This window comes from Balaenoptera musculus, chromosome 8 (genome assembly GCF_009873245.2).
Source record: "Balaenoptera musculus isolate JJ_BM4_2016_0621 chromosome 8, mBalMus1.pri.v3, whole genome shotgun sequence".
NCBI lineage: Eukaryota > Metazoa > Chordata > Mammalia > Artiodactyla > Balaenopteridae > Balaenoptera > Balaenoptera musculus.
Window position 1 is genome coordinate 58,573,501 of NC_045792.1, and position 1,153,433 is coordinate 59,726,933.

The 1,153,433-nt window shown below is 43.8% G+C and overlaps 29 protein-coding genes, 1 non-coding gene and 4 pseudogenes across 82 annotated transcripts; 16 read left to right on the forward strand and 18 right to left on the reverse strand.

Moving 5' to 3' along the window:
* Positions 1–25,716: 25,716 nt before the first annotated feature.
* On the forward strand, positions 25,717–172,332 carry CLPB (caseinolytic mitochondrial matrix peptidase chaperone subunit B). Its single transcript, XM_036861854.1, has 16 exons — positions 25,717–26,170; positions 29,608–29,659; positions 61,686–61,772; positions 81,657–81,760; positions 102,332–102,460; positions 131,974–132,071; positions 145,263–145,377; positions 156,099–156,176; positions 157,435–157,490; positions 163,752–163,796; positions 164,172–164,333; positions 169,996–170,152; positions 170,936–171,009; positions 171,179–171,298; positions 171,517–171,621; positions 172,013–172,332. Exons 1-16 carry the CDS (start codon positions 25,765–25,767, stop codon positions 172,259–172,261), a joined length of 2,037 nt encoding a protein of 678 aa, XP_036717749.1. The 5' UTR covers positions 25,717–25,764; the 3' UTR covers positions 172,262–172,332.
* Positions 172,333–205,892: 33,560 nt separating this feature from the next.
* Positions 205,893–210,626, forward strand: PHOX2A (paired like homeobox 2A). Its single transcript, XM_036861053.1, has 3 exons — positions 205,893–206,287; positions 208,447–208,634; positions 209,603–210,626. The coding sequence occupies exons 1-3, from the start codon at positions 206,071–206,073 to the stop codon at positions 210,053–210,055; spliced, it is 858 nt and encodes a 285-aa protein (XP_036716948.1). The 5' UTR covers positions 205,893–206,070; the 3' UTR covers positions 210,056–210,626.
* Positions 210,627–210,691: 65 nt separating this feature from the next.
* On the reverse strand, positions 210,692–226,026 carry INPPL1 (inositol polyphosphate phosphatase like 1). Of its 4 annotated transcripts, none has more exons than XM_036861052.1 (29): positions 225,935–226,026; positions 224,687–225,101; positions 221,801–221,864; positions 221,558–221,708; positions 221,207–221,327; positions 220,822–220,962; positions 220,485–220,578; positions 220,288–220,377; positions 220,009–220,107; positions 219,744–219,894; positions 219,548–219,654; positions 219,111–219,213; positions 218,831–219,027; positions 218,410–218,527; positions 217,678–217,774; positions 217,238–217,376; positions 217,021–217,120; positions 216,835–216,923; positions 216,518–216,599; positions 216,297–216,386; positions 215,631–215,744; positions 215,408–215,496; positions 214,877–214,964; positions 214,629–214,784; positions 214,304–214,382; positions 214,068–214,208; positions 212,067–212,739; positions 211,681–211,814; positions 210,692–211,568 (listed from the first exon to the last, which is right to left on the reverse strand). In XM_036861052.1, the coding sequence occupies exons 2-29, from the start codon at positions 224,881–224,883 to the stop codon at positions 211,478–211,480; spliced, it is 3,795 nt and encodes a 1,264-aa protein (XP_036716947.1). In that variant the 5' UTR covers positions 224,884–225,101; positions 225,935–226,026; the 3' UTR covers positions 210,692–211,477. The 4 variants fall into 4 exon arrangements, with proteins under 4 accessions (XP_036716947.1, XP_036716943.1, XP_036716946.1 ...); XM_036861048.1 differs by lacking the exon at positions 225,935–226,026 and adding an exon at positions 225,801–225,817; XM_036861051.1 differs by lacking the exons at positions 220,822–220,962; positions 225,935–226,026 and adding an exon at positions 225,801–225,817 and having other exon boundaries at positions 210,728–211,568.
* A 665-nt stretch (positions 226,027–226,691) lies between these two features.
* On the forward strand, positions 226,692–297,939 carry ANAPC15 (anaphase promoting complex subunit 15). Of its 3 annotated transcripts, none has more exons than XM_036859152.1 (7): positions 226,692–227,089; positions 243,936–244,106; positions 294,774–294,846; positions 296,240–296,369; positions 296,888–296,947; positions 297,271–297,408; positions 297,563–297,934. In XM_036859152.1, the coding sequence occupies exons 2-7, from the start codon at positions 244,007–244,009 to the stop codon at positions 297,620–297,622; spliced, it is 561 nt and encodes a 186-aa protein (XP_036715047.1). In that variant the 5' UTR covers positions 226,692–227,089; positions 243,936–244,006; the 3' UTR covers positions 297,623–297,934. The 3 variants fall into 3 exon arrangements, with proteins under 3 accessions (XP_036715047.1, XP_036715048.1, XP_036715049.1); XM_036859153.1 differs by having other exon boundaries at positions 226,707–227,089; positions 297,575–297,939; XM_036859154.1 differs by lacking the exons at positions 226,692–227,089; positions 243,936–244,106; positions 294,774–294,846 and adding an exon at positions 296,086–296,102 and having other exon boundaries at positions 297,575–297,934.
* Positions 227,931–232,096, reverse strand: FOLR2 (folate receptor beta). Its single transcript, XM_036859149.1, has 5 exons — positions 231,976–232,096; positions 230,064–230,225; positions 228,820–229,008; positions 228,571–228,706; positions 227,931–228,417 (listed from the first exon to the last, which is right to left on the reverse strand). The coding sequence occupies exons 2-5, from the start codon at positions 230,211–230,213 to the stop codon at positions 228,131–228,133; spliced, it is 762 nt and encodes a 253-aa protein (XP_036715044.1). The 5' UTR covers positions 230,214–230,225; positions 231,976–232,096; the 3' UTR covers positions 227,931–228,130.
* LOC118898716 (folate receptor alpha-like) lies at positions 247,280–253,829 on the reverse strand. 2 transcript variants are annotated; one of them, XM_036859150.1, is made up of 5 exons: positions 253,260–253,829; positions 250,354–250,511; positions 248,736–248,924; positions 247,841–247,976; positions 247,280–247,689 (listed from the first exon to the last, which is right to left on the reverse strand). In XM_036859150.1, the coding sequence occupies exons 2-5, from the start codon at positions 250,501–250,503 to the stop codon at positions 247,409–247,411; spliced, it is 756 nt and encodes a 251-aa protein (XP_036715045.1). In that variant the 5' UTR covers positions 250,504–250,511; positions 253,260–253,829; the 3' UTR covers positions 247,280–247,408. The 2 variants fall into 2 exon arrangements, with proteins under 2 accessions (XP_036715045.1, XP_036715046.1); XM_036859151.1 differs by lacking the exon at positions 253,260–253,829 and having other exon boundaries at positions 250,354–251,380.
* On the reverse strand, positions 257,293–261,645 carry LOC118898714 (folate receptor alpha). The gene is made up of 5 exons (XM_036859148.1): positions 261,537–261,645; positions 261,277–261,450; positions 258,240–258,428; positions 257,904–258,039; positions 257,293–257,752 (listed from the first exon to the last, which is right to left on the reverse strand). Exons 2-5 carry the CDS (start codon positions 261,436–261,438, stop codon positions 257,466–257,468), a joined length of 774 nt encoding a protein of 257 aa, XP_036715043.1. The 5' UTR covers positions 261,439–261,450; positions 261,537–261,645; the 3' UTR covers positions 257,293–257,465.
* Positions 297,940–298,565: 626 nt separating the features above from the next.
* Positions 298,566–319,425, reverse strand: LOC118898713 (transmembrane O-methyltransferase homolog). The gene is given in 8 exon segments (XM_036859146.1): positions 298,566–298,921; positions 299,415–299,611; positions 300,739–301,013; positions 301,892–301,943; positions 309,924–309,943; positions 311,344–311,486; positions 312,410–312,615; positions 317,068–319,425. Coding segments are annotated over 8 exon segments (1,296 nt in total). The 5' UTR covers positions 317,150–319,425; the 3' UTR covers positions 298,566–298,600.
* Positions 303,199–310,057, forward strand: LAMTOR1 (late endosomal/lysosomal adaptor, MAPK and MTOR activator 1). The gene is made up of 5 exons (XM_036859156.1): positions 303,199–303,397; positions 308,125–308,270; positions 308,522–308,599; positions 308,954–309,080; positions 309,423–310,057. The coding sequence occupies exons 1-5, from the start codon at positions 303,356–303,358 to the stop codon at positions 309,513–309,515; spliced, it is 486 nt and encodes a 161-aa protein (XP_036715051.1). The 5' UTR covers positions 303,199–303,355; the 3' UTR covers positions 309,516–310,057.
* Positions 319,426–326,500: 7,075 nt separating the features above from the next.
* NUMA1 (nuclear mitotic apparatus protein 1) lies at positions 326,501–400,639 on the forward strand. 6 transcript variants are annotated; one of them, XM_036859261.1, is made up of 26 exons: positions 326,501–326,689; positions 369,824–369,897; positions 374,793–374,878; positions 379,501–379,580; positions 380,883–380,965; positions 381,556–381,636; positions 382,957–383,044; positions 384,315–384,435; positions 384,978–385,135; positions 385,426–385,543; positions 385,623–385,740; positions 386,042–386,182; positions 387,146–387,268; positions 387,422–390,820; positions 391,290–391,331; positions 392,817–392,885; positions 394,252–394,362; positions 394,439–394,657; positions 394,776–394,933; positions 396,216–396,462; positions 397,352–397,580; positions 398,255–398,391; positions 398,743–398,919; positions 399,076–399,192; positions 399,306–399,575; positions 399,910–400,639. In XM_036859261.1, the coding sequence occupies exons 2-26, from the start codon at positions 369,856–369,858 to the stop codon at positions 399,919–399,921; spliced, it is 6,426 nt and encodes a 2,141-aa protein (XP_036715156.1). In that variant the 5' UTR covers positions 326,501–326,689; positions 369,824–369,855; the 3' UTR covers positions 399,922–400,639. The 6 variants fall into 6 exon arrangements, with proteins under 6 accessions (XP_036715156.1, XP_036715159.1, XP_036715157.1 ...); XM_036859264.1 differs by lacking the exon at positions 326,501–326,689 and adding an exon at positions 363,535–363,635; XM_036859262.1 differs by lacking the exon at positions 326,501–326,689 and adding an exon at positions 363,801–363,981.
* LOC118899516 lies at positions 353,857–355,619 on the reverse strand (annotated as a pseudogene).
* A 150-nt stretch (positions 400,640–400,789) lies between the features above and the next one.
* LOC118899274 (interleukin 18 binding protein) lies at positions 400,790–405,317 on the reverse strand. The gene is given in 6 exon segments (XM_036860726.1): positions 400,790–401,263; positions 401,265–401,285; positions 401,518–401,665; positions 401,749–401,872; positions 402,531–402,737; positions 403,113–405,317. Coding segments are annotated over 6 exon segments (615 nt in total). The 5' UTR covers positions 403,141–405,317; the 3' UTR covers positions 400,790–401,176.
* Positions 405,318–405,444: 127 nt separating this feature from the next.
* RNF121 (ring finger protein 121) lies at positions 405,445–490,976 on the reverse strand. Of its 2 annotated transcripts, XM_036860725.1 has the most exons (10): positions 490,877–490,907; positions 489,760–489,935; positions 455,929–455,966; positions 452,912–453,053; positions 428,884–429,038; positions 425,690–425,797; positions 422,764–422,884; positions 409,120–409,253; positions 408,381–408,482; positions 405,445–406,805 (listed from the first exon to the last, which is right to left on the reverse strand). In XM_036860725.1, exons 3-10 carry the CDS (start codon positions 455,958–455,960, stop codon positions 406,685–406,687), a joined length of 915 nt encoding a protein of 304 aa, XP_036716620.1. In that variant the 5' UTR covers positions 455,961–455,966; positions 489,760–489,935; positions 490,877–490,907; the 3' UTR covers positions 405,445–406,684. The 2 variants fall into 2 exon arrangements, with proteins under 2 accessions (XP_036716620.1, XP_036716619.1); XM_036860724.1 differs by lacking the exon at positions 489,760–489,935 and having other exon boundaries at positions 406,448–406,805; positions 490,877–490,976.
* On the forward strand, positions 480,762–481,315 carry LOC118899275 (eukaryotic translation initiation factor 1-like). Its single transcript, XM_036860727.1, has one exon. It carries the CDS (start codon positions 480,804–480,806, stop codon positions 481,143–481,145), a length of 342 nt encoding a protein of 113 aa, XP_036716622.1. The 5' UTR covers positions 480,762–480,803; the 3' UTR covers positions 481,146–481,315.
* A 407-nt stretch (positions 490,977–491,383) lies between the features above and the next one.
* LOC118898773 (short transient receptor potential channel 2) lies at positions 491,384–529,453 on the forward strand. Its single transcript, XM_036859270.1, is given in 28 exon segments — positions 491,384–491,548; positions 495,846–496,019; positions 498,463–498,604; positions 499,549–499,704; positions 500,796–500,974; positions 504,418–504,503; positions 504,746–504,918; positions 506,719–506,791; positions 508,246–508,373; positions 509,079–509,191; positions 510,080–510,121; positions 510,123–510,149; positions 512,094–512,161; positions 512,163–512,460; positions 512,463–512,804; positions 514,480–514,692; positions 515,655–515,750; positions 515,752–515,820; positions 516,975–517,149; positions 519,746–519,937; positions 520,030–520,080; positions 520,083–520,173; positions 521,193–521,285; positions 524,403–524,592; positions 525,155–525,282; positions 525,405–525,483; positions 528,031–528,160; positions 529,062–529,453. Coding segments are annotated over 27 exon segments (3,771 nt in total). The 5' UTR covers positions 491,384–491,548; positions 495,846–495,974.
* A 613-nt stretch (positions 529,454–530,066) lies between these two features.
* Positions 530,067–533,112, reverse strand: ART5 (ADP-ribosyltransferase 5). 3 transcript variants are annotated; one of them, XM_036859280.1, is made up of 4 exons: positions 532,844–533,111; positions 531,139–531,868; positions 530,520–530,552; positions 530,067–530,431 (listed from the first exon to the last, which is right to left on the reverse strand). In XM_036859280.1, exons 1-4 carry the CDS (start codon positions 532,922–532,924, stop codon positions 530,358–530,360), a joined length of 918 nt encoding a protein of 305 aa, XP_036715175.1. In that variant the 5' UTR covers positions 532,925–533,111; the 3' UTR covers positions 530,067–530,357. The 3 variants fall into 3 exon arrangements, with proteins under 3 accessions (XP_036715175.1, XP_036715174.1, XP_036715176.1); XM_036859279.1 differs by having other exon boundaries at positions 530,067–530,434; positions 532,844–533,110; XM_036859281.1 differs by lacking the exon at positions 530,520–530,552 and having other exon boundaries at positions 530,067–530,434; positions 532,844–533,112.
* Positions 533,113–534,577: 1,465 nt separating this feature from the next.
* ART1 (ADP-ribosyltransferase 1) lies at positions 534,578–544,563 on the forward strand. 4 transcript variants are annotated; one of them, XM_036862592.1, is made up of 6 exons: positions 534,578–534,630; positions 535,776–535,887; positions 540,607–540,733; positions 541,000–541,777; positions 542,857–542,898; positions 544,441–544,563. In XM_036862592.1, exons 3-6 carry the CDS (start codon positions 540,671–540,673, stop codon positions 544,536–544,538), a joined length of 981 nt encoding a protein of 326 aa, XP_036718487.1. In that variant the 5' UTR covers positions 534,578–534,630; positions 535,776–535,887; positions 540,607–540,670; the 3' UTR covers positions 544,539–544,563. The 4 variants fall into 4 exon arrangements, with proteins under 4 accessions (XP_036718487.1, XP_036718488.1, XP_036718489.1 ...); XM_036862593.1 differs by having other exon boundaries at positions 540,622–540,733; XM_036862594.1 differs by lacking the exon at positions 535,776–535,887 and having other exon boundaries at positions 534,608–534,630.
* Positions 544,564–545,804: 1,241 nt separating this feature from the next.
* CHRNA10 (cholinergic receptor nicotinic alpha 10 subunit) lies at positions 545,805–550,847 on the reverse strand. Its single transcript, XM_036862596.1, has 5 exons — positions 550,751–550,847; positions 548,880–549,025; positions 548,307–548,461; positions 546,970–547,502; positions 545,805–546,283 (listed from the first exon to the last, which is right to left on the reverse strand). The coding sequence occupies exons 1-5, from the start codon at positions 550,830–550,832 to the stop codon at positions 545,826–545,828; spliced, it is 1,374 nt and encodes a 457-aa protein (XP_036718491.1). The 5' UTR covers positions 550,833–550,847; the 3' UTR covers positions 545,805–545,825.
* A 7,812-nt stretch (positions 550,848–558,659) lies between these two features.
* On the reverse strand, positions 558,660–659,824 carry NUP98 (nucleoporin 98 and 96 precursor). Of its 9 annotated transcripts, none has more exons than XM_036859593.1 (33): positions 659,666–659,824; positions 645,795–645,889; positions 642,219–642,320; positions 641,935–642,111; positions 640,248–640,387; positions 638,698–638,805; positions 637,469–637,649; positions 635,930–636,093; positions 632,575–632,712; positions 630,559–630,646; positions 624,197–624,289; positions 619,909–620,049; positions 617,133–617,266; positions 614,171–614,358; positions 600,641–600,757; positions 599,116–599,414; positions 596,928–597,041; positions 596,069–596,207; positions 590,811–590,988; positions 589,862–590,026; positions 583,999–584,181; positions 583,109–583,265; positions 581,155–581,584; positions 579,563–579,792; positions 577,957–578,223; positions 576,425–576,582; positions 575,489–575,632; positions 574,569–574,711; positions 564,246–564,467; positions 561,734–561,975; positions 561,115–561,269; positions 560,162–560,273; positions 558,661–560,049 (listed from the first exon to the last, which is right to left on the reverse strand). In XM_036859593.1, the coding sequence occupies exons 2-33, from the start codon at positions 645,868–645,870 to the stop codon at positions 559,832–559,834; spliced, it is 5,403 nt and encodes a 1,800-aa protein (XP_036715488.1). In that variant the 5' UTR covers positions 645,871–645,889; positions 659,666–659,824; the 3' UTR covers positions 558,661–559,831. The 9 variants fall into 9 exon arrangements, 8 of the variants coding, with proteins under 8 accessions (XP_036715491.1, XP_036715488.1, XP_036715489.1 ...); XM_036859594.1 differs by having other exon boundaries at positions 581,155–581,533; positions 630,508–630,646; XM_036859592.1 differs by having other exon boundaries at positions 630,508–630,646.
* A 336-nt stretch (positions 659,825–660,160) lies between these two features.
* PGAP2 (post-GPI attachment to proteins 2) lies at positions 660,161–693,042 on the forward strand. Of its 10 annotated transcripts, none has more exons than XM_036861619.1 (8): positions 660,197–660,256; positions 666,944–666,964; positions 678,090–678,342; positions 678,489–678,595; positions 679,210–679,318; positions 688,189–688,243; positions 688,671–688,795; positions 692,422–693,042. In XM_036861619.1, exons 1-7 carry the CDS (start codon positions 660,254–660,256, stop codon positions 688,792–688,794), a joined length of 672 nt encoding a protein of 223 aa, XP_036717514.1. In that variant the 5' UTR covers positions 660,197–660,253; the 3' UTR covers position 688,795; positions 692,422–693,042. The 10 variants fall into 10 exon arrangements, with proteins under 10 accessions (XP_036717513.1, XP_036717514.1, XP_036717515.1 ...); XM_036861613.1 differs by lacking the exons at positions 660,197–660,256; positions 666,944–666,964 and adding exons at positions 667,232–667,321; positions 669,899–670,073 and having other exon boundaries at positions 692,233–693,042; XM_036861615.1 differs by lacking the exons at positions 660,197–660,256; positions 666,944–666,964 and adding exons at positions 667,232–667,321; positions 669,899–670,073 and having other exon boundaries at positions 678,489–678,583; positions 692,422–693,041.
* On the reverse strand, positions 681,193–694,526 carry RHOG (ras homolog family member G). Of its 4 annotated transcripts, none has more exons than XM_036861624.1 (3): positions 693,466–694,524; positions 693,073–693,125; positions 681,193–682,430 (listed from the first exon to the last, which is right to left on the reverse strand). In XM_036861624.1, exon 3 carries the CDS (start codon positions 682,360–682,362, stop codon positions 681,787–681,789), a length of 576 nt encoding a protein of 191 aa, XP_036717519.1. In that variant the 5' UTR covers positions 682,363–682,430; positions 693,073–693,125; positions 693,466–694,524; the 3' UTR covers positions 681,193–681,786. The 4 variants fall into 4 exon arrangements, with proteins under 4 accessions (XP_036717519.1, XP_036717518.1, XP_036717520.1 ...); XM_036861625.1 differs by lacking the exon at positions 693,466–694,524 and adding an exon at positions 683,256–683,448 and having other exon boundaries at positions 681,200–682,430; positions 693,073–693,390; XM_036861623.1 differs by lacking the exon at positions 693,466–694,524 and having other exon boundaries at positions 693,073–693,388.
* A 7,848-nt stretch (positions 694,527–702,374) lies between these two features.
* STIM1 (stromal interaction molecule 1) lies at positions 702,375–904,839 on the forward strand. Of its 13 annotated transcripts, none has more exons than XR_005020855.1 (15): positions 702,376–703,683; positions 811,671–811,801; positions 845,104–845,218; positions 869,610–869,721; positions 872,994–873,109; positions 883,288–883,465; positions 888,804–888,981; positions 893,949–894,116; positions 894,629–894,729; positions 895,004–895,239; positions 896,441–896,533; positions 898,357–898,426; positions 900,581–900,617; positions 902,025–902,150; positions 902,913–902,993. XR_005020855.1 is itself a non-coding variant. In XM_036859689.1 (15 exons), the coding sequence occupies exons 1-14, from the start codon at positions 703,545–703,547 to the stop codon at positions 900,870–900,872; spliced, it is 1,794 nt and encodes a 597-aa protein (XP_036715584.1). In that variant the 5' UTR covers positions 702,376–703,544; the 3' UTR covers positions 900,873–900,915; positions 902,913–902,995. The 13 variants fall into 13 exon arrangements, 12 of the variants coding, with proteins under 12 accessions (XP_036715579.1, XP_036715584.1, XP_036715585.1 ...); XM_036859689.1 differs by lacking the exon at positions 902,025–902,150 and adding an exon at positions 900,753–900,915 and having other exon boundaries at positions 902,913–902,995; XM_036859690.1 differs by lacking the exon at positions 902,913–902,993 and adding an exon at positions 900,753–900,915 and having other exon boundaries at positions 902,025–902,041.
* LOC118898905 (tubulin-specific chaperone E-like) lies at positions 708,631–710,594 on the reverse strand. Its single transcript, XM_036859697.1, is given in 1 exon segment — positions 708,631–710,594. A coding segment is annotated over 1 exon segment (1,680 nt). The 5' UTR covers positions 710,511–710,594; the 3' UTR covers positions 708,631–708,830.
* On the reverse strand, positions 765,738–765,867 carry LOC118900309. The gene has a single exon (XR_005021091.1). It is a non-coding gene; the product is annotated as a small nucleolar RNA SNORA11 (small nucleolar RNA).
* Positions 904,840–906,245: 1,406 nt separating the features above from the next.
* Positions 906,246–948,844, forward strand: RRM1 (ribonucleotide reductase catalytic subunit M1). 4 transcript variants are annotated; one of them, XM_036860978.1, is made up of 20 exons: positions 906,246–906,589; positions 906,828–907,055; positions 912,320–912,408; positions 915,792–915,969; positions 924,443–924,543; positions 926,294–926,353; positions 927,208–927,247; positions 927,509–927,671; positions 932,130–932,271; positions 934,634–934,717; positions 936,128–936,289; positions 936,667–936,746; positions 937,409–937,610; positions 940,072–940,221; positions 940,428–940,649; positions 942,376–942,452; positions 944,819–944,954; positions 945,788–945,883; positions 947,001–947,189; positions 948,227–948,844. In XM_036860978.1, exons 2-20 carry the CDS (start codon positions 907,037–907,039, stop codon positions 948,410–948,412), a joined length of 2,376 nt encoding a protein of 791 aa, XP_036716873.1. In that variant the 5' UTR covers positions 906,246–906,589; positions 906,828–907,036; the 3' UTR covers positions 948,413–948,844. The 4 variants fall into 4 exon arrangements, with proteins under 4 accessions (XP_036716873.1, XP_036716874.1, XP_036716875.1 ...); XM_036860979.1 differs by having other exon boundaries at positions 906,915–907,055; XM_036860980.1 differs by lacking the exon at positions 906,828–907,055.
* A 5,145-nt stretch (positions 948,845–953,989) lies between these two features.
* LOC118899517 lies at positions 953,990–955,008 on the reverse strand (annotated as a pseudogene).
* A 51,147-nt stretch (positions 955,009–1,006,155) lies between these two features.
* LOC118899397 (RNA polymerase II subunit A C-terminal domain phosphatase SSU72-like) lies at positions 1,006,156–1,007,105 on the forward strand. Its single transcript, XM_036861064.1, has 2 exons — positions 1,006,156–1,006,975; positions 1,007,078–1,007,105. The coding sequence occupies exon 1, from the start codon at positions 1,006,361–1,006,363 to the stop codon at positions 1,006,943–1,006,945; it is 585 nt and encodes a 194-aa protein (XP_036716959.1). The 5' UTR covers positions 1,006,156–1,006,360; the 3' UTR covers positions 1,006,946–1,006,975; positions 1,007,078–1,007,105.
* LOC118899396 (RNA polymerase II subunit A C-terminal domain phosphatase SSU72-like) lies at positions 1,007,037–1,009,473 on the forward strand. Its single transcript, XM_036861063.1, is given in 2 exon segments — positions 1,007,037–1,007,186; positions 1,008,762–1,009,473. Coding segments are annotated over 2 exon segments (816 nt in total). The 5' UTR covers positions 1,007,037–1,007,055; the 3' UTR covers positions 1,009,447–1,009,473.
* A 4,135-nt stretch (positions 1,009,474–1,013,608) lies between these two features.
* LOC118899518 (olfactory receptor 52B4-like) lies at positions 1,013,609–1,016,664 on the forward strand. Its single transcript, XM_036861296.1, is given in 4 exon segments — positions 1,013,609–1,013,715; positions 1,013,894–1,013,916; positions 1,015,695–1,015,931; positions 1,015,934–1,016,664. Coding segments are annotated over 4 exon segments (1,098 nt in total).
* A 19,913-nt stretch (positions 1,016,665–1,036,577) lies between these two features.
* LOC118899840 lies at positions 1,036,578–1,037,661 on the forward strand (annotated as a pseudogene).
* Positions 1,037,662–1,041,689: 4,028 nt separating this feature from the next.
* TRIM21 (tripartite motif containing 21) lies at positions 1,041,690–1,054,144 on the reverse strand. Its single transcript, XM_036862621.1, has 8 exons — positions 1,054,131–1,054,144; positions 1,049,740–1,049,770; positions 1,048,187–1,048,641; positions 1,047,590–1,047,685; positions 1,046,280–1,046,510; positions 1,043,570–1,043,592; positions 1,042,787–1,042,887; positions 1,041,690–1,042,492 (listed from the first exon to the last, which is right to left on the reverse strand). Exons 3-8 carry the CDS (start codon positions 1,048,592–1,048,594, stop codon positions 1,041,942–1,041,944), a joined length of 1,410 nt encoding a protein of 469 aa, XP_036718516.1. The 5' UTR covers positions 1,048,595–1,048,641; positions 1,049,740–1,049,770; positions 1,054,131–1,054,144; the 3' UTR covers positions 1,041,690–1,041,941.
* Positions 1,054,145–1,064,688: 10,544 nt separating this feature from the next.
* Positions 1,064,689–1,065,642, forward strand: LOC118899519 (olfactory receptor 51H1-like). The gene is given in 1 exon segment (XM_036861297.1): positions 1,064,689–1,065,642. A coding segment is annotated over 1 exon segment (954 nt).
* A 47,229-nt stretch (positions 1,065,643–1,112,871) lies between these two features.
* Positions 1,112,872–1,125,435, reverse strand: LOC118899520 (olfactory receptor 52K1-like). Its single transcript, XM_036861298.1, is given in 4 exon segments — positions 1,112,872–1,113,081; positions 1,122,667–1,123,440; positions 1,123,442–1,123,593; positions 1,125,426–1,125,435. Coding segments are annotated over 4 exon segments (1,146 nt in total).
* A 16,423-nt stretch (positions 1,125,436–1,141,858) lies between these two features.
* Positions 1,141,859–1,151,777, reverse strand: LOC118899906 (annotated as a pseudogene).
* Positions 1,151,778–1,153,433: the final 1,656 nt, after the last annotated feature.

A 1,153,433-nucleotide genomic window follows, 5' to 3' on the forward strand; every position in this document is an offset into this window, starting at 1 on the left:
TAACCCAGATTTTCCAGAACACAGAGCCAGCCTGAGGCAATGCATGTGTGCTGATGCTTTATTGGGAAAGAAGCAAGAGTGAGGAAAATGGAGCAGTCAGGCAGGGAAGTCGGGAGAGCACCTACAAGGTGGTGCTTTTCTGAGCTGGCACCATCTTCATAAGCATGTTCAACTGGGTTTCTCACAGGATAGCTCCAGAAGAGTCATATGGAACCACTGCATCTAAAAACCAATCTATTAGGGGAGGAAAAGGAAACCATTTATCTGTGAGTACCTTTCCTTGTTCTGTCTCTCTTTGGCCAAAATCCTCCCCGTGGGACAATAATTCCTTACAACCTGTAGGTTGTGTACTTGACCACTGTGGGAAATCATTGGGGAAGCCAGAGTCCCCAGGGGTCCAGTCAGGTCAGCTGCAGCTGCTGTGGCACCTATGGCAGTGGATATGGTAGAAGCTGACGCCTGGTCCTAGACCCTGAGGAGAGGCTGTGGTGACCAGAGCTGGGAGATATTGTGGCCAGGGCTATGACCACTGGAATGAAATAAGCTATCCCTCAGGCCAGTCTAGCCAGAAAACCTAGGGCAAGTGGCCTAGGTTCCAAGGGGGAGGAGTGGGCAAGTCAGGTTGAGCACATCTGCGGTGAAGTAAACTGGATCGTGTACATCTATACATTATACCACCTAGATCTGTTTATACCCATTTATGTCTGGATCTTGTGTTAGAAAAACATGATGCTCTCACTTTTTCCCCAAGAGAGGAAGTTTAAATCCAATTCTTCAAGCTGATGACCAGTTGCATCTGTTTAAAAAGGGGCTATAAAACCAAGTTACATCCCTTTATTACAGCTGGTACCAGGGCCATAATTGATAGTCATCATTTCCCTGTTCTACCAACTATTCTAGGTTTCTCTCACCCTCAGTCTGCCCTTTGGTTAATCTGGGTTACTTGGCTGGTTAAGTGATCCAGACCTTCAGTCCTCTTGCCTTGCTCTTGTCAGGCCATGGTTGCTGCAGTTACCCATTCAGAGTTATCACTGGGCACAGAAGCATCAAGAGATGGCCCAGTGAATCCCCTGAATTCCAGACATACTCTTCCTTTTTCCATTATGAAATGGCAACCATTGCTATTCATGTGAATCAGGGTCAACTATTCTGCCAGTACAGAAACATCTTTCTTTGTCTGCTAGTCCACTGGACATGAGGAGCCCAGAGTGGCCCAACCATGGTCCCAGCTTCCAGTTCCCTGTGGTGGACACACACAGACACACACACACACACACACACAGAAGAATTTGTCAAGGCCTGAGATTACAGAACAGGAAACATGAATACTGCAAGTGGGTCATTGAGAATAATCAGGGACAATTCGACTTCTACCATCTAGGAGTTGCCCAGACCTACATATTTCTAGCTATTGAGGAAACAAAATCCTCCTCCTCCCCAGCATCACAATAGTAAAGCATTCCTGAGGGAATTGCAAAGATGAATACCACCTACAGAGCTTGAAAGATGCAGAGTACTTATTCCTACCACAATCCCATTTAATTTGTCCTTTTGGCAGATGCAAAAGCTTGATGGATTTTGGAGAAAAACTATGGATTATGATAAATGTAATCAGGTAGTGAATCCAATTTCAGCCACAACCTGGATGTGGTATCTTTACTGGAGCAAGTCAGTATAGCCTTCTACATCTGGAAAATGTTTTTTTTTTTTAACTCAAAAGCAATCTTCCTTCAGGTGGCATGACAGCTATATTACTTCAGTATTTTTCCTCAGGCCTATGTCAACCTCCTGCTCTCAGGGCTTAGTGTAGCCAGAGGGGACCTCGATCATCTTGATAGCCCGTAGAACGTCATTCTGGTCCATTACATTGATGATATTACGTTATTTGGACCAGCTGAGCAGGAAGTTAGCAAGGTTTTCAGATACTTTGGTAGAACATGTCGATTGAAAAAAAAATGCACAAACTAAAAATTGAGAATTATGTTTTTTTGTTTTTTTTTATTTATGGCTGTGTTGGGTCTTCGTTTCTGTGCGAGGGCTTCCTCTAGTTGCGGCAAGTGGGGGCCACTCTTCATCGCGGTGCGCGGGCCTCTCACTATCGCGGCCTCTCCTGTTGTGGAGCACAGGCTCCAGACGCGCAGGCTCAGCAATTGTGGCTCACGGGCCTAGTCGCTCCGCGGCATGTGGGATCTTCCCAGACCGGGGCTCGAACCCGTGTCCCCTGCATTGGCAGGCAGATTCTCAACCACTGCGCCACCAGGGAAGCCCGAGAATTATGTTTTTTTAAAAAATTTATTTATTTTTATTTTTTGGCCACGCAGCTTGTGGGATCTCAGTTCCCTGACCAGGGATTGAACCCAGGCCATGGCAGTGAAAGTCCAGAATCCTAACCACTAGGCCACCAGGGAACTCAAGAATTATGTTTTATTTGGCGGACAAAATTGCGGACTTAAGCCCGGGACAGAGCCTCTCAGCTCTGAGAGACTGCCCCGAAGAGGTAAGGGAGGAGCCATGATATATAGGAGTTTTTGCAACAAAGACTGGTACAGTAGTCAGAACATCAAAAGATTACTGTTAAAGAAAACCAGATATACCAAGTTAAGGAATTTCGTGCTTTTCTATGTATGGGAAGATGCAAGAGTCTGGGCTCAATGAAATCATTCCTTTGATCTGCACCTCAGCTCTCTGGAGCGAGTATCCTGTGCTTTCTCATCCTGAGTCTCCTCACTGTGCACTGTGGATGGGGTGGGGTGGGTGTGGGGGGGTGTGGCTGCAGCGGCTGACCACTAGATGGCGGGCATCCTGCTTCTAGTGTGAGTTCCCTCAGGGCTCACTGTCAGTGTTGACTGTAATGTGATGACTTGATGGCTGCCACATCCTTTGTTTACTGATATGGCAGGTAACATTTTTTCATTGATAAATGCATGCGTGCCAGAGGATGGGAGAGAAACCCTGTGAAAATCTGGGGACCTGACACATAGATGAAGCTTCTAGCGGTGCCGTTGCCTGGGGCATGTTGAAGTTTAGCTTTTAAAATGAGAGGCAGCTTGCTTCACCTTGCACTGACCACCATGAATCAAGAGGCACAAAGCTTGGTAGGCCTATCTGGAATTTGGAGACAACGTATATGTACTACACTGGTGCATGTTGCTGCAACCCATTTACCAAGTAATCCACAAGGCTGCCAGTTTTGTCTGTTGTTTAAGCCACCCAGTCTGTGGTATTTTGTTAGGGCAGCCCAAGCAAACTGATACATGAATACGAGCATATCTTGGAGATATTGTGCCTTCAATTCTAGACCACCACAATAAAGTAAATATCACAACAAGGCGAGTCACGAATTTGTTGGTTTCCCACTGCATATAAAAGTTATGTTGGGCTTCCCTGGTGGCACAGTGGTTGAGACTCTGCCTGCCAGTGCAGGGGACATGGGTTCGAGCCCTGGTCTGGGAGGATCCCACATGCTGCGGAGCAACTGGGCCCGTGAGCCACAATTACTGAGCCTGCGCGTCTGGAGCCTGTGCTCCGCAACAAGAGAGGCCGCGATAGTGAGAGGCCTGCGCACCGCGATGAAGAGTGGCCCCCGCTTGTCACAACTGGAGAAAGCCCTTGCACAGAAACGAAGACCCAACACAGCCATAAATAAATAAAAATTTAAAAAAAAAAGTTATGTTAACACTATATTGTAGTCTATTAAGTGTGTAATAGCATTATATCCAAAACCAATGTAGATACCTTAATTAAATAATCCTTAATTGCTAAAAAATGCGAATCGTCATCTGACAATGCAGCGTTGCCACAACCTTCAATTTGTAAAAACAGATGCAATATTTGCAAAGCTCAATAAAACAAGGCATGCCTTTTGTCAATTATATTTATTGCAAATACTGTCTCTTTTCTCCTCAACTCCTTGCAAGCTCCATGAGTACCTGTTATGGTTATCTTTTACAGTGTAACATATAATAGATAGTAACTCTTACCCAAAAACTTAACGACTTAAAACAACAATAATCATTTACTTGGCTCGTGAATCTGCAATTTGGGCAGTGTTTGATGGGGACAGTTCATCTCTTCACCACACAGCATTAGCTGGGGTGGTTTGACGGGGGCTGGAGAATCACTCATGGCTGGCGAGTGGGTGCTGGCTGGCATCTGGCTGCTCAGCTAGGGCTATAGGCCGAGGGCCTCAGTTCCTTCCCATCTGGGCTTCTCTATGGGTCCGCTTGACTTCCTCATAGAATGGCAGCTAGATTCCAAGAACAAGTATTCCAAGAGACAGGAAATGGAAGCTACCAGTGTCTTTTAAGTTCTGAGCCGGCATGTGAGCTTATTCTATTCAAGCAGTCACAGAGTCTTCCCAGATTCAAGGGAAGAGACAGACCCCACTTCTTGATGGAGGAATGTTAAAGAATTTTCAGACAGCACAGCACCTAAACATTTTGTTTCCCGGATTTGCCGCCCTTTCCTGTGCAGGCCCATGACAGCAACGGAAAGACCCTGCTACTGATGAATGATGCTCATGCTCCCGTATCCAAACTCCCAGGAATTTCTCATATCTCCTCCTCTCTCCCTATCCCAGCTCCTCAAGGGCATTTCCTCTCCCCTAATTTGGATTGTTTTTCGGATCTCCAGAGCTGAAGACCTTCCTGCTATCCACTACACCATCCCAGCAATCTGAAGGGTGTATCACCTCCGCTGTAGATAAACTTAGAATTCCTTAGCACTGCTTATAAAGCTTCTCACAAAGCTAATTCCAACCTACCTTTCAGCCTCATCTCCCACCATTTGGTCTCTTCTGTCCCATGCATTCATGAGTTCTTGACAGCCCAGAGGGGTAGATTCCCTGACAGAGGAAAAATAAATAATGCCATAACTTCATGCTTTTGTATACTGTCTTACCTCTATTGGAAATGCCAATCTCTCTTTACATAACACAGTAGTTCTCAGATATTTTAGTCTCAGGAATCATTTATACTCCTAAAAGGGTTGAGGAAAAAAAAGACATTAATAATTTTTACAACTTCATCAAGGATATTCTTAAGGGAAACTGGTCTTTTAAAATGTTTACTGCGAAGGCATGGCAGTGAAGAATAAGATGACATTTGGTGCCACTGCTCGGATTCATACTGAGGTACTAGCACCTTCCCACCCCCACTTTTGCACTATCAATGCAAATGTCAATACAGTGAAAAAGGCAAATAATATCAGTATTATTACAGAAATAGTTTGACCTTGTAAATTCTCTCCAAAGGCTTGGGAACCCCCAGCAGTCCACAGACCACACTTCAAAAATGACTGACCTCACAAACTCCTATTCATTCTCCAAAGCCTCCTTAAACGTTTCCTCCTCTGAGAAGCTTTCCCCTATGTCTCCTAGGCATAGTTAGTTGCTTTCCTCTCTGGACTCACACAGCTCCCCTGAACTTACTTCCATTCAAGCATTTATCACAAAAAGTTACAAGCTTGTCTCTTTATTTGTCTGTCTTCCCCATTAAACTAAGAGCCTCTGAAGGACAAGAACTGTGTTTGCTTATCTGAATGTAAACAGCTGAAATATTAAACACAATTTTTTTAAAGATTTTTTTTGATGTAGACAATTTTTAAGGTCTCCCCCCCCCCCACCCCGCCTGATTTATTTATTTATTTAATTTATGTTTTAAAATTTATTTAGTTATTTTTGGCTGCATTGGGTCTTCGTTGCTGCGAACGGGCTTTCTCTAATTGTGGTGAGCGGGGGCTGCTCTCTGTTGCGGTGCGCGGGCTTCTCATTGCAGCGGCTTCTCATTGCGGAGCACGGGCTCTAGGTGCGCGGGCTTCAGTAGTTGTGGCTCAGGGCTCTAGAGCACAAGGCTCTAGGCGCGCGGGCTTCAGTAGTTGTGGCTTGCAGGCTCTAGAGCGCAGGCTCAGTAGTTGTGACGCACGGGCTTGGTTGCTCCGCAGCATGTGGGATCTTCCCGGACCAGGGCTCGAATCCATGTCCGCTGCATTGGCAGGCCGGTTGTCAACCACGGCGCCACCATGGAAGTCCCTTTTAAAGTCTTTACTGAATTTGTTACAACATTGCTTCCGTTTTCTGTTTTGGTTTTTTGGCCCGAGGCATGTGGGATCTTAGCTCCCTGACCAGGGTTTGAACCCGCACCCCCTGCATTGGAAGGCGAAGTCTTAACCACTGGACTTCCAGGGAAGTCCCAAAACACAATTTTGCTAGAGGCCAGAAGATAACCAAAAGGTGATCTGTACAGAGTATTATTATTTCAAAATCTCATTTCCAAAATGCTGCTTGTTCTCAGCTCAGAGACCCTTCTTACCCAGCTTCCCCCTTCCCTGTTCCAAATTTCCTCCAGATCTGTGCTCTTAGATCTCTGGGCTCTTTATGTCTAGTTCAAGAGAGAGAAGCCACTTGATCCCTTCACCTCCTCTTAGTACCTTCTGACTCAGGGAGATAATAGAACCGAGCACATCCACCACAACATTCAGGTATCAAGACAGCACTCACCGTGGGTAGAGATTGACAGAAGGTGTCTCACAAAGAGCAGTTTCAGTAGAACAGAAGGGTAGGACACGGATTGCACCAGGGTGGTGAGAGAATGGGAATTGAGGGATACGATGTGGACTACCCTTTTGAAAAGCTCAACTGAGAGGGGCCCCTAGCAGAAGTTGCCCCAGCTAGAGCAGTGACTCTTGTCCAGGCATCTCACTGGCTCCTGAATTCACTACCCTGCTCCATAATTATCCCATTCCCCACTGGACTACCTGGAGGACAGGATCTACTTCTGCCTCATCCCTGTATCCTCTCCTGTCCCCCAGCACTCAACACAGTAGCTAGCGCATAGCATATTGAATAGTCAGTGAAAGAATGAATGCTGTTATGAGTTTTGGTAGTCATGGAGATGTACTGCTCAGACCCCCTTCAAGGAAGGATTTGCTACCCAGATGCAGAGAGTGTAGTCAGCAGACAGACTGTAGCCATCAGCTCTTTCAGGGTCTGCCTAAGCAGCCCTTACCGGTGATGGAGTGAGGTGGTGGTGGTCAGGGGAGGGGAGATAAAGACTTGGCCATTTCCAGCTGACCCAGGACTCTCGGACAGGCAATAGTCCAGAGTAACTCTGGCCTGGCCAAGGCGTGGGCAGCTCAGTATTTCAGTTCAGTTTCTCCCTCTGCTCAATCCTGCTCCCTCCTCCCGCTGCTTCTCTTTACATGTGTTGATCCTGTTAAACACAATATTCAACTAAGTAACTTTTAAAGATCTTATTGGCTTTATTTAACAATTCATGAATCAGGCAGTGTCCAATCTAGCAGATTAGAAAGGAGCTCCAAGGAGCTGTACAAAATGAAAGATTTTCACAGGCAGAAGGGAGAAGGAACAAGTAAGTCACACTAGGCAAAAAAGCAGATTGGTTATTGCAAGATCGCTTTCCCTACAGGTGCTGCTGGAGGTTTATCAGGCAGATTACCTAAGTAATGCTGGAGATCACCGATTGGCTGGTTTAAGATTCCATTTCCAGGAGAGCTGAAACTGTAATTAAGATAAGTCTCAGTTTGGTGATGTGGAACTTAGCATAAGCAACTCCATTTTGAGCCTGTTGTCTTCTTTTTAACAATTCCTAATAACCATCTTGCACCCAAAACTCCATCTCAACTTCTGCTTCCATAGAACCCATCCTGTGGCAGGAGACAAAAGAGCAAGACAGAGATGCGATTGGGAGAAGGAGTAAGAAGTTTAAGTGTCCAGGGAGAGGGGCCAGCTAAGCAAATCTGTGGCCAGAGTTCACCCTCCTTACTATCAAAAATATGTGCTCTCGAATTTCCTTTGTTCCTTTGCCTTTTAAAGATTTTTCTTCTTCTGTCATCTTTCTAGTAAAGTCATATTTGAAAAATGTCAAACATCTCAGATAAATGTGAGGAAAAGGGAGTTCGCATTGTGCCTGTCCAGTTAGAGAGACCAGAGCCCCTTCAAGCTTGGAGAGGCAGTGATGGTGGTCATCCTACCAGCTCTCAAGGAAAGGCTACTGTGCAGCCAGGATCTGGGAATTCCTTCCCTCGGGGAGTTTTCCTTCCTCACTTTCAATTGTTTGTGGCATTGGTTCAGTTATGTGGGAGTTTACCCTCATACCCCAGTTCGGAATGTATCATATCTACTCAGCACTGTGATAACAAATCTTTTGTTTTTTCTCTTCCTCCAGACCTCAGGCAAACTTCAGAAGTGTCTACTTCATATAGATCTGTTTTTTCCTGCCAGCCAGAATTTTGTAGTGATTAAGAGTCTGCGCTTTGGATTCAGACCATTAGAGCCCTAGTTTTGCCATTTACAACCTGGGTGACACTGACCAAATTATTTAATCTTTCCACACTTTGGTTTTCTTATCTGCAAAATGGAGATAAGATCATGATCATCCTCATAAGATGGTTGTTGGAGTTAAGCAAGGTAACATGTCATAAGCACTAAAAATAGAGTCTTGCTCATAGTACCACTCAGTAAACCCATACACACGTTCATTTGCACAGGGACAGACATAGGGCTACCACTGAGAGACAGCTTTCAAGTTCAAGGCTTGCCCTACTCTACCCTGGGCATCAGGGTAACTGGAGGGATGGAGAGAGGCTGTGCTGCAGGGGTCATTCTCATTGACTAGGCTTATCTATCAACATGACCAGAGCGACAGTTCCTCTGAGACTGGAGTTAGCAACTTGGCAGCCAAAGTGCCTTCCTTCTCTCCTCCCCAGCATCAAGGCAGCAGGAGGCAAGCAGTGTGGAAAGAGGGAGGGAGGGAGGGAGGGAGAGAAGGGAGGGGACCCAACTTTGAGCCCGGTTGGGAAGAGCAGGGCATTAGGTGAGGGCCCAGGAAAGGCTCGCAGAGCAAAATCTTCATGGTGACAATGAGGAAGCACTGGAGTCATTTAATTCTGGGTTCAAATTTTTGGCGCACTACGTACTTGCTTAGAGAACCTAGTAAATTGCTTAACCTCTCTGGTTAACCCACATTTCTCACCTCTTAGCCCCTCCTACTCTACGCTTCAGCCACACCGAACACGCAGTTCCTCAAACATGCATTGCACAAAAGAAAAATGTACTGTCTCAGCAGATTTGCATATCGCGTTCCCTTTACCTACAGTGACCCATTCTCCCAGTGCCCTCACCCCACCCCAGCTGCTGTACTCCCTTTCGTCTGGCCAATTCTGGCTGTTCCTGCAGAACTCAGCTCAGGTGTCACTTCCTTGAGGTCTTCCCTGACCACTACTCAGCCTGCTGTGTGCTCCCAGGGACACCTGAGTTGTCTCTGTTAGAGCACTTACCATTCTGCACTGATGTTTCCTGTTGACTGCAGGCCATCCAGAGTTCCATACCTTGACTGCCATTTCAGTACCTGGTGCCTCACAGCTGTTCAGTAAGTGAGGTTGAATATTATTGAAACTGTGTCAGCTTTAAAGCGTTGGTTGGTTGGGTCAGCTTACCCATAAGCATTCAACAAATATTTGTTGAGAGGAACAGAGTGGGATGGAGTGAAGTTGAATGGAGTGGTGAAAACTCTGATTATGATATTTAGCAGCATTATCTTAAAAGTCCACAAGATGTCAACACAACACTGTAAAACAGCTATACCCCAATTAAAAAAAAAAAAAAATGGAACAGAAGGTGGAAAAAAAAAAGTCCACAAGATGTCAGTGTTTCTACCTGAGAAAAAAGAATGCAATAGTCTGAGATAAAGAACACTCTCACTGATGCCAGAAATTAATTTAAAGTGAATATTGGTATAGAAATAATAGATTGATTTAATTGAATAAGCAATATATGCCCATGCTACAAAATTCAAAGTGTATACATGGAAAGTAAACTCTCTCTCCCTCCCTACTTCTTTCCCTGATCCCCCAGCCCCATTTTGTCTACCCCAAGGGCAACTATTTTTATTGTCCCTCCAGAGATACCCTAAGTGTGTAATCATATAAATGTATTTTTTTCTAAATAACACCAATGATTGTATACAATATAAGTATTCTGTGCCTTGATTTTTTCCACTTAAAATACCTCAGAGTTTTCATATTAAAAGAGATAATATTATTTATATCTTATTATTTATTATTATAATTATCTATACCTTATCTTATTATTATTTATATATTAATATTAAAATAATATTTTTAGCTGTACTAACATATTTACTAAACCTCCTATTATGGATATTCAGGCTGTAACCAATCTCTTGCTATTACAAATATCCCCAAACAACAGGCCTCATTTTACATATGTGCAAGTATATCTATATTTTAAATTCCAATATTGAGATGTTGTCAGCCCTCCATTGAGACTGTACACATTTACACTCCCACCAACAATATGAGTGTCTTTTTCTTCACAAACTTGCCACAGATATATATAATATATATATAGTTATATATATAAAACTTAATATATAACTTAAGTGTATATATATATATATATTTATACTGTAAAATATATTAAAAATATATTTGCCCATCTGATAGGTGAATCATATCTCATTACAGTTTTAAAAAACACTTTACTGGAGTATAATTGACATACAGTAAGCTGCACATGTTTAAAACGTAAATTTAGTCAATTTTGACCTGTTTACCCATGTGAAACCATCACCACAATCAAGATAATAAACATATCCATCACCCTCAAAGGTTTCCTTGTGCTCCTTTGCAATCCCTCCCTCCTACCAACCTTCCTCACCCCTCCCCCATGCAAACATTGGTGTGCTTTGTGTTACTATAGTTTTTATTTTCTAGAATCTTATATAAATAGGGTAATACAGTATGCAGTCTTTTTTTTTTAATCTTACTTTCACTCAGCATAATTATTTTGAAATTCATGCATGTCATTGCGTCTATCAGTAGTTCATTCCTTTTTATCAGTGAGTAGTACTAGGTTGTATGGACACACCACAATTTGTTTATCCATTCTTGTGTTGATAGACATTTAGATTGTTTCCAGTTTGTAACTATCACAAATAAGACAGTCACTTAGAAGCCATATGTTTCTGTTTCTCTTAGGTAAATACCTGGAAGTGGAATGGCTGGATCACACAGTAGGTGTATGTTTAACTTTTAAAGAAACTGCCAAACTGTTTTCCAAAGTGATTGTACCATCTTGTATTCCTATCAGCAGTGAATGAGTGTTTGGTTGCTCCACATTCTCACCATATTTGGGGGTCAGCCTTTTTAATTTTAGACATTCTAATAGATGTGTAATGGTAATTCATTGTGTTTTTAATTTTCATTTTCCTAATGAGTAATGATGTTGAGGGTCTTTTCATTTCACTCTGATGAAGTGTCTGTTCAAATATTTTTACCATTTTAAAATCGGGTTGTTTTCTTATTATGGAGTCTTGAGAGTTCTTTTTATATTCTGGTACCAGTCTTTGATATATGATTTTCAAATATTTTCTCTCCTTTTGTGACTTGTCTGTTCATTCTCTCAACAGTGGCTTTTGAGGAGCAAAATTTCTCAATTTTGACGAAGTCTAATTTATCTCTTTTTTTCAAATGAATGTTTTTTGTGTTTTATCTAAGAAATCTTTGCCTTACTCAAAATCACAAAGATTTTCTCTCTGTTTTCTTCTAGAGGTTTTAGAGTTTAGGTTTTACCTTTGGGTCTATAACCCATTTTGAGATCATTTTTGTATATGGGACAGGATGTGGATCATTATAGTTTTGATTTGTATGTTTCTTATCACAGGTATTGAGCATATTTTCATATGTTTAAATATAATTTTTTTTTCTTGTGAACTCTCCAGTCAAGTCCTTTGTTCCAGGCTGCTATGATTGGATGTGCAGTTCATGTGCTGCTCAAAAGCCTAAGCCAACAGGACTAATGGAAGCAGAAACCTGGCAGCACACTGCTCACTGAACCCCTTTCCCTAATTCACCCCCAGGAAGACCCTGCCTTTACTTTGCACAAGGCGTGGTATAAGCTAGCACAAGCATTGACCCTGTCCATTTATTTATCTCTTGTAGGCGTTCTTTGTATTACTTAGCCCTTCATCACTGTGGTGCAAATATATTTTTCCCAGGCTGTCATTTATATTTTTCACTGTTTATGGTATTTTTCCATCAGGATTGCATTTTACAGAGTCAAATGTATCAGTCTTTTCTATTGTGGGTTCTGAGTTTTGTGTCATGCTTAGAAAGCTTCTCTACTTCAAATTCATTAAAAAAAATACTTTATGCTTTTTCTAGCATTTTTATGGTTTCTTTTTTCACATTTCAACATTTTGATTCAGTAGGCATTTATTTTGGTGGAAGAGGTAAGATAGAAATCCAATTTTTTTCCAATTGGCTCCCCAGTTGTCCCAACACCATTTACTAAATAATTCATCTGCAGGTTTTCATAAACAAAATTCTCATCTTTAGTGTAAAAAGTAGCCATGTTACTCTGCCCAGAGGCCACATGCTACACTTTGATTCTGTGGGAAAGAGGCAGATGAGAAGAAAAGGAGGTGATATAAGAGATTTATTCTACAAAATATTTTCCATGCATGGTTTGGGTTAATGCTCAAGATTTCTACATTTACAACGTGGTACAAAAAAAATCTGTTGTTATAGCAATAACCTTGATCAGGAAAAGGTTAAATTATATTCACTATCTGCTATTTGTTAATACAGGAAAGTGGGCAATGTATTGTATTTGAGAAAAAAATAATGCAGAATATTTTTCACACACACCCCTACAAACATAGATAGAAAACACACACAAAAACACGCTCCCGCATTTCCTTCCTCTGAACGGTATAATGGCTAAGAGTTTGGGCTCTGAGTCAGGCAAATCTGGGAATATTAATAGTATCTGACTCATAGGGTTAATGCAGGCAATTAAGAGAGTTTGCTCATATAAAGTGTTTATTAGCACTGCCTGACTCAGAATAAATCTCAGCATTCAGTACCTATTAACTTCTTCTGTTTTTGTAAGATGCTTAGGTAAGTTTCTCCAAGATTTCTCAGATGTAGTTTACATGTTATCGTTGGGGTATTGTACCTTCATTGACTAGAGAGATCACATGAAAAAAACATATTCAGCAAAACCTGGGAGAAACTTATCTGAGTATTTATATAAATAATAGATGCAGGTAGGTTATTTAGCACAGTGGCTGGAACATAGTAAATAGTTAATAAAATTTAGCTTCTATTATTACTAAAAAAATCCATTCATATCACTTATTCCAAAGAGCTGTGGGAGAGTAGGCACCGAGGTAGGGGTATGACAGTATCCAGCAGGATCCACAGGAAGTGAATTCTGTTTCCAGACCCTATTCATTAACCTCTAGGTATGGTACTAAATATACTTTAAAAGATCTTTGACTAATGAAGGCTAACCAAAATGAACTACTTATCAGCCACTCTTGATATTTGGAAGAATATCTTATTTTTTTTTTTTTTTTTATTCACACACACACACACACACACACTGTATTTTATTTTTACAAGACATAAATAGACTGACACCAAGCATTGTACATGGATGACCACAACAAAAGCAACAATGATTGCAATTACCAAACATGAAACACACTCATACTATGTCATAATATTGACATTCAGTCCAGTAATCCTCCACTGTAACAGCTCCTTTACTTTGCAGTGAAAATTGATTTGTATATTCTTTGCCTCTGAGTCCTTGTGGGATTTTTTTTTTTTTTTAATTCAGACAGAAAGTCACAAAAATTATACTCATCCTCATCAGTTCACTCAGTCCCATGTAATTAATTTTTTTTTCATCTTGATCTTTTGTTAGCACTTTTATGAGTTCATCAGTTTTTCATTAGAGTTCTGAAAATGCTTATTCATTCAGTTCAGCAGTACAGTCAGTTACCAGAAACCTGTACTTGTCAGAGTCTTTTCCATGAATTTCTTGAAGATGAAACCCTTTTATAGGAACATATTTGCAAAATCATCAGAGTACACCCAGAACTGTCTGTAAATGACAAAAGACTTAAAAATGACCACGGTTAAAGATTTGATGAAAGTTCATAATAATGCAGTTGACAAGAAAATTAGTTATTTCTGAGATATACATTTTAAAGTAATAACTAGGATTATTACTTATAACATTATACCAGAACATATAAGATTTTTAGAAATTTCATGTAATGTCTGAAACATTTATATTAACATATTTCCATACATATTTCCATACAAATACAAATATAAGATTTTTAGAAATTTCATGTAATGTCTGAAACATTTATATTAACATATTTCCATACATATTTCCATACAAATACAAATATAAGATTTTTAGAAATTTCATGTAATGTCTGAAACATTTATATTAACATATTTCCATACATATTTCCATACAAATACAAATATAAGATTTTTAGAAATTTCATGTAATGTCTGAAACATTTATATTAACATATTTCCATACAAATAACCCAATGAAAGTTTAGTATTAGTTGTTTTGTTTGTTTTTTTATACTGCAGGTTCTTATTAGGCGTCAGTTTTATACACATCAGTGTATACATGTCAATCCCAATTGCCCAATTCAGCACACCACCATCCCCACCTCACCGCAGTTTTCCCCCCTTGGTGTCCATATGACCATTCTCTACATTTGTGTCTCAACTTCTGCCCTGCAAACTGGCTCATCTGTACCATTTTTCTAGGTTCCGCATACATGCATTAATATACGATATTTGTTTTTCTCTTTCTGACTTACTTCACTCTGTATGACAGTCTCTAGATCCATCCATGTCTCAACAAATGACTCAATTTCGTTCCTTTTTATGGCTGAGTAATATTCCATTGTATATATGTACCACAACTTCTTTATCCATTCGTCTGTTGATGGGCATTTAGGTTGCTTCCATGACCTGGCTATTGTAAATAGTGCTGCAATGAACATTCGGGTGCATGTGTCTTTTTGAATTACGGTTTTCTCTGGGTATATGCCCAGTAGTGGGATTGCTGGGTCATATGGTAATTCTATTTTTAGTTTTTTAAGGAACCTCCATACTGTTCTCCATAGTGGCTGTATCAATTTACATTCCCACCAACAGTGCAAGAGGGTTCCCTTTTCTCCACACCCTCTCCAGCATTTGTTGTTTGTAGATTTTCTGATGATGCCCATTCTAACAGGAGTGAGGTGATACCTCATTGTAGTTTTGATTTGCATTTCTCTAATAATTAGTGATATTGAGCATCTTTTCATGTGCTTCGTGGCCATCTGTATGTCTTCTTTGGAGAAATGTCTATTTAGGTCTTCTGCCCATTTTTGGATTGGGGTGTTTGTTTCTTTGATATTGAGCTGAATGAGCTGTTTATATATTTTGGAGATTAATCCTTTGTCCGTTGATTCATTTGCAAATATTTTCTCCCATTCTGAGGGTTGTCTTTTCGTCTTGTTTATGGTTTCCTTTGCTGTGCAAAAGCTTTGAAGTTTCATTAGGTCCCATTTGTTTATTTTTGTTTTTATTTCCATTACTCTAGGAGGTGGATCAAAAAAGATCTTGCTGTGATTTATGTCAAAGAGTGTTCTTCCTATGTTTTCCTCTAAGAGTTTTATAGTGTCCAGTCTTATATTTAGGTCTCTAATCCATTTTGAGTTTATTTTTGTGTATGGTGTTAGGGAGTATTCTAATTTCATTCTTTTACATGTAGCTGTCCAGTTTTCCCAGCACCACTTATTGAAGAGACTGTCTTTTCTCCATTGTATATCTTTGCCTCCTTTGTCATAGATTAGTTGACCATAGGTGCGTGGGTTAATCTCTGGGCTTTCCATCTTGTTCCATTGATCTATGTTTCTGTTTTTGTGCCAGTACCATACTGTCTTGATTACTGTAGCTTTGTAGTATAGTCTGAAGTCAGGGAGTCTGATTCCTCCAGCTCCATTTTTTTCCCTCAAGACTGCTGTGGCTATTCGGGGTCTTTTGTGTCTCCATACAAATTTTAAGATGATTTGTTCTAGCTCCGTAAAAAATGCCATTGGTAATTTGATAGGGATTGCATTGAATCTGTAGATTGCTTTGGGTAGTATACTCATTTTCACAATGTTGATTCTTCCAATCCAAGAACATGGTATATCTCTCCATCTGTTGGTATCATCTTTAATTTCTTTCATCAGTGTCTTATAGTTTTCTGCATACAGGTCTTTCGTCTCCCTAGGTAGGTTTATTCCTAGGTATTTTATTCTTTTTGTTGCAATGGTAAATGGGAGTGTTTCCATAATTTCTCTTTCAGATTTTTCATCATTAGTGTATAGGAATGCAAGAGATTTCTGTGCATTAATTTTGTATCCTGCAACTTTACCATATTCATTAATCAGCTCTAGCAGTTTTCTGGTGGCAGTTTTAGGATTCTCTATGTATAGTATCATGTCATCCGCAAACAGTGACAGTTTTACTTCTTCTTTTCCAATTTGTATTCCTTTTATTTCTTTTTCTTCTCTGATTGCCGTGGCTAGGACTTCCAGAACTATGTTGAATAATAGTGGTGAGAGTGGACATCCTTGTCTCGTTCCTGATCTTAGAGGAAATGCTTTCAGTTTTTCACCATTGAGAATGATGTTTGCTGTGGGTTTGTCATATATGGCCTTTATTATGTTGAGGTAGGTTCCCTCTATGCCCACTTTCTGGAGAGTTTTTATCAGAAATGGGTGTTGAATTTTGTCAAAAGCTTTTTCTGCATCTATTGAGATGATCATATGGTTTTTATTCTTCAATTTGTTAATATGGTGTATCACATTGATTGATTTGCGTATATTGAAGAATCCTTGCATCCCTGGGATAAATCCCACTTGATCGTGGTGTATGATCCTTTTAATGTGTTGCTGGATTCTGTTTGCTAGTATTTTGTTGAGGATTTTTGCATCTATATTCATCAGTGATATTGGTCTGTAATTTTCTTTTTTTGTAGTGTCTTTGTCTGGTTTTGGTATCAGGGTGATGGTGGCCTCATAGAATGAGTTTGGGAGTGTTCCTTCCTCTGCAATTTTTTGGAAGAGTTTGAGAAGGATGAGTGTTAGCTCTTCTCTAAATGTTTGATAGAATTCACCTGTGAAGCCATCTGGTCCTGGACTTTTGTTTGTTGGAAGATTTTTAATCACAGTTTCAATTTCATTACTTGTGATTGGTCTGTTCATATTTTCTGTTTCTTCCTGATTCAGTCTGGGAAGGTTATACCTTTCTAAGAATTTGTCCATTTCTTCCAGGTTGTCCATTTTATTGGCATAAAGTTGCTTGTAGTAGTCTCTTAGGATGCTTTGTATTTCTGCGGTGTCTGTTGTAACTTCTCCTTTTTCATTTCTGATTTTATTGATTTGAGTCCTCTCCCTCTTTTTCTTGATGAGTCTGGCTAATGGCTTATCAATTTTGTTTATCTTCTCAAAGAACCAACTTTTAGTTTTATTGATCTTTGCTATTGTTTTCTTTGTTTCTATTTCATTTATTTCTGCTCTGATCTTTATGATTTCTTTCCTTCTGCTAACTTTGGGTTTTGTTTGTTCTTCTTTCTCTAGTTTCTTTAGGTGTAAGGTTAGATTGTTTACTTGAGATTTTTCTTGTTTCTTGAGGTAGGCTTGTATAGCTATAAACTTCCCTCTTAGAACCGCTTTTGCTGCATCCCATAGGTTTTGGGTCGTCGTGTTTTCATTGTCATTTGTCTCTAGGTATTTTTTGATTTCCTCTTTGATTTCTTCAGTGATCTCTTGGTTATTTAGTAACGTATTGTTTAGCCTCCATGTGTTTGTCTTTTTTACGTTTTTTTCCCTGTAATTCATTTCTAATCTCATAGCGTTGTGGTCAGAAAAGATGCTTGATATGATTTCAATTTTCTTAAATTTACTGAGGCTTGATTTGTGACCCAAGATGTGATCTATCCTGGAGAATGTTCCGTGCGCACTTGAGAAGAACGTGTAATCTGCTGTTTTTGGATGGAATGTCCTATATATATCAATTAAATCTATCTGGTCTATTGTGTCATTTAAAGCTTCTGTTTCCTTATTTATTTTCATTTTGGATGATCTGTCCATTGGTGTAAGTGAGGTGTTAAAGTCCCCCACTATTATTGTGTTACTGTCGATTTCCTCTTTTATAGCTGTTAGCAGTTGCCTTATGTATTGAGGTGCTCCTATGTTGGGTGCATATATATTTATAATTGTTATATCTTCTTCTTGGATTGATCCCTGGATCATTATGTAGTGTCCTTCCTTGTCTCTTGTAACATTCTTTATTTTAAAGTCTATTTTATCTGATATGAGTATAGCTACTCCAGCTTTCTTTTGATTTCCATTTGCATGGAATATCTTTTTCCATCCCCTCACTTTCAGTCTGTATGTGTCCCTAGGTCTAAAGTGGGTCTCTTGTAGACAGCATATATATGGGTCTTGTTTTTGTATCCATTCAGCCAGTCTATGTCTTTTGGTTGGGGCATTTAATCCATTCACGTTTAAGGTAATTATCGATATGTATGTTCCTATGACCATTTTCTTAATTGTTTTGGGTTTGTTTTGTAGGTCCTTTTCTTCTCTTGTGTTTCCCACTTAGAGAAGTTCCTTTAGCATTTGTTGTAGAGCTGGTTTGGTGGTGCTGAATTCTCTTAGCTTTTACTTGTCTGCAAAGCTTTTGATTTCTCCATCAAATCTAAATGAGATCCTTGCCGGGTAGAGTAATCTTGGTTGTAGGTTCTTCCCTTTCATCACTTTAAGTATATCATGCCACTCCCTTCTGGCTTGCAGAGTTTCTGCTGAGAAATCAGCTGTTAACCTTATGGGAGTTCCCTTGTATGTTATTTGTCGTTTTTCCCTTGCTGCTTTCAATAATTTTTCTTTGTCTTTAATTTTTGCCACTTTGATTACTATGTGTCTCGGCGTGTTTCTCCTTGGGTTTATCCTGTATGGGACTCTCTGCGCTTCCTGGACTTGGGTGGCTATTTCCTTTCCCATGTTAGGGAAGTTTTCGACTATAATCTCTTCAAATATTTTCTTGGGTTCTTTCTCTCTCTCTTCTCCTTCTGGGACCCCTATAATGCGAATGTTGTTGCGTTTAATGTTGTCCCAGAGGTCTCTTAGGCTGTCTTCATTTCTTTTCATTCTTTTTTCTTTAGTCTGTTCTGCAGCAGTGAATTCCACCATTCTGTCTTCCAGGTCACTTATCCGTTCTTCTGCCTCAGTTATTCTGCTATTGATTCCTTCTAGTGTAGTTTTCATTTCAGTTATTGTATTGGTGATCTCTGTTTGTTTGTTCTTTAATTCTTCTAGGTCTTTGTTAATCATTTCTTGCATCTTCTCAATCTTTGCCTCCATTCTTATTCCGAGGTCCTGGATCATCTTCACTATCATTATTCTGAATTCTTTTTCTGGAAGGTTGCCTATCTCCACTTCATTTAGTTGTTTTTCTGGGGTTTTTTCTTGTTCCTTCATCTGGTACATAGCCCTCTGCCTTTTCATCTTCTCTATCTTTCTGTAACTGTGGTTTTTGGTCCACAGGCTGCAGGATCGTAGTTTTTCTTGCTTCTGTTGTCTGCCCTCTGGTGGTTGAGGCTATCTAAGAGGCTTGATGGGAGGCTCTGGTGGTGGGTAGAGCTGACTGTTGCTGTGGCGGTCAGAGCTCAGTAAAACCTTAATCCACTTGACTGTTGATGGGTGGGGCTGGGTTCCCTCCCTGTTGCTGTGGCGGTCAGAGCTCAGTAAAACCTTAATCCACTTGACTGTTGATGGGTGGGGCTGGGTTCCCTCCCTGTTGGTTGTTTTGCCTGAGGCAACCCAACACTGGAGCCTACCGGTGCTCTTTGGTGGGGTTAATGGCAGACTCTGGGAGGGCTCACGCCAAGGAGAACTTCCCAGAACCTCTGCTGCCAGTGTCCTTATCCCCACGGTGAAACAGAGCCACTACTCGCCTCTGCAGGAGACCCCCCAACACCAGCAGGTAGGTCTGGTTCAGTCTCCCCCAGGGTCACTGCTCCTTCCCCTGGGTCCCGATGCACACATTACTTTGTGTGTGCCCTCCAAGAGTGGGGTCTCTGTTTCCCCCAGTCCTGTCAAAATCCTGCAATCAATTCCCACTAGGCTTCAAAGTCTGATTCTCTAGGAATTCCTCCTCCCGTTGCCGGACCCCCAGGTTGGGAAGCCTGACGTGGGGCTCAGAACCTTCACTCCAGTGGGTGGAATTCTGTGGTATAAGTGTTCGCCAGTCTGTGAGTCACCCACCCAGCAGTTATGGGATTTGATTTTACTCTGATTGCGCCCCTCCTACCGTCTCACTGTGGCTTCTCCTCTGTCCTTGGACGCGGGGTATCCTCCTTGGTGAAGTCCAGGGTCTTCCTGTCAATGATTGTCCAGCAGCCAGTGGTGATTCTGGTGCTCTCGCAAGAGGGAGTGAGAGCACGTCCTTCTACTCCGCCATCTTGGTTAATCCTCCTAGAATATCTTATTTTAAAATTATATCTTTTGCTTCTGTTAACTGACCATATAACTTGTAGAAAAAAATTGTTTTCAAAGGTTTCCACTGGAATGCCATGAGAGGATCTGGGGCTCTAGCCATCATCTTCCATGCAAGCATGAAGATTCTTTGAGAACTCACATATTTTACCTTCAAAAAAATCATGTAACTTTTGTATTTGAATTCATACCATTGAATGCTCTTTGAACTGAATGATGCCTATCCAAGATGGAGAGCAGCATGATGTGGCGGAAGGAGGCTTTGGAATCACACAGACCTGGACTGGCATCCTAGAGCCATTACTCACTAGTTTATGACATGGACAAGTCACTGAACCTGTTTCTCCATCTGAAAAATGGGGGCAAAATCCTACCTCATAGTTATTGTCAGAATTAAATAAGAACATACATGCCTTCTCTGTGCCAGCCACTGTGCAAAGTGCTTGGGATACATAAATAAGACATGGACCCTATCCTCAAGGACTTGACTCTAGTAAATCACTTAACATGGTATCCAGCATATAGTAGGTGCTCAACAAATATTTTGTTGAAAGGACTAATAAATGAATAGCAGACCCTTAATACATGTCAGTTTCTTATTTCCCCTGCCTATCCCAACTACCAACTGATTTGAGGGAGAAAATAGACTAAAGTACATCTCCCTTAAAAACATTTTATTTTGAATTAATTTTAGACTTACAGAAAGGTTGCAAAAATAGTACAAAGAGTGTCTTTAGGAAAAAAATATATAATCCAAATAATTTATTACTTTAATGTAGGAGGAACATAAATGAAAGAGTTCTTTTAATGGGCTCAAGTACAATTGTAAAACATGGGAAAGGCTTTTTATTTTTATTTTTTAATAAGATTGAGATTCCTTTGATAATTCAAGTCCTGCTTACTTTGAGAACTTTTTCTCTACTTAAATTCACTTAAAGTTACAAAGAAAATTCATTGGAATCTTTGCCATGGAACTTTTACCATTTCAGCAATCAGATATTCAAAACATGATATTCGTCGAATTTCTAAGCAACAATATTAGTTTTACCTTTTTAGATATAATAACAATAGCACTTGATGGCATTGAGCATACTACAGTTTTAGTTAGAAAAAATTTCGATTGCAAAGCATAGTGTTTACAATTTAAAATTTATTGCTATAAAACATCTTCATGAGTATTAGAAAAATTGCCCACCATGGACCCAGAGTCTAAAACAAATGACACAATATTTAAATAAAAATTTAAGAAAGACCATGGGAATATTATACATATATATAACAAAATCGTATTTTTTTCTGTCCAATGGTCACTCACATTACATTTGCGATAATGGTAAATATGGGCCAGTGAAATTTCTTGCCAGCTTGAAGATTCTTTGAGTATCTGCATGGGTGGTGTAAAGCGTTTATGAGAAAAATATTTGGTATATTTCAATATGAAAACTTTCCACTGTGTGAATCTTAAGAATCTTATTTTGAAATGGCAAGCCTATATCCCGTGTCAAAGTAAATTGATACCTAAAATTATAGCTTGGCAAAAGCAAATAGTGCAAAGTGAATAAAGAAAATGTTATTATAAAGCCACATTAACTATAAATGAAAAGAGACTGAAAAGGCATATCAACTAATGTGTGAACCTTATTTGCATCCTGAGTCAAACAAACTATAAAAAATGATATCTATGAGAGAATTAGAAATTTGAACACTGACTGGATATTTTATGTTAAGAATCTACTGCTAATATTTTAGGTGTGACAATGGCATTATGTTTATGTTTGTATGCTGTGATATTTAAAGATAAAGTAATAGAAAAAAAAAAAAAAAAAAAAGAGTGTCTTTATATCCCCCACCCCACTTCCTCAATGTTAACATCTTAAATAACCACAGTATAGTGATCAAGAACAGGCAATCAACATTTATACAATATTACTAACTATCAAATTTACTTGAAATTCACCAGTATTCCCACTAATGTCCTTTTTTTGTCCCCAGATCCTATCCATGATCACACAAGGTATTTAGTTTTCATTTCCTTTCATCTCTTCCAGTCTGTAGCAGCTCCTCAGTCTTTCCTTATCTTTCATGACCTTGACTTTTTTTTTTTTGGCTGTGCCATGTGGCATGTGGGATCTTAGTTCCCCGACCAGGGATCTAACCCGTACCCCCTGCAGTGGAAGCACAGAGTCTTAACCACTAGATCGCCAGGGAAGTCCCATGACCTTGACACTTTTGAAGAGTACCACAGTAGTCAGAATTCTAAGGTGACCTCTAAGATTCCCACCTCTGGGTGTACATGCCTTGTGCACACATTGAGAGAAAGAAGAACCTATGAATATGATGAACTATCACTCCTGTGATTCTATTACTTATCATTTGACATTGATTTATCAAAAGAGACACTACCTGGGTGGACCTTCACATTGGCTCCTGTGTTCTTTTGCCAAGACTGTATCTGGTTTTTCTTTCCTTACTTTCTAGCACACAAGATAGTCCTGGGTCATCTTGTATTTTCCCTACCTCAATTATGAAAATAACTATTTCTCCAAAGAGAACTGGTTCCTTTTATTGGAGGATAGTGTTTAGATCTGGGTGGTATGGTGTATTCAGTGTTTAAGGTGTCATTGCTTCTAGACCTTCTCAGGAGACACAGAGAGGGAATATATGGGCTATACTAACCCATACATACTTACATATCTATATTTCTGTATTGATGTATCTGTATATATTTGATTCATTTATTTTTTATTTTTGGCTGAGCCGTGCAGCTAGCAGGATCTTAGTTCCCTGACCAGGGATCGAACCTGCACTCTCGGCAGTAAAAGCGCGGAGTCCTAACCACTGGACTGCCAGGGAATTCCCTATCTGTATATATTTTGTTTTATTTTATTTTATTTTGTATATATTTTAAAACCATGAGTTTATACTGATACCCCTAATTCCAATCCAATGCCACAAGGTTCATTTTAGCTTTCTCTCTTTCCTTACTTATAACTTCTTTCTCTAACAGTGAAAAATCCAGCTTTCATTATCAACCATATATTTAATTATTTGTTTAAAAATGGGTGTGTGTGTTGTTGTTTTTCAGGAAAAGTGTTTTCTTTAGAAGCCTATAGAATGGTCTCCAACTCTACTCCATCGGTAGGTGACCACAGCAACTGCATTGATCCTTCACTTTCCACCTCCTCCTAAACCCCACTCCAATATCTCTACTAACCTCATTACAGATTAAATGAAACTGGAGTCCTCTGTGCCCCAACCCAAGAGCTAGAAGCTCAGGGCCCAGGTAGGGTAACGAGAACCTGATATAAATCCTTGCTTTCTGAGCAGACCAAAAGGAAGTCTTCCTGAATTGAAGATCTTTTAAAATGTTATCAATGAGACCTAGGGGGGTTTGAATTGGTTATTGAAGATCTAGAATTCACTGAGTCCTGGCTGATTCTAATGGGTGATTCCCCCATGCTCCCTCACTACTCACTCAGCCAAACATTGATCATTTAACACTCTCAGTACTCCCTACCAAATGCTGATAGTTATTCAACACTGCCTTTTCCCTTCATAGATGTTATTTGTGAAAATCAAATGAGAGAATCAATGGATATGTGCTTGGAAAGTTATGCAGTTCTAAGTATACTGAAGGGCCCTGGAAAGTGTCTGCAGCAGGGGGTTTGAATTCTGCACACTCAGATGCTCTCCATCTTGTGACCCACCTGGTAATGGGAGCTCAGAGACCGCTCTTCCTGCTGTGACCAACCCTATTTGGGAGGCAGAAGCCCTCTAAGAAAACAGGGAGGGTGAAGCTGCTATAGTGAATAGAGTGGCTAAAAAGACAGGATATCCTGGGAATCTCTTAAAATAGGGAGGTCAAAATGCTTTGACTATTGTACTTTTAAAACATTCATTCATTCATTAAACAGCTATTTGCTGAGTGCCTTTACTAAGGGATGGGGAGATGAGAAACCCCATCTCTGCCCACAAGAAGTTTAGAGTAGGGAATCCAATAAACCCCTAGTGCAGGGAATACAAGAGCTGCCATTTCTTGAAGACCTACTGTGAGCCAGGGATGGTGGTGGTCTACATATTATCGCATTTAATACAACCGATTGTCTTGAAGGTAGGTATTATTATCTTTGATAAAAATGAGGAAATTAAATATCAGGCAAAGAAATTTGTCCAAAGTCACACATGTAGTAAATACAAGAGTCATAATTGAAATCCGGGTCTGCCTGGACTCTAAAGTTCATAGTCATTCCCCCACACTAATAAAGTGAGAGTAAGCCATTCACTGAACGAATATTTATTGAGTACCTCTTTTTGTTCCAGACATTGTTCTGGGTGCTAGTGATGTGTTAAAGTGAAAAAATAAAGTCCCTGTGTCGTGGGTCTCACATCTACTGGAGAAAGACAATAAACAAAACAAATAAGTATTTAGTATGTCAGGTGGTTAAGTGCTATGAAGAAAAAGTAGGCAGGATAAGAAAGGGGAAGGAAGATTGCTAATTTAAATAGAGTCATCTGGGAAGGCTCTGATACTGTGAAGTAAGTGCAGGAGCTGGAACTGGCATAAAGAAGAGCTTCCTCCTTTGCCTACCAGTGGGTTCACTCTGGAGAAGAGAGGGCAGGTTGGGGGTGCAGGGAGTCAGAAGACTTGAGCTTTATTTATTGATTTACTGACAAATCCTTTCACTTTTGAGCCTAAATTTCCTTCCCTGTATACGGGAATTATAGTCCTTGCCCAGGTTCCCATATGCAGCTACCATGAGGATGAGATGAGATAGCCCATGTGAAAGCCCTTTGAAAATAAGACAAGCAAGATTAGGCGTCAGCTTTTCAGCCGAAAGGAAGTCTGTGTAGGAAAAGAAAAGGAATTCCTATTTCAGGTGCACCAGTTACCTAGATATCTTTTTGAAAAGCAGTCCCAGGCTGAAAAGAGATATAGGCTAAAAGAAATAAACATAAGTTTCATAATTGGCCTTCGCTGAAGATTCCTGTTTACAACAGTTCGAAATTGCGTCGCACGTTTTAACTAAACTTGGAAAGCGGCTCTGATATTCCAACCTTAACTCTTGATCGCCGCGCCCCTACTTGGTTGTTTCCCTTCTTGCCACGCCCCCCCCCCCCACTCGATCTCCATTTCCCAACATGCCTCGGGCTCCCGTAAGTCGGCAGTCATTCTGGCGCAAGTTCCAGAGCCTTCTGGGAAGTGTAGTTTATTTTTTCCTCCTCTGCGTCAAGATCTAGGGCTGTGGACTACCACTCCCGTGAAGTAGTGCGTAATTCCACTACGCGGCGTCTTCGAACGCGCCGCGGCAGCCATGTTGGACGTGGCCAGCACAGGGGCCGGCACCAGGGGGTTACCGAAGCAGCTGTCATGATGCTGGGGTCCCTGGTGTTGAGGAGAACAGCGCCGGCGCCGCGGCTGCTCCTCCAGCTGCTTAGGTCCCCATCGCTCCGGAGCCGTGGGAGTGCCACCGACCGGAGTGTGACCAGCGGGGGACGCGGGGAGCCTCAGTGGCTGAGGGCAGCCATCGGGGGGCGCCCTGGAACATCGCCGGCCTTACTCACCAGAGGAGGGACAGCCACTGGGGGGAGCCAGAGAGGAGGTACCGAGACCCCCTGCCTCGCAGCCGCCACGTGGGGACGCCTTCCTGGCCCCGAAGACGCTCTCCCTGGACAGGACAGCTGGAACGGGGTCCTCAACAGGGCCGGAATGGGCGTGTGGGCGCTGGCGACGGTGCTGGTGGTACACTGTTACAGCAAGAGCCCGTACAACAAGGGTGATTATCGGGACAGTATGGGTTTGTGGAAGTGGGAGGCGGGAGGAGCGTCCTGACTCCTTATCTTTGGAGGGTGGGAGTTGCATATAGATTTAAACCACCGGAGCCTCAGTCCTGGTAGGACCTAGACATCATCAGGTCATAGAGCAGGCCGAAGAGTTCAGTGTCTCTGAGTTGTATAATTTCCCAAATTGTACAACTATTATTGTATAATAATACAGTTATTACAGGTCAGCCTCCCTTCTTTGAGCATCACTTTGTCCATCTGTACAATGGGAGCATTTTCTCTACCGTATCGCCTGGTTCAGTTCCTCTTTTAAGAGGTCTCCAAGGAACCGCGCGTGTTTTAAGGGCAACCATTAGATGGTTTAGAGAAGTTGCCCTCCCTAAGGTGGCCTAAGAAAGGAAGAGGAGACTTGGTTTCAATGCCAGCTTTGGCCCTGCTCGCCCCTTGCTCCTCTCTAGCTTCAGTTTCCCCGCTTATACAGTGAAGGATGATTTCTCAGTACTCTTACAGTGCTGTTATTTTGACTCTTCTTGGAGTTCAGCAGCGTGGGTGTATCCATCAGGGAGACTCCTAAGGTTTTGCTGTGCCTGGTCTCAGGCATGAGGTGATCTTGCTATGTGGGGCAGTTGGCAGGAGAAGGAAGACAAGGAAGTGGCTCTGTAGAGTCCCAGAGCAGTCATGGGGGCTGGCTGACCCAGGTTGGCATCCCCCCTGGGTGCATGGAGCCGAGCAGGGACTGGGAGAGCAGGCAGAGAGCTAGACTTCTGGCCTACGTGGGTCCAACTACTCAGGTTCTCAGCTTTTCCTCAAGGGAGAAGACTAAGGCATGGTGTTCCTAGATTCCATGCATCCCAAGCTCTGAGATTTTGGACCAAGAGGAGGGACTCCCTTGACATTCATTTGTTTATTCAGCAGATGTGACCAGCTATAAAGGAAGGGCCTTGGATGGGGAGTAAGGACACCTGGGATCTTGTTTTGGTTCTACCTCTAACTCCCATTGTGACTTTGGAGTTTTGCTCCTCCTCACTGGTCCTCTGTTTTCTCATCTACAAAATGAGGGTGTTGAAATAGAACCCCTAAGGGCTCTTCTAGCTTGGGCATGCTATGATTCTATTACTTCCAATATTTTTATGAATACTCTGTGTGTGCCTACTTTGGAGCTTGATGTCGAACTCCTAACTTAACACAATGCCAGTTAAGGGGACAGTGCAGGCAGTTAGACCTGTGGGTCTGGTGAGTGGTCTGACAGTGTGTTGTTGGGGGATCAGAAGGCCAGCAGGGTCAGGAAAGCCTTCCTGAATGGAGACCTTCCTGGAGGATGGGGAATTTGAACTTGAGTTCCGAAGGATAAGGCAAAGATGAAAAGGAGAGTGAATATTGTGAGCTCCATGAGAGCAGCGAGTGCATCTTGATATTTTCAGGTTGATGCCAGCTCCCTTCCTTAATACTTTCACGTTGTTTGTCCACCATAGTCTCTGGTATTTAGTGTAGGTACTTAGTAAATGTACCTTGAGATGGTTTGTATTCTACGCAGAGGTTTCCAGGAACAAAGATAAAGTAGTCGCAGGTCAGCTTGGCATGTATAGAGGCTAGCAGAGTGTCCAGCCTGGTTGGAGGACAGGGGGTCTTTGGAATGAGGTGAGAGCAGATGGAGTGGGGTCTGGATATCAGGCACGAGGGTTTGGAAAGGTTGGAATTCTCCTGTAGGCAATGGAAAGTTGATGAGCAGGGAATGTTCCGAGGCCAGTACGTTTAGAAGGATGGGGGGAAGGTGTCCAAGGTCTTGCCTTAGAGCTTTTGGGGGGCTCCAGATTGGACTTTGTGGCGTGTGAACCCCAGCAAAGAGACTAGGGTCTGTTCACCAAAATAGATAATGACCAAAAACCATGACCAGTTCAATCCTTCGGACCTGCCAGTTACCCTGTCTCCTTACTTTGAGTTGTAAGCTGAGACCCTCAGCGCAGCACAGTCATTACTGCCCTTTAGGAGCCAGGAGGCCCTGGTTCTGATCTCAGCTCATTCCTCACTCCCTCTGTGACCTTGCAGAGGCCACTTCTTTTTGAAGACTGAGGGGAGAGTGGATACAGTAATATCTGAGGAAGGCTTGTTTCCCTTCTAGCTAGGGGCTGCCCAAGCATGCCTGGGTGTGCGTTGGGAGAACAACTGGGGAAGGTAACCAAGGAAGACCTGGCCCTGCAGTCTAGGGCAGGAGGTGAGGTGGAGGCATATGCATAGGTCTGAACCACAGAACTGATTTGTATATGCATGATAAGGTGGATATTGTACACGTGAGGAAACTGAGGCTCAGGAGGTTAGGTAAGTTAGCCAGGTCATACAGAAAGTAAGTGGCAGAGTTAGGACTGGAGCCCGAGTCTGCTCCTTCCACCCTGCTCCAGTGCTTCCTCTCATGTTTTACTGGGTGACTCTCTTGGCTGGACTGAGAGCTCCTTGAGGCAGGGATGGGTATGAGTCTGTCCAGTGCCCATCAGTGGAGCTCAGGACCAGCTGGGCTCAAAGTGTTCCACCGGCCCAGGAAAGAATTGTGCCTCTGCTGACTTTTGAGTTTTTCGAGCCAGGCAGCTTTTCCTTTTGGCCACAAGGTGGTGCCAACAGCCTACAGGCTGTCCAGGCCAGGCCAGACTTAACATTGCCTTTCTGCCAGGCCTGGTGATTCCTAAAGGATTGATTGGAACCCTCTGCTTTGGATCTCCCTTTGTTGGGCTTGGCACTTGGGTGTTTGCAGATTTTTCAGCCATTATTTCATTTCTTTAGTATTTCTTTAGCATCCTTGTGAGGCCGTCAGGGCAGGGATTACTGTCTGCTTTGTAGTCAGGGAAGCTGGGGTTGAGAGGGAGAGGGGCTGCCATAGCACATGGTGAATAGCGGGCAGAGTGTATTGGAGCCTGGCCTCCTGGTCGAGGCTGTCTCCACTCTCAGAGGGGCCCACATCCCTGCCTGCTCCTCCCTATCCTGTCCCTCTTGCTGGGCTTGTGACCTGTGACATCAAGATTCAAAACTAGGCTGAGAAACTGAAGTTGGGGGAGAAAGTGGGGCAAGGTAGGGGGATGATTAATAACAACAGTGATAATCACATAAACCTGCAGAGCTTTATAGCTCATGAAGAGTGAAGGAGTTCACACACTGATTACTGTAGGCCACACGTGGTACTAACACGTTATTTGGATCACCTTTGTGATGAGAGTTAAGCGTTTGGGCTCTAATAGAAAGATGTGGAAGGCAGGTTGTTAACAGAGGCTACCACGTAGGCAGGGGATGACTAGCTTTCTCTTTGTATATCTTGGCATCCTTTCACTTGCTAAAGCCCATGTTTCTGAAGTGCCTCCACTTCCACTGTCTTACTGGGCCCTCCAAGCAGCCCTGAGGGGTAGGTCCTGGCCAGGGATTTGACCAGTGCCCCCTCTCTCTTCAGATGCAGCCCTGATGGAAGCTGTTCGAGCCAACAATGTCCAAGAAGTCAGCAGGTGAGTGTCATATCCCAGGCCTTGCTCTCCCGCGCAGGAGGGCTGAGCGGGATGGGCCCCTTGCTCTGGTGGTGGCTCTGCCTTGGAGGAAATCCTCACAGTGAGCTGGGAACTGAACCCTGTGGCTTCCTTGTAGTCACCGAGTCACTTGGGCTCCTTTGGCCCAGGTCAACCCTTAGATATTTTAAGGTAGAGAATCAGTCCCTGTGTCTTTTTTCTGGCCCCAAACATCCCCGGATCCTTTGGCTGTTTTGTTCTTTGAAGGGTGTGGTTTGGCGTTCCTGTACATCCTGTAGGTTCTTCAATGAATCTTCCAGTTTGTTCTTGTTTCTCTGTGGGATTGGTCACTTGTAATTGCTTGTTGCCTGGATGGGGTGCAGGTGGGCACCAGTGGAGAGGCTTGGAGATTTGAGAGGGAGCTGGAAGAGACCTTTCTGCCAGAGCAGCCTGCCTGCAGGACTGCGTGCACATGTTGGGCCCCTGCCCAGGGGCTGACTGCATTTCTAGCCTCCCTGGCTCAGCTGTTCCCCTAGTGACCACTGGTCAGTTAGATCTGAGACTTGTTCTTGCTCAGGGACAGGACTTGACTCGGGCCTCAGCCTGGTGCCCAGGGCAGGGCAGAGTCTGTGTTCTGGACGGATGTTCAGACGTAGGGCATCAGTATGGGGCTGTTGTTTAGGGGCAGAGGCTTCATTCTTGGTGAAACTAGTGGCCCGCATTAGGCCTAACTTTGGCCATTTTTTTGCCTTTTGTATAGAGCTAGGTGGCCATAGGACACCCTCCCTTCCCTGCCACCATGTCCACATTTTAAACAGGAAGTCAGGTGTTAGGAGAGGCTGTCACTGCACCCAGCGCTGCACACCCGTTGGTGCTCTTCCTCACTCCAGGTGCCTGAACATACAAGAAAGTGTTGAAAGGCAGTCACAGCCCCCATCAAGACTTACTGCTTTGATTCCCTTTCATTTTATCTGCAGCATTATTATTGATTCTCAAGGGTGCTTTTGAGTATTAATGTTCAAGGCTTAGTTTTTAATAAACCACTTTTGGAAGTATGGGCTGAGAGTTGTTTCGTAGCCAAATAAATATGATGGAGCAATAGTTTAATAAACATGCGATGATGCATCTTTAAAACCAAGCACAGATGTCAGCTTGTTGTTACAAGAGCCATTCATAACTGCAGGCAGTGCGTGGCCAGAAACAGATGAGCCTCGTTTCCTTCTGCTGCAGTACGATGGCATGAGGGGGCGGAAAGTGGCTGTGCCCCGTCCTTTAAGGCCTTTGCTGACCCTTTAATCACCTGCTGATGACTGCTGAGGTAACTGCTGCCAGGCTGCTGCTTTCCTCTGGCGAGCCAGTGTAGGCAGTGCATTTACAGAGCAGCAGTGCTGTGAATCCACCTTTCCATTATCTAGGGGAGGCTGAGTTTACTCTGTTCCATTGGGCCCCCAAGGGTTGATTGATTTAGCTCTTTCAAATACACATTTTTCTCATTAGCAGGTAAACCGCTGCCCCAAAATTACAGGAAGTGATTGAATTTATGTTGTGTGTGTGATTCAGAACATTCATCCTTGCCTGTGTGGATAGGGTCTGTAGGGACTTTCCTGTGTGTCACCAGTCTCTAACCTGCCTTTCTCCTGCCTCCTCTTGTCCTATCTCTCTTGGTCATGATGACTCAATCAGAATCTCCCTTCACCCCTCGTGAGGGGGTCAGAGATGAGCAAGGCACAGACCCTGCCCCTCAGAGCTGACAATCTCCCCCCTCCACCACCACCTGGTCTCAAGGAAACAAACATGTAACCTACCAATCACAGTTCTTCCCAGTCAGAGAGCTAGACCTACAGGTAGGGGTGGGGAGAGCCCGACCACCCTTGCTAGAAGGAAGCTTTCTTGAATTCCTACCACAGGTCCTTGTTTAGCCTTTTTACGCCCTAGACTCTGCACAGGTGCTTAACGCTACCCCTAATTTCTTCCTCTGTGTGTCCTGGCCTTTAGTTCTGCCCAACAGACCTGCTGATACCAGGATAGAATTCCATTCTCAATTTTAAAAAAATATTTACTATAGTTTATACGTGGTTGGGTCACCATGTGTATGATGTGTGGTTAAATCAGTATTTGGAATAAAACTCAGACCTGGTAATAATATTGTCCTCTACCCTCCTTTCCTCCTTGCCCTCTCTGGATTCTATGCTGTGTGTGTCTCTGCCTTGATGGCCCCCTACCTTCCGCTGGCCCCAGAGCCTTGGGAGAGCTCTGGATAGTGAAGGGCAGCAATCTGAAGCTCTTCTGCTCAGAGGCGGGACATTTCATCATCCTCTTTAAGGATACTCTGGAATCTGCAGTTCCTAGGTTCTAGGTGTGGGCCCTCCACACAGATGGCTCTCTGTACACGGTGCTCATTACCCTCTGCTTAAAGCCTCCCAGCGTCAGCTCAAGTCCTACAGCCCTTGTGAAGACTTCCTTGACTCCTCCCAGCTGAGTGTGATCTTCCCGTTGCCCCACACCTGCCTGCTGGTCTGGGAAGGTACGTGGGTCATCTAGGAAGAGCCGTGTTAGCCATGGCAGGAGAGGAATCCTTTGCTAGAAGAGAGGTTGGAGGTCAGGTGGGAGAAGCAGGGCTGAACATCAGGACTGAGGAGGCACTCAGCCCATGAACAGGAAAACCAGTGCGGTTCCCATGCTGCCCAAATCAGGAACAGATGAGGAATCCTCATGCAGCAAGCCAACAGCTCTGGACAGCCACCTGAAGTGTGGGCACTGTTGACCTGTTTTATGTAGAGCTGGCTAACCGTTTGTGGTATAGGCCTGCCTGGCTAAAGGGGCAGGGAAGGTTCTGCCACTCGCCACACTCTTTTTTATATTAAGAAGGTTTGGGCTAGACTTCACCTTAAACCACTGGATTGTGTGCCTCCCCAGGGCAGGGACAAGGTCTGATTTCCCACATGTCTTATCCTCTTCTCCAGCATAGTGAAAGTTGGGGAAAGCTGCTTTTTTTTTTTTTTTTTTTTTGATTTCTTAACCTTGAGGCGCTTAAAGGCTTAGGTTTTTTGTTTTTGTTTTTGATTAATTTTATTTTTGGTTGTGTTGGATCTTCGTTTCTGTGCTAGGGCTTTCTCTAGTTGTGGCAAGTGGGGGCCACTCTTCATTGCGGTGCGCGGGCCTCTCACTATCGCGGCCTCTCTTGTTGCGGAGCACAGGCTCCAGATGCGCAGGCTCAGCAATTGTGGCTCATGGGCCCAGCTGCTCCGCGGCATGTGGGATCTTCCCAGACCAGGGCTCGAACCCGTGTCCCCTGCATTAGCAGGCAGATTCTCAACCACTGCGCCACCAGGGAAGCCCCGGGAAAGCTGCTTTTTACTGACTTTTCAGCAAACCTGAAACAGGCAATCCAGAGTCTTATTTCCATACTCCCATTGGCTATATCAGAGGAAGGCTGGGTCCCTTTTTCTTCCCATTGTCCTCGCCTCCTTTCTCCCTGTGTGGCAGCTGTTTCCTTCCTCCCCCAAGGCACTTACACCTTGTTAGCAAGTTCAGGTCTGGCTCTTCAGGAGTGGAAGCCCAGGCCTGAGGCCCCTGTCCCACCTGTCAGCAGCATGAGCAGGTGGCCCTGCTCCTGGGCTCAGCCCAAACCCAAGCCTGGCTTCTGGACTCAGGAACCACTCACCCGAAACCTAGGGCACAGGGCAGTCTGAAGGCACATCTGTCCAACCTCGGGCTGAGCCATGTGAGGAGCTGTCGGGGCTGGCAGAAGTGAGGCCTCCTGTTCTCCCAGTGGAGATCACATTTCCTTTCGAACAAACTTGGGTGAAAGACTATACCCCTACCCACTTCCCTTCTCCCGGCAGGGAGCTGGACCTTTGCTGAGTGCTTTTTTTGTTGCTTTTTTGGTTTTTTAAAAATTTATTTATTTTATTTTTGGCTGCGTTGGGTCTTTGTCGCTGCGCGCAGGCTTTTCTCTGGTTGCCGCGAACGGGGGCTACTCTTCGTTGCGGTGCGCTTCTCATTGCAGTGGCTTCTTTTGTCGCGGAGCATGGGCTCTAGGCGCACGGGCTTCAGTAGTTGTGGCTCGCAGGCTCTAGAACGCAGGCTCAGTAATTGTGGCACACGGGCTTAGTTGCTCTGCGGCATGTGGGATCTTCCCGGCCCAGGGCTCAAACCTGTGTCCCCTGCATTGGCAGGCAGATTCTTAACCACTGTGCCACCAGGGAAGCCCTCTGCTGAGTGCTTAACTCAGTTGTTTCCATCCGCCCAAGTGCTTTTTAAAAGAAGGATGTCTGATGGTGTCATTCTTGGACTGCAGACTGCCTGCCCTTTCTCTCCAGGATTCATTTGTTCATTTGACAAAATTTTACTGCGCACCTGTCATATGCTGGGTTGTATACTTGGCACAGGGGACATCTGACCACTCATGATTCCTCCCCTCAGTGAAGGAGTCTGGGGAAGACTGTGGTAACACAGTGTGATCACTGCTGAGACAGGAGGCCAGCATATGCCACTAACCAACCTGGGGGACCAGAGAAAATGTCCTAGAGGAAATGACACCTCTCGGACATTTCCTAGTGAAAAAGATTAGAGTCTTAAAATATCAGGAGGGTTTAACAAATAGAAGGAGAAGGCATTCCAGGTAAAGGGAACAGTGTAAGTGATAGCACTGAGGCAAGAAACAGCCTAGAGTGTGTGGGAGGAGGGGAAATTACATACTGTTTGGTGTTGCTGGATCACAGCCTGAGGCCAGGAGAGACTGGAGATAGGAAGGGACCTGGTCATGGAGGGCATTGTCCATTTGTCCCTCAGTCACTCACCTGTCCGGCCTGTCCGTTGTGCCTAGCCCTGAGCTAAATTTGTGTTGGTGGCAACAAAATGAGGAAGGGGAAGCAGTACTTGCTCTGGAGGAGCTCATTGACCCTCTTCTCAGGTGAAGAGGGAGCACATAAGTCAAAAATCGAGAACCAGCAAAACAAGGCACAAGTTGCCTAACTTCTATAAGACTAAGTAACATGGAAATATAATACCTATAACTTACAGAGTTGTTGAGTGTTCATTAATAATAATAGAATTATTACTTAGTTCAACCAGTATATATGAGTGCTTATTAGGAGCTAGGCGTTGGACTGAGTGCTGGAGGTACAGTGGTGAACAAGACTGGCACAGTTCCCGCCCTCTTGGTACTTACAGTCTAACCGGGAGCCAGGTGACGAATTATGCAATTATAATTATGTACTTCAAAGTGATGAACAGTTTGTCTCTTCAACAAATGGTGCTGGGACAACTGGATATCCACATACAAAAAAATGCAGTTGGAGCCCTACCTCACCTATACACAAAAATTAACTCAAAATGGATCATAGACCTAAATGTAAGAGCTAAAACTATAAAACTCTTAGAAGAAAACATAGGATTAAATCTTTGTGACTGTGGGCTAGGCAAAGCCTTCTTAGATATGGCACCAAAAGCATAGGAAACCAAAGAAAAAATTAGATAAATTGGACTTCATGGAAATTAAAAACATTTGTTTTCAAAGGACACTTTCAAGAAGGTGAAAAGACTCTCCCACAGAAAAGGAGAAAATATTTGCAAATTATATGAGATTTGCATCCAGAATATGTAAAGAACTCTTACAACTCAACAATAAAAAAGTTAACCCAATTTAAAAATGGACAAAGGATCTGAATAGACATTTTTCCGAAAAAGATTTTCAAATGATCAATAAGCACGTGAAAAGATGCCAAACATCATTAGCATTAGGGTGATGCTAATCAAAGCCACAATGAGATACCGCTTCTCACCCATTAGGATGGCTGTAATCAGAAAGACATAATAGCAAGTGTTGGTAAGAATGTGGAGAAATTGGAATCCTCATATATTACTGGTGGGAATGTGAAATGGTGTAACTGCTTTGGAAAACAGTTGGCAGTTCTTCAAAATATTAAACATAGAGTTACCTTATGATCCAGCAAGTCTACTCCTAGGTATGTACTGCAGAGAAATGAAAACATGTATATTAATGTACTTGTACATGAACGTTCACAGCAGCATTATTCATAGTAGCCTAAAGAGGGAAACAACTCCAAAGTCTATTAACTGATCAATGGATAAATAAAAATATGGTATAGCCACACAGTGGAATATTATTTATCAGTACAAAGAAATGAAGTACTGCTAGGTATATGCTACAACATGAATGAACCTTGGAAGCATTATGCTGAGTGAAAGAAGCCAGACACAAAAGACCACATATTATATGATTCAATTTACATAAAATGTCCAGAACAGACAAATCCATAGAGACAAAGTAGATTGGTGATTGCCAAGGACTGGAGAGGCTGGGGTTGGGAGGGAATAGGAGGTGACTGCTAATGGGTCCAGAGTTTCTTTCTGGGCTAATGAAAATGTTCTGAGGTTAGTAGTCAAGATCACACAACTCTGAATCTACTAAGAGCAATTGAGTTGTGTACTTTTAATGGATGGATTTTATGGTATGTGAATTACATCTTTTTTATTTCTCCTTTTTTTTAGAGGAGAGTTTTTAAAATATTTATTTATTTAATTTATTTTTTGGCTGTGCCGCATGTCATGTGGGATCTTAGATCCCCGACCAGGGATTGAACCTGTACCCCCTGCAGTAGAAGCACGGAATCCTAACCACTGGACTGCCAGGGAAGTCCTGTGAAATATATCTTAATAAAACTCTTTAAAAAGTGAACTACAAGACACTTGGGAATCTAACCTTGAGTATAGGAGGGGTTAGGGGTGGGGGTATGTTGTCAGTAAGGCAAAGCATCTGAGTGAGATTGAAGTGAACTCTGAAGGATGAAGAGAAAACGAGAACATTGTGTTAGAAGGACAGTAGGTAGAAGGCCCTGAGTCAAGCAAAGATGTGAAGGAATTAGAGAAGGCCAGTATGACTGGACTCTAGAGAGTAAGTGGGAGAGGGTGTGAAATAAAGTTGGAAAGTTAAGCAAGGACCATATCACACTGGATCTGTTGGCCAAGTTAATGATTTTTATTTTTACTAAGAACAGTGGGCAGCCATTGAAGAATTTTAAGGTGTGTGTATGTGAGAGAAAGAGAGAGACACATACATGGTGACATGATCTAGATCTGTAATTTTAAAAGATCACTCTGGCTGCTCTGTGGAGAATAGATTGATAGAGCTGTGGTGGATGCAGAAGACCGGTTGAAAGTGACTGGAGTAGTCCAGACCAGAGAGGATGATGGCAGGTGGTGACTTGAAGTAAGATGTCAGTAGCAGAGATGGGGGAGGTAAGCTAGACAGGACTTGGTGATGTGCAGAACAGTGTCAGTACCTGGTATGTAGTAGGTACTCAATATGTGAATCTTGAATGAATGAATGAATGAATAGAATTGGATACGGTTGATTAGGGAGAAGAAGGTGTTAAGAATGAATTTCTAAAAAAAAAAAAAAAAGAATGAATTTCTGTTTCCTGGCTTGATCAGCTGTGGAGATGCTGTTACCATTCGCTGAGTTGAAGATCCTGGAGGAGGACTGGGTTGGAAGAAAAAGATGAGTTCAGTTTTGAACATGCTGAGTTTAACGTTTCAGTGAGATATTCAAGTGGAGAGGTCAACTAGGCAGTTGAGTGGGTCTTTCTGACTCTTCCTGCTATACATAGCATGCTGCCTCAATGATCGGTTTAGAGATTGTTTTGACATTTTGTTTTGATTTCTGATTTGATGGTTTTAGACAATAAAGTATTTCATACCAGTTAAAAGTTTTTTACTGGACACCTTTGGAAAAAAGTCTGGTTTGATTTGCAACACAGGAAAGAAGAAAGGGTTGGGTTTTGTTGAAGGCTAAACGCATTTATTCTAGCTCTGCATTGATGGCTTGGTTTGGTTTTTGTCCCCAGATGCCCCAGCTTGGGGCTTGAGGCACTTGCTGTCCATGTGCCAGGATTAAGGTGTCCAGAATGTGCTTAGCTACAGTATAGGTAAATGTTCTGCATATTGATCCAGGGATTTTATCTAATTAACAAAAACCCTGGCTGGTAAATACATTTGGCTGTCTCGGGGCCTCAGGGAGGCTGTCTGTCTATTGATTGTTGTATCATTTTGGCTTGATGGGAAGATATTAATGATGGCATCAGAGCAACCAAAACATCTGACTCTCTTAACCAGTAAATATGTAAATGTTCTTGTGGCTTGCAGTAGGCTGAAACAAAAGCTTTATCCTAGACCAAAGGTCAAGGCCTAACTGGCATCACTCTTGTAATTTGATGCTTGTTGAGAGAGTTTTTTTGAATGCTAGGGTATAACCCACACAGGTTTTTTTGAATTCTGGGATGTTGGAAGGCAGCATAATGTTACAGAAAGAATACAAGGTTTTTAGGATTAGAAGACCTGGGTTCCCATAATTCAAAAAGAGTCATGTACCACATTGTTCATTGCAGCACTATTTACAGTAGCCAGGACATGGAAGCAACCTAGATATCCATCGACAGATGAATGGATAAAGAAGATGTGGCACATATATACAATGGAATATTACTCAGCCATAAAAAAACCCGAAATGGAGTTATTTGTAATGAGGTGGATGGACCTAGAGTCTGTCATACAGAGTGAAGTAAGTCAGAAAGAGAAAAACAAATACAGTATGCTAACACATATATATGGAATCTACCAAAAAAAAAAAAAAAAAGGTTCTGAAGAACCTAGGGGCAGGACAGGAATAAAGACGCAGATGTAGAGAATGGACTTGAGGACACGGGGAGGGGGAAGGGTAAGCTGGGACAAAGTGAGAGAGTGACAGGTATATAGATACACTACCAAATGTAAAATAGATAGCTAGTGGAAGCAGCCGCATAGCACAGGGAGATCAGCTCACAGGGAGATCAGCTCGGTGCTTTGTGACCACCTAGAGGGGTGGGATAGGGAGGGTGGGAGGGAGATGCAAGAGTGAGGGGATATGGGGATATATGTATACGTATAGCTGATTCACTTTGTGATACAGCAGAAACTAACACACCATTGTAAAGCAATTATACTCCAATAAAGACGTTTAAAAAAAAATAACAGCTAGCAGTAATTGAATACTTGTAATGTGCCAGGCACAATTCTAAGCTCTTTAACTATATGCTTATAACAATCCTAAGAGATAGATATCATTACCTCCACTTTATAGATAAGGAAACAAGAACAGAGAGTCAGGAAGAAGGCCAGCAGAGACAGGATTTAAAGCTAGACCGTTCTAGTCGCTGTATTACCCTGGAATTACTAAGTTCATTATTATTCAGGAGACAGAATCAGTCGCTGATAGAAAAGTTACTAAAGTTTGACTGAAGTTATTAAAGTTTGCCACTGAATTTGTCACTAAATAGCTGGCTTGGATTTTAGAGAGAAGAGCAGTATGTATTTAAAATATATTACAAACCTCATCTGTTAACATCATCACGTAAGTCTAAAGATGATATTTTTTATTTAAAATAGCACTGTCAGAAATTAATTCTCAGTGGTTCTCTTATATAAATAATTGGCATTAAAGTGGAGATTATTAAATAAAAAAAACAAGACCTGGGTTCCACTTCTGTCACAGTAACTGCCTCTATGACCCTTAGTAGGTCATAGACCCTCCCTTTTTGAATCTTAGTTTCCAAATCTTGTTAATGGGCTTCCCACTGAGAACTTTGAAATATAATTCTCAGGGTTAAGCTCTACAGAAAAAACTGAGCCCTTTGGGGAGGGTCCAAATCACACACTAAAACGCCAGGGCTTGCTCAAGTGGGCCTTCACCAAACAAACAATTTTGCAGAGTGGTCCGGGGTCTGGCACCTTTTCTGAGGTGTGGACTTACTGAGTCTCTGGTTGCTTGCTCCCTGGTGATGGAAAGCAACTGGGGAAGATTGGGTTAGCAGCTTTTTATGAACTTCAAGAGTAGGTGAGTTGTGGAAACAGCCAGTGAGCTGCTGAGAACCCCAGCAGAGTCAGGTGGTTGGCCAAGCCCAGGAGCAGAGAACAGCCAGGGCTTACTGGGGTGGCTTGGGGGAAGGAGGGATGCCCCTGAAGGGGAGCCCAGCCCTGGGATTGAGCCTCTAGTGCTGGCCTCACTGCTTCTTGGCTGTATGGCCTTGAGCTGGCAGTCCCTTAACTTCCTTAGTGACCTCGACTGGAAGATAATGTGCCAGGCCACCCTCCCAGGATCTCGTGAGAGTTCCAGGCAGGTGAACTCTTGTGGTCTAGAAAATGACCCATCCTTTCGGTCATCAGTGTCACGTCTTCCAGGAAGCCTTCCCTAGCCCTCCAGGTACTTGTATACTACTTCCTCTGTGATAGCACTTATCACCCTCTTTTGGGATGGGTCATCTGTTTCCTTCTCTCCCTCCCTCCCTCTTTCTCTCTCTCTCTCTCTCTCTCTCTCTCTCACAGTACTGTGAGTTTTGGAGGTGGGAGACCATTGCTGTGTTGTTCATCTCTGTTCATGTAAACAGTTAACAAATACTTAGAATTGTAAAAGTGTTTGGTGAATGGTAAGAGTTAGGCAGACGTTAATAGTTATTTACAGTCATAATAAACCTGTAAATGGAGGAAACCTGTAAATGGAGGAACTGACATCCCTTAGGAAAAAAATAAAAATGGTGAATTAGTTCAGTCATTTATTCATTCAACAAATAGTGCCTACTGTGTGCTGGCACTGTGCTAGGCCCTGATGGATCAGTGGTTAAGCCAAAAATGTACAGACCTCACCTCATGAAGCTTAAAGCCTAGTCAGACGTTAATCATGCAAATATGAAATGACAACTGTGACAAATGCTGCAAAGGAATGGTATGGAGAATCCTGAGTGCCTCTGAGAGATTTCCTCTGGTCAGGGAAAGCTTCCCAGAGGAAGCTTGAGTCCGAAGTGAGGGAGAGGAAAAATTAACCTAGGTGAAGAAGGATAAAAAGAGCTTTCCTGGCAGAAGGAACTTTTGTTTATAGAGGCCCCGTGGCAGGAGGAACAACAGCAAGTGTGAAGGACTGAAAAAGGCTGATGGGACTGCAGCTCAGAGGGGGGTGCCAGGAGCTTAGAGAATAAGCAGGTCCTGCAAGGCATTGGAGGCTGTCTATAGTAAGGAGCTTTGTCTTATTCTAACAGCAGTGACAGCTGAGTTGGGGGCGGGGCAGGGGTGGTTGAGAGGGGATTGATGTGCTCAGCTGCTCAGCAACCATTCTTTTTTTTTTTTTTTTAATTCCTAGGTATTTTATTCTTTTTGTTGCAATGGTGAATGGGATTGTTTCCTTAATTTCTCTTTCTGATCTTTCATTGTTAGTGTATAGGAATGCAAGAGATTTCTGTGCATTAATTTTGTGTCTTGCAACTTTACCAAATTCATTGATTAGCTCTAGTAGTTTTCTGGTGGCATCTTTAGGATTCTCTATGTATAGTATCATGTCATCTGCAAACAGTGACAGTTTTACTTCTTTTCCAATTTGTATTCCTTTTATTTCTTTTTCTTCTCCGACTGCCATGGCTAGGACTTCCAAAACTGTGTTGAGTAATAGTGGTGAGAGTGGACAACCTTGTCTTTTTCCTGATCTTAGAGGAAATGGTTTCAGTTTTTCACCATTGAGAATGATGTTTGCTGTGGGTTTGTCATATATGGCCTTTATTATGTTGAGGTAGGTTCCCTCTATGCCCACTTTCTGGAGAGTTTTTATCATAAATGGGTGTTGAATTTTGTCAAAAGCTTTTTCTGCATCTATTGAGATGATCATATGGTTTTTATTCTTCGGTTTGTTAATATGGTGTATCACATTGATTGATTTGTGTATACTGAAGAATCCTTGCATCCCTGGCATAAATCCCACTTGATCATGGTGTATGATCCTTTTAATGTGTTGTTGGATTCTGTTTGCTAGTATTTTGTTGAGGATTTTTGCATCTATATTCATCAGTGATATTGGTCTGTAATTTTCTTTTTTTGTAGTATGTTTGTCTGGTTTGGGTATCAGGGTGATGGTGGCCTCATAGAATGAGTTTGGGAGTGTTCCTTCCTCTGCAAATTTTTGGAAGAGTTTGAGAAGGATGGGTGTTAGCTCTTCTCTAAATGTTTGATAGAATTCACCTGTGAAGCCATCTGGTCCTGGACTTTTGTTTGTTGGAAGATTTTTAATCATTTTCAATTTCATTACTTGTGATTGGTCTGTTCATATTTTCTATTTCTTCCTGGTTCAGTCTTGGAGGGTTATACCTTTCTAAGAATTTGTCCATTTCTTCCAGGTTGTCCATTTTATTGGCATAAAGTTGCTTGTGGTAGTCTCTTACGATGCTTTGTATTTCTGCAGTGTCCATTGTAACTTCTCCTTTTTCTAATTTTATTGGTTTGAGCCCTCTCCCTCTTTTTCTTGATGAGTCTGGCTAAAGGTTTATCAATTTTGTTTATCTTCTCAAAGAACCAGCTTTTAGTTTATTGATCTTTGCTGTTGTTTTCTTTGTTTCTATTTCATTTATTTCTGCTCTGATCTTTATGATTTCTTTCCTTCTACTAACTTTGGGTTTTGTTTGTTCTTCTTTCTCTAGTTCCATTAGGTGTAAGGTTAGATTGTTTATTTGAGATTTTTATTGTTTCTTGAGGTAGGATTGTATTGCTATAAACTTCCCTCTTAGAACTGCTTTTGCTGCATCCCATAGGTTTTGGATCGTCATTTTTTTTGGTCATTTGTCTCTAGGTATTTTTTGATTTCCTCTTTGATTTCTTCAGTGATCTCTTGGTTATTTAGTAACATATTGTTTAGCCTCCGTGTGTTTGTGTTTTTTACGTTTTTTTCCCTGTAATTTCTAATCTCATAGTGTTGTGGTCAGAAAAGATGCTTGATATGATTTCAAATTTCTTAAATTTACTGAGGCTTGATTTGTGACCCAAGGTATGATCTATCCTGGAGAATGTTCCGTGTGCACTTGAGAAGAAAGTGTAATCTGCTGGTTTTGGATGGAATGTCCTATAAATATCAATTAAATCTATCTCATCTATTGTGTCATTTAAAGCTTGTGTTTCCTTATTAATTTTCTGTTTGGATGGTCTGTCCATTGGCGTAAGTGAGGTGTTAAAGTCCCCCACTATTATTGTGTTACTGTCGGTTTCCTCTTTTATAGCTGTTAGCATTTGTCTTATGTATTGAGGTGCTCCTATGTTGGGTGCATATATATTTATAATTGTTATATCTTCTTCTTGGATTGATTCCTTGATCATTATGTAGTGCCCTTCCTTGTCTCTTGTAATAGTCTTTATTTTAAAGTCTATTATATCTGATATGAGTATTGCTACTCAAGCTTTCTTTTGATTTCCACTTGCATGGAATATCTTTTTCCTTCCCCTAACTTTCAGTCTGTATGTGTCCCTAGGTCTGAAGTGGGTCTCTTGTACACAGCATATTTATGAGTCTTGTTTTTGTATCCATTCAGCGAGCCTTTGTCTTTTGGTTGGAGCATTTAATCCATTCACATTTAAGGTAATTATCAATATGTATGTTCCTATTACCATTTTCTTAATTGTCTTGGGTTTGTTTTTGTAGGTCCTTTTCTTCTCTTGTGTTTCCCACTTAGAGAAGTTTCTTTAGCATTTGTTGTAGAGCTGATTTGGTGGTGCTGAATTCTCTTAGCTTTTGCTTATCTGTAAAGCTTTTGATTTCTCTGTCGAATCTGAATGAGATCTTTGCTGGGTAGAGTAATCTTGGTTGTAGGTTCTTCCGTTTCATCACTTTAAATATATCATGCCATTCCCTTCTGGCTTGTAGAGTTTCTGCTGAGAAATCAGTTGTTAACCTTATGGGAGTTCCCTTGTATGTTATTTGTCGTTTTTCCCTTGTTGCTTTTAATAATTTTTCTTTGTCTTTAATTTTTTTCAATTTGTTTACTATGTGCCTCGGTGTGTTTCTCCTTGGGTTTATCCTGCCTGGGACTCTCTGTGCTTCCTGGACTTAGGTGCCATGTTAGGGAAGTTTTTGACTATAATCTCTTCAAATATTTTCTTGGGTTCTTTCTCTCTCTCTTCTCCTTCGGGGACCCCTATAATGCGAATGTTGGTGCGTTTAATGTTGTCCCAGAGGTCTCTTAGGCTGTCTTCATTTCTTTTCATTCTTTTTTCTTTATTCTTTTCTGTGGCAGTGAATTCCACCATTCTGTCTTCCAGGTCACTGATCCATTCTTCTGCCTCAGTTATTCTGCTATTGATTCTTTCTAGTGTATTTTTCTTTTCAGTTATTGTATTGTTCATCTCTGTTTGTTCTTTAATTCTTCTAGGTGTTTGTTCTTTAATTCTTCTAGGTCTTTGTTAAACATTTCTTGCATCTTCTCGATCTTTGCCTCCATTCTTTTTCCGAGGTCCTGGATCATCTTCACTATCATTATTCTGAATTCTTTTTCTGGAAGGTTGCCTATCTCCACTTCATTTAGTTGTTTTTCTGGGGTTTTATCTTGTTCCTTCATCTGGTACATAGTCCTCTGCCTTTTCATTTTGTCTGTCTTTCTGTGAATGTGGTTTTCATTCTACAGGCTGCAGGATTGTAGTTCTTCTTGCTTCTGCTGTCTGCCCTCTTCAGCAACCATTCTGATTGCTGAGAAACATTAGGAACCAATCTGAGTGCCTACCAACTTGTGTGTGCCAGCATCTTCTTGGGCACTGACCTAGCCATGGAGGCAGTGAGACCACAAAACTGCAGTCCCCCAGGGCTCCCCAGCAGGGGCAGCTGTCAGACTGTATCTCCCCACCACCATTGCTGTGGCCCAAGTGCTTCTTCTCCAAAGACCCAGCTCAGTCATGGCCATAACACAAATCCTATCAGTGTGACTGGAACCAGTTGGATTTTTTGCCATGGAGTTTTCCTGGAAACTGAGGAACATAGAGAAATCTAAGAATTTTAAAAATAGTCAAACTAATATGTTACTGGGCTTACCATATTCACTTTGGCAGTTTGCCTCACAGTTCTGCTCTCTCTGTCCTGTTTGAAAAGCCTCCTCAGAAAATCTGACTTTCGAACTTTAAGGTTCTTCTACATCCTGCTTCCTTCCCTCTCCTCCCTTTGGAGCAGTGGTCCCAGGCCCAAAGTCCTCCTAAGGCCGTAAGTGGTTCTCTTCTTGTGACTCTGTCAGTGGGTTTGCTGGAGAGGTTTTCATGTCACTGGCAGGAATCCTGTCAGTAAGGAATTCAGAATCTGAGAAAACAAGGTTTGATTCCCAGCTGTCAGTCTGAGAAAACAAGGTTTGGATCCCAGCTGTGCCATTTGTTAGCTCTGTGACCTTGGGAAAGTAGCCTAACCTCTCTAGCCTTCGATTTTTCATCTGCAAAGTGGGATGATGATTGACCTACCTCACACCTTTGCTGTGAGTATTAAATGAGAAAATTAAATGAGAAAAACCAGCGAGTGCTGTGCCTAGCACATACCAGGTGCTCAGTACGTAGTAGGTGTTGTTTTTGAGTGTTGTTAATTACACTAAGTGTTTGCCCCTGAACTAGCAAAATAAATTAAGATAATGGATAGGATTTTCTGGATAATCTGTTTTTACCCTCTACATTTTTCTTAAGCTCCTAGTGTGCATTCAGAGACCCCAGCGAATGAACACAAGGTAAATGGATATTAAGGTGGAGTAAAAAGACACCCAGCCTATCATGCTTAGTTTTACTACATTTTTTTAGAACCCATGTATATTCAGAGTTTTGTTTAATGTTTATAGCATATTACTTTGACAACATACTTTTGTATATTTTTTACATATATTCGTTATATATGTATATTATAAAGCACATAAAATAATAATATTTTAATAACATTATTAACTATTACTAATAGTGACCAATGTTTATTGAATGCCTTTTTTGAGATAGGCATTATGTGAGACTTAAATCACTAAATCCTTACAACTGTGCAAGTAGTATAGCCCCATTTCATAGATGATGAAACAGAAATTTGGATTGCTTGAGTAATTTACCCAAAGTCACCCCCTTGGAAGTGACCCACCGCTTCATTCTACAGATGAGGAGGCTGTGAGGCCCGAAGCAGAATGGAGCTTGCCTGGGTCACAGTTTCTTCCCAGCACTTTTCCAGGCTCAGGGAGATATTTTGTAGCTCAACAGAGAACCATTTCAGTCTGCCTTACTGGGAGTCTATAAGGTTCCTGAAGATAAATGTCAAATCTAGATCCCTTATCTGTCCTGCCCTCAACTCTGCTCTTCATTGACAGGCCCCACCCCACCCCTGCATTCCTCCCAGCCAAGCCGGCTCCCCTCTGTCCCAAGAACCCCCATTCCAGTCAGAACTGGCTTCTCTAGCCCTAAACACGCAGCTTACTTCTTCCTACCTGTGAGCCTTTGTAGCACTTCCAACTCTACCCCTGTTCTCCTCACACCCCTATCTAGATCCTGTTCATGGTTCATTGCCCCCTTCAAGCCCTTCCTTTTCCAGAAAGCTCACCCTCCCTAGTAATAATAGCTGCCATTTATTAGATACCCACTCTATGTGAGGCAGAGTACCAGATACTGTATATGTATTATCTTCATTCTTTGCTGCAGTATTGCAAAACAGATTGCGTTATAATCGTTTTCCACTTTAAGCTCAGACAGATTTAGTGCTTACTACCCTACAGCTTGTAAGGAGTAGAGCAGTGATTTAAACCGAGTACCACGTGAATGCAAAGTATGTGCTTTTCTCACTGCAGTTCACTGCTTGTTCCAGCCCATGTTGATCTTTCTTATCAACATTCCCACAGCCTTAAAGTCTGAGCCAAATGGTATCATGTTTAGTTTTCACCTCCTTGTCTTTCTCCTCAGTTGCTTCATGCGTATGTCTCCTCACCCAGGCCATGCTGTCACAGCCAGGTAGATGGCACCTCCTCCTGCCTTCACCATAGCTAGTCATACAAGGCTGACTGGGCACTCAGAAAGCACACAGTACAGATAGCGTCTGGCCAGTTGATTGACTGGTTGAATAAAACCTTGTTTATTCTCCAGAGTCTACCCAGCAGGAGGGTACAGCAGCTGGGCAGGCTGACTGGTCTCCAGGATCCTCCATTCATGTGGATGGGAGGCCCAGGAAGGCTGCATAAGAATCCCTCTCTGAGGCTGAGCTGAGGCTTCCATCTCAATGCCCTTTTGTTTGGGAGGATAGCACCCAGGCCTCCCGGGAAGTCTGTGTATTTGACCAGCTTTTGCAGATAGTGTGCAGGGACTGAATGTAAAGCACGAACAATTGGAGGAGGCCCCTGAAATTCCCAGGGGTTCACAGTCCAGCAGGCAGAGCAGTATCCTTCCCAGGGCCAATTGGGACTCAGGTACAGCCCCCGAATGGGTCTGTTAGGACCCAAGGCACTTTTGTCTCCAGCCTCACTTCCTCTCCAGTATTCATGTCTCCTCTTTAGGTTCTCTGATGGGCAACATCCAGCCCTCAGTTGGGCACCTCTAGGTATGAGACACACTCTGCCTCCTGAATGATAAGCAGACTCTGATTGGTCAAACATTTACTCATTCATTTTATTTTTCCTTTTGAGATATAATTTGCATATCATAAAATTCACCCTTTTAAAGTATACAGTTCAGTGGTTTTTTAATATAGTTGTAAGATTATGCAACCATCGCCGCTCTCTAATTCCAGAACATTTTCATCACCATTTCCCCCAAAAAAACCCAGTCCCATTAGCAGTCACTCCCCATTCCCCCCTCTCCCAGACCCTGGCAACTGCTAATTGACATTCTGTCTCCATGGATTTCCCTATATGGGTATTTCATATAAATGGACTCATACAATATGTGGCCTCTTGTCACTGGCTTCTTTCACTTAATATGTTTTAATTAGGTTCATCTCTGTTGTAGCATGTATCAGTACTTTGTTCCTTTTAATGACTGAATAATATTCCATGTATAGATATACTGCATTTTATTTATACATTCATCAGTTGATGGATATTTGTGTTTTCACTTTTTGGCTATTATGAATAACACTATTATGAACATTTGTGTACAGGTTTTGTGTGAACGTATGTTTTTATATCTATACCTAGGAGTGGAACTGCCAGGTCATATGGTAACTCTATGTTTAACATTTTGAGGAACTGTCAGACTATTTTCCAAAGTAACTACACCATTTTAACATTCTCACCAGCAATATAGAATATGAGGGTTCTGATTTCTCCACATCTTTGCCAACGTTCATTATTGTCATTTTTATTAGAGCCATCTTTAGTATGTGTGTAGTGGTATCTCGTTGTGGTTTTGGTTTGCATTTCCTTGATAGCATCTTTTAATAAGTTTTTTGGCCATTTGTACATTTTCTTTGCCATTTATTCATTCTTAAGGCCCATCATGAGCAGTATGCCCCATTTGGCATTGAGAAGGAGCATAAAGATGTATCCTCATGACCTTTGCCTTTCAAAGAACTTTCAGTCTGGTGAGAGAATTGTAATTAGTATGTACAAAAAGTTAAGGCTCCATAGACAAGGGGGCATTTAGTCTGGGCCTGGAGATGGGTAGTATTTGGATACAAGGAGCTCAGTGGAAAGACATTCTGGGCAGTTGGAGTAATGTAAGCTTAAACACTTTGTAATTAGAAAAGTATTATATTTTATGTCATGGTGAATTCTGAGGTAATATTGTGAAAGCACCTGGCATAGCACTTGACACATGGTGGGCTGCTATTATGTAGTTAGCGCTCTCTACTGCTCCCCTCTTTGGTCCCTGCTCTGTCTTCTAGGACTACACAGCTCCCTTTTCCTGTTCCAGACTTTTAAATATTAAGAGACAGAACTCCAAGCCAAATAACCCTTGGTTCTCTAAATTGTGATTTCAAGTCTTCTCCTCATCCTAGTCATTTTCTAATGAAGTAGCCACAAAGTTTTTGGTGCCCCTTCTGAATTCCAGTGTGGCATGACCATTATTGGGAGGAGCAGGGCAGTGATCCCCTTTTTAGAGATTTTAAGAATCTATTAACATGGCCTGAGCTTGCATTAGCTTTCTTGGCAGCTGCATTATACTCCTAGAGTCTGTTAAGCTTGCAGTCAGCCCAGTCTACAGAAAACTAGGGCTTCCTGTACTTCTTTTTTTTTTTTAAAGAATGTAGTTTATTTATTTATGGCTGTGTTGGGTCTTCTTTTCTGTGCGAGGGCTTTCTCTAGTTGCGGCAAGTGGGGGCCACTCTTCATCGCGGTGTGCGGGCCTCTCACTGTCGCGGCCTCTCTTGTTGCGGAGCACAGGCTCCAGACGCGCAGGCTCAGTAATTGCTCACGGGCCTAGTTGCTCCGCGGCATGTGGGATCCTCCCAGACCAGGGCTCGAACCCGTGTCCCCTGCATTGGCAGGCAGATTCCCAACCACTGCGCCAGCAGGGAAGCCCCTTTTTTTTTTTTTTAACATCTTTATTGGAGTATAATTGCTTTACAATGATGTGTTAGTTTCTGCTGTATAACAAAGTGAATCAGCTATACATATACATATATTCCCATTTCTCCTCCCTCTTGCGTCTCCCTTCCACCCTACCTATCCCACCCCTCTAGGTGGTCACAAAGCACTGAGCTGATCTCCCTGTGCCATGCGGCTGCTTCCCACTAGCTATCTATTTTACATTTGGTAGTGTATATATGTCCATGCCACTCTCTCACTTCATCCCAGCTTACCCTTCCCCCTCCCGGTGTCCTGACGTCCATTCTCTACGTCTGCGTCTTTATCACTGTCCTTCCCCTAGGTTCTTCAGAACCTTTTTTTTTTTTTTAGATTCCATATATATGTGTTAGCATATGGTATTTGTTTTTCTCTTTCTGACATACTTCACTCTGTATGACAGTCTCTAGGTCCATCCACCTCACTGCAAATAACTCAATTTCGTTTCTTTTTCTGGCTGAGTAATATTCCATTTTATGCATGTGCCACATCCTCTTTATCCATTCATCTGTCGATGGAAACTTAGGTTGCTTCCATGTCCTGACTGTTGTAAATAGTGCTGCAATGAACATTGGGGTGCATGTGTCTTTTTGAATTATGGTTTTCTCAGGGTATATGCCCAGTAGTGGGATTGCTGGGTCATATGGTAGTTCTATTTGTAGTTTTTTAAGGAACCTCCATACTGTTCTCTGTAGTGGCTGTATCAATTTACATTCCCACCAACAGTGCAGGAGGGTTCCCTCTTCTCCACACCCTCTCCAGCATTTATTGTTTGTAGATTTTTTGATGATGGCCATTCTGACCGGTGTGAGGGGATACCTCATTGTAGTTTTGATTTGCATTTCTCTAATGATTAGTGATGTTGGGGCTTCCTGTACTTCTATAACCTACCAGTTAGATTTGTTTGCCAAGCTTGTTTTAACCAAGACCACTTTAAAGTATTGTATTGCCGTGCAGCTGTGAAAGTGGTGGTGGTAGTATGGAGACTACCACGAAGAAGAAGGGATGGATCTGGCCTGTCTCATCTTCAGTCTAAGAGAAGGAGTCTCTTCCAAGGGAGAAGGTTCTAGACAGCAGAACTAATCAGAGTATCTCCATCTCTCAGATAACCTCCTTTTCACTTAAGGCTTTTCCTTCTTTATCATTTTCTGTCAGTTGGTTAGTTCCATCAGATACTTGTGCTGGCCCCAGGCTAAATGTGGGAAAAAAGGGAAGAAGATGGGATATGTGCCCTGGAAGGCAGTGTGGTTCAGTAGAGAGAGCATGGGGTCCAGTCCCAAGCTGCCACTTAACTGACCATGTGATCTTAAGCAGGTCAGTTACCCTCTCTCTATATGACTCAGGCTCTATTCTCTAATCACAGGACCAGATGAGATTATAAATAAATGTCAAGTGCCTGATGCATAGTAGGCTGCTCAAGAAACATGAGCTCTTTTGAACTCCACCATTCAAGAGCTTTGCAAGACCGGAAGAGCCAAGCATGCAGTGTGCTCACTGACCCTGTACAAACAGCTCTCAGAACACCTGTGATCCTTTAAGCACTTATTTGTGTACTTACTTGTTCCATTTCCCCACCCCCAGTTCATACTGGGAGCTCCTTGTGGGCAAGATCCATGTCTGATTCATCTGTACCCTCAGTGCCCAGCACAGAGCCTGGCCTGGAGAAGGGGCTACTTAAGTTTTGTTACTGGGACAAACCTGAATTAATGAAGGCCAAATTTTGTCCCTACCCATCTAGAGGGCCAGGTACCGTGGTTGGCTTTGCACAGTCCATTCTTTACTGAAAATCTCGTAGGGTTCTGGAGTAGTGGCTCAAGTGCCAACCCAATTTAAGAAATTTGAGCCACTTCTGTGTCTCGTTGCCATAGTATGACAAGCTTCCTATCAACCAGCCAGCTGCCCAGCTGCCCTACTGCCCTCTGTGGCAGCCTAGAGGCCTGCCGTGGTGCCAGTAGGTGGCGCTCACGGCCCTTTCCCACACTTCACTGCCTAGAGAGACTTTGCCTTCTTGTCACCAAGGCAGCTGCTGACTGGGACATAGCTTAGAGCCCAGAGGTACCCAGATGAGAGTGAGGTACCCAGATGAGAGTGCCCTGGACCACCCCCTCCCCTTTCTGGCCTTGTATTGTTGGTTTTTCTGTTTTATTGAGTCCCAGCCATGGCACACACTGCTTGAGGAAGTACAGATGTTTCCCATAGAAGATCCCAGGAGTTCATTAAGGGAATCTGTGCTTCTTCCCATCCTTTCTGGCACAGCTCATGCCTCTGCCTCCAAGAAGTCGTCCCTGTGGCTCTTGCTCTGACCTACACTCACATGGTGCCTTGCTTATATTTTAGCTGTTTGCCAGGTGTGTAGCCATCCAGTGAGCACCTTGAAGACAAGAACACTGCATAATTCATCAAAGTGCCCTCAGTATCCTGCTCAGAGTCCTATAATAACCAGTTTCATGAAAAGTTTGTGGAATGAATAGTTGAATAGGACGTGGTTCCTCAAAAAAATTGTTATCCAAATTGAAGGACAATCTACAAACTAGCCTTACTCTGCAAAAATGTCTATATCATGAATATATATCAAAGAAAAGTTGAGGAACTGTTCTAGATGAAAGGAAACTGAAGGCACATGTAATGCTTGATTCCAGTTTTTTTTTTTTAAATAAATTTATTTATTTATTCATTTATGGCTGCGTTGGGTCTTCATTGCTGCACGCGGGCTTTCTCTAGTTGTGGTGAGCGGGGGCTACTCTTCGTTGTGGTGCGCGGGTTGCTCATTGCGGTGGCTTCTCTTATTGCGGAGCATGGGCTCTAGACGCATGGGCTTCAGTAGTGGTGGCTTGTGGGCTCTAGAGTGCAGGCTCAGTAGTTGTGGCGCACAGGCTTAGTTGCTCCACGGCATGTGGGATCCTCCCAGACCAGGGATCGAACCTGTGTCCCCTGCATTGGCAGGCAGATTCTTAATCACTGCACCACCAGGGAAGTCCCTGATTCCAGTTTTGATCCTGGATTATAGCTGGATCTGGGGCAGAGGGGGGATTGCTATAAAGGATATTATTTGGATAATTGAAGAAATTTGAATATGGGATATATATTAGATAAAAATATTTTATCAATGTTAAGTGTTCTGAATTCAATCATTATTGGTTAGTGGTTATGTAAGAGAGTGTCCTTATACTAGGAAATATTTGCTGAAGTATTTGGGAATAAAGGGGTATAATGTCTAAAACTAACTCTCACATGGTCTAGGAAAAAAGAGAGAAAGAAAAGGAGTGGTAAAGCACGTGAGGGAAAATGTAATGAGAATCCGAGTAAAGGATATACCTGAGTTTTGTGTGTGTGTGCCATTTTTTAACTGCTCTGTAAGTTTGAAATCATTTCAAAATAAAAAGTTAAAAATATTAATAATCTATGCACTTTAATGTGTGCCAAGTTCCTCCTAGAAACTGTAAGAAAGATGGTACAAAGAATGGTCCCTTCCTTGGCTTTTATTCTGTTTAATCCAGCAGTATTCAGTAAAGTTCTGATACAGCTCCTCCGCTGTATGCCTTTTTTTTTTTTTTAATAATAAATTTATTTATTTTATTTTTGGCTGCGTTGGGTCTTCGTTGCTGCGGTGTGGGCTTTCTCTAGTTGCGGCGAGCGGGGGCTACTCTTCGTTGTGGTGTGTGGGCTTCTCATTGCGGTGGCTTCTCTTATTGCGGAGCACGGGCTCTAGGTGTGTGGGCTTCAGTAGTTGTAGCACTCATGCTCAGTAGTTGTGGCTCACGGGCTCTAGAGTGCAGGCTCAGTAGTTGTGGCGCACGGGCTTAGTTTTTCCGTGGCATGTGGGATCTTCCCAGACCAGGCCTTGAACCCTTGTCCCCAGCATTGGCAGGTGGATTCTTAACCACTGTGCCACCAGGGAAGTCCCCTCCGCTGTATGCTTTTGAACACATAAAACAATGGTAATGATGATAGCTAACACTCGGAAGTGCTTACACATACATTATTTCCTTTGGTCATCTCAGCACCCTTGTTAGGTAGGTCTAGCAGACTGATAAAGTAGGATGGCTGAGGTTCAGAGAGGTAAACATGACCTGCCCAAAGTCACACAGCCTGGAAGAGACAGGTGTAGGCTTATATCCACATCAGTCTGTTCCAAGGCTGGTGCTTTCTGAGCCTCCATATCTGTATGTATAAAAGGAAGGATTGGACAGATTGATCTCAGTGGGTCCTTCTTTACATCTGGAAATTTTAAAACTTTATATGATAGGAAGTAACTGGTTATGAAGCCTGCAGGCACATTACACAGCACACCTCATTTGTTGTTGGTGCTGCCTAAGTGCCAGTCCTCCTCCCTCACTGCCCACCCACTGCCCTTTGGAGTAGTCCAGATATGGCTGCGCTGGGATGGGCTACCTCACTGGGAATGGGAGCATCTGGAGAGATTCCTAGGGGCAGGGCCCTGAGCCGGCCCTTGAATGAGAGTGCTCAGTCCAAGCAGTGAAAGCAAAAGATGCTAGAGAGGCCTCATGTCTGTGGAGTTGGAGCACCTGGACCTGCCTGAAGTCAGCTGGCCCAGGCTGGGGTCTGAGAGCAGCATTTCCTCCCTTGCCCCACCCCTCCCAGCCCAGACCCACCGGGTAGATAAGGCACAGATGGAGGCTGTGTGTGGATTCTAGCCCCAGGCGCCTTGCCTCTGCTCAGACAGCAGAGCCTGGTGCTGTTATTACTGTAAACAGGACCTTCTGCGAGGCTCCAGCCAGGGCCCTGTTGCCCAGATAGCAATTATGATTGAGTCTGCATGGCTCACTGCTTCCAGGCCTCTGATGCAGGTGGGACAGGGCTCCCACCCTTCAGCCCCCTCCCCAGCTGCAGCTGAGGGCAGTTCATGTGAAGGGTCCGGAAATCAGTTGGAACAATGCACGATTGAAGTTCAGTGGCTGCTTTATATTGATTGGTCATAAAGAAGAAGGAAGAAAAACCAAGTGGTACCTCCCTCCCCTGAGTGGAAGAGCTGTTAGCCATAATAACTCAAAACTCCTGTATCCCTGTCTGGGACTCCCTCCCTCCTATAAACAGCAAGCCTGAGGAGTTGTCTTTTCTTTGGAAGTCATGCTGGTGCCCGTGTCTGCTAGGAGTTCACTTCTGTTTTGATGCTGTACATATTTAGAATCCTAAGATTTTAGAACTGGCAGGGACTTGAGAAATCATTTAATTCAGGTACCTTATTTTACTGCAGAGAAAAGTGAGGCCCAGAGAGACAGATTTATCCAGGTCACACAGCTAGTTACTGAGAGAGCCATGGCTGGAACCCATGGCCTCCAGCCCTAGGCCTGTGTCTAAGTGTCCTCAGCCCTGAGAGTGAGGACATCTTCCTCACCCACACCTTACACATATACACAGAAGCCTAAGTTCTTGGAAGAAGACAGGCACATGAGTATAGGTGAGAGATTTGTGTAGGGAAGTGCTACAGGCATTCATTTGTTCAACCCCTGAGCCCTCTGGTGTGGGCCGCTGTGCCAGCACCAGGAGTCAAGAAACAAGGCATGTCCTCATTTCTAGGGGGCCATGCTGACTACTGGGAGAGTAGGACAAGGAAACTGTATGACAGCTGTTGATACAGGCTAGCACAGGGCATCATGGCTGCACCAAGGCTGTCTTAGGGAAGGCTTCTGGGAGGAAGAAAGGGTAAGGGTTTTTTTCGTTTTTTTTTTTTTTTTATTTTTTTTATTGGGGTATAGTTGATTTACAATGTGTTAGTTTCTGCTGTACAGCAAAGTGAATCAGTTATATGTATACATATATCCACTCTTTTTTAGATTCTATTCCCATATAGGTCATTACAGAGTATTGAGTAGAGTTCCCTGTGCTATCCAGTAGGTGCTTATTAGTTGTCTGTTTCATATGTAGTAGTGTGTCTCTGTCAAGCCCACTCTCCCAGTTTATCCCTCCCCTGCACCCCCCCCCACACTGCCTTTCCCCCTTGGTAACCGTAAGTTGTTTTATACATCTGTGACTCAGTTTCTGTTTTGTCAGTTGGTTCATTTGTACCTTTTTTTAGATTCCACATGTAAGCGATATCATATGATATTTGTCCTTCTCTGTCTGACTGACTTCACTCAGTATGACAAGCTCTAGGTCCAAAGTTTTTCTTTTCCTAAGAAATTTTTTTTAAAAAGAGTAATAGTATGCTTATTGTTACAAAAAAACAGCAACAGAACTTCAAACAATACAGAAGAGTTCATAGCAGGAAGTGAAAGTTTGAATCCCTTACCCCCGCTTCCCCAAAAGAGGTAACCACTGCTGCCGGTTTGGTCCGTAGCCTTCAGGACTCTCCTGGGTCCCTGATAGACGGGAGCAGCTTTTCTTCCCTTGATTAGTTACTCTCATGTGGAAATCTTCAGCTCTTGGGCTGGAGAACCCTTATTCTACCACTGCCCTTGCCTGGGGATTTGAGACCATCCATTTATCAATCCACAGAAAATTTGGAGCACTTATATTCCAAGTTCTGTGTACACCTTGGATATATCATCCTAGTTTGCTCTGTTGCTTCCTTAAAATGGGGTAGACACTCATTGGAAAATGATGATAGTAATGAAATAGGCTCTTCCATTTGTATAGCACTTTTATTGCATACCAAGTGCTTTTATATATTTTGTCTCGTCGTTTCTTCATGGTGCCCCTGAATGACATATGGAGTAGGGCTGGTGGAGTCCTCTCCCTTTTTTAAACAGTTTTGGAACAGGCTCAGAGAGCACGAGCTGTTACTCAGGTGAGGAGACCAAGCGAGATTCAGAGAGGTTGAGTCACTGGTTCGTCCATGACTACCCACCCAGTAAGTGCCAGAGCCTGCATTTGAACCAAGGTCTCTCTCGCTTATTTTCCTGCCCCTCTCTACTACCTGAGAGTTGTACATGAGCTGGGATTCAACTCTGGACTGCTAGTGTGGTCTCCTCTCCATCATCTACCCTGGGTTTAGTGTCACCCACCACTGCCCTGCCAAGCAGGAGACCTAGTTCATTAGGGAAGGGGCTTCCACAAGTCTGGAGTGAGCCCAGAAAGGCCTGCAGTGCCCACCCTCACTTCTCAGCCCCTGGCCACAGGCAGCTCTGCCCTGAGTGGCAACCTGCATTAAGCCTTTCACTCATCATCTCAGGGATGATGGAATCCTAACCTTTTCGGAGACACCGTGCTCTGTCACAAGCATTGCTCTTTTTAAAAGAGATTAATTCACTTGCCGCATTTTGTCCATTGGTGAAAATCACAGGGGAGAGCAAGGGTGGCTTTCTCAGGCCTCAGAGGCCCTTTCAGCTGCTCTCAGCAGGCATCTACCCGCCCAGCTGGCCCAGGACTTTGAAATGACTGCCCGCTGGGCATTCACTTGCAAAGCAACAAAATGAAATGGAGGAGACCTGGGTTTGTGAAATCCTAAGTTTTGGGACTGCTCTGCACACAGAGGGGAAGTGGGGGAGGGGCCCACCCAGCTCTGAAAGAGGAAAAGTTGTTTGGAGTTGGGGTCACTGTGGTTTTTGTTTGTTCTGGTCCTTCCTTGATTTACTAGGTGCCACCACTCCTTACGGAATTCTGCCATGTGGTGTCTCTTTTAATCCTTACAACTACCTTGCACAATAGGGATTAATAGCTCCCATGTCACAGCTAATAAGTGACAGAGCCAGAATCTGAACTCCAGCCTTTGGACTCCAGGGCCATTGCTTTCTCCTTTACACCTCAGCCCCAGGAGGCTGCAAAGAATGATAGTCAGTATGCTGGGCAGGGCTTAAAAGCTGGTGTCTCACTAAAAAACACTAAGATTTGCCTCCTAGGAATGATCCCTTCAGGTTTGCAGAGCCCTTTCTTTCAGATTTCAGTGTCACCTCTTAAAACCCTAATGGACCTATAAAGAGACTAAATCTCAGAGAGATAATATATCTTCTGTGGTGTGTCAGAGTAGGAGGTGGCAGAACTGGAACTAGAACACAGGTCTCTTGCTTCTGCCCTGTGCTCCTTCTACACTGTTCATTGAAAGGATAGCAAGTTTGGAGAAGCCTTCTCTCCCAGCAGTTCCTCCTCTTAAAAGAAAACCCTGAAAAAAAAAAAAAAAAAAAGAAAAAAGAAAACCCTGCAGTGTACACAGAAAAGGAAACCTCAACATGCTAATATGCATATAATAAGTAGCTCAAAATTATTGGTAATCAGAGACATGCAAATTAAAACAACAATGTGAGATCCCTTTATACCTATTGAACTTGCAGTGATTAGGAAGTTGGCTACTGCCAAGTGTCCGTGGTACACAGGAACACCCCTGTCCTGCTGGTGGGAGGGTAGATGGAGCAGTTGTCCTGTAGGACCCTGGCACTATTTAGTCAAATCAAGTGATATAAACCCTGTAACCCAGGGATTGCACTCCGAGTACATGCCCTGGGAAAATACTCACACAGGTCCAAAAGGGTATATGTAAGTGGATGTTCTTTGAGCATTGCTTTTGGTGGCCGAGGGATGGAGGTTAGCTGGGTGGGTATCCCTGGGAGAGCAGAGAGGGAAAATCTGGTGGATGTGACATAGAGCATTAAGTAGCAACTTACAAATGGAATTATTGTATGAATTAGCAGTATAAACACACCTTAAAATGCAATTATGGACTTCCCTGGTGGTACAGTGGTTAAGAATCCACCTGCCAATGCAGGGGACAGGGGTTCGATCCCTAATCCGGGAAGATCCCACATGCCGCGGAGCAACTAAGCCCCTGCGGGCTCTAGAGCCCACGAGCCACAACTACTGAGCCCACACACCTAGAGCCCGTGCTCTGCAACAAGAGAAGCCACTGAATGAGAAGCCCACGCACCGCAACTGAGAGTAGCCCTTGCTTGCTGCAACTAGAGAAAGCCTGCACGCAGCAGTGAGGACCCAACACAGCCAAAAATAAATAAATAAATAAATAATTTTAAAATGCAGTTATTTGTGAAAAAAGTAATAAACAAATACTTACATGCACATTTTATATACATATATATAAAGAAAAAAAAAGAAAACCCTGCTTGGCTTAGGTCCTGGAAAGCGAGAGCTTCAGTCTTGTCTCCTCCTCAGTAGCCAGTGTGCAGCCAGGCACAGAGTGAGTGTGTGCATGTTTGTTGAATAAATGAACAAAGGAGTGCCTGAAGCCAGCCTGGTTGAACTACCCAGGTCATCCCATGTGACCTTGTGTTAGAATCCCAGGGTACTTGCCAACCTGCCACTACCAACTTGAGGCCAGATCGCTTTGTTCCTTCAAAGAGATAGAAACAGGGTAGCGTGGCAGGCAGAAACCACTCTGTACTGAATACTTGCTATGTGCCAGGGACTGGGCTGGGATCCCTGCAAATTAGAGATTACTGTCCCTATTTGATAGGTGAGAAAACTGAGACTCAGAATTGATTTGCTCAGCATTATCTAGCTGGACCAGAATTTGAATCCAGGTCTGACTTGCTCCAGAGGCTTTTATTCATCTTTTTCTTTTTATTACACTACACTCAGCCCTTAAGGGGCAGGAAGAGGAGGCATCTCAATCTTCTTTCTTCAGCACTGCCTCCAGAGGAGTGCTGCTTCTGGAATTCTCAGGGCTCAGGCAGGGGAACACAGGTCACTGACCCACTAAAGGCATAAAGGATTCTGGCTGCACTGAGTTTCTTGTGTTCATGCGCACTTTCTCATTTCCCTGCCCTAGCTCATCTCCCTTGGTCTGTGTTACAGCAACCTCCAAATTGGTCTCCTTGTCCCCATTTTCTATTCTGTCTCCTTTCAAATTCAGCCTGCTTAAGCTATTCGGTTAATTCTATAATTTCTTTTGCCCAAAACCTTCAATGACAACCCCACTTGCCTATGGTGAGAGTCTAAGGAATGGCAAATAAGAAATACTTCTTATTGGTGGTAGCTGATTGGAACCAGTGTTGAGAAGGATTCTGAGGCTCTTTCAAAGGCTCCATAGGAAAGAGCTGCTGAGAGAGATTCATGATTTCTGACTGAGATACAGGAGGGCAGGACCATAGCACACACATGCCAGGCATTTGTCAACCCTTTAGATTGGGTTTTTAACCTAGGGTCCACTATTGATTTCATGGGGACCTATGAACCCCTGGGCATTGTATGTAAAGAAAGATTTTTTTTTTTTTTTTGAGTGTGTGTGTGCTGTGCACTTTTCTGGAAAGAATCATCAGCTTTGATGATTTATCCTCAGAGGAGTCCATGGCTCAAAAAAGGTTTATGCCCACTGCCTTGGCCTCCTAGCTTGGCTTTTGAGGCCCTGTGGTAGGCCTTGCCTACCTTGGCAGCTGCCTGTTTCTGTGCTGCTAACTGTCACACAGATGGATCTACCTGATGGTCTCTGAGTATACTTTCTCATCCCTTCCCTGCTTCTGAATAGTATCTTGTGTCTTTTGTCTTGACTGGCGTGCACTTCCTCCCTCTTCTCTAAATTGTTCCTATTCTTCAAGGCATAGTTAAAGTCTTTTCCCTCAGAAACCTCTGATCAGCCCTTCCTGATTTTCTAGTCTTATAGACTGAGGGCCAGAGAAGTGCAGCCATCCAACCAGAATCACAGTTAAAATCAGACTCCAGTCTCTCAGTTCTCAGAAACTTGCGCTCTCCACAGCACCACTTGGCCTGCTAAACAAGGGAAGGTTTTGTGCAAAGGGGGATTTCTGTCTCAGAAAATTATCCCCAGGGTTCTTAGCCTCTTTAACATCTTTGGCTATGGACAGTTGTTTCTGCATGAAGGATGCTTAACAGTGTATGTGGTAAGAGGAAGAGGCCCAGGACTTTGACCAGAAGAAACCTTTCAAACTAGAGGTGAGAGAAGAGGGTTTCCCAACCTCCTCTCTCAACACTTTCCTCTCGCACTTCATGCCTGAGTCGTGCCAGACCTCTTTCAGGGCCTCATATACCCCATGCTGCCTTCTACTCTGATGAGAGGCTTTACCTCTGCCTGGAACACTCCTTCCCTCCCTTGCCCGCTTTTGTCTGGCTAACTGTCTATCATCACTTCCTCTGAGAGGTCTTCTGGGTCATTAAGGCTAGGTTAGGTTCCCTGGTTGTACATTTGCAACTTGAGGCCCCCTTCCTAGCACTCGTCTGATGTGTAGTGATGTGCTTGCTGGTCTGTCTTCCCCTCAGGCTTTGACAGTGCCTGTCTCATTCCCTGCATCAGCACAGGCTGAGTGAACGAATGAGTACATGATGTGTCTCTTCATCCTCCCAAGCCTTCATCACCTGCTTACTTCAGCAGCACAGAGGTTAGGCTTGGCTTGGTCCAGAGGGGCATTTACTACAGATTATGGCATAAGAATGGTGCTAGGACTCAACCCCAAGCCTCTGGACTCTGCCAGTGCCCTTTCGTCTAGAACGCACTGAAGAGTAGACAGCTTCCCAGTTCCCCCTAATGCCCATTCCTCATAAGCAGCTCCTGCCTTGTTGGTGAAACACTCTTGACTTTTGGTCTCCCTGTTTCCTGGCCTCCTACAGCACTTATGGTGGGAAACCACACACGACAGCCTTTGGTTTCCTGCTATCCTGAGTCCTCCCTCCACAACTAAATTCCTTAGGGCAAACCCCATGTCTTCTCCACACCCCCATCCCAGAATTCAGCACAGGACCAAGCACGTGTCATGCTGATTTGCTGGAGTCCATTTAGTCTTTTCTCTTCCATGTTACATGGAGTCAGGTTCAGTGTAGAGGAAGGTTGGTGAGGTGAGAAGGATTCAGGCTGCAGAGCCATTATCGACTTGGGTTCCAGTCACTGTACTGCCCCTTAACTAGCTTTGTGACCTTCAGCGAGTCATTTCACCTCGCTGAACTTACTACCTCATCCATGAAAAGAGGAGATTAATACCAGCTCCTTAAGCTTGTGTGAAGAGTGAATGAGAGCGTGTATGTAAAGTTCTGAGGCAGTTCCTGCTTGTAGGAGGTTCGCAGTAAGAGTTGGTTCTCTTCACTCTCCTTCTCTCTATCCACCCCCACATTATAGGGCTCCCTGCTACTGGGACCCAGAATTCAGGCTTTTAGTGTTATACTTAAAAACTTGTGTTAACAGCTACTGAGCTCCTACTGTGTGCTAGGCACTGGCATATAGAGTCAAATAGGTTCATACGGACTTTCCTAGAAACCTAATCTAGCATTTCTAACATTCTTTCCATCTTCCCTTGCATTCAGAGTTCCAATTTCCAAACAGCGACCATACAGATAAACTTGAGAAGTAGGATTCTTCTGTAAACTGGGAGCTACATAGATGAGAAGTATCATTGGGCATTTGGTGCTAAGCATGGGGAAATTCTAAGGAAGGAGGAGAGATCTGTGGACTGGATGAGTCAGGAAAGCCTACTTGGGAGAGAGTCCTCAAGCCAGGGTTGTATCCCATTGTATGAAAGTAGGTTTAGAATAGGCAGAGAGGCAGGGAGAGAGCATTCTGGACAGAGGGGAAGGCACATTCTTTCCTCAGTAGGTTGGGAGAATGACAGCAGAGGCAGACTCATTTAAGGGAAGAGGGAGAGAGGTAGGAGAAGCCTGGGGTCAAGGGAGAGTGGCCAGAGGAGCTGGGATGGGTATTTAGTTCTCAAAGCCCTATAACTATTTCCAAATTCATCTAGCCTCCCTGTTTATTGATTTTTCATTTCTTCCACTCTTATGTCCATGATAAGCCATACACTGAAAATATTTCTCTCTCTTTCTAGGCTGTTGTCAGAAGGTGCTGATGTCAATGCAAGGCACAGACTTGGCTGGACAGCACTCATGGTGGCAGCCATCAACCGAAACGACAGGTGAGAGATCTCCTTCCACATGGGGCTCCCTTTGCCAGAGCTCTGCAGACCACGATCCTGAACCCTCTCCCACCCTTGCCTGTCCCCCTGCTCTCTTCTCGAAAGGCAGGGAAATGGACTTAGCCTAAGGTACTGGTCAACACCTGGTGCAATGGAAAGTATAGGAGATGTGGAGAGGAAAGATGTAGCTCTGGATCACAGCTCCATCGTTCATTGACTTTGTGACCTTAGGCGAGTCATTTGCTTTACTGAAGCAACAAAATGTTTGAAAGCCTGTTGTAAGTGGTTAAGTGTACATGTGCAAGTTATCATCATGATTCTGTTATCATTATTCATGCTGAGCAGTCTGCAGTCACTGTCCCCAGCAAGGGTTCCATTGGGCTGTTCCTTTGGAAGTTCTGGTAGAAACTAGGGAAGGTGGGGGCGTTCCTTCCCTCTCATTGGAGGCCCTGCTGTTTTCCTACACACTTCCCCATTCCCCCAGCATGCAGCTGTTGTGTAAAGATTGAAACAGTCTACTTTGTATAGAGTTATCTCTACTTCTTACAACCACCCACAAGATATGTATTATTATTTTTCATTTTGCAGCTGAGAAAACTGAAGCCCAAAGAGGTAAGGTGATTTGTCTAAGGTCACACAGATAGGATTTAGAACCTGGTCTGACTGCCTGCAGAGTTTGTGTATTTTACTGTACCTCACTGCTGCCTTCCACTGCCAGATCCCGGGATTGGGCTGGATGCTGCCATTACATCGCAGTCTCTAGCTGTGATTGTGCAAAAGAATTGATTGAAGAAGAGCAAAAAGAGATGCTTTCTAAGAAGGCAGACTGGGTGCTTTAGTAACAGCCACTGACATTGATAGTGGGAGGTGCAAATTTTCATTTTCCCTTCAAGCAGATCTTTAAAGATTTTATCTGCCAGTACTGGCCACCTTTGGGAGGGTCATAAATGTGGTGGAAATCAACCAAATAGGTATTTTATAATGTCGGGGTGGCACTGCCTCAGACTGGCTGAGAGACTCAGCTGTACTGAGATAGTTCTCTCTTCTCAGCTACTCTGTCGTGAACTTGATCTCAGCACTCTGTCTCCTTATTTGCCTCTTTAGCTCTAAGCACATAGTCTTTAAAAGAAAAATTAATGTAAATTGCTTCTACAATTGAGAGCCTGGAATCCAGTCCTGGCTCTGACCCTTAGTTGAATTTCAAAATTCTATTAACACCTTGTTTCTTCACCTGAAATCAACTATTTCTACAAACATTTGGTAGATATCTACTCTGAACCAGACTCCGTGTTAGTCACTGGGGAATCAGAGGCCTTGGGAGCTCGTGGTCTAATGTGGAAAAACAGGCAGGTAGAGAAACAGAGTATAGTGTAATCAATGATATCAGAGCAGTGTGGACAGGATATTATCAAAGCAGAGGGGGTGAGGGGACTGAATCTCACAGCAGAGCAGATAGATTCTTACTATATTCTTGTGAGAATCAAATGACATAATGTATGTGCTACAGGTTACAGATGGTGAGATGTTATTCTCTGCTGCTCGCATTAGACCTCTCTACATACAAACACACATGTGCTTATTCTACCACTTATAACCCCCCTCCCCTGCCTCCACCCCCACCCACCAGTCTTTCCCACCTTGCAGGTATCTCCATCTGCAAGAGATAACCAGTGGTGGAGAAAAGGGAGGGGGTATGTGCCCTTCTGTGTTTGGTTTTATCAGCGTTGAGACAATAGGAATTAACACTATACTTAAGAGTACTGCCAATCAGTGAGCACATAGCTAGTAGATGTGCTTTGAGGACAATTCTCTCTGAATCTAATGAGTTGTTGGTTTAACTGATTGCTCTGTCTTTATCCAGAACCATTAGCAAATCAGTGATGCTCAATGAGCAAAGTGAGAGTGTTGGCTTGTATTTACTCGGTTCCTAGGACTAATTATTGGTGTTTTAAGCTTCTATTTTGTGCCCTCCTCTTCCTTCCGGTACCCAGTGAGGACAGATTTTTATAGAAAATAGCATACTCTCAGGTTGGATTTATTTATTCATATCACAAAAATTGTTTGGCACCTACTGTTTGCCAGGCACTGTTCTTGACAGACAAATATCCCTGTCCTCAGAGAGCTTATTTCTGTACAAGTGGTGGTCCCTGGGTAGAGAGAGGCAGGGACAAACAATAAACAATAAATACAATGCATAAGTAAACTATATATTAGAAGATAAGAAGTGCTAATGGAAAAAAAGGAAAAGTAGAATCTGGTAAAAGGGAATGCCAGGAGTACACTGCTCAGGGTGGGTAGGCCTCATTGGTAAGGTGCCATGGGAGTGGTCTTGAAGGATTATCGTGTCCATCCCAGCACAATCTGCCAATAAGTTTTTCTGTATTGGAAGTGTGCTGATTCTCATCTCATCAGTCACCAAGCCCTTCTGGAATCATACTGGCCAGGCCTGAAATGCCACCACCTTTGAAATGGATTTGGATCAAGGGCGAGTAGAGGGACAGTACCCCGTGATTCAAGGCTGAAAGTAGAGAACCTTCACCTCCTTTAGAATGTTGGCAGCCCACAAGCTCAAAGGAGATATCCTGAGCGAAGCCCAGTCATTTCACCCTCAACTGCCTTTAGTGCCTGGCTGCTTAATGTGTTAAGTCCTTGGGGATATGAACACAATAGTCTCTATACTTAAGGAGATTATCTTCGTGTGAACCTTTATTTATATATGTATTTATTATTTTATTTAATTTTGAATAGTAAAGAGAGTGCTATTTTGTTTAATTTTGAACAGAAAATACAGTGTTATAGAACAAAATGTTAAAAATATGCATGGGAACTTATTTATAATTTATTACCTCCTTTTATTTACAAAAAAGGGTTTAAGGTGACTTAAATCAAAATACAAATATAAATGTACACAGGAGAGTTAAAACTGGATCAAGATCAGAAATCATATTGGTAAAAGGAAAGGTAATTCTATCAGGATTGAACTAGAGATTTTCTTTTCCAAAAATAAGTTTATTGTTTTTGTAAAAAAAATATAGAGAAGAAAGTAGCCGTCAACTGAATCCCCTCTACCTAGAGACTGATCACGATATCTATATCTATATCTATGTGTCTAATTTTACATAAATGGGACCAGGCTGTACTCACTGTAAATCAGGTAATTAGTGGAATCGAGTATGAATTTAATTTGAAGTTTCCTGACAAGTAGGGCAAAAAAGGGATACAGAGAGTTTTGGTTCTTCAGGAGAGAGGAACTTTGTGCTGACATACCTTTATGTTATCATGTTATGCATCCAACAGACTTTTTTAAAAACTAGACTGTGTCAGGTGCTGATATGCTAGGCTAAAGGGGATTCAGATACTAAGTAAGCATCACAGCCTTTGCCTTAAGAAGCTTACTTGGACTGCTGACATCAAGGACTCGAGCACTGTGATGGCCATTGTCTTCAGTAGCCCTCCTGCCAAAGATTTACCAACATTCTGCTAGGACAGTCCTTTTGCCAGCCTAGTAACAGCTTGGGTGTAGTGTTGACTTGAGGAGTAGTTGGCGGGGGCTGGCCCCTTCTCCACAGTGAGCCCTCCATAAGCCTCATGCCACAGACACTTGTTTAGCCTGAGTCTGGGTGCCTCATTCCGTGTTGCACTCTGACCCAGCCCAGCTAAACGCTAAGCCACAGGGCCCCAGGATGACCACTGTGACTTAGCACAGCCTCTACTGGCTCGTGCAAATATACCCAGCCTTCAGCTAAATTCAATTAGTTTTTCTTTAAGAAGGGAAAGAAATCCAATTTTACTAAACATGGACAGACGGTGGAAGGCACTTTGATGTTACAACCTCTCAGTGATGCTTTACTTAGTCACAAGTTCATAAGCAAGAAGGCTTAATTACTTGGGAAAACACGGGATTAAAACTGGACACAATGGCTGAGTATCCGCTCTTGGGCAACTTGATTCGAACCCATGCACCCAGTTCGTGTGTGGTGCAAACTTTGATGTGTGCTGTGACAAGCTGAAAGTCATGACCCCCTCAGGGATGCTCCTTCAGATGGCATTTGCAGGATGTGTAGGCGGAGAGGCAGGGCCTGCCAGGCCTGTTTGCTCTACTTTGATGTCCAGGCAGCCACAGGCCCCACTGTTTGCTCTTTCACTGAGGGGTGGATTGGGAGCCTCCTACCTTTCCCAGTGGACAATGGCCAGCAATGGAGTGTGACGACTGTTGACCATTCCAAGAGCCTGGCGGACCAGAACAGGGCTTTGGGAGGTGCAGAGCCTGGGGGGCAAAAGCTGTTTATAGGACAGCCATTTCTCCAGATGTAGCTTTCTTTAAAGCCTAATGGTGGTTGGACGCTCATCATGGAGGTAAAAATAGTCTCATGAGTTTTAACAGGTGCTAAGTACTGCTTGACCCTTTGTCCAATGACACTAAGGTATTTGTAAATTGAAAGTTTAAGTCTGTCCTGTTTTCTTCATCAGCATGTATATGCAGGGGATAGTGGTTTGGAAGAAAAATGGTATGAATTCTAATTCCTCAAAAAAGAAGCTGTCAAAACACGTCTGATAAAAGAATAGTATCCAGAAGATATAAAGAACTCTTACAAATCAGTAATAAAAAGGTAGCCCAATTTTTTTTTTTACAATACATTTATTTATTTATTTTTGGCTGCATTGGGTCTTCGTTGCTGCGCGCAGGTTTCTCTAGTTGTGGCGAGCGGGGGCTACTCTTTGTTGTGGTGCACGGGCTTCTCATTGTGGTGGCTTCTCTTGTGGAGCATGGGCTCTAGGCGCACAGGCTTCAGTAGTTGTGGCACGCGGGCTCAGTAGTTGTGGCTCACAGGCGGTAGAGCGCAGGCTCAGTAGTTGTGGTGCACGGGCTTAGTTGCTCCATGTGGGATGTGGGATCTTCCCAGACCAGGGATCGAATCCGTGTCCCTTGCATTGGCAGGCGGATTCTTAGCCACTGCGCCACCAGGGAAGTCCCGATAGCCCAATTTTTTAAAAATAGGCAAAAGATTCGAGCAGACACTTCACCAAAGAAGAGATTGATGGCAAATAAGCACATGAAAGATACTCAGCATTTAGGGGAATGCAAGTTAAAATCACAATGAGATACCACTACACACCTATTCCAATGGCCAAAATTTTTAAAACTGACAATACCAAGTGCTGATAAGGATGCAGAACAGTTGTCATCCCTACTGATAGGAATGCATAATGGTATAGCCACTTTGGAAAACACTTCAGCAGTTTCTTATAAAGGTAAAACATACATTTATCATACAGCCCAGCAATACCAACTCCTAGATATTTGTCCATGAGAAATAAAAACATACATCTACAACAAGACCTGTATGCAAATATTTATAGTATCTTTATTCATAATCACCAAAAACTTGAAATCACCCAAATGTCCATCATCTGGTGAATGGACAAATTATGGTACATCCATACAGTGGACTACTCAGCACTAAAAAAAGAACAAACTTCTTGTACAGGTAACAACATGGTCAAATCTTTAAAGCCTTATGCTAAGTTAAAGCCAGACATGAAAAGCTACCTGCTGTATAATTCCATTTATATGACAGTCTGGAAAAGGCAGTACTATAGGGACAGAAATCAGGTTAGTGACTGCTAGGGTTTAGGAGTGGGAGGAAGGACCCAACGGAACTTTTGGGGTGATGGAAATAATCTAAGTGTTGATTATAGTGATGGTCATAGAACTCATCAAACTGTACAGCTTAAAAGGATGAATTTTACTATGCATAAATGATAATTCAATAAACAGACTTTTAAAAAGTTTTCAAAAAACCACCATCTCTCTCTATATTTTCACTGTTAATTGTGACCTTTGGTGTACTGAGAATTCCTGTTAGTAGTGTTAAAATGAATTCATACTGTTTATGGTCACCTGGAATGTTTTGAATTCTTATAGTTGATGGTATCTTACATTGGAGTACTATATATTCTGATTGTTAGTAGAGAATAAAGATTTGTGGATTCACACGGTTCGTGATGTCATGAAGTAGAGTTACTGATGAATAGTGATAAATTCACCTTATGGGTGGTATACAGTGGGCTCACAAAGTGTCATATGGTTCTTTATAGTGAGGAGAAGGTGCAGGGTTCAGGACTGGGAGCTTGCCTCTCATCCCACATCATTCTTGGGTTCCTTGTCCCTGGACTGCCGCTCAGGGAGGACCACCTAAATAGTATGGCCATTGTGGTGCTTCAGGAACCAAAGATCCTGAAACAGTGGGGTGGTTCAGATTTGAGTCCACTTGGGCTTGCTGGTTGCCTTGAAACCCCTGCCTCAGAGAAGGTGAGACTGCCAGGCAGAGAAGGAAGCTCCAGCAGAACTGTTTGAAATTCCCCGCAAGAGTCTCCCTCCCTCCTGCTTTTTCTCCCGGAGTGCATTTCATCAGCATCGGAAGGACTGCTTCCCGGCACTGCCTTCCCTGCTTGGCTGGGGTCCCTGAGGAGCTGAGCTAATGAGTGGATAACACGCATTTGCCAAGGCCTTCCTGGATGTGGTACCTGGGCTTTGTTAATTTTAAAATGCCGCCATCCTTGGCTGAAGACCATTTAATTCCCTCTCATAGCAGTCATTTATTTTTAGCATTTGCTTATTTTCCCTCCACCTTACTAAGGGGAGGGGGGGCATTAAATCCTATCTTTAAGAACCCAGCAGCCCAAGCCAGATCGCTGACCTGCAGGAGAGGTTTTACAGGCCTCTCTGTGTGGCCCACAGCTCCACAGGTGTTCTTAGAGCAAAGAGCTGATGCTTCTCTTGCAGCTGGACTGGGTCAGCCTCCATGGGAGGCTCTTCTTCCTTGCTGGCTGGCCAGAGGCAGAGCAGGTAGAGCACCCCAGTACCTGTGCTTTAATGTAGGTACCAGGGGGCCTGACAACATGGAGGTCTATCCTGCTTTGGAGGCCTACAGTCTCTTCCCAAGGTCCCCAGCCTGTTCTCAGCCTGGCTGCTTGCTGCAGAGTGGTGCTTCCTTTGGCCCGAGGAGGCTGGCTTTGTGCTATCTGATCTCCTGACTATAGTGATGATGATGGCTGTGGTTGATTGGGTGTCTTCTGTGTGCCAGGCCCATGTCGAATACTTCCCATGTTGGCCCTAATCCTCACTGCAATCCTAAAATGGGGGGATTATTATCCCTATTTTACAGATAGGGAAAATGAAGCTCAGAGATGCCTAAGGTTGTCCAGTAAGTGAAAGGGGGAGCCAGGATTTGAAGTCAGGTCCCTCTGAACCCCAAACCCTTATTCTCTCCACTGGACTATACTACCTGGGTAGGCAAGATGCAGGGAGCAAAGCCATGCAATGAATCAGGGGGTGCCAAGACCAGGAGTCAAGTCAATTCAGGCAGGGTTTCTTGATGACCCACTATATGCTGGATGATTTTTTGAGAAATCTAAAAACCGACAAACTACTCTCCTTGTCTTCAAAAAAGCTGTCAGAAGAAGGATAAAACAAGCCTCCTTTTAATGGTAGATTGAGGCAGAATGTGGTCAGTACCCAGAGAAGACCAGCCTGGAGTGCTGGGGTGGGGGTTAATCATGAAAGAAGGCCCTTTCACATGAGGTGAGCCTTGAAAGACGGACAGGATTTTGTTTGGTAGAGGTGGAGAGTAGGAAGACAGCATTTCTGGAATAAGCACCACTGTGAGCATAGGCTCCTAAAAGTAAGAAAGTAGGGATGTACCAGAGTTAGTAGGGGGCACTGGCAGGGTCTGGAGACCAGTGAGGGTAAAGGAAAGGCCTTATCCAGCACGGACCATGGTCCTCTCAGGCTGTAACTATCTAGCATGTGGTAGAGCTGTGAGCTCTAGAGCTGGATGACCTGGATTCACATCCAGGCTGTCTCTTCCTCTTACTAGTCATCTACCTTGGCAAGTTCTTTCACTTATCTGTGATTGTTTCTTCAGCCATAAAATGGAGATAATAAGCTGAGCTACTTTAAATGTGTACATATATGTAAAGTGTTTAGAATAATGCCTGCCACATAGTAAGCACTTGATAAGAGTTTGCTACTTTAGTTAATAGTAGTATAGTAGTAGTGGTAGTCTCTTAATTATTATTATGACTAACACTGCTACTGCTGATTGGTGACCTCAGGAAGTTAGTCAATTTCCTTCAGGTAAGCCCATCTTTGATGGAGGTGGGGGTATTACTTGCCTCTCACCAGTATCTGATGGGTGATGCGGAAGCAGTAGGGCTTTGGAGATTCTTTTTCCACTCCTTTTCATCTAAGAAGCTGGGCCTAGAACATGGGACCCCAAAGCAGGGCACTTTGATGTGGCGCTTGCTCTCGTCCCAGGTGGCCGCAGCTGCCTAGTGAAGAACAGTTCCCAGTATTTCCCAGCAAGGAAGGGCGGGTGAGCGTGCTGGCCAGGTGCCCGGAATGCCAGCACCATGACCCCAGAAAAGTGTGCCGAGCTTGATGTCTCTCCCACCGCTGCTGTGGTTGATTATCTCTGAGTAACAAAGAGTCATTTCTAATCCCATTTAGAATCATTGCTCAAGATAATCCTGTTTCGTAGTAATGATATTCCAATTCCAGCATGCACCCGTTTCTAGTTTTGCAGACACATGCCTTGACCTCAGGCCACCCAGACACTGCTCCCTGGAAAGTGATGTCAGCTCATTTGCCTAAACTGACAGTCTCAGGGTACCCACCCCCTTCTCCAGCGCTATATCCCATCCTGGGGTTCTGTGTTCAGTGCTGTCTTCATGGAGAAGATCAGTTGGGATGAAAAGAGCATCCAGTGCTCATCCAGTTCAGCAGCCTGAGGAAGGGTGTTCCATTTCTAGGGACTGTGGTATGGTCCACTCCTGCACCTCCTCTTTAAAGACATCAGACCCACTCTGTGCTTGTTTAAATAGGGGTGCCAGCTTGGTGGGTCAGGAATATACAGTAAATATGGTAGGTGTGTCTGGGTTGCAGCAAGGTATTTGGCTGTCTCTCATGATATCCACATGAATAAAATATGATGTGGCAAATAGTTTGGTCAAACTAATGAATGGTGAATGATCTGGTTCATTGTTTATATATGAATGGATATCAGACTGGAAAGCAGACTGTACTGGTGAGCCACAGGGGTCTGTCCTATTCACTAGTCATATCACTGATTCTAGTGAGACCATTGATAAATGCCAACCAAATGGGCAGATTAAATGAAGCTTAGAGGTAGTTGATATGTTAGGTGAAAGAGTCGGGGATGTGAAAAAAGAACTCAGTGGGCTAGAGCAATGGTTAAATCTGTGGTGATAAAATTTAATAGGGACAAGTGTTTCAGTCTACAATTAAAACCAAAAACCAACTGTAAAATCCAAGGAGACCCAATTTAGCAATACTAGCAAGTAAAGCCCAGGAGCTGACTGAAAACTCAATGTGTGCATCAACAGCGCAGTGTTAAGGCCTTAGAAGTGAATTGATTCAACAAATATTTACTGGCCCGTTACTGCGGCCTATGTGCAAGGGAACAGATGGCCAGGCACAGTCCTTACTTTGGGGAGCACAGTCTAGTTGTGTGTGGCAGAGTGGTGAGGAACAAGAGCTCTGGAAAGAGGGCCTGAGTTTAAAACCTAGCTCTACCTCTTAACAGCTGTTTCCTCATCTGCAAAGTAGGAACAATAATAGCATCTGCCTCAGCATAGGGTGGTTGCAAAGATTAACATGCATGTAAGACTGCTTAGTGCAATGCCTAGTGCATAGTACATACGTCTAGGAGATGTACCAGCCCCAACATGGTCTTACGGATCATTTGCCTAGAGAGAGCCTAGTCTAACCTATACTGTGGAAAGAATCCCTAATAACCAGGGCTTGACCACACTGCCCCATCGGTTTGGTGACTGTGTGTTATGAACCACAGATTGAAAGATATGGAAGTGTATTTAGAACTAGGCTAAGGATATGAAATTGGGATTGTCCTGGAAATCCTGTGATGGGTGATCTCGATTCCTTGGCCCTCTGCTTAACGTGCCATGCCTTCCTTAAGCCTTGCCCAAATTATCTCACCTGGTCTGAGCCCTCTACTGATTTTGACCCTTGTCCCTCTGAATCAGACTCCCTCTTATCCCAGCTAGCTGTTATGACCATCTGAAAATATCACTGTCCCTGGTACATAGTAAGGGCCCAGCGACTATGGGATATTATGACAGACTAATGGATGGTCAGATAGGTGAGAACCAGTGTGATTTAGGGGAATGTGCACTGGGTTTGGCCCCAGACAGATACATGGATTTGAATTGTGATTCCTGTGCTTATTTAATGTGTATACTTGGATAACTCATGTTATCTCGCTGAGCCTCAGTTTATTCATTTGTAAAATTGACTACTACCTCATTGCAAGTGGTTATAAGGATCTGGAATAGTAAATGTAAAGTGCTCAACCCACCGTGGCTGCTTTATTATGATTATTGATCTTTACCTTTTGAGGGAAGTAATCAAAATAACATCCTCATTCGAGGAAACTGGGGCACATTTTCTACACAGGTACCTTGCTTCCTCCCTAATCTTTAGTTTGTTTCCCAAGGAAGCTGGCTTTAAAAAGAAAACTGCACCCCACCCCCCAAAAAAGAAAAGAAAACTGCCTTCCCATCCTTCCCCCCACCAAGCTCATGCCTCCACACCACAGGACCTCTAGATTCAACACAGGCCAGTGCCTTTGGTTGGGCCACCCCGCTTTCCCGACCGCCTGTAGACCAACCAGTAGACTGAATGATCCATAGCTCATTTGACTTTCCAGCAAGCCTCCTGACCTGTGACCTCTTTGCTTTCTCCCCTCATCGAGGTGTGCTCTGGGTTGAGAATAGGTCAACTCTTTGTCTTTTCCTTGGGACACAGTGACCCTGTGCTTGGATGTGGAGGGTAGAGGGGAGGAGGAGTCGGAGGAGCTTCTTCTGAAGCTCCACATTGTGTGGGGACGACCTGGAGCTGGGATCACTGCCCTTCTTGCTTCACCAACTCCAGCTGCTCGCCAGCCGTCTTTGACACGCGCCTCGCCCAGCTTAGGCCTCAGCTCACACCACAGGTTTCCTCCTTCTTTCCTAAACAATGTGATGACCCAAAGCCCCTCCGGCCACTGAGAGCAGAAAGCCAATCGATGTAACTGTCCTCCTGTGCATTGTGACGCCCCACCGTCCTGAAAGCAGGAGCTCATCAAGGTCCATGTGAGCCAACTTCCTTCGTGTGCTCCCACATCTAATCTAATTACAAACCTGATCGGCAAGTTAAAACTTGCCTGGTGGGGGCTGTTGCTCCAAAGGGAGTTCTGTGAGTCCCAGGAGCTGCTTCTTAGGGACCACCCTCCCGTTCTTTTCCTCAGCTTTGTTTGGGAACTGCCTGGTGGAGGGCAGGAAGGGCCTAGTGCTCAGGAGAGGAAGATGGAAGTTTTCCACAGCTAAGCTGCCTGCAGCCCAGTTCGGACCCTCAGGTGGGGGAAGGCTGGGCAGGGCTGAGACAGTTGCCTTCCACCTTTTTCCCCCATTTCTCACCAAATAAAATAATTATTTCATTTATTCATTCTTCATTTTTTCATACAGTCATTCAGAAAGCATCTATTGACCACTTATTGTGATCCAGGCACCGGGCAAGGAGCTGGGAAAGAAGGTTGAGACATGGCTCTTGTCCCGTGATCTACTGGGAAAGGCAAGTAAAAGTAGACAGGCAATCACGATATAACATGGTGAGGGTCACCTTCCACAGGAGTAGGTACTGGATTCTGTGCAAAGAGGAAGGGTGTGGACCCGGGCTGGGAGTCAGAGAAGCCTCAGTTGAGTTGGTGACTATGTCACTGAGGAGCCCTGAAGGTGAATGAGCGCTAACCAGTTGAACCAGTAGGAGGGGCATATGTGATGGCCTTTGGTGTACTTCGGGGAGTTCATTGTTTTCACTGGGTCCTTAATTCTTCAGCCCCCAAGATCACTAGATCAGCATGGGAATTAGAGTTCTGCAATTGATTGACTCCCTGAAGGAATAAATTTTTAGAACAGATGGTCAAGTTCAATTAATGAATAATAGTAGGTGGCAGGGAATCAACCCCTTTTTAAAAATCATCTATTCATGTTGCTGCACGTGTATCCAGCCTGTTGCTTCTGACTGCTGCATCATGTTTCATAGCATGTGTCTACCACGTTTAACGTACCTGTTCCCCCAGTGATGGACACTTGATTGCCTGCAACTCCCCACTGCCACAAAATATGTGGTGAACATCTCCCATGTTGCCCTCTATAGACCTGTGTAAGAATCTCTCTGAGATACATATCCTCAGGAGCAAAGTGCTGGGTCATAGGGTAAGGTACTTTAACATGACAAATAGTACAAGATTGGCTTCCAGAATGGCTGCACCAGTCTGTCCCCTGGCAGTGCATGAAGAATCTGAGATCCCCATGTCTTCACCAACACTGGGCATTTTTCAGCTTTCTCACTTTTTGCCAGTGTGTTAACTTGAAGTTCTATCTCATTTTTTTAAATTAATTAATTAATTTACAGTAAGTCCTTGTTGGTTATCTCTTTTAAATATAGCAGTGTGTACATGTCAATCCCAAATTCCCAATAAAATGCTATCTCATTTTTAAAAATTTTCCTTTCTGTAATCACACACAAGCTTGAGGATCTCTTCATATACTTAATCATCTTGTTTGTTTGTTTTTTTCCTCCTCTGGGCATTAACTGTTCATATCCTTGCCTCATTTTTCTGTTGGGCTTCCTGATCCTAGCCTTGTTGCTAAAACTTGAGTTGAGGCGAAGTGCTTCTACAGACTGTTAGCTACCTGGGAGTCAACACAGGGAAGTTAGAGGCCATGTAGCAGAGTGATAAGGACATGGGCTTGGTAGCCAGACTGCCCTGGGTTGAATCCCACCTCTGCTCCTTTCAGCTGAGTGACCTTGGACAAGTTACTTATCCCTCAGTTTCTGTTTAACCTCCCTCATAGGGTTGTTGTGAAGATTAGATGTTAGTATATATAAAGTATTTAAAATAGTGCCTAGCATGTAGGAGGTGTATACAAATGCTAGCTCTTATTATTAGACTGCTATCTTCCTCCTACTTAGCCCTACTGTACCCTTGAGAAAATAGATACTTGTGTCAGCAGGCAGTAAAGTAAGCAGAAAGAAAACAGCTCTCAGCCTAGGCTCAGAGCTCACCACTCCTACTCACATGTGTAACTCTTACCAAGATCTCGGGCTCTGTACCTGTGTTCTGCTCCCTACCTAAGGCCAATCTTTAAGACCTGGCCATTTCTGATTAGCCAGATTTCCAGGCCTGCAGTGCCCCCCATCCCTGGCCTGGCTAGCTCTGCCCTATTGCTGCTTCTCTGCCAACCTGTCAGCTGGATACTATCCCTCACAACCTTCACCTTCAGTATTCACAAAGCCCAGTCTTTTTGGTGAGTCAGCTCACTTGGGCAGAGATAAGACCAGAGTAGATTCTGATGGACACGCAGGAAGGCAAGTACTGCTACCGGAGCCAAATCACTAAAGGCCAACTCTAAACCCCCATCCTCCTGGGCTGTAGACATTCTCTGACTCTCCAGATTAGTATTGGAAGTAGGGTATCTGGAGATTATCTCTAGCCTTTGAGGTTGATACTGACATTGGTAGGCATATCTTTCCACAGACCACCAGAGGCCAAGTCCTGAGGTGGCTGGGAGAATTGCTGATGTTTGTAAGCCTTTGCCCAGTGAGAACCTCTGGAGTAGTCAGCATAGTTCCTTTGAGTGTGTTATAGAAAAACATAAGTGAGTGGGATGGTGTACTCTGTCCCCTTTAATCCAGCTATTAAGACCATGAAGGCCTAGCCCATATACTTGACTGCCCATTTAGCACAAGCTACTCCAATTTAAGATAGTGATACCTAAACCCAAACCTCCCAAGTGACAGCCAGTATGCCGACGCCAGAACAGAGGGGCGGCTCTAGTTGTTCTTTGGTGGATCACCTCAGATAGCAGTACCTGCCTCCCTTTGTGCCGTCAGATCCTGTAGTCCCCTTGTCAGCCAGGTGGGCCAACTCACCATCTTGTGTACGTCACCTTCTCCCAGATACAGTTCTGAATTGGGGGATTTGTTTCTGCTTCAGCAAAAAATGTCAAAGAGGCAGAAATCTCTTCATTTGCGAAGTCTCCTCACTGCTGCCCCTGGTGTCTGCTTCTTTTGCCTTGTCTTGACCTCTGATACCAGTGTGTTCCTTGGTTTCTGGTTGCTTACTTGTTTTGTGGTCTGCTGTTTCCCTCTGCCTCTAGTCCTTGACATCTGACCTGGCTTTTTACTCTCTGCCTCACGTCTCTGCTGCCTGGTCTCTGGCCCTTGGCTCTGTTTTGACTATGAACTTCTTGACACTCCCTGGGCCTGGCCTGCTGCTAAGCCTGTTCTCACCAGCCTTGCCTTAGCTTTCTCTTACCTGGCTAGCCTCCTACCCTGTTTCTGCCCTCCTACATCCCATTGGTCGACGAAGTTCTTTTCATCATCAGAGCTAACCATAGTCATGTAGTCCTTTAGCCTGATCTGGGCTGGCTTCTCCAAAAAGGGCCTGATCCCTGTGGAACTCTGGGTTAGATGCTTTTTAAGTATGAGATAGCTCTTGGGCAAAAAGCTTACTAGCTATCTGGTAAGGTGTTTGGTGCCACTCTTGGCCACTGAGCAGCCACAGTTCCTTTAGTCCTAGGTATACCCCACAGTGGGGCTGCTGCCTTTGAGTTAATTAAAAGTGAAAGGAATCTTCTCCACGATTGCAGAATGAGTCACTAGCTTGGATGCTCACCCTCTTTGTCCTCCAAGTTTGTGAAGTGAATTGCCCATTCCTTTTGATTGGGTTAGCAGCCCCAGGGCTTAGCCTAGTCACTTTCCTCTCCCCATCCTGCCAGACCACTGTCTGCCCTTTGGGGCGAAGGGCAGCATACTTGGTTGCTTGGACACGTCTTGCAGCCTGCAAATTGGACAGATGGAATCAATACTCAGGAACCTGGAGAGGCCCAGGTAGCACAGTTAGTGACACTAGCTGCCTGGAGGGACAGCTTGCCATGGGAGGGGGTGTGATTGGATGGTGATTGGACACAGCAGCTGAGGATTAACCAAATTATGTCCCTTTGAGTTTAGATCGACAAACCCTTCTTGCTTAGATTTTAAAACAAGCCAACTTGTGCAGAATATAGAATAGCTGCCTTTTTTTTTTTAACATCTTTATTGGAGTATAATTGCTTTACAATGGTGTGTTAGTTTCTGCTGTATCACAAAGTGAATCAGCTATACGTATACATATATCCCCATATCCCCTCACTCTTGCATCTCCCTCCCACCCTCCCTATCCCACCCCTCTAGGTGGTCACAGAACACCGAGCTGATCTCCCTGTGCTATGCGGCTGCTTCCCACTAGCTATCTGTTTTACATTTGGTAGTGTATATATGTCCATGCCACTCTCTCACTTCGTCCCAGCTTACCCTTCCCCCTCCCCATGTCCTCAAGTCCATTCTCTACGTCTGCGTCTTTATTCCTGTCCTGCCCCTAGGTTCTTCAGACCCCTTTTTTTTTTTTAGATTCCATATATATGTGTTAGCATATGGTATTTGTTTTTCTCTTTCTGACTTACTTCACTCTGTATGACAGACTCTAGGTCCATCCACCTCACTACAAATAACTCAATTTCGTTTCTTTTTATGGCTGAGTAATATTCCATTGTATATATGTGCCATATCTTCTTTATCCATTCATCTGTCAATGGACTTTTAGGTTGCTTCCATGTCCTGGCTATTGTAAATAGTGCTGCAGTGAACATTGTGGTACATGACTAGAAGAGCTGCCTTCTTAACACAGGGCTATGCCAACATGCGTCCTGGGGGTGATTAGGTATAGATCTAGAGCCCACTTCAGCCCAGATTCATGTTATTATCACTAAGATTATATGGACACAGAGAAGAGAGCTCATATTTGTGGATCTCCTTTGATGTGCCAGGCACTGTGGAGTTTTACACACTTATAACCTACAAGGGAGGCATCATTATCTGTTATTCCAGTAAGGAAGTGGAGTCCCAGAGGTATAGTAACTTGTCTAAGATCACAGTCAGTAAATGATAGAGCTTTGATTTGAACCCAGGTCTCCCTATACTTGTTATAAAATGTCATGCTGTCTTCCCAATTTGTGTCTTAGTTCAAACTTCTCTTGACTTTCCCACAGCCCAGCTACAGGGTCAGGTACATAGTAATGAATGATAACTAATGTTCTTTGAGCACTTATTATATGTCAGGCACTGTACAAAGCACATTACATACACTAACAGAGTCATATGAGCTAGATACTCTTTTTTTTTTTTTAAATTTGGGGGTGCTGCATACCATAACCTTCTTTAGGAGCATCACAGTACTCGTTAGCATTTATTTATGTGTGTATGTATTTATTTATTTGGGCAGGCTGCACTGGGTCTCCGTTGCTGCACACGGGCTTTCTCTAGTTGCAGCAAGTGGGAGCTACTCATCGTTGCAGCGTGCGGGCTTCTCATCACAGTGGCTTCTCTTGTTGCGGAGCAGAGGCTCCAGGTGTGTGGGCTTCAGTAGTTGTGGCTTGTGGGCTCCAGAGCACAGGCTCAGTAGTTGTGGTGCACGGGCCCAGTTGCTCCATGGCATGTGGGATCTTCCCGGACCAGGGCTCGAACCTGTGTCCCCTACACCGGCAAGCGGGTTCTCAACCACTGTGCCACCAGGGAAGTCTGAGCTACATACTCTTAATATCCCTGATAATTATGATTGCAAAATGATTTTCTAATTTCATCATTTGTTCTACATTTATTAGTTGTCATTCTACAGTAAAGAAGAGCTTTCCCTTCTCTCCCATTGACTTATTCACTTATTTTCAATATGGACTCTTGGAATCTTAGTGTACCCAGTGGGTGATAATCCATTAATGTCATTATTCCTGTTGATGCTCATATTGTCTCCGATTTTAAAGCCAGCGTTCTTAACCTCTGTACCATACTACATCCCTCTCTATCAGATATTTTTCTCACTGCCTGCAGTTAGTTTGCCCATCTCTAACAGCCTTTTGAACCCTCTTAACTTTTAATCTTCTGGCAAGAAGGAAGACTAATGCCAGTCTTAATCCAAATTATGTGTAAACTCTGAGCAAATAGTCTCCAAGTGAAAACCTGACAGACTCTGCTGTGAGTTAAATATCTGAGTTTTAGACATGGATTTTAGGTGCTTAGAGACCCTTCTTATTTCTCTTTGGGATCATAATTCATATCCTAGATAAATTACCTGGAAAAGATAATTCTTAAGATCCTTTTAGGTAAGGGGAATAGACACAGGAGGCTCACTTGACCATGTTAGATCAGATGTAGAAGAACCTCATCTATGTGGGAGATAGATTCTGGTTCTTTGACTTACCTATGAGGACTGTGTGTTTGTGTGCATGGGAGTTATTGAAATTCATTCATCCATTCAGCAAATAATTGGGCAGGTCCTGTGCCTGTTGAAGGTTATGAAACTCAAACCAGTTGATACAGGGAAAACCAACAATACTGCTGGCTACAGATATTGAAAAACTAACAAAGGAGAGAAACTAAAACTGTAGGTTGGCTTTTTAATATTTATGATAGAGTAATTTTTAAATTTTTATTTATTTATTTTTGGCTGGGCCACAAGGCTTCCAGAATCTTAGTTCCCCAACCAGGGATTGAACCCGGGCCCTGACAGTGAAAGTGCCAAGTCCTAACCACTGGACCATCAGCGAATTCCCTAGAGTAATTTTTTTAAATGCTTGCCATTTATGCCTTCAAAAGCATTAATAGTTTTGAAGGCCATTGAGCAAAAGATGAACATACTAAGAGAAAAATAGGGAAAGGACATTATGCCTGAAAATAAAAACAAAATTGATAATTGTGATTCATGAAAAAAGAAACAACTGATTGCTAAACATTTTTTTTAAGTCCAACCTCACTAGTAATCAAGGAAATGCAAGTTGAAACAGCAGTGTGATTCCATTTTCTGTGTCCAGATTAACACATAATGAAAAAGCTTTGGTGAAAGGAAGGCACAGTGGTTACTCTCATCCTTCTTCCTTTGATAGTAAAAATAAAAATCGGTACAATCTTTCTGAAAGGTAATTTAGTAACATTTATCAAAAGCCTTAAAAATGCTTATACTTTTGATCTAGAAATTCATCTCTTAGGAATTTATTCAAAGGAAATAGAGATTGTTATTGAAATATTAAAAATAATCTTAATTGTTTTACCATTGGGGATTAGCTAAATATAGACTAGCCTTTTAGTAGAATACTGTGCAGTCATTAAAAACAATGTGATAGACAGATATTTAATACATGGAAGGGGTGAGGTATGTGTGTGTTTAGGGAGAGTTTATATATGATCCCATTTTTGGTAAATAAAAATGTGCATACATTGAAAAAACTGGAAAGATGTTATATATTCTAAAACATTTTTTTCTTTTTGATTAGCTGTATCTTCTGAGGTTTTTTTATAGTGAACATGAACCTTTTTTTATTAGGGAAAAAAAGGAAAGTATTAGCAGGAACATTACATGATAGAAGGGAAGCTAACATATATGGAGCATTCCTGGGTCAGGCACTGTGCTTGGTGCTGTATAAATTCACCTAATTTAACCTCGCTGTGGAGGCTCCTGCCTCTTGTCCTACTCCCTCCAGTCCATTCTCACACAGCTATAGGAGTGATTCTGCTAATAGCAAAGATTTGGAAGGAAACACACCAAACTATAAATAGTGGTTACTCTTAGAATTTAGATTAAGGAGATGGCTATAAGGGAAGACTTTCATTTTTCAATTTAATATTTCAATATGATTTGCATTTTTTTAAATGTATATATCTTGAAGTGGGGAGGAAAAGCATGTGTTGCCACGTCACTTCCCTTTTAATCCCTTCAGTGGCTTATCTCATTCCCCACTTTTCTCCCCCTTACACCCTCTACTCCAATTCTACCTTCTTTTTTTTTTTTTTTTTTTAATTTTATTTTTTTTGGCTGCGTTGGGTCTTCGTTGCTGCGTGTGGGCTTTCTCTAGTTGCGGCAAGCAGGGGCTACTCTTCATTGCGGTGCGCGGGCTTCTTATTGCAGTGGCTTCTCTTGTTGCAGAGCACAGGCTCTAGGCGTGCGGGCTCAGTAGTTGTGGCTCACGGGCTCTAGAGCACAGGCTCAGTAGTTTTGGTGCACGGGCTTAGTTGCTCCGCGGAATGTGGGATCTTCCTGGACCAGGGATGGAACCTGTGTCCCCTGCATCGGCAGGCGGATTCTTAACCACTGCGCCGCCAGGGAAATCCCCAATTCTGCTTTCTTCAGGTGAAGCTTCGTGCTCTTTTGCCTCCAAGATTTGTAAATGCATTGGGTCCTCCCACTTCACCAACCCAGATCTGGCTACTCAGCCTTCCAAGTCTTTAATACCTTAAATACCACGTCCTCTGGGAGGCCTTTCTTGATCCCCTCCCTTGGTTTCCCACCATACATGGTACTTCTCCCATCGTAGCCTTTATCACACTTCGCTGTAATTTTATGCTAAATTGTTGTCCTTCCCAGAAGAGACTGTAAGCTCCTTGAGGGCATGGACCCTAGCACCTACAACAGTGACCAGAACATAGTAAGCATTTGATAAGTAATTGTTGAATAAACACTTCGTATTTTATAGTCGTGGACACTGAGCCTTAGAGAGGTGTTAGATAACGTGTCCAGAGCCTCTCAGCCAGTAAAGTTTCAGAGCCAACTTTCCTACCCTTGTCTTTGATGCTCGTAAAGTTCATGTTCTCTTCACTGTACCACTCACATGAGCAGAGGCAGATCCAGTCCCCAAACATGCCTCAGAATCTGAGTGTCTACTTCCTGGGCCTTTCCTGTTTTCGACACTTGGTGTCTTTTTGATTTCTTCCAGTGTGGTGCAGGTCCTGCTTGCAGCTGGTGCTGACCCAAACCTCGGGGATGATTTCAGCAGTGTTTACAAGACCGCCAAGGAGCAGGGAATCCATTCTTTAGAAGGTAAGTGTGGGCTACCCTGCTGTTCTGAGATCTCTCCTCCCTGTGGCTTCCAGGCAGCCGTGCTCTGTGCCAGCTCTACCAGCAACTCAGGGTGAGAGCCTGCAAGTCCCTCATCCTCTAGGAACTCATGGAAAGCCCAAAAGGCTTGGAACAGATGCCCTTCACAGTCCCCTCTGGCTCTATAATTTATGTCACTTCAAGCCTTGGGGAATAACATAGAGGCCCAATTTCATAACCGGGGGGAGGGGTAGAAGAACCTTTTAACTGGCGTTCTCCCAAAAGTGCCTCAATCTGTGGAGTCTCAGATGAGTGGACAGTGGAGCAGGTTTCCATAAAATAATTAAGGCAACTGTGTGGAATGTGGATTTATTCTTCCTATACTTTCTGTAGACTTACCCTGTCCCAGCTCTGCCCCAGAACTAGAAAGCAGCCTCACTGGTTTCCTCAGCCTCAGAAGTCCCTCAACTGTTTTTTTCCCCTCTTCTATGTGAAATACAGTCCTCTCTCTGGACTGGCCCCTCAACTTACTGAATGACCCAGGACAAAGAGTGGACCTTGTCTGTGCTTGTAAAATGGGGTGGTCATCAGTGCCTCCCTGGGGTGTTGTGTGGGTGGTTGCTTGGACTTCTCAGAGGAAAGAGGCGGTGTGTACCTACCAGGGCTTGGTCACGTGTCCGTTGAAGGGTACCTGGGCAAGTTAGTCCGTTATTGCCTCTGGTGAGTAATTTTTCTCAAGTAGGGTTGAGAAGAGGGCAGGTTGCTTTGACTGCAGACAGAGATGAATATTTTACGTTTGAGCTTTGCTTGTCCAGATTGGCTCTGCTGCCCGCCCATTATCCTGGATCACTCACAGAGGGTGAGATTCCCCTCACTTCCCAGCAGCAGGGCAAATGAGCAGTGGCTACTTTAGGGTTGGCAGTAATGCCAGGAGGACAGACAGCCTTGCTGACTGCCTAAAGGGTCAGAACATTGACCTGAGGGAAGGTTCAGCAGAGGGAAGCAGTGTGCTCAGCCCTCAGAGATGTCAGCAAGGCTTCCAGACTGACATGGGTGTGGTAGCCTAGGGCAGAGGTGTCATTGCTGCCCCAGCAAGGTTTCTCAAATCAGTAGCGTGAGAGAAATGTCAAGAGCATCAGAGCATTGCTACCCAGTTGCAGTGTGAGGTTGCCCTCCGCCTGCCTCTCCACCTCTCTGAACCTGCTCCTTTTATCAAGCTCGCTTGCTGTGACTAGATCCTCCATGGAACCTTTGCTGCAGCCTGCCCTCAGCTGCTCTTTTGAATGGTCTCTACATCTTGGCCCCTTATGTGGTTATTTGAACTCTGATCTGCTCATATGTCTTTTCTTTCCTCGTCAGCTGACAGTTCCATGTTCAGGCCTTGACCTATGCCTCCTTGGATTCCCCACTGAGCTGGGGGAATCATGTTCACTTTGTTTCCAAACAAATTCCAGAGGAGAATTTCATGAGTACCAAACTTGCCCTATATTTGCAGCCTGGTGTGTGGGGACTCAACTTATAGGCTGTCCTCTCCTCACTCAGACATAGCATTGCCACCCTCAGCTCTGTCTTCTGTTCAGGTGCTCTCACCAAAAAGCAAGGAGGAGCATTTGCTGAGAGGGCAGGGCCAGGTAGAAGGGAAGGGATTATTTGAGTGCCTTCTTATCTGTTCTTGGGATCCCAACAGGGTCCAGTAAGCATTTTTGATTTCACAGAATCTCAGAACTGTGAAGCCGTCTAATCCAACCTCTGCTGTCACACCAGTCCCCACCCGTGCCTTTCAAGTTTTGTACCTTTCAAGTTTTGTACCTTTGTGTTCTAATAGTTCAGCTTTCCAGGCTGATGCTCATATTCAACATTCTAGATCAGTGATCAGCAAACTTTTTCTGGAAAGTGCCAGATAGTAAACATTTTAAGCTTTGTGGGCCAGTTGGTCTTAGCTGTGACTACTCAGCTTGGCCACTGTAGCGTAGAACACAATACACAAATGAGTGTGTGTGGATGTGTTCCAGTAAAACTTTACAAATATTGGCAGCAGGCTGGATTTGGCCCATAGGCTGTAGTTTGCCAACCATGTTTAAGATATTTCCTTTTTTCTTTCCTTCCTTCCTTCCTCCCTCCCTCCCTCCCTCCCTTCCTCCCTCCTTCTTCCCTCCTTTCCTTGCTTCCTTTCCATTTCTTTGCCTGTTTTCGTCAACCTCCTCTGAATTTTTTTTAACTCTTGCTAGCCAGCCTATATTCTAGGTAGGTAGATAGGTAGACAACAAAAATATTGGAATAGGCTAGCATATCTCTCATGAAATAAAGATAAAAATATTAACTATCTCTTTTATTTTATATGATCTGCAAAGTTAGCAAATAGGCTTTCTATGGATTCATTTACTTATTCAACAATAATTTTACAAAATTTTATTGATCAAATTCCTATCTAACAGGCACTGATCTAGGTACTGGTGAGTTAGACAGACAAGATCCCTGCCATCATGTACTTCATGTGCTAGTCTTTGATTAAAATGTTTACAGGACTCTGTTAAGTACAGAGCCCTGGAGCTCATGATCAGGACAATTTAGAAGCATTACTCAACAGTCACAGTTGTAGATCCACCAAACTTCATTCTTTTCTAGCCTCCATTTCTTCATCCTGTCCACAAAATTTTAAGAGATTTTCTCCGTTTATTGCTGAAATAAAAACATGTTTAACATTTGTCTTAATTTGTTGCTCAGTAATCCTTTCCCAAAAGGATATTAGGTTATTCTGCCATGGTTTTGTCTTATCCTTAGCGAACCCATACTGGTACCCAGTAATCACCTAAGTGTTTCAGAACCATTAAAAATAAATTCTAGATTGAAATAATAAATTTTATCAACAATCATTGATAAACTCACTGCTCTGTGGCTTGTGAGATCTAACTCTCTCTGTAGCTTTTTCTCTTTTTTGAATTTCAGACTACCTTTGCCGGCCACAGTTTTCTGGCAGCTCATCTGATTTTCCCTGGTGTATCATTGTGGATGTACTCTGCTCTCTGACTTCATGGCCTCTGCTTTCTGACTCTGGGCCTGGAGAGTGACAATTCTTTAAAATCGTCTCAGGGTTCTCCTCTCCTTACCAGTCTAAGCCTTTAACTCCTTCTTAAACATATTTTTCTTTCCTTTTTCCATTTAAAGATACCTCATTCATTTATCCATTCAACCAGTATTTATTTATTTATAAATTTTATTTATTTATTTATTTATTTATTATTTATGGCTGTGTTGGGTCTTCGTTTCTGTGCGAGGGCTTTCTCTAGTTGCGGCAAGTGGGGGCCACTCTTCATCGCGGTGCATGGGCCTCTCATTATCGCGGCCTCTCTTGTTGCGGCGCACAGGCTCCAGACGCGCAGGCTCAGTAATTGTGGCTCACGGGCCTAGTTGCTCCGCGGTATATGGGATCTTCCCAGACCAGGGCTCGAACCTGTGTCCCCTGCATTGGCAGGCAGATTCTCAACCACTGCGCCACCAGGGAAGCCCCTCAACCAGTATTTATTGATTGCCCACTGTATGCAAGTCACTGTACCCAGCTCGGGGTCATTCTCACTGATGAAGTAGACAGAAACAAAAGAATCCTGTGGTTCTTTTTTTCTTTGGATTGGACTGACTTTTTCATGGGAAGCTACCTGACTTGGGGATGTGTGAGGTTAAGTAGAAGACGAGGTACAAGCCCCTTGTCCAGAGTGTGTCTAGGCAAATTCACAGGAAAGTCACAAGCTCAGCAGAGTTCTTCAAAACACAAGCAAAGCATAAAGTCAGTGCCAAAGTCCATCAAGTTCACTAAATTTCTAATAGATATTTCTGTGGGACTCAGCCTGTGCTCAGTACTGAAGGGAAGAGTGAGTTGTAGTTTGTGACTTTGGCAAGACCTCCCTAAACCCCCATAATATATCCCTTGTCTACCTTATCAGTATTATGTGAAGATGAAGAGATAAAGTATGTGATGTGTGAATTATAAAGTACTCTACGGTTGTAATTGCTTATTAGTTTTGTTTATTTATAATTGAGCATGCACTTACTGAGTGTCAGGCACTCTGCCAGATGCTGGGAATAAATAAATAAAAATGGATATATATGATCTAGCCCCTCAATATATATGATCTGCTCCCAGTCAAGTAAGAAGACAGATCTATGAACAGGCACCACAGTGCAGAATGATAAATGCAAAGGTTGATAGATGTACAAAGGATATAGGTAGCACTGGTATAGGTAGTGATGCCCTCTACCTGAAGGCAGACTGATATCTGGGAAGTGTCACAGGGTAAGTGACTTTGAACTGGGTTTTAAGGATGAGTCAGAGACTGCCAGGCAGACTAAGAGGGGTGGACTTTCCAGGTAGAAGTGATAACACATGCAGAGATATGGGATAGGTGACAGCCACTGGAATCATCTGCCACAGTACTGAGAACAGCAAGAAGTAAGACCAGAGAGGGAGGCAGGGTTCTATGTGGGAAGGACCCTGAAAGGCAATTCTAGGGAGCTCATAGTGTTTTCTGAAGGTCATCAAAGGATTTTAAGTAGGAGAATGCTCAGTTTACATTAGCATTTTAGATGGACCATTCTGATGGGGTGGGGATGAATTGGAGAGGAGAGATTAGCAATGATTTTTGATGTTTGGGGGATGATGGATCCCTTTGAGAACTGGATGAGAAGCCATGCTCCTCTCCCTCAAAATGCATTTCTCGTTTCTGGGGATTTCTAAAAGAAATCTTTGGGAATGGAGAGAATAGGTATTAGAAAAATATTAGGAGGAGGTGGAGTATTCAGTGGAGTGTGGGAATTGATGGAAAAGGAGGCGCCCATCTGTCATCTCGGGTTCTGCTTTGGGTGAGCTGTTAGATGAGTGGGTCTGTAGTTCAAAGAAGTCTGGCAGCATTTGCTTGGTAGTTAAAACAATGAATGTGACTGAAACTGCCTAAGGAAAGGAGTTAAAGGGAAGGGATAGGAGGACAAGTCCTTCACTCAGGGTATCAGCATTTAAGGTGTGGGGAGGAAAGAGGATCCAGGCAAGGAGACCAAAAGGTATCAGAGAAGTTGCCTGGTTTTCTCTCAGAGAGGCTCTGTATCCGTTCTGCCTGCTCAGAACGGGCACAGCCTAGAGAGGAAAGAAACCTCTTTGCTGAGACTTGGCTATCGGTTGCCCCATTCCTAGTGAAACCCTTCTCCTGTTTGACATTTGGCATTGCTCTAGCAAGAAGCCTGCACAACTGGCACATTACAGTATCTTCAACTCTTGTCAAGGTTGGTGTTTCTGGGTAGAGAGCAGGTCTGCTGGACAGGTGATGTAGGGATGCTTGGCCTTATTGGTCTGACTGTTCTGTCCATTCTCTCCAGTTCTCAGAATGGCATCTTCAGAGGCACAGCAGTATCCTGGAGAAAGGTCAGTCTTCAGTGCCAGGAAGTAATGGGTCCTCTAAGCTCTGTCACCAGCTGTGTGATCTTAAGCAAGTGGCTTAAAGGTCCTTGAATTTAGGTTTTCTCATCTGTAACATAGGGATAACAATACCCATCTTAAAGGGTTGTTTGGATGACTAGAAATAAATACATGTAAAGCACAGTAGCATGTGATGAAGAATTTCTGTATGGAGTTGGGTCTTGGATCAGTGTAAGGCAGGAAACCTGCCTTGGAGGTACTGAGCAACTCACCACTCAAGGGACACTGACAGAGGCTGGCTGTCCGCCCATCAGGGATTTTGTAAAGGGTCATTAGATTATATAGCCTCCAAGGTTCCTGTCAGCCATGTGATTTCTAAGGTTCTAGAAACTTTAGGCTCATCGTCAGAGCAAGTGATGTACTTAGAAGAAGTAGGATTTGAGCTGGGCTTTGGAGAGTGAAGAGGAGGGGAAAAAAAAGAAAAGATTTTCTTAGCGGGGAGCACAGCTTGAGCAAGGCACTTAGAGGGGACATGTGGAGGGGAGCTTAAGAGATCACGGCTGCTTCTCTACCAACTCACTCCCTGATCTTGACCACATTCCATTCAGTGCCTTGAGCCCCACCCATGCCCACTCTAGGAGAGTTCTACTTGTGGCTGGCTGATGGGTGGTGGGCCCCAATCCTCAGGTGGAGGAGGCAGTAGATTAGACGTAACAGTAAACAAGTCACCCAGTCAGGGATGCTGCTGGCTGCTTGTAAGTAACTGTTATAAACATTGGGTGTCTGGGGCTGTCAGAAATGCAAGTGAGCATTCTGAGCGCCTCCCACATAGACAATTAAAACAATAAAACATGGCAGAAACGTGGCCAGAGCAGGCTATAAATCAGCTTCTCTTCTCAGCTCCAAGTGGCGGCTGTATATAGATGAGTTGTGCAGAAGCTGGGTTGGCACAGGGCCCTTCTGGGGGTAGAGGGCCTGGCTTGCCTGGCTGAACCTGCCCAGGTGGCCCTCTTCCCACAGCTCCAGGGGCTGCAGGTCCTGACCTGCTCCAGCTGACTTCCCCATCTCTGTGTCTTCAGATGGGGGACAGGACGATGCAAGCTGGTACATCACAAACCAGTGGACAAGTGCCCTGGAGTTCAGGAGATGGCTAGGAGTCCCCGTGGCGGTAATGGGACTGCTCTCTATAAAATTTCTCCGTCTCCCCAGGACATGCTAAGGAGTAGTCTTACCCTAGCTCATCTGTTCACTGTAAGTTAACACCTAGCACCCACTGCATGTCCAGACCTACCCAGGCAAAGCAGAGAGAATCTGTGCCCTTGGAGACAAACTCAAATGGGAGTAATAAGGCTCCCAAGGACCTAAGAATCACCTAGAGAGCTTGTTAAAACACAGATTCCTGCCACACCCCAACTCCCAAGATTCTGATTCAGTGTGTCTGGGGTAAGACCTGATATTTTGCATTTCTGCATTTCTAACAGGCTCCCACTCTTGAGTAGATGATCTAGGCTACTTGTGCTTGAACTGCTTTAAAAAAACTCATCTGGACCTTCTCCTCCCTGGAAGAGACCTTTTTTTTTTGCCACTTTAAGTTTCATTCCTAGAGCGTCTGTGTGCTTAAGCCATGGTACTATGGGTGTACAGAACACTTAGTAGCTATGACACCTGGAACAATTTTCTGTACCTCTCAGAGGCTGCATCTCCTTATTTGTAAAATAAAGGTTATTGGGAGAGTTAGGGGTAGTATATTTATCCCTAGCCTAAAACCTAGAACATAGAAGGAATTCCATTAATGTAAATTTCTATTTTTATATCATCTTTGTCCTCATCATACTCTTATAAAACTTCATTCAGAGTCTCTGTCACAGCCTTCCAAATGCTTTTCAGTGGTAGCAAACTGTTACCTGCAAAGAACCAAACATTATCTCAGAGTCCAAGGAATGGCTTGGCTATCACCTAACTGTGTGACCTTGGGCAGTTCTCTTTAGCTCTCTAAGCCTTGATTTTCTCATCTGTAGAGAATAATACTTTTTATACCATAGGCTTATTATAAAGATCAAATTGAAGTACTTATGAAATATTTGAGAAAATACAAGGTATCATGCACATATAAGGTATCAGCAAGAATGATAATTAATAACAATAAAGATTGACGACATGACCAAGACAGTGTTTGACAAGGGTCCAGTCAGAGGTGCAGATAACAAGGACTATCAGAGCTCAGAGAAGAGAATCTCTGGCTGAAACATCAGGAAGTAAAATGGTATTTGATCCTCAAAGTGTAAGAAGGTTTTATGGAAGGGCCTGCAACTAAGTGTGAATTGGGTATATCAGAGAAGGGGTATGTTATGTCCAAAATATTCAGGGGTGGACAACAGAAAAAACATATTTCAGGGCAGCAAGTAAACTTGTTGGGGTGAAGCATCCGTACAGCAGAAGATTCATTTTAGAGGGTAATGAGCAGTAAAGGTGCTGCTTTAAAGAGAGTAGGCTGGGGCCAAATCAAGATTCTTGGACCTTATCCTTTAGGCAGAGAGGAGTCTTGAAGGTCCTAGAGGAGAAGGTACTGCAGGAACTGATTCCTTCCAGGGTAGAGAAGCAGGGGGAAGTGATGATAATAATAATAGTAAGATGATGATGATGACGATAGCTACAGCAGCAGGTTATGTTTATTCATACTTACTGTGTGCTCACAGCAACCCTGTCATGTAGGCACTAAAGGAAACTGAGGCAGAGAGATGATGCCAGATGCCAGCAAAACTGTCTCCTGCCCTTGTAGGAACCCAGCAACCATATCAGCCTGTATGTACCCCACACTTAGCTCAGAACCTCTGACTTGTCCAAAGTCTTGGAAGGCTTGGGGATCTGCCAGGCAAAAAGCTGTTTGGGCAAGCTATTATTTTTAATAATGTCCCTGCCTCTTCCTCATCATTGTCAGAGCCTTGTCACACCTTCAGTGCCAGTGGTTCTACATGTCATTTCTCAGCAGTGTCAGCCACTACAGAGTCACTAGGATGGACAATGCACTGTCTATCCATCAGGCCTTTTGGCCAACTTCAAGATTAAGTGTAGCAGCCAGTTAGGTTAATTGTTTCCATCCTTTTAGTCCTCCAAATCTATATATACATTTAACTAGGAGAGGGAGATAGACTAGTTGACATGTTTTATTAAAAAGAATAAATTCGATACATTTATAAAAATAAAAAAGTGGGATGGGGTGTCAAAGAACTAGTCTTGCGATTTTTAACTGATTTACATATTTTGTGTATAAATATTTTTTCATCAAAAGTTCCAAATCAGGGATGGGTCCCACACACCACACAAAATATATTAGAGACATTTATATGGATAGCAGGAAGGGAGACAGAGGGCTGAAATTTTCCAGGCACCCAGTGATTGATGGGGGCTGAGGCTCCCCCTGACGCTTTATTGAGTTTCCGATGATTATCTCTCACTGAGACATTTTTTACAGATGACGGTCGAGCTGTCACAATGGACCATGGGGGAAAAAAACCCAACAATAATAACACTTTAATCTTTTTACTGCACTGCTCCCTAGTATCTCAGATTCATCTTCCCTGACGCACGCAGTTCATTATTCTGCCCCTCCCTGGATGGGAAATAAAGGAAAATAAATATATATGTAGACACACTTACCCACATACATACACACACACACAGTATATATAAGAGACCACCCCAGAACCAGAGAGGGGCAGAATTTATTGTTCTTTTTGCAAGTGTTGAGGTTTATTAGTAGAGATGCTGGGTTGGCTTGGAATTGGCTATTAATTACAGCATTTTGTATTTGTTTTTTATTGCGGGTTTTTAACATCTTAAAGAAAAGGCAGAGGAGAGGCAAGCAGGTGTAGAGATGGGGAGCACAGAGGGACCAAGTTTGGCCAACCAAGTAGCATAGCTGGCTGAGAAGCAGAGAGGTCAGACTCCTTCCTCTTGTTGCCAGCCCTGCCCAGAGGATCCCTGGACCTGAAAGAATACTGCTTTGGTTAGGATCAGGGTGAGGGCAGGGGAGTAGGAGAAGGTGAGATCAGGGTAATTATAGGACAGATCAAAGGGACTCTAGATACCTGTGAGCATGTTATTCCCCTGAGAGTTAGGAGAGATGGGAAGTAGTGGAAGTTCAAACAGAGTGTTGATGGGTCTGTAGATAACAGAGTAAAAGATAACAGAACAGGTAATAGATTCTTAAGAGTTTGCCCAGCTCTTTGATTTTGATGGTGTGCAGGTGAGACATGGGCTCTGGAAAGCTCTACCTGGGTCTGTGGTCAGAGGAGGGTCCTGGGCCAGAGAGGATGCCACACTGACTGTCTAGGGCCACAGGCAGGGTGAACAACCTATCGTCTTAAGGTTCCAGGCCAACCTTCCTGCTCTTCCACTTCTCTTTCTTGGAGTGAGAGAAGATGGACTTGGGATCCCAATGGGAAGGCTGCCCTTGATGTGTCTCCAGTAGAGTTAAGTGCTAGCCCAGTCTTCTCTTTAATTCATCAAACCTTTCTGAGCTCCTACTACACTATGATAAGGTATAATAAGGTGAGCCAGGGTCCTGTTCTTAAGGAGAAACCTTCCAGTCTATGGACAGAGAGCATGGTGTTTGTGAGAACCATTTTTAAGCAGGGTCTAACCCTCCAGCCATAGGCCAGCCTAGATGACCGTTCTCTACACGAAGGTTAAAGAGATCTATAAGACACAGTATCTGTCCTTCAAGAACCTGTTTTCTGCTTGGAGAGACAAGCGTAACATCCATTCACTAAAGAAGTATTTATGGAACACCTGCGATGCTCAAGAGTGTATGCATGAAGCAATCTGAGAACACAAAAGACTATGTAAGAGAAAATGTTAACTAATTTGATGTGGACTAGACAGTATTAGAATGCAGAGAGGAAAGGGAGATCAGTGAAAATCAGACTTCTTGAGTTGTAAAGAATGGGTAAAACATAGATAAATAAAAGGAAGAAATAGTGAAGCCATGATATCACATAGAGAAGAGAGTAAAAGCCTTGGAGTTGAACGGACTAGCTCAGTCATTGACTACCAGTATGACCTAAAACAAGCTACATAACCTCTCTAAGTGCCAGCTGCTTCATTTAGTAAATAAGAATAATAATAGTAACAACCCCATATGATTCTTTCAAGGAAAATAATTATAAAGTTCCTTGCACAGTACCTGGCACATAGTAAGTGCTCAGTAAATGGAGGCCATTATTTTCTTATTACTTCAAGAGTTTTATATATATATATATTTTTTATATATAATATATATATTATATATTTATATACATGTATTATATTAATATGCATATAAATATATTTTTTAAATATATTTTTAAATTTTTTGCTGTACGGCACAGCATGTGAGATCATAGTTCCTGAACCAGGGATCAAATCCATGTCCCCTGCAGTAGAAGCACAGCGTCTTAACCACTGGACCCCCAGGGAAGTCCCCCAGGAGTTATATATTTATGTAAGACTCATAGTCCTGGGATATTAGCCTTCAGAACTCACCTGTGACCCTTCACTGAGTATGAAATGGGCTCCCTTCAATGAGCCTGACATATTCTTCAGTGTTAGTGTAAGAGGTGATTCTGGCCATGGTTAGAGTGGCATCAAGAAGAGGAAAGGGCACAATAATAAATTTATTACCATTTATTGCATCCTTACTACATGCCAGGCAATGTGCTCAGTTCTTTACATTTTTTAATGTAATAGTTTTATTGAGATTTAATTTACATACTATACAGTTTACTCATTTAAAGTGCATAATTCAGTGGTTTATAGTATATTCACAAGATTTGTGCCACCATCACCACAATCAATTTTAGAACATTTTCATCACCCCATAAAGAAACCCCATACCCATTATCAATCATTCTCCACGTCTCTCAACTCTCCCTAGCTCTAGACAACCACTAATCTACTTTCTGTTTCCATAGGTTTGCCCATTCTGGACACTTCATGTAAATGGAATCATACAATATGTGATCTTTTGTGGTTGAATTCTTTTTGACTTAGCATGTTTTCAGGGTTCATTCAAGTTGTAGCATGTATCAATACTTCATTCCTTTTTCTTAGCTGAATAATATTCCATTAATGGCTATACTACATTTAGTTTATCTGTTCATCAATTGAGAGTCATTTCGGTTGTTTCGACTTTTGCTATCATGAATAATGCCACTGTGAATGTTTGTGTACAAGTTTTTGTGTGAACATAATGTTTTCAGTTTTCTTGGGTTTATATCTAGGAATAGAATTGCTGGGTCATATAGTAACTCTATGTTTAACCTTTTGAGGAACTACCAGACTGTTTTCCAAAGAGGCTGCATCATTTTACATTCCCACCAGCCATGTATGAGGGTTCCAGGTTCTCTGCATCCTCACCAACACTTATTATTGCCTGTCTTTTTCACTTTAGCCATCCTAGTGGATGTGAAGTGGTATCTCATTGTGGTTTTGATTTGCATTTGATGGCTAATGATGTTGAGCATCTTTTCATGTGCTTTTAGGCCATTGTGTGTCTTCTTTGGAAAAATATCTACTCAGATTCTTTGTCCATTTTTTAATTGGATTTGCCATTGAATCTTGTGAGATAGGTGATGATATCTATCTTGCAGATGAGAAAACAGATTCTCAGAGATGTTAATTTGATCAAAGTCATACAGTGAGTTTTGCTTACCAGTCTGACTGGCTCTGACCTTTACGCTCTTCCTAATACACAGTGCTGCCTACTGAGGATTCACGGTAGGGTCACCAGGGTCATCTCATGGAGGGGGGTCTCTCCAGCAGGAAGGGAGGAGTTGGAAGTCTATTTGGAGACATTAGGACCAGGTAGGAGAGCCTCTGAAAGTCAAACAGAGGGATATGGATATATTACAGGTTCCAGGACAGGGGGAGGACATGTTAATTTAAAAATCGCCATTTCCTAGATGCAGCCATTTCCTGTGCCCTTCACTATATCACATCATTTCAATTTTCACAACAACCCGATTCAAAGATATTAATGCTTCCATTTTACCAGTGAGCAATTTGAAACTCAGAGGGATGAAATAATTTTCTAGAGTCACCAGGATTAGAATCCAGGTCTTTCCAGCTCAATATTCTGAACTCTTTCCTTTTAGAGATACTTGGTAAAAGATAGATTCTTTTGATGTTATTTGCAGCATTTATAAGATCTTGAGAGCAGAGCCTGTTCATATTGCCATGGCCCAGCCCATGGAAAGTACGTAATACTTTGCTGGATAAACAAGGAAAAAGACTAGGTATATGGTATAGAAGGACCTAATTTCATTTGGATTTTGGCAGGGAGAGGAGGTTTGAGTGAGATATTGGATGTCTCCAGTATCCCAAGACTTGGTGTCCTGGGGGCTTTGCTCTAACTTTCTAAACATGGGCCTTGGGAAGAACATTCTGGTGCCTAGACATCCTTGGCTTCCCTAGAGCAGGATCAGGCATTTGGAAGTGGGATGGGTTTGGCCAGCCTTGCATCTTTCTTGTGTTCATGATAAGATTAGAATGGGAAGGACCCTCAGAGACTAGTCCAGTGCTGCTCAGAGTTTTCTGTGAGGAGCAACACAAAGGGCTTTTTCAACTGTGCATTTCCAGGCCCTGCCTATTGAATCTAAATTGCTGAAGCGAGGGGCCAAGAATCAACTGTTTTTTTTTTTTTTTCTTGCAAGTTACCCATGTGATTCTGTTGCCACTAAAGTTTTAAGAGCCACTGATGTGAAAAAACTCCTCTACATTAAAAATAGGGAATCTGGGACATGGAGGGATTGAGATACATATCAAGTTTAGTGAAAGCCATTTTTGAACCCAGTTCAATTTTCTCCTGGTCTGTTGTTCTTGCTGTTCCCCATGCTGCTTAATTCATCAACAAAAACCACTGCCTGCGCATAGCTTTCAGGATAGAGTCCAAACCCCTCTCAGGATCAGGCCTCCGCCTGCCTGGGCAACCTCATGTGTGCCCACTGCTCCACCTGCCTTCACTCAGCATTCCAAGTTTACTGAAGGACTCCCAGTTTCTTGTATGGGCAGGTAATGCAGCCTTCACCCTCTGTCCTTTGCAAACGCCACTTCCTTTCCTGGAACACTCTTCTCCACCTCATCTTCCAGATAGTTTTTCTGGGAGATTCCTCCCCAAGCCACATGACATGTGCCCTGTCTTTGCTGCCATCAGACCGTTTGCGCACATGCCTTTCATAGCACTCACTGTGCTGAGGTGCTCAGTAGTGGTGTGCTCCAGGGCAGGGGGTGAATGAAGGCTCCTGTGTGCTCATTGCTGAAGCTGCATGAAATACTGAAGTGATGCTGGGTGAGATACATACAGAAAATGTTATGAACTAGTTTCTGTCATCCATGAGGAAATTAGGGAGTCAGAAGGGAAATTTTAACACAAGAAAGTATTACAAGAGCTGTTATAAGACAGTCAATAAGTAAGTGGTAAATGGATACACACAATCAACATGATAGGCATCCAGGGCAGAGCAGCGAGGAAAGGACTTCCTAGAAGAGGAGGCCTTGAATTGGGCTTTAAAGAACAGTTAGGATTTGGAGAGGAAGGAGGGTCCTCCAGGCTGTGGAAGGAAATGAAGAGCCTTGCCCTCCCCAGAGATGGTCTCTTGGTGACCCAGCACAGGGAGTCTCCCTCTTGCCCCATCACAAGAGGCAGAGCTGACAGTGCCCGCAGAAGTTGAGGAGGCAGCTTGCCGATGCTGGCAGTAGGAGTAAGGATTTAACGAGGTGGTAGATACACAACACGTTGTGGGGAGGGAGCTGTGAGCCCAGAGGCTTCTTCCTGGAGACTCTTGGTAAGAATTTAGCTTAGTCCCTGAGCTTCAAGCCAGGTCCTCTGATGCTGGGGTATGTGAGACTTGAGCCTGTGGGCACTGGCAGAAGCTGTGCAATATGGAGGATGGAACCAAGCGGGCTCAGGACCTAGTCCTGGTCCACCACCGATTAGCAATCCAAGTTGGGCAGGCCATCCAACCTCTTTACCTCTGTCTCCTCCTCTGTTCAATAGAATAATATTTGACCTATCTGTCCTAGGTTGACCTGGGGTGAGGAAACAATTGCATTGAAGCGGTCTCTAAACCGTAAAGTGCTGCACAAATGTAAGAGGTTATCCTTGTGTTTGTCAGGTTAGTCCTAAAGGTTCCCTCTCATGGAGACATGCTCACGTTTGTTTGTTTGTTTTTTAATTTTATTTATTTATTTATTTATTTATTTTTGGCTGTGTTGGGTCTTCGTTTCTGTGCGAGGGCTTTCTCCAGTTGTGGCAAGCGGGGGCCGCTCTTCATCGCGGTGCGCGGGCCTCTCACTATCGCATGCTCACGTTTTTAAAGGCACTGCTAGACACTCCATGACATTAGATGGCATAAGTTCCTGGGCGTGGCGGGTAGAGGCTGAGCCTGAGGGAGAGACTTTTAGCTAGGGTTACCTTTCCTCCACACAAGGCAATGATAATAAAGCTTTTGTTATCTGGAGACCACCCATTTTGCCTCACATGCCTTTTTTCGGTCTCCTCCAATAGTCTTAGCAATATTAGGACAGAAGCCATGTCTGATTCACTTCTGCATCCCCAGTGCCTACCCCAGGGGAGAAAACAGCATTACTAAATGTTTGTGGTAATGTTTTTAAAAATCTATTATCAGATTTTATTCTCATAATACTTAATATTTAGTATTCCTCAAATTATTGCTTGTCATGCCCATTTTACAGATAGAAGAACTTAGTAAGTGGCAGAGCTAAGATTCAGGACTGTGTGACTCCTTTACCTTAAATTACTGTTTCTTATTGTGGGAGGCAGTGGTTTGTTTTGTTTTGTTTAGTTTTGTTCTGCAGTTTCAGCAGTGCTGAGTAGTGGCCAGGCTATAGGAAGGGCTTTGGGGACAACTTTCACCTCTGCTAACTCCTTGGCACTGCTAAGTGCAGGGAATCCTGCAGAGTGTACGTCAGGTGCACACCTGCCATGGCACTCAGACTGACCCTGGCCACGGCACCGTGCTATAGACTTTGCAACATCGAAAGGCAGAGGTGGGAGCAGAAGGATGACAAAGTAATGCTTTATCATTCTTCCTGTGGCCACAAGGGTGAAGGGACAGGAATGACTGGCCTGGAGGGGAAGCAGGAGCCTGAGCCCATCTCCCCCTGTGCTGGAGACAGGCTGGTAGATGTCTTTGGGAAGGGGATGGTTCACTGGCTGAGGACCAGCTGTAAACACCGGGCCTCAAAAGACCACCATGGTGGCCAGCTGGTGAGCCAGCCTTGGATGAGTCACTTTAGCTCTTGTGGGTTTGCTTCTGCTTTCTCTGTGAGAGCAAGTAAGAACATGAGGGTGTATGCTGCACACACCTCCTTTCCACCTTTAGTCTTTTTTTTTTTTTTTTTTTGGATAGAGAAGAGTATGAGATCTAATGATCTGGGGGTTTCAGCAAGATATCCTGGGTCAGGGCTTCTAAAACTGGGCGATGAGGGGAAAAGAGCTTACTGTTAAGAGCATGAAATGGGCCTAGCTGACCTGGACTGGGTTCTAGCTCCACCGCTGACTGACTGTGGCACACTGCTGAACTTCAGCTTCCCCATCTATAAAATGGGGAGAGTGAACTTCCACCTCACAGGGTCGTTCTGAAATAAATAAGTAAATGAAGTGCTTTACAGATTGTTATGCACAGCTCAGTTCCAAAGAGTGTTCCATGGAACACCAGTACTGCAGGATTTTAACAAGGGTTGGGTGGAAAGAGGCCGTCAAACATAAAACTGCTGAGTAAATTAAACAGATGGTTCTTACTCAGAACTGTGCCTTTTCCCCTTGCAAGAGGGGAAAAGTGCATGCAGGGTTCCCCAAACCTCTTTTCACAGAGAGAATACACTTTTGGAAGCACAAGACTACACAGTAAGGATAATAGCCGACATTGACTAAGAGGTACTGTTAGGCCCTGTTCCAAGCCCCTTTACTCACAGTGTCTCATTCAGTCCTTACAATATCCTATGAGAGGGTACTGTTATCATCTCTGCTTACAGGTAAAGAAACTTGGCATGGGGCTTCCCTGGTGGTGCAGTGGTTGAGAATCTGCCTGCCAATGCAGGGGACATGGGTTCAAGCCCTGGTCTGGGAAGATCCCACATGCCGCGGAGCAACTAGACCCGTGAGCCACAATTACTGAGCCTGCGTGTCTGGAGCCTGTGCTCCGCAACGAGAGGCTGCGATAATGAGAGGCCCACGCACCGTGATGAAGAGTGGCCCCCACATGCCACAACTAGAGAAAGCCCTCGCACAGAAACGAAGACCCAACACAGCCATAAATAAATAAATAAATAAATAAACCCAAAGTTTAAAAAAAAAAGAATTACCTCTTTAAAAAAAAAAAAAAGAAACTTGGCATGGAGAGGTTAGGTGAGTTAGCCAAGATTACACAGTCAGTAAATTCAGAACGGGGACCCAAACACAAGTGGTCTGGCTCCAGAGCTCACTTATTTAACAGCTGCACTCTACTTCCTCTACTAAATACTGCTGGCTGGCATTATTATTATTATTCCAAAAACAAGGTAATATTAGGGCCTTATTTATGTATTATGTATGCATTTGCTGATTCAACAAGTATTTGTTAAGCACATGTTTATGGTCAGACACCGTACTGGGCACTGGGATACAACTGTGGCGAAGACAGTCATACTTCCTGTCCTCATTGCACTTTTGGTCTAGTGGGGAACGTAGTCAAGTAAACATATGATTGCAATGGAGTGGGTAATAAATACCATAATTGGGAGATGCCTGAAGTGCTAGGGAAGCTCTTGGGAGGAGTAACTACCTCAAACTCAGCAAGAATCACTAGAGGAAGTGACTTCTAATCAGAGGCCTAAAAGTGAATTGGAGTTAGTCAGCTGAAGGCATGGGAGAGGGGGAAATGTTCCAGGCTGTGGAATAGTATTTGCAAAAGCCAAAAGGCAAGAAAGAGCATTAGGAAGGGGATGGTAAGTGATGAGACCTCAGAGGGGAGCAGGGACCCTCTTCATGGACATTCCTTATTAGCTGGGCTGTGACACTGCCAGTCTGCTGATGTTTGTCCCTGAACCAAATAGCCCAGCTGTGTCCCTTGAGTTCATCTACTTTTTTATGGTAGGCACCCTGTGTATAGCTCTATCTTGCACTCGTGAAACAGTGTTATAATTTGTCCATTCAGTGGTCTGATTCTTGCATTAGACTGTTAACTTCTAAGAGTCAAGAAGTGTGTCTTATTAGTATATCTCCAGAAGCTACCACCATGCACTGGTGTTCATTAATGATATATTTTGAATGAATGATATATTTTCTTTGTAAAATGGATTATACCCTTCCTGCTTTCTTGAACCAACTATCACTTTTCTTCAGGTTCATCATTATATCTAGCAGTTAATGTCCTATGTGGCAATTCAGTGGTGCCCTAGGGGCTCTTGAGGCACTGTATTCTGTGGCTTCCTCTTTCAGCTTTATATGGTGCTGTTCTTTTCCCTCCCTGCCTGGTCAGCACTTGATTGTAATCAGCGTACTTGATTCTGAAGACTTCTCCCTAGCCTTCTAGTTTGCTTCTTCTAATCTGCAGTGGGCTGGAAACAAGATCCCTTACCATGATTTGATGAGACTGTTCGTGACCAAGAGTTAATCTCCGAGTTAGGTCCTAAAGGGCTCTTATGAGAAAAATGCAGCTGCCATTGCACAACGGACTTACACGTTAGCTAATCAGAGGCCTTCTTCCTGTTTTCCCTGCTCCAGGAAAGGTCAGGTAACACTCCAGGGGTGGGGGTCATCAGTCAGGAGAGCCTCTGACTGGTACAGAGGAGCTGATGGACCATTGATTCACCAGACCACAAGAAAGCGTGGTCTGTTCTCCAGTTACACACTCCAACAACTTCATTTTGACCAAACATTTGAAATGCTTCCACCTAAGCAAGCTTATCCGGTATTAGCTACAAACCTCAGGCTGATCTCTGTTAGGGCAAGTTCCATAGAGAGTGTGCTGGCACCTTCACTTGAGCAGGGAAAGAAGAGGGAGTAGGAGCCAAGGCTGGGACCAGAACATCTGGGCTCTGGGCTCTGATTCCCTCATTTGCAAAATGAGAGTGACAGCATGATATGATGGGAAAAAAGGGTGAGGACTCAGATTAAACCTGGGTTCTAATCCTCACTTAACCACTTATTAGCTCTATGATCTCTGTGCTTTAGCTTTCATCTATAAAATGGGAATTATAATACCTACTATATAAGGTAGTTAGGAGAATTAAATAGATTGTGTGAAATGACCATGTCAGCCACAGAGTCGAGGAAGGTCAGTAAGTGAAATCTATTAGGATTAGGAAGAGGCATGACAGTCTTCTGGCTTTTGGGACTTTTAATAGCAAGTTCAGTTTTGTAGGAGGGGAAAATGCATAGACTCCATTCCAAGACAGCTTGGAAAAGAATGGTTTCAGAATTGTCTGGTGCTTTTGACTACATAGGCAAGGTTATGAATTACACGCCTTTATCCAGTGGGAGGTAGGAGGAGCCTGCCCTCTGCAGGCCCTGTGCCATGGACTCGGGGAGGAGTGGATACAGGTAGGTAGGACCCAAATTCCTCCTCCAATGAACTAAGCTCAGGAGGGAACATAAGGCAAGAACTCCAATAATTCTGCATGAGGCAGAAAGAAACCCCATCACCTAAGCAGCATAGATATCGTTCCACGGGGGCTCGGTTCCCAACGGAGGGCCCAGAGGTTGGGTATCCTTCCAAATATTGTCCAGACTGGGACCATTCAGGACAACAAGCATAAGTCATGGCTGTCCCAGGTGAACAAGGACATGTGTGGTCACCTAACCTAGAGTGATGCAACTGGTTTTAGGTTCTTTTGTATCAATTTGGAGAGAGAGAGTCACTGATATTAGCACTAGAGTGAGCCTGGGGGTTTTTGGTTCTTTGACACATGAAATGCTTATTCTTCCTACCTTCAAAAACAATGTTCACAGTACATTTATTAAGGGAAAAAAAGCAGATTACAAAATTGCAATATAGTAAATTCCAGTTTTGTAGGATATATATGCAGGTATAGCTATACCTATAGATATAGATGTAGATATAGATATAGATATCAGAGGACATATACCAAAATACTAAATGCAGTTTCTCAAGTTGCAGAGATAATGATGCTTTTTCTTCTTTGTACTTTCAAATTTTTAATGGCTTTTATAAATTTTAAAAGCTCTTTACAAAATATTAAATACTCACTAGATTGTAGACATCTTCAGAGCACAGAGGAGGTATGTTACTGTTCTGCTAAGAACAGCCTCTGACTCTTTCCTGACTTGTCCCATGTCTTTTTTTTTTTTTTTTTTTTTTAATTTATTTATTTTTGGCTGCGTTTGGTCTTCACTGCCGCGTGTGGGCTTTCTCTAGTTGCAGTGAGCGGGAGCTACTCTTCATTGCGGTGCACAGGCTTCTCATTGCAGTGGCTTCTCCCGTTGCAGAGCACGGGCTCTAGGCGCCCAGGCTTCAGTAGTTGCAGCACACGGACTCAGTACTTGTGGCTCGCGGGCTCCAGAGCCATGGGCTCAGTAGTTGCGGTGCACGGGCCCAGCTGCTCTGCGGCATGTGTGATCTTCCCGGACCAGGGCTCGAACCCGTGTCCCCTGCATTGGTAGGCGGATTCTTAACCACTGCACCACCAGGGAAGTCCCTTGTCCTGAGTCTTACCCTAGCCTTCTTTTCTTCACCCGGATAACTTCTCTTCACCTTTCAAGACTGTCATCTTTTGAGATCCTCTCTTCATGCCCAAATTGAGCTAAGCTCCCTTCTGGCTTTCTATATCATCCCGTTATACCTATAATAGCATTTATCTCAAACAATACTGTAAACATCTGTCTACTGTCTGCCTCCTTTGTCAGATTAGGTCAGGGACCATGTCTGATTCATTTCCATGTCCCCAAGTGAATCCTATCAACATAATGGATGTCAGTAAACATTTGTGGATGGGCTCTGTTTTACCACCTCTTTCCCAGCACAGATGGCCAGGCACATAGTAGGTGCCATTATTTGTTTAGTAAGTAGGTAGATGTGTGAATGAGGGAATTAAAATGCCAAGAGAAAGAAGACGAGGTTGGCAGCTCATGGCATTTGTTGCTAATGGAAGGGTTTGTGTTGCTGTCCCTCTAGTCCTGGTCACCCGAGAGGATGACTTCAACAACCGGCTGAACAACCGTGCCAGCTTCAAGGGCTGCACAGCCCTGCACTATGCTGTCCTTGCCGACGACTACCGCACCGTCAAGGAGCTGCTTGATGGAGGTGAGATCATGGGTGAATGGGGCGGGGGGGGGCAGAGAAAGAGAGTAAGGACTTAGCAACCTCTCTACCCTGGAAATGCCATGCTTCCCCAGAGCCTTGTTACCCTCTTAGAGCTGGAAATGCCTCGAGGGTGCCTGCACTTCATGAGAGTGGCCGTGTGCATGTGTGATTTGCCCTCATGTGGCGGGAGTGCGTTCTTTGCCTGTGATTGTGTGATGTACCGTGCCATCCTGCCTGTCTGCACATGCTCTGAGAGTTTTCCTGATTGTTGCTCTCCCCCAAAGTGTCCTCTCTTCTCCCCTGTGACCTGTAGAGCAGGGCTGGTGGACCAAGGGGGAGACCCTTCAAATCTCTACTAACCCCAGTCTCAAAGATATCTTCCTTGATCCCACCTCCACCCTAGTCTAAATTAGGCTCCCTCCGTTACTCTGGGTCATGGTACCCTACTCTTTTCTGTCATCACACTTGTTGCAATCTGGAATTGTTTTTGTGTGTTCAGTAGCCTTTTCTCTAACCTGACTCTGAGCTCCCTGAAAGCAAAGGCAAGAACCATGGCTGATTCATTCCCAGCACCTGGTAAAGTACCTGGCACACAGTAAGCACTCAGTAAATCTTTGTTGAATGATTGAATACCCTTCCTTTAGAGAGCATTGATTTAATTGGAGGGATAATACGTACCATCCCCAGACTCAGGCTAGTCTGGTCCTGTCCAGGCCCGCTACAGAGTTACCTGCCACCCTGCCAGATGCCTCCCACGCAGTCACTTTCCCTCATCCCACTCCAGCCTCTCCTTGGAATAGGGAGGGAAGCATCTTGCCAGGATGTGTGGTGCCCAGGCCCCAGAGTGAGTATGGCATTGACTGCCTGTTTATGCCCTCACTTACACTTCTTAAAGGTTTAGGGACCCTCTCTTGGGCCTGGACACCAGGGTATTCCTTGTCAGTGGTCATTCTTCATAGAACCTGGGAGCTAGAAGGATCCTCAGAAGTCCTCTGGGTTACCCTGATTGCCTGACTTCTCTTCTGGCAGAAACCTCTCCAACAGCTGGCTGGCTGGCATTTCCTTGGATTCTCTCAGGGACTCAGGGAATCCTACTTCTTCCCTAGGAGTCCATTCCATTTTAGTTCTTCTCTGACTGGTTGAAATAGATGCTTTTAAATGAGGTGTGATTTTCTTCTCTGTATCTTCTGCTATCTGTCCTTTGCAGCCAATCACTTTTTCAAAACCCATTCTTGAAAGAAAGTTCTTTCAGTCCCAGAGCCTTTGCCTCCCTGGCCCAACCTCCCCAGATCATTTTCTAGTCCTTGTCATGTGATTGGACTGGAAGGATTTCTCAATAACCCTCAAATCCTGCCACCTTATATCAGCCCCAGCCACACTCACTTAAGACTCAGGCCTGGCCCATATCCCCAGCCTACAAGGGACCTACCTGCCCCAGAGCAGCCAGAGTGTGCCTTGGTCTGGGGCATGTACATTGTGAGGGGCAGGACTGCTCATGGATGTGGTGACAGCGCCTGGGATGACTGATGCTTTTGGAGCAAGAACTCATTGCTCCCGGAAGCAGAGACTTAGAAAACGTCCCCAAGCAAGATGCTACTCACTTTGTCCTTTGGAAAGCTCTCCGACGAGACATCTGTAGCTAGGAATTGGAGTGTTCACCATGGAGCTTCTCTCTGCCATGCCTTAAAATCAATCAATACCCCCGCTATTGTCCAGTGGTTTACATTCCCTGCTTCCCCTCAGCCCCTAAGCAGACAGGGAATTCACTCTAAAAAGAGTCCTTCTCCCCAGCCTTCCAGATCGAACACCTTTGAAATGAAGAAACACAGGCCTTTTATGAAGCACCCCTCCACCCTCACCCCCCAGGCCAAGGCTGGCCCTTTGAGCCGTTCCAGGGGCATGGTTCTTGCTTGTTGACTTGGAACAGATGCCCTTAGCCCCCACCTTTACAGTTCACCCACCTGCCTTTTTACCCAGAATCCATTTACACCCCCTGCCCTAGCCTCCCAGCCTCAAGGGCCAAAACCATTAACCCACTTATTTCTCCCTTCCTGACCTGAACAAGTGGCCGTCACTCAGGGCCTGCAGGCTTGCCAACTTCTGACCTCCCTCCCCCCTTGACCTCTCTTGGTCTGCCTGTGTGTGTGACCAGCCAACCGAGAGGCAGGATCCTGCTCCCTTGTCCTAGGGCCTCTTGCCAGTGACATTTCCAAAGTTTTCTGACCTCAGCTGACCTCCTCCAGAAGGTTTCAGGGAAGGCAGGCCCTGCCTTCCTGACCATCCAGCTTTTTTAGCCTATATTTGCCACCGGCTTTGCTGCAGCACCTTAGAGGCTTTCTCTGTGAGATCCAAGGCAGGTTTAGACACAGGGCCAGCGTGTACTCACGAGGTCAACACCGAACGCTTGTCGTTGAAATTGCTTAGTCCACAGGGATTTAGGGCCCCCAGATCTTAGAGGGTTAGAGCGAGAGGGGGCAGCCGCGCTTGCCCTCTGATCAGCAGTCCCCACGTGAGAGCTGGGGGGAGGTCCAGGCAGCAGCATCAGTCTGGTAATGTGGGAAGTTCTCTGACCTCTTAAGAGGCAGCATGGAGTAATAAAAAGGACTTTAGGCTTCAGAGTCAGACCAACCTGGGTTTGAATCCCAGCTTCCCCAGCTACTAGCTCTGTTGGCTTGGACGTGTTACTTTAACTCTCTAAGCCTCAGTTTTCTTATCTGTAAAGTAACACCTGGGAAATATCACAGTGATTAGTGGGCATGAGGATTAGTGATGACATCTATAAAAGCTCCTAGTACAGGTAGGTGCTCCACGATTGTATAAAGAAATCAAACTCTCACCTGGCAGCTGTAATCCCATTCCTCCCCCATGAAACCTGTACTCCTACCTAACGGCTTCTTAATTCTGTTTCTGCCCACAACTTCCCCACCTTGCCTAAAACACCATCGTGTTCCCTCTCTTCTCAGCTAGATCCTCAGACTCTTCAAGGATCTACCTCTAAGGAAGCCTCTCCAGGTGGTCTGGTCTACTCTGATAGCACCGCCTCTGAACTCTTCAGTGTTGGGCTGGGTGCTTAGCACAGAAAGGCCCTTCTTCATCTTCGGGAGACCCTGTAACATAGTGAAAAGAACACAGTCTTGGGGATCAGACAGACCTGTAGTGTGTCTGATCTCAGCTCTGTAGTGTGACTCTGGGTAAGCCAGTTGCCATCTTTGAGACCATGGACCTCAGGGCATCCTAAGATGGATCTGGCAAACTGTCCCTGACCCTGAGAGAGGCTCAGACTGGTAGAGGAGACAGACATGGAAACAGGCAGTGACAGCAGTCAGGTGCTCCAGCAGGGTCCTGGACAAGGGGCTGTGGGGATACCGAGGAGGAAATACCTGCTTCTGCCTGGTGAGCAGGGAGGTGGAATCAGTTACAGAAAGCTTCCCAGAGGATGGCGTGCTTCAGCCTTATCAGGGAGAGTAATAGGAGTTTGCCAGATGGATTTCTGTGGAAGAGTTCTGAGTTCAGTAGTGCCAGTTTTCTACCCCCAGCCTCCACAGAAAAGTGGGTGCACTGGCTTCTGTGGTTTTCATCTCTGAAGATGCTGCTTCTGCCTGGGTTGCTGGCTTATGAGCAGGAAGGCTCTGCTTCAGCACTTGACTGCCAAGTACAAGAAAAGGTTGGAGGAATGAAGGAAGGGCAGGACAACTGAGAAGACAAGTAATTAGAGAAGATGGGGGCCTCCTTCCTCAAGCCCCTGGAGCTGACTCATCCCAGTAGTTCTGAGGCTGCTTAGGTGCTTTTGCAGCTTTTTCCTCCCAGGGATGTGATCCCACTGCCAGATTGATTTTCCTAAAACATATCTCTTGTCATGCAGCCTTTCTCAACCAGGGTTCCTCTGGAAAATTAAGCTGTAATGTTCTAAGGCGTCTGTTGCACACAAGGAATTAATTTCTCTCCCAGGCATCTAAAGTGGTACGAGTTATGTACCATTCTTGAGAGAATTGAGAAAATCATTACTCAAATAATTTCCCAGTTGTGGTTCAAAGGAGAAACCCCAAGTGAGAAAGACCACAAGGAGGGAGCATAAACTGTGGAGTCAGGATCTGAATACAACCCTGCCCTTAATAGCTGTGTGTCCTGGCTAAGCTGTGACCGCTCTGCAGTTCTCTTTCCTCATATGGAAATGGGAGCGTGCCACCTACCATCTAAGGTTTTGTAGGACTGGGCATGTGTAGGTTCTACAGAGTAAGCACTCTACATATAATATCTGTTATTAACTTGAAAAACACCCAGTGCTCATGTATTTTTTTAAAAAAAGGAATCCTACCCATCCTAATTTGTTAACCTGGTTTTAGAGTTGTTCTAGTCTGACCCTCACTTAACTTTTTTTTCCCACTGCTGCCCTAATACTCCAGGTACAGCGTAACATCACTTCTGTGTTCCTACCTCAGTGCCTTTACTCATGCAGGTCTTTCTGCCTCTCATTTCCCTTCAAGACTTTGTTTCTCGGCCTAGTGGAATGCTTTCTACCAGCCAATCCGCAGCTCTCATGCCACCTCCCTTCTAAAGTCTTCCCTGTTCCCTGTGATTTGGGTCCAGTCCCCCCTGCTAGACTGAGGTCATTTGAGGGCGAGGGTTATGTCTTACTTTCCCTGCCTCCTTTGCCACAATGCCCTGCACATACATATTTGGTACATATTTGGTACATATTTAGTACATATTTAGTACATATTTGGATGCGCCGGAATCTCGAGAGCCACTGTAGATTTGGATGCCACTGGAGATGTGGTGTCTTTGCTTCCTGGCCCACTTGCTCTGAGTGTCATAATATATCTGGCTTTTTAGAGCTTCACGTATGAAGCTATCTTCCTTCTTTTTGTCACAGTGCCCCTGCCTTTTCAGCCACCAGTGCTCATCACCTCAGAAACACTGGGCTTCATGAAACCTAATAGCATCTTCCCCAGGGCTTCCCTTAGCCTCTTTCCTACCTACTTTCTTGCCCTTCCGTGTCCCTCTGTCCAAGTACAGGGCTCAGTTGTCAGTGTTAACCAGCCGTCCTTAAATTCCCAACCATTGCCGCCTGAGGCAAGGAACCTTTCCAGTGCTGATGTCTTCCCTTTAACAGCCTATTATTTTGTTGTTGGGGCTAGAAACTTAGAGCTCCATTTCTTGTTCCACTTCACTGTCTGCCCATCTGGCTGCACTGCCAGATGTTGAGGGGATCGGTTTTGCCCCAGGCTGTCCTCTATGGAAATGTCACCCTCTGTTTCTTGCCAGCAATGCAGGGAAGGGGAATGAGCACTGGGCTGAAGATCAGACCTTCTGGCTCTGCCACCAGCAAACTCTTATCTCCTTTCGGCAAAACCTTTCTCCTCCATAGTAAAATAGAGAAATTAGTGTAGCTGATTCCAAGGACCCCTTCCAGCTCCCGCATACGGTACTATGTAACTCCTCGGCGAGTCTTCTCACTCATTTTTCCAGCACTTATTGAGCATCTCTCCTGTCATAGGCTTCCCCCTAGGCACCTGGGAAATAAAAGATGATCCAGACATGTTCTTTACCCTTAAGGAACTCATAGGTCAGTGAGGAAATCAGACATTTTAGCAAAAATTTCTATCTGATGTATTAATGGAGATGTATAGAAGGTGCTGATGGATCACAAAGAAAAGACCTTTTAAATCTCTGGAGAGAGCAGGGAAAGCATGGTATAGGAGATGGTGTTTACACTAAGTCTTAAAGGATGCATGTGAGTTTACCGGGTGGATGAGGAAGAAAGGCAAAGGGAACAGCATGTTCAGAGGTATGGAGTAGAAAGCAGCATACTTTATTCAGTACACGGCAGGTAGTTCAGAAGAGCTGAATTTATGGGGTATGAATTGAAGAATGGAAAGCAGGAACCAATAATGAAGGCCTGTAACATAAGATCTGCTAAGGAAATAGAACTTTATCCTCCAGTGGGAAACCATTAAGATTAAGGGTAGGGAAGGATCAGATTTATGTTTAATGTGAAAGATGGTTTAGAAGTTTCAAAAATGTGTATCAGTAGTTGAATGGATAAATTATGGACACGGAATGGAATAATAGAATGAATGAATGAACAAATGAACAAACGAACGAATGAACTCTTGCTGTATGCAACAACATGGATGAATCTCAACAAATTAGCATTTCTGGACACAAGCCAGACATGGAAGAGTACTAACTATATGTCTGGACTGATATATAAAGTTCAAAGTAGACAAATCACCCAGCGTGTAAGAAGTCAGGATGGTGGTTACTCTCAAGAGGATAGGTAGTGACTGGGGAAGGGCACATGAGGGCTTCAGAGGTGCATAATGTTCTGCTTCTTTATCTAGGTGCTGGTTATGCATCCACCTTGTGAAAATTCTTTGAGCTGTATCCTTATGCCTTTTTTGTACTTTTCTTGTATATATGTTATACTTGAAAGAAAGATTAAAGAAAATAGGGGAAAAATATATTAGGAGGGGCATGATTGGAGAAAGGGAAAATATTTCATTTGAAAGCTATTTTAATTGTCTAGGTGAGACCTACAGCAAGGCAGTTGCAGTGGGAAAGGAGAGAAAAATTGATCCCAGAAAGATTTAGGAGTAGAATCATTAGGATCAGATGGTGAGAAAGAAGGAGTAGTCAAGATCAGGTCCAGATTCTGGACTGGATGGCCGAGTAGAGGGTATGTGCTTGTACTGAGGTAAGGAATACTGGAAGGAGGTATGGGTGGATTGGATGTGCAGAGGAATGACCAGTTCTGCTTTGAATATTTTCTTCCTCCCTCCTTCCCACTTTTAGATTCCATGGTCCAGCGTTCTAACTATTCCCTTGGCTTCTCTCTCCCTTCTTTGTAATCACCTGATGAAACAGTAGCCCTAGTTAAACCCAATTTCTTTTTACTTCATGTCTGTATCTGAAGAGCTGAATATTGCTGGAGAAAAAAATATCACACAACCATGCTAACTTGACTCACTTTACACTTATGTCCGTGAATTTCAGACACTCAATACTGCCACCACCCCGCTACACTTCTTGAGTAAAATCACAGTCTTGTTCTGGATCACGACCACTTTTATATACCTTCTTTCTCCTCAAACCTCTAGCACTCTCCTTCCCCAACTCCCAAACTAATGATCTCACTTCACACTTCATAGAGAAAATAAATTGCAGTCATAAGGAAACTACCTTATCTTCCCACCACCACTTCCACCAGCCTACCTGCACCTATACTCCTGTATGCTGCCTTCCTTCTCTGCAATGGAAGAAGTTCCTAAGATCACCTCTGCTTTTGGTCTCAGGCTCCTATTTCCTCTCTCTTTCTCAAATTACTTTGCTCCTCCGGTGTTCCCCTGTCTTTCCTACGTTATCCTTTTTCTCCTCTCTGCTGGCCCATTCCCATTGGCATAAAAACATGCCTTAATGTCACCCATCTTAAACAACAAAGCAAACTAAAAACTTCCCTTGACCCCCATATCTACCACCAGCTGCCACCTCATTTCTCTGCATCCCTTCATGGTTAAAAGTCCTCAAAAAGAAATGATAGCTAACCACTTAATTCACTTCCCCGGCTCCAGTTCTTTCCTCAGTCTCAGTGTCATCATGGCCAAAATATACTTCTGTTTTTCTCCCAAAATTGGTATCCCCCAAGTCTTCTCCATCTCAATAAATGATAACTATCATTTACCTAGTTTTCGGGCCACAAATCTTAGAGTTATCCTTGAATTCTCTTTCTCCCTTACACTGCCTGTCAAGTCCTTCAGTAAGTCCTGTCAGCTGTACCTCTAAAGTACATCTTGAACCATTCCTTTTTTGCCTCTAGTCAAACTCTAGTCCCAGTTCAGGACCACGATGCAGTTCTCCTGGATGATCGCCACAGCTTCCTGGCTAGTCTCACCATTTCCACTTGTGTCTCCATGAATCCATCCTCCACATAACTGCCAGGAGGATCTTTTTAAAACATAAACCCTGTCTTTCTGCTATTTAAAATCATCTGTTGGCATACCAGTGAAACCAAAATGAAATCCAAATCCATTACCAGAGCCTACAAGGCTCTATGTTATCTAGACCCTGCCTGTCTCTGTGACCTCATCTCTAGCCACTCCCTCACCCCGCTTGTTCACTGTTCCCCAGTGACACTGACCTTCTTTCGCCCCTCAGGCACACTGAGCTCCTTTCCATCTCGGGGCCTCTGTACCAACCTCTCCCAGTGATGGGAACACTCTCCCCCTTGGGAATTCAGGTATCAACTCAAATGTCCCTTTCTCAGAGAGGCCTTCCCTGGCCACCCTAGTAAAATAGCTCCCCCGGTCACTTTTTTTTTTAATTAATTTATTTTATTTTTGGCTGCGTTGGGTCTTTGTTGCTGTGCGCGAGCTTTCTCTAGTTGCAGCGAGCGGGGGCTACTCTTCGTTGTGGTGCGCGGGCTTCTCATTGCGGTGGCTTCTCTTGTTGCGGAGCACGGGCTCTAGGCGCCCAGGCTTCAGTTGTTGTGGAACGTAGGCTCAGTAGTTGTGGCGCACGGGCTTAGTTGCTCCGCAGCATGTGGGATCTTCCTGGACCAGGGCTCGAACCCGTGTCCCCTGCATTGGCAGGAGGATTCTTAACCACTGCACCACCAGGGAAGCCCCCCAGTCACTTTCTGTCATATTACCTTATTTTATCTTCTTCATGGTACTTATCAGTCCCTAAAATGATCATGTTTGTTTGCATGTTTATCATCTCTCTCTCCCCGCCGCTAGGATGTAAGCCTTGTAATCACAGAGACTTTGTCTCTCTATTTCACTGCCGTATTCACGGCTCCTAGGAAAAAACCTCACAGCTGTCATATAGTAGGTGACTAATAAGTAGCTGTTGACCAGCCGGGGAACCTGTGGGACACTCTTGTAGAGATGTGTAGCAGGCAGTTGGACAATGAGTCTGAAGCTCAGGAGAGAAAGGACTGTAAGTTGGGCGTGAAGATTCGAGAGTTGTCAGTCTCTTGGAGGTGGTGGAAGCTGGCTTAGTCTGAGTTGTCCATGGAAAGTTGTAGAGCTAAAGAGGCCCAAGGACACAACTGAGAGAACCTACATTTCAGGTGTGAGCATGAGAAGAGGAGCCAGTGCAAGAGATTCAAGGAAACAGGGAAAAGGAGAAGCAGAAGAGAGTGGGGAAGGGGTTGCTTTAAGGCAGTGCTTCTCAAACTACCTGAAAAACCTGTCTTCTGCAGGTTTTCTTTTTTGTAAAATATGATGAAAACAAATTATTAGAAAAAATATATTTTGAAAAAGCATATAAAATACAGGCCCAAATTCGTCATTAGGTTCAACAGGCAAAATTACTCTTAAGTTGCTATAAAAGTTTCCAGACACTTACTCTCACTTACTGTGCTTGTCTCACCGATGACTGGTAACAAAGTTCGCAGACCAGCACAAGTATGTGGACTACACTTTAAGCATCAATGCTCTAATGGTACTCCTGGGCAAGAGGGGAAGACAAATGAGCAGAACATAGCCTCTGCCCTCAGGTAGCTTAAAGTCCAGTGGGGTAAACAGTTTGGGATAGACAGACACACTGCATGGCAGAGAGATCAAAGCAATGCCATTAGGATGCAGGCACTGGGGACCATGATCTGCCCCAGCTCTGCCACCATCTCACCCTTGTAGGGCCTCTGGCAGATCACAGCCCCTCTGTGGCATCACTTTTTTCATCTGTATGATGAAGAAATCATGTCAGATGATTGGATGCTGAAGTTTTCTTCTGGTTGTTTGGACACAGAGCTAAAAACCCTCCATGCCAGCAGTTTTCTGTGGGAGCGTTGGGGAGTGATTTCTGATGGGTGCAAGGTTTCTTTTGGGGATGATGAAGGTATTCTAAAATCAGATTATGGTGATGGTTGCACAACTCTGTAAATATATACTTTTAAAAAAACCCCATTAAATTGTATACTTTAAATAGGTGAGCTTTATAGTATATAACGCTATTTTAAACAAAAAGAAAGAAAATCCTCCATGCCACTCAAAACCAGAAAAGATTGGCTTGGATGGGTAACTGGTTGCAGGCTGTAAAGCCAGTTGGTCCCATAGCTAATGTGGTGTATAGGAGGGGCCCCTCTGTTGTATATAAAAGTTTCTTTTTAAAGAATACTATTAAAAACTTACCTGTAAAACTTTCTCTTGCCCATACTGGTCTTTTTATTGATTTCCAGTTATTACCTTAACAAGTATAGCACTCTCCATTTTTTTTTTTTTCTTTCTTTTTTTTTGGCCGCTCCATGCGGCTTGCGAGATCTTAGTTCCCTGACCAGGGATTGAACCTGTGCCCTCGGCAGTGAAAGCGTGGAATCCTAACCACTGGACTGCCAGGGAATTCCTGCACTCCCCATTCTTATGAAGCTTTAAGTCTGGCAGAGTATAGACATTAAGCAAATAATCACAAAATTATTAGGTAATTACCACTGAGAGAAGTAGTATTAATGAAAAGTAGAGGGTATTAGGAGAGCGTAATGGAGACCTAATCTAGTCTGAAGAAGGTGAGGGAGGTCTTCCCTGAGCAAATAGCATATACATGGAGACCTGAAGTGTAGATGTTAGCCTGTCACTTGACTTGAGAAAAGCCTGTGGAGAGTGATGGCCATTAGTCATCCAGAAGGACCCAGCAGTCCAGTCAGGGGCATTTTGGGGAATGGAGGAATTCTGTGGTGTTACTGCAGTTCATATGGTAGGTCAGGGCTAAAAGGGGCCCTCAGTGACCCTGAGGCCTGTCCTCTGCCCTTGGCCTAGTCAGTGCAGAATGATGAACTGTCCTTGCTGTCCCCAGGGAAAGGTGTTTCTGTATCCCAGATCCTATGGACATAGAGGACTCACTGCATAGTTGAGTTAGAGATGAGAGCGCCTGGGCACCAGAGCCCCAAGCTTTCCAGAGCCACCTGCCATCCAGGCACCCGCATTTCATCAAGGCTTTAATCGGCTCCAAGCAGTCCTCAGATGAGCCTGGCTGGTATCCGGCATGAGCTCATCACCGCCAACAGTGGCAGCTGGAGGCCAAGGCTCCCTTGGGTGAGGGAGAGGTCAGCATCAGTTGGGCCAGGTCTGTTCTGCGTTCTATGCTTTCCTCCACCTGCACTGGGCCTGGAAACATCCGAGTAGGATTCCGATTTCCCAAGGCAGGGCCAACTGCCCTTTGCCAGCCCGCTCGTGCCCCTCCAGTGAATGTGCTCTTGGGCAGAATGCACAGAGAAAGGGCAGCACTGTGTTTTAAGAAGGGAAACATCAGTCTGAAGGTCAGAGCCTGCAAAATAGCAACAGAGGCCCGTCCAGGGTCAGATGGGTCAGAACCGAGGTTCCCTTCCCAAAAGGAGTTTGCTTCTAGTATTCACGTGCTCTCTTCCTCTACACAGAGGCCTCGAAGTGTCCCAGGGAGAACACAGCAGAGGTGCTCTCTGTAGGTTGATCCCACAGACTCCTTCCTGAACATCATTTTGGAAATGAATTCTTTTAAGTGTAGCAGAAGAAAGGAGCCTGGCACTTCAGGAATCCTTCAGAAACTCCCTTTGAAGTAATGAACCCTGTGCAGTGGGAAGTGCTGACTGGGTGTCCGGTGACCTGCACTAACTTGACCTTGTGGTGGGCCCTTGAATAAGTCCCTTTCCCCTCACTGGGCCTCATTTTCCCCATCTATAAAATTAGTTGGTCTAAGTTGGTTATTTATTAGTTGGCGATCTCAAAGCTCCCTTCCATTTTCAAATTTTGTGATTCTGATGAATAATTGCTCTTTGATTTATCTAATTGCAGATCTAAGTATTCATATTTATTCAGCAACTATTAATTATTTTCCTGCAGCTGACCACTGGCATCCCTCTTCTAGGTTCCTCTGCTCTTAAAGCAGCCTGTATAATTTCTTTATCTCACTTACCACAGCATGTAGCTATTCAGTTATCTGATTAATAGATCTCGCCTTCATTACACAAGGTAGGGTCTGGATCTGCAGGGCTTACATCCCCAGCACCTTGCACTATCCTTAGCACATGTAGATGCTCACTGAATGTTTGCTAAGTTCATTTATAAATGGGCACTAGGCATTACAGGAATAGAAAAAAAAGATACAGGCCCTTCCTTCAGACTACACCCTGTAGAGTTCTGGTTTGGTGAAAAGGCCCAGACACAAAGCACACTGAAAACACCATGACAGTAGGTAACAGGACTAAATTAAATGTAAGCAAAGGTCAGAAAAAACAGTAAGTATAATGAATGAGGTGAGGTGGGGAAAGATCAGTGTTGGCATTGTGGAAAGCTTCATGGAGGAGGGTGCCTGGAGGCATATCCTGAAGGACAGGCAGAATTCAAACCAGCGGGGGGGGGGGGGGGGGGGGGGGGAGCTTTTCAGGTGTGGGAGGAGCAGAGATGAGCCTTGCATGTTCAAGACCTGGAAGAAACTGGCCACCTAGCGGATGGTGGGTAGGGAGGCCTGAGTGTGGAGGGCCTTGGCGGTGAGCCAGAGGACTTGTACTCAACATTGAAGTCAGTAGAGAGCCCCTGAAGTGATTGTCCATTGTTGGCTTGTTTAGCAACTGTAGTGATTTTTACTTCAAAAAAAGGTAAAAAATAAAAATTTCAAGAAGTACCAGAGGATGTATAGTGAAAAAGAAGTCTGCCTTCCGCATGCCTGGTCTTCCTCCTCAGAGGCAACCACTGTAGCTTTTCCTATGTATCCTCCTTATTGCTGCTGTAAACAGATTATCACAAATTTAGCAGCTTAAAACAACCCAAATTTATTATCTTATAGTTCTGGAGATAAGTCTGAAATGAATCTCACTGGACAAAAATCAAGGTGTCAGCAGAGTTGCGTTCCTTTTTGGAGACTCAGAATCTGTTTTCTTGCCTTTTCCAGCTTCTTGAGGCAGCCCACATTCCTTGTCTCAGTCCCCTTCCATCCTCAAGCCAGCAACAGTCCCTCAGGTCTTTCTCACATTTCATCACGCTGACACTGACTCTTCTGCCTCCCTCTTTTACTTGTAAAGGACCCTTGTGATTACATTGGGCCCACCTGGATAATCCAGGATAATCTTTCCATCTCAAAGTCACTGATGAGAAACCTTAATTCCCCGTTGCCAAGTTAACTTTATATATTCACAGGTTCCAGGGATTAGAACATGGACATCATTGGGGGCCATTATTTTACCTACCACACTATCAGAGATATTTTATAAATGTTTTATTTTTCTTTCTGTTTTTGAATAGTTAATACTTTTGAATAGTTAACTTGTACACAGTACAAGATTCAAAAGGGTTTTCAGTGAAAAGTCTTACTCCCAGCCCATCTCTAACCCAAGTATTGTCCAGTTTCTCCATCGTATCATTATTAGTTTTTCCCTTGGAATTAGTAAAGTCTGTGGGGAGACATTTTGAAGGCCATGCAACTATCCTTTTCATCAAAATTTCCCCCCTAGACTTAGCATCCACTGATGGTTCTTTCCTGAATAAATCTTTATATGATGGTTGCAAAATGAATATTTTATATCTTTCCCAACTCCAGTGCTCACTCCACAGTTGACCAGTCAGCACCTGGCATTCTGTGGTCAACAAGAACCCCTTTTCTCCCATTTATCTCTTTATTGTCAAAATGTGCTTGTGGATACTATTGCTTTAATGTTCTAGAATTAATTCCTGACCTTAGTTGTTACGTTGGTGTTAAAATTGTCTCAGATTTGGCCAGGGTGCCATACCCCCATCTTCTTTTTTTTTAATTTCCGTATTTTCTGGCATAGCAAGATGTTTCAGTCTTACCTTGGATCCACCTTGCCATTGCCCTGGAATCAGCCATTTCTCTGAAAGCCCTACAACGTTTTAGTGGGCAGTTGTATTAGAGACTGAAACATGAGTAATAGGTGTGCTTACTACGCACATGCATATACATATACACACATATATGCATATGCACATACCTATTTTAGAGGTCCTGAGAACACTGATACCTCCCATTCCAGTCCATTGTTACAGCGTTCTTCCTTGTCTTCACACATTTCATATTTCTATGCCCCTTCTTCTGTAGTGAGAATTCCAGCTCCAAACGGCACTGATACATGTACTCATTTACTTAATCCTATAATACATCTAAAAAAATCTTCAGACCTACTTCAGCTAAACTACTATAGGAAACAAACTACTAAAAGAGTTCAGGTCAGAATTTGTTTACAGTTCTCCCAGCTACTCCATCCAAGGCTAAGGGTATATAGTCAAATACTGGTTCCTCAGTTACTTAGGTGGGTGTTTTTCCCTTCAGGGTGTTTATGTTGTTCGTTTGAAATACAGTTGGGTTAATTTTTTCAATATTCTTTCAGTTTTAGGGTTTTTCTCCTCTACCTCTCCTTATTTTAATTTTGTTGTTTGAATATGTAGAACATTAACGTTTTTCTAAAAACTGTACAAAAAGGTATACTCAGAGAAGTAAAACTCCCTCCTGTGTCCCTTTCAACCCTTTTCTGCTCTCCTTAGTAAGCCCTGACCCCTTGTAGATAACCAGTTTTTGTTTTAATTTTATTTATTTATTTATTTATTTATTTATGGCTGTGTTGGGTCTTCGTTTCTGTGCGAGGGCTTTCTCTAGTTGTGGCAAGCGGGGGCCACTCTTCATCGCGGTGCGCGGGCCTCTCACTATCGCGGCCTCTCTTGTTGCGGAGCACAGGCTCCAGACGCGCAAGCTCAGCAATTGTGGCTCACGGGCCTAGTCGCTCCGCGGCATGTGGGATCTTCCCAGACCAGGGCTCGAACCCGTGTCCCCTGCATTGGCAGGCAGATTCTCAACCACTGTGGCACCAGGGAAGCCCGATAACCAGTTTTGATTTCTGGTTTATTCTTCCTGTATTTCTTCGTATAAGCAAATATATGTGTGTTTTCTTATTTCTCCTTTTTCCTACATAAAAGCATACTATATATGCTCTTCTGAAGTTTGCTTTTTTTACTTAACCATATTTCCTAAAATTCACTCGATATCATTTCACAGAAATCTTCCTTATTTTTTACAGCTGCATAGTAACCCATTGTGTGTATGTGCTATATATCCTATGCTTGATTTCCATTATTTTACAATTACAAATAATGCTATGTGAATAACCCCTTGCACGTACATTTGGGGATTGTGGGAGGTGCGTCTCTACAGTAAAGTTCTAGAAGTGGTATTGCTGGGTCAAAGGATAAATGTATGCCCTTGGTTAATATTGCAAATTTCTCCTCCATAGAAGTTGTGCCATTTTGCATTCGCACTAGTAACGTATGAAAGTGGCTGTTTTCTCACAGCCTTGTCAACATCGTATATTGCCAAGCTTTTGAATTTTTGCCAATCTAATAGGTGAGATACAGTATTTTGGTATAGTTTTAGTTTGATTCTCTTATTATGACTGAAGCGGGCATCATTTCAAATGTTTAAGAGCCATTTTATCTCCTTTTGTCAATTGCCTATTCATGTCTTTTGCCCATTTTTCTCTAGGACTTTTGGTCTTTGTTTTCCTCTTGATTTTTAAAAGTTCTTTGTATGTTAAGAATATTAACTATTTATCTGTGATATATATTGCAGATATTTTCTCCCATTTTGGATTGATACGGTTTTAATACTTCTCATACAGTCCTAAATGTACAGCCAGGACTGAGAACCACTGGGATAGTTTGTGCAAGTTGGAACTATTTTTTTTTAAAGGAGAATGGATACAGAGAGAAAGGGACAGGGGCTGAGGACTCAGCCTTGGGTGTCACCCCTGACTTGGGATAGAAGAATGAACAGGAACCTGCAAAGGAGACAAAGGTTTAGGTATTGTGTATCATATAAATCAAGGTAGAAAAGAATCCAAAGGAGGCAGGATTGGTAAGCAGCATTGGTTACTACAGCCATGGGCAGAGGAAGAAGAGGTTTCTGGGTGTGGGTGGTAATGAGGTCCATACCCTTACCTCCCAATACCACTTCATCCCGTCTCGTTCAGGCTGAGAGAAGATGCCCCGGATCTCTGTGAGTGATTTTGTTCAGCATTATTACCAGGGACTACGGGAGGCCTCTCCTGACAAACACACTGAAGGAACATAGCTCAGTTGCATCATAACTAGGGCATAATTATTCAGTCAGCAAATATTTATTAAATTCCTACTGAGTGCCAGGTACTGTTCTGGGCATGGGCTATCACAATAAACCCTCATTTTTAATGTGCTTCTCTCTCACCACTTTCTAAAAAGTTGGAAGTTTCCTTTACCCAAGTTCATCTATCTGGTTTGTCATGAAGCTTCAACTCTGAGACAGACTTGGTAAAGTCCTTAGAATTAATTAGGGAAAAGCACTTTTGAGAAACAGTGGAATCATTAGCACCAGCAAGAAGCTCTGGGTCGAAAATGGTCCTCTTGGTATAGATTTCAAATCTATTCCCTGTCTTCTCCTTTTCCTAATCTCCCCACTACCCTTCCACTTATACTTTCAGTGACTATTGCCTGGTGACTGTGGTTGAGCATGAAGGAAGGAGTATTAACTGGAAGAGTCCGTTTGGCAGTGGCTCCTGGTTTTTTGTTTGTTTGTTTGTTGTTGGTTTTTTTGGCAACAGTTTTATGAGGGAGATGAGTAATTCCTTTCAACCTTGATGGGGGGTTGAAAAGCAGACATCAGTGGTGAACAGTTCCTGTGCCCAGAACTGCAGCCTGTGGCATTTAATATCATAGTTAAAGATACTTGCCTCTGTATTCCTGATTCTCTCCATTCTGGGAAGTGCAGTTAGCAAAACTATTTCATCGGTTTCTGTTTCTGTAGCTGTTCTCAAAGCCAATTGTAAATAAGGCCTCCTGTCTTCCTTAAGGTCAGAGTGGAAGTCTGTGTATTTGAGTGTATTTCATTCCAGTTAGCCTGGCTCAGCCACCACTCTGACGTGCTGGTACTTCTCATTCAAGCAGAAGGCTTTACTTAGCTTTGGGAATAGACATGTGAGTGGAAGCATAAGCCATCTCTTGATAACCCCCTCTTCCCTGCTATGGACTTTAGGCTGGGATTGGTCAACAGAAGCTTAAACATCTGGTCAGCTCAGTCCTTTGGGGTGGTTGGTATTTTATAGACAACCCATCAAGATTGATTGGCCTCATAACTGAATTAGCCAGATGTGTGGGCATTGTGTGCCCTTTCCTCAGCCTCCTTCAGTGTTGTTAGATGGAAGCAGACATGCGATTAGCATGTTTGAAGATGGTGTGTTTTTAGTGCATGAACAAAAGCTGCTGTCTTCTGCAGAGACTGTGGCTCTGCCCCAGACGTCAGCAGTATAATTATGACTGCTAAATTCAGCCCAGACCCCAGGCTTGGCTGCCTTGGTCTCAGCTGTCATTTGCAGGAAGGGGAGGAGGGGTGCTGAAGCCCGGGGACCCAGGCTCTTATTATAGTCCACTTTGAACTCTGCTTTATCCAGAGTCTCTCCCTCCTTACTGACAATTACTCCCAGCTGCTTTCTGGTCACAGAGCCTGCTGCCGCTTCTGAGCATAGTCTGTGCTGGATTGTAGGGAGCACAGGGGCTGGTCTACTGAAAGCCCACAACATACAGGAAACTTGCCCCAAATGAAAATGAACTAAGGATCCCCATACTTCCAACGCATACGTCACATGCTATTCAGAGCATTATTCCTCATCTAGAAAACCCCTACCTTAGGTTTGCCTTGAACAGAAATCTTTGGCAGGAGTTTTTGCTTTTGCCCTTTTCCTCACCTAACTCTGTATGTGAAATATTCCATACGTTTGAACGTTCATTTCCATGCTTTTGTATCACCTCTTTTCTAACCAGACCAGCCTGCATATTTGCCTTCCTTAGAACACATCAGGCATTTTCATGTCTCTAGTAGCTCTGCTGATGCTTCATATTCTGTAAACATCTCATGCTCAATGTATCCAAACCCAGCCCTCCTCATACTTTCTTCTGTATTCCCTAGTTGGTGAATGGCATCATCATTACTGGTCACCCAAACAAGAAAGTGTTTATAAGTGTCTGATGACTTCACCCTCACTTTCCACCGAACTCATCTTTCTTAGAGTTTTCTCTCAAGTTTATCCTCTCTCCTCTGTCCCCACTATCCTAGTTCAAACTTCATCACTCTCACCTGGACTATTGTAAGAGACTACTTGTTGGTCTCCCTACCTCTAGGCTCCTTTCCAAACCTTTACCCTGCAAAACCCTACCACTCCCCTGTTTTGAAACCTTCAGTAATGGCTAATGCTTGTGAGTTAAGCTCACATGCCTAACCCAGCCTGCAAGTCTCTCTGCAGCCCACCAGGAATCTTCTACCACCCTATCTCCAAGAGGGGCAGGGGACAGTTGTTTGCTTCAGGATTGGGACCAGAGCTTGATAGGCTTACCAGGGGCATGCCTGCAGCCAGGTGGGCCTGGGGACACAGGAACTGTCTCTGCCATAGGTCCACTCAACTACTCATTCCCTAGCATGGAGTCTTTCCTGCCTCCAAACCTTTGCTCATTCACTTTTCTGTGCCTGGGATTCCCTTTCCCCACTTCACCACCTATCAAACCCCTACTTAGCCTTCAAGAGCCAACTCATTTATGGCTCTTCTTGTCACTTTTCCTGGTTTGCCTACCTGAAGTGAATCACTTCTCACTCTGTTACCCCACAGCAATTTTAGGAAGCTTATTTTTGGCCGAGCCACGTGGCATGTGGGGTCTTAGTTCCCCAACCAGGGATTGAACCCCTGCCCCCTGCATTGGAAGCGTGGAGCCCCTACTGCTGGACCACCAGGGAATTCCCTAGGAAGCTGTTTTATTGTTTTAAAGATTACAACTGAAGTTTGAAAAAACAGCTTAGCATGTGTCTCCTCATATATCCTTTTCCTTCTGTTCCTCTGATTCTGCTGCCAGTAGCCCTGAGTAGGTCTCTAACCTGTGGAAGGCCACTCAGTCTCCCTTCCATCAGCTAAAGAGTTGGGGTGGCTGGCTCCCTCCTCAACACCTCCATCTCTACACATATACCATTAGTGAGAAATATTATAGGAAGGAATGCTTAGTGATGGTAATTGTAGTAAAAATAACAATAGCTGTCATTTATTGAGTTCTTACTTTGTACCAAGCTCTAGACTAAGGCTTTTCTCTCTTTCAGTACTTAAAATATCTTTGCAAGTTTAATACTCTTATTACCTACATTTTCCATATGCATACTCAAAGGCATTAGGCTGTTAAGTAACTTGCCCAAGTTCCACCACTAGTAAGTGGCAGAGCCACTGTGGTATCTGTGACTATGATCTCAAGAGCAGAGCTCCAGTTGTGTTCCTGGAGCCTATACAGGGTTCAGCATAAAATAGGTGCTCTGGAATGTTGGTTGGTTGATCACATGAGTGAATGAATCAGTGTTCTTCCCATTGAACTTGTCTTCAGGCTTTTAGAGACTGGCTGAGCATCTGTAGCTTATGCCAAGAAGTATGGATTTTGTCTCATTTCCTAATGCCCAGCTATACACAGACGTGTTCCCTCCCATTCAGTAACAAACTGCCTGGAACTCTTTCCTGGCTCATATTTACAAGAGAATGTGATAAATTCAGTATTGATCCCTCCTGTTCCACTGTAAATTTTGCAAAAGATGATTAAATAGAGAAATAGAGTCTGCAGGCATTGTGGCTCAATATGTTGTGGAGTGGCGTATCGACCTCCTCCATCCAAAGGCAGCCAGTGCCTAGCCCTGCTGCCCCAGACCAGTAATTAAAATCCTGGGAGACTGGGATTTAAAATCCAATCATATCCCTGAATCAAGCCTTCTAGCCTCCCCATGTGATGAGTGCAATAAGGTAACAGCAGGAGCATGTTTATGTCTGTGCTGAAGCAGTCCCCATAGGGTGGGTAAGAAATGGAGAGTTGGGTAGCCCCGCTGGCTAAATCACTTTGCCCTGACACCACAGCCACTTGTGAGACAATCTGTAGATACATAAACAAGTTCCAGCCAAAGACCAATTTGGACTGTAAGAGCAAAATACCATGCACAGAAATTCACAAATTGTGCTTCAGTGTACACTTATGTTCCCACAGCCAGTAGTTGGTTTACACAAGTGATTTGGCCTTGATTAAACTATGACCTTTAGTAACCAAACGTGTGTTTGAATTTCCATAGGAACTCTTTGATTTAGGCTGAAGTCAGCCTTCCCTGTCCTGAGGCCTGTAATCAAGGCATAAGATACTATTGAAATAAATAAATTGAAATAAACTCGTCCATCTGCTTTCAGCAGGATCAGGAGCTCCCTGAGAGCAAGGACAGTGTCTTCTTATTCACTTTTCTGTGCCTGGCACCTGGCATGGTGCCAGATACATAGAAGGCTCTCCAAAGGTATCTCTGAATGAATGAATAAACACAAATTAACAATCTTGAAAAAAAAAAAACCTCTGTAAACTGATGTATAGGTAGTAGACCTACCACATTATTACCCATTCAGAGCTTGAACACTTCCAGTGCTGGGGAACTCATTTGTTCCTGAGGCTGCTCACATTCTATCTTTGGATTTTCTGATGGTTAGAATTTTCTAATATTGAGCCAAAATCTGCTTCCAAGGGTCTTAATTTTACTGTTGGGTTCATGTAGAATAAATCTAATTCCTGTTCCACATGATGGCCCTTCAAATACCTGAAAATTAAGGAGTGTTCTCCTGAGCTATCTTTCCTCCAGCCTAAACCTCCAATTCCTTAAACCGTGTTTCTCACATGGCTTCTAAACCCTTTCTTATCTTGATCACTCCTCCCAGAACAATCTCCATTTTGTCTCTCATCCAAAACCCATGACTTCCCATTTATCTCCATTAATTTTCATCTCATGTGTTTCAGCTCTTAATGTCCATCTTCCACACATGTATTTGGTACTCTTCCCACCCTAATCTGACATCCGTAGATATGATGAACAGGCCATCCCCATGTCAGGGGTCAACATGCTGAACCAGGACCAAGCCTTTTTGCTGCCATTGGAAACTTCTTTTTTCTTCACCTCTGATCTGTCAGTCACTCCACCCTGCCGCTTGGGTCTGGTTAGTCCACCAATCACTGACTAACCCTCCACACTGTAGCGACATGGAGCACACATTTCTCCATTGTGTCCTCAGAGTTGTCCCGAGACACCCCAGCGTATGTCTGAAGAAGTCTACATATGCCCTAACTGTACCTGCTTAAGCAAACACAGGTAATCCTGATGAAGAAAGGAAATGAGGTTAGTCTGGCATGACTTGGTTTCCGTGAACCCATCCTGATGCCTAGGGATCATCACCATTTCCTTTTCTAGGCCTTCACAAAGCATCCCTTTAGTAATGCATCTGCTTCTGGAGACAAGACACATATGGGTGAAAAGTGTGTGATCAGATAAGTACTGTAGGGCTTCAAAGGAGGAAGTTGTCCACGTAGGCTGCAGTGGTCTGAGAAGGCTTCAAGGCAGGGGAAATGGAGCTGGTCTTTGCAGAATGTTGGGTCTGAGTGGTAGGCAAAGAGGCGTTTGACACACTGAAGAGAACGGTGAAAACCCAGTGTAGTCTAGTCCCTCTGGTCAGTGCTGGAACTGAAAGCTCATGGGGTAGGGCTCAAGGCAAGTAGAAAGAGCCCTGGACTGGAAGGCCTGGGTTCTAGCTTACACTCTCCCACTCAGTCTCCATGACCTTGAGCTCTGACTTTCCCCTCTCCAGGCTTTCTCCAGTCTTTTTTTCCCTTAGTTCTTATAGCACCTTCTGCTCTATACCTGGTACTTTTTTTTCCATCTCCCCAGCTACACTGTGTATGGCTCCCTTGGAGTGGGGGGAGGGATTCATCATCCTCTTCTCATCCTGACACCACACTATATTGTCATTGTTTCTGTCCCTGTCTGTCTCCTACCAGTCTGGGTTCTCCCCAGGGCAAGAACAAGTCTGATTCCACTGCATGCCCAGCTCCTGGCCCAAAGTCAGTACTCAGTGAATTTTAATGATGGAGCCATGAGGCAGTAGCTCTGTTCCATGAATTTTAGAAATCCACCTCCCTGAAGGCAAGGGTTCCCACCCAGACTGTGTGTGTCAGAGAATTAGGACTTCCAAATGACATTCTGGACATTCCAGCTAGGACTTCTAAATGACCTGTTTAGGGGCTCCCCTGTCACCCCAGACAGGGGAGCCCTGAATGGGAGGAAAAGGAGTTCCATTTCTTACCCTTCTACAAAGCTGTCTGTCCCAAACCTGCCTCTGGAGACCCGCCCCACCCCCATCTTGGTTTTGGATCATCTGAGCACATTGGAAGGGAAGAGGAAAGACGATTTTTACCTCTTTTTGAGTCATCAGGCCTTTGGAAGGTAGCACTGTGTGGTGGAAAACCAGACCTGTCTTCTTTAAAAAAAATTTTTTTTATTATGTAAAATTTCAAACATATACAGAAGAGAAAATAGTATAATAAGTCCCATGACTGTGGGCAGATTATTTCAGCTCTCCCCACTTCTGTTTTCTCAGTCTTTGTATGATGAATAACTGTATATAAAGGCCGTAACACCCAGCAAATGTTAGCCAGTCTCCTTTCACCTTGCTCTTCCACTGGACTCAGTTATCTGTGAAATGAAAAAAAAGTATACCTCTCCTGCTTTCTTCATCAAATTCTTATTAAGAATTAAATAGAGGAAGTAGTTGGCACAGGGTATGGCACATAATAAGAACTCAGTAAAGGTTCTTGGTTACCAGGGAGGCTAATCTGCAGGTGCACATGTGCACGGGTGTATGGATTCTGTTGAGAATGCTCAGTGGTTGGTTTAGGGGAAAAGCTCAGGAACCTCAGCTCTATTCCCAGTGCTGCCGTGCTGCCTGCAACATTTTGGACAGGGCTCCTCTCTCTCACCTTCAGCCTCTGGGAACACACAGAAGAATCAGTCCATCTCTGACCTGAGGAGCTACACACAGACTAGCTCTGAAGATTAAACAGAGATGGACTCCCAAAAAAGGGAGGAGTGGGAGGATAATAGGAGCCTATAGATGATGAGCATTGAGAGCTGGAAGGGTGAGGAGGCTTCCCAGAGAAGGGCCCTTGAAAAAGGGGTAGGGTCTGGATAGTCAGGGAGACAAGGAGTGGGGTTCCAGGCATGAGGAGTGTCCCAGACAACAGTGTGGAGGTGAGCGAAGGTGAGTGTGGAGATGGGACAGGTTCACGGCATCTCTCATGTGGTCGTCCTGTCTCTCTTGGAGCGCTTCCTTGATGGGGAGCTCGCAGCCAAAAAGAATGGATGGCTCCACATTGATGTCTCTGATCATGGGAAAGATTTCCCTTATATTCAACAAAAACTTCCAATTGGAAATAGTAAACAGACTGTTAAAATAGTGAAAATCAGGATGAAGGTGCTAAAGGAGCCAGCAGTAAAAATGGAAAGGAAGAGTAAATGCAAAAGTTATTACAAAGAGCATTGTACAGCCAGTACAATCTTTCTCCCCCCCAATAGTTTTCACGCTTTTTATCTTACTCAATTCAAACAAAACCCCTAGAGGTAGGCAGGGCAGCAGTCATTACCACCAGAGAAATGAAGCAGGACCCCAGTCACACAGCCAGGAGTGGTGACCCCCATCCCCACTGGCTCCCAGGCCGTGTGCGCTTTTAGGGGGCAGGGAGCCAGCTGCAGTTAGGGGAAGGGGTGAGTCATGGAAACTGCAGCGGTGGTAGATCTGGATCACTAGAAGGCCCCGATGGCTGATAGAACTGTGGGGGGTGGGAGGGAGTGGGTGAGCATGTCAATATTATTGATAATATAGCCTCACACATTTGTACAGGGCAGTTACTGTTTGTTTTTTTTTTAAGCTGTCTCAAACGCATCATCTTTGATATTCACAGAGGTAGCAGAGGGCCAGAACAGAGTGGTGTCAAGGGAGGAGGGAGTAAAATGCCTCCTCCCCTCCCCACCTTAGGCTTGCTGTCAGCACAGAGAAGATCTGAATCCCATCTCCCACTCTGATTTTAGCACTCTCCCCAGGAAGGGCAAGTGGGCCTCTCTCTCCAACACTTCCTCCCCACTTCCCACCCACAGAGCATTGAGGGTGTCGGGGCCTGACCTGACCTGATCTATCACCCAGACAAAGAGGTGTCTAGAACCAGCAAAGAGACTGGGGGCTTTGGCCCACAGAAGCAAAGAACATGGTCACACACTTGTTGTGAGAAGGGCTTTTCTGGGGCAGGAAGAACAGCCATGTTGTGTGTGCCCTCAGAAGACAGCACCTGGAAAGAAGTCCGTTCATTTGGTAAATCTCATTGAACACCTGTTCTGTGCCGGGCCCTGTGCTGGGTAGTCAGGATATAGCAGTGGATCAGCCATGGTCCCTGACTTCTGAGGGTTCTCAGTCTTGGATGGAGACAGACTGTTTTAACACAGGGATCAATGTAGTAAGATAGAAGCAGAAGGGCCTGTGGGAGCACAAAGGATGGTACCAAACCTGGGGTGGTAGGGAAACAAGGTTTCCTGGAGAAGAAGCCTGAACTGAGTCTTAAAAGATGAACAAGGGTTTACAGGCAGTCCAAGGTGGGAGTGGGGTTGGAGAGAGAGGTTGGGGCTCATGCGAAAAGAATCTGCCCTCAGTTTAGTGGCGGGAACCCCTTGGTAGACCATGAGCTTGGGACTGGGTTCTGGGCATGTTCAGGGAAGCCAGAGTGACCCACCTGTTTCGAATGTAGTAGAGGGGAGTCTCTTCTTAAGGAATTGTAAGAGCTCATCATTAAGGTCTTTTTCCACTCAGAAAGCCTATGATTATGTCAAACCTAAAGCAGGTGCTGTACCAGAGAAGATCAGCAGGCTCCCTGAGCCCCCGTGGGCCAGGCCTCCTCTCCCGTCAATACCATTTCCACTGCCTTATCCTGCCCTGGGTGTTGAGACCCAAGCCTGTCACTGGCACCAGCCAGGACCAGTCCAGGACCATCCACCCCCATCCTACTTTCCTGGCCCGAGCCCTATTGACAGATCCCCCAGAATCTGAAGGAATTCAAGACAAATGGTTAAGAGGATGGAGTTAATAAAATTTGAAAAATTGAGGCCTGTCACTCCACTAAACTTTTTTCAATACCACTGACAGAAACATATTTCCCCAATGAGTGACCTTCCACAGCTGTAGGGGGCAGGCGCAGCCGCAGCAGTGCTGCCAGGAAGCCAGTCTGCTGTTTATCAAATATTATAAGCTGGGACACACTAATCTGAAGCAGGGAGAGGAGGGGAGGGGTCCTGCACTATACTGCCTGGGGTGCTCCAGGTGTTGGCCTGAGCCCCAGACAGCCAGTGGGAGGTGACGGATGGCCTGCGATTAGCGCTCCCCACCTCCGCCCAGCCCTCTGACTTACTCCCAGAAGCCTGACCCTCTAGACCAGCTGCTTGGCCCGGAGGGGCCCTGGGTGGGAGGCAAGGGGAGGTCAGGCCAGGGCATGGGCCATCCTGATGCCCCTGGAGAGGGCAGGCGGGTGAGGCCCAACGTGGTTATTTATTGGAGTGTAATGGTTTGTGGCCGTTGGTCGTGGAGGTGAAATCGATCAGTTGTAGAAGTCAGGTTCTATCAATTATTACAGCAATTAGTCAAGCCAGAGCATCAGAGCAAGGGTGCAGGGGCTGGGGGACTAATATTAGATGGACATTATCCATGATGCCCCTGCCTCAGCCTTCCTAAAGTGGGAGCAGCCGTGCTGCCCTGAGGCTCCAGAACCTTGGGGAGCCTGGCTGGCTTCCCCGCTCGGGGTGGCTGGGGTGGGGCCTAGCTGAGAGCCTCCTGGGCTGGTGACAGGCCCAGCCCTGCTTTAAAAGGCATCCCTGTGCTGGCTGGCCCCGGTGCAGAGATGCCCTACCTATCCCCATCCCATCCTTTATGAGAAGTGACACGACTCCTACTAGAAATTACTCAGTGGCCAATGTTTATGGCACACATTTTTCATTCTGTAAGCAAATATAGATCACTGACAGCACTTGTTTGAAGCTTCTAATCTCACCCTCTGGTCTTCCACTATCTTCTTCTCTCACCTCTCTTCCTCTCCCCCTCCCCTTCTCTCTCCCAATTTTTTTTTCCTCTCTTAACCATTTGTCTTTTTCTCTTTGTTCTTCTCTTCTTTCCCTTCCAGAGGTCTCTCCCTCATCCCCCTTCCACTCTAGCCCATATTTAGTGACAGAGCTCCCCCTGGGGCTACCTGAGAAAGGAGAGGCCTTTCCACTGCATGATTGTAGCTCTCTTTCGGCCCTCCCTAGCTGTGGTCCAGGAGCTTTGGGGAAGGGGAAGATGATGTCTGCCACTGCCCGTCGAGTCCTCAGTGCTGAGCACCAGAGAGAACAGGGCTGAGCTGGGAAAACTGGGCCAGGTGAACAAGCCCCTTAGCGCTGTGTTCCTTCCTGAGCCTCCACAGTCCTGCTGTCCCTCCTTTGGCACACTGATCACACTTGGACTGAGTTGTGGTTGCATGGTCACCTCTGGTCCCCGTTAGCTTCTGGAGAGCTGGAATTGTGCCTAGACTCGAACTCTAGGTGGCACCTAATCTTTTTTTTTTTTTTTTTTTTTTTAATTTTTGGCTGTGTTGGGGCTTCGTTGCTGAGCGCGGGCTTTCTCTAGTAGCGAGCGGGGGCTACTCTTTGTTGCGGTGCACGGGCTTCTCATTGCGGTGTCTTCTCTTGTTGCGGAGCACGGGCTCTAGGCATGCGGGCTTCAGTAGTTGTGGCATGCGGGCTCTAGAGTGCAGGCTCAGTAGTTGTGGCGCACGGGCTTAGTTGCTCCACAGCATGTGGGATCTTCCCGGACCAGGGATCGAACCCATGTCCCCTGCATTGGCAGGCAGCTTCTTATCCACCACGCCACCAGGGAAGCCCGACCTCATCTTAAAGACAGGAAGAGGAGCCTGCAGAAGAGAGAAGGAACGGTCACGGGGTGTGAGGAAAACCTGAAAAGTGGTTTTTAGAACTCAGAGGAGAGAGTGGCCAAGGTATCAGTTGCTACAGAGTGGTCAAGAAATGTAAAAAAGAAAACTCTTCATTGGCTTTGGCAGTCCCCCATCTTCCTGTATACAGGGCCCTGGTACACAGAGCCCAGTAAGCACCAACAGAATTGAAAGAAAAAATGAGGCTCCAACTGAGCCTCTGAGGACTTGCCTGCTAGTTAGGAAGAACCCAGGCACCCTCCTTATTAGGAAGGTTGTATTTTATCCTGTAAGCAGTAAAAAACCACAGAATGATTTTTCACCAGTGGTGTGTCATGGCTGCCCTGGTGGGAGTGTGGAGAATTGTAGTCGACCAGGGTTCGACTCCTGCTCCAAACAAATAACCAACTTTGTGACCTTGGCTAGTTGTCTCACTCCTCTGAGCCCAGTTTCCATGTCTGTAGCATGGGAATTTAATTCCTGCCCCTCAGGATGGTTGTAAGGATTTAATGATATAACGTATATAAAGTACAGAGCACCGTGCCTAGCACATAGTAAATACCAGTGGCTATTATTCTTATTATCATCACCACGTCTAGATATATAGCCGAGACATGAAAACATACGTCCATACAAAGACTTGTACACAGATGTTCGTAGCAGCATATTCATAATAGCCAAAAGGGAGGAACAACTCAAATGTTCATCAGCTGGTGAATAGGTAAACAAAATGGGGTATGTCCACAGAATGGAATATTGTTCAACCATAAAAGAAAGAAGTATGTGCTATATTCCTACATTCATGTTGTAGCGTGAATGGCACATGCTGCAACATGGATGAACCTTGAAAATATGCTAAATTTAAAAAGCCAGACTGAAAAGACCACATGTTGTATGATGCCATTTATATGAAATGTCAAGTGTAGGCAAATACAGGAACAGAAAGTAGGCTAATGGTTGCTGGGGTTGAGGGGAATGAGGAGTGTCTCTGATAATGGTGACGGGGTTTCCTTTCAGGATGATGAAAGTGATCTGGAATTAGATAGTGGTGATGATGTATGATGTTGTAAGTGCATTTAAAACCACTGACTTGTATATTTATTTTTTTGAATTGTATACTTTAGATGGTATATGAATTATATTGTAGTAAAGATTATTTATATTAATATTTTGTACCAGATTTCTGTTAGAAAATAGGATCATGTATAAAAGTATTAATTTTTCTTACTGACAATAAGTTTCCTTGGCCTGGATCGTACTTTCTGCTCTCTGTTCCTTTCCCCTCGTCCTCCCACACCTCTTCTCTGCAGCCCAGGCAGACAGCCACTTGTAAATGCTTAATGAATGTTTGCCATTGTCGGTTAAGTTTATAGTCCTTTAAGAAGCAGAGAGTTTCAATAGGAATGATTTTATATCATGATATAAATGTTTCCTCAGCCTGGGGTTGAGAAACACTGATTTTTACTGTCCATCAACAAACAGTGGCTGGACGTCCCCCCGAGCCAGGCCTCGTGGTGACACGGCCTTACCTGTGTATTTAGTGTCCCCAGCCAACTTATTATATCCTTGTGGCAGGGACTGTGTCTTAACCCTTCTTTACTTCTAGACAACACTTCCCTAGCAAAAAAGAAGATCAAGGAATACTAGTTGACCACTACCTTAATGTTCCATTTAACACATAGTTCTTGAGAGGAGTGCTTTTAGATCTGAGTCTTCCATGTTCCCAGGCCCCACTCATTCAAGATTTGGCAAATTGAATGGAATGGACAGTTTTTGAAGAGGAGAGTGAGGTGCTCAGACCTAGGCTTTGGGAAGGAGATTCTGATAGCATGGGGGTTAGAGTAGCCTTTCCTCAATGACTGCCTGTCCACAAGGCTTTGCACCAAGTGGACACTTTATTCAGGGCTCACCAGCTGCCGGCACTTAAAAGTGAGAGAAGGTAGATGCATGGCCCCCAGCAAGCCTCTTCTTTTTGTTATACTTAAAGTTCTTTGTCTTCAAATCATAGGAACTAATGATTGGAGGAAATGCCTGCCTGAGTGCACAAACTCACCAACAAGTAGCACCGGTGAGGGCTGGCACAGCCAGGTTGCTGATGATGACCAGAGGACTCAGCTGACTCTGGTAGGCAGGAAGTGTCCAGAGAAGGAGAGCATTAAAGGAGAGGGAGAGGCAGAGAGCAGAATGAAGGGGGCCTTTTCACTGTTATTTGGTATATTCTGTGCTTTAGATTTTTATATGATTTTCATGAATGAATATTCATCTGTGTACAAACGAATTTGATAATGCAGGCATTTTAATGAATAATGCATTGGTGTTGGGGTGTATTAATCTATGTGCGTGTTTGGTGTATTTTTTAGCATGTTTGGCTGTGTGTATTTTTGTATGCACAGCACACCTGTGTGTGTGTATAGCATATCTGTGTGGGTGGCAACTCTCTGCGTGGGTGGTGTGTTTCTGCACATGTGTGCATGCCCATGTAGGAGCCTCAGTACCCTGACCTCTGTGTCAGAGAAGACTGAGAACTCCTCTCTCAGAGTAGCTTAACATGTATTTCAATCTCTTAAGTTTCTGTTGCTCCATATTTCTGTGGGCTTCCTTACACTGAAATCAAGGCACAAGGCACCTCTGAGGGAAGGCCGAGAGCCCACTGATCACTCATAGAGGCTCTATTTCTCCTTCTCCTCCTGCCAGGAGCTAATCCCCTGCAGAGGAATGAAATGGGACACACACCCTTGGATTATGCTCGAGAAGGGGAGGTGATGAAGCTTTTAAGGACTTCTGAGGCCAAGGTAAGTCACAAAGAAAGGAGAAGGCCTATGGGCACTCCACACTGCATTTGGTCTTTCACTCATTAAATTATGTCAGGCTCCACACCAAGGGCCACTTCTCCTTAGGGGATTATTGTCTATTTAAATTCAAATCCAACCCCCCCTCTCATCAAGAATAGGAAGCTGTCCCTCTTCCTGACCAGGAAGAGACCTGGGCCACTTCTGGCTTCTGAGGACTTTCAAGTTCAGTTTTTGAGGTAATGGACCTTCCAGCTCCTTTTCATAGGAGGAAGGATAGCAAGACATAAATCTCAGCCTAAGTACTATTTCCTCAGGCCTCATGTATTCTTTAGCCTCATCAAGTAATCCTTTCCCATCATCACTCCTTCTAGAGCTATTCCCTGACCTCTTCCCTCCACACACACTCCAGAGAGCCTTGTATAGAATCTGAGCCAAAACAATCTCCACCTTCACTTGATCTTCTCAACCAGACTTTTGAACCTTCTAAAAACAGGCTGCCTTCTGCTCCTCTCAGCCACCCAACTATATCTCAGAAAGTGCTTGGCAGAATCCAAGAGCTAGAATCACAAATCTCAGAGCTGGCAGGGACCTGAGAAGTCATCAAGTCCAGTGATGGGAAATCTTATCAAAGTCTAAACAAATAAGTCAGAGGAAAATAGAGCTGTTCTCATTGAAGGAGAGGTGGCCCAGTGCCCCGCCCACCAGACTGTCCCTACCCCCAAGGTAACCTCCCTGAAGGCTGTGCTGTGGGCACACATTTTAAATCTCTGAAACCTAAATCAAATGACTTCTTTTCCTCCTGGGGAGACTGGAGCCCAGGGATGTGGTGTGACTTGCCTTTGGTCCCAGAGTGAGTTACTGTCAAAACTGTAACTAAGACTTGGACACGAGGTCATATAGTAGGTTCACTGGCAGGACTGGAACTGGAAGGCTTGGTTTCTGACTCTCAGTCTTGTGCTCTTTCCAGCATCGTGGAGTCTCTCGTTGGCAAACTGGCCGAAGTGCTTTGAGATGATTAAGAGTGACAGGTCCCACCTAGTGGCACATACTCTCTGTGTCTTGAGTAAGAGCACTTAGGTCACCGGACTGAGACAGACAAGACAGGGGTTGGGATCCCAGCTCCCCGACTCACTGACTGGGTGACCTCGGGTGAGCGCTTCCCCTCTTGAAGATCAGTTTACCTTTGTGAAATGAAGACATTGTGACTAAGTGGTTTCTAAGGTTCCATTCAAAATACCATTGTCTGTGTAGCAGTCAGGATAAACTAGGTCATGCTATTGTAACAACCCAAAATTTTGGAGGCTTAAAACAGCAAAGATTCATTTTTACCTCATGCTGTACATGAAGGTCAGCAGAGGGGGGTCGTGCTCATCCTAGGTCCTCAGGGACCTGACTGGCAGAGCAGCCACACTCTGAAATACTGCTGCTTGCTTACAGAGGAGAGAGTGCTCTGAAGGGCCTTGCATCTGCAGCTAACTGACCAGCCTGGAAGTAGGACCCTTTACTTCCACTCACAACTCACTGGACAGAACTAATCCCATGTTCCTGTCCTATAGTTGGGTCAGCTTCCCCCATGCCATAAGGAAATCCCTGAGCACTGTTTCAAGTTACCTCAGGGACTGCATCCCCATCATTATCTCCCTTTTCAGGCCAATCCACTGTCCCCTGAGAGCAAGTGCTGCACTTGGCCAAAAGTACCCGTATTTTCTCAGGTGGTGTGACATAGGGCAGGCCCTGGTCGAGTCATGTAAAGCAGGAGAACAGGCCACTTAGTGCCAGAGGGGGTGGAAGGGTTAGGGCTGCAGAGGGACCCTTAACAAAATTTGGCTGCCCAAGAAATGGCCTGATGTCAGCCACATCAGTACAAAGCTGGTGTTCCGAGTGAATAAGTGGCAGTTGCGTCCTCTGTGCCAGTCAGATCCTTCTGGACCACAGAGGGCAATTGCAGATGCTACCTTCTGCGTAGACTGAGCTCTTAGAATCTGTGCAGAGGGGGGCAGTAAGGAGGCAAGCAGAACTGTGCCATGAGAAAAGGCCGAAGGCAACGGGGCGTCTGGCCCGGAAGGGAGAGACTGCACGTAGACACAGGGACGACTGTGAGGGGGATGGGAGGAGAGGAAATTAATTCAGTATTAGGGCTAGGACAGAGCCAGGCTTAACAGATGGCTGCTGCAGGAGGAGCTCCCTCACAGAGCTGTGACCCAGGGCAGAGGCTGCCTTTAGAGGCTAGAAGACCACTCAGAGCCAGCCCACGGGTTCTGTCACCTCTCAGCTGGAAGACTTTCTCTGTCGTCACCTCTCTGCACTTGATCCCTTTACGCAGTCTGGATTTCCTCCTTCCGAAATGTTCACCTGTCTACTGAGCACCTCCACTTGATTGCTCTGCAGTCCCCTCAGATTCTACCCACGTGAACCACCCTCACCTCTCCCTGGATGTCAGCAGTGTTGTCTTTCTCTTAGTTGCTCAGCATCTCCATGGTCACCCATTCTTTCTGCTCTGCTTTTTTCCTCCAAGCTGCAAAAAACTACCTTTTCAAAATTGTGAGGAAGAGTTTCAGGGGAAGAACACTGCTTTAGACTGGGTTCTGTCTCCCTCTGCCAGTAAGTAAGCAGCAGCTGCTCCTCTCTGAGTTCAGGCCCCATGTCAGTAACATAATGATTCAGGCCTGGAGGGTGCCGAGGCTCCAACCTGAGACCTTATCTCCTGGCTCTTTGTCTAGACACAGGTGACCACCACTCTGATCTTATCTTCCTCCCCTGCTTTCCATCCGGCATCCCCGTGCCACCAGCTCAGCCTTTTCCACCTTCACCTACCTCTATAGTCAGATATGGGCTCTTTATAGAAAATTTGCAATTATAAAAGTCATCTTTCCCATTATGGAAAATTTGGAGAGTAAAATGAGGAGAATTAAATAAGTCAGTACATATTTATGAATGACATCTATGTGCCAGGCTCTCGGCTAAATGGGAAGAAGACAGCTGGGTGAAACCCTCAAGGAGGTCCCAATCTGGTGAGGAGACAGGCAAGTAAAGCATGACACCACTGAGTCATCAGTCCCAGGGAAGCCCAGGGACAGGGACTGTGGAAAGCCAAGGTAGCTTCTAATCCTGCCTGGGAGATCAAGGAAGGCTTCTTGGAAGAGATGTCAACTGAGCTGAATCTCAGTTAAGAACATTTTAGCCTGATAGCCTGACTACCTATACATAACTGCTATTAATGTTCTTAATTACTTATAATAATAGTAGGTACCATTTATCAAGTGCATCTAGGCACTCTGCCAGGTGTTCTAATATATATTTTTTCTAATTCTGTAACAAAGCCATGAAGCAGCTATTATTCCCCGCATTTTACAAATGAGAAATCTGAAGCTGAAATAAAGCAGGTGACTTTAGAAAATCAAGCTATTATTAGTAACTATTGGGATAGGAATCAGATTTCTTCTTATGATGCTACATTTGCCTTTTCTGGACCATATCTATATATATTTATATAAGTGGTCTTTTTTTTTTTAACCTGGTTAGTAGCCTACTGTTTAAACCCCAGGGGTCTCAAACCGGCAGCCATGTTTTCTTTTGCCAACTCAGTTTTTTTTTTTAAATGTGAGTATAATGCCTTAGAGGTTGGAGCGTGGACTCTCCAGCCACAGGCGCCTATTTCCTATTGTATTATGTGCTTGCCTGTCAGACATTTGTATTTCCTACTTGGTCCTGAAGGTGTTAGTTATGATCCTAGTTCCATATTTGGAATCTGCTTTTTCACTTATTATTTCTTGATGGTTTTCTCATTTTAGAATTATCCATAAGCCTAATTTTTAATTTTCTTCTGCCTTTTAAAATGTGTCACTTATCTAAGAATCTCTGTCACCTTAGGTGGCCTAAATAATTTTCTCCTCATGGCTGGTTTGCTCAGTCCTCTCAGCATTCTCTGTGTGCGGAAGCCCCCTTGGGCCCCCTGAGAAGGTCCAGAGGTGGATGAAGCCCAGCCCCTGTCTCCTGAGCTGGCTGTTGGGAGAGGAAGATGGGGAGAGGCAGGCGCTCTTAGCTCTGATACGCACAGACTGACTTGTGCCTTAGGAGGGGTCCACACAGAGTTTGTGGGGGCCCCAGGAAAGCATGGATCACCTCCAGGCAGAATGAGCAGGGCAGGCTTCGTAGAGAAGATAACTGTGATCTCACTTTGAAGGATTTCACTAGCTGGAGAGTTTAATACTTAAAGCTTAGACCATTTTCACATCATAACTAAGAGACGAAGGAGAGGTAGAAATATATCTCTGTGCACACGATGGCAGATAAAACAAAAATATAGGGAGCTATTCCATGATGAATATTCAGCTGAGGGGGACGTGCTGGTGCCAGCCCGCATCTCCACTCCCAGATCCTCACTCCACTGAGACTCACGAGGAATTTATTGCTCATTTTAATCACATCCAGAGAATGAATTGGCAGGAATATTAGGCAGATAGGCCTATCATATATATTTTATTTGCATATCCCAGTGACAGAATCACAAGCACATTTCCTATCTCTGTATTTTTTCATTTGCTTCAGGGGTAGCTGGGGATGCAGTGCTCCCCTGAGCCCCTCATTCTGGGCTTCAAGCCTGGGTGCTCCCATCAGATCTGAAGGAAGCTATCAGGAGAGAACAGGTGAGGTATACAGGAGGGTAAAAGGGTTGTGTTCCTCCTGGCTTAGGGTGAAGAGATATCCCTTCCCTGCCTTGCCCAACCTGCTCCCTGCTTCGCATCTCATTTCGAGAGCCACTGTGCTGCATGCCTGGCTCTGTGCTTGGCCCAGAGGGCCCAGACAGCACCGTCTGACCTTTGTTACAGGTTCTCCATGGGCCAAACACAGCACTCCATGCTTTATGGGGACAGGCTTGTGCTTTCTTTCTTTTTCTTTTCACTTCTTTTTTTTTTTTTTTTTTGGCTGTGTTGGGTCTTCGTTGCTACGCGCAGGCTTTCTCTAGTTGCAGTGAGCAGGGGCTACTCTTTGTTGTGGTGCGCGGCCTTCTCATTGCGGTGGCTTCTCTTGTTGCAGAGCACAGGCTCTAGGTGCACGGGCTTCAGTAGTTGTGGCACGTGGGCTCAGTAGTTGTGGCTCACAGGCTCTAGAGCACAGGCGCACGTTGTGGCACACGGGGCTTAGTTGCTCTGCTGCATGTGGGATCTTCCCGGACCAGGGCTCGAACCCGTGTCCCCTGCATTGGCAGGCGGATTCTTAACAACTGCGCCACCAGGGAAGTCCCTTCTTTTAACTGCTCAAAAACTTTTTGTTGAAACATATTTGTATAAAGTACACATAAGTATACAGCTCACTGTATTTTTACAAGCTGAATATACCTGATCAAGAAATAGGCTATTACAAGCACTCATTTGCATCATACTCCCTTCCAGTCACTACCCATCCCTAAGGGTAAGCATTGTCCTGATTTGTTTTACTTTTACATAATTTCAAAGACAGTACAGCGAATTCCCATAAACCTTCACCCTTAATACCAATTGTCAACATTTTATTGCACTTGCTTTATTACTTATGTATATATAAATAATATAGAGATATATGTATAATTTTTTCTGAACCATTTGAGAGTTAAGTTATATACTCGATACCCCTTTACCCCTAAATACTTGTATGAATTTCCTAAAAAATAAAGGGCATTTTCTTATATAACCTCAGTACAATCCTCAAAATCAGAGCATTAATACTGATTTTTTTTTTTTAACTTTGGGTTTATTTATTTATTTATTTATGGTTGTCTTGGGTCTTCGTTTCTGTGCGAGGGCTTTCTCTAGTTGCGGCAAGCGGGGGCCACTCTTCATCGCGGTGCGCGGGCCTCTCATTATTGCGGCCTCTCTTGTTGCGGAGCACAGGCTCCAGACGCGCAGGCTCAGTAATTGTGGCTCACAGGCCTAGTTGCTCCGCGGCATGTGGGATCTTCCCAGACCAGGGCTTGAACCCGTGTCCCCTGCATTGGCAGGCAGATTCTCAACCACTGCGCCACCAGGGAAGCCCTAATATTGATATTAACTAATCTATAGATGTTATTCAGATTTCACCAGTTGTCCCAATAATTATCTTTACAAGAAAAGAAAATTATGGATCTGAAGCTGGATTCAGTTTTCATGTCTCTTTGGTCTCCTTTATTTTTTTATTTTTTAAAATTATTTTTTTTTTTTTTTTTTTTGGCTGTGTTGGGTCTTTGTTGCTGCACATGGCTTTCTCTAGTTGCGGCGAGCGGGGGCTACTCTTCGTTGCCGTGCACGGGCTTCTCATTGCCGTGGCTTCTGTTGTTGTGGAGCACGGTCTCTAGGCGCGCTAGCTACAGTAGTTGTGGCACACGGGCTCAGTAGTTTTGCGGCTCGCGGGCTCTAGAGCTCAGGCTCAGTACTTTTGGCACACGGGCTTCGTTGCTCCGCGGCATGTGGGATCTTCCCGGACCAGTGCTCGAACCCGTGTCCCCTGCAGTGGCAGGCGGATTCTTAACAACTGCGCCACCAAGGAAGCCCTGGTCTCCTTTAATCTGGAACAGTTCCTCAGTCTGTCTTTCATGACCTTGACATTCTAACGAATACAAGCTGGTTATTTTGTAGACCGTCCTTGATTTGGGTTTGTCTAATGTTTCCTTATGATTCAACTCAGATTATGCATTTCTGGCAAGAACACCCTCTGGTGTTTATTTTCAATAAATTTGTTAGGTAGCCCCATGCTAAAAGTAAGAATATGAAATTTGTGTTTTAAGTCTCATCTTCCTAAATAGGCTCTGAACTTCCTGAAGGCAAGAACAGGTCTTTTCTTATCCCCAGGGTGGAAAGTGCAGGCACTGGAGTTAGACTACAAGGGTTAGTGTTCTGCCTTTATTACTTGCTACCAGTGGGACCCTGCTTTAATTACTTCATCTCTGGACAGTGAGGGAGGAGATCCTCTGAACTCCACAGGGCTGTGAGAATTAGAACAGTTGGTCCCAAATCAAGCAAGACTCATCAGTCCATGTTCAAACTAGTGAGTGGAAGTTTGAGGAGTAACAGGATATTTTCGTAGTCACTGAGTCCCACCCCACAAGGTGCTTATTAATTACAAAGGGAAAAATGATGGAGAAACTTGGCACAGACCACCTTAACCAAGTGATCAAAATTAACATCCTCAGCCACAGGTACAGGAACATCACGTGCCTCCTGATGTGATGGACTGAGGAGAACATAACCCATTTTCTCACCTTAGCCACTCCTAGCGCCTCTTAACCTTCTCTCGCCACTCTTGTCTCTGGATCAACCCAGCTATTTGCAAAGGAATGACATGGTCTGATTTACATGTTAAAAATATGGCTCTGGGTTTCCCTGGTGGCGCAGTGGTTGAGAGTCTGCCTGCCAATGCAGGGGACACGGGTTCAAGCCCTGGTCTGGGAAGATCCTACATGCCACGGAGCAACTGGGCCTGTGAGCCATAATTACTGAGCCTGCGCGTCTGGAGCCTGTGCTCCGCAACAAGAGAGGCCGCGATGGTGAGAAGGCCCGCGCACCGCGATGAAGAGTGGCCCCCGCTTGCCGCAACTAGAGAAAGCCCTCGCACAGAAACGAAGACCCAACACAACCATAAATAAATAAATTTTTTTTAAAAAATGCAAACCTTTAAAAAAAAAAAAATATGGCTCTGGCAGCAAAAGGAGATCAACTGGCGGAGAGGAGAATGAAGTCTAGGATGCTGACATAGTGGTCCTCAAGTCTGATGGGACTGATGCCTGCTCTGTACCCAGCTTTCCTCTACAAGGATGTGGACTCTGAGCTAGTTCAAGAGACTTTCAAGTCCCTTAGGTGCCCCTCTTGTCCCCCAGTCTCCTCTCCTGTCTGCTCTGTATTTCCCAGGCTCCTTTGTTGGAACCCCTGGGCTCCTCTTGTCATCACCCCCCTTCTCAGGACTCTTTCCATCATCCCACACCCGCCAGTCTCGTCTGTTGCCCCATGGTCCCCTTTGTTGGCCTCTGCGCCCAGTCCTCTCCGTCCCCCACAGCTTCAGGGCATGGTAGAAGCCTTGACTATGATATAAGTTGGGGTTGGATCAGGGAGTCAGGAGGGTGGGGCATATCTGAGTGTGTGAGCAGCCAGTGGCTCTGCCCTGACCTCCCACAAGAGGCAAACTGCAGCTTGGCCTCTCTTCTCTTCCCTCCTCCATGCTTATCCTGTTCTTGTCCAGGGTCTCATTCTGCCTACCACCCCTACCCTAGCTCCTCTCTCAGTGAACGTACTACCAGGTTTATTATCAGACCTGTTCCTGAGGAATGCCCAACAGTAGGTGTGCTGCCATACCCCTTCTCCCTGTAACCCTCCTCCGCAGAGCCACTCTGCCCAGCCGCCCACTTCCTAGCGAGAGCCCAGCTAGGTTTCGCCTCGGCCTCCCAGGCCTTTCCTGTAAATGCACTCAGAGCCAGGAGGGGTGCCATATTAAATCAAGAATGATGGAAACCAGTGGCCATGATTATCCAGCCGAGATGCAGCATAGGGAGCTGGTTGCTGCTGGCTCCAGGTGAGGGCTTCTGAAGCTAATTGCATGTGGCTTTTATTAAGAAGATGATCACTCCCCCGCTCTTGCTCTCCTGGGTAGCTTCTTGGGCCTCTCAGCCCAGTGCCCCCTACTTTTGTAGGCTGGTTCATTTAACCTGTCTTCTCCTCCAATGGAATCCTGTCAAAGCAGGGCCTTGACCTCAGTCCCTGTAGCCTTTCTCCACATTTCCTCAGAAAGCCGGGAACAGCAGTAGCCCACATTCATAGACCCTTACCAAGTGCCTTCTCCCATCCTTCTCTCTCCTCTCCCCCAAATAGAATATATACAGACCAAGTGTTTTCCTTTCCTAGGTTCTTCCACTGGTTAGTTTTCCACAAGCCTGAACTCATAGCTCATGCCTTAAAAAGTCATTCATTCATTCAACATATTTTTTAATATAAACTCTGTGCTAATAAGCATTAGGAAAAGAGCATGAAGCACTAACCTTCTACCTGGTTTAATCCCATTGTCCTGTACATTTTTTTTTTTTTTAAGTGTACAACTCAATCCATTGTCTTTTTTTTTTTTTTTTAATTTATTTATCTATTTATGGCTGTGTTGGGTCTTCGTTTCTGTGCGAGGGCTTTCTCTAGTTGCGGCAAGCGGGGGCCACTCCTCATCGCGGTGCGCGGGCCCCTCATTATCGCGGCCTCCCTTGTTGCGGAGCACAGGCTCCAGACACGCAGGCTCAGTAATTGTGGCTCACGGGCCTAGTTGCTCCGCGTCATGTGGGATCCTCCCAGACCAGGGCCCGAACCCGTGTCCCCTGCATTGGCAGGCAGACTCCCAACCACTGCACCACCAGGGAAGCCCGTCCTGTACATTTTTATCAGAAAGTCTGATCCAGTTTCAGAAGTTTCTCTGAGGAGATATATAGGGCTTCAGGCTGGGAGGGAGTATGCTAGAGTCAGGATGTGCTCAGATTTAAGCCATAGGTTGAATCTTTCCCAGTACCATCTAGAAAGCTCCTGAGAAACCAGCCAGATCACAGTGCAACCTTTCCCCCATGCTCACCCCCATAAAAGTCAAGAACCCTTTCCCATTGCCCAAGAAAATAACAGGAATACTAAGATAACCTAAAATCATGACAGTGAAGTCGAGTTATAGGAGGTAGAACTATTTCCCTGAAGAAGACTTAAGGAGGCCATGGTGGCCGTACCCAAACCGACAAAGTGGCGGGAAATGCCATGTTAGGCTTTGCCTGTAGCAAAGGAAAAAAGATATGTTTTGTGAGGCCCCACAAACTAATAGATGGAAAGTACCTAGATATGGAGTTCTCTACTGCGTAAGGAAAATTGACAGGCAGAGCTGAGCCACCCCAGACAGTAGAGGCGTCCTGAGAACTCAGTTGGTGTTGAGACTGTACCCTGCAGACCCAGGGTTCCTAGGGGGAGAAGCCTCAGGAGCCACGCTGGGGCAAGTGGGGGCATCCAAGTGGACTTGGCCTCTGGCTTCTGCTTAAGCCGGAGCAACTGTTCCCCTTATCTGTGGGCTCCGTGCAGATTAAATTAGTTAAAAGGGTTCCAGCACCAAAACAAAAACAAACAAAGAAAAAAGGCACTGGGTTAGATAATCAGTCATCAAAATGCAGCAAAGGAGAAGTTACATTTATCAGAGGCCTGCCACGGGCCAGGTACTATGCTGGCCACTTGAGTCTCTCACGTAGCCACTTCTACATACACATTTGCTGTATGCCAGAGACCTGCCAATTGTTTCGTATACATCACCTCACTTAATCCTCACCAGCTTCCCACAAGGATCCTGCAAGGTAGGTGTGAGTACCATCACCGTATTAGAGATGCGGAAACTGAAATTCAGAGAGGTGAATTAACTTCCCCAAGGTCAGCTAACTAGTAAGTGGATTAGGTGAGGTCTAAATTCACATCTTTCTGGAGCAAAGCTGCTTCTTTCTGCCACACTGTGTGCCCCACTGTGAGCCAGAAGAGGAGTCAAACTCCAGATGGGGACTACTGTAAGAATTCAGTGAGACACTACATATAAAGTGCTGAGTACAGTGCCTGGCACACAGCAGCTGTTCCACAAACGGTAGTTACCTCATTCGGTTGGCAACATGTATTGACTCCTTCTGTGAGTAGGGCCCTATGCTAGGTGCTGGAGCTATAGCGATGAATAAAACATGGGCTTTGTCACTACGGACCTCATGTGTGGAGTAAGCAGACATAAACAGTCAGTTAAATAAGTGCTCTGGAGGTCCCGGGGCCAGGGCAGCAGTCTCCTTAGACAATTTGGTATTTAAGCTGAGATCACTTAGAGGTAGGTGGGAATAGAGAAGACTTTCGTGCTGAGGGAGCAGTGTGAGCAAAAGGCCCAGAGGCAGGAATACCCATCCCTGAGGGGAAGTGATGAAACAGACCTAACAAACCCTCGGAGGCCAGCTTCCTTCTGCAGCCAGACTGACTGTGAGCTGGCCAGGCCGCTGGCCAGTGCTGTACCAGCAGGTATGTGTGCATCTCACCATCAGAGCCTTCCACCCCAGTGGACTCGAGTGCTGAGAGGGGCTGGGTGGACAGGGAGGAGGAGGCAGATATATGGCTGGAGTCGGCAGAGCCAGGTGATGTATGTGGCGCCTGAGGGAGCTGCATGATGACGCGCTGGATTCCAACCAGCAAGTGTTGCTCCGCTGGGATCGGCGCCGAATTATTGCTCCATATGAAACCCCAGAACTGATGGGAGCTTTCAGTTACAGACTGATAGCAACAGCCGAAATTGGATTGTTTGCTATTTATTTTTTTTAACTTCTGTCAAGGTCACTACCTTAACAGGAAAACACTGCCCAAGCAGCAGGTATTTTTCATCCACTCTCCCTGCAAGAGCAATCTGCAGCCACAACTTTTGTGACAGGGCCATACCTTGGCAGCTCGCTTTCTAGAAAGTTGTCAGTATTACAGGGGCCCTAGGGGAAAGAAGCCTCCTGGAGACCCAGGTCTTTCCATCCCACTTCAAGACCTGCTTCCTTCCCCCACCCTCCATCCCCTGGCCTCCATAAATGCTTTATCATCAGACCCACACACTCACCCCTCCTTGCCCAGTCTCCAGATAGTCCCACAGCTCCCACCTAGCCCAGTATTCCAGCTCCTTCAAGCCTCCTGTCTCCCAGAATTGTTCCGTGCTTTATGTATCCTTCCCTTCTCTGTACTCCTACACCACCCAGTCTAGCTGTTAATTTCTCTTTATATCTGTCATCAACTTCATTTTTGCAAATACTCACCAGATGCCTCCACTGTGCCAGGACCCGTGCTGGGAATAGCAGTGAGTAAAAGGCAGTGCCTACCCTCAGGGAGCTCATAATTGATTTGGAAGACAGAATCACGAACATGCAACAAACTGGTTTTCAAGTAATTTTTTTTTTAGTGATAAGTACAAGGCTAGAAATAGGCACACATGCTTTGGAACCATGAGGGAAATGGCTAATTCTGCCTGAGTAGTATTTGTGTACAGACCCTGCCTCACCTCCCGTGCCCAACTTTGAGCTCCCTGAGAGCAAGGCCTGGCTCTCCTCTTCTCCCTCGCAGCAGGACCAAGCTCGGGCCTCCTCCGTCTGCCTTTTCTGAAATGGGCCAAGCCGGAGGCCAGACACATGCCAGGCACTCAGCATCATCTAAACCTCCCAGGGGGCAGGGTATAATCCTCCTCCTTCCACCTGCCCCACCTTTCCATCATTGCATGCACAGGGCCAGGCACACAGCAATTGCTGAATAGTTGTGTTTAATTGAAATGCAGTATCATTGAAGTAGAGGGTGTTCGTAGCTCTGGTTTAAAACCAAAATGGTTAAAAAAAAAAAAAAAAAAACCAAAATGGTTTTCAAGAGGATAAGTGGAAGACTTCCCTGGTGGTGCAGTGGTTAAGAATCAGCCTGCCAATGCAGGGATCACAGGTTTGAGCCCTGGTCTGGGAAGATCCCACATGTCGTGGAACAACTAAGCCCATGCGCCACCACTACTGAGCCTGCGCTCTAGAGCCCGTGGACCACACTACTGAAGCCCGCACGCCTAGAGCCCGTGCTCCGCAACAAGAGAAGCCACCGCAATGAGAAGCCCATGCACCGCAAAGAAGAGTAGCCCCCGCTCACCACAACTAAAAGCCCGCGCGCAGCAACAAGGACCCAACACAGCCAAAAATAAAATAAATAAATAAATAAATTTATAAAAAAAGAAAAAGAGGATAAGTGGAAAAGGAAAGGAACCTATATTTGTAAGCACTCAGTGCACATCAGCCATGATGCTAGGCACATTCTATATACGTTATCATATTTAATCCCCAATTTACAGAGGAGAAAACTGGGCAAAGTAACTTACTCCAGGTAATAAGCACCTCTTGTAAGTGATAGAGCTGAGATTCGAACCAAATCTTCTGTCAGACGCCAGAGTTAAGGGTTAATTTACTAGCAGTACTTACTAGCAGGGTGAGGCAGGACCCCTGAGCAGTGGCCACCCGAGGTAGGGAGATGAGGTGAGGCCTAAGTCGAGGGGCAGGGGAAGGACTGGGCCAGCCTCCAGTGGTCATGAGCCAGAGCTGTGCATCAGGACCCCCAGAGAAAAAAACCTGTGTTTTTCCCCCCTGGGTTGGGGGATAGAATGAAACTAGGATCCTCCTGGGCCCAGCACCCCTGAGCCACCTTCCCTCTCTCCCCACAGTACCAAGAGAAGCAGCGGAAACGTGAGGCCGAGGAACGGCGCCGCTTTCCCCTGGAGCAGCGGCTGAAGGAGCACATCATTGGCCAGGAGAGTGCCATCGCCACAGTAGGTGCTGGTGAGTATGTGAGATGCTGGCCCACACCAAAAAGGGCGAGGAGGCTCGCGGTCTGCCACAATGAGGTGTAGTCCTGCTGTCTCCACGCTGGGGAGAAGTGGCTAATAATATTACAACATAACATTTGTTGAGTACTTCCTATGTTCCAGGCAGTGTTCTAAGCTCTTTGCATATGTTGTGTCATTTAATCTTTACAGCAACCCTATGAGGTTGGTGCCATTAAATTCCTCTTTTACAGATGAGGAAGCTGAGACAGATCACTTCAGTAATTTGCTCAAGGCTGCTTTCGTATGCTTTGAATTTAACTCTGACCTTCATCTGGTCTACTGCCCCCACCCCACCCCCATTTTTCAGGTGGGGAAACTGAGACCCAGAGAGGAACAGGAGTTTGTCCATCACTAGTAATGTATCAGTTGAGCCAGAACTAGAACTTTTATCTTCTGTCTCCCAGCACAGGACTCTGCCACACTTCAGTATAATTTGTCAGCAGCTGGCTCAATTTTGGGGAAAACATTCTGAACAAGTCTTGAGTGCCTTCTTCTCCACCTCAGAAGTTCTTTATGTCCGATACTTTGACCCCTGGGAGCTAGACTGCCTGCTGGTGTAACTCCTAATCTAATGGTCCTCCTCCCCATGCAGATCCCACTAGAGAGATATATCAAACTGAGATTCTGCTCAGGATGGTGGCCTCACTATTGTTCCTCTACTCAGGTGCATGACTCCCTGAGGGTGACCTCAGACAGGTGAGGTAAGGTCAGTGGAACCCTATGCCTGGCTTAGACAAGGGGTATTCCCCAGGGCAGTGGTTCTCAAAGTGGTCTCTGGACCAGCAGCACCAGCATCCTCTGGGAACTTGTTAGAAATGTAGATCTGAGGCCTCAGCCCAGACCTATGGAATAAGAAGTTCTGGCAGAGGGCCCCAGAAATCTGTGGGTTTTGTTTTTTGGGGTTATTTTTTAATTTATTTATTTTTTTGGCCACGCCATGCAGCTTATGGGATCTTAGTTCTCCGACCAGGGATTGAACCCAGGCCCTCGGCAGTGAAAGCACAGAGTCCTAACCACTGGGCCCCCAGGGAATTCCCCAGAAATCTGTGTTTTAACAGGCCCTGCAGGCAATCTGATGCTCAGCTCAAGTTTAAAAACCTCTTTCCGGGACCTCCCTGGAGGTCCAGTGGTTAGGACTCTGCGCCTCCACTGCAGAGGGTGCAGGTTCAGTCCCCGGTCGGGGACTGGGATCCCGCGTGCCACGTGGCTTGGCAAAAAAAAAAAAAAAGAAAATTAAAAACCTCTTCCCTATGATGTCGTGGTCAGTCCCACTCACATGTTGCATCTAGTGCTGCATCTAGTCCCACCAGATGCAGCCCAGCGACTGCCAACGCCAGCACCAGATTCTGCTTGCCGGTAAAAAGAGATATGAGTCTGAAATTGTGGTGCCCCTCTGGAACATTCTGGAGTGGCCTTGTCAGCCCTAGGAAACCTATTAGAGGAGTCATTGAACAATGAAAGCAGCCACCCCTGTGACACACCAAGCCCAGCCCAATCTCCATCATCCTTACACACCAGTGGGACTGTTAATTTCTCTTTATATCTGTCATCAACTTCGTTTTTGCAAGTATTCATCAGATGCCTCACACACCAGTAGGATCGTGAGCCCCTCATCAGGGGCCTGACTATCAGTGAATAAGAGGAGCCCATAGGGAATTCCCTTGTGGCTCAGTGGGTAAGACTCCACGCTCCCAATGCAGGGGGCCCAGGTTCAATCCCTGGTCAGGGAACTAGAGCCCACATGCATGCTGCAACTAAGAATTCACATGCCACAACTAAGGAGCGCACTTGTCACAACTAAGGAGTCAGCAAACTGCAACTAAGGAGCCCTGGAGCTGCAACTAAGGAGCACACCTGCCACAACTAAGGAGTCCACATGCTGCAACTAAGGAGCTGGCGAGCTGCAACTAAGGAGCCCACCTGCTGCAACTAAGAGGACCCAGTACAACCAAAATAAATTAATTAATTAAAAAAAAAAAAAGAGGAGCCCATAGACCAGAGCTGCCTCACCAGCTAGAGGTCAGAAGGCTGCCTGCAGGCACACACAGAAGCCAGGGAAAGCTTTTATGAATACACAAGTTCCTGCTACTCAGGCCCAGACCACACCAGGCTGCCCTTTTGGGTCTGGATACAGACAGCCACCCTCAGCCACCACCTTGGAGGTGGCAACACCCCACTTTGTGTCTGAGGTAGAGGGGAAGGAGACCTGGGAGCTCTTGAGTTGAAGAAGAGAAGGAGGAGGAGCCCATGGGAGAGACAGATGACCTAGCAGAGATCTGAGAAAGCATATCCTGCTGGAGTCTCATGTCCACTTGGGCCAGAACTGCAGCTGCCATCATGATATTTTCCCCCCACTTCTTACACAGCCCTTTCCTAGCAGGTTGTCTGCTCCTCTTACCTTCTGCTACTCACTAGCTTCTCAAGCCCATAAGCTATGAAGCTCCCAGAAGTAGTTGGGGGGAGAGGGAGGATCAACCAGGGCTCAAATCGTAGGTGGGCCACTTACCAGCTGTGCAACTCAGGCTGATCATTCAGCTTCTTTGAGCGTCAGTTTCCTCATCTCTGTACAGGGGAACCAAATCCAGGACTGTCGGACTGTAAAGCACATGCTCCTTACAGTATGTACCAGATAGCACTCAATAAAATTTAGTCCCCTTCCTCAAGATGTTTACCACCTAGGGTTGGGTACTGTGCTCTATAGGTCAGGCCCACAGTTATTTCCTTCAACCTGGGACTTATCCCTAGTCCCAGCCCCAGACTGGCCTCTTCCCCTGGTCCTACACCACCTTGTCTGTCCCTGCCCTTGGCCCAGAGCAGGAGTAGATGATTCCACTCCCCACCTCCTAGGAGCTGTCAGAATGTCTGCCCCGAGTGCTTCCTTCTACCCAAAGCTCCATTCTGTCACCCGAACTGCCTCAGATCTGGAGGCAGATCTTTGTCCTGTGGTATGTAGGTTGACCCTGGTATGGCTCCAGTGATGATGGAAAAGATACAGAGGCCGTGGATGGCCTGGGCTGCGGGGTTGGTATGTTCTCTTCCATTTGTAAGGCAGTAACTGTGCACCCACCTTGCTAGAGGCCCTGCAGCCAGGGATCACACTGATAATAGATTGTGTTCGGCTACCAACTCAGGTGAAGCATGAGGCACTCTTTGGGTTGGAATTTGTGGCAGGTAAGCAGCAGCCAGTGCCTCAGGACCTCAAGACTGAAGTAGGTGCAGGAGAGGGAGGCGGATCTAGAGGGTAAGCCAGACCTCCCTGGGTCCTCTAGGCTAGTGTCAGATGTGTGCTGGGGGCTGGCTAGGTGGAGCCTGGCACCCCAGGGGTACCACGAGGATGCGCAGGCAGAGAAATGCCGCAGAATGAATTGATTTGATAAATGGCCATTTATTACCCTCACGAATTGACTGAAACCAATTTCGGTCACATCAACCCCTGGTAAGTGCTGGGATATTGATTTGTGCAAAGTAATACAGTGAATTTATCAGTGTGATCCCCAGCTGCAGGGCTTCTAGCAAGGCTGGCGCACAGTTACCGCCTTACAAATGGAGGAGATAAAGCACCAGCCCCACAGCCCAGGCCCCCATGGCCTCTCTGGTCTTCTGGGGTCACTGGAGCCAAAGCAGGGCCAACCTACAGACCACAAGCCAGAGCACTGACATTGAAAGTGAGGCTCTCCATCCAGAATGCAGAGCCGTTCTTGATCATGGGGAAGGGGAGGATGCCTGTTCTATTGGGCAGACCTCCTGGGAGCTCAGAGCCTCTGTGCCCCACCATCCTCAGAAACGCAAGCAGTTGTCTATTCAGCCCATTCAGAGCTAGACTCCGCCCCCCTCCTCCAACCCACCCGCCTCCCGTGTTCCTATCTCAGTAAAGGCACTACCGTTCCCTGGTCTCCTAAATTGAAACTTAGGTGTTTCCTTGGTCCTTGCCTCCCCCTGACCCCTCACAGCCCATCAAGTTCTATCATTGTAACTCTCTGTTCTTCTCCCCTCTGTTCCTGATACCACTGCCCCAGCTCAGGACCTCAGTATCTCCCACGTGAACCAAGCAGTGGCCTCCTCACTGGTGTCTCTGCCTCCTTTTCTTTCCCTATTATCACTTCTCCCCAGCTAGAGTCAGCTTTGTAAAGTGTAGGGGGAAAAAAAAAACCTGTTTAAGATCTTTGAGTGGCTGCCCTAGCCTGGCATACAAGGCCCACCCCTGCTGCTCCCACTCCTCGGTTGCCCCCACCCGTCCCCACTTGGCACTGCACAAAACGGCTGCTCCTGCATGTGCTCTGTTGATCTCCTGCCTGCATTTGTTGATGCTGCCCTCTCTGCTTGTAATTCCCTTTCTTCTGGCCCCTTCCCCACCCCAGCCCTGCCCGTCTCCCACACTCGGGCTGGTTTTTACTTAGCCTAACTCAGTTCAGGAGCAATAGACTGTAGACTCCTGAGGGCAGAGACCATGACTGAATCACTTTTGTTTTCCCAGTTCCTGGCACAGCGCTCTGCTCGAAGTAGATGCTTAGTGAAGTTTGTCAAATTAATTATTTTGGTATGGCCCTTTGTCCATCTCTGTGATGTGCTCTGAGGAAAGAAGAGAAGCTGTAAGCCTGCTTTCTAGTTGTTCACAAGCATACTAGGAATGTGACTGTAGCAAAATAGTTAATTACAACACCCGTACTACTCAGCCTTTGACCCCTTTTCCCCAGACCTGCTCCAAGAAGCTTTTTCTGGGCAGCAGGTCATCCTGCACACCCTGTCGCTCCCTCTGACCAGGGGCCTGTCCCCAGAACCCATTGCATCTGGTCCCAGTTGACTCCAGCCCATGAACTCCCCCGGGAAGCTCTACCACCTTGACTGCTCTTCCAAGGTCTGGCCTGAATTCAGAATCTCAACATCAGCCATGTGCACACAGTAGGCGCACCATCCTGTCTCGTGCTCCACGTCCCTCTTTGACTAATCCAAAAATGTAATCTTCCTAAGCACTGCACCTTTCTGGACCCTCCCTTGGAGTCCTGTTTCTAATCTGAGAAATACATCCAGGTCATCCCTGAGTTGTAGAGAGGCAGTGACTGATTTAGAAAACTTCTTACAGTTCCACTTCCCCACCTCACCACTCCAGGTGTCCCTCCTGTGCGCCTGTTGTTCTTATTGTCTGGACTGCCCTGCCCTTCCACTCACCTGCCAGGACCCTCAACACCCAGGCCTCCTCCAGGAAGCCTTCCTTAGCCCTCCACCTGGGTGCAGGGCCCTTTCTCTGGGCTTCCTGTGGACATCTTTTTTTTTTTTTTTTTTTTTTTAAAGGCTCCTCTTTTTTTTTTTTTTTTAAGATTTATTTATTGATTGATTGCTATGTTGGGTCTTCGTTTCTGTGCTAGGGCTTTCTCTAGTTGCGGCAAGCGGGGGCCACTCTTCATCGCGGTGCGCGGGCCTCTCACTATCGCGGCCTCTCTTGTTGCGGAGCACAGGCTCCAGACGCGCAAGCTCAGCAGTTGTGGCCAACGGGCCCAGCCGCTCCGCGGCATGTGGGATCCTCCCAGACCAAGGCTCGAACCCGTGTCCCCCGCATTAGCAGGCAGACTCTCAACCACTGCGCCACCAGGGAAGCCCATGTGGACATCTTTTTAAACTGAACTTACCACATGGCATCGGTTTGTATGTCTTTCTCCCTCCCAAGGTCAGGAACTACCTCTCATTCAGGTCTGTTTCCCCAGGGTTGGTACACAGGTGTGTAAAAGGTTGAACTCAAGTGAACTCAAATGAACAAAGTCTGAGACCTTCTTGACGTTCTGCCTCTCCTCAGCACAGATTCTGATCTCAGCCTCTTTCTGGAAGGGTGTCAGTCTTCCCTTCAGGGATCCCTTACCTCACAGCATGCACACAGTAACATATAATGGGTGGGCTCAACAAAAGCTGTTTTTTGCAATTTTAATACGTAACCCCTTAGTAGCAATAGTTTGTCTTCAGAATGACTAATCCTTACAGACTAAGAAGAGAACTCTCTCTCATCATCCACCAAACCCAAGGCACCAGTATCCACTCAGTCAGCAGACACTTCTTGAGCTGTGCTCCTCGAACCTATAAGCTTAGATAGGAAATTGCTAATAGACATTTAGATGACTCAGCCATGGAGTCCCTCTGAAGGACAGATTTCCCTAGGAGGTGGCACAAGCGTGGAACAAACATGTTCCAGTTAGGTTAAAAAAATCTCTCCCACTGCATCACCAGAACTTATCAGGAAAGATGAGTCAGCCTGCCCAGACTCCCCCGGAACCTTGAGCTAGATGGAGGCAAAGGCCTGGCATGGGAGGAGGAGGCAGTACTTTTGTCTCACTTTGGTTTTGCACACACCAGGGCTTTCCTCCCGGAATGTCCCTTCATACCCAGACTGCCTGGCCATCTCCCCCTCATACTTCAGGCACAAGTGGCTCTTCCCACACTTCTCCCAGTGCTCCCATCCCACTTGGAACCCACAGTTTTCATAGCAGCGTTCAACCAAAAGGCACAAACCTTGTTTTAGGCTTCTTTGTAGGTGCCCCAGCACTCAACACAGAGCTTTTTTGCTGAACAAATGGATAAGGCTCCCTGGAGAGAGGTTAAGAAGAGAGTGGAAACCTTATTCACCCAAGGGTAGTAGTAGTAGTAACCAGTTGAAGCCATAAGAGACTCTTGGGTCCAGGCCTCACTCTTCTCTGTAAAATAGGAGTTGAAGTGTCTGTTCTTTTCCACTTGTGATTCCAGAAAAACCAAGAATTAATTCATTTAGTCAGCACACATTAAACCAGTGATGGGCAAGAGTCCCTTGGGAAATAGAATGTCTAGCACATGCACCCACAGAATACACAGTTTGGGGCACACCTCCCCCTGATACGAGGGCACAGACAGATGAAACCTGTTCCACTGCCCCTCTTTGAGCCTCAGTCTCTTCTTCTGTAAAATGGAGGTAATGTCTACTTCTCTGAATTATTGTAAGGATGAAAGAGAGATCTGTAAAATGGCAAAGCTAATGGCAGCTGCCACTACTGCTGCTATGATCACCATTATTTTTATTATTATTCCATTCTTTGAAACTTATAAAATACCATAGCCATTAACTCATTTTAATCTTCATGTGGGGCTGACTGAGCATGTATGGCTCTTCCCATTTTATAGATGAAGAAACCAAGCCTCTAAATCAGTAAGTGTTTTACTCAAAGTCAATCAACTAATAAGTGGCAGAGCCAGGACTCCAAACTCGGTCCTATAACTCCTGCCCTCTCCACCATACTGCCCCATAGATGAACATAGGAGTTAATGGAGCAGATGTGATGTGGTGGAGTAAACAGGAAAGAGTTGTTGCAGGTGAGACTTAGGATGGTCTGGTAGTGGTTGACATGGTCAGGAGAAGACGTTCTGGTAAGGGGAAGAACCCAGCAAGGAGGCCCTGGAGCTGGCTCAGCATGTGGAGAGGCTGCCAAGCCTGTTGGAGCTTTCAGAGATGGGACTGGCCAGAGAAGGGGCTGAGCTGCCTGCTCAGGGGACCTGACACCATCTCAAGCCCAGAGAGCAGGGGTCAGGATATGGTCAGGGGCAGGGGCCCCTGAGACCATGTATGGAATGGCTGAGCCAGCCAGACTGGAAGACTGCAGCAGGGTGGCTTTCCAGGTGAGGTGAGGGAATGAGGAGATGTTGTGGTAGGGGAGAGCCAACTCCTTTCTGTAAACTCCTGAAGCACCAGTTCATGCTCAGGAGCTAGCCAGAGCCAGGGTTAAAGCCCAGGTTCATTTATTTACCTGCGTAACCTTGAGCAGGTCACCTAACTTCTTTATATATATTTCCTCGTCTGTAAAATGGGAATCAAGTTACCTGCCTTGCCAGCCTCATGGGTTCATAACCAGCCTCAAATGAAGTTATGTCTACAGAAGTTCTTTACAGACTCTGAAGTGCTAGCAGAGGAAGTTGCTGCATTTGCTTGTCCACAGTGAGAGCACCCACCAGTACCTGTGGCCACATCCCAAATGGGCCTATCCAGGTCTCTGTCTGTCCCAGCCTCTGCCCCAGCCTGACAGAACCCTAAGGCGCCCAGCCTTGGTCCTCAGCCACCCTGCTAACCACACACCCCAGGGCCCGCCTTCCCCAGTCTTTCCTAGCTGCTTCCATTTTTCATTCTGTCGGACGCCATCTGCTTGGCCATTTTTCTCTTCAGATATTATTAGAAATATCCAGAGTTGTAATTGTTTAATGGTTGGCATTTTGCCTGTTTCACGGGGAGCCCAGATTAAGCCCACCCCAGACTCATGCCCTGGGTCTGGCAGAATTGACCAGGGACAGCTGTGCAGTGGAGTCTGCTTGGCATTATAAAGAGCCCTCTCCCAGGTGCATTATTAGAAAAGAAGGGGGAAAAGATGGCCCCTGGCGTAATCCAATTCCGCATTCTCCATGGTGTTTTTGAACTGCATAGCCCAGAGGCATGCAGCTCTTGGTGGGCTGGGAAGCTTCCTGAAAGAGAAGTCAAGATCAGAACCTCAGGTTCATGACACCTGGGGAACCCTGGTCCCCCAGGCCACCTGTCTGAGTGATGCCTGGATACTTTTGCCTCCCCAAATACCCCCATGAAGCCTGAATCCAGTTTTTGCTCAGCTTCTTTCCAACGTAGATTCTCAACTTAGCCAACTTTTGGAAGAGTGTGACTCCTTTCATATGACCCCTTCTCTCACCCTGGCCTCAACACACATCCACACATAATGTTCACAGAAGTCTAGCCTTTGCCATTTTACAGTATCTCCACCTCCCCAAATACCCCCACCCACGGGGTCTTGTTTCTGTCAGGACACTGGGGGTTCCCTCTCACCAGGCTGGGACTTCTCCATCTTCATCCCCAGCCTTCAGATACCTATGAGGCCTGTGGATTCCCATCATGGCCAGGCCTTCCAGAGGACCAAGCCAGTCAGTTTAGAGATGATCTGAGACCTAGCCCAAGGGAGAGGTTAGACTGAGTGTTTTCTCAGGCCCCTCTCAGGAGTCTCAGGGAGTATCTCCCGGGCAGACAGAGTGGCTAGTCTGGTGTCCATGAGGTTGCACAGTTTCTGTTTCTGCTGAGGCCAGAACTAGAAAGTATCTTAGGTAGAAGCATTAGAGATTGAGGTGAGAAAGCCCACAGTGTGGACCTGAACTCCTAAGACAGGAATTCGAGACCTCTTTGATCTGATCCCACCCACAAGTACTCATGTTCATTCCTGTCTCTCCACCTCTGTCATGCTGCCGCTTTTGCCCCCTCCAGACCCCACCCAGTCTCTGTGATCCGTCATCAGTCCCACTTCTTCCAAAAGCCTTCCCTGATCTCTCCAGCTGCTTCTTTGAAACCCAACCACACAGATTATACCACACAGTATAGCATTTAGGATCTTTGCACCTCAAGGATGGACGATGCTTCCCTAAGACTGTCAACTCTTCCTCCATTGACTTGGTTTCCAAGCCTTGTCCTCTGACATATATCCTTTTGCTCATCTCCCCTCAACACTCTGGGGACCAGACCATATATGCTGTTCCATCTGCAGGATGACCTTGACATTGCACAATGGTCTCTCCCCTTCCTTCTTCTGACGGCCATGTTTCCGTTTAACGCAACCCAAATTGATACTAGCTTTTGTAAGTAGCCATATGTGACAAAAAAAGAAGACAGGTTTAGAGATGCAACTCTACCATCTCCACCAGTCAGCTGGTAATCTACTAGTTGTGTGACTTGGGCAGATCTCTTTATCTCTTGTTTCAGTTTCCTGTTCAGTATGATGGAGTTGAAAATAATATTTTCCACTCAGGGTATGGGTCTTGAGTAATAAAATGTTGGCCATTTTTCCATTGGGCCTAGCAGATAGCATGTTTAATAAATGATTCTTCTGATGGTTCTGCCTCATTCTGTTCCTACTCTTATACTTGAGTGATGCTTCTGAGCCTGACTCTCCCACTCTGTGGTTGGGCATTTAATTTCCTCATCTTGCACATAGAACCCTTGAAGAGGAGAGGTCAGCACTCACTCTAGCAGAGCTGAGCCCCGGGGAACCTAGTACATGTTTATTCCCCTCCCCCCACCTCTGCCCAGTGGAGACCATGTTGGTGGAGGTGCTAACCAAGTGGCTCACCCTTCCGTGCCCTGAGCTCCACACTACCTACCCTTCACTGGCTTCCAGAAAGTTCATTTGACTGTATTTCCTAACAGCAGACGAGACCTTAGTTCCCCCAAATGGGAAAGAGTTCAGAGCTCACACCCCAGATCCCCAAGGGCCTGCCATGGGCTTCTGCCTCTCCCGTTTGCATAGGGGCAGGCTCAGACTCCCACCAGTGGTGAGTAGGTGGGTTACCAGTGGAGAGCTAAAGTTCCTCTCGAATTCTCCTTCACCAGCCCCCCACCCCCTTCACCTCCATTCACCATCCACCCGCCTTTCAGTTTCCTTGGCAACGCTGAGTGCTCATCCTGGAAAACTTTATCCGAAATCTGCTCTGGGCAGCTTTCCAAATCCATGCTAACCTGATTAGGTGTCTCTAGGGACCTTGCCAGCTAATCAGATTAGGCAGCACTAATGGTAGTGAGGACTTTGAGTGGGCACAGAGCAGTAAAACATATTGTATACTTAGTGATAATTATCCTGCCTTTTGTGTCATTGATTTATCTGCCTCCCTCCCTGTCCTCCCTTCTTATGTGTTTGGCCATAGCGATCCGGAGGAAGGAGAATGGCTGGTACGACGAAGAACACCCTCTGGTCTTCCTCTTCCTGGGATCATCTGGAATAGGTAACTGGGAGTAGATCAGCCTGTGGGGAAGGAGAGCTGGGGGAGCCCCAGCTGCTATGGGCCAGAGTCACACGACCCACCTCTCGTTCAAATCTAGCTCCCAAAACAACTGCCTCCAAATTACAGAGCCAGCAAGAGGATCATCTGTCACATTAGGAACAGCTGGAATTATGCCCCTTCCTCTGGAAGCTGTGGTGCAGGGCCTACTTCACCTGGAAGGCCAGGCCCTTGGGGTCCTGTGAGTCCTGGTCCAGCCACTCTGCAACCCCAGAGGCTGCCCTTTAGGAATTGAACCACCTCCACTGCCCAGTGCACCAGCCTTATCTAGTGTAGCCTGGGACATAACCCTCTAGGAAGCTAAAGAAAGCCCCTGATGGCCAGCACAGTGCTAAGTGCATAGCAAAATTGGTTGCGGTGAAATGGGTTGGGGATTTTTATAGCCATTTGGGCTGGATTATCTGAGGCATTCTCACTCCCTCACTCTCTGCCCTCACAGATACTTCCCACTGCCACCACCACACCACCACCACCTCCCGTTGTCTTTTTTTTTTTTCCTCTCCCATTGTCTTGATAGGGAATTTCATGCATCTGTTGCCTCCTCTTCCCCTCTCAGCATCTTCATGGGTGCTCCCTCAGATGTAGGGTCCCAAAGGGTTACCATCACCTCACATGATACTATAGAACTTGACCCATACCAGATGGTGACTTCCAAAGGCTTGACCGTCATGCCAAATGGCCCTTCAGAGCCACCACTTCGGTATTATCATTCCTCCTTTATGTTACAAAGCAAGGCTGTGAAGCCAAGGAGAGGTGCTTTATATCCTCTCCCAGCCTCTATTTGGCCCGTGGCTCCAGGGCCTGGCTGGATGGCAAGACCGTGGGTGTCCAGAGAGATACAGTGCAGTGAGCCAGGAAGTCAGGGTGCTCCTAGGAGAGGCAAGGTTTATGCTGGGCTTCAAAGGACAGGGTGGCTCTGGATTGTAAGAGTCAACCTCTCACTCTTAGGATGCTCCTGTAGAGAAAAGGCTTCAGTCCCCATCCACAGAAAAATCAAGATGCAATGCAGACTTTGATTCTGGTCCCAGCTTTACCATTAATTCCCTTGGTGACTTTGAGAGAGTCACTCACCCTCTCTGAGCCTTAACATTCCCAGCCATAACATACATTATTTCCAGCATCCATGCATTTCTAATATTCTTTTATCACAGGAGATAGTCACCTGGTCCTAACCCAACACTTCTCTTTTCCTTCTTACTAGGAAAAACAGAACTGGCCAAGCAGACAGCCAAATATATGCACAAAGATGCCAAAAAGGTAAGGGCTGGGATCTACGCCCGATCGGCAGGCCATGGAGAGCTCACCACTCCTGCTAGCCCCAAAAATCCTAGGCTTCCTGAATCTGGCAATAGCCAATCAAAAAGATGGGCCCTGGCCCAGGAAGCAGGCCTCATCTGTGGCCCCAACTTGGCCACCAATTGCTCCAGGAATTTGGGCAAGTTATTCAACCTCTTTGTGCCTCAATTTCTTCATCTGTGAAATAGGATGAATAATCCTTGCCCTGCCTGGCTCTTGAGGCACTTGGAAGAACCCAGTGAGATTCATTTATACAACATTTCTAAGCATCTACTCTGTGCCGGGTATTGTACTAGATCCTGATAATACAGCATTCATTAAGACACTCCCCTGCCCTGAGGAGCTCAGTCTTGAGGGGGAGACAGCTTTAGAAACCTATCACTACTGTCCAGTGCCATCAAGGCCATGCTAGAGGGAGTCTCAGACCTGTAGGAGAAAAGTAGAAATAAGAGGATTTGCTTTTCTCCATTCTACATGAGCTTTTAAACATGATTTCTTAATGCCCTAAGCTATGAGGTGGTCACAGTCCCCTTTTTCCCATGACCCAGAGGCCTGGATTCTCCATAGGACAGGGCTGTGCCCATCCCCTTGTTCAGACTCTGGCTTTCCAAGACCTGCTCAGTTTGACTTTCTAGACTGACAGGAAATACTTTCGCACAGAGAGAAATGTCAGAGCAGTCCTTGGAGATTGCAGGAACATTTCAACTTAAAGCCACACATTCTTCTTCCTACTGGCCTTCCCAGTGTGGAGGCATCGCAGGTTGCCCACGACCCTGGATGCCCTTGCCTACTTTCTGTGGAAAGCCTCCCCAGCTGAGGTGATGAGGAATTGCCCAGGCCTCCGCCAGCCAAACTGCCAGCAACCGAGTCCTGGCCACCTCCTATCCTGCTTTTGCCTAGCTCCCCCTTCACCACCTCCCTGAGGGCCTGGCAGCCACAGAAACAAGGTAGCTCAGGCTGTGTCCTTCTGAGCCGCATTCATAGCACCCTTCTACTGACTCTGCCAGTAGCTGTCCGTGAGCTGTCTCAAAAGCTAGAGCAGACCCACTCAACAGGCAGGCAGGCAGGCAAGAAGCAGCGCATGGCATGCTAATATGCTCCAACCGAAATAGCATTTTTAAGACAATTCATCAGGTTGGCAGCGATTGAAACAATTAGCACTCTGGAGAGGGCCATAAACTAGCAAGACTATTAGGGAAGATGCAGTTATGGGCAGGAACCACCTGATTAGGGATGAAGAATTCCGAGTGGTTTAATTTTAATACTGTCAGAAAGGTTAATATTTAATTACAAATCATAATCTCCTTATCCAAGCTGTCTTAATATGTCTTCATACACAGTGGAAGTAGAAGGAAAGTATCTGCTGACTTGCTGGTGTAGAAAGGAGAAGGGGCTTGATAAAAGACTGATGATGCAAGTCATTTTTCAGTTGGAGCATCTAAACAAGAGACAGATTTCCACCAGTGCAGGGTGTCCTGAAAGCTGATGATGGCATCCTTCAGTACATGCCTCACCTAGGAGACGGAGTTAACACCGTCACCGCTTGGAGGCAGTGGTCTGGGTGATCCAGGCTCTGGAGTCAGCCATTCCTTGGCGCAGGTTCTACTGGTCCTAGATGGGTTGCTTTACCCCTCTAAGTTTCAGCTCTTGCCTCAAAGTGAAGCTAATCAGTCCTGTGTCTAAGGTTGTCATGAGCATCAAGTGAGATACTATGAATCACAGAGAACACAGGCTCTAGCACCCAGTAAGTGCCTTATCCCTTGTCTTACATTTATTCATCACGCCGTACTTTCCACAGCAGTACTCCCATCCATTGTCTTATTTGAGCCTATAAGGAAGATAGCATAAATGCTAAATTAGACCCACTTTTTAGATGAGAAAACTGAGACCCTACAGCGTTAAGGGTCCAAAGTCACCTGGTAGGGGAAGAAGTAAAATCAGAATCCAGTCTCTCAACTCTTCTCTCAAAACTGTTGTTCTCGGCCACAAGAGGAGGCTAGATTATAAACTTGTCCATTTGTCCCCATGTCACATAGGGAGATGAGAGGCATGAGAAGCCCAATATAACCATGTATTTTATTTTTAAATCATAGTTGTTGCTTCTATAAAACTTCTACCTTCACCAGCCCTGAGGACCAACTCATTACAGCATCTATGTCTAGCGTAGATGTTCTCTGGCCATGTAACAGGCATGTTTGAGACGTGCCTTCAAAATCTGAGGGTTCTGGACTGTAAGCTGTCTAACCAGGGTACCTGACGTCGCCAGGACCCACAGAGTGATGTGTGGGAAGTGTCATGTACAGGGCCCAGTGTAAGGGAGGACTGAGCACTGACCTGGGAGTCGGTGACTTGAATTCGAGTTCTGGCTCTCTGATCCTTAGTTTCCTCATTTGTAAAGAGTCACAGTACCTCCAGACCTGGCTGCCTCACAAGGACTTGTTTGCACATTTTTATAATTTCTTTTTTATTATTATTAATTTATTTATTTTTGGCTGTGTTGGGTCTTCATTGCTGTGCACGGGGGCTACTCTTTGTTGCAGTGCGTGGGCTTCTCATTGCAGTGGCTTCTCTTGTTGCAGAGCACGGGCTCTAGGCATGCGGGCTTCAGTAGTTGTGGCACCCGGGCTCAGTAGTTGCAGCTCGCAGGCTCAGTAGTTGTGGCATATGGGCTCAGTTGCTCCATGGCATGTGAGATCTTCCCAGACCAGGGCTCAAACCTATGTCCCCTGCCTTGGCAGGTGGATTCTTAACCACTTTGCCACCAAGGAAGTCCTATAACTTCTTTACCAGACTTGTGAGCTTATTTTTTTTCTCTCATTAACCTCTACTATTTCTCCCAAATTGAGCAGCTTTGTTAACTCCCATTATTAGGGTTAATAATCCTTGAGAAAAAACCTTAATGGCATTCTGTGATTTCATCCTGAAGTAGGGTGGTGAAGCCCTAAAGACTGCAGTTATAGTGGCAGTATGATGAAGGGATCAAGAGCAGGGCTCTGAGTCCAATACTAAACTACTCTGTGGAGTTGGCTGAGATCTCTGTTTACATCAGTTTTCTCATCTGTAAAATGGATTCAATAATGGTGCCTGTCTCATTGGATTATTATGAAGGTTAAGTGAGATAATGATGTAAAATGCTAAACACCATTCTTGGCACATAGTAAGCAATCAGTACATGTTAGATATAATTGTTATTATTGTTGCCTCACTTCTAGATAACCCTAAGGTAAGATCATTTGAAAACCAAAATTATTCCAGCCAAGAAAATCAAGCCCTTAGACTTGTTGAGAGTTACTCAGCAAATCAGTAGAAGGACTAGGATAAGAACCCAGGTAATTTGACATAAGCGTAAGTGAGCACTGAAGTTATACTCCCTGTTACCTTGGGACATTGATTGACACTGGTTCTGGACACAAAGCTCAGAACCCTTCAAATGAAGATGCTAAGAGCCCAGCTGATTGATGGAGTGGGAAATATGAGACAGGGGAGTATAGTGGCTAAGAGCACAGGCTTGGAGCCAGATTGTCAAGCTTGAGTGACCTTGGAAAAGTTACTTTAATCTGTGCCTCGGTTTTCTCATCTGTAAGGTGGGAATGATAATAGTACTTTTACCTCATAGACTTATACACATTCTAAGCCCTTTATAGCTTGCTTATTTAGAACATCGCCAGACACATAGTAAGCGCCCAGTGAGTGTCACCTATTATCCAGATACCCATCTCGTGGCTTCCAGCCCATTGCTCCCTCTGGGCAGCACTCCCAGCTTCCCCATGTCTACCTTCCCACGCTTCCTGAAGCCAGTGTTTCTCTTGGCCGAGCTGCCTGGGTCCCTCTGAAGATGCTTGCTGGCTAATGCTCCATGTCCTGTGATAACAGTGATCACCCCTCATGACCTTAAGATCTTCTCCAAGGCCTTTCCCACCTCTTGGATTAGGTCCTCTCCTCAGGCCATAACATAAAGGAGAAACAGTGAGAGGGCATAAGGGCCTGAGTATATAGGAAGAAACTGCAGCTCCAGAAGGGAAGGCAGCCAAGGCCACACAGATAGTAGAGAACTGGGGCTGGAAGCCAAGCCTGGGGCTCTTTCTGCCACCCTGTACCTCACGTACAGAGTGACAGGACAGAGAAAAAAATAGAATACATCACAGACTGAATTTCTGGCCAGCAACCGAACTAGAGTATGGCCTGGATTTCGGACATAGCTACCTCCCTCTCAGGGTCTTGGCGCGCCCTCCCTCATCCCCAGCTCTCAGGAGAAGCATAGGCAGTGGGTGCGTTCTCTTAGATGGAAGCATGTGCCAGTAGGAGAGGAGCCTGAGGAGTCTCTGGGGAACCCTGATCTGGGTGGAGAGACAGGGCCTCTGAATGCCCTTATAATGCCCTAAATCCCTAAATTCCTCATGAAAAGAAGTGGGCATTCTGCTTGTGTTAACTCGCAAATCCCACTCCAGAGGGTGTGCTCTTCCCCTGGGGCTAATTATGGTCGGGCCTCACCCCAGGGGGCTGGTTCCCTGGAAATCAGCCCTAGGCCCAACCATGGAGAGAGAAGGGCTGCAAGCTATATTCTGGATAGCTCTTAAATGAAGTGAAAACATGTAAATAAATGAGAAAGATTTATTAGTTTAAAAGAAAAGTAGGGACTTCCCTGGTGGCGCAGTGGTTAAGAATCCGCCTGCCAATGCAGGGGACATGGGTTCGATCCCTGGCCTGGGAAGATCCCACATGCCACGGAGCAACTAAGCCCGTGCACCACAACTACTGAGCCTGCACTCTAGAGCCCGCGAGCCACAACTACTGAAGCCCACACGCCTAGAGCCCATGCTCCACAACAAGCCACCGCAATGAGAAACCTGCGCACCGCAACAGAGTAGCCCCTGCTCGCCGCAACTAGAGAAAGCCTGCGCACAGCAACAAAGATCCAACGCAGCCAAAAATAAATAAAATAAAATAAATTTATTTTTAAAAAAAACTGTGATTAAAAAAAAATTTTTTTTAATGAATAATATAAAAATAATTGGTGCAGCCACTGTGGAGAATAGCATGGAGGTTCCTTAAAAAACTAAAAATAGAGTTACCGTATGTCGCAGCAATCCCACTCCTGGGCATATGTCCGGAACAGATGAAAACTCCAATTCGAAAAGATACATGCAGCCCAGTGATCATTGCAGCACTATTTACAATAGCCAAGACATGGAAGCAACCTAAATGTCCATCGACAGAGGAATGGATAAAGAAGATGTGGTACATATATACAATGGAATACTACTCAGCCATAAAAAAGAATGAAATAATGCCATTTGCAGCAACATGGATGGACCTAGAGATTATCATACTAAGTGAAGTAAGTCAGACAGAGAAAGACAAATATTGTATGATATCACTTATACGTGGACACTAAAAAAATGATACAAATGAACTTATTTACGAAACAGAAATAGACTCTCAGATGTAGAAAACAAACTCATGGTTACCAAAGGGGGAAGGGGGAGAGGATAAGTTAGTAGTTTGGGATTAACAGATACACACTACTATATATAAAAAAGGTAAGTAACGGACCTACTGTATAGCACAGGGAACTGTATTCAATATCTTGCAATAATCTATAATGGAAAAGAATCTGAAAAAGAATATATATATGTATATATGTGGGTGTATGTATGTATAACTGAATCACTTTGCTGTACACCTGAAACTAACACAACTTTGTAAATCAACTATACTTAAAAAAAAGAAAAAGGGGCATGTGCCCACATAGACTTGCAAAGTTGAGGGCACCGTGGAACTGTCTGGGTGCTTGTTGCTCTCCTCCATCTCATCATGATCCCACGCTGATGGTGACTGACTTTGTCCATGTCAGCCTGCACCACTTGGGTGCTTCTGGAGAACAGAAACGTAGCTCCAGTGCTTGACACAGGATGCCCTCAGGAAATGTGGGATGAATGGATGATGTGGTGATCAGACCCAGTAGAAGCCTGAAAAAAGAGACATTCCAAGCCAGATTTAAGGCAGGAACGCGACTTGGGTTTATTAAGGTAGGGCATGAGGGAATCGTGGGGGATGAGTGGACAGAAAAAGGAGGCAAGGAGCCAGAAAAAACTATATCATGAAAATGGGATAGAAAATCTTGGCTTGGTGTGGCTTAAAAGCCAGAATATATTTGAGATCTCTCCTCCTTAATCCTTCCCCCTGCCTTCTTCAAATGGACTCCTGCTTGTTTCCACACAGGGTTTCATCAGGCTAGACATGTCTGAGTTCCAGGAGCGGCATGAGGTGAGTGAGAGTCCTTGGTGAAGTGTGGTTTGGAGAGCCTGTCAACAGGACTCTGCCTGGCTATTTTGATGTGACTTGTCGTTTAGGTCTGAGATAATTCCAGCAGCCTTGGGATTTGTCCTTTGCGGGGGGCATATGTACACAGCAGGGTCACTGATCTGTTTTGCATACGATTTGCTCTGAAGAATAAACACAGAAAAGATAATCTGCTCTCCCATCACGGCAGGATTCCTTCCACTCAAAGAGACAACCTGATTGTCCTTGTTGAGACAGGCAATCTTAACAGTATATAAAGCCATCTTACCGTTGCATGCCCCATATTGAAAACTAAAAATATAGAAAGGCCTTCCTAACTTATTTCCTTCCTTCCACCAGGTGGCCAAGTTTATTGGGTCCCCACCAGGCTACATTGGCCATGAAGAGGGTGGCCAGCTGACCAAGAAGCTGAAGCAGTGCCCCAACGCTGTGGTGCTCTTCGATGAGGTGGACAAAGCCCATCCAGATGTGCTCACCATCATGCTGCAGCTGTTTGATGAGGTGCAAGTCAGCTTGGGCCAGGATGGAGTTGGGGACACCTGTAGGTATGGGGGTCCTGTGAACAGCAGGACCCAGGGGCCCAGAATTGATCATTCCTCAAGTTGCTGCTTCCTCGTGTGTACGTTCAGTCACTTAGCAGGTGTGGCTTCACCCCTTCTCTGGACCAGGGCCCAGACTGGGCACCCAAGGAAGACCAGCACTGCCCAAGAGTTGAAATGTTGTGACTGCCCAGACTACCTTCAAAAGAGACAGAATGGGACAGAGGTGCCAGGGGAGAGAGAGAGATCTGAATTTTTAGTTCTAGCTCTGCTCCATCTCTAGGCATCAGGGACCTCATGTGACAAACAAGGAGGCTGGATCCAGTAAGCTCCAAGAACCTTTCTGGCTCAGACAGCTCCTGCTCCTCCCTGTGTCAACCATCATTTTCACCAGTTCTTTAAAATGCTAATAACGTTGCTGCTGTCTGTGATGATGACCATGATGATGGAATGGTGGTGCCCTGGTTCATGGAACCCTCTTCTCCTGAGGAGCTCCAGGCTGGTCACAAGCAAGGACAGTCTCCCTCTTAACTGGTGAAATGAGCTCTAAATGAGAACAACTTCCTCTTTTTCAGCACAGTCTATGTAATAGGCCTGTGCTAAAGATTTTACAGACGTTCTTGCTAATCATCACAATAGCCAGGCAAGGTACAAATCATTTGTTACAGATGAAGAAACTGAGGTTCAGCGAGGTTATAAATGACTTGCCCAAGGCCACAGACCCACTGTGTGGAAGAGCCAGAAATGGGCTGCAGATACATCTGGTCCCAGAGCCCCAGTTCTCCCCATCTGTACCAGTCCTTATCTTGAGCAGGGGAGGGAGAGCTTACGATCGTGGGAGGGGCTGCCATCCACCTTTTCCAGGGGTCCTGGCGAACTGGGGATGAGGCCTCCCATCTGCTCCCATGCAGGGACTATATTAGCCAGCACATGGCCGGATGGAGTCCAGCCCACCTTTCCACTTAGTCCCCTCCAGCCCTGGGAAAATGGAAAGAGGTTTGCTTCCCATGTCAAAGTGCACTAACAAGATGCAGGAATGGATACCCCTGGACCAAATAGCACAGCAGGTACCGAGCCAGGAAGAACCAGATCCAAATGTCCCCACAGCTGCCCACTGCCTTTCCCACCTGGCCCAGCATCCTTGCCCCTGCCCCAGTTTGTTGCTGTCTTCCTAGGCTCTCATCTGCTCCCTGTCTCGAGACCCACCCCCCACCCCCACTGAGGAATGAAGGCCAAGCCTTCAAAGGTCACATATTCTGTTTCCCGCACCTGTGCTCTGAGACCACCCCCACCCCCACCCCCCCTGCTGCCTTCTAGCCTCTTGATGGGATTCAGGTACACAGCTGTGGACCAGACCCAAACCTGCCCTCTGGGAACTCCCTGCCTAGTAGACAGTAGAAAGGAGATGTGATAAAGTTGACATTTTTGTACTTTGTGTGCAAGGCGCTGTTATTGCATGTATGAACTCCTTTAATCCTCCCAACAACCCTATGAAGATGGTTATTATTACTGACTCCATGTAACCAATGTAGAAACTGAAGTAAAGTGAGACAACTAATTCACCCATGGTCACACAGTTGGGGAGAGGAAATCCAGGATTTGAACCCAGGCAATCCAGTTCCAGAGCCTGCAGCTTAAATAGTAACTACCATGCAGGCAAGGCCAAAAGCGAACAGTAGATCTGGAGTGAAGCATTCACAGGAAGGGAAAGCCCAGCTTAGGGAAGGTGAGCACAGCAGCCTGTTCAGCCTCTCACTTCCCTGGAGAGGTTCCTGGTCCAGAAAGAGGGAAGGCAACTGCTGACTGAAATACAACCAGCCCCACCTGGAAAATGCTTACCACCCCTGTGTGTAAGCCCTGTCCACCCCTCCCCTGCTGCTGTCACTCCACTGACTACCTTTGGGAGTTGATAATAACTCCTTCCTACAGCTCCCAACAACCTACTACAGTTTCTGATGTTTATGCCCTTGGTTCCATTGACCAAAGCTGCCATCTGAGTTCACTTAGCCAGATTTATGCATGTTTGCTTCTTGAGGACAGAGACCTTGTCTCACTCCAACCATTCCCAGAACCCACAGCACCAGGAGAAATGCCCTGTTGACTAACTTAATTCAGTAGTAATTCAGCAAACCTTCCAAGAATGAATAAGTATTTGCCAGGTGAACAGAGTGGCGAAGGGCCGGCAGTAGACACCCAGTGTGCAGAAGCACAGGGGCATGAGGCAGCCTGGTATATGCAGAGAACTACAGCTGTTCAGTATTGATTGACTACAGAGGGAAAGTGAGAATAGAATGGTGGAGATAGGTGGATAAGGTAGACAGGGGCAGGTTAGAATGCCAGGCAGAGGAGTGTGGATTTTTTTGGTGAATAGTAAGAAGCCTTTAAAGACTTAAGGCAAGAGAGAAATGTGATGAGGTTTTCACTTTATAAAGATCCTGTAGGCAGCAGTGAGCAAATGGACTAGAAGGAAGAAGAGAGACCAGCGAGGAGACTGTTGAAGAGTCCAGGCGAGAGCTTGGGAGGCCTGCTCTCAAGCAGGGCTGTGGGATGGGGAGAGCTCCCGGAAAATCAACTGTGCAGGGCTCGGCGATTGGACGTGAGGAGAGAGGGAGGGACCAAGGATGACCAGCGGCAGGATTTCTGGCCTGGGTGACCCATGGGTGCTGCTGCCATCAGCCTGCAGCAGGGAACACAGGGGGATGAGCAACAGATTGATGAGGAAGGTGAGGAGCTAAGGTTTGGAATTGTTGAAAATGAGATGCCACAGCCAGACGGATATGTCCAAGAAGTCGCTCATCAGTTTGAGCGGTCTGGAGTGTAAGAGAGGCCTGCACCGGAAGTAGAGACTCAGGAATGCTTCAGCACAGAGAGAATACCAGAAGCCACAGGAAGGGAAGAGATCTCTCACTTAGTGAGAATATGGTGTGCAGAGAAGAGAGGTAAGAACAGCCTTGCAACCTCTCCAAAAAGAGTCAAGACAGAATTGCCAGAGAGTAAGAGGCAAACCAGGAGAATGTGGTTCAGTGCAGGGCAGAGGACACAGGGAGAACAGACAGTCCCTGCCTCAGTGCTTCTGAGCGAGGGGGAGACAGGCAGCAAAAAGCAGTCCAGCCACTGTGGTGAGTGCTGCGCTAGGATAAGTAGGAGTTATAAGGGCACCTGATCCAGTCTCGGGGAATAGGGAAGCGCCCCCATATCCACCCAGCCCAGACCTCCCAAGCTTGGACCCAGAAAAGCAGAAGCCCTAATGCTGTCACCAAAACACCAAGCAGAGCTAATGCAGGTCACTTCTCTGTTGACCCCAGAGTCTGTAGCACAGGGCAGAAGTCCCAGGAAGCCCACCCACTGCTCCTCCCTTCAAGGACAGAAATGGGGGGAAAGCAGCCCCTATAACCCTGAGGTGAGCATTCATGCCCCACCCAGGGTGCGTGCACTCCAGTCATTGCGGAGAGGCAGGACAGCAACAGCTCCCTCTTTGGGACACATTTTCTTGCCAGGGACTCTGAGGAGAAGGAGACGTGAACAGTGTGAAAGTCACCCTTTGGGTCAGTAATACACTGCACCTGCTCCCCTCACCCACCTGGGACCCATCCTCAGGCCCAGTTATGAGCAGAGCTTTGATCTCTCAGAAAGAAATGGCCACTGGTTATTGCTCTGGCCAGAACAGCAGTGTGTGTGCTCAGTCCTCAGGGGTGAGCTCTGCAAACACACACGGGGTCATCTGCATGCATTTGGGCACATCACACATGTATGCAGACCTGGTCCCCAAAACTAGAGTTGCCCTTAGTGGATTCTGTCGTGTTGTAACCCATAAGCAGGGGGTGAAGTAGGAAGCTAATGGCCAAGCTCAGGAACATCTGCTTGCATCCTTGCCTTCTCCTCGTCCCTCCCAAGGCTGGGACAGGAGAGTGACCAGGACTTGGATCTCGAGGCCCCTTTTGAATAGACCCCCTTGGAACTAACACTTTCTGAGGCCTGTGCCAAGGTCCCGTGTAAAGTGAGGCAGAAAAGCACTTGGTACCATGCCCAGTACACAGTAGGCGCTCAGTTAATGCACATTCCTTTCTTTTTTACCTCTGAGGGCCAGGGCTGGTCTGCCTTTGCGTTGGCTTTAGAACGAAGGGCTGACCTTGAGTGAGGCCCTCGCCACCAGGGAAAGGGAAATACTTGAGGAGGATTGGTTACCTGAGGCTGGGGCAGGGCCCAGCATCGCTGGCTTGGGCAGGCGCCAACAGGCTGAGGTCAGTGACCTTTCCCCAAAGCCATGTTCTCAAACTTGGCAGGAGTTATGCTTTTACCTGCAACCCAGATGAGTACCCAGGCAGGTCTGCCTCTCCCCACACCTGTCCTGGTAGCTTGTTTCCAGTCAGGATCAAAGGATGCAAACTGAATTTGGCAGAATTCTGAGAAATTTTTATTTAGAGAAATAAAATTGCATAAGGCCTCATTTTATCCCACACTTTTGGTATGACCCCAGTATCCTGGTGTACAGTGAAGGATATAGGTTCTGGGGTCAGACAGTTCAATAGAGCCTCAGCTCTACCGTATTCTAGCTGTGAGACCTTGTACAAATTACTTAACCTCTCTGAGCCTCAGCTTCTTTGTAGGGGTGGTGAGGATTCAAGCATTCAGCAAGCAAGTATTGAGCACCTGCTATATGCCAGACAGTGTTCTAGGACCCAGTGAGAGCAAGACCCAGCCTCTGCCCTCATAAAGCGACCTTCTAGTGGGCAGAGTGCAACAGTGCACGGAAAGCACTAAGCAGGGTGCCGATAGTGGAAGTGGATGTGCCCATCAAAGTCAGACTCCATCAGTTCCTCTCAGTGGGGTCCTGATTATTGCTTTTTTATAAATGACTGCAAAGTGCTGTTGTACCATGCTAGCCTTGAGGTTTGCTGAGTGGGCAGAGTTCCTTGCCCTTGAACTGAATGGCCCTGGACAGCTACACTTTTCTCATTCTTCTGTCTCCTCCCTCTACTGTTGCCCCTTTTCTTTTCCTTGGTGCATCTGTTTCTAGTAAAGATGCTTTCTTCTGTGTCACCTCTAGAAAAAGCTAAAGATTCCAAGGCAACTTCCCAAATTGGTTAAAGGAGGAACATTAACCAGGCCAAAGGATGGCTCCAAAGATGCAGAGATTATACCTGTTTCAGTTCATTTATCTGGTCCTCACAATGACCCTGTAGAATACCCTCCTCTGACCTCCTACAGCAGCCTGGCCTTCCCTTTATCATAACACTTAACCACTGAATTGTGACTGCTTGTTTCCTGACCTCACTCCTTCTCTAGACTGGGAGCATGTCAGAGGCTCAGTGAGTCCCCAGTGCCCCAACACAGAGCCTGGCCCAGAGTGGGCCTCCAAGAGAGTGTGTTGGATGGATGCATGTACAGTCAGGCTGGCTTCTGGGTGCCCTCAGAGATGCCAGACAGCAGGTGCAGTCTCGCCTGGGGCACTCCCAGCAGGTGAGCACTGTAGCCGAGGTGTGAGAACAGTGCTCAGAGACCCCAGAGGAGGGAGTGCTGACTCTGCCAGAGGAGGGGGGAGGCACAGGGGTTCTGGAGAGAGCTCCTGGGAGAGGTGCCCAGCCTCACCACTGCCTGACCATGCAGTCACGGTTCCTTCCCAGGGCCGGCTGACAGATGGAAAAGGGAAGACCATCGACTGCAAGGACGCCATCTTCATCATGACCTCCAATGTGGGCAGTGACGAGATAGCACAGCACGCGCTGCAGCTGAGGCAGGAAGCTTTGGAGATGAGCCGTAACCGGATCGCCGAGAACCTTGGTACAGCACGTGGCCCGAGCTCTCTGGGCAACTGGTCAAGTGACCAGGCCGCCAGCGCATCTCCTGGGGGCAAGGATGGCAGGATGGCATTGAGGTCCTGGGGCCAGATGAGGGCCCTGGTAGCATCTTTGTCCCTAGCTGGCCCTGACCAGACACCAAGCACCCTACTAGATCGTGGAGGGAGGCAGACAGACGGTGCCCCTACTTCCTCAAGAAAGCCCCAAGTCTCTTGGGTGACAGGAGGGCTCCAGACAGAGTAATGGACAGAGCCACACCAGGGTGTGGGGCCAGGAAGAGGCCAGGGCCTAAGGGGACTGAAGGGATGCACACTCAACAGATGGAGACACTTCGGTGCATTGAGGGCATAGCAGATCAGAAACCGTATGGAGATGACACAGCCTTTTTCAGCCAGGGAGCCTTTCTGCATAGGTGGAAAGGAGGAGCATGTCAGGCAGGAGGCCACATCTGTCACCTTTCTATTTAGGATTGAACTCTCCAGCCCACTTACAAGTCAGGACTCAAGTCTTGGTCCTGACTCTTCTCCTCTCCCCTCCCCTCCTTCATACAGTTCCTACCAGTACATGAGCAGTGGAAGGGCCTAGAAGGTACCCAGTCCAGTCCTCTCATTGTGCAGGTGAGGAGAAGGCTGAGGCCCAGACAGCCTGAGACCTTGACCAGGAACACACAGACCGTCAGGGTCAGGACCAGGGCTCTTTTCATGGATAGAGCGAAGGAGCAGGCACAGCTCCCAAAGGTCCTGGGTTTATGATTCTGTCTCTACAGGGGATGTCCAGACTAGTGACAAGATCACCATCTCTAAGAACTTCAAGGAAAATGTGATTCGCCCCATCCTAAAAGTAAGAGTTCTTTGTCATTCCTGCTGGAGCCTGGGGTTGGGGGGGGATCCCCTTAGCCATCGTGAAGATACGGAAACCCTCCCACGCCCATCTTCCCCAGTAGGGTCCAGTAATTCCTTTATACCCTCTGGGTCACTGAGTTCACCCCATCCCTAACCTGGCCCTACAGGCTCACTTCAGGAGAGATGAGTTTCTGGGACGAATCAATGAGATCGTCTACTTCCTCCCCTTCTGCCACTCGGAGCTCATCCAACTCGTCAACAAGGAGCTGAATTTCTGGGCCAAGAGAGTAAGAGCGGGGACTGCCTGTGGGTGGGGGTGGCACATTTGCCCACTGGAAGTCAGGGAACACTGGGCTGGGAGTGTCGCCCCCAGAAGAAGGAGCACAGAGGGGGCCAGTGGCTATAGGGCACACGGTCTCTCACAGGCCCGGGCCTCAGGCCAGAGCGCTGAGAGATAGAAAGCCCTGGGCCACATTCAGGCATGCTCCTATCTGACCTGTCCCAGGCCAAGCAAAGGCACAACATTACACTGCTCTGGGACCGTGAGGTGGCGGACGTGTTGGTCGACGGCTACAACGTGCACTATGGCGCCCGCTCCATTAAGCATGAGGTGAGCACAGGAGCCTGAGAGAAGTGAGGCACCTCCACACCTCCCTCCCTGGTGCCCCCAGACCCATTCCCTGGGCTCCCAGCCTGTCCAGACAGGCTGGAATTGTTCTTAGCCAGAGCAGATGCCCCTTCAGAACCAAAAACAATATAATCAAGTAAAACCCCTATCCTAGAGGGTAACTGAGTTTGAACCCCTACCGGTGTGAGAAACTGGGCTGAGGACCTCAGAAACCGACATTATTGTGTCGTTAGCACTGTCCTGCAAGCTTGTGTTGTTAGCCTTTTGCAGATGAAAAAGCTGAAGCTTTGAGTAAGCACTTGCCTGAGCAGTAAGTGATAGAGCCGGGCCTCCAGGCTTTGGCAGTGAAGACCACTTCACCTACCACCTGCAGGTGGAGCGCCGTGTGGTGAACCAGCTGGCGGCCGCCTACGAGCAGGACTTGCTGCCAGGGGGCTGCACTCTGCGCATCACTGTGGAGGACTCAGATAAGCAGCTACTCAAGAGTCCTGAACTGCCCTCACCCCAGGCTGAGAAGCGTCCACCCAAGCTGCGCCTGGAGATCATCGATAAGGACAGCAAGACCCACAGATTGGACATCCAGGCACCACTAAACCCTGAGAAGGTGTGCCACACCCTCTAGCGTCTACCTACCTGCCTATACGTGCCCTGAACACCTAATAAAGCCCCCTTGGCTGTGGCATGGTAACCGACCTACCTTCTCCTCCTGCCTCTCACTCCTCTCCAAAGTCAAAAGCAGGAATTTTGCCCTACCCTGATCCCTTCCTTGTAGGCCCCACATGTGCTAACAGGTCTCTGGGAGAGGAGCTGCTCCTCCATCCCCTTCAAGGCAGGGGGAAGAGGGAGGTCCCTTATCTCTGTCCTTCAGCGTGATCCCCATGTCCCAGAGTTTCTGGAACTTTATCAGGTTTCCTGGAAGCTCAGAAGTATGGCAGCTGAGAACAGATCTGGCTGGAAGAAGACAGGGACCAGGCTGTGACCTGCCACCCTCTGCTGGCTCTCATGCAACTGAGTCCCCAGAATGTCTCCACTGGGAATGGAGAAGAATGCAGAGGCCCAGGCACAGAGGTCTGCATTTAGGCCGTAGCTTCCTCTTTCCCAAGCCCTAAAATTCCAAGGGAAAGGGACTCTCAGGGACACTACCATGTCATAGCTACCGTTCTTCCCCACCCCATGTTCAGAGGTCAGACCAGACCATGTCTCTCCAGCCTTGGAACTAAGCCAGCATAGGGCATCTTTAGGAGGAAGGCTGACTGGGCACTACCCTGCCCTACATGGAGACTGGACAGAAGTTACCAAATGACCAAGCAAGGTCAGCTCTACAGGGCCTCCTTCAGGAGACCAACTACGTAGACATTGGGGAACTGCAGGAGGAGGAATCATGGGGTCGGGCTCTGCCCAGATGGCCATGGAGCCTGCCTCAGGCCCGTCTATACCATGGTCCCAGCTAAGTGAACCTGGAATGAACAGCTCCCCGGTGCAGTCTGCATGTTAGTCACTAAGCAGAGGGACTGCACACCATCCCCCAAGGCATTCCACGGACACATGTTCCAGCCTCAGCAGGGCACAGCGAGGCTTGGTACATCCTTGGGAACCATCTGCAATAGCCATCATCGATGACCATGTCATCACCCTCCCCCTGCAGGGCCATTTTAGAACCTTCCTTTGGTGTTACAAAGTCTCTTTCAGGAAGCAGAAAATGGGGCAGGGATCAAAGTCCCTTGGGTGGTGACAACATGGCGGGTGTGAGGCAGTCAGAAGCCAGAACGTGGGCTCCAGCAGATGCTCCAGCAATCACTGTCCAGCCCCTCAAGGAATTGTCTGCTGCTTCTTAACCTCAGTGACTGCCATTCTTTTTTTTTTTTAATTTATTTTATTTATTTATTTTTGGCTGCGTTGGGTCTTTGTTGCTGCACGCGGGCTTTCTGTAGTTGCGGCGAGCGGGGGCTACTCTTCATTGCGGTGCGCAGGCTACTCTTCGTTGTGGTGTGCAGGCTTCTCATTGCAGTGGCTTCTCTTGTTGCAGAGCACGGGCTCTAGGTGCACAGGCTTCAGTAGTTGTGGCACGTGGGCTCAGTAGTTGTGGCTCACATGCCATTCTTTTTTGTGTGTTATTTTTTTTTTTTTGCTTCTTGTTCTGAAATAATTTTAGACTTACAGGTAGTTGCCAAAATAATAGAGTTCCCATGCACCCTTCACCAGCTTCTCCTAATATTAACATCTTTAAAAATTATTAAATTACAGTATAATTAGTAAAACCAGGAAATTAACATGATACAGTACTACTAACTAATCTGTAGACATTCAGATTTTGCCATGTTCCCCACTGATGTCCTTTTTCTGGTCCAGAATCCAATCGAGGAGCCCACATTGCATTTTGTTACGTTTTCTTCATCTCCTTCAGCCTGTGACAGTTCCTCTGGCTTTCTTTGCCTTTTATGACCTTGACACTTTTGAAATGTCCAGATCAGTTAATTTGTAGAATGTCCCTTAATTTGGGTTTGTCTGCTGTTTTCACATGATTAGATTGAGGGTGTACATTTTGGGCAAGACTAGCCCACAAGTGATGCTGTGCCCTTCTTAGTGCCTCATAGCGGTGGCACATGGCTGAGGTTGTGTGTGCCAGTTTCTCCACTGTAAGAATACTAATTTCCCTTTTGAAATTAATAAGAATCTCATGGAAAGATAGGAGCTGTATAGATGTCTTATTTATCCTTAGAATTTTGCCCACTGATTTTTAGCATCCATCAATGGTTCTTACTTATAACAAGCATTAATATTGTATTTGCCTAATGATGACTTTCTCTTTTCTTATTCCATCTATATTTATTAATTGGTATTCTACTGTAAGGAACAGCTGTCTCTTTTCTCCCATTTATTTATTCAGTAATTTATTTATATCAGTATAAACTAATATATACTTGTTTTAGTCTATGGATTATAACCTAATACTAACATAGTTTATTTTTTTGCTCATTTGGCCTAGATTTGGCCATTGGGAGCTCCTAAATTGGCTCCTGTGTTGTTTCAACATTGCCCCATCATTTTTTTAGTATTGCCTTACTTTCTGGTACCACAGGATGTTCCAGGCTCACTCATACTTTTCTTGTCCCAGCCCTGGCATCAGCCATTTCTCTAAGCAGCTCCTGGTTCCTTTTATTTGAGAATGGTACTTAGAAACCAGGGTGGTATATTCATTGCTACTGGAGTGTTGTTGCTTCTAGGCCTTTTCAGCACACAAAGCTAGGAAATATATGTGTGTATGTTAACACATGTATCGCACAACTGAATTTATTACTGTATCTGTTCATCTGTATATTATTAAAAACCATGAGTCCATATTGATGCCTACAGTTCTAATCCAATACCACAGGGTTTGCAATTTGCCCTTATTATTATGACTTTACTATTCTTTTTCTGCTTCTTCCTCTCCTGCTATCTCTGTTTCTTCTCCTCTCACTCTGTTTTTTGTTCAGACTTCCCTTAGAGGCTCTAATTAAGTCAGTCGGTGACCATCCTATATGGAACATTCCTATTGGATAAAGTTCTTATGCTTGGCTGTCAGTCCCTTGGTTCAGTCAGCTGTGGCCAGGAGCAGCAGACATATAACTCAAAACCAGATAATTTTTGTACAAGAAAACCCAGTGGCCACCTTTCTGAGAAGAGGATAGGGGACAGGGTAGACCCTCAGATTCTGAGGAACTTGAGTATCACTTGTAGGGATTCTTAGCTAGACCTCCTAGATGATGTTGGACCATAGCATCCTAGGCAGTACTCAGCTCACTTGCATTATTTGTTCTATGTAAGAACAAATAGAGTGTAAGATCCAAGAGGGCAGATACCCAGTTATTCCACTCACTATCCTATTCATAGAAGCTGGCACAGAGCCATCACATGATGGCTGCTCCAGGTATTTGGATGGATGGGTGGGCCCTGCAGCAAGCATAGACCTTCATAGTGAGTCCCAGCACAGAACAGGATCATATGTTCATGGAGCACACGTTTGTCATGTGTTTGTGGCCAGGCAGTAGAACCTGCTAGACCCTCAGTGAATGGGGCAAAGTAAGACCCCAGATACTTACTGAGTATCCAGAAATACATGAGGCTGGACCTGCAGATGAAAATGTAATATCTTTATTCAAAAGGAAAAATTCAAAGATCTGTAGTGATGGTTTTAGGAATTTAGAAAAAAAACACATTTAAACCATAGGAAAATAGAAAATGGATCAATTAAAGATAAAACCTGAAGTTAAGTAGGAATGCAAAAAACAAAGGAGAAAGGATAAGAAGAAAACTATTCTTTTTGAAAACACCAATAAAATAGATAAAATCCCCTCAGCCTGTTATAGGGAAAAAGCAAAAAAAAAAAAAAAGACCAAGATTAGGAATGAGAAATCAGACATAACCACATATATGAAAGTATTTAAAATAATTTTAGGAGAAGTCTGTGGCCACAATTTTGAAAACAGAGCAGATAGATCATTTCCTAGCAAACACTAACCCAAGTCAGTGATTTGAATACGCCAATTAGTTACCAAAAGAAGAGATTGGAAAGGTGATTAAAATTTTATCTTTTTAAAAGATTGTTTCTTTTACTTAACTTTTTAAATTGACATATACATGGAAAAGTATACAAATCACAAGTATACAATTCAATGAGTTATCCACAAAGTGAATACCACTGTAGCCATCATCCAGCCCAAAAAATAGATCCGGGTAATTTTTAATTACTATATAAACTGCTTCAGATCATGGGAAAAGATGGAAAGATGCTCAGTTGATTTTTAAAGGCCAGCGTAAGATTAATACTCAAACCCGATAAACTGCCAAAAAGAATGCCGTAGCTTAATCTCATCTACGACTATAGAGGCAAAACTTCCAAATAAAATTAAGTTGAATTATATAACATAATTACATAAGTGTTATTTCAGCAATACAAGCCTCAGTATCAGGAAATTTATTAATATAATCCATTACATCGAGAACTTGAAGATTATTTAAATGTAGATTAATATTTTCTTATTTTGATAATAGTTCTTATGATTATGTAAGAGAATATCCTTGTTTTTAGAAAATATACATTGAAATATTTAAAGATAAAGACAGTTGGCAAATGTTTCAGGAAGCTAAATTATACGTATACACACATACAAAAGTATACATACAGAATGATAAAACAAAAGTAAAGTATTCACATGGAGGAAATCTGAGTGAAGGGTATACAGGAACTCTTTGTATTGTTTTTGCAACTTTTCTGTAAGTCTAAAATTATTTCAGAATAAAGTTTTTTTAATGAAAGGAGATGAACATTTTATCAGTATATGCTGAAAAAGCATTTGATAAAATATTACAGCTTTAAGTATGATTTGATAAACTCCAAGTAAAAGAAACCATTCATCAAAAACCAATAGCAAACAATTTTAATTATAAATACTAAAGCTACTTCTGTTAAAGTCTGAAATAAGACGAGTCAACATTGCTTTGAAAATTCAGGTGAAAATAATTAGGCAAGAAGAGTGAGTAATTGGTATATATTGGAAAATAATAAATGATCTTGTTTTGCTGATATGTGACTGTGTTTTTAGGAGATCTAAGAGGCTATAAGTAAAACCTATTAGCATTAATAAGGAAATTTGGTAAGTGTCTGAATAAAAGATAAATGTACAAAAATCAATAGCTTTTTTCTATTCCAGCAATAATCAGCTAGAAACAATAACAAAAGTATTCCATTCACAATTGAAATAAAAAGGTGTATGTATTTGCTCATCTATATATAAAATATCTGGAAGAGAGAAGAATTGGGCAGAGAGGAGACTGCAATGGAAGGGTAAATTCACTGTATTCATTTTTATAATTTAAAATTTTGAACCATATTAATGTGATACCTATTCAGAATTATAAAATACTAAAAATAAACAAGAAAAAATCATATTGAAGGGCATAGAACAAGATCTGACAAATGAAAAGACATACCAGGTTCTTGGAAGGGTGACTTAATATCATTAAAGTGTCAATTCTTTAATTAATATACAATTCAGTGCAAGCATAGTTAGACTCGAACATCTTTAATTTAATAAAATTAAAATCATGTTATACTGAAGTGTCTAGTGGCTTCACCATATGGAGCTACTGTTTTCTGGGTTAGGGAGATAATGAGTTACTACTGCTGTCAGTTACTACAATTCCATCTTGACAGCACGCAAACTAGAGGATAAGTAAATGTAACTACTATCAATGTACACCCTAAATAAAATTATGAGAGAATAGAAAGAGAATTAGTGTCTGTGACTGGAGTGTAGAGAGTGTATGTGAGTGTGAAGAAGAGGAGAAAGTGGTGGGAAATGAAGATAGAGAGGCGAGTTTCCGGACTTCATAGTGCCTTGAATGCCATGCTGAGGGGATGAAATGGCCATATTTGTGTTTTTAAAAGACCCTTTGATTGCAATATGCAGAATGTTTGGGGGTGACTTCTGACCAATATATCAATACAACAGACAGAGTAGTTCCAGGCAAACTCACTTCCTACCTCAAATATAGAAATGTTGAATATTATGTAGCCAAAAAAAAAAAAAAAAGTTTGACACACAACTGGACTTAAAACTAAAAATGGGAAATCCCAGGGTGCCAGAAATGAATGGGAACCCAAAAGTCAGAGGGTTTGTGAGAGTGGAGGTCAAAGAGTTCATAGAGACTTGGGACTCAGATATAGGCCTAATGGCTGAATGCTAGGCCTTCAACACTGAAACAGGAGTCTCAAAGGACTACTTCCTTGTGAAATGAAGACTAGAAAAACACTGCTCCTTAACCTGGGAATCAGTAGGGAAATACAAAAAAGTCTAACATCACTCAGAGATGTAAGTAGAAAGAGTCAGCTACAAAGAAACTAAGACATTTGCTGTTTGTGAGAGTATAGTCCAAATTCACAATACCCAAATGTTACTGGAATGTCAAGATGAAAAGCTAACAAAAAACTGGTCCTGGGCCATAGGATCCCTTAGAAGCAAACACAAAACTGTTCTGTAAGGATATTCTTGTAACCAAGTTTTCACAAAGGAACCTTTGGAAAAACAAGTCCTATTGAAATGAGCTTACAGGAAAACTTACCCCAAATAAAGGAGGAGGAGAAGAGAAAATGAAAGAAGAAGAAGCAAACCACCATGAAGGAGAGCAAACTCAGCAGATGCAACAAGTGGGAGAATTTGCACTCCAAGAATTGTAGCAGAAGAATCTGAATTTAAAAGAAGTATGTTGGGATGTCCCTGGTGGTGCAGTGGTTAAGAATCCGCCTGCCAATGCAGGGGACACAGGTTCGATCCCTGGTCCGGGAAGATCCCACATGCCATGGAGCAACTAAGCCCATGCGCCACAACTACTGAACCTGCGCTCTGGAGCCCACGAGCCACAACTACTGAGCCCATGTGCCACAACTACTGAAGCCTGTGCACCTAGAGCCTGTGCTCTGAGAAGCCACTGCAATGAGAAGCCCACGCACTGCAACGAAGAGTAGCCCCCACTCACCGCAACTAGAGAAAGCCCAAACACAGCAACGAAAACCAAACGCAGCCATAAATAAGTTTATTTTTAAAAAATTAAAAATAAAAAAAATAAAAGAATTATGTTTAGGGACTTCCCTGGTGGTGCAGTGGTTAAGAATCTGCCTGCCAATGCAGGGAACATGGGTTCGAGCCCTGGTCCAGGAGGATCCTACATGCCACGGAGCAAGTAAGCCTGTGCGCCACAACTACTGAGCCCACATGCCAAAACTACTGAAGCCCACGTGCCTAGAGCCTGTGCTGTGCAACAAGAGAAGCCCATGCACCGCAAGGAAGAGTAGCCCCCACTCGGCACAACTAGAGAAAGCCAGCACGCAGCAACAAAGACCCAACACAGCCAAAAATAAATAAATAAATTTTAATAAATAAAACATAATAAAGTATGTTTAAAATATTCAGAGAAATAAAGGGAGGACTAGAAACCATAAGGCAAGAAAGGACAGTATGAAAAAAGAATAGGTGAACTTGAAAAAAGAACCTTTGTTCTAGGTGTTTTTTTCAGATTTATTTCCATGTTTTTTTTTTTTCCCCTAAACAATTTTCTCTACTGTGGTCTTAATTGATCTAGGTATTAAATAACAGAACCACTAAGTACTCATATTCTTTAAAGGATAAAGATTTGGGTCACCCACTGGGCTCCAAGGAGCTGACCTAGGACAAGGGTAATACCCCCTAGGGTTGAGGGAAGAGGGCAGTCACCAGTGTGCCACCCCCAGGGCCATGATCAGTTGCAGAAATAAGGAATATATCTGCCACCACAATCCTGGAACTCTTTGTCCACCATCCTCCAAGAGTCGTTCCAGTCTAATCCCAGCATTCCTCACAGGTTTGTCAAAGTAATTTCAAGAGGTCTGAACCTCAGTGGTCATCTACCATCACCTCATCACATAGTGTTCCCAACACTTCCCTGTGCCCCCCAGTTCTTCCTTCAATCAACAAATTTTTCTGTATAAGCATCTTGTTGGAATATTTGCTCCATCTCTTCACCTTTTTTTTCTTTTTTTTTTTCTGTTACTGAAGTATAGTTGATTTACAATATTGTGTTAGTTTCAGGTGTACAGCAAAGTGATCCAGTTATATGTGTAGATGTGTATATTCTTATTTTCCAATTCTTTTCCATTATAGTTTATTACAAGATTTTGAATATAGTTCTCTGTGCTATACAGTAAATCCTTGTTGTTTATTTTATATATGGTAGTATGCATCTGTTAATCACATACTCCCCAATTTATCCCTCCCAACCTCTTACCTTTTGGTAACCATGAGTTTGTTTTCTATGTCCATGAGTCTGTTTTTGTTTTGTAAATTCGTTTGTACTGCTTTTTAGATTACACATATGAGTGATATAATATTTGTCTTTCTCTTTCTTACTTCACTTAGTATGATGATCTCTAGGTCCATCCATGTTGCTGCAAATGACATTACTTCATTCTTTTTTATGGCTGAGTAATATTCCATTGTGTATATATACCACATCTTTATCCATTCATCTGTTCATGGACCCTTAGGTTTCTTCCATGTCTTGGCTATTGTAAATAATGCTGCTATGAACATTGGGGTGCGTGTGTCTTTTGGAATTAGAGCTTTCGTCTTTTTTGGATATATGCCCAGTAGTGGGATTGATGGATCAAATGGTAGTTCTATTTTTAGTTTTTTAAGGAACCTCCATACTGTTCTCCATAGTGGCTGTACCAATTTACATTCCCCCCAGCAGTGTAGGAGGGATCCCTTTTCTCCACACCCTCTCCAGCGTTTGTTATTTGTAGACTTTTTGATGTTGGCCATTGTGACTGGTGTGAGGTGATACCTTATTGTAGTTTTGATTTGCTTTTCTCTAATAATTAGTGTTGAACATCTTTTCATGTGTTTGTTGGCCATCTGTATGTCTTCTTTGGAAGAATACCTATTTCAGTCTTCTGCCCATTTTTTGATTGTTTTTTTGTTATTGCGTTATATGAGCCATTTGTATATTTTGGAAGTTAAGCCCTGTTGGTCACATGATTTGCAAATATTTTCTCCCAGTCCATAGGTTGTCTTTTCATTTTGTTTATGGTTTCTTTTGCTGTGCAAAAGCTTATAAGTTTGATTAGGTCCCATTTGTTTATTCTTGCTTTTATTTCTATTGTGTTGGGAGACTGACCTAAGAAAACATTGCTATGATTTATGTCAGAGAATATTTTTCACCTTAACTGTCTCCTGAAGGTATCATTTACTCTGGCTGTCCCTTAAGATGCTTCTTCCCCTGTAGTCCTCTTAGGTGGAAGCTGCTTTTATTGTCAGACCCAGGAAGTGAGCCCCCACTGCTTCTCTGTGATTATTGCTCATCTTTCCTCCTAGCTTTTTTAAATTCAGCAGTTTGACTATTCCAGCCCTCTGTCATTGCCCTATCTACTGATCTCTCAACAACTTCCCTCACACAAGGAAGATCTTAGGCCCCATATCACTTTCTCCCTTCCTCAACACATGCCATCATTCTTGGTGGCTTCAACTTCCCATGAATGACTTATCCAATACCCTACTTTGCTTACATTTAGTGACCTTTTTATGCCCCTGCCCACCTTAGTCACCTGTATCATGGTCACATCTAAATTTTATCAACAATAACTGTACTTCCTCCAAAACCCCTATCCTTCTCTGGCTAGTCTAGTATACTGAGTAAATAAAAAACTTACAACTCAACAATAAAAAGACAATTTAAATAGGAAAAGCATCTGAGTAAACATATCTTCAAAGAAGATACACAAATGGCCAATAAGCACATCATTAGCCCTCAGGGAAATGCAAACCAAAACTGCACACCCACTAGAATGGCTATAATCAAAAAGATAGACAATAGCAAGTGTTGGTGAGGATGCTGAGAAACTGGGAATGTAAAATGATGCAACCACTTTGGAAAAGAGTCTAGCAGTCCCTTAAAAGATTAAACATAGCATTTCCATGTCCCAGCAATTCCATTCCTAAGTATACCTAAGAGACATGAAAACATACACCCACACAAAAACTTGTTGCACAAATGTTCAGAAAGTAGAAACAACCCAAATGCCCATCAAACTAATGAATGAATAAACAAAATGTGGTATATCCATACAATAGAATATTATTTATCCATAAAAAGAATGAAGTAATGACTCATGCTACAACATGGATGAACCTTGAAAACATGCTAAATGAAAGAAGCCAGTTACAAAAGAATACATATTATGATTCCGTTTATATGGAAATGTCTAGGTAGGCAAATCAATAGAGACAGAAAGTAGGTTAGTGGTTGCCAGGGGCTGAGGGAAGAGGAGAATGGGAACAACTGATAATGGGCTTCTTTTGGAATGATGAAAATGTTAAAGAATTACATAGTGGTGATGGTTGCACAACTTTGTGCAGTCATGCAATTGTACACTTCAAAGGGTAAATTTTATGATGTGAGTTACCTCAATTTTTTATATCAAAAAATTATACATTCAATTTAAGAAAATTTTCTTTAAAAATAAGCTGGTTTTTTTTTAAAATAAATTTATTTATTTATTTATTTATTTGGGGCTGTGTTGGGTCTTCGTTTCTGTGCGAGGGCTTTCTCTAGTTGCGGCAAGCGGGGGCCACTCTTCATCGCAGTGAGCGGGCCTCTCACTGTCGCGGCCTCTCTTGTTGTGGAGCACAGGCTCCAGACGCGCAGGCTCAGTAGTTGTGGCTCACGGGCCCAGTTGCTCCGCGGCATGTGGGATTTTCCCAGACCAGGGCTCGAACCCGTGTCCCCTGCATTGGCAGGCAGATTCTCAACCACTGCGCCACCAGGGAAGCCCCAAGGTTTTTTTTTTAATGTATTGAAGTTAAATATCAAGAGAATGGGAAGACAAGCCATAGACTGAGAGAAAATATTTGCAAAACATAGTATCTGATGAAGGACTGGTATCCAAAATATACAAAGAACTCTTAAAACTCAACAATAACAAAATGAACAACCAGATTACAAACTGGGCAAAAGATCTGAACAGATACCTTCTCCAAAGAAGACCTACAGATGGCAAATAAGCATATGAAAAGATGTTCAACATCATAAGTCATCAGGGAAATGCAAATTAACAAACGAGATACCACTACACACCTATTAGAATGGCCAAAATCTGGAACACTGACAGCACGAAATGCTGACACAGAGCAAGAGGCACTTTCATTCATTGCCGGTGGGAATGCACAAACTTTGGAAGACAATTTGACGGTTTCTTAAAAAACTAAATATACTTTTACCATGCAATCCTGTAATTGTACTCATTGGTATTTGCCCAAAGAAGTTGAAAATGTATGTCCACACAAAAACCTATACACAAATGTTTGTAGCAGCTTTATTCATATTCAAGTTGCCAAAACTTGGAAACAACCAAGATATTCTTTGATTGGCAAGTGCATAAGCAAACTCTGGTACATCCAGACAATGGAATATTATTTAGCACTAAAAAGAAATAAGCTATCAAGCTAGAAAAAGACATGGAGAAACCATAAGTGAAAGAAACCAATCTGCAAAGGCTACATACTATATGATTCCATTCTGGAAAAGGCAAAACTGTGGAGAGAGTAAAAAACATCAGTGGTTGCTAGGAACTTGAGTGGGGGCCAGAGATGAACAGGTAGAGAACAGGGGATTTTTAGAACAGTGAAACTATTCTGTATGATAATGGTGGGTATGTGACATTATACATTTGTCAAAACCCATGGAATGGACAAGAGTGAACCCTAATGTAAACTGTGGAATTCGGTTGATAATGATGTGTCAATATTGGTTCATCAGTTGTAATAAAGGTGCCATTCCGATGCTGATGTTGATAGTGGGGAGACTTTGGGGCAGGTGTGAAATACGGGAACTCTATATTTTCCACCCAGTTTTGCTGTGAACCTAAAGCTGCTCTAAAAAACAAAGTCTATCAATTTTAAAAAGTAAAACTACATTTTAATAGAGCTGTATCAAAGAAGTCAAGGTTCATATTTTAACAGCTTAAAATTACAAAACTGTCTTAGGGTCTTCCTCTGCTTGATTTCTGTGGCTTCTCTGGGCATACTCAGACACAGAGTAGATGCTTACCTAGTGCTTGCTGGAAGAGCAAATCACTCAATATGCTTTCTATGGCATAATTTCATGATTTGGGATTTTATCTTTGATAGTTTCTTCCCATTACAGTAACTCCTCATCCAGCTGCCTTTTTCTGACAATTAAATATATAAAATAATTATAATTTCCTGATGACTAAAGCATACCAGCTTAAAGTCCTCACAATGTGGCAGTTAGCATTCCCAGAGCAATCTTAGAGTCAGGCAGAAGCAGCACTGTTTTGTATGATCTAGGTCTCAGAGGTACCACACCATTATTCCCACCGTAGTCTCTCCATTAGAAGTGAGTTTCCTATGGAAAACAATATGGAGTTTCCTTAAAAAATTAAAAATAGAACTACCTTATGATCCAGCAGTTCCACTTCTGGGTATTTATCCAAAGAAAATGAAAACACTAACGCAGAAAGATATATGCATCCCCATGTTCATTGCAACATTATTTACAATAGCCAAAGTTTGGAAACAACCTAAGAGTCCATTGATGGATGAATGGGTAAAGAAAATGTGAGATATAAACACACACTGGAATATTATTCAGCCATTAAAAAAATGAAATCTTGCCATTTGGGACATGGATGGACCTTGAGGATCACACTTATATGTGGAATCTTAAAAAAAAAAAAAAGCTATAGCTACAGAAAACAATTTGGTGGTTGCCAGAGGCAGGGCCAGTGGGGAGGTGGGTGAAATGGGTTAAGGGGGTCAAAAGGTACAAAGTAAGGTTCAGGTTATAAAATAAGTAAGTCATAGGGATGTAATATGAAAAAAAATTGGAACTATGTATGGTGACAGTTAACAAGACATTGATCACTTTTGCAATACATATAAATGAATCATTTTGTTGCACACCTGAAACTAATACAGTGTTATATGTCAATTAAACCTCAATCCAAAAAAAAAAAAAATCAAGACAAAAATTTTAAAAACTCCACCTTATACCTGGAAAAAAAGAAGCAAGTCTCTAAGTCTATCCCAAACTTAAGAGGAGGGGAATTAAGCTCCACCTTCTAAAACATCAAAGAATTTGTATGCATATTCTTAAACTACTACACACGCCTGGACTTATATTCGAATTCCAAAAACCAAAGATAAAGAGAAAATCTTGAAAGCAGCCAGAGAAAAAAGACATTATACAGAGGAACAAAGCACACTTCTCACCAGAAACTCTGTAAGCTAGAAGACAGTAGAGTGACATCTTTGAAGTGCTAAAGGAAGAAACTGTCAACTCAGCATTCTAAACCCAATGAAAATGTTTCAAAAATAAAAATTAAGTACTTTTTCAGACAAATACAAGTTGAGAGAATTCATTTTCATCAGACTTGCATTACAAGAAATATTACAGAAACTTCTGCAGGAAGATGGAATGTGATATCAGAGAGAAACTTGTATCTACATAAAGAAATGTAGATCTCCATAAATGGTTAAAATGAAGACTTCTGTAGGCAAGTCCTGGCCTTGTTTGAACAATAATTCCTACTGCTTTTCACTTTTGCTTGAAAGGACCACACAGCTTTGGAGGCCCAAAGAGAAGCTTGTACTGATGGGTTCCAAACTGGTAAAGGCATCTTTGATTGGGTAGGATCTCTTCTCTGTGACCCAGGGAACCTTTGGCATGGTCATTATAAAACCTTCTTTAAGGACTTGAATTCCCTTTGAATGACGGCATCACTGAAATCTTACCCCTTCCAGGAAGTCTCATCAAAGAATTAAAAGATTCAGTAATGGCAGACCCCTAGAAGAAGCAGAAGCAATACAGGAAAACTTCCCCCAAAATCTATGATATCTATAGAGAAAAAAGAGAAAATAATATAGCCATGAAAGAAAAACAAGATCCTTCTTTTAAAAATAATAACAGAGGGGCTTCCCTGGTGGAGCAGGGGTTAAGAATCCACCTGCCAGTGCAGGGGACATGGGTTCGAGCCCTGGTCCGGGAAGATCCCACATGGTGCGGAGCAACTAAGCCCGTGCGCCACAACTACTGAAGCCCACGCGCTCTAGAGCCCTCGAGCCACAACTACTGAGCCCACATGCCTAGAGCCCATGCTCCACAACAAGAGAAGCCACCGCAATGAGAAGACTGGGCACCGCAACGAAGAGTAGCCCCCGCTCGCCACAACCAGAGAAAGCCCGCACGCATCAACGAAGACCCAACGCAGCCAAAGATAAATAAAATAAAATAAATTTATATTTAAAAAAATAACAGAAGAGAATAACTTTTAGAATTTTAAGATATGGTAGTTAATTTTTTTAATCCATAAAATAATTGGAAGATAAACTTGAGAAAATCTCCCAAGAAGTAAAACAAAAAGAAATGGAAAATGTGAGAGACCAGATAAAGTTAGAAAAAGCAATTAAGAATGCCCAACATCCACCTAGTAGGAGTTTTTAAAAGAAAGAAGAGGTAACTCCCTGGGTGGTCCAGTGGTTAGGACTCCACGCTTTCACTGCTGAGGGCCTGGGTTCAATCCCTGGTCAGGGAACTAAGATCCTGCAAGCCATGCAGCCAGAAAAAAAAAAAAAAAGGATTAAGTGAGGTAGAAAATATTATCAAATAAATAGTATAGAAGAAATTTTCCATCGCTAAAGGACATGAATTTTTCAGACTGAAAGGATCCACCAAATGCTCATTGGTTGAAAGCAGATTCCTACCCAGTCATATCATATTGAAATATCAAAACCCTCAGGACATAAAGAAGATTCTAAAAGCTTCCAAAGGAAAACTAAAGTCACATACAAAGAATAAGGAGTCATAATGATATCCCTCAAAAGCAACATAGGAAGCTGAAAGAAAATGGTGAAATTATGAGAGAAAATTATTTTCAACCTAGAAATACAAACCTAGCCAAATTATTAATCAAATGTAATGGCCCAATAAATGTGTTCAGATATGCATGGGTCTCAAAAGATATTCCTATCTTGCACCCATTCTCAGGTAGCTACTTGAGGATGTGCTCCTTTAAAACAAGGAAATAAACCAAGAAAAAGAAAGTCACAGAATTAAATAAATGGGGGATCTGGCCCAATAGATATGCAAAGGCATATCCCAGGACAATAGCTCTATAGAGCAACAGCTAGTCCAGATTCATGAAGGAGGACAGAAGGTATATTAGTCAGTATTTTCTGTGTAATAAAAGAAAATCTCAAAACCTCAGGAGCTTACAACAATATTTTTCATGTTCGTGGGTCTGCATACTGGCTAGAGTTCAATCAATACAGCTGCAGTCAGCTGGGCTTGCCTCTAGACTGAGGTTTGGGTTCAGGTCTTCTCCCCATGTTTTCTCGTTCTCCTTGAACCAACAGCTATCCAAGCCATGTCCTTTTCACGGTGGATTGCAGAGGCTCAAGAAGCAAGCCAGATTACACAAGCACATTGAAATTCTCTTTTCCTCTCACGTCTGTTAAAATTCTTGAGCCAAAGCAGGTCACGGGGCCATGCTCAACATCAGTGGGACAGGAAAATATACTCCCCCTACTCTAGGGAGAGATACTGCAAAGTCACATGGCAAAAAGCAGGGGTGTATAATTCTCTTAACTGGAAAGAAGTGAAGCACTGGGAACAATAATCCAATCTACCCCAGAAAGCTCCAGGAAAGATGTCTCCAGGAAAAAAAGTATGGGACTGATAGAAGACTTGATATATCCGACTGTGTGGAAAAGACTATCTCCAAGAATTTTACAGTTCCTTAGGAGAGTGACAGTGATAGAGGCTTAGGAAACTAAGCAAATGAAAAATAGGCAATTATTACTTCTATGAAAATTCATACAAGGAAATTAATTCAAGGACTTCCCTGGTGGTGCAGTGGTTAAGAATCCGCCTGGCAAGGCAGGGGACACGGGTTCAAGCCCTGGTCCAGGAAGATCCCACATGCCACGGAGCAACTAAGCCCCTGCGCCACAACTACTGAGCCTGCATTCTAGAGCCCATGAGCCACAACTACTGAGCCCACGCACCACAACTACTGAAGCCCGCTCGCCTAGAGCTCATGTCCTGCAACAAGAGAAGCCACCACAATGAGAAGCCCGTGCACCGCAAAGAAGAGTAGCCCCCACTCGACGCAACTAGAGAAAGCCCACGTGCAAAAATGAAGACCCAGCACAGCCAAAAAAAAAAAAAAAAGAACTGGAATCTGAAAATCTGAAATCAAGATCCATCACAATCATCATCAGCCAGGCAATGGTTGTGACATAGATGCAACTGCCATGTGCAAACATGATTGCTATTTCTAGTGGCATGACTGGATAACTGCCACTCCTGGAGATTTCAGTCCACAAACCATTTAAGTGTCATTTGAGGAACGAATATAAGTCCAGGTTTTGTCTAAGAAGTTTTCATTTATACTTTCTGGAAAAATCAAGAAAGTGCCAGTATCAAAACTTGCAGAATGAATATCAATGGTTTGGAAGAAAATTCTATTCATGATTGCAGATCAGATCCCTCTTTTTAAAAATGCTTTATCACCAATACTCTTGAAGTTTCAGAGTATGATACTGTGTTTAATTAAATGTGGGCATTGACATCTTTGAGGCAAAAAATGATTCAAAAAATGGGACTCTGAATATAAAGAAGTTTTAGAAATACTTAAACCAATTTATTTGCTTATATTTTTCTTTTTCTTTTTCTTCTTTTGAATTTTTTGGCCGCTCAGCACTGCATGTGGGATCTTAGCTCTCCAACCAGGGATCGAACCTGTGCCCCTTGCAGTGGAAGCACGGAGTCTTAACCACTGGACAGCCAGGGAAGTCCCTTATATTTTTCTTTTTATTGCTTGCAAGCACCAAAGTATATAATAAATTATACATCTAAAGTCTAAAGGATCTCTTTCAATAAATATAAAAATGCTAAGGGATAAGAAAGCATTGTGGTTATTTTGGTTATTTTTTTCTTTCTTAGTGGTATACAGAGGTGTGGCTTACAATCAGTGATGTCTTAGATTCAATGAATGTGGAATATTGGGATAATAGAGAGAGACACGGCGGGGCCTTGGGTGGTGTGAGTTATGATTATTCATATTAGAAAGCCAGGAGTCTAAAATCAGTCAATCAGGAAATCACAGAGTAAACATTATACTGGAAGAACACACTGCCTGAGATTAAATCCCAGCTCTGCCATTTGCTAACAGTGTGACTTTACGTAATTACTTGATCCCTCTGTGACTCGATTTTTCTCATCTCTAAAATAGGAATAGAAGTAGTGCCTACAATATAAGGTGATTGTAAGGATTAGACAATGCATGCAAAGCACTTAGGATAGAGCCTAACACACTGTAAATGTTACCTAAAATTGTGATTTATCTAAATGTATGGAGATAAATACCAAAAGAAACAGCTAGAATGGTTTAGAGAGTAGGTTCTGGGTTCTGAGAATAAAAGTGGGGAGAGAAGAAGACTGATGTTTTTCATTATGTCTTGATTGTTTTTTAATTCTGTACTTTTAATTTGATTTAAAATTTTTCTTTTTTTATTTGTTTCTTTTTGATAAAATAATTATTTAAAATACACATGTAGGGACTTCCCTGGTGGCGCAGTGGTTAAGAATCCACCTGCCAGTGCAGGGAACATGGGTTCGAGTCTTGGTCTGGGAAGATCCCACATGCCGCAGAGCAACTAAGCCCGTGCACCACAACTACTGAGCCTGCGCTCTAGAGCCTGTGAGCCACGACTGCTGAGCCCGCGAGCCACAACTACTGAAGCCCGCTCACCTAGAGCCCGTGATCCGCAACAAGAGAAGGCACCACAATGAGAAGCCCACGCACCACAACGAAGAGTAGTCCCCACTCGCCGCAACTAGAGAAAGCCCGCACACAGCAACGAAGACCCAACACAGCCAAAAATTAATTAATTAATTAATTTTAAAAAATAATAATAAAATAAAATACACGTTAGTGGGTCATAGACCTAAATGTAAAATGCAAAACTATAAAACTCGTAGAAGATAACATAGGAGAAAACTGAGGTGATCTTGGGTTTGGCAATGGCTGTTTGTCTGTTTTTGGCCATGCTGCAGGGCTTGCAGGATCTTAGTTTTCTTTTTTTTTAAAGATTTTTAATTTTTTTAATTTATTTATTTATGGCTGTGTTGGGTCTTCGTTTCTGTGCGAGGGCTTTCTCTAGTTGTGGCAAGCGGGGGCCACTCCTCATCGCGGTGCGCGGGCCTCTCGCTATCGCGGCCTCTCTTGCTGCGGAGCACAGGCTCCAGACGCGCAGGCTCAGTAATTGTGGCTCACGGGCCTAGTTGCTCCGCGGCATGTGGGATCTTCCCAGACCAGGGCTCGAACCCGTGTCGCCTGCATTGACAGGCAGATTCTCAACCACTGCGCCACCAGGGAAGCCCAGGATCTTAGTTTTCTGACCAGGGATTGAACCTGGGCCCCGGCAGAGAAAGTGCTGAGTCCTAACCACTGGACCACCAGGGAACTCCCAAATAGCTGTTTAGATATAACACCAAAAGCACGATCCATGAAAGAAAAAACAGATAAGTTGGACTTTATTAAAATTAGAAACTTCTGTTCTGCAAAAGACACTGTTAAGAGAATGGAAGAACAAGCCACAGCCTGGGAGAAAATATTTGAAAAACACATATCTGACTAGTATTTGACATACACAAAGAACCCTTAAAACTCAACAATAAAAAAAAAAACACCTCATTTTAAAATAGGCAAAAGATCTGAACAGCACCTCACCAAAGATGATATACAGATATCAAATAAGCACATGAAAAAATGTTCCACATCATATGTTATCAGAGAATTGCAAAGTAAAACGATGAGATACCACTACACACTTACTAGAATGACTAAAATCCCAAACACTGACAACACCAACTCACTAAGACATGCAGGGTACCTGATACTTCCTGCTATTTAGGTTTTATCAGCATTTTGTCATAATCATAGTGGAGCGATGTGTTGTCTTATGGGATGCTAAGGTGATTAAAGTCCCTGTGGACTAAATTGTGGCCCAGAGGCAAACTTAACATGGTCCTGAAGCAAAATGGTGAAGATGTACTTCTGCCCTTGACAGGTTAAACAAAACTACTTTTGGCCTTCTTTGCTATTGAAATAAAGAAAAAACATTCGCAAGTTAATAACTTTATTATAGGTGGCAGAGGCTCTATTGTTTTGCTCCAGTAAAGAAACCATATCTGGAACAGCAGTACAATTGGAGTCATCACCTGTCTTAACCTTTCAATAATCCACTGTCATTCTCCAAGGCTCTTCTGACTTCATCATGAGCCAGAGAGGTGAGTTAAGTGGGTAAGTAACAGGAATCACCACCTCTGAATTTTCAGGTCTTTGATGGCTACCAAGTCTTGCATTTCCCCCCAATGATGTGTTATTATTTTTTGTTTATAATTTTGATAGGAAGGAAGCCCTAGGGCTTCCACTTAGCCCTTTCAACCATAATAGCTGTATTCCCTGTATTAGAGAGACATATTCTGCCAACTGCTTACTATCCCTAGTCTATATACTCTGGAACTAGAGAAATCATGGGGAAAGGGGTTTAAGGACTGGACTCATGTTGAAGTAGATTAGAATCAAGTCAGTTTATCACTTGACTCCACTCTGAATGGTGGACCACTGTGCCAACTACAGCCTCAATTAGCATTACAGCCAGTGTCAACAATCCCAGTATCACAGTTATTCTATTCATTTCCTAGGGCTGCCATAACAAAGTACCACAAACTGGGTGACTTAAAACAACAGAAGTTTATTCTCTCGCGGTTCTGGAGAACAGAAGTCCGAAGTCAAAGTGTTGCCATGACTGGTTCCTTCTGAGGCTTTGAGGGGCATCTATTCCATGCCTCTCTCCTAGCTTCTGGTGGTTACCAGCAGACCTTGGCATTCCTCGGCTTGCAGTTGCATCACTCCAACCTCTGCCTCCATCCTCACATGGTGTTCTCTCTGTGTGTGTCCAAAATTCCCTCTTCTTATAAGGACATCAATCATTGGATTAGGGCCCACACTAATTCCATATGACCTCATCTTAACTTGATTACATCTGTAAAGAACATTTCCAAATAAGGTCACCTATTCCAAAGGTACCTGGGTGAGGACTTCAACATATCTTTTTGGGAGACATAATTCAACCCATAATTTACCCTGAGAAATGACTACAGGTCCCATCAGGGAAATCTATAAGGAATATATAGACAGTTATTTATATACATCTTCCATTAGTGTACTTGCTTTCACTTCATTCAAGGTACTCGAAGTCTGTGAAGTAACCCAGGCCTGGAAATTAGGTGAAAGATCATAACTATCTTGTCTTAAGTTCACCCTCTGTTCACCAGTTCCAGAGGACTTTTGGTTTTACAAATTAGGATATTAGTGAACTACACATATTCTTTAGTCCCATCTGTAGTGTCTTCCTCCAGCATCACTGGCCTGCAGAAACCAGTTGCTACAGCACTTTCCAAAGATGCCATCACCCTCTCACAAATGTATTTCTCAACACCTTGGTGAAGAAAATGTCATCTGGGCCCTCTCAGGGGGTGGAATTGGGTGTAGATGAATCACACTTATAAACCTAGAAGGAGAGGTTTATAAACCAACATTCTCATCTCCTTAAGTGTTTTAATTCTTTCTTCTTCATTATACCAAAGGACTCTCAATTTCATTTAACTTCATCAGTGAATCCAGGTGTCAGTCAACCAACTGAAAAAAAAAGCAATTAAATCCATTATACACCCACCAGGATGGAAAATATTAAAAAGACTGACACTATTTGACTTTCAAGAGTATGTGGAGCAACCAGAGTTCACATACATTATTGGTGAGAGTGTAAAATGGCACAACTACTTTAGGAAGAGCTCTGGCAGTTTCTTAGAAAACTAAATACACATCTACCCTATGACCCAAGAGAAATGAAAACATATAACCACAAAAAAAGACTTGTACATAAATGTTCATAGCAGCACGATTGATAATAGTCCAAAACTAGAAATAACCCATATGTCCATCAAAAGAGAATGGCTAAGCAAACGGTATTATATTAGTTTGTTATTGCTGTGTAACAAATAACCCCACAACTTAGCAGCTGAAAACAACGTTCATTTCAGCTCACAAGTTTGTATTTCAAAGTCTGGCACAGTTCTCATCTACTCAGAACGTGGCTGGACTATCATCTGCTCTGGATCTCAGGGTGTCAGTTGAGCTGCATTCCTTTCTGGGGGCTCTGAGGAAGAATCCACTCTTAGGTTTATTCAGGTTCTTAGCTGACTTCAGATCCTTGTGGCTGTAGGACTGAGGTCCTGTATTCTTACTGGCTGTCAGCTGGAAATCACTCTCAACCCCTAGAGGTCACCCACATTCTTTGCAATGTGGCCTCTCCATCCAGCAATGAAGAATCATCCTCCTGTTGAGTGTCTCTCATGCTTCACATCTCTCTGACTTCACTGTTTAAGACCTCTTGAACCAAATGTAAATGGTTCATGCCATTAGGTTAGATGCACCCAGATAATCCCCCTTTCTAAAAGTCAAATGTGCGGGACTTCCCTGGTGGCGCAGTGGTTAAGAATCCGCCTGCCAAGTCAGGGGACATGGGTTGGAGCCCTGGTCCGGGAAGATCTCACATGCCGTGGAGCAACGAAGCCCATGTGCCACAACTACCAAGCCTGCGCTCTAGAGCCCGTGTGCCACAACTACTGAGCCCACGTGCCACAACTACTGAAGCCTGCGCGCCTAGAGCCTGTGCTCTGCAACAAGAGAAGCCACCACAATGAGAAGCCCGAGCACCACAATGAAGAGTAGCCCCTGCTCGCCGCAACTAGAGAAAGCCCGTGCCCAGCAACAAAGACCCAGTGCAGCCAAAAAATAAATTAATTAATTAAAAAATAGAAAAAAATTTTTTTATAAAGTCAAACGTGCTATATAAGTGGTCTCCAACTTTTTGGCACCAGGGACTGGTTTCATGGAAGACAATTTTTCCACGGACTGGGGGCAGGGAGGATGGTTTGGGGATGATTCAAGTGCATTGATCTATTATGGTTTCTGTGCAGTCAAACCTCTCTGCTAATAATAATCTGTATTTGCAGCCACTCCCCAGCTCTAGCATCACCACCTCAGCTCCACCTCAGATCATCCAGCATTAGATTCTCATAAGGAGAGCGCAACCTAGATCCCTCGCATGCACAGTTCACAGTAAGGTTCGCACTCCTATGAGAATCTAATGCCACCACTGATCTGACAGAAGGCAGAGCTCAGGCAGTAATGCAAGTGATGGGGAGTGGCTGTAAATACAGATGAAGCTTCGCTCCCTCGCCTGCCTCTCACCTCCTGCTGTGTGGCCCAGTTGCTAACAGGCCACAGACCAGTACCAGTCCGTGGCCTGGGGGCTGGGGACCCCTGTGCTATATGACATAACCTAATCATGGGAGTGCTATCCCATCGTATTCACAGAATTGGGGATTCACAGATTCATCCATGTTTTGTGTACAGGCCATGTGCACCAGGAAGCAGGAATCTTGGGGGACATCTTAGAATTCTGCCTACACAGGTATATTCATTCAATGAAACACTACTCAGCAATAAAAAGTAGTGAACTATTGATACACACAACATGGATGAATCTCAAAAATATGCTGAGTGAAAAAGAAGGCTTACACAAAGAGTACTCAGAGGAACTCAAGAACAAGCAACATTAATCTGTAGTGGAAAAGAATCAGAAGGGTGATTGCCTCTGAGGGAGCGAGTTTGGGATTGATTGGGAAGAGGCATGAAAGAACTTTCTGGGGTGATGGTAAGGGGTAGGGTTGCACAGATATATGCATGTGTCAAACTCATTGAATGGTACACTTAGCTTTATTCATTTCACTATATGAAAATTTTACCTGAAAAATTAACAATATTTTTCTCTACTTAATGATATGCACACTGAAGTGTTAGGGGCCAAGTGTATGGATGTCTGCAACTTACTGTGAATGCATCAAAAGTACAGTCTGAAAAATCTACATGCTCTATGATTCCGACTATTCTGGAAAAGGCAAAAATATAGAGACAGTATTGGAAAAGGGAGAGGGATTAATAGTTGAAACACAGGGGCAGTGAAACTATTCTGTATGACACTGTAATGGTGAATAAAGACATTATGTATTTGTCAAAAACTATAGAAACATATAACACAGAGTAAACCTTAATGTAAACTGTGGACTTTAGTTAATAATAATATATCAATACTGGTTCATTAATAGTAACAGATATACCACACTAATGTAAGATGTTGATAATAGGAGAAACTAGGGTGGGGGAGGGGAGTATATGAGAACTTTCTCTATTATCTGCTCATTTTCTATGTTAATCCAAAACTGTCCTAAATACTAAAATCTATTAATTAAAAAAATAATCTGAAAAAAAAACACAATGAATTGACATAGATAGAAAAATGGATAGATGGGTGGATATGTGATCAAGTGAATATAATAAGATGTTAGACTCTAAGAAAAAATAAACTCATCTCTTTTGTAAAAAAAGGTGATTAGAACTCCCAGCTCTTAAAATCGGCACATGGAATCCAGGCTCTCTGGTAAGTGCACTCATATTGGTCATTTCATCCTAATTTTAAATTATGTTCCTCCTCCTTAGTCCTGAACCCTCAGAATCCATTCCCACATATATTTGCCAAATTTTATTGATATAAATTTGAAAAATCTTTTAATTCTTTTAGTGGGAAGGCCTTCTTGTGAATTTGAGCTCCTATTTGACCCTGATGCATGTTGGGGTCTGATTCTGATAATGAGTATGGAGACAATTAAATCAGTGGGATGGGGCATGAGGAGACTTGGCTTCCTCTTGCCACATAATTCCCCATGGGAAGTCTATATATAGTCTTCAAACCAGAGGGAAGCAACCCCATTGGACAGGGAGAGGGTGCTATAGTCTCTGGCTATTTTCAGTGGTAGGTTGGGGTTGTAAGAGAGATCACCAATTGCCTGCTGTGGTAGACAGTTTCTGACATGACTCCCAGAGATCCCTGCCTCCTGATGCTCATGCCCTGTGTAATCCCCTCTCCCTGAGTGTGAGCAGGAAGACATAGTAACTTGCTTCTAAGGAATAGAAATGGCAAAAGTGACAGAATGTCATTTCCAAGGATAGGTTATAAAAGGCTGACTTCAGTCTTGCTGGCATTCTCTCTGGCTCTTCCTACATGCTTGCCCTGATGGAGAGGCCCATAGGCCAAGGGAATGAGGGTAACCACTGGCTAACATCTGATAAGGACTGAGCCCTTCAGACTAACAGCCCTGGAGGAACTGAGTCCTGGCAACAACCATGTGAGTGAGCTTGGGGGAAATCATTCCTTAGTCAAGCCTTCATTTGAGACTGCAGAACTGGCACCTCGATTGCATCCTTGGGCGAGGCCCTTGAAGCAGACAGAAGACTCAGGTAAGCCACGCCCAGATTTCTTACCCACAGAAACTGTGACTTTATAAGTGTGTGTTGTTTTAAGCTAGTAAGTTTGGGGTACTTTGTTATGCAGCAATGGATAACTAATACACTTGCCTAATATCCATTCTCTGCTTATTCCTCAGCAACAGAGACTCTATTTTATTTGGGATACTAACGTGCCCAGCTAATATCATGCCTTTTCTAATCTCTCATTAAGTCTGATGTGACCATATGACTGAGTTCAGGCAGAAAAAAAGTAAGCAGAAGTGTTGCATGGAACTTCTGGAACGTTCCTTATAGGGAGATATCTCACTGAGAAATGTACCTTTTGTTTTCCTTCTTCCTCATTCTTGCTGCCTAGAATGTGGATGTGATGACTGGAACTCCTGCAGCCATCTTAGAACATGAAGTAACTTTGAGGTTAGAAATCATACTCTAGGAAACAGAAAGGAAGAAGGAATATGAGTCCCTGATGTGCACTCAGCAGCCATACCAACACTGGACTCCTTACCTCCAGACTTACTTTAAGTGAAGAAGAAATAATCTGTTATCTTGTTTACACTATTGTTATTTTGGATTTTCCCTTATGTGCACCCAACATAACCCTAACTCCTAGAGGACTCAGGGCTCTCTTAGCCATCCACATCCTCTCATTTATCAACAAACAATACTCAAACTCTCACACAGGAGCAACCTTTGAGTTTGATTTTTACATTTTTCAATCTCTTTTTAAGCTTTCCACACCTCCTCACAATCCTTGCATTCCTCATTCTCTTTATACTGATCTCTGACAGTCCCCCAGGTCTGTGCTCTCAATGGACACTTCATTCCAGGTGCCACTAGTAATAAACTGATGAGCTGTTTTGCCCCTGAATGCCACTCCATCTCTGGATTTCCACTGCCTCTAGTCCCACCCAAGCCACACAACTATTCCCAGATTCCAAATAGTTCCCTGAGAGTCTGATGCCCTCAGCCAATCTAGTACCAATTTCTTTATCAATCAGTCATTAGTTACAAGCAACAGAAACTAACTTCATCTTATTTAAGCAAAAAAAAATTTTATGTTAATCATATTACATTTATAAAACATATCTCAGGGGATTGCTGAAATGACTGGAGGACCAAATACAGAGCCACACAACTAGAAACAATGCCCTAAATTAAGCTGCATTGTTGTCTCCATGAGGACAGCCCCATCACCACTGCCCCTTGCACAGCTGGCATGGTTGGCACTGAACCCTCAATGCTGCCAAAAACAAGCTATGTCGGGGCCCTGCTGTACCTAGAACTAGATCTTGCTGTAAAGCCATTTCCCATGGAGAGAATTCTTATGGTCACTGAGTGCTCACTTCCTTAGCTACAGAGTCATTAGCTTAGGCTGTGATCAAGGTACATGATTGGCTGAGAATAGGTCAGGTGTCTGCACTCTGGTTTTAAGGGAAGTTCAGAGAGTAAGTATCTGGCATCTATTAGGTAGGGAATTCCCCTAACTTAGGAAGTGGTTTCAGATGCCAGATGTCAAAAAAAATGCCAACTTTTTCCTACTCTCAGGCCAGGGTGCCAAGAAGGACTGGGAGAATCACACTTCCCTAATTTCTCTAGATCTTCCCAAATATTCCCATTTCACCTGTCAAACAGTCAATGTTTCCTAATCAATGCATTCACTCTAGAGTGTGGCAGAGAACTTGGCTATAACCAATCTGCAGATCACATGGCTATCCTCCTGCGGCAGCCTCAGATTGCTGGCCACGGGCAGAGGCTTCCTTACCAGAGTTACAAATTGTCATGCTGTTCCTCATCTGCTTGTCCCCTCTTAAACCCCTTCCCAAGATTGCCAGATGTGAATTATTTTACCACTTTTCTACTTAATCCTCTGCAGTTACAACCACAGGGCAATGGGGAAAGGTGAGGTCAAGTTCTAAGAGACAACATGCAGTAGTTTTCCCAGTTACTTCATTATCACCTAACAAGGACATCTCATTTCCAGGCTCAGAATGGAGGGATTCTCACTGCATCCCACCCTATATCAACAAGGCCAGTTCCTTTTTTTAGGGTCTGCTGTTTGCATCACTGCATACCTTATACCTATTTTTTATTTGAATTTCTTTGTTTGGAAGTGACAGAAATCCAACTTGAAATAGATTAAGCATAAAGAAGACTGTATTGGATAACAAAATTCAATAAAGGGCTGAACAACTAATTTGCAAAAAGAGTAAGGATGTCTCAGGAATAACTGGAACTAGGCTCTTAAATTCTAACATAAGTCTCTATATCTTTTGCCTCAACTTCTTTTTTTTTTTTTTTTTAAAGGAATTCCTTTATTTTTATTATTTATTTATTTATTTATTTATTTTTGGCTGTGTTGGGTCTTCGTTTCTGTGCAAGGGCTTTCTCTAGTTGCGGCAAGCGGGGGCCACTCTTCATCGCGGTGCGCGGGCCTCTCACTATCGCGGCCTCTCTTGTTGCGGAGCACAAGCTCCAGATGCGCAGGCTCAGTAGTTGTGGCTCACGGGCCCAGTTGCTCCTTGGCATGTGGGATCTTCCCAGACCAGGGCTCGAACCCGTGTCCCCTGCATTAGCAGGCAGATTCTCAACCACTGCGCCACCAGGGAAGCCCTCAACTTCTTATTTATTCTTTCTTCACTCCAACCACCTTCCTTCTCTTCATGTTGGGGAACATGGCTGCAAACATTTCCTGAGCTTTACATTTATAGTTTTCACCATTCAAAAGAGAATGACTGGTTTCTCAATTCAAATAAGAAAAAAATGATGAGAAAGGGTTTTATTGGCCCATCTTCAAACAGGTACCCACACCTGGACCAGTTATGGCTGAGGGTAGGATTATGTAAGAACAATGGTTCCGTGGGTAGCCATGTGGATGGAGGAGACAGTTCCCAAGAGAAGAGTTGTGCTGGGCTAACCACACTACAGATGTCCACTATGGCGGCCCTCAGGCAGGTCCTTTCTCATGCACAAAAGCTTGAATAAGCTTATCAATGTATGGCATGTTTGGTAGGCTCAAACCCTTTTTTCCCCCTTCCCTTTTTAAAAAAAAGAGCCATCTTGTCTCACCTTCTATGTACCATTCCCTTGCCCAGACAACTAAAACATTCTAAGGCGAACCTCCCCATAAGTAACTGCCTATGTGCCCACCAGATCGGAAGATCCTTAAAGAAAGCAACCAGGATTAATTCATCCCCATGTGTCGAGTGCCCCATGATTCCATCATAGATCAGACACTCAAGAAATATTTGTAGAACTGAGTTAAGATCTCTTCTCATTCTTCAGGGATCTCTGAGAACTGAACATTTTGGATGTTTAGGATCCCTGGAAAGGCCTAATGCTAGAAGCTAAATATAAAAGTGGAAATTAATAGAAGACCGGGTAACCTAAAGTAGTGGTGGGAAGAAAAAAAATAGTCAGTAAGGGTTGTCCCCATAACAGAGAGATGAACAAGAGACTACAGGTTGTGATAGACAGGTTGGGAATATACAGTTAAAATATTTGCCTCCAACCTTCCCTGGACCAGAAATTATAGCAGGAGAGAAGAGCGATTGGGAAGAACATTGATGATGGACTTGGTAGATAAATGGGGGTGAAAGGAGTTTTAAGGTCCTTAAGCAGGACCAGAAATGTGGTAACTTTTCACTGATAGATAAGCTCCATCCTTTATTAGAAGGTAAACATGGATGTCTAATCAAGCTTGGCTTCTAATCATAGTTGTACAGTGATGACACTGAGGACATTGCTTCAGAGAGTGAGAAGATGCATTTCAAAGGTAAGGAGGCGCCATCACTTTATGTTCTCCCCCTAGAGAAAGAAGGACTGACAGGAGTGCACTGGATTAGTAAATCAGCCTGGTGCCCACACTCTGAGCCCTGGAGATCCTTGCTCAGAGTTCTGAGGGAGGCTAAGATCTGTGGCTGCTCTAGAAGTAGCCTGGGAATTCTCCAAATTACCACAGGCAGCAAGAGTTCTCCAAGGCATGGGTCCTTTCTCCTCTGTTCTCAAGGTAATTCCACTGTCCAGGCTCGCAGAGTTGGGATCAGAGCAGTAGAAAAAGGACAGTCCCCACTGTACCCTCTCCCCAGGTTCCTTTTTGCATGCTGCTTCCTCTCTGGAAGGAATCCCCCCCACCATGACACACTCTCTGGAAGGAATCCCCCCCACCATGACACACTCTGGCTGTTTTCACTTTTCCTGCAGGACTCCTCTCTAGGCATCAGTTTCTTCATCTGCAAAAATTAAGGGGTCAGGCTGGGTAACTCTGCAGGGCCCTGATATCTTCTGAAATCTCAAAGGTAGAAGTGATGCTGTGATGCAAAGACAGGAGTCCATGTCCAGATTATATGTCCAGGTATCAGGTGCAACAGATCAGAGGAGCCTGACTAGAGTGTGGTCTGGGTCTGTCAGTCACAGGCCTCAATCACTTGGTGAGAGAGAGAAGGGGTGGTGGTGGTAGCTAATTTATTTAATGTTTACTATGTGCCAGACACAGTTCAAACACTTCACATATATATATATTTTTTTTAACAAATTTTTTTTTTTTTTTTTAAAGTGAACACATGTCCAAGATTTTATTTGACTCATGGACCCAGTAAGATATTACAACTAGTTCAGACAGGAACTCAACATACCACCTTTACAGTCAGATAGGGATGCTGAAGTAAATTTGCAAATGGATGCAAAACTGGGCAATATTCATAGAGTTACAATTACTTGCATTTTACTAGATACAATTTGTATTTCTCTGGGCAGAAATTGTTTGCATTACTATCAGTTTTCTGCAAATTCTACCTCTACAGAATTGTGAGATAGTCTTGTCAAGGACAAAGGTGGAGGGACTTCCCTGGCGGTCCAGTGGTTAAAGACTTCTTGCTTCTGCCACAGGGGGCATGGTTTCCATCCCTGGTCAGGGGAACTAAGATCTCACATGCTGTGCAGCTCGGCCCCCCCCCAAAAAAAGGACAAAGGTGGAGATAACCCAGTTGAAACCATGCACCTCAGATTGGGACTCAAACCCAGCCAAAACTTGGATTGGGACTTGAACCCACGAGGCCGGGACTTGAACCCGGCCAAAATCTGGATTGGGACTTGAACCCATGAGGCTGGGACTTGAACCTGGCCAAAACCCACAGTCTTCCAACTGAGATCACACACCTGGTTTCAGAACTTAATGAAGCTCAGGTTCTTGATGTCTCATCGCAGAAAGAATTCAGTGAGAGACAAAGTGATAGATAAGAAATGGATTTATTTAGAGAGAAACACACTCCACAGACAGAGTGTGGGCCATCTCAGAAGGTGAGAAAGGCCAACAAATTTATTTATTGTTGGCTGCGTTGGGTCTTTGCTGCTGTGCGTGGGCTTTCTCTAGTTGTGGTGAGCAGGGGCTACTCTTCGCTGCGGTGCGCGGGCTTCTCGTTGCGGTGGCTTCTCTCGTTGCAGAGCATGGGCTCTAGGCGCGCGGGCTTCAGTAGTTGCGGCACGCGGGCTCAGTAATTGTGGTTCGCAGGCTCTAGAGCACAGGCTCAGTAGTTGTGGCGCACGGGCTTAGTTGCTCCACAGCATGTGGGATCTTCCTGGACCAGGGCTTGAACCATTGTCCCCTGCATTGGCAGGCAGATTCTTAACCACGGTGCCACCAGGAGAGTCCTACTTCATATATTTTAATTCACTTAATCATTAAAATAAACCAGGTTACAGGTGAAAAAGGTGAGGCACAGAGAGGTTGAATAACTTACCCTAAGTCATCCAGCTTGGAAGTGGCAGTGTCAGAGCCAGAACCTAGCAATCAGGCTCCAGAATCTGTCATCAGTTATGGAAGTGAGGACAGGCTTAGCAAGGAGGCTTCACAGCAGGATTGCTGTGACAGTGTTTCATGTCAGAGCATTTTTAGTTCCCCAGGAGTGCACACATTTGGGAGGGGGTCTCAGTCAGGATGAGCTCCCACATCAGATCACGGCCACTAGCCTCTCTGGTATGAGGCCCTTGCAAAGCCCAACCCACTCTGCCTGTCTCCTTCTTTTATGGTGAGTTCTCAGGAAGCCCTCTTGGGTGTCCGCATATCACACACACACACACACACACACAGATGCGTGCAGCCTGGCCTCCAAAGTTCCCCCACCTCCACCATCTGAAACACCTGAACCCAACAGTGGACGGGGTTCAAAGCATTTTCTTGGGCTTCATCTCAGTTTCAGTGCCAATCAGCAGATACAAATGGCTCCTTGCAGAGAGAGGAGGCTCGAACTTCACAGTCCTGAGTCAGGGGAAGGGCAGCTCCTGCCCAGCTGACCCTGAAACATGCATGTTACCGTAAAACTTCCAATCACAACCATTTGTTTGATTATCTGTAAAGGTGTCAAGCATTTACAGGTTATATTGGTCAGAGCTCTTGGTTTTAAGTGTCAGAAGCCCAGCTTAAAGCAGTTTAGACAGAACGAGGAACTTAATGGCTCAATGACCAAACTGTAGAAATGACAGGGATGGCTCATGGAAACAGAGACAGGTGGAACCAGGGCCTCATATCTCTGCTGGTCCCTGCATGAAAGCTTCAGTTGCTCCTTTGCTTCAGCTTTGTCCCTGTGGAAGGGATATGGCCCCTTGAAAATTCCTCAGATGAGGAAGGACTTTCTCCCAGGCAGAAGGTTGGCCCAGATGGAGGAAGTTTCCTGTCTTTGGGGACCGAGGGAATGAAGAAGGGAGAATGATCCCTTTTCAGACAGTGGGGAATGGGAGGCTGGGGATGGGGATCCCTTCCCTAGAAACAAGGGCAGGATTCCCCAACACAAAGAGTTCAGCCTAGCCTTCATTAATTCATTCAAGAAACAGATATGGGAAGGCCTATGATGTGCAGTGATGCGATAGACATCATGGGTGGGCTGCAGAGAAAGTGATCAACATGATCAACAAATACTTCAACAAGGTGAGTAACCAAAAGAGAGGGAGGTACTGTGGGACACCCAACCTAGTCTAGGGGTATCAGGGAAGGCTTCCAGGAAGCAGTGACTTCCAAGTTGAGACCTGGTGGACAAACAAGCATCAACCAGGTTTTGGCTTGTTTTTTGGCGGGGGATGGGGGGAGTGTGGTGGGATGGAGACTGGAATGAACATTCCAGCCAGAGAGAACAGCTCTGAACTAAAAGATCAATGTGTGAGGGCTGCAAAGAAAACCACGGTGAGGAGGAAGCAGACTGGAGCACTGGCATGGAGGACATTGTGGGCCAGAATGGATTTGATCCTGAGGGCAATGGAGAGCCATGGGAGGTCTAAGGAAGAGAGCAGTGGCACTGTCTGATTTCCCAATTGTGAGATCACTTGGGTCCTTGGATCAAGGTGGAGAGGTGCACCTCCCACACCAGTGGAGAGAACATTTTGAATCAGTTTTGCTCTCAGTTTTAAAAGTTTAGACCTAAAAATAATTAGAGAAAATACCTCAAAGAAACACCCTGAAAAGGAGTGGTTACAGAAAGGGGGATAGGTGTCCTTGTGTTAAGCAAAGAATGAGTGGCCAGGGAAGTGGATCACCTGAGGGTGGGCATGCTCCCCACTGTGCTGGTAAGCTGGGGGGAGGGATTCCAGGAGCCGTCTCTCATCCCCCAAGGACTCTGGCTGGTGACAAGGGGGCCCCCCTGCCTTCTTGCTGGGTCTCCACTTCTCCATCTGCAGGACTTGCCAAGATTGGGTGCAGGAGGCTGGGGGGTTGGGTGGGAAAGCTGCTAAATCCTCCTTAGGTGAGCTGCGGGGGTGGAAGAGTTCTCTATTCTCTTCTCCTGGAAAGGATTCTGTATCCTGTGGCCCCACAGTATGGAGGCCAATGGCTAAGTCCATGGAGCGTGTCCGTGGCCAAGTCCAGACTGAGTCTAGGTGGTTTTCCTGCAGAAGAAAAAGGCCTCTGCAGGAGGGGGTGGAAGCTGAGAAAGAGTGAAGGGGTCATTTGGTTACTCCCCAGTCTTGACATTCATCACACACACACACTCTGTGCTGAGGGTGCTGGGGACCAGAGAATCACACCCAGCAGCAGCGGGGAGAGGGACTGAACTGTGGGACCTGGGGGAGGGGAGAGGCAGGCTGGGCCTTGAAGGTGCAGGGCAGGGTCGTGTGGCCTTCAGGACAAGTCAGGAGAGAGGCGACCCTCCCCCTCCGCAGCTTCACACCGCGCCTCCACTACAGTCCTTCTGCCCGCTGGGCGCTCCAGCTGGTGGGTCTCGGCTCTCCAAAGGCTTTTTCTCTCCGCCCCTTAGCCTCTGTTCCTCTGTTGTGTCTGTCCCTGGCCTTGTCTCACTGAGACTGACCCTCCGTGTGTGTCTGTCTCACTATCACTGCCCTGTTTTGTCTCATCTCTCTCTTGATCTCCATCGCAATCCTTCTTTCCAACCGTGTCTCTTCCCTGTGTTTTCTGTCTCCACGCCTGCCTCACTTGCTTTCTCTGTTCCCCTCTCTGTCTCTCTCTTATCTTTGTCTCCTCTATCTCTGCCTTGTCCCACCTCCTTCCCTTCCTTCCTCTTGTACATGTTTCACCTTTGTCGCCACCTCTGTCCCTGTCTCCCTCTTGCCGCCCCCCACCCCACCGCCCACGTCTCCAATCTATCTCTCTCGTCTATGTCTCATCCTTATCTCCATCTGTGTACCAGTATCTCTCTTGTCCCTTTCTCCATCTTTCTCCATCACTGTTTCTGTCCCTTTCTCTCCCTGTCTCCGTCTCTGTCTCCTCTCTTCATCCACATCCTCTGTCCCCATCTCAGGCCCCGTCTCTTCCTCGTCCTTGTCTTCATTCCCTCTCCTGAGGCATCTCCGTAGTCCCTTCCGGGATGGGACCTCGCTGGGGGCGGGGCCGAGGGACTGGATCGGAATAACTCGGTTATCAGGACGAATTGAATTAACTTCTTCACACGAGCGCCGCCGGGCCTGTTTCCCCTCCCTTCTGCGGGGCCGCAGGTGGGGAGGCCAGGGAGAGGGGTCGGGACCCTACGGCTGGGCACGATGCATAGACTGAAGGTCTGGTCCGGATTGGGGCGGGATGGGGGACTCTAGGGATGGGGCCCCGCGCAGCCTGCCCTGCACATCCCGAGCTCTAAGAGGGCGGCGGCGACCCTTTGGGGTGGGGGTCGGGGGCGGCTGGGGGCGGGGCCTTGGCCGTCCAGGCCCCGCCCCGACGAGCTCGCCCCGCCCCGCCCCCTCCGCGGGGTCCTACGCGTTAAAAGGCGCGCAGGCCGGGTTCGGCTGCACTTGCGTTGCACCAGGGCGGAGCGCGGCCGCGACGGGGCGGGCGGACTCACGAGCGCTCAGAGCCGGCCTCGGGTCCTCGGCCCCTGGCGCTCCAACCCCCATCTTGACCCCCACCCGGCCCGGGACACCAACTCCGACCCGGCCCGGCCCGGCCCCCGCCCCCGCCCCCCGGGCCGATGGACTACTCCTACCTCAATTCGTACGACTCGTGCGTGGCGGCCATGGAGGCGTCCGCCTACGGCGACTTCGGCGCCTGCAGTCAGCCGGGCGGCTTCCAGTACAGTCCTCTGCGGCCCGCCTTCCCCGCGGCCGGGCCTCCCTGCCCCGCGCTCGGCTCCTCCAACTGCGCGCTTGGCGCTCTACGCGACCATCAGCCTGCGCCCTACTCGGCAGGTGAGCCCAGCCCCGGTACAACCCTCCTTCCAAATCCTACGGCACCCCTAGCCCCTGCGCTACTCGGCTAGTGGTTGCGACTGTCCCCCACAGCCACCACAATCTCTGCCCTAGCCAGACCCTCCAACTCCCCGCGGGACCCACAGTCCCTCGTGTAAGACGGGGTTCCCTAGGCAGAGTTGAGCCCCACCCTCTCCTCCTTCCCGTTCCTCTTCTCGCTGCCGTATCCCTATCCCGTGCTCTTCAGGTCAAGGAAATAGATCCCCAGTGTAGCCCCAGGCTCCTCACCAGGCCCTCCCCTGCCCATCTGCAAAGACTGACCACTAAACCTCTCCATGCCCTGTATCCTTGGAAAATGCTCTCGGCTCAGGCCAATAAGACCTCCCATCCTTATCATTCCCACCCCGCTTCATGCCCGACCCCCAACATGGACCCCTGCGGCAGATGAGCTGCCCAGCTGGGAGCCTTCCCAGAGCCCCAGCACCATCAAGCCCCTACTGCCTGGTTTTGAACCCATCCTACCTGTGCCCAAACCCTCTTGCACTACTGAAACCCATTCTGTGGCCAGAAGAAAAGGATGCTCAGGTCATTAAGCAACTTTCATTTCCCCATGCCTCCTGGAGATTCTCCCAGCTAGAGTACTGCAGAACCCAGAAGCAGCCCCATGCAATACCCAAGCCCCTTGATCCTAGACCCCATCTGAACCTTCAGCCTCGTGGAGCCTCTTAGCCATCCCCATTGCTCCAGTTAGAGTTCAAGCTGCCCCACCCATTCTCCTTATCTTCTTCCTTCCTGGGAAGACCACCGGGACCCAGTAGAAGATTGGGACCTGTGTGGTGGGGAGGGATGGTGAGAGAGACCTGGATTTGGAGAAGTGAGAACCAGGGAGATGGAGTCAGAAACTGGAACGGGGATGGGGAGATTGGGTATTCTGGGTCATATGCAGATGGGGACTGGGGAGCTGGAAACAGGAAATGGGGAGATGGGCCCTAGAAAGTTGGAGGTCTGAGATGGAGAAGATGGGGACAGATACAGAGAGATGTGAGCAGAGATGGGAAGATTGGGGTACTTGGGAGAAATGGGGAACCAGGGTTGGGGAGATGGAGATAAAAACCAGGTGATGGGGACAGGAATTATGGGAGATGGGGACCAAGGAAAATTGAAAACAGATGAGAAAGATGGGGATAGGAATGGGGTGTTGGACACAAGGATTAGGGGAGATAGAGAACTAGGGAGGTATGACAAAGATAAGGATATTGGGGATCCCTGGAGAACAGGGAGAACTAAACGGGGGCTGGAGACAAGGATGGGGAGATAGTATCAGAAACACTGTCTGTGGGACAATGGGTACTGGGAAGGGGTAGATGGGAGACAGGGCTGGGAAGAGTGAGGGGAAGGGTTGGGGCTGGTTTTTGGAGGAGTTGGGAGACAGAGGTGTCTGGGAGGAAGAAGAAGGGCAAAGAGAAGATGGAGGAACCTGGGAGAGGAGAAATAAGAACCCTTCTCAATGGGCACAAAGAGAAGAATGGTCCAGGAGGGGAAAGTTGCAGATAGATGTGGTTGGAGAGAGATGAAAAAGAGAGGGGGACACCTGGAAGAGAATGCGATGTGAGATCGGGCTGAGGAAATGAGGCCTAGGAAGGAGAGGGATGCAGGGTAGAGGCGGCCACATTTTTACATGTCAGAGAGTCCGTGGCAGGGCTGAAAGTAGACCCGCGGTCCATGACTGGTTACTGGGGAGACACAGGATATTGATGAGACCTGACAGACAGCTAAGGCTAGGGTGGATAGAGCAGGACCGGAAGTCAGGCCGACTGAAGGAGAAACACACTGAGGGTCGGGTCCGGTAGACTGGCGGGAGATAGAGGGAACACTGTAGAGGGCCAACGACAGGTTAGCAGTCTGGATCCGAGGATCAGATTTTGGTTCCCTCTCTGCGGCTCTTGGGCCCCAGGCCTCCCCGTGCCCCGTCCGCTTTCACCCCTGCCGGCTCCATCCAGTGATAGGGAAGCCGATCCGTACTGAGAGGACCAAGCCGAGGGGCCAGGTCAGGGGCGGGGGATGGTGAGCGATCCCTCAGGGGAAGAACACAGCGGGCCGGGCTCGGCCCCTCACATCCCCACCCTCGTTGATTTCCCCCCTCCTGCACACACCCGTAGTGCCCTACAAATTCTTCCCGGAGCCGTCGGGCCTGCACGAGAAGCGCAAGCAGCGGCGCATCCGCACCACGTTTACCAGCGCGCAGCTGAAGGAGCTGGAACGCGTCTTCGCCGAGACTCACTACCCCGACATTTACACGCGCGAGGAGCTGGCGCTCAAGATCGACCTTACCGAGGCTCGCGTGCAGGTGCGTGTTTGCGCGGAAGTGTGTGCGCGCGGAGCGGGGCCGGGAGTTTAGTGCCTGACACCTGGGGGTCCGAGGGACAGAGGGGCCTCACTCGGGCAGCGGGCGGGTACAGCCCGGGGGCGGTGAACTAGGACCAGGGCCCAGGGTGCAGTCTGGAGGTGATTGGGCAGGAGAGGACCGGCAGCCCCGGGAGGCGGCGGGGCCAGGCGGGGCCAGGCGGGGCCTGAGGCCTTCGGAAGAACTGAGCTGTTCAGCCCCACGATTTCTCCTCAGTCTCCCGGGTAGGGCTGGGCACGCAGAGTGATGCTTGGGAAGCCAGGACGGAGGCCGAGTGGACAGAGGGTCAGCTCCAGGTGGCCTCGGGGCCAAACGAGGCCGAGCAGTGGGGGAAAGCCAGTCAGCACCTCCAGGTCCCCTCTTCGGCTCTGCAACTGTGAAACCTCTGAGCCTGGAAAGCCCGGGTTCAGGGTAGGCGCAGGAGCTGGGTCGGGACGGACTTCCGTCGATCTTACAAATCTGAGTACAGATGTTCAGCTGGCACGCCTTTACTGGAGACCCTGCACAAAAGGCTTCCCGAGTGCCCTAACCCTCTCTCCACTGCCGTGGGACGCTCCGGGGGGACTCCCGGAGCTTCTTGTAGGAAGGAACTGGGGCGAGGGCTTTGGGTGATGAGGAGAGCGAAGGCGGAGTTCCCTCCAGGAGACAGAGAACACTGGGAGGCGGCGGGATCCGCGGGTGAGCAGATCCCAAGGGGAAGACCCTAAGGACCTGGAGGAAGGGGCTAGTGGAAGAGGGGAGGGAGGCGAGAGATGAGGAGGGGAGGGAGGCGAGAGACGAGGAGGGCAACGAGCAGAGTGGTGGAGGGGGTCAAGACTCCGATGGCTGGTTATAATCCTGACCGGCGCCCTCCGGAAGGAGGTCTCACCCGCGCCTGCCGGCCCCAGGCTGACCGGCCCCTGTGCTCGCAGGTCTGGTTCCAGAACCGCCGGGCCAAGTTCCGCAAACAGGAGCGTGCGGCCAGCGCCAAGGGTGCGGCGGGCGCGGCGGGCGCCAAAAAGGGTGAGGCGCGCTGCTCGTCCGAGGACGACGACTCCAAGGAGTCCACGTGCAGCCCCACGCCCGACAGCACCGCGTCGCTGCCGCCGCCGCCGCCTGCGCCCGGCCTGGCCAGCCCGCGCCTGAGCCCCAGCCCGCTGCCCGCCGCCCTGGGCTCCGGGCCTGGAGCCGGGCCGGGGCCACAGCCGCTCAAGGGCCCGTTGTGGGCCGGCGTGGCGGGCGGTGGGGGCGGCGGACCGGGCGCGGGCGCGGCGGAGCTGCTTAAGGCTTGGCAGCCGGCGGAACCCGGGCCCGGGCCCTTCTCTGGGGTTCTGTCTTCCTTCCACCGGAAGCCCGGCCCCTCCCTGAAGACCAATCTCTTCTAGCTGCCGGCCTCTAGAGGCTCCGGGCCTGCCGCCTGAGACGCCCCTGCCCCTCCAGGACCTGACAGAGTCCCTCCTCATCCTGGCCGCCTGCCTGATGTCCCCATCTGTCCCACCCCCTCACCGTGTCTGACCCCTATGTGTGCCCTCCCCAGCTTTGGAGACCAAGTCAGGGCCACTCTCGTCCTCACCCACCCCTACCCAGTGGAGGGGGGTACTTTTCACTGGGATGCCCTCGGGGAGAGCCCAGGACCCCTTCTAGCCTGGTTTTCTTCAGAACCGGAATCAAACAACACCTGCCCCTAACACAGTGCTCAAAGGTGACTCCTCAAACGGGGACAGCCCGGCTTCCTCCCCTGCCCCTGCAGCTGGCTGGGTCACTCAACTTGGAGAGCAGTCTGCTGCTCCAGCCCTTGGGCCCACCCACACTGACCCCACCCGTGCAAAGGCTGCTCGTCATTGTGATAACGAGTGGCCTGAAGGGTCCCACCACCAATTTCTCCCTCATGCGTCCCCTCCCATCCCCAGGCAGTCTGGCACAGAGGGCAGGCCCGTTAGATGAGTGGAGGAGCTGCCAGGGCAGCGGGACAGAGGGGCTTCCTCCTTCCTGTTTTTTTGTTGTTGTTGCTGTTGTTGCTCTTTTCCTTTGAAAAACTTGTAATTTATTGAGGTGAGTTTTGCTCAACCCAAATAAAACTTAATTTATTGAAGACAGCACACCGGCAACCCTTCTGAGTACCCAAGATGGGGACAGGCTACCTGCAAGAGAGAGACCGGTTCCCCTTGTGACCAGCGAGGAACCCCGAGCTGCCACACAGCCCCAGGGCAGGGCGGTACAGACCAGGAGACAAAACTAAGCAAACTGGCGCTTTATGGCCAAAATTATTCCCCCCCCACACCTAAACCGGCCCCCATAACATTAAAGTGCCCGCCCTCCCTAAGCCCATACAGAAAAGCTTAAATAAACCCCAGCCCAGTTCTCGGGCTATTCCTTCATTTCCGGACGGACACCCCCCAGAATGGGGGTTGGGAGAGGTCCTAGCCGAGCCCCTCCACCTGTGGTTCAGGCCAGGTGGAGGGCAGCAGGAACAACGGTGAAAGTGGGGGCCCATGACGTACCCATATGGACCCCATGGCCTCCCTGGGGCTGGAGGAGGGGTCCAGAAAGGGAGGACAGCACCAGAAAAACCAAGATCCTTGGTAACCACGGCAACTGACCTCCCGAGCCCTGACTCTAAAAGGTGAGGGGCAGGATGTCCTAACTAGGGCATTCCAAATGATTGGGCAGTAGGGAACGCAGATCCCCAATAAATAGGCAGAGAAGTACTGCCCCGCCCGCTCGTAACTTTTCAACTCCGGAGCTCTGGCTGGGCCTTCAAGGGCGGGTTGAGGCGCTCAGTTCTTAGCTTCGCAGTGTCACCGCGATCACTTGCTGAGCTGCAGGGTGTCCAGAAGGAGGCGCTTGTGAGCCGGGTCCTGCACCCCAGCTTCCTCCAGATCTTCTTCGGTGATGTCGCTGTAGGGGTAAAAAACGCTGGGAGAAGGGCAAGGTGGTCCAGAGAGCCCGTAGCTCTAACCCCCGAGGCCAGCCCCACCCCCACCCGATCCACCTCCAGCCCCGCCCCCACCTGAGAAACTCCAGGTCGTCCCAGCCATTGTGCACCAGGCCCTCCTCATAGCGCTCCAAGCCGATGGCCCGCAGCCAGGCTCCCATGCCTGCCTCGCCCAGCCCACCAGACCGCCCGACCTGCGGGCACGGAGCCTGAGGGAATAGGGCACGTCAGAGAGAGCACGGAGGGTGCCTCACACACTGAAGGACCTGCACACAGCCACATTCTACCGCGTGCTCTGGGGTGGGGAGAGAGGCCAGGAGCAGGGCTGATTCATGTGACCTCCAACTCCTCCCCAGTGCCCAGCTCAGGGCAGAGGCAACACCACTGAGTGCTGAATGAAGTAAAAGGATACCACGACCCATGGGCAAGCACACACCGACAGCCACCCCTGGTCCACATACCTCTTCTGCCAGGTCCTCCTGGATGCTCTCTCGGATGCGAGGTGGAGGGAAGCTGAGAGGCCGGCCGTAGTCCGAGGGCAGTCCCCGGGGCGGCTGCAGCTCCAGGGGGCCTGGCAGGAGCACGGAGCGGCCAGGTGCGGCAGGAGCGTAGTCCACCTCACTCAGTGTCTTGGCCATCTGCAGCACTGAGCAGGAGCGATCATCCCCACTGGCTACCTCCCCCAGGAAAGTGCTGGTGGGTGAGGGGCCTGGGGGCAGTGGGGGTCTTGGATGGGCCTTGGGAGGTGGTGGGCCACGGGCCTCACCCGCACTGCGGCCCCGGATCACTGGCCCTGGCAAAGGATCCAGGCTGGGGGGCAGGAAGATGGCCGAATCTGGCAGAGGTGGGGGTGGAAAGTCTGGAGGGGGCAGCGTGCCCCCAGACTCTTCATCTGATGAGCTTCCCTCTCCCACACGGGGAGGCCGGTGGCGCCCAAGCTGCGGAGCAGGCACTGTGATGGCCACTTTGTTCTTGGTGGCAGGTGGGACAGGGGCCCTGGCAGGCGAGGGTGGCTCCGGGGGCAGCAGCTGGTGTGGGACCCCTTCAAGGACGTAGTAGGCAGGGTTATTGAAGCTGTTCTTGGGTGAGGGCGCCACCACCCCTTCCAGCTCTGGAGCGCCCTCTGGCTTCAACCTGGGTTTGGGAGCAGAATAACTAAATCAGGACCCAGCAACCCAAAGGGAAGGCGGTGGGTGCAGTGGAAGGAGAACCGGACTGCGAGTCAGGAGACGTAAGCCCGTGGTCCTAGACTTGCATGTGGCCTTGAGCACATCACTTTCCCTCTCTGTCCCTTGAGGTCCTCATCTCTAAAACTGGGGAAACAGGGGAGTTGAATGGATAACCCCTAAACTTCCTTGCCTTACTCGCTAAGATTCTGCAATCTTTTTTGATTTTTTAACGGTGAAAGCTGAGCGTAAATGGGTGAAAACAGAGGCCAGAAAGCAGGACAATAAAAGCCTTCAATGAGAATGACCAGCCAGATTCGGAAAGCCTCTGGAGGCACCTGAGGCCGATCTACTGGGGAATCTTACTCAGGGATTCAGGTTAGTTTTACTCAAGCCTGGAGATAAAACCAAGGTGACTGATAACAGCTGAAGATGACTGAAAACACACCAGCAGTTTTTATTTACGTTCAAGTAACAATTAGATATAATTAAAAAGCAAGCCTCACTTTCCCAAAGTATGATCCACAGAATACTACAGTTGACCACTGAACAACACGGGCTTGAACTGCACGGGCTTGAATCCACTCATATGCGTATTTTTTTCAGTACTGCAGCACTACATGATCTACAATCCACAATGGTTGAACCCGTGGATGTGGAACTGCAGATATGGAAGAACTGGGGATACAGAGGGATGACTATAAGTTATACACCCCTAACCCCTGCCATGTTCAAGGGTCAACTGTAGTTCCCCAGGATATTAATAGTTATTGCATGGAAAAGTTTCCTGGCCCATTAAGTTTGGGAAACTATATTCAACAGAGTTGAAAAAGGATTTCCTTCCTGTCCACATGCTCAGAGCTTTTGCTGATACTATTGTGCACTGGGAATACCTAAGAAAAGAATCTAGCAACAACCATTTCCCAAACCCATTTGACAATAGACCAGTTACCAGCAGGGCATCTTGTAGGACAGTGGTCCATAGAACGCCCCTAGGGAAATCCGTGCTGAGACGAAGGCTCAAGTTAAGTGTTTACACAGAGGGAGCTGTTGCAGAAACAATTTCTAATTCTATTTTTTAAGGCAGAATTGAGAGGAAAGGACTGACTGTGCTCCCTTTGACCAGAGAGCCACACCTTCAGGAGGCCTGGCTGGCCAGTGGCCACAAGCGTAGGGCCCTGGCACCTCCGGCCATGCGGCAGCAGAGCAGCCAAGCAGCAGATGATCCCCAAGCTGGCCCTGAGAGCCACGCACAGCGATGGATAAAGTCAGGGGGTGACAGTTTCCTTCTCTCACCTGGGGGTCAAGGGCTCCTCCCGGGGAGCAGCTCGAGGTGGGGCTGGGGGCCTCCCAGTTGGTGGTGGTTTCTCTGGTTCTTCAAATAACTTGGAGAGCGGACAGGAGGCCTCTGCGGAGGCTGGCTTGCGGCTCCCTGACCTGCCAGGGGTGCACAGGGGAGGAGAGGTGAAGTAGGGGCTGACCAAGAGCCCCCGGGCACCCCTCACGTAGCACACCACACAGCCCCAGCTCACCTGGGCTCCTGGCTGCCTCGGGACACAGAGGGGGCTTTGCTCTTTGCTCCTGCCTCATCCTTATCAATGCTGATCCACTCTGGGGGAGGATGGGAAAGGAGACTCAGAGGAGACTTGGGGTCCTGCATCCCACAGACACCACCAGTGGGCTGCTAGCCCCTTCCCAGCTACTCCTTAGGGCAGGCCCACTCCCAGACCTGGCTGCAGAACTGCCACATGTTCCAGGGATCCCAACATGCCCTCCCTGCAGCCCTGGTCTTCCCCTCCTAGGCCCGCCCACACCACCCCGTCTTATGCCCCACACCCCTCCCAATGGGGCCCCCACCATAGAGTCGCTCACGGGTGCCCAGGCGCTCTGTGGGCACCCGCACCTTCATGGAGCCACGGATGTTGCCTGTCTCCTCGCCACGGTGGGACAGGAAGGTCAGGAACTGCTGGGCCGTGCTGCCAATCATGGACTTGAGCGCCACCACGCACTCCCCTGAAGGGCAGATGGAGCAGACCAGCAGACTGCCAAGCCTTTCTAGGGCCCTGCCCGGCTTTCTGTGCCCCTTGGCCCCCCTCAACCCTCACCATAGGATTCATAGCCGTCCATGGACTTGACTGTGAGCAGGAGGTGCTGGTCCTGCAGGTACTCGATGTCAGCTAGAATGGGCTTGAGCTGGGGAGCAGAGAGGCCCAGTGAGGAACAAAGGCCCACCCACCCCCCCCTGCCACACCACCACTCACCCCACCCTCAAACTCGTCCGTGCTCACTCCCGTCCACTCTTAGGAAAGATCCTAATCCATAAGGTAGAAGACACAGTCCTGCATGGGCCTCTCAGAGCACTTAACAGCCCTGTAATTAATTAATTTTCTGCATCAGCAATGGCCAACACGGGACCTGATGTTTAGCAAAGGCTCAAGAACTATTCATTGAACGAATGAATGAACCAGCTGCAACTTGGCTCCCCCCACTCCCCCAAACAAAGCACGTGCCCTCATCCTCACTCACGCCCACCCCACACACAAGCCCGTGCTGCCGGCTCTGCCCGCCCTCCCAGGCAGGCTCCAGGTGGCGCTCTGCTGCACCTCCCTCTCTGTGTCCTCACCCACAAGCCTCACCGTGGGCAGCTGGCGTGAGGACCACTGCACCTTGAGGAAGTTGATGTTGTCACTGCTCTGGGCATCATTTTCGAAGCTCTTCTTGTACTCTGGGTGGGGGTGGGGGACACCCAACTGAGCGCCACCTCTCAGCTTCCCTTCTAACTAGGGGGCTGACCACTCTGGGCACCTCGGGCCTCCCATCCCCTGTGGCCCACACCCAGCCCTGGGCCCCGCCTCTGACCCTCCAGGCAGGTGGAGTAGAACTCAATGAAGAACTTGGTGCGGCTGGCCGTCTTCACAATGGCCTCGATGCTCTCAAACTCGATGTAGGCCTGGTCTGAGGTCTTCGAGAGCCCTGAGGGGCAAAGGGAGGAATACAGACAGGAGGGCTGAGAGGGTGGCAGAAGGAACGGGACAGAGAGACTGAGTGCTGGGACAGGGAATCAGCAGCCCTGGCAGAGCAGGAGGGAAGGCCAGGAGGGGCCTCCTCCATCCCAAGCAACCAGTAGCGAGACCCCAAAGTCCAGACCTGGCACTGGGACAAACAGATAATCCAAGATGAGAGACCATCTGAGAGGGGGCCAGGGACCAGAATGCCTGCAGGATATGCCCGCCAACAACCCACCACGCCACCAGGCACACTCGGGTACTCAAGTGGCCCCAGGCAGATAGACACACGTACATGTTTACGTTCACACGCTCTTGGCCATGTACCTCCTGTGATGACCCAGGCAACCCAGACACCCTCACACATCACATATTCAGAAACATTCCTACATGTACATGTAAACACCCAAACACACACACACACACATTTAGATGTATTCAAACCTATGCACATCCCCAGGCCAGCACCTGCAGCCACCCAGATGGATGCCACACCCATAAGCACATCCAGAATAGCCACCTTTCTTGGAGATGAACTGAGAGGTAACCCCAACCTCAAATGTCCCAAACACGGGGGAGTGGTCGCTGGTGACGATGTCATCTGTGCAACCTGGGGAGGGGAGCAGGAATGAGGGCTCAGGGGAAAGCTCCTTATTCTCTGCTTGCACTTCCCAAAGCTGAGGCAGAGTCGGGTCAGTGACCACCCAGGATCACCCATCACCCTGTCCGGGAGGCTCTGACCATAGGAATTGCAGATGATGTGAGTCTCGGGATAGGACTTCCAGAGAATCCGGTCACACCATGAAGGCACGTTGGTCCGGACCTGGGGCAGGGGATAGCAGCATGGTCAGAGGTCAGCTGGGGCCCCACCACAGCAGCCCTAGCGCCTACCTCCTTCCTTGGAGCCTCACAACATGCAGGGTCACCCCTGAGGCCCCAAAGGGCCATAGAAGCTGGAGCGGTAAGTGCAGAGGCCTGGACCCTTGACCCCACACACACTCTTGATTCACTGCAGCCCTGGGGGGTCTCCCCAGGCCCAGCTCCTTCTCTTCACTCACCCCAGTTGGCTTCTGCTTGTGCCAGGCGTATGTGTCCCGGGAACCCCGCTCATAGCGGTAGGTGGGTGGGAAGGAGATCTCCTCCTCACCTAGGGAAGGCGGGGGATGGAGGAGTCAGGGCCCGGAAGACCCAGGGATACCACAAGGATCCTGGCCCTCAGGGACCCCCGCCAGGCCCATACTCACTGAATCGAAGGAAAACCTTGTGCTTTTCCCGCTCCAGGTTGAGCTGGTCCACCCTGAGCAGGGGCTCAAACTCCTTCCTGCTGATGTAGTTCAGGATCTCCTGGGGTGGGGACACAAAGGCTGGAGACTTTCCCCCTCGAGCCAAAGCCAGAGGTGAGAGCCCACCTGGCCCCCAGCCCAGCCTCCCTACCAGCCACCTGCCGGGCCCTGCTCACACCTGTATATCCATGTCAAGGCGGTAGTTGAGGTCCCCAAACCAGAAGAGGTGAGTGAAACGCAGAGAGATGTCAAAGGCACTGAGCTGCCGGTCACCCAGCGAGAGCAGCCGCAGGATGTCCAGGTAGTTCTGGTTCCGTCTACAGTGGGGGTAGGGGGAGGCCTCCAGGGTCAGGTGTCAGGGACAGGCGTGAAGGTAAGACATCTCTGGCTGGGGTCAGGGATGGGCCAGGGATCAGGGTCCCTGGGGACAGAGGAAGGAACTGGGGACAAGGTCAAAGTCAGGGAGAGACAGAGGGGTCCTGAGTTGAGGTAAGGAAGAAGGGGGCCTTGGGGGACAGGGATGTAGGATGTACTATAGACTAGGATATGGGAGAGGGAATAGGTGTTTGGTGAATAGAGGATGAGACTAAAGAGACAGCTGGGAAGGTGCCCCCTCACCGGGCAGTCTTCTCATTTCCCGAGGTGAGGTGGCAATTCACAAAGCCAAACGAGGTGCCATTGAACATGAAGGAGACACCCACGGCCCCCTTGTTTCCTGTCAGGGCAACAGAAGAAGGCCTGAGTCACCCCCGGTGGGCTCCCGACTCTCCCCTCTGCCTATCTAAGCAGCAGTGGGAAGACCCTCCCAACTTCCCCACATACCATGAGGCAGGCAGGCCCCTGCACACACACCCACGCCTTCCCGGGGGTCCACACGGGGCACATGCAGCCCCATCTGGATGGCCTGGGTCTGTCGGCATGTGTGAACAGAGAGCCCCTGGAGATCACAGGGGACCCCAATGGTGAAGCTGCAAGAACCTGCAGATTCTGAGCAGAATCTATCCTGAGGGACCACTGGACTGCAAACAGGGAGACCTGGGCACTACGCCAGGTGCCGGGCTCTACCACGTACTAGCTGTGTGACCTTGGACAGCTCACTTGACCACTCTGGGCCTGAGTTTTATCATCTAAGAAATGGAGGTAATTATCCTGGCCCTGCCTTCCTGGTGGGGCTGGAAGAGATTTAGAATACGAACATGCTTTGCAAAGTTCAAGCAGTTCTATAGATGGGAAAGCTGAGACTACCCAAAAGGGGGAGACCCTGGACCCTGGGCTGGAGATGAAGCAAGAAGCGTGGACAAAAAAAAAAAAAAGAAGTGTGGACAGAGGGACCCCACCCTCCCTACTCACCCAGGGTATTGGCGATGCCAGTCTTCACGCTGGATGTACTGACATGGCTGATGCGGTTCTCATGCTCTGGCTTGACCAGCACGGCCACCTTGATGTTCCACAGTGACTGCATGGCAATCTGGGGAGGGGGTGCGGGGTCACCCCTGCCCCGAGCTGGGCCACTGTCCACATCTCCCCCACCCCGCCCAGCCTATACTACAGACTGTTCTGGAAGTCACAAAATAGGAAGGGCTGCCACACCTTTTTCCTGAGGGACCAGAGAGAAAGAACCCTTCCCATAGCATAAAGGACTCCAGTTAGACTTCCTAAAGGATATGCCCAGGGACCAGAGGGAGAGCTCTCCAGGGTCGTGCGTGAGGTCAAGCAGGATAGTTGGGGGCAGTGTGTGAGGAGGCGGGCTGGACAAGAGGATGACCCTCACCGGGCGGTAATCCAGATCTGTGAGCTCCTTGAGGCTCCCGCGGAGCAGGTCCAGCCACTCGCGGTCGCCCACCGAGTTCTCCTGGGTCCCAAAAACATAGATGTCATGGGGTATGGTCACCGTGACCTCATCCAGGGTCTTCCCCAGACCCTTCGATGTGAACCAAGATGTCACAGTTTTTGGAGGCGGCACACTTCCTGGAGGGGGAGGGGATGCAGGCGGTCAGGCCCCTGCATGGGGCCCTTCCTCTCTCCCACCCCAGCCCCTGCACGGGCCTGACCCATGTTCCAGGTGCCTATGAAGACGGAGATCATGTCGGGCTCGTCCTGCTTGGAGTGCTTATTCTTCATGAGCTGCAGCAGCTGGCAGAAGGCCTCCCGCTTCTAGGGGGACAGCAGCCAGTCAGGGGCAGGTGGGTGGCCAGGAAACTCCCTTCCATGGGGACACCCTGCTAGGTGGCAGGTCCAGGAGGAGAGGGACATGCCTCTCTGGCTCACCACCATACACCCACTCCTCAAGCATACAACAGGTGCTCAGGAAATGTTCACTGAGTATTTGAATCCACCCTCAGGCCGCCCACTCTCAGTATACACACTCTCTGCTCCGTCAGAACTGCCCCCACCACGAGAGATGGTGTGCCTACATCATATGTTCCCTCTCTTCCCATCCAGCAGGGACTCCTGCAGCCCCCAGTGGCCTGGCCCACCCACTGCTCACCCGGGCGCTGACAAAGATGAAGTCCTTGCGCTGTGTCCGGTCCTTCTCTTTCTCAAACACGACGCCCAACTTGTTCTGGACCCGCTGGGACTTAATGAGCTGGCGGACTAGGGGATGGAGGATGGGTCACACCAGCCTGTGCCCTGAGGCCCAGGGGCCCACCCCGCCCCCCATCCCAGGCTGGGCCCTGGCTCACTGCGGTCATGCGTGAAGGTCGTCCAGTCCTCCTGCGAGTCCCGCTGTCTCCGCAGCAGCACCAGCCGCCCGCCCTCCACGTCCACACTCAGCGTGAACTTCTGTGACTTCCCAATCTTGGTCAGGTCACCCAGGGTCACATCCAGCTTCACCTACAGGCCAGGAGGTGGAGGGGCTGCTGAAAAGACCTGGGGGCAGGCAGCACCCCCTTCACCTCCGCCCACTCTTTGCCCTGTGAGGTTCCCCCCCCACCCCCCACCATGTACCTCAAAGGCCTGCACGGGGATGGTCTTGGCCTTACGTGTGGATGGCTGCAGCGGGGCCGGGGGTGCTGTGGAACTCATGTCCTGTAGGGCCTTCAGGGCCTGGAGGGGGCAAGGGCAGGGCAAGGTCAGGAGCCCTGCCGAGGGCTGGGGCGGGGAGGGACACGGCTGATGTGGGGCTCAGTGCTAAACTACAGATTCAGGGTTCAGATCAGTTAGAACAACGCAAGTGGCCAGGGACTGGTGAGTGGGTCAGGGATCAGAGGTCAGGGGTCAGGGCACCTTCTTCTGGATGCCTGACAGGAAGTCCTTTAGCACTGACAGCTTTAGCACCAGGCTCTCTAGTTCCTGCTCCCCAGTCTGTGGTGGGTTCTGCGGGGAGAAGGAGTGAGGCTCGTCCGTGAGGCCACCCAGCAGGAGGCACCCCACCCAGCACCAGAACATGAACCCACTCCCCAGAGGTCTCTCCACAATCCCACCTGCTGCTGCAAAAGGCGGGTCACCATGGGCGAGCTCTGCTGGTCAAACACCTTGGACAGGATCTCCAGGCCTGACAGGACCTTGTCCACCTCACTATGGGAAACATCAGGTCAGAACTCCCCACCCCGACCCAAGTACAGGGAAGAGGGGCTGAGTGTGTAGCTTCAGCCGCCACCGAGAGAATACAAGGGTTCAGGCGAGGAAAAGTCAGGAGGCAATAGCTGGTTCCTGGTTCAGGGCCAGAGGTCAAAGGTCAGGGCATTTGTGTAGCAAGGCAGCGGGAGAGGACAGGTGAGAGGTTAAGGGTGCAGCGCGTGGCGCTGATGTCCCAGGTACCTGTGCAGCCTCCGGCATGAGGTGGCGAGGGTGCGGGTGAGGTGCGGCAGGTTGCTGGCTCCACCCCGCACAGCCTCCAGATCCAGCCCGTAGCTACCCTTCAGGTACTCGTGCGAGACAGTGCTCAGCCCATTGGGAGCACTTCAGGAGGGGTTAAGAAGTCAGTGGAGGCCCCGCTGACCCTGTCCCAGCACCCCCACCCCATTCCTAGAGGAGACGGTACAGGTGGCAGAGTACGACAGACCAGGGTGTCCGCCTCTGGGGCTGAGACGGGGTGGGGGTCCCTGGGGAGGGCTGGGGGCTTAAAGGTCTTCCCACCTTCGGTGAGGACACAGTTCTCAGAGAGGAAAGGGACTTCCTGCTCAGGAGGGGGTTGGGGCCTCACCTCTCAGCAGCCGGAGTCGTGGGGGTCTCAGGGGCTGGCAGGGGGCTGCTGGGCCCGAGGGGGGCAGAAATGCTGGTAGAGCCAGAGCGCGGGGGCAGTGGGGGCTTCTCATCCTCCCCATCTGTGGACAGGGGCCAGTGGGCAGCGGTGTGAGCCCCCTGCCCTCAGTGAAGTACGGGGGACACGATGGCTGTCAGAGACTTGCGTGGAAAGGGGTAAAGGGCCCAGGCACCATGGAGAGTGGCAGGGGGCTTCAGGGGAGTCAGGCTGAGAAGATGGGGTGGGAAGTCGCAGGTAACGGCCGGGGATGGGGGCAGGGAAGGCATTTGTACACCGCACCCCAGGCAGCACCTGAGGCATCGCGGTCATCCGGCAGGTCTGGCTCTCGCTCCCGCTCCACAGGCAGCAGCAGGGCACACACCAGGCCCTGGTTGGGCTGGGCGTACAGGCCGATGAGCTCCCCCAGGGTCTGGAAGCGGCGCACAGGCACACCCTGCGAGGTCTGCAGGCCAGCAAGAGTGGGAGAAGCATCAGTCAGCTGGTCCCAAACCTTAGGCTGGAATCAAGGTCAGGGGTCAGGGTCTAAGCTCCTACCTGCACGGCCAGGAAATCTTCTCCATCAGGGAGAATTCGATATGTGTGCACATGCTTCTGATACCTGACAGCAAAGCAGGGGATCAGAATCTGTCACCCCCAGGCTGGGGTCTAAGTCCCAAGACCCCCCTTCCTCCTACCAACAGGCTCAGCCCCCAGGCCCCTCGTCTAGGTTTCCTTAAAGCTGTTTGCCCGGGCTGCACAGGGTTAATGATGGGGCGAGTCCACTCCATCCTGCTAGTGCCAAGCAGAGCAGGAATGCCCAGACCCACCCCCCCACCCCCACCCCAGGCATACATACGCTCCACACCCACTGCAGGGCCCCGGAAGCACCAGGCAGCTCTTCTGTGGCCTCCACAGCTGTCTAAACAGACCCTCTGGGCTATGGTACCAGTCTGGGCCCCCCGCCAGAGTAAGAGTCCTCAGAGGTCTGGGTAACCCGTCTGTGTGCATGGGTGACGTGCTATCACACGTGTGCCTGCTGCCTGTGTTTACACTGGTGTCTGGCTCTGCTGGAGTCAGGTGTGTCTGGAGCAGTTTTGCTGGGGGGTGTGAGGATATCATTCTAGGGCTTTCTCCCCTGCTTCCCCAGACACCAGGAAATTGGGATGACCCATGGGGGCCCTCTATGGGAGAGGTGGGCCTCTAGGAGCCCCAAGCTAAGGAGGGGCAAGAGGGGTGCTGACAGATGGCAGCAACAGCTGAGCAGGTGACAGCTGAGCCTGGCCTGGATGGTACAGTCTGCACTCAGTGGGGGTGGAGGATCCCTCTGCAGCCGCACCTCAGGGCAGGCTTGCAAAGGGGGTCACCTGGGCCGTGTGTGTTGGGCAGGAGGTGGGTATTACTAGAGAGGACCAAATGCCTATTTGAGGAGACTCTACACCCTGGCCACAGGGCCATCCTCTCCCCTCAGGTGAGCCCCATTCAGGGGCTCTCCTGACCACTGGGCACAAGCTGTGTGGCTATCTGTGTGTGACTGGGTGTGTTGGTTTTTGGACTGTGGGTCTGTGTTTGTAAAAGTAATAGCATCCCATTAACTGAGTCCTGTCTCTGTGACAAGTCAGGTACTCAACGTCCTACAGACATGATCTCATTTAATCCTCACATTTTAAGGCAGATATTATTATTATCCCTCTTCTCCAGAAGAGGAAACTGAGGCGCAAAGAAGAAAAGTGATTTGCCTAAGGTCACAGAGCAAGTAAAAGGTAAGTAAAAGGCAGAGCTGGCATTTAAAGTCAGGACAGAGGCCAGGACCTGTATCCTGGCCTGCTGGTTGGATTGACTGCACCTGCTGGGGCAGGGCTGTGTCCTGAATGTTTCCCCTGTATGCGTGGGTGGCATATACAGGTAAGCAAGTATGTTTCTGATCACCCACCCCCAGGTTCATGAGATGCAGGGAGTAACCAGAGTCAGCTGGTAAAGCTGAAGCCCTCACACACAGACAGCCCCTCACCCCACCCATCCCCTCCCATGGCAATGGAGCCAGGACTTTTCCCTCCTGGGACAATAATGTTCCCATCCAGACACAGGCCCAGCTGTCCCCCTCCCACTCAACAGCTGATCTAGCACCTGCCTCCCTCCCCTCCCTAATTAGGGGGTACGCCTCAGAGAGGGTTGGCATGCAGGACTCTAGGTTATTCATCTGCCTAGACTGTCCCTCTTCAGTTCCCTATTGGGCCTCAGATGTGGGACATAAGCTGAAACTTAAGGGACCCCTTCCTCTTCAGGTCCACTGCCTAGGCCAGGGTTGTTCAACCCTCAGCACCACTGACATTTTGGACTACATAATTCTTTGTTGTGAGGGACAGTACTGTGCATTGTCGGATGTTTAGCAGCAACCCTGGCTCCTACCCACTAGGAGCCAGTAGTATGATCCCAGTTGTGACAACCAAAAATGTCTCCAGACATTGCCAAATGTCCCCTGAGGGGTAAAATCAACCCCAATTGAGAACCACTGGCCTAGGCCAGTGTACCCCTAAAGATGTGAGGAGAACAGAGGAGAAAGAGACACAGAGATAGGGACTTGGGAGGGCTCACGGGCCTGAGGAGGAACATAACTAGGTCTAAACAAAGCAGCCCCACCACTTCCCACTCACCACCTCCACTCCAGAGGCCTACAGGAGCCCACCCAATGTCAGATCCTGGGGCTCAGGGGGGCAGCTCAGCAAGAAGACTCCAAAACTGAAAGTGCCAACTCACCCGACACCAATGCCATGCACGGCCGATGGGTACAAGCACAAAACCAGGCCCACTCAGAGAGCTCCCAAGTCTAGCCCCACGCTCAGCACCCATGGCTCAGGGCTAGGGCAGCAGGATCCCAGAGCCAGAGCACACACACTCACTCACTGATTCATGAAATAATGACATGGAGCGATACAGCCTCACTCCCCTTCTTCTCAACACCACCCTGTCCCCAGCCCCAGTCATACATATCCAGGCAGGCCCCAGCCTCAGTCCCGGGGCACAGAAAGGCCCCCTAAGGAAGCTGCTGGGCATCCCCACACACCCCATTAGTTCCTCTGGCCCCAACTCCCACTCAAGACACCCAATCCCTACATAAACAGAAGTGCACACAACCGTGGGATGCACATCCTCACCCCTGCCTGGAGGATGCCTGAGGGGGTCTGCCAGAGACTCCCTACACTTTTCCCAATTACGGCGACCCTGGGCCGCAAGACCCCGCATACTCTGCCCTCAGGGCCGCAGCAAGTGCCCCCAGACACACAGCAGGAAGGAAGTGCTCCCAGCATCCTTCCTCAGGCCCAGCAGAAAGCCAAGGCCCCCACCGTGGCGGGCGCTGGCGTCCCACTGTCCCGCGCCCTCCCCACAGCAGTCAACGAAGCCCGGGCCCTGCCCCCGCCCGCCGGGAGCCTCGGCCCCACTCACAGGACGCAGAGCGCGAAGGCTCCCGCCACGCTCTCGCTGTCTCGGACCAGGAAGCTGCCATCGCGGCCTGCCCGGGCCAGCAGCTCCTCGGCGGCGGCGCGGCTCAGGTCGCGGTGGTACCAGGCGGGGGCCGGGCTGCCCAGAGCGGCCCCAGGCCCGGCGCCCCCTGGGCCCGGCGCCCCGCACGCCGAGGCCATGGCCAGCGCAAGGTTCAGCGCTGCCCGCGCCCACCGCCCCGCGCCATCCGCCCCGGGACGCTCGGCGCTGAGGCTGGGACCGGGCCCGGGTCCCGGGGCTGGGGACCGGGCCTGATGATCCGCTGGCGGGACCGAGCCGGGGATCGGGGCTCCGTGCTCCGCCGCGTTTGCCGCCCGGTTTGCCGCGCAGCCGCCGCCGCCAGCAGCGCCGGCCTCAACTTGAAGAGAAAGAAAAGTTTGTTCAGAGGCGGCGGGGGAGGGGCAGGAGCGGAGCGCAGTGCCGGGCGGCCGGCCCCCACCCCCACCGCTCGGCCCAAGGCCCGTCCCGCCCCTGCCCTCACCCTCTTCCCCGCGGGGAAGTTGCCCTCTGCATTCCCGAAGGAGCCGGGACCCCCCAAACCCCAGGGGAAGCCGGCCTCCCAAACCCCACAACGATCCTGCCCAGCCATCACCACCCGGAGGAGATCCAGCTCCTAACGCCCGCCTCCAAGCCCAAGTCAACCCATCCTGCGCCCCAACACTTTGGGATTCCCGACCCCCTCCCCCTCCTTTCAATACTCACAATTATATGACCCCCAACTCCCATAAACGTCTGATTCCACCCCCCAATCCTTTCCATTCGGCCCTCGTACAGACTCGTAGGATCCAGTTACCAAAATCCGCGAAGGATCCCATGATGAACCAACCTCCTGCCGTCCCTCTCCCCATCACCCCCAACTCCCGTGAAATCCAGCCCCCACTTAGATCTGAACCCCCAAACTCCACTGGGTCCCAATCCCGCGTGGGGGATCCCCCACAAACCCCCAGAGGAGGTCCAGTGTCCTCGACTCCCCATGCACCGTCCCTGGCAGCCCCTCTCAGCCCAGGCAGAGCCCTTCCCCCCTCTCGGCCAAGTTCCCTGGCACCATCCCCCATACCCGCAGGCCCCGGCCTTGAGGGGTTCAGCAGTCCGAGGTCAGCCCTTTCCTTGCCCATCTAGAAGAAAGTTCCCTCAAACCCCCGGGCTTCCGACCTCTCCCCAGAGCCCCGGCCGCCGTACTCAGACCCCCACCTCCTGGGCTGCTCCGATGCCCCCTTCCCCGGGGAAGCAGCCCTGGACTCTCAGCGGCCACTTAAGATGGCCATCCTCTGCCACTGCACCCCCCCCCCCTCGCCTTCCGCCCCGCCCGCCGCCCCGCCCCCGCGGCTCTCCGCCGAGCCGGGGGTAGAACCCGCGCCCCGCCTCGCCCGGCCCAGTGCCTTGATTCCGGAGCAGCTAACCTGCCGATTGACCTCGGGCAAGTCACGGCGCCTCTCAGAGCCTCGCCTTCCGGCTCTGTAAAATGGGGATAACTTTATCAGGGCAGACTCAATAGGACTGTTCTTGTAAAGCTCTCCGCACGGGGCCTGGCATTCAGTGGGCGCTCCCGAACAGCGGCTATTTTTATTATTAATTAAGGAGTAACGAAGGTGACAGCTGTGTAAACTGTAAAGCGCGGCAATGGAACGAACGGGTATTATTAGCACCCGCCCCCATCCCAGCTACTCCCTCCAAGTCAACAAACTTGAGCCTCTGTGGGCGGGACACGGAGCCAGGAGCGCCCTAGACCGGGATCACTCCGACAACCCCCGGCCCCTTCTCCTCCCACAAGGGGCGGTAGGGCCCCTGGGCCTCCCGGAAAGGGGGCGGGGTCCTTAGGAGGGTCTGGCCTGCCCCTCCCCAAGAAAAGACCTAGCCGGTGGCTGCGTCTCCTGGGAGTCCGCTTCCTGCCCCGCCCCTCCGCCCCCTGGATCCTTAAAGGCGCAGGCCTCCAGCCTGGCTCCCATTGCTGCCAACTCTTAGGCCGCTGTCGGAGCATCCCCTTTAACCTGCGAGAGAACTTTCACTTTGTTAAATTGAACCTGTGCCTGGGTCAGTTCCAACGAACTCCTTTCTCTGTTTCAAATACGCATTGACTTCACCCAGCTGGAGCAAAGCCTGGGACGTGGAGCGGGGTCCGTGGGGCCTTCCAGATTAGATAAATGTAATGACTGAGACTCACCCACACGGTAAACAGCGTCTCAAGACCCCTCCAGCAACCCAATAACTCGTCCTCCAATCTGTGGCCAACTTCCCCTATCAGTCACCTCTTGGTATGAGGCGGCGGGAGAGACCTGGACTACGAGTCTTCACTCCTGGGTTCTCGTCCTAGCTTGATGACACCTCCTGCCTGGCGTTCTCACACAGGTACCTGCGCCTCTCTGAGGATAACTGCGGTTGGGATGTGGAGACAAAGGCTTCCCCAGGGGGAAAGGGGAAGCGGGAGACGCTGAGATATAAACTCAGGCCCAGTTCCTGGCGGCTGTGCAACGACAGAGCCATCCTCTAGGAGAGGCATATCTACCAACCCTGGAGGGGACAAAGGTGCCGGGGAAGTTCCTGCCCCTGGGAAGCCCCTAAGGGTTTCCGCCGCTTTTCCAGCCACGCTTCCAGGACACAGCAGGGCTGAACCAGTGCAAGGCTCCGGAGTATTTCCTCCCCAGGAACCTCACAGATGCCCTCCCCAATCTGCTCTCTTCCTCCTCTGAGGCTCCGAAGCCCCAACTCTGCCCCTTCAATCCACATGGGGTGAATTTATTTTGACACCACACCCGCTGCACCCCCTGCCCTGGGAATCCAGAGCCTTCCCTGGCTCCCATCCCCAGCTTTTCCAGAGCAGCAGAGCTGAGCACAGAGCCAGGCAGACAAGACTGGGGGAAAAGAAGGGTATTTGGGGCCCAGTATAAATAATGAAGTTCTGGAATTGGCGCTCTCATTTGGGGCTACAAGGGCAACAGGATCCCTGAGGACTATTAATGTGCAGGCACTAGGCACACATGGTTTTTAGGCAACATTTAACAACCATGAGAGAAGGAAGGATTATTATCTTCATTTTATTGAGGAGGTATGGTTTAGAGCAGTCAAGCAACTGCTTCACTTTCACATAGGAGCAGAGCTGCGATTCAAACCCATGTCTCATTTCTCTAGTCTGAAGGAATCCAAAAACTATGGAATCTGCCCTCTACTACCCACAAACTTACAACCGAAATAATTCATCAGACACGGATGTGTTGGTCTATTTATTAGAACTGGCTGTCAGATAAATCACAGGCCCCACCATGGAGCAGGACCTAGATGACAGAGGAATGGGTAATGGATGGAAGCATGCTTACGGCTTCCTCATTTGTGGGAGCTGAGCTGAGCCCAGCCTGGTCATCAAACCTGGGGACTGTCTGGGGATGGCTGGACTCAGTCATGGAGCCAGAGTGGCAAAATCAGGGCCAGGCAGAGCAGGAGAGGTCTAATCCCCTGGGGCATGGCCCCAGCACTCATGGCCAAGGCATAGAACCTCGCCACCTCCTCGTTGGGATTGCCCTGGGCGGGGTCGAACCACATCTGGATGCAGCGGCCACTGCCCCGGCTGTAGTTGCTGAGCTTGTAGGAGTGACTCCAGAGGCCCTCACACAGGGCTGCCGGCGTGGGGAAGTAGAACTCAAATGTGCCACAGGTGGTCCCAGTTGGACACTTGTTAGATCCTGCAGGGGGAGAGAGGGTAGGCACGGACATTCAGCCCCTGGGCCCAAAGCTCATTCATTTCTGGCCCCCCTTAGAAATCCTTGCCCAACCCCAAATCCTCAAACCCCCTTTCTCCATTCTCCGCCTCCATCTCCCCACCCTCAGGCCCTCACCTGAGGTCCAGTTCCAGCCCTTTTGCCAGTTGGTCTTGCAGGTGTAGGAGGTGCGGCAGTCTTCCCACCAGCTCTGACAGTCCTCTTTGCAGAGGGGCACGTTCAGGAACCGTTCTTTGCGCCAGCTCTGGTTCACCTGGGGGGAGCGGGGGGGAGGGAGGGCTCCAGTCAGCCTGAGATGTTGATAGGAACAGCCTTGACTGAGTTGGGCGACAGCCTGCTGGGGTGAGGTGAGGGAGACACCAATACCTCCTGGATCCAGGGCCCCAGATTGGGTGAGCACTCGTACAAACAGTTGTCCTGAATGAAGTGGCGCTTGCAGGCGGGCTCCATTTTGCCACAGTGATCCCAGTTAAAGTTATACAGGGAGGAGGTGTCCCTGTGCAGCTCCTGGCTGACTTTGGCAGAGCAGCAGGCATTCTTCTTCCAGGGGATGCACTGCAGGGGGGAAGACATGAGACTAACTGCCTCCCAGACCACAAGCTCTGCCATCTCCAGCCTCTTCCCATTTGGCTCTTGCTCTCCTGCCCCAGGTAGGTTGTCCTAGGAACGCTCACTGTTAGGACCTCTCTGTCCTTGGCCTCCAGAAACTCCGGTCTTGGGAGAGACTCAGTTACAACAGTGTGATGGGGAGGTGGGGATGGTGAGAGCCTGGGAGAAACCCTGTCTTGGGGAGACAATAGCTATCATTTATACAGCGCTTGATACTTTATACAAAGTATTTTATTTTTTCAGTAAAAAATAATTACTGAGTACTTGTTTTATGCCAGTTACTGTTCTAGATGCTGGGAATACAGAAGAGAACAAAACAGACAGAAATATGTGTTCTGGTGAGGGGAGACAGTAAGAACTAAAAGAGAAAAAAAATATATCAGGATCTGATCAGTTATATGGAGGAAATTACAGCAGGGAATGGAAATATGGAGTATGGGATGACTGTTGAAATTTTAAATGGGGTGGTTGTGAACAGCCTCACTGGAAGGTGGCATTTTGAGCAAAGGAGGAAAGGGGATACGCTCTGCAGTAATATACGCTGAAGTCTCTCACCCTTTAAACCCCTGGAGTTGCCAACCTCAGTCCTACCCCTACCCCACTACAAGGGCAAGTCCTGTCCCATTCCTCTGTGTGTCCGTGTGCTTCTCTGGGCCTCAGTTTCCTCATTTGTGTCATGTGGAAGAGAACATCATCTACCCACATTACAGGGCCCCTGGGAATATGAAATCACACACAGAAAACACATGACACCTGGTAGGTGCTCAGTAAATGATCATTTCGCCTTATTGCCAACACGGTATCCCATCCTGAGCAGGCCACCCCTACAATCACGCCAGCCACTCCCCCGCATCCTACCTTCATCTTCTCCCACAGTGATAACTCAGGATGTGTGTGTGTGGTGAAGGGGCTGACCCCGCGACCCCTCCCTCACCACCCTGACTTCCTCTTCCTTGTCTGAACAAGCCCCCTCCCCACCCAGAGCCACACTCCATCCTCACCTGGTCATGTAGCTTGTCCTCAGGGCCTGGCTTTATCTTGTGGTGCTTGGCATCCATGCAGACATTGAACAGGTCTGTCCTGGCCCGGGCACTGCACTTGTAGGCCATCCAGGCCAGAAACAGCAGAAGGGGTGTCAATTTCCAGGGCATGTCTTTCTTTTCCTGCAGAGGCAGCTGTGGCTAGGGAGACCAAAGCCTGAGGGGAGAGAGTCCCATGCAGGGTGCCCCCTTCACCTCCTGCCTCAGTCTCCCCAGCTCCACACTGAAGGATGGGGTCAGACCCTGTTCCATCAGTGTTGGGGTCCTGAGGCTCCTTGAGAATGAAGTAGAGAAGATCGGCAAAAGGGGCGGCTCCCTCACCTCAGGCTTGAAGGGCTCAGAAGATCTGGGATTAGAGGGTGAGCCCTGGGGGAATCTTCCCAAGGTGGAGGAGATGCCTTGTGCTCTCACCTTCTCTCTGGACTTGATCTAAGAAAAGTAACTAAATAATTCAGGTCCATGCTCTGCTCTCCTGAAAGGGGCCAGGGGCACACAGTGCCCTCATCCTGTGTCCAGCAAGTGCTCTGCCTTTACACCCTGGATCACCTGGGTTCCCATGCCGGGTTAGAAACCCTGTTAGCCCTGGGGTGGCAGCGACCCAGCTCTGCTGAGTTCTCCAGATCAGCACAAGGATCAAGTGAGGTAACACGCAGGATGGTGTTTGGTTAAATGATACAGAAATGACATATAAGCAGTATCATATGATACTTGTCTTTCTCTGTCTGGTTTACTTCACTTAGTATGATAATCTCTAGGTCCATCCATGTTGTTGCAAATGGCATCATTTCATTCTTTTTTATGGCTGAGTAATGTTCCATTGTATATATGTACCACATCTTCTTTATCCACTCAGTCTGTTGATGGACATTTAGGTTGCTACTGGCACTCTACTTTTTTTTTCTTTTCTTTTTTTTTTAAATTTATTTTTGGCTGCATTAGGTCTTCGTTGCTGCACGAGGGCTTTCTTTAGTTGTGTCTAGTGGGGGCTACTCTGCGTTGCAGTGTGCAGGCTTCTCATTGCGGTGGCTTCTTGTTGCAGAGCACAGGCTCTAGGTGCACAGGCTTCAGTAGTTGTAGCCTGCGGGCTCAGTAGTTGTGGCACGTGGGCTCTAGAGCACAGGCTCAGTAGTTGTGGCGCACAGGCTTAGTTGCTCTGCAGCATGTGGGATCTTCCCAGACCAGCTCGAACCCATGTCGCCTGCCTTGGCAGGCAGATTCTTAACCACTGCACCACCAGGGAAGCCCCTGGGGTGGTTGTTTTTAAACAGCTTTGCTTTCTCAGACTTTTTCCTTCCCTATTCTCTGAGAGCCATTTCCTCCTGTCTACCCCCGACATCGTGACTCTGGCCTCCTCAGCTCTTTCTGGACAGATGCACCAGATCCCTGCCTTATCCCTCAAAACACAAATGCAGGACCCTAGGACCTGAGGGACAACATGAAAGTCCCTCGCATTGGAGCTGCTAACCAGACAAGCACTTAGAGTCGTGGGAGACCCCCAGCAAAAGTGACGGCCCACTACTCTGTCCATGACTGCCTGTCACCTTTCACCCCACCCATGACAGATCTGTTCCTTTAGGCTCTGTCACGGAGGGACCTAAGAGTTGATAATAGAGACTTTCCTCTCCGTCCCCATCCCCCACGCAGTTGATCACCAAGCCCTGGCAAGGTCTCTCCGAAAACGTTTCTGGAATTCACTTCCCTTGGCTCTGTGTTTGGGGTAAGGTCTTCCCTCCTCCAGTTTCTTCCCCTTCAAGTCACCTTCCCCACAGGAGCCAGAGTGAACTTTCTAAAGAGAGATATGCCCCGCCCCTATGCGCCCACCTGCCAAGTCTCCCCAGTGTCCTGTCACCATCCCCTCCTTAGGGCAACTTGCCTGAGCCTCCTTTGCTGCTGGGCGCACACACAACTCTGTCTGGATTGGCCTGTCTTTAGGCTGGCAGCAGCTGCAAGCCGCGGCACTGCCCTCTGTGTTCTCTGTCCTCAGCGCCGGATAGACTGACTAGGAGCTCTGCTAAGCATAGATACAATTTCCTCTTTCAGCTCTCCTCCTGCTCTGCCTTCTCTTCAGATCCCACCCTCTTCAAGATTACTTTAGTCTGTCAAATGATCCATTTCTGTTTTCATTCATCTCTTTATGTTAATTTATTCATTCCAGGGTCCACACATTCAACATGCATCAAAATCTAGATGATTGCTCATCTCCAAGGGGGATCTGAATTTTTTACCCCAAGCAGTTGTTAGGATAAAGCTAACTTGAGGGGAATGGGACCTAGTGAGAAAGAACCCAGGCTTTGGGGCCAGGTCATGGGACCCAGTGATAGCTCCATCCCTCCCACAACTGTGGGAAATATCACTGAATCTTTCTCAGCTTCAGTGTGCTCACAAGAAAATTGTTGAGAATTATATGTAGAAAAGCCTGACATCGAGTAGGCTTTAAAAATTTTTTTATTTAACTATAGTTGATTTATAATATTGTGTTAGCTTCAGGTGTACAGCTTCAGATTCTTTTCCATTATAGGTTATTACAAGATATTGAATATAGTTCCCTATGCTATACAGTAAATCCTTGTTCATCTATTTTATATATAGTGGTGTGTGTCTGTTAATCCCATACTCCTAATTTATCCTTCTCCCTCCCCTTTCCCGTTTGGTAACCATAAATTTGTTTTCTATGTCTGTGACTCTGTTTCTATTTTGTAAATAAGTTGATTTGTATTATTATTATTATTTTTTGGCCACACCACACGGCAATGTATTATTTTTTTAGATTCCACATATAAGTGATTTCATATAATATTTGTCTTTTTCTGCCTGACTTATTTCACTTAGTATCATAATCTGTACATCCATTCATATGCTGCAAATGGCAATATTTCATTCATTTTTATGGCTGAGTAATATTCCATTGTGTGTATATACCACATTTTATCCATTCATCCATCCATGGACATTTGAGCTGCTTCCACCTTTTGACTACTGTGAAGAATGCTACTATGAACACATCTTCTTTATCCATTCATCTATTGGTGGACATTTAGGTTGCTTGAGTAGGCTTAAATGGCAGCTATCAGATTAATTTATGAGCAGCCAGATGGACACAGGTAGAAGATGAGGTACAGAAGTCCAGGGTCACAGAGAAAAATTGTCTCAAATCTGATAAATGAAAATACCTCACCATCTACTATTTCTGTAAATATAATTAAACAATTTTTTAGCCTTTTAAAAAATTGTGGTAAAATACAGACTATATAAAATTTACTGCCTTAACCATTTTAAGTATACAATTCAGTAGTGTTAAGTATATTCATATTGTTGTGCAACAAATCTGTAGGACATTTTCATCCTGTAAAACTGAAACTCTATTTCCATTAGTCTGCAGCTCCCCATTTCCTCCTCTCCCCAGTCCTCGGTAACCACCATTCAACCTCTGTCTCTAAGAATTTGACTCCTCTAGATATCTCATATAATTGGGGTCATACATTATTTGTCCTTTTGTGACTGGCTTATTTCACTTAGCATAATGTTCTCAAGGTTCATCCATGTGTCAGAATTTCATTCCTTTTTATAGCTGAATAATATTCCATTGTGTGTATATACCACATTTTATCCATTCATCCATCCATGGACACTTGAGCTGCTTTTACCTCTGACTATTGTGAAGAATGCTACTATGAACACAGGTGTACAACTATCTCTTTGGGACCCTGCTTTCAATTCTTTTGGATATATAACCAGAAGTGGAATAGCTGGATCATACGGTAATTCTATTTTTAATTTTTGAGGAACTGTCATACTGTTTTCCAAAATGGTTTCACAATTTTACATTTCTACCAGCAGTGTACAAGGATTTCAATTTCTCCACATCCTGGCCACACTTGTTATTTTCTGTTGGTTTGTTTGTTTCTTTAATAGTAGCCATCCTAGTGGCTATGAGGTGGTATGTCACTGTGGTTTTGATTTGCATTTCTCTAATGATTAGTAATGTTGAGCCTTTTTTCATATGCTTGTTGGTCATTTGTATATCTTCTTTGGAGAAATGTTTATTCATGTTATTTGCCCATTTTTAATCAGGTTATTTTGTTATTGTTGAATTATAGGAGTTCTTTATATATTCTGGATTAACCCCTTATCAGATATATGATTTACAAATATTTTCTCCCATTCTGTATGTTGCCTTTCATTCTATTAATTGTCTTTTGCTGCACAGAAGTTTTAAATTTTGATGTAGTCCAATTTGTCTTTTTTTTCCTTTTGTTACCTGTGCTTTTGCTATCATATCCAAGAAATCACTGCCTAATGTAATGTTATGAAGCTCTTCCCCTACGTTTTCTTACAGTTTTATAGTTTTAGCTCTTATGGTTAGGGCTTTGATCCATTTTGAGTTAGTTTTTGTGTGTGGTGTAAAATAGAGTCCAACTTAATTTTTTTGCATGTGAATATTCAGTTGTGTCCGTGCACCACATTTTGAAAAGATTATTCTTTCCCCTCTTGCATTGTCTTAGCATTGTTGTCAAAAATCTGGACTCTTCAGCTCTATCCTGCTACTGCACTGTCTTATAGTTTTGTAGTAAGTTTTAAAATCAGGAAGTGTGAGTCCTCTAATTTTGTTCTTTTTCAAGATTGTTTTGGCTATTGTAGGTCTCTTTCATGTCCATATGGATTTTAGGATCAGGTTGTCAGTTACTCCAAAATAGCCAGCTGAGATTTTGATAAGAATTGAGTTCAATCTGTAGATCAGTTTGGGGAGTATTGTCCTCATAACAATATTAAGTCTTCTCATTGATGAACATGGAATTTCTTTCCATTTATTTAGGTTTTACGTTTCTTTCAACAATGTTTTGTAATTTTCAGTGTACAAGTTTTTTTGTTGTTGTTGTTTTTTAATTTGGCCTCGCCATGTGGCATGTGGGATCTTATTTCCCTGGCCAGGGATTGAACCCACGCACCTTGCAGTGGAAGCACGGAGTCTTAACCACTGGACTGCCAGGGAAGTCCCCTGTACAAGTCTTTTACTTTGTTAAATTTTTTCCTGTGTATTTGATTCTTTTTCAAGCTATTGTGAATGGAACTGTATTCTTAAATTTATTTTTGTGTTGTTCATTGCTAGTGTATAGAAATACAAACGATTTTTGCATATTGATCTGGTATCCTACAAAGTTGCTGAACTCACTTGTTAGTAATCATGTGTTTGAGGATTCCTTAGGATTTTCTATATAGAATGTCACATTATTTGTGAATAGAAATAGTTTTACTTCTTGCTTTCCAATTTGTATGGGTCTTATTTCTTTTTCTTCACTAATAGCCCTAGCTACAACTTTTATACAGCATTGAGTAGACATGATGAGAGTGGATATACCTGTCTTATTGCTGATCTTAGGGGTAAGGCCTTTTGGCGTAGAACAGGATGTTAGCTGTGGGTTTTTCATAGATGTCCTTTATCACATTGGGGAAAATCCCTTCTATTCCTTGTTTGTTCAGTGCTTTATTTTGTTGTTGTTGTTTTGTTTTGTTTTGTTTTTTCCAGCATATTTTGTTTTTTTAATGAAAGGATTTTGGATTTTGTCAAATGATGTTCCTGCATCCATTGAGATGATCATGTGGTTTTGTATTTTATTCTAGTAATATGGTATATTAAATTAATTAATTCTGAGATGTTAAACCAACTTGCTTTCTTTAGATTCCCCCAGTTGGTAATGGTGTATAATCCTTTTTATATGCTGCTGGGTTCAGTTTGATGTTTTGTTGAGAAGATTTACGTCTTTATTCATAAAAGATGTTGGTCTGTAGTTTTCTTTTCTTGTCATGACTTTGTCTGATTTTATTTTATTTATTTTTATTTTTTTATTTTTTAAACTTTTATTTATTTATTTATGGCTGTGTTGGGTCTTCGTTTCTGTGCTAGGGCTTTCTCTAGTTGTGGCAAGTGGGGGCCACTCTTCATGGCGGTGCGCGGGCCTCTTATTATCGCGGCCTCTCTTGTTGCGGAGCACAGGCTCCAGACGCGCAAGCTCAGTAATTGTGGCTCACGGGGCCCAGCTGCTCCGCGGCATGTGGGATCTTCCCAGACCAGGGCTCGAACCCGTGTCCCCTGCATTGGCAGGCAGATTCTCAACCACTGCGCCACCAGGGAAGCCCTGTCTGATTTTATATCAGGGTAACACTGGTCACATAAAATGAGTTGGGGAGTGTTCTCTCCCCTTCTTTGTTGAAAGAATTTGTGAAGGATTGATATTAATTATTCTTTAAACATTTGGTAGAATGCATCACTGAGGCCATCTGGGCCTGAGCTTTTCTTTGAGGAAGTTTTAAAATTACTAATTCAGGGACTTCCCTGGTGATACAGTGGTTAAGACTCTGCGCTTCCACTGCAGGGGGCATGGGTTCTGGCTGGGGAAACTAAGATCCCGCATGCCTCAGCGCGGCCAAAATAAATAGATAAATAAATAAAGAAAATTTAAAAAATACTAATTCAGTCTCTTTACCTGTTATAGGTATACTTAAATGTTTTACTTATTCTGGTGTCATCTTTGGTAGTTTGTGTCTTTCTAGGAATTTGTCTATTTCATTTATGTTATATAATTTATTGACTTACAGTTGTTCATAGTATTCTCTTACAATACTTTTTATTTCTATAAGGATAATAGTGATGTCCCCTCTCTTACTCATGATTTTAATAATTTGATTCTTCTCTCTTCTTTTCTTAAAATCAGTGTAGCTAAGGACTTATCAGTTTTGTTTATCTTTTCATAAAACCAACTTTTGGTTTTCTTCATTTTCTCTATTGTTTTTCTATCCTCTGTTCCATTTATTTTTGCTTTACTCATTATTTCTTTCCTTCTGCTGGCTTTGGGTTTATTTTGTTCTTTGTCTATTTTATTTTTTTAAGGTAATAATTTAATTATTGATTTAAAATCGTTCTTCTTTTTTAATATAGGCATTTATAGCTCTAAATTTCCCTCTAAGCACTGCTTTAGCTGCATCCAATACGTTTTTTTTATAAATTTATTTATTTATTCATTTTATTTAATTTTTTTTTGCTGCATTGTGTCTTTGCTTGCACGCAGGTTTTCTCTAGTTGCTGAGAGCGGGGGCTACTCTTTGTTGTGGTGCGTGGGCCTCTCATTGTGCTGGCTTCTCTTGTTGCAGAGCACAGGCTCTAGGTGCGTGGGCTTCAGTAGTTGTGGCAGACGGGCTTCAGTAGTTGGGGCTCGCGGGCTGTAGAGCGCAGGCTCAGTAGTTGTGGCACACAGGCTTAGTTGCTCTGTGGCATGTGGGATCTTCCTGGACCAGGGCTCGAACCCATGTCCCCTGCATTGGCAGGTGGATTCTTAACCACTGCGCCATCAGGGAAGCCCCCAATAGGTTTTGATATTTTTCATTTTCATTTCATTCATCTTAAAGTTTTTTCTAATATCTCTTGTGATTTATTCTTTTACTCATTGATAATTTAGGAGTGTATTATTTAACTTACACATATTTGTGAATTTCCTAAATCTTCCTCTTTTTGGATTTCCAGTTTCATTCCATTGGGGTCAGAGAACATACTTTGTATTATTTCCACTCTTTTAAATGTATTGGTGCTTTTTTGAATGGCCAAACATATGATGTTCCATATGCACTTCAGAAGAATATATATTATTCTGTTGTTTGTTGATGTGTTCTACAGATATCTGCTAGGTCTAGCTGGTTTATACTGTTGTGCAAGTCTTCTATTTCCCTGTTGATCTTCTGCCGAGTTATTCTATTCATTTTTGGTAGGGGGTATTGAAATCTCCAACTGTTATTATTGAATTCTGTAGTTCTGTGCTCAATTCTGTCAGTTTTTTACTTCATGTATTTTGGAACTCTATATTTATGTTTATAATTGTTATGTGTTCCTGATGGATTGACCCTTTTAACATTATAAAATGCCTTTCTTTGCCTCTTAACAATTTTTGTCTTAAATTCTATTTGTCTGACATCATTTTAACCATCCCAGATATCTTTTGGTTATTTTTTGCATGATGTATCTTTTTCCATCCTTTAATTTCAACTTTTCGTCTATGAATCTACAGTGTGAGTCATGTAGCCAGCATATGGTAGGATAATGATTTTTTATCTGCTAATCTCTGCACTTTTATTGGAGTATTTAATCCATTTATATAAAATGTAATTTCTAATGATATGTTTTACATCTTTAATTTTATTTGCTTTATATATGTTGTTTGTCTTTTTTGTTCCTCTGTTTCTCCATTACTGCTGTCTTTGTGTTTAATTCATATTTTGTAGTGTACCATTTTAATGCCTTTGTTGTTTCTTTTACTATAATTTTTGAGTTTTTTCTTAGTAGTTGCTCTGAGATTACAACTAACATCATAATTTATAACAATCTAGTTGATGTTAATACCGAGTTTCAATAGTATTCAAAACTTTGCTCCAATATAGCTTTATTCCCTCCCCCACTCCTTTGTACTATTATTGTCATACAAATTATAATTTTACACATTATGAACATATCAACAGACTTTTAATAATTATTATTTTACACAGCTGTCTTTTTCCATTAGATAGGATAAGTGTTACAACATAAATACATTTATACCATATTTTATATTTCTTTGTATATTAACTTTTACTTATGCTCTTGATTTCTTCATGGGGATTCATGTACTCTCTGGTGTCCTTTCATTTCAGCTTGAAGAACAACCTTTAGTATTTCTTGTAAAGAAAGTCTGCTAGCAAGAAATTCTCTCAGTTTTGGTTTATTTGGGTATGTCTTAATTTCGCCTTCCTTTTTTTTAATATATATATATTTATTTATTTATTTGGTTGCACTGGGTCTTAGTTGCAGCACGTGGGCTCCTTAATTGCAGCACACGGGCTCCTTAGTTGTGGCATGTGAACTCTTAGTTGTGGCATGCATGTGGGATCTAGTTCCCTGAGAAGGGATTGAACCCGAGCCCCCTGCATTGGGAGTGCAGAGTCTTAACCACTGTGCCACCAGGGAAAGTCCCCCTCCTTCATTTTTGTTTTTTTTTAATTTTATTTTTTTTTAATTTTTGGCTGCGTTGGATCTTCGTTGCTGTGTGCGGGCTTTCTCTGGTTGCGGTGAGTGGGGGCTACTCTTTGTTGCAGTGTGCAGGCTTCTCATTACGGTGGCTTCTCTTGTTGTGGAGCACGGGCTCTAGGTGCGCGGGCTTCAGTAGTTGTGGCATGTGGGCTCAGTAGTAGTGGCTCACGGGCTCTAGAGCGTAGGCTCAGTAGTTGTGGCGCACGGGCTTAGTTGCTCTGCGGCATGTGGGATCTTCCCAGACCAGGGCTTGAACCCTTGTCCCCTGCATTGGCAGGCGGATTCTTAACCACTGTGCCACCAGGGAAGCCCTCTCCTTCATTTTTGAAGGATAGATTTTCTGGTTATAGAATTCTTTTTTTTTTCTTTTTCTTTTTTTTTTGGCTGAACCATGCAGCTTGCAGGGTTTTAGTTCCCTGACCAGGGATTAAACCCATGCCCTTGGCAGTGAAAGCAGGGAGTCCTAACCACTGGACCGCCAGGGAATTCCCCTTGGTTATAGAATTCTTGATTGAGCTTTTTCATTTCAGCACTTTGAATATATCATCCCACTGCCTCCTGGCCTTCATAGTTTCTGATGAGACATTAGCAGTTACTCTTATTGAGGGTACTTTGTACATGATAAGTTGTTTTTCTATTGCTGCTTGTAAGATTCTCTCTTTGTCTTCCAGTAGTTTGACTCTGATGTGTTTAAGTGTGAATTTCTTTGAGTTTATATTATCTTGACGTCCTTGAGCTTCTTAGATGTGTAGATTAATGTTTTTTATAAAATTTGAGATTAGGCCATGATTTCTCCAATACTATAATATTTACGTCTTTCCCCCCCTCTTATAGAACTCCCATTGTGCATATTTTGGTATGCATGATGGTTATCACCACAAGTCCCTGAGGCTGTGTTCATTTTTCCTTCTTTTTTTTTTTTTGTTCTTAAGAATGGACAATTTCTGTTTTCCATCTTCACATTTATAGATTCTTCAAACCTGAAGCCACTTCAAACCTGCTGCTGAGCACCTCTAATAGAAAAAACTTTTATTCAGGCTTTCTTTTTTTAGAGCAGCTTAAGGTTCACAATGAAATTGAGGGGAAGGTACAGAAATTTCCTATATATCCCCTGCCCCCACACGTACATAGCTTCCTCCATTATAACATCCCCAATGAGAGTGGTACATTGTTACAACTGATGAACCTGCATTGACACATCTTAATCAGCCAAAGTCCATAATTTACCTTAGGGTTCACTCTTGGTGTTGTACATGCAGTGAATTTGGACAAATGCATAATTGTATCCATCATTATAATATACAGAGTATTTTCACTGCACTAAAAATCCTCTGTGCTCTGCCTACACCCCTGTCCCCACAATCCCAGCAACCACTGATCCTTTTGCTATCTCTATACTTTTGCCTTTTCCAAATGTCATACAGTTAGAAACATACAGTATGTAGCTTTTTCATATTGGCTTCTTCCACTTAGTAATATATATTTACGGTTCCTCCATGTCTTTTTTATAAAATATTTATTTATTTAATTTATTTATTTTATTTATTTTTTTGGCTGCGTCCGGTCTTAGTTGCGGCACGCGGGCTCTTCGTCGTAGCACATGGGCTTCTTTCTAGTTGTGGCATGCGGGTTTTTTTTCTCTAGTTGTGGTGCGCAGGCTCCAGGACACGTGGGCTCTGTAGTTTGCGGCATGCAGACTCTCTCATCGAGGCGCTCGAGCTCAGTAGTTGTGGCGCACCAGCTTAGTTGCCCCACGGCATGTGGGATCTTAGTTCCCCGACCAGGGATTGAACCCGCGTCCCCTGCATTGGAAGGTGGATTCTTAACCACTGGACCACCAGGGTAGTCCCCAGTTCCCCCATGTCTTTTCATGGCTTGATAGTTCATTTCTTTTTAGTGTTGAATAATATTCCATTATCTGGGTGTACCACAGTTTTATTTACCCACTCACCTACTGAAAGACATCTTGGTTGCTTCCAAGGTTTAGCAATTATGAATAAAGCTGCTATAGACATTAATGTGCAGGTTTTAGTGTAGAAATAACTTTTCAACTCCTTTGGGTAAATACTAAGGAGCATGAGTGCTGGATCATGTGGTAAGAGTATGTTTAGTTTTTTAAGAAACCATCAAACTGTCTTCCAAAGTGTCTATACTACTGTGCATTCCCACCAGCAATGAATGGAAGTTCCTTTTGCGCCACAGCCTCACCAGTATTTGGTGTTGTCAGTGTTCCAGATTCTGGCCATTCTAATAGGTGTGTAATGGTATCATGTTGTGTTGTTGCTGTTGTTTTTAAATAAATTTATTTATTTATTTATTTTTGGCTGCGGTGGGTCTTCGTTGCTGTGCGTGGGCTTTCTCTGGTTGAGGCGAGCAGGGGCTACTCTTTGTTGCGGTACGCGGGCTTCTCATTGCCGTGGCTTCTCTTGTTGTGGAGCATGGGCTCTAGGCGTGTCGGCTTCTGTAGTAGTGGTGCACGGGCCCAGCCGCTCCACGGCATGTGGGATCCTCCCGGACCAGGGCTCGAACCCGTGTCCCCTGCATCGGCAGGCGGATTCCCAACCACTGCGCCACCAGGGAAGCCCCAGATATATCTTTTGCAAATATGTTCTCCCAGTCTGTAGCTTGTCCTTTCACCTTTCACTCTCTTGACAATGCCTTTTTTTTTTTTTTTTTTGACATGCTGCACGGCTTGTAGTATCTTAAGTTCCTCGACTAGGGATCAAACTCAGGCCCCGGCAGTGAAAGCACTGAGTCCTAACCACTGGACCTCCAGGGAATTTGTCTTTAATAGCGCAAAAATTTTTAATTTTGATTAAATCTAGCTTATCAGTTCTTTCTTTAATGGATCATGCCTTTGGATCATCACCTAACCCAGAGCTGAGGGATTGGAGCCTTCTCAGGTATTTGCTGGACATATTCACAGTTCTGCAAATGCACATGAATTCAAGATCCCCAGGTAGATGTCAGAGCTTTTCAAAGCTCCCTTTTGGCATCTCATTCCCTGATGTTCCTTTTAAGTTTTTTTTCCTGCCTCTTGTTTGCCACAACTGGTAGGAAGCTGGGATGTCAAATAATTTGCTGCTGATTATTTAGACAAACACCTAGGCATTGGGTTTCTCACTGGGTGGGCTCTGAGTCAGAGAAGCCCTGTGAATGGGGCTCGTAACAGAGCTTCCAGATAGATCAAGTAGTGACAGTTCTCTAGGGATAGGGCTTTTTCGGGAGATCCACACCCACTCTGCCCCCTCTAGTGGCTGCTAGGCCACTAGTTTTCATAGCTTCTGTAGTTGTGAAGCTGCTGATTTTGGAGACTACTGTGGAGTTGGGGAGAGGAGAATGGGTACCACAAAGCTCACTGTTTCTACTGATATTCAGCCATTTTTCTTGAATAAATTCTCCTTAGGTTTTTGAAAGCTTTAATTTCCAGAGTTCTGGAAAAGTTGATTTTGACAAGTTTTGCCAGTGTTATTGCTTTTATGGAGGAGTGGATTTTCATATGTCCTTATTCTGTCATTCCAGAAGTGCTTCTTCAGATTACTTCTATTTTAAGAAGCATAAAGCTTTAAATAATATTGGTCACTTGTAAGTAAAATGGTCTTTGAGTATACAGTCTACTGTTAACATGAATAAATAAAAGTTATTTTTTGTTTCCTGTGTGTTTTGCCCTCATAGCAAAGTTTAGGTCCTTATCAACCTGAATTTGAACTTTCACTTCTCAAAAAGCATGTTAATTTTTTGGGCTTTGTGCTGACTTGCATCATCCTCTTGGGTCATGATATAACATGAAACAATAGGATCCCTCATTCCTAGAGAAGTTAAAATTCTTAGTGACAAGGTTGTTATAAAATATAGTTTTCTTATTAATAACACAGCCAAGACTGAGGCTATTTCCTGACAACACTTTTTTTTCTTTTTCTGTTTCCCTTCTCCAAGATCAGGTCCTAAATTCAGAATAATAAAACTATCAAGGCATATTTTACACCAAAAGCATCTTGGCACTTCCCAGACAGCTGCTAGAATACATAAAATATTTGCTCCCTCACAGCATGGTACTCATAAGTAAAGAAGGAGGCAAGGAGGGATGCTAAAAATAGTTAGATATAATTGGTATGCTCCGTGTTTTAAAATTCAGCTTATCAGTATCATAAGAGCTGCCCTGTACGTCGTGTTCACATTGTGGAGAAAGATGTTAGAGCAAAGAGAAGAATTCGTCCTTTCTAGAGGATTTTTATACAAGGTAAAGGATTGTGTCTGTGAATGTTTAATGATTGCAGACTTTCCCACATGAGTAAAAGCACACCCATTTTAATAAGCAAGAGTCTGCATGACGACTGTCAACAAATCTATTTCCAGGATGATTTTATCCTTTATTTTAAAATAACCTTTTATTATTGGTAGTAATTTTCATGCACATCTTACAAAACAGACTGTAAGGCCCTCAAGATTTCTAAATGCATCCACTGTCCATATCACCCTTGGAGCTGAGGCAAATAGAGAGGACAAATGGAATTATAAAAAATAAGTTGGTTAAATTGATTGAGAAGACAAACTCTTCTTGTCCACCTCTCCCTCTCCAGGTTCTAATAATATGTTCTCCTCAAAACAGCTATCAACTGAGACCTCATGAAATATAGCACTTGACAGTAAGTTCATGCTCTGTTGTATTACACCCCAGTGAAAATTCTTCTCTCTTTTATTCTGGTATTAGAAATTAATAGATTGACCGATCTGCCGTTTGTGCTAACAAGGAGTTTCTCTTCTCTCCTTTTGTTTTCCTGAAGATCCTACCATAATTGACTGACAGGAAAATAGACTCACGGATCTGACATCACCGCCATAAACTAACGCTTGGATGATTCAAGCTGTCAGAGCCCTGGGACTTGAGACTTCCAGAAAAATTCCAGCCCAAAAGCAGAAGACTTCTATGGAGAAAGATGCTAAGCCACAAACAGGTAACAAGAAATAATTTTTAAAGAATTAGGGAAGTTGATGAAGGCGATATGATTGTGGTTATTATGTTGGTATTTTTGGTAATGTGCTTCATGTTCTTTTTTTGATTAGTCATATGATGCAGCCCTTTTTGTTTCCCCTGGCTGTGGTCTCTAACCCTCAATTCAGTAGACCATACTTGTGCCAACCGCAATAAACACTCTCTCTAAAAAAAATTCTTGGCAGTGGGCCACTCTCCTAAGCATCCCTATTGGTATTGTTTACATCTACACCAAGAACTGACTCCCTCCTTGACTGCCACGTTGGTCCAACCAGTTTCTCAAAGTTCATGATGGAATAGAGTTTGGCTCAGATGATAGATTTTTATGGAGCCAGACGCTAAATCCCTTAGAATACATCCCCTCATGGGTACACTCCACAGAAATTCAGAAATATATAAAATTCCTTATATGCTACCATTGCAAGGGAGAGTATTGTATAGGCAATCACTCATTCATTCATTCATTCATTCATTTTACATATCATAAAATTCACCCATTTAACGTTTACAGTGACTTTGTGGAGTGGTGCAACCTGATCATAAATGAGTTTTAGAACATTTTTATCCCCCCTTATGCCCATTTATATAGTTACTCCCTATTCCCAAATCCAGCCTCAGGCAACCACTAGTGTACTTTCTGTCTCTATAAGTTTGCCTTTTCTGGAACTTTCATACAAATGGACTTTCACTTAGCATAATGTTTTTAAGGTTCACCCATGACATAGCATATGTCAGTAGTTCATTACTTTTTATTGCTGAATAGTATTCTGTTGTACGGATACGACACATTTTGTCTGTCTACTCACCAGTTGATGGACATTGAGCTTATTTTCAGTTTGGGGCTATTATGACTAATGCTGCTATGAACATTCACATGCAAGTCTTTGTATGGATATGTACTTTCTTTTCTCTTGAGTAGATGCTTAGAAGTAGAATTGATGGGTTGTATGACAGTTTTGTGTTAACTTTTTGAGAAGCTGCCACACTGTTTTCCAAAGGACAGTGCCGTTTTATATTCCCATCAGCAGTATAGGAGGGTTCCAGTTTCTCTATATCTTTGTGAACATCTGTTATTGCCTGTCTTATTATTGTAGCTATTCTAGTGGATATGAAATGGTATCTCATTTTGGTTTTAATTTGCATTTTCCTAATGACTGATGATGTTGGGCATCTTTTCATGTACTTTCTTTGATGAGATATCTATTCATTTCTTTAGCCCATTAGTTAATTGGTTGTTTGTCTTATTAAGTTGTCGGTATTCTTTGTATATTATGGATACAAGTCCTTTATCAGATATGTGTTTTGCAGATATTTCCTCTTGGCTATTTCTTGTCTTTTATTTTCTTAATGATGTCTTTTGAAGTGCAGAAGTTTTGAATTTTGATGATGTCCATTTTATCAGTTTTTTCAGTGATGGACTGTGTTTTTGGTCCAAAAAAGAAACAAATGATGGGTGGAAGCATTAATATAAGAAATCTTTGCCTAACACAGGGTCTGGAAGATGTTCTCCTGTTTTCTTCTAAAGTTTTTATTGTTTTATCTGTTACATTTAAGTTTATGATCCCTTCTGAGTTATTTTTGTTTATGTTATGAGTTGAAGGTCTAAATTCATCTTTTTGTATGTGGATAATCAATTGTCCTAGCACATTTATTGAACCGATTATCCTTTATCCCAATGAATTGCCTTAGCACCTTTGTCAAAAATCGATCAACTATAAATATAAGGATTTATTTCTGGACTCTCAATTCTGTTTCATTAATCTATATGTCTATTCTTATGCCAGTACTGCTGCTCTAGGAAATCTTAATTTGGAAAATTATTAATACATCCTCAAGCTAATGACTCCTCAGAAGTTGAGGATGACAGCTACAGAAAGTGGGATTCTAACAAGTATTTTTAGAAACAGTTCAGAAACAGCAAAATAGGCCTTTGATAAGGTATATTGGATTGAGATGGTACTTATCTTAAATTTCACTAATTCTAATATATCTGTAAACAAGTCATATGTATAAATAGTGTCACTGGCTCTATAGAGAATGATACATTGAATTGCTGTGTTCACAAGAGTGCCTAGGGTGGTGGCCAGTGCATTGCTCCACTTTTTGTGTTGATATAGTTCTATGTATAATTTCAAAGAGTTGGTTCTTCTTGCCAGGATCTAACTGAAAAATTAAACTTGTAACCATGACCATGCCAGAAATATAACTGACCATAACAGAATAAGGTCTTTGTAGCAGCCTGTAAGTCTGTTGACAAATATCCTGATTCCGCTCTCCTTCCAGGCACATGTTAGGACTGTATTTTTCCTGGCCTCCTGGAAGTTAGTCATGGTCATGACTAGATTTAGCCAATGAAATAAGTGATGGGTGGAAGTTTTAAGAGCCTATATGGAATTCACCAAGTTCCCTATTCCTGTCTCGTGGAAGTGTGTGATGAGATGGAGCCTCCATCAGCCTGGGTCCCTAAGTGACAAACAGAATCCCCCTGACAACCCATATTAAGCACCATCGCTTGAGCAAGAAATCAGTGTTAGTTGTGTTAAGGCACTGAGATATTAGGGATGTTGCTGTAACATAACCTAGCTTATTACAACTTCTACAAGTTATGCTTAATGTAGGAACACTGCCTAAAAATCTGTCAGATCATTGGTTTGGGACCTGCTCTAGGCATCTAGGTTTGGGTTCCAACCCGAGCTCTGCCAGACTAGCTCAGGCTTAGCTCCTCTAGTCAGGCCTGGGGTCTATTATCCCTTTAAGATGTGTTTGGGACGGTGCCCGGCAGATAGCGCTTTGGGGTATTATCTGTTAGGGGGTTAGAGCTCCTGTGGCTACCCTTCACTTCTTCCCAGCCAGCCATCCAGAACATGCTGGACACTCCTATTCCCTTCTCTTCTATTGGAGAGCTGAGCACAGGGCAGAACAGTTAACCCTGGGAGGCTTGGGTCCAATTCAAATGATAAAATCCTGGGCCTGGCTCTAGACTAGAGCTGTAATGAAAAATGAAATTGAGAGATATGACTGTGTCCCAGCTGGCAAGTTCATAGCAAGTATCAGAGCTGGGAACTGACCAAGTCTAACTAGCTTCAATCAGTGGGAACTGGGAAGCACAAGTCACATTCCCATTCACACTCAAATAACTTACACGTGGGGTGTCTGGTTTTATTCAAACAGTCAGAGTTCCCACCAAGGAACAGAAACTGACTAATTGGGAGCTGTGGGTCTTAACAGGGCAGGGATGTCCAGGTATCAGAAAATAAAAGGAGCTCAGTTGAGCAACCAGAGCAACATTAGGACCAGGCCGAAACGCAGAGGCCAGGCCTCACGGAGCCCAGCCCCACTCATGGTCTCAGCATAGAACCTCGCCACCTCCTCGTTGGGGTTGCCCTGGGCCGGGTCGAACCACATCTGGATGCAGCGGCCGCTTCCCCGGCCATAGTTGCTGACTTTGAAGGAGTGACTCCAGATTTCATTGCACAGAGCAGCAGGCGTGGGGAAGTAGAAGTCAAAGCGGTGGCAGGCAGTTCTCACTGGGCACTGGTTATACCCTATGGGGAGGATGGAAGACCTGTAGCCACTGGGTCCAGAACCATCTCTTGTTCCACCAGCCCCACAGCCTCAAATCTCCATATACTCGTTCCACACCCCCGCTCCACCTCCAAACCCCTCCCTCCCCACCGCCCCCACCCAGGCCCTCACCTGAGGTCCAGTTCCAGCCCTTGTGCCAGTTGGTCTTGCAGGTGTAGGAGGTGCGGCAGTCTTCCCACCAGATCTGACAGTCCTCTTTGCAGAGGGGCACGTTCAGGACCCGCTCTTTGCGCCAGCTCTGGTTCACCTGGGGGGAGCGGGGGGGGGAGGAAGGGCTCCAGTCAGCCAGGGATCTCAGCTGCTACAGCCTTGATGGGGTCCAGGGCTGGGGGAGGGGGCGGTGCTTCTACTGTTACCAAACTCAGGTTCCGCTGTTCTCTGCTCAAAAGCCCATAATCGAGAGGTGAGAGGCCAGTGTCAGTAGAAAGGAAAGTTGCTTTAATCAGAAAAGCCGGCAATCTGGGGAGAAGGTGAACTCATGTCCCGAGACCAACTCCGAAGATTCTGCTCAGCCATGACAGTTTTTAAAGGGAAAAAGGGGAAAGAATCTCAGTGAATCATCAAGGCAGGAGGTTGGATTCTGTATCATTCTCCATTGTGTGCAGACTGGCTGACTCTCTCTTCAGACATTATCTTGCCCAAGTGATCTGCCTGCAGGATTGCTAAGGGAGCTGTTGGAGGTAGAGAGCTAGTCATTTTTTAACTACTTAATTCTTCATTCTTACTTCTTTTAATCTAGGAAAAGAACCAACAGGTTAGGCAAGGCATGGTGTCTATTCAGGAGAGCATAAGTCAAGAGTTAGGTTAAATTGCCTGGTGATCTCATTCCTATAATTAGGCTCCTTTAAGGTTAGAGGGGAACAGAAATGGGCAAACAGGAAAGGGGCAAAAGAGCTGCGTTCACTACCACCCTCAGTCCAGAGTTCCTGGACCACGCCCTCCCTGCAAGTGGTTGGTGGGCCCTGCCCTCTGCTGAGGTTCATGTCTGTGGGGATGGTGCCCATACCTCCTGGATCCAGGGCCCCAGGTTAGGTGAGCACTCGTAGAGGCAGGTGTCCTGAATAAAGTGGCGCTTGCAGGCGGGCTCCATCTTGCCACAGTGATCCCAGTTGAATCTGTACAGGTAGGAAATATCCTTATGGGCTTCTCGGCTGGTGTTGACGGAGCAGCAGGCGTTCTTCTTCCAGGGACTGCACTGGGAGGGGAAGACATGGGACTAAGTCCTTGACCCACCATGGCCATCTCCTCCAGATTCTGGTTCCTCTGCCTCGGGTGGGTCACCCAGAGGAGCCCTCGCTGGGGAGGCTGTCTCTAAGCCTGGCCTTGAGGAGCCCTCATGGTGGGGTAGAGGCAATAATAATACTGACTTTTAACTCTCACACCCAGCATAACCAGAATATTCACATGCGTAGCCTCTCCCCTTTTAGTCCTTGATTCCCCAACACAGTCTTCAGGGAAGCACTTGCTACTGGGGGGCCTTCTTTGGGGGAGAAGGCTTTCCAAGACTGTGGAATCCCAGGAGGGAGCCTTACCCAGAGATGCAGTCATCACAACATTCATTCATTCAAGTCTTTATTGAGCTCCTACTTATTCTAACCCAGGCATTTTTCTAGGAACTGGGAACACAAGGAAAACTTATCACTGGATAATTGCTTTGGGAAAAAACAAAGCAGGAGAGGAATGGGAAATTGTTTTCTAGAAGGGTAAGATTAAGCCTCTTTCAGAAGGTGAGAAAGACCTGGAGGTAAGGAAGCAAGTTAAATAAACTGCAACCCCAGAATAGTTCTAATTACAGAAATACTCAATACATTCTTATTGAATGAATGAAAACCCATGGCCTAGAATTTAGTATAAAAGCACAATATTAAGATGTGCACTTTAAAAAAATATATAGGCTGAAGAGGGTAAAGTCAAGGCTGCTGGAAGTATCCAAGTAATACCACCACTTGTCAGGCTGCACTGGCAGCTAGGGGCTCGATGATGCAAAACAAGCACAAACAGGACTGTGGTCATTATCTGCAGATGAGATAAATATGAACATTCACATATTGAAATGCATAGTTCAAGTGACTTGCCTTTTGGTTTTTTCTTTACAGTTATGACATCACATTGACTTTTTTTTTTTTTAACATTTAGATAGGTTCAGGAGATTGAAGGGATTGTGGCAAAGTCCTTGTCATAGGAAGGAAGGTCCAATAGGGTTGCGAGCCCCAGAGGACATGTTTGCCTCACACCCAGCCTCACTGTGAGAGACCCTCTTTCCCTGAGCTGTTTGGGGCTGGCAGAAAAGAAGCCGCCACATGCAGTGTGCTCTTTCTCCTATCAGATCCTTGGAGGGTAGCCCCAGTCTAAACTCAGAAATCAAAATCAACCCCCCAAACAGGTCTCTCCAGGTGCTTCTCCAGGCCTGCTTCCTGATTTTAATAACACGGAAACCCAACAACCAAGAAGCTGAGCTCTTGGCATTGCCTGACAACACTGGGCACACAGTATGTGTTAAAAAGTCACCCATAAACCAGTGCAAACTGAAGACCTGCTCAGGCGGCCTCCCTGCCTTCACCAAGGAGGCAGGCAGACGTTCCCTGAGGCAGCTCTTCCCCGACCCAGACCACTTCTCGGCCCACCTGCTCATGTAGCTTGTCCTCGGGACCTGGCTTTTCCTTATGGTGCTTGGCATTCATGCAGACATTGAGAAGCTCAGTCCTGGGCCGGGCTGTCCATACGGCAGCCGCCCCTACCACAAGGAACAGTAGCCACGTTGTCTTCCAGGCCATGCTTGTCCCTGAAGAAATAACTGTGGTCAAAGGCAGCAAGGAATGTGAGAATGCGGGAATGCAGAGGTGGGTCCTCAAGGTGTTAATAACAGTCTTAGGTGGGTGGAGCCTAGGGCGGATCAGACTGACACCCTAGTCTTGCCAGCCTCAGGGAGGGTTGGGCCTGGGACAGTACCTGGCTGGGATCTCCCTGGCTTCTTTACAAGGTCATGAGGATCAAGTGCAACTAAGGGATGGAGTTTGGGCAAAATGCAGAAATAGCCAGGAGATTGCCATAGGTTCTCAATCCCTTGTTCGAAATCCTTGGAGGCAAATGTTTCAGAGCTTAAAACTTTTCAGATTTTGTTGACTGAAAAAAACTTACAATGTAAGAGCTCTGAGTTGAGTTTACTCAGTGTCTATAGCCCAGGAGACTGCTCTGCAAAACTGTTCTGAAGAGGTGAAGGGGGAGATCAGTACATATGTGATTTCGGCCAAGGGGTACATGCAGTCAAGCACACATCTCGGTAGAAAGTTGCTGCTAGTCGCAAGGAACAGATATCTTAGTTAATGGCTTTAGTGCTTTTCTAGATATGAGAAGATGCAAGAGTTTGTGTTCATAAAATTTTTTCCTAAAAATATCTAACCATCCGAAAGGCCTGTTCTGCCAATTTTCCCAGAGTACAGAGTGCCTTGTTCCTGATCTCCACCCTGAATTTCTTTTAGTGTGTGTTAAAAGTCAGCGACTGCAGTCACTAATGACTTAATCCTTATAGAACCTGGGTGGTGGAGTGACATTCTTTAGTTGGCAGTTTTATCAAAGGTAATACAAAATAAGATAATACAATTTACATGCACTCAATGATCAAGCACACATTCTGTGGGGAAGGAAATAGGTATACTGGTGGGATAAATAAAAACTATAATAACCTCACATTAATTTTCAGGTCAGATTTTTTTTTTTTTAATTTATTTTTGGCTACTTTGGTTCTTTGTTGCTGTACACGGCTTTCTCTAGTTGTGGAGAGCGGGGGCCACTCCTCGCTGCGGTACGTGGGCTTCTCATTGTGGTGGCCTCCCCCGTTGCGGAGCACGGGCTCCAGGCGCGCGGGCTCAGCAGTTGTGGCTCGCGGGCTCCAGAGCACAGGCTCAGTAGTTGTGGCGCACAGGCCTAGCTGCCCTGTGGCATGTGGGATCTTCCCGGACCAGGGCTCGAACCCATGTCCCCTGCACCGGCAGGCGGATTCTCAACCACTGCGCCACCAGGGAAGCCCTCAGGTCAGATTTTGACACCAAATGACTTTGTGTAAAAGTTTATCTTAGTTTTGGAACTCCAGATGCAGATCAATGTTTTAAAAAAAAAAAGCCCTGCTTCCAGCCCTTTCCAGCCTCATTATTTGGCCTCTCCCAGAGACCCTGTGACCTGGAGGATGTAACAAGGCAGAGGCTTGGGGGTGGACATGGGCAGCCAAACAGCCCACCCCTGGGGCCTAGGGAGGCTCCTGAACCTCTGCCACAGAGCTGGCCTCTCCTTGGCCTTCATAGCATCTCAATCCCCTGACCTCTGATGCTGAGCTTTGGGAGGTGCCTGTTACCTCATGCCGCTGGTCACCAGGTGCCTGGTTCTCCTAAAACACTCAGAATGCATTTCTTACAGCTCCTAAAGCTTATGCATCCTCCCTGCTCACAAAGTTGCCTCGCCGCCACATTGCCCCCATCTTCTGCAAAACTCCAGCATCTTGCCTGGGCCTCCTGGATGGGGCCTGAATGCCCAGCAGGGCTCGGGGAAACCTGGGATTATATTCCCACCTAGCTCTCCTCACTTCACACCCTTCCACAATCCATTATCCTGCTACACTGTTTATTCCAGTGTTCATTCATTTGCTAATTCATTCATTCCAGGACCCAATCATCTCTCCGTTGATCCTATCACTCCCTGATCTCCAAGGGCACAGGACAAATCTGTATTCTTGGAAATGCCAGGTGATTCAGGATCAGGCTCCTTTGGGGAAACAGAGTCTAGCAGTTTAGAGCACAGGGTTCCAGATCCGCCTGTCCATGATCCCAGTTCTCATACTTCCCCTCCTGCTTGACCTTGGGAGAAAATAACTCACATTATCTTGAGGCTTAGTTTCCTCACCTGAGGATTAAATGTAGGGGGGAAACCCTAAGAAATACTAGCCAGCTGGGCACGGATTGAGGAATCAGTTGGGCATGGGTTGAGGAACATGTCCCAAGTCACACAGTAGGGACCACCCAAGTCCAACTCAGGACCCTCAAGTCCAGAGCTCCTTCAGCTTTTGTCCCCTGCTCTTTCCCTGTGCTGAGGCTCCCATAGGGGTAACTGACACAGAGTACTGGGGGAGTACTGGGAGGGCTGAGAAAACCCTTTCCCCAGGTCCCATTGGATCCCAGTCAGTCGGTGGTTTTTCTTGCTGTGGCTGCTTTCTAGAGCCAGAGCTCTCTTCCCCTCCATGCCACCTACATCACCCTGCAAGCCCCTCCCCCTCCTAGTCTCAGCTTCAGATTTGGGTCCAGCTCAGACCCCACCACCACCACCAATCACCATCCTCAACACTGCCACCCCTCCCCCCAGGGTCCCAGACTTGAAGCTCTGAGAACTCAGTGCTGTGCTGAAAGGCAGGAGTGCTGGGTTCTACTAACTTGTAGTTTAACCTTGGGCAGGCCCTGTCTCTGCTTCTGGATTCTCTGCCTTTAATACTTGCTGGGAGTGCCCTAGGGTGTGTTGCTCTGAGAGGGGGTGCAGAGTGACATACCTGGGAGAAGAGGAGGCTCTCGGTCTGACTCAGGCTTCTGCTCTGCTCTGCAGTCCCCCTTGCCTCACTCTAGGGGACAGAAGGGGCTTAGTGGCCTAGGAGACGGGCAGTGGGAATGTGGCCCAGGAGAGGCGCTTAGGATAGGGCGAAGGCCACCCAGGAGTTAATTATTGCACGTGGGCTCCAGCAAGGCCTTCATGGAAGGGTGGTGGGTAGGAGGGACTGGATTAATAGTGCAGGCCTAAGGCCAGTCCCCAAGCCCCACTTATTCCATTTTCTCCCCTAAACTCAGGTCTGAGAAAACCTTGCAGCCTGAGTTGCTGGGATCCTTTAAAGAAATCTGCTCCACTTCTAACACCCTCATCCTGTTATACCGATAAAGAGAATGAGACCCAGAGAATCAAGACAGAGCTCATTGCAGGGCAAGGGCTGGAGCTCGGGCTTCCCAGCTCCCAGGCAGCTGTAGAGAGTATGGAGCTCCCATATCCCCAACTTATAGAGCCACCAACTCTTCAACCTCAGCAGCCTCAGGCATTGCCCGCCTCCAGCTATAAAATCACAGATGTTCAGATTACCAGAGCCTCAGTTGTTCCAAGGCCCCAGCTCCCCTCCCTTCCCCCACTCCCCTACCCACTCACACACAAGTCTCCTTTCTCCAGCAGCTAAGAGTCTGCTCTAATGTAGACTCCTCCCACCACTCCTACCCCAGCCAGGGACAGAAGCCTTTCTTTTTTCACCCTCTGAGGCCAGGCTGGTACCACTGGTGGGGAAAGGGAAGAGGGGAGGAGCAAATCTGGGCCGGAGGGAACGTTGAGCTCTGTTTTGTCGAGGTGCCTGTGTGCAACACGGCGGGGAGGTGGTGGTAGAGGTGAAAGCCCGGGGAAGGGTCCAGGTTGGATGTGGGAGCCATCAGCCTATGATGGCAGCAGAAGTTTAAGGAATATGGGGCCTCACTATCCTTGGAAAGGCCACGGGTCTGAGCCCGTGGAACAGGGGGCGGGGCTGGGAGCCAGAGGAGGCAGCTGGATCACTGGAGGAGCATCAGCCAAGAAGGAAAGCCCTAAAGAGCCTGCAAAGAAACTGACTCCAGTGGGGGGGAGGGGAGAGAACTCAACTCCCAGGAGACCCCTAGCTTGTGCCCTGCTTTCCCTCTCCCTCGGAGTGAGCCATACTTGACTCCTGTGACAACCTGGGAGGGTTAAGCCCTCTGAAGACCTGAGCAGGTAGAGGGCTGCTAGAACACCCAGACCTCCCTCCTGGCTTTACAAGCCCAGCTCAGCCTTCTCCTAATTGGAGCATGACCAGGTGTCTAGGAATGCCCAAAAGCATTCCTCTAGATGCTCTTCTAGATGGGACTTGCCCCTGTCCCCCATCCTCCACCCCTGCGCCAGGAACTGATCATAAACTGGGCTTTATAGTTCCTCCACTGCGGGAGTGATGTTTGGCCTCCGAGACCTCAGGGGTTCAGAAGAAGCGACCAGCAGGTGGGAAGTGAGTTGGAGGTGGAGTTCTAATCTGTGAGGAGTCCCTGCCCTTGTTGAGCCTCGTGCCGGGCTCTGAATCTGAAGCCTCAGTGCTCAGGCCATCTGGCCAACAGGGAGGGGTACAGTCAAGCATCCACTGTGGAGCCGATCCCGAGAGTATCTGCCCGGACTGGAAGCTTAATACCAGCCAAGTTAGCCATTGGCATCCTTGTGGACCCCGATCTGAAGGCTGCCCTGTGACTTGACAAAGATGAAAGGAAGGTCTTTGGCCCTGCGTGGGTGGGGGCTCTGGGCTGCAGGGAGTAGGGGTGGGAGAAACTGGGGCTTTTCCTGAGTGCCAGCCCATGGCATATGCAGTTGCTTATCACCCATCCTCACAGCTGCTAAAACTGCGGTTCCCAGGCAGCAAAGAGGGGCTAGAGCTGAGTCTGATTCCAAGCCTGGCTTCTTTCACAAAGAAAGGAGAAGAGCACTGTGAGGGCATCAGAGTCTTGAGGGTTGCAGATCCAGTGTTTCTTCTCTGGCCTCATTTCCTGCCCTTGACCTCTTAACTTCTGTCTTAGCCACCTAGAAATTCTGCTGTGCTTCTGTCACCTCCAAGCCTTTGCACTTCCTGAGCCCTCTCCATGGAATGCCATTCCTCCACCTAGTCTGCTTGGTAAACATTATGCTTTGGAAGCCTTCCCTAACCTTTCTGGGCTTCCACGGAACTACGCCACACTCTGTGCTCCCCTGGAGCAAACCCTCAGCTCACTGTTCTAAGAGTTACTGGTTCTCACATCTGTCTGCCCCCACCAGACAGCGCAAGGTGCTCAGTTCCCTTCCTGTCGGCCGACACTGGCAGATTGGGTGTTCAGAAGGCATCTGCTGACTGACAGAATGAGTGCATGGATTCCTTCACTTCCTAAGTACCTCCTCTGTGCTAGGCACTGACCCAGGCCCAGGGGATCTGGCACAAAATGTCATAGACATGGCCCCTGCTTTCAGGTGTGTATGTTTTGTTAGGGAAAAGTCAGTAAACACAGTGGATGGATATCTGTACAAGAGGACTTCTTTTGGTTGAGTGGTCAGAAGTCATTTTAGTGGGGAATTAATTGTAGGTTGAAACGTAAGTGGCTACAAGGAGCCAGCCTGCAGAGTATAAAAGAGCATCCCAGGAACCCTGAGAGGGAATATTTGGAGTAAAAGCCCCAAAGTGAAAAGTGTGAATGGGGCTTATATATGGGGGGTGTAGAGGGGGAATTAATTTGACACGATATCTAAGTGGAGGAGGGGGGCTTCCAGGCCACTGAAGTTTGGTTTTTCCAGCAGACACCATGGAAGAGCATTAAAGGGTTGGAGAGGGGATGTCACATAATAAGACATTTTTAGTGTTTGTTTTCACTTTTTAAAAAATGTCCATCAGACAGTGAAACTCCAGAGTGAAAGTGTGATGGTAAATAGGATACCTGCAGTCCTCAAAGTATCTCCCTACAACATACTTATTAATTACAAAGCGGAGGAAAAGTAATGGAGAAACCTGGCAGAACCAATCTCAACCAAAAGATCAGTTAACATCGTCAGGAATGGGCAAACCCAACACCATGTGCCCCCCATCATGATGCACCAAGAGGACACGGTATTGCTTTTGGGATACTTGTGTCAAAAATTCAGAACCTCAATCTGATGAGGAAACAGATAAACCCAAAATGAGAGTTATTCTATAAAATAACTGGCCCATGCTTTGTAAAAATGTCAAGGCCATAAAAGAACCTCCCTGCCTCAGATATCCATCAATAGGTGACTGAATTAAATGTGATCTATACATAGAACTGAATATTGCCCAGCAATGGAAAAGAATGAATTAGATCTTTGTAGATCAATATGGAAAGATCTCAAAAACTGTGTTCTCATGGTAAGAAACATGGCAAGTGAAAACTCCACTGAGATGCCCTTTATCCCACCTATCAGTTTAGAAGAAAATCAGCTTAGCAGGAAATTCAAAGTTTAACGCTACACTGTGTTGACCAGATTGTGGGGAAACAAGGCTAGTGGGGGCCACATTGATATAACCCCTGTAAAATTGTAACTATCAAAATTATAAATCCAAATACTCCTTGACCCAGCAATCCCTCTTCTGGAATTCAATGCTATAGCATTCTACTATGTGCATGATTTTTCATTGTAGAATTGTCATTTTTAAAAAATGGAGACAGTGCAAGTGTTCATCATGGGGATCTGCCCACTGATATCTCCATCCCAGCCCACATCTAGTAAGGGAAGGAAAGGGAAAGAAACTTTCAGGAGCCTGGTAACTTATCTGCCAATCTCTCCCCAGCTTCCCTCTACCAATTCCCTTGTTCCCTTGTGGTATAGGAGGGGGCATGAGGGGGAAGGCTGGTGCAGAAGTAAGAGCCCCAGGCTAAGGGATCAACTTCTACCCCCTACTTGCTGCCGAACTTCAAGCTAGTCCCAGTCCCGCTTTGGGCCTCTCAAGAGGAATGATGAAGCAATGAGGCATGCCCCCACCCCCAACCCACGCATCCGCAAATTATTTATAAGGCACAGGACACACATAGATATATTTATTAGAATAGGCTGTCAGAGGATCCCCACAGGACCTTGGATCAGGAACCAATGACCAGGGTATTGTGAGTCCTCCTCATCTGAGAGAGTGGAGCAGGGCTGAGCTGAGGTTGGGTGCAGGCAAGGAAGGTATCCAGGTGTCAGCAGTGGAAACAGCTTAGCCAAGGAACCAGCGTTGCAGTATCTGGGTGAGGTTGAGCAGGAGAGGTCCAATCCCCTGGGGCATGGCCCCAGAATTTGTGGTCTCAGCATAGAACTTCGCCACCTCCTCGTTGGGGTTGCCCTGGGCCGGGTCGAACCACATCTGGATGCAGCGGCCGCTTCCCCGGCCATAGTTGCTGACTTTGAAGGAGTGACTCCAGATTTCATTGCACAGAGCAGCAGGCGTGGGGAAGTAGAAGTCAAAGCGGTGGCAGGCAGCTCTCACTGGGCACTGGTTATACCCTATGGGGAGGATGGAAGACCTGTAGCCACTGGGTCCAGAACCATCTCTTGTTCCACCAGCCCCACAGCCTCAAATCTCCATATACTCGTTCCACACCCCCGCTCCACCTCCAAACCCCTCCCTCCCCACCGCCCCCACCCAGGCCCTCACCTGAGGTCCAGTTCCAGCCCTTGTGCCAGTTGGTCTTGCAGGTGTAGGAGGTGCGGCAGTCTTCCCACCAGATCTGACAGTCCTCTTTGCAGAGGGGCACGTTCAGGACCCGCTCTTTGCGCCAGCTCTGGTTCACCTGGGGGGAGCGGGGGGGAGGAAGGGCTCCAGTCAGCCAGGGATCTCAGCTGCTACAGCCTTGATGGGGTCCAGGGCTGGGGGAGGGGGCGGTGCCTCTTCCGCCCTCAGTCCAGAATTCCTGGACCGCGCCCTCCCTGCAACTGGCCTGTGGGCCCTGCCCTCTGCTGAGGTTCATGTCTGTGGGGATGGTGCCCATACCTCCTGGATCCAGGGCCCCAGGTTAGGTGAGCACTCGTAGAGGCAGGTGTCCTGAATAAAGTGGCGCTTGCAGGCGGGCTCCATCTTGCCACAGTGATCCCAGTTGAATCTGTACAGGTAGGAAATATCCTTATGGGCTTCTTGGCTGGTGTTGACGGAGCAGCAGGCGTTCTTCTTCCAGGGACTGCACTGGGAGGGGAAGACATGGGACTAAGTCCTTGACCCACCATGGCCATCTCCTCCAGATTCTGGTTCCTCTGCCTCGGGTAAGTCACCCAGAGGAGCCCTCGCTGGGGAGGCTGCCTCTAAGCCTGGCCTTGAGGAGCCCTCATGGTGGGGTAGAGGCAATAGTAGTATTGACTTTTAACAGAAAGTAACACAGGGGATGTGGGAGACCTGGGGAACCATCGTCTGGGGGAGCAATTATTATCTGTACATCTCTAAGCAGTTTACAAAGTTATTTCATGTTATCTGGGTTATTTAGATTACTCATTTTGCACTGAGACAGTATGAATTGAGTGCAGGCACTGTGCTGGGTGCTGCGAATACTGTAATGAACAAAATAGATCAAATCTCTGCCCTCCTTGCGCTTATGGTTTTAGTTAGGGGTGGGGAGGGGGGAGACAGAGAACACTGGGGGCACTGAAAATAGCAGACGCGAAGTCCCTGAGGCTTTTGCACTTTATCTTCTCAGTAACCCAGTTATGGAGTAAAAGGTCGTTACTCCGATTTTTACAGAGCTTAAGTAAGCTGCACCCCTTGTGGATGGTAAGGTTAAGGTTTTACCTCAGGACAGAGAGGAGAGAGAGGAGCCTGGTCTCGGGCTGTGGTGAGGCGTGGAGGGGAAGGGGGCCAGTCTGGCTCTCTCAGGGTCTGGAACCCCAGGCGAGGGGGACTCCTGGTAGGTCTTAAAAGCAGCGGGGCACAGAGGGGCAGTGACCACACATAGGCCTGAACGTGGGCCTGACTAAACATGGGAGGCAATCCTAGAAGGGTGAATTCAAGGCAGGTAAGCTGGTAGAAGTGGTGGAGGTTTCTCTTTAGAAATTGCTGTAGGCTGGGAGTCAAGAGCTGAGCGATCATGAGCCAATTGCTTAAAATGTCTGAGATGAACTCTAACATCCAGGCTCAAGTGAGAAGGGAGATGTGACAGGTCTGGGCATTCAGGAGAAACTAAGGAAAATCCCTGAGGGTGGATCCAAACCAACCCCTCTCCAATAACCCAGCCCACGCCTGGGGCTGCTGCCGCAGAACCTGCTTCCAGGCCTCCCCAGCTTCGTGCATGCAGTTCCTTAGGTGCCCAACTCTTGGTCGCCCTGCAAGACCCCATGCACCTCATCCCCGACCTGCCAGCCAGGGTCAGGGGTTTCTGCCTCCAAAAGAGTTAGTTAATATAATGAAAAGCGGGGAATTCCCTGACGGTCCAGTGGTTAGGACTCCGCGCTTTCACTGCCAAGGATGTGGGTTCAATCCCTGGTCGGGGAACTAAGATCCTGCAAGCTGTGCTACACGGCCAATAAATAAATTAATTGACTAAATTAAATATAATGAAAAGCACTTCCTGGCCTATGCTAGAGACTCAGCAAAACCAGCCACTACCATATAGCCTACATCCCTCCGAATTACAATCACCTGACTCCCTCCAAGGTCGGTGTCTGCATCATTTCTTGGCAAAGAGGAAGTGCTGCTTAGCGTTCTTTAAAGCAACCTTTAGAACTTAAAAAGTTCTGGGAATTCCCTGGCGGTCCAGTGGTTAGGACCCTGCGCTTTCACTGCCGAGGGCCCAGGTTTGATCCCTGGTCAGGGAACTAAGATCCTACAAGCCGCGCGGTGCGGCAAAAAAAAAAAAAAAAAAATTCCTAAAAAGAACTTTAAAAGTTCTAAAAATGCAGTGATGGGTATGGACTTTAAGTTTGGGAAGATGAAAAAGTTCTGGAGATGGATGGTGGTGATGTTTGCACAACAATGTGAATCTACCTAATGCTACAGAGCTGTACGCTTAGAAATGCTTAAACAGCAAATTTTATGTTATGGATATTTTACTACACACACATGCACACACACACAGAGCAAACGAACTGCTGGAAATGACTCAGAGGTAATGGGCTGCTGGACTTCCCTCTTTTCACCTGGAGCCCCTGGAAGCAGTCCATGCCAGTCTTTCCCTGGGAACACCCCAGCCCTCCAGCAGTGTGAAGCCTTGTAGGGAGCAGAGGGGGTGACCGGAAGGAATGAGATATCGGCATCTCTCATGAGCCTGGAGTTCAACTTCAAGCTCAGATTCTCTGAGCTGCTTCAGGAGCCTTCCCTATGAAATGGGAACTCAGGCCTCACCTCCCCTTCTCTGTGTGCAGCAGTATCCTTGGCTCTGGCCACACTAGACTTGCCACCGCTTGTGCTGTCACCCTCCAACCCGTGTACATGCTGTCCTCTGCTAGGCTGCCTTTTCCTTCTTTGTCTTCCTGGAAAACTCTTGCTCATCCTCCAAGGCCAAGGCCAACGGTCCCTTTACTTGGAAGTCTTCCCAGCATATCTGATTTGTCACTGTCTCTTCAGGACCTAATGGGGGTTGGGGACCTGGCCTGTTTGTAGTTATTTGTCACGTCGTGACCATGAGGGACGTGTCTCTTCTACCTTGACTTTGAGTTCCGTGGGCTGGCACATAATGAGGTTGGGAAAGGTTCCACCAGTCCCTCTCCCGGCACCTGCTAATGACTGGCTTCTCAGTTCCCACATGTACCTGTGCCCTCTGTGGGCCTATTTCCTCATTTGTATAAGTAGAGACCACCATCCACCTACCAAGGAGGCCTTTTGGACATATTCACGACAAGGTGTGAGGAAAACACTTGGCCCATAGAGGGTGCTAGATAAATAGTCACCCCAGTGTTCTAGTGGCCTCCTGAGAGAGGTCCACCAGGATCACCTCAGCCACCCTGCTGCCTCCATCACCTGCCAAAGCTGATCTTCCCATCTCCCTAACTTCTCCCCTTTTTGGGGTCAGCCCTCTCCCCTACCCCAGACCCCACTCCATCCTCACCTGGTCATGTAGCTTGTCCTCAGGGCCTGGCTTTGTCTTGTGGTGCTTGGCGTTCATGCAGACGTTGAGCAGGTCTGTCCTGGCCTGTGGAGTCCCGGACTGGGCACCCCATGCAGCAGCCACCAAAGCCAGAAGCAGCAACTGTGTCATCCGCCAGGCCATGTCCACCCACTTCTGCCAGAAAGCCACCGTGAGACTCTTGGTCAGATTTCCTGTCTCCCCCGCCAGCCCAGATCTTCTGGCCTCCCCACCCAGCTTACCCCACAGCACAGATGAGCCAAGCGATGAACGGCCTGGAGAGGTCTGGGCCAGATGGTAGGAATCCACCCCCGCCTGAGGACATTTTAACACTAGCTTGCTCTGTGACGTGGAGGGAGCCACCACCCCTCTCCAGACATCCCCTTCCGGATTTGGCCAGCCAGTATTTCACCCACAATCAGAGGGTCCCGCATAAGAGGAACCACAGGGCATGATCTGCTGATGGGGTTGGGGAGTGAGAGGAGGGGCGCCAGACAGGCTCTGCTTCTGCTTCCTCAGCCCATTCCCACTAGCCCAAAGCAGTCTAGGTTTAGGTGCCCAGAGATTGCCAGTGGGGCAGACAGGAAAGCTGACCCGGGGCCAGATGAAGGCCACTGAGCCATTCAGTTCTTGCTTAAGGTCCTGGACCATGTGCCAGGGGAGCTGGGAGTAGGGGCAGGGCTATGTGGAAAGCCAGTGAGACTGCAGGCCCAGAGAGCTAAATAAACCCCAGGTCCTTACACCTCGGCAACCCTCTCCAACCCCCGCGGACGGGTCTTGGGAAGTTTCCCGGGCAGAGTCAGGCCTAGACCTGGGGGAAGGCCAAGAGGTAAGGGGAATGTGGAGAAGAAACTGAGACAGAGTAGTGGGTGGTGGGGCACCAGAGGAAAAGCCTGAGAGAAACCAGCCTCCCAGGGCACCGGGGAGCTCCCACCTTGCCTCTCCCCTCCTGCCTTTCCTCCCTGTGCTGCCCTTACCTCTGCCCTCAGTCCACCTGGGATGGTAGAGTGTCTCCCCACCTCCCCACACTTTTTTATAAGCCCATCCTGACTGCTTGATCAGCTGCTCTGTCAAGGAAGGCTGGAGGCTTTGTCTAGGAAACAGCTCAATGGTCTTTCAGTTAGGGGCCAGTTAAACAAATGATGGTACATACACGCAATGAGATTTAACCTGGTGAAAAAGAATGAGAAAGCTCTTGATGTACAAATATGGAAAACTTTCCAAGTATATTGTTAAGTGAAAGAAGAAAGGTGTGTACACTTATGGTCAATTAAACTACAACAAAGGAGTCAAGAGCATACAATGGAGAAAAGACAGTCTCTTCAATAAGTGGTGCTGGGAAAACTGGACAGTTACATGAAAAAGAATGAAGTTAGAACATTCTCTAACACTATATACAAAAATAAATGCAAAAAGGATTAAAGACCTAAATGTAAGACTGGAAACCATAAAATTCCTAGACGGAAACATAGGCGTAACACTGACATAAATCGCAGCAGTATTTTTTTGGATCTGTCTCCTAAAGCAAAGGAAATAAAAGCAAAAATAAACAAATGGGACCTAATTATATTTAAAAGCTTTTTCACAGCAACGGAAGCCATCAGCAAAACGAAAAGAGAACCTACTGAGGGAATTCCCTGGCGGTCCAGTGGTTTAGGACTTTGCGCTTCCATTGCAGGGGGCATGGGTTCCATCCCTGGTTGGGGAACTAAGATCCCGAAAGCTGTGTAGTGCCGCCAGAAAAAAAAAAAAAAGACAACCTACTGAATGGGAGAAGAGATTTGCAAATGATATGGCCGATAAGGATTTAATACCCAAAATATATAAACATCTCCTACAACTGGACACCAAAACAACAAACAACCTGACTTAAAAATGAGCAAAGACCTCAATAGATATTTTTTCAAAGAAAACATGCAGATGGCCAACAGTCACATGAAAAGATGTTCAACATCGTTAATCACCAGGAAGATGCAAATCAGAACCACAGTGAGATGTCACCTCACACTTGTCAGGATGGCTATCATCAAAAAGAACACAAGGGCTTCCCTGGTGGCGCAGTGGTTGAGAATCTGCCTGCCAATGCAGGGGACACGGGTTCGAGCCCTGGTCTGGGAAGATCCCACATGCCACGGAGCAACTAGGCCCGTGAGCCACAATTACTGAGCCTGCGCGTCTGGAGCCTGTGCTCCGCAGCAAGAGAGGCTGCGATAATGAGAGGCCCGCGCACCGTGATGAAGAGTGGCCCCCACTTGCCGCAACTAGAGAAAGCCCTAGCACATAAACGAAGACCCAACAACAGCCATAAATAAATAAAATAAATAAATAAATAAAAATTAAAAAAAAAAAGAACACAAATAACAAACGTTGGTGAGGATGTGGTGAAAAGGGAACCCTCATACACTGTTGGTGGGAACGTAAATTGGTGTGGCCCCTGTGGAAAACTGTATGGATGTGTCTCAAAAAACTAAAAATAGAACTACCATATGACCCATCAATTCCACTCCTGGATGTATATCCAAAAAAACAAAAACACTAATTTAAAAAGATACATGCACCCCAATGTTCATAGCAGCATTGTTTACAATTGCCAAGATATGGAAGCAGCCTTAGTGTTCATCAACAAATGAGTGGATAAAGAAGATGTGTACGCACACACGCATGCACACACACACTGGAATACAACTCAGCCATAAAAAAGAATGAAATTTTGCCATTTGTAACAACATGGATGGACTTGAAGGGTATTATGCTGAGTGAAATAAGTCAGAGAAGGACAAATACTGTATGATATCACTTATATGTGGAATCTAAAAAATACAACAGGGAATTCCCTGGCAGTCCAGTGGTTAAGACTCCACGCTTACACTGCAGGGGGCAAGGGTTCGGTCCCTGGTTGGGGAACTAAGATCCCACATCCCACATACCTCAGGGCACAGCCAAAAAACAATTTTTTTTAAATAAAATCAAAAATACAACAAACTAGTGAATATAACAAAAAAGAAACAGACTCACAGATATAGAAAACAAGCTAGTGGTTACCAGTGAGGAGAGAGAAGGGGGGAGGGGCAACATTGGGGTAGGGGCTTAAGAGGTACAAATTTTATGTGTGAAATAAAAGCTACAGGGATATATTGTACGGCATAGGAAATATCGCCAATATTTTATAATAGCTATAAATGGAGTATAACCTTTAAAAATTGTGAATCACTATATTGTACACCTGTAACATATAATATTGTATATCAACTATACTTCAATTTTAAAAAAAGAGAAAGGTGCAGAAAGGTGACAATAGAATGCAATCTTTTGTGTAAAAAAGGAGGAGGGAGAATATTTGTGTTTGCATAAGAAAATTTTGGAGGGAGTTCCCTCGTGGCCTAGTGGTTAGGATCCCGGGCTTTCACTGCCATGGCCCGGGTTCAGTCCCTGGTTGGGGAACTGAAATCCTGCAAGATGCACACACAGCACAGCCAAAAAAAAAAAAAAAAGTAAAGAAAGGAAGGAAGAAAGAAAGAGAATTATGGAAAGGTACAAAAAAAATTGTTTTAAGTGGTTGCTTGGGGAGAGGGCACGGCTTAGGGATGAGACTTTCCTCTGTAAACCTTTCTATGCTGTTTTGATTTTTGAACCATGTGAATATACATATACCTTATTGAAATATACATGTATTTATGTATATTTATATAAATATACAAAAGGTTGAATGGAAAAATAAGATACAGAATGATGCATCTGATTTGATACCATTGATGTAAATTTGAGTAACATGATTAACAATGTAAACAATGCTACATATCAGTTATGGATGCTATACATATGTTTACAAAAGTATAAACATGAGGCTACCAATAGTCCTAGTTCCTTGGGTATACTGCCAGAGAAATTCTATGCATTTTTGCCACACATATCCCATTTTTATGCACAAATGATGGCATACTGTTCTATGCTTTCCACTTTTGGATACTTTTACTATACATTTATGCTTTTCACAAAAGAAACAAAAACCTCGTGAAATCAAATTATCCACACTTATACACTAGAGTATTATTGTCACATTTGATAGCATAACCTTCAAGTTACTTCTTTGTGCTTTGTACTGTCTGAAATTAATTCAAATGCTCTCTGTGGCAAAAAATCCTTTCATTAACCATTATAACAAAAAGTTAAGAAGGAAAAGTTCACTTTTGCAAGCTAAAAGTGCTTGATTCTCAGTCTTCATTTCTCAAACATTATTGCAGACAGTAAAACTGCTACCTCACTTAGGAAGACAAATGGTACTGCTCTGGGTTTTTTTTTAGTAATGTATATGGATATTTTCCCATTATGATTTGGGAAAACCTCCAAATCCTGTCATCACTTACTCAGCTAGTAGAATGCCTCTCCAGGGGGCAGGGTCTGTGGTTTCAGTCCTGTTCTCAGTACATGGTCTTGCTGCAGGTAAGTCTGAGGTGACAAGGTCAGTGTCCTGTTATGAGGTGCTCACCTTGCCCCATCTGCCTGCCCAGGGCTCCATCAGTGCTGAGTGCTGGTCCACAGTCAGCAGTGCCCAGCCCTCCTTCCATTGTACCAGCCTGTGATCTTCAGTGTGTTCCTGGTCTTCGTATCTTCAGTTTCTAAATAGGGACGTGTATGTCTATCTGTCTTCCTTCTCTTAGGAGTAGTTTGAAAGTATTATTTGTAGCCTACTAAACATTAATGTACATAATCACACTAGTAGTCATATACTGAGAACTACTTTATACCAATTAGAATAATAGATGCTTTACTTACACTGTTGTATCTTGTAATCCTCACAACACCCTGCAAAGTTGACATTATTCCCAGCATAAGGATGAGGAAATTGAGGCTCTGGGAACTAGCCGAATTCCCAAACAGCTAGAAAGTAGAGGAGTCAGGATTCAACCCAAGTGGGTTTAATTGCAAAGCCCATGCGTTTTCACTGTAATACCATCTCCAGATCAAATGTTTTATTTTCCTACCTTACCTACAGGAAATTTAGCTGAGAAACCACAGCCTGTGTTTACTTTTTAGAACAATCTTTAGAGCCTCTCTCTCTCTCTTTTTTTTTTTTTTTGGCCGTGCCATGAGCGGCATACAAGATCTTTGTTCCCTGACCAGGGATCAAACCCAGGCCCCTGCAGTGGAAGCGCAGACTCTTAACCACTGGGCCGCCAGGGGAGTTCGAGCCTCTCTCTCCAGAAACCTCTTAGACTGTACAGTTATTTTTTTAGTTCTGCTAAGTTTTGCCAAATAATGCAAATAAGGGAAATATATTTTAGAAATGAGTATCGTGTCACCCCATTCCAACCAGAGATAAGCTTAGAAGTTCTTTCTAGTCATATTATCAAGCAGGTATACAAATCATAAATGACACAAAAAGGAAAAACATAAGCTTTCCTTTGCCTTTTTGAAAAAAGCTAAGCAAATACACAAATAAATATATAAAGGCAGTCCATGCCTGCATCAATGATGAGAGTATGCTGGAGAAACTCCCTGGTGGTCCAGTGGTTAGGACTTGGCACTCTCACTGCCAACGGTGCAGGTTTGATTCCTGGTTGGGGAACTAAGATTTTACAAGCCACGTGGCGCAGCCAAGAAAAAAAAAAGTATGCCAAGAACCAAGGGTTATGATTAATCTAATCTCTTTCCCATGTGTGATGGGTTAAAAAAAAGGAACAAATTCTTTGACTATTGAGAAGTGAGGTCTGTGTCCCCTTCACTTGAATGTAGACAGGCTCTGTGACTGCTCTGACCAATATTATATGGTGAAAGTGATACTCTGCCGGTTTCTAGCTCCAGGCTGTAAGGGACTGTTATGGACTGCATGTTTGTGTCTCTCCAAAATTCGTATGTTGAAACTGTCTATCTCCCATGTGATGGTATTAGGAGGTGGGACCTTTGGGACCTGATTAGGGTTAGAGGAGGTGATTAGTATTAGATGGGATTAGTGCCCTTATAAGAATCATGAGAGAACTTGCCTCATTCTGCTCTCTACCATGTCTGGATACATTAAGAAGTCAGCAGTCTGCAACCTAGAAGATGGTCCTCACCAGAACTGGCTGTGCCGGCACCCTGATCTCAGACTCCCAGGCTTCGGAATATTACCAAGTCCAAGCTTGTACTGCTTGCCACATGACAGGACAATAAATTGAGAGGCGAGTTTTTGGGGCAAGGAGTAGCAACTTTATATGGAAAACCGGCAGGCTAAGATGGTGGACTAGTGTCCCAAAGAACCATCTTACCCGAGTTTGAATTCAGGCTTCTTTTATACTAAAAGGGGGTGGAGAGTATGGCAGGTTGTTGCAGACTTCTTGGTTCAGGAATCCTTAGTTCTTGCAGCTGTCCAAAGTCTGCTCACAATGTTCCTATAAACCTGCAACAAGGCAATGGTTATTTTCTTTTCTAAATTAATTCATTTATTTATTTTTTTGCCACACCATGCGGCTTACAGGATGTTAGTTCCCCTACCAGGGATTGAACCCGCACCCTTGGCAGTGAAAGCATGAAGTTCTAACCAGCAATTGCTATTTTTTGTTCTGCAACTTTTTTTTTTTTTAATATTTATTTATTTATTTGGCTGCACCGGGTCTTAGTTGCGGCACGTGGGATCTTCGTCGCCACGTGTGAGATCTTTGTTGTGGCACCCAGGATCTAGAGTTGCGGCATGTGGGATCTAGTTCCTTGACCCGGGATCTGACCCGGGCCCCCTGCATTGGGAGTGCCAGAGTCTTAACCACTGGACCACCAGGGAAGTCCCTGTTCTGCAACGTTTTATCTCTATATGAAGGGAAAAGTGTTATACCTTTAAAGGTCAGAGCCTCCAGAATGGGCTATCATGTATATTTCAGGCTATAGGCAACGTTCTTTACAAAGGTGCAGAGCCAGCATGAGTAAGCATGGGCAATAGAGCACAAGGGTTCGAGCTAAAGGAAGAGATCTGACATGGAGTCAGGTTTGTTCTTGTCTGTTATAAGAACTGTGAGAAATAAATTTTGGTTGTTTAAGCCCCCCAATCTATGGTATTCTGTTACAGCAGCCCAAATTGACCAAGACAGGGAGTGGCAGCTTCTACTTCCTGTATTTTGGAATACTAGCTCTTAGATCCCAGAGACACCATGTAAGAAGACTGACCACCCTGCAGGAGAGGCCACATTGAGAAGCCCAGGGACTACATAGAGAGGAGGGGGCCTCAGTTGAGGCCTGCCTTCCAGCAATTCTTGCCCAAGTGCCAAGCACATGAACAAAATCATCTTGGATGCTCAGGACCAGCTCAGACACAAGCTGAATACCACCAAGTGACCCCAGTCACTGCAACGTGGAGCAGAAGGATTATCTTGCTGAGTCTTGCCCAAATTCCTGGCTCACAAAATCTTGAAATATTATAAAATAGCTATTATTGTAAACCACTAAGCGTATTTTATTTTTTAATCTTTATATTTTGTAATAATCTTTGACTTACAGAAAAATTGCAGAAGTAGTACAGTTCCTGTATACTTTTCATCCAGTTTCTCCAAATGTTGAAATATAACCAGAGTACAATCATAAGAAATCAGGAAATTGGCTTTGATTCAATTCTATTAATTCATTTATAAACTTCATTTCATCTTTGCCAGTTTTTGCACCAACGTCCCTTCTCTGGTCCAGGATCCAATCAATCTATGAATCCAGATGGCATTTAATTGTCCTGTCTCTTTATTCTCCTCCAATCTATGACAGTTCCTCAAACTGTCTCTTTTATGACTGACACTTTTGAAGAGTACTGGTCAGTTATTTTATAGAATGTCCCTCACTTTAGGTTTGTCTGATATTTTCTCATAGTTAGAGATTATATATTTTTGGCAAGAAAATCAGAAGAGTAATGTCCTTTCGCACTGCATCATATCAAGGGATACATGATGTTATACAGGATGCTGGTAATCATTTGGTTAAGGTGGTTTTTCTACCATATAGTTATTAGTTTCCCTTTGTGAGTAATCAGTATTTGGTGGGAAGAGACTTTGACACAATGTAAATATCTTCATCATACTTTAATCCACTTATTTTAACATCCAGTTTTGCCTGCAACAATAAACCACATAGTTATGAGATGGTTTGTTATGCAGCAATAGATAACTGGTAACACTGTGATAGTATTGCCTTTTTTAGGGTCTCAAATAATTTGGCTTATAACTATAACCCTAATACAGTCACATAGCAGTTATTCTTTTTTTTTTTTTGCCACACTGTGGGGCTTGCGGGGTCTTAGCTCCCTGGCCAGGGATCGAACCCATGCCCCCTGCAGTGGAATCGCAGAGTCCTAACCACTGGACCACCAGGGAATTCCCCAGTTATTCTTACTAAAATAAGATTCTGAGGGAAACCAGATTATCACACTAATCTTTAAATCCAACCAGTTACAAATCTTAGTAGTTATGATATTCACATTTCTATTTATCCTCTTTGAATATTCTGTACAATGCTTTTAAGACAGTGGACTGAAGAATTATTCAAGAAATCATCACTGCCTCAATTACTTTCTGATTTGTCCTTGTGAGGTAGTGAACAGGAGATTTCATAGATAATACTGGCTCCTCAGGGCTTCCTCAATCCTGACAATGTTTCTGAGCAAATTTTTCTATGGAGGCTGATCACAGATCTGGGGTCTTCCCCCACCCCCCATAATTATTCCAGTAACCAAAGTCATGTTATTCCCATCTCTGTACTTTTACAAATAGTGTTAAGACCTACCCCACCCCACCCACAGGGTCCAAAGAGAGGGTGGTGTGTCCTCAACCAGTGAGCCTGTAGAATCATATCTTCTTTGAAATTCACACCCTCCAATCCCAGCTTCCATGATCATGGCCAAGGCCAGGTCTGACTGATTTGCCAGTGGTGCTAAATACTCTACTATAGTCCCTGGTGAATGCCAAGACCAACCTTCATCCAATTCTCCTGAATGTCTTTTATCAATGTTCTTGGTTCTCAGCAGCCCCTAGATGAAAGGTACAGTGATTTGTGACACCTAAAACTATAGCTATTGTTTTTTTACCTTTTGCTTTGACCTGGAGCCTACATTATGCATGACTGCTCTCAAAGGCTTTCTATCGCAGATGATCAAAGATTATGACAGGAACAGAATGCCTTTTCATCACATCCAAGAACAGATGGTCAGCCCTGAGTCCAGCATCTAGGTGTACTCAGCCCCTAGGGAGACCAGGCTACTGTGGAGAGTGAATGGACCAATCTTGCAACAGGACACATTGGCACCAATCCCTAGAAGTAAGGTTACCCCCAATTCCCTTGCACTTTGCTTTGTTCATTTAACAGGATGTGCTACAGATGGTTCCTTATCAGTGTATATAGAGCTATGTGATTCTATTAATGTAAATAACTTTATTGACTTTAAGTGGCTTCTACTATTTCAGTCAGTGCTGCAGTGAGTGTCCTTGCATATCTATCCATCCTTGTACGTAAGAATCTATGTAGAGGAGTGGGAATTCAAAATGGTGCAGCTGCTGTGAAAGCAGTATGGTGGTTCCTTAAAAAATTAAATATAGTACCATATGATCCAGCAATTCTACTTCTGGGCATATACCCAAAAGATTGAAGGCAGGCACTCAAATAGATATTTGTATGCTCATTTTCATGGCAGCACTATTCCACAATAGCCAAGAGGTAGAAGCAACCCAAGGGTCCATCAACAGATGAATAGATAAACAAAATGTGGTCTATACACACAATGGAATTAAAAAATGGAATTTAGCCTTAAAAAGGAAGAAAATTCTGACACATGCTACAACATGGAAGAAACTTGAAGACATTATGCTAAGTGAAATAAGCCAGTTGTAAAAGGACACATATCGTATGGCTCCACTTATATGAGGTACCTGGAGTAGTCAAATTCATAGAGACAGGAAGTAGAATGGTAGTTGGCAGAAGGCTGGGGAGAGGGGAATGGGTATGGAGTTTCAGTTTGAGAAGATGAAAAGGTTCTGTAGATGGATGGTAGTGGTTGTTTCGCAGAAATATGAATGTACTTAATGCAGGTGAACTGTACACATGAATATGGCTGAAATGGTAAATTTTTTGTTATGTATATTTTACCACAATTTACAAATTTCTTTAAATCCTATAAAACAATGAAGAAAAAAAAAGAACCTATCTAGAGGATAAATTCCTAGATATGGAATTGTTGGGACAAAAGGTACATATATTATTTACTTTGAGAGATATTATCACATTGCTCTCCGGTGTGCACTCATACCAGTAAGAGTGACTATTTCCACAAAATCTCATCAGTTCGAGGAATTATCAAATTATTTGATCATTGCAGAGTTTAAGCTAGGGAGTGAATTCAGTTGGCAGTTTTGAAAGATCCCCTTGGCTGGTGTGTGCAGAAGGGGTTGAGTGTGGGCATGGGGGTGAGCCAGGTGGACTAGTTAGGGAGCTGCTTCAGGAGTCCAGGGCTGGGGTGATGGTGCCTCGGACCAGCAGGGTGGCAGTGGGGATTTATTCAACGAATCAATTCAAGATTAATCGAGTGACTACTATGTGCTGGGCTGTTCTAGGTGTTGGGGCTACAACAGTGAACCAGACAAAATCCCTGCTCTCATGAAGCTGACATTCTAATAGGAGGAGAGGAGGGTAGAGAAAACAGATAGTTGGTGATGGTGCTATGAAAAAAATTAAAGCAGGGAAAGGGGAGGTGATATTTGGGCAGAGACCACAGTGAAATGAGGAAAGGAGAGCCCTGTGGATATGGGGGGTGTTTTGTGCCGGTCTCAGCCTGTCAAGCAATGATGTGGTTGGATTGGCCCTCGTGGGTCTTATTATGATTGCAAGGCACCCTTCAGCAACAGCCATTGGGAAACTTTGAAAAAACAAAGGTTTTTTACTTACAGGACCTGGAAGTCACACAGCACCTGGGGCCACACAGCGAGGTCATGGGGAGAGAGAGAGAAAGCATGTGTGAGCCTGGGGTTCTGCTTTTATTGGGGTCAAGGGTGGGGACCAAGGTTTTCGCGCGCTCACTCTTTATTGGTGAATTTAAAACATAAGGACAGAAATTTAAAGCATGGAAAGAGAAAAAACAAGCGGCCCAAACAGTTATCAAATTCAACCAACCTTGCTAAAACAAAGGAACCTCAATGCAGAGAGGCGGCCTGGCTTTTTATCTAGTGGCTGGCGATGTGTTTATTCTAGATAGCCGTCTTTGAACACAGGAGCCAAAATCTTTTTATCATCTCTGTGAAGGGGATCAAGGGACAACTGAATAGACTTTCTACTGCTGGTATGGGTGACATGGTGAGGGCCACTGTCAAGAAAGGCAAACTAGCAGACTTCCCTGGTGGTCCAGTGGTTAAGACTCTGCAGTTACAGTGCAGGGGGCATGGGTTCCATCCCTGGTAGGGGAACTAAGATCCCACGTGCCTCGTGGCATGGCCAAAAAAAAAAAAGTACTTAAAAAAGAAAGGCAAACCAGAGTTCAGAAAGAAAGTACATCCAGCAGTGGTAATTTGACAACAAAATTCTTACCAGAGAAAAGATGGCATGTTTCTTTATTTTGAAGATAACACTGGGATCATAGTAAACAGTAGAGGCGAGATGAAAGGTTCAGCCATCACAGGACCAGTTGCAAAAGAGTGTGCGGACTTGTGGCCCAGGATTGCATCCAATGCTAGCAGCATTGCATGATCCTTTGGTGTATTTGGAAAGAAAGGAAGGAAGGAAGGAAGGAAGGAAATTAAAAATTATTTGCTCCCCCTGCCCAAAAGATAGTCATCTTTGAAGTGGATACATAGGCAATCAAAACTTAAGTCAGGCACTTGCATTATAAAAAAACAAAAAAATCCAACAACCTGTCAGGGTTTACAATGCAATCTACCCTGTGATGCAGAGGCATCAGAATCAATGGTGAGGACATTAACTGACTGGGTAACTGATTGGCTAAAAGTCGGGGTAGGGTACATTGTAACCAGAAATTGCACATCTAAATAGGGTTATAGTAGCAAATCTGATAATAATTATACAGGCAATAGTCTGAAATTCAGTCCATAGCCATTGTATCAAACTTGAAAAGTCCAGTCTTGAAAGTAGATCATTTATCTCTGGGGGAGGTGGGGGGCTGGGAATCTGTTCAAAGATTTGGTAAGATTGTGGAATACTTTAACATCTTGGGCCATCTGGTATAAGTAGCATTGAACCTGTCCTGAGTTGGGAGATTGCTCTGTATCTCATTGAACCAGTCTTTTAGTCCTGAGAATAGGTCAGTTAAAGGGTTATATCCCATTTTTGGAAGCAGTGATGCAGGTGGGTTCCCCAAGGTAGGCCTATATGATGCAGGTATTTGGATCAGGTATTTGTTTATTTAATTGTTTAAACTTTTTTTTTGCCTTCAACGCTTGTGGGATCTTAGTTCCCTGACCAGGGATTGAACCCAGGCCCTCTGCGGTAAAAGCTCCAAGTCCTAACCACTGGACTGTCAGGGAATTCCCTTGGATCAGGTATTTAATAAGAGGCATTTCTAGGGAAACAGAAGAAACAAGCAAACAAAAAAGATTCATGACTGGAGCATATTATAATCCAAGTTTCTGAGTTCTGAAGGCAGCAGTCAAGAAGATTTCTAGATGTCAGGCTTGAGGCATTTTCAGATGGAATGAGGGCAGACAATGGCAATCTGATAGATCTTCCTGGTTTGCAGTTTGAATGTCTCTGGTGATTTTTCTTAGTGGCCCACATAGCAACAGTCATGAAGATTGTCCATACATGAGCTGTCGTGGAGATCTCTCTGAAGTTTACATCAAGTTGTCCCACTTCAGCCTGCATAGCTTTGGGAAAAGGGTGGTTTTTGTTCTTAATGATTCCAAGTCAGAGGGTGGGAGAAAAATTGGAAACATTAGTCTGGAGAGTTATAGCCAGATATTGGAGGAAACAAGAAGAATGCAGCATCCAGTCCAGTTGAAAGGTACAAAACAAAACGCCAAAGACAATTAACAGGACTAGAATCTGATGTCTCCAAGGTATACAATAGTTTTCCACTGAAACATAATTTTTTTCTCTCTATACTCACTCCCATTTCTATCAGAGATAATCAAAGTAAGACTAATTTGTTTGCAAAATAAGTCTAGTCTCATTAAATGTGGCCTGATTATTTACACAGGTGCAGCAAGAATAGTGATTGATCATATAGGCTCTTTTAAGTCTGCCTTGCTGGAACTTTTCATAAGGAATCTCCAGATTGAATTTTTAAATGCCTCTTGAGGCTAGGAAACCAAGCCTAGAATTTACCATCAGACTTTGCCCGCAATACCTGTAAAATTGGGTGAATTCCTCTCTCTTCTTGAGGTTCCCAAAATATTCTGAGGTTCCTGGGCCTTCCAGGAAGTGATCTTATAATGCTGCTGAAACCCTGTAAGCAAGGTACCAGGGTGATTTTTCCAAGGGGCTTGTTGGCTCTATAAAGTCAACTTATTTCCTTAAAGCCATCTGGCCATACCTGAGTCTGTGTATGTCTCTCTCAAATATGATATTCCTGTCAAAAACCTTGGTGATATAATCAACATTTCCAATTTTGTCCTGTCACAAGGAGAACAGATTCTTGTTGCCCTTATGCAAATAACTATATTGCCATGAAAATAAGAATACTCAATGGGAGTTTCCAAATTCTGGAGGGATCAGGTAGGAAGGAAAAGTAATTGTTTCATCTTTGTTCACAAAGATATACTTAACCAAATTACTATAAGTCATAGTTAGCTTAAGAGAAAAAGTTTCCTTAAATCTGGAAAACAAAAGATTAAAGAACCAACAATGTTTCAAGCAAAAGGCATTAAAAAATTATAATTATCCTCAGCAGTTCATTCAATCCTATGTAATTCTTTTTTTAAAATTAATTAATTAATTAATTTGGCTGCATTGGGTCTTTGTTGCTGTACGCAGGCTTTCTCTAGTTGTGGCGAGTGGGGGCCACTGTTCGTTGCAGTGCGCGGGCTTCTCATTGGGGTGGCTTCTCTTGTTGTGGAGCACAGGCTCTAGGCACGCAGGCTTCAGTAGTTCTGACACACAGGCTCGGTAGTTGTGGCTCGCGGGCTCTAGAGCACAGGCTCAGTAGTTGTGGCGCACAGGCTTAGTTGCTCCGCGGCATGTGGGATCTTCCCAGAGCAGGGCTCGAACCCGTGTCCCCTGCATTGACAGGCGGATTCTTAACCACTGCGCCACCAGGGAAGTCCCTATGTAATTAATTCTTGATCTTGATCTTTTGTTAGCAGTTTTATGAATCCCGTTTTCCTTAGACCTCTAGAAAATCCCAAAGTTACTCCCAGGTCAAAAAGACTTCACTTAGAATTTGATTTGGGGAAGTTTGTCCAAAATATCAAAAGGTTTTGGACACTTAACTAAATAACTTCACAGATCATTATGAAACAATACTTAATTATCTACTTAACCAAAGTGACAAAAGATTTAAAAGGCAAATACAGAAGGTCCCATAGTTGTGAGTTCTCATAATATTCAGAAGACTCAGTTTTCTTAGTAATCAAACACCTGATTAAGATAACATGAAGCAGAGGAAATTATTTTGGTAAAACACAACATCTTTGATTCCTAGCCAGATTACTTAAAAGGTAAAGAAAAACCTTTTGTAATCTCTTATGAGGAGTAGATCAATGCTCCAAGATAACTTTGTCCTTTTAGCAGATGAAAGAAAATACATAAGCATACCACTGATATTAAAGCCTATGTTTAAAAAAAAACCCTTATAGTAACAATTCCATTTTAGCCAACTTGACCCCACAAGGTAAAATTCTCTGTTCCTTTCTCTTTCTTCCCAACTTTCTATACCATTTCATCCTTTATTTTCCTCTTTTCCATTCTGAAATAACCAGTTTTACTTTAGGAAAAATTTACTTTCTTTTCCCTTAACAAAAGTGCATCTCCATACCTCATACCTTCTCTAAGCCAAAAAAAAAATCCTACTTTCCTTGCATACAGAGTTGTTTACCTTATTATTTCTAGTAGCTTTAATTACGTATATTAATTAAAATTCTTAACCTTTAGAAACCTTAATTTCTAATGAACACTAAGAAGTAAGCACATGTGTGGGGAGTTCCCTGGTGGTTTACTGGTTAGGATTTGGCACTTTCACTGCTGTGGCCCTTGGGGAACTGTGATCCCTCAAGCCGTGCGGTGCGGCAAAAAAAAAAAAAAAAAAAGTAAGCACTTGTGAACTGAACTGTCTGTTAAATAAGCATTCTTTAGATTGGCAAATTTATGAATACATTTCATAATTTCTAGAAACATACATTTCTTCATAGTACAGTTTTACAATGTGGCACAGGACATGCTTACTAATAGAAGAAAATACCATTTCCTCTGTAATAGGAGGTCAAAATTAGGTAAACTTAGACTTGTTGAGCAATTCCTATTTCAGTATTTTATCATATTTGGAAATGATCTAGACATTCAATGAATTCCCATCATTTAATTTAACTTAGCAAAATTTTCAGGGTGGAAGTTACCAAAGATTTGGGAAACTGTTTTTAAGTAGACATACCATAACACATAATTATTGCAGTGAAGTTCACCTAAAGACTCTTATCCCACTTACATTTATCTATCTTCCAACAATTATGTTTAGACTACCCACAAAAACATCATTAGACACAAGTCAGCCGTCATCCAAAACTACCTTTCTTGCTGACAAATTTTGTAATGGAGATAACATGAATTTATTTGACTAGTAAGCCCAGGGAGAATAAAAGTTGCTTATCTGCATTTTATTTATTTATTTATATTTATTTATTTATTCTGTATTTTTATATTTATTATTTATTTATTTATTTACTTACTTACTTACTTTACTTAACTTACTTACCGTGTGTCATGTGGGATCTTAGTTCCCCAACCAGGGATCGAACCCTCACCCCCTGCAGTGGAAGTGTGGAGTCTTAACCACTGGACCACCAGGGAGGTCCCAATCTGCATTTTATTTAATGCTGGTAACTCTAAAGACATACCTATTTTAATTTAACCAGTTTTTATTTACCAGAGATTACCCCGGATCATGTGAACTCGAAAAACATTTGAGTTAGTTACTGTATTTCTGAGTTTTAGGAATACTTAATTCATAACTATTTATTTTTAAACCAATTAAATAGATCTCTTTTAGAAATTAATTTTGGCATTTCCATTCAGAGGTAGAGAAAGAAAAAAATCACATATATATAACGTGCATCCATAGATATACATAAATGTGCAGACAGACACAGACACTCTATAGCTTCTGTTCCAAAATTTTAGCTATGAATCACATACAACAATATAAAACTCATTAGTTTATAATAACAGTTGAATCCAAGTTGGCAGATGGAACAATTTAAGGTTACCTGCTCCAATGGCTAAAGCTTCTTACTAATATTTGTGGAGAAGACTTTTAAGATTTGTATTTGTCCTTGACAAGTAATCTCCTGGGGTGTTTATATTTCAAAGACATTATAAGATTTACATCTTCAAGGGACAGAGAAAGAATCTAAGTTTTCTTCTTGGAGTTTTAGTGCCTTTTGGATGGACAGCAGGAAGAGGTCTCCTATCCTCTTCCCCTAAGGGAATGTTTTTCTCATGCCTTTAGCCTCTCCTTAAGTAGTGACAATAGCCTTGCAATTCAGTCTACCCTCCTTAGCTCTCCTTGGCCTTGAGGCATGGAGGACCCTTAGGCAATAGTCAATTAAGCCCTTTATAATTAGTGGCCTAATCTTCTCATTAGACCATTTAGTCTTTATCACACCACTCTGGGGAGATCCTTGGATTATTATGGCAGCTGTGACCTTTTGGGTTGGATACCACAGGCAACACACCACTGAGAAACATGTGAACACACAGTAGCGCAACAGACCCCCAGCAAGCGGTGCTCCTTTCTCAGATGGTGTTACCCACCTGAGTTACGTGGTTAGTAAGCAAGTTACAGGTAAAAAGGGCACTCCCCTTGTTTAATTGCAAGGGCAATCGTGCAATCCTGCCCACTACGCCAATTGTTTTGTGCCTGTCTCTGCCTGTCAATAAGCAATGTTATGGCAAGACTGGCCCTTAAAGTTCTTATTATGATTGCAAGATATCCTGCAGCAATAAGCATCAAGAAACTTTGAAAAAATAAAGGTTCATCTACAGGACCCGGAAATTACACAGCGTACCTGTGGCCATAGAGCAAGGTTGCCATAGAGAGAGGAAGAAAGAATGTGTGGGCTTGGGGTTCTGCTTTTATTGGCGTTGACGGTGGGGACCTAGGGTTTCAGTCTCACTCTTCACTGATGAATTTAAAACATATGATGGGCTTCCCTGGAGGCACAGTGGTTAAGAATCCGCCTGCCAATGCAGGGGACACGGGTTCGAGCCCTGGTCCAGGAAAATCCTACATGCCGTGGAGCAACTAAGCCCGTGCACCACAACTACTGAGCCCGCGTGCCACAATTACTGAAGCCCGCGCACCTACAGCCCATGCTCCACGACAAGAGAAGCCACCACAATGAGAAGCTGGTGCAGCATGATGAAAAGTAGGCCCCGCTCGCTGCAACTAGAGAAAGCCTGCGCGCAGCAACGAAGACCCAACGCAGCCATAAATAAATAAATAAATTTATTTAAAAAACAAAAAAACATATGAGCAGGAATTTAAAGTGTGAGAAGAGAAAAAACAAGTGGCCCAAATGGTCAGTTACTGAGATCAACCAATACCTCTAAAACAAAGGAGCCTCAGTTCCAGGAGGCAGCCTGGCTCTTTATCTAGTGATTTGTTCATTCAAGATATCCTTTGATGTGGCTGCCTCAGTAATCAAAGCTTAAGACAGGCACTTTCATTACAAAAAAAAAAGAACCTAACAGTTTATACTACAAGGGAGAAGTGTTCCAGGCAGAGGGAACAGTAAGTCCAAAGGCCCTGAGGCAGGAATGTACTCAGTGCCTTCTAAGAACAAACAGCAAGGAAGCCAGTGGGACTGGTGAGCAGGGAGCAGGGCGCATGGTAGGCGTGTGCGGTCTGGACCAGAACCTAGAAGGCTGCATTAGTCAGACTGGGTAAGGATTTGGGATTTTACTCTGAATGCAATGGAAACTTTTTTTTTTTTTTTTTTCAGTTCAGCATCTGATCTAGGAACAGATTCTAAGGACAAGGGAAAGCAAGCAAAGGACATGAAGGTCTATTTTGAACAGCACAAGCTCAAGGCAACCATGACTTGAAGCAGGGGGTAAGTGGTGGCAGAGGGGGCGGTGAAAGGGTAGGAATCTGGATGTAGTTTGAAGGCAGTGCTAATGAGATTTGCTGATGGATTGGATACTGGGTGTGGGAGAAAGGGAGGAATTGGGATGACTCCAAGGGTTTTTGGGCTGAGAAATCGGAAGAGTGTGTGGCCATTTGCTGAGATGAGGAAGGCTATGAGTGGAGTAGGGCTGGAGGGGGATGGGTAAAAAAGAATTTTGGAATTGAGGGAAGTAGTGGATTCATGAGATACTTAGTGAATAAAATCTCTAGGGCCTGGGGACTTCTGGGGTGTGGGGAGAGAGGGAGAGGTCAGGGACAAAAATGACTATCAGGTTTCTGGCTTATGGACTGGGGAGATGTTGGCATCATTTTCTGAGACAGAAGATGGGAAATGTGCTGGCTGGTACTGCAACAGGAAATCTGGGTAGCAGCTGCTGGAAGTGATGCTGATTCCAGCCTGGAATATTCCGCCACTTCCATGTTGCTCGCTCCCTCCTTTCTTTGGAAATCTGTTTAAATGTCTGCTTATTAGCAAACCTTTTCCTGACCACCTTCTCTCGAATATGGTTGTCATCCTCACCCCTGTGTGCTCCGTTGCCTTCCCTGGCTTTATTCTTTTTCACCACATTTATCACCATCTGATATTACTGCCTGTTTATGTGATGGTCTCCCACCACTACAAAGTGAACCATATGAGAGCAAGGAATTGTGTCAATTTTGTTCCCAACTTAGAACAGTACCAAGTATCTAGTCAGTGCTCAGGAAATATTTGTAGTCTAAATGAATGGTGAATGCCGAGTAGGGGCTGGGATGATCGCTGGGGCCCCTCTGATTAATTTGAGACTGTCCCCAGTTTGGATTCAGTGAATCTTGTTGAAACTGTCCTGGCCCTGGAGGCTGAGAGCAGAAAGGACAGTGGCAGAGGAGATCCGGGAGCTGGAGTGAGGAGGAAGGGGTAGAGCCTCAATATCTCCACCTGTAGAATAGAAATGTAAAATGAAGTATGACTTCCCTAAGGGGCTGTGAGTGAGGATTGGATGTGGGAGAAATATTTGGATTAAGGTTCCTAGAGTGCAGGGTAGGGGGTGTAGGCAGGAAATGTTTGCAATTTAGTAATAAAGGGTGTTTTTTTGTGAAAGGTTGGTTGTCATTGGGGTGGGAGGAGGCTGGCCTGCCTGGAAAAGCCCAGGAAATGGAAGGGAAGGGCAGAGCACAGGTTAGGGGGCAGTTAGGTCCTGGGGCTGTAACTACCCATGACAAGATTGGGGCAGTTTGTGAGCTGGGGTGGTGAAGCAGTCGGGAACTCACTCCCTGGTCTCCATCCAACATTCCTGGCTCCATGAGAGCACTCCTCCAGGGGGAGGATGGAGGGAGGGCAGGGCAGACTGAGGCTATTATTTTCTGGAAGAAGAGATTGATGCCCAAGTGGGAGAAGGATGGTACTAGTGCCCATGTCCTAATCCCCAGAACCTGTGAATGTTACTTTGTATGGCAAAAGGGACTTTGCAGATGTGATTAAGGTACAGATCTTGAGATAGGGAGATTATTCTGGATTATCTGAATGGGCTGATATCATCACAAGGATCCTTATAAGAGGAAGGCAGGAGATCAGAGAGTCCAGTAGAAGATATAAGGGTGGAAGTAAGAGGTTGGAGTGATACAAGGAAGGGGCCCACAGCACAGGCATACAGGTGGTCTCTGGAGGCTGGAAAAGACAAGGAAATGGATCTTTCCTGAAGCCTTCAGAAGGAATGCAGTCCCGTTGAAACCTTGATTTTAGACTTCTGACCTCCAGAACTGTAAGAGAATAAATCCATGTTGTTTTAAGCCACAAAGTTTTCGGTAGTCTGTTATAGCAGCCATAAGAAACTAATACAGATCCATGGTCACCTGGGGATTGATGGTGGACTTGGAACTGGATTAGAACCCTGTTAGTCCAGCTCTCTCAGTTGAAGCCTCCTTGCTCCCTCTATGCTTCTGCCAAAGCTTCCGGGTCACTGTGCAGCTCCCTGGAACAGTAACTGAACCCTCATCACATGTATTTCATTTGACCTTGACAAGAACCCTGTGGGGCAGACAGCCCCTACTTTCCACATAGAGAAACTGAGGTTCAGAGGTGAAGTGTCTTGGCCAAGGTCAGAGCACACAATGAGGAATCAATGAGCTAGATCCCCGATCCAAGTCCTCTGCCCTTCCCTGAACAGTACAGATACCGCATGTGTCCAGTATTTTGGTCTCTCATTCGTTCATTCAACAAATATTTATTGAATATCAGCTGATGCCTGGCCACTGTGCTCAGTGCTGCGGAGCCACTAGTGAACAATCATGACGTCCAGAGACTAGGAATCCTTTGTTCTTGCATCTGTCCACATAGGTCAGTCAGGTCATGATGTTCCTGTAAACCTCCAACAAGACAAATATTATTCTCTGTTCTGCAACTTTTTATCTCTATATGAAGGGAAAAGTGTTATACCTTTAAAGGTCAGAGCCTTGAGAATGGACTATCGTGTATATTTCAGACTATAGGCAGCATTCTTTTTTTAAACTAATTTTTATTGGAATATAGTTGATTTACAGTGTTGTGTTAGCTTCTGCTGTACAGCAAAGTGAATCAGTTATACATATACATATATCTGCTCTTTTTTTTATTCTTTTCCCATATAGGTCATTACAGAGTATTGAGTAGAGTTCCCTGTGCTATACAGTAGGTTCTTATTACTTATCTGTTTTATATATAGAACTGTGTATATATCAACCCCAATCTCCCAATTTATCCCTCCCCCCCACACAATAGGCAACATTCTTAACTTGAAGCAAAAGCAATAGAATAAAAAGGTTAAAGTAAAAGAAACAGATCTAATGTGGAGTCAGATTTGTTCTTCTCTATTACGCCTGCAACCACCATGCCACTTTTTTTTTTTTTAATTAATTAATTTTATTTTTGGCTGCGTTGGGTCTTCGTTGCTGCGTGCGGGCTTTCTCTGGTTGTGGCAAGCGGGGACTACTCTTCGTTGCGACGTGCAGGCTTCTCATTGGGTGGCTTCTCCTGTTGCGGAGCACAGGCTCTAGGCACACGGGCTTCAGTAGTTGTGGCTCACAGGCTCAGCAGTTGTGGCTCGCGGGCTCTAGAGCGCAGGCTTAGTAGCTGTGGCGCACGGGCTTAGTTGCTCTGCGGCATGTGGGATCTTCCTGGACCAGGGCTCGAACCCGTGTCCCCTGCATTGGCAGGCGGATTCTTAACCACTGCACCACCAGGGAAGCCCTACCATTCCACTTTCTGTCTCTATGAATTTGACTTCTCTAGGGATCCCATATAAGTGGAGTCATACAGTCTTTGTCCTTTTGTGACTGGCTTATTTCACTTGGCGTCATGTCCTCGAGGTTCATTCATGCTGTGTTCTCAACAGCTTTTAAGGTAAAAACTGGTATAAAGGTTGTTAAAACTATACATAAGGACTGAGGGAGCAGAGCAAAGGTGAGGCTGTGAGGTAAAAACTGGTATAAAGGTTGTTAAAACTATACATAAGGACTGAGGGAGCAGAGCAAAGGTGAGGCTGTGAGAATGTGGTCAGCAGGAGGGGCCTTTGCTCTGTGCTTTCTCACAACAAACAAGGAGCAGCCCTAAGACTGCACCCCACCCCCACAGAGCACCCCTGAAGGTTCATTTCTCCCCAACCTCCACTGAAAGCCTGCTGGACTTCCCTGGTGGTGCAGTGGTTAAGAATCTGCCTGCCAATGCAGGGGACACGGGTTCGAGCCCTGGTCCAGGAAGATCCCACATGCCGCGGAGCAACTAAGCCCGTGCACCACAACTACTGAGCCTGCGCTCTAGAGCCCACAAGCCACAACTACTGAGCCCACGTGCCACAACTACTGAAGCCCGTGTGCCTGGAACTCGTGCTGCGCAACAAGAGAAGCCTCCACAGTGAGAAGCCCTTGCATCTCAACAAAGAGTAGCTCCCTGCTCGCCGCAACTAGAGAAAGCCCATGCGCAGCAACGAAGACCCAACGCAGCCAAAAATAAAGTTAAATAAATAAATAAATAAATAAAAGAAAGCCTGCTGACGTCTCTGGGTCTCTCTGCCTGGGTCTGTCCAAGTGTGTATGACAGTGTGATTCAGTATCTGTCTAGGCGTGAGGACATAGGCATTGCCTGTGTATTAGTTTTCTATTGGTGCTACAACAAATTACCACAAATTTTGTGGCTTAAAACACATGTGTATTATCTTATAGTTCTATAAGTTAAAGTCCAACTTGGGTCTCACTGGGCTACCATCAAGGTGTCAGCAGGGCTGTATTCCTGTTATCAAGTCCAAGCCCATACTGCTCGCTGCACGACAGGCCAATAAATGGAGAGGTGAGTTGTTGGGGCAAGGAATAGTGACTTTATTTGGAAAGCCAGCAGACTGAGAAGATGGTGGACTAGTGTCCCAAAGAACCATCTTACCTGAGTTTGAATTCAGGCTTCTCTTATACTAAAAGGGGAGGAGGTGTGGCTGGTTGTTGCACACTTCTTGGTTCAGGAATCCTTTGTTCTTACAGCTGTCCAAATCCTGGTCACATGCTGCTGTAAACCTCCAACAAGACAATTGTTATTGTCTGTTCTGCAACTTTTTATCTCTAAAAGTGTTGTATCTTTAAAGGTCAGACCCTTGAGAATGGGCTGTCCTGTATATTTCAGGCTCTAGGCGAAATTCTTTTAGTGATTAATTTACAGCAAAAGCAATGGAATACAAAGGTTAAAGTAAAAGAAACAGATCCAAAGATTTGTTCTTCCTTATTACATTTCCTTTCTAGAGGCTCTAAACTGAAGATTACCTTACCTTTTCCAGCTTCTAGAGGCTGCCTGCATTCCTTGGCTCATGGTCCCTTCTTCCATCTCCAAAGTTAGCAGCATAACATCTCCCTGTCTCTTCTTCCTTTCTCACATTGTTTTGTTTTGTTTTCTGACCAAAGCTCTTGGGAAAGATTCTCAATCTAAATCCTTAATTTTAAGGATTCGTGTAAATAGATTGGGCCCACCTGATAACCTGGGCTACCCTCCCCATTTTAAGGTCCTTAAACTTAATCACATCTGCAAAGTCCCTTTTGCCATGTAAGATAACATGTTCACAGGTTCTGGGACTAGGATGTGGACATCTTTCGGGGGCCTTTATTCTGCCTAGCACCCTTGTGTGTGCTGGGAGTGTTCAATGGTGACTGTATGTATATGTTTGTGTAGGTTTGTGTCCCCTCGGCCTTTGCCTCCCATACAGAGGGCCTCTCTTCCCACTTTTTGTTTGTTTTTGCTTTGATCAGAGTGAGGAAGCCTTAGCTACAGTAAGCAAATATATGCAAATCCACCGTGCAAGTAGAGGCCTAGCTGGAGCACTGTTACTGAGCAAATTCCTGTACCCCTGTCAGGGAAAGTCCCTCCAAGATCCCGGGAGGGAAATGAGCTCTGGCAGTTGCTGAGGATTCAGAGAAGGGGCTGCCTCTCTGGTCGGGATCGACCTGCCATGGGCACAGACTCCTAGGCAGGCTTAGCTAAAATTGCTACTGAACGCAAGTTCTTGTGCCTGAAGCACAGTGAGGCCAAACAATACTGAAATGTTGGAGTTTGGAGCAGAGAAAGTTTTTATTGCAGGGCCATGCAAGGAGAATGGGTGGATCATGCGCCCAAAAGCCCTGAACTCCCCAAAGGTTTTCAGCAAGACATTTTTATTTTATTTATTTATTTATTTATTTATTTATTTATTTAGCAAGGCGTGTTTAAAGGCAAGGTGAGGGAGAGGCGTGGTTGGTTGTTGCAGACTTCTTGGCATAGGAATCCTTTGTTCTTGCAGCTGTCTATGTAGGTCAGATCATCATGTTTCTGTAAACCTCCAACAAGACAAATGTTATGCTCTGTTCTGCAACTTTTCATTTCTCTATGAATGGAAGAGTGTTATACCCTTAAAGGTCAGAGCCTTGAGAATCGCCTATCCTGTATATATCAGGCTATAGACAACATTCTTTTTTTTTTTAATTTATTTTTTTGGCTGCATTGGATCTTCGTTGCTGCGCGCAGGCTTTCTCTAGTTGCAGCGAGCAGGGGCTACTCTTCATTGTGGTGCGCGGGCTTCTCATTGCGGTTGTGGAGCATGGGCTCTCGAGCATGTGAGCTTCAGTAGATGCGGTGCATGTGCTCAGTAGTTGCGCCACACGGGCTCTAGAGCGCAGGCTCAGTAGTTGTGGCGCACAGGCTTAGTTGCCCTGTGGCATGTGGGATCTTCCGGACCAGGGATCGAACAGGTGTCCTCTGCATTGGCAGGCAGATTCTTAACCATTGTGCCACCAGGGCAGTCCCCAACATTCTTTTTTTCGTTGTATTCCTTTTTGTTTTGTTTTGGTTTTGTTTGTTTTTTTAATTGAGGTATAATTGGCATATAACATTTGTACCAGGTGTACAACATAATGATTCAGTATTTGTATTTATTGCAAAATGATCACCACAATAAATCTAGTCAACTTCCATCACCAAACATACACATTTTTTTTCTTGTGATGAGAACATTAAGATCTACTTTTAAAAACAACTTTCAAATATACAATACAGTATTTATTTTTAATTTATTTATCTTATTTATTTTTGGCTGCATCGGGTCTTTGTTGCTGCGCGTGGGCTTTCTCTAGTTGTGGCGAGCGGGGGCTACTCTTTGTTGCAGTGCACGGGCTTCTCATTGCAGTGGCTTCTCTTGTTGCGGAGCATGGGCTCTAGGCACGCGGACTTCTGTAGTTGTGGCACATGGGCTCAGTAGTTGTGGCTTGCTGGCTCTAGAGCGTGGGCTCAGTAGTTGTGGCGCACGGGCTTAGCTGCTCCGCGGCACTTGGGATCTTTCCGGACCAAGGCTCGAACCCATGTCCCCTTCATTGGCAGGCGGATTCTTAACCACTGCGCCACCAGGAAGTCCCCAATACAGTATTATTAACTGTAGTCACTATGTAATGCTGTAAATACATTACATCCTCATGATTTGTTTATCTTATAAGTGGAAGTTTGTACCTTTTGACCATCTTCACCCATTTTACTCACCCCTCACCCCCTGCCTCTGACTACCACCATTCTGTTCTTTCTATCTGTGAGTTCAGGTTTTTTCTTCTTCTTTTTTTTTTGGCTGCACTGCATGGCTTGTGGGAGCTTAGTCTTTTTTTTTTTTTTAATTTCTTTTTAGATTTTACATATACTCTCACCTTTTATTTATTTTTATTTTTTATTTTAATTTTATTGGAGTATACTTGATTTACAGTGTTCTGTTAGTTTCTGCTGTACAGTAAAGTGATTCAGTTATACATATACATATATTTATTCTTTTTTAGATTCTTTTCTTATATAGGTTATCACAGAATATTGAATAGAGTTCCCTGTGCCACGTAGTAGGTACTTGTTGGTTATCTGTCTTATACATAGTAGTGTGTGTATGTTCATCCCAAGGTCCTCCACGCCACATTTCTCCTTTGGTAACCATAAATTTGTTTTCAATATCTGTAAGTCTGTTTCTGTTTTGTAAATAAGTTCATTTGTATCATTTTAAAAATTAGATTCCACATATGAGTAATATCATATGATATTTGTCTTTCTCTGCCTGACTTACTTCACTTAGTATGGTCATCTCTAGGTCCATCCATGTTGCTGCAAATGGCATTATTTCATTCTTTTTGATGGCTGAGTAATATTCCATTGTATATACGTACCACATCTTCTTTATCCATTCCTCTGTTGATGGACATTTAGGTTGCTTCCATGTCTTGGCTATTGTAAATAGTGCTGCTGTGAACATTGGGGTGCATGTATCTTTTCAGATTATGGTTATCTCCGGATATATGCCCAGGAGTGGGATTGCTGGATCATATGGTAGTTCTATCTTTAGTTTTTTAAGGAATCTCCATACTGTTCTCCATAGTGGTTTACCAATTTACATTCCCACCAACAGTGTAGGAGGGTTCCCTTTTCTCCACACCTTCTCCAGTATTTATTGTTTGTAGACTTTTTGATAATGGCCATTCTGACTGGTATGCAGTGATACCTCATTATAGTTTTGATTTGCATTTCTCTGATAATTAGTGATGTTGAGCATCTTTTCATGTGATTTTTGGCCATCTGTAGTCTTTGGAGAAATGTCTATTTAGATCTTCTGCACATTTTTTGAGTGTGTTGTTTGTCTTTTTGACACAGAGCTGCATGAGCTGTTTGTATATTTTAGAGATTAAGCCCTTGTCGGTTGCTTCATTTGCAAATATTTTTCTCCCATTCTGTGGGTTGTCTTTTCATTTTGTTTATGGTTTCTGTTGCTGTGCAGAAGCTTTTAAGTTTAATTAGATCCATTTGTTTATTTTTGTTTTTATTTTCCTTATTCTAGGAGGTGGATCAAAAATAGCAGCTGCTATTTATGTCAGAGTGTTCTCTGTTTTCCTCTAAGAGTTTTATAGTGTACGGCCTTACATTTAGGTCTTTGATCCATTTTGAGTTTATTTTTGTGTATGGTGTTAGAGAATGTTCTAATTTCATTCTTTTACATGTGGCTGTCAAGTTTTCCCGGCACCACTTGCTTAAAAGACTGTCTTTTCTCCATTGTATATTTAAGGCAACATTCTTAAGGCAAAGCAAAAGCAATAGAATAAAAGGTTAAAGTAAAAGAAGCAGATCAAATATGGAGTCAGGTTTATTCTTCCCTGTTACAGCACCCCTCCTGGGGCTGGCTCTCTAGGGATTTGGAAGAGAATCCACAGCAATCACTTATAACTCATGCAGCCATCCTAAACTCAGAGTCAGGCCCAGGAGAGACTTCAATGACTGTTTGCTAACCAGAAAATAAATGAAGTGTTGAGTTGAAATGTGCTATGTAATTTACGAGGCCCATAAAGTAGAAACAAAATAATACACCAAGAACAGAAGGTTTTTTTTGTTTTTTGTTTTTCCTTTTGGTTTTTTTCGGAGTATCAGGGAAACTGCAGATATGGATACAACTTGCTGAAATCTCTCCAACTGAGCATCAGGATGGGAGGTGCATTGAAGGACTACAATGATGACTGATAGTGAACTTTAAACCCGCGGCATGGGGAATTCCCTGGTGGTGCAGTGGTTAGGACTCCATGCGTCCACTGCAGGGGGCCAGGTTCTATCCCTGACTGGGGAACTAGAATGCCACAAGCAGTGCAGTGGCAAGACCAAAAAAAAAAAATCCACCACATGTTACATATGGACCCCCCCCCCTTCCACATACACACAATTTGCACATGCCACCCACGAAGAGACCGGAAAAGCAGTCAGGCCTGCCTGAGCAGAAAACTCCTGAAACTTACATAGAAACTTACACACACTTTCCACCAGTCATTTCCAAGCCCCCCCCCCCACTTCCTGCTTCCAAGATAAATATCCCACTCAAAAGCCCAGGAGCAGACGCATCTGAACAGTGCCTCCTGTATCGTAGTTTGGCTGCGATAAAGTCTTTGCTCTCTGCAAACAACCGTTGCCTGCTATTTGGTCTTTCCGTTGTGCAGCAGGCAATCAGCCCATCTGCTCCGTTACAACGACCCTGAGGTAGAGGAATCTTGTACCCCAAGCAAAGGTGTACTCCCTCAGCCAGCCCACCCAGTGGGGCTCTCCAGCTCCCCACAGCATCTCCTCCACACACCTGCCATGCTCTCCTGCCAAGCAGTCTCCTCATTCACCACACACCCCAGTGCCTGCTCAGGGAGTCCTCTCCCACCAGGAAGGTTTCTTCTTTTCTCCTTTCTCACTCTCTAACTCTGAAGCATGGTTCAAGGTACAGCTGAAGTCTCTCCTGCTCAAAGAAGCCTTTCTCAATGTCTCCTCGTCCTCCTCCAAGGGTATGTGTCATCCTTTGAGGACAGGGTATAACAGAGAATAACAAACCTGACTCCATATTGAATCTATTCCTTTAGCACTGACCTTTGTGCTGTTGCCTGTGCTGAGTTATGCTGGCTTTGCCCCTTTTGTAAAAGAATGTTGCCTATAACCTGAAATATACAGGATAGCCCATTCTCAAGGCTCCGACCATTTAAAGGTGTCATGCCATTCATGTAGAGACTAAAAGGTGCAGAACAGAGGATAACATTTGTCTTGTTGAAGTTTTATGGGAATACTGTGACCACACCTACACGGACAGCTGCAAGAACAAAGGATTCCTATACCAAGCCACACCCCCTCCCCTTTTAGTATAAAAGAAGCCTGAATTCTAACTCAGGTAAGATGGTTCTTTGGGACACTAGTCCACCATCTTCTCGGTCTGCTGGCTTTCCAAATAAAGTCACTATTCCTTATCTCAACAACTCATTTCTCGATTTATTGGCCTGTCATGCAGTGAGCGGTACAAGCTTGGACTTGGTAACAAGGGCACCATTTTTTCATCCTGTCTCCTCTCATTGTGCCCATCACCAGGATGGCCACAAGGAGGCCCGCAAGCATGGCCATGCCCCAGGCGCACCACACTCTTTCAGGCCTTAGTGCTTTTGCTCATGCAGCCCCCTCTTGTCTAGACTGTCCTTTCCTGACTTCTCCTCCTTGAAAGTCTTGTCTCCCTGATGATCCCTCCCCACCTCCACACCCACATGTTACCCTTCTCTGCTCACTGCCCCCACTCTTCTCAGAATCTGTCTCTAGTGTAGCAGTTGTCACATGAACACACGTCTAATGAATTCAGTTCCATTAGATTGAAGGGAAGAAAAGCCCATCTTTTATAAACATTTCTTGAGTGGCTACTCTGTGCCAGGCACTGTGCTGTGTGCTAAGGAAATAGACATGAATCAGAGACCTGCCCTCAAGGGCCTAATGATTTGCTTGATGCCTCCCAAACTAGACTGGGGGCTTCCAGGGGATGAGGACTCAGATCTGACTCCTCTGTGGGTCCCCCATCACCAAGCACAGACTGGCTCATAAGAAAACTTTGTGGAGCGAATGCAAGATTGACCTTCCTGAGTTGCAGCTTCAGCTCGGACAAGCCACTTCACTTTCCAGAGCCTCACATTCCTCATAGGCTAACTGGGAGCAGGATTTCCAGGACTGGGGTGAGGATAAGAGGAAATGACAAGTGTGAGAGCTCTTTGGAGACCAAATATCCTTAGGTATACATAAGAGACAGTGACTGACATTTCCCTCTGTCCCCTACCAGGGTCAGCCATACTCCTCAAGGACCATGGAAGCAGCCCTCACTAGCATTGAATTCACATCACTCAGGTCTAAACCTTCCTGGATCCTGGAGAAGTCTCTGCACAGAGCCATGGACTTCTCTCTCCAGCCTATGGGCTTTGGATTTATTTCTGACTGTTGGGAAATCCCCATCCCCATCCTTCCTTCTGCTTTCAGCCCAGGCCCTGGCTTGGGTAAAACACATCTCAGGACAGAAAGGGCCAGGTCAGGGAAGTGCCTTCCAGGGATTCACACCAGAGCTGGAGACATGGTTGGGATATTATGTTAGAGAAAATGAAAGCTGGGGGAGGGGGAGGGACCTGCCTCGGGTCTCCAGAAAGTCAGTAATAGAGCCAAGGTAAGTCCTAGGATGCCTGGCTCTCATCGCATCCACTCTATCTCAGGGCCACCAAAGCCCTACCCCATCAGAGTCCCCCTAACGTTCCTTCTCATCTCTCTGTCTACCCCGAGACACTTATTTCTGCCCAAAAAGATTCTCAGTGTTCTCCAAATACATCATCTGCTTTTAACTCCGTGCCTTTGCATGCAATACGCCTTTTTGTGCATCCCCTTCTCCCACTTGTCTACTAGGTAAACCCCTACTCATCCTTCAAGGCCCGTTCAAATGTTTCCTTCCTTCAAACAAAGTCTAAACTCAGTTTATCCAGAATCCATTCATCTCTCTTTCCTCTGTGTTCTTATAACACTCTCTGTATACACTGATTTTAATATTTACTACCCTCTTCTATAATTGTCTATAACTGTCTTAGTCCTCACTAGACTGTATTTTCCTCTAGGATAGGGATTATTTCTGCTACATCTCTCTGTCCCCAGGGCCTATCAAGGTGTCTGGCACTCAATTGGCACTCAATAAATGTCGACCAAACAGTGGAACAGATGAAGGAATATGAGGCAAATTTTTAACCTTTTTAATTTTTATATTTTTAAGGAATATGAGTATTTATTTATTTGGCCATTCCATGCAGCTTGCAGGATCTTAGTTCCCCAACCAGGGATTGAACCCGTGCCCTCGGCAGTGAACGCATGGAGTCCTACCACTGGACCGCCAGGAAATTCCCTCAGAGTCTTAGTTTATTATCCTTGAAATGAAAGGAAAAAAAAGTCAAGCACTTGGCAAGGATAAATGGTGGATAATGAATGTGGCACCATCACTGACTCAGTTGCCTGAGCCGAAAATAGGGTATCACCCCAAATTTCCACTTCTCCCTCTTCCTTTTCCCCTTCCCCCGTCACCATGGCTTGTTTTTTTTTTTTAATTTATTTATTTTATTTATTTTATTTTTGGCTGTGTTGGGTCTTCGTTGCTGCGCTCAGGCTTTTCTCTAGTTGCGGTGAGCGGGGGCTACACTTCGTTGCTGTGCGTGGGCTTCTCATTGCAGTGGCTTCTCTTGTCGCGGAGCACAGGCTCTAGGCGCGCGGGCTTCAGTAGTTGTGGCATGAGGGCTCAGTAGTTGTGGCTTGCGGGCTCTAGAGCGCAGGCTCAGTAGTTGTGGCACACGGACTTAGTTGCTCTGCAGCATGTGGGATCTTCCCGGACCAGGGCTCGAACCCGTGTCCCCTGCATCGGCAGGCAGATTCTTAACCACTGCACCACCAGGGAAGCTCACCATGGCTTGTTGAACCTGGCTGAAGATATAGGTAAGAAACTCTAGGTTACTGGGGGATTTCCATCAGGCCAGAGCTGTCAGGAAGGATGGAGGCAAAGGATGCCGGATGTAGGGATCCTGTAACTAAAAGAACCAGAGGGGGTGACTGATGGGGACACTGAAGGAGCAGATAAGGGATCGAGAAGGGAGAGGTCAAGGGTGGGTTCTGGGGACTTAGAAACCACTCAGTCTCTGCCCTCAAGGAGCCCATGGTCTGCTGAGGAAACAAATAGAAACAGTTTTATACAGAACTCCACTGTAGTGCAGCACTACCTCCTTCCTGATACCCCTTCTTCACTTGGCTTCCAGGATACCACCCAATTTACCTGGCTTTCTGCTTATCTTTTTGGTCCTCCTTCTCAGTTTAGTTTGCTGCTTCTCCTAGTTTCCTCAAATTCTGAATTTTGAAGGAAACGATTTTCCATCTACACTCACTCCTTTGGTGGGCTCATCCACCCTCATGGCTTTAAACACCATCCATGTGCTGATGACTCTCAAACTGATATTTCCAGTCTTGATCTCTCCCTTGACCTTCAGACCTATATGCCCTCCTGCTCCCTCAACATCCCTACTCTAATGGACATCTCAAAGTCAACACACTCAAAAATGAGCTCCAGATATTTCCCCCCAAAACCAGCACCTCCCTTGTCTTTCCAACTGGTCTCCCTGCTTCTGCCACTGTCCCCACTGAATTTTTCTTCATAAAACAGCCAGAGTAACTCTGTTAAAATCTAAATCAGATTGTGTGGATCCTCTGCTCATAACCCTTCACGGGATCCTCAACATGGGGTAAAACCGCAGTCCTTATTGTGATCTGCGAAGCTGTACTTTCTGGCTCCTATCTCTATCCTCATCTTCTCCCATTCTCCCCATAGAACACTATGCTCCAGCCATTCCAGGCCCTTTGCACTTGTTCTTTCCTTGATGCTCTTCCCTAAATATCAGAATAGTGCCCCCTTTCTTTTTTCTTCAGATCTTTTACTCAAAGGTCACCTTCCCAGTAAGGTCTTCCTTGCCCCCCCTAAGTGAAAGGAAACATCTCCCCTATCAACGTTTTATTCCCACTTCTCTGACTTATTTTTTCTCCTTAATATTTACTGCAGTCTTAAAACTATATATTTTATTTACCTATCTTCTTTATTTATCTCTCTTATTAAAATGGAAGCACCATGAGTCTCCTTATGATTTTTTTTTGGTCTGTTTTGTTCACTATTGTGTATCCATTACTTAGAATAGTGGCAGGCATATGTAAGGTACTCAGTAGATATTGCTTGAATGAATGAAAGAAAAAGGTGGACATTTCCAAGGGGCAAATTTTACTCTTTAATGAAAAACTTTATAACAACCAGAGCTGCTTGGCAACAATGACAGTCGATATGCACAGTACACTACCTCTTAAATATGTTATCTCATCAAATCCTCACATCAGTCCAAGATTCGAAGAAGGCTGGGCAGAGATTATGATGCTGGTTGAAAAGGAAACTGAGTCCAGACATGGAAAAGGGATTTGTTAAAGGTCACACATTTGGTCAGGGCAGGAGTGGAACTATCTATGGATGACTGCTGGCCTTGAAAGGGGCTGGTGAGTGATGGAGCTCAATGGGGGTTGGGTTTGAAGGACTTCCGTTGCCAGAAGGCATAAGAATCTCTGAAAGGGAAGCTGAGTCAGAGGTTAGTAAAACGGAGGCATCAGCAAAGGACTGGGAGAGAGATGACAAGGCTGACAGCTAAGCGGATTTAGCCCAGTCCGGGAGAGGGCAGCTGAATTTCCCAGCAGCAGAATGCTGCGCCTGAGATTGAGTAATCACTTAAGCCCTTACAAAATCTGGAATGCAGAACTGGAAAGGCAGTCTTAAGAGACCAGTGAGTCCACTGCAGGTGTACAGAGTCTGGCTTCCCCACTGGACTGTGAGGTCTTTGAGGACAGGGACCATGTTCCTAGATTTAGCCCCAGCTTCTAGCAGGGCTGGAATATGGAATATAGTAGGGACTCAAATATTTCTGTCGAAGAAATACATAAATGAATGTATGCGCCCAAACGGGAAACTGAGGGGGGAGACAAGACAAACAGGAGGGGCGAGGCGTAAAGTCACCCAGCGATTCTGGGGTAGAAGCAGACTAATTTTCCTGGGACGCAGCAGGACAAACAGTCCTAGTAGTAACGCTGCTTGCCGCCAGGTGTTTTTCAACACGGATTGGCAAGCAAATACCGCCTGGGGACAGAAAGGCGGGGCTAAATGGGGCCGTTGGGGCGGGTCCAGGCTGGAGAGACCGATTGGCTGAGACTCAAGGCGGGGCCAATAGAGCAGGCGCGCCAAATTTCCACCCAACACGTGACTAACGTGTGTAACGTCACTTCCAGTCCGGTGGGCGGGAGCGGGAAACAAAGGAAGACCAAGGACGCATGCGTTGTGTGTCCCAAGTTTTGGTGGGTTCTTCCGCTCAGGCAGAGTGAAGTGCTTCCGGGTCGCCGCCGCCTGCCGCCTCCCGGCGCGGTAAGTACATAAGACAGGCTGCTGTTGCTGTCTCTTTGCCCATTCTTTCCTCTCGTCCCCAGAGAAACCTCATTCCCTTGACCCGCTTCCTCAGGAGCTGCCTGTTCACACTCCCTTAAACATTAAAAGAGTTCCAGCTCATTGGCCGCTTCCTCGAAACTAAGCCCCACCCCGTCGCACAAGATCCGTCACTCATTGGTGTCACTTCCTGTCACCCAGCAGTTCTTCCAGTTAATTGGCCTTATCCAGGCCCCGCTCCTTTCTCGGTTAGCAACCCCAAATACCTGCCCGAATCCCGCCCATGCCTTCTTCCTGTTGGTCAACTCCACGGTCATTATCATAATAAGCCGAGAATGGGCGGTGGCTTTGCGGTGAGGGGTTGGGCTTTCGGAGCCGCAGGCTCTGGCCCTTCAGTGATTTTGGGACTTGAGAGAGGGTTCTGTTGTGCCTCTTAAACGCGCCGGGCAGCTGAGCTCCACGGAAGGGCAGCGGCTGGCCCCGGATTGGTTAAGTGCGTTAGGGCAAGAGCAGACGTAGATTCTTTTCTCCTGCTCACCTCTAGTGCCCGGCCTGGATCTCTTCCCCGCGAGAGTTCTTTGCCCAACTCAACCGTGGCACCTAGAGCCAGTCGTTGCCTGTCGCTGGGCCTCAGTTTGCCTGTGAGCTGAAAGGTTTTAATTCAGATTCTCTGGGACCTTCCTGTTCAGCTCCCTCAGCTGCTGAATCTGAGCTGAATACTTGTTCTCTTACATGTTAGTTCATGTAGTCTTTCATCTGCTCATGCATTTACTCATACCTTTAGAATGTCTTACTGAGCCATACTTGCACGTGATAACACCTCCCCTCCCTGCCCCCTAGTTTGGCTGTGGTTCATTATAGAGGTGGTTAGGGTCCAAAATTTCTGACACTGGGTGGGTATGGTGTGGGCGGCATGGAGGAGCAGAAAGTAGGTCTCAGTGTTTGGAGGAGGTAGAGAGAGTTTCAGTAGAGTCCTGCTGTCTTTAATTTTGTAAGGCTAGTCTGCATTCTGGTTTCCTCTCTCTACATTTGGCTTCCATTCTCTTCCCTCCTTGAACAGCTTACAAACAGCTTTACTTATCCATAAAGTAAATTACTTAATTATCAGAATAACTATGAGGGTGGCATAATTGTTATTGTCCCCATTTTACAGATGAGGAAACTGAGGCTCAGTGAGGTTAAGTGACTTGGCCAAGGTCAAACAGCTAGTAAGCAGTGGAGCCAGGACTCAAACCCAGGTCTGTCTGATTCTCACAGGGAAGGGGTACTTTCCTGCTACCTTCCACACCACCCAATCCCCAAATCAAAATGTAACCAACTAAAAACTAAAACCAAACACATCTGAGAGCTGGATTCACCTGACGCTTTTTCTCAGTCTAGGAGCCATGTCCACCTTGTTTCCCTCACTCTTCCCCCGTGTGACTGAGACACTGTGGTTTAATCTGGATCGACCCTGTGTGGAGGAGACAGAGCTGCAGCAGCAAGAACAGCAGCATCAGGCCTGGGTGAGTGAGGACGTAGCACAGCGGCGGAGCTTCAGTCAGGTGCCCCGCCCCCCTTCACTGGCGCTGACCCAGCCCTACTCTGGAGACCTGCCCTGGGGGAGCTTTTTGTCCTGAGCTGGGGGCCTAGGTTCTCACCTTTGTGTTAAGCTAATTTGCCTGGGGACCGTGGGAGCTCTAGGCCAGATTGGAGCCCAGGCTCTTTTCCCTAAAGCATAGGAAATAGTAATTTTGACTGTTTATTGAGGATCTAGCAGATGTCATGTTCTAGGCTGATAGTCTCACTTCATCCTCACCATAATTTTATGAGGAAACCAAGGACTAGAGAGTTTACATAGTTGGATCAAGTTCATAAGTAAGTGGCAGATGACAGGAGAGAAAGGGATTGAATCTTCCTGAGAGCTGGAAGGAAGCTTCTCCTTCACACTTGGGGGTCTTCCTGGGGGCAGGGCAGGTGAGTGCCATGCCCCTGACTGCCCTCCTTGGGCCCTGGCCTTGCTCTTCTCCCCCTGTGGCCACAGCTCCAGAGCATTGCAGAGAAAGACAACAACCTGGTACCTATTGGCAAGCCGGCCTCAGAGGTGAGTGGCTCCAGCAGGTGGGGCCTCTGTGGGGCCCAGGTGGACCAAGGCTCTGCTCTAATTCTGAAGGTCTGGCCTCTGACTCCAGAGCAGTCGTGGTCCTCAGCTCTGGATGAAGGACAGAAAAGAGGAGGTAGAGGGGGTGGGCACTGGGCTCAGCACTAAGGTCCTGCAGAACGTGCACCAGCCTGCTAGATTAAACTGGGACAGGACTGGGGAATGGAGCTCATTCGTTGTCCCCAGAGAGAGGCTCCAAGTGGGCCAGTCCTTGAACTGGCCCAGGCAGACCTGTAGAAGCTACAGGCTCTTCCCTGCCTCACCAGCACTATGATGACGAGGAAGAGGAAGATGAAGATGACGACGAGGATAGTGAAGAGGACTCGGAGGATGATGAGGACATGCAGGACATGGATGAGATGAATGACTACAATGAGTCACCTGATGATGGAGAGGTCAATGAGGTAGGCAGGGGTGTGGGGGAGGGCCTCTGCTTCTGGGCCTCTACCCCTGACCTCACTGGCAGCCAGCGGGTACAGAAACCCTGGATCCAGCCAGGGGCAGGATCTGGGACTGGGGCTGGCTGGGTGGCTGAGGCCCCTCCCCACCCACACCCAGCCTCCTCTCCAGGTGGACATGGAAGGCAACGAGCAGGATCAGGACCAGTGGATGATCTAGGTAGACAAGGCAGGGTGGTCTCAGGAAGATTCCAGGCCCACCCAACCTATCCTGGACCCCCTGCGGATCCAGCTGATCACCCAACCCCCCCCCCCCCCCCCCCCCGCCCCAGTGCCTGAAAGCTAACCCTCGGGCACCTCCTTAGCTGCTGCCAGCACCTGGTATCCTTGGCCCCTCCCAGGCCATCAGTCTGCCCTTGAATCCGCAGGGCCTGAGCCCACCCCACCTTTCTGGCCAGCACCTCACCCCTTGGTTGCCAGATCTAGTCTCTTTCTAACTCTCTTTAATAAAGACACAGGACTGATTTTTTTCCCCCACGTCTATTCCCTATTTCTTGGTGGGGCCTAGAGGAGTCCAGCATCTTGTTTTGAGCTTTGGGGACATGGTTCTCAAGGGACTTCAGGCAAATCTACCTGGCCACGCCGGCTGGGGCTAGGGAAGGCCAGGATAGCCCTGGCTGTGGGCCCAGGCTCCATTGCCATTTCCTCTGGCCCAGCTTGCACCCAGCCATTCCTGCGGGGCCTCTAACTCAGTGTTTACTGTTTTCTTTGATCCCACCTGGAATGGCATGGGGTGGGGTGGGGGGTGGGAGGCAGGCTTTCTGAGCGCCAGAACTGGGAGGCCCCTGGAGCTCTCCTAGTCAACTTCCTTGGTGTTAGAACAGATTAAATCTCAGAGCAGGGCAGGGACTCCCATGGAGTAACCTAGCAAATCAGTGATAGGGCTGTGTTGTGAGCTGAAGTCTCTTGCCTGTCAGTCCATGACTCTGGACTGGAAGGAGGGGGACCAGTGGAATCAAACAGCCTGACAGAACTTGAGGCCTCAGGTTAGTGTGGAGACAGAGGTGGGAGGAGAGCCTCCGTAGCCCTGAGCCCAGTACGTGTCAGTCCACAAGCAGGGAGGGGAGGGGATATTCTGAGGTCCTTGCTTGGTTGGGGGGTGGGGGGAGGCAGCAGTAAGTACCCCTGGGCCTGGACCTCAGCCAGGCCCTGCGTAGGTAAGCTGGGCTATGCCGTCTTTGATGGCAGAGAAGTCAGGGAGGCCAGTGTGGTGGAGGCGGCAGCGGTAGCGGCCACAGCTCTTGGCGTACTGCAGGAAGCGGGGTGCACCAGGGAAGAGCACGTGGTCAGCTAACACTGTGGCACCAGCTGGCAGCAGGGCATGGGCCTCCAGCAGTTGCAGGTCCCGCAAGTAACATCGGGGCCTGTGTGCCAGGAGCACCAGGTCAGCCCGATTCATCTGGTACTGGGTTCTTAGGCGCGGGATCACCTCCTCTGATCTACCCACGATGAGCTCCACCTGTGGGGGTGGGAGGAGTTGGAGGTGAGGGTGGGAGGGATTGTTCTCCCACACCAGACCCTACCGGGATCTGGCTTATTTTGTGCCAGGCCCTGGCCTAGGTCTCCATGTGTGTTCTCATATTTCCTCTGGCCTCAGAACCCAAGAAGTCAGGATCAGCATTGTGATTTTCATTCTGCTAGTGAAGAAGCTGAGATTTAGAGGACAGGTGCTTTGCCCAAGATCACATAGCTAACAAGAGGCAGACTAAGGTTTGGACCCAGATTTGCTGGGCTCCAGAGACTTTCCTCGTAACTGCTTCTTTGTCATCCAGCAGCAAATACATGCCAATGACTTGGAACAGGAGAACAAGAGCTCATACACTCTCCAGGTTCACAGTTCCCTAAGTGGAGCTGTTTCCTTCTCCTAGGTGGGATTCCCCCATGGGGAAACTGGCTAGGGCAGGGCTTGGGGTGGCAGGAAAGAGACCAGGGTTGGGGACGTGGGGGCTGACCGTGCGCTCGTCGAAGCCAGCCAGGCGGATGAGTTTTTCAGCCACTGCTGCTGTGCGTGGATCCCGCTCCACAGTGAGAAGGCGACCCCCAGGGGGCAGGGCACGGGCAATAAGCAATGTGGAGTACCCGCAGTAGGTGCCCAGCTCCAGTGCACAAGCAGGGGCCTTCTCCTCCACCAGCCGCATCAGGATCTGACCTATGAGGGGAGATGGTTATTGCAGCAGACATGGGAGATGGTTATTGCAGCAGGCATGGGAGATGGATGCAGGGGCCCTCATGGAAAGGGGTCCCAAATGCCCACTTGCCACTGCAACCCCCAACCAGCGGGAGTCTCATTTCTTTCTTGGATTACAGTCCTAGCAGACCCAGTGGTCTCCCTGTCCCTCTCAGCTTGCCTCCTTCACACCAACCACTAGGAATCTTTCTGACAAATCTGACCCTATTGCTCCCTGGTTCCTATGAACCTAAAGGCCTTTGGGATTGAACATCGGATCCTCAGCCTGACAGTCAGAACTTTCTTGGACCTGATCCTATCCTACCTTTCCAGTTTCAGCTCTCAATTCTTCCCACCACAGCCATCCTGAACAACTGTGCCCAGAGTCAACCATGCTGGCTCATTTCTTCATGCCACATTGAGATATGTGGCTGGCTTTGTCCTCCCCCACCTCTATCCTCAACTACCTGGCCAACTCGAAAGCAATCCCTCTAGGCCCGGTTCAGATGTTGCTTCCTCCAGGAGGGCCCAGGCAGAAACAACCACCAGGTTTCTGAGAGACCACTGTCCAGGCTCCTGAGAGACCTTTGCTAGACCTTCTAGTTTCATTCTCCCTTGATTTGTTCATTGAATATCTTTCTGACCATTGAATTGGATGAATTTCTTAAATGAGACTCTAAAAATACATGTGCTGACAGCTGGGACTTAGACAAATCCAGCCAGACAGCTACCCTGAATGGGCTGGAGGAGCCTCCATGGTGGGGGAGAAAGACTCAGACACAGATAATTACAAGGTTATGGGTCGTGTGCTGAGGTGGTTATTCCCCTGTATCATGCCCCCTTTGAGGCCAGCCTTTGTGGCTGATTCATCCCTGGCCTCTACCTCCTCCCCCAGCACCTAGCACACACCTGGTACAAAAGAGGTGGTGATAAATTTTACTGGATGAATGTATAACTTTGCCCAGCCCCCTCATTTCCAGAGGAGAAAAAAGAGACCCACAGAAGATCAAGAACCTGCCTAATTCACCCAGCAAGACAGCGGCAGATCCCAGATCTTCCTTCACCATCTTGGAGGTGCTTCCTGGAGCAGAAGGCTAGGGAACACTGACCTTTGGCAGGCCCCATGTGGCTCAGGTACTCGCAGTGGCTGCTCCAGTGGTCCAGGGTGGTGAGGATATGACCAGGGTCCCCAGGCAGGGCGTGGGTGAGCACATAGCTGAAGGCCCGCTCCTCAATCCGCATCCCTGACAGGCAGTCTCGGAGGCTCCGGAGTAAGACTGTGCGTACCAGTAGTCGGAAGTAGTGGCGGTACCTCACCAGCAATGTCACCACCAGTGGCAGGAAGGCCAGCGCGATGGCGGGGGACATGGTCCCTACCTGGGCCCTGGGGTGGAGGAGGGAGGGAAACCCACACATGTCGTTTGCCTGTCATTTGTGCAGCCCTTACCAGTAGCAATTATCCCTATATTTTACACACCGTGGCTCAGAAAGGTTAAGTCCTCTGTCCAGAGTCACACGGAAGAACTAGGATTTGAATCCAAGCTGGTCTGATTCCAAGCCTATGTACTTTCAAGGACAACATACTGTCTTACGTTCAGCACCCAACCCCAAACTATCTCTTCCTACTCCTGGTTCATCTTCACCTTGCTCCCTCCACCCGTTTTCCCTTATCTCTGTAGTCACTCTTCTTCAGGACCCCTTTCACCAGTTCCTTCCTGAGTTCTCCTCCCACCTTACCCACCGCCTGCTTGGTCTCTGACCCATTACTGTGTAGCAAAAGAGCACAACTTTGTAGTCAGGAACCCCTTCACTGTCACTGTTCTGCCTCAGTAAAAGGCAATCAAAACACTCCATGGCGTGTTAGGATGAGATATCCTTACCACCCCAGGACTCTCCCTCTGTCAGCATTTCCCTGGGGGTGGGAAGAGTCCTTGATCGTATATTTACTCTCCAGTCCTATCTCCCCTTCCCTGCACTCCCCTCCTCTCTTCTCTCTCAGCATTCCATTCACATTTACATTCACATATACACACAGCACACACTTTGGCCCAACTCAGCCTCTTCTCCCCATTCCCCCCACCCCCTGTCTGGGATAAGTGCCCTGTCTTCTCCCATGCACTGGACCGTCTGACCCTTTTGAGGCCACTGGTGGTGGTGACTAAAAATTAAAGTACGAGTGTATGAATGGGGTGAATAGGTAGGTGAGTGACGGTGAATCTGAATTGGTGTGCTTGGGAACCCACACTCAAGGGCCCTGCTTACCTGGGCTGGAGGCTCCTGCTTGGGGAAGATCAGAGCATAGGACAGGAGGGGGAGTCCTTGGGGTGGGGAAGAACCCTGAGGCAGGCTGGACTTGCTGTCAATTATTGATGCTGAGGCTGCTGCTGTCACCTGAGACCTGCAGTTCAAGTTACCAACCCCAGGGACAAGCTGGAGCTGCCTCCTACCCTTCAGGAGCCCTCAAAGAACTTACAGAACTCCAGGGTCTTGGTTTGAGGGGTAATAAAGCTGCTGGGTTTGGTGACCTCTCCTCCAATCCCTTGGTTCAGGACATAGGGTATGGTGTGAGCCAAGGTGATGGGGAGGTTGTAAGTTACTCAATAATTCCGAACTCTAAGCAAGTGCCAAGGCTTGAGTCACAGACAAGAGTCGGATCCTGTCCCTGTCCCCCCGGAACTCCACCTTTGTTAGAAGAGACTGACAAAGGAACAGAGAATACAATATAATGTGAGCACTAGAAGGCATGCTCCATGAACACAGGGACTTTTGGCAGGCAGACCAGGTGGGGAGACAGTGTGCCAGGCCATGTGTGCAAGGTCCAGAAAGTCAATCAGGAAACTCCGCAAGTATTTCCCTGTGGTTGGTGAGGCATTCCCCCAACCCCTCCTCCACTACCCTGGGCTTGGAGTGGGTGTCAGGCTCTGCAAGATCTTGCATGACAGACTTGGACTTGTGTTGAGTCCAAGGGAAGATGTGGGATGGTTCTAAGAAGAGCACTGATTGTTAGCTTTGTGTGTTAGATTACTGTGACTGCTGTAAAAAGGCAGGATTGAAGAGAAATGCCTGAGGGCAAGGAGATCACTGAGGTGGCCTCTATCTCCTCCACCAGGATTGAGCTCCACTCTGCTTCGGTTTGTAAAGGTATAAGGTCCCTTCTTCCAGTAAGTCTCAGATCCCCAGTCCAGGTTGGGTGCCACACCCTCTGTATGTAGCCAGCCTTGGCGCCAGGCAACTGGGCCTATTGGCGTGTACTCTTGGAGCATAGAGCCTGGATCCTCCTCGCCCCTCTAAAGGCATTTAGCAGAGTATTTCATGACGGCAATTGGTATAAATTCGCTCACTGGCCCACAAAGGTAGCCTGGCAGCCACGGGAACACACAATACACTTAACACGTGGGCTTCTATAGCCGTCAGTGAAGGTCTCCGGCTGAGACCTGGAAGAGGCTTTAGTCATATGATCCGCCCCTCCCTTTCCTTGCATCACGTGTCTCACGGCCTGTCACGCAGCGTCTGCCTTCCCATTGGTTGGCTAAGATCACGCGGTAGGGGCGGGGCAGGAAGCCGGGGTTCCGGCGGCAGCCGCAGCGGCTAAGCTCCTCTGGGAAGGGGTAGGCGCGGGGGCGGTGGTTACTTGCTGGATGCAGGCGCGGGTCATGTGACCGGAAGGGCTCCTGACGGACGCCGTCCCTCCTCGGCGCGGCCTGAGCGCCCGGCCCGACCCCCGCCATGGGGTGCTGCTACAGCAGCGAGAACGAGGACTCGGACCAGGTGCGGCCGCCGCGGGCGGGGCTCGGGAGTGAGGGCTGAGATCCTGGGGCATGGGGCCCAGAGAAAAGGCTGCAGAAGAGGGTCAGTCGGACTGCAGGGCTCACTGAGTACGGGGGCCCGGAGAGGACAGATTACAGAGGAGACGCCGGGCCGGACTGCTACCCCTTTTAAAGCCCCAGTTCTTTCTGCACAGCCCCTGTGTTGGGATGTGCAGGCAGCCGCCTATCCCGCTCGCTCCCGCGCCTTCCATCTTTCCCTACCTTCAGACCTTTACAACTTAAAGGATCCTCAGCCTAGGTCTCGGGGAAGTACTTTCTTCCCGTTTCCTGTGCCTTCTCTGTGCTTTTGCATTAACGGGCTTTGTGAATCCATTGTAGAGGTGGGTAAGCTGAGGCTCTGAGTTAGAGTGTCCCGATATGAATCAGGAATCTGTGTACACTCTGAATCCCTGGGGTTGAAGAAGGAAGGTCACTGCTGATCTGGGGTCAGAGAAGGCCTTTGGAAATTGGTGTCATTTGAGTTGATCAGTGAAGGTTTTAATAGACACAGTGAGGACATCAGGATGTGTGGGAAGTTGGAAAGCAACAAATCGGGCTTAGCTTTGGCTAGATTGGGGGGAAAAGAGAGGTGGGCTGGGGAGCTCAGTTTGGCCTGCCTCAGTTGCAGTCCCACCTGGGGCCTCAGGGTTTCCTCTAGCTAGCAGGGTGTTGTCCTGGGAATTTGGCTGTATATCTGATCCTTTGCAGAAAGGATTAGGCTGGGAAGGCCTGTACAGTTTTTAAATTCTGTCTCTTCCCCTTGGTGTATTCTAACTTCCTGCCACACTTTAATCCCTGCCCTGCCTGCCTGACCTCCTTTGAGGAGGGGAAGACCTTTTCAAGGATGAAGTCTCAAGTTGTTGGCCACTTGCCTTTTTGGTTACCTCTAAGCCTGGATTGTACATTTCAACACAGAGACAAAAACTGTAGAAAGGTTTCAGCAAGTAGCTCACAGTCCGGTGGAGTAGATGGTCTCAGAAACGGATTATATCACTGGTAAATGGGAAGTAGGTCTTTCCTCAGTGACTCATGTGAATCTATTTTGGGTCAAGGACTTAAACTGGGGAAAATGTCACTTGTATGGGAGGGATGGGTGGCCCCTGGGCCTCATTAAGCCTCCAAATGCCCAGTGAACATACACTCATATTTCTGTGCCTTATGTTAGGCATGCCATACGGCCAGTACCTCACACTTTACTCCAGCCTGTTAGAAATAGGAGACAATATCCCTGCCTACTGGGAAAGCTATGGTTTAATGGGAAATTATCCCTTAAACCATAATATGGACTCTTGCAGGGAATGAGTCAAGGGTTAACTCTTCATGAGAAAGGATACCAGCTTCTAGCTGGAATTGCGGTTTTCTTGAATCTCCACCTTCCCCTTGATGGGCTTTCATTTCTGTTTCTAACCCCCAGAGATGGTGCTTGATCAGTCCTGGGTGATTTGAGGCCTCACGTGGCGAAGGTCCGCTTACTACCTAGTCTACAAGCCACAACCATTCACTGTCCCCTCTTTCGGGTCTTGGGCAGGCTCCTCTCCCACTCTCACATCGGACCCTTTGTTATAATAATAAAGAGAAATGTATAACATGTTACAGTTTTCAAAGACCTTTTACAGTTATCTCACTTGATTCTTGCCAAAACGTCTGTCATATAGGTACCAGTTATGTCTATTTAAATGTGAAGAAGAACTTCAGAGAGGCTAAGTGATTTAGCCAAGGTTACAGAGCTGAGAAGTGCCACAGGCAAGGTATTTTGATGCCAAGTCATGTCTTTATCCATTGGGTCGAGCTGTGTGTTCTAGCTGTGCCCACAAACCAGGTGGCTAGTGATAGGCCACATACGTGTCTGTGTTAGAGTAGCCAGTGAAGCTCTGACTCCCAGGTTGACGTTGACTCCAGGACAAACCTTGGTGTGAAAAACCTCCCCCATGCTCCAGTCACCCTTTTGGGGATGGAGTGATGTTATTTGTCCACTCTAATTGTGGTAGCATGGCCTCTTCCAGGAGTCTAGGTCTCAGGAAAACAACCTTGTTCTTGAAGAACCCCTTATCCTGCAGGAGGATCTGTCTGAAGTGGGGCTGGGGAAAGGATGGACATATAAGAAGAAGCAAACTCTGGCTTCATTATGGAGCTGGTTTCCTTAGAGATAGTTTAATCTTGGCAAACATCTTGTTTTTAGTACTTAGTTTGTGTGTTTTAGGGGGTCGGGGTGTCCTAGCAGTTGGGAGCGATGAGGCAGAAGCCCATAGCTTCTGTCTCATGTTGTTGGGAACTGGGGACATGGGCAACCTAGGCTTGAGACAGAAGAGTAATGTCAAAAGGCTGGCCCTGCCTAGGGCAGGGCAAGCAGGGTAGGAGGAAGTGTCCTCTGTAAGCAGAGTTGTGGAGCTGTGGGCAGGGGAGCTGGGAGCCTGCAAGTGTGAAAGTCTGGTAGGAACTGAGATAGGCCTGAAACGGAACACTAAGGAGTCTGGTGGTCTGGCACTGAGGGCTGGTGAGTCCGCTTTAGCCAGGATGGCCCCTTGTCTCTGGTTTTGTCCTGGGCACCCTTGTTCTTTATGCTTTGGATAGATACCCAGCATATCCACTTATCCAATTTGCAGCTGACACAAAGCCAGCAGGGATTTGCAGCTGATGGGCTCAAGGCAGGGTTGTATTCAGAAAGATTGCAGTAGATAAGAACAAGGGGCTACAACAAGACGAGGAGAAATAACACATAGAATTATACAGGACCAGGGAGACTTGGTTTGGTCCCAGGTCAGTTCTAGGGGTTGTGGTGATTAGCACAGGCTAGCAGAAACAGGGCTGCTGAAACTAATGAAACCACATTCACAGAGGTGTGGTGGCTTGGCAAGGGAGGGAACAACTCCAGCTTTTCAGGTAAGGATACACCGGGAGCACCAAGTTTGGTTCTGGGAGTCCCACACAAAGAGAGCATCAGAGGAGAGGAGAGTGATCACCTGAGAGTAGAAGGGACCTGCCCTCAAGAAGGGACACTTGGGGACTTCCCTAGTGGTCCAGTGGGTACGACTCTGCACTTTCAATGCAGGGGGTCTGGGTTCGATCCCTGGTCAGGCAACTAGATCCCGCATGCACGCCGCAACTAAGAGTTTGCATGCCACAACTAAGGAGTCCGCATGCCGCAAGTGAGACTTGGTGCAGCCAAAATAAATAAATAAAGGTTTAAAAAAAAAAAAAAAAAGGGGGACACTTGGGAATTTCCCTGGTGATGCAGTGGCTAAGGCTCCGTGCTCCAAATGCAGGGGACCCGGGTTTGATCCCTGGTCAGGGAACTAGATTCCCACATGCTGCAACTAAAGATCCGGCACGCTGCAACTAAGACCCAGTGCAGCAAAATAAATAAATAATTTTTTTTAAAAAAAAGGGCTTCCCTGGCGGCGCAGTGGTTAAGAATCCACCTGCCAATGCAGGGGACATGGGTTCAAGCCCTGGTCCAGGAAGATCCCACATGCCGCGGAGCAACTAAGCCCGTGTGCTACAACTACTGAGCCTGCACTCTAGAGCCTGCGAGCCACAACTGCTGAGCCTGCGTGCCACAGATACTGAAGCCCGCGCGCCTAGAGCCCATTCTCGGTAACAGGAGAAGCCATGGTGATGAGAAGCCCATGCACCACAACAAAGAGTAGCCCCCACTCGCCACAACTAGAGAAAGCCCATGCGCAGCAATGAAGCTCCAACGCAGCCAAAGATAAAATAAATAAATTTATTTAAAAAAAGAGAAAAGAAAAAGAAGGGACACTTGGACTATGGGACCCAGAGTTTGCAGCTGGGACTCCTGTCCTGAGATAATATGAGGAATGGCTATTGAGAGGTTGGACTTGCTTTTCCTTGGGGCCCAGGGCCTTGTCTGGCCTCACAGGGCCTCTCCATCCTGGGAGGAGACAGCCTTGCTGGGGAGGATCTGATCTGGGGGATTAGGAGGGCCATTCTTGCGCTCCTGACTTGTATTAGTTTCTCCTCTACACCCCACTGTTTTGGTATTTTCCACCTCCTCTGTCTTCCAGCCTCCAATATCCTTTCTCTCCTGGGGGCTGGAGCATTTTCTTTCTTTCTTTTTTTTTTTTAATTTATTTATTTATTTATCTTTGGCTGCGTTGGGTCTTTGTTGCTGCGCGCGGGCTTCTCATTGTGGTGGCTTCTCTTGTTGCAGAGCACAGGCTCTAGGCATGCGGGCTTCAGTAGTTGTGGCACGCGGGCTCAGTAGTTGTGGCTCACAGGCTCTAGAGCGCAGGCTCAGTAGTTGTGGCGCACAGGCTTAGTTGCTCCACGGCATGTGGGATCTTCCCGGACCAGGGCTCGAACCCGTGTCCTCTGCATTGGCAGGCGGATTCTTAACCACTGCGCCACCAGGGAAGCCCTGGACCATTTTCTGAAGCTGCAGGGCTGTTACTAAATACCTGCTTTGTGCCTCTGTCCATCTTTTCAGGGCCTCTAAGACTGCTTGGTTCCACTTTAATTCATCCTAGACCACCAGCTTAGCTTAGCTTCCAAGGGCAGGCAGGATCTGAGCCTTAGAGCTGACATTCCGTACAGTGGGCCACTTGGGATATTCCTAATAAAAATATTTTTGGTGCTTAAAGGTCAGAGCTGGGCTGAGAAGAGAGCCTAATAAAGGTGAGTTGGACTAAGGGCCTCAGGGCTGACGTCTCCCCCCATGGCCTCTCCTAGGACCGAGAGGAGCGGAAGCTGCTGCTGGACCCTAGCAGCCCACCCACCAAAGCCCTCAATGGAGCCGAGCCCAACTATCACAGCCTGCCTTCTGCTCGCACCGACGAGCAGGCGCTGCTCTCCTCCATCCTCGCCAAGACAGCCAGGTGGGCATCACTGGACCGGGCCTGGCGCAGACCTCCTCCATCCATATGAAAGACTGGGATGGAGAGGCAGGCCCAGGACGTGGGGGATGGGACAAGATCAGTGGGAAGAGGTGCCTCTGGGCCCAGCCCTGCTCCTGTGGGCAGGCAGGGACACTGGTGTCAGATAGCCCTGGAGTTGGCACCTGGCAGTGAGTCTTGTTTGTCCGTCTCGGAAGCACCTGTTATGTCCTCTCTGCCTCTTCTCCCCAAAGCAACATCATCGACGTGTCTGCTGCAGACTCCCAGGGCATGGAGCAGCACGAGTACATGGACCGGGCAAGGCAGTACAGGTGAGCCCCTGGCCAGCTTGGATCCCTCAGGCTACTTGGGCCCCTCCCTTCCCCTCCCTCTGATCCAGCTTTGGAGCCTGCGCCCCAGTCCAGGCTTCTCGTTTGGGTGTGGCCCGGAGGGTGGCCCCAAGTCACTTGGGTGTCTCAGTAGATGGTCCTGTTGACCCAGTTTGCCCCATGACACTCAAGGGTACGGAGACTAAAGGAGGTCGGCCTGGAGTGGGTTCGTGGTGAGCTGAGGCTGCTGTCACCTGCTTCTCTGGTCTGAGGAAGTGAAGCTTGCCTGGGCTGGCTGGGCCGACTGTGGCCTGACTGCCTGTCCCCACCCTCCCCCTCCCCCTCCCTCTCGGCCAGCACCCGCCTGGCGGTGCTGAGCAGCAGCCTGACCCATTGGAAGAAGCTGCCGCCGCTGCCGTCCCTCACCAGCCAGCCTCACCAAGTGCTGGCCAGCGAGCCTGTCCCCTTCGCCGACTTGCAGCAGGTGAGCCACCCCTCGCCCCGGCCCTGCCCGCTGGGTGGCAGCGAGGTACAGGGTTCGCCCCTCCACCTCAGAGGAGGTAGGGAAGTGGAGTTAGGGAGCCTGGTAGCCTGTGGGCCCTGCTCACTCCCACCTCACTCTTAGTTTTTTTCTCCTCCGCATCCCCTCTCTTAAACCTTCATTCTTTTGCTACTCTTTGTTCTTCCCTTCTGTCTTTCCCATCCCTTTCTCTTTGGCTCCCTGTCCCCCATCATCCCCTCTCTGGCCATCCATCCCCTCCCCCTGCTTCCGGATCTCCCTTCTCACCCTTCTCTCTGTTCCTCTCTCCCGGTCCCTCTGTCCCAGGTCTCCAGGATAGCTGCTTATGCCTACAGTGCACTTTCTCAGATCCGTGTGGACGCAAAAGAGGAGCTGGTTGTGCAGTTTGGGATTCCATGAAGAGAGGGGCCCCTGGACAGCTCTTCCTCTCCTCTCTTCACTCCGTCTCCACCCTGCCTCCCCTGGCCCCCAGCCTCACTGTGGCTTATACAGTATCCTAACCTGCTACTAATCACAGAAGAAAGTGGAGGAGGAGGAGAAGAGTGAGGCGAGGAGCCTGAGCAAGTGAGGATGGAACAAGGGAGGGTAGAACCATTTGGGACTGGCCTTCGAAGCCCTGGCCAGGGGTGGGGTGGGGGGGTCACAGGGACAGGGCCTGGTAGGTCTTCACTGTCACTGGGAAGGTGGAGGTGCCGGTGTGAGGGTGATCACTAGGGGGCCTCTTAGGACCCCCTGCCCACCCTTTCTTGGCCTCACTCCTGTCCCCCTCTCCCTGACTTGGTGCTCACATGCACCTCACGAGGGCTTGTGACCAGGGTCTGGATGAGCTTGAATTTGAATGAATTGAGTTTGTATTTCTAGCACCCTGGGTTTTTACATGTTTGGGGTTTTTCTGTTTTGGTTTGGTTTGTCACCCTCGATAAAGGAAGTGTATCCATCTGTGTGCTGGTTCCAGCCCCTCTGTCCTGCCCACCACCCTACTACTTACTTCTGGCTACTCAAGTCTGTGAGCAGCGAGGTGGAGGAGGGGGAGGGGTCATCTTCTAGGGGCACTAAAAGGAATCAAGGAGATAAGGGTTCAGGGTTCCCAGGTCTTAGCTGAGACTTGGCCTGCACTAACCTCAGGTTGGATAAGACTCAGCTTGTCCCTCCTCCAGTGATGGGAACACTGTCAAAGCTGAACAAACTTGAATCTGAGGCAGCTGTCACTGTTGTGGGTATTGCCTCAGGCTCAGTGGAATTACCAGGAAGCCTGGTGAGAGGGTGGAGGTATGCAGGGAGACCAACAGCACCTGGTACAGAGTCAGCAGACACATAGTTTCAAGCAGAAGATTCTTTTTATCAAGTGAAATCTTAAGTAGAATCATGACATGTAAACATGACAGTGGAACTACTCTCATCTGATTGAAGTGAGGGGTTCAGAGGTTACAGCCCATCTTATTGGCCTCCTGTCATGGAAGCCTCTGAGGCATCTCCACAGAACCTTGGTGCTCTGTGAAGCAACTCTAACCTCAGGATATCTGAGCTGAAGAGTGCAAAGGGGCCCAGACAGGTTAGATAAGTTTCCCAAGGCCATGCAATCAGCCCAGGTCTTCTGCATCCCAAGCCAGCAGGCCTTTCCTTCCACTTCCTCCTTGTTTCAGTGAAGTGAGACCAGAGCTACTGGCGCTTGCCTGAGTTGGGGGGCATCTTTACATGGTATAAGAGACTTCTGATCTGCTGAACAGCTCAAATCATTTATTGTCAAACCAAACTGACCATCCCCGGGCCTTTAGGACTGCTGGGGTCCCAGGAACCTCAGAGTGCGTTGTGCTTGATCCAGACCTTCTTGGGTTTAATGTTCATGCGTTTCCACACTTCAGCTGTTGTGCGGTCTGCCTTGGTGACCCCACTGAAGTCGAACGTGGTGATACGGGGCAGGGTGCACAGCACATATTGCCTGTGGGGAAGACTTGGGCTGGGGGCCAGGCCCCCTTCTAGAACCCCTTTCCCCCTCCACCAGTCGCTCCTATCTCCTCTGACTGCAAGGAATGGAGGGACTTGAGTAGAGTGTGGGGGAGACTGAATTTATCCTGACTGACATCAAGAAATGCCTAAAGCCCTCTACTCCCTTCCCTGGTCCAAGCATAGCAGAAGGATGGCGTTAGGTTTCTAACCCTAACCCTCCTCCTTTCCCTCATGGGAGCCCAGCTGGAGCCCACCTCCAGGGCAGGGCACTTACCTATACCCCTTCTCTTCCTCTATGGGGTTCCCATGGAGTGTCAGGCTGCGGAGCCGAGGGAGGACAGCCAGCTTGTTCACCTCTCCAAGGCGCTGGATGCTGTTGCCATGGAGGTAGAGCACACTCAAGTTGAAGAAAGTTGTCAGGACCTGTTGGGGAAGGAAACCGGAAGCTAGACTGGACAGAGCCGTGTATCTGTGCTCAGGACTGACTTGTGAGCAGAGAAGGAAGAGTTTGGGGAACGATTTGTCACCCCCAGAGCCATACTAGATTGATTCCAACCTACTTTTATTTACCTTTGAAGGGGTACAGGGGCACCACACTGACAGAGCACTGTGATCCGAGGGGCAGAAGGTATGGGCCTGGGTCCTATCACTGCCACTGACTTGCCAGGTGCCTGGGCTCTCCTGCTCCTCCTTGAGCCTTAGCTGTCCCTTCACTGAAGACCATTCCAGCTTTGGTGTTCTAAGATTCTATCATGACAGGGGACAGGGGACAGCATCATGCTAGGTACATAAGAGCTTTTAAAATAGTAGTTAAATTGAGATCACTGCACCTGGGGAACAGTTTCCAAGTCATACTCTAACTCCTTTCCCCTCTAACACAGATCCTGGATGAAAAGGGGCCAGTTTTGTTTGTTTCTTAAAATTTAGCCTGAGTTCATGGAAAGTAACTGCTGTACTTTTAGTACCTACCTCTGCAAAAGAACTTGGCACAAAGCACAGTGGGTGCCCAATAATAAGCTACAATTTTACTTCAGCCTCTTGTGTGAAGGCTTGCTATGTGCCGGTTGCTTTTCCATATGTTCTCATTTAATCCTCACAAAATGTTTATAATGCTGGCATATTATCCCCATTTTTCAGACAGCAAGGCTGAGGTTTTGAAAGGTTAGGAGCTTGCTCAAGGTCACAAAGTCAGAGGCAGATCTAGTATTTGAACCTATATCTATCTGAGCCCACAGCCATGTGCTTTGCAGGGCACCATGCTGCCTCACTACTTCCTTGATAATACGTGGGAGGTGGAGAGGCTGGGGGCTGGACAAGGTGGCTTCAGGTCCACCCTCTGGACTCACAGGGTCAATGGAAGTCAGGTCGTTGAAGGACAGGTCAATCCAGGCCAGGTTCTCCGGATGCTCCAGAAGCTGTGAAACCACATGGTTGAAGTCTCTCAGGTCATTGAGGACATTGTTGTTCAGCCACAGGGACTGAGACCTTGACTTCCCTGACTTTGCGTGCCTTAGTGGTCGTAGCCCTGCCCGTGGCTCCTCGCTTAACAGATCTGTGGGGACAGAGTGAACTTCGGGTATGTCATCTTTGCTTTTCTGGCTCTGGGGGGTGGCAAAGGAACAGAACTGGGATGATTTGTAGCTAGAGGAGCTGGTAGGGCCAGAATCCCATGCTTGTGTCTAGTGCGACTGTATGCACTGTTCCCCAGGCCCCAGCAGTCAGAGTGAGCTTGGATTAAGGGTCAAACACTTCCCATCCCAGACTCTTGGTTTGGGTCACGTGCTCCTCTCAGGTCTAGTGTATCATTGGGTCCTCTGTGTAGCACCCCTGTGTGGGAATTGGAGGGAGGCGGATTTTATAGATGAAGAAACCAAGAAGCAGAGGTGTTGGACTTGAGCCAAGATGCTGAAGCACAAAATCCAGAATTATCCACTGGTAGAGCCTATAGAATTCACTTCAATGTCACACTCTCTTGATGTCCTCTCCCTCTTCCATTAGTATTGAGTAACTGCTATGTGCCAGATACTGGATATACAATGGTGAACAAAATGAGAGATAAGCTCTGTATGAATAATAGAGCAGGGGTGAAGCAGATGTTTATGCCTTGGAGGAGCTCAGATGGGAAAGATGAAAACAAATGGTCAATATACTATAATAAATGCTATTTAAGTGGTGGAAGCATGGAAAAGGGTCTCCTAACCCAGTTGGGGAACTTAGGGAAGTTTCCCAGGGAAGGTGAAGCCTGAGCTGGATATCTCAGTGGGTTAGGAGACGTTAACCAGGCAAAGAAGGGTGGAAAGGGCGAGAAGAGCATGAGCAAAGGCACAGAGGTATGGAATGGCGTGGGCGCACACACACGTACTACACAAGGGGGCAAGGAGGGAAAAGGAGACACGGAGCCTTGAAAAGCAGGCTGAGTATCTTAGACTTTATCCTGTAGAAGATGGGAAGCCACTGGAGGGTTGAAAGCAAAGAAGATGATTCAGCTCTCTCAATTCAGAAAGATCACTCTGAAGGTTTAGTGTGGAGCATGGATTGTAGGGAGTGGGTGGGACTGGAAGACCAATTTGCCTCTTTCAGTCATCTAAGCATGGATGAGAGGGACATACAAACAGCATGACTTGATGGTTGACTAGATGCAAGGGTAGAATAATATTCCAGGATGTTGGGACTTCCCTGGCGGTCCAGTGGTTAAGACTCTGCACTTCCAACACAGGGGGCACAGGTTCGATCCCTGGTCTGGGAACTAAGATCCCACATGCTGTGTGGCGCAGACAAAAAAAAAAAATTCAAGGGCGTTGCTCAGTTTTCTTGATGACTGGTGAGATGCCAGTCCTATGAACTGATACAGGATTAAGAAAAGTAGAAGAGGGACTTCCCTGGTGGTCCAGTGGTAAAGAATCTGCCTTCCAATGCAGAGGACGTGCGTTCGATCCCTGGTCAGGGAACTAAGATCCCACATGCCGCAGGGCAACTAAGCCTGCGTGCCACAACTACTGAGCCTGCGTGTCTCAACTAGGGAGCCCGTGTGCCGCAAACTACAGAGCCCGCATGCCACAACTAGAGAGAGGAAAAACCCGCACACCACAACTAGAGAGGAGCCCACACGCTGCAGCGAAGAGCCCGCGTGTGCTGCAACAAAAAGATCCCACATGCTGCAATGAAGATCCCGCGTGCCGCAACTTAAGACCCGACGCAGCCAGAAAGAAAAATCAATCAATCAGTCAAAATTTAAAAAAAAACAAAAAACAGTTGGGAAGGTGAAGAGTTCAGGCTTGGCCTTGGCATGTCTGAGGTTCCTATAGTACTGGAAAGAGGAGAAGCCAAGTAAGCAGTTGGATATGAAGGAGACATAGACTTGAGAATCATTAGCATAGAGTACAAGTTAGAGAAATAGATGAGATTCTTCAAGCAGAGCGAGGGTGGGGGGAGGGGGCATCCATTAAAGAAGTTAAGAACCAGGGCAGGGCAGGGAGAACCAGGAGGCTCACAGTCTGTCAGTGGCAGAGTCAGAACCATACACCAGCTCTGGCTGAGGTGACTAGATGTTTCCTGTTGCCTCTGTGCCTTTAGTTACTTGTCTAAAGCTGCCTCCCAGAAAGGAAGCAGTATTTTCTGAACTGGTCCGCTTGTCTTCACCCTCTCCTCAGCTCTTACTGGACACACTTCTCTTCCACCCCCACCCAGCTTAAACTTCTTCTCCTCAGCTGCAGGTCAGGCAGCATCCACCAGGTGGCTCTCTGTCGTGGTCCTGGCGTGAGCAGACCCACAGTTGGGGCCTGAGGGTGGGGGGAGGTGGCAGGAGGGTCATGGAGCGGAGTACCCCAGCTCGTGAATAAACTCCTAATCCTGACCCCCAACCTCACATCTCCTGACTGCAAACCCTGAAATGAAAAGACAGATGAGTAAAAGTTAAGATCAAAATAAGCCCACCTACGGACTAGCCTCCAGTCTGATGAGGCAGCAGCTTGGGGAATGCCAGCAAGCATGGGCTGATCCCCAGCTCAGGGGGAGCCACTGGGGATGGTATTGCCTAGAACTTGAGGCTGCCTGGGGTTGCTGTTACCATGGATCATGGGTGGAGGAGGGTGTCCAGGCTGCTCTCCTCCGACTCCATCAGAGCACTGCATTGCCTGAGGATCTGTCAAAGCTGCCCTGTTCAGAGTAGGCCAAGGCAGGTCTGGAAATTGGACCACAGATATCAACACTCAGAGAACTAGGGGTTGTCTAGCCCCAGGAAGATCTGGGGAAAACCTAATTCTGTCTTCATATCTATGAAGGGTTGCCATGCAGCTTTTCCCATGTGTCCCCAGAGAACATGTGTTTGATGTGAAGAACTGCTTTGTGTCATTCCTCACCCTGTAATGGAAGGGCTGGTAGGTGTGTGGTATGGGACTCCCTTAACTGTGGGTTTGTGAGCAGTTAGAGCATTATGGGTTGGAGGTAGTAGACTGGATGCCTTCTAAAGTCACTGCCATTTCAGATTCTATGATCCATATATTGATTAATTCAGGAAATAGTGTACCAAGTACCCCCAAACTCTACCCTGTCCTCTAACCCCAATTTTAAGTCAGTGCAGCAAATGCCCTGGGGAACCTGAGGAGACTGGCCTTTTGGGGCTTAGATGTGCCTCTCCTTCTCCCTTCCCCACTCAGCAAGGAGCACTATGCCTGGCATACGTGTACAGACCTACACAGACATATATAGAAGGCTTAATAGTAGTGGGTGCTCAAGATTTAACTATTAAATGAAAGACAGGGCATCTGTGCAGATTATGTTTTGTGCTGTGCAGTTATCCTTGGTCATAGTAGCTTGTCTCTCCCCTCCTTCTGAGGACACCATAGAGGGCTAAGCCACACTCCCCACTCAGAGCTAGGAATTCTCAGGGTAGGTAGGAGCCATACTTCTGTCCTTCCTCTGTCACCTCAGCTATCTTGTACATAGCCATTATTGCAGCTAAAACCCTGTGAAACATGGACTACATCAATCAGAAGTGATGCTGTGCATAATAAAGGAGGATCACGGCAAGTGGGTGTGTGCTATGAGAGAACAAATGGGACTTACTGTTGCAGCTGATGCCAACCCAAGTAGTAAGTACCCTAAACCCAAACCCAAGCAGTATCCAGTACCCTTGATAACTATTCACGTGCTTCCTGAGCTTAAAGGTGGCCACTGCTTGCCTAAGAGAGTCGACCAAAGCCAGATAATGGGTCTAGGTTATGTTGATGCCAACCTGTGTTCTGTGAAGGCAGATGTACTGATGTATTTATGAGAGCAGATAACAAAGACAGAAGAACTTCCCTGGGAAGAAGCATATTCCCTTGAGAATATGATCTTGATGAGAGACTCTCTCTGTCCCCTCCTGAAAGGTTCTAGGTGCCCATTTACAAACACACTGAATGATAAAATAGGAATGAGCGTGGGCAGTGCTGGGACCTGTAATAAGTGTGGGTGATAATGGAATAAACTTGGATATGACTGGAATGAATATAAAATTTGTCAATAAATATTTAGACTGGAAACATGCCAGTTTGTTAATAACAAGACCTTGCATGTTTTACCAGTGATCAGAACAGGCTTGTGTCCTCAGACAGAGGAGAGTGGGTTCTGCCTGTTGGCTGGGACTCTGTAGCAGCCTGTGTTTTCCTTTCATTAGTCTCTTCTCTCCAGGTAAAAAATGGAGAATAAAACTATTGGCTGATAGACTGGCTCTCCAGTTTTCTTCCACCTGACTATCTTGCTGTAGCCTGGCTTCTTTTGAAGATCATCAGTTACCCTGAAAGCCCCCTGGTTCCTTTCAGATTTGCTGTTAATTTTTAAAAAGGCCAAACTCTTCCACTCCCACCTCCCTACCCATTACTCTCCCCAAAAGCGCAACAACAAAAATCCCATATGCTTATGGGAAGAATCTCTTTAGGCTTTTAAGTAGAAGACTGGCTTCTCCCTAGGGACCACACCCATCCTGCTGCCATGGTGAGTGGAATATTGTGCTCTGGGGGCTGACCTTGGGTCACGTGGATGCTTCGGAAGGAGTAGTCAAGAGGGGGCTCTTGCACCGAAGTGTTCATATAGTCCTGTTTGTTCATAGCTCAGGCCATCGTTTGTCAGGTGTAAGCATGGGCCCTGGGAATCCGGGTTCAGCCTGGGAGGACAGAGAAGGACTGGTGTTCGGCCCTCAGGTTTCCTCATAGCTCTCCACCCCTGCTATATACCCTCCACTACTCCAGGTTTGCGTGGCTGCATTTCTACTGTAAGATAACAATCATGATTCCTTGCATTTGTAGGGCACTTCCTACTTCTCTGAGCACCTTCACATTCCTTAGAGTTCATTGATAGTTATAATACCCATTTGTACTTTCCAAAGAAACTGAGGCCCCAGGGTGAAAGCACTTGCCCAAAGTTAAGCCAGTGAGTCAGTTGTGGACTGCAATCCTAGTCTTCTGAATCCTACTCTGAGGCCCTTTCTGCTACTCCATAGTAGTTGCCATGAAAGCTGTCTTGATACCTACCCTCTGGTGACATCAACTGGGCTATTCTATTGCAAACCCCTGAGGGCCTGCACTGGATCTGGTGTCTGACAGCCCTTTGCAGTCTGACCCAGATGGGGATTTGCTACCTTCTCTGCTCACCTTGTCTGTCAGCCCCATTATCTTTTCATCTGAGACCCTACTTTCAGCTACATCCTGAATGCAGTCATACATATATAAACATACATACACATAAAACCAGAGTCTGCCTCACTCACTCACCTGTCACTGATGCCTGAAACTCCACCATTAGGGATTCATTCCTTTGGGTTCAGGGATTGTTCCCTGTTAAAATGGAAATACCCCCTGAGAGGGGTGAACACAGTGTTATCAGTCATTTACAATGTGGTGTGAATTGTCTTATCAGATCCTTTCCAATTTGTTAGCTCAAATAAAGCTCAGAATTTTTCGACTGGGCTGAGCCATGAGAACACCACTCACCTGTGAAGAGGAGAGCTGACACACTTTACGAGGGGTTTTGTATGTGACACAAACAAAAGACAGACTGACAAATACATGTCCCAGTCAACCTCCCCTTCTCACTTCATCCACTGCTGTCACCCCCTTTGCATTTACTACTTTACTTGCTTTCCAAAAGGATTTGAGGTATTTTACGGTAATAACGCACTCATAAAACAGGATGATTTGTAGAACAGAGCTGTCCAATGGAAATATAATGAACATCACAAATGTAAGCCACGTGTATAGTTTCTTTTTCCACATATGTAATTTAAAATTTTCTAGTAGAAAGAAAAGTCAAAAGAAACAGGTGAGGTTAAGTTTAATAATATATTTTATTTAACCCAGTATATCCAAAATATCACTCAACATATAATTGATATTAAAATTTGAGATACTTTACACTTACAGCACATCCCAACTGGGACAAGCTACCTGTCAAGTGCTTAATAGCCACTTGTGACTAGAGGCTACCATACTGGACAGTACAGATATAGAAAATGAAAACATGGAAGAGAAAGATTAGAAGCCAGAATAAAGGAAGAGAGAGAGAGAAACCAGGGAATTAGGAAACTATGCCTCTATTTATCCCTGAAATTCCTGGCAGCTAAAGCAAAAGTGGAAACCTTAGTATATGTGGTTCTCATCATTCAATTCAAAGAAACAATTTGTATCCAGAGACTATGAAATTCACAAATGTTCTTAAAATGGAATTTCTCTTAAGAAACCATGGACCTGATAGCTTATAATTCAGCTTAAGCTTAATACAGTCTAGATAAATTCCTTTTTTGGTGACTTAACATATGAAGGATAGAGTTTAACAGGTTTAGAGAAATGGAAAGTGAGTGTCTTCCTCTCAAAAAGCAGCAGTCTCAACTGAGCTTTGGGGAAGTGCTGGCTTGAGTCACTTCACAGCTGAATTCTCTGTCAAGTGTGAGACTGGCCTGATGGGCATGGGCTGTTGACTGGGGAGACCTGAATCTTTGGATATCAAATCTCCAGACACAACAAAGAACACATTCTTTTGTAGAAATAGAGGAAGCTGGCTTGCTTCTCACCTAGAACCCACAAGAAATTTGATGCCTCTGAGCAAGACTGGGTACTTTTCTCAAGTTGGGACCCCAGAGTTCAGCACTACAGGACATGGATTTTAGCTTAAAATATTTAAGGGCGTATTTTTACCATTAATCTCCTTGACCATCAGAGAACCTCAGTGCAGTTCCAAAGGACTTCTGATTTTGTGTAGCACCAGCTCCTGAAGCATTTTTCTGGATGAATTAGTATTAAAAATAGAGCCCCGGGGCTTCCCTGGTGGCACAGTGGTTAAGAATCTGCCTGCCGATGCAGGGGACACGGGTTCGAGCCCTGGTCCGGGAAGATCCCACATGCCGTGGAGCAACTAAGCCCGTGTGCCACAACTACTGAGCCTGCGCTCTAGAGCCCACGAGCCACAACTACTGAGCCTGTGTGCCACAACTACTGAAGCCCGCGCGCCTAGAGCCTGTGCTCGGCAACAAGAGAAACCTCCACAATGAGAAGCCCGTGCACTGCAACGAAGAGTAGCCCCTGCTCGCCGCAACTAAAGAAAGCCCGAGTGCAGCAACGAAGACCCAATGCAGCCATAAATAAATACATAAATAAATAAATTTATTTATTTATTTTTAAAAAATGGAGCCCCAAGTAGTTGGACAAATTTGCCCATTGGAAAGGGTTATTAGTCTTCTCCATTTAAACACCAGCCCAGGCTGTGAGCTAGTATTGTGTCTTATTCATCATCTAACACAGAACCTGGCTTACAGCAGGCACTCAGGAAATGTTTGTGGGAGGAATGAATGAGAAACTGCCAAATACAAGGATTTCTGTTTTGGGGGTGTTGATGCTAAGCTGCACTTTCTAACAATTGGCTCCGAGGTTCAGCTATTTCAGTCCACACCTCATTCACAGTAAGATATTTAATTCAATTCTTCAAACATTTGTTGAGTGCCTGCTGCCCTATGCTTGACCAGAAGGAATGAAGCCAAGATACAAATAATAGAACCCTGTCTGTAAAGAGCACAGGAAATCCTGCTGGGTTGCTATTGATTGTGACAAACCAGCCTGCATCCAGTTCTAAGAAACAGCTGCCTACTTAGTGAATACTCTCATGTTTCAGTACTCAGCTCTAGTATACCCTCTTTGATGAACACTTTCTTTCCAGATAAAATTGATCATTGTGCCCTGTATCAGATTGATTCCCTTGATGAACCCTATCATGGTCTCCCCTATATCCATCTCTTTTGCCCTCTAACCTTGTAGTTCCATCCACTCTGATGCTGGGTTCAGCCATGCGACTTGCTTTGGCCAACAGGATGTTGGTAAACATGAAGCAAATAGAAGCTTAAAGAGAGGACTTGCCCTGTGCTCTTTGCCAGTGCCAAGAGAACATGGTTAGCCTGCTGGAGGGGTATGAGAAATGTGTAGGTGAGATATGTGAAAAAGAGAGCCAGTGATCCCAGGTGAGGCCATCCTAGACTAGCCTATAGCCAGCCTACCCGAAGGCAAGATCAGGAGAGTCACCCAACCCACATGTGACTGCAAACACATGAATCAGCCCTGTCAAGACCAGAAGAAACACATGGCTGACTCGGAGACTTGGAAGCAAAAATAAATGTTTATTGTTTTAAGCCACCATGTTTTTGGATGGTTTGTTATACAGCAATAACTAATTGATATATGCGCCCACTGTACTTTGAATAAAATTTCATCACAGCCTGTTTCCTTATCTGTAAAATGGAGACAAACCCTGTCTTGAGAGCTGTTGTATGTCCTGTAGCAGGTGTTCAATAAATTGAACCAGTTGTACTCTCTGTACTCATTTCTTTATAACCTACTTCCTGTTCCCTCCTTGTAAGCTTGAGGACAGGGAAAGAAGTCAGACTTCTTTCTCTCTTCCCACCATTACCCTGCACCAAGCCTGGGTATTCACTAAAGCCTTGATGGATAAATGGAGAAATGAAAGAAGAAATGAAGGAATAAATGAATGATATCTTCAAGGTGTCACATAGTGAACCTGACTGCTGGGGAAAACTGACGAGCCTTGAGGTTGCCTTACTCGCTCCAGTGGCTATGTTTTTGGAGTCAGTCTTTCCCAGCTGCTATTCAGCCTCATGACCAGGAGCTAGTCAGACCCTAGCGCCTTCCTCATTTGTCTACATTGACTGAATTGATGAATGATAGGGTTAGGGGCATACCTGCTCTGTTTTGGAGTTTTTTTTCTCCCGATTGGAAATATCGTTTACTGTTTTTCTTTTTTAATTTTAAAAGTTAACGTTATAGCTGAATAAAGTCAAACAACATAGAGAGATACATCAAGTGAAAACTAAAAGTGTGGCTCTCCATCTCACTCTCCAAGAACGCTCATGATTTAGAGTTTGGGAATATAACCTCCTAGAAGACGTATATAACAAAATTATGTATATATATACATATATATATATATTTTAATTATTTATTTATTTTTGTTCATTTATTTTTGGCTGTGTTGGGTCTTCGTTTCTGTGCGAGGGCTTTCTCTAGTTGCGGCGAGCGGGGGCCACTCTTCATCGCGGTGTGCGGGCCTCTCACTATCGTGGCCTCTCCTGTTGCGGAGCACAAGCTCCAGACGTGCAGGCTCAGTAGTTGGGGCACACGGGCCTAGTTGCTCCGCGGCCTGTGGGATCTTCCCAGACCAGGGCTCGAACCCATGTCCCCTGCATTGGCAGGCAGATTCTCAACCACTGTGCCACCAGGGAAGCCCAATTATGTATATTTTAAAATAAACACATACTGTCTGTTCTTTTGTAAAGCTATTTTTTCTTTTCAAATTGTTGTAAACTCTCTTACCCTTTATAATAGCTGCAGAGTGTTCCATAGAATTTGTGTGTACCCTACTTTAACTTTACTTGGGCTCCCCCGTTGGTGCAGTGGTTAAGAATCTGCCTGCCTGTGGCACATATATACAATGGAGTATTACCCAGCCATAAAAAGAAACGAAACTGAGTTATTTGTAGTGAGGTGGATGGACCTAGAGTCTATCATACAGAGTGAAGTAAGTCAGAAAGAGAAAAACAAATGCCGTATGCTAACACATATATATGGAATCTAAAAAAAAAAAGTGGTACTGATGAACCTAGTTGCAGGGCAGGAATAAAGAGATAGACATAGAAAATGGACTTGAGGACTTGGAGTGGGAGGGGGAAGCTGGGGCGAAGTGAGAGTAGCATCGACATACACACTACCGGATGTAAAATAGTTGGCTGGTGGGAAGCAGCAGCATAGCACAGGGAAATAGGTTTGGTGCTTTGCGATGACCTAGAGGGGGGATAGGGAGGATGGGAGGGAGGCTCAAGAGGGAGGGGATATGGGGACATGTGTATGCATATGGCTGATTCGCTTTGTTGTGTAACAGAATCTAACACAGTATTGTGAAGCAATTATACTCCAATAAAGATCTATTTAGGACTTCCCTGGTGGCGCAGTGGTTAGGAATCCACCTGCCAGTGCGGGGGACACGGGTTCGAGCCCTGGTCCAGGAAGATCCCACATGCCATGGAGCAACGAAGCCCGTGCGCCACAACTACAGAGCCTGCGCTCTGGCGCCCGCAAACCACAACTGCTGAGCCTGTGTGCCACAGCTACTGAAGCCCACGAGCCTAGAGCCCGTGCTCTGCAATAGAAGAAGCTACCGCAATGAGAAGCCCACGCACCACAACGAAGACCCAACACGGCCAAAAATTTAAAAAAAAAAGATCTATTTAAAAAAAAAATAAGTTAAGGCTTGGGAGTCAGAAGAAAAAAAAAAAAGAATCCGCCTGCCAATGCAGGGGACACGGGTTCGAGCCCTGGTCCGGGAAGATCCCACATGCCGCGGAGCAAATAAGCCTGTACGCCACAACTACTGAGCCTGCGCTCTAGAGCCCGCGATCCACAACTACTGAGCCTGCGCTCTAGAGCCCGTGAACCACAGCTACTGAAGCCCGCGCATCTAGAGCCCGTGCTCCGCGACAAGAGAAGCCACCGCGATGAGAAGCCCGCGCACCACAACAAAGAGTAGCCCCCTATCGCCGCAACTAGAAAAAGCCCGCGTGCAGCAACGAAGAACCAACTCAGCCAAAAATAAAATAAAATAAATTTATATAAAAAAAAACTTTACTTAATTTAACTTCATTTAACCAATCCCAAGTTGATCATGGAAATTTGTTTTCAGTTTTTGGAAATTGCTAACAATTGGAATTTGATTTGTTGATAGCCTGTCCCTTCTCTCTCTCAGGTAAGTAGCAACATGATGGCCCAGGAAGCTTTGAGGAATATTCAGATGAAGAGATCTGATAGGAGATTCAACAGCCTGGCCTACTGAGGGTTTCTATTTATGGGCTACAGGTGGAAGAAAAACCAAAGACTGTCATGAAAAGTCTTCCACATAATCTAATGTATTCTGGGAAGTTATGTTTCCAGGTGCCAAAGGTAGGCCCCAAATTCAAACTGGTTCCTGCCCATCTCTCTACTCCCATCTCTTATCCTCACCTCCAATTCTGCAGACCAGCCAAATGCAACTACTTGGAGTAAGTTCTCTGCACCTGCCTCTGGGCTTCTGCACATCCAGTTTTCTCTGCTTGGAGTACAGTTTCTTCTTCTTTTTGCCTTACTAATTTTTAATGACTCAGCTCCGGTTTCCCTTTTTTCTGAGGAGCCTACCCTCATGCCCAAGTCTAGATGTGCGACTTCTCTTCTGGACTCCCATAACACCCTATATTTACCCTTGGTAGCACTCGTAACACTAGGATTATCTCCTTACTATCTGTGTGTACATAAACTCCACCAGGGCAGAAGCCATGTTTTTCTCATGGTCGTATCCTGACAGTGGAGGCAAGTAGTACGTACCTAACAATATGTTAAACATTGCAACAGTGAATAACACTATAAAGGAGAGGGACACAAGGTTGCTATAACTGAGGGATCTGAGCTGCTCTGGGCAGTCAGGGGAGATAGTCCTAAAGAAGTGATTGACAGGGACTTCCCTGGCGGTCCAGTGGTTAAGACTCTGTGCTTCCAATGCAGGGGCGCGTGGGTTCATCCTTGGTGGGGGAACTAAGATCCCACATGCCACGCGGCTCGGCCAAAAAAAAAAAAAATTGATCGAGAGAAATCTGAAGGATAAGTACAAATTAACTATGGCAGAGGGAAAAGATGAACATTCCAGGAAGAAATAACAGCATGTGCAAAGGCTCTATGGTAAGTGGTTACTTGGAAATTTTGAAGACCTTAAAGAAGGCCATATAACTGGAGGGAGAGTGGGAGGGAAATGTATGGTTAGACTGGAGGCTGGAAAGATGGGCAGGAGTCAAGCTGAGATGTTGCTTGATGCTAAGAGCAATAGGAAGCCCAAGGTATATTTTTAATTGGGGGTATTGTGGGGAAAGTGAACAATATCAGATTTGCATTTTGAAGGATTACTCTGGTTGCAGTATGCAAAATGGCTCCGAGGGAAGGCAGGAAGGATGTGATGGTAGCTACGACTAGAGAAAAGATATTTAGAAGTAAAGCTGACAGGATTTTATGATGGATGGGAAATGAAAGAGGTATTAAAGATAACGCTTGTTTTTTTACTTCCGTAATGGTGGACAGAGGTGAGAACACTGGAAGAAATTCAGGCTTGGAGTACATAGGGATTATGAGTTCAGCTGCAAACATGTTGAGTTTGGATGTTTTTGAGATATCCTAAAGGAGATGTTGAAGATGCAATTTGTTATATAGATCTGGAGCTTGGAGATGAGGGTTGGGTGGGGTTGGAGATACACACTCCTGTACATCTGCATATAGGTGGTAAATGAAGTTGTGGATGTGGACGAGAATATCCAAGAAGAGAATCTAGAGTGAGGTGGGAAGTGGGCCTAGGACCAAGCATGGGGGAGCTTTAAGACAGTAAGTGGACCAATCAGGGCCAGCTAGGAGCCAGCCAGAAGCTAACTAATCATGGCAGCATCAGACATGGGTGCTGTGTTAGCAAGACTGTTTACTTATTGTTTAGTTAAATCTGTTTGATTCCCATTGTCTTTAGTCTCTCTAGTTACCTTTCCCCATTTAAACTTTCAAGGAAGGATCTGAAACCCATTCAGGCTGAAATGTAAATAACTCAATGTAGGCAATACAAGTTTCTTTTCCCTGGGGCAGTTTATCTTACTACTTTGAACAAGTCCTTAAGCTAGAGAGGCTGTAGGCTCAAGCTAGAGACTTGGCTGGAAGTTGGCAAACGGGGGTCTAGTCCTAGCTGTCACTGACTTGGTGTGTGGCCTCCAGCAAGTCACTGCTCCTCGCTAGGTTTCAGTTTTCCAATCTGTGAAATGGGGATAAATATCCTTGAACTCACAAAGCTCAAAAGAAAGACTGGATGTGAAGACACTGGGTAAGTTGTAATAGATCTGTCATGAAGACTGAAAAGGAGTGAAGCTCTAACTGCAGAACTTGGAGAAGTAGACCACAGAGGAGGTGTAGGGAGAAGAAGTAATTTAAGGACAGGACCCCTAATAAGTATGTGTGGGAAGATCCTGCTGACTCTCTGAAAAGGAGGCTCTACCCTGGGGTCTTCCTGCTTGGAAGGAAAGGGGCAGTTCAAGCCCCAGAAAGTTTCCTACAAATCCAGAATTAGGGACTGTGATTTACTCTAATCTTACTCCCATGTCTTGAAGAGGGTCTCAGTCGACCAGAGGAAAACCAACCCCATGTCTGAGGACGTTTCAGATCTCCCAGGATGTGTCAGGGATTTGAGACAGTAGTATTAGGGGGTCCCATCTTTGTGATGGGGGAGGTTCTTAAGCACCCCCAAAGCTGTCTGGGTATGTGTCTCAGCCTTTCCTTCCCTCCCCGCGCCCGTCTATCCCATATGGGTTTGTGTCTTGTTCACTGCGAAAAGGGATAAGGGGTAACGGGGGAAGGTCTCAGGTCCCCGAGAAAGGAAGCTCTTAGTCTTTCCGTGCGCCCCTCCCCTCTCCATAGAGTTCTTGTCCCCTAGAGCAGGTTTCCTGTTTTCCCGCCCAACTCACCCGCAGTTGCTTCCCCTCCAGTCTCTGCGTCCCACTATCTCAGGGTTACTCAGAGCAACTCCATGGTAACTACCTATGTCACCACGTCCCAGCTGAGCGCCGTAGGCGCTGCCGCGATGCCTACCGGGAGCTGTAGTCCGTCAGGGGCTGGGTTCCAAGGCCGCGGGCGGTGCAGGGATTTGTAGTTGCCTTCGCCCTCAAGCCGAGGGCCGGGGTCCGGAAGTTGTGGCACCCTTTCTCCCTTTCCAGTGGCCCTCACACTTCCTTTTCCCGGGTCCTCCAGCGTGCTCTTGCGTGCGACGCCAGCCGACAGGGGCCAATTGAAGGGCGGCGCGAGGGGGCGGGGCCATAGTTTAAACTAATTGTGTGCTTACGGCGCTGGCGCGAGCCCGCGACCAGCGCGATCCGGGGAAAGCCAGAGTAGGAGCGGGAGAGCGGGGCCAGGTAACCGGCACGGTCCAGCTGCTGGCGTTTGGTTTGGGCGCCCGCAGAGATGCCCGGGCCCAAAAGAGATGCTGGAGAGGCGGGTGTGAGCGGAAGGGCTCCTTCGTAACCGAGGCTGACTGGGGAGAGTCTATCTAGGGTAAGGTTTGTGAGGAGAGGGCCTTGTCCGAGGGGGAGGTGCCGGGCGTGCTTTGGGGGGAGGGTCTGTTTGGGGGCGTGTCCATGGAATCGTGTCTGAGGGCGACGCGAGTGCCGGTAATGCGGGTTCCTGAAAGGCTAGTCGCCGAGGGTTCCTGTAGTGGGAAGGCTTCGCCTATTATTGTTAACAATAGTGGTAGTAGTAATAACAAACATTTTCTGAGCCCCAACGACGTTTCAGACACTGTGCCACACCCTTTATATGGATCGTCTTTTTAATATTCTTAACAGCATTATTATACTTTATTACAGGTGGGCCATCTGAGGTTTATGTTCAGCTTGGCCAGGGTTGCATAGATAGTGCGTGGTTGGCTGTACCGGGGTTTTTGTGGGGTTGGGCTTAAGTGGGGGGGAGGGGCTGTGTTGGCGGTACGGGTTGTCTTGGACTAACGAGTCAATTTATTTTGAGCCTCACTTTTCACTTATGATGTAAACAACGAATTTACCTGCCTCACCTACTTTCCTGGGGTTATGAGGGTGAAATCAGGTAAGCTGTTTCTTGGAAGCATCTTGGAGAGTAAACATTTTTGACTATAAGTGATGTGACTGTGTGAAGGTTGTTGATGGGAGAGAGCCCAGCTGGGTTGATGCTGCCTCTTCTGGGAGCCCTCTTTTGCTTACCCCTGAGATAGCGCCTTTCATCTGGTATTTGTGTTTGTCTCCCCTACTAGATAGAGACGGTGTCTTTTGTACCTCCATTCTCATGCCTATGCAGGGTGTGAAATGTATCATGGTCATTAACGTATGCTTTGAAATGAATGAGCTTACTTGGGCTGAAAAGGGATAGGAGCCTGGCTTTTCCATCTGTATTTAGTGGCCTTTGAACCTATTACTATGTACTCTTGCCTGGAAGGGCACTGCCTTAGAAAAATGTGATAATACTTACTTTAATGCATGCTTCCGTTTCTCTGGGGTCTGTTGCCTGGTTATGTTGCCTGGTCATGTGTTTCTAAAGTTCTGGATAGTCAAGTGTGGTGAGCAGAAACCTTTGATGGGAAGGGAATTGGAGCTCTATATTGTGGAGCTCTTTACTGCTGTAAATATATGGGAACCTAGAGGGAATGTTCACATCAAGTAAGGCAGCTTTCAGCCAGCAGGGATGAATGTATGTGTTCCTCCCTCTCTATTCCTGTGTGGTATTTTCTCCTTCAGAGGAAGAGGCACATACTTCTTAGTAAAAGCTGCCAAAGTATTCTCTTCTTGGCCCAAGTTCAAGCAAATGATGACTAATTGTAAAGCCTGAATCCTAATCCAAAGCCCAAAACTATACTCCCCCAAACTAGAAGATCTTAACCAAAAGCTCATATAAGGAACATTTTTATTTAGAATGTTCATTTTTTAATTTATGGAATATGGGAGCGGGAGGAATGCCTTGAACTAAGACTTGAGTTCTAGAACTGTTCGGATAGGGGAAAGCCCTGCCACAGATGGATAAACAGAGCTGATCAGGGAATGTTTTGACAGCTGTGTCTAATTGATAAAACCCTATGGTCAGGTATGTCGGGGGTCATTTATTTCAGCCTCTTACCCAGTTTACATTAAACATATCGAAACGTATTGTCCAGACTCAAAATGAGCATTTCAAAGAATGAGACCACTCCCAAAGGTAGTCCATCTTAACGTTAGAACAATTCTAGTAAATAATAATTGTTTTGTGCTGTCACTGATTATTTCATTTTACCCATATACATTTACTGTTTGTTTTTTCATTATTCTTTCTTGCATTTTGTCCCTTCTTTTTGTGTCAAATAGATGAATACATCCTTCAGTTTTTTTGTTTTTTTTTTTTTTTTTTTGGCCATGCCAGCGGCATACGGGATCTTAGTTCCTTGACCAGGGATCGAACCTGTGCTCCCTGCAGTGGCAATGTGGAGTCCTAACCACTGGACCACTGAGGAATTCCCCCTTCAGATGTTTTCTTAGTGAGGGTCTGTTAGTGGTAAATACTCTGTTGGAAAATATCATTATTTCCTTGTCAGTCTTGATTGATAGTTTAGCTGCGTACTAGGCTTCCAATTATTTTTTTTCCCAGCACTTTGAAAATGTCATTTTACAGAAATTCTGGCTTTTTTTGTTACTCTTGAGAACTATGCTCACAATTGAACTATTATTTCATTGTATGTAACCTGCCTTTTTCTCTGGTTGTTTTTAAGATCCTTTTTTTTGTCATTTGTGTTCTGCAGTTTCATTACATGGTGTGGATTTAATTTTATCCTACTGGGGGCTTATAGTGATGCCTCAATCTGAGATTTCATACCTTTCAATTTTGTAAAAATTCCCCTCTTTATTTAAAAAAAATGTTTTTCCGGGTTTCCCTGGTGGTACAGTGGTTAAGAATCCGCCTGCCAGTGCAGGGGATGCGAGTTCAAGCCCTGGTCCAGGAAGATCCCCCATGCTGCAGAGCAACTAAGCCCATGCGCCACAACTACTGAGCCTGCGTTCTAGAACCCGCGAGCCAAAACTACTGAAGCCCACGTGCCTAGAGCCTCGTGCTCCGCAACAAGAGAAGCCACCTCAATGAGAAGCCCCCACTTGCTGCAACTAGAGAAAGCCCGCGCGCAGCGACAAAGACCCAACGCAGCCAAAAATAAATAAAATAAATTTTTAAAAAAACCCCAAAAATGTTTTTCCATCTGTCACTATACAAAAATATTACATTATTAACTATATTCCTCACACTGTACAGTTCACACCCGTGACTCACTTATTTTGTAACTGGAAGTTTGTACCTCTTAATCTCCCTCACCTATTTTTCATCCCCCCAGTCTGCTTCCCTAGCAACCACCTGTTCTCTGTATCTGTGACTCTTTCTGTTTTGTTATGTTTTTTCATTTGTTTTTTAGATTTCACATATAATTGAAATTGTACTGTATTTGTCTCTCTCTGTCTGACTTATTTCACTTACCTAGTACCCTCTAGGTCCATCCATGTTGTCGCAAATGGTAAGATTTCATTCTTTTTTTACAGCTGAGTAATAGTCCATTAGATATATGTACCACATCTTCTTTATCCATTCATCCATCCATGGGCATTTAGGTTGCTTTCATATCTTGGCTATTATAAATAATGCTGCAATGAACATAGGGGTGTATATATCTTTTCACCCCGTTTTTGTTTTCTTTGGATAAACACCCAGGAGTGGAATTGCTGGATCATATAGTAGTTCTGTTTTAATTTTTTGAGGAACTTCCATACTGTGTTCCATAGTGGCTGCACCAATTTACATTCTGCCAGCAGTGCATGAGGGTTCCCTTTTCTCCACAGGACTTGTTGTTTGTTGTCTTTTTGATAATAGCCATTCTAACAGGTGTGAGGTGATATGTTATAGTGGTTTTAATTTGCATTTCCCTGATGATTAGTGATGTTGAGCATCTTTTCATGTGCCCATTGGCCATCTGTTTGTCTTCTTTGAAAAAAATGTTCAGGTCCTCTGCCCATTTTTTAATTTGGTTATTTTTTTTTAATGTTGAGTTATATGAGTTCTTTGTATATTTTGGATATTAACCCTTTGTCAGATATATTGTTTGTGAATATCTTCTCCCATACAGTAGGTCTTCTTTTCATTTTTTTGGTGCTAGTTTCCATTGCTATACAAAAGCTCTTTAGTTTGATGTAGTCCCATTTGTTTATTTTTGCTTTTGTTTCCCTTGCCTGAAGAGACATATCCAAAAAAATATTGCTAAGATCGATGTCAAAGAGCACACTGCTTGAGTTTTCTTCTAGGAGGTTTATGGTTTCAAGTCTTACATTTAAGTCTTCATTCATTTGGAATTTATTTTTGTATATGGTGTGAGAAAGGAGAAAGTCCAGTTTGAATCTTTTGCATGTAGCTGTACAGTTTTCCCAATACTATTTATTTATTTATTTTTAAAGATTTATTGATTGATTGATTGATTGCTATGTTGGGTCTTTGTTTCTGTGCCAGGGCTCCCTCCAGTTGCAGCAAGCGGGGGCCACCCTTCATCGCGGTGTGTGGGCCCCTCACTATCGCAGCCCCTCCTGTTGCGGAGCACAGGCTCCAGACACGCAGGCTCAGCAGCTGTGGCTCACGGGCCCAGCTGCTCCGCGGCATGTGGGATCCTCCCAGACCAGGGCTCGAACCCGCGTCCCCTGCACTAGCAGGCAGACTCCCAACCACTGCGCCACCAGGGAAGCCCCCAATACTATTTATTGAAGAGACTTTTACTCATTGTATAGTCTCATCTCCTTTTTTGTAGATTGATTGATCATGTAAGTGTGTGTTCATTTCTGCATTCTCTATTCTGTTGCATTGATCTGTGTGTCTTTTTTTTTTTTAATTTATTTATTTAATTAATTTATTTTTGTCTGCGTTGGGTCTTTGTTGTGGTGCGTAGGCTTCTCATTGCGGAGGCTTCTCTTTGTTTCGGAGCACGAGCTCTAGGCACGCGGGCTTCAGTAGTTGTGGTGTGTGGGCTCAGTAGTTGTGGCACACGGGCTCTAGAGCACAGGCTCAGTAGTTGTGGCGCACGGTTGTGGTGCTCCGTGGCATGTGGGATCTTCCTGGACCAGGGCTCGAACCCATGTCTACTGCATTAGCAGACGGATTCTTACCCACTGCGCCACCAGGGAAACCCTGTGTGTCTGTTTTGGTGTACTGTTTTGGTTACTATAGTTTTGTAGTATAGTTTGAAATCAGGGAGCATGATACCTTCAGTTTTGTTCTTCAGGATTGTTTTGGCTATTCAGGGTCTTTTGTGTTTCCATACAAATTTTAGAATTATTTGTCCTAGTTCTGTGAAAAATTCCCTTGGTATTTTGATAGGGATTGCACCAAATTTGTAGAATGCCTTAGGCTAGAATGGTCATTTTAACAATACAGTAAGTCCTCTACATACGAACCTTCAAGTTGCAAACTTTCAAAGATGCGAACATGCAGTCAAATGTCCCATCATATAAGGTAGTTCACGTGTCTGGCGTACATTGTCACGTGCATGCATCCTCTACAAGTGGTTCTGCTTTTGTGTACTTTTCTGTACAGTACTCTGTACAGTACAGTAGTACAGTATCTTTATTTCAAGCCCAAGATGTCCAGAAGTAAGCATAAAAGCAGCAGTGATGTAGCTGGTGCTACTGTACATTTCAAGGTACTGTACTGTAAGATTAAAATTTTATTTTTGTGTTTGTTTTTTATGTATTATTTGTGTGAAAAGTATTATAAACCTATTATAGTACAGTACTATATAGCCGATTGTGTTAGTTGGCCATCTAGGCTAACTTTGTTGGACTTAGGAACAAATTGGACTTACAAACACACTCTTGGAAGGGAACTTGTTTGTATGTAGGGGACTTAACTGTATTAATTCTTCCAATCCATTAGCATGGTGTATCTTTCCATTTGTTAGTATCATCTTTAATTTCTTTCATCAGCGTCTTGTCTTTTTCTTAGTACAAGTCTTTTACCGCAGTTAGATTTGTTACTAGATATTTTATTCTTTTTGATGCATTTGTAAATAATACTGCTTTCTTAATTTCTCTTTCTGATAATTCTTTGTTAGTGTATAGAAACACAACAGATTTCTGTATATTAATTTTGTATTCTGCAACTTTACTGAATTCATTGATGAGTTCTAATTTTTTTTGGTGGCCCCTTTAGGATTTTCTGTAGTATCATGTCATCTGCAAACAGTGACTGTTTTACTTCTTCCTTCCCAATTTGGATTCTTTTTATTTCTTTTTCTTGCCTGATTGCTGTGGCTAAGACTTCCAATACTATGTTGACTAAAAGTGGTGAGAGTGGGCATCCTGTCTTGTTCCTGATCTTAGAGGAAATGCCTTCAGCTTTTTACTGTTGAGTATGATGTTAGCTGTGGGCTTATCATATGTGGTCTTTATTTTGTTGAGATATGTTCCCTCTAGACCCACCTTTTTTTTTGTCATTTAAAAAAAATTTATTTATTTTTGGCTGCATTGGGTCTTTGTTGCTATGCGTGCACTTTCTAGTTGCGCTGAGCAGGGGCTACTCTTTGTTGCGTTGCACAGGCTTCTCATTTCGGTGGCTTCTCTTGTTGCGGAGCACGGGCTCTAGGCGCGTGAGCTTCAGTAGTTGTGGCACGCAGGCTCAGTAGTTGTGGCTCGCGGGCTCTAGAGCACAGGCTCAGTAGTTGTGGCGCACGGGCTTAGTTGCTCCGTGGCACATGGGATATTCCTGGGCCAAGGATTGAACCTATGTCCCCTGCATTGGCAGGTGGATTCTTAACCACTGTGCCACCAGGGAAGTCCCATCTAGACCCACTTTGACGATAGTTTTTTTTAAATCATAAATGGATGTTGAATTTTGTCAGAAGCGTTTAATGCATTCATTTAGATGATTTTTATTCTTCAGTTTGTTAATGTGGTGTATCACACTGATTGATTTGTGGATGTTGAACCATCTTTGCATCCCTGGGATAAATCCCACTTGATCATGGTGCACGATCCTTTTAATGTGTTGTTGAATTTGGTTTGCTAATATTTTGTTGAGGATTTTCACAATTATAAAGTGATATTGGCCTGTAATTTTCTTTCTTTGTGACATCTTTGTCTGGTTTTGGTGTTGTGGTGATGCTGGCCTTGAAAATGTTTGGAAGCATTCCTTTCTCTGTAATGTTTTTGGAATAGTTTGAGAAGAATAGGTGTTAACTCTTCTTTAAATGTTTGGTAGAATTCACCTGTGAAGTCGTCTGGTCCTGCACTTTTGTTTATTGGCAGTTTTTTTAAATTGCTGATTCAATTTTATTACTGGTAATTGGTCTATTTATATTTTCTATTTCTTCCTGATTCAGTCTTGGGAGATTGTACATTTCTAAGAATTTGTCCATTTCTCTTAGGTTGTCCATTTTATTGGCATATACCTCTTTAAATAGTGCCTGTCCCTGATCTCATATTTAACTTACCTTGAACCTCCTATTGTTAATTCTGTCCTCCACATCTCTTATTCTTTTCTTCATGATTTCTGTCTCTATCTTTCTGTGTTACCTCTAGATAATTTCCTTAAATCTATCTCCTAGCATACTAATTATTCTTAAGCTAGAACTAATTTACTTTTTTTAATATATAAATTTAAATATTTATTTATTTATTTTTGGCTGCATTGCTGCCCGTGGGCTTTCTCTAGTTGCGGCAAGTGGGGGCTACTCTTCGTTGCGTTGCGCAGGCTTCTCGTTGCGGTGGCTTCTCTTGTTTTGGAGCATGGGCTCTAGGCACACGGGCTTCGGTAGTTGTGGCTCACGGGCTCTAGAGTGCAGGCTCAGTAGTTGTGGCACGTGGGTTTAGTTGCTCCGTGGCATGTGGGATCTTCCCAGACCAGGGATCAAACCCATGTCCCCTGCATTGGCAGGCAGATTCTTAACCACTGTGTCACCAGGGAAGCCCCTAATTTACTTTTTGAATTCTTATTTTCATTAGCTAAGTTTTTCATTTCCTCAGGTACTCTTCGGTTTATTTTCAAATCTGCCTCTTTGTTTTTCATGGTATCTTGTTTTTGTCTTGTGTTTTCAATTCATCTATATTAATTTTAAATAAATTTAACTTAATGTGTCTGTTCAGTTTTCTGAAGCTTTTTGGGTATAATCCTGCCGTTTGTTTTAATGACTCTTTGTCATGATGGATTGTTTCCTCAAGTATTTTATAATTTTGGATTGTGAGCTCATATTCAAAGGAGTATCATCTATGATAGCCTTATGTAGCTTGAGTTGAGGTCAGTTCTCTCAAGAACAGCTTTTTTATTTTTATCAGCTTTGCTTAATTGTAATTTATGTATTTATAATATGCTTTATTTAAAGTAAAAAGAGTTTGTACAGATTTATACACTTACAAAAAGCTGCCCCAATCAAGATACAGAGCATTCCCATCACTCCCAAAAGTTTCCTTATGCCTCTTTACAGTTCATCTTTCCCTTTACCTTGGCCCCAGGAACCACTATAGATTAATTTGTATTTTCTAGAATTTTATCTAAGTCAAATTATACAGAGTGTACCTTTGTGTCTGCTTTCTTTCAGGCAGTGTAATGCATTTGAAATTTATCTATTTAGTACATATATCAGTAATTTGTTACTTTCTGTTCCTAAGTAGTATTCTCTTACATGACTATATCATACCATTTTGTTTGTCATTTACTGTTGATGGACATTTGGGTTGTTTCCAGTTTTTGGCTATTGTGATAAAATTGTTGTGAGCATTCATGTACAAATCTTTGAGTGGACATGTATTTTCTTGACTCTTTGGAGTGATATGGCTGGGTCATATGGCAAGTTATCTTTAAATTTTTAAGAAATTACCAGTTTTCCAAAGTGGCTGTACTGTTTTATATTCCCATTGCAGTATCTGAGAGCTCTGGTTTCTTTATATTCTTACCAGCACTTGGTATTGTCAGTCTTTTTAATTTTAGCTGTTCTCATGGAGGTGTAGTGTTATTGTGGTTTTAATTTGCATTTTCCTGATGATGTTGAGCATCTTTTGGCCATTTGTGTGTCTCCTGCAGCAACTTTGTATTTGCTCCTGCTGGGAACTCAAGGCTGTTCCCAACCTGGGAGTAAAATGTCTGTAATTTTTCTGTACTTGTAGATTTCCAGGCCACAGACTTAGTATAAATTTTTAACTCCAAATCCACCTCTTGTGTGCACCTATGGTTATTAATTCCTAGAAAGTTTTTTTCCTCCCACTTTACTAGATGAGCAAGGCAACCTCCCTTATTTCCCTGTGGACAGATTTTTTTTTTTTTTTCCTAGTCTGTCTTTTTTACTGAGGATCCCAGCCTTTATACAGAGATCTCAGTTGTTTTTTATGGGCTCAAGATCTCCTGGACTATGAGGAGGTCACGAATTCCTTACATTGCTGGGACAGCTATGCCTCACTAATCCAATTTTCAGCTTCTTTGTTTCTGTTTCCTGGGATTTCTCCTACTTTCTTGTGAGTTCAGTTTATCTAGTGTCAGTTAGGATCCTATCAGGAAAATAGAAACCACACACAGATTTTAATAGAGTGAATTCAGTAAAGGGGTTTAGTTTAAACCTTTGTTGGAGGGCTGAAAGAGCAAAAAGGGAGTCTTAAAGTAACTTTGATATAATAACTGCATTAAGCAGCTGCCTCATCCAGGACTGAAAAACAAAGGGAAGAAGGTAGGGGTTGTCAGAACCTAGAATTCTGGAGGGATCCGATGGAACTGCATGCACCCTGATTCTCTGAGGAGAGGGTGTTGCTGGTTTCTTAGGAGCTCACAGGAGGGCCCTGGAGGAGCCGGGTTTGGTTGAGCCCTGCCCTGCTGGTGCTGGTGCCTCTGAGAGGGAGTTTAGAAAGAAGCAGGGAAGAATCAACTGCTGTTGTCAAGAAACAGCGAGCCACAGGAAGAAGGAAGTCCCTTGCAGCCTCTTCCTGCCTTCCATTTTCCCTTTAGCACCCCCTGTAGACAGAACCTAACTGGGAGCCCGCTGGCAAAGGTGAGATAGTATTGGTGGAGTCCAAGCCCCAGCATCACAGAGCAGACCATAACAGGGTAGGTGTGGAGCTGAGAGAAAATAACTAGCAAGTCTAAAAGGATTTTTATTATATTTTTCTAAGCATTTCCAGGCATATTTAGTAGGAAGATTTTCGGGTTATCTGGTCCATTATAGCAATAGTCAGTAATAGCGATAGATGACTTTCTTTTTTTTCAGCGTATACTGTGAGCCAAGCACTGTTGTAAGCACTTTACATGAACTGCTTCCCAAAGTTGAGGTAAGTACTATTATTACTACTATAAATTAATCTACCCAAAGCCATACAGTTTGTAAGTGGTAGAGTTGGTGTTCTAATCCAAGCATTCTGGGTTCCATAATGCACATTCTTAACTTCTTTATTGTGCTGAAAGTTCTTCCCTACATCAAACCAAAATCTGTCCTCCTTTAACTTCTACTCACTAGTTCTGGTTTTGGCTTCTTGCAAGGGGACACGTAAGTCTTTCTCCTTGTCTACATGACAAGCATGCATATGTTTGAAAAAAGTTTTCATGTTTTCTCTGGCATAACATCTGTACTCCCCTCACATTTGCCACGACATGACTTTCAGACCCTTCACCACGGTGGTTGTCATTCTTTCTCGCATGTGCTCTGACTTTGCTTTTCAGAGGTGGGGCACAGAGTCATCTTCTACTAATATGACCTGAGCTGCGTTGATGTTTTGGGTAGATCTGTCAGATTAATGGTTCACAGGGGAGTGTATGGAGTAACAGCCTGTTCTCCACTTCCCACCATAGGCAGCCTTTTTTTCTCCCCAAAGGCAACCTTTTTAATATGAACTGTTGTACCAGGTCCTTACCATCCCATGTTAGTTTGGTTGATTTCTTTTATTCTAAATGCAGGGCTTTATGTTTAGTCCTGTTAAATTATATATTGGCTATTTTTGGTATCGTTGAACCTGTTAAGATCTTTTTGCTGGATCAAATCTAAAAACATTGTATTTTCTTTTCTTCACGGTTTATAATTCCAAAGTTTAACAAGCAGACTTTACATGTTTTCATTCTGTCCTTGGTAAAAATGCTAAACATGGTAGGTTTGAGAAGAAAGCTGAATGTTACACCTCTGGAGATCTTACTTCAGTTGATGGAGGTTTGGGGGGAATAGTTTTGACTATTCTTTCTGCTAAATTGGGGGAGGAGCTGTCTGGAAAGGGCAGAATCTTGGCTGTCAATGAGGGGAGGAGAGAGTCAAGGCTAAGGATTGGCCTTTGGGCAGTCAGTCACCCTAATAAGGGACCACTTGGCAGAAGTAAAATGATCTGGTGGCTGTAGAAGGGAGAGAGGGCATATTGTACAGCATGCTTCTGGGTTGAGGCCTCTCTTGGCAGCTGTGTCAGCTGTCCTTTCTGTCCTCTTTAAGGGCCAGTTTCTTTGAAGCCAGTGCAGGAAATGCCAGTGATTCAGCCTTGCATATTTCTTCTGCCTTATTGCAGCTCAGGACTGGTTTGTCTGGTGAGGAGTGAAGACTGTGCGTGTATTTCAGGCTTATTTATTTGACCACCTGGGTGCCTTCCGGTGACTGGCCAGAGACACTTGCTTTGCAGGCTGTCAAGTTTTTGGTACCCTGTGGCAAGGTGAATACAGTGTGACCCGAGGTCTTGGTCCTGTGTGTGGGTAGCAACTGCATTCTGCCCTGTAAGGGGGCATTTGTCAAGTGCCTGACTTCTGGATGGTCTCAGTGAGGGATGAGGTAACAATAGCTTTGATTGCCTACTTTTCTGTCTTTCCTATGGCGTGACGATGTGAGTTTGAGGGAAACCTCTTGTTCCCTTAGAGTCTGCCACTGTACCCCTCATGAACTACTGCAAAGTGGACTCTGTCTGGTTGCTGACCCCCAAAGCCCAGTTTCCTTAGGCAGTGAGCAAATCATAATGAGTGCCTATTATACCTCTCACAGAGCTGAGTATTTAACAAGTGTATCTATAATACAGGATTTCCCTACTCCCCAACTGTTCAAACCTACAGATACTTTACAAGAATAATGTAACAAATGCTTGTATATTCTTCACCTAGATTCACTAATTGTTAACGGTTTGCTATTTTTGGTCTCTGTCCTTCATTTTCTGAACCTTTTGACTGTTAGATGTAAACATCATGTTACTTCATCCCTAAATATTTCAACAAGTATTTCCTAAAAAAATAAGAATATCTTCCTATCATAACCACAATAAAATTACACTCAGAAATTCAGTACATCTGGTATACAATACTTGTTCAGATTGCTCTAATTTTCCAGTGATGTCTTTCATAGACTTTTTGTCAGTTGGGATCCATTGAAGGATCATGCATGCGTTAGTTGTCACGACTTTGTCAAGCCTTTATTCTGCTTTAACTTTGAACAGTTTTTAAATCCTTAATCTTGAATGCCTTTTGTCTGTCATAGCATTGACATTCTTTAGAGTTCAAGTTAGTTTTTTGCAGAATGTCTCTTAATTTGGATTTGTATGACTATTTCCTCTTGACTAGATACAGGTTAAACATTTTTGGTAGAACTGGATAGGTTAATACAGTAGTTTGATAGTGAAGCTAGAAAACACATGGAAACAGTATTCAGTTTTGCATGACAGTACATAATTTAGCATTCAGTTATGTTGTCTAATCTGTAAGCCCCATCAGAATTGAGAGAAGAGGGAATTCAGTAGGACCTAGAGGTACTAGGAGAGACTTTAGTAGGAAGATGGGGTTTGGAAGATGGACAGAATTTGAGGCAGTTGGAGTATGGTTAGACAAGCTGCTATTTGGACTTCTCATCCCACTACTAAGGTTATATATCATGAAAAGTGAATTCCCTCTTCAGAGTTTAGAGTTCTGTATCTTTCATGGTGTTTGTACTGCTGGGAAGCCTAATAGTTTAGAGCTCTTGCTTTGGTTTCAGACAGGCCTAGAGACTGTGCTCAGCATTTTGCCAGCTGCCTAACCTTAGGGAAGTTTCCTTACGTGCAAGCTCGAAAGAGTATTGGTAACTCTTTAAAATGTTATTGTGATGCTCAGAGTGAAATATTGCATAAATACTTGAATTAAAACATTTGAATGCCTTTAGGTGGGGGCAACACTTCCTAGTTTTTCCATGTGCCACACTGGAACATTCATTTCTATTACCTGCCTAACCCCTGAAGGGGCTTGAATTTACCACTGCTGGATAACTGAAGGCATGGAAATGAGAAAGGGCTTGGCTCATGCAGAGAGAAATGGGAAGACTCGCTTGATTAGTTCAGAGTGTACAGTGTGGAATAGTGGGAAATAAGGTTGAATAAATGACTTGAGGCTATATAATGGAGGGCTTGGAAAGTTAAGCCAAGGGATTTAGATATGGTGCTTTAGGAAGAAAACCATGGAAGGTTTTTGAGCAGGAGGGACACACTTGGAAATGTGAGTGGTATGGAGCCTCCTGAGGAAGGACCTTTCCTGCTTTAGAGACTGGAGCCCTAGTACGGCAGAGCCTTCCCAGTGCTGACCACGTTGGGGTGTGGTTTGGCTGTCTTGCCACAGGAGGCCAGACTTTCTGCCCCAGTGACTCTGCCACTGACCCACCCCGTTGAACTAGGCTGCGTGGCTTCCCTTCCGGTGGCTGTCTGATCTACAGAATGCTGGGGCTGCCCAGGATGATGTGAGGCTGAGCTGACCAACAGTCGGCAGCGGGATGGGGGAATGAACAGCATTCCTGTCCCTTTTGCCCTTCCTTGGGTGGAGGCTAATTATAAGCCAGATTGCCAGGGATCACTTTGTCCGAACCTGAGAAAGCTGTTCACCAGGAGATAAGTCAAGATGGTTCCTGCCCTTTCTCTGCTTTTTCATAGGTCAGCTTTTTCTCGAACAGGATCTCTACTACTTTCTTTTTCCTTGATCCAGGTTCTTCTAAGTAACCTTCTTTCAATTACTTGAAGTAAACAGGTTACTGCAGGAGGTGGGCAGAGATGTTTAATAAACATGTTCTTCTAGCTGTGGGAGGAGAGTCTAGGGGGTTTCACTGACCCTTGTTGTGAGGTAGATTACCCAGAACTCTTGTGAACCAGGCACTAAACGATGGCTCATACTCATAGGAGCCACTGCAGAGAAGTCCTGGTCTTAAGCTATCATTTCTCAGCAACTGGGTTTCAAAACCATTCTTGTTGTGCTTTAGTGTCCTGAGTTATCTCCCCTTTGAAAGACAGCAGTGAGGAATAGGAAGGGGGAGGTGCATGGATTAGGATGTTTGTGGCTTATGCTGGGAGGCAGGGTGACTAGGTTTCTAGTCCTGATTACTGCTAACCAGCTGTGTGACCAGGGACAAACTGCTTAACCCCAGTGGACTATAGTTTTCTTATATGTAAAAATGAGCAGTTTAGATTATATGATCTAGAAGATTTCTTCCAGAGCCAAAATTTATGATTATATGTGTGACTGTAAATTAGTATAATAGTTTGTCTTTAACACACGTGACATATATTGCCCATACCTTGTCCCCTTCATTGTAATTTTGGGACAATTAGAGTATTTGTAAGTTTGTCCCCCTCAGAGTAATTGTGTTCTCAGCCTTTACGTTTATTCGGGTGATGCTGCCAGTGCTCAAAACATTTTTGACCTCTAAGCCAATCTTTTTTTTTTTTTTTTAATTTTATTTATTTATTTATTTATTTTTGGCTGCGTTGGGTCTTCGTTGCTGCACGCGGGCTTTCTCTAGTTGCGGCGAGCGGGGGCTACTCTTCGTTGCGGTGCACGGGCTTCTCATTGCAGTGGCTTCTCTCATTGTGGAGCATGGGCTCTAGGCACGCGGGCTCAGTAGTTGTGGCTCACGGGCTCTAGAGCACAGGCTCAGTAGTGTGGCACGTGGGCTCAGTATTTATGGCTCGCGGGCTTTAGAGTGCAGGCTCAGTAGTTGTGGCACACAAGCTTAGTTGCTCCGCAGCATGTGGGATCTTCCCGGACCAGGGATCAAACCCGTGTCCCCCTGCATTGGCAGGTGGATTCTCAACCACTGCGCCACCGGGGAAGCCCTAAGCCAATCTTTTGAATATTCTCAGAGGTAGCAAATCTTCACTCTTGCTTGGTAGATTCAGTTTTTGGAAACAGCTAGAAGATATTGTGAGCCAAAGACAAGCAAGGCAGTATCTTTTTTGGTGAAGAATGAGGTGGGACTGTAAAATAATAAGATTTAATTTTTGTGTGTGTCTCACATGGAGTAGACTTTAAAGGCAGTTCCCAAAGGAGTGTTTTGTAAATCTTAGGAGACTATTTTGATTACAGTTTTCACTTGATTCAACAAGATTGGAAATGTTTGTTTAAAAGGGTGTCACTTCCTTTATACTCACTGTGCATATGCCTGCTTCTAGGTCAAAGTGACAAGATAGTGGGTGGAGAAAATTAGCCTTTCTCGTGGTAGTCCTCCCAAATCACAAATGTGCTGAGGGACAAAAAGGGTTGGAACATGTTGCTATGGGACATTGTAGCTGAGGAGCCACTGCAGTCCCGGCTCCAGAAGACTCAACAGCCACAAGTTCCTCAGGCTGCAGCAGCCACTGCTCACCAGCACACCACAGTCCATCAGGATGATTCCCAGGTGGCGTGGCTGAAGCAGATGATTTGGTAGCTCCAGTCTTCTGTAGGAGAAATGATGTATCAGCTTACTTGGTTTGTTGTCTGTTGTTTGTTTATTTGTTTTCGTCAGCAGTTTGAGTTTGAGGAAGGGTGGGGATGGGTGGGGGATGGGTGGGGGGTCAAAGCAGAGGGGCTATCTTGAATGCATTTCAGTTAGGCTGTCTGTAGTATCCTGGACTCTGTTCCTGGAAATGGTGGTCTTGTTGATAACTAGTCAAGAAAATAAGGTGTTAGGCATCCTAATCAAAAGGTTCTGTCACTAAGTCACTTTGTGATTCTCTTTCTCACTGCCATGTTTCCTTCATTTTTCTTCATTGAAAGAGTTAGATACTAAGAGTCCTAGATCTGAAAACAGGTAGGCCAAAGGAAGTTTGAGGTAGGGAACATCTGTTTGTTCTAAGCTGCTTGACTATTAGACTAGGGGGGTAGGAGTGGAATTCCTTTTTAGTCCTTAAATTATAGTGACTATACTCTCTACTGGCAGTCACAGCTGAGTGATCAAACGTGAAGCAGCTATTTAATGAGAAGCAGGCACTGGGAGCTTTCTCCTGAAAAACAATCACAGGACATGCTGGTCTTGAGAGAGGTAGTCATTCCCTGGTAGGACCTATTGTTTGAAGGAGGTGGGGGTGAATTTCATCAAAATGGACAGTGTGGATATTGTGATTTAGAAGGGTTAGAGACTTTGTTCCCTGCTGTTGTTAATTTCAAGCCTCTCTTTAAAGGGATTCTCTTAATGATTGGAGCAGTGTGGGATTCATTTAGAGAAAAAGCCCCATGTAACCACAATAGAAATTAAATGCCTAAGAGCAGAGCCAGTTGCTGGAGAGACCTAATCAGTTGCTTTTCAATACTTAGATCCTACAGTGACAGCAAGGAGAGAATAGGCTGCTTGGTGAGCTCGCTATGTACTAGGCTGGGAGATTTGGGCTCTAAACAGAGGAAGAGGTGATCTGTAGAATCCACACCTCTTAATCTCCCTATTTCTCTTCTTTCCCTCAGTGCCCTTTAGTTTTAATTAGGATTGTGTAAACACAGTCAGCTTGCCAGTCCCCTTAAAGTGGCAGGCCCATGACATTTTCTGCTGGTCACTCTTGCTAGGTATGTGGCTTTAAAGTAGAGGGATTGTCCTCTTTGACAGTTTGGCTTCACTGGCTGCCTCGCTGAAAGAATTCTCTAGATTAGGGCCAGTTGGCTGTCATTCAGTTGGGCAGCATTATTTAGCACCTGCGGTGTGCAAGCATTGTGCTGGAACGGAGCTGATAGGTGAATAAGATGGTTTCTGCTCTTCAGGAGCTTATTAGTCAAGTGAAATGCATATGCAGCTAACGTTGACCCAAGGAGGAATGAAGTAAAGTGTGTAGAGGAACAAGCAATATGGAGCATATAGAGGAAACAACAATTATTCCTGAATTGGGGGGAATGAGGAGAGCTTCTGAAGGGAGAAAGCATTTGAGCTAGGTTGTAAAGGGTGAATTAGAATTCCTTAAGTTCAGAAGAAAGGACATTTTGGGTTTTTTTTTTTTTTTTTTTTTGACCGTGCCACGTGGCTTGTGGGATCCTAGTTTGCCCACCAGGGCTCAAACCTGGGCCCTCGGCAGTGAGAGCGCGGAGTCCCAACCACTGGACCACCAGGGAATTCCCTTTTTTAAAAAAATGTTTTTTACTTTTTTCGTTTTTTAGAAAGGGCATTACAGAGGAGGTCACGGCATGGGCAAAGGCACAGAGCGTGGAAAATGCCTGGCATGTCTGGGAAAAGTGTTCCTGAGATAGAAGATATTTTAGAGGAATGAGCTGGAGATGAGGCTGGAAAAGATGTTTGATGGTTGGATCTTAAAGAACATTTTAAGTGTCATGCTAAGGGATTTGGATTTTATTCTTCATGGAGTTAGCTCTTGAGTGTTTTGGAGTGTTTTTCAAGTGTAAGGTCTTAGATTTCAGGGTTGAGAAGGTGGTGGTCTTGGTTCTTAAAGTATAAAGTTTATCAGCCATCTAATGTTTATGTACTTGATTCCTTAGTTATATTTTCTAAAGCACCTCCAAACACTAGAAGGCAGGAAATAGTCAGCAGTGTCCCTTTAGACTGAGCTTTCCCCACTCCCCAAAGATGAAGATTTTCTTAGGCATATACATCCTACAGTCTTGTTTAGTGGGTTGCTTACTACTGCTAATCCTTTTGAATATACAGTGGAAACCAAAAACATTTTTTTGAACTGATTGAAAATAGTATATATTCACTGTAGGAAATATGAAAAATACAGAAAAGTATAAAGAAAAGTAAAATCATCTATAACCCCACCATCTGGAGAAAATCACTTATTTCCATTTTAGTATTTACTTTCAATGTTTTCTACCTATGCATGTTTCTGTGTGGCATAGTCCAGATCATATATTACCTACAATTTTGTCTTCTGCTTTTTTCCCATTTCCCATTGTTTTCATTATATAAATTCATATATGTTTATAATGTTGCTGAAGCTCTTTACAAATATTCCTTTTTTTTTTTTTTTGGTTGTGCCTCTCGGCTTGTGGCATCTTAGTTCCCTGACTACTGATCGAACCTGGGCCCCCTGCAGTGAAAGCTCAGAGTCCTAATCACTGGACCACCAGGGAATTCGCGATATTTCTTTTTTTTCTTTTTTTTAAATAAATTTATTTATTTTATTTATCTTTGGCTGCATTGGGTCTTTGTTGCTGCGCACGGGCTTTCTCTAGTTGCGGCGAGCGGGGGCTACTCTTCGTTGCAGTGCATGGGCTTCTCATTGTGGCGACTTCTCTTGTTGAGGAGCACAGGCTCTAGGCGCGCAGGCTTCAGTAGTCGTGGCATGCGGGCTCAGTAGTTGTGGTTCGCGGGCTCTAGAGCACAGGCTCAATAGTTGTGGCGCACGGGCTTAGTTGCTCCGCAGCATGTGGGATCTTCCCGGACCAAGGCTCGAACCCGTGTCCCCTGCATTGGCAGGTAGATTCTTAACCACTGCACCACCAGGGAAGCCCTCGCGATATTTCTATTTTAAACAATACTCTAATACTTAGATACAAATTATAAAAGTAATATATATAATAAGTAAGTCCCTTGCACGTCACCCTTTATCCTAATCCTACTCTGCAGAGGTAACAATTACTTATTAATAGTTTTTATTAATTTGTAATTTATTAGTAATTTCTGGTATATCTTTGCATGAGCATTATTATGCATAAGTTTTGATCAGTATTTTTCATTATTTTCTTATGATACATCTCTACAAGTGAATTACTGGGTCAAATGATGTGAAATTAAATTTTTTTTTCCTGATTGTACTTCATGGTACAGTTTAGAAAACATGAAAAATAAGGTTTTTAAGGGAGGAAGTAAGAATGACCCATAATTCCACAACTCACAAATAAACATTATTTGATATATTTCCTTATAAATATAACATGCATATTCACACTCACAATTGTGCAGGTGTGTGTGTATGTATCACATACACAGTTGTATATGTAGTTTAAAAAATAAACGGTCATACCACACTAACACTATATATCGTGCTTTTAAAATTCAATATTTCCCCATGTCATTAAAATTATTTAGAATATTTTTAATGACTGCATAAGGCTTCATCATATGGATATATCATAATTTACTTGAGTTATTGTTACTTAGTTTTTCTCATTTTTCATAATGATAAATAATTATATTAATACATATATATCTTTGTTTATATTTCAGATAATTTTCTAAACTTTTATTTCTGTGAATGGAATTATTTGATCAAAGAACACAAACTTTGTTTTTTTTAGCAGTCTCATTTTAAAATTTTTTGGTAAAATATACATAACAAAATTTACCATTTTAACCATTTTAAAGTGTTAAATTCACAATTTAATTTAAATTCACAATTAAGTGTGCAATTCAGTGGCATTAGGTATATTTACGGTGTTGTGCAGTCATCACTGCTGTTCATTTTCAGGACATTTTATCATCCCAAACAGAATCTCTGTACCCATTGAACAATAGCTCCCATTCCTTCCTCCCCCAGTCCCTGGTAGCCTCTATTCTACTTTCGGTCTCTATGAATTTGCCCATTCCAGGTACCTCATAAATGGGATCATACAATTTTTGTCCCTTTGTGTCTAGTTTATTTCACTTAGCATAACGTTTATTTCAGTTAGCATAATATGGACATTTTTTAGGTTCTTGATATGTATTGCCAAATTTCTTTCCAGAGAACCACTTAAAGAATGCCTGCTTACTTACATGAGAAAATGCACTGTTCCTTCTTTAATCATTAACTTCTCAATCAAAACCCTAGATTAACTTATCTCTCCAGGAAACTATGATAGCTTCTTTGCCATTACTATATAAAATCAACATTTGGGAGAGGATGGAAGGAGCAAGTGGGGTGGGTGGGGTTGTCACTGTATGAAGGTCGCATTTGCTAAAATGACCTTTGGAAATGAAAGGCCAGTTCCCCTCAATTCCCCATGTATAAAATGGGAATGATGGCACGTTCCCCATCTGCCATACAGGAACTGAATGGCCTAAAGTTCCCAGTTGAAATGACTCACTTTTGTGGCCAGAATCTTCAGAAGGGTAGGATCTAGAGAGGGAGAATTGGCTTTCCTTTCCCACAAAAATCAGGGTCCTAGCTCTTAGCAGTTGGCTAGACATACTGGAAATGTTAGCTGCTTCCTGGTGAATCTTCTCTCTATAAGCAAAAGGGAAGGAGAGACCCCTATAATGTGGTGGTGGGGGGTGTGTTTAGCAGCAGAAATAGCGGGGCTTTCTTTGCTTTCATATTATCATTGTGTGTGAGTGGGAGCTACGTTGCTCGTCCAAGTCACTGAAGGACAGTAGGAACCGGATCTGTTTCCCATTAGTTGACATTAAAGAGACAAGGAAGATGAAGAATAGCACATGGGAAACTCTTTAGAGTAGTGTCCCAACCAAGAAGTAGAGGAGTGTCTTTTGACTTCTTTTGAGTGTTTTGGATTCTTTTCTTCAGTATTATATACCAGACCTATACTGCATATAAATTTATTTTAAAATGAGCCACACTGTCTAACATAGCCACACTCTAGTCAATTGGACAACAGTTAATCTCATTATGAAACTTTTCTTTAGGTGTTAAATGTGAGTTATTGTTTTGTTTAGGCCCAGGTATAAATCTTTTTCGTCTTGCAGGCCGCGTAGTTGCAACTACTCACCTTTGCCATTGGTGAACTGAAGTAGCCATGGACAACACGTAAGTGAATGGGCGTGGCTGTATTCCAGGAAAACTTGATTGACAGAGTTGGGGCAGCTTGCCCTCAAGCCATAGTTTGTTGACCTCTGGGTAGTGGAAGATACTTTAGATAGTCAGAAGGCCTAGCTTTGATGGGAAGTTGTTCAAAAATTTAGCTTTGATGTCTGCTACTTACTAGCTATGTCACCTTAGCCTCTCTGAGTTCTCTTGTTTAAATTCAAAATGGTAATACTTTCCATTAAAAATAAGAATGACTAGTTACACATATGGATATTTAACTTTTCTGGAAATCAGGAAAATGTAAATTAAACCAATAGTATATTATTTTCTATCCTTTATATTGATAAAATAGAAAATAACATCTATTGTTGGAAGGGTGTCTAAAAGGGAATTTTATGCTCTGTTGGTGGAACTATAAATTGGTATACCTTTTTGGATGCTAATTTGGAGTACCTGTCAACATTTAACATGCACAGACTCATCAATTCAATTATTGGTACATCTCTAGAGAAATATTAGCTTGTATGTAAAAACAGGTTCACCAGCATTATCGATGTAGCATTCTTTGGTCCTGACAAAACACTGTGAACAACCTAAATATTCAAACATAGCAAATGAGAAAATAAAGTGGCACAACCTTACCGTGGCATTTTTTCATGAGCTCTTAAAAGTATGAGGAATCCATAATATACTAATAAGAAACAGGGCAAAATTTTTAAGTGAAAAAGTCAAGTTGCAGAACAAGTATAACAGTATGACACAGGTAGGTAGACCAAATCACACAACACACTCTTTGTCTATCTACACACATACGTGTATACATACGTATATGTATGTATACATATCTATGTGTATCTCTATACATACATGTATATATACATATATGTATGTGTGTGTGTGCATGCTTAGGAAAAGTCTGAAAGGTTATACAGCAAAACTTATAACAGTGGTACCTCTGAGGAGGGGAGTGCCATTGGCAAAATGTGTGGTTAAAGTTTGGTTGAATGGGGAGTTTTGCATTTTACTCTGTGTACTTCTGTATTATATTATTTCATAGTGATAATGTATTCTCTCTCCTTCCCACTAGTTTGGATTGCTGGTGGGCTTGTCTGCGCTTCTCAGGGTCAGGAGTGTGACACAGTAGGATTAATTCCCCGAGCCAGCTCTGCCCCGTCAGGTGAGTGGAAGGCTGCTGAAGACCAGGACCAGAAGAAGGAAGCACATGTACGAGGGGGGTGGGCGGGCACACTGTGTGCAGGTGGCTGGGAGAGGCAGCCAGACAGGCCAATTCTAATTTACCAACAGTAACCATCACATGTCACATCTTGACATTCCCCAAATTGCTTTGTTCTCCGTTATCACACGGGGCCCTGAGAAGAATTCTGTGAGCAAGCGAGGCACGGATGATGATAGGAAAAGAAGCAGTCAAAACGTGGGACAACAAGGAAAGCGTGTGTGTAGAAATAGTTTTTTTGTTTCATTTAAAAAGAAATATGTACAGGGATATTCATTACAGCACTGTTTGAAATGCTGACATTGGAAATAGCCATGTCCATCAATAGGAAAATATGTGAACACATTATGGTATATCCTTTATATGTACCATTATTATACAGTTTTTTAAAGTATGAGTTAGAATTTATTTACTGATCCTTGGGGGGGATGTTCATGATCAATTATTAAGTGAGAAAAATAAGTTGCAGAGCAATGTTAATATGTAAGCCTAGTTTTTAAAAAATAGAGAACAATAAAAAAAATCCTCTTAAATATAAAAATATATTTGTGCTTATGTTTTTGGGGGCCTGGAAAAATCTGCTAACATATCTTATGGGAGGACTTGGAGGCTGAGAGAGTACTAATTTTGTTTTTTATCTAACTTTCTATTGCTTCATTGGTTTTAGAGAACAAGGAAGATAAACTTGTCTAAGTAAAAAATGAAGTTTCCTAAACAGTTTTTCATCTTAATTGATTTTTAAGAGGTGCTTTAATTTTTTTTAGTGAGTTAATGAAATGAAGAATTATGAAAGTAAAAATAGAGTTATCATGTAAATCTTCTCTTGGGTTTAGGGGAGGTATCTGGGTAGTGGAAAGAGAACCCAGGAGTAAGGGAACCAACTTTGTAGTTGTAGTTCTAAATTTTCTGATGTGTGAGTTTTAATTTAATAAGATCATTTAACAGCTGTTAAACAGGGGCCTCTAAAATGAAGAGCTTGTACCAGGAGACATTGATCTCCAAGATCCTTCCTAGCCCTAACGTTCCACAGGTTTATGGTTCTACAGTTCTACAGTTGAACCACCTCTTGAGATTTTAGAACGTTACATTTCATTTATTTTTAAATGCCTTTTGTTGTTGTTTTTTTTAAAATAAAGAAATTTATTTATTTATTTATTTATTTTTGGCCGTGTTGGGTCTTTGTTGCTGTGCGCGGGCTTTCTCTAGTTGCGGTGAGCAGGGGCTACTCTTTGTTGCAGTGCGTGGGCTTCTCATTGTCGTGGCTTCTGTTGTTGCGGAGCACAGGCTCTAGGTGCACGGGCTTCAGTAGCTGTGGCACGTGGGCTCAGTAGTTGTGGCTCGCGGGCTCTAGAGCTCAGACTCAGTAGTTGTGGAGCACGAGCTTAGTTGCTCCGCGGCCTGTGGGATCTTCCCTGGCCAGGGCTCAAACCTGTGTCCCTTGCATTGGCAGGCAGATTCTTAACCACTGCACCACCAGGGAAGCCTGTCTTTTGTTGTTGTTGTTTTTACATTTTAACAGTCTAAAATTAGAATGCATTTTATAATTGGCATTGGCCATTTTTTCACATTTTTATTATCTCTGAAATTGAAATATCTTATCATTGATGATATAGGATAGTTCTACTTTTCAGTGCCAATTTTTTTTTTCATTAACTATACTCTTGGCCCCTTCCTGGGGTTCCCTTTCTCCTAATCCCAGTGGGTGGATATGGTATTTGAGTGTGCAAGGATTTTGTGGTTATTTAACTGGTAGGTGTCCTATATGTAGCTGCTCCTTGAGAAGTTAGATAAATATGTATGTAGCCCTGAGGCATCCAACTTAATGCTTCTGAATTTTGATTAGTTTCTATCATAATTTTGCCTGGTATTTGCTTTTGAAAGTATAACATACAAACAGAAAAGTTCATAAAGTATATAGCTCCTGACTTTACAGAAAGTGAACACACCTGTGTAACTAGTGCTATATCAAGAAATAGAACATTAGCAGCATCCCATTATGCCCTTCCATTCATTATCCCCGTGCTGTTTTCTTTTTAAATGCAGTGAAAGTATACATCGGGATGGCTCATAATTGTCTTGGGTGAGTCTGCTGGAAAGAGCTCCAGGTTTGGAGCCAGAGGATCAGAGTTGCATCGTGGTCCTGTTGCTTTTTAGTTGTGTGACCTTAGGTAAGGTACTTTTATGAACTTCATTTCTTTTTGATAAAATGAAAACAATAATGTCTACCTCACAGAGCAGTTGTGATATCACGTGAAATATTTTGTAGATGGAAAACACTGTCAGTGGTGAAAAGCCATACAGAGCTGCTAGTCATTTTTGGTGAGGGAGGTAGAGTCCCAAGCAGGAGATGATGTGAACCTCAAGTAAGAAGAGAAAATGAAGAAGTTTGTCTGATCCTCAAATCCATTCTCTTAACCACCTGTGTTATCTCCTTTTTTTGTTGACATTGGTGTAGTCACTAGTTTGTGTTAAATTCTCCAAAATGGAAATAACATAGAGGACCTAAAAGGAATCCCCAAAGATTTGGAATTTCTCCCAAAGTCTCTCATTTCCTCTCTTAAGGCTGGTGCCTCCTGGAGCTGTGTAAGGCAGAGGCTTTGGCCTAAGATTAACCAATTTCAATAGCAAATGAATACAACACCATCCCTTTACAGGCCTAAGAGGCAGTGTGGATCCCACCTAGACCCGCTTCTGATTATAGTCACAACTGTTACAAATGTGACCCAAATCTCTATTTCTAGCCTTCTGTATAAAGATTGCATCTGAAGAGGGTTCACTTTAATGACATAATTTGAAACCTTTTATTCATTCAATAAATGCTTATCAGGTACCTTCTGTGTGCCAGGAGTTTTTTCAGTTCTAAGAATTCAGTGGTGAGCGCACAGTATGTGAGTTCATGGAACTTATGGTAATAGGAAAAAGAGAAACTAATGAAATATAAAAAGATGTAATTAGAGACTATGAGTGCTATGAAGGAAAGGGTATGGTGCTGTGCATAGTAGGAACCTGACCTAATCTAGATGGTTAGGGAGAGTTTACATGGTGAAGTAACATTTGAGCTAAGATATGAAGGATAAGTTAGAATTAATCAGGTGAATAGGTAGGAAGAGAAAGCCTCAGGAAGGAAGAAGAGCCTGGACAACACTAGACCACACGAGGAAGTAACTTTTTTTTTTTTTGAAACTAACACAACATTGTTTTTTTTGTTTGTTTTTTTAAAAAATTTATTTATTTATTTATTTATGGCTGTGTTGGGTCTTCGTTTCTGTGCGAGGGCTTTCTCTAGTTGTGGCAAGTGGGGGCCACTCTTCATTGCGGTGCATGGGCCTCTCACTATCGCGGCCTCTCTTTTTGCGGAGCACAGGCTCCAGACGCGCAGGCTCAGTAATTGTGGCTCACGGGCCCAGTTGGTCCGCGGCATGTGGGATCTTCCCAGACCAGGGCTCGAACCCGTGTCCCCTGCATTGGCAGGCAGATTCTCAACCACTGCGCCACCAGGGAAGCCCCAGGAAGTAACTTTTTACTAATGAATTTTCAGCCTCTAATAGTAGCTACATTTATCTCTGTACCAGGTACTATGCTAAGCACTTTCTTTACACATACTATCTTGTAAATTCCTTATATCAACCCTTTGAGAAAGTATTATTCTTTTTTTTTGTTAATAATTGTAATACTTTATTACTGAAGTTTATTTACATAGTGTTTAAAGCACAATAAAAAATAAATTACAATACAAAAGTTCTATTCAAGTAAAAGACACTGAACAGCAGGGCTATATTAACCCTTGAATATTTAGCCAAGACACAAAAGCTACAAGTTTTGCTGGAAACACCTTCCATGAGTTTTTAACTACCTCTTTACACTTATGGAACATCACCCAGGCCATCTGTTTGAAGAAATACCCAGTTACTATATTTTCAAAGGTTGAATTATAGAGAAAAATAGAAAATGTGAAAGGTAATATAGACTTTAAATCTAATTTTTAGTTTCAAAACTGGGTACTGAAACTGTACTTTTTTAGACAGTATAAAAGGCAAAATGACAGGTATGGAATGCATTTCAGAATCAAGGTCCATATGTAAATTATACCAGGTTTTCTTTTAGTATTGGAAAAAATATCAAAGTTCATCATCTTTAAATACAGATAAACTATTTGGAAATTCCAGTTTATTAAAAGAAATAGCATCTTCAGCCTAGTTGGTGAAAACTGAAAATATCAAGCTGTAAACATGGGGGGGGGGCAGGGGGTAGGGGGAGAGGTTCCTAAACGTTTAGATGTTTTCTCTTCTCCAAGTAAGTGCTGCAGTAGCTTAAGTTTGGAAAGACACTGGGAGACTAGACACTTTTTTAAAAGCACTCTTCTTTCCATGACCCACTTATAAAGTTTGTTTTATCTACTAGTATAAGAGAAAAAAAATAATAAAGTTGGTTTCATTCTGTTAGTTTTGGTATTTCTTTGCCCCCACACCAAATCCTCCCCCCAAATAAGCAACTGAATTAAAAAATAAATAAAAGAAAAAAATTTAAATAATCTCTTCCAGTTCTCAGAGCTTTGTATAACACTATACAAAATTATTATCATTTAGGGTTGATTTTTTTCACTAGCCCTAAATTTTTAAATTGTAATATACTCCTTCAGAAACCTTCCATTTAACTGCTTAATGATTCCAGTCTACAAATGAACATAGATTTTGCTCTATTGTTGTAAATAATTGAATTGGGGGAAAAACTATAGTAAGCTGAACAGTCATTCACTGCTCGTGAAAGATCTGAGCTGTTGATTGCTTGTCACAGCACAGAAAAAAGGTGACAAGCAATTCATCTTGAGGTGGCATTTGTCAATCTATTAGCAACCTTCCCTAGTTTACTAGGGAAGGTTTATGTAACCTTCCCTAGTTACTCTGTGGTTTAGACTTGTACTACTGTAAACCTTGGATCAATTGACCAAAAACAAACAAAAACAAAAACCTGCCATCTAGGGTACTGAAAGAAATTCAGTAAAATAAGATGTGTCCCATACTTAAGGAGAGCCATGAAAATCAAACTGTTCTTTAACAGTTTGAATTTAGAATTTTCTGTTAATCAATCAAAAACAGTTGGGAGAATTAGCTCACCTTTTGAGAGTGTCAGAAGGAAACAGTAAACATGTTAACTTTAGTAGCAAGAATGCTGCTCTAAGGAAACTAATATATTAAAGGAAATGTTATGATAGACAAGTTGACTTTTATCCCATTTGATGGCAATATATGTGTATACAAGTCATAATCCACAGGGAGCGTTTAAGGGCAAAAATGTAGCTTCCTAGTATATAAAAGCTAATGAGCATTTGGAAAAAATACAATATTTGTACCCTGAAATTAAATAAAACCTTAGTAACAGGGCTGTGTGTGTGTGAGTCTGGTGGTATCTGCTCAAGAAGGGCCCTATGCTGGCTCCAGAGGAACGCTGCTTGTCTAGGTGGTTATATACTGCAGAGCTGGTTGGAAGACAGGTCACAACTGGAAAAGCCAAAGAAAAGCTTCCATTAACTCCAACTTATGTCAGGGTTTTTGTTCTTGCAAATCTTCAGCTTCCATCTAATAATGTTAGTCTGTGTCTTCTAAATAAGCAGAAACCTTTTTTTCTTGGTTGAGCTTTTCTTCTTCTTTTCAGTGTGCACGACGCTGAGCTGGATCTCCCCTATCAGCCCATCAACATCAGGTGGGTTCTTCACCTGGCAGGTGTATGTCCCATTGTCATCAAACTGTAGCTTTCAGAGGAGGATGGAGACATCATACCGCTCAGGGTTCCCATCCCAGACCACCCAGTCCTTGAAACGCCCACTCATGGGTCTGAAGGGATCCACACGGTAGTGGAAAACAAACTGCTTAGACCCCCCATCTTGAGACGGAAATTCCAGGTCACTGTTAGAGCATCACCCACAGGGGCAAAGCTGGAGAAAGTGCATTTTAACTGAACATCTGTCCCATTGACAGCCTCCAGCACATGGGGGGTGTAAATTTCCACAGCTGCTATTGACCAAAGAGAAACTGGAGAACACTTATACCACAGAAGTCCACCCACTGGAGCGAAGACTCCGAGCCCCACGCCAGGCCTCCCAACCTGGGGGTCCGGCAACGGGAGGAGGAATTCCCAGAGAATCAGACCTCGAAGGCTAGCGGGATTTGACTGCAGGACTTCAACAGGACCTGCTAGTATTGGAGGGTCCCCTGCAGAGGCGGGGGGTGGCTGTGGCTCACCATGAGGACAAGGACACTGGCAGCAGAAGTTCTGGGAAGCACTCCCCAGCGTGAGCCCTCCCAGAGTCCGCCACCAGCCCCACCAAAAAGCCGGGTAGGCTCCAGTGCTGGGTTGCCTCAGACCAAAAAACTGAAAGTATTATTCTAATTCCCATTTTACAGATGGGGAACCTGGGAGCACAGGGAATCTAAATAACTAGTCCAAGCTTGCACAGCTAGTAAGCTCTAGAGCCAGGATTTTAATGAGGCTGTCTAACTCCAGACCCCATGCTCTTAGCCATTATGCTGTATTGCCTTCCTCCTATTTCTCACCATTCTAGCCTGTACTTCATACAGACTGGAACATAGATCTGATCTATGTTACTCCCCTTTACTTCTTCCCTTTAGAAACCTTTGTTCTTTCCCATCGCCTACAGGATAAAATCTGAATTCCTTAGCGTGATGTAAGTACCTCACAATTTAGTACTACTTAGCCTCATCATCTGCTACACCTTCCTAAAACTGCATGCCATTGCTCAAATGTAATAAGCTCTGTCTTTGCACATGCTGTTCTCCCTGCTAGAATGCTTTTTTTTTTTTTAACTTTTGGTGAAACCCTACTCATCCTACTCATACTTTAAGTACTCCGCTTAAATGTTACTTCCTTGGTAAAGCTTTCCTCATCATCCCTCCTGAGTTAATCAGTCCCTCACAGCTCCTGTAAAACAGTAACTCCTCCTGTGTTCCTCTTCTGAAGTCTTTCACCAAAGCAAGAATCCTAGAGGTTTTTTCTGCTCCCCACCTTTCCCACACTCCCATATCCGAAGAGCTTGGAGTCTACCTCCGCAATGCCTTTTAAATATACCTTTCTTTTTAGTTCCTACTGCCCTTTACAGCAGTTTTATATCTGCCACTACGATTGCCGCCTAACTCTGTGTTCTGCCTCTGGACTCAATGTCGTGCCAGATTCATCTTTTCCCAAAGCACATACAAGTATGCCATTCTCCTGCTCAGAACCCTTCAGCGCCTCGCAGTGCTCTTTAGTAAGTCACTCCTGGTCTCCACTAGACTTTCCAATGTTCTCTCACCTTCCTTTCAACACTACCCAAGGCCAGGTTCTTTGGGCTCATATTTAGGTGAGTTATAGGTATGTTTGTTTCTACACAGGATCTTGAGCCTGTCTAATTCATCTTTGAGTCCCCAGCACAGTATTTATAGGTGTTTGTTTCATGTTTATAGTTGAATGTCCCTGATTAAATTTCATTAACTACAAGTAAAGAGTAACATATTTTATGCATTTTGGAGACTTTGTATTGCAAATAGTTTTTTTAAAAAAGGGTTTGGTCCTAAAGGGAGGAAGTTTTTAGGAAAACTGCTTGTGAGGAATTTTGTACTTCTCAGTGATGCCAGAGACATGGGATGTTATTTTGTCGACTGCAGTTCAAGTTACTTAGTATCTTTAGGGATGGAGAAGATGATTCCTGCCTTGCGCATTTCTGGAGCTATAGCAGAAACAGTTTGAACAAGGATTTCCTAAGTGCTTTGTATGAATAAAAGGCTATGCTCTTTCAGTGACTGTGAAGCAGCGAAGGTCCTGGCTGGGAGAAGGACGCTGGATCTCATTGTCCTCCCAGCCTTTCGACCCTCCCCCAAAGCCCCTCAATAAAATGGCTTGATCAAAAAAAAAAAAAAAAAAAAGGCTATGCTGATGAGAAAGGTCCAGGATGTAGCTGAGTTAGGCTGGAGAGAGCCATGGATTTAGACTTGAGTTCTGGTTCTGCAGCCTTGGTGGTTGACCTTGAGGCAGGTATTGTCTTCTTTTTGAGGCTTAGGTTCCTAGTTATAAAATTGTAATAAACATGCTTGCCTTTTAGTGTTCTAAATTTAGGGGGGACTAATTGAGATGTGAGACATAGCCTTCTTTAAATCCTTGAATTCTGTTAAAATGTTAGGGTTTTTTAATTTTTAAAATTTTTTATTTTTTATCATGACCATGTTGGACATTAGTCCCATTTATTTTACTTATTGGTAACATATTGACAAGTTTGGTTCTTGAGTCAATCTGGCATCCTATTCAGAAATCCAACCCCTATTAATATTTGTATTTGTTCATTTCTATCAGTGGTGAAAGTCATCCTGGTGTGGTAGAAGAAGAAATGGATTTGAACCAGAAAAACAGAGGTTTCAGTGCTATGTAGGAGGTGGAGATACGGAAGATAGAGAGAGGAAGAGGAAGACAGAGAAAGAGAGAGTGGGAGAGAGGGAGAGAAGGGAAAAGAGAGAGATGTCTTCTGAGTTTTGTGGCTACTTAAAGCCTATTTGAAACAAACCAGATCCTGGGCAGGGTCCCTGTTCTCCAAGCTTATGTTCTGAAATGCACAAGTTGTCTCAAATTGGCAGGCCTTGCTTAGGCATACAAATAAGTTGTAAAATTTCTGTCTCGGGCTTCCCTGGTGGCGCAGTGGTTAAGAATCCTCCTGCCAATGCAGGGGACACACGGGTTCGAGCCTTGGTCCAGGAAGATCCCACCGTGGAGCAACTAAGCCTGTGCGCCACAACTACTGAGCCTGCCCTCTAGAGCCCACGAGCCGCAAAACTACTGAGCCCGCATGCCACAACTACTGAAGCCCGCGTGCCTAGAGCCCGTGCTCCACAACAAGAGAAGCCACTGCAATGAGAAGCCCGCGCACAGCAATGAAGACCCAACACAGCCAAAAAAATAAATAAATTAAAAAAAAAATATTTCCGTCTCAGGCAGAAGATAGGAAATCTTCAGCAAAGTTGTCACGTGTATTCCCTCATGGATGTAAGGGGGGACTAGAAGACCATTAAGGTCTCTTTCATCCTTGAGATTCTGTGATTTGTTAACCAGGTATAGAAAGCTGCTTTTCTTTAGGCTGTTTAGATAAATGTAATTATAAATTGCACTTTCACTGTGGCTTTTATTTTTTAAAATTATTTTTTATTTTATTTGTTTTTAAATTTATTTTTGGCTGCGTTGGGTCTTCGTTGCTGTGCGTGGGCTTTCTCTAGTTGCCGTGAGCGGGGACTACTCTTCGTTGTGGTGCGTGGCCTTCTCATTGCGGTGGCTTCTCTTGTTGCGGAACACAGGCTCTAGGCACAGGCTTCAGTAGTTGTGGCACACAGGCTCAGTAGTTGTGGCTCACGGGCTTAGTTGCTCCACGGCATGTGGGATCTTCCCGGACCAAGGCTCGAACCCGTGTCCCCTGCATTGGCAGGCAGATTCTTAACCACTGCGCCACCAGGGAAGTCCTGTCTGTGACTTTTATTTATGAAACTTTTAAATGCTAAGTATAGCTCCAGTCACTTTTCATTGTACCCCATGCAAAGTTGGTACTTCCAGTTTCCAAGGACCTCCTCCTCTCATCAGGATTAATGAAACACCCACATGTGCCTCGCTTTGGGCGTGGAACCCAGTGGGATGACAAAGTGCCTGTTTCTAGTGGACTTGCAATTTTGGGGGGAAGGAGGCCCTAACTGGTGAGGTTTTGACCACGTTCTGAGGAAATTCATTTTATTGCAAGATTTTTTTTAAATTAATTAATTAATTTATTTTTGGCTACGTTGGGTCTTCGTTGCCGTGCGCAGGCTTTCTCTAGTTGCGGTGAGCAGAGGCTACTCTTTGTTGTAGTGCGCGGGCTTCTCATTGCGGTGGCTTCTCTTGTTGCGGAGCACGGGCTCTAGGTGCGCGGACTTCCGTAGTTGTGGCACACGGGCTTCAGTAGTTGTGGCTCGTAGGCTCTAAGGCGCGGGCTCAGTCGTTGTGGCGCACGGGCTTAGTTGCTCCGTGGCATGTTGGATCTTCCTGGACCAGGGCTTGAACCCGTGTCCCCTGAATTGGCAGGAGGATTCTTAACCACTGCGCCACCAGGGAAGCCCTATTGCAAGATTTTTGTTGTTGAGAATGGTGTCCTGGAGAAAGAATCATGGGAAATTTTTGGAAATACTTTAGATATGATCTGACCCTCACCTTCTTTTACTGAGACCCAAGGTAGGGCAAGTGCCTTGCTTAAAGCCACAAATACAGTCTGTGGCTGATACAGAATTTACCTCTGGGGCTTCCAACAGCAAACCTAGTGTGTTTTCCATCATTAGCAAGACTGTCTCCAAGAGTTGCAAATCTTTACATTAAAACTGTTCCTTTAGTTTCTTTTACCTTTCTTATCATCAGTTCTGTGTTTGTGAGCAAACGCTGTGCTAGATATGTTGCCTTTAGGGACAGAGCGATTTGCTCCTCTGTGACGGTGAAAAAGGGTGAACAGGTTCTTAGGCGTTTTGTAGAAAGACGTTCTTGAGGGAGAACTGAGTAGAGCCTCTTGGATGTCGTAATGAATCGTCTCTGTGTTTTGATTTACGCTCTGCTTTTCTCCCCAGAAAGATCAGGCTTACCAACACTGCCTCATTACTTTGCCATTACCCTCTGGAGAGGGAGAATGAGGCCTGGTAAATAAGCTCCAGGTCAGGGTTCTGAAATATTAGTCCTTCCTTCCAGCCAATGGCATTTCCTGCAGCCTTCTTTCTCCATGGCTTCTCACCCTTGAGATATGTCAACATCTCTTCTAGTAGAAGACTCTCCTTCTGTGCTTGCTGCTTCAGAGGAGTTTTTGTCCTTTAATGTTTGTAAAGCTATTGCATCTTCAGAAAAAAACCTTTAGTGGTTACTTTTGAAATTGGAACTGTTGAATGTTTTTGATTAAACAGTTGATTTTTATTAGGAGGTAGAGGTACAAGGCTTCTTTGAGCCACTGAGAATGTGCTACCTTTTTTTTACTTATTCAATGATTGCTTATTCAAGAGCAATAGACAATAGTGCAGAGACCAGATAGATAACTCACTACTTATGTGACTAAGTCACTTAATTCCTGAGCCTCAGATTTCCTCATCTTTAGAAATAAAACCCACCTTATAGATTGTCCTGAGAATTAGATGAAATGACCATGTAAGTGTAAGAGGATGGGACCTGGGCTCAAGGTGGGCTCAAATTTTGCCTCTAACACTTACTCTTTGTGACCTTAGGCAAGTTATGTAATCTTTCTAACTCCCAGTTTCCTTTTCGGTAAAATAGTGATAATCATAGTATTTTGGGTTATTATGTCACTGGGTTATTATGAGGATTGAACGAAATAAAGCTCGGAAGCGTTTAGTATAGTGTCTGGCACATACCAAGTGCTCATTAAATGTTAGCTATTAATTACAACAGTAACAGCAACAATAATGATAGTCTTTATGTATTTATTATGCTAGGACCTCAAGTGGCAGAAGAGGGACTAGAAGGCATTGCATAGGGTAATGGATCCCTAAGAATTTTTTCCTGCCAGCTTTCCTCGTGGGAGGGCCTGTAGGGACTGAGAGAGAGGCTCTCATTGGCCCTTAGCCTACAGCTTCCTACGGTGAAAGCTTCCCTTCCAGGCTGGTAGGCTGAGGTAGGAGGTTCAGAGGGACTTCAGAAGATAGTGAGAAGACCAGTCAGGCAGGGTGGAGGGTTTGGGTAAGGGCAGTAAATGACTCTGGAAGGTAAGACCGGGGTCAGGTCATAGAGGGCCTTGAATGCCAGGCAAATTATTTGTATTAAGAACCACCCATTCCAGAGCTGTCTCAGGGGAATCTCTCCCTTCCCATCTTCTGTTTAAACTTATAAAAATTGTAATACACTTAAAAAAATTATAACATTTACATTTTAAGCAAGAATAATAAAACACCCATACACCATATACCACCCAGCTCAGGAGATGTAATATTACCAGGCCCTTTGAAACACCCTGTGCATTCTGCACCCATCACCAACCCCCTCCAACCTCTCTCTGAAGCCTATTCCAAATTTTGTGTTATGTGTCATTTTCTTTCCCTTCTTCCTTTTTCTTTCACTCTCTCTTTCTTTTAAAAATGGTTTTACCACTCTTATCCCTTTTAGTCTTTTGGACAGTGAGCAGGGGCTGTGGAATCCAGCAGGAGCCATGTGGCCTGCCTATTGCCTGGCTAGGCTGGGAGGAGGGGTGGGGAAGTTCCGAAGGCTGGCTGCCATGGGAGGGGAGGGGAGGGGAGGAGTGGCTCTGTGGTGGGGGAGGGAGAGGCTGGGGAAACTGCCCCCCGCTGGCTCCTTGGGCTGTCCTGAGGAGCAGGCCCAGAAGCTTGGCAACTCTGGTGGACAGGTTCCAGAGGAGAGTTCAGAGCCTCTGAGGCTGCACAGCTGGAAGCTGTTGCCTTGAGTTTAGAGCCAAGGGAGGGTGGGGGGAGAACCTCTTGTATTCTTTTGAGACACAGTATCAATTCTTTCATGTGCTAGGGAGCAGCAGGGCTGACACAGTGCCAGATGTGGCCAGGGTGATTTTAGCAGGCCTGCCTCCTATTTTCACCGCATACCTTTTTTGGAGTGTTGACCGTGCCTGTCATTAAATTATGTTTGCCACTTTGCTTTTCTATAAAAGCTTTGTTTTTTGCTTTGCCTTTACTTTCCTGGTTCATCTTTGAATACCAATAGCGATTGCTAACCACAGACTGCAAGTGATACCATAGGAATAGGATACAGGGCCTGCCTGGGAGAAGAAGCGGGGGCATGGGAGGTCTCTGCAGCAATGGACCTTGGTCTGACCCCCTCCACAGTATCTCCACCACTCACCACGGTCGTTCTCTGGTGGCCAGAAGGCTGAGTTTGGAAACCTTCCATCCAGATGTAGTTCAATGGAACAGATTCAAGGAGCCCTAGTGTGCTAGGTACTATGGGGGATCATAGAGAGATGGAACTGGTTATGCCCTTGAGGAATTTACATTCTAGATGTGAAAACAAGACTTCCCTGCATATACAGTTAAATTAGTACAAGTGACAAATGCAGAATATAGACACAGTTTTCTTTTTTTTTTTTATTTTTATTTTTTTTTTTTGTGTGGCCAAATTTATCAAGTTTGTCATTTATGGATTCATTTTTTCAAATTATACTTTTTTTTTTTTAAATTAATTAATTAATTTATTTATTTTTGGCTGTGTTGGGTCTTCGTTTCTGTGCGAGGGCTTTCTCCAGTTGCGGCGAGTGGGGGCCACTCTTCATCGCGGTGCGCGGGCCTCTCACTATCATGGCCTCTCTTGTTGCGGAGCACAGGCTCCAGACGCGCAGGCTCAGTAGTCGTGGCTCACGGGCCCAGTCGCTCCGTGGCATGTGGGATCTTCCCAGACCAGGGCTCGAACCCGTGTCCCCTGCATTGGCAGGCGGATTCCTAACCACTGCGCCACCAGGGAAGCCCTAGACACAGTTTTCTGATCACCAATGTAATACATGGTTATTAAAATTAAATTCAAACATAAAAAGAAACATATATTGTAGAAAGTCCCCTACAATCTAACTCCTCCCCAAGATAACCACCGTTATCCGTTAATATTCGAGGTGCTGACGTTTAAGCTGCCCTTAAAGTAAAATCCATAGAGGCAGACTGATGGAAGAAAACAAGCATCCTGAGGATCTAATCTCTTTCAGGGAGGAGCACCCCACTAGCTTCCCTGACAAATGGTGAGCCAACTTCTGCTTGGACACCTTGGTGACAAGGGGCCAAAATACCTAAGTAGGAATTAACCTTTGTTAAGTACCACCCTGTGCCTTATATGCTAGCCAGTGTGTTGGGCATCTTATAGATGTTATTTAATCCTCATCACAATATTATAAGTATCTTTATCCTTGTTTTACAAATAGGAATACTGAGACTCAGAGGTTACTTGCCAGGGTGACAGAGCAGCAAGTGGTATCAGAGTCCTGCCATTCATGAGCTGTGTGATCTTGGGCAAATTATTTTATCTCTGTGGCTCAGTTTCTTCACTGTAAAGATGAGTGATAATAGTATCTACGAAGGGAATTTTTCAGATTTATGAGTTAACACACATTAGGCCAGCAGAACAGTGCTTGGCACATAGTATGTACTCAGTAAGCATTAGCTGCTATTTATTGCACCTTGTTTTCTCTCTTGTTCTAACATGATCCCTAGCATTTTTACACTTATTTTAATTCTATATATGGCCTCTCTGTCCTCCCCGCCATCCCTCACACTTTCTTTTTTATAATTCCTTCCTCTGCTTCCAGTCATTCCCTTCTCTTCATCCTGTCTCCACCGTGTCTCTCATTCCCCTTCTTTGCACTTTCTCTTACCTTACCCCCCCATGTCCTCATCACCTGTCTCCTGCCTGTTGTGGCAGCCTTGTGACCCACCTCCCTGCTGCTAGTCTCATTCATTTATATACCAGAATAATATCTCATAGCACACTTCTCATCACACCACATCTCTATGCTAAAAACAAACAACAAAATAAACGTCCAGATTTTAATTCGATTTCTTGAAGTTTAAGATTCTCCAACTCTTACCCCAATTCCCCCTTCAAGTCTGTTCCTCCACTACTTCCACACCTTCTTTCTGCTTTCCCTTCTTCCTTACTTCTCCCTCTATTTCCATCTGGGCAAGTTCTACCTATGTGTTTTAAGATACAGATTAAAATATCACTTAGTTTTTAGTCCTTCCCTATTCTCAACTGGTTAGAATTTTTGTATCTTTTTGTGAGAGTTAGCACATGCTGTCTTGAAATACAATTTCAAGTCACATTTCTTAGAATTATAATCCACCTTAGTTAGCATAGATGCTGGGTTTAATTCACCTTTGTATGCTCTCTAAAATGTCCTCCAGCAGTACCTTTTGTACAGTAGGTGCTTAATAAATGTTTGTGGTGTAAGTGGAAGATGAGGGGCTTCCTGATGACTGGTGGGCTTCTCTCGCGGTCTTGGTCGGGGTCACTGTTTAATGGGTGTAAACGCGGTGGTTTTGTTTTCTAAGAGTCAGACATCTTTTCTTTTCGGCCATGCCGGCGCTGGTTCCCAGTGCCTGTGTGTGTTAAGGGGCTTCAGCCAGTGCCTGCCGTACTAGGTCCCGTGCCTTGGCCCCTCAGCCCCTCCCCACGAATGCTCAGCGGAACAGGGGATTAGGTTCTGGCAGCACAGCTGGGGTTTTGGCGGCCATTCCGCAGTCGACAATAGCACGCAGTCACGACAGCGCAGGCCTGCGCTCCAGGGCCGCAGTCTGCCCGGGCTCCTTGTTTGGGTGGCCGAGGGGGAGGAGCGGGCGCAGCGCAGCAGCCTGGCCAAGCCACGCAGAAGGTACGGGCTGGAGAAATTCCCTCGGGGAACGGGCTCGGGGGCGGCCATGTCCCAGGGCAGGCGGCGCCCGCGTAAGGAGGCCGTTGCTTTGTGTGCGAGGGGCCTGTGTGCTTAGAGACGCAGCGCTCCCTGGAGCGGCAGGAAGCTGCCCCCGTTTAAAAGGGCTTGCGTCTTGCTCTCCAAAGCCTCTGTTCCCGGGTCTTCCTCCCTACCCTGCTCGCCGCCAGGCAGGGCTGATCTAATCATCAGGGCAGCCCGTGGCCTACCCTTCCGCTGCTGGCCAGAGATGGACAGGCTGTCACTGCTGTCTTAAGAGCGCAAAGGGGGAGTGTCCGGGGGATATCAGGTTTGTCAGGCAGGCCGCTGTGAGGTGTGTTTTGTGTGTTTACCCCACAATTTGCTTTGGCTCTCGCCACTGTTTCAGTTCAGTACTTTTGTCTGCCGGCTCCTCCCCCACCCGCACCCCACCCCCCATGAGCCCTAGTCTCTTGTTTGCGGGCGAAGCCTTAGCAGCCCCACCTCTCCAGTGCTCCAGGGCCCCCTCCTCCTTGCCCCCGACTGCCGCCCCTCCCCCCCTCGCTGAGAGTTCCCTGCTTCGCCTGCGCTCCCGGATCGCGGAAGCTTGCTGCGCCTTTAAAGAAAGCAGACTCCTGGTTGTGACGCACTTCTGGCTGTCAGCCAGGAAGATCGCTCCTGCCAGGCTGAGAAGAAACCAACAACTTTTCTTTTGTGTGTGGGGTTACTTTCCACTAGACCCCCCCCTTCCTCCTCTCCTTTCAAGATTTAAGTGCTAATGGCGGATTAGAACCTGTAGATACGTGTGGCTTTGGGAGTCTGGTAAGGCCACCCCCCCACCCCCACCCCCACCCCCACCCCCACGCTGAGACTTTCCCTCCCTCACTGTTTCTCTGGGTTTTTGTTCAAACATGGAGGAGGGGGTGCGGTGGACTCCCCTCTTCACCTCCCTTTCCTGCGCCATCCTTGAAGGGGAGGGAGAAGAGAGGGAGAGCAAGTAAACAGTCTGAAACAGGCGCTGGGAGCAGAGCTTGCCAACATCCGGGAGTTGGCGCCTTTCAGAGCAAAGGGTTGCTTTCTTCAACCCTCGCGTAGATGTCAGCGTGTTTTTGTTCAGAGGGGGGAAAGCGTGTGCGCCTGCACGTTGAGCTGTAGACAGCTCGGGGGAGCGTCTCCATTCCCGAGAGAGGCCTGGGTGTGTACGCAGTGGTGGGGAGTGGAAAAGGTTCATTTCGTCAGCCGGTAGGGACGGGGGCGGGGGGGTGTGAATATAGCAGTGGGGCAGGTGCTGATGAACTGCTGGAGTGAACTTGGGTGTGCGTGTGTAGTCTGTGGCTCTAGGCCCCAGATCTGGTTCATGATTGCAGCCCTTGTGCCCACGGCCTTCTGATCTGGACCCTCCAGAGCATGGGGGGAAGGGCGATAACAGTAAGCCACTTGGAAGAAACCAGGGAAACCTTGGTTTCCCTTGCAATTCTTCTCGTGTTCCTCACCAGGACTCTGGGCCAAATTCTAGGCTACACAGAGGGGATGGTCTGTGTGAAGAGGGGGAGGCCTGAGTCCACAGTGAGCCCCTGAGAGGGCTCAGGGAATACATCCAGCAAGCTGGTTTGCCCTGACCTCAGGGGTGCAGAAAACCTCTTTGGACTTGCACAAGACATCCTGCTCAGAACTCCCCAGGTCCCCAGGGGTTGAAAAGGATTGTGTTTTTCCTTCCTTGGCTTCTCTTGGAGCTGCTGGTCCTTGGGCCCTACCTCCTCGGAGCCAGGGGATGTACCAGCAAGATATTTCCTGTCCTGTTACTTACGACAAGTTAGCCAGTGATGACATGGCTTGCCCTTTGTTGGGCTGCTCTGGGGTAACCTACCAGATGAGGTCTGAGTGCTTGCTTGACTGTGCCTCCTCACCTGTCAGAGGAGAACGCCCTCAAGGTTAGGGTGTTCACTCTTTGGATGGGGCGGTCTCTCAGATGGTGGTGGTATCCCTTTTAGAAAGGTATACAGAGCTTGGAGTGCTTATGGCTACAGGCAGGCAGGCTGTTTGGGTAAGCAGTGGTAAATCTTGCTATTGAACGTGGGCACAGAATTGGGAAAGCCATTTCCCTTATGAGTGGTGAGCCTGTGAGCCTTTGGAACCCACCGTAGAGAGGGGGTGGGTCTTAGGGCAGGAACCTTTGAGGTGAGAGTTTGTGTGGGCTTTGGGTCCTGAAATTCTGGGAATGGGAGCTAGCACCTGAAAGAATGAGGGAGGTAAGGGCCCGTGGGCTGAGTGATCAGTATAGTTCTACAGCTCTCTGAGACCAAAGATTACTTTGGTGTTATCTTGGGGTAGGGCTGGTGTTTAGGAGGTCAGTAAGTGGCTAAGAGGTGGTCTCAAAAGGAGCTGGCACCCAAGTTGAGGGGCGGGGAGTAAGGAGGGCAGTGCTGCCACAACTCAGACCTCTGGCCTTTGGCCTATCACTTGGTCAACCCTTAAAACTGAAGCTTTTCCAGAACAGACCCCAGAGCTCAGCAACCTGACCCTCCAGTCCTGGTCCTTGCATCTGAGCAGGTGGTTTGCATTAGCTTCAGCCCTGGTACGAAACCAGGACTAGGTTTTAACTCTTTAAGACCCAGAGAGGGTACAGGCCAGGTGCCAGCGTATCTCTTGAGTATCAAGTTCCTTGTCCTGATATATCTTCTCTGGAAACATAGAGGGATTACTGTAAATGTGGGAATTGATCCTGATGTGAGGGAGTTATATTATGTCAGATTTGAAAATGTAAAGAGGATGCAAGGCCTTTAGTTTATAAGGCAGCTGCTTCTGTGTCTTGGTTCCTTCTTGAGCCCAGAGAAAAGAGAGGGTGCCTTCTCTTACGGGGCACTTCTTTTCAAAGAAAGAGGTAGGTAGGAACTCTGAACGTGTCCACAGAGGGCCTGCATTTTGAGATTTTGTTTGTTGATCAGGGGTGGTGGGGATGAGGAGTTGCCTGTTTCAGTTGGGGGTGAATCTTAGCAGACCCTTGTGTGAAATGGTTCCAGGCTACAGTTGCGGGGATCTGTTTTTCAGTCACCATCACCCAGTCTTCTGGGTGGGGCCTGCCTCAGATTTCAGGGGGAGGGTGTGGAGGATGGTGCTCTGGCTGGGCGCCCTAGGTTCCAAGCCAAGGCCTGCTTAAAGTTGTAGTCCCAGTGCCGAGGACTAGCTGTGCCACTGGCTTCAGTCATTCATTACCTGGAGAAGAGTGAAGGGCTGGGCTGCCCTAAAAGCCCTAAAAGTGTCCTGTCTCTGAGAAAGTGCCCCTCTATGGGATTTGAGCTGATAAGGTCTTGCCTCATGTTGAGTATTGGATTCTGCCTGTTCCTGTGCCTGTGGAGCACAGAAGAAGGCATTTGGCCTTGACACCAGTTTTAGACAGGCTCCCCTGGGAGGACATAAGGGTTGTATGTTTTGCCTCTGAGATAAAGGGAAGAGGTTGGTCAGGTCATTTTTAGCAACACAGCTGTGGAATCTCTCAGAGGGGGCAGGATCTACCTCCGGTTGCAAATAAAATTTGACTGAAGTTTTGGGCCTCACCAAAAGGATAGCGAGTCTAGAGGCAGCAGTGGGGATGACAGGGAGGTGATCTGGGCCTCATTTCCCTTGTTCCTGAGTTGCTCAGACCTTTTTTCTCCCCCCCCCCCCCCCCCCCCGCCCTAAAGAAGCCCCAGTAGAGCATCTGGACATTTCTGCCCTCACTCCAAGGGCCAAGCATGGTCCTTCTAACTTTAGGTTGGCCAACCACCAGAAAAGCCTTTTTGCAGTGCAGTAGTTGAGCCTTATCTGCCTTCATCCTACCTAGGGAGCAAGGCAGTCAGTGCCCACAGATAGGCCATGCTGGATGAAAATCATCCAAAACTGAGGTAAACATAGGCCCCTTAGCTTCTCTGCCGTCCTGAGAACTCCCTTAATCACTTCACTTGCTTTTGCCAAAGCCTAGGTGAATTGGCTCATTTCCAAGACTGTGATGTTTGTATGACAGGTGGAATCACGTTGGGTTTTGCAGGGTCAGGAAGCAATTAATTATAATTAGCATTTAGTTATATTAAGCATTTAATTATTTTCTTCTATTATTTCATGCTTCTCGTATGTTTTTTAAAATTATTTTATTTTTGGCTGCGTTGGGTCTTCGTTGCTGCCCACGGGCTTTCTCTAGCTGCGGTGAGCAGGGGCTACTCTTCCTTGAGGTGCGCGGGCTTCTCATTGCAGTGGCTTCCCTTGTTGTGGAGCACGGGCTCTAGGCACATGCGCGGGCTTCAGTAGTTGTTGCTCGCAGGCTGTAGAGTGCAGGCTCAGTAGTTGTGGTGCACAGGCTTAGTTGCTCAGTGGCATGTGGGATCTTCCTAGACCAGGGCTCGAACCTGTGTCCCCTGCATTGGCAGGCGGATTCTTAACCACTGCGCCACCAGGGAAGTCGCTTCTTTTTTTTTTTAAATAAATTTATTTTATTTTATTTTTGGCTGCGTTGGGTCTTCGTTGCGGCACGCAGGCTTTTCTCTTGTGGCGAGCGGGGGCTACTCTTCGTTGTGGTGCGCGGGCTTCTCATTGTGGTGGCTTCTCTTGTTGGGAGCATGGGCTCTAGGCATGCAGGCTTCAGTAGTTGTGGCACATGGGCTCAGTAGTTGTGGCTCATGGGCTCTAGAGCGCAGGCTCAGTAGTTGTGGCGCATGGTCTTAGTTGTTCTGTGGCATGTGGGATCTTCCCGGACCAGGGCTTGAACCCGTGCCTCCTGCATTGGCAGGCGGATTCTTAAGCACTGCACCACCAGGGAAGCCCTGGGAAGTCCGCTTCTTGTATGTTTAACTTTACTCCTCACCATGCTGTAAGCCCCTCAAAGCAGGGACTATGTCATTGTCTCCCATTTCCCACGAAGCTTCCAGCACAGGATGAACATATGTAAGGACTAAGAAAATAACCTTTTTGGTTGGTTGATAAAGCAGAGTACACTTGCATAGGAAGGCCTCAAGAGATGATGGGTAGTGGATTATTAGATTTATGTATCTCTTTCCCCTATTAGACAGTGAGCACTTTATGGACAAGAATGGTGTCTTTCTTATCCCCAGCACTTTGTATTCAGAAAGTACTTAGCAAATGTTGGTTCCACAGAACCCACATCTTGGAGATGCTGATATGTGGGGAGAGTTATAGGTGATGCAGCTCTTACCACTCTTGTTCCTTCTTCTACTGGAGTAGTGACAAACTTAGCACACCTGTGGCAGTAGGAGGCAGGTGGTAGGGCTGATTACTCCCTGGAAGATTTGTGGGAATTATGGGGGCCTGCTAAGAGGTGTTGGGGAATATTTAGTCACCATGTCCATGGTCTCTTGAGCAGGTTAGCAGACAGATGGCTGATTCCCACTGGGAAGGGAAATTGGCGTAAGAATACCAGGACCAGTACCTAATCTTTCATTGAATGTCCCATGGGATCTCCGCCAGAATTGGATTTGGCTTCATCCAGTCTCCCATTTGAAATACGTCTTTGACATTTTTGTGGGAGATATAAAAATCCAGAATTTGAAGTGGTTTCCCCCAAGGACTTGGTTATTGTTTATTAGGTAGACTTTGGGGACCTGCAGAAAGAGCCAGACATCAACCTTTTTGCTTAAGAACAGTGATCATTTATTGAATACCTACTGTGTGCCAGGTACTGTGCTGTTTGCTTTATCTTGAAGCATCACAGTAACCCAGAGAGGTTTTTGCAGGTCCCATTTTGCAGATGAGGAAACTGAGGCTAAAAGAAGTTATGCTACTTGTACAAGGTCACAAGACATGGAATCAACATTCACACCTAGGTGTGTCTGAAAAACCATGTTTGTTCCATGTTTTAAGGGCACCACATCCCAAAGAGTAGGGTTGAAGTCCAGCTTTGAATGTTGTATTTTCTAAGGGACAGAGAGATTGTGTGTAGAGCTTGTGGACATTGAATTGAATACAGGATTCTTTATTGTCAGCTGTGACACAGTAAGTTTTATAGTAATTTTGATGTGTACTCTGAGCTTTCTAAAAACTCCCATGGTCCCTTGGTAGATTAAGTGCCAAGTGAAGAGTGACTTATTTAAGTGTTCAGAGCCGGTAAGTGAAACCATTTCCCCCCTCTTCCTTCATCGTGGATATCTGATATAATTAACTGTACTGCCTCTTCTGTTGGGTTCCAGGTGCATCGGGGTGACCGTCTGGTTTCAGCAAGATGACGCTCCATGCCACCCGGGCAGCTGCACTCCTCTCTTGGGTGAGTGGTCTTCCTCTCCTTTGTATGCCAAACTTTTCCAGGAGGCTTGGGAGAGGTGAGAAAGGAGTTTTCTAGGAGTCAGGGCTATGTAGAGTCTTCTCCTCTCCAGACAAAGGAAATACAGTTTTCCTTTGCCTTTCCCCTTAGTTTTTAACTTTTATTATTTTCAGTGATGTTGCTGCTGACATGTGATCCACAACTTGTGTAGCTTAGAAAAGGCTTCTCTGAGGTATATTATTCCTTTTTGGTCATGGGAAGGGTGGCTGCAGAGCAGCATGGAAACCCATTTTTTGTGCATTTCCTTGTGCATGTTTCTGAAAAAGCGTTGACACTGAATTTCAGTGGTGTGTAGGGACTTTGGTCTTGAAAGGCCTTTAATCTCAGGGCAAGGTTCTCCTGGCTCTCCTTACCATGTTTCTGTGAGCTTCCATTGTCCTCTTGGTGCCTTCTTGATTACTTCACCAAAATTCTTCTGCTAGGTCTTTTCATATACTTCTGCCCAAGACAATGGCAAATGAAAAAATAATGCTGAGCATTGGGAACTACAGAGAAACAGAAGAGGCCACGGAGTGTAACGATGACACGCATGGGCCTTAGAGTCAGACAGCCCAGCTTAGAATCATTGCTCTAGCCTGTGTGACCCAAGACAAGTTACTTAGTCTCTCAGCACCTCATTTTTAAAATGGAAAGAAAAAAATTTTTTTTAATATATTCTAAAAATAAAATAATAATCATTATTGTGAGGATAATAAGATAATGTCTGTAAAAAGCACTTAACTATTAAAATATTGCCTGGGGGACTTCCCGGGCAGTGCAGTGGTTAAGACTCTGCACTTCCACTGCCGGCAGCATGGGTTTGATCCCTGGTTGGGGAACTAAGATTCCGCGTGCTGCACAGAGCAGCCAAAAAATAAATAAATAAATAAAATATTGCCTGGGTATGCTATTTGGTAAAGGGTATTTTAGTAGTCACCCTGACTATTGACCAATCAGGGCCAATTAAAGAGCCAACTTCAAGAAAGAAGTATAGAATCTTTAAAGGAAATGAATTTTTAATTTCCAAGGAGGGTGGGGGTTTAATAAAACAGGGTCTTTAATCACTGTCAAATCTGTAGTCAGGAAGTATGTATTTAGCGTACAAAATGTGCATCCTTAGTCTTCAGTTTCTGAAATAGATGCAAACTTTAGTTGTACAGTTTAAAATGGTTGTTTTATATTTATATTTTATATTTACATTTCAGTGTTTTATGTCTGTATTAGAAACATTATCTCTTCCTCCTCTTCCCCAGGAGAAGGCTGGTTGGATTGTGTCTCTGTCTAGTTCAGTAGATTAACTGAATATTAGGGGATCCTTTAGTCACGTTGTTTTAAGTTTATCAGTTTATTTATTTTGGTCCTAGGCTTGTTTTTATAGTGACTGCTACCTTTACAGAGAAAAACAGACACAAGACTAGTTTTATTTAACAGTAGATACTTGTATACTTTTCTCAAAAATCACAATGAACATGCATTAATATATTAAAATATAGTTAGATATAATCTTTCAGTTTAAACAAAAGTTAGGCAGCTAAAGTGGATTTTATGACACTGTAGCAACATGGAATAATGCTTGATAGCGAGAAAAGTGGCATAGAACACACGCATATGACAATCACAACTGTGATTTTTTTAAAAAACGACTTAGGAAAAAAGACTAGAAAGAAATATATCAAAATGCTGAAAGTGCATGTATTAAAATACTAGTGAGTGGAGTTTTTCTGTTTTCCAAATTTTCAGTAATTTATTTTCTAATGTAAAAATAAATGTATATTTTATTTAACTTAAAGTATGGCTTGAAGTTATTCTGTACCCAGCAATTATAATGAGTATATTGTTATAGGGAATATAGGGAACTTTAAGATTCAACAACCTTTGGGACTTCCCTGGTGGCGAAGTGGTTAAGAATCCGCCTGCCAATGCAGGGAACATGGGTTTGAGCCCTGGTCCGGGAAGATCCCACATGCCGCAGAGCAACTAAGCCCGTGCGCCGCAGAGCAACTAAGCCCGTGCGCCACGACTCCTGAGCTTGCACTCTAGAGCCCGCGAGCCACAGCTATTGAGCGCTCTTGCCCTAGAGCCCATGCTCCGCAACAAGAGAAGCCACTGCAATGAATGGTCCACGCAACGAAGAGTAGCCCCCGCTCGCCGCAACTAGAGAAAGCCCGCGTGCAGCAACGAAGACCCAACACAGCCAAAATCAAATAAACAAATTTATTAAAAAAAAAAAAAAGATTCAGCAACCTTAAATGACCCGGAAAGCCTTACAGGCAGTTCTTCAGTGAGCTTGGTCCTCACTCACGTTTTATACCCTGACTAGAGATAAAGGAGCTTCTTCACTTCTTCAACTTTTAAATGATTTATCATTTGAGAGCAAAATAATGCACAGGAAGAAAATACATTTTTATATCCATGAAAGAAACTATCGCTGGATTATTACTTAATTGGTATGAGATGAATCCAGATTCCTTAAGTGACTTTAAATCAGCTAACTGGTACGATTTTTTTCAATCTTGTTAGCGAACGAGCATTCACAGCCCTTGAATGTTTTACCTAGATTGCAGATATTAAAAGAAGATGGTTTTTGGATGCTTTAAGTCGTGCAGTCTCTTCATTTTCAGCAGGTAGAAAGGGACCTTGGCCTGGAATATTCAGTCTTCCTAGAAAATTCACACTGGCCTTTTCTAATTAGATTAAGCACCCCCCCCAAAGGTGGTATAAATTATTATCTTTAAGAGTCCAGTGAGAGGTCGTATTTTATATTCTGCACTTAAAATTTTTTTTTACTTTCAACCTATTTTTTAAAAATTTTTTAGTAAATTTATTTATTTTTGGCTGTGTTGGGTCTTCGTTGCTGCGCGCAGGCTTTCTCTAGTTGGCAGCGAGCAGGGGCTGCTCTTCGTTGTGGTGCGCAGGCTTCTCATTGTGGTGGCTTCTCTTGTTGCGGAGCACGGGCTCTAGGTGCACGGGCTTAGTAGTTATGGCTTGCGAGGTCTAGAGTGCAGGCTCAGTAGTTGTGGCTCCCAGGCTTAGTTGCTCCACGGCATGTGGGATCTTCCCGGACCAGGGCTCGAACCCATGTCCCCTGCATTGGCAGGTGGATTCTTAACCACTGTGCCACCAGGGAAGTCCCTCAACCTATTTTAATTTAGATTTATCTAGAAGTTTTTCTAATATAAAATTATTAAATGGAAATAAGTACTATCATTTCTGTAGCTGAATCACTGATTTTTTTTTTTTTTAATCCTCATGATCCTCCAGTGCAGTCAGCTAATTTAACTGCTAAGAAGTAGAAGTGTTGCTGGATCTACTTCATAACCATAATAGTGCTTTGCATTTATTACTTTTATTTCGTAATGTGTTCTTGCATTCACAATCCCATTTGAACACACACTGGTCCTTTAAGGTAGATAAGTTTGACAAGTGAGAAAACAGTCACAGAAAGAAACAAAGTTGATATCAAAGGTTCCTGGCAAGTTAGTGGAGGAGCTGGACTCAAAAATCCTTGTCTGGGAGCCCCCAGCCCAGTGCCTGTTGAAGAGCACATTTAAGTGGGAGGGACACATTAGGGGTAAGCGATTAACAGATACAAAACTACTACACATAAATAGATAAGCAACAAGGGTATATGGTATAGCACAGGGAATTATACCCATTATCTTGTAATAACCTATAATGAAGGATAATCTGCAAAAATACTGAATCACTATGAAACTAACAGGATATTGTAAATCAGCTATACTTCAATTAAAAAAAATAAAGAGCACATTTATAAATAGAATCTACTCGTTTGTGCATAACCACTATGCTGAAGTTTTTAAAAATAACTTGTAAAGCAGGATAAGTCTCCCTTCTCCCTCAGTCTTGCATATGTGATTGATTGACTTAGCAGACCCTTCCTTCCTAATAAGGTACTACAAAGGTGAACTTCAGCCCGGGCTTCTGAACTTGGTACCTGCGGAATTCATGAGGTTTTCCTGTAGAAGTCAACCATATATGCTTGTTGAATAACCTGTGTACCTGATTCATTTGCATGTGACTGCTGGTGAACTTTCTAGTGGGAAAGACTGATTTAGATGAATGTCTGCCTGAAGGCAAGGAAAGGGAGAGGCCATTGGATCAGAATTGACAAGTTTTTCTTTGGGGTTCCTAGCTTTTCTTTCCCTTCTTCCCTCCTTCTTATTATCTTGTTCCCTCATCATTTCTCCCTGCCTCAGCTGAAGTTTCATGTCTGGAAAGAATTTAAAAATGCATCAATCACAAGATTTTATATCTGTGTGGGAGTATATAAAATATACGTAGTATATAATTTAAATTTTGAGTAGACGCAAAATTCAAATTTCAAGAGCTATAAAATTCAAGATATACAAAGGGCTGTAATGTAAAAATTTGAGCTACAAAGGTTTATAATGTAACCATTCAAGAGATACAAAGGGCTATAGTATAAAAAGCCTTTTTCCTGCCTCAACTCCCAGCCATCAAGTTCCTCTCTCCAGAGGCAGTGGTGGTACGATTTTCTTCTAGAGACTATCAGTACTCTTGTAGAACCATTTTATGCCTAATTATATTTAAAGTACACTCCAAGTGCTGGAACATTCTGGGAGAATTTAAGCTCTTATTTAGTGGAAGCCAAAGGAAAGACTCTGATGGCGGCATTCAGGTGGCTGTTAGTGGATGAGTTGGAAGTTAAAAGTCCTAGAATCACCTGTTCTCTCATTCCTTTAGTTACAACTATAGACAGTTGGAACAAACAGAATTGTTAACACCTGGGGAAGGGAGTGGAACGCCCCCCCCCCCCGCCCCACCGGGGCTTCTTGCACTTATGACGGCTTCACCAGGCTCTTCCCTTTGCCTCGCAGGTGAACAGTCTACACGTGGCTGACCCCGTGGAGGCCGTGCTGCAGCTCCAGGACTGCAGCGTCTTCCTCAGGATCATTGACAGCATGTGAGTTTGTGCCACATCCCTCTCCAGCCTCTCACGTGAAGCTGCGTGCTGGGGTGGGGACTGCATTTGTTTCCTTTCCTTGTTGACAGCTGTGACCAGAAAGCACCGCAGGACTGGGATGTCTAAGCCAGTGTGGGCCCCAGAGGCAAGAACACATTGACCTCGTTCTCCAGTCACTGTGTGTCTTTATGAGAGAGGTTTCACTCTTGTCCCATCCTAAGGCTTCCTCACTCTTTCGCAGAAGAGCCTCCAAGTCTCCGTGTTCTCACAGTGTTCCGGGAGCCTGCTCTGGGGCTCCGTCTTCTGTCTCAATGGGAATCTTCTACAGCCCTCTTTTCGTGACTCATCCTTATCTCACAAGCCCTCTTTGCAACCTGTAGGCCCAGGAAGAAGAAAGGGGAAGCTTTATTTTTTTATTTTTTTATTTTTTATTTTTTATTTTTTAGGGGAAGCTTTTAAACTTGAGGGAAGTAAGCAGCGCCTAAAAATCTCTAACTTGTTAGCACAGCACAGACATGCCCCTCTCTAACCCATTATATAGCATTCCCGGGGTTTTCACCTGCCTCATTAACTTGCTTTGTGAGGTCGATTAGCATTAGATAAGCTACTTGTTGTCATGTAGCCAGGATTTTAGTTTAGGCCTTTTCATTTTATATCCGTGTCTTTAGCACATTTCCTTTGAACTTCACAGTTATCTGGGAAATGAGTGGAGTGGGGCCTCCTCATATCTTACCTTTCTGGAACCCAGCAAAGACGGGTCAAGCTGTAACCTACCTACATTTATCTTTTTAAAGCTCATATGGTTCACCCTTTTTCCTGTATCCTCAACTTTTAGGAATTATGAAGGGCAAAACTGACAAACTCCTTACTTCTTTGTGCTATGGGCAAAAGTAGAGGCCAGCCATGATATAAGGAACTGGGGGGACAATGGAGAGGACTGACCCTCCCTGTTTAAAGGGAAGCACAATAGACGGGGGTCCCTCAGACCAAGATCTGAGGTGTTGAGGGTGTTGTGTTCCACACACAGTAGGTAGGAACTGGTGTCAGGGATTCAGCATCTCTGTGAAACTGGTTCATAGGCAGCAGCTCATTGACAGGGAAAGAAGGTAGAACTGAGCTCGTCAAAGGCAGGATCTGGGTCTAATTCATCTTCGGGTCCTCCATACCTAGCTTAGGACAGTGCAGTGATTAGGTTTTAATTAATGTTTGTTGGTGAAAATGAGTGAATGAAAATGTAGTTGATATTCTCTATCAGCAAAGTCTAGTGGAGCTGAGTGCCCCCATGACAGATGGGTTTGCTAGAGTGGTTTTTTTTTTTTAATCTTTTGAGATTTATATTGATAATGGGGCGTCCAGTATGATTTCTTAGAAGTCCCTGTGGCTCTAACCAGCCCACCTACCTTAGTGAAAGAAGTCACTGTATTCTTATTTTGGTACAGACACTACCATTTTCTTTTCTTTTCTTTCTTTTTTTTTTCCTGCCGCACTGCGTAGCTTAAGGGTTCTTAGTTCCCTGACCAAGGATAGAATCCGGGCCCTGGCAGTGAAAGTGCCGAGTCCTAACCACTGGACCGCCAGGGAATTCCTGGACACTCCCATTTTCTTTCCCGGTTGCCCAGACAGGCCATTTCAACATCATCTTGAATTCCTCCTTCACCTGGGCTCTGATTTCTAATCGGTCACCATCCTCTCATTGTGTCCTTTAGAAGATTTTTCACATCTCTTTCTCTGCCTCATTCTCGATACCAGGGCCTTGAGACTTCGGTCTCTAAACTGTCCTTATTCCAGGGTATTCCTGTGCATGTGATCTCAGGGCTTTCATTGTGATGCTCCACAGCTGATGGGCCTCAGCGACTCTTCCTTGCCAGGAGGTTGAAATCTAAAATCTGCAGCTTGGTATTCAGAGCTTTCATCAGGGGCCCTCCCAATCTTGTTTCCTACCTGTTTCTACCTCCATACCCCACTCCTTTTTTTTTTTTATCCTGTAGAATTTCCTAAATTCTGACTTTTGTTAATTGTGTCTTTATGGTACTACTTAACTTGATCTTCCCCTTGTTGCCTATAAACTGGTAATTAGATCTAAACTTAATTAGCATAAGATTTTTTTTCAAGGATACTTCATAGATGGAGTTGTGCACTACCTATAAATCATCATTTTGCCACTCCTAATGAAAATCATCATTTTGCAAACTCTAATGAAAGTAGTAGATCTAGGCAACTAACATCAGTGGCCAGTAAAACTTTTAGGCTGGCAATACCTAACCTACAATTTAACATCACTAAAGGAGAGGCAGCCAGGTATGATATGCTTCGTTGTAACACACAGTAGGGTGCAGCATGCTTTTTTTGGACTTAAGAATGGATCAAGGAGCTTTTGCTTTTGAGGAGATAAATTTCCTTGGCCTGATGACAAGAGCAGTAGATGTGTCCAGGGGTGAGGATGTATGTCCTTGGTTTAGCCATTGTAGGTTTGTGACCCTGTGGGAAATTTTCATAAGGAGGGTCAAAAATTCAAGATGCCCATTTTCCAAGTTGTTTTCTAAGGTGCTGCCTGAGCTTTAGACTAGAAGAGACGTGTTGGGGGAGGGGTGGGGGGGGAGAGAGAGAGAGAGAATGTGTGTGTGTGTTGGATGGAGGGGCTGTTGAAATGCCAGGTTAACCCTGATTTCCATCTCAAATCCAGGACGATTCAGACCAACTTCCTTTGGGAAAACAGACATTCTTGGTGAACGTGTTCTGGCTGATTCATTTGTGATGCTCCTACTGTTGCTAACTGAAACCAGACACCTAGTTCTGATGTCAGGGGAAGGCAGTGGAGGATGGCAGGGTTGGTGGCAGATAGAAGCTGTGGGAATCGAACAAAAGTTTGTTCCTTGGCCACTTGGCCTTCTCTCTGGGAGAATTCTTTGGGCTCCACCCCTCTGATAAGTTTCCCTTTCTGCTTTCCTGTGCGTGAATAGCCTGAAGCAAAAAGGCTGTCCCATCTCTTTGATATCTATGAGGCTTGCATAGCAAAGTTTAGTGGAGGCGTTTTTCCAGAAAACTTAAAGCCCTGACATTTGTCTTACTGACGTTGACCTCTGCTCTTCCCAGTAAAAAGCATTCCTCATCTGTCAGTCAGCCCATATGTACTCAGCACCTGCTATATTCCTAGCTTTCAGCTCACACAGAGCGGTCAGTTATAAATGATGCACCTGTATCCGTGAATACTGTAGGAATTCCTGAGAAGGAGAGGGGAAACGTGACTAGCAGCGGTTCTGCTTGGCTGCCTGCCAGAGATGAGACTTGAAGGTCTTAAAGGATGGGCTGGATTTCCCCAGGACTAGTGTTTTCCACTAGTGTTTTCCAAAGCATGTTCCATGCACCTGTACTTATCCCAGGGGCTCAGTGGGGAGAAGAAGAGGTTTGTGGTCAGATAGGTTTAGGAAATAATGAGTGTTATACCTTCTTTAGAAAATGTTCAGTTTGGTTTAACCCAGTATTTCGCAAACATTTAGCCCAAGAACCCTGTTTATTTTTATCCAATGGAATACACTTAGGTAAATTACTACTCTGTGCTGAGGGCAAAGAGAGTCACAACAGTCCAGATTGTAGGTGGGTAGGGAAGATGGCTCTTTCAGGAGTCTGTGAGGAGATTAGCATCTCTAAAAGACTTTGTAGGTGTCCCTAATCACAGACCAGCTACCCAAAGTGCTTCCTGTGGGGGGTTCACTTGGAAGAAGCCTTTGTAATCCCGTGGGAGCTGGAGGGAGCTACTCTCATGGTCTTGCCTAGGATGCTTCTTGTGCTTTGCAGGATGTCTGGCACTGGAGGATTCTAGAGTCTGCCTCCAGAAAGTTGATTGAAACTTCGGGTTCTGAAGAACAGGAGGCTTTTCAGTCAGTATCTTCAGCCGTAGCCTAGATAGAAAAGTCAGCTTTCTAACTTGAAGTAAGGGTAGTCCCTTCCGAAAATGAAACTTCACTTAGCCTGAGGGGCCGGGGCAAGGGGCCAGGGCAGTGTGAGAGCTCCCCCTGCTGCCTCCCTGCCCTCATCGCTCTCCACACTTTGCTTGCCTTTCCACTTAAACAAACACAAGCATCGCAAAGGCCACAGATCGAGAGTGATTGTCCCTTGGCCTGGCCTCTTGGAGGCCACCTCAGCCTTCAGTGTGTGTTGAACTTTGCCCTGTCACTTCAGAACCTTGTTCCCTCCTGTTCTTTCAGTTTTTAGATCTGTTTTTCCCTTTCCATAGTCCTCTCTGACTCGTACTCTAGCCACATTCGCAGGCATCCTGACGTTTTACACTTGAGCCGTTGCAGGCTATCAGTCCTAGCTTGCCAGTCATCTGTGCTGCCTCTATTGCCTCTCGACCCCCTTCCCACAGAGCTTTTTGATATTCACAAATGCCGTCTTTTCCAGGAGGACCTCATGCCTCAAGTCCCCACTTCTCACCCACGACACAGTTCCTTCTGGCTAAATGGTGTCTCGGTATCTTCTCCCCTGCCTCCAGCGTCTGGTCTGGTTCTCCCCCAGATCCAGCACAGATCCAACCTGAAGGGATGGGAAGGTGGTATGTAATGCAGTAGCAAGGAGGGAAGGATTGCTAAGTACTCTGGTTCTAATACTTGCTCTTTTTCTAGCCATGGCACTGACGAAGGGCAGCAAATCCTGCAGCAGCCGGTGCCAGAGAGACTGGAATTTGTGTGCAGTTTTCTGCAGAGTAAGCACCTTTCTTACCTAGCTGGGAAGGAGCTGCTTCCTCAGCTCCTGGGACTTGGGTATCTGGACCTGGAAGAACCAGGTCCCAGGTATCTGGGGGAGCAAAGGCTCGAGGCTGCCCACTCTGTACCACCAAGATGAGTACAACTGGGGCGGCTTCCTTGGGCCTGGTGATGCCTGCACCAGTGGGGGAAGAGTGTCCCTGCAGTCCTAGAGCCCATTTCGGGATCCAGGTAGAGCCAGAGGGTCGGTTTTGGGGACTCATCACCTTGGGCTCCCATTCCTCCCGCTGCAAGGAGACAGAAGGATCCATGTTACCCTCCTCCCCTTGCAAGAAAAACATTTTCCCCTGATAACATTGAATTAATTGCTTAGGTGATAGGTATAGGGGCACAGGCAGGTTAAGGTTGAAATGTTGGCCCTTCTTCTCTACTGCTTGTGTGACCTTTCTGGACATGGGTTCCCTGTCTTTAAAATGAAGATCATAGTAATTGCTCTTAAGGTTGATGGATAGAGTAAATAAGAACACATGTGGGACTTCCCTGGTGGTCCGGTGGTTAGGACTGCGCGCTCCCAATGCAGGGGGCCTGGGTTCGATCCCTGGTCAGGGAACTAGATCCTGCATGCCGCAACGAAGATCCCGCATGCCGCAACTAAGACCCAGTGCAGCCAAATAAATAAATGAATGCGTGAATGAATATTAAAAAAAATAACACATGCAAAGCTTCTAGCACAGCACTTGTCAATTCCCCTCCCTCATATAGCTGCGGACAGAGTCCTCATCTTTGACACGGGAGCTATCTACCATCCCGACCTCAAGAGAATTATAAGAAAGGTGATAATGGATTTAGGTAAAGCAGGGTGTTAGTAATTGAGCCCTGTCCCTCTGGCAGGATAAGAACCAGGTGTCCCAGCCCTGGTCTGACTCAGCTGCAGGCAGGCTTCCTCTGCACCTGCAGTTGGAATGAGACTCTGGAGTGACCTGGAATCTCTGGGCTCCTCCTCTGTGGTGCTGAGTGGGAGTTGGTGCGTGGGTAGGTGAGTGCAGTGTCAGGCCCCAGAACTGCTGTGAATTCCTGCCTGCTTTTTTCTTGAACTATCCCTGTAGTCCTTGGACCAATCCAGGATAGAACTAACGTCAGGTGGAAACGTGTATGTTGGGCGAGAGGGGACCTAGGAATAAGGAGCCCTGCGTCTCCTGGCCCCACCAGCCATTCTGCTCCTCTGACTGTGAGGTGTTCTCATGATCTCAGGGATGGTCCCCAGGAAATTCACCTGGTTTTCTACATTGTTGTCACTACAGAAAACCGAAAACATCCCTCTTCTCCAGAATGCCTGGTGTCAGTGCAGAAGGTGATGGAGGGATCAGAGCTGGAACTTGCCAAGGTACCCGCGGAATACCAGACTGCTGTGGGGGAGGGTGGCACCAGAGGGGCCTGCAGAGGGGCCTTCTCTTAACCCAGAAGTGGTGGGGCTTTATTTCTGGGCCTTGTGGAGGTTGGCAGTAGGTCCAGGCAGCTACCTAGCGAGGTAGAGGCTGATTCAGCCAAGGATTTTAGGAGCCCACCTTTATGACAGAGAGGTTGACTAGATCATTACTGTGGCCTCAATGGACACCTGGCGGGAATCCGGCCTCACCCAGCTGTCGTCACACTTTTCTTTTTAGCTCAGTCCACTTCATTCCCTCTTCTGTTTCTGGGTGCTGGCCTATAGAGGATGCCTTAAGCTTCATACCCAGGGTTCCATGAGTCCAGGAATTTAGTTATGCAGGAATTCTGGCACCTGGCTTTTTGCACAGTGAGCACTGAGTCCTCAAATCAAGTGATTCCTGATGCAGTTAAGGGCAGCGGCCTGGGGCTGCTGAATTCTAGGTGCTTTGGAAGGGTCTCAGAATAGCTCAGAGTCCCCAGAGTGGGGCAGGGGTTGGGACTGAGAAGAGAGCCCTGCTCAGTGATTGCTTCCTGTTTGGCTTCTAGATGACCATGCTGCTCTTATACCACTCCTCCATGAGCTCCAAAAGTCCCAGGGACTGGGAACAATTCGAATACAAGATTCAGGTAAGCCCTTGTGCCTCCACCCCACCCAGCAGGTCTTGCCTGTGTTTCACCTCATTCCAGTTGTTTTTCTTTAAACAACATATGTTGTTCTTTTTAAAAATTACGTTATAGTAGTTATAGCCATTCATTATAGAAAGTCTGGAAGATATTGAAAAGCACAAAGAAGGAAATAACAGTTGCCAGTAATCTCATTGTCAGCAGTAACTGCTAACTTCTAAAGGATATACTTCCAAGTCCTTTTCATGTACATAAATTTAACTGTACCCATACCTGAACTGTTTGGATAATACATAGAAATTATTCTTTCTTCATATATGTGTTCCCGTATGTATGTGTGTGTGTTTTACACAAACTGTCACTCCATTTCTTCCTCCTTTCCTCTAGTAGGAAGGATTAGTGAGACTGTCTTTGTCCGCCATGACAGTCTAGCTCAGAGCGGTTACATCCTCGCCCCTCCTCTGCATGGTCCCTAAGTGAAGAGGAGTTGGTGCGTCTGCTTCATTAGAGAGGGAATTGACCTGGTTTCCAGGAACTACCTGCCATATGGGTCCTGATGTTGTCCTTGCTTCCTGTATGAGCAGCTGTCCTTTATTTTCCAGAGCAGAAGCAGCTGGGATGCCACAGTGGGTAATGTAGGTGACTGGTGGGGCAGTGTCCAGAGAGCTGTGGCCTTTCATGTGGTGGTAGAAATGTTGAGTCATCCCATTTCGTACTCACTTAGCTCATGGCTCGTCTCTGGGGTTGGGGGTTGTAGTGGTGTGGGAGGCATGGGTGGCTCCTTCCTTTCTTTAACCTTTTCTCTGCTCCAAGCTGATCATAGACCTGGTAGAAACAAATTCTAAAGGAATAAGGAACTACAGAGATGGCCAGGAAAATCAGATCAACTCTGTAGCTTTGGAATTCAGACAGAAAAGGCAAGATTTTACCTGCTGGTGGCTAAGCTTTGGATGAGCCCTGGAGGTGTTCTCACTCAGACAAAGAACAACAGTGAGGTCACCTGGAAGAGGCCAGCAGGGTTATGTATAAAAGCTTTCTGACTGCATTACTTTGCTTGCCCATTCTCATCTCATGGTCAGGAGCGAAGTCAGTTTGGACCTCTGTCTCACCCTGGGTGCATCTTTAGGGGAGAAGAGGGGCTGGGGACAAGTAGGGTGAACATGTCTCTGTTGGAGTGTTCTTGGCTGGACCATGGGGCTTCAGGTCTGAGAGGAAGAATGGGCTCCAGCAGGCTCCTAGGGCTGGCATGGCCAGGATGGTGCCCTCCATCCCTTTGGGCCTCCCGAACACCTAAGTGATGCTCTTTCTCTGTCTGTGGTCCAGGCTGAGTTAGCTGTCATTCTCAAATTTGTGCTGGACCATGAGGATGGGCTAAACCTGAATGAGGACTTAGAGAACTTCTTACAGAAAGGTAAGTTGGGATCACTCCCAAGGATCCTCTCTTTTCTGAGCTGGGGACTGCTAGGATCCCGAGTTGTCAGGAAGTGCAGTGGGGATTTGCCCCAACACAAACGTGTGTAAGGGGGTAAGTTGATTTCTGGGCCATGTTGCCATCATCCCAGTTCCCACAGAGCTCCTTCTTGCGCCTGGCAGCAGCTAAGCAGAACATTTATAAGTGATCATGTCTGCTGTGGGTTCTCGTTGATTACCCGCCTCCCCCCCCCACACACTTCTTTTTTTTGTTTTTTTATAGTTTAAACAGTCATTACTCTAGGCTTATAAGCAGAGAGTACGCAGTCTTAGAAAATTGTTTTTCCTACATAATGCCCGTGTTCTAGGTGGGAAGGCAGATACATAAACCAGAATGTATGATAAGGAATAAGTGCTAGAACAGGGAGGTATCGAATCTCCCAAGTGTCTTGCTGGAAGTACATCAGAAAGAGTGAGAGTGCTGCCTGTTTGGAAGAGCCATCTAACGACAACAGGGTGTAAGGTGTGGGTCTAGGCACGTTCATCCAGCCACTGAATTTGATGTTCCTTGTGTTCAGGTTCCTCGTGAGCCCTTCAGGTGGAGATGTTGCAGATGTGAGTCTAGAATGCAGGAGAGGGCTCCGGGCCAGGCTGTGGGCTTGCAAGTCTGTGTATGGATGGCCATTGAAGCCTTGGGCACCGTGGGCAGAGCACACAGGCCCCATCAGAGCTCTGGGGCTTGGAGGGCAGGCGGGAGAGGGAGGAGCAGGTGAGGGAGACAGAGACCCAGTGTTAGAAGTAGGAGGGCCATGCGAAGGTCACCATGGGAACCAAGGGAAGAGGAGATTTTGAGAAAGAAGTCATGCTGGCAGTGCACGATTTCAGAATGGAGGGCTTCAGCAAGCAGGCTGGGGGCTCTGACTCGAGAGGTTATTGGGGCTGAGAGGAGATCTGCTCAGGGTTGGCTTGAGGGAAAAGCGTGAGCACTTGGTCCAGTCTCTGAGCACGGGGGACACAATCACTCCACTGCGCTCTTTGAGTGCTGGTGATCTGTGGAAACGGAAGCCCCTTGCTTGATTTGGCTTAGGGCACTGACCTCTGGATAACCCAGACACCAGGCTTCAAGTTCTGCCCAAGTGCCTCCCTCTGCAGCTTACCTATAAGTGTCTGGATTCACTCCCACTAAGGCGAGTTCTCAAATTGCATAAAGATGCAAATCTGTCCACCCTCTTACTAACCTCTCTGTGGCTTGTTTGCTCCTTCTCCTCTAGCTCCTGTCCCTTCCCCCTGTTCCAGCACCATCTCTGAAGAGCTCTCCCCACCCAGCCACCAGGCCAAGAGGGAGGTTCGCTTCCTAGAGCTACAGAAAGTCGCCTCTTCCAGTGGGAACAAGTATGTGCTGGGCCTCTTCTCCCGGGATGGGGCCTCAACATCCAGTCCTCAGATCCCTGCATCCTAGAGGCTAAGCTGTTGACCAGCCCCTTATGTCATCAAGAGTGCTTGGAGTATCTTGTAGATCTGGGATGCCCTCCCCTGCCCCAGTACTAATGGGGGAATTGGTTGGGATCTGTCCTTGGCAGAAGGCCTCTCAAAGGCTGTTCTCTGTTTATGGAATTTCTTGCTTCCCTGGAGACTGCTAAAGTCCGTTCTCCTAGTGCAGCTCTGTAGAGGCAAAGGGAATGCACTCCCCTTTTGCAGCGGTGGAGGTGGGGGAGGGCATAGAGAAATTAAGGCTTGGAGGAAGGAGAAGAAAAGCTTTCTCAGGGTCATGTCATAAGGCACGAGGTAGCACTGCAGACGGAACCCAGGTGTTTGGGCCCCGCAGCCGGTGCTCACAACCATAGGGCCCGGCTCCCCCAGCCCTGCCTGTGGTCGGTAGCTTTAGCCCTCACGTTGGTTTCTGACCATGGCATCTGGACCATCTCCTTCCTCAGCTTCCTCTCAGGTTCTCCAGCCTCCCCCATGGGTGACATTCTGCAGACCCCACAATTCCAGATGAGGCGGCTGAAGAAGCAGCTTGCAGATGAGAGAAATAATCGAGACGAGCTGGAGCTGGAGTTGGCTGAGAACCGCAAGCTCCTCACAGAGAAGGGTAGGTGGCTGGCCGCTGGCAGATGTGTGTTAACGGGCAGCATTTGGGATTATCATCCGGGGAGGTGCTGGGCTTGTCTGAGGCGTGGCCCCTCTGTCTTCCATGTTGTCCCCTCTGCTGGCCCGGGAGCTTAGAGCTCAGCCCTGGGCCTGTCAGGCTGACCTCCTGGAAGCTGGTTCTGTCCTTGCCACCCTCCTTCCTTTCCCTGGGATTGGACGCCGCCTCCTTCCTCCCCCTCCTGCCCTTAGTCCTGTGCTAACTCTCCTCTTTTCTCCCCTCCTCTGGGGCAGATGCGCAGATAGCCATGATGCAGCAGCGCATCGACCGCCTGGCTCTGCTGAACGAGAAGCAGGCGGCCAGTCCACTGGAGCCCAGGGAGCTTGAGGAGCTCCGTGGCAAGAATGAGAGGTACAGTGCTCCCTACCGTCCTTCCCACACCCGGGGCAGGGGAGATATGCTCTTTCCTCACTGCTCCCCTCCCTTGCAGCCTCACCATACGGCTCCACGAAACTCTGAGGCAGTGCCAGGACCTGAAGACAGAGAAGAGCCAGATGGATCGCAAAATTAACCAGCTTTCTGAAGAGAATGGGGACCTTTCCTTTAAGGTGATTGTTGAGGTTTCTGGCCCCCACCTGGAAGCCCCTTGGCTTGAATTGGTCTGGAAAATTCCCCCAAAGAGGGTTGAGGAGAATGTCCTCATTCTGTAATTGGCTGCTGCCAGGGACCGGCTGGTGGCCCTAAGTTTTGATTTGTAGTCCTGAGTCAGAGACGTGAATAGTTGCGATTGGTTTGAGGAAGGTTGGAAGGATAATGGGAGCCGTCCAGGGCCTGGGCTCAGGGGACAGATAGCAGTGGTGTTGGCAGTTTTGACCCTGGGTGATGGGCGTTCCCTCTTGTCTGTCTCAGCTGCGGGAGTTTGCCAGTCACCTGCAGCAACTACAGGGGGCCCTCAATGAACTGACAGAAGAGCACAGCCAGGCCACTCGGGAGTGGGTGGAGAAGCAGACCCATCTGGAGAAGGAGCTCGGCACAGCCCTGCAGGACAAGGTAACCCTCTGCTTCGGGAAGTCAGGGCCACAGTCTTGACCACACACTCAAAGCTGAATTCCGTTTACCGCTCTATTCTTTGGGGCCTTTGGGAATTATGCTGACTACTTTTCAAGGCTTAATAGTGTGCTGTAATGGGCTTCAGGCCAGTACACCTATGAATCCTGTCTCTGCTGTTTACAAGGTGTGGCTCTTGGACAAGTTACTTGACTTCTTTCTAGGCATCCTTTTCCTAAAATGGGAAAAAGAATGGGTAGCTGCCTCATCATCCGTTGTAAGATAATGCATATAGAGCACTGAACACACATTGGTGCTAAGTGAGCTCTCAGTGAATTAGTTGCTGTTACTATTATTGCTACTAAGAATCCAGCTCTGCCACTTATTAATAACCATGTAGCCCGGGGGCAAGGCACTTAACTTCTGAGCTTCAGATTCTTACTCTGTAAAAAAAAAAAAAAAAAAAAAAAAGGGATGGTAGTAGCTACCTCCCAGATCTGTTGGGTAGGTTAGAAATTCAGAGAGGTACCCAGCACAGTGCCTGGCCCATTGTAGGTACTTAGTGAACAGCGGTGTAAAGTGGGGCAGGGGACCAGGGGATGCTGCTGCTGTTGATGCTAAGACTGTTGGGATATTTTTAAGCTGGTGGGTTTTTGGATTATCTGAGAGCCAAGACATGACTGAGGAAGGGCATACAGTGAGGAAATCTGGAGTAAACTCAGCAGCCTTGGAGAAGAAATGAGCAGGTCACTTGACTTAACTGAGCCCTGGTACTAGGGCTAGAAAGTCAGGTCTCTCATGGTCCCAGGTCCTTGGTTTCTGCAAGTTTTCCCCTAGGTCAGGGCAAAAGGAGATGTTGGTAATAAGGTAATAAGGTCTTATGTTTTGTTGATGTTCAAAAGGGTTTGTGTGGTAATCCGGTGCCTGTTCCACTTCTGTAAACATGGGGCTCTTGTTTACTCTCAGAAATGCCTTGAAGAGAAGAATGAAATCCTTCAGGGAAAACTTTCACAGCTGGAAGAACATTTGGCCCAGCTGCGGGAGAACCCACCCCGGGAGAAGGGCGAGGTGCTGGGTGACGTCTTGCAGGTAGGATCTCAGGGGCAGCGGTGAGACCTGTGTGCTGGGATTGCTGCAGACCCATGTTCGCCATGTTCAGGTTCCTGGCGGTCCTCAGTCCCCAGAGGGGCCAGGGGGACCGAGGAGTCGTGCTGAGCCCCGTTTGTCTCTTTATCTCACCAGCTGGAAACTCTCAAGCAAGAGGCAGCCACTCTCGGTGCAGACAACACCCAGCTCCAAGCCAGAGTGGAGGTGCTGGAGACTGAGCTTGGCCAGCGGGAAGCCAAGCTGCTTGCCGAGCGGAGCCACTTTGAAGAAGAAAAGCAGCAGTTGGCCAGTCTGATTGCCGAGCTGCAGGGCTCCCTGTCCCACCTTGGCCAGGCCAAGGAAGAGCTGGAGCAGGCCTCTCAGGCTCAGGGGGCCCGGCTGTCTGCCCAGGTGGCCACGATGACCTCCGAGCTCGCCACCCTCAATGCCACCGTCCAGCAGCGGGATCAAGAACTGGCTGGCCTAAAGCAGCAGGCCCAAACAGAGCAGGCGCAGCTCGCGCAGACCCTCCAGCAGCAGGAACAGGCCTCCCAGAGCCTCCGCCAGCAGGTGGAGCAGCTGAGCAGCAGCCTGAAGCAGAAGGAACAGCAGTTGGAAGAGGCCGCCAAGGAGCAGAAGGCCACCCGGCGAGACTACACCCAGCAACTGGCCACTGCGGCTGAGGAGCGGGAGACCTCTTTACGGGAGAGGGATGTAGCCCTCCAGCAGCTGGAGGCGTTGGAGAAGGAGAAGGCCGCCAAGCTGGAGGTCCTGCAACAGCAGCTTCAGGCTGCTAGTGAAGCCCGGGACAGTGCCCAGACCTCGGTGACACAGGCCCGGCGGGAGAAGGCAGAGCTGAGCCAGAAGGTGGAGGAACTCCATGCCCATGTTGAGGCAGCTCACCAGGAGCGGTGTGAGGTGCAGGCCCAGGTGGCAGAGCTGAAGGCCCAGCTGAGGTCTGAGCAGCAAAAAGCAACCGAGAGAGAAACGGTGGCCCAGGAGAAGGCCCAGCTCCAGGAGCAGGTCCGGGCCCTTGAGGAGTCCTTGAAGGTCACCAAGGGCAGCCTGGAAGAGGAGAAGCGCAGGGCTGCAGACATCCTGGCAGAGCAGCAGCGATGCATCTCCAGGCTGGAGGCAGAGACCCGGAGCCTGGTGGAGCAGCACAGGCAGGAACAGAAGGAGCTGGAAGAAGAGAAGGCTGGGCGCAGGGGGCTGGAGGCCCGATTACAGCAGCTCGGGGAGGCCCATCAGGCCAAGACAGAAGCCCTGCGGCAGGAACTGGCCGAGGCCATAGCCTCCCAGCGCGAGGCCGAGAGTGAGTGTGAGCAGCTTGCCAAGGAGGTGGCCACCTGGCGTGAGCGGTACGAGGACAGCCAGCAAGAGGAGGCGCAGTACGGCGCCATATTCCAGGAACAGCTGATGACCCTGAAGGAGGAATGCGAGAAGGCCCGCCAGGAGCTGCAGGAGGCAAAGGAGAAGGTGGCAGGGATAGAGGCCCACAGCGAGCTCCAGATCGGCCGGCAGCAGAGTGAGCTTGCTCAGCTTCACGCCAGCCTGGCCAGGGCCCTGCAGCAGGTCCAGGAGAAGGAGGTCAGGGCCCAGAAGCTCGCAGACGACCTATCTGCTCTGCAGGAGAAGATGGCTGCTACCAGCAAGGAGGTGGCCCGCCTGGAGGCCTTGGTGCGCAAGGCGGGTGAGCAGCAGGAGACGGCCTCCCAGGAGCTACTCAAGGAGCCGCCCAGGGCAGGAGACAGAGAGTCGGAGTGGCTGAAAGAGCATCAGGGACGCCCGTTCTGCAGCACGCAGGCTGCACTGCAGGCCATGGAGCGTGAGGCAGAGCAAATGGGCAGTGAGCTGGAGAGGCTGCGGGCCGCGCTGATGGAGAGCCAGGGGCAGCAGCAGGAGGAGCGTGGGCAGCAGGAGAGGGAGGTGGCACGGCTGACCCAGGAGCGGGGCCGGGCCCAAGCCGACCTTGCCCTGGAGAAGGCCGCCAAGGCAGAGCTTGAGATGCGGCTGCAGAATGCCCTCAATGAGCAGCGTGTGGAGTTTGCCGCCTTGCAGGAGGCACTGGCCCACGCCCTGATGGAAAAGGAGGGGAAGGATCAGGAGCTGGCCAAGCTTCGTGGGCAGGAGGCAGCCCAGGGGGCAGAGCTGAAGGAGCTTCAGCAAACCGTGGAGCGACTGAAGGAACAGCTGGCCAGGAAAGAGGAGGAGTGCCCACAGTCTCTAGGGCTGGCCAGCCGAGAAGACGCTTCCGGGTCGGGAGCCCAGTCTGAGGCTACTGGAAAGACAGAGCAAAAAGGCCCGGAGCTGGAGGCTCTGCGGGCAGAGGTGAGCAGGCTGGAGCAGCAGGTCCGCGAGTACCAGGAGAAGGCCTCCAGCCTGGAGCGCAGCCTCGAGGCTGAGCGCGCCTCCCACGCGGAGCGGGCCGGTGCTCTGGAGACTTTGCGGGGCCAGTTAGAGCAGAAGGCCCAGGAGCTGGGGAGCGGGCAGGACACCTTAGCCTCAGCCCAGAGGGAGCTGGCCACCCTCCGCACCAAGGTCCAAGAGCACAGCAAGGCTGAGGATGGGTGGAAGGCACAGGTGGCCCGGAGTCAGCAGGAGGCTGAGAGGAAAAACAGCCTCATCAGCAGCTTGGAGGAGGAGGTGTCCATCCTGAACCGCCAGGTGCTGGAGAAGGAAGGCGAGAGCAAGGAGTTGAAGCGGCTGGTTATTGCCGAGTCAGAGAAGAGCCAGAAGGTGGAAGAGAGGCTGCGTCTGCTCCAGGCAGAGACGGCCAGCAGCAGCGCCAGGGCTGCAGAACGCAGTTCTGCTCTGCGGGAGGAGGTCCAGACCCTCCGGGAGGAGGCGGAGAAACAGCGGGTGGCTTCCGAGAGCCTGAGGCAGGAGCTGGCCTCGCAGGCAGAGCGAGCGGAAGAGCTGGGCCAAGAGTTGAAGGCCTGGCAGGAGAAGTTCTTCCAGAAGGAGCAGGCCCTCTCCTCCCTGCAGCTTGAGCACACTAGCACGCAGGCCCTGGTGAGCGAGCTGCTGCCCGCTAAGCACCTGTGCCAGCAGCTGCAGGCTGAGCAGGCAGCCACTGAGAAACGCCATCGAGAGGAGCTGGAGCAGAGCAAGCAGGCAGCTGGTGGGCTGCGGGCGGAGCTGCTGCGGGCCCAGCGCGAGCTCGGGGAGCTGGTGCCCCTGCGGCAGAAGGTGGCGGAGCAGGAGCGAGCAGCCCAGCAGCTGCGGGCAGAGAAGGCCAGCTACGCAGAGCAGCTGAGCATGCTGAAGAAGGCTCATGGCCTGCTGGCGGAGGAGAACCGGGGGCTGGGCGAGCGGGCCAACCTCGGCCGGCAGTTTCTGGAAGTGGAGCTGGACCAGGCCCGGGAGAAGTACGGCCAAGAGCTGGCAGCTGTGCGTGCTGAGGCTGAGACCCGTCTGGCCGAGATGCAGCGGGAAGCACAGAGTACTGCCCGGGAGCTGGAGGTGATGACTGCCAAGTACGAGGGTGCCAAGGTCAAGGTCCTGGAGGAGAGGCAGCGTTTCCAGGAGGAGAGGCAGAAACTCACTGCCCAGGTGAGGCACCCAGCTCAAGCACGCCCCCAGAGAGCAGACTTGCGAGAGGGGTACATTGTCCCTCTGCACTCCTGGGCCTCCGGCTCCCACTGATTAGAGTGTCTTGTCTCCCAACACTCACTGGGTGGCAGAGGAAGAGAGGTGGCTGGTAGAGTACAAGTCTGTTGCCCCCCGTTGGCCTACAGAAAATACCAATAGCCTCTTCTTCTCCGAAGCCTCTGTCCCTGGAGAGTCAGGCTGCAAGGCCATCAGCCCATTGAGGCACACAGTCGTGAGGAGGCGCACTTGCAGTGGAGGCCCCGAGAACCACCGGCAACTAGAATGAGCCAAGCTAGCATTTACAAAAATTTTTAGACGTCTAGTTCCATGAGAGGAAGATTCGAGCCTCGGTGAGGTCAGCCTGGCACCAGGGCTGGTGCCTCTTTGGCCCCTATCTCACGCTGTCTCCGTTGCTCCTTCCCATGCACAGGTGGAGCAGCTAGAGTTATTTCAGAGAGAGCAAACTAAGCAGGTAATGCCTGAGGTCCTCGCTAAATGCTGGCTCCTTAAGCGGTGACTGGTCTCGGTGCATGACCCCAGCTGCAGCTTGCCTCCGCTGGCTCCTGTTGTGAACTGTTTGTGAAGGGGGCAGGGTCAAGCCGTGGAACCCAGGCCCAGGCTGCCCCAGAGTGCGGTGTGCTAGGGTCTCTCTCAGGCCTCATCACACGCATCCCAGGTCGGCCTCTCCACTTTTCTGTGCTTTCATCGCTTGTCAGGGATGAGGGGTAGGGTAGGCTTCATCTTTCCCATACCAGATCCAGTGACAGACTGCTCTTGGGATTCCCAAACCTCCAAGTCCTGCTCCGAGTTTGGGTACTCAACTGTGGGGACTTGCAGGATGCCCATAGGCCTTGTTTAACACAGGCCTCTTCTTTCCCACAGAAACCAGAAAAATGATGTGCAGGAGGTCCCCACAGATTAGGGGGGTTGTGAGCTCAGGACGCCTGCCCATCACCTTCTGGGGTTTTAACCCCGAGCATGAAATAGAGATGTCTGGGAGCAGGAAGGCCAAGATTGAGAGGAGCAGGAGGGGCTTCCACAAGACAGAGGAGGTGAGGTCTGGCTGCCTCGCCCTCACAAGGATCTCTGTGCTGCCCTAGACGTCAAAGCTATCAAACTGGTATTTAGTGGGAGCACCCTTTCCACCACTCCTCCTACCCTGTCGCCTCGGGCCTGCTGAGTTGGTCCTTCTCTCCTCCCATCACCTCCTCCGAGGAGCCTGAGATGATGGGGAAGGTCAAACCGAATAGCAAACAGTTAGCAATGGAGCCCTTGCCTCTCGCCTTTGCTGATCACGCTGGAGCTCCTGGAATGCCTGGGAGAGCCAGGAGTGTTTGTGGCTGTTATGCTCCCTCTCGACCCCTCCCTCCCTTCGCTCTTCCTCTCTGTGGGAGTGGGGTGGGCTTGGAGTACGTGTGCCGCCCCTGCTCTCCTATTCCAGCAGCCTGACCCCCAGTGCTAATCACAGCAGCCACACCGCTAGCGCCAACCCTAACGGCTTGTGGATATTGGGAAGAGGTCTGAGCATCTGGATTTTGCTCTGGCTGTTTCTGGGAGGAGCGGGGATGGGTATTCATTGAGTACGTCTGCTGGAGTGGTAGACTGGGTCCCCAGGTCCTGTCCTGCCCGAGAAGGTTGGGCCTGGGAACGGCAGCGGCAGTAGGGCATGGTGAGGTGTCAGCTCCCCAGTCGGCTCTGCTGTCTCTGTCTCTGCAGGCAGAGGTTGGAGGCGAGCACAGGCAGGTGGCTCTGGCAGCACTTGAGTTGGGTCACATCACTCACGTCCTGCTGACCAGCCTGGGCAGCAGGCCGTTCCCTAATTAGAGGCCAGAGAAAGGACCCGAGTTTCTTCTTCCGGGATCACTGGGGACTGGTGTGGGGAGAACCCCGTAATTTGTCTGGACATTAGGGGAAGGCCTCCTGAGTCTTGTCTTCTCCTTTTCCCTCCCTGCCCCAGGTGGAAGAACTGAGTAAGAAGCTAGCTGACCATGACCAAGCCAGCAAGGTGCAGCAGCAGAAGCTGAAGGTGGGACAGCTTGGGGATGGGCCTGCCCTCTGCTGGCCTCAGGTCGAGCGGGGAGGCAAGGTGCTAAGCCCCTGGGTTGGGGCACCCTGGAGCCTGGCAGCCTCAGGAGCCCTGCCTGTGCCTCTGGGAGCTCTCGAGGGAGGACCAGAGTGGCTCCCAACCCGAAGACCTTCACTGTCTGCTACAGTAGCCACTAGCCATGTGTGGTTATTTAAATTGAAATTAAATTTAAAATTCAGTTTCTCAGTTGCACTAGCCACAATTCCGCTGCTCAGTAGCCGTGTGTGGCTAGTGGCTGCTGTACTGGACAGGGCAAATCAGAACATTTCCATCATTGCAGAAAGGTCAATTGGGTTGCACTGCTAAATCTCAGGGAGGAGCATCAGTAACGTTTAATATTACAATGCAATTTAATATTCTTAATGCTTTCAGCAATGTCACCTTCTTTGGTTTAATATTTGCTTTTTTGCAGCTCTAGGCTTCACAGCTTTTAGTTAGGGGCAAAGGAGTTTGGCACCAGTGGCCCTGGGAGGGTCACAGGAGTTGGTGGGAGGTCAGAGCTTTGTTTCCCCAGCTCACTGCCATGTACTCCACACCATGTCACAATTACGTGATAAACAGATGCTTATTACACTCTTCTTAGGGGCCTTCCTGGTGCTGGGAGATGTGGAGAGGTAAGGCTGGATGGCCCTGTCCAGTGCCTGCTACAGACGTAGTATTTGCTGGTGTTGTAGGTGGACAGAGAATCTGCCACAGGCCCTGCTCCCAAGGAGTCTATGGTCTGGATAGGAGGCAGTGCCGGCATCATAAATGAACCCACACAGGCTTTGGAGTCAGGTGGACCAAGGTTCAAGTCTTAACTCTGCTGTTTAGTTACTGTGATCCTGGTCAATTTGCTTTCAAGCTCTGAGCTCAGTTTCTTCATCTCTGAAGTGGAGATAGTTAGTTCCCAGAGTGGGTTTGAGGAGAAATGAATTCATGTGTCCTCAGCACACATGCTGTGTGCCCAGCTCCATGCTCTGCACCCTGGTGTTCCCTGGGGATCCGTGCCCTTCCTCCTCGGGGAGACTGTACTCATGGAGAGAGAGTGAGATGGTTTGTGCCTGGTCTCAAAGAAGGCAAACGCAGGCTGCCAGAACTCTTCCAGAAATGGCATTAGCTGGATAGGAAAAGCTCCTAGAGAAGGTGCACTTCGAGGGGTGTGTGGTGTTTTGGTAGGCTGGAGTTGGGAGGGGGTAAAAGGTCTTTTTGTGTGTCCTGAGAGGATAGGCAGGAGTCTGAAAACATCCATGGAGCCCAGGAGGCTATGGATTCGGGTGGAGCAAACAGACCAGCAGCCCTGATCAGCCTTTCTCGTGCTTTCCAGGCCCAGGGAGGTGAGAGCCAGCAAGAGGCCCAGCGCCTCCAGGCCCAGCTGAACGAGCTGCAGGCCCAGCTGAGCCAGAAGGAGCAGGCGGCTGAGCACTACAAGCTGCAGGTGAGGAGCCTGGTCCTGCCCACCTGGCCCACCCCACTCCAGCCCCACCCACCCACCTGCCCTTCTGCCCACCCAGATGGAGAAGGCCAAGACTCATTATGATGCCAAGAAGCAGCAGAACCAAGAGCTGCAGGAGCAGCTGCGGGGCCTGGAGCAGCTGCAGACAGAGAACAAGGAGCTGCGGGCTGAAGCGGATCGGCTGGGCCGGGAGCTGCAGCAGGCTGGGCTGAAGACCAGGGAGGCCGAGCAGACCTGCCGTCACCTCACCGCCCAGGTGTGCAGCCTGGAGGCACAGGTAGGACTCTGGCTGCACTGACGCCCTCACCTCTGTCATGCTGGGCCCCATGCTCTCCTCTCCTCAGCCACCCCTGCTTAAGCCTCCCTTCACTCTCCCTCGGCCCTCTCCTTCCCAGGTTGCCCATGCTGACCAGCAGCTTCGGGACCTGGGCAAGTTCCAGGTGGCGACTGACGCCTTAAAGAGCCGGGAGCCCCAGGCTAAGCCTCAGCTGGACTTGAGCATTGACAGCCTGGATCTGAGCTGTGAGGAGGGGACCCCACTCACTATCACCAGGTCAGGAGGCACCCTTCCTCCCTCTGTCTGTTGTCCATTGAGCGCCCACTGTTCTATCAGGCTGTATCCTGGGCACTGGGGCTGTGAGATAAATAAGACGTGAACCCTTTGCCCTCTGGAAGCTTATTCTTAGAGAAGAATAAAGAAAGTATTAGAGGTATTAGGCCAGATGTTTGTATATAGCACAGTGGGAGTAAATAAAAATGAGTGGTCAGAAAAGGCTTCATGGAGGCTGTCACTCCTGCTCTGAGTCTTGCAAGAAGCCGTAGGGGTGTGTCTGATGGACGGAGGAGAGTGGTGAGAGCAGAGGCCGAGAAAGAGCCTGGATGGGCTGGAACATGAAGTTGGAAGGGCTCGGGCCCAAGTCCCCGAGGACCGGCTGGACTCCCCACTGAGTGGGGAGTGAGCACATGTGTTGAGGAGCACATGGTCAGGTTTGCATCTTAGAAAGCCTATCCTGATAGGGCAAAACTGAGACTTTAATAAAAACAGTAAATGTGTTTTTATAAATGTTAAACTTAGGTGTGTCAGACACTGTTATAAACACCTGAAAAATATTAATTCATTTATCCCTTAACAACTCTGAGGAAGAGTCTATGATTATCTCCTTTCACAGATGAAACTGGGGCAGAGGGGCGGTCACTTGCCCAAGGTGCCACAATGGCATGGCTAGGCTTGAACCTGGGCAGCCTGGCTGGAGTCCTTGCTTGTCCCCACTCTGTGTCTCTCAGAGGCTGTTGTAAGTGTAGGTGAGAGGGGACGAGGCAGGCAGGGAGGGGCGTGAGAGTGGAGTATGGTGTGGTTAGGAGAGCTATCAGGAGATTCGAGGATTGGGTTTGGCAGGGGAGGGAAGAGGTAGGATTGTGCCTGTGTTCGTGGCTGGGGGCTTGGGTGGAGGCTGCCCCTCCCAGCTCCTATTTGCTGAAATAGGAGATACAGGAGGAGGAACGGACAATGGACTTGGTTTGGGACATGTTCGTTGTGGAATCCACGGGGGAGGTCTGGGGCTGTGGATATTATGGGTCTGGGGAGCAGGGTTTGGGAATTGCCAGTATTGAGTTCAGAGAGCCATGGAGTGGATAGGCTCACCAGGGATGGAGAATGGATGGAAGGCCAAGGTCAAGGACTCTCCTTGATACCTCTGAGAAATCAGAGAGGGTGGGGTGCTTGACCTGGTCTTCTTGTAATAACAAATGTAGGACCTGGTTGCTTTGGAGCAAAGGGATGGACAAAATGCCTTGTAGCCCCAGGAATGGCACCTCAGCAGATGTTTTCTCCACAGCAAGTTGCCTCGTACCCAGCCAGATGGCACCAGCATCCCTGGAGAGCCAGCCTCGCCCATCTCCCAGCGTCTGCCCCCCAAGGTAGAATCCCTGGAGAGTCTCTACTTCACCCCCATCCCCGCTCGGGGTCAGCCCCCCCTGGAGAGCAGCCTGGACTCCTTGGGGGATGTCTTCCTGGACTCAGGCCGGAAGACCCGCTCCTCTCGTCGGCGCACCACGCAAATCATCAACATCACCATGACCAAGGTCAGGCTGCTGCGAGTGGGGCTGCAGGGTAGCAATGCTTGCTTCCTCTCAAGGGCATCTTTCCGTCGGGTCCTCAGAACAGCCTCAAGAAGCAGGCAGGGCTGACCAGTCCATACCCACAGATGGGAAAGCTTAAGGGCGGTGACTTGCTTAGGCCTCTTGTAGAAAGGGGCAGGGCTGGACTCGGCTGCCTGTCCACTGACTCTAAGGCTGCCGTCCTCTCCGTGTACAGTAGTGACCCCGTGGAGGCTCAAGGGAGACAATGTGGAGAAGTTGCAGTCCAGCCCGTGCCTCCCCGCACACCCCTGGGTACACCCTTGGGTAGCCGAGATGCGTTGTGGTTGCCCAGTGGGCTGCCTGCCTGGCTGGGGGCTCTGGTCCTTGTTTCCATAGCACTAGGAGGTTGGGGAGGAGAGGAGGGGGGGCACTTCTGCTGGGGAGAAGCTGGAGAAGTTCTAAAAGATGGTCAGGGCCCTGGCACGCTTGGGCAGAAGGACACTGTGGGATGAGCCCGACAAGCTCAGGAGACGTGGGTTCCAGCCCCAGCTCTGCCGCTTCCTTGCTTTGTGCCCTTTGGGTCAGTCACTTCATTCCTTTGCACCTCACTTCTAAAATGGTCTGGTGCATTCTGCCTTCCCTCCCTCAAAGCACTGTTAATAGACTCAATGGAAAAATGGACAGAAAAGAGTCTTGACAGCCTCAGCACCTTGTGTGGGATTCTGGCCACAAGGCCCATTTCTTGCAGAAGTGCAGCTAAGGACCCTATGCAAAGCAGCATGGACACGTGCAGCCGTGGGGTCTGAGGCGCTTTGGGAAGGGCAATGGGAGGCTTCTTGATGGGGTGTCAGGGCCCCCATCCCTACTACAACAGGTGCATCCTCTCTTCCAGAAGCTAGATGTGGAGGAGCCAGACAGCGCCAACTCCTCCTTCTATAGCACACAGTCTGCCCCTGCTTCCCAGGCCGGCCCGAGAGCTGCCTCCTCCACCCAGTCTCTAGCCCGCCTGGGCTCTCCCGACGACGGCAACTCAGCTCTGCTAAGCCTGCCTGGCTACCGGCCCACCACTCGCAGCTCTGCTCGCCGCTCCCAGGCTGGGGTGTCCAGTGGGGCCCCTCCAGGTGAGGGGACTGTGGGGACTCAACACACCCAAAGATTAGACTGGAAGCAGATCCTGGCACAGGGAAGGGACAAGCTTTTAAAAACCCAAGGCTGGCTTCCTGGCCGCCGCCCAGCACCTCACCTGCCTCTCCTCCCTGCAGTCTGAGGGCCTTGCCTGTTGTTCATCAAGGGGCTGTGCTGGGTAATAACACTGATGTCATTCTCAGCCAGGCTGTAAACCAGAAACACACACACGACGGGCCTGGGATTCCCAGCACACGAGTGCTGCCCAGCTGCTGTCAGGAGTCCTCCAGGCCCCTTCTCAGGTGGGAAGGGGCTGCCAGAGAGGCCAGACTGGCCTGGGAGCTACCCTCAGATTCTTTTCGGAGGCTCTTGCCTTCAGGGACCATGCTGGGTGTTGATTCCTGGCCCTCCATTAGTTTCTCTTGGTGTCACAGCCTCTGCATATGACCCCAGGGAGGAAGCAGTGAGCCAGCCCCCAGGGTAGAGATGGTCTGTGAGCCCTGAGCCTGTATCTGCAGCACAGAGCAGAGCAGGACTCTGGGGTGCTAGGCTTGAAGTCCAAGGGCTAGGTGGACGGGAGTGGTGGCAGCAAAGGCTGGTGGGATGCTACCTCCACCCTCTCCTCCTGGCCTTCCAGCCCCACTTGCTCCAATTTCCTTGCCCTCCACAGGCAGGAACAGCTTCTACATGGGCACTTGCCAAGATGAGCCTGAGCAGCTGGATGACTGGAACCGCATTGCAGAGTTGCAGCAGCGCAATCGAGTGTGCCCCCCGCACTTAAAGACCTGCTACCCCCTGGAGTCCAGGGTGAGCTTTGGGGTCGGTCCCCTGCCATGGACCTGCCTGTGCCGGCTCACCTCTTTCTCCCTTGTCATCCCACCCCAGTGCCCTGGCCTGCCGAGGAGGGTGACCTGCTTCCAGTCAAATAGTTGGCAGGGAGGGAGCTCAGGGGTGAAGGTCCTGTGGGTGGGCAGGAGCTTGGAGAGATCTCTTGGGACTGCTCTTTGCGGCCATCGTGCAGGGCGTAGGCGGGGAGCTTTTTGCGATAGGAAGGCTTTAGCTGCTCCACCTGCTAGGCCAGTGAAGAGAGTTCTGGGGCGGTCCTGCTCCATCTCCAAACAGCTTGGCTCCACCGAACACTTCTTCTACCCCACGCAGCCTTCCCTGAGCCTGCCTACCATCACAGATGAGGAGATAAAAACCGGTGACCCCCGGGAGACCCTGCGCCGAGCCAGCATGCAGCCAACCCAGATAGCTGAGGGTGCTGGCATCACCACCCGGCAGCAGCGCAAACGGGTCTCCTCAGAGCCCCATCAGGGCCCTGGCACCCCCGAGGTGGGTGACGTCGGCTCCCATGTCTTTCCCAGCAGCCACCACGTTCGCAAAGTTGATTAGCGGGGAGGCTTCCGGCTCAGAAGGGGGATGGGTGCTGGTTGGACACGGTCCACTTGTCCTCTTGAGCTGTCAGCTTAACTGTCCTCTTCCCCATAGTCTAAGAAAGCCACCACCTGTTTCCCACGCCCCATGACTCCCCGGGACCGACATGAAGGGCGCAGACAGAGCACTACCGAGGCCCAGAAGAAAGCAGCTCCAGCTGTTGTTAAACAGGTTAGTCAGGGGCTGAAGGGAGGCCCTGGAGGGGCCTTGCTGGCAGAGCCCTGGAGCAGCAGGTTGGCCTGGGAGGCCAGTGGCGCCCCCAGTTTGACAGCCCCTCCCTACAGGCTGACCGCCGCCAGTCGATGGCCTTCAGCATCCTCAACACACCCAAGAAGCTCGGGAATAGCCTTCTGCGGAGGGCAGCCTCGAAGAAAGCCCCATCCAAGGCCTCCCCCAACCCCCGCAGTGGGACCCGCCGCTCTCCTCGCATCGCCACCACCACAGCCAGTGCCGCCACTGCCGCTGCCATCGCCGCCGCCACTGCCACCCCTCGGGCCAAGGGCAAGGTGGAGGCACTGACAGGGAAGGGAGAGGGTTCAGCTCTTAGGAACCTGGTAGGAGCATGGGCACCTCCCGCCAGCCACCCCGGGGGCTGCTTCCAGGCAGGGCTGAGCTAGGCCGCTGGAGGGTGGGGGCTGAGAGCAGGTGCTCCTGGCCTGGTTAGCTGCTCCTTACTGAGGAGAGGACACGACTCCATTTCTCCAGAGAGCACCCAGAGCTGCTCAGGCACAGCCAGCCACTGGTAACCTGAAGGTAGATGGGTCCAGGGCCACACCAAGGAGGGGACCCTAGTCTGGGTGTTGGGGGGCAGGGGGGTTTCCCCAGCCCACTGGTGCAGCCTGGCACCGAGTCTCCTCCACTGAGTGACCGTCTCTCTCTCTCTTCCAGGCAAAGCACTAAAGAGCCGGTACCAGTGAGTGGCCCCACCTGTGTCCTTGATGCTGCCCTCGCCTGGTCCTTCTTTTTCTGTCCCTTTCAGTGCCTTCTCTCAGCTCCCAGGCCAACAGTGGCCAAACCCCTATAGACAGTGACGCCTGCCCACACCCCGGCCTGGTACCCGGACCTTCGCCAGGTGAACAGGTGTGTCCTCAAGAGTTGGCCCGGAGCCTGGATAGTCTGGGCCCTCTCCCTGCCTCGCCTCCTGATGTTTTCTTAGAGCAGTCACTTCTCCATCACCATCACAACCAGATTTGGGGCTGGCTTTGAGTGGCTGGGTCCTTGGGCCCAGTCAGTCCTCCTCTCAGCCTCTGGATCTAGAAGGGACCATTGGAGGAGCAGGCCCTGGTCCCTGCTGCTCCCGGTGGCTGGGCCGAGCAAGGGCCCTTGCTTTTGAAGTCCAGGACTGGGCATTGACCTAGTGGGAGCGCCCCACCCCCAGGTGCTCCCATCCACCCAAGGGCACAGTTGCCCAAAGGATGCTCTTTTCCAGGAGAAATGGGCCCTGTGCCTCGGTGGGGGACGGGGGGGGGGGGGGCAGCCTTCAGTGGCAGCTCATCCCCTTCCTTCCCCAGATTTCACTGGGGTGGGATTTGGAGTGATGGGAAGGTTTTTAAGGGCCAGGGATGGATCTTTTCTAAATGTTATTACTTGTAAATAAAGTCTATTTTTCTCCCTTGAATGCTGAGATGCCTTGATCTGTGTGGGAAAAGCAGGGAAACGTGGGCGTTTTAGAGCAGCGTACCTTTGTCCCTGTGGAGACTCCAGGCCCACATACCTTCTCTCAAATCCCTTCTCCTGGCCTTTCTCAGGCCACAGGATCTTCCCACACTCCATTTCTGGCCTCTGCTCCTGAGGAACATTATGGGCCGGCCTCTTGTCTTCTGAGGGCCTGCGTCCCCTGAATCTGGTTTTGTCTTTACCTTCTGAGTGGCATTCTCTCTCCTCTTCCCATACTCCCTCCTCAGGCCACGTTCTGTGAGTAGAATGATGGCCTAAAGGATAAATGACTGGGCACACATCAGAACGCCACCACTGAAGATCATTTATGAGCACCCGTCGTAGGTCTTGCTGGGGTGACAGAGATACAGCTATGGGTCAGAAGCAGCCTCTCCCCACATACCTTCCCTGGGACAGTCCATTAAAAGAAACAAATACAAGTCGATGCAGAATGTGGCCTGGGCTGAGAGCGTGTATACCTCAATGAAGAGGTAGCATTTCAACCAGGCTTTGGAGCTTGGGGTTCATTATCAGGATGGTGAGGCTGAGGGGACTTGCTGGAGGATGGGGCTTCTTGCGTCGGGGGGCACGCTTATCTTCAGCCCAGCCTGGGGGAATGAAGCAAACAAGGATCAGGGCCAAGGTGGGAGTGACATCCCTTGTCACTTTCCTCCAGGCCATGCCTCCCCTGCCTGAATCCTGTTCCTTTTAGTTTCCGCCTCAGGCTCGGGGAATTGGTGGGCATTAGCTGGAGGCTGCTGTGGACAGAGCCCACCCTTTCCTCCCCATGCCAGAGCAGAGCTCCTCCCGTCCCTGGAGTCCCTCCCTCGGGTTCCTCACCCAGAGCTGGGCCAGGACGAGGTGACGCTGGGCAGTCTGCCCAGGATCCGAGAAAACACAGGAGAAGTTGGTGTGTCGCAGGGCTGGGCTGAGCTCCTCCAGCACCAAGGCCCTCCACAGCTGGGTCCTCGTGCCCCTGTGCTCCCGCCTGGAGCAGAAGAGAAGGAACCGCCATGAGAGGACCGTAGGAGGAGGCCTCCCTCCCACCGGCCTCACCGCCGCGCCCCTCACCTGGTGCTGCCCTCCCGCAGCCGGCCCGGGAGGTGCTCAATGAAGGAGCTGTTGCCCAGCCAGTAAAGGATGCTGAAGTGGGGGAAGCGGCTGCAGGCGGTACAGGACAAGGTCAGCGTTCCATCTAGGGACACGTGTGGCTGTTAACCCGTCTGTACAGCAGACCCTCCCCTCTGCCATGCTGTGGCCTGCCCACCCTGCCCAGCTTCCCAGCTGCCATGATTCAGGAACCTGGAGTGGAGAGTCTGTTAAGGGGAAGTACGGTCATCTACCAGGGGACCCCGGCTGAGTAAGAGGAATTTGGGGACAGGTCCTTGGTCTAGGTCCTTGACTCCTGAGCTTTCTTCTTCAGAATGACCCTTTCTAGCACCCAGCTCCAGTGACTCTAGGAGCCCTGGCTGAGGAGACAGCACCAGTAGGCCACCGCTCCTCTGAGGAGGCCAGAGGGCAAGTGGGCTCTGGGAGGAGAGGCTGGGCTTGCAGCCACTGCAGTCAAGGCTCTGGGAGTCCACTGACTGTTCCTTCTGTCTGAATCCTCTCCGCCCCCTTTGACAGGGAGCATCATGGGAGCTGCGAGCTGAGCCCTGTGCCACACTGGTGATGCTGACGGGGAGAGGGAGAAGTCAGTGCTCAGCCAAGCTGACCTGGTTGGTGGTGGGCTACATGACAGAAGGTTGGGGGACAGGTGCTCAGAAGCCAGCCCCACCCTTGGTGCCTCCGTGCCCTCAGCCCGCCCTCTGACCACCGTGCCCTCCTGGGCTCCCATCAGAATGGCTCCTTACTCAGTGAGACTTCCACTTCCGGCCAGGTCACCTCCAATGCTGGGCACTGCTTAGCTGTCGGGAGTGCTGGGGGCCGGGAGGGGCAGGTGTCCTTTGCGATCCCAGCTGAGGCAGTGGCAGCTGTAGTGGCCTGAGGCACAGGTGTGGCTCTGGCCAGGTGGGAGACGATGTGCGCACAGAGGAGCAGGGCCCAAAGAGGGCTGGGGTCTGAAGAAAGGACAGTCACAGAGGTCAGCAGCTGTCTGACCTCTGGGGATTGCTCAGCATCCTAGCTCGGATCTTGGCTAGAGAGGGAGTTGCTGCCAGGATGTAAGTCTGGCAGAGATTCTTGGGCTCTGCCCAGGGAACGGGAGAGGCAGAAGGACCCCTCAAGCCCCACCTCTTAGCCCTTTTTGAATGGAGCACAGGGAGACCTTGGACTGGAGCCAGAGCCACAGCATCCGGGCAGAGGCCGAAAGCAACAGCACAGCAGCTGAGGGGAGCCCACCTGGGGGTAAGGCTCAGGGCCAGCCACATGGCTCCACTCTGGTCTCAGGCTGCACCCCACCCCTCCACCCGCACATGCACAGCCCCAGGTCCCACCTGGAATCCAGTTCTGTCTCATGGTCATGATGCGTGTGTCAGGAGCTGGCGCGCCTGGATCTATATATCTGTGACAACTTCCTCCTCTGTGGGGGAGGCGGGGGAGGAGATGGTGAAAACTGCTTCTCCCACGTCTTCTGAGTGGCTTGCTTAGATCCCAGGCATACGTGTGGCCTTCTTCCTGTGGACTGCACAGCCCCTCCCTACCTCTGATTTTTCAGTGGGCTGCCAGGCACTGCTATTTACTCTGTCCTGTCCACCTGTCCCAACTGACAACTACTGGAGGACTGGCATCGGGCATAGGATACAGCTCTTCCAGCCCCTAGAAACAAAGCCGGGGATCCCCACCCCAGCTCTTATTACCATCAACATTATACTGGTTACTAGTCCAATCTAACCCCTTCATTACAGGCATGGAAACGGACGCCCAAAGAGGACCAGGGACTTACCTAGTCACAAAGGGAGGTAAAGTTCTCTCCTCTGCCAGAGCTGGTTCTGGGAAGGGCAGGACATATAGTGAAATCCTTCTGGGAAAGCACTGCCCTCTCCCTTCTACTTCACTTTCATTTTTATTTAACCAGGGAATCTAGAGCAGGCTCTGGCTACCAAGAGAAGGCACACATACATGACAGCAGTCTGAGCCCAGTCCTTAAGGTTCCTGCACACTGCGCCTCTTCCTGAGCCGGAGTTCACAGTGGCCAGGAACCTTCTTGCTAGCTCCCAGGCCCCCTGCTCTCCAGATGGTATCAGCCTGGGGTCTTTAACCTTCCTCAGGCCCACCCTCCCAGGGGCACACAGGGCATGAACCAACGAAGGAGTCTCTCACACATGAATTCTTCCATCCCAGCCAACGGTCAGGACTTTGGTGTCCACCTTCGCTCTTCTACGTGAACACGCTTCCTGCTTCTTCCTTCACAGCCACACCATATTCAAAAGGACAACTCTCCTAGTCACTGGAGACCCCAAGCTGGATCACTCTATTTCAGACTCAATGTCACACCAGCCCATCCACATCCTGGCTGTTCTCAGGCTCCCCACCTCCCTTCAACCACCAACCCAACAACCACCCATCACTCCCATGAATCCTTCTCACTTCTGTCCTCCCAGCCCCTTGGCCAGAGCTACAGATCTAAGTTCACCAGGAAGTCTAGAGTCCCCCTACCTGGCTCGCAGGAAGCCCTGAAAAACCCTCCTTTCCGGAATCCCCCCTTTTTGGAGCTCCACAGCTCAGCTCAGCTGCGTCTGGCCCCACGTGAGCCACACCATGGGAGCTACACTGAGAGCACCTCCAGGCCTCGTGGGCAGGAACCTCTCAGACAAGCCGAGCACTTGGAACACAAGCTGGAGTGCTGGACCTAAGGGGAGGAGAGGGCGCTTCCCAGGGTAAGAGGGAGCGTACCCAGCACTGGCTCGAGCAACTGTGAAGGACCAGACCTAAGTGTCTGGGATCAGGAGGATGGGAGGCTAGGGACAGAGCCAGGGAGGCCAGGAGGTGGAATTAGGTTTGGAAGATGTGTCAGAACACTGCTGTAATCCCAAGGGTTTTGTGTGCGTGTCGTGTGCGTGTACCTGTGTATGTATAAAAACCAGACTCATTCCCAATTAGACGTGGAGACTAAAAGTCAACTCCTCTTCTCCAGGGCTCTAGCTGACATTTTCATCTTCTCAGTTCCTCCCCCACCGCCTGCTCCAGGAGCTTCTGTGCTGTTAGATGCAGAGAAACTCCTCCTTAGGAACACCAGTGTCTCCAGCAGTTAGGTCAGGAGGCAAGGCTGCCCAGGACTTCAGAGACACAGTCCTTTGGGGAAGGGGGTGGGGATGCGAGGGAGAGGAGGCAGGACTCTACCTGTGAGTGTAACCAAGGCCAGAGGCGGGCTGCTGGGAGCTCATGGGACTCAGGACTGTTGAAGTATGAAGAGACGGCCTTGGACAGCCTGGCCTCGGTTCTCACATGAGCCTGATGCAGGGTAGGGGGAACAAAAGTGAAAGGATGCTCCCTGTCGCCATTCCTCTCTCTGAGGATGAGCCCACTGGCATGGGGACCTCGGAAGCCACAGCTGGGTGAGAGAAGCCAAAGCTGAGAGTGACCCGTGAGAGGGGTGGTGGTGGCGGGGCACTGACCTCAGGTGGTGAGGACAGTCACCCAGCGATGGCGCAGGGCACCTTCTGCTGCAGGAAGAAAGCCTGGCATTCCACCTTGCTCAGGGATGTTGGGCAGGGCCAACCACCCCCAGGCCGCGGCTCTCAAAAGGGAAGAGCAAGAGGCAGCAAGGGCCAGGCACCCCCGGGGACAGCAGGGAAAGAGGTGGGATGAAGAAAAGCAAGATGGATGTTCAGCTTTCCAACCCAGCTCACGGAGCTTTATTCAGAATGGATGACAAGATCCTGCTTGGTTCTTACTGCACTTGAAGGGCCATATTCCCTAGGAACCCAGCATGGAAGGCCCACGTTTGCCCTCCCACTTCCTTCAAAACTCCTAGGACCAGAGCTGGGGCCTACCTGGAACCCCTTTTCAGAACCCATACTTACCTGGGCCTGACCCTCTTCCCACCCACCTCACCACTAGTGTTGCCAGGCCCAGGCAGGACTCATGGATGACAAGGCTGACATGAGGATATTCCTTGGGCTGGGAATCCCCTGGCAGCTTCAAGGGAACAATGTCTGACCACAGGAAGAAGTCTCACATCTGTCATAGTTCTTCTACCGCACACACACATGCACGCACGCACACACACACGCGCGCGCTCTCACTCCGGCTTTCAGGGAAGGAAGTGATGTGGCAGTGGCCTTCAGCACGTGTCACCACTTCTGGGCAGAGGATCAGCTTGCACAAGCGGCCCTCAATCACCGCTGCCAGCAGTAACTCCTGTGGCCCAACTATGTATAGATGGTCTCTGTTCTTGGCTGAGTACAGCCCCGTTTAGTGGCAGGTTCCCCAAGCTGCTACAGCTCTGGTCACCCCCACACAAATCCCCGGTGAATTCCGAGGTCCTAGAGCTTCCCTTGCTGCAAAAGTTATGACAAGGTTCCACTTGTCTCCACCAGCCTACGGCCCCCAACAGGGAAGACGGAGTCAGACAACGCCCACCTGTGGCCTTAGCCAGGGAGGACAGAGGGCACCTCACCCCTCAGTGCTCATCAGTGGCACTGGCCGGAGCTCCCTGGCTCTTCCACACTGAGTGTACCAAGCTCAAGCCCCACATATGGAAGGAGGTGGGCTGGCGCTCTCAGCCAGAGAAGAGGTGGCTCCTTTACACCAAAAATGTTGTGGCTCTGCTCCTGCCCTGCTCAAGCAGGGAGGCTGAGGCCTGGAGGAATTGGGGCAATTCCTATGCTCCACAATAAAAAAGGTTTTTAAATATATTCATCAAAATAGTTTTCTTTTAAAAAGCCCCCCACTGCTGACAACCCCACCTGCTGGCTCTCCATCATATCCCTCCCCAGCCCGGACACAGCCGGAGGGGTCCTGAGTGGCCCGAGTGCCCCTTTGAGTCTTTCCCACCCAGGAGGTCTTGGAGGGCAGGGAGGAGAGTGCCCTGAGGTCCATGGTGGGTGGATGCTCTTCTTCCTGACTATTCCAGGCCCAGGATATAGTTGATGCCTTGCACCAGGCCAATGATGACAGGCTGCCAGGCTACCAAGTATCGAAGCCAGTCCAGCAGTTGCCCGTACATGACATGAGGCCTCTCCCAGCTGTCATGGCGTCAAAGAAAAGAGGTTACGTGTTCGAGTTGCTAAGGTTGGTCTAGGGGATGGGTGAGAGGGTCTGCCTACACTTTCCAGATGCTCCACAGAAATGGGCCTACAAAGAAAGGAAGCTGCTTTCTAGAAAGCCCCACCCAGCCCCTCTACGTTGGAATGCAGGGTTAAACCCAGAGAATGGGGGCAGGAGGGCAGAGGGGACCAGTGCAGAAGATCGGACAGATGCGGGAGAGGGTGGAGGGGTGAAACTAAGCTCTCCATGACCAACATGCAGACAGGGCTCCGCACAACCTTCTAAGATTGGACCGCCAGTATGCCCGAGACTGCTGTAGATTATGGGTGATGATGGCTTCAGGGAGGCGAGGAGTGGGATAAGGTAACCCAAAGGTTCTTGCAATGTCCAAAATGGGAGGTTTTCTAGGTCAAGGAAGGGATTGAGTCTCGGGACAGAGGCATGAGGGGGCAGAGCAAGAGGCTGGTCATAGGGGATAACTCCAGGCAAAGGCTCTAAGGAATCCCCACCCAAGGGCACTGAGCACCAGGCCCTACTGAGGCCAAGCGGCCCCTGGAGATAAGTCCCTTCCTTTCACTTTACAGCTAACTGCCGGGCAAGACATGGAGAGGGAGCCTGGGAAACCAGCTCCGGGGAAAGCACAGGTTGAACCTCATGAGACTATGGGGAATCCCTCTGAAGGCATCAGAAAGCACAGCCGGGCCCAGTCCTGAGAACTAAGGGAAGCCCCAACCCTCAGCTTGACCATGGAGTTACTAAACTGTTCCTGAACTAGACCCTGGAAGAACCAAGCAAGGAACCTTAAAGGGGAACACAGTGGCCCCGCACGGCCCAGCTAGTGTCCAGGGGACAGGGAACCCTGGCGCAGAGAGGAAGGGCAGCTGGGAGAAGTCTCTGGATCCCAGGGGAAATGGGGGCGGGGGGTGGGGGTGGCCGAAGAAGTGGCTGGGCACTTTCTGACAGACAGGCTGCGGGGAGGAAGCGGAGGCTGAAGGCAAAGTGGGGAGGGCTGGTCAGGTAGGGAGGGGCAGCGCAGAGGAGCACAGGTCCTGTGTTCAGGTGGATGGGGACAGGGGCCCCTGCCATCCCTGTACCTTGCAGGCCCTGCACAGGCACAGAGCTGGTCTCCAGCCCTGCCTGTCACAGGTAAGGCACAACCCATTAGCTATATCACCTTGAACAAATTATTCAATCTTTAAACTGTTTCACTGGTAAAATGAGGATAATATTACCCAGGTCATAAAGCTCTAGAGAATCAAGTGAGCTAATACAAGTAAAGCACTTAGCACAGTGCCAGGCACATAGTAAGCAAGCAGTAAATGGTAGCTGCTATCACCACCGATTTACCCTTGAGGAATCCTGAACCAAGAGGAGAAGCTGAGCTGCTGGTCCTGCCCCACATCCCACCCGCTCTTCCCGAGACCACAAGCCGCATGGACTGGTGGGCAGCAGCCAGGCTGGGGGCAGGACAGAGGGCCCCAAGACCCACCCAACTGCAGGCCAGTACTTTCTTACCACTGCCCACTCCCAAAAAGAACCCAAACAAAGGATACGGGTTGCTGAACATCCTCTTGAGGTCTACCTTCTCTTTGCAGTAGGGACACGTCTGCTTCTTTCCCACAATGCACCAGCCGCGGATGCAGAACTCGTGGAATCTGAGCACCACTGGTCAAGGGAAATGGTGGGCGGCCAGGATGGCACTCCAGCCCCATGCCGGTCTTCAAGGTGCCCAGGCCCTAGCTCTGGAGGAAGGTTCAAATCCTGGCTTCACCTCTTATCAGTTGTATAATCTTGGGCAAGTCCCTTCTCTCTGACCCTGCTTCGTCATATGTGAAGTGAGGATAATGAACTCTGCCTTACAGGGCTGTTATGGGGCAAAACGGAGATAACACATGGCATTGAATGGGAGCTGAGTAAGGACATGGTAAATGTCACAAGTGCTATTCAGGCAGATTTGATTCTGAAACTGAGGGAGCCAGTTAGAGGACGTTCCTCCCCTGTGACTGACCCAGTCTCGGGGCAGCTAGTGCAGCTGCAGGCTCCTTTCTGATCCAGCCAGGCTACGTGTAAGAGTGGCTCCCGTCTGTGAGAAGGAGCAAAGGAGGCAGCCGTTTCTACTCCTGGGGGTCGGCTTCCCTAGCAGAGGACATCACCCAAATGTCTGCTTCTTGTGACTCCCCTACCCTCAAAGGTCTGGACAGCACGCCCAGGGTCATGACCACCCCCTTCCCTCCCTGACTGGAGTGTGCACGTGGCAAGAGAGATGTGGCCCAGGAGCCCCAGGCAGGATACACATGATTGCAAGACAGCCTATACGTGTTCTCGATGATGCCCTCTTCACTGACATCCACAAAGATCTGCTGCCCACACACGGCACACACACTGTCCGAGAGGTGTTTGGTGGGCATGCCCGACTCACTGTAGAACTGGGAGAGAAGAGCAGGAGGAAAAGACAGAAAAGACGTGAGAATCAGCCAAAGTGGGAAGGTACCACAGAGGCCTTAGGTCTTCTATAGAGGAGGCGACATGGCAGGGCGAGTCCCAGAGCTAGAGAATATCTCATACACCAGATAGCCCTCATCTTTGCTGGGCAGATGGGGTGAAAGGAAGTCAGATCTGATAGGACCTGAATACTGGGAGGGTCGGCATCAGGGACAAGGAGAATGGGAAAAAGAAGGGCTCAGGGCTGGTGATTGGGAGCTACATCAGCGAACCCACTCTGCAGCCAGATTATGGTTCCATCAGAGATGGGAAACATCTCTTCTCCAAGATTCAAAACAGTGAAACATCTGGTGCAATGCTGGTTTGGTGACAAGGGCATTCTCAGACACTTGTGGCAGCAGCAAAAGAGGTTCAACCCTTCTGGACAGCATTTGGCATGATGTCTCTGTCACACAATTTAACCCATTAATTTCACCTTAAGGAATTTAAAGAAGGAGTAAAAATATCAAAAAAGCTTCATGCAGGGCTTCCCTGGTGGCGCAGTGGTTGAGAATCTGCCTGCCAATGCAGGGGACACGGGTTCGAGCCCTGGTCTGGGAAGATCCCACATGCCGCGGAGCAACTAGGCCCGTGAGCCACAATTACTGAGCCTGCGCATCTGGAGCCTGTGCTCTGCAACAAGAGAGACCGCGATAATGAGAGGCCCGCGCACCGCGATGAAGAGTGGCCCCCACTTGACGCAACTAGAGAAAGCCCTCGTACAGAAACGAAGACCCAACACAGCCATAAATAAAAATAAATAAATAAATAAATAAATAAATAAATAAGCCCAAAGTTAAAAAAAAAAAAAGCTTCATGCATACAGATACTCATTTAAGTGTTATTTATAATTAAAGAAGCAAAGAGTTTGGCAATCCCTCAAAAAGTTAAATGTGGAATTACCATATGACACAGCAATTCCATTCTTAGGTACATACTCCTAAAGAATAAAAACAGAGACTAACCACACACTTGTATACCAATGCTCATAGCAGCATTATTCACAAATAGCCAAAAGGTGTAAACAACCCAAGTGTCCGGAAACAGAAGCATGGATAAACAAAATGGGGTCTATCCCTCCAATGAAATGTTATTCAGTCATAAGAGTAATGAAGTTCTGATACACGCTACAACGTGCAGGCACCTTGGAAATATTACACTAAGTAAAATAAGTCAGACACAAAAGGATAAACATTGTATGTGATTCCATTTATATAAAATATCTACAATAGGCAAATTCATAGACAGAAAATAGATTAGAGGTAACCAGCGGTGGGAGGAGGAAATGGGGAGTTACTGCTTAATGGGCACAGTCTCTGTTTGGAGTGATGAAAAATTTTGGAAGTAGACAGTACACTTAAGGATGGCTAAAATGGTGAATTTTACATATATTTTATTAAAAAAATACTAAAAAAAACAAAAACAAAAACAAGCAAAGAAATGGAAATAACCATAAATGACCAACAATAGAAGAATGCCTCAATAAATTATACTCAAGGGACTAGAGAGGTGGTGGGTCAACTGAAGCTTGAGATATAACACTGAGTGTCGAAAGCAGGGTACAAAATTGGAGGCACAGTATTATTGGTACATATATATGTAAAGACAATCCAAATCTATCAAAAGATCAGAAGGAAATGTATGAGAATATTCACACCAGTGATGTCTTGGTAGTAGGATTATATGTGATTTTTTTTTCTTTTGCTTATTTTTCTGTACTCAAATTTTCCTTAATGAACATATATTACAGGCAAACCTCAGAGATATTGAGGGCTCGGTTCCAGAACACCACAACAAAGCAAGTCACGTAGATTTTTTTGGTTTCCCAGTGTATTTAAACGTTATGTTTATACTAACTGTAGTCTATTAAGTGTGCAACAGCATTATGTCTAAAAAACCAATTACAATGATAACATCAAAGATCACAGGTCATCATACAAATATAATAATAATGAAAAAGTTCAAAATATTGTAAGAATCACCACAATGTGACACAGAGACACAAAGTGAGCAAATGCTGTTGGAAAATGGTGCTGATAGACTTGCTTGATGCAGGGCTGTCACAAACCCTCAATTTGTAAACAAAACAAAACAAACACAATTATCTGCGAAGCGCAATAAAGGAAAGCACAATAAAACGAGGTATGCCCATACTTTAAAAGATTATGTATTACCATGGTTAATCACAATGGATAACCAATTCCATGCTCCAAAAAGAAATTCCAAATTTTGCATACTTTCCTTGTGGTTTATTGTTAAATAGCTACAGAGCATTTCCCCTTCACCCCAAGGAGAAAAGACTTGAATTTTATTTGTTGAAATAGTCTAAGACCTATTGTGTTTTTTTCTTTGCACTGTCCTAAAAATTATGGTAAAACACACATAACACAGAATTTACCATCTTAACTATTTTAAAATATACAGTTCGGTAATGTTAATAAGTATATTCACATTGCTGTGCAGCTAATCTCCAGAACTTTCACATCTTGCAAAACTGTAAAATGAATTTTTAGAAAGGAGTCTGCATTTATTATTACAATTTTATCTGTACCTATAAGGGAAATAGATTATACTTAGCCTTTTTGTATTTTCTTAACTTGAGTTTGCTCTGTTTTTTATTTCCAAGCAACTGTCTTCTGAAAAAGCCACAGACCTGAAGCTGGGTGAGGGATCGCAGTGGAGGAGGGGTGGGCATACAGGTGCTGGGATAGGGAGTAGGGAGGACGGTGACAGCCAGATCAGACACAGCTACACCTGCCAGAACCTCTGCTCAACATGGGGGCATCTCTGACTCCAAGCTGCCCTTCTCCAAGAGAGAAATGGCCTCTCTTGACTCCCAAGATTCCTCAAGTGTAGAAGGTAGAGCCACACCACCCCAAGAATCCATGAATAGAGCTTCCTGCCTTCACCCCCACCTCACCGTCTTACAAAACTGTCTGAAGTGGCTCAAGGTGAGCTCATTACTATCACAGAACACCAGAGCAGCCCCGTCCCTGGGGAAACCAAAGCCCAGAAAGGAAAGAAACTAGCTGTGACGAGAACCCAGCCCCTCTGACTCCTAACCCAAGTTCTACCCAAGATGTCCATTAACATCTGCTGAACGCTGCAAAAAGATCAACTACTTAGCTCACTGAGGGCCAGTAATTCAAAAGGTTCTGATATGTTTATCGAGAGTGCAAAAGGATAAGCAAGAGTTAGGGCAGAGCCAAACCTGTGGGAGCCCACTAACTGCAACTCTCCAAAGCTGGAATCTGAATGTAAGTGTTGAGGGGACCTCTGAGAAACACTTCTCCAGTGCTCAAGAGGCTTATGGCTCTGAAATATGTCTGGCTTAGAATTTCTAGGCACATCAACTGAACAGAGAGAAAAGAGGCCAAGAAGTCTGGGTCCAGCTCTGGCACTGAGTCCCTGCACAATCATGCAGCACAGGAACATGGCCACTCACTCTGGCCCACAGCGTTGGCAGTGAAATAAGTGGGAACGCCTCAACTCAGGGGATGGGTGAGAGTTCTGAGGAAGAGCTTTACCTCAAATCATCCCTGAGTTCTGCCCCAAGACACTGGGGCAAGGGATACAGGTGCAAGAGAACTTGGATGAGGTAATGAGAGTAGGAGGGACGCCCAGGAAAATGTCTATTAGGCCCCTAGCTTCTGGAGTTCTCCCCGCAAGCTAATGTGGCAACAGCCTGGCAGGGTCAAATCCCACAAAGTTTCAACAAAGTTATCAGGTAAGCCTGTCAAGTCAGGAAGGGCCCAGCAACCCCACAGAGACTGTATCAGGAGGCACTGAGGCTGAGTAGGGTAAAGTACAGGGAGGCAGATTTCAGTTTAACCTCAAGATGCCTCAGTGTGGAAAGGGCTCAAGGGGCCACATAATTTGTCAGGATTAGACACACTGCATTTCCATCCTCTGTCACTTACTATCTTGATGACCTTGAGCAAGCCACCCAAACTCTTCTTTCCTTCCATCAGAATATATTGGGCACCTACTAAGTACCAGCCACTGGACTGGGTCCTTGGGCTAGAATGCTAGAAAAACACAGACTTGGCCTCTGTCCTCATGAAACCTACAGCTAGGGGAGACTGACATTAAAAAAATAAGTATTTGAGGAAAAAGAGGAAAAAGAACAAAGCAGGAATCATAACCCTCTCAGACTTCAGACAATACTACAAAGCTACATAATCAAAACAGTGTAGTACTGGCACAAAAACAGACATACAGATTAGTGAAACAGAATAGAGAGCCCAGAAAAAACCCACATACCTATGGTCAATTAATCTTCGACAAAGGAGGCAATAATATAAAATGGGAAAAAGTCAATCTCTTCAGCAATTGGTGCTGGGAAAGTTGGACAGCTGCATGTGAATCAATGAAGTTAGAACACTCCCTCACACCATGCACAAAAATAAACTCAAAATGGCTTAAAGACTTAAACATAAGATATGACACCATAAAACTCCTAGAAGAGATCATAGGCAAAATATTCTCTGACATAAATCATACCAATGTTTTTCTTAGGTCAGTCTCCCAAGGCAATAGAAATAAAAACGAAAATAAACAAATGCAACCTAATCAAACTTAGGAGCTTTTGCACAGCAAAGGAAACCATTTTAAAAAACCCAAAAAGACAACCTACAGAATGGGAGAAAATATTTGCAAACAATGCAACTGACAAGGGCTTGATTTCCAAAAAATACAAACAGCTCGTACAACTCAACAACAAAAAAAACAAACAACCCAATGGAAAAATGGGCAGAAGACCTAAATAGACATTTCTCCAAAGAAGACATACAGATCAGGACTTCCTTGGTGGCACAGTGGTTAAGAATCCGCTTGCCAATGCAGGGGACACAGGTTCGATCCCTGATCCGGGAGGATCCTACATGCCACGGAGCAACTAAGCCCGTGCTCCACAACTACTGAGCCCATGTGCCACAACTACTGAAGCCTATGCTCCACAACAAGAGGAGCCACTGCAATGAGAAACCCACGCACCGCAACGAAGAGTAGTCACCGCTCGCTGCAACTAGCGAAAGCCCACGTGCAGCAACAAAGACCCAACGCAGCCAAAAATAAATAAATAAAATAAATAAATTTATTTAAAAAAAAAAGATATACAGATGGCCAATAGGTACATGAAAAGGTGCTCAACATTGTTAATTATTAGAGAAATGCAAATCAAAAATACAATGAGGTGGGCTTCCCTGGTGGTGCAGTGGTTAAGAATCTGCCTGCCAATGCAGGGGACATGGCTTTGAGCCCTGGGCCAGGAAGATCCCACATGCCACGGAACAACTAAACCCGTGCGCCACAACTACTGAAGCCTGTGTGCCCTAGAGCCCATGCTCCGCAACAAGAGAAACCACCGCAATGAGAAGCCTGCACACCACAACGAAGAGTAGCCACCGCTCGCCACAACTAGGGAAAGCCCACGTGCAGCAACAAAGACCCAGAGCAGCCAAAAATAAATAAACAAATTAATTAAAAAAAAAAAAGAAACATCTCCAGTGCCTCTTCCTGTGTGATTCTTCTTTATAAAAAAACAAAAAACAAAACAAACAAAAACTACAATGAGGTACCACCTCACATCGGTCAGAATGGTCATCATCAAAAAATCTACAAACAATAAGTGCTGGTGTGGAGAAAAGGGAACCCTCTTACACTGTTCGTGGGAATGTAAATTGGTGCAGCCACTATGGAAAACAGTATGGAGGTTCCTCAAAAAACTAAAATTAGAGTTGTCACATGATCCAGCAATCCCACTCCTGGGCATATATCCAGACAAAACTATAATTCGAAAAGATACATGCACCCCTTATGTCCTCAGCAGCACTATTTACAACAGCCAAGACATGGAAACAACCTAAATGTCCATCAACCGATGAATGGACAAAGAAGATGTGGTACATACATACACAATGGACTATTACTCGGCCATCAAAAAGAATGAAATAATGCCATTTGCAGCAACATGGATGGATCTAGAGATTATCATACTAAGCAAAATAAGTCAGAAAGAGAAAGACAAACACCACGTGGTATCACTTATATGTGGAATCTAAAATACAATACAAATCAATGTATCTATGAAACAAAAACAGACTCACTCACAGGTATAGAGAACAAACTTGTGGTTGCCAAGGGGTAGGGGGGATAGGGGAAGGAAGGAACGGGAGTTTGGGATTAGAAGAGGCAAAATATTATATATAGGATGGATAAAAAACAAGGATAAACAACAAGGTCCTACGTATAGCACGGGGAACTATATTCAATTTCCTGTGACAAACCACAGTGGAAAAGAATATGAAAAAACTGAGTCACTTTGCTGTACAGAAGAAATTAATACAACATTGTAAGTCAACTATACTTCAAAAAAATTTTTTTAATTTATATAAAATGAGAACTAATTATTTAAAAGGCTAAAATAAGAATTATTTAAAAGGCATTAAAAAGGCTATCAAAGAACACTGCAATGAAGGGGTTTCCTACCTAAATCTAGGTCATCTGAGGAGGCTTCCTCAAGGGAGTGGCATTTTAGGCTGAGAGGTAAAGGACAGGTGGGAGTTAGTAAGATGAAGAGAGGCAGAAGTGACAAGAGGAGGCCCTGGGGCAGGAAGGACCTGGTGCACTTGAGAAACTGAAAGGAACCTAATACTCTTATGGCTGCATGGAGGATCTTGGACTTGAAATGAGAAGTCATCTAAAGGCTTTATTTAAGTACGGAGTAACATGATCAGACTCATATTTTAAAAGAGCACTCTGTCTTCTGTGTGAAAAATGGATTGGAGATGAGGCCAAAATGGATTCAGAGACCAGCTAAGAGACAGTTACAATTCTTTAAATGCTGTATGGGGGTCCGAGCTAAGGTGATGTCTTGGGCTAATTTGATGGCAGTAAAAATTGAGAGAAGTGGACAGACTGTTGATACCAAAGAGACAGCTGAATAGTAAAGGTCTGGAGTTCAGAAGAGAGTTTTGGATTAGAGATCTGGAAGCCGTGGAAGAAGAAAAGGGAAATACCTAGGCGAAGAGCAGAGATGGTTTAGCCTTGAGCTCAGAGGAACAATAACATTTAAGGGGATGGAAAGTTAGCAGAGGAGACAGAAAATACCAGAGAGACAGAAAGAAAACCAGGACAGTGTAACATCACAAAATCCAAGGGGGGAAAACCTTTTTAAGAAGGAAGCAGTGCTGAGTCAACTGTGCTGATGACTGCTGAGATCAGAATCAATCCACCAGAATGAGTGACACAGAGTCACCGGTGACCTGAGTAAGAGTCACTTCAGAAGAAGGGCATGAGCCGAGGCCAGTTAGAATGGGCCAAGGATAAGTGAAAGGTGATAAAAAAGGAAACAGGAACTTTCTACAACTTTAGCTGTGAGTGACAGGAAATGGCTCAGTAGCTAGAAGTGAAAGTGGGTCAAAAAAAGGGTATTTTTGAAAAAGAACACTTAAAAGGTTAATGGGAAGAGCCCAGTAGAGGGAGAAGGTGAAGTCATGGGTGAGAAAGGAAGTCAACAGCATATCGGGTCCCTGAGCAGGCAGGAGGTGTGGAATCCAGAGCACAGGGAGGGCTGGCCTCTGATGGGAGAAAGAACACTTATTCCACTGTTACTGGAGGGAAGGAGAAGATGGGTGCAAACAGGAGTAGATCTGTAGATACGGTGTCAGGAATTGTGGGGATTCCTGTTTGGTTTCTAGTTGCTCAGGAGGCGAGGTCATCTGCTGAGAATGAAGCGACAGAAGGAAGGGGTGTGAGAGGTTTGAGAGTAGAGAAGGTTTGAAACAGGTTACTCAAAGTGGGAGAGTAATAAGCTCTTCAGATGAACAGAGTCAGATTTCTCCTTTGTAGGACAGGAACACTACCCCCGGCCTCACATGGTATTAGGAAGACACACTGAGAAAACACACAAAACCCCAGCACAGGAGCTTGCATGTAGTAGGTGCTCAGGATGTATGAGTTCTAATCCACACCACTGACCATCACAGGAAATGTGTGCCATGAAAGCCTAGTGGGCTCTTCTGGGCCACCCCCTTGACTAGTAAGGAGACTAATGCCCAAGGAGGAAAGCCTCACTTGAGGCCAGAGAGAGCTGGTGGCAGAGCTGAGCTGGCTCCCAGTCAGTTCAAGTAGATGATTTCAGAAATACCTGTTGAAAAACTGAATAAAATACCCATTTCCAGGATTATAGTGGAGGAGATTCCATATCACAGAGTGGTCTAAGATGGCTTCAGACAATAGATGGTGTTAAGAGAGAACTGGCAATTACTCATGGTTGATGATTTGTCTATGTCTTGCTTTGTGTGTTGAGTATGATGAAGATACAAAGACAAATTCTACAAGGACCCTGTGCTCCAGGTGATTACAGACATAAAATACGTGGTCGTACAGCACAGCAGGACTGTATAGTAGGTACTTAATAAATGGTAGCTATCATCATCATCATCATCATCATCATCATCATCATCATCATCATCATCATCATGTGAGTGTTTGCCATGGGCCAGGCTATTCTGCAAAGTGCTTGACATTAACCCATTTGTTCCTTACCACAATTCTATAAGGCTGGCAATATTATTACAGCTAAGAAAACAAGATCAGAGTGGTAAAGCAACTTGCTCAAGAGTATACAGATAATTAGAAGTGGAGGAGAATTTGAAACCAGGTCTGTCTGATTCTAACCTCCTGGATCTTTCTACTACTTCAAGTCAGATGAATGAGGAGATAGTCCTGTCCTCACATTATCTGGGGCTGCTGAGGATCCAGGAAGCAGTAAATCTGGGGCACAGCAATTTGCTCAGGAGATAGAAATGTGAGGCAGGACACCTGGCCCAATGCAGCACAAACAATGTGTTACCACCCTGCCTGCCCAATCACTCTCGCAGAGGAGGAAGCCCCAGAAATAAGCTTATTTCACAATCCCCCACTCCACCACCTCTACCCCACCCAACCCCACCCCAACATGACTTTTGGGTGTGAATGGAAACTAGACTGACTGGCTGTCACAAGCTTATGACCTCACAGTAACCAGCTGGAAAACACAGACACCATCCATGATTCCCTTGAATCGACCTGACTCAACAAAACAGTTACAAATTTCTCCAAGTGAGGCAAAACAAACAGCTATTCTACTCTAAAAAGAGTAGTGCAGAATAGTCTAAAAGGAATTGAGAATGCTTGTTAATACAATTATAAAACATCATGGTTTTATTTCTAGGAATTATGAAATTAATTAATTACAGATCTTTTTAGGTCAAACTACTCCCAGAGGTGGACCAAGAGATGAATCAGACCTAGTTCCTGACCTGGTAACAGCTCCAAAATCAACTTTGACTCTCTGGGATAGAAGCTGTGATCACAGAACATACAAAAGACTAGGAAAAATAAGCAGAAATGTGGTGAAAATGTGGTATATACACACAATGGAATATTATTTAGCCTTAAAAAGGAAGGAAATTCTGACACATGACACATAGGTAAACCCTGAAGACATTACGCTAAGTGAAATAAGCCAGTTACAAAAGACAAATACTGCATATGAGTCCACTTATATGAGGCATCTAGAGTGGTCAAATTCATAGAGACAAAAAGTAGAATGATTGTTGCCAGGGCTGGGAGAGTGGGGATTAGGGAATTATTGTTTAATGGGTATAAAGCTTCAGTTTTGCAAAATGAAGAGTTCTATGGATGGATGATGGTGACAGTTGAAGAACAATGTAAATGTATTAACGCTACTGAACTGTACACTTTAAAATGGTTAAGATGGTATGTTATGTGTATTTTACCACAATAAAAAAAAAAACAACTAGGGCTGCTACTGGAAGTGGGCTGTGGTGCTAGTAAGGGCTGCACTCAGTCACACTCTGTACATTGTAGATGGTTGATAAATAACTGTTGCTTTAATAAATAAATGAATGAGTTGGCCAATGAATGCGTGGAAAGCTGGAGTCTCCTGGCTTCCTCAAATTGCCCTCCCCAAAGCACTGATCAGATTTTGGCTTCCAGGCCAGCAATATTCTTTAAATTCAGGTTGTTGTGGCTCAGGGGCCCAGGTGTTCCTGAGCAGACCAAGGCCCACTTGACCAAAGACATGGGCAGAAATAACAAAGTCTTGGATTTCTCAGGGTTGGAAAGCACTCCAAGGTAGTGCAATCTATCCCTTTATCCCATGTTGGAGTCTCTTCTCCCATATTCCTGCCTGGTCTAATCTCTTGGCATCCTCAGTCCTAGCAGAAGGCCTGTCACTAAGTTTCAGCAATATTTGCTAAGAGTATTAGAAAGCAACAAATGCGTTAACTCCTGGTGACTCACCCAGTACTATCACAAGCCATCCTAGTCTTCCTATGACCCCTCAAGACGGGAACCTGGGGAAACAGCAAACTGCTTGTCTATAGTCAGGATCAGCAAGGTCACATTCTGTTGGACAGTTTTCAGAGTGACTCCTCTGAAAGAGACAGTTGGATAGAGTGGCTCCTCTGAAAAGGAAAGCCATTCTCAATGTCAATTACCTACGGAAGAGGTAGATCCTCATGTAAGATACCCTGTGGTATAGGGGAGGGGCAGCATTATTTTTGTCAGGAACACAGGCTCTAGGTCTAGGCATCTGGAGGATTATAGTTGTCCAGATGTGGATTCTAGGTGGTGGGTGCTAAGATGACACCCAGTATACAGAGGTAGGCTGAGAGTTAGATGAAGCAGGTCTGAAAACCCTGGAAAGCAGGCAGCCTGATAACTCAGATCAACCTCATTCAAATACTCACAGTTTATTTTCCTGTTATTCATCCTCAACCCTTTAATAAAGTCCGACGTGACTGTTTGATTCTTATGTTCTGTGCTAAGAGGTACAGGGAGGTATGTGGGTTTATCCTTGGGACAGACTGTTACCATGGAGTGGTGGGGGTAACTAGTGAGATCCCATAAAAGGAAGGAGAGTATGAGGGGTCAGGAGCTGGTGTTTGAGGCACTCTTCACCCTAACGAGAAATTCTCCCACCAGGTCTCTTGGTGAAGCTGGAATTTATCATTATTAGGGAATTATCTTATGAGGGATTATCACTTATAATCACTGCAGCACCCAATAATTCTTCCCAAGAGCACGGAAAGTGGCCCAGCTCAAACTGCATCTTAGGGAGGCCAATTTAATAATTCTATCTCCCAGAGGAGAAGCTAACTTGTGGATCAATTCTGAGCTCAGTTCCATTTGGACAGAAAAGGGATTCTGTAGATTGGTTATTAGGGACCCACCTGAGGGAATAAAGGCTATGCTTAAACTGGCCGCTGATAATAACCTTGAGATAAAGTTGGCAACAACCTGGGAAAATCAGAATTGGTCCTGTAAAAATAGAATGAGAAGAAAAAGAAATCACTAGAGGGTAAAGGACAGGATTCTCTGAAAAGCTGGCTGTGCCAAAGAAGCAGTCTCAGCGAACAGCTGCTGCTGAAAGTGAAGTTAGTAATTAGACAATCTCTGCTGTTGAGAGTGAAGTTAGTAATTAGACAATCTAGGGTCTGGAAATCTCTTCGGGGAGTGAACTGGTTAAAGGAAGAGCTGAAGTCTACACAAATAGATGAGACAGTGAAATGTTGCTAAAACATAAGACAGCTGTTCAGAAAAGAATCTAATAGGCTGTCTATAAAGTGACCCAATACACTTTGTTTTCAATTTGATCCATTACAGGAAAAATAAAAATAGTCCCAGGATACTGAGAAACAAAGTCCTAGACCTAAAACTGTACTTGATTAATGTTACCCAAGGTAATAGCTGAGTCTTCTGCTTAACGTGAATTGCCCTAAGCCTACCAGCCCGTGGCACAAATGAGATCACAGTAGCAGTGACATACAAATTTGCACAGCCAATAGGCCCCCACCTGCAAAACTGCCTCAAACTCAGCAAGAGTCCCTGAGGTGCCTCATATGAAGTCAGTGCCAAGCTTTCTTGTACTTCTCAACTGGTCTCCACTGATATCTGCTGCCTAAAAGCTAGGACTGGTATCTGGACGCTCCAAGAGAACCTGCTTCCCTGATATTCTCCTAGGGTTTCTCTCCAACCTGCCAAACCTCTTGCTACCTCAGAAGTAGCAAGAACTTCTGAATGCCTTTCAGTCCCCACTCATCAGACAGAACCACGTTTATTTCAGCACAGAACTGGAGAAATGTCTATTAAACTTGGAAATATTCCTTCTTGTGGCGGGGTCTAATAGGATGATACTCAGACGGGAAGCACTTCTGTGTTGTTCACACAATTACAAAAAGAATGTATTACTTTTACGAATAGCAAAACAACAGACATTTTGAAAAAAAAGAAATAAGGATATTGAGTTGGGTTTCTTAGACTGGCTGTTACTTTACCTATATTTTAAGCTTGAAGAATCTCTGCATGGTCTCCACTTGGTCCTCTTGCAGCATTTCCTATCTCAGTGAAGGATCCAAGGAGTTGCTTGAGTTAGAAATGTCAGCTTTGATACCTACCTTTCTTTCCTTCATGTTTTTTCCTTCAGTCTCCAGAACCAATCTATATCCAAGTCCTGTCAACCTTACCTCCAAAATACCTCTCCAATAGTCCGTTTCTCTCACTTTTCACCATCTCTACCCTAATCCAAGCTACCTTCATCTTGCCCAGACTACTGCAATTGTCTCTTAATGACTAAGTGGGTCACTCTGATCTGTGGACCCCTCTCCAATCTGTTCTCTACCCAAGCAGCCAGAATGATCTTTTCAAAGTGCAAATCTGATGATGTCATTTTCTATCTTAGCCCCCTAGTGTTTTTAGTATAAAAATCACAATCTTTCATTCGGCGTCTACGGCTTTTTCTAGCCTAGCCTTTGATTATTTCTCCAGACACTTCTACTATAATTCAGCCCTACAACCACATTAGCCTAGTTCCTTAAAATGCTCACCCTTTCTCCCACTACAGGCCTCTTACACATGCTATTTCCTCTACCTGGTATACATTTCACTTTTCACTTCATCTGGTTAACTCTACTCATTGTTCAGGTCAGCTCAATAGTTACATCTTCAGGGAAGCCATCTTTGAGCCCCAAGACTAGGTCAAATGCCACGACTATATTTGTTCATAGTATCACGAACCTCCCCTTCATAATATTTATTAAACTTATAATTTTAATAATATAATATCATAAAGTATCATATATAATTTATTTGTGTTTTTATTACTTTAATACCCATCTCTGTCACTAGACAGAGGCATTAAATAAGTATCTGTTGAGTGACTGTTAACTTCCTGAGGGGTAAAGTGATTCTTATAATGGCTTATAGTTAAAAATTCCAGGGTGCATCTGAGATCGGTTTTCCAAATTTTAAGGAAGGAATCTCCATACATACCACTCACATCCTGAAGGATTTTGTATGGCTTATCTCTTCCATCAAACAAGTGACGCTATCCTGAACTCTTTGGAGGTGGCAGGAGGCAGTATTAAAGAGCCCAAGTGAACTCACCCCTATGGTAGACGCCATGTAGTCTGCACACATTTCTGCAAAGTCCCGCTCAAGAACACCATAGTAGAGGCCATAGAAGAGGAGAGAAATGCCAAAGTCCATGGCGTCTTCTGGTTTGATCCTGTAAGGGAAGCAGCATGGCCTGTAAGGCCTGCCCTGAGATGCAACTGCTTTGGATTACTACTCTGGGACACATATGGCAGCATCTAAAGCTAGAAGCTTTAATAGCTGGAGCAAGTGTTGGCAAACTAAAACCAAATTCAGCCTGTTGCCTGTCTGTATATGACCTGTGGGCACCACCTGAACAGCCTAGGACTGGGAGCTGTGAAGACCAAGCCAGGGTATCCCTTTCTGCTCACTTCCCCACTCTGTTTCCAGTGCCTGCCTCCTCTGACTGATGACCATGCTTGCAGCTGCCTAGTTGGCACCTATACGTTGGGGACTCCACTACTGGCAACTGCTACACACTAAGCAGTGGAATTTTCAGTCCGGAAGTTAGCAACTCACTACTGAATTGCCTCACCTCCAGCCAGTTGCCCAAGTTGAAACGGCTGAGCCCTCCAAAAGGAGGGAAGGGCACAGCAGGATCTGGGTGTCACTGGAGCAGAGAGTGAAAATGATCCCAGGGGTCACCCGCCCCCATCAGGCGCCTCCTTCTGAGAATGTTTCATATGATGGCAAGTGGGCACAAAGTATGTCCACCATCTGAGACAGGCCACCCAGGCAAACAGGGTGGAGCAAGGGAGGAGTTTTCTCTCTTGTTATATAAGTACCTATACACCATCCTAGAGTTTGCCTTTTGTCCCACAAAGCCTAAAATATTTATTATTTGGCCCTTTACAAAAAAGTTTGCCAACCACAGCTTTAGAAAAGAAAGATAAAGTTAGTAAATATACACATACCAGTTACCATAAAATTTTAACTTGCATCTATACATATTCTGTATCATGTCATCAAAGTTAAATTTTGGTCCAAGTCTCCTTACTAAGGACAATAGACCTATAATATTAGGAAGTTTGTTTTAGTAATCCCAGGGACCAACAGTTTGCAATCTTGAGTCTTTAAATGTTTATTATAGAAAACTACCTTTGTTAAAACATTTGTACCAAGAACTGTACGTGTTCACTTAAAGTTGTAAATTACACGTAGCTTAGAAAGTTGAATTTGCCCACCAATCTTATAATATTTAACCTACTAACTAGACATCATGATCTTACACCAATTAACCTGATTAGTAGCATAAAAATGGTCAAGATTCTCAATTATGTTTCCCTCCTTATACAGTTTATCAAAGTAAAAAGAAACTGTAACTCTAGAATAAATACATTTAAAACATAATGGAGAATCTTGGTTTTTACTTTTTTTTAACCATACAGGTTAGGAAGATATCTGGAAGTACCCTGGTTTTCTTTGATGAGATGTGTTGACTCTGATAAATTCCTGTAAATATTTGTGGAGCCTGTTTATTCTTTCAGCCTGTACTACCCCTGGAAGAAAGAATTCCATGGGTGTCCTCTCACTATGTAAAGCAGGACTTATTCCTTTCAGTTTCAGAGACTCCTGCCTACAGTATACTTGGTTTGGGGAAGAGGCCAGTGGTCATGAATTGAAATTTGAATCCTAAATCTCTAGCTTCAATGCACTGTCCCAGGCTTAAGATTCCTCACAATCCACAGCCTACACCTGTGGAAACCACATTTCTACCCTTTTCTGCCCTGCTTACTCACTGTACCCTCCAGTCCCAGAGTCCAGGATTACTTGGCTTCTGCCTTAACGGGAGGTGGAGGAAACCTGTATGCTGATACAGATATTTTGGAAAGCTTATGACAATATGAAGCAACAGCCAGAATCCCACTCCTGGTCATGTATCCTTAGGAAGCCACTCAGCAATGTTATCTGTGACAGCACTGCACTGAAAAAACAACCTACGTGACCAACAATGGAGCAGGACTTAAAAGTCCACAGGTTAACTCTGTTTCCTGAGAAATCTCTTAAAGGTGGAATGTCAGCTTTGTCACAAAGCAGCAATGCTTATATGTTAAACCTGACCTGCGATTAGAACACTGCATCTGGACTGGGAGAGTTTTAAACCTGATGTGTTCCTTGGAGAAGTGGGGCTTCTGGGCCTGGCTGGCTCCCACACTCATCTGTGTGGTCTCATTCCCTCATATCTCAGCCCTGGGACTATTGTGAGGACTCCTGCAGACGCTGACCTGCTATTTCCTGTCTTGTATCTTTCTAGGTGGATCTGTTGCCAGATGTGGCCAGCTGTGTCCCATGAGCTCAACTGTCTAGTCTGGGGTCAGCAAACTTTTTCTGTAAAGGTCCAGATTGTAAGTATTTTAGGTTTTGTGGCCCATATAGTCGCTGCCACAATTATCCAACTCTGCTGTTTTACTGCAAAAACAGCCATAGACAATGCGCAAACAAATGAATATGAGTGTTCCAGTAAAATATTTTTATTTTATAAAAACAGAAGGTAGGCCAACTTGGCCCACAGGATGTAGTTTGCCAACTCCTACTATCCTTGAACATAAGACCACTCAGGTAGAGTGGATGTTACAGTAAACAATACACACATGGAAAAGGAAAATGGTTCTGTTGGGGTGATGGAGTTATGAGTAACTGGCTATAATCATTATTATGCTTACTTTTGTTATTATACTTTTCCACTAAAATATAAATTCTTGGAAAGTACAACCAATGATTTGAGACTCTAACTCTGTATCATCCAGACATTCCTTTCTCTTTGCCAGCACAAATCATGGAAGGCCCACCCATCCTCCCATCCTCCAAAGCCCAAGTCTCCTATCCTAGGCACCACGTTCCCCTTGTTCATACTCAGGACCTGCCCCAGGAACAAAGGTACATCTCACCAGTCCCTCCTCCCCAAACACTAGCAAAAACAAAAGCAAATGGTACTCACTTGAATAACAAGTTAAGACCAAAGAGGGTAAACATGACAGCCATGTAGCCAATGATGCCAGTGGCATAGCTGATTTTATAGATCAGCAGGAACCACTTATAAACCAACCTGGAGAAAGGAGAAAAAATTAGTACAGCTGACACAGAAACACTGGCCTAAGAGCCTCTGGACCACCAGAATCCCTTACTCTCACATCAATGGGGACATCAGGCTCTTTGCTTAGGACTTTTACTGAGCAAGGCTGGTCACTCCCTCAATTGCAGAAACACCTCCACATACCAGGGAGCTAGTGCTTTGTATTTTTTCCTGGTCTCAGACCAAGGGAAGAAAAGAGAAGTTTCAACCTCAAACAAAGAAAGTACACAGCTGACCTCAGACGAGTATGTCATCTCAAATTCAGGTTAGTTGGATGAGGAAGTGAAAATTAGTAACTATAGCTATGCTCAGAAGGAAACAGGTATTCTTATCAGGAAAGAGGATTCAAGGGAAGATGAATAAGAGGTAGAATTAGCTATAGGCTTTTGTAACTGCGCATGGTTAATGTGAATACTGCTTCACTCCTACCCATAGGCTAATAACAAAATGAATTATATCTAATGAGTTTGCTTCTGAATTTATTTTTTTTCCTGGAGGAGAAGGGATAAGGAAGGAGGCACTCAACGAATACCCTTGAATTGGATGTGTGTGCGTGATGGGGGTGGGGTGCAGTAGAATGGGGCTGTGTGATGCTCCTGAAGGAGGAGCCATGCTCCCTAGGATCCAATGAAAAGCAGTGTGGAATCTGGTTGATTGACTGCAACTAGGATCAGAGAGGTAAGATAGTTCCCAGAATGTACCAGAGCCTTTTAAATGCTATGGAAGTAGGTCCCTGATATCAGGGGCCACTGTTCTACCTGTGAGGAGAGCTAAGGAGTAACTTAGCAACCTGCCTGGCTCCTGAGAGCTGAGTAGGTTACTGCCAACCCTGCTGGGCCTCAGGGAGAATGCTCAAGGTCCCTGCCTGGGCCTCCCTGCTGTGGCTAAACCAGGGGCAATGGCTTCTCAGGCTGGCGGAGGGACCCAAACACCTTGCAGTGTCTGCCCTCAAAGACCACAGACAGCTCCATTATCCAGGGTTTGTACTGATCAGATGGGACTGAGACACAGTGGAAAGGATGTGGCATTTTAGGTTGAACCTGGATTAAGTGAGGTTTAGTAGCTGGGTAACCCCAGATAAGTCATATCAACCTGAGACAAGTTTACTTATTTCTAAAACAGGAACCCCCTGCTACCTTTCTCACTGGATTGTACACAGTGTATATAATTTCCTGGTGTATATAATATATGCTCAATAAATGCTGCATGAATAAATGTGGGTGTTTATGAAAGTACTTTGAAGTTGTAAAGCACTATCGAATGCTAGTTGTTACCGTTATCAAAAACCTCCCATGTTATAGACACATTTTCAGTCATTTTAGCTAGATGTTGAAAATGTTACTTGATGACTCTTAACATGCTTTATTACAATTTTTCTTCATATTACCCTGTATGAGGTAGCAATTATTATCAGAGGTAACAACTATTATCACATTTTTAGGGATAAAGAATTCAACGCTGAGAAATGTGCAGTCATAGGGGTCATATAATTAACAACTGGCAGGGCTGGGGTTTCCAATCCATATCCATCTGGCTCCAGAGCCTGTATATTCTATACTGGCTTTTAACGTAAACTACCACAGCCAGAGAGGGGCTTCTGGATCACTGACCTCACCTTGCAGATAAATTTTACTTTGTAGAATTAAACTCAGAAGGCCAAAGAAAGGCTTGTAGTAAAGTGGAGCATAAGAGGCATGGGAAAAAGAGCAAGGTGCAACTTGGAAAACTTTGGATCGGATCGGATAGTCACAACTCTTGAGGCTGGCCGGTTCTTCTCTTAGGCTCTCCTGAACCTGTACACACGTGTCTCACAGTACTTACCAACTGCACTAAAACAGCTGCTTTCTTGTCCATTTCCTCCATTAAACCAAGTACTCCTTGAGGGCAGGGACCATGTCTCTTCCAGCTCTGTATCCCCAGTGCTCAGCACAGGGCCTGACACATAGCACGTACTTGTTGAATGAATGAATGAATAAATGAGAAAATCTCTTTTTTTTTCCTGTCAAGTATAGATATTAAATGACCTCTCAAGCTGGTTGGGAGGATCAAATGAGAAATGCATTTGGAAATACAAAGAATTATACAGGGGACTTCCCTGGTGGCGCAGTGGTTAAGCATCTGCCTGCCAATGCAGGGGACATGCGTTTCAGCCCTGGTCCGGGAAGATCCCACATGCCGCTGAGCAACTAAGCCCGTGCGCCACAACTACTGAGCTTGCGCTTTAGAGCCTGTGCGCCACAACTACTGAAGCCCGCGTGCCTAGAGCCCGTGCTCTGCAACAAGAGAAGCCAACGCAATGAGAAGGCTGTGCACCGCAACGAAGAGTAGCCCCCGCTCGCTGCAACCAGAGAAAGCCTGCGTGCAGCAGCGAAGACCCAATGCAGCCAAAAATAAATAAATAAATAAATTAATTAATTAAAAAAGAAAAAAGATGTATACAGGCAGGGGCTGCTTTGTGACCAAAGAAGGAAGTATTGTTTGCTGGAAAATTGTAAATTTGCTGAGATTCATTCATTCAACAAAAATTCAGAGAATAGGCTACTATGTGCCAGACCCTGTGGTAGGGCCTGGATATACAGTGACAAACAACATGGATGTGATTCCTGATCTCATAGTTAGTTTAGTGGGGGAGACAGACACTCAAAATAATATTTAGTTATAAACTACGATAAGTTCTATGAAGGAAAACTACAGGGCACTAGGAGAGAATGTGACAGAAAATCTAATTTAGAGATCAGAGAAGAGGTTACAGAAGAAAATGACAGTTATAATGAGACCACAATGACCAGGATTTGCTTACTTACTTTGTTAGCTTTTAATATAAACAGACCTTGATGTAAACTGTAAGGTAAGCTATAGGGAAAGACTTGGAGGTTTTTATCCTGTGAATGGGGCAGGAGGTCTCCCAATCAGCTCGTTTTGGTGGGGCTTTGTGCCAAGTAATCTTGGCAGACAAAAACTGCGATTTTTTCAGTCTAACCCACCTGCCTCCCGTGCATCCCAACCCATTAGTTTAGGAAGCCTAGCTCCTTTCCACTACCCACTACCTAAATTCTCACCTTGGGGTTGTCTGTACTAGTGGTTTTCGGGTGGCTCGGAAGGTGACAAAGGCTGTGACGGCAGAGAACAAGATCCAGATCACTAGGAACCTCCACCAGTGCAGCTTCACTGTGAAATAGAGGGGAACAACCCACATCTGAAAGAGGGTCACCATCTGAAACACAAACACAAGCACTTCAGCTCTAGCCAGCTCCCTCTGCAGCTCTATCTGCAAATCCAGAGCGCATCTTGTGTGTTCCATTTTAGCCTGATCCTCTCCTACATTTCCAATTTTGGATAAAGGCACCTCCTAGTGACCCAAGTTAGAAATCTGGGACCGTGCTTGACACCAACCTTTTACCCCCCCATCCGACTGTTTATTGTACATATTCTTTCCTTTACATTTGAGCCCTTGCTACCCCTTACCTGGCTGACTATGACCTCTTTGTTAAGTCTCCTTGCATTCGGTGTCTCCCCTCCAATTTATCCTTCCCAGGAGCACACAGTCTTGAAGTATGTCATCCCCCTGCTTGGAACCCTCTAAGGGTCCCCAGTCTACAGGATAAGATTCAACATCCTTAGACCCAACATCCTTAGACAGGCAGTCAAATCCCCCACAATGGAGCCCCAAACTACTATTTCAAGGACCACCTTCTACCATTCCCCATGCCTGTAGTCAGGTTGTTCCCCTCAGGCTAAAACATCCTTCCCACCTGCCTTTCGGCCTGAGAGTATCACATCCAAGACACACAAAGCCTTCAGTCTCCCTTCTAGGCAGAATAAGTCATGACTTCCTATTGCTCCAAATGCATTTTCTTTTCTACCATCATTACAGTGCTTACCTAGAGTATGAGACTGGATTCAAATTCGTTCTCTAGCTTACTGTAACCTCCTTGAGAGCAGTGACAAGGCCATACTCATCTGATTCCTCTGTGCCAGGAAACTGTCTGGCCCATGACAGATCCTCAGTGAATTTAGACAAATGAGGGGAAAGCAAGACTAAAACCCTAAGAGGGAAGCACATTTGTTTTAAAGAGTATCTATTTTGGGGCTTCCCTGGTGGCGCAGTGGTGGAGAATCTGCCTGCCAATGCAGGGGACACGGGTTCAAGCCCTGGTCTGGGAAGATCCCACATGCCGCGGAGCAACTGGGCCCGTGAGCCACAATCACTGAGCCTGCGCATCTGGAGCCTGTGCTCCGCAACAAGAGAGGCCGCGATAGTGAGAGGCCCGCGCACCGCGATGAAGAGTGGCCCCCGCTTGCCGCAACTAGAGAAAGCCCTCGCACAGAAACGAAGACCCAACACAGCCATAAATAAATAAATTAATTAATTAAAAAAAAAAGTATATATTTTACTTTCCCTCCTTCATATCTTTACCTCAGACTTGTTAGCTACAGAGTTCCAAATGTATAAAACAATTCTAAGTCAGAAGTTTGGACCAATCACGAGTCTCCTGCTCCCCAATGTCTCCTAACTCCCTCCAACCACCCAATTTTTACTCTTCTCAGGTGAGTAGCAGGTGTAAAAACAGATAATTAGCACTTAATAGAGGCTTTCTTCTTGGTATCATTAAATGAAATGAAAGAATATTTTTTTTAAAAAAAGGGGGGTGGCTATAGAGAGGAAAATATTAGCTAGTTTCCTAAAGTTCCATAGAAGAGAAAACTTTTGAGAAACTATTTACTCTTGGGGATTTCTAGACTAGCGCTGCCCAGTCCAAATATAATGTGAGTCTCATATGTAAGTTTAAGTTTTCTAGGGGGGAAAGCAGGGAGGGGGCTGGGGGTCATGGTGGGATGAATTGGGAGATTGACATATATACACTAATATGTATAAAATAGATAACTAATAAGAACCTGCTGTATAAAAATAAATAAATAAAGTTTAAAAAGAAATAAATGATGGAGAGGGTGTGGAGAAAAGAGAACCCTCCTACACTGTTGGTGGGAATATAAACTGGTAAAGCCACTATAAAAAAAATAAGTAAGTTTTCTAGTAGCTATGTTAAAAAAAAAGTAAAAAGAAACAGATGATCTTAATTTTAAAATACATTTTATTTAACCCAATATATCTAAAATATTACCGTTTCAACATGTAGTCAATATAAAACTATCTATGAAATATTTTACTTTTTCTTGTACTACGGCTTTAAAATCCGATGTTTATTTTATATTTACAGTATATCTCAAAAGAGACCAGTCACATTTCAAGTGTTCAGCTGCCACATGGGACTGGTGGTTACAACACTGGATAGTGCAGCTTAAAGCATCTTTTTAGTGTTAAGCTGTCTGTAGCTACTACTCTCTCATAGACTGCTCTGCGGCAAGAAAAAGCGTTAGTTTGTTAGTGTGATTTTACATATTAAAAAAAAAAAGAGAGACAGTGGAAGAGAATGGTGAGCAGCCACTTTGCTTTAGAGCTTCCAGCGCTGTGTGCCCACTGGTCAGTGAACAATGTAGCCTCGGTACCAATTCCACTGTATAGGAACGTGCAGTTGACTCTGAATGAAGCATTCTAAAGTATTCCGGCCTTACAAAAAAAAGTGTGAAAAGCACCAGGATGTACTAACAAACGGCTACCCAAATAATGTTCCAGGTGACATTCTAGGAGATACTTGGAGACCAGGAAAATACATCACAACAAACAACTGCAGATTATTTAAACTAGGGGATAAGGCAACCAGAATCGTGACACTAAAAGGGGAGTAGATGAAGGTGGTTGTGGAAAGAAGGGCTACAGGGTCTTTAGCCTTCACATTGTTTGCTTTAACAGGCTCATGGGGGTGTTTACAAAACAGTAGGCCCAGAAACTAGAGAAGAATTAAATCACGTGGCCTGGTCACATGTGTCCGCTCTGAGAAAGAACAGGAATTCCTATCTCCTTTGAGCTTTTCCAAAAACTTGGCTGTTACATAAAAACCACCAGCCTGCCCTAATAGCCTCTTTCCCACTCCCCATCAGTCACCAACAGCATGTTCTTGTGGGGGAATCCAGTAGAGATAATTTTCCCTACGTGAGCTGCAGCTCTGCATATTTTGGGTGTGAGAGGCAGAGGACCTGGATTCTATTCTGCGTTGAACAAAGACATAATTAGGAGTAAGTCCGGGCATTGGTGTAAAAGGAATGGAAAATCTTGCCTCATTTTGTAATGTTCAGGCTTGAAACTTTAAGGGTGTAAAGCTACTCTACTTACACATCATGAAAGATAAGAGAGGAGCGGGGGTGGGTAGGAAAGGGAAGGAAGGAAGGAGATTTAGGGACAGGATTCGGCTTTTTGAAACCAGATGGCCCAGTGGAAGCCCAGCAAACCTGGATTCTAGTTCTGTTCTGCCTCCAACTCAGTAGGTCACCCTAAGGAGGGCCTTCCTCCTTAAAGGAAGGGTTTGACTTGATTTTCAAACTCCTTCAAGCTCTAGCACGCTAAGTTTCTGTTAGGCAGCCTTGTATCTCAGACTCCCTGGGAGAGTGAAGGCAGAATTCACTCATTCATCCAAGTACTAACTTTGCATTTCATGAGAAGAGGAATGCAGAAATAAATAAACATGACCTCCAGTCCCTGTCCTCAAGGAGCCAACAGTCTAGCAGCAGGAGAATAACATAGATCAAACCCATATTTTAACGATTCTACAAATCCTTACACCCTTTCTAAAGAAGAAGTACAAATAGAAATCATTAAAGAGCAAATGAACAAAGCAGAATGCTATAATATAGTGAAATGAACAGTGATTTTAGAATTAAAGAGTTCTAGATATGAATCCCAATATGGCTATTTACTGTGTTACCTTAGGCAAGTCACTTAACTCTGACAGCCTGTTTTCTTAACTGTAAATGAGGTAAACAGTACCTACTCTCATCAGGCTGTATAGGTCATGTGAGTTAATGCATGGAAAACTTTTAGAACAGTACCCAACAAGGCAAGCATTCGATGTAAGTAATGTAATAAATATAATGTAAGGATTCAATATAATAGCTCTTATATTTCAATGGCAGCAATGTATATAAAACAACAAGCATAGCTGCATAGTAAGCATTAAGTAAATGAGAGCTCTTATTATGGCTTAACATGATCAAAAATTAATAAAGCCACATATATAAGGGAGCAAAGACTGCAATGAGATAACCAAAATAATCAACATATTAAAGGTGGTGAGGTTATAGCAATTTCTTTATAATGTTTAATTTGTCCTTTCCAGGAAAAATAAATGATCCAAAAACCCAAACCAAGGATTTGAAGCCACTTTCAGGTATTGAGACACTCTGTGCCAGGGAGGCTTGAAAGCCAGATTCTCTTCAAGGCCTGGAAAGCAGCTGCTGGGGTGAGAGCTCAGTGCCTGACAAGCAGCAGGCAGAGGGGCTGGGTGAACACAACAGTCTACCATGGGGAAAATGGTAAGTTACAATTTTGCCTGGTTAATTTACTTGTGTCTACTGTAGTATTTATTGGCATTTTGCTTACTAAATAAATTGAAGCTTCCTCATTAAGGAAGGCATTTTTAATGGCTAGCTTGGCAATAAATGGCTGAAAGTTACTCAAGAGTCTCAGAACAATAGCAGGGACTCTGGTGCCATCTGGTGGCGACACATGTGGTTTGATAGTTTGCTCAACCAAGTGCCTGTACTTGATGCTGTGAAAGGCACAAAATAATGGGAAGCCGTGGCCCTAACTTCTCTTCCAGAATTTGGGGTGATGAGACATAAATTCATGAATTGGGCAGCCATGCAAAGCATCAAGCACTGCTATGGGAGTTCAGAGGAGAGATGTAGCAGTGTGGTCAGGAGCTGTCAAGGGGAGACTGACTGGAAATGGCAGAGCTCTGGTTCTGAAGGAGGCTTCATTATGGCGTGTGCGCGTGCATGTGCGCGTGCGTGTGTGTGTGTGTGAAAGCCATTCATCCTTCTCTCCCTGAATCTGAAAATATGAAGCTGAAGTGAAGACTAGCCTGAAACTCACTCACTGATTCATTCAGCAAACATTTGCTGAGGAACAATCCCAGCTTCTCTGATCTGGAAGATAAGAATAACAACATCCCACTTCTCTCTCCACAAGGCTACACAGTTGAGTTGATGATGTTAGATGCTAACAGTAAGAGCTAGCCCAATTTAAATGGACTGTCTTTGTTTTAGATTTCTTTCATCTCAGAAATGGTAATTCACGAAAAGTCAAAAAAAGAGCTCCCAGATCACATCCTTCTCTGGGCACCAGCTCCCCTGTTAGTGTGCTGATGCTTGGCACTTCCGACTTCTGCCATTCTCATCACTTCTGTATCTTCCTACGTTATGGGGGCAGGGCCACCCGCCGTGCTTGGCTGAAGAGGAATACTGAGGGTGAAATGAAAACGACAAGCCCAGGTAGCTGAACAAAGTCAGAGACTCACAGCTTGAATCAGCATGAAAAAAATGCTGATAAATGGACAGAGATCAATTGGAAGAAGGTGTCTGGGATATGCTCTACAGCTCTGGTCAATATTTTCATGAATGATTTGGATGAAAATACAAAGGATCTGCTTACCACACTGTGAATAGTACAAAGCTTGGGAAGGAGAGAGGAGCAAGGCAGTGAACGTGGGAAACAGAAACAAGATCCAAAATGAATAAAGCTCATTCCTAGAGTTCTTCTAGCTCTAACATGCTGTGACCTGATAAGCTGAAATGAAGAACCAAAACCTTACGATGAAACCTCACCAACTACCCAAGTATAGGTTGGGGAAGGAGTGGCTTAACAGCAGCTCATGTGAAACAGATCTAGGGGTTTCACCTGACCACAAACTGCCAGGGAATATACGCCAACAGGGCCATTACCAAAAAAGCCAAGGCAACACTATGCTGTTTAACTAAGAATAAACCCAGAATGAAGGAGGCAGCAGCTCTACCACTCTCTGCTGTCGAAGCAAACTTGGGCCCTGAGATCAGGTCTTAGGACCACAATGTAGAAAGAACAGTGATGAATAAGCATGACCACAATGGAGCAGCCAGGATTACAAAGGGTCTGGAAACCAAATCACATAAGGAAGAGCTGAAGGCACTGGCGTATTAGGCCTGGACAAAACTACAGGAAGCCATGGCTATTATCTGAAGATCATCCAGAGGCCGAGCAAGCAGATACAGTAGCACAGTTTCTGTGACCTGGTAAGACCCCACGTATTGCTGGAATATTCTACAGGGCAGAAACTTGGTTGGCAATTACCTCCTACCACACCCCTGGCTAATGGTCAACCTTACCACATGAAGCAGGCATTCCAATGATAACAAATGCGCTAGATAGTTCTTTCCTGATGCTGACCTGAAAAAAATCTGCCTTTGCCTCCCCCTTCTGCCTCTGGGTCAAACTCTTGTCCTTCAGAGAAGCACAGAGTAAATTTACTCCCTATTTCTTATGCTTACTCTCCTAATTTTATGTCTTTTTTTTCCAGGTCTTCTCCTCTCCAGGCAAAAGAGTCACTCAAGCAGTCATTTAATAAACATTTACTGGACACCAGGCTAAGGACTGGGGAATTCAAAGATAAAATACAAAACCGCCTCAAGAAGGAGAAGTCTACTGAGGAGAAACAAATAACTATAATCCAGAATGATAAGTGCTATAATGGAGTAGGCCCTGGTGGCCAAGAAAGTAGAGTAGAGGTGCTTCACTCAACGTGGAGGAATCAAGGAAGGCTTCCTGAAGAAGGCAACCTACCATCTCTGTCCTGATGGTCCAATAGGTGCAGGTGGAGAAAGGTATCATGATGCAGGGACATGGTATACCTGAGAGAGTACAACTAGTACCCGAGGGAGGTGTGAGAAATGAGCCTAAAGAGGTAGGCAAGGCTCAGAGGAGGCTGATCACACTTAGGAGTTTTTATTATATTCTGAGGAGAAAAGTTTTTCTTTCTCATAAGAAGTGGATTACAACCCTTTACCATCTTAGCATTCTCTAGCCACATTCTAGTAACCCTCTTAATGTCTTGGTCTGAGAAAAATCTATAGAACTTTAAAGATTTCCAGGTAGGAGATTTTGCCACTCATCCATTCCAGGAGGAAACAGCAGTTCAGGGGATAGGAGTCTGAAAAGATACTATATTTGGTAACAGACAGACATGATGAAAGCTTCTCCTTGGAGATCTTTAAAAATAGGATACTTTCCAGGCATAAACTTACTCCTTCCCCTAACATCCCTGAGGGAGCTAAGGAGCAAGTAAGATTAGATTCTTTGAATAGATGATGAAAAATGAGCTACAGAGAAGCCAAACAGCAAGTGTGGCCTGGGCTAGGCTGCCAATCCAGATCTTCTGTCTCCCAAGTTCTGCCTCCCAGCATCAGTCACTAAGCTGGGGGGAAACCCTGAGGAGGCAAGACAATGTAGAGCAAAGGGAGGTGGTTGTGAAACTACCTGAAATCCAAGAAAAGGACTTGGGCAAAAATTATTAAAGGAAAAATCAGGGGAGTTAAAAACAGATATCACCATGGCAGAACTGACAATAATTTCCTGAAGCTTTTGGAAACCTCAAAAAATGGTTGAGTACGGTATGGAAAAGGGCACTTAACCAAGAACCAGATTCTACATCTGGCTCTCCAGACGTAAATTTAAAGGTCATGTGCTCCTGATAAATCACTTCAGGATTCTGCACTTTGGTTTACTCATCTGAAAAATGGAGACAAATCCCTATCCTATCTTATAAAGCTATTTGTTGTGAGGTACCAAAGAGAGAACAGATGAGAAAAGTGTTTTTTTTTAAATCAACAAATTCAAAACTCTAAGCAGTTTAAGGTATTATTACTATTGTTGCTGAAAAGAACAGTACCTGAAATTTAAATACACAAAACCGTAAGATCGCTTGTTCCCAACAGCAGTTAATTTAGACTAAGTTTCTCTTCTTTTAAAGTGAAGTTTCTTTTCTTTGAACTCCTAAATTACAGAGAGAAGTTTGATACTTTTCACAGTGAAACCAGTAGGTTGGCATACTTGCTCATAATCAATCTCATGGCTGGCAACATCCATGCTGCTCTAGGTCCTAGAGTCTAGGACAGTGTTTCTCACTGGGAGTGAATTTTCTCCCCAGGGGACATCTGGCAATGTCTGGGGACATTTTTGGTTGTCACAATTGGGGGAGGGGTGTTACCAGTCATCTGGTGGGTAGAGGCCAGGGCTGCGGCTACTGCTAAATGTCCTACAATGTACAGGATAGCCCCCCGAAAAAATAAAGAATCATTTGGCCAATATGTTAATAGTCTCCCTACTGAGAAACCTGGTCTAGGAGAACAGAACTAGTGTTTTTCTACTTAGTGGTCATGGGTGCCCAATGGAAGGCTGGGCCACCAACCAGCACTAGTGAAGAACAGAAAATCTCATTCAGTTTGAGAGAAACAGAGCCTTATCAATTAATTCCATCATTCCTTGGCATGCTATAAGAAGCATTTTCTGGAAAGCTCTGACAGCTAATCTCAAACAGCTCATATTTCTACTACTCAACAACAAACCCAGTGCCTCTCCTTCACACAACATTCTTGTGGGAGTTGTTTTGTTTTGGTTCTTTTTTATTCCCATTCCTCACTCCACAGAGTGGAGTGTGTTTAATATGTATATTTTTGTGTTTAATATGTATATTTTAAATATGTTTAATATGTATATTTTTGATTTATTAATCGGCACTGTGTTGTGTATCTTTCAGTTTGTTACTTTTTCCACTCCGTACTATGCTTTTAAGGTCCACAAGTTGTTATAGGTACACAGTGTCATGATATGCATCCACCACATTTTGCCTATTTACCCAGAGATAAGTATCTAGATTGCCTGCAACTCTTCAATTAACTGCCAAACTTAACATTTAAATGAACACCCTCTCATATATCCTGTTAGGATATGCCACAAGACATGTATATATTCCATCTGATTGAATAGTGCCATGCTGCTCTCCACAATGCCTGCAACAGGCTTCACACCCACAAAGAATGCATGGGGGTTCCTACAGTCTCTGATCCATGCCAATACTTGGAAATATCTGGCTTTCTAGTTTCTAGCCAATCGAATAAATTGATAATTCATTGCTGTTTTAATGTTCATTTCTCTAACTACTAATGACTTTGAGCATCCCTTCTCAGGCTTGATGGACTTTTGGATTTCCTCTCCTGTAAACTGCCCGTTCATATTCTTTGCCCATTTTTCTATTGGAGCTTCTGTCTTTCCTTTGTTGATTTGTAGGAGTTACTTCATATAGTCTAGATACTAATCTATTGTCACTTTTTTTTTTTTTATTTTTTTTATTTTTTTTATTTTTTTTATTTTTTTTTTTTTTTTTTTTGGGTGTGTTGGGTTTTCGTTTCTGTGCGAGGGCTTTCTCTAGTTGCGGCAAGTGGGGGCCACTCTTCATCGCGGTGCGCGGGCCTCTCACTGTCGCGGCCTCTCTTGTTGCGGAGCACAGGCTCCAGACGCGCAGGCTCAGTAGTTGTGGCTCACGGGCCCAGTTGCTCCGTGGCATGTGGGATCTTCCCAGACCAGGGCTCGAACCCGTGTCCTCTGCATTGGCAGGCAGATTCTCAACCACTGCGCCACCAGGGAAGCCCCTATTGTCACTTTTAATCATTATTAATCTCTCATTCTATTATCAGCTAACTTTGCCTATAGTATCCTTTATCCAACAAAAATCCTTAATCTTAATATAATCAAATTTATCAAATCTTTATCTTATTATCTTATACACTTTTCATTAACTTCATAATTTTGCCTTTCATAATTAGATCTTTAATCTATCTTTAGTTCCTTTTTGTATGCAGTGTTATATAGGAATTTAGTTTTAATTTTTCTCCATATGGTGAGCCAGTTTTCTCAACACAATCTACTTAACAATGATTATTTTCTTCACTGATTGGTGATTACATCTTTAGTGTATATTAAGTTCCCATTATACAAGGATTTATCTCTGAGATCTTCACTCTCTTCCATTGGTCTATTTGTCTATTCTTTTTTTTTTTTTTTAATTTATTTATTTATTTACTTATGGCTGTGTTGGGTCTTCGTTTCTGTGCCAGGGCTTTCTCTAGTTGCGGCAAGCGGGGGCCACTCTTCATCGCGGTGCGCGGGCCTCTCACTATCGCCGCCTCTCTTGTTGCGGAGCACAGGCTCCAGACGCGCAGGCTCAGTAATTGTGGCTCACGGGCCCAGTTGCTCCGCGGCATGTGGGATCCTCCCAGACCCGGGCTCGAACCCGTGTCCCCTGCATTGGCAGGCAGACTCTCAACCACTGCGCCACCAGGGAAGCCCTATTTGTCTATTCTTTATAGTATGTCTTAATATCTGGTAAGGTAAATCCCTGTCTTGGGAACTGCTTTCTTTCTTGCCTTTATTTTTGAACTTCTAGTAGAGGAAAAAAGATTAATCAGAATCTCTGGTTAATGAATATTCTCGTTAGTCTATGCATAGATCACTTTTGTTTTAATTTTTAAAAATTATTTTTGGGAGTTCCCTGGTGGTCCAGTGGTTAGGACTCAGCGCTTTCACTGCCGTGGCCTGGGTTCAATCCCTGGTTGGGGAACTAAGATCCCACAAGCTGTGCAACATGGCCAAAAAAAATTTAATTATGGTTAAAAAAAAACCACATAAAATTTACCATCTTAACCATTTTTAAAAGTGTAGAGTTCAGTAGCGGTAAGTACATTCACACTGCTGTGCAACAGATCTCCAGAACTTTTTCATCTTGCCAAATCTGAAACTCTGTACCCATTAAACAACAACTTCCCAATCCCACCCACCCCCAGCCCTTGGCAACCACCATTCTATGTTCTCTCTGTATGAAGCTGACTACTCTAGGTACCTCATATAAGTGGAAGTATTTGTGTTTTTATGACTGGCTTATTTCACTTAGCATAATGTCCCAAAGGTTCATTTATGTGAAGCAGTGACAGGATTTCTTTCCTTTTCAAGTTAATTATTTTTTAATAATATAACAAATACTGAACCCACCATCCAACATAAGAACTGGAACACTTAAATTTACTTATATTTAGCTACGTCCTCTTCTTCTCTATCCTATCCTCCAGTTCTCCATCCAACATCAGCCTTATCCTGAATCTTGATTTTATCATTCCCTTGCTTTTTAAAATATGATCTTATCACTCACATACATATTTCTAAAACATTGTTTAGTTTTCATTGTTTTTAGCTTTCTATAAAAGGTATAAAGTTATAAGTACTCTTCTGGGACTTTTTTCACTCAATATTGTATTGTTAAGATTCATCCTTACCATGATTTGTAACTACAGTTAATTATTTTTGTGTTATTCCATATATTTATATATGTATTATTTTATAAGTTATATCCATTGTGAAAATATATCACAACTAACCTATCCACTCACCTATATATGGGTATCAGGTCATTTTCAAGTTTTTACTATTACAAATAGTCCTGATAGGAAAATTCTGGTACATCCTCCCTCCTGGGATGCATGTGCAAACTTTTCTCTTGGCATATATCTAGGAATTAAACTCCTGGATCATAGGGAATATGAATATCCAACTTTATAAACTCTTTTTCAAAGTGATTTCTCCATGAAACAATATTAACTGACTACTGCCCTAGCACGGGGCTAAAAAGGATCAAAGAATATTTGCTAATTGAACAAACGAACAAACAAACAAACTAACAGACATCAGGGAAGAGTGAAGGAGAGCATAGGAGTCAGAGGGACTGGACGTGAATCCTGACTCTGCTAATCATTGGTTGAGTGGAGCTCAGTAATCTCTTTGAGCTTTAGTTTCTAGATCCATACAATGGCAAAAAATAAAATTACCCACCGCAGAGCAAAATACTTGGCACATTATGAAGTACTCAATAAACGGTAGCTGGTGTTATTAATTATGTTTATGTAATAGTGAAGTTCATACTTTAGTGATGGCCCAACTATATTTCTGCTCTGCTTCTCCTCCCTGAAGCCCATCTTCAGCCTAGAGCAGATTTGAATTTCAAGGTGAGGGGGTCCCTCAAGAACTATAAAAAAAAAAGAACTACAAACTTGCAGTTACAGCAAGTACCTAAAATCTGTTTAGGCAGGGAGAAGACCTTCAGATGCACCAGGATGGAAAACAAGGAATACCAAATGGGCCATCCAAACAGAACAGCAAATAACAGAATCCTCAGCCCACAGGGCGGTTCATAAATCTAGTCTACAAAAATTTCTGTACCAATTCTACAAATAAAATCAGATAGCAATCTGAGGAAAGATACCTGCAACATGTATGACAAAAGGTTTATTCATAATACACAAAGAGCTGTTATAAATCAGTAAGAAACATTCCAAAAGAATCTTAAGCAAGGAAAGAAAATATGACCAAATACACCAAGTGGTTCAACTGTGAATAACATTTATATGTCACAATAATGTAAATAGGGAATATTTATTTAACTAAAAACTGGGAGGAAAAGTGTGTATGTGATGAGTATAGTGTAGCAGTATAAGATAATTACCACCTTCCATGGTAGAAAGTCAAAAGGAAAATTATATATATATATGTGTGTGTGTATATATGTATGTGTGTGTGAGTGTATGTGTAATCCTGTTATTTAAAAATATAGAGGTCAGGATCAGAAAACAACTAAAAAAAGTTTAAAGTGGTTGCCACTGAAATAATAATCAGGGATGGATAGAGATAGGCAGAGGACTGATGTGTTCTGCTTTTTAAACCTTACAGAACTTCTTGACTTTTTTGTTTTGTTTTGTTTGTTTGTTTTGGCCACGCTGCAGCTTGTGGGACCTTAGTTCCCCAACCAGAGATCGAACCCGTGCCCCCTGCAGTGGAAGTGTGGGTCCTAACCACTGGACTGCCAGGAAAGTGCCAGAACTACTTGACTTTTATTTTTTTTTATTATTTTTTAAATAATTTATTTATTTAATTTATTTATTATTTTTGGTTTGGCTGCGTTGAGTCTTCGCCACTGTGCACGGGCTTTCTCTAGTTGCAGCGAGGGGGACTACTCTTTGTTGCGGTGCCCAGGCCTCTCACTGAGATGGCTTCTCCCAATGCGGAGCACGGGCTCCAGGCACACAGGCCTCAGCAGTTGTGGCTCGCGGGTTCTAGAGCGCAGGCTCAGCAGCTATGGTGCACAGGCCCAGCTGCTCTGCTGCATGTGGGATCCTCCTGGACCAGGGCTCGAACCCGTGTCCCCTGCATTGGTAGGTGGACTCCCAACCACTGCGCCACCAGGGAAGCCCTACTTGATTTTTAAATTAGGTATTTTCACCCTATTAGATTGACAAAGATTGAAAATACTGAGGATTCTCTATACTCTCTTTAACACTGGGTAATAGCACTGTTTAACATCTCTTGGTGGGATTATAAACTGCTATAACTTTTTTGAAGGGCAATTTGACAAGATCCATTAATGATTAAATGGCAATTCCACTTGACCAGGCAATTCCATTTCTAGGAATTCATTCTCCAGAAACGCCGGTCCAGCTATGCAAATTATATATGTGAAAAGTTTACTGAACCATTGTTGCAACTGAGATAAACTGTTAATTAACACATCTATTAATAGACATAAGTTAAATTAAAAAAAAAACAATTTAAAAGAATACTATGCTTTAGTAGTTTAAAAGGATGGCACACATACTAACACGGATAGACATACAAACTAATATGGCTTGTATATCTGAGAGCCAGTACAGGCATACCTTGTTTTATTATATTTTGCTTTATTGCGCTTTGCAGATACTGCAGTTTTTTACATACTGAAGGCTTGTGGCAACCCTGAGTTGAACATGTCTATCAGCGCCATTTTTCCAACAGTTCATGTCTCTGTGTCACATTTTGGTAATTCTCACAATATTTCAAACTTTTTCATTATTATTATATTTGTTGTGGTGATCGGTGATCAGTGATCTTTGATGTCACTATTGTAATTGTTTTGGGGCACCACAAACTAGGCCATATAAGACAACAAACCTAACAAACGTTGTGTATGTTCTGACTGCTCCACTGACCAGCTATTCCCTATCTCTCTCCCTTTCCCTGGGCTTCCCTATTCCCTGTGACACACAATATTGAAATTAGACCAATTAATAACCCTACAATGACCTCTAAGTGTTCAAGTGAAAGGAAGAGTCACACATCTCTCATTTTAAATCAAAAGCTAGAAATGATTAAGCTCAGTGAGTAGGCATGCTGAAAGCTGAGACAGGCCAAAAGCTAGGCGTCTTGTGCCAGTTAACCCATGTTGTGAATGCAAAGGAAAAGTTCTTGAAGGAAATTAAAAGTGTTACTCCAGTGAACACATGAATGATAAGAAAGCAAAACAGCCTGACTGCTTATATGAAGAAAGTTTCAGTGGTTAGATAAAAGATCAAACCAGCCACAACTTTCCCTTAAGCCAAAACCTAATCCAGAGCAATTCTCTGAAGGCTGAGAGAGGTGAGGAAGCTGCAGAAGAAAAGTTTAAAGCTAGCAGAAGTTGGTTCATAAGGTTTAAGGAAAGAAGCCATCTCCACAACATAAAATTGCAAGGTGAAGCAACAAATGAGGATGAAGAAGCTGCAGCAAGTTACCCAGAAGATCTAGCTAAGATGATGAATGAAAGTAGCTACACTAAACAACAGATTTTCAAGCAGATGCCATCTATGACTTTCAGACAGGAGTAGTCAGTGTCTGGCTTCAAAGCTTCAAAGGACAAACTGGCTCTCTCTTTAGGGGATAATGCACCTGGTGACTTTAAGTTGAAGCCAATGCTCATTTACCATTCCCAAAATCCTAGGGCCCTTAAAAATTATGTTAAATCTACTCTGCCTGTGCTCTATAAGTGGAACAACAAAGCCTGGATGACAGCCCATCAGTTTACAACATGGTTTACTGAATATTTTAAGCCCACTATTGAGTCCTACTGCTCAGAAAAAAAAAAAGAGTCCTTTCAAAATATTACTGCTCACTGACAATGCACCTGATCAACCAAGAGCTCTGGTGGAAATGTACAAGGAGATTAATGTTGTTTTCATGCCAGCTAACAGAACATCCATTCTGCAGCCCATGCATCAAGAAGTAACTTCAACTTTCAAGTCCTGTTATTTAAGAAATACATTTTGTAAAACTACAGCTGCCATAGATATTGATTCCTTGTTTGGATATGGGCAAAGAAAACTGAAAACCTTCTGGAAAGGATTCACCATACTAGATGCTATTAAGAACATTTACAATTCATTGGAAAGAAGTCAGAATAGCAACATGAACAGGAATTTGGAAGAAATGTATTCCAACCCTTGTGGATGAATTTGAGGGGTTAAAGACTTTAGTGGAGGAAGTAACTGCAGAAGTGGTAGAAATAGCAAGAGAACTAGAATTAGAAGTAGAGTCTGAATATGTGACTGAATTGCTACAATCTCATGATAAAACTTTAACAGCTTAAGAGCTGCTTCTTACACATGAGCAAAGAAAGTAGTTTCCTGAGATGGAATCTACTCCTGGTAAAGATGCTGTGAATACTGTTGAAATGACAACAAAGGATTTAGAATAATACATAAACTTAAGTTGCTAAGGCAGGGTTTGAGAGGATTGACTCCAATTTTGAAAGAAGTTCTACTGTGGGCAAAATGCTATCAAACAGCACTGTGTGCTACAGAGAAATCATTTGTAAAAGGACGATTGAAACAAACTTCACTGTTGTCTTATTTTAAGAAATTGCCACAGCTATTCCAAACTTCAGCAACCACCAGCCTGATCAGTCAGCAGCCATCAGCATCTAGGCAAGACCCTCCACCAACAAAAAGATTGACTTAATGAAGGCTCAGATGATAGCATTTTTCAGCAATAAAGTATTTTTAAATTAAGGTATGTACATTGTTTTTTTAGACAACACTAATGCATACTTAACAGACTACAGTACAGTGTAAATATAACTTTTATATGCCCTGAGAAACCAAAAATTTTGTGTGACTTACTTTATTGCATATTCACTTAATTGCAGTGGTCTGGAACCAAACCCATGGTATCTCTGAGGTATGCCTATATTAGGTGGAAAATGTTGCAGAGCCTAATGGATGTCATAAATATCTAAAATTTTATAAATATTAACATATGCATAGAAAAAAAATCTGCAAATGTAACAAATGTTTAACAGTGATTCTCTCTGGGCACTTCTGAATTTTTTATAACAAACATGTATAACATTTGTAATGAGAACAAAAACAAAACAAAAACAGAACGAAACCTCATCCTGTCTCTCGACAGGTCAGCTTTGTCCTCTAAGAATGAGACAGGCCTTCGCCTCTCTTGGTAATTCGATGATACAGATTTTAGAGCTTAGAGGGAGTACTTAGAAGAAGTCCAGCCAACCATTCCGTAAAACTCACAAAAATCTGCTCCACAACATCCCTGACAGGGTTGTCTAGCCCCTAATAAAACATAGTTGTAATGGGAAGAGCATTCCCTTCTAAGACAGTTCATTCCACTGTGGAACAGCCCTCACTGTTGAAAATTTCTATATAATACTTAGCCAAAATCTACATTCTTAAAACTCTCATTCCTTAGCTTTAATTTGGGCCTTTGGAGTTAAACAGAATAACAGTAATGAAAAACTATTTTAAAGTTTGAAGAGACATTAGCAATCATCTAGTCTTAAACCCTCACTTTAAAGATGAAACACGAGAATGAGGCGAGGCTAAGAGGGAATAAGTAATTTGCCCAAGGTCCGCTGCTAATTAGCAGTGATGCTAGAAATAGATCTTAGATCAAGTGACTCCCACTTCAAGCCTTTTTATACTACACCAAAATTCCATTCCTCAAAAAACAGAAAAGAAGGTAACACTTCCTAACTCATCTATGAGGCCCCATTATCCTGATACCAAAGCAAGACAAATACATGACGAGAAAAGTACAAACCAATCCCTGTTATGAATGCAGAGGCAAAAATCCTCAACAAAATACTAGCAAACCGAATCTAGCAGCATATTAAAAGGATTACACACTGCGACCAAGTGAGATTTATCCCAGGGATGCACCACATGATCACCTCAATTGATGTAGAAAAAGCATTTGAGAAATCCAACACCCATTCAATGATAAACACAGAAACTAGGAATAGAAGGGAAATTCTTCAACATGATAAAGGGCATTTATGAAATATCCACAGCTAACATACTTAAAGATTAAAGACTGAAAGCTTCTCCCCTAAGATCAGGAAAAAGACAAGGATGCCCAATCTCACTACTATTATTTAACATTGTACTGGAAGTTTTAGCCAGAGCAATTATGCAAGAAAAGGAAATAAAAGGCATCCAATCGGAAAACAAGAAGCAAAACAGAGGACATGACTTATATAAAGTTAAATCCTAAAGAATCCACACAAAAAAACTATTGGTTAATAAACAAATTCAGCAAAGTTGCAAAACACAAAATCAATACACAAAAATCAGTTTTATTTCTGTATATTAACAATGAACAATCCAAAAAGGAAATTAAGAAAATAATTCCATTCACAATAACATCAAAAAGAATAAAATACTGAGGAATAAATTTGACCTAGGAGGTATGGGACTTGTACATTGGAAACTACAAAACATTAATGAAAGAAATTAAAGAAGACTGAAATAAATGAAAAGACAATTAATGCTCATGAAAGTTCATGGAATGGGAAGATTGATATTGCTAACATGGTAATACTCCCTCAAATGATCTACAGATTCAGAGCAATCCTTATCAAAATCACAACTGCCTTTTTTTGCAGAAATGGAAAAACTGATCTTAAAATTAATATGGAATTGCAAGGGATCTAGAATAGCCAAAGCAATCTTGAAAAGGAACAAGTATGGAAGACTTATGCTTCCTAATTTCAGAACTTACTACATTGCTATGGTAATCAAAAGTGTGATATTGGCATTAGTATAGCTCTATAGTTCAATGGAATATAACTGAAAGTACAAAAATAAGTGCATACATCTATGGTCAATTGATTTTTGACAAAAGTGCTAATAAGACCATTAAATGGAGGAAGAAGTCTCTTCAATAAATGGTGCTAGGACAACTGGATATCCACACGCAAAAAAATAAAGTTAGATCCTTATCTCACACCACTTACAAAAAATTAACTCAAAATGGATCAAAGACCTAAATCCTAAGAGCTAAAAGTATAAAACTCTTCAAAGAAAACACAGGGGTAAAGCTTAATAATCTTGGATTTGTCAATGGATTCTTAGACATGACATTAAAAGCATAAGCAACAAAAGAAAAAAATAGGTTTAAGGGTACAAACTTGCAACTAGTAGTAAATAAGCCATAGAGATCTAATGCACAGAATAATGAATATGGACAATGATATTGAACTTTAATGATCAAACTTGCTAAAAGACTAGAACTTAGTTATTCCAACCGCACTAAAAAGAAAGAATAATTATGTAATGTGATAGAGGTGCTAAATATCACTACAATGGCAATCATGCTATAATATATAAATGTAGCAAATTAACATTACACACCTTAAATTTACACGTTATATGTCAAACATATTAAAAAAAAATTGGATTCATCAAACTTAAAAATGTTTATGCATGAAAGGATACTATCAAGAAAGTGAAAAGGCAACCCACAGAATGGGAGAAAATATTCGTAAATCATTATCTAATGATGGTGTAGTATCCAGACTATATAAAGAACTTCTACAATTCAACAACAAAAAGTCAAAAATCTGGGAGTTCCCTGGTGATCCAGTGGTTAGGATTTGGCACTTTCACTGTTGTGGCCCCGGTTCAATCCCTAGTCAGGGAACTAAGATCCCGAAGGCTGCACAGAACATTCAAAAAAAAGACAAAAATCCAATTAAAAAATGGGTAAAGAACTTGAATAGACATTTCTCCAAAAAAGATATACACATAGCCAATAAAAACATCAAAAGAGGACTTCCTGACAGTCCAGTGGTAAGACTCCGTGGTTCCACTGCAGGGGGTATAGGTTCAATCCCTGGTCAGGGAGCTAAGATCCCACATGCTGCAGTGTGGCCAAAAACAACAACAACAACAACAACAACAACAAACCACCAACAACAAAAAACCCCTCAAAACATCAAAAGATGCTCAACACCATTAGGGAAATACAAATCAAACCACAATGAAATCCCACTTTTATGCCCACTAGGGTGGCTACCATACAAAAAAAAAAAAAAAGGAAGGAAGGAAGGAAGGAAGGAAAAGAAAAAGAAAAATAACAAGTGTTGGTGAGAATGTGGAGAAATTGGAACCCAGTATATTGTGAGTTAGAATGTAAAATCCTGCAGCTGCTATAGAAAACCATTTGGCAGTTCCTCAAAAAAGTTAAACACAGAGTTACATATGACTCAGCAAATCCACTCCAGGATATACCCAAGAACTGAAAGTAGGTGTTCAAATAAAAACTTACAATGAATGTTCATAGCAACACTATTCAAAATAGCCCAGGGCTTCCCTGGTGGCACAGTGGTTAAGAATCCACCTGCCGGGGCTTCCCTGGTGGCGCAGTGGTTGGGAGTCCGCCTGCCAGGGCAGGGGACGCGGGTTCAAGCCCTGGTCTGGGAGGGTCCCACATGCCGCGGAGCGGCTGGGCCCGTGGGCCACAGCTGCTGAGCCTGCGCGTCTGGAGCCTGTGCTCCGCAACAGGAGAGGCCGTGATGGTGAGGGGCCCGCGCACCGTGGTGAGGAGTGGCCCCCGCTCTCCGCAACTGGAGAGGGCCCTCGTACAGAGACGAGGACCCAACACAGCCAAAAATAAATAAATAAATAAAAAAAAAAAAAAAAAAAAAAGAATCCACCTGCCAATGCAGGGGACACGGGTTCTTTCCCTGGTCCGGGAAGATCCCACATGCCGTGGAGCAACTAAGCCCGTGTGCCACAACTACTGAGCCTGCGCTCTAGGGCCCGCGAGCCACAACTACTGAGCCCATGTGCCACAACTACTGAAGCCCACGCGCCCTGGAGCCCGTGATCTGCAACGAGAGAAGCCACTGCAATGAGAAGCCTGTACACCACAACGAAGAGTAGCCCTCGCTCACCGCAACTAGAGAAAGCCCGCGCGTAGCAACGAAGACCCAATGCAGCCAAAAATAAATAAAATTAATTAATAAGTAAAAAAACAAAACAAAACAGCCCAAAGGTAGAAACAACTCAAGTGTCCATCAACTAATGAATGGATAAACAAAATGTAGCATATCCACACAATGGAATATTATACAACCATAAAAGGAATGAAATACTGGTAGATACTACAATATGAAAGAACTTTGGAAACATTATGCTAAGTGAAAGAAGCCAAGCACAAAAGGCCACATATTATATGATTCTATTTATATGAATATACAGAATAGGCAAATACACAGAAAGCAGATTAGTGGTTGCCAGGGTGTGCTGGGAGGGGGAAATGGGAAGTGATTGCTTAATGGGTATGGGGTTTCCTTTGGCGTAACAAAAACATTCTAGAACTAAATAGTGGCCATGGTTGCACAACAACGTGGATGTGCTAAAAGCCAGTGAATTATACACTTTAAAACAGTTAAAACTGTGAATTTTGTTATGTGAAATTGTCCTCAATAAAAATAAAATCTATTCCACTTCCACATAAAATAGTACCTGAAGATATTTTTATGTCTTGAGACTTTTCTCTTAGGAGTAGGAGCAACAAAGTCACTAACGTTAGCTTTAGATTTTACAAAACACTTTGTCATGCAATTTTATATAATCTTCACAACAGGAGATAGATATTATCACCCCAATTTAGAGATAAGAAGAACTGAGGCTCAGAGAGGTATAAAGTCATATAGCCAGGAAGCATGAGAGCTGGCTAATCAAGCCAGATGGTCTAACTCCACTGTATTTACTGCTGCAAGGCAAACAGCTCCAACTCTGATAAGCTTGAAAAAGGACAGGAGATGCCATTATGTACAGGCATCTTGGGCAATTTTTCTTCCTCCAAAGTTAGTACTTTAATCAAAGCAGTAAAAACATTCATTGTACCCAAGTTAATAAAAGTTTTAACAAAAGCAATATAGATCATTATTGTATAAGAGCAGCATAAAGCAGGACACTACAGATTTCTTCTTCCAATTTTCTAAAGATATGAGTTTAAGTTTCTCAGTGTAAGATATGCTATGTTAGCATGTCCTCTCACCAATGTAGTTCAGCATAATGTTTACAGGGTGTGGCAATAAAGTAATGAGACGACTGTGTGTGTTCCTTACAACAACTGGCCTCATTAAGTCACAATCACATTCCTATTAAAGATTGATGAATGAATGACACATCAGTGGTTTTCTAACACTCTGATGTGTCCTATAGATGTTCCTGAGAAAGCGGAGGGGTCAGGGTTACCAGCCCAAGAAGAGCATCCTCTTATTTTCTACACTGGGTTTTTCCTTAAGATACTGTTTGAAGAAAGGACTCCACAGCCTTTTTAAAAAGTACATACTGAAAACCACTGCAGTACATTATGCATCCTCACTTCTTCAGAGGTTTTCAGCAATCTCTGCAGATTAGCCAATAACATATAATTATTTCTAAATTCAAGCACAGAAATTCCAAGGGGGCTCTCTACATTTGGTTTATGATTTTTTGTATTTTCCATGCTCAATTAAACCATCCTGATAAATCCCCATTTTATAGAACAGGTACTATAAGCATACACTGAAAAACAAGTGACTTATCTCAGATGGCAGGGTGAAGCACGAACAGGGTCCAGATATGAAGCCCCACCCCAGATGGCTCAGCCTGCTGGATGGTGCCTAGTTCAAAAAGCCTTGGTGCCATGTGGTCATTCCATGCACTATGACCTGAAGGTACAGATGTCTCTACTTGCGGTGCATGACAACACATGAGGTGGCTATAGGCCAGTAATGTCTGGAACAAGTGCCAGCTCAAGGGCAAAGATTAGTCTCTCTTCTGCCTATGCTCCATATTATCCCTTGGTTCCCTTGATGGAAAATCCTTTCCAGAAGCACCATATGGTATAGTAGAAATTATGAAATATGAAACAGAAGACTTGGGTTCAAATCCTGGCTCTATTAGTATCCCCTTCATGCCTGAACTCTCTGGGCCTCAGTTTGTTCATAGTACTTACCTCATGGGCTATTAGGAGGGTTAAATGAGATAGTGTAGCAGTTCCCATCCTGTGGGCTACAGACCTCTAGGCATCTTTGGCCCTATTACAAGAGGTCTGAAGAAGCACATACTAGAGAAAAAGAATCATTTAGGGATTAAGACTAAAAGCCCTGGAGTAAAATTGTCTTGGTTCAAATAATGATTTTACCAGTGGAGCAAGTTACTTAGCCTTTCTGCCTCAGTTCCTCATCTGTAATTGGAGAAAACAGTATTTATTGGGTTACTGTGAGGATTAAATGAGTTATATATGTAAAGTGCTTAGAACAGTGACTGGCATAGTAAAAATTCAATAAATGTTAGCTACTGTTACTACTATATGTGTTTATGTATTCTTTCAAAGTACAACTATTATCACATGGATGTTTGCCAAGTTTTTTATGTTAAAAAACGGTTATACTTGAAAAGGTTAAATACTTCTAACATAATAGTTGTAAAAGAATCCAGTATACTACCTGCCGTGTCCTAAGCCAGAGTAGTTGCATCTATGATTTCAATGTTTTTTAATTTACTGAAGCTTATTTTGTGGTCCAACATATAGTCTATCCTGGAGAATGGGCCATGTACACTTGAGAAGAACATGTATTCTGCTGTTGTTGGGTGGAGTATGCTGTATATATCTGTTACGTCTAATTGGTTTATAATGTTGTTCAAGTCCTCTTTTACCTGTTGATCTACCTGGTTATTCTATCCATTATTGAAAGTGGGGTACTGAACTCTCCAACTATTATTGTAGAACCATCTGTTTCTTCCTTCAATTTTGTCAATTTTTGCTTCACATATTTGGGGGTTCCTTTGTTAGGTACATATATGTTTATAACTGTTATATCTTCTGGCTGCAGTGAACTTTTTATCAATATGTAATGTCCTTCTTTATCTCTTGTAACCTTTTTTGATTTAAAGGCTATTTTGTCTGACATTTAAGAGCCACCAGCTCTTTCTTGGTTATCATTTGCCTGAAATATCTTTTTCCATCCTTTTACTTTTTTTTTTTTTTAATATTTATTTATTTATCTATCTTTGGTTGCATTGGGTCTTTGTTGCTGTTTGCGGGCTTTCTCTATTTGCAGCGAGTGGGGCTACTCTTCATTGTGGTGGCTTCTCTTGTTGCGGAGCATGGGCTCTAGGCGTGCGGGCTTCAGTAGTTGTGGCTCGCGGGCTCAGTAGTTGGCTCACGGGCTCTAGAGCGCAGGCTCAGTAGTTGGGGCGCATGGGCTTAGTGGGATCTTCCCAGACCAGGGATCGAACCCATGTCCCCTGCATTGGCAGGCAGATTCTTAACCACTGTGCCACCAGCGAAGCCCCATCCTTTTACTTTTATCTCTTGTTTCTTTATATCTAAAGTGAGTATCTTATAGACAGTATAAACATGGATAATGTGGTTTTTAAAATCAATCTAACAATCTCTGCTTTTTAATAGGAGAATTTAATCCGTTTACATTTAAAGTAATTACTAATAAGGAAGGATTTACTTCTGCCATTTAGCTGTATGTTTTCTGTACATTTTATATGTTTTTGTTCCTTATTTCCTCTATAACTGCCTTTTTAGGTCTCTCTAACTCTGACCCTGCCTTCTTACCACCTGCTACATTGCCTCCTCTTTATTACTGCATTTTCAAAATATTAATCTAAAGATTCATTGGAGGCTTGGTCTTCCCAATCAAGTGATCATCTCTCCCTCTATCTGAATAGTTCCTAATGAACAGCTCCTTCATGAATCTATCCCAAAATGTTAAATAAAAGGAAGGATCTACCTTTTCTGGCCATGAAAGTACGTTCAGGTTCTTTCCCAGTTTTCACAATCTGAATCGCCTGTCCCTTAAACACACACCCAACATACACTATTCACCATTCACACATACAGTTTAGTATTATTACCTATTCCTTGCCTACATGTGGCCTGGGTTAGGCTGGACCCTAGAATACTTAAGAAGGGTCTCTTGATGACTGGCAAACAAAAAAATGAGCAAAGTGGCTTACATTGTAGGAGCGGGGGTGCCTCTGTTTCCACTGTACCAGGAGCAGCTGGGCCACCACCAAGGTAGCGATGAGGATGAGGACCATTTCAGCGTGCATGGCTTCGTGGCCGCGGTGCTTGGCATGCATGCGTGCGTGCTCGACCCTGAAAGCCAAACAGATGGGGTGAGCTAGGTCAGGGATGGTGTGGCAGTAAAGGAGCAGTGCTTTCCAGGGATATCTCACTGGTCCATAGCGTAGAACACACTCTTGTACTGTACGAAATAGGGGCTAGAAACACACATGCCCTAGAGGACAGGCATTTTGGGATAGAACAGGGGTTCTATGGGCCCTAGTCACCAAGGTTAGGTATTGGGGTTAAAGGTGGGTGGTCTGCTGCCCGCCCCCAATGTTAAAAACAGCTGATACCTTTCCATTTCAGTCCTATTTCAACCTGTCACTGGAAGAAGAAAGTAACCCAGAGAGGTCACAGCCGTAAAGGCTCATACTCTTATTCAATGATATTTATGACACCAATAAAGGAGTAATACTGCAAATATGTGCTAATTCCAGGGTTAAAGTCTTGCTTTATTTGTCCTACCCACCTCTGCCAGGACCAGAGATCCTAAGGACTAAAGCCTGAAAAATCTGAACTTCAGTAGTGCTTCAATTTTACACTATTCCAACAGTGACTTCATTATCAGTATCCACAGGTAAATAGACTCTTCAAGGGCTCAAGGAGAGTACAACTGGAAACTCTTTCTAAGAGTTTAAATGCTGGCATTCTCTGGTCCTGAGGATTGGCAGCAAGTGATTCCCTTGGCCAGTACAGGCAAAAAACTTCCTCTGAGAACAGGAAAGAAAAGTCACTCCTACAGCCAAGGGAGAGGAATAAAGAAGGAATTAGGAAACTAAATACAAATGTAACCCGTAGTCAGGAGCTTTTGTGCAAGTTCTCCATACCCAGGGGTATTAGGGAGAAAGGGAAAGGACAACATAAATGGTATCTTCATGGAATTCCCAAGGGCAATGAGAGACTAAGCAAGAAGAACCCAGTGGGATGCATTATGGATAGATAAATCATAAAATATAGCAAAAACTTAGTTGTAGAATCTAGGTGGTGGGTACAAGGGTGTTCACTGCACAATTCTTTCAACTTTTCTGTATATTTGAGATTTTTCATAATAAAATGTTAGGAGGGGGGAAACTTGGTGGGCAGCCAAATGTCAGTCAGCCTGGCAGTCACAGCACCTAAGGGTTCATCTTACATAAAACTTTATCCTAGGTGACAGAATCTGACAAAATATAATAGGGGTAGGAGTCAGAAACTTAGGTTCAGACACAACCTATGTGGTCTTAGCCAAGAAAATTTACATCTCTACATCACAATTTCTTCATCCATCAAAAAGAGTCCTTATCTTTTCTGCCTCCCTCATAGGGTTGTTGTGAGGATAAGCTAAACTAAAAGGGCAAAGGATATTTTAAAATCCCAAGGATTGTGGGGAGTTATAAAGGTAATAAGAGTTAAGTTTCTTGTTCTCAGACAGTATATAACTGAATAGATGTGTACAACAACAAATCAAAGAAAGGACTGAGAAAAAACCAGAAGTCACCTAGCTCAAGTTACCACTCAACGCAAAAATTATTTTTGCAATCCTTTGTTTGAATACCTCCACTGGCTGAGAATACATGCCTCTTAAAATAATCTGTTCTAGAACCAGCAGTGTCTGACACATTGTAGGAACTCATATGTGCTTATGAAGGAATAAAATTCCAAAGTTTTAAGAAGCAGGAAGCTCTGTGCCTCACAATATACCACGATTATTAACAATGTTTCTGATAATGAGACAAAATTATCTTACTACAGCTTCAATCCTTTGGACCTAATCCTACACTCTGGAACATATCCACTCTCTCTTTCCCAACGCTGCCCCTTCAAATATTTATCATAATATTATTTAAAAAAACAAAACCAATCCTGTTTCTACCATCATTTTCCTGGGCCCTTTTAGGTTAACAGTTCTAGATCTTTATACACGATGCATATAACATAATGTGAAGACCATTAATCCTGATTGCTTTCTTCTAGACATATCTAGCTAAAGATCTTCTTCATATGCAGTGTTTACAACAAAATCAATGTGGACTCAGCAAAGCAGAACACAGTAGCACTGTCACTTCCCTTAAGGCAGGTAGTATATTTTCAATGAACATCTTCTCAAACTGTAGAATATTTTGGTAGCTCAGGTACACAACTGATGCATATTAAGCTTAAAGTCACCTAAAATCTTGCTGGGCCTGTCGTATGAGTCGATATCTTTGCCATTCTACATTTTTTATAATCAATAATTTTAATCTAAACGAGGTGTTTTTTTCTCACTATTAAACTTTACTTGGTTGATTTCAGCTCACTGGTCAGCTACCTTATAAAGTTTGTGGGGCAAGCACTTTTGAAACTCCTCTACCAATGAGAAATAATGACAATAAAATATTTGTTGACTCACTCTGGTTACATAGCAAGTTAGTAGCAGAGTTGAGATCAGAAGACACATCTCCCATTTTCTCAAACAGAGCTCTCTGCCCTGTTTCATGGATAATGATGATGTTAATGATGATAATCATCCTTAAAGCAGGTAACACTTACTGGAAGTTTACCACATGCCAGGTACTGTTCTAAGAATTTCACAACACAATGTGTTGTTAATCTTCACAACAACTGTTATGATCCTCATTTTACAAATTGGGAAAACTAAGGTAGTGTGAAGTTAAGTAACTTGCCCAAGATCACAACGCTAGGAAATGGCAGAACTAGTATGCAAAACCCAGATGGATGGTTTGGTGCAATAATCTATTTACTCCCAAGGACTGAGGGAGCTACCCAGGAGTGACCCAAGTACTGGGAAAGATCTCAAATGACCTGTCCTGCTGGTCATAGGTCACTGCCTGCCACAGAAAAGGAAGCAAAAAGGGTAGATATACAACTCTATTAGTAGGATTAATCTATAGTTCCCACCATGAGGGGCCCACACTGTCACACTTACCTCCATTGCTCCTCTGGAGAGAGGTCTGACATATCAACCTGTAGAAAGACACCACCGTAAAAATCCATTACTGTCTTAGAACTGTCCCTGCCCAACATACAAGGATCACACACTGCTAGAGCTAAAAGTATGAATTAGGATTTGTGGGACATGAAGCTAGATAAAATATTCTGTCATATAATACCATTTGACTCTAAATGGCCCCATTGGACTAGGGTGAACTAAGCTTAAGTTTGCGCCCAGCGCCTTGTTTGCTTCACCCTAGTCCAAGTCTTTGCTCTGCTATTAAGTAGCAGTGTAATATATATGGAATCTAAAAACAAACAAACAAACAAAAATGGTTCTGAAGAACCTAGGGGCAGGACAGGAATAAAGACGCAGACGTAGAGAATGGACTTGAGGACACGGGGAGGGGGAAGGGTAAGCTGGGAAGAAGTGAGAGAGTGGCATGGACATATATACACTACCAAATGTAAAACAGATAGCTAGTGGGAAGCAGCCGCCTAGTACAGGGAGATCAGCTCAGTTCTTTGTGACCACCTAGAGGGGTGGGATAGGGAGGATGGGAGGGAGACGCAAGAGGGCAGAGATACGGAGATATATGTAGATGTATAGCTGATTCACTTTGTTATAAACCAGAAACGAACACACCATTGTAAAGCAATTATACTCCAATAAAGATGTTAAAAAAAAAAAAAAGTAGCAGTGCGGCCTTCCAACCTCAAAGTTCCAGTTCTATTTGTTAGTCTTATCCTTTTAGAGCAGGATTTCTTAAACCTTGGCACTAGTGATATTCTGGGTTGGCTGATTCTCTGGGTTGTTTTTTTTCGGGGGGGTGGGGATCTGTACACTGTAGGATGTTTAGCAGCATCCCTAGCCTCTACCCACTAGATGCCAGCAGCATCTCCACAGATAAAACCAAAAAAGTCTACAGACATTATCAAATGTCCCTTGGGGGACAAAAATTGTCCCAGCTGAAAAACCACTGCTCTAGAATACTACTAAGTTCTTTGAGATCACAGCTCAAGTCTTCTACTTCCTTGTAGCCATACAGAAGCATACCCAAAGCCTCAGGACATAAGTCACTCGATACATTCTTATACTGAACTGAGCTGAAAATGCTCCTTGATATACAGAAGAAAGGCCCTCATAATCACACAAAGGAATCAATCAACAAATATTCCTTTAGTACTTATGAAGTTCAAGGCCCAGTTTCCCACTGTTCCTCTGATAACTTCAGAAAAGTACCTTAAGTGGGATGTTTGAAGTAAAATGGGCAGAACTCCATACTACTACTGAGTAAAATCAGTACATATTTACCATGCATCCTTTATGTGTGTGTACTGGGAATGTCCACCATTGCTTAGAGAGGGCTTTCTGGTTTCTACATGTCCCAGCTGAGGCAGGAAGGAAAGGAAGGGCAGGGCAGGGGAGGGAGGGAAGGAGGGAAGGAAGGAAGGAAGGAAGGAAGGAAGGAAGGAAGGAAGGAAGGAAGGGAGGGAGGGAGGGAGGGAAAGAAAGAGAGAGAGAGAAGGAGGGAGGGAGGGAGGGAAGGAAAAGAGGAGGGTAGAGGAGGAAAAGAGGGGAGGGGAGAAGAGGCAAAGAGAGGAGAGGGAAGGAGAGGGGAAGACAGAGGGCAGGGGAGGGGAGGGAAGAAACAATATCCCAATGCTTCCCCCAGCCAATTAGGGTAATGAAGTCAACCACCCTCCTCGTCCTACTTCACACTGCCTCACAGAATTTATTCATGTGACCTGACTCAGTCCTTCATCTCCCCAGAAGGACAGAGGTCCCCTCCAAGAGGAGACAAGTAGATGCAGGAAATGGAAAGGCCCAGCTGGGTGGTACCTGAGCAGACAATTAAGGACCACAATCTTATGTTATCTTAGACATGTTTTCCAAGTGACCTAACTGCTTCTTAAATCCAGGGCCAGGACCAGGGTGGTGCAAGCAAGGGACCTAGAGCTCAAAATTTAAGAAGGCACACATTTTCAGGTAATGACAGTGCACTTGCATGACCTTGAGAGTGAGTGCCTCCTTCAAGTTTGCGCCCAACGCCTTGTTTGCTTCACCCTCGTCCAAGTCCTGCTTATGTCTATGTTGCTCCCATCCTAGAAGATCCCACAGAGCCGAGGAGAATACACTGCTTTTTCGTCTTTCAAGGAGAATAGCAGAGCTGAGTGTATGTTAAGCACTCAATGAGTACTTGTGAATTTGAACAGAATTCCCTCCAACAGGGTAATAAGTAAGTATGCTGACAAACCAGCACCCCACCTGGAGATGCTTAAGTGGGAGTGTAAACAAACACTTGAAAAATACCTAATAAGCATCTGAGAAAGAAGTATTCATTTTCTGGAGGCACCCAGAAAATCATGTTTAAAAAACTACACGTCAAAACAAAACAAAACAACACAACTATATGTTCAAAGAAGCAAGGTAAGTCCATTGAAGAGAAAACAAGGAAGATCCAGAGAACCGGACCAGGCATGGGGACGCCTCTCCATGAGATAGTGGTCAAGCATGCTACTGTCTGTGCCTTTGTTTCTCCTGCTGGAAAATAGAGAATAAGTCTTCTGACTTCATTGTGGCGCTGTGAGGGTAAGTATATTCCAAGTGACCAAGTGATTTCATTGCCTTTCTTCCTAGGAGAGTGAGTGTACTTTAAAAAGTACTCAGAGAGGCCAGGGAACTGAATGTTGGTGAAGCACAGGGCAGTAATGCTTTCAGAGCTCAGGGAACATCTCAGAAGGGCAAGCACTAAGGCTGAGACTAGACCTGGTGCTTAGAGGACCATTTAGCACTTCGTGGAGTAGTACGAGCACCAGAGTGGAGTAATGCTGAGTAAAGACATGATTTGGCTTTAATATTTGCATGCTGAACGAAAAGATTTTTAAAATTACATCCATATCAGTCTTCTAGCTCAGGTGGAAAAACAAGGAAAGCTATAAGCTATACCTATAATTAACCTGTACCATCTGGAAATACATCTTTATTTGCTCCCTCATTAATGAGTTTATTCATCTGGGGCCAAGAAGCCAGTCAGTCCAAACGTGACCTGTCCAGAACTCAGGTAGCTAATTAGGTAGGCTCTCAGGGCAAGATTACTGACTGATGGGCCCATTTCCCACTCCTAAGACCCATACACAGAATGTCTTTTTGCCAACCAATCACTCCCCTCCTAGGATGTTGCAAGGTCTCTAGTCATGTCAATCTACCTAGATAGATCCAGATTTGAAAGAAGTTAGACCAAAAATGTCAGGCAGAGGGCAAGGGAAAACTTTACAAAAATGGAAAATGATCTGCAGTTGACTGATATTTTCTCAGGTGTGAAAGACTCATGGTCCACCAGTGTAATACCACAAACAGGCCTCCTATCCCCCACAAATACTGATACTCTGTGGTCTCTGAGTCATTACACAGGCTGGTTACTTTGTCCCCCCAGCCCCTCTCTTCCACCAAACCACATTCTGCTTTCATGCAAAATGCTAGACAAATCCTCCTGGATCCAGAAAGGCTCTTTAGACTGACCCCATTCACTGGAAAAAAAAAAAAAATCCTTTACTGCCTTGATGAGCATGATCCACAGCCCAGAAGCATCAGCACCCTGAGAGCTTAAGAAATAGATGCTTCAGAATCCATCCCAGACCTCCTGAATCAGAATCTGCATTTAATAAGATACCTAGGTAATTCATATGCACATAAAAGCATTGCTATTGCAATCACCTTGCTGTACACCTGAAATACAACACTGGAATCACCTATACTCCAATATAAAATAAAAAGTTAAAAAAATAAAATAAAAGGATTATCATAAAAAAAAATTGCTATTGCATCCCAGCACTCACATTCACAATTTGTCCTACAGTCATATACCTCTATACACCTGAATTGTTTTTTTTTTTTTCCACAGAAAGTGGTTTATTGCTTTTAGAACAAAATAAGATGCTCTCAGAACTTTTTTTAGTGAAGAAAATACTTTTAAAACTTTAAACCTTTTTAGAACTTTTCTAAAACACTTTTTGTCAGCTGATAAAGTAGGCACTTCAATATAGAAAACCCTCCAGAAGCAAGTGCCTGGGCTGGATGGCACAGCTCACAACTGTGTGGTCCCGAGCTGTCCCACTGGACGCGGCCGCCTGCTCAGAAGCGGGGCTTGCGCTTGCGGCCGGTGTACTGAGTGTCAGGTCAGACCTCTTTGCCCTGCCGCTGGCGGCGCTCCTTCTTCTCCAGCACCCACTCTCGGCTCTTCCTCACCACCCCCCGCCTCGCCATCCTGTACGGGACCCTGCCTGTGGGGCAGGCAGGGGCCGAGCTACTTTTGGAGCTCACAAGAGCCGATCCAAGGAAAGCAGGCCCTAGTCTGGCTGAGGCCAGCACGCTTGGTATAGACCAAGTTGGGGCTCCCAGCAACTACAGGTGTCTGAGGCAGGAAAACAATGAATTGTTTTTAACAACAGCTTTACTGAGATCTAATTCACATACCGTAAAATTCACCCACTTAAAATGTACTATTCAGTGCTTTTAGTATATTCAGAGTTGTGCCACCATCACCACTATTTAAATTTAGAACATTTTTACCACCCCAAAACGAAACCACATACCAGTCAGCCATCACTCTCCAATCTCCCCCCAGCCCAAGGAACCACTGATTTACTTTTGATCTCTATCTATAGATTTGCCTATTCTTGACATTTCATATAAACGAGATCATACAATATGTGGTCTTTTGTGAATGGCTTCTTTCACTTAGCATGTTTTCAGTGTTGCAGCAGGTATTGTAGTTCATTCCTTTCTATTACCAAATAATATTGTATTGTATGGATATACGACATTTTCTTTGTCCATCCATCAGTTGATGGACAATTGGGTTGTTTTAGAGTTTTGAGCTATTACAAATAATGCTGTTATGAACATCCATTTACAAGTTTTCATGTAGACATGCTTTCATTTCTCTTGAGCATGTATCTAGTAGTGGAACTGTCTAGTCATATGTAACTCTATGCTTAACCTTTTGAGGAACTGCCAAACTGTTTTCCACAGCAGCTGCACCATTTTACATTCCCACCAGCAGTGTATGAGAGTTCCAATTTCTCCACATCTTCAACAACACTTATTGTCTTTTTGGTAAAAAGCATCCTAATGGGTGTGAAATGGCAGATCAATATGATTTTGAATTTCCCTGATGTATAATGATGTTGAACACCTTTTCATATGCTTATTAGCCATTCACATATCTTCTTTGGAGAAAAGTTTATTCAGATCCTTTCTCCTTTTTGTTCACTTTTAAAAAATAGACTTTTTTGTTTTTTTACAGCAGTTTTAGATTCACAACAAAATTGAGTGGAAAGCACAGAGATTTCCCATATGCACCCTGCTCCCAAATATGCATAGCCTCCCTCATTACTGACATCCCCATCAGAGCAGTACCTTTGTTCCAACTGAAGAACCTACATTGACATACCATCACCCAAAGTCCATAGTTTACCTGAGAGTTCACTATTAAAGGCGAAAGATTTGTGCGTTCTGAAGAGAAACCAGAGTATGAGAGTTCACTATTGATGTACATTCTATGGATTTGGACAAACATACAATGTCCTCATGGACACATATCCATCATTAGAGTATCATACAGAGTAGTTTCACTGACTTAAGAATTCTCTGTGCCCTGCTTATTCATCTCTCCATCCCCCCAATCCCTAGCAACCACTGATCTTTTTACTGTCTCCATAGTATTGCCTCTTCCAGAACGTCATATAGTTGAAATCATATAGTATGTAGCCTTTTCACATTGGCTTCTTTCACTTAGTAATATGCATTTAATATTCTTCCATCTCTTTTTATGGCTTGATAGCTCACTTCTTTTTAGTACTGAATAATATTCCATTCTCTGGATGTACCACAGTTTATTTATCCATTCACCTACTGAAAGGCATCTTGGTGGCTTCCAAATTTTGGCAATTATGAATAAAGCTGCTATAAACATCTGTGTGCAGGTTTCTGTGTGGACATAAGTTTTCAGCTCCTTTGGGGAAATATTAAGGAGCACAATTGCTGGATTTGGTAACAGTATGTTTAGTTTTGCAAGAAACCACCAAACTATCTTCCAAAGTGGCTGTATTATTTTGCATTCCCACCAGCAATGAATGAGAGTTCTTGTTGCTCCACATCCTTGCTAGCATTTGGTATTGTCAGCGTCTCAGATTTTGATCATTCTAATAGGTGTGTAGTGGTATCTCATTTTAATTTGAATTTCCCTGACTACGTATGATGTGGGGCATCTTTCCATATACTTATATGCCATCTATATATCTTCTTTGGTGGGCTATATGTTAAGGTCTCTAGCCCACTTTTTTTCCCTTATTTATTTATTTATTTATTTGTCGGGTCTTCGTTGCTGTGTGCGGGCTTTCTCTAGTTGCGGCGAGCAGGGGCTACTCTTCGTTGCAGTGTGTGGGCTTCTCACTGCAGTGGCTTCTCGTGTTGTGGACCACGGGCTCTAGGTGCGCAGGCTTCAGCAGTTGTGGCTCTTGGGCTCTAGAGGACAGGCTCAGTAGCTGTGGTGCTTGGGCTTAGTTCCTCCACGGCATGTGAGATCTTCCCAGACCAGGGATCAAACCCATGTCCCCTGCACTGGCATGTGGATTCTTAACCATTGCGCCACCAGGCAAGTCCCTCTAGCCCACTTTTTTTTTTAAATTAATTAATTAATTTATTTATGGCTGTGTTGGGTCTTCGTTTCTGTGTGATGGCTTTCTCTAGTTGTGGCAAGCAGGGGCCACTCTTCATCGTGGTGCACGGGCCTCTCACTATCGCAGCCTCTCTTGTTGCAGAGCACAGGCTCCAGACGCACAGGCTCAGTAATTGTGGCTCACGGGCCCAGTTGCTCCATGGCATGTGGGATCTTCCCAGACCAGGGCTCGAACCCGTGTCCCCTGCATTGGCAGGCAGATTCTCAACCACTGCGCCACCAGGGAAGCCCTCTAGCCCACTTTTAATCAGGTTGTTTTCTTATTAGTGAGTTTAAAGAGTTCTTTGTATATTTTGGATAACAATCCTTTATCTGATAGGTCTTTTGCAAATATATTCTCCCAGTTTGTGGCTTGTGCTTTCATTCTCCTGACAGTTTCTTTTGCAGAGCAGACCTTTTAATTTTAATTAAGTCTAGCTTATCAGTTCTTTCTTTCAGGGATCATGCCTTTGATGTTGTATCTAAGAAGTCATTGCCAAACCCAAGGTCACCTAGATTTTCTCCTATGTTATCTTCTAAGAGTTTTATAGTTTTGCTTTGTGATCTCATTGAGGTTTGTGGTCCATTTTAAGTTACCTTTTGTGACGGGTATAAAGCCTGTGTCTAGAACCTTTTTTCTTTTTATTTTACTTGTGGATGTCTTGATTGCTCTAGCACCATTTGTTGACAGACTCTCTTTGCTCCATTGTATTGCCTTTACCCCTTTGTCAAAGATCAATTGAATAAATTTACGTAGGTCTATCTCTGAGCTCTCCATTCTGTTCCACTGATCTATTTGTCTATTCTTTCACCAGTACCACAGTGTCTTGATTACTATAACTTTATAGTAAGTTTTGAAGTTGGGTAAGTAGTCCTCCAATTTTGTTCTTCTCCTTCAATACTGTATTGGGTATTCTAGGTATTTTGCTTCTCCATATAAACTTTAGAATCAGTTTATTGATAGCTATAAAATACCTTGCTGGGATTTTGATTGGGATTGCAATGAATCTATAGATCAAGTTGGGAAGAACTGACATCCTGACAACATTGAGTCTTCCTTTACATGGACATGGAATATCTCTCCATTTAGTTCTTCTTTGATATCTTTCATCAGTTTTACAGTTTTCCTCATACAGGTCTTGTACATATTTTGCTATATTTATATCTACATATGTTATTCTTATTTGTGCTAAAGTAAATGGTATTGTGGGGTTTCTTAAAATATTTTTTTTCATGTGGACCATTTTTAAAGTCTTTACTGAATTTGTTGCCATACTGCTTCTGTTTTATGTTTTGGTTTTTTGGCTGCGAGTCACGTAGGATCTCAGCTCCCCGACCAGGGATCGAACCCACACCCGCTGCACTGGAAGGTGAATTCTAACGACTGTACCACCAGGGAAGTCCCTGGTATTGTGCTTTTAATTGCAAATTCCATTTGTTCATTCTTGGTATACAGGAAAGCAGTTGACTTTGGTATATTAACTGCATATCCTGCAACCCTGCTATAATAGCTTATTAGTACTGGGAGGTTTTTGGTTGATCCTTTCTATAGATGACCATTTCATCTGTGAACAACGATGGTTTTATTTCTTCCTTTCAAATCTATATTCATTTTATTTCCTTTTCTTGCCTTATTGTGTTAGCTAGGACTTCCAGTATGATGCTGAAAAGCAGTGGTCAGAGGGAACAACCTTGCCTTGTTCCTGATCTTAGTGGAAAACTTCATGCTTCTCACCAGGTAAGTATGTTAGCTGTAAGTTTTGGGTAGATATTCTTTATCAAGTTGAGGAAGTTCCCCTATATTCCTAGTTTAATGAGAAATTTTTATCTTGAATGGGTGTTGGATTTTGTCAAATGATTTTTCTGCATATATAGATATGTTCATGTAATTTTTCTTCTTTAATCTGTTGATGTGATAGATTACATTAATTAATTTTTCAAATATTGAACCAGGTTTGCATACCTAGGATAAATTCCACCTGGTCATGGTGTATGATCCTTTTTATACACTGCTGGATTCAATTTGTTAATGTTTTGTTAATGATTTTTACATCTATGTTCATGAGAGACATTGGTCTATAGTTGTCTTATAATATCTTTGTCTGGTTTTGGTATTAGGGTAATGCTGACCTCATAGAATGAGTTAGGAAGTATTCACTCTGCTTCTATCTTCTGAAAGAGACTGTAGAGAATTGCTATAATTTCTTCCTTAAATGTTTGGTAGAATTCACCAGTGAACCCATCTGGGCCTGGTACTTTCTGCTTTGGAAGGTTATTAATTATTCAATGAATTTCTTTAATAGATATAGGCCAATTCTGATTGTCTGTCTTCTTGTGTGAGGTTTTTTTTTTTGTTTTTTTTTTTTTGTTTTTTTTTTTAAATTTATTTATTTATGGCTGTGTTGGGTCTTCGTTTCTGTGCAAGGGCTTTCTCTAGTTGCGGCAAGTGGGGGCCACTCTTCATCGCGGTGCGTGGGCCTCTCACTATCACGGTCTCTCTTGTTGCGGAGCACAGGCTCCAGACGCACAGGCTCAGCAATTGTGGCTCACGGGCCCAGTTGCTCTGCGGCATGTGGGATCTTCCCAGACCAGGGCTCGAACCTGTGTCCCCTGCATTAGCAGGCAGACTCTCAACCACTGCGCCACCAGGGAAGCCCCTTGTGTGAGTTTTGACCGATTGTGTCTTTGAAGGAATTGGTCCATTTCATCTAGGTTATCAAATTTGTGGTCATAGAGTTGTTCATAGTATTCCTTTATTATCCTTTTAGTGTCCATTGGCTCTGTAGTGATGTCCCCTCTTTCATTTCTGATGTTAGGAATTTGTATCCTCTATTTTTTCTTAGTTAGCCTGGCTACAGGTTTATCAACTTTATTAATCTTTTCAAAGAACCAACTTTTGATTTTGTTGATTTTTTCTAGATTTCCTGTTTTCAATTTCATTGATTTCTGCTCTAATTTTTATTATTTCTTTTCTTCTGCTTATCTTGGATTTAATTTGCTCTTTTTCTGGTTTCCAAAGGTGGAAGTTTGGATGACTGATTTTAGATCTTTCCTTTTTTTCTAATATGTGCATTCAGTGCTATACATTTCCCTCTAAGCTCTGCTTTTGCTGTATCCACAAATTTTGATACGTTTTCATATTCATTTAGTTCAAACATATTTAAATTTCTCTTGAGATTTCTTTTTTGATCCATGTGTTATTTAAGCAGCATGTTGTTTAATCTCCCAAGTATTTGTGGATTTTTCCAGCTATCTTCCTGTTACTGATTTCTGATTTAATTCCATTGTGCACTGAGAGCAGAAAATATATGATTTTTATTCTTTTAAATTTGTTAAGGTATATTTTATGGCCCACAATGTGGTCTATCCTGGTGAATGCTCCATGAGAACTTGAGAAGATTGTCTAGTCTATTCTGCTGTTGCTGGATGAAGTAGTCTATAAATATCCATTATATTCAGTTAATTGATGGTGTCATTGAGTTCAGCCTTGCCTTCATGAATTTTCTGCTTGCTAGATCTGCCCCTTTGTGACACAGGAGTGTTGAATTCTCCAACTATAACAGTGGATTCATCTATTTCTCCTTGCAGTACTATCATTTTTTGCCTTATGTATTTTCACACCCTATTGTTAGGTACACACACATTAAGACATTGTTATGTCTTCTTGGAGAACTGACTCCTTTATTATTATGTAATGCCCCTCTTTTTTAAAATTAATTAATTAATTTATTTATTTATTTTTGGCTGCGTTGGGTCTTCGTTGTTGCACGCAGGCTTTCTCTAGTTGCAGCGAGCGGGGGCTACTCTTCATTGCGATGCACAGGCTTCTCATTGTGGTGGCTTCTCTTGTTGCGGAGCACAGGCTCTAGGCATGCGGACTTCAGCAGTTGTGGCACACGGGCTTGGTTACTCCGCAGCATGTGGGATCTTCCTGGACCAGGGCTCGAACCCATGTCCCCTGCACTGGCAGGCAGATTCTTAACCACTGCACCACCAGGGAAGCCCTGTAATGCTCCTCTTGATCCCTGATAACTTTCTGTGCTCTGAAGTCTGCTCTATCTGAAATTAATATAGCTACTCCTGCTTTCTTTTGATTGTCAGCCTGATATATCTCTCCCCATTCCTTTACTTTTAATCTATATGTGTCCTTTTATTTAAAATGGGGTTCTTTTAGATATATAGTTGGGTCTTGTATTTTTTATCCACTCTGACAATCTCTGTTTTTTAACTGATGTATTTAGATCATTAATGTTCAAAGTGATTATTAATATAGTTGGATTAGCATCTACTATATTTGTTACTGTTTTCTATTTGTTGCCCTTATTCTTTGTTTCTATTTTTGTCTTCCAATCTTTTTCTGCCTTTTGTAGCTTTAACTGAGAATATTATATGATTACATTCTCTTTCCTTTCTTAGCTTATCAGTTATACTTTTAAAAAAAATTTATTATTATTAATATTTTTTGGCCTAACTGTGCAGCTTGTGGGATCTTAGTTCCCAGACCAGGGATGGAAACCAGGCCCTCGGCAGTGAAAGTGTACTGGACTGCCAGGGAATTCCCTATGCTTTTATTTTTACTTCTTTTAGTGGTTGCTCTAGAGTTTGTAGTATACATTTACAAATAATAAAACCCACTTTCAAATAATACTATACCATCTTACAGATAGTTTGAGTACCTTATAACAACAAAATAATCCTAATTCCTCCCTTTCATCCCTTGTATCATTGCTGTCACTCATTTCACTTATCCACAAATACACACACACAAACATACATAGTCAAATATAGTGTTGGTATTATTACTTTGAAAAAACTATTCTGTTAGATCAATCAATAATATGTAAAATAGGGAATTCTCTGGTGGTCCAGTGGTTAGGACTCCATGCTCTCACTGCCAAGGGCCCAGGTTCGATCCCTGGTCAAGAAACTAAAATCCTATAAGCTGTGTGGTGCAGCAAAAAAAAAAAAAAAAAAATATATATATATATATATATATATAAAATAAAAGAGCATCTACAAATATCCTATAGCTTACATTATATTTAATGGTGAAAGATTGAATGCTTTCCCCCTAAGATCAGCAATGTCAGGATGTCCACCCTCACCACTACTATTCAACATAATACTGAAGTTTCTAGCCAGCAAAATAAGGCAATAAAAGGTACAGATTAGAAAGAAATAAAACTGCCCCTTATTTGCAGATGACATCATGGCCTACATAGAATATCCCAAAGAATCTACCAAAAAAAAAAAAGGCTAGAACTTATAAGTGAGTTCAATGAGGTGGCAGAATACAATATAAACATACACACAAAAATTGTATTTCTATATATTAGCAATGAACATATGGAAAATGACATTTAAGATACAATAAAACTTACAATCGCTCATTAAAAAAAGAATTAGTAAAATAAATGTTTTTATTCTACCTTCACTTATTCCCTCTCCAGTGCTCTTCCTTTCCTTATGTAGATCTGAGGCTCTGACTTCTATTATTTTCCTCTCTCTAAAGAACTTCTTTTAACACATCGTGCAAGGCAGATCTACTGGCAATAAATTTGCTCTATTTTTGTCTGTCTTTATTTCTCCTCTTTTGAAGGCTAATTTCATGGGATACCGAATTCTAGGCTGGTGGGGTTTTTGTTTTTTTCAACACTATAAACATTTCATTCTACTCTCTTCTTGCTTGCCTGGTTTCTGAGGATAAACTGGATGTAATTCTTATCTTTGCTCCTCTGTAGGTTAAGGTGTTGTCTCCTCTGGCTTCTTTCAGGATTTTTTGTCTTTGATTTTCTATCATTTGAGAAATGATATGCCTAGATTTACTGGGGGGTTCTGGCATTTATCCTGCTTGGTGTTTTCTGAACTTCCTGGATCAGTGGTTTGGTGTCTGACATTAATTTGGGAAAATTCTCAGTCATTATGGTTTCAAATATTCTGTTTCTCTCCTTCTGGTATTCTCATGATGCATCTGTCTTAGTCTGTTCAGGCTGCTATAATAAAATACCATTGACCGGGTGGCTTATAAACAACAAACATTTACTTCTCACATTTCTGGAGTGTGGGAAGTCCGGGATCACAGCATAAGCAGATTCTGTGTCTGGTGAGGGCTTCCTGGTTCACAGACAGCTGACTTTTTGCTATGTCCTCACATGGTGCAAGGGGCTAGGAAACTCTGTGGGGCCTCTTTTATAAGTGCACAAATCCCAATTATGAGGGCTCTGCCCCCATGACCTAACCACCTCCCAAAGGCCCCACCTCCTAATACCATCACCTTGAGGATTAGGAGTTTAACATATGAATTTGGGGGGAACACAAACATTCAGACCACAGCAGCATACATTACTTTTGTAGTTGTCCTACAGTTCTTGGTTACTTTGTTTTTTCTAGTCTTTTTTCTTTTTCCTTTTATAGGTTTCTACTCAAATATCCTCAAGCTCAGAGATTCTTTCCTCAGCCATGTCTAGTCTACTGATAAGCCCATTAAAGGCATTCTTCATTTCTGTTATAGTGTTTTTGATCTCTAAACACTTCTTTTGGGTTCTTTCTTAGAATTTCCATCTCTCTGTTTACAATGCCCAGTTGTTCTTGCATGTCATCTACTTTACCCATTCGAGCCTTAGCATGGTAATCATACTTATTTTAAATTCCCTGTCTAATAATTCCAAGATCCCTGCCATAGATGGGTCTAATTCTGATACCTGGTATGTCTCTTCAAAGTATGTTTTTTGCTTTTTAGCATACCTTGTAATTTTTTCTTGATAGCTGGGCATGATATACCAGGTAAAAGGAACTGCTATAAATAGACCTTTAGTAATGTGGTGGTATGTTGAGGGAGGGGAAGCATTCTATAGTCCTATGATTGGGTTTCAGTCTTTTAGTGAGTCTGTGCCTCTGGAATGTGAACTTCACAAGTGCTTCTCAGTGCCTCACCCACCCCTCTTAGGTGGGACATGATGGTGTGAGTGGACTGGAGTTGGGTATTTCCCTTCTCCAAGATGAAAGGCTAGAGCTGACTAGAGATGGGTATTTCCTTTCCCCTGGGTCAGTTAGGCTCTGATAAAACCCCAACAGGTTAGGCTCTGGTTAAAGTTTCCCCTGATGGCAGACCTTAAGAAGAACAGAATTCTCTGTAGTATTTTTAAATGGCTCCTTTCCCCCACCCCTGCCCAAAGCACAAAAGGGTTTTTCTCAATACTCAGTGTAAGAACCTGATAGATATCCAAGAAGTCATTGTGGGGGGCCCTCAATGACTGAGTCCCCCTGGAGTTTTTTAACTCTGAGTTGTCCACACTGAGCCTCCAGCAATTCATCAATTACAATCCATGTTTCCCTTCTCCAGCACTGGTTCCCACAGAGGTTTCTGCTTCTGTAAGTTGTGATTCTCTATATTCACCTGTTTGTCTCTCCAATTTGGGGGGCAGCAATTTGCCTTTGCCCTATGACCTTACTTCTCTTAAAAATCTAAGAACTGTTAATTTTTCAGTTTGTTCAGCTTTTTACTTGTTCTTAGGACAGAATGGTGATTTCCAAGCTTCTTACATGCCTATTGGAACTCTTTTGCCCATTTTTAAAATTAAGTTATTTATATTTTTATTACTGAGTTGTAAAAGTTTTTTATATATTCTGGATACAAAATCCCTTATCTGATATATGACTTGCAAGTCTCCCATTCTGTGGGTTGTCTTTTTACTTTCTTGGTGGTATCCTTTGCAATACAAAAGTTTTTCATTGTGATGAAACCCAATTTACTTTTTCTTTTATTGCTTGTGTTTTTGGTGTCATATCTAAGAAACCGTTACCTAATTTGGTAGTGATTTATAACTGTTTTCTTCTAAGAGTTTTATAGTTTTAGTTATTACATTTAGGTCATTGGTCTGTTTTGAGTCAATGTTTGTATATGGTGTGAGGCAGGAGTCCTACTAGCATGTGGCTATCTAGTTGTTTCAGCGTCATTTGTTGAAAAGACTATTCATTCCCCATGTGTACCTGATTGTTCACATTGGCTCTTAACTCTCTAAGATGGTGCAACACTCTTGTTTTCCACATCATTTTCTTAAGTGTCCACATAGCTCTATAAATTTTGCTGACAGAACCTCAGAAAGACTAAAAAGGTAGCTGGAGATATATAATACCATATATCCAATACCATAAACAACATATGTAAATCATACCATAGAGAAAGAAAAAGCCTAAAGAAAGCCTCTGAAGCTATCTGTGAGGTTTGATACATTTATTCATTTACTCAACTCTCATTTAAGGTACTTCTGTTCTAAATGTGTAGGTTCTGGGCTAGGCATGGAGATACAAAGATGAACCAGACTTTTTTTCCTGCCCTTAAGAAGACAGATTTAAAAATAAAATAATTAGGTTGTTTTAAAAGCATGAATTTACTCAGCAGAGGGAGCACAATTGTTTCCATTTTACAGAAGGCACAAATGAGATATAAAGGAGAAAAATGACTCACTGAAGATCACCGTTATGGGGCATAGGGATAGGAGTGATGGGGAGAGGATCACAGACCTTAAGGGAGAAAGCAGAGTCAGGGCTTAGGGCCACAAATGGCCAGGCCAATGACTAGTCACAAGGTCCTGCTAGTGCCACATTATGACTTTCATGGGCCCTAGGTATTTTTGCCTTTGTGGAACCCTTTCTCTATTAGAAAAATATTTAAAAATATATTTTATGACTGCATTGATATAATATAATCCAAGATGAATTATATTCATTTTTTCTTCTGATTAAAAGAAATTAAGACATTTTTATGGGCCCCTGGGTACTGTGCCTATTGGATAAGTCAGCCCTGAGTCCTGCTGTCTCCCCACAGCTATGCACCAAGAATTCTCTCCCCAGCTGCCAAATCACATAGCTCTGCTGCTTCTGAGATTCTGTTCTCTACCGGGCCTGATCAAGCGGCATGAGGTTTAGGTTCACATTAAATCTCACACTGCCTAAATCCACACAGAAAAGGTAACCTCACTCTACTCCTATGAGCACCATACAGTTATTGGGCAATCATTTGCCAATAATGTGTATTCTGTGTTCAAGGAAGGTTTAGATACATTCATGAATGATCAAACCCAAAGAAACAGACATGTCATGACCTACAAACACCAAAGTCATAGGAAGCATGTGCCTGGCATCTTGAAGACAGCCAATAAATATCTGTTCATTCAATCACAAGACAGGCATAAAACAAAGTCTCTTCCCTTATAAAACTTACCATCTAATGAAGAAGACAAACAATAAATATACAAAATAAGCATATATTTATATATATGAAATAATTTCTGGTAGCAGTGTTATGAAGAAAAAGAAAGCAGGGTAAGAGCAGAAAGAATGAAAAAGGAGTGCATTATGTGGCTACATGTAGACACTCTGGTTTGGTTTCCCCAAAAAGACTTCCAATAACAGGAGAACTTGCTGGGCAGGCTGAATAGTGAAACTAGCCCATGTAGTATGTCTTATTTCCTTGGGTTTTACCTCATTCCCACTTTTCACCCCAAGAAATGGCTTCAGGGCAACAACCACCTTTCTCAGTGACAAGAAAAAGAGTTGTAGGTCCTAATCTGGCATAGCTATTTACTTGCTATATGTCAATGAACAGGGCACTTCTCTCTATGCCTGTTTCCCCATATATAAAATGAGGAAATTGGCTTAAATGACTTTCAAGGTCCCTTAAAGCTAAAATGCTATAATAATTCATACCAAATCTGCCAAATCTGTCTAACTCCAAAGCTCTGGAGTCAGCTATAATACTTTGGCTTTCCAAACTGCCACAGTTACCTTAGTTACCACAGAAGTGAAAGCAAAATGCCTTTAGTGTAGTGAGGTGTGATTTAACAGGATGCTACCAAATTAAATCAATGAAAATTTACCAAGTGACTACCATAAGCATGCATCAGGAATATCCATCATTTGGGGGATGGCCTCTTGTCCTGGCTTCAAGTACCTTCTAACTGCAAAGGGCCCTAAACTCTGGAACCCCATCTACCAGGGCAACCAGGAACTTCAAAGGTCTCAGCTGATCCTGTCAAGTTACAGAATGATCAATCATGCAGCTAGAGACTTCACTCTTTCACAAAACATTAGAGATGAATAAGCCCAACCTTTGCCCTTGAGGTAGTCACAGTCCAGGGGGTAGGGGTGAGACAGATTAAACATAATATGATAAGGATAACCACTGACATATAAACAAAATGCTGTGTAAGCCCAGAGAAAGGAGAGATTAGTTCGTTCCTGAACCTGGTACAGCAAAACCACCAGGCTGGCTGCCTCTATCTCGTGGGGACAGATACTATGGTGTGCTGAGTGATTAGGATTACAAGTGAAGTCCAAAGATTCACAGGCTACCCCTATTTGTAGCTCCTTATTCCCCTCTCACTCACATTCTTCTCCAACCCCTTAGCCCTGGCAAGAATTCCAGGCCAATAAATTAAAGTGGAACTACCTCACTTTTCAGACCTCATAAGTCAGCTGGGGATCATGCAGACATTGGTTATGCTTAACCTAACTGAAAAGCCTGACATGGACAGCACACTGTAGGCAGTGGAGTCAGAGTAGATGCTGGCTGAAAATAACTGCTATGGCTGCTGTCTGCCCTCCACTCCTACCCCTCCTACCATCACCAGAAAAGCACATCCTCCAGGCCAGCTGAATTGGAAAGCTTTTTTAAAGAAACTTTCAAAATTTATACAAAAGTGGAAGGAATAGTTTAATGACCTCTCTCCCATTCAACAATTATCAAATTTGGGGGCACCTAATGTACACTTCTTTGGTTCTTCAATTCCTACCCCATAAAATTCATATTTCTCAGACTGGCTTCCTCCCCACCTGACCCTCCTCTCTTACTCTTTCCCATATGCACTCCAGCCTCTAATACACTCTATACTTTTCTACCCATCCTTAAAGATCCAACCCAGATGTCACCTCTTACAGAGCCCTTCCAGAACAGAACTTTCTACAGCTTTCTATGAAACTCCTAAAGCCCTAAATCTGGACTATCCATGTGCTGATCACATCTACCCACCTATGAAATCTCCCTCCAATTTTTCATTGCCACACCTTCTTGGTTCAGACTTTATCTCGTGCTCTCTCCTAGACCTGCAGTGACTTCCGAGTGATCTCCCTGATGCAAATCTTGCCAGTACAGATTCATAACAGGAGCAGCCACAGTAATCTTTATTAGACACACATCTGACTGCATCAGCCCCCTACTTTGACAAACTTTGATAACTTTCTACTGCCTTTGGATTAAAGTCCAAACTCCTTTGTATGACACACAAGGTGTTTCATAATGTGGTATATAACCAGCTACTTATCTCACCACCTCCAACAAACGGCTTTTACTCCAGCCACACTAAACCACCTACCACTCTAAGGTGCTCTTCCCTTTTAGCCCTCAGTGCTTTGGCTGCTGCTGTCTTCTCTCCTTAGAATTCTTTCCTCACCTTCACTGTCTAGTTCATTTCTATTACTTCTTTAAGATGTAGCTCAAATATCACCTCCTTTGTGACACATTCTCCAACTTTATTCATTCACACACCCATTCAACAACTGTTAACTGATCATATGTTAAGCTCTAGACAGGGGATACAATAAATAACAGCTCTCACTCTCAAGGAGCTTAGAGTCTAGTAGATCTCCTCAGGTGGAGTAATTCCTTTCCTCCTCTGTTCTCCTGCAGAAATTTACAATTTGCACAAACCTCTAAGCTCACATTTATTACTTTTTATATCTGTTTCCCTCACTAGACTCTAATCATCTTGAGGCCAAGGATCTTTTCTTATTTTTAAGGCTTTGTTGAAGTATAGCATCCATATCAGGTGGACAGTTCAATGACTGTTCATATATTTATAGAGTTGTACAGCCATCTTATTTTAAATCATTTCCATCACACTAAAAAGAAAGCTCAAGCCCACTGGCCAACTCCCTATTCCTATCCCTAGACCTAAGCAACCACTAATCTACTTTATATCTCTATAGATCTGTCTATTCTGGACCTTTCATGTAAATGAAGTCATACTATATGCTGTCTTTTTTGACTGGCTTCTTTTTTTAAAAAAATAAATTTATTTTTATTTGTTTGTTTATTGATTGATTGATTGATTGGCTGTGTTCGGTCTTCATTGCTCCACGCAGGCTTTCTCTAGTTGTGGTGAGCAGGGGCTACTCTTAGTTGCGATGCGTGGGCTTCTCATTGCTGTGGCTTCTCTTGTTGCGGAACACGGGCTCTAGGCGCGTGGGCTTCAGTAGTTGTGGCACGCGGGCTCAGCAGTTGTGGTTCACAGGCTCTAGAGTGCAGGATCAGTAGTTGTGGCACATGGACTTAGTTGCTCTGTGGCATGTGCGATCTTCCTGGACCAGGGATCGAACCTGTGTCCCCTGCACTGGCAGGCGGATTCTTAACCATTGCGCCACCAGGGAAGTCCCTTGACTGGCTTCTTTCATGTAGCATAATGTTCTTCAAAGATCATCCATATTACAGCATGTATCAGTAGTTCACTCCTTTTTCTTGACAAGTAATCTTCCACTGTATGGATATACATTTTATTTATCCATTTACCAGCTGATACACACTTGAGTTGTTTCTACTTTTTGGCTATTATAATACTGCTATGAACATTTGTGTATAAGCTTTTATGGGGACATATGTTTTTATTTCTCAAGTAAATATCTGGAGTGGAATTACTGGGTCATATGGTAACTCTACGCTTAACCTTTTGAGGAATTGCCAAACTGTTTTCCACAGCAGCTGCACCACTTTACATTTCCACTAGCAGTGTATGAGGATTCCAATTTTTCCACATCCACAACACTTGTTATTATGTCTTTTTGATTATAGCATCATAGTGGGTATGAAGTGGTATCTCACTGTAGTTTTGATTTGCATTTCTCAGATGGCTAATGATGTTCAACATCTTTTCATGTGCTTATTGGCCATTTATATATTTTCTTTGGAGACAGGTCTATTCAGATCGTTTGTTCATTTTTTATTGGATTATTTATCTTTTTCTTGTTGAGTTTAAGAGTTCATTACATATCCCAAACACAAGTCCCTCATCAGATATATGGTTTGCAAATATTTTCTCCCATTTAGCAATCCTAAGTGGTCTGAGGATCATCTGATTCTTACTAATTTTTGCATTTCAAAGAACTAGCACGTAATCTGGCACACTGTATGTGTTCAATAAATGTTAAATGGATGTTACATAACATTAACTGCTTTGAAGACAAGAATACTGCCTTAGGGACTTCCCTGGTGGTGCAGTGGTTAAGAATCCGCCTGCCAATGCAGGGAACACGGGTTCGAGCCCTGGTCTGGGAAGATCCCACATGCCGTGGAGCAACTAAGCCCATATGCCACAACTACTGAGCCTGCGTTCTAGAGCCTGTGAGCCACAGTTTCTGGCACAGTATCTGTTCATTCAATCACAAGACAGGCATAAAACAAAGTCTCTTCCCTTATAAAACTTACCATCTAATGAAGAAGACAGACAATCAATATACAAAATAAGCATATATTTATATATATGAAATAATTTCTGGTAGCAGTGTTATGAAGAAAAGAAAGCAGGGTAAGAAAGCTCTTACTACTGAGCCCACGAGCCACAACTACTGAAGCCCACGCGCCTAGAGCCCATGCTCCACAACGAGAGGCCACCGCAACAAGAGAAGCCACTGCACTGAGAAGCACACGCACCGCAACGAAGAGTAGCCCCGGCTCTCCGCAACTAGAGAAAGCCTGCGCACAGCAACGAAGACCCAACACAGCCAAAAATAAATAAATAAATTTATTTTTTTAAAAAAGAATAATGCCTTACTCATTCAGCATCTCCCTCACACTTCACACCTAGCACTAGACACAAAGCACACACCTTGGAAATACACAGAGACTGAGTAACTCTCACTTGAACAGACAGTGGGGATGATGTTGCAAAAGAATCCAGAGGAACTTGGAAAGCCATCTGAAACCAACAGAACTTACCTGTTTATATTGGCTACTACCAGTTACCCCTGAGACAGCTGCTGCTCTCTGAGAATAAGAAGCAACTTCTATATAAGCCATTCTTGCAGTGGCCCACACTCAGAAGTAGTCATCAAAATGCTCTATTACTTAGAAAACTGGTCCCCTCCCTCCATTCCCTTAGCCAGTGGGAGATATCAAGCACATGACAGCACTAACTGACATGCTGGCTTTGCCTGAAGTGCCCTTTCTTCTCCTTAAGGAGCTCAAACTTGATCTAAAGAGACAGGCTGGTATCTGGACCACATCAGAGATGTAGAGCTGGCAAATGTGCTCCATCCTTTGTGGTTTCTAAGTTAGAAAGTGACTCTTCCTCTTAAGCACTAACATGAAATCCTTCGTGATCATTAATAGCCAACAGTAAATACTTTCCAAACTTAACACAGAATACAAATAGGACTGAAGGAAGCTTTGGGGAGAAGGAAAAACTGAAGAACATGGCTTGTTGCACCAGAAGGCCTAGGTCAGTGGGGCAGGAAATGTCTCTAACATCTCTTCCTTTCTATAATATTATTCAAGCTACAAACATAATCTAGGCCCTTCAACTTCATGCCCTTCCTGCTAGTCACTGTGTCACTCAAATTCAAAATCTTCTGGTTTGCCAATGCTGCCTATAAGAGAAAGGAAGAACTCCTCAGTAGGCCACACAGTGCCCTCCATGACAGCATTGAGAGTAACCTCTCTTGTAACCACACAAGGCCATGATCTGACTCCAGTCTGCCTGGCACTTAACATATGCTCCCCTGCACTATGTATAATACACCGGAAAGCACATGCACTTTGGAATTAGATAAGTCTGGAAGCCCTAACTGCCTGGATTAAGGTATGTCTTCCCTGCCTCTTTATTATTATTTTTTTTTCTGGCTATCATCTTTTCATTATTTATTTATTTATTTATTTATTTATTTATTTATTTATTTATTTATTTATTTATTTGCTGTGTTGGATCTTTGTTGCTGCGCACAGGCTTTCTCTAGTTGCAGCGAGTGGGAGCTACTCTTTGTTGCAGTGCACAGGCTTCTCATTGCGGTGGCTTCTCTTGTTGTAGAGCACGGGCTAGGAGTGTGGGCTTCAGTAGTTGCAGCACACAGGCTCAGTAGTTGTGGCTCGTGGGCTCTAGAGTGCAGGCTCAGTAGTTGTGGTGCACGGGCTTAGCTGCTCCGCAGCATGTGGGATCTTTCCAGACCAGGGTTCGAACCCGTGTCCCCTGCATTAGCAGGCGGATTCTTAACCACTGAGCCACCATTCCCTGCCTCTTTAATCCCTTCTCCATTTCTGTCCCCCGAGTGATCTTTCTAGAATTCAAATCTGATCCAGTCACTCACCTAAGTGCTTAAAGTTCTTCCACAGTTAATCAGCCACTACACATAAAATCCAAACTCCTTAGCATAGCATATAAGGCCTTACATGATCTCACACCTGCCTCCCTTTCCAGTCTTCCTACTTCCTCATTACGCCCCACCTTCTACTTGGATGCTCCAATAATACTATACCTTATACAGTGACCTGTCAGTGCTGTTCTCTTCCTCTCACCTCCCACCTTGCACATGTTGCTCCTCCTGCTTAGAGGGCCCTCCGCCTCTCTCCTTGGCTGGTTAATTTCTAGTCATTTTCCACATCAGCTAAAGTGCCACTTCTCTGGGGAGCCTCTCCTGATCCCTTTCCCACCATTTTCTGTGCTCCCAGAGAGCTCTGTGCTTCTCTGTATTACAGCAGTTATTACATCTGCTTATTTCACTAACTCTTCCACTGGACTATGAGCAGCCTGAGAGTAGGGCCTATGTCTTCATTATCCTTCACAGCTAAGACAGTGCCTTTGTAAATGCTCCGGGTATACTTGATGAATGGATAAATGAATGAAAAGGATTTTCCCACCATATACATAAGGCTGGCATAACAAATAACTTTATTATTACTTTAAGCCGACAACATTGCAACTCAGAGTGTCGTACTGACTTGTCTCATGTAACAACTGTGTGGTAGAGCTAGTATAAAAAGCCAGATCTTCAGAGACCCAGACCAATGTCCAGACCTCTCCCCTGACTCTAAGCTCATATTTCCAACTGCCTAATTAACACCACCACTTAGATGTTTACATAGCCATCTCAAACTTAACATGGCCAAAATTTTTCTGCATTTCCTCCCCACCGCCCAACAAAAATTTCTCCCAGTCCGTCCTGTTTCACTACACAATAACATCAGCCATGGTGTTGCCAACTACTCAAGTCAAAGCAAAACAAATTCATAAAACCTGAAAGTCAAGCTTGATTATTTCTTTCCCTTACGTCCCATATCCAATCCACCAGCAAGTCTTGTAGGCTCTACTTCAAAACATATTCTAATTTCATCCACTTTTCTCCATCTCTGCCACCCTACCCGCCCCGCCCCCAACTCCAAAACTATCATTTCTCACCCAGACTACTGCAATAGTCTCTTAACTGCCCTCCTCGAAAGCCTCCCTACAATCCGTTCTCCTCAAAGCAGCCAGAAAGATCTTTTTGAAAAATGCAAATCAGCTCACCTCACTCCTATTTTTAACACCATCCAAAATCTTCACTGTACTCTCAAAAAAATTAAACAAATTTAGCAGTACCTACAAGGTCTTACAGATCTGACTCTGCTAAACTCCTTGACTTCATATGGTACTATTTTTCTCTTGCTCACTATAATTCAGTCCCATTGGCCTTCTTTTTTGGTCCCAAGACACGCCTAACTCGTTCCCACCGATTTATACTTGCTTCTCCCTCCACTTGACACACGTATGCTTCCAAATCTTCAAATTGCTAAGTCTTCTTCATTCAGGTCTTAGTTCAAATATCACCTCCTCAGAGGCATTCCATAAACCACCGTATTGAAAGTAGCACCTCTCCTCTAGTCGTTCTCTATCCTATCACCCTACTTTTCTCAGAGCACCTATCACCATTTGGAGTTATCGTGCTTGTTACTTATTCATTACTTGCATTTCCCCCATTAGAAAGTAAACTTCACAAGAGCAAGGACCTTGGTTGTCCTGTTCACTGCTGAATTACTGGACCTAGGAATATTCCTGATATCCTGAAGTCACAAGTATTTGAAGAAGGGAAGAATGAATAAACAATACAGATTACACACTTAATAAATGCTTGATGAATGTGTGAGTGAATGAATTAGGGAGTGGAATGGAAAGGGAAAAAAAAAGTGGAAGCACTGTTATTTAATATTTTTATAGCCACTCACTTTTCTCCACCCTCACTGCCTTTGCTCTTGCTCAGATCCCCACCATCTCTTAGACGACTGCAGTACTCCCAACTAATTTCTTCTCCTTTCCCCAAGCTGAGCCCTCCAAAAATAACTTACACACTTCTACCAGACTTAATCATTCTGAGACATAGATCTGAACATGTTATAAGCCCAAGCTTCTTATTATGTTGTTAGAAAGGCCTCACCAACCTTATCACTCACTGCTACCCCCCTACATTTAACCTATACTCCAGTAATGCAGGCATTCTTACAGTTCCCAGAATATTCCAGGCTGTTTAATGCCTCCAAGCCTTTGCATATCTTTTCATTTTGCTGGACCACTCTTCCATACCTCAAAGACTTTTGACTACCTACTGAACTCAAACTTACTCCTCAAGAACCATCTCAAGCATCTTCTCTGTTAAGTCTTTCTTTAATGATTCCCCCAAGCAGAGTTAATCACTCCCTCCCTTGTCTTGACTCTCTTGTCACCACAGTACATAACACATACTTATAATATACTACCATCATTTGTTTCCATGTCCGTCTTTCCCTATGTGACTATTAGCCCCCTGAAAGCAGGAGCCATGTCTCCATGTTTGTGTCCCCAGCACCGTATCTGGCATATTCAAGCACTCAATAATTGCTGACTGAAGGAATGAATGGATAGATCTTAACTCCTCAACCTGGTGTTTAAAGTCAACCTCGGGACTTCCCTGGTGGTCCAGTGGTTAAGAATCCGTCTTGTTGCCCAGTCACTGAGCCGCCGCCGAGGACTCAGCAGCCTCCCCCTCGAGCCCCCTCGCTTCCTGACGCTCCGCCCCCCCCACTCGCCTTCTCCAGCCACCGCCTTCCGAAGGCCTTCCGAAGGCTGTTTCCACCGAGGAAAAGGAATGGTATCGTATGTCCGCTATCCAGAACCTCCACTCTTTCGACCCCTTTGCTGATGCAAGTAAGGGTGACGATCTGCTTCCTGCTGGCACTGAGGATTATATCCATAAAAGAATTCAACAGAGAAACGGCAGGAAGAGCCTTACTACTGTCCAAGGGATCGCTGATGATTACGATAAAAAGAAACTAGTGAAGGCGTTTAAGAAGAAATTTGCCTGCAATAGTACTGTAATTGAGCATCCAGAATATGGAGAAGTAATTCAGCTACAGGGTGACCAGTGCAAGAACATATGCCAGTTCCTCGTAGAGATTGGACTGGCTAAGGATGATCAGCTGAAGGTTCATAGGTTTTAAGTGCTTCTGGCTCACTGAAGCTTAAGTGAGGATTTCCTTGCAATGAGTAGAATTTTCCTTCTGTCCCTTGTCACAAGTTTAAAAACCTCACAGCTTGTGTAATGTAACCATTTGGGGTCTGCTTTTAACTTGGACTAGTGTAACTCCTTCATGCAATAAACTGAAAAGAACCAAAAAAAAAAAAAAAAAAAAAAAAAGAATCCATCTTGTAATGCAGGGGACGCCAGTTCCATCCCTGGTCAGGGAACTAAGATCCCACGTGCTGCAGGATGCAGCATAACTTGAGAGCCCACGTGCCGCAACTACAGAGCCCACATGCTCTGGAGCCCACGCGCCGCAACGAAAGATCCCGCGTGCCGCAACTAAGACCCAAAGCAGCCAAAAAAATAAAATAAATAAATAAATATTTAAAATAAAATAAAGTCAACCTCATATTGGCTCCAACCCATGTTTCTAGATTTAGTACTTAATCCTCTCTTACTTGCTGATTCCCCAAATGCATCCTTCTTTCTCACATTTACTTGGGGCCTTTATTCCTGATGCTCTCTATAGTGAAATTTAAATCATCGGGTGGCTCCTTCTCCATGAAGTCTTCCCTAACCCCTCCAATGAGATTTACTTCCCAAATAGCACTTTTTTTTTTCAATTGATAAGGTATTTAGAGCTTATTTTATAATTATAGCCTTTCCAACTGGACTACATGTACTATTTTTCTAACTGAACTGTGTAAGCTCCTTGAAGGTATGAAACATGAATTAGCGTCTTTCCTCTCAACCTAAGTACCTAACATGGTAGCTTGCACAAAGCAAGCAGGTATCACTAAATGTTTTATTAGTGGAGAATAGTATGTTTAACAGTATGCTTAAAGATATCATGCTTCCACTCCTTCATATATGTGCTTTTAGCTTGGCGTAAACTGGCCTCCTAGCCATATGATAAACTTTACCCCTCCTTTAAGAATCAGCCCAATGACATATCATCTCTGAAGTCTCCTCTAACTCTCCCAAATACACTTTCACACTCCTTCCATGCACCCGTGATACCTGTATATAGCTCTACTCATCACACTACATCGTCATTATCACTTGATGGGTCCCTCTCCCCACTAGACCATAAACTCTTTTGGAGCACAGATAGTCTCTTTAACCATTTATGAATTCCCAAGACCAAATAAAGTATCTGGCAAAATTAAATGCTCAATAAATATATGGTGAATTTTGAAAACAGTAAATCCATGTTATAGAGTACACCAGCAATAGATATCATGGAGTCACATCACCAGGTTCAAATCCCAAGTCTACTTACAAGCTATCCAACCTTAATAAATTACTTGGCAGTGCCTCAGTTTTCACTCATCCGGAAGGTGAAGACAATAATAGTATTAAAATATAATTAAAAGAGTTAATGTATGTAAAATGCTTGGTATAATGCCTGGCATTATACCAGTATGCACTAAAAAAGTTAGCTATTATTTGTTATCATTAGAAGGAGAAAAGTCTGCTTCTGCAAGGCGCTAAATGACAGGCTCAAGAAGAGGTTAGGTTCAATCCTATGGGCAATGGGGAATAAAATGCCACTGGAGATCTCCTTAGTAACAGACACATTCAGTTATTGAGAATATCCTATTGGGAAGGGGGAAGGAGGGCAGAGGGAACACAAACCTTGGCAGGGCTACGCTCTCTGCCTCCAGCTTCCCCTTTCCCCACTGGTTCTCCCTAGTTGCTCAGGGCCAAAAGCCCCATGGTCATAACTCAGCATCCTCCTGGGAAAGCTGCACTTTAGAGGGAACTAATGAGTTTATGTTTACCTACAGATTTTCCTCTGAGGAGCAGAGAGATAACAAATGACTTCAAGAAGGGAAAACACAAAAATAAAATAGAGAAGAGGAATGACGCTGGATGGATTATCCTGGGTTGGCTTTCACGGAGTAAGCTTTTAGGCCAAATAGCCCCAAGTGGACTGAGACTAAACTCCTCAGAGGCATTCTCTGTCAGTGCATGTGCCTCCATGGGTCAAAGATGCAAAGAAGCAGGATCTGGAAAAGGAGGGCTAAAAAGATGAAGCTATAGAAATAAGAATTCTAGCCCAGTATGAAGAACATTGCAACAGGGGAATTCAAAGAGGGAACAGGCTGACGATAGAATGATAAGCTCCCTATCATTAGAGGGATTTAAACACAGACGAGGTGATCACTTGATGGGAGTGTTCAACATGCGTGGATGGACTAGATTTAAGATTCAAGTTCAGGGCTTCCCTGGTGGTGCAGTGCTTAAGAATCCGCCTGCCAAGGCAGGGGACACGGGTTCGATCCCTGGTCTGGGAAGATCCCACATGCCATGGAGCAACTAAGCCCGTGTGCCACAACTACTCAGCCTGTGCTCTAGAGCCCGCAAGCCACAACTACTGAGCCTGAGTGCCACAATTACTGAAGCCCACGTGCCTAGAGCTCATGCTCCGCAACAAGAGAAGCCACTGCAATGAGAAGGCTGCGCATGGCAACAAAGAGCAGTCCCCGCTCGTCACAACTAGAGAAAACCCACGCGCAGCAACAAAGACCCAACGCAGCCAAAAAATAATCAGATAAAACAAATTTATTTTTTAAAAAAAGATTCAAGTTCAATAAGCATCTGAATATCTACTCTGTGCTAGCCACTGAGAGAGATTAGGTGCTGGGAACACAGAGATGAAAAATGGTATGGTTCTGTCCCCTCAAGGAGTTCATTGCGCGGTGGGGGAGACAAACAAAACAACATGGTAAGTGTTGATAGATGTCTATACAGAGTGCTGTTGGGGCGGAAAGCAGGTCCTCAGACACTGTGCCTATGACTCACTGGTAAGGAGCAATATGGCACTAATTAAAAATGAAAATGCTTCATAAGCAGTTTATAAGCAAATAGTACTGTCAGGCACTACTGTGTTATTGCCGGAACAGAGTTCATCAGTTAACCTTTGCAATTTAGTCAACACTTCCTTAAACCTGAGTAGAATCCATATCTACAAACATTCTCATTTATTCAACAAATGTCTGCTATGCGCCAAGAACTGAGGACTGTAGAGAGATGAGAAAGATAGTCCCTGCACTCAAGAAGTTAGAACATTCCTCTTCATTTTTTCTTCCTCTCTCCTACCCTCCTTTATTGACCGGAGGACACCTTAAATTCCTTCTGGAAGTAGATGAGTTATTAAGTAACGGGTTAACCAAACAAATGACTGCAAAAAGTAAGAGTGAGGGACTCCTCTGGCGGTCCGGTAGTTAAGACTCCACGCTTCCAATGCAGGGGACGTGGGTTCGATCCCTGGTCCGGGGAACTAAGATCCCATATGCTCTGTGGCACAGCCAAAAAAAAAGAGCTGGGGATGGGAGGTTTATAATGGGAAGCCAAATGGGAAGGAAAGACTGTCTGCAAATAGGGTGTCTGCCAGAGTATGAGACTCTGACTGCACAAAAAGACAAAGGTTACGGAATTGGAAGTTACATGTAGGCCTTTTTGTGTATAACTTCCCTATCACCATTTTTTTCTTCTCTCATCCCAAGATTATTTGCACAGATTATTAATAATAATTATACCCTCATTTGGTCATTCCCTAGTATCTACCGAGTACCCAACAGAAATTGTAGGAAACACTAGGCACAGTAAAATCCTGGGATCCAAGACTTTCAAAGCTGCGGGAAACCTCTAGAAGGTCATCTAGTCCAAATCTATCATTTCACAGATGAAGAATTAAGGTATGGAATCTTTCATGAGTTGGCATCTTCAAACATTTATTGAATCATACTCTATGCCAGGCACCAGGGATATAAGGATGGATAGGGCTTTCAAGGAGAACTCAGTCTCATGGGAGAGACTGACAAATAGCGTTACCCCAGTCAAATCACCTCTGTAAATGAAGTCCTACACTTACATAGTAGAAATGTCTAACATAAGACAGTATGGGAAGCATATAGTACTCACACTGCCCAGAGTGGTTAAAAGCACAGATGTAGGAGTCATCTTGGATTTGAACCCTACCTCTGTCACTTACCTAGCTATGTGACAGTGGGCAAGTTACTTAAACTCTCTATGCCTCAGTTTCCATATCTGCAGAATGAACAAAACCATAATAATACCTACCTTGTAAGGTTGTGGTATGAAATTAGATAATGCATATAAAATACTTGGCACCAGGACCTGGCACAGAGTAAGTACTCTATATCATTTCACCTTTAGCACTCTCCTGCTGAGCCCTGGCCTCAGAATCCTTCTCAATACAACCTTCTAAGCATCTGTTATCATTTGGCTGTCTCTGCGATAAAACAAAATCTGCTATTTCTAGTCTAGAATCTAGGTCTATTGTTTACTACTCTAGTTTTTTCCCCCACTACATTATGCTACTACTCATTTTACACGTCTTAAAAAAAAAAAATCCAAAGATATATGGTCAGATGTCCAAGATTAAACTTCAGTCACACATGCGTCAATCCCTCAATAAGATCTTGGCTTTAACCAAGAATTCATAGAGAAAAAAATCCCTGGAAACAAGGAACATTTATCAAATGTCTACAGGGAGAGACCCACAGGAGGAAAAACAAAAAACAAAACAAAACAGTCCAAGATTACTACTTTGAAGAAGCAAGGGATGGGAACTTCTACAGCCTCCCTGAGAAGAGAAGATATAACATAGACTGCTACTTCCTCCTTGATGTACCCACCACACATATTCCACTGACACAGCACCTGTGACACATTTTTGTACTTATTTATCACTTTCTCTCCACCCAGGCTAGTCTGTGAACTCCTTGAAGGCAGTTATCACACATTATCCATCTTGGTATGATCAAGCATAGCACAGTACCTAGCACACAGAAGGTGCTTCCAAAAAGTTTGATGAATTGATAAATGAACACAGAGAAAACTATGAAACACAAGGAAAGAAGATATCATTGTAAATCAGAATAGTTCTACAAAGCAAGAGAGCCTTGGGCTAGAACCTTAAAGTACAGGTGGGATTTGGAAAGACACGGAGGAAAGGAAAGGTACTCTAGGAAGACAGGACAGCATGAACAAAGACCTGGCGGTAATCAGAAACATGGTACACAGTATGTTAGAGCTTTAGTCATGACTTAGTCCAATAGTTCAAATCTCATAGGGATGCTGTAAACATTCAATAAAAAAGCACATACTGGGCTTCCGTGGTGGCGCAGTGGTTGAGAGTCCGCCTGCCAATGCAGGGGACATGGGTTCGAGCCCTGGTCTGGGAGGATCCCACATGCCGCGGAGCAACTGGACCCATGAGCCACAATTGCTGAGCCTGCGCATCTGGAGCCTGTTCTCCACAACGGGAGAGGCCGCGGTAGTGAGAGGCCCGCGCACCGCAATGAGGAGTGGCCCCCGCTTGCCGCAACTAGAGACAGCCCTCGCGCAGAGGCGGGGACCCAACACAGCCAGAAATAAATAAATAAATAATTTAAAAACAAACAAAAAAAGGGAAATAAAGTTAAAAAAAAAAAAAAAAAGCACATACTACTAAGGAGAGGAGCTTATTACCACTACTGAAAAATAATAATCACCTTTATGCCAGGCACCATACTGAGTGAAGGGATTGCAACAATGAGCAAGACAGACTTGGACTCCGCTCTCATGTAGCTAAGAGTCTAGTGGGGAAGACAGACAGTTAAAATAATGTTTGCTAGAGCTGGGTTAGAGGAAGTACAGGGGGGCTGAAGGAACATAAAGTAGGGTCACCCAATCAGTTGGCAGTAAGAGAAAGCTCCCTGATTTTCAAAGTGTGGCTTGAGATACTCAAGGGGTTCTGAGTCCCTTCAAGGACCACAAGTCTTCAAAGTGAGATTTTTTTTTTGAATAAAGGGTTTCACGACTAAAGGTTTAAAAACCACCAATCTAGTCCAATCTCCTCTTTTAACAAGAATAAAACAAGGCCCAGAAGAGGCAAATTACGCACTAAAGGCAATAATAGCTCAAGTTAGCTGTCGGGTGAGATACCTGCTTTGAACTTGAGCTGGAAACTACTCACTAATCTGCATGATATCACATCATTTTGGCAGATGAACAACTACTGGGAGCAGACACATTTGGAATTCACAGGCATTAGCCAGGCAGGCAGGCTGGCCCTGATTGGATGTAGAAGTGCTTTTTCACTTTAGGTCCCAAACCAGCTCTCTGTGCCAAGATGATGCCTCCAATTCTTCTCATGGTTGGCCAGCTCCCCCTTCAAGAAGGAACTCACTGGCTCCAGGAATAGGTCTGCTTCTGGGCCTCCAAGCTGGTACCCATGCTTTATCCTCCCTAACATTCTCAAGCACCCTGTGGTTTAGCAAGTTGAAAAACTTAGCCAGTCATCATAGCGTTTAATACCTAGCCCTAGCCTGAGCTGGCTAGACCCATCTCTCATCTCCCTAATTGCCACTGGGCTCATCACTCCCCATGACCAGGGGTTCAGCAGAATCAAGTTATAGGTAAATTAAAGGACCTGTATAGAAAAACCAATATTCCTTTAGTTAACCTCCACTTTGAATCTCTCAGGAATGAAATGCTGCTTCACATTTTGGAGATGTGACTTTTGTATATTAAGAAAAGGGTAGTTTACTTTGGTAAGATGAGTCTGGCGTGAGAAATGGAACCGAGGCGTTCAGTATAGCATGGCAGTGTAAAACTTAGTTCAGTATAGCACAGGCAGACCTGGGATGGAATCTGCACTTCCCCTCACAAACTGTGGAATCCGAGGAATGCTACTTAACCTCTCTTGCCTCAGTCTCATTTATAAAATGCGGTAAACACCAACTAATTCACAGGGCTGCTGTTAGTAATGAGATAATGCAGGCTTTAAACAGGGGCTGGTTTATGGTAAGGGCTCAATAAACAGCAGCCTTTTCTATTGGTAGCTCTTTTCCTAAGCCCTCTTTTCTATTCACCTCTCAAAAACAGGAGAAGCAGTGAGCAAAGCCTAAATTACCTTAACTAAATACTATAGAAAGTAATAATGAAACGGACAAAAGAAAAGGAAAGGAACATAAATAAACTGATGGCTGCTATTCCAGACTACTTATCATGCTAACGGCATCTGATATTGGAAAACATAGGCCCAATATCCTAAAGAACAAATCAGAGCATGCAATCTTTCCAAAGAAGTGGCAAGGAGTACCTACTGCATCTTAGCTAGGCTCTCCATTACTCTTTTATAATCTGAGCTCCACAGCAGTCTCTCTACCAAGCAGAAGGTACTGTAGGAGAGCAACTCTGATGCCATATGCTTCTTTATAAACCTAATCTTTAATTTTTCAGCTCAAACCCATCTCCATCATAAAGACTTCACTGAATCCCCCAGCAGACTTGAGTGCTTGTTTCTTGTGCCCCACTGAATCTGTTTGTTACACACTTCCATTACAGCAATTATCTAGTATTGCAGTGGGCCATTTGCATGTCTCTTCTCTACACTATAAATTGGTAAATATCCTGTCTTACTCATCTTTGGATTCCCAGTGCATAAAACACAGTAGACCCCAATAATTACAAATTAAAGGATGGATTTCACCTTCTCCTTCACTAGTTAAGGCTACTAAGAAACAGCTGGGGAGATACAAGTATCAAAAGAAACTCACACAAACTAAGGTCTGCCAGACCATACCCCTGCCCGCCCCTCCTTTTTTTTGAGCTTGAAGGGATGTCTGTTCCTGCTTCTCAGAGTTACTTTTTTAAACACACAAGGAAAAGGATAGAACCATCCACACAGAATTTCCAGACAACAGATTATATTATTTCTCAGTAAATGAAACAAGGAACAGAAGTTTCTGGGATGAATGCTAGTGGTTACATATAAAATTGACCTCTAGACATGACTCTCTGGAAGTATAATTAAGATACTAGAAGCTCTTAAGTTCTTAAAACAATAAGGGGAGAAAAGCTAAGAAGCAAAAATCAAAAATGTCTAACATCAAAACTTTCAGTTCTTTTCTCCTTTGCCAAAACTTTTGCTCTTTATCTCAATGAACCCTGATATATGTAACTGAAATCTGGCCCCCCTCAAAGGAGAGCCCATGACTAACAAACCATGTATAATAACTTAAATACAGTACTTACTTTTTCAAGGCACTTTCAAATATATCTCATTGAACTACAACCAACCATAATCACAGAAACTTAAAGCTGAAAGGGGTCTTGGAAGTCATTTCCACGACTACCCCACCTCACCAACCGAGTGGTATCCAAACATCCCTAGTCTTTAGTGACTGAAAGATATGGGTCTAAAATGTTTCTTTAAAAATCTCTCCCTGCTCTGACCACCTGCCAGTTTCTCAGTCTCCTCCCCTCCACCTTAATGTTCCCAAACAGGTAAACCAAAACCTCCAAGTCATCCCACCACCAAACAACAGTCTTTGCTTCTCAAGTCCACTTCTACTCCCTTTCTCTGGGCCTCATCCCCAATCCTCACCCCCAACACACAGCCAGGGCCTCTAAGATTCTGATCCCTCAGAGATCCGACTGGTTCCATCCCCAACAATCAATCCCCTTTCTCCTATTTCTCCCTGCTGTCCACATGCTGTCATGGGCAAAACCACAAGCACCCCTAGCCATGAATGTACCTTTGGCCTCAGAATCTTTTCCCTTTCCTTTCTCACCTTCTCTCTCTGCTTCTCAGCGCTGTCCCTTCATTCCTTCAAACTCAATGTCTCCTTCCTCCTAGTGATTTCCTTCAAGGACCACTGGTAATTGAATACACCAGTTGTTAAATGCCTGTTATGTAGGTAAAGGGGACATATACCCTTAAGAGCTCACTCTCAAAGAACTTCTAAGTCTATAAGGAGGGAAGGAGGGAGCAGGGTGGGAGGAGAGGGGAGGGGGAGGGAGAGGTTGAAGGAGGGGGGGAGAGAGGGAGAGGGAGAGAGAGAGAGAAAGAGAGAGAGAGAGAGAAAGAGAGAGAGAGAGAGGGAGAGAGAATCACTTATCCGTTAAGACTCATCTCCTCTGGGAAGCCTTCCCTAGCCCAAACTGAATTGGTCCCCTCTTCTCAGTGCCACCATTATACCTCTGATGCAATGACTAGTCTTCTTGTGCGTCTCCCACCACCATACTGTGGGCTCTTCAATGGGAAGGTCCCTAGCACTTAGCCCAGGACTCGGCACAAAGGGGATACTTGATGTTTGTTAAGTGAGTGAATGGATGAATTCCGGTATACAGTTGTCCATTCATCCATTCGTTCTATCATTCGATGACCAAAACTTTACTGAGCCCACATTATGTACAAAGTTCTAGAATGTAAAGAGCTCTTACGTAAACATAACCCGAAGCTCTAATACTAGTAGATAGCACTCTTCCGCGGTCCGCGTCCCCAGCCCCACTGCAAACCTAGACAGTCTCTTCCCTCAGTAAAACCCGGCTTTCCCTTGCAGGAGCCCACGCCCCTCCAACTCAAGCTACCTGGCGGCCCTCTAATCCTCCCAGGACCCCCACCTAATAATCCCAAATCTTAACACCCCAACCCCTCTGGCTTTTCTCCCTGTCCTCCATCTCCACCCTTGAGGTTACTGCAAGCCTTCTGCCCCACGACCGCCTCCGAGTCCCTGAGTCCTGGAGTCCAGGGTACCTCAGATTTCCCCCTCCCCGCACCCGTCCCCCGTTGGCTCCTTCCCTCTCAGGATTCCATCTCTCCTAGGACCCCCACTTCCGATACCTCCCCTCCCTTCCCTTCAGTTTCAGGTTGGGTCTCTCCTCTCCTCGACTCTCAACTCTTCTTACCTCATCCAACTCCCGTTCCCCGGCAGCACCTGCTCCAACCTCCACCTCCACCACCGCCGCCATCTTCACAGCTCTCCCCCTCCCCGCAGGCCCCGCGCGAGCCAGCTGCTTCCGCCGCTCCAGTGCTCCTAGCCAATCGGCGGTGCGGGCTCCGGCAGAGGGGGCGGGACACCAAGATAGGCGGAGACCTGAGGCGAACTAAGAGACCATCTACCTGCTACTCACTTAGAGGTCAAGGAGGGACGGATTCCGTACACTTCTAACATTCCGCGGGGGAGCGTTCTTGGAAAATGAGAAATCGGCCTTGTATTATTTTCAGTGCAAATATTTCACCAATTTCCCCCTTTGGAGAGCCAAAGAGAAGGGTCCCTAAACCGTCTACTTTCGCGACGCTCCCTCACTCTGGGCAACAGGAGTGAAGCGTGGAGACTAAGAACTACATTTCCTAGAACGCATGGAAGCTGACCCGGAAGTTTAAATTCCGTTCTCTCTAGAGGAGATTGGAACGAGTGAAATATACATAAACCACCCGAATGTATTTTCCTGGCAATAGCACATACCTTCTTACCTCGGTGGGAGTCATTTTCCGGAAACAGCGGCTTCTTGAGGCCCCAAAACGAATTCACGGACTTCGGGAGGCGGAAGAGTGGCGCTTCGGGTCAGAAGGCGGAGGTCAGAGAGCAGAATTGGCGGGAGAATGGGTTTGTGGCCCAGGATCTGAGGCAGCGGTGGCTCTTCGAGGTCCATTATCCCGGATGAGGGTCGTTGGGGTTGTCGATGGGGCGGGGAATGGACGAAAGGGAGGAAGGGTGACCATCAAGGAAGTGGACAGAACAGCGCATTCCGAGGAGCCGTGGAAGTAGCGGCTTAGGCTCCCGAAGCTGAGAGCTGAAGAGCCTTGCGGGACTTGCACGGCCCCCAAACTGCTTCTTAGGCTCTCACGCCTCAGGATCTACTTCACACAGCTCCGTACTCTTTCCTATGCCCACACTCTGCGTCCCCAGCTCCTACCTTTACCCTCGTCCTGTATACCTTATTCACTATGCTGCACCCCGACTTACAGCTTCCTAACTCATTTCCAACCCGCTGCCTCCTAACCAGGACTCTCAACTTTTGAGCTTCAGGGAACATTCTCACAACTCCTTTCCCCAATTCAACTCAGCTAATTCCATATTATCAAAGCATTCCTAATAATATTATCTATAAGGTAAGGTTAGTCACAGATATTTATTAGAGCTTACTAAGTGTCAGGCACTGTCCTTTGTATTTACATAAATTATTTTATTGAATCCTCTTTATTTTAATTTTTTTTTTTTAATTAAAAAATTTTTTATTTTCTTAGGTTGCTCTGGGTCTTAGTTGCAGCAGGCAGGCTCCTTGTTTGCAGCTCACAGACTCCTTAGTTGTGGCATGTGAACTCTTAGTTGCAGCATGCGTGTGGGATCTAGTTCCCTGACCAGGGATGGAACCTGTGTCCCCTGCATTGGAAGGCAGATTCTTAACCACTGTGCCACCAGGGAAGTCCCCGAATCCTCTTTACAAAAATAAAATAAAATAAAAGTACTTCTGAATACTATCCAAGTTTATATGTGTTACAAATATCTTTCAGTCATTCGTTTGTATTTTAACCTTGTTTATGTTACCTTATTTTTCATATTTCCATCTTTGATCCATTTGAGTAAAATTTTAAAAATATGTTATGAGGTAGGGATCTGCTTTTACTTTTCTTCACATTGTGAACCGGTTTTCTTTTTTTCTTTTTTTTTTTACATCTTTATTGGTGTATAACTGCTTTGCAATGTTGTGTTAGTTTCTGCTGTATAGCAAAGTGAATCAGCTATATGTATACATATATCCCCATATCCCCTCCCTCTTGAGCCTCCCTCCTACCCTCCCTATCCCATCCCTCTAGGTGTGAACCAGTTTTCTGAACACCATTTATTACTTCATCTTTTTCTGGCAAAATCGTGCTCTATCTTACAATCAACTTAACAGGTTGTAAATTCCCATTTATATGAGTCTGTTTCTGGAATCTATTTGCTTGTTTCTATAGGCCATATGTTGAATACTGTGACTTTGTAATTCTTTTCAGAGTTGGTCTCCACCTCTTTGATCTGTCTTTTTAGAATTGTCTTAGCAATTCGTGGCCCTTTATTGGTTGATGACTTTGTCGTGATTGCCAGCAACTTCTGCTGGAATTCTGATTAGAATTATGTTGACTTAATAAACTACTCTTTTCTTTTTTTTTTTTTTTTTTTTATAATTGCTATGCAGTGTTTGCTATTCTTATAATAGTACTTTGCTGGTTATGTGCAAATGCATGTGTTTTAAAATTTTACTGGAAGAACAAACAGCTTTCTACTAAACAACATACTTTTTTTTTTTTTTTTTTTTAAGTATTTATTTATTTATTTATGGCTGCGCTGGGTCTTCGTCCCTGTGCGAGGGCCCTCTCCAGTTGCGGCAAGCGGGGGCCACTCCTCATCGCGGTGCGCGGGCCTCCCACCGTGGCGGCCTCTCTCGTTGCAGAGCACAGGCTCCAGACGCGCAGGCTCAGCAGCAGTGGCTCACGGGCCCAGCCGCTCCGCGGCACATGGGATCCTCCCAGACCAGGGCCCGAACCCGTGTCCCCTGCATCGGCAGGCAGACTCCCAACCACTGCGCCACCAGGGAAGCCCCTTTTTTTTTTTTTTTAATTTATTTTATTTATTTTTGGCTGCATTGGGTCTTCGTTGCTGCATGGGCTTTCTCTAGTTGCAGCGAGCGGGGGCTACTCTTCGTTGCTGTGCGCAGGCTTCTCACTGCAGTGGCTTCTCTTGTTGTGGAGCACGGGCTCTAGGCGCGCGGGCTTCAGTAGTTGTGGCACACAGGCTCAGTAGTTGTGGCTCGTGGGCTCTAGAGCGCAGGCTCAGTAGTTGTGGTGCATGGGCTTAGTTGCTCCGTGGCATGTGGGATCTTCCCGGACCAGGGCTCGAACCCGTGTCCTCTGCATTGGCAGGCGGATTCTTAACCACTGAGCCAGGGAAGCCCCTAAACTACTCTTTTCGATGGCTATTTATTTATGCCTACTGTGTTCCAGCATCTCTCCGAGGTGTGGGAGATGATGAGCATGACAAAAATCCATATCCTCAAAGAGCTCACTACTTAGCGGGGAGACACACAGGGTAAATAAGCTATTGCCAAAAAACACAAGAACAACAGCATATACAAGGGCAGGGAGGTCAGAAAGCACTTAATCCTTGGAGAACAACAAGCAGTTTCATGAAGTCATCTTCATGAAAAAGATTGTGTATGTCTTATTCACCACTACGTAACTTAGTACAGTGCCTGGTACCTACTAGACACCCCTCCTCCAAATATTAACTAAATGAAATATCCAAGATTGACAGCTTCAGGGTCCCCAAGCCTAGAGTGTAGTTTTGGGGCTGACTAAGTCAGACATCTGTACGTTAGTTATGAGAGATTGTGGAGTATCTCCAATATCTGGGAGAGAGTAGGAAAAATTGTTGAATGTTCAGTGAGTTCCTATAGTGGGAATAATCAGCTCTAATTCATCTAGAGGCCTAGGAGGTGACTCAGGACTCACCCTGCCATCTTCTCTCTTTGAAGCCTTGGCACCATCTTGAATATAACCTGTGACCTTTAGATGGTGTTCACTCAGATTTTGGTTACTGCTGTCACAGCAGTCTACCTCACTCTGAGCATTCCAAGATGGCTGACCTTTTGGAGCTTAATTTTTATGGTCATTCAATCATGTTCATAAATGTCATTTATGGACATTTGTTAATCTGGAACTCTATGTTTCTCCCTCTTACACTGAGGATACAGAAATAAATCAAAAATGAAACCTGTCCTCAAAGAGCTTACAGTTGGTAAAGGGACAAAAGACGCAAATCATTGTAATACAGAATTGAGAAGATGGAGCTATCACTTTGAGCGCTGAGCAGAGTAGAGGTGACATTTGAGCATCAAAGATGCATTAGATTTGACAATGGGAGAGAGAAAGAGTATGCCAAGCAGAGGCAATGGCATGAACAAAGTCTTGGAGGTGGGAAAAAATTTTTTTGGCAGGAAGGAGACAAGACCATTATGTCCAGGAGTATATCGGGGGTCATGGACTCATTTTCAGGGACCAAGTGAGTAATAAACATGAGTGAAAAGGGCACAGTATAAATGTTTGGAGAGAGATCCCACCTAAAGACATTCAGACGGCTTTAAAACCCCAAGGAATTGTTGAAGCTAGGTGATGGATGCATGAGAGTTCATTATACTAATATATATATGTTTTTGCATATATTTTAAATTTTCCATAAAAAGTTTAGCAAAAGACAAAATACAAATTCCCACATGAACTTTTAAGATTAAATAAATAAACAAAACAGTGATGGGTAAAACACATCCTCTGATGAAAGGAATAACAGGAGATGAAGCAGGAAATGGACAGATCTATGTTGTAGATGCTTTGAGGGGCCAAGCTGAATTAATATTTATGAAGTACCTGCCATGTAGCAAGGGATTTTCATATGTCAGCAAGCCATTGAAGATTTGTAGTAGAGGAGTAACTTAATGAAAAGCTAATTTAGGAAGATTCATTTTATGGGAAGAAAAAAACCAAGAGACTTGTATCCCATATATAGTTGAACATGTGTTGCACATCTTTACTATGTGCTGGACTCTAGGGATATAAAGATGAATGATTTAAGGCACAGTTCATGCTCTTGGGAGCTCATCTACATATAAATCCAACATCAACATGTTAATATATTTTTTTCTTGTACTTGCTGCTCTATCACCTTCCAGTTGTTTCGCGTTTGTTGGAATCTCATCAGCTGGTCCAGATCTGCTCCCTGATCACCACCCCACTAGCCCCATCATGGTCATCAGAAATAGTGACTGACTGATGTAAATAACTCCTATTACCAGAGAAAGAGCCACGGCTTGTTTATTTTCCTTTTATTCTCTTCTTTAGGAGTAACATGAGGATTCCTTCTCTTCTGGAAGCTGACGGGACCAAAACATAGGCAGCGCCAAAGTGGTGACAGAAAAAATCTCAGGAGAAAGCATTTTGCCTTGTACTTGGACAGCTGCTGGGTCCACCATGGCTCCTGTGACGATTAGCCATGTGGTATCATTTTCCTCTCAGGTATATTAATTAGCAGGCATGATTTTTTTCTTGGTGACTGAAAAGATTGAAAAAAAAAATAGGAGACCTGGCTCCACTTTCAGAAAACTCCCAATCCAACAGAAGAGACATTGTCCCTTCTTTGGGAGTTCAAAGTCAAAGGAGTGAAACACAGCTCTTGGCTTTAGGTTGTTCCCAGAGCAAGGCAGGATGCATAAAAGAAGTGTTCCCAGGAATTAAAGGTAAAGAAGGAAACAACCTCAGGATTCCACCCTTGTTTGGAGGCAGCTGGCAAAGCTATTGGCCCAAAGTCTATACCAGGGACCCCAGAAGGGCAATTTAGTCACTCTGTCATTGAGAGCAGGATACTCAAGGTCATCCGTGACCTATGAGAATAACATCACCACCATCAAAGGTGATCTCGGCCTCCTCCCTAAAAGTCCACTTTCAGGAAATCTCGATTATCCTGGTTAGTGCTAGATGCTGGGCCCTGGGCCCAGGACTGATCCCACGCTTTCCTCCACTGTCATCTCTCTATCCATCTCCCCCTTCTCCCCACACTTCCTCTTCTGTTACCCTAGTCTTTCTCAAGGGGTGCCGTTGACATTTTGGGTAGAAGTCTGCATTTTATAGCAATATCATATGCATGGTGGGATATTTAGCATCCATGGCCTGCAGACCCTAATGGCAACAATGCTTCCTAGTCATTATGACTGTCAAAAACATCCCCACACATCTCAGAAAGACCCTTAGAGAGTCTTTAGGAACTACTATGTCAACTCCTAAGTGAAGTAAAATAAAAATTATTGTTATCCTCCTTACCTACATGGTCAGCCTAAATGGTTTTCTTCATGGACTCGGCCTTATAAAATGCTAGAGGACATTAGCTATCTTCTAATATTGTGGTTTTCAAACTATACTCTTGGGGATCCATTTCCAGAAGTTGAAGGGAGGGGTCACAGTTATGTCTCCAGGCCTCCCAACCTGTGCTTTAACCAGAGCTCTGCTTTTATTTAATTTATTTATTTTTGGCTGCGTCGGATCTTCGTTGCTGTGCGCGGGTTTTCTCTAGTTGTGGCAAGCGGGGGCTACTCTTCGTTGGGGTGTGCAGGCTTCTCATTGCGGCGGCTTCTCTTTTTGCGGAGCACAGGCTCTAGGCGCACGGGCTTCAGTAGTTGTGGCTCTTGGGCTCTAGAGCGCAGGCTCAGTAGTTGTGGTGCATGGGCTTCATTGCTCCGCAGCATGTGGGATCTTCCCGGACCAGGGCTTGAACCTGTGTCCCCTGCATTGGCAGGCGGATTCTTAACCACTGCGCCACCAGGGAAGCCCTCTGTTTTATTTTTGAAAAATTTTTAAATTATTTGATAATAATAATGTCAATAATTATTTTCAAAATATTATTGAAAATATTTATTTTTGAAAAAATAAACAATCTTTAGTGTAAGATTTCAGTTAAAAGGAAGGGTTTTACTGCTAAAACAAAAAATAAGATTGAAAACCATGAGTCTAGTCTCCCCCCTTTAATTATGAAGAAATTCAGATCCAGAGCGAGAAAGTAGTTCGCTCAGGGCTTTCCACCAAACAACACCTGACTTTGGGTTGGAACTGGGAATTTTTATCTCAGTTTCGATATTGTTGTCTTTGAACAAATTACTTTCTAACCATCAGTTGTAAAAAATCTTTGCCTTTCTTATCTCATAGGGTTACTTTGAAGATAAATATCTGCGAAAGCACCTTATAAATGAAAAGAAATACAGTCAGCCCTCCAAATGTATGGGTTCCAAATCCCCAGATTCAACCATCCACAAATCAAAAATATTCAAGGGGAAAAAAAATTCCAGAAAGCTCCAAAAAGCAAAACTTGAATTTACCGCATGTTGGCAACTATTTACATAGTGTTTATACCGTATTTACAACTATGCTATATTTACAACATAGCATTTACATTGTAGTAGGTATTATAAGTAATCTAGAGATGATTAAAGTATATGGGAAGATGTGCATAGGTTTTATGCAAATCCTAAGCCATTTTATGTAAGAGACTTGAGCATCCATGGATTTTGACATACAGGGGGTTCTGGAACCAGTCTGGAACCAACCAGTGGTGCTTAAGAGCTCTGAATTCAGACACCTGGGAGTTCCGACTTTGGTTGGTTATTTGGTCTTGTGGCCTTGGGTAAGTTTCTGAACCTAAGCTTCTGTTTGTTGATCTGTTAACTAAGAAGCAATAATAGTAACCACCTAAAGTTGTTATGAGGATTAAATGAGGTAGTGTAGAAATTGAAGGAGAAGTAAACAATGTCTGTAAATCCCTTGGTATGTGATAGATGGACTCCTGTCTAGTGCCTTTTCTATCACATTAGGATCCTGGAAAGGTTTATGAGTGTAGGGATCCCTCATTCATGGGCATCCTTTTTTCCTTGGGCTCAGTGAGGTTCTTGATTTTCTCCTCTCTCTGACTTAGGATCCCAAATATCCAGTGGAGAACTTGCTGAACCCAGCCAGTCAGAGGCGACCTTGGCTCAGCTGCCCTCAGGACAAGAGTGGGCAACTGAAAGTAGAGCTACAGGTGGAGAGGGCAGTGCCCATTGGCTACATTGATGTGGGTGAGTGAGTTCTCCGGGGCCTAGGAATCTCTGTGGGAGAACACAGGAGTACCATTCCCTTCCAAATGCTACAGCAACGTGTCTCAATTCAGTCTTGTTGAGCAGCCTTCATGGAACAAGCCCTACCTGGTGTGAAGGGGAGATGTGGCCCTTGCCCTTGGGGCAGGTATGTGGTGTTGGCGAACCCTATGAATGCCACTCCTTTAATTACACAACATACCTGCCTTGCTTTGATCTGAGTGGTCTTGGTGAAGCCTTAGAACATTAACAAACATAAATTAAAATGTCAACAAATGGAATCTGTATATACCTTTAACTATCAGTGTCAGGGGACTTCCCTGGCAGTCCAGTGGTTAAGACCCCATGCTTCCACTGCAGGGGGCATGGGTTCGATCCCTGGTTGGGGAACTGAGATCCCACATGCCTTGTGGCACAGCCAGTAAAAAAATAAAATTAAATTTAAAATAAATAAATAGATATCAGTGTCAGGAGGCTGCTTGGGGATGAACTGTGCAGGTTCATCCAGGAAGGCTCCATAGGAGTTTATGTGTTGAGAAGGTTGGCCTTAGAATTCTCTGGAATAGAGAATTGACAAAGACCATTGGCCTCAGCTCCATTAGGACAGAGACATGTCAGGCTCCCTAGCAAGGATTTAAGAGAGACAGAGTTTAGCACTGCCCACCAGAGCCAGAGGACAGGGAAGCAGCGAGTCTCTTGGGTCAGGGGAAGGTTTCTGGCTGGGAGGAACACGGTGAGCCTTCACTTAGTGGGCTGAGGTCTCGTCCCACTTCAGTTACTGGCTCACCGTGTTGCTCGACCTCTCTGGGCTTCCATCTAGCTCTAGAATGGAGGAGTGTCCTCTTCCCACCAATTCCCTTGTGTGCAGTCAGGGGATCCCCTGTCATCCCATCACCCTTAATTTTCTCACAACCTTTTGTCCCCAGGTAACTGTGGCCGTGCTTTCCCGCAAATTGATGTGGGTCGTTCTTCCTGGTCCCTGGACAGACCTTTCGTTACCCTGCTCCCTGCAGCCATGCTAATGTCCCTGGCTGATTCAAAGCAGGGAAAAAACCGCTCAGGGAACCGCATGTTTAAAGATGGTAAGGAGGGCAAAAGCAGGAAGGGGAGAGAGTGATGATGAGAAAGAGAGACGCAGGACTATAGAGGGCTGTACAAGCTGGAAGGTGTATATTGTGGGAGGGAGCCTATGCAGGGGCTTACTTACATCTGTGGGAGGGATAGTGTAGTGAATGAGTGAACCACTGTGTGGTATGTCTGTGTGTGAGTTCCCTGTGATGACAATACATGACAGTTAGTGACATTTATGAGCTATGATTTATATTTACACATAACATGTGATTCAATGAAGCCAGATGTAGAACCCACATTTGTGATTAGTGTGTTTGTATAAATGTGTATAAGTGTGAGAGAAGGATAAATGTTTCTGTAAGTGGGAAGGCTATATGATGGTTATAGTTATGTAGCGTACAGTGTTTCCTGAGTCCTGTTCCATGCAGATCTCTGTGTTCACTGGGCATGGTACAAGAAACATAAGATCTGATTCCTGGCCTCTAGGGACTAGAGTCTAGTAAGGATTTGTCTGAGTTTAAATTGGAGGCATTTGTAATGTTGTGAAAGAGGAGTGATGTGGGATACGAGGTGGGAGAGATGAGGTACTACTAGAGAGTGCTGGGAATTGAAGATGAGAAGGGTTTGTAGTACCAGTATGTGATCCTGTCAGCCATTGTGTAGGGCGTGTAGTGCTGTGAGGGAGGTTGAGGTCTCTTGGTCCAGGAAGGGTAGATGTAGCTCAGCTAATCCACTGGGCAAGTGGTCACCCCAAACCCCAACCTACAGATACCCCCTGTTAAAACAAAATATTGATAAGGTCCCTGGCGAGGTGTAGACTGAGGAAGCACTCACGCTGGGAACAGTGTGGAACTGTGACAGAGGAGTGATGGTAGGAAGGCAAGGCACTGGGTCTGAGAGGGCCCTGACTGGCCTGCGTGGCACTGCCAAACCCTGAGCACCCGGGCCTGGGGGAGGAATGGCCTCCATTCTTCCTTGGGGTGGAGTTTACTCTGTGTAGTCCCAGTCCTTTCTTTCCTCTCCTCAGTATTGACCTCGTCATCTCTCCCTCCCATTCATGTGTTTCCTTTCTCCCTCATTTTCTTTCTCTTTTCTCCTTGAGATGACTTCCTGGCTCCAGCCTCAGGTGAGTCATGGGATCAACTTCACCTGACCTGCTCCCAACCCTTCACACATCATCAGTCCTTTGGCCTGGCCTTCCTGTGGGTGTGTTCCTCTCTGGACGCCTTAGATGACCCTGTGGTGGGTCCCTCAGCCCCTGTGAGCTCGGGGCTGAGCCAGGTATGTACCATGGTGGAGCAAGGACTTAACATTTTCCCACCCTTTTCAGTTTCTGGTTAGGAAGCTGGTGCTTGATTGAGGGATAGACACACATCCACACACATACATTCAAATACGAACATAAATGGGCTTGCTGCCCTTTCTTACAGGTAGGCGTGAACTCTTCTTCTCTTTCACACATGGAAGAGTCAAGTAAGTGAGCCTTCGATACAGTGTACACAAAGCTCTTGGACCATTTGTTCTGTAGCCCTAATGAAATTCTTTTGGGATTCAAACTTCATCTCCTACTTTATTTCTAGGTTCCTGGGGACTATAGCTTTCATCAGACTTTTCCTTCCAGCACCTGAAAGCCCCAGGGCTCACTTACAGTCCCTCTGTCATTGTTGTCCCCTGGCCCACCTGGCTAGCACAGCCGGCTGCATTCTTAGATATGTGCTCTGCAATTTCATTTGTTCCCCTGCTTTCTCTCCCTGTACAATACACATATCCTCCTAAGAGAAGATGTGTGGGTTTCTGACTGTGTATAGGTATAGATGGATAGGTATCTGGTGAATTGACCTCCTCTTTTCTTAGCCAGTTTTCTAGTTATTTTTTCTTCTTCCTAAGCCTATTCTGACTCCTCCTGCTTTCTTGTCACTTATGTCTCCATTCATCTTTCCAAGCCAGTACGCTCCACCATAATTCACTCACAAACAAATCTGAAGGTGTAGTCACACAAGGCTAGAGTCATAGAGTTCTAGAGATGAAAAAATACTTAGAGATCATCAAGCCCCAAGCACCTCATTTTATATCTCAGATAGGGAAATGTACATATTTTAATTGACACAGTGAGTCAGAGCAGCGTAAGGACTGGAACCAGCCCTCCTGCCATTACACCACAGCGCTTCCTGTGCACACAGTACATTTTTCAGAAGCTTCAAACACTTGACAGAACCAAAAGAATTTTGATTCCCAAGAGTGAACCTCACAGGTGTCACTTCTGTTGAGGTTACTGAAACAAACAAGAGACCGAGCTTTGGGAAGAGAAAATGGAGTTGGAGCAGAGGAGGAGGAGATGCTTTCGTAGCACAGCCATGGGAGAGACCCAGAGCGCCGAGACAAAGTAAAGCCTGAGATTTACTCTTAGTCTGAGATTCACTCTTCCGTAATGGGAAGGGCTGAAAATGCAAAAGGATCAAAGGAGGCAGTTCTTCGTGCTCTGCCAGGTTCTGATACTGTCCCTGTGTGTTCCGGAGCTTTGTGGCCCTGGCTGTTCAGTAAAGTGGAAGCTCTGTGAGATTAGGGACCTGTTTGTCTTGTTCCATAGGCATTCCTGGCAGCTAGGACAGTGCTTAGAACAAGCAGGCTTTCTAATATAAATGTTTATTATATAAATGACCTTTAGAGGGGAGTGGTAGATAGGGTCACCATAAAATTTATCATCCAAACTGAGATACTTCGAGAGCAAAAAAGAGTGCTATTAATAATTATACCAAGACAACAGACCTAAAGCAGGATGTCCTGGGCAAACTAGGACATTAGGTCTCCTTAATTATAGGCTAAATAAAGGCTTCCTAGAGTCTTTCCATTCTGGCCATCTAAATTACCCTGCACCTTTAGGACCATGGTGGGATTAAGCAGGAAGGAAGTCAGCAACTCCAGAGCCAAAATGTCAGGCATTGAACAGCAAGAGCAGAATGACACACATTGCAGGTACCTCACTGAAACCACAGGGAGAGGAGATCCTGAAACATTTCTACAAGAGAGGATTCATACATGGAAGTGAATTGATGGCACTCAGTTTTATAATTTAAGATGTATAAAATGCCATAGGCTTTTTTCTAATGTGTCATTCTAATGGTATATTATAGTGAAAGCATAACATAAGGCTTATAACCCTGTGAGGTAAGGTCTTTCATGATCATTGATTTTTCAGTTAGGAAACAGAAGCACAGAGAAATGTAGTGGGTGTCCCATGTCACTGCCAAATAAGTCTTGGACTGGATTTGAACCCAGGCCACCTGACTCCACTTAGCCTGTGCTCAGAAGCTCAATTCCTGATGCTTAGTCTCATTTATAGTTAAGATTAAATAAACCATCTTTACACACCCATCTAGTTATCCTTTCTATTAGTATTCACTCTGAAATTTATGAGACTAGGTAAAAAAAAAAAAAAAAAAAAAAACCTGGAAAATTAAATAAAATATTTTAAAATTAATGTTAGGTCCAAGATGAGATTGTAATGGTATATTAGAAAATTGTAAACTGTGAATGTGAATAAAAATACTACTTCTCAAACTTGCAAAATGAGATCAAAGTCATGCTTTACAAGAAAAACATTTACCTATAAAAGAATATGTGAGGGAATTCCCTGGGGGTCCAGTGGTTAGGACTCTGCAGTTTCACTGCCAAAGCCCGGGTTCGATCCCTGGTCGGGAACTAAGATCCCGCAAGCTGCGCGGTGCGGCCAATAATAATAATAATAATAATAAAATAAATAAAAGAATCTGTGATAGAAGCAGAGCTGAAAAATAAAGGAAAAAATTTTATTTTTTTAAATTCAAGAGAAAAAAGGAGATTTGGAAAAATAAAAAAGGAAAAAGCCACTGATGAACTGACACAGATAAATTGAATTTTGACAAAGAATTAAGAAACTGTAGCATACCACATGAATAAAATCTATGTAGAAATGATCTAGTGCATGATTATTGCTCACAGACATTTCTGGAGTTAGAAGCAGAAAGTTTATAAAAATGCCTGTGATAGTTAGATAAAGTGACTGATGCTAGAAAGAGACGTGATATCTATATGCACATCTTTTTATAGATGGCTAGAAGTGGTGGCTAAAATTGGTAGGATTTTAGTTGCAGGTGGACAAAATTGTTCACAAAATAAATCCTACTGGAATTTAAACAATATGAAAAGAGAAAAATGACTAAAATATCCCCAAAAGTTCAAAATAGAACTATTTTTAAACATAAAGAAATATGTATGTGTGTATAATTTGCTTCTCTCACTAAGGTGTATAAGGATGAGTGATTTGAGTTTCGTACCTATGTGAATCAATTTTATACATGTACAATTTACATATGTACAAATTTTTTACAATACGTGTATGTGTGTGTCAGTATATATATATATGCTTTCAAAAATTTGCACATGATATCAGTCCCATAGCCCTGTTTTTCCCAATAGCTTGTGTTCTTTTGTCTCGGGGTCTTTCAGGATCACGACAAAACCCTTAGCATTGGGGAACTAAGTACACAAAATCACCAACTCTCACATCTTAGAGCTGGAAGAGAGTGTACACACACAAGCCAAGGTGCCTCGTACAAGTTATAGCAGATACACTACTCATTAACTAAGCTGAAGTCCTGACTTTGGGAGTATCCCTGGCACTAGGAGGCAGTGTCCCCTGGTGGTGAATGTCTGTACTTCATATTTCTCCATTTTCTTCTCCTCAGGGCTCTTCTGATGCTCAGAAGTCTGGTCCCAACCCCTGGCTGGCTAATCCTTCCACCTGGAGGACATTCTTCCCAGATCCCCAAACGTACGTAGCTGCCAGAATGGAGATCTCTCTGCCACTTCTCAGTTCTTTCTCCTGGAGGAGAAAGGCTTCCAAGTCACTCACAGGCATACAGGCCCTGCCTGGGTTCTCCAATTAATTACATATTCTAGGCCTAACCCCATCTGTATATCAAACTGGCTTTCTTGGTTAGATGCCACTGACCTGGGTGAGCAGAATGGAGTCTGTGTTCTGAATGAAGCCAAGTACTCCCTGTTTCCCTGCAGGACCACCAAGGAAATTTCAGAGCTCAGGAATATCCTAAAGCAGCTGCAGCCAGGGACTTCGGGGTGTTCAGCCTGCATGGTGCTTTCAGCTGCCCCCAAGGCACCTCCAGCCCGTGTGGTAAGCCCAAAACACAACCATGCAGAACCAGGTCCCGGTCATCGGGACAGCACAGGCGAGGCCCCATGACCTACCTCTGGCTCCTTACTTCCCTCAGCACCCTGCTTCCTCCCTGAATCCATCGTTGCTACACAAGGATGGCTCACAAATGGGAATTCAAATGGGAGAAAAGACAGTTGTCAGTGTCTTGTTACCAGAAGAAAAATCAAATACTGTATAGTAATTGAAAGAGCAAGGAACCAAGAGTCCTTATCTCTTTGGGCCTCAAATCTCTCATCTTCAAAGTGAAAGAATTAAACCAAATAGTATTTAGGCCTCTTGCAGTATCAATGTTCTGTGATCACCTCAGAAGGGCAATTAAGTTGGAACAGTGGTATGTGGAGCTTATTGGAGAAATAAAGTAGGGGAGTAATGTGGTTTCATCACAGAGGAAGAAAGGATTAAACATTTTGGAGTTCCTACTTTGCACCAGACATTGCCAGGCACTTTTACTAACTTTATCTATTTAATGTTCACAACAAACTCATTTTACAAAAGAATCTGAGGTTCAGAGAGGTTACATACTGAGTCACACAGCTAATAAGTGGCAGAGCCAGGATTTGAACCCCAGAGTTCTTGTCCTTTTCATTATTCTAGACAACAAGAGAGAGGAAACAAGTAGCAATCTCAGTGAAAACCCTTGGTTTCACTCATTGCTTCATTGGGAAAATTTTTTTAAAAGGAGTGGTTTATTTGTCATTTCAAAGAACTGAACGAATTAGTGAAATCATGAGTGTATTATTTCATTGCAGAAATAAGGTACATTTGTTATCTATTGTTGTATAACAAACTACCCCAAAACTTAGTGGCTGAAAACAATATTATCTCACAGTTTCTCATGGTTAGGAATCCAGGTGTGACTTAACTGGGTCCTCTGGCTCTGGATCTGTCACAGGCTGCAGTCATCTCAAGGCTCAACTGGGAAGGGTCTGCTCCCTAGCTCACTCACATGGTTGTTGGTAGGATTCAGTTCCTCAAGAGCTGTTGGATTGAGGCTTTCCTCAGTTCCTTTGCCGTGAGAGCCTCTCCATAGAGCATCTCATAACATGGCAGCTTGCTTCATCAGAGTGTGCCAGCTAGAGGGCCAGAGAGAGAGTGCTAGCAAGAAAGGGGTCGGTAACCTAATCACAGAAGTGACATCCCATCACTTTTGCCATATTCTGTTCATTAGAAGCAAATTACTAAGTCCTGTCCACACTCAAGGGAGAAGCATGAATATCAGGAGGCAGGAACCAATGGGAGTCATTTCAGAAGCTACCTACCACATAAGGAAGGATGTAGGTTATCATTTTAAAAGACAGAGACTGGGGAGGGAACTAACTAAACTAACCTGTAGGGGGCACCCTACAGGCTGGGTGCTGGAGCTACAAAAGCACTTTAAAATATAGTAAATGCTATACGTAGTGCTTTATAAGTTCTGAATAACTAGACAGATGGTTGTTGCTAGCTTTTGTTACCGTTCATTTGACAGATATTAATTGCACGTCTCTATGTGCAAGGCCCTGGGCTAGGTGCCAGGGATACCACAGTAAATAAAATTGCAATGCTCCTACCCTAACGGAGAGATACTCGTCCATGTCACACAAGGAAATCTAAAACTTAAAACTGTGGTAAGTACTTCAAAGGCAAAGCATAACAGGATGACGAGATTTAGATGAGAGAATCCTGCCTCATGGGAATTTTTCATCTAAGACTTGAAGAACGAGAAAGAATTGACCAGGGAAGGGGGATAGAAAGAATATTCTCAAAATAAGGAATATCATATGTGAAGGTCCTTTTGTTAGTGAGCTAGATTTAATGAGCATTTCTAACACAGAGCCCAGACCAGACGAACAAAACACAGAGAAAGATGTGGGCAGGACGAAGAGGCCTAAAGTGCAAGCCCAAAGGTAAGTAGGTCAACCTGAAAGACCCAGATCACCTCCCCCAACCTACTGCCCTTCTGCACCTGTCCTTCCCCCACTCATGTTTCAGTTATACCAGAGAGCACCCTGGTGCCTGGGTGTTGATCTCATGGTCTGGACCTAGAAGGTAGCAGAGAAAAGATATCCTTGCCCACATGGTGTCAAGCATGGAGCTAGGCGTGGTCCTGGAGTGAACCAGGATCTAAAGACAAGTACACTGTATCTCATGGGCTTCATTAAAATTTAAATCGTTTTCTGCTTCAAAGGACAGCATTGAGAAAATAAAAAGACAACTCACAGAATATGGGAGAAAATATTTGCATATCATATATTCAACAAGGGGCTTGTATCTAGAATATATAAGGATCCCTTAGAACTCAATCATAAAAAGATAACCTAATTTTTTAAATGGACAAAGGATCTGAATAGACTTCTCCAAAGAAGATATACACATGGCCCATAAGCACGTGAAAATATGCTCCCTATCATTAACCATCAGAGAAATGCAAATCAAAACCACAGTGATCACTTCACACCCACTGGGATGGCTGTAATCAAAAAAGACAATAACAAGCATTGGCAAAGATGGGAGAAATTGGAACCCCCATATGTTGCTGCTGAGAATGTAAAATGGTGCAGCCATCTTGGCAAACAGTTCGGCAGTTCCTCAAAAAGCTAAACATAGAGTTACCATATAACCCAGCAATCCCACTCCTAGGAATATACCCCCAAATAATTGCTAACAGATCTTCACACAAAAATGTATAGACAAATGCTCATAGCAGCATTATTCATAATAGCCAAAAAGTGGAAACCACCCAAATGTCCATCAACTGATGAATAAACAAAATGTGTGTATATCTGTGGTGGAATATTATTCAGCCATGAAAAAGGAATGAAGTACTGATGGTACAACATGGATGAACCTTGAAAATAAGCTAAGTGAAATAAGTTAGTCACAAAAGACCACATGTTATATGATTCCAGAATAGACAAATCCACAGAGACAGAACGTAGATTAGTGGTTGCCAGAGTATGTGGGGATAGAGGAGTGGGGAGTGACTACGAATGGGTTCAGGGTCTCTTTTTGGGGTGATAAAAAATGTTCTGGAATTAGATAGTTGTCGTGGTTACATTGTGAATATCCTAAAACCATTGAATAATATATTTTAAAAGGATGAATTTTACAGGATATGCATTATGTCTTGATAAAAAAATAATAACAAGAAACCTGAGGACAGTGATAGAAGCTCTCTTCTCAGATGTTCAAAGGTTAAATGACTTCCCTCAAGTCTGACACATCAAGTGAGCAAACCAGGACCCCAACCCAGGGCTGCTGGCTCCACATCAACTAATCTACATTTTCACCCTGGTTTGAGGCTCCTTCAGCCCTGAGGGCCTCTTGCTAACAGCTGGTCTTTAACTATTCTTTCTCACAGGCCTGTATTCAACTCAAACTCTCGGCCAAAACAGAGGGGGCTAGCAAAGGCAGGCCAAAGAGAACACCAGCAACCCCAGGCCCGAAGCAGTGGTGTCCAGGATAGCAGACAGTGCCCCATTTGTGCAGGTAAGCTGCTCGGGCACAGGGCTGGTTGAGGGAGCACCAGGCATCCCTTGAGGGAGGAATGGGAGATCTGGGAATGCTGCCAGGAAACGTGAACTTGGACACCTGGCCTCTGTCATCTGCAGTTACGTACAAATCTGTATTGAATACCTATTCACACTGTGTCCACCAAGCCGAGGAAGGGACATCGGCCCTGTCCTCGGAGAAACATGAAACACGGCAAAATAAAACACTATCAGAGAGGGCCTAGAATTTCATTCATAACTTCTTCCTCCATGACCACATTCTGCTTCCTCTCTAAGTCTCAGTTCAAATGGTACTTATTTGCCAAGTCTTCTCTGATCTCAGATAATGTCTCCCAGCTGAGCTCCTGCAGCATTCTGATTCCCTTGGGCTTAGCACTTCTCACCCTCTGCTTTGTGTCGCAGTTATTTGTGGTCCCCTAGATGCCATAGGCCATGAGGATAGGCCTGGGCTTACGTCCCTCAGCTCCTAACACAGTGTCAGGCACATAGTAGACACTCAATAAATGTGTGGTGGATTCATGACTGGATAGTATCTCTCAGGCATAAAATATTCAACCCCAGTAAATTTCCTGCAAAAACAGCTGCATTTTGACAGCAGATGTTCCCTTCAGGCCACTTGGGGTGGCCTCCTGCCTGGGAGCAGGCCCAGTTTTCTCACCTCCTTCTCTCCTCTCCCCCTCAGGCTCCTTCAGCATTGTGATGCTTCCCCAGCATGCTACCACTTGTGGAGAGACCTCCCCACCTCCCCAGGCCTCTCCCTCCTCGTCACCATCTTCATCACCGTCTGTACTATGGGTGTCCTCCCCTGAGAGCTCACCACCCATTTCCTGGGTCCAGTGCCCTATCTGCCAGTTGCTGTTCTCAGCAGGAGAAATAGAAGAACATGTCAGCATGTGTGGGGAGGTCCTTCCGGCATGAGCCATGAAGTCCTGTGGTTTTGGCCCCCGCCGCCCTCTGTGACGGAAACTGGGCAGTGGGTCTCTTGACAGCTGAGAGGGGCTGATGAGGCCAAGCCGCCCTCTCTCCTCCCCTCCACTCATTCCCTTAGGACTCTGCCTGAGGTCACCTCTGGGCTCCCCACTCCCAGTTGTCAAGGCTTCTGTCACCATGGCACCCTACTCTCCCAAGGACAGCTCCGTCTTTCTCTTCTTTGGAACTTCTGGGGTAGAATTGGTGATCTCTCGAGGGCTTTGGGACACAGTCCAGAATGTCTTCCCCTCAGTGAGTGGTGTGCATCCTCGTGCCCATTTTCCTGAGAGGAAAACTGAGGCCCCGTGAGAAGAAAAGCACTGCCCGACAGATAAGAATCCTGTGGTGTCCTGGGAAGGTGAGAGTGATTTTTGAGCATGAGACTGACCTCCAGCGTCCCCTGAGCTGAACTCTCAGAATCCTTTGGGGCTTCCCTCTCTAGGATAATCAGGTAACAGTGTTGCTGTGTGACTTTAAGCAAGTTATTTATCTTGGGCCCAGAGTCAACCCTCAGTAACAGAGAAAAAATCCCATCCTCCTGTTCAGAGTTTTATGGGGATCAGATAGGCTAATGACTAAGGAATAGGTCTCAGCTTGGCTGTGGAACCTTGGGCAAATCCCAGTCCCCATCAGTACAATGGGGCAGTTGGACCAGGGGGTCACTAAGCTCCCTTCCACCTATGTTTTTCTAAATTGTATTCCCACCTTCTAGAGCAACTATGTCCTCTCCCCTTTCCCAGATTTCATTGTGTGGCACTTAACACCAGTTCCCATGGTCTCCAGGGTACAGGGCAGAGGGGGAGCAGCTGGTCCTGGCAGAGGGAGGGCCCCAGGTGGGGTTTTGAAAGGGTAGGAAAGAGGAAGTTGGGCACAGTCAGGGGAGCAGACAGAGGAGCAGGAGATCCATCCTTCCATCCCTGCCAGTGTAGGTGGATGCAGCCGTGGACCACCTCATGGTAAGAGGTCTTCAGCTCCCCTGCCTTCCCCAATCCTGGTCCCATTTCTGGCTGTGATTAAAACAATAGATTGACCCAGAAGGGCGGCAGGGACATGCTAGCTGCCATGCAGGAGGTGGACATCACCCCGCAGGTGGGAGGAGAGCCATTGGAGGCCCAAACCTGGGCCCAGAAGAGAAGAGCAGTGAGGATGGGCTGGGGCCTGGTGGGAGAGAGGGACAAGGCAGCACTGGGGTGGGGGGAGAAATGCCGCCCAAAGCAGGAAAGGGCAGAGCTGGCAGGTTGGTGGAGGAGAGCCTGGTGGGATCCTGCTACGAGGCCTGATCAGAGCTTAGGGGCTTGGGAAGAGCCCAGTTCAAAGACCCTCCTGTGTAGACGTGTCTGGACCTGTCCTTCGGGAGCTCTAGGACTTCCCGAGGGAGGAGCAGTTGGGAGAGGATGTCAACAGGATGGAAGCTGGTCCTGGGCAGATCTGTGTGCCTGCGCGGGGTTAGGCTCCCAGCACAGCCCTGTCCTGCTTCAGCCTACTCCTTCTCGGGCTGCCCACGTTTGGAACCCACTGTGTGTGTGGGTTCCTGTGAGGATGGAAGTTGTTCTGAGGGAGGGGCCCCCAGTCAGACCCAGCTCTGGCACTCTCCTAAACTGAGAATCCACACAATAAAATGGTGACTAAAAAAATTCTTTTAATCTTTGATCTTCAAATCTTCAGGAGGTGTGGAGAGTCTATGCCGCGGGCTTTTAAAGATGGAGGAAGTGGCCATAAACTAAGGAATGCAGGGAGTATAGCTCTAGAAGCCGAAAGAGAATACTCCCCTAGAGCCACCCTGCCCTGCCAACACCTTGACGTTAGCCCAATGATATGATTTAGTTCTGACTTCCAGAACCATAAGAGAATAAATGTTTGTGGTTTTAAGCTACTAAATTTTTTTAAAAAGAAAAAAATGCATTTTTCAACCAAGACCAATTTTCTAAATATTATCATCAACATTTCATACCAGTAAATGGGATATTATTTACTAACAGCTTAACAAAAATATACAAGAAGCTATTATTACGGTATGAAAGGGTATTTCTAAAATGATTGATTCCTGGAAAATACGGAAATGAGATGTATTCCCTACACAGACATAATTGGGGTGGGGGGACATTTGTATTGTCATTATACAAGATGATCACATTATATAAACCATATATACTAGAGTATATAACATTTAATGTGGAATTTAATTTCAGAGTAAAACAGATAAAAGTGGTAGCATTGTTATTTTCCTTAAAAGAGGGAAAGTATTTACTTACCTACATTCTCATATCCCACATTTGGGGGCTTTTGAAGAAGTAGAGATTCCAGAAATCCCAAAGCTACTACTAATAATTCCTCTTTGAGTTGAGAAGTAGCATGGAAGAGTAATTAGCAATACCACCTCCTCAGCCAGACTGCCTGGCGGCCCACCTCGTCTAAGTGGTTTGGCATGTCTGTACGTCAGCTTCTTCTCCTGTTAAAGAGGGAATGACAGCTCCTACCTTACAGGGATATTTAAGAATTGAATGAGTTACTTACTTATGAAGGGTTTTGAAAACTACCTGTACTTAAGCACTACATAAGTGTTACCTAAAACAAAAATGGAAATTTGTGTTATTGTGTGTTTGGGATAGGAAGGCTATAATGTTGCCTGGGTATAGAGGGTTAAGGGCTTGAAGGTGGAAGGGTGAGGGAGGCCCCAAAGCAAAGGAGGTTGGAGACTCGGGGTCCCACCCTCTACTCCTTCATCCAGCCTCAGCCTAAGTGGACCAAGATCGTGAACAGAAAGCTGAATTTCCCACCTCCGCTGCTGGGTGCCATTGGACCTGGTGTAGCAGCTGCTGGAGTTGCGGGTTGAGGCCACAGACGGCGGGCCAGGCGGGCCCCTGCAGAATGTGGAGGAGGCTGAGGACCGCTCCTGGAGGGGGGCCCTCAATCTGGCCATCCGCCTGGGCCACGAGGCCATCACTGATGTGCTGTTGGCCAGTGTCAAGTTCGACTTACGGCAGATCCACGAGGCCCTGCTGGTGGCTGTGGACAAAAACCAGCTGGCAGTGGTGCGCCGCCTGCTGGCCTGGCTGGAACGGGAGAAAAGCCGCAAGGTGGACACCAGGTCTGGTCTTTCTCACTGGCCTTCTTTGACTCATCAATCAATGGCCCCCGCTTTGCCCCTGGTGTCACCCCCCTCACCCTGGCCTGCCAGAAGGACCTGTATGAGATCACCCAGCTGCTCATGGACCAGGGCCACACCATCGCCCGGCCCCACCCCATCTCCTGTGCCTGCCTCGAGTGCAGCAACACATGCTGCTACGATCTGCTCCAGTTCTCCCTGTCCCGCATCAACACCTGCCGTGGCATTGCCAGCTGCGCCCACCTCTCACTGGCCAGCGAGGACGCCATGCTGGCTGCCTTCCAGCTCAGCTGCAAGCTCAGGCGCCTTGCCCACCAGGAGCCTGAGTTTAAGGTTAGTTTCTGCTCCCTTCCCCTGCCCTCGGTGCCCCGTATCTGTCCTTCTGTCCTTCCACCGGGGCGTGGTTGGGCCTGTGGTGGGTGTTCTGGGAAGAGGGAAACAACAGAAAGATGTTCTCAGGAAACCTCCATTCTGATGGGGAGCTGCAGAATTCTGCCCTGAGGGGGATCTCATTCTAATTGCAGACTGGCTGTCACTCTAGGGGCACCTAGTCTCATGGGGGTGGAACAGACCCTATCCTAGGTGTCTCCTGGGTCTGTCTGAGGGAGGAGAGAGAACATAGATTGGAAGGCAGCTGGACAGACTTAGAGATGACATTCAGTAGAACCTGTCCTTTCTGAATACCTACTGTGTGGTCCCCCCTAGAGCATTGTGTGCTGGGGCCTCATGCTTGTGATCACAGCAGGGAGAGAGAGGGCAGAGAGAGGCAGACAAGACTCCCAGGATGCTCAGCTTCATTCAGGGTCTCTGTGGATGGTACCAGAGGGCTTCGAAGGAGCAGAAAAGAGGTCAGGAATCTACAGATGTGTGCAGGGCAGACTCCTTGGAAGAAGTGGGATTAACCTTGGCTACACAACCAGGTGGTTTAACACAAGTGAAGAGGAGTAGGGAGGATATTTGAGGTAGGGATTCATTCCAAGCAAAGACTCTCGGCTAGTAAAAGTAGACGTGGGATGAGTGCAGGAACCCTGTGCAGACAGAATGCGTGAAGGGGAGCCAGGGAGGCCTGGAGGCAGGGACCGGTCAGGGGCTTTGAATTCACCAGTCCAGTTCCATCCATCACTCGTCCACTGACATCCCCTCTGTGCCAGGCAGACTTGGTCCCCATGGTCAAGATTACCATTAGGTGGGGAAACAAACAAGGATATTAACAGAGTCCTAGGGCAGGATGTGACCTGTGCCAGACGAGCTCAGGGAAGAGCATGCTGCTTCTCCAGAGTCGTAGAAGGATCAGGGAATGAAGAGCCTCCACTTCACGGGTAGCAGGCAAGAGCAGCCCTTTCCAAAGGACCGTCCCTCATCCTCGTAGCAGCCCACAGAAGGAGGCAGCAGGAATGATCATCCCCACTTTCCAGGCAAGGGGGCTGTGGCTTGGATACGGGAAATACCTTACCCAGTGTGACACCACCTGAGGGACCATGCTGGGCCTCAGACCTAGCCTCCTAAAATCCTAGCCTGGATTCTCTCTGGCGTTAGGGCCCCAAGTAAAACTGAGGCTAGGACGGGTAAAGTGGAAACAAGAACTGCCCACTCGTGTCTGCAGCTCCTAAAACTGCCAGCACGGGCTCTCATATAAGGTAGGTGCTCAAAAGTAATTCAATGAACCCAAGAAGGCATGAAGAATAGGAGCAGAAGTGGGAAAGGAATAGGGAAGAGGAAGTACAAGGGGTGGACAAAGGTGACGGAGGGGTCTGAGTTGAAATGACTCAGCAATGAGGTAGATGCAGCAACAGAGAAGCAAAGTTGACCCAAGAAGTGCCTTGTTATAGCCAAGAGGACAGGTGGGGTGGAAGGGAAGAAAGGAATAGAGGACTCAGGGTGACACCAGCTGTGGGGAAGTGACGGCCGAGGTAGGACAGAGTCCTGGACCCACTTTTGGGAGGGTGGGGGCTGACCTAATGGGGCTGGGCCCCCAGGGTGGCAAGCACACACGGACTTCTCCCTACAGCCCGAGTACACTGCCCTGGAGTCGCTGAGCCAGGACTACAGCTTTGAACTGCTGGGCATGTGCCGGCACCAGAGCGAGGTCACTGTGGTGCTCAATGACCTGGGCAAGGACAGCAAGACTGAGCCCGAGGCCGAGGGTCTGGGCCAGGCCTTTGAGGAAGGCATCCCCAACCTGGCGAGGCTGCGACTGGCCATCACCTACAACCAGAAGTGGGTCAGCTGGGCCCTACCCACCCCCTCCTCCCCCCGCCCTGCCCTGACCCCCTTGCCCCGCCACCTCTGCGTAGTCCCCGCTCCAACCCTAAGCAAGTCCTTTCCCTGCCCTCAGGACCCCTCTTAGATCTTCACTCTGAGCACCCTTCTATCTAGGCCCTTGATCCTGTGGGTCTCCCACCCGCCCTTCTTACCTTCAGTCTAAGTCCCTAACCTCTCCCCAGCCCTTGGAAGTCCCATTACCCATCCAGACCCCACCTTCAGAACAGACTTCTGGGTCTTACCCTCAGCTCAGCCTCTGGCCTGCTGAGTAGGTTTGGTGTGGTCTTTTTCTGTTGTTAGACTTCAGTATCTCACTCTATTCAGCAAGATTAGACTACATCTCTCAGGGCTTAAGTGTCAAGTGATTCCATGGTTCCCCATTGCATTAGATGCCTGCCCCCTAAGCCTAAGACATGCTCTTCTTCTAGCCTCCCCCACCCCTTACTCCTCCCTCTCACCTACCCTAGATATCCTAACCCACCAGGAGCTTAACCAAAAACCTTCCTTCACAATGGCTCCCCAAGACACCAAAGCCCACTTTCCCTGCTCCTCCCTCCTCAAGACCATGCAGGCTGGTGCCTCACATCTCTAAGAAGACAAGGAATCCTGAGGGTTCTGGGACTGGGTACCCAGTTGCACCCACCACTGCCTGACTTAGATTCAAGAATGCAGGATCTGGAGAGTCCAGGAAAATCTTTGAATTCAACTTCTTCATAGACTAGGAAACCAAGTCCCAAAGAGGGGTGGGGTCTTCCCAAGGTCACATGGCAAGTGGGTTGCCTCTCTTCTGAGCTGACTGGCCTGGGAAGAAATAAAACATGGTTCAATCTCTATGGCAGGGAAGTCAGTGCACCCAACTGGCTCCCCTTCCTCTTCCCTGGCTGGTGGCCACCCCCTCTCCTCACTCCCATCTCTGCTTAGTTCGTAGCACCCCCCATCTGCCAGCAGGTCCTGTCCTCCATCTGGCGTGGGAACCTGGCTGGCTGGCGTGGAAGCACCACTACCTGGAAGCTCTTTGGTCGCCTTCCTCATCTTCCTCACCACGCCCTTCCTCTGCCTTGGCCACTGGCTGGCGCCCAAGTCCCGGGTACTAAGAATAGAAGTAATGATAACTGTCACTTATTGAGCACTTGTTTTATGCCAGGCCCTGGGCCGGGCACTTTGGGAATGTTCCCATTAGGTAATTTGAGGTGGTCCTGGAAGGTAGGCATTGCACCTGGATTTTACAGTGGAGACACAAGGAACAGAATGCTCTTTTGTCCACAGTAAATAGCAGAGTCAGGATTGAAACTGAGGTCTCTCTGCCTCCAAAGCCTGAGTCCTATATACAGCCCTATAATCTCCTAGAGACTCTGCCCCAACCTACAAATTCTTTGGGAGCCCTTGTGGACCCAGATATTTCTATTCCTTCACCCAACAAATATTTCCTTGAGACCCTACTATGAACCAGGCATCGTGCCTGGTGCTGGGGATATAATAAAGAGCAAGCCAGGTACCTGTAAATCAAGTGAGGATTAGGGTGAGCAGTGCTCCAGGAAGCAGGAACAGCATGTCCATCAACGGCCCAGGGAGGGAGAATGCAAACTATTAGAGAGACTGAGAGGAATTCTGTGCAGCTAAAGCATAAGTGCAAATGGCGAGTGGTGGGAAGTAAGCAGGGGCCCGGGTCCCACAGAGCCTTATGCAATGATGGGAGCCACTGGAAGACTGTAATGAGCTGAGAGATCCTATTAGTTTTGTGTTTTAGAAAGCTCTCTCTCCTAGTGGTGTAAAGGATGGATTGGGGGAGGGGCGGGAGTTAGGGAGACTGTCAGAGTGTATGAGAGAGAGGATGTAGAGATGCCTTTAAGCTTCCTGGTCTGGGTGGCTGGGACGTTTTCTAAGATGGGGAAACAGGAGGAAGAGGAGAAGGAACAAGTTTGGGATCAAAAGTGATGAATTTATTTTTAACATGGTTGTGATTGAAGAGCCCGTGGGACCCTCCAGGGAAAGTTACTTTATCTCTGTGATCCTCAGTTCTTTAGCTAAAAAATGGGAATAACGATACCCACCTCATACGGTTGTGAGGGAAAAAATAGATATGAAAGGGGAAGGCCTAATAGTACATTCTTGATAAATGTCTGAATAAGTGAGTGAATGAGAGGAGGAAACACGTGGCGGCTGAGCATCCCGGAAGTTATCCAGGGTGGGGAGAGATTTGAACAGGACTCTGAGAGCCCTGCTCTCCTTCCTTCCCCCAAGCTGGGCCGCCTGATGAAGATCCCGGTGCTGAAGTTCCTGCTGCACTCGGCCTCCTATCTGTGGTTCCGCATCTTCCTGCTGGGAGAGTCCCTGGTCATGGAGACGCAGCTGAGTACCTTCTGAGGCCGCAGCCAGAGTGTCTGGGAGACTTCACTACACATGGTTTGGGTTGCAGGTACATGTGTGGGGCCTTTTATTTGTGGCAGACCCCCTTGGGGGCCCCCTCACTTTTCTTCACAGTAAGCACCCCCATGGAGGGGGGCTGCCCCTGTAGATGCTCCCTGAACATATAACCAGACCCCTCCGGGCTCTAGTCCACCAAGGGTTTCCCCTTCACCTCTAATCAGGGGACCTAGCCCTGTGATAGGCCCCCTGAGCAAGGACCCCATTCTTCCCCTACCCTGGCATCAGTCACTACCCATTCTGGATGTTCATATCCTCTCACAAATAAGACACTGGTCCACTGTGTCCGGTGGGAGATTACCTTGGTGTAATGGTAGCCAGCAAGTACACCACCAGGCAATCTATCCCGAAGGTCATGGAACAGAAAGGCTCACAGACCAAATTAAGATGCTTGAATCATACAGTTTATTAAACCCATAAATGGTGTACTTATGATGGTGGTGTTTCGAGGACCAGAGTTGAGGTTTGAGCAGAGGATACAACAGCCGGAAGCAGCCTGGCCCCAACACTTGATTGGTAGGAGAAACACAGGGGCAAGTATGTCTGACCACAGCTGTAGCTTACTAACCATCCTGGTGAACAGCTGTGACTTTTCTTCGCAATTTTTGGGCAGAGGACATGTGAGACCAGAATGGGTATCACCAGTGGGTAGCTGATTTAAGATCTGATGAATCCTAAGGGCCTCATCTGCCTCGTGTATATTCAGCGTATCATTAATATTTAGTGTCTACCCTAAATATTCTACATATGTTCACACACATATGCTCTACTTGATTTGTCCAACATGTCACCCGGATAACTAACTTATATATGCTTAATGCATAAGTTCCAGCCATTCCATTGGTGTTCTTTGCTTCTATAGCAGAATTGAGTATTCTCAAACAATTCAGCAAATGCAGTTGACAGTAACCTCCAGAGCTCTACCGAGCATTTGGCTGGTCAGCTCAGCAGCTGGACTGGGGGTCCCTTCCTCATCTGTCTTCCCTTTACTTATCTCTAGCTTGGTTAGCAAACTCCCAAGACACCAGTAGACTAAGTCCGCTACTCCACCCTGTACCAAGGCAGTCGGTAAGGCCTGAAAGAATATTTGGCCAAGAAACTCTGGGGAAGAAAACAAGAGCCATGTAAGAGGAGAAGTTTCTCATCCAGTTATTTACTAAACATTATTGACCTGTATTGGGTGCAGATGAAACCAATACAGTTCCTGCCCACGGGGGAGGAAGTCTTAAGAAACAACACTCCTCGTTTCTTCATGCAATAAACACTTGCTGCTGCCCTACTGTGAGTGAAGCCCTGAGAACACACAGATAAACTAAATAGGGTTCCTTCTACACATTCAACGTATATAAATAAACATCCACCCTCTGCTGCCGTGGGAACGGATGCAGTTCTCACTTCGCCCTGCACTGCTTGTCTCCAGGCCCGCGCACGTTCTCTTTCCCCACAGCCCTCTCCCCGTCCACGCTGCGCCTTCACCTGGCTGGCTCCTACTCCTCCGTCAGGTCTCAGCTCAATCGTCACTTTCTGGGAGAAGTGAAGCTTTCCCTGGTCCCCAAATCAGGGTGAGGATCTGTTCCTAAACATTCTCACAACAGCCTCTGTTCCCCCGTTTTCCACCTTAGCAGTTACCGCACTGGCTTGTAACGACTTGGCTACGTGCCCGCCTCCCTCACTCGGTTATGAACCCGGGGAGGCCAGGGACTGTATTTGTCTTATTCACCACAGGATCCCACTGGCACATGGTAGCAGCTTAATCAGTTTTTATTCAATAGTAACTACTGGGCCTTGTTCTGAGCACCGGGGGCAAGGAGGTGAATAGGCCATGGTCCCTGCCCTTGAGGGGTTCAAAGTTCAGGGGAGGGGATGGGGGCAGACCCAGGAAGAGATATCCTGTAGTGCCCCACGGCAATGGTACCACAGAGGTCTGAAGAGAGCTGTGAGAACTCACTCCCCCGGTTAGGGAAGGCTTCACAGAGGAGGTAAGATTTGTCCTGGGCCAGAAGGTGAGCTTGCCTTCAAAAGGGTGTGGAAGGGCTTTCTAGGTGGACAGAACCATGAGTGAAAAAGCACTTGCTTGTACCCAGGGAATGGAGAAGGGTACGACGTGGCAGGGTCACCTGGCTAATGGGGTCCAGCTCCCAAGACCCTCCATCCCCAGGTCAGGCCCTGGGCCCCGGGCTGATAATGAGCAGGTTGATAATTTGGAGCCCCTTCAAATCAATATTCTTTAAATAGTTGTCCAATATGTATTTGGTGGAGGGAAGGGAGAAGCAGATTTCAATCATTCCCTCCCAATAACCAGCTTCTTCAGGTGTTACTCACTTACTGAGTTTATCAGCCAACTGGGATCAGTGGCACAGGCTCCGTGGCAGCTGAGTCTGCATCAGCCAGGAGTTCTTTTTATTTTCACGTAAGATCTCTGTACTTAAGCAGACTAAACGTCTACATTTTATCCATTTCATGCCTTTGATATTTTAGTTCTCCCACCCCATGGATAGTTTCCCCCCACCAACCATACCTGCAGCCCAGCTCTGACCTGGACGGAGGAGGTGCCTCACCCTGTCCTGGCTCCCTACCACCTCCTTCAGGCTTCCTGTGGTTTGAGTGTAAGGAAGTGTGGATCGAGGGCCTGTGCAGTTACCTCCCGGACTGGTGGAACATCCTCGACACGGTCGCCTTGTCCCTGTACCTGGTGGCCTTCGTGCTCCTGGCCGGGCTGGCCCACAGGCACTGCCGGGATGCCCCGGACGGGGCTGCCTGCCGCTACTTCACCTCGGCTGGTGAGTGCCTCCCAGCTCAGCCCTGAGTCCCCCAGTCCCCTCTCTTCCTTGGTTCTCGGCCTCAGCCCCCCAACCCCGTTCCACCTGCACAGAGCAGAGCGAGTGGCGCACGCAGGACCACCAGTTCCTGGCTGAGGTGCTCTTTGCTTCACCCGCCTGGCCTATATCCTGCCGGCCCACGAGTCGCTGGGCACCCTGCAGATTTCCATTGGCAGGATGATCGACGACATGATCCGGTGCGTACTGCCCCTGCTCAGAGCATCCTCCCCTCCGATGGACCCCACCTGACCTCCTTCTGAAGCTCCCCAGCTCTAGTTAGCACAGGGATTCTATCCTGGGTTGCTTGTACAGGCTCCAGAGACCTCGGAAACCCTGAAACTACCGGCAAATTTTTGGATGTAAATGTAAAGGTACATTTCTCTGCAGAGAGGGTCTATAACTTTCATCTAATTCTCAAAGAGGCCCAATGACTCCAAAGATCAGGAACCACCAATAGCAGAAAGATCCCTTGGCTGGCATTCCAGTCCCAGTTCCTTTGCTGTCTCCATGGCCCTCTCTGGGGCTCAGTTTTCCCATCTTTGTGGTGAGGCACTGGACTCAGGGGTCCCTTTGGATGGTTTCCATTGTACAACTCCTCTTGGAACTCATGGAATTATCTGGTCTGCCTGGTAATTATCATCTAATCATTTACAGCCTACCTGGCCTTTCACCCTAATCAGAGCTCATTGTTCATGCCCGCTTCCCTGGGAAAGCCCTGCCTGAGGTGGGATGGGTGTGGGTGCCCTTGATGGGAAAAGCCCTGGTTACATCTGTGAACGTCTTCAGCTCAGCTCAGCCTGGAGAACTTGCCATCCCACCCCTGAGACTCTGCTAGCCTTCCGTGTTGCCAGCCAGCTCAACTCACATGTGGCTTTAACTCCACTGGTGATAAATCCTGTCCAGTAGGACTCTGTGACTCTCCCTCATCCCTGTACCACATCTCAGCATCTCGGTCCCTCCCTGGGAGCCTGGCCCATCCCCAGCTTTGACTGTTTCAACCCAGAATCCTTTATTCTGGAGGGAGAGCTTCTGCTTCAGCACCCTTTAAATCCCTTCTCATTTCCCACCCCCTAATTTCTCTCAATAATAACCACACTGAATCCTTGTCAAGTAGAGGCTGAGACTGGGAGCCATCACCCCCATCTCTCTTCCCAGAGCCTGACTTCTCCCAGGGAAGAGACCTACTCTGACCCTCCCCCATCCCACCCCCTGCCAGGTTCATGTTCATCCTCACGATTATCCTGACCGCCTTCCTCTGCGGCCTCAACAACGTCTACGTGCCTTACCAGGAGACAGAGCAGCTGGGCAAGTACTCAGGGGCAGAGGCAGGATGGGCAGGTGGGATTCTGGGACCGTGAACTTGGAGCTTAGTAATCACCTCTTCCTCATGATCAGATTCAACTTAAGCAATTTTGGCAAGAACGCAACCTAATTGATGATGTGTACTTTCCATCATATCCCATCAGGAGGCTCACGACGTCAGTTTAGCCCATTGGTGAGGCCCATTGGTCTAGCAAACCTCTCCATTGAAAAGGAGATACCCTTGTGGTAACGAAGAGAGATGTTGAGACTCTGTGACTAGACCACTTTCTTTCAACTTTGCTCTGAGTGGATTTAGCATCCACAGGTGATTTTTGTTTAATTAATTAATTAATTTTTGCATGCGTTGGGTCTTCATTGTGGCGCGCAGGCTTCTCATTGCAGTGGCTTCTCTTGTTGCAGGGCTCAGGCTCTAGGCACGCGGGCTTCAGTAGTTGTGGCTCACAGGCTTAGTTGCTCTGCGGCATGTGGGATCTTCCTGGACCAGGAATCGAACCCATGTGCCCTGCACTGGCAGACAGACTCTTAACCACTGCGCCACCAGGGAAGTCCCTCTACAGATGATTTTTACCTGCATCAGTTACTATAACAGTGGCTTCAGGATGCTGATTTTCTATTGCTGTCATTCCCTGTACATTTCTTTGTTGGCATTCTTCCATAAAGAAGTGCTTCCTTCTCCACTCTTTTTGAATATCACTATGGATTCAAAGATTTTTAAAAAATATAATAATCCATTACAGTCATTATTCTTTTTTTGAAATTAATTAATTTATTTGTTTTTATATTTGGCTGTGTTGGGTCTTCATTGCTGTGCGTGAACTTTCCCCAGTTGCGGTGACTGGGGGCTACTCTTCGTTGCAGTGTGCGGACCTCTCATTGCCGTGGCTTCTCTTGTTGCAGAGCACGGGCTCTAGGCATGCGGGCTTCAGTAGTTGTGGCTCGCGGGCTCAGTAGTCGTGGCTCGCGGGCTCTAGAACACAGGCTCAGTAGTTGTGGCGCATGGGCTTAGTTGCTCCGCGGCATGTGGGATCTTCCCAGGCCAGGGTTCGAACCCGTGTCCCCTGCGTTGGCAGGCGGATTCTTAACCACTGCACCGCCAGGGAAGCCCCATTATTCTTTTTGATACTCAATTCTCCCTAAATATGGCCAATAACTAATTCCTTGTTCATTCACTCACTCATTCATTGTTCATTCATTCATTTACTCACTTTTTAAATTCATTCACTTTCTTAGTCATTCATTCATTGCTGTTTGAGTTCACACCATTTATGACACCTTCTTTGTAGTAGGTCCTGTCCCTGGCACTGGAAGCACAGACAGAAGTGAACCAAACCCAGTCTCCTGGAGAAGATAGCCACGTGCACAAATAAGCTCAGTTTGAGACGATGAGTGCTGTGAGGAAGGAGGGCTTATGTTGAGGGTAACCAGAAGGGAAAGCCCCTTCCTCTGTCTTGATGATCAGGGAAGACTTGATAGAGAAGGGAACTCTGGACTCCACCTACAAAGGTTGTGAACTTCCGAGAAGGTACAGGGCATTCTGGGCAGAAGGGGGCACATACCAAGGCAAGGAGGTATGTTTGGAGAATAGCAAGACTTCCTCCATGGTTGGTGCATGGAGGGGATTTTGAGAGGAGAGGCTGGAGAGGGTAGAGGGGCCAGGTCATAGAGCTCATGAAGGTCCTGCTGAGAAGCCTGGCTTGCCCAGCAGACCAGGGAGCTCCGGATGGCCTCCCAAGCAATCGTTCAATCATGAATTCTTCCTGAGTGCAACTACATGATGGTTTTATTGTTGAACCTGAAGGACCCATGGTTGGGCCTGTGGATGTTGGTCAAGTCTTTCTCATGGTTCCAAAGTAAATGGAGGCTTTATTCAGACCAATCCTCTTACCAAGAATCCTTGTTCACATCCTGGCTTCAAGATATTGAGGAAGTCTGCTGACACAGTTTAAATCATGAATCTTAGTGCCAGGGACAGGAACTAGTCCTTCCAGCCTGCTTCATGGGTCCTGGTGTCATTCCACAGTAGCACAGGCAGGCTGAGCCCTCCTGCTCATTTATGGGAGACAGCTAATTAAGTCAAAAGTATTTTTGCTAAAAACCTCAGGTACATTGCATGGTGGGCATTTGGACTGAGAGTAGTTAGGAGCATTTAAAGTTTGACAAGCAGAAGTACAGCACATCAGATCAGCATTTAGAAAGAACACCTTCAGTGCAGTGTGGAGGATGGAAGGACGAGAGAGGGACTGGGGCCAGAGACCCGCTGTGGAGACTGTTGCAGTCATCTAGGCTTGAACTGGAGCAGCATGGGTGGCTGCTTCTGTGGTCCAACCACCATCCTCTCTCACCCAGACCATGGCAACAGCTTCTTGACTGGTCTCCGTGCCCCCACTCTCTCATCTGCTTCTCTTCCACTCTCCTCACAGCAGCCAGTGTGATCTTATCAAAAGTAATTCAGGGGTCACCCCTCTGCTTAGAATTCTTCATAGCTTCCTAAGGCTCCTAGGCCATAGTGAGGATCTTTGTTTTTATCCTACAGGGCCCTGCATGACCTGGTTGGTCCCTGCTTCCCTCTCATGAGCCTCTTTCTCCTTTGCCCTCTGAGACGAGCTATGCTGGCCGTCTCTCAGTTCCTCAAATGCCCCCCCAGACTCCGCTACCTTGGGCACACTTCACATCTCCTTCCCTTCCCCCTGGTTGATTCCCACAACCTTCAGAGCTCAGCCTGAATGTTTTTCAAGCAAGTTCTCCCCAGCTCCCAGACTAGGCCATAACATCCTGTGCTGCTGCGTCATAGCACTTGCCACAATTTAGGAATGTTTGTAGAGTTAGTGTCCATCTCGCCCCCGATCCCCACCCAGAACATACCGTCCTTGAAGACACGGACTGGGCTTATCTTGTTCACGGCTGTATCCTTAGCACCTGTTCCTGGCACTGCTATATGCTCAGTAAATTCTGGCGGGAGATCAGAAATGACAAGTGGTCCAACGGGCTTCGTGGAAGCACAGCGCCTTTGCCTGGGTCCTGAGGGTGAGGAGGAGTGGGTCTGGGTGGCGTTCTGGCTCATCTCCCACCCCTCACATCTTACTCTTCAGCCCCCCCATGCCAGTTTCAACGAGACCTTCCAGTTTCTGTTCTGGACCATGTTTGGCATGGAGGAGCACAGTGTGGTTGACATGCCCCAGTTTCTGGCGCCGGAATTTGTGGGCCAGGCCCTCTATGGTATCTTTACCATCGTCACGGTCATTGTGCTGCTCAACATGCTCACTGCCATGATCGCCAACTCCTTCCAGAAGATTGTGCGTGAACTGAGGGTGGCTCAGGCCAGAGGGAAGAAGAGAGAAAGGAATGGAGAGGAATAGGATGCAAGGAGTGGAGACATTTGGGTTCCTGCTCTGCCTCCACTACTGCCTTGTTTTGTGACTGGGGACAAGTTTTCCTCTCTAGGCCTCATTTTCCTCATCTGTAGATTGACGGTCTTAATGATGTTATTATTTTCTCCAGATACAAGTCTAGTGCTCTTTCCACCTTATGCTGGGGAGGAAGGATGTGTTGTGGAAACGTAGGTGGGAACGTGAGAAGGGAGAGGGAAGGAGATGGATGGATTAGGGTTTGTGGCTGGAGAATAGGCTGGACGGAACTGGATGTCAGAAGCATGAAAGATGGTGGGGAGGAAGAGGGGAAGGGGTGTACAGGCAGGGGAAATGTGGGTGATAGGTGGAGGTGCAGATAAGAATGGGGAGAAGAAAGAGGTTGGAGAAGAAGAGACATGAGGGCTGGGGGGAAATGGGGCAGACTGAGTGGGCAGGAGGGCTAGGCACCAAAGTGGTCCTTGTAGAGCCCCTGCCTCCTGGGCCCCAGGACACTGCTGACATGGAGTGGAAGTTTGCTTGCTCCAAGCTCTACCTGTCCTACTTCCGAGAAGGCCTGACGCTGCCCGTGCCCTTCAACATCCTGCCCTCCCCCAAGGCTACCTTCTATCTTCTCAGGTGATAACCTCAGAGCTCTCACTCCCAACCCCCCAGCACTCAGCACCCCTACCCCAGCTCCTGCCCCATTAGCCTAGACCCTGTCCTCTAACTAACCCCTTCCCTCCATCTCAATTTCTCAGGAGAATTTTCCTTTTCATTTGCTGTTGCTGCTCCTGCTGTAAAACCAAGAAGCCAGACTCTCCCCCAACCCCCACCTTTGTGAGTATCTCCTCTGCCTGCTGTGGGTCTTCCTCACACCGGGTCTTCAGCTGTATTGCCTATACCATCCATTTGTCTGAACACCCCTGGCTTGTCTGTCTTTCCTGGTATGTCTCCCAGAAAGCCTGCTCCCAATTCCTGCTCTCTCGTATGGCTTGCCTTTCCCTCTTCCTGGCTCTGGCCATTTCCTAAATTTCCAATCCTGTGTCACCCAGCTCGAACAGAAGTTCATGCCACCCTCCTCCCAAGCCGCCAATACCCCATAAGCTTTAGGCAACACTTTTTGCCCTAAACAGGGTCAAGATATCGTTGAACGTTTTTCAAAGTAACGTGTTAAGCCAAGGGAAGAATGCCCCACAAACTGGAAATTAGAAGGTGGCTGAGGCCTGAGAGAGGAGGGCAGGCCTCCAAGGCACTAACTTACCTCTCATTATCTGCTCCCTAACTCAGTCTGGCTTGGCATGGGACCCCCTACTAATTCAGATAGCGTTACTGCCAGGTCTGTAGGGGGTCCTATCTGTTCCCCTTAAAACATGTTACCTGAGGGTCTCTCTAAGACAGGGCCTCCAGGTCAGCTCTGCGAGGCCACAGGCCAACTCTGAAGCTCTGAGGCCCCTGGATCCCCAGGTGAGGAAGACCTTCCCTTATCTGATTGGTCAACAGTTTGTTTAACAAACACTTATCAAAGCACACCAATTCTGGAAATAAAGATATGCAGAACGGTGGTCCTTTGAGGTGCTGACAGTCTAGAGCATCAGAAGGAAATGGACTGTAATTGTGCATGATGACAAACTTATGATAGAAAGAAGCACAGGGGGCTATTGGAGCAGAGAGGAGAGGCCCCAGACCCAGCCTCAGGAGTCAGGGAGCTTCCCAGAGACCTTGAGGGCAGAGTAGAATCCTGAAGGATAAACAGGAGGTTGATGGGCAGGTACGGTGGAGAAGGGAGTTCTAGGCACAGGAAATAGCATGTGCAAAAGCATGGAGAAAACATGACATTTACAAGAAACTAAATGCCAAATGTTCCCAGTTCCCACCATCCTGGCTCCAGGCTATCCTGCATGGTACCTCTTACACCCTAATGGATCTCAAACTCCACATTCTGGAATTATCACCCTTTCCCCCTGACCACTTCCTGGCCCTGTCCAGGCTGCCAGGTGTTGTATATTTGCAGACCCCATGTCAGGGCTGCTTCCCCTCTAGGGTGCAACTCAGCATCTTCACCTGAAGTTGTATTCAATTCTCTGGGCCTGCGCTGGGAGTCACTGAGTCCTGATGGATCCCACTATACCAGCCAGCTGGGGGTCTCCCCCACCCTCCACTGAACCCCCAATGAGGTCCCACCCCTCCTCCAGCTGCCCCCCACCTCACTAGCCTGCTCTTTGGTGACCCCATCAGGTGTCTCCTCCCACCTACCCTGCACCTTAGGAAATGGCTTTTCCAAAGCTCTTATTCCTTATTTCATACAAGAAACATGCTTTATATACTCTGCAGCTGAAAGGACCCATCATTCTCTCTCATGCTTCTGCTGTACCATCTCTGTCAATCCTGTCTCTCCTCTTAAAATATTTAAGAAAAGGCTTTGCTTTTTTACATTATAAAAGTAAATAGGCTAGGGACTTCCCTGGTGGTCCAGTGGTTAAGACTCTGCACTTCCACTGCAGAGGACGTCGTTTTGATCCCTGGCCAGGGAAGTAAGATCCCGCAGGCCACACGGTGAGGCCAAAAAATAGAAGAAAAAAAAAAAAAAAAAGTAAATAGGCTAACCATAAAATATTTAGAGAGCTAAATAAATACAGATAAATAAAAATAACTATTTCCTAAGCATTTAGAGATCCTCTACTCCATGCCAGGGAAGTACCAGCCTGGGAAGTAGGCGTTATCACCATCTCCACTTTAAATCTGGAGATCTTCAGCCTGAAGAAGTTGAGTAGCTTGCTCGAGGCACACAGTGGCCAAGTGACCGAGCTGGGATTTGAGCCTGTCTTCTGAGTCCAGCACTTTGCCTACTTCACCTCTGCTCTCTCTCTCCTTTATCTGCCCCAGATGCCCGACTTGCCCTCCTGGTACTGTCCTGAGGCCTAAAACTGGACCCAGAACTAATCATTCTAATTTGCATGATGATTTCCATCTCATATGCATGAGCTGGTCCAAGGAGATGCCTCCCCACATCCCCTAGTCTCCCCTCTGCGGAATTTGAAGGACAGGGTTAACCTGCACTAACTCAACTCAAGAAAACCAAGGTTGGGTTGGTGGCAGGAGACAGCTCAACTCTGCCTTGCTCAGCATTTCTCTCCACCCACACTCTGCTTCTCCTCCTAACCCTCACCCACCTCCCACCCTGGTTCTCTTGCACTCAGCCATTCCACCCCTTCTGGCCTCCATCCAGACTACCTTCCAGGTCTGCATGAGGGTCTAGATGTGTGGCCTTCAGGGATAGAAAAGTCTGCACAGACTTTGCCTCCACCTTTATTGCCTGGGGGAGGATGCAGTGACTAGAGAAAAGCTGGGGGTGAAGACTCTCGCCCTCCTGTCTTCCCATCCCAGGCCAATCCTGGGGCAGGGGCAGGGCCTGGGGAGGAAGAGCGTGGATCCTACTGGCTTCATGTCATCAAGGCTCTGGTACGGCGCTACATAGAGACTGTGCGGCGGGAGTTTGAGGAGACCCGTTGGAAAGGTTAGTTGCTCCCCTCCAGGCCTTCCCCATTCCTGTCCCTTGCTCAGCTGGAACACCCAGCCTCACACCCCTCCAACCAGCCTGCAGTTCTCTATGTGGCCCCCCTCCAACCCACCCTTGGAAGCCACAACCTGCCCAGATTGTGTGGGCCCTTGCACTCAGTTACCCTTGTATCTGTTTAGACATTTATTACACTCACTTGATTTAATCCTTCATTCCCGCCTTCATTCTTGTGTTCAGTTATTCTCTCATTCACTCCCTTACCCATTCACTCATTCACCTTATTCATCATTCAACCAGGGTTCATTCCTATGTCCCCTCTGTTCCCAGCAGGGACACATAGGAAGCTTTCAGTCTGGTGAGGAAGAGAAACCATCTCACTAGGCAGAAAGTGCTTAGAAAAAGAGACACAAATTGCAGTGGGAGCCCAAAGAAGAGAAAGAGTCTATCATTTTGAGAGGCTCGTGGGAAGGTAGAAGGATAGAGTACCAGAAGCTGGAGAAAGAGGAGGTGGAATCAGAACTGGGCTCTGAGGGTGGTTATGAGCTGGACAGATGTAGATGGGGAAGAAGGCAGAGGGGGCAGATGTACAAATCTCTACCCATTAGCAAATTTCCCATCCTTATGACTCCTGACCCCTTCTCTGGTCCATAAGACTTTCCTTCTTGGTATCTTCTAAACTCACCACCACCCCAGCCCTGCTGATGCATCTGCGCCTGACTCGGCCTGCCCACCTGACCCACATGCCATAAGCCAGTCCCTCACTTCCTCCAGTTCTCCTGCCTAGGACCCCCGGCATAAATGTCCCCTGGGGTTGTGCTGAGGGTAGAAGTGGTCCAGGGCAGGCTCATCTTCTGAGTTACCTCCCCATCACTACTGCCACGCCCCACCCTTCCCCAAGACCTGGGCAACAGACTGACAGAGCTGACCAAGACAGTATCTCGACTGCAAAGTGAGGTAGCCGGTGTGCAGCGGACTCTGGTGAAGGGAAGGCTGCGCCAGCCACCGGACGGTGCCAGCATCCTCTGTTGCTCCATCACCCAAGTGTGCAACAGCTTCCAGAACCTGGGCCCTCCCATCCCTGAGACCCCAGAGGTGACAGTGCCAGGGATTGTGGGGACCCAGGTGTCTTCAGAAACTGGGCTTCAGGACGCAGGCAGGGCCAGGACTCCAGTATCTGGAGAGTCTGGCCCCTCCTCCCCAGCTCACGTGCTAGGGCACAGGGAGCAAGAATTAGAGGGGGCTGGGGACGTGCCCCAGGAGGAAGACCTGGGAACCAAGGAGGGGTCCTGATGCAGTGGGAGGGTCCCGTCTTCTGTTGCTGAGTAGAACAGCCTAGATGGGTGAGGGTGGGGCTCAGTAGGAGCCCGTGCTGCTTTCCTTGCCTCAATAAAGCCTCTGTTCTGGATGTCAGATGCCTCCAGAGTGTGTGAGAATCTCTGTCTCTTGATGTTTTGAGATCCCCAAGCCCAAAATGAACCCTTGTGGGAGCAGGGAAGAGAGAAATGGCTTGCTCTTGGGTCCCAGATATCTGGGGCTTAGGATCCTACTTTGAGTTCCTTCAATGTTTGGTGGAAAGGGTTCTGGACTAGGAGGTAAGGGTCCTGGTTTCAGCACTACCTCTCTGACCTTCAGCAAGTTGCTTCCTTCCTTGGCTCTGCATTCCTCATCTGACAAATGGCCTAGGAAGCCATCTGTCCCCCTTCCTGCCTTCAGGGCTGTTGTGAGGAACCTCTGTCTATTAAAGCATCTGGGTTTGCAGGTTACAGTGTGTGACAAGGGTCTGCACTGATACCATGTCTAAAAGTGATCAAAAAGTCATTCTTTTTAGCCTCTCAGTCCCTGAGTCCCATATGGCCAGAGCAGGGCAGACGGTCTAGTCTCATGGAACAAACCAATCATGAAATTTGAGGTCACCACACTGCAACACTGTTTAATCCAGTGGCTGTCACAGCACTACCCTTGCTTGTCCCCTGGAGTCCCTACCACATAGCGGGGATCCCTCCACCCTACCATGGCCTCAGGTCCTCCAACATCCTGGCCGGGGAGATGGCTGCAAGGTCTGGGTCCGAAACCATGCTCTGGCTTCTCCAGGCTCTTCAAAGCCTCCCATCTTCATACGGATGTCATCATTTCCCAGGGCTCCTACGTGGCAGGCACTGAACTTTCAGAGCCCAGCTCCTAAGAGCTGGAACCCCTAAGAGGCCAAGGGCAGGGTCTTCCAGGAGAGCAGAGAGAAGGCCCCCTTGGAGAGTGAGTCGGCCTGTCCTCCTGCTGGAGAGAGAAGAAAAGGTGGTGAAGGGTCAGCAGGGCCAGGGGGAGTCAAAGCAGCTGAGGGAGGGGCAGGAGGGTGACTCACTTGGCACAGACTCACAGCTCGGCCTCTTCTTCGCTGCAACAGACAGCACAGTGAGGCCTCCATGCGGACAGACCCTCACACCCCAAACTTCCCTTCTCACCAGGCCCTGGCACGGCCATTCCCAGTCTCAATCTAGCTTTCCCTTGTGCTAAATACAAACTTCTGACTTCCCTTCCTCCTTCTTCTTCCAGGAGATCTTCCCAGATTGCCTTTCCATCCCTGCTACCATCCTGGCCCCACTCTGTCCCTGCCTCAGCACTTGGGAATAGTGCATGTGTTACACTATTACGCCCAGGGCCTCCTGAGATCTGAAGCAGCACTCCTGTCACTTTCCTCTGCTTATTGCCCCCCTTAACCAGGTTCTTTTGGTCTTTTAGACTGTACAGCAGAAGGAAACTTTCAAGGACCTTTATAGAATCATCTGAGAATATTCACAGATCCAGAAAACACTTATAGGGCCTTCTCTGAGCTGGCAAAACCTGAGTCACAGAGAAAAATAACTCCAGCTAACTTCTAGCCCTCAACTTCCCCATTAATCACGTGGGCCTCCTGAAGGCCCTGGGGACTGAAATAAACCAGGGACATCCTGCCAGTCCTGCTTCCCTCATGCATGGCTCACCACCCAGATAGGCGCAGTTAAAGTGGCTGCACATCTGATTATTGCTGGAGAGAGTCACCAGGTTCCGGGCTCCATCCTGGGAGAAACTGGTGACCAAGAAGACTTCATGCGGGGGGATCAGCACCTCACGCTCCTTGGGAAAGACAGACAGGGCCTGGATCGGGACCCCAAAGCAAGTCCTTACAGAGAAGAAGGTGGCATTACCAAATCTGCGGGCCACTGCCTCATCCGGGGAGCTGGAGGCAAACTGGCCTAAGCGGACAGAGCCCCCCAGCTCCTTGGGTTCAAATCGAATGGCGCCCATGCCTCGGAACACCACCTGCCCAGGTTCCCTGCTGCAGTCCCTACTGCCCCGCAGCAGCTGCAGGGCCCGGGTCAGGTAGAAATGCAGGGCCTTGAAGGGGAAGTGCTGCATGTAGAACTCCCTGGAGTCACCGCCTGTCCGCACAGCCTGGTTCAGCTCCCGGTATAAAGGGTTGGATGAGTTGGTGTAGACCATGACGGCGATTCCGTGCTGGGTTTTGAAGCCAGGAGGCAGGCTGAGCCCTGGCCACCTTTGCTCCCAGGCCTTCTGGGCTGTCTCCCAGGACTCCCGCAGCCTGGTATGGTTAGCCATCTCCTCCGCTAGCAGATGGACTGCCTTCTCCTCCATCTCCTCTGAGCAGCCCACATAGGCATCATCGAAGGTGTATGGAGCCAGGCTCAGGTTCTGGATGGAAACATTCTGGGCCTATAGAGGTAAGGAAGAGAGGAGCCACACAGAAAAGGGTGTAAGCTCAGGGTACTGGGCAGAGATCCTGGTGGCAGATCAGTTCAGAAACACAGAATCTCATTTCTATGCCCAAATATCTGGGGTGTGAAATTTGGCAAGAGCTCAAGGGCTTAAATAACAGGCACTGGAGCCAGACAGACATGGGTTCAAATCCTGGCTTCACCACCTACAGGCTATGAGATCTTGGGTGAGTCTCTTAACTTTTCTGGACCTCAGGTTCTCCACCTATAAACTGAGGATACTTCCAACCTCACAGGGTTATTGTAAGGATAGCATATAGATCCTCACTTGTGTACTAGCTAAGAGGGGTCATTTATCATTAGAGAGGTTCCTGCACTCAGTGGGATGTGGGGCTGGAAGACTTCCAAGCACCGTTCTGGCTCTAAGACTCAGTATGCAGGTGACATACAAACGTACGGCCAGTCTCCAATTACCTGACCCCATCCCCATCCTCAGACTCTTTCCCCCTCACACAGGTGCTAGACACCACAGCAAGTCACTGTCAGCTCTGAGACTCTGAGTCCTCTCCTGCTCTAGAAGCCCTCATCCTCAAACCTGGGGGTGGGGATTGGGAGGAGGTCAAGCCCTGGTCTGGGAGGGGCTGCGGGAGGGCAGTACACAGGTAGCCCAAAGGAGTTTGTTAGGCTGGGCCTGTGGTGGGAGATGGGAAGTGAGAGGAGAAAGATGCAGGCAATCCCAAGGGAGGACCATAGAAGGAAGGAGGATCACAGCAGGACCGGTGGGTGGAGGTCGGGTTCTGGGAGATGGAATGGGAAGTTGGGGCTCCCTATAGGGATGGAGGTTCCTGAGAGGAAGAGGATTAAGAGGAATGGCATCCTAGAGCAGCGTCCCTGCGAAGGCTCTTTGAGGAGTCAAGCCCCGGGTCCACCCCAACTGTTCCCTTTGTGGCAGCAAATGGTTCCCCCCAGTTACCTGCCAGGGGGCGTAAATGCGCATGCCGCTGAGGGTGTGGATGCCAAGGCAGCTAAGGGCGATCAACAGAGCCACCAACATTATTCCTCTGGGAGACGTGGAGAATGAGATCCCGATGAGGGTGGGACCAGCGACGGTGGAGTCTTGGCTTCGATGGGCTGGGGGACAGAGAGTTGGAGAGTTTCTTCTACGGTGTGAGGGGTCCCTGGTCTAGGACTTGGCCCGGCGGGGCGCGGGCGGTGCCCAGAGCAGCCCTAAGTGTGTGGGCGGGGCTTGGATTTTATCCTCCACCCCCCCACCCCATCCCCGCCTCCACCCCAGCACAACCCCAGTCTCAGCTCCCCCACCTCCCAGCTGCCCGGGTGCTCAGCGCCTTCTCTTCGGGAATGATAAAGGGAGAGCGGTAATTTGGCTCCGCTTGGAGAAGGGAGGGGACTGGGGGCCGGGGACCCACCTGGAGGTGGCGGAGGCGGAGAGCGGGAAGGAGCACTGAATGTTCCGGGCGGCGGGGACTGAAGTCTGCGGGGGCGCCGCGCTGCCCCCTGTCCCCGGAGTCCCGCGGATCAACGAAGTCCCGCGGCTAATTATAGACCCACTGGCGGTAACCCGACATCTCTCTTCCCCAACGACAAACACTGGGGTTCGGGGGCGGGGCTGAGGGCCGTACTTAACTCTTCTTCCCAAGGACTGCGAGGTCTTTCTCCAGGGCCCTTTTCTCCGAGCAAAACCAGTGCTAGAGGAGGGGAATTATGAGACGTGGTCTCTCGCTCGGGCAGCCCCTGACCGCCACGGCCCGGGCTCCAGACAACTGTTAGGCCGAAGAGACCAAGAGGGTCCAGACAGCCGAGAGGTCACCACTTGTGCACTCGTTCATTTGCATACAATTTGCATATGGCGAACACGTTGGTCACGTCCAGCATCTTAGCGGCCCCCACCCCACTCCCTTCTCTTTATGCCCCTTCCCTTCAGCAAGCCTGGCCCAGATGCAGAGCTCTCTCACATCCTCAGGGTCCAGCCCCGCCCCTCCCTAGACCCTCTCTCCCCTGACCTCTCAGACTCAGGTGACCCCATGTTTATCAACACTAGCCTTTCCCCTCATCTCCCTGGGCTTGCCTATAAATAACCTGGCTCTGAGTCTTAGATGCCCACTGGGAGGTAATGGGAGAAGGGGCCAGCTGAGGAATCAGCAGCTCTGGGAAGAGCTTTCTGGCAGCCTGAACCTCCGGTATCATGGCTTTGTCTTCTCTCTATCCTCTGGCTTTGGGGAATTGCTTCTCCCATCCCGAGATCTGGAACCCCAAGAAAGACCCCAAGAGATGGAGTCAAATCTAGTCCTTGAACAGTGGTCTTGAGTGACGCAGAAAGTCCTCCAAGATCACATGGCCAATGAGTGCTAGAGTTGGGACCCAGGCTTTTTGGGAATCTCGCCTTGCACCTTAGGTGAGTCTCCATGCTCACATGAAAGGAACAATAAGGAGATACTCCCTGAGGCCAGGGGTGCTGAATGCAGGACCAAACCCAGTGGGGAGGCAGTTGTTCTAGCCTGGATCCTTGATTTCCCTCTAGCTTCAGGGGTTCCCTTTTCATGGGACGTGCTCTGGCCCAGAGCGGACTGGGCAGAGGCTAGTCCAGAAATAGACAGGGGAGTGTCACATTTCTGAGCAGCTGTGTGGGAGAGGTACAAGGGGTGGGGGACAGACGGTATAAAAGAGAAATCTGCCCTCCCCCTCCCCTGGTGGCCATCGCTGGAGACCAATACCAGCTTCCCTATCCCGGAGAAAGTCTAGGTAAGGGGCACACCACCTGTTCCTGGGCACTGGGCATGAAAAGCGGTTTTTTTAAAGGGGAAATATGAGGTATTAATGGTAGAGTTACAGGAATCATTAGGAAGAGTTTCAGGGAACCTTATATCTTAGTCTGTTCAGACTGCTATAACAAAATACCACAGACTGGTAACTTATCAAAAACAAACAAACATTTCTCATAGTTCTGGAGGCTGAAAGTCTGAGATCAGCGTGCCAGCCAGGTCGGATGAGGGCCCTTTTCCTGGTTCATAGCCAGTACCTTCCCACTGTGTTCTCACATAGTAGAAGGTGCTAGGGAAGTCCGTGGGGTCTCTTTTATAAGAACAGCAATCCCAGTCATGAGGGTTCATGAACTAATGAACTAATTATCTCCCAAAGGCCCCCCGTTCTAATACCATCACATCAGGCATTAGGGTTTCAACATATGAATTTTGGGGAGACACAAATATTCAGACCATTGCACCTCTGATGGAGAGGTCTGGGATACCTAGGGAGGTTTGAGGCCATTGGGAAATTTGGGGATTTCTGGGGAGGGATTTGGAGTCACATCCCCAGTAGGGAATGTTCATCATGGGTCTGGATGAGGGGAAACTGACGAGAAGTGCCCTGAGCAGGATGAGAGGAAGGACAGAAGGGCAGCTGGGATAGGAAAAGGGGTTGCCCAGTGCCTCCACTTCCTGGCCTCTCAGGCCCTCCCCACCACTTTGGCCTCCACACCATTCCCTGCAAAACTGGTCACTAAGTCATCACTGCACCTGTTCTGCAGTGCTCTACATTGCTAGCTGCACCCAGAAAGCCTCTCAGACTTGCAGCAAACATTCCAGGAGGGCTCACTTGTGCCTGGCCTTGGGCTGAGCTCTGGGGACACAGAATGGGTCATACCTGGTCCCTGCCCTCAGGGAATTCACAGGCCAGGGGGGAGGCAGACACTGAAGGGCAGCACAGTACGATTAGGACAGTGACAGGCGAAAGCACAGGGTGATTTAGGAAGCCAGAGGAGTCAGAGGGCTTCCTGGAGGAGGTGGCTCCTGAGCGAAGCCTTGAAGAGTGGGTAGCAGGAGAAGGGCATCCCCAACACATGGAGGGAAGCAGCAGCGCCTCACCTGGAACTTTGTTCTGTACTGTAGAAGTCAAGCAGGGGTGGTGGGGCACGAGGCTGAAGAGGTTATGGCGGGCAAGGTCACAGAGTGCTTCAGATGCCAGTGCCTGGAGGCTGGACTCTGTCCTGAGGGTAAGGAGGTAAGTTTTGTTTTGATCTCTTGTTGTTTTTTTTTCCTTTCTGGATGTCTTCTCATCCCTTGCCTCATAATTGTCATCTCTGCATTTTGAGATATTTCTTCCAGTCAGGTTTGCCACAGAGGGTTTTCAAGCAGGTAAGGAACATGACCAGCTGTGCTTTAGAAACATTTTTCTCCCTACTCCGTGGAGCAGCAGCAGTGTGGATTAGCAGGGGTGACAGCGGAGGTAGGGAGATCAGGGAGAAGGCAGGGGCTGACCGGAGCCATGGCAGGGCATGTGGGGATGGGGAAAGGGAAGGAGCATCGAGGATGGACCCATACTGTGCCCAGCGTTAGTTGGCAACTAATTTAGTGTTTGATGAATGGCTGAATGAATGGAAACCTAAGTAACCATCTTGGGTGACTGGATGAATAATAAGGATGGTAGATTACGCGAGACTCTTCTGGCAAGTTCACGGGAACCACCCTGAGCTGGATGAAGCCCTAAGAGGAATTAATCACAAGGATCCCAGGGTATCTAACGGGACCCAAAGGCCAGAAGTGAACAGTCCCTAGAAACCCAAGGAAGTGTCTTGCTCTGCCTGTGTCTTGGCTTCAAGCTGCTTTTTTCCTCAGCCCTCCCTGCCTCTTTCCCTGGGGACCTTACCTCTTTCCTGACCTCAATACACCTATGACTCTCAAATGTCTTTTATTGTCCATTCTGCTCCATCTAGGACATCTGCCCCTAGAGAGTCCACATGTGCCAAACTGAACTCACCAGTTCCCCTCCTAACCTGATCATTTATTCAATACATTTTTTTTAATTGAGCACCTACTATGTGCTGGGATGAGCTTTTAAAGTTTCCTCTGCTTCTCCTCTGTATTTCCAACCTAGAGCATGGGAACCAGAGTTGTGAGCCTTGATTTCCCCCGTCTCATCCCCTAAATCCCATCAGACACCAAGTCTAGTAAATTCTACCTAGTAATGCTGGGTCCACCCTCACTGCCAATACCTTAGTCTGGCCACATGATTCAATGTCTGACTTCACAGTTCTCCTGCCCTATCACAAGCCTCTGGTACCTTTTATTGCTGTGTTTCTGCAGGGCAGAGACGGGGACAGAAACAGGATAGTGGAGATACAGTGAGAGATATAGTTGGCCTCATGTTTTCACTGCATGACCATTTTGTTGTGTGCCACAAAATCTCAGTGGCATGCATTTATTCTCATACTCCTGGGTCTTCACGTTAGCTGTAGATTGCCTAAAGTGAGCTTGGATGGGCAGCTCTGCTTCAGGCTGTCAGTCTGCCTCAGCTGGGCACCTCCCTATTGTGGGCTGGGCCCAGGTCTGCTCCACTGGGTCCAGGCTGAAGGAACAGTTCTGGGCCATGTTCTGATGGCTTATGACCCAAAGAGAAGACCTTCTCTCTTGGTTTGGGTTCCCCCAAAAGCCAACCCCGAGACAAGGATTGGGTGTAGTCAGCTTATTTGAAAGGTGATCCCAGGAAGTACCAGTGAAGGAGTGGCAAAGTGAGTTGAAGAAGAGAGAAAAGCTCCCCCGCAAAAATTGTGCGACCACTGCGGTCAACTATGTCCCATTGGGGACCCTCTGTGGAATAGAGAATCTGACTACCCTTACTGGGTGACAGCTGTCCTTGGGAACATTAAATCTCCTGCACTTTGGGGTTGCCCTGAGCAAGCTCCCAGGGTGATGGAGAAAGCCTTGGACACAGAAATATACAGAACACTAAGGGTGGGAAGCTGTCAGATGCTTGAGAACTATCCATTGCACCTGTGTTGAACTTGAAGATGAGCTGAGGAGATAGGGGTTGGGGAATCAACAGTGTCTGGCACACTCTCTTTTACACAGCACCCATCTATCAAATCTCAGGAAAGACTCTGAGTAGTCTTACTTGGGTTATGTGTCCATCCTTGAGCCAATCACAATGGCCAGGGCATTAGAGCACCAGTTTGGGGTCATGTATTCCCCTCATGGGGGTACAGAGTGAGGAAAGCCCCACTTGAACCCATGGACTAGTTTCTCCACAAAGAGAAGATTATAGAAGCTCAGGCTTTTTTGGTGGATTCCAAGAGACCACAAGAGTTCAAGTAGTTTTTTGCTGCTGCATTCTCTGCCCATTAGCATTCTATCCTGGAATTAGGGAGCGGTATCTCAGGTTTACACCCCACTGTGATGCCATTTTAAATTCTACCTACTCCGAATCTCCTCTGGTCAGCCCCTCACTTAAACCCACTCCTTGTACAAATGTGTTTCCATTAGGCTCTTTGGGTTCTTGTAACATGCTACTTGAAATTCCTCACTCCATCTCCACCTTAAAAGAGCTTAAAGAAGCAGGGATGTGGGTTTTGTTGTTTCTGTTCATAATTTTATCCTCGGTGCCTGACACATTACAGATGCTCAAGAATTTTCTGAATAAATGAGTAAGCAGGTTTTGAGGGAGGGAAGATAAGTTCAGTTTGGGACATGTTGAATTTGATAAACTCTGCTGGCTGTTAACTCCACTGCCCAGAGAAACTCACACCTCAATTTAAACTGTATACTGGCAATCAGAGGATCTTAGATTTGGAGACTCACAAAATTATAGCCACATAACATCCCAGCGTCTTAGGGTCACTGAACTATCAAAACTTAGGCCCCACCAGAAGCCAGAGGAGATTCAGGAGCAGGGATGCTTAACCTGAGTGAGACTGGGGCAGATGCATAACCACCCTGAAATTTGTGTAACGTCTGTGTGAAGGCGCATATATCCATTTTCTGAGGAGCAGTTTCAGCTTTCATCAGATTTCCAAAGATAAAAAACCACTAACTGTATTACAGTCTGTATAAAAGAAGGAAAAGAGAAATACCTGAGAAGTTGCTGGTATGCGTCTAGAGTATCTCTGGAAGGATATACAGGAAATGGGAACATTGGTTAGCTCTGGGGAGAGCAGGTTGGGGTTGGGGGATCAGTGAGAGAAAGACGTTTCACTGCATGCTTCGTGGACTATAAATTTTGAATAATGAAAATGTACTACCTTTTATTAAGTTAAAACTTTAAAAAATTAAAAATTAAAGTTATGGGGATTTCCTGGCAATCCAGTGGTTAGGACTCCAGCTTTCACTGCTGAGGGCCCAGGTTCGATCCCAGGCTGGGAACTGAGAGGCCGCCTGCCACGCATCGCAGCCAAAAAAAAAAAATTAAAGTTATGATTGATCCTGTTAAGTGACCAGAGACGTAAATTAAAAACTAGATACCATTTGTACCACCAGTTAAATGAAAATTAAAAGAGATTAATAATGCCCAGTGTTGGCAAAGACATGGAGAAAAGGGCACTTTTGTCCATTGTTGGTGGGAGGGTGAAGTGGGACCTTTTGGATGGCAACCTGGTAGTGGCGCAGTGGCTATCTAAATGAACACTATTCAGATCCTTTAAATATCACCTTCTTGATATCTTTCCTATAAAAATATGCAGACAAGAGGACAAGGATTTATATACATGGATGTTCACTGCAATATCATGTGTAATAACAAAAAATTAGGAAAAAACCCTAAGTGTCCCTCAATAAGGAAATGGTTAAATAAATTATGGATTAACTATATATGACATTCCATGCTGCCACCATAATGAACAAGGTAGATATGCATGTGTGACATGGAAGTCCATGATACATTGTTAACTGGGAAAAGGTTGTAGAACACGTATGTGTAAGCACACTTCCTTTTTCTTTTTGAAAATAGTGACAATAAAAAACCCCAAAATAGGCTGTATACAGAAAACTATGTGCGTATGTATATTTAAATACATTGTGTGTGCATCGAAAAACGTCTTGAAGGGTACCATTACAACGGAAACAGCAGGCAAGGGTAACAGTGAGAAGGGGGACATGGAGGGAAAGCAAGAAAAGGGGGACTTGGGCTTTGTGATTCATTCGTACACAATAAGCATGCATTACTTGGTAATAAAATAAACAAAAAAAGCAGCAGCACCAACTTAGAAACTGTCTGTTCCAATCTTGACCCAAAGCTGGGACACCTTCTTGGAGCCACTTTGGGCCCTCAGCGTGCCCACCCAGAGGATGCAGGAGGCTTCCCTGGGGGAAGCAGTACCCTCTGTACTCTCCCCCACCCAGCCCCTCTTCCCGCACCACCTGGGGGTCCCTGCCTGGCATCAGCCGAGGGCTTAGGGTGAGGGTTCAGTTGGCAGCAGGATTGCAGGGACAGAGGAGGACCCTCTGGATCCCCAAGCCCTGCTCTAAGCCTGACCCTGGAGTCCTGCTGTGGCCCCACCAGCTGACTACTCCTGGATCTGCCCTGTTCCAGCCTCATGTCCCCCTGAGGGGAAGCCTGGACCTCTCACTGTGGCAGTCAAGCTCCTTCAGGACTGGCCCCAGGCTTTCCAACACTGCAACTGCCACACTAGCCAGAACGTCTTTCATCTTTACATCCTGAGAGTTCCTACCTCTAATACCTCTGCTCTTCCCATTCCTGCTGTCCCAAACTCCTTTCCCACCCTCAACTCCAATCTTTTCTCTCCTACCTCCACTGACTGAAGCCTTATTCTATTTGTCCCACAAGACCCTGTTCACATGTCACCTCCTCCAGGAAGTCTCCCATGTTCCTTCTGGCAAGAAGGGTCCCCTCTCTCTTCTGAGCCTCCGTTTCTATGTTGTGACTCTGTGTCAAGCACCGGAAGGGGCCCAGACTAGGTGTCAATTCATCACAATTTATTAAACTGTGCAGATTCCCATTTTCCAGACGAGGAAACTGAGACCCAAAGAGTAACTTGCCCAGGGTCACCTCCAACATGCAGACCCCTGCCATGATGTCTCTGCTGCTCGTGTCCATGGGCCTCATGGAAGCACTTCAGGTACAGTCATCCTCCGCTGACCCCATCCCCCAGCTGCTGGCTTCTGAACTCTGCCGGATGCTTCGCTTGGAGATCGCTCACCCTGAGGGGACCGCCCCAGAGCCTGGTCTCGGGGATCTGTAGCTAGTAGTTCCCAATCCCCTTCCCCTCCAGGTGTGTTTGGGGCCCTTACTCTTTCTCAGCTCAGTGGAGGGGGAAGCTGGGTAACAGGGTTCCCGTTCTCCTAGGGCCTAACCTCTCAGTCCTTGCTGCTCCCCCTGCCTCAGGCCCAGAGCCACCCCATCACACGACGAGACCTCTTCTCTCGAGAAATGCCCCTGGACATGGCCCTGGCCTCCTTTGACGACCAGTATGCTGGCTGTGCCGCAGCCATGGCGGCGGCTCTCCCGGATCTCAACCGCACGGAGTTCCAGGCCAACAAAGTGTACGCCGATGTCTGGGCTCAGGCAAGCAGCCAGTGGCAGGAGCGCCAGGCCTGGGGGCTCAAGTGGGGCCTCAGCCCTACCCGTCTGCCCCCGCCCACGGGCTTCCGAGAAGAGCATGGGGTGGCCCTCCTGGCCTACACAGCTAACAGCCCCCTGCACAAAGAATTCAACGTGGCCGTGCGCGAGGCTGGCCGCTCCCGGGCCCACTACCTCCACCACTTCTCCTTCAAGACCCTCCACTTTCTGCTGACCGAGGCCCTACAGCTGCTGGGCAGGGGCCAGCGTCCACCCCAGTGCCGCCAGGTGTTCCGAGGGGTGCAGGGCCTGCGCTTCCGGCCAGCAGGGCCCGGGGCCACCGTCAGGCTGGGGGGCTTTGCCTCTGCATCCCTGCAGAATGTTGCAGCCCAGCAGTTTGGGGAAGACACCTTCTTTGGCATCTGGACCTGCCTCGGGGCCCCTATCAAGGGCTACTCCTTCTTCCCTGGGGAGGAGGAGGTGCTGATCCCTCCCTTCGAGACCTTCCAGGTGATCAATGCCAGCAGACCAGCCCAGGGCCCCGCCCGCATCTACCTCCGGGCCCTGGGCAAGCGCAGCACATACAACTGCGAGTACATCAAAGGTGAGCAGGGCACGTGCCAGCCAGCAGCTGGGCGGAAGGTGGCCTTGCCCGACCCGTTTTCAGAGGATACATACAGAGATATTAAAAACAGTGAGAAGGACCGAGTCCTGTCCCCCAACCCCTCCACCCCTTCCGTCCAAGGAGAGACATAACCTTCTTAAGTAGTACACTTGCTTCTCCACCCTGGAGGTGTCTAAGCCAGAGCTGGCCACTTGCCTGCGGGGAGGCTGAAGAGGGTTTCCTGACCAACGCAGGTGTCTTTGGCCATCTCAGGGCCAAACAGATGTGGTGTCAGGCTTTCCTCCCAGCTGGAAGCCGCTGCCAGAAGTGAGTAAGCGGCCCACCCCAGTTTTCTGAGAAGAGCACGTTTATTTGACTGAACAGAAGTCATGTGCACTGGCGGGTGTGGGGTGAGGTGGTGAGCCAGCCGTCAGGTGCCAAACCCCTAAATTCCAGTCTGGGCTCTGGCAGGTCTCAGATGCTTTCCTGTCCATCCTCCCTGGACCATCCACAGGAGTAATCATGACGATGGGCCCAGGTCCTTAATCTCTGAAGGGGCTGTGGGCTGCTGGTCCTAGTTGAGGGATGCCCAGGGGCCTGTGAGGCCCACTTTTCATATCAATAGTTAGAGGCAGGCTGTTGGCTGGAACCGTGGACCACATCTAAAGTGGGATAAGGTCCAGCGCGGCTTCAGTTACCACCCTGGACAGCTTCACGAGTGTGCACAAGTTGATGGAAGGTGAGGGAGACACACAAAAAACATAAACTAGCCCCTCCTTGGCTGGGACAAGACATGGGAGAGGGAGAGGCGGGTGTGGCATGGAGGCAAAGTTACAGGCCAAGGGAGCAGGAGGAGTGCCCAGATGACCCTGGCTTCAAGGGCTGGCGCCTTTCTGGCCCTGCTATTCACGGGTCAAGTCAAACCCAGGCAAGGGAGGTCCCACTGTAAGGAAGCAGAATTAGGAGAAAACACACCAGCTTCTCCTAGAGCAAGTCAGGGATGGACCACGGGGCTCTGGAGTCCCTTTCCATACTTAGAGCTACTGAGCCTTTGATTCTTTACTGTTTCTTCCCTACAGACAAGCAGTGCAAGTCAGGGCCCTGCCGTCTGGATAACTCAGGTGAGGGCTGCAGGCCTCTGTGGGGCTCCGTTTGGGGCTGAGCTGGCTATCCTGGGTCTGGGCCCCTCTCCTGGATGGATATCCCCCATAAAATAAAAACAACCCCCTTCTAATCAAAAAAAGTAGACTCCCTTAAGCAGACACCTGTGGGGGGTTGCTAACCTTCCCCACTGGATGTATATGTGGGAGATGGCTGCCGAGCCGACACACCTGCCCCCCCAGCCTGGGGCCGTCCCCGCCTTCCCAGGAGCCCACTGACCAGACCCCCGAGAGCTCCAGCCTGCACTGAAGCGACGGAGGGAAGGGCCGCTCCACAAAGTCCCCCTGGGCCTTCTCCTCCTTCTGCTGCAGAGCGCGCTGTTCCTGCCTTCAGAGCTCTCTCAGACCACCTCCCAAGGTCAAGGTCAGGTCTTGGCTGCTGGAGACCTGGGCTCTAGCCCAGGCTCTGCCCTAACTCTCTCTGTGACCAAACATCCCTCTCTGGGCCTCAGTTTCCCTATCTGCATAGTAAGCATATCGGACTAGATGGTCCCCAGGTTCCCTTTGGCTATGACTCTTCTCTTCCCTTGAACACCTGCTGTGCCAGGTCCTGCCTCAGCCACCACTTCTCTAGGTGGGAACAGGCCATTCTCAGGGAAGAAATCACAGCCACCCCTACGCCTCGGGTCCCGCCTCCTCCCTCAGGGCTCTGAGAACAGCGGATAGGAAGGAGCCCCAGCCTCCTTTTTGTTCCCACCCTTCTCCATGACACAGTACCACTCAGGGTTCCATGAATCCTCACCATGATGCAATGATGCAGGTAATGTCATCACCCCTGTTCCACAGATGAGAGAAGGAAGGCACAGAGAGATGAAGCAACCAGCCCCACACACAAAACTAGAAAAGTGTTCGGTCCAAACAGCCTGGTCCTAGAGCTGAACTTGGAACCACCATACCAGGCTGGCCCCCACCTCCTCAGACACCATCTCATTTTACCCTTACTGCACAATAATCGACTGGAAGGAGGTGGGACAGGGAGTATTACCCTCATTATACAGTAAAGTGAGACTCAGAGACAGAAGTGACTTGCTCCAGGTGAGAGTGAGTGAGTGGCAGAGTCAAGACCAGCCAGGTCTCCAGACGCCAACTCGGCTTCTTTGAGGTCTGATAATGTAATTTCAAGCACTGGGAAAGTTTAGGATTCCCGCACCCCTCCCCATTCCCCATCCCAGTGCACCAGCAACTCTCCCACCAGTGTTTGACCAGAGGAGCAAAGATCAGCCTCACCAGATCCCACTCAGATCTCTACCCCTTTTCATCCCACCCTGCAGTGCCTCAGTTGTGTCAGTAGGAGACTGGGGGATAGACCTAATGACCCCTGGAAGGGGAACTGGGGCTCTCCTTGGTCTCATCTCTACCTTCCTCCCTAAATTCTTTCTCCTCATCTTTGTCTCCCATTGCATGTTGTATATCAGTCAGCTCACTCTGCTCATTTCTTTTCATCTTGTTTCTTTGTGTATCTCACGTTGCCCCTAAATCTCTGTGCCTCTGTTTTCCCTGCAGCCGTGGGTCAGGGCCCCCTTTCTGCAGTCTGGTCCCTTCTACTGCTGCTCTGGTTCCTTGTTGGAGAAGCCTTTCCAGAGAGTCCAGGACTCCTCTAATCCATCAGCCACTGAACAGCTCTGCCGTCACCTCTGCCCAACATGAGGATGTCAGCCACATGTATGCTTTAAGTGTGGCCAAGATCTGTGGTAACTCCATCTGTAGGGAACTCTGGGATCTTCTCTGGCAGCTGCCAGGCTTGCTAGCAGGAAGAGGAAAATGCAGGGACTGGGCCTCACCCAGGGGTCTAGGAGTAAGACGGTGAATAGAGGTGGGGGGACTGCAGGACAGGTAACCACTCACTTGGAGATAGAAGATTAAAGTAGTTTGGAGGGGGGGTGATTGGGGAGAAAAGTACTTGGCCATGGTACTTGCTGATATTACTCAAATGCTTCCCATGTACACCTGGACTGCTCCTGTTCGCTCCTCCAGGAAGCCTTCTCTGGCCTCTCCACCCTGCTGGGTTAGGGGCCCTGCCTCTGTGCTCCCAAAGGGCCCTGGTCTCCCACGTCCAACTGTGAGCTTATGAAGGCAGGGACTGCATCCGAGGCACAGAGGTGGTGCCAGAAAATGTGTGGAAGTCAGAAAGGAACAAATACCTTGTGAATAGCTGGTTCCTGTACTGCCCCTGCTTTGGGCACCTTCAAGCTCTCCGGATGTCACTGTGTGGGAACGGGGTGGACTGGATCTCATTTTCTTGTCAGCAAAGATGTAATTTCTGCTCTGATCCATGAGTCCTAAAGGTCCCTAAGAGGCTGGATCCCCAAGTTCCACCACCACGGGCCCTAAGGGTAAGAGAGGACATGGAGGAAGTGATAGGCACACACTTTATTATCAGTCGGGACTTTGGGGCCAAATCCTTGTGTGGCCTCCTGCTCTGGAAACTGGACCAGGAATCCTGAATTCCCAGTTGCCTCCCCTGAGCCCCCAGGTAGGGACAGGCAAGACCAAGTCCCTGTAACAGCAGCCACAGAGGAAGGAAGAGAAGACAGGAAATGTGGCCGTTCTGTTTGTACTACCTGCACTCTCCTCACTGAAAGCACGAACACTCAGCACCGGAGTTCAGTTCTGTCCCTCCAGGACTGCCCTTTGACCTTGACCCTTCTTAGAGTTCCTCCTCTGCAGGAATCAGGGGAGTGGCAAGCTCTGGATTTCCCCTTAGAGGTTAGGATACAGAGACAACGAGTACTCCCTCTGGTGTGTGAAGTCAGTAGCGCTGAAGAGAGGATGTCCCAGGCTCTGAGGCCCAGTGGAGAGAGACTGAGTGGCCTGAGGGCCAACCACCACCTGGCCTGGCCATTCCATCCCCGTCTGGAGGTGCTGTGGCTGCAGCAGACCCCTGGGACTCACAGGGCCTGCACCAGCACGAGAAGGCTCATCACCAGGGCCATGGAGAAGAAGATGCCCAGGAAGAAACGGTCCATGACACGGGCCAGGCGCTTCCAGTCCTCATGGCAGCGCTGGGCAGCCCTGTGTCTGTGGAAGGTGTTGGTGATGGTGGCTACATGGCGCAGCAGGGCTTCCTGATGGCACAGACACCAAGGCTCACGGCAAGGGCCTGCTGGTGGGCCAGCTTCTCTGTCAGGAGGCTGGGGGCTGGGGGATGACTCAGGAGGTCTAGACTGCCCACAGGACTCCCCTCGTTCCCGCACACACAGGCCCCGCGCCAGGCGTCCCAGCAGGAGGGCCCGAGCCCAGGCTGGCACTGGGCGGGCACTGGGACCACAGTAATGCAGGTTCATGATAAGGATGGTGAGCGCTGTGGAGAAGGTGACCATGGTCATGGTGGCCATGTAGTACTTTCCTGCAGCAGAGGGAAAGGGAACTGAGGCCCCAAACAAGAACTCAGGGGGCCTGAGCTCCCCAACTGCCTGAGCACAAGGAGGAATGAGCTCATCCCCCCATAAGGCTCGCAGGACCCTCCAAGCCCAACGGATGGAAGCGGGAAGAAGGTAAGGGCCAAGGGCTCCCTCTCCCGCATTCCCCCGTCAGGTTCTCAGAAGCTACCTGCTCCGTAATTGTTCCCCTCACTGCTGGAGGCTGGACTCACCCACAATCCCGTGAAAGTCACGCTCTTAAATAGATCCAGCATGATCTGAAGCAAGTTATAATAGAACCTTCCTCACAGGTGTGTGGTGCTGCTTCCTTGAGTTAATAAACGTCAAGTGTTTAGGAGACTGCCTGACACGCAGTGAGTACTTAGTATGTTTTGCCTGTGATTATAACACTGGGGATGTCGACCTTCCTCCATCAAGTCCCTGAGGAAAGACCAACTCCTTCCTCTGCCCCTTCTCCCTGGAAGGGGCCGACCTCTTCCCCCTCAATCTCAGAACGAGGCCGGACCCCAAGACGCTCAGCGGGGCCCCTCCGCTGACCCAGGCCGGTCCGGCTCCCACTCCTGCACCTGCGGACACCCGCGCACTTCAGCCCCGGGTTGCGGGCGTCCTCTTCCGGCCCCCTCCCCCGCCACCCCGGGCCCTCAGAGCTCACCGATGAGCGGCACGCTCTCGGCCGGCGGCATGCTCTCGGCCAGGAGCAGCTGGAAGACGGTGAGCGCCAGCAGCACGGTGACGCCGAGCGACACCTTCTCGCCCGAGTCGGCGGGCAGGTGGAAGGCCAGAGGCGCCAGCAACGAGATGAGCACGCAGGGCAGCAGCAGGTTGCACACGTAGGCGGCGGCGCGGCGGCGCAGCAGCAGCGTGAAGGTCACGTCCGGGTAGGGCTCGGAGCAGCAGCCGTAGGTGAGCACGCGCCGCCGGGCCGGCATGCCCAGCACGCGCCACTCCACGTTCTCCACAAAGTCGGCCAGACTGGCGGCGGCGCCGCGCGGCTGTACGTCCAGCTGGTGCCCGCTGTGCGTCCACGAGCCGAACGTCAGGCCGCAGCGCTGCGCGTCGAATGGGAAGGCCGACACATCCACGCGGCACGAGCTGCGCGTGATGGCCGGCGCGTCCCAACGCACGGCGCCGTCGTGCCGCAGGACCACGTTGGTGCTGGCTGAGGCTGGCGCCTGCGCGTCCGCCCTGCGGGCAGGGGGTGGGGCTCCCTGAGGCGCCGCGGCCTTGGAGGTCAGGGCTGCCCCTTGAAAGCGGTGCGCATCGGGCTTGCTGGGGGTGGCACAGAGGGCAAAGGGAGCGGTAGAGAGGGCCCTCTGTGCCTTTGGAGGCCTAGCGGGGCCAGCGCCTGAAGGGCCCAGAACGAGACACAGACCTAGCTCAAAAGTTGGTGCGGGGCGCACGGTGACTTTCCTTGAGTGTCATCTGCAAAGCTCCTAGAGGGGCCCTGAGGAAAATATGCTGAGCGATGTGTTGTCTGGGAAGCACAGAACTGGCTTAGGCGGCATAAAGGACTACTCCAGAGGGCTAAGCCCTGAAGGAAATCCCTAGGCAGGCCCTGGGGTGCCCTGAGAAAAGGGTGGAGAGTGCCATAAAGAGGCACTTGTGTCCCAGAACCCTCTCTGCGAGAGATACAGAATTGGCCCTGGACCACACGGAGGATTCCTAGGAGACATTCAGCCTGGGTTGGCTTGAGACAGCCTAAAGTGGAGGTGCCATCAAGGGGCTGTGAGGTCCCTCCAGTAGGCCCTTGCCATGAGCCGCTGTGTGTGTGTGTGTGTGTGTGTGTGTGTGTGGTCAGGAAGCCCTACTGCACCATGCAGCCACAATTGCCAACACCTTCCTGGCAGCTTAGAAGGGTCCTGGGGGAAAGCTTCCAGGGCACCATAGCAGCCGGGTTTGATGTGGAGGATGGGGGGACAAGTGCATCCCCAGAGCCAAGGGCAACTCTAGGGAGGGGTAGGAGAGGGGAGGGGCCAAGGCAGGCAGTACTTGTTATAGAGTATGATGTCCGGCCGCCACACGAGACTGCTGGGGATGCGGATGGCATCCAGGCCACCATAGGCGTCAGGGTCCCATCGTAGGTAGGCATCTGTCCACTCCTGTCGGATCCACAGGTACAGGGTCAGCACCTGGTTCCGCTCGTCCTAGTTGGGGGCAGAGAGTGGGCATAGATGTGGACAGACGTCTGCACAATACCCTGCCCTGTGTGTGCACACTCACCTACAGAGCTCTGGTCAGCACCCGCAAACCTGACTTGCCCACACAGTTCAGTTCCCACCCAGCCTTGCTATGTGACCTTACCAGGTCCTTCTCCTCTCTGGGCCTGAGTTTCCTCAGAAGTTACATGGGTGGTAATCTCTGCTAGGCATGGATTCAAGTGTGCAAAGTATTGGGCACACTGTGAGCACCCAACAGTTAGGATCCAACAGTTGGTAGCTGTTATTGTTGCTAATGCTAATGTTTACAGGAAAGAATTGATTGGAGATTAATCCCAGTCTCCCATTCCCCCATTCCTTGACACTGTCACCAGCACACTCCACGACTGTACAACAACCAACTCACCATGTCGATGATCTGGGACAACGTCACTTCCAGGGTCACGTTCAGAGCCTGGTCTGTGTCTGCCACAGGTCTCAGGGCACTTGTGTAGTTGGCAAAGAGGTCTCGGAACAGCTTGTGTGCCAGCCTGCCCTCGGCTCCGAAGCACTCTGGGGGACCAGTAAGAAAGGGTGTCCATCTGAGACCCTAGTCCAGGGACCTCGGCTCACAACCTGTACCCTGCACAAGACTGAGGCCCTGTCAGCTGCTCCACTGTCTCACAGCTGTCTAACTGTCCCTGTTCTCTGTCTCTCTACCTGTGGCTCTAGTTCCTCCCTGGCCTGCCTCCAAGGATAGATGAGGTGAAGGCCATAGTGTGAGTAGGTATTATCTTCTGAAGCAAGGCTGATGGGTTTCTTCCCCACCATTCCCTTCCCAAGGACCTGGATTCTGCTTGCCCCACCACAAATGCTGGAGGGGCTGGGAATTCCCTGGCAGTCCAGTGGTTAAGACTCCGCGCTTCCACTGCAGGGGGCATGGGTTCGATCCCTAGTTGGAGAACTAAGATACTGCATGGCGCGTGATGTGGCCAAAACAAAACAAACAAAAAAACAAATGCTGGAGGGGCCCAAACAGACCGCAAGAGTCCCAGTTCTCAACCAGGCATCCGGAACCCTCTTGCCCTGCCCCTTCCAGTCTCTCCAGCCTGTCTCTGCTTCTCTAGCTGCACTTCAGTTGATGTCTTCAAAGCTTCTGACACTATGGGCCCCTCCTTCCTGAAAACACACTCTTCCCCGGGTTTTGTGACACATCCCATTGTCCTCAGTCCTTTTTTTTTTCTCAGTCCTTGATTTAGGTATTGTTCCCCAGAATCCCGTCCTTTGCCCTCGTCTCCTTTTTTCTGCAGCCCAGATTTTTCTCCTGAGCTCCAGACCTGAATGTCCTAAATGTCCTGTAGGCACTTTAAACTGTGTAGGGCCAAATATGAACCTGTTTCCTCCCACCATGTATTTTTTTTTAAATTTATTATTTATTTGGCTGTGCTGGGCCTTAGTTGCAGCACACGGGATCTTCGTTGTAGCGTGCGGGATCTTTTCACTTGTGGCGTGCGGAATCTTTAGTTGCGGCATGCAGGCTCTTAGTTGTGGCATGTGGGCTCTTAGTTGCGGCCTGTGGGATCTAGTTCCCTGATCAGGGATTGAACCCGGGCCCCCTGCATTGGGAGCGTGGAGTCTTAACTGCTAGACCACCAGGGAAGTCCCTCCTCCCTCCGTGTTCTGAAACCTGTTCCTTGTCCTGTGTTACCCGTCTCAGCAAACAGCACTCCCCGGTGCCCTCAGCTGGAAATCTGGTAATTTGTCTCTCCCTTCTGGCCCTTCTCTCTGCAAACCACTCTGTGCCCGCATCCTGTCAGTCATACTGCTGAATGCTCTTGAATGCTTCATCACCTCTCCAGCTTGGGCCCATCCTCCCTGCATACGGACCACGGCAGCAACAGCCTCCTTCCTGCTCTCCCACCTCAGGCTCACCTCTCTAACTACCTGCCACACTTCTGAGAGATCAAGCTTTTAAACAAATGAATCTGACTAGACCAGTAGCTGCTTAAACCTGTTCAACGGCTCCCCAGGCCTGCTAGATAAAGCCCAAGCTCACCCTTCGTGATCTGGTCCCCCTGGCTTTTCCAGCCCTATCCCTGGGAGCTGCCCCGTCAACTGCTCCCGCCCCAGTCAGGCAAGCCCCCTCTTGCCCTCTTCAGCTCCCCCTCCTTCACACTCCCCAGATAGCGCTTGCTCCCAGCACAGAAATGAAGAGAGAGCACGTGGAGAGAGGTTTGGGGAGGATGGGAACAGCAGCAACGCCCAGAGAGGCCAGGGCTGGTCTACTGAGCTTCATACCTGGCAGGAGTGGGAGCAGGAGCAGGAGGCCCAGACTGGAGACAGAGAAGCTGAGGCTGAGGCGGTGGCTCCCAAGCCCCATGGCCTTGCCGCAGCCAGAGGAAGGGCGGGTCTCTGGATATGAGCCTCCTGGCCTGACCTACGGCAGCGTCAGGCCCTGCTGGCAAGGATGGTGTGGACAATCCCTGCACGTCAGAAGGAAGACTGGGATCTCTGTTGAGTCCAACTACCCTCCAGGGAGTCCTGCAGCCCTACAAGTTACCTGACCCTGCTATGTGTACCTGCCCTGGGATTTTAGTACTTGGGCCTTGGCATCTACTGTTTCTCCTTCTCTGCTGGTCTTTGCCTCTTCTGGCCTCTGTCTCTGCCCTGTTCTTCGCCCCCCACCCCCTTTACCTCTCACTCAGCCTCTCTGTCTCGATTTCCTGCTATCCGTCCCTCTGTAACTCTTTCTTGGTCTCTGCCTCCCTGACTCTGGTCTTCCTCTTTCCACTCTTCCTTTCTCCTGCCTCTATTTCAGCCCCGTTGACTTCCTCAAGGCCTTCCCCACACCTGACTCTGGGGGAGGCTGGCGCATTCTCAGCAGGACAGGGACAGGGGCTCCATCAGCCCTGAGCCTTCTGAGGCACAGGACAGCAGACCCCGCCCCCCTTCCCTTTCATTAGCTTAATTACTGAGTTGGGACACCTGTGTCCATGGGAACAGAGCAACTGAAACTGACACCTCAGGTCACTGGGACCTGAATTATTCAAATTCTGTAAGGTAGCACCCACGCTCAGGTCAGGCCCAGCTTGGGGGATTGGAGGGTACAGAGATGCCAGGTCAGGATCTGCAAGAGACTGGGGCTTAAAGGTGTGAGGGGACAGGGCCAGTGGATGGTAACTGTCCTCCCAGCTCTGTCATCATTACTGAATTCTTGAGGCTCCCTTTCGTCTGTCAGCTGTGCCCTCAGTTAGGGACTGAACACATCTGTCTAGGCTGGGTGCTTTGTGCCAAGCAAGCGCTCCCCTCCTGGTGAGAGGGGTGCCAAGCCTCAGGCTGCTCCAGGTGGCCCCACAAAGCAGGAGATGCAGCCCACATCCTTGCCATCCCACAGCCATCCCAGTCTGAGCCTCAGTATTCTCCCTATGCTTAAACATCACGGGTGGTGTTGGGCCGCAGAGAAAACACAGCCTTTATTTATTTATTTTTTACCATCTTTATTGGAGTATAATTGCTTTACAATGGTGTGTTAGTTTCTGCTTTATAACAAAGTGAATCAGCTATACATATACATATATCCCCATATCTCTTCCCTCTTGCGTCTCCCTCCCACCCTCCCTATCCCACCCCTCTAGGTGGTCACAAAGCACCGAGCTGATCTCCCTGAAAACACAGCCTTTAGTGTTACTTTCAGCTCTGTCCTATGAGCTGTCTGACCTGGGTAAGATACTGAAACTCTCTGGGTTTCAGTTTTATCAAACAGGTTAGTGGGATTAACAGTCCTCACCTAAATAGTTGTGATAAGAATTAAATGAGACAATGAAAGTACCTGATAATGCAAGGCAACTACCTAGTACATTGACAAATGCACAGCAATCAACATTATTTGCACTATGGTCCTAGCGAGTTAGTCAAGATATCTTCAGAAACACACACTTAGATTCATAAGCCCCAGCCCCTGGCAAATACCATTCTTCTTTCTGTCTCTATGAAGTCATGTCAGTATTTGTCTTTTTTTTTTGGCTGTGCCGCGCAGCCCGCGGGATCTTAGTTCCTTGACCAGGGATCACTGAACCCGTGCCCACTGCAGTGGAAGCGCAGAGTCCTAACCACTGGACCGCCAGGGAAATCCCAGTATTTGTCTTTTTGTGCCTGGCTTATTTCACTTCATATAATGTCCTAAAGTTTCATCCATGTTGTAGTATATGTCAGAATTTCCTTCCTTTTTAAGGCTGAATAACATTCTATTGTATGTATATACCACATTTTGCTTATCCATTCATCTCTTGATGGGCACTTGGGTTGCTTTCACATTTCATTTATTGTGAATAATGCTGCTATGAACATGGATGTTCAAATATCCTTTCAAGATTCTGCTTTCAGTTCTTTTGGATATATACCCAGAAGTGGAATTGCTGGATCATATGGTAATTGTTTTTAATTTTTTGAAGAATTGCCATACTGTTTTCCACAGCGGACATACCTTTTTATTGAATACATTCCCACCAACAATGCACAAGGCTTCCAATCTCTCCACATTCTCACCAACATTTGTTACTTTGTTATTTTGATAATGGCCATCCTAATGGATATGAGGTGGTATCTGGTTCATAGTTTTGATTTGTATCTCCCTAATGATTAGTGATGTTGAGCATCTTTTTATGTGCTTATTGGCCACTTGTATATCCTCGTTGGAGAAATGTCCGTTCAAGTCCTTTGTTCATTTTTAAATTGTTTTTTTTTTTCTCTTTATGTTGTTGAGTTCTGAGTCCTCTGTATATTCTGGATATTAATCCCTTATCAGATAAATAATTTGCAAATGTTTCTCCCATTCTCTAGGTTGCCTTTTTACTCAGTGTCTTTAGAATGAACAAAATTAAAAATTCTTCATGTAGTTCATTTTGTCTATTTTTTTCTTTTGTTGCTGTGCGTTTGGTGTCATATCCAAGAAATCATTACCAAATCCCATGTTGTTAAGATTTTACCCTCTAGGGCTTCCCTGGTGGCGCAGTGGTTGAGAATCTGCCTGCTAATGCAGGGGACACGGGTTCGAGCCCTGGTCTGGGAAGATCCCACATGCCACGGAGTGGCTGGGCCCGTGAGCCACAACTGCTGAGCCTGCGCGTCTGGAGCCTGTGCCCCGCAACGGGAGGGGCCGCGATAGTGAAAGGCCCGCGCACCGCGATGAAGAGCGGTCCCTGCACCGCGATGAAGAGTGGCCCCCGCTTGCCGCAACTGGAGAAAGCCCTCGCACGAACCGAAGACCCAACACAGCCAAAAATAAATAAATAAATAAATAAAAAGTAGCTATAAAAAAAAAAAACAACAAAAAACGCAGCTTTAAAAAAAAAAAAAGATTTCTTAAAAAAAAAAAAAAAAAAAAGATTTTACCCTCTATTTTCTTCTGAGAGTTTTATAATTTTATTTATTTGTTTAAATATTTATTTATTTATTTGGCTGTGCCGGGTCTTAGTTGCGGCATGTGGGATCTTCGCTGCTGCATGCAGGATCTTTTAGTTGCGGTTTGCGGGCTCCTGTAGTTGCAGTATGTGGGCTCCTGTAGTTGCGGCATGTGGAATCTAGTTCCCTGACCAGGGATTGAAACCAGGCCCCCTGCATTGGGAGTGTGGAGTCTTAACCACTGGACCACCAGGGGAGTCCCTAAGAGTTTTATAATTTTAGGTCTTACATTTAAGTCTTTGATCTATTTTGACTTAATTTTTGTATATGGTGTTAGATTCTGATGAAATATATAAATAGAAGGTGGTGTGGTATGTCCATACAATCAAGTATTATATGGCCATAAGATGGCATGAAGTACTGATGTATGCTACAACATGGATGAACCTTGAAAGTATTATGCTAAGGGAAAGAATCCAGTTACAAAAGGTCACATATTGTGTGATTCCATTTATATGAAATGTCCAGAATAGACAAATCTATAGAGATAGGAAGTAGATTAGTGGTTGTGTAGGTCTGGGGAAGTTGGGGAATGATGGCTGAAAGCTATGGGGTTTCTTTTTGGGAGGATGAAAATGTTCTAAAATTGACTGTGTGGTGATGGCTGCACAACTCTGTGAATATAGCTAAACTAATTGTACGCATTAAATGGGTAATTGTATGGTATGTGAATTCTATCTCAATAAAGCTGTTATCAAAAATATTGGGACTTTCCTGATGGTCCAGTGGTTAGGACTCTGAGATCCCAGTGCGGGGGGCCTGGGTTTGATCCCTGGTCGGGGAACTGGATCCCACATGCTGCAACTAAGGATCCCTCGTGCCTCAGCTAAGACCCTGCACAACCAAATAAATTAATAAATATTAAAAAAATCATAATCCATCATGAATGAGTTAGCCGAAACAAAAACACTCATAGAAACAAGCAAGAGATCACAGATATTGGACATAATAATGATAATTTGAGTAGTTAATATATTTTGGGCAGTGCTCTAAGCACTTTAACATATATTAATCCGTAATTCTCACAACACCCTATGAAGTAAATACTATTATTGATTCCATTTTACAAATGAGGTAACTGAGGCACAGGAAATAACTTAGCCAAGATTCCATAGCATATTCCAGTGGACCCAGGATTTGAACATAATTGGGGTAAAGAGTCCATCCCTACACTACACTATACTACAATTATACTGCCTCTTTTAAAAACAACATAGAAGTATATGTAATATGATTTAAGAAATAAATAAGGACTGAAAAATGAAAGAACAAGAGGACTATCAAGAATGAGTAGGTAGGGACTTTTCCCTGCTGGTCCAGTGGCTAAGTCTCTGCACTCCCAATGCAGGCAGCCCAGGTTTGATCCCTGGTCAGTGAACTAGATGCCACAGGCTGCAACTAAGAATTCTCATGCCGCAACTAAAGATCCCGCAAGCCACGCGGCGCAGCCAAAAAACCAAACCAAAACCAAAAAAAACAAAACAAAAACAAAGGAGGAAGACAAGACTTAAGAGTGAGTGGCAGGGCTTCCCTGGTGGTGCCGTGGTTGGGAATCCACCTGCCAATGCAGGGGACACGGGTTCGAGCCCTGGTGCAGGAAGATCCCACATGCCACAGAGCAACTAAGCCCGTGTGCCACAACTACTGAGCCTGAGCTCTAGAGCCCGCGAGCCACAACTACTGAAGCCTGCGCGCCTAGAGCCCATGCTCTGCAACGAGAAGCCACCACAATGAGAAGCCCGCACACCGCAACCAAGAGTGCCCGCCCCTGCAACTAGAGAAAGCCCACGCGCAGCAACAAAGACCCAACACAGCCAAAAATAAAATAAATAAATTTATTTTAAAAAAAAAGTGGCAGATGTTGTACGGATGGGTGTCGGGGTAAAAGATGCATTTTTCTTTCTGTACCATTTTCTTCAGCAGTTATTCAATCTTTTGGGGGCACAAGGTTGTCTTACCCTCAAATTACATTTAAAAGCAACATTTTGCAGAATACCTTTAGGCCAAAATAAAGGCTAAATTCAAGAGTGCTTCGAAACACATGGAAATAGCACATACATAGAGTAGACTGAAGAGTTACAGAAAAATTGGTATGTTTACCTGAAAAAATGTTGAAATATTTCTTATAACGTATTTAGTGTGTTTTAGGGTAAAAATGTTAATTTGAAAAAAATAATTCTAAAAGTTGGTGGGTTATTTTTAAAAAGCCATTTTGGAAAAAAAAAGAAAAAGAAAAAAGTACCTGAACAACAACTGATTTAAGTCTCTATTTTGAAAATACTGAATCATCACATATAAAAAGATAAGGAATGTGCGATGATGAAACAGTGAATCTTGGTCATGATTATTATTAGGTGGAAGGTTGATGGAAGCTTTAGAAAGGGTGAATCAGGCTGACACCACCTGAATCAACAATCTTAACATCACTAACAGTGGAACAGTGAGACAGTGTCTTCCGTAGTGATGAAACACAGCACCACCTATGAGAAGGACCCTGAATCTAACCTAGTCTAGATCTAACCAGTGGTATATAGCAAGTAAGGGAGGTAGAGGCACAATCAGCCAAATCTAGAAGCCCCTGGCCCTCTATGCTAAAGGACGAATGTCCCAGGTACTTCATCAAATAAAGGGCATTTAAAAAAGGAGGAGAACTGTTAATAGATTAAAAGAGATTTAAGAGATTTATCAGCCAAATACAAAGTGTGGACCCTGTTTAGATCCTGATTTAATTTAAACAAATCAACTGTAGTAAGATTTTACTTTTGAGACAACTGGGGAATTCGAAAATGCAGAGAGTTATTAGTGAATATTTTGGAATTATTGTTAATTTTGTTAGGTACGACAATGGTATTGTGATTATATTTATAAAAATTTATCTTAGAAATGCTTAGGTATTGATGAAATGATGATTTCCCTTAGAAATACCATGATGAGGGACTTCCCTGGTGGCACAGTGGTTAAGAATCTGCCTGTCAATGCAGGGGACACGGGTGCGAGCCCTGGTCCAGGAAGATCCCACATGCCGTGGAGCAACTAAGCCTGTGTGCCACAACTACTGCAGCCCACGTGCCTAGAGCCCGCGCTCCGCAGCAAGAAAAGCCACCGCAATGAGAAGCCCACACACCGCAATGAAGAGTAGCCCCCGCTCACTGCAACTAGAGAAAGCCCACGCACAGCAACGAAGACCCAATGCAGTCAAAAATAAATTAAAAAAAAAAAAGAAAGAAATACCATGGTGGGTGCGTGGGTAGGAATAAGAAAGGGGGTAAAGATTAAATAAGATTGAAAAACTGAGACATTTTATTTTTGCATGGGTGAAAATTTCTACAATAAAAGATTTTTAAAAACCCTTAGGAAAGCATAAGAAATGAATGTTTAAAGCAGAAATGAATATACTACAATACAAAACTCCAATAAAACTGTTAAGTCTGAGAGCTGGTTCTTTGAAAGACAACAAATAAAAAAAATCTGAAATAATTTCCTGGAAATACAAAGTAACAAAACGAGTCAAACATCTAAAAAAAGAGCAGCTACGCCTGCAAGTCTTGGCTCTGCTAATCCAACATTTAATCTCCAGACCTCTATTAACTTTGATTTTGGCATTATTCCAGCATTCTGCTGAGGAAATACTTACTTTGAACATTGTATGAGGTTGTGGATTCCACAGCTCTGTTGAGTTTTGAGACAACTGGTTCTTATTTTTATATTTTTGAGAAACTTAAATTTTTTAAAATATGTTTCAATGGGATTTTGAAATATAGAAGAGACCGCTTATCATCTTTATTGTTCACTTTAACTGGAAGTCTATTCTCTGTGACGCAAATAGCTGCTGTGATAAATATTTGACTTAGAGGTTTTTTTTGTTTTTGTTTTTTTTTTTAAAGGAAATACCTGTCCTAAGAGGAAATACTGCCCATATTCACAGTGCTTAACATTTCTAAAGGCAAACCACTTCTAAAGCACTCACTTTTCACAAAACACCTCTGGTGAGGAACGCAGAACAAATTCTTTGCTCTAAGTCCAGCAAATGCTCCGTGACTCACTTGCTCAGGTTCACAGTCAGTCAGAAATGGTGGGAGATTCCCAGCTGAGTAACCCTTATCCTTAGGGGCCCAAATTAAAGGGAAGCCCCAGCCACTGGGAAGACCCACTCTGCTTGCTCATCTCATTGATGTCCCAGAAATCTTTGGCCTAATCCTCATTGGAAATTGCTATCTTCAATTTAACACAACCAACCAACCAACCAACCAACCTACTCATCAGCCTCATTTGATCCCTCTCAAGCACAGCTCTGTGAAGCAGCAACGTCAGGCATCATTATCTCTTTTACACAATGGAAACTGAAAGGTGAAGTGCCAAGGTTTAAAAACAAAAACCCCAGAGCAGAGAGGCTTTGAATACTAAGTATATACCACTGGGCAATTTGAGACCCTGCCCCATTCCCCACTAGGAATCTAAGCACATAAAAATAAATGTACAGCAGTCAGGATCCATCAATAATCTCAACCCCCTCACCCCAAAATTGACCCTTATAAACCTAGCCTTTGATCTAGTCTGCAACTATTCTCTCATTAACCCACGGCCAGTCTCTCTTTAGACTGCAAATTTAACAAGGCCACCATGAAGCTCCTTGGGACAAGAAGGCTCAAAACCACAAAAGGAAAGCCAATACCAGGAATGCTATAAACATTTCATTTTATTTATTTTTTTTAAGAAAGTAGCTTCAGAAAAAGAGGAAAATAATCTAGGTCATTTATATATATATATATATATATATATATATATATATATATATATATATGTACTTTTTAATAAAACCCTTCCCATAATCTTCATGCATAAAGACCCAGGGAGGCATGGCCATGTTGTCTGTGGCAGCCCTCACACCAGCAGTCTCAGACCGTTACCTGGGGCTCCCCACAGCTGTGGGCAGCAGTGTAGCAAAAGCCCCCTGCCTCCCCCTGAAGCCCAGATCCTTGCCTGCCTCAGTGATGGTTTCACCTTCTGGGACTGAAAATGGAGGGTGGGAAATGCTCTGGGCTAGAGTGGGAGGGACAGGGAGGGCTACTCAACCTGCCATGTTTCATCCAAACTCTTCAGGCAAATCCAGACAGGAGGCCGAGCAAGATGACTGAAAACCAGGCACCAAACTGAGTTCTGGGAGTTTCCCAGAGATGTGTGATCTGTGACCAAGAGCTCCTGCACAGGGAAGGTTTGGTGTTCACAGAACATTCAAGGCAGGAAGAACAATCAAGCCTTGAAGCCCCATCCCTCCATGGCAGGCACTCACTTCTACCCTAAATGGGTCAGAAAGACCCTGTTCTGCTTCCTAATTCAGTCCAACCCTCTTCTGACTCCAAAAGTCAGTGTTAATCAACAACCTACTTCAGAGACAGATTCTCCTTCCTTCTGTGGAGAATTCACTTGTTAAGGGAGGACAGTCCTAGGTCAACGCATTTGTCCCATCACCTGTCCCACTCCTTCTAAAAAGTCCTAGTATAAAAGGGCAGGAGTAGGAGTAGGGTAGCAGTTTGGCATCGAGAGTCACAAGATCCAGAATGGCTGAGGGAGGAAAAGCATTCCCTGGTTCTTAGGGGGTGGGGGAACTCTGCCAAAGGTGCTTTACCGATGCTTTACTGACCATTTAAAAAAAGAAAGGAAAAAAAAAAAAAGAATAGTCTTGAGGATGGTAAAAAAAGAGACTTGGATCCTTTTTTGGGGGTTCCAAAAGCCCTTATGCTGTGTTTAGTATTAAGAAAGCCGTGAACAACTGGAGGTTGCTGCTTGGGCAGCAGGAAGGGAGGGTGGATTCCATGGCCAACCCAAAGAGTGGCAAATGGTGCCAATCAACTCAATGTAGGGGACCTCTGTGTAGTGAGTGTGAATCGGCATGTGAGTGTGGTGCGGGGAGCCTGGGGCTCACTGGCTCCCAACAGTCAGTTCCCGCAGGTAGGACTGTGTGAGACTGCGCAGTTCCTCCAAGGCATAGTCCTCAGGCATGGGGAGCCGGCCAATGTGGGGGGCCAACAGGCGCAAAGGGACTCGCTGAGGGTCTGGCGTTGAGTCGGAGGTTGCATCAGGGGCATGCTGAAGGCTCAGTACCACCCGCAGCAGGTTGGCTACACGTTTGGCCATGTCTGGAGAAAAAGAGCAGAGTAAGCACCAAAGGACTGGGGGTGAGGTGTGGGTATAATAATCATAAAGACAGGCAATGAGCAGGCAGGAAGGGGGAGGAGGCGAGAGGCTGACCTGACTGAGCCAGGCGATCCTTGGCATTGTAACACTGGATCTGCTCTATCCGGTTGCACAGTGAGGTCACTTTGGTATGTAACTGCTCTAGCTCATAACCTGAGCAATCCACCTACAAAGAAGCAGAGAAACCAATTAGGCCAAGAGGAGCTCCCATCACTCCAATCCTACCCATAGACCGACTATGCAACACTCTGAAACAAGAGTGAGGTGAGGAAGGGGAAAACCCAAGAAGCTGGCCGGCAGTGCCATGTCACCACCATCCAGCCTAGTTGCTGAGGATAAGACAAGACCTTAGCAATTATACACAACAGGAAGGCAATATAGTGTACAGGGCCTAGGATTGGGCAAGTCTTGAAATCACCATTCGTGAACCACGTAACTAGCAAGCTTTAACACAGCACCAAAAATCTACATAAATCTGGGTTCACAAACATGGTATTGACTTCTTAAGAGCACACAGTGAGAGGTGGAGCCCAAACCTGCACTTAATTTAAGTCTCCTGACTCCAACTAAGAATCAGCATTTAATTACGCAGATATTAACAGGAACTGTGGCTTTGTTATCAACAGAAATCAATTACTTTCAAGCCAAATGTTATATGAAACATCCTCACCAAATCTCTGACCTTACTTTATCTCTCAACCCTAAGCTTCTCATTTAAAACTAGGGGAAAAGGGGAGAACAAGGGGAGGAGACTGACTATGGACAAGCCTTAGGAATGTCCATCGTACACACTACTTGGCAATAAGCACCAAAAAACGTTTTAAAGTTTTGATAGAGCTGTCATAGTAGCTACATCAAATTAGCTTCATCAAAATATCCCTCGTGCACTGACAGTGCTATCTCTGCCAATGAGTTTTTCAAGTCGTTGCTCAAGCCTTTGGAGGTCGCTATGGCTCTGTGGGCCAGGGAAAGGGGAAACTAGGCCATGGTTTAAGGAACTCAGGTACCTGCTGTATATGATGGAGCATTTCAATGACCCGAATATAGTCCAGGTAAACAAGCCCAGATGTTTCCCAGTCCTGGATTAGGCTGCTGCGCTCCGGGGGTGCCAGGTCTTCCAAGAACCCCTTCAGGTAGTCATAGTTCTCGTTAATAATGGCATCTGAAGAAACAAAATATTGACCAAAAGTGCACAGAGGAAGGACATGGCAGAAAGATCTAAGACAGGAAGAAAGGGAAAATTATGTTGGGTCAGACTTGAGAATTACAGTAGATATTTTGAAATTCTCTTAAGAAAACCGTGAAGAATTTCTGGCTTCAGTTTCCCAAACAGATATTTCTGGTGTTGCTGAATAAAACTCCCTAAATAAACAAAGAGCTTAACATAATTAGTGAATATCAAGAATATTCATGGCAAATGGGAATGTTAACAATATTGCTGTTGACCCCCGCCCCTCACCCTTACCAAGCATCTTCTGCACAGAGAGCTTTTACAAAGTGTGATCTGATTCAAGTCTGCCATATCCTGTTCTGATCATCATTTCTGGCCTGACTCATCATGGGCTCAGAGACTGGAAGAATTGGGGGTAATTCCAGGAGACACAGGCCCTAGTCTGAAGCACTCACCAGAAGCTAAGTGTCGGATGACGAGTTTGTGGCAGCGGTTCCAGTGCCCCGCTTTAAATAAATAGAGGGCCTCCAAATGCCTGTCGGATTCCATGTGTGCTCGCACTGCTTTGGCCTCATGAATCCACTCAGCAGGCACACAAAGCTTCTCGGTCAGGAAAATCTCCTTAGCCCAAGATTCAGGGGTCTCCAACAGTTGGCAGTGCCGCGTAAGCAGCTCTCGAACAGCCTTCTCACGCATGCTACAGGAGGAAAGGTCAGTTGGGATAAATCTCATTCTCACTGATGGAGAAGGCTGCCTCAGACAGCTCACAGTGGCCCGTGAGGCAGTCTCTTAAACTGCAGGTCCTGACCCTTAGTGGATCACCTCAGACTTCACTTAAAAAGCTATCACACCAGCATTAATTTTTAAAATGAAACAGAATAGAAGCACATTATATTTTCATGGTCAAAAAAGTCTGAAAACGAATACTCGGGAAAGTTGCCCACTACCCTGAACAGGTTTTCTCCTGAATCGGCTCATTTCTTTTCTTTTTAAAAATTTTATTGGAGTATAGTTGATTTACAATGTTGTGTTAGTTTCAGGTGTACAGCAAAGTGATTCAGTTATACATGTACATATATTCATTCTTCTTTAGATTTTTTTCTCATATAGGTATCACAGAATATTGAGTAGAGTTCCCTGTGCTCTACAGCAGGTCCTTGTTGGTTATCTATCTTATATATAGTAGTGTGGGTGTGTTCATCCCAGTAGGCTCATTTCTTTGTTTCCTTTCTCTAACAGGAGATGAAGGACTGGGATAGGGGAATTCTAGATCCACCGAGCACTCTGCAGTTTATTCCTAACCTCCTCCCTGCCCTCTCTCTCACGTGGTCAATGCAAGAAAACAAAGTAGTTTTTAAACGTAAGGTCTTTTCCAGGTCGTTTTTTCCCTTAGAAGTCATCAGCCTTCCTAATTCATTTTCTCTTTACTGCTAGACTTAGGCTAAACTCAATCTTTCTGCTCTCAAGGCCACTTAAATAGAGTCCTTCTTTGTCTGGGCCAAAGGATCAGTCATTTTAATTTCAGATCTAAGCTATTCTCATCTTAGATTCTTTTCTCAACTCCTAGGTTTTTCAAAGGACTCCCAATCTCATGACAACTGCCTCCTTTTTTCCTCCCCTTTAGGAAATAGGATCTGCTTTCCCACAGCCAATCATCCCATCAGCCAGCCTTTTACCACGTGAAATTCTCCATGAGTGTGTTTAAATAAACTCAGAGGAAAATTCTGGGATCATTTTGTTTCCTGGTAAGGAGCAAGAGGAAAGAGAAATTCCTTAAAAGTAAGGTTGTGCTGGATGCTTTACACTTTTAATTCCACAGTCACCTTTGAATAGAGATTAATATTTTAAAAACTGAGGTCTAGAGAGTGTCTTTACTCAAAGCCAAAAGTGAAGTAAGCTCTACCTTAGGTCAAAGTGAGTACATGGTGGAGCCAGAATTTAGAAAGCTCTGACTACAAAACAACTTCTTTCCATGCCCTACGACATGACAGATAGTATAGTACAACGATTAAGAGCACAGACTCTGGGTGTCTTGAGTTGAAAGGCTCACTCTGCCATTTAGTAGCTATGTGACCTTGAACAAAAGTTACCTCATCTCTCTATCCCTTGGGTTGCTCATCTATAAAATAGACAGTAAGAGTGTCTCATAGGTTCATTATGAGCATTCAACGAGTTAATATATTTAAAGTACTTGCAACAGCGTATAAAGATATATAAAAGCATTATATAACAAAGTATTATATAAATGTTTTTGTTCTTAGTGTTATGCCATGCTGCTACCATTAAGAAAAAACCTCCAACATCACCTCATTCAAAGCACGGAGCAAAGGTGTTTCTCTGGTTTTTGTTCAGGACAAAGAACCAAAACATTACACATCTAAGCAAGATTGTATTGGTAAATAGGTAAATAGAACACTATCAAACTTGAGGGATAGGGGTGGGTGGATGGAAAGGGAAGGGCCAGCAAAGAAAAAGCAGGGGCCCTCCCTGCCAACCATTACTCCACAGATCCAACTCAGACAGCACTATTTCTGCATAATTCTAAACATGCCACATTCAAGGAATTTGTGCCTAGTTAATGGGGTTTCCCCACCCAGGCATATCTTTCCTTCCCACTTAATTATTTGCTATACCAATTTTACACGTACTTTGAATCTTACCTCTAGAGAGACTCAGAGATTCTGCAGTTCACAGAGATCTCTTCTCCCTTCTCAGGCTACTGGGAGGCCTTATGATAAATAGCACAATTTGGCACTTAATCAAAGGCAATCTTCTTTCTAACGTGTCCACATGAATACAGAGACAGTCTGGGCTGCAGGTTGAACTGTCTTAAGGTTTACCACAAGGCTGGACCCAAAAATACACTCTAAACACTTACTTGCTGAACTGAACCCTGAGAGACTGATTCCTTTGGCATTGCCCTGTAGCGCTGGATGCAACCAGTGTGTTTGATGGCTTCTCACTCACCTTGAGTTGTCAATGTGCAGGAGGACAAAGATGGCCCACTCCCAGAGCCCCTCACTTTCCAGCTGGCCAGCATAACTGGCCTGCAGCACACCCTCACACTGCTCTGAGAGATGGGTGTAGTTAAGAGCCCGCAGCACCTCCCACAAGTGCCAGCTTAGGCGGTAGTCCAAAGGATCTGCTGTGACGCTTCGAGGCTCCAGCAGCTGGTTGAGATCATAATGTCTGCAAAGGAGAATGTGCTGAGAGTTACCAAACCCAGCCAGCAGACCACCTGTACTGGACGAGTCAACTGTCTCAGCTACAGCTTACAAAACAATAAAGGCAGGCACCCGGGAGCAGAAGCATCATAAGCCTTATAGTCTTCCTCCTCTAGGTTCAGCCACATTACCGATCTACCAAAAACCAAGACACCTTCTCTTTGGTGGCTCTTCTACCAGGTTTGCTGGTATTTGTTTGGTCTATTTTTACCATCCTGGTACAGGGAGTCTTCATAACTCTCTCCCTTCCATTCTTTCACTGTAGTATCAATTACTTTTCTTAACCATTTAAAAAATACACGTTAATTCAAAAAGAGTCATGTAGAAAAAACCACAGTTACAGAAAGATAGAGAAGATGAAAAGGCAGAGGGCTATGCACCAGATGAAGGAACAAGAAAAAACCCCAGAAAAACAACTAAATGAAGTGGAGATAGGCAACCTTCCAGAAAAAGAATTCAGAATAATGATAGTGAAGATGATCCAGGACCTCGGAATAAGAATGGAGGCAAAGATTGAGAAGATGCAAGAAATGATTAACAAAGACCTAGAAGAATTAAAGAACAAACAAACAGAGACCACCAATACAATAACTGAAATGAAAACTACACTAGAAGGAATCAATAGCAGAATAACTGAGGCAGAAGAACGGATAAGTGACCTGGAAGACAGAATGGTGGAATTCACTGCTGCAGAACAGACTAAAGAAAAAAGAATGAAAAGAAATGAAGACAGCCTAAGAGACCTCTGGGACAACATTAAACGCAACAACATTCGCATTATAGGGGTCCCAGAAGGAGAAGAGAGAGAGAAAGGACCAGAGAAAATATTTGAAGAGATTATAGTCGAAAACTTCCCTAACATGGGAAAGGAAATAGCCACCCAAGTCCAGGAAGCGCAGAGAGTCCCATACAGAATAAACCCAAGGAGAAACACGCCGAGACACATAGTAATCAAAGTGGCAAAAATTAAAGACAAAGAAAAATTATTGAAAGCAGCAAGGGAAAAACGACAAATAACATACAAGGGAACTCCCATAAGGTTAACAGCTGATTTCTCAGCAGAAACTCTGCAAGCCAGAAGGGAGTGGCACGATATACTTAAAGTGATGAAAGGGAAGAACCTACAACCAAGATTACTCTACCCGGCAAGGATCTCATTTAGATTTGATGGAGAAATCAAAAGCTTTGCAGACAAGCAAAAGCTAAGAGAATTCAGCACCACCAAACCAGCTCTACAACAAATGCTAAAGGAACTTCTCTAAGTGGGAAACACAAGAGAAGAAAAGGACCTACAAAGACAAACCCAAAACAATTAAGAAAATGGTCATAGGAACATACATATCGGTAATTACTTTAAACGTGAATGGATTAAATGCCCCAACCAAAAGACATAGACTGGCTGAATGGATACAAAAACAAGACCCATATATATGCTGTCTACAAGAGACCCACTTTAGACCTAGGGACACATACAGACTGAAAGTGAGGGGATGGAAAAAGATATTCCATGCAAATGGAAATCAAAAGAAAGCTGGAGTAGCTATACTCATATCAGATAAAATAGACTTTAAAATAAAGAATGTTACAAGAGACAAGGAAGGACACTACATAATGATCCAGGGATCAATCCAAGAAGAAGATATAACAATTATAAATATATATGCACCCAACATAGGAGCACCTCAATACATAAGGCAACTGCTAACAGCTATAAAAGAGGAAATCGACAGTAACACAATAATAGTGGGGGACTTTAACACCTCACTTACACCAATGGACAGATCATCCAAAATGAAAATAAATAAGGAAACAGAAGCTTTAAATGACACAATAGACCAGATAGATTTAATTGATATATATAGGACATTCCATCCAAAAACAGCAGATTACACGTTCTTCTCAAGTGCGCACGGAACATTCTCCAGGATAGATCACATCTTGGGTCACAAATCAAGCCTCAGTAAATTTAAGAAAATTGAAATCATATCAAGCATCTTTTCTGACCACAACGCTATGAGATTAGAAATGAATTACAGGGAAAAAAACGTAAAAAGGACAAACACATGGAGGCTAAACAATACGTTACTAAATAACCAAGAGATCACTGAAGAAATCAAAGAGGAAATCAAAAAATACCTAGAGACAAATGACAATGAAAACACGACGACCCAAACCTATGGGATGCAGCAAAAGCGGTTCTAAGAGGGAAGTTTATAGCTATACAAGCCTACCTAAAGAAACAAGAAAATCTCAAGTAAACAATCTAACCTTACACCTAAAGAAACTAGAGAAAGAAGAACAAACAAAACCCAAAGTTAGCAGAAGGAAAGAAATCATAAAGATCAGAGCAGAAATAAATGAAATAGAAACAAAGAAAACAATAGCAAAGATCAATAAAACTAAAAGTTGGTTCTTTGAGAAGATAAACAAAATTGATAAGCCATTAGCCAGACTCATCAAGAAAAAGAGGGAGAGGACTCAAATCAATAAAATCAGAAATGAAAAAGGAGAAGTTACAACAGACACCACAGAAATACAAAGCATCCTAAGAGACTACTACAAGCAACTTTATGCCAATAAAATGGACAACCTGGAAGAAATGGACAAATTCTTAGAAGGTATAACCTTCCCAGACTGAATCAGGAAGAAACAGAAAATATGAACAGACCAATCACAAGTAATGAAATTGAAACTGTGATTAAAAATCTTCCAACAAACAAAAGTCCAGGACCAGATGGCTTCACAGGTGAATTCTATCAAACATTTAGAGAAGAGCTAACACCCATCCTTCTCAAACTCTTCCAAAAAATTGCAGAGGAAGGAACACTCCCAAACTCATTCTATGAGGCCACCATCACCCTGATACCAAAACCAGACAAAGACACTACAAAAAAAAGAAAATTACAGACCAATATCACTGATGAATATAGATGCAAAAATCCTCAACAAAATACTAGCAAACAGAATCCAGCAACACATTAAAAGAATCATACACCACGATCAAGTGGGATTTATCCCAGGGATGCAAGGATTCTTCAATATACGCAAATCAATCAATGTGATACACCATATTAACAAATTGAAGAATAAAAACCATATGATCATCTCAATAGATGCAGAAAAAGCTTTTGACAAAATTCAACACCCATTTCTGATAAAAACTCTCCAGAAAGTGGGCATAGAGGGAACCTACCTCAACATAATAAAGGCCATATATGACAAACCCACAGCAAACATCATTCTCAATGGTGAAAAACTGAAAGCATTTCCTCTAAGATCAGGAACGAGACAAGGATGTCCACTCTCACCACTATTATTCAACATAGTTCTGGAAGTCCTAGCCACGGCAATCAGAGAAGAAAAAGAAATAAAAGGAATACAAATTGGAAAAGAAGAAGTAAAACTGTCACTGTTTGCAGATGACATGATACTATACATAGAGAATCCTAAAACTGCCACCAGAAAACTGCTAGAGCTGATTAATGAATATGGTAAAGTTGCAGGATACAAAATTAATGCACAGAAATCTCTTGCATTCCTATACACTAATGATGAAAAATCTGAAAGAGAAATTATGGAAACACTCCCATTTACCATTGCAACAAAAAGAATAAAATACCTAGGAATAAACCTACCTAGGGAGACGAAAGACCTGTATGCAGAAAACTATAAGACACTGATGAAAGAAATTAAAGATGATACCAACAGATGGAGAGATATACCATGTTCTTGGATTGGAAGAATCAACATTGTGAAAATGAGTATACTACCCAAAGCAATCTACAGATTCAATGCAATCCCTATCAAATTACCAATGGCATTTTTTACGGAGCTAGAACAAATCATCTTAAAATTTGTATGGAGACACAAAAGACCCCGAATAGCCAAAGCAGTCTTGAGGGAAAAAAATGGAGCTGGAGGAATCAGACTCCCTGACTTCAGACTATACTACAAAGCTACAGTAATCAAGACAGTATGGTACTGGCACAAAAACAGAAACATAGATCAATGGAACAAGATAGAAAGCCCAGAGATTAACCCACGCACCTATGGTCAACTAATCTATGACAAAGGAGGCAAAGATATACAATGGAGAAAAGACAGTCTCTTCAATAAGTGGTGCTGGGAAAACTGGACAGCTACATGTAAAAGAATGAAATTAGAATACTCCCTAACACCATACACAAAAATAAACTCAAAATGGATTAGAGACCTAAATATAAGACTGGACACTATAAAACTCTTAGAGGAAAACATAGGAAGAACACTCTTGACATAAATCACAGCAAGATCTTTTTTGATCCACCTCCTAGAGTAATGGAAATAAAAACAAAAATAAACAAATGGGACCTAATGAAACTTCAAAGCTTTTGCACAGCAAAGGAAACCATAAACAAGACGAAAAGACAACCCTCAGAATGGGAGAAAATATTTGCAAATGAATCAACGGACAAAGGATTAATCTCCAAAATATATAAACAGCTCATTCAGCTCAATATCAAAGAAACAAACACCCCAATCCAAAAATGGGCAGAAGACCTAAATAGACATTTCTCCAAAGAAGACATACAGATGGCCACGAAGCACATGAAAAGATGCTCAACATCACTAATTATTAGAGAAATGCAAATCAAAACTACAATGAGGTATCACCTCACTCCTGTTAGAATGGGCATCATCAGAAAATCTACAAACAACAAATGCTGGAGAGGGTGTGGAGAAAAGGGAACCCTCTTGCACTGTTGGTGGGAATGTAAATTGATACAGCCACTATGGAGAACAGTATGGAGGTTCCTTAAAAAACTAAAATAGAATTACCATATGACCCAGCAATCCCACTACTGGGCATATACCCAGAGAAAACCGTAATTCAAAAAGACACATGCACCCGAATGTTCATTGCAGCACTATTTACAATAGCCAGGTCATGGAAGCAACCTAAATGCCCATCAACAGACGAATGGATAAAGAAGATGTGGTACATATATACAATGGAATATTACTCAGCCATAAAAAGGAACGAAATTGAGTCATTTGTTGAGACATGGATGGATCTAGAGACTGTCATACAGAGTGAAGTAAGTCAGAAAGAGAAAAACAAATATCGTATATTAATGCATGTATGCGGAACCTAGAAAAATGGTACAGATGAGCCAGTTTGCAGGGCAGAAGTTGAGACACAAATGTAGAGAATGGTCATATGGACACCAAGGGGGGAAAACTGCGGTGAGGTGGGGATGGTGGTGTGCTGGATTGGGCAATTGGGATTGACATGTATACACTGATGTGTATGAAACTGATGCCTAATAAGAACCTGCAGTATAAAAAAACAAACAAAACAACTAATACTAAACTTTCATTGGGTTATTTGTATGGAAATATGTTAATATAAATGTTTCAGACATTACATGAAATTTCTAAAAATCTTAAAAAAAAAAAAAAAAAAAAGAGTCATGTACCACAATGTTCATTGCAGCTCTATTTAAAATAGCCAGGACATGGAAGCAACCTAAGTATCCATCAACAGATGAATGGATAAAGAAGATGTGGCACATATATACAACAGAATATTACTCAGCCATAAAAAGAAATGAAACTGAGTTATTTGTAGTGGGGTGGATGGACCTAGCGTCTGTGATACAGAGTGAAGTAAGTCAGAAAGAGAAAAACAAATACCATATGCTAACGCATATATATGGAATCTAAAAAAAAAAAAAGGTACTGATGAACCTAGTTGCAGGGCAAGAATAAAGATGCAGACATAGAGAATGGACTTGAGGACACGGGGTGGGAGGGGGAAGCTGGGGCGAAGTGAGAGTAGCATCGACATATATATACTACTGAATGTAAAATAGTTAGCTAGTGGGAAGCAGCCGCATAGCACAGGGAGATCAGCTCGGTGCTTTCCGATGACCTAGAGGTGTGGGATAGGGAGGATGGGAGGGAGGCTCAAGAGGGAAGGGATATGGGGACATATGTATGCATATGGCTGATTCACTTTGTTGTACAACAGAAACTAACACAGTATTGTGAAGCCATTAGACTCCAATAAAGATATATCAAAAAAATATATATATATAAGTTATTTAGTATCTTTTAGGTTGTTTTACTATCTGAAGTTGCTGGAATGCTACTTCACCTGTTTGTTTGAACAGTTAACTAGTCTTTTTTGTTGTTGTTTTAATTTTTTAAATTCCGATTTATTTATTCATTTACTTTGGCTGCGCTGGGTCTTCGTTGCGGCGCACGGGCTTAGTTGCCCAGTGGCAGGTGGGATCTTAGTTCTCTGACCAGGGACTGAACCCGGGCCCCCTGCGTCGGGAGTGTGGAGTCTTAACCACTGTACCATTAGGGAAGTCCCAATAGCTAACCAGTCTTAATGATGGTTATTTTCTTCTATGGCTTGTAAATCTTACTTTTGATTTTGTCTACAGTAGGTATTATTCTTCATATAGAAATACAGGTTTGAAAGTCTCCCTACAGACTTTCACTTTTTTTTCTGCTGAGAGCCCAGGGACTTCAAAGATTCTGGACCCGTTTATGTGTTATGTTCTTAGCTTCCAAGTCCCAGACCATAAGAACAGTAAGAACTAAGATCCCACAGCAGCAACAAGTTTTAAAGATCTGGGCTTTGATTACCAACCAAAACCTTTCCCTTTCACCTAAGATCCCAGACATTTTACAAGTTCCTAACACCTCCCCAAGTAATGAGTAGTTTTTCTTGACTGGTGCTGTCAAACTGAACTCTGTGTGATGACAGAAATGTTCTATAATCTGCCTTGACCAATAAGATAGCCACTAGCCACATATGGCTATTAAACACTTGAAATATGGCTAGTGTGAATGAGTAATTAAATTTAAAAATTAATTTAAAGTAGTCTTATGAGAATAGCGGCCATTATACAGTGCAGTTCCTTATGTTTATGTAAGGGTTTTAGTCATAGCAGTTCTACCTTACATGAGAAGAACGCTTTATTATCTCATTCAGGCTTTGGTTTCTCTATTTCTGGCACTTTGAGATATATGCTTTTCTTCCTCTTCCTTTTTTCTTTTTTTTGACATTAAAAAACTGACATACAATAAACTACGTATTTAGAATGTACAGTTTTCATAAGTTTAAACATATATATACACCTGTGAAACGACCACCAAGGTCAAGATAACAAGCATACCCATCACCTCCAAAAGTTTCCTTAAGTCCCTCTGTGATCCCTCTCTCCTGCCCCTCCCTACACCTACCCTTCCCAGGCAACCACTGATCTTTCTATCATTATAGATTAGTTTGCATTTTCCAGAGTTTTTCATAAATTGGAATCAAGCAGTAGGTACATTTTTGGGAGTATTTTTTTTTTTCTCACCGCTTCAAAAATAAGTAAAAGTATTTTGTGATTCACCATGCTGTTGCATGTTATCAACAGTTCATTCTTTCTTACAGCTGAGATAGTATTCCATTGTACGGATGTACCACAATTTGCTTATCTAATCACCTGTTGATGGAAATTTGGGTTGTTTCCCGTTTTGGACCTTTACAAATAAAGCTGCTATCAACATATAAATAGACATATGTTTTCATTCCTCCTGGGTAAATACCTAGGAGTGGAATGTATGTAGCCGTATGTTTAACTTTTAAGCCACCAAACTGTTCTTCCAAGTGCCAGTATTATTTTACATTTTTCCCCAGCAGTGTTGAGAATTCCAATTGCTCCGCTTCCATGATGACATTTGGTACAGGTGTCTTAATTTTTAGCCACTCTAATAGATGGGTAGTGGCATCCCATGATGGCTTTAATTTGCATGTCCCTGATGTCTATTGATAAAAACTTTTCATGGGCTTTATATGTAGGTCTTCTTTGGTGAAGCATCCCTTTAAATATTTTTCCCAATTTTTAAACTGGATTGTTTGTTTTCTTATTATTGAGCTCACGAGAGTTCTTTACATGTTCTGGATAAAAGTCCTTTATCAGATATATGAATTGCAAGTATCTTCTCCCAATCTGTGGCTCATCTTTTCATTCTCTTAACAGTCTGTCTAATGAGTAGTAGTTTTTAATTTTGTTAAAGTCCAATTTATCAATTTTTTGTTCTATGGATTATGTGTTTGGTATCTGAGAAATCTTTGCCTAACCCACAGTTGCAAAGATTTTCTTCTAAGAGGTTATTGTTTTAAGTTTGACATTTAGGTTTATGATTCATTTTGAGCTAGATGACTAATAGAGATAACCAATGAAACCAAAAGCTGGAGATAGACTAATCAGGAGAAAAAGAGAGAAGACACAAATACCAATATCAGGGAAGAAAGAGACACAGCCACACATCCTACAGACATTAAAAAAGAATAAGGAGGGACTTCCCTGGTGGCTCAGTGGTTAGAATCTGCCTGCTAATGCAGCGGACACGGGTTCGACCCCTGGTCTGGGAAGATCCCACATGCCACGAAGCAACTAAGTCTGTGTGCCACAACTACTGAAGTCCGCGTGCCTAGAACCCGTGGCTCTGCAACAAGAGAAGCCACCACAATGAGAAGCCCGCGCACCACAACGAAGAATAGCCCCTGCTCGCCGCAACTAGAGAAAGCCCGCGTGCAGCAACGAAGACTCAACGCAGTCAAAAATGAATGAATGAATGAATGAATAAATAAAAGAATATGGAAATGTTATAAAGAACTTTATGCTAATAAATTTGGTGACTTTGGTGAAGCAGACAAATTCCTTAGGAAAAACAAATGAACAAAACTGACTCAAGAATAAATAGAAAACCTCGACAGCTCTGTATCTATTAAAGAAACTGATTTTATAGTTTAAAAACGTCAATAAATTGGACTTTATAAAAATGTAAAACTTCTGTGCCTGTGTATTGGGAGATAATAATCGCAAAAACACATTTATAATAAAGGACTTGCATCCTAAATATATAAAGAACTATTACAACACAATAAAGAATTATTAGGCGACCCTATTAAAAAAAGGGGGGCAAAAGATTTCAAATAGATTTCAACAAGGAAGATATATAGACAGATGGTAAATAAGCACATGAAAAAATGCCTGCCACCATTAGGCATTAGGGAAATGCAAATTAAAACACAATTTTAATTATGTGTATTTTACCACAATAAAAGACTGTATTATTCTGTAATTAATATAGTTAATTTAAAAGAAAGTATTTAAAGAAATGAAATGAGATGTGAGCTAATACTTTTGACTGGAAAAAACCACTCAGTGTTTCTGATAAGGTAAAAAGATAGCTCTGGGATAGTTTTGATTATCTGATTAGATATAATAGCATGTTAATACATTATATTAATTTATTATTAAGCACACAAAAATGACACACCACTATGTGCCCACTAAAATGGTAAAATTTTAAAAGCTGACAATACCAAGTTTTGAAGAGGATATGGAGCAATTAATTACAGATCTTGGTGGGAATGCAAAATGATACAAACATTTTTAGATACAAATGTTCATAGCAGCTTTATTCTTAATAGCCCAAAACAAGAAAACTGTCCATTAACAAATGAATAAATAAATAAATTTCTGATATACATATTAACATGGATAAATCTCAAAATCACTATGCTGAGAAAAAGAAGCCAGGCACAAATGATAACATACAGAATGATCCCAATTACATAAAATTCTGTAACAGCAAAACTAATCTACAGTAATGAAAAGTCAGTCAGTAACTGTCTGTGGTGTGGACTGATTGCAAAGGGACATGAGGTAACTTTTTGAGGGTAATGTAAATGTTACCTTGATAGTGATGGTAGTTAGATTACATTAAAACATATCAAACCACACACTTCATTATGTGTAAAACTGTATCTCATTAAAGTTGATTAAAATAATTTTTAGATTTTTAAAAAACAATTTCATTTAAGTATAGTTGATTTAAAATGTGAATGTTTAGATTTCTAATTCCAGTTCCCATGCTCTTTGCACTCAATTACTGTAAGTTATATTTTGGTAATTTATATAGACTTACGGCAATCTGACCACATATAAAAGGGAAAGGACTCCCTAGGGCTCATGGAATCCTCGAGTGACTGTAACATATGGCTCTGATTTACCTGTCACTATAGAGTTTTAGAAGGTGAAAGCAGACATCTTGAAGAGGTCTCTGTGAGTCTTGCTCCTCCTCTACCACAAAGCCAGAGTCCTCCAGGTATGAGGGAAGTGGGCAGCAGGCATATCTGTCACCCTCAGAGGTATTCTGAAGTTAAGAATTTGATAAAACAATACATCAGCTGCTAGTATGTTTCACTAGATTCTACCGTGTCTCAGTTAGCTCAGATGTGTATTAAGAATGGTGTGACATCCTCTAAAGGAGTGTTTCAAGGATTTTAAACTTATTTTGATCAGTGACATATTCCACCTGCCTTCAATGGACTGGCAAAGACCTCAGACAGCTCTCACTAACCCCACCACCCTTCTTGCCACAATTCTTATTACACTCAGTTTTTTTTAGTGTTCTCTTTTTCCTGACAAATATTGATAATTCTGGCAAATGATATCAAAGACAATAAAAATGAACAGTAAGAAAAGAACCAAATAATGGCATTAAAAACATTAATAATCCTTTAACCTCCAAATGGACAAGGAATATGAAATATAGTGATATTTAGAGGCAAATTTCAGACCTGCTAATTTGGGGCTATACTAAACACGAGGTCAGGCTGTATCTCAGGGAATTCCTGAAGGAATAAGACAGCATTAGGAATGAAGAAAAACCCTCCAATGTTGAGGCAGGAAAACAGCAGTAAGAAAATAAATTGTGGAAACTCATCGTATTAAACAAAATAGAAGCAGAAACTTGAAGAAGTTTCCCATCGGATTTCCTGTGTCCATTTCAATTCTATGGTACTTTTCAAAAAGCAGTTAGGAGAAAGTATCATGAAATGTGATTTGATGGTTTTTTCTCTGTAGTACTTTTCTGGCAAAAACAGAAATCCTACCAGGACTCTTGCTTGGCTATACTGGATACATATACCTGAAATGCTTCTTCATACATGCTGAGTGCCTTGGAAATGGAGGCTGTTGGTGGGAGCAAATACCAAAGATGGACAGCCAGGGACCGTTTCCAATCCAACTGTGAGCACACATTGATTTGCTTCTGCTCTGAGAGCTGCCATACCTACAGGAGACAAAATCACCATCACAGCTCTACATTATACATTACCTTGTTACTGGCCAGGCCTGCATGTTGCTCACTTATTCAAGTTGATTCTAAATGATTTAAATAGCAGTGTTAATGATCCAGATATAAAATACACAGTTCCTTGGTGGCAGGTGATAGGGTGGACTTAGACAGTAAGTGCTGAGAAGAGGTGAGAACCACTCATTGCCCACAGCTGCCAACTTTAAGATGTGAATAAATTCTGATCAGTGATTTCATTTTTGGAAATTGACTTTAAGATGGCAAGCAAAATGGGTAGGCAGCAAGAAAACTGGCTTAAAGTAATTATGATACATCATTCATAAAATGGAAGAGAAGTGGCTATTAAAAGAGAGGCCACACAACATGAAAAATGATCATATTCAGTAAGTTAAAAAAAAAAAGGTTGCAGAACTGCTATATATAATTCATTTTATTTGAATATATAACAAGTGTAAATATGCACACATATATGTCAAAATAGACTTAAGATACGTCTAGAAAGACAGACAATGAATTACGTTGTTTATCACTATGATATGGGATATGGTGAATTCTAACATTTTAATTTCTATATAACCAGTACTTCTTCCCCACAATGTACATGTTGTACGTTTATAATTTGAAAATATTTCTGCTGAAAGTTAAATACAAGTTGCTTAGTTATATGTAATAGTGTACAATTTACAAAGATAGCTCTTTGCCTTAACCTCAAGCAATCCTGAATCTATGAGAAAATTTATGTAAGTTTATGAGAAAAGAGGAAAATACCGGTTTTCCAGCCAAGAGGGCAAAGATGCGCAGTCTCTCCTCCTGGATGAAACAGTCAGCCTGGAGCTGATGCCAATCTACCAGCTGCATAGTAAGCAGCTCCCGGACCGACTGGCTGCCAACCAACTGGGATAAAAGAAGGGCAAGACGATGATCACCTACAAGAGAAACAGTTCTCCGGTGATACTGAGAATTTATAGACTTGGGAAAACATTTGGGGGCATTATTTTATTTCTTCTGGCCCTCAAGAAACACCTCTGACTGCTCTCTGCAGTAGTGCTAAAATACTGATCAAGAACTTACCGTTTTTGGCTTGGGTAGAAAATCTTCAAAGTATTGTAGCTTAAACTAATTACATATAGATTGTATAGTACACAGAGTTCAGTGTCAGATCTACTATTATTTCTGTGACCCTACACAAGGCACCTCATCTGTAAAATGGAGGGAATATCATTTGATTCAAAGGTCTATAGTGAAAACTGAGATGACATAACTGTAAACATGCCCAACTAGCAAACAGTATATATAATGACACTGAGAAATGGCAAACTCAAACCTAGAGGAAAAACAAATGTATGATATAAAGAAAACGGCTGAGTCTTTCACTCTCTAGAGTCCAGTATCTCTTTTTTTTTTTTTTTTTAAACTTTTGGGTTTATTTTATTTATTTATTTATTTATTTATGGCTGTGTTGGGTCTTCGTTTCTGTGCGAGGGCTTTCTCTAGTTGTGGCAAGTGGGGGCCACTCTTCATTGCGGTGCGCGGGCCTCTCGCTATCGCGGCCTCTCTTGTTGCGGAGCACAGGCTCCAGACGCGCAGGCTCAGTAACTGTGGCTCACGGGCCTAGTTGCTCCGCGGCATGTGGGATCTTCCCAGACCAGGGCTCGAACCCGTGTCCCCTGCATTGGCAGGCAGATTCTCAACCACTGCGCCACCAGGGAAGCCCCAGTATCTCCTGTAATAAAAATTTTTAAGTACAAAGGCTTGAGGCAATAAAAAAATTCTAGGGACTTCCCTGGTGGCGCAGTGGTTAAGAATCCGCCTGCCAATGCAGGGGACGTGGGTTCGAGCCCTGGTCCGGGAAGATCCCACATGCTGCGGAGCAACTAGGCCCGTGCACCTCAACTACTCAGCCTGTGCTCTAGAGCCTGCGAGCCTCAACTACTGAAGCCCACGTGCCTAGAGCCCATGCTCCACGACAAGAGAAGGCACCGCAATAAGAAGCCCGTGCACCGCAACGAAGAGTAGCCCCCGCTCACAGCAACTAGAGAAGGCCCACGCACAGCAACGAAGACCCAACGCAGCCAAAATAAATAAATAAATAAATAGATAGATAAATAAAATTTAAAGTTTAAGGTTATAAAAGGAAAACTGGAAGACAGAGTCCCTACCTATTCTGGAGGAACCAGCGATCTTCCTGGGAAGTTTATACTTAATATTCGGGTTAGAAGACAAGGGCAAACGCACGATTAAGGGGTAGGGACAGTGAGTAGGAAGTAGGCAGGGGTGCAGAGAAGGACGGTATGCCCTACCTGACTGCTGGGCCAGGGAGCAGGCCTCACTGATCCTCTTGCCCGTGAGGTAGCTGAAGACAGCCTCCACAGGGTTGTCTTTTCGGGTTAAGGAGACTTCCTCCTCAATTTGAGGTGCAGCAGTATGGGACAGCCAGCGAGAGAAAGCTCTTCTTCGCTCCAGAATCTGAATGTATTCAGTGGGCTCATCCAGCTGGCTGTCAAGCTCCTTCAGGTGGCCCCACAGAGCTTCACATAATGTCCATGTTAGGCTCCAGTACTTCACAACTAAGGAAGGGACAGGAAAATAATGCAATGACATGAAGCCATACAATAACTACAGACAGGGGATCACTTTAATGTGGCATTAAAAATACATAAGTTAATAAATACCCCAAACAACAACTCAAGTTGATTTCCCTGAATCTGTCTCTACCTCACTCACCTGTGTCTTACAAGCTCCAGAAGTGTGTGGTATGACTGCCTGCTCACTCCATGTATCCATGGTACTTACATAACAAATATAACTCCAGGTTCCTTTATACAGGTTCCTCTAGCCTAATTATGGCTACATATAGTCTCAAATGATAAGAGAAAAATCCTCTAATTTGATCAAATTCTGTTCAAAAAAATGCTTTAAGAAATATAAAGTGCTCTGAAAACTTGTGAGGGATTATTATCTGCTATAGGCACAGCCTAACATTTTAGTGAGCCTAAATGATACTGTTCAAAGCACTTAGGAGTAAACCAACTCTCATCTACACAATATAACTATACAATAGTTACCATCTTCATTTTACAGATGAGGAAACTGAGGTACAGAGCATTAAGTGACTTGCTCAAAGTTACAGGCAAGATGTAACAGAGCCAGGATTCAAACTCAAGTAATTGGAGTCCAACTCTATACTCTTAACCACTAATGCTATATTGCCCCTCACAAAGGAAAACAAAAAGGAAGCACTGTTTACCACCTTAAGCTACTTACAAGTATGCATTGGGAAGATGACTCATGTATTTGAAGAGATAAGACAACTATAGCAAACACAAAGAAATGAACAAACAATTCCCAAAACGTGTGGTATGGAACATTCTAATAGTCCCCATTTTTCAATAAAAGTGATGTGAAATGTTGTGTGAAACATGTAATTTTTCTACTACTTGAAATAGTAAGTGCCCAAATTAGAAAAGCCCTTTATGGAAGTATTGGTTCAGAAAAACATGGTCAGAATCATTATAGAGAGGTAATAGTGAGAGAGGTCAGGAAGTTATAACCACCAAAGCTGTTGGGAAGAACAAGTGGGACTTGAGTTGGACGTGGAAGAATGGGTAGGACTTACGTAGGATCTCTCTCTCCCTATGTTCTCTGGGTAGGGTAAGGGATCTAATTTTATAAATCCATGGGATGTGACTGGCTACAGTTCCTTTGAACAGGGGCATAAGAGTAATGATAAACAATGATGTGATTTCTTCCTGCTTGAGATTTTGCTCATCCCAACTCAACTACAGATAAGTGCAAGCTCAGGCATCCACCACTACACTGGCACAAGGAAATTGTGTCCTCCTATGAACATATGCTCCTACTCCTGTTCCTGGGGCATCAAGGGTTAGAAGTATAGTCCATACTCACTTTGTGGTTCCAATAAGTCTCCTGATGCTTCCTTAACCCAATCTGCATAGTCATGAATGACAGCAACTCCCGGATTGGGGACAATGAGAGGACACAGCTCATCCACATGGACAGTGCTATGTTTTAATTTAAGCTCCAGAGATGTCTGGTATAATTGCAGGTCTTCATCCAGCTTCTTTTGCCTCAAACTGAGTTTTTCCAAATGAACTTTGAATGGAGATTCAGTTAGGCTACAAGGGAAAATAACAAATAAGATAGAAAAGACAGATGGTAGAATTTTCCTACAATGAAACCTTTGTTTCTTTTTATAATTACAAAATAGGACACAATACATTCCACTGTGATTTTAAAGAAAATATGTTTCCTAGTATCAAACTATGATGAACTTATTTGATATATATTGAGCAAATTACCCCTGACCCATGCATTCAGAATCCCAAGGCTTTTAAAAAAAAAAAAAAAAAAAAAAGAATCCCAAGCCTTCTTAGGCCAGATTATAATAAGCATGGAAGTCAGTACAATTGGACCTGGAAATGGCTTCTGCATGTATATGGATACTATGAAATCCAATGGTCAAAAGCTACTGTGGGACACCCGTTTCTCAAACCATACTTAACTCATTAAGTTATGAGTTATCAGTATCAAAAGTCATGAGGCTAAGCTTACAGATACTAAAGAACTGACTCTCAATTAAGATGAGCATACAGTTGACCAGCCTTGATCCAATTTTTAAGACTGACATTTACAACCTCTAAAATATCACGACATCATGGATAACCTGGGTTTAGGATCAATATTCCTAATTGTGAGGTACAAGAGATGCTGTTGTTTTTTTATTTCTTCAAAATCAACTTTAAAAACTAGTAATAATAGGTGATCATAGTCACTTAATCTGTAGTAAAGATAGCACAGTTTGTTACAATTATGAAAAGTAAATAGAGAAAGGTTACAAATTTTACAAAAAACTGTATGCATACTATGTAATAACTACCAGAACACTATATATATTTATATATATATATATATATATATAAAATCAGTACAGCAATATATAGTATATAAAGTATATACAGAATTATAATCACACATATGTAAATATTAATGGTGGGAACTGTGTAGAGATATATAACATGCATAATTATCAGATGTCATCTTATTTCCAAATACTTGTGTTATGGATTATCCACAGTTCATACATTTACCTTATTAAGTCTAAGATACAGGGAATGTGCTTTAATGAGAATATACCTTATTTATGAAGAAATTACCAATATCTAAGTGAGAAAATAGAAAAATGACTAATGCAATAAAAAGGATGAAAACTCAAGGAATGCTGCGGCATTAGCTTTGAGTCTGTTACTTTTCCAACTAAAGTTTAACCATTAGATAACTATTCTATACTCTTCATACCTTGATGGTACAAATGGAGCTATTAATCATTTTAGTTTTTAATTATACAAATAAAATTGTGCTAAGAATATATCTAGAAAGATCACAAAGCAGGGCCCTGACCTTGGGTCTCTTGGTGATGAAAAGCTTTTTCTCACCTACCACGTTGCCCTTCTCAAAAAGCATAAGGATACGTGACTCACGATTTAACAGCTACTGGATTAGGCAGGAATCCATATTCCACAGAATCAGCGATCTGATGATTTTCCAGTTCCTGAGGGCCACTCAGCTGTTCTCCACTATTAGCAAGAGTCCAGTTGGGGCCCCAACCAACCCGAAATGAGCGTCCCATAAATAGGGCCAGGTCCATCAGGAGTTTCCCCTTTCCATAGGTGACAGACTTTTCAAGAGGAACTAGGCCTGGTTGTCTGCGTGTACCCACTGTTTTCAACTGAACCTCAGGGGCTGGGCTGGGCACCGTAAACACAGAGGTCAGGGGTGGAGGGACAGACCAAGGGGATGTGGATGCAATATTCATGAATGACGATGTTCTGGGAGTGCGACACTCTTGTAAAGAGGCACCTGGTGAAAGAAAAGTTCCACTTGCAAATTTTGATTGTAGTAACCCACCTACTAAAATAAGGAAAAAAAAAAGACTATTAGAAAATACAGTCTATTGATTCTTGAACAACAACAACCATCAAGGCTGAAATTATAGTTTTATTAAGCTACTTAAATCAGATATAGATGACCAGGAGCAGCTTATATCAGATTCTACAGAAATTCCTCTTTCACACAGGAAATCAAGGCAGGAATTCTAATGATGATGATGTCACCAACAATAACAACATTAATAACACAACTACTACTACTACTACTATTTAAAAAAACTATCTAGCACTTATCTGCAGCAGACTCTATATAAGCCATTTATATACACTGTTTCATTTCATCCTTCAATAACTTTAAATGAAGAACATTACAGTCCTCACTTTACAGACGGGAAAACTGGGCTCAGTTAAGTGACTTGTCCAAATCCACAAAGCTACTAAGTGGCAGGACTGAGAGACAAACCCAGCTAAGTCTGACACCAATGCTCATGCCCTTATCAGAATGCCAAATGTAACATTTCTCCGTCAATATAAAAAGTTGGTAAGATCAAAACTCAAATTCATACCACTCCAGTGCTCAATGTTAGACTTAAGAAAACAGAAACCCATCTTGCGATTGCATATATGCCTTTCAGAAACCCATCTTGTGATTGCATATATGCCTTTCAGAGGCATCTTGTGATTGCATATATGCCTTTCAGAAGGATAGTTCTTGTCATTTTTGCCTGTTTTCCAATTTTATGTATTTCCTGTCTAAAGCAAGGAGTTAGTTACTGAAGTATGAGATTTTCATGTAGTGTTCATTACGGAAAAGCTTGCTATAAATGTTTAACTGATGCTTTATTTATTAAAGTATTTTTAAAAAGGAAAGTTAATTAGGGTACTCAAAAGAATTGAAAAATAAACATTTAGTTTTTAAGGCAACATAACAAATCTCTTCCTGGTAGTTCCTCTGGCTTTCAAAATGTTTTGAAATTACACCTGCTGAACTCCTTTGTTGATATCAATACTCTACCTCCAATCCCACATAGTTACAAGCCCACTAGGAGAGATAAGAAAAGCTTTAAAATGTAACAGGTAACTGCTGTCCTGGGAATTGGGGAAGGTTTAGGGAAAGGTAGAAATCTGAAAAGTTTTGCACATTATAAGCAGCAGCATTTGCCCCTAGAAAGCAATAAGGATAGTGTTAGAACTGCACAAAAAGAGTACAGAGCAAGACAACTTGCTGATTTCTCTAAGGTATGATAAAAATTAGGAAATCTGAGCTTACTGTCTAACCCACATTCATAAGCAAATAAAAACATGCCCCCCAACAAAACAAATGCTTTTTTTCTCCATACAACTTCTGCATCTGCACCAATGACCATGTTTTTTAAAAACTGGCCCCACCTAACAGGTACATTTATAAGAGTACATTTCTGCTTGGCATCATTATGTCATATGCCTTTAGGGAGCTGTTTGCTACAGAAGTCGACTCCGCTTAGAAGAAGATATGTGAAAAGCCAGATTTTACAGCTTTCTTGCAAAAGAGCATCTTTTACAGTACCTAATGAACGGGATTTTGATGAGTGAGTTGCTGAAATGGGGAGCCTGGGAGAACAGATTTCTTGAGAAGTATCTGCTTTAGAAGGAAGGCGACTGAAGCGTTGATCCAGGACCATATCTACATCTTCTTCATCAGCAAGCAGTGATGCTTTCATGATCTAAAAAGGCAATATCTATAGAATGAATGTGCTCCCCCAAATCCAAAGGCCATAAAAGAAAAATGCAGTTTACAACAACCAATTTTTTAAAAAGCTCTGTCTCAGGCTGTGTCCAGAGCTAGTATAATATTTGTGTGACTGACTCTGTTCCACTGTATGTGCCTGAAGGATAGAAGTTATATAAAACTCCTCTGCTTTGTATATACAGTCTCACCAGAGGCTGGCACACAGCAGTTGCTCACATGTCTGCTGAATGAATTAATTTCAAAGTCAAATATAAGTCAAAGGCTAAATTCATAATATGACAAAAGGCACAGGCAGGGGGAAGTTGAGACAGAGCTTAAAGAAACTTGTAACTACAATTTAAAAAAAACAAAAAATAAACAAACGAACAAACAAAACTCCTGTGGAGCACTTTCCAGAGCTTCAAAACCTCTCTGTAAAGTAAATGAAATTAATATTTTATAGTGCTCACGTTAAATGACTTGCCTAAAGTCACACAGTGACAGTTACAAAACTGGGGTTAGAATCCAGGTCTTCTGAATCTCACTATAGCCTTCCTCCCACGAATGGGAAAATGATGCCTAAACATGGGCCATATTCCTGGTTTTTCTCATTCCAGCGACCACTCAATGCTCTTAAGTGATTAATGCAAGAAAAAGCCTGATGTTATGAATGGAAGATAAATATTAGTTTGGATTCCTGTTGTAGTAAGGGTGGGTTAGCACTTCACCTGTAAGACATGTGGATTAATTCCCAGTGAAGACGCAATGTGTGTTGAGGCAGACACAGGTTCCTGATCCTCAGGCATGCTCTCTTCTAACATGGAATCCAAAACTGGCTCCTGGGTGATATCTACCATGTCACTGTCCAGTTCCACAACCCTCCCTAACTGCTCCACCTCTGGGCTCTGGCTCTGTAGACAGCAGAAAGATCAGGGAAGCAGCATTAAACGACACCAAATAGACACAGAGCTTCTAGACTATATTTACTTTATTCAAAATATGATACAACAATATTAGGTTCTGCCCATTCCATCATAATATGAGGTAGCATATTTGCTAAACAGGATTTAAAAATTACCCCAAAATTCCTCTATTAGTACTTGGGATCCAAATGAGGATTCATGGAATCACCCTTTTGTAATATTATGGTCTGGAGCCTGGAACCTAAGCCAGCACCCATACTGAACATATGGTCTTCTTGAGACAAAGGTTATGCCTTACTTGATTTAGTTAGCAACTATAATTTTCTGATTTACCAGGGTTACCCTGCCCTCACATTGCCTTGCAGTCAGAAGCCACTGGGAAAAGAGAATAAAAGATACAAATATCAAAGTCTCCAGTAACTCTGCATTTTCTTAAAGAAAACATTTAGATATAAATTTCTAGTTATCACAAACACAATTTTGGGCCTGGAATTTATCTTTCAGGAGACTGAATCCTAAGATTAGCTGGGCTCTACCTGTGCAGTATCATATCAGATGACGAACTTGCACTCTAATTTCCCAAAAGAAAAAACAAAGTTCTATTAGGAACAATTTTTATCTGGGAATAATTCCTTTATGTTTAAATGTGTCAAGAGTTAGATTTACATTTATTAAGCAGTTTTAAAGACATAGCCATGATTAACAGTCTATGGTTTGAAAAGGTAAACATTCATAAAGCTGAAACACACTGTAAAATTGGCTCAGTGCAAATTCATTAAATATGTCCTAAACTTGCATATGACCTAGTAAAATGTTAACAAGCGGCTAAGCCAATTTATGAAACATTCTCAAATCTAAAAGTTCTTCCAATTAGTTTTCTTCCATAATCTCATCTGTAGATTAATAACCTTCCACAATTTTTGGCTTACCTTTCATGAGTGGCCTATTTCATGCTAAACTTCAAATGGATGCTATTGTACAATAGGTGGCTAAAAAAAAAGTTTCATGATTTCTTTGAACCAAGAAACAACCATTAGCATAACTTTTTAAACTTTAAACTTTATTTTCAATGGTATATTATCTATTACTCCCCTGAATTCCTTTAACAAATATCCTTACTAAAAGAATGACTATTTCCACCTATAACTGTAGAAAAGTTGAGGTGTTGGAAACGTGGTGAATTGCCACTTAAGTTGTGAACAATCCCCAAGGACTGCTCTAACAAACTGGAGGCTAGATAATGGTTAAAAGACAAAAATGATACTATTTTTTACCTACTGGGGAGGCTACAGGCAGGTCTAACTACTTTTACGTTTTAAAATTCTGGAAAAAAAATTAAAAGCAGACCTGATGGTGATCCTCCCATTATAATTACATGAATTACAGGAACACTCCAATGCCCCCTGGTCTGTTAACTTTTAACCAATTCACTTTTAGGAATAGTTCTGAAATTCCCCATCCTCTGTCAACCTGTCAGGATACCCTTTTCTGCTGGGCTCCCATAACACCTTGTCTATACCTATTTTATACACTGTATCATGGTATAATTCCTTGTGTGTGTGTGTATACACACACACACACACATACACACACACACACACACACACACACATATATTTGACCCACCATATTGTGAAGGCTTGAAAGTAGAGATTATAGCCTACTATTTTCTGTATCTAACACCAAGCACATTGTTAAATTCACCAAAACACTTTGTTATTTCTACTGGCTAATGCAGTGCCTGCCACACGGTAGAAAAAGCTAATACCTATGAAAGATAAGAAGGAGTATAGGTGCGAGGAAAGGAAGGAGGAGGAGGAGGGTTTCAATTTACTATACTATTCAACAAAGGAATAACTGTAACCGCAAGAGATGCTCACTTAGAACACTTTTAGGCAAAGTGGCAGGATTTCATCAAGTAACTAGATTAGAGACCTAAGGGACTCAGCCTATCTTTAAGAAAGCTAAGGATCAAGGTTCTATTTGCTTCATCCTCATGCATAGACTTCAAAGCTACTGTCACCTAATAAGTGGACAGGGGGAAGTGAATTTGAAACTATGAGGACCTGGTAAACTCCTAGAAACCCCATGTGTGAATCTCATTTAAGTATATCTAAGTAATTGCAACAAACTACCCCAAAAGATGTTATTTTCAGAGAAATCTTGGGAGATCAGGTGCTTCCTCAAAGCCAGTACTAGAAAGAAAAGTAGACAATAAAAAAAATTGGTGACACAGAAGGAAAGAAGGGGGTAAAAAAAAAAGAAGCCCATCAAATACTAAGTAAACAGACAAGATCTACAAAATGACTCTCTTTAGATATATGGAGGGTGATGTTTCACGACTGAAACCTTTAATGTTTTTAGAAACCTCCACTCTCCAGCTCAAAAGAATCTTCCTCATGCAAACAATACCCTAAAGATAAAGCATCTCTTAATCCAATAGATAAAGTAATGCAATGAAGTTAAATCAAGATACCTTTATTCAACGAAGGGTAAATATCCAATCCAAGGTCAAACCCATGTTTAAATAATTCATATTGTTCTCCCAGCCAAATAGCCTAATCCAATATATAACTACTACTATTGCCTGCCTCCAAAACAACTCATTTTCTAACAGCAAAGAACGTTTTATATTCATTTTGCTGGAAAATCAGCCCTGTCAACAATACTGTGTTCAAGAGCAATCCCATGTCAGGGTTACAAGGGCCCATCAAAGTGTGCATGTTTCTACACATACATTCACAGATATTACTGCAGGAGGCATAGGATTCAATTACATGAATATCTGAAAAAGGCTTGTGGCTATAGAATTATTTGATATATAATATGTATAAATTACATAAAATATAAATTAAAATATATATTGATTCACTGGCTAAATTTAGATACCTGACACTTTATTTTTTAAAACAAGTAAACACAAGATAAAATGGAATTTTCTTCTAAATTCTAATCACTTTTTTCCTTTAAAAAACTTTTAAAGTTATTTGAATGTACTCACCGAGTAAACAATGCTAAGTTTCTGAGCAAGTCAACTAATGTGTCTTGATGGTACTGAACACAAGTTACATTTCAGTATAAGGCTTAGGAAAAAGCTACATGTCTCTCTACCTCACTGCTAAAGTTGTGAAGTCTTTCGACAGTTTCGAAACGAGGCTACATATCTCAATCACCTGGGGGAAAGCATTTAAAATATAAATATGCCTGAGCCCCAATGCCAGATACATGGAATCAAAGCTCTCCAAGGTATTGATGCAGTTGGCTGAAAACTGGGTCTTAGATCAGCATTTTAGAACAAATGTTCTAACTACCACACAAATGTTTCTGCAACTGCCCTAATTCACCTGTGATGAAGGGTTTTCTGCCACCATTTTCTCTAACTTAAAAGGCACAGAGAGGGAGTTTCCTGGTGGCCTAGTGGTTAGGATTTGGTGCTTGCACTGCTGTGGCCGGGGTTCAATCCCTGGTCGGGGAACTGTGATCCCACAAGCCGTGCAGCGCAGCCAAAAAAAAAGGCATAGAGGAGAAGATTACATAAAAATATAGTTACCTTTCTGTTTTCTGGTTGCTTAGATTCACTTGCTTTTTTAGGAGCAAAGCAAGGTTTAAGAACGAACTGCAAAGAAGGGACTGAGGATATTATACAAAAGATAGTAGAATAAATGTAACCATTAAACAAAACTATATATCTTCCTAATGCCTTAAGGACACCCCCCCACCCCCCGCCCTCCCGCTAAAGTCAGAGAACCTGAGATTGTGTACAGGGGAGGAAAGAAAGCTACAGCAGACTGAAGGAACACCGCATCACGGAAATCAACCCCTCCAGGGAGCCAGGTGACAATGTGAAGACAGTCATCTTGACACTGGGATGAGAGGACTGTGCTGTTTCCAGTTTATTCAGATGGCTCAAGTATTTTCCTCATGCCAAGTAAAATGTAGGTCCTGCTGCTAATAACTCAAAAACTGTGCAACCACTGGCATTTCCCCTAACCTCACTTAGGTCACTGGGCATTACAAAAGAAGAGTTCTCCAAAGTCCCCTGTTATTGTTCTAACATATTAGCCTAAATATCTAAACAAGTCTACCCATTTCTCCCTTCTGCATCCAAAAGGTCAAAGACCACCCACTTCCTCAATCAAAGGAGATATCTGGATAAGATACCTATTCATTATATTCTCTTTGCCCATCTTGATCCTTACCACCTCTCCTTTTCCTAGAACCTTCTCCTGAAATTTCTTGGTGCTCAGTTTTTCAAAAGAACTCTCACCTACCGTAGTGCCATCACAGGAATTTATTGTTATCTCTTACTATTTGTATTCTGGAAATTAAAGAGCCTAAAAACCACTGATGGTCAACATTACATAAATTTGCTCTATCTGTCCACAAGATGAAGCTTTTCTTTTTCAGCTGTATCTTTAAGGAGCCTACATATTACTTTTATTGGCAGAAAAGAAGGCTATCTGACTCTTATCCAAAGAAATACATATACAGTATACTGCAAGATTGGAAAGAGAGATTATACAAAACATATGATTCAGACAAAATGAATGTGGGTAACTGGAAAACCAAGTCCATTTACAGCATTTCTTTAGTTCAGAAGAGATGTATTCTAAATAGAGGGGTATTCTAAAGGCTAAAATTATAAACATAAAAGTCAACATAGTTCCCATTTCCCACTTATATCATACCCTCCCCCTCACCCTGTACGCGCAAACGTGAACATATATACACAAAAGTCTCCAAAGTGCCTCCCAAGAAATTATTTAATCAATCATAAAAATCGCACATTTCAGCAGCCATAAGAATTGTAGCATGGAAAATTCCAAAGGTCCTGCTTTTAGCAGCTGAGAGGTAGAGGATGCTTTACAAAGACATTTTATATCAAGTTCTCTTCTTTGAGATGAGTATGGCAGCACAGAAAAAAATTGTTATAACCTGATTGAATATAAACAACATCCAAATGAAAGTAAAACTCTGAGTTGGCAAAGAAACTACCTGATATTTAAATTACAAACCTTTCCTTACAAGGACAAAAGGTTTATACTGGCTTAACAATACTGAAAAAGAGTGTGGTACAGGTAATTGCAATAAATGATGCAGCCCCTACTCTCCCCAAGCCAACAATTCATTTGTATTCTAAAGCTTTATGTATTTTCATAAAGATTATGTATTGTCAAAATACAAATATCAAGAGATTACCTGAAGTATAAGCAAACAACTTGAGAAAAATGGAGTTAAAAACCCTTGCAGAAAGCTAACTGAACTTTTAAAAAAAACCATGGAGGTAAAGAATAAGATTAAACTGCACATCAGGTAGTCAAGAAAAGTCGGGTTTACTTTGCATCAACCCACACAAGCAAAATACTATCTTAAGTTGATCACTGAGCAGAGAATTCAGCAAGTCCAAATGAAGAGAGAGGGAGGTGTCTAAGAATGACAATCTGTAGAAGGAATGATCCAAACAGCAAGAGAATTCTTTGAATCTCTCAAGTAAACAACAGATGCCAGTACCACCTCATGCCCTCCCTTGTAATTATCTTAACATGATTGCCAATACATTTGTACTCTTCAAAGTTCCGGGGTCATAAAACAGCTTTGTACTAGCTGAATGACTTGCTTTCAACGTCTGTATCATGGACTCCATTCAAATTCATTGTCCCGTCTCTACCTGGGGTGGAGCTGCTGGTTTGCCATTAAGAGCCATCTGGAATGGGGTGGCCTGGCCTGCAGGAGGTAAAGGGGCAGTCTTCAACTTCTTTGTACTAGTTTTGGATGGCCGTTCCTCCTCCTCTTCGTCAGAATCCTGAAGGCCATACTTAGAAAAATGAGAGACCTAAGGAAGAGAAGAATCCAACAAAATCAGTTTTAACACTGTTATATTCAGAAGGGCTTCCATTATACTTGCCCTTGCAATCTTACAGAATTAGCTTCAAAAAAAAAATAAAAAAGGAGAGATCAAAATATTTAAAGCACAATGAAATGTCACGTATCACACTTTACTGTTTTTTTCTAAGATTTAGATGATGTTTGGTGCGTGTACTAGTTGCTCATATAATTACTAACTTTCTATATTAATACAGGAAACCAAATCCAGAAGAGTCATTACTATTTTCGGTATATATGTATATATCGCGTGCGCGCGCGTGTGTATGTACTGCCTAGTTGTTCCCTACCTACACAAGGGCCTTCAACAAGCTAAATAATCCAAATGGTCTAGAAGAGAAAGAATCCACTGGACTAAACTATCAAGGAAGGGAGGAAGTCAACCTCTACATACCCAGAAATCTTTAAAAGAATAAAAATTATTTAGGAAGAGGTGATCTATCAAGAGACAAAAATTCTGCCTGATGTCCCCAATGATGCCACAAATTAGAAAAACACACCATAGAAGTATTATCTAAATGGTCATAAGATGGGGTGTAGAACTTGAATCATGTGCTCAAAAAGTTTATAATAGCTCCTTACTGCTCTGGGGTTTAATGAGATGCGTAATTTGAAGCAAATTATGATGTATCTCTATATCTATTTCCTAATTTGTAGAAATAGAATTTAAAAAAGGATCTCTTCTAACACAGTTTATAACCACAGTTTATAAGAACTAGGTTAAATGACTATACCTTAAATACCCAAGAACCAGTTTCAGGACGGTACTCTTTGAACTGAGCTCCCTGTTTCCTTGAAACTGCTTCCAATCTTCCCTCATAGTTGATATCAGCAAGTCGATCTGGGCTCTTTATTAAACAACGAGATGTTTTATCTGTTGGCCAAACTCCATCCAATGTAACTTCAGCCTTCCTGTAATGTACAATCAAGTAAAGTGTAAATGTTTCATATTTTATGACCAGAAAGCCAAGTAACATGTATATACACAGCATATGTAGGTACCTGTGTTACTGTGGAATTATTCTGCAGGTGTTTCATAAACTTGAGTCCTGGCTCCTAAGGTAGATGGGCTTAAGAGTAAGGAATTACCCCCACATCAACTAGCTAAATATCTGGTTCAAGAGTGTCAAACCCCACTTACTTCAAACTACCATGGTACCTCAATTATTTCCAATCCGATTTTTTTTTTTTTTAGTAAATTTATTTATTTATTTATTTTGGGCTGCGTTGGGTCTTCATTGCTGCGTACGGGCTTTTCTCTAGTTGTGGCGAGTGGGGGCTACTCTTCGTTGCGGTGCGCGAGCTTCTCATTGTGGTGGCTTCTCTTGTTGCGGAGCACGGGCTCTAGACATGCGGGCTTCAGTAGTTGTGGCTCACGGGCTCTGGAGTGCAGGTTCAGTAGTTGTGGTGCATGGGCTTAGCTGCTCCGCAGCATGTGGGATCTTCCCAGACCAGAGCTCAAACCCGTGTCCCCTGCATTGGCAGGCGGATTCTCAACCATTGCGCCACCAGGGAAGCCCCTCCAATCCGATTTTTTTTTTTTTTTTGCGGGCAGGGGTTGGACCCTGCATTGGGTCTTCGTTGCTGTGCTGGGGCTTTCTCTAGTTGCGGTGAGCGGGGGCTACTCTTCGCTGCGGTGGCTTCTCTTGCTGCGGAGCACGGGCTCTAGGCGCACAGGCTTCAGTAGTTGCAGCATGTGGGCTCAGTTGCTCCGTGGCATGTGGGATGTTCCTGGACCAGGGATTGAACCCGTGTCACCCGCATTGGCAGGTGGATTCTCTTTTATTTTTAATTATTTAATTATTTAATTAATTTATTTTTTGTCTGTGTTGGGTCTTCGTTGCTGTGCGCGGGCTTTCTCTAGTTGCGGCGAGTGGGGGCTACTCTGTTGTGGTGCGCAGGCTTCTCGTTGCGGTGACTTCTCTTGCTGTGGAGCGCGGGCCTCAGTAGTTGTGGCACGCGGGCTCTAGAGCGCAGGCTCAGTAGTTGTGGCACATGGGCTTAGTTGCTCCGCGGCATGTGGGATCTTCCTGGGCCAGGGCTCGAACCCGTGTCCCTTGCACTGGCAGGCGGATTCTTAACCACTGCGGCAGGCAGATTCTTAACCACTGCGCCACCAGGGTCCCCAATCTGATTTTAGTTAACACTTAAGCTATGCATCCTCGACCAAGTCCAGTGTTAATAGTCCAGTGCAAGGACCTAAGTCTTAGTGAAGGTCTTAAAGTGCTATCGTACATAACAACAACAGTAATAATAGCAGCAACTACCATTAACAACGAATGCCTGCAGAATGAGGTATCAGGAACATCACAGTATTAACCATTAAATAATGAGTGTGAATTGATGATAATAACGGTAAGGTAATCCTTCTAATAGCAATATTTGAGACCAAGGACTGTGTCCTATTCATCCAGTATGCCTTGCATTTAGTACAGTGATTACCACATAATAATAGATGACTATTTTTAACATTAATTTTTACTGTGGTTAAAAAGGTATAACAAAAGTTATCATCACCATTCTACTGTCTGTTTCTATGAATCTGACTCTCTACATGCCTCAAATAAGTTGACTCATACATTATTTGTCTTTCTGCAAGCAACTGGCTTATTTCACTTAGTATAATGTCCTGAAGGTTCATCCGTTCCGTAGCGTGTGTCAAAGTTTCCTTCCTTTTTAAGGCTAAATAATATTCCACTGTGTGTACATACGTTTTGTTTATTCACAGACACTTGGGTTTCTTCTACCTCTTGGCTATTATGAACAGTGCTGCTATGAATATGGGTGTGTACATATTTTTTCAAGACTATTTTTCAATTCTTTTGGATATATACTCAGAAGTAGAACTGCTGGTTCATTTTTAATTTTTTGAGGAACCACCATACATACTCTTTCCCATAGCAGCCAAACCACATTTTACATTCCCACCAATAATACACAAAGGTTCTAATTTCTCCACACTCTTGCAAAAACATGTTATTTTTCTTTTAAAGTAACCTCCTAAGGGGTGTGATAACTCACTGTGGTTTTGATTTGCATTTCGCTAATTATTATCAATGTTGAGCATCTTTTCATATGCTTGTTGGCCACTTGTTTATCATATTTGGAGAATCATGTATTCAAGTCCTTTGCCCATTTTTAATTAGATTTTTTTTTTTTTAAATGGTTGAGCTATAGAAGTTCTTCATATTCTGGATATTAACCCCTTATTAGATATATGATTTGCTGGCTTTTCATTCTGTTGATTATGCCCTTTGATGTACAGAAGTTTTAAATTTTGATGTAGTCCAGTTTGTTTATTTTTACTATTTGTTGCCTATGCATTCAGTGTCGTACCCAGGAAATCTTTGCCATATATATTGTGAAACATATTCTAAGAGTTTTATAGTTTTAAGTCTTATGTTTTAGGTCTTTGATCAATTTTGAGTTCATTTTTATTTATGGCATAAGGTAAGGGTACAACTTCATTCTTCTGTTGTGGATATCCAGTTTTCCCAAAACCATTTGCTGAAGAGATTGTTCTTTCTCCATTGCATGGTCTTGGCAACCCTGTCAACATTTAACCATGTATGTGTGGGCTCTCTATTCTGTTCCATTACTCTATATATGTCTGTCTTTATGCCAGTAACACACTGTTTTGGTTCCTGTAGCTTTGTTTTTCAAGTCAGGAAGTGTGAGTCCTCCAGCTCTGTTATTTTTCAAGATTAGTCTGGCTATTCATGGTACCCTCCCTTGAGATTCCGTAAGTTTTAGGATCATTTTTTCTATTTCTGCAAAAGATGCGGCTGGGATTTTGATAGGGATTGCATTAAATCAGTAGACAGCTTTGGGTAGTATGGACAGCTTAACAATTTTAAGTCTTCCAGTCCATGAACATGGGATATCTATTCATTTATATGTCTTCTTCAATTTCTCTCCAGTGTTTTGTAGTTTTCAGTGTACAAGTCTTTTGCCTCCTTGGTTAAGTTTATTCCTAAGTATTTTATTCTTCTTGATGCTACTGTAAGTGAAACTGTCTTAACTTCCTTTTCAGATTATTGTTAGTGTACAGAAACTCAACCGTTTTTTGCGTGTTGATTTTGTACCTTGCTACCTTGTTAAATTTGTTTATTAGCTGTAAAGTTTTTTGTGGAACCTTTAGGCTTTCTACATATAAGATCACATCATCTGGGACTTCCCTGGCATCCCAGAGGTTAAGACTCCACACTTCCACTGCAGGGGGCATGGGTTTGATCGCTGGTTAAGAAACTAAGATCCCACGTGCCGCACGGCATGGCCAAAAAAATAAGTAAGTAAAAATTTAAAAAAAAAGATCACATCATCTGTGAACAGAGATAATGTTACTTCTTTCTTTTCAATTTGAATGTCTTTTATTTCTTTTTCTTGTTTAATTGGTTTGGCTCGGGTTTCCGGCAGTGGCAAAAGCAAGCATCCTTGCCTTATTCCTGATCTTAGAAGAAAAGCTCTCGGTCTTTCACTACTGAGTATGATGTTCACTGTGGGTTTTTCAAATATGGCCTTATTATGCTGAGGTAGTTTCCTTCTATCTTTATTTTGCTGAGTGTCTTTATAATGAAAAGGTGTTGAATTCTGTCTAGTGCTTTTTCTGCACCGAGATGATCATGTGGTTTTCTTCCTTCGTCCTTTGTAAATGTGATGCATTACATTCATCAATTTTTGTATGTTAAGCCATCTGTGCATTCCAGAAATAAATCCCATTTGGCCATGGTGTGTAATCCAATCGATGCAGTGTTGAATTCTGTCTGCTAGTATTTTGTTGAGGAGCTTAAATCAATATTTATTAAAGATATTGGTCTGTAGTTTTCTTTTCTTGTAGCATCTTTGTTTAGCTTTGGAATCAGGGTAATGCTTGCCTCAAAGAATTAAAAAGTGTTCCTTCCTCAATTTTTGGGAAGAGTTTGAGGAGCATGGTGTAAATTCTTCTTTAAATGTTTGGTATAATTCACCAGTGAATCCATCTGGTCCAGGGCTTGGGTGAAGCGGGCACCAGGGCAGGGGGTATTGATTACTAATTCAATTTCCTTATTGGTTACAAGGCTGTTCAGAGCTTCTATTTCTTTGTTTTTATTATTATTTATAAATTTATTTATTTATTTATTTTTTGGTTGTGTTGGGTCTTCGTTGCTGCGTGTGGGCTTTCTCTAGTTGTGGCGAGCGGGGGCCACTCCTCGTTGTGGTGCATGGGCCTCTCATTAAGGTGGCTTCTCCTGTTGTGGAGCACGCGTTCCAGGCACGCGGGCTTCGGTAGTTGTGGCACTCAGGCTCGGTAGTTGTGGCTCGCGGACTCTAGAGCACAGGCTCAGTAGTTGTGGTGCACAGCCTTAGTTGCTTAGCACGTGAGATCTTCCCAGACCAAGGCTCGAACCCGTGTCCCCCGCACTGGCAGGCAGATTCTTAACCGCTGCGCCACCAGGGAAGCCCCAGAGCTTCTATTTCTTCATGATTCAATCTCAGTGGGTTGTGAACATAAATGACTTTAATTGTGGCCCTTTCACCTGGACCATTAGAAACTAGTATCTCACACTAAAATATAGAGAAACAGTTAAGCACAGTCACAGCAGAAACAAGAGAAAAATACTATTAAAAAGCATTTTCTGGGACTTCCCTGGTGGTCCAGTGGTTAAGAATCTGTGCTTCCACTGCAGAGGGCAAGGGTTCAATCCCTGGTTGGGGAACTAAGATGCCACATGGTATGCAGTGTGGCCAAAAAAAAAAGTGTTTTCCAGAAGTTTTTGGAAACTAACCAATTGGACCTGAAGATATTAGGGAAAAGAAGTCAAAAAAGTCATACTATAGCATTTCTTTATCACTTATACTTTTAAATGAAAGTAGAGAAACAATAATCACACACACTATAGTAAGTCAAAGAGTCAAGTTGCAAAAAAATGTATATAATATGAATACGTTTGTGTTAACAGAAAAAAATTGTGATTTAGCTGATTATTTTTAAAATATGTAAATAAATTCATACCTATTTAGCCCTTCACCCACAGGTGGTTTTTGGTTATCATCTAAGTAGACAATCACTTCTTTCCTTCGGATATGCACAATGTCATCTAAATTTAGATTTGTCAAATTCACATCTCCTTCAAAATAGATTGAACCATAACCTATAAATCAGAACAAACAGTTAAAAACTCATCCTGTATAGAGGGCAAATACCCATTTCATACTTCTAGTGATTATATAATCAGAAGAAGCAAGCAGCTTTAAACATTAATCAATATTCTAAATCACCCAGCAATTCCTTGAATGGGTTATTTCATCTATAATATGTATTAGAAGGTGACATCAAATACATTTATCTGATTTAACATGTGCGTTTTTACAGCACTTAATGTTATCCTCAAAATAGCCTTTTAAAGTCTCTCCCCATATATCTGTATGGCTGCTACATAAACAACCCTTAACACCTAGCCTGCAGTATGAATTAAAATACTTGAGCCCTTCTTTTAATACAATACAGCAAGATGAGATTTTTCCCCAAGAAAATTTTATCTGTAATAATAATATGAAGTTGAACCTAAATACTACCCATCTCTTGTCAACTATTAATTTTATCACTTAGTATTTCTTGCTGTTTACAGTATTTTAATTGTAGAAAATTGCAATGAGCCAAATACTTACCAAATACTTACAGTCTTTGTAAAGACTGTTACAAAGTTCTAGTCTTTTTTGTTACTTTTCAATCAAAGTGTCTATTCAGGCCAAGGTGGGTCCAAATGTAGGCAAAAAACAGATTTAGCTATCAAGAGCTTCCTTTACTTAATTACAAAAATAAAGTGAAGATCTCTGGCTTATACACTACTAACTCTTAAATTCACACTCACCTTTACGACCAATAGTGAAGTCAGAGACAATGCACTCTCCTTTTTCACTGGTAACTTTAGCTAGGTCATCCATGGATGGAATAGTATAGTAGCCAACCTTAGTGAGAACGATGCCTATGACAAAAGAAACGGAAAATACTAGTTGTGACTGACCTCAGGTAGAGGAATTTTCAGTAATATTTATTTCACTTTTTCCTTTTTAAAAATTTTCTACAGAATGGATAATTTAAAAAGTTACCTGAAATAATCAGTAAATATTATAAAAAGAGAAAATATATAGGAATAAAGCATTTTTCCAAGCTAGTTTTCTTTCTTTTTTTTTTTTTTAATCTGCTTTTCTAAGAAACACTATTCTTAAGAGAAACCAAGTTTTTTTTTAAAAAAACCTCATGGTTAAGTAAGTTTGCAGAACATGCACAAGATAGTATATTACAGGTTCTGAAAACTCACAAAACAATGAAATCTATTTACTTAATCCAGTGTTTCCAAGACTTATTTAACCACAGAACTTCCTTTTCATATGACACCTATTAACATACTGCACTATGAAAGGCATTCCATAGAATACATTCTGGGAAAGACTTATTTTTTTCTTTTATTTTACACATGGAAGATGCCCAAACCCAGGTTTTTGGCTTATGCGGTAATTCAGTGGATTAGAGGTGGAGCTAAAACTCCAAACCCAATGCTTTTAGTTTTACATGTTATTGCCTTCTATAAACCTCTTGTATCTTTCAAATTTACATCCTCAAATTGAGAGCTAAAATCAAGATGAAAAATCCTACATGAGAAAGTCCCATAGACAAATGGAAACTTAAAGGACTACATTGATGTTATTTTAAAAAGTGCTAACTAGGCAGATTTCTGAAGAAATCAAAGAAAATATAGCATGGGTATGCTTATTCTAGTCACTCCTTGTTCCATTTATAGGAAGAGATCAGGCTAACTTGCTCTCTGAGAGGAAAGAGTTTAAGGCCAATATAAGATCAAATTCCAGCCTCCAGCAATGCCCACTCACATGCTTAACTTGCTTCTCTATGGGCAAGTTTTAGAGGATTGTTAAAGTGTCCTTGAGAATGGAATTTTAAATTGGGAGGCGGCAAAAAAGGTCAGTGAGAAAACTAGAAACAATAAAAAAAAATCTAGACTGGATATTTAAGATGCAGTATTATAATGAACTCATGTAGATGTCTAAACACAAACACAGACAACATAGGATTCTTAATGTGAAAGTATAAAGTTGTTTCCTTAGGGCACCAAGTGACCAAAGATATATATGAAGGCAATAAGATAATTAGATAAAGAACAAGTTTACAGACACATCAAGACAAACTGTAAAATAAATTAAAAAAAAAAAAAAGACTAGGCAAAACTAATCTATGTGACAGAAACGAGACTGTGGTTGACTTCTTGAGATGGGGACACAAAAGAACTTTCCAGGGTGAAAGAAATGTTCTATCTCTTGATTGAGTATATATATGTCAAAATTCATTGAAATGAACACTTAAGATCTGTGCACTTCACTATATGCAAATTGTACCTCAGTTAAAAGGGGGGCAGGGGGAATGTAATGACATTTGTCAAAACCCAAATGAGATGTTAAGTCAACAGAGAAAAAAGGCAAACTTTAAGCATCCCGTCAAGATACTTCAGTCTTGTAGTTTATACTGTTTCATGGATTAGTGTGGAAAAACTAATCAGTTCATTGTTGGGGACAAAAAAGAAAAGCACAGAACTGAGGTGATAATAACCATAGCAACCACTAACATTTGAATGCCTGTTCTAGTCAGGCATTTATGGTCTATACACTTAAACGAACTCAAATCTCAAAAATCTCATATGATAATACTACTATAATTTTAATTAAAAAACCAATTAACAATATGTGAGTTTATAAAGCTAGGAAAAATTATGAGGATAGTCTCTCTGGCTACAAAATTTGGGATATTTAAACTATACCAGGATAATTAATAAAATGAATTTTAACTACTCCAAAGGTACAAAAAAAAGTGAATTCCAAATCAACCAAAGCATCAGTGTGAAGTGTTTAAGTGTTAACTTCCATAAAATGCAATAAAAAACATTTAGAAGTTCAAAGAGCTGACTTCTATTATGTTGAAAATCAGTGACAAACAAGAGGTCTCATATGACTGGTAGGAGATTACTCAAGTGCCAATCTGAATCTGACCTGCTGGATGCATATGGTAAGCATTATTTTCTATTTCTTCTCGGTCATCCTGCAGTGACTCCTCATGAAAAGAGGTTCCTTCACTGCTTCCTTCCAGCCCATTTCGCAAGGCAGCACGCATGTTTAACGCAACAATGGTATCATCCACACTGTTGCTGCTGTTATGTTTATTTCCAGCACTCTCTGGGGTTTGAGGAATGGGTTTGGCAATAGGGTTGGTATAAAGATGTGACACAAGAGAATCTTCATCTCCATCCTGCTGATGGTTTTCATCGACTGGTTTGCTCAGAAAACTGAATCTGAAAAGGGAGAAAATAAATACTATCTTAGCCCCTTGAGTAGAAACAGTAGTAAAATGGTAACAATCAACCATTGCTAGGCTTTTACTAGCATCTGGCACTGTTCTAGGTAATTCCATGCATTAAAAATTCACTTAATACTTACGGTAAACCTGGAAAATAAGCTATCATTCTCTGTATTTTACAGAAAACTCGGACACAGAAAAATAACTTGCCAAGGTCACAAAGCTGTAAGTGCTAGAGTTGGGATTGTAACCCAGGAAATCTGGCTGTAGATTCCACAGCTTTAACTGACCTATTTTCATGAATGAATGAATCTGAGCATCACAATATTTAGTTTAAAGGGGGAAGGGGTGTCTACTATGTGGGGTCAAATAATCAGTGGTGAATTTCAAAATAAAAACCTGAAAATTTTTAATTTTTAATATTATAATCAATAAGGTATTAGATAATGATTCATTTATGAAAACTCAAACTAAAATTTTATCCAAAGAGAAAAAAAACAGGAGTGCAAAGACATACATGCAAGGATTTTTCATTGAAGCATTATTTTGAATTTAGGAATACCAAAATAATCTAAATGTCCTCTAATAGAGAACTGATTGAATTACCTTACATTTACAATAATGGTTACAGACTCATTTAAAAAGAGGAGGCAGGTTATTCATATTGATACAGAAAGGTGTTTACAGTAAATGGAAATAAGCAGGTTACAGAATATTATTTCGTGCATAAACTCTACAATATATAAGAATATATTTATAAATAAATTTTTAAACTGTAAGAATACATACTGAACTCTTAAGAATTAGTGTATATACTTGTACTTCCTCCTTTATATATTTCTATACTTTTTTATTTTTTTGGTTTGGTTACAGTGACTGTGTATCACTTTAACAACCCTGTCCAAAATGACATACATGGATAACAAAATAGTTTTGCAGAAGTGAATCAGAAAAACAATAATTTTAAGGTCTAAAGTACTCAAGAAGCAACAACACAACATAATTTCTAGATGCTCATATGCTGTAATATTGGGTTGGCCAAAAAGTTCGTTCGGATTTTTCCATAAGATAGTATGGAAAAATCCGAACGAACTTTTTGGCCAACCCAATACTTCTAACTTCATAAAATTTCATAGAACGAATAAATTCTAAGCTCAGAATCTTTTCTAAATGAGCACAAGGCCCTCTACCAGAAGTAACCCAAATGAGAATTCAGTTTACCTCTCTCCATTTTCTGGATAATCAGATGGTGAAGCTAGATCTTCTGAATCACGATTAACAGGAGAGAAGAGATTGCTATTGTTAAGGTTTTTCAAAACCAGCTTCTTAATGCTCTTCCTATAAGCAGAGACCAAACGAAAAAAAAAAGAAAGAACTCAGGCACACATAATTACATCAAAGACTATCTTAAAACCTTAAGTGGAAAGGGGCACTCTTATTCAATTCATATATATCTAAAATTGACCTAACAAGTTCAATTCACCAACTTATCCCATAAATACATAACCAGAACACAAGGTCTCAAATATATTACACTCTGGTGTTTGGAAGAATAAGCTAAGCACATAAAAACCAAGTAGGAAATCCCCTAGAAAATACTCTTCCCTTTCTGAACTCCCTGAGCATTTTGTTCAGACACTAGTTTACTCATCACACTGTAATATATTTCAATTACTTCTCTATATGTCTTTTCTCTCATTAAATATTTTCTTTTTTGGCAGTCAGGATTTATGACTGCTCCTGCATAGAACTTGGCACGCTGCCTTGAAGGAAAATAGGATAGATGTTTGTTGATTAAATGAGATAGGTTTCTTTAAAAAAAAGACAAGAAAGAGGAGTAAAATCCCCTGATATCCAATGATGGAAATGACCATGAATACCTAAAAAGTTCAAGTTTGTGTACAATAGGTTTATTTAAGGCAACAACGTCTACAGCATACAGGCTTTAAGTAGAAAAACCATATAAGAGATCTTAATCAACCTCCACTTAAAAAGTCACTGGATTACCTAATGCACTCTATTCCCTCTTTTAAAACAACCAACCATTGGGAATTCCCTGGAGGTCCAGTGGTTAGGACTGCACGTTTCTACTGCGTGGGTTTGATCCCTGGTTGGGGAACTAAGATCCCGCATGGTGTGCGGTACAGCCAAAAAAACAAAAACAAAGCAAAACAAAAAAAACCCCACCAACCAACCCGCCTCCCCCCGCCCCCCACCGCCGCCCAAAACCAACCATTAAGTAGTTAGGCCACTCTCTTATTTATTCTAGTCTCAACAACTGGGTTATATAGTAACAAACATCTAGTGTTTGTTCCTTACCTATGTATGCTAGTTATACTCCTTATAGTAATGATGTTATTAAATAAGTATTAAGTAAGCCAATAAAATAGGCACTTGACAATAAAAAATTATTATTTCCATGAAAAATAAAACTTGCCCTCCTATTAATGGTAGACTAGGTAATGGAGACTAATTCGCCTAGGAAGGATTACCAGAAAACTCAGAGCTCTTTCTAGGCATTAAGAGCCAACAAGATAGTAAAAAATGACTGTACCAGCAACCTGGGGGGACAGTGGTATGGGGAGGTGTCCGATATTTTGGGTTGCTTTTCTCCTGAAGACCTTTCTGATCCAAAGGGAAGGCTGAGAGGCTGATGGTGAACTTGACAGTCTTGTGGGACCAGGGAGGCAGAGATGAGTCTAGAGCCACCAAGGGGGTGGGTCACTAGTAATGCCACTCGTTTTGTGTTGGGACCTGAAAAGTCTCTACCCCTGGAGTTAAGAACTAAAAGTAAAAAGCACATGGTCCTAAGTTCAGCTATGACTCATCTCAATAAGCACTGTCATAAAAAAAAAAACAAAAACTCTGAAGGTCAATATCATCATCCTTGAGTTCCAGTTACTGCCACAGTTTTCTTCAAAGAAGATAAATGGCCAATAAGCACATAAGATACACAACATCATAAAGGGAATGCAAATTACAAGCATGAGGTACCACTTCACTCCCACTAGAATGGCTGTTATAAACAAACAGACAAACCATAAAATAACAAGAGCTGACAAGGATATGGAGAACATTAAAACATTGTGCACTGCTGGTGGGAATGTAAAATGGTGCAGCAGCTATGGAAAACAGTTTGGCCGTTCTTTCTTTCTTTTTTCCTTTATTTTTTAACATCTTTATTGGAGTATAATTGCTCTAGAATGGTGTTAGTTTCTGCTTTATAACAAAGTGAATCAGCCATACATATACATATATCCCCACACCTCCTCCCTCTTGCGTCTCCCTCCCACCCTCCCGATCCCACCCCTCTAGGTGGTCACGAAGCACCGAGCTGATCTCCCTGTGCTGTGTGGCTGCTTCCCACTAGCTACCAATTTTACATTTGGTAGTCCATGCCACTCTCTCACTTCATCCCAGCTTACGCTGCCCCCTCCCCATGTCAAGTCCATTCTCTACGTCTGTGTCTTTATTCCTGTCCTGCCCCTAGGTTCTTCAGAACCATGTTTTTTTTTTTTTTAGATTCCATATATATATGTGTTAGCATACGGTATTTGTTTTTCTCTTTCTGACTTACTTCACTCTGTATGACAGACTCTGGGTCCATCCACCTCACTACAAATAACTCAATTTCGTTTCTTTTTATGGCTGAGTCATATTCCATTGTATATATGTGCCACATCTTCTTTATCCATTCATCTGTCGATGGACACTTAGGTTGCTTCTATGTCCTGGCTATTGTAAATAGAGCTGCAATGAACATTGTGGTACATGACTCTTTTTGAATTATGGTTTTCTCAGGGTATATGCCCAGTAGTGGGATTGCTGGGTCATATGGTAGTTCTATTTTTAGTTTTTTAAGGAACCTCTGTACTGTTCTCCATAGTGGCTGTATCAATTTACATTCCCACCAACAGTGTAAGAGGGTTCCCTTTTCTCCACACCCTCTCCAGTGTTGTTTGTAGATTTTTTTGACGATGGCCATTCTGACCGGTGTGAGGTGATACCTCATTGTAGTTTTGATTTGCATTTCTCTAATAATTAGTGATGTTGAGCATCCTTTCATGTGTTTGTTGCCAATCTGTATATCTTCTTTGGAGAAATGTCTATTTAGGTCTTCTGCCCATTTTTGGATTGGGTTGTTTGTTTTTTGGATATTGAGCTGCATGAGCTGCTTGTAAATTTTAGAGATTAATCCTTTGCCAGTTGCTTTGTTTGCAAATATTTTCTCCCATTCTGAGGGTTGTCCTTTAGGCTTGTTTATGGCTTCCTTTGCTGTGCAAAAGCTTTTACGTTTCATTAGATCCCATCTGTTTTTTTTAAATTAAATTAATTAATTAATTAATTAATTTATGGCTGTGTTGGGTCTTCGTTTCTGTGCGAGGGCTTTCTCTAGTTGCGGCAAGTGGGGGCCACTCTTCATCGCGGTGTGCAGGCCAATCCTTATCACGGCCTCTCTTGTTGCGGAGCACAGGCTCCAGACGCGCAGGTTCAGTAATTGTGGCTCACAGGCCTAGCTGCTCCGCGACATGTGGGATCTTCCCAGACCAGGGCTCGAACCCATGTCCCCTGCATTGGCAGGCAGATTCTCAACCACTGCACCACCAGGGAAGCCCCCTGTTTTTGTTTTTATTTCCATTTCTCTAGGAGGTGGGCCAAAAAGGATCTTGCTGTGATTTATGTCAAAGAGTGTTCTTCCTATGTTTTCCTCTAAGAGTTTGATAGTGTCTGGCCTTACATTTAGGTCTTTAATCCATTTTGAGTTTATTTTTGTATATGGTGTTAGGGAGTGTTCTAATTTCATTCTTTTACATGTAGCTGTCCAGTTTTCCCAGCACCACTTATTGAAGAGGCTGTCTTTTCTCCATTGTATATTCTTGCTTCCTTTATCAAAAATAAGGTGACCATATGTGGGTGGGTTTATCTCTGGGCTTTCTATCCTGTTCCATTGATCTATATGTCTGTTTTTGTGCCAGTACCATACTGTCTTGATGACTGTAGCTTTGTAGTATAGTCTGAAGTCCAGGAGCCTGATTCTTCCAGCTCCATTTTTCTTTCTCAAGATTGCTTTGGCTCTTCAGGGTCTTTTGTGTTTCCATACAAATTGGGAAATTTGTTGTTCTAGTTCTGTGAAAAATGCCATTGGTAGTTGGATAGGGACTGCATTGAATCTGTAGATGCTCTGGGTAGCATAGTCATTTTCACAATGTTGATTCTTCTAATCCAAGAACATGGTATATCTCTCCACATGTTTGTATCATCTTTAATTTCTTTCATCAGTGTCTTCTAGTTTTCTGCATACATACAGGTCTTTTGTCTCCTTAGGTAGGTTTATTCCTAGGTATTTTATTCTTTTTGTTGCAATGGTAAATGGGAGTGTTTCCTTAATTTCTCTTTCAGGTTTTTCATCATTAGTGTATAAGAATGCAAGAGATTTCTGTGCATTAATTTTATATCCTGCTACTTTACCAAATTCATTGATTAGCTTTAGTAGTTTTCTGGTAGCATCTTTAGGATTCTCTATGTATAGTATCATGTCATCTGCAAACAGTGACAGCTTTACTTCTTCTTTTCTGATTTGGATTCCTTTTATTTCTTTTTCTTTTCTGATTGCTGTGGCTAACACTTCCGAAACTATGTTGAATAATAGTGGTGAGAGTGGACAACCTTGTCTCGTTCCTGATCTTAGCGGAAATGGTTTCAGTTTTTCACCATTGAGGACGATGTTGGCTGTGGGTTTGTCACATATGGCCTTTATTATGTTGAGGTAAGTTCCCTCTATGCCTACTTTCTGAAGGTTTTTTTTTAATCATAAATGGGTGTTGAATTTTTTCGAAAGCTTTTTCTGCATCTATTGAGATGATCATATGGTTTTTTTCCTTCAATTTGTTAATATGGTGTATCACATTGATTGATTTGCATATATTGAAGAATCCCTGCATTCCTGGGATAAACCCCACTTGATATGGTATATGACCCTTTTAATGTGCTGTTGGATTCTGTTTGCTAGTATTTTGTTGAGGATTTTTGCAACTATGTTCATCAGTGATATTGGCCTGTAGTTTTCTTTCTTTGTGACATCTTTGTCCGGTTTTGGTATCAGGGTGATGGTGGCCTCATAGAATGAGTTTGGGAGTGTTCCTCCCTCTGCTATATTTTGGAACAGTTTGAGAAGGACAGGTGTTAGCTCTTCTCTAAATGTTTGCTGGAATTCGCCTGTGAAGCCATCTGGTCCTGGGCTTTTGTTTGTTGGAAGATTTTTAATCACAGTCTCAATTTCAGTGCTTGTCATTGGTCTGTTTATATTTTCTCTCTCTTCCTGGTTCAGGCTCAGAAGGTTGTGCTTTTCTAAGAATTTGTCCATTTCTTCCAGGTTGTCCATTTTATTGGCATATAACTGCTTGTAGTAATCTCTCATGATCCTTTGTATTTCTGCAGTGTTAGTTGTTATTTCTCCTTTTTCATTTCTAATTCTATTGATTTGAGTCTTCTCCTTTTCTTGATGAGTCTGGCTAATGGTTTATCAATTTTGTTTATCTTCTCAAAGAACCAGCTTTTAGTTTTACTGATGTTTGTTACTGTTTCCTTCATTTCTTTTTCATTTATTTCTGATCTGATCTTTATGATTTGTTTCCTTCAGCTAACTTTGGGGTTTTTTTGTTCTCCTTTCTCTAATTGCTTTAGGTATAAGGTTCTGTTGTTTATTTGAGATGTTTCTTGTTTCTTGAGGCAGGATTGTATTGCTATAAACTTCTGTCTTAAGAACTGCTTTTGCTGCATCTCATAGGTTTTGGGTCGTTGTGTTTTCTTCACTGTCATTTGTTTCTAGGTATTTTTGATTTCCTCTTTAATTTCTTCAGTGATCTCTTGGTTATTTAGTAGTGTATTGTTTAGCCTCCATGTGTTTGTATTTTTTTTACAGATTTTTTTCTGTAATTGATATGTAGTCTCATAGTGTTGTGGTCGGAAAAGATACTTGATACAATTTCAATTTTCTTAAATTTACCAAGGCTTGATTTGTGACCCAAGATATGATCTATCCTGAAGAATGTTCCATGAGCACTTGAGAAGAAAGTATATTGTTATTTTTGGATGGAATGTCCTATAAATACCAATTAAGTCCATCTTGTTTAATGTATCATTTAAAGCCTGTGTTTCCTTATTTATTTTCATTTGGATGATCTGTCCATTGGTGAAAGTGGGGTGTTAAAGTCCCCTACTATGATTGTGTTACTGTTGATTTCCCCTTTTATGGCTGTTAGCATTTGCCTTATGTATTGAGGTGCTTCTCTGTTGGGGGCATAGATATTTACAAATGTTATATCTTCTTATTGGATTGATCCCTTGATCATTAATGTAGTGTCCTTCTTTGTCTCTTGTAATAGTCTTTATCTTAAAGACTATTTTGTCTGATATGAGAATTGCTACTCCAGCTTTCTTTTGATTTCCATTTGAATGCAATATCTTTTTCCATCCCCTCACTTTCAGTCTGTATGTGTGCCTAGGTCTGAAGTGGGTCTCTTGTAGACAGCATATATAGGTCTTGTCTTTGTATCCATTCAGCCAATCTATGCCTTTTGGTTGGAGTATTTAATCTATTTACATTTAAGGTAGTTATCGATATGTTTGTTCCTATTACCATTTTCTTAATTGTTTTGGGTTTGTTATTGTAGGTCTTTTCCTTCTCTTGTGTTTCCTGCCTAGAGAAGTTCCTTTAGCATTTGTTGTAAAGCTGGTTTGGTGGTGCTGAATTCTCTTAGCTTTTGCTTGTCTGTAAAGGTTTTAATTTCTCCATCAAGTCTGAATGAGATCCCTGCTGGGTAGAGTATTCTTGGTTGTAGGTTTTTCCCTTTCATCACTTTAAATATGTCCTGCCACTCCCTTCTGGCTTGCAGAGTTTCTGCTGAAAGATCAGCTGTTAACCTGATGGGGATTTCCTTGTATGTTACTTGTTGTTTTTCCCTTGTTGCTTTTAGTATGTTTTCTTTGTATTTAATTTTTGATAGATAGTTTGATGAATATGTGTCTTGGCGTGTTTCTCCTTGGATTTATCCTGTATGGGACTCTGCGCTTCCTGGACTTGATTAACTATTTCCTTTCCCATATTAGGGAAGTTTTTAACTATCATCTCTTCAAATATTTTCTCAGTCCCTTTCTTTTTCTCTTCCTCTTCTGGGACCCCTATAATTCGAATGTTGGTGTGTTTAATGTTGTCCCAGAGGTCTCTGAGACTGTCCTCAATTCTTTTCATTCGTTTTTCTTTATTTTGGTCTGAGGTAGTTATTTCCACTATTTTATCTTCCAGGTCACTTATCTGTTCTTCTGCCTCATTTATTCTGCTACTGATTCCTTCTAGAGAATTTTTAATTTCATTTATTGTGTTGTTCATCATTGTTTGCTCTTTAGTTCTTCTACGTCCTTGTTAAACGTTTCTTGTATTTTCTCCATTCTATTTCCAAGGTTTTGGATCACCTTTACTATATCATTACTCTGAATTCTTTTTCAGGTAGCCCGAACAGTTTGGCAGTTCTTAAAAGGTTAAGTATAGAATCAATGTATGACCAAACAATTCCAGTCCTGGATATATACTCAAAGGAATTGAAACCGGGACTCTGATACTTGTACACCAACATTTATAGCAGCACTATTCACATAGCTAAAAGGTGGAAACAACCCAAAAGTCCATCAATAGATGGAATGGATAAACAAAATGTGGGTTAACCATACAGTGGAATATTATTCAGCCTTAAAAAGAAATGACGTTTTGATACATGCTACAACTTAATGAACCTCTAAAACATTATGCCAACTAATGAGAACATACTGTATAGCACAGGGAACTCTACTTAATGCACTGTGGTGACATGAATGGGAAGGAAGTCCAAAAGGGAGAGGATATGTGTATATGTATGGCTGATTCATTTTGCTATACAGCAGAAACTAACACAACATTGTAAAGCAACTATACTCCAATAAAAGTAATTTAAACAAATAAAATAAAACATTATGCCAAGTAAAATAATCCAGACATGAAAAAAAGAATAAATTCTGTATGATTCTCTGTATATGAGGTATCTAAAATAGGCAAATTCTTACAGACAGAAAGTAATACAGAGGTTAACAGGTTAACAGGTTTCTTCTTCTGGGGGAAGAAGAAAATAGGGAATTATTGCATGGCAGGTACAGAGTTTCTGTCTGGGATGATGAAGTTCTGGAGATACTGGTGGTGATAGTTACACAATATTGTAAATATACTTAACACAACTGAATTGCAATTGTACATAACAAATTTTACCATTTTAACCATTTTCATGTATATTTTACCACAATAAAAATTAGTAAGTAAAAAAACACAAGTAATTCAGGCACACATTTGTAAAAGCTGTTAAATATTAAAATAGATAAATTTAGGAAAACTGCAGATGTGTTCATATGCGTTTTTGTGATACTGGAGGTTAAGGAAATAAAGTAACTGAAATATCCAAACCAAATAAATCACTATGTATGTAGAAGACCTAAATGATTAGCAAGCTTAATTTAATATCACCATACCCAACAATTATGGAATAAATATTCTTTTCAAATACACATGGAATGTTTATGAAAACTAACTATATGTTGGACTATTAAAGCAAGCCACAAGTTTCAAAGAACTGAAATCACCTGAAGTACTTTTTTCTTTTGCACATAAGCTAGAAATCAGCAAAGAGATAACTTAAAAATCTCCATGTTAGGAATTTATATTCTTGAATAACCCAAGGCTCAAAAAACCCCATGAAAATCAGAAAACATTTATAATTATTTTTTGAACATTAAGAGTACTACCATATCAAAACTTGTAGAGTACAAATAGAGCTGAACTAAAAGGGAAATTTACATCTCTAAATGCATATATTAATATTTGAAAAGGAAAGTTGAAAATAAAAGCTAAGCATCCATTTAGACAAAGGACAGAAAATTAAATACCATAAAAAGAGGAGGGAATGGACTTCCTTGGTGGCACAGTGGTTAAGAATCCACCTGCTAATGCAGGGGACACGGGTTCGAGCCCCGGTCCGTGAAGATCCTACATGCTGCGGAGCAACTAAGCCTGTGCACCACAACTACTTAGCCTCAGCTCTAGAGCCCGCGAGCCACAACTACTGAGCCTGCGCACCTAGAGCCCATGCTCCACAACAAGAGAAGCCACCGCAATGAGAAGCCTGCGCATCGCAATGAAGAGTAGCCCCCTGCTCGCCACAACTAGAGAAAAGCCCATGTGCAGCAACAAAGACCCAATGCAGCCAAAAATAAAATAAATTAAAAAAATTTTTTTTTAAAAAGAGGGGGGAAGGGACTAAAAATAAATATTAGTGAAAATATGATAAATACAATTAAAAATTAATGAAATAGGAATCAGACTCGAGAGCATCAATAATGCCAGAAGTTAGTTCTTTGAAGTGGTCAATAAAACTGGTAGATCCCTGACCACATTGCTAAAATGAGAAGGCACAAAATACCCACATGTCAGGAATGAAAACACAGACATCCCCACAGATTCTACAGAAATGAAAAAGACAGTAAGGATATTTTTAAACAACTTTATGCCAGTAAGTTTGGAATTTTAATGAGCTGAAATGAATATTATAAGAACATAACTTGTCAAAAGTGACTCAAAAAAATGAAAAAGCTGATGTCCTATAACTTTAAAGTCAATAATTAGAACAAAACACCTTACTACAAATAATACTTCAGACTTGTATCTTCACCAGTATCCAACATCTAATGGAAGGGGGGGAAAAAGGCCTATCTTACACAAAGTCTTCCAGAAAATAGAGGAAATGATACAATTTGTGAGGTCAGCCTAATTTTTATACCAAAACTGGGTAAGGAAATTATAAGACAGGAACATCCAAGCCAATCTAAATCAGGAACACAGAAGGCAAAAAAAATCCTGGACAAAATTTGACATGGTGAACTCTACAAGAAAGTAAGTTACCAAACACTATCAGGGCCTATGGAAAGGGCTTAGGAGCCAACGTGAAAGGGTCCCTTCTGGCCAAAGAGCGAACAACCTGGTGATCACAGAAAATACTAGCTGCAATGGATGGAAACACAGCAACAGGGGTGGGGTGGGGGGGAGGAGAGAAGATGGTTTAATTAAATGTTTCACATGAAGAACGTACAACTAAAAGACAAGGAACTAAATATGAAACATAAAAACAGTGTCAGGCAAATGTGAAGAGGACTGGAATCAGAAATATCAAGGTGAGACAGGTACAAGGAACAGACACAAGAAGCCAAAGAACAGAAAAGTGTTGCACAATTTGTGAAAGCAAAACTGTGACTTTGAACACCAGATTTATTTCAACAATGAAATATTTCATAAGTGAAAACAAGGGACAGATTCATGTATATTTCGCCATATTTACGTCACTGCCCTCACTTGGCTTATAGGAATACAGCGATATAGGAATAAGAGTTACTTGTTTGAACTTGTATTGAACTTGTTTCCCACAACCTTGCTACATTTATTTATTAGTTCAGAATTGACATACAGTAAACAGCACATATTAAATTGTACAATTCGGTAAGTTTTGACATGTGTATACGCCAGTGAAACCATCATCACAATCAAGAAAAACAACATAGCCATAAACACCCAGAAGTCTCCTCATACACCTTGTAATCTCTCCTTTCTATCCCTCCAAGACCTCTCCCTCATGTCCAGGCAACAACTTGCACTTTCCAGTATTTTATATAAATGGGGCGGTGGGGGGAGAGACTATCTTGGTAAATACAAGACAGAATACCATTTGGTCAAGTCATGTTTGAAACAAACATTGAAAAAAAAACTGGAAAATAAAATTATATCCACTTGAAAAAATATATATGTGTATTTAAAACCAGAAACATCAAAATACTCCCTCTGCCTGACAGTCCTCCCTATCCCTCTTCAGTTTAAACAACACATCCTCAGAGAAGCTTTCCTTCATCATTCTGTTAGTCTCTCCTACAGTGGCAATCTCTACTTCTCCTGTCACTTGTCTCACTTGTGATTATTTTGTCAACATCTCTCTTCCCCCATAGTTTGTGACAGAGGAATGTGTCTTGTTCACAGCAACTAAGCCCGTGTGCCACAACTACTGAGCCCGTGAGCCACAACTACTGAAGCCCACGTGCCTAGAGCCTGTGCTCCACAACAAGAGAAGCCACCGCAATGAGAAGCCCATGCACCACAACGAAGAGTAGCCCCCGCTCGCCGCAACTAGAGAAAGCCCACGCGCAGCAATGAAGACCCAACGCAGCCAAAAAAACAAAAACCCCCACAACACTGTAATCAACTATATTTCAATAAGTTATTTAAAACTTAAAAAAAAAAAAGAATAAACACACATGCAAACGAACAAGCATATAACTTGAATAGAGAATCTGACTTAATATATCAAGGGTAGCATTTAAATTCCCTTGGGAATGGTGCAGTTTGTTTAACAAATGATGCTGGCATAACTGGCAGAATAAATAAATAAAAGAACATGTGGAGTTCTGACAAGAGAAAAGATGGGTAAAATTTAAAATAGGGTGGCCAGAGTAGTATTCACCGATGTGACATTTGAGTAAAGAGTAAGAGAGTTAGCTATTAGGATTTATGGGGAGAAGTGTTTTAGGCAAAGAGAACAATTGGAGCAACGATCCAAAGGCGATAGCATGCCTTTCTTGTCCTAACAGCAGCAAGGAGATTATAGTGGAGTAAACAGTGAAGACAGTAGTAGATGTGTTTACAGAGGTAATGGAACGTCAGTTCTTATAGGGCCTCATATGCCATTGTAAGGAATTCAGCTTTTACTGGGTGAAGTACAAACCACAATTGAGTTTTGGATAGAGAGTGACATGGTCTGACTTACACTTCAAAAGAATCACTGTTAGCTGTATTCTGAACAGAATGCAAAGGAACAAAGGTAAAAGCAAAAATATCAGTTAGGAGAATATTGCAGTAATTCAGTCAAGAGATGATGGTGCCTTGGGTCAAGGTAATTAGTAGCAGTGAAGGTGGTAAAACTGGTCAGATTCTGGATAATTTTTAAAGGCAGAACAAAGATTTGCTGATGGCTTAGATATGGGATGTATGAAAAAAGTTAACGATGATTCCAAAATTTTTGGCCTGAACAACTAGAGTGATAGAAATGCAATTATCTGCAACAGGAAAGGCTTTGGGTGGAATAGCTTTAAGGTGGAAGATCAGTTCAGTTCTGGACAGATTAATTTTGAAATAAATGTCTATTAGACATGCAAGTGGAGATGTTGAGTAGGGCTGGATATTGGATATAAGAGTCTGGAGTTTGCGAGAGAGGGCCAGGCTGGAGATAAACGTTTGAGAATTAGACTACAGATGATCAAAAAGTCTTGAAATTAAATTAAATCACTTTGGGAGTGAGTAAAGATAATGTGATCAAGAACTGAGCCTAGGGGCACTCCAATTTTAAGAGGCCAGGAAGAAGAGGAACCAGCAAGGGAGACAGAAGGAGCAATCAGTAAGGTAGGAACAAAACTAGAAAAGTGGGGGGTTCCTGGAAGCCACATTTCCAGGAAAGTAAATCAAGGAAAAGTGACAGGTAAACCGTGTACTTCTGATACATCAAGTAAAGACTGTTGAGAGCAACACCACAGAAGTAGAAGCCAGGAAGGGGATATACCATATTAACAGCAAAACGTGTGCTTTCCCACTCCAATCCTCTCTATTTGTATATCATATTTGTAGATCCTAAGACCTGGTGAAATTGCCCTGAAAGTTGTTGATCTGATGACTGGACTAAAAAGGGTGACTCTAAGCCCTTTTTATTTACTCTGTGCCGAACAATTTGCTAAATGCTGGGGACATAAACATGAATAATACACAGTTCCTGCCTTCAAAATAATCCAATGATGTTCTAAAGAAATGCATAAAATCGGACTTTCCATCTTTTCTTAAGCAGCTGCCCACCATACTTTTAAGAGAAAAAAAGGAGTGATAATTTTTTACACTTTATAACATTCATAGACTAAGAACTGTAAGAGATGAATTCCTACTTTTCCCCCCAAAGCTTAAAAAAAAAAAAAAAAAGCTTTCCTTTTTGATTAGAAAAGTATTCGGTATTTAAAAAAAGCCTGTGTGTGTGTTTAGCAATGCATCTAGAAAAATAAACAACTTAGAAATGAAATGCCCTGAAATTATATCTCCAGAAGTTAACTACTATTGACACTTTGGTATGTATTTTTCTTCAGTTTTTTCCCCCATGTATATATATTAACACTCTAATAAGGCATGTTTGCATACTTTAAGTATAATTTTCAATGTTTACCAACAACTCTTCTACATACTTTCCTGAATTTATTTTCAATGTAATTATTTATTATTATTTTATTATTTAATATCTATATGTGTAGGAATTAAAACAAATGTGTGTATACGTATATATATTTTTTTCTTAACTAGTTTGGCCAATTTGAGTTGTAAGAAAACAGTGTCTTCTGCTTAAAATAATGTAAGCACTAGCTTATCAAAAACAAAACCAAATAACATGATATATGCAAAACTTGAAGCATGTTAACCAAAACATGTTTATGTTAACTATGATTATCCCTGGGAGTGATCGAGTTATTTTTATTCTTCTTCATGACATTCTATATTTATCACATTAAGGAAAAAATGTATAACATTTGTAGCACATTTAAGTAAACAGTTTTACACTTAGTTTATATTAGTATTTTACATCTAATTTAACAGAAACTCACTTGGGCATGAATGCTCCATTGGCTAAGGATGGTTCATCGTCATCTAGCCCATCAAAGAGATGTGACTTGGCTGTGCCTGTTGTTTGTAAAGCCTTCGGTCGGACTCTGGTGGCAGGGCGGGGTGTCAGTTTATAATGTGTAGGTGTTGTGAGAGCCTTCTGGGCTGCTGGATTTGTTGGTTTCAATCTCTGAAAAACAAAAAAATCAAGGAAAGTTCTAGTTTAACTCAAATATGATACTGGCCTTAAAAATCAAAAGACCAGAGTTCACACCTCATCCCTGCCATTCACCTGCTAGATCCCTCTTGGAGTCTTGGCTCCCAAAACACAAGGATTTCCCACCCAACTTTGTATGTAAGTGTGAATGCTAATGTAACTGTCTTTATTTCTCTATAATTGATTTTCATTCATCTCCCCAGCCCCCATTTCAATGGGTTTGTCTGACTTGTTTCAAAATGTAATTGAGATACTGCATCTGAAGTGCTTTGTAAATCGAAATGTACTAACAGAACATATTAATATACCATGTGCACTTCTCTTCATCTTACAAAAGAGAATAGCCTGCAGTTGTTTTGCTTTCTAAAACAAAGACGACGATATTTACATTCAATTTTAAGAAAATATAATACCAAAATAATTCTAAGCCTAATTACTTTTCAATTAAACCAAAAATCTTATCCTTCAAGAAAAAGTGAGACACAGCCATAAATATTCAACTTTTATGCAATCTACATCACTCTGAAAAAATGGATAGATATTAGCTTGCATTTATCCACCATTTAATAAACGCTGATAATTACCATGAGTCAAACACTAAGAATAAAAATAATACAATTGGGACTTCCCTGGTGGCGTAATGGTTAAAAATCCGTCTGCCAATGCAGGGGACATGGATTCGAGCCCTGGCCCAGGAAGATCCCACATGCCGCGGAGCAACTAAGCCCGTGCGCCACAACTACTGAGCCTGTGCTCTAGAGCCCGCGAGCCACAACTACTGAGCCAACATGCCACAACTAATGAAGCCCACGTGCCTAGAGCCCATGCTCCGCAACAGGAGAAGCCACTGCAATGAGAAGCCCGCGCACCACAATGAAGAGTAGCCCCCACTCGCCGCAACTAGAGAAAGCCGGTGTGCAGCAACGAAGACCCAATGCAGCCAAAAATAAATAAATAAATAAATAAATAAATTTATTTATTTAAAATAATAATAATAATACAATTACTCTCCCTGATATTTGAGGGTATTACAACTTAGTGGAGGAGACATACAACTAAATTAATTAGTTTTCAGGTTGGTTTTGATGGCACCTTTACTATGTCTCCATAGCATCTTCAGGATGTTATACATTTGTTTTCCTAAACAGTATACATGGGATTATATAACCACTTGAAACAACAATATCTAAAATATAAAACCCGTCACAGTTTATTCTTCTGTTCACAATGCAGACTGTTTACACTTCAGTAACAACAAACCTTCCCAAATCTCTTTCGTGATCTTTCACAACTCTGTGCCTTTACTTGGAATGTCTTGACCTAGATCTACCAACTTCTACATATGTTCTCAAAAAAAGTTAAACCTTACCTCTTCTGAAAACCTTTATCAAACTCACCGAAGAATCTATGCTCTTCCCTCTGTGATATTTTTAAATTTTTATTAAGATAAAATTCACTAACATAAAATTCACCATTTTAATGCATATAATTCAGGTGAGTTTTAGTATATTTACAAGGCTGTACAACCACCAACCACTAAATTCCAGAACATTTCCCTCATTACAAAAAGAAATCCCGTGCCTCCCAATTCCTCTCTTTATCTCTCTTTTTTTTTTTTAACATTCATTTACTTTATTATTTATTTATTTGGCTGTGTCGGATCCTAGTTGTGGCATGTGGGACTTTTTTAGTTGCAGCATGTGGAATCTTTAGTTGCAGCATGTGGGATCTAGTTCCCTGACCAGGGATCAAACCCGGGCCCCCAGCATAGGGAGTGCGGAGTCTTAGCCACTGGACCACCAGGGAAGTCCCCTCTATCTCTTGGCAAGCATGTACTTTCTGTCTCTATGGATTTGCCTATTCTAGACATTTTATATAAATAGAATCATGTGGCCTTTGCGTTTGGCTTCTTTGACTTAGCATGTTTTCAAGATTCATCCATGTTGTAGCATGTATCATCACTTCATTCCTTTTTATGGCTGAATGATATTCCATTATATAGACATACGACATTGTGTTTATCCATTCATCAGTTGATGGGCTCATCTCTCTATTACTGCATATACTATACTAAAGCTGAGTAAATTTAAGCATGTACAGGTCTGATCTTCCTCACTAGATAGCAAGCTCTTAGAGAATAAATTCTTGTTTACTTTTATTAGGTATCCTCAGTGCTGAACACAATAACTAGTCAGACATAAATGGCTAAATAATTTCTGTATACTGAGCAACTTACTCTAATTCTCAACACTGAACAGAACTGCTATTCCCATTTTACAGATGAAACACATTCAGAGAGGCAAAAGGAGATGCCCAATATCTCACAGACTGTAAGTGGTAAAAAAAGGATTAAACCGACCAAAGACTACTTTTAATGCCACAACACAGTGAGCAGAAGACCATTTCTAGAGCCTAAGAGATTAAGACAAAGCTATGTAGAAATCAGGAGAAAAAAATTTTGATTTGCCACTTAAGACATTATGATGTTAGAGAAATCAGCCTCTGTGAACCTTAGTTTGCTCAACTATAAAATGAGTATAATATCTGCCTCATATCAGGGCTGTTGAAAAGTCTCAGCCTTTACTTCCAGTTCAACACTTATTTCACTGTCATGCTGCCTTCCAGATACAAAAATAATTTACCCCCTGGCCTAGTGAAAAGCATAAATAATGTGTCTTAAAAGCTTAATTACACCTAAGTTTCTCCTACTCTGAGAACAGATTTTATAGAAACATCCTTAAACTTACCTCTTCTTTCTTCTTAGGGTCTGACATGGGATTCCGGAAGAGAGGAGAGTCTCCAAAAGGTGAGTACGTCAGACTATTGATGTGCTGTTGGAGAACAGCCTGCTGGGCAGCAGAAGCATTTGGATCTGTCAAAGCTTTTTAAAAAAAGAAAAGAAAAAGCAAGATGTCAGTCCAAGGATCCAGTGCCTTAAATCAAGAGAACTTGAGATTCTCTTCAAAATGTTCAGACTCACTCAGTGGCATTACTGGTTGAGAGCAAAGGAGCAAACTGTGAAGAAAATCAACAATCAAATAATCTAAAAGGTCAAAGATATGTGCAACATTTCATAAGAGACAACACACATAAAATTTTACTTAGGTGTTCATTATTGCCAATAATCAAAGAAATGTAAACCTAAACAACCTTGAAGAAATTTTATATCTACCTCATTATCTATCAACGGCATAGCTATATAAAAAGAGATCAGTCTGACTTCTAGAAACACTGCAAATTGGTTTTAATATGTCTAAAAGAAACAATATGGGGCTTCCCTGGTGGCACAGTGGTTGAGAATCTGCCTGCCAATGCAGGGGACACGGGTTCGAGCCCTGGTCTGGGAAGATCCCAAATGCCACGGAGCAACTAGGCCCATGAGCCACAGTTACTGAGCCTGCGCGTCTGGAGCCTGTGCTCCGCAACAAGAGAGGCCGCGATAGTGAGAGGCCGGAGCACCGCGATGAGGAGTGGCCCCCGCTTGCCGCAACTAGAGAAAGCCCTTGCACAGAAACGAAGACCCAACACAGCCATAAATAAACAAAATTAAAAAAAAAAAATACCTAGCATATATACTAAAAAAAAAAAAAAAAAAAAAAAAGAAACAATATGACAGTACACAGAGCAAGTACTGTTTTTATATTTTTTAACCTAATGATTTTAATCATGAAAATCTAACCCAAGGACTTAATTAAACTAGAAAGAAAATAAAGACATATTTGTAAGTGTTCACTGAATGTTATCTGTAATGGTCAAGACTTGGAAACAACCTATGTCCAACATTAACAGTTGTAAAAATCATGATTCATCAACATGGTGGATTAAGTAGTTGTTAAAAATGACAATGTGGAAATAACAAAGTATCTTTGATTTAATTTAATAAGTAAAAAATTCCAGAATAAAAAATATTAAGTATACTGAGAATATAGAGGAAGAGGGTAGCAAATGAAAATGAAAATGGCTGTTAAGGCATCCTTATATTTACTATTTGCATTTGATATTCATATTACATTTAAGTAAAAATTGAAAGGAAAAAAAGACCACCCCATTTTCTTTCAAAGTGTAAGAGGTATCCAGGGTAAAAGAATTCTAATACCACCCTTAAGAATTTGGACTAGTGTTAAGGTGATAAGGGCAGGTAATGTAATGCAAGGGAAAAAAATAATTAGAAGTTCCAGGAGAAAGAAAAAGCTGTAATAGAAAAGATTACTTGGTTAAGTAGCAATATTTTCAGTTGTAATAAAATGCTATGTTCATTTGAAACTTTTAAATTATTCTTTCCCCAAAGAAAAGAAGACAGTAATTATTAGGAGAGAGTACTTTATCAACTTTATCAATACAAAAATATAAAAAGGGCAAAGAAATGAGAGAAAAAGAAGGGTAAGGAAGAGCACTATTAGCCTTACTTGACCAAGGGGACTCAAAAAATACTATCTCCTAGTTGACAGAGTAAGAAAAAGTATGTAAGGACATGGCTTAAATTTGCAAAGTTTGTAAGGACATGGAAATTTGCATGGCTTCTCAAAATGTGAAACATGGATCATGATAGTACAGGAGATGAATTTAATGGTACAGAGACTCACTCCTTCCTTCTCTCCTTCCATCCATCCATCCATCCATCCATCCATCCATCCATCCATCCATCTCAGTTACTCTATATCTGCCAGGTGACATCAGTTTTTTATTTTTGGTAAAACATAGTTTTCTTTAAAAAAAAAGATATTTAAGTTACAAAGTAAGTTAATTTTAAATTAGAAATAATAACAAAGGTGGCAGGCAGATATCACAAAAACTAGGAAGGGGTATTCAAACGAATGAAGTATGAAAAACACTTTAATAGATAAAACTAAACTTGTGGGGGACTTCCCTGGTGGCGCAGTGGATAAGACTCTGCGCTCCCAATGCAGGGGGTCCGGGTTCGATCCCTGGTCAGGGAACTAGCTCTCACATGCATGCTGCAACTAAGAGTTTGCATGCCACAACTAAGGAGCTGGCAGCCGCAACTAAAGAGCCCACGAGCCGCAACTAAGACCTGGCACAACCAAATAAATAATTAATTTTTTAAAAAAGCCTCAAATCCAGCTACAACAACAACAACAACAACAACCCCTAAACTTAGGGAATTTAGTAAACAGATATATTGGGAGAAGTGAATAAAAAACAGAGGTGATAACTGAGCTAAATTCTCATCTACCATTAACAAGTTAAATAGTGATATATGTAGACTTAAGCAAAACACAGCAATATAAGCACATCATTTAGAGATATAAACTTACTTATACGCCAGATGAATTAAAAGCTGTAACAAAAGTGGTTTCTTTGGGGGAGTAAACCTAGGAGTGGGGAAGCAGGGAAGGCCAGGACCTATTATAAGCCCTTCTGCGCTACATGATTGTTTAATGACCTGTGTGTATATACTGCTTTGGTAGGGATGGGATAGGGTGGGGTGGAAAATCCAGTCAGCAAATTAAGTATTAGCAAGAAATAAACTGAGTAAAGGCTTCTAAAGTAACTGACACTTACCTACTGGGGCCTGGGGGGCTCCAAAGCCCAAAGTGGCTGTCGTAGTATTAAATCCAGGGGCCCCAAAGGCTCCTGTACCAAGAGGCCCTCCGATCTTAGGCTGGTTGTTCCCAAACAAAGATGCCTGTCCAGCACCAAGAGCTATGGAGACAAGAGGAAAGAAAAAGCGCCACAGTAGATTCTTTGAATGTTACGCCAGAGGTCAGTTACTTAAAAATGTAATACATTTGGAAACTTCATAATAACCACTCATTTCAACAAAAAATCTAATACAGTAAATGCTAACTATATGCCAAGAACTGTGTTGAATACATCATATATATCATAGGCAAAATACTTAACCTCTCTGTGCTTCAGTTTCCTCAACTATAACATGAGATAATAATACATAGCTTAGATATTTATCCTACAATTAAAATAAACACATATTAAGCACTGAAGAGGTCTGGTAGATACTAACATTCATTAAATATTAACTACTATCATCTCATTTAACCGTCACAAGCCTGAAGCAGGAACTATTGTCCCCATTTCACAGAAGAGAAAATGGAGGGTTTAATAATTAGCTCAATGTCACAAACGTAGTAAGTGGTGAAACCAGAGTTCACACCTCGATGCATCTGACGATACAACCAGGGCTCTTAATTGCTACTCTATAGTAAAACACATTTCTAAAGAATTTTAAAATTGTCAATTCTCCTTAAATTTCAATATCTGCAAATCAAAATACTCAACTGAACCAAGTAAAACGTCATCTTTTTGACTAACATGCAGGCTATAGAAAACCAAATCCAATATATCTTCTTTGAAGAGCAAAAAGTAACACTTTCAAGTATACCGTCTCATGAAAACTATTTCCGACAATTTTTTTGTTTGTTTTATAAAAAGCTGAATGCCTTGTGATGAGGTTACTAAACAGATTCAAGTTTCAGCCTAAATCTGTGGATGGAATAAGAACTTATTTTCACCAGGGAGAAGGCCGCTGCAGAAACCTGTAATGTTTTAAAGCTTAACGAATCTTGCTTATGGACCGTGTTGTTGGCAATGATTTTTAAAGTGTAAAGTGGGAAGAACTTAGTTTTTTTAGGATAAGTTATTGGCATAAGTTAAAAACATTTTTCCATCCCTCCCCCCACCCCAAAGAAAAAGTTAATGGCAATTTGGAAGATCTGAAGTTCTTTTTAACATACCAATGTTTCTTGACAGAGATACGGTTTACCAGGAAAATCACTTCAAACATATAATACTTGGAGGTCAAAAATATCGAATGGAAACTGTCTTGAGATTGCAACCCCAAAAAAAGGATAGGAAGTTTACACTCAGAGAATGCATACATATAAATTAATGAGGGTGACTCCTAAATGAACAAAACATCCCTTAACTGTCCAACTCTCACTAATAATAATAAGATAAAAATATAGCAATGGGATTATTTCACCTTAAAAAACCCAGCTTTGAAACAGGGAATAAGACTTCTTTTAAAGTTCCAACCCATTAGAAACTGGTGAAAACTCCAAGAAAAACTAAGTTATATTACTCCCTTTTTAAAAAAATTTGTTTATTTTATTTATTTTTGGCTGCGTTGGGTCTTCACTGCTGCACGCGGGCTTTCTCTAGTTGTGGCAAGTGGGGGCTACTCTTCATTGCGGTGCGCGGGCTTCTCATTGCAGTGGCTCCTCTTGTCGTGGAGCACAGGCTCTAGGCACGCGGGCTTCAGTAGTTGTGGTTCGTGGGCTCTAGAGCGCACGCTCCATAGTTGTGGCGCACGGGCTTAGCTGCTCTGCGGCATGTGGGATCTTCCCGGACCAGGGCTCGAACCCGTGTCCCCTGCATTGGCAGGCAGGTTCTTAACCACTGCACCCCCAGGGAAGTCCCTATATTACTCCCTTAAAGGACATAGTTTACAGTAAAAATTTCAGGATTCTTTTTTTTTCCCCTAGAGAACAAAACCTCCTTACCCCTAAACAAAAGGTTTAGATGAAACCTGAATATATAAAATGGATAAAAATTTGTTCTGGATGGGTGTGTATTTGCATTAGCCCTGAAGGAAGAATCATGAAACAGTCTAAAAATCACTATATTTCAATAACCTACAAAATAATAACAATATGTATTTTATCCAGATCAGTCTTATATTATGCACAAATGGCTCTTTATACTTAGTGAAAGGACTTACACAAGTTGAGGGACATTCTGATGTATAATAATGTCAATTTATGAATTGTGTTATATTTACAGGTAGTTGTAGGAGTCATAAGGAAGATATACTGGTGGCACCATGGTAACAGTGGTCCTAAAAACTCCAAGGATGCTCAAAGAATAAATAAAAATGGTTATACCTCATTGAGATTTTCTAATAAATGTTAGAATTTAATTTTATCTATGGTACCTATTAGCTTTGGGTAGATTTTTCTGTGTATATCTTAGTGTAACAAACTTTACTAGATGTACCCTTAAACTTACGACTTCATGGAAAATTTTAAGAACTAAAACTTCTTAGTATTGTTACTAATAACTACCAAGAAAATGGCATACTACTGATAGTGCTAATGATAGTTAATACCTGTGTGAAACAAGAAACTGATGCACCCATGATTTAATCATACACCAAAGGATAATATAAAACACTTTACACTAAGATTGGTCACTTAAATCTAGGTGTACAAAAAATTTATGTATTTGTACACTTAAGGTTTCTATAGTCTACTACTCATGAAGTACCCAAAGGCCTATGTTACATGAAAATGTACTTCTGTTGAGGTATGAGTTTGAATCTCTATCATTCAAAACAAGAAGCTATCTACATAGGAATACCCACTTACCTAATGTGCCCCTAAAACACAGTCCAAAGCTACAATGTTATCCTAATTGTGATATCATGAAATGCAGAATTCATTAATGTGGGTATTTATATCTGATAGTCTCCAGACACATTCCTCTCAGAGCCAAAAGTCTGCTTTAGCAGACGTGACCACCAAAGAATTTCAATAGTGTGTACTCAGTGATTCACAATTCTCGTTTCCCTACATGATCTATTGCTGCTAAGGTTGGGGGTGTAAAATTCTTTATTAATTGTATTTGGCTTTTAGTTTATATGGGCAAAGCATGAATTAGGATTATATAACAGCAGTGAAAATGAGATTTATCGTTTGTGAGGTACAACTGTTCAAGGAGAACCGAATATATTCAAATAAATAAAGAGGTTGAGGTATTACATTATTGTGGGACAGAAGACAACAGCATCAGGAAAAAAGTTATAGACCACTTTATAATCTTACACTACAGAATAAAGCATTGTTAATCATAATCTGCAAGACCCAGAAGCCAAAGAGGAGAGAATAACAACTTTGACCACATAAAAATAAAACTTGTACATTAAGCTATCATAAACAAAATTAAATGATAAACAAAGACTGAGTGGAAATATCTGGTAACAGACATTAGAGCAGCATCTTATCCCAGCTTAGGTTTATGGTTCATAAGCTGTCTAGCATCAAACTACCTTGAAAAAGACCACACCAAAGTTAATTTTCCTTCTGGGATTAGAAGAGAACATGATGTCAGATGTTATATTCTGCTTAAGTTTAAGGATCACATTGTACAAAAAACTACAGCTTTTTAGTTTTTATTTCTTGCAAAATATATGTAGTAGAAGTTGAGTAAGCTCAAAAGCTCAAGAAGTTTACCATACAACCCAAAAGAGTTAATATCCACAATATATAAAGCATTCTCAAAAATAAAGAAACAATGATCAAATATTATGAATAGAGAGCTGAAAGATTCAAATGTCCGGTAAACATACACAAGGGTGTCCTTCACTGGTAATCAGCGAAGTGTAAATCAGAACATACCAACTTCCACTATCAGGTACACAAAGATGAAGAAGCCCAACAATACGGAAAGGGTATGAAAAAATGAGCACTTTTATGAAATATGAGCAAAAATGCAAACTGGCATTCTTTTTGGAAGGCAAATTAAAAATTGGCAAGACTGACCAAAATTCAAAATATGTGTATCTTCTGACATAACACATTAAGTACTGAAAATCCCAGGTAGACCAGGACTATCAGAGGACAAACATTCTGTACAAAAGGAACAGACAGCCTCTAAGATAAATGTGCCCGCGTTTTAAAATCTGGTAAAGCATATGGGAATGTTTTCTAAATCCATTTGTGCAAATGAAAATCTAGGCCTTTTATTTCCATGTATATGATCAAACAGAGGTCTTAAGTTCCAGCAATTAGATTTAGTTGTATCACTTCCTAAATCTTATGGTACAGTTCCTTACCTGTTCCAAATCCTGCACCAAGCCCGGCTCCCAGAGTTCCAGGTCCTGGTTTACTTCCAAAAATACTATTCCCACTGGTATTTGTGCCAAACCCTAGAAGGACAAAAGAATGAGTGGACTGTACATTAACACAACTCTCAATGTCCTGTACAAGGGAGTTTAAAACAAAGCAGTCTGACCCTAAGTTTTGCATCCCTTCATTTTTTGATATTTAGAAATCCTAAATGGTAGGCTAATTTAATTTTTAAGTTTAATTTGAGTAAGTATAAACAGATCCCACAGTCTTCCTATTTACTTAATTACATTTTAGACTTGAAATATCAATTCAATATAGGATAATACCCAATATTAAAGCAAAGTGATTGTGCTTGAGGAACATTCCCTTCTTAAGACTCAAAGCCTCCATTCTATGTTTCATGTTTAATTAGTAGAAGAAAAATTAATTCCCCCAAACTTTCACTAAAAAATAAGAGTCAACAAAGACACTTCACTGAACCTAAAGGTTCTTGCTAAGAGAAGATTACCTATAAAAATCTCTACAGCAGCTTTTGTTTTGAACAGATGGACCTTGTATGAATAGTAATGTGTGGCTGATTACACATGAGGAGCTTTAATGGAGTCAGACTCAATCAGCTCATAGGAGCATTCGAGGACTCAGCTAGCTGACGTTAAAAAGAGAAGATAATCTATGAATAACCTTTCTTGAATTGAATTGTTTCATTATCAGAGATGACGGAGAGTTGAACACACCATCCTCTTTCACTATGACCCAACATTTAGAGAAAATCCTGTGATTCCCCTCTAAAATCCACAAGTTTCCCCACAAAGACACCTACAAATCACATTACTGCTATTATTTCTCTTTTGTTCAGATGTGTGCAGTTTCTGTACTTCTTTTGGAGCTAAATATCAACAAATAATAATGAACATATCATTAATCTCTTTTGATAAGAGGAAAAAAAACCCAATCACTGGTCAGCAAATCCTGTTTGTGGTACACCTGAAGTCTTTTTAAAAGGTATCATGGAGGTGAACAAGTTCAACATAACAGAATAAAGAAAGTGTCTTGGAATATATGTCAGTGTCACCAACTAAGATTATACTTTGTCATGCCAATATTTGAATTTATATCTGAATGAAAAATATCAAGAACAAAAGTTAAAGAATTAAACAGCTTGAAAACATATTTCTAACATCATTTAAAAATCCAAGCAAGTAACCTGACTTACTTTCAATACATTTAATTCATGCATTCATTAAGTCTTTCCTTCAATTCTCCTAACAGCTATGCCACAAAAATGGAGTACTGCCCACTCAAGCACAATCAATTTTCTTTAAAGAAAAAAAACCCAAAAAACAAGAAACCCAGAAAATGTACTTGGAGATGTTGTCTTTCTGAGTTAAAATTTAACCAAAAAGGATCTTCCAACCCCATAAACAGCAGAAAACAAGATACTAGTGAACTACCTCAAACCCACAAGAGGGAAGTAAGTCCCAACTTACACTGTTTATACCACACATTTCCACAGATTCTTACTGACAGAAGTTTATCAACTCTGTTATTTCAAAACAACTTTAAAGTAAAATTAAGAACAATTAATTGATTAACAGTCAATTAATTTATGACAAAGGAGCCAAGAATATACAATGGAGAATGGACAGTCTCTTCAATAAATGGTGTTGGGAAAACTGGACAACCACATGTAAAAGAATAAAACTGGACCATTATCTTACAACATAAACAAAATGGATTAAAGACTTGAATATAAGATCTGAAATCATAAAACTCCTAGAAGGAAACATAGGGGTAAGCGAGAAAAAAAAATTTCTATCTATATACGATGACAGATGTTACCTAGACTTATTGTGGTAAGCATTTCACAATATATACAAATATTGGACAATTACATTGTATTGGGTAGGCCAAAAAGTGCCTTCAGTTTTCTAAGTAAAAATAAAAGACACATTTTTCATTTTTACCAAGAACTTTACTGAACAACATATTCACCCTTTTGTTCCACTGCCTTCTGACATTTTTCAGCCAACTTCATAATTCTATCTTCCCAAAACTTTTTATCTTTTTGAGCAAAGAACTGTTCCAGGTGCCTTTTACAGTCTTCCAGGGAATTGAAATTTTTTTCCATTAAGAGAATTTTGTAAAGACTGAAATAAATGGAAATCTGAAGGTACAATGTCTGGTGAATACGGCAGATGAATCAGAACTTCCCAGCCAAGCTTTAACAGTTTTTGCTTGGTCATCAAAGAAACATGTGGTCTCGCGTTATCCTGATGGAAGATTATGCATTTTCTGTTGACTAATTCTGGAGGCTTTTCATCAAGTGCCGCTTTCAGTTGGTCTAACTGGGAGCTGTGCTTATTGGAATTAATTGTTTGGTTTTCCGGAAGAAGCTCGTAATAGAGGACTCCCTTCCAATCCCACCATATATACAACATCACCTTCTCTGGATGAAGGCCGGCCTTTGGTGTGGCTGGTGGTGCTTCATTTCGCTTGCCCCACGATCTCTTCCACATTGTTGTACAGTATCCACTTTTCATTGCCCGTCACAATTTGTTTTAAAAACGCAATGTTTTCATTACGTTTCAGTAGAGAATCGCATGTGGAAATTCGGTCAAGAAGGTTTTTTTCGTTTAACTTATGTGGAACTCAAACATCAAAGCGATGAACATAACCAAGCTGGTGCAAGTAATTTTCAAAGCTCGATTTGGGTATTTTGAGTATGTCGGCTATCTCCCGCGTGGTTTAACGTTTACTGTTCTCAATTTTTTTTTTTTTTAACATCTTTATTGGAGTATAATTGCTTTACAATGGTGTGTTAGTTTCTGCTTTATAACAAAGTAAATCAGTTATACATATACATATATTCCCATATCTCTTCCCTCTTGTGTCTCCCTCCCTCCCACCCTCCCTATCCCACCCCTCTAGGTGGTCACAAAGCACCGAGCTGATCTCCCTGTGCTATGCGGCTGCTTCCCACTAGCTATCTATTTTACATTTGGTAGTGTATATATGTCCATGCCACTCTCTCACCCTGTCACATCTTACCCCTCCCCCTCCCCATATCCTCAAGTCCATTCTCTAGTAGGTCTGTGTCTTTATTCCCATCTTGCCACTAGGTTCTTCATGACTGTTCTCAATTATTGTTTCAATTTGATTGCTATCAACTTCAACTGGTCTACCCAACTGTGGAGCATTGTCCAGTGAGAAATCTCCAGCATGAAACTTCGCGAACCACTTTTGACACATCTGATCAGTCACAGCACCTTCTCCATACACTGCACAAATCTTTTTGTGCATTTCAGTTGTGTTTTCACCTTTCTTGAAATAACAAAGCATAATATGCCGAAAATGTTGCTTTTTTCTTCCATCTTCAATATTAAAATGGCTATACAAAAATTCACCAATTTTGATAAGTCTTTTTTCAAATGCATGCTGTCACATACAATCTAACAAAATTGTTTCAAATGAAGTTAAAGACAATTAAGTGCTACTACAGCCATCTTACGAAAAACGAGCTTTCTGGCCCACCCAATACATCTGAAATATAATGTTACATGTCAACTATATCTCAATTTAAAAAAAACCAATGCTTAAAATATCAGATGTCTATGTACACAAAGAGCTCAACTGTCCCCTTAACCATGTAGCATGAGGAACCAATAATTTATTACCGAGTACCATCTTGTCAATACCCAAAAGATCTTCAACCTCTTTAAACTGTTGCTCACAAGTGTTGACATCCTGCTTGTAATTTCTCTCCTGAAACAATTCTATTCATTCACTTAACCTTAAACTAGTCCCTGTTAGGAATAATTACTAAGAAAATGAACTGATGACTCTAAGGAATGACTTAAGGATGTGGCAACATCAATTGTAGATGAGTCTTTTCACTCTGTGGATTAATCACCATCATAATGAAACACAATCCCATACTGGATAACGTGCAACCAACAATGATATGATACGACAAATCTTTGTGTAAACTTATTCCATTTCCAGATTTGTTATATGACTTATTTCCAAATCAGAAGATCACCTCTGCCCACAACACCAAAGTTGATAGCTTCCCAAGACAATAGGAACATCAAAGAAAGTCTTACTTAGATCTGGATCCCTCTGGGGTGGTAATGGAATGACAAGTTCACCCAGGAGTAAAACAAAACTTGCCACCCTGCAACCCTTACTTGTATAGGGAATCTTTCCTCTCAGGGCCCCACTTATTCATTAATAAACTTTTAGTGAGCACCTAGTCTATGCCAGGTACTAGGTCAACATTAAGGATTTAAAAAAAAAAAAAAGGACAATTCAAATTCAGCACATAAGTAGTGAGGCATATCAAATAAAGATGAGAGTTTTCATTTTCAAATCAATAGCCTACACAAACACCTTGTCAGATAGAAAATTATTTAATTCTGAACATGAAGTATGCTATCAAAAAACATGCATTTTCAAAGGGAGCAAAATTACTTCTTAAGGGGCAAAAAAAAATAGATATAAGATGGTTTATGGCCTTCCAAAGGTCCACAGTACATAAACAGACACAGTATATATGTGGTATTAAAATCTCATGGGGTGAGAAGATAATTTTTAAGAGGAAAAAGGTCTACAAAGTCTCTCTGGGGAAGAGGGAGTGACAGGGATTTAAAAAAAAAAAAAAAAAGGCTGAAAAACACTGATTTAACCCTTAAGTATCTTTCCCATCTTACTTCATAGATAAGAAACAAATACACAAAATTTGATATCCATGTTAACCAAGTCCACTGCCTCAAAACAATTCTTTCATCGAGTACAACCAAAAAGAATTATAGGTAGAATGATAATCATTACTAGGAGTGAATGAACAACCCAACAAAAGGGGTTATAAAACTCAAATCAAAACATTAATTTAGGAATTGGTACCTGACAAGGACCTATCTACCTCCTTCACATAGTTCATATTTCCATGAACACATATAACTTTCCAATGGATGCTTAATGTAGCCTCTTTCTCCAGTACACAATCATTAAAAAACTCACTGAAGGGCTTCCCTGGTGGCGCAGCAGTTAAGAATCCGCCTGCCAATGCAGGGGACACGGGTTCGAGCCCTGGTCCAGGAAGATCCCACATGCCACGGAGCAACTAAGCCCGTGGGCCACAACTACTGAGCCTGTGCCCTAGAGCCTGTGAGCCTCAACTACTGAAGCCCGCACGCCTAGAGACCATGCTCCACAACAAGAGAAGCCCACCACAACAAGAAGCCCACGCACCGCAAGGAAGAGTAGCCCCTGCTCGCCACAACTAGAGAAAGCCCGTGTGCAGCAACAAAGACCCAACTCAGCCAAAAATAAATTAAATAAATAAATAAATTTATTTTTTTAAAAAAACTCACTGAAAAACTGTAACTGCTGACTTATGGCAAATGACCATATGTTTGTACTCATCTCCCACTAGATATCCAGAGCCTAACATTGCATCTGGCACATGAAATCCTTAAAACAAATATTTCAACCACTATTTCCCTTGGTAATGAAATGAACTTTTCATATATGATTTATCTCAAAATATGTTGAATTTCTTTGAAAACTTAATTAGGTAGTTATAAAAGACAGTTAAAATAATAGAAATAATGTTTCTATTAAACGAATTTAAAATTTTCCAGCATATCTCTGAAAAGTAGTATAAGGTTTTTCTGTTATTCAATCTTACATATATTTTCCAAATTTCTTCCAATGAACATGTATTCAAAAATACACACAGCTATAGGAAAACTACTGAACAATCCCCCAAATCAGAGAGGCTTCAACTTCCAATGAGAATCATTAAATCTCAAAAAAACAACAAAACACAAAACAACAACAACAGAAAGTTAAAAAAAAGAATCATCTAATCTCATCTGTTTACTACTTCCCTGCTTGAAACCTGGCCTAACAGAATGTGTTATCTCAACCAAATGTGTTTCACTTATTGTTTCTCAATTATTGGTGAGATAATCCAAAGAAAATGATTCCTTATTTTGAAAAAAATCTACCTCCATTAGAGAACCAACATTCTGCACAGTACTGCTACTGCATGTGCTGAATGCCCCATTTTATTCAAAGCAGGGAGTCAGAGAATATAAATTAGTTAAGGCAATTTACATCTCTTCCAGGCATCTCAACCCAAGTCCTTGATTTTAAACCTTTCCCTCTGGTACCTCATATCAAGCCACAGCTTACCTGAGAATTTTAAAATATTCCCAATAATATGAATCAGGAGAATGTGTGGTATAGTCAGTATAACTTTAAGAGAGTCAAACCTGCTTTTTATATGTACCAAAATTGGAAGTGTTTGTATTGGTTCCTAAAGTCAGGGTTGGTTTGTTACCAAAGAGCCCGCCACTGGTTGTACCAAACGAAGGAGCACTGGTTGTGCTGGTTCCAAATGTAGTAAGCTTGTTATTGCCAAACAGGGTCTAAAAAGAACACAACACAGGAAAATATTAAGTAGTATAAAGATACACTCCAAACAGGAAACAGAGGTTACCTTAGGTACACTGGATTGGGTGTGTGGTAAGGGAGAGAAGATGTCATAATTTTTATAAAAAAGGTATAAAGAAGGATGAATAACTATGAGAAAAACATACTAATCTGAGCAAGATTAACAAGACAGAATGCTCCTGGCTTGAGAAGTTAATGGTAACCCCTCATCAAACATAATATTTCAGTGAGACAAAGAAAAAAAAAAACAACAACAAGGCAAATATTTTTTACCTTGTAACAGAAACGTTATCATGTATTTAAAATGTGCCAGTAGAAAGAGTTACAGTAAAAAGTTTAAACATGCTACAACATGGATGAAACTTCAAAACATTATGCTAAGTAAAAGAAGTCAGTCACAAACGATGTGACTCCATTTATATGAAATGTCCAGAATAGGTAAATCCAGAGCAGGCCTGAAGTGACTTGGGGGGAAATGAGAAGTGACTACTAATGGAGATGACGTTTCTTTTTAGGGTGACAAATATGTTCTAAAATTGACTATGGTGATAGCTGCACAATCTGTGAATATGCTAAAAACCACTGAATTTTAAACTTTAAAAGGGTGAATTGCATGGCAAATGGATTATATCCCAATAAAGTTGTTAAAAAATAACTTTCTGAAGCATTAGATAATTTTCTCAATTTCTCACCTCAAATAAGAAATAATAGATTTCAATCTCCATGAAAACAACCACATGATTTGGGGACTTTTTTTTTTTAAACTGCAGTTCAAAGCTTGTTACAATGGGTACATAATACAGACATATAGTTTCTTTAAGTGGTATTTACTATTGTTTTTTAGGTCAAGTGTATTCCTATATAGTAATTTTTTACTTAAATGACTTAACAAGGAAAAAAATTCAGTTAAGCCTCCAGTGGCATGAAGACCTTGAGAATACCAACAATTTTAACAACTTGATCACCACCAAAAATATTTAATTAACAAATACGATACCAACTTATCACCCAAAATAGAAGTTGGAAATAGGAATTTAAAATTACCTGATTTTGGGCTACCCTGGTGGCGCAGTGGTTAAGAATCTGCCTGCCAATGCAAGGGACACAGGTTTGAGGCCTGGTCTGGGAAGATCCCACATGCCACTGAGCAACTGAGCCCGTACGCCACAACTACTGAGCCTGTACTCTAGAGCCCACGAGCCACAACTACTGAAGCCCGCGTGCCTAGAGCCCGTGCTCCGCAACAAGAGAAGCCACCACAATGAGAAGCCTGTGCACCACAACGAAGAGTAGCCCCCTCTCCTCGCAACTAGAGAAAGCCCGCGCACAGCGGTGAAAACCCAACGCAGCCAGACATACATACATTCATTCATTCATTCATTTATTTATTTAAAAAAGAAAGAAAAAAAAAAAACAACCTGATTTTAAGAGCAAAAGCACCTCAACTTAAACTCAACAATTTAACCAACGGGAGTGAAATTTTACTATCAGAAGTAAACTCCACACAAGTATTGAAACAAACAAGTTTTAAAAAGAACTTACTTTTTGAAAATAAACCTATTATAAGTTACTAAATAGCTTTCAGTTACTATCAGTATCAAATCATACACTATAACCCAAAAAAATACTTGAAGACAGACTTTTCTTTCTTTCTTTTTTTTTTTTTAAATTCAGCATTCTTTTTTTTCCATTTTTTAAAAATTTATTTATTTTTTTGGCTGTGTTGCGTGGCTTGTAGGATCTTAGTTCCTCGACCAGGGATTGAACCCAGGCCCATGGCACTGAAAGCACTGAGTATTAACCACTGGACCACCAGGGAATTCCCAAAAGACAGATTTTTCTTAGAAATTCCTTTAACAGATTTATACACATCTTCAAGTTATAGTCAACTGCAAAAACCTACCGAACCAACAGCACCAAATCCAGTACTGGTCTGCCCAAAGAGACCTGTTCCTGTTCCAAATGCTGTCCCAGTGCTGGTGTTTGTAGCTGTCCCAAAAAGACCTCCCGGCTGTGAGGCTTGGGTTACTCCAAATAAACCCTGTAAAAGGTAATCTAGATTACAAGAAAACCTACGATAGTCAATTGTCTTTAAAAGTCTTAGATTATTAATAATAGTTGCCATTTTTTCAAGTTTATGTGACAGACATTATGCTAAATACATAGAACATTTCTTTTCTTCACAACAACCCTGAAAAGCAGGGCCATTTTCCAAAAGAAAATAAGGCTCAGAGGAGTTAAAAACTTGCCCAAGATGTCACAGCCCCTAAGTGGCAGGACCAGAAATTCGTATCTGTATCTAAGCCTGATGAGCACCACAGTCCTGGATAGCTATAAAGACTTTATACTAACTCTTGTGCTCTAAGAGATAACTGGGTTGCCACACTGAAAACAAAATGCCATGACAGGGTGCTTCATTTTCAGAGTTACGCCAAAAGAACGTATTAATACTGAGCTGGAGAATGGACTTTGAATCAAATAACTGAAAATAATCAGCTGAAAATAAATTAATCTGGACAGAGGCAGTAGTGTAATGTTAAATCTTCATTTGTTATGAGAAACTACACAATTTCAAATAAGCAAAGTTTGTATCATCCAATGTTTAAAGATTTTTTTATGCATTAGTCAACAAAAGAAGAATATTGCATTAATGGGCTATAGCTGAATTGAGAATTCAACGTAGTGTTTTAAACAGCTTTACTGAGATATAATTCACATACCATAAAGTTTACCTATTTAAAGTGGACTATTCAGTGGGTTTTTTTCTATGTTCAGTGCTATGCAACCACCCCCACTCTAAATTCAGAAAATTTTGAACACTCTAAAAAGAAACCCTGGACCCATTAGCAGTCACTCTCCATTCCTAGGCAACCAACCACTAATCTACTTTCTGTTTCCATAGATTTGTCCATTCTGAACACTTCATATGAATGGAATCATACAAAACGTGGTCTTTTGTGAATGGCTCTTTCACTTAGCATGTTTAAAAGGTCCATCCATGTTGTAGCATGTATCAGTACTTCATTCCATTTTAATGGCTGAATAATAGTCCACTGTATGTATATACCACATTTGTTTATCCCTTCATCACTGATGGACATTTGGGTTGTTTCCACCTTTTAGTTATTATGATCAGTTGTATACAAGTTCTTGTGTTTTTATTTCTCTTGGGGGAAATACCAAGGTGTGCAACTGCTGGGTCATATGCTAACTCTACATTTAACATTTTGAGGCATCGCCAAATTTTTCCAAAGTGGCTGCACTATTTTATATTCCAAACAGCAATGCATGAGGGTTCCAATTTCTCCAAATTCTTGAAAACATTCATTATCATTGTCTTTTTGTTTATAGCCTTCCTATGTGGATATGAAGTGACATCTCACTGTGGTTTTGAAATGCAGTTTCCCTGATGCCTACTGATATTGAGTACCTTTTCATGTGCTTATTAGTCATTTATCTTCTTTGGAAAAATGTCTATTCAAGTCTTTGGTCCATTTTTTAATGGGCTGTCTTATTATTGAATTATAAGAGTTCTTTTTTTTTTTTTTTATTTTTTATTATTTATTTATTATGTTTATTTTTGGCTGTGTTGGGTCTTCGCTTCCGTGTGAGGGCCTTCTCCAGCCGCGGCGAGTGGGGGCCACTCTTCATCGCGGTGCGCGGGCCTCTCACCATCGCGGCCTCTCTTGTTGCGGAGCAGAGGCTCCAGACGCTCAGGCTCAGCAGTTGTGGCCCACGGGCCCAGTTGCTCCGCGGCATGTGGGATCCTCCCAGACCAGGGCTCGAACCCGTGTCCCCTGCATTGGCAGGCAGACTCTCAACCACTGCGCCACCAGGGAAGCCCCTATAAGAGTTCTTAATTGTTTGGACACAAGTCCTTTGTGAGATACATGACTTGGAAAATATTTTCTCCCATTTGCAGGTATTCCTTCTGCTTTCTTGATGGTATCCCCTTTGACCCACCAAAGTTTTTAACTTTGAAGAAGCCCAATCTATTTTTCCCTTTTGCTGTTTTTGCTTTTGGTGTACTATCTAACAGATCATTGCCTAACTCCTTTTCTTCTACGAGTTTTATAGTTTTAGCTCTTACATTTGATCCATTTTAAGCTAACTTTTATAGTTACCACAACTGTATAAAGAAAAGGTCCAACCTCGTGCTTTTGCATGTGGAAAACCATTATCCCAGCACTCTTTGTTTAAAGATTCTTTCTGTAGTGAACTGTTTTAGTACTATTGCTGAAAATCAATTAACCATGAGGATTTGTTTCTGGACTCTCAATTCTAGTCCCCTGATTTATACGTCTAGCCTTATGCCAGTATTACACAGTCTTCATCACTTCATCACTCCAGCTTTCTTTTCTTTCAAGACTGTTTTGGCTATTCTGAGTTCCCTTCTATTCCTTTTTGAGTGTTTTTATTATGAAAGGTTGTCAAATGTCTTTACCTACTGAGGTGACAATATGGCTTTTGTACTTTATTCTACTTTACGGTTTATTACATTAATATGAAAATATGTTGAACCAACCTTCCTAGGATAAATCCCACTTGGTCACAGTGTATAATCCTTTTTATATGTTGTTGAATTCAGTTTGCCAGTATTTTGAAGATTTTTGCGTCTACCTGTACTTTTTTTTTTTTAATCAGGCAAAGTTATCTCTAATTTTAAAACCAGGTATATTCCAAGGATTCTAATCAGTAAATCATACCTCAAATTAACCTTTATTTTATACTTCCATAAAAGAGTCCCTAGAAATAAACTGCTAATGACTATGAGGACTTTCTCTTCTACTATCTGGACAGAAGTAGCAATTATCCAACATGGCTCTAAGTTTTAGTTCTCTCTTACTTATTTTAATGAACTAAACTTCTTTGCCTGACTCCACTTAAGGGAATGAGCTGAAAGAACCTTCTGAAATAGAGCCAGCAGTTTATAAATATTTTCTCCTATACTCTATAGAATGGCTGGAGTCAATGTCCTAAGGTATAGCTTCAGGACGGCCAATTCTAGCACACTAAGCAGTGATTAGTGATGAGAAAATATGCCCAGAAAGGATAAGTGACTTGTTCAATAGCCTCTCATTAAATACAGAGTAGAGCCTGGACTAGAATCTATGTCTTAATTATTCAAAGATTTTGCTCTCTTCCCTTTACTACACATACCGTCAACCCTTAAGAACTGCAGTAGAGATAGAACTTGTTAATTTGGCATGATCAGAAGCCTCATTACTTAGCTCTACAAATAAGACCTGTTTCCTTACCATGGTGTTGGTGCTTGGCTGTCCTAGTGTGTTGGTATTACCAAAGGAAAAGCCAGTGGTCTGGGTGGTTATGGCCTGGGCAAATGGTTTGCTGAAGAGGCTGGTAGCCTGCTGATTCTGTTGGCCAAAAAGACCACCTGGATTTGTTCCAAATCCAGTCGTACCTTTCAGGAAAAGAAAAGGAAAAATAAATGGCGGGGGGAAATGCCAAACCTCACATTATCTAGTTACTTCAATAGTCTATGTTATTGATTATATATCTAAATTACCCTACATTCATTCATTATTCAAACTGGATAACCACTTCATTTTCCACCTTTCTTCACATAACTCCAGATTTGGTTCAGACTCTACTTTCTACAAAAATACTCTGACCCCAAGAACCTGGGCTGGACTAAGTAATCTTCCTTTGTGACCCCATAGCTTTTTGTCTATTTTACAAGATAACACACTACACTTAAAGTCTATGTGTGTATTTTTAACCTTGTTAGACTAAGTTTTTCTTCAGAACAGGGGCTTTCTCTTTATAGCAATATATTCAGCATAGGGTGTGACACAATAACAATACTTAATAATGGCTAAACTAAATCACAGAATACCAAAACTGAAAAGAATGTAAATGCCACTTAAACATGTATTCGTTTGTGTATTTGTGTATGTGACTCTACAGAGGGCTACCCCCAAAAATGTAACTTTTGCTTGTTTCTACAGAAGCAAACTGGTGGCTGGGGGGGAGGGAAAAGAAAAGACCTTTGGATATGTACGTTTTTGTATCTCATGAACTTTAAATCATATATGTATATTACTTTTGCAAAGTAACACTTTTATAAAGTAATTTAGTAATCATCCTAGACTCCCCTCTTTCACATCCCACATAAATCAATCCATCAATAAATCCCATCGGTTCTATATTCAAACTGGTTCCAGAATCTGACATTTTTACCATACCATAGCACCATTCTCTGCAAGCCACATCATCTCTCATGTGGATAGGGCAACAGCTTTTCTAACTGATTTATTTCCACCCTTGCCCCCATACAATCTACTCTTAATACAGCAGCCTTCAGAATGATCCTCTATTCATAATCACATGACTTATCTAAACCTTCTAATGGCTTCCTGACTCAAATAAAAATTCAGATCTTGACACTGGCCCACAAAGGCCTATAAAATATATTCCCCTATATCCTCCAGTACTTCCCCTTGTCCTCTCCCCTTCGGCAAAAACTCAGGATTTCTAGACTTCTAGTTTCCTCCAGCTGGAATATTCTTCCCCCAGAAATCTGTATAGCTTTATGCTTCACCTTCTTCAGATAGGTCACTGATCAAACACCACCTATCACTGAAGCCCTTCTTAATCATCTACACTTAATACTATATTTCTCCCCACCCCCCACAAACATACCAGGCATTTCCTATTCCTCTAGCAGCCCTGAATCATTTTTCTCCGTAGCACTTAAGCACAAAAATGACAATTATGTTTTACTTTCAGTTGTCTGTCCCTCCTCAGTATGGCCCAATACGATGTCAAGTGCTTACTAGTTCCAAAGCCTGTTTTGTTCTGACCATAGGCAAAGCCTGAATTCGTAGTGGAAGAACTGAAGAGTCCTGTTGCACTGGAGGTGGCTGGAGAAGACCCAAACAAGCCAGTCGTGGTACCTGCTCCCACCTGGTTCTGCGGGCCTTTCCGGTTGGCCTGATAATCCTCTAAACGAAGTTCCTAGAGTAAGTGAAAACATATTCCAAATTAATATGCAGCCAAAAAAATTATTTAGGAGGCTAAATACTTGAATTTAGTATTCAATTTCTATGTTCACATAGGAACCATGATTAAAAAAACAGAAAAGTATGGAATGGTTAACTTACTATCATTATAGAAAAACATTTTCAACAGTGTATAATGGACATTAAAATCCATACCATAATTACCATAAAACTACAGGCCAAAGGACCAACCACATCTTAATTTCAATTTTCTTCTATAGACAATAATACTTTCATTTAGACAATAATCTTGTCTTCTCCCACCCCAAATGTAAAGATTAGCTGATTAAAAGATGGACGATTCTGAGGAATTCAGAAAACTTAGGAAAAGAAGAGATAAAGTTTAACAGTTTTGTCTCACAAGTAAGGGTGTTTCTGTATACTCCAAAGAAGCAAGCACAGTTTGGGACGTAAAAGAAGCAACAGCAACAACCAGAGATGACAGTCAAAATGTACAACGAACTATCATACAGCAATGATAATGAACAACCTATAACTTCACACAACATGGATAAACATCACAATGTTGAAAGACAGATTTAAGAGTACGTAATATAAGATCCCATCTATGTAAAATTCAAAAATGGGCAAAACATGGGCAGTCAGGATAGTGGTTACCTTTGGAAGGGGAGGATTGTGACTTTGGGGGCAAGGCCCAAAGGGGTAATCAGGGATGCTGATAATGATTTACTTACTGTGTTGCACACTTATGACTTTGCATGAGTTTACTAAAAACACATGCATGTGCACACACTGTCCAGTGTAGTATGAGCAACAGCCAATCAGAATAGACTATTAGTAAAACTATACCCGTACATACAAGCTGAATATCATCCTTGCCTAAAACAAAAGATATCTATAAATAATATATTAATTAAAAAAAATAATTTGGTTAATCTTAATTTTTTACATAAATCCTAAAAAATAATCAAAAACATTTAAAAAAGCTGCTTCCCAACAGAATCAAAAGGTTAGGGTGATACTCTGTAATGCATTTTACTGACCTCTAGGGACTTGCTTTCATATTCTTTCATAGCAGTAATACACTGGTGCTTGGTACTGATGTTAGTGCTAACTCCAGCTTTAACCATAGTATCTGCACCAGTTGGAGGCTGCAAAGGAAGATAAAGGCAAATTTGAAAGTCTAAAGAAAACGTTTAAGTTCAAGCTTTGTAACCCTACTCTCCCAGACACAAATCTTCAACGACTGAACTCTATAACCAGTCCCCTAGGTTCTTTACTTAACAAGACAGTTTTAAGAGTGCTTGATTAAATACATTGCATCCTGATCTCTCCCTGTATCAAGGTTATCTGCATAAGTCAATCTCAGTAACAGTTATCAAAAACCCAGAGATTAATCCCATAACCAAGCCATTCAATTATCTACTAAAATACACTTAATAATATATGCATAAGGGAAGCTTTATCCAATTTACCCAATATATACATTTAAACCTCTATTTCTGAGTTCTAATTCCTACTCTGCTCTGAAGTGTCTGCTTTGAGACTGTTGTTGCATTTACGAAATATGGAAGCCTGGTTTTTCCCCCTATAAGCTTATGAGACAAAAGGCACTAGTAACTAAAGATTCCTACTTATATTGTTAGTTTTCTCAATTACTGTACTTTCCAAGAGACAACACACAGTATTTTTCTCTATCATTTATATTTAACTTTATTTTAAATTCAGGATTCTAAATTCAGTATTATGAATTCACCACCCTGCCTAAGAAATTCTTCATTTTCTGGAAGAATTTTAACAAGTTTTGCCAATCCCTATTTTTGCCAGAGATTTCCATTAGACTAACTACACTGCCAGCCTATCCTAAGTATCTCCAAAACAATCACATCAAGTAGTATCTTACATCAAGTGGTATTCCATGTATTTTCATAAACAAAATCTTTCATTCTAACCCTCTATCCAACTTCTCTCAAAAAAGCTGAAGAAAACACAAAACTCATTTGCTTCATTTTGCCATTTCACCAACAAAAGTTTTATTTCTAACTGGCACACAAAAACTGATGAGTTATTCCATACAGCTCCTTAAGGAGACCCTATTTTCAATGATTTTTACAGTTTACCCCATCATTCCTTCTTTACTTCTGTAAAGAATGGTCGACGATTCAGAGGCCAATTATGAACACAGTAAATACAAGCTCAACCCAATACTTCTTTTTTTCTGGCTGCACCGCAAGGCCTGTGGAATCTCAGTTCCCTGACCAGGGATTGAACCCGGGCCACGACAGTGAAAGCCTGGAATCCTAACCACTAAGCCATAAGGGAACTGTAATCAACTACTACTGTAATCAACCTTGTGAATACAAATTTAATTGGTTTGAGCATAATTCAAACATAAATTATAATCTAGATTTATGTTTCATGACTCTTCCTGTCTACTATACAACTATTCCCAGATATTGTTCTTAACACATATTTCAGGAAGAGTGAGACTAAGCTATGCATAACTGGAAAGAGAAGAAATTTTATGATTCCTCCTGCAAAAAAACATACAGGAGACAAAAATATTCCACAAAGATCGAAAGACAATACTTACGTTAAACTTAATAGTAGTCCCAGTAGGAGCAGCTGTAAAACTACTTGGCCCAAAGAGGGAGCCAGATGTGCTACCAAAAGGATTAGAGGTGGTATTTGTAGTTCCAAAAAGTCCCCCGCTGCTGGTACTTGTTCCAAAATCTATAAATTAGAAAGAAAAATGGGATGGTAACAGTAAGGAATTTAAGAATCTGTAAGCTATCGTGGAATTGGCCTGTGGCATTAGAGCAGCATTATTTCCAAATCCTCAAGTTTTCTATCTTTCAAATCTCCCTAGCAAGTACCTTCAAACAGATATTTCATACAGACACACACAGTTCTAGGCTCACAACTTTGAAGTGAAACAAAATCTGAATCTTTAGTCAGCTAAGTGTCTGTAAAGTCCTTGGGCATACTTAGACAACAAGTTAGAAGAAACAGTATTCTGTTTCATTAAATATTTTATCTTATTTCTCTCGGTAAGACCAGATGCTCAATGAACTTGTCTTTCTGACAATGCCTTACCACAACAGACCTGAACAAGAGTCACAGTATATTTTATTTATATATATTATTACAAACACCCACATATAACCAAAAAGTTTAAAACAAACAAATGGTCCCATTAGGGTAACCACACATAGGTTAATATAAAATTTCACCCAGAAAAATAATTTAGAAAAATTAGTAGGCATGTTGGTCATTTATAGAAATAAATCTACTTTTCCAAATAGCTGAGTTTAAAAAGATTACATAACAGAATTTAACTGTTATCTAAGGTATGTATTTTTCAAAATACAAGATACTTCTAAAGAAATTACACATATCGTACCAGAAATAGCAGCAAGCAATACAAAGTTATTTGCCAATATTTAATATTAAGTGACGTCCTAATATCAAGTTAAGAGGAATGTGATTTCTCACTGGCAGTCAAACTATTTCTTTTCTAAAAACATGTCCTAATATATAAAGTAAATAGGCATATCTCTTTTGAATTAGTATTTTAGATTGCATTTTATATTGTCATGGTTAAATATTTCAACATCCCCTCAAACAACTTTCCCTTTGTAAAATACTGATAGCTGGCTAACTTACTTATTCTACCACAGTAGTGCTGGGAATGGCATCAACTCACAGGGCACACCTGTGCAACTAGCAGTGTTTCTGCCTCAAAAAACTGTGTGGTGAAGTATCCCTGGGCCACATTTAGACTTAAAGAGAAAGAAGCCATCAATTAAAAACACCTGCTATAGCGAAGGAATGGAGGAGTAACCATGTCACATCCAGTACTTACCATTCCTGCTTTAGTCTCTTCAAACCAAAAGCGAAACAAAGGCAGGAAGGTGCCCCTGCAGTATACTACAGTTAATTATACATATTTCTCCTTGAAATTCTCCCTTCTTGACTCCTATGACAGTACTCTGACCTGGCTTTTCATCTTATTCTCTGGTCATTCTATATCAGGTACCTCTTCCTCTGCATATTCCTTAAATACCAGTGCCCCTCAGACTTCCATTCTTGAAGAGATATACCCCTTCCTTTCCAGCCTATTAAACTTTTCAATATCATTTTGAAGTTTTCCTCTCCCCATGTTTTTGCTATGGGGTGAGAAAAGGAGGTGGGTGAACACAGGGAAAAGGAGAAGAGAGAACACATTCAATAAGCAAATCAAATTGTTAGATGCAGAAATCCAATGATTTACTACTTACTCCCAAAGCCTGTTGGTTTATTTTGTGCAAAGGCATTGTTTTGGGATGAGAAGAGACTGGTCCCTGTGCTTGCAGTTCCAAACAAGCTGTTTGATGTACCTGTCGATGTGCCAAACCCAAAGCCACTGCTTGTGGAGGTAGCTGGCTGGCTAAATGAATTGGTACCAAATAAGCCTCCTGGAGAGATAGAGAGGGGAAAAAAAGGGTTAAACAGACTGGAGTCACTAAGTGAAGCCCTATACCAGCTATGAATAAACCAACTGTATTCCAAATAAAGCCCCTACCTGGTTTGGTCTGTGAATTTCCAAACAGGCCTCCGGTATTGGTGCTAGAACCAAATGCAGATGTTCCAAATGCCCCTCCACTAGTAGTGCCAAAACCAGTATCTGATAAAGCAAAATCCAGGGTCAGAATAAAATCTAAACCAGGTGGCCCAATGAAAGAGGATTTTAATATTTCTTAACATTCTGCATTTGAACAGGACCACTGGTCTAATCCCAAAACTATTTTTTCAAAATTCCATCAGACTACTTATAACAGAGCTGATATTAAGCTACACTTTATTCATTGTCCTGGGTAAAGTAAGGAAACTTAAAGTTAAAAAGGTTGTAACTTTTCAATAAGTTAAAGATGTTGATAGGTTTAAAAAAAAAGAGTGCCAAGCTACTATGAACTACAGACAAAAATAATCAAAATTTGGGTTTCCTGGTGGCACAGTGGTTAAGAATCCGCCTGCCAATGCAGGGGACATGGGTTCGAGCCCTGGTCCAGGAAGATCCCACATGCTGCCGAGCAACTAAACCCATGCGCTACAACTACTGAGCCTGCACTCTAGAGCCCGCGAGTCACAACTACGGAAGCCCATGTGCCTAGAGCCCATGATCTGCAACAAGAGAAGCCACCGCAATGAGAAGCCTGCGCACTGCAACAAAGAGTAGCTCCCGCTCACCGCAACTAGAGAAAGCCCACGCACAGCAACGAAGACCCAACGCAGCCAAAAAACAAAATAAAAACAAAAGAAACAAAAAACTGTTAAAATTTTCTCCAGACACCGTACACTCCACAGTCTCTGGGATGAATGGTCCTTAATTAGAGGAGCACATCAGAATGACCTGGGAAGTTTTCAAAATACACATGTTCAACTTCCAATCCCAGAGATTCTAATTCCATAGTTCTATGATGGGATATATGTATTTCGGGAAAAAACCTCCAAAAGTGACTCTGAGATAAACAACAAGGTCCTACTGTATAGCACAGGGAACTATTAATTTAGTCAATATCTTATAAAATAAACTATAATGGAAAAGAATCTGAAAAAATATATGTATGTATAACTGAATCACGCTGCTGTACACCAGAAACTAACACAACATTGTAAATCAAGTATATTTCAATAAAAAAAATTTTTTTTTTAAAGTGACTCTGGGGGATTCCCTGGTGGCACAATGGTTGAGAATCCGCCTGCCAATTCAGGAGACACGGGTTCGATCCCTGGTCTGGGAAGATCCCACATGCCGCAGAGCAACTAAGCCCATGCGCCACAACTATGGAGGCTGCGCTCTAGAGCCCATGAGCCACAACTACTGAGCCTGTGTGCCGCAACTACTGAAGCCCGCGCGCCTAGAGCCTGTGCTCCGCAACAAGAGAAGCCACCGCATTGAGAAGCCCGCACACGGCAACAAAGAGTAGCCCCCGCTCACCGCTACTAGAGAAAGCCCACGCGCAGCTACGAAGACCCAACTCAGCCAAAAATAAATAAATAAAATAAATAAATTAAAAAAAAAAAAAAAGTGACTCTGGACTTCCCTGGTGGTCCAGTGGTTAAGAATCCACCTAGTGGGCGCTCTTGGTTAAAAATCAAGGACCTAGATATATAAAATAGTTTAAGAAAAGGTCAGGAGACACTTGTAAAAATTTTCTCTAATATTTTTGTTAGGAATGATTGAGGTTTGGTAGTTATGCTTTTTAAAAACCTTCATGAATTAAAGTTCCTGGGATTTACATTAAAAAACTGTTCAGATGCTCCACTTAAAAAGAGAGGGATAGGGACTTCCCTGGTGGTGCAGTGGTTAAGAATCCGCCTGCTAATGCAGGGAACACGGGTTCAAGCCCTGGTTGGGGAGGATCCCACATGCCGCGGAGCAACTGGGCCCGTGCACCACAACTACTGAGCCTGCACTCTAGAGCCCACGAGCCACAACTACTGAGCCCGCATGCTACAACTACTGAAGCCAGTGCGCCTAGAGTCTGTGCTCCGCAACAAGAGAGGCCACTGCAATGAGAAGCCCGCGCACCGCAACGAAGAGTGGCCCCTGCTCGCCGCAACTAGAGAAAGCCCACGGGCAGCAATGAAGACCCAATGCAGCCATAAATAAATAAATAAATAAATTTAAAAAAAAAAAAAAAAAGAGAGGGATAAAAACAAGATTGGGGGGGCTTCCCTGGTGGCGCAGTGGTTAAGAATCCGCCTGCCAATGCAGGGGACATGGGTTCGTGCCCCGGTCCAGGAAGATCCCACATGCCGCGGAGCAACTAAGCCCGTGCGCCACAACTACTGAGCCTGCTGAGCCTGCGCTCTAGAGCTCGCAAGCCACAACTACTGAGCCTGCGTGCTGCAACTACTGAAGCCTGCATGCCTAGAGCCTGTGCTTTGCAACGAGAAGCCACTGCAATGAGAAGAGCGTGCACCACAACGAAGAGTAGCCCCTGCTCGCCTCCACTAGAGAAAAGCCCGTGCACAGCAACAAAGACACAACACAGCCAAAAATAAAATAATAAAATAAATAAATTTAAAAAAAAAAAAAAAACAAGATTGGGAAAATGCTGATAGCTGAAGCTGGGAAATAAGTACATGAGAGTTCGTTATACCATTCCTTCTGTTTTTGTGTTTAAGTATAAATTTTTAACAAAAAGTTTATAAGTGAGTGAATAAGGGTTGCTATAGGCAACTAGTGCCATGTGGGGTGGAAGGGGAAATGGATCTCAGGAGGGCTGGTGGGAATTAGGGACTTTGACATTTTAACCGTTGTTTCTTATTCACAGAGCAAATCTCAGAGCAGTTATTCAGTAACTGCATTTTATTTTATTTTATTTTTTTGGCCACGCAGCATGAGGGATCTTAGTTCCCCGACCAGGGATCCAACCCGGGCCCCTTGCAGTGGAAGCAGGGCATCTTAACCACTGGACTGCCAGGGACATCCCTCAACGGTTGCATTTTATTTTTTTAAAGATTTATTTATTTATTTATTTATTTTTGGCTGTGTTGGGTCTTAGTTGCGGCACGCGGGATCATCGCTGCAGCTCGTGGGCTGTTCATTGCGGCGCACGGGCTTCTCTCTAGTTGTGGCGTGTGGGTTCCAGAGCATGTGGGCTCTGTAGCTTGTGGCACACAGTCTCTCTAGTTGAGGCGTGCAAGCTCAGTAGTTGTGGCACGCGGGCTTAGTTGCCCCGCAGCATGTGGGATCTTTGTTCCCTGACCAGGGATCGAACCCGAGTCCCCTGCATTGTAAGGCGGATTCTTTACCACTGGGCCACCAGGGATGTCCCAATAATTGCATTTTAGACTTCAAAATTTTAAAAAGGATTTCCTGGTCTGAAAATTAGTAACAAATTATAAATTTCTGCCAAAGCCAATTAATAACAATACTTTAAATACCTTCTACTGATGATCAGAAAACCATGAAAACTCAGAACTTATTTTCTTTTTAGAAAATTTTAACAAGATCGTATCCTGGTCATTTTTCAAAGTTATTATAAAGACCAAAGCATAAATTAATTCCTATCTAAAACTACTGGAGTGGATTTATTCTTAATAATAGCTTAAGATTTTTCTCCCTCATTTGTTATTTTTTAAAACTTACTCTGCCCAAATGTTGAAGCTGTGCCAAAGCCACCGGTGCCACCCCCAAAGGGTGTTCCAAATGACTTATTAAACATCTTCGAAATCTTCAGAAAGCTGGAAAGAAGAAAAAAATTATCACTTTTTAAAGACCACAGAGTGCAATGGAATTTTTTTCAGAAAAATGTATCATTCTACAAATTTATTAGGCCTATTCAAACTATAGCATAACGTTCACTCTCATTCAATATCCTAAAACTCTATATGATAAAACAGACTTCGTAAAATTGAGCTGAATTGAATTAGTACCATAATGTGAAGTTAAACTTCATATCCCACCAACAACCATCCCTTTAAAACAATGTTTTTCGACCTTTTTAAAAAACCTAAGCCCCCCTTTAATAAAGATTTCAGGTCTACTGTACCAGATTTTGGTATGTCCCACGTAGTAAGTTATGCAGAATACCCATTAAAAAGTACAAGGATATTCTCTTATCCCAACCACCTGAGAAGCTAATATTTTTGCCAGGCTTTAGTTTCAACAGTTTGCATTGTAAAAAGTTTTTCCCCCATTTGTTTGTATATAAAATGATGTAATATTGTTCTTCAAACTATACACACCTCCTCCTCCCATCTCTAAATCCCAGAGATTCTGGTGCCCTGACATTCTTTTTGAGATTACTTCTTAACAGTACTCTCTGTGGCCCCCTGCTTATCTATCTTCTACTTCTTCTGGGAATATTACAGAAAACCTTTGGTCAAAACCCCCACTGCATATGAATGAGTCCCCTCCAGTATCCAAACTATACCCCCAGTCACACTTAATGAATTGGACCAAAGTTCCAACAAGTACAAAAATGAAGTTTGATTTCCCCCGCCTAGATCTGAATGAAAACAAGGCAAAGGTATAGTTTACTAAAAAAGTAAACACTTTCCCCCTCTATAAATTTTCCTTAAACTTAGGACATCTGCTACCACTTACCTGCCAGCAGACAAGAAAATAATGAGTAAACTACTTTAAATATGAAAACTCAGAAAATAGTCAATCATGCTTGTTTGGATTTTACAACAGGCATGATAGCTTTTTTATTATTTACACATAATGAAGTAGTTTTTTTCTTCTAGTAAAATCAGATGCCTCATTCATATAATAGACTTAAACATATCAATAACATGTTGAGGTGTGCCCCACAATGTTCCAGTGTCCCATTAGCACTTTGGTATTCTAACACCCAAAACATTTTGTGCAACACTGGGAAAAAGATGAAATAAGAAATGCTTTTTATAGAAAGCAACATTCTGCCCCGCTGTGTTCCCCTAGAAAAAAAATTCCAGCACTTAGTTCTTTATCCTAACATCCAGGAATTTAATAACTCCTTCAATTAAAGAAAGCTCACTGAAACCAGTGGTTCAAGAGGGCCACATCAGAATTAGATGGCAAGCTTTTCCAAGTACAAGCCTCTAGGCCCCATTCCAGAAGTCAGAAAACAAAATGTCCAGGATTGGGATGTAGACATTTGCATTTTGAAAGGCTCCTCAAGTGACTCTAATGCATTCCCTTGGAACTGGAGGTTATATTTCAGGTAATCATCATTTCTCTTTCAGTAATGAGATCTGCTTGAAGTTTCCTGCCTTCCCAATTTATCAGGTGTCAAAAAGTCACAGACTGGACCTTTACCATATTAACTGGTGACTCTCCCTTCCAGGGGAAATATTCTTGGAAGTACTACAGTTTTGCCTTTCAACAGTTCATTCAGAATTGACAGTTATGCTAGGGGTCAGATGTCTGGACCAACTCATTTTGATTGCACTCTCTCTCACACTGCAGTCTTGGGTCACAGCCCCTACTAAGTCCACTTTATCTGCTGACTAAATTTTTTGACCCGTCACCAGTAAGGTAAAAACTGAGTTGTAATATTGTTATGCTAAATCTGCCATTTGTTTTCTTATTCGACCCCACAAATAGCAATCTATTCGTGTAAATCTGACATCTTCCATACAGCTGACATGTCAGGATTCAAAAGCCTAGTTAATAGTTTTTCTCTATGAAATTTGTCCTCATATAGAAGATTTTAGTGTTAATTAGGGTTTCAGTGGCACTAGGTTCTACAGACCAAATCCACAACTTCTAACAATCAAAATTTGATTTTAAATAGTCTTATCCTAACATAAAAACCTAGTATCACACATATATTCCGCAAAGGATTTTAAGTAGTAATAAAATATCCTGAGAAACACTTCACAGTTTACAAGCCCTTATTTATCTCAACAACCCTAAAAGTATGGTATTATGCATCACCACCTGTATTTTACAGTTGAGGAAACAGGATCAGGTGTTCAGCAAGTTTCCCCAAGGTCAAAGAAGTGATAAGTGGTAGATCCCCAGTTTAACCTCTGACCTCCCATGGACACCCTCAATCCTAGGATGGAAGATACTAAGAAACAAGTAAGAACATGTTCCGTATATTAAGGAAATTCATCTGTTCCAGACCCAAGAACAAGGACAATACAGGGACCAAATCTAATTTAGACTCCTGGAAAAAAAGCTTCTCACTCAAGCTCAGCCTATCTTTTTGGTTCTGGCAAGGATGAGCCTGGTTTAGCCTCAAGCCTGATCACACTGGGATTCTAAGTGTTTTTTAAAAAACTATCACCATGGAAGCAAACCAAGAATTTGGAAACAGCCTCATTATTTTTATCATGATTGTTAGAAATTAAAGAATGGCTAATACATTAAACCCTTTGCTCTTCAAACAAATCAATTTCCTGAATATGCTATGAAATGTCAGTGACTCATGAAAAATGCCTCCCCCCGCCCCTACCAAACAACGTACTAATTCATTCTTCAAAACCTAGTTCAAATGACATCTCTTCTATAAGCCTTCTCAAACTCCCTTTAGCAATTAGTCATTCCTTTGGGCTTACATGGCACATTATGATTTGTTTACACATATCTATCTTGACTCTATAGTGGACCCGTGATAACACCAACTACACAGATCTCCCTTTGGGACTCAAGGATTTGTTGTCCCAGCTGCTGAGAAGTACTACCAAAAGATTGCCCTCAGCTGTCGGCCCTCTTCAGAACTGTCCCTGCTGAGAGCTGCCTCACCCAAGGTCAGATCATCTCTGGAGGATAGACCATATCCAAAAGCCAGGCACCTTTGCTCCACCTTAGGGTAACTCTGAAGGGTGATCCTAGCTTCATACTCTCCATGGATTGGCTGAGGCCTTCATTAAGATACTATCACAATTCAATTTCTTCCTCAGCTCATTTCTGCTTCCTTTTCTCCTACAGGTGGTGATCCCAAGCTCACTCTCTAATAAAACTCATGAAGGATATCTCCAAGTCAGTGTCTGCTTCCCAAGGAAGTCAACCTCTCAACCTCCCCCAACGATCCCCTCAATACGTAATGAACTCCTCTAAGATAGGAATAGTACCATTTGTTTCCTATCCCCAAACCTAACAATGGGTCTGAAACATAGATATACTCATTTTCTAAATTAATGATAATCATCACGAATGTGCCTTTAAAACACAGTCTAAATGATCAAGTTACTTTATTTTTTTAAAAAAATATTTATTTATTTGGCTGCACCGGGTCTTAGTTGCAGCATGCAGGATCTAGTTCTTTGACTAGGGATCGAACTGGGGACCCCCTGCACTGGGAGCGTGGAGTCTTAACTGCTGGACCACCAGGGAAGTCCCATGATCAAGTTACTTTAGAAGTACCTTCTAACTTAAAATTATGCTAGATTAATTCTCACAACAAAAGGAAGCCATGAAAGGAAAGATTCTTGGTAGAATTTATCATTTAATTCAGAGGTTGCTAAAGGGAAGAGATCACAAAATGGCTGGATACAACCAGCAGACACTTCTTTGGCCTGTTATATATACATACAAACACACACACACACACACACACACACACATATATGGTATACTATACACATACATATGTACTTTGAAATGTTTATGTATATATATATTGTCAGTCTAGCTGATAACATTTAAAATAGGGATATGTCGGAAAAATGATTAAGCAGACTAGGACTATAATCACTTCATGGCAGTAAGAGTCTGGAGCTTAGTAGGAACTGTCTCTTTTGGTCATAGCCATACTCTCCAATGTGCCACAATACCCACCCAGTATCATTCATCTCCATCAGCTGCCTGGCCCCAACAGGTTTTGAGTTTGTAACTTCTGATATAATCAGAGAAAGAACCCACACATTAAGAACTCAAAGAGCGGGCTTCCCTGGTGGCGAAGTGGTTGAGAATCTGCCTGCCAATGCAGGGGACACGTGTTCGAGCCCTGGTCTGGGAAGATCCCACATGCCGCGGAGCAGCTAGGCCCATGAGCCACAATTACTGAGCCTGCGCGTCTGGAGCCTGTGCTCCGCAACAAGAGAGGCCGCGATAGTGAGAGGCCCGCGCACCGCGATGAAGAGTGGCCCCCGCTTGCCGCAACTAGAGAAAGCCCTCGCACAGAAACGAAGACCCAACACAAGCCATAAATAAATAAACAAATAAATAAAAATTAAGAACTCAAAGAGCATGTAAGTGCCAAGAAATAAGAAGTCAAAATTAGGTTGGAAAACGGGCGAGAAATGTGAGGAAAAATTCCTAAGGATTTAGAATGTGAACTAGGCCTTAAGGGATTAGAAAGAGAAAGGGAAAGCATAAGAAAGGTACACAGGTAAGAATGGGTTATTTGTGTACCTCTCCTATCTGGCCTTGTATCTCAACACCAAGCCCAGTTTCCCTCATATGATAAACATATAATAATTGTACTTAACAGTTTATTATGTACTGATGTCATCAACATTAAATTACCCAATTAAAGGAGTGAATCAGAGCATTCTGCTATGTACCCAGAATACGGTGTATCAAGAGTAAGGCACCACCAGAACATTTGAACAAAGTTACCCTATGAGAATTATTTCAAGTAAAAGATGTTTAATGAAAAAAAGGAAGTTGAAAAAGATATATTTGGCAGATTCTTTCTGTAAAATAGAAAAGATAATACACTGTTATTTATGGATACATATATACATAGTAAAAGTAAAAGAGGGAGACTAGTTAGTAAAATAGATGAAGGTGGTTGACTCTGGAGAGATAAAGGGAAATGAGGCATAGGGCAGAGATTCAGAGGATCCAAACTTTTCTGTAATGTTTACTTTCTCTATTAACAATAACAAAACATCTAGAGGATGCAGATCTTTGCACTAACTCTCTATTTCCATTAAAAAATCTATTCAAAACAGAGAAAAAATTAATCCTAGAGACTGAAATGTGTGGAACTTCTAAATTCATTCAAGTTTAAAGGAATAGCACATATTCAAGTCTTTATCCTTTCAAATACATTAACCTGGCCCAAACTGAAACCCTCCTAGAGTAAATAATACTAGCTAACATTTGAGTTCCTACTGTGTCCCAAGCGCTGTTCTAAGTGCTTTTTTAAAAAAATTTTATTCATTTATTTTTGGCTGCGTTGGGTCTTCGTTGCTGCGTGCGGGCTTCCTCTAGCTGTGGCGAGCAGGGGCTACTCTTCGTTGAGGTGCGCGGGCTTCTCATTGCAGTGGCTTCTCTTGTTGCAGAGCACAGGCTCTAGGCACGCGGACTCAGTACTTGGGGCTCGCAGGCTCTAGAGTGCAGGCTCAGTAGTTGTGTGCACGGGCTCAGTTGCTCTGCAGCATGTGGTATCTTCCCAGACCAGGGCTTAATCCCCTGCCCCCTGCATTGGCAGGCAGATTCTTTTTTTCCCTTTTTTAAATTAACATCTTTATTGGAATATAACTGCTTTACAATGGTGTGTTAGTTTCTGCTGTATAACAAAGTGAATCAGCTATACATATACATATATCCCCATATCTCCTCCCTCTTGCGTCTCCCTCCCACCCTCCCTATCCCACCCTTCTAGGTGGACACAAAGCACCAAGCTGATCTCCCTGTGCTATGCGGCTGCTTCCCACTAGCTATCTGTTTTACATTTGGTAGTGTATATATGTTCATGCCACTCTCTCACTTCGTCCCAGCTTACCCTTCCCCCTCCCAGTGTCCTCAAGTTCATTCTCTATGTCTGCGTCTTTATTCTGGCAGGCGGATTCTTTTTTTTTTTTTTTTTTTTTAAATTTTTATTTATTTATTTATGGCTGTGTTGGGTCTTCGTTTCCGTGCGAGGGCTTTCTCTAGTTGCGGCAAGTGGGGGCCACTCTTCATCGCGGTGCGCGGGCCTCTCACTGTCGCGGCCTCTCTTGTTGCGGAGCACAGGCTCCAGACGCGCAGGCTCAGCAATTGTGGCTCACGGGCCTAGTTGCTCCGCGGCATGTGGGATCCCCCCAGACCAGGGCTCGAACCCGTGTCCCCCGCATTGGCAGGCAGATTCTCAACCACCGCGCCACCAGGGAAGCCCTGGCAGGCGGATTCTTAATCACTGCGCCACCAGGGAAGTCCTAAGTGCTTTTTAATGAATTCTCTTATAAACCTCCCAAAAATCCAGTGTAGTTATTCTTATCCCTATTTTAAAAATGGGGAAATTGAGACAGAAGTAACTTGCCCAAGATCACAGAGCTATTATTTACTCCAGAAGCTATGCTCCTAGAGTCTAGAGTCCAGTCCTCCTTAAGAAAGAACACTGACAACTAAAGGGAAATGACTTTACATTCATTACAAATAGGAAACCTATAAGACCAAAATTTGGCAGTATTGATCTAGCACTATCAGGAGAAAGAGACACTTCTCTGGCAAACATGGGAGTTCTAGTCACCAGGAAGGTAATCTCTCTTATGGACTGACAATTTATAAGGTATCACCATGGCCTCTATGAACTTTCCTACAAAGATTAACCACTTCCTCTACGGATGGACTGACTTACACTCGTTGCCATTTTTTTTTTGGTATAAGACATATTTAGAGGGACGTCCCTGGTGGCGCAGTAGTTAAGAATCCACCTGCCAATGCAGGGGACACGGGTTCGAGCCCTGGTCTGGGAAGATCCCGCATGCCGCGGAGCAACTAAGCCCATGTACCACAACTACTGAGCCTGCGCACCACAACTACTGAAGCCCACACACCTAGAGCCCGTGCTTTGCAACAAGAGAAGCCACCTCAATGAGAAGCCCGTGCACCTTAACGAAGAGCAGCCTCCGCTCGCCGCAACTAGAGAAAGCCCACGCACAGCAACAAAGACCCAATGCAGCCCCAAAAAAGTGTCTTTCAACCATTTCAATTTATTCAATTTCCCCTTAAAATTAAAAAAAGACATATTTAGAAAGAAAAAATAAGAATGAAATAGTGCTATAGAGAAAGAGACAACGTCCTTAAATTTACTGTTCTCTATGCTCAATCTTCTAATTAATAATTCAGACTGTCAGATATAAGAAAGAGGTAGCCTTAATAACAGGTTAACAGTAGTCCAGTATTCTCCCACTGTCCCAACTAAAGCTCAATAAACTGATGTCCAATTTTCGTGAGCTTTGTGAACTCTGGGCACAATGACAAAACTGTTTTCTTCCAGAAAAGTGGTGGACAAACTCTGAAACATGGTAACACCCAGTCAATTGCCAACTTTAAGTGCTATCTGAATGACTAAGCAAGCATGCTGCTCTCTGACAACAGAAAGTTACACAAATGGGCAGTAATTTTTTCTTTCCACTTCACTGACTTCCTTTGTATCAAACTCAGTAAAGAGCAAAAACACTAAATATCTGTTAGACAAATGGACTAGTATAGTACTCTCCAGTTTACAAAGTACTTTTTCATATAGTCTCTCATCTAATCGTCACAAAAGTACTTAAAAAGACAGGAATTATCATCACAGATAAACTGAATAGAAAAATACTAATTTTTGCCTTGGATGAGAGAGGAGGGATGGGAGGAGGGAGAATTCCAGGTAAAAGAGATTGGCCTAATCTTAATCATCTAATAATATAGCCCAGCAAAACTATCCACTTGTTTTTAAAATATCCTTCCTATGATTGATCCCCAGATCAAGCCATTCCCTTTGTTAGAACATTCATTCTTCTAAATACTATGTTCCCTTTTCTTTCTAAAAATTGCTGCTCAAGCCTCACCTGCTTCACATGACTGTCCCAGATTAGACCCTTCAGACTCTTATCAGTATAAAAATACTTCCCCTTCCCCTCCCCCTTTCCAACCTCTATTACATAAACTAATGCCTCCCAGCTGTTTTTAGTTATGCAATATATTTGTTGTTATACCTGCCACTTGCGTGTATGAGTTGTTTGCTGCCCTGGTAAAAAGCATCTTGATTTTGCTTCATTTCTCCCATTCGTGTGTAAAATTAACTTGAAATAATCCACAGTGTCTAATACAGCTCCTTCCTCATAGTGCTGAGTAGCATTTTTTCATCCCCTTAACATAACACTCATTTTACAAACTGAAGTAGTGAAGAATACGTTAGCTTTAGAGTCAAATCTATATTAAAAACTCTCTGCCACTTAGTATGTTTGCAGTTCTCTGTAAATCTAAAATTCAAAATAAAAAGGTAAAAGAGGAATAAAAAACCGCTGCTACTTGCTACTGTGTAATTGTAGTTAAGTCATGATATTCAACCTCAGACCTCAATTTCTGTTGATACATCTGAACAATAGGGATTATACAGCCTACACCAAAGGACTGTTAGGAGGACAAAGTTGCCTCAAACTAGAGTTCCTCAAAAGCAGGTTTGTGTTTAGTTTTACAATATTTTTAATTAGAAAAATGTAATAATTTCTCCCACTCTAAACCTTGATTGATCAATGCCTAGCTAGAACTCCATACATAATATGATTTATTTCCCAATACTTCAGTGTCATCTACTGACCACTTAACACAACTGTAAAGCACCACTGCAAACAATGAAAACAATTACCTTCCCAATATACTGTCACTCTGGATCATTCATTCACTTCTGCTCATTTCACATCTCTAGTCTCATTCCCAACTACTCACCTTTTTAATTTACAAAACCATATGCCTATTTCTTAAGAAGCTTATTCCAGCAAGAAGGGTTAGGTGGGCAGATACTAGTAATCTTTGTGTAAAAGAAGCACATGGAAGTCTAAACAAAGGTGTGATGATGAGTGACTCCAACACGTATTCAAGGAGGATGAACTGTTCCCTTCCTGAACAGATTAATTCAGGCATTCGATTATTTTTCCCTTGATCAGTGGTTTTCAAATATTGTTAGCTATGGAACCCAGTCCATAAAACAGACATAAGCACAAAAGCTGCCCTGGCTGAAGTAAAGAGGGGTGGGGGCACAGTAGAACCCCATCAGCTGATCCTTTCAAAGAAGCTTACAGCTGTATGAACCAGTGTGAAAAATCATTGCCCTAGATTAGTGGTTCTCAAAGTGTGGTCCAAAGGCCCAAGAAGTCAAAACTATTTTCATAATAATCCTAAGACATTATTTGCCTTTTTAAAAAAAACAGTGCTGACCTCTACACCTAGAACCTGAGCATGAAACAAGACAATGGCCCCAAACTGTATAGTCACTGGATTCTTCACTGCCACCCACTTATAGCACACACAAAAATCCATTTTCACTTAAATGTCCTTGATGGAGCAGTAAAAATTATTGATTGTATTAACTCTTGACATTTCAGCACACATCTTTTCAATACTCTGTGTGATTATTTTGGGGGATGAAGTGGGAAGTACTCAAAAGCACTTCTACATATTGAAGTACAATGGCTGTCCCAAGGAAAAACACTTGGGTGATTACTTTTGAGGTAGAAAGCTGAACCAACTGTTTTTTTTAATGGAACACCATTTTTATTTCAAAGAATAAATGACAAACTATGGTTACTTAGATTTGAAGCAAAAATTGGAATCTTGAAAACTTGTGTACACCACTATGAGCTTGTCAACTTCCCAATTCTTAAAAGATTTATCTGATGAAATGGGTGGAAATATTAGCAACTGTAAATTTGTCAACATTTGGAAGAGCTGTGTAACTCAGTGCACCAATGATTCCTAATGACCAGTATATAATGTCATAAAATCATGCGAAGGTAAACAAACACCCATTCAAAGTGCAAGACAGACCAATGAATTTTACTGTAACATTGTACAAAAGTTCAATGATATGGTTTCAGATTCCATGTTGCAACAAACCTTTAAAAAGGTTTGAGTGTACTGTCAAAGGAGAAATCTACAATTATTTGAAGAGGTTATTAAAACACTCCTTTTTCCAAATACTATATATCTGTATGAGGCTGGATTTTCTTCACATACTTCAACTAAAACAACATACCAACCATCTGAATGCAAAAGATCCGCAAATTCAGTGGTCTTCTATTAAGCTAGACATTAAAAAGATTTGCAAAAATGTAAAACAGGGGCTTCCCTGGTGGCGCAGTGGTTGAGAGTCTGCCTGCTAATGCAGGGGACGCGGGTTCGGGCCCTGGTCTGGGAGGATCCCACGTGCCGCGGAGCAGCTGGGCCCGTGAGCCACAACTGCTGAGCCTGCGCGTCTGGAGCCTGTGCCCCGCAACGGGAGGGGCCGCGATAGTGAAAGGCCCGCGCACCGCGATGAAGAGCGGTCCCCGCACCGCGATGAAGAGTGGCCCCCACTTGCCGCAACTAGAGAAAGCCCTCGCACAGAAACGAAGACCCAACACAGCCAAAAAAATAAATAAATAAATAAATAAATAAATTAAGTAGCTATAAAAAAAAAAAAAATGTAAAACAATGCCACTGTTGTCACTAAATTTTTTAGTAACTTTTCATAAGAGTATTTTTTAAATCAATAAATCTTTTAAATATTAGTTTCAGTTTCTAGCTGTTCGGAGTCTGCAATGATTCTTAAAAGCATAAAGGAGTCCCAAGACCTCAAACTTTGAGAACTGCTAGACCATTGCTAGAGCCTCCTTCTAATCGTCTGACTCCAGTTTCACACCTTCCAATCTACCCTACTACCTCCCAGCTTAAACTCTTAGTACCAGACTTAGCTAATCAGACCTATACTTTAAGAAATCATTTTTATTTCTCTACTAAAAAATTACAATTGTTTCGCATTACGCTGAATTAAGTACAAACTCTTAAAATGTGGCAAATAATTCTCAGTGTTTATTAAATTCTCAGAGTCAGTACAATGGGACAAGACCTGCGATTCATGTGGCATGTCGTGTATCAGTGAAATGGAAAGATAATGGAATCACAGAGCATCACATTTAATTATATCAATTCAACTACAAGTTCTTTTTTGCCCTCTTCCACAAAAACCAATAAATATTGCTCTATTTACCCAACGACCTATCTCCTTTCAAACAGGACTTTGATTTCTCCTATCCCAGAGAAAAGGAAGTTACCACAGAAATGAAAGGAGAAACTAAAGAAAGTGACTCTAGGACTCTTAGCTTTTCAGCTTCCCATACCAGATTCTGACAATTTAAGCATTTTTGAGAACAATTTTAACCAGATGCAATTTATTAGCTGACTCTACAAGCATAGACCAGACACGATAAAGGTAAGATTTTTTTACTGAAATACTGGGAACGTTTTCACTAGAGCAGTGGTCTCACTCAGGGGCAGTTTTGCCTCCCAGGTAACATGTGACAATGTTTGGAGACATTCTTGGTTGTTACAACTTAGGGAGGGGGTGTTATGAGTACCTTATGGGTAAAATACTACAATACACAAATGCCAAATACTTAGGTTCAATTCCAAACACACAGAATACACCAAGTTCTTAAGAAACATTGTTTACATACTCTGTCTCTAATACCTACTGTTAAATCTCTAAATTTCTTAATCTCCTAAGCTTTGGACAAATTGCATAATTACAGATGTGCTCTTTATTTACTGGAAATTAAATATCAGTACTACCACCCCTTTCTTCCTAAGGTTAATTGCTACTATAAAAAATCACAATAAAGTAATATTACTGATTTTTTCCAAGCTATGAACTTGGTTCCCTGAAAGTTGTGCTTGTTCTTAGCTATCCAGGAGCAAGTAGACATGAATAAAGTCAGGTACCAAAGTACCGTGTATCACACGAACGGTATGGGTCCTCTTATCTGGGCCCCGTATTTCAGGAGTACACAAATACCCAGCCTCTTTATAGACTATTTTTAGGTTTAACTCCTCCATATCTGTTTATCCATTCAGGCAAGCACACTTACTGCGGGCCTACTCTGTGCCAAGCAAACTGAATACAAAGTCAAAAATTTTTTTACCAGTCTAATAAAAAGACACAGCTAAAATACAAAATAATTTGTGCTATAAATAGAAGTATCAAATAAGTGTTATAGACGCTTGCAGGGGAAAGAATGCCAGGAAAGGCTTCCCAGAAGAGAACATGTCACAGAAAACATACCCTGTTCACCTCTTAGTATTAAGACTACAGTTCTCTTCTGCTCTTACACACTACATTTTTCAGTTTTTGCTCTGTCATCTAAACAAGAGGAAAGTGACAATCTGACTTATGTGAACAGACCAAAGTGGCCTTCATCAAATCTCAATGAAGAGTCAAAAAATAACCGTATCAAAGTATTTCCCAGTACCTCCTTCCTGTCCAACTTCTGGTTTCTTTTTTAAATATCCTAACTTCTTCGACCAAGTTCCAAACACACCATCTGTCACTCAGTCAACAAGTGTTTCCTTCTGAATTTATAAGAGTGTCACAGGGGATGATCACTGCTCTTTCCTTTCTTTCTTCCAGTTAGCGTCTTCTCCCCAAATAGTTTAATTTTCTCATTTCATTCTACTACAATGTTCGAATTCAGTAAGAGAGGAGCTATGAGTTCCGAGGTACAAGAAATACAAAATGACTGCTGTGTACCTTTCTAAGTCTTGTCCATATTTCTAGTTTTCTATTCCAATATTGCTGTAGTTCATTAACTGGACTCTTTCTTCTGAGTCCCCAGCAGCTGCCACAAATAAAAATTTCAGACCTGGGACAGGAAACTAGCCAATGACATGTAGTTTTATCGATTCATTTCCAATACATAACTAACATTCTTTAACCAACTTGTAAGTTTAGTTCTCAAGGTCTAGGTGAACTAATGAAGCGTCTGCCTTACCACGAACAGAGCTGGTAGTAACTAAATCGGAAACGCTACTGAAGACTAGGTCTGCTCCTAACTATCCAATGTCCCTACCTTAACCCCTCCACTCTTCCAAAGGGAATCCTCAGTAATGGGAGGCTGGAACACCCAGGGAGGGCAGTGTAGTAGAAAAATTTCTACACTGAGTCAGATGTAGCATTGGCTAATCCTGTTTCTTCTCTGGGCCTCGGGTTCTCCACCTATAAAACTTGCGTTTAATGTAGAGTAGGAGGATTGGCTTAATTTCTAAGGTCCTTATGGCGATAGTAATCCAAAAACCTCACCTCGTCTAGCTTTACGTGGAACACGTCGGAGAACAGAAAATAAGCTTTCACTCCATTAAACCGACCTTAATTCTCAGATACTGTTTTAAAAAGGTAAGAAACTCCCGACCCACTCACCCTCCCCTGGGGCTGCAAATTCCACCTTGGAGAAACGAAGGCAAATAAAGCCCATCCCGCACGACGGTCAGAGAAGTGCTGAGAAAACCGTACTCAGGGTCTCAAGGCGCTGCCCCCGCAAAGGGCCGGCCCACCTAACTACCGCCGGGCAAATGAATGAGTACAACCAGCTAGAGGGACGCCCCTCAACGTAGGCTGCAACGCAAGACCCCCGGGCCCTGATCCCACCGATAGCGACTCCTTCCCAGAGCCCGAAGAGCTGGGCCTCGGGGCCGCAGGGTCGCGGGCCCCGCCCCCTCCCCCAGGGCAGAAGGTGCGCGCCCCGGCGCGAGACTCGGGCGCGGAGAGGGCCTGGGACTCCCCGCGCACCCGCCCGCCCTGAGGGGAGGAGGAGCCTGCCGGTCCCCGGCCGCCACCACCCCGGCTCCCGACTTACCGCGATGCGGTGGGGGACGGAAAGTGTCAAGAGTGAGGGCCTAGGCCCGTCTGCCACCCGCCGCTCAGAGAGCAGCGCGCGGCCGCCACGAAACCGTCGCCGCCTCCACCACCACCGCTACCGACCGCCGCTTCGGGCGCAGCGCGCAGAGAGCCCGACTGCGTCACACGCCGCCTGCAGTCAGAGGCTCGCTGCGGGCGCTCCGCCCTCGCTGTCTGCGCATTGGCAGACACTGCCGCCACTCTAGGCCCGCCCTGTTATTCATTGGACCTAGAGTCTTTTGAAACCGAACGTGAGGGCTGTCTTTGGGAGACGGGAGAGGGGGAAGAAGAGGGACGGAAGGAATTAGGGGGAGGAAGCGGGAGGGGCAGTGGGAGGGACATGAAGTACCGCCCCTCGCCGCCGCGGTTGGCTGGGAGAGAGTCGTGACGTCACAAGGTCCCCTAGAGGTAGGCTGGTGAGTGGCTACATCGGTCGGGGGTGGGAGAAGATTGATGACGCTTTGCTGAGGCTCCGCCCCCTTCTTTGGAGCAGAGAGACTCGGGTTGCTGATGCTCGGGCCAATCAGAGTGAAGGCTCCAGGATGGCATGGTAACTATTCTACCCTTCCTTTGCCCCAGTCCGCGGGCTGTGATGGGAAAGCTCCCCCGTCGTCTTGCCCTTACTTCCTGGCCAGACCACGTGCGGAGCTGGAGGGACCTCCTAGGAGGTCTATCTGCGTAGCTCGCCTGCAGCTGCTCCGAGGCCCCAAAACCTGGCCTCCTTGTCTCCTGACCCATGCCAGCCCCGACACAACCTTTCCCTCTCTGAATCCCTAGAATGGACGTTAGGAACATTAGAGGTGCCTTAAGGGAATGGCTCAGCTTAGAGTTTGGTACAAATGACAATTCTTGGAACTTCTTTCCCACCTGCACTTTAGGAACCCTTACTTATTCTTAAAGTCTAGTTGAAATGTTCCCGCTTCTCTGGGATCTCTCACAGCTAGTTGGAGTAATGCTTGGGCAGGCCTCTGTTACAGCCTTGTTACTTTGTATTCTGTTATTTACTTTCCTATCTACTGTGCCGGGCTCTTGGAGGCCAGAGCTTCATTTTCAAGTTGGTGTTCCTTTCCCTCAAGGCCTAGCCCAGAGCAGAAGCCTGCTATCTCAAGGGGGTGGGTTGAGCATGTTCTAGAAACTAGGTCTAGTGACTGTGGGTCCCGCACAGAATAGCAGGGACTGTGTTCAGAAAGCAAAACCTATTAGGATTACCGCTCCACCACCCCCTCCTCCTGGGACATATCTACAAAATTGAAATGGGCCCTGCCCAAAACATAGATAAACTTAAATCGCTCTGGGTTTTCAGTGGTGGCAAGGGATTAGAGATACTTAGTCAAAAAGTGGAGTGATCTGGTAGTAAAGGTAAAATAAGGTAATGGATGGAAGAAACCTAGTGCATTGTAGATGTTCAGTAGATGCTTGAAGGAAGAAAAAAATAGATATATGGATGGTCAAATAGTAAAGCTAAACATCTGACTCCAGACACCTTTCCCCAACTCCTCCATCCAAACATCACTCCTTTCCCTCCACCCTCCCTTGCCTATGCTCAGCATCAGAAAGTCATTAGGTCTCCCTGGAGACTTACAGTAGCTTCCTCACTGCCCTCCTGAACCTTTGATTTCTCACCTTCCAATCCTCAAACCCAGCTCTGTTTAAGCCTCTCCTCTGCTTATTTATTCTGATGTCCCTAAGGCCAGGCACACAGCACAGGTGTACATTAAATGATTGATGCATGAATGAGTGAATTATTTTCTTAAATAGAAAAGAAGTATGGGAGTTTTGAGTCAGAGAACCCTGGGATTAAATCTGAGCCCAACCATGTATTAACTGTATGAACTTTGGGCAAATTTCTTAACCCCTGAACCTGAGTTTCCTTGTCTTTAAAATGGGGATAATAATTGTACTTGCCTCACAGAGTTGTGAGAATTAAGTGAGCTGAGGCATATGGTAACTGTTACACAGGTACCCTCAATAAATGATAGATACTATTTGTATTCTTTAAAAATGTTAAGGAATTCCATTCTAAATATTCTAAGACATGGATTCTGACACAGAAAAGGAGCTCAGAAATATGTCTTGTGTGAGTGAGTGTATTCAGTCCAGAGTACTAGCAGGTGTGCAGGAGCTGGGTCCCTTAAGTAGTGTATACTTATTGGAAGACTCTCCAGTGGTTGCTGGAGTGGAGGATGGCCACATTATGAGAGATAACAAAGAGATTATTCTAAATTTCTTATATGGTACATTGGAAAGAGCAGCAGAGTTAGATTCAAACAGATCTAAGTTCAAGTCCTAGATCTGCTACTTTTTAGACCTTGCACAAATTATTTAATTTTTCTGTGCCCCAGTTTCATTGTCTATAAAGTGGGCACAATAATTTCTGTTTCATAAGGTGCTTGTGAAGGTCAAATAAGATCATGGAATTTGCAAAGGACTGGGCCCCTGTTTGGCACATGATAAGCATGCAGTAAATGTTGATTTCCTTCTTTTTTTCCTATAACTTGATAAGGAAGGGTGATGTTTATAAATGGCATATAATTAGATTTATATAAATCTTGTGTGAATATCTGACTTTTAACTAGAGCATTTAGTCAATTGCATTTAACGAATTTACTGGTATATTTAGGATTTTATCTAACATTTTAGACTTTCTATTTGCCCCAGATGTTCTGTTTCTGTGCTTTTTAAAAAAATTTTTGTTCTTTTTGGTAAAAGTAACTGCCATTTACTGAGGCCCAGCTCTTTGCCAGATTTTTTTTAAAAAATTGAGATATAATTTGCATAATATAACATTCACCCATTTGAAGTGTACAATTCAGAGGTTTTTAGTATATTCACAAGGTTGTGCAACTACCACCACTATATAATTCCAGAACATTTTCATAATCCCAAAAGAAACCCCAGACCCATTAGCAATCATTCCGCATCTCCCCCTTCCCCCCAGCTCCTGGCAATTTACTACTACACTTTCTGTCTCAACGGCTTTGCCTATTCTGGACATTTCATATAAATGGAATCATAAAATACGTGGCCTTTGTGTCTGACTTCTTTCACTTAGCATAATGTTTCAGTTTCACCCATTTTTATAGGAGAATAATATTCCATTTTATGAATATACCATATTTTGTTTATACGGTCATGAGTTGGATGGCATTTGAGTTGTTTTGTCATGAATAATGATTATTCCATTATTCCACTATGAATAGTACTGCTATGGACATTCATGTACAAGTTTTTTGTGGACATGTGTTTTCAGTTCTCTTGTGTTTATACCTAGGAGTGGATTTGCAGGGTCATATAGTAACTCTATATTTAACTTCTTGAGGAACTGCCAAACTGTTTTCCAAAGTGGCTGTACCATTTTACATTCCTGCCAGCCACATCTTTGCCAACACTTGTTATTTTCTTTTTTCTTTCTTTTTTAATTATAGCCATGCTACGGGGTGTGAAGTGGCATCTCACTGTGGTTTTTTTTATACGTTTCCCCGGTGACTAATGATGTTGACCATCTTTTCACATGTTTATTGGCCATTTAAATCTCCTTTCTTGCCTTCTTTTGGATTATTTCATTTTTATTCCTGCATCAGTTTGGAAATTAAATTCTTTTTCTATTATTTTAGTGATAGCCCTAGTAGAAATTACTACATGCATGCCTAACTTACTAAAGTGTCATGCTAATCTATACCTTTATAGGAAGGGTAGAGTTTGCTGAGACAAGGAAAAGATGCATTCCATGCCAGATGAACAGGCAGAACAGAGATGTGGGACCAGGAAAGAACTCAGTGTATCCATGGGTGCAAACTGGGACTTCATCCTAGAAGTGATAGGGGAGGGGCTTTACTGGTGGCGCAGTAGTTAAGAATCCGCCTGCCAATGCAGGGGACACAGGTTCGAGTCCTGGTCCGGGAAGATCCCATGTGCCACAGAGCAACTAAGCCCGTGTGCCACCACTACCGAGCCTGCGCTCTAGAGCCCGTGAGCCACAACTACTGAAGCCCGCACGCCTAGAGCCCGTGCTCCGCAACAAGAGAAGCCACTGCACTGAGAAGCCCAGTCTCTGCAACTAGAGAAAGCCCGCTCTCAGCAACGAAGACCCAACACAGACCCAACACGGCCAAAAATAAATAAATAAATAAATAAAAGAAGTGATAGGGAAGCTAAAGAATATTCTATAGAACAATGAAGATGTAATTACTATTTGAGGCAGAATGGAGCTAGAGCTAGATGGGCGAGCCTAGGGTAAGTAGTTTAAAGCCATCCAAGAAGGATGTCTTTGCCATGAAAAAGATCTCTGGGAAGAAAAAAAGAACATTCCTCCTCAACCCAGGAAGACTTTCCTAAGGCTGCCCAGGAGGCAGGGCAGTGTTTGGCCTGAAGTTGGATGCTTTTAGCACTGTTTCTGTCTCTGTCACTTTACCTACCTCCCACCCCCACCCCAGCCATGCACCCTCTGCCTCCACCCTCTATTCCCAGCAGTCATTCTTCAAAGGCCTTTCTTGCGGTTCCTAAATCTCTTCTTGATATATCTAAATCCTACCCATCCTTCAAAATCCAATTCAATTAAATCAATCTAGCAAATATTTTCTGGACTCTTACTGTATGCCCATGCCTGGGCTAAGCTGAGAGATTGAGAAATAAACGGAACAGGTGGAGGTTCTGTCCTTAAATGAGCTCCCAGGAAGGTCGGGGAAACAGGCAACAGGTTATTTTGCTTCATTGTGGTTAGAGCCCTAATAAGGGTGTGATGGAAGGCCATCCAAGGCTGCCTGCGGAGTGGGGAGGTGGGCAGATCATGGCGGGTAGGGAGAGAGAAGGAGGAAGTTAGACAAAGCTCCGTGGAAGAGATGAGTGTAGTTAGAAGTAAAACAAGTGGTTGCTGGAGTGGAGGATGGCCACATTATGAAAGATATTGAACACCACACTAAGGAATTTGCCCTTGATGCTAAAAGCCATGAAGATTTACTACTTTGCCACAAGGGCGGGACATGATCAGATCTGTGTCGTAAGAAGAGCCAATGTGGCTAATGGGGAGAATGATGGAGAGATAGGAGGGCAGTGAAGGAGTGAAGGAGATCTCCTACCGGAAGCTTTCCTTGACAACTATATCCCACATTCACTTCCCCTCTTCTGCCCCCCATTTCTATACCGCCCTATGCTCCTGGGGGCTGGAACATCCCTGAAAACAAATGCTCAGTCAGCTTGGGATATCTGGTATGTGTATGTGGAAAGGGAAGTGGAGCAGTGATCGTGGCTAAAGCTTGAAGATGGTGGTGCTGTTTCAGGCACAGGCCTCTCTATGGTATGTCCAGGCATCAGGCAAGCCAACCAGGAGGGAGGAGACACTGAAAGGCTTCAATAGCAGCAGCAGCTACTTGGACAATGGACAAATGCCAGTTCAGCAAACACTGAGAGCGTCCTGAATAAGGTCAAGCCTAGATGCTTAGATGCTTGTTCAATTTTTTTATCTGTAAAATGGCTTTCATCAAACCTACCTCATCAGATTATTAAGAGGATCAAATAAGATAATGCATATTTAGTCCCTGGCACGTAGTAAGAACTCATCTTTTTCTTCCACTTTTCCTCATATAAATCAAGTAGGTGATAGTCTTTCAAACTGACAGTGGAGGAAACAGATTCAGAGAGGGTCAGTGACAGCTGAGGTCAGACAGTTCAGAAAAGGCTCAATCAGGACAAGTTCAGACTGTTGCTGACACACCTTGTTGTCATCAACCTGGCGCACTGCTCTATTACCTCATCTAATTCTCACAACAACACTATAATGTGGATATTCCTAAAACCATTTTACAGATGAGGAAACAGACTCAGGACTGTATGGTGGGGAAGTGCCCAAATCACCAGAGAATTAAAGGCCAGTTAGAGCACCTCAAGTTTCAGGCACTGTGGCGTAGCCTAGAGGCAGGGAGAAGAGACCCAGCCTCAGGGAATGGTACTTAGAGCCAAAGGAACAGACAAGGGGTTAAGACCGGCAACAAGGGCCAGGAGCAGGCATGTGTGGGTTGGAGTTAGACAAAGAGCGTCGAGTGAAGCCCCAAGGAAGAAAACCTAAATCCAGTTATCAAAACTAAATGGGAGTGGTTCTTTCAGTAACATTTTACTAATTGTTCATTTGCCCTGGGACTTTAAAAGCTGGGGTGGGGTGAGGTGGTGTGGCAGAATTCAAGTCAAGAAAACTATTTTTTTACAATAAGACACCTTCCCTGTAGACTTGGACCGCCAGGAGTGAGCAAGATATCTCTGGGTCCCCCACCATTGCCCAACCCAGGGCCTGTCACAGAGGGGCCTAGGCTGAGTAAATGAACAAGAGTGGATGCATGCAAAAGGGCTCTGGCAAGTTAATCAAGTTTGGGCCTTTGTTTCCGGGAATTAACAGTATGTAGTGATTAAGGGAATGACCTCAGGTGCCAGACTTGAATCCTGGTTTCTGACACTTACTAGCTGTATGAGTAGGTAACTTATCTTCTCTGTTTTCCATTGGTGAAATGGAGATATTAATAGTATCTACCTCATAGGGCTTTTATCAGGATTAAATGGGATAACATAAAAAAGTAGAAAAGTGCCTGGGACACTGGGGGTGCTCAAAGTGCACTAATTATTACTGTGGGGATTTAAATGGGAAAAATGTGATGGTAACGGTGTCTAGGTCAGATGTCCTCCACCTGCTGCAGGTGCTCTGACAATCCCACATTGTAACTGTAGGAGGGATTACTGGTCCCTTCATTCTTTTTCCCCGTTGAGGTAGGATGGTCTTTACAAAGGTAGCCAAGAGTCCCCCTCAGATTCCTGTAGGGGGTCAGTCAGGGTGGGGAAGGAACCCTGGCTGGGGCCTGGTTTCTGGGGATCAGCCCTCTCATGGTGAAGAGAGACCAGGACTGGGGTGGGGTTGGGGGGCAGGAGATCCGCTCTCTGCATTTCGACAAGGCGGGACAGGGCGCCCTCTCCTGATAAAAGGTGGGAATAGCTGTGGCCCAGAGTTTCTCGGGTGGACCCCACGGGATCTCGCTCCCTGTGAGGCGCTCTTCCCTTTGCTGAAATGCCCCGATTGGGCTCTGGGGAGCAAAGTTTGGGGAAGGGGTGCCGACGCTGGGGCCAAACTGGTTTAATGTTTCAGAAGTGCGAAACTGGATAATTTCGTCTAGATTGGGGTGGGAGGTGAGTAGAGACTGGGGTCAGGAAATGAGAGAATTCGAGGTCCTGTTGAGTTAATTTTATGTTCTTTCAACAGGTGATGGAACGCAGCCGAGAGGTAAGTGACAAGGTGGCTGATCCAACGTGTCAGACCCAGGTGTCCAGTGCTCTTCCGGCTGCCCCCATGCAGCCGGAATTAGTGGGGCAGACCAGTGCTGGATCGGCATGGCATGAGGGGACGCCAGATTAAGGGGGACAGCCCGGGGTCCCGGGCCGCAGAAGCGGGGAGGGGCCAGCAGAGGATCTGGGTGCTGTTTCCTCCCCAAGTTCCGCCCCAAGCGCGCCGGCCCCGCCCCCGCCGTTCCAGCTCCGACCCGCCCCCCACCGCTCGCCCCCCGGGCCCGGCCTGGGCTTCCCCCGGGTGCTCCCTGCTCCCGGCCTGCGCCGGCGCGGCCTCCTCGCCGCCAATGCCTGGGTGAGTATGGAGATGGGTGTGCTGGACTGCCGGGCAGCCCCACTTGGGGGAGCTCGGCCACGGTCTGGCCTCCGCAGGGCCCGGCCCCAGGCTGTGGGGATCCTGGTGTCTGTCCAGGAACTGCTGCTGTGTCCGCTGGGGTAGCTGACCCCTTTCCCCTCTGCTCCCTGACAGGGGCCCGATGTTCCAGAGTGAGCCCTCCCTTCTTCACCCCGCAGGCACTCCTGGTCCAGATTCTTCCTTAGGTGCCCCAGGAGAGAGGTGCGGGGGACTTTGTAACCCTTTAGATTAGTTTCAAATCCCAACTCTGCCAGCTATTAGCCTGTGACCTTGAGCAAATGTTAACCTCCCTGAGCCTCACTTGCCTCTTCTGTAAAATGGAAATATACAGGCTATAGCGCCTACCTCATAGAGTTGTAGTGAAGATTAAAAGAAACAATGTATATCTAGTGCTAAGCAGGGTGCCTAGTACTCAGAAGGCACCCAGTAAGTGTGGATTTGAACTGGAGGCTGAGAAGATCTTTAAGGATCTTTGGAAATAAGGTAGGGATACTCCTAAGAAAGCAGTTTTCAGTTAAGTGGTACCTGTGTGGAAGTTAGAGTTGACTGGGGCTGGACAGCTGCCCTTCAGATAGTGAGCTCCCTGTCCTGAAGCCTGGGAGAGTAGAATAACCTAGTTGGTATGGCCTTATTAGTCATCCAAACCACATGATCCCCATGTTGTACAACTGTGAAAACAGGCCCAGAGTGGTTAGGTGACTTGCCCAAGGTCACACAGCTAAAAGGGAGGTTAGGCATACCTCCAACAAGTGGAACAGACTGTTCCTCAAACCTTCTTATCAGCCCCTGCCTTGGGCACTGCCTAGTCATTCCGTGAGGATCTGGTCTTTGGTTTGGGGGTCCCAGTGATTCCTGAGGGATCCAGAGCAGCTGGCTTCAGGAAGGGATGTTGGAAGGGGGGACTAGTACCATTACAACCACAGAATCTGGGTTTGGGCTGGGTGGGGAAGGTCTTTGGGGATGATCCAAGGACTGTAGGAATGTGCTTGATTTGGGAGGGCCACCAGAGCCACTGCCACCGCTCCTGGGAAACCCCCGGCCCGCAGAAGGAGAAAGGAGGTTGAGCAGTTGGGGCAGGCTGCCTGATGGAGCCTGGCAGAGAGGTGGGTGGAGGAAGATGGATGAGAGGCGTATCCACCTGGCTTGTTCCGGATGCCATGAGGCCAGCCTCCTGGAGGTCAGGGTTCTTCCTGAGGGCGGGACTAGGAGAGAGTCCTGAGGGCGGGGCCAGGAAGAGCTAGGACTTGATCTCCAGGCAAGGTCCTGGAGTCCAGAAGAGCAGGTTCTTTATGTATCCGGAGCCAGCCCTAGTTTGGCAACTAGAAGCCTAAATTCTGAGGATGGCTTTCCCTCAGGTTCAGCATATGGCTTTGAGGAAAGACCTTCCTCTCTCTGTGTCTTGGTTCCTCTGTCTTTAATGTGGGAACAGGGCTGACTGACTCATCTATATAAGATTTGGTTTTTTAGTTTTTTTCCTCCTATGTACAGGTACCCCTTCACTTTTCCCTCCTAACCTGACCTAACCTGACCTCTCTGCCCAGAGCTCTGGCCCAGAGAGCAAAGGGTCAAGGAAGGCCAGAGCTACAGTTTGTGACACTGTGAGCCTCACATCTCCCCACTGCTGGCTCTTCCTTCTATTTGCTATGTGACCCTGAGCAGGGTCCTGCCCCTCTCTTGGCCTCAACTTCCCCTTCTGTACACTGAGGGGGTCCGGGCTAGGATTGCTGGTATATACTTGGCTAGTAGTATAGTGCATGACCCTAGATATCCTCATCTGAGTGGGGGAGTGGGGTGGGGAGGAGCCCAGTCCTCAGGAGCCCTTACCTAGTCTCCAGAGGGGAGCGGATAGGCCCCTGGGCACTGGGAAGCCTCCAGAAGCTGACTAGGCAGCTCTCTCTAGCAAACAGCAAGCCCAGGCTAGCACCAGGCCTGATTCTGCAAAGCCTTTCACCCTCAGAACACGTGAGGCAGCGGGTGGGGACAGGCAGGGGGTTGAGGTTCTGCTGGCTTCCATGGAGTCCTTGCTGCTGTGGACTGCGCTGGTAGTCCAGTAGCACCCTGGGCCGGTGGGTGAAGCAGTGAGAGCTGATAGGAAGCCCTGAAACATGGAGGTTCCAAGGCCTGAGGGAGGAGATGGGCCATTCTGTTCACTGGGAGGTTTTAGGATTGGTTCCTGAAACAAGAGAGACTAGTTCAACCAGCTCCTGTAGTACTAGGCCTGTCAAGCCAGGCATAGGGATGAGGAGGAGTTTTCCCAATCTATTCAGGCTTCATCTTAGCACAGATTTGGTTCATTGTCTTTCCTCTGAAATTGAGGGTGAATGTTCTCATGGGATTCTGAGTCCATCTTCCTCATCCAGGGCAGTAGCTGTCCAAGTTTAGGGGCTAGGTGGCTTCCTTCTCAGACTCTCTACCCCATAGCATAGCTAAGCTGAGGACTGAGCACAAGGGCTAGCTTCACCACTGAGTCCCAGCCTCACTACCTTGGGCCCTGACAGCACGCCACTCCATCCCCAGGTCTGACAAGATGTACCAGGTCCCACTGCCGCTGGACCGGGATGGGACCCTGGTCCGGCTCCGCTTCACCCTGGTGGCCCTGGTCACGGTCTGCTGTCCACTTGTCGCCTTCCTCTTCTGCGTCCTCTGGTCCCTGCTCTTCCACTTCAAGGAGACTACGGCCACACACTGTGGGGTAGGGCTTGTGGGGGGTGGGCACTGATACCTCGTATTCAGGCCCAATCAGATCTATTTTGGATCCTGATTCTATTGTAACAGGATTAGCCATCAAACATACTGGGCTGCTGGGGGGATGCCTGCAAATTGAGGTCCCAAGGACTCGTCTCCCTCCACCTTCCACGGAGGTCGTTGGGGGCCAGGGCCCCTGAAGTTGGGCAGCCCCAGAACCCCGAACCCAATCCTTACTTCATAGAGGGGCAGATTCAGCAGCCCCAGGGTTTTCTGGGGGACAGAGAAAAAAAACTGGGCTAGAGGGCATTTGGGGCTTTTTAGTGTGGCACTGTGGGCTGTGCCTGTCTCTACGGGAATGTGATTATGTATATGTGCATGTGTTAACTGTGAGGGACGTGACTATAATGGCTTTGAGTGGGGTATGTGTGTGAGAGAGACTATATCTGTGTCTGTCTGGTTGGGGACCTGATTATGTGTGTGTACATGTGTTTTCTGGGGTAGGTCCCATGACCTCTGAGGTTCCATAGGTGGCCATACACCTTCTTGGACAGGGATATAGGGTGCTGGGCCACGAAGAAAGTTGTGAGAGTTCTTTCTCTGTATGTTATGGGTGTAAATGGGGTGAGACCTGTGTGGACCTTTGTTATCCTCATAGTTCATCCACTGACTCTGTATATTACCTGAAATTCAGAGACTGAGCCTCAGTTTCCCCATGTCTATCAGGGTTGCTAATTCCTGTCCTCCTCCTTCTCAGGGTTAGTGTAGAGCTCCAGGTGGAGGAAATAGGAAAGTGGTTTGGGAAATGTGAAGGGGAAGGAGCAGAAGGAGGAAGAGGGAAAGGAGATTGTCAAGTTGGAAGACAGGGCAGGAGAGGAAGTTAGCCAAGGGTCTCTAGGTGGGAAAGAGGCAGAGCCTGGACATGGACCCTTGAACTAGCCTCACAGAGAGCTCAGAAGGCCCCCAATCAGCTGAGCTTCCACCTTCCTATAAAGAGCATTTTCTTGAGAAAAAAGGGGTACAACCAGGAGTGGGATCTGGCTGGCAGGCATTGGGGCCCACTTCTTTTGTTCATATGACTTCAAGTTTTCTCTCTTCTTGATTTGTCAGTGGGTAGATGTGGGCCTTGAGTTGTGGGCAACCAGCCTGGTGAGACTCAGGGCTGGGAGCTATCAGAAAGAACAGGACTGGAAGAAAAGGGGGTGACCAGGTGATCTGAGGGGGAAGATCAGAAAGGATCCATCCAACAGCCTCTCCTGACCTAGTTCTCACCTTAGATAATGCATCAAATGTTCTATTACCCTGGCCAACTCCTCTTCATCCTGTAAAACCCTTCTCATGTGTCTCCTCCTCCAAAAAGCTTTCTGCAGGCTCCATGGGGCAAGCTTAATCACTCCCTCCTCTGGGTGCCCATAGTTCCAGGTGTTCTCTCTGATATAGTTCTATCACATTATATTTGTGTCTCTCTTCCCTACTAGGCTGGGAGCTCCTTGAAGATGGGCACTGCATCTGAATCAGAAAGTGTTTGTTGAGGGACTTCCCTGGTGGTCCAGTGGTTAAGACTTTGTACTTCCACTGCAGGGGGCACGGGTTTGATCCCTGGTCGGGGAACTAAGATCCCGCATGCCACGCAGCGCGGCCAGGAAAAAAAAATTTTTTTTGAATAAATGGATAGGACCCCCCAACACACACACACACACACACACACACACACACACACACACACATACACACATCAACTCAATGCCCTGGGGAAAGGAAGGCATGATATAATGCAGTCATTGTCCATACAGAGAATTATAATATTTGTATGGCATATGGAGTTAGACGGAGTAGGCTGTTTGCTCTGGTCCTCGTGGCTGGCTCCAAATGATAATGGGATCAATAACCTCAGGATACTTATAACCCATTCTCAACATTACTAGATAGGGAGCTAAGGCATAGGTAGCTGCTGGAGGGGTACCTGGCCTCTCTGGGGCAAGACTAGGCCTAGTGACCCCAGGGGTATTTTGTCCCTACTCCCTGGGACTACTGTGATGGATACACCTGGGAATTTTCACGTATACTCTGAATTTCTCACCCAGAGTATCCCAGGAATGGCCAACTGAGGAATGAAAGAAGTAGCCTTAGTCTATAATTACCAATAGATGACATTGCCTCTGCTTGCACATCCCCAGTGATGGGGAGCTTCTTTCCTTCCCAGGCAGCTGATTCCAAGGAGACTTAGTAACTAACAATTAGGAGGCTCTTTTTTATAGTGAGTATACACCCTCTTTCTGGTGAATCTCTGTCCTGGCTTTGGCTCTGCTTTGGGACCCTTGGAGCTACTTTTTCCACCTGGCTTCCAGCCAGCCCTGCAGAGATGGGAAGGCAGTAATGGCGGGGGAGGAGGGTCTCCTGAGTTTACTCTTCTCAGGTAGCATAGCTCCAGTTCCTTCAGGCAATCCTTACAAGACATGTGCCCCTGGACTTGGCCCAGTTGATCACTGTTCTCTCCTAGGCCCTGATCTGGGCATAGGACTTCATATGGCCTGGGAAGTACAGCCCAAATCAGGACTGTTCTATTCCTATTACTGGCTGTTAGACCTCTGTTAATGCAGCCTGAGCTGCCACTAGCTGTTTCTGCACAGGTACAGGCTGGACACTGATACCTCATATTCAGGCCTGTCTAGATCTCTTTTGGACCGCGAATCTATTGTTTAAGATTAGCTAGCTCTCTGATGGGGCCCAACAAACATATTCAGTCCTGCTCCAACAGAAAGGGGCTAAATCCTATTCTGCTTTCTCCCTTTCCCTTCCCAGAAACCTGCCTACATGCCTGGACCCAACCCTCAGAAAGGTCCCCAACCCCGTGTCTGGCAAAGGGATCTGCTGTGCGCCAACCTTGGCCACTATCATTCTTACCTTTGCAGAGTGTTCTGGGATTTATGACATGGCCTTGTTGGTCGTGGCAAGGCTGTGTGCCCGGGGAAGGCGTGGAGATCCGGGCTCTGTGGGCGGGAGGCAGGCCCTCGGGAACTGGGGGTGGGACCCTCCAGTCTTAGAGCAGTCTCAGTCTGGCTAGAGCCCTCAACCCAAGCCCCGGATCCTTCAGCACCCAGTGTGAGTGTTGCTTAGCGCGCCTACCCCCACCCTGATTCCCTGATGCTGAGCTGGACTAGTAGACTAGGGTTCCCTTAATGGAGGGAGGTCTGAGTCCCCAGGGGAGATTTGGTCCTAGGCCTTTTAATACAAATCTGCCCTCCAGAAGGAAGCCCAGCGTGAAGGGTCATGGTGGTCAGTGCAGTGGGGGTGGGGGAGGGAGTTCTCTGCCCAGAGGGAGAGGGAGCAGAAGAAGCCCAGCCGCCTCAGTCTGGGTCTGTCGTTCCTGGGTCTGGCCCAGCACAGGAGACTCAACCTGAGCGGAGAAGGTTCCTATGACCCTCAGTTCCCGAAAATCTTGGATCGGGTGACATGGTCTTCTCAGAGAGGAAGGAGATAGAGGTCTGGGCCTCCGGAGGGACTCTGGTATCTCGGGGTTAGGGTGCTGCTGGCCTGAGGCTTGGATCATTCTGAGCCTGGGGGTGGGATGGCTGGTAGCCTGTGGTCCCATTGAAATAGGTTATGGGGCCCTCCCACTCTTCCTAGTTGAACTTGGGTGAAGAGCAGGAATGTGGTCAGACAGGGTCAGTGGGAGGGCTTGGGCCAGTCTGAGCCAAGGTCCTTTATCTAGGTTACTTGGCCTGAAGAAAACCTTGACTTGGAGCCTTAAGCTATCAAGTGGCAAGAGGCCTTAGTCCTAATGTTTGGTCCTAGCATAGTTCTGGGCCTTGGTCTTCCCTTCTGTGGAATGGGAATAATAACCCTTCCACCTCTGACCCTTCTCCTGAGTGGGTATGAGGGTCATGGGAATGAGGTGGGCCATCAGAGCTCCCATGTCCAGGCCACTGGGAGCCTCTATTCTCCATACTCTTCAAGAGGTGAACGTATAGGACCAGTGTGCCAAGGGGATTCCTGTGAGCTGACCCTGTCTCTCTGCTGTTCCTGCCCCATCTCCCTCTGTACCTCCTCTTCTGCACTGCTTTCCTTTTTCGTTTATGCCCTTCCTACTCTTTATACTCTGGCTCTTCCCTATACTCTGAAAAGCCAGCTCTGGAAAAGGCCCCACCTTCCTAGGCCCAGGTAACCCCACCAGGCCCCAAGTTGTGTCCCTTGCCCTGCCTGGGCACCACTCCCTACAGGATGTTCTCTGCGGCCTCCCAGCCCTTGGACCCCGATGGGACCGTGTTCCGGCTCCGCTTCACGGCCATGGTCTGGTGGGTCATCACTTTCCCCGTGTTTGGCTTCTTCTTCTGCATCATCTGGTCCCTGGTGTTCCACTTTGAGTACACAGTGGCCACTGACTGTGGGGTGAGTGCCAGGCTCCCCAGCACCTGGGTCAGGGCCAGGTCAGGAGATGGTGATAAGGGTGGAGTCAGACGGTAGGAGAGAAGGCGGAGGGACAGAGAGAGGGGAGAGGGATAAAAGGATGGTGGGGGGAAGTCAGAGGTGGGGGGAATTTGGGGAGAGAGACTCAGGGAAAGTAGAGTCACAGTCCTCCAAGAGTAGAAGAGGATTGTAGCGGGTACAGGGGAGCAGAGGGGGCCTGGGGGAAGGGAAGAGAGTGGGAATAGGCAGGAGAGGTTGTGAGAGGGAGAAGGGGGCTGAAGAAAGACCAGACTGGAAAGGAAGCCAGGACTGAGGAGGTAAGATGAGTCCAGGAGCCAGGAGAAGTAACAGGTGGCTTTAGCCCAGACTAGGGGCCTGACCTGAGAAGACGCCCAGCCCTGTCCTGGCTTCTTCTAGCTTTGTTCCTCCTCTGGCAGTCTCAGGCCCCACAACCTATATCCACTCAGAGCTTTGCCAGCTAGAAACCGAGAAGGAGTTCCTGCCTCCAAGAGCAGTCCATCAAGCCTTTCTTGAGGGCCCAGGGGTGGAGGTTCTGTGTCAGGGGCATGGAATTGAACATGGACTTGCCCTTAGCATCTTATTCCTCCAAGAGACAGACCTAGGCACAGACAGTCACAACACTGTGAGATGAGATCCCTTCCGTGATAAAAGGGAGCACAGGGATGCTGGGCCCAGGAGAAGCACTTAAACCGGCTTGGATGTTGGAGATTTCCTTCCTGGAGGCGGGGGAATTGTTGCTGTGGGGTGAAGAAGGACCTTTGTGAGTGCTAGGCGGACAACTTTTGATTTTATCCAGAGGGCAATGGGGAGCTTTGGAAAGATTTTAAGCAGGGAAGGGACACGATCAGATTTGAGCTTTAGAAGACCATTCTGGCTCCTGAGTGGAGAACAGATTCAAGGGCAGGGGGCAAGAGCAGGGAGACCAGTGAGGAAGCTAGTGCAATAGCTCATGGTACAGGGGATTCCAGAGCTAAGATGGGGGACTATGAGGTTAGAGAAGAGGGGATGGAGTCCAGAGAAGAGTAGCAAGTAGGATTGACAGGAATGGGAGTTTTTGTCCAGTTGGTGGGGAGGGGGAGGGGTGGTAAGGTATAAAGAAAAGTCATCCATAATTTCAGGGGACTTTTATCTGAGGCCAGAGGAATGAACCTCTAATGGTGAAACATGAGGTTCTATGATAAGGAAGTTTTTGGACCCTCTCCCTTTATACCATGTGAATTTCTGATCTACTGCCCTGCCATAGATCCACTGAGCCATGTCTTCCAGGCCAAAGAGTTTCTATTCTTGGAGAAAGAGCTTATGTTCGCATTTCTCAGTACCCTTAGCTCTGGGCTTTTGGGGAGGTTTGCGGTGAGCTGTGTACCTGGGCTCTGATAGCTCCTCATGCTGCTTGTTGTTGGCATAGTTGGTGAGTGGGGAACTTGTGTACTCGGAATGGCGGGGGTGTGTATGAGTATCTATACCTGATTAAGCGTGTGTGTGTGTGTGTGTGTGTGTGTGTGATGAGGGAGGCAATCCCTGCTCTTAGAATCCTGCCCCCACTCTTCATTTGAGAGGAGCTTGTGAGGATGGGACGAGCAGCCACAGGGCTCTAATCCTCCTCCTCCTGAGGCATCCCCCTAACTCCGTGCCATCTCTACCCTTTTCCTCTTTCCCAGCATCAGTCAGGGCTCTGGGCCCTTGAATACTCTGGGCTCTCCCAGCCAAGCCTTAGATGTTGGTACTGTTCCCCTTAAAGTAGCTGAGGTTGGGGCAGGAGTTTTCAGAATGAATGTTCTAGGAAGTGGAGGCAACACTCCCACTAACCCTACTCAGGGGATCTACCCAGAGAGGCAGAAAAGTCAAGTAAGGAGGCTTGGAGGTCTCAGAAGTGTCCAGTCAAGATATGATTCCCACCTTTCACTCGTAAGTCGGCCTTCCCATGTTCAGTAGCCACATAGATCACAGCCAATTTGCAGGCTTTTCAGGAAAGTTTGCCTTCTAAAAGCCATCGCTAGTACTCACTGTGTGCCAGACACTGCAGATGCCTTGCATACATTATATTTAGTATTTACCATCCCCTGCAAGGTAGGTGATGTCATCCCTATTTTGCCAATGAGGAAATCAAAACTCAGAGAGGTGAAGTGACTTGCTCAAGGTCAGCCAGCTAATAAAGGCAGAGCTGGGATGTAGACCCAGGTTTGTGTGGCTCCAAAGCCTCCATGTTGCCCTTCACTGATTACTCAGAGTGAATATCTGAGCCTGGTCTCAAGCTATGGTATCTCAAGCCATGGCCTCGATAGCATCACCCTCTCTCTGAGAGCTCTGCACTTAGCTTCCTCTGACAGTGCTGGGGGGAATCCATCTCCGTTTCTGTGAAGGCTCGTGAAGGCCCTGGCTGGTCCTGTCCCAGGCCCGCCCCTGCCCTGTGAGCTACCTCCAACATTGCCTGCCTTCCCAGCCACTCTGGAGACCCATTCAGCATCCCCACTGGGAGAAAGGAAGGGGTCTTCCAGAACTCCATCTCTGAAGACTTGTCCTGCCATAGTCACAGCAGGGTCATTCCCTCTCTGGGTTTCTGGACTCTGGCACTGCTCTGGCTCCTGTTGAAGGTCTGAAAAAGTCCACGGAAAGTGTGGGCAACAGACTGGTAACTTCCGCAGTCATGGAATCTTTTAGAAATGCAGATTCTCAGATTCCAGACCTTCTGCATTCCCACACAATTCCAGGTGACTCGTATGCATATTAAAGTTTGAGACATACTGCTCTAGGCCCCCGAGTCTAAGAGATCCTCTTCCTATTCCTGGCCTTCCTGTTCCCATCGAAACTACTGTTCATCCATCCCCCATTCTCTCACCCTCCAAAATAAGCAACACACCAGTCCTTGCAGCTGTGTGATATTATCTCCTCCTTCCTCAGCTTTAAAGAATGACACTCCAGTTCCTTAAGGAATGAGGGAATTCCAGCCTTTGAGGAAGACGGATGAGAGAGATGCATAAGAACAGGGTCATTTTCTTAGACTACCCCAGGTTAGGAGCACCCGTTTTCTTAAACATGACCAGAGTGAAGGTATCTTCTGGCCCAGCTCCCCTAGGATCTCACAGCACCCTCTACTACCTTGGTACGCCTGACCAGAAGAACAAGTGAGGCTGGGAGCAGTCAGGAACAGCTTAGCTGGGCGGTGAATCCAGCGCTGTGCCGAGGAAGCTCAGATGCTCTGTGACTTGTTTCTGTCCTATGGACTGAATCTGGGTTGCTGGGCTCATAGACCCTCCCACAGGACCTTATCCAGGTCACAGCCCTGTGCTGTGGGCTCAGAGAGCATCTGAACCTGCCTATAGCTTTCCCAGCCACCTGGAGGGAGACGGAGGCGGTCCCACTCTGCCCCAGCACAAACCCCAGGCTGGCTAGGGAATGAGAACCAGGCATACTGGGGGCCCAGGACCTGGAAGGGGAGGTCTCCCTGGAGAGCTCTGGGGCTCTGAAGGAGGACATCCTGGAGGGAGGGGACTGGAGCAGAGCCTTCTGAGTGTCAAGGTGATTACACAGAGAGAAAGATCTCAGGGTGGGTGGGGCCGGCAGGGGGCCGGTGCCCAGATGGTTCACAACTCTCTAGGTGCCCAATTACCTGCCGTCAGTGAGCTCGGCCATCGGCGGAGAGGTGCCCCAGCGCTACGTATGGCGCTTCTGCATTGGCCTACACTCAGCACCCCGCTTCTTGGTGGCCTTCGCCTACTGGAACCACTACCTCAGCTGTGCCTCCCCGTGTCCCGGCTACCGCCAGCTTTGCCGCCTCAATTTCGGCCTCAACATCGTGGAGAACCTTGCGCTGCTAGTGCTCACCTATGTCTCCTCTTCCGAGGACTTCAGTGGGTGCCCAGACAAGGGAAGGAGGAGCGGGGAAGGGTTCCGGGAGGGGATGTCCCTGCCCCCCACCCCCGCCCCCCGACCTTATGGCGCAGGGCTTTGGGTGCTCCCTGCGGTGCATGCTCCCAACCCTCCTGTCTCCCTCCAGCCATCCATGAAAATGCTTTCATTGTGTTCATCGCCTCATCCCTCAGTCACATGCTCCTCACCTGCATTCTCTGGCGGCTGACCAAGAAGCACACAGTAAGTCAAGAGGTACGGTCTACGCCTAGTGGGGCTCCAGGTGGCCCAGAGGAAAATCAAGGACACTCGTCCTCAGGATGCGGGTAACGGTGAGGTGGGAAATGGAATTTTTTTGCGAACTGGGGCTGGGGCTGGGCTTGGGGACAAGTGGAGGGTGATTGATCAGAATCTGGGGCTGTGTTTGGGTAGCATGGGAAAATGGAGAATAGAAGAGGTGGCGCCTCCAAGTGGGAGTAGAATGAGGGGCAGCACCCAGGCTGCAGCAGGAACACTGCGTCAGGGGTCTGTGGTCTGTAATAACTCTGGTGCCTCCCCCCGGCCCTGCCTCCCGCCCCCCATACTTTTCTTTTCCCCACAGCATCTGGAGGTGTTGGGTTGGTGGGTAACTCCAAGTAACTTTCATACTCTGTCCCCCTGAAATGGGAGGTGCAGGGACCCCACTATGCCTTGGCCTCATTACACCAAGTGCAGGGGTATGAAATGCCCATCATTCCTGCTGCCCCTGCCTCTGCCCCCTTCCACGACCAAAGGAGGTAAGACTCAGCTCTTATGAGTTGGGGCCAAGAGGGGAGGCTGTCCGCACATATCTAACAAACTGCAGAGTGATCAGACAGCCCATCCCCTAGGATCGCAAGTCCTACAACTGGAAACAGCGGCTCTTCATCATCAACTTCGTCTCCTTCTTCACGGCGCTGGCTGCGTACTTTCGGCACAACATGTATTGTGAGGCTGGAGGTGAGGCCAGGCGAGGATCCGTAGGTGGTCACAGTGGCTATGGGACAGTTGTGATGTTTTCTGTAATGTGCAATATGGCAGTGGCTGTGGTCTTGGGGACTGCCTGCCATTGTGTTCTTTGCGTAGTGATGCAGTGGTGGTGATCTATCAAGAGGCCCCTGGGGGGTAGTGAAGGAGGCTTATCACGCCCTGTTCCTTGTGTCCTTACCACAGTATACACCATTTTTGCCATCCTGGAGTATACTGTTGTCCTAACCAACATGGCGTTCCACATGACGGCCTGGTGGGACTTCGGGAACAAGGAGCTGCTCATTACCACCCAGCCTGAGGAAAAACGGTTCTAAACCCTTCTCTCCTGCTGGGGAGGGGGCCCACTGCCCAGAAACTAGGAACAAGATACCACTCTGGCCTTCCCTCACCCCCTGCGTCCTCTCTGAGCCCTACTGAAGCTGAGTTAGAGGGGAAGAAGGGACGAAGGGCACAGGACAAGGCTTTACCCAGCCCTACTGGCTTCTCCTTTCCCCCACCCCACGTGAAGGCACGGGCTCCTTCAAGCAGCACCACCCGTACCTGAGAAGCCCCAAGAAGCTGAGCTGGCAGGAGAGCTCCACCATCTGGTGCTAAAAAAAGTCCTGAGGTTCATAACCACCATCTGCTTCTTGGCCTTTACATAGCCACCTCTCGCTGAGGTCAGGGACCACTGAGCAGTGGCTGCTACCAGAAAACCACAGCCATTTCTCCCCATGGGGTCATTCACTTGACTCATGTGTCCAATGATCTACTCTGCACATTTAGGCCTGTGACCGCAGTCCCCTGCTGAGTTTGCCCAGGTGTCCCAGTCCTGACTTCACCTCTGATTTGGTGTGTGACCTTCCCTATCTGAGCCTCCTTGTGTCCGTGTGGATGATGGGGGTGAGGGGTGGGAGGCTATATGATTTCCGAGGGCTCTGCCAGTCTGTGCTTCTCCCTGTGGAGGTGGTGTTCTGTACCCAAAGGATACAGAAAAAGCACTGGCACAGCATGTATTTCCTTTCCCTTCTGGAATCTCTGGTTTAGACTCTTCCTCCTTGGCAAAAGGTGCCAGGTAGAGGGGACAGAGGCACAGATTCCTACCCCAAAACGGGCTCTCTGGTGTCCCCCGCATCCTCCCTACTGCCTCAGGCCCTGTGCTCTTTTGGTTGTACATCTTATTTCAAAGGAAAATAAATTTTTTTTTTTTTTGCGAACAGTCTGGGCTAGGCTTGCTTGTTCGGGGGCTTGTCTCTTTAATGGAACTGAGGGGAGGGACAGGCTCCAGGATGGAGGGAATAAGTCCATGGTAGGGTATGATTCCATGTGGCATTCCCCCCCCCACCCCCTTAGGCCTGGAGTCTCCTAAGGCTGGTCCAAGCCTTGATTTGACGAGCAGGAGTGACTGAGTTATCCCTGTAATGACTCCAGGTCTGGAAGCTGGGCTACCTGGGAGAGTCTTGGGTTGAGGCGATGGCCTGAGTTCCAGCCCCAACTCTGTCAGTAAAGATTTGTCCCCTTGAGCGTATAAGGGGACAGCTCTCAGATGCATGACTGTGACAGCACCTACCTGCAGGCTGATGGCTCTCAACCTCTCCCTTTCTGAGTCCTAGATCAGGAAGTTTTTCCTCATGCTTTGCATCCCGTCTACTACAGAATATGTGGCTGGGCCCCAGAACAAGACTGGCCCCTCCAAGGGAGCCCAGAGCTTTGTTAGGGAAATTGGGGGGTGGGGGGACCACAATGAAGCCTATTGTCCCCTGTCCCCTCTTACAGGAAACAAAAGGCTCCCAGTCTCTGGGGAGCCCTAGTCCATGCCCGGCCCAACCCCCCATGCCCAGCACACAGGGAGGAGCCAGCACCACTGGAGACAGGAGGTTTTATTGATGCTGATGGGGGTAGGAGGGGCCCCCAGGAGCCCAGAGGGGGTGGGGGTGGGGCTGAGTCAGTCAGCGGATGCGTAAGGCCTGGGCACATGGGGGTAGGTTAGGGCACATTCATCTTCTTAGGAGTCTGTGGCTCCTTCTCTGGGGAAGGGAGAGAGCATCTTGGGGTGGGGGGGCAATTTGAAGAGCAGCGAGGGAGAGGTTAGGGATGGCTGAGAGCTCCTAACCTGAGAGAAGGCACCACAATAGGCAGCAACATCTGTGTGGAAAGCTGGATCAACTGGTCAGTAGGGGAAAGTTGGGAGGAGGCACTGGGTTGGCTTCTTGGGGAGGGGTCCAACCTTGGCCTGGGTGAGCTCTTGAGCATACCTGGTGTTCCCAAGCAGAGTGGGGCAGGGCCCAAAGCCCCTTTCCCCGTGGGCCTCCTTAAGGAGAAAAAGGCATTCGGGGAGCCCCCTTGGCAAGGGGTGCCAGAATTAGTCCTTAAGGCACAGCTGGGGGCAGACAAGGCGCCAAGGCACAAAGGCACAACTGGTGGCGGGGCAGGGGCAGCCTCCAAGCTGAGTGCCAGGGTCACAAGAGGACGCAGGACCGCCCACGTTTGACGGGCGTGGGGTTGAGCACGGCCCGGACAGCCTCAGCAAACACTTCCTTGACGCCGTCCTGCTGCAGGGCTGAGCACTCGAGGTAGCGCACAGCGTGGATCTGCTTGGCCAGCGCCTGGCCCTGCTGCGGTGTGATGGGTGCCTGGCCCTGCTCCTTCAGGCGCCGTAGGGTGTCAGGCTGGGCTCTCAGGTCCTTCTTGGTGCCCACCAGGAGGATGGGCACGTCGGGGCAGTGGTGGCACACCTCTGGATGCCACTTGTGCCGCACATTCTCATAAGAGGGCGGACTGGCAATGGAGAAACAGATGACAAACACGTTGGTCTGAGGGTAGGAGAGTGTGCGGAGGCGGTCGTACTCCTCCTGGCCCGCTGTGTCCCACAGGTTCAGGTTCACCGTGCGCCCGTCAACTGCACTCTGGGCGCTATAATTGTCGAACACTGTGGGGATGTACTCCTTGGGAAAGGCGTTGGTTGTGTAGCAGATGAGCAGGCACGTCTTGCCCACAGCCCCATCGCCTACCACCACACACTTGATGCTCTGCATGGCGGGTGCAGCTGCTGCGGTGGAGGCTATGCCTCCTTCCTCTTCTGGGCCCCTCTGGATGCAGTGACCTATGGACAGATGAGAGGGATACTGTTGGTTAGGGAGGACTCTATGCACTGGGAAGAAAGGATGGGGGCATACAGAGGGAAACCAGCTCCAGTTCTTTTAACCTGAACACCATCCTGCAATCCCATCAAGACAGACCTCAGAGAGACAGACACGAAATGGGAGAGAGGCCCTGAGACCATGCAAAGATGCTCAGGGATAAAGAGGCTGGCACTAATGTGTAATATATTATGTGAAGCACATACGTTCTGATGCCAGACTGACAAAGGTCAAAATCTGGTTCTGCTATCTCCTAGATGTATGACCCTGGACAAATTACTTAACCTCTCTATGTCTCATTTTTCTAATCTGTAAAATGGGGATAAAATAATACCTACTTCATTGGGTTGTTGTGAGGATTATATGAGTTAACTCATGTTAAGCATTTAGAACAGTGCCTGGTCATAATAAGCATTCAATAAGTATTAGCTACTTTTATTTTTCCTCCAGGAAGTATAGACACAAAAGGAGAGTGCGCATGTGTAGGGATCTACCAGATCCTCTCTCAGATATGGACCCCTCCCACCGAGTAGACTGGAGAGGGCTTCTGGCACAAGGCAGCTGTCCCAGGTCACTCTGAGATGCAGCCATGGGCGGAGCCTCTCCCAACTCAGGGCCCACCCTTCCTAGTGCACTGATGCTTCAACTCCAAACCGGACATCTTGGCTACTGAATGCAAACCAAAAGGTGCAATGAGAAACCTGCTGAGTAGGGGCACAATTCTCTAGACAGTTGCCCTGTCTCAATCCAGGGTGCCCTGGGGATGGGGAAAAGGAGGGAGAGCTTACCCCATCATTCTTGGAAGCATGGGAAACCCTATCTGGCCACACATACACAGGCTGGTAACTCAGTGTAGGAGAACACTGGAGATCGAGCCAGGGCTGGAATTTGGTCTGGAATCTGTGTGTGTAATGATGAATGAGGCAGAGGCTGTGGCTCCCAGACGTCTGCATCTTCTCTCAAGGTAGGGTGAGGCAGATCCTCCAAGCCCGGCCAAAAGGGATGAACAGAAGAGTAAGACAAAAACTTGATTTTCCCCTTAATCTTCTGTCCCTTTCCTGAGACCATGGGCTGTGCCTCTGAAGAACTTGAGGGGCTTCCAGACTCTTGGGTAGAGAACACAGTGCCATTAAAGCACTATCACTGAGAAGACATGCTGGAATCAGACTGGTCAGGGATTCTAATCACAGCTCCACCAACTAGTCATGTATGATCTCGGGCAACATATTTAAGTTTCTTGAGCCTCAAATTTTCTCATCTGTAAGATGGGGATAACCTTGCCTATTGGGTTAGAGTTGGTCAGAGTATGAAATGAGCTAACATGTAGAAAGTGTTTGGCATGAGGCGTGGCACACAGGAAGTGCCAAATAAATAAGCTGCTGTAATTATCAGTGGGGTGAGTTTCAGAGGAATCCTAGCTCCAGCCATCACCCTGGTCACCTGGGCAGCTCACAGGGCCTTCAGGTGAGGAACTGCTCTTCTGAGTTCTGGAAAAGAACAGAGCTTCCGGAAACCCTGTGATTATTTATACTGCTGTGGCAAGGGTCCTCCTCTAATTGGCTACTTCCTCTCAGCCATGGGGGACTTTTTCTAGCTAGTATGTGACTTCCTTTCCCTGCTGCTCTCTCACGACCAGGCCCCTGCTCCCTGGGAGGGGACAGTCCTGTTTTAGACACACCCAGATCTCTCAAGTATCCCCCGCTCCACCCAAGCACCTTCACCACTGGCCCATTTTCTCCATTTCACTTTATACACAGCAAGACTGCACCCTGGTCTGACAACTCCTTACCCCCCAGCCTGACCTCTCAACCACTGGTTCCAAAGCCTCAAAAATCACATTGGGAGGGGGAGGGGGAGGGGGAGGGGGAATCCACCACTGGGAAGTGGAAAAGGAACTCCATGGTGTGGAACCTGCATAGGATCCAGGGCTTGGTCCCAGCTCCCTCCCAGGCCCCAGCTTCCCCTGGGACCAGCTGGGAGGGAAATGAGTTCATTCTATGAGGTTGCTTCTCTGGTTCACATTAAAAATACTTTCATCTCATTTGCATGAATAAGTGTGTGTGTTCAACCTCAGGAGAGAGGATAGAGAGCCTTGGGGTATGGATCCAGGAAGAAAATAAGGACCCTCTAGGGCAGTAGAGAATTTGGGATTGGGAGTCAAGAGAACTAACCTAAGTCCTAGCCCCAGCTCTGCTCTGCTGCTGACTCACTGTAACCAAGCATGAGGCACTTACCCTCTCTGAGACTCAGTTTCCCAATCCATGAACTGGAGAGAAAAAAGCCTGTGCAAGGGTACTAAGTGGATGAGATGAGACATTAAGGAATCTGGGAGCAGGAGATAGGATGATGGGGATAGGAAAGGCCCCCAGGAGCACGGGATGGGGGTGGGAGGGCCGATCAGTCAGCAAATGCGTAAGACCTCGGCACATGGGGGCAAGTCAGGGCACATTCATCTCAGGAGTCTATGGCTTCTTCCTTGGGGGAGAAGAGACAGCATCTTGGGGTGGCGGGTGTTGGTGCCATTACTTGTGTCCACTGGATTTTCTAGGAGACCCCAGCATCTCGAAAGCACAACTCCTAGGCCTGTAAATCCTCAGTTCCACACAAAGCAGGGGAGTGGGCATGGCAGTGTGACTGGGAACTCTTCCCCCTCAAGCCCAGCATTGGGCTGGTGCAGGCAGGAAGGCAAGGAGGGAACTCTGGCCGGCAGTCACAAGGCCCAAGAGACTAAAAGTACAGCTGGCTCCAGGCAGCTTTCTAGGGAGGGGTTATCAACCAGCAATCAGTAAATCAGCCCTCAAAGGAGCAAGGAGGGAGAGGGAAGCTTCCGGGCTGGCAAGGGAACAGGGACTGACACCGGAAAAGGATCACGAGTGAGGTAGTGTCCAGAAACAAGCAGGGCAGAGGCAGTATATAGTATAGGGCCAAGAGCGCCGGCATCTGAATCTGACCTCCTGGGTTCACCTGCCCACTCTGCCCCTTGATTAAAAGCCCTCACACGGTACAATCCTTTATAGATCACAATATAGATCATATTACATTTTTTTTTGATCCTTATAACAACTCATTGGTACTATTCCTATTTACAGGTGAGGAAACAAACCCAGAGCAGTTAAAATAACCCAACGTCACACAGCTAGTCAGCACGGGAGCTAACACAGATGCCAGTTTTTTAACACAGGCCCCAGTTTTGCAATCCAAAGTCCTATGTTTTCCTCAATGTGTCACACAGCCTCCAAGTTACCCCTTAGCAGCTGACTTTGTGACCTTAAGCAAGTAAGTCACTTCCCTTCCTGGAACCTCAGTTTCTTCATCTGTACAACAGGCATGATAAAACTCGCCCTCCCTGTCTCAAAGGACAGCAGTGAGGATCCTGGGCACAGGAATGAATGTGCTTTATAAATTCGGAAGTGGGGTGCACAGAGAAGGTGGCAAAAGAAAAGTCTTTCATACCAAGAGGCAGGAATCATTGAGTATGCAGGTGTCTGAGTGGTGGCGGCAGCCCAATTCTCCCTCTTCAGGTCTAGTTCAGACCCTTATCCTCTCTCCCAGGACAACTCTTTTCTCTGAAATCCTATGGCCTGAACTGGGTCAAGTAAGTTCCCACAGCTCATTTAAGGAGGGCACATGCTAAAAGGTAGGGTCTAGCCTGTACCACGTAGGAAAAAGGGACGGTCAATGCTGCAGGAGGCCACACAAGGAGAGTGGCTTGTCTGGGGTTGGGGATCGACTGTGGCTTATTCACCAAGTCACTTTTTTTTTTTTTTTTTTTTAAAGAAAAGAACTTTTGTTTAGTAAATAAATAATATTTGCAGATTAGTATAGTATTAACCATATTACAATGACTTGTTCTGGCTTTCTATTCCCAGCTTAATTCAGATCATACCTGGTCCTTCATCTTGGCATTCAGAATTCTTCATAATCTGGCAGGGGTTTTGGAGTCAGACAGACCTGGGTTTAAATCCTAGTTCTGCCACGATAAGCTAGGTAATAGTACCAACCTTATGGGGTTGTTATACGGATGAAGTGCGTTAATGCACAATGTATATATATAAAGCAGGTACTTGGCAATGTGAGTTCCCTGCTCCAGAGGGGTCTACATTGTCCTATGTAAACAAGCCAGATCATTCTGGCCTCTGAACTTTTACTCTTGCCATTCTCTCTGCTGCCATTCCTTCTCCCCTCTCAAATCTTCCTGACTCAAGGCCTAGCTTAAGTCTCATGGTCCCACGAGGCTACTGAATTCTCCTTTCTTTGGACTTCCACAGTATGGCCACCCTTTAAACACTTCTTTGGCTCTGTGTGACTCTCCTTCTCCAGTAGTCATACATCAGTTCCTTAGCTTGGGGATGCTCCCCCCGCCCCCAACCAATACTGAAGCTTGAGCTTCTCGACTCCCCCACAGAAAAGCTGAGTAGAGAGCTTCTGACCTGCTTGCTTCTGTCTGTGTTACTGAGATGTGGATAGACAGGTCAGAAGCCCAGAACTGGACTGATACCCCCCCAGTCAAAACTGCAATGCTGAATCTTTTTGCACAGCAATGACAGCCAAAAGCTTTGACTAGGATAGGAAAATCTTTCCTCCCAGTAGCAGCTGGACCTGGCTCCCGCACGGAGCACAGCCCATGGGGCTCACCCTGTCTGAGTGTAGTCCCCAGAGCCCAGCTTGTACCCAGTGGGGCCTGGTCTTGGGGTGTGGCCCAGGCAGGCCCAGAATGGGGGAGGAAAAGGAAGCAGCGGATTGCCTGATTGCCAGATCTCCTGATTGCCAGATCTCTGTGGCCGTAATAGCAGGGGAAGTGTCCCAACTGGGAGTGGAGGAGGGGAGGAATAGGCCCTAAGAGATGGGGGAGTGTGGAGGCAATGGGAACTTACTACAGCCTTCTAATCTGCCTCCCTGACATGGGGGATCCCCTTCTGCAGCCCTCCCTGAAACTCATTCTGACTATAATCCATCACTCTGTGTATTCTGATCCTAAGCTCTGGCCACATCACCCTGATCCTCTCTACAAGCAGCCTCTACATTCTCTTTCCCAAAACACATCAAGCAGCCATATTCACTGTCCCCGTGGGAATCCAGTATTTCTCCCCCATTTCCTTCCTTCAACCCCCCACCCAGCAGCTCAGAAGACTCCAGTTGCCTCAAAGGATCCCCCAATTGGTCCTCCAGAGCCAAGCACCATTGCCACCTCCTTCAGGGAAGTTTTGTAAATCACCCAAGTCACAAATGACTTATCCCATCCAAGGTCTGGTCCCATTTTCTCACAGGTGCATTATCTTAGTCACGTGGAAGCTGATCTGAATCTTCTCTCTTGTCACTAGACCGGGAGGGCCTAGAGGGCAAGGTCCTGGCTGATCTGTCTCCCCAGGCTGAGCACAGCACACAGTGGCTGTCAGTAAAAAGCTGCATGAACTCAATCTGTCCTTCATGTCTTTGCACATGGGAGCTCCTCTTCCTGGAATTCTGCTTCCTGCACCCCCCACCCTACCCCACAGCCTCCCAGTCCTTCAGGGCCCAGCTCCATACCCCAGCTTCTCCAGGACACCACAGCCACCGCTTCTTCTGCCCTACCTTCCCCAGCACTGTTATTATGGTTCACTGTGCTGAACTTAACAGGATGCCTCATGAGGAGGGAAATCTGTCCTGCTTACTTCCAGAAGCCCAGGAGAGGGCTGAGCAAAAGCTGCAGACTGACACACATCTCCTCTCTCATCAATTCAGATTTTGATTCTGGGAACAAGGAAGAGCCTCCATGCCCAGGAGACACCAGACAAAGGTAACTAACTTCCTCCCCCTGAGGAGTACAATTTAGAGTAATGAACATATGCTAGATTGCCTTGTCCTCAACTGGAAGGGTAAGAGGGGTAGAGCAGGCATAGCTCTAGCCCAGTGGTGATGAGGAAGATGCGTAGGAAAAGCGGTCCTGATGAGGCTAAGGATTGGGAATATCTGAAGACCAGGATTGGTCAAGGATGAGGCCAGGGTCAGGGTCATGGTCATGGTCAGTGTTAGAAACAGCTGCAGAAGCTCTGCCAGTCCGTCTGTTTGTTTTGAAGGGAGGAGTGGAGGAGAGATGGTACGAAGAGGCTCAAAGGGGCTGCAGCTGGGCTAGGAGGAGGAAGCTGGGGGACACATGAGGTCAGTGTGGGGCTGGGACCAGGCCAAGGGCTGAGTCTCTCTTTTTCTTCCCCTTCTCCCATCAGCAGGGACAGAACCCAAGACAGCCTAGTTCCCAGCCTTAAAAAAAAATTCACACTGGAGAATTCTCCACCTCTTGCCATTCTCCACCCTTCAGCCCCTGCAGAGGATCCTGCACTCCACGGATAGGGTAAGAGACGGAGAGAGTTGACTTTACCCACTAGGGACTGGAGAGGAGGGGGAAACAAGACAGCTATAGCTGGGAGGGCTGTGGGAGGCTGGGACCCTTTCACTCAGTCCCAGTTCCCTTCCTTCTTCTCTCGGTATCCCAGCACCTGGGATGCTCCACACACAGTAAGTCCCAAGGTTAGGGCAGCTCTGGCTGGGGGAGCTAAGGAGGCTGCCCCTCCCCCACCAGGCAGCACAGAGGAAGGCTGAACACTTGCTTCCTCCTGCCTTCCTCCTCGCCACCTAACAGCAGCTCAGCAGTCCTGGGGCCCCATGAAAGGCCCGTGAAGTGGCACTTCCTTTGCCTTTGCTCATTTCACACGAGGCTGTGCAGAAGTGCCATCCTCCCAATCCTGCCTCCCCCACCTGAAAATACCCACAGAGAGACCCAGGGCTGCCCAGTCCCTTCAACCCCGCCCCAGATCTGAGGGGGTTTCCACAAGGGAAAAAAACATCAGGGAGGAAACTCCGGCATCTATTTTCCACTGTCAGTTGGGGCAGAGCTGGAGCAGAGCACCGGGTACCCCCCCACATTGCTGCGCCCTGGCAAAATCCTTGACACTCTCTGCCCTCTTCTCTTGTGCTTTGGGGAAAGGGGCCACAGTACTTGTCCCAGACAGATACTTAGACCTGTTCAAGGCTGGGCCCAGAGTCAGGGGCACAGCTATGAGTAGCCTCTTGAGGGAAAGAGAGTCAGAGCTATCGGTATTCTGTATGCTCTTTGGAAGTATTGATAGGCAACTTCTTCATCTTGAAGCTGAGCCACAAGAGACAAAGCTGACTAGGGTTATACAGAGGGTTGCAAGCAAATCCAGGACAAGGACCTGGGTCTCCTGACCTCCAGCCTGGGAATGGGCCCATCTCTCTGACCTCATTCAGGATGACCCTACCATGGTTTATCCCTTCAGGAAATGGGCCAAAGGGGCCAGGTTGGCGTCTGAGCCCGTTTTGCTTCCAGGGCCTCATGCCTAGCCCATGCCGGGGCATCCATGATTTAGAACTGACATTACTGGACAGACAGCCACCCCGAACTAGCCGAGGAGAGCCTCCTCTAGGCTCAGCTCCTGGGGAGATGCCCTCCCCCCATGACATGAGGACAAAAGAGGAAGCTGGACCCTGGACAGGAAAACCGATCTGTTCTGGGGAGGCGGCCCAGGCTTTGTCTTTGGTTTCCCTCCTCACAGAACCCTACAAGCCTCACCACTAATGGGTCTATACTCTGTATGGAGAGAGGTCTTCAGTCTGGGACCACATCTTCCCAGTTGCCCAGCTACCCTCATTCTTATATCTTCCCAACTGTCTCGCTACAGCCACAACCTCTCAAATCTTCCTGCTTACTACCCCCTAAAAGCTCACACCAGCCACCTCATCTGCCTTAACATTTTGCCAGAAACAACTCTCCGTATTCTCAACCAGGATCTGTGACAATCTTGTATCAGCCACTTCTGTTCATGTCAAGACCTTGACCATATTTCTTTAGCCAAGACCTCAAGGGCAGCCTCCCTTGAGGGATAGAGCAGGCACATATCCCCCACCCCCATCCCCCCACAAAATATTTCCCCACTTAGATTCCTCCCACCCTGGTTATATTTTTCCAGCAGTGAACTTCATGCAATTAGCTCAAACCTCCAGTGGGGCCAGATCTTGCCTGGGAGAACCCCTGTCTCATCCATCCTGTCTTCAGCCTTAGAGTCCTGTGGGTTGCTCAGTTATCTAAAATAAGTACTGGTTTGGCAGGTGGGGAGTCAGGACTCCTGGGTGGTTTTTTACTGAGCCCTGATGCTGGGAAAGTGCCTTGCATACATATCCTTCCCTGAGCTGGGATTTTTATGTAGGTCCCTGGGATTTCCTGCTGGGGCCAAACCCCCCTGTACCTCCCAGAATCAGAGTAGCAGAGACAGGAGTGTGGAGGAAGGGACAATCCATGGGAGAGGGACAACGGTGAGAAGGGAAGAGGACAGAATGGGGAACAGGGATAGTCCTTAAATCTAGCTGTGCTTGGGAATCCCATAAAAAATAGCACTTGCTCCCCTCCACTTCTTTTTTCTTCTAGTGGACAGAAATGAATAGAGTAGACTTGAGGAGGTAGAGAGAAGCAGGATCTCTCAGCATGCATCCCAAAGGCTTAAAGAAGGAGCTCTAGAATGGGAACAGCAAGAGCTTATAGAGCCAGTCTGGACTGCAGTTAGCCTTGGAAGAAATTCCCGAAAGAGAGGGAATAGGGTCCTAGGTGAGGGGGGAATATTAAGGATGCGTGAAGGCAGAGGGGTGAGCAGAACTCCAGAGAGCTTCCTGGTCACCGAGGTCTTGATGCAGCCCTGGGCACGTGGGAACCTGGCCTGGGCAGGCCTTGGAAGGCAGCAGGAAAGAGGGGGCAGACACCTTTGCCTCATACCCTTCTTTTTTTCCTGAATTGGAAGTACCACAGTTAAGACTGAAGTTAGACCAGCTATAGTCTTCCCTCCAGAATCCTGCCTTTACTCCTCCCTTTCCTTCCATCACACCTAGCTGACCTGGTCCCATTGTCCCCGCCAGGTGGTGCTGGAACCAGTGAGCACTGGAGTCAGGGACCTTTAGGCTGTCCCCCAGCCTCCAGGCCTAGCCTCTTGATCAAGCACCCAAGGGTCTGGGGGATTTTGATTTCCCACGGCCTCTCTCACCAGTCCTATTCCTGTGTCACTCTACCCTGATACCCTGACTGCTACAGACTGCTTCCTCCTACCTAACCACAACCTCACCCACTGCAGGTTCCCTTCATTCTGCTGGCTTCCCCTGCTCTGGGCCCTCACAAGGCTGAGGGCAGTTATTTTGTCTCCAAAAGATAAAGATGTGGACATGAAGACACTTGCATGCACATACACATATACAGAGGTTTTCCAGCCTTTTCATCACCTCTATCAAGGGGAGGCTGCAGCCTGCCTCTCTGAACTAGGGAGGTCTGAAAAGGCTCCCCAAAGCTGGAGATAAGTGGCAGAAAGGAAAGGAGACAGAGAGGGATCCAGAGGAATGAAGGGAGATAGAAGAAACAGAGGGTGGATATGTGTGCAGGAGCCAGAAGCTGGGCACGGAAGGGAGGGGGAAGGCCACTGCGAGAGGACTGAGGTGGACAGAGAAGCAGGGTAGGTGAGAGGTCAGGGCCCAGGCATGACTGTGGGGGGGGAAAGGGACTGAAGAGGACGCAAGAAGAGGGTGACGGAGGGTTCATGTCTGAAGTCTGACGGAATCTGAAGAAGGAATGGAGGAAGACAGAATGAGGACATGGAGAATTCAGGGACTAATAAAGGGGACGGGGGGAAGACCAAGAGATGGCTCCTGATCATCTTCCAAGGCTAGAGCCTCGTGCTGCCTCCCAGAAGCCCTGTTCTCTCCATCTCCTGAAACCAGTCCTGCTCTCCTCAGGTCCTGCTCTCCTGATGCCATCTCCTCAAGGACTACCAGTACCTCTGAATGAGAGTCCTTTCACCTCTAGTCACAGGGCAAGACCAGGTCCCTTCCTTCCTCAGTTTACCCCGCAAAGACAAAGCCAGGCACCAGGCAGCTAGGCACAGCCGATGTCTGCTCACTAAAATACCTGTTGCTCTGTTCCAGTGATGGAGAAGTTGGGCCTCAGAAAAACAGACATAAAGAGAGAAGGACTGGGGTCGGGGGGCTCCCCCACCCTCCGCCTGAGCGCAGAGGACCCTTAGGTTGCAGGCTGCGGCTGTGGGTCTGGACCGGCCTCAATCTTCCAGGGAAGGAGCTCTTTCTCCGCAGCCTCGGGCTTCAGAGGCAACAGACAGCCTCTCTCTCTACCTCACAAGTGTCACAACTGCCAAAGCAGAGAGCGCGCCTTCTCTAGCCCAGAGGCCCCTTCCTCTCAACACACTTCGTAACAGCCCCCTGCAACTCCTGGGGGCACCCCACCTCTGAGTCCCATCTCCCAGCCCTAAGCACTTCCACTCAGAGACTTTTCTCTCGGAACGGGAGACCCTCCGACCCCAGGAGTCCCTCGCGGCTCTCGGGGGCCGCTACCGCCGCCCTTGGTACAGGAACCCACCGTCCCCGAACCGCCGCCGGCTCGCAGTGGCCCGTCCCCGCCCCGCCCGGCCGGCCGCGCCCGCCCAACTTGAAGCGAACCGAGCACCTCCCGCCGCGGCCTCCCGCAGCCAAACTTCCCGGGCCTGCGGCCGCGTCCAGTCCGGGGCCGGCCGGGCTCCCCTCCCACGGACCCCCAGCCTGCCGGCCGGAGCCAGGCCTCACCTGGTGCCCTCCCCGCCGCGGGGGAGCTGGGGGGCGGCGGCAGCGGCTCGGGGCTGGAGAAGGAAGTGAGAGCTGGAGGCCGGAGGAAGTGGGGGGGGCGGGCCGGCCGGCGGGGCGGGGCGGGGCGGGGCTCGACAAGGAAGTCCGCCGGCCGGTTCCCCCCCCGCCCCGGTCGCCCCCACCGGGTGGGTCCCCGGCCGGGTACTGGGCTCCCCCACCCCAGCCCTTTACCTCTGAGGCCCTTAAGGTCGGTCCTCCCAGTCCCCTTCTTGCCACCTCCACCCCAGCAGAGGCCCTAGCCTAGGCGCTTGGCTTTTGTCCCCCCTCCCCGTATCTCGCCCCCACCAACCCCCGCGGTAAGATGCTGTGAACAGGCGCCCCTAGGCCTGGTACCTTCAGTCAAGCCCAGGGATCGAGCGATGGCCCAGGCTGGGGGTTGGCCAGAATAGGTCCAGCTGGGGCAGTCCCCACCTCTGCCCCGAGCCCCGGGGGAGTGCGGGGTGGTGGTGATTCAGCAGTGGGAAGGCCCCAGACCCCTGGGAAGGGTGCGGAGACTGGGGGAAGGAGAGCTGGCGTCAGCACCCGGGGAAAGACAAGATCAGCAGAGGCGCAGGCGGAGCCGCGGGCCCCAAAAACAGGATGTCGTGTCGTCGTTCCGCACCCGGCGGCTCCGCGCGCCTGGGCTCTGGGGAGGGGGCGGGGCGGAGCCAGGGCGTGGGGCTCCCCTCGCACCCTCCTCTCGCTGGGGCGCTCAACTGCTTGGGACAGAAGGGCCGCACCCAGTCCTGAATCTTGCCGGGGCTCTGGGGACCGGCGGGTGGGCGGACTCGTGGGCGCCCTCTGGTGCTTCTGCTCCCTGGCCTTGCGCGTGGAGCTCTGACTTGAGAAAGAATATCCTTCGTTCATCACAAACTTTCTGAGTGCCTACCACGTGCAGAGCTGCGTGCTAGGTGCTGTGGAGGAGAACAGGCATTAACGAAAGGCTGCCTGTCTCCAAGAGGCTTTCCAGATAAAGAGGAAGAACAACTCCGAGAATAAATGGTCCAACCTTTCTGAGCCTCCATTCTGTCTCTGGCAAAATAGAATAACTTCTCCTTCATCCTGTAGTTGTGAAGATGAGAATGGCTGTAAAAGGCCTGCTGCCAATGCCTGGTTCAAAGTAAACACTCAACAAATGCTTCTTTTCCTCTTCTTTTTAAAAATCATACTACTATAAGAATGAGTTCCCAAAACACAATGTGCCAGCCCACATATTTGGGTCTTTGTGCATTCTATTCTTTCCGCCTCTTTCCTGTATTGACTGCCGGGCGAAATCGACTCAGTCTTTCACAATCTGGCGGTGATGGACCACTGCCTCCAACGACACTCGCACGCGCGCACACGTGCATGCACACACACCACCTCTGCCATGCACTTGGTAGTCTCCTAGTGCTGTCTAGTGGAAATATAATGTAAGCCACATATGCAACTTAAAATTTTTCTAGTGATGACTTTTTTTTTCAAGTAAAACGAAGGATTTCCCTGGCAATCCAGTGGTTAGGACTCCACCCTTCCATTGCAGGGGGCACGGGTTCGATCACTGGTTGGGGAACTAAGGTCCCACAGCCGTGCAGCGAATAAATAAATAAAAAGAAACAGGTAAAATTTAATTTTAATAATATATTTTACTTAGCCCAACATATGCAAAATATTATCATTCAACTTCAGCATGTAATCTGTATAAAATTATTGATTATAAAAATGAATAGAATAGTCTACATTCTTTTTTTGTACTAAGTCTGAAATCTGGTGTATGTTTTACACTTAGAGTACATCTGAATTTTGACTAGACACATTTCAAATGCTTGATAGTTCATGTAGCTAGTGGGTATGGTATGGAACAGAATATTAAAGTCTCTATCAGATTCAGGCTGGTAAATGATTGAGTAGATGAATTCATTCTCCATGATCCTTCTGCTCAAGCTTCCCCAGATCTCCAGGCAGAGTTTGGGTCTCTCTCCTCCCTCCCCACAGCACTTGGGACATACTCCTCTGTGTGGAGAAGAGGAAACCAGGAAAGATAAGGGGAAAATCTGATTCCCCTCCATACTCTAGTGGGAGCACATGGCTGGTGTTTGCCATTTGATGATGAAGAAAGGATTGTGAGTTTCCATTAAAGACAGGGTTCAGTGGAGGACCACATACTAAAATGGCTTCTATGAAGCCATTAAAAATTGTGTCCCACGAAGTGAGAGAGTGGCATGGGCATATATACACTACCAAATGTAAAATAGATAGCTAGTGGGAAGCAGCCGCATGGCACAGGGAGATCAGCTCAGTGCTTTGTGACCACCTAGAGGGGTGGGATAGGGAGGGGGGAGGGAGACGCAGGAGGGAGGAGATATGGGGATATATGTATATGTATAGCTGATTCACTTTGTTATACAGCAGAAACTAACACACCACTGTAAAGTAATTATACTCCAATAAAGATGTTAAAAAAAAAAATTGTGTCTCAGAACAAAGGTTTTTGAACTGTGTTCCTAAAGTTCCCTTCCCAGGACTTGAGGGTGGGAAAATAGTGGGGCTCTGGCCTTCCTTTCCTTCAACTGGAATTGGTTCACTTTTATCTGATTTATATACTAGTGTTCTGGGTAAAGGGCTCATTAAAAAAAAAAAGTTTTCTGCAAAAATATTTGAAAATCATTTTTAGAAGCATAGTGGTAAAAATAGGTGCAGTAGACCAAAAGGCTGGATTGGCAGCCTGGGGTGACTGCATTTCCTGAGGCCTTGGTCTTGGGCATGCCTGACCCTGGTTCAGCTTGCTTAGGTGGGAGAACCTGACTTGGCCTTGAGGATGTCATGGTCTGATGGGATATGGGACTGCTGCATATGAAGCTACTAGCAGAGGAGGAAAGGGCCCTGGGCTGGGCTTCAGAAGACCTGAAGTCTAGTCTTGGCTCAGCCAGACTGGCTTGTGAGACTTTAGTCAAGGCCTTGCCTTTCTCTGGGTCTCAGACTCCTTCACCGGAAAGCAAGGAGTTGAACCAGATGATACTTTTGAGCTGTGACCTTCTATGATACACACTTTAAAATAATCATTATGTAATTAAGGTTTATGCATGTAACATATTGCTCATAGTTCTTTAATACCATTTAGGTCATCTTGCTTTGTGCTCCAGTTAATTGTATCTGTGCCTAATGTCTGCCTTCTCCACTAAGTGTAAGTCCTTTGAGGTTGTGTCTGATTCATCTCTGTGTCCAACCACTGGGCCTGGCACAGGCAGGTCTTCAGTATATTGCAGAATATACTTGCCTTCAGTATATTTGCAGAATAAAATTGCCTTAATAAAGCACTAATATGTATGGAAGCATCAGAGACCAGGTGACTTGGAGCTACTTTTATGGCACAGACATAGGAAGGGCCAATAAAGCCAGAGGAGAAGAAGACAGGTAGACAGGTGGGGCTGTCTGCAAAGGCTTCTTGGAGGAAGAAGATGGTGAGATGAAGAGGGTAGGAAGAGGGCACAACTCCAGATGGACTGTTTCTCTCACTTGCTTTCCCTGAATAGGTGAGTTCTTGGTAGGCAGTGTACATTTGTGTTCACAAGCAGCTGAGAGAAAAGGTCACTGAGCTAGGACATTTAGAAATGAGAGAATATATGAAAGCCCTTGGTGGGGGTAAAATAGAGAGATCAGAGACAGGTTCTGGAGCCAGATGGTCCAGGATTCAAATCCTGGTCCTACCACTTACATTGTGGCTTTTGACAAGTCACATGACCTCTCTTATTCATTCCTTAAACACATATTTATCGAAAACCTCTGGGCCAAGCATAGTGTCACATGCCAATGAGGCAGTGGTGAAAACAAAGACAAGCCCCTATCCTGATGTAACTAGCAAGGGAGATAAGTCTTAAACAGGTAATGATACAAAAGTACAGAGTGCTATAAGAGCATACAACAGAGGCATTTAGTTTCATTTTAAAATCAGAATGACAATACTGTGCACTTTGTGGGATTGTGAGGATTCAGTGAGGTAAGCAAGCTGAGTGTCTAGCAGATTGCCCAGCGTACAATTAATAAACATTAATTTCTGCATATACTCGTGTTGTTTTCAAGTTTTTCTCCCTGATAATTCTTCCCTCTTTCTCAAAGTCAAATGCTAAAGCTGACTCAGTTCCCCTAAAACAGCAGGATGAAGACAGAGAGGGGGAGGAGAAAGGCCCTGAACTGATCTTACCCCTGTCCTGGTGTTTTCCAAACGGGTCTTCCCAGCCTGGTCCTCACTGAGCTCCAGCTCCTATGGCTCACCAGTGGCCCACAGGGTTTTCTGCTCACTCCCAGTCCCAGCCTCTTCAAGCTAACCCTAAATCTGAGTTCTTCTTTTTCTCTCATGTGGCTCCAGGGACTCAGCCGTCTTGGTTCTCCTCTTGATTCCCTGGTCTTCCCTCTTTCAGCCTGCCTGAGCGGAAATACGAGTCTCCTGCTCATTATTCCCCTTATTGCTACCACCAAAGATAAGCCCAATGTCTCATTTCATGAAATGAGGTGATGGGTAATACAGGAGATAGCAGAAAGAACAAACAGGGGAAGTGACAACTGAAACAAAGTTCTAGAGTCGCATCCTCAGACCAATTGTTCCTGATTCCCCCTGAGGAAATAACTGGATGGGGGGACGGGGGACCAAGCACATGCCCAATCCTTCTGGAGAGTCCCTCCTCCCAGACAGGCAGAACAGTAGTTGTCCTGTTTGCCTCCAGGACACCTTTGCCTCTTTGAGCGTCTCCAAACTGGGTGGTACCCAGGTCATCTGGCATACTCCCCTCTGGGAAATTCCTCTTTCTTCAGTCCTGGTACATTCCAGGAGCAACTTGGTTTGCCCAGAGTCACACGACAGAGCCACGATGTGAATCTAGGCAGTATAATTCCAGAACCCCTCCTCCTCCCCCAATCCGTGTGCACAGCCTCTCTGACTGCTTTAGGCAGTTACTTGTTCCTCCTCTGTGCTCCTTCACTTGTCCCTGTACCAATTTCTCTCAAGACATTATCAACAAGTTCTAATTACTCTTCATCTATATATTTCCCCGAAAAACCGAGCTCTTTGAGGGTAGGAACTGAGTTGTTACAAACAGGGGCTTGGTAGATGTTGAATGAACGAACATTGGCAGTAAGATTCTAGAACTGATTCTGGAAAGGGAGATGATTCTCTTTGTGAAGCTAGCCTGGAAAGAGTTGTTACAAGCCAAGATTTCTCTCCTCATTCTGTACACAGCCAGACTCTTAGTGATAGCTGTACTTGCCATTTTTGGACACCAGGGAGCACCACTGATAACACAGCCTAAACTCACAGATTCCTAAACTTTTCTGAGCAGGAGATTTCAGACTCTTTTAGTACACTTCTACTGAAGATTCTCTTGAAGATTCTCTCACTTTCCAAATGAAAGCTGTTGGTAATCAGAAACCCTGTGGTGTACAGAAAGGACAGCTAAGCTGCTGTACAGAACACACATCGTTCATTCGTTTACTTTTATTGAGTACCAGCTCTGTACTGGGTACAGTCCTAGCTTGGGAGAATACAAAGATAAATGAAAAGAAGTCCTGGGACTTCTCTGGTGGTCCAGCGGTTAAGACCCCACGCTTCCAATGCAGGGGGTGTGGGTTTGATCCCTGGTTGGAGAACTAAGATTCCACATGCCGTGCCATGGGGCCAAAAAATAAAAAAAAATTTTAAAAACCGAAAAAAAAGAAATGAAGTCCTTGATAAGCTCAGGAGCTAATGGGGAAGATAGATACTTATTGGATAATCATAATTCAGTTATATAAGTACTCTAAGGTATAGCAGGAGACTGGAGAGACAGGGTAAGTCAGGGAAGGTGGGAAAGGAAGGAAGGTGACATTTGAGCTGGCTCTTTTTTTTTTTTTTTGACTAATCATAACTTTTGGTTCATGCTATGCTGTCATCAGTGATCAAGGCATGGCTGCTTTATATCACTTGAACTGAGACTTGAAGGATAGGGAGGAAATCCCAGAGGAGAAAGAGAACTTGATGTGGTTGCCACTTCATCTTCTTAGGCTCAGTTTCCTCATCTGTAAAATGAGTATAGTCTCTACTTATCAAGCAGGTTTTGTGAGGGAGAGATAAGATAATAGATGTGAAAGCTCTTGCAAATAGTAGAATAGAGGCATAAGAATTGTTAATCCAGTTTGATTTAACCAACATCTGCAGAATATCTATTAAGAGCAAGGCCCTAAGAGTGATGCAAGGGAGATATTCCCGGCACACGGTAAAGGCTTGGTGTATAGGTTTCAAAAAGACACAGAGATGAAAAAAACAAAACAAAACCAAGCTCTCGACTTCCTCCTGAGACACAATGTGGTGAGGGTTTCTTGCAGAGGCTACACTTACATGAGGACCCAACCTAGGGTACTGAGGTGAGAGTCACAGCTTCTGATCCAGGAAGATCTACGAGGTCTCAGGATTTTCCTACCTTATAGAATATTAAAGCTGAACTGGATCAATAATCTGGTCCCTACCCATCCTATAGTTGGGGAGACTGAGGTCCAGAGGGGCACTGGCTTTTCTGATGTCACATCATGATCTTGGAGGCAGAGATGAGACAAGAATGTTTCTCCTATTGTCCAGGCCATGGCTTTTGCTCCCAGACACCATTTATTTTTACTTTTATTTTTAACTGTGGTAAAATACACATAACATAAAATTTACATTTTAAGTGTATTAAGTACATTCACATTGCTTTGCAACCAGTTTCCAGAACTCTTTTCATCTTGCAAAATGGAAACCATATCCACTAAACAATTCCCTATCCTCCTCTCCCCTCAGCCCCTGGTGACCACTATCCTGCTTTCTGTCTCTATGAATTTCACTACTCTAGGAACCTTATATAAGTGGAATCATATAGTATTTGTCCTTTTGTGACCAGCTTATTTCACTTAGCATAATGTCCTTAAGGTTCATTCATGTGTAGCATGTAGAATTTCCTTCCTTTTAAAGGCCGAATAATATTCCATTGCATATATATATATATATATATTTGTCACAGTTTGTTTATATAGTCATCCATCCATGGACACTTATTGGGTTGCTCTCCCCTTTTGGCTATTGTGAATAGTGTTGTTTTGAACATGGGTGTACAGCTATCTCTTTGAGACCCTGCTTTCAATTTTTTTGGGCATATGCCCAGAAGTGGAATTGTTGCAGCATATGGTAATTCTGTTTTTAACTCCTGGACACCATTTTAGCCTCACAGGAAATGCAGCAGGCTCTGAGAGTTTCAAGGTCTTGGTGTGAATTGGTAATAGACCCTTGCTTCCTGCCTCCAAGACCCAGGCTCTTTGTACCACATGGGGTTTGCACCCATACCCCCAAAGAACTCACGTGGTAGCTAAGAGAATGATGCACTTGAGTTTAAAGGCGGTTGTATTAAGCATGATTTACTTTTCTTTTTTCTTGTGTGTTCTCTTTGACAAATGAGTACACAGGCAGGTGGGTTGGCTTAGGCAGAAATTATAAACTTGTAGTCTGAGTGATCAATTTATGCTACAGATGTAGGGCTATATCGTTTTCAAAGGGCTATATCATTTTTTTCCTGCCTTTTTGATTTTTTAAAATTTATTTTTTATTTTTTAAATTTAATTTAATTTTTATTTTATATTAGGGTATAGCTGATTTACAATGTTGTGTTAGTTTCAGGTGTACAGCAAAGTGGTTCAGTTATACATATACATATATCCATTATTTTTCAGATTCTTTCCCCATATAGGTTGTTATAGAATATTGAGTTCCCTGTGCTATACAGTAGGTTCATGTTGATAAAGGGGCTACATCATTTAAAAGTCCAGATTCCCATCTTCTCTTAAAGATGATCCAGCAATACTGAGTTTACCTTCCTGCCTGCTCACCAGTGTGCCCCAGTCCCTACCACTCCCTATTACTCGCACCTACTTCTCTCAATAATATTAGCTATTTTCCCATTTTCCGTTTGAGTTTAAGACTCCTGGTTCCGAGTGTAGGTCTAGTAGAACCCAGATCAGAGGCTCATCTTCTGTTAGGGCCAATTTCCCAGCACACAGTTGTTACTCAATAAATATGTGCATGATTAAATGAATTAACTCATGTCAACCAGCTTTCATTGAGCACTTACTATGTACAGAGCCTATGGCCGGATGGCCATTTCCCAGAGATGAATAAGGCACAGCCCCTGACCTCTGAAAAGCCACAATCCTATGGGGTGGGGGAAGGCAGATATGAGTATGGTCCAATTGTGGACCTGAGGTGGCAGTCAGAGTAGGAGTTTCTGAGAAGATCTTGAACTGTATCTGGAAGAATGAGAGGCCAGCCATACGAGGGAGTTGATGGGGAGGCCAGGAGGGGCGAGTGTTTCAGGTAGAAGCAACAGCAGATACAAGGGCCGGGAGGTGGCTGATGTTCCATGTGTTTGAGGAACTTAAAGAAGGCCAGTGCGACTGAAGTTTAATACGAGAGTGGGAAGAGTGGTAGTAGATGACGTCAGACGTGTGTTTTTATATCGACAGCCTAACCCTTAAGCCAGGCAGCTATTGGGCAAATCCATGTTCCCGGTCTTCAGAAGCCTTGCTCAGAACAGGTAGCTGGCTTAGCACTGTCAGAGGGGGGACGGGGCCTAATCCCTTCCCCTGCCTCCGGTGCCAAGGACAGGGTAGGGCACAGAGCAGGTTTCTGTAAAGATTTGCTGACAGCACACTTGAGAACAGGAAGTGCAGGCTCTGTTGAAGGAGGCCCAGGCGCAACTCCCTCTTTATGGGGGCACTCATTCTCAAGTCGCTAACACCCCCAAGCCACACAGAGAGCTGGGAGAGTGAGATGCAGGGAGGAACCAGCCACAGGCCCTACCCGCAAAAACCTCAGAGGGGAGGGGATTTGGAGGGGGGGGGGTAGGAAAATGGGCGGTGAGAGTTAAGGGAGGGCATCCGACTTAGCTTGGATGAGGCGGGGAGGCGGCGTCAGGAAGGCAGATGGGGCCATTTAGCTAAGACTTACGGTATGTGTAGGGCAATTTTACCTACGGTGGTTTGGACGCTTCGTGTGTTTCCTGGCATCATTTCCTCCGAAACCACTAGCAGGCCCTAATGGGCCTCCCCCGGGGCGGGTCCTAGCTCTATTCCCCAACCCTCTGCAAAGGGGCAGGGCTTCCCAACGAGCTCGGGCCCTGTTCGCAGCGCCCAGATTTGCCCGCCAGGGGCCGCTGCACACGGGTGACGAAGCGCGAGGGTGCCTAAACTGCAGAGAGGCGGAAGCGGATTGGTTGCGAGGCGCGGCGGGGAGGGCGGAGCCTGGGATACCGGCCTGGAGTGGGGGGCTGGCAACGGGCCCCCCGGCCGAACCGGTCCGGGCCGTTGTCTCCTCAGGCAGCCCCGGGCGGCAGTCGTGGTGCCGAGGGTGTTTGCCCTGACCGGCTCTAGAGCTTGGGCGAGTGGAGCAGCACCGAGGCCCGGAGATCCGGGCAGGGCAGCTACTGTCATCGCTGCCGCTGCCGCCGCAGGCCTGGGTTACCTGAGTGACTGCGTGTCAGGGGCACGCCCGCTCTTTCGCGGGCGGTTAGTGCGAGAGAGGCTCTCGTGGGGGAAAGGGAGGCCGGGACCCGACCCTTGGCTGGGGAGAGGGGTCCTGGCGGAGACTAGAGCGGGCCGAGAGCCAGGAGGGCCCGCCGGGGTCTGGGGGTGCCGGGCGGCTGCCTCTAACAGGTTATTCCGGGGTAAGCCGGGCGCTGGGGCGGGCTCGGGCTTCGCTGGGGGCCGGGCGGCGCGGGGCGGGCCTGCGGGAGAGCACGCCCCCGCCCGCCCCGGGCCCGCCCCGCGCCTCCCGCCCGCTCGCCGGGGAGCCTCTGTCCCGGGCCTGGCCCGTGCGCGTCCGCCTGCTGAACCTGGGCACCGCCGGCCGCCTGGGCACGGGACTGGGCGGGAGCTCTGACCTCGGCCTAGGAGGCCTGGGATCCCCGAGCCGCCCGCGCCCGCGGGGGCCTGGAAGTCGCACGCCCTTCCCGAACCTGTGCCCCTCGCCGATCCTCGGCGGTGCGAGGCCAGGTGCCCCCCTCTTCCCCTCCCTTCTTTCCCTCCCCCACTCCGGTGCCCGCTGGAGGGCCCGCCCGCCCTCTCCGGTAGGGGTGTAGCCGGCTGCGGAGCTGACACCGGCTCCGCGGCCACCCTGTCCAAACTCTCCGGAAGCGGCCCGAGCCGACCGGGTACTCAGGCCGTCGCAACTCCGGCGGACCCACTGTTGGACCCGAGGCGCCGGCCCTCCTCCCGCGCCCAAACTTGGAGCACTTGACCTTTGGCTGTCGGAGGAGGCAGACTCGCGGGTGGCTGGACAGCTGCGGCACCTCGAGGGCATCTTGCCTGAGGTTACAGGACCGTCAGCTGCACTCCCAGGCTCCCGGCTTTGCCTCTGGGATCCTGAGGTGTCTACATCAGGCGCATGTTGACTGAGACCTGGAGTCATGGATGTGTGCGCCCGTCTTGCCCTGTGGCTCCTCTGGGGGCTTCTCCTGCATCACGGCCAGAGCCTCAGCCAAAGCCACAGCGAGAAGACGACAGGAACCGGCTCGGGGGCCAGTTCTGAAGAGTCCACTGCAGCAGGTAAGGCCTTGGCCACGGACAAGAACTGAGTTGCCCAAGTGGGGAAGTCGAACCCTAGGTTTCTACACCTGCGATTGATGGCAGACCCACACATGGCACTGCCTGTTCTTAGTAGTCCAAAGAGTTCTTTCCCTTCTAATGTCTTTGTCTCTCTTGAACAACTTTCCTCATCCCTCCTCAGGATGTCTTTTGTTGGCAGTGAAAAGAGGTTTGCTTTTGGGGCACCTTGGCCTTTCAGATCCGCAAGTCAAGACCCCTTCTCATGACTACTTGTCTGGACTGATGCCCTGGGCAGATGATAAGTCTGTTGCTCTTGGCCAGTTTCAGCACTTGGCAGCACAGGGGAGGGTGAGGCTACTTGGGTTGGGTAGGGAAAGTCAGGACTGGGCCAACTCTATTACTCTCTAACTTAGTGTTGAGGTGTGCCTTTCTATTCCAATGAGCGTGGGGACCCTATTCTCTCCCTTCCCTTAGGTAATCTGCTGTCTTCTAGCTGTGCCCATTTGAAATATCAAGGCAGTTCCTTAGATGAAATCCTATTTACCGCCAGGGAGTTAAATGGCCTTTTGTTGACATGGGCATGATATAATTCCTGGGACCACTTGTTGACTTATTCTATTTCTTCTGACTGATGAGGGTAGGAAGTCTACAATGTTTTTGATATGTCCTGGTTTTTCCTGTGCACTTATGGAGCCTTGTCAAACGGTAGGAGCCCTGGTATTGTTGCAGAAGAAAGAGCACTTTTAAAATTCAGTTGTTTTACACAAGGCTTAGAAGGTATTCAGTTTTTTATCCCCATTTCTCTCACCCGGTCACTGTGATCTGCCCAAAGCAGTGAGATGCAGAGTGAGGAGAGTTTATAGCTGGGTTCTTTCTACGGCGGGGCAAGCTCAAGTGAGGGGACGCCTCAGTGAATACCTGTTGATACAAGGAGGAAAAGGAAGCGTAAGTCATGGTGGCCAGGAAGTTTCATGGGTGGATCCAGAGGCTGGCTTTGGTGCTAGACCCTTTCTTAGGAAACCCCCTTTTAAATTCTTTGACTGGGCTGGGTGTGACTGCAGATACCCCAAGGGTTGGCTTCCAAGTGAGGCCAGGGTTGCCCTATGTGCAAGCATGGCACCTAGGCTGTTGCTTTGAAGATAAGTCCTTCTTGCATATTAATCCTGTTTCTCCATACAGTGTCTCCTTGGCCCCTGAACCCTCGCTCAAAGCTTGGTTCTCATTGGGCTATGAAGGCAGATGTAGGTCAAAGTGTGCAGAAGACCTGAGGAGCATCTCTGCTGTCCCAGTGACATCCCTGTTTGTAACTGATAATATGTCCCTTTTTCACCCTAAAATATGGGTGCCTGACATAAAATGAATTTTCTTTTGGGGGGAAGGAAGTGTTCTTTATTTTAGGCACAGTGCTAAAAGAGATGAAGTTTTGAATTTAGGCATTAGCTAGCTGTCAGGAAGATTTGTGTGTTTGTACATGCCATAGGTAAGAGGCATTCCAGCATCCCTCGTAACCAGCCCGTGGCTTGAGCTTATGGAGACAGCCCTCCACACAACATATTTTAGAGGCTTGGCTGTGTTGATTATACTACTTAGGCTTCTCTTTTGGTCTTTTCTTCCTCTCAGTTCAGAAATCAGTTTCTATTGTCACAGTAATATTGAAGCCCAGGGAGGAAATCTCAGAGACCCTAGGTGCTGGGAATGGCTATGGTTTGTGGTAACCTGGAGGCCCCAGCACTGTTGTTCTGGTAGGTTGTCACCTTGGGCCTGTCTGGGACTTTGACTCAGATAGGAAATCATTTTTGCAAAGAGGTGGACTGGGCTCATGGACTGGGCTCTTCTAAAGGATTTGGTGCGGGGCTGTCTACACAGCCAGGAGCTCTTGTAGCCTTTCCAGTCCCTCTGTATCCTCAGAACACAGGAGTTTTCCTTACCCTTAAAGCTGCCACTTTTCTAAATCAGATTCAACATATCTAGTCAATTTGTATGTTCTCTAAAGTTTGTATTTTACACAGCTGTTTTTCCCACAGTCTCACAATTGCTCTATTAGAATGCAGGGCAGGTGGTATTATCTCCATTTTTATTGTTGAAGAAATTGAGTCCTATGCTCAGTTTTCTGATTTTTTTTTAAAGATTTTTTTTTGATGTGGACCATTTTTAAAGTCTTTATTGAATTTGTTACAATATTACTTCTGTTTCTGTTTTGGATTTTTGGCTGCGAGGCATGTGGGATCTTAGCTCCCCGACCAGGGATTGAACCCGCACCCTCTGCATTGGAAGGCGAAGTCTTAACCACTGGACCACCAGGGAAGTCCCAAGTTTTCTGATTCTTAAGTCCTAGACTTCTTCCGTCTTCTCAGGCCCTGCCCTCTTAAAGGAGCACTAGGTAAGGCCAAGAGAATGTTACTTTCCTCTTGGTGAGTTAGTTAGGCAGCCCCTAGTGACTCTGTAGCAGAGATCCAAAAAAGGGCTGTCTTTTTCTCCTCTGGAGGGTCTACTGCAGGGGCCAGAAAATTGCATTTTTTCTCTTGTTGGATGTACATGGCTATCTTAAAGGTCTGCCCCTCCAGGGAAGGCAGGTGCTCTGCTAGAAGGCCTTCTCATTGGGAGAGGCCATTCCTGTCACCTTCTGGCTCTTTGATGCCTGTATACCCAGTTGTGCTAAGTTACTTTCTCAGTTAAAGATCTGTGCTTGACTGTGCTGCTCTGAAGCCTGCACTTCTGAAACTGCCTGGAATTGATGCTTGGAACCTCCCTTAGACTCTGGACTCATTGCCTCCAGAAACTCAAAATGTTTCCTGCAGAATGTGTGTGAGGGGTCCCACGTGAGTCTGGAGTTGTGACTGCCAGTGTTGGTTGAGGACCTATACTCAGGAACTGTGGTTCTACTCAGTATAACTAGAACTGGGCTTTGGAGGATAGGCATCTAGGCAGTTTATGGAGTGCAGATTGGCATCTCAATCAACCCCTAATGGAGTGGGAGGCCAGAGTCCTGCCTGCCCACCCAGCTAGTTGCTGCTGCCTCCAAGGCTATAAATGGCCTGGCCATCTTGGTGGCTATGCTAATTTTAGCTGAGGGTGGCTCCCGGAACTGGATTGGAGCCAAGGGCAGGTGGGTGCGGCTTGGCTGAGGCTAATATTGGGGGATGGGCAGAGGGTCACACTAATCCTGGGGCAGCTAGGACATCATCTGCACCCACGCCTCAGCTTTGACAATCATCCTTAACCAGGTTAATTTATTCAGCAAACATTGAACAGTGTCAGCTCACGTGCTGTGTATTCAGCTAATATTTGAGTGCCTGCTCTGGGCCAGGCACTGTGTTTGGTGTTGGGAATTTAAGGATGAACAAAACAGACATGTTCTCTGCCTTCATGGAGTTTACAGTCTAGTGGGGAGATAGAAAATAAATACATAAATAAATATAGTGTCTTGTGGTAATTTTTGTGGAAGAAAACATAAACAGAGTGCTGTGATGGAGAACGGGAAGAGGACAGAGCTCCAGCTGAAGTAGGAACCCAGTGCCTAGCAAGACATTAATAATATCAGTAACATCAACAATAATAGCAACTGACATTTTTTAGTGCCTACTGTGTGGCAGGCACTATTCCAAACATTTTATTCTTTTTAATTCTTACAGCCATCCTGTGTGCTTGGTATTATCCCTGTTTTGTAAGTGAGGAAATGAAATCATAGAGGGGTCAAGTAACTTACTCAAGGTTATACGGATAGTAGGGAATAGAGCCAGAATTTGAACCCAGGCAGTCTGACTCTTCTCCCCACCTCCGCCTCAGCCACTAGGTTATACACTCTTTCAGAACTTTGTGATAAGCACTGTAGTAGAGGTATGATATATACATACAAAAGGCTGTGGGAAGCCCAGAGGAGCAAGTGACTAACCCTGCCTGGGAGAGCTGGGGGAGGCTTCTCAGTTTCCTCCATAATTTTTCTCAGATCTTGGGGAGATAAAAAGTGGTTGCCTAATTCAAAAGTTAAGAGGTGGAAACATCAGTTAGTTCAACTTATTTATTTTTACATATGAGGAAACTGATGTCCAGAGCGGCGTCACATAGAAATTCCACAATGAGTTATTAGTAGAACTAGACTAAGGCATTTGAGTCAGGGTCCCTGGCTTAATCAGTTATTCACTCCACAAGTCTGTAATGAGTGCTTACTGCTTGCTTTGTACTATGGAAGGAACTTAGGGCCACCAAAGAAGTCTAGTTTGGGGGTGGGGGTGGGGATATATATTTAGAGAATATTAAATACAACATAATGCACAGGCTTAATGAAGCACAAAACCAAGCAGGGTAGACAGTGTAGGCTAAGGATTACAAGAGCTCTGCATGGGCTGAGCTAGGCTAAGGTGGCTGGGGAGGGCTTCCTGGAAGGAGGGGTTGGGTGGAGGCATAAGAGAATGGGGTGGGGAGTGGTCTGACTTGGGGATTGTTGGAGGGAAGGGGGCATTGTAAAGGTCTGGATCACCAGTGTGAGCACATGGGGTCTCACTGGCGGCTGAACAATAATTGGGCAGAGTTTCTCATAGTTGGCCAACTACCTCGCACGAGGGCTGGTAGACAGGAAGATTGCAGTCACGTGTGGTCTGTGGCAGGTCTGATAACTACTGTAATTTTGAAGTAATGATGATTATGAATAATATTTGGAGATATCTGTACCAATGTAATGTGACATGAAAATGTCTGTACTTTCTGTTGGTGACAAAATCATAGGTAGTGCTAATAATATTATGGTTGGTTATTACGTATAATTGAAGTAAATGCTAACTTTCAATAAGAGAATGTTGAAAATAAAGATGTAATTTCTTTCCCATCCAAATTCACCACCCCCCCCAATTCTTCTCATGGGCTCCTTAGGAATGTGGAGCTTTCATGCTAAGAACTCCTGTTCTCTGACAAGGAAGGGATGAGGTCTTTTTTTTTTTTTTTTTTTTTTAATAGGTGCAAAGCCTTTATTAGGGCTGTTATATACAAGCCTGGAAACGGTCTCTTCCCTATGAAAAATACAGCTGTTTTACACTTAGGGCAACTTGTAAAACCTCATTTTGTTTGGACCAAATTGGCCCAATAAGTCATTTATTTCCAGTGAACCCCAGTCACGATAAACGGTCTAACCTCTGAATTTTATTAGTTGGCTGTTACCATCGCACTAATAGATAGTCTCCATTTTCCACAGAATAAAACTGTAATGACTGTTGATCATTTTCTAGTTCAATCTCTCTGCCCGGCATTTTGGGACTTTCGTAGGACAACAGAAGTTCTGACACAGGAACTTTGAGAAGACGTGACAGCAAGCCTTTCACCTTTTGAATTGTCATGGATTCTGGCAGTCGTTTCTCTATGACTTTCTGATCAAGTTGATTAGGATGTTTTATCTTCAGTGTTAGTAGCTGGTTTTTGAGCAAAAATGGTTGTTGCACTTTGAGTTCCCCATCTTCAGGTGCACCATATTTGAGGCAGAGTGACTGGTATCTAGGATGGGCTGCAAGAAATTCCTCGTTTGGTCTGTTTTTGTCTGGATCTTGATGTCCACCAGCCTTTTTCCATTCGTTTCCGAATGCTTTTCGGTAATCAAGCTCAGCCCCACGCCTTTCCTCTCGTTGAATCGCACACTTGTTCAGGGTCCTCAGCTGACCGATCCTGGCGATGACGAACTGCCGTGTGGTCTGTGCGTCTTTGCTGCTTTCAGTCAGGGGGTTTCTGGCGCAGGACAGCGTATGCAGACTCTGTAACTTATCCAGCTCATTGAAAAACGACCACTGTGATATCCGATTGTCATTTAGTACAAGGTATTGCAAGGAAGGAAACATTGATGTTTTGCACCCAATTCCAGCGTCTGGAAAATGTATAGAAGAAAGTCCAATGTCAGAAAGGATTAGCTGTTCTAATCTGGGCAGATATGCTATTAGAAACAGCTGGTTTTCATCAATTAATTGATTAGAAGAAAGGTCTAACAACTTGACCGTCTGTAGAACATCAGTCGGCCTTTCTGAAATGACGATACTGTTGGACTCAAGGTACAGTTTCTCAAGGACAGGACACCCGGAGGCACAGCGGAGCACCAGATCTAAGTTCCAAAGGCTGCAGGGCCCAGGACCCACGAGTCCACTCTCAAACCCAGCTGTGTACACGAACAGTGGCTTCTAGGAGCCGAACTCCGTCCATGTAATTCCTATCCGGTTAAGGACTAAAACCTTCAGTGCAGAAAATGTTCCAGTTGGAGATGGTGAACTGGAGGGAAATTTTAGTTTGTTTTCACTGAGATTAAGGACTTCCAGGTGCTTGAGCTGGTCAGCAATATCTACGACTTCATCCCATGATGACAACAGGTTTTTTGACAAATCTATGCTTCTAAGATTAGGACAAGCTTTGGCAATTCCTCCTTTGTCACCAGGACCATTTACTGCGCAGTTCCTCAAAGAAACTTCCTGCAACTTGCTCAGCTGACTTTGCTGTTTTACAACAGAGTCAAAACCAATGGTTTCCACAGGTTTATTTCCAATTGTAACAATCTGCTCTTTTCCCTCTTCCTCTGGTTCATCCTCTAACGCATAGCGGTTCTTAATCGCAGTGAGAAAGTCTACTCCAAAATTTACTTTGTTTGGACGAATGAAGGATCCTCCTGTTGGGTGCCTGCATTTAAAATACACAGTCCCTTCGTGGCTTCCATCATGCTTTCCCCTCTCGGGATTGTCCCATTCTACTCCTAACCAGAGTCCTGCCATAGGAGGGACAACGCCAGAAAAACGCACTGTTGCATGTTCTCCATTAACTTCGACTCTCCGACCAACGACATCTGATGTCAAAGTGTCATTCATTATAACATTGCCAGAATCCAAAATATGAGGAGATCTGCGGTCCGCCAGGGTGGTCTGAGCGGCAGCCCCCGTCTCGCGTCTTGCCCCAGGGCCGGGATGAGGTCTTGATGGGAGGGTTTCCTAGGTCTTCACAGGACTTGAGTTTGAGCCCCAGGGGGCCCCTCATTTCCTGCTGAGTGGCTTTGAGATACAGTGCTGAGTGACTTCATGGGCATGCTGTGGTATACTGCTTTTTGTGAGAAATGATTCTCCAGGAAACCCAGCAGTTCTGGCTATCAAATTTTTTGGGAGAGAGAAAGATACCAAACTGGGTCTCCAACAGAGCTTTCTTTTTTTGTTACTGCTGATCAAAAAAAAAAATTATGAACTATTAAGATATACAACTAAGTATAAAGAATAATACATTGAATACGCCTGTGCCCATAACACAGTGTAAGATAAGAAATCAAGTAATAACAGTACAGAGCTTTCTTTATTACCCCCTGGATACTTTGTATAAATTTCTAATTTAACACAGCACATTGTACATATATTTGCTCTCTTACAAGTGTAAACTCTTTGTGGAAGAAAGGAGGAGGGGTTGTATTTTATTTATCTCTGTTTTTATTGTGCCCAGCCTAAAACCTCTGTTAAAATTTGTTGGAAAAGCTGAAATCAGGGCCTGTTTGAATGGATCAAATTTTCTCTCTTCCTTTCATACCTTCTCATATATCTTGGTACACATTCTGGGCTTTTCAGCAGCCCTTCATGGTGTTGCTCACCCAGGGCACTTTGTATTTTCATCCAAGTTCAGATCTGTTTATCCCTTTTCAATGTATTATTTTATTTTATCCTCAACTTTGGAAGTAGATATACCTGTTTTTATTATTATGCCCATTTTTTTTTGGCCATGCCACGTGGCATGCAGGATCTTACTTCCCCGACCAGGGATTGAACCCCTGTGCCGTGCAGTGGAAGCATGGAGTCCTTAACCACTGGACCACCAGGGAATTCCCATTATGCCCATTTTAAAGGTGAAGAATTCATAGCTGAGAAATTTGTGTTCTTTGTCACATAACTAAAAAGTGGCAGGATCAGAACCATAACTCTGGGGATCTGTGTATCAAGCCCTTGTTGTTTTTATCAAAACACATTGCCTGTCAGTGTGTCCCTCGCAAATCTGGCATGCAGAGCCTTAGCCTCAATGGTCTGGCCATAGCTGTGTTAACAAAGGTGTTTGAATAGTCTAGTCACCTATCACAAAGTGCTGCTCTGGAGGATGGTGGAGTCTATAATCTTATCAATCATGCTGCCCTGTTGGAGTTATCTGTGTATGTGCCGGCCTTCCTTGATAAAAACTCCTCAAGGGTTAGGACAGGAAGCTCCTAGCACAAGCCTTGGCACATGGTATACTTTACATACTGTAGAGTTTGTAAAACTGAATTGAAGGGGATTTATTGTCTGGTTCTGTTTCAACTGTAGTTTACTAGGTTGGAAGTTGAAGAAGTTTTACTTCGAAAGGGTTAGGTAAAGTCGAAGAAATAAGCTTCACTTATTTAGAAAGTTCACTGTTTTAGAATTTCTCATTTTTTGGGACTTCCCTGGTGGTCCAGTAATTAGGACTCTTGTGCTTTCACTGCTGGGGTCCGGGTTCGATCCTTGGTCGGGAAACTAAGATCCTGCAAGCCATGTGGTGAGGCAAAACAAACAAACAAACAAAAAACAGAATTTCTTGTTTTTTGCTTTTGTTAAAAAAGTCATCCAGATCAGTTTGAGTCCAGTGGCCTCATTTTGCGTGGAAGAAGTTTGTCTAGGATTTTAAAGAAACCAGACTCTTATTGTTGTGGGCCTTACTACGAGAATGCGGTTGGGAGTAGCTGGGAAACTGTCTAGTTCCACAAAGGACCTATGTGTAGCGGGGAGGAGAGAGTTGGGAAATGAGTGGGTGGGGCTGGGTAGAAGCTCAGATGAGATGATTGGCTTGGCAAAAGGGTCTGAGCTGGCCACAGCCAACAGACATAAATATCTGGATTTAGGGGAGCTTCAGAGTTCCAGCTTTTTTTCTTACTGTCTGTGGGCCTTGTAGAGGGTAAGTCACTTTACCTCTCTCAGCCTTAGTTTTTTCATTTGTAGAAAGAGCATAACCTTAATGAATAGATTTGTAGTGAGGATCAAATGAAATAGCTTATGTGGTGAAAGGGCTTTATAAACTCTAAAGTACTACACAATTCGGGATAGTTGGGTCCTCGCAACCTCTGCTTTTATGGGCCTGGAAAAGCCTCAGTCAGAATCTGAGTGTCTTCTTATGGTGGCGCCTCCTAATGGAAGTTGCTTCTCTGAACCTGCTGTAGCGCCATTGTTTAACTTCAGGTGTACCCACCAGACTTATATGAACCCTGGGTGTGGCCAAATTAGGCTTTTACTCAAAGCTTACTCTAGGGCATAGGGAAGCTGTTGATAAAGTCTGGGTGCTAGTATTTCACTTTATTTCCGGCCTATACCCCCTTCCTTTTACTGGGTGTAACCACTTCCCTAGCCCTACCTGCAGACTTGAAATGGCTGACCAGATGGGCCTAGTCCCTACCTGTATTGGTACATAACAAATTATCCTCAAATGCAGAGGCTTAAAATAGTAAACATTTATTATTTTCAGTTTCTGTGGGTTAGGAATCTGGGTGCTGCTTAGCTGGGTGCCTTGGCTCAAGGTCTCTCATAAGGTTGTAGTCAAGCTGTTGGGCTGGGGCTGAAGGCTCAACTGGGGGGAGAGTATTTACTTTCAAGCTCATTTATGTGGTTGTTGGTAGGCCTTGGTCCTTTGCCACATGGGCCTCTGCACTGGGCTGCCTCATGACCTGACAGTTGGCTTCCCCCAGGACAAGTGATCCAAGAGGGAGCGCCCAAGATGGAAGCTGCAATCTTTTTATTGCCTCATCTTGCAATTGATGTGCCACAACTCCTGCCATATTCTATTTGTTAGAAACAAGTCAAGGTGAAGGGGTTATACAATGGCATGAATACCAGGAGGGTAGGGATCACTGGGGGCCATCATAGAGGATGCCTGTGACATCATTCTAGGGCCATGATCTTGGGAACAATGGCTTCTGGGTGCTGAGTCCTCTTAGTTTTTCTCTGACTTCCTTTGCTTGCCTCCTAGAGTCTTGTGGAGTCTTTCTATACTCCCTTTGGTATTATGTCCTTTTGATTCATGCATGACTTCATTGCTTTGACATGTAGAGTTGACATGGCCCTTCCACCTGTATTCCTCCCCTGTTTTAAACCCAATTCTAAACTAGATTTTTATCCTAGGTTCTAGTCATGCCTCCCAACTCCTTGTTTGGTACCTTTAGTTCTGGAGCCCATTGTACAGCCACTGACCTTTGAGGCTTTACTGCCCCAACTTGGCTTCTGAGAGCTAGACTTATAAGTGGCATTGAACTAGGACTTACACATTGACAGCTGAAAAACTTCCTCTGACCTTTAGGGCTGTTGATGTTGGGTGCTAGGACTTCACATCCTAGTGTGTCAAAGTTGGAAGGGCTTTTAAGTACCATCTCAACTAAACTCCTCAGTCTACATATGACAGGAACAAATTTGCCCAAGGTCTCAGTTGGGGCCAGAATCTAATTTTGTCTGATTATTATTCACATGCTGTTCCCACTCTGTTGTGGAGCTTCTTTACCCTAACGCAGCCAGTTTGGGTTGTTAGGGGGTCTGAGACCTACACAGAGGAAAACCAGAAAGCAGTTCACAATATTGTATTGTGTTCACAGAAATTGTGCTGGGCAGAATTGGGGGCATGCAAGGTCAGCGCTGCTTCTGAGGAGCTTCCCCGCCCAGCTAGGGAACTTTTGTATGATGTGCAGAAAAAGAAGCCCAGTAATATCTGTGGCATATGGTGACTAATATCTGCATTCTGTACTCCCCTGGCAATCTCAATTCAAGCAAGGAGAGATCTGTTTGTTTTGATGTACAGAGCAGATTTCCTGAAGGAGGTGGGTCAGAGTGTCGTACTGCATATCTCACCATTGTTTGACTCAGCTGGTTGCTTTATGTATAGATTTGGGGTCTCCACAGACAGGGTAAATGTATCTAAAGCCCTGTGGGGTTACTTGTGGCCACCTAGAAAGTGCCAGGGGGGAGCTTTCTGGGCACTGAGAATTTGACAAAGCCTTGCCTGTGTTGGCACAACTTGCTAAGGCAGGTGAGACTTGAGTAGGGATGGCTATGGCCCTGTCATGTTGATCAGAGTGGAGCAGATTTATTTCAGTGAGAGACCTGCAAGGAAAAACCTGAAATGAGCCAACAGCACTGTACTTTTGTTTTCTAATGGGGAGCTTGGAATAAAGATGGTGTAAGCTCTAAAATCCCTCTATGGATGGTAGTTTCTCCTGACCCAGGGTTCTGGCCCCAGACCACTTTGCCCACTTCACGTTCCTCTGTTCCCCTCTCTACATTTTGGCCCAGCCAGGCTTTTTTCTTTGTCCTGGTCTGCAGAGCACACCTTTTACTGCTTCTCTTTTGCCTTTACTTATGTATGCCATTTTACTGCCTCCCAGAATGTCCTCCCCTCTCCTCCTTCCTTCCTACCTAACCTCTGAGTCCTCTGTGAAGTGATCTCTGACATTAATGCTAGCCACAAACTCCCTCTCATTTCCAAACTCCGGTAGCACTTGCTATCTACAGTACTCTGTGCCCTTCACACCCTGCTTATGCCTCTTAAAGCAAGAGATAGCCCGATGTGGGAATCAAGAGCACTGGGCACTGACTTGAGTCCTTACTGACAGTATGACCCAAACTGCAGTTTCCTCACTTGAAAATGGGATTAAAATTTGTATGAAGTAGTTGTATAGCTTTTAAAGCTTTTTTTTTTTTTTTTTTTTTTTTGCATATTTTCCTCTCTCTTGAGGGCAAGAGCCGTGTCTATTTTTTCTGACCATAGCACCCATCCTTAGTATCTATCACAGTACAGGTCATAGGGTATGTGCCCAATAGATATTTGTTGAATAAATGGATAAGTAATAACGAGTTGATCTGTGGATTGAGTAGTCATGGAGGGAGAGTGCCAAGTGAAGGGCTTCAACAAGAGTGCCCTGAGATTAGGGGTAGAGTTCACGTGGGGGATTTCTGAGGTGTTCTGTGGGCACTCACTATTTTTCTGCTGCCTGGTACTTCATCCCTATTTACTGAGCACCTCCTGAAGCTGCACTCGGCGACAGTTATCAGTCGCACTGCGGGATGGTTCGGCCCTTGACTCTGGCTGGCCTTTTCCGTTTGCCCCAGCGCTGGCTGCCCTGAGCAGGTGGCTGTGGTAGGAGTGGAGCGGGCCTGTGCTCCTGGAGGCCTGATGTGAGTCTTGTGGGCAGGGCTTCCTTGGCTCCTGCTGCTCCCTGTCTTTGGCTCCATGGCCCACATGGGTTTACCACAGGGCAAATGTGAGGCAGCTGAAGGAACAGAACTACTTTCCTTAGCCTGGCTGGTGGGATGGAGAAGGGAGCCTTCTTTCATGCTGGGCTTGTGCAGCAGGGCGGTAGGATAGTCCAGTGAAGATCACTGGTGTTTTAAAAGGTTATCTCTGATTCTGCGAACTCCCTGGGCCTCAGAGGACTCCAGCCTGAGCAGACATCACACCAGCTTTCCTTCAAGGCATTGGGGAGGGGCCTTTAGGGAAACTTGGTAAAGGAGGCAAAGGCATAAGAGAGTCAGCTGTGCTGTCAGCATGGCCCCGCTGGGCCAAACCTGTCCCTTTTCCTGTTAGCCATTTTACAGAGCTCCTGGCTGCCTTGTGTTGAATTCTGGCCTAAGTAATGACCAGAAATCTCACTGGCAGGCAGGCAGGCAGGCAGGCTTCCAAGTCTCATATGCCTCTAATTTTCTCCAGTGAGATTCAGTAGCTCTGCTCCTGATTGGCCTCTCTGGGTTATCTCAGGGCTCTCAGGAAGCTCTCAGAACTCTCATCACTACAGTGTGTGTATTAAAGCAAATGTGTTTGTGTTTTCCAAGTTCCTAGAGCCAGCATCTAGAATGTAGGGACCAGGGGAGCTGGGTGCCCTTCAGGCGTAACACATACACAGGTTAGAAAGCAGCTTGTGTCTGTGTGTGTACCTGGGTACTCAGACTTGTGGAGGTCTTATTTCAAGACACTTTTGCCGACAAGGGCAAAGTTCACTGAAACTCATATTGTGTATTGCTAAAGAGATAAGTATGTAATTGAGACAACTCAGATAACTTCAATGATAAGAATGATGATGATAGCTACTATTTATTGAGCACCTGTTGTCTTCTAGGCACTGGGCTAGGTACTTTACAGCGGTATAACAACCCTTAAAGGTGGATATTTTTCTCATTTTATAGATGGGGAAACTGTAACTCTGAGAATTTAAGTAATTTTCCCAAGGTGACTAAGCCAGGATTTGAATTTAGGTTTATCTGACCCAAAGGCCAGTGCTGTTTCTATTTTTGTTTAATAACTGTGGAAGGGAAGGAAACAGCTATATGAATTTAAGTAGAGATGTGTGTTTGGATTAAAAAGTGTACAATTTATCAGACTGTTAGTGGCATTAGTTTGTTCTATCACCTAAGTGGCCTGGAGTAAACTGGGATTAGAATTTGTAGGGGATGGGGGAGGGAATGAGCAAGTGTATCCACTTAATAAATTCTGAATGGGAGTATCACACTGGTGAAGTGTATAGCTACAGAGTGCTGTGTATTCAGTTTGTATCCTCCAAAAACAGCATTATGGTTGAGCTCTTGTGGATATAAGCTTTGGGATAGGGTCTGTATCTATGTAGTGTTACCTCTTCAGCTAACATTCAACACGTATGTTATACCTTGCCCGGTAAAAGGATTGAGTATAATAGGGAAGTTAAGACGTGTACGAACATTTTTCTTTATCATAATAAGAGCTTCTATTTATTGAGCACGTATTCTGTACCAGGACTGGGTTAGATACTTTCACATACGTAATCTTGTTTAATCCTCACAATGGGTTTCCCATTTTACAGTTTATCGTGCAAGGCAATCTAGTTTCAGTGCCCTATGAATAATACCTATGATTCTATTGGAAAATGGGATCACCTCTGCCTGGAGAGATCAGGGAAGCTTTATGGAGGAGGTAGCAGCTTAGTAGGTCTTCAGGTACTTCAGGCAGAAATATAAGGTTTCCTCTGGCTGGGAAGCATTCCAGCCAAAGGAAATGTCATGAATAAAGGCATGGAGTGAGACAAAGTAAAGAGTCTTTAGGGGACATTGGTTAGTCCAGGTTGGCTGGAGAGTGGCATCTATGAAGGAGAGTACTATAAAATAAGGCAAAAAAAGATTAATTGAGGAAAGATAATGGAGGACCTCAATGTTTGGCTAAAGAGTTCAGACTTTACCGTGTAGGCAGTAAGTAGTCCATGCAGGTTTTGAGCAGCGGAGAGACATGACCTGAGTTTTGCTTTAGGCAGATTAATCTCACAGAACACGCACAATGCATTGATGGGATGAGGTTGGAGGCAGGGAGTCTAGATAGGAGACTTTGCAGTTGTTCATGAGCAGAGATCAGGGTGTGCACTGTGGAGGTAGAATCAGTAGGACTCAGCGTTTAAGTGTAAGGAGGGAAGGAATGAGGCAAAGGTGTAGCCATGTTTTGCATGTGGGTAATGAGGTGCCTGGTGGTGCCAGTAACAGAAAATATATGGCAGTCTGAAGGAGGGGGCCAGTGCTAGACTGTGATGACTAGGGGGGTAGTTGACTTTTTTTGAAGTGCTAGGCAAGGACTACACTTCACAGTACTCTAGGAACCAAAGAATTGTCTTCTCTCTATGCTTGTTTTATATCACTTCATTTTACAGATGAGTTTTCTGATGCCCAAAGATGTGAAGGGATTTGCCAAAGGTCATACAGGAACTGCTTGGTGGATTCCAAGTCTGAGAATACAGGTCTCTTGTTTTTAGCTATTAAGCTTCCTAACAAAGCTGGGCCTTCACTGCAGGAAAATCAGAGACTCTTGCAGATAGGAATACCTGGTTCAACTCCAGGCTTTGCCATTTTCCATTTGTGACATCTTGAACAGGTTGATTTTCTTCTCTGAGCCTTAGTTTCCAAATTTGCAATAAAAGGAATATTAATCTCTACCTCATGGAGGCAATGGAAGATAAGGCACTTTGTGAAACCTTCAAGTGCTATGTGAGGGTGTTATTCCAGGATTTTGGCATGGGTTGGAGCCATATATACAGTGAGTATTTTGGCCCATTGAGAGCAGACAAACTCACAGTTTCTCATGGAAGGTCTTCTTTCACTTTAGGCTTCCTAGGCTACTCACTCACCTGCAGTTGGGGCTTTCGGGTATGGGAACATGCTGAGTTTTCCACAGTCACACATCTCTAATTTTCTAGCGTGAAATGGAGTTGCAGAAGGAACACTAAGCCATCATACCCTGTCAGGAGTTCTTGGCCTGAGAGAAGATGATTACTATCCCTTTTCCCCAGGGCCTTCTACCAACCTTCAGCCGGCTCAAGGTTGGAGGGCAGAGTGCTAGCTGAATTTAGGCTATGCTTTGAGGGGAAACTCCTGCTGGACTAGAGTAAGCCCTGGCTGGGGACAGAGGTGCCAGGGTGCAGCTGCTGATCAAAACTAGTACCTGGAGTCCTCTTGTAGTCATCTGTTTGGTTTAGCACACATGTTCCTGTGTCGTCTTGAGAGGGGGAGGAGGCTGCTCAGGTATTGTCAGGTAGCAGGTCTGTGGTTGTGTCAGCTCATTGTCATGGGAGCAGGCCTGAAACTGGCCATCTTGTCTGATGTCTTGTCACACACCCGCTGAGAGGGCGGAAGGGGGATTGCAAGAAGATTTTCTGATTAATAAAATAGCTGTTTACTGTTTTGTAGCCATTTTTTTTTTAAAGAGGGCCTGATTCTTTTTTATTTACTTATTTATTTATTTATTCATTTATTTATTTATTTAGTTGCATTGGGTCTTAGTTGTGGCAGGCGGGCCCCTTAGTTGTGGCATGCAGACTCTTAGTTGTGGCATGCATGTGGGATTTAGTTCCCTGACCAGGGATCAAACCTGGGCCCCCTGCACTGGGAGCGCGGAGTCTTACCCACTGTGCCACCAGGGAAGTCCCTGTAGCTTCTGTCTTAAAGCGTGTTTTTTTCCACTGTTTCTCTTGAACCCTTTTTTCTTTTTCTTCCCTCTTTCTAGCTAGAGTCAAGAGACTCTAGTTCTCTTGAGTCTTTGTAGCTTTCTTTATGAAAAATCTAGTTTAATAAAAAAGAACAGTAGACTAGGAATTAGCTGCGGTTGTGATACTATTGACTTTTCTGGGCCTGAGCTTCCCCATGCCAGGTATTCTGAACCTATCTCACAAGGTTGATGCATGCAGATTTTATGAGATAATGTGACGAGTATTTAGTCTTATACAGATGGGAGTAATTTGTTATTAGTTCTCCTTTTCTGAATTGTCTGATCATCTATACAGTTCCCTGGTTCTTCCCCTCTTTTTACTACTTTATGTCTCCTAGGTTCTCACTTTTCCTTGTAACCTTCCTTTTTAACTCTTGATGACAACTGGAGAAGTGTGGCCACACCTGGTACAGTTGTAAGGCAGAGGGCTGAGCCTTAGGAAGAGTGATGTTTGTTAGCTTTTGAGTGTAATATCTTGTCATTAACTTGAACGAGACTCTTTACCGCTCTGCACTTCAATTTTCACATTTGCCCTCGGTGTACCACGCAGCTTGATTCTTGTGAGCCTTGAAGTCATTTTCATTCTGGAGAATCTCCTTTGAAATACAAGCATTACTGGGTTGAGAGCACACTTGAACTGAGAATCAGAACTAGCCTTTGCTAGTGCGGATTAGGTTAGGGTATAGCCACTGGGGGAATAGGTCACAGTAGGACACTGGGGTGGGGGATGGAGGCTGGCAAGAGGGCAATTCTTAGTTTACTGATGCAGGAAGGGTGTCAAGGGCCTCAGGGCATACTTGATGCTGCCTCTCTTGTAGCCCACACCCAACTTCTCTTCCTGAGCTGAGCACGTACCTGTACTGTCAGCCAGAAGTCAGAGCTTGGTGAAGCCTGATTCCCCCAGGAATTCAGTGATAAAAATCAGGGCACTTGAACAGATCTAATTGGCTGAACTGAGTGAAGGGCAGAGGCTTTCCCTGGGGGCTCCTTGTAATCTCCTGTGGTTATAGACTTTTCAGGTTGGACTAATTAAAATGTTGGCAGCTGGACTCAATACTTTCCTTGCACTAGGTCCTGCTCCAGACTCCTGGAGTACCAGAAGTTGGCATGCGGCTGTCTCTCCCGGGGAACTGAGGAGTGGGTTTCCATTTCCTCATCTAACTAAATGCATGGTGATGTAATAATTTCTGTCCAGAATGGGCGGCTACACATTTCATGGTGGAGAGAGATGTAGGCTGAGCCCTGGATCCAGATATGACTGGATTTGGTACTCTCCAGACTCCCGAGGTGCCCTTTCAGGTCGATTGTCTGTTCTATTAGCTCCCCAAGGGCTTTGCTCTGTCAGCTGGCAAGTAATTTCCATTGCCCTGGGGTATCCTTCCTTGATGTGTGTTCCTGTTCCAGAAAAAGGGATATTTATTAAGTCCTGCCATGTGCCAGGTCAGGGCTAGTGTTTCACACAGCTGTCTTTTGAGATATGGCCACATCTTTTCATAATGCCCAATTTATAGATGAGAAAATACTCATAAAAGGAAAATAATTTGCCTGATAGTCATTATAGCCTGTAAGCAACTGAACCAGAATTCAAATCCAGGTCTCTCCCAAAGCCTTTGGTTACCTTCCTAAGGCAGCACAAACAATTTCGTATCCTCTTATCTTTCTAAGCTGAGCAAATTTCCTGCCTCCAATTCCTACAGCCAGAATTATTTTCTTGACCTGCCTTTCCAGAGCACTCTGCCCTTCTCTCTATTCTGGCTGATATCCAATGAGGCATGGATCTACCTCCCTCATTTGACTGCTCCCACTCCTGCAAGCTGTGGTACTCAGGATGTAGTTCACCGAAGACCCAAAGGAAGCTGTAGTGTTGAAATTGCAGGCATCATGACAGACTGGTTAGGAGAGAGGTTTTGGGCATAGTCTCGGCTAGTTCCCTGCACGAAGCCAGGCCTGGGTCTTCTTGGTTTGTGGGAGTGTACTGTGTTGTTCTGGAGGCAGTAGGGCCTTCTAGGCAGCATGCCTTTTGGGTTCCCAAGGAGCAGGCATCTTTTCCCTCAGGTCATTTTCCTTGGCATCTGGCTTTACAGTTTCTTTCTTGTAGTCTCCCTTTGATTAAGAGTTAGATCAGTGCCACCTGGAGTAAAGTACTATGACAAAGCCCTCGGCCTGGCCTTGGTTGCTGGAATATTCCTGCTGACTGTGGGTACTTGGGTTATTTTTGCAAAGAGCATGCTAAGTTATTAACCCTGCATTTGGGTCTTATGTTTTCTGCAGCCTCTGCCTACTGGTGTGCCTCACTTCACAAGATAAAGGCTTTCCTGAAGAAGGCAAGCCTGTGAAGGCATTTTTAAAAGTTGAATTATCTTTCTCACTGACTTGAAAAAAATTATAAAAGTATTTTCATGCCTTTTTCTATGCATAGCATATATGCTTAGTGTTTAACATCAAAAGTTTGTTCCTTTGGGAATAAACGGCAAATTAGAACATAACAAAATACAGTTAAAACACCTTTAACAGGAAAAATAATAAAATATTAATGACAATCAAAATAAATTCCAAAATAGGTAGGCTGAAACACAGTGTTTTTTGTTTGTTTGTTCTGTTTGGATACAATGGGAAATCTGGAATAGCATAATCAGCAGAATGATCTAGATAGTGACATGACACCGTTTTGATTTCTCCAGTATTAGCAATAGATTAGGAGATGTCCTTAGGCGAAGGGGAGAAGAATGCATTCTGGGACTAGAACTGTGTAGTTCCAACTACTCATTTGTGTTTAAGGACACAAGTAACTAGTAACTACCTTTCTGGGTGTCTGTTTCCATGTTAAATGAAAGCAATACCTACCCTGTTTAATTTTATGAGGATTAAATAAGACAATGTATGTAAAGTGTTTTGTAAACTCTGAAGTACTATTGTTGTCATACTCAGTGGGTGACTGGAGCCAATTTGCTAGCACTGCAGGAGGCTTTTGGTTTAAGATATGCCTTAGGGACTTCCCTGGTGGTCCAGTGGTTAAGACCCTGCACTCCCAATGCAGGGGGTATGGGTTTGATCCCTGGTGGTTGGGGAACTAAGATCCTGCATGCTGCCTGGCGCAGCCAAAACAGCAACAACAAAAAGATGTGGCTTAAACCTATGACATGGGTGGGAAGAAGAATGCTGAGTTGATGAGTAAACCGTTGAATGCTGTTTGGGCAGCAGCTGAGAGGAATTCCTGTGAGGTGAGGGAAAGAGCCACATTCATCCCTTCATTCCGTATCTGTTGAGTCCTGTTGGGTGGAGGAGAAAGAAATACAGATGTCTACCTATTAAATGTATGGTATGCGAAGTATGGAGGATTCTTGGTTTAGGAATGAAAGCTCCATAAAGACAGGAGTTTTTGTCTGTCTTTTACACTGCTGTGTTTTCACCCAAGAGTGGTACTTGGCACATGGTAGGCTCTTGATAAGTATTTGTGGAAAGAAAGGCTAAGTTTTGGAATCAGACAGACTGGGTTCATATTTGGGCTCTGCCCTTCACCAGCCCCTTTCCTGAGCAAGCTGCTTAATCTCTCTGATGCTCAGTTACGTCATTTATAAAATGGGACTAGGATTAGCTATTACAGAGGATTATTGGGGGGATTTTTTTAAAAAGTAAAGGTTTTAAAACTTTTGTACAAGTCCTAGTAAGTGATCAATGAAAGATGGTTCCTTCTGTTTTCCCTTCCTGGTTTGCAAAGTGGGATGGAAGCGCCGAGGACGAAGCAGATCTGCTTGGGGAGCCTAGCCAATGGCTTCACAGGTTTGATCTGACCACGTCTTTCTAATGTGTGAGATTAGAATTATTGGTATTGGGCTTCCCTGGTGGCGCAGTGGTTGAGAATCTGCCTGCCAATGCAGGGAACACGGGTTCGAGCCCTGGTCTGGGAAGATCCCACATGCCGCAGAGCGACTGGGCCCGTGAGCCACAATTACTGAGCCTGCACATCTGGAGCCTGTGCTCTGCAACAAGAGAGGCCGCGATAGTGAGAGGCCCGCGCACCGCGATGAAGAGTGGCCTCCACTTGCCGCAACTAGAGAAAGCCCTTGCACAGAAACGAAGACCCAACACAAGCCATAAATAAATAAATAAATAAATAAAATTTAAATAAATAAATAAATAAATAAAAATTAAAAAAAAAAAAGAATTATTGGTATTATTTCCTCACAAACAGAAGTCCCTGGGATTGAGCAGGAGTGTTGGAATATATATGCTTTGCCTCTGTGTTTCCCGTGGTCTTGGTGGGAGGGTCTGGCTCTTGTCTTTCAAGGCAAGGTAATGTTTGCCCTGCAGGTTTGTGCAGAGGTTGTTCCCAGAAAGAGCAGCTTCCCCTGGAGAGTCTGGACTCACCTGATTTGGATTAGGCTTTCATAGCCAGGCATCACTGCCCCTCCTTACGCCAATTATTGTTAGTTATAGCTTTGAAAGGTGTCCTCAGCTTGACTTCTGTTCCGGATCAGTTGTAAATTCTCACAGCACATGGAGCAGAGCGTGTTTGCATGAGTTAATCAGGTATTTATGAGTTGACCTTTGCTAGTGAAAACCTAATTTTCCCTCATGCCTGGGTGACTCCAGCAGGCTGAGGGCCTTTTTCTGAGACATTCCTGGAACTGTTGGAAGTTGCAGCAGGTTTGCCTGCCCTTGTCATATGTGCATAAGACCAGTGGGATCTATTTGCCCTTCAGCAGGGGTGCTCAGTGCCTCTCCTTTCTATCCTGTGGTCTTAAGACACTGGACATACCACTCTCCTTTCTTTTATCAACATTTAGACTTCAGAGCTTTCTCTTCTGGTTTAGTTTCTTGGAGGATGAGTAAGCAGGGGGGAATTGTCTGGCCATCAGACAATTGAGTTGAAGCCACTTGGTCAGAAGCAGCTAAAGAACATGTTCCTGGATGGGGGTAGTCAGGCACTGGGTAAGCTAGGGTTAGTTTAAGGGTTAAGTGGACCTGGTGTCTTCTAGAAGTAGAGACAGTAGGTGCTCTGGCTGTGTCCTCAGTGCCCTCCTTTGGGAGCTGAGCATTGCTACAAGGGAGATCTCAAATATGGGCTTGAGGAAAGGAGACAGAGGGAAGAAAAGGAATTTTGCTGAGCTGTTGTTATGCTAGGTGCTTTAGACCAATTATTTCCTTTAATATTTACAACAACCTCGTGAAGTTTACAGATGATGAAACTGAAGCCCAGAGAAGTTAAGCAACTTTCCCAAGGTCACAAAGCTAGTGAATGATAATAATAGTTATCATTTGTTGTATGTCGAGAAGGCACATACCAAGTTTCTTTTTTTAAGTGCTTTATATCTAGTACTCACCACCATCCTATGAAAGATTATTATTACTTCTGCATTGCAAATAAGGAAACTGGGAATTAGAGAGCTTTGGTTACTTGATGAAGGTCACTCATCTAGCAATGGTGGCAAAAGGACTTGAATCCAGAATTCTGTGATTGTGAAGCTTGTTCTTTGATGTACATGTCACTGAAGGTAGAAGAGTAGGATTCAGACACAGAGTCACGAGCGCAAAGTTCATGTCTTATTCCATCTCTGTATCCTTATAATCTGAGATAGCGCCTACCGCATTATTAGTGCTCAATAAATGTTTGCTGTGAAATCCAGCTCTGCTCTCCCCCATTGTCCCCTGTTGCTGACTGCATCCTGCCCCAGCTCCTTGGCCTGACTGTCTTCTCTCCACAGTCTGGCCTTACCCTACCTCCCATTGTGGCCTCCCAGAGCTCCCAACACACAGCGTATGATCCAGCTCTGTTCCTCTCTTGCTTCTTCACCACTCTTTTCCCTGCCTACATACTTTTGCTGCCACTATTGCTCTCCATCCCTCTTCAATCCTGTCTGTTCTTTTCTATGCAGTTTCTCTGACTAATCCCTGAGAATACCCCTATCCAGAGTATAATCTTCTCAGTCTGTGCCATATAATTTGGCACCTAATTAACTACTGTTTCACCTTCTAATTGTTTCATGGGCATTAATCTTCTCTCCAGCCAGCTTGTGGTAGTCATATCATAATGACCCCTCAGATTAATTTGTGCTTCACACTTTTCAAAGCACTCTTCTATTCAAGACCTGTCTTTTTGCTTGTCATGTCCATAGTAAACCTGTGAAATATGATGGGAGGAAACTGTTACTTCCATATTATAGCAGAAAAAACAAGTGCAAAGAAGGCAGGTGACTTCCCAAAGTCATATAACTAATTAGGGGCAGAACTGAGACTAGGTCTCAGGTCTACTGATTTGTGGCTTGGTGTTTTCTTTGCCATGCCTTCCACATTTGTGTTTCTCTCTGGCATTTCTCCTCCTACCTTCAAGGCAGAACATCTGTGTTTGGGTTTTCAGGAGGCTTGATTGGTGACCTGGGGAATGGTGGAGTAGTCCGGATAGCAATCTCAGGTACTTCTCAGTGGTGTCAGTGCTCTGGGTTGCTACTGCCTGAGAGAGGTTCTGTCCTTGAGCTACTAGGATTATGTTAAACTGAGAAGCATTTTTATTTTGAGTGGTCAGAGCATTTTCTCATGGACAACCAGGAAATAGTTGGGGCAGGATGTGTGGTGCTGGCCAGTTTTGTGTTGTGGCAATGGCATGAACTTTGGAAGCATGCAGACCAGAGTTTAAAATCTGACTTTGCCATTGTTTATTAGCGTCATGACCCTGGGCAAATCATTAAGCTGTATGAGCCTTAAGGCTGTTGTGAGAATGTATTTAAAGGCCACATAATGGCCCTTAAAAAAGGAAGTATTTGTTGGTGGTTTTTATTGTCAATATTACTATAAATATAAAGCATGAGGAGCCTGGGGAAGATGTGCCTGTGACCCTTGTAGGTTACTCGTTATGGCTTGAGTTCCAGGCTTCAGTGATGACATGTCTGCTACGCTGGAGCCTTTTGGCTGATAGGGCTGAGCTTGAATGCTGTGCCCAAAGTCTCCAGCCTCTGGGTCTCCAATGCCTCCTGAGGGCAATGAAAACAGCTTGTGGACAGCTGGGAGATGGCTTCAGGGTCAAACTTTGGGAGTAAAATCTTTGTTGCTTTTTTGAAAGACTTTGGCATTAGAATTGTTGCTTTGGAAAAGTCAAGAACCCAGTTGTTACTGAGAGATTTTTGTTATTTCTGAAACCAGATATTGCTACAAAGTTGTTTGTTAAATACTTCTCAATTCTTCTTGAACCCCACCCCATGCCAAAGAAAATAAACCAAATTCATGCCTTTGTGTGATGATTGTATCTTTGGTCTCCCTGGCCACCCAGCCTCTAGCTCCCTTCTCAGAGATAGCACCACTCCAAACTGCTGCTTCAAGAGAGGTCATTCAGACCCTTTTCCCCTGCTCTCCACCCATGACCTGGTCTGTGCTGTAGGGGAAACAGAACAGGTACACGTGGACCCTATTTAAAAGGAAGCTTGGGACTTCCCTGGTAGCACAGTGGTTAAGAATCCACCTGCCAATGCAGGGGACAGGGGTTTGATCCCTGGTCCGGGAAGATCTCACATGCTGCGGAGCAACTAAGCCAGTGCACCACAACTACTGAGCCTGTCCTCTAGAGCCCGCGAGCCACACTACTGAGCCCGTGCGCCACAGCTACTGAAGCCCGTGCGCCTAGAGCCTGTGCTCCGCAACAGGCGAAGCCTCCGCAATGAGAAGCCCGCGCACGACAACGAAGAGTAGCCCCCACTCGCCGCAACTAGAGAAAGCCCATGCGCAGCAACAAAGACCCAACACAGTTAAAAATAAATAAATTTATATTAAAAAAAAAAAAAAGGAAGCTTGCTTTCTCACTGGGGACTTTAGACGGCTTGACACAGGGAATGACTAGAAAATGAGAACAAGGGAAACATAACTCATTGCTAAAATGGCAGGTTTGGATGTCTGTAGGATGGGAGGGCAAGCATCCTGAAACGGCAGGAAGGAGCAGTTGGATACGGAAACAGTTGCTTCTGAGTTTTTCCTTTTAGAATATGATGCCATGAGCCATTCATCGTTTTCTTAAAATTGAGGTGAAATTCACATAACATAACAAAATTAACCATTCACATACATAATTCAGTGGTATTTAGTACATTCACAGTGTTTTATAACCACCCTCTCTATCTGGTTCCGAACCATGTTCATTACCCCAAAGGAAACCCATACCCATTAAGCAGTTGCTCCCATTTCCCCCTCTCCCCTTCCCTTGCAGCCACCAGTCTGCATTCTGTCTCTATGGATTTACCTATTCTAGATATTTCATATGAATGGAATCATATTTGTGACTTTTTGTGTTTGGCTTCTTTTACTTACACTAATATCTTGGAGGTCCATCCATGTTGTAGCATCTAGCATGTAGAATGAAGCTAATATTCGTAGCTTCATTTTTTCATTTCATTTTTTTTCATTTATTTATTCACTCATCCGTTGATGGACATTTGGGCTGTTTCCGCCTTTCGGCTATTGGCAGTAGTGCTGCTGTGAACATGTGTGTACGTGTACTTGTTTGAGTACCTGTTTTCAATTCTTTTGGGTATACACTAGGAGTAGAATTGCTGGTATGGTAGTATGGTAATTCTGTGTTTAAGTTTTTGAGGAACTGCCAAACTATTTTCCATTGTGGCTGAACCACTTTATACTCCTAACAGCAAAATACATGGGGTCTGATTTCTCTGCATTCTCACCGACATTTGTTATTTTCTGGTTTTTTGATTATAGCCATCCTAGTGGGTATGAAATGTTATCTCATTGTGTGTTTGATTTGCATTTCCCTGATGACTAATGATGATGAGCATCTTTTCCAGTACTTTTTGTCCATTTGTATATCATCTATGGAGAAATATCTATTCAAGTCTTTTGTCCATTCTTAAAATGGGTTTTGTCGTTTTGTTATTGAATTGTGTGATGGTTAATTTTATGTGTCAGCTTGATTGGGCTAAGGGATGCCTAGATAACTGATAAAACATTATTTCTGGGTATATCTGTGAGGGTATCTTTGGAAGATATGAGCATTTGAATCAGTAGACTGATTAAAGAAGATCATCCTCACCAATGCTGGTGGGCATCATCCAGTCCTGAATAGAACAAAGAGGAGAGGAGGGCAAATTTGTTCTCACTGTTTGAGCTGAGACATCCATATTCTCCTGCGCTCATACGTCAGAGCCCCTGGTTCTTGGGCTTTTGGACTCAGACTGGGACTTATACCATCACTGCTCACACTCCCGCAGCCCCACCCCTACTCTCAGGCCTTTAGACTTGGTCTGAATTACACTACCAGCTTTCCTGGTTCTCAAGATTGCATGCAGATGGCAGATCGTGGGACTTTTTGGCCTCCATAATTGTGTGAGCTAATTCCCATAATAAATTTCCTCTTTTATATATATCTACTTATATACATATCCTATTGGTTCTGTTTCTCTGGAGAACTCTAATACAAAATTTTAAGTGTTCTTTATATATTTTCCTACTAGATCTTTTATAAAAACATAATTTTGGGGCAAACCTTCCTTGACTTAAAAATCACTCACTAATCACAGACATAGAAAACAAACTTATAGTTACCAAAGGGGAAAGGCGGGGGGGAAAGTTAAATTGGGAATTTGGGATTAACAGATACACACTACTATACATAAAAGAGATAAATAACAAGGACCTACTGTATAGCACAGGGAACTACATTCAGTATCTTGTAATAACCTATAATGAAGAAGAATCTGAAAAAGAATATATATATATATATATGGAACTGAATCAATTTGTTGTACACCTGAAACATTGTAAATCAACTATACTTCAGTAAAAAAAAAACAAAAACACTCACTGATCTTTCAGTATTCCTTGATCTTTCATGTCTTTCATCCTATACTTGTGTTTTTCCTGGAATATCCCTCTTCTTCTCTGGTGGCTGAAATGATTTGTTCTTCCAGGCTCAGGTCAAATGTCACCTCTCCTGCGAAGCTCTCTCAGCCCCTTTCTCCTTCTTCCAGTAGTTAGATGCCCCATTCTATGAACATCGCTATAATGCTACACTTTTTCATTGTCTGCCTCAAACCATTAGGTTGTATTTCTAGAGTCAGGGATTGTATTCTTATTCCTTTCTGTCCTTATCATCTACCATATGTCCTGGCATATAGTGGATGTTAATAAATGCTGAACAAAATGAACATAGACTGGAATTTTGAGTGTAGACTGTAGGCTTACTTGGCAGAAATGGTGTAGAGGTGATCATTTGGGGCTGCTTGAGATTTATTCATTCATATAATAAATATTAAGGCCTTACTGTGTGCCAGGAACTCTGCTAGGCACTTGATATACAATAGATAATAAGATAATAATAGCCCCTGTTGTCTTATATTCAAGTAGGAAGATAGGCAATAAACAAGTAGACATACAATATAATTTCAGGTAGTAATAAGTTCTAGAAAACAAAATAAATCAGGACAGAGGGTTAGAGTGATGAGGGTACTGTTTTAGGGTGGTCAGAGAAAGCCTCTCATTGGATGGCTCTTTAAGTCAACTCACCAGGGTCCTGACCAAGAATCAGAAGACAGATCTTCATCTGTCTCTATACCTTTGTGACTTAGCAAAGCTACTTAAATTCAAGGTTGGAGTTTCTTTGTGTATAAAATGTGGGCAGGAATCCTTGCCTTGAGATTCTAGGGAGTATTGTAAAGATTCAGTGAGTTAATGGACATTGAAAGTGCTTTCTTAAATGGTGATAGCATGATGCTTGGCTCTTCCTTTCTGAAGTCAAGAGGATGAGTGAGTAGTGTGGGAGCCAGCCAGATGTTTTCAGCACCTTGAAGACCAAGGAACTGGTTTACACTAGAAACTGCGTGACACCTTATTCAGAACACTGACTGATGCAGCCCTGATTCAGGGGCTAAGAGTGAAACCCATGCTCCAAGTGGGGCTCTATGTTAATTGGCAAAAGGGAATAAACTGCTGTGGCACCTTATTCAGAACACTGACTGATGCAGCCCTGATTCAGGGGCTGGGAGCGAAACCCATGCTCCAAGTGAGGCTCTATGTAAATTGGCCAAAGGGAATAGCCTGGGGAATTTGGAGCCTATTTAGCTCAGCCTCCAGGAGGAAGAATGTGATTACTATACTCTCCTGTGCGGTGCTCACGTTCTCTCTCTCTATCTCTCTCTCTTGCTCTTGCTCTCTCTCATTTTGGCCTTGTTTCCTGCTATGTCTGAATCCAACAAAAGGGAGTAATAATAGTCAGCCATCCTCCGGAAACATTTAGATTAACCTCTTGCTCTGAGTTCTGCTTTTGCTGCACTGTGGGCCGTAGAAGAGACTAAAGCATGGTCTCTATTCTTGTCTTTGGGGAACTTACAAATCAGGTAATTTCTTAACTAGTTAGAGAGCGGTTAAATAAATGTAAAACATAGAAGGAGAGAATAGTGTGGACTGGAGTAATCCAAGAAGACTTTCTGAAGGAGATGGTGCTTGAAGGGGCCTTGAGTATAGGATGAATAGATTAGATTAGTGGTTCTTTTTCATGCTTCTTTAATGAAGTCATTTTTTTTTTTAATATCCTGATATGACTTCTACTCTTTTGAAGTCCCTTAGCTCTTTATCTGGACTTCATTTGTGCCATTAGCACACCTTGCCTTATTATAATCATTTGTGTGTAATATAGTGGTTAAAAAGACAGACTTTGGAGTCAGACTTTGTGGGTTTAAATCATGGCTCTATTTACTAGCTGTGTGACTTTAGGCAAGTTACTTAACTCCTAAAAGCCTTGATTTTCCCATCTATAAAATGGGAATGATACTTACATGAGGTTGTTATGATGATTAAAAGAGAGAATCCCTGTACAGGTCTTGGTGCAGTGTCTGACCCATTGTAAACATCCATTAAATGTTAGCTATAATTGTTCTAATTATCTTATCCTTCTAGATCAGCACAGTCCAATAGAACTTTCTTTAATGATGGGAATGTTCTATATCTGTGCTGTCCAATATAGTAGCCACTAGCTAATATGGTCGCCACTGGGCTTCTTTAGGTGTGTTGGAGAGTGGGGCTGACCATGGAAAGTCTTGACAGAGAGGAAGGCAGAGGAGTGAGTTAAAGTGTTTTAAAAGGTAATTTCACCTCTAAGTTAAACATAGAGTTACCATGTGACCTAGCAATTCCCCTTATAGGTATATACTCATGAGAATTGAAAACACTTTCATACAAAAACTTGTACACGAGTGTTCACAGTAGCATTATTCGTAATAGCTAAAAACTGGAGACAACCCAGATGTTCATCAACTGAGGAATAAATAAACAAAATGTGATATACCCATATAATTGAATATTTTTCAACCATAAAATGGAATGAAGTACAGATACATGCTACAACGTGGATGAACCTTGAAAACATTACTCTAGGTGGAAAGGCCGCATATTATATGATTCCATTTACATGAAATGCCCAGAATAGGCAAATCTATAGAGAAAGAAAGCAGATTAGTGGTTGTCATGGGCTAGAGGGTGGGCATAATGGGGAGTGACTGCTAATGGTTATGGGGTTTCTTTTTGGGGTGATAAAAATGTTCTGAAATTAGATTGTGGTGATGGCTGCACAACTTCGTGAGTATACTGAAAACCATTGAATTATGTACTTTAAATGGGTGAATTGTATCTAAATAAAAACAAAGATAATTTGAGTCTGCTAAAAACTATTGGTTTTGGGCTTCCCTGGTGGCGCAGTGGTTAAGAATCCGCTTGCCAATGCAGGGGACACGGGTTTGATCCCTGGTCCGCGAAGATCCCACATGCCACGGAGCAACTAATCCTCTGCACCACAACTACTGAGCCTGAGCTCTAGAGCCTGCAAGCCACAACTACTGAGCCCACATGCCACAACTACTGAAGCCTGTGTGCCTAGAGCCCGTGCTCCACAACAAGAGAAGCCACGACAATGAGAAGCCCGCGCACTGCAACGAAGAGTAGCCCCCGCTCACCGCAACTAGAGAAAGCCCACGCACAGCAACGAAGACCCAACACAGCCAAAAATAAATAAATAAATAAATAAATTTATTAGAAAACCCCCAAAAAACTATTGGTTTTAACACAGCTGTAGGAAGTTATAATTTATTTTCTTTTCTGATTGGAAGTCTTCCCCCAGGACTTCAGCCCACAAAGGTGAGGACTTAGGGGCCCATTCCCAGTTAGAGACGTGAGCCTGAACATGATCTTTGGCACGGGCTCACTAGTGGGTGGGTGGAGGATGCAGCATTGTCCTGCTTTGGTTCAAGGGAACTTTTCCTGCCTTTGGCTGGGATCGGCATAGATGAGTCACCCCCTGTAGTGTGAGGGATGTGGGATGTGGAGAATGAGCTGTCATCTCTGTTCTGATGACATCTTGAGTATCACACAATTGTAGGACAAATATAGGTGCTGAACCATTTGGCCTGAATTCTTTATGGAGAATTCCCTGGGAACCAGCTGAGGACATGGAGAAAGAGAGATAATCTGAGCCTGTGGGAGCAACCAGGTAAAACCAGGTGAGGGATGCTGGTGCAGATATTCTTTTCACCTTTTCACAGATGAGCAATTGAAAGCTCAAGGGCAGTTGATTTTCTTTTTCTTCCTCTGTAAACAATTATTGGTGGATTACCCTGTGGCTGGTCCATGGGCCTTGTGCTCAAGGAGTTCCCAAACACACCCAGGAGATGAAACAGACATCTAATATGTCAAGAACCATCTAGGGAATGCTTCAGATAGGATTGTGCACAGCCAAAGGAGGGAGAGATGGCTGTGAGCTTGGTGATGAGAGGGAGCCTGAGCCTAGGACCAGCGGGCAGCATGTATTGGGTGGGGACTCCAGGGGGAGTAAGGCAAGATACGTTCTTGTCCTTACACTTCCTGTCCTGTTTCTGTACCTGCTCACTTTCGCTCTACAACAAACAGACCTTTGTGCTCCTAATCTAAGCATGCCCCTGTGCTGGGCAAAACTGGAGACACAGACATTATGAGACCTGGGCCCTGTCTCTAGAAGTGCTTAAGGTGTTGGAGGAGACAGACCTGGAAACAGTTGACTCTAATGGCGTGGATCAGGGTGTGTAATAGACAGCGATGGACTTGGTGTGTAAGACTGAAGACTGATTGACTCTGATTTGGGATTAGGTAAATCTGCCCTTAAATAGGCATTGAGTTAGGGCCTTGATAGAGAAGCCTCTTACGGTCATTGCCAAAAAGATGAAGCAGAGTTACAGAATGGTTCTTTTTTTTGGGTGTGGGCTGCTTTGGGTGTCTTTCTTTTTGCCCTTAGATTTGATGAAAGAATAGCGGATCTGTGTCCGGGAATAGCTCTCTCTCTCCCTGCCACCCCTTCAAGCAGTGCTGGGCTGACTGCAGAAGACCCTTGTCTGTTCTGCACTTGTTCCATTGCTGTTTTGGAAACATGAAGCCTGAGAGGTGCCAGAGCTATGCCAGTTGCTATAGGGCCGGAAACAGGTGAGGCTTCCAGCCCTGCCTGAGCTCAGGAGTGAGGGGCTTGTCCTCTCCAGCCAGCTTAAGGCCTGCCTTTGCAATGAAACTGGATAAGTAGTCCACACAACTTGTTTTTCATCTGGGGCTATTTTCAGCCCTGGAGCCCAGCAAGGTGGAATGACTGAGATGCTTTTGTGGGGTTCAAGCTTTTGCCAGATCCTATTTGCCAGGATATGGGCCCAGCCATTTCCCAGGAGATTAGCTTTTCTAAACAAGCAGCGCTAAAAGGAAGGAGCCTTTCCTTCCTTCTCAGTAGGGAGTGTAGGAAATGTGACGGTGGGTGTGCAGTTTAATATTCCAACTCAGGTCCTAAATGGAGATGTAGGGAGTTTGGAACATTGCCATATGGTCTCTCAGGCAGTTTTGAGGAACTCATGTGGATCCTTCTTGTATTTTTCTGGTCACCTCAATGGCCAGGCTCTACTATGGGAGGGGCTCTGTACACGTGTAGACCTGCTGCTGGCCAGGGACTTGATCTCTTCTGTGTTTGCATGTCTCCAGGGCTAGCAGAGCAGATGGCTTGGTCTTGCTGTACTGGCAAGCGACCCATCAGTGGTCCGTGTCCAGTAGTCTTCTTGGGAGTTCCCTATTTAGTGAGTGCTTACTGGGTCCAGGCAGCTATGATGGGCACTATGCTAGATGCTGAGGTTCCACCAGAGAAGCCTCAGATAAGATCATCGTCTTACTCCTGAGGCTTAACACAGTACCCTCAGGAGTACTGTGTTAAGGGAGCTAGCAGTCATTGAGTGACTGCTATGTTCAGCTACTGTGTTAAGTGCTTTCACGGACATTTACTTTTTCATACAGTCTTCTGAGATGACTATTGTTATTAGTATCTTACAGATGAACAGTTAAGAGGTTAAATTACTAGGCCAAACTAACTTTCTCTTAGCCTCTTTCTTGAGGGTCTGGCCTCTTGCCCTGGCAGATGCCTAATAGGATACATGTGCCTTGTTTTTAGTATTGTGGGGGTGAGTGGGGCTAGTCTGAGTCTTTTCTAAGTCAGCAGGAGGTGCAGCTATATGCTTAGGCTGGGTGTTGATAATATAGGTAAAGATAATAAAATGTGTATAACCTTGAGGAACTACCATCTAATGGGGGAGATAGGTAAACAGATATTACAGGGTAGTAGGTATTAAAGGAGCCGTAAAAGCAAGGAGGGACCCTTTTACTTTGTGAGGGATGTGGTGAGCAGGGACTTCTACTCTGAGGCCTTCTGTACCTGGTTTCTTGTTCTTCCTTTTCATACCTGTAGCTCCTCATAGGAATCTCCCTTACCACCTGATAATGTGTTTTAACAGTTTTATGAGTCTTACCTTGTCATCAAGATTGTCAGTCCTTGAGACTAGGTGCTTTTTTTTTTTTTTTCTTGCCGCTTCTTAGATATCTGACTTGGGGTATCTCACTTACTGTCTCTGGACCTCAGTTGCTTCTCTGTAAAATGAGGCTAATGATAGATAGGTATATTACAGTCTGAAAGCAGGGGCCAATCCAGGTGGTAATCTCTGGAGATCCACCTACTTCTCCCAATTCTATGATTTCTGTGATCTTACCCTTCTGATCCTGATATAGGACTGGGCATCCAGCAGGCTTTGAGTTAAGTTTGTCACAGAGATTGCTGAGAATGTTTTATGGCACCTCAAAAGTCTAAAGCTTTTCTCCTGTTAGACTCAGCAGCACTGGCAGAAGCTCTTGGCTTCTCTTTTGGACTGAGTCAACCTTTCTAGCCTGGCAGTTAAGATTTGACTTAGGTTTTAAGCTCAAGGGGATATTGTATTTAAATGTGTTTTCTAGTGTGGTTTCCTTCATTATCATCTATGTCAGCTAGAGGTAGTGGTTTTCTGATTTTGCTTCTGGAAGTCATGGCTTAGGCAATGGGGATTGGGACCCCACCCTTAGGACTTTCACCTCTCCAGGCTTAGGGCCAGAAGTCTAAAGCTCCTTGAAACACTCTGTCTGTGTACAATACCCACGTGAGCTCTAAGCTTGTAAAATACTCAACTTTGGTAAGACTTGGGGAGGGTCATGGAGGGGGTCTCAAGGGACTTAGGGAGAAGTCACAGGAACTCTGAGTGATAGCTAAGTCCACCCACCACTAATCAAACAGTTAGTAAAAATAAAAATAAAATAAAATAATAATAATAAAAATAATACTGTTAATTGTTATGATAAAAGACAAAGGTATATTGAGTATGTATGTGTTAGGTACAATTCTGCATTTACCTTATTTAATCCACACAACAGCCAATGAGATAGATATTGTCATTCTCATTTTATAAATGAGGAGTCTAAGGTCACATATCTAGTGATTGGTGGAAGTGGGACTCGACCTAATATGGGCTAGGCTGCCTCTTTGGGAGGAAGGAGATGTAGTTACAGGCTGTCTCTTCCTTAGCACCTGAGTCATTTATTTTTGGAATGCCTGCTGAGTGGCAGGCACTGTTTGTATACCAGGGGTACTAAGTTTATTAATTCATATATTTTTTCAATAAAAAGGTAATAATAGCATAAAGTTAAGAGCACTGAGCTAGATCCAGAATCCTGGCTCCACTTCTTACTAACTTTGTGACCTTGGACAAGTTATTCAACTTATTTTAAATTGATTAGTATGTTTAAAGCTCTTCAAACAGTGCCTGGCACAGAGTAAGTGGTCAATAAATGTTAGCTATTATTATTATTATTTATTTTTTAAAATTAATTAATTTATTTTTGGCTGTGTTGGGTCTTTGTTTCTGTGTGAGGGCTTTCTCTAGTTGTGGCCAGCGGGGGCCACTCTTCATCGCGGTGCGCGGGCCTCTCACTATCGCGGCCTTTCTTGTTGCGGAGCACAGGCTCCAGACGCACAGGCTCAGTAGTTGTGGCTCACGGGCCTAGTTGCTCCGCGGCATGTGGGATCTTCCCAGACCAGGGCTCGAACCCGTGTCCCCTGCATTAGCAGGCAGATTCTCAACCACTGCGCCACCAGGGAAGCCCAAATGTTAGCTATTATTAATATGATTTCTAAATTGAGGGCTAATAAATGTATCAGGCTGTGGGAATACAGTGGTAAACAAGATAATCTCAACCGTGTCCTTAAAGAGTTTATAATCTAGTGAGGAAGATAGATTTTTAAACTAATGATTAGAAATATGCTGCGTGCTATGGAGAAATGTAGAGTGTGGTGGGTTTCTGTATAGAGGGTCTTAACAACGACCTGGGGCTTAGGATTCTCTGAGTCATAGGTAGGGGAATGGCACAAACTCTGGGGCTTAACTGCCTGCGTTCAAATGCGGGCTCTGCCATTTATTAGCTGTGCTACTTTGGGCAAGTTGCTTAATAAGCCTATGCCTTTTACCTGAATAATGAGGAAAATAATAGTATCTATCTCACAAGGTAGTTATGAGGATTAATAAGTAATATTTGCAAAGTGCTTAGGGCAGTGCTTGGCACATAAGTACTCTGTGTATATATTAAATAAATAGATGCTTTTATGCATTTATCCTTTTTAAAGCATAAATCTTGGTATTCTTTTGTAAAAAACCCTTTATTAACTTGTCCTATCTTGTAGGTCAAAGTCCAAGTTCTTTAATATGGCACATTATAGGGTGATGATATTTTCCTGGGATAGTCTTTGTTTACAACTATTTTTCTGACTCTCTTTTACTCTCAGAAGTGACCCTGTTTAGACTATAAATTATGTGGCCACCCCTCATATGAGGCTTTCCATGATCTGACCCCTTCATATTGCTCCAGTCTCATCTTTTGACATTGCTCTGCTAGCACCTTATCTAAATGTTTCTGTGAGTTACTTGTCATTTATGAAAGGCATGCCTTTTTTTTTTTTTTTCCTTTTTCTTCAGTTCTGAGCCTTTGCATATGCTGTCCCCTCTGCCTGGAATGACCTCTCCCTTTCACCTCCATTTTTCTTTCTCTACCACTGCCCTCCTGGTATATACCTACTCATTCTTCAAGATATACTTCAGTTATCTTCCCTACGAAGACTTGGCCTTGCGTTCCTGGCTAGGTTTTCATTTTCTCTTTTGTACCATTACCATAATTAGTATAGTTCTTCATTATGATTCTTATCACCATTGTACTGCAGTTGTTTACTTCTATGGCCTATACCAGATTTTGAGTTGCTAGAGGGCAGGGACCAAGTATTCTTTATTTCATTAAAAAAAGTGAGTTATGGCATACATACAATAAAATGAATTTTTACATATGTGTATACCCGTGTAACTACCACCCAGATCAAGATACAGATACGCTTCTGCATCTTCAGAGTTTAGCATAGAGGCTGGCAAACATTTTCTGTAAAGTAGCAGATAGCAAATATTTTAGGGCCATATGGTGTTTGTTGAAGTGGCAAGTTGTTGCAGGAAAGCAGTCATAGACAATATGCAAATGATCATGCATGGCTGTGTTCCAGTACAATTTTATTTGCAAAAACAGGTGTTGGGCTGGATTTGGCCTGAGGGCCAAACTGCTGATCTCTTATCTAGCACAAATCTGTTGAATTGTAGACAAAGACCTTGCTCTCAGAAACCCTTTTCTTGATTTTCCGGTAGTGGACCAGCTTGTATCTCCAGAGCAGGGCTGTGTTTTTGAGAGGTACTTCTTGAAGCAGGTTGCCTTTTCACAGGTTGTTCATATTTATAAGGGAATAAAAATGTCATTCCTTCCAGCACAATTTTGGTGCCCTATGGTCTGTGGAAATTTAGAGATTAAAGGAATTTATTTGTGTGAATCCCTCATAGTCCCTTGAGGCCGTGGACTATGTCTTATTCATTTTGTGCTTAGCGCCTAGCTAGCGTAAGGTCTTAGACAGAGATGCTTAGTAAATATTTGTTTTTGAATGAATAAATTAATTTAAGTTGCTTTCAGTATTTCAGTAAGCCTAATGAAAATTGTATATTTACATACAATTCAAGTGTCTTTGCTTCTGGTTTCAGTTATGCCAGTGCTGTGTGGTAATACTAGTTTGCTCATGCTGATTGGTGATTTGACTGGCAGTTGATGGCATCATAGGACATAAACCTGTCCAGTGAGTGAATGACCTTGGACACAAGTACAGAGCCAAAATAAGCAACTGGTAGCAGGGCCCAGTGCTTGAATGTCTACATGTTTACTTTCACTTTCTCGCTCATTTAGCGTCAAAGCCAGGATGGAGAGGTGTGTGATTTCACAATATGGTTATGGAGTTCTGATAACTGTATATGGTTGGTTAAAATCTGGACCAGCATTTTGAAAAGAAAAAGTCGTGATAATAAACACAGCTGAGAATGTTGAATTATTTCTCAATAAATGTACTTTGTTTATAGACAAAATCATTCAAACAGTGAGGAGCTGTGAAAGGAAAATAATCAAAGAGTTGATAAAAAGGATAGGTCCTATTATTTCTGAGTCAGGAATAGGCAGCTAAACTCTGTCATTAACACTAAAATTTTTCCCCTAATGGTTGGCCTTCATCACAAGTACTTTTTACTTATTTTTTTCATTTGGGACTTGTAGTTTAGAGACCTAGATCCTAGTCTGAGGGTAAATTTTCAGTAATCTCTAGGGCACTTTCCCACTACGTCTCCTCCCCCCACCCCCCAAACACATACACACTAAAGCTGGCCAGGCACACAGGGGTTGCCCACTGAGTGACTCTTATTTCCTGCTTCCTCTCATGTCTTAACAGAATTTACATATATTTGCTGAGGATTGGCATGAAGATTAGGGTGGGGTGGGGGTTGAGTAACTTTACTGTCAAGAAAAAAAGGCAAATTCTCTCCCTAATGGTCCTAATAATAATGAACATATAGATAAGAATATAAAGGATTTTCCACCTTCCAATGCAGCGGACGTGAGTTCGATCCCTGGTCAGGGAACTAAGATCGCACGTGCCGTGGGGCAGCTAAGCCCGTGCGCCGCAACTAGAGAGAAACCCACGTGCCGCAATGAAGAGCCTGCATGCTGCAACTAAGACCTGATGCAGCCAAATAAATAAATAGATAAATAAATATTAAAAAAAAAAAACCTACAGCGGTGCCTCTTTTTTTTAAAAAAGGGGGGACTTCCCTGGTGGTCCAGTGGTTAAGAATCGGTCTTGCAATGCAGGGGATGCCGGTTTGATCCCTGGTCGGGGAACTAAGATCCCACATGCCACAGAGCAACTAAGCCTGTGCGCCGCAATTACTGAGCCTGCAGGCTGCAACTGGAGAGCCTGCGTGCTGCAACTAATGAGCCCATGCTCTCTGGGGTCCGCGCCACAGCTAGAGAGAAGCCCATGCACCGGAACGAAAGATCCTGTGTGCCGCAGCTAAGACCTGATGCAGCCAAATAATAGATAAGTGAATATTTTTTTTTAAAAAAGAGAATATAACGATTTCAATCCCTTATTTTCTTTGACCCTCATTGCTATCCTGGGAGATAGTCCTATTTGCACAAGAGTAAGACGAAGCTCAGAGGGTACCTTCTTTAAGGTGTCACACTGCTATTAAGGCAGCAGAGCCAAGATTTGAAACCAGGTTCTCTTACTCAGGTATCTGTGTTCCTTGTAATGCAGGAGTGGTTTTCAAACTGTTTCTAGGTGTCCTAGGGCTTCTCCGAGTGCCTCAGGAATCGCTGTGGGAGAGGTGAGTCATGGGAAGAGCTCTAGACTTTTCTCATATGTCACAACCGTAACTCCTGTACACTCAGCTTATTATTATTATTTTTAACATCTTCATTGGAGTATAATTCCTTTACAATGGTGTGTTAGTTTCTGCTGTATAACAAAGTGAATCAGCTATACATATACATATGTTCCCATATCTCCTCCCTCCTGCGTCTCCCTCCCGCCTCCCTATCCCACCCCTCTAGGTGGACACAGAGCACCAAGCTGATCTCTCTGTGCTATGCGGCTGCTTCCCACTAGCTATCTATTTTACATTTGGTAGTGTATATATGTCCATGCCACAAAAAAACCTTTTCTATTATGGAAAATTTTAAACATATTTAAAACTAAAGAGGGCAGTATAATGAACCCCTATGTGCCCATTACTCCCCATATACAATTACATACTCATGGCTAATTTTATCAATCTTGTTTCATCTTTATCCTCCCACCCCCTTGGATCATTTTGAAGCAAATTCCAGACATATCATTTCATTCACAAACATTTTAGTATATATTTCTTTTTTTAAAAAATAAATTTATTTATTTTATTTATTTATTTTTGGTTGTGTTGGGTCTTCATTGCTGCGCGTGGGCTTTCTCTAGTTGTGGCGAGCTGGGGCTACTCTTCGTTGCAGTGCATGGGCTTCTCATTGCCGTGGCTTCTCTCATAGTGGAGCATGGGCTCTAGGCGCACTGGCTTCAGTAGTTGCAGCACGTGGGCTCAGTAGTTGTGGTGCACGGGCTTAGTTGCTCCGCGGCATGTGGGATCTTCCCAGACCAGGGATCGAACCCGTGTCCCCTTCATTGGCAGGCGGGTTCTCAACCACTGCGCCACCAGGGAAGCCCCTGGTATATATTTCTAAAAGAACTGTATTTGAAAACATAACCAAAATATCATTATCATGCTTAAAAATATAACAATAATCCCTTAATATCATCAACAGTTAGTGTTTAATTTCTCATAATGACTCAAAAAAATTTTTTAAGTTGCTTTATTCATATCAGTATCCGAAGAAGGTCTACACATTCATTGATCTAAATCTTGAGTCTCATCTAATCCATAGCTTCCCCCTTCTTTCTTTTCTTTTCCTTGAAATTTTATATTGAAGAAGCTGGGTCATTTGTCCTGAAGAGTTTCCCAATTTCTGGGTTTTGCTGATTATCTCCCTGTGATGGCATTTAACATGTTCCTACGTCCTCTGTATTTTCTATAAATTGGTAGTTGGATCTTAAGGCTTGATCAGATACAGAATCAGATACAGAATCATTTCCTTTCCTTCCTCCCTTCCTCCCTTCCTTCCTCTCTCTTTCATTTTTTTGAAAATATGTTTAACCGCATCTGACTTTCTGTCTTTTTGTAATGTTAACATCGAGGAATGGGTTCAGATGTTGTTAACTTGATCTATTCATTAAAATATTTCCCATCAGCTTTTTGTCTAATGATTTTAGGAGCCACTGATGTTTACTGCCTAGATCCATTATTTCATTAGAGACCTAATTAGATATTGAGACTACTAATTAGGTTTAATTTGAACTGCGTTTGAAAAAGAGGGTTACATTGTTTAAAAATAAACTTTGAAAACTATTGGATTGTAGCTGTTCTCTAAGAGCACCGGTTATGACAGGAACCAGGAACTGTGAAGTGGGGACAGTGGCTGTAGCTAACTTGCAAGACTTTTTAAACTTCGTTACTTCCTCATGGGTGTTGTTTTGGCCTATAGTCTTTCCCAACCCAACAGTTAAACCCTTATAACAAAAAGGGCCCATACGTTTTAACTTTTGAAGGGTGAGATGAATGGACTGACAGTTTAACCCTAGATCTAGGTTTGGGGGAGGGAGCCCTAAGGGGCAGAGTGAGAGTTCTGTTCTGATTTAATGAGCAAAGGAAGTGGTTAAGTCCCTGGGGACTATGCAGCCTGCCGAGCTTGAAAAATGGCCTTGGGAGCATCTAAGACAAAATACTACTAGCTGAGAATGGGAAGACCAGGCCCTTATCCTTACCCCTTAAGGGGACTCCCTAGCCTGTCCAGAGGGCCTGGCTGGTCGGGCTTCAGTTGTGTCACATCTGACATATTCCAGACCCAGGGTCCTGGTAGCTGTGTTTAGGGCTGACTCTTAGGAATCCTAAACTGATAACCTCAGGACAGCCCAAGGGCTCCTTGTTTTGTCTCTGTTCTGAGGAAGGCCAAGGGCAAGAACCTCTTAGCAAAAGCTTTGGCTAATCCTTAGCCAGCAATACCTTGTCACTCTGGCCAAAAGAAGAGCTTCTGTGGAGCACTTGGTGTTCTGTAGCCTTTGCAGAGGTCACAGGCAGACAGGGCAGGGGAGTGAAGCCTTAATTAGTTAGGGACTGCTGGGGCAAAGCCATCTGGCAGTGTCTTACCTCAGCTCCTCAGTGGGACAGGCTCCTTCCTCTAGTGACAGTGCAAATACACCCTCCTTTTTTAGTTTTTGGTCTCTGAGAGATCACTCTTCTGTGAGCTTCAAGACACTCGTATGCAGTGTGGTTCAAGGCTGATTAAAAGCCAGATAGGTGGTATGACAAAAATTCCTTCCATCTGTGCAGTGCTTTTTAACCATTGAAGCACATTTTATTTCATTTGTTCCAAACCAACAGTTCTGTGTTTTGTGGATGAGGAAATTGAAGCCCAGAAAGGAGAAGTAACTAAGATTATAGCTAATTAGATTCTGGATTCCCAGACTAGTGTTCTTTCTACCAGTATATGTAGGACAAGGGGAAAGGAGGAGGATGGTAAATGAAATTGACTGACTTTTATGTGCGAGGAGCTATATAAGGTGCTTGGCTTAGTTTTCTCAGAAAGTTATATGGTAAAAAGTGTTACCACTCTGAGTCCCAGAGTGATTAAGTGACAGCTAAGATCATATAGCTAAGAAGGGCTGTGCCTGGACGGATCTAAGTCTGTTTGACCTTGAAGTCTGTGTATTTCTATCATTAAACTATATTCCTTGACAGTTGTTTATTCTAAAAAATCGTTACTGAGCTGCAAATGCAATGCTAGGTATGAGGGATATAAGGAAGCATAAGGTTTAGTAATCTCTGCCTTCATGGAATTCATAATTTGGTGATGCTCACTGCTGTGATAGAGGGAATGGGGACAAAGGGGTAGAGAGAGGAATGGGGGGGGCGATGGGAGCCAGGGGCCCCCTAATTTTTGGTAGGAGAGGAAGTTGTCAAGGGAGGCTTCCTGGAGAAGTTGGTACCTTAGCTAGTTTAAGGATGAAGGACATGAGCCCTGGGGTTGGCCTGCCTGGGTGCCATCACTTGCTAGTAATACTTTGGGCAAGTTACTTAACCTCTCTGAGCCTACTTCCTGATCTCTAACAGGGAGATAATCATCTTATCCACCTGATAGGGCTGTTATGAAGATTAAGATGAGATAATCCATTTTGAGCACTTAGCAGATTGCCTGACACATAATAAACTCTCATTAATTGTCAACCATTATAATTATCATTGTCTAATGTGTGGTTCTCCCATATTCAGCTCGTGGGAACAAATGAAGCCAGGCTGTCTTAGGACCTCTTATCATCAGTGAAGTGGGGGTTTCTTTAAGTGAAGTGGGGGTTTCTTTAAGTGATTTCAAAGTATTCCTTTCAGGCCCAAGATTCTGTCAAAGTAAAAACTGCCAGGTTGTTTCCAGGAGGGCAACTGGCAAGTGACTTTGCGTCTGGCAGCAACCCAACCTGTTTGTGCTCCCTAAAGCCATCTCTGGTTGGACCCCAGAAATGCTATATCTGATAAAGACCCCTCTTTTCTTTGCTATCTCTTCACTGGATAGTCTGGAAGCTGGCTTCCTGTAGAAACTGGTCTTTTCCCTTAGAGCTGATGTTCTTCATCACTAGACTAGCTGAGGTACCAACTTCTCTGGGAAGCCTTTCCTAACAACTTCCCCTGCCACAGTGATTAGGGGCCCCCCTGAGCTCCCATTGCCCCCATCCCTCTCTCTATCCCTATTTCCCTATTCCCTCTATCACAGCTGTGAGCATCAGCAAATTATGAGTTTCATGAAGGCAGAGATTACTAAATCTTATGCTTCCTCGTATCCCTTGCTGTATTTCATCTGCAGCTCAATAAAGATTTTTTAGAATGAACAACTGTCAAGGAATATAATATAATGATGGAACGACACAGGCTTTAAAGTCAAACAGACTTAGATCTGAATTTAGGTTAACCTTCCCACAAGTTTATTGTGTTGGAGAAAGTAATGTAATTTTAGTAGTCCAAGTGGTCCAGGCATTCTCTCCTACTTTAGCGTCCTGTCCATTTTGTGTAACCGTGGAGTAACAGTACCTTTATATATTTTACAGTGCACTCTTTTAAAATAAGTGTTCTTTAGAACATCACTATCATATGAAAAGACAATAGGTATTAGTCTGTAAAAGACCTTTGAGATCAAGTTTGGAAAAGCTGTGAGTCTTTAATATGGTAAGGAAAAATATGCAGGGTTTTCTACATTAAAAAAAATTTTTTTTAATTTATTATTATTATTAAAAAAATTTTTTTGGCTGCGCTGCACGGCATGTGGGATCTTAGTTCCCTGACCAGGGATCGAACCCACTCTCCCTACCTTGGAAGCATGGAGTCTTAGCCACTGGACTGCCAGGGAAGTCCCTACATTTTTTTAAAAGTTGAAGTATAGATGATTCTACATATTTTGATCATGGAATTCTGCCCCCCGCCCCAAAAAACCAAAAAACCAACAACCCATCTACTGATATTTCATAAAATACCAGTGTTCCATGAGACACAATTAGGTAAAATGAGCATAAAGTGGCTCCTGATTTTCTGTTAGTTGGATTTGAAGAAGTAGAATGGCAAACTGTCCTTTGGTTGGCAAAGTACCTCCAGGACTCCCCTTCTTTTCACAGACTGGGGGGTTGTTATAGAAAGGTAGAGATCTTGGTTAATCCACCAGTCCCCGGTTATGTCCCAGACTCAATGGTAGGAGATTTAGCTAATCGAGCCTCTATAGTTGGCCTTGTTTGCTACTTCTGGAAGGGGAGGTAAATGTTTGGCTTTGAGGGAATAATACTCAGTTCAATCAGAGAACTATCTGTTTGCTCTCTTGTTATTTCCAGCTGGCCAAGAAGTGGGTTGGGTAGGGGGGATTGCATTCAATATTTCAGTCTTAGGGAGTTCTGGGTTCCAGTCTCACTTTGCGTTAAGTTAGGTACTTCTACTTTCTCAACCTTGATTTTCTTATTTAAAGATGCAGAAGTTGTGTTAGATTGATTACATTCAATAAATATTTATTAAACATTTACTATGATCCAGTCACTGTTCTAGGGTAACGGGAATGTAGTGATGGAAAACCAGACACTGCCTCAGGAACTTAATCTAGTAGAGATGATTAGATTATGTGAGTATGGAAGTGTGTGTTATAGATTAAGATTTTAGTAGTTGAGGGGAGGCAGACATTTGTATGAGTCGCTGTAGTCTGGCAGGCTTCCTGGAGATGGTGTGACTTAGTCTCTAAAACTGTAAGGTTTTTATACTTCAGAAGTTCAGGGAAGCATTTGGATTATGCAGATGACTGTAGTGCAGGTAGGAGTGAATATCAAATGCTCAGAAGAAGGTGGTATCCTGTACTGCTCTTAGCCATGGCATCTCCTATGGGCACTCTGCTGAGGGGGCTTATTTCCAGGGCAGTTGAAGGTTGCACTGCCAGAGAGAATTTGCAGCTAAGGACAGAGGGAGGGGCTGGGCAGATGGGGATTGGTATTATGGGTAGGGGGAAAGAATCATAAGTGATGAAGTCAGAAGTTAAAAGGATTGGGAACTGGTGAGTTGAAGAATGTGAAATGGGTCAAGGTAACAGTTCATGTCTCAGGCTATGAAGATAGAGGACTTGAAACCTGAATGTGTTTTGTATAATATACGAAGTTCTTTCCATGTGCTAGGCACTGTTGTTAGCATTTTTAATGCTAAGCTTATTTAATTCTTTTTTCATTATTTACTTCTTATTATTAGTATATTTAATCTTTATACCAGGTCTAAGAGGGTAGGTACTATTATTTTCCTATTTTAAAGGTGAGAGAATTGAAGCACAGAGACTTGCTCAAACTCGTATGGTTAATAAATGTTGAAGTCAGGATTCATGCCTGGGTGATATTTTTCCACAATCCTTGCTCTAAATCACCATGTTATGTAGTTTTAGGCCATCATACATCATACAGTGAGAAGCCACCATAGATTTCTGGCCAGTAAAGCAACTTATCGCAAGTAGCATGGTACAGGGCAATTTCCCAAGGCGGGGTGGTGGAATTGAAGGCAAGAAGACTCGCCACCGATGGTCATAGTAATCATCTCAGTTGCTTTTGAAGGTGTAGAAAGATCTTGAAGTTATTTCACAAATGACTTCCTGAGGTGGCCCTGGTAGTTGCCAGTCATACCTGTATTCTTGGCCCATTTTAGAAATCATTTTCCAAAGAATTTTAATCTATAGGAAACTCTCCTATCCCCTGCCTCTTCTAGGCAGAGCGGCCCCAGGAATCAGGTCAGGAATACCTCCTGTGGGGTCAGAGTCCAAGCAGCATCTGGAAGCATTTGCAAGAGGGGAAGCTGAACCTATTAAGACTTCCTGTTGCCATTAGAGTTTGCTCTCCTGATATGGGGGAGTATCCCTTGTCATAACTGATAGTGAACCTGGTTGCTCACTTTGAGAGACTGGGCAAGTGGGCTGGGGTATAGAGATGTGATATGATCCTTGTCTTTGAGCAATCCACAAATTACTGAGAAGATAAGCACATAAGCAAGTACACTCAATATAATGTCACAAGTGCTACAGTAGAGGAACATAGAAAAATAGACTGAGAGAGAAAGGAAGGAGGGTCTAAATGCTTAGCAAGAGAGAGTCAGGGAAGGCTTCAGAGATGTTCAAGCTGGATCTTTAAGGATGCCCAGAAGTATGCCAGGCAGAGAGGGCCCTGGGATGCATTCCAGGCATTGTGAGTGTGGAGTGCATGGCATATTCAGGGGATGGTGAGCTGTTCATCGTGCTGGACTGTTGGGCTGCTTGGGAGGGATTCTGAATGGTGAAGACCTTAAATCCTATCAGAGTGGTGTTTTAGAAGATCTCTTTGATGCCTGTGCTTAGGAGGATTGGAATGGATTGAGTAAACTAGAGGCAGGGAAGCCAGCCAGAAGACTGTTGCAGTAGCAAATGATGAGGCTGGATCCAGGGCAGTGTTCATGGTTGTTGATTTAAATTGTGTGACTAAAGGAAGAGGGAAGAAATGTTAGGTGTCTGGCTATTACTATGATGCTATTAACACATGGAATACAGGCTGGAAAGGCTGGTTTGGGGAAGTTAATATTGGTTTTGAGATGCCTATGGGTGACATTCAGGAGAAAATATCTGGTACTTGGGGGAGAAGATATGAGTTTTGGAGTCCTGAGAGAGGTAGGATTGATCATAGATGTAGGAATGATGACTTCTAAGTGAGAGTGGAAACCATAGGAATAGATGAAATTGCCTGAGTAAAATCCAAAAAATGGGGAACGGAAGGAGGCTGAGGATAGAGCGCAGAGGAACTCTGATATGTGTAGCCAGAAAAGTTAGGGAAGGCATCTGAGGAGGAGCAGTCGGAGAGGCAGGAGAAAGTACTGTCTGGGAAGTCAGGAATGAGAAGAGTTTGTAAAAGGAGGCAAATGTTTGTTGGAGCTGAGAACAAGTAGGGTGAGCCCTGAAGTGGGGCTACTGAGTCATTGGTGACGTGGTGAAGGCAGTTTCAGTGGAGGGGTGGAGACAGAAGCTAGACTGCTGTGGCTTAGGGAGTGAGTGTGAGGTGAGGGCCTAGAGGCAGCAAGTACAGACTTCTCTTTTGAGAAATATGGTGTTACGGGAAGGAAGGAAAGAGGGTAATATTTTGAAGAGGAACCAGGGGATGCAGGTTCAAAGATTTTGTTTTTTCAACGTTGGGGAATGGAATGGAGACCTGAGCTGGTATAGGTTGAGGGACAAGAGATAGAGAAAGGTGGCCAAGTAAAGGTGCCATGGCTTTCTGAATACTCCATATTAATGGGGGGGCCCTAAACCGTGGTGCTGTGCTGAAGCCTGCAGTCACTAGAAAGAGTGTGGGGTAGACAAGAGAGACCTTGACATTCATAATAATTAATGACAGCACCATGTATTGAGTAACCTCTGTATGCCAGGAACTTTTCTAGATACATCTAAACGTTAGATGCAATTCTAACACTCACCACAACTCCCAGAAATAAGTATTGTCACCATTTTCCGGATGTGGAAACAGACAAGTTAAGAAGCATACAGCTAGTTAGTGGTGGAGCCAAAGTTTCAGCCCAGGTCCGTGAAACTGCAAGATGTGCTCTTTCTACTCCACCGTGCTGTCTTTTCCATTCGGAGCTCAATTTTGAGACTCTAAAGAGGTCTGGAAGGGAGAGTAGGGATGGATGGGCCAGAGGGACAAAGGTAGAGCTCTGAAGATGGTCCTAGCCTGGAGGGAACATGACTTAATCTTTGGGATGAAGGAGAAAGGTCTTGGTCTGGCCTTGCCCAGCCTTCTCTCTGCTTAGCCAGTGGCTTTGGTGACTGCAGGCTTTCACTTTGTTTTTCTCCATCTTTCTGTAGCTTCTGACCAGGGCCTCTGAGGTCCTAGCTGCTGCCTGTTATTGATGGCCTATAGAGAAAAAAGGATCCACCTCTAAGCCCAAAGAGCTTACCCCTTCTGACAAGCTACCTGCAAGGAATTGCTGAGCTGTAGGATGGCACTCTTTTTGGCACAGGCCATATGGTAGGCTTCTTCCTGATAAGTATTTCTATTTGAAATGAATAATTTTGGATCCGTGGAAGGAGCAAAACACTGAAAATTAGAAGACATGATTTCCAGCCTAAGTGATTGCTCAGGTTACCTTGGGCAAGTCACTTCCCCCTTGTGTATTTACTTGACATAAGATAGGGACTGTTTTACTCATCCCTGTATCCCACCTACCTGGCACATGGCCTGACTGAAGAGGTGTCCTGAGTAAGTTTATTATGGAGTAAGTTAATTTGCTTATCTGTTAAATGAGGGAATTGGACCTTTTGATTTCTAAAAGTCATTCCAGTTTTAAGTGTATTGTTCTATGAAGATTTATATGCTTTAGTTATAAAATAATAAGTACTGTCATTTATTTAGCACCTACTTTTTGCCCAGGCACTGTGTGAGGCTCTTTACATATTTATTTTATTTAGATGATTTTTTTAAGTTGAAACTTTTGTCTGGTCCTTTAGAAGTATTATGGTCCCTTGGGCAATAAGCTCCGTGAGGACGGTATCTGTGCCTGTTTACTACCGTAACTCTAGTGCTAAACACAGTCCTGGGCATGTGATGAATACTCAGTAAATATTTATTGAACAAATGAATGAATAGATACCTTATTGTTACAACAATCCTATAACATAGGTACTATTAGCCCCATCTTACAGATAAGAAAATTGAGGTTCAAAGGTCATAGAACTAATAAGTGGCTAAGATGGAGGATTCAAACCCAATTCTGTCTAACTCTAAAATTGGTGCCTTTACCACTTAACACCACAATGCCTCCACTTATCTAGTGTTTTAATTGAAAATTTGAAAGGAAGGAAGGGAGTTGAGGGATTGGGGATGGGGTTGGAGGTTGGGCACTGAAGTTTAAGTATTCATGGTAAGAGTTGGCAAGTATTTCTAGCACCTTAAGAAAACAAAGGGGGGCTTTCCTGGTGGCGCAGTGGTTAAGAAACCGCCTGCCAATGCAGGGGACATGGGTTCGAGCCCTGGTCCGGGAAGATCCCACATGCCGCGGAGCAACTAAGTCCGTGAGCCACAACTACTGAGCCTGCACTCTAGAGCCCGTGAGCCACAACTACTGAACCAGTGTGCCACAACTACTGAAGCCCATGCGCCTAGAGCCCATGCTCCGCAACAAGAGAAGCCACCGCAATGAGAAGCCCGTGCACCGCAACAAAGAGTAGCCCTCGCTCACTGCAACTAGAGAAAGCTTGTGCGCAGCAACAAAGACCCAACGCAGCCAAAAATGAATTTAAAAAAACCCAAAAAACAAAAACAAAGGGGTTATAATAGCAGTTACTATTCACTGGGTAATTCATTTATTGAGTAATAAATAAATGGCATTTAAAAGCCACTTTAATGGTTTTAATTATCATCTGTTAATTGACAACTCTCCAATCTGTGTGTCTAGCTCAGACGCTCCTCTGAACTTTAGCCTTGTATATCCAACCCCTTAATTGACATTTTGGATGTCTAACTGGCATTTTAATTTAAACAAGTTCACACTTACCATTCACTCTGTCAGCAGATCCTATTGGTTCTACCTTTAAAACACATCAACAGTTTAGACACTTTTCATTGCCTCTGCTCCTACCACCTTGATCCAGCTACCATTGTTTCTTGCCTGGAGAAATAATAGCCTTTTGATTGGTTTCCCTGCTTCTGCCCTTGCCTGCCTACCATTGTTCTAAACAGAGCTGCCAGAGCAATCCTTTCAAAACGTTAATCCAGTCATATAGATCACAGTCCTTTAGTGGCTTCCCATATCCCTCAGAGAACAAGGCAAAGTCCTTAGAGTGACTTGGCTCCCAGCTACCTGGCTTATCCTTATCTCCTCTCCACCTGCTCACCCTGCCCCATTGGCTTCCTCACTCTCCTTTGAACAAGGTAAATATGCTCTTGCCTCCTTTGCATTTGTTCTTCCCTCTTTCTCCTCTGCATGACTTATTATCTCATTTCCTTCAGATCCTTTGTTCAAATGTCATATTCTCAGTGAGGCCTTCTTCAATCATTCTATTTAAAAATAACAAACCCTCCCCTGTAGCATGTTCTCTACTTAATTTTTCTCCATAGCATTTATCATCCTCTGACATATTTATTTGTCAGGCCCTTTACTTTGCCCCCTACTCCCTGTTAGTTCCATAAGAGCAGTGATTTTTGTTCATTGCTGAATCCTCAGTGCCTAGAACACTGACTGGCACATAACATATGCTTAGTAGATATTTGTTGAGTGAAATATTTTGGGCCAGGTACACTGGTAGATGCCTTATATATATATCTGTTTAGTTTTCTTCACAACAACCCTGCAAGATATTCCCATTTTACAAATGAGGAAAGTTATGTGCCTAGGATTGCTTGACTAGAAATTTGTAAAGCCTAGGTCTGTTCTACTTAAAACATTACCAAAGTCAAATAAAATATTTTAGAAGGATGGAGTCTAAATATTATTTCTTTGTTTCTGAATGGAGTGTTTAAACCACAGGCCTAGAAACCAGAAGAAAGGCAAAGTCCGAATGCCCAAATTGGGCATTGTTCATTCACTAGCATGGAAACACACTGATATTTGTGATGCTGCTGCAGTTAGAAGCCTAAAATACCTGGAAAAAGGCCTTTGCGTGAGATCTTCCTGTGCACCATTTGACACAACTTTGGCTTGTATATACAGAAAGTCAGAAGAGTTTTGTGGTAATTTGAAAAAATTTTCTCCCCCACTCCCCAGGAAAAACCTTCTTTCCCTACTTTGGAATAACATTAAGGTTACTTTGGGCCAATTGCTTCACATCTCTTTCCTTTCCTGAGGTTTAATGTCACCCAAGGTCAGAGTGCAAACCATCTTCAGAGTATTCTGTAGCATGACTTTCTTTATGGTGCGGTGATTGGGAAGACCTAGATCAGAGCTATTCCCAGAGTTAAGATGAGGCTGGAGTCAGAGATATCTCCAGGGTAAAATGGGGCTGGGTTCAAATGCCATCCAAATAAAGGTACATCATTCTTGGGCTTCCCTGGTGGCACAGTGGTTAAGAATCCGCCTGCCAATGCAGGGGACACGGGTTCGAGCCCTGGTCTGGGAAGATCCAACATGCCGTGGAGCAACTAAGCCCATGCGCCACAACTACTGAGCCTATGCTCTAGAGCCCGAGAGCCACAACTACTGAGTCCATGTGCCACAACTACTGAAGCCCGTACACCTAGAGCCTGTGCTCCGCAACAAGAGAAGCCACTGCAATGAGAAGCCCGCTCACTGAAACGAAGAGTAGCCCCCGCTCGTCCCAACTAGAGAATGCCCGCGCACAGCAACGAAGACCCAACGCAGCCAAAAATAAATAATAAAATAAAATAAATAAATTTTTTAGAGAAAAAAGGTATATCTTTCAGAAACGAAGGTCAGGGAGAATGAGACCAGGAGCCAGTCCCTCAGCTGGCTGGGATATAGTTATATCTCTCTCCTAGGTCTCAGGTACCCATAAATTTTTTCCCAAATTAAAAAAAATTGTGGTAATATAACACATAACATGAAATTTACCATCTTAATCATTTTTAAAGTGTATAGTTTAGAGGTATTAAATACATTCATAATGTGCAGTCACCGCCATCATCCATCTCCATAACTCTTTTCATCTTGTAAAACAGAAACTCTGTACGCATTTAAACAGTAACTCCCCATTCCCGCTTCTCCCCAGCCCCCGGCAGCCACCATTCTGCTTTCTGTCTCTACAATTTTGACTATGTACTCTAAAACCCACATACCAACTTTGGGTTGGGAGACCTGGTGAAGCCCTGGGCTTATAGGAGGCCCAGAGAGGAGGGAGCAGAAGCTGATTATTCAGGGTAAAGCTCTTCTCAGTAACATGACAGAAGTAGAAGAGGAGGAGGTGGAAAAAAGTCATTCTATGGTATGATGTGGTCAGTGACGTATCCAGAGAACAGTGAATAGTGAAGCGTGGATCAGAGTGGTCTCCAGGGTAAAATGAGACTGGGATCAGAGCTGTTCCCAGGGAATAATGAAAATAGGATGAGAACTTTCCCCAGGGTAAGATAAGCCTGGGGGAAAAGTGTATGGGGGTGACAACACCATTCCCAGGGTGAGAGAAAGAAAATAGATGTTGGAGCAGTCTCAAGTAGCAAGGGAAACATAATGAGAGGAAAGAATTTTAGGGCAACATGTTTAGGAGATGAGGGTAGGGAACAAGCAGATGCCAGGTTGCAGAGAGTCTTGTATGTCATGTTAAGAATTTGAAACTTCATTCTTTGGGCAAAGCAGAGCCACTGAAAAATTTTAAATAAGAGATAGACATGGTCAAATTTGCTTCTGGTCACTATGCCCTGTGTTCCCAGGGGAGATGAGGTCAGGAAAGGCTAGGAGAGAGGATGGCAGCCGCAGGACTGTAGACAGATGTTTGCTGAAAGCCACAGTCATCTGGCATATCTGTCTGAGCAGAGACACCTGAGGAGTGGGTGGAGCCTGACCTCAGTGAAATCACAGAGGTTTCCTGGACCTTGTCAAAAACTAAGAACTTTGGTGGTTGCACAACATTGGGAATATACTAAATGCCACTGAACTGTTCATTTAAAAATGATTAATACTGTGTTATGTGAATTTCACCTCAATAGAAAAGCTTCAAAGCAAACAAAACTAAGAACCTCATCCTGCCTCGGTCTTTGTAGGACTTGGCCTGGGGTTCTGTTACTGCTTTTCTTTTGCAAGGACTTGGCTTATCGGTGGCGGTACTGGGGAGTCAAGGACGGGACTAGGCGTAGCAGCAGGGATGTGAGCCCAATGCATGTTCTCTTTTTGTCCATCCTTCCTATAGGCTGCCATAGTCATCTTTCTAACAGGTCAATCTAACCATGGCCCTTCCCTGCTAAGAAGTCTCTGTTGCTTTCCCATTCCCTACATTGTAAAATCCAAGCTTTTGATTGAATCTGGTTTCATGGCATTCCATGATCTGGCTCCTGCATATTGTCTTTTCAGTAAACATCTTGCATGTTTTTATTCATGCTTTACATCTTGCTTGAATATCTTCCTACCTTTTCTATCTGGTAAACTCATCCTTCTATACTCAGCTCCAGTGTTACCACTTTTTTGAAGCTTTCTTGGTTCTCCCTGCCCATAGGCAGACAGTCCATTCCAATGTTATTCTTCCATTCAATTCTATATGTCTCTCTGTTAATTAACTCACTGCATTGTGATCGCTTTGTGTGTGGTTGCCACACAGATTGGGAGTTTTTCAAAGACAGGTGCCCTACAGGTTTTTTTCTGTACCCCTGCCCCAGTATTGCACATAGACAGCTCTTACTGTTTCTTTCTTTTTTTTTTTTTTTTAAGAAGCGTTTATTTCTACACTGTAAGTTTCCAGTGACAAAAGGCAAATAATAGGCTATGTTGGCATTGGTCATTGCAGTGAGGCTAACAGGGGACATCAGTCCATAACTGCCTTGCACTCCTTTTCTTGTCTTTCCACCCTAGCCAGGAGGTTCCACTGAATAATAACTGCAGACCTCCGGGTAGCTGGGCTTTGGAATAAGTTCTTTGTTTAATCAGACAAATAATAAAAAAATAAAGAGTATTTGAAGTGAGTATGGCAGAGACTGTTAATTGTCTTTGCCAATATTGACTCTCTCATTCGTTTTTTTTTTTTGGCTCCTCCGCTCGACATGCAGGATATTAGTTCCTCGACCAGGGATTGAACCCGTGCCCCCTGCAGTGGAAGTTCGGAGTCCTAACCACTGGACCGCCAGGGAATTCCCTCTCATTCTTTTTTTAATGATAGAATGCCTGAGTTTTAACAAGGCACATAGTCCCCCACCCTCTTTTGCAACCACGTGTGGCCACATGTCTAAGTTCTAACCAGTGGGATCTAAAGTGGAAGTGGTGCATCTACCACTTCTGGGGCCAGGTGCTTGAACAGAGTGGGTAAGTACTTCTCTTGCCCCCTTTCTCCTTCCTGCTAGCTGGGAGATTGTGAGAGTACAACACTCTTTTTGGTCCCAGAGATGGAAGCGTCATGTTGAGTGAGGATGGCAAATTTCCACTCAGCCCCAGACTGCTCCCTACCAAACTATTATACGAGAGAGAAAGAAACTTCTCTTTGGTTTAATCTACTCTGCTCAGGGGTCTCTTAGTTTTAGCAGGTTTGCCTGTACCCTCACCGATGTAGGGAGGCTTCCAGGTGCTGCAGCATCAAGTGGCTTCTTGCTGCTGTTCCCAAACATCTCTTACGTCAGACTATTTACTGGGTTCCTGACAATTTTTGCCTTGCCTTGCCACTTAGCCCTAATTCCTGCTTCCCAGATGATTGCTTGAGTTCTCTCATGTACTTTTAAAGCATTTATTAATGTGAAAGTCACATAACATAAAATCAACCATTTTAAATTGAACAATTCAGTGGCATTTGAAACATTTACAATGTTGTACAACCATCACCTCTCTCTAGTTCCAAAACATTTTCATTACTCCACAGTTTCGATTTACCGATTAAGCAGTTTCTCCTCATTTCTCCCTCCCACTGGCAGCCATCAATCTGCATTCTGTCTCTGTGGATTTACCTGTTCTGGATATTTTATATAAATGGAGTCATACAATATGTGACCTTTTGTGTCTGGCTTCTTTAACTTAGCATAATATTTTGTAGCATGTGTCAGTACATCATTCTGTTTTTTTTTTAAATTGTTGTTGTGGTAAAATGTATAGCATAAAATTAGCCATTTTAACCATTTTTAAGTGTATAATTCTGTGGCAATAATTACATTCACACCATTGTGCAACCATTACCACTATCTATTTCCAAAACTTTTTCATCATCCCTGACAGAAACTCTCTACCCATTAAGCAATAACTCCCCATTTCCCCTTCCTCCTAGATCCTGTTAAACTCTAATCTGTTCTGTCTCCATGAATTTGTCTATTCTAGATATTTCATGTAAGTGGAGTCATACAATATTTGTCCTTTTGAGTCTGGCTTATTTCACTAAGCATAATGTTTATAAGGTTCATCCATGTTGTAGTATGTACCAGAAAACTTCGTTCCTTTTTATGGCTGGAAAATACCACTATTTGTTTATCCGTTTTCTGGTTATAGACGCTTTGGCTGTTTCTACTTTGTGGCTATTGTGAATAGTGCTGCTATGGACATGCGTGTACATGTACTTGTTTGAGTACCAGTTTTCAATTCTTTTGGCTGTATACCTAGGAGTGGAATTGTGGGGTTATATGGTAATTCTGTGTTTAACTTTTTGAGGGACTGCCAAACTGTTTTCCACAGCAGCTGCACCATTTTACATTCCCATCAGCAATATGTAAGGGTTCCATTTCTCTACATCTTTGCCAACACTTGTTATTTTTTGGTTTGTTTGTTTTAATTACAGCTATCCTCGTGGGTGTGAAGTGACATCTTATTGTGGTTTTGATTTGCATTTCCCTAATGCTAATGATGTTGAGTATCTTTCCATGTACTTGTTGGCCATGTATATTTCTTCTTTGGAGCAATGTCTGTTCAGGTCCTTTTTTTGTTTAAAATTAGGTTGTTTGTCTTTTTGTTGTTGAATTGTTAGAATTCTTTATATATTTTGGATACCAGATCCTTATCAGATATATGGTTTGCAAATATTCCTTCCCATTCTGTAGGGTGATTTTTCACTTTCTTGATAATGTTCTTTGATGCACAGTAGTTTTTAATTTTTATGGAGTCACATTTATCTATTTTTTCTTTTGTTACTCATGCCTTTTGTGTCATATCTAAGAATCCACTGCCAAATCTAAGGTAGTTAAGATTATCCCTTTGTTTTCTTCTAAGAGTTTTATGGTTTTAGCTCTTGGGTTGTTGATCCATTTTCAGTTAATTTTTGTATATAGCGTGAGCCTAATGTATTTTTAAACCCTTGAATGTATGCTGTTGGAGTTTTTCCAGTCAGTAATGATTTTTGGATCTTCAGATTCCAATAGTTACAGAAGTTGTATTAGTTTCTGTTAGCTGACTTGCAGCTTCTCATCATAGGTGCATCTTAGAAGTCATTTCTTCCTCCTCAGATCCTATCTATTGATGTGCATTTGATAGTTCTAGGGCTACTTTGAGAGTAAGGCTACTGACTTTCAGTGTTGCCAGTCAGTTGAGTGACACACCCTTATGTGCAGGCAGTGGGATGCTGTGCTATGAGCTTGTCTTTATCTCCAGCTATGTGGAAAGGGAGCAGGGCGAGGCCTGTTTGAAACAAGGCAAAGCTGCCAGGGGTCAGGGGAACAATGCTGTCAGGTAGCAAGTCTGTACTGAGCCCAGGCAGGTTCCCAGACTTGTGCATGGCTTGCTGAGAACTGTGCAAAGCAGTAATGAGTAGTAAAAAGGTATAATTTGGAGACAGAAACCTTGATTTCAAATTGGATGACTTCAGGTTAGTCACTTCTCTCTGAGCCTCAATGTCTTCAAATATACAGTGTGAATGCTGACCTCACAGGGTTGTTTTGTTTTTGGAGATCAGGAGAGATTATCAATGGAAACTGTAAAATACCATGCATTTTCTTTCTTTTTTTAAAAAAAATTATTTATTTTATTTAATTTATTTTTGGCTGCGTTGGGTCTTCGTTGCTGTGCGCGGGCTTTCTCTAGTTGTGGTGAGCGGGGGCTACTCTTCATTGTGGCATGTGGGCTTCTCATTGTGGCGGCTTCTCTTGTTGCAGAGCACGGGCTCAGTAGTTATGGCTTGCGGGCTCTAGAGCGCAAGCTCAGTAGTTGTGGCGCATGGGCTTAGTCGCTGCACGGCATGTGGGATCTTCCCGGACCAGGGCTCGAACCCGTGTCCCCTGCATTGGCAGGCAGATTCTTTTTTAAAAAAGTTAATTAATTAATTGTTTTTAATTTTAAAAATTATTTATTTATTTATTTTTTAAACATCTTTATTGGAGTATAATTGCTTTACAATGGTGTGTTAGTTTCTGCTTTATAACAAAGTGAGTCAGCTATACATATACATATATCCCCATATCGCCTCCCTCTTGTGTCTCCCTCCCACCCTCCCTAATCCACCCCTCTAGGTGGTGACAAAGCACTGAGTTGATCTCCCTGTGCTATGCGGCTGCTTCCCACTAGCTATCTGTTTTACACTTGGTAGTATATATAAGTCCATGCCACTCTCTCACTTTGTCCCAGCTTACCCTTCCCACTCCCACTGTCCTCAAGTCCATTCTTTACGTCTGCGTCTTTATTCCTGTCCTGCCCCTAGGTTCTTCAGAACCATGTTTTTTTTTTTTTTTAGATTCCATATATATGTGTTAGCATACGGTATTTGTTTTTCTCTTTCTGACTTACTTCACTCTGTATGACAGACTCTAGGTCCATCCACCTCACTACAAATAACTCAATTTCGTTTCTTTTTATGGCTGGGTAATATTCCACTGTATAAATGTGCTACATCTTCTTTAACCATTCGTCTGTCGTTGGACACTTAGGTTGCTTCCATATCCTGGCTATTGTAAATAGAGCTGCAGTGAACATTGTGGTACATAACTCTTCTTGAATTATGGTTTTCTCAGGGTATATGCCCAGTAGTGGGATTGTTGGGTCATATGGTACTTCTATTTTTAGTTTTTTAAGGAACCTCCATATTGTTCTCCATAGTGGCTGTATCAATTTACATTCCCACCAACAGTGTAGGAAGGTTCCCTTTTCTCCACACCCTCTCCAGCATTTATTGTTTGTAGATTTTTTGATGATGGTCATTCTGAGTGGTGTGAGGTGATACCTCATTGTAGTTTTGATTTGCATTTCTCTAATGATTAGTGATGTTGAGCATCCTTTCATGTGTTTGTTGGCAGTCTGTATATCTTCTTTGGAGAAATGTCTATTTAGGTCTTCTGCCCATTTTTGGATTGGGTTGTTTGTTTTTTTGATATTGAGCTGCATGAGCTGCTTGTAAATTTTGGAGATGAATCCTTTGTCAGTTGCTTTTTTTTTTTTTTTATAATTTTTATTTTTTTTATTTTTTATTTATTTATGGCTGTGTTGGGTCTTCGTTTCTGTGCGAGGGCTTTCTCTAGCTGTGGCAAGCGGGGGCCACTCCTCACCGCGATGCGCGGGCCTCTCACTACCGTGGCCTCTCTTGCTGCGGAGCACAGGCTCCAGACGCGCAGGCTCAGCAATTGCGGCTCACGGGCCCAGCTGCTCCGCGGCATGTGGGATCCTCCCAGACCAGGGCACGAACCCGTGTCCCCTGCATCGGCAGGCAGATTCTCAACCACTGCGCCACCAGGGAAGCCCTGTCAGTTGCTTTGTTTGCTAATATTTTCTCCCATTCTGAGGGTTGTCTTTTCGTCTTGTTTTTGGTTTCCTTTGCTGTGCAAAAGCTTTTACGTTTCATTAGGTCCCACTTGTTTATTTTTGTTTTTATTTCTATTTCTCTAGGAGGTGGGCCAAAAAGGATCTTGCTGTGATTTATGTCATAGAGTGTTCTGCCTATGTTTTCCTCTAAGAGTTTGATAGTGTCTGGCCTTACATTTAGGTCTTTAATCCATTTTGAGTTTATTTTTGTGTATGGTGTTAGGGAGTGTTCTAATTTCATTCTTTTACATGTAGCTGTCCAGTTTTCCCAGCACCACTTATTGAAGAGGCTGTCTTTTCTCCATTGTATATTCTTGCCTCCTTTCTCAAAAATAAGGTGACCATATGTGGGTAGGTTTATCTCTGGGCTTTCTATCCTGTTCCATTGATCTATATGTCTGTTTTTGTGCCAGTACCATACTGTCTTGATGACTGTAGCTTTGTAGTATAGTCTGATGTCAGGGAGTCTGATTCCTCCAGCTCCGTTTTTCTTTCTCAAGATTGCTTTAGCTATTCGGAGTCTTTTGTGTTTCCATACAAATTGTGAAATTTTTTGTTCAATTTCTGTGAAAAATGCCACTGGTAGTTTGATAGGGATTGCATTGACTCTGTAGATTGCTTTGGGTAGTACAGTCATTTTCACAGTGTTGATTCTTCCAATCCAAGAACATGGTATATCTCTCCATCTGTTTGTATCATCTTTAATTTCTTTCCTCAGTGTCTTCTAGTTTTCTGCATACATACAGGTCTTTTGTCTCCTTAGGTAGGTTTATTCCTAGGTATTTTATTCTTTTTGTTGCAATGGTAAATGGGAGTGTTTCCTTAATTTCTCTTTCAGGTTTTTCATCATTAGTTTGTAGGAATGCAAGAGATATCTGTGCAGTAATTTTTTATCCTGCAACTTTACCACATTCATTGATTAGTTCTAGTAGTTTTCTGGTAGCATCTTTAGGATTCTCTCTATATAGTAGTATCATGCCATCTGCAAACAGTGACAGCTTTACTTCTTCTTTTCTGATTTGGATTCCTTTTATTTCTTTTTCTTCTCTGATTGCTGTGGCTAAAACTTCCAAAACTATGTTGAATAATAGTGGTGAGAGTGGACAACCTTGTCTTGTTCCTATCTTAGTGGACATGGTTTCAGTTTTTCACCATTGAGAACGATGTTGGCTGTGGGTTTGTCATATATGGCCTTTATTATGTTGAGGAAAGTTCCCTCTATGAATACTTTCTGAAGGGTTTTTATCATAAATGGGTGTTGAATTTTGTCGAAAGCTTTCTCTGCATCTATTGAGATGATTGTATGGTTTTTATCCTTCAATTTGTTAATGTGGTGTATCCCATTGATTGATTTGCGTATATTGAGGAATCCTTGCATTCCTGGGATAAACCCCACTTGATCATGGTATATGATCCTTTTAATGTGCTGTTGGATTCTGTTTGCTAGTATTTTGTTGAGGATTTTTGCGTCTATGTTCATCAGTGATATTGGCCTGTAGTTTTCTTTCTTTGTGACATCTTTGTCTGGTTTTGGTATCAGGGTGATGGTGGTCTTGTAGAATGAGTTTGGGAGTGTTCCTCCCTCTGGCAGGTGTATTCTTAACCACTGCGCCACCAGGGAAGCCCATACCATGAATTTTTGGGAATGTAATGAGGAGTGAAGGAGAAGACTAATTCTCCTGGGAGCTTTTTTCTTTTTCTTTTTCTTTTTTTTTTTTAATATTCTTTCCCCAACTGTGATTTACAGTAAAGATTTGAGGTTTATTGACCAGATGGATGTTTTTCAATTTTTTTTCCAAATAATTTTACATTTGCTGTGACTCTTTTGCAAGTGACAGAAATACAGGTCAGACTGACTTATGAGAGGCACTTATGACTGAAGTAACTAAAAAGCCTAGAAGAAGATTTACCTTTAGACACAGCAAGATCCAGGGACTTGAATCATGTCATTTGGACCTAATCTCTCTCCTCTTGGCTCCGCTTTTCTTTGTTTTGGTGTTAGGCAGCCTCCACCCATGTAGTGGCAAAGGTAGTTGTCAGCTTTGGGTGTGTAATCTACCAGCTAAACAGCCACTATTGGAAAGATAATACCTCTTTCCTGATGGTGCTGGCAGTCGTGGGTATGATTTTGGCTTGGGTCATTTGCCCACCTTAAAGTATCACTGTGACTGGAAGAATGCTGGACTTTCATTGGCCGACAGTTATATTCTACTCGTGGAACCCAGGGATCATGGTCAGCTACCCTGGAATCATGTGGACCGAGAGCAGGGGAGGGATGGTTCCCTCAGGGAAGATCAAGGTACATGTACTTAAAGAGGGCTTGGGAGGTGGGGAGATTGTTAAATCAGCAAAATTCATAGATGTCTGCTACATAATTGAGCCATTTTAATTTCTTTTTTTTTTTAAGTGTACTTCCAATATTTAAAACTCAACAAAGTAGAGCTGCTCTGCTTGAAGTAGTAGATATTGCCAAGGAACCTGAGTGGGAGGAGAGATCTGCAGAGCATAATTTGAAAACTGCTAGACAGTTTGTCCAATAAATATTTGTTTGAGATATGATAGTCACTGAATCCTTTCTTCCTGCCTTTCTGGCTTTATGTAGAAGAGATTGTATTTTCCTTCAAATCTGGGACAGTGAGGTAAGTAGCAGAGCCAGCTGTTGCCTGGGGTTGAAGATGCCAAGGACCTTGCTTAGCCTGGACACCAAACTGCCTTTTTTTTTTTTTTAAAGCCATGAGCCTTTCAAATTTAAATAGGGACTCCTAGAGAACAGGAAGAAATGACTTTACAATGTACTGGTTGATGTGAATGATGAAATATATTTGTATCCTAAGCATTTTGCAAGGGCTCAGTATGCTAGAATGTATAGCGCCATGAACTGGATTCTGTATTGTAAATTGAGTGAGGGTGAAAACAGCCCTCATACATCAGCCAGCTGCATAAGGCAGCCAACAGCTGTCTTTATTTTTCTATTTTTGTTTTTTTAATGTGATAAAATTCACGTAACATAAAATTTGCCATTTAAAAATATACAATTCAGTGGTTTCTAACAATTTTGTGCAACATCTCCACTATCTAATTGCAGAATTTTCATCACCCCCAAAAGGAACCTTGTTACCCATTAAGCAGTCGCTCCCTATTCTCTAGTCTCTGGCGACCACTAATCTACTTTCCATCTGTGTGGATTTGCCTATTTTAGACATTTCATATAAATGGAATCATGTCTGGCTTCTTTAACTTAGTGTAATGTTAACATGTATTTATCTAATTACTTTCTTATGATACTTTTTAGAATTATCCCACAGACCTATCCTCAAATGTATAATTGGGATGCACATACTCAACAGTTGGAGTAGCACCCACATCAGATCCTTGACCTGTCACATAAGAGCTATCATAGTGGAGAAGGCCAAGTGGAAGCTTTTGAAACTGTTGCATTTTCCTCTGGCCAAGATAGTGAATCAAAACTAATATCATATTCTGTGAGGGATGGTGGAAATAGTGCTATCCTTAAGTATCTTAAGAATGCAGGGGTGGTGGTCCCTATTATGTCTACATTTAATTCACTAGTCTGCCCTCTTCTGCAAAACTGGATGGATTCTGGAGAACGTAGACCTCAGCAAGTTTAATTTAGTAGCCCCAATTATGGATACTGTGATGGATATGGTATCTCTGCTAGAGCAAATTAATATGGTATGTGGGCATTGGTTTGGTGAATGTGTTTTTTCTGTCTCAATCAGAAAAAAAGGCCAAAAACAGTTTGCATTCTTGTGGAACAGGTATCATTACACCTCCATAGTTTTGCCGGGGGCTATATAAACACTTCCACTCTTCTACTCTTTGTCATAATATAGTCAGAAGAGACTTGGACCATCTGGCCATCTCATAGAACATCACTTTGATCTGTTATGTTGATGACATCATGCTAATCAGACAGCATGAACAAGAGGAGGTAAGCACATGGAGACCTTGGTAAGATACATGTGCTCCACAGTGGGTACTGCCACATTCTTTGCCAAAGTAAGTGTATTTGTTTTTAAATATGTCCACAAATTATTTGATACCCCTCCCATCAAGAGGTGGAACCTAATTCCCCTCACTTTGACTCAGCTAGACCCTAGTAACTCAATTCTAACAAATAGAATAAAATGAAAGTGATGGTATATGACTTCAGCAACTAGGTCATAAAAGGTACTACTGTTTGTCTGTCTCACTGTCTCTTGGATCACTCACTCTGTTGGAAGCCCGCCTACATACTGTGAGGACACTCAAGCAGGCTATGGAACAGCCCACATGGAGAAGAACTGAGGCTTCCTGACCCACCCAGCACTGACTTGCTAGGAGTGTGAGTGAGCCATCTTGGAAGCAGATCCTCCAGCCCCAGTCAGGTCTCCAGTGGCCCTAGCCCTTTATGAACCTTATGCGAGATCTGAGCCAGAACCCCCCAGTTAAGCCACTCTTTGTCCCTGACCCTCAGAAACTGCGTGTGATAATAAATGTTTATTGTTTTAAGCAACTTAGTTTTAGGGTAGTTATTATACAACAAGCGATACTAATACACAGTCCCACAAGCTGTGTGTGTGTACTAGTTTTTTGACATCCTTTTCAACATCTAATATTTCCCTATTTTTGTCATTTTAGCCATTCTGGTTGGTGTATAGTGTTCTCACGCTGTGGTTTTAATTTGTGATTCCCCAATGACTATGAAGTAGAGCATCTTTTCATTCATATATATCTATATACATGTATATAGATATATACAAATACTGTCTGTATATACATACATACATACATACACACATACATATACACACACACACATAGTCTGGATTTATTATTTTGTAAAGTGTTCAAGTTTTTTTGCCAACTTTTCTTTGGGTTGCTTGCCATTTTCTAGTTGGTTTGTAGGAGTTCATGTATTCTGGATCCAAGTCCTTTGTCTTATATGTATTGTGAATATCTTTTCTCAGTTTATCAACTTTTTCCTTCATGTTTAGGCCTTTTGGTGTCCTGTTCAAGAAAACTTTGCCTACTCCAAGATCATGAATATGTTCTCCTATTTTCTCATTTAAAAGCTTTATTGTTTTACCTTTCATGTTAGATCTGCTGTCCATTTGAAATTAATTTTTTTTTGATGGTGTGAGGTAGTGAGTCAAGGTATATTTCCCCCCCATATGGATATCCATTTGATCTAATACTATTTATTGAAAAGGTCATTCTTTCCCTTCTGTACTGTAGTGTCACCTTTGTTATGTCAGGTGACTGTTATGTGTGGCTGTGTTTCTGGACTCCATTCTATTCTATTGGCTATTTTTGTATCCTTGCATTGATACCACACTGTCTTAATTATTATTACAATAGGTTTTTTTTTTGGATAAATTTTTTTATTTTTGGCTGCATTAGGTCTTCGTTGCTGCGCACGGGCTTTCTCTAGTTGCAGCGAGTGGGGGCTACTCTTCGTTGTGGTGCGTGGGCTTCTCATTTCACCCTTAGGGTTCACTTTAATGAAGTAAAGAGTGTTGCACATTCTATGGGTTTGCACAAAAGTATGATGACATATATCCATCGTTATAATGTCATTCAAAGTATTTCCACTGCTCATAAAAACTTCTGTACTCTGTGTATTCATCTCCTCTCTCCCCCCACACACGTGGCAACCATTGATCTTTTTATTGTCTCCATAGTTTTGCCTTTTCCAGAATTGGAATCCATTTTTCTTTTTCTTTTTTTTCCTTGAAAAGAGAGGTTCAAAGCCTTTATGTCTATAGGACCACTCATGGCCCACCCACGTGTGGACTGGACAGGCTCTAGGTGGCAAACTCCCCACATAAATACTGTAGCTTTTCTACCAGTATTGAGCTCTGACCCAGCAGCCACGTGGAGGTGCAGGGGGACATGTGTCAGGTATTTGTTCATAGGAAGGCCACAAGTTTTGTGTCCCTTGTCACAATGTACCCAGATTCCTGCTGGGTGTGTTGTAAACAGAGGAACCATTTCTTCAGGCCCCCTGCTCTGAGCACACCCCATATAGGGGATATTTCTTTTTTTGTACATTTTTCCTTTAGTGGCCCTTAAAAAGCAGTTCATTTTGTATTTCAGTATTTAACAGAATGTAGCAAATACATTTAACTGGCACATGAAGGGAAACTTACATTCTACAGTCTAGCAATCTCCTGAGCTCCATAGTTTGTAATTTTTATTTATTTATTTTTTGTTTTAAATCTACGTTTTTTTATAGTTTATTATTATTATTTTAAAATTAATTAATTAATTAATTTTTGGCTGCATTGCGTCTTCGTTGCTGCACGCGGGCTTTCTCTAGTTGCGGTGAGCAGGGGCTACTCTTTGTTGCGGTGCGTGGGCTTCTCATTGCGGTGGCTTCTCTCGTTGCAGAGCACGGGCTCTAGGCGTGCGGGCTTCTGTAGTTGTGGCACGCGGGCTTCAGTAGTTGTGGCTCACGGGCTGTAGTGCGCAGGCTTAGTAGTTGTGGCGCACGGGCTTAGTTGCTCCGCGGCATGTGGGATCTTCCCGGACCAGGACTCAAACCTGTGTCGCCTGCACTGGCAGGCGGATTCTTAACCACTGTGCCACCAGAGAAGCCCTATTCTTTTTAATCTGAAGAAATATTTTGTATATATTGTTCAAATCACGTTTGCTGGCAAATGAATGCAATTTACAAAATATTGCTTTTCATGTCCTATTTAATCCCATTTTTCACTGCAGCAAGAAGGAAATAGTGTTTCACCATTGATATGTGCCTTTTATTTTTCACTATTAAGCAGGAAACCTATAAAGAGACTTCTTAACTAGATTGAATATCTTCAGACTTTAAACATCACAGAAAATTTGTAGAGTTTTATCTTTAGATTTAATTTTTAGATGTATTTTTAATCATGATAGCTTTATTTCATCATTATTAAATACAAGGATTGGCAAACTACACTTACTTCTACAAATAAATCCATTTTTTTTTTTTGTATATTATCTGTGGCTACCTTTGCACTAATGGCAGAGTTATTTAGTTACAATAGAATAGAGGATGTTTGGCCTGTGAGCCTGAAATATTTGCTGTCTGGCCCTTTATAGAAAATGTTTGCTGACCCCTGATTTAGTGTAATGTATCAAGACACAGTATACACTAAGGATGAAGTTCACTGTTAATGAGAAATGTAAATCCATCTTTCCAGAAGTTTTTTTGATAGTTTTCAAACTTTTTAGCCAACTTATTATTTGAACCAGTTAGATTGTTTTTACCCTGTAATGTAGCTGATAGAGAGTTTAGGAATAGAATTAGGAATAGAAAGGTCAGCTCTGTCATTTTCTTGTTATTTATTTTTGTGTGTAATTTTAATATTATCTTCAACCAATGGGGATTGTTTTTTATTTTTGTTTACTTATTTGCAAGAATCCTTTAAAATCATTTATCTATGTGGTGGGGGTTGGTTTAGTGGGGAAAAAAATAGAAACCATAATTTGTAAGTTTATTTAGTCAGACATGTATTAATTGCAGTACAGTATGTCATGGTATCCTGAAAGCACATGAGTAACTGCAGACAGACACTGTTCTTCTCCCTCGAACACTGTGGAACTTCCATTCTATTCTCAGGACACCTTATATGTAATAAATGATATGGAAACATCTGACAGATTCAGAGAGGGCATCATTGTTAGTCTGTACATTTAATACTGGTTAAGTGTAATTCTTATATTTTAAGATTAAAAACAGGATAAAATAAGAGTTTTAATGTTTCTGTACTTTCATTGGAAAGTCTTGTGCATTCCAGTTAGGAGATGACTCTCTTAATATATACTGTTTGTGTAAATTCTTTCTGAATGTAAGCATAATCCCTGAATATAAATAAAAGGTTGTAGCATAATAAGAATTGAGCTCGAAGTCCGGCAAAGACTCTCTTGTGTGAATAGTACTATCAGCAACTATGGTTAGAGAATCTGGAGGCCAAACAAAGCCTCACTTAGGTGCTTCATCTGTTCTTGTCCTCTGTGGATAGCCATCTCTCTTCCAATAAGATTTTGTATCTGCAGCTAATTAAATCAAGAATAGAACCTTAGAATGGAGGTTACAGGACTGTGTCTTCCTGCCATCCTGTAAGCCACCAGAAACACGGCAATGAGCAAGACACTACCTAATAAGCTTCATTAGGTGGGGACTTACTTTGGGGAGTTGACAAGAATATGGAGTCACACTACCTGGGTTCAAATTCTGGACTTCTCGTTTTATTAGTTGTGTATTCTTAGGCAAGTTTACTTTAAACTCTCTGTGTCACAGTTTCCTTTTATGTTAAATGGGGAGAATGGTATCCAATTTATAAGGTTGTTACGAAAAATTAGTTAATCCATATACAGTGCTTAGGATAGTATCTGGCACATATGAAGTGCTCAATGAATGTTTGTTAGCATTTCACTTTTTGAAGGTTCAGATTTTGTCGGTACACTGAGAATATTTATCTCTTCAAGCAGAATCTCTTAACCAAGTTCACGAAGCTGATATATAAAACCCTCAAGAATACTGTGTTGGTATGACCAGTGCTTTTTTGCCTTTGGGTGGCAATGTGGAACACCAAATCCTAATCAGAAAGGTTATGGTGAACATGAAATTTGAATTAGGGCCATTAGTTAGATGAATCCAGTGTTTTGTGTATAATACCAAAGTAGCTAAAATGAATATTTATTACCTTTTCCTGTATTTAAGAATTTCTCCACTTAAAATGCCAGACATCTACTTTCAGCCTCTGTTGCAGCTTGCCGTAGGTTCTTTTGGTCTGATCCGCTTTCACGGACTTTGACTCTGAAGAGCTGGTGATGCAGGCAAGCAGGGGCTGCAGTGGTAGTGGTGCATGTGGCAACATTGAGTGTCCAGAGCAGCAGTGGTAGTCGTATTGCAGTGGCTGGATCATAGTGGCTGGGGATAGTGGAGGTTGGCTGTGGAAGCAGAGATGTCCTGACCAGACTAGTTCTACTGCCAGATTTTAGGTGTTGTTCTTGACATCCATCCCTGGGTTTTCCACTTCTCCAGGTGAGTCTGAGCTGCTCTTAAAATAAGGTGTTTTTTTTTTTTTTTTTTTTTTTTTTCTGCTTAGACTATCTAGAATCAGTTTTAGTTGCTGAACTTACAAACTAAGTTGTTCTTGCGACTAAGGACTCTGGCTGATACTGACGCTACAGTAGCCTGATGCATTCGTCTCACAGTAGGGATGGAAAGGTCGTGGGAATTCAGCTGGAATGTTTGAAGTTCATTGGCTCCCTCTCTTTTGAGAGTGTTAGGGTCACTGTATTCCCAGGGCCTAGAATTGTGCCTGGTATATAGTACGTGCTCAGTAAACCTCTGTAGAATGAATGAGTGATGGGTTCATTCTGCCAATGAACCCAATTGTTTGTCTGCCAATATGTGTATCTGTGATTGCTTTTTCTCAGCTTCTGGGGCTGTCCAAAACTTCCGGATGAAGTACAGATTTTTTTCTTTAGGTGTGTTAATACATATGTAATCCTATATAGCAGTTACATTTTGTTGGTTTAGGAACTGTTTTGTCTTTTAAACTCATTTGGCTTATCTGTGCTCTGTGGGCGTTTTAGTTTAGCCCTGGGGTGTATGATTGTCTGTGATTTTGTGTGTGTGTGTGTGTGTGTGTGTGTGTGTGTGTGTGTGTGTGTAGAGGGGCACTTCACAGAGCCCCAGAGTGCTGACAAGGACTTAAATCCCTTCCTGGTGTCAGAGCTTTCTTGGCATTCTGGAAGCCATCACTTCTTGAGTCTTCCTCATGAGGCTTGTTGGTGGAATAAAGAAAAGACCATACACCCACAGACAGTTCCATACATGTGTGCACACGCATGTGCATGCACATGCACACACACAGAGAACTGTATTGAAATCTAATAACTTTATGACTTTATGTAGTTAAGTTTCCTACAGATGTCCTGCTTTTCCCCTGATGGTGATGCTGAGATTGGGAAAGACAGAAAATACAGACCCCTTATCTCCTCTTTTCTTTTTCCTCTGTTCCAGGTCTTCCCTTTAAGAAACTATATGGGAACTGGCAATTTACACCCATATGCTGATCATTTGCTTATATTTACTGAGCCCCTTCCTGGGTGCCATAGGCTGATGGCCTTCTGAGGCTGGAGGTGCTGGGATTTGAGAGGTCGAGGTGGCTTGTTCCCAGTTCCTTATGTTCCTTGCCTCTCTTCCTGGTGGAGTGGCTGAGGCTGGGGGCAGAGGGCAGTATACCGGAGATCCCTCTCTCTCCATCTCTAGAACACAGTGTTTTAGACTTCGTGTTCTCATAAATCAGGGCTGGGACTTTGAGATGAAGATTCGTGAACAAGCTCATCAAGAGGTAGGATCATCTGGCCTTCCCTTCTTGAGTTTCAGATAAAGAAACAAGCCTAGAGGGTAGTGACTTGTCCACAGTGATGCAGTTGGTCAGGGCTAGAGTGAGTATCTAAATATATTTCCAAGGGCAAACTGAAATTCTATAAACACTGAGCCCCATCTGAGGCCTCCTGCAACATAAAGCTAGCAGGACTGGGGAGGGTGAGGGATTTATTCTGTAGTTTCCTTCCTTGCATCTTATGAAGAGTCAACACCTTACTTCTGGTTGCTCTAGTTTGCTACCATGCTTCATTGTTTAGAGTGGATCCCAGTCTGCAGTCTTTGGTCTGGAACACAGCCCAGTCCTAAATTGCCTGTCTTGGGCCATGGGTTACCAAGTTTACAGACAACAATCCTGTGCCTCTGTAGACACGTGACCAGGCTATTAATAGATCTGAAGTTCTGGGAGAGTCTCAGCTCTTCCCCCACTTCCCCACTCCCAGCAGCCTGCCTGCTGGTAATTTCCTCAGTGCTCAGATAGCTAGACAGAGGATGGAAACAGGGCAGTCTGCCCATCCCCTTTTAGGAGGTAAGACAGGCCCAAGTCTGTATGAGTAACCTCTGGCCTTGTGGGTCTCTCTGCTGTATCAGGTCAAATGAAAGTGCTTAGCATTTAGGAGGAAATAATAGCCCTGTGCCCTAGGTGGGATTTTTTTTTTATTTTAATAAATCTATGTTGGACCCTCACTATCTGAAAGACACTGAACTAGGCCCTTTGAATGTGTTATCTCAACCTTCTCTACAACCTTGTGAGATAGGTATTATTCTTATTTTATAGAGATTATTAAAACTCAGAAAGATTGACTAAGTAACCTACTGTTACACGGCTAAACAACACTTGAATCCAGGCCCTCTGATCTTGTTTTTCCTAAATGACAGCTTCCCTGTTTACAACTTTCTTTAGTAAAATTGGGCCAGGGTAATTTGGACAAATTATCATTGGGGGCACCTGTGTTATTGAATGATTACACATAGCTCAGAGAAATGGGGGTGAACCTGAAGGGAGGGGAAGAAGGCCTATCAGTCTGTGGGCAATCAAAGGGAACTCAGTGGATGGCTATAGCAGGATGGTACCTTTCATAGGCCTGTGTGCCCTTAGTGAACTCAGGTCAGATAGTGGCTGTCCTGCAGGCTAATAAACCATATTACTTAGCATGGCATTCAAGGCACTCAGAGGTGGGGTTTCTGCTTCATAACTCCTATTCTGTCTCTTCTTACTTCCTGTCACACAGACTGTTCTTTGTTCTATTGTTTATCAAATCTGCTGTCATCTTCCATGCATGGGCATTTGTAGGCTCTATTAAGATTTGAATCAAAAAGTAACCATTGGGGCTTCCCTGGTGGTGCAGTGGTTAAGAATCTGCCTGCCAATGCGGGGGACATGGGTTCCAACCCTGGTCTGGGAGGATCCCACATGCCGCGGAGCAACTGGGCCCGTGAGCCACAACTGCTGAGCCTGCGCGTCTGGAGCCTGTGCTCCGCAACAAGAGAGGCCGCTGTAGTGAGAGGCCCGCGCACCTCGATGAAGAGTGGCCCCCGCTCGCTGCAACTGGAGAAAGCCCTTGCACAGAAACGAAGACCCAACACAGCTAAAAATAAAAATAAATTAATAAATAAATTTATTAAAAAAAAAAAAAGTAACCATTGACAGCTTAGGGCTGAGCAGACAGTTTTGAATCCCCAGTCACTCCAGAGCCATTTTGGACTGAAGCTCTCTCATTCCTTCATTCCTTCACTCATGTATTCAGTTATTCTAACATATTGGGCACTCCCTCTGTGCCAGGTACTGTACTAGGCCCTGGGAATCAGTATAATGAACAAGACAGATATGGTTCCTGCTCTCCTAGAGCTTACAGTGTAGCAAGGAAGGCAAAAATAAAACAGATAATCACAATGAAGTCTGATGACTTATGAGGTGGAAATAAGGGATGTGATGAGAGGGTACTTATGGCTGAGGAACTTAATATTGTTTAGGGTGTTAGGAAAGACCTCAACACTACCTTAATAGATGACGTTTAAGTTGAGACCTGAGAATTGAGAAAAAATAACTAAGTAAATGGGGTTAAGAAAGGTAAATTCTAGGCAGCAGATAGAGTATATGCAGAGGCCTAAAGTCCAGGTGATAGGGATAAGGCCACTTCCATGTTGGTTCATTTATTAAGCAACCATTTACAGCTGGTGGGTTATGTCATGCACTGTGCTAGGGTCTGGGGACATACAAAACAATCAGACGTGGTCCCTACCTGCCCTGGAGATGCTCAGTTAGGAGCAGTGGCTTTACTGCTTGGTAACCAGGGTGCTAAAGTCATCCTAGGTCTTGGATTCAATCTCCTGGCTCCCATGTGACAAGACTTAACACCTTCAGAGACACTACCTGCCCTTGAGTATCTGGCCCACCTGTCAAGCGGAGAGGATGTGGACCACAGCTGGAAACTTGTAGCATTTGCTTTCATCCCTGGCTTCACATTCGCCAGATCCTTGGTTGATGGGGTTCATCTACAGACTTGAGGTTGATGGAGGTCAAGAAATTGGCTTTTACCTCAGCAGGAGCATAGAAGAGGCTTTCTGGCTAAGATGGAGTTGCCATGGTTGTCAGAGCTGTGTCCCTGGTGCCTCATATTTGTTAGTTGGATTGATTGTGTGGTCTCAGACCCATCCATTGTCTTGAATACACCTATGGTGGTATTTTAGCTCTGTTTTTCTGAGTTCTGGTACCGCTTATAATAGACAGAAGGCTCAGTGGCTGGCTGCCTTGGACTGTGCAATTGCCTAACTCCAGGGTGCGCTGTTCACATAGGCTGTGTTGTGAATGGAGCCACCCCTCCCTAACTGTGCAACAGTGCATCCTTGTGGCTCTGGTTAAAGGGAAAGGAAGTTATTTAAACACTGACTGTGTGCCTCAGGCTAGTGGTTTATATTCTTTATTTCATTTAATAATCTCAATAATGCTCTGAGGTAAATACTATTATTATGCTTATTTACAGATGAGAAGACTGAAGGTTTGGTGAAGCTAGTGAGTAGTGCCTTGGGATTAGAGCTCGGGTCTGATTGAAGTTCATGCTTCTCTCCCACTCCCAGCTGTTTCCCAATGCGGTCACAGACTTCAGGTCTTGTGTGTCATCTTGTTTCCATGGCTTCCTTGGCCTTGTCTATTTTGACTTATCTGCCTGGCCGCCCTGTGTCAGTAACCTAAGGATTCTCAGCATGGCTGAGGCTCAGGAATGTGTCCTGCTTGGGAGATACTCTAGAGTCATTTTTTTTTCCATCTAAAATTATTTTTGTGTTTAGCAGGAGGCAACAATATAACTGTAGCTAAAGTCATTTTAAAGGGTAAGTCAGCTCTGGATTTGCCGGGCTGCCTTTCTTACTGCAGCTCCCACAGCGTTCTCAGTAGGATAGAAGCTGGGGATGGCTCACTGGAGATGAGTTTGGGTGAAAAAGGCATTGGATCTGGGCTTGGCTGATGGGATGAGATTCCCTCAGCCTTTCTAAGTTGCATGGCTGCTAGGGTTGGTTGGATCTTTGCAAATTAGTACTTAATGTTCCTTTTCCAGGGACCTGTGGTTCTCGTTTCTCCCTTTTAGTAGAGGACCTGCTTCTTCAACTGGGGATTCTGGAGCTACTGACCTTAGAGTGGGGAGGGTTTTTCCTTCCTGGAGTTGTCAGGGGTGTGTTTGGTGTGGGAGAGGGCTGTGTCAGGCAGAGTCTGGGGGAAGGCGAGAGGAGAGGTGGGGTGTGTATTCACTGCCTCACCTGCTTTTCAGTACTCTTTCTTCCCTTCCTTTCTCTTGACAGTTTTGCAGTCCCATTTGAGAAGTAGGATCTAAATAACAGAAGGCCTCTGCACTCACCTAGCTTGTGCTCCAGCTACCCCAGACTGCTTGCAGGTCCTGAAGCATGACAGGCTATTTCATATCTCAGGTCTTTGTACATTCTGTTCCCTCTGTCCTTTCCATCCCTAGAGAAGAGGGAAGATGTCCTTTCCATCTTCTCTGCCCCCTGGATACCTCCTCATCCTTTCAAGACTCAGTTTAGATGTTACCTTTTTAGTGACATTGCCTTTGATCCCTTCTTTCTATGGAGGTAGGCACTCTGTACAGGCCTTTGTTGTACCATGTTTACTCACTTAACTCTCTGCTTCGCTGTCCACATCTTGCGCCCCTTAAGAGCAAGAGACTGAGTCGGTTTCATCTTTCTTTAGCAGGCACAGGACCTGAAGGAGACTAGAGTATCAAGAAATTTGAACTGAACTACACTGATGCCTGAACTAGATGGCTGTACAACTATCTTGTGTACCTCCATAAACTAAAAAAGGATTCTCTTGCATCATTCACTGTATTGTGTTATCTTCTAGGTCCCATAGTCCTTCAAACATGCATGGCGGTAGCTGACTTCCAGAGAGAGCAGTGTCGTGCTCTACAGATGTTATCTTTGCCTGCTTTGCCCTTCACCTCACAGTGCTCTTCTAGGCCCCTGGGCCTGATCCAGGGAATGAATAGGGAGGAAATGCCAGAAATGAACCACGCTTGGTATCCTGAATCCTTAATTTGCAGGTTTGGTCCTGTGGGGCAGTGCAAGGTGAGAAAATGGAAATGAACCTGTTCCCTGTAATAGCAGCTGAACTGGTCGCCTCCACATTATGACTGCCATCACTGTTGCTGCAGCAGCCATAGCCATGAGGCACTCCCCTTACTGTATTCTGGGTCTAAGACAATCAGTTCTTCTAAATTAGCTCACTTGGCTCACTCTGAGTTTCTCACAGGACTGAGATCCTGAAACAAGTCCTATTACACTTGTTTTTCTACCATCGTCGGGCCACAGACTGTGAGATCGTTTATTCTTCTCCCTTCATTTTTATAGGGGAGGAAACTGAAGTTCACAGTGCCATGGGACTAGCTCATGGTCATGTGACTAGCAGGTGTCAGCTGAGGCTAGACACCGGTCTTCCAGCTCCCTGCAGAGTGGTCTCTTCACTATGCCTTGTTGCCTCTGATATCAGTTTCCTCTTTCTATTTGTAATTCCTGTAGGTTGTGAACTTGGTGAGGGTGAGGGAGCCAGGAAACTTGATATCTTTTCCTTCTGTCACCCCCTCCTCCTGCCTAGGCTAGGCAGAGAAGACGTTCAGGGAAGACTTGGTGAAGGACTGAATAGAAACCTAAGTTGGCCCAGGAAGATCTCATGGGCTAAGCCAGAGGAAGACTAAAGAAAACAGATCCCTCCCAGTTTCACTGGAACATCTTTGATTTTGGTGATGATTCTTGTGGTTTGGCTTTGCTAGTGTTAAACGCAACCTTGGCTGGAGCATGGACGAGGTGTGGTTTGTGATACCGGTGTTTTATCTGGTGAAAGCCAGGTCTGTAATGAAAGTTCTGGGAAAATACCACATCTCAGCTAACTGAAGATCCCTTTGGGTTTTCAGACCCCTCCCTTGCTCTCCAGCAGCAATCACAGGACATAGAGATTGGGCGCATCATTGCTAACTCCATTACAAATAGATAACATTGCTTCAGTGCTTACTGTGATTTCTGGAACTATTTTAGGTATTTCAAAATTCTTTTAATCCTCACAATCCTCCATGAGTAGTTACTATAATTCTTTTTAACCTTTCAAATCGATTTTATTGAGATGTAATTTACATGTAGTAAAATGCACTCATTTTAAGTGTTCAGTTTGAGTTTTGACAAATATATACACCTCTGTAACCTCTCCCCTGCAATCTCTCCCCTGCAATCAAGGTATAGAACATTTCCATCAGTGGGTACTATTATTATCTTCATTCTACAGGGAGAACACTGAGGTACAGAGGAATTAAGTGATTTGTCCAAGGTCTCATGGCTAATAAGTGATAGAACCAGGATTTGAACCCAGGCTGTCTGACTCCAGAGCCCATGTTCTTAACTACTGTGCTATTCTGCCTTCCATCTCTTCTTTTGTGGTCCAGCCATTGCCTGTCTTGCCCTGGTGGACAAGTGCATTAAAGAGTAAGATGACATAGGCTTAAAAGTCTAACACTAAAGGGGTCTTGAGGAGCAAGAGGCCCAGAGGTAGGCAGTGGAGAGGGATGAAACAGCTATCAGTACCCCTAGAATCTCAGGACCAAAGTAGGTAGAACTACTTGCCTTATGCCCAGCCTTTGCCTCTCCAGGCCTGTGAAGAATGGGGTGGACTACGGAGCCTGCTAACAGGGTATAATGTAGTGTCTGAAAAAGGGACTGGCTCCTAGGCTCACAGAACAAGATATAGAAATAGGGATGATAGGACACGGTAGTCTCATATGCTCTGAGACTGCTCTCTGTGGCAGGCTGCAGCCAGTTCTGGGCTAGGCGCTATAAGGGCAACATGGACAGGCCAGAGCATATGTAAAGGAGGCAAGATGGAGAGGGGCCTTGAAATCTAGTGCTTTGGAGAGGAGTTGAAGGAGCCAGGTTTGGAAGCCCTGAAGAGAAAATGTAATCATTGTCTTCCTATCCCTGAAAGGCTGTTCTTTGGAAGAGAAAATCAACTTGTTTTTCTGTGTGGCTTCAGAAGGCATAATTAGAGCCCTATGGGTGGGCCAGTATAGCATATTTTGGAAAAGTTAAAGTGCAGTGGATATGAAATGCCTCATTAGCTTGTCATTTGTTTGAAGTACAAATAAGGTCAGATGTCTTTCCAATATTAAGGTTAATCTCTTGAATGACTATAAAATTATCAGGAAATTTAGTATGTTTCTCTTGGGGTTTTTCCTCCTCCCTCTTTCTCTTTCTAAAGTATTAAGAACTCTAAGGGGTCAGGCTTAGTTCCAAATAGAGGGCTAGAGAATCTTATTGGTCTGGTTGCGGGCCCCGTATTTTAGCTTCTGTTGATGATAACACAGTGTGGCTTTTAAAAACGGACTACTCACAGTATGTTGTTTCCTTATTTAGTGTAGCTGTGAGGCCTTGGTTCTGCACAACTGACAGTGGTTCTTTGAGGGAGGATGATATAGTGCTCCTTGAATGTCACACTTGGCCTAGGCTTTACTGTGTTTGACCTCTCCAAGTCATGTCTATATATGCTCATCCACTGGAGAAGGGAACCTCTTCAATCTCTAGTTGGCTGGGTCTAGAAGTGTTTGCATAGCCAGCATTCTTCCACGATCATTTTGGTTATGGTACTGAGCTTGGAACACCCATTCATACTTTCTCTTTCCTCAGTGTGAGTGCTTACTGTAGGCTCTTACTGTCCCTTCCTACCTTTAACTTGACTTAAAATCTCAGTCAGTCCGAGAAATTCTAATAGTGTAGAACCTCAAAAGAAAGGTGGTCAAGGTTTCATTCTTTGGTCCTGGGAGAGCTTTGGACCCTGTGTATATTTGTATTCATTTTTCCCAGCTTTACATACCAAGGAGTATTGGGAACAGTCTTTGCCAAGTCACAGAAGATCATGTTGTATCCTTTTCCCCAGGGATAATGTGTGCCTGCTTGCTTTATATTTATATAATTAAAGGGGGGTTAAAAAACCCCTTAAGAACAATAGTCTGCACCAAGATGACTTGATGTTTCTAAGACAGAGCGGGGCTGACAACTTTTAAAATGGCAGTTTTTCTCTAACTAAAGTAGTTTGGATTGTTGTTTAATCTGGTCCCCTGCTAATAAACAAGGAAGATTTTCCAAACTACTGTAATTCCCTGTCATTGGAGTGGGCCATGCAGAGATAGGAGTGCTTTGAATTTACAACTGTTAAACAGAGACTAGCTGCCTAGGGCCACTGGGAGGAAATGCTGAATTTCTTAATAAGACCACCATCCAGAATGACTAAGGTTGGCATTAGAAGATGTGAGAAGGGGCAACTGGACCATGTCATCTGAACCTGGATCTTGAAACCCTTTCCTTCATTGAGGGACTGATTCTTACTAAATATCTGTACTACCACCATACTAGCTTCTGGAAGGTACTGCTTTCCTTTTATGTTTGGGTCCAAGTTGGGTACAGGAGCTTTTTTTTTCACTGTCATGTAACTGGGTCCTACACAGAATGTTGTTGTTGTTGTTTGGTCTTGCTTGACTATTTTCCTTTATTTCTTTTTCTTTTTTTTTTTGAATTTTATTTATTTTGTATACAGCAGGTTCCTATTAGTTATCTATTTTATACACATCAGTGTATACATGTCAATCCCAATCTCCCAATTCATCACACCACTCCCCCCAACCCCCACCCCCCTGCCACTTTCCCCCCTTGGTGTCCATACGTTTGTTCTCTACATCTGTGTCTCTATTTCTGCCCTGCAAACTGGTTCATCTGTACCATTTTTCTAGGTTCCACATATATGCGTTAATATGCGATATTTGTTTTTCTCTTTCTGACTTACTTCTCTCTGTATGACAGTCTCTAGGTCCATCCACATCTCTACAAATGACCCAATTTCGTTCTGTTTTATGGCTGAGTAATATTCCATTGTATATATGTACCATGTCTTCTTTATCCATTCGTCTGTCGATGGGCATTTAGGTTGCTTCCATGACCTGGCTATTGTAAATAGTGCTGCAATGAACATTGGGGTGCATGTGTCTTTTTTTTTTTTTTTTAAGTTACGTGATTGTTCTTTTTTTTTTTTTTTTAAACATCTTTATTGGAGTATAATTGCTTTACAATGGTGTGTTAGTTTCTGCTTTATAACAAACTGAATCAGTTATACATGTACATATGTTCCCATGTCTCTTCCCTCTTACATCTCCCTCCCTCCCACCCTCCCTATCCCACCCCTCTAGGTGGTCACAAAGCACCGAGCTGATCTCCCTGTGCTATGCGGCTGCTTCCCACTAGCTATCTATTTTACATTTGGTAGTGTATATATGTCCATGCCACTCTCTCACCCTGTCACATCTTACCCCTCCCCCTCCCCATATCCTCAAGTCCATTCTCTAGTAGGTCTGTGTCTTTATTCCCATCTTGCCACTAGGTTCTTCATGACCTTTTTTTTTTCCCTTAGATTCCATATATATGTGTTAGCATACTGTATTTGTTTTTCTCTTTCTGACTTACTTCACTCTGTATGACAGACTCTAACTCCATCCACCTCACTACAAATACCTCCATTTCATTTATTTTTATGGCTGAGTAATATTCCATTGTATATATGTGCCACATCTTCTTTATCCATTCATCCGATGATGGACACTTAGGTTGCTTCCATGTCCTGGCTATTGTAAATAGAGCTGCAATGAACATTTTGGTACATGACTCTTTTTGAATTATGGTTTTCTCAGGGTATATGCCCAGTAGTGGGATTGCTGGGTCGTATGGTAGTTCTATTTTTAGTTTTTTAAGGAACCTCCATACTGTTCTCCATAGTGGCTGTATCAATTTACATTCCCACCAACAGTGCAAGAGGGTTCCCTTTTCTCCACACCCTTTCCAGCATTTACTGTTTGTAGATTTTCTGATGATGCCCATTCTAACTGGTGAGAGGTGATACCTCATTGTAGTTTTGATTTGCATTTCTCTAATAATTAGTGATGTTGAGCAGCTTTTCATGTGCTTCTTGGCCATCTGTATGTCTTCTTTGCAGAAATGTCTATTTAGGTCTTCTGCCCATTTTCTGATTGGGTTGTTTGTTTTCTTAATATTGAGCTGCATGAGCTGTTTATATATTTTGGAGATTAATCCTTTGTCCGTTGATTCGTTTGCAAATATTTTCTCCCATTCTGAGGGTTGTCTTTTCGTCTTGTTTGTAGTTTCCTTTGCTTTGTAAAAGCTTTGAAGTTTCATTAGGTCCCATTTATTTATTTTTGTTTTTATTTCCATTACTCTTGGAGGTGGATCAAAAAAATCTTGCTGTGATTTATGTCAAAGAGTGTTCTGCCTATGTTTTCCTCTAAGAGTTTTATAGTGTCCGGTCTTACATTTAGGTCTCTAATCCATGTTGAGTTGTTTTTTTGTGTGTATGGTGTTAAGGAGGTTTCTAATTTCATTCTTTTACATGTAGCTGTCCAGTTTTCCCAGCACTGCTTATTGAAGAGACTGTCTTTTCTCCATTGTATATCCTTGCCTCCTTTGTCATAGATTAGTTGAACATAGGTGCGTGGGTTTATCTCTGGGCTTTCTATCCTGTTTCATTGATCTGTATTTCTGTTTTTGTGCCAGTACCATATTGTCTTGATTACTGTAGCTTTGTAGTATAGTCTGATGTCAGGGAGTCTGATTCCTCCAGCTCCATTTTTCTCCCTCAAGACTGCTTTGGCTATTTGGGGTCTTTTGTGTCGCCATACAGATTTTAAGATTTTTTGTTCTAGTTCTGTAAAAAATGCCATTGGTAGTTTGATAGGGATTGCATTGAATCTGTAGATTGCTGTGGGTAGTATAGTCATTTTCACAATGTTGATTCTTCCAATCCAAGAACATGGTATATTTCTCCATCTGTTTGTGTCATCTTTGATTTCTTTCATCAGTGTCTTATAGTTTTCCGAGTACAGGTCTTTTACCTCCTTAGGTAGGCTTATTCCTAGGTATTTTATTCTTTTTGTTGCAATGGTGAATGAGATTGTTTCCTTAATTTCTCTTTCTGATCTTTCGTTGTTAGTGTATAGGAATGCAAGAGATTTCTGTGCATTAATTGTGTATCCTACAACTTTACCAAATTCACTGATTAGCTCTAGTAGTTTTCTGGTGGCATCTTTAGGATTCTCTATGTATGGTATCATGTCATCTGCAAACAGTGACAGTTTTACTTCTTCTTTTCCAATTTGTATTCCTTTTATTTCTTTTTCTTCTCTGACTGCCATGGCTAGGACTTCCAAAACTATGTTGAAAAATAGTGGTGAGAGTGGACAACCTTGTCTTGTTCCTGATCTTAGAGGAAATGGTTTCAGTTTTTCACCATTGAGAATGATGTTTGCTGTGGGTCTGTTGTATATGGCCTTTATTATGTTGAGGTAGGTTCCCTCTATGCCCACTTTCTGGAGAGTTTTTATCATAAATGGGTGTTGAATTTTGTCAAAAGCTTTTTCTGCATCTATTGAAATGATCATATGGTTTTTCTTCTTCAGTTTGTTAATATGGTGTATCACATTGATTGATTTGCGTATATTGAAGAATCCTTGCATCCCTGGGATAAATAAATGCCACTTGATCATGGTGTATGATCCTTTTAATGTGTTGTTGGGTTCTGTTTGCTGGTATTTTGTTGAGGATTTTTGCATCTATATTCATCAGTGATATTGATCTGTAATTTTCTTTTTAATAAATTTATTTATTTATTTATTTATTTATTTATTTATTTATTTATTTATTTATTTATTTATTTATGTTTGGCTGTGTTGGGTCTTCATTTCTGTGCGAGGGCTTTCTCTAGTTGTGGCGAGCGGGGGCCACTCTTCATTGCGGTGAGCGGACCTCTCACTATCACGGCCTCTCTTGTTGCGGAGCACAGGCTCCAGACACGCAGGCTCAGTAACTGTGGCTCACGGGCCCAGCTACTCCGCGGCACGTGGGATCTTCCCAGACCAGGGCTCGAACCCGTGTCCCCTGCATTGGCAGGCAGATTCTCAACCACTGTGCCACCAGGGAAGCCCCGTAATTTTCTTTTTTTGAAGTATCTTTGTCTGGTTTTGGTATCCAGGTCATGGTGGCCTCATAGAATGAGTTTGGGAGTGTTCCTTCCTCTGCAAATTGTTGGAAGAGTTTGAGAAGGATGGCTGTTAGGTCTTCTCTAAATGTTTGATAGAATTCACCTGTGAAGCCATCTGGTCCTGGACTTTTGTTTGTTGGAAGATTTTTAATCACAGTTTCAATTTCATTACTTGTGATTGGTATGTTCATATTTTCTATTTCTTCCTGGTTCAATCTTGGAAGGTTATGCCTTGCTAAGAATTTGTCCATTTCTTCCAGGTTGTCCATTTTATTGGCATAGAGTTGCTTGTAGTAGTCTCTTAGGATGCTTTGTATTTCTGCGGTGTCCATTGTAACTTCTCCTTTTTCATTTCTAAATTTATTGATTTGAATCTTCTCCCTCTTTTTCTTGATGAATCTGGCTGAAGGTTTATCAATTTTGTTTATCTTCTCAAAGAACCAGCTTTTAGTTTTATTGATCTTTGCTATTGTTTTCTTTGTTTCTATTTCATTTATTTCTGCTCTGATCTTTATGATTTCTTTCCTTCTATTAACTTTGGGTTTTATTTGTTCTTCTTCCTCTAGTTCCTTTAGGTGTAAGGTTAGAATGTTTATTTGAGATTTTTCTTGTTTCTTGAGGTAGGCTTGTATTGCTATAAACTTCCCTCTTAGAACTGCTTTTGCTGCATCCCATAGGTTTTGGATCATTGTGTTTTCATTGTCATTTGTCTCTAGGTATTTTTTGATTTCCTCTTTGATTTCTTCAGTGATCTCTTGGTTATTTAGTAACGTATTGTTTAGCCTCCATGTGTTTGTGTTTTTTTTACGTTTTTTACCCTGGAATTGATTTCCATAGCGTTGTGGTCGGAAAAGATGCTTGACACGATTTCAAGTTTCTTAAATTTACTGAGGCTTGATTTGTGACCCAAGATGTGATCTATCCTGGAGAATGTTCCGTGTGCACTTGAGAAGAAAGTGTAATCTGCCCTTTTTGGATGGAATGTCCTATTAATATCAATTAAATCTATCTGTTCTATTGTGTCATTTAGAGCTTGTGTTTCCTTTTTAATTTTCTGTCTGGATGATCTGTCCATTGGTGTAAGTGAGGTGTTAAAGTCCCCCACTATTATTGTGTTACTGTTGAATTCCTCTTTAATAGCTGTTAACAGTTGCCTTATGTATTGAGGTGCTCCTATGTTGGGTGCATATATATTTATAATTGTTATATCTTCTTCTTGGATTGATCCCTTGATCATTATATAGTGTCCTTCTTTGTCTTTTGTAGTAGTCTTTATTTTAAAGTCTATTTTGTCTATTATGAGAATTGCTACTCTGGCTTTCTTTTTATTTCCATTTGGATGGAATATGTTTTTCCATCCCCTCACTTTCAGTCTGTATGTGTCCCTAGGTCTGAAGCGGGTCTCTTGTAGACAGCATATATGTGGGTCTTGTTTTTGTATCCATTCAGCGAGCCTGTGTCTTTTGGTTGGAGTATTTAATCGATTCACGTTTAACGTAATTATCGATATGTATGTTCCTATTAACATTTTCTAAATTGTTATGGGTTTGTTTTTGTAGGTCCTTTTCTTCTCTTGTGTTTCCCACTTAGAGAAGTTCCTTTAGCATTTGTTGTAGAGCTGGTTTGGTGATGCTGAATTCTCTTAGCTTTTGCTTGTCTGTAAAGCTTTTGATTTCTCCATCGAATCTGAATGAGATCCTTGCCGGGTAGAGTAATCTTGGTTGTAGGTTCTTCCCTTTCATCACTTTAAATATGTCATGCCACTCCCTTCTGGCTTGTAGAGTTTCTGCTGAGAAATCAGCTGTTAACCTGATGGGAGTTCCCTTGTATGTTATTTGTCATTTTTCCCTTGTTGCTTTCAATAGTTTTTCTTTGTCTTTAATTTTTGTCTATTTGATTACTATGTGTCTTGGTGTGTTTCTCCTTGTGTTTCTCCTGCCTGGGACTCTCTGTGCTTCCTGGACTTGGGTGGCTATTCCCTTTCCCGTGTTAGGGAAGTTTTCAACTGTAATCTCTTCAAATATTTTCTCGGGTCGTTTCTCTCTCTCTTCTCCTTCTGGGACCGCTATAATGCGAATGTTGTGTGTTTAATGTTGTTCCAGAGGTCTCTTAGGCGGTCTTCATTTCTTTTCATTCTTTTTTCTTTATTCTGTTCCATGGCAGTGAATTCCACCATTCTGTCTTCCAGGTCACTTATCCATTCTTCTGCTTCAGTTATTCTGTTATTGATTCCTTCTAGTGTATTTTTCATTTCAGTTATTGTATTGTTCCTCTCTGTTTGTTTGTTCTTTCATTCTTCTAGGTCTTTGTTAAACATTTCTTGTGTCTTCTCGATCTTTGCCTCCATTCTTTGTCTGAGGTCCTGGATCAACTTCACTATCATTATTCTGAATTCTTTTTCTGGAGGGTTGCCTATCTCTACTTCATTTAGTTGTTTTTCTGGGGTTTTATCTTGCTCCTTCATCTGGTACAAAGTCCTCTGCCTTTTCATGTTGTCTATCTTTCTGTGAAAGTGGTTTTCCTTCCACAGGCTGCAGGATTGTAGTTCTTCTTGCTTCTGCTGTCTGCCCTCTGGTGGATGAGGATATCTAAGAGGCTTGTGCAAGCCTCTGGTGGTGGGTGGAGCTGTGTGTTGCTCTGGTGGGCAGAACTCAATAAAACTTTAATCCACTTGTCTGCTGATGGGTGGGGCTGGGTTCCCTCCCTGTTGGTTGTTTGGCCTGAGGCGACCCAGCACTGGAGGCTACCTGCCTCTTTGGTGGGGCTAATGGCAGACTCTGGGAGGACTCATGCCAAGGAGTACTTCCCAGAACTTCTGCTGCCAGTGTCCTTGTCCCCATGGTGAGCCACAGCCACCCCCCACCTCTGCAGGAGACCCTCCAATACTAGCAGGTAGGTCTGGTTCAGTCTCCTATGGGGTCACTGCTCCTTCCCCTGGGTCCTGATGCACACACTACTTTGTGTGTGCCCTCCAAGAGTGGAGTCTCTGTTTCCCCCTGTCCTGTCGAAGTCCTGCAGTCAAGTCCTGCTAGCCTTCAAAGTCTGATTCTCTGGGAATTCCTCCTCCCATTGCCAGACCCCCAGGTTGGGAAGCCTGACGTGGGGCTCAGAACCTTCCCTCCAGTGGGTGGACTTCTGTGGTATAAGTGTTCTCCAGTTTGTGAGTTACCCACCCAGAAGTTATGGGATTTGATTTTATTGTGATTGCGACCCTCCTACCATCTCATTGCAGCTTCTCCTTTGTCTTTGGATGTGGGGTATCTTTTTTGGTGAGTTCCAGTGCCTTCCTGTCGATGATAGTTCAGCAGTTGGTTGTGATTCTAGTGTTCTCACAGAGGGAGTGAGCGCATGTCCTTCTACTCCGCCATCTTGAACCAATCTCCCTACACAGAATGTTTAGAGAAGAATTTTCTAAAGACTCAGACATGGCAATAGGACAATAAATATAGAAACTAGATAACCTGGCTTATAAAATGCTGTTTGATATCTGAGGCTCTCAGAAGATAGGCAGTGCCATCACAGTTATCTGGTGATAAGCTAGAAGAAAGATGAGACATGGATGTGGGTTAGGATGAGTTTCATCCGAAAGGCCCTTCTAGCTCTGAGATTCTATGAGTCTTCTAGGCCTTTCCATTCCTGAAAATTCTAGAACTGACTTTGTGCAGTGATTCCTGGAAATCTTACAGGCCCAACAAGGGCTCAGGAAGTGTTGTTGAATAAATGAATGAACCAGAACTGGAGCCCGCATTCTCTGCTTCCTTGGCCAGTAGTTTGCTACTATATTCTTCTGAGCCCTCTGGGGGCTTTCTGTGAGCAACTTGAGGATTGGTTGGGTTTTGCTGCCCTTTCCTTTGGGATTCCCTCATTCCATAGCTGAAGCTGTGTGCACCCGTTAGAGAGCATCATCCCAATTGTGTTCCCTACAAAGTGGGAAGGGAAAAAACACTCCACCCACTGTAATTCTTTTTTTGTTACTTGTTTTCTGGGATCTTCATGTTATTGCTGACAGGAGTGACTCATAGACTTCACTATGTGATCTTCTTGGTTAAGAGAACTTTTTCCTTAGCTCTAGAACAAATTAATTAACAGTTATGTGTGGTTAAGGCACAGGTGTTCAGCAGCTTTACCCAGAGCACAAGAGTTCTCTCTTCTAGCTAAGGCCAGACATGTTGCTTTGGTTTGGTAAAATTCTGTAGCCATTGTGTGCTTAGCTATGTGTTAGGTGCAGTAGGGGAAGTGCTTGGGGTGAGAGGCTCAGAGTTCAGCTGGAGAGATAAGGCGCATATATAAATAGGAAAATAATATTTAATATTTTTAATAAAATGCAAAATCAAATAGTATACCTGTAATTATTTAAACATGGGGAAAAAGTCATAAGGGGCTTAGAAGGTATAGTGGAAAGAGTGTGTGCTTTAGTATTGTGGGCCATTGACAAGTTAACCCTCTGAGCTACTTTTTTCTTTTCTGTGAAACAGGCATAGTGATAGCAGCCTTACAGGGTTGTGAAGATCGAATGAGGGTAATGTGTCTAAGGCACCCGCATAGTGTCTGATGCATGGTGGGCATAAAACCAGTGGTAATTCCCTCCTCCCCTTTTCCAGGAGCCTTCCTAGAGGAGCTAAACCTGAAAGGTTGATTAGGATTTGGGGGAAGGGAAGAGTGGAAGAAGGGTGATGGGAAGAGGGGGGATGGGAAGGTTCAGGTCCCATGAGTATGTCAGTCTGGTGGGAGTGGAAGGCACATGGAAGAAGCAGTGAGAAGTAAAGCTAAAGAGACGGAAGTTTAGGCTTTATTTAAAAGAGAGGTTGGGGACTTCCCTGGTGGTCCAGTGGGTAAGACTCCATGCTTCTAATTCAGGGGGCCCGGGTTCGATCCCTGGTCGGGGAACTAGATCCCGTTTGCATGCCACAACTAAGAGTCCGCATGCTGCAACTAAAAAGATCCGCATGCCGCACCTAAGACCCGGCGCAGCCAAAATAAATAAATAAATATTTTTTAAAAAGAATAAAAGAGATGTTATCATGGGAAGGTTTTTTTTGAGCTCTGTATACTGGTGTATATATATGTATATAAAAGCCCTTTTGATACTCTATTGTGTAGTATAGTAGCTAGGGGCTTGGACTCTGGAGCCAGACTACCTGTCTCTAAATGCCACCACTTAGTTTATTTCTCTGTGCCTTAGTTTCTTGATCTGAAAAATGGAGATGATAATAATGATACCTTGTAAGGTTGTTGTGAGGACAAATGAGATAACAAATAGAAAGTGCTCGAATAGTGCCTGACACATAGTACTACATAAATGTTAGCTGCTATAATTATTGTTATTATTCTTTAAATGAAATAAAACTTCCATAAAACAGTGTATGCCCTTACTGATGGACTCTGATGAATTTTAAAAAAAGCTGATCTATTAACTGAGGGATTGTCATCTGTACTTTGAAGACCTCTGCTCTAGGTAGTGAAGCGTCATCACCATGGTGAGCCTGCATAAAGTGGTGGTAAACAAGATCTGATCGGGAGCTGCAGGCTGAATTAGAGGGAGGAGAACTGGCAGTGGGCTCTTGAGGTAGGATATGTGCACATTAAATCATCTAGTATAATAGATTTGTTGCATGCAGAGGCAATTCTTGGTGGGGTTAGGCAGTAGAAGTGTAGGACTTGGGCAGCCTTGTCAAAGAACTTGAGTTCCGGTGAGGGGAATGCAGCAGTACCACAGCAAAGAGTGCTGCCATAGAAAAAGCATTGCTACATACTGTCTGAGTGAATAAATGTTGTCTGAATAAAATAGGGTGATCATTGAGGACTGCAGGAGGCTGGAAGCTGTCCTCAGAGGAAGCAGTGTGTGGATTGGGCTTGAAGGTATGGTAGGATTTGATTATTGGGGACTGCATGGAGGTGAGAATGGGTGTAGAATATGATCAAGTTGGTCACCAAACTTCAACCCAGTTTCTCTATTTCAGAGCAGCACTCCTTAAATAGCCATTAGTATCTAGACTGAGTGTGGCAGTCTTGTCATGTGGGCTGCAAAAGTAGCCCGCATTTCCTGAGAAGTGTGGTCTGTGGTGCTCAGGTGGCACATTGCCAGCTTCTTTGCGGATTTTCAAGTCCCACAGGGGCCAGGCTGAGCTGGCATTCTGTGGGGTCGGGGTGGGGCATGGGAAGGGTGCAGCTGCTCTCTTCCATTTGGATAGTGTTTCAGGTAAGGGTCTGAGCACCTGCCCCCCTCCCCTTCTTTCCAGTGCTGCTTGTGCTGTGTGCCTGGACTGGGCCTAGCTGGAACATGGGTTTGGTGACAGGTGGGTTGGGTGGCAGGGACTACCGAATTTGGAGCTTTCACTGAATGGACTGTAGTTTGGTATGAGCTGTTTACTTTGCTCTGTGTTCGTGCACTAAAAGGACTTTTGTCTTCATCTTTGGCTCCCTCAAGGTTAAACCACTAATGGTTGCATTTGAACTGAACTGTTTCTCATTTTGGCTGGCTTTAAGTCTTAAGACCATTAATGGTGGTATCCACCAGCAGAGCTCTTTGTGAGATAAGGTGGCTCTTGTTGCTGTGGGAGGCTGTGTGCAAGACAGGAAGAAGTGTGTGAGGGCAAGATAGAGAAGTCTCTTGTAGAGTCTCAAGCTTATGCTCAGAGCTTTGGGTCTGTTTGAGTGCAGGGTAGAGTTTGGTCCATTACAGAGTTTGATGAACTTTACCTGGAGCAGATGCCCCAGAGGGGTAATATAATTTTTGAAACAACCGGGGCTATGGCATATTTCTTTTATCCCAAGGCAACTCCTCTGCTAGGAACCTAGGACTACTCTTTTTTTTTTTTTATGGCTGTGCTGAGCAGCTTGCGGGATCTTAGTTCCCAGACAGGGGATCGAATGCGGGCCCTCAGCAGTGGAAGCGCAGAGTCCTAACTACTGCCAGAAAATTCCCAACCTAGGGCTGTTTAGTCTGCCCTTAGAGACCTCTCCTGTCCTGTCTGTGCAGGCTCAGCATTCTAGCGTCGAAATGTTCCATATTCTCTAAGGCCAAGCCAATGGCCAAGCCAATCTTCTCTGGGAAGTCTTTCCCTGACCCTTAAAGGAGAATTAGTCATCTTGCTTCCACAGAACGTGGTATATCCCTTGATTGTAGCTCTTTCCTTGTATCCTGATTGCCTGCCTTCTCCACTAGAATGTAAGGTTTTGTTTTTGTTTTTCTGGTAAAGCTATTGATTTTTTTTTTTTTTTAATAAAAAAAGATTATTGGGACTTCCCTGGTGGCGCAGTGGTTAAGAATCCGCCTGCCAATGCAGGGGACACGGGTTTGAGCTCTGGTCCGGGAAGATCCCACATGCCATGGAGCAACTAAGCCTGTGTACCACAACTACTGAGCCTGTGCTCTAGAGCCCACAAGCCACAACTACTGAGCCCGCGAGCCACAACTACTGAAGCCCGTGCGCCTAGAGCCCGTGCTCCGCAACAAGAGAAGCCTCCGCAATGAGAAGCCCGCTCACTGCAACAAAGAGGAGCCCCCGCTCGCCGCAACTAGAGAAAGCCCGCTCGCAACAACGAAGACCCAACGCAGCCAAATAATTAATTAATTAAAGAAAAAAAAAAGATTATTTACTGCTGAACATAGCTCTTTCCAAAAGAGCCTCAGGCCAACTCAAGTTTCTAAAAACAAAATCTTCCGGAATAGATGAAAAAATATATCAAAGAGCAAACACACTTTCCTTCATTCTTCCTCTCCGTGTAACTCCCATAGTCATATTACTAAGACTTGAAAAACACAAATTATCATTTGTATATATAAAACTCACATAAGTGATAGAAGCAAATGAATTAGTAAAAAAATGGCTTCATCTACAACAATGGAGCATAAACTAAAAGTTAAGCTTTTTGAAGGCAGAGGTTGTGTGTGTGTGAGTGTGTGTGGCTCTAGCGCCTAAGTTGTATGCAAGGTAAACATCAATCATGAAGAATGAATGAATGAATGAATGATTTAATGGTGGAGTTTTAGTACTTTTCCATATTAAAAATTCAAGATCCCAACTGAGTTGATTTTGTGGGTGGACCTCAGGCTGGGGCTAAATATGATGTCTCTGTGCAGACTTAAGAATCGTTTGAAATGTTCTCCCCTCATAGGGTGTTTCTCCCTGGGCTTTCCTTTTTCAGCATTCCTCTCTTTTCTTTAATTGCCATTTAAAGATCTGTATGCTGAGGATGAGCTGGTGGAGGGGAATGTTTCCCTGAGGACATGGTGTCTAATAGCAGCCAAGGCTTTGTGGTTCATTAACTCACTGATTGAATCACTGACTTTCAGGCATCAAGGGAGGGAGCATGGGTATATGTAAGCAGAGTATAAGAACTCTGTGTGCATGTATGGTGAGGGATGGAGTGGCGGGAGTGATGGTTAAATGAAAAGAGAATGGTCAGAGAACTCTAGAGTTTTAAACTCTTCCTAAATACCATGTTTTGAATTTTCCTTTTTGTGATCTAGAGTCAGAGTAGGTTAGTAGAAAGAGCAGAAGTCAAGAGACTTGACTTTCTTCTGCCGCCACCTCATATCTAGGACAAATCACTGCTGCTCTATTGGTCTCATTTTTCTCATTTGTCAAGTGGGAATTGGGAATCTCTGCCCTGCCTGATTCCCTTGACTGTAGTGAGGATTGGTGAGACGTTGGATGAGAAAGCTCTGCAGAACAGAGGTAATGGTGCCCTGATCAGAGCAGGAGAAGAGTAAAATGACTCTGGTCACCATTCCATCTTTTCTCACCAGAGACTTCCTGTCTCTGGAGGAATCAACTATTGTAGCCCAGTCCTCGATGCTCAGGTTCCTCTGACCTTTCTGTGCTTTCTAGCCTCTAGATAGTCATTCTTCATTACAGTTGTCCCAGCAAGGCCCTCCATTGCCTCCGGCCTCCCTCTTTCAGAGCCCTCACCAGGGTGTCTTGCCGTTGCCTGTTTGGAAGTGGCTATTAAGACTATAGGCTCTGGGGCTTCCCTGGTGGTCCAGTGGTAAAGAATCTGCCTTCCAATGCAGGGGACACGGGTTCGATCCCTGGTCGGGGAACTAAGATCCCACATGCCGAGGGGCAACTAAGCCTGCGTGCCACAGTTACTGAGCTTGCAGGCCTCAACTAGAGAGTCCGCGTGCCGCAAAACTATAGAGCCCACGCACTTAAGCCCACGCACCACAACTGAAGAGAAAACCCGCACGCCACAACTAGAGAGAAGCCTGCACACCATAACGAAGAGCCCGCATGTAGCAACGAAAGATCCCGCATGCCGCAATGAAGATCCCGTGTGCCACAACTAAGACCCGACACAGCCAAATAAATAAATAAACAGATAGATAAATAAATAAATTAAAAAAAATTTTTTTTAAAAAGACTATACACTCTAAAGAGGGAACCTTCCTACACTGTTGGTGGAAATGTAAATTGGTGCAGCCGCTATGAAAAACAGTATGGAGGTTCCTTAAAAAACTAAAAATAGAGTTGCCATATGATCCAGCAATCTCACTCCTGGGAATATATCCAGATAAAACTATAATTCAAAAAATACATGCACCCCTATGTTCATAGCAGCAGTATGCACGATAGCCAAGACATGGAAACAACCTAAATGTCCATCAAAAGATGAATGGATAAAGAAGATGTGGTACATATATACAATGGAATACTACTCAGCCATAAAAAAGAATGAAATAACGCCATTTACAACAACATGGATGGACCTAGAGATTATCATACTAAGTGAGGTAAGTCAGAAAGAGAAAGACAAATATCATATGATATCACTTATATGTGGAATCTAAAATATGACACAAGTGAACTTATATACAAAACAGACTCACAGACATAGAGAATAGACTTGTGGTTGCCAAGCGGTGGGGGGTGTGGGAGAGGGATGGCTTGGAAGTTTGGGATTAGCAGATGCAAACTATTATATGGATAAACAACAAGGTCCTACTGTATAGCACAGGGAACTATATTCAATATCCTGTGATAAACCATAATTGAAAAGAATGTGAAAAAGAATGTATATATAACTGAATCACTTAGCTGTAAAGTAAAATTAATGCAACATTGTAAGTAAACTATACCTGTGTAAATTAAAAAAAAAAGAAAAGAGTATAGGCTCTAGAGTCAAGCTGCCTGGGTTTGAATCCTTACTTTTATAACTTGCTGTGTGCTCTTGAGCAAGTTACTTAATTTCTCTGTGCCTTAGTTCCCTACCTGTACATGAGGAGAATAATAGTAACTACCTTAGGATTCCCTGGTGGTCTGGTGGTTAGGACTCGGTGCTTTCACTACTGTGGCCTGGGTGTAATCCCTGGTTGGGGAGCTAAAATCCTACAAGCCGCATGGTGTAGCCAAAAAAGAAAAAAAAAAGAAAAGTAACTACCTCACTAAATTACTGTGAGAATTAAATGCAGCAGTATATGTGGAGAGCTTAGAATAGCACCTGGCATATGGTAAGCATTCAACAATGTTCTGTATTGTTATAATAATTATTACTTAACTCTCTAATCCCTGATTGGAACTCCTGTAGGCCGGGGGCTATATCTATTTCCTCACTGTATCCCTAGCCCTGTTCCACAGGATTGGAACAGCATTTGCTAAGAATTTCTGGAATGAGAGTTTATGTTTGAATACTGGATTTGCCATATACAATACTAACTTTATGACTGTGAACGAGAGACTTGTCTTCTCTAAACCCTAGTTTCCACATCTGTTAAATGGCAATCATGGGACTTCCCTGGTGGAGCAGTGGTTAAGAATCCGCCTGCCAATGCAGGGGACACAGGTTCAGTCCCTGGTCCGGAAAGATCCCACATGCTGCGGAGCAACTAAGCCTGTGCACCATAACTACTGAGCCCTTGTGCCACAACTACTGAAGCCTGTGCACCACAACTACTGAAGCCTGCACACCTAGAGCCCGTGCTCCGCAGCAAAAGAAGCCACCGCAATGAGAAGCCTGCTCACCGCAACGAAGAGTAGCCCCCGCTCGCCACAACTAGAGAAAGCCCGCGCGCAGCAACGAAGACCCAACGCAGCCAAAAAATAAATAAACAAATTTATTTTAAAAAATGGCAATCATGATCCTTGTCATGCAGGGCTGATGTGAGGAGTGAATATATATGAACTGCCAGGAGTTGTGTAAATGTAGTTCCCCACCACATCTGCCAGCTGTGTGGCACGTGGGGCCCGGGAATCTGCTGATTACTATAGTACCCCATAGTGGCCTGCTGAACCCAGGGTTGCTCCTGCGGTGATGTTTTCTGGATATTTTGGCCTAGGACGGAAGAAGAGAGCAGTACCTTGGGATTTCCCTTAGTGTTTCCGGCCTTTTCTGTCTGCCTTCCCTACTTGTTCTTATTTGGATTTTAAGTTCCTAGAATAGCCGGAATATTTTTCTGCCTCTTAGTTTCCCAAAGTGTCTTAAGCAACCAGACCACTTTGGTTTTGGCTCCTCTAAGCTTGCTCTGTATGGTCCTTGTCATTCTTCATTAGCTGTTAGTATATTCTGCTTATTTTCCATTTCCTGACATGTTGTATTTTTTCCAAGACCAAAACAGCACTCAAATCATTTGAGGCAAACCCCTTTCTCTTGTTCACTCTAACTAGTGGGAAGCACACTGGCCTGTGAGGTAGAAGAGCCGAGTTCCAGTGCTGGCTCTGACACAGTCTAGCTGTGTGACCTTGGGCAAGCCTCTTTCCCTCTCTGGGTCTCAGACAGCTCATCATTAAAGTGAAAGATTTGAACCACGTAAGTGGTTTCTAAGGGTCCTTAAATTCTATGGTGTGAGTTTGGACAAGTCATTTTTCTTTTTTGGGGGGTCTTAGCTTCCTCATCTGTAAAACTAAGTGGGTTGGCCTGAATAATTTATAGTCAATTCTAAGCCTCAGTCTTTTTCTTTTTTTCTGCCTTGTATTACTTTCTGGAGCATTTCTGTGACAGTTAACAGCTGTGGACAGGAAACCCTTGAACACTTCTAACTTGGCAAAGGTTGCTACTCCCTCTGAACCTCACCCCAGCCCATTTCCTGTGTTTACAGTGTTTGGGTTTTTTGCTTAGTGACAGGCCTGACAGTTCATACTCCAGTTCTGTCTCCATGGCCTGGTGCAGGGTAGACCAAAATGAGCGCTAATTTGGGAGTTGGGAGACAGGGTTTCAGTCCCCGTTCAGCTGTGTGACCTTAGGCAAATGACCTTGCCTTTTAGGGTTCAATATCCTCATCTGTAAAACCAGAGAATTTAACTAGTGAGTCTTTCTGGCTCTGATATTATAGGATATGAATATTTGCCTCCCTTTTTATTCCCCCTGAAGGGCCCTTTGTTTAGCCTGTTTCTTCCACATACTCCAACCTGGAAGGGACCCAGGGGAGCTTCCTTCCCATTTCCTATGTGGGACAAAATAAGAGGAAGAAAGAAAGTCAAACAACTATCTCGGGCCCAAATTGGCAGCAAAGAGGAGTTGAGATGGGAGGCTGGTGTGACTGAATTGCCTAACAAATCAGCTATATGGTTGGTAACCAGGCAGATACCAATATGCATTTATTATTATCAAGACTCTGGAGATAGATAGTATCCCAGTTCCAGCCCTACTTTCACCATTTATGTGACTTGAGTAAGTCATGTAGTATATCTGGGCCTCAGTTTCCTCATCTTATATTGGGGATAATTAAGGTACCAACTTTACAGAGTTGTAAAGAGACACCGTATGTAGAAGTTGCTGCATAGTTCTTGTCACGTTCATCCTCCCTTTCTCCCTTAGGCAGTTAGAATGTCCTTAATTCTGTTCTTGTGGAGATAGCAGCAAGACAGTCAAGTCCCACTCCAGAGGAGCTAACAGGCCACGTGGGGGACATAATTCAATTATGATTAGAAGAAACCTTATGAGGTGGTGCCTGGACCAGACTGGGTTCAGTGCTCTGACCTCAGAAGGGGAGACTCATAGGGCCTGGAGTGGTTCAAGAAGGTTTCCTGGTGGAGATGGACTTTCCCTGGGCCTTGAAGGGCCAGCAAGTCTTAATTAAACATGAGGAGCTGAGGGGAGAGTAATTCTAGGTACCCATCTACACCCTTTGTCAAGCTGGCACTTTGTATAGGTCAGTTCCACATACATCTCCTCCTTCTCCCACCAGCTAGGTAGTTATTATTCAAGGGATATATTTTCAAATTTTTAAGAGAAAAAAAATTTTGAGTCAAGGGGAAGACATAACATTTATCCAGACCAAACTAGTTTTACTTTAATCAATGGGCTAGGTAGTTTTCTTGCATAATCTTAAATACTTAGAAAATTGTGTTATCATGCCACATTTTACAGATGAGGAAACAGTGCCTCCAAAAGGTTAAGCAACTTTTTCAGCTCAGTGTTAACAAGTTACAATGACAGATCAAAGGAGTTCTTCATAATAATCGAGTACAGCCAAAGCCAGGTTAGGAGATATGTATAATTTAGCAGTTCTCAGTTGTGTTTATTCACCCAAGTTCTCAGTAATGTGTAATGGTGCTTATCTTTCTGAGATGGCTATCTTATTCCTTGCTTGCACCCTATACTTACCTCTTGCTCTTAGTAGTAATTCCCAATTTTCTAGATCCCCCGTGCTACCATTGACTTAAATTCTACCTCCTTGCCTCAAACTTAGATCCCTTAATTCTTTTCCCAAATATTGATCAGGCACCTACCATATACCTAGGGATGGATGCAAATACTGATTCCTGCTTGTATCTTTTACTGTAGCGGTTAGACAGACAATTAGAACAAAAACAACTTGGTAGTAATCGAACGCTTACTGTGTGCCATGCTCTATTTGAAGTACTTTAGATGTATTAGCTCATTTAATTTGCACAACTTTATGAGATAGGTACATACTATTTTCTATTTATTTTAAGATAATGAAATGAGGGGACTTCACTGGCAGTCCAGTGGTTAGGACTCTGCGCTTCCAGGAGGCCCGGGTTTGATCCCTGGTTGGGGAGCTAGGATACCAGAAGCTGTGAGGCGTGGCCAAAAATAAATAAATAAATAAATAAATAAATAAATAAATAAATAAATAAAATGAAATGGGGCATCAAGAGGTTAAGTAATTGGTCTAAGTGTGATAGAGGGAAGCACAGGGAATATGAGAGCACAGAAGAGGGGCTCCTAATCTAACCCTAGGAGTTTCGGTGCAGAGAAGACTTCTTGGAGGAATTAGAAAAAGCCTGAGTAGAATCTTGAAACTTGAGTAGGAGTTAGTCAGACATAGAATGGGGCAGGGATATTGCAGGCAGAGGGTACATCATGTACAAAGCCGCAAAGTGAATCTTGTGTATTTATGAAATTGCAAGTGGTTTAGTGCGGTGGGAGCATGGGGTATGTGTGAGTGGGTGGCATGGGGTAAGGCTAGAGAACTCAGAAGGGACCACCTCTTGAAAAGCCTTGTATGCTTTGTTAATTTATATTCATTATATGGGCCAGGGGTTTCCAATCTTGGGGATCTGAAGCCCTGAAAAGGGTCCTTGAGGGGTGTCTCATGAATCCATATTATTTCCACAATCATTTTTCAGTTGGTGGATACTAAAAGTACAACCATTATTATATGGAGCTTTTTTGAATTACTCATTGAAAAAAGTTAGGAATCACTGTTGTAGGAATTTGGGAGCCCTGCAAAGGATTTTGTTTTTAAATTAGAATTTTTATTGAGATAATTATAGATTTATCTGCAGTTTTAGGAAGTAATATAGAGAGATCACTGGGAAACTTTGTGTAGTTTCCCCCACAGTAACATTTTGAAAAACTGTAGTATAATATCACAATCAGAATATTGACATTAACACAATCCATTGATCTTGTTCAGATTTCCTCACTTTTACATGTACTTGTGTGTGTGTGTGTGTGTGTGTACCAAGTTCTGTTCCAACACCGTAAGGATCATTCATGTTATCCTTCTATTTTTTTTTTTTTCTTTTTCAGCCGGCCGAGTGGCTTGTGGGGTTCTTAGTTCCCCGACCAGGGATCGACCCGGGCCCTTGGCGGTGAAAGCGCCAAGTCCTAACCACTGGACCGCCAGGGAATTCCCTCATGTTGTCCTTCTGTAATCACACCCTTCCCTCCCATGCCCTTCTGTGTCCCTAACCCCTCTATCCTCCATTTCTAAAATTCTGTCCTTTAACAAATGTTATATAAATAGAATTGTGGAGTTTGTAACCTTTTTGAATTGGCTTTTTTTGCGCAGCATAATTCCCTGGGACTTCACCCAGGGAAGGTATGTGAATCATTACTTCATTCCTGTTTATTGCTGAGTAGTATGTACGTACTAGAGTGTAACCATTCACCTGTTTAAGGACATATAGACTGATTCCATTTTTTGGCTATTACACATAAAACTTCTATGAACATTTGTGTACAGGTTTTTATGGGAACCTGGAAAGGATTTTATTCAGGACCGTGGTCTAGTCAGATTTGAATTTTAGAAAAATTATACTGACTGCTTTGGTAGAGGATGAGTTTAAGAGAGACTAGAGCAGAGACAGGGAGATCAGTGAGGAAGCTACTGTAGTAACCCAGGCAAGAGACATTGAGACCTGAACTCAGTTCTCTGTGAGCTGGAATGTGCTTTGCCAGAGAGGCCTTTCCTCAGAAATCGCATCAGGCTTGTGCAGATGAGGGAGCAGGGTCAGGTAAGGAGGCTCAGGCATACTTCATTCCTAATAGTCAGTCCCTGTGCAGGGGAATTGCTCTGCTACCATAGCTGACTGAGAACTGCGTTGGTGAGGAAGGGCTGCGAACCTAGTTCTTCTTAGAATGATCATCCTGACTGCCAGGTTTTTTCAGTAGGTGTTCTTGGTTATCTTCTCTCCAGAAAATAAGAAGGGGGCCCGTAAGCTTCCTTTATTGTTTTGAGTGGAGGCTTATATGGGGCAGAAAGATGGTGAGACGTTCTGTCCTAGTCTTGGTCTCTTCTGGAGCCTAGGAATGTGTTCTCTGGTAAGCCAGCCAGCAGTGGGCCTGGGAGGCTTGAGGACAAACCTCTTGTTGCTATGGAAACTGGAATCCACATTGTTTTTACCCCATGCAGTGGTGTGCCTGGCTCCTCAGTGTTTATATCTTCAAGGCCTTTATCACTGTGCTCTTGGGGCTGCTGTGATAAGCACTGATTATTGGGAGCCAGCCCCACTTCTGGACCCAGAGGGTATAATCCTAGAGGGTCCACTAATAGGTTGGACATCTCCCCAGGGCATTGTGCAAAGTCCCTATCTGGGCTGGTCCTTGGATGGCCACCCAGCGCTGTTAGAAAACTCTTCCTAGCAGAAAGCTGTTTTGAGTTGTTGGTAATTATTTTTTTGGCCATCTCAGACCCTGACAAGTACTGGCCAGGACACAGGAATGTTTGGGTCAAGCGCCAGATCAGAGAATTTGGGGTGGCTTTTGAATGAGAGTGTGTTGAATTTCTCTGGGATGGTCACACTTCTTGGCACAGACGCCTTTAGAATGTAAAGAATGTAAAGACCTGTGGTGTGTGGGACCCCAGAGCTGAGAAAGTGAATCTTCCAAACATGTACGCACCTTTCATTTGTCACTAGACCAGGTACTGTGTTGCCCAGCCCAGGGCCAGACACAAGGGATACTGGAAAAATCAGACTCCTCCTGCTGTAGTTGGGAGCATCAGACTCACAGGTAAAGCAAAGAATAGAGAACTGACAAATGAACGACTGACATTTTTATAGGGGTTTACCGTTTTTAAAGAACTTTACTGATTTTTCAGATAAGAAAATTAATCCTTAGGAGTAGTCAGGGTATAAGAAAGTTAGATTCAAAGACCTACATCTACCACTTATGTAATTCAGTATATATTTTAATAATTGGGGGGTAGGAATGGAGGGGACCCTGGAGGCCAGAAAAGTGTGTCTTACTTGTCTTTGTACTGCCACTGCCTTTAGCTAGCTATCTATTTCATCAAATAGCTGTTTGAAAGTCAAAAATGAGTGTTAAAATGCCAGCATGTGAACACTGAACTCGGGGTCAGACACTTCTAATTCAGTCAGAAAGGTTATAGGTTTAAAAGGGCAGGCAGGGCTTCCCTGGTGGTGCAGTGGTTGAGAATCCGCCTGCCAATGCAGGGGACACGGGTTCGAGCCCTGGTCTAGGAAGATCCCACATGCCGCGGAGCAACTGGGCCCGTGAGCCACAACTACTGAGCCTGTGCGTCTGGAGCCTGTGCTCCGCAACAAGAGAGGCCACGATAGTGAGAGGCCTGCGCACCGCGATGAAGAGGGGCCCCCGCTGGCCACAACTGGAGAAAGCCCTCGCACAGAAACGAAGACCCAACACAGCCAAAAATAAATAAATAAATAAATAAATTTATTAAAAAAAAAAAAAAAAGGCAGGCAAATAGGCTGTTAAGCAGATGGGCAAGAGTCCGAAGCCCTGCAGGAGACCCAGAAGTAGGCACCAGGAGTCAGAACAGCCAGAAGGCCCCTGCACCAGAAGCCCAAGTTATTGAGGGCATGGCCTGCTTGGTGGGGACTAACTTTAAGGATTAGCCATCTTCTTCTGGAAGGAGGCTTCTTGTGAGATCAAAATTTGAAGAAAAGAATGCTGAGAGGAGGAAGATGGTAGAAATGGGACACAAAGGGGTGACTGAGTGCCCCTCTAGTGTCTTTTTAACTTTGTTTCTAAGTCCTAGTGAAGAAGGGGCCTTCGGCTAGTGCTGGACACTGAAGAAGTTAAGGCAAAACCGGGAAGTTCTGTTTTACCCTGCCTGGGGAATGGCACAAGCTCAGTTAGGGCTTCTGTGTTTGCCCTTAATAGACAAAAAGAACCTAATGGAACCCGTTCCCCGCCACCCCCGTTTGTTGGCCTTGGAGAGTAAGAATTAGGAGTTCTAAGAAGCCCTGTTGCACAGGCTCATCTGGATCTCCCAACCATAGTCTTGCCACAAGACATGGCATAAGAAGATGGTGAGGCTTCTCACCAGTCAGAATGGCCATCATTAAAAAGACTACAAATAACAAATGCTGAAGAGGGTGTGGAGAAAAGGGAACCCTCCTGCACTGTTGTTGGGAATGTAAGTTGGTGCAGCCACTATGGAGAACAGTTTGGAGGGTCCTCAAAAAACTAAAAATAGAGCTACCATGTGATCCAGCAATCACACTCCTGGGCATATATCTAGAAAAAAGCTATAATTCGAAAAGATACATGCACCCCTATGTTCATAGCAGCACTATTCACAATAGCCAAGACATGGAAACAACCTAGATGTCCATCGACAGAGGAAAGGATAAAGAAGATGTGGTGTACTTGTACAATGGAATACTACTCAGCCATAAAAAAATGAAATAATGCCATTTGCAGCAACATGGATGGACCTAGAGGTTATCATACTAAGTGAAGTAAGTCAGAAAGAGAAAGACAAATACCATATGATACCACTTATATGTGGAATCTAAAATATGACACAAGTGAACTTATCTGTAAAACAGAAACAGACTCACAGACATAGAGAACAGACTTGTATGTGCCAAGGAGGAGGGGGGGTGGGGGAGGGATGGACTGGGAGTTTGGGATTAGCAGATACAAACTATTACATATAGAATGGATAAACAACGAGGTCCTACTGTATAGCACAGGGAACCATATTCAATATCCTGTGATAAACCATAATGGAAAAGAATATGAAAAAATGTTATATATATGTATAACTGAATTACTTTGCTGCACAGTAGAAATCAACACAACATTGTAAATCAACTATACTTCAATAAAATAAATTAAAAAAAAGTTAGTGAGACTTCTAATCTGGTTCTAACACTATTTTGCCAGCCCACCTACAGCAAAACAACCCCATTTCATGGCCTCAGTTTCCTTCTCTAGTTGTAAAGTGAGCAGTGGCCCTTAATGCCCTCCAAAGCTCCTCCAACTCTGCCATTTAGAGTTTGAGTATGGTGAGGGATCCCACTATCCGTTACTCCCATTCTATGCCAGGAGCTTTTGCAAGATTGGCAAAAAGAACCCTTTGACTTTGGCCTATTTGTTTATTTATTTATTTATTTAGGCTGCACCAGATCTTAGTTGCAGAATGCGGGATCTTTAGTTGTGCCCTGCAGACTTCTTAGTTACAGCATGCGAACTCTTAGTTGCGGCACGCACGTGGGATCTAGTTCCCCGACCAGAGATCGAACCCGGGCCCCCTGCATTGGGAGCGTGGAGTCTTACCACTGGACCACCAGGGACGTTCTGACTTTGACTCTTTTAATAAATCAAACCGTGTGAGATGCTGTGCTCCTTGCTCTTGGGCTGCTGTGCTTAGGTAGCATTCCCTTCTGCCCCCACTGCCTTCTACCTGTTGTTCAGACTGTGCTGTCTCCTGTTGCTCTGGTCTCTTGACCCTTTACCATATTCTACTTTGTGTCTTTGTAACGCATGTACTATACTCATTCTAGTACTTTTTGTGAGCAAGGACTGTATTTGTTCATCTCTGAATTTGCTCCTTCATGCAACAGGTTCTTTTGGGCATTCATTTGTTTATTCAACAAATGTTTATCGAAGCCCAACTGTTGTGCTAGGGACTTTGCTAGGTGCTAGAGTTTGGCTAGAAGCTAGGATTCAGCCATGAAGAAGATAGCCATGATTCCTGCTGCTATGGAGCTTACAGTTTAGTGGAGAAGACAGATATTAAGTAAAGTATCACACAAATAATTACAGTTGTGAAAAGTGTTATAAATGAAAAATATAGGGTACTTTGGAGAAAATATAATTTGGGCCTAAACTAGTTTGGGAAAGAAGATGAATCAAAGAAGATTCTTTGGAGAAAAAGTATTTAAGCTGAGACCAGCAGTATGAGTCAGAGTTTGCAGGTTAAGAACGAGAAGAGCCTTTCATATAAAAGGAATTCTGGGTGTTTCTCAACCTGGGCTTCACATTAGCATCATCACCAGGTATAAGAGAGTATATGAAGCAACAGGACTGGTGCTTCATACTGGTGCTTACTGGTGGGAGTATAAAGTGATACAACTGCTTTGGAAAACAGTTTGGCAGTTACTTAAAAAGTTAAGCATACCCCTGTCATATAACCCAGCAGTTCCACCCCTAGTGAAACTCAAGGAATAAAAAACTCATTTTCACTCAAGAAAAATGAAAACGTGTCCACACATAGACTTATACACTAACGTTCATAACCTTTATTTGTAACAGCTAGAAATTGGTTAATGGATAAACAAATTGTATATCCATTCAATGGAATACTACTCAGCAATAAATTGGAGCAAACTACTGATTCATGTGACAGCATGGTTGAATCTCAAATCATGCTGAACAAAAGCAGCCAGACACAAAAGAGCACAGAGCTATGATTATATTTATTTGAAGTTCTAGAAGAGGCAAAACTAATTTCTAATGCTAGAAATCAGATCAGTGGTTGTGTGGGGACAGGGAAGAAGGTTGGCACTGTAGAGCCAAGTGGGAGCATTTTGACCATGGAAGTGTTCTAGACCATGGAAGTGTTCTAGCTCTTAATCAGGGTGGTGGTCACATGAATGCGTATGTTTGTCAAACACATTGAACTGTACACTTAGAATGGGGACATTTTATTTTGTGCAACTGTACCCTAAAAATATCCATGCTCCATTTTAATAAATGTCGGAAAAAAAGGCAAAACTTATCTATGGTGATGAAAGTCAGAATAGTGGTTACCACTGTGGGGTCGTGGTAGTAGTGATTGGAGAGGGGCAAGGGGAGGGAGTCTTCCTGGAGTGTTAGGAATGTTTTGTATCTGGATTTTGGTGAAAGTTACATGGATATATATATATATATATATTTTTTAAATTGATCCTTATGTTTATTTATGTACTTTACTGTATGTGTATTATTTCTCAATTAAAGAAAAAACAAACAAAAAAAACCTCCCAAAACCCAAACCCATACCTAGGTCTCACCCATAGAGATACTGGGGCCTGCGTGTCAGCAGTTTAAGAGCTCCTCAGGTGATTCTAATATGCTGCCAGAGCCGAGAACCACTGCGCTGTGTGGAAAGGAGGGAAGAAACTTGGCACGTCAAAGGAGGGTCACACGAAGCAGCAAGAGTTGCTGGACATGAGACCAGAAAGGTGGCAGGTGGCAGATCTTTCTGGGCCTGGCAGGCCACAGTAGGGACTTTGAACTTTTTTTTTAATAAATTTATTTATTTTATTTATTTATTTTTGGCTGCATTGGGCCTTCGTTGCTGTGCGCAGGCTTTCTCTAGTTGCGGCGAGTGGGGCCTACTCTTCATCGTGGTGTGCAGGCTTCTCATTGCGGTGGCTTCTCTTGTTGCGGAGCCTGGGCTCTAGGCACGTGGGCTTCAGTAGTTGTGGCGCACGGGCTTTGTTGATCCGTGGCACGTGGGATCTTCCTGGGCCAGGGCTCGAACCCGTGTCCCCTGCATTGGCAGGTAGATTCTTAACCACTGCGCCACCAGGGAAGTCCTGAACTTTATCTTGAGAATAATGAGAAACTTCTGAAGGGTTTTAAGAAGGGAGAGGCCTTGGACAGATATGCAGGTGGTATGCACCAGCACTGCCTATAGCCAGCACTCCTGCTGATTGCTCATTAAGTATTTAGAATATCTCTGCTGAGAGTGACATGCTGTGTGGAGAATGAGATCTGGAATAGTTAAGAGTCTTGAACTAGGATTGGTGATTGATTAAATGTGGAGAGTGAGGGAGAGTGAGATGTCAAGGTTTCTGACACAAATAACTGGTGAAGTAGGAAGTTTGGGGGAAAGGTAATGAGTTTAGATTTAGACATTATGAGTTGAGGTGCCTGTTACACATCCACATGGAGATGTTTAGTAGGTAGTTGGAGTCTGTGGGTTTCTGTAGGCCAAAAGTGAAACTTGAACCAGAAACATCATTTTGTTTTTTGGGAGTTGGTAATAGTTAGTAATTTCTTTAAATGGTAGTTGAAGCTGTGAGGAGAGGTAAGATTACTTAGGAGAGGGTGTAGTATGAGAACAGAGCCTAGCCCGATTTCTTTGAAAGTCCAACATTTAAGAGTCAGGTAGAGAGGAGAAGTCTGCTCTGCACATTAGGGAAGACAAAGATTTATTCATTCATTTAACAAATCTATATTGAATACCTACTATGTGCCAGGCACTGTATGAGTCCCTGGGGATACTGCAGTAAACAGAAAAAGTCCCTGCTTGTGAACCTTACATCTATTGGAGGGAGACAGACAATAACAAATAAATGAACAAATATATCATGTGTGAGGTGGTAGTAGGTGCTATGAAAAAATGAAAAAGACATAGCTCTGCCCTCAGATACCCTCAGATAACTGCAGCTGTAAGCTGACTGTGGTAAGCCTACATGAGGTACAAAGTCAGAAATGCTGGTGGAACTCGGAGGTATATCTCATTATGTTGCTTATTGGAGCTTTATACATAGTTGATGCTGTGGATTATCTTTTTTCCACTGATGACTTTCTTTAATTATGTTTAATATAAATTAAACAACTGTTAAAGAAGACGTGGTACATATATACAATGGAATAGTACTCAGCTGTAACAAGGGACGAAATTGGGTCATTTGTAGAGACGTGGATGGACCTAGAGACTGTCATACAGAGTGAAGTAAGTCAGAAAGAGAAAAACCAATATCGTATATTAATGCATATATGTGGAATCTAGAAAAATGGTACAGATGATCTTATTTGCAAAATAGAAATAGGGACACAGATGTAGAGAACAAACGTATGGAAACCAAGGGGGGAAAGGAGCAGGGTGGGATGAATTGGGAGATTGGGATTGACACATATACACTATTGATACTATGTATAAAATAGGTAACTAATGAGAACCTACTGCATAGCTCAGGGAACTCTACTCAGTGCTCTGTGGTGACCTAAATGGGAAGGAAATCCAAAAAAGAGGGGATATATGTATACGTATAGCAGATTCACTTTGCTGTACAGTGGAAACTAACACAACGTTGTAAAGCAACTATATTCCAATAAAAATTAATTAAAAAAAAGAGAAAATGAAAAAAATAAACAACTGTTACTGGAGTATTCAGATCTCAGGTTAGAGTGAGAATATAATTATCTCACATTATAATCAACATATGTAATATTTTTAAAAGCAGGCTAATAAGAATTGAACAAAATCTCTACCAATCACACACATATTACAGGCTATGCTTTTTTTTAAGACTTTATTTTTTAGAGCAGTTTTATGATTACAGCAGAATTGAGAGGCAGGTACAGAGATTTCCCATATAGCTCCTGCCTCCACACGTGCATAGCCAGCCCCGTTATCAACATTTCTCACCAGAATGGTGCTTCTTTTTTTTAACCAAGGATGAACTTACATCGACACGTCGTAGTCACCCAAAGCCCATGGTTTGTTTACCTTAGGGTTCACTCTTGGTACTCTATGGGTTATTTTTTATGTATTCTCCCTCTGAGGAGAAGTGAGCATGGTCAGAAGTCTTTTGGGTCAGGGCTGCTTGGGTAGCTGAAACCAGTGCCAGCTTTGTCCAGAAGGAAAGCGCTTCTCAATTCCTGCCGCCTGCTGAGAAGAGCTGGGCCTCTTCTTGGATATGAGGACGTGATGTTCTAACAGGGGAGGGAACATCCCTCAGGTAGGCTGGATTTTACACAGCCCAGGAATCTGACTCCTCTTTCCTCTGTGGCTAGGCCTGCTACGTGCTGTATTCCAGGGGGAACCTTTTCTTGCCAGTTCCAGGTCCCAAGCCAGTTCCCCTTCTCAGCCTTTACATTTTTGTCTAGAGGGTCCCCTGCCCTCCTCCCCAGCCCCATCCTCATTCTAGGTTCCAGGCTGTTTTATCTCTGGGACCTCATGGTCCTTGGTCAAATCTGAAAGTCTTCCCAGGGCTCATGCTCTCAGTCTTACAGTCTTTTGAGCCCTTTCTAAGGGTAAGGGTGGATTCTGATCCCCTCAGAGTCACTGCAAAGCCTGCCAGTCCTGGCTGGGGGGTGGAGGGTGAAGGGGGAGAAATTATTTTCGGAGATGAGGTCCCTGTTGGTAAAATTTAGCCATTTCCATCCAGATTCCCCTCAGGTTCCAGCCAAGCGCTGAGGAACAGTCTGACCAGTGCCCTTCTCTCCTCCTTCTCTCTACTGTCTTCCTTGACTGCTGTTTTTCTCACTTCTTTCCCTCTGGGCTTGTGTCTCACATCAGATAATCCATCGTCCAGCTCAACTGTAGTGGCTCTGCACGGTAGTGCTGGGAGAGGAGAGGCATTAGGTGGATGGTGGATATTGGTGGTGGGAATTGGTGGGTTGCACTCAAGAATTCTGTTGCCTTTTGGGGAGATAGTTTGTTATGAATCCATTCATTCATGCATTCATTCGTTCAGCCAGCACTTACTGATTTCATACTTGACAAGGTGGATATTAGTGATGGTGCCATACTGGGCCCTGGGGGATAGAGTGAGTCAAATTTAGTCCTTGCCCTTTTCTGGATGTGGCATGCAAATAACTCAGAGCATGAGAATTAATATAACAGAGTTATGTACAAAGTGCTTTGGAGCATAGAACAGTAAATGATTAGCTCTGCCTTGAGAAAGGAGAGGAGATTTGGACATGAGGGAAAACTTTGCGGTTTTGTCCGCCAGTGGTTAACAAATTGTGGTCTGCAGACCACTGGAGGTCACCAAGATCTTTGTGGGGATCCAGAAGGTCAAAGCCATTTTAATAATAATACTAAGATGCTATTTGCTTTTTCCATCGTGTGTACATTTGCACTGTTGGTGCAGAAGAAATTAGTAGGTAAAACTGCTGGCACCTTAACAGGAGTCAAAAGAGTGGCACAAAATTGTGCCAGTAATCATTGCATTCCTCACCTCCATGCCCTCTCAGTTTTTTTAAAGCTTTTATTTATTAATTTTATTAAATTGTATCCCATGAATACATGTCTCTTTAGTATTCTGTGTGATAAAACAGGAAGTATGCATAAAGCACTTTTGCTGCATGTAGAAGCCTGATGTTTATCTCAAGGAAATGCATTTGTGTGATTGAGTTGCAAGCTGAACTACCTCCTTTTCTTGGGGAACACTAGTTTTACTTGAAAGAATAACTGACAAATTGCAATTACTCAGACTTATGTTTTTGGCAGACATCTTCTTGAAAATGAATGAAGTGAGTCTGCTACTTTAAGGAAAACAACTGATAGTATTTGTTGCCAATGATAAAATTCCAGCTTTTAATTGAAAATAAGAGTTTGGGAAAACTTGTATCTGCCACTGTGAGCTTGACAGCTTCTCCAAATTTACAGCTTTTCTGATGAAATCAGTGATGATATTAATACTTGTGATTATTTTGATATTATATAAATGAACTGTGTCAAATTTGGAAGCTCTGCCTAACTCATCGAGTCACTAGTTTCCAAATGATTAGTGTATCATGTTTCAAAATCACCCATGGGTAGGGACTTACCTGGTGGTCCAGTGGTTAAGACTCCATGCTTCCACTGCAGGAGGTGTGGGTTCAATCCCTTGTCAGGGAACTAAGATCTGATGCCGCATGCTGTGCGACCAAAAAAAAAAAAAAATCACTTATGGATAAAAGATCCATTCAAAGTGCAAGATAGACCAATGGATTTTATTGTAATAGAGTACAAAAAGTTCATCTGTATAGTTTCAGATTTCACATTGTAACTAACCTTTAATAAACTTACTATTTGTTGAGCTTTGGTGAAGTATCAGAGAAGAATGACCACAATTATCTGAAAGGTTATTAAAATAGTCCTGCATTTTCCAACTGCATATCTATGTTTTGATCTTCAATCAAAACAACACCTTGAATGTGGAAACAGATATAAGGCTGTAACAGCTGTTTTCTATCAAGCCAGACATTAAAGAGATTTACAAAAATGTGTAACAATACCACTCTCCTCATGAATTTTTTTGCAGAAAACAATTATTTTTCATAAAAACATGTTTATATGAATGTATATGAGATTTTATTGTTTTAAAATGAATTAATTACTAAATATTAGAATTTATGTTTTAATTTCTAATATAGTAAATATCAAACAGTTTTGGGATTTTCAATTTTTAAGTGTAAAAAGGAGTCCTGAGACCAAAAAAATTAAAACTTGGTCCTATGCTATTCTCTCTACCTAAAATTCTTCTCTTTTCTGCCTACAGAAATCCCATACTTAATTGTAGAGCTGGTATTTAGTTATTCATTCAAAAAACATTTACTGAGCATCTACCAAGAACCTGGCCTTTTCTTGTTGCTGGGTACATAGTCTCAAGCCTTTATGGGGAAGACAAATTAAATAGACAACTACAGCACAGTATGGTAAATGTTACCAGTGATAGACATATAAATGCTGTGGGAAGACAGGCTATTGTCAGAGTTGCTTGCCAGCTCACCTAGAACATTCGTCTGAGTAATGTGATTGGACTGTACCGCCTGTGTTTGATTCTTTATGGTCTTAGAGGGAAAGTGGCTGAAGTTAGCAAAAGATGGGAACTGTTCACTTGCTGCTCTGGGAGGAAAAAAGGAGACTACAAATGTATTAAATGTCAGCTTCATGCAGGCCCTATGCTAGGTGTTTTAACAAATGTGGTCTTGCTTAACTTTCACAAAAACCCTATGCAGCAGAGTTAATTATCCTTATTTTGCAAATGAGATATTGGAGGCTCAGAGAAGTTAAACAACTTGTCCAATATCATATGGTTGTAACTGATGAAGCTGGGATTTTGACACATGTGTTCTGACTCCAAGTGCAGGGCTCTTTCATTGTGGTAATAATGTGTTGCTAAAACGGGTGGATCTTTTAAGGTAATTTCCGGATGGGTCTGGGAAACCTTGCCAGATTGGAATGTATTAAGAGAAGGTAGAAAAGGTCTCAGGAAGGAGAGAGAGACAGCCTAGAAAATGCTTCATTGAAGGAATTATTTGTGAATTTTGGCTGACATGATTTTTCTGGACAGGATTCTATGGCCATATGGGACATCAAGATTTTGTACTCCCTTATCCTCAATCCCTTTAATCCTTCTCTGTGCCAGATGATGCCAGCAGCAAAGGTAACCTGTCTGTCTGATCAGGTTACAAACTAGAGCCTGATGCTTGAAGCCCAAACTTCTTGGACCTGCTGTAGGCCAATTGTGCCCAGCCTGGAGACCCCAGTCCCTAGAGCTTGGTAAACTATTCCCATTATTTTTTTTTTAATTTTTATTTATTTATTTATTTAATTTATTTATGGCTGTGTTGGGTCTTCGTTTCTGTGCCAGGGCTCTCTCCAGTTGCGGCAAGCGGGGGCCACTCTTCATCGTGGTGCGCGGGCCTCTCACTATCGCGGCCTCTCTTGTTGCGGAGCACAGGCTCCAGACGCGCAGGCTCAGCAATTGTGGCTCACGGGCCTAGTTGCTCCGCGGCATGTGGGATCTTCCCAGACCAGGGCTCGAACCCGTGTCCCCTGCATTGGCAGGCAGATTCTCAACCACTGCGCCACCAGGGAAGCCCCCCATTATTTTTTAAAAGCCTAATAGAAGTACTTTACTTAGGTTCATCCTGTGGGTGGATACAGGCTAATGAAAAGATTAGGTTTCTTTGTTTTGGGTCAGAAATCTGTCGATCTGATGTGCTTCAGGTGTGCTACCTATGGAGCTCTAGAAAAGGGGTCAGCAAAGTATGGTCCAAGGGCCAAATCCAACCCACCACCTGTTTTTGTAAATAAAATTTTGTTGGAACACAGCTCAGTTCTCTCACTCATGTTTTGTCTGTGGCTGCTTTTGTGCTCAATGACATAGTTAAGTAGCTGCAACAGAGACTATATGGCCCATAAATCCTGAATGTTTACTGTCTGGCTTTTTACAGAAGTTGCTGACCCCTAGCATAACCTCAATTCTTTCTATTATGGAACTTAGAACATAGTGTTTTAATTGCTTATCTCCCCCACTTTTATAATTGAGCTCCTTGAGAGCAAAGATGAGGTCTGATTCATCTCTTTATACCCTGTGCTGATTATAGACCCTGACATATGAAGAGTACTCAATAAATGTTGTTTAAATGGGCATGTCATATGCTGATCAAAAAGCTCTTATAGGCAATTATATATACCTTTGAATAATATAAACACAGGAATAAGGGAAGGAAAGTGTTATGTTGGTTATGCTAATCTCAGTGCTGCGTCCTATGAACTAGTCGTTACTTACTGCAATTTTTTTGGGGATAGGTAGTTTGTGGATAGGAGTCCATGAATGAAGCAATCATGCCAAGAGCTCTCGTTGGTGAGGAAACTGAGAAACAATGCCTTAATTTTTGGCTATTTTCTACTCTTTTCCTCAGTACCCACCACCCCTTTACCCCACCCTCCATTTTCCACTCCACCTTGCCAGGACAAAGGTAGAGGAACATAAGGTTCCATGGAGGTACTTATTTCTTTTCTATGCATACTATTTATCTACTTTTTTCTTTTATAAAGCCATTTCTTCAGTGTGCTTCCTACTAGCATTACTGTCCGTGGCTTCCAGAAGATGAAACTAAAGCTGTCTGGTTACCTTGGCATAAAGGCAGTCAGGTGAAGTGCTGGCCTGCGAGTCAGCAGACCTGGGCTCTTGCTGTGCCTCTTCAGCGGCCTTTGACTTTGGGCACATCCGTTAACATCTGTGAGCTTCAATATCCAACATATTTTTATTGAGTCACATCTGGGACTTAAAAAATTTAATATTTATAACCCTCCTCATTTTGAAAAGGATTTGAGCAACTAGCAAGCGATAGAGAGGTGACCTGTCCAATCCTGTCTCTGTTTCTGACCAGCAGACAAGTAAATGATTAGATGGATTAGAGTGTTTCCGGTCTCTGATCAGGGCCTTCTAGAAGGCTTCACAGCCACAGCTTCTTCACCCTGTCCTTGCTTTCTCTTCTGTGACTGCTTCCGTTATCTGGGAGGTCACGGTTTTTCTTCTGTCTTCTTTGGGGGTGATCTGAAGAGTATTTTGCCTAGAAAGATCAGGGTCGAAAGGAAAGAGGAATTTTATACTCTAGGAATTGGAAGAAATACCAGAAACTTTAGTTAAAATGTCTTTTTCAAATAGTGAACTTGAAGCCTGAAGAAGGGAAGTGACCTCCTTAGAGCCACATAGTAGAGCTACGACTAGATTCCAGGCTCTTTCTGCTATGTGCCTCGATCAGGCTAGGTGTTTTCCAGGTTCGTAAGAGAGGATTAGGTGTCATGAAAGAGACTGGGTGGGCTAGGCTCTTGTGCTAGTTTTATTGCTGTATGACTGTGTGGTGGTGGGTGGAGGAAGTTTCACTCCAGACCTCCATGCTGTTGTGTCAGATGTGCTCAGGACCTTAGATGTCTAACAGATACTTGCTGAATGTAGCTGTCCTGGAGGAGGCATAAGATGTGAAGGGTTTCCTCAGTTAGCCTGTGGCTGGCATTATATGTACAGGCAGTGACAAAAGTGAACAAAAAGGAAACTACGTAGTACTCTGGCCTTGGAACAAATGGACTGTTTTCCTATTTCTAGAAAGATTGTATTAATTCACATTTATTTATTGACTAAAAATGATGTTTCATTGAATATGTATTTCTTTGATTACTAGTGAGACCTTTTCCTGTGTTCATCAGCTATTCGTATTTCTCTCTCACTTGTATTTTTTTTCCTTGTGCGTTATTATTCATGTTCTTTGTGCAGATCCCAGTGTATTCCTAGTCCTATGCTTGACTTCCCTGCACACGGAACTATTAGGATAATAAAGCATTGACCCTAATAGGGAAGACAGTAATATGAAATACTTTTATCACTGTACAAAGAGTCTGTTAAGTGCTACGTGAGGAGTCAGGTGCTAGAAGCAGGGACTGTGAGACAGGTAGGTAATAGAAGCTGGGTGGCAGCCCCCCATAATGTTGTCTCTTGATTTTCCCGTACAGAGTTTTGCCGGATTGACAAGCCCCTGTGCCACAGTGAGGATGAGAAGCTCAGCTTTGATGCAGTCCGCAGCATCCACAAGCTGATGGATGATGATGCCAATGGTGACGTGGATGTGGAAGAAAGTGATGAGGTGAGCTCCCTCACCCTGCGTGGCTCTCTTCTCTTCCTGTGAGAACAGTCCCTGAAGCTGTCTGGACAGGCTGTTCCCTGAGGAGAGGTGTTCTTGATATTGGCTTGTCCTCTAGGAATGCATCCCTATCAGGGAAGGTGATTCTCAGCAGAGCAGCCTCTAGGAGCCGGCCTGCCAGAGTGCAGGCCTTACATCTGTGTCTGTGCCTGGACTGGCTCCTGTCTGCCTACCGGCTAGAAGCACAACACCGACCGAGCTGTGCTGTTTGAGAGGAGAGGGAGCCCTGAGGCTCGTCTGTACAGTTTCCCTGAATCCTTACTGTAATCCTGCTGTAGATGGAGGGCATCCATCTGTCCTTACTCTGTGCTCAGCCCTGTGCTGGCATGTGGAAGAGAAGGCAAGACAGTCAGATCTTGCCCTTTGGAAGCGTATACTCTATTTGTGAGGAAGAAACAAAGGTTCCTAGAAAGATCATTCTGAATTCCAGGCTGCAGTTGCTGGGAGCCAGTTGAGTGGTCCAGATAGTAAGAGCGAGAGGAATCTCTAGATGGAAAAAGCTCTGTTATTGTTTTACCGTTTGGCATGACTGCAGCTCCAATTCCACAGAGCCCAGAGCACAAAGTCATCATGTGTGAAAAGACTGAAAAGTTTCAGTTGTTTTCAAGCTCCACTTGAGCCAGCAGTGGGGTGAAGCTGGCAAGTTATGCCAGCCTTTAGTAGCGATATGGTGTATATCCTGAGGGAGGGGCTAATCTAGTCTCTCCTCCTCTGGTTAGCCCACCTTTAAGTTGTGAATTCAACTTTGGATTTCACGTTGCCAAAAACATTTGAAACAGTGAAAGAGAGGAGTGACATGAATGATGAAGGGTATGGAAACTCTGAAACAGACAGCATTCAATACAATTCAGTGTTTATAACTGTCTATTATATGTGTGCCAGGCACTGTTCTAGACGTGGGGATGTGGCAGCAAATACACATAATTACATAGAGATACATCTGTCCTCATATAATTTACAGTCTAGTGAAGAGACTTTAGCCTGGAAAAGAAAAGATTCAGATAATACAATTTCTGTCTTCAAATGCAACAAAAGTAGAGGAATCAGACTTAAATGATGATGATGATAACAATGAAATCCTTACTCTGTGCCAGGCACAGTGTTAAGCTCTTTGCATAGTTACTTTTTTAACTTTGTTAATAGCCTTAGGAAGTTGGTATTACCATCAAGGAGTGGAACTTTGGAAAGGTTAAGCATTTTGTTCAAGGACACGCTGGGTAGGAGAACAGGTCTGATTTCAAAGCCTATGCTGTTAAGTACTGCAGTATTGTTTCTCTTATGCTAAGGGCAGAACCAGGACCACTGTGGGGAAAGTAAAATACAGGCATATTCTTCTGGAATAAAGAATCACCTCACAGCGCTATCTCCTCATAGAAGAGGCTTCCTTGGTAGGTAGGTAGTGAACTCCCTGTCACTGAAGATGGGAAGGTAGAACACAGCACTCCACTGATTGGTCAGCAGAGGGGATCCTTGTATCAGGTTGAACTAGATAATGTCTAAGGAACTTATAAGAGGAGAAAAATAGACTTCCTGGAGGAAATGTAGAATTGGGAGAGAGTGGAAGGGGTGGGCAGCCTGAGCAGCAGAAGCAGTGTGAGCAAAGTTGTGGAGGTAGTAAGAAGCGTGGAGGGTAGGTTTGGTCACACAGAGTGACTGTGGAGAAACTGCAGGACAAAGCCTGGCAGGGAAAGGGGGCCCAGGCACCAGGCTGAGATATGTATACTTGCTGAACCTGGCAGCTGTAGGTTCTTAAGCAAGGCCAATAGCCATGATGAAAGTATCCGAACTTTTGGTCACATCTGGATGTGTCACTGGCACTCAAAGGACCCACAGTTTATTTGTCTGTGCTGGGAATAGAGCCATGTTCCTGGTGGTGAGGGAGGCCTAGAGGTTTCCTGACCACAGGACTGGGAGATGCGTGCCACCACAGTCAAGAAGGTGATACGATCCAAGATCCACAAATTCCTGGATATCTTTGTCATCCGCTCCTCCTTCTTTTTTCACTTTCTGCTGAATTACTTTGTCAATGAGGGGAGGAAGAAAATGTTCTTTTTAGAGGAATGTACCACAACAAAAAGCTCATCAGCACAAACTGTTCTAAAATAACACAAAAGCTGTCACCCTGCTTTTCCCTGTGCCAGTGGTGAGATGTTCTTTTTTCAGTGTAGCTTCTGCCTTGCCTTGGCTTCAGCTGCTCTCCCTACAGTCTCAGCCTCTGGTGGGCAGAGGGGCCTGCCAGTCTGGGGTCTCACGATCATTCACAAGCTACTTTCTCTTTGAAAGAGAAAGTCATGGTAGCAAAGTGTGTGTGTTTAAGTCAGTCTCAACATATATGGAGTTCATGATCTAACTAGACCATTGGGTGGACAGCTCAGAGCTTGGAATATTGGATTATGGATGCTGAGACACCAGAGATGAAACCCTGGTTGTGCTGGCCATCAGGGACCTGAGATTTTTATGTCCCACTTAAAAGAACTGCTGATTGCCCAAGGACCCTAGTAGAAGTCTGCTGGGATACACTATTAAGGCCTCATTTATTCAGCCTCATATCAGTAAGTTTTTCAGATAACTGAACTATAACCTCATTTCTAGATATTTAAAAATGTTAGCCATTTTCGAAGTAAGTTTTCCTTCTTACAGATTACTGTGACCAGACTGTTATTTTCTTTGGATATTCAAAGCATGTCTTCAGGGCCTCTTGCACTGTTACCCCAGTGCCTACATTCCTGTATGCATTGTTGTGATTTCTCTTTATAGTTTTCTGTCTCTCTTTGATTCATTCTCATTTCTGATAGTTCTATCTCTGCTGTAAGCTATGAAATTAGACTTTTTGGTAAACTGAGACTCAGCAGCCATTTTATAGAAAATATACAGTATTTGTGTGGGGGGAAGCCTGTTTGACTTCTCAGGTGTCATCTTTGCTTGCTTTTGTCCTAGGTAGCAGAGGCTATGGATTGTGGGCCCTTCAGATGAGCAAGGTGGCACTACTGGTGCTGGTGTCCTCCTTGCAAAGCTGACAGGGAGTTCTACCAGCCTGGCGGTGTGGGAATTCATGACCTGTGTTCTACTGAGACCTCTGGTAGGGATACTGCCTCTGGGCAAAGGATTTGCAGCAGTGGGATGGCACTTCAGCCTGTCCTGATAGTCTGAGGTGGGCAGACAAGAGCCTTCCTAAAACCACTGTCCCCTTGACTGGACGAGACAGTTTGAGAGCAGTTTTATTTTCTTCTGTGGAGCCTACGTGGAAAATGAAGGACATTTGTTCAGCCATTGAACAAATTCTTATTGAATACCTGTTACGTGTGAGGCACTGTTGTAGGGCTGTAGATTCCATGATGAACAAAGCAGATAAGATCCCTGCTTTAATAGAGCTTGCATTCTAGCAATACGTATGTCATAGGTGATTAAGTGATAAGTAAACTTTGAAATTAGGCAGAACTGTGATCAGGTTATAGTAGTTTAGTGATTTCCCTTTGGTTTTCTCAGGGTAAAATGGTGGTTAATGATTCCTACCCTTGCAGTGTTGCTATCAGGATTAAGTGAGAAAAGTGCTGTTAAAAGTTCCCAGTCCAAATAAAGAACTCTCAAAACTCATCAATAGAAACCAAGCAACAAGTGCTAACAAAAAGATCAAGATGAAAAAAAAATTAATTACATGGGACGAGTGAACTGATGAGGATGAGTATAATTTTTGTGACTTTCTGTCTGAATTTAAAAAAAAAAAAATCCCACAAGGACTCAGAGGCAAAGAATATACAAATCAATTTTCACTGCAAAGTAAAAGGAGCTGTTACAGTGGAGGATTACTGGACTGAATGTCAATATTATGACATAGTATGAGTGTGTTTCATGTTGGTAATTGCAATCATTGTTGCTTTGTTGTGGTCATCCATGTACAATGCTTGGTGTTCAGTCTATTTATGTCTTGTAAAAATAAAATACAGTGTGTGTGTGTGTGAATAAAAAAAAAAAAAAAAAAAAAAAAAAAAAAAAAAAAAAAAAAAAAGAAACCAAGCAACACAATAAAAAATGAGACAAGATTTGAGCAGACACTTCATCAGAGAAGATATATGCATGGCAAATAAGCATATGAAAAAATGCTCAATATCATTAGCTATTAGGGACGTACAAATTAAAACCACATTGAGGGACTTCCTTGGTGGTCCAGTGGGTAAGACTCTGTGCTCCCAATGCAGGGGGCCTGGGTTCGATCCCTGGCTGGGGAACTAGATCCCTCATGCATGCCTCAAGTAAAAGTTTGCATGCCACAACTAAAGATCCCGCATGCTGCAACTAAGACCCGGTGTAGCCAAAAAAAAACCAACCCACAATGAGATATCACTATACATCTATTTGGATGGGTAAAATTAAAAAGCAGTCAAAACCAAGTACCATGTGAGGAGGAAGAGCCACTAGAACTCTTACAGAGTTTCTTATAAAGCTGAACACAATTTAATACAAATCTCAGCAGTTCTACTTCTAGGTATTTACCCCTGTAGATAAATGAAAATTTATATTCGTACTAAAACCTGTACACAAATGTTTATAGCAGCTTTACTCATTGTCACCAAAAACGACACAAATCAGATGTCCTTCAGTGTGTGAATGGATAAAACAAACTATGGAAAACTACTCAGCAATAAGAGGAATGAACTATTGATGTACACAGCATAGATGAATCTCAAAGGCGTTATTCTGAGTGAAGGAAACCATCTCAGATAGTTACATACTATATGATAAAATCTAATGACATTCTAAGAAAGGCAAATCTATAGGGATGGAGGCCAGATCAGTGGTTACCAGGGGTTAGGGGTGTGGGGAGGGTTTGATTACAAAGGGGCAGCATGAGGGAGTATTTTTTGGTAATGGAACTATCCCATGTCTGGATTGTGGAGCAGTTATAAGAATCTACATAGGTACTAAAATTCATAGGCCCATATTCCCCCTGTGCCCTCCACCACAGTTAATTTCATCATATGTTAATTAAGAAAAATGTTCCCAGCATAGCATTGACACACAATTCAGGCTCAGTGAATGCTAATTATTGACACCTTTCTGTTTCCTCTGTATTTCCAGGAAAGCTACCTACATCTGATGATTGTATATATATATTTTAATTAATTAATTTATTTTTGGCTGCATTGGGTCTTCATTGCTGCACACGGGCTTTCTCTAGTTGTGGCAAGCGGGGGCTACTCTTCGTTGTGGTGTGCGGTCTTCTCATTGTGGTGGCTTCTCTTGTTGCAGAGCACAGGCTGTAGGCACACGGGCTTCAGTAGTTGTGGCTCATGGGCTCTCGAGTGCAGGTTCAGTAGTTGTGGCATATGGACTTAGCTGCTCCGCGGCATGTGGGATCTTCCCGGACCAGGGCTCGAACCCATGTACCCTGCGCTGGCAGGCAGATTCTTAACCACTGAGCCACCAGGGAAGTCCCTGACAATTGTATTTTAATGTTCATGTGTGGAATGACTGACCAATATCACTGTAGCAAGCATGTTGTCAGGCTGAGATGGGAGTCTTATGCAAGGGTGTGATCACACATTTTGCGGCGTGGAGATGGGTACGTTAGTATGAGCCTGGGAAGCTGCAAAATATACTTAACCTTCTGTTAGTGTCTGTGGTGTCTGGTGTAGAATATAGCACAGGGTTAAAAGCTTGTTCTGCAGAGTCACACAGACCCAGGTTTAAACCTGGCTCTCCCTTTACCAGCTGTGGAAACTTTGAGAAGTTACTTAATCTCTTTAAGCCTCAGTTTCCTCATTAGAAGTGGAGTGATACCCATTTACCATTGCAACAAAAAGAATAAAATACCTGGGAATAAACCTACCTAAGGAGACATAAGACCTGTATGCAGAAAACTGTAAGACACTAATGAAATAAATTAAAGGTGATACAAACAGATGGAGAGCTATACCATGTTCTAGGATTGGAAGAATCAACATTGTGAAAATGACTATACTACCCAAAGCAATCTACAGATTCAATGCAATCCCTATCAAACTACCACTGGCCTTTTTCATAGAACTAGAACAAAAAATTTCACAATTTGTATGGAAACACAAAAGACCCCGAATAGCCAAAGCAATCTTGTGAAAGAAAAATGGGGCTGGAGGAATCAGACTATAGTACATACTTCTATATTTACTATACTTCAGACTATAGTACAAAGCTACAGTCATCAAGACAGTATGGTACTGGCACAAAAACAGAAATATAGATCAATGGAACAGGATAGAAAGCCCAGAGATAAACCCACACACATATGGTCAACTTATTTTTGATAAAGGAGGCAAGAATATACAATGGAGAAAAGAGCCTCTTCACTAAGAGGTGCTGGGAAAACTGGGCAGCTACATGTAAAAGAATGAAATTAGAACACTCCCTAATACCATACACAAAATTAAACTCAAAATGGATTAAAGACCTAAATGTAAGGCCAGACACTATCAAACTCTTAGAGGAAAACATAGGCAGAACACTCTATGACATAAATCACAGCAAGATCCATTTTGACCCACCTCCTAGAGAAATGGAAATAAAAACAAAAATAAACAAATGGGACCTAATGAAACTTAAAATCTTTTGCACAGCAAAGGAAAACATAAACAAGATGAAAAGACAGCCCTCAGAATGGGAGAAAATATTTGTAAACGAAGCAACTGACAAAGGATTAATCTCCAAAATATACAAGCAGCTCATGCAGCTCAATATCAAAAAAACAAACAACCCAATCCAAAAATGGGCAGAAGACTGAGATAGACATTTCTCCAAAGAAGATATACAGATTGCCAAGAAACACATGAAAGGATGCTCAACATCACTAATCATTAGAGAAATGCAAATCAAAACTACAATGAGGTATCACCTCACACCGGTCAGAATGGCCATCATCAAAAAATCTGCAAACACTAAATGCTGGAGAGGGTGTGGAGAAAAGGGAACCCTCTTGCACTGTTGGTGGGAATGTAAATTGATACAGCCACTATGGAGAACAGTATGGAGGTTCCTTAAAAAACTAAAAATAGAACTACCATACGACCCAGCAATCCCACTACTGGGCCTATACCCTGAGAAAACCATAATTCAAAAAGAGTCATGCACCACAATGTTCATTGTAGCTCTATTTACAGTAGCCAGGTCATGGAAGCAACCTAAGTGTCCATCGACAGATGAATGGATAAAGACGATGTGGCACATATATATAATGGAATATTACTCAGCCATAAAAAGAAATGAAATTGAGTTATTTGTAGTGAGGTGGATGGACCTAGAGTCTGTCATACAGAGTGAAGTAAGTCAGAAAGAGAAAAACAAATACCGTATGCTAACACATATATATGGAATCTAAAAAAAAAAAACATGGTTCTGAAGAACCTAGAGGCAGGATAGGAATAAAGACACAGACATAGAGAATGGACTTGAGGACACGGGGAGGGGGAAGCGTAGGCTGGGAAGAAGTGAGAGAGTGGCATTGACATATATACACTACCTAATGTAAAATAGATAGCTAGTGGGAAGCAGCCGCATAGCACAGGGAGATCAGCTTGTGCTTTGTGACCACCTAGAGAGGTGGGATAGGGAGGGTGGGAGGGAGTCACAAGAGGGAGGGGATATGGAGATATATGTATATATATATAGCTGACTCACTTTGTTATACAGCAGAAACTAACACACCATTGTAAAGCAGTTATACTCCAGTAAAGATGTTAAAAAAAAAAAAAAGTGGAGTGATAATAGTAGGTACCTCATGAAATTGTTGTGAAGATTAAATGAAATAATGCATATAAAGCACTTAGTACAATGCCTGGCATATAGAACAGGCTCAATAAAAGTTAGTTTTTGTTGTTATTATTGTTATCATCAGAAAGAACCTACATTTTCATAGAGATAAGCCTGTGTTCAAAACCTGGCTTTGCCACTTACTGGCTATGTGATATATAGGCAAATAACTTCACCTCTCTGAGCCTCAATTATTCAGCTGTTTGAGGAGGGTAACTCTTTGCAGGGTTGTTGTAAGAATTTAATGTATTCAAAGCCCCAAGCACAAGGGCTGGCACATGATAGGTTCTAAATTTATGTTTTTTCCTCGCTCAGCGTGATGGTACAGATAGTGAGGGCTGGCTTGTATCGCAAGAATTCCAAATCAGCTCTCTCATCATCCCAGGGCACCACAGTGTTCAGCTCTGGGAGCCACCCCCAGCAGCTTGGCTGACACGGCTAGGGCCAGGACCCTGCAGGAGGTAGTTATGTCTTCACCCGAGTAGCTGATGTTAAGGGAAGTGGTGCGTGATAGAGCAGGGTCACACGTTTCTAGGGGCCACAACTTCTCTGTTAGCTCACTCAGCCTCCTGCCTATGCCTTTATTTTAAAAAAGGTCTAGGTGAAAACTTCTGATTTTCCCCTACCCATCTGGAAGGCTAGAGGGTTTTGAACAAGGCCATGCTGTAGTAGTGTCGTCAGATCTGCTTGACTTTAGCATGGTGAAAGTTGACTTGTTTTTTACCTTTTTAAAATTGTTCCACCAAGAAGCATGCTAGGTCCTGGGAGGCTGTGAGGGTTGAGGAAGGATGGACTCTGGCACCAGGTGGAATCAGGGCTGGGGAAACAACCCTAAGGGGAGTAGCCGGCAGTTCCACTTGCAATAGCCAGAGGGCCAGTAGGAATTGGGCTGGAGGGGCAGTATATAGGGCCCTAAGAGCTTCTCACACTTAGCCAGTGCTGTGGCCAGCATAGGTTAATTTGGACGAAGATAAGTAGCTGCATTATGCTCAGAAGTTATCATCATGACTAATAATGATTGTTATTCCCTCCTGAGGCTTGTGGCTTCATTTCTTTGTATCCAGATAGCTGTAGACACCCCTCAGTATTCCCTTGCCTCTATCTAGTTTCTCCTTCACCAGCGCATGTACATGCTGCCAGTGATCTTCCTAAGTTACATTTTAATTTCCTTTTCTTATTCCATCTGACTTCCTGTGCCTGGCATGCCATCCCTTCAAATCTGGCCTTAGCCTTTTTTTTTTTTCCCTTTGGCCATGCTGTGCGGCCTGTGGGATCTTAGTTCCCTGACCAGGGATTGAAGCCGGGCCATGGCAGTGAAAGTGCCAAGTCCTAACCACTGGACCACCAGGGAATTCCCTGGCCTTAGCCTGTAAGTCTCTCTAGACATACCTCCTACCACTCTGATCTGACTCTTGTCCTTCTTTGGGTCATAGTCATTCCATGTTTATTCCAGGTGCCTTTCTTTGCTCAGATAGTTCTCCTTTCTGGGAATTAACTTTTTATATCCCTCCCTCCAACCCCTGGCTCTGTCTGTATCGGTCTTAGGTGTCCTCTGGAATGCCCCAGCTTCACTTTTCATGAACCTTCCCTGGCTTTCTTCCCCCACTGGTCTCTCTCATCTCAGTACTAACTCCTGTAGCACAGTCTACATCACTTGTTTAGCACTTAGAATGTCTTGCTTTGTACCCCAATGATTTTGATTGTATTGTTGCCTATAAGTTTGTCTTTTTGCACTAATACTGGAATTGCTAAAGCACGACTCTGATCGTTAGTCCTACCTTGTAAAGGGAGTGCGGTGGAAAAGTAACATTCCTACCATGTAACAAGTCCTGTGCCAGCTGAGTATATACGCAGTTTCATTTACTTCTCAACCACTCTATGAACTCGGTATTATTAACTCTGTTTTAGAGATGATGAAACTGTAAGAGTGGCTTACCTTCACTTATTAAACTAATCTAAACTCTGACCTGCCCATCAGGGTTCCTGCAGTCTGACTTTAGCTCGCCTGACTAGTTCTTGTTACCCTGCATTCCCTTACTCTATGCTGCAGCCATCTCAAACATGCTCTTAATATCTCATCACTGTGCCTTTGCTCCAGATAAACACTCATCCTGGCATCGCTCTGTTTCCCATTTTTGCCTGTAAAAATTCTGCTTGTCCTCCAAGGCCTAATCAGGGTTTCTCAACCTCAGCACTGTTGATGCTTTGGGCCAGATTGTAGGATGTTTAGCACCATCCCTATAGCCTTTATACACTAGATGCTAATAGCAGCCACCCCACGCCCCACCCCACCCAAGTTGTGACAACCAAAATTTTTTTATTGCCAATTGTCAGTCACCCTGGGGAATAGAATTGCTCCTGGTTGAGAACTACTGGCCCTAGATTAAATGTTGCCTCCAAGAAATCTTGTTTGTTCCCGTACGGTGGGAAGTAATCCTTCCTCTCCCATGCTCCAGAGTACTTGGCATGAAGCCCTCATCTGGCATATAGCTTTGCTCCGTATTGTAATTAGTTGGGTTCATCCTTGTCTGTCCTACCAGACTGTGAGTGCCTCCCCGGAGCAGGAACCAGGTCTCATTCATCACTGCTTCTCCCACAGTGCTTGTTGCAGGGCCTTGCACACAAAGGTGATGAGTTACATTTTTTTGAATTTGAAAGCAAAGATCCTATCTTATCTCTGTGTGCTCCTTAAATTGTTTCACTAGGGCAGAGCAAGAGTATAGAGTTGGCTGGTCAATGGTATGGGGGACAGGGTGCTTTTGACTTGTGAGTTCCTGGCCAGGATAGCAGCTGAGTCAATGGTGGGCTGTTTCTAGAAGTTGCTAGGGTCTGGGCTCCAGATGTTTGTGTATGTGTGTGTCTGACCTCCTCTGTGACCGCTTCCCTATCCCTCTGCCCTGTGCTATGAATCATATACAGAATCTGGATGGAGGTAAAATCACTATAGTTAAAATACTAGGAAAGACAGAGAAAAACGTACAAGAGGGGTGTTGAAGAAAGGAAAAGACGCTGAGACTGCTGAAAGGCTGTGTGACTGAGCAAAGGCATGCACAGGCGTTGGAGCAAGAAAGACGAGGGTTTTAGGTGTACAGTTAGTTAATAGTTGTATGACCTTGGGAAGTTTGTTAAACTCTGTGAGCTTCGTTTCCTCACTGTCGAATGGGGACAGTAATCCTTACCTTGAAAGGTTATGGCACAGATGAAATGAACTTGTGCATAGAGAGTCCCCAGCCTGTGGCTTAGTTCCCAGTAGTAGTATTACTTACTACTTCTTCTACTCCTACCTGCCTGTAATGTGCTAGGCCTGTGCTGGGTGCTTCTACATAAAATCGCTCATGTCATCTTTACAAGAAACGTCTACTGTGGGGTACATAGTAATTTTTCCATATAACTGATAAGGAAACTGAGACTGAATTAGCTCAAAGTTATCCATTTTTTTGGGTTATTGCAACTCACATCTGCCTCAGGCTGATGAAAATGTTTCAGACTTGTGGTGATTGTACACCTCTGTGATTATGCTAAAAACCCTTGAGTTGTACACTAAGATGGTATGTGCATTATATCTCAATGAAGATGTTAAAAACATAAAAGTGTCACTACATTGGTTGGAGTAGTGATCACCTTCCACTTGCCTTTCTGTAGCCCAATCCATAAGAATCCCTAGTGCTCTGTAGAAAACACATTGAAAACCATGTTGACTTCTATCTCCATTTCCCCCACTCCTAACTTTGACAGATATGAAGAGGTGCTTCCAAGTCTGAATTACCATGGTTTCTGGAAGCAGAGATCCCTGGTTAGCTAGCTGACGGCTAGGTTCCCTCTGTTTCTGGGCAGGTGTAGATGGCTTTTGAGGACACCAGACGGAACAGCCTTTGGGAGAATTTCTTTCTCCTCCCTCCCTCCCTCCCTCCCTCCCTCCCTTCCTTCCCTCCTCCCTCCCTCCCTTCCTTCCTTTCTTCCTCCCTCTCTCCCTCCCTTTCTTCCTCCCTCCCTCCCTTCCATCCTCCCTCCCTCCCTTCCATCCTCCCTTCCTCCCTTCCTCCCTTCCATCCTCCCTCCCTCCCTTCCTCCCTCCCTCCCTTCCTCCCTCCCTTCCTTCCTTTCTTCCTCCCTCCCTCCCTCCCTTCTTTCTCTTTTTTTATAGTTGTCACTTCTGGGGAAGCTAAGGGAGAGCCAGGTGGTAATTCTCTCTCACCCACACACCAGGGACGCGAATCCAATTCTTGACCCTTACCATATGGAGCTCCATGAGGGGAGATATCAAAGGCAGCTGGCTGATTAGCCCCAGTTTTATTTCTCCTGGGTTTGCCTTGTGCTCAGGGCCTTCCTCTGATATCTAGTGCTGCTACCATGCTGGCCCCTCAGAAGCAGAGTTCTCCCCTTGGTCCCTGAACATAGAGTTTCCTTGTTTCCTCTTTGAACAGCTTTGACAGCCTAGAGGTTTTTTTTGCTTTGTTTTGTTTTGCTTTTTTAAGTTTACTATATGAAAAGTAGGGCAGAAAAAACTTGCACACAATTATTCAAATAACCTCAGCATGGGTTTCGATGTATACATTTCTGCTGCTGCAGTAACTCTTCTTTGACCAAAAGGACTGTTACAGTTTGGAGGCACTCCGCTGTTTTTTGCCTTCTAGCTCCCTGCCTATCTCCTGGTGCAGTCACCATCTTATCTCCTGCCTTGTGGAACATTCTGACCCCCTGCCCTTAATTCAGACAAAGCACAGATTGAAGTCTGCTCAGACCCTTTGGACAGAACAGAGATGACTGATACCATGAGAGATCATCCTTCAGGTAAAACGTGCTCTTTAGGCTAGGGAAATGACCTATCCCCATTTTCCCTTGTAAATACTTAATTATGGATGGCTGTAGCATTCACTCACCAGGGGTGCCTCATAGTCAGCGCCCAGGCTGCAACCCCAGTGAGTCCAAGTTCTGTGGCCTTCCTCAGGCATTCAGCCCTAACTTCTAGGAGGGCTTCCTGGCATTTTGTGAGTTTCTTAGAATAAAGTATCTGGAAATTGACTTTTAAAAGTCTAAGCATGAGCTTTGGAGTCTGACCTGAGTTCAGATGCAAGCTCAGCAGTGTACTAGCTATAAGGCAAAGTAATTTGGAGGCTCACTTTCCTCATCCGTAGAATAGAATAGAGATGAAAATAAAACACTCTTTGGCATTCATAAGCCCTTAGGCTAGTGAGAGAGGCAGATATGTAAACTGGCAATGACAACAGCACATCTTCAGGGCTGTAATGGTGGTGTGCACAGGAGACTGTGGGAGTTTCAAGAGGAATAGGGGTGAGGTAATCTAACATGTGCTGGTGTAGCAGAAGACACATTGTCAGCCAGCACTCAGGGAAGGGTACCGGTTGCTAGACAAACTGAGCTACACGTCAGAGGGAGTAAGCATCGTTTGCAATCTGTCCTAGTGCCTTAGCCAGATACAGGGTGAAGCAGCAGCTCCCCCAGATGGTTCCACTCATGTTTCCAGGAAAACCCAGACGGTGGTTTGCTTTGACAGATAGGGAAATTCTTTCTCACTAAGCAGACTGTTGTTTTCCTTCCTCCCCTCTTTGTTGGTGAGTCTGCTTTGTCTATTCTGGATGGCAATCCTGTTAATGGCAGGGATTAGTTGTACTTGTAAGGCTTCTGTGTGTGTGTGTGTCTATATATGTGCATATGTCTATATGTGCCTTTGTGTTTGTTTCTCTGTGTGTGTGTATACATCATTTTGTGTCTTTCTGTATTTAGATGTGTCTGTGCGCATAAGAAGTAGAGGAGGGGAGGAACACTGAGCCAAGGAAGTAGGAGCTGAGAGAAGGCTCATGAGCCAGGTCAGAGATCGAGGAGAAGATTAGGAGCGAAAGGTTACAGTGCAGTACAGTGTGCAGGACCTGGGGGGCAAAAACAGAGCCAGGAAGTATAATCAGGAATCCAAAGCTGCTGTTAGTCTAGGCAGGATCTGGGCCCTGCAAAGTGGTAGGCAGAATGCAAGGGTCATCTACAGCCAGAAATAGTCAAGCCAGCAGAGAGAGAAAAGATCTGCTTCAGGTATTAAGTAAGCTTCTGGAGCTTCCTGTCTAAGGAAGAATCAGCCACTGGCTCCCAAGGTCCTGCTTGTCTTCAGACCTCACTGGTGTTTGTGTTTGTTTGTCTGTATGGATCTATATTAATGCCAGTCTCTCAGTGCATGTCTGTATCTGCATGTGCATCACTTTCAGTGTACTTAATGGCATTAGAAGCAATTGGTTTCCAGTGCAATGTCTGATTCACTTGAGGATCCATGACCACCACCACCCCTTATTTGTCCTCGTGTTCCCCATCCCCTTATTTCTGTCTTCCTTCTCTAAACATATTTAGTGTCTGGTCTGTGCTGGATGTTGGGTATGCAAAGACTAATAAGGAAGACAAATTTTCTGCCTGCAAAGAGCTCACGTATTAGTGAGGCAGAAAGACACACGTGTTCAATCCTAATAGGTATTGTGATGAGAGATGAGCACTGCATGCTCTGTAAGTACAGAAGAGGGAATTTAACCCATCCTAGGATGCCAGGAAAGACGACACAGAAGAGGTGGTGCCTGAGATGAATAGGAGTTAACCTTGGGATGAGAAAGGTACAGCAAGTGGAGGAATGAGTATGATGTCCCTTTGGGATCTGTGAGTCAGTGGTTGTTTTACTTTGAGCATAGAAGGTAATGGTGGGGCAGGGAGGGAGAGGTTGGAAATGAGGTTGGAGAGGCAGGCATAAGCCAGATTCTTGCCATACTGAGAAACTTGGATTTTATCCCAAAGATGATGAGCTAGAAGGATTTTAAACAGAGATGGCTCTAGTTCTGACTCAAGGTATGTCAGGAGCAGGCCTTGCCAAGCAGGTAAAACTGGAACTTGGTTTTCAAAGGGGAGCAGGGTTTACCAATGAAGAAAGAAGGAGGAGCATTCCAGGAAAGATGAACTTTATGAGTTAAGGCAGAAGGCAAAAAAAAGAAAAGGGCAAGTTTGGGAGACATCAAGTAGGGAGATGTCTAGAGAATAGTTTCTTCATCTACGGGATAGGGATACCGGTAATACATCCCTTTGACAGCTGGTGTAAGGCTCAAATAAGATAATGGATGTAAAGAAGCCTTTGTAAACCATAATGCTGTATGAACATTTCAATAGTAGCAGCTGTTACCCAGCTTGTTCTCTTCTGCCCTCAGTGCCCAGCAGCATCAGGCCCTCCCGGGTGTAGGTCAGGTAGGCATGCACCTCAGCAGCATGGCATGATCGGGTAAGAACCAGGCCCTCTTTCACCTAGTAGCCCTGCATCTTGAGGAGGAGGGGCTTAGAAGCTGCTGGGACTCAGAGCTGGTTCACTCAGGATACATCATTTTCCACAGTGTGACCCCTCTTGCCAAGCGACCCAGGTTCAGAATAGTCAAACATTCCTGAAGCACCTTCTACATACAGGTACTGTGAGGGACTGTGCCTTACATGATCTCATTGTCTCCACATTGTAACTGTGAGGTAGTCTGCATTTTACAGGCTTAAAGTGATGTGGTGAGTAAGTGGAGAGATGGGATCCGAGTCTGTATCGGTGAGATTTTTTCCTGTATGTCCCTTCATAAGTCTTCTGATATCTCTGGGTGGTGAGCAAGTTCCCTGATTAGTTCAGAGTGGAAAACTCTGTGAGGTCTCAGGCAGTGTGGGGTTGAGAGGTTTGGAGAAAGTGTTTCTGGGCTCTTTCTTTGGGATTGAGCCATAGCCCTTTCCTCCACATAGGACAGTGGTTCTTGCCTTCAAGGACTGACTTTCCTCCATATATCTGACTCACCCAGGTGTTTTCAATATGTCTGATTAATCTCTGTGTCCTCAGATCCCAGCATAGGACTTGCCACATAGTCACTACTCAGAACATGCTGGTTGGGCAAATGAATGAACAAATGCCTCTTAATAGAGGCTTCATGTCTTCACTCATCCCTTCTGCCTTCTCTTGTGGTACCATCATGCTCTAAAATGAGATTTTGTTCTTAAGGATTTTTTTTTTTTATATTGCTCATTGACACATAAGCCTAAATTCTCCCTCTTAGAGTTGATTAGGAGCCAGAATGTTCTTAAAGAGGAGGCATGAGTTTGCCTTACTCTCTTATATTCTCTGCTCCCAAGCATTTTCCTCTATCCACTCAGTGCCCAAAGGTGAGTGGCATTTATAAGGAACACATGGTGAGCCCTCAACTCTTACCAAGTGGTATAAGTTGATGTCTATTTTGGAAATGGAGTCCAGGAGGTTTTCCTGCTGTTGAGTGCTTGGCTGGGTTTGTATTTCCCAGGGTGTTGGAAAGCCATGCATAGGAATGGTAGTGAGTGTGGGAGAAAAACTGAAAGGGGAATCAAAACTGACTCTTGTTCATGGGGATTGTAAGGGAGAGAGATTTCCTTAGTACTTGAAGCCATAATGGAGGGAGGATTAGGTGCATTTAGTCCGGGGTCAGCAAAATATGACCCCCTTCCTGTTTTTTATAGAATCCATAAAACTAAGAATAGCTTTTATTTTATTTTTTATTTTTTTTATTTTTTATTTAATTTTATTTATTTTTTTATACAGCAGGTTCTTATTAGTAGTTATCTGTTTTATACGTATTAGTGTATATATGTCAATCCCAATCTCCCAAGAATAGCTTTTACATTTTTAAATAGCTGGGAGAAGAATCCAAAGAAGAATTTTGTGACATGCAAAATCTGTATGAAATTCAAATTTCAGGGTCCATAAGTAAAGATTCATTGGCACAGAGCCACTCTTATTCATCTACATCTTGTCCATGGCTGCTTTCACAGAAGAGCAGAGTCGAGTCGAGTAGTTGTAACAGACTGTATGGCTCACCAAGCCTAAAATATTTACTGTCTGGCCCTTTACAGAAAAAGTTTGCCTGGCCCTGGTCGAACCCACCAGTTTTTAAAAAATAGCTTTATTGGTTCCAACATCTGGGTTCTTAACCTCTACTCTACACTGCTTTGTAATAGCTTTATTGGGATATAATTCACATACCATATAATGTACCCATTTAAAATGTACAATTTAATGGTTATTACTATATTCAGAGATATGTGCAACCATCCCTGGAGTCCGTTTTAGAACATTTTTGTCACCTCAGAGGGAAAACCAATACACATTAGCTATTGTCCCCCTGTCCTCCTATTCCCCCTAGCCCTAATCTACTTTCTGTCTCTAAAGATTTGCTTATTCTAGACATTTCATATTGGAATCATATAATATGTGGTCCTTTGTGACTGGCTTATTTCACTTAATATAATGTTTTCCAGGTTCATCCACGTTGTAGCATGTATCAGAACTTCATTCCTTTTTACGGCTGAATAATATTCTATTGTATGGACACTCTGCATTTTGCTTATTCACCCATCAGTTGATGGATATTTGGGTTGTTTCTACCTTTTGGCTGTTATGAATAATGCTGCTATGGTACAGGTTTTTGTGGATAGATTTTTTATTTTATTTTTTATTTAAATAATTAAAAAAATTTTTTATTGTTATTATTCTGACCACACTGCATGGCTTGTGGGATCTTAGTTTCCCAACCAGGGATTGAACCCGGGCCATGGCAGTGAAAGCTCGGAGTCCTAACCACTGGACCATCAGGGGATTCCCAGTGGACAGATGTTTTTATTTCTCTTGGGTGTATACTTAGGAGTGGAATTGCTGGGTCATATGGTGACTATGTTTACCCTTTGAGGAACTGCCATACTGTTTTCCAAAGTGGCTGAACCATTTTACATTCATGTCAGCAGAGCATGGGTTCTAATTTCTTCATATCCTAACATTTGTTATTGTCTAATTTTTTAAATTATAGCTATCCTAGTGGATGTGAAATAATATCTCATTATGGTTTTGATTTGCATTTCCCTGTTGATTAATTTTGCCAAACATCTTTTCATGTGCCTATTCATCATTTGTATATCTTGTTTTGAGAAATTAAAAAAAAATTATTTTATATTGGAGCATAGTTGATTAACAATGTCGTATTAGTTTCAGGTGTACAGCAAAGTGATTCAGTTATACATATACATGTATCTATTCTTTTTCAAATTCTTTTCCCCTTTAGGTTATTACATAATATTGAGCAGCATTCCTTGTGCTATACAGTGGGTCCTTGTTGGTTATCTATTTTAAGTACAGCAGTGTATACATGTCCATCCCAAACTCCCAAAGTCCCCTTCTAAGAATTTGAAAGGGATCTGAAACTTACCATGACCCAAACTGGGTTCTAAATGTCACCTCATCCAAAACCTTCTCTTCCCACAGCCTTTGTCATCTCAGTTGAAGGCAACTCCATTATTTCCATTGCCTGGACCAAAAAATACTCTGAATCATCCATAATTCCTCTCATGCCCCATATCCATTGGTAAATCCAGTGGGTTCTACCTTCAAAATATGTCCAAAATTTAATCATTTCTCACCCCTACTCCACTGCAGGTACTGAGACTCAACAGCCTTGTAACAGATCACCATGTCTACAGTCTATTCTCAGTGTAGCAACCAGAGAGCTTTAAAAAATGTAAACCAGATCATTTCACTCCTCTGCTCAAAACCCTGTTTTAGCTCCATTTCTCGTTTAGTGTGAAAGCCAAAGTTAACACAAGAGTCAGCAAAGTCCAGGGCTTCCCTAGTGGCACAGTGGTTGAGAATCCGCCTGCCAATACAGGGGACACAGGTTCGATCCCTGGTCTGGGAAGATCCCACATGCCGCGGAGCAACTAAGCCCGTGTGCCACAACTACTGAGCCTGTGCTCTAGAGCCCGTGAGCCACAACTACTGAGCCCGCATGCTGCAACTACTGAAGCCCATGCACCTAGAGCCTATGCTCCACAGCAAGAGAAGCCACCGCAATGAGAAGCCTGTGCACCTCAACGAAGAGTAGCCCCCACTCGCCGCAACTAGAGAAAGCCCGCGCACAGCAATGAAGACCCAACACAGCCAAAAAAAAAAAAAAAGAGTCAGTAAGGTCCTATGTGACCTGGCTTCCACTTATCATTAGGATCTCCTCCTCTTCATCTATCTCCTTTGGTCTTTCACTTCAGCCACACTCCATGCTGTTTCTCAAACACTCCTTGTTTTTCCTGTCTTAGGGCCTTTGTTCTAGCTCTTACCTCTGTCTGGAATATTCTTCCCCCAGATATCCACTTTGATAACTCCCTCATGTTTCCAAATATTTTGTCTTTTCTCATACTTCTCCTTATCAGTGAGACCTTTCCTAGACTACCCTATGTAATAATGAAATCTGCAAGCCTACTGCATTTCTGGCACCTACATCCTCATTACACATCACTTCTTCTTTTTGTTTGTTTGTTTTTTTGGCTTGTTTTTTATTTTTAAGGATTTAATCACCTTCTGGATTCTATCATTTCATCCATAAGGGCAAGGGATCTGTTTTTTTCACTGCTAAATCCCTGGTACCTAGAATAGTGCTCAGTGTTGATACTCTATAAATATTGTTAAGTGAATGAATGAATTTATTTAAAAAGGAACAGATTTATTTTTTTACGTGGATTCAGATTACTATCTGGGATCCCTTACTAACCTTAAGAATGTCCTTTAGTGCTTTTTATCAGTATCAGGTGTGTCAGCTAGCAATGAATTTTTTCAGTGTTTATTTTGCCTTCACTTTTTTTAATTTTTAAATTAATTTTTGGCTGCACTGGGTCATCGTTGCTGCGCGAGTGCTTTCTCTAGTTGTGGCGAGTGGGGGCTACTCTTCATTGTGGTGCTTGGGCCTCTCATTGAGGTGGCTTCTCATTGCGGTGTCTGGGCTCTAGGTGTGCAGGCTTCAGTAGTTGTGGCTTGCAGGCTCTAGAGCGCAGGCTCAGTAGTTGTGGCGCACGGGCTTAGTTGCTCCGCGGCATGTGAGATCTTCTCGGACCAGAGCTGGAACCCATGTCCCCTGCATTGGCAGGCGGATTCTTAACCACTGCACCACCAGGGAGGTCCCGCATCCATTGTTTTTGATGAGAAGTAGGCTGTTATTTTTATTTGGCTTCCTTTATGTGTAATGAATTATTTTTCTTTTGCTGCTTTTAAGATTTTCTCCTTGCCTTTGGCTTTTAGCTTTTTCTGTGATGTGTCTGTTTGTGGATCTCTTTGCATTTATCCTATCCTCTTTGAAGTTTGTTGAACTTTCTGGACGGGTAGATTAATGCTTTTCAATAAACTTGGGAAATTCCCAGACATTATTTCTTTCTATATATTTTTTTTCTGCTCCTTTCTCTTCATCTTCTCCTTTTATTTATTTTTATTTTTAATTTTTTTTGGCCACGCCACGTGACTTGTGGGATCTCAGTTCCCCAACCAGGGATTGAACCCGGGCCACGGCAGTGAAAGCCCGGAATCCTGACCACTGGGCCACCAAGGAACTCCCCATCCTTGCCTTTTGATCCTTCCATTATGCATATGAGCAGAATGGTGTTCCACATTTCTCTGAAACTGTTCATTTTTTCTCATTCTTTTTTTCTCTCTGTTTTTTGGATTGTGTAATCTACTTCAGCCTATCTTCAAGTTTGCTATTTCTGTCTTTTGCTGGTTCAGAGCTGCTGTTGAGCTCCTCTCTTAGTTACTGTACTTTTCAACTCCACAACATACCTTTGGTTCTTTTTTGTAATTTCTATCTATTGATATCCTTTATTTGATGTGACATTGTCATCACACATTCCCTTACTTCTTTAATCATGGTTTCCTTTAGTCTTTGAACATATTTATAATGGCTACTTTGGAGCCTTTTTCTGTTAAATTTGAAATTTGGTTGCTCTCACAGACAGTTTCTGTTGCCTGCTTTTCTTCTGGTGTATGGATCATACTTACCTGTTAATTCGCATGCCATATATATATATATGAAACAACATATGTATTGTTAGAAACTGGAAGTTTTTGATCATATACTGCAGCAATTCTGGCTCCTGGTCCAACCCCTCTGGGGCTTGTTATTATTTACTTGTTTGTTTGTTTGGTGACTGGAAAGATTATTTCAGTGGTCTGTTCCCACCACCTCCTGACAGTGTGAAGCCTCTGATGTTGCTTCTCAGAGGGTGCAGCTTTGGATATGCCCACAGTCACCTTTGGATGACAGTGGTTTTGGCAGGGCTCTCTCTGACTCTGTCTTTTCCTGGCCCCACTCAGCTGTTAAGCTCTGTTAGTTGCCATCTGATGACTCTATTGTTTTCAACAATGCCCTGGGGCATAAATTTTCTCCACAGACTGATCCACTCATATCAGGGCTCCTTTGAAAGGATAGCTCCTGAGATCAGTGTTTGAGATTTGTTCTTACAAGAGGAGGGCTCCTCCCAGCTGTCTCTGTTCCCAGTTCTCGTCAGCAAATTCTTTAGCCTACAGTTTAGCCTATATCTCCAATAAATCCACCCCTCTCCTCCCAATTGCCTTTCACCAGAACTTTCACTGTTTTTCAGAGAGCCCTTAGTCTTAAACTTCTTCACATTCTGTTGCAAATAAAATAATTTCCTTTGGGGAGAGGTTCAAAACTCTCTAAAGCCTGCTTCTCCTACCAGGCAAGAACTCTGAGCTATGGTTCTGGAGTTGGAGGTGGGGACGATGATTTTCTTCTCTTTGAGTGACACCCCCATTTTAGGAGCTGAGCACTTGGTGGAGGGATGGCAGTAGCCTCGTGCCTTCTTGGCTTGCCTCTCCCAGAGTATAATTGCTGCTTATAAGCTAGGGAAATGGAAGTCAGGTCCCCAGTATGCTCAGTGGCTCTGCATCCAAGGTGAAGTCCCTGCCCCGTGAGTGGGGGCTGGGTGGAAGTAGGGAGGCCCACTTCTTTGCTGGATTCACCTAGAACTTAGCTTTAGCAACAGGTAACTGCAAGAAGGAGGAGACATAGCCTTCCAACTGGGAGCTTGGGGACGGGGGAGCCCTGTGTTCTCGGCTGCACCAGTCTGGAATGGAGTTTCTGTCTTACTGATTTGGAAGTGGCGAGAGAGAGAGGGAGCAAGTGTTAATTAAAATACTACAGACTCTCACTGTTCTTACTGAGTTTTAGTACATCTTCTTGAGCAAATGTTTCTTCATTTGCTGTATGCCCTAGGACAATTTCTAGAGACTTTGAATGATTGCTTTTTTTTTTTTTTTTTTTTTACGGTATCAGAGATTATATATTTGCATTTTCCAAGTTTTCTGTGATAATGAAAATTACTTGTCATCCATAAAAACATGCTTATTAAAAAAACCCAAATAACCTAGAAGTAGATGAAGTAAATTACGTAAAGCCCCCTTTCATTCCTCCTCTCCCAATCCTAGTGCCTTGGGCAGAGGAAACCATCAACATCTTGATATGCATTATTACAGACTTTTTTCTAGGCATGCACAGACACACACATGCCATATATATGTAAACAGGTCCATAACCATATAAACGTAAACAGGAGTGTGCGATTCAGTATTATTGTGCAACTTGTTTTTCATATCACTATGTCTTAGATATATTTTCATGTCCACACTATAGAGCTCTTTTTATCTGCTGCAGAGTATTGCCTGGTAGGAGTTGGTATGTATTACTTCAACAATTTCTTCATTTATGTACAATCATGTTGTTTCAAATTTTTTGTTATTTCAAAAAATGCTTCGATACACATACTTATACCTGACTCCTAGGACTTGCGTGAAGATTTCTTCAGGTTGGATGCCTACAGTCAGAGCTGTTAAATCAGAGGCTGGACACCTTTTAAGTATTGATATACACTGCCAAATTGTCCACCTGAAAAGCAACATGGATTTATACTTTCTCCAACAATGACAGAGTGCTCATTATCTCCAGCACTAGTTATTACCAATCCTTTCATAGCTGCCTTTTCAAGGGATGGGAAAATGGTATTCATTTTAATTTTTGACTGCTTATGAAGTTGAAAGTTTATACATGTTTGTTTATATTTCTTCTTTAAAAATATTTTTATATCTTTTGCTCATCTTTTGTTTGGTTTCTAGGTGCTTTTATATTAAGGATCTTTAACTTTTTGTTATATGTCACATAATGAATGATTGTTTTTAAAAAATAACTTTTGCCACTTTCACTGGAGAGTGGGTCTATGGAGCTTCTCACACTGTCAAGCCAGAAGTCCCCTCTAACTCATCAGTTTTTAAAAACATTTTTACCCATAACACATTCTGTCCAGTGCTGTGTATTCATCCTATGTAAATGTAGCAGTATTGACCCCAAGAAGACAATCCTTTCTGTTTGGGGAAATATTTTTAAATAGTGATCTATTTCTATCCCCCTTTCATAAGATTTCCCCAGCAGTAGTCCTTGGCTAGCTTGGATACTTTGGTCCTGATAGTTTGCAAGACTGGAGATGTCAAAATTTCTTAGTCTTTGCCATTCTGGCCAGGTACCTAGCAAGTTGCAACTTCAGATGCTGCCTCTAGGATTTGATCTGTGTCATGTGACCAATGTCATGGCCTGAGGACATCAAAGATGATTCCATGACAAGGACTAAGCTTTATCATTGACCTCAGAGAGATTCTCTGTACCTGCATGTGTGCTGGGTACTAGATATATAGGAGTAAAAGGAAAGGTGAAGTTGCTGCCTTAGAAGAAATTCCTCTAGTTGTGGAAATAACCATGTAAACAGATGAGGATTCTGCAGTAGGATAAGTGGATACTGTGATGGAGTCATGGAAGAGAAAGACCTAAGTTAGTTTTACCCATGTACAGAGTTGCTGATACGTCATTTGGGTCCGAAGAGATGATGGGAGAAGGAGAGTGTTTTAGCTAAGGGAACAGTATGTGCAAAGACATGAGACTGGTCAAGAGCCTGGTACTTTCAGAGAACTTCAAGTATTTCATCATCATTGGGGTTGGGAGGAAGTGACAGTTGATGTGGCAAAGAAGGCAGGGAGGGTCTTGCCAAGGTTGTGAAATTTCTGTTTTAAATGGAGTTAAAGCTTTCAAAGTAAGAATCATAGAGTAGAATGGAAAGGGCCTTAGAGGTCAGTAGATTACAGTGCCTTGTCTATTGCTGATCGCTTGGCACATGGTCTTCATGTAGCAAGCACTTAGGAAATATCTGTCTTCTACCTCCTCTGTGTGTCTCCTTTACATATGAGAGATCAGCATCACTGTAATAGTGGGCTCCGGGATTGCACATTCTTAGTATCTTTATATTCCTCTTATAGTATATTAAATGTATTAATATTTAGGAGAGCTCAGTTCATACATAGGAGAGCTTATTTTGTGCCAGGTACTATTCTAAGTCCTTTATGTGAATTAATCCATTTATAATACCCTCAATATAAGAGTATTATGAAGTTTGTACTATTATGTCCATTTTACAAATGATGTGACTAATACAGTGAAAGTGAGTGGTAGAACCAGGATTCAAACCCAGGCAGCCTGGCTCTAGAATCAAGCTCTAAACCATCATGTTACACTGAACCCAAGCCAGTGTAACCCTCTGGCCCCTAGCTGGATATCTTTGTTTTAGATTGGCTGGCAATGTGGGGACCTTTTTCTTTCTTCTGTATGGTAGACATAATAGGCATTGACTACCTACTGTAAGCTAAGCATTCTCCTGGGTGTTCTAGGGCAAGCTCAAGTGAGAGATACTCATTCAGTTATTTAATAACCACATACCTTGCTCTGTGCCAGGCTCTATGCTTGGAGATTGGCTTACAGAGCTAAATTAATTATTTATTTAGGTGTTCCAGAAAATTTGCAAGATGCTGGATAAAGAGACAAGTGACAAATAAAACACAATTTCTATATTTGAGTTGCTTAGGGGGAGTAAAAAGGGGGTAATTAAATAGTAATTATGGTATAATGGGATAAATACTGTCATAGATATATACCCTGAGGACTAAGAGCACAAATAGGATAGGGCAGTTAATTTGCTTGGGAGAGGTCTGGAAAACTTCACAGAGGCAGTGACTTTTTCTTAAGCAGATAAAGAGAAGGAGAAACATTTTAAATGGAGCACCTTGTGTAAAGGAAAAAGAGCATGGTCTAGTTTGTTCAAGGAGCCTGAAGTGGCTTGATGTATCTAGAGCAAATGCTGGCAAACTTTTTCTATAAAGGGCCAGATAGTCAATATTTTAGGCTTTGCTGGCCACACAGTCTCTGTCACAACGACTCAAGTCTGCCTTTGAAGCATGAAAGCAGCTATAGACAGTGCATAAATGAATGAATGTGGCTGAGTTCCAATAAAACTTTATTTACAAAAACAAGCAGCAAGCTGGATTTGGCCCATGGCCGTAGTTTCCTGACCCCTGGCCTGGAGTGTAGATGTCTGATAGGGAGGGAGAATGGCCAGGAAGCTGACTGGAAAGTTAGTCTATGGGCCAGATTGTAAAAGGCCTTGAATGTAAGGCCAAGAGGCTAGGGCTTTATCCTATTGGTAATGGGGAGTCATGAGATTTTAAGTAGGTACGTTGGTATCGTTAGATTTATACTTTACAGAGGTCATTCTGGTGACTAGTGTGGTAGATGGACTGGCAGAAGTGAGACTAGATGTACAAAGGTGAGTGAGAAATGACTGTCCTCTCCCTGACCTTGAGCAATAGCTTCTGGTCTCACTGAGGACAGATTTTTCACCCCTGAGATATCCATGTCCCAGCATTCTGTACCAATGACATTCAGAGCTGTTGTAGCTAAAATCTGGGTCCTTGCTAGATGTTCACGTGGTGAACAAGAGTTGGGAAGCTTCTCAGATCTGGGGCATGTGTGTTGTGGGTTCTAAACATTGTACGTGTGGGGAAGTGGGAGTGGTGGTGTTGTGGTGTGGTTTGGGAGACATAGAGTGTGAGCAGTGGGGAACAAGGGTGGAAAGGGGAAGGAGGAGTAATTGCTTCCAGGGAAGAACCCAGGAGACCCGCCTGATTCCCACACCCAAAGATGTGCTGCTCCTCTTCCAGCTTTACCTCAGTGAATTCTGTTCCCTGATGAAGCTGGCTGGCCTATTTTGTTGGGAATTCTAGAGAGATGTCTCCCCTCCTGTCTGCTCTCACCCACACCCCTTCACTACTGCTTCACTTGGGATGGGGTTGCATGCTTTGTGCCACTGCCAGGGAGATCACTTTTCTGAGCTCATAGAACTAAGTATACCTAGTAAGAACTGGTCCCTTGGCTCTTCAGAGAGCTGTTGAGCTGCAGCTCTAGCCAATGCTGTATTCCCCCTGGTAAGGCAGGACTTTCAGGGAGCCTCCTTAGACCTTCCTGAGAGAAGACCTGCTTGTTCTGAGTCCGAAATAGTAAATCCTTGTTGTGGGAGCCAAAAGTTGCCTCTTTGGTTTTGTTTTGGTTTTGCTTTTTGTTGCTTTTAAACTTTGTCTTATATCAGACATTAGCCATTAGCTGGATGTGGGACAGTGTTCAGAGCAATATGTGATAATGCCTACCTCAAGTATATTGGACATCAAAGTTCTAGTTCTGTACAACTTTCTTGTATGCTATGTTTATGGCTGGGTAACTGGGATCGTCTATCAGAGGGTATATGGTTTGGTAGGGGAGATAGACGCATACAAGACTGATTAGGGTATACACAGGGACCGTGGGAGCACGGTCATAATCATCTTTGATCAAGAATAATCATCTTTGATCAAGAAGCCCTTGTTGGGCTTCCCTGGTGGCGCAGTGGTTAAGAATCCACCTGCCAATGCAGGGGACACGGGTTCGAGCCCTGGTCCAGGAAGATCCCACATGCCACGGAGCAACTAAGCCCGTGCGCCACAACTACTGAGCCTGCGCTCTAGAGCCTGTGAACCACAACTGCTGAGCCCGCGTGCTGCAACTGCCGAAGCCCACGTGCCTAGAGCCCGTGTTCCACAACAAGGGAAGCCACTGCAGTGAGAAGCCCGCGCACCGCAACAAAGAGTAGCCCCCGCTTGCCGCAAACAGAGAAAGCCCGCGCACAGCAACGAAGACCCAATGTAGCCAAAAATAAATAAATAAAATAAAAAATTTTTTTAAAGATTAAGAAAAAAAAAAAAAGCCCTCGTTATCTTCCTCAGGACCAACTGCCCCACCTCTAAGCTGCCCCAAATTGCGACATATGTATAATACTGTTTGATAGGGGCAATTAATTTTTTCTTAATTTTAAGTAAAATATAAACAAAAACATCTTCATAAAATGTTGCATTATAAAATTAATTTGTAATAAACGATCTACATAAAAACAATGTGCTTGCTTTGCAAACACAACCTCATGACAAGTCCCTTAGCCACCACCCTCCCTTCCAATCAAATTGTAGCCCTTAAGCCTCTCCCAAATAAAATTCCAGAGTTGTCACTGGAGCTCAGTGTTCCTAGACCTTTAAATTGTTTTTTTAAAGAGAGCTGGACTTTTGGGGTGAAATTTGATTTTTAAAAAAAATATTTATTTATTTATTTATTTGGCTGCGCTGGGTCTTAGTTGTGACATGCGGGATCGTTTTAGTTGTGGCATGTGGGCTCCTTTAGTTGTGGCTCGCAGGCTCTTAGTTGCGGCATGTGGGATCTAGTTCCTTGACTAGGGATCGAACCCAGGCCCCCTGCGTTGGGAGTGTGGAGTCTTAACCACTGGACCACCAGGGAAGTCCCTGAAATTGGATTTTTAAATATAGTTTCAATTTATAAAATGCTCTGTGGGCCATTAAAAGACATGTGCAAAGGCAGTTTATGACTTGTGCAAACATGACTCATTTAATCCTTATCACACTCAAATGAGAGGGATAATTAGCCCTCATTCTGAGGGGAATAACAGGCTCAGAGATGCTAAGTAGCTTGCCCAAAAGTCACATAGGAAGTGGTCTGTTTCTAAAGGTTCTGAACTCTTTATATTTACAGTACACCGCCTTTCCTCCCCTTAAAGCCTCAGCTCGGTGCTTTGTGACCACCTAGACTGGTGGGTAGGGAGGGTGGGAGGGAGACGCAAGAGGGAGGAGATATGGGGATATGTGTATATGTATAGCTGATTCACTTTGTTATACAGCAGAAACTAACACACCATTGTAAAGCAATTATACTCCAATAAAGACGTTAAAAAAAAAAAAAAAAGAAAAAAAGCCTGCTTGTTGCAGCCGCACTTCCTTGTTCTCTAAAGAGGGTCCACCCAGCACCTGGCCCTTCCTTCAGGTATAGCTTCTGTCAGCCCACACTCCTCGTTTGGCACCACCTTCTTGCTGGCCTTGTTTTCTGACCTTACTCTTTCTTTGCGTGCTTTGTGACACCAGCAGAGCCTGATGTGAGCCCCTGTGCAGATACTCCTTGCACTTTCTTCCCATGAGCTTCTCTGCTCTCCGTACACCTCAATGACCAGACTTCGCTATAAAAAGCAGTCTATTTCTTGTTGGCTCCCTAAAAGTAGCTGGTATATCTCATCACATGGTTTCCTGGAGTTAGCTGATAATGGTGGAAAATCCTCTTCCTTGGAGATTTTGGCATTTCTGCTCCTAAGGCCTGCATATGACAAGTGTTTCTCTAGTCTTAGATTAAGAGGGTCTGGGTTACAGCCTAGGAGGACTAAAGTAGGGTGTACCTTAAAGGACCCCTGATGAATCAAAACTAAAAAAATTATGAAGATTAGAAATTTGATCTCTGTAAAGTTTATGCAAAACCTGACAACTTCTCATTATATCCACATTACTACTTTGTTTCAAGCCACCGTTAGCTCACATCTTGATTATTGCAATTGCCACCTGGTTTCCCCGCATCTGCCCTTGTCCTCCTATAGTCTGCTTCTCAACACAGCGTTCAGAGAAATGCTTTTAAAAATGTAAATGCGATCGTGTCACATATCTCTTCAAATTCCTCCAACAGCTTCCATCTCAGAGTAAAAGTCAAAGTCCTTATGATGACCTACAAAGGTCTTTATGATCTGGACCCCTGTTGCTTCCCTGAGTTCATCTCCTACTAGTTACCACCTCACTTGTTTCTCTTTGGCCACACTGGCCTCCTTGCTATTCCTTGAACATACTTGTTCTTGGCTCAGGGCCTTTGCATTTGCCATTTTCTGTTCTTGGGATACTCTTCCAGTTATCCTGCTTGCCTTTCTCCAACATCTCCTTCAGATATTTGCTTAAAAGTCACTTTCTTAATGAGACTTTCCTTGACACCTCTAATGAAGATGATAAATCACTAATACCACTACTCTTGGCCTTCCCTCTTGACCTTCCCTGCTTTATACAAATTATTGTCTCTCTCACCCAAATTGGTTGTTAGCTCAATGAGGACAAAGATTTTTGTCTGTTTTGTTTACTATTTACTGCATTTCTAGTGCCTGGAACATAGAAATCTTATATTTGTTGAATAAATGAATGAATGAATTTCTGCCTCCAGACTGACTGTCTCAGACTGCTTGTAACTGTGTCTTCCCTGATATGTCCTAGGGTCTGGTGTTTAAGGTCCAGTGATCTCATCACTTAGGTCCCCTGTGAGAGTAATCAGACTCTCAATAAAATTAACAAAATTGTTTTAAAATTCATTTTGAAAAATAAGTAACTGAGATTGACAAGAAATGTTCTGAAATAAAAGAGCCATGGAAAGAGGGGGTCAAGACATTAGAAAAAATTTAAAAGCATAAAATAAAATAAAATTAAATTAAAATAAAAAATATAATAAAATAGTCAAGTGCTAGCACAAAAATATGGTTTAGTGCAAAAGAATGGAGAGGCTAGAAATATACCCAACTATATGTAGTCATTATTACTTTATAATTACTTCTTATTAAATAGTATTTTTTCAAAAAAGGAATAAAAGACAGATAATTTTTTTTTAAGGTCTAAGGCATTTATTTATTTATTTATTTATTTATTTTAATTGAAGTATAGTTGATTTACAATGTTGTGCTAGTTTCTGGTGTACAGCAAAGTGATTCAGTTTTTTATATATTGATATATGTATGTGTATATATGTGTGTGTGTATATATATGTATATATGTGTATATATATATTCTTTTTCATAGTCTTTTCCATTATAGGTTTTTACAATGTTTTGAATATAGTTCCCTGTGCTATACAGTTGGACCTTGTTCTTTATCTATTTTATATATAGTAGTTTTTATCTTCTAATCCCAAACTCCTAATTTATCCCCCCCACCCCCATTTCTCCTTTGGTAACTGTAAGTTTGTTTTCTATGTCTGTGAGTCTGTTTCTGTTTTGTAAATAAGTTTGTTTGTATCAGTTTTTTAGATTCTACATATAGGTGATATCATATGATATTTGTCTTTCTCTGTCTGACTTACTTCACTTAGTATGATAATCTCTAGGTCCATCCATTGCTGCAAATGGCATTATTTCATTCTTTTTTTTTTTTTTTAAACATCTTTATTGAAGTATAATTGCTTTACAATGGTGTGTTGGTTTCTGCTTTATAACAAAGTGAATCAGTTATACATATACATATGTTCCCATATCTCTTCCCTCTTGCATCTCCCTCCCTCCCACCCTCCCTATCCCACCCCTCTAGGTGGTCACAAAGCACCGAGCTGATCTCCCTGTGCTATGCGGCTGCTTCCCACTAGCTATCTATTTTACATTTGGTAGTGTATATATGTCCATGACACTCTCTCACCCTGTCACATCTCACCCCTCCCCCTCCCCATATCCTCAAGTCCATTCTCTAGTAGGTCTGTGTCTTTATTCCCGTCTTGCCACTAGGTTCTTCATGACCTTTTTTTTTTTTCCCTTAGATTCCATATATATGTGTTAGCATACTGTATTTGTTTTTCTCTTTCTGACTTACTTCACTTCATTCTTTTTTTTATGGCTGAGTAATATTCCATTGTGTATATATACCACATCTTCTTTATCCATTCATCTGTCAATGGACATTTAGGTTGCTTCCATGGAAAGACAGATAATTTAATAAATGGAGTTGGGATACTGGTAGCAATTTGGGAAAAAAATGTTAAGAGTCACAATTTATAGCATACAATACATTGGATGTTAGGTGGTCTAAAGGGCTGACTATTAAAAAATCCAAACATGTTAAATACTTCAGTCAGTTTACCTTTCTAAGAATTGACAAAATCTCCTTGCTCTGGGCCCTTCACCATGTCACTTACCTAATTCTTATTAAAAAGTAGATTCTCTCGCCAATTTCAAATGAGGCATTGGGGAGCTGGAGAACCTAACCCACTCATGTCAGAAGGAACCTGAGTTTAGTTGTGGGCGGAGGACACAGAGAACTGTTAAACTTAGGCACTGCTCTTCACTCCTCATCTCGCCGGAGGTCTTGACTTCCCTTCAGGATTCTAGCCTCCATGGGAATGTAGCTAGGCCGTACCTATACCCCAGGTAGTAGACTGCACTAGAGCTGCACTCCAGTATGTAGCTATTAGCCATATGTGGCCATTTAAACTTAAATGTAAATTAATTTTTAAAAAATTTCAGCTCTTTAGTCATACTAGCCACATTATGAGTGCTCAATAGCTGCCTGTGCCTAGTGACAGTTGTTTGGACAGGACAGACATTGAACCTTTCCATTATTGCAGAAAGTTGTATTGGACAGTGCTACGTTATAGTTGTGGACATTGTCAAGCTCCTTGTGCTCAGCAGCCTATACCCTGACTAGGTTGAGAGTACTCCAGTGTGGTCTCTCTTCAAACTTCTCTCCTGAGTCTTTAAGCCCAGATGTCTTATGTCTGAAAAACCCAGGGTAGAAAATCATCCCTCGATTATGGGTTTAAGGAATCTGGGACCATTCTTTCAATCATCTATTCATTTAGTCAACAACATTTACTGACATTATTCTGGGTCAGACCCTTTCCTTTCTTGGACCCTGGGGATAATGAAAGGTGGATAAGAGACATTTCCTGAAAATTCTACTAAAATGTGTTCTTGTGAGAGTAGTGATCAGCGTTGCATATTTCTTTGATGTTTGAGACTCTGTGGAAAGCAGTGATCACTGTTCAATCTTATACATACTAATGTGGTTAAGGATTGGGCTGAATGAGTATCTGTGAAATTAATTACCAGTTAAATTTCTAAAAGCTTTGATTTCTTTTGCTTTTCTTTTTTCTTGTAAAAGTATAGTGTGAAAAAAAATCCACATAACTAAAGGACAGCATATGCAGTACAGGGGAAAAGTTTAGACTATAAAGTCAGATACCTTGGGTTGGAGTACTAACTCTATCATTTATCAGCTGTAACCTTGGGCAGATGTTTCAGTTATCTAATGCTGCATAACAAACTTCCCCCAAACTTAGTGGCTCCAAACAACAAAAACATTTATTTTATCATGTTTCTGCAATCTTGGCTTGGCTTATCAGGGACAGTTCCTGTGTGTCCACTTGGCATCAGGTGAAGTAACTCAAAATCTAGGGGCTAGAATCACCTGAAGTCTCAGTCACTCACATGTCTGACTCCTGGGCTGGAAGACTCAGACAGCTTGGGCTGCTCAGACATTGCTAGCTCTAAATAGTCTTTACACGTGATCTCTCCAGAATGATAGCCTCAGGGTAGCCAGGCTTCTTACATGGTGGCTCAGAGCTCCCAAGGCATGTGTCCCCAAAGGGAGTGAGCCAGGTGGAATCTATATTGCCTCTTCTAACCTAGCCTGGGAAGTCATTTGACATCATTACTGCCACATTCTGTTTGTTAGAAGATGAGTCATTAATGTCAGCCTATATTCAAGGGCAGAGGAATTCAACTTTTATGGAAGGATTGTCAAAGAATTGTGGACATATTTTAAAATTGTCACAGCAAGTAATTTAGTCTCTTTAAACTTAATGTTTTGAGAATTTGGGGCAAACTGTGTTCTTTAAGACTATTACTGTTCTTGGACTTCCCTGGTGGCTCAGTGGTTAAGAATCTGCCTGCCAGTGCAGGGAACACGGGTTCGAGCCCTGGCCCAGGAAGATCCCACATGCTGCAGAGCAACTAAGCCCATGCGCCACAACTACTGAGCCTTGCTCTAGAGCCCACGAGCCACAACTACTGAGCTTGCGTGCTACAACTACTGAAGCCCGCACGCCTAGAGCCCGTGCTCCGCAACAAGAGAAGCCACCGCAATGAGAAACCCGCGCACCTCAACGAAGAGTAGCCCCCGCTCGCCGCAACTACAGAAAAGCCTGCGAGCAGCAGCGAAGACCCAATGCAGCCTAAATAAATAAATAAATAAATAAAGACTGTTACTATTCTCATCTGTAAAATAAGTGTGATAATTCATTAGTTGTGAAGATTAGATGAGAAAATAGAAGCTCTTGGAATGTTGCTTAGTGTGTAAATGAATGCTCAAAAGTTGTTAATTCTTCCTTTTCCATAATTAAAAAAATATGAGGAAGGAATTTCTTATGTTTATTTTTTTCTCAAGCGAAACATATAACAAAGAAGAAAAGGCAGTCTAGTTAGTAAGTCGGACATATTCACATGGAAGAATACATGGATGATGTGATACACTTGTACATCCGGCAGGTGGGATGTGCTGTGGGTAGCGAGGTGACCTGTGAGGAGATCTTAGTGGGTTGGCTCCCAGGTATCTCTTGTGACTTGTGTGCTTTCCCTTGCAGTTCCTGAGGGAAGACCTCAATTACCACGACCCAACGGTGAAACACAGCACCTTCCATGGTGAGGATAAGCTCATCAGCGTAGAGGACTTGTGGAAGGCATGGAAGTCTTCAGAAGGTAATAGGCAGCCTGGTTGTCAATCCTAGTTGCCGGAAGGTTTAGAGAAGAGAGAAGAAGATGGGTAGCAATTTGGCCTTTAAAGGACATGAGTATAAAATGCTTAGTAAAGAGCAAATTACTGAAATGGTTCTACATACAGTCACTGAATAGAGACTGTATAGAGACTGAATAAGACTGAAGAGAGTCACTGAGCTGAGAATGGGGGAAGATGCTCCAAACAGAGTTGGAGTTGTTCTCATTAGAATTCTTATCGAATTCTATCCTATCCCTACACCTCTCCTTACCAGCTGCCCCCATCCCCCAAAGGAATCTCACAGCTTTGGCTGCTTCATCTCCAGAGACAGGGAGCTTGCTTGCCTTTTGAGGCAGCCCCTTTCTTCTGAAGCTCCCCACTTGGTCCTGGCTCTGCTGAGTCCTAGATGATTCAAAGGTTGGGTCGAAGTACAGTTGAACTCTCTCCCAAGTCTTCTCTTCCAGGTTAAATAGCCCTAGTTCTTTGAAGAAAACATTTTTTTCCAGCCTCCTCTTCATCTTGGTCTCCTGCGTGTGGACACTTTTGTTAATGTCTTTCTTAGATCATGGCTCCTACAGTTGGACGCAGACCCCCAGGTGTGGTTTGATCAGCACAGAGCTGAGCAGGACCATCCGCTTCTCAGTTCTGGACCCTGTGTGTCTGTTAATGCAGTCTGATTAGATACTGGTACCTTCAGCAGTCAAATCACTCTGCTGACTCATGTTGAACTTATTAAATTAAAACTTTAGCTCTTTAGATCTTTTTCATGTGTGAGACTGCTAAACCATGATTACCTTTTTTTTTTTTTTCTCCTAGAGCATTTGCTTCAGAATTCTGAGTGAAAGAGCATGTCTAATTGTATGAGGCTTGACAGGGAAGGAAAAAACAGTGCCTTAGCCTCCTTTCCATTTGTGTCTATGGCTAGAGCTTCCTTTGATACCAATAAGAATGGAAGCAATCTCTCCCATGGGTCTCTTAGGGTATGTCTTGATGCTAAAAGAAGAGTTAAAAATAAGTGACCACCAGCATTCCTGGTTTTTCGGATGAGGAACCTTAGGCCTAAATTTATTTATTTATTTTATTAAAAAAAATTTTTTTTAACATCTTTATTGGAGTATAATTGCTTTACAATGGTGTGTTAGTTTCTGCTTTATAACAAAGTGAATCAGCTATACATATACATATATCCCCATATCTCCTCCCTCAGGCCTAAATTTATAAAGTTACCTGGTCATTGTATTTAGTAAATAGTGGAGCCAGGACTTAGACCTGGACCTTCTGCTCTCTAGGCCAATGCTTTTCCATACCACCTTGGTTGAAAGCACTGGTCTGGTTGTAGAGAAGACCAGTTTTGGTAGGAATGAGGCAGTTTCTATTTTTGTTTAAATTCTTACCTAGGGGGCTTCCTTGGTGGCATAGTGGTTAAGAATCTGCCTGCCAGTGCAGGGGACACAGGTTCGAGCCCTGGTCTGGGAAGATCCCGCATGCTGCGGAGCAATTAAGCCTGTGCACCACAACTACTGAGCCTGCGTGCCACAACTACTGAAGCCCGTGTGCCTAGAGCCCGTGCTCCACAACAAGAGAAGCCACCACAATGAGAAGCCCGAACCCCGCAAGGAAGAGTAGCCCCTGCTTGCCGCAACTAGAGAAAGCCCGTGTGCAGGAACGAAGACCCAATGCAGCCAAAAATAAATAAATTAAATAAATTTTAAAAGAAAATTCTTACCTAGGATTATGGAATTTCATTTCTGGAAGGGATCATCTATACTATAGATGGAGAACATTAGATTTAAACAGGAAGACCTGGATTTTTTAAAAAAATATTTTATTTATTTGTTTGGCTGCTCTGGGTCTTAGTTGTGGTATGCAGGATCTTTGTTGCTGCTTGTGGGATCTTCACTGTGGCATGTGGGCTCTTTAGTTGAGGCATGCAGGATCTTTTAGTTGCAGCATGCGGAATCTAGTTCTCTGACCAGGGATCGAACCTGTCCCCCCTGCACTGGGAGCATGGAGTCCTAATCAGTGGACCACCAAGGAAGTCCCAGGAAGACCTGGATTCTAATCCTGGTTGTAGGATGGACAGGCTGATGCTTGTTAACTCTGTTTTTATCAATTTAGAAGAAGCATAATTTAGCTATATAGATAGCTTTCTGGAAATTGTTATCCTTGTGGGGGCTTTTGTTTAATAGCTCCTGAGCAACTCAGGCTGTCTACTGATGAGAGATCAAGCACAGAAATGATCTTTGGAATGATACCAGCACTGCCAGGAAAAATCTTCTAACAGTACCATTTAATTTTAGTTTTCTTCTTTTTCTGTAATAACTTGAGGCCATGGCGCCTGGGTTTTAAGAGTGGGTGTCAAAAGTAGGAACTTAGAATGAAAGATGGCAGGGAGAGCATTCCTGGCCTTCTCTGAAAGCCAAAGAGAAGTAGCTGGGAAGGGAAAGTGACCAAGAGAGGGCAGAAACAGAGGGATTAAATCATAGTCTTAGAAAACAGCTCAAGACAATTTTCTGGTAAGAACTTTATTTCTGGACTCAGCAACTAATTGGAACACTTCCAAGCATGTTCTAAATGACAGGAAGATGGGAGACAATGGAGTGAGCTTTGCAGAGTTGGTACCCATTACTGATGAGCAGAGAAAAACATTTCAATGCACAGTGATGTAGCTCATAGCTAAGCTAGAAGTGATGTATATGTACCATTTTAGGATTTGCTCACCATGTGTCATGCCTGATGGTTTGACAAACTAAAAGTGAGAATCTTCTTGTGTACTATTTCTCCCAACAGTTTGTTTCATTATTCCAAGTAAGGCCCCTAATCTCTCTGGAGTTACGATCTCCAGAGCTACAAAAAGCATGTACTATTCTGTCACTGGCTCAAACTGGCTGGCCTGAGTTTTTCTAGATGATGTAGATATCAGCAGTGGTCATTTGTATTCAGAACATTAGCTGACTAATGCCAGTACCACTGTGTGATTAATGTTGTTAACATTGTCTGACTAATGTTGGGGCCAGTCTTTTCTCTGTGTTATTTAGATTTAAGCAGAAAAGCCTGATAATCTCTACATTAGCCAGCTCTGGACTTTAATAATAAAAACAACAACAACAACTACAAAACTACTCTAGTGTTTATATCGTATTTAATATGTGCTAGGCAGTATTCTGAGTGCTTTACAAATATTAACTCTTATTTCTTACAAAAAGCTTATGAAGTATAAATATTACGATTGTCTCCATTTACAGATGAGGAAGATGAAGCAGAAAGAGAGTGATTAAGTGAAATAATGTAATGCAATTTTGTCATTAACTATCCAGGGTTAGTGCAGACTTCATAAGAAAAAGGCACAATACCTAACAAGAATACTGTCACTTCAGACACCAAACTAGCCATAAGCTCTGGGTGTTCCCAGACCACCTGTGCTCTGACCAACTGGCTACAAAATCAGGGGTTCCCACAATCCCCTCAGGTTTAATAATTTACTAAATAACTCTCAGAATTCAGGGAAGTGCTATGCTTATGATTACAATTTCATTATAAAGGATAAAAATTAGGACCAGCAAAAAGAAGACACCCATATGGCAAAGTCTTGTAGGGTCCTGAATGTGGAGCTTCTGTGTCCTCTCCCCATGGAATCAGGACATATTGCCCTCCTGGCACATCAGTCATCAATGCAACCATGAAGTTCAACTGAGCCTCATTGTCCAGAGTTTTTATTGGGGTTTCCTATAACTTAAGCATGATTGATTGACCACATGATTGAACTCAATGGCCAGCCTTCTATTCCTCCCCAAAGGCCAGGCTGATATCACCTGGCTCAAAGCCCCAGTCCTCTAGTCACATGGTTGATCTTTCTGGTGACCAGCCCCCATCCAGAATCATCTCATTAGCATGAACTCAAGTGTGACCCAAGGGCCCACCAAGAATAACAAAGATACTCCTATAATCAGGGAAATTGACCTAAAGACAAAAACCAGCCAAATTCTTTATTATACAAAATTAAGTCATTAAGTAAGGAAGAGCTGAACTAGTAGAGCTGAGGAAGAGTTGAGAACAAGGGCAACTCCAGGGATCCCAGCAGCAGGGACTAGGGGATTGGCCTCTTCTAATTAGTAACTCTCATATGTCTCGGCTACATTCATTCTTCATCTCTAAGTGTCTTTGCTCAAGAGTCAGATACAGTGGAAGGAGAATCAGATTGGCATAGTTTGGATCACAGACTTATGTAGGGTAGTAACAGTGAGAGAAGAGAGTATGTGTGTGTGGGAAGAGTTGGAGGGTGCTGCAAATTCCAATCTCTCTAAGATCCTTGAGGTAGGGAGAGTAGCAGTTCTTTAACAGAAGAGATGCCAGGTGAATTTTGTAGAATCTTTGAGCAGTAGAATTGTTGTATGTATGTTTGAGCCAATGGAAACAGTAACTATGCCCTTTGTAGGGGTGGTGGGAGGCATTGACCTAAGAGGATTCCCTTCTAAAGAATGGCTTCCATTCTTCTAAACAAAGTGCAGTATTACTATTTCTTCTCCCTTTTCGTGGACATGAGATTTAAAAAGATGTTGTCTGCCAAACAAAGCATATTTCTTAATAATTTCTTTACCCATTTTTATGGATCAAAGGCACCTTAACCATCAATTTTGATTCTAACTAAAGAGTATGATTCCAGCTAAAAGCAAAATAACCTGGTATTCTAGTGTCACTCTGAACTTTGTGTTGAGATGTTTTTGTTTTTTTAAAAAATAAATTTATTTCTTTATTTATTTCTGGCTGCACTGGGTCTTTGTTGCTGCACACGGGCTTTCTCTAGTTGCGGTGAGCAGGGGCTACTCTTCGTTGGAGCGTGCAGGCTTCTCACTGCAGTGGCTTCTCTTGTTGCGGAGCATGGGCTCTAGGCACATGGGCTCAGTACTTGTGGCACACAGGCTTAGTTGCTCTGCAGCATGTGGGATCTTCCCAGACCAGGGATTGAACCTGTGTCCCCTGCATTGGCAGGCGGGTTCTTAACCACTGCATCACCAGGGAACTCCCGAGAAGATATTTGTTTTCTACTAGGCTTTTGGAAATAAGAAAATAAGCTGACAGATCTCCTGTCTGTTCGTTTGTAGGACAGGATTTTTCGTAGGAGCAGTAGAGCAGTACTGGAGAACCAGGAGGGTTTTAGGGAGAAAACTCAGCAGAACTGTCCTCTCTGTTGACATAACACAGGGGACCAGGTGGCATTGGACTTTTGCATAAACCATTTCAAAAGTCAGATCAATATAAAAGAGTTGGCATCCCCTTTTTGCTTTTACATAAACCTGACGAGCGATCTATTTATTCTGTTCTTTTAGCTATTTAAAAATTACTTTGCTAAGTGAATCATCAAGTCATTTAGTTAAATTCCTCAACCATAGTTGTTTGTTGCTATATTTTTTGGGAAAAAGGTACAACTGGCTTTTTCTTTCTCTTACATTCTTTCAGATATAAATACAAAATGACCATGATGTGTTAAATCATTACATCAACGCTGGTTGCTTTTTGTTATCTGAAGAAAATGAACTTATCACAGTCATTTTCTATTTATATTACATAGCTATTTGAGGGTAAAATGTCTCACTTGTATCCACATTTAATAAAGGAAACAGCATCTCTTACCTATTTCTGTTCCCAAGTCCTGAGGATTCTACCTCTTTAATATATTTTATGTGCATCTCCTATGATACTGTTTTAGCTCAACTTCCTCTTTTTTTTTTTAATTTTTATTTATTTATTTATTTATTTTTGGCTGTGTTGGGTCTTCGTTGCTGCGCGCGGGCTTTCTCTAGTTGCGGCGAGCGGGGGCTACTCCTCGTTGCGGTGTGCGAGCTTCCTCATTGCAGTGGCTTCTCTTATTGTGGAGCACGGGCTCTAGGCGCACGGGCTTCAGTAGTTGCGGCACACGGGCTCTAGAGCACAGGCGCAGTAGTTGTGGCACACGAGCTTAGTTGCTCTGCGGCTTGTGGGATTTTCCCGGACCAGGGATCGAACCCGTGTCCCCTGCATTGGCAGGCGGATTCTCAACCACTGCACCACTGGGGAAGCCCTCAACTTCCTCTTTTGAAAGAGATTTATTGAGTTGTAATTGACAATAAAATAAGGTATAAATATTTAAAGTGTACAATTTTCAAAGTTCTGACACATGTATACAACTGTGAAACCATCACCACAATCAAGATAGTGAATATATTCATCACCCCTACAATTTTTCTCACAGCCTTTTGTGATCTCTCCCCTCCTACCTCTCAGACAACTACTGATCTTTCAGCTGCTATAGGCATGTTTGCATTTTGTAGAATTTTATATACATGGAATCATATAATATATACTTAAAAAATTGGCTTCTTTCACTTAGCATAATTATTTTGAGATTTATTCATATTGTTGCATATATAAATATTTTATTTATTTTTATTGCTGAGTAGTAGTCCATTGTCTAAATATACCACAATTTGTTTATCCATCACCTGCTGATAGACATTTGAGTTATTTCCAGTTTTTGGTTATTACAAATAAAGCTTCAATGAACATTCATGTACAAGTCTTTCTATGGGCACATATTTTCTTTTCTCTTAGGTAAATATCTAGTAATGGAATGGCTAGATCACATGGTAGGTATATATTTTTAAAAAACTGTTGGACTGTCTTCAAAGTAGTTGTATCATTTTACATTCCCAGCAGCAGTGTATGACTTTCAGTGCTTCCACATCCTCACCAGCACTTGGTATGGTCAGTCTTCTAAATTTTAGCTATTCTAATAGTGTAGTGTTGTCACATAGTGGTTTTATTTTGCATTTACCTGATGACTAATGATGTTGGGCATCTTTTCATGTGCTTTAATTGCCATTCATATATCTTTTTTGGTGGATTATCTGTCCAAATCTTATGTCTTTTTAAAAATTGGGTTGTTTGTTTTCTTATTGTTGAGTTTTGAGAGTCCTTTATGTATTCTGGATATAAATCCTTCATGAGATGTATGCTTTGCAAAGATTTTCTCTCAGTCTGTGGCTTATCATCCTCTTTACAGTGTCTTTTAAAGAAAAGAAAGTTTTAATTTTTCTGAAGTCCAGTTTATCAATTTGTTCTTTTATGGATCATGCTTTTGGTATCATGTATAAGGAATCTTTGTCTAACCCAAGCTTACACAAACATTTTCTCCTACCTTCCCTTCTAGAAGTTTTATAGTTTTAGGTTTTACATTTAGGCCTATGATCTGTTTTGTATTAATTTTTGTATATGGTATTAAGTATGGATTTTAGTTCTTTTTTGTGCTTGTGGATGTCCCAATTGTTCTGGAACCATTTGTTGAAAATTCCATCCTTTCTCCACTGCATTGCCTTGCACCTTTTGTCAAAAATCAGTTGTCCATATAAACATGGGTTTATTTATGAACTCTCTATTCTTTTTTTTTTTTTTTTTATGGCTGTGTTGGGTCTTCGTTTCTGTGCGAGGGCTTTCTCTAGTTGCGGCAAGTGGGGGCCACTCTTCATCGCGGTGCGCGGGCCTCTCACTATCGCAGCCTCTCTTGTTGCGGAGCACAGGCTCCAGACGCGCAGGCTCAGTAATTGTGGCTCACGGGCCTAGTTGCTCCGCGGCACGTGGGATCCTCCCAGACCAGGGCTCGAACCCGTGTCCCCTGCATTGGCAGGCAGATTCTCAACCACTGCGCCACCAGGGAAGCCCCCGAACTCTCTATTCTCATCTACTGATCTATTTGTCTGTCTTTATGTCAATGCCATGCTATTTTGATTACAATAGCCTTATAGTTATTCTTTCAGTCAGATAGTATTAGCCCTCCAACTTTGTTTTTCTTTTTCAAAGTTATTTTGGCTGTTTGTCCTTGAACCCGCTTGTCAATTTCTACAAAAAACCCTACTGGGATTTTGACTGAGATTGCAGCAGATCTATAGATTAGTTTGAGAGAGCTGACATCCTAACAATATTTAGTTTTCTGACCTATGGACAATGTATATCTCTCCATTTATTCAGGAGATAACACTTTCTCTCAGCAATGTTTTGTAGTTTTCAGGATACAGGTCTTTCATATATTTTGTCATATTTATTTCTAAGCATTTCATAGGTTTTGTTCCTATTGTAAATAGTATTTTTTAAATTGTGGGAAAATATGCATAACATAAATTTTACTATTAAATGGTATTAAAAATTTAATTCCTGATTGTTTCTTTATATAGAAATATAATTGATTTTATATATTGATCTTGTATTCTGCAACGTTGCTAAACTCACTTATCAGTAGGATACCATCAGATTTTCAAATTAGACAATCATGTCTGCTGGTAAAGAAAGTTTAACTTTTTCTTTTCCATCCAGGATGCCTTTAAAAAATCTTTTTCTTATTTGATTGCCCTAGTTAGTATCACCAGTACAGTGTTGAAGAGAAGTGGTAAGAGCAGACATCTTCGTCTTATTTCTGATATTAAAGGGAAAGCATTCAGTCTTTCGCCATTAAATATAACATTCGCTGTGGGGTTTTTTTGTTTGTTTGTTTTTGTAAAAGGTCTTTGTTAGATCAAGGAAGCTGCCTTCTATTCCTAGTTTTCTGAGCGCTTTGATCAGAAATGCATGTTGGATTTTATCAAATGAGTTTACTGTGTCTTTTGAGATGATTGCCTGGTTTTTATATTTTTGTTTGCTAATGTGATAAATTATATTGACTGATTTTTCCATGTTAAACTAACTGCATTCTTGGGATAAACCCCACTTTGTCATCTTCTTAATATATGGTTGGATTTTACTTTTTAAAAATTTTATTTTTTATTTTTCTATTAAAATGTTTAAATGGAAGTATAGTTTATTTACAGTATTATATTAGTTTCAGGTGTACAGCATAGTGATTTAGTGTTTTTTACAGATTGTACTCCATTAAAAGTTATTACAAGGTAATGGCTATGATTTCCTGAGCTATACAATATATCCTGTTGCTTATCTATTTTATACATAGTAGTTTGTATCTCTTAATCCCACATCCCTAATTTTCCCCTTTCTCCCCTTCCCTCTTCCATTTGGTAACCACTAGTTTGTTTTCTATATTTCCTATTTGCTAAAACTTTGTTTCAAACTTGTGCACCTTTGTTAGTGAAGGATATTGGTTTGTCATTTTCTTTTCTTGAAATATCTTTGTTTTTGGTATCAGGATAATGCTGGCCTCATAGAATGCGTTGGGAAGTATTCCTCTTCAATTTTTTCAGAAGATTTCATACAGAATTGTTATATTTTTCCTAGAATATTTGGGAGAATTCACCAGTAAAGCCATTTGAGCCTGGTGTTTTCCTTGTGGGACAGGTTTGGTTTCTTTTTTTCCTACAGTATCAATTTCTTTAATAGGTATAGGTTATTTACTTCTTCTCTAGTGAGCTTTCCTAGTTTGTGTCTTCAAGGAATTTGTCCATTACATTAAGTTGTCAAATTTACTGGCATACATTTGCTCATAACATTCCCTTATTATTCTTTTAATATGCCTTAAATCTGTAATGATGTCTCATTCCTGATGTTGGTAATTTGTGTCTTCTCTCTTTTTTCTACTGATCTTGTTAGATTTTATTAATTTTATTGATCTTCTCAAAGAATCAGTATTTGGTTTCAAGGATTTTCTCTATTGTTGTTTATTTCATTGACTTTTACTTTGAACTTTATTTCTTCTGCTTACTTAGGGTTTAATTTGCTCTTTTTTTCTACTTTGTTAAGGTGGAAGCTAAGGATATTGATTCAAGACCTTTCTTTTTTTTTCTAATATAGGCGTTTAGTGCTATAAATTTCCTCTAGACCCTGCTTTAGCAGCATTTCACAAATTCTAGTGTGTTGTGGTTTTTTGCTTTTTTCCAACTGATTTATTCATAGCATAGACAGAGTGAAAATATCTAAAATGAAAACACAACTGATGGTAAATGCTTATTTTCACCTTTTTGGGGGGCCTGATACAGTCTTTAATAACTTAGCATCCCTTAATGTGTTCCAACTTGAGGGATTATTTTTGCCTTAGAAATGCATACCTCTGAAATCTGTCTTATATCTTAGTATTGGTTCTTCACTATCTTAGATGATGTGTTTTGTTTTTATTTTCATTCAGCTTAAAATACTTTGTTTCCTTTTTGATATCTTCTTTGATTCATGAATTATTGAGAAGCAAGTTATTTAGTTTCCAAATATTGGGGATTTTTTAGAGATTTTTCTGTTATTGATTTGCATTTCAAATCCATTGTGGTCTGAGGACATACTTTATATTTAATATTTTAAAAATATTTTAAGACTTTTAAAAAAATGTACCTGAACATGATCTATCTTGGTAAATGTTCCATGTGCCCTTGGCATTTGTTGGGTAGAGTGTTCTATAAAATTCAGTCTGGCCATGTTGGTTTATGGTTGTTCAAGTCTACTATATCTTTGCTGATTTTCTTGCCTACTTGTTCTATCAATTAACGAGAGAGGAGTATTTAAATTTCCAACTATAATTGTGGATTTACCTATTTCTCCTTGCAATTAATTCTGTGAGTTTTTGCTTCATGTCTTTTGAAAGTCTGTTAACTAGGTGCATACAGATTTAGGATTATTATGTCTTCTTGATTAGCTGACCTCTTTATTATTATGAAATGACCTTCTTTATCCCTGGTAATATTCTTTGCCTTGAAATCTACTTTGATATTAATATAGCTTTCTTTTGAGAATTGTTAGTTTGGTGTTTCTTTTTCCATCTATTTATTTTTAACCTATTTGTGCTTTTCTATTTAAAGTGCATTTCTTATAGACAGCATATGGTTGAGCCCGATTTTGTTTTTTGCAATAAGACAGTCTCTGCCTTTTAATTGGGGTGTTTAAACCATTTACATTGAATATGTTTATTAGTATGGTTAGATCTGAGTCCATTATCTTGCTGTTCATTTCCTGTTTTTCCCGTCTGTTCTTTGTTCGCTCTTCCTTATTTTCTACCCTCTTTTGGATTAATGAGTATTTTTTATAATTCCAGTTTATCTTCTTTGTTGGCTTAACTTTTTGCTTTGTTATTTTAGTGGTTGTTTTAGGAGATAAAATATACATCTTTAACTTATCACAGTCTATTTTCAAGAGATAATAGTACCTCTTGCCACATATAGTATAAGAACCTCCCAACAGTGTATTTCCATTTCTGCTCTCTCAACCTTAGTTTCACTCTCTGCACAGTGGCCTGGAAATTTTCTCACAGCTATAAGCTGGGGCAGTTGTATGATTTGCCTCATTTGTTTACCAGCTCTCAAGATCACTGTCCATTGTAGGCTGATGTCCAGTGTCTTGAAAACCATTGTTTCATATGTTTTGTCTTTTTTTTTTTTTTGGTTGTTTCATGAGGCAGGGTGAATTCCATCCCTGTTACTTCATCTTGGCCTGAAGCAGAAGTCTTAGTTTAATCATCTTTTGCTTTGCTTGAATGTTTTCATACTATTCTTCTTGGCCCAGTCTAAATCTACTGCAGTTTGTACTTTAGTTGGTTCCAGAGAGATCTTTCTAAAATAAATATCTGACCAGGTCTCTGCTTTTCAGTGGCTCCCCATTTCTTTTTTAAATAATGAAACAAACATGCTAAGACACCAAATTTCCGTGTGGAGTAAATATTACTAAATGGAACCTGGAGAAATAAAGGTATTGTGAAAAATTTTACAAGTAAATTCCTACATAATCATATATAGTAACCATATATTATTTTGAAAAGATAAATATTGATTTTTCTATTGGTCAGGTAACAATTTTTATAGAACTAGCTTTTAATTTAAATCACAACTGCTGTCTCATTTGGAACTCAATAAAATATTGAAAGCTCAGTAGTTGTTGACAAAATTAATTATTACAGGGCTTCCCTGGTGGCACAGTGGTCAAGAATCCGCCTGCCAATGCAGGGGACACGGGTTCGAGCCCTGGTCTGGGAAGATCCCACATGCCGCAGAGCAACTAAGCCCGTGAGCCACAACTACTGAGCCTGCGCTCTAGAGCCCGTGAGCCACAACTGCTGAGCCCGTGTGCTGCAACTGCTGAAGCCTGTGTGCCTGGAGCCCGTGCTCCATGACAAGAGAAGCCATCGCAATAAGAAGCCCACGCACCACAATGAAGAGTAGCCCCTGCTTACCACAACTAGAGAAAGCCCGCTCGCAGCAACGAAGATCCAACGCAGCCAAAAATAAAATAAATAAATTTATTAAAAAAGATTAATTATTACAGAAAATGCCACTGATTTTTTCATGTTTATCTATGAGATGTTAGTCAGATGCATTGACATTAAATGCCCACTTGTAATCTCAAAATGAATTACCTCAATTAGGAAAAAAAGATCAATATGTACATATATGTAAAAATCTGGTTGTCTTCTCTTATATTCTGAGAATTTCTTAATATTTTCATGCTGCCATTCCTTACTCACCTCTGTAGTATTGGCCTCAGTAGGTACTGTTTCTCTCTTCCAATTTGTGCAAACATGCCTGCAAAAAACAAACAAACAAAATTAACTGAGTACTTTCTACATACCAGGCATTGTGCCAGTTTACTTTAGCATACCAGGCTCAGGCTCATTTCTGTGCTCCACTTATTTTCATATTTTCTACCACTGTTTATCACACCTCCTTCTCTGTACCTGCACTGATTTATCTGCAGTTATTACGATATGCCATACTCTTTCATCCCTTGATGCTTTCTCATATACTGTACCCTCTGTCTTCCTTTGTTGATCTGGTTAAATTCTACTTGATAATTAAGACTCAATTTAAGTATACCCTTCTTTAGGAAATCTTCCCTGAAAACCACAGGCTATGTTAGGTGCCTTCTGTGTTCCCACAGCCTCTTTACATTTATCTCATCACAGCACTTAGCAAACTAATTGCAACTATCTGTTCCCCTGCCTTTTTATTTCCCCACCAGACTGCTTGAGGGCATTATCTTATATGATTGCATATCTTAACACATAGCCGAGGACCTGGCCCAGAGCAGGGATATGGAAGACAGGTGTTTGTCCTTGGGTCTGCCATTGTGTGATGTTATACAAGTTGTTTGGCTCATTCAACATTCCAAAGTCTAGGTTCCCTTACTACTCTGCAGCCATGATGCTAGTCTTTCTCTAATCTGGTCTCTGCTAGCCATGTAGCTTCTTTATAGGTGGTGTTCACTTGTATGTCCTTTCGGACTCTGGCAGACTTGGTTTTTGCCAGGTAGCCTAGTGGGCCTATCACATGAGGCCTAAGTAAAAGGGCCAGATTCTTTTTGCAGTAATGGTTTAGGGCTTGGTATTGATACCATGTTAGAAAACTAACATAGTATCTGCCTCACTCTAGGCTCAGATGACACACTGCTAGTGAGAGCCAGAGGGAAACCACTCAGAGAAAAACCACAGGTTTAGGCTGCAAACTATCTTTAGGGAGGGCCACTTTGGTAAGATTCTGTAGGTATCTTGGAATGCTCTCTCTCCATAGTAGTCAGATAAGAAGCTAGGCTTTGTGATGCATTTTCTGACTCACTCTGGCAATCAGTCACTCGTTTCTCTGTGCCCTCACATCACCCCATACATCCCTCTTACCTAGCACTTATCACACTGTATTATACTCATTTAATTTCCTATATGTCTCCTTCTCTAGAAAAGAGCCCTTGATGATGGAGATCATCCAGATTGATCTCTGTAACCAACCAAAGATCTACTAGAGTAGAAGCCAGTGAAAGCTTAGTGAATGAAGGAATGAATGAATGGTGATAATAATGGATAATATTTGTTTAGCACTTACTGTATGCTAGGAACTTCTCATATCTTCATTACACTCTTATGATGTGAGAACTCTGATTCTCACCATTAGGTGACAGAATGAGGCACAGAAAGGTTAGGTAACTTGTCTATGATCTTACATCTAGTAAGTAGCAAATCTTGAATTCAATCCAAGTCACTTGGTTCCAAAGTCCAAATTCTTAACCATTGTGCTATATCTGACTGGCTGACCAAAAGACTGACCAAAGGCTGACCAAGTGACCAACTAACTGACTAACAGCTGTGTGAAAGAGAGGCAAAGAAGGTACTGGTAACTTTTCTGCCAGACATAGTTCTTTTGGGATGTGAGTTTGAAACTACAAAAGTGAGGGCTTTTTTTGGAGGCACCACCGGTCCATTAGGGGAAAGACCTACTGATTCAGGAGCCCATTTCTTACTGCTTATTCTTTCTCTGACAAGAAAAAGGATTGGCCAAGGCCAAGGATCTGTTCTGGCATATCCCTGGAGGTATCACTATAGCTCATGTGCTAGGAGTAATACTTACCGTTCCATCTGCCTGGAATGCCCTTCCCCCAAGTATCCACATGGCTCATGACTTCATTTTATTTTCTCCTCAAATGTCATCTCATCAAAGAGGCCTTCCTTGATCTGGTCTGATATAGCACTACTCTTTATCCTCTTTCCCTGCTTGATTTTTCTTCTTGTATTTATCACTACCCAACATACAATTATTTGTTATAGTGTTTTAGTTTGTCTCTCTCCACCAGAATATAAACACTAGGAATCTGCGACTCTTTTGTGCACTGTTACATTCCTAGCTTCTAGAGCGGTGCCTGGTAAGTAGTAGGTACTCAATAAAAATTTCCCCCCAATGAATAAATGATTTTGGAGTTTTGGACCAACTGCTTTCAAGGCCTTTTATCATTTGGCCTCAGCAGTGCCTCACCCTCCTTGTCCCTATGTATAACCCTTGGACTCCAGGCAAACGGGAGTCAGAGTTCTCTGAACAGGCCCCACACTTTATAGTTCTGTGTCTTTGCTCATGATTTTAAAATGGGCTCCAAAGAGTTTCAATAAGTGAAGAGGTAGAGCTGGATTTTTAAGGGTTAGTTGGTGTTTATCAGGCCAGGAAGAGGGAAGAGAGCTTTTCCAGAAACAGCAAAGACCTAGAAGTCTGAGAGCAACGTTCACGGATAAATAAGTAAATAGTGCAAGATACTGATTCTAGAAGAAGACTGAGAAGCTAAAAGCTATAACAGAGGCAGCAAGTAGGGTAAAGCTGGGAAGTTTGGGTCAATGGTTTCCAACTGTACAAGACAATCAACTGGGGTGCCCCAAGAGAATATAATAGCTTGTATTTATATTGCATTTATTTTTATCTCATTTAATTTTTATGTATGTTTTACAATATACCTAATGTTAGTACATATATCTAATTTATAAACAGACATTCATATATTGGCAATGTGTGCTCAAATTTTTTTTTACATGTAGATTATGTCATTAGAAAGCTTGGAGGCTACATAGTCAGTCACCTTGTGCGTTTCTTTTATAAAGGACTATTTGTTGTGGAAAACTCCAGAGGTTGGCTCTCTCTGATTCTGTGTAGTATTGTTTGTCATTTTGCCCAGAGATGTAGTCTTTGATGTCTCTAGGAGCAAAATGGACAGGCTTAGGGGGATGAGAGAATCATGACCTTAGAAAACTCTCTCTTGCTTGCATGTCCTCCTGGGGTTTGGTCGTGTGAGTCATTTGGAGTCTCTATCTGTACTAAGCTCCCCTGGCCAAATTCTGTCTCCTTTTGCTGTCAGCCACAGCTCTCTGTACTTGCTGTTACCTTCTTCCTTACTTTGGCTCAGGGATTCTTCCCATTTTCTCTTTTGGAATGAGAAAGCAGAACAAGATTTTTAACTTTTACATACTTGAACCTTAGGAACAAGGGGCCCTAATATCTCACCTTGACTGTTGAGTGAGATCTTCATGCTGGGACACAGGGTTGCTCTCTGACAAGGATGCAGCTCGTCCTGGCTTACTTTGTTCAGACTGCAGTGACTCTGAGTGGGCAACACCATACTGCCAAGCCTTACCTAGGTAGGGCCTCTGCCAGGTAACAGAATAATATGTGGAGCACAAAACCCAGGAAACAAGTGCCTTGAGGTTTGTCCTGACATGCTGAAGTCATCATCCTTTTCCGCAAAGCTTAGTTCTGTAGGGACTATGTTCAGAGGCCATCCTTATTGGAGTGTAGTGGTCCCCTTACAGACCCTCTGCCTCACTTAGTGTAGTGTTTAGAGCAGTAGTTCTCAGTGGGGGGCAGTTTTGTTCCCCAGGGAGCGTTTGGCAGTATCTGGAGACATTTTTGATTGTTATGACTGGCAGCATGCTACTGGCATCTGGTGGGTAGATGCCAGGGCTATTGTTAAACATCCTACAAAGCATAGGACAGCCCCCAACAACAAAGAATTAACCTGTCCAAAAGGTCAGTGCTGCAGAGACTGAGAAACCCCGGTCTAGAGTGACTCCTGACTGTCTCCACTGCAGTGTAGGGCACAAGTGGAGGAGTTCCTGCATGCCAAGTGTTTATGCTCAGGCTTGTATCAGATCGTCTTCCCCGTAGACAAAAGACCCTTGTGGCACCGCTGGCCTCAAGCCTTTCAAGCAAAAATACGTGACGTGGCCTTTCTACTCCATACGCCATGCTGGGTGAGGCCGAGCTCCCTTGACAGTAGCGGCAGGAATGTGTTCTCTGCACTTTGCAGGCTAGCACTTGTCTGTCTGCCTCACATCTTGTGCCACTCTGCTAGGCCTTCATTACCTAACACTCTGGACCGTAGCAAGTGATCATGTTTATAATGTATGTGGAGATATATTCATTTTCAGGAACAAAAGGCCAGTCTATTCTACTTTCCTCAACACTTCTTCAACCCCAGTTCTGTCATCCCTCCTTTCCTAAGCCCTAGGATTTGAGCATATCTCTTGGAAATTAATCTTTCTCTTCCCTCCAATGTATTCTAGTCTGGAAATTAGATATTCAACCAGGCAATGACTAAGCACTCACCGCCTAAGCCTCCGGGATCTTGTCTTCTAGGACACAATCAATCTGAGTGCACTAGACCTGCCTCATTTCCTCTCCTGGAACCTTTCCTGTGCCTCTGCAAATGGTCTAATCTACCTTCAAAGTCTCTTGGCTTCAGAACTTTCCTCCTGAGCTCCAGCAGCTTCTTGGGGACATGGAGAGATTAGAGCATTTTTGTCTTCTATTGTTTCATTCGGAATGTCTTTCTGAGTGTCTGCTTTGTACCGTGTGCTGGGCTCCCCTATGGGAGGTAGAAGGATGAAGGGTCAGGGCCCAGCCTTCCAACTTCTCTAGTTTATATGAGAGTGACAGAAACAACCTAAGATCTGAGGTGTGCCTACCAGAGGAATGCTGATTTTTGGGCAAGCATTTCAGAAGTTAACCTCCACCTGAGCTGTATATTTGTCTGGGAAGATTGTGGCTGCTGTCTGGAGGCCCACATTCAGAACATTTCTGGAACTCCTCATTTAGGGTAGTTACTCTTTCAGTAAATTCTTATTGAAGCCACTGTATAAGAGGCACTATTTTAACAACAAAGGGGTGAGCTAAAATGAATAGGATGTGGTCCCTGCCTTCAATGTCTCCTGACTATTAAGGGGAAATTAGAAAGCATTCTGATGAAGTACAGTTTTAGGGAAAGGTATGTATCTTAAGAGAGGAGGGTGATAAATCTCACCATTTTATTCTGCTTCAAAACTTCTTTGGCTTCTTGCTGCTCACAGCAGTAGTGTTCAACTTGAGGAATGTACAAATTCCTTTTAAGGGAAATCATTTATCTTGGGCCTGCAAAGCTGGTTTATTTAATGGTATTTAAATATGTAGAAACATAAAATGAGGTTTAAGTTGCTAAATAAAATTTGTGTACAAATATAAACAAAAACACACTGATACATTAAATAAAAGCAAATTTCAAATCCAATGAAATGACACGTTTTTGCTGGAACCCAGTTGCTCCCATCCCAGGCTCTTTAAGTTCAGCGTAGCTGTATTACTGGGTGCTATGTGGTGACTCAGTCCTCCCACCATTTTTCTCTATTCAAGCTCCTATGAAACTTTGATTTATATAATACATCATGGCGTCATTTGACTTTTACTTGGCTTGAACATATTCCTTGCATGTTAAGTCCTCTTCTGTTCTTTTATTGTTGATTCTTGATAAAGTATGGAGATAACTTTGTTATATATGTGGCTAAATACCACACAAATATTAAAATTATTTTACAAGGATTATTTTTATGGTTGTCCATTTAAAAAAATCACAGTCCAGAAAGACAAGATTCAACCTCATCCACCAGAACACAGGCAATAGTCCCCTCCACCAGGAAGCCTACACAGCCCACTGAACCAACCTTACCCACTGGGGACAGATACCAAAAACAACGGGAACTACGAACCTGCAGCCTGTGAAAAGGAGACCCCAAACACAGTAAGATAAGCAAAATGAGACGACAGAAAAACACACAGCAGATGAAGGAGCAGGGTCAAAACACACCAGACCTAACAAATGAAGAGGAAATAGGTAGTCTACCTGAAAAAGAATTCAGAATAATGATAGTAAGGATGATCCAAAATCTTGGAAATAGAATAGACAAAATGCAAGAAACATTTAACAAGGACGTAGAAGAACTAAAGAGGAACCAAGCAACGATGAAAAACACAATAAATGAAATTAAAAATACTCTAGATGGGATCAATAGCAGAATAACTGAGGCAGAAGAAAGGATAAGTGACCTGGAAGATAAAATGGTGGAAATAACTACTGCAGAGCAGGATAAAGAAAAAAGAATGAAAAGAACTGAGGACAGTCTCAGAGACCTCTGGGACAACATTAAACGCACCAACATTCGAATTATAGGGGTCCCAGAAGAAGAAGAGAAAAAGAAAGGGACTGAGAAAATATTTGAAGAGATTATAGTTGAAAACTTCCCTAATATGGGAAAGGAAATAGTTAATCAAGTCCAGGAAGCACAGAGAGTCCCATACAGGATAAACCCAAGGAGAAACACGCCAAGACACATATTAATCAAGCTGTCAAAAATTAAATATAAAGAAAACATATTAAAAGCAGCAAGGGAAAAACAACAAATAACACACAAGGGAATCCCCATAAGGTTAACATCTGATCTTTCAGCAGAAACTCTGCAAGCCAGAAGGGAGTGGCAGGATATACTTAAAGTGATGAAGGAGAAAAACCTACAACCAAGATTACTCTACCCAGCAAGGATCTCATTCAGATGTGATGGAGAAATTAAAACCTTTACAGACAAGCAAAAGCTGAGAGAGTTCAGCACCACCAAACCAGCTTTACAACAAATGCTAAAGGAACTTCTCTAGGCAAGAAACACAAGAGAAGGAAAACACCTACAATAACAAACCCAAAACATTTAAGAAAATGGGAATAGGAACATACATATCGATAATTACCTTGAATGTAAATGGATTAAATGCTCCCACCAAAAGACACAGACTGGCTGAATGGATACAAAAACAAGACCCATATATATGCTGTCTACAAGAGACCCACTTCAGACCTAGAGACACATACAGACTGAAAGTGAGGGGATGGAAAAAGATATTCCATGCAAATGGAAATCAAAAGAAAGCTGGAGTAGCAATTCTCATATCAGACAAAATAGACTTTAAAATAAAGAATATTATAAGAGACAAAGAAGGACACTATATAATGATCAAGGGATCGATCCAAGAGGAAGGTATAACAATTGTAAATATTTATGCACCCAACATAGGAGCACCTCAATACATAAGGCAAATACTAACAGCCATAAAAGGGGAAATTGACAGCAACACAATCATAGTAGGGGACTTTAACACCCCACTTTCACCAATGGACAGATCATCCAAAATGAAAATAAATAAGGAAACACAAGCTTTAAATGATACATTAAACAAGATGGACTTAATTGATATTTATAGGACATTCCACCCAAAAACAACAGAATACACATTTTTCTCAAGTGCGCATGGAACATTCTCCAGGATAGATCATATCTTGGGTCACAAATCAAGCCTTGGTAAATTTAAGAAAATTGAAATCGTATCAAGTATCTTTTCCGACCACAACGCTATGAGACTAGATATCAATTACAGGAAAAGATCTGTAAAAAATACAAACACATGGAGGCTACACAATACACTACTTAATAACGAAGTGATCACTGAAGAAATCAAAGGGGAAATCAAAAAATACCTAGAAACAAATGACAATGGAGATACGACGACCCAAAACCTATGGGACGCAGCAAAAGCAGTGCTAAGAGGGAAGTTTATAGCAATACAAGCCTACCTCAAGAAACAGGAAACATCTCGAATAAACAACCTAACCTTACACCTAAAGCAATTAGAGAAAGAAGAACAAAAAAACCCCAAAGCTAGCAGAAGGAAAGAAATCATAAAGATCAGGTCAGAAATAAATGAAAAAGAAATGAAGGAAACAATAGCAAAAATCAATAAAACTAAAAGCTGGTTCTTTGAGAAGATAAACAAAATTGATAAACCATTAGCCAGACTCATCAAGAGAAAAAGGGAGAAGACTCAAATCAATAGAATTAGAAATGAAAAAGGAGAAGTAACCACTGACACTGCAGAAATACAAAAGATCATGAGAGATTACTACAAGCAACTCTACGCCAATAAAATGGACAACCTGGAAGAAATGGACAGATTCTTAGAAATGCACAAACTGCCGAGACTGAACCAGGAAGAAATAGAAAATATGAACAGACCAATCACAAGCACTGAAATTGAAACTGTGATTAAAAACCTTCCAACAAACAAAAGCCCAGGACCAGATGGCTTCACAGGTGAATTCTATCAAACATTTAGAGAAGAGCTAACACCTATCCTTCTCAAACTCTTCCAAAATATTGCAGAGGGAGGAACACTCCCAAACTCATTCTACGAGGCCACCATCACCCTGATACCAAAACCAGACAAAGATGTCACAAAGAAAGAAAACTACAGGCCAATATCACTGATGAACATAGATGCAAAAATCCTCAACAAAATACTCGCAAACAGAATCCAACAGCACATTAAAAGGATCATACACCATGATCAAGTGGGGTTTATCCCAGGAATGCAAGGATTCTTCAATATACGTAAATCAATCAATGTGATTCACCATATTAACAAATTGAAGGAGAAAAACCATATGATCATCTCAATAGATGCAGAGAAAGCTTTCGACAAAATTCAACACCCATTTATGATAAAAGCCCTGCAGAAAGTAGGCATAGAGGGAACTTTCCTCAACATAATAAAGGCCATATATGACAAACCCACAGCCAACATTGTCCTCAATGGTGAAAAACTGAAACCATTTCCACTAAGATCAGGAACAAGACAAGGTTGCCCACTCTCACCACTATTATTCAACATAGTTTTGGAAGTGTTAGCCACAGCAATCAGAGAAGAAAAAGAAATAAAAGGAATCCAAATCGGAAAAGAAGAAGTAAAGCTGTCACTGTTTGCAGATGACATGATACTATACATAGAGAATCCTAAAGATGCTACCAGAAAACTCCTAGAGCTAATCAGTGAATTTGGTAAAGTAGCAGGATACAAAATTAATGCACAGAAATCTCTTGCATTTCTATACACTAATGATGAAAAATCTGAAAGTGAAATTAAGAAAACACTCCCGTTTACCATTGCAACAAAAAGAATAAAATATCTAGGAATAAACCTACCTAAGGAGACAAAAGACCTGTATGCAGAAAATTATAAGACACTGATGAAAGAAATTAAAGATGATACAAATAGATGGAAAGATATACCATGTTCCTGGATTGGAAGAATCAACATTGTGAAAATGACTCTACTACCCAAAGCAATCTACAGATTCAATGCAATCCCTATCAAACTACCACTGGCATTTTTCACAGAACTAGAACAAAAAATTTCACAATTTGTATGGAAACACAAAAGACCCCGAATAGCCAAAGCAATCTTGAGAACGAAAAATGGAGCTGGGGGAATCAGGCTCCCTGATTTCAGACTATATTACAAAGCTACAGTAATCAAGACAGTTTGGTACTGGCACAAAAACAGAAATATAGATCAATGGAACAGGATAGAAAGCCCAGAGATAAACCCACGCACATATGGTCACCTTATCTTTGATAAAGGAGGCAAGCATATACAGTGGAGAAAAGACAGCCTCTTCAATAAGTGGTGCTGGGAAAATTGGACAGGTACATGTAAAAGTATGAAATTAGAACACTCCCTGACACCATGCACAAAAATAAACTCAAAATGGATTAAAGACCTAAGTGTAAGACCAGACACTATCAAACTCTTAGAGGAAAACATAGGCAGAACACTCTATGACATACATCACAGCAAGCTTCTTTTTGACCCAGCTCCCAGAGAAATGGAAATAAGAACACAAATAAACAAATGGGACCTAATGAAACTTAAAAGCTTTTGCACAGCAAAGGAAACCATAAACAAGACGAAAAGACAACCATCAGAATGGGAGAAAATATTTGCAAATGAAGCAACTGACAAAGGATTAATCTCCAAGATTTACAAGCAGCTCATGCAGCTCAATAACAAAAAAATGAACAACCCAATCCAAAAATGGGCAGAAGACCTAAATAGACATTTCTCCAAAGAAGATATACAGATGGCCTACAGACACATGAAAGAATGCTCAACATCATTAATCATTAGAGAAATGCAAATCAAAACTACAATGAGATATCATCTCACACCGGTCAGAATGGCCATCATCAAAAAATCTACAAACAATAAATGCTGGAGAGGGTGTGGAGGAAAGGGAACTCTCTTGCACTGTTGGTGGGAATGTAAATTGATACAGCCACTATGGAGAACAGTATGGAGGTTCCTTAAAAAACTACAAATAGAACTACCATACGACCCAGCAATCCCACTACTGGGCATATACCCTGAGAAAACCATAGTTCAAAAAGAGTCATGTACCAAAATGTTCATTGCAGCTCTATTTACAATAGCCAGGACATGGAAGCAACCTAAATGTCCATCGACAGATGAATGGATAAAGAAGATGTGGCACATATATACAATGGAATATTACTCAGCCATAAAAAGAAATGAAATGGAGGTATTTGTAATGAGGTGGATGGAGTTAGAGTCTGTCATACAGAGTGAAGTAAGTCAGAAAGAGAAAAACAAATACAGTATGCTAACACATATATACGGAATCTAAGGGAAAAAAAAAAGCCATGAAGAACCTAGTGGCAAGACGGGAATAAAGACACAGACCTACTAGAGAATGGACTTGAGGATATGGGGAGGGGGTGGGGTGAGATGTGACAGGGTGAGAGAGTGTCATGGACATATATACACTACCAAATGTAAAATAGATAGCTAGTGGGAAGCAGCCGCATAGCACAGGGAGATCAGCTCGGTGTTTTGTGACCACCTAGAGGGGTGGGATGGGGAGGGTGGGAGGGAGGGAGATGCAAGAGGGAAGAGATATGGGAACATATTGTATATGTATAACTGATTAACTTTGTTATAAAGCAGAAGCTAACACACTATTGTAAGGCAATTATACTTCAATAAAGATGTTTAAAAAAAAAAAAATCACAGTCTTATAGTATTGAGGAAATGATTAGGTACAGTGATCCATGTATGGTAATGACATGATTTGCCATGTTGTGAATGATCACTCAGTAATTGTTTCAGTTAGAATTGGCTCCTGCTGTGACAGAAAATCTTTTCAATCTGATATAAGCAAAAGGGGAAATTTACTTTTTGCACAAAACTGAAAAATGTATGAATAGGGCTGTCTACAGGTGTGATCTCATTCAGGGCTTAAGTGATGTCATCTGGATCCATCACTTGGCTCAGATTTTCCTTTGTATGAAGCTTTCCAGCAGTGTCAGGGAGGATATACGTATGTGTGTATGTGTGTGTGTCTCTCTCTCTATATATATATCCTTTATATATATTATTTATATAAATTTTAAAATGTTATATACGTATGATATTTATGACATAATGGCTAGGGCAAGGGCTATGACGCCAGACTGCTTGAGTCCAAAATTGGCTTTACCAATTCCTGGCTGGATAATTTTGGGAAAGTTACATGACCTTTTTGTGCATCAGTTTCTTCATCTGTAAAATAGGGATAAAGTGGAACATATCCTTCACATGGTAGTTGCAAAGATTAGTGAGCTAATATATGTGAAGTGCTTAGCACAGTACCTGTTACATAGTAAGTGCTATGTAAATGATGGCTTCTATTAATATCATTTGTTATTATTATATTACAATAATATATAATATAATACTATATATAATATAGTATATTATATAATAATTAAGGATTATTTTATCCCAGATACCTGAATAGTGGAAGAACAAGTCCATCCCCTATAGGTCAAACAAAAAGTACTGTATGTATTCCTTTCATACTTGGGATTTTATGGGAGAGAGATCTGTTAAACACGTAGACATGTGGTGAATGTTAAGGTCGTTGAGATTGTGACAGTAAGAACAAGCAGTGCTTGCATTCTGGAGTCATGGCTTTGCTTATCTGTTCCCGCAGTATACAACTGGACCGTGGATGAGGTGGTGCAGTGGCTGATCACATATGTGGAGCTGCCTCAGTATGAGGAGACCTTCCGGAAGCTGCAGCTCAGCGGCCATGCCATGCCGAGGTCAGGAAGGGACTGGGTTCTCTCACTGGGGGTGCGGGGAATGGGCTGGGGTCGGCTTGCCCTCATGTTGCTCTCACCTGTTAACTGAAGTTTCACCCCTTTCAGGGCAGAATCTGTAGACTTCTCACATTTACTGTGCACTTGCTAGAAAGCATATGGACACTTGACATCTATTCTCTTATTTAACATTTCTATCAATCCTGGGACTAGTATTAATAGCTACCATTTATTGAGTGCTCAGTATATGCCAGCCACTCTACTCAACACTTTATGTACAGTATCTCATTTAATTCTTACATCAATCCTGTAAGGTAGGTATTCTTGTATCTAGATGATGAACCTGGCCTAGTAACTTTTCCAAGGTCACATGGCTAGTTAGAGGCAAAACTGCGATTTGAACCTAGATCTGGGTAGACTTCAAAGCCTGTGTTTTTCTCTTTTCTTTTGCTGTCCCCCCAGCAGTTGCCTCTTTCATTGCCCAGGGGACTCAGGGCTCTTTTAACCTCCCCGGAACTATCCATCTGCAGTTTATCTGCTCTAAAGAACCGGTGCAGAGGTGGGGGCTGACTACCATTGGCCCCAGTCTCCTCTCTGGAATGACTCTTCCAACAGCTGTTATGCCCTAGCTCTGCCTCCCTTTCAGGCACAATGTACTAGGACTTGGGGTGGGTGTGGGGAGGGGATGGAATACTGCTTGGACTTCTTGTTATGTCAAACTAGCGCCATATGTCATTCAGTCATTAATCCATTCACTTATTCATTCACCCAGTATTTACTGGGTACCTGCTCTGTGCCAAGCACTTGTGCTGGGTGCTGGGGATAAAGATGACAACAACCTGCCCTTGCCCTCAAAGGGCTTACTGTCTGGTAAGTGCTGATTATGTATCATCTGTCATCTTATTATGTAGGTGCATCTGGTTATGAGCTTCAGCAAAGGGGAGAGGGGAAGGTGAAGCTGTTGGAATGCCCACACATTGCAGCCTCCAGCCGCAGGGCTACCGGGCACTGCTGTCCGGGCCTAGCTGAGCTGGCTGGTCCCTCCTCTGCTGCCTGCAACCTCTTATTCACAGCTTCTCCCTGCTCTGGAGAGCGTAATAATCTTCATGTTTGTACATCCCTTTATAGAGTACTTTCCTACCTATTATTTCAGTTGATTCTCACAATTCTGGGAGGAAGGAATTATTATCCCAACTTTTGGGCAAGCAAACTGAACTTCAAATATTTTATGATTTTTCAAAGCTGGTAAGTGGCAGAGCTGGGATTTGAACTCAGGTCTGCCTGGTTCTAAGTGCCCTGCTTTTTTCACTGCATCTTCCTCTTGCCCCATGTAGTTTGAAAATAGGCTTCCTGGAAATACTCAGTTTAGTTCTATTTAACAAAACTTTACCAAGCACTTACCATGTGCCATGCTCTCTCCTGGGCCCTGAGGACAAAGAAATGCATTAGACCTCACATTGGCCTTGAGGAACTCCATGTTCAGTGGAAAAGATAGACAATTAAACAGATGATTGACCATGAAGCTCCAGGATTTAGGTTTCTTTCCCATGGAAATAGCAGTATTGCCTTGTGGATCCCTGGCCTATTCCATCTGGAAGAACGGCTATGGCTTCGATTAAAACTGTAAAACATAGGGTAAGAAGTCAGTTCTCAGGCAGTGCGCTCACTTGGCCATTCTGTGACTAGGATTAGATCCAAGACCAGACCCAGCCAGGCTGGGCATAGGGGTAGAGGTAAACAAGCTGTGGTACCTTAGTGACAGCAGGAAGCATAGAGCATTCAGAGCATAGGGTGTGGGGTAGAGTGTGGGCGCTTCTAGGCCCATCCCTAGGCAGCGTGGTATAATGGGACGGATCTAGCAGATTTGCGTTGTATCCTGCCTTTGCCACTTACTTGCTGTGTGACTTTGGGCAAGCTACTTACCTCTAAGTCTCGTTTTTCTTATCTGTAAAGTGGAGCTAATAATAGAACTGGGTTCTTAAAGTGTGAGGACTAAATGAGGTATTGTATGTAAAGTGTCAGAACGGTATTAGATATACACAGCTGCTTATTAAATGTTAGCTCCTTTCTCATTTCTCATTGCTTAGAAGTTCATAGGTTTCTTTGACAAACAGAATGTAGAAAAGATGACACTTATTTTGATCAGTTAGATGAAGGGGCCAGTACACCTGGTAGAAGTGCTCTAAACAGGAGCCCCAAGAACTCCCAGCTTTGTAGGAAACATGTGATTTACATAAGTAAAAGAAGGAAATTGAGGCCCCAGGGGAGAGACCAAGCTGCTTATGGTCAGACAAGTGAGTCACTGATGGAGCTGGCACCAGAAACTCATTCTCCTGACCACCTCCACCCCCACCCCCATCACAGTGTCTCACTGCCTCTCTTGTGGGTGGGCTTGATCGCTTCCCAGGGCTAGAGAAAGAAGTAGCTACGCCTGCATGCCCAGGCAGGAGTATAAATGACACACTGATGTCAGAAGCTTCTTTTCTACCTAGGGAAACAAAGCTATGAATCAGAAAAGAGCACTAACCTTAGTACAGTAGGTAATGCTCACTTGTGGGACCCAGCTCAGTGGTTTTTCAACCTTTCATATCTTATACCCCTCTCCTTCTGTATCTACTGTGTTCCAGCAGAAGAGAAACAAAGTCTTGTTTTTCCTACATCATTTCCTTGTTTATAGGTCCTCTCTTATTAAGTTATTATTAACAGTATGATTAAAGAACATAAGAAATTATAGTAATCTGACTGGGAGTAAATTACTGTTACTCAAATACAAGATAACAAGACTAATGCAATGCTTGTTGTCAGCAGATTTATATTTAACGACAGTGTGTTAGGATTAGGATAATTCAGAGGTCCCTACAATCACTGGGTCACGTGGCATAACATTTTGACCTGGGCTGGACAGGCGAATGTGTTTACAAATGGTGGGAGTATGGGGACAGGTATGTAGTGGATACTCCCTGGAAGGAGAAGTACAACAGAAAATGTACAGTTGGGTGTGGGAATGGTCACAGATGGTTAATCCTTTGAGAGTAGGATATTCAGGAGATGGTGGACCTGGGCAGAAGGGTGAACAAATTCTTGGTGAATGTTATGTGTCCTGTTTACTGCTTGCTGAGATCCACTGGTACAGACTCTGTGTACTAGAGTGCCGAGGGGAGCAATCACCAGGAGCTAGAAGTCATGGAAGTGTTCCTGGGCGAGGTGGGTAGTCCTACCAGGATCCTTCCTGCTTTGCCGACAGGGAACTGAGCCCCTACTCTTTGTCCCAACAGGCTCGCGGTAACCAACACCACCATGACAGGGACTGTGCTAAAGATGACAGACCGGAGCCATCGGCAGAAGCTGCAGCTGAAGGCCCTGGACACAGTGCTCTTTGGGCCTCCTCTCTGTGAGTCCTGCGGCAAGAAGGGCTGCTGATGTGCCATGGACCCGAAGGCAGTTGGAGTGGCTGGGTTGAGGTCCTGGGTCTGCCCTAAAGGGATAAAATGAATGTTCTAGAGAGGTACACAATGCTACTGAGATCCAGGGGAGGGATAAAGAAGGCATCCTATAGAAGAGGTGGCATGTGACCTCTGCCTTTAAAGATGGATAGGGTTTTATTCCATGGAGGTGGCAGGAGAGGGCATTCTAGGTGGAGGAAACAACCTGAGCAAGGATACAAACACTAAAATATGAATGGCATGCTCAGGTATAAAAAGTAACCCAAAAGGGGCTGAGTGCCATTAGCTGTTCCTGCTCTCGCTGTGGATATGCAGAGGGTATGAACTGATTGCTGAACATTTTGTGTCCTTGGACAAACAAACGGGATTAAGCAGGCTTTCACTGAATCAATAGAGACACACTCAGACTAAGGAAGTTTGGTCCCTTCAACCCAGGGTTAGTTGAGGGTATTAGGTGCTTCAGCTCCTGAAGATCTGCAAGGTGGGAATGGCCAACCTTGCCAACCTTTTTTATTCTAAGTGAACTCAACACAGAAGTAGTAAGATTTCTTAGAAAATCAGTCTTGACCAAACAGGCTCTTAGGGCCTATTCCCTGCTCTTCGGGAGCTGTTGGCATCAATTGAGGATGCCAGCAGCAGAATGCTATACAGCCAAGAACTAGTCCAGAGAAGCAGCTGGCAGGCAGGGTCAGGGGCAGTATAACATTTCCCTGTCCGTGCATTTGGCTTGACAAGTGCCCAAGCTGATGTCTCAATAGAGGTGGATGGGTCTGTACTTTCTGTGGTTTAAAAAAATTTTAATAGACTTTATTTATTTGGCCACACGGCTTGTGGGATCTTAGTTCCCCAACCAGGGATCGAACCCAGGCCCACAGCAGTGAAAGCCCGAGTCCCAACCACCGGACCACCAGGGAATTCCCTATTTTCATTTTTTTAATTAAAAAAAAATTTTTTTTTTTAGCCACACTGCACGGCATCCTAGTTCCCCGACCAGGGATTGAACCTGTGCCCCCTGCAGTGGAAGTGCAGAGTCTTAACCACTAGACCGCCAGGGAAATCCCTAGACTTTATTTTTTAGAGTAGCTTTAGGTTTACATCAGAACTGAGTGGAAGCTACAGAGATTTTCCATATACCTCCTGCCCGCATACATGCACAGCCTCCCCCATTATCAGCATCCTCACCACAGTGGTACACTGTAACAACTGCTGAACCTGCACTGACACAGCGTTATCACCCAGAGTCCGTAGTTTACATTAAGGTTCACTCTTGGTGTTGTGCAGTCTGTGGATTTTGACAAATGTGTAATGATGTGTATCCATCTGTGTGGTGTCATACAGAATGGTTTCACTGCCCTAAAGATCCTCTGTGCTCCACCTATTTATCCCGCTCTCCTCCTCAACCCCTGGCAATCACTGATTTTTTACTTCTCCATAGTTTTGCCTTTTCCAGGAAGTCTATATCTTTTGAAAGCGTGAAACAGAGCAACATGGGAGAAGACCATTTCCATCTCCTTTGTTGCCCTGTTTTTGGTCCTAGGACACATTTTTTCTTGTCATTCATTTATAAGTTTTGAATATATGACACAACAAAGGCACTACTGTTTATATGAGGCCCACCCTGTGTACTGAGCAATGGCCTTTCATTCATTCACTAACATTTATTGAGCACCTACTGTGTACCACTATGCATGACAGGGTCCCTGCTCTCAAGAATTTCCGTCTAAATGGAGATTGGCATGTCAACAAATTGAATAAATGGTCAACAAATACAGTGGTATAACTGTCGTGTAAGTCATTCCATAGTTCAGGTGGGAGCACAAAGTAGGGAGGAGTTTTCAATTGCAGACCAAGAAGCTTTATGGAGAGGATCCCTCTTGAGCTGACTCTTGAAAAATGGGAAGTGGCTTTATTAAACTCTCTCCGTTAACAGCCTATTCCCCTCTCTTTGTATACACCAGCAAGAACACTTCTGCCAGAAGAATCAAACCCAGCAGTGAAAGCTAGGCTATCTTTGCAGAGGCTCTCCCCTGTCACACCTAAGTTAGGGGAGGCCTCCGGCAGCCTGAAAGTCTTCCTTAGTCTTCTGAGACGTATTAACAGACTGTTACATGTTCTGTATCAAAATAGGATTTACCATATCTGAAAGGGTGCATTAGAAACTGCAGGTTAAAGTCAGCAAGGATTGTATATGGAAAAATCATCTAGGGCTGGAGAGCATAGGAACCAGAATCCTGGGTACATACATGGTACTGGGTCCCAGAGGTCAGAGCCAGCAAGAGGGGCCTTGGTGAAGCAGGTTAGACTGATACCAGGACAGGAGTATCTTCTCCTAGACTCATTTCATATAGCCTATAGGTTGCGTATGACCTAATCTAAGGGAGGTCAGAGGTCAGCGGAAAACTGTTTCTGAGATTGGCAGAGCAGGGGTACTAGAGCCAAGAAGATACTTCACACCCACTAGGATAGCTACAATAAAAGCGAAAACAAACAAAAAACAGAAAGTAAGTGTTGGCAGGGGTGTGGAGAAATTAGAACCCTTGTACATTTCTAGTGATTATGTAAAAAGGTTCAGCTACTGTAGAAAATAGTGTTCCTCAAAAAACTAAACATAGTTATCATATAACTCAGCGATCCCACGCCTAGGAATGTACCCACAGAACTGAAAACAGTACTGAATGAAACAAGTATATATAAATAGCAGCATTATTCACAATAGCTGAAAAGTGGAAGCAACCCATATATCCATCAATGGATGAATGGATAAATATTTGTGGTATATAAATACAATGAAATATTACTCAGCCATAAAAAAGAATGAAGTTCTGATACATGCTACAACATGGATGAACCTGGAAAAAAGTGGCCTAAAAAAGTGAAAGAAAGAACTGAGGGAGTGAAAGAAGCCAGACATAAAAAAGGACACATATTGTATGATTCCATTTACATGAAATATTCAGAATAGATAAATCCATAGGGACCAAATGCAGATTGGTGGCTGGCAGGGGCTGGAGGGAGTGGGAAATGGGAAGTGACTGGTAATGGGTATGGGATTTCTTTTTGAGGTAATGACAAGGTTCTAACATTAATTGTGCTGATGGTTACACAACCTTGTGAATATGCTAAAAGCACTGAATTGTACAATTTGAAAGAGTGAACTTTAGGGTATGTGGATTATATCTCCATCATCATCATCATCATCATCATCATCATCATCATTATATACAACTTGATTTTTTATAACTCCTGGACTTCCATTTAGAGAACTTCTTATAAAGTTTAGGAAAGCACCTTGGTCTCTTCAGAATTGCCACTCACTGTGTGACCTTGTGTAGGTCACTTTTCTCAGTATGTGTTTGCTGATTTGGATCATGAAACAACTGAACTAAAGGATCCTTATTCCTTTCAGCTGTACATTCCATGATTTTGGGGAAAAACCCTTTGGTTGATAAAGGTTCTGTGTAAAAGACAGGAGGAGGTCTGTTCTTTCCTCCTGTATCCTGTATCCTGTACTTTTAGGATTTCTGTATTTGGCCCTTGCCTTATCAAGTGACCTTTGGCAATGTAGTTCTCCTGCCTAGATTTAGCTTCCCTCATCTGTAAAATGGGCTTGGTCGTTAAGGCTCTTACTGGCTCTCTCATTCAAGGACTCAGATAGAGTTGGTGTACTCCTGGGAGCTAAGATTTTGGAATCCAGCAGCTGTCCTGATGGCAGAAATTGTTTTTATACTTTCCTGCTGATGCTTCTTAAAGAAAAATTTTGAAAATTGCCAGCTGGAACCTGAGGAAGATACTAGGAAGCTCTTTGCCGGGAGACTTCTGCAAGGGCGGGGCCATGCCTGGTGGGTATCTGCAAAGAATCCCTTGATCTGTGTCCCTCTAAGCTCTGTTTTCCCATTTGCCCATGGACTAAAATCCCTAGGTCAGTGTTCTTCCCTGTCCAGCACTCACGTAGGACTTAAGAGTGATGGCCTGTGCTGGCTCTGACCTGGGTTCTACGTCCAGGGTGAGCTCTTAAGGCTGTAGTTCTCAGGCCTCACCACAGGCTTGTAGTAAACACCCCCAGAGCACCTGGGCCGACTTCAGTTGCCAGTCATGGCTACCTCGCCCAGTCTTAACGAAAATCCCACCTTCGGTCTGAGGTTTGAGAAATCGCAAATCAAAATTTTGTTTACAGTAGCTGGGGGTGTCTGCTGAGTGAGCGGGATTCATCTGCCCACAGCAGCCTCAGAGCTTGGGAAGGGGGAAGAGGGATCAGACTGGCTCAGCTCAGAGCCCTGACAGTGGAAGACAGCTCAGTCCTCCCCATGTGGCCACAGAGCAGCGCAGGTGCTCTCCCGTCTTTTCCACCTGCAGAGTTGGCTCCAGGCTGGCCCGTCTGGGGCTCTCCTGGCAGTGCCGGTGGTCAGGTGTTAGGTGTGCCCTGAGACATAGAGGCCCAAGGGCAGTGTTCAGTTTGGGGCCTAAGCTGATGTCTCATTAGGGCAGCAAATGATTCACTGAGGGAGAAATTGAGGCTCAGATGAGGTGAGTTTTTAGAGCTCGTTCAGCTTTTAAATAGCAGAGCCATGACTCAAACCTAGGTCTTTAACTTACATTTCAGTGCTCTTTTCTACTGTATTATCCCACCCTCTACTTGTGTTAGAGGAAACAAGATATAAGAGTTTCAGCTTTGAAATCAAGCAAACTGGCTCGATCACTCAGTCGCTTTGTGACCTTGGGCACATTCCTAAGGTTCTCTGTGTCCCAGTTTCCCCTAAGGAAATGGTAGCTACTGTTTTTAGTGTAATGCCTACTGTGGTTGGTCTCGGGCTAAGGGCTTGTGTGCCCTTTGTGCTCTTAGCACAAAGAGAAGGGTTCAGAGAAGGGTGCAGAGAGAAGCCTGCCCAGTAATTGCGAGGGCTGGGGGAGTTGTGAAGAGGAAAAGACAAGACTGCACCTTGTCTTCCTTCCTCAGTGGCTCAGGTAATAGGGAAAAGTCCTCAGTAAGCAGGAGTAGCTGCCTCTCTGGCACAGCTTGCTCTGGTCTCTGTCAGCTCTGTTCTTACCCTCTTTCTCCTTTTTGTTATGTTCTAACTCACCCTTCAAGCCTTCTTTAGGATGCCCTTCCAGCCTCTTCCCGGGAATGCTCAACCCTTCCCTCTTACTTTCCTATGGGGATTCACAGCCCTTTGTACCTGCTTTTTTGTTTGTTTGTTTGTTATTTCAGATTTGCCTTTTTTTTTTTTTTTGGAAGTATAGTTGATTTACAATATCGTGTTAGTTTCAGGTGCACAGCAAAGTAATTGTACCTGCTTTCTGTGTAACAATCTGTTTTCCTGTCTGTTACTCTTTAAACTGGAAACTCCTTGAGGGTAGACACAGCTTTGTTCATGTGTCATCAGCACTCAGTGTAAGGCCCGGCAAGGAAGAAGTGCCAGGAGATGAATGCTAGAAGTTACACAGAAGGAGGCTGGGGGAGGTGGGAGAAGAGTCCGGCCCAGCTTAGTTGAGGGGAGAACCGCTCCCTATGTAGTGTCTGTGCATAGGTGAGGCAGCTAAGGCAGTTTTTGGTTACAGCCAGAAGGGAGGAGGGCCCAGAAATAGTTCTAACAGATTAAACAGGTACCTCAGCACGGAAGGCTGTGTAAATGACAAGAGAAATTCCTAGCACATACTTTAGCAGTAAGGGGTGAGTATCTGTATCTGCCAGGCATGGGGTACTGTGGGCAGTAGAGCGGTGGAGAGAATAGATTGGGAGAGGGGATTCCAGAAAGTGATAATTATTGGAGGCTCACGTTCTCAGTGCTAAGTGGCACCCTGAAAATTCTCACCATCACCCCTGACTGTGTTCACATGTAAGCATCTCATTTGTTTACACCCTCCTCCCTTGCCTCAGGCCTGATTGTGTTAACAGTTGACCTAATTTTGCTAAAATCTGTTTGCAGCACTCAGGCTGGGAATTCTGCCACCCTCTGGCTCCCCAGGTCCGAACCAGCTTCCCTGGGTTTGCTCTGTTCACCTAGCCAGCCACCTCTGCTCTCATGAAACCTCCATGGTTTCTCTGTGGCTGTGTTCCCTGGTATGAGGTGGATTCTGAGAGCTGAGCTCCTGTCGGGGCTGTGACGACAGCTTGCCATATTTTTTTTGATCCTAGGAACTGGTATTTATTTGCCTTCCACATGCACTTTATAGTGTACCTCCCCTTTCCTGCTAAAACCTCCCTTTCTTCTTCCCTTTTTCTCTCCTTTCCACCTTTGCTGAGTACCTGCTCTGGTCAGCCTCTATGCTAAGTATGAGGCTACAGAGATAAGTAAGTCTTGTGCCCGGGTCCTGCGGAACTCACAGACTACCAGAAGGTGACTGCCATGAAAGCTGAAAAACACACAGGGCAGAACCTTGAGATAATACATGTTTTTAGCTGTCCAAAGAGTGGGAATCCTAGTTCAGGGGAGAAGGAATGGGCAGGTCTCTGTGAACTGTGGTAGGCTGGGAAGGTGGTAGGAATTGAAGAATGGGACTGGGATTATGGTAGGAAGAAATACATCACTAATAAGGCATAGACTAGACTCTTAAATTCCCTATTTTCCCCTCTTTTTTTTCTGACAATAGTTTATAGATTCTGTATTTGTCGGGGTTCTCCAGAGAAACAGAACCAATAGGATATGTATATAGGTATATATATATGAGGAGATGTATTATGAGAATTGATTCATGCTATTATGGAGGCCAAGAAGCTCCACAATCTTCCATCTGCAAGCTGGGACCCCAGGAAAGCCAGTGGTATAATGCAGTCTGAGTCTGAAGGCTGAGAACCAGGGGAGCTGATGGTGTGAGTCCTTGTCTGAGTCTGAAGATTGAGAGCCAGGGGAGCTGATGTAAGAGGGCAGGGGAAGATGGATGTCTCAGCTCAAGTGGAGAGAGCATATTGGCCCTACCTCTGCCTTTTGGTTCTGTTCAGGCCCTTAGTGGCATGTGGATGATTGGATGATGTCCAGTCGCATTAGTGAAGATGACCTTCTTTACTTAGTCTACCGATTCAAATACTAATCTCTTATGAAGACAACTCCACAGACACACCCAGAAATAATGCTTTACCAGCTATTTGGACATCCCTTAGCCCAGTCAAGGTGACACATAAAGTTAACCATCACAGATTCCCTTAGGACTGTGGGGTTCAGCCCGGACACCACTGAAGGGAACTGACAATTCTCACATCTACTTCTCCAACTCCTACCTCTTCCTCAAATCCCACATCTGCATTCTTTATTACCTATGGGATATGCCCATCTAAATGTCTCCAAACACCTCAAAGCACTTACATTTACAACTATGCATTTGATCTTTTAGTAATTCTGTGATAATGCATTTTACAGTTGAGGAAGCTGAGACCCAGATGGGGGAAATGAATTTCATGACAAATTGGGGCAGAGGCAAGCGTAGAACCCAGACTTCCTCATACTCAGTGCAAGATGCTTCCTTTGATGAAACAAAAATTTCTCTACGTGAGGCCTTATGTGTAACCTCAAAGGCCTGGCCATTCAGCCTTTGGATCTTCACTGTCCTGATGGCAATGCCACAGTCAGCTCCCAGCATGTTGTTTCGGGGGAAAACTCAGGCCTTGGAATCCTTAGAGTTGAACTCAGGCTAGATCAGGGTTTAAAGGCATCTCCATGGTGAGAGATGTTTGCATGTAATAAAACAGAAACAATACCTGCTGCATGAGTATGAGAAAGTGGGGTGTAGCAGAAAGACCGTGCAGTCAGGCAAATCTGGATTTGAATCCAAGCTCTGTCACTTTTTATGGACTCTGGCAAGTCAGTGCCTCTCTGGAGCCTCAGTTTTCTGGTCTACAGAATGGGAAGACTCTACCTTATAGAATAGTTGTAAGAATTTGAAATGAATATAAATGCCTGCTCCATTTTATATTTTCTCTATTTCCCTTCTTTCCTTATGTGGATTAAAGAGAGGGAAATATCACACTTGAGGCTTATCAGTGAAGATTCAATCCCACTAATATTTATTGAATACCTTCTGTGTGCTGGTCAGTGCTGTGCTGGGCACTGGCCTACAGACAAGTGATGATCAGTAGGGGCCACAGAGTAAATCAGCCAGATTAGACTTATTTTCTTCCCACCAAGCTTGGCGGCCCATGGGATATGACAGGCAGTATGTTTGAGCTTCAGCTATGCATTTGACAAGGCAGAGGGATATATGGGATGGATGCTTGTATATTTAAGTGGAGTCAAAACTGGCTGAAGAGACCCAGGGGGTGACTGATGGAGCCTATCCTTGCCCCTGGTCATTCAGTATTTTTATTTATGAGTTGGATGAGAATATGAAGCTGGAAAAAATAGGATCTCGTTTCAAATCGATCTAGAGAAGGTAGAATAAGGGACTGAATAGAATAGATCGGCGCCCAATCTGTATGCCCGCCCACCTTAAGAACTTTGAAGGGTTGGAGATAATAGGGGGAGGGTGCTGGTCGCATAGAGTCTTGTTTGAACAGAGTACCTTTGACTTTTAGTAGGAATGTAAAGGGGATGTTGATGGAGAGAAACCCTGGGAAGCCAAGATGAAAAGTCTTTAATAAACAGGGGAGACATACAATACCCCAGCCTTTGGTAGAGGCTGGATAGGAGGCAGGTGTGTTCCAGAAAGGAAGACAGCTCACTGTGCTGCAGAGATATCCCTTCTTGGGACCTGAAGGACGGGAGAGTGGGGACTTGAGAATGGCTGGAAGTATAGACCTGCCAGGAAGCTAGAGAATGGCCGCTAGAGGACCCTCAGTTTTCTCTGTTAAGAGTCTGGCATAAACACGTAAAGGACACGGCTACACCCTGGACCTAGTAACTCCCCTCCTTTGGATGAAAGTAGAATGTGCTAATCTGTCCTTGATCCCACACCATCCCCAGGTCCTATTGCTCAGCCTTTCAATGAGGAGCTATGAATGTAACCCTTTTTGTCAAACTGGGCCTCAGCTTCATGCAGTGGGATTTCAGCTACATGTGTCTTTTCCTGCTGTCTAGACCCTGCCTCAACTTGGTGGCTCCACTGGATCCTTTTGGATTCCCCTCAGGCCCTTGTCCTTACTGGGCACGGAAATCCCGTCAGTCCTGCCTCCCCCCTCCCCAGTACCAGGTGACCCACTGTGCACAGGACGTCATTACCTCTTTTCCCTCGTCTGGGGCCCCTCTGAGCCATAGCTGCTCTGTCTCAAGTGGAGTACAATGCAGGCAGGGGCTACAGGAGCAGCCTCTTTCCCTCCTGGTGTCTCTTTCAGTCTCCTGTGCTGTGGCCGAGAGCCCAGGTCTGACACACCAGGACCAATCTCAGGCTCCAGGACTGCCCCTCTTCTGGCTGGCTCAGTTCTTGGGACATGGTTTTTACTCTTATCCTCTGATGTTATTCCTTGTCTAGCTTTTCAGTTTTGCTCTGGAGACTGAGCATTGCTTTGAACCCCAGCTGGCGGCCAGGGCCCTCGCACTTCACCAAATTGCTGCCAGGCCTTCCCTGGCGGTATTCTCTCTTCCTGGCACATGTAATGTCTTAATGTGTACCAATCTCTTGATGCTACTCCTGTTCTACCTGGTCTCTGGGCTGAGCCGCAGCCTAGAAATGCTCTCTGTAGATGAGACTTGCAGACCTTTACCTGCTCTGGGCTTTGTACCTTGTACCTAGAATAGCCTCGTAGTCCAGGAAACCCAGCTCCTACAGTAACCGCAGTCCCACAGCCAGTCCTCAGGCTCTAGTGACATTGCTTTGTACCCTTACCAGCCATCCCCTTCTACCTACTGTAGCACTGTAGCCTTGCTTACCCTGTAGGGTAGAAGCCACTGCCTCTGGGCACATGGGCTCATCGCAGCCCAGAATGGCTGGGATGTATTGAGAAGGCACTAGTTCTCTTCACTGCATATTAGGAGAGTATGATCCAGTAAGCTTCCTGTATTGCTCTAAGGCCTCTCATCCTTTCCAAACTAAGCCTTGACTTAGTAGAGAAATAGGCACAGAGTGTGGCCAGTGTGTGTCTAAGAAGAGAAACGAATTCCTCCTGAGTGGGAAGGCTTTGTGGAGGAGGGGGTGCAGCAGAGTCTGCAAGGCTAAGTGTGTAGTGGGCACCCTGACTCACTGTGCCCTTCTTCTCTGGCAGTGACCCGCCATAATCACCTCAAGGACTTCATGCTTGTGGTGTCTATCGTTATTGGTGTGGGCGGCTGCTGGTTTGCTTATATCCAGAACCGTTACTCCAAGGAGCACATGAAGAAGATGATGAAGGATCTGGAGGGCTTACACCGAGCTGAGCAGAGTCTGCATGACCTTCAGGAAAGGTAAGGCCCTGTCCCTTCCCCACGGCCCCGGTGCTGCCGTCTCTTGGGAGCCTCCAGTTTCCACCTGCGTTGTGGGCCTTCTGGCTCCTGAGACCCTGCTGACGACGTAGAGGCCCAGGCTGTGTCATCCTTCCAAACCTGCATCAGAGCCTAGGTTCCTGCCATTCCATTCGCACAGGCAAGTATTCCTCCCCAGGGCAGAAGCTTATTTCTATCTTTTCTCCCTCGGAGCTTCAGAGGGAGAAGTGTGGAGCTGTCAGAGGTCTTGAGCTTCCCTGGTTGGATGACTTGTTAGGGGTCATTCTATCCTCCGTCCCACCTCTGGACTGCTTCCCTTCCCATAGAAGTAGACATAATTAACTGTTCTTCACTGTTTCCCAAAGAAACCTCACAAATCTGTCTTCCTAATACCTTTCATGCTTTCTTGTACAGCATCTAAATCTCATGAGACTCACTTGTATGACTTTGGGTAAATCCCTTTCCTTTCTAGGACTTATTTCCTCATCAGTAATGTAAAGGCATTGAACTAGGAGAATACCAGGGCCTTCTAGCTCTGATAGTCTGGGATTCTGTTTAAATAAAACATGGCTTAGAAACTATTGTAGAAGATCTAGCTGTGAAGAGAAGGTGCCAGTCAGTCAGCCGACCTAAGTATTGGGTTGGCCAAAAGTTTCCTTCGGTTTTCAAAGTAAAAGTAAAAGACACATTTTTCATTTTCACCAAGAACTTTATTGAACAGTGTATTCACCGTTTTGTTCCACTACCTTCTGCCATTTTTCAGACAGCTTCGTAGTTCCATCTTCCCAAAACTTTTAATCTTTTTGAGCAAAGAACTGTTCCAGGTGCCTTTTACAGTCTTCCAGGGAATTGAAATTTTTTCCATTAAGAGAATTTTGTAAAGACCGAAATAAATGGAAATCCGAAGGTGCAATATCTGGTGAATATGGCGGGTGAATCAGAACTTCCCAGCCAAGCTGTAACAGTTTTTGCCTGGTCATCAAAGAAACATGTGGTCTTGCGTCGTCCCGATCAAAGATTATGCGTTTTCTGTTGACTAATTCTAGACACTTTTCTTCGAGTGCTGCTTTCATTTGGTCTAAGTGGGAGTAATACTTGTTGGAATTAATCTTTCGGTTTTCCGGAAAAAGCTCGTAATAGAGGACTCCCTTCCAATCCTACCATATACACAACATCACCTTCTTTGGATGAAGACCGGTGTTTGGTGTGGTTGGTGGTGGTTTATTTCACTTGCCCCGCGATCTCTTCCATTCCACATTGTTGTACAGTATCCACTTTTCATCGCCTGTCACAATTTGTTTTACAGACAGAACATTTTCGTTACATTTAAGTAGAGAATCGCATGTGGAAATACGGTCAAGAAGGTTTTTTTGCTTAACTTATGTGAAACGCAAACATCAAAGCGATTCACAGAACCAAGCTGGTGCAAATGATTTTCAACGTTTGATTTGGATATTTTGAGTATGTCGGCTATCTCCCGCGTGGTATAATGTTGATTATTCTCAATTAATGTCTTGATTTTATTGCTATCAGCTTCAACTGGTCTACCTGACCATGGAGCATCGTCCAGCGAGCACGAAACTTCGCAAACCACTTTTGACCTGTTCAATCAGTCACAGCACCTTCTCCATACACTGCACAAGTCTTTTTTTTTGCGTTTCATTTGTGTTTTTATCTTTCTTGAAATAATAAAGCATAATAAGCTGAAAATGTTGCTTTTTTCTTCCATCTTCAATATTAAAATGGCTACACAAAAATTCACCAATTTTGATAAGTTTTTTTTTTTAAATGCATGCTGATATGACAGCTGTCACAATACAATCTAACAAAATTGTTTCAAATGAAGTTAAGGACAACTAATCGCTACTGGAACCATCTTACAGAGAAAAACCAAACGAACTTTTTGGCCAACCCAATACTTCCTGAAGTCTAGGAACCAGGTCTGTGCAGGGAATTGTAAGGAAGTCGCTGCTCCTGGGGCCACAAAGCTCACACTTAAGAAGGAGCAGTGAATCAGTGCCAGCTTATGGGACGAGAGCTCCAAGGACTGGAAGGGCACAGAGGTAGGAGATGAGTGGATGTGGAGTCTGAGGAGGTGGCCTTGAAAGATGGGTAGGAAAGATGTAACCTGGTAGTTCTGGTTGAATGTGTAGAGTGAGGCCAGATCCCTGGCACCTACAGACTCACATGGAGAAATTTAGTAGGATGCAAAAGGCAGTAGAGAGTCAACGTAGGTATTTGGCTTTTTTGCTTTGTTTTGGTTTTGAGAAAAGGAGAGGCCTATTTCAGGACTGTCTTTTAGAAAATTATTCCAACAGCCTAGGGGCTCCAGTTGGGAAGTCTTTGCAGGAATCCATGTAAAAAGGAATGAAGTCTGGCTCTTTTCTGTTATTTTAAAATGATAGATATAATTTTCTTTGGAGGGATGGGGAAAGGGTTTCTTAAGAGCTAGGTATTGTTAAGTACTTAAATGTATTATTGTTTTTAATCACCACAACCCTGTTAGGTAGGTATTGTTATCCCAATTTTCGAGTTGAAGAAATGAAGCCTCAGAGAGGGTGAGTGTCAGAAAGTAGTAAGCTAGGAATTTCGACACCCCCAGGGTGCTGCCTCAATAAAGACAGCCTTAGCAGATTCATTTCCATGGGCTGGACTTTTAGGAGGCAAGAGGAGTTTTATCTTTGAGCCGATTCCTGGCTACTTTGCTGGACCCCCTTGTTCCTGGGCCATTTTCCAAATGGGGGCGAAATGCTGCTATGTGGGCAGTCCCCATTCTTCATTTGTCTGAAAAACATGTACTGTTTTCATTCCAAAGGCAAAGAATCTAGGCAGGAGACATTCCAAGTTTGGGGATAAAACTAAGCTCCCAGCCCTCCCTGCTCCGCACGGCGTCCAGAGCTAAATGACCACTGCGGCACTTGGAGAAACGGATGCACACTCTCCCCAAAGACAGGCTTGCACCTGTGCACACACATATCCTCCTCTGACAGTGTCCAGAGCCCATGTGCCTCCTTGTCCCTCCTCACTTTGGCAGGCCTACACTGCCAGCCACCAAAGAGCTTTTTTACAGAGTTCCTGATATTTTGGGTGAATAAATGTAATGCTACATGTGCATTCCAGTTAGGATTTCATTGGGTTTCAAGATAATTCTTTGAGGCAGGCAGGAATTTTGACTCCCACTTAGAAAGGAAGAAACAGGCCTAGTCCAGGGAACAGACTTGTCCATAGTCATATAGCTGCTTAGAGCCAGGGCTTGCAGTCAGGCTGCCTAATTTTCTTGCTTGTAATGGTAACTGATTGCTGCCTTCAAGATGCTCAGTCTTCTGTGGAGGAGACGGAGTGGGACAAGGCTTGATTGTACATTTATTTTCTCATTTCTGTACCCAGTGGTATTTATTGATCTTCATCTCTATTAGATGCTTAGATGCTGTTAGGACTATGAAAGTGGGTCAGTTTTGATTCTACTTTAAATGGAGCTCCCTATTGTATAGAGAAGACAGGCATATCACAGGCTTTTCAGAAGAGGCTGCTTCCGGAGAGGATAATATTTCAGTGAAGAATCGAATCCCTAGTGGTGTAATTTCAAGCAGTGGGGTCATGGAAGAATACAATAAAGGAGGACATTCAGCAAGGGGAAGGGGATGGGGCTGGAAATGGCGCCTCTGATTTGTTTGTAGCTGTGCATGTAGCGCCACCTGCTGTATACCTTAAGGAGGTTCAACTCCCTTTTACTCCAGGAACAAAGTAGACAGAAGGCTACAGTTTGTCAGCAGGAAGCTTGCAGCCTGGACATTTTTCCTCTTCCCTCCTTACTTGTCACCACATCTTTTGAGGCTTCAGTCACTGACAAATCTGGACTTGGGATTCTTTATAGGCTGAGTTCTGTTTCTGCCTCTTCTGTTTCACCTACTTAATTAAACTCAGTGGTCAGTGCTCTTCTCTGTGGGCCCTACTTGTTCTGTAGCCTATCCTTCCTCTCTGTACCTCAAGTCTAAGCCATATTTCACTTGTCTTCTTCCTCATCCTTTCCCCCTCTTATCCTGGTTCCCCGGTAACTTGGTGGTTCCTACTAAGGTCGGAAGACCTGACAGTGGCCAAGTCCTTTCCCTCTTCCAGAGGGACTAGCCAACTGTTACTCTTTCTTCTGGGTCTAGCCCCAGGCCTCACCTTCCCTGACTCCTTTCAGGCAGAGTTGATCACCCCATCCTTGGCGCCTACCCAACACCTTGTATATCTCTCTATCATAGAACTTATCACCCTGTGTGCACCTATCTGTTTACTTGTTTATATTGGACTAGATTATGAGTACCTCAGTGGCAGAGACAGTTTTCTCACTCATTTCAATATATCTAGGGCTCAGCACAGGGCTTGGCATTTAGTAGATGCGTTAAAGTACTTGGTGAATGAATGGATGGATGAATGAATGAAGGAATGAACATAGATATGTGGCAGAAAGAAGGGAGGAAGGAAGGAAGCTTGGTTGGATGGATGAAGGGTTTTGTCAGTAAACAGAGGGAATGTGTGGGTGGGTACAAGGGCATATTTTCATTATAACTGATGCCCTTGAAATCTTACCCACCATGGAAGATACTTAGGAAGGGAACTCAGGGCTGGGGGCAGCAGGGGCTCTCCCAAATCTTGTCCAGCCCCTTTGGCATGAATTTCATTTTTCGGTGCTTCTGGGAACAGGTACTCAGGAGTCCAAGAGGTACAGCTCAATAGTTCCCCTCTCATCTTCTTTAAATCTCCCCACTACCACCACCCCCATCACATCTCACCATCAGGCTTTCTCTGGGTCTTTGGTCTAGCTTGCAGGGTGTTCTACATTTATTGCACCTTCCAGATGCCTTGGTATAAGGTAGTAACTGTGGGATTTGAAGACATACAGATTGGAATTCTGGTCTCAGTTCTACATGCAGTTAATTCCCGTCTCTAAGCCTTCATGTCCATATCTGTCCCAGGCTTATAATGATACAATATATCATTATCTGCAGGGAGAACAAATGTGAAATACCTTGTAAATTAAGAGTTGTTACGATCTGAGTATGTGAGACACCTTAGAAGGAAGGATTCAGGTACCCGGGAACCTAGCTTCACAGCCTTTATTACTGGCAGCAAAATGATGGCCCACATAAGAATTATGGTAGTGACCGTGGTTTCTGTTGTCCCTGAGCTACCTCAGAGCCAGGCAGGCAGCAGAGTAGGGAGAATATGTTCAGAGTGCTGGAGCCCTCATTTTCCTCTTGGATGCCATGCCTCGTGGCGTGTTGGCTGGCACCCGCTTGCCTGGCCTTCTCCAGCTCCCTGCTTCGCCCCCCAGGCTGCACAAAGCCCAGGAGGAGCACCGCACAGTGGAAGTGGAGAAGGTACACCTGGAGAAGAAGCTGCGTGATGAGATCAGCCTTGCCAAGCAGGAAGCCCAGCGGCTGAAGGAGCTGCGGGAGGGTACTGAGAATGAACGGAGCCGCCAAAAATATGCTGAGGAGGAGTTGGAGCAGGTAGGGGAAATCTGCAAATTCTTGGACACCCCGAGGGCGTGGGGTAAAAGGACAGGGGCCAAAGCTCTGGCTAAGAGTAGTCGGAAAGTTGCAAAAAATGGTCACTGTGGTTGTCAAAGAACAGTGAATAACAGGTGGTAACAGTTATTTTGTTCCTTTTTAATTGAGTTATTTACATAAAGTATACAAATCATAAGTATACAGCTGGCACACTTTTACATATGCATGTACTTGTGTAACCACCATCCAGATCAAGATACAGACTCTCTTAAGCACTCAGAAGGCTCACTTTTGTCTCCCCTTTCTCCCTGTCGATATTCCACCCAAAAGGTAACTACAGTCTTAATCTCTAAACCAGATTAGTTTCACCTGCTTTTGAACATCATATAAATAGCATTATACAGTATGTATTCTTTTGGGTTCGGTTTCTTTCACTCAGCGTTATGTCTGTGAGAGTCATCCATGTTGCATGTAGTGATAATTGATTTATTTCCATTGCTGAGTATTAATCCATTGTATGAATATACTGTAAATTATTTATCCATTCTCCTGTTGATAGACTTTTGGGTTGTTTGCAGATTTTTTTTTTTTTTTGCAGTTTATCAATAACATTGTTTATGAACCTTCTTGGTGGGCATCAATTATTTCTGTTGGATATGCAGTAGGGCATTTATATATTTAGCTTTATCAGAAACTGACAGTTTTCCAAAATGGTTGTACCAATCTATACTGCCACCAGCAATAGTGTGAGAGTTCTAGTTGAGCTACAACCTTGGTATTTTTAGGCATTTTCATTTTATACATTCTGATATGGATGTAATGGTATCTCATTGTGATTTTAATTTTTATTTTCCTATTGACCAATAATATTGAATACCTTTCCATAAGCTTATCGACCACTTTATTTGGGAATCTCTTCTAATTTAAAAAATTGGGTTGTATTTTTTCTTAATTGATTTGTAAGAGTTTTAAAATATATTCTGGATATAAGTCTTTTTGTCTATATATATACATACATATTGCAAATATTTTCTCCCAGACTGTGGCTTGCTTTTTTGCTCACTTAATATTGTCTTTTTTTTTTTTTTTAATTAATTATTTATTTATTTATTTATTTATGGCTGTGTTGGGTTTTTGTTTCTGTGCGAGGGCTTTCTCTAGTTGTGGCAAGCGGGGGCCACTCTTCATCGCAGTGCGCGGGCCTCTCACTATCGCGGCCTCTCGTTGCGGGGCACAGGCTCCAGACGCGCAGGCTCAGTAGTTGTGGCTCACGGGCCTAGTTGCTCCGCGGCACGTGGGATCCTCCCAGACCAGGGCTCACACCCGTGTCCCCTGCATTGGCAGGCGGACTCTCAACCACTGTGCCACCAGGGAAGCCACTTAATATTGTCTTTTAATGAACAGATGTTCTTGACTTTAATGAAGACCAATTATTCAATCTTTTTTTTTTTAAATGGTTGATGTTTTTTGTGGCCTGTTTAAGAAATCTTCCCCTAACTCCAAGATATTTTCCTCTAGAAGCTTTATTGTTTTACTTTTCACATTTAGGGATATGGCTTATTTCAAACTAATTTTTGTGTATAAGATGAGGTAGGAGATCAATGTTTTTTCTCTGGTAGATACTCTGTTCTGTGGTCTATATGTCTATCCTTATCCCACATTGTCTTACAACAAGTCTTGATATCTGGCAGTGTTAGGTTCTCCAGCTTTGTCCTCCTGCAACATGGCCTTGGCTATTCTAGGTACTTTGCATTTCCGTGTTGGCTTGTCATTCCGTTACAGTGTGCTCTGCTGGGATTGTTATTTGTTTTTACATTGAATCTATAGATTAATGTGGGGGAAAACTGACATTTTAACCAAATAATTATTCTAATTCATGAGCATTGGTTATCCTGTCACCTATTTAGGTCTTTAAAAATTTCTCTCAACAGTGTTTTGTAGTTTTCAGTGTAGAAGTCTTGCACTTAAAATTTTTTAAACTTGTTCTTATTTTTTTAGCTGCTTGAGATGGAAGATTAGGTTATAGATTTTAAACCTTTAATCTTTTCTAATACATGCATTTAGAGCTATAAATTCCCATTTCAGCGCTGCTTTAGCTGCATTTACTAAGTTTTGATATTTCATATTTTCATTATCATTCACTTCAAAATATTATCTAATTTCCATTGTGATTTCTATTTTGGCCTGTGGTTATTTAGAAGTGTGTTGCCTAATTTTCAAACACTTGGGTACTTTCCTATTTATCTTTCTCATTGATTTCCAGTTTAATTTTGCTGTGGTCAAATAGTGTGTTCCATAGGGTTTTAGTCCTTTCAGATGTGTTGAGACTTGGTTGATGTAAACAGACTACACAAAATGATTGAAAGGCAAAGTGTCAGACTGGATAAAAAACAAAACCCAACTATATGCTGTTTACAAGAGGCAAGCTTTAGAAATAAGGATACAAAATGGTTAAACGTAAAAGGATGAGAACACTAGGATAAACACTAAGCAAAACAAAGCAGCGGTAGCTATATTAATATCAGACAAAGTAGACTTTAGAGAAAGAAGTATTACTAGAGACAAAAATGGACATTTCACTTATGATATGTGTGAATTAAACAGTAATATATATAACAACCCTTAATTTGATATACCTAATAATATAGTTAAAATACATATGTAAAGCAAAAGTTAAAAAAACTAAAAGGACAAATTCATAATCAAAGTTAGAGATTTTAGCATCTATCTCTCAGTAATAAGCAGCCAAAAATATCAGTAAGGATATAAAAAATTTAAACATGGTTAATCAATTTCACCTCATTGATGTATGTAGAGCATTTTACCCAACAACTGCAGAATACACATTCTCTGTAGTGTGTATTATGCTTAGTTCTGTTCTTTATTTCTCTCTGTGCTTTGGTTTGGTTATTTTATATTGATCTGTCTTTGAGTTCCCTAATCTTGTATTCTGCAGAGAATTGTGCTATTTAGCCCATCCAGTGGAATCCTACTCTCAGATAATGTATTTTTCTAGAATGCCCTTTCATAGAGCATTTTCTAGAATGCTCTTTTATAGGTTCTCATTCCCTGTCCAGAATCTCCATGTTTTCATGTTTCCTGTCCATCTTTTCCCATATTTTCTTTAACATTTCAATCATAGTTGTTTTAAAGTCCTTGACTGGTAACTCTTAACATCTGGATCATTTATGGGACTGCTTATTTTTCCTCTTGATTATTGCTTATATTTTCCTGCCTCTTCTCATGTCTAGTAATTTATTTTTATTAAATGCTGGACGGTGTGCATAAAGAATAATAGAGGCTGCAGGTGATTTTTATCTTCCATCAGATATAGGGTTCTGTTAGGTATGTTGGGTGAGGCTCTGATCACCTCAAGCCAATGAGAGACTGACATATGTTGGAACTGGGTTGTAGTTTAATAAGACTTGGCCTAAGGCTCAGTTGTCCCAGTTTCTCAGGTACGCCCCTTCCTGACTTGTGATTGCGATCTGGTGGATTTCTTTCTCCTCAGCCCTGAAAGACGATGAGAGATTCCTTTCTGCCACTTGGAGGTTTTTAAGTTAGCTCTTTGTCCTCCTGCTCCTCAGAGCTTCAAAGTTTTGCAGCTACGTTAAACTGCTTTTAATGTAGAACTTGATCCTACATTTCCAGACTCGGTGTATCAGCCTCTAAGGTATCTGTTCCTCATTTTAAATCTATAAAGCCAGGAGTGGGCCATTTTATAGTTTCCTTTTCAAGGAGCAAAAACCAAATGACGCTTGATCTTGTCATTGGCTTTCAGAGGAATGAAGGTGTTCTGTCCTTAGCTAAGGCCCTCCTGGTCTATATTAGGCTCAGGGGAGGACCTCAGGCCTGCTGTGGGATACTTCCCCAGTGGCTGAAGTTGGGCATGAGACTGCTCTCAATCTCTTTTCTCTGGGATTCCGACCAGCTAGAAGTCAGTGTTCAGATGGGGGAGTTGGGGATCATTTATACTGGTAGCCTGGGTGAGATAGAAGGAATTCAGTGAATATAATGGATTCTGTATATACTTTCAGACCTTTCATGCTTGAGTGCTTTGTGACCATCTGCTTCATTTTATGCTCCTTGCTGAGAAGTCAGTGAGGAGATGTCTGCTTACACATTGGTCCTTCCATATCTTGGCCTCTGTTGGCAATGCCCATGTTAGGTGTAAGCTTGCTTGTTGTTTTCTTGCCTTGTAGAGAGTGCCCATTACAGCCTACCCACCCATCTCAATGGGAGAATCACAGACAAAGTCTCTGGGCTGGAGGAGACTTTGGAGAGTATTCAGGCCAGTCCCCTTCTGGACTAGCAATCATTTTGAAGGTCTTTCTGACATGAGCTCTTTACATACCTCTCATGACGGGGAGCTCATGCTCTCCTGAGATCACCCCTTCGCTTACAGTTTGGATTTGCATGGCAGAAAGCCTTACGCTGATTGAGATCTGCTTTAGGAAACACATGGTCACACAGCCAGTTGAATGACAGACCAGGGACCAGATCATATTTCCAGACTCCCAACCAAATGCTATCCTGCCACATTGTGATGTCTTGAGTCCAAGAACAGACCCAACTGTCAGAAAGAAGAGGATTTATTGAGATAACCTGTACCTTATGAGAGCAGGGAAGATTGCTGAGATTGGCTATATGACGAGGAGAGGCAACAAGTATGTGAAAAAAGAATGCTCTAGTCTGGCAGCAAAAAAAAAATAAAAATAAAAAAATAAAAAAATCTCCATTTGAGTTCTGGTTCACACTACTGACTGTATGACCTTGAGGAGGTTACTTTCCTTCTCCAAGCTTGGTTTCTTGTACATAAAATACAGAGAATAATCCTTGCCCTTTCTCCCTCTTGGGAGAGTTGTGAAGCTTAGGTGAGATAGAAGAAAAGAACTCTGAAGTATCATACAGAGGCATTGGAGAGGGTCTTGGTAGTAGTAAGGACTCACATCCTCTTGGCTACACAGGTCCGGGAGGCCTTGAGGAAAGCAGAGAAGGAGCTGGAGTCACATAGCTCATGGTATGCTCCAGAGGCCCTTCAGAAGTGGCTGCAGCTGACACACGAGGTGGAGGTACAGTACTACAACATCAAGAAGCAAAATGCCGAGAAGCAGCTCCTGGTGGCCAAGGAGGGGGTGAGACCTGCCCTCCTGCTGCCCTCTTCTCTTCCCCCACCCCCCTTTCACCTGCCCTTCTTCCTCCTCTCTGCCTCGCTATATCCCTCCTGTTGGACAAAGAGACATCCTGGTGTTGGGTTTTGTTTCTTTTCCTGATAATACAGTTTCTAATAATGTCTTCAGGCTTCTGGAGGAGGGAATGAGGGTGTGGGGCTACTCCCACCTGCCTTCTGGGAAAGATGAAGCAAGTGGAGGCAGGTAGAGGGACGTCTCTGCTGGCCCCAGACTGACATGGGGACAGAATCCTCCTGGGGCCAGGATCCCTTGGCTTGTCTCATTGCCTCTATTTTCTTTCTTCCCCTACCCTTTTCTCTCCTGTTGCCTTCTGTTTTCCTTTCTCTTCTTGCCTTCCTTCTTCTTGTGCAGCCTAAGCTGTGCTAGGAGGAGGGGGAACCAGCCACAGAATAGCATTTCTCATTTCTCCAGCCTCTATCCCTGCTCTTTTTAAGCTGAGGACCTCATCTTTGCAGGCTGAGAAGATAAAAAAGAAGAGAAACACACTCTTTGGCACCTTCCACGTGGCCCACAGCTCTTCCCTGGATGATGTGGATCACAAAATCTTAACAGCTAAGTAAGTAGCACCTGTTGCCCAGCTCTGGCGATGTCCTCAGAGTTTGAGGTTGTCCAGGGCCTCCAGCCCTAACTCTGCTTCTTCACTGGTAGAGGTACAGCTCTGGTCTCCTGCCCCAGCCCCTGGCTATTTCCCACCTTGCTCTTAAGTTTATGATTTAATTGTGTTTCTTATTTACACATATCCCCCCAACTTGTTCCTCTGAGAAGAAACCTCATTTCTACTGGGGCTCACACCCAGCCCATGCCTGCCATTTTCTTTCATCCCTCTTCAGGCAAGCTCTGAGCGAGGTGACGGCAGCACTGCGGGAGCGCCTGCACCGCTGGCAACAGATTGAGATCCTCTGTGGCTTCCAGATTGTCAATAATCCTGGCATCCACTCACTGGTGGCTGCCCTCAACATAGATCCCAGCTGGATGGGTAGTACACGCCCCAACCCTGCCCACTTCATCATGACTGACGACGTGGATGACATGGATGAGGAGATGGTGTCACCCTTGTCCATGCAGTGTAGGTGACCTCTTGGGTGGGGATGAGGGAAGGAGCCTTTGATGTGCAGATTGAGAAGTTGGCCTCTGCCGTGCTTAAGCAACATATGGGGCAGAAACCAAGATGGTTTAACTCGTGACCTTGGTTAGTAAAGCACAATCCGCATCAAGATACCCCTTTATAGTTGCCCTTTTGGTGGTTTTCCCTTGCTATATGTTCTGTTTGCCCTATGGGTCTGTTGTGTTAAGTGTGTCTCCCTTCACTCTTTGTGTTTTTTTTAATCCCTTTATTCTCTTTTTCCCCCCCTCCTATCTATCTTTATAAAAATAATCTCCTTTAGTAGTTCATAATATAAAAATGGCATTCATTTTGACTACTTATTGCTTTAATTTGTTTTAATTTTATATTCCTTACTTTTAATCGCTAAAGTAGTTGAATGGAATGATGTCTCTTTCTTTTTGTTTTTTCGTGTGAGGCCCCAGGAAGCAATAGTCCCTTACAGTGAAAGAGCCCTAAATCCTCCAAGCCAGAAAGACATTCTTGTCCAGGAGGGATCTCCTGCACAAGCATGTCTGTCTTTCCACCTGAACTCTCGGCCATCCCCACCCTCTGTCCTGGGTCTTCCCTCTTCCTTTTCTCCCCTGCGAGGGGTAAGAGCTGAGTAGAGCAGAATTGAAGGAGACAGCACTCTGTGGGAATTCTTCAGTGAAGGAAGGGACATACCCCTTACTGACCCTGTTGAATTTTTCTCTGGATCAGAGGCTATTTTAGATAAATAGAATAGACTTTTATGGAAAAGCTCTTGTGCTGGGCCCATATCCCATGAGTGCAGAGGGGATGGCAGAAAGCTGGGCTGGGTTAGGGGCTCACTTTCAGAAAGTCAGATTCTTTAATCAGGCTGGATTCCAGCTCTAGACAGGATTTATTTGTAAGTTTCTCCAACGATAGTTTGCCTCTGGGCAAGCCTCTTCTTTTCCTGGGCTGTTAACTTGGCAGGGCTTTAGTCAAAGGCCCAGCAAGGTTAAGATCACTAACAGGTAGAGCTTGATCTTGACGTATTGATCTAAAGGCTCCCATGTTCTCCGGGTTGGGAGGGACCTTCATTAGCTCTGAGCCACCCACCCCTTGCCCCCTGGCCCTTCCCTTATCCCATTGAGGGGCAGGGTGAAGCCCTCTGTAAATCAGATTCTCTTCTCCTTTTGGCCTGGCTGTTGGACCCTAGATGCTGCCTGGCTGATGGGGCGTAGGTTCAGTGACCGCTCTCTCTGCTCAACATCCGCCGGCTCGGATGATCAGTCCCTCTGGAAATACCCGGGTTTGAGGAGCCCCTTTGGGGCTTTTGTTTTTCCAACTTTTGGGACTAAACCAACACTCCTATCCCACGGGCCCCCTTCTCCTGCCTGCGTCACTCCCCTGCCTGCTCCTGCTATTCCCTCACCACAGTCCCTACTAACTTCAGGGAAGGGTTCGGAGGTGAGAAGAATCAGCCTGCTCAGCTGAGGGCTTGAGAGAGAACAGCCATGGTGATGGAAGGCTTAGGCTTCTCCTTTCAGCCCAGCTAGACAGATGTCCTGGTGGCCCTTCAGCTAGCTGGGCTGAGATGAAAGAGGGAAGGAAAGATCCTCTTCCTCTTTTCTCTTTCTGTTTTCCCCTTCTGTCTCTCTTTCCCCGTCCCTATTCCATGCTTCCTCTTCCCCTTAAGCCTCCCTTTCATGTCTCGAAAGCCACCAGCCATAGAAGCCCTGCCTCCCTAGCTCTCCATCACCATGGAACTGTGCTCTCTTCCTGGTGGCCCTTCCAATGCTTCTGCCATCTATGTAACTGTGTCCTTTCTCCCATCTTTAGGGAGAAGGCAAGGAGGCCCATATATCAGGGTAGAGGAGAAAAAAACAAAGGTGTGAATTCTGTTTTCAACTGGAGCTGGGAATGAGCCCAAGAGGGATGTTCTAGCACATCTCTAAGTTGTCTGGTACCCACATACCCCTTCTCTGGGCATGGTGGCCCTCATCTTCCAAGAGCCTGATTTGCAGCATTGATCCAAGAGCTGGTTCTTTGTTGTGTACATGCTTATTAGAAGAAATTTGGATAGTAAAAAGAGTAAATATGGGCATAAAAAGGCACCTTTAATCCCATCATATTTGAGTACCTTCTCTTTCAGTCTTTTGTTTGTGAATTTTTAAATAATTTTTTTATGTGGTCAAGATAATGATAACCACTACCATTTACTGAGTGCCATGAACTGTGTCAGGTACTTTAAAAACAGTATCTTGAAGCCTCATGACAACCCTGAAGGATTTTATAAATTAGGAATTAAAATAGGGAAGTAAGTTACTCAAGGTCACAGCTAGAAACAGAAAGGCCTTGTTTCAAATTCCTGTCTTGTGTATTCTATAGCTCAAGGTATTCCTTTTACATGAGATTTGGTATCCTTTTGTTTTCCCTGAGCATTTTAATAGACATTTTTCTATGTTTTAAAAATCTTCTCATAAGCAGCTTTTTTTATTTGGCTGTGCAACGTGGCTTGCAGAATCTCAGTTCCCCAACCAGGGATCGAACCCAGGCCCTGGCAGTGAAAGCACTGAGTCCTAACCACTGGACCACCAGGGAATTCCCATAAGCATCATTTTTAATAGCTGTGTAACCTTCCAGCAGTTGGATGTGTTATCATTTTCCTGTTGTTCCACCTTTATTTTTACTTTCATACAATTATTAATAATGATGTGATGAACATGTTTGTGTATAAATCCTTGTCTGAGTTGTGAATTATTTCCTGAGTTTGGCTTTCTAAAAAGGCTGGTTCTTAGTGCCCTCCCGGACCTTGTCCCAAACCCCTATCCTACCCCGTCCTGCCTGTGCCTTCCCACTAACTGCCTTACCGTCTCCCTTCATAGTAATGTTGGCCCTAGGTCTCCTTCCATTGGAATTGCCATTAAAACTGACCTGGGTACCTCATCTTCAACTTCCCCTTCCTTTTAGGACCCCTGGTGGGAGGTTTCGGGGAGGAGGTGCCCCATTCTCCAGACTGGCCACTGAAGGCCCAGAGTGGTCTCCAGTAAGCATTTCTCCATGGGCAAACCTGCTTCCCACCAGCCCAAAGTAGGCTGGCCCTTCCTCACCCTTTCTTCACTCTCCTTGCAGCCCCCAGCTTGCAGAGCAGCAGCGTCCGGCAGCGCCTGACGGAACCACAGCATGGCCTGGGACCTCAGAGGTTGGTAGAGGGCGAGGCTGGCCACTTCTTGACAAGCCGGGTCTCTCTGCGGCGAATGCGCAGCCTTTCATCTGGACAGTCTTTCAGTTCTGAAGGCCTCGGGACCAGCGCTCCATCTGCCTCTGCTTCTTCCTGCTCCTCTACCACCACCACCACTGCCACCACCTCCAGCACCATCACCACCACCACCACCACCGTCCACATCCACCCTGTTTATTACCACCACAGCACTTCCTATTTCCTCCAGATGAAGCCCTACCTTGACCCACCCCCTTCTTACAGCACTGCTGTGATGCCTTGGCATTCAGAGAGCTTGGGGTACCAGCTGTCTCTCTTCTCTTTCCTTTCTCCCTCCCTTGCCTCTCTGCTGCCTTTACCTTGGCCTTTGCCTGCTGGCTGCTGCTTGGTCAGCTGCGGGGGGTGTGCGGTGGGGCACCTTCTCCTTGTCCTATCCTTTCCCAGCCTGCGACTCCTCCTTAAGGTCAGCCTAACTCCCTAAGCCTTTCTTCCCTTCTCTGTTTGGGGTTTGCTGACTCTAAGAATGAGTAACAACGCCCCTCCCTCACGGTCCTATAGCACCTTGGCCTAAACCTTCACATCTGTTATCTCAATGGAGCCCTCACTTCCTTCACTCCCTCAGCGAACATTTATTGATACCTACTCTGCCAGGCTCTGCTGGGCATGGGGATTCGTAGATGATAAGATACAATCCCAGCCATCAAGAATTGCAGTCTGGTCTGGGAGAGGTACATAAATGATTCTGGAACAGTTTGATAAGTGCTAAGGGGGTGTTGAAGAAGGAACGGCTAACAGTGTGAACCTGGGTGGAATGCTTCACAAGAGAGATGACATTTGTGCTGGCACCCTGTGTGCAGGCAAAGGAGAAAGTGTATTCTAGGCAGAGGAAACACATGCACAGGCATAGAGTTTCAAGAGAATCTGATCTATGTGTGGTTAGAACATTGGCTATGTGTTGGTGGGAAGGGGTAGTAGATGAGGCTAGAATGATGAGGGGTTCTGAAAGGCCACGGGCTTTGGCCATTACCCTTCAGGAGACGGAGAACTGCAAAGGGGTTTTTAGAAGAAAGTGAATTGGTCATATTTGCATTTTAGAAATAACATTTTAGTGGCCTGTATAAAGGAAAGAATGGGGAGACTACAGGAATTTGGAAGTCATTGCAGTAGGCCATCAGGGGAGGTAACAAGGTCTTGGTATAGAAACGAGAGGATTAATTTGGTAACTGGCTTTGAGGGGTGGAGGAGAGGAAGGAGTGTAGGGTGATGCCCAGGTTTCTAGCTTGGGTGACTGAATGGTTGTAGTACCCTTCATGGAATTACTCTTCAGAAGGGGGGAAACAGATTTAGGGGTTTTGGACAGCGAGGTTTATAGGTCGGGCCGGCGTTAAAACACTCATGTCTGAGAAGGAAGTTAAGGTTCTGAAGGGTTAAGTAATTTTTCCCAGGCCCCAAAGCTAATTAGGAGCAGAACACAGACTAGGACTTGGCTTTCCATTCCAGGACACTCTGTTGGATATTTTTGTCCTTTCACAAGGTCTCAGTAAGTGAACTGTATAAGAACTGGTGAAAGGCTTTCTCCCACAGCCTGGGCTGGCAGCTGCAGGGACTTTCCCTGCTAACAGCTCAAGGTGATAGGCTGGGGTCAGAGATAGTAGCCTTGACCTCGCCTGAACAAGTTTAGAGGACCCTCAGGAAGTCCCTCTCCTCTGGAAGGACCTCTCATCTCTGAAGCTGTGACCATGGCTCAATCCTGGCCTCTGGGTTGCAGCCGGCTTACCCTGTTGCTTCCTTTTGGTCCTGCCTCACCCTGGATACCAATCTCTCTAGCTCTGCCCCTCGAACCTCTGGATAATTATCCTTGAAGGCTGTTCCTTTCTCTTTCACAAAAGGACAGCCTTTACTAGAAGCAGAGCTGCTCATCTTCATCCTCATCCTCATTTTCATCCAAAAGCCTAGGCAGGGAGACTGCCCTTCCCAATACGGATGGAGAGGACCGAAGTGGGTTGGGGGCACTAGAGGATGCTGTGAATCTCACGCTCCAAGGCCCAGGCTGAGGGCAGTGGGGAGGGAGGGTGGGAAGTACGTGCGTCTGCCTGGCCTGTTCACTACTGAATTTTCTTTTGCACCATGCATCAGAGGATCATCTCTAAAGGCAAACAGGCTCTCTAGTAAGGTTAGTAGCTTGGGGTGGGAGCCCAAGGCAGCCCAGCCTTTGGGGAGGGACACCCCTGACCTGAATTGTCTCAAAGATTCAGGGAGGGAAGGTGAGCTTGCCTCAATGGGCCTTTCCCCTCCTATATCCACCCAGGCTTCCTCCCAGGTTCTTTTCTTGCTTTGGAAGTCTCAGCTTTCGTTGATGATGGAGGCACAGAGGGATGGGAATCATGACCAAATGGGGCAGTGGGCCAGGAGGAGTGAGTCTGGGTAGACCCCAACCTCTTGACCTCTCGTCCTTCCTTGGCATTAGAAAGGTAGGCTCCTAGGATCCTCACCTCCTCAGCCTAGAGGGCCCCTCATCCCGGTGTGGCTGCTCCCCAGAATTTCCTTGGCACCATGCTCAGTGGTTCACATCTGTGTGGAAAAGGCAGGATACGGAGAGGATCATCTTGGGACCTAGAGAAACAAGGACACATTTAGACAGAAGCAAGGACACCATCAGAAACATGAAAGCAAATATGAGACAGTTCATAAACACTAGAGTAGGTGGCTGAAACAGTATTTGGAATGGGAGTTGGAGCTGGGATTGTTCTCTGCTGTCCCTTGTCTTCAGGAAGGTACTGGCCCACAGCGTGGCTGCTTAAGTTAATTGTTTCCTGCTGAGAATTAAACCTATAATAACTATTAGCCAACCTCCTGCTTTTGCCTGTTTTTGGAGCTTGGTGCCCTCCCTAATTTTTCCACCCACAGCCTCCTTCTTTCCGGGTCCTGCTGTGCTCTCCTCTCCCACTCATGACCCTTTCCCTTTGGTTTCCTGACTTGGATGTTTAAACATTTCCCTTAGCCCTCTCCTCTGCCTCTGCCATGGGCTCTCAGGCCTCTGGGAAAGGAGGAGGAGGATTAAGGGATTGTCAGGGGACTCCCATATCTACCCTTTTGTCTACAGAGGCAGGAGGTGTGGCGTCCAGAATTAGTTCATGGTCTTAGGAACAGCCAGCCCCTTAAAGGGTCTCGACTATCCTGGGCTGCCTCTGTGTGTGCATGTCCAGTGTGCAGTGCCGTGTCCCCGTAGCTCAGCCTTGCAAAGAAGCCTCTTGTGACTGGCCCACGGAAGGGTTTTCCTGCTTGACTGGCCTCATCATCTTCATTCCCACAATACTTTCTACATTTTCAAGTGCTTTGCCAACATATTTGGGCCTCCAAACAGTCTTGCAAGATAATTGAATTGGTGTTATCTTCATTTGGCCAAAATTGAGGACCAGCAAGGTTAGATGACTTGTCCAAGGTCACACAGCAAGCCTCAGGCAGAGATGGAAATTGAATTAGACCTTAGGACTTCCAGCACGCAGCTCTTCTGAACCACTGCTCCTTAAAGGCCAATGTCCTGTCTTTCTACGCCTCCCTACATTCTCCCTGTCTGCAGAGCTCTGAAAAAGACCCCAGCCTTCCTGCTGTCAGCCAGCTTTGGTTTGAACTCTGAAACACTTCTCTGTGACCTCCTTTGAATCCTGACAGAGGGTTGGAAGAGGCAGCATCTTGGCCTTTTGGGGTGGGTGAGGGATTGTTTGCAAGGCTGTTCTAACCTTTTTCTCCCCAGGCTGGGTCAGGCTCACTTATTGCATGTGCCCTGTTCCTTGGGGCCTGGCCCAGACTGGATGTGTCCCAGGGTGTGACAGGAATAAGTGGGGGAGGAAGGCATGGAAAATGGTGACTCAGAGAAATATATGGGTTCTGTGTTAGCTTAGGGTTCAGTCCTAAGAAATCTAGCCAGCTATGGAAGCAGAGATTTTATTGAGGAGGATGCCTGGGGCATTGAAGCCAATGGTTGCACCGGTTTAGGGCCTGGCCATTCATCAGGGGTGGGGCGCAGGCCTTAGAAAGCCCTTTGCCAGAAAGATAATGGTATAATGACATTTGTTTTTGCTTCTTGTCTGTCTCTTCTCTCTCCATCACTTTTCCCTCTTTCTTTTTTTCTCTCCCCTTGGTCCTCCTTATTTCTACCTGCTTCTCCTTTTGCTTTTCTTCCTCCCCAATTTTACTCTTTTCTCCTTATCCCTTCTCCAATCTATCCTTATTCCCTATTCCTTCCTTCTCTCTTATCCCGTGCTTATGGCCTGCTCAACTTCCCTCTGTTTCTCATTCTTCCCTCTTTCCCCCCTGCTATTCACCCTGTTTTCTCTCTCCTGCCCCTCTCTCCATCCCCATTTTCCTACCCTGCCCTTGTCTTCTCTCTTGGTCCCTCTCTCTTCAAATTCCCCCCTGCCCCCCATCCTCTATGTGTCCCTTTCTTCCTCTCTGACCTGTCTTACAGGGATTTGACCCATTCCGATTCGGAGTCCTCCCTCCACATGAGTGACCGCCAGCGTCTGGTCCTCAAGCCTCCTCAGATGGTCCGTGCTGCAGATGAGGCTCTCAGTGCCATGACTTCCAACGGCAGCCACCGGCTGATTGAGGGGGTCCATCCCGTCTCTCTGGTGGAGAAACTACCTGACAGCCCTGCCCTGGCCAAGAAGGCACTGCTGGCACTGAACCACGGGCTGGACAAGGCCCACAGCCTGATGGAGCTGAGCTCCCCAGCCCCACCTAGTGGTTCTCCACATTTGGATTCTTCCCGTTCTCACAGCCCCAGTTCCCCAGACCCAGACACGCCAGCTGGGGACAGCCGAGCCCTGCAGGCTAGCCGAAATACACGTATTCCCCACCTGGCCGGCAAGAAGGCCGTGGCTGAGGAGGATAATGGCTCCATTGGTGAGGAGACAGACTCCAGCCCAGGCCGGAAGAAGTTTCCCCTCAAAATCTTTAAGAAGCCTCTTAAGAAGTAGGCAGGATGAGGGTGGCAGTTGTGGGACAGCTTGTCCTTACCTGGTCTTCTGCCTCCCCTTCCCTCCCTTCCAAGATACCTGGCCCCCAGCATGGGGCATGGGAGGGGCTGGCCCTGGGGCCTGGGCACTGTACATACTTGCCCCCCGTATCCTTGGGTCCTTCAACATTATTTATTAACTGACCACCATGGCCTGCCTGCCCTGCCTCCCTCCCACCCGTGGGCTGCTGCTGTCACTCCTCTCCACTTCAGTGCATGTCTTAGTTGCTGTCCCCTCAGCTCCCGGTCCGCCTCTGGGCTCCAGCTTCTGTCTCTGCTGTCCCAGTTTTGAGGTTTGGTTTCTTGTTTCTGTCTCCTGCTTTCGGGCTCCTCCCTCCCACCACTCCCCAACTTCCCCTAGCAGCTAGGGGGGACGAGAGGGGGAGTAACTTCTGACAGCTGTGCCTCAGATCTCTTCCACCCCGCCGACGATGGTTCTGTTTGCCCCACACTGGGGCCTAGGACCTAATATTTGCGGTTTGTTCTCTGGGAGTGTGGTGGGCCAGAGGGAACCTCGGCCTGGAGCTCACTGAGGCCTCCAGGGGTCCATGGGGGAGCGAAACCAATTCCTAGAGAACAAGCCACTAGAGTTCTGAAAAGAGGCTAGGCTAGGGGGTGGATGGGAAGAGACTTCTCCTAGTTGGAGGATGAGTGGAAGCCAGAGATGTGGGCTACAAGGCAGTCACCTTTTCTCTCTTCTCTCACCCACACCTGCTTCTCTATTATCCCCGCTCCCCCACCCTGCAGGAGGGTTTGTCTATAAGAGGTGCTGCCCAAATGCTCCCCAAGCGTCATTACTCCTGAGGCTCAGGACAGTGGGCTCCCGTGGCCGTGGGAGCCTCAGCTATGATACAGGGCTCTAATGGGGCCCTGGAGCTGTTGGGCAGGATGTTGTCACATTTGAACCAAAAGACAGTTTAAAGTTGAAAAATGAAATCTCCTGAATTTCCCAAGTGCCTGCACCGCATACTTGCCCTGTCAGACCCCATTTCCATGTTACTGCATAGCCTGGGCCAGAGGCTCACGAAGGACACAGCCGGTTTAGGGAAGGGGGTGGCTAAGGAAGATGGTGTAGGTCAAGGTGGCTGTGTGACCACTTCCCCGCCCTTCCCATCCTCTAGACAACTCTCTCCCTTCCCTGGTTTTGCAATGGCTGTGAAGGTATTTTCCCTCTGCCCCACTCCCTGCCGTGTCTTTACTCTGGGATCCTATTTTGGGCCTGGGGTGGGGCCACCTGGGGCTGGTCTTGGGAGGGTGCTAGGCTGCAGACTGCCTTGTACCCCCTGGACACCCTCACATGGGTTTTTCTGTGTTATTTCATAAGACTCTTTGAAGTCCAATAAAGCATGTAGGAGATTTTAACCTCTGCTGGCTTTGACTGACTCTCCTTGTGTTCTCTGTGCTCTTTGTGGCATAGCAGACAGGATGAAGAGACATTTCTCCGCTGCCAAGGGAAAGTGAAACTCTCATACACATTCCCAAAAGCTCTCTGGGTAGGGTTACCAGATGAAATACAGGACGCAGTATTTGAATATTAGACAAACAAATTTTTAGTATAATTACGTCCCATGAAATATTGGGGATACATTTTTATTAGCTAAATCTGGCAACCCTATCTCTAGGCCATCTGACCCTATCTATCGTATGGCTTCACTTATCACCTGTGACTGTGAGAATTACAGGCATAACTCATTTTATTGCACTTCGCGAGTATTGCGTTTTTTACAGATTGAAGATTTGTGGCAAGCAAGTCTTATCAGCGCCATTTTTCTAACAGCATTTGCTTACTTCACGTCTCTGTGTCACATTTGGTAGTTCTTGCAATATTTCAAACCCTCCACCAGCCAAAAGATTACCACTTGCTGAAGGCTCAGATGGTGGTTAACATTTTTTAGCAACAAAGTTTTTTTTATTAAGGTATGTACATTTTTTAAATAGACATAATGCTATTGCACACTTAATAGACTACAGTATAGTGTAAATATAACTTTTATATGCACCGGGAAACCAAAAAATTTGTGTGACTTGCTTTATTGTGATACTCGCTATATTGCAGTTGTCTGGAACCAATATCTTTGAGGTATTGCTGTACTTCACAGGAACCTTGGAACCACCTTGAGGGCAGTAAGGAACCAGTGAAAGGTTTTAGGGAGGGGATGCCACGTGAGATATCATAAAAATCAGTCTGCCTAGCCCAAATCAGAAGCTTCTACACCAGCCTTGTGAGTCATGTCTCACCTATTCTGACTCCCCACATTCCGTAACCAAGTCCTGTCCATTCCACCTCCACGAGCCACATCCACCGGATAATTCTAAAAGCAAATGGATCATAGCCCTGCCCTGCTCAAAACTCTGCCCGGGCTCGTTCCCATTTCCGTCAAGATAAACTCCAAAGGCCCTTGGCCTAGCAAGGCTCTCTTCCAACCTGAGTGCGAGATTTCAGGCCGCCCTAAGGGCCCTGGGGCTCCCAGCCTCCGGCTGCGGATCTCAGGCTAGAGCTCAGCTCTGACGGCAGTCTTGGGGTATCATCATGTAACAGTCTTCAAGACAAGAAAAAGCGGACGGTTGGGGTTTTGCTCTTTCAAAAGTACTTGAACCGCCCTGACTTCTGCGGGGCCTGCCGGCGAGAGAGGCGGGGCTACGCCTGGCGGGCTCTGCGCGCTACGTCCGGCCGCGGCGCCCCAAATTGGGCTTTGCCCACACCCAACATGGCGGCCGGAGAGCGGCGCTCACGCCGGCGCGCCCACACCCAACACGGCCGTGGGAGAGGCTCCGTCTCCTGGGCCCTGCCCACACTCAACATGGCGGCTGCGGGGGAAGTCGACCCTCTGCTACGCTAGGCCTGCCCACCGGCCTCGGCGCTGGCAGCTTCGCGTAACATCCCGCGAGCTTTGTCGCGCCGCTTTTGCGTTGCGGCTGGCGGGAGCGGGAAGAGGATTCAGATTGCCTTGCTCTGCTCAGTGGAGGGAAAGTGCACTCTGGCCCAGGCCCTGCACCCGAGTAACCCCTCGAGCCTGACCCTCCGCGCTCTGCCACCTTCTCGATCCCGCCGGCGCCTCAGAGCTGCAGCCACGTCTCGCATCCCTCGGCGCCTCAGCCACTAGCTGCGATGCACGTTATCAAGCGAGGTGAGAGGCCGGGGAGGAGGCCGTGGGTGAGGTACGCGGGCTGCCGCCGCCCTAGCAGTTAGCCGCGCCCGCCCGCCTCCGCCACTTCCCGCGCTGCCGGCGGCAGCTTCCCGCCCTGTCACCTGCTCGGCCTCCTGCCCTTTCGTCTGTCTGTCCCCAACCCGCCTCTGGCCTTTAGTCTGCGCCCCTTGGCTCTGCCATGCGGCCGCATTTCTAAAGAGTAACACCTTCCCTTTAGCGAATAGTAGCTGTGCGCGCGGGAAGAGGATTCAGATTGCCTTGCTCTGCTCAGTGGAGGGAAAGTGCGCTCTGGCCCTAACTCCAGGTCCTGCACCCGACTAACCCCTCGAGCCTGACCCTTCGCGCTCTGCCACCTTCTCGATCCCGCCGGCGCCTCAGAGCTGCAGCCGCGTCTCGCATCCCTCGGCGCCTCAGCCACTAGCTGCGATGCACGTTATCAAGCGAGGTGAGAGGCCGGGGAGGAGGCCGTGGGTGAGGTACGCGGGCTGCCGCCGCCCTAGCAGTTAGCCGCGCCCGCCCGCCTCCGCCACTTCCCGCGCTGCCGGCGGCAGCTTCCCGCCCTGTCACCTGCTCGGCCTCCTGCCCTTTCGTCTGTCTGTCCCCAACCCCCCTCTGGCCTTTAGTCTGCGCCCCTTGGCTCTGCCATGCGGCCGCATTTCTAAAGAGTTAACACCTTCCCTTTAGCGAATAGCAGCTGTGCGCGCACAGCTCTTTGCAGGCGGTACTTGATTCCTCACCGGGAGCCCCTGAGGTAGGGGTTATTGGGTCCGCTTCGCGGGTGAAGATACTGAAGCGCAGAGAGAGGTGCGGAGACTGCCCGGTCACCCGGTTAGATGCTGGTGAGGCCAGGCTTCGAACCCATAGCGAACAACAGAGTTTTATTTGAAAGGCTTGGTCACCTGTCCTAGGCGCGGGGGGAGCTAGTAAAGCAGGGGCTCTGCACCCTACACGGGCACCTACCAGCTTCCTGATCTCTTTTGTGGGGTGAAAAACGTCAGGCTCAGATACAGACATCTCCACGGAGTTTGCCCTTCGTAAGGGATGTGTTGCCGTTTGCCCCAGGAGTGGTCCCAGAGGAGTTTGGGATCGGGACTGGCTGGCCTTACCCTTGATGGGAAGAGATATGGAATTAGAGTAGGGTGGCCAAGACATCTTCTGGCAGGGTGGGGGACCGCGATGAGCCAGGGACTTGTGTTCTTCCTCAACACTTATTTCCCGTTAGGCTTGCTGAGTACCTTCCTTTGTGTCAGTCCTTTGCTTCATTCTGTGAAATTAATTATAAGAGGAGACAGACTCCGGAAAAGGTTTAATCAGGTTGGAAAAACAAGAGCAAAACATTCTCTTAACAGAGAACCATATGGGACAGGTACGAACACGTTTTGAGTCGACTCTACTTGCCTCTGTTGAAGCAAAGAAGTTATTTCAAAATTGCAGGCACTTTGTAAACACTGACTGACTGATTGTTTTGTCCACTAGGCTGTGAGTGTTTCAGAGATGGGGACTTTATGCCCACACTTAGCACAGGACCTGCCATGAATAGATGCTCATTCATGAGTGGATGAGAATAATTATTTTAAAATATAGGATATGATGAGTGTTGTGAGTAGGCAGGTAGTTGATTTGGTTGTAACTAGGTGGCGTACAGCTGAGAGATGGAGAGGTGGACAGTGGTGGCCCTTCCTGTCATTAGTATCTTTAGAACATCATTCTCTGTATTTCCCTGGTCTCCCATTTTAGCTGATGAGACCAAAGACCAAAATACGTAGTGCACTTTTATTGGTCCATACCTGTGAGTGAGAGAGGAGCATTCAGTTTTTTAGACCTTTAGAAAAAGGTATGTAAGTATGAGGAGCCCTTATGATAAATCTGTAACAGATGAATTGAAAACTTGTGGACATAGATCTCTGGAGTGGGTAACACCTCTGTGTTGCATTTTTAACCTTTTGGGTCCACTTTCAAATACTGTGGTTTAAAAAGTACTATCTACAACAAACTCTAAAAGGCAGGTCTTATTTTTTTTCTCATTCCTTCAGAGAACATAATGTGATCCAGATGGTTTGCTGCTAGACTCTGCCAGGCTTGTTTTTTCTTTTCTTTTTTTTTTTTTAATTTTTATTAGTTATCTATTTTATACATATTAATGTATATACGTCAGTCCCAGTCTCCCAATTCACACCCCCCCCCCCGCCCCCCAGCACTTTCCTCCCTTGGTGTCCATACGTTTATTCCCTATATCTGTGTCTCTATTTCTGCCTTGCAAACTGGTTCATCTGTAAAGGCTTGTTAATATACAATGTTGTACTTAGATTTGTTTCTTTATTTTATTTTTGATCTTTAATTTGCTTAGGATATTCCCCCCCCCCCATTTTTGGCATGATAGTATAGTAGCAGACTAACTCATGTAGGTTTTGTTAATCTTAATGTAATTATTCAGGAGATCAACTAGCAGTCTACCTAAAGTATTACTTACTGAATGTGCTAATATCTTGCTAAGCACCATGAGGGAAATAATAGAGGGAGAAGGCATCTCCATCTTCCATGATTTTAGGGCTGTTAGGGATGCAGGAATAATCCATATGAAAATTGATAGATAACAGAAGGGAATAGTAGATGAGTTTTTCTCATCTGCTGTCTTGGGCTATTTTTCTTGGTGGGACAGTATCGTATTGCTCAAGGAGATTAAGGTTAAAAAAAAAGTTGAGAACCAATGGAACAAATGCAGTGTAGCTGAGTTGTAAAGTGTGCTTTGGAATTTAGTATAGTGTTTTCAAAACTTTGCATTTTACATCATGACTGAGTACACACACATGTATATGTAAGTATTTACATAAAGCTGAAACAAAAGTTTGCAAAATAATACCTTTTAAAGCATCTGTTTGCACTCTGATAATCTCTTCTATTCCATATCCTTTGTCTATCCCTCCCTCTCTTCTCCCTTCGTCCCTCCCATCCTTTCTAATTCCCTTTACAGCCCACTGTGTTACAATATTTTACAGATCTGTGTGGATACTGTGCTGGGCACTGAGGTTACCGTGGTGAGTAGGCAGACATAGTTCTTGTTTTCAAAGATCTTTACAATCAATTGAGAAAGATAGACAAGAACAATAATATAATAACATATGTTCAATATTCTAATAGGTAAAGTATAGGCTATAGAAGCCCATTCATTCAATTATTCAGAAGGTCTTTACAGTCATTCCTCAATATCCACGGGCATTTGGTTCCAGGACCTGCTGTGGATACCAAAATCCGTGTATGCTCAAGTCCCATAGTAGTCCCTCGGCCTCTGTGGGTTTTGCATCTGTGACTTCCAGTTCCCCATCCAGGGCTCCAACCAACTGCAGATCGTAAATTGTACGTGATCCACGGTTGGTTGAATCTGTTCATGTGGAACCCATGGATACAGAGGGCTGACTATATTCAGCACCTCTTTATGCCAGGAACTGTTTTAGGTACTGGGAATTCAGCAGTGAACAAAACAAGCTAAATCCCTTTTCTCATTGGAGTTTACATTCTGCAGTGAGTGACAGTAGTTAAGTGTATATAAGAAACAAGTAAACATGTAAGAACCAGTTAATTCCAGATAGTGGTTAGTGAGATGATGGTAGTAAAACAGGGTAATGTGATGAAGATGAATGAGAAAGTAATCTTGGTTTGTATCCTCAGGGAGGGAGCTGACATTTGAGCTGAGCCCTGAATAATACTAAGAGCCAGCTATGTGAAGATCCATGGGCTGAACGTTGCAGGTAGAGGGAATAGAAAGTTCATATCTTGTAAAAGAGACACACACATCCTTGGTCTTACAGTATTAGCAAAGTCTTCCTGAAGAGAGAGGAATTAAGAAAGACAGCTTACACCCAAGAGGAAATCAGACAATTAGTGTTCTACAGGACTTCACAGGAGGAAGAGGTCAATGTGGGTTACAGTTGTTGGGGCAGGTTTCATGGATGTGGTGAGACTTGAATAGTGAGTAGGAGTTAGACGTATGGAAAGGTGGAAGAGGGACTTGTAGGCAGAGTAAGGTATAAACAGTGATATGGATGTGGGAATGGGAGGCCCTGTTGGGACTTAGGCTATTTCACAAGGAACAGTAGAGGAGATGTGGTACCGAATTAAGGAAGGCCTTGTTTGAGAGGATAATAATGTAAGCAGGGATTAGTGATATGATAAAATCAACATGTGGGTTGAAAAAAAATGACAAAGAGGAATGATAGGCTAGAGAACAGTGGATCATTGGTCCTTTAGCCCCTTAGTGTGCCTCCACTTTCCAGTGTGAATTAAGACAATTGCCATCGTACTTTCTGTCAGTTTCCTGATTAATTTGGCAGCTGCAGATTCTCAGTTTGCTAATATTGCCTTGTGGTCACCTGTCTGCCTAATCAGCTGGTAGAGCATTGAGGGCTCAGTCCCAGTGTAGGCCAGCTAATTAACTGTATTCCAGAGTTAAACACTGCATATGTGAGTCTGGTTAGAAAAGGAGATCACATTGGTGATCAGAAAGAGAAGGGCTATCTTAGTTAATATATCAGTGTTTAAGAAAAACTAACTTGTTCTATTGATGATGGGTTACTAGTGATATCTTATTGTTTATTTATTCTTCATCAAACATTTGAGAAAGTCCTTGGGCCAGCCAGGACTTTTTGTTAGGAAGAGCAAAGAGCAATAGGATCTAAGTCCAAAACCATAAAAGGACTAACTAGATGAGGTCCATATGTATATGCTTCCATATCTCCAAAATAAAAACTAAGAGGTTGCCTCTGGAAGATTGTTTTGAGTTACAAATAGAAAGAAGTACTTCTTTACATGGTGTGAAGTAAATTCAAAATCATTAATTACTCTAGGAGAGTATGTAAGCCAAATTTATCGTGAAGATGTTAGAATGGAGACAGGTTTATAAATCATTTAGCATTCAATAAATATTTGAGTACCTACTATGTGGTAGGCCTTGGTCTTTGGTCTGGGCAGTGGGGAATACATTGGTACATAAACCGTGACAAAATCTTTTTCGTTTTGGAAATTGTATTCTAGTGGATGGGGAGAGCCACACAATAAACAAATACGTAAGTAAAATATAGAGTATGTCAGATGACCATAAGTGCTGTAGAGAAAAATAAAGCATAGAAAGAGGATAAAGAGGAGCAAGGCTGTGTTTGGGGCATTGCAGTTTAAAATAGAGTGATCCGGGAAAGCCTTATTGAGAAGGTGACATTGAGCAAAGACCTAAAATAGGTATAGATAGCAAGGAGCCAGGGTTGCCACGGTATGGTGAGTGAGGAAGGTGGGAGAGTAGGAGATGAAGTTGGGGAAGGGGGCACACAAGGCAGGTTGTGTAAGATTCTGTGGACTGTTGTAATGATTTTGACTTGATTCTGAAGGAGATGATAAACTTCTATTGGGCGGCAGTGGGTAGTGATATGATTTTGACTTAAGTTTTAAAGAATAATTCTGCCTGTCATTTGGACAAGGTGGGGTAGGGAAATTTATTGCAAGAATCCATCTGATGTATAATGTAAGGGAAGACAGTATAGAATCCCTACTTTTTGAAGATGAAAAAATAATCTCTCTGAACTGTTGGGGGTCTGAATCTTTTATCTATGAAATAGCATTTTGTGTTGGCCAATTTAAAAAGTTTACATGCTGATTACATTTGATTCTTTGACATTGCTCTCTTAATAAGTGTTAACATGAATTTATGGTTTGATTCTTTAGATGGCCGCCAAGAGCGAGTTATGTTTGACAAAATTACATCTCGAATCCAGAAGCTTTGTTATGGACTCAATATGGACTTTGTTGATCCTGTAAGTAAATAGGCTTTATATCTTGGGTTCCTTGCTTCATGTGCTTCTTTTTACTTGTCTCTTAACTCTGGCCCTTCACGCACTTGCTCTGTATTTTGGTTTGGCCTTGGATATAAAATGTGAATTTATTGCTTAAAACTTTTTTTTTCCTGGGAATTCCCTAGCGGTCCAGTGGTTAGGACATGGTGCTTTCACTGCCACGGCCTGGGTTTGATCCCTGGTCGGGGAACTAAGATTCCCGCAAGCCGTGTGGCGTGGCAAAAAAAATAAAACAAACAGACAAAAAAAACAAAACAAAACTTTTTTTCTAAATCTTGGTCTGTGCTGTGAGTTCTGACTTTTCAGAGAACTATAAAAGTGAGCAAAGAGGAAAACTTGACATTAACATTTCATATTAGAGACTTCTTTGAGTAAATTATTTTATACATAAGTGGAAAAAACTTGTTTTGGAATTGTGGTCATTTGGGTAGAAACTGGTTGGAAATTTGCTTTTTTGTTATCTATGTAGAAAGACTACATTAAAGTAATATAAAGTAATATAAAAGTAATATAAAATAAATTTCATGGCCAGCATTTAAATTAAGGAGAGCCAGCTGTTCATAAGCAAGTTGCTGTGCTTTTCTCTTTCTATAACTCCTCTACTCTAGACCCTCAGCATCCCTTATCTAGACTGCTATCTGTAGTGGTCTCTGAAGTGTTCTCCTGGTCTTCCTCTCATCTTGCCGTCTTCAAATACATCTTCCACATGGCTTTCAAAATGATCTTACTAAGCGGAGTCTCTAAGAGCCTTCTTTTTTTTAAACCCATACTGCCCCATCCTTATTTAGGTATTTTATCTGTACTACTCTAGCACTTGTGCTGGCCTCATAGCATTAACCACCTAGTATAGAAATAAATTATATGTCTCTGTCCTCCCCTAGAATTGCTGGGGGGGCCTGTATCTTGTTCTTGTGATATCCACAATGCTTAACACATATATAATTAGATGCTCGATAAATATTGAATTGACCAAAATGGTCAAAAGAAAATAATTTTATACAGCTTTAAAATATGCCTGTTATAAATTCCCTTTTACATTTAGAAATCTAGACAGTAATTAGAATAGTAGACTATTAGAGTTGGAACGAACCTGAGAGATCATCTTATTTCATCTTCCTTGTTTTATAGATAAGGAAGGCCCAAAGTGAAGGGGAGTGACTTGTTCAAGTGAGTGGGAGTGTAGGAAGAAGAACCTAGGTATCTTGACTCGTAGATGTTCTGTTGCCTCATGCACATATTTCAGAGTGCAGGTGTGCTAGAGCTGACTCAAGCTTTCTAGGGTAGATTTAGTTGAAAAAGTCGACGTGTTTTTAGATCTGGCATGGTTATTAGCACACAGACGTTATTTTGTTCTGAGTTCTGATTACTTGCCATGTAGCACCAGAAATCATTTAGAAGACTTCACTACTCTTTTACTGAACATGACTTAATTGTTGGATCTGAGAAGAAAGTGATCAGGAGCAACTTGAGCTTAGGTCTGAAATTTAATTGGAATAGATTTTAAACTAGTAATTACACACTTTTTTTTGAGGGGGCATGCTTTCGTCAACTGGGAAATGGCATTCATTTTCTGTTGGATTAATCTGTTTTTTTTTTGTTTTTTTTTTTCGGCTGCATGGCTTGTGGGATCTTAGTTCCCCAACCAGGGATTGAACCCGTGGCCCCTGCAGTGGAAGCTTGGAGACACAGCCACTGGACCACTGGGGAATTTCCTAATCTATTTTTTTTTTTAAAGATTCAGTAAACACATACATATATACAACTTAGAATTTGTCTTTCTTGACTTATGCATTGTGTGTTTTATTTATCTATCTATTTATTTATTTTTTAACATCTTTATTGGAGTATAATTGCTTTACAATGGTGTGTTTGTTTCTGCTTTATAACAAAGTGAATCAGCTATACATATACATATATCCCCATATCTCTTCCCTCTTGCGTCTCCCTCCCTCCCACCCTCCCTATCCCACCCCTCTAGGTGGTGCTAGGTGGTCACAAAGCACCAAGCTGATCTCCCTGTGCCATGGGCTGCTTCCCACTAGTTATTGACTTTACATTTGGTAGTGTATATATGTCCATGCCACTCTCTCACTTTGTCCCAGCTTACCCTTCCCCCTCCCCATGTCCTCAAGTCCATTCTCTAGTGGGGCTGCGTCTTTATTCCCGTCCTGACCCTAGGTTCTTCATAAACATTTTTTTTTTTAGATTCCATATATATGTGTTAGCATTGAGTGTTTTAAAGAGGGGTATCTCTTACAGTACGGTCTTGAAAACAGTGAAATGCATTGAGGTTGAATGGGATGTGGAGCCAGAAGACTTAGACAGTAAAGCTTGGGCAAGTCCCAGTAACCTGGTTCCTCATGTAAAGTGGTGATAGTTATATACCCATCTCACAGGTAATTGTGAAATGTCAGAGAAGATCATGAAAGTTGAGATATTTTGTAGTTTGTGAAATGTTAAAGAAAGAGTAGCCGTCAAATTATTTGATGACTCAGCCCCAACTCTAACTTATGTCTTCATCTCCTTTCATTGGAATGATTAAAGTTTGATTCATTTGCTCTCCTGTACTTGTCCTTAGGTAGAATTGGGGCAAAATGGGTAAGTATGTAGCGTGAACCCTGATTATATAGAGAGAATTTGAATGAAAGATGGGAAAATAATTGTGGAATCATTGGTCTGTTTTCAGCTGTTTCCCTGTGTGACTGTTAATCTTTGTAACAGCTCTACTTAGATTTTAAAACTAACTTCCTTCCTTCCTCCCTTCCTCCCCCCCTTTCTTTCTTTCTCTTTCTCTCTTTCTTTCTTTCCACACTTCTTCATTGTATATGTAGTATACATTTTCTAGCAGCTCTATTGGCTTATGAATTCTCATTACTAAATTTTCCACAGCCCACCATTCTGAAAGATAATTTTTCATAAAAGGAAGTTGTCTTTTATTTTGATATAGGGGCTTCCCTGGTGGCGCAGTGGTTGAGAATCTGCCTGCCAATGCAGGGGACACGGGTTCGAGCCCTGGTCTGGGAAGATCCCACATGCCGCGGAACAACTAGGCCCGTGAGCCACAATTACTGAGCCTGCGCGTCTGGAGCCTGTGCTCTGCAACAAGAGAGGCCGCGATAGTGAGAGGCCCTCGCACCGCGATGAAGAGTGGCCCCCACTTGCCGCAAGTAGAGAAAAGCCCTCGTACAGAAACAAAGACCCAACACAGCCATAAATAAATAAATAAAAATTAAAAAAAAAAGTAGATTTATTTTGATATAAATTGATTGTTTTCTTCATTGCTCTCTTAAGGAAGCTGTTGGTTCTTGGGAAAGCACAAGTAATTCTTGGCTTTGCTTTTATAGGCTCAGATCACCATGAAAGTAATCCAAGGCTTATACAGTGGGGTCACTACTGTGGAACTAGATACTTTGGCTGCTGAAACAGCTGCGACCTTGACTACTAAGCACCCTGACTATGCCATCCTGGCAGCAAGGATTGCCGTCTCTAACTTGCACAAAGAAACAAAGAAAGTATTCAGTGGTGAGTCTAGAGGAAAAAGTTAGAAAGAATTTAGTATTCTCAGAAAATTTATAAGGGTACTAGAATGAAACCTTGAGTGTCAAAAAGAGAAGTTCCATCTTGTTTAAAAAAGCAAAGTGTGCAGGTTAGTGGCAGAGGGAGACTAGAACTTCCTATTTCTCCATGCTGCTGACCTGCTGCATGGAAGGGTCAATGTATACTTTTATCTTTTTGTTTCTTTTTTCTTTTTTTTTTGAAGCCCATCTTTAGATGCTTGGTGGTGGTGTGGTTGGAAAAAAGAATAATATTTATTGATAGTTTCTGGGTTAAACAAAGTGTTACAGTCAGTCTTTTGTCACCATTAGCACTCCCATTTTATAGCTCAGGGAATGTGGGCAAAGGAAGGTTAAATAATTTGTTAGGTATATAAAAAGTGGTATATAAGAAGTCAGCTGGTAGACTGAGAGTAGAAATCTTTCAGCTTTCAATTCCAGATCTGTTATATGGGGACTTAAACATTTTATCTCCCTCTTCAGTAGATTTATTGTAAAGATATCAGTTCTCCCAAAATTGACTATGGATTCAAGTCAAATTCAGTCAGAATGCCAGCTTTGCGTGTATGTGTATCATATGTATAAATGTAGAGGACTAAGTACTGCTATGATGTCTGGAAGAGAGAGGGCTTATTACTAAATGTGCATTTATAGAAGTAAAATGCCTGGGATGATAGGTTTTGAATTAAAAAATTTTTTTTTAAACATCTTTATTGGAGTATAATTGCTTTACAATGGTGTGTTACTTTCTGCTTTATAACAAAGTGAATCAGTTATACATATACATATATTCCCATATCTCTTCCCTCTTGCGTCCCTCCCTCCCACCCTCCCTATCCCACCCCTCTAGGTGGTCACAAAGCACCGAGCTGATCTCCCTGTGCTATGCGGCTGCTTCCCACTAGCTATCTATTTTACATTTAGTAGTGTATATATGTCCATGCCACTCTCTCACCCTGTCGCATCTTACCCTTCCCCCTCCCCATATCCCCAAGTCCATTCTCTAGTAGGTCTGTGTCTTTATTCCCGTCTTGCCACTAGGTTCTCCATAACCTTTTTTTTTTTTTTCCCTTAGATTCCATATATATGTGTTAGCATACTGTATTTGTTTTTCTCTTTCTGACTTTCTTCACTCTGTATGACAGACTCTAACTCCATCCACCTCACTACAAATACCTCCATTTCATTTCTTTTTATGGCTGAGTAATATTCCATTGTATATATGTGCCACATCTTCTTTATCCATTCATCCGATGATGGACACTTAGGTTGCTTCCGTGTCCTGGCTATTGTAAATAGAGCTGCAATGAACATTGTGGTACATGACTCTTTTTGAATTATGGATTTCTCAGGGTATATGCCCAGTAGTGGGATTGTTGGGTCGTATGGTAGTTCTATTTTTAGTTTTTTAAGGAACCTCCATACTGTTCTCCATAGTGGCTGTATCAATTTACATTCCCACCAACAGTGCAAGAGGGTTCCCTTTTCTCCACACCCTCTCCAGCATTTATTGTTTGTAGATTTTTTGATGATGGCCATTCTGACTGGTGTGAGATGATATCTCATTGTACTTTTGATTTGCATTTCTCTAACGATTAATGATGTTGAGCATTCTTTCATGTGTCTGTTGGCAATCTGTATATCTTCTTTGGAGAAATGTCTATTTAGGTCTTCTGCTCATTTTTGGATTGGGTTGTTTGTTTTTTTGTTATTGAGCTGCATGAGCTACTTGTAAGTCTTGGAGATTAATCCTTTGTCAGTTGCTTCATTTGCAAATATTTTCTCCCATTCTGAGGGTTGTCTTTTCATCTTGTTCATGGTTTCCCTTGCTGTGCAAAAGCTTTGAAGTTTCATTAGGTCCCATTTGTTTATTTTTGTGTTTATTTCCATTTCTCTAGGAGCTGGGTCAAAAAGGATCTTGCTGTGATTTATGTCATAGAGTGTTCTGCCTATGTTTTCCTCTAAGAGTTTGATAGTGTCTGGCCTTACATTTAGGTCTTTAATCCATTTTGAGTTTATTTTTGTGTATGGTGTCAGGGAGTGTTCTAATTTCATACTTTTACATGTACCTGTCCAGTTTTCCCAGCACCACTTATTGAAGAGTCTGTCTTTTCTCCACTGTATATGCTTGCCTCCTTTATCAAAGATAAGGTGACCATATGTGCATGGGTTTATCTCTGGACTTTCTATCCTGTTCCATTGATCTATGTTTCTGTTTTTGTGCCAGTACCAAACTGTCTTGATTACTGTAGCTTTGTAATATAGTCTGAAGTCAGGGAGCCTGATTCCTCCAGCTCCATTTTTCGTTCTCAAGATTGCTTTGGCTATTCGGGGTCTTTTGTGTTTCCATACAAATTGTGAAATTTTTTGTTCTAGTTCTGTGAAAAATGCCAGTAGAAGTTTGATAGGGATTGCATTGAATCTGTAGATTGCTTTGGGTAGTAGAGTCATTTTCACAATGTTGATTCTTCCAATCCAAGAACATGGTATATCTCTCCATCTATTTGTATCCTCTTTGATTTCTTTCATCAGTGTCTTATAATTTTCTGCATACAGGTCTTTTGTCTCCTTAGGTAGGTTTATTCCTAGATATTTTATTCTTTTTGTTGCAGTGGTAAACGGGAGTGTTTTCTTAATTTCACTTTCAGATTTTTCATCATTAGTGTATAGGAATGCAAGAGATTTCTGTGCATTAATTTTGTATCCTGCTACTTTACCAAGTTCATTGATTAGCTCTAGTAATTTTCTGGTAGCATCTTTAGGATTCTCTATGTATAGTATCATGTCATCTGCAAACAGTGACAGCTTTACTTCTTCTTTTCCGATTTGGATTCCTTTTATTTCTTTTTCTTCTCTGATTGCTGTGGCTAACACTTCCAAAACTATGTTGAATAATAGTGGTGAGAGTGGGCAACCTTGTCTTGTTCCTGATCCTAGTGGAAATGGTTTCAGTTTTTCACCATTGAGGACAGTGTTGGCTGTGGGTTTGACATATATGGCCTTTATGATGTTGAGGAAAGTTCCCTCTGCCTACTTTCTGCAGGGCTTTTATCATAAATGGGTGTTGAATTTTGTCGAAAGCTTTCTCTGCATCTATTGAGATGATCATATGGTTTTTCTCCTTCAATTTGTTAATATGATGTATCACGTTGATTGATTTGCGTATATTGAAGAATCCTTGCATTCCTGGAATAAACCCCACTTGATCATGGTGTATGATCCTTTTAATGTGCTGTTGGATTCTGTTTGCTAGTATTCTGTTGAGGATTTTTGCATCTGTGTTCATCAGTGATATTGGCCTGTAGTTTTCTTTCTTTGTGACATCTTTGTCTGGTTTTGGTATCAGGGTGATGGTGGCCTCATAGAATGAGTTGGGGAGTGTTCCTCCCTCTGCAATATTGTGGAAGAGTTTGAGAAGGATAGGTGTTAGCTCTTCTCTAAATGTTTGATAGAATTCGCCTGTGAAGCCATCTGGTCCTGGGCTTTTGTTTGTTGGAAGATTTTTAATCAGAGTTACAATTTCAGTGCTGGTGATTGGTCTGTTCATATTTTCTATTTCTTCCTGGTTCAGTCTCGGCAGGTTGTGCATTTCTAAGAATCCATTTCTTCCAGATTGTCCATTTTATTGGCATAGAGTTGCTTGTAGTAATCTCTCATGATCGTTTGTATTTCTGCAGTGTCAGTGGTTACTTCTCCTTTTTCATTTCTAATTCTATTGATTTGAGTCTTCTCCCTTTTTCTCTTGATGAGTCTGGCTAATGGTTTGTCAATTTTGTTTATTGTTTCAAAGAACCAGCTTTTAGTTCTGTTGACCTTTGCTATTGTTTCCTTCATCTCTTTTTCATTTATTTCTGATCTGATCTTTATGATTTCTTTCCTTCTGCTAGCTTTGGGTTTTTTTTGTTCTTCTTTCTCTAATTGCTTTAGGTGCAAGGTTAGGTTGTTTATTCGAGATGTTCCCTGTTTCTTGATGTAGGCTTGTATTGCTATAAACTTCCCTCTTAGAACTGCTTTTGCTGCATCCCATAGGTTTTGAGTCGTCGTGTCTCCATTGTCATTTGTTTCTAGGTATTTTTTGATTTCCCCTTTGATTTCTTCAGTGATCACTTCATTATTAAGTAGTGTATTGTGTAGCCTCCATGTGTTTGTATTTTTTAAAGATCTTTTCCTGTAATTGATATCTAGTCTCATAGCGTTGTGGTCGGAAAAGATACTTGATACGATTTCAATTTTCTTAAATTTACCAAGGCTTGATTTGTGACCCAAGATATGATCTATCCTGGAGAATGTTCCATGAGCACTTGAGAAAAATGTGTATTCTGTTGTTTTTGGGTGGAATGTCCTATAAATATCAATTAAGTCCATCTTGTTTAATGTATCATTTAAAGCTGTGTTTCCTTATTTATTTTCATTTTGGATGATCTGTCCATTGGTGAAAGTGGGGTGTTAAAGTCCCCTACTATGATTGTGTTACTGTTGATTTCCCCTTTTATGGCTGTTAGTGTTTACCTTATGTATTGAGTTGCTCCTATGTTGGGTGCATAAATATTTACAATTGTTATACCTTCTTCTTGGATCGATCCCTTGATCATTATATAGTGTCCTTCTTTGTCTCTTGTAATAGTCTTTATTTTAAAGTCTATTTTGTCTGATATGAGAATTGCTACTCCAGCTTTCTTTTGATTTCTATTTGCATGGAATATCTTTTTCCATCCCCTCACTTTTCAGTCTGTATGTGTCTCTAGGTCTGAAGTGGGTCTCTTGTAGACAGCATATATATGGGTCTTGTTTTTGTATCCATTCAGCCAGTCTGTGTCATTTGGTGGGAGCATTTAATCCATTTACATTTAAGGTAATTATCGATATGTATGTTCCTATTCCCATTTTCTTAAATGTTTTGGGTTTGTTATTGTAGGTGTTTTCCTTCTCTTGTGTTTCTTGCCTAGAGAAGTTCCTTTAGCATTTGTTGTAAAGCTGGTTTGGTGGTGCTGAACTCTCTCAGCTTTTGCTTGTCTGTAAAGGTTTTAATTTCTCCATCACATCTGAATGAGATCCTTGCTGGGTAGAGTAATCTTGGTTGTAGGTTTTTCTGCTTCATGACTTTAAGTATATCCTGCCACTCCCTTCTGGCTTGCAGAGTTTCTTCTGAAAGATCAGCTGTTAACCTTATGGGGATTCCCTTGTGTGTTATTTGTTGTTTTTCCCTTGCTGCTTTTAATATGTTTTCTTTATATTTAATTTTTCATAGTTTGATTAATATGTGTCTTGGCGTGTTTCTCCTTGGATTTATCCTGTATGGGACTTTCTGTGCTTCCAGGACTTGATTAACTATTTCCTTTCCCATATTAGGGAAGTTTTCAACTATAATCTCTTCAAATATTTTCTCAGTCCCTTAATTTTTCTCTTCTTCTTCTGGGACCCCTATAATTCAAATGTTGGTGCATTTAATGTTGTCCCAGAGGTCTCTGAGACTGTCCTCAGTTCTTTTCATTCTTTTTTCTTTATTCTGCTCTGCAGTAGTTATTTACACTATTTTATCTTCCAGGTCACTTATCCGTTCTTCTGCCTCAGTTATTCTGCTATTGATCCCGTCTAGAGTATTTTTAATTTCATTTATTGTGTTTTTCATCGTTTCTTGGTTCCTCTTTAGTTCTTCTACGTCCTTGTTAAATGTTTCTTGCATTTTGTCTATTCTATTTCCAAGATTTTGGATCATCTTTACTATCATTATTCTGAATTCTTTTTCAGGTAGACTGCCTATTTCCTCTTCATTTGTTAGGTCTGGTGTGTTTTTACCTTGCTCCTTCATCTGCTGTGTGTTTTTCTGTCTTCTCATTTTGCTTATCTTACTGTGTTTGGGGTCTCCTTTTCACAGGCTGCAGGTTTGTAGTTCCCGTTGTTTTTGGTATCTGTCCCCAGTGGCTAAGGTTGGTTCAGTGGGTTGTGTAGGCTTCCTGGTGGAGGGGACTAGTGCCTGTGTTCTGGTGGATGAGGCTGGATCTTTTCTTTCTGGTGGGCACGTCCACGTCTGGTGGTGTGTTTTGGGGTGTCTGGCCTTATTATGATTTTAGGCAGCCTCTGTGCTAATGGATGGGGCTGTGTTCCTGTCTTGCTAGTTGTTTGGCGTAGGGTGTCCAGCACTGTAGCTTGCTGGTCGTTGAGTAGAGCTGGGTCTTGGCGTTGAGATGGAGATCTCTGGGAGATTTCCGCCGTTTGATATTACGTGGAGCTGGGAGGTCTCTTGTGGACCAGTGTCCTGAACTTGGCTCTCCCACCTCAGAGGCACAGCCCTGATGCCTGGCTGGAGCACCAAGAGCCTTTCATCCACATGGCTCAGAATAAAAGGGAGAAAACATAGAAAGAAAGAAAGAAAGAGGATAAAATAAAATAAAGCTATTATAATAAAAGATAAGAAAAAAAATTATTAAGAAAAAATTTATTAAGAAAAAAGTTATTTTAAATTTTTTAAATAAATATTAATTTTTATAATAAAAAATAAGAAAATTATTAAGTAACAAATTTATGAAGAAAAAATTTTTTTAATTTTTTAAAATAAAAAATATGAAAAAACTTATTACGAAAAAAAATTTTTTTAATTTTTAAAAATAGAAAATAAGGAAAAAATTATTAAGAAAACATTTATTACGAAAAAAAATTTTTTAAGTACAAAAAAAAAACAAAAACTGGACAGACCGAACCCTAGGACAAATGGTGAAAGCAAAGCTATACAGACAAAATCTCACCCAGAAGCATACACATATACACTCGCAAAAAAAGGAAAAGGGGAAAAATTAATATATCCTGCTCCCAAAGTCCACCTCCTGAATTTGGGATGATTCGTTGTCTATTCAGGTATTCCACAGATGCAGGTACATCAAGTTGTTTGTGGAGCTTTAATCCGCTGCTTCTGAGGCTGCTGGGAGAGATTTCTGTTTCTCTTCTTTGTTCGCACAGCTCCCGGGGTTCAGCTTTGGATTTGGCCCCGCCTCTGCGTGTAGGTTGCCTGAGGGCGTCTGTTCTTCGCTCACACAGAACGGGGTTAAAGGAGCAGCTGCTTCGGGGGCTCTGGCTCACTCAGGCGGGGGGGAGGGAGGGGTACGGAGGTGGGGCGAGCCTGCGGCGGCAGAGGCCAGCGTGACGTTGCAGCAGCCTGAGGCGCGCTGTGCGTTCTCCCCGGGAAGTTGTCCCTGGATCACGGGAGCCTGGCAGTGGCGGGCTGCACAGGCTCCCAGGAGGGGAGGTGTGGAGAGTGACCTGTGCTCGCACACAGGCTTCTTGGTGGCAGCAGCAGCAGCCTTAGCGTCTCATGCCCGTTTCTGGGGTCCGCGCTGATAGCTGCGGCTCGCGCCCACCTCTGGGGTCCGCACTGATAGCCGCGGCTCGCGCCCGTCTGTGGAGCTCGTTTAGGCGGCGCTCTGAATCCCCTCTCCTTGCGCACCGCGAAACAAAGAGGCAAGAAAATGTCTCTTGCCTCTTGGCAGCTGCAGACTTTTTCCCGGACTCCCTCCCGGCTAGCTGTGGTGCGCTAACCCCTTCAGGCTGTGTTCACGCCGCCAACCCCAGTCCTCTCCCTGGGATCCGACCGAAGCCTGAGCCTCAGCTCCCAGCCCCCGCCCGCCCCGGCGAGGGAGCAGACAAGCCTCTCGGGCTGGTGAGTGCTGGTCAGCACTGATCCTCCGTGCGGGAGTCTCTCCGCTTTGCCCTCCGCACCCCTGTGGCTGCGCTCTCCTCCGTGGCTCCGAAGCTTCCCCCCTCCGCCACCTGCAGTCTCTGCCCACGAATGGGCTCCTAGTGTGTGGAAACCTTTCCTCCTTCACAGCTCCCTCCCACTGGTGCAGGTCCTGTCCCTATTCTTTTGTCTCTGTTATTTCTTTTTTCTTTTGCCCTACCCAAGTACGTGGGGAGTTTCTTGCCTTTTGGGAGGTCTGACGTCTTCTGCCAGCGTTCAGTGGGTGTTCTGTAGGAGCAGTTCCACGTGTAGATGTATTTCTAATGTATCTGTGGGAAGGAAGGTGATCTCCACGTCTTACTCTTCCGCCATCTTGCCCACACCCCCAGGTTTTGAATTTTAAGTTGAGTTTCTGTTTTGTTAGGATAAAAAAAAACTTGAGAAGAGGTTATAATTTCTGTTTTTCTTTATTTTCAACCAGTAATTCTCAATGGGGTTATATGTCAGAATCATCTGGCAGTCTTTTTCAAACTACAGGAGCCTATGCTCACTCTAACTCTGGAAGATTGTTTCCTTATTTAGCTTATAAATATATAAATTTCCTTATATGTTTATTAAACGTGTGTATGTTCATTGAGCACTTTCTGTGCTAGGTACTAAGGTGGGTTGGGATGAAAAACGGTTGAGAACCACTGTTTTTAACTGTTACCTGAAGATTGAATTAGCTGTTAAGTGATTTTGATATTTTAATTTTCTGTTGTTTTGTTTTTAGATGTAATGGAAGACCTCTTCAACTACATAAATCCACATAATGGCAAACACTCTCCCATGGTGGCCAAGTCAACAGTGGATATTGTTTTGGCCAATAAAGATGTATGTATAATGCTTTTCTGGTGAAAAATTTTTTATAGATTCTTTTTTTTTAAGACAATAAGGACATTTTTAGAAATTTAAACACTACAAGAGATAGAGATAAAAAGTAATTCTTTCTGCTTCTCTGAATCCTTGTTTTCCTCTCTAGAAACAACAACATTTTGTCATTTTAAAATGTATTTTTCCAGAGCTGTTCTATAATACACGTATGTGTACCTTTATTTTTCCTTTTAGTGGTAGTGTACTGTGCATACTATTCTTTCTGTTACTTTTTCACTTGCAAGTATATCTTAGAGATAGTTCTTTATTAGCATTTATGAATTACCTGCGTAGAATTCCATTCTATAGCTGTATCATCATTATACATATATGTAAGAATTGCTCTAGTGATGAATATTTGTTTTCCATTTTTCGCTGCAGTGAATATCCTTGTATGGTAGTGCTTTACTCGTAGATGAGTGTATCGGTAAGGTAAATCCCTTAAGTGGAATTGCTGAGCCAAAGAGTATGTACATTTAAAATTTTAGTAGACATTGCCAAACTGACATCCAAAAAGGTGGTTCAGGTAAAATTTTGAAAGATCTTCTTGCTCAGCAACTTAAAAATTATCTATTTGTGTTTCAACCCCTTTCTTAACTACAACCCAGAGAACAGAAGGGAAAAGATGGGTAGGTCCAGCCAGCCCCTTTGCACACAGGATTTATTTACCATTGATATCTGCACAGATTAGAAACCACTTTTAACTGTAGGTAATAGAATGATTAGTCGGCTGTCTCTAAATAGGTATCTGATGTTAAAGAGACTGAGAGAAAACTGAGTTGTGTGTTGTTCATATGTATAATCTTGAAGACAGGTGAAAAACAAAAATAAAACGACAACAGCAAAAACCTGTATCTAAAAAATAAATATTGATAATCAAGTATTTCAGTTCTCCATTATTCATGCAAGGCCCCTACCTGTCTTTGGCAGCAAAGATGCCCTTAAAGATTTAAGAGGAAGGGAAGAGTTTTGTATAGATTTTTCAAGTCCTTGGACATGGATCCTTATATGGAAACACTGATAGTATTTTGAAAGACTGGCTCCACATTTCTCCATCCAAAATGATTATTTGTACCTAATTGCTTTTGTTTTCTTTAAACGGCTCTATAGCCTACAAAAGCTTGTAACAATGGCCAGTTCTGCTTTAAAATATTACTGTCACAGCAGTAGTTTGTTTAAAACCTGTTAAAGGACCATGGATTTGATGAGCCTTAGAATTAACGTAATTATTTATCTTATATATTGTTATGTGCAGTTTAAAATGGAAGATAAAAATACATATTAGTAATTATATGGCTCCAATACTTTTGGAGTAATAGCTAATCTAAAAACATGTTTAAGGGTGATAATATAGTCCCTTTTATGCTCATGTTCTTTCCCTCTTTAGAGATGTACTGTAAACATAATAGGGAAAGTTTGGAAAGTCACATATATATTTTTACTTATATACAACTTATACTTACAAGTTTTCTTCTGATCTTTTAATGTACATGTTTTTAAACCTAATTAGGATACTCAATTTATATAATTTTTTTTTTCTTGACATCAGGTATGGATTTCTATTCTACAACAGTAATACTTAGTGTTATCTCTTTTATATTCTATGTCAATTTTAGTTCTGGAGTCAGGGCTGAAAGATACTAGAGTTTGTGAAGATAAGTCTAATTATCTTAATTATGGGTTTTTTTTTTTTTTTTTTTACCTTCACCAGCGCCTGAATTCTGCCATTATCTATGACCGAGATTTCTCTTATAATTACTTTGGCTTTAAGGTAAATAATGGGTTTCAAATAAGTGGGAATTCCTCCTTGAATCAGGAAATACAGGTTTTTGTTTATGTTTTAGTGATACAATTATAGAGGTAGTAATTTGTTGGGAGTTGGGGGACCTGTGGGATTAGTGGGGTTAGGTTGGTGGTGGTTGTTTGAATTACAGAAAGATAGCTTATTCATTTGCAATTTTCAAATTTTCCAAATATTACTTCTGGATACCTTTGGAGTTATGCAGATAATTTGCCAGAATGATTCCATATTCTACTGTTTATGCAACAACTGTTTATTGAATTCCTACTATGTGCCAAGTGCTTTTCTAGGTACTTTTGTGTTGATAAACAGTATTATGTAGTGATTGAGAACATGAATGTAGGTGTCAGACCACCTGGGTTCAAATCTCTGCTCCATTTCTTATTAGCAAGATACTTAATCTCTCTGTCCTCAGTTTCCTCACCTTTAGAATGGGGATAATAATAAAATTTCAACAGCAAATTCTCTTGAGGAGTAAGTGAGTGTGTGTGTCGCTTTGATCAGTGCCTAGCCTGTTATAAGCACTTCATAAACGTTAACCATTATGATGTGGTGATGAATACTACAACTTCTGCTATTAACATTATACGTATTAATATAGAGCTGGCTTTTTCCAGAAATTTTCAGGCAGTCTTTTCCAAAACAAATAGCCAATTGATAATGTTCCAAGCTAAAGCTAGTAAAACGAAATATGCTATTCTTGTCATTTAAGATTATATTAAAAACGGAGAAGATTTAAATAGATTGCCTTATTGTGAATGATATATCTACTATGTCTTTAAAAACTATGCTCTGGAAGTTTTTTGTTGTTTTGCTTTTTCTAGACGCTGGAGCGATCCTATTTGTTGAAGATCAGTGGAAAAGGTGAGACATTAATGTGTTTGTGTGTTACATCTTCTATTCATTATATTGAAAATAGAGCTTTGAGCTATTAGCCTTAACACTTCTATTTAAACTCTAAATAACATTTTAAACTTTAGGTTTAGTTTATGAATAATTTTGCTGCTTATTGGTGTAAAATTTTTAAAATTGCCTTTTGGTGTTCCTTTTTTTGACTCAACTACATATCTCAGCCTAGTTTTTCTGACATGTCCCATTATGTGAAAATTCCTCTTTTGTTTTTAGTGGCTGAAAGACCACAGCATATGTTGATGAGGGTATCTGTGGGCATTCACAAAGAAGATATTGATGCTGCTATTGAAACATACAACCTTCTTTCTGAGAAGTGGTTTACCCATGCCTCTCCCACTCTCTTCAATGCTGGCACCAACCGCCCACAACTTTCTAGGTATGCGTCATCTATAGTCGCTTTTAATGTTCTGAAATGCTTTTGCTAGGGAAATAAACCTTGACCTGAAGAAACTAGGCAGTTCCTCACATAAAAATTAATTTGATATACATTTAATCACTCCTGTTCTGATTAAATGAGATTTACTTTCTGGAAAGCTCTCTTACTGCAATGTGGTAAATGAATTGAAGAGAGACAAATGCCGATAATGAAATTTTAAACATGATTGTGGTGATGGTTGTACAACTCTGTGAATATACTAAAAACCATTAATTGTACACTTTAAATGGGGAGTTGTATGGTATGTGAATTATATCTCAATAAAGCTTTTTTTTTTTAAAGTAGATACTGACAGTAATTAGAAGACTCTAATCGTAGTCTGTATGAGAGATTATGGTATTTTGGGTTAGGGAGGTGAAAGTAGAGATTGAGAGAAATAGACAAATTCAGGAGATTTGGGAGGTAAAATTGATAGAATTTGATGATTTGGATATGAGTCAAGAGTGGTTCCTGAGTTTATGGGTAGAGTAACAGGATTTATTATGGTGCCATTTTCTGAGAAAGGAAACACTGGAATGGAGTCTGGTAATTTGTAAAAAAAAAAAAAAAAAAAGACTAATACACTAATACACCCTAAGCAAGTTTGTTTATCCAAGGAACTCAAGGATATGCGAACATCAGAAGGTGTATTAGGGCTTCCCTGGTGGCGCAGTGGTTAAGAATCTGCCTGCCAATACAGGGGACACGGGTTCGAGCCCTGGTCCGGGAAGATCCCACATGCTGCGGAGCAACTAAGCCCATGTGCTGCCACTACTGAGTCCATGCGCCACAACTACTGAGCCTGCACGCCACAACTACCGGAGCCCGTGCTCCGCAACAAGAGAAGCCACTGCAATGAGAAGCCCGTGCACCACAATGAAGAGTAGCCCCTGCTAGCTGCAACTAGAGAAAGCCCGCGTGCAGGAACAAAGACCCAATGCAGCCAAAAATAAATAAACAAAATAAATAAATTTATATTTAAAAAAAAGTGTATTAATGTAATTCATTGCACTAACATTTTATATCATTTAATACTTTCATAATAAAAAAACTAGCAAAATAGATATAGAAAATAACTTCCTTTATTTGGTAAAAGATAATCCACTAAAAACTTAGATCTATTGGACCTCTGTTTTCAGCATTGTAGTGGAGGCCTGAGCCAGCATTGTAAGATAAGAAAAAAAAAGATTGGAAATGAGGGAACGAAACTGTAATGATTCCTGAAGAGCATCTACAGACAAATTATTAGAATTAAAAAGATTTCAGCAGAATATCTGGATGTAAATTCAACATAAATTAATCAGTTGAGTTTCTGTACTTTAGCTGTTAGAAGATTTAAGTTTAAAACATATCATAATACTGGAAGGTACCCAAGAATAAATCTAATGAAAGGTGTATAAGGCTTTTAAGGAAAAAATTCTAAAATGTAATTGAAGGACGTTAAAAAACAAATAAATGGAGAGTGATCTTACATTCATAAATGGATTTAATATTGTAACAATGTCAGTTTTTCCCAAGTTAATCTATAGTTTCAGTGTAATTCCAGTCACAATTTCAACATGCTGATTCTAAAATTTATATGGAAGAGCAAAAGGCTAAGAATAATCTAGTGCTGCTCAAAGATATCAGGTCCTAATCCCTGGAACCTGTAAATGTTACTTTATAAGGAAACCAGTCTTTGCAGTTATGATTAAGAAAGATCTTGACATAGGGAGATTATCCTGAATTATTCAGGTGGGCCCTGAATCCAGTAAAAATATCCTTATAAGAGAGAGGTTGAGGGAGATATGATACATACAGAAGAAAAGAAGACAGTGTGTAGTTAGAGGCAGAAATTGGAGTGATGGGGCTACAAGCAAAGGAGCCACCAGAAACTGGAAGAGGCAAGGAATATATCCTCCCCTAGAGCCTCTGGAGGAATGTTCTTGATTTTGACCCAGTGAAACTGATGTTGAACTTCTGGCCTCCTGAACTGTGAGAGAATAAATTTCTATATTAAGCCACTGAGTTAGTGGTATTTGTTAGGACAGCTACAGGAAACTAATATAAATAGCAAGATAGTTTTGAAGAAAAAGTCCTACCAGATTTCAAGACCACTATAAACGCATGGTTTGTCTATCCCAGAGTAAATACCATACTTTATGATATTTACTCTGGGATAGTGTAGTATTTGCTCTGGCCACTGGAACATAACAGAGAGCTCAAAAAGAGATTCAGGCTTATATGGGAACTTGATGAATAACAGGGTGGCATTGCATTTCATTGGGAAAACAGTGCTAAGGAAATTGGTTATCCTATGGGGAAAAGTATAATTAGATTTCCCTTCTTCATGCCATATATAGAAATAAATTCAAGAGAATGTGAAAGTAAAATCTTTTAGAAGAACATATAGAGAAAATAAATATTTTCCTCCCCAACTTTTTAATATGAATTTCAAACACTCAGAAAATTTAAAGAAAAGGACAGTGAACTCCACCCATACACTCACTTCTGCCTAGATAAAAAAAATTACTGGGGCTTCCCTAGTGGCGCAGTGGTTGAGAATCTGCCTGCCAATGCAGGGGACACGGGTTCGAGCCCTGGTCTGGGAGGATCCCACATGCCATGGAGCAACTGGGCCCGTGAGCCACAACTACTGAGTCTGCGCGTCTGGAGCCTGTGCTCCGCAACAAGAGAGGCCGTGATAGTGAGAGGCCCGCGCACCGCGATGAAGAGTGGCCCCCGCTTGCTGCAATTAGAGAAAGCCCTCGCACGGAAACGAAGACCCAACACAGTCAAAAATAAGTAAATTAAAAAAAAATTACTAACATTTTGCCATATATATGTATTTTTTATCTTTAAAATTAAAAAAAATTTTTTTTGGCTGAGTCATTTGAAAGTGAGCTGCAGACATGACTATCAACTTACATCTTGGTAGATTATATATGACCTCAGAGTAGTGAAGGATTTCTTAAAATAGATATAATAAGCAAACAATATAAAGGAAAATTTGACTACACTAAAATTTAAAACTTCTGTGAACCAAATACCGTGAAAAAAGTTTCAGACTGGGAGAAGATATTTGCAATGTATGTTAACTGTTGAAGGATTATAAGAAAGACACAAAACCAAATAGAAACATGGGCTAATTTGTGGAAGAAACTGATTGGCTAATAAACACGTGAGATGATGATAAACTTTGCTGGTGATTAAGAGAATGAAAGTTAACATCATAATGAGATATTTCATACCCAACAGATTGATACAAATTAAAAGGCTGATAATAGTAAGTATTGGTAGGAATGTGGAACATAGGGAACTCTCATGCATTGCTAGATGGAGTATACTTACCCATTCACTTTGGAGAATGGGAACACATGCATATCTTTTGACCCAGAAATTCCTCTCCTAGGTTTATACCCTATAGAAATCCTTAGACATAAGCACAAGGAGATATGTTTAAGAACTTTCACAGCAGCATTGTTTAGAATAGCAAACAAATTGGAAATAATCCAAATGTCCACCAGCAGGCAAATGGACAAATATATTGGTATATTCATACAATGGAATACCTTACAGCAGTGAAAATAAACTAGTCCTATATGTATCAGTAGGAATGAATCTCTAACAGTATTGAGTTAAATAAAAGTGGGTTACAGAAAGATAAATTAATATGGAACCAGAAATTTAAAAAATGTGGAACATATGTCAATGCTAAAAGAACATAGAAAGGCATGGAAATGGTATATGATTGTAATTAGGTTATATTTGTAGTATCTTATTTCTTGAGGTAGGTGGTAAATACAAAGTATATGTTATATTTTTCTCTATACCTTTCTGAATATCTGAATATTTAATAGAAAAAGTCAACAGAGTCCATCTGATTGGTTGAATATTTAAGTTAGTGAAGGGATCATTGGAAGACTAAGGTTCCTGGGGTAGGAGGATAAGATCCAAAGCACAGGTAGAACGGTTGTCTTCAAAAAGACCTTAAGGAAGCTAAATTTTGATGGACATACCAAATTTGGTTCAGTATTGGATAGGTGGGGTTTTTTTCATAAATGTTTTATTTTTCTTGGCTTACTAATAGGTTGAGAAGGTGTTATGTATGCTTAGGAATTTACATGAGAAAATGTTATAATGGCACATTTGCACTCTGGTGAACATGGAAGCTAGTATTTTTAGACTTATCTCTAAGCCTTCCTTCCAGGAAGGCTTCTAGGGTAGGCAGCAAGGTGATTTTAAAACAATATATGTTGATATATCTTATTGTGTCATATCCAGTAAAAAGTTTTGTTTTTTTCCTTCTAAAAACCCCTAGGAATTTTGTAAGCTTCAAATTGTTTATTTGCCTAACTTACTGTCTTTGGATTATATAGTCATTTTTTGATTCTGCTTTGCTTCGGTTCCTTGCTGAGTTGTGACTTTTTTCCCCTGTAGCTGTTTCCTTCTGAGTATGAAAGATGATAGCATTGAAGGCATTTATGACACCCTAAAGCAGTGTGCATTGATATCCAAGTCGGCTGGGGGAATTGGTGTTGCTGTGAGTTGTATTCGAGCTACTGGCAGCTACATTGCTGGGGTAAGCCTCTGTTGTGTGACTAAAAATGTATAGGCTTGGGCTTCCCTGGTGGCGCAGTGGTTGAGAATCTGCCTGCCAATGCAGGGGACACGGGTTTGAGCCCTGGTCTGGGAAGATCCCACATGCCGCGGAGCAACGAAGCCCGTGTGCCACAACTACTGAGCCTGCGTGTCTGGAGCCTGTGCTCCGCAGCAAGAGAGGCCGTGATAGTGAGAGGCCCGCGCACTGCGATGAAGAGTGGCCCCCTCTTGCCGCTTGCTGCAACTAGAGAAAGCCCTCGCACAGAAATGAAGACCCAACACAGCCAAAAATAAATAAATAGATAAATAAATTAAAAAAAAATAAATAAAAATGTATAGGCTTAGAGAGATTCAGGTCCATAAGCAACCAGGCTTGTGATTGAGAGGGCATTTGCTCGGGCTTGGGAGACCTGGATTTCTGTTAATTACTTACTGGCTGTGTGACTTAGACTGAGTAATTTCACTACTTCTGGTCTCATTTTCATCTGTCTTATTAGAGGTTGATTAGATGGTCTCTAGGGTCAGATTTTGGAATCCTGATTTATTTTAGCAATAATGATAGCATTATTATTATTCATTGCTCACTACATGCTGAATCTGTTATAAAAGTTTTATGTGAATTACACATTTAACCCTTACTTACACATTTAACCCTTAGCCTTATGAGATAGATATCATTACAGACACAGTAAACTTTATTCCTTACAGTAACTTTGTGAGTATAGCCACAAAGTCTTCATTTGATAAGTGAGGAAGCTGAAGCTTAGAAAGTTAAATTACTTCCAGAGATTAGTCACTTAATATGTGATAGAGCCAAGATTCAAGCTTTAAACATTGTCGGTTTATGAGGTAAATTTCATCTCTTCTAGTTCACTGTTCACTGGGAGTCAAGATCATGGTTTCGAGTAGAATCTAAAAAATAATACAAATGGATGCATATGCAAAACAGAAACAGACTCACAGATAAAGAAAACAAACTTGTGGTTACTGAAGGGGAGCGAGAAGGGGGGAGGGACAAGTTAGGGGCATGGGATTAACAGATACAAACTGCTATATATTAAAATGTATAAGCAACCAGGATCTACTGTATAGCACAGGGAATTATACCCATTATATTGTAATAACCTATAATGGAGTATAATATGCAAAAATGCTGAATCACTGTGCTGTACACCTGAAACTAACTATTGTAAATCAACCATACTTCAATTAGAAAAAAAAAAGAAAAAAGTAGTGGTTTTGGGTAAGTCCTGGATTTAAATCCTATCTTCACTAATTACTAGTAGTGTGGCCTAGTGCAAGTTATTTTACATCTCTGAGTTTGTTTCCTCCTCTGTAAGGTGAAGAAAATATCTAACCCTATAGAATAAAGTTAGAGTCCAGAAGAAAACCATTCCATTATGTGGTGTTCATTATATAATAGTAGGGTGAGCCATTGCTCACTTATCTTTCTAGGCTGTTTAAAGGCTTGCCTTGGGGTTAGAAGGATTATTTTAAAAATTTGATGAGGTATCTTCTAGTCTAAGGAGTTTATGTATTTTTTTTCATCTTCATTCTAGAATCCATTTATTGCTGAGAATCTCCATTTACCTTATTGTCTTGATTTATCCATTGCATATAATTCTTATTGTAAATTGCCTTGAATTCTTTTGGGAAAAAGATACTGTAGTAGCGTTTTTACTCTACCCAAAGTATTTCTTTTTTTTTTTTTTTTTTAATTTATTTATTTATTTATTTATTTATTTTTAATTTATGGCTATGTTGGGTCTTCGTTTCTGTGCGAGGGCTTTCTCTAGTTGTGGCAAGTGGGAGCCACTCTTCATCGCTGTGCGCGGGCCTCTCACTATCGCGGCCTCTCTTGTTGCGGAGCACAGGCTCCAGACACGCAGGCTCAGTAATTGTGGCTCACGGGCCCAGCTGCTCCGCGGCATGTGGGATCTTCCCAGACCAGGGCTCGAACTCGTGTCCCCTGCATTAGCAGGCAGATTCTCAACCACTGCGCCACCAGGGAAGCCCCAAAGTATTTCTTTATATAATGACCTTTTGAAGGTGTGGGGTTTAAATTTAGCTATCCTGATTTTGGATTCTTTTGACTTGTAGTTGTTATTTCTCATTGTAAATTAGAGATGCCATGAAATAACTTTGTACATAATTGTGATTTATTCAGCAAAATTTTATTTTATGTTGGGCATTATGTTTTAAAAGCAGAGGGAGAGATGGGGAGCAGGTGAAACTGTAGACTGGGAGAGAGTGATTTGTCCACTGTTGAACCATTTTGTTCTTTTCCTTGCTGAGCCCCCTATTTCTCCTCCAGATGCCTTTATCCTCAGTTTCTCTTTCAGACTAATGGCAATTCCAACGGTCTTGTACCGATGTTGAGAGTATATAACAACACAGCTCGATATGTGGATCAAGGTGGAAACAAGGTATGCTCTGTTACTGAAAGTCCTAGAAACCAGAACTGAAAATCTTTTCTCATATATGCTTATAATAAGATGGCTCATTGTATATGTTTCTAACAACTTTGCTTTTTTTCCACTTTTATGATCAATTTAATGAGTATAATTTTTACTTTTAAGTGTATACACTTGAAGTATACATTTTGATGATTTTGACAGATGTATATACTTGTGTAATCACACCAGTCAAGACATAGAACATTTTCATAACCCCAACATGTTTCCTCATGCACCTTTGTATTAATCACCCATCACTCCCACCCATACATACTTTATCCCTGGCTCCAGGCAGCCAGTGATTGAGTCAGCTGTCTTACATGACAGTTTATTTGCAAGGAATTTCTAAAGTTGTGATTCATATTGATACCTAACCTTGAAAAAGGGTTGTAATATGTTTTCTAGGTTTTTCTTTAAAAAAAGAAAACAAAAACAGAAAACAAAACTCTGTCTATTTTATAGAGGGAAAAGTAAAGTTGAGAGTATTGGATCGTTTATCCAATGTTATCAGCAGGGTAGTTTGCAACTATCTAGCCTGTCTCTTATGGATATGTAGGCATAGTAATCACCTATTAGTTTATGAATTTCCTTCTGATGCACTTAAAAAGAAATCTGTGGGGACCTTGATAAGACATACCACCTTTCTGACCTTTTAAGCACAACATTATTGTCAAAGTTAAAGTGATTTTCTTTGGGCTTTACATACATGTCACATAGTGTAAAGTGAGCTGGACAACAGCTGAAGTGGAAGCTCCATCCCTAGTTCACTGTGTCATTTTGGATAAATTATTTAGTCTTTCTTTTATTTTTCTTGTATTTTTAAAATAAATTTATTTATTTATTTTTGGCTGAGTTGGGTCTTTGTTGCTGCACGCGGGCTTTCTCTAGTTGCGGCGAGTGGGGGCTACTCTTTGTTGAGGTGCGCGGGCTTCTCATTGCGGTGGCTTCTCTTGTTGCGGAGCACAGGCTCTAGGCATGCAGGCTTCAGCAGTTGTGGCTCGCGTGCTCTAGAGCGCAGGCTCGGTAGTTGTGGCTCACGGGCTTAGTTGCTCTGCGGCATGTGGGATCTTCCCGGACCAGGGCTTGAACCCTTGTCCCCTACATTGGCAGGTGGATTCTCAACCACTGCGCCACCAGGGAAGTCCTATTTAGTCTTTCTTGTTCCACATTTTCTTTATGTTAAATGTTCTTTTTTACTGCTAGAATTGTAAGAAAACTACTACTACTTTATATTTTTATAGTACTTTTATTTGTATTATCTCATTTAATTCATTAATTGTAGTGAAGATCCAAGGAGATATTATTGAAGTGCTTTGGAAAATATGAAGTTTCTTTGTTTCATTCTGATTCTGAAAAGAATGATGATTTATTTACCATTAGCGACCTGGGGCATTTGCTATTTACCTGGAGCCTTGGCATTTAGACATCTTTGAGTTCCTTGATTTAAAGAAGAACACAGGAAAGGAAGAGCAGCGTGCCAGGGACCTTTTCTTTGCCCTTTGGATTCCGGATCTCTTCATGAAACGAGTGGAGACTAATCAGGTGAGAGATAGGTACTTGTTAGTAATAACAACTGGATTCATATAAGTTTTCTCCTCAGTCATCTTAAATCATGCTTAGGAAGAGTCCACCTATATGTTATGCAATGGAAAGGCATGCTGAACAAGTTAAGAGATGTCATTCTTGCCTTTTTGGATTTTTATTCTCTAAAGTAGATGCTATCTGACCTAAATGGTTGAAGGGTCATGAACAAACATGCAAAACTAGATGTTTGGGCCTGAGCCTAAAATTATTATTTCTAAAGCAAATTTTTAAGACAGTCTATGGAAGCCACAATATCCCTTGCAGTGTTCCTAATGGACTACGTGTGGTTGGTTATTTGAAGTTTCTTATGGTTGGTACTCTTCTTCCCTTTGTAGGACTGGTCTTTGATGTGTCCAAATGAGTGTCCTGGTCTGGATGAGGTCTGGGGAGAAGAATTTGAGAAGCTATATGAAAGGTATGGGAAAAATATGAGAATAATAATGTTTTAACCGTGTGTTTCTTTTATTTACAGGATCTAAATTTTAAAACTACGTCAGTCATTAGCCAGTTTCTAGGAATCTTGAGAAGCATCTGGAAGAGAATGTGACTAATAATTTTATTTTGGTCATGTTTTCTTCCTGAATCTTCACCAAAATTTTGGTTTGTCTTCTTTCTTAAAACTTTGGGACATGTAAATAGGTGTTCAGGTTTTTTTAATTGATCCTTTAAAAAATTAATGCAAAGAGTTATTTAGCAGGGTTATTAATTTGCTTTGTCATAAAGTACATTTGACAGAACAAGTTATGCTTTGTATAGTACACAGGAATCAAGGGCAACTGGGACACACATGTCAATAGTTTATTAAATTATAGCACAACAGTACTGCTTTAGCACAATAGCACGATTTGAGTACTTCAGGTTTTGTTCCTTTTTATTATGGAAGGTTTTGTTGATTCAGTGGGATTGGCTTGAGCCATAGTAAAATAAATATCATATTCCTAATTTCTTTCTCTTAGCAAAACTTAGTAAGAAATTTAAGAGTTTTCAATATTTTATATTTTGGTGTTTCTCTTCATGTTATCTGCAATAAAGATTTTCCTTAGGGAATATTAAAATAATACTAGCTTTGCCTTTCAGTTATGAGAAAGAGGGTCGTGTCCGCAAAGTTGTAAAAGCTCAGCAGCTTTGGTATGCCATCATTGAGTCTCAGACAGAGACAGGTACCCCGTACATGCTCTACAAAGATTCCTGTAATCGGAAGAGCAACCAGCAGAACCTAGGAACGATCAAATGCAGCAACCTGTGCACAGAAATAGTAGAGTATACCAGCAAAGATGAGGTAGGTAGAAAAACTTCTGCCTCAGGTACTGAGAGAAGAATCTTAGGAGTTTGTGAATTATTTGTGAATCCCTCACATGTTTTCCCTTGAGTTGGGTGAAGGGAGTTTTCGTAGCTTGCTGTAAGCAGAAGGGCACTAAAATAGAGATTATAAAGGAAGAGGTGTGATGTGTGCCCTTAAATATCTTTTAGTCTGAGCCATGTGGAAAAGACTGTCAATTTTTTATTTCACACACATTGTTGTAATAACCTTTACTTGAGAAAAATGGCAATATATAGTTATTTAGGTTAGGGTTAGGACAAACACAGTAACGTGTTAGGGTGCTTATTCAGTTTAAAGTATGTAAGCATGAGAGAGTCCTTTCAGTGAATGGTGAGACGGAGTTCTCATCTCAGATCTTTAAGGTGATTCACAGAAGAGGCAAGGCTAGAAATGAGACATAGATTTGGATATTTTAAAAAGAAATTTATGGAAAAGCTTTCCATTTGGGAAGAACTGCCTGTATGACAGATCAGAGACAGGGATAGGTTTTGTGCAGTGAGTGTAAAAGTAAGTTTGTTTTGATGGAGCAAATACATTAAGGTTTGGTGTATGGAGAGATGGCTGCAACTGGGGGAAGGGAGATAGTACGTGAAAGATGGCATGTCTCAGACGCAGGAAAGCCCTTGTAGATTTCTGAAAGGAAAATAGCATCCCTAGGATGGGAAGGATGACTCTTGCTTCTGGTTATAGAATGGCTTAGTGTGAGAAGAGGCTGGAGGTTAGTTTAAGGAGATTGTTGCGTTAGTCAGATGACAGGCAGCTTGGATATTGGACGTAAACTATGAAAATGAGGAAGAAGGAGCAGATCCCAAGTTCTAGGACCTAAAAAAAACATGACAAATGAAAAGTCAGAAAGAAAATGGTGAGTGAGTTGAACATACTGCTAAGGTTGCAGTTTAATTTAACAAAGTTTACTGAGCACCAGCCATGTGTAAGACACTATACTAAGTGCTCTCTGATATAAATGAATGTGGCTCAGCCCCTGCCCTCTGGAAACTTACAATTTAGTTGGAGGAAATTGACATATACTCATGACTGTTATACAAGATAGATTATATTATAAAGAATAAAATGACCCTTTTTAAAACAAAAATCAGATCATATCATTCCTCTGCACAATACTCATCTTTGATTTTCCAACCCATCCAGAGTTCGTTCATCCTTTTTTTTTAAATTGAGATATAATTCACATACCATAAATTTCACCCTTCTAAAGTATACAATTCAGTGTTTTTTTAGTACATTCACAAGGTTGTGCAACCATCACTGATAACTAATTCCAGAACATTTTCATCACCCCAGAAAGAAACCTTGTACCCTTTAGCAGTCACTCCCTGTTCCCCTCTTCACCCAGGCCCTGGCACCGCTAACCTATTTTCTGTCTCTGGATTTGTCTATTGTAGGTATTCCATATAAATGGAATCCTATGATATTTGGTCTTTTGTGTCAGTTGTCCATGCTGTAGCATGTATCAGTACCACGTTTCTGTCCTTATAATGCCCTGTGAGATCCTACACAACGGAGTATCCCACCTCATCTGCTCTTACTTTCCCCCTTCCTCACTGTGCTCCAGCTCTACTAATTTTATTGCTATTTCTCAAACATATCAAGCATACTCCTGTCTCAGGATTTTTGACCGTTAAAATGCTCTTCTCCCCAGGTAGCCACGTGGCTTGCTTTCTAACTTCTTCAGTTCTTTCTTCATATATCCCATTCTCAGTGAGGTCTTCCTTGACAACTCTGTTTAAAAATGGCACTCCTTCCATCCTTAGCCCCAAGACTCTGTTTTCTTTTCCTGCCTTATTTTTCTCCCTAGCATTTATCAGGCTTATGTGATTCAAGCTATGTTTTAAAAATGGGTACTTTGGCAACATGTGTAGAATTGAGTAGGTGTGAAGGGCATGAGGGAGTCTAGGTGAGAGGAGTTAAGGGCTGTCAGAGTCTCAGTGAGGGTGAAGTAGATGTGCAGTTTGGAAGAACTTTATGCAGTGATAGAAATGTTCTGTGTTGGGTGGCTACTGAGCACATGAAATGTGACTAGTGCAATTGAGAAACTGAATTTTAAATTTCATTTAGTTTTAATCTAGTGGCTGCTGTATTGGACAGTGCACATCTACTGACAGATATATATAAAAAATTATAGCACATTGTGGCATACGTCTGGTAGTAGAGCCATGTGCTATGAAGCATATGGTTCTTTCCCCATCTTACCTATTTCACTGGTGCATGTTACAGTTCACATATATGGATAGGTTTTGGGATTTAGAAATGAACTGGTGAATGATGAAGAGAGAGGAGTCAAGATAGAAATTTAAAATTTTAAAGTCAGCAAGTGTTAGAGGCTTACAGAGTAGTGTCATTGACACAGTGGAAGAAATAAAAATCGTGTGACTCTTGACCCTTTTTCTTCGAATTCCAGGTTGCAGTTTGTAACTTGGCTTCCCTGGCCCTGAATATGTATGTCACATCAGAACACACATATGACTTTATGAAGTTGGCTGAAGTCACCAAAGTCATTGTCCGAAATCTGAATAAAATTATTGATATTAACTACTACCCTGTCCCAGAGGTATGAATAGATTTCTCTGCTTATTGGTAATTATTGAAATCCGAGGTGGAAGGAGTTTATCACAGTCTTCTAGTTATCATCTAAATGGTTATCATTGGAATGGTGTGAGAAAACTGAGATAAAGAGAGAGAGTGTGTCATTTGTTACAGAATGTTGCTTTTACTGTTCATTAATGTTATCTCTTCTCTAAATCTGTTGGCACGAAGGCAAGCGTATCAAATAGATGCCATCGCCCCATTGGAATTGGGGTACAAGGTCTGGCAGATGCTTTTATTCTGATGAGGTACCCTTTTGAGAGTCCAGAGGCCCAGTTATTGAATAAGCAGATCTTTGAAACCATTTATTATGGAGCCTTGGAAGCCAGCTGTGAACTGGCCAAGGAGTATGGCCCATATGAAACCTATGAGGGCTCTCCAGTCAGCAAAGGAGTAAGTATATGGATGAAGTTTCTTTTTGCCTGTGAGTTCCTATGGTAGGCTGAATGGTAGCCTTCAAAAAGATATGTTCACATCCTAATGCCTGGAACCTATGACTGTTACCTTATTTGGTTTAAAAAGGGTCTTTGCAGATGTAGTTAAGGATTTTGAGATGAGGAGATTGTCCTGGATTATCCAGGTGGGCCCTAAATCCAGTGACAGTTGTCCTTACAAGAGACACAGAGAAGAAGAGGAGGCAACACAACCATGGAGGCAGAGATCGGAGTGATGCAGCCGCAACCCAGGACTACTGAGAGCCACTGGAAGCTGGAGAGGCAAAGAACAGAATCTCCTGCAGCCTGTGGAGGGAGTGAGGCCTTCCCAACATATTGAGTTCGGGCTTCTGGCCTCTAGAACTATGAGAGAATAAATTTTTGTTATTTTAAGCCACTAAATTTGTGGTAATTTGTTACACCAGACAGAGTAAACTCATATGGTCCTTTTGTCCTCTGGAGTAAAAAGGATACTCTATTTAAAACTAATCATTGCTAAAATGACGTAAGAAGAATGCTAACTGTATTAGTTTTTTTTTTTTCTTTTTTGGCCGCGCCATGCGCAGCTTGCAGGATCTTAGTTCTCCGACCAGGGTTCGAACCAGGGCCCACAGCAGTGAAAGCGCTGAATCCTAACCACTAGACTACCTGGGAACTCCCAAGTATTAGTTTTCTATTACTAAACTTAGTGGATTAAAACAACATACATTCAGTATCAGTTTCCATGGGTCATGAGTGCAGACTTGGGTTAGCTGAGTCTTAATCTCTGGATCTCTCAAAGCTACAGTCAGGATGTTGGTCTCATCTGAGGCTCAGGGTCCTCCTCCAAGCTCACCTGGTTGTTCATTTCCTTGTAACTCTAGAACTCTTGGCATCTTGCTTCTTCAAAGCCAGTAGGAGGGAGAGTCCCTCATTTCAAGAAGAGCCCAGTCCAGTCGCCCTTTTGAGGGTTTTCATTTGTTAGGTCAGGGCCACCCAGGATAATCTCACTTTTAACTAAAAAATTAACTGATTTTCACCCTTAATTGCACCTGCAGAAACCCTTCACATTTGTCATAGTTATGTGAGTGGCATCCATCATATTTCCAGGTCCTGTATACACTGAAGGGGAGGAGAATATAATGGCCTATACCCTAGAGGGGGTGGGAATCTGGGAGCTGTCCTAGAATTCCGCCATCCACACTGCCTTCATCATGGGTAGTATGATTCTCCTCCCTGTAAAATAAGATGTTATTTTTAGTTCTCACAGTTCCTGCTGATATTTAGGAACTCTATATTGTTTGAAAATAAGTTTATTAGCTAAATAGATAGATTGAGAGGTAGATCAAGGCAGTTAAAAAAGATGAGGCTAGAGTAATTCTTTTACTGTACAAAAACAACATGCTTTCATAAATGTTAGAATTTCCTGGTTTGTAGATATGATAGGGGTCCTCTGAGAGGACTCAGCAGGGACATGGGGAAGAGGTAAGCCTTAATCAGTTTTCTTAGCCCGCTTCTAATCAATATGACTACATAGAAATTTGTCCAGGAAAGTCTCTGGTCCTTGTATTTCTTACATAGCTTTACCAAAAGACAGCATTTGTTGGGATGTAGGGGCATGGCAGTTAGTTATTTGTTTGGTTTTTGTCATAGTTTTAAATTGTCATATAATGATTTCTCATAAATTTGGGTTGTTTATTCCTTAGATTCTTCAGTATGATATGTGGAATGTTACTCCTACAAACCTGTGGGACTGGAAACTTCTCAAGGAGAAGATTGCAAAGTAAGTAGAGATGTAAAGTGGCTTTGAAGTGAGGAAGGTTCGGGTTTTCAGCCTGGTTCTTTCGAACTTAGGTATGTTATTTTAGCTTCTGAAATTCATTTTTTCTCTTTTAAATGGGACTAAAATGACCTATCCATAGAACTATTTTTTAAAAAATGCTTCCTAGGACAATATATTTTATATGTATAGTAACCTGCAAATTGCTTGGCACAATGAAAGCACTTTAATACCTGGTAGGTATTATTATTATTAGTTGATCTTGTTTTAGGGGCTTAACTACCAAGATTAGGTAATTCTTTTTCCCTTAAACCTTCATATTTCTAAGTGTGTTTGCTTTTTAAATGTTTTTCACTTTTATTTATTGCTTAACCACATTGGGCACATAAATGACTTTCAATGAATTGATTGTCATAGGACTTCATTACGGATTTTGGAAGAGCTTTTGGAGGGTTTAATGTGTTAAACTGTGTGAAAGAAAAATGTAAAAATTGAAAAATGTAGACCTTTCCAACTAATAAACATAAGAGATTTGAGTGCAGGCAGAATGTTTTGCTGAATGTTTGTCATGTCTAGGTTAATGCATATACAAAGTGTTTAATGTTTGCAGAAGGAAGCAGTAGCTTTAAAATGCTCTTTAAAATATCTATTTACCTTAAAATTGTTTTGTTACTCAAATAATACATGTTAGATAATTTAGAAAACATACATGTGGAAAGGGAATAAAATGAAAATTATCCCAATACCATCACCCCCCAAAAAAACCTGTTTGTATCTTTTTGTCTGTCATCCTCAGATTTTCTTCTGAATGTGTGTATATTTACATGCAAATTCAATTTTTACAAAAATGGACCTGTACTCTATTTATTATTTTGTTTTTTCTCAAAATAATGTAGTTTAAATATTTTTTATGTATAACTTTTTAAATTTCAAAATTAATACATGAATACACATTCATTGTTAATAAAGTTCAAATACGGAAATAAAATAGAAAGTAAAAGCCCTTCTTTATACCTCTTCTGCCAACCATTTTGTCCCACAAAACAAACAAAAAAACCAACTTACTCCTTTTCTCAGAGATAACCATTGTGAATGGTGTATATTTTTCTAGACCTTTTGCAGTACATTTGCAGATACGCACACACAGTTTTATTATATAAATGAGATCAAACTTGACATGTTCTGAGACTTTTTATTTAGTGATTTATTTTGGAGATGTTTCTCTTTTAGTACATGCAGATTTACCTAATGTTTTTAGTGATTACAGACAATTCCATAGCTTGGATATATCATATATATATGACTTTTCAAAGCATTTTCCTGTCTCTGGACAGGAAACCACTGTCCACTCTACTGAGGGAGTAAAGACATGGAGATAGTTGGTGATTTGCTTGATGCCTCATAACTAGAAAGTGACATAGAGAGGTTGAAAGTCCAGTTGTACAGACTCCATTAGGATGTGAGGCTCTATGCTAAGTGCTGTATGAATCCAGAGGTATGGAATGTAGGAAAGATGAACTCTTTGTGCTTGAGAAACTTAAAACTAAGTAAGGTAAGACATGTAATACAAATAAAATATACGTAAAGGTACAGGTCACAGAAAATATTTGCAATGCAAATATTTGTATTTGACAGTTGTATTTAGTGTTGTCTGCCTGGTCAGGAAAGATGTTCTAGAGTAGGTATCTCTTAGGTTGAGCTTTGAAGGATGTGCTTAGGACAGTTTGAAGATTTCTCAGAGTTCAGATACTATATTTTTAAGCACTCTCTTTGGCACTGAATAGAGTCAAAAGATGTTAGCATTCTTCTAGGAAATTTAATTAAAGAGGTGATAGAGGAAGTCAGGAATATACTTGGAGCATAATTTTCTCTATTCATTATCCTATTCGGGATAATGGAGCATTGTGGTGATAGAGGTCTGGTTCTGACCACTTTCACATCATTATGTTTCCTTAAAGGGCCTAGCACAGTGATCACATAGGCACTTAGAAAAGAGTAAGGGTTGAATGAGTGTACCCTGATACAGGTGGGGACTCCCCAATAACCATGTGAGTGTTTCCTTGGGCAAGATAGTGTATCAAGTGCTGTGATTCCTAACTGGCATTAAGTCATGGCATGATAAGGATTACCAGCAGTAAAAATGGTGCTAATTCTGTTTAGGAATCAGGCTTTTAGGAGAGGGCCAAGTTATACCACCCATACTGTGGAGTTGCATCCCTGTAGGGGTTAAATGCAGAAGTCAACATGCGAGTCTAATGGATGCATGGTATTACTCGCAGCAACTGCATTTACTACAATGACTTAAAGTAGCTGTCTTCCTGACAGATTGTAGCTTCAGGACCAGCACCTAATAATCTCCTTTTCTTTAGGTATGGTATAAGAAACAGTTTACTCATTGCCCCGATGCCTACTGCTTCAACTGCTCAGATATTGGGAAATAATGAGTCAATTGAACCTTATACCAGTAACATCTACACTCGCAGAGTCTTGTCAGGAGAATTTCAGGTGAGAAGATCACAACCAGACTTACAGGAAAATCTTTTAAAAGCCTGATATTGGGAGTAAATGCTACTCATATTTAGTATGCCCCTTTATTTTAGTGTCGGTGCAAAGTTTTGATAAAGTGAGTTATCATCTCTAATATTGTTTATGTTATTCTAGTATATAATAGACATTTAATAAATATCTGTCAAAAGAATGAAGGATTGAGGGTTGAGTATGAAAGCAACTTGATATTAGAGTTCACATTATGTTTAACCATTTTGTAATCATCGTGACATATACTATAACCTCATATGCTTAAGTTGATGATACTCAAGGTGTATAGAAGTATCCTTTAAGATGGTGGTTCTCAGCCTTGGTTACAAATTAGAATTTCTGATGGGCAGGGCCAGTGTTTTTTTTAAGATTCCCAGGTAATTCTCATGTGCAGGTTGAGAACCACTAATTTAAAAGATACTTATTTGTGAATTTGCAGATACTCTGAAATAAATTTCTGTAAGGTTTGGGGTGGGTACGTTTCTAATTTTCTTAAGTATTTATTGTGTCCTTACTTAAAAAGAAAAAAGAATCATTCTACATACCCAGCTTAGGCAGCATTAGCTCTTTTCACTTTTGCAAATACCATATGTTATGTTTTGAATAACAGATGTCAAGATTTTAGAGGAATATAGCTTTCTTGTGGTGGGATAGGTCTCTCAGTTTTATAAAAAATAGAATTTACCAAGCAATCTAATGTTCTTCAGTGATCTTATTTACTTTAGGCTCCAAGTCTGTGATCCTGTTTAGGCCCTGTCATTGTTGTTTATTCCTTCACATCTTTCTCCTTTCCGTTTCAGATTGTAAATCCTCACTTACTGAAAGATCTTACTGAGCGGGGCTTGTGGCATGAAGAGATGAAAAATCAGATTATTGCGTGCAATGGCTCTATCCAGGTACAGAATGAAAAAAAAAGTGTTCTCTTCAGGAGCTGCCAAGTTGGTAGTTACACTGGTAACTTCTCACTTATCCCAGGCAATGTAGAGAAAGAATGGCTATTCACTGTGGTCATATAGGCTTTTGTAGCTCTGTTCAACTCTGCATTGCTGTGCTAGGATTAAATACATCTTCACATAGCTAGGCCTTACCCTGTTGTTTGTGCAACAATATAAAGTAGTGGTTCCCAACTTCTCTGCACATTAGAATACATTGAAGAGCTTTTAAAATCCTGAAGCTTAGGTTGTACCCCATACCAATTAAATGTCTGGGAGTGAGAGCCAGACATCAGTATTTTTTAAAGACTCCCTGGATAATTGCCAAGTGAGTCAGAGTTTGGGGACCAGTGATATAAAGCCTGAAATTAGAGTCAAACTTAATTAAAAAGTATGATGGAGAATTGAAGACTGATAGTCCAAAAGACAGAGCCAGAAATAGTGTTTAACAGTGAAATATTTGCAACTGAGAATCAAGAAGCATTTATTTATTTGTAGATAGAGGCCTCTGGCTGAATATTTGTCTGCTTGGCAACACAGATAAAGATTCTTGTAACATTTCTATATTTGCTGATGGAAACTGTAGCATTAGCCAGTCTGTGTTTTGATGCAAGCTAACCCTAGACCTAAGAAATAGGAAAGCCTTATTTCTGTTGACTCCAAATGGAGTTTGTGGAGTCCTAGCTTATTTAAAGGGTTTTGCCTCATTGCTTCCTTGGGTCATGTCCCTGTGAGTTACAGCCCTGAGTTTTTGTATTTTCTGCAAAACTCAAGGGTCATTTATTGTTGCTTAGCTCTGACTTTTCAGTGAATGTTTTGGCCATTAACCAATTAAAGATGAATCTTAAGTAACTATCACCAGATTGATATTTTGTTGTTTAGATGGGGTTTTGTTTGACTTCATAAGCCAGAAGTGAGTAGTCTTAGGAAACTTGATAAGGATCATACTGTATTAAATGGAATGGTAGGGTCAGATCTGACTGGAAGTAGAACCAAGGCCAGACCCTGGGGGTCACCATTCTGTTAATCATACTGCTTTCTTCAACCAGAGTGCCATAAACATTTGATTTCCCTTCTTCAGAGCATACCAGAAATTCCTGATGACCTGAAGCAACTTTATAAGACTGTGTGGGAAATCTCTCAGAAAACCGTACTCAAGATGGCAGCCGAGAGAGGAGCTTTCATTGATCAAAGCCAGTCTTTGAACATACATATTGCAGAGCCTAACTATGGCAAACTCACTAGTATGCACTTCTACGGCTGGAAACAGGTTAGTGGAGGAAGTCAACCAACTTGGGATATTTTAGAATTGGAACCGAGTTTTATATTCTAGCTACGTATTAAGTAATGCCACCTGGAAGTTCTTTCACTTTAAGTCCAGTATGTTAGAAACAACTGATGGGTTTTATACCAGATTAAGCTCTCACTTTGGATTTTCTTATTTCTTTTAGTATTATTTTATTCTACGCTTGAAACCTTGGAGATACCTATGATCCTTCCTTTACTCTCCATGCACTCATTCACCATGTGGTGTCAGTTGTTCCTTTGTACTATTTCTTGAATGTCTTACTTTCTATTCCACTGCTATTATTCTTAACTTCTTAACTGATCTCTTTTCTTCTGGTATCTCTACTCTAGGCCATCTTGTGTACTGCTACCATTCCTAAAATAAAACTTTACACATGTCAACCCACTATTCAAAAATATCCATTGTTTCCCCACTTTATCTATCTACAGGATAAAAGCCAATCCCTTAGCTAGTCATTGCCAACTGTAAAGGCCTGTGAGTCTATAATGTATTCTTATTCCCTAGCAATATTCTAGGTGTTTATGTAGAATTATGAATTTATTTTTTTATTTAACAAACTTTTATTGAACTTATACTATGTTCCAGGACTGGGGATACTGAATAGAGGATGGTGATTCTTATCCTTGAAGTAGTCATAATCTGTTCTTATACAGAGATACAGTCTAGACCTCTAAATAGTTATAATCTAAGGCAGACATGTTTTCTTAGGCACACTTGGAAGTCATACACATAAAAACAAACAAACAAAAAGACTAGAGAACAAAAATATTTGACATTTTCAAAGAGATAAGCTTGTTTTAGGGGTGAAAAGGACAGAGTATACTGTCTGACCATCTCTTTCTCTCTAAGCATTTTTGAGAGGGCTTTGCAGAGGAGATATAATTCTAAGTTTAGAAAGCAATTTGACCTGGTTTATGGAAATGTATTTTAAACATTGGTCTTGAATGTCTAGTGTTCTCACAGCTTCTCCTAATTAGTTGTATTTACTTCCCTTTTAGGGTTTGAAGACTGGGATGTATTATTTAAGGACAAGACCAGCAGCTAATCCGATCCAGTTCACTCTAAATAAAGAAAAGCTGAAAGATAAGGAAAAGGTATCAAAAGAAGAAGAGAAGGAGAGGAACACAGCAGCCATGGTGTGCTCTTTGGAAAATAGAGATGAATGTCTGATGTGTGGATCCTGAGGAAAGGCTTAGAAGAGGCCAGCCATTCTTTATTAGCCAAACTACTTCTTGAGCATAGATAGGTGTAGTAGGTTTGTTTGAAGTAATAAGGCTTTGCTGGACCTTACTGCAGCAAAAGGATCAATTGATTTAAAGTACTGTTTCTATATAAGTGTGAAAGTAATGATTTTTTAAAATTGATATATTGGGAATCAAAGTAGATGTTTTAGGAATGCAAAAGAAGTCATCTTGTAAATAGGGAGTGATTAAGTAGGGTTTCGTCACCCATCTGGCACCCCTTTTCTGGTGACTTCAGTTTTGGTAAGGAGACTTTGACTGGTGTGTCCATAGAAGCAAAACTGAGTCATAACACGTGAGAAGTGCTGACAGGACCTTTATCTGGATAAGGTCCTAATAGGTCATTCTGAAATAAAGATAAACACTTCTAAATGATTGTGTGAGACTAATTTTGTCATTTATTTTCATACAAAGGTCAAATTTGAAAAAGCATTTTTTGTTATTTGAGAGTTCAGGGAAGAAATTTTAAGACAAATTACTTAGACACCATATAGAATTCTGATTTTAATGTATGTCTTTTTCCTCTTTTTAAAAAAATTGTGGTAAAATATACATAACATAAATGTTACCATTTTACCCATTTTAAAGCATACAATTTAGTGGCATTAAGTACATGTACAATGTACAACCATCACCACTCTCTATTTTCAGAACTTTTTCATCATCCCAAACAAAAAGTCTATATTTAAAACAATAATTCCCCATTCCCTTCTCCCATTATTCCCTGGTAACCTCTGTTCTACTTTCTGACTCTGAATTTGCTTATTCTAGGTATCTCAAATAAAAGGGATCATACAATATGTGTCCTTTTCTGTCTGGCTTATTTCACTTAGTATAATGTTTTCAAGGTTTATTTACGTGTCATGTGTCAGAATTTCATTCCTTTTTTAAGGCTGAGTAATATCTCTTTATATATATGTGTGTGTGTGTGTGTGTATATATATATATATATATATATATATATATATATATATATAGACATTTGGGTTATTTCCACCTTTTGGCTATTGTGAATAATGCTGCTGTGAACATTGATGCACAAGTATCTGTTTGAATTCCTGCTTTCCATTCTTTTGGGTGTGTACCTAGAAGTGGAATTATTGGACTAGATGGTAATCTTGTATTTAACTTTTTGAGGAATTACCGAACTGTTTTCTACAGCAAGTGCACCATTTTACATTTCTACCAACTGTACACAAGAGTTCCAGTTACTCCACATCTTTGCCAATACTTATTAATTTTTTGTATTTTTGATAATAACCATCCTAATGGCTTTTGACAGTTTGATTATAATGTGTCTTGGTGTGGGTCTCTGAATTTATCCTAATTGGGGTTTGTTGAGCTGCTTGGATTGATATATTCACATCTTTTGTTAAATTTGGGAAGTTTTCAGCCATTATTTCTTCAGGTAATCCCTTTTTTTTTTTTAAATTAATTAATTTATTTTTGGCTGTGTCAGGTCTTCGTTGCTGAGCGCAGGCTTTCTCTAGTTGCAGCGAGCAGGGGCAACTCTTCCTTGCGCTGCGCAGGCTTCTTATTGTGTTGGCTTCTCTTGTTGTGGAGCACAGGCTCTAGGCACGTGGGCTTCAGTAGTTGTGGCTCGCGGGGTCTAGAGTACAGGCTCAGTAGTTGTGGCGCACGGACTTAGTTGCTCCACGGCATGTGGGATCTTCCTGGACCAGGGCTTGAACCTGTGTCCCCTGCATTGGCAGGTGGATTCTTAACCACTGTGCCACCAGGGAAGCCCAGGTAATCCCTTTTGCCCCTTTCCCTCTTTTCCTTCTGGAGGTCCAATGTTGCATCTATTGGTCCACTTATCAATGTCCCAGCAGGTCCCTTAGGCTTAGTTCACTTTTCTTCATCCTATTTCTGCTCCTTAGGCTCAGTAGTTTCAATTGCCTTATCTTCAAGTTCATTTATTCTTTCTTCTTCTTGCTCAGCTTTGCTGTTGAGCCCCTCTAGTGAAATTTTCATTTCAGTTATTGCTCTTTCCAGCTCTAGACTTTCTGTTTGGTTCCTTTTAATTATTTCTACATCTTTGTTGATAGTCTGATTTTGTTAATACATTGTTTTCCTCATTTCCTTTACTTGTTTTCCTTTAGCTCTTCAATCATATTTAAGACAATTGTTTTAATGTCTGTCTAGAAAGTCTGACAGCTGGGCTTCCTCAGGGGTGGTTTCTGTCAGTTTATCTTTTTCCTTTGAATGGTCTATGTTTTCCTGTTTCTTTATAATGCCTGTGGTTTTTTTGTTGTTGAAATATTCTGAGACTAAACTGTTTTTGCAGTGAAGTCTCTTCTGCAGAGTATGTTCAGTTTATGTTTTGACAGCTTTCCTTGGTCTTTGCAGATTGGCTCTGTGCTAGGACACTCCCATACTTGGTGAGGCTTGCTTTAAGCCTAGGCAATGTGACGGTTAATTTTATGTGTCAACTGGCTAGGCCATAGTATCCAGATAGTTGATCAAACACTGGATAGAGCTGTGAAGGTATTTTTTTTAGATGAAATTAGCATTTAAATTCGTAGACTTTGAGTAAATCAGATTATCCTCCATAATGCGGGTGACCTCATCCAATCAGTTGAATTCCTTAAGAGGAAAAATGCTGAGGTCCTCTGAGAAAGAAGGACTTCTGCCAACAGACTGCCATTGGATGTGAGCTGCAGTATCAGCTGTTCTCTGGGTTTCCATCCTGGAAGCCTACTTTGCCAGTTTTGGATTTGCCAGTTCCACAATTGTGAGCCCATTACTTTATTTATTTATTTATTTATCTATCTATATATCTATCTTTATTTATTTATTGATGGCTGCATTGGGTCTTCATTGCTGCGCACGGGCTTTCTCTAGTTGTGGTGAGCGGGGGCTACTCTTTATTGCAGTGAACGGGCTTCTCATTGCTGTGGCTTCTCTTATTGCGGAGCATGGGCTCTAGGTGCGTGGGCTTCAGTAGTTGCAGCACGTAGGCTCAGTAGTTGTGGTTCGCGGGCTGTAGAGCGCAAGCTGGGTAGTTGTAGCACACGGGCTTAGTTGCTCCACGGCATGTGGGATCTTCCTGGACCAGGGCTTGGACCTGTGTCCCCTGCATTGGCAGGCGGATTCTTAACCACTGCACCACCAGGGAAGTCCCCCGCATTACTTTATATATATGTGTGTGTGTATATATTTATATATATAGAGAGAGAGATGTATACGGTTGACCCTTGAACAACATGAGTTTGAACTGCACGGGTCCACTTACACTTGAATTTCTTCAGTAAGTACTACAGTACTACACAGTCTGTGGTTGGTTGAATCTGTGGATGTGGACCCGTGGATATAGACACTGTATGGAACTTGAGCATCCGTGGATTTTTGTATCCTCTGTGTGTCCTGCAACTAATCCCTGCATTGTTCAAGGGTCAACTGAATATATAGATAAGGTTGTGTGTTTGTGTGTGTGTGTATGTGTGTGTGTGTGTATACACACCTTATTGGTTCTGTTTCTCTGGAGAATGAGAACACTGACTAATATAGGTTCTGATACTGGAAATGATTCTAGAGGAATGGAATCCTAAGGATGAGGTTTCTGAGTTGGTTCTCTAATTTGATGAGATTTAAGCATGACTTTTCAGTAGTAAAGAGAGCTCTGATAGTCCATGGGGGTGATGTGGCAATAGAGAGATGCAGAATACCATCACTGGATACTCCTAATCAAACAAAGAGGCAAGGGTCTGGGTGACCATGTATATGTTCTGCCTCAGGGGTGTATCAGTTATCAGCTCTCTAGCCCAGTGTCATAATTTAGTTCATCTTGATCACTTTTCCTTTCCACAGTACATCACAATGCTCCATTACATTGAGATGCGGATTGGACCTAGCAGGAAGTGGCAGCTACTCTAGACTTACTGGTAAGACGTTTGTGTGTCAGAGAATGAGAAATAAATCGGACAAAAATTCAGGGACCTTCTACCTCAGTGAAATTTCTTGGGGTCCAATGGTATAAGGCATGTTGGGCTATTCCTTCTATGATGAGGGATAAATTCTTCTATCTGGCTCCTCTTACAACCAAAAGAGAGGCATAAGGCCTAGTGGGCCTCTTTGGATTTTGGAGGCGACATGGCAACATATTCCTCATTTAGATGTGCTACTCTGGCCCATTTACCATGTGACCCTAAAAGCTGCTAGTTTTGAGTGGGGCCCAGGACAAAGAACAAACGTGGCTCTGCAACAGGTCCAGTCTGCCATGCAAGCTGCTCAAGTATCAGTGGCAGATAGGGATGCTGTTGGAAGCCTTTGGCAGGCCCTGCCATCCTCTCTTGATAAATACTTACCTTGTGAGAGACAGCTTTAGGCTGCTACTGGGCCTTGGAGACTGCCTAACCAAAGACCACCAAGTTACCATGCAACCTGAGCTGCCTGTCATGAACTGGGTGTTGTCTGACCCCCTAAGACTAAAGTTGGGCATGCATAGTAGCATTCCATCATCAAATGGAAGTGGTATATACAAGACTGGGCTCAAGCAGGCCCTGAAAGCACAAGTAATCTACTGAAGAATTGGCCCAAATGCCCATGGTTCTCACTCCTGCTACACCTCTCTCCCAGCCTGCACCCATGGCCTCATGGGACATTCCATATGATCAAGTGATAGAGGAAGAGAAAACTTGGGTGGTTTACAGATGGTCCTGCACAGTATGGGACACCGTAGCCTCTTTCTGGGACATCCCTGAAGGATAGATACTCCATTCTATAGATGACAGCTATGGAGGTCTTTCAAGTAGGGGTGACTTAGATAAATCACACTGGCTACCATGGGAAAGAGTGGCATGACCTATGGTTTTGGGTCAAGCTCAAGTACAGATAAGGGCCTAGTCTGGTCTTTGGATGAACTTGGGTCCCAAGGAGAAGACCTGGCTTGGGTGTCTGTCAGACTGGAGGGCCCCCTGGCTGGACTTGACCTGTTTGGGCTAGACTGGACCCCTGGGGTAGGCCTGACCTGTGTGCCTGGGGATATCAGACTGGGAATATCAGGCAGAGCCTCACCTGTGTTTGGAACTGATTGGACTCTAGAAGCTAACTTGTGTGCTTGCATTAGACTGGTGGCATCAAGACTGACCTGTATATTCGGTGAGACTGGGCTTCATGTCAAGTCTTACTCTGTATCTGGGAGAGACTGGGCACCAGAGAAGAGCCTGGCCTGTTTATTTGTTTCAGACTGGGTGTTCAGGGCAAGTTGTGGTCTGTGCAACTTGCTCTACACAACTTCCAGTGGAGCTCCATATATCCAGATATTAATTGGGGGCTTTCTCAGGAGTCAGGGAGAAGAGGACAGAGAAACTAAACTAACAAGGATAAATAAGGAAAAGCAATTTTATTATTGGAGTGAAAACAGAGCATTCTAAGAATTCAAAAAGGAATAGTTTACCAACAATGAACCTGCTGTTGAGTCCATAATCTCAGAAAATTCTAGCCTGTCCCTCAGTACTGCCTGCTTATCTCTTGTTCCCAGAGGTCACAGCCCCAATTTCCCAAGTTGATGAAGTTCTCTCACCCTGGCAGTTTCTCCTTCACTCTCATATTTTGCAGCCTCTCTGGCTTCTCCCTAACCTCCTGGGCTAATTCCTTTCCACAGAGCATCTTTTCTACATGTTGCCTGATCTCTCTGATCCTCACCCCCTAAATGACAGGATTCAAGGCTCCTGGGAGCAGCAGATAGATGGCACTGAGCAGGTTCTAGATATCCTGAGACACAGTCTTGGCTACTCGGAAAACGATGGAAGTGGAGAGACTAGAGAGGTAGATGGTGAGGATGACCAATAGGTGGGAGCCACACATGTGCAAGGCCTTGGTTCGGGCTCCCCCAGGAGATATCCAGAAGGCAGCATAGATGATGCCGGTGTAGGAGGTCCCCAGCAGGGCTAGATCAAAGGTCACAGTGACCAACCGCATGGCCAGCCCCAACCGGTTGTTGAAGGTCAAGTCTCCACAAGCTATGCTCACAGTGCTATGTACTCACAGGTAAAGTGTCAGATCACTGCTGTCTGGCAGAATCAAGCTCGTGAGGTTAGCATTACCAAGGGCAGTGCCACTCCCAGGCTCCGTGTCAGGGCAAAAAAGGCCAGCACGCCTAGCAGATGGGAGGTCATCAGGTCACTATAGCAGTGTGGGTGGCAGATGGCCACCAAGCAGTCTAGGGCCATGGCCAGCAGGAGGTTGTAGTCCAGAAGGAGAGTGAAGTAGATGAAAAACATCTGGGCCAGGCAGCCATGCAGTGATATGGGGTTAACATAATGCTCAAAGCCCTCCAGCATTTTGGGTATCACCGCTGTAGCAGCACAAAGGTTGACAGCCAGGAGCAGGGCAATGAGCATGTACATGGGCTGATGCAGGCTCTGCTGGGCCGCCACCGTGTGGACGATGAGGGCATTGGCAGAGACGATGGTCACATAGGCAAAAGTAAGAGGCAGGACCAGGAGGGGCCTCCACTCTCGCAATCCAGGGAAGCCCCCCAGGAAGATGTTGGTGTAGGAGACGTTGAAGGTGCTGCTATTTCCATCCTTACCCATTGGCTTTGGCCCTGAGCTGGCCTCAGGAGTGGGGATCAGAGACTGTTAGAACAAAATGGTCAATGGAAGAAAACCTATTTTTATTTTAGGGCCTGCGGGGTTTGTGATGAAGATCCACCTCTTCGTGTATGTATGTCTACTCTTTTGGGGCACAGACATGTACTATGTCAGGTGTAATGGGAGCTACAGAGATGAACAAGACATTCCTTGTCCTTAGGGAGCTCTTGGCTTTTGTATGTGAAATGTAAACTTACAAGATGCTGTTTATCTGTGATACTCCAGGTATTTGATTGCTGAGTAAAAGATTAGGAGGAAAGTAGGTGTGGTATAGGAGAGAAAAAAGAGTGATGAAGAAGATCCTTGATTAGGAGGAAAAAAGAGTTTATGAGGAATCTTTGGTCCAAGAAGCCTGCGAAGAACCAAGTGGGGCTTATCGGGAGAGAGGAACATGTCAGGAATGATGGCCTCACTTTTGTGCCTCGGGTACACTGTGTGGCAAGGGCAGAGGAAAGTTGCTGAGGAGTACTTCTGGTCTTCCTGGACACAAACAACGGGCCACAGAGACTTCTCCCTTCCTAAGACCCTCTAGACTGGATGTGGGGCCTCCTGCCTGGCCTTGTCATCAGTGTCATGGATGATGCTTGCATTGCTTTCAGAATGTGAGTTCCAGGAGAACAGGGGTAACAGCATACTTCTATTGTGTTCTCTGAAGCTCCAAGCACAGAGCCACCATAAGCACACAGGAAGTGCTCGAGCATTGCTTGTCGGGTAAGGTGAATGAGGAACAGGGAGAAGATGGTAAGAAGCTAAACAGTTAACTGGGCTCTGAGAGCAGTAATTTCAAAGCTTTGGCCAGGTTTTTGTATAATTAAGAGAGCAGATATTAAGATTAAAGATGTGTGATTCAGTACTGGGCTCACATCTTATCCAGATTCTTAGGGAGCACCATTTGGTGGTGGTAGGTGTGATGATTAGAGGAATTAACACTGATATGCATAAAAGTAGCTGACGCCTATTGGACATTTACCATATGTCAGGCAGTGTTCTAAATGCTTTCATGTATTAACTTTTTTTAATCTTCTTAATTTTACTGAGGAAGAAAGTGAGGCACAGAGAGATTAAGTCTAGTTCGAGATCATACAGCTGGTAAATGGCAGAGCTGGATTTGAACCCAGACTCCAGAGTGCATGCTCTTAACTTCAGGATGACCAACTAGTCCTGGCTTGCCTGAGACTGACCTGGTGTTAGACCTGAATATCTGGTGTCCCAGGAAACCTTTCAGGCAAATGAGGCAGTTGATCATTTTACTATTACTACTAATTACATTGAAGGTTAGAGAAGCCTTATGAATTGTGGAGCAACTAGGAAGAAATATTCTTCCTTCTTATAGGTTTAAATGTATTGTCTCTGAAAATCAATGTTTATACTGGCATTACTATGGCCACCCTCTGAATACTCAGAAGAGTAAAGAGGAACATCTCTAAGTTCACAGAGAGACCTCAAAAGGAAGTGGATTTGGAATTCCAAAGCCCACCCTGGAATGTGTTTCTGGAACTCTTAGAGCATTATTTTAGTCAGAATAACTTAGATTTTGGGAAATGTACTTTCATTGTGGTTGGGCAAAGACCAGACAACACTTGCGGGGAGGTGGTAAGAATTCTTAGGGGAGGTCTGTTGAAGACTTTCCGGGGGTGGGGGAGTGGAATTAAGGAGCTGAGAGTGAGTGAGGTGAGAGGTGATCTGTGATAGAATAAAGGGGCGTGGAGGAAAATGCAACACGGAGGAGCAGTGGCCAAGAAGACATTTAGGGACCCCCGCTCCTCCTTCCCAAATACCGCAGGGTGGTCATCCTTAAGGGGGAGAAAAAGCTGGCATGGGCTGCCCACGAACCTCTTAACTTGGGCAAGGTTGGTCTGTCTCCGTCACGTGAACTGTAATTTGCTCTCCTGTTTTGTATCTTAGGGTTACTTAGGTAAACTCCTAAAGGAGCTTCTTTGACACTGGGCTCCAAAGCAGTCAGTAAAGGAAATGCAGAATAATAAGCTCCTCAAGGCAGGGCAGAAGGAATGAAAAAGACTGTAAAAGTTGAGGAGATCAGTTTACTGGCTAAGGAAGGTCTTAAGAGAGATGAATAGATGTTTCTAGAGACAGATCAATCAGACCTGAGAACTAACTGGAAGTGGAGAGAGACAGAGGAATCAACAATAACTTCAAGGTTTTGTTTTGCTTTTGTTTTTCAGCTGTGATGACTGCTAAAACCTGAGGAAGGAAGAACAGTGTTGGAGTGCTGGCAGGTACACTTAATAAACCCATCTGGATGTCGTGAAAACTCACAAATGAAGAGATGTCCAGTCAACAACTGGAAATAAGGGTGGAGTGCTCAGATGAAGGATTAAAGCTGGAGATGGGGATTATAATGTTATTGAGGGCATGGATAGAGTCTTAAGGGGCCGACAGAGTAACATAACAGGTGTCAGTGAAGGAGACAGAAAAAGAGGGAAGAGGGGTGGAATGAGAACCAGGAGCAAATGGGATTCTGGAAACCAGAGAAAGAGAGGTTCTGCTGCTCTGGAGCCTTCAAGGTAAAGAATTTACAGACTAGTAGAGGCGAAAGACCAACACAACTAAATCACCCTGCAAGGCTTAATGTTCTGAGTAGCAGAGGAGGGGGACAGATAGGAGGGCTGAGATGAAGAGGCCAGACGTCATGTGCTCTCTGCAGAAAGAGACACAGCTCCTCCCCTTTAAATGTCAGCACCACAGACAAGAGCTCCTTTAACTTCCCCGTCCCCACAAACTGGCTACTGTGCTCATCTTTCTCTCTTCTTTCTATTCCCAGTGAAAGAGATGTCTTTCCTCTCTTTTGTCCTCAGGATATCTTCCACTTCTCCCCTCTTACCCTCAGCATATGGAGTTCTAGTCTGTCATTGGTGAAAATAAACTCATCCTTCACTTCATTAAGTCCTCAAGCTTCCAGTCTTTCTCCTCACCATTAAAGCCAAGGCCCTGGACATGTCTTTATCATGCCATAATTGCTGGCTTGCTGATCTAGCTCCCCGCAAGACTGAAAGTGTTGCTGGTGGGGAGACCATGTCTTACTCATCTCTGTCCCAGTGCCCGGCACAGAGCCCACTGCAGAGTACGTACGTGCTCAGTAAGTGTTGTGTTGAAGGAATACATGAATGCACCAAGGGATTTTAATAAACATTTTCATTTGCAGCTAACTTAGAGTAGCTCTTTGAAGTTGAATGAATGAACGAATGAAAAACTAACCCCATCAAGGCTAGGAGAGTCTAAGTGACTTGTTTAGTCTCACCTAGCAAGAAGAGCCTGGCCTCAAATCTAGGTCTTCTTGGACTCTTCTGTCTACACCACCGTTTTCTCCCTCACACCCCACACACAAGGCAGCATCGGAGAGGCTCCAAGCAGTCTTAGTCTCAGCAACAGTACTACAAGTTAGCTTTTTTTTTTTTTTTTTTTTTGTTTATTTTTTAATATTTCTGGCTGTGTTGGGTCTTCGTTTCTGTGCGAGGGCTTTCTCTAGTTGCGGTGAGCGGGAGCCACTCTTCATCGCGGTGCGCGGGCCTCTCACTATTGTGGCCTCTCTTGTTCCGGATCACAGGCTCCAGATGCGCAGGCTCAGTAATTGTGGCTCACGGGCCTAGTTGCTCCGCGGCATGTGGGATCCTCCCAGACCAGGGCTCGAACCCGTGTCTCCTGCACTGGCAGGCAGATTCTCAACCACTGCGCCACCAGGGAAGCCCACAAGTTAGCATTTATTGAGTACTTACTACATGCCAGGCATGGTTCCAAGGGTTTTTCCATAGAGTATCTCTAATATTCACAGGAACCCTAAGAGACGAATACTATTTATTAACTCAGTTTACAGATGAAAATACTGAGGCTTAAAGAAGATAACTAATTAAAGTGTCATAAATGTTAAATGATAGCTGGGATGTGAATGTAGGTTTGTCAATGGTAAATGTGGAGTTCAATTCCAATCTCATGTTTACCCACCTCAAATCCCCCATAAATCTCTTGTCTTTTCATCCTCAACCTCACCGTGGTAGCCTGTAGAGGACTCCCGCTGGGTCGTAGCCTTCTGTGGCTTTGGTTTCACCTCTGAAAAGGTAAGGCCTGAGGTCAGTGCCCAGCTCCAAGGTACTGCTCTATGAGGCTGAGAGGAGGGATGGATAAGTAGACCTGTGGCTCCAGGGGATTCCCAGTGGAGGATGAGATACCCAGTGGGGAGGCATTTCCAGGGACTCAAAGGAGGAAACAATGAGAAATCCAGAAGAACTTAGGGAGAACCCCAGGGATAGAGGCTGGGTGGAGATGACAGTATACTAACATTTTAATTTCTATGGCTCTTGTTTTTTCTCACAGAGCAGTCACATCTGCTGAGGGGTTTCCCTACTTTACAGATGAGCCATTAGAGAGAGCAAGTCAGGGTTCAGGGCAGCTTCCATTTCAGGGGCACTAGCAGGCAGAAGCTGGGGATGACCTGGGGCTCAGCTGAGGGGAAGGGGCTCCTGAAATTTGGGGGTCACCCAAAGGCAGGAAAGGGCACTTGGGTGACAGTGAGAGCCCTGTGGTGGAGACAAGGACGTGATTCAGGTGTGGTGTGTGTGTGCGCATGCATGTGCCTGAGTGCCTGATCATGTATGCACACACTGAGATTCATGAGGCATCTACTTCCCCAGAATAGGCAGCTTAGGAGCTTGGGAAGGAGATGACTTTGGTGTGGGTTGTACTGTGAACAGCCAGGACTCACAGGGACAGGGGCTGGCTCTTCCAGAGAGGCATTTGTTTGTCCTCTGGAATTTGAGAGCAGTGGGACTGAAAAACTCTTTTCCTCTTTTTCTGCCTTCTTTGGGTTAACTATTTTCATGATTTCATTTTATCTTCTTTGTTGGCTTATAAGCTGTGTCTCTTAGTGGTTGCTTTAGGATTTGTAGTACACATCTTTAACTTACCATAATCTACTTTTAAGTAATATTATGCCACTCCAACAAAGAGTATGAGATCCTTACAACAGGATTCTTCTGTTTCCCCTCTTCCACTGTTTGTGTTATTGTTGTCATAGGCTTTATTTATGCGTAAATTATAAACCCCACAATACATTTGTATATTTTTGGCTTTATACAGTCTATTGTATTCTAAAGAGATTTATAAAAATAAGGAAAAATTAATATTTGTTTGCAAAATTCATTCATATTTTTATGTGACTGTAGCTTACTTTATTGCTAGCATCCAGTGTATAAATGTACCATAATCTATTTACATATTCTATCGCTGAGGGACATTTATGTTGTTTCTGGTTTTCCACAATTAAGAATAATGCCAATATGAATATTCTTGTACATGTATTTTGATGCCCACGTGCCTGAGATTTCCGGGATCAAAGGGTATGCATATATATCTTCGATTTTACTAGAAAATGGCAAACTGTCTTCCAAAGTGGTTGTACCAATCTATAACCTCAGTAGTAGTGCATGAGAGTTTCCATTGCCATCTGCTGAGAAATTGTTTGAATACATATACAAATCTACTATGTCTACACAATAGATGTTGTGAGGTTGTATAGTGCACAACCTGAACATCTGTATATGAGAGGCTGGAGATCAAATACCTTTTCTCTTTTTTTCTTTCTTTTTTTTTTTTCAGTGGGAGCCAGAATAGACATAATACTTATACCCAAAAACCTACATCCATAAGGACATTCTGAGGTCAACCAAGAGATCTGAGCTCTGAAGTTTCACCACTTTTTTTTAATCTTCTCCCATTCATGAGATTATAGTAGTGGCAGCTATTTTGTACCATTTTATACAATTTAGTCGTGCCACCAGCCCCAGTCACAGTTGATAAACCATAAGTCAAATGTTGACCAAGCTAGTGTAATCAGAGACCTTTCTCCCAGAATGAGGAATAAAGAGATTAAATTTTTGTATCATGTAGGTGGTTATATATAGGGCACGCAAAAATCCAGTTTTTAGAGAGAGAGAGAGATTGTAGAAAAAATAAATCACACTCTTAGAGGATAGATGAGCAAAGGAAAACAGAGAATCTTAGTCATTTTTATAGTTGTTTGTTATTTCCAGAAATTTCTTCAGGTCAAGCTGCACTCCAATCTTTTGGTGACTTAGCACCTTCATTTTAGAATTCCTCAATTTGTGTTAGCACTGGTTTGCCTTGGTATGTACGTATTTGCAACAACTTAAATGTGAAATCCATAAGGGCAATGAGTTTTGTTGGTTTTGTTCACTATTATGCCTCTTAGCATCTAAAATAATTCTTGCACCTAGAACTTTCTCATTAAGTAGCTGTTGAATGAGTGAATTGAAGAGCAACAAAAAAAAATGTCTACACAAGTCTCATAGAATTGTCCCTTATTTCAAGAGAGTTCTGGTTAGATTACAACAGGAATAAGAAAAAAAAAGTACTTAGGCTACAATAAAAGAGAAAAGTATAAGGTTCTATGACCTCTAAGATAAAAAAATTAACTCTTTTCAAGGTCTAAGCTAATCAGTGAGGGCTTCACTGATGTGGCATTTGGGGTGAATGTTGAAGGATGTCATAAGAATAAACAGTAGTGATTCAGGCTGGAGAAAATCTGAAATTTAGAAAAGATTTAGATTAGGTTAGAATTTTCTAATCTGAAAATTAGAAAGAGGAAACAGAACATGAGGATTCCCAGAGGCGCAAAAAAAGATAATGAATATATTCTGGATGCTTAAAAATTACCTTATGATTGACAGAATTTATGTGGGAATCTAACTGTGGGTGAGACTAGAGAGAACTGGGTAGAAGATCACATCACTAGGTCTTATAATCATAATTAGAAAGTTATCAATATTCACACAAAAGCAATTGAGACCCACTGAAAATCATGTCACTCTTCACAGTAACTCTTGATCTCCCCAAACTGTGATATGTTCGTTTCCTGAACACTTGACCTCTTGCCTGCTTTTGAATGACAGATAAGTAGCTTACATTACAAAGTTTTTAGTCCATTATTTTTCTAATGGTACATTGCTTTGTTAATTTATTTCTATATACTACTTATTAAAAAAAAATAAATTAACAAACAAAAAAACCCACACTCATTCTGACTTCGGAAGCCTGTGTTCATGTCTGCTCTGCTGTGCTGCAATCTAACTGGCTAGTCCTACTTTCTACTTTCTACTGTTCTTTCCCATTAGGAGAAGGAATTAAATGCATTGGAAATAGCTGGAGTATAGCAAATGATTAGCTCTTGTATTGATGGAGGCTGTAGAAGTACTTAATTTTCTAGGACAACTGGCTTACTTTTATCCAGCTTCTATGGAAAATTCCAAGTCTAGCTGTGGACATGAAACAGTTCTTAGTCTACAAAAATGATTTTGTTCCCAATCTAATGCAGTGTGATGTGACTTTAGTGCCTTTGAAAATGATGACACCCATGGTATATAACGACCATGCCAATTTCAGCCAAATTATCTTGGTCCTTTTGCAGTTTCTCTGTGGAAACTCTAATTTAGCGTAAGAAATCAAGTTTCTTTAACTGAAATATTTTTGTTTTTTCTTTTAAAATTTTTTAAAAACTGTGAAATACATTTAGTTTGTTTTAAATATGTGAGCTAGAGTGAGACATTTCATTCTGCTTTAAATCATAAATGACTAACATTTGAATTCTGAAATAGTATGGACAAATACCTTTTCATATGCTTATTTTCTGAAGTGACTGTCAAATCTTTTATCAATTTTACCTATTTATAAAATAAGTTATATGTCTTCTTATTGATTTGTAGTTATTCTTTATAAATTCTGGATACTAGTTCTCTGTTGGTTAAATGTATTGTAAATATCTTCCCCAAATCTGTGGCATGCTTTTTCACTTACTTATGACATCTTTTGATTGAAGATGTGTCTAGTACATAGGATACCTTTGTACAAATTACAAAAAGCCTCCCTTTCTGATGGCTTGGTAAGTGTGGTGTGGTAAGTGCAGTATGGGCTGAATTTCATCTTTCACTTGCTTTTGTCAGATGCCTTTGTGCAGATTACCTATATAATGTATTACATAAAAGTGGCAGGTCTGCTTTTGATTACCAAAAATTCTGAATTTTAATGTAGTCAAGTTTATATCACTTTTTCTTTCCTTTGTAAAAAAAAGTTAGTGCTTGTTGTGTCCTATTTAAAAAGACTTTCATTACCCCAATGTCGTGAAGATATATTCCTCTATTATCTTATAAAAGCTTTATGGTTTGGACTTTAACATTTAGATGTACCTTTCTTTAATACTTCCGATAAATAATGAAGTGTAATGTATATAGATATTATGTCGTGCGCATAGCCTCTTGTGAGTTCTGATAATACAGAGCCCTCACCATGATTTCAGCAAGTTCCTGTGGCTTAGCATATCACTTCCACTTTGTCTTTGCTCTTATGTTTGCTGTTCTCTTAGGTTTCTGTGTGGCTTTGTGATTTTGTAGCCGTCACTGAGGGGGCTTAAAGGAGGATCACACTATAGAGTCTGCACACTTTTGTCGTGTCCTGGATTGTCCTTTCTCTTTCTCATTTTCCTTCTCTCTGGGAGCTCAACATTTCCCTCATTTTTCTAAGAGAATAGTTCTACCCATTTTTACAAATGTTTAAAAAATTTTCAATTTTGAAATAATTTTAGACTTAAAAAATGTTGCAACAACAGTACAGAAAATTCCTGTGTACCCTTCACCCGGATTCACCAATGTTAGCATCTTCCATAACCGCAGTACACTTATCAAAACCAGGAAACTAATATCAACACAATACTATTATCTAATTTACAGACATTATCCAAATTCTGCCAAATGTCCCACTAATGTCCCTTTTCTGATCTAGGATCCAATCCAACATTGCATGTTTGCATTTAGTTTTCATGTCTTCATATTCTCCTTTATTTAGAATAGTTCTTCAGTTTTTCCTTGTCTTTCATGATTTTAACACTTTTGAAGAGTACTGGACAGTTGTTTCGTAGAGCATACCTCACTTTGGGTCTGTTTCATGTTTCCTCTTGATTTAATTCAAGTTATATATATATTTTTGCAAGAATACCACAAAAGTGGTATTGTTCCCTTCTCAGTACATCATTTCAGAAGATATATGATACCACTTTGTGCCATTACTGGTGATGTTAACATCTATCATTTGTTTAAGAGACTGCAGTTTTCTCCATTGCTTTCTGGCACTATAAGAGAATCTAGATCATCTTCCATTTTCCATACCCCAACACTGAATCAGCCATTTCCCCAGGCATCCTTGATTCCTTTTATTGGCACTATCCCCTCACTGTTAACACCTTCTACCTTCAAGCAACTGTCAATGTATTTTCTCTAACAAACAATGACTTTCCTATTAAAAGAATAATGTTTTCTTACTACCTTACTCTGATATCTTTAAAATGCAGTTTCTACCCTTATAGAACACATTGTTAAGCAGTTAAAAAGACATTTATCCAACATATATTACTATAGTGGGATATGGGGAAAAGGCAAATATTTATTGTAGACATAATATGTATAAACCATTGTTTAGCCATTTTGTCAGTTATCTCTTATCACAAAATTGCTGCATAACGAGCAGAAACAGAAAATCAATGGCATGTATTTACTGTAATCGTTTATTGTTCGCACACTTGGGGTGGTCGGCTAGGTGGCTCGGGCGACTGGCTGGGCTTACTCACACGTCTAGGGGTTGGCTGGCTATAAGCTTATCTAGGTTAGCATTGGGTGGGATGGTTGGGGCAACTCAGCTATGCATCTTTTGTTCCTCCAGCAGGCTAGCCCAAGCACGCTCTCACAGTTACGGCAGAGATGCAAGAGCATAAGTAGAAATACTATAGAAGAAAAACCAGAGCTGGATAGTAGTTAAAGAGGTAAAAACAGATTTTCTTCAAAACTATGTCAACAGTAGAAGAGAGACCTCAGTATAGAACCAGGCTCAATTACAAACACGACATGGTCAAGTGGGAATTTATAGATAAGAAACAGGAGGGGGTGTCAATGGATAGAGAATTACTAAGAGGAAACAATAAGGGTCAGGGGATTTGGGCTAAAGTGACCTACCAGGATTCTTTGCTCGAGGACAGGCCAGGTGATCAGACATTACCTGAGGGATGGTAGAGGCTGAGGAACTGGATCAGATATTGAGGGTGAAGGATTCTAGTTAAACTGACTTAGCAGGGTTCTTGCTGAAACTGGATTTTACAAGGAAGTGCACAGATGGGCCTAGGAGAAGGTTCAGGAGCCTGACCAGAGTTTGGTCAAGCAAAGATACTTTGTCAATACCCAGGCAATTTTTTGACTCTTTGCCTGCATCAGCTTTGCTAACATCCCCTTGGCCAAAGAAAATCCCATGGCTTAGCTCAGAATCAGAGTTTCCTCTCTGCTTTTCTTGCCTTAGTCCTCTGATCAGTCTCAGGCCAATGCCACATATTTTAGATTTTTGTTATACAGCACCCTACTCCTGCTACCACTATCTGTTTCACTTGTCTATTGCGACAAAATTGCCATGTAACAAACTATTGCGAACCCTCAGTGGCACACAGACATCAGCAAGAATTTATTGCTCCCATCTTGTTGGTTGACCAGGCTGCTCTGTTGATTTTGACTGGACTTGCTCACGTTATGGCTGTCGGCTGGCCTTGGCTGGGATAACTGGGGTGACTCGGCTCTGCTCCATGTATATTTCATCCTTTGCAGATTAACCTGAGAATGTTCTCTTGGGGATGGCAGATGTGCAAAACGGCAAGAAGAAACAGACACTTTGTCAAGATCTGCTAATCTCCCTTTCACCAAGACAAGTTGTTACCGAATTGGTTGACTTGACCCGCGCTGGAGTCCTAGCCCATGTGAGACCCCTTGTCTCGGCCAGGGAGGTTCTTTTTCCAGTTGGATTTGCACAGCCAGTAACTGGAGCAGCACAAGTTTTATTCAATGGCAAAGAATGGAGAAGCTGGAACCTAATTTGCAAGTCAGCTTAACCTAATTCGGTGGAAACACCAAATATACAGGAAGCTTGAGATAAAATGGAGGGAGTTACAAAGAGTGGGAGGAATATTCATGAGTTATCTGAGAATAGGGGAGAACCTGGAACTGAGACAACTCTCCTTTTCTGTCCTTGTATGGGCTTTTTCTGTTGTTGTCATGGAGATTGTTAACTGTCACAGCGCTGGTGGGTGTGTCATTCAGCAAGCTTATGCATTACAATGAGTGTATAAAGAGACTCAAGGTCTCCTGGAAGTCGAATCTTCCGCCATCTTGGGCCTAGTTGGTTCTAACCCGTTCTTGTTTTTTCTCTTTGCAGCTTCCTCCCGAAACTTAGATAACAGTAATTGGTTTCCATTCAAGGGAGGGGCAGGGGTATGATTCTGGGGCAACAGCCTTGGTAACAAAGTCACTTGCTGTCATTGCAATATCTGTTACAGGAGCTATTGTGGGAATATCCTAGACAGTATGCCTATTTTCCTGGCTGAACAAAATGTAAAGGAGGCCTTTCATGGTCCCCTTTCAATGTGTATAAAATATATAAGAAATAGACCAGAGTTCTTCTCGGCTCACTTGCAAAATGGTCACGTCAGGCCAACCCCATGCAATATTCTCATTTTCTCTTTTTCTATGAAACATTTTTTGCAACAGTTTCAAAGTTGTGAAGCTATTGTGTCTCACCCCAAACTCGACCTTCTGAACTCAGCTTTGTTATGGTGGGGTTAGGACTCTGCAAATTACTTCTTATTCGGGCAGGCATTAGTTTGTATTACTCTAACGATGGATACTTGAGGGTTATTGGAAAGAAGGAGGAAGGCAGAATGGACTGGCTCCTTCCTGTTTGCTTATTATTCCCGTCAGTATCACCACCAACAGACCTTTGCTCTGGCAACTGCAATCGGTTTCAGTTTATAACTTCTCTGGGCTCTCCCAGATCCAGCCTCATTGTATCCCCTCAGAGGTACCAGCACCTTCTGGGCAGTCCCCAGCCCACCAAGAGGTCTGCATCCCCGTCTCATGGGGCTCTGAGCTCCAAAGGTACAACACTAGCCAAAGAGCACCTCCTTCTCATAAATCTGTGTCCCCGCTGTACACAGCCCTTCCTATGAGTTCCTAAGGTACCAGCAGCGTCCTTGCAGCACCTTCTGCTCAGAAGCCCGAGTTTCAGCTCTGTGATGCTTCTTCTCCAAGTTTCTAGGTCCTGACCATCTCAACCTCTTCCCTTTGTTCCTTGAACCCTGGGGGTGGTAGCTGCTTCTGCTACCCATGTGTTACCTCAGGGTTTTCTTTTTGCCTTTTCAAGTCTCTACCTCCTGTCTAATTCCTTACATTAAATTCTCTGTTGAAATACCTAGTGTGGCTTCTGATTTCCTGACTGGACCCTGACTGGTAGAACTTGTTAGGGGACCATTTATATCTTCAGAATGGTTTTCTCTTTAGAGAAGATGTTAGGGCAATTTAACTGATACTCTGAAGGTGGAACTAGGAGAGAGTGAGATAAAATCCCAGGTGATCATTTTGGTTTGTGGCTTCTAGTTCTGTGAAAACTTCCCCTCACCTTTAGAACAGTGAAGCTGCAAGCAGGGCTCAGAGAGGGCTTGCTGTGCTAATATTTTCTTCTGTAGGTCTGCATTTGTTCTTTGTTCATCATGCCTACCACGCAGCTCAACTTTCAGGCATAGCTGGGTTTTAAACCGACACCTAATGGACTCTTACCACCCATGCTCTTTGCTCCATGTTGAACAGTGTCCTCAGGCGCTAGTGGTGAAGATGAAGGCAAGGACGTGAGGGACTCTATGGAGAGCATTAGGAGACATTCTGTTGTATTTTGAAATCATATCTGGATGCTTTGGACAGTCATGGGACACAGCAGTGGCTGACTCAGAAATGAGTAGCCACCTTAGAATGGAGAGAATTGCTTCTGCCTCCCTAGTATTTTCTCTAGGGTTATGATATGTCACTGAATTTAATCAAGAAACATTTATTGGGCTTCTTTGGAAACTTGACTGTTTCTGTCTTCTAGAGAAGGAGAGTGGTGGAACAGCAGAGTGCTAGTACCGAGTATATACTTAGACCAAAAGTGCCCTGAAGGTGAGGGCTATTTCCACCCGCAGGGAGGAGAACATGCTCCCTCCAAAATCCTTGGAAGACCACAACTCGTCTATCAGCCCCGGTGCTGCCCTCTTTGTGCTTCTCTCCTTGTACACTCAAAGCCTGGGAAGGATGACTTCCGTGCTATTGCACTCTCCTGTTCCCAGGGACATTGTAAACATGCTTGTTTATTCTCCTCATGTGTTCCCCACCCCATGTTCTTCCTAAGAAAAATCAAGAAATATCCCCCCAACCCCATCAATAATATCTGCTATACTCATTACATGTTGTTACTTTGAAAGAGAACTGATGGAAAACTTGGGATGTAAGTTAGCCTGGTGAAGAGGAGAGCAGGTTATATAAAAAAATAAATAAAATAAAATTCAAAAATTCAAAAAAAATCAATTAAAAATTAATTACTTAAAAAAAGAAATCTTTTTTTAAAAAAATTTGTTTTATTCAAGTATAGTTGATTAACAATGTTGTGCTAATTTCTGCTGTACAGCAAAGTGATTCAGTTATATATATATATATGTATATATATATTATTTTTCATATTTTTTCCATTGTGGTTTATCACAGGATATTGAATACAGTTCCCTGTGCTATATGGTAGGACCTTGTTTTTAATCCATCCTGTATATAATGGTTTGCATCTGCTAGTCCAAAACTCCCAATCCAACTCTCCCCCACCCCCTCCCACTTGGCAACCACAAGTCTGTTTTCTATGTCTGTGAGTGTTTTGTAGATAGGTTCATTTGTGTCATTTTTTTTTTTAATAAACATTTCTAGGAATTCTTTTTTTTTTTAAGATATTTATTTGTTTATATATTTATTTTCGCTGCTCTGGGTCTTAGTTGCAGCATGTGAACTCTTAGTTGCAGCATGCATGTGGGATCTAGTTCCCCGACCAGGGGTCGAATCCGGGCCCCCTGCCTTGGGAATGTGGAGTCTTACCCACTGAACCACCTGGGAAGTCCTGTCATATTTTATTTTTCATTTTTTTTAATTAAAAATTATTTTATTAAAAAATTATTTTATTTTATATTGGAGCATAGTTGATTAACAATGTTGTGTTAGTTTCAGGTGTACAGCAAAGTGATTCAGTTATACATATACATATATCTATTCTTTTTCAAATTCTTTTCCCATTTAGGTTTTTACAGAATATTGAGCAGAGTTCCCTGTGCTATACAGTAGGTCCTCGTTGGTTATCTATTTTAAATATAGCAGAGTGTACATGTCAATCCCAAACTCCCAATCTATCCCTCCCCTCACCCTTCCCCCTGGATACCATAAGTTCGTTCTCTAAGTCTGTGAGTCTGTTTCTGTTTTGTAAATAAGTTCATTTGTATCTTTTTTTTTTAAAGATTCAGCATATAAGCGATATCATATGATATTTGTCTTTCTCCGTCTGACTTACTTCACTTAGTATGATAATCTGCAGGTCCATCCATGTTTGCTGCAAATGGCATTATTTCATTCTTTTTAATGGCTAATATTCTATTGTATATATGTACCACATCTTCTTTATTCATTCATCTGTTGATGGACATTTAGGTTACTTTCATGTCTTGGCTATTGTAAACAGCACTGCAATGAACATTGGGGTGCATGTATCCTTTTATTTATTTATTTATTTATTTATTTTTTGGCTGCATGCGGGCTTTCTCTAGTTGCGGTGAGTGGGGGCTACTCTTTGTTGCAGTACGTGGGCTTCTCACTGCGATGGCTTCTCTTGTTGTGGAGCATAGGCTCTAGGCGTGCGGGCTTCAGTAGTTGTGACATGCAGGCTCTAGAGCACAGGCTCAGTAGTTGTGGCGACCGGGCTTAGATGCTCCGCGGCATGTGGGATCTTCCCAGACCAGGGCTTGAACCCGTGTCCCCTGAATTGGCAGGCAGATTCTTAACCACTGTGCCACCAGGGAAGTCCCTACATGTATCCTTTTGAACCATGTTTTTCTCCAGATATATGCCCAGGAGTGGGATTGCTGGATCATATGGTAGCTCTGTTTTTAGTTTTCTGGGGAACCTCCATACTGTTTTCCATAATGGATGCACCAATTTACATTCTCACCAACAGTGTAGGAGGGTTCCCTTTTCTCCACACCCTCTCCAGCATTTGTTATTTGTAGACTTTGAAATAATGGCCATACTGACCGATATGAGCTGGTACCTCATTGTAGTTTTTTTGTTTTTGTTTTTGTTTTTTTTTAAAAGGGCGTGTGAGGGAGGGGACATCAGACTGAGGTCAAGCAAGGAGCAAGGGCGCATCAGGACAGGGAGGAACCCGGCGACATCTTTCCGGATAGTCTACTGATGACCCCAGAAGGTTGATTTTTTTTTTTTAAATTTTATTTATTTATTTTATGTATTTATGGCTGTGTTGTGTCTTCGTTTCTGTGCGAGGGCTTTCTCTAGCTGCGGCAAGCGGGGGCCACTCTTCATCGCGGTGCGCAGGCCTCTCACTATCGCGGCCTCTCCCGTTGCGGAGCACAGGCTCCAGACGCGCAGGCTCAGTAACTGTGGCTCACGGGCCTAGTTGCTCCGCGGCATGTGGGATCTTCCCAGACCAGGGCCCGAACCCGTGTCCCCTGCATTGGCAGGCGGACTCTCAACCACTGCGCCACCAGGGAAGCCCGCTCATTGTAGTTTTGATTTGAACTACTACTAATTTTTCTAATAATTAGCGATGTTGAGCACCTTTTCACGTGTCTGTTGGCCATCTGTATGTTTTTGGAGAAATGTCTATTTAGGTCTTCTGCTCATTTTTCAATTGGGTTGTTTGTTTTTTTGTTATTGAATTTTTTGAGCTGTTTGTATATTTTTGGAAATTAAGCCCTTGTTGGTCGCATCATTTACAAATATTACCTCCCATTCTGAGGGTTGTCTTTTCGTTTTGTTTATGGTTTCCTTTGCTGTACGAAAGCTTATAAGTTTGATTAGGTCCCATTTGTTTATTTTTGCTTTTATTTCTATTGCCATGGGAGATTGACATAAGAAAACATTGGTACGATTTACGTCAGAGAATGTTTTGCCTATGTTCTTTTCTAGGAGTTTTATGATGTCATGTCTTATACTTAAGTCTTTAAACCTTTTTTTTTTTGGCCGCACTGTGCGGCTTGTGGGATGTTAGTTCCCCAACCAGGGGTTGAACCTGGGCCCTTGGCAGTGAAAGCACCAAGTCCTAACCACTGGACCGCCAGGAAATTCCCTCTTTAAACCATTTTGAGTTTATTTTTGTGTATGGTGTGAGGGTGTGTTCTAACTTCATTGATTTATATGTGACTGTCCAACTTTCCCAATACCACTTGCTGAAGAGACTGTCTTTTCTCCATTGTATACTCTTGCCTCCTTTGTCAAAGATTAATTGACCATAGGTGTGTGGGTTTATTTCTGGGCTCTCTATTTTGTTCCATTGTTCCGTATGTCTGTTTTTGTGCCAATACCATGCTGTTTTGATTAGTGTATCTTTGTAGTATTGGCTGAAGTCCCCAGCAGGAGGGTTATGCCTCCTGCTTTGTTCTTCTTCCTCAGGATTGAGATAGCTGTTTTTTTTTTTTAAACCACTTTATGGAGTTATGATTGACATACAAAAAGCTGTACATATTTAATGTATTTAACCAGATGAATTTGGTGATAAATACAATTGACCCTTGAACAACATAGGTTTGAACTGCATGGGTCCGCTTATATGTGGATTTTTTTTTTTCAATAGTAAATACCACAGTATGACACAATCTGCAGTTGGTTGAATTCACAGGTGTTGAACCGTGGGTACAGAGGGCCGACTATAAGTTTTTCATGTATTTTCATCTGTGCAGAGGGTGTGTACCTCTAAGGCCTGCGTTGTTCAAGGGTTGATTGTATATACCCATGATACCATCACCACAATCTATGCCATAAACATATTATCGCCTCCAAAAGTTTCCTCCTGCCTATTTATTTACTTATTATAATTATTTTTTTGTGATGTAACCTAACACCTAACATAAGATCTACCCTCTTTCATGTTCCTCAACTGATTTGATTTCCCCATCACACCTGGGAGGTAGGAGGCACTACTTTATGGCTGAGGGAGCTGAAGCTTGGAGCCAGCAGTCTTGCAGCTGCTTGGTAACAGAACGGGGCCTGGAGCTGGTCCCCTGGCTCCTCCTGGCTCCTGAGCCCACTCTGGTTGCTGGGGAGCTGGAGGTCCCCTCAGTACTGGGGATGTTGTGGTAGCTTCTTCTCTCCATGTGTGATGGGCATGGACCAGGACTAGCCCAGTTTCCCTCCTCTTGCTCACCTTGCTGTGTCCAGTCTTGAAGATGGCTCTCTGTCCCCTCAGGCAGACCCCTGGCCTCTCCACACGTAGCTCCTCCTCTTGGGAAGGAGTGGGGGAAACCTTCCAAGGGTGGCAGGTCAGTGGGCCTTGGCCTAGGAGAGAGGGCTTCCTTTCCCAATGGGGCAGCTCTTAAATCTTCTCCTCTGCAGGGAGCAGGCTGGTCTCTGCAGACAGGCTTCTGGGGCCCACCCTGCCTTGGCTAGAGAGAGGGTCCTGACTAGCAGTCTTTCAGCACAGGGTAGGGGGCAGAGCAGGGGGTGGGGGCAGACCTCCAGCCAGGATGGTTCCCTATACCAGGCACAGCCTTGTCAGCAGACTCACCTGTGGGTCCATCTTTGAGCCCAAAGGAAGAGTGCCTGGGCCTGAGGAAGATGGGACAGCAGCTGCCTGACTCTGAAGGGTCAGACCTGATTTGCCTAAGCCTGGGGTCTGTCTTTGGCTACTTTAATCAGTTGTGGCTGGAGTGCTTCAGCCTCCTCTAAGCTCTCTTAGTGACCCCTCCCCTGGCTGGCCGGGGGCTAGAGGGAAGGAGTAGCTCATTCAACTATCTCCTGCCCTGGCCAGGTCTCGTACCTGGGGTGTTACATGTCGTATCTCATTTAAAACAACCCCTTGCAAGGTGGTAATCATTAAACCCACTTTACAGATGAAGAAACTGAGTTTCAGAGAGGTTGCTATTGGCCAAGCCTCGGCATTAGTAAGTGGCAGAGTTGGGACTTGAAGTCAAGTCTGGTTCTGATCCCCAGACCCATAAGATGCCTGACCTGGCCCAGGCTGGTGGTAGCCCCCATCTCCTGCAAGAATGGGAAATGGGAAGGAGGCACTCTATAGACTGTCAGTCCACGAGGGCAGGTCTCAGATTGAATGAATGTGTGCCTGAATCTCAGTACTTGCTCTGCTGTTTGATTTGTAGGAAAAGGGGGTCCTTATTGAGAATCCACTGGTTTGAGAGTCTGGAGGCCTGGGTTCTGGGCCTACCTGGCCAGGGCCCATCCCCCTGTGGGCCTCATATTCATAAGGAAGGAGACGGAACTCTCCACTCTGAGGGTCATTTGGGCTGAGCACCCCAGTCCTAAGAAACCAGGCTGTAGACCCAAAGACCTCAGGCTGTGGCCTGTTGCCAGTGGGAAATCTGGCAAGTGGCCTGATATGGCCCCTGTGTGTGTGGCTTGTGAGACGGGCAAGTGAGGGGCCATCTGGGGTTGGTGGTCCAGAATGTCAGAGGCCACAGGCCCCTGCTAGACACATGAGCACCACCTGCCCCCATCTCTACCTGACCTAGCCATAAACAAATTATTTGGCTCTAGGTGCCCTTTGGTCTCTGAGAGAAGCTTTTGGAGCAGCCTGTCCTTCCCTATCCATGTCAGGGCTGGGGACCTTGCCCAGGATCTGTGGACTGACAGCTCTCTGCATGCCGGGCTGACCTTCCTCCGCGCGGTGAGCCCTTCTGGCCAGGCCAGGTGCAGCCTGCACTTCCCACAATAGCCACAAGGTGGCACCCAAGCACCATGTCAGGCAGAGGCTGCCTCGATTCAGGCCTGTGCTGCAGAGTCTGTGCCTGGGGGAAAGAGTATTCTGTGCCTGGCAGGGCTAGTTAGAGATGCCTCATCCTTGGACATTCCTGGTGCACACAGCCCCCTCCCTGTGAGCCTGAGTCAGTCAGAACACACCGGTGTCAGGGCCTGGGACAGGAGACCTGGCTCTGTGTGGCCCTAGCAAGTTGCCTGCTCTCTTTTTGAGCCTCAGTGTGCTCTCCTGAAAAATGGGCATAATAATAACACCAATCCCATCTTCATTCACTCATTCATTCAATACATATTTATTGAGCACCCAGTAGGCTATGTGTAGTATAGAGCTGTGAACAAGCAAAGCCTCGCAGTGATGTTCTAAGGATCAAATGAGGTAACGTCTGTAACTTATTCTGCACAGTTACTAACACAGTGTGGACTCTATAAATATTGGCTAAGACTTTCTCTCTAATCCTCACAACCTGTGTGTGGTTGGCCCCCACATTTTATAGAGAAGGAAACCGGTAAAGGCTACACACTTGTCCAAAGCCATGCAGCCTGTAAGTGGCAGAGCTGGGACCTGAACTTGGGCTGTCTGACTCTAACCCCACTGCTGCTTGTTTCCACATTTAGTGTGTGTGTGTGTGTGTGTGCACACGTGCGTGCATCCTCAGCTCTCTCCAAATCTCCCCCAGGGGACCTGGGACCAACCTGGGTCACCTCCTCAGACCTTCCCATCCAGATCCTCAGCCTCCTCCCTCCCCCACAGTCTCCGACTTCTCCTGCAGGTTTGGTTCTTCTGGAAGGGGAAGTCTGTGGCCACCAATGATTCAGGGGCCTGAGAAAGTCCCAAGCCCAGCTCCCTTCTGCTTTCACCTAGGATCAAGTCCTGCAGGGGAACAGAGGTCAGAGCTATTCAGGCCCAGCCCTGGTCCATCGTGATGACCCATCACACTGAGCTCAGACCTTTCCTAAGGGGCAGAGAGCGGAGGGCCCATGAGATTTTCTCTCTCAGAGAGACTATGGGGCCCCCATCTGATTGGAAGGGGGCTGTGGGACACGTCTTGAAGTCGTGTGTCTATAGCAGGCTCTCTGCTTCTGCATAAATTGTGGGGTTATCTGGGGGCAAAGGAAGCAGAGGAGGGAGGGTCCTGGAGCTCACAGGTATATGTCTGAGCAGAGAGAGACAGTGGAGGCAGCTGTCAGCCCTCACTCCCTCTGGATGCCCCCAGGCTGTGTTCCCTTTCCTCATGTATTTTGAGTGTCTCCTGCTTGTCTTACTGACCCGCAACTGTGAGCCCCTGGGAAGAGGTAGGGTCTGCCCCACACATCTCGCCTGCTGACCAGGGAGTCTGGAGGTGGAAGGCTGAGGAAGGCTCCCATTCCTGCCAGGGTGTCGAGCATTGTCTGGGTAGAAAAACCCTGGGATTCATTCTGGGCTTGGCCGCCACCAGCTGGGTGACCTTGGGTAATGATGGGAGGTCCCCGGACCTCAGCTTCCTCATCTGTGGAACAGTAGGGATATTTCTATACGGCTCTAGAATCTACCGACCATGCTCACCTTTGTCATGGCAACCAGCTCTCATGATAACACTTCGGGGAAGGTATCTCATTTAACAAATGATAAAACTGGGCTTGGAGAGGCCAAGTAACATCTCAGACTGACCTCTGAGCTGTCCTCCCCTCCCAGCTTATTTTCTGGTCTCATCCAGCTTGGGGAGGGCAGGGAGAGCCTCTAACTGACACTGCAAACTCTAGAACCTGGGACAGAGCCTGGCACGGATCAAGGGGGCAAACATATTTTTTGAATTGCTGGCTCCAAATCCTGTGCATTTTTCATTCCACCGAGCAATCAGTCATTTAATGAATGTTTACCCTGGGCCAGGACTGTGATTGGCAGTTTATGTACGTTGTCTTTAACCTCACAATCCCATGAAACAGATATGACCTCCCCAATTTACAGATGAAGAAACAAAGACTCAGAGAAGTTAGATAACGTACATAAGTTTACACAGCTGGTTAAATGGCAGGGATTTGAGCCCAAATTAGTCTCACTTCAAAGCTAGTATGTCCATACAGGAAAAGCTTGTATGAGGTGGGTAAACTTAATATCTCTGAGTCTCAGCTTACTTATCTATGTTATAGGGATACTAATTCCCACCTCATGGGGCTTATCTGAAGGGTACATGGGCTGATGCGTAGAAGATGTTTAGCTCTGAGATAGTGACCTTTTGTTTGCCACTGTCATCATCTTTACATCACCCTTCCTGCCTCTCTCCTGAGGCTGGTGTGAGGAAAAATGGGCTAACAGGGGGAGGTCCTCTGTGAACTGCCTCGGGGTTGGGAGGCCCATGGTCATGTTGACTGCCAGACCTCTCTTCCCCGTCAGGGATGTAGTCCTCGGCTCGGGGGAGGGCCCAGACCCTGCTCCCCGGGTGTGGAGGGTGTGCTGTCCCACCAAGTGTCCTGGGATGGGGTGGGCGAGTGGAGGACCAGAGCTAGGGCAACCCTCCCCAGACTGAGGGCATCCATGAGGCTCTGGGGAGCCGGGAGGTGCCTCAGACAACCAGGCTACAGCTGAGGGTTATACCAGCCCCAGCGTGACAGCAGGGTATCAGTGGTGCACCTGGGCCTGGGCATCTTGGAGAAACCTGGGCACCAACAGGGACCTCGGTGCCCCCAAGGGCTGGGAAAGTTTGGGCCACTGCAGAGAAAGTTTTGGCGGCTCAAACTTTTCTCACTCTGAGCTCATCACTCTGCGTCCCTGAGGTTGGCTGAGTGATTTGCCACCAATTAGGCCATAATGAGCTGGACCTTGGTGGCCTGTGAGGCTCCCCGTGGGACAAAGGCTCAGCAGGACACGTGGGGCCCAGTTACAGCAGCCTGAGCCTGACGCTGGGTCCAGCGGTGGCCTGAGCCCCAAGGAGCTCTGCCTGCCCACACGTGCCCACTTTGCTTGCCTGGCCAAACTTTTAATGAGTGGAAAAGGCTACTTCTTTCACTTGACTCTGGTCCAGCCATGCCACCTGGGTCCTGCTCACTCCCTCCTTAAAGAGCCAGAGCAATTTCTGGAATATGGCTTATTGCAGTTTAAATTGATCAGTCAACAAGATGGGTCATGTGAGGTCTAGATGCTGAGCCACTGTGTGACCCTGGGCAAGACCTAGTCCTCTCTAGGCCTTAGTTCTCAGGGGTAATAATCACAGGGTTGGCATGAGACCCAAGTGAGATAATGGAAACTGTAAAGTGCTGGCTACCTGTGAATGGTCATTATTGCCCTTAGTTATTATTATCACAGTAGCCTGGCTGGGACCTTGACCCTGATCCCCGCTCCTAGCTGAATTAAGCCACCTCTGACCTGGGTGCTCACAGAGGCAGCAGTGGGGCCCCTCCCTGCTCTGCTGGCCCCTGGCCTGCCCTCTGCTCCAGGCTGGGCCCACCAAGCTCTTGTGCTGTTTCTAGGTTTCTCTTGGCCCAACCTCCCTTTCCCGCTCTCCTTCCCTGCCTTCTAGGCCTGCAGACAAGCACCATCATGAGTGTAAGAGCCTTGATATATAATAAGTCCAACGCTTATTTCATAGATGGGGAAACCGAGGCCTGGGAGGAGCAGGTCTTGAACCAGGAATTCCTTCCTTTTCTGGGAACTCATAACAATAAACCTCTGTGCACATGTAGGGCTTTTAGTGTCTTTTGACCTTCTCAGCAACCATGCGGGTAGGTAGGCATCCATCTGTTCACTTGTTTATTGTGGTTTAGCTTACAGGCTCTAAAGCCAGACTGACTGGGTTCAGATTCTTTTTTTTTTTTTTAATTAATTAATTAATTAATTAATTTTTGGCTGTGTTGGGTCTTTGTTGCTGCGCGTGGGCTTTCTCTAGTTGCAGCAACGGGGGCCACTCTTTCTTGCAGTGCGCGGGCTTCTCATTGTGGTAGCTTCTCTTGTTGCAGAGCACGGGCTCTAGGAGCGCAGGCTCAGTAGTTGTGGCGCACAGGCTTAGTTGCTCCGCGGCATGTGGGATCCTCCCGGACCAGGGCTCGAACCCGTGTCCCCTGCATTGGCTGGCAGACTCTTAACCACTGTGCCACCAGGGAAGTCCTGGGTTCAGATTCTATCTCCACATTTATCAGACACATCTCTGTGTCCGTTTTCTCAAATGGGAAAACAATAGTGCTTGCTTCAAATGGTTGTTGTATTAAATGAGTTAGAATCTGTAAAATATTTGGAACGGGGCCTAGTGCACAGTGGGTTCTCAATTAATATTAGCTATATCTCTTGTTATAATTCAATCATTAAGTCAGCAAACATTAATTGGGTTCCTACTGAAAAGGGAAACCTCATACGCTGTTGGTGGGAATGTAAATTGATACAGCTACTATGGAAAACATTATGGAGGTTCCTTAAAAAACTAAAAATAGAATTACCATATGACCCAACAATCCCACTACTGGGCATATACCCAGAGAAAACCATAATTAAAAAAACCACATGCACCCCAATGTTCATAGCAGCACTATTTACAATGACCAGGACATGTAAGCAACCTTAATGTCCATCAACAGAGGAATGGATAAAGAAGATGTGGTTCATATATACAATGGAATATTACTCAGCCATAAAAAGGAATGAAATTGGGTCATTCGTAGAGATGTGGTTGGACCTAGAGAGTGTTATACAGAGTGAAGTAAGTCAGAAAGAGAAAAGCAAATATCGTATAATAACACATATATGTGAAATCTAGAAAAATGGTATATATGATCTTATTTGAAAAGCAGAAATAGAGACATAGATGTAGAGAACAAATGCATGGATACCAAGGGGGAAAGGGGTGGGGAGGGAGGAATTGGAAGACTGGGATTCACACATACATTATTGATACTATGTATAAAATAGACAACTGATGGGAACACACTGTATAGCACAGGGAACTCTACCTAATGCACTGTGGTAGCCTAAATGGGAGGGAAGTCCAAAAGGGAGGGGATATCTGTGCGTGTATGGCTGATGCATTTTGTTGTGCAGTGGAGGCTAACACAACATTGTAAAGCAACCATACTCCAGTAAAAATTAATAAAAAATAAAAAAATTGGGCTCCTACTATGTGCTGAGCTTGGTGTGCTAGGCCCTGGGGATATAGCTGTGAATGAGACTGACATTTTGGGCTCAATTTTGTGAAATAAAACCATAATTTCAAGACCAGGAGGTGTGGCAGGCTGAGGTGGGGATAAGCCAGGGACACAGCAGAGAGGTCCTGACCCGCCTTGGGGTGGAGGGAGGCACACACAGTCAGGGAAGTCTTCCCAGAAGAGGTGAAGGGGCCATCATTTATTGAGTGCTTAGACTAGGTCGGGCCCTGTGCTAAGTGCTTTATATCCATTATCTCAGTCCATCCTCACACAAACCTGTGAGGTAGATGGTGCTCTCTCTTTTTAAAAAAAATTATTTTATTGACATATAGTTATTTACAACGTTGTGTTAATTTCTCCTGTACAGCAAAGTGATTCAGTTATACACATATATGTATATTCTTTTTTATATTCTTTTCCATTATGGTTTATTACAGGATATTGAATATAGTTCCCTGTGCTATACAGTAGGACCTTGTTGTTCATCCATTCTGTATATAATAGTTTGTATCTGCTAATCCCAAACTCCCAATCCATTCTCTCCCCACTCCCCTACCACAAGTCTGTTCTCTATGTCTGTGAGTCTGTTTCTGTTTCATAGATAGGTTGATTTGTGTCATGTTTTAGGTTCCACATATAAGTGATACAGGGTATTTGTCTTCCTCTTTCTGACTTACTTCACTTAGTATGATAATATCTTGGTCCATCCATGTTGCTGCAAATGGCATTATTTCATTCTTTTTTTATGGCTGAGTAGTATTCCATTGTATATATATACCACATCTTCTTTATCCATTCCTCTGTTGATGGACGTTTAGGTTGTTTCCATGTCTTGGCTATTATGAATAGTGCTGCTACGAATATTGGGGTACATGTATCTTTTTGAATTATAGTTTTCTCTGGGTATATGCCTAGGAGTGGGATTGCTGGGTCATGTGGTAACTCTGTTTTTAGTTTTTTGAGGAACCTCCATACTGTTTTCCATAGTGGCTGCACCAATTTACATTCCCACCAACAGTGTAGGAGGGTACCCTTTTCTCCACACCCTCTCCAGCATTTGTTTTTTGTAGACTTTTAAATGATGGCCATTCTGACTGGTGTGAGGTGGTACCTCATTGTAGTTTTGATTTGCATTTCTCTAATAATTAGCAATGACAGATGGTGCTCTCTTTTCACTGAAGAGAAAATTGATGGTTAAGTTACTTGTCTAAGATCCCAGTCAGTAAACAGTGAGGCTGGGGTCCAATCCAGTGTTGTCTAACCCCAAGTCTTGTCCCCTTTCTTCTCCCATGAGGGAGCTTGTGGTGGTGGTTATGACAGGCAGATGGGATGGGCAGGATGGGGGATGTGGCCCTAGATAGAGAAGAGATGCTGTCACAGGCAATGCTGGCTTTGCTGATGAGGGCCCAGATCCAGGGTGTCCCCTCCACCTCTGGCAGAGAGGCAGACTGTATAGTGGTTACCAGCAGAGGCCCTGCCCCCAGGCTGCCTGGGTTTCAATCCACTCACTACCAGTGTGACCTAGAGCAAGATACTTAACTTTTCTGTGCCTCAGTTTCCTCCTCTGTAAAATAGGAATAATGATAATAGCAAATGCTTGTAGTAATTCCAAGTGCTTTTTTCTAAGAATTTTACAACTCTTACTTACTTAATCATCATGGTCTCATGCCCCCCCCCTTTTTTTCTGCCAGGTGGGGATAACACCTGGATAATTGTAAGATATAAGTTAGTTAATACACACAGAGCACTTAGAGCAGTGCTTGGTACATAGGAAATGCTCAGTAAATGTTAGTTATTATTATTATCCAGCACTACAGAGTGGCCAGAAGGCCACAAAGAGAATCCTTAAAAAATAATGAAGCACATGATGATGATAACAATAACAATAATAATAATCCGTGCCCTCATAGCTCTACAAGCACTTTTCAGTGTCACTTTCCAGGAACTTCCACATCTATCCTTTCATTGGCGAATAAGGAGGCAAGTGTGTTCCAAAGTGTATTTCATGCAACACAGTTCCACAGGATGCCAAGAGTGTCTTTTAAAGAAGAGGTTTTCTGTTCAACTTAGTTTGGAAAACACTGAATTAAACCAAGGCAAACAGTTTTCTTCTCTGAGAGGCTCTAATTCACTAAAATGCATTGTCAGCCTCCACAAAAGCAGAGGGAGATACAGTATCCAGTGTTTCTCCAAATTATTGGGCCATGGAATCCCTTGCTCTGAGGAGCATCTGTGTGGGTTGTGAGGCCTGGAAGACACATGAAAACACTGGAGTAAAGAACTTTGGCTTTGAGTCACTTCCTGGCTGTGTGCCTTCTGGTCAAGTCATTGTGATCCTAGGCCTCAGTGTTCCTATCTGTGAAATGGAAATAACGGTACACATCTGACAGGTCCCATCAGCGTTGGTATGTAGACTAAACAAGGTAACTGGCGTAACAATGCACCCAGCATAATTCCTGGCTAATGGTAAATGGGCAGTATGCGCATTATCGATACAGCAACCCTATTACCCCCATCCAAATAAGCAGAGCTCAGGGAGGTTAGCAAGTAGCTCCCGAGCCCCTTCAATTTCATGAGTATGGCTAGAGCACCCACACAGCTCCAGCTGAGGGCTGAGGGCGCCACAGACTTTCCCTTTTAGGGTCATCGGTTTTGGTGGGGCGAGGGAGAGTGCACCGGGGTCCCCAGCCTAGTCCTCGGTGGCAGCCGAGCCGGGGGGCCGGGGGAGGGGGGCGGTATGGGAGGGCTCCCGGTGTACAGCCGGGGGCAGCGATGGACACGCCTAGTGGGAAGCTGCGGAAGCTCTGCAGCCGGCGTCTGCGTTGCTAGGAGACGGCCTCTGGCGGCTTCGCCCAGCCAGGTTGCCAAGGCCGAGCTTCTCTGGCTGCCGCGCTCCCGCGGGGCTCGTTAGCTCCACCCGGCCGGCCGCCGCCGCCCCGGCCCCGGGGAGCCAGGCCACCTCGCAAACAGCGGACCCGCCGCGCGCTGACGAAGCCCGGGGGAGACTAGCGGCGTCTTGAACCGCCGGGCTGGCGGCGCGCCCGCGAGCACTAGGCCTCGGGGACCCGCCGCCGGGACCGAGGGCGCTCGAGGCAGATGCGCCGCCCGCCCGCGGCCGCGCGGGAGCGCCTGAGTCCACGGAATGACGCGGGCGGGGCAGCCGGCCGGAGCCGAGGGTGGCACCGCCGCCCAGACCCAGACGGGCCCTTGCCGGCGGCCTGGGCGGGCTTGGGGCGGGTGCCATCAGGGAAGGCGCTTGCTAACCTTCCAGTTTAGTGGGCAGAAGCCAGTAGGGTGGGACCTGGGGCACAGGGTTGCCTGCCAGATGCAGCACCGATCCTTACGCTTGCTCACTCGGCTATTTAAAGAGCAACTCTGAAGGCTTGAAACCACGGTCCGAGGCTGGTAGAGCTGTAGGAGAAGGTCTTGGCTTTAAGATTTGTGGATGCCTCAGTTTAATTTTTCCACCTTATTACCTGGCAGTAGTTGGTTTTTCTCAACGACTATTTTTTCTGTTCTAGCCTTAAACCCAGTTAATTTTCTCCACCCCTTACCAAAGGAAAAATAACAAAATCAATCCAGGATGTCTAAGCCTCATCTTAAAGCCTATACTTTCACTTGTTAGCCACGCAGGTGAGAGTATCCCGGGTCTCAGGATGTGTATCAACTCTCCAAGTAGCCTGACTGTCTTGGAGAACAGAGCCTGTGCCCATGGCTTAGCAGACAAGGGCTGTGCTTGTGATGCTCTGTTTGGCCTCAGGCGTTCTGAGTGGGGGCCTAGTGCTGCCTGTCTTCCCTTTTTGCTGTATCCTTATCCCCTTGGTCCAGAAAGCTATAATGCTGTCCCTCTGCGAATAGCTCGTATTTCCTTATACCTAAGGCCTCGCTCTTTATGCCGTGCTGCCTGCTGCCTGCACTGTTACATTGCATTGGCACGTGCTGCTGCCTATTTGCAGATGGCTTCCTAACAATAGTAACCAGCGCACTATGCATTACTCCTCTCTTCCTCCCCAGCCCCAGCCCCACCCCCAGACCTCTGCTCTTAGGGTCATGTTTGACTGGAGTGGGATAGGGAAGATTTGGCTGCTATGTAGAAAAGGTCAAGAAGCCAAGTCTTGGCTAAGAATGAAATTTGGTCAAAAGTTACCTCTCTGACTCTTTAAAATGCTATATTTTATAAAATTAAAAAAATTTCCCGTTCAAGTATTCCCTTTCACATATTTAAGTACATTAAGGTGTGAGTTACATGGACGACAAAGGAACTTTAGCACATTTTAAAATACCCACATCATCATCTAAGATCAAAGTTGGCTGCTTGAGGACCTCTTCTGAGTTTGTGACTAGGGTGAGAACTCTGAAGGGGAGAGTTCTTAGGAAACACCTGGCTTGGGGAGCAGGCTAACCATTTTGGAATTAGGGAGTGGGTGCAGTGTGCTAGAATGGATGGCAGCACTGTTGTGGCGCCCAGGCAGAGGTTTGCATAGTGTGGGAGGCAGTTCTATAGTCCTCAGTTCCCCTCTGCCCTTGGCCTAGCTTCTAAGGTTACAACCAGCATTGTAACTTTTATTTATTTATTTATTTATTTATTTATTTATTTATTTATGGCTGTGTTGGGTCTTCATTGCTGCACACGGGCTTTCTCTAGTTGTGGCGAGCGGGGGCTACTCTTTGTTGTGGTGCGCGGGCTTCTCATTGCGGTGGCTTCTCTTGTTGCAGAGCATGGGCTCTAGGTGCGCGGGCTTCAGTAGTTGTGGCACGCGGGCTCAGTAGTTGTGGCTCGTGGGCTCTAGAGCTCAGGCTCGGTAGTGGTGGCGCATGGGCTTAGTTGCTCCGCAGCATGTGGGATCTTCCCGGACCAGGGCTCGAACCGTATCCCCTGCATTGGCAAGTGGATGCTCAACTACTGCACCACCAGGGAAGCCCCCCCAGCATTATAACTTTTGACTTGGTTGTGATGAAATTAACTTGGGTGGCAATCACGGCTACTCTGTTCCTGAAGGTACAGAGGTGGCACTGGAGGCAGACTGCTGTAAGGAAGTTAGGGGAGACCCACCCCGGTGGTACTGTTCTCACAACTCCTCCCCACCCCCACAAACAAAATAAAACAAAGCAAGCAAGCAAAACCCCTCCAGGTAGCCTGTTGTATTTTCAGTTCCGCCCAGGATGATCCTCTCTTTAGCCTGTATTGTTTCCCAAGGGCTTCATCTGGCCTAATGCTTGGTCAGGACCCACGTCTTGACAGGAACTGAGGAGAGAGACTTCCTTCCTGCTCAGAGGGAAGAGGGTCCCTCCTGGGTCTGCAGGGCTACACTCCCACCTGTGCTACAAGGAAAAACACACCGGCCAGGAGTCAGATATGGTTCTACCTCTCTGCTCAGTCTCTCACTCACCAGGGCCTTGGACAAGTCAATTCTTTGTCCTTAGCAGCATCTTGGGCAGAATAGCCCTTGAGGGATCTTTCAACTCTTGAGTCTCCTTCCACATCCAGGCCTAGGTGAGGCAGGAGGGAACAGGGAAGAAGTCTTGGCGCAGATTGTATAGTGTACTTCACAGCAGGGCCTGCATGAGGGAGGAGTTGGATAAGAAGGGCTGGGTAAGACCTGGGGGTGGGATGAACAGTTAATGATTCTTGGGCTGGAAGCTAACCTTCAGGTTCTCTTAAGGCTTCACAGAAGTGAGACCTGGGGGTTTGCTGCAGCCTCTCCTCCTTTGCTGGGGCTTAGTTTTCCCATCCCTCACTTCTTGTCTGGCACCAAACTTGGCTGTTTGTCACAAGGCTCACATTAAATTGTGACCGTGAAAAGTGTAAAGTGGGGTAGAAATACAAGGACGGGGCCCTGCTTTGTCACGGGCAAGGCTAGGATGTCTTTAATATTTGGGATCTGGGGAAGCGGGTTGCAGGGGTGGGTGGATGGCTCATGCTCCAGTCCTCTGCCCTGGGAGCTCCCCACATGGGAGATGGGTAGTAGGGTGTCAGGAAGAGCTCGAAATGGGGAAGGGCAGGCTCGATAGTCAGCCTCTGTGCCAAGTATGGCAGTACCAGTTACTACAATTTTGAAACACTAGATACTATTTTTTTTTTCTTTCCAATCTCAGCATTTTATTTTGTATTTATTTATTTATTTATTTATTATTTATTTATTTTTTAACCTCTTTATTGGAGTATAATTGCTTTACAATGGTGTGTTAGTTTCTGCTTTATAACAAAGTGAATCAGTTATATGTATACATATGTCCCCATATCTCCTCCCTCTTGCATCTCCCTCCCTCCCACCCTCCCTATCCCACCCCTCTAGGTGGTCATAAAGCACCGAGCTGATCTCCCTGTGCTATGCGGCTGCTTCCCACTAGCTATCTATTTTATGTTTGGTAGTGTATATATGTCCATGCCACTGTCTCACTTGTCCCAGCTTACCATCGCCCCTCCCCGTATCCTCAAGTCCATTCTCTAGTAGGTCTGCATCTTTATTCCCGTCTTGCCCCTAGGTTCTTCTGACCATTTTTTTTCTTTTCTTTTTTTTTTTAGATTCCATATATATGTGTTAGCATACAGTATTTGTTTTTCTCTTTCAGACTTACTTCACTCTGTATGACAGACTCTAGGTCCATCCACCTCACTACAAATAACTCAGTTTCATTCCTTTTTATGGCTGAGTAATATTCCATTGTATATATGTGCCACATCTTCTTTATCCATTCATCTGTTGATGGACACTTAGGTTGCTTCCATGTCCTGGCTATTGTAAATAGAGCTGCAATGAACATTTTGGTACATGACTTTTTTTGAATTATGGTTTTCTCAGGGTATATGCCCAGTAGTGGGATTGCTGGGTTGTATGGTAGTTCTATTTTTAGTTTTTTAAGGACCCTCCATACTGAAATACTAGATACTATTTGGAAATGGCTGGGGCCCCAAGCTCCCTGAGAACCCCCAGCCACATTGGCCCCCAGAAACCCTGTGTGGACCCCATCAGGGGTTGACCTGGTGCTCATTGGCTCACACACCATCAGTGCTGCTGTCCTCGGGCTGACCCCTGTGTCTGTGTGTCCACCGACCAGGGTGCGCACCTGGACCCTGGTGGGAAGACCACTTCCCCAGGGATGGTGCCGGAGTTCCCAGATGCACTCGTGGGCCCCTGAGGCTGTGGCTGCGGGATGGTGCCTGAGTCACTCTTGCTTGGCAGCTTGTGGGACTCCTGCCTCCACTGTGAGGTGTATCTGTTGTTAAATTTGTGTGTGTGTGTGTGTGTGTGTGTGTGTGTGTTTGTAAAAGATGCTACTCTGCACACATTTTACCCTTGGAGAATTCCTACTCATTCTTTTTTTTTTTCTTTTTAATTTTTATTGGAGCATAGTTGATTTACAATGTTGTGTTTGTGTCAGGTGTACAGCAAAGTGAATCAGTCATACATATACATGTAGCCACTCTTTTTTAGGTTCTTTTCCCATATAGGCCATTACAGAGTACTGAGTAGAGTTCCCTGTGCTATACAACAGGTCTTTATTTGTTATCTATTTTATATATAGGAGTGTGTGTATGCCAGTCCCAATCTCCCAATTTAGCCCTCCCCTCTTTAACCCCTGGTAACCATAAGTTTGTTTTCTACATCTGTGATTCTATTTTTGTTTTGTAGATACGTTCATTTGTACGCTTTTTTTAGATTCCACATATAAGCGATAACATATGATAATTGTCTTTCTCTGTCTGACTTACTTCACTTAGTATGATAATCTCCAGGTCCATCCATGTTGCTGCAAATGGAATTATTTTGTTCTTTTAATTTTTTCCCTATTTTTTGGCTGACCTGCACAGCATGTGGGATCTTAGTTCCCTGACCAGGGATCAACCTGTGCCCCCTGCTGTGGAAACGTGGCATCCCAACCACTGGGCTGCCAGGGAAGTCCCTATTTCATTCTCTTTTATGACTGAGTAATATTCCATTGTATATATGTACCACATCTTCTTTATCCATTCCTCTTTGATGGACATTTAGGTTGCTTCCATGTCCTGGCTATTGTAAATAGTGCTTCAATGAACAATGGGGTGCATGCATCCTTTTGCATTATGGTATTCTCCAGATATTTGCCCAGTAGTGGGATTTCTGGGTCATATGGTAGTTCTACTTTTAGTTAGTTTGTTTGTTTTTTTAATTAATTAATTAATTAATTAATTAATTTATGGCTGTGTTGGGTCTTCGTTTCTGTGCGAGGGCTTTCTCTAGTTGTGGCAAGTGGGGGCCACTCTTCATCGCGGTGCGCGGGCCTCTTACTATCGCGGCCTCTCTTGTTGCGGAGCACAGGCTCCAGACGCGCAGGCTCAGTAGTTGTGGCTCACGGGCCTAGTTGCTCCGCGGCATGTGGGATCTTCCCAGACCAGGGCCCGAACCCGTGTCCCCTGCATTGGCAGGCAGATTCTCAACCACTGCGCCACCAGGGAAGCCCTACTTTTAGTTTTTTAAGGAACCGCCATACTGTCCTCCATAGTATCAATTTACATTCCCACCAACAGTGCAAGAGGGTTCCCTTTTCTCCACACCCTCTCTGCATTTATTGTTTGTAGATTTTTTGATGATGGCCATTCTGACCGGTGTTAGGTGCTATCTCACTGTAGTTTTGATTTTCATTTCTCTAATGATCAGAGATGCTGAGCATCTTTTCGCGCACTGTTAAGTATTTTGACAGTCACTGCTGGATAGGGGTGGGGACAGCAGGGTGAGGAATTCTGTTCTGGCATCTGGTCTCTCCACTGTGGGGACAGGGTGGCAAGACCTGGCGGGTTTGTGGTCTCCCTCAGCTGTGGTGAAGAGGATTGAGGGTGCCCAATCCAGCCCATCGGGGTTCCCACAGACCCTAGCATCTTCCCCCAACAGGCAGGGCCATCCGTTTGGTGCAGCCCACCCCCAGTTACCTGCCCTTCCTGCTAGCCAGCCCTGGCACGAGCCCCTGCTGTGCTCCCGGGAGCTGAGTCCTGCTGGGAGCTGGTGCCTGCCGAAGGCTGGGGGCCATTTCTTCCTCTACTCTCTGTGGGTAGAGCAGTTGAAGGGCCGAGTCCTTGCTTCCCTTGGCCAGTCCCTGCCACAGCTAATCTCCCCATGGCCCGTTCCTGGCAGTGAGCCCTCTCTGGCAGACCAGGCTGCACGTGGGGTGTCTTTCCCAGGCAAGCCCGCCTCCGTTGCTGGCACTGGCCCCGTTTCCCCGGAATCTTTCATGGGTCGCACCATTCCCTGTAGAATTCTCCTGGGAGCCTCCAGAGTGCCTCTCTTGCTAGTCCAGCACACAATCACTTTCCTGGATATTCCCCCTTAAACTCTCCTGGTGTTTGCAGGGTGTTTTAATGGTGCACAAAGCACGTTCGTATTTTATCTCATCAGATGCTCAGAAGCCCCTCAAAGAGGAAGTGGTACCCTGAGGCTGAGGGCCCAGGACGAGGCAGATTTCCTGACCGATTTGCTCCAACTCTGCCTTTGGGCCCTCGGCCAGGGCTTCATGGGAGACTGTGTCCTGAGGGTCTGCATGGGGCATGTGTGTGGCTATCTCTTGGGGGTGGCCATGTGGCCTCTTCTTCTGGGGGAGGCATCAGAGGGGCCAGGAGAGTCTGGATCTGCTGTGGTGGCCAGATCTGAAACCAAGAGGGGAGCTCTCTTACAAGAGCAACTGCTTTGGGATTGATCTGTAGGGGCCGTGAGAAAGGGTGGGTCGGCTGGTCTCCTGCGTTCTTAGGCCTCATGGAGACTTTCTGGGCTTGGAGTGGGCTCAGGAAGCTACCTGATGAGGGGCACTCACTAGGGACAGATGTGGGTATGGGGGTGGAGCTGGGAAGGACTAACTGTCCATCAGTTGGGTCCGCACAATATCTTAAGTGCCAAAATTTGGGGAAACGATGTTGCCCCAAACTGAAGGAGGCAACCTGAAGTTTGCAAGAGCTGGTGAACTCGCTAATCCTTCTTGGTGGTCTGTAGCAGGCTGCCGCCAAGGCCGTTTCCACCAGACGATTCGGGGATGGCTCTCTGACTTTGCCCTGGCTGTCCTTCCGTGGGTCTGCCTGGCCCCAGGGCTGAGGACAGCTTTGCGGGGTGGGAGTCCTTCCCCTGCAACCTGGTGTGCCCTGTGGCTTCGGGCCCTCCCCTTCCACCGGGCCTCCCACCACGATGGGACTGGGTTCCAGTGGAGCAATCTGTGGACTCCGGGGCTCCATTTGTTTGTCTCCCAACAGTGGGCAAGTGAGATGGGGGAAGACAATTGTTTTTTCAAAATGTCACAGTTGACTAGTCATGGTCTGTGGCCCCTTCTAAGGGGTTCCTGGGAACCACCTCCCTCTCCATCTGCCCAGTTCTTACCCCTGAGTCTGAGAGCCCCTCCAGGCTGACTCCTGTGTCCTTTTGTCATGTCCCCATCCTTCTCTAAGCACTTCCTTATTTTATGGCACAGCAAGATATTCCAGGCTCATCTTGTATTTTCTCTGCCCAAGCTCTGTAATGAGGTTTTTCTAAGAAACACTGTTTCTTTTTAGTAGAAAATGGTGTTTACAAACAAACTAAGACCTGGAATAGGTGTGTTCATCGCTGGGGTGTCATTGTTGCCAGGCTTTGTCAGGGGACTGAGCTAGGATACATGTGTATGCTTTAAACACACACATATGTGTGTATACATACATGTGTGTATATGTGATCTATCGATATCTATATGTATATCTATCCACAAATATATAGTTAAATATACACACACAAACACAATCACCCACATTGATCTATCATCTTCTTATCTCTTTCCCTATGTATCTTCTATCTATCCATCTTAACAACCAGGATTTCGTACTGATATGGGTTGGCCAAAAGGTTCATTTGGTTTTTCCGTAAGATGGCTCTAGTACTGCTTAGTTGTCTTTAACATCCTTTGAAACAATTCTGTTAGATTGGATTGTGACAGCTGTCGTATCAGCATGCACTTAAAAAAAGACTTATCAAAATTGGTGAATTTTTGTGTAGCCATTTTAATATTGAAGATGGAAGAAAAAAGCAACATTTTCAGCATATTATGCTTTATTATTTCAAGAAAGGTAAAAATGCAACTGAAATGCAAAAAAAATTTGTGCAGTGTATGGAGAAGGTGCTGTGACTGATCAAAAGTTGTTTGCGAAGTTTAGTGCTGGAGATTTCTCACTGGATGATGCTCCACCGTCAGGTAGACCAGTTGAAGTTGATAGCGATCAAAATGAGACATTAATTGAGAACAATCAGTGTTATGCCATGCGGGAGATAGCCGACATACTCAAAATATCCAAATCAAGCGTTGAAAATCATTTGCTTGGTTATGTTAATCGCTTTGATGTTTCGGTTCCACATTAAGTTAATCGAAAAAAACCTTCTTGACCCTATTTCTGCACGTGATTGTCTACTGAAACGTAATGAAAACGTTCTGTTTTTAAAACAAATTGTGACGGGTGATGAAAAGTGGATACTGTACAACAATGTGGAATGGAAGAGATCGTGGGGCAAGCGAAACGAACCACCACCAACCACACCAAAGGCCGGTCTTCATCCAGAGAAGGGGATGTTGTGTACATGGTGGGATTGGAAGGGAGTCCTCTATTATGAGCACCTCCTGGAAAACCAAACGATTAATTCCAACAAGCACTGCTCCCAATTAGACCAAATGAAAGCTGCACTCGGTGAAAAGCATCCAAAATTAGTCAACAGAAAATGCATAATCTTCCATCAGGATAATGAAAGACTGCATGTTTCTTTGACCACCAGGTAAAAACTGTTACAGATTGGCTGGGAAGTTCTGATTCATCCACTGTACTCATCAGACATTGCACCTTCCAATTTCCATTTACTTCAGTCTTTACAAAATTCTTCTAATGGAAAAAATTTCAATTCCCTGGAAGACTATAAAAGACACCTGGAACAGTTCTTTGTTCAAAAAGATAAAAAGTTTTGGGAAGATGGAAGAATGAAGTTGCCTGAAAAATGGAAGACGGTAGTGGAACAAAACAGTGAATACGTTGCTCAGCAAAGTTCTTGGTGAAAATGAAAAATGTGTCTTTTATTTGTACTTACAAACCGAAGGCACTTTTTGGCCCACCCAATACCTCCAGGTCCAATCAAACAGCTAAGATTCATTTGAACTTCCTCTCTTTCCATATATGTCAGTCCTCTAACAGTGAAGTACCAGGCTTCCATTATCTACAATATATTTACATGTTTGCTTAATCCTAGAGTACATAGAATGTAGTTTCAGAATTGCTAACTAATTCTGTGGTGGAAACCAAATCTACTGCATGGAGTCCAGTATTTGTTAGAACCTGAAGGTTTAGAGCCTAAATACTGGTTCAAAACTTACTTTTTCACCCCTTCAGTGTGTTATGTCATTCACTGGAAATATAGTTAGGTTCACTTGCTTTCATTTGTATTCTATGTTAGGGTTTCTCTCTTTTATCCTTGATTTTTATTCATTAAAAAATTGAGTATGTGAAACATTAGCACAAACTCTAAAAACATAAAACAATAAACTCTACTAAGTGTCTCTCCCCCATCTTTCCTACTCTGTTGCCACCATCTTATTCTTTTCACCCCATTTCCACCCACTCCCTGAACGTAATCAGTCTCATTAGTTTCTGGGTTACCTTCCTAAGTTTTTTTTTTTTTTCTACACTTGTGCAGATCACATATAAATTTTCTTATTTCCACCTTTCTTCCTTTCATAAAAGGTGGCATACTGTAAATATTCTTTCTCACATTTTGCTTTTTTAAAAATTAATTTTTATTGGAGTATAGTTGCTTTACAATGTTGTGTTAGTTTCTACTGTACAGCAAAATGAATCAGCCAGACATATACAAATATCCCTATCCCTTTAGGACTTCCTTCACACTTTGCTTTTTTAATTTAACAATATATTTTGGACTTCAATATATTTTTCTACTTTTGTATGATTTGATTTTTCAAAAAATAGCATACTTTCACATATTACTTTTATAGTGATCAGTCAGTATACAACATGAAATATAAAAGAACTAGGAAGCCTGCTACCTAGTAGTTATTCAAGAAATTTAATTTTATGAATGGGTAAATCAATACCCATGAGTACTGAACCAGAAATCTTTTTTTTTAATATAAATTTATTTATTTATTTATTTTATTTTTGGCTGCATTGGGTCTTTGTTGCTGTGCGCGGGCTTTTTCTAGTTGCAGCAAGCGGGAGCAACTCTTTGTTGTGGTGCACGGGCTTCTCATTGCAGTAGGTTCTCTTGTTGTGGAGCATGGGCTCTAGGCACGTGGGCTTTAGTAGTTGTGGCACGCGGGCTTCAGTAGTTACGGCTTGCGGGCTCTCTCTAGAGCACAGGCTCAGTAGTTGTGGCGCACGGGCTTAGTTGCTCCGCAGCATGTGGGATCTTCTCAGACCAGGGCTCGAACCCATGTCCCCTGCCTTGGCGGGTGGATTCCTAACTGCTGCACCACCAGGGAAGTCCCCCGAACCAGAAATCTTTTATGCACCACTTCAGATCCTCTTGGCCCCGTCCATCTCTTTTTTCCAGTTGCTGCTGTGGCCAGCACCTCTGTCCAGCTTTGTGCAGCCTGACAGCACCTCTCCTCCAGCCTGTGCTGTGAGCCTCTGGGCTCCCACCTTGGGGCCTCCCCACCGAGGCTGTTGCTGGATTGCCCTTGGTGTTTGTACATAAGCAACCTGTGGTGCAAGGGATTCATGCCCCATGGAGTAAACCTCTGACCAATGGGGGACGGAGCCAGTGGGTGCACTCTTCACTGTTTCACCCATGGATGGTCTGGAGATGAAATTTAGAAGGATTATATAACACTCACCCTTGCTTACTCTCACAGCTATACCTACCTCCCTGCTGGTTTTTGAATGATACAGGGGTGATCCCTCCTCAAGACAGTTGCTATAACTGGTCTTTCTTCCTGAAGCTCTATTCCCCGGGACAAGCTTGGCTGGCTCCCTCCTTTCGCTGTAGTCTTATCTTACGTCTTATATTCTCAGGATACTGATCCTGACCCTTATTTAATGTCACAGCCTGTCACCCCCAATCCTCTTACCCTCTACGTTTTCCTGTTTCCATAACTCTTATTGTCTTCTAGCACATGGCACAATTTGATTATTTATTGCGTATGTGGTTTATTGTCTCTCTCCCCTCTCCACACTGTAAGCATCACAAAGGCAGAATCTTTGTTCAAAATGTCCCATTTTCACTGATGCCTCCCAAATGCCTAGAGCAGTCTTTGGATCATACTATGGGCTGAATTAATTTTTGTTGAATTAATTACCTTTATAAAGTGATTAGAACAGTTGCTGGTAGAAATCAAATGGTTTCTTAAACAAATACAATGTATAGTGTAAGAAAACTGTCCTTTTGGCCTCTAAGCTCAGGCTCTTGAGCCCTCTGCAGGTGCGCCTAGCTCCTCAAGATCAGATACACTAGGAGAGTAACAGTGTACATTTTTTCTCCCCGTAACTTTACTTATAGACCCACATGGCAAATCTCTCTTAGAATGAATTATATGGTAAAGTTCTTTCTCCCGAGGAACAAAACTACTAGATTCATTTTATATTCCTACTGTTGTCATGGTAGCTCAGAGTTCCATATTGTGCAAGTCAGGGCAGACAACTTTTCTAAGTTAAGGAACAATCATTTCCTCTATTCCTGCCTTCCTATATGTGGTGCCAGGCCTATATGTTACTTTTTTGTTCTATACCTTCCTTTTGGGGGCTGTCCCCACAAATACCTTTCAGAAGTAGGAGAAGTATGAATTATAACCAAAAATTTACATTTCTCACCCAAGAGGTGACCTACCCCTGGGCACACTGAACCTTTTCCTGCTGGAGGAGATGAAGTACTCAAGAGGTGGCAATATGACCCAGAGATCAGCTTTCAGCACAGACATTTTAAGTATGGAAACCTGGCTGGGTCCCATACGAGCCAGTTTAGGCAGTTTAGCTCACCTTTTAAAGCCTCAGTCTCCTGTTCTGTAGAATGGGGATAATAGAACTAATACACCATTGGAATATTGAGAAAATTAAATGAGAACAATGTAAGCCACTGTTTTATTTTTATTTTTTTAAAGATTTTTTTTGATGTGAATGTTACAATATTGCTTCTGTTTTATGCTTTGGTTTTTTGGCTGTGAGGCATGTGGGATCTTAGCTCCCTGACCAGGGACCAAACTCACACCCCGTGCATTGGAAGGCAAAGTCTTAACCACTGGACCACCAGGGAAGTCCCTGTAAGCCACTGTTTTAAAGGCCCAATAAATATCACTTAGAAACTGTATCCATCTTATGTGGTGAAAGGACCTCTTATTCCTGGAAAGATCATCTAGGTGGCACAAATCAGTTCAGATTTAGAGATGAATGGACTTTGGGCTGTGAAGAGAGCATGTACAGCAAGAGACTAACGCAGGCCATCGCCAGCTAAGGGCTCTTTTCATCTTTCCCTTAGCGCCCTCTCTTCGATAACTTCTGCAGCCCCTGTGTTGCCCCCCGTGGAATGACCTATCTCCAAGAAGTCCTCTAGCCCCAGAAGGGAGGTGGTTGTGGGGTGTGATCTTCAAAGGAACGTTTATGAGAACACCCTGAAGCAGGGGAAGAATTGGAAAGAATAGGTCGTCCATGGAGAACCCCATTGCTGGGCACTGGATCCCAGTGCCGTGGCTGTGACAGTCAATGCCTCACCAAAGCATAGGCCCTGCCGCATGTAGAGCCTTTCCCAGTGTCTGGAAGGTTCACATTCACTTCAGGGGCCGCAAAGGGAGAGCAACACACATCAGTTCCTACTTTCATTCCTTTTAAGCTTCTCCCTTTCAAGGCACCAACTGGATGCTGGAAAACTTATAAGCCTCAAGCACTTTAATACATCCTCGGTCAAAAATTCAATTGAAGATGGAGAATACAAAATAAAATAACATTTCATGAGAAGCCTAAAAAGGAGAGTAGTAGACATAAGCAGATTTGAAATGTAATCCTCTGGGCAAAGATTATCCCTTGATGTGACAATTAGAGAGTTACAGATTATTTAAAAAGTCATAAGAACAACTACAACATTATTGAGGTGGGACAAAGGTCCTATTTATATTAGATACATGCATATTCTCTATTTTGTTATCATAAAATTGGCTCCCAGATTAATTCTTTTGCAAGAAGTTTTCCTGTAATATTTTTATTAAATTAAAAAAACTCATCTGTTGTGAAATGTAACACTTCATATCAGGATTCAAAGCTCATATGGATGTTTGTAGTAGGAAACTACATTTATTAAAAATACGTGTTAGAGAAAATAAACTAGAGAAAGGAACTTGTTCAGTTATACATTTTTTGCACTGATTATGATGACTCTAAGCTTGTTAAAATCAATCTGGCTAGCTATAAGTCGTGCATGTTGTATTTTTTGTGAGAAAATTTTTTCTTTTTTAAATTTAGATTTTTTTTCCTTGCAAGGGTTTTGCAAATAAAACATCAACTTGATCATAGAGAAGAATCTAATCCTGCATCCCAACCAGGACTCTCTCTGGTGGATGAGGATTATTGGTGCATCAGGCCAGGAACCTCAGCTTCCTGGAATAATAAAACTGTTTCCTTTGTGGGTGTTTCATTTCTCCATTTAAAAATATCCCTGGGAAGATTTAAAGCTCAGTGGAGAGATAATTAAGTAAATCAAACTCACTGTATTTATATTTTTGGGTTAGCATGGGAATAATCCTGTATGTTTGTTACTTAATGTCTTGCAATATGTAAGAGAATTTGGCATACTAGAGTACTGACAGACATAGTACTTAGTAGATTCCAACTTTTAAGTGTCTATATGAATAACTGCTATAGCATAATTTTAAATTTAAATGTATAATAAAATTCCAGTAAACTTACTTTAAAAAAATAAATTTATTTATTTATGGCTGTGTTGGGTCTTCGTTGCTGCGTGCAGGCTTTTCTCTAGTTGCGGCTAGAGGGGGCTACCCTTCGTTGCGGTGCACAGGCTTCTCATTGCGGTGGTTTCTCTTGTTGCGGAACACGGGCTCTAGGTGCACGGGCTTCAGTAGTTGTGGCTCTCGGGCTCTAGAGCGCAGGCTCGGTAGTTGTGGCACACTGGCTTAGTTGCTCTGCGGCATGTGGGATCTTCCTGGACCAGGGCTCGAACTGTGTCCCCTGCACTGGCAGGCAGATTCTTAACCACTGTGCCACCAGGGAAGTCCAGTAAACTTATTTTTAAGAGAACCTCACATTTACCGTAGTTCTAAATTTATTTTATTAGATTGTAATTGTTTATTAGGAACTCGGTAAGACACTCAGATTGAAAAGCAATTTATGTACTTAAAAGGGGAAATCAAAACTTGGAAGTTTATAAACATAGTTTAAAATTTTTAGAGAAATTTAATTAAATAAGTTGTATTGGTCCCTTAAAAATGATTACTAACAGTATCTAGACTTGTAAATAGAAGGAAACATTTTGTAAATTGAACTTAAAAATATCAGAAATAATGAGGTTTCTTAGTATGTAAAGAATTACACACTGAAAACTTACCAAAAAAATGAAAGAAAGGGTTAAGTAACACACATAAGTGGAAAGACACCTTGTGTTTGTGGACTGGAAGAATTAATATTGCTAAAATGTCCATACTACTCAAAGAAACCTACAGATTCAATGCAACACCTATTAAAATCCCAAAGCCATTAAAATTTTTTAATTGAAATATAATTAATTTACAATGTTGTGTTAGTTTCAGGCATACAGTAAAGTGATTCAATTAGACATATATATACATATAAATATATATATCCTTTTTTTTTACATTCTCTTCCATTATAGGTTATTACAAGATATTGAGTATAATTCCCTGTGCTATACCATAAGTCCTTGTTGTTTATCTATTATATATATAGTAGTGTGTATATTTTAATCCCAAACTCCTAATTTATCCCTCTCCCCCCTTTGGTAATCATAAGTTTGTTTTCTATGTCTGTGAGTCTATTTCTGTTTTGTAAATAAGTTCATTTGCCTCCCTTTTTTAGATTCCACATACAAGCAATATCATATGATATTTGTCTTTGTCTGACTTACTTCACTTAGTATGATAATCTCTAGGTCTATCCATTTGCTGTAAATGGCATTATTTTGTTCTTTTTTATGGCTGGGTAATATTCCATTGTATATATGTACCACATCTTCTTTATCCCCCTGTCGATGGACACTTAGGTTGCTTCCATGTCTTGGCTATTGTAAGTAGTGCTGCTTTGAACATTGGGGTGCATGTATCTTTTTGAATTATAGTTTTCTCTGGATATGTGCCCAGGTAGCTCTATTTCTGGTTGGTTTCTTAAAGAACCTCTATACTGTTCTCCATAGTGGCTGTACCAATTTACATAACCACACAACAGTGTAGGAGGGTTCCCTTTTCTCCACACCCTCTCCAGCATTTATTGTTTCTAAATTTTTTGATGATGGCCATTCTGACCAATGTAAGGTGATACCTCATTGTAGTTTTGATTTGCATTTCTCTAATAATTAGTGATGTTGAGCATCTTTTCATGTGCTTTTGGCCATCTGTATGTCTTCTTTGGAGAAATGTCTATTTAGATCTTCTGCCCATTTTTTGATTGGGTTGTTTTCTTTTCTTGATATTGAGCTGCACGAGCTGTTTGTATATTTTGGAGATTAATCCCTTGTGGGGCGCATCGTTTGCAAATATATTCTCCCATTCTGTGGGTTGTCTTTTCATTTTGTTTATGGTTTCCTTTGCTGTGCAGAAGCTTTTAAGCTTAATTAGGTCCCACTTGTTTATTTTTTTATTTTTTTTAAAGAATGATCATTCTAGAAGGCAAAGCAGGGTGACTAATTTTGTTTTATTTATTTATTTATTTATGACTGTGTTGGGTCTTCGTTTCTGTGCAAGGGCTTTCTCTAGTTGTGGCAAGCGGGGGCCACTCCTCATCGCGGTGCGCGGGCCTCTAACTATCGCAGCCTCTCTTGTTGCGGAGCACAGGCTCCAGACACGCAGGCTCAGTAATTGTGGCTCATGGGCCCAGTTGCTCAGCGGCATGTGGGATCCTCCCAGACCAGGGCTCGAACCCGTGTCCCCTGCACTAGCAGGCAGATTCTCAACCAGTGCGCCACCAAGGAAGCCCCCCACTTGTTTATTTTTGTTTTCATTTTCATTACTCTAGGAGGGGGATCCAAAAACATATTGCTGCGATTCATGTCAAAGAGTGTTCTGCTTATGTTTTTCCCTGGGATAAATCCCACTTGATCATGGTATATGATCCTTTTAATATATTGTTGGATTTGATTTACTAGTATTTTGTTGAGGATTTTTGCATCTATGTTCATCAGTGATATTGGCCTGTAATTTTCTTTTTTGTGGTATCTTTGTCTGGTTTTGGTATCAGGGTGATGGTGGCCTCATAGAATGAGTTTGGAAGTGTTCCTTCCTCTGCAATTTTTTGGAATAGTTTCAGAAGGACAGATGTTAACTCTTCTTTAAGTGTTTGATAGAATTTGCCTGTGAAGCCGTCTGGTCCTTGACTTTTGTTTGTTGGGAGTTTTTAAACTCCCAGATTCAACTTCAGTACTTGTAATTGGGCTGTTCATATTTTCTATTTCTTCCTGGTTCAGTCTTGGGAGATTGTACTTTTCTAAGAATTTGTCCATTTCTTCTAGGTTGTCCATTTTATTGGCATATAGTTGCTTATAGTAGTCTCTTATGCTTCTTTGTATTTCTGTGGTGTCGGTTGTAACTTCTCCTTTTTCGTTTCTAATTTTATTGATTTGGGCCCTCTCCCTTTTTCTCTTGATGGGTCTGGCTAAAGGTTTCTCAGTTTTGTTTATCTTCTCAAAGAACCAGCTTTTAGCTTCATCGATCTTTTCTATTGTTTATTTTAATCTCTTTCATTTATTTCTTCTCCTGAACTTTATGATTTCTTTCCCTCTAATAACTTTGGGTTTTGTTTGTCCTTCTTTCTCTAGTTGCTTTAGGTGTATTGTTAGGTTGTTTGTTTGAGTTCTTTCCAAAGCCATTTTTAATAGAAATAGAAAAAAATAATCCTAAAGTTCATATGAAACCGGAAAAGACCCTGAATAGCCAAAGCAATTTTGAATGAGAAGAACAAAGTTGGAGACATAACACTTCCTGATTTCAAAATATATTACAAAGCTACAGTATGGAACTGGCAGGTACTGTCAACTCATCTTTAACAAGTGTGCCAAGAACACACAATGGGGAAAGGATAGTCTCTCTTCAGTAAATAGTTTTGGAAAAACTGGATGTCAACATCCAAAAAAATAAAATTGGACACTTATCTTGAGTTGACTATTGATTTTAAAAAGTCAGACAATTGCACTACAAAGCTTTCTGTAAGAAACTCAAAGAATTCACATGAACAAATGTAGCTTTAAAAAGTTTCAGTTCACTGATATCCTAAAGTACATGAAACATAAATTGTTTGGGTTGCCTGGGTTCTTGAAGTAATTTGGAAATAAACAAACTGTGTTCAGCCACAGAAATACAACTGAGTGTCCACTGATTTCACATAAAAAAGTGTCTGGAGAATATGGACTTTCTCATAGAGGTAATTACAAAAAGACATAAGAACTTTGAGGGCAAGGTATTTTTTTTCAGAATAGACTTTAAAAAAATGGAAATAAAGTAGCAATAATAAAAAAAACATTTAAAACATTCAAAAAATACTGACTATAGGAAAAACCATCTTTTAAAAAATTGAAGTATGGTTGATTTATAATATTGTGTTAGTTTTTAGGTGTACAGCAAAGTGATGCAATTATATATATATCTGTATATATATATATATATATATATATATTATATATATTTCCAGATTATTTTCCATTATGGGTTATTATAAGATATTGAATATAGTTCCCTGTGCTATACCATAAATCCTTGTTGCTTATATATTTTATGTACAGTAGTTGTATCTGTTAATCTCATACTCCTAATTTATCTCCCCCTCCCTTTCCCCTTTGGGGAATGTAGCTTCAGGCAGGGGAAACCCAAGCCTCCTCATGCCCAAGGATGTTATTTTCTCAGTTAGGTGGTCACTTATTCAGGTCTGAGGGACCATGAACAGTAACATACAGTGGCTACTGTTCCTCATTCTTCTACTCCAAGACTGTCTTCCAGCCAGGTCTGGACTTATTTCTGAGGTTGAAATATGAACCATGGACTAGAACCCACTTGAGCATCTCATGGACCTTCCCAGGGATAAGAGCAGCTGGAGCTCAGGAAGCTGGGGAGGAAGCAGAGAGAAAAAAATAATTCTGAATACTCACTGTAAATTTAGATTTATTCCTTGTACAAAATGACAGTACTTAATATAGAAGGCAAAACTGTAAATTTAATTTAGAAAAAAATTAATATATAGGTACGCTGGTGCATCCATTGGTGCATCCATTGGTACATCCATAGCTTGTTTCACAAATTTTTCATTTTGGGCCTCAAACAAGTAGGGAAATATTTTTATTGCATAAAAACATTGATTTTCTTGTACTTCTACTCACTGCAGTATTCCAACTATATACTGGGTGACATCTTAACACGAGAGCTTCTCCTTCAACTCTCTGGCTGTCCTTCAACTTAGGAGGTTGAACAAGAAATTATTGTTGAGTTTGAAAACTTGGATGGTGCCTTTCAAAGCTTTCAAGCAGATTTTTCATACCTCCAAAGGAGGAGATATATCATCTATTCCTGTATATTCTCTCAAGGAGTAAAAATTGGCTGCAAAACAACCTGACATTGAAGTGGATGAAACTACAGCAATTTTCATAGTCACCATCTTTCTGAAACACATTTGTATTTATATCCAAGAAATGGGAAAAAACAGATACATCTAGTCCATACATCTGAAAGTCAACTTTATCAAATAGGATTTTCTGTACTTAGATTCCCTCAGTAGCCGGATAACACAGGTACTCAAATATTAGGTCTCTGGTCACCTAAGCTGAGTAAATTGGAGAGATAATGCACAAAGGAGGTGATTGTGATCTGAGCAGTGGCTGTGTGTTCCTGCTGTAAACAAGCAGGACTCTATGGGCCTTCTGGGGACTGACCCACCCTCCCCACCCCTGTCCTTTGCCTATCTCTTGTTTGTAGAAAAGCTTTATCCTCCTAGGCCTTCTCTGAGTTCCAAAGAATAAATTTAATCAGAGAAGTGAGAAAATTCAGAAACAAAAGCAAACAGTTAATAAGACAAAATAATAGTTTTGTCATTAAACAAAGTCAAGGACCTTAAGTTCCTTCTCAAGGGCTGTAAGATGATATGCTGAGCCATATCCTTTGAGTGATTTTGCAGATGCTACAACCCCCACCAGGTGGAAGAAGTTAACTGCATGCTAATCACAAGCACGTAGACCCCAGACCAGTTGGAACTAGAAGGTTGATAATGCTGACTCCCCATTACCTCACCACCAACCAATCAGAAGAAAGTCTATGAGGTGATCACTCACCCTGCAACCGTCTACTGCACACTGTCTTTAAAAACCTTTCACTAGAAGCCATGGGGAGTTTGGGTCTTTTGAGTGTTTGCCACCTGGACTCCTTGTTTGGCACCTGCAATAAACATTGCACTTTCCTTTCCCAAAACCCGGTGTCAGTAGATTGGCTTTACTGAGCTTGGGCAAGCGGACACAAGTTTGGTTTGGTAAGACTACCCTCTCCTTCATCTGCTGTTTGAGGCACATCTTGTTGTCTTTTGTCAATTGCAAAGCTCTCAGGCCTTAGTCCTTGTCTTTGAGATATTTATAGAAGTACTTCTCCCTGCCCTCCTTAGAGAAGCCCAAGATTTCTAGACAGTGGGAATTCTTCCAAAGGCCAAAGCTTTGTCAGGTCATTGAGTCAAGTGGTGATGTGATGGGAGGTTTTGGGAAGCAAAGTGCTCTGCAGTAAACTGCTCAGCAGGTGAGGTGTTATTCGCTGTTCCACTCAGTCTTAACAGATCATATGTGTGCTCGTCACAGGGTTATCTCTGTTTCTTGAACTAATCTAGGAAGAATAGGAGTCTCTCAGGCTGGGCCAGAATCTCTGAATAGAGTCACAGAGGTCTGTTTAATACAGGCATTACGTCTGAGATACAGATGAGTCCTCATAGCTCACATTTGTAGCTCAGTTCATAACATTAATTAAGGTTGGACCAACACTCAGTAGAAATGTTTCTGTGCATCTTCTTGATGAGCCTGTGATGGCAATAGGCAACTACTTATGGTCCTGGAGATCCTGGATGGGGACTTCTCTTTTGGTGATGATTTAACTTTGAAGACACAATTGATATTTTCTAAAAGGATCCAGATAACCATTTTATTAAAAAATATCTGTCTGATAATTCCAATATTTAATTCATTTGTAGTTCTGTGCCTGTTACATTTTTCTCATTGATTTTTGTTATTGATAATATTTCTTGAAATGCTTGGTAATATTTGACTGGGTGTGATTGCATAATAGACATTGTATGTGAAAAACTGCAGAGGTTATAGCTACTGTTCTTTCTCCAAAAATGCAGATCTTGCAGTGATTTACTATTTCTCAAAGATATATAAGCAGATGTACACAGCCTTAATGGGAAAAGTAAAGAATGCTAGAGCAGTAATGGAACCTTACACACCTTGGGAAGAAATGAGAGAATCAAGCCCCATTCAGAAGATTCAAGACTGCAAGTATCCCTTTGATGTCAATTCCACCTGTGAGGAGAGCATCTTCAACAGAATTGTGGAAGATCTGTGCGCCAGAGAGCAGGAGACCTGTCAGACTGTGCACGTGATCAATGTGGACACGGATGACACCCTGGAGGACACCACCCTTGGAGCTTTGATCATCTGTGAGCTCTGCCAACGCCTCCAGCATGCTGATGACCTAAAAGACCATCTGGCCCAGCTGCTCCTGGCAGTGGAGGGGAAAACTGGAAGGAGCTTTTTTCACATGGTCTGCTTCTACTGAAGATCTTGGGCTTCTTCAGCCGTCAGAACTTGTGCCTGGAACTTTGAACTAGTCTGTATTTTCTGTGAGAGGTGTCTTTAATGCCCTTTCCATTAAAATATCTTTGTATGATTTTTTTCAGGTACACCTACCCAGGGAAGAAAATGGATGGGAAAAGCGTTTTATGGAAATTGGAACCTGGACTACCAGTAGTCATAAAATCGCTTCCTATGTGGGAGACGATTCTCAAGGTACTTACCTTGGAAGAGACAATTCAGGGATCACATCACTCTGCAATGAAGTTACCATCCAGGAACTCCATTTTCCAGATGAGCAAACCATGGCTGATCCTCCCAGTCTCCTCCCTTCACCTCTGTCCAAATTATACAGCACCATTTTGTGAACTGGCCTTCAAGGGTTGGCTTAGCATAGTGCTTCTCAATGCCTTTGAAACATGGTCCTCCCCTTGGGTCGTGATTACAATTTGGGCTCTGAGACCTTAATTCTCTCCTTTAAAAATTTTATTTTATTTTATCTTTTTACACTGTTCTTTACTGTTTAATTGAAGTATAGTTGATATACAGTATTACATTAGTTTAAGGGGTACAGCAAGGTAATTCAAAATTTTATAGATTATACTCCATTTAAACTTATTACAAGATAATGGCTGTATTTCCCTGTGCTGTACAATATATCCTTGTTGCTTATCTATTTTATACCTAGTAGTTTGTGCCTCTTTATATATATATATTTAATTGAAGTATAGTTGATTTATGATGTTGTGTTAGTTTCAGTTGTACAGCACAGTGATTCAGGTGTATATATGTGTGTATATATATACACATACATATATATACACACATATGTATACACACATATATATTCTTTCTCACATTCTTTTCCCTTATAGTTTATTACAAAATTATGAGAATAGTTCCCTGTGCTATACAGTAGGTCTCATTTTTTAAAAATGTTTTACGTCTGGGTCACTGACTCTAAGAAAAAATTTTCACAACTTATGTAAGCTCTGACAACACTTTCATTTATGCCTTTTCTCTAACAGGACTTTTAAGATCTTCCTGCTTCTCTTCTATTCTTGAAACAGTGCTTTTTACAACTTCCCAGGGACTTTCAAGGTCCAGTCAAGTTGCAGAAACCTCTTCTTCAAGGCAGGTGCTCTTAAGCCTTGGTGTAGTACACAATCATATGAGTGTTTCTAAAAAACACAGATCTATGGGCTCCACTCCCAGAGATACTGATTGGGTGATCTGGGGTCAAAATTTGCAAAATTTGCATTAACACATTCCCAGTTGATGTTGATGCTTTTGGTTTGGGGATTCCACTATGAGACTGAGTGTATTTACTGAGGTAGACTCTTTGCAATGTGACAACCACTGTAACTGACAGAGGCACAGGGACATAAAATCTGTGGCTTTATAACAGATATTTCTCCTGCAACATTTAGAAGTGACATGACTATCTCTTCTTACTGTTTGGTATTCTGTTCACAATTTTTAAGTATATATAGTTTACTTAATAAATTATGCAAGCTAATAAAAGCAAAGTACTTAAAATTATCATATTTCAATATAGAATGCTCAGACACAGCTGTACTCAAAGACATCAGAAAGCCAGTGGAGGCCACTGGAGTCTTTCGAGAATTATCATGAATTTAAGAAAATCAAAAGGAGGATGTGTGGTTTTCTTGTAACTCCTGAAACACTATTAGCAGGGATGTTTTCCAGAAGTCACTTTTTACACTGGTGAATCATTTTATGATTTTATTGACAAAACTATGTGTGCCTTCCTCTGATTTAACACAGTTACATTTGTAGAGTATCAATTGTATGAAAGAAATACGCAAAAACACTTTTAATTTTATGTGTAAGCGAATTAGTGTAAGCATGGAAATTCAAACACATTTTCCACATGCATGTTCTCAGGTCACTGGAGTGGCCAGTGACAAGCTTGGGAATAGTCTAGGTATTTTGTCTAATATCAATAGTAGCCCCATACACAGGTGAACAAACAGGGCTAACTAGAGATTTCAAAACGCTCCCAGTGGGTAACCATACCCTTTCGAAGAATTAGATTTTCAGTTGATTTAATCACCTGATTGTTCTGATGACTGGATTGAGTTCTCTGGTCAGAGCCCGCTATCCAAACCCAGTCAGTCAAGAGTTAACCCAATCAATCAATCAATCAAGAGTTCTCCAGGCACCAAGGGTGGGTGGTGACTTAATATAAGCCTGGTCTCTGTTCTTTGACAGTACACTAGTTGGAAGAGCTGGACGGAGGCAGCCTTCTCCGTGGCTTCAGAGTCCCCTCAATCTCCAGCCGCCTGGCTGGAGTCCCAAGTGGCGACCACCATGCCCTCCTCCTCGCTCTGGGTGGCTGTGGTCTGTATGAGTAACATGAACAGGAGCAGGGAAGCCCACAGCATCCTCATGAAGAAAGGGTTCAGTGTAAAGTCTTTTGGAGCTGGATCCCATGTGAGGCTCCCAGGACCCACAGGCAACCTCTATGTCCTTTGCTCAGTCAACTGTGCAAACTAACAAAAGGAATGGAGCTAAAAATGACTATTTCAGTATAGAATGGTCCAACAGAGCCGTACCTGAAGACATGGGAGAGCCAGTGGAGGCCGCTTCAGTCCCTGGAGAAACATCATGAATTCAAGAAAATCAATCGGAGGATGTGTAGTGTTCTTGTAACTCCTGAAACACTGTCAGCAGAGATGTTTTCCAGGAGTCGCTTTTTACACTGTCGAATCATTTTATTATTTTATGGGCAAAACTATAGGAATCCTCCTGAGATTTGACACAATTACACTTCTAGAGTATCAGCTGATGAAAGGAATATGAAACAACCCTTGTAATTTTATGTAAAATTGACTTAAGTGTGAGCTTGGAAGTTTCAAACACGTTTTTCACAGGCATGTTCTCAAGTCACTGGAGGGACTGGTGACAAGTTTTGGAGGAGTCTAGGTAATTTGCCTAATATCAATCGTAACCCCATCCACAGGTGCACCAATAGGGTTAAGTGGAGATTTCAAGACACGCCCACGGGGTAGCCATACCCTTGTGGAGATTTAGACGTTCAGGTGATTTAATGACCAGATGGTTCTGATGACTGGATTGGGTTCTCTGGTCAGAGCCCACTATCCAAACCCAATCACTCAAGAGTTAAGCCAATCATCAATCAAGAATTCTCCTCCCACTGTGGGGAGGTGACTCCATATAAATCCGGTTTCCGTTCTTTGACACTAACACAGGTTGGGAGAGCTGGACGCAGCCGGTCATCCTCCTGGCTTCAGAGTCCCCTCGGCCCCTGAAGTCCACTCGTCTGGCTGGGAGTCCCAAGGAGCCGCCATCATGCCCTCCTCTCCGCTCAGGGTGGCTGTGGTCTGTATGAGTAACATGAACAGGAGCATGGAAGCCTTCAGCATCCTCATGAAGAAAGGGTTCAGTGTCAAGTCTTTTGGAGCCGGATCCTGTGTGAGGCTCCCAGGACGTGCAAGCAACCTCCCCGTGGTTTATGATTTTTCCACCACGTATGAGCAGATGTGCAAGGACCTTCTCCACAAAGATGGAGAACGTTATAGAAGCAATGGAGTCTTACACATCTTGGGAAGAAACGAGAGAATCAATCCTCACCCGGAAAGATTTCAAGAGTGCAGGGATCCCTTTGATGTCATCTTCACGTGTCAGGAGAGCATCTATGACAGGGTGGTGGCAGATCTGTGCGCCCGAGAGCAGGAGACCTGTCAGCCTGTGCACGTGATCAACGTGGACATACACGACACCCTGGAGGACGCCACTCTTGGATCTCTGATCATCTGTGAGCTCTGCCAAGGTCTCCAGCAGGCGGATGACATGGAAAGCAGTCTGGCTGAGCTTCTCCTGGCAGCAGAGGGGAAAACAGGAAGGAGTTTTCTGCATACGGTCTGCTTCTACTGAAGATCTTCGCTGGTTTGAACTCCTTCGTCGGTAAGAACTTGTGCCTGGACTTTTGGGCTAGTCGGTATTTTCTGTGAGAAGCGTCTTCAAAACTCTTTCCGCTAAAAGACATGTGTATGATCTTTTTTTCAGAGACACCCCAGCCAGGGAAGGAAGTGGAGGAGAAAAGCATTTTATGGGAAATGGAACACGGACTACCACTAGGCATAAAACCCTTCCAACACTGGGGACAGCATTCGAGGTACTTTCCTTGGAAGAGACAATTCAGTGCTCACATTGTTCCGTGAGGAAGTGAACATCCAGGAACTCCACTTCCAGATGAGCAAACCATGGCCGATCCTCCGAGTCTCCCCCCTTCACCTTCGTCACATTATATGGCACCAGTTTGTGTACTAGTCTTCAAGGGTTGGCTTAAAGAAGTATTTCTCAATTCTTCTGAAACATGGTGCTCCCCTCTGGTCTTGATTATAGTTTGAGCCCAAGATCTTGCTCTTTGACGTGTGTTAGAATGTTTCAGGTCTGGGTCACTGACGCTAATAGAAAAAATTTCACGCTATATGTAAATTCTGAGTACATTTTAATTTATGCCTGGTTTTTCCTACCATGACTTTTCTCTTATGAACATCCTGCTTCCCTTGTGCTCTTGAAGCCCTGCTTGGAATGAATTCCCAGGGACTTCCAAGGTCCAGCCAAGGCTCAGGACCCTCTGCTTTGAGACAGCTGATCTCATGCTTTAGTGCACATCACAATCATCTGAAGGGCTTCGTACATCCCAGATCTCCAGGCTCGACTCCCAGAGTTTCTAATTTGGTGGTCTGGGGTCCAAATTTGCCTTTGTCTCACGTTCCGGGTTGATGTTAAAGCCCTGGGTCTTGGATTCACACTTTGAGAAGACCGAGTGTGTTTACCGAGGTAGGACTCTTTGCAATGTGACAATCACTATAATTGACAGAGGCACAGGGACATAAAATCTGTGGCTTTCTAAATGGATGTTCCTCCTGTACCATTTTGAAGTGACAGGACTCTCTCTCCTTCCTGTTTGGTGTCCCGTTCATGAGTTTTACCTCTATGTCCTTTGCTCAGTCAACTGTGCAAACTAACAAAAGGAATGGAGCTAAAAATGACTATTTCAGTATAGAATGGTCCAACAGAGCCGTACTTGAAGACATGGGAGAGCCAGTGGAGGCCGCTCCAGTCCCTGGAAAAACATCATGAATTCAAGAAAATCAATCGGAGGATGTGTAGTGTTCTTGTAACTCCTGAAACACTGTCAGCAGGGATGTTTTCCAGGAGTCGCTTTTTACACTGTCGAATCATTTTATTACTTTATGGGCAAAACTATAGGAATCCTCCTGAGATTTGACACAATTACACTTCTAGAGTATCAGCTGATGAAAGGAATATGAAACAACCCTTGTAATTTTATGTAAAATTGACTTAAGTGTGAGCTTGGAAGTTTCAAACACGTTTTTCACAGGCATGTTCTCAAGTCACTGGAGGGACTGGTGACAAGTTTTGGAGGAGTCTAGGTAATTTGCCTAATATCAATCGTAGCCCCATCCACAGGTGCACAAATAGGGCTAAGTGGAGATTTCAAGACACGCCCACGGGGTAGCCATACCCTTGTGGAGATTTAGACGTTCAGGTGATTTAACGACCGGATGGTTCTGATGACTGGATTAGGTTCTCTGGTCAGAGCCCACTATCCAAACCCAAACACTCAAGAGTTAAGCCAATCATCAATCAAGAATTCTCCTCCCACTGTGGGGAGGTGACTCCAAATAAATCCGGTTTCCGTTCTTTGACACTAACACAGGTTGGGAGAGCTGGACGCAGCCGGTCATCCTCCTGGCTTCAGAGTCCCCTCGGCCCCTGAAGTCCACTCGTCTGGCTGGGAGTCCCAAGGAGCCGCCATCATGCCCTCGTCTCTGCTCAGGGTGGCTGTGGTCTGTATGAGTAACATGAACAGGAGCATGGAAGCCCTCAGCATCCTCAGGAAGAAAAGTTTCAGCATCAGGTCTTTTGGAATGGGATCCCTCGTGAGGTTCCCAAGACTGGCACCCAAGGAACCAGTGGCTTATGATTTTTCAACTTCATATAAGATGATGCGCAAGGACCTTTCCTGTAAAGACTGAAAATACTACAAAGGGAATGGAGTCTTACACATCTTGGGAAGAAATGAGAGAATCAAGCCTCACCTGGAAAGATTTCAAGAGTGCAGAGATCCCTTCGATGTCATCTTCACCTGTGCGGAGAACGTCTATGACAGGGTGGTGGCAGATATGTGTGCCAGAGATCAGGAGACCTGTCAGCCTGTGCACGTGATCAACGTGGACATAGAGGACACCCTGGAATTATCCACCCTTGGATCTCTGAGCATCTGTGAGCTCTGCCAAGGTCTCCAGCCGGCGGAAGACATGGAAGGCAGTCTGGCTGTGTTGCTCCAGGCAGGGAAGGAGAAAATAGGAAGGAACTTTCTTCACACGGTCTGCTTCTATTGAAGATCTTGGCTGATTTCAGCTCCTTTGCAAGTAAGAACTTGTGCCTGGACTTTTGGGCTAGCCGGTATTTTCTGTGAGAAGAGTCCTCAAAACCCTTTCCATTAAAGGCTGTCTCTATGATTTTTTTCAGGTACCCTTTTTTTCAACCCAGGGAAGGAAGTGGAGGAGAATATATTTCATGGGAAACGGAACATGGACCGCCAGTCGGCATCCAAACCCTTCCAATTTGAGGGACAATGGTGTGGGTACTTGACTCAGAAGAAAGAATTCAGTGCTCACATGGCTCTGCAAGGAAGTTAACCTCGAGGACTCCGTTTTCCCGATGAACAAACCACGGCTTATAATCGAGTGCTGGACAAGTGATGTGTTGAAGGATGCTCCGGAAAAAAAAAAAAACAACATTGTGTATTCCATCCATTTTTATGAATTTCCTTTTGCCCTTTTGGCGAGGTGTATGTTAATTTTTTTTTTTTTCGTGAGATAGGATTATATTAAATGTTTGAACTTTGAAATATTTTTATTTTTAGATTGTATGTCTTTTACTAATGCCAACTGTATTAGAAACTCAGGGTAGATAATGGGTGGCATTTATTACTAAAATCCTGGTATGATCTGTTCAATTAAATAGCTCATTAAATGAAATAAAACCTCTAATTTAAAGAAAAGGTGTCTTTTCATTTGTGGTAGGGGATACATATTACAAACAGATCCCCTTGGTTTCTTATTGTTCAAGCCATTTGAATTCTATGGAGAAAAGCATTCTTTCCTGAGGAGAATTTTCTTTATGCTTAAAACATTCATCATTTTGAGTTTTGTGCTCCTCTGAAAGTGGATCCTTACTATTGGGAAGTAAAACACTCTTGGTTCTAATCAGCAGTGGCACCAAGTCCTGTGTGACTTGCAGGAGAAAATAAAGGAGAGGTAGTTGGGTTGGTTGAATTAGGTTACTTGCTATGTCACAAAGTAGATGTCGACTTTCTTTACAGAGTGTAGGCAGATTGGAGCAAGGTTGGACCTGTTGGGACTAGCTTGTACAGTAATTCCTGAGGATAAGAGTGGAGCCAGGAGGGGATAATCCATTGAGGCTATCATTTCATGTGATGGGAACACCAAATTAAAGTAGATTTTTAGGTAGTTTTGGGTGTTCTGAAGATAGAAATGTTTTGTCCGGTTGATATTATTTTTGCTGGAAAATCCATTTTGAGGAAAATTTAATATGTTGCTAATTGAGTTCCTATCTGTTTGGGCAAGTCAAGGAAAATATGACAGATGAGTAAAATGTTGCAGGTGCTAAAATGGAGTGATTACAGTGATGAATTACAAAATATAAAGTGTATATAAAATAGATAACTAATAAGGACCTACTCTATAGCACAAGGAACTCTTTTCAACTCTGTAATGAGCTATATGGGAAAAGAATGTAAAAAAGAGTGGATATATATATGTATAACTGATTCACTTTGCTGTACAGTAGAAACCAATACAACATTGTAAATCAACTATAGTCTAATAAAAATTAAAAATAATATTATACATTTACTTAAAAAACAAAATATAAAGTGTATGTGAATAAATGAAAAGGAATGGGACTGGATTAAATAGATGGTGGAACATTGTCTAAGAGTCCTTATAGGTCATAAACATATAAAAGAGATTGGAAAGTTAGAACTTTAATGTTGGTGAATTTACTGTTTCGATTTTGATCTAGTGGTAGAGTTCTTGATGGAACTGTAGAAGTTGGTGTCTCTTGTAGAGTTAGAAAAATGCAGTTGAGGGACTTCCCAGGTAGTCCAGTGGTTGGGACTTCACCTTCCAAGGTAGGGGCTGGGGGTTCGATCCCTGGCCAGGGAGCTAAGATCCCACATGCCTTGCAGGAAAAAAGCCAAAAAATAAAACAGAAACAATATTGTAACCAATTCAGTAAAGACTTTTAAAAAAATGGTCCACATCACAAAAATCTTTAAAAAAAAGATGCAGTTGAGGAAGACATCAAAACCCTGAACATCGTGGGCATCGAGTGGGTAAACTTTTGGTTGCTGGAGTTGCTAAGAATGAGAGCAGAAGGTGAGTTAAAGGTCACCTGGGAGGCTGCCTGGGCCCATATTTCCTCCCAAACCCCTGCAGCACCTGGGGCTTCCTTGTGCGGAGAGTTGGAGACAGATTAGAAGGGGTGATTGGAACCCAGAGATCATTTACGTGGAGCTGTAGATGTTACCCACAGTGTTTAGCCAGGACTGCGAACTGCTGGCAGCATTCCAAAGGTATCTTCGGGTCTTACTCGTGGTGAGTGCAGTCCCAGGATGCCGAGTCCTGATCTTCATCATTGGACAGTCCTTTTACCAGTATCTTAGGATGCTCTTCGTTGTGGCAAGTTCTTTCCAGCTTCAGATCCACCAAAATTGAGTCAGAATTTGGACCAGAAAGCTGCTAAATTCTCTGTGGTCCTCCGGGTGCTACATTAAAAAAAATCATTGGGTGGGGAGGATGGGGCTAGATCAGGTGTTAGTTAAATATGGTGGGAGAATAGTTACCATGTGGTCTGAACACCACTGGTGTTGGTAGTTTTGCTAAAGGGAGAAGTTATGTTTGTAAGTTGTAATTGTAGCTAGCAATAATATCGTTCTGTCTAACCATGAGGAATGGGAAATAAAGATTTAGATGTGCTGCTGGAAATACAGCAGTTTCTTGAGTAGACAGACACGGTTCCAGTTAAGACACAGAGGCAAATGGAATATTTAGAAGGTTGTTGAAAATGAAATGGCAGCATTTAGATGCAAATTGCTGTAAGATATGAATATACATGTAACTAGAAAGGTTAGGTATGCCAAGGATGGCTTTGTGACTGGGACTGGGCACATGGACATAGCTGCAGGTGTGTCTGATCAAGTTTTATTTCTTGACCTGGGTGATGTTTGCCTTATAAGAATTTGTTAGGCCATTCATTTGTTTTGTTTTGTTTTCTGTATTTGTGTGTATGTTTACATTAACAATTTTAAAAAGTCCAAAAATGATAGAAATACTTTATAATCCAAGAAGCAATAACCTCACAATATAAGTGTGTCAGTAGCTTCATTTGTAATTATTTTATTTCAAATCCCTCACTTCCCAAGTCCAATCTACCCCGATGTTGCTTCTTGATTATATATTCACCTTCTGACTGTTGTTCCTGCTTTCACTTCACTCTAAATCCGCTGGGCAGGGGATATAATACTTCCACCTCACTCCATTGGCCAAAGCAAGTCATGAGGCCATCACAGATGCAAGGGAGTGGATAATAGACTGTAGCTCATGATGGAGGAGTTGTCTTGTGTGGACAGCAGAGGGAAGAATTATTGCCATCCATTTGTGCAGATAGTCCCACTCGACACACTATCAGATTGACAAATGTTCAATGACTTGACAATATAGTCTACAGGCAAGTTTGTGAGGAAAAAGTTACTTTCATACATTGCTGTTAGTAATGAAAGATAGTGTAGCCTCTCAAAGGGAATCTATCCATATAGGACAAAACTACAAATGCATTTATCCCTTGACCAAGGTAACCCTACTTGTGGAAATAGACCATCAGATCTTTCAATAGAATTATCCAACTGGAGAAGAGACAGAAAATGCAGAAAAATCAAGAGACTTTCAAATAGTGATGCAACAATGTCAAAAGGTCTAACATATGTGTTGTTGTTGGGATGTCAAAATGATATGAGAGAAGGGGGCAGAAAAATGTCTTGTAGGAAATAATTGCTGAATATATCCAAATGTGGTAAAAACAATAAATTTACAGATTCGAAAATCTCTGAGCACTTCAAGGACTTTAAAAACAAAGAAAGCTATGTGTAGGCCTCTGCAAATCAAAATGAAAATTAAGATAAAGTGAACAATCTTGAATGCAGTTAAAGGAGTTAGTTAGGCAAATGAAATAGACATGTCTAAGGCATCAGGACTCAACACGTCTCCTACTAACTGCTAAGCTCGTACAATTATATACCCTTAGACAACAGAGGTAAACATCAGTATTCATGACTCTGGAATTTGAAACTCATGTGAATTTCATTAATTGTTTTCATGAAGAATAAAACTTTAAAAACCATGAGTCCATATTAATTGTAAGTATTTATATTCCTGTTGCATTACAATAGGCCTGAAGCAAGTCTGGTTTACATGGTAGATGATTTATGTGTCAGATTATCTGGAGATGAAAAAGAGAGAAAAGGAGCGGGAGGAAGTGAGGAAGATGTGGAGTGGTCTTAGAGACCCAGCCCATTTAAGAAGAAGGTGAGGCTCTTGGAGACAGTTCTGTCCCTGGAGCCCTGGTGTAAGTGCTTTCCCTCAAGGGCTCTCGTGACAGAGGATAAAGAGCCCAAATCCTGCAACATGGTAAATTTCATCTCCAATTGAACAGCTGTTCCTGAAGACTCAGTCTAAGGCTGATAAATGAATTATACACCTGCAGATGGGGTTGGTTCAAGGCCGAAGGTAAGTGCTGGGCAGGTGTTATGTCCCAGACAGGCCAGAGGGTACAGGACACTTGGAGGCTGTTAATATGTGTGGAATGATAGTGACCAGAGACACAAATCTGGTTGGTTCTAGCAGAAGTGGAGGGTGAGGTCTGGGGAGGGAGGTGAGAATACATGGTCCATCTGATGTTCCTGAAAGTTAGTAAATAAAGAGTCATCATCCAAAAAATAACTGGTGCCCAATAAGCGGACCGGGCATTAGAAGATGGAGATACTGACTTAGACTGCAGATATGTCTTGGCAAATATGAGAGGAGCCCTGAGAATGTCTGGGATCTGTGCTGGGGTTCCTAAAGCAGGGTGTGGAAAGAGGAGACCTCCAGGCCCTCTTAGGCAGATGTGAGAAGAAAACATGAGACAGGAGACATTTGAAAGGGGATTTCTAGGATGAACATGTATTACACCAAAGTCGCTCTATCAGGAGACCAAACAGGCAAATACCCCTGAGTTCCCTGGCTTCCATTTTTCAGTGAAACAAAACCAAAAAAACAAACAGCACTTCCCTTTTACTCCTTTTCTCCAAACACACACCCATCCTCAGCTTCTATCATCTCCTCCCTTCTCAAGCCCCTCTCTGTGTTGAATTGTGTCTTTCTGGCTTTTTCCTTCTCACAGAGCAGCCCTATGCTCTGCAGAGACAGTTCCCTGTATCAAGGCCAGTGACTAGACTCTCCTGACCAGTAACTCTAATTGTAGAAGAGTTTCTTCCATCACTGGGAGGATGGTTATAGGAGCTGATTTTCCTCCCCTCAAAGAAAAAACAGAGGCACCGAGAGAGGTAACCTGGGATGGAAGATAAACTGTTAACGAGCCTAAGACATAACTTATACTGAGATAGATATTCTGAGATACCCTTCAACAGAAAGAATCAACATTTGTCTCCAATTTTCTAAAACGACCTGCTTAAAGTTTGCTTCACTCTCAAACTTACGCCCCTAGGATCCTGGAAGTTTCCCATTTTTTTCTGCATCTGGATTAATGAATGAATGAATGTACACTAAGAACCAAATGACAATATTTCCACCTGCAGAAAAATCTTCCAAATGTCACCCCCATCCCCTCCCAGCACTAACGCCTTATTTTCCAATTTCAGTCATTTCTAAACGTATTTCCTAAGATGTAGGCATGAGCAGTGTGTCACCCCAGGCACACAGGCCCTGTCAGTGTTATTCCTTAACCTTTGTCTACTGAATCCCTTCACAAGTGTGCAAATTGTATGTGGTGAATTCAGAGAGATTTTAAATCTCATTTCCATCAGTTAGACCAAATCTGCCTGTATGACCCCACACGCTGCTTTCTTCAGTATTCCCTGTGCATAGCTGCCTGGATCTGAACGAACACTGTTCATAAATGGTATACTTCAATTTGAATACCTACGTTTTCCATATTACTTCGTTCTCTTTTCATTCTCTTTATGATAAACCATCCACCACAAGGTGAAGTTCAAGTTTATATTCAAGAAACCTCTTGTTACAGCCTTCACAGGTACATATAATGACTTCCTTTGAATATTCATAAGCCTCTGTTGGTAGGAGAAATATATACAATGATATGTTTTGTTTGATTATCTGGAGATATGCATATCTTTTAATTAGACTGTCACTCATTGAAGCAGAGAACATACCCTATTGATTTTTTATGTTTCTTATTATTTGCATGTTCAAAGAAGATGGAGAGTGTGAGATATGCCAAAAGAATATTCCAGGAAAATCTGGATTTTCATCTCTGTGAGTATGAGGTGATGTCTCTGGTGGTCTCCATGGGTATGTTTCCTTAAACCACACTGGTGTCAGTCACACAGTCTTCCACTTGCTGGGCATCCCTGGCCTAGAGGACCAGCACATGTGGATTTCCATCCCTTTCTTCTTTTCGTATGTCATTGCCCTATCAGGGAACAGCCTTCTCATCTTCATTATTGTGGCAAAGCACAACCTCCATGAACCCATATACCTCTTCCTCTGCATGCTGGCTGGGGCTTTGTCCTCTCCACATGCGTAGTACCTCAGGCCTTGGCCATCTTCTGGTTCTGTGCTGGGGAGATCTCCTTGAATCGTTGCATCACACAGTTCTTCATTACACACAGCACTTTCATGTCTGAGTCAGGGACCTTGCTGGTGGTGGCATTTGATTGCTACATTGCCATATGCTTCTACCCGCTGAGATACACCACTATTCTTACACACACACTGATTGGGAAAATTGGTGTTACCATCTTTCTGAGAAGTTATTGTATGATTTTCCCCATGATATTTCTTCTGAAAAGATTGACTTTCTGCCAAAGTAATATAATTCCACGCACCTGTTGTGAACACATTGGCTTGGCCAAATATGCTTGTAATGACATACGAGTAAACATCTGGTATGGACTCTTTGTTATAATGTCAACCGTGGTCTTAGATGTCCTACTAATTTTTGTTTCCTACACGCTGATTCTCCATGCTGTCTTCCACGTGCCTCCCCAAGATGCTTGTCACAAGGCTCTCAACACGTGTGGCTCTCATGTCTGCATCATCCTCCTCTTTTATGGGCCTGCGATCATCACAACGCTTACTCAGCAGTTTGGAAGCCAGGTTCCACCTCATATCCACATTTTGTTGGATAATGTGTGCATTCTGGCTCCACCTATGCTGAATCCCATCACTTATGGGATCAAGAGCAAGCAAATTCGAGAGCAGGTAGCTCACATATTTTTTCCAATGCAGAAATAACTTTGGAGGAGGAACAGTGTTTTCAGCATCTCTAGCTATCCATGATGTGAACTATGGAACTGGTGGATATAAATGCTCACGGTAAACTGACACAGTAGGTAATAGTTTAGTGAATTGTTTCTGTAGAATGTTCACCAGGTAGGTACTGAACTTCCAGTTTCTACTGTCAAAGCAGTACAGTGAGCAGTGTCGTGTTTGACTGAGTAAGCTCCATCCTGCCCAGAGTATGTGGCTAGAAATAGGACTTCCCAAAGTCTTACATCTTTCATATCACTAACCTGATCTTTGGTAATAGAAGAAATGAGAACAATGAGAACAGTTTCACATTTTTTTCAATTATTCATCACTGAGTTTCTCATCCTTTGAGACATCTTGTGACATCCCTGAACTATCACATATAAACCTGCATTCCTTTATGTCTTTCTATGTAGCTAAGCGACTTTCTTAGAATCAGTGATTCTTAGGGTTTCAGGTATTTTTATTATACTATAATTTATATCCTATCACATATATGTCAGAGTACAGGAATGTAAATGAATTGCTTGAATCACATTTTCAAAACCCTTTGGGAGACTGAGGCTGATCCCTTGTGTAATGGGAAAATGCTAATGTGGTATTTGATGGGTGCTATGTACCAGGAGAATGTTGAAGAACGGGAAGTCCCTCAATCTTCACATCAGACCGTGATCTTCAGTGATCTCATCAGCTGGGCAGTCAAGGACTGTTTTTTGGCCTCCTTTAATGCAGTACTTCCTAGATCAATTTCCAAGGAATCTGCACTTCCATTGACCCACCTGCTCATTCACTCTTTACCTTTCCCAATTCATACCATACTCCAAATATATCCATGCTTTGTCTTGGGATAACATCTCTTGACTTGTAGAAAATATTTTCTCCCAGGTTTATTGAGATATAATTGCCATACAACATTGTGTAATTTAAGGTGTATATCTTGTTGTTCCTACACACTTCGTTTTTTACAGCGTGATTACCACAGTAGCGTTAGTTAATGCCTCCATCATCGAACAAAACTATCATTTCCTTTTTTTGTGGTGAGAACATCTAAGATGTACAGTGTTATCGACTTCCAAGTATATGACACAGTGTTGTTCACTCTAATCACCATGCTGTTATTATCCTGAGAACTTAGTCCTCTTCTAACTGGTAGTTTGTACCCTTTGACCAACATCTCCTCCTTTCCCCTACCCCCAGACTCTGGCAACCACCATTCTATTACCAATCTCTCTGAGCTCAACTTTTTAAGATTCCACATACAAGTGATATCACACAGTATTTATTTTTTCTCTGTCTAACCTATTTCACTTGACATAATGCCGTCAAGTTCCATCTATGTTATCACAAATGGCAGGATTTATTTCTTTTTTAATCTGGAATAATATTTCATGATATATATGCTGCATTTTCTTTATCTATCCATGCATCCATGTACACTTAGGTTGTTGCCATGCCTTAGCTATTGTAAATAATGCTGCAATAATAAACCTGGGGGTGCAGATGATTTTTGAGTCAGTATTTTCATTTCCTTCAGATAAATACCCAGAAGTGCAATTTGAGGATCACATGGTAGCTATATTTTTAATTTTTTGAGGAACTTCCATACTCTTTTCTGTAGTGGCTGCAACAATTTACATTCCCACCAACAGTGCACAGTGGTTCCCTTTTCTTCACATCCTCACTGACACTTGTTATTTCTTGTCTTTTTGATAATATCCATTGCAAAGGTGTGAGATGACATCTCCTTGTGGTTTTGATTTGTATTTCTCTGATGATTAATGATGCTGAGCTCCTTTTCATGTACCTGTTGGCCATCTGTATGTCTTCTTTGGAAAAATGTTCATTCAGACCCTCTGCTCATTTTAAAATTAGATTGTTTCAGTTTTTCCTATTGAGCTGTATGAGTTCTTCATATATTTTGGATATTAAACCCTTATCATTGTTGAAAAATTCAATTAACAATCAAATTGAGAAGAAAAAAAGAATTTTTTTCAAGCCAAATTGAGGATTATAACCCAGGAGACAGACCCTCGGAATCTCTGAGAACTGTTCTGTCTCTTAGAAGTCGAAGGCAGAGTCATGTACATTTTTGAGACAAAGGATCATACATCAAATGACATACTGACATTTTACATAAAGTTCACCAAATATACATAGTCCAGGTAAACAGGTACAAAGTGAACAGCAAGTCACCATGACCCCCTACAGAGTTGGAAAGAAGGCTGATATTTTAAGAAGTTACAGTGTTAGCTTCAGAAGAAAGGAAGAAACACATTGCTCTTTGTGACTGAGAAACATTTCTCCCTTTGAGGAGATCTGTTTAATGGGTAAGGCAGATGCACATTGCACATTAGGGAGGGAAGGAGGAAGCCCACACAGACAGAGAGAAGAATCTTATGTTTAAATGTTCTTGTCCTGCCTTAAAATATACATTTTATTTCATTAACAGATATACGATTTGCAAATATTTTTTCCCCAGTTGGTAGGTTGCCTTTCCATTTTGTTGATGGTTTCCTTTGCTGTTCAGAGGCTTTTTAGCTTGATGTAATCTCACTTGTTTGTTTTACTTTTGCTTTTGGTGTCAGTTTCAAGAAATTATCACCAAGACCAACGTCACATGGCTTACTGCCTGTGTTTCCTTCTAGGCGTTTTACAGTTTCAGGTCTTCTGTTCAAGTCTTTAATCCATTTTGAATTGATTTTTATGAATGGTATAAGAGAGGGGTCCAGTTTCACTCTTTTGCATGTGGCTGTTGAGTTTTCCCAGGACCATTTGTTGAAGAGACTGTCCTTTCCCTATTGTATATGCTTGTCTTCTTTGTTGTAAATCAATTAACTTTATATGGATGGGTTGATTACTTGTCTCTCTTTTCTGTTCCATTGATCTATGTGTCTGTGTTTATGCCAATACCATACTGTTTGATTACCATGACTTTGTGATATAGTGTGAACTCAGGAAGCGTGATGCTTCTAGCTTGTTCTTTCTCAAGATTGGTTTGGTTATTTGGGGTTTTTGTGGCTCCATACAAATTTTAGTATTGTTTTTCTATATCTCTGAAAAATGCCATTGGAATTTTTATAGGGGTTGCATTGTATTTGTAGATTGCTTTGGGTAGTATGGTTCTTTCAACAACATGAGTTCTTCCAATCCATGACCACAAAATAGTTTTCCATTTGTTTGTGTCTTCTTCAATTTCTTCCACCAATGTTTTATAGTTTTTAGGGTACAGGTCTTTCGTCTCTTTGGTTAAATTTATTCCTAGATAGTTTATTCATTTTATGCAATTGTAAATGGAATTGTGTATTAATTTCTCTTTTGGATTGTTTGTCATTAGTGTATAGATACAGAACAGATTTTTGTGTATTGATTTGTATCCTGCAAGTTAGCTGAATTTGTTTTTTTTGCTAACAGTTTTTTGATTACTACTGAGTTTGAATATTTGTTGGATAGTCTTATTTCTTCTTGTGAGTTAAAGATAGCTATCATTTGTTTAGTGATTAGCAAATTGCAGCTCCATGCAACAAGCATGATACCAAGGAAACGGAAACTCTGCCAAGATCAATGGAAGAGGTAGGGACAAACCAATTTCTGTTTTATTTTTAAAGTCTGTTCTCTTGGGTCCTTTAACTTGTAAATGATCTGGCTCTTCCTGTCTTTGCTCATTTAACTCTTGAAAGCTCTATGTTGTTCTTTTCTATTTTCATTTTTTTTAAAAAAACAATAATTATATTTTCTCTATTATATTTAGTTTAACTATTTGTGCAGTATTTTTTTAAACTTTTATTTTAAATTGGAGTATAGCTGATTAACAAAGTTCTGATAATTTCAGGTGCACAGCAAAGCGACTCAGTCATACATATACATGTATCCATTCTCCCAGAAACTCCCCTCCCATCCAGGCTGCCACATAACATTGAGCAGAGTTCCATGTGTTATACAGTAGGTCCTTGTTGGTTATCCATTTAAAATATAGCAGTGTGTACATGTCAATCACGAACTCCCTAACTATCCCTTCCCCCACCCTTCCCCCCAGTAACCATAAGTTTGTTCTCTAAATCTGTGAGTCTGTTTCCGTTTTGTAAATAAATTCATCTGTATCATTTCTTTCTAGATTCCACATATAAGCGATATCATACAACATTTCTCTTTCTCTGTCTGACTTGCTTCACTTAGTATGATAATCTCTAGGTCCATCTATGTTGCTGCAAATGGCGTTATTTCATTCTCTTTAATGGCAAAGTAATACTCCATTAGTTAAAAAAAAGACAAACATTAATAGCTATATTTGTGAAAAATACTTTGTCTTTTTCATTGTTTAATGTTTGAAAATTCTTAAGCTATGATTTGAATGCTGTTTACATCAATTTCTATATTTTAGTTTTTAAAACTTAAAAATGAAAGATTATTTAAACAACAAAGAATTTGAGTGAGGATTACATGGGATATTATACGTAAAGTACTTGGAAAAGCATTTATAGACTTAGAGGTTTTATATATATATTTGCTGTCATTATGATTATGTTCATTCTTTTTTGTTTCATTGAAGTTTTATTTATTTATTTATTTTATTGATTTACAATGTGTTAGTTTCCAGTGCATAGCAAAGTGACTCAGTTATAAGTGTATATGTATATATAATCTTTTTCATATTCATTTCCATTATGGTTTATTACAGGATATTGAATATAGTTCCCTGTGGTATAAAGTAGAACTTTGTTGTTTATCTATTTTATTTTTTATTTTTAAATTATTATTTTAAAAAACTGATGTATAGTGAAATTACAATATTGTGTTAGTTTCTGGTGTACAGCATAGTGATTCAGATATATATATGTGTGTATATATATATATATACACACAACACATATATAATCTTTTCATTTTCTTTGTCATCAAAATTATTAGAAGATATTGAACGTAGTTCCCTGTGCTATACAGTAGTCCCCTGTTGTTTATCTATTTTCTATATAGTAGTTTGTATCTGCTAATCCTAAACTCCTAATTTATCCCTCCTCCACCCCCTTTCCCCTTTGGTAACCATAAACTTGTTTTCTATGGCTGTGAGACTGTTTCTGTTTTGTAAATGAGTTAATTTTTGTTATATTTTAGATTCCACATATAAGTGGTATCATATGTTATTTGTCTCTCTTTCTGACTTACTTCACTTAGTATGATAATCTCTGGGTCCATCCATGTTGCTGCAAATGTCATTACTTCGTTCTTTTTATGGTTGAGTAATATTCCATTGCATATAAGTACCACATCCTCCTAATCCATTCTTCTGTCAATGGACGTTTAAGTTGCTTCCATGTCTGGCTATTGTAAATAGAGCTACAATGAACATTGGGGGTGCATGTATCTTTTCAAATTAGAGTTTCCTCCAAATATAGGCCCAGGAATGGAATTGCTGGATCATGTGGCAACTCTATTTTCAGTTTTTTGAGGAACCTCCATACAGTTTTCCATAGTTGCTGCACCAATTTACATTCCCACCCACAGTGTAGGAGGGTTCCCTTTTCTGCCCACCCTCTCCAGCATTTGTTACTTTTAAACATTTTAATGATGGCCATTCTGACTGGTGTGAAGTGATACCTCATTGTAGTTTTGATTTGTATTTCTCTAATTAGTGATGTTGAGCATCTTCTTATGTGCTTATTGGCCATCTGTATGTCTTCTTTGGAGAAATGTCTATTTAGGTCTTCTGCCCATCTTTTGATGGGTTGTTTGTTTGTTTGTTTGTTTTAAAACCCAGATTTATAGACTTGCCATTACATGATGCTATCTTTTATTTTTAATTAAATTTAATTTTATTTATTTATTTTTGTCTATGTTGGGTCTTCGTTTCTGTGTGAGGGCTTTCTCTAGTTGCGGCAAGCGGGGGCCACTCTTCATCACGGTGTGCGGGCCTTACACTATCGCGGCCTCTCTTGTTGCGGAGAACAGGCTCCAGACACGCAGGCTCGGTAATTGTGGCTCACGGGCCCAGTTGCTCCGTGGCAAGTGGGATCTTCCCAGACCAGGGCTCGAACCCGTGTCCCCTGCATTAGCAGGCAGATTCTCAACCACTGTGCCACCAGGGAAGCCCGGGTTGTTTGTTTTTTTGTTATTGAGTTGTATGAGCTGTTTGTATACTTCGTAAAGTAAGCTTCTGTTGGTTGTACTGTTTGCAGTTATTTTCTCCCATTCTGTACGTTGTCTTCTCATTTCATTGATGGTTTTCTTTGCTGTGCATGTTTAATATTTTTGATGTTTGTTTTGTGACCCAGGATGTGGTTTATTTTGTTGCATGATCTCCAGAATCTTGAAAAAATATATTCTGCTGTTGATGGATGGACTGATTTATACGTGTCCATTAGAATTTGTTAGTGGTGTTATTCAGGCCTTCTCTATCTTTGCAGATTTATTGTCTAGTAGTTGTATCAACTAGTGAGAATGGGCTATTAAATCCCCAATTATAAATGTAGATTTGTCTGTTTTTCCTTATAGTTCTATCAGTTTTGGGAGGAGCTTCAAGATGGCGGAAGAGTAAGACGCGGAGATCACCTTCCTCCCCACAAATACATCAGAAATACATCTGCATGTGGAACAACTCCTACAGAACACCTGCTGAACGCTGGCAGAAGACCTCAGACCTCCCAAAAGGCAAGAAACTCCCCACGTACCTGGGTAGGGCAAAAGAAAAAAGAAATAACAGAGACAAAAGAATAGGGACGGGACCCGCACCAGTGGGAGGGAGCTGTGAAGGAGGAAAGGTTTCACACACTAGGAAGCCCCTTCTCGGGCGGAGACTGCGGGTGGCGGAGGGGAGAAGCTTCGGAGCCACGGAGGAGAGCGCAGCCACAGGGGTGCGGAGGGCAAAGCGGAGAGATTCCCGCACAGAGGCTCGGCGCCGAGCAGCACTCACCAGCCCGCGAAGCTTGTCTGCTCACCCGCCGGGGCGGGCGGGGCTGGGAGCTGAGGCTCGGGCTTCGGTCGGATCGCAGGGAGAGGACTGGGGTTGGCGGCGTGAACACAGCCTGAAGGGGGCTAGTGCACCACAGCTAGCCGGGAGGGAGTCCGGGAAAAAGTCTGCAGCTGCCGAAGAGGCAAGAGACTTTTTCTTGCCTCTTTGTTTCCTGGTGCGTGAGGAGAGGGGATTCAGAGCGCTGCTTAAAGGAGCTCCAGAGACGGACGCGAGCCGCGGCTTTCAGCGCGGACCCCAGAGACAGGCATGAGACGCTAAGGCTGCTGCTGCAGCCACCAAGAAGCCTGTGTGCGAGCACAGGTCACTCTCCACACCGCCCCTCCGGGGAGCCTGTGCAGCCCGCCACTGCCAGGGTCCCGTGATCCCGGGACAACATCCCCGGGAGAACGCACGGCGCGCCTCAGGCTGCTGCAACGTCACGCCGGCCTCTGCCGCTGCAGGCTCGCCCCGTCTCCTCCGTACCGCTCCCTCCCCCCGGCCTGAGTGAGCCAGAGCCCCTGAATCAGCTGCTCCTTTAACCCCGTCCTGTCTGAGCGAAGAACAGACGCCCTCAGGCGACCTACACGCAGAGGCAGGTCCAAATCCAAAGCTGAACCCCAGGAGCTGTGCAAACAAAGAAGAGAAAGGGAAATCTCTCCCAGCAGCCTCAGAAGCAGCGGATTAAATCTCCACAATCAACTTGATGTACCCTGCATCTGTGGAATACCTGAATAGACAACGAATCATCCCAAATTGAGGAGGTGGACTTTGGGAGCAACGATATATACATATTTTCCCCTTTTTCTCTTTTTGTGAGTGTGTATGTATATGCTTCTGTGTGTTATTTTGTCTGTATAGCTTTGCTTTTATCATTTGTCCTAGGGTTCTGTCCTTTTTTTTTTTTATTACTTTAAAAAATTTTCTTAATAATTATTTTTAATTTTAATAACTTTATTTTATTTTACTTTATTTTATTTTATTTTATCTTCTTCTTTCTTTCTTTCTTCCTTTTCTTTCTCCTTTTTATTCTGAGCCATGTGGATGACAGGCTCTAGGTGCTCCAGCCAGGCATCAGGGCTGTGCCTCTGAGGTGGGAGAGCCAAGTTCAGGACACTGGTCCACAAGAGACCTCCCAGCTCCACATAATATCAAACGGCGGAAATCTCCCAGAGATCTCCATCTCAACGCCAAGACCCAGCTCTACTCAACGACCAGCAAGCTACAGTGCTGGACACCCTACGCCAAACAACTAGCAAGACAGGAACACAGCGCCATCCATTAGCACAGAGGCTGCCTAAAATCATAATAAGGCCACAGACACCCCAAAACACACCACAAGACGTGGACTTGCCCACCAGAAAGACAAGATCCAGCCTCATCCACCAGAACACAGGCACAGTCCCCTCCACCAGGAAGCCTACACAACCCACTGAACCAACCTTAGCCACTGGGGACAGACACCAAAAACAACGGAAACTACGAACCTGCAGCCTGTGAAAAGGAGACCCCAAACACAGTAAGTTAAGCAAAATGAGAAGACAGAGAAACACACAGCAGATGAAGGAGCAAGGCAAAAACCCACCAGACCTAACAAATGAAGAGGAAGTAGGCGGTCTACCTGAAAAAGAATTCAGAATAATGATAGTAAAGATGATCCAAAATCTTGGAAATAGAATGGAGAAAATACAAGAAACGTTTAACAAGGACCTAGAAGAACTAAAGAGCAAACAAACAGTGATGAACAACACAAGAAATGAAATTAAAAATTCTCTAGAAGGAATCAATTGCAGAATAACTGAGGCAGAAGAACGGATTACTGACCTGGAAGATAAAATAGTGGAAATAACTACTGCAGAGCAGAATAAAGAAAAAAGAATGAAAAGAACTGAGGACAGTCTCAGAGACCTCTGGGACAACATTAAATGCACCAACATTAGAATTATAGGGGTCCCAGAAGAAGAAGAGAAAAATTAAGGGACTGAGAAAATATTTGAAGAGATTATAGTGAAAACTTCCCTAATATGGGAAAGATATTCTTTTTAAATGTTCTATTGTCCGTCTTTATCCTACAAGTAATTTAACCTCTCTTTATTATTTTGTAACTCTTTAATTCTTTGTGTCACATTGGGACACATTTTTCTGATCTATCTTTAAGTTTCTAATGATCTCCTTAGGTCTATCTAATAAGCTGTTTATCCAATCCATTGTTTTAATTTTTTTAATTTCAAGGATTGCATTAAAAAATTAATAGATATTATTTTTTAAGAGTAGTTTTAGGTTTATAGAAAAATCGAGTAGAAAGTAGAGAGAGTTCCCATATACACCCTACCCCCTTCCTCCTCCTTTGATCAGAGAGTTTCCCCTATTTTTAGCGTCTTGCATTAGTGTGGCACATTTGTTACAGTTAATGAACCAATACTGATACATTATTATTAATGAAAGACTGTAGCTTATATTAGGGTACACTCTTTGTGTTGTATAGTTTATGGGTTTTGAAAAATGTATAATGACATGTATCCACCATTATAGTACTATTCAGAATATTTTCAATGCCCTAAAAATCCCTGTATGCCCCTATTTATCCCTTTCCTGCTCTCTCAAAATTCCTGAAAGTCATGGATTTTTTTTTACTGTCTCCATAGTTTTGCCTTTTTCCAGAATGTCATAAGGTTGGTATCATACAGCACGTAACCTTTACAGAGCACCTTATTTTGCTGAGTATAACGCTTTTAAAATTCCTCCATGTCTTTTTGTCTTATCTCACTTCTTTATATTGCTGAATAATTTTCCATTGTTCGGATGTACCTGAGTTTGTTCATCCATTCACCTGTTCAAAGGCATTTTGGTTGCTTCCAAAAATTGGCAATTATGCATAAAGATTCTGTAAATGTCTGTGTGCAGGTTTTTGTGTAGGCATAAATTTTCAGCTCCTTTGGGTAAATACTAAGAAGTGTGATTGCTGGATCAAGTGGTAAGAGTATGTTTAGCTTTGTAGGAAACTGCAGAACAGTTTTCTAAAGTGTCTTTACCATTTTGCATTTCTACCAGCAATGAATAAGAGTCCTATTGATCCACATTCTTACCAGCATTTGGTATTGTTAGTGTATTGGATTTTAGCCATTCTAATAGGTGTGTAGTGGTATCTCATTGTTGTTTTAATTTGCATTTCCTTAATGAAGTATGATGATATTGGGTATTTTTTCATATGCTTATTTGACATCTCATTGGACCCTCCTTACCAGGACAGCTATTGGTTAATTTATCAACATTTTCCTCCCCAGACTATACAATCACTGCAAGTTTTAGCCCAAATAATGCTTTGCAGGTTCATGACTATGAATGCTCAGGCTAACCTTTCTTATTGGTGTCCAGAGAAAAAAATAGAGGGATTGTTACTTGACAGGAGAGACAGTTCTCCAGCAAGAAGGAATGAAGAGAGGGTAGGAGCAGGTGTAGTTGTATTTTAAGATTTAATGTCTTGAATTTGTGTGGGTTTCTCACTGATCAGTTCTGATTTAGTAGGCTACCTTTTCTGCCAAAGGTAGAGAGGTGGGTTCTTGAATCAAGGTTGGAGGTTTGAATAGGGTGTATACACGAAGCATTAATTAGGTGGAGTGGGAGAATGAGCTGACTTGAGCAAATGTGTAAACTTGCTGGGCTCTGTTGGTAGTCTAGGTTGGTAATCATTTAATGGCACCATTCTGTTCTCTGGGTGACTACCCAAATCTAGTTATTGATTCGGTGTATAATAATTTTGGGATGGGCCAGAAAGAATGGAGAAAAAGATTTAAAGGATTTGAGAATACTTAGAAGAGATTTATTATAATGAAGAGCATGGAATCTAAACTTAAGAATCACACAGAGTGGGTTGGTGGTTTGGAAAGAAAATTGTAGTGTTAATAGATTAGCAGTTTTTGTGAGGCTTAAAAAACAGGCATAGTTAAGACATACTTGGGCTTAAGTACTTGTGGCTGGACAGTGGGATGTTTGAATTAGTGAATTTGGAAGAGGAGAAAGGAGGTGGTTATGGGAGTGCATAACTACAGTAGGGTGAAGGGAAAGACAACTCAGATTAGGAGGAAATGGAATCAAGAGCACAGGATGAAGAATTAGCTTTCCACATGGACACCGAAGTCACTCTAATACTAATGTAATGACTTGCATGTATTTGTTTATGAGGGAATTGAAAAGAACTTAAGACAGCATTGAAGAGTAGAAGGGAGATAGCATGAGTCTCAAAGCAGCATTAGTCTATAAGAAAGTGAATGAGCATTATTTTGGAACAAAACCTGGGAAATATTTGGAAGTAAAAATGGCCCCCAAATCGGTTTATAACTTTAAAATATCAAGAGCTCCCACAAGTTCTAAATATATGGCAGCAAAGTACTAATGAACAAAAATACTTAAACTGGAGGATTTTGGCTTTTGGTCTCTGTACCATAAATTCCACAAAAGGCACCTGTGTTGTTCACTCTTGTATTGCAAAGTGCCTGGCACAGAGTAGGTTGCCAGTGAAAAATTTAACTTCGTCACAAAAAAGAACTATAAATAATTATTAAAGTATGAAAAAATTACATCAATAAAAACTACATGGAAATAGAAACATTGCCATAATAATTTCCTTCTTTTGAATATTGAATATTTAAATAAAATAATCTGGAAAACAGACGGAAGTTTATCTATAAATATACTCATCACAGAATTTTTTTAGTGAAGTATAGTTGGTTTATAATATTCTGTTAGTTTCAGATGTACAACAAAGTGATTCAGATATATATATATATATATATAATTTTTTCAGATAATTTTTCATTATAGTTTTACAAGATATTGAATATTTTCCCTGTGTTACACAGTAAATCCTGTTGCTTACCTATTTATATATAATGGTGTGTATATACTTCTAATTTATCCCCCTCTTTCCCTTTTGGTATACATAAGTTTGTTTTCTATGTTTCGTCACAGAATTTATTGTTTTAATGTCTTTATTGGAGTATAATTGCTTTACAATGTTGTGTTAGTTTCTGTTGTACAACAAAGTGAATCAGCTATATGTATACATGTATCCCCCATCCCCTCCCTCTTGAACCTCCCTCCCACCCTCCCTATCCCACCCCTCTAGGTCATCACAAAGCATCCAGCTGATCTCCCTGTGCTATGCAGCATCTTCCCACTAGCCATACATTTTACATCTGGTAGTATATATATATCAGTGCTACTCTCTCACTTCGTTCCAGCTTCCCCTTCCCCACCGTGTCCTCAAGTCCATTCTCTACATCTGCATCTTTATTCCTTCACTGCCACTAGGTTCATCAGTACCGTTTTTTTTAGATTCCATATATGTGCGTTAGCATACAGTATTTGTTTTTCTCTTTCTGACTTACTTCACTCTGTATGACAGACTCTAGGTCCATCCACCTCATTACAAATAACTCAATTTCATTTCTTTTTATGGCTGAGTAATATTCCATTGTATATATTTGCCACATCTTCTTTTTATTTATTTATTTATTTATTTATTTATTTTCGGCTGTGTTGGGTCTTTGTTTCTGTGTGAGGGCTTTCTCTAGTTGCGGCAAGCGGGGGCCACTCTTCATCGCGGTGCGCGGGCCTCTCACTGTCGCGGCCTCTCCCGTTGCGGAGCACAGGCTCCAGACGCACAGGCTCAGTAGTTGTGGCTCACGGGCTTAGTTGCTCCGCGGCATGTGGGATCTTCCCAGACCAGGGCTCGAACCCGTGTCCCCTGCATTGGCAGGCAGATTGTTAACCACTGCGCCACCAGGGAAGCCCCTGCCACATCTTCTTTATCCATTCATCTGTCGATGGACATTTAGGTTGCTTCCATGTCCTGGCTATTGTAAATAGTGCTACAGTGAAAATTGTGGTACATGTCTCTCTTTTTTTTTTTTTATAAACATCTTTATTGAAGTATAATTGCTTTACAATGGTGTGTAGTTTCTGCTTTATAACAAAGTGAATCAGTTATACATATACATATATCCCATATCTCTTCCCTCTTGCATCTCCCTCCCTCCCACCCTCTCCATCCCACCCCTCTAGGTGGTCACAAAGCACCAAGCTGATCTCCCTGTGCTATGCGGCTGCTTCGCACTAGCTATCTATTTTACATTTGGTAGTGTATATATGTCCATGTCTCTTTTTGAATTATGGTTTTCTCAGGGTGTATGCCCAGTAGTGGGATTGCTGGGTCATTATGGTAGTTCTATTTTAGGTTTTAAGGAACCTCCATACTGTGCTCTATAGTGACTGTATCAATTTACATTCCCACCAACAGTGCAGAAGGGTTCCCTTTTTTCCACACCTTCTCCAGCATTTATTGTTTGTAGATTTTTGATAATGGCCATTCTGAACCGGTGTGAGCTGATACCTCATTGTGGTTTTGATTTGCATTTCTCTAATGATTAGTGATGTTGAACATCTTTTTATGTGTTTGTTGGCAATCTGTATGTCTTCTTTGGAGAATGTCTATTTCAGTCTTCTGCCCATTTTGGGATTGGGTTGTTTGTTTTTTTGATATTGAGCTGCATGAGCTGCTTGTATATTTTGGAGATTAATCCTTTGTCAGTTGCTTCATTTGCAAATATTTTCACCCATTCTGAGGGTTGTCTTTTCCTCTTGTTTATGGTTTCCTTTTCTGTGCAAAAGCTTTTAAGTTTCATTAGGTCCCATTTGTTTATTTTTGTTTTTATTTCCATTTCTCTAGGAGGTAGATGAAAAAGGATCTTGCTGTGATTTATGTCACAGAGTGTTCTGCCTATGTTTTCCTCTAGGAGTTTTATAGTGTCTGGCCTTACATTTAGGTCTTTAATCCATTTTAAGTTTACTTTTGTGTATGGTGTTAGGAAGTGTTCTAATTTCATTCTTTTACATGTACCTGTCTTTTCTCCATTGTATATTCTTGCCTCCTTTGTCAAAGATAAGGTGACCATATGTGGGTGGGTTTATCTCTGGGCTTTCTATCCTGTTCCATTTATCTATATTTCTGTTTTTGTGCCCAGTACCATACTGTCTTGATTACTGTTGCTTTGTAGTATAGTCTGAAGTCAGGGAGCCTGATTCCTCCAGCTCCATTTTTCTTTCTCAAGATTGCTTTGGCCATTCTGGGTCTTCTATGTTTCCATACAAATTGTAAATTTTTTTGGTTCTAGTTCTGTGAAAAATGCCATTGGTAATTTGATAGGGATTGCACTGAATCTGTAGATTGCTTTGGGTAGTAGAGTCATTTTCACAATGTTGATTCTTCCAATCCAAGAACATGGTATATCTTTCCATCTGTTTGTATCATCTTTGATTTCTTTCATTAGTTATCATAGAATATATTTAACAGAGGAAAATGGAAGCTATATAAAATATTCAATATTAGTGGATAGGTTAAACATATTGTAGTACATCACCAAGGTGGAATATTTAGTTACGTATTTTTTCAAGAAATACTTACAGAGTACAGGCATACATCATTTTACTGTGCTTTGCTTTATTGCACTTTGCAGATATTGCATTTTTGTTTACAAATTGAAGGTCTGTGGCAACCCTGCATCGAGCAAGTCTATCAGCACAATTTTTCCAGCAGCATTTGTTCACTTCGTGCCTCTTTGTCACATTTTGATATTTCTCTCAGTATTTCAAACCTTTTCATTATTATTATATTTATTATAGTGAACTGTGATCAGTGATCTTTGATCTTACTATTGTAATTGTTTTGGGGTGGCAAGAACTGTTTGCACGTAAGATAGAGAAAACTTGATGATAAATGTGTGTGTTTTGACTGCTCATCTCTCTCCCTCTCCTTAAGCCTCTCTATTGCCTGAGATGCAACAATATTGAAATTAGGTCAATTAATAACCCTACAATGGCCTTCTTGTGTTCAAGTGAGGGAAGAGTCACACATTTCTCACTTTAAATCAAAAGCTAAAAATGATTAAACTTATTGGGGAAGACATGTTGAAAGCCAAGATAGGCCAAAAGCTAGGACTCTTGTGCTAAACAGTTAGCCAAGTTGGAAATGCAAAGGAAGTTCCTGAAGGAAATTAAAAGTGCCACTCCAGTGAATTATGAGAAAGTCAAACAGCCTTATTACTGATATGGAGAAAGTTAGTGGTCTGGATAGAAGATCCAACAAGCCGCAACATTCCCTTAAGCCAAAGTCTAATCCAGAGCAAGCCCCAAACTCTCTTAAATTCTATGAAGACTGAGAGAACTGAGGAAGTTGCAGAAGAAAAGTTTGAATGTAGCAGAGGTTGGTTCATGAGGTTTAAGAAAAGAAGCCATCATACAACATAAAAGTGCAAGATGAAGCAGCAAGTGCTGATGTAGAAGCTGCAGAGGTACAAACTATTATGTATAAAATAAGCTACAGGGATATATTGTACAACACAAGGAACATAACTAATATTTTATAATAACTGTAAATGGAATATAACCTTTAAATATTGTGAATTACTATATTGTACACTTGTAACATAGTATTGTACATCAACTCTACTTCAATGAAAATAAATAAATAATTAAAAAAAGAAAATCCTTCAATGAAAGAATCAAAGCATTAGTCTAAATACAAAACAATATAATTAAATTTTAAGTGGATTTGATTTTGTTCAACATTTTATTAGGGTGCCATTAACATAGTTAGCACTTAATACACATTGGCTTGAATGAGTGGTTAATGAATACATGAATGTTTGAGAGACTCTATAGCAGGGATCCATGGCCTGTTAGGAACCGGGCTGCACAGCAGGAGATAAGTGGCAGGCAAGCGAGCTGTATTTACAGCTGCTTCCCATTGCTTGCATTACTGCCTGAGCTCCGCCTCCTGTCAGATCAGCTGCGGCATTAGATTCTCATAGGAGCGGGAACCCTACTGTGAACTGCGCATGCGAGGGATCTAGGTTGGAAGCTCCTTATGAGAATCTAATGCCTGATGATCTGAGGTGGAGCTGAGACAGTGATGCTAGCACTGGGGAGTGGCTGCAAATACAGATTATCATTAGCAGAGAGGTTTGACTGCACAAAGACCATAATAAATCAATTGCTTGCAGACTCATATCAAAACCCTATCAGTGAGTGGCAAGTGAAAACAAGCTCAGGGCTCCCAGTGATTCTGCATTATGGTGAGTTGTATCATTATTTCATTATATATTACAATGTAATAATAATTGAAATAAAGTGCACAATAAATGTAATGCACTTGAATCATCCTGAAACCTGCCCTCCCCCCCCCACCGCCCCCACTGTCTGTGGAAAAATTGTCTTCCACGAAACCGGTCCCTGGTGCCAAAAATGTTGGGGACCGCTGCTCTATAAGACTCCAGCTCCTGAAGTGTTTTTATGCCTTCTGGAAGTCAGGGTTGATGAAGATGCACTGGAATAAGTTCCGGGGACTTGACCAAGGCCCTAACCACATTCCCATCCTTTGCCCTGACCTCTCACTCCAAAACTTCTCTCCCACCTCCTTTTCTCTCTTAAGCTCATATAACCTCTCCGGCATTCTTTTCACATGAGGTTTCTGGCACTCAGACAAGAAGGGTTAAGGGCTTTACAGTTACATCACCAAGGAGATCTTCAGTAGAGGAGATCCTAGGGGAGAAGAGAGTCACATGAGTAAGCCCATGGTCCCCAAAGATGCTCAGAGAAAAAATAATTTGCCCTGCAGTTCCTCCTCCGGCTTGGTCCCCTGGCCATTGAACACAGTCTGCTGGTTATCGGAATACCCTGCCATCTAGGCAGGGGCATGGCTCCAGTCTGTGATTCCTGATGGCTGTGATAGACAGTTTGGGGTGAGGAGAGATGTAGGTTTGTACTGACCAGGGTGGGCTGGTGCCTCTTTGGGTCCTTCTGCCTATGGGCAGGAATGGTGGGGATAAAGGAGGTGAGAAACAATAATGAATTGTCTTCATCATTTGGTCACCCACTAGAGGCTGTATTTGGAATTCTCCATCCCCTGAGAGCAGAGTCAGAGAGGACAGACCAAAATGTGTCTGCAGAAGCTTTGTGGCATGGTAGAAACAGTGGCATGATAGGCAAGAAATCTTAACTCACTTCCTCTGTGGCCTTGGGAAAATTGCCTTTCCTTCTGTGGCTTTTGTAAATAATAAATCATACAACAAGATTATTCTAAAGCAGGGATTGCCAAAAATTTTTTGTAAAGGGCAACAGCAAATATTTTAAGTTTCGAATGTGGTCTCTGCTGCAACTATTCAATCTGTCCCACGAAAGCAGTCATAGACAATACGTAAATAACTGGGCATGGTTGTGTTCCAATAAGATTTTATTTATAAAAGAAGGTGGTGGGCAGGATTTGGCCCACAGGCAGCAGTTTGACGACCGCTGCTATAAAGTGTCAACCAGCATTGATATTTTACATCTCTGATTCATGTTTGGGCAATTCCAGGGTGGAACTGGTGAAGCAGGGTGGGGGGTTGTCTTGTGAATTGCATTCCCAGAGACAGTTATTTGTTCTGGCATATGTTAGAGGACTGTCAGGCTGGAGACAGAGGTGAGAGTTGAATAACATTTGGAATCTCCACCTCCCTGAGGAAACTGATTTAATGGGAGGAAAGCCAGCGTGCTGAATGGAGATAGGCAAAGTTATGACTTAGATAAGTGAGAGTGAGTTTGACTGGGTAAAGACTGTGCGAATTTCTGTGGGTATCTACGTGAAGGAAAGTTTAAAACTGTGTGTGTGTGTGTGTGTGTGCGTGCGTTCATGGGGAAGGGCCATTTGTGTGACTAGGGAAAATGTGTGTTAGTGTGTAAATCATCAAAATTTGTGTGAGTAAATGTGTGTTGTGCCTGTATAAATGAATGTGTATGATAATATGGTAATATGAATGGAAGTTTGTGTGTTTGTGGATTTGAAGCAGGCAGAGCTGGAATTGAACTCAGGTAGGTCTAAAGCCCATATGATTTTTCCTCTATTACATTGTCTTACATGTCTCAGACATTCTGGCAAAATAAAAGAATGAGAAGGGAGTGGAGAGGAAGCCAAAGAAAGGCGGTTAGGTAATCAGCAAACAAAAGTGGACGTTTCAAAAGCTAATGGAAACTTTGGCTCTAATAATCTCGGATTCAAATATCAGCTTAGCCTCTAACAGGTTGTTTGACTTTGGGCAGTTGCCATATGAGATTAGTTTCTTCACGCACGAACTAGTGATACTTTCAATTTCATACATTTGGTGCAATAATTAGAAATAATACATATATCTAACAGTAGATATTTAATGGTTGCTATCATCAAATAAAGAAGTATTAGTGATAGAAATTGGAGATTACTAGTAATCAGAAATGAAATGTAATATTAGATTTGGCAACTGTGATATGATAGATTGTTTCAGAAAAGGAAGCTTTAGTGGCATATTGGTGTTATAAGTAAAATGGCATTGGGTAAAGATTACGAGGGTGGTAAGAGGATAGATGAAGAGAGTGCACATCCCTCCTTTTGTAAAACCGAGGTGAATGGGGGAAGAGACACACTAAGGAGAAGGGGCCAGCAGAGAGGGAGAGTTTGAAATTACCAGAGTGACAGATTAATGGAGAGAAGTTTGGGGTCCAGTGCACAAATGGAGGGCTGAGCCTTGAATGGGAGCGAGAGGGAAGAGACAATTCAAATATAAATTTGTAGGTGGCAGAATGAAGGTAGTTAAGGGAATTAACAACAGGTGACTTTTGTTTTTTCCCTTGGATCAGGAGTCAGGAAATCACAAGCACCTGATGAAGGGGACCAAGGTGGAGTAAGGTAGACATGATGTGATTCAAAGCATGGTGTGGGTAGCCAAATTCTAGCTCCACCATTTACCAGCCAGGTGACCTTGGGTGGGGGGATGACGAACTCTCTAAGCTCTCTTTGCTCTCCATTGGTAAAATGGGAAAACGAGTACAGTTATCTCACATGGTGGTGATTGAGATAATGCACGTGCGGCCCTTAGTGCAGAGCTGCTCCTAACCGATCTCTGTCTCAGTTCTCCAACCTGCCTCTTCCCTTCCCCACCCTTCTTACACAGTACTGCCAGAGAGAGTGACCCAAAATGCAAACTGCACCATGCCATTCTCTCACTACAAACCCTTCAGTGGCTCCAACTGCTTCAACATAAATTCTAAACTCCTTACACTTGTACCCAGAGCCCTCAGTGATGTGGCCCCTACTTCACTGCCTGACATTATTTCCTATCATTTCGTGCCATGTCCTCCAGGCTATGGTAACCCTGAATCATGATAATTTTCCTCCAAACTCCATGTCCTTTCAGATCTCTGTGACTTTGTGTTCTCCCCTCCCCTCATGACTTTACTTGGCAAACTCTTACTTAGTTTTCAAGGTTCAACTCAGGGTGGCACCTTTAGAAAAACTTTTCTGAACTCCTAGAAAACTTTCCATGTTTCCACAGCCCCTGTGTTTAACATTCTTCTGCACTATCTGTATTGTATAGCTATTTTGTTTAATTGTCTGTCTCCCCTCCACTAGGTCCTCCAGGAGCCATGGTACCTGCTCAGTGTGTTCAGTAAGGTTTGTTAAATTGACAATTAACTCAGTTACGATTTGCCTTTTGAGATGCATATCCCATTCTGATGGTCAAAGTGGAAACTGCAGTGTTATTCACAGCTCTCAACTGTTTGTAACAATCTGATGCTAAGATCCTATGGCATTCTAGAGCTGGAACAACTCTCTTACAGATATCTAGTTCAACTTTAGTTTTAAAGTGATAAAAGAGAAACCCAGAGCAGGGAAGTAATTTTACTGAGATCACATAGCTGGTGAATAGAATGGCAAGGAGTTTTAACCCATGTTTCCTGATTTCCTGACCAGGTCCCTTTCTACTTCTCATTCAGTGAAAAATGATCTGTTTCCACCTCCCCTACTCCAGCCCCATTCACCTTTTTTGGAAAGAGAGAAGAGATGACTGCCAAATCCCATATACCAACATCCAAATGACTCATCCCAGGCATGGCAACCCCCAACCACACTGGTACCAGCCATTCACTCTTCATTCTGCTGGGGATCCCTGGCCCGGGAGACCAGCACATATAGATCTCTCACCCCTTCTTTATTTCTTACCTTGTTGCTGTCCTTGGGAATAGCCTCCTTGTCTTCATCATCGTCACTGAATGCAGCCTCCATGAACCCATGTACTTCTTCCTCTGCATGCTGGCTGTGGCTGACCTCATCTTGTCCACTACCACTGTGCCCAAAGCCCTGGCCATATTCTGGTTCCATGCTGGAGCGATTTCCCTTGATGGTTGTGTCACCCAAATCTTCTTCATCCATGCCACCTTCATTGCTGAATCAGGAATTCTGTTGGCCATGGCATTTGACTGCTATGTGGCCATCTGTGACCCACTGCGCTATGCCACAGTGCTCAGTCGTGAAGTAATCCTAGGGTTGGTCTGGCTGTGGTCCTGAGGGGCTCCTCTGTATACTCCCAGATGTGCTCCTGGTGAAGAGACTACCGTTCTGCCATAGCAATGTGCTACCACATACCTACTGTGAGCACACGGCTGTTGCTAAATTTGCTTGTGCTGACATTCGTGTCACTGTCTGGTATGGCTTGTCTGCTCTGCTCTCGACTGTAGTGATAGATGCCTTGCACATCTTGGTTTCCTATACCTTCATCCTCAATGCAGTCTTCCGCCTCCCTTCCTGAGGAGCTTGGCAAAAGGCCCTAGGCACATGTGGCTCCCATCTTGGGGTCATTTCCATGTTCTACTGACTGGCATTTTTACCATAGTTGCCCAGCAGTTTGGGCGTCATGTTCCTCCTTATGCCCACATTCTGCTGGCAAACATCTGCATGTTAGCCCCTCCTATGCTAAACCCCATCATTTATGGGGTCAAGACCAGGCAGATTCGAGAGTGTGTGGTTAGTACTTTGTCTTCACAGTGGGAACACTGCTGAGTTTGTGTGACAGGTGATATGTTTATCAACATAGGACCTCACATTTCCTTTGCCTACTTTGTAGAGGTTTATGAACAAAGGGTGGTACGGGCTGTGAACAAAGTGATTTGTCATGGCTTTTAAAGACAGAATGCCATGTTATCTTGAGAAGGGTGGTGTTTAGGAAAGAGCATAAGTTGTCGGATCAGAAGTAGCTTTGAGTCCTGGGTTCACCAAAAGTGATGTGTTTGACCTGGAGGAAGTTACTTATTCTCTTAGAGACTCTTCTTAGCGCATGCATAGGGTTCCAGAAAAATAGAAATATCAAAACCAAACTAAATCATATTAAACAATGAGAATTATTTTCTACAATGAACTTGTCTAGGACATTGAAATTAAAACCTATAGGCAGAATTATATTAATTTAATAATATATACATTTGAGATATCTATATTTATATCTATAAACTTTTATTCTGAATTAGAAAAGGGACCAATGGAACAGAATAAAGAGCCCAGAAATAAACACTTGCATATAAGGTCAATTAATCTTTGATAAGGGTGTCAAGAATTCTCAATGAGGAAAGGACAGTCTCTTAATAAATGATGTTAGGAAAACTGGATATTCACATGCAAAAGATTGAAATTGGGCCCTTATCTTACACCATACACAAAAGTTAACTTGAAGTGGATTAAAGACTTAAATGTAAATCCTGAAACATAAAAATCTTGGAAGAAAATACAGAGAAACAGTTCTTGATATTGGTCTTGGCAATGATTTTCTTGATATCACACCAAAAGTACAGGCAACAAAAGCAAAATAAAGATGTGGGACTACATCAAACTAAAAAGCTTCTGCACAGCAAAGCAAACAATCAGTAAAATGAAAAGGCAACTATGGAATGGGAGAAAATATTTGCAAATCATACATCTGATAAGGGGTTAATATCCAAATATATAAGGAACCCATGAAACTCAGTAGCAAAACTCAATAGCAAAAACCCCACAAAAAACAAAAAACAAATAACCTGACTAAAAAAATGAGCAAAAGACCTGATTAGAACTTTTTCAAAGAAGACATACAAATAACCAATAGGAACATGAAGAGATCCTCAACATCACTAATTACCAGGGAAATGTGAGTCAAAAACCACAATGAGATATCACCTGAAACCTGTTAGAATGGCTATTATCAAAAAAAAACAAACAACAGATAACAAATGCCGACAAGGATATGGAGAAAGGGGAACACTTGTGCACTGTTGGTGGGAATGTAAATTTGTGGAGCCATTATGAAAAACAGTATGGATGTTCCTCAAAAAAGTAAAAATAGAACTATCATATGATTCAGAAATTCCACTTCTGGGTATATATCTGAAAACAATGATATCAGTATCTCAAAGAGTTATATGCACCCCCATGTTCATTGCAGCATTATTTACAATAACCAAGACATGGAAACAACCTAAGTGTCCACTGACAAATGAATGGATAAATAAAATGTGATATATATATATGTACATACACACACATATATATACATTTATGTTATTCAGACATAGAAGGAAATCTTGCCATTGTGACAACATGAATGAACTTTGAAAACATTACACTAAATGAAATAAGCTAAAGATAAATACTGTATGATCTCATTTATAAGTGGAATCTAAAAAAAAAACCAACCAATCTCATAGAAACAGGGAACAGATGGGTAGTTGCCAGAGGTGAGGGGTTGGGAGTAGGGGAAATGGGTAAAGGTGGTCTAGGGTACAAACTTCCAGTTGTAAGATGAATATGTTATAAGGATGTAATGCACAGCATGATGACTATAGCTAACAATACTGTATTGTATATTTGAAAGTTCCTAAGAGAGTAGATCTTAAAAGTTCTCACCACACACATACACAAATATAACTATGTGAGATGACAGATGTGTTAACTAACCTTATTGTTGTAATTATTTTGCATATATATGTATATTAAATCATTACATTGAGTACCTTAAACTTACAAAATGTTATATCTCAATAAAGCTGGGAGAAAAAAAGACAAATGTGGTACATATACACAATGGAATATTATTCAATCATAAAAAGGAAATCCTGCTATTTGTGACAACATGAATAAACCTGGAGTACTTTATACTAAATGAAATAAGCCAGACACAGAAAGACAAAAACAGTATGATTTCTCTTATATGTACAATCCAAAAAAATTGAACTTTGGTAAGCATAAATTCATTTTCTATGTCTGTGGGTCTGTTTCTGTTTTGTATATGAGTTCATTTGTATCATTTTCTTTTAAGAGTCCACATATAAATGATATCATATGATACTTGTCTTTGGCTTACCATGATAATCTTGTGTGTGACATGCAGGTGTGTACTTGCATCACTTGTTAGTAGTTATTGGTGGAGATAAAAGTTGAGATACTATGAAATCTCTATTTAATTCCTTTTGGTTGAGACCCAGGGGATGGCAGTATGTCATCTGTGTAATGTACATCTCCAAGTATCAGGGTAACCCAATACGTCAAGGTATTCAGATTTTGAGAAAAGAGAATATTTAAGTTTATATCATTATGGCAGTCTCCTCCCACCAGTATATCAATTGAAGGGGGAAAAAAACACCATCATTTACACTGGTCAAACCCAAGACAGAGACACAGAGAAGCAGAAAAGCTGATTTCATACCCTACCCTTCTATTAAAAAATATTTCTCTATGACCCATGTTGGGTATACAGAATCCAACCCTCCCCCAGTACATCCCATTCATAGAGGACTGAGTTCTCCTCCATATTCTCTCCAGCGTATCAACCAAGGCACTGGTCGACTTTGCCAACTCACACTGATTTAACTCTGTGACGTTGTCTCTTGCCTGAGGATTCTGTTCTTTTTATCTTTCCATCAAAGTATCTTCTTTCTGTCCAGTGTTAAGATAGACCATTACTCATTCTTAGAAACAACTCCTTTATCAATAAGCTCTTTTTAAGGTCACTGACATCTTTGTATAGTATCTAAGTTTTTCATGAAATATTGAGATGTGCTAAGGACAATCTGAGATTCTATTTTAGATAAGAAATCAGGGTTCCTAGAAGGAGAGTGGCTCTCAGGCAGCCTCCTGATGCTCAGGTGCAGAGCTTCATTGTGCCAACCTTAAAAGCTTAAATTCAAGAAAGAGTTTGCTGAAACCAGGTGATCCTGTTACCTCCATCCTGGCCTTCACACCAGTAAGGGTTCAACTGGAGAAGGAGAACTAGCAGGAGATAAATATTAAGAGATTTACTTATTTATTGCCAAACATTCACTTATACAACAGCGGGAGCCGGCAAAGCAAGTTGTAAATCCGCAGGGCAGACTATCAGGAAGGGGAAGCTGGGGCTCTAGGGCATGCGTTGAAGCTTCTGTTCACAAGTGGAATAGCTTCTTCAGGAAAGCCTCAGAACTGCCCTTAGGGACTTTCATCTGATTGAACATTAGGCCCACCCAGCTTATCTAAGACAGTCTCTCTTATTTAAAGTCAAATGATTATGGACTTTGATGACATCTACAAAAATACCTTCACAGCAACATCTGGATTAGTGTTTGATTGAAAAACTAGGGGCTTATAGCCTAGGCAAGTTGGCATATCAAAACCCATCACACCTGCCATTTATATTGATATGCCCTTTAACCAACTCCACTAACAACAAGATGTGGTTGGGAGATAATAGTGGGAATGGGGGAGCACATCCGGCTGGATATTTAACATGGCAATCTAAGGCACGCATAATTCAGCCTTTATTTTACTTTTTTTTTTTTTTTTTTTGGCTGCACCACGGGGCTTGCGGATCTTAGTTCCCTGACCAGGGATTGAACCCGCACCCTCAGCAGTGAAAGCGTGGAGTCCTAACCACTGGGCCACCAGGGAATTACCTCAGCCTTTATTTTAAAAGTGTGGCTGCTAATAGCTGTTTTTCTATAGGCAGTGGGGAGCCACTCATGATCTGATGCGTGCATGTTGGAAAGATAATCCTAGATGTGTACGAGACAGGAATGATGGGATAGACTGAGGCCCAATTTATTTAGGAAGCCCTTTGCAAGATACGTAGTAGGGATCTGACCAAAGGCCTAGAGATGGAGAGGAGAAAACAAAACTCGAATCACATAAGGAAGGCAGAAACATGTTTTAGTTGATCCAGATGAGTTTGGGGGCCAAATACAAGTAGCTTGTTTCATGGAGGGAATCATAAAGCAATGCAGGGCAGGAATATTGGTGTTGCAGGTCATTTGACATAGACCTCTGGTGACCTCCTTGCCAAAGTTTGCCTGCTGGCATCCTGACACCTCTGCAGAGACAAAGGTGGTTTGGAGTTCCTGGGCAAAGGAGACAGGGCCAGTGGCTGAGAAGGGGAACCAACAGAGAGGTGCTGGTGTCCAGAGAGAGCCATCTGGATCCCTACCAGCCCATCGTCAGCGGACAGAGGATCAGAGGGGCCGCATTTCTTCCTCCGTCATTGAAACCAGGATTGAAGAAGGGCCGCAGAGGTCCAGTGAAGGCACATTCAGAGAAGGTGTAGATGAGGGAGCCATGGTCAGTGATGTTGTAGAAGGAAACAGTGCTGGCCTCATAGTCTAGGAAGATCCCAACTCGGCGTGGAGGCACCTGAAGGTGGAGGGGAGTATGGGGACAGGTGCCAGCCTCATAGTTTTGTTTGTTCCATAGCCAAATTGTCCAGAAGCCATTGTTGGGGCTGAGCAAAAACTGCCCCTTCCTCTGCACGGAGTCTCTACAAACCCCCAGGTCCCAGGCCTCCTTTCCCGTCACATCTACCTCCCAGTAAACTTTTCCAGAGTCAAAGTGCTGGGCACCCAGGACCATGGGGTAGGTATCAAATCTCTCCTCATTTTCAGGCACTTCCTTCTGGGTGTTTCCAAGCCTCACTTGTCTCCGATTGTTTGAAAGGATGAGCCACGGATTGGCTGTATGTGGATCCAGAGTGATGTGTACTGCAGAGAGAAGACCACAGTCAGGCCAGGAGAATGTGGGGAGTCAGTGACCCTGTGCCTGTGGTGGGGGATGTGGATGAAAGGGTGACCCTGAGCCTCACTGGGTGAGGAAATGACGCCCTAGCCAACTCTGACCCTTGCCCTGACCTTTGAGGCAACCACCTTCCCTATTTCTGCCCCTGCCCCACCTACTCTGACCTGCCATCTCTCCCCAACCCTGGGATGCACTGTGCATCCTCCTTATCCCCTTTCACTCCCGGCAGGCCAGTCCCACACCCCTGGTACTGGCCTCACCTCCACATGTCCTCAGCATCTTCTTAACCCCGGGCACGTAGCACACATTCCTCAGGTCTGGGGAGGTGATGTCTAGCTCCTTCAGGTTCCAGGACTCACTCCTGGGGGAAAAAGAGTTAGAGATCCTGACTCCAACTCCTACCTCACCCTCCCCAAATCCTGTTGCTATAATCGCCTTCGGGGATGACTAATAATTTAATATAATGCAAATTTGCAAAAACACCTCCTGTGTTAGGATTCCTGAAGGTGAAGGGCAAAAGGAGGTAGGATTTAGTTTCTATCCAAGCCTTGCTGGCTACCGTGGGCCTCTGCAGCACCTGGACAGTCTGTATCTCCGCTCCGAGCCTGAGGTCACCACGCAAGCACATTCTGTTTCATTTTACATCAAGGTGTCTGATATAGGCTGAATCACTTCCATGAGGAACCTAAGGAGTCCCACCCCTATCGTGGGTCTTACCCATGGTTCTTTCTGGGAGGTTTGAAACTGGTTAGATTCTTTTTAAAGAAGGAGTCCCAGCAGGCTGTAGACTCAGAACTTCCCTGTTGGTCATAACTTCACTTTGTGAAGACGTTACAGTCCAATTACTTTGGGCAACTCACCAACTGAGATGCCCATTTATTAGCCTTCTGAGACCAGAAAATATTTTATGGAGGATTGGGTCTTTGAGAATAGGGAAGAGGATGGGGATAACTTCAATGCACATTTTCTAACTCAAAACCATTTTTCACAGGTATATATGCCTCCTGCTGCCCCATCCTCTAACAAAGAAAACCTCTCCTTACCTTTCCAGGACACTTTTCACCTCCTGAGGAGAAAAGAGATAGAGAGTAAGATCTGGAGTCATTGGTTTACGACTGAGACTTCAGTCCTGTGGGTGACGTGATGCCACCCTGAGGTCCACAGGACACTGCTCTCTGCCCCATCCCTCTGGGCCAAGGCCCAAAAGATGCTTCCGACAAGCTTGGAACAAAAGGCATGTGTGGGTGCTTGTGGGGGAAGCAGAAACCCAGCACGGGTGTGACTTACAGTTAGGGGAAGGAAGAGCAGCTTACAAACTCTGACTCAGAAAACAAATTAAAAAGACCAGATTCTTGGTGGGGGTGGGTGGGAGAGAAAAAAGGGGCAAATAGCCAGCCTGGCTGAGGCCCAGAGACAGTCACAGAGAAAGAATGGCCAAGTCAGCATGCACAGAATGCACAGAAACTGCTCTTATTTGTGGGCTTGCACCATTTGGGGAGGAAGGGCTGGCTAGTTAGAGCTCTGTCCTCTGCTGTAGTTAACATAGCCCCTGTCACGTACGTGAAACCAAAACATCTGAGAATATTCTGTGGCAGGGGTTGGGGTCCTTACCTGGGAACCGGCAGGCTCCTAGGCCCAGGCAAAAGTGCCTCAGAAAGCTCTGCTCAACGCTGGGCAGAAGCAAGACTTAGATAATGGGAAGAAGAGAGCCTGCCAAGTCAAATCAATCCTGTGGGCTTTTTTGCACAAACCAGAAATGGCTTCATGACCATATCTGACCCCGAGACAGTGAAAAGGTGCAGGGAAAAGAGGAACCATAGAATGTTACAGCAGAGGAACTTTTGAGACCATCTAGTCCGAAGGTTCCCAAAGTGAGGCAAGCATATCATTGGTGGATATGAGATGACTTTAAGTAGAACACACATCAATGAATTTATAAAAAATAGTTAAAAAAAATTCATTGATGTGTGTTCTACTTAATACCTCTTACTGTTCAGGTGAACTTGGTTAAGCTATTTAGCTTTAGTCCCTCACTAAATCTCTTCACATCTCTGCACCTTAGTTTTCTCATCTATGAAATGGGGATAACAGTAGCATCCACCTCATTGCATTGTCATGAGGGACTAAACACCTGGCATGTTTTATGTGCTATTTAAGAATTTGCAGTTATTAATATTATTGTTATGAAATACATTAGAAAAGGTATCAGTAACATAACACATGGCTACTATTGCTTAGGACAAATTTCTTTTTCTTTTTTTTGTATAACTTGTCTTGTTTAATTGTTACTAAACTCCTATTAGGTAAGTACTGTTATTTATATTCCATTTACAGATTAGGAAACAGGCATAGAACAAGCAAAGTTACAAGGATAGCCATATAACTCAATAATTCATGCAATTAGCATATACATCTAAGCTATATTACCTAATGAGAACACTGGCTTAGGCCAAATAAGGGAGAAACAAAGTTACATTTTAATATTTCTCTAAAATTCTCATTTCCTGGTCCTGATTTTCCTGGGAGGACGAAATTATGCTCACAAGGTTTAATTTTATTTTCTGTTATTTTACTTTTAGCTTTATTTCCTCATTTCCAATCTACTGTTTTTATGTTCAGTAGGTATTTCATAATATAAATGATAATAAAATTAACTAACATTTATGCAACCACATACTGTATTCCAGGTACTGTTCTAAGCATTTTATACGTACTGAAACCGAGCAGGACCCTGTGCGGCTTTCCCAAGAGCGGACCCTGTTTTTGCCCCCTGTCTCTTTTTTTCTTATTTTTTAAATTGAAGTATAGTTAATGTTTCAGGTGTACGGCAAAGTGATTCAGTTACACATATATATACATATCTATTCTTTTTCAGATTCTTTTCCATTATAGATTATTGCAAGATATTGAATACAGTTCCCTGTGCTATTCAGTAGGTCCTTGTTATTTATCTATTTTATATACAGTAGTGTATATCTGTTAGTCCCAAATCTCTAATTTATCTCCCACCCCCTTTCCCCCTTGGTAACCATAAGTCTGTTTTTTATGTCTGTGAGTCTGTTTCTGCTTTGTAAAATAAGTTCCTTTGTATTATTTTTTTAGATTCCACATATCAGTGATATCATGATATTTGTCTGTGAGGACAAATTTCCTTTTAAACTAAATTTATTCAGGTAAAAGAGTGAGACAATTTAAAGAAAAAAGTAACATGCTCAAATCATTTGGGTAGTTCACAGAAGTAGCAGAATGTGTAAAGACGATAAATTTATGACTAAATCCTGGGGAACCCCTGTTATTTAGCCCACTCCCTCCCCCTTGTTTCACAAATGGAGAAATTAGGTCTAGGAAAGGAAAATGACAACTTAGGGTAACAGAGAGAACTGGTGGCAGGGCTGGGGCTGGGCTACTGTCTCTTGGAGATATGTAATACTATAATATCCGTTTAACATATGAGAAACCTAATCCTCAGAAAGATTAAGGTACTTTCTCAAGGTCATGAATCTGGTATGTATAAGAGCAGGCACTTACCAGAGATGTCCATTTCTTTTAATTGCTGCATGGAATATTCCCACCTAAATTTGTACCTTTCCATGCCTTGAATGCAAACCACTCATGGGTCTGAATTCCAGTTTGTTTTATTTAAGAAAACTCCAGGGACCAAGTCTCTGTGTGCTCTGAAGGTAGCCCCGAAGAGCTCTGGCTTTTTTCAATTACTCCTTGCATCTCAGAGGGGAGCCCGTCCTCAGGCCTCACCTGCAGCAGTTCCAGCGCTGAGCCCCGAGTCCTCCTCTCTAGCTCTGCGATCAGCTCCTGCAGGGCCTGGCTCTGCTGGGCTAGCCTGGCCTCTGTGGCCCCCAGGACTCTCAGCTCTTCCCTCTCATCCGCCTCCAGCTTCTGCAGTTGCCTCTGCTCCTCTTCAGCCAGGAAGTTTTTCTGTCTTACAAACTCTTCGTGAACCCTCAATTTGTGTGCCTCAACCTTCCCCTTTGGTGTCAATGGAAAGAAAAGAGGTGGTTTTTTTATCACAGTCTCCTAAGCTTTGGGACTGGAAGTGCCCATATCTATTTCTATTCCTCGAAGACTCACCACTCTGGCTCTGTCTGGGGATAAACACACACGTATACAGTTTTGCTGGGGAGGTAGGGGGCTGAGGCTCCTGGGACTAAGAGGGGAATGGGACCGGTGGGAGCGCACCACAGCTGCCCTCCAACCACAGCTGCATCTGCCTATGGTATCGGAGATTTCCTCAACCTCCTTCAAATCACCACCCAAACATGCCCCTTGGTCTTCATATCTCAGTGAGTAACTGAGGGAGGAACACCTGGCCCCACCGCCAACAACCTCGCAAAGACAGGCTCACAATCCCGTTCCTAAGTTCTGGGGGAAAGGAGTCTTTGGGATATTCTTGGCTTGCTCTCTCCTGCTTGTAACTGGAGGGTCACTCGATGACACAGGGTGACCCCCTTTGCCACCACAGCCTGACTCACCCTTCCCCGGTCCCAGATCTTCCTCTTCTGGGATCTCTTGGCCATGAGCTCCTTCTGCTCCCTCCTAGTCCCTGACACGCCCCACCTCCTAATTCCTGGTGCAGAACAAGCTGTAGCTCTCCATTACACTTTGGACCAGTGATCTGGACATGGTCAAGCAACCAACTGGTCAGACTGTTTTTCCTACCTTAGACCTTGATGGTTCCCTTAAGTCTGTTCCTCACAGCCCTTGTCGTTTCCTGACAGGCCAAGCCATTGGCATCTCTCCTGGGATTCCTCTGTCCCAGACACTGAGGCTCTGTGCTGTCATCTCCAGAGACTGGGCTCAAGCAGCAGGAGCTTCAGGGTATGTCTTGTCCCTCAGCACCTTCTCTTAAGACTCTCCATCTGATTGGGAGCTCTCTTTGAGCTCCACCCTTTTTTATTCCCCTCCATCAGGAGACCTAGGGGACAGTTGGTTCTTGGGGAGTGAGATATAGGGACTGACGTAGCTACGGTTAGGGCTTTCTTGAGTCCAGGACCCTGGACCCTCCCCAGGCTTCTGATCTAAGATTCCCTTCAGGACATGACTCTTGCCTTCCAGGCTGCTTTCTTCATTGCAACATCCACTTCCAACTTCTCAGCCAACTCCTGCTTATTTCTTAGTTTCTGTAGTGCCACCTGGAGCTTCTCCTGCAGAGAAAGATAGCAGGTTAATGCCCACTCAGATCAAGAAGTAAGATGCGGTGGCATGAGGTGGGGGAAGATCATACTGGTTCTTAGAAAAGTCTGAGCGCAGAGGATGAGCAAGAACTAGAGTCTGTTTGGGGTAGGAATTCTGTGGATGGGAAGACTTTGGAAAAAGCCTGATGTTTCTTACAAAATAGAGCCACACTGTTGGGGTAGTAGGGGATGGGGGCACTACTCATTCTTAATTAACCAGGAGGCCACAAGGAAACATGATCCATGCAGCATTTTCCCACTGCATATACCCTGCTCCTGGGGAATGAGAAAATTGTGCTGAGCTTGCAATTCTCCCCTTAAATTAGACACAGAAGGCAGGAGACCCCCATCCTTTCCCCATCCCCTCAACTCCACAGGTGACTCCCTCCCATTCCCAGCCCTGGGGAACAAAGCAGTCATCAAGGCCCTATCCCCTTTCTACCTGTTCGTGCCTCCATGCTAAGGCCTCACCTGGTACTCCTGAGCAGCCTCCTCAATGGGGACCATGGGGTGGTCACGGTGTTTCTGGGACTGCGAACACACCCAGCAAAGCGCCTTCCCATCTTTCTTACAAAATAGGTGAAGTTTCTCTCTGTGCACCACACACAGCTCGCCTTGTGTGCCCTTCTTGGCATCCTGGCTGATTTTTCTAAGATTCTCCACCATGTTGGCCACCTGTCGATTGGGCCGGAGGTTCCGGAGCAGGAAGTGGTGCCGGCACACAGGACAGACGCTGACCCCATCTTTCCCAACCTCAGAGATGCATTCCTGGCAGAAGCTGTGACCACATTCGATGCTCACGGGCTCCACCATGGGATCCAGGCAGATAGCGCACGTGACCTCCTCCCACATCATTGCCAAGGGCACTGCTGAGGCCATAGGGGTAATGTTCCTATTCAGCAGCACTGGGGAGATCTTCCAGTGGCCTAGTGGGAGGGAAGAAGAGGAAAGGAGGAGACGAGAAGCTGTGTGAGAAAAGCAAGACAATTCAAAGGAAACCACCAGGCAGAGTGAGCTGGAGGGGGTGAAAACAAGAAAAGAAAAGGAACTCAACCTGAATAACAAGAGCTTCTCCTCCACAGTCTGGTTCACTGATCCAGTCAGACAGAAGGGGAAGCTGAGTCCCCAAAAGAGAGAGCAAAAATTGTTGAGAACCTGAGATACAGCTGCTTACAATTTGACTTTCATCATGTCCATCTCTTCTTAAGCTCTCAGTGCTCAGGCTTTACCTGTCCATCTTCCATCTCAGGCCACTGGTCTTCGACTCTGTTGAGAGCTAATCCTAATAGTAGTGACCATTTACCATGCACCTTCCATGTGCCAGGTGCTACATACTTCACGTAGATCTTCATTAATTTTTGCAATAATGGCAGGAACTATCTATATCTATCTATCTGTAATATGAATATATATAAGAATATTTATTCTTATATATTCTCATAAGTATATATGTATATCTGTATGTGCACGTATGTATATGTATATACATATGTGTACACACACACACATACACACGAATGTGTGGTGGATTGAGCACTCCCTGGGCTCTTCTCTCAGCTACTCTGAACCTGGCACCTGTCTTCGTTTCTTCCAGGGCATAGACCCATACGTTTCTAACACTCTAAGCAACCCTGTCCCTCTCACCTCCAGAGGGGGCCTTTTGGGGACGGGAGTCTCAGGGATTGCAGACCCACCCCACAGCGGGCTTCCCTGGACCACCCTCCGAGCTAGGTTGCTATCCTAGTTCTCCCAGTTTCCCTGGGTCCTTCATCCCAGCTCAGGTGCCGGCAGCAGGGCAGCCCGAGCTCCTTCTTGGAAGTCAGGTTCGCAGCCCAGCCTCCACCCAGGCAGCAGGGGAGGGTTAGGGTTGGGTTAGGGTTGAGGGAGACCTGTTGCGAAGGGAAAACTGAGATCTAAGGCTCTAGGGGTGGGGACTGCTTAGGAAGGGGCTCTTCCGATCTGGGGAAGGGGGAGAGGTCCCCAAGGCAGGGCTGGGGTACCTCGGTCTAGCCAAATTCACTCACCTTTTCAAGGCACTTAGCAGATACTCGCCGGCTCCCTGTTTCACTTTCGATTTCCTGTCAAAGGTCAGTCTGAAAGGGAGGGGGCGGAGCAGGAGGAGAGTGGGAGGGGCAAAGGGAGGAGGAAGGAGGAGGGGTTGAGGTGCGGCCTGCGACGCGAGCCGTGGGCTGGGGCTTTTTGGAGGCTGGGACTGAGTGAAAGCTCCGCAGCATTTAGTCCTTGCTTTGCGCTCCCTCCCGTGTCCCCATTGTCTAATAGAGTAAAATATCGTTATCTGCTACGTGGAGGAGTCATGCTGCTTTATCTGACACTGGTCGTCACCCCACGCCTACGTGGTGTGCCCGCGTGCAGGAGCGGCTCTTAAGGAGGTTTGGATGGACAGGAGTGCCCGGAGCTCTCCCGCAAAGGCCACCTTCTGTTTCCTACTTCCCAAAACAATTCCTTTTCAGGAGACTTGATATTCTTTTAATATCAGGGGGAGAGAGAGTTTTTTCGCATTACCCCAAGGTGGCATCACATCAGTGAGTGGTAAGAAGGGACTTGACATTTATTCAGCACCAACTGTGCACTAATCACTGAGCTAGGGATTTTCTCTGGCTGTTTTATTATTTTTATTATTATTATTTTTAAAGTTGTGGGAAAATACACATAACATTTACCATCTTAACCAATTTTAAGTGTATAGTTCAGTGGCATTCAGTACATTCACAGTGTTGTACAACCATTACCACCACCCATGCACAGAACTTTCTTCATCTTGCCAAACAATAATTTCCCATTCCCTCCCCTCAGACCCTGGCAACCACCGTTCTGTTTTCTGTTTCTGTGAGTTTGACTATTTTAGGTGCCTCATTGTGAGTGGAATCATACAGTATTTGTCCCTTCGTGACTGGTTTCTTTTACTTAACGTAATGTCCTCAAGGTTCATCCATGTTGTAGCATGTAACAGGATTTCCTTCTTCTTTAAGGCTGAATAATATTCCAGTGTCTGGGTATACTTTTTTTTTTTAATAATTGGGCTTTGTTTGATATTTGGGTTTGGTTTTTTTTTTTCATTATCTGTTTTTGTTTTTTTTAATAGGGAGCCCTATTTTTTTATTAATTAATTAATTATTTTTGGCTGTGTTGGGTCTTCGTTTCTGTACAAGGGCTTTCTCCAGTTGCGGCAAGCGGGGGCCACTCTTCATCGCGGTGCGCGGGCCTCTCACTATCGCAGCCTCTCTTGTTGCGGAGCACAGGCTCCAGACGCGCAGGCTCAGTAGTTGTGGCTCATGGGCCTAGTTGCTCTGCGGCATGTGGGATCCTCCCAGACCAGAGCTCGAACCCATGTCCCCTGCATCGGCAAGCAGATTCTCAACCACTGCGCCACCAGGGAAGCCCCTGGGTATACATTTTGATTATCCATTCATCTGTCAATGGATGCTTGGGTGGCTTCCATCTTTTGGCTATTGTGAATAATACTACTAAGTGAGGTTATATTATTTAAGTCACACAACAACTTAGCAATTCAGGGTTTATTACTCATATTACAGGAACAGACACAGGGGCTGAGTGGAGTGAGGTGACTTGCTTTAAGTGACGCAGTAGGCATAGGTGCATGAGAGTTAAAGTTCCAGGGAAAATCCTCATTTTAGGGACAGCCAGGAGATAACAGGCTGCCCTGATAGTTCAGGCAGAGGCTGCAGGGGCAGCTGATAGCAATGTGGCTGTAGAGGAGGAAGGAGAAAAGAGGAAGGATTGTAAGGCTAGAAGAATTCTCAATTCCTTCTTACTCATTCTTTTTTTTTTTTTTTTGGGTCCTTGTATAACTTAAGGTAAAAGCATCCGTTGAACTTCACTTAATATTGTCTATAGATTTTGGAAACCTAAAGACAGTTCATGCTTCTTTGAAATTTCCAATTCTGTTTTTAAGAGAATTTGCTCAGTGAAAGGCTCTCAGGTGATATTCATCTCAGGTGATATCCAATGTCCAAATTGTGCCACTGTACCCAGACTTAATTCCAGGAACATAGTCCCAGAAAGCAAAGTTGGAAACAGAGTTAAACAACAAACAAACAAACAAAAAAAAAAAAAAGAAAGGAAGAAGAGACTTGTATGTGAGTTTGAAAACACTCAGAAAATGACTCTGCTTCACATCACTGCAGACCCTTTGTGGTTTCCAGCAGGCACGAAGTAGAACTGTTGGGAGGAGAACTGTAGAAAAGAGCACAGGTCTCATGACAGGGCAGACTGGCTTCAGTGCTAGCCTTGCTATTTACTAGTGACATGCCATTTCTCTCAGCATCAGTTTCCTCATCTATTATATGAGAATGTTAATACATACGCCACAGGGTTGCTTTGGCAAATGTTCAATAATATGCACACGGATCAATTAACATAATGCATACATAGCTGCAGCAGTTCCCACCTTGGCAATTGGCTATAAGACCAAAGTTGCCAATCATTCCAAATTCTCCTCATTCACTGCCAGCACTTTAGTACTTCAGTGTTCTTTTCCTAGTAAGGTGACCCAAATCTTCATTCCTGAAGGTTCAATATCAGTGCTCCTGTCTTTAATGCATTGGCCATTGTTACTGGACAATGGTAACTAGGAATCTCTCCAATGCATATTTTAGGTTTTAGGCATAGTCCTCCTTGCCCCCATTATGTACCAGCAACTCAAGTTGTCTTGGTAATAGGGATAAGTCATTCCAGCTTGTATAGAAACCCCATCCTCTATTTCTTCAGTGGCTGAAGAAGCCCCAAAGAGCCAGGGGATAGTGGCAAATTCCTAGTTATTAGAACAGATTTTCTTACTCTGGTGGAAGAGCTTCTCCTTTCTTTACTAGACCCTTTGAACAGTGCTGAGCCCTATGTTGGTGGGGCGGGGTGTGGAAAGAAAATGTTCTGTAAATATTACTAGTTTGATGGTAATAGGGGCCACATCCACCTCCCTTCTTGATTCTCTGAAGAGTGTGTTTATAATGGATATAAAAAAATGCCATCACATATTAGTTGTTGATTTTAAGCATGTACCAGAATTTATGGGACAACCTTCCTATATCATAGGGTGGGGTTTCCAAATTGCTGCCATACCTGAGCCTTCAGCAGTACATCCCAGAGTTTTATTGGGCCAACTTTTTCTGGCTGATGGTGTACATTGTCAGACCACTGCATTCCACAGGGCAATCCCATTATCAGAATTCTTGGACTGTAAAATCAGTTCCTTGGTTGCAGGTGATATTGTTGGATACACAGATGGTGTAAGTCTAAAAATGGTGGTGCTGGCAGAAGCAATGTAAGATGGAAAATGAATCTGTCTCTGGAACAGTACCTATTTTGTGAGGACAAATTGCTGTCGGTTCAATGTAATTAACATTCCACTAGAAGACTGTCTAGATTTTCTTAGAAATAGGGAAAAATCAGGCTTCAGAGTTGGCCTTTTAGGTGCAAGTGTCGGTAGCAGCAGGGATATAATCTCTGCCTGAGCATGGGTTTCTCCTCAAGCTATCTGTTTACCACTACTGATAAAGACACTTGTATAAGAGCCCACTGAACAAGCAACATGTGACTGGGAAGAGGCTGATCAACATCCACAGGATGGCTCATCTTATTTACGTGATTATTGAGTGCCTTCTCTGTGTTGTATGTCCTCTGGTGTGTATTCACATGGGACAAAAATATTTTCACTCTGGACCCTTTCCTAGATGTTCAATGCATACTTCTAGCCATAACTCTTTGTTGTCAATCTTTGAATCTTTTTTTTTTTCAGCCCTGGACCACAGGCCAACCTGTAAGACACAGTCAAGGTGGTGTATATACATCATCTACATCAATTCATCTTTTTTTTTTTTCAAGCAAAGCAGACAACCCCCTGCTTCAAGTTCTGTCCATTGGGAAGATTTTCCTTCACCATTGTCTTGCAGGATGATATGTATTGGATACTAATCTTGTGCACCATATCAGATTCTCTTGAACCCCCTTTTATTCTCTTAGCACTCTACCAGTGCTGGGTTACCACTCCATACACACACTTTTGGATTTGGATGAGACATCACGCTGCAGGGCATGGGATCCAGATTTCTGAGCAGCTGTTATAGGCAAATGCCACAAGCAAAAAGTGCAGGGAGTTAGTTCTCCATGAGGTGTTCGTTGATAGGAGAGACAGAGAGACTGGGACTGATAAATTCCCTTCCTTTCTCTCCCATGGACTACTTCTAGATGAGGCTCCTTCTTGCCGTTCTGATGAGCAAACCCACTGGCCAAGGAGCTTTTCAGGTCTTTTTTGAAACTCATTATGAATCATTATCCAGTTCGATAATGCATTGAATTGCATTGTTTTGCATTTTTTCCTTTCCTCACTTCCCTTTTCCCCAAGGCTGATTGTCTTGCTTCTCTTTTTTCTTACCCTCACTGCCTGCTGAATAGAGGTCACTAGTTTAATCATACCTCAGGTTCATCTAGAGGATCCGGTCAATCTTCCTCCGATATTTGCAATGCCTAAACCCAGTTAGAAACCAGATCACGAGGGAGCCTGGGAAACCCAGCATTCAGGAATTAACCTCTTGCAATAAAGAGGGAGAAAGGATATATTTGAGAGCAAACATGCAAATGACTGGCTCGGTGTTTTATACATATCATCTTATTTATAACTCTCTAGGTAGTCTTATCATCTCAGTTTTATAGAGTGGATGCTGATGCATTTAGAGTCGAGGTACCTGGCACAGGGTACCTAGTTTAAAAGTCAGGAGTTTAAGTTCTGCTTGATGCCATATACAATGATCTTAACTATAATCCAGGCAAGCCTCTTGTTTTTTTGTATTTAAGGCCAACGTATCCTTAAAGTCTCAACTCAAACACCATCCTCTTTTATATAAAACCTTCCCTATTCCTCCTTGTCTACTAAAGGAGAGAGTAATATACCAGTTTAGTTTTTACACACATTTACTCTTTTTTTGAGGCATAAGCTACTAGAGGATAGGATTGATGCCTTTCTAATCTCTGGGTAAAGCACAGTGAATAAAGGGACCCCAAATTTGTGAACCATTTCAAATAATATTGGATAATTTAGATTTTAGAATGAGTAGAATGGGGAGCAGTCTCTCATAAGAAGATAGAATTACACTTAAGTTTCACCTGCCTGCTTCCATTTATCATTCTTTATCCCATTCCTGATTTGAGAGCTGACCCTTGCATTAGCCATATTTATTACTCGTAAGGCAAAGAAAACATCCTAGAATTAGGTGCTGGAAAAGCTAAAGAAAATATTGCATCAGAGAGATGTCAGTACTTCAACAAACAGTTAAGAATTCATTAAAAAATGATCTCTTTATCCCTAGAAACTGAAATATAAGAAACTCCAAAATTTCTAAAATTTCAATGAATGAAAAAATGGTGTGTAATAGGTATAGGAAGGCTTATATTGGGGTGTGGCCCATGGAGGACAGAGAGACTGGTCTCCTGGTTGAAAGAACCACCTGGAAAACCCCAGGAACTGCTAATAGCCTCAAGCAGACAGAACCTAGAAATATCCTGTTCCCTAATCTGCAGGAAACACTGGAATCTGGAGTGGAATAAAGAGGAGTTAGGACTCACAGATATAGAGAACAAACAGTGGTTACCAGTGGGCATGGAGGGGAAATATAGGGGTGGGGAAGTGGAGCTTGCAAACTATCGGGTGTAAGACAGCCTCAAGAATGTATTGTACACCACAGGGAATATAGACAATATTTCATAATAACTGTAAATGGAAAGTAACCTTTAAAAATTGTATAAGAAATAAAAATAAAAATAAATTTAAAAAAGAGGCGTCAGGACATCCTGCAGTGTAGCCTGACATCTCTACATTGTCTTCTTTTCATGCTAGAGAGAAAGGAAGAGAGGATGGCTTTTCTACAAAATAACTGACCAACTTTCTCAAGACTCTCAAGGTCATGAAAACCAAGGAAAAATTGAGAAACCATCACAGACCAGAAGAGACTAAGGAGACATGATGACTAATTGGGATATAGTACCTACATTGAATCCTGGAACAGACAGAAAACAGACACTAGTGAGAAAACTGGTGAAATCCGAATAAAATCTGAACTTTAGTTGATAGTAATGTGCCAATATTAGTCCCTTAGTTTTGACAAATGTACCATGTTTATGTATTATGTTAACATTAAGAACACTGGGTGAAGGGTATACAGAAATTCTCTACACTATCTTTTTAACTTTTCCGTAAATCTAAATTTATCCCAAGAAAAAGTTTATTTTAAAAGAGCCAAAACTCTGACTCTGAGTGGTGGAGGAAGTGTGGCATATGGATGGACAATGCAGAAGAGTCCAAGCAGATTACTGAAGCCTGTTCTCAATTTCCTATTGGAAAGGAAAAGGGAGTATGTATGGAGCTTATATGATGTGTCAAGTTCCTTTCTGAGTGCCTTTCTATTGTAATATAATTCTAACCATGATCCCATGAAATAATCATTATTCCTGGTTTACAAGTGAACCATGAAAGGTTCAAGGAGTTAAAGTCATTTGCTCATTATCACACAGTTGATGAGTGACAGAGCCAGAAATAGATCACAGCTTTTCTACATCATGCTTGATGTATGATCCCTGAGGGTATTAACAGGTGAGAGATATTGTTTCATCATTATAACTGTTTTCAACCACCTTCATTCCCTAGGTACAGGCATAAAGTTAGATAGAAAACTTTTCTCCTTTCCAACACACTCTCCATGTTTAAAGCACTTACACATGTCTCTTTGGTTACATGCCTGATGTCTCATTCTCTCTAGAAATGGAAATTCCTTGCAGCCTCTGTTGCCCCAGGAGGACAGACTACGTCCCAGTCTCTAACTATTACCGACCAGGGTTCTTGGCCTTCCCCAATCAATAGAAATTGACTAGAAGCCAGACAAGAAATTTAAGCAAGGCTTTATTGGGGCCCCTGCTGCAGCAGGGGGGAGTGAGAACGAACAGCAGGTTCCCTTGCTTGCTCCCTGAAGGGGGGGGCACGTTTGTTCCTTATATGGGGTGAGGGTAGGGGTGTGTCCAGGGGTCACGCCAGAGGGGTGGCTTAGGTGTTTTGCCCACTGCTTAGGTGGTGTGTGCACGGGGCATGCTCAGTACCCTGCTTTTGCTTCTGACCCCCTGTTTTTGCTCTAGGCTCTTCAAAAGTGGCAATTGGGTTTTTTTTGTCTCTTTGTAACTTTTGGGTCCAGAATTTGCCCCATCTGGGCATGCACGCAGTTATTTTTAGTCCCATACAGTTTCTTTGTATTTTGTTGCTTGAGGAGAGGTGTGTCCAGGTGCAATCACTGCAGCACTGCAGCAAAGGGCCCCAGGTTCCAGCCTGTCTCAGAACCATCCGCTTAGTCCTCACCTGCCTCCGTTTATTGCTGGGCTATTTAGGGGCTGGCTCTTTGGGAAGGAGCAGGCGCATTTTAGTCTCCTTCTGGCGGCACCTGTGAGAAATCATCAGGAGGTACTGCTTGCTACTTCCTTCCAAGTCCCATGGCTGTCTGGCCCAGCACTCAGGGGGTTCAGGAAGTTCAACTATGAAAATCTCTTGGATTTGCACGCAGATCTCAGCAGACCTGTTATTTCCCTTCCTCCATCAGGAGGATTATAAAGTACTGGTCTTTATTGACACAGCAGAAAATGCTTTTCACAAACACCGGTTCAGATGAGAGGAGACGCACGCTCTGGGGCCATGGTGAGTGCCGGGACCGGGGTGTCAGAGCTGGGGCCTGGGGTGAGGGCACTGAGCCTGGAGGCCTTGCACCACTGCCCTACACCAGCATTTCTGCCTCTGGGCAGCACTAAATGGTCTCTGCTCAGGGCAGGCAACTACCCTCCAGGTCTTCCCATAACCTGAGAGGTGAGAGTTACCTCAAGGCCTTTGCCGATCCTCCTTCTTATAACATGATGGGCTTGGGTGGGCATCAGTAATGAGTTCTTATCACATCAACGTCCTTTCTGAGCTTGACAGTTCCTTGCTGAGAAACATGGTCACCTCATGATAAAAGGAAACACTGACCCTTCTCAGTCCTCAGCCAACTAGCCAAACTGACACAACAAGCTCCAGATTCCCCAGATTCCCCTGCAGGGGCTGCTCCTTGCACAGGCTGAAACTGGCAGGTTTCCTGCAGCCTACTGTGGGGCTTCTGATTATGGGGCAAAGATAGTCATAAAGGATAGACTCTGCCTTAATTTGGGGTCCAGCTGCGTGAGCAAACCTCCCCTTAGGCAGCATATTCTGACAAGTTGTGGCAGGCATAGAAGGCTCACTTTCTAGCTCATCCTCAGCTAACTCAGGGTGAGAAGGCTGGTAGCTCTGTAACAGCTGATCAGAGTTAACGTGCATTAAGGGATTAGGAATTATTGGTGACCTTATTTAACCTCAGCGCAACTCAGTGCGAGAAATTTCCCTTTTACAGGTGAGAACGTTAGGACAGAGAAGTGTTAAGAAATTTGCCCATGGTCATATAGTTAATCAGTAGTAAAGCCAGGATTTAAACTCAGGCAGTCTGAGCCTGGAGCACATACTTCTACTCTGTACTGCCTACCCTGGATAAGATATATGTAAGATGCCAACCTATCCCAACCTCTGAAATGCTAAAGTGAGGAGACTCACGATTTTAATAGAACATCCATTATTCATGCTATTTAAGACATTCAAGGAAGTTAAAGAGATATCACATTTACAGACATATCAGACATCCTTAGAGGATTTATCTTTGTTAATTCTGGAGGGAGAATCATAGAAGGCTGTGTTACAGCGTCTTCACAGGTACTGGTGATTTACACAAACAGGCCTCTAAACCAGATTGATTCTACCTGTCTACCTACTTACCTATCTACCTAGCTATCATTTTAACTTAAATATTATTCAGTACTAGAGACATTCTTGATCCATTCCAGACCCTGGCATCTCTTCCTAAATAACCAGGCTTCACCAGTTAAATCTAATCAAGAATTTTGGTTGACAGCTTTTGAAATGAGGCAACACTTATATAGTCAGATTTGAAGGGGGTCTCCTGTTTGAAAACATTTAAAGAGATCAAGTAAAGAAAAGAATTTTAAAAAGACTGATGGGATCAGATTTATTTAATAATCATGATTTTTTTTCTATATGGATCCCAAATCTATAAACAAACTAAGATTTTTAGAGGAATTCCAATTTTATTCCTTTACTCAGATTTCACTGCAATTTCATTGATAACTTCCAGGATTTAAGTCTTGTATTAAAGTAGTGGCCTCTGAGCATCTCTTAGTTTATATGTAGTGTGGGGTGGACATCTCTCCACACATTCCTTCTTCAGCCCTAGAACATAATAAAGCTTCAAACTTCTAGAAAGCAGCAGGAGATGGAGGGGGTCTGAGTTGTTTCTGAGGAGCTGGAGCCCCTGCAGACAAGTAGTGGCTTCCCAGTTACAGGTACCCGACCTAGACGGGTTTGTGCTAAGCTTATTTCTGAGCAGAGAAGTATTAGAGCTAATCTTGGCTAAAGCACAACAGTATCAAGGGCTTGGGGAAAAGTTGGATCCCCATCTCCCGATAGTTTTTGCTAGGCTAGGACAGCAGTGTCAGGGCCTATTTTTCTGTAACTTCCCTTTTGGCCCTAGGCCTGGGGCTTCTTCAGTCCCAGAACTCAGCTGGCAAATCCAGAGGCTTAAAGCCTTACATCCCCTTGGGCATTAGTTGCCATAGGAATCTTCTTATGGGAAGAGGGTCTCTAACTTTCTCTAAGCTGGGTCATTTCTTTTTGGTGGCTCATAATTTGGCCTTGAGCCACCTGGGGACAGACTTCCTTGATTAGATAAATATAATCTTTGCACTATTCCTGGTCTTCTGGAACCTGGATGAGTAAAATGGCGGAGGGGCAGAGAGTGTAGTTTAATTTTTTTCACTCATCCTTGAAAGGCTCTGCTATGCATTGATTCTCTCTCTCCATCTCTTTCTTTCTTTCATTGTTTCCTTCCGCATATAGTTTTATCACGTTTTTCTTTTGCTCTCTCAGGAGATTACTTCTTTGAGGAGAACATTCTTCTTCCTAAGCCATAAGCCCGTAACTAAACTCATGCAGTGTGCAATACAGAAATTGTCAGTAAGCACGTGGGCCCCTTATAGTCTTAGAACTTCAAGGATTGATGCATATAAGCAGTCAGGGAGGAGGTAGGAGTGGTAAGTGAGATCTTATAAATCTGTAATCCTATTTCATCTTCTTTGGGGATGAGAATTTGCAGCTTTCATAATATTAATAACCATCATAGCTAGCAGACAGAGGCAGCATAACACAGTGCTTAAGAATGTAGGCTCGGAAATACAGCACAGGGAACTTGACTCAATATCCTGTAATAACCTAAATGGGAAAAGAATTTGAAAAGGAATAGTATATGTACATGTATAACTGAATCACTTTGCTGTACACCTAACACAGCATTGTAAATCAACTACATTCCAATATAAAATAAAAATTAAAATAAATAGAAATTAGAGGAAAAAAAAAGAATGTGGGATCTGGAATCTGACTGCTTAGATTTAAACCCTGGCTCATCCACTTTCTTACTTCATGATCTCAGGCAAGTTATTCAGCCACTTGGTGCCTCAGTTTTCCTATATGCAGAATGGGAATGGAAATGATTCCTACCTCATAAGGTAGTAAATACTTGATAAATATCAAGCATAATTATTTTTAAGTGCTTATTATGTGCCAGGCACTATGCTAAGTGCTTTGCATGTATTCTCAATCTCTATATTGATTTCAAGAGACAAATATTATTTTCAAAGATTTTAGAGAGGAGAGTGCTGAGGGATGGACAGATGTATGAGCTGTGGAGTCAAATGGGATGTTCTTGAAGCCAGTCTCTTCTGCTTCCTCTTAATGGGGTCACTGCCAGGTTTCCTCATCTCTGAGGCTCTATTTCCTCATCTACAGAAAGGGGATGACACCACTCACAGGCTTTGGAAGGAGGTGGACGTCATGAGATAAGGGGTGTGAAAATCCTAGGTGTCTCTGCTTATTGTTACATTTTAATAAATGCCTACGGTGTGCTGAACAGTTTACAGTCTTTCCCATGTTCACAACCGCTCTGTGAAGTCAGTGTTATTGTTCTTTTTTTTTACATGATAAGGGCACAACTTTTTGGTGAACTCCTTGTCACCCTGCAGCATTAGAACGGGGGAGGAGGATGCAGCCTCCCTTGTATCACACACCGCCGAATTCTTGGGTGCAGGTGGGCTGTGCAAGGTAACTTGGCCATTGCATTCAGACGATGAGCCACAACCTGTGTGGAAAGGTTGGAAGAACTGGGAGTGATGGAAGCAGAGAGGCCTGGCTGGACTGGTTTGAAGGCCACTTCTCTTAGTGGATGACTTCACTTTGGTCTCAAACCTCTGCATCTGCTTTAAAGGGAGATGGGGTTGGAGGGAGGGGACAGAAAAACTGGCCTTTAAATTATCCTGAGGACAAAGGATCTAATAACCACAAAGTGCCAGAATTGCTTTTTCTTATATGAAGCAGTTAAGCGAATAGCCTTTGTCTTTAGGCCAGCTTGGATTTAAATCCTGGATCTATCGCCTAACATCATGACCTTGGGAAAGTTACTTAGCCTCTCTGAGACCCAATTTCTTCATCAGAAAATGTGAAAATATCCCACAGGGTCAGAGGATTAAGTAAGCATATGTGTAGAGAGCATTTATAAAAGACAAATGTGTTGTTTCTGACTCTTACTATTATTTAGTAAAAAAAAAATAAATAAACTTAGGACCCTGAAGAGGTGTCAGAAAGCAAGGGACCTGGCAAAAAGGGGAAAAAATAGGGTAAGGCAAGGTGGATTTAACTCCAGCACAGTGATGCAGGGATCTCTAGGGACCACAGAGAAAGAGCCTGTCCAAGTTGCTTGAGAAGGTCCAAATGCTTGAGAAGGCCATTCTGTTTTTCAGGTGGGATTGTGGGCACTTGGTTGTCATTTTACTCTGCTGTGGACAGAAGCTTTGTGCAAAACTATATGGTGCCATATGGAATGACAGTCCATGAAAATGTTGCTCGCAGGTGGGCCGCAAGCTGCTATTTTTGTATGGGTTAAGTTGCATCTGGAGAAAAAGCCTTTCCGTTTGGGCTCTGGCCTATCAGATAATGTATGTCTTGCCTGACAGTTTGGGAAATGTTTCAGAGCTTTCTGATGGCACGTGGCCTTGAGAATCAGGGCTGAGCTGAGATCAGGATCATTCACTTTGGCTTACAGCAAGTTATTCAGCCTGAGACTCAGCTCCTTACTGAGAAGATGGTAGGGAACATCCTTACTCAGTGTCTGAAAATAGTCAATAGATGATAGCAATTACTCTTACTATCATTGTGAATAATCATTATCAGAAACCAGTTGGTGGAATCGCACATGCTCATATTGGAACCAATAAGCACATTCCTTTAGTGGACTCCTGCTTTACACGAGCTTTCATTGTTATATGCTGTTTCCTGGCACAGTTCTTGACACATAATGGAAAGTCAGTTTAGTAAGACGGTGATTGTAAAACATAAATCAAACCATCTATTCATTCCTTCAATAAATAGACATAAAGTTGAATGGAGGGAGGCAGACAGAAAAGAGTATATATATAGATACTACATGATATATACAGGCAAAATCAGGATAGTGGTTATCGTTGAGAGGATGGAGTGACTGGAAGGGGTAACAAGGGAATTCTGGGAGGCTGACAATATTCTGTTTCTTTTTTTTTTTTTAATTATTTATTTTTTTATTTTTGGCTGTGTTGGGTCTTCGTTTCTGTGCGAGGGCTCTCTCTAGTGGCAAGTGGGGGCCACTCTTCATTGCGGTGCGCGGGCCTCTCACCATCGTGGCCTCTCTCGTTGAGGAGCACGGGCTCCAGACACGCAGGCTCAGTAGTTGTGGCTCACGGGCCTAGTTGCTCCGCGGCATGTGGAATCTTCCCAGACCAGGGCTCGAACCCGTGTCCCCTGCACTGGCAGTCAGATTCTCAACCACTGCGCCACCAGGGAAGTCAATATTCTGTTTCTTGATCTGGGTGCTTGTTACACGGGTGTGCTCACTTTGAGGAAATTCATCAAGTTTTACATTTAGGAGAGGTAGGCTTTTCTATGTGTATTTTATATTTCAACAAAAAAGACATTTTAAGAATGATCAAATATGGTAAGTTTGATGAGTAGAATGATAGCTTATGAGTAGCATTTATAAGGCTTAGGGGAGATGTCACTGTATAGGCTACAGATGTCAGATGAACAAGGTCCTTCCTCTTCTGGACCCAGTATAAAGATCTTGCTTAGACCTGATCCTGCAGCATCAGGGACCAGTGAGGATCATTAAACAAAGTTATGGTAGGAGATACATTCCTGAAACAAATATGATCACTGTGTTTCCTCCCCAGGCGCATACTCATTTCAATGTCCATGCTTGCCTTTTCTTCAGTATTCTGATCATGATTCGAATGGAAATTTAGAAGGTGAATCAGAATACAGAAAGACTGAAGAAAGTGGGATAGTTAGGAGGCTGTTATAATATCAGGGGAAATGATGGTGATTTTGGCTAGATTATTTTCATTGGGATCTGAAAGGAGGGGATAGTTCAAAGATAGTTGACTTGGGGAAAGTATTACAGAGTGAAAAGAGATTCTAGTTTTTTTTTTTTTTTTTTTCCCCTGGAGTTTTCATGGATAACAGGAAAGGGAGGAAGGCCCAACAGGTCTTAGAGGGTGAACTCGGGGGAAAGGGGAATTATAATTTGTGGTTCTGCTGGACGTCCAATTTACAATGTACACCAATGCACACCAGTGTGAAGATACTTAATAGACAAATGGAGACCAACTTTCCCATTGCAGAGGAAAGAAGTTGGGTAGGCTTTGCAGTCCAAAAGTGTTATGTGAAGTAATGGGAATATATGAGCTTGCACACTACCCTCTGGGCTCCTTGCTAAATGTTATTAACCCTGGGGTTCTGGAATCTCGTGATTCTCTGCCTGGCTCTGTAGGTGTTGCCCCTCAAGACCTGTCAGCCTCACCCTCCAGCCCCCAGCTCTGGAGAGCTTCAAAGCACTTGGTGCTGTCGTAACAGCTTTTATGATAAGAGGGATGAAGAAAAAGATATTTAAGAGAAAAGTGCCTTCTAATTAAGCCCATGGCCATAGGACTGTCTCAAAGGCAAGGTCAGAAGAAAATGTACAAGTTTAAGCAGCCAGTGAGGTGGAGGTGGGTAAGAAGGAGTTTAACAAAAGTGAATTCATCTCAGTTCCCGTCTTGTTTACCAGATTTAGCTTCAAAGAACTCTTGAATACTTCCTCTAGGCCAACCCACCTTCACGGGAGAGAAATTTGTCACTGTTGAGCACATTGGAAAGAACCTTTGCACTCCAAAGGCTTTTCCAGAAAAAAAAACACAGAAAATGTTGGTTCTTTAACAGCACCAGAGGAAAAAACAACCAGCCTCCCCAGAGGGTGGTTTTGAAAATACATCATTTGTTTGAATGTGTCTCTTTTGTTAACAGGTAGGTCACACTATGGAAAACCTATCTCTAAGAATACATGGAAATGGAGTCTAAACTGCTTGTCCCTAACATCATACTAAATTTAAACAGAAAATTATTCTCCCTTCTTCATTATTTATTTTGAGAATACAGTCTGGAGATAGGCTTTTGGGTATAGCTTAAGTGAGAAAGGAGGTTGTTTAGGCCAAACAGAGAGTAGATACTGAGCGGCTAAAGCAATAAGCAGAGATTAGCTCATAAAATTTATTCAATATCACTTTATTCAAGGAGAAGATTAAATTATACAGAAAATGGAGGGAATGGAGCTCCTCAGAGGAATGAGTTTTCTCTCATGGCCTGAGAAAGGGTGATGGGGCAGCTCTTCCTTTCCAGCCCTTAGTACTTGGTAGGGACTTTATAAGTGATGATCAAATGAATGAATGCTTCTTACATATAGAGTGGACAGCTCCCTCGTGGAATCACTATGTTTTCCTGCAACACCAGCACTTCTGGTCATTCTACCTTCCTCCTCACTGGCTTCCCAGGTCTGGGAGCTTCTCATCATTGGGGTTCCATCCCCATCAACCTCATCTGTGTGGTTTCCATCCTGGGTAAGAGTATCATCCTCTTCCTGATCCGCACAGATCCAGCCTTACACGAACCCATGTACATCTTCCTGTCCACGCTGGCAGCCTCTGATCTGGGCCTCTGTGCCTCCACCTTCCCCACCATGGTGCAGCTCTTCTGGCTGGGTGTTTGTGAGCTGCCCTTCAATCTTTGTGCGGCACAGATGTTCTTCATCCACGCCTTCACCTATGTGGAATCTGGTGTGCTGCTGGCCATGGCCTTTGATCGCTTTGTTGCCATCCGGGACCCTCTGCACTATGCCTCAGTTCTTACCCACTGAGCCATGGCCAAAGTGGGGCCTGCCATCCTGGTGAGGGCCGTCCTGCTCAATCTCCCAGGACCCATCCTCCTGTGGTGTCTGCTCTTTCCCCAGATCAGTGTACTCTCTCACTGTTACTGCCTGCACTGTGACCTTGTGGGTTTGGCCTGCTCGGAAACTCAGGTCAACAGCCTGGTGGGCCTGGTCTCCATCCTCCTCTCTTTGGGCTTTGACTCTTCCCTCATCATACTCTCCTATGCCCTGATCCTACGGACCGTGCTGAGCATTGCATCACCTGGGAAACGACTAAAGGCACTCAACACGTGTGTCTCACACCTCTGCATTGTTCTCATCTTTTACTTGCCCAAACTGGGGCTGTCTGAGTTGCACCGAGTAGAGAAGCACAGCCACCCTGCTCTGGCAGTGCTTACGGCCAACCTGCGCTTCTTGGTTCCGCCCTTCATGAACCCCATTGCCTACTGCACCAAGTCTAAGCAGATCCGTCAGGGCTTCCTAAAGCGCTTCCAGCAGAAAAGGGTTGATGTCTTGTAGAGCAGCTGAAGGACACAGTGGCACACAACCCCTGTGGGTCAACCTGGATCTTGGGGGAGGATTAGCGGTGGAGTTAACTTTTGAGGTTTCTGAATGTTTCAGATCTTACCACTGAGCCTTTTGTGGGGCAGCATCAGCTTCTATAATTACAGTTTTGGGGGAACTGAGCTCATTGGAAAGCATATAGAAGTATCATCTTGGTAATCCTCTTGTTGCTCTGATCAGAGTTGAACTATTTCATACTCATATATACTGTAACATCTCCTTGCCTAGGGGACTCACTGAGAGGATGTGTGTGCATATCTATTTGTGCAGGCACTTCTATCCTTTTCCCCACCAGAGTCTACCCCCGACCCATTCCATTTCAAACCTAAGGAAGAACTATATTTCTATTCTGTTACGTATAATAAGAATATTATGTGTGAGTAAGCTATATTCACCTTAATACTAGCCCTCTTCTCCCACGTTTAATATTAACCAGCGCATATACCAAGAAATAGAAAAGGGGAGTGGTTGGTGGGAAACACGTAGGATAATACTGTACCTGCTGAGTTCATTTAGCACCTATTTACACCTTAGGGAGTGGCAGTTTTCTCTTGGTTGTCTTCATGTGTGTCTCTGCTTTGAGCTAGAGAGAAAGTTTGGTGTTGCCAAGCCCAGGAAGGCTGCTCACCGTCCATTAAGATTTTCTTATGATTAAGTATTGATATTTGAAATTATGGTTAGGTCCACTTTCTGAGCCTGCATTAGAGCCCACATGAGGAAAAAGTCCACATTTGTTGCTAGATTCCATCGTTTTTTTAAGAAAGCATTTCACCTAGACATTACAAAATGTCTGTCTCTAAAACTGCCAACCCTATCAGGTATGATTAGTAAAGATTTAAATATTAATTTTCACATTCTGATGTCACTACTTAGTAACTGCATGATGGGTGAGCCGTTCCCATGCATGAGACAATGAAAAGAATTCCTTCAGCATTAACAGCTCCTATTTTTCAGGTCTTTATTATTTTTTTTTCTTCCTTCCTGAGGGAAGTTCTTTTTACTGATTCATTTTTTAAAAAAAGCCAGTTTATTGAGGTATGATTGGCATATTAAAAGCTGTGCATATTTAGTGTGTACAACTTGATGGGTTTGGCGATAAGAGGTCTACTGTATAGCATAGTCCCTGTTGTTAACAATACTGTATTGTATCTTAAAAATTTTCTAAGAGGGTAGATCTTGTGTTCCTATCAAATAAAAAAATAATAATAAATAAAAAAGGCAAGAGGAAACTTTTGGAGATGATGGATATGTTTATGGCATAGATTGGGGTGATAGTTTCACAGAGCCCTTAATTTTATTGGTGTCATCTACTTGATATTTTTGAGATGTGAACCCTATCATTCTGACTGAACACTTATATCACAGGAGGCTGGGTAGGTTTGCAGCAATGTGCACTTTAGCCATTTGCCTTTATTTATTTATTAAATTGAAATATAGTTGATTTACAATGTTGTGTTTGTTTCTGGTGTACAGCAAAGTGATTCAGTTATACACACACACACATACATATTCTATTTCATATTCTTTTCCATTAAAGTTTATCACAAGATATTGAATATAGTTCCATGTTCTATATAGTAGGACTTTAAAAAAAATCTATTTTATATATAGTAGTTTGTATCTGCTAATCCCAAACTCCTAATTTATCCCTCCTCCCATTCCCCTTTGGTAACCATAAGCTTGTTTGCTATGTCTGTGAGTCTGTTTCTGTTTTGTAAATAAGTTCATTTGTATCATATTTTTAGGTTACACATATAAGTGATATCATATGATATTTATCTTTGTTTGAATTACTTCACTTAGTATGATAATTTCTAGGTCCATTCATATTGCTGCAAATGACATTATTTCATTCCTTTTAATGGCTGAATAGTATTCCATTGTGTGTGTGTGTGTGTGTGTGTGTGTGTGTGTATCTGTATCTGTATATTACATCTTTATTCATTCATCTGTCAATGGACATTTAGGTTGATTCTATATCTTGGCTATTGTAAATAGTGCTACTATGAGCATAGGGGTACGTATACCTTTTTGAATTATACTTTTGTCTGGGTATATGCCCAGGAGTGGGATTGCTGGATCATATCGCAAATTTTTAGATTTTTAAGGAATGTTTGTACCATTCCCCATAGTGGTTATACCAATTTATATTCCCACCAACAGTGTAGGAGGGTTCCTTTTTCTCTACATCCTCTCCAGCATATAACATTTGTAGACTTTTTGGTGATGGCCATTCTGACTGGTGTGAGGTGACACCTCATTGTAGTTTTGATTTCATTTCTCTAATAATTAGCTATGTTGAGCATTTTTTCATGTGCCTATTATTGGCCACACATATTCTTTGGAGAGATGTCTGTTTATGTCTTCTGCCCATTTTTTTGATTGGGTTGTTTGGGTTTTTTTTGATATTGAGCTGTATGAGCTATTTGTTTATTTTGGAAATTAAGCCATTTTTCATCACATTGTTTGCATATACCTTCTCCCATTCCATAGACTGTCTTTCTGTTTTCTTTATGGTTTCCTTTGCTGTGCAAAAGCTCATAAATTTGATTAGGTTTCATTTGTTTATTTTTACTTTTATTTCTATTGCCTTGGGAGACTGACTGAGGAAAACATTGCTACAATTTATTTCAGAGAAAGTTTTGCTTATATTCTCTTCTAGGAGTTTTATGGTGTCATGTCTTATATTTAAGTCTTTAAGCCATTTTGAGTTTATTTTTGTGTATGGTGTGAGTTAGTGTTCTGAACTGCATTGATTTGCATGTAGCTGTCCAGCTTTCCCAACACCACTTGCAGAAGAGACTATCTTTTCTCCACTGTATATTCTTGCTCCTTTGTTGAAGATTAATTGACCATAGGTGTGTTGGCTCTCTGTTCTGTTCCATTGATCCATATGTCTATTTTTGTGCCAGTACCACACTGTTTTGTTTACTGTTGCTTTGTGGTATTGTCTGAAGTCTGAGAGGGTTATGCCTCCAGCTTTGTTCTTTTCCCTCAGGATTGCTTTGGTAAGTCTGGGTCTTTTATGGTTTCACATAAATTTTAGGATTATTTGCTCTAGTTTGGTGAAAAATGTCATGGGTAATTTGATGGGGATCACATTAAATCTATAGATTGCTTTGGGTAGTATGGCCATTTTAACAATATTAATTCTTCCAATCCAAGAACATGGGATATCTTTCCATTTAAAAAATCACCTTCAATTTCTTTTATCAATGTTTTTTAGTTCCTAGCATACAAATCTTTAACCTCCTTGGTCAGGTTTATTCCTACATATTTTTTTGTTGGTGTGATTGTAAAAGGGATTTTTTTTACTTTCCCTTTTTGATATTTCATTGTTAGTGTAAAGAAATGTGACAGATTTCTGTTTGTTAATCTTGCATCCTGCTACCTTGCTGAATTCGTTTGTCAGTTCTAGTAGTTTTTGTGTGGAGTCTTCAGGGTTTTCTATATATAGTATCATGTCATCTGCATATAATGACAATTTCACCTCTTCCCTTCCAGTTTGGATCCCTTTTACTTCTTTTCCTTGTCTGATTGATGTGGCTAGGTCTTCCAGTACTATGTTGAATAACAGTGGTGAGAGTGGGCATCCTTGTCTTGTTCCAGATTTTAGAAGGAAGGCTTTCAGTATTTCACCATTGAGTATTATGTTGGTGGTGGATTTGTTATAAGTAGCTTTTGTTATGCTGCAGTATATTCCTTCTATACCCACTTTGGTGAGAGTTTTTATCACGAATGGATGTTAAATTTTATGAAATGCTTTTTCTGTATCTAATTGAGATGATCATGTGGTTTTTGTCTTTTCTTTTGTTGGTGTGGTATGTATCCCATTGATTGATTTGCATATGTTGAACCATCCTTGTCACCCTGGGATGAATCCAACTTGGTTGTGGTGTATGATCCTTTTTATGTGTTGTTGGACTCAGTTTGCTAATATTTTATTGAGAATTTTTGCATCTATATTCATCAAAGATATTGGCCTTTTTTTTTGGTAGTGTCTTTGTTTGGTTTTGGTCATGGTGGCTTCATAGAATGACTTTGGGAGTGTTCTCTCCTCTTCAATCTTTTGGAAGAGTTTGAGCAGGATCGGTTTAAGTTCTTCTTTGTATATTTGGTAGAATTCCCCAGTGAAACCATCCAGTCTTAGGCTTTTGTTTGCAGGGAATTTTTTTTTCCTTCTAAAATTACAGATTCAATTTTACCTCTAGCAATTGGTCTGTTCAAATTATCTGTTTCTTCTTGATTCAGTTTTGGTGGGCTACATGTTTCTAGAAACTTGTCCATTTCTTCTAGGTTGTCCGGTTTGTTGGCATATAATTGTTCATGGTGTTCTCTTATAATTTTTTGTAGTTCTGTGGTAGTGGTTGTTATTTCTCCTCTTTCATTTCTTATTTTGTTTATTTGGGTCCTCTGTCTTTTCTTCTTGGTGAGCCTGGCCAGAGGTTTGTTGATCTTTATCCTTTCAAGAAACCAGCTCTTGGTTTGATTACTTTTTTCTATTTTTTGGTCTAAAATCTTTGTCTTTATTTATTTTCATTTTTAAAAAAGTTTTATTGAAGTATAGTTGATTTACAATGTTGCATTAATTTCTTCTTTACAGTAAAGTGGCTCAGTTATACACATACATATATATGTATGTATACACATACATATATACATACATATATATATGTGTGTGTATATATATATTCTTTTTCATATTCTTTTCCATTATGGTTCGTCAGAGAATATTGACTATAGTTCCCTGTGCTATACAGTATGACCTTGTTGTTTATCCATCCTGTATATAAGAGTTTGCCTCTGATAATCCCAAACTCCCATTCCTTCCCTCCCCTCCCCCCCACCTCCCTCAGCAACCACAAGTCTGTTCTCTATATCTGTGAATCTTTTTTTGTTTCATAGACGTGTTGATTTGTATTGTATTTTAGATTCCACATATAAGTGATATCATATGATATTTGTCTTTCTCTTTCTGACTTACTTCATTTAGTATGATAAGCTCTAGGTCCATCCATGTTGCTGCAAATGGCATTATTTCATTCTTTTTGATGGCTGAGTAATATTCCATTGTATATATACCATATCATCTTTATCCATTCATCCATTGATGGACATTTAGATTGTTTCCATATCTTGGCTATTGTAAATAGTGCTACTATGAACATAGGGGTAAATGTGCCTTTTCGAATTATACTTTTCTCTGGGTATATGTCCAGGAGTGGGATTGCTGGGTCATTGGCAACACTATTTTTAGTTTTTTGAGGAACCTCCATACTGTTTTCCATAGTGGCTGCACCAATTTACATTCCTGCCAACAGTGTAAGAGGGTTCCCTTTTCTCCAAACCCTCTCCAGCATTTGTTATTTGTAGACTTTTTGATGATGGCCATTCTGACTGGTGTGAGGTGGTACCTCATTGTAGTTTTGATTTGCATTTCTCTAATAATTAGTGATGATGAGCATCTTTTCATGTACCTATTGACCATCTGTATGTCTTCTTTGGAGAAACGTCTATTTAGGTCTTCTGCCCATTTTGTTGTTTGGGTTGTTTGTTTTGTTGTTGTTGAGTTATAAGAGCTGTTTGTATATTTTGGAAATTAAGCCCTTGTCAGAGGCATTGTTTGAAAATATTTTCTCCCATTCCATAGGTTGTCTTTTCATTTTGTTTATGGTTTCCTTTGCTGTGCAAATCTTGTAAGTTTGATTAGGTCCAATTTGTTTATTTTTGCTTTTATTTCTCTTGCCTTGGGGGACTGACCTAAGAAAACATTGGTATGATTTATGTCAGAGAATATTTTGCCTATGTTCTCTCCTAGGAGTTTATGGTGGCATACCTTATGTTTAAATCTTTAAGCCAGTTTGAGTTTATTTTTGTATACGATGTGAGGATGTGTTCTAAATTCACTGATTTACATGCAGCTGTCCAACTTTCCCAGCACCACTTACTGAAGAGACTGTCTTTTTCCCATTTTATATTCTTGCCTCCTTTATCAAAGATTTATTTTTAAACATATTTACTGGAGTATAATTGCTTTACAATGGTGTGTTAGTTTCTGCTGTGTAACAAAGTGAATCAGCTATACATATACATACATCCCCATATCTCCTCCCTCTCGCATCTCCCTCCCACCCTCCCTATCCCACCCCTTTAGGTGGACACAAAGCACTGAGCTGATCTCCCTGTGCTATGCGGCTGCTTCCCACTAGCTATCTATTTTACATTTGGTAGTGTATATATGTCCATGCCACTCTCTCACTTCGTCCCAGCTTACCCTTCCCCCTCCCCATGTCCTCAAGTCCATTGTCTATGTCTGTGTCTTTATTCCTGTCCTGCCCCTAGGTTCTTCAGAACCATTTTTTTTTTTAGATTCCATATATGTGTTAGCATATGGTATTTATTTTTCTCTTTCTGATTTACTTCACTCTGTATGACAGTCTCTAGGTCCATCTACCTCACTACAAACAACTCAGTTTCTTTTTATGGCTGAGTAATATTCCATTGTATATATGTGCTACATCTTCTTTTTCCATCCATCTGTCAATGGACACTTATGTTGCTTCCATGTCCTGGCTATTGTAAATAATGCTGCAGTGAACATTGTGGTACATGACTCTTTTTGAATTATGGTTTTCTCAGGGTATATGCCCAGGAGTGGGATTGCTGGGTTGTATGGTAATTCCATTTTTAGTTTTTTAAGGAACCTCCATACTGTTCTCCATAGTGGCTGTATCAATTTACATTCCCACCAACAGTGCAAGAGAGTTCCCTTTTCTCCACACCCTTTCCAGCATTTACTGTGTGTAGACATTTTGATGATGGCCATTCTGACTGGTGTGAGGTGATACCTCATCGTGGTTTTGATTTGCATTTCTCTAATGATTAGTGATGTTGAGCATCCTTTCATGTGTTTCTTGCCAATCAGTATATCTTCTTTGGAGAAATGTCTCTTTAGGTCTTCTGCCCATTTTTGGATTGGGTTGTTTGCTTTTTTGATATTGAGCTGCATGAGCTGCTTGTGTATTTTGGGGATTAATCCTTTGTCAGTTGCTTCATTTGCAAATATTTTCACCCATTCTGAGGGTTGTCTTTTGGTCTTGCTTATGGTTTCCTTTGTTGTGCAAAAGCTTTTACGTTTCATTAGGTCCTATTTGTTTATTTTTGTTTTTATTTCCCTTTCTCTAGGAGGTGGGTTAAAAAGGATCGTGCTGTGATTTATGTCATAGAGTGTTCTGCCTATGTTTTTCTCTAAGAGTTTGATAGTGTCTGGCCTTACATTTAGGTCTTTAATCCATTTTGAGTTTATTTTTGTGTATGGTGTTAGGGAGTGTTCTAATTTCATTCTTTTACATGTAGCTGTCCAGTTTTCCCAGGACCACTTATTGAAGAGGTTGCCTTTTCTCCATTGTATACTCTTGCCTCCTTTATCAAAGATAAGGTGACCATATGTGCATGGGTTTATATCTGGGCTTTCTGTCTTGTTCCACTGATCTATATTTCTGTTTTTGTGCCAGTACCATACTGTCTTGATTATTGTAACTTTGTAGTATAGTCTGAAGTCTGGGAGCCTGATTCCTCCAGCTCCATTTTTCTTTCTCAAGATTGCTTTGGCTATTCAGGGTCTTTTGTGTTTCCATACAAATTGTGAAGTTTTTTGGTCTAGTTCTGTGAAAAATGCCAGTGGTAGTTTGATAGGGATTGCATTGAATCTGTAGATTGCTTTGAGTAGTAGAGTTATTTTCATAATGTTGATTTTTCCAATCCAAGAACATGGTATATCTCTCCATCTGTTTGTATCGTCTTTAATTTATTTCATTAGTGTCTTATAGTTTACTGCATATAGGTCTTTTGTCTCCTTAGGTAGGTTTATTCCTAGGTATTTTATTCATTTTGTTGCAATGGTAAATGGGAGTGTTTCCTTAATTTCTCTTTCAGATTTTTCATCATTAGTGTATAGGAATGCAAGAGATTTCTGTGCATTAATTTTGTATCATGCAACTTTACCAAATTCATTGATTAACTCTAGTAGTTTTCTGGTGACATGTTTAGGATTCTCTATGTATAGTATCATGTCATCTGCAAACAGTGACAGCTTTACTTCTTCTTTTTCAATTTGGATTCCTTTTATTTCTTTTTATTCTCTGATTGCTGTGGCTAACACTTCCAAAACGATGTTGCATAATAGTGGTGAGAGTGGGCATCCTTTTCTTGTTCCTGATCTTAGTGGAAATGGTTTCAGTTTTTCACCATTGAGAACGATGTTGGCTATGGGTTTGTCAAATATGGCCATTATTATGTTGAGGTAAGTTCCCTCTATGCCTACTTTCTGGAGGGTTTTTTTTTTTTTATCATAAATGGGTGTTGAATTTTGTCTACAGCCTTTTCTGTAGAGATGATCGTATGGTTTTTCTCCTTCACTTTGTTAATATAGTGTATCACATTGATTGATTTGCATATATTGAAGAATCCTTGCATTCATGGGATTATCCCCACTTGATCATGGTGTATGATCCTTTTACTGTGCTGTTGGATTCTGTTTGCTAGTATTTTGTTGAGGATTTTTGCATCTATGTTCATCAGTGATATTGGTCTGTAGTTTTCTTTTTTTGTGACATCTTTGTCTGGTTTTGGTATCAGGGTGATGGTGGCCTCGTAGAATGAGTTTGGGAGTGTTCCTCCCTCTGCTATATTTTGGAAGAGCTTGAGAAGGATAGGTGTTAGCTCTTCTCTAAATGTTGATAGAATTCTCCTGTGAAGCTCTCTGGTCCTGGGCTTTTGTTTGTTGGAAGATTTTTAATCACAATTTCAATTTCAGTGTTTGTGATTGGTCTGATTATATTTTCATTTTTTCCTGGTTCTGTCTTGGAAGGTTGTGCTTTTCTAAGAATCTGTCCATTTCTTCCAGGTTGTAAATTTTATTGGCATAGAGTTGCTTCTAATAATCTCTCATGATCCTTTGTATTTCTACAGTATCAGTTGTTACTTCTCCTGTTTCATTTCTAATTCTATTGATTTGAGTCTTCTCTGTTTTTTCTTGATGAGTCTGGCTAATGGTTTACCAATTTTGTTTATCTTCTCAAAGAACCACCTTCTAGTTTTATTGATCTTTGCTATTGTTTCCTTCATTTCTTTTTCATTTATTTCTTATCTGATCTTTATGATTTCTTTCCTTTTGCTAACTATGGGTTTTTTTTGTTCTTCTTTCTCTACTGCTTTAGGTGTAAGGTTAGGTTGTTTATTTGAGATGTTTCTTGTTTCTTGAGGTAGAATTGTATTGCTATAAACTTCCCTCTTAGAACTGCTTTTGCTGCATCTCATAGGCTTTGGGTCATCGTGTTTTCATTGCCATTTTTTTCTAGGTATTTTTTGATTTCCTCTTCGATTTCTTCAGTGATCTCTTGGTTATTTAGTCGCGTATTGTTTAGCCTCCATGTGTTTGTATTTTTTATAGTTTTTTTTTTCCTGTCATTGATATCTAGTCTCATAGCATTGTGGTCAGAAAATCTACTTGATATGATTTCAATTTTCTTAAATTTACCAAGGCTTGATTTGTGACCCAAGATGTGATCTATCCTGGAGAATGTTCCATGAGCACTTGAGAAGAAAGTGTATTCTGTTGTTTTGGGATGGAATGTCATTTAAATATCAATTAAATCTGTCTGGTCTGTTGTGTCATTTAAAGCTTGTGTTTCCTTATTTTCGTTATGGATGAACTGTCCATTGGTGAAACTGGGGTGTTAAAGTCCCCTACTATGATTGTGTTACTGACGATTTCCCCTTTTATTGCTGTTAGTGTTTGCCTTATGTATTGAGGTGCTCCTATGTTGGGTGCACATATATTCATAATTGTTATATCTTCTTCTTGGATTGGCCCCTTGATCATTATGTAGTGTCCCACTTTGTCTCTTGTAATAGTCTTTGTTTTAAAGTCTATTTTGTGTGATATGAGAATTGCTACTCCAGCTTTCTTTTGATTTCCATTTGCATGGAATATCTTTTTCCATCCCCTCACTTTCAGTCTGTATGTGTCCCTAGGTCTGAAGTGGGTCTCTTGTAGACAGCATATATTCAGGTCTTGTAATTGTATTCATTCAGCCAGTCTATGTCTTTTGGTTGGAGCATTTAATCCATTTACATTTGAGGTAATTATCGATATGTATGCTCCTATTCCCATTTTCTTAATTGTTTTGGGTTTGTTATTGTAGGTGTTTTCCTTTTCTTGTGTTTCTTGCCTAGAGAATTTCCTTTGGCATTTGTTGTAAAGCTGGTTTGGTGGTGCTGAATTCTCTTAACTTTTCTTGTCTGTAAATATTTTAATTTCTCTGTCGAATCTGAGTGATATCCTTGTTGATTAGAGTAATCTTGGCTGTAGGTTTTTCTCCTTCATCACTTTAAATATGTCCTGCCACTCCCTTCTGGCTTGCAGAGTTTCTGCTGACAGATCAGCTGTTAACCTTATGGGGATTCCCTTGTATGTTATTTGTTGCTTTTCCCTTGCTGCTTTTAATATTTTTTCTTTTTAATTAATTTTTGATAGTTTGATGAATATGTGTCTTGGCGTGTTTCTCCTTGGATTTTTCCTGTATGGGACTCTCTGTGCTTCCTGGACTTGATTAACTATTCTCTTTCCCATATTAGGGATGTTTTCAACTATAATCTCTTCAAATATTTTCTCAAACCCTTTCTTTTTCTCTTCTTCTTTTGGGAACCCTATAATTTGAATATTGGTGTGTTTAATATCCCAGAGGTCTCTGAGACTGTCCTCAATTCCTTTTATTCTTTTTTCTTTATTCTGCTCTGTGGTAGTTATTTCCAGTATTTTATCTTCCTGGTCACTTATCCATTGTTCTGCTTCAGTTATTCTGCTATTGCTTCCTTCTAGGGAATTTTTAATTTCATTTTTTTGTGTTGTTCATCATTGTTTGTTTGCTCTTTTTTTCTTCTAGGTCCTTGTTAAATATTTCTTGTATTTTCTCCATTCTATTTACAAGATTTGGATCATCTTTACTGTTATTACTCTGAATTGTTTTTCAGGTTACTGCCCATTTCCTCTTTATTTGTTTGGTCTGGTGGGTTTTTACCTTGCTCCTTCATCTGCTGCATATTTCTCTGTCTTCTCATTTTGCTTAACCTACTGTTTTGGGGGTCTCCTTTTTGCAGGCTGCAGGTTCGTTGTTCCCATTGTTTTTCGTGTCTGCCCCCAGTGGATGAGGTTGGTTCAGTCTTGTGTAGGCTTCCTGGTGGAGGGGACTGGTGCCTGTGTTCTGGTGGGTGGGGCTGGATCTTGTCTTTCTGGTGGGCAGGGTTGCATCTGATGGTGTTTTTTGGGGTATCTGTGAACTTATTATGATTTTAGGCAGCTTCTCTGCTAATGGGTGGGGTTGTGTTCTCATCTTGCTAGTTGTTCGGCATGGGACATTCAGCAATGGAGCTTGCTGGCCGTTGGGTGGAGCTGGGTCTTAGTGTTGAGACGGAGATCTCTGGGAGAGCTCTCACTGATTGATATTACTTGAGGCCTGGATGTCTCTGGTGGTCCAGTGTCCTGAACTCAGCTCTCCCACCTCAGAGGCTCAGGTCTGACACCAGGCTGGAGCACCAAGACCCTGTTAACCACATGGCTCAGAAGAAAAGGGAGAAAAATGAAAAAAAATTAAAGAAAGAATATAAAATAATTAAAATAAAAAATGAGAAATTATTGAATAAAAAAAAGTATTAAAAAAACAAGAGAGCAAGGAGACCAATAAACAAATCCACCAATGATAACAAGCACTACTAACTATACTAAGATAAACATAAAAATCAGAAACAAGTCAGTCACATACAGCAAACCCCAAGTCTATAGTTGCTCCCAAGGTCCACCACCTCAATTTTGGGCTGATTTTTTGCCTATTCAGGTATTCCACAGATGCAGCATACCTCAAGTTGATTGTGGGGATTTAATCTGCTGCTCCTGAGGCTGCTTGGAGAAATTTCCCTTTCTCTTCTTTGTTCGCACAGCTCCTGGTGTTCAGTTTTGGTTTTGACCTCACATCTGCGTGTAGGTTGTCCTCAGGCTTCTGTTCCCGCCTAGACAGGATGGGGTTAAAGCAGCGGCTGGTTAGGGGGCTCTGCCTCACTCATGCCAGGAGGAGGGAAGGGTACGGTAGTTATAATTGGAATGTGGGGCGAGCCTGCGGTGGCAGAGGCCAGCGTGATATTGCAACATCTTGAGGCACGCCATGTGTTCTCCCGGGGAAGTTGTCCCTGGATCATGGGACCCTGGCAGTGTCGTGCTGCACAGGCTCCTGGGGGGGAGTGTGGATAGTGACCTGTGCTTGCACACAGGTTTCTTGGTGGCTGCAGCAGCAGCCTTAGGGTTTCATGCCCATCTCTGGTGTCTGAGCTGATGCCTGTCTCTGGAGCTTGTTTAGGTGGTCCTCTGCCTTCTGTGGGCAGACAGGGAAGGAATCCGCTCTCCTCATGCACCCTGAAACAATGGTCTCTTGCCTCTTAGGCAGGTCCAGAGTTTTTCCCGGACCCCCTCCTGGCTAGCTGTGGTGCACTAGCCCCTTTCAGGCTGTGTTCATGCAGCCAACCCCAGTCCTCTCCCTGGGATCTGACCTCCGAAGCCCAAGCCTCAGCTCACAGCCCCCACCCACCCTGGCGGGTGAGCAGCCAAGCCTCTTAGGCTGGTGAATGCTGGTCAGCACTGATCCTCTGTGTGGGAATCTCTTCACTTTGCCCTCTGCACCCCTGTTGCTGTGCCCTCCTCTGTGGCTCCGAAGCTCCCCACCGTCTCCGCCAGTGAAGGGGCTTCCTAGCGTGTGGAAACCTTTTCTCTTTCACAGCTCCCTCCCAGTGGTGCAGATCCCGTCCCTATTCTTTTTTTTTTTTTTTGATGATCATAACTACTCCATGAGGAAGATACTATTATCTTATCAGGTTTTACAGTTTTACAGGTTAGAAAAATGGTGTCTAGAGAAGTTAAATAGCTTGTACAAAGCTGAAATTCAAACCAGGCACATTGTTAAGAAACTAATTAAGGACTCCCCTGGCGGTCCAGTGGTTAAGACTGCGCTCCCAGTACAGGGGACGTGGGTTTGATCCTGGTGGGGGAACTAAGATATCACATGTCGTGCAGCAAAAAAAAAAAAAAAAAAAAAGAAAGAAAAAAGAACCCGTCCCTATTCTTTTGTCTCTGTTTTTCCTTTTTTCTTTTGCCCTACCCAGGTACGTGGGGGAGTTTCTTGCCTTTTGGGAGGTCTGAAGTCTTCTGCCAGTGTTCAGTAGGTGTTCTCTGGAGTTGTTCCACATGTAGATGTATTTTTGATGTATTTGTGGGGAAGAAGGTGATCTCCATGTCTTACTCCTCTGCCATCTTGAAGGTCCCCCCTCTTCTTGAGTGTTTAAAGACTTTATTTGAAATTGTTTTCTCATCCAGTTTTTCTCTTAGTGTTAGGACTTCTGATAGTTAAAACAAAAAATTTATAAAGATATAAATGTGAATCTTTCCATTTGGAATGTCTTGATTTAAGGCACTTTTGAAAATTTAGTCAAACTTTCTAGCTTTCTTGGAAGAAACATATGTCTAAATCCTCACCTACCCTAAGACCTAACATATTCACCCATATTACTATACCAAGAATTAAAGTTACTTTCATGTTTAAATTCTGAATTCAACGGGAGGTCATTTTTGTATATGGAGTGAGGTTGGGATCTAATGATCTTCCATGTGGATAGTGATTTTTTCCAGCTACACTAATTGAACAGGGCTTCCTTTCAATAAGTTCTTACTGAGTTAAGATAAAGGTGGAATGCTGTTTACAAAGAGATGATTGTCCTGTTTACTGTGATCTTCTGGTCTGTGAGACTGTACCTGTACCTAGGGGTCTGTGGCATAGGTCTTAGACATATATAATTGAAAAGGCAAGACTCCAATGGGATATCAATGCAGGGATCTCTGTGTAAGGTGGAACGTAACTCATTTTAGCCTCATCCTTTCATTCTTTCTTATCCTCAAACATTCACATCCCTGCAGGGATGAGGAGTCCAAGAGGCTCCATAGTTGTAGGACCTCACAATGGGATTGAAGATGGAGGACTGCTCTATTTCCTGTCCCCTGTACTTCTACAAAGCTAAGCCAATTTTATGCCAAATTAAAGCCTATTGTGTCTTATGCACATAATCCAAACACATGACCACTGCTGCTAGTGAGCTGTCTGTTCTAATAATTCTCCTTCTGATGGACTCTAATTCAGTGAGGTCTTTTTTCTTAAACAGTTCTTTTTCAGACATATTTGTTCTGTTCTGTGAGTTCACCTCCCCTGGAGACATTGACTACTGTAGGACAATGAGCATGTGCTGCGAAATCCCCAGCATCAATGAAAGGGTGTGTGAGGTCCTTGGATGAAGAGCCCAAGGCACCAAATACAGATAGTAAATCTTCCCCCTCCCCACGAAACAAAATAAAAAACCTATGTCCACTAGGGAGAAGCAGATTTGGGAATAGAAATGTCCTTGGGTAATGTGTCAGTCCTGAGAGCTTTAGAAGGTTGGGGACACTATTATCTGAGGTTAGTTGTGAACCAAAGTGGGCAAAGACCATTCTATGTGCTATGAATGTTCTAATATCAAAGCTATAGTTTGGGGCTGAGAAAGTCCCTTTAGGTAATAGCTATTAAATCAGTAAGAGACATTTTCTAAGAGTGGGCTCAGTAGAGATGAGGATAGGGTAACCTCAGGGAACAGATGGAGAAAGGGACCTCCACATAGGAAGAAAGTCCAAACAACTCAGAATGGTAGTCAACACCACTAAAAATTCAGCCCAGTGGCTGAGATGCTGAGGTACCTCCAGGAGTATTTTAGTCTGCTTCCTTTAAAAATCCAGAGCTATTTAGAAGTTTTGTCCTCACAAGGGCCAAGCAGTTGGTAATATATCCTTTATACTCTTTTCCCATCTGTTCTGAGTACAACAGTTGGGAGGGAGAGGGAGGGACAAATTAGAATGAAAACTTAAGTGGTAAGTCAATAGTCATAACCAAACACTTAAAAATAAGCTGCTATAGGGCAAAACTGACATTGCAGCCCAGTTTCCTCAATCTGCTAGGATACAGCAGTCTCAGGCTATTCTTGTACCTGTATCTCCCTCAACCAGGCATCATGAATTGTGAGAAAGCCTGTTAACTTCAAGCCAGCTCTGCCTTCAGGCTACACCTTGAGCTCAATTGCTTGACGACACTTCTGACACGAGGTCCTTCAGATTTATCTACACTAGAACGACCCTCATGTATTCTGTTCAAGGGTTAGGAAAAGAGAGCATCGCTAAGCTATGCATTGAGGGTTGTGACAGTTACATGGCTTTCATTCTCAAAGGTCTGAGAGCAGTCTTTGAAAAGAGATCTCATAAGGGGCTTGTTGAAAGAGATAACCAATAAACAACCTATAATAGGAAAGACTTTCTTGAGCCAAACTGAGGACTGTAGCCCAGGAGACAGCCTCTCAGCTTCGAGAAGCTGCTCAGTTGATGCATGTTTCCGCATAGTCTTATATTCCTTGTTCTGATAAAGTATCAACATGACAGGGGGATATTCCTTCAAAGTTTCAAAAGAGACAGACTGAGTATCTATACAGTGAGACAGCAGGACCCTCGTGTCTGGGAAGGGAACCTTATCTTTGAAGGAGTGTTAACATGAACACCATAGGAAGGGAGTTATTTATCCTTATCTTTGAAATGGACGTTTTTTACCTTAACGGTTAAAAAGCATGTGCTGTGTGTTTAATAGGCCATGAATAAGGGTGTCTTAGTTCACACAGTATTCAAGCTGAACCATGTATAAGCCAAAAAGACTTTCCCATACCTCAATATGTGAACATTTTCTCCATCAGGTTTATAGTCATAGAGGTATTAGCTTTCCCCACAGGACTGCCTTGTGAACACAAGTTGAAGATTTTTCAGTGGGAGTTACCATAGTTGCATTAGAATGGGCCGTCTGAGGAGCAGGTGCCAACATTAAATTAGATGTGTCAGAGGTATACAGAGGGGAAATGCTCATGAAGGAAATGCTCATGAAGTAAGATAAAGAGGGATCCTGAGGCTGGAAGAGCCATGAAATCACAATGCAGATCTGATCTGAGAGGGAGGGAGGAAAGAAGAGAAGGAAGGTCTTAGACTTTAGTGTATCTCTAAGACCACTTTGGCAAAGCTGCAGGTACGTCTTGAGTCAATGGAACTCATGAAGAAATTAGTATTGCACTGCAATAGACCTATCTTATTAGTGCTGTGCTCACCCATTGGTTGGAAACAACCCATAACTAGGGCTTAGGCAATACCATAAACTCCATAGCACAATGACTGAGGCTATCAGGCAAATATGCTCCCTGCAGTCAGATCTGAAAAGAATATTGGTTATGGCCACCACAATGCATTCTTGCATTGCAGAGGTCTCCTTCGGATTTTAGGAACAGTTCCTCCATAGTTTCCATGGGCCTGTCTTGCTAAGGGCAAAATTGAAAGGAGGGAAGGATGAGCTCTACAGCCCCAGTTTCTGAAATTCCTCGTAGAGCCACAACTGTTACTCATCCTCTCCTTCTATTTGGAATTCCCTTCACCCTCAGCTCTCAACCGCATAAATCTAGGTGGCTTACCTGTGGAGTGACCCAAACCTTCATTTCTGAGGGGGTTGAAACCTTAATAATCATACTCTTCAAGATGGTTGCATTTGTACACCCATGGTTACAATGAAGCAAGGGAATACCATTAATCACCCCAGTGGATCACCTGAGTTCTCCACTATTTACAAATTCTTCCCTGCATTTATTCTATAAGAGCAGCCCTGTCTCCTCAGTTCAGGGTCTACTACTCCTGTCAGTATGTTAACTCCTCTTCTCACCTGTTTGTTCCTGGGCATAGGGGTCCGGAGGAGCCTGATGGTAGCTGTAACTTGTAGCTCATCTGGACCCTTGCTGTGTCCCTTGGCAAGAGTGAACCCCCTTTCAGGACCAGGACTTCCAATCCTGCAAGACTAACATTTGCAGGGAAAGGAAGCAGAAATCCCCTAGTGGATCATTGGGAATGAGAGATGGAATATTCCTCCCTCTACCCCTTTGTTCCTGGCCTCCTGTATTCTTCCTGTTGGGGAGCTAGCACCATATAGAGATCTGGTTTAGTTCATAGACTGCATCCTAAAGGACAACGCTCCACTTCTGTGAACTGCTGCCTTCTGAACTGCTTTTTAGCTGTGTTTTAGAAGATGGCTCTGGCATTCTGTGAGGCCAACTGCTTCTGGTTGGTGAGGAAATGTAATACTACCAGTGGGTCCCATGGTCATGAGCCCTATCTTTCCCTGAATAATGTCTTTTCTTTGAGTACTATGTCATGTGGGATGTCCTGTCTATAAATCCGGCATTCAGGAAGCCCTTAAAGAGAAGTGCTGGCCAAGGCTCTGTGAGCAAGAAAGGCAAATCTACACCAAGAACAAGTATGTATCACTGGCAGTGCAAACCACCGTACTTCCTAGGATGCAAGAGACCCAGAGTGGTTGACTTGCCACCAAGTGGCCTTCTTGAAGAATAATCTTATTGTATCTGGGTTTCAGCATTGATGTCTCTTGCTGACAGGCATTCAAAGGCAGCAGTCAACCTTGGTCATTGGGCATCTATATGGCTGGGCCCACACATAGTCTCCTTTGCTGCTACTGTTGCTAGTGTATCACAAGCAGTGATGCTTGTACCGTAGTCTGGACCTGAAACAGTCTATTCTTGCTTTGGGCCCACTCAAAGCTATACTTCCATATCTTTTTCTATATGGACTAAAGCAAGGTTCCTAAGTGAGGAATACATTCTCTTCAGAATCCAAGGTGGTATGCATTGTGCTTTCTTTCTGGTAGAAGATGAAAGATGAAGATCTTTTACCTTGATAATGTTTCTTTACCATTGGACCCCTGACATTCACTTAAGTTCTAGGTTCCTGAATATTCTTAGGATCTGTCTCCTACCCTCTGGAGCATATATGTCTTACTAAGGCCTCTATTGTACTAAACACCTCTAGCTCATTTTGCCCCATCAACATGATGCCATTGGTGGATCAAGGTGGTGGTCCATGGGATGCCCAGTCATCTCTTATAACTATATTATGGCACATGAAAAAAAGAGTTAACATGCCCCTGAGGCAAACCATGTATGAAAACTATTGCCCATCCCCTGTTAATGGAAACAGCTTCTGATCTTTTATAACCAGAGTGGAAAACAACACACTTGCCAAATTCTATACCATGCACCTGGGAAGCATTTTTTACTCTCTTGGTTGAGAGAAGTGTTAGAGGTTATTTTGCCTTCCCCACCCTTTGGCTCTTACCTCACAGGCCAGGAACACCACATGGTAGTTACTTCAAATACCAAGAATAGTCATTCTAACTATGCATTAAGTGACTGAGGACTGGCTTTCTCCAGGACTCCATTTACTAACTGGACTCTGCTACCTAGAGTAGAGCCCCAGTTCTAACCGAGGGGACCATAACCATGCTTTTGATTTCTGAGTAACAATATCAACTCAAACTCTGTTTGTTAACCTTCAATGTCTTGGTATTCCCCTCTTCTTTAGTATGAAATTGCCTAAGTAGCCAGTACATTTAAAGACGATCTCAGGAAATCTTCAGGATATATAATATACATTTTTTTTTTTTTTTGTAATTCTTCCACTTAGGGATCAGGTACCTCATTAAGTAATGAGTCCAGGACCTGAACATTGGCACAGGTGTGGGAAATGAGCAAGCGACTGACTTTATTGGAGTGACCATCCTCGGCCTTCTAACCCTTCATTCTTGCCTTGTTCTTTTATTTTTAAATTTTTTATTTTTAAAAATTTTTAAATTTAATTTTATTTATTTTTTTGTACAGCAGGTTCTTATTAGTCATCAATTTTATACACATCAGTGTATACATGTCAATCCCAATCGCCCAATTCAACACACCACAATTCTGTCCTGCAAACCGGTTCATCTGTACCATTTTTCTAGGTTCCACATACATGCGTTAATATACGATATTTGCTTTTCTCTTTCTGACTTACTTCACTCTGTATGACAGTCTCTAGATCCATCCACGTCTCAACAAATGACTCAATTTTGTTCCTTTCTATGGCTGAGTAATATTCCATTGTATATATGTACCACATCTTCTTTATCCATTCATCTGTTGATGGGCATTTAGGTTGCTTCCATGACCTGGCTGTTGTAAATAGTGCTGCAATGAACATTGGGGTGCATGAGTCTTTTTGAATTATGGTTTTCTCTGGGTATATGCCCAGTAGTGAGATTGCTGGATCATATGGTAATTTTATTTTTAGTTTTTTAAGGAACCTCCATACTGTTCTCCATAGTGGCTGTATCAATTTACATTCCCACCAACAGTGCAAGACGGTTCCCTTTTCTCTGCACCCTCTCCAGCATTTGTTGTTTGTAGATTTTCTGATGATGCCCATTCTAACTGGTGTGAGGTGGTACCTCATTGTAGTTTTGATTTGCACTTCTCTAATAATTAATGATGTTGAGGAGCTTTTCATGTGCTTCTTAGCCATCTGTATGTCTTCTTTGGAGAAATGTCTATTTAGGTCTTCTGCCCATTTTTGGATTGGGTTGTTTGTTTTTTTAATATTGAGCTGCATGAGCTGTTTATATATTTTGGAGATTAATCCTTTGTCCGTTGATTCATTTGCAAATATTTTCTCCCATTCTGAGGGTTGGCTTTTGGTCTTGTTTATGGTTTCCTTTGCTGTGCAAAAGCTTTGAAGTTTCATTAGGTCCCATTTGTTTACTTTTGTTTTTATTTCCATTACTCCAGGAGGTGGATCAAAAAAGATCTTGCTGTGATTTATCTCAAAGAGTGTTCTTCCTATGTTTTCCTCTAAGAGTTTTACAGTGTCCGGTCTTACATTTAGGTCTCGAATCCATGTTGAGTTTATTTTTGTGTATGGTGTTAGAGAGTGTTCTAATTTCTTTCTTTTACATGTAGCTGTCCAGTTTTCCCAGCACCACTTATTGAAGAGACTGTCTTTTCTCCATTGTATATCCTTGCCTCCTTTGTCATAGATTAGTTGACCATAGGTGCATGGGTGTATCTCTGGGCTTTCTATTCTGTTCCATTCATCTATATTTCTGTTTTTTTGCCAGTATCATATTGTCTTGATTACTGAAGCTTTGTAGTATAGTCTGTAGTCAGGGAGTCTGCTTCCTCCAGCTCTGTTTTTTTCCCTCAAGATTGCTTTGGCTATTTGGGGTCTTTTGTGTCTCCATACACATTTTAAGATTTTTTTGTTCTAGTTCTGTAAAAAACGCCATTGGTAATTTGACAGGGTTTGCATTGAATCTGTAGATTGCTTTGGGTAGTATAGTCATTTTCACAATATTGATTCTTCCAATCCAAGAACATGGTATATCTCTCCATCTGTTGGTATCATCTGTAATTTCTTTCATCAGTGTCTTATAGTTTTCTGCATACAGGTCTTTTGTCTCCCTAGGGAGGTTTATTCCTAGGTATTTTATTCTTTTTTTTGCAATGGTAAATGAGAGTGTTTCCTAAATTTCTCTTTCAGATTTTTCATTATTAGTGTATAGGAATGCAAGAGATTTCTGCTCATTAATTTTGTATCCTGCAACTTTACCAAATTCATTGATTAACTCTAGTAGTTTCTTGGTGGCATCTTTAGGATTCTCTATGTATAGTATCATGTCATCTGCAAACAGTGACAGTTTTACTTCTTTTCCAATTTGGATTCCTTTTATTTCTTTTTCTTCCCTGATTGCCGTGGCTAGGACTTCCAAAACTATGTTGAATAATAGTGGTGAGAGTGGACATCCTTGTCTTGTTCCTGATCTTACAGGAAATGCTTTCAGTTTTTCACCATTGAGAATGATGTTTGCTGTGGGTTTGTCATATATGGCCTTTATTATGTTGAGGTAGGTTCCCTCTATAACCACTTTCTGGAGAGTTTTTATCATAAATGCGTGTTGAACTTTGTCAAAAGGTTTTTCTGCATCTATTGAGATGATCATATGGTTTTTTCCTTCAATTTGTTAATATGGTGTATCACATTGATTGATTTGCATATATTGAAGAATCCTTGCATCCCTGGGATAAATCCCTCTTGATCATGGTGTATGATCCTTTTAATGTGTTGTTGGATTCTGTTTGGTAGTATTTTGTTGAGGATTTTTGCATCTATATTCATCAGTGATATTGGTCTGTAATTTTCTTTTTTTGTAGTATCTTCGCCTGGTTTTGGTATCAGGGTGATGGTGGCCTCATAGAATGAGTTTGGGAGTGTTCCTTCCTATGCAATTTTTTGGAAGAGTTTGAGAAGGATGGGTGTTAGCTCTTCTCTAAATGTTTGATAGAATTCACCTGTGAAGCCATCTGGTCCTGGACTTTTGTTTGTTGGAAGATTTTTAATCACAGTTTCAATTTCATTACTTGTGATTGGTCTGTTCATATTTTCTATTTCTTCCTGGTTCAGTCTTGGAAGGATATACCTTTCTAAGAATTTGTCCATTTCTTCCAGGTTGTCCTTTTTATTGGCATAGAGTTGCTTGTAGTAGTCTCTTAGGATGCTTTGTATTTCTGCAGTGTCTGTTGTAACTTCTCCTTTTTCATTTCTAATTTTACTGATTTTAGTCCTCTCCCTCTTTTTCTTGATGAGTCTGGCTAATGGCTTATCAATTTTGTTTATCTTCTCCAAGAACCAGCTTTTAGTTTTATTGATCTTTGCTATTGTTTTCTTTGTTTCTATTTCATTTATTTCTGCTCTGATCTTTATGATTTCTTTCCTTCTGCTAACTTTGTGTTTTGTTCTTCTTCCTCTAGTTCCTTCAGGTGTAAGATTAGATTGTTTATTTGAGATTTTTCTTGTTTCTTGAGGTAGGCTTGTATAGCTATAAACTTCCCTCTTAGAACTGCTTCTGCTGCATACCATACGTTTTGGATTGTCGCGTTTTCATTGTCATTTGTCTCCAGGTATTTTTTGATTTCCTCTTTGATTTCTTCAGTGATCTCTTGGTTATTTAGTAACGTATTGTTTAGCCTCCATGTGTTTGTGTTTTTTACGTTTTTTCCCCTGTAATTCATTTCTAATCTCATACTGTTCTGGTCAGAAAAGATGCTTGATATGATCTCAATTTTTTAAAATTTACTGAGGCTTGATTTGTGACCCAAGATATGATCTATCCTGGAGAATGTTCCATGCGCACTTGAGAAGAAAGTGTAATCTGCTCTTTTTGGATGGAATGTCCTGTAAATATCAATTAAATCTATCTGGTCTATTGTGTCATTTAAAGCTTGCGTTTCATTATTAATTTTCTATCTGGATGATCTGTCCATTAGTGTAAGTGAGGTGTCAAAATCCCCCACTATTATTGTGTCACTGTTGATTTCCTCTTTTATAGCTGTTAGCAGCTGCCTTATGTATTGAGGTGCTCCTATGTTGGGTGCATATGTATTTATAATTGTTATATCTTCTTCTTGGATTGATCCCTTGATCATTATGTAGTGTCCTTCTTTGTCTCTTGTAACATTCTTTATTTTAAAGTCTATTTTATCTGATATGAGTATAGCTACTCCAGCTTTCTTTTGATTTCCATTTGCATGGAATATCTTTTTCCATCCCCTCACTTTCAGTCTGTATGTATCCCTAGGTCTGAAGGGGGTCTCTTGTAGACAGCATACATATGGGTCTTGTTTTTGTATCCATTCAGCAAGCCTGTGTCTTTTGGTTGGAGCATTTAATCCATTCACATTTAAGGTAATTATTGATATGTATGTTCCTATGACCATTTTCATAATTGTTTTGGGTTTGTTTGTGTAGGTCCTTTTCTTCTCTTGTGTTTCCCACTTAGAGAAGTTCCTTTAGCATTTGTTGTAGAGCTGGTTTGGTGGTGCTGAATTCTCTTAGCTTTTGCTTGTCTGTAAAGCTTTTGATTTCTCCATCAAATCTGAATGAGATCCTTGTGGGGTAGAGTAATCTTGGTTGTAGATTCTTTCTTTTCATCACTTTAAGTATATCATGCCACTCCCTTCTGGCTTGTAGAGTTTCTGCTGAGAAATCAGCTGTTAACCTTATGGGAGTTCCCTTGTATGTTATTTGTCGTTTTCCCCTTGCTGCTTTCAATAATTTTTCTTTGTGTTTAATTTTTGCCAGTTTGATTACTATGTGTCTCGATGTGTTTCTCCTTGGGTTCATCCTGTATGGGACTCTCTATGCTTCCTGGACTCGGGTGGCTATTTCCTTTCCCATGTTAGGGAAGTTTTCGACTGTAATCTCTTCAAATATTTTCTCTGGTCCTTTCTCTCTTTCTCCTTCTGGGACCCCTATAATGCGAATGTTGTTGTGTTTAATGTTGTCCCAGAGGTCTCTTAGGCTGTCTTCATTTCTTTTCATTCTTTTTTCTTTATTCTGTTCCACAGCAGTGAATTCCACCATTCTGTCTTCCAGGTCACTTATCCGTTCTTCTGCCTCAGTTATTGTGCTATTGATTCCTTCTAGTGTAGTTTTCATTTCAGTTGTTGTATTCTTCATCTCTGATTGTTTGTTTTTAATTCTTCTAGGTCTTTGTTAAACATCTCTTGCATCTTCTCGATCTTTGCCTCCATTCTTTTTCCGAGGTCCTGGATCATCTTCACTGTCATTATTCTGAATCCTTTTTATGGAAGGTTGACTATCTCCACTTCATTTAGTTGTTTTTCTGGGGTTTTATCTTGTTCCTTCATCTGGTACATAGCCCTCTGACTTTTCATCTTGTCTATCATCTTTCTGTGAATGTGGTTTTTGGTCCACAGGCTGCAGGATTGTAGTTCTTCTTGCTTTTGCTGTCTGCCCTCTGGTGGATGTGGCTATCTAAGAGGCTTGTGCAAGTTTCCTGATGGAAAGGAGTGGTGGTGGGTAGAGCTGACTGTTGCTCTGGTGGGCAGAGCTCAGTAAAACTTTAATCTGCTTGACTGCTCATGGGTGGGGCTGCTTTCCCTCCTTGTTGGTTGTTTGGCCCAAGGCAACCCAACACTGGAGCCTACCTGGTCTCTTTGGTGGGGCTAATTGCAGACTCTGGGAGGGCTCATGTCAAGGAGTACTTCCCAGAACTTCTGCTGCCAGTGTCCTTGTCCACACAGTGAGCCACAGCGAGCCACAGCCACCCCCTGCTTCTGCAGGAGACCCTCCAACACTAGCAGGTAGGTCTGGTTCAGCCTCCCCTGGGGTCACTGCTCTTTCCCCTGGGTCCCGATGCACACACTACTTTGTGTGTGCCCTCCAAGAGTGGAGTCTCTGTTTCCCCCAGTCTGGTCAAAGTCCTGCAATCAAATCCCACTAGACTTCAAAGTCTGATTCTCCAGGAATTCCTCCTCCCATTGCTGGACCTCCAGGTTGGGGAGCCTCACGTGGGGCTCAGAACCTTCACTCCAGTGGGTGGACTTCTGTGGTATAAGTGTTCTCCAGTTTGTGAGTCACCCACCCAGCAGTTATGGGATTTGATTTTACTGTGATTGCACCCCTCCTACTGTCTCATTGTGGCTTCTCCTTTGTCTTTGGATGTGGGGTATCTTTTTTGGTGAGTTCCAGTGTCCTTCTGTCAATGATTGTCCAGCAGCTAGTTGTGATTCTGGTGTTCTTGCAAGAGGGAGTGAGAGCACATCCTTCTACTCCGCTATCTTGGTTCCAATCTCTTGCATTGTTCTTATACATTGTAAGCAGAGCCTTGCTGGCTGCCCATCTATTTTGGTCCTTGGAACACAATATCCTATTAATCTTTACAATTCCCTGTGGGCCAAGACCTTTTAAATTTTGCTAGTTTTTAGAGTAATTTCAGTCTTCTGACTTGTGGTTAAGTGCTTCCACCTGATCTCTACTATGGCCCCATTATCTCCATAGATATTAATGAGCTCATAGCTCTAACTATCTTTGCTACCATCAACTGTGGTGTGCAGAGGAGAGAGAGCCACCATTAAACTTACTCTCAGCGGTGCTGGTGCCCATGTCGCTAGGCTTTTTATGATGGCTTTGAGTGTTGTGTCCTCTCTATCCTCCCACTGAACCTATTTCTCTGATGGGTCTCCTGCCCTTATATGATACGTTTTTTACATATCCATTCCCTCCTTCTTTCTCTACCTTCTTCCAGGACAACCTAAGTATTTTCACTTTTCTGATCATTAGCGATGATTGTTGGCAGGCTTAAAAGACCCACCCTAGCAGTGAGTTTGTGCTAACTCCTAGGGTCCTTGAAAGGGTAATAAACCCCACATCCTAAGAAAGTACCCCCAAGTTGAAATTTTCCATCTAGTTTTACATTCGGCTATATCTCTCTTGATCAAGTATGCCCCAAATCCAGTTGCAGGGGTGTTCTTGTTTCCTGTCAGTATGTGTTCATTCTGAAAACGTCCTGGTGTACAGTTACTTTCCTCCCCTATCAGACCCTGTGTATCCCAAGCAAGGGTGTGCTGTCTTTTAACCCTAGTTACCAGGCTGGAAGCCCAGGAGAGGATGTCAGAGCAGCTCCTGAGAACACCTGTTGCCTCACAGAAGTGCTGCCTCTTACTAAGGAAAAGAGGGTCACCTCTGAAAGCCCGAAGCCTTTAAGGTATCCAAAGTGCCAGCATTCTCAAGGGCAGCCATGCAGTTGTTCCCATTCTATGCCTTAGTGTCCCGGCTGTTTCCAGATAGGGCTCTGACCTGAGAATTTCAGACTTTTGGGGATGAACATTCAAAAATTTCCTGTTCTCTGTGCCTCTAACAATTGTCTTCAGCCTGCTGCTCAGACTGAGTGTTTCCTTGAAAGAGATACGGGCCCTTTTGTCGTTACCCAACAGACACTCTGGCTCTCACTTAACCCTGACTGCTTTCTTTTTTTAATTTTAACATCTTTATTGGAGTATAATTGCTTTACAATGCTGTGTTAGTTTCTGCTGTATAACAAAGGGAATCAGTTATACATATACATATGTTCCCATATCTTTTCCGTCTTGCGTCTTCCTCCCTTCCACCCTCCCTATCCCCACTCTAGGTGGTCACAAAACACCGAGCTGATCTTCTTGTGCTATGCAGCTTCTTCCCACGAGCTATCTATTTTACGTTTGGTAGTATATATGTCCATGCCACTCTCTCACTTTGTCACAGCTTACCCTTCCCCCCCCCCCCCATATCTTCAAGTCCATTCTCTAGTAGGTCTGTGTCATTATTCCTGTCTTGCCCCTAGGTTCTTCATGAACATTATTTTTATTAGATTCCATATATATGTGTTAGCATACGGTATTTGTTTTTCTCTTTCTGACTTACTTCACTCTGTATGACAGACTCTAGGTCCATCCACCTCACTACAACTAACTCAATTTCGTTTCTTTTTATGGCTGAGTAATATTCCATTGTATATATGTGCCACATCTTCTTTATGCATTCATCTGTTGATGGACACTTAGGTTGCTTCCATGTCCTGGTTGTAAATAGAGATGCGATGAACATTTTGGTACATGACTCTTTGAATTATGGTTTGCTCAGGGTATATGCCCAGTAGTGGGATTGCTGGGTCGTATGGTAGTTTTATTTTTAGTTTTTTAAGGAACCTCCATATTGCTCTCCATAGTGGCTGTATCAATTTACATTCCCACCAACAGTGCAAGAGGGTTCCCTTTTCTCCACACCCTCTCCAGCATTTATTGTTTGTAGATTTTTTGATGATGGCCATTCTGACTGGTGTGAGATGATATCTCATTGTAGTTTTGATTTGCACTTCTTTAATGATTAATGATGTTGAGCATTCTTTCATGTGTCTGTTGGCAATCTGTATATCTTCTTTGGAGAAATGCCTATTTAGGTCTTCTGCCCATTTTTGGATTGGGTTGTTTGTTTTTTTGATATTGAGCTGCATGAGCTGCTTGTAAATTTTGGAGATTAATCCTTTGTCAGTTGCTTCATTTGCAAATATTTTCTCCCATTCTGAGAGTTGCCTTTTCGTGTTGTTTATGGTTTCCTTTGCTGTGCAGAAGCTTTTAAGTTTCATTAGTCCCATTTGTTTATTTTTGTTTTTATTTCCATTTCTCTAGGAGGTGGGTCAAAAAGGATCTTGCTGTGATTTATGTCATAGAGTGTTCTGCCTATGTTTTCCTCTAATAGTTTGATAGTGTCTGGCCTTACATTTAGGTCTTTAATTCATTTTGAGTTTATTTTTGTGTATGGTGTTAGGGAGTGTTCTAATTTCATACTTTTACATGTAGCTGTCCAGTTTTCCCAGCACCACTTATTGAAGAGGCTGTCTTTTCTCCACTGTATATTCTTGCCTCCTTTATCAAAGATAAGGTGACCATAAGTGCATGGGTTTATCTCTGGGCTTTTTATCCTGTTCCATTGATCTATATTTCTGTTTTTGTGCCAGTACCATACTGTCTTGATTACTCTAGCTTTGTAGTATAGTCTGAAGTCTGGGATCCTGATTCCTCCAGCTCTGTTTTTCTTTCTCAAGATTGCTTTGGCTATTCAGGGTCTTTTGTGTTTCCATACAAATTGTGAAATTTTTTATTCTAGTTCTGTGAAAAATGCCATTGGTAATTTGATAGGGATTGCATTGAATCTGTAGATTGCTTTGGGTAGTAGAGTCATTTTCACAACGTTGATTCTTCCAATCCAAGAACATGGTATATCTCTCCATCTGTTTGTATCATCTTTAATTTCTTTCATCAGTGTCTTATAGTTTTCTGCATACAGGTCTTTTGTTTCCTTAGGTAGGTTTATTCCTAGATATTTTATTCTTTTTGTTGCAGTGGTAAACGAGAGTGTTTTCTTAATTTCACTTTCAGATTTTTCCTCATTAGTGTATAGGAATGCTAGAGATTTCTCTGCATTAATTTTGTATCCTGCTACTTTACCAAATTAATTGATTAGCTCTAGTAGTTTTCTGATAGCATCTTTAGGATTCTCTATGTATAGTATCATGTCATCTGCAAACAGTGACAGCTTTACTTCTTCTTTTCCAATTTGGATTCCTTTTATTTCTTTTTCTTGTCTGATTGCTGTGACTAAAACTTCCAAAACTACATTGAATAATAGTGGTGAGAGTGGGCAACCTTGTCTTGTTCCTGATCTTAGTGGAAATGGTTTCAGGTTTTCAGCATTGAGGATGTTGGCTGTGGGTTTGTCATATATGGCCTTTATTATGTTGAGGTAACTTCCCTCTATGCCTACTTTCTGCACGGTTTTTATCATATATGGGTGTTGAGTTTTGTCAAAACGTTTCTCTGCATCGACTGAGAAGATCATATAGTTTTTCTCCCTCAGTTTGTTAATATGGTGTATCACATTGAATGATTTGTGTATATTGAAGAATCCTTGCATTCCTGGGAAAAACCCCACTTGATCATGGTGTATGATCCTTTTAATGTGCTGTTGGATTCTGTTTGCTAGTATTTTGTTGAGTATTTTTGCATCTATGTTCATCAGTGATATTGGCCTGTAGTTTTCTTTCTTTGTGACATCTTTGTCTGGTTTAGGTATCAGGGTGATGGTGGCCTCGTAGAATGAGTTTGGGAGTGTTCCTCCCTCTGCAATATTTTGGAAGAGTTTGAGAAAGATAGGTGTTAGCTCTTCTCTAAATGTTTGATAGAATTCGCCTGTGAAGCCATCTGGTCCTGGGCTTTTGTTTGTTGGAAGATTTAAAATCACAGTTTCAATTTCAGTGCTTGTGATTGTTCTGTTCATATTTTCTATTTCTTCCTGGTTCATTCTTGGAAGGTTGTTCATTTCTAAGAATTTGTCCATTTCTTCCAGGTTGTCCATTTTATTGGCATAGAGTTGCTTGTAGTAATCTCTCATGATCGTTTGTATTTCTGCAGTGTCAGTTGTTACTTCTCCTTTTTCATTGCTAATTCTATTGATTTGAGTCTTCTCCCTTTTTTTCTTGCTGAGTCTGGCTAATGGTTTACCAATTTTGTTTATCTTCTCAAAGAACCAGCTTTTAGTTTTATTCATCTTTGCTATCGTTCCCTTCATTTCTTTTTCATTTATTTCTTATTTGATCTTTATGATATCTTTCCTTCTGCTAACTTTGGGTTTTTTTTGTTCTTCTTTCTCTGATTGCTTTAGGTGTGAGGTTAGGTTGTTTATTTGAGATATTTCTTGTTTCTTAAGGTAGGATTGTATTGCTATAAACTTCCCTCTTAGAACTGCTTTTGCTGCATCCCATAGGTTTTAGGTCGTCGTGTTTTCATTGTCATTTGTTTCTAGGTATTTTTTTACTTCCTCTTTGATTTCTTCAGTGATCTCTTGGTTATTAAGTAGTGTATTGTTTAGCCTCCATGCGTTTGTATTTTTTACAGATTTTTTCCTGTAATTGATATCTAGTCTCATAGTGTTGTGGTCGGAAAAGATACTTGATATGACTTCTTAAATTTTCTTAAATTTAGCAAGGCTTGATTTGTGACCCAAGATTTGATCTATCCTGGAGAAGGTTCCATGAGCACTTGAAAAGAATGTGTATTCTGTTGTTTTTGGATGGAATATCCTATAAATATCAATTAAGTCCATCTTGTTTAATGTATCATTTAAAGCTTGTGTTTCCTTATTTATTTTCATTTTGGATGTTCTGTCCATTGGTGCAAGTGAGGTGTTAAAGTCCCCTACTATGGTTGTGTTACTGTCGATTTCCCCTTTTATGGCTGTTAGTATTTGCCTCATGTATTGAGGTGCTCCTATGTTGGGTGCATAAATATTTACAATTGTTATATCTTCTTCTTGGATCGATCCCTTGATCATTATGTAGTGTCCTTCTTTGTCTCTTGTAACAGTCTTTATTTTAAAGTCTTTTTTTTTTTAATATTTGTTTATTTATTTATTTATGACTGTGTTGGGCCTTCGTTTCTGTGCAAGGGCCCCCTCTAGTTGTGGCAAGCGGGGGCCACTCCTCATCACGGTGCACGGGCCCCCCACTATCGCGGCCTCTCTTGTTGCCGAGCACAGGCTCCAGACGCGCAGGCTCAGCAATCGTGGCTCACGGGCCCAGCTGCTCCGCGGCATGTGGGATCTTCCCAGACCAGGGCTCGAACCCATGTCCCCTGCATTGGCAGGCAGATTCTCAACCACTGCGCCACCAGGGAAGCCCTATTTTAAAGTCTTTTTTGTCTGATATGAGAATTGCTACTCCAGCTTTCTTTTGATTTCCATTTGCATGGAATATCTTTTTCCATCCCCTCACTTTCAGTCTGTATGTGTCCCTAGGTCTGAGGTGGGTCTCTTGTAGACAGCATATATACGGGTCTTGTTTTTGTATCCATTCAGGCAGTCTATGTGTTTTGGTTGGAGCATTTAATCCATTTACATTTAAGGTAAGTATCGATATGTTTGTTCCTCTTCCCATTTTCTTAATTGTTTTGGGTTTGTTATTGAAGGTCTTTTCCTTGTCTTCTGCTTTCTGCCTGGAGAATTTCCTTTAGCATTTGTTGTAAAGCTGGTTTGGTGGTGCTCAACTCTCTCAGCTTTTGCTTGTCTGTAAAGGTTTTAATTTCTCCATCAAATCTGAATGAGATCCTTGCTGGGTAGAGTAATCTTGGCTGTAGGTTTTTCTCCTTCATCACTTTAAATATGTCCTGCCACTCCCTTCTGGCTTGCAGAGTTTCTGCTGAAAGATCAGCTGTTAACCTTGTGGGGATTGCCTTGTGTGTTATTTGTTTTTTTTTCCCTTGCTGCTTTTAATATTTGTTCTTTGTATTTAATTTTTGATAGTTTGATTAATATGTGTCTTGGCATGTTTCTCCTTGGATTTATCCTGTATGGGACTCTCTGTGCTTCCTGGACTTGATTAACTATTTCTTTCCCATATTTGGGAAGTTTTCAACTATAATCTCTTCAAATATTTTCTCAGTCTCTTTCTATTTCTCCTTCTTCTGGGACCCCTATAATTAGAATGTTGGTGCGTTTAATGTTGTCCCAGAGGTCTCTGAGACTGTCCTCAGTTCTTTTCATTCTTTTTTCTTTATTCTGCTCTGCAGTAGGTATTTCCACTATTTTATCTTCCTGGTCACTTATCCGTTCTTCTGCCTCAGTTATTCTGCTGTTGATCCCTTCTAGAGAATTTTTAATTTCATTTATTCTGTTGTTCATCATTGTTTGTTTGCTCTTTAGTTCTTCTAGGTCCTTGTTAAACGTTTCTTGTATTTTCTCCATTCTTCCAAGATTTTGGATCATCTTTACTATCATTATTCTGAATTCTTTTTCAGGTAGACCGCCTATTTCCTCTTCATTTATTAGGTGTGGTGGGTTTTTACCTTGCTTCTTCATGTGCTGTGTGTTTTTTTGTCATCTCATTTTGCTTAACGTACTGTGTTTGGGGTCTCCTTTTCGCAGGCTGCAGGTTCGTAGTTCCCATTGTTATTTGTGTCTGTCCCCAGTGGCTAAGGTTGGTTCAGTGGGTTGTGTAGGCTTACTGGTGGAGGGGACTTGTGCCTGTGTTCTGGTGGATGAGGCTTGATCTTGTCTTTCTGGTGGGCAGGTCCACGTCTGGTGGTGTGTTTTGGGATGTCTGTGGCCTTATTATGATTTTAGGCAGCCTCTCTGCTAATGGATGGGGCTGTGTTCCTTTCTTGCTAGTTGTTTGGCATAGGGTGTCCAGCACTGTAGCTTGCTGGTCTTTGAGTGGAGCTGGGTCTTGGCGTTGAGATGGAGATCTCTGGGAGTTTTTCACCATTTGATATTACATGGGGCTGGGAGGTCTCTTGTGGACCAGTGTCCTGAACTTGGCTCTCCCACCTCAGAGGCACAGCCCTGACTCCTGGCTGGAGCACCTAGAGCCTTTCATCCACACGGCTCAGAATAAAAGGGAGAAAAAATAGATACAAAGAAAGAAAGAGGATAAAATAAAATAAAGTAAGATAGATTAAAATAAAATTATTAAAATAAAAAAATAAAAAATAATTATTAAGAAAAAAAATTTTTTTAAGTAAAAAAAAAAACAAAAGAAACAAACAGACAGAACCCTAGGACAAATGGTGAAAGCAAAGCTATACAGACAAAATCTCACAGAGAAGCATACACATACACACTCACAAAAAGAGGGAAAGGGGAAAAAATAATATATCTTGCTCCCAAAGTCCACCTCCTCAATTTGGGATGATTCGTTGTCTATTCATGTATTCCACGGATGCAGGTACATCAAGTTGTTTGTGGAGCTTTAATCCGCTGCTCCTGAGGCTGCTGGGAGAGATGTCCCTTTCTCTTCTTTGTTCGCACAGCTGCTGGGGTTCAGCTTTGGATTTGGACCCGCTTCTGCGTGTAGGTCGCCTGAGGGCGTCTGTTCTTCGCCCAGACAGAACGGGGTTAAAGGAGCAGCTGCTTCGGGGGCTCTGGCTCAGTCAGGCCGCAGGGAGGGAGCGGTACGGAGGAGGCAGGGCGAGCCTGCGGCGGCAGAGGCTGGCATGACGTTGCAGCAGCCTGAGGCGCGCCATGCGTTCTCCCGGGGAAGTTGTCCCTGGATCACGGTACCCTGGCAGTGGCGGGCTGCACCGGCTCCCAGGAGGGGAGGTGTGGAGAGTGACCTGTGCTCGCACACAGGCTTCTTGGTGGCGGCAGCAGCAGCCTTAGCAACTCATGCCCGCCTCTGGGGTCCACGCTGATAGTCGCGGCTTGCGCCCGTCTCTGGAGCTCCTTTAAGCGGCGCTCTTAATCCCCTCCTCGCGCACCAGGAAACAAAGAGGCAAGAAAAAGTCTCTCTTTTTTTTTTTTTCACACACACACACTGTATTTTATTTTTACAAGAGATAAATAGACTGACACCAAGCATTGTACATGGATGACCACAACAAAAGCAACAATGATTGCAATTACCAAACATGAAACACACTCATACTATGTCATAGTATTGACATTCAGTCCAGTAATCCTTCACTGTAACAGCTCCTTTACTTTGCAGTGAAAATTGATTTGTATATTCTTTGCCTCTGAGTCCTTGTGGGATTTTTTTTTTTAATTCAGACAGAAAGTCACACAAATTATACTCATCCTCATCAGTTCACTCAGTCCCATGTAATTAATTTTTTTTCATCATGATCTTTTGTTAGCACTTTTATGAGTTCATCAGTTTTTCATTAGAGTTCTGAAAATGCTTATTCATTCAGTTCAGCAGTACAGTCAGTTACCAGAAACCTGTACTTGTCAGAGTCTTTTCCATGAATTTCTTGAAGATGAAACCCTTTTATAGGAACATATTTGCAAAATCATCAGAGTACACCCAGAACTGTCTGTAAATGACAAAAGACTTAAAAATGACCACGGTTAAAGATTTGATGAAAGTTCATAATAATGCAGTTGACAAGAAAATTAGTTATTTCTGAGATATACATTTTAAAGTAATAACTAGGATTATTACTTATAACATTATACCAGAACATATAAGATTTTTAGAAATTTCATGCAATGTCTGAAACATTTATATTAACATATTTCCATACATATTTCCATACAAATACAAATATAAGATTTTTAGAAATTTCATGTAATGTCTGAAACATTTATATTAACATATTTCCATACAAATACAAATATAAGATTTTTAGAAATTTCATGTAATGTCTGAAACATTTATATTAACATATTTCCATACAAATAACCCAATGAAAGTTTAGTATTAGTTGTTTTGTTTGTTTTTTTATACTGCAGGTTCTTATTAGGCATCAATTTTATACACATCAGTGTATACATGTCAATCCCAATCGCCCAATTCAGCACACCACCATCCCCACCTCACTGCAGTTTTCCCCCCTTGGTGTCCATATGTCCATTCTCTACATCTGTGTCTCAACTTCTGCCCTGCAAACTGGCTCATCTGTACCATTTTTCTAGGTTCCACATACATGCATTAATATACGATATTTGTTTTTCTCTTTCTGACTTACTTCACTCTGTATGACAGTCTCTAGATCCATCCACGTCTCAACAAATGACTCAATTTCGTTCCTTTTTATGGCTGAGTAATATTCCATTGTATATATGTACCACATCTTCTTTATCCATTCGTCTGTTGATGGGCATTTAGGTTGCTTCCATGACCTGGCTATTGTAAATAGTGCTGCAATGAACATTCGGGTGCATGTGTCTTTTTGAATTACGGTTTTCTCTGGGTATATGCCCAGTAGTGGGATTGCTGGGTCATATGGTAATTCTATTTTTAGTTTTTAAGGAACCTCCATATTGTTCTCCATAGTGGCTGTATCAATTTACATTCCCACCAACAGTGCAAAAGGGTTCCCTTTTCTCCACACGCTCTCCAGCATTTGTTGTTTGTAGATTTTCTGATGATGCCCATTCTAACAGGAGTGAGGTGATACCTCATTGTAGTTTTGATTTGCATTTCTCTAATAATTAGTGATGTTGAGCATCTTTTCATGTGCTTCGTGGCCGTCTGCATGTCTTTGGAGAAATGTCTATTTAGGTCTTCTGCCCATTTTTGGATTGGGGTGTTTGTTTCTTTGATATTGAGCTGAATGAGCTGTTTATATATTTTGGAGATTAATCCTTTGTCCGTTGATTCATTTGCAAATATTTTCTCCCATTCTGAGGGTTGTCTTTTCGTCTTGTTTATGGTTTCCTTTGCTGTGCAAAAGCTTTGAAGTTTCATTAGGTCCCATTTGTTTATTTTTGTTTTTATTTCCATTACTCTAGGAGGTGGATCAAAAAAGATCTTGCTATGATTTATGTCAAAGAGTGTTCTTCCTATGTTTTCCTCTAAGAGTTTTATAGTGTCCAGTCTTATATTTAGGTCTCTAATCCATGTTGAGTTTATTTTTGTGTATGGTGTTAGGGAGTATTCTAATTTCATTCTTTTACATGTAGCTGTCCAGTTTTCCCAGCACCACTTATTGAAGAGACTGTCTTTTCTCCATTGTATATCTTTGCCTCCTTTGTCATAGTTTAGTTGACCATAGGTGCGTGGGTTAATCTCTGAGCTTTCTGTCTTGTTCCTTTGATCTATGTTTCTGTTTTTGTGCCAGTACCATATTGTCTTGATTACTGTAGCTTTGTAGTATAGTCTGAAGTCTGGGAGTCTGATTCCTCCAGCTCCATTTTTTTGCCTCAAGACTGCTTTGGCTATTCGGGGTCTTTTGTGTCTCCATACAAATTTTAAGATGATTTGTTCTAGCTCCGTAAAAAATGCCATTGGTAATTTGATAGGGATTGCATTGAATCTGTAGATTGCTTTGGGTAGTATAGTCATTTTCACAATGTTGATTCTTCCAATCCAAGAACATGGTATATCTCTCCATCTGTTGGTATCATCTTTAATTTCTTTCATCAGTGTCGTATAGTTTTCTGCATACAGGTCTTTTGTCTCCCTAGGTAGGTTTATTCCTAGGTATTTTATTCTTTTTGTTGCAATGGTAAATGGGAGTGTTTCCATAATTTCTCTTTCAGATTTTTCATCATTAGTGTATAGGAATGCAAGAGATTTCTGTGCATTAATTTTGTATCCTGCAACTTTACCATATTCATTAATTAGCTCTAGCAGTTTTCTGGTGGCAGTTTTAGGATTCTCTATTTATAGTATCATGTCATCCGCAAACAGTGACAGTTTTACTTCTTCCTTTCCAATTTGTATTCCTTTTATTTCTTTTTCTTCTCTGATTGCCGTGGCTAGGACTTCCAGAACTATGTTGAATAATAGTGGTGAGAGTGGACATCCTTGTCTCATTCCTGATCTTAGAGGAAATGCTTTCAGTTTTTCACCATTGAGAATGATGTTGGCTGTGGGTTTGTCATATATGGCCTTTATTATGTTGAGGTAGGTTCCCTCTATGCCCACTTTCTGGAGAGTTTTTATCATAAATAGGTGTTGAATTTTGTCAAAAGCTTTTTTCTGCATCTATTGAGATGATCATATGGTTTTTATTCTTCAATTTGTTAATATGGTGTATCACATTGATTGATTTGCATATATTGAAGAATCCTTGCATCCCTGGGATAAATCCCACTTGATCGTGGTGTATGATCCTTTTAATGTGTTGTTGGATTCTGTTTGCTAGTCTTTTGTTGAGGATTTTTGCATCTATATTCATCAGTGATATTGGTCTGTAATTTTCTTTTTTTGTAGTGTCTTTGTCTGGTTTTGGTATCAGGGTGATGGTGGCCTCATAGAATGAGTTTGGGAGTGTTCCTTCCTCTGCAATTTTTTGGAAGAGTTTGAGAAGGATGGGTGTTAGCTCTTCTCTAAATGTTTGATAGAATTCACCTGTGAAGCCATCTGGTCCTGGACTTTTATTTGTTGGAAGAGTTTTAATCACAGTTTCAATTTCATTACTTGTGATTGGTCTGTTCATATTTTCTGTTTCTTCCTGATTCAGTCTTGGAAGGTTATACTTTTCTAAGAATTTGTCCATTTCTTCCAGGTTGTCCATTTTATTGGCATAAAGTTGCTTGTAGTAGTCTCTTAGGATGCTTTGTATTTCTGCGGTGTCTGTTGTAACTTCTCCTTTTTCATTTCTGATTTTATTGATTTGAGTCCTCTCCCTCTTTTTCTTGATGAGTCTGGCTAATGGCTTATCAATTTTGTTTATCTTCTCAAAGAACCAACTTTTAGTTTTATTGATCTTTGCTATTGTTTTCTTTGTTTCTATTTCATTTATTTCTGCTCTGATCTTTATGATTTCTTCCTTCTGCTAACTTTGGGTTTTGTTTGTTCTTCTTTCTCTAGTTTCTTTAGGTGTAAGGTTAGATTGTTTACTTGAGAGTTTTCTTGTTTCTTTAGGTAGGCTTGTATAGCTATAAACTTCCCTCTTAGAACCGCTTTTGCTGCATCCCATAGGTTTTGGGTCGTTGTGTTTTCATTGTCATTTGTCTCTAGGTATTTTTTGATTTCCTCTTTGATTTCTTCAGTGATCTCTTGGTTATTTAGTAACGTATTGTTTAGCCTCCATGTGTTTGTCTTTTTTACGTTTTTTTCCCTGTAATTCATTTCTAATCTCATAGCGTTGTGGTCAGAAAAGATGCTTCATATGATTTCAATTTTCTTAAATTTACTGAGGCTTGATTTGTGACCCTAGATGTGATCTATCCTGGAGAATGTTCCGTGCGCACTTGAGAAGAACGTGTAATCTGCTGTTTTTGGATGGAATGTCCTATAAATATCAATTAAATCTATCTGGTCTATTGTGTCATTTAAAGCTTCTGTTTCCTTATTTATTTTCATTTTGGATGATCTGTCCATTGGTGTAAGTGGAGTGTTAAAGTCCCCCACTATTATTGTGTTACTGTCGATTTCCTCTTTTATAGCTGTTAGCAGTTGCCTTATGTATTGAGGTGCTCCTATGTTGGGTGCATATATATTTATAATTGTTATATCTTCTTCATGGATTGATCCCTGGATCATTATGTAGTGTCCTTCCTTGTCTCTGTTAACATTCTTTATTTTAAAGTCTATTTTATCTGATATGAGTATAGCTACTCCAGCTTTCTTTTGATTTCCATTTGCATGGAATATCTTTTTCCATCCCCTCACTTTCAGTCTGTATGTGTCCCTAGGTCTAAAGTGGGTCTCTTGTAGACAGCATATATATGGGTCTTGTTTTTGTATCCATTCAGCCAGTCTATGTCTTTTGGTTGGGGCATTTAATCCATTCACGTTTAAGGTAATTATCGATATGTATGTTCCTATGACCATTTTCTTAATTGTTTTGGGTTTGTTTTTGTAGGTCCTTTTCTTCTCTTGTGTTTCCCACTTAGAGAAGTTCCTTTAGCATTTGTTGTAGAGCTGGTTTGGTGGTGCTGAATTCTCTTAGCTTTTGCTTGTCGGTAAAGCTTTTGATTTCTCCATCGAATGTGAATGAGATCCTTGCCAGGTAGAGTAATCTTGGTTGTAGGTTCTTCCCTTTCATCACTTTAAGTATATCATGCCACTCCCTTCTGGCTTGCAGAGTTTCTGCTGAGAAATCAGCTGTTAACCTTATGGGAGTTCCCTTGTATGTTATTTGTCGTTTTTCCCTTGCTGCTTTCAATAATTTTTCTTTGTCTTTAATTTTTGCCACTTTGATTACTATGTGTCTCGGCATGTTTCTCCTTGGGTTTATTCTGTATGGGACTCTCTGCGCTTCCTGGACTTGGGTGGCTATTTCCTTTCCCATGTTAGGGAAGTTTTCGACTATAATCTCTTCAAATATTTTCTCTGGTCCTTTCTCTCCCTCTTCTCCTTCTGGGACCCCTATATTGCGAATGTTGTTGCGTTTAATGTTGTCCCAGAGGTCTCTTAGGCTGTCTTCATTTCTTTTCATTCTTTTTTCTTTAGTCTGTTCCGCAGCAGTGAATTCCACCATTCTGTCTTCCAGGTCACTTATCCGTTCTTCTGCCTCAGTTATTCTGCTATTGATTCCTTCTAGTGTAGTTTTCATTTCAGTTATTGTATTGGTCATCTCTGTTTGTTTGTTCTTTAATTCTTCTAGGTCTTTGTTAAACATCTCTTGCATCTTCTCAATCTTTGCCTCCATTCTTGTTCCGAGGTCCTGGATCATCTTCACTATCATTATTCTGAATTCTTTTTCTGGAAGGTTGCCTATCTCCACTTCATTTTGTTGTTTTTCTGGGGTTTTTTCTTGTTCCTTCATCTGGTACATAGCCCTCTGCCTTTTCATCTTCTCTATCTTTCTGTAACTGTGGTTTTTGGTCCACAGGCTGCAGGATTGTAGTTTTTCTTGCTTCTGCTGTCTGCCCTCTGGTGGTTGAGGCTATCTAAGAGGCTTGATGTGAGGCTCTGGTGGTGGGTAGAGCTGACTGTTGCTGTGGCGGTCAGAGCTCAGTAAAACCTTAATCCACTTGACTGTTGATGGGTGGGGCTGGGTTCCCTCCCTGTTGGTTGTTTTGCCTGAGGCAATCCAACACTGGAGCCTACCCGTGCTCTTTGGTGGGGTTAATGGCAGTCTCTGGGAGGGCTCACGCCAAGGAGAACTTCCCAGAACCTCTGCTGCCAGTGTCCTTATCCCCACGGTGAAACAGAGCCACCACTCGCCTCTGCAGGAGACCCCCCAACACCAGCAGGTAGGTCTGGTTCAGTCTCCCCCAGGGTTACTGCTCCTTCCCCTGGGTCCCGATGCACACATTACTTTGTGTGTGCCCTCCAAGAGTGGGGTCTCTGTTTCCCCCAGTCCTGTCAAAGTCCTGCAATCAATTCCCACTAGGCTTCAAAGTCTGATTCTCTAGGAATTCCTCCTCCCGTAGCCGGACCCCCAGGTTGGGAAGCCTGACGTGGGGCTCAGAACCTTCCCTCCAGTGGGTGGACTTCTGTGGTATAAGTGTTCGCCAGTCTGTGAGCCACCCACCCAGCAGTTACGGGATTTGATTTTACTCTGATTGCGCCCCTCCTACCGTCTCACTGTGGCTTCTCCTCTGTCCTTGGACGTGGGGTATCCTCCTTGGTGAAGTCCAGGGGCTTCCTGTCAATGATTGTCCAGCAGCCAGTTGTGATTCTGGTGCTCTCGCAAGAGGGAGTGAGAGCACGTCCTTCTACTCCGCCATCTTGGTTAATCCAAGAAAAAGTCTCTTGTCTCTTTGGCAGCTGCAGACTTTTTCCCGGACTCCCTCCCGGCTAGCTGTGGCGCACTAGCCCCCTTCAGGCTGTGTTCACGCCCGCAACCCCAGTCCTCTCCCTGCGATCCGACCGAAGCCCGCGCCTCAGCTCCCAGCCCCGCCCGCCCCGGCGGGTGAGCAGACAAGCCTCTCGGGCTGGTGAGTGCTGCTCGGCGCCAAGCCTCTGTGCGGGAATCTCTCTGCTTTGCCCTCCGCACCCCTGTGGCTGCGCTCTCCTCCGTGGCTCCGAAGCTTCCCCCCTCCGCCACCCGCAGTCTCCGCCCGCGAAGGGGCTTCCTAGTGTGTGGAAACCTTTCCTCCTTCATGGCTCCCTCCCACCGGTGCAGGTCCCGTCCCTATTCCTTTGTCTCTGTTGTTTCTTTTTTCTTTTGCCCTACCCAAGTACGTGGGGAGTTTCTTGCCTTTTGGGAGGTCTGAGGTCTTCTGCCAGCGTTCAGTAGGTATTGTATAGGAGCAGTTCCACTTGTAGATGTATTTCTGATGTATCTGTGGGGAAGAAGGTGATCTCCACATCTTACTCTTCCGCCATCTTGAAGCTTCCCCCCTCCACCCTTTCTAAGTATCCTTCCAAGAGAATTCCTTCCCTCTGGGTCTTAGAAACTTATATAGGAGCACGATCTAAAGTTGGTTGCCCAACTTTAAGTTCTTTCTTATAGGCTGGGAACACATACTGATGACATTTGCTCCTTTTCTATATCCTCCTTGTAAGATGCTCTTACCTGGGATGTGTAGTGTCAGCAAGAGCCTGGGGCTCTGCAAATGCCTCTGAGGCCTGGCACGTATAAGCATTCTGCTCAGGGGTAATTCCACTTGTAACCTTCCCACTATCTCAGTGGAGAAGGAAAATAGCAGTCTTTGTCCCAGAAGGATGGACACAGATTCTACATTTGAACACAGCTATCCACAGCATGTTAGGGTTGGTCCAGAGAGGTCTAAGTCTATGGAGGACAGACCTCTTAATTGAGTCATGATCCCTTGGGTCCAAGTCCTGCTCTTGTTTGTTGTCTGCCCTCCTGGAGTCTGCAGCTAGTCTAAGGACGCCAAGTAGAAATCAGAAAGGCCTTTCTAGAAGAGGGATGAAGAGTCTTCTTGGAGTTAGAACTCAGCCTGGCTGTCAAACTTTAAGGAAGTTTGATATCCTTACAGCACTTGGAAGTGGTGGTAGAATCCTGAATTAACTTCAAGACAGACAAATAGCTATTACCTAAAAATGAGATACTGCAGACTTTCCCCCTTACTCTGGTTTACATTGTGAGGGAAGGACCCCATAGACTTGTGTGTTGCAGTGCATGTCCTTTACATCTTTCTGAACCTAAACTTCCCAACCTGAAATCCTGTTTCTTAGGAAGGGGAAAACCTGCTTTCTCAGTTTGGCTTATCCCCTGGTGTGTCCTAATGGGCTTCTCATGGGATGTGGGGCATCACACTTTAGGACATGTGACAAGACATGGCCTTTGAAGCTCCAGTGGCTTGAGTTTGCAAGCCAGCTCAGTGACATACCTACTGTGTAACCTTGAACAAGTTGTTTCACTTTCACTTTCACTTCTTCAAGCATAAAGTGGGAATAGTACCTATCTCGGGGTAGCTCTTATAATTGAGATACTATATACAAAGGGGCTAGTAAGGAAACGAACATACCAGGTGCTTAAATAATATTGTTGTTACCATCACTGCTTTTTTGTTTCTTGGAGGGGTTAAACCTCGGAGAGACATTTTTAACTGTCTCCTTCAGACCAGGAGCCAATATGGTCAGGGCAGTGGCTATGAAGTAGAATCAATGAAGAAAGAATCTATTTTTACTCTTACTCCCCTTTTAGAGGATTCTTTGATGAGCATTCACATGGGGCACATCTTCATTTTTTTGCCCTTCCTGAGAAGTCTCATTTTCCCTAAATTTTCTTGTTACCAATTTTCTCATCATGTTCCTTCCAAGTCCCTGACCATCCAGCCAAACCATTGGCCAGAGCCCATGAGTCAGTATATAATTGTGCCTCTGGCCATTTCTCCTTCCAAGCAAAAGAAAACAACCAGCTGTGCTGATCAAAGTTCTGCCCACAGAGGGATTTTTTCTTCAGCAATTTCCTTCAGGGATGTCCCAGAAAGGGATTATAGTATGCAGCATCCAGTTTTGGGTGGTACCTGTATGTTGTACAGAACCTGCTATAAACTAGGTCCAAGTTTTAGGTTCCTCTGTAAACTGATCCTAGGGGACTCCTCATGAGGTCATAGCTGCAGGCATGGAGAAAGTGTAGCAGGAGTGCAGACAGTGGGCATTGGGGCCACTTTATGTAACTTGTGCCTTCAGGACCTGCTTGGGTCTGATCACATGTGTACCACTTCTATTTGATGGAGTCCTGCTGTTCAAGCTCCACTTAATGGCTTGGTGAGTCAGATAAAACCCAGTTTAGGAAGGGAAGCTCCCATCACGTGGTCACTTGATGGCCCATGCTCAAGCATTCAGCCTCTACTAAGGCCCAGTAGTAGGCCAAGAGCTATTTCTTAAGTGGAGAGTAGTAATCCACAAAAGACGTCTGGGCTTTACTACAAAATCCTAAGTCCCTCTACTGCAATTCACCTATAGGTGCCTGCCAAAGGCTCCAATCAGCACGCCTATCTGACGCTGATACTTCAAGCATCATTGGATCCTATGGCCCAGGTGGCAAGGCAGCTTGTTCAGCAGCCTGAGACTGCTGCAGATTCTATTGCTGGGCCCCAGTCAAAACTAGAAGATTTGAGGGTCACTCAGTAAGTGGGCTGGAGTAACAGACCCAAGTGAGGAATATGTTGCCTCTTAAACCCCCCAAAGAAGGCCACTAGGCATTGTGTTTTGTTTTTTTTTTTTTTTTTTTTTATAAGAGGCCAGATGCACCAACTTATCCTTCACCTTAGAAGGGATATCTCAACATGCTTCACACCACTGGACCCATAGAAGTTTTTTTTAAATTCATTTTACTCAAGTGTAGTTGATTTACAATGTTGTGTTAATTTCTGCTGTACAGCAAAGTGATCCAGTTACATATATATGTGTATATATACACATGTATATATATATTATTTTTCATGTTCTTTTCCATTATGTTTTATTACAGGATATTGAGTATAGTTCCCTGCGCTATACAGTAGGACCTCCTTGTTTATCCATCTATACATAATATTGTGCATCACCTAATCCCAAACTCCCACTCAATCCCTCCTCAACTTACCCTCCCTCTTGGCAACCTCAAGTCTGTTCTCTACATCTGTGAGTCTGTTTCTGTTTTGTAGATAAGTTCATTTGTGCCATATTTTAGATACCACATATAAGTGATATCATATGGTATTTATCTTTCTCTTTGTGACTTACCTCACTTAGTATGATAATCTCTAGGTTCATCCATGTTGCTGCAAATGACATTATTTCATTCTTTTTTATGGCTGAGTAGTATTCCATTGTACATACATACATATATATATATATATATACACACACACACACACACACACATATATATGTATACATATGTATATATATGTGTGTGTGTGTGTGTGTGTATATATATATATATATATATATATATATATATATATATATATATATATATATATATATATATATATCTCAATGAACGTTTAGATTGTTTCCATGTCTTGGCTATTGTGAATAGGGCTGCTATGAACATTGGGGTGCACATGTTTCTTTCTGAATAGAGTACTGTCCAGATAGGTGTCCAGGAGTGGGAGTGCTGGATCATATGGCAACTCTATTTTTAGTTTTTTGAGGAACCTCCATACAGTTTTCCATAGTGCCTGCACCAATTTATAGTCCCACCAATAGTGTAGGAGGGTTCCCTACTCTCCACACCCTCTCCAGTGTTTGCTATTTGTAGACTTTTTAATGATGGCCATTCTGACTGGTGTGAGGTGGTACCTCATTGTAGTTTTGATTTGCATTTCTCTAATAATTAGTGATGATGAGCATATTTTCATGTGCTTATTGGCCATGGCTGTGTCTTCTTTGGAGGATGTCTATTTTTTGACTGGGTTGGTATTTTTTTGTTATTGAGTTGTATGATCTGTTTGTATATTTTGAAAATTGAGCCCTCGTCGATTGCATCATTTGCAAATATTTTCTCCCAGTCTGTAGGTTATCTTTTCATTTTGTTTATGGTTTCCTTTGCTTGCAAAAGCTTATAAGTTTGATTAGGTCCCATTTGTTTATTTTTGCTTTTATTTTTATTGCCTTGGGAGACTAACTTAAGAAAATATTGCTATGATTTATGTCAGAGAATGTTTTGCTTATGTTCTCTTCTAGGAGTTTTATGGTGTCATGTCTTATATTTAAGTCTTTAAGCCATTTTGAGTTTATATTTGGTTGACATGATGGAGTGTTCTAACACGATTGATTTACATGTGGCTGTGCAGCTTTCCCAGCACCACTTATTGAAGAGACCGTCTTTTCCCCATTGTATATTCTTGAATATTAATTGAAGATTAATTGACCTTTTTTGAAGATTAATTGACTGTAGGTGTGTGGGTTTATTTCTGGGCTCTCTATTCTGTTCCATTGATCCATATATCTGTTTTTGTGCCATTGCCACACTGTTATAATTACTTTGGTTTGTAATATTGTCTGAAGTCTGGGAGGGTTATGCTTCCTGCTTTGTTCTTTTTCCTCAGGATTGCTTTGGCAATTCTGGGTCTTTTATGGTTCCATATATATATTTAAGATTACTAGTTGTAGTTCTGTGAAAAATGTCATGGGTAATTTGATAAGGATCAGATTAAATCTGTAGATTGCTTGTGGACCCATAGACGTTTTATTGAAGTAGAAGGCCCTTGAATGTAATACATACTTTATATTTTAGAGCAGTTTTAGGTTCATAGCAAAAATGAGCAGAGGTTACAAACTTCCTATATATTCCCCATCCCCACACATGCATACTTGCCTTCATCACCAATATCTCCCAAGAGAGCAGTACATTTGTTACAAGTGAACCACTTAGATGCAACCTACACCCAAAGTCCATGGTTTACATCAGGGTTCTCTTGGTGTTGTATGGGTTTGGACAAATATATAATGACATGCATCCACTGTTGGTATCATACAGGATATTTTCACTGCCCTAACATCACTTTGTGCTACCTGCTCATCTTTCCCTATGCCTAAGCCCTGCAACCACTGATCTTTTAATTGTCTTGATAGTTTGGAGATTACAGTAAAGGGCGGAGATGGATCTGAACCAGTAACTTTCAGACTGTGCATGTGTTGCACAATCTAAGCTTCAGTATCCTCTTTTTGAAAATGGAAGTAATGATAGTAACTCCTCATGGGTTAGTTATAAGGATATAATGAGATAATGAATCTAAAATTCCTGCATAATCACTGGCACATAAAAAAACAATTTGCCTTTTAATAACCATATTTTATCATGCACTGAAAGGCCTATGGGAGGATCAGGCATAAAGAATAACTGCAGCAAGTTTCTTGGAAAAGCCAAAGAATGTCTGCAATTGTGCCTCACTCGTAAATGTACCGGCCTCAGCTCTAGAAAACACTCTCTGTCCTCTGCTTCTCTGTAGAAAGTCATATCAACAGAGCCAGCTTTCCTCTGTTCTCCTTGGCTGCCCAGTACCCACCCATGTACATCTGAGGCTTTTTAACGAGTGACACCCACCTAATTATAGTCTTGTGATGGTAAAAGTCTAAATACCTCTAAATATTTCCTTGTATAACAAGTAAAAAAATTATAATCATAGACTCAGTTGTGCAAAATGTAACTTACTTCATTCTTTCCCTTTCTGCATTATTTATGCACAATGGGGGTTAGAATAATAATAAAATCAAATTGAGTTGTAGAAGATAGCACTTCCAACCAAATCCAATCAACTTTGGATTTCTTAGTCAATTCCAATTTATAATTTAGTCTGATACAGGATTAACTCCCCCCCTCCCCCCCACCACAGGAGTTTTTATATCACCATCTTCCTTGTGCTAGATTTAAAACTGCAGTAGGGGGGCTTCCCTGGTGGCGCAGTGGTTGAGAGTCCGCCTGCCAATGCAGGGGACACGGGTTCGAGTCCTGGTCTGGGAAGATCCCACATGCCGCAGAGCGGCTGGGCCCGTGAGCCACAATTACTGAGCTTGCGCATCTGGAGCCTGTGCTCCGCAAAAAGAGAGGCCGCAATAGTGAGAGGTCCGCGCACCGCGATGAAGAGTGGCCCCCACTTGCCACAACTAGAGAAAGCCCTCGCAGAGAAACGAAGACCCAACACAGCCATAAATAAAATAAATAAATAAATAAACAAATAAAAAAGGCATTCCTGCTTTACTGTGTTAAAAAAAAAAAAAAAAAAAAAAAAAAAAAAACTGCAGTAGGGGATGGGTGTGTTCTCACATGATTGCCACCTTGGTACTCATATGGGAGAGGACTGTCTCCTGCTTCCTTGTTTCTCGGCTGGCCTCAACCCCAGATACATCTTATGCTGTAATTATGGTATTTCTTCACACTGTGGCCTCTGGTACATGACCTCCTTCTACTAGAATCTCTAATACTGTTGATCCACTGAGATTGCAGTCACAGCCCCATAGGACCCTGGCAGAGACTGTCCACTCTATCTTTCTGATACTCATCCCTTTGTCCCAGCTGCTGAACCCTCTGCAAACTGACCTGACTGATCACTCTTACTCTCTCTCAGCCAACTTATTTATTTTACTTATGCCCCAGGAATGCTTAGGATCCACTTCCACGCCACTTGGAGCCTTGAGAGCCTCAGTTTAAGGAGTGGGAGGCATGGTCCCAACTAATGTTCATCCTTCTGCCAGGCACAGAGGATCTTTGTGCCTAACCTAATCTGAAACCAGGAAGATAAACCTGTTCTGCCATATCAGATGCCCTTATACATCTTTTGTCATCTTTCTGGATCAAAACTTTTGAATTTAAAAGCCAAGAATTTTGTGTCCTGCTAAAGGGGCACCATAGGGGGCCCTGGCTGCTCTGATATCCTTCTATGACTGGATTCTAGAATTGTTGAGAATTCTAAAATTGTTTTTAGATATTCTGCAGAGTCATTTCTCAAACTCAAAATATAAGATCTGAGGGATCTGTGTATCTGGCAATATTGCCTATGAGCACAAATTTCCTTCAGGGAATAATATGGTTGATTGTTCTATTTGGATCAAGTGAGTCAGTTTTCCTTGTTGAAGAAGTAAACAAACATCAGCTAAATATAAAATTAAAGATACAATTGTGAGCTGGATGAGACTCTTGGCAAGGACTCCTCCTTTTCAAGGAATAGTTTCTAGATTAATCCTGATTTGTTAAAGAAAGTTGGGTGGGTATGAAATTAATCGAGGTGAGATATAATCATTCAAAAGATACAAGCACCTCAGTATGTGGTATAGGCAGATTAGACAGATATGATATAGATAAGTAGACATTCACCCAGGAGCCAATGTTATTCTCAGTTTGGTTTGTCCAAGATTTCTTAGATGCATATAATGTGGTAAGGGTATTGTACCGTATCGTCTTGGCTGAGCTGGAACTATGTTTCCCAGAATTCCTTTCCCAGTGTGGTTTCTGGTTATGGCTGGCCAAAAGGCACATTTTTGTCAGATTGGAGGGCAGAAATGAAACAGCAGCCATTGTTTTCTAAAGGTTGGCATAGAGTGCCAGGGGCTGCTTCAGCTCACACATTTTGCCCCTGATCTGTGAACTCACCTTGTTGGCATGAGGTAGCAGCTGAGCCCACAATTCCTTCATCTCCTGCCACATCTCCTCCTTCCATTTCTCCAGGTCCTGGGCCAGGTGTGTGTTCAGCTTCACGGTGAAGCACAGCTCCTTCTGCCAGTCACCTGCATTCTGGAGGTTGGAGGCAGTAAGGGAAAGACGTGGATTGTAGGCTTCCTTTGTAGGTTCCAGTTCATCCTGAGAAGTTGCTGTTCTCCACTCTTTTGGTCCATATCTAGGTTTTTTTCCCTGAATGTAGGCCTTGCTGAAATACAGGGCCACTGCTGGTCACTTTCACACACAAAGACAAGAGTCTTCTATACAATTCACCAGCTCTCTCAGTTGCTTAAGGGGTAATCCCTATAATAAATCCCTTATTCCACATCATTCATAGTGGTTCTGCCTCCCTGAACAAACCATAACTGATTTTTCAGGTCTCTTTCCCTATCTATCTTCATCCAGTCAAAGCAGGAAGGAAAATCTATAGTCAGTATTGCTCTGTACCTTTTCAGTAAAGACAGGATCTCATTTTTTTTTTTTTTAAAGAAGGACTTTTTTTTTTTTTTAATACAGCGTTGTTATTAATTAATTAATTTATCTTTATGGCTGTGTTGGGTCTTCGTTTCTGTACGAGGGCTTTCTCCAGTTGCGGCAAGCGGGGGCCACTCTTCATCGCGATGCACGGGCCTCTCACTATCGCGGCCTCTCTTGTTGCGGAGCACAGGCTCCAGACGCGCAGGCTCAGTAATTGTGGCTCACGGGCCCAGTTGCTCCGTGGAATGTGGGATCTTCCCAGACCAGGGCTGGAACCCGTGTCCCCTGCATTGGCAGGCAGATTCTCAACCACTGCGCCACCAGGGAAGCCCTCAGGATCTCATTTTTACCTCTTTAAAAATTCATTTTTTTCCCCAATCCTTTTGGCAATAAGAATTTCATCTATCCATAGGACTACAACAGCTCACTAAAGAGACATGTTTTACTCTGAAACTAGAATAAAAAGTTACCAGCTAAAAGTTAAAAGTCAAGCAGATTTGGGACATGAGTTATTGCAACACAGGCTCTGGGGAGGAGGGTCTATGGCATTAAGGTATTTCCTGTATTTGAGATTACAAGGCTATAACTAGAGGGAGGCACTGGCATACCATTGAGAAAATATAGGATTTAGTCTCATGACACTGTCATTTATTGAACATCTTTTTTTTTTTTTTTTTGCCAGATACTAACCTGACTACATGATATAAATTAACTCATGAAATTCTCAAATTCTGTGAGATAGATACTATTATTCTCATTTTGCAAGTGAGGCAACTAACTTTGGGGTTATTTAATTTCATAAAGGCTCATTGACCTGGGTTTTTTGTTTTTTTGTTTTTTTTAAACTTTTAATTTATATTGGAGAATATAGTTGATTAACAATGTTGTGATAGTTTCAGGTGTACAGCACAGTGATTCAGTTATACATACACATGTATCTATTCTTTTTCAAATTGTTTTCCCATTTAGGTTGTTACATAATATTGAGCAGAGTTCCCTGTGCAGTATAGTAGGTCCTTCTTGGTTACCCATTTTAAATATAGCAGTGTGTACATGTCAATCCCAAACTCCCTAACTATCCCTTCGCCCAACCCTTCCCCCCAACCTGGTTTTTAAAATTAAAGTATAGTTGATTTACAACAGTGTGTTAATTTCTGCTATACAGCAAAGTGATTCAGTTATACAAACATATACAGTTTTAAAAAATATTCCTTCCCATTATGGTTTATCATAGGATACTGAATCTAGTTCTCTGTGCTATACAGTAGGACCTTGTTGTTTATCCATTCCATATATAACAGCTTACATCTGCTAACCCCAGCCTCCCACTCCATCCCTTCCCAAACCCCTCCCCCTTGGCAACCACCAGTCTGTTCTCTCTGTCCATGATTCTGTTTCTGTTTCATAGATAGGTTCATTTGTGTCATATTTTAGATTCCACATATAAGTGATATCATATGGTATTTGTCTTTCTCTTTCTGACTTACCTCAGTATGTTAATCTCTAGTTGCAACCATGTTGCTGCAAATGGCATTATTTCATTCTTTTTTTATAGCTGAGTAGTATTGCATTGTGTATATATTGACCTGGGTTTGAAACCTGGTTCTACCATTGTGTCTACAAAGTTCTGTTTTCACTGTCATGCTATCACTGTGCTACTACTCCCTCTGTTGTGACATCCTTCGTTGAGGTGAACCAATAATGAAGAAAGAGAATTGTTCAAAAGACTTGTTTTGTTTAACCAGAGGTCCTGCTGGCTCCTAGAGTTTAGGACAGGTACCTCATAGTAGATCAGTCTCACTTACTCTCATCTGTTTCAAGAAAGTTCGGTTCTGGATAATTCTATTTTGAATCATGAATGAGAGAAATGAGAAAAATAATACTTCTGTTTCTGTATTAACTCTAGGAAGAACTTCTGAGAAAGATTAAATGACCAAAATTTATAAGCGTTAGTTTGTTTTAAGGCTTATAGGCCCAAACCAGGAAATTCCTCATTCAGATAGCTCTTTCTTAGCTTGACACACCCTCTGTTGAGTGCCTCCTTATCTTTCAAGGCTCTTTCTGATTTAACAATATAGTCTTACATAAGAGAGAGATCTCTGGCAGGCTTCCCCAGGATGAATCTTCCCAAGCCTCCCTGAATGTCTAGGTTTCTGAATTAAAACTTTTTGTGTAAAAATAAATACTTATCTATAAAAATCAAGCTATGACATTTTATGACTATATTTTAAGAAACAGTAATTCATTAGTACTCAACTATATACGACCTTGAATGAGAGATTTACCTACTAATTTTGGGACTTCAGTGGCATCTGTAAAATGAGATTTTAGCAGATCACCCCTAAGCTCCTTTTTAAGTCCTAAATTTAAAAGAAATAGTGGGTCTCACCAAGGGAAGAGAGGGGTGGGCCCTTTTACATGCCTATGAGGACCAGATATAGGAGCAATATTCCATTAAGGATCTTTCAGCAGACTGACTCAGCTCCTGGATTTTTATCCCTCATTGAATGATTATGGAAACTGCTGTTTCTGATCATGATACAGGATTTAGAAGTTTTCCTTCCATTCTTGTCTTTCATTCTTTTATCTTTCTTGTGGGTGATATTGCTGGTAATGGCAGAAACTTGGAAGTATAGAATAGTATAGACTGTAGCCAGAGTCAGAAGATGGGAAGAAGCAAGATGTCAGTCATCAAATAGATTGCAATTAGACTCACGACTAACTCTTAGGCAAAACTTTGAAGCAGCCATCAGAAAACCAAGCAATTACCAAGCTGGAATAGGGCACAGAGTTAGGGCAGAGTAGGCTTTTAGGAATGGGTGCTGAGAGAGACCATGGATGAAAGGTTCTAACTCTAGCATTCAAGTCTCTTTGGTGCTGGTCTCTCACACTTGGTCTCCTGTCACATTGCTCTATAGCTCTCATCCTGTAATTCGTGAGTACAAGAATAACACCTGTAACATTAAGGGCTCAATAAATGTTTGGATGTATGGATGGATGAATGAAAAAATTTCTCTAAGTTCAGATTGATGAGATGATCAAATTGTGTATGACTCAGGGATTTTACAAAGTGATGTAATTAAGATGTTACTGTCTTGAGGCTTCAGAAAAAACTTAAGAGTCGTAGGCGGTTATTGGTTCCACCAATAGCCCAAGCCAAATGCTGACAATGGACTTGGCGATCATTATTAAGGATCAAATATTTTGGTACTTATGTTATCTATAAGCTGACACTGCACCATGCACATAATATTAGTTCCTCGATTAGTGCTTAACCTCATGAGGGATTAAGATAGGTAAAACCACTTTAAAGTCCTACAGTGGAAGCAAAGTTGTTTGATCTGCATTGAAGATAGGTCCATCCAAATCCTGCCCATTCTGGAAGTTTCAGATCGAACACCAGGGTCTGCATATGTGCTTTAGAGAATAGATTCTCCAACTTTTTGCAAGTGAACTCCTTAAATGCATGAAGACAAATGCAATTTTTCAAAATCAAGTTTACATCTAGAATATTTATCATCCCATTAAATAATTCCAAATATATAATTCCTGGGTTATATTAAATATGGCCATTTAAAAATAAAACTGCTACATTAAAATTTTAAATATATTCAATGTTATAAAAAATAATTGATACCTACCATTACCTGTTTAAATTAAGAACAAACTCTTAACAGTCAGAAAATTTATATCATCTTTTTCTTTTTAAAATCATAGCATTTGTCTTGAAAAAGAAGTGACATTACAGCCTCAGTGTCACAAAAACTTCAGAAATGAGGGAAACAAAGCCAGGACCAACCAACCATTCTCAGAGAGAGGTCTCAGCATTACAGGAACTCACCTACCAAAAATGAAACTAGACATCTCCCAACCTGAGATCACACCTAAGGGAGACCTTCTCTCAGACTCCTAGGCTCTAGTCGTGTGGTTTACTGAGACAATGCTGTACTGAGGGTAGCAGCAAGGGTCACTCTTCAGTCCAGTCCTAGTTTTACTCACTGAGCTTCTCAAACACAATTGTGCACGAAACTCCTCTTCAAAGAATGACTATAGAAATACTTAGGATTCAACTCTACTTGGTATCACAACCACTTAAAAAATACACCAAATGCCATCCCTGGGTAAAGGCGGGGAGACTTAACCCTTGGATTAGAGCAGAAATCAGAACATGCTTTCCCAAGAAGGAGGTAAGAATAGCTGAAGTAAACTTAAAAAATACAAGTCAGTGTACTGTAGATTTGATCATTCGCGTGTTTATGTGTATATATGTATGTATCAAAGACCATAGCCAGATTCTGGCATTTCTACCTTCACGGAATACAACAAAAATCAAGAATGACATCAAAGTAGAAGTAGTCATTGGAACATGAGAAAATGTGGAGTTGGTAAAGGATTGAAGAAATCATGAAGTGATAGACTATCCATAAACTGTAGAAGCAGAAATCTGAATTTAAACTATTGAAGGTGTGTGTGTGTGTGTATATATATGTGTATATATGTATACATATATATGTATATATACACATATTGATTACTGTATTATGTAAACAAACAATAATATGTACTTTATCACATGGCATTATATTAGTATTTTATATTATAAAACATACAATAATATAAATATTAAAAGGCTTAAGAAAATAGGAACAAATGGAAACTTTAAGATTCTTCCTTTACCTGAGTAGACCATTTTGTGCCCCTGTTTTGCAGACCAATCTTTTTAGACAACTGGGGACTTTGGAATCTATGAGAATATATGCACCACTTTGATGTCTTCAGTAGTTTAAATTCAGATTTCTGCTTCTACAGTATATGAACAGTCTATCACTTCATGATTTCTTCAGCTCTTTACCCAATTCCACATTTTCTTAGGTTCTGATGACTACTTCTGCTTTGATGTCATTCTTGATTTTTGTTCTATTCATAGAAAGCCAGGATCTGGCCATGGCCTTTGATTCTTTCTATACTATCTGATTAAGTGATCACATACACTTTAAAAAATCTGACTTCCAATTTTATGCATGTGGTACCCCCCAAAATACATCAAACATATACATCCACGGGAGCTAGGGTTCATAGGGCAGAGTACCAGAGAGGAGAGAGCTGCAGAGAGAGAGAGAATGCATTGGAGATCTTCAGTCTTCATCTGAGTACTGTTCAGTGCTTACATGGGAGGAAGATTACCTGAAACTAGGGAAAGTCCACTCAAAATCAGAGGAAACAATCTCCAATACTCATACAAGGCTGGGAATAGTTTCTGTTCCCACAAGCCAGAGTGGAAAGCCTCATAACTTACAAGTCATCATAGATTTTTCAAAAATGTTTTTATTCAGTAGTGGTAACAAATTAAGCCTGAACTAAAAGCTTCTCTAGTCCTGAATAATAAAACCTAAAAGCAAAACCTGAACGGAATCAAACTGTTTTCAACAACTTAACCATGTCCCAGAACAAAGCTCAAGAATATATATAAGAATACAGGAATAAAGATGCAGACGTAGAAAATGGACTTGAGGACACGGGGAGGGGGAAGGGTAAGCTCAGATGAAGTGAGAGAGTGGCATGGACATATATACACTACCAAATGTAAAATAGATAGATAGCTAGTGGGAAGCAGCCGCATAGCACAGGGAGATCAGCTCAGTGCTTTGTGACCACCTAGAGGGGTGGGATAGGGAGGGTGGGAGGGAGACGCAAGAGGGAGGGGATATGGGAATATATGTATATGTATAGCTGATTCACTTTGTTATACAGCAGCAACTAACACAACAATGTAAAGCAATTTTACCTCAATAAAGATGTTAAAAAAAAAGAGAAAGAATACAGGAGTATCCAGTACCCCAAAATTCAACACATCTGGCATTCAATAAAGAAATTACCAGGAAGATATACATAATAAAAATCAATCAATCAAAACCAATAAAATAGGTACCTATGATAAAGTTAGCATATAAAGATATTAAACAATTATAAAGATATTTTGTATATTCAAGATGCTAGAGAAAATATTGAGCATGTTAGATACAGGCCTCAGAAGATGTAAAAAATAACCAAATCAAATTTTGAGAGATGAAAACCACAATATCTGAGATGAAAAAAAAAAAAGCACATTTATCTATGAAAATTACAATATCTGAGATGAAAAATACAATAGAGGGAGGTAAGAAGCACAATAGTGATGCAGAAGCATTCCAAGCAAAACACATGAAATGATATTCAAGTACTTTGGTTACTTCTAATGTGTTTGCTAAAATGTAGACTGAAGCTTGACTTCCTTGCTATGTTAGTCGGTATTCTAAGTCTGTCATTTTGTCATTTCCAAGCTATCAATGGGCTGGGGCTGTCCTAGCTAACATAGATGTCTGGGTCACTCAATGATTCATGTAGAGGCGTTGTCTGGGCAACTTACTGACAATTACTCAGGGTCCAGGAAATCCAGAGCTAGGGTGCATGAATGATTGGAGGTGTTGTAATTAAGTTTGAATTCGTTCAAATGCATTTTCTGTATCCTCTTGTGTTTATGTAATGGTAAAACTTCAAGTCTAAAAATAGCTTGCGTGTACTGTTCTCATGAGGGCTGTGCTCCATCTAAGCACACAGTGTTGGTATAAGATAGGAAATAACTATTTGTGAATAAAGCTAACAGTGCATACTGTTGTTTATTACATGGTAATGGAGTTCATATACTATTAGACTTCTATGTGGGACAAAAATCACTCTCTGTGGGAGGGTATGAGTGTCACCTAAAAGGCAAGGTCATTCCTGCACCAAACATAGGGACAAATCAGATCTTATATCCTGGGAATACTTAATCAATTATATTATATTCAATTTACTAAATAATAATGACAGAAACAATTATTTCCCAGAATGTACTGTGGAACAAATACCCACAAAAATCTCAGTGGCATACAACATAAAATGTATGTTGTACATACATAAAAATGTATCTCTCATACATCTGGAGATCGGCTGAGATGACTGCTGATCTCAACTGGATTTGCTTATGCAACTGAAGGTCAGCTGAGGATCTGATGATCCAAGCTGGGTTTGGCTGTGAGGCTGTGCTTCAAGCTGCAAGTTGATCAGGCAGCTCTGCTCCACTTTTCCCTCATCCTCCTTGGACCAGTGTGCTAACCAGGGCACATTCTCATGGTGCAGCAGAGTCAGAAGACAACAAGCCCGACTGCATAAGCAAATTTCAAGCCTCTGCTTGTACCACATCTGCTTATACCCCATTGATCAAAGTGATGCAGATGGCTATCCTCATGGTCAATATGTGGGGAAGTATACTCTGGGAGAGTGAACATTTTTGAACAATTTGTCACATAGAATGCTTCATCTCTACTGAGAAAAACCAAACTAGAGTTTGGGAAGTCTTAGGGGACAGAGTCAGAGGCCTTTGTTTCATACTACTTCTTTCCTTGCCGTCCAATTACCCCACCTCAACGTCTGGATGAGTGAGACACTGGGAACTGGCCAGAGACCCATTGAAACCACCAACCTTCACGTGTGCCTAAGAGGCAAGCCATGACACAACATGGGCCTGGAGGGCCTGGAGATGCTTTTTCAGAGACTATCAGGTTTCTTTGTTCTTTTCTTAGAATTGAAGAAACTTCTTTTAATTATTACTGAAGAAAGAAAAGGGTCACAAAATGAAAAACAGAACATGGTTGTATAAGCAGGCCTTCATGAAAAGTGTGTATGAGAGATTCTTTTACAAAGAACTGACTGAAGGAGTGTTCAATTGTTAGAGTTTGCATAAGAAGACAAAAGCAGAAAGATAAGTGAGATCCAGTATCATTTTTAGGATATACTAGGAGAAGAAATAGTGCATTTTCTTTTCTTTAAATACTTGGTATTGAACTGTCATGAGCTGGAGTGCAAGAAAGAGCTCACAACTCCAAAGATCAGCTTTCCCTGGCTTATTCGACGAAACAACTTCCAAATCTCAGTGGTTTACTAGAAAAAAACCCCAACAAAATCATCCTTGCTCATGTTATATGAACACTGTTGATCATCTGTGGCTATATTCCAGGCTGTGAGTCAGATTCACGTCTGCTCCGTGTATGTTTTCTATCACTCGTCTAGGTTGAAGGAAGAACTCTGGGGACATGATCATTCTCGTAAGCAGAGAAGAAAATTGAGTGCTACTGAGCCAAGCTACACAGCACATTTTAACATTTCTGATTATTGTGGCACATTTCAAGACCACTCAAATTCCACTGGTCAAAGAAAGTCAATATTTAACATTCCTCAAGTGAGGAAAACACCCTCCCATGGTAGAGGAACAAGAGAATAAATATCTGAACAGTAATTCAGCCTACCGCAATTATGTATTGTAACTATTTTCTTCTTTAGCTTCAGCAGTCTCAACTTCAAGTTGGAAGGGTGTTAATTACTGTTTCTACATTCCATAGCTCAAGGATGGTGTTCAGTTCTTCTATTCATTCATTCAATAAATATTACTAAGATTTTTTGGAGACAGAAGGCATATACATGTGAAAAGTTAGTTACATGATGATATAAGTTTATATAAATGATGTCAGGAGACTCTTTTGCTAAGTGTTCAATACAAGAATTGGTCATTCGTATGAGTCAGAAGTCAGAAAGGAACTGACTTAATGGAAGGAATAAGTCTCATTAGAAGTGGAGCTGTCCAACTGTAGAGCTAATAACATTGAGTGGTAGTAGGCTAAAAAAGAGTGGCAGAGGCTGGAGGCCACTTATCAGAAAGGATTTTGTGGCAATTCCAGTACTAGTTGTGGTGTTGGCATTTTGGTCATAAAATTTGTGGTTCAATTCCTCGGTCTGGATGAAGAGTTCACCAAGACCTCAGTTTCTTGTGCCAATCTCAGGCAGTATTTGTACTGTCTTTCACCTAGATGACAATAATGCTTTGAGAGGTTCTTTATGTTTTCCTTTATCATGTGATGAACCTATAAGAATAGGAAGGTCAAACCTCTGCTATCAGACTATAGGGACATACCCGGTTTGATCTGACTGGTAGATCTGTGAGGAGTGGGACCTTGTCATACTGGAGAATTGCCAAACTCTGAAATTTTCTTACTGAGATTTTCCCTTTCCATCTCAATTCTGTATCCACTGGACTGATAGATCCTGGACTAGTGGTTAAGGAAAAAAGTGTGAATCTATACATTTTTTTCTCTGGAATAGACTGAGCACATGATCACGAATCTGCTTGGTCTTGACACCATAGATGGGATTGACTATGGGTGAGAAAAGAAGATAAAAGATAGCAAGGAATATGTGGACATGAGGGGCAGCCCAGCGAGCCACACGGTGTATCACTGAGCAGATGACCACAGGTGTGTAGGTGGACAAGATAGCACCCATGTGGGACACACATGTCCCAAAGGCCTTGTAATGGGCCTCCCGAGAGGCAAGCTGTAGAACTGCCCGAAGGATGAAGATATAAGACAGGACAACAAAGAGCAGGTCCAACACCACTATGAACATGGCCACAGCAATGCCATGGATATTGTTGAAGCGAATGTCCCCACAGGCCAGCCTTACCACACCCACGTGCTCACAGTAACAGTGGGCAATCACTGGACCTCGGCAGTAATGGAAGCGTCTAAGCAGAAAGGGGGGTGTAGTCATTAGTGTCACAGCCTGAGTCACAGCAGCCAAGCCAGTCTTGGTGATAAGTGGCCCAGTAAGGATGGTGATATAGTGCAGTGGCTTGCAGATGGCCACATAGCGGTCAAAGGCCATGGCCAGCAGCACTGCTGACTCCATGGTAGAGAAGGAGTGGAGAAAGAACATCTGGACTAGACAGGCATAGAGGTTGATCTCCTGATCTCTGAACCAAAAAATAGTCAGCATTTTGGGGAGTGTTGTAGAAGAGAGGACCAGATCAGTGGCTGCCAACATGGCCAAAAAGAGGCACATGGGCTCGTGGAGGGCTGTATCAGCTCGAATGTTGAAGAGGAGGGTGCAGGTTGCCAAGCAGGCCCAGAGTATAGGCGAAGCAGAAGGGAATGGAGATCCAGACATGCAGTTGCTCCAAACCTGGAATTCCTACCAACAGGAAGGCAGCTGGATGGGTTGAGGTAATATTAGAGGCTAGCAAGGCTCCTGAAAATTCTCCTTGTCAGTTTTTACAGGGTCCCTTCTCCCATGTATAACTTCTTGGGAGGATTAGCCCTTATTCTCATTGCTGGACCTTAAAAAAAATTAGTTAGTAGTCCTGATAGACTAGAGAAGACATAGATATAGACATGGAGAAACATTACCCACATTTTCAACCCTTAATGAACTTTGAACCTCATTTAGTAGGTAGAACATTAAACATCATTAAAATGGATATCATAAGACAATTTTATAAAGGAACAGAGAAAAGGTATTGTTTTCTGTGTTCATGGTGATGTCAGAAATACCCTGATAAAACGAAGTAAAAATACATTTAAACCAATTCAATTTCCTTAGAATATACATTGGTACCTTCCTGTATGATAATCAAGCTAAACTCACAAAAGCCAGTGTTCTGTTCAGAAATCTCAGGCTTGTGTGCCTCGATAAGTCAATTAATGGGGCCATGCAATTTCCAATGCCCCTATTAATCACACAATCTGTATATTTTCTCTAACACTACTACATCTGATGTGGTTGCCACTAGCCACACATGGCTATTTAGATTTGTTGAAATTAAATTAAAATTCAATACTTCAGTCAAATGAAACACTTTTTAAGTGCTCAATAACACATGTAACTAGTGGCTACCATATTGGACCATTCAGATACAGAATATTTCCATCACTGCAGAAAGTTCTACTGGAGAGAACTGTTCTAGAATATATCTCCCAGGTCCCTTCCACAACCACAAATCTCTGTAAATACAGCCCTGCCTCCAGCTTGCTGAAAAATGAACCACCTCTTTTGGTTCTCCATCATCTAAATTCAAGTTAACTTCCATATTCATGTGGCTCTCCCTCCACCCATCTTCCAGCTCCTTCATTTTCATCACAGGAGACTTCTCATCTTCAGTAACACTGATATCTGGCTTCCATTTTTAAAAAAGCCCTTTATTCCTAACACTATTTAATCTTTCCCTCTTCTCTTATTTTTCTCTTTCCTTTTGAATCCTTAAACATTGGAGTGGCCCAGTTTTTACACAGCTACTCTTCTCTCTTCTAGGTCCAGGTAATGTGTTTTTTTATGAGCATTAACAGGATAATGAATTTAAAACATTTACCATAACACTGAACAAAGTAAGTACTGAAAGAACTTGCTCTCTTGTCAATATTAGAAAAATTTTGGAAACTAAAATCTCTAAAATATCATAGTAGTGTTAGGCAGCTGAGTTCTAGCTTTCTCTAATTCCAGTGTCCTAAATAACAAGGCTTTATTGCTTCCATTAAAATGCTTTATATGCATACAAGTTCAGCATATCCAAATTGAAAACAACCTAATTTCTTTCCATGTGGTAGAGAAAAAATTTAGAATCTGAAGGTCTTGTATCAAATCATGACTGCCACTTATACTAGCTGCATGACCTTGCACAAATCACTTATCTCCAAGCTTGTTTCTTTCTCTGTAAATGGGGAATTGCAATGCTCTACCTCACTTAGTGAAGGCTGTAGGGAGTGTAAGTGGGATTATGTATAAGATCTTCTTGTATAATTCTTTAGTGTTTGCAGAGCCTTATTTGCCATTTACATCTCTCCTCCTCCATAGAACTACACTTTTCTTTAAAAAAATTATATTGATTAATATTCTCCCTCCCTTGTTTTTATGTTCTCCTCCTTCTATTACCTCAAATCTCTGCTGCTTTTCACAGAAAACATCTAGAAATGCTTATATTCAGTCTCAACTGATTCAAATAGCATTTGGTAATAAAACATTTCATTCCCATTACTTCCCTGAAACTGCTCTCATTCACCACCAATGACCTCCATGATGATGGTGCCATTGTAACTTACCTTCTTTCATGCAACTCAGCCTCTCAGCAACTTTTATCTGAATTACAACTCTCTCCTTTTTAAAACCCTCTTTTCTATTTGGTACGATGATATTACCATTTCCCACCTTCTTAGCTTCTCATTTCACTCTCCTTTTTCTGCCTTACCTCTAAATATTGAATTCCTGAAGGGCTCAGTATTGAGCTGTGGTCAATTTTATATTCACAGAACATTCAGTAAATATATTCAGTAAATTTCCGGAAAAATATTTTTACTGAATAGGTTAGGGATAAATCCAAGAACAAAGCAGACTAATACCTTTAGTAGAACGTTTGTTCTAATAAAAGAACATAATAATTGAATTACATAGTATTATTGAAGCTATTATTATAGTGAAAAAAACAGGGTGATGAGGCTAGTAAATCCTGAAGTTGGAGGAGTGGTAAGGTAGCAATTTTATAAATTCTATTTTCTAGCTTTTCCATCCTCTAGATCTTTTTGAACTACTATCTTTATTTATTTATTTATTTATTTTTATTTATGGCTGTGTTGGGTCTTTGTTTCTGTGCGAGGGCTTTCTCTAGTTGCGGCAAGTGGGGGCCACTCTTTTTTTTTCTTTTTTAAAGAAATGGGGAATGAGAAAAGAGACCGGTTTTCTTTTTCTTTTTTTCTTTTTTTAATATTTATTTATTTATTTATTTTTGGCTGTGTTGGGTCTTCGTTTCTGTGCGAGGGCTTTCTCTAGTTGTGGCGAGCGGGGGCCACTCTTCATCGCAGTGCACGGGCCTCTCACTATCGCGGCCTCTCTCGTTGTGGAGCACAGGCTCCAGATGCGCAGGCTCAGTAGTTGTGGCTCACGGGCCTAGTTGCTCCGCGGCATGTGGGATCCTCCCAGACCAGGGCTCGAACCCGTGTCCCCTTCATTGACAGGCAGACTCTCAACCACTGCGCCACCAGGGAAGCCCGAAGTGGGGGCCACTCTTCATCGCGGTGCGCGGGCCTCTCACTATCGCGGCCTCTCTCGTTGCGGAGCACAGGCTCCAGATGCGCAGGCTCAGTAATTGTGGCTCACGGGCCCAGTTGCTCCGCGGTATGTGGGATCTTCCCAGGCCAGGGCTCGAACCCGTGTCCGCTGCATTGGCAGGCAGACTCTCAACCACTGCACCACTAGGGAAGCCCAAGGTAGCAATTTTAAATAAAGAGATCAGGAAGGGAACTTACGCAAAGATTGAGGTGAGAAAATAAATTAGCTTGGTTTCTGGCTTCTTTAAAAGAACTTGGGGTTCCATGCAGGTGGTTTATGTGGAGAAAATAATAGGAAGCAAGAGTGGGATGAAATGGTAAAATGGGAAGCAGAGAAGCATATCCAAAAGTGCAGTACTGAGCTGGATAATGCTGTAATCATCTGTGTCCAATCCCCCATGAAGAACCATGTAGAAGGCACCTCAGAATTATCTACTCAAGATACAAAAGAGGGATATATTTATCCACTGGTTTCCACCCCACCACCAAGTCAAGGGTTAATTTCTTCACACTTCCAGGTTCACATAGGCTCCAAACAGCTGAGCAGTCTCCTTCAGGTACACCATACCATGGAGCAGAGAAACACAGGGGCAGGATGCAGCTGAGTAAGGTGCAGTCAGGTTATACCTGCACTCAAGTGGTTGCCACAGCAATGGCTAGAGCAAAAAGGTGGATGAGAGGACGTGAGACAGGCATAAAAGATGGAGAATATAGGGAATTCCCCTTGTGTGAAGAACTCTAAGCAAAGGGAACAGTCAGAACAAATGCCCTAAGACAGAATACACTGAGGGCTCAAAGATCAGCTAGAGGTCCATGTAGTTAGATGATGTGAATGAGTGGGAGATTTCTAGAGGTCATATATATAGAGCCAGATCACACAGAGCCCTATAGGTCTTCGTAGAACTTTGCAAATGCTGCTTATTTCTCTCACTGACACTTTTTTTTTGAGAAGAAAAGTGATAGAGTTGAAAAATATATTTTTAAAGTTTTTTGCAGCTTCTGTAATGAGAATAGCATGAAAGGGTAAGGGCAAAAACAGAAGAAAAAAAGACCCTAGAGGCTGGCTGTAATCAGGGAAGGAGAATGTTGGCTAAGAACCAAGGTGGCAGCATATGTGGTAAGAAGTGATTCAGATTTGGGATATATTTGAGAAAAGAGCCATGGGATTTTTTGACAGATTAAATACAGGTCATGAGAGAAAAGGGAGTCAAAGATGACACCAAGATATTTGGCTTGAGTAGCTGAAAAAAGAAGTTGCTCTCAATTGAGATGGGGGAGGCTATGAAGGGGAAGATCAATATTTTAATTTTGGGTATGTTTTATTTAGGAAGTAAATCAGAAATCCAAGTGAACCTGTTGATATATTTAGATATACAAGTCTGGAGTTCAAGACGAATCTTGGCTGCTGATATAAACTTATGATCACTGGAAATAGATAATATTAATAGCTATGAAGCTGAGATCACCAAGGCACTGAGTGTTCATAAAGAGCAGAGAACCAAGAACTGAATCCCAATATTAAGAACTGGAGTAAAGTAGAAATTGCGGCGAATGGAGGAGGAGTCAGCAAAAGAGACTGAGAATGGGCAACCTATCAGAGACTTTCAAAGATGATGTGCTGTCTTGATAGGCTGTTGAATGTAGTGTATTAAGGAGGAGGGAACTATTACCATACTAAATGCTACTGATGAGTCAAATAATTCCAGTACAGAGAATTGGCCTTGTGTTTAGAAATGAGGTAAACTGGATACCTTGGTAAGAAAAATTTTGAATAGAGGGAGGAAAAGTCTGGTTTGACTGAGTTAGATAAGAAAAATAGGAGGAGTTGAAATTGGTTCACATGGCTCACTCTTTTGAGGAGGTTTGCTGCAAAGACCATCAGTAAAAGGGGCACTGGCTGCAAAGGAAAGTGGAGTAAAGGCAAGGTTGTGTGTGTGTGTGTGCATGCATGAATGTGTGTGTGTGTGGAAGTTTGCTGGGTGTTCATTTGTCTTTAAGAAGGAAGAGAAAATGGCATGTTTTTAAGCTGAGAAGAATTATCCAGTAGCAAGGGAAAACTTAAAACATAGAAGAGAAAGGAGAATATTGCTTCTGAAAAGTCTTTGAACATTGCTCTCTTTCTAGGTGTTGTACTTGTTTACCATGGATTTTGTTCTCAGATGCTAAAACTTCACAAATAAATTTCCATGTCTTACCTTCCCTCTAAGCCACAGACTAGTATATCCAACTATCTATTTAATATCCCCATGTAGCAGTCTTGCAGGTATCTCAACCTATCATGCTTAAGGCAGAAATACTGATTTCTTCCCTCTATGTGAATTTCATACATCAACATGTAATATCCTCTTCAATCAGCTGCTCCACCTAAAATCAAGTCAACCTTTGTTCCACCCTTTACTTTCTGCACCACATCAGCAGGTCCAATTGGGTCCACCTCCACAGTAAGTCACAAAGTTGCCTACTCTGATTTAATTACCTCCACTCTATTCAAACCACCATCATCTGTCAATTACTTAAAGTAGATAGCTAGTGGGAAGCAGCCACATAGTACAGGGAGATCAGCTCAGTGCTTTGTGACCACCTAGAGGGGTGGGATAGGGAGGGTGGGAGGGAGACACAAGAGGGAGGGGATATGGGGATATATGTATATGTATAGCTGATTCACTGTTATACAGCAGAAACTAACACACCACCGTAAAGCAATTATACTCCTATAAAGATGTTAAAATAAAATAAGCAGAGAAAAGAAAAAGACTCCTAAAATTTTTTAAACATTTCTGCTTTTGTTCTCCAATTTCTATCCTTCCACAGTTACCTGCCATATTCTTAAGTGAAGGATGGAGCAAAGGGACTGTACCTTAATTCACTTCTATGACCCCCAACCTCTGGCATACACACTGTGTTGAATATTTCACCAAATGAAGCATGAACAACCAGACTAATGGAAAATGTCTCCTCACTTTGTTAGAAGACCTCCCTATCTGATCGAATCCTAGAATAGTTGCTTCTCATCTAATGTAACATTCATCCATGATAGAAGTTCTAAGGAACCCCCACTAGCCTTGGCTGCATATATCAGCATAACATCCTCTTCTCATTGGAAAGTATTTTTGCATGTCTTACTAATATTCTCTGGAACAAGGACTTAGCTTTGTAGGAGACAAAATTATGACAGCAGGAACGTCTTTTGTTTTTCACTGGTTTATCTTCAGTGCCCCAAACAGTGCCAGGTACATACCAAGCACTCTATAAATGACTGTTAATGATCTCATATACCTGTTGCAACTTTACCTTCAGTAAATATGCATTTTCCACAAAACCAAACATATTTAACTTTACCTCTGAGTCTCTACATTTCCCTGGCTTACTCTGTACATTTTCAGAACATAACTGACTGCTCTGTGACTTGCCCACCCTTTCTCACACAAAGAAAAATGTAATCCTGGTAAAGAAATTGGATTGCTCAGATACATTTTTCTAATCTCTCCTCTGAGGGTTGACACTAGGGCTCCCCTAACCCGGGGCTCCACCCCTGGGTTTTTCTGCAGCCCATGTCCTGTCCATATTTACTGGTGCCAATTCATGCCTCCCAAAGGTCATTTCTTGCTCTCCAGAGGCTGTGAGCACTTCAGGTACAGCCCTCTTGTACCTTGGTCTTTCATGTGCCTCTCCTTATTCCTACCCTACACATACAGTGTCTTCTAAGAAAGAGAGCTCCACTAGAACATGTAAACTGCAACCAACTCCTATCCGATAGGACCTGTAAGGGCAGGAGTTCTAGCTGAACCAGGCCAAGGCCAAGATCATCTCTTAGGTATTTGTTTTGCATACATGTTACATATTGGCACTGATTTCCAGCTTATAACTTTGGAATGGCACTTTCTCTGGTTTTACTCTGTTTCTTATATCTAAAATGGAGATAATATTCTCAATTTTTCCTAATTCACAGGATGAAGGGAGGATATAAGTATATATTTGAGAAGCTACTATTATTATAATTATCAATAAATAATTACCAACCATCTATAAATAATAAAGGTTGATCTTTCTACCTACAACTGACTTTAATATCTGCTATTTTGCAAAGTCCTGAGTAAGATGCCAGTTTTTATCAGGGTCCCCCATGAACTTACCTGCCCTAATTCCCCATGACACTTTAAAAAAAGTAATTTCAGAGATATGTACCTCAATCACACCCACTCCCTTCCTACAGAGATACCTGGACCTAACTTTATCTTCCCTTATTGTTAGCCTCCAGGGGTAGTTGATTCAGTGGCCTCAATCTCCCATAGCCCACAACCTCCAGCTCCAAAGATAGGCCTGATACCCTGAGATGTTAAGATAAAGTGGAATTCCTGCATAATACCTTTAAAGTTGGAGCCTAAATTAACCAAGCATAGATAATCCAAAAGTTGGCATCAGGACCAAAGCAAGCAAGATGGAGAAAAAACAGCCTTGCGCTGAGAGGAAGCTAATCATGGAACAGAGGACACACTGTTACGTTAGAAATAGCACACTCATAGGAAATGGGGATCTAGGCCATGGCCAGGGAGGCTGAGGTGATACAGACTTAATTGAGCGACTATAGCTTATAGTCGGAATGTCCAGACAAGAGCCAGATAAAGCAGGCAGGGCTTGAGGGGACAAAATACCTTATTTTGCCCCCTGACTCCATTCTGGGGGGCTAAAGCCTGATGTCATGGGGAAAGGATGAAAAAGACATGGAGTGGGGAGTGACCATAGGCTAGATAACTGTGTTGGAGATAACAGATAGAATATTGGAACATCTCTGCTCAATTCCGTGTGTTTTCCTGACTTTTGTGCACCAATATTAATTTACATTTATCCACATATTTAACTTTTCTGGTATTCTTCATTCTCTCTGCAATTCTATGTTTCTATCTGATTCACTTTTCTTCTGCCTGAAGAACTTGTAGTTTTGCTTTTAGTGCAGGCCTAGTAGAGATGCTCTCCATCAATAATTGTTTATAAAACTCTTTCAATCATCTTCAATCTCAAAAGATATTTTCACTGGGAATAGATTTCTAGATAAGCCATTCTCTTCTTTTACCCATTTAAAACTATTATTCAATTTTATTCTGCTTTCTCTTTTTTTATTTTTGGTCCCATGAATTTAATTAATTTTAATGTGTCTTTCACACCCCCTCTGGCACTTTTTTTTTAGCTTGTTTGTTCCTTTTGTTTGTTTGTTTGTCTTTGGCTAGCTGAGTTTTGTGATCACGCAGAAACTTAGACCAGGTAAGGACTTAGCAAAGGTTCTTAATTTTTCTCAGGGTAAAAGCCAGAGTTTTGAGCAGAGAATTGGCATGACTTGACATATGTTTTTAAAAGCTTGCTTCTGATTTCTATGATAAGAACAGAGGAAGGAGGTGAAGGTAGAAGCAGGGAGAGGTCCTACAGTAATCCAGAGAAGATGATGTTTCATAACAAAAGTGGTAACAATGCATGAGGTGAGAAGTCATCAGATTTTGTATTATTTCTAAAATGTGCCAATGGGATTTCTTAAAAGATTAGATATAGGGTTTAAGAGAAAAGAGATTTAAAGATAACATCAAGACTTTTGACTCAAGTAACAGGAAGGAAGGAGTTGTGTGATCGCTGAGCAGAACTAAGTCCTACCCTCAAGCACTGTTCCTGCTACTTCATAGGTGATATGCAGCTCTGCACTCTCATTTGGGATGTTGGGAAGTCTAGTTATTAGGTGATTAGAAATATTGTCACTAGGCCCAAACTAATGCATCAGCCTTCTTTTTCATAATCTCATATTCCTGTGTGACAGTAAAATTTTATGTACCTCTAGGCTGCTCATATTTCTTGTTCATGCTTTGTTTGTATGCCAAACTCAGATGAGCAAATACAGAAGGTAATTTCCTTTTACTGTTTGTGACTAATCACGGTTGCTCTGGTGTTAGAGGTATCACCTGACTATGGAAGCCTTGTGATATTGAACTTGTACTGGAAACAAAGCCATTCCTTCTTCATTGGAAATGGATATGACCTACAGGCTGGTGATAGTCCTTGCATAAATCCTCGAGGGGATAAGCAGACCTCTGTTTTGAAAACTGTTTCTTTTAAGGCATGTTACTCTCTATGTGATGTTAGTATTTACTGTCATTTTTAAGCTTTCCAACTGTCCCCACTATGCTAAAAAACAAACAAACAAACAAAAAACAGGAAAGAAGTTTTGACCACATAGGAACTAAAGGTAGAATCTTATTTTCTTGGGGATTTACGTGTGTGTGTGTGTGTGTGTGTGTCAGAGGGAATTATGAGAGTAAAGATAGAAACAGCATAAGTAGGTCTCTGGGTTCTTTCTATACCCTTCCCTCTTTGACAACTTCCAACCTTTCATATCCCATTTGACACAGGCCTGGAGATTCTCTGTCAAAGATAAAAAATAAAGATAGAAATATGTAGAGATAGACATACATAATTCATAAACAGTAGTCTCTGAAGAAACAAAGGGATCATTGGATAAAAGTGCAAAAATACATCTGTGAAAGATGTTGTATGATGGTGTACTAGTTTGCTGAGCTCTTGTAATAAAGCACCATATACTGGGTGGCTTAAATAAGAGAAATTTATTTTTTCACAATCTTGGAGGCTAGAAGTCCAAGTTAAGGTGCTGGCAGGGTTGGTTTCTTCTGAGGCTTTTCTCCTTAGCTTGTACTTGGCATTTTTCTCCCTGTACCTTCACAGGGTCTTCCCTCTGTGTGTGTCCATGTCCAAATTTCCTCTTCTTATAAGGACATATATTAGAACTCCTTTATGTTTTTTTTAATTGTGGCAAAACACACATCACCAAAAATTTAACATCTTAACCATTTTGAAGTGTATAGTTAAGTAGTATTACATACATTCATATTGTTGTGCAGTCATCACCATCCATCTCCGGAACTCTTTTCATCTTGAAAAATTGAAACTCTGTACACACTAAACAGTAAAAGCTTATTCCTCCTTCCCCTCTGTCCTGGGATACCACCATTCTATTTTCTATCTCTATGAATTTGACGATTTAGGTACCTCATATAAGTGGAGTCACATAGTATATGTCTTTTGTGACCAGCTTATTTCTTTTAGCATAATGTCCTCGAGGTCCATCCATGTGGCAGCACGTGTCAGAATATCCATTCCTTTTAAGGTTAAATAATATTCTATTATTTGTATACATCACATTTTGTTTATCCTTTTATCCATACTTAGACACTAGGGTTGCTTCCACCTTATACATATTATGAATAACATTACTAAAGGTATGGGTGTACAAACATCCCTTTGAAATCCTGCTTTCAGTTCTTTTGGGTATATATACAGATTTGGAATTGCTGGATCATATGGTGATTCTATTTTTAATTTTTTGAGAAACTGCCATACTGTTATACCATTTTATATTCCCATCAACAGTGTATAAGGGGTTCCAATTTCCCCACATCCTCATCAGCAATTTTCTGGGTTTTTTTGAAGTATAGTTGATTTACAACATTATATTAGTTTCAGGTGTACAACATAGTGAATGAATACTTTTATAGATTTTTTTTACATCCCAAATATGAATGAAAACCTATAGTATTTATGTCTATCTGATTTCCTTCACTAAGTGTAATAACCTCCAGGTCCATCTGTGTTGTTGCAAATGGCAAAATTCCATTCTTATTTATGGCATTCTTATTAGGGCTGATTTATATATATATAATATGTATATTATATATATAATATGTATACTATTAAATACCATCACATCTTCTTTATCCATTAACCTGTAGTTGGATACTTAGCTTGTTTCCATATCTTGGCTGTTGTAAATAATGCTGCTATGAACATTAGAGTACATGATTTTTTGAATTAGTGTTTACATTTTCTTCAAATATATACCCAGAATTGGAATTGCTGGATCATATTGTAGTTCTACTTTTAATTTTTTGAGTAATCTCCATACTGTTTTCCATAATGGCTTTCCCAATTTACTTTCCCACCAATAGTGACTAGGGTTCCTTTTTCTCCACATCCTCACCAACACTAACTTGTTGTCTTTTTGATGACAGTCATTCTAACAATTGTGAGGTGATATCTCATTGTGGTTTTGATTTGCATTTCCCTGATTATTAGTGATGTTGATCATATTTTCATGTGCTTCTTGGCCATCTGTATGCCTTCTTTGAAAAAAAAAGTCTATTTAGGTCTTCTGCCCATTTTTAAATTGGATTGTTGCTTTTTTTGATACTGCGTTGTATGAGCTCTTTATATATTTTGGACATTAACCCCTTATTTGTCATATCACTTGCAAATATCTTCTCCCATTCAGTAGGTTGTCTTTTTGTTTTGTTGATGGTTTCCTTCACTGTGCAAAAGCCTTTACATTTAATTAGATCCTATTTGTTTATTTTTACTTTGGTTTTACTTACCTAAGGGTACAGATTGAAAAGAATATATTGCTAAGTCTTATGTCAAAAAGTGTACTGCCTATGTTTTCTTCTAGGAGTTTTGGGATTTACAGTCTTACATTTAAGTCTTTAATCCCTTTTGAGTTTATTTTTGTATATGGTGTGAAGAATGTTCTAATTTCATTCATCTACATGTAGCTCTCTAGTTTTCTCAGCATTGTTTATTAAAGAGACTGTCTCTTCCTTATTGTATATTTTTGCCACCCTTGTCATAAATTAATTGACCATATGTGCATGGGTTTATTTGTGGCTCTGTATTCTGTTGCATTGATCTATGTGTCTGTTTTTGTACCAGTACCATAGTGTTCTGATTATTGTAGCTTTGTAGTATAGTCTGAAGATAGGGAGGGTAATACTTGCACTTTGTTCATTTTTCTCAAGTTTGCTTTGGCAATTTGGGGTCTCGTTTCATAAAAATTTTAGGATTATTCTAGTTCTATGAAAAATATGGGTATTTTGAGAGGGATTACTAAATCTGTAGATTGCTTTGAGTAGTATGCACATTTTAACAATATTAATTCTTCTTATCCATGAAAATAAGATATCTTTCCCTTTACATGTATCATCTTCAGTTTCCTTCATCAATGTCTTATAATTTTTAGAGTATAGCTCTTTCACCTCCTTGGTGAAGTTTATTCCTAGATATTTTGTATTTCTTGATGCAATTGTAAATGAGATTGTTTTCTTGATTTCTATTTCTGATAGTTTATTACTAGTGTATAGAAAAGCAACATATTTCTGTATATTATCTCATATCCTGCAACTTTACTGAATTCATTTATTCTAATAGTTTTTTGGTAGAGACTTCAGGGTTTTTTATATATACTATCATGTTATCTGCAAATAGTGACAGTTTTACTTCTCTTCCAATTTGGATGCCTTTTACTTCTTGTCTGATTGCTGAAGCTAGGACTTCCAATACTATGTTAAATAGAAATGGTGAGAGTGGCCATCCTTGTGTTCCTGATTTTAGATGAAAACTTATCAGTTTTTCACCATTGAGTATGATGTTAGCTGTGCATTTGCATAAATGGTCTTTATTATGTTGAAATATGGTCTCTCTATACCCACTTTGTTGAGAGTTTTTATCATGAATGGGTGTTGAATTTTGTCAAATGCTTTTCCTGCATCTATTGAGATGATCATGTGATTTATATGTGTTTTGTTAATGTGTATCACATTGATTTTTTGTGGATATTGAACCATCCTCGCATCCCTGGAATAAATTCCACTTGATCATGGTGTATGATCCTTTTTATATTTTGTTGAATTTGGCTTGCTAATATTTTCTTAAGGATATTTGCATCTATATTCATCAGAGATAGTGCCCTGTAATTTTCTTTCTCCCCTCCTCTCCCTCTTCCCCCTCCTTCCCCTTCTCCCCTCCCCTTCCTTCTTCTCTCCCTCCTCCCCCTTCCCCTCCCCTTTCTCCTCCTCTCCTCCTTCTTCTTCTTTTTTGGTAGTGTCTTTGTGTGGTTTGGTATCAGGGTAATGGTGGCCTGATATAATGGATTTGGGAGTGATCCCTCCTCTTCAATTTTTTGAATAGTTTGAGAAGGATAGGTATTAAAAACTCTTCTTTATATGTTTGGCAGAATTCCCCTGTAAAGATGTCTGGTCCTGGACTTTTGTTTTTTTGGGAGGTTTTTGACTACTGATCCAATTTCAATACTAGTAATTGGTCTGTTCACATTATATATTTTTTTTCCTAATTCAGTCTTAAAAGATTGTATGTTTGTAGCAATGCATCCATTTCTTCTAAGTTGTCCATTTTGGGGGAATATAACTGTTCATAGTATTCTTATGATTGTATTTCTGTTATATTGGTTGTAATTTCTCCTCTTTCATTTCTTATTTTGTTTATTTGGGTACTCTATCTTTTTTCTTAATGAGGCAGGCTAAAGGCTTATCAATTTTATCTTTTCAAAAAAACAGCTCTTGATTTCATTGATATTTTCTATTGATTTTTGGTTTCTATTTTACTTATTTCCTCTCTGATCTTATTTCCTTCCTTCTGGCATTCATCTTTGTTCTTCTTTCTATAAATCTTTTAGATAGTATGTTAGGTTGTTTAAGATGTTTCTTTGGTAGGCCCGTATTATTAGAAAATTCCATCTTAGAACTGCTTTTGCTGCATCCCATGGGAAAAGTGTGTTTTTATTTTCATTGGTCTCAAGGTATTTACTGATTTCCTCCTTGATTTCTTCATTGATGTATTGGTTTTTTAGTAGCATGTTATTAGGCTCCACAAAAGGGTCCTCCACAGGTCTTTGCACATAAATCTACTTCTATCCCTGGTTTCTGCTGAAGTGGCTATTTGGATCAACAAGTCACAAACCTAATCTTTTTTAGAAAATGGTTTCCCAAGCATGCCCTAGATGTTTTCTCCTCAATGCATTCTAATTTTTTGCATATAAATAGGCTGAGAGTTTTCCAGATATTCAAGTTCTGGTTCCTTTTTGCTTAACAAATCCTTCTTCAATTTATCTCTTTCCTCTCTCATTTTACTGTAAGAAGCAAGGTAAAACCAGGACATATCTTCAAGACTTTGTTTAGAAATATCAGCTAAATATCCAAGTTCATCACTTACAAGTTCTGTATTGCACAAAATTTAAAAACATAAAGTGGCAAAAAACATGGCCAAACTGTAATTAGGATCACCTTTCCTCCAGTTTCCAATAACACATCCCACCTTTCTGTCTGAGACAGTACCAGAAGCACCTTTATTGTTCATATTCTACCAAAGTTCTGTTCATGATGATGTATGATATCTGTTCTATCTTCTAAGAAGATAGAAATTTTCTCTACAGTTCTTTTTCTGAGCCCTAACCAGAATTGCCTTTATTTGTTTTAAATGTCATGATTTATTTTCAAGTTGTTATAACAATAACACACAAATTGCAGAAGATAAATTTTTAAAAGAGACTATATGTCAATCCTAATCTCCCAGTTCATCCCACCCTCCATGCATTAAATAGATAGGTGGCAGGAACATGCTATAAATCACAGGAAGCTCAGCTCGGTGCTCTGTGATGACCTAGATGGGTGGGATGTGGGAGGTGGGAGGGAGGTCCAAGAGGGAGGGGATATAGGTATACATATAGCTGATTCATTTCATTGTACAGCAGAAACTAACACAACATTGTAAAGCAATTATACGCCAATAAAAATTAAAAGAAAAAAGGGACTATAGACCTAACAAGGTTATAACTAGAGACCTTAGCAATGATAATAAAAAAGCTCCCATTGTATATATGTACCACATCTTCTTTATCCATTCCTCTGTTAATGGACATTTAGGTTGCTTCCATGTCCTGGCTATTGTAAATAGTGCTGCAATGAATATTGAGGTGCATGTATCTTTTGGAATTATGGTTTTCTCTGGGTATACTCCCAGGAGTGGGATTGCTGGGTCATATGGTAGTTCTATTTTTAGTTTTGTAAGGAACCTCCGTACTGTTCTCCATAGTGGCTGTATCAATTTACATTCCCACCAACAGTGTAAGAGGGTTCCATTTTCTCCACACCCTCTCCAGCATTTATTGTTTGTAGATTTTTTTTGGTGATGGCCATTCTGACCAGTGTGAGGTGATACCTCATTGTAGTTTTGATTTGCATTTCTCTAATAATTAGTGATGTTGAGCTTTTTTTCATGTGCCTCTTGGCCATCTGTATGTCTTCTTTGGAGAAATGTCTGTTTAGGTCTTCTGCCCATTTTTTGATTGGGCTGTTTGTTTTTTTGATATTGAGCTGCATGAGCTGTTTATATATTTTGGAGATTAATTCCTTGTCAGTCGCTTCATCATATTTTCTCCCATTCTATGTGTTGTCTTTTTGCTTTGTTTATGGTTTCCTTTACTGTGCAAAAGCTTTTAAGTTTAATTAGGTTTATTTGTTTATGTTTGGTTTTATTTTCATTACTCTGGGAGGTGGATCAAAAAAGATATTGCTGAAATTTATGTCAAACAATGTTCTGCTTATGTTTTTGTCCAAGAGTTTTACAGTATCTGGTCTTACATTTAGATCTTTAATCCACTTTGAGTTTATTTTTGTGTATGGTATTAGAGAATGTTCTAATTTCATTCCTTTACATGTAGCTGTCCAGCTTTCCCAGCAACGCTTATTGAAGAGACTGTCTTTTCTCCACTGTATAGTCTTGCCTCCCTTGTCATAGATTAATTGACCACAAGTGCATGGGTTTATTTCTGGGCTTTCTATCCTGTTCCATTGATCTATATTTCTGTTTTTGTGCCAGTACCATACTGTCTTGATTACTGTAGCTTTGTAGTATAGTCTGAAGTCAGGGAGCCTGATTCCTCCAGCTCTGTTTTTCATTCTCAAGATTGCTTTGGCTATTTGGGGTCTTTTGTGTTTCCATACAAATTGTAAAATTTTTTGTTCTAATTCTGTGAAAAATGTCATTGGTAATTTGATAGGGATTGCATTGAATCTGTAGATTGCTTTGGGTAGTATAGTCATTTTCACAATATTGATCCTTTCAATCCAAGAACATGGTATCTCTCTCCATCTGTTTGTGTCATTTTTGATTTCTTTCATCAGTATCTTATAGTTTTCTTTTGCCTCCTTAGGTAAGTTTATTCCTAGGTATTTTATTCTTTTTGTTGCAATGGTAAATGTGATTATTTCCTTAATTTCTCTTCTGACTTTGTGTTGTTAGTTTATAGGAATGCAAGAGATTTCTGTGAATTAATTTTGTATCCTGCAACTTTACCAAATTCATTGATTACCTCTAGTAGCTTTCTGGTGGCATATTTAGGATTTTCTATGTATAGTATCATGCCATCTGCAAACAGTGACAGTTTTGCTTCTTTTCCAATTTGGATTCCTTTTATTTCTTTTTCTTCTCTGATTGCCATGACTAGGACTTCCAAAACTATGTTGAATAATAGTGGCGAGAGTGGACACCCTTGTCTTGTTCCTGGTCTTTCATTTTTTCACCATTGAGAATGAAGTTTGCTGTGGGTTTGTTGTATATGGCCTTTATTATGTTGAGGTAGTTTCCTTCTATTCCCACTTTCTGGAGAGTTTTTATCATAAATGGGTGTTGAATTTTGTTAAAAGTTTTTCTGTGTCTATTGAGAGTATAATGTGGTTTTTATTCAGTTTGTTAATATGGTGTATCACATTGATTGATTTGTGTATATTGAAGAATCCTTGCATCCCTTGAATAAATCCCACTTGATCACAGAGTATGATCTTTTTAATCTGTTTTTGGATTCTGTTTGCTAGTATTTTGTTGAGGATTTTTGCCTCTATGTTCATTAGTGATATTGGTCTGTAATTTTCTTTTTTGTGATATCTTTGGTTTTGGTATCAGGGTGATGGTGGCCTCATAGAATGAGCTTGGGTGTACTCCTCCCTTTGCAATTTTTTGGAAGAGTTTGACAAGGATTGGTGTTAGCTCTTCTCTAAATGTTTGATAGAATTCTCCTGTGAAGCCATCTGGTTCTGGACTTTTGTTTGGAAGTTTTTAAATCAAAGTATCAATTTCATTACTTGTGATTGGTCTGTTCATATTTTTAATTTTATCCTGGTTCAGTCTTGGAAGGTTGTACCTTTCTAAGAATTTGTCCATTTCTTCTGGATTGTCCATTTTATTGGCATATAGTTGCTTGTAGTAGAGCACAGAATTTGAGAGAGTATCCTAGATTATCCTGGTGGACCAATCTAAATCCTGAAAAGCAGAGAACCTTTCCTGGTTGAGTCAGAAAAATGAGACATTGCTGAAGTTGAACATGGAAGAAGAGGACCACAAGCCAAGGAAAGCAGGTGGTCTCCAGAAACTGCAAAAAACAAGGAAATGAATTCTCCACCAGAGCCTCCAGAAGGAAAGCAGCCCTACCCATGCCTTGATTTTTACCTCAGTGAAACTCATGCTGGATTTCTAACCTAACTGAAGAACTGTAAGAAAATTAATTAGTGCTGTTTTAAGCCACTCCCTAAGTTTGTGCTAACTTGTTATAGCAGTAATAGAAAAATAATGCAGAATGTTACAAGAAAAGGCTTCTGAGTTCACAGCATTGTTAGCGGTAATCATAGGGAGAAAAATCTTCATATTTTTTGTTTATCTTTAAAGAAGGTAAAATCTTACCAGGTGAGACAGTGTGTTAGGTGCATCCATTTATACCTCTGTATTTACTGCTCCTTAATTCAGTTGTGGAGAAGAATCAATTTCATACTGTAGATTTTTTGCTTACTTTGCATGGAAGAAAATTGTCCAGCTATTATTACCTTTTAAATTTGTCAAGATTTGGACATATAAAAACCAGAATTGCCTTTAATGTCCATATTTCTACCAACAATATCTTTGAGGCAATATAGGCTTTTTCTAACATGTACCTCAAAATTTCTAACATCTACTCATTTCCCAGTTCCAAATCCACTTATATATTTTAGGTATTTGTTACATCAGCACCTCACTTAGCACTGAGAACCTTTATCTCTGGAAGGTCACAAGCTCTCCAAAATTCTAAGCATTTAGTCAGAGGCTGAACACCATCTGTCAGAGTGACTAAGGAAGGATTCTTATATCAGATGGAATGTTAAGACCTGAGAGAGGACTGAGTAGATAATTAACTAAATTCTCACGGACTCAGGGTAGAAACTAAGATTCTCGGTCTTCTCTTAAGTAATCGAACTTGGAAGCATCTTTGTTTTTAGGTGATGTCACCAAGAGGAGAGTTGGTTAAGCCTTTATGAAGCCCATATCATTAATGAGGACTCCATGAAGAAAGAACAAAGTCAGCAGTTTGAGTCCAAGGACTCAGACCCTTGAGTCCTAATCAGACTGGAGACCCTTGAGAATTTTGGGACATTATTTAGTTTTTTCATTTTACCAGGAAGGGCCTAAACAAGGAGACTCTGGCAGCCCTCTACTTATTATATCACCATCCCCACTCCAGCATTCAACATGTCCCACTCTTTCTCCACCTGTCCCTCATTGTCCATTTACACATCTTTTCTCAGGAATAATCCTAAGACTCGTTCATGAATCTGCTTGGTCTTGACCTCATAGATGATGGGATTGACCATGGGTGTGAAGAGCAGATAGAAATTGGCAAGGAATATGTGCACAGGTGGGGCAGCCCAGCAAGCCACACGGTGCATCACTGAGGAGATGACCACAAGTGTGTAAAAGGCTAAAATGGCACCTATACGGGACATGTATGTCCCAAAAACCTTGTAACGGGGCCTTCTGAGAGGCAAGCTATAGAACTGCCCGAAGGATGAAGACATAAGACAGGATAATAAAGAGCAGGTCCAATACCACTATGAACATGGCCACAGCAATGCCATAGATATTGTTGAAGTGAGTGTCCCCACAGGCCAGCCTTACCACAGCCATGTGCTCACAGTAGTAGTGGGCAATCACTGGACATCAGCAGTGGTGGAAGCGTCTGAGCAGAAAGGGGAGTAGAGTCATTAGTGTCACAGCCCGAGTCACAGCAGCCATGCCAATCTTGGTGATAAGTGGTCTAGTAAGGTGTAGTGCAGTGGCTTGCAGATGGCCACTTAGTGGTCAAAGGCCATGGCCAGCAGCACTGCCGACTCTATGACAGTGAAGGAGTGGAGAAAGAACATCTGGACCAGGCAGGCATAGAAGTTGATCTCTCAGTCCCTGAACCAGAATATGGCAAGCATTTTAGGCAGTGCTGAAGAAGAAAGGACCAGATCAATGGTTGCCAACATGGCCAGGAAGAGGTACATGGCTTCATGAAGGGCTACATTAACCAGGATAATAAAAAAAAAGTGTACAGTTTCCCAGCAGGCCCAGAGTATAGGCAAAGCAGAAGGGAATGGAGATCCAGATATGCGAGTGCTCCAAACCTGGAATTCCTACCAACAGGAAGGAGCTTGGATGGGTTGAGGTAATATTGGCTCCTGGAAATTCTTCTTGTTGATTTTCTTAGGCTCCTTCACCTTGGGAGAGTATTCAGGACATATAGGATTAGAGAGGTCAAGCTATGACATCCCACCTTGGAGGATTAATTCTTGATCCTGGTCCTAGTCTTTTTTTTTTTTTTTTTAATTAATTAATTTATTTATTTTTGGCTGTGTTGGGTCTTTGTTTCTGTACTAGGGCTTTCTCTAGTTGCGGCGAGCAGGGGCCACTCTTCATCGCTGTGTGTGGGCCTCTCACTATCGCGGCCTCTCTTGTTGCGGAGCACAGGCTACAGATGCACAGGCTCAGTAGTTGTGGCTCACGGGCCTAGTTGCTCCGGAGCATGTGGGATCTTCCCAGACCAGGGCTTGAACCCGTGTCCCCTGCATTGGCAGGCAGATTCTCAACCACTGCACCACCTGGTCCTAGTCTTTAAATAAAATCAGCTTTTTTCTTTTTTTTTTTTTCACAAATTTACACATTTTATTTTTATTTTTATTTTTTTTAATGTTTAAACATCTTTATTGGAGTATAATTACTTTACAATGGTGTGTTAGTTTCTGCTTTATAACAAAGTGAATCAGTTATACATATACATATGTTCCCATATCTCTTCCCTATTGCGTCTCCCTCCCTCCCACCCTCCCTATCCCACCCCTCTAGGTGGTCACAAAGCACCGAGCTGATCTCCCTGTGCTATGCAGCTGTTTCCCACTAGCTATCTATTTTACATTTGGTAGTGTATATATGTCCATGACACTCTCTCACCCTGTCACATCTTACCCCTCCCCCTCCCCATATCCTCAAGTCCATTCTCTAGTAGGTCTGTGTCTTTATTCCCGTCTCGCCACTAGGTTCTTCATGACCTTTTTTTTTTCCCCCTTAGATTCCATATATATGTGTTAGCATACTGTATTTGTTTTTCTCTTTCTGACTTACTTCACTCTGTATGACAGAATCTAACTCCATCCACCTCACTACAAATAACTCCATTTCGTTTATTTTTATGGCTGAGTAATATTCCATTGTATATATGTGCCACATCTTCTTTATCCATTCATCCGATGATGTACACTTAGGTTGCTTCCATGTCCTGGCTATTGTAAATAGAGCTGCAATGAACATTTTGGTACATGACTCTTTTTGAATTATGGTTTTCTCAGGGTGTATGCCCAGTAGTGGGATTGCTGGGTCGTATGGTAGTTCTATTTTTAGTTTTTTAAGGAACCTCCATACTGTTCTCCATAGTGGCTGTATCAATTTACATTCCCACCAACAGTGCAAGAGGGTTCCCTTTTCTCCACACCCTCTCCAGCATTTATTGTTTCTAGATTTTTTGTTGATGGCCATTCTGACCGGTGTGAGATGATATCCCATTGTAGTTTTGATTTGCATTTCTCTAATGATTAATGATGTTGAGCATTCTTTCATGTGTCTGTTGGCAATCTGTATATCTTCTTTGGAGAAATGTCTATTTAGGTCTTCTGCCCATTTTTGGATTGGGTTGTTTGTTTTTTTGTTATTGAGCTGCATGAGCTGCTTGTAAATCTTGGAGATTAATCCTTTGTCAGTTGCTTCATTAGCAAATAGTTTCTCCCATTCTGAAGGTTGTCTTTTGGTCTTGTTTATGGTTTCCTTTGCTGTGCAAAAGCTTTTAAGTTTCATTAGGTCCCATTTGTTTATTTGTGTTTTTATTTCCATTTCTCTAGGAGTTGGGTCAAAAATTTTCTGATGTTTTAAAAAAGTCTTTGTTGATTAATACCTACATAATCCTTCCTTCCATGATCTTATATCCTCCTCCAAATTTCTGCTCCTCTTCACATCAAAATATCAAGAAGTACTTCTGTATTCAGCCAACTCCCTCAAATCTAATTTGAAATTGATATATTGCAAATTGCACTGAAATTGCTCTCACTGAGGCCAGAAATGACCTACATATGATGGTACCATGGGCACTTACCTGCCTTCATTTATCTCTACTTTATAGCAGATTTTATATGAATTGACCACTGTCCTCTTAAAATACTTTTTTAGCTCCCATAATATATCCATTCCTCACCTCTCTGACTTCTCTTTTTAGTTTCCTACTTCTGACCTTCCTCTAAATGTCCAATTTGTTCAGGTATTAAGCTTGAACTCTGTTCAATTTTTTTTAAAAACATCTTTATTGGAGTATAATTGCTTTACAATTGTGTGTTAGTTTTTGCTATATAACAAAGTGAATCAGCTATACATATACATTTATCCCCATTTCTCATCCCTCTTGTGTCTCCCTCACAGCTTCCCTATCCCACCCCTCTGGGTGGACACAAAGCACCGAGCTGATGTACCTGTGCCATGCGGCTGCTTCCCACTAGCTATCTATTTTACATTTGGTAGTGTATATATGTTCATGCCACTCTCTCACTTCGTCCCAGCTTACCTTTCCCCCTCCCCATGTCTTTAAGTCCATTCTCTACATCTGTGTCTTTATTCCTGTCCTGCCCCTGGGTTCATCAGAACCCTTTTTTTTTTGAAAGATTTCATATATATATGTATATATATGTTAGCATACGGTATTTGTTTTTCTCTTTCTGACTTACTTCACTCTGTATGACAGACTCTAGGTCCATCCACCTCACTACAAATAACTCAATTTCGTTTTTTTATGGCTGAGTTATATTCCATTGTATATATGTGCTACATCTTCTTTATCCATTCATCTGTTGATGGACACTTACGTTGCTTCCATGTCCTGGCTATTGTAAATAGTGCTGCAATGAACATGGTACATGACTCTTTTTAAATTATGGTTTTCTCTGGGTATATGCCCAGTAGTGGGATTGCTAGGTCATATGGTAGTTCTATTTTTAGTTTTTTAAGGAACCTCCATACTGTTCTCCATAGTGACTGTATCAATTTACATTCCCACCAACAGTGCAAGAGGGTTCCCTTTTCTCTACAACCTCTCCAACATTTATTGTTTGTAGAATTTTTGATGATGGCCATTCTGACTGGTGTGTGGTGATACCTCATTGTAGTTTTGATTTGCATTTCTCTAATTATTAGTGATGTTGAGCATCCTTATATGTGTTTGTTGGCAATCTGTACATCTTCTTTGGAGAAATGTCTATTTAGGTCTTCTGCCCATTTTTGGATTGGGTTGTTTGTTTTTTAATACTGAGCTGCATGAGCTGCTTGTATATTTAGGAGATAAATCCTTTGTCAGTTGCTTCATTTGCAAATATTTTCTCCCATTTTTTTAAATGACATTTTAAACATTTTATCAAGAAGGCACTTATATTTTTATACAGCAGGTTCTTATTAGTTATCCATTTTATACATATTACTGTATATATGTCAATCCCAATTGCCCAATTCATCACACCACCACCCCCAACCCCCGCCACTTTCCCCCTTTGGTGTCCATACGTTTGTTCTCTACATCTGTGTCTCAGTTTCTGCCCTGCAAACCAGTTCATCTGTACCATTTTTCTAGGTTCCACATATATGCATTGATATACGATATTTGTTTTTCCCTTTCTGACTTACTTCACTCTGTATGACAGTCTCTAGATCCATCCACGTCTCAACAAATGACCCAATTTAGTTCCTTTTTATGGCTGAGTAATATTCCATTGTATATATGTACCACAACTTCTTTATCCATTCATCTGTCGATGGGCATTTAGGTTGCTTCCATGACCTGGCTATTGTAAATAGTGCTGCAATGAACATTGGGGTGCATGTGTCTTTTTGAATTATGGTTTTCTCTGGGTATATGCCCAGTAGTGGGATTGCTGAATCATATGGTAATTTTATTTTTAGTTTTTTAAGGAAGCTCCATACTGTTCTCCATAGTGACTGTATCAATTTACATTCCCACCAACAGTGCAAGAGGGTTCCCTTTTCTCCACACGCTCTCCAGCATTTGTTGTTTGTAGATTTTCTGATGATGCCCATTCTAACTGTTGTGAGGTGATACCGAATTGTAGTTTTGATTTGCATTTCTCTAATTATTAGTGATGTTGAGCATCCTTTCATATGTTTGTTGGCAACCTGTATATCTTCTTTGGAGAAATGTCTATTTAGGTCTTCTGCCCATTTTTGGATTGGGTTGTTTGTTTTTTAATATTGAGCTGCATGAACTGCTTGTATATTTTGGAGATAAAACCTTTGTCAGTTACTTCATATGCAAATATTTTCTCCCATTCTGAGGGTTGTCTTTTTGTCTTGTTTACAGTTTCCTTTGCTGTGTAAAAGCTTTTAAATTTCATTTGGTCCCATTTGTATATTTTTGTTTTTATTTCCATTTCTCTAGGAGGTGGGTCAAAAAGAATCTTGCTGTGATTTATGTCATGGAGTGTTCTGCCTATGTTTTCCTCTAAGAGTTTTATAGTGTTTGGCCTTACATTTAGGTCTTTAATGCATTTTGAGTTTATTTTTGTGTATAGTGTTAGGGAGTGTTCTAATTTCATTCTTTTACATGTAGCTGTCCAGTTTTCCCAGCACCACTTATTGAAGAGACTGTCTTTTCTCCATTGTATATCCTTGCCTCCTTTATCAAAGATAAGGTGACCATATGTGCATAGGTTTATCTCTGGGCTTTCTATCCTGTTCCATTGATCTGTATTTGTTTTTGTGCCAGTACCATACTGTCTTGATTACTGTAGCTTTGTAGTATAGTCTGAAGTCAGGGAGCCTGATTCCTCCAGCTCCATTTTTCGTTCTCAAGATTGCTTTGGCTATTCGGGGTCTTTCGTGTTCCCATACAAATTGTGAATGTTTTTGTTCTAGTTCTGTGAAAAATGCCATTGGTAGTTTGGTAGGGATTGCATTGAATCTGTAGATTGCTTTGGGTAGTAGAGTCATTTTCACAATGTTGATTCTTCTAATCCAAGAACATGGTATATCTCTCCATCTGTTTGTATCATCTTTAATTTCTTTCATCACTGTCTTATAGTTTTCTGCATACAGGTCTTTTGTCCCCTTAGGTAGGTTTATATCTAGGTATTTTATTCTTTTTGTTGCAATGGTAAATGGGAGTGTTTCCTTAATTTCTTTTTCAGATTTTTCATCATTAGTGTATAGGAATGCAAGAAATTTCTGTGCATTAATTTTGTATCCTGCTACTTTACCAAATTCATTGATTAGATCTAATAGTTTTCTGGTAGCATCTTTAAGGTTCTCTCTATATAGTATCATGTCATCTGCAAACAGTGAAAGCTTTACTTCTCCTTTTCCTATTTGGATTCCTTTTATTTCTTTTTCTTCTCTGATTGCTGTGGCTAAAACTTCCAAAACTATGTTGAATAGTAATGGTGAGAGTGGGCAACCTTGTCTTGTTCCTGATCTTAGTGGAAATGGTTTCAGTTCTTCACCATTGAGAACCATGCTGGCTGTGGGTTTGTCATATATAGCCTTTATTATGCTGAGATAAGTTCCCTCTATGCCTACTTTCTGGAGAGTTTTTATCACAAATGGGTGTTGAATTTTGTAGAAAGCCTTTTCTGCATCTATTGAGATGATCATATGGTTTTTATTCTTCAGTTTGTTAATATGGTGTATCACATTGATTTATTTGTGTATACTGAAGAATCCTTGCATTCCTGGGATAAACCTCACTTGATCATGGTGTATGATCCTTTTAATGTGCTGTTGGATTCTGTTTGCTAGTATTTTGTTGAGGATTTTTACACTTATGTTCATCAGTGATTTTGGCCTATAGTTTTCTTTCTTTGTGACTTCTTTGTCTGGTTTTGGCATCAGTGTGATGGTGGCCTCATAGAATGAGTTTGGGAGTGTTCCTCCCTCTGCTATATTTTGGAAGAGTTTGAGAAGGATAGGTATTAACTCTTCTCTAAATGTTTGATAGAATTCGCCTGTGAAGCCCTCTGGTCCAGAGCTTTTGTTTGTTGGAAGATTTTTAATCACAGTTTCAATTTCAGTGCTTTTGATTGGTCTGTTTATATTTTCTATTTCTTCCTGGTTCAGTCTTGTAAGGTTGTGCTTTTCTAAGAATTTACCCATTTCTTCCAGGATATCAATTTTATTGGCATATAGTTGCTTGTAGTAATCTCTCATGATCCTTTTAATTTCTGCCCTGTCAGTTGTTACTTCTCCTTTTTCATTTTTAATTCTATTGATTTGAGTCTTCTCCCTTTTTTTCTTGATGAGTCTGGCTAATGGTTTATCAATTTGGTTATCCTCTCAAAGAACGGGCTTTTAGTTTTATTGATCTTTGCTATCATTTCCTTCATTTCTTTTTCATTTATTTCTGATCTGATCTTTACGAGTTCTTTCCTTCTGCTAACTTTGTCTTTTATTTTCTTCTTCTTTCTCTAATTGCTTTAGGTGTAAGGTTAGGTTGTTTATTTGAGATGTTTCTTGTTTCTTGAGGTAGGATTGTATTGTTATATACTTCCCTCTTAGAACTGCTTTTGCTGCATCCCATAGGTTTTGGATCATTGTGTTTTCATTGTCTTTTGTCTATAGGTATTTTTTGATTTCCCCTTTGATTTCTTCAGTGATCTCTTGGTTATTCAGTAGTGTATTGTTTAGCCTCCATGTGTTTGTATTTTTTACAGATTATTTCCTGTAATTGATACCTAGTCTCATAGCATTGTGATCAGAAAAGATACTTGATACAAGTTCAATTTTTGAAAATTTGCCAAGGCTTGATTTGTGACCCAAGATATGATCTGTCCTGGAGAATGTTCTATGAGCACTTGAGAAGAAAGTGTATTCTGTTGTTTTTAGATGGATTGTCCTATAAATATCAATTAAATCCATCTTGTTTAATGTATCATTTAAAGCTTGTGTTTCCTTATTTATTTTAATTTTGGATGATCTGTCCATTCGTGAAAGTATGCTTTTAAAGTCCCTTACTATGATTGTGTTACTATCCATTTCCCCTTTTATGGCTGTTAGTATTTGCCTTATGTATTGAGGTGCTCCTATGTTGGGTGCATAAATATTTACAAATGTTACATCTTCTTCTTGGATTGATCCTTTGATCATTATGTAGTGTCCTTCTTTGTCTCTTGTAATAGTGTTTATTTTAAAGTCTATTTTGTCTGATATGAGAATTGCTATGCCAGCTTTCTTTTGATTTCCATTTGCATGGAATATCTTTTTCCATCCCCTCACTTTCAGTCTGTATGTGTCCCTAGGTCTGAAATGGGTCTCTGGTAGACAGTATATGTATGGTTTTTGTTTTTGTATCCATTCAGGCAGTCTATGTCTTTTAGTTGGAGCATTTAATCCATTTACATTTAAGGTAGTTATTGATGTGTATGTTCCTATTACCATTTTCTTAATTGTTTTGCATTTGTGATTATAGGTCTTTTCCTTCTCTTGTGTTTCCTGCCTAGAGAAGTTCCTTTAGCATTCGTTGTAAACCTGGTTTGGTGGTGCGGAAATCTCTTAGCTTTTGCTTGTCTGTGAAGGTTTTAAGTTCTCTGTCAAATCTGAATGAGATCCTTGCTGGGTAGGGTAATCTTGGTTGTAGGTTTTCCCCTTTCATCACTTTAAATACGTGTTGCCACACCCTTCTGGCTTGCAGAGTTTCTGCTGACAGATTACCTGTTGACCTTATGGGGATTCCCTTGTATGTTATTTGTTGCTTTTCCCTTGCTGCTTTTAAAATTTTTCCTTTGTATTTAATTTTTGATAGTTTGATTAATATGTGTCTTGGTGTGTTTCTCCTTGGATTTATCCTGTATGGTACTCTCTGTGTTTGCTGGACTTGTTTGACTATTTCCTTTCCCATATTAGGGAAGCTTTCAACTATAATCTCTTCAAATATTTTCTCAGTCCCTTTTTTTTTCTCTTCTTCTTCTGGGACCCCTATAATTCGAATGTTGGTGCGTTTAATTTTGTCCCAGAGGTCTCTGAGACTGTTCTCAATTCTTTTCATTCTTTTTTCTTCATTCTGTTCTGCGGTAGTTATTTCCACTATTTTATCTTCCAGGTCACTTATCCGTTTTTCTGCCTCAATTATTCTGCTATTGATTCTTTCTAGAGAATTTTCAATTTCATTTACTGTGTTGTTCATCACTGTTTGTTTGCTTTTTAGTTCTTCTAGGTCCTTGTTAAACGTTTATTGTATTTTCTCCACTCTGTTTCCAAGATTTTGGATCATCTTTACTATCATTACTCTGAATTCTTTTTCAGGTAGGCTGCCTACTTCCTCTTCATTTGTTTGATCTGGTGGGTTTTTACCTTGCTCCTTCATCTGCTGCATATTTCTCTGTCTTCTCATTTTGCTTAACTTACTGTGTTTGGGGTCTCCTTTTCGCTGGCTGCAGGTTTGTAGTTCCTGTTGTTTTTGGCATCTGTCCCAAGTGGGTAAGGTTGGTTCAGTGGGTTGTGTAGGTTTCCTGGTGGAGGGGACTGGTGCCTGCGTTCTGGTGGATGAGGCTGGATCTTGTCTTTCTGGTGGGCAGGACCACATCCAGTGGTGTGTTTTGTGGCGTCTGTGACCTTATTATGATTTTAGGCAGCCTCTCTGCTAATGGGTGGGGTTGTGTTCCTGTCTTGCTAGTTGTTTGGCATAGGGTGTCCAGCACTGAAGCTTGCTGGTCGTTGACTGGAGCTGGGTCTTAGCATTGAGATCGAGATCTCTGGGAGAGCTTTCACCGTTTGATGTTACGTTGGGCCAGGGGGTCTCTCGTGGACCAGTGTCCTGAATCTGGGTCTCCCATCTCAGAGGCTCAGGCCTGACACCCAGCCAGAGCACCAAGACCCTGTCAGCCACTTGGCTCAGAAGAAAAGGAAGAAAAAATAAAAGAAAGATAGAAAGAAAAAAATTATTATAAAATATTATTAAAAATTTAAAAAATTAAAAAATAATAGAAAAAAGAAAGAACAACCAATCCAAAAAACAACTCCACCAATGAGAACAAGTCCTATGGACTATCCCCCCTGCAAAAAAAAAGGACATACAGAAACGTAGGACAAATGGTAAAGGCAAAGCTATACAGACAAAATCACACAAAGAAGCATCCACATGCACACTCACAAAAAGAGAAAAAGCAAAAATATATATATACCTATGTGTAAAAAAAAAGGAAGCAAGCAACCAAATCAATAAACAAATCTACCAAAGACAATAAGCTCTAAATACTAAACTAAAATGAACATAAAACCAGAAACAAATTGGATGCAGAAAGCAAACCCCATGTCTATAGTTGCTCCCAAAGTCCCCTGCCTTAATTTTGGAATGATTCGTTGTCTATTCAGGTATTCCAGAGGTGCAGGGTACATCAAGGTGACTGTAGAGATTTAATCCATTGCTCCTGAGGCTGCTGGGAGAGATTTCCCTTTCTCTTCTTTGTTCGCACAACTCCTGAGGTTCAGCTTTGGATTTGGTCCTGCCTCTGCTTGTAGGTCACCTGAGGGCGTCTGTTCCCCACCCAGACAGGATGGGGTTAAAGGAGCAGCTGATTAGGGGGCTCTGTGTCACTGTAGCCAGGGGCAGGGAGGGGCACGGAATGCGGGGCGATCCTGTGGTGGCAGAGGCCGGCGTGATGTTGCAACAGCCTGAGGCGTGCCATGTGTTCTCCCAGGGAAGTTGTCCCTGGATCACGGGACCCTGGCACTGTGGGGCTGCACAGACTCCCAGGAGGGGAGGTCTGGATAGTGATCTGTGCTTGCACACAGGCTTCTTGGTGGCTGCAGCAGCAGCCTTAGTGTTTCATGCCTGTCTCTGGTGTCTGCACTGATAGCCACGGCTCACACCCATCTCTGGAGCTCGTTTAGGTGGTGCTCTGAATCCCCTCTCCTCGTGCACCCCAAAACAATGGTCTCTTGACTCTTAGGCAGGTCCAGACTTTTTCCTGGACTCCCTCCTGGCTAGCTGTGCTGCACTAGCCCCCTTCAGTCTGTGTTCACGTACCAACCCCAGGCCTCTCCCTGGGATCCGACCGAAGCCCGAGCCTCAGTTCCCAGCACCCACTGGTCCCAGCAGGTGAGCAGACAAGCCTCTCGGTCTGGTGAGTGCTGGTTGGCACTGATCCTCTGTGCGGGAATCTCTCTGCTTTGCCCTGTGCACCCCTATTGCTGTGCTCTCCTCCGTGGCTCCAAAGCTTCCCCCACCCACACCCCTTCTCCCCCAGTGAAGGGGCTTAGTGTTGGAAACGTTTCCTCCTTCACAGCTCCCTCCCAGAGGGACAGGTCCCGTCCCTATTCTTTTGTCTCTGTTTTTCCTTTTTTTCTTTTGACCTACCCAGGTACGTGGGGAGTTTCTTGCCTTTTGGGAAGTCTGAGGTCTACTGCCAGCATTCAGTAGGTGTTCTGTAGGAGTTGTTCCACATGTAGATGTATCTCTGATGTATTTGTGGGGAGGAAGGTGGTCTCCACGTCTTACTCTTCCACCATCTTGAAGGTCCCTCTTCACTGTGTTCAATTTTATGTTCATACAACATTCAGTAAATATAGTTAGTAAATTTACTAGAGATTTTAAATACTTTTACTGAATAGGTTAAGGATATATCAATGAACAATACAGATTGATCTCTGAGTAAAAGAAATTTCTAAAATATGGAGAAGGATAATAAAAGGAGATAGTGATTAAATCATATATTACATTTAAAGGTACTCAATATTATATGTATATATTTAAAGACAGGATGATGAGAATATGGATTTGGGGGTGTGTGG

Coding starts and splice junctions, on each gene's coding strand:
- CLPB (XM_036861854.1), top strand. CDS start 25,765: ATGATGCTGGGGTCCCTGGTGTTGAGGAGAACAGCGCCGGCGCCGCGG. Junction 156,177..157,434: donor CCTGGGATCATCTGGAATAG/GTAACTGGGAGT, acceptor CCTTCTTACTAG/GAAAAACAGAACTGGCCAAG. Junction 171,299..171,516: donor TGAATTTCTGGGCCAAGAGA/GTAAGAGCGGGG, acceptor GACCTGTCCCAG/GCCAAGCAAAGGCACAACAT.
- PHOX2A (XM_036861053.1), top strand. CDS start 206,071: ATGGACTACTCCTACCTCAATTCGTACGACTCGTGCGTGGCGGCCATG. Junction 206,288..208,446: donor GCCTGCGCCCTACTCGGCAG/GTGAGCCCAGCC, acceptor ACACACCCGTAG/TGCCCTACAAATTCTTCCCG. Junction 208,635..209,602: donor TTACCGAGGCTCGCGTGCAG/GTGCGTGTTTGC, acceptor CTGTGCTCGCAG/GTCTGGTTCCAGAACCGCCG.
- INPPL1 (XM_036861052.1), bottom strand. CDS start 224,883: ATGGCCTCGGCGTGCGGGGCGCCGGGCCCAGGGGGCGCCGGGCCTGGG. Junction 219,655..219,743: donor GACCTTCACGCATGACCGCA/GTGAGCCAGGGC, acceptor TCCATCCCCTAG/TCCGCCAGCTCATTAAGTCC. Junction 212,740..214,067: donor GAGGAGCCCTTGACCCCCAG/GTGAGAGAAGGA, acceptor TCCCAAACCCAG/GTTGAAGCCAGAGGGCGCTC.
- FOLR2 (XM_036859149.1), bottom strand. CDS start 230,213: ATGCCCTGGAAATTGACACCCCTTCTGCTGTTTCTGGCCTGGATGGCC. Junction 229,009..230,063: donor AGGACAAGCTACATGACCAG/GTGAGGATGGAG, acceptor TCCCCCCTGCAG/TGCATCCCCTGGAAGAAGAA. Junction 228,418..228,570: donor GGGCTGGAACTGGACCTCAG/GTGAGGGCCTGA, acceptor CTCCCCCTGCAG/GATCTAACAAGTGTCCAACT.
- ANAPC15 (XM_036859152.1), top strand. CDS start 244,007: ATGATTCAAGCTGTCAGAGCCCTGGGACTTGAGACTTCCAGAAAAATT. Junction 244,107..294,773: donor AGATGCTAAGCCACAAACAG/GTAACAAGAAAT, acceptor TGTGTGTCCCAA/GTTTTGGTGGGTTCTTCCGC. Junction 296,948..297,270: donor TTGGCAAGCCGGCCTCAGAG/GTGAGTGGCTCC, acceptor CTGCCTCACCAG/CACTATGATGACGAGGAAGA.
- LOC118898716 (XM_036859150.1), bottom strand. CDS start 250,503: ATGGCCTGGAAGACAACGTGGCTACTGTTCCTTGTGGTAGGGGCGGCT. Junction 248,925..250,353: donor AGGACAAGCTACATGAGCAG/GTGGGCCGAGAA, acceptor TTCCCCTCCCAG/TGCAGTCCCTGGAAGAAGAA. Junction 247,977..248,735: donor TGGGGCCCTGGATCCAGGAG/GTATGGGCACCA, acceptor CGCTCCCCCCAG/GTGAACCAGAGCTGGCGCAA.
- LOC118898714 (XM_036859148.1), bottom strand. CDS start 261,438: ATGGCCTGGCGGATGACACAGTTGCTGCTTCTGGCTTTGGTGGCTGCT. Junction 258,040..258,239: donor TGGGGCCCTGGATCCAGGAG/GTATGGGCACCA, acceptor CGCTCCCCCCAG/GTGAACCAGAGCTGGCGCAA. Junction 257,753..257,903: donor GGGCTGGAACTGGACCTCAG/GTGAGGGCCTGG, acceptor TCCTCCCCATAG/GGTATAACCAGTGCCCAGTG.
- LAMTOR1 (XM_036859156.1), top strand. CDS start 303,356: ATGGGGTGCTGCTACAGCAGCGAGAACGAGGACTCGGACCAG. Junction 303,398..308,124: donor AGAACGAGGACTCGGACCAG/GTGCGGCCGCCG, acceptor GGCCTCTCCTAG/GACCGAGAGGAGCGGAAGCT. Junction 308,271..308,521: donor ATCCTCGCCAAGACAGCCAG/GTGGGCATCACT, acceptor TTCTCCCCAAAG/CAACATCATCGACGTGTCTG.
- NUMA1 (XM_036859261.1), top strand. CDS start 369,856: ATGACGCTCCATGCCACCCGGGCAGCTGCACTCCTCTCTTGG. Junction 387,269..387,421: donor TGCTGGGTGACGTCTTGCAG/GTAGGATCTCAG, acceptor TTATCTCACCAG/CTGGAAACTCTCAAGCAAGA. Junction 399,193..399,305: donor CTCCAGCTGTTGTTAAACAG/GTTAGTCAGGGG, acceptor CCCTCCCTACAG/GCTGACCGCCGCCAGTCGAT.
- LOC118899275 (XM_036860727.1), top strand. CDS start 480,804: ATGTCCGCTATCCAGAACCTCCACTCTTTCGACCCCTTTGCTGATGCA.
- RNF121 (XM_036860724.1), bottom strand. CDS start 490,939: ATGGCGGCGGTGGTGGAGGTGGAGGTTGGAGCAGGTGCTGCCGGGGAA. Junction 455,967..490,876: donor GGGAACGGGAGTTGGATGAG/GTAAGAAGAGTT, acceptor GTCTTTCTACAG/GTTGATATGTCAGACCTCTC. Junction 409,254..422,763: donor ACATGGCGTCTACCATAGGG/GTGAGTTCACTT, acceptor CTTCTCTCCCAG/TTCTACAGTGAGTCGGGCAT.
- ART5 (XM_036859279.1), bottom strand. CDS start 532,924: ATGTTGGTGGCTCTGTTGATCGCCCTTAGCTGCCTTGGCATCCACACC. Junction 531,869..532,843: donor GCATTTACGCCCCCTGGCAG/GTAACTGGGGGG, acceptor TTACCTCTATAG/GCCCAGAATGTTTCCATCCA. Junction 530,553..531,138: donor TAACTGCGCCTATCTGGGTG/GTGAGCCATGCA, acceptor TGTCTGTTGCAG/CGAAGAAGAGGCCGAGCTGT.
- ART1 (XM_036862592.1), top strand. CDS start 540,671: ATGCAGACCCCTGCCATGATGTCTCTGCTGCTCGTGTCCATGGGCCTC. Junction 540,734..540,999: donor GCCTCATGGAAGCACTTCAG/GTACAGTCATCC, acceptor CCCCTGCCTCAG/GCCCAGAGCCACCCCATCAC. Junction 542,899..544,440: donor CTGCCGTCTGGATAACTCAG/GTGAGGGCTGCA, acceptor TTTTCCCTGCAG/CCGTGGGTCAGGGCCCCCTT.
- CHRNA10 (XM_036862596.1), bottom strand. CDS start 550,832: ATGGGGCTTGGGAGCCACCGCCTCAGCCTCAGCTTCTCTGTCTCCAGT. Junction 548,462..548,879: donor TGTCCCAGATCATCGACATG/GTGAGTTGGTTG, acceptor GCCCCCAACTAG/GACGAGCGGAACCAGGTGCT. Junction 546,284..546,969: donor CGAGAGCGTGCCGCTCATCG/GTGAGCTCTGAG, acceptor CCTCTGCTGCAG/GAAAGTACTACATGGCCACC.
- NUP98 (XM_036859592.1), bottom strand. CDS start 645,870: ATGTTTAATAAGTCATTTGGAACACCCTTTGGGGGTGGCACCGGTGGC. Junction 638,806..640,247: donor GGACTACTATTAAGTTTAAC/GTAAGTATTGTC, acceptor CTTCCTTTGCAG/CCTCCAACTGGTGCAGATAC. Junction 596,208..596,927: donor CTTCACTATTGGTCGTAAAG/GTGAGTGTGAAT, acceptor TCTGATTTATAG/GTTATGGTTCAATCTATTTT.
- PGAP2 (XM_036861620.1), top strand. CDS start 669,909: ATGTACCAGGTCCCACTGCCGCTGGACCGGGATGGGACCCTGGTCCGG. Junction 674,456..678,089: donor CAGTGGCCACTGACTGTGGG/GTGAGTGCCAGG, acceptor ACAACTCTCTAG/GTGCCCAATTACCTGCCGTC. Junction 679,319..679,531: donor CATGTATTGTGAGGCTGGAG/GTGAGGCCAGGC, acceptor TCCTTACCACAG/TATACACCATTTTTGCCATC.
- RHOG (XM_036861624.1), bottom strand. CDS start 682,362: ATGCAGAGCATCAAGTGTGTGGTGGTAGGCGATGGGGCTGTGGGCAAG.
- STIM1 (XM_036859684.1), top strand. CDS start 703,545: ATGGATGTGTGCGCCCGTCTTGCCCTGTGGCTCCTCTGGGGGCTTCTC. Junction 873,110..883,287: donor GCTCTTTGGGCCTCCTCTCT/GTGAGTCCTGCG, acceptor CTTCTCTGGCAG/TGACCCGCCATAATCACCTC. Junction 894,117..894,628: donor TCCTGGTGGCCAAGGAGGGG/GTGAGACCTGCC, acceptor TCATCTTTGCAG/GCTGAGAAGATAAAAAAGAA.
- RRM1 (XM_036860978.1), top strand. Junction 926,354..927,207: donor ATAATTACTTTGGCTTTAAG/GTAAATAATGGG, acceptor TGCTTTTTCTAG/ACGCTGGAGCGATCCTATTT. Junction 927,672..932,129: donor AACCGCCCACAACTTTCTAG/GTATGCGTCATC, acceptor TTTCCCCTGTAG/CTGTTTCCTTCTGAGTATGA.
- LOC118899397 (XM_036861064.1), top strand. CDS start 1,006,361: ATGCCCTCCTCTCCGCTCAGGGTGGCTGTGGTCTGTATGAGTAACATG.
- TRIM21 (XM_036862621.1), bottom strand. CDS start 1,048,594: ATGGCCTCAGCAGTGCCCTTGGCAATGATGTGGGAGGAGGTCACGTGC. Junction 1,047,686..1,048,186: donor AGGCTGCTCAGGAGTACCAG/GTGAGGCCTTAG, acceptor CTTTCTCTGCAG/GAGAAGCTCCAGGTGGCACT. Junction 1,046,511..1,047,589: donor TGAAGAAAGCAGCCTGGAAG/GCAAGAGTCATG, acceptor TTGACACCAAAG/GGGAAGGTTGAGGCACACAA.